The sequence below is a fragment of the Scyliorhinus canicula genome, chromosome 18, assembly GCF_902713615.1.
Source record: "Scyliorhinus canicula chromosome 18, sScyCan1.1, whole genome shotgun sequence".
Classification (NCBI taxonomy): Eukaryota; Metazoa; Chordata; class Chondrichthyes; order Carcharhiniformes; family Scyliorhinidae; genus Scyliorhinus; species Scyliorhinus canicula.
The window spans coordinates 86,367,904-87,521,336 of NC_052163.1; the positions used below are offsets into that span (position 1 = coordinate 86,367,904).

General features: G+C 48.2%; 1 protein-coding gene and 1 long non-coding RNA gene across 39 annotated transcripts; one reads left to right on the forward strand and one right to left on the reverse strand.

Annotated features, from left to right (window-relative positions):
• Positions 1-22,879: 22,879 nt before the first annotated feature.
• On the reverse strand, positions 22,880-584,029 carry LOC119952981 (receptor-type tyrosine-protein phosphatase S-like). 36 transcript variants are annotated; one of them, XM_038776668.1, is made up of 39 exons: positions 583,847-584,029; positions 582,659-582,715; positions 409,349-409,521; positions 357,182-357,327; positions 354,304-354,445; positions 264,779-264,964; positions 263,809-263,817; positions 256,749-256,766; positions 247,088-247,198; positions 240,831-240,842; positions 220,665-220,937; positions 219,299-219,880; positions 213,801-213,934; positions 203,561-203,705; positions 193,950-194,255; positions 190,128-190,321; positions 184,547-184,573; positions 183,851-183,968; positions 165,780-166,367; positions 164,929-165,029; positions 155,292-155,551; positions 154,345-154,435; positions 150,075-150,290; positions 147,237-147,397; positions 143,598-143,609; positions 140,502-140,614; positions 137,210-137,251; positions 126,562-126,659; positions 120,161-120,284; positions 97,466-97,641; positions 93,920-94,039; positions 77,900-78,054; positions 76,179-76,464; positions 67,735-67,913; positions 62,048-62,174; positions 53,390-53,515; positions 36,072-36,226; positions 31,325-31,460; positions 26,458-26,526 (listed from the first exon to the last, which is right to left on the reverse strand). In XM_038776668.1, the coding sequence occupies exons 3-39, from the start codon at positions 409,434-409,436 to the stop codon at positions 26,458-26,460; spliced, it is 5,826 nt and encodes a 1,941-aa protein (XP_038632596.1). In that variant the 5' UTR covers positions 409,437-409,521; positions 582,659-582,715; positions 583,847-584,029. The 36 variants fall into 36 exon arrangements, with proteins under 36 accessions (XP_038632601.1, XP_038632612.1, XP_038632629.1 ...); XM_038776673.1 differs by lacking the exon at positions 582,659-582,715 and having other exon boundaries at positions 22,880-26,526; positions 583,847-584,028; XM_038776674.1 differs by lacking the exon at positions 582,659-582,715 and having other exon boundaries at positions 164,929-165,026.
• Positions 584,030-730,145: 146,116 nt separating this feature from the next.
• Positions 730,146-810,869, forward strand: LOC119952983. 3 transcript variants are annotated; one of them, XR_005457920.1, is made up of 3 exons: positions 730,146-730,659; positions 763,131-763,226; positions 810,768-810,869. It is a non-coding gene; the product is annotated as an uncharacterized LOC119952983 (long non-coding RNA). The 3 variants fall into 3 exon arrangements; XR_005457922.1 differs by lacking the exon at positions 810,768-810,869 and adding an exon at positions 777,469-777,591; XR_005457921.1 differs by lacking the exon at positions 810,768-810,869 and adding an exon at positions 766,106-766,264.
• Positions 810,870-1,153,433: the final 342,564 nt, after the last annotated feature.

The following is a 1,153,433-nucleotide window of genomic DNA, read 5'->3' on the forward strand; positions in this document are numbered from 1 at the left end:
GTGTGAGATCGTAGGATCTGACATAACATCCCTGCTGGGTGCTCAGGCCTGCAAACTCCTGAACCTGGTTCTGCGAGTCCACACCATATCATCCTCACAGGCGACGGCCTCACCTGATGAAAACTTCCAGGCTCAAATTGATGACACCATCACACAGTACCACAGCGTGTTCGACGGAATGGGCACGCTCCCATACCGATACAAAATCCTGCTCAAACTGAACGCCACCCCTATAATTCACGCACCACAGCGGGTGCTGGCACCCCTCAAGGACCGCCTCAAGCAGCAATTACAGGACCTCCAGGACCAGGGCATCATATCAAAGGTCACAGAACCCACAGACTGGGTCAGCTCCATGGTCTGCGTCAAGAAGCCGTCAGGGGAGCTTTGGATCTGCATCGACCTCAAGGAACTAAACCGCAACATCATGCGGGAACATTACCCGATACCAAAACGAGAAGAGTTAACCAGCAAGATGGCTCATGCCAAATTCTTTACGAAGCTGGACACCTCCAAGGGGTTCTGACAAATACAACTGGATGCATCCAGTCGCAAGCTGTGCACATTCAATACACCGTTCGGTCACTACTGCTACAACCGGATGCCTTTTGGCATCTTCTGTGCCTCAGAGGTATTTCACCGCATCATGGAACAGATGATGGAGGGCATCGAGGGGGTGCGAGTGTATGTTGATGATGTCATAATCTGGTCCACAACTCCCCAAGAACACATAGCTCGCCTCAAGCAGGTATTCCACAGAATCCATGAGCACGGTCTCCAGCTCAACAGTTCAGTCAATCAGACATCAAATACCTTGGTGACCACATCTCACAGCGAGGCGTGCGGCCAGGTGCTGACAAGGTTTCGGCGATCAACGCCATGAAGACCCCAGAGGACACGAAGGCGGTCCTCCGCTGTCTAGGGATGGTCAACTTCCTCGGGAAGTTCAATCGCAATATGGTGTCTCACACCACAGCCCTCCGCCATCTCGTCAAAAAGTCGACGGAATTCCAGTGGCTGCCCGCTCATGAAAAAGAATGGCGTGAGCTGAGGGCAAAGCTCACGACAGCTCCGGTTCTGGCCTTCTTCGACCCAACCAAGGAGACCAAGATATCCACTGACGAAGCCAGGACGGCATTGGGGCGGTGCTCCTCCAATGGGATGACTCCTCGTCCTGGGTTCCAGTGGCGTATGCCTCCAGTGTCATGGCGCCCACTGAGTAACGGTACGCTCAGATTGAGAAGGAATGCCTGGGCCTCCTGGCGGGAATCGACAGATTTCACGACTATGTTTATGGCCTCCCAAAATTCACGGTAGAGACGGACCACAGGCCACTAGTCCACATAATTCAGAAGGATTTAAATGACATGACGCCTCGGTTACAGCGAATCCTTCTCAAGCTACGCCGCTATGACTTTGAACTTGTCTACACGCCAGGCAAATAACTCATTGTTGCAGATGCCCTTTCCAGCTGAACATGTATATTAGTTGATACATTCAATAAAATCGTGTTGGATCTTCTCCAGTGTTAGAGGTCTGTCTCTCGCTACACTGCATCAAGTGCAGTCCACGTCGACCCAGCCTGCCCAACACATCAGAACATACCTCTTCATTCACCTGAGGGAGGAGCAGTGCTCCGAAAGCTCGTGTTTGAAACAAACATGTTGGACTTTAACCTGGTGTTGTAAGACTTCTTACTGTGCTCACCCCAGTCCAATGCCGGCATCTCCACATCATGGCTACCATCAACACCGCAAACTGCCGGCTCAAAGTGGAGAGCATCTCCAGGAAGATCACGCATATTGACACGGACATTAAGTTTCGACAAAGATGCAAGAAAGCAGACAAGATCTCGAAAGGGCTACAGATCACAAACCCACTCAAGTTGACCTACAACACAGACTACGCTGAGAGACTCTGCCATCGCATCTCTCTCACACTCCTCAATCACCTTGTGTGCCAGCTCAACAGCAGATGACGCAACCTGAAAACCAAGATAGAGACCATATTCTCAACTTGCGCTCAGGACGCAGCAGACCAGCTGCGGAATACGGCCAAACAGATGAGACAACGATACTATGCCACCTATATGCACATCAAAAACAGGAAGCTTGAGAAACTCGGCATCACCACCAGCAGCATCCAAGCCTCCCCCGGTACCACAGTAGAAAACAATACAGGGAAATCTATTGTAAACCTGTCAGACTACACCCTTCAACCAGGCGAAATTGAAGTCCTCAGCAGAGGGCTCAATTTCTGCACCACCACCAAAATGGACCCCATCAGTCTCGCGGCAGACATGGAGGAATTCATCAGGAGAATGAGGCTCCAGGAATTCTTCTACAGACCCCAAGAGGCCGACAGCGAACCCAAGGAGATGACCAATGAACTGGGACAGCAGACCGAGAGATCTGCGGTGCGACAACCGAAGAGGAAAGAGTCGAATTGGACCCCGCTGGAAGGCCGCTGCCCGAAACTCGACATGTATGCTCAAGCCGTCAGGAGTCGCGTCAATGCCAGATTCATCAGTAACATTCACAAGACAGCCCCGAATGTCACCCAAGCACAATGCAACCGCGCTCTCAAGACCAACCGCAACATCTTCATCAAACCAGAGACAAAGGAGGGGCCACCGTCATCTGAACAGAACCGGCTACTGCAAAGATGTATACTGACAACTCAACAACCAGGAACACTATAGACAGTGACCCGCAGATCCGACCAAGGAACACATCCGCCAACTCAACAGACTGATCAAGACCTTAGATCCAGACCTTCAGAGCACCCTGCATGCTCTCATCCCACGCATTCCCCGCATTGGAGATCTCTACTGCCTCCCGAAAATACTCAAGGCCAACACACCAGGCCGTCCTATCGTTTCAGGCAATGGGACCCTGTGTGAGAGCCTCTCTGGCTACATCGAGGGCATCTTAAAACCCATTGTACAAGGTAAGCCCAGCTTCTGTCGCGACACGACGGACTTCCAACAGAAACTCAGCACCCATGGACCAGTTGAACCAGGAACATTCCTCATCACAATGGACATCTCGGCACTCTACACCAGCATCTCCCATGACGATGGCATTGCTGCAACAGCCTCAGTACTCAACACCGACAACTGCCAATCTCCAGCCGCAATTCTGCAACTCATCCGCTTCATTCTGGATCATAACGTCTTCACCTTCGACAACAGGTTCTTCATCCAGATGCACAGAACAGCCATGGGGACCAAATTCGCACCTCAATACGCCAACATCTTCATGCACAAGTTTGAACAAGACCTCCTCACCGCACAGGACCTTCAACCGACGTTATACACCAGATACATCGATGACATTTTTTTCCTTTGGACCCACGGCGAAGAATCACTGAAACGACGACACAATGACATCAATAAGTTCCACCCCACCATCAGACTCACCATGGACTATTCTCCAAAATCAGTTGCATTCTTGGACACACTCACCTCCATCAAGGACGGTCACCTCAGCACTTTGCTTTACCGCAAGCCCACGGATAAGCTCACGATGCTCCACTTCTCCACCGTCCACCCTAAACACATTAAAGAAGCCATTCCCTATGGAGAAGCCCTCCGTATACACAGGATCTGCTCAGGTGAGGAGGAGCGTAACAGACATCTACAGACGCTGAAAGATGCCCTTGTACGAACAGGATATGGCGCTCGACTCATCGATCGACAGTTCCAACGCGTCACAGCAAAAAACCGCACCGACCTCCTCAGAAGGCAAACACAGGACACAACCGACAGAGTACCCTTCGTCGTCCAGTACTTCCCGGAACGGAGAAACTACGACATCTTCTTCGCAGCCTCCAACACGTCATCGATAAAGATGAACATCTTGCCAAGTCATCCCCATACCCCCACAAATTGCCTTCAAACAACCGCGCAACCTCAAACAAACCAATGTTTGCAGCAAACTACCCAGCCTTCAGAACAGCGACCACGACACCACATATCCCTGCCATGGCAATCTTTGCATGACGTGCCAGATCATCGACATGGGTACCACCATTACACGTGAGAACACCACCCACCAAGGTACGCGGTACATACTCGTGCGACTCGACCAAAGTTGTCTACCTCATACGCTGCAGGAAAGGATGTCCCGAAGCGTGGTACATTGGCGAGATCATGCAGACGCTGCGACAACGAATGAACGGACATCGTGCGACAATCACCAGGCAGGAATGTTCCCTTCCAGTCGGGAAACACTTCAGCAGTCAAGGGCATTCAGCCTCTGATCTCCGGGTAAGCGTTCTCCAAGGCGGCCTTCAGGACGCGCAACAACGCAGAATCGCCGAGCAGAAACTTATAGTCAAGTTCCGCACTCATGAGTACGGCCTCAACCGGGACCTGGGATTCATGTCAGATTCCATTCATCCCCCACCATCTGGCCTGGGCTTGCAAAATCCTACCAACTGTCCTAGCTTGAGACAATTCACACATCTTTACCCTGGGGTTACCCCTATCTCTGGACCTGGAAAGACTTAATTACCTGCTAATGCTCGCATTCAAAGCATTGTCTGGCATCTTTGACTTTATCTATATATATGTTTCTGGAACATACCTCTTCATTCACCTGAGGAATGAGCAGTGCTCCGAAAGCTAGTGTTTGAAACAAACATGTTAGATGTTAACCTGCTGTTGTAAGACTTCTCATCACCTTGTACACGTCTATCAAATCACCTCTCTTCCTTCTTCGCTCCAGTGAGAAAAGGCTAAGCTCCCTCAATCTTTCTTCATAAGACATGCCCTCCATTCCAGGCAGCATCCTGGTAAATCTCCTATGTACCCTCTCCAAAGCATCCACATCCTTCCTATAATGAGGCGACCAGAACTGGACACAATATTCCAAGTGTGGTCTAACTAGGGTTTTATAAAGCTGCAGCAAAACCTCGCGACTCTTAAACTCAATCACCCTGTTAATGAAAGCCAACATACGCCTTCTTAACAACCCTATCAACCTGGGTGGCAACTTTGAGGGCTCTATGTACGTGGACCCCAAGATCCCTATGTTCCTCCACACTTGCAATAATCCTGCCTTTAACCCTGTATTCAGCATTCAAATTCAACCTTCCAAAATGAATCACTTCACATTTATCTATGTTGAACTCCATCTGCCACTTCTCAGCCCAGCTCTGCATCCTGTCAATGTCCTGTTGTAACCTGCAATAGCCCTCAACACTATCTACAGCTCCCCCAACCTTTGTGTCATCGGCAAACTTATTAACCCACCCTTCCACTTCCTCTTCCGAGTCATTTATAAAAACCACAAAGAGCAGAGGTGGCAGAACAGATCCCTGCAGGACACCATTGGTCACCAACCTCCAGACGGAATACTTTCCATTCACTACCACTCATTGTTTTCTTTCGGCCAGCCAATTCTGTATCCAGACAGCCAAATTTCCCTGTATCCCATGCCCCCTAACTTTCTGAATGAGCCTGCCATGGGGAACCTTATCAAATGCCTTACTGAAATCCATATACACCACATCCACTGCCCGGCCTTCATCAATGTGTCTCGTCACATCCTCAAAGAATTCAATGAGGCTTGTGAGGCATGACCTGCCCCTCACAAAGCCATGCTGACTATCTTTAATCAAACTATGTTTTTCTAGATAATCATAAATCCTATCTCTCAGAATCCTTTCCGATATTTTGCTCACCACAGACGTAAGACTGATGGGTCTGTAATTCCCAGGGATTTTCCTATTTCCTTTCTTGAACAGGGGAACAATATTCGCCTCCCTCCAATCATCCACTACCACTCCAGTGGAGAGTGGGGGCACAAAGGTCATCACCAACGGTGCAGCAATCTCCTCCCTCACTTCCTGTAGTAACCTTTGATATATCCCGTCAGGCCCAGGGGACTTATTTATCCTGATGCGTTTCAAAATTTCCAGCACATCCTCATTCTTAATATCAACCTGTTTGAGTCTATTAACCTGGGTTACACTGTTCTCATGAGCAACAAGATCCCTCTCTCTAGTGAATACTGAAGCAAAGTATTCATGTAGGGCCTCCCCCATCTCCTCAGACTCTAGGCACAAGTTCCCTCCACTAGCCCTGATCGGCCTTACTCTCACTCTGATCATCCTCTTATTTCTCACATAAGTGAGAACATTGGGGTTTTCCCTAATCCTTCCCACCAGGGCTTTTTCATGCCCTCTTCTAGCTCTCCTAAGTCCATTTTTGATTTGCTTCCTGGTTAACTTGTAACCCTCTAGAGCCGTGCAAGATCCTTGTGTCCTCAACCTTACGTAAGCTTCCTTCTTCCTCTTGACTAGAAGCTCCACTTCTCTTGTCATCCAAGGCTCCATCACCTTACCATTCTTTCCTCAGTGGGACAAAACTATCCGGCACTCGCAGCCAGTGCTCCTTAAACAATCCCCACATTACTGTTGTGCATTTCCCCAAGAACAATTGTTCCCACTTTATGCTCCTCAGCCGCTGTTTCATAGCAGTATAATTTCCCCTCTCCCAATTAAATACCTTCCCATACTGTTTGTCTGTTTGTTCCTATCCCTCTCCATGACTATGGTCAAGGTCAAGCAGTTGTGGTCACCAAAATGCACTCCCACCGAGACATCTGACACCTGGCCTGGTTCATTGCCGAGCACCAAGTCCAATATGGCCTCCCCCTAGTTGGCCTACCTACATATTGAGTCAGGAAACCTTCCTGTTCACACCTGACAAAATCTGCACCATCCAAACCATTTGCACTAAGGAGGTTCCAGTCAATATTGGGGAGGTTGAAGTCACCCATCACAACAACTCTGTTACTTCTGCTCCTTTCCAAGATCTGCCACCCAATCTGTTCCTCTATCTCTGCTATTGGGGGGTCTATAAAAAACTCCCAATAAAGTGACTGCTCCTTTCTTGTTTCTGACTTCCACCCATACTTACTCAGTAGACAAACCCTCCTCACCTACCTCCTTTTCTGTAGCTGTGATGCACTCCCTAACTAACAGTGCCACTCCCCCTCCTCTTTTACCACCCTCCCTAATTCTTCTGAAAACATCGGAACCTCAGAACATCTAACAACCATTCCTGCCCCTGTGAAATTCATGTCTCTGTAATGGCCACAACATCGTAGCTCCAAGTACTGATCCATGGTCTAAGTTCATCTCCCTTATTCCTGACACTCCTTGCATTGAAACAGACACACTTTAACCCATTCCACTGAGTGCAACTTTGCCCTATCAACTGTCTATCCTTCCTCACAGACTTGCTGCATACTATTTCTGCCTGTGCAACAGCTCCGCTATCCTCTGATCCGTAGCTCAGGTTCCCATCCCCCTGCCTAACTAGTTTAAACCCTCCCGAGGAGCTCTAGCAAACCTCCCACCAGGATATGGTGCCCCTCCAGTTTAGGTGCAATCCGCCCTTCATGAACAAGTTCCACCTTCCCCAGAAGATATCTCAGTGATCCACATATCTGAAGCCTTCCCTCCTGCACCAGCCCTGTAGCCACGTGTTCAGCTGCACTCGCTCTCTGTTCCTTGCCTCACTTGCACGTGGCACCGGTAGCAATCCTGAGATCACTACTCTGCTTGTCCTGCTCCTTAGCTTCCAACCTAACTCCCTGAAATCACTTTTTAGATCCTCATCCCTTTTCTTAGCCATGTCGTTGGTGCCTATGTGCATCATGACGTCTGGTTGCTCCCCCTCCCCCTTAAGAATCCTGTAGACTCGATCCGAGACATCCCTGGCCCTGGTACCCGGGAGGCAGCATACCTTCCTGGAGTCTCGTTCCCGACCACAGAATCTCCTATCTGTTCCCCGAACCATTGAGTCTCCTATCACTATTGCTTTTCTATTCTCCCCCCTTCCCTTCTGAGCCACAGAGCCAGGCTCAGTGCCAGAGACACTGACACTTTATTTATTTATTTTTCCATTCTTAATAAGGGGCAATTTTAGCATGGCCAATTCACCTACCCTGCACATCTTTGGGTTGTGGTGGTTGTCATGATATGCAAACATGCAACCATGCAACACTCAGAATAGGACACAACCAATGGACAGTCAGGATACTCAGAGGTGGCATCACCACAAGGGGGCATGACATAAACACTATAAATGGGATGAGGCACTCACACCCTGCCTCTTTCCACAGACAGACATTGAGAGACAGGGTTGATCAGCAGCATCACACCCCAGCACGTGGCTTAGAGCAAGCTGGTACAGTTAGACTGAGTTACTACATTTAGATTAGCAGAGAGTCGAACTCATTTGAGAACTGTGTTAATAGTTCAATAAACACGTTGAACTTATTTCAGAGTCTGGAGCATCTTTTAGTTAAGACTGCATCAAGTAGCAGCCTGTGTTATCCGAAGCAGCATAACACAACATGATACCAGGAGTGACTGTACAATCTATTTAGTTCAACTCAGCGAGATCTGTGACAACCAGCTACTGAATACAGGCACAATGGACAAGATTCAGGCTCCTCATCAGCTCAGGACCACTGGCAATCTTAGTGCCAACTGGCGATCATTCAAGCAGAAATTTCAACTATACGTGGAAGCGTGCAGGAAAATACCCAGGGGTAAATCCAACTGTGGACCTGACCTGTCTCTGTGCCCACCCCTCCTGGGACTAAAGATTCTGCCCAATGCCTCACCCATAGATTCTCCCTCTCCCGTTCACTCAGCTGCATGCAGACTCACACTGCTGCAGCTCCATGACAGTACTAAAGGAGCCTGTTTGCAAAGTGACTTCAGAGATGATATGCATCTTAAGTGTGCAACACTGAAAGCCATAAAACTGCCTGTTGCGTTATGTCAGTTGGGTCGTCCCATAATAACTAATGGCCTACTACATGAGTGCTGATGCATTGCGCCCGTGATTAAATGTAAAATACGAAATTGCAATAATTATATCAAAACTAGGATCAATGCCAAAATAACCATTCTATTACAAATGTTAGAGGTCAACCCATTACCACAGGCAGAATTATTCCACCATTAATATTTTGCTCTTGGGTTCTATGTTTTTAAAATGCTCATGACATCTGCACTTACTGCACCCTTCTTGAGGGAATGAAATCATAATTATTACCATAATAATTAAATTTGATGCTTTGAATGTTTAGACTTAAAATGCTCTTATAAAACTGCGATTTTTCACTGTCAACTTAATGTTCCCATTCAATGGCATCCTAGTGGGACAGTATTCCCAGCTCACATCCACAAAATGCCTGCGCAAAATCATTTTCAAAGGAAATTATTGGAGAGTCGTGTAGCAATTACAATCATTCTTGCAGTTCAATAGGTAACAGACCACCTATTGTGCTCTTCATATGGATAAAGACATCTAAGTATAATTGCTATTTAGAAAGACACCGATTAATCAAGGACGGTCAGCATGGATTTGCTAAGGGAAGGTCATGTCTGACTTAACTTGATTGAATTTTTTGAGACATTCATGAGGAAGGCCAATGATGTAGCACATTTGATGTGGTCTCTATGTGTTTTAGCAATGTTTCTGATAAGGTTCCATCCAGCAGACGGGCGGCACGGTGGTACAGTAGTTAGCACTGATGCCTCTCGTTCAATTTCAGCCTCGGGTGACTGTCTATGTGGAGATCGCACTTTCTTCCTGTACCTGTGTCGGTTTCCTCCGGCTGCTCCGATTTTCTCCCACAGTCCAAAGATGCTTTGTGCAAATTAGGTGGATTTGCCATGCTAAATTACCCCTTAGTGACCAAAAGGTTGCATGACGTTATGGGGCAGATGAGGGTGTGGGTCTAGGTGGGGTACTATTTTGGAGAGTCAGTGCAGACTTGATGGGCCGAATGCCCTCCTTCTACGCTGTCGGGATTCTATGACTTTATGAGCAGGCGGGTCAGAAAAGTGAAGGCCCCTGGGACCTAAGGGCAAGTGACAAGTTGGATCCAAAATTGGCTCAGTGGCAGGAAGCAAAAGTTGAAGGGTGTTTTTGAGACTGACAGCCTATTTCCAATGGGGTTCTGCAAGGCTTAATTAGCACTGTGTCCCTTACTGCAATGGTTTTGATTTAATGCAGGGGATGGGGGGTGGGCGTGGGGGAAGGATGGTGGGGACATGATTAAACATTTTGCAGAAATTGTGGAAGTAGGCTAAAGAGGAGCATAAACTTCAGCATGGACTGGTTGGGCGGAATGACCTATTTCTGTACCATATATGATTTGTAATCCTATGAAACAGAGGGGCCTTGGAGGGCATATGTCCACAGATCCTTGAAGGTTGCTGGACAGATAAATAAGATGGTTAAGAAGGCAAATATACTTCCCTTTATTAGCAGGGGAACGGAATATACGAGCAAGGAGATTATGCTAGAACTGTATAAAACACCAGTTAAGACAGAGCTAGAGCACTGTGTTCAAACGCAGGAAGGATGTGATCACCCAGAGAGACTTTGGATGAGATTTACAAGGACATTACCAGGAATGGGGACTTTTAACTATGAAGAAGGCTAGGATTTGTTTTCTTTGAATCAAAGGAGCCTAAGAGGAGTTTCAATTTAGGTGTATAAGACCATAAGGTTAGGTGGATTGGCCATGATAAATTGCCCTTAGTGTCCAAAATTGTCCTTAGTGTTGGATGGGGTTACTGGGTTATGGAGATAGGATGGAGGTGTTGACCTTGGGCAGGGTGCTCTTTCCAAGAGCCGGTGCAGACTCGATGGGCCGAATGGCCTCCTTCTGCACTGTAAATTCAATGATATAAGATGTAGAAGCAGAAGTAAGCCATTCGACTCATTGAGTCTGCTCCACCATTCAATAAAATCACGGCTAATCTGATATAATCCTCAACTCTTAATCTCTTAATTCTTAATCCCCTTGTTTCCCTTAATGATTAAAAATCTGTCTATCTCAGCCTTGAACATATTTAACGACCCAGCCTCTACAGCTCTCTGCAGTAATGAATTCCACAGATTCACTACCTTCTGAGAGAAGAAATGACTTCTCATCTCTGACCCCTTACTCTGTGATTATGCCCTCTGGTCCTAGACTCTCCCACTCTCCCACTAGAAGAGACATTCTCTCAGTCTCTACGCTATCAAGCCCCCTGGGAATCCTATATGCCTCAGTAAGGTCACCTCTCATTCTTCTAAACTCTAACGAGTACAGACCCGATCGACGAGTGAACTTTCTCTGGACTGCTTCCAATTCCAGCATATCTTTCTTCAGATAAGGAGACCAAAACTATTCACAGTATTCCAGTTGTGGTCTAACAGTACCTTGTATACTTTTAGCAGAACGTCCCTATTTTTACACTCCATTCCCTTTGAAATAAAGGCTATTGTTCCATTTGCCTTCCCAATAATGCACTGAATTTCCATGCCAGCATTTTGTAACTTATGCACGAGGGCCCCCAAGTCTACCTGAGTTGAAAATCTGCAGTCTTTCTCCATTTAAATAATATTCAGCTCCTTTATTCTTCCTACCAAAGTGCATAACTTCACATTTTCCTACATTATATTCTATCTGCCAAGTTTTGTCCACTCACCTAACCCGTCAATATCCCGCTGTAGACTCTGTGTCATCCTCATCACGTGCTGTCCACCTGTTTATGTGTCATCCACAAACTTGGACATAGTGCATTCACTTCCCTCGTCCAAGTCATTAATATAATGACTTTAGTATAAAACTATGAAGGATCTATTGTATAGGAAGGCCCATTTATCTCAGCAGAAAGATCATAAATTAATTGGCAGAAAGATTAATGGGGAGTTGAGGAGAAACTTCTTTATCCTAGAGGATGGTGAGGGACTGATGGACCTGGAACTCATTGTCTGAAATGGTTGCTTTATTCATATGGTTAGGAAAGCAGTTAAGGTTTGATGTCAAGGTTAACAATCTATTCAAGGCCTTCAGCGTGAACGATTCTGATGCCACCAGAAATGGACCTTGTCATAATATCCACTCATGTATATCATGAGATGCAGACAGGCAGTGATTGACACACAGGATGACCAATGAACACACACGGCACAGAACAACCAATCACCAGACAGGACACCACCACTATAAAGCCCACAGGCATTGAGGCTCTCCCTCTCTCACAGGACACGGCCAGGGAGATAGTCTCAGTGCACAGGCCAGTGAACATCATCACCATGTGATAGAGAGCTAGTCTGGTCAAGCCAGTAGGAGGTTATCCGTTAGGTTAATAGAATGTCAACCCACAGCAGATTATGTATAGCAATCAACAGGTTCAATAAAACAGTGTTGGACCATCTCCTGTGTCGGAAGCCTGTTTCTTGGTTTACTGCATCCAGTTGCAGGTGATGTTAGACCAACACAGATAACACATCAGACATCTCAGGGAGAGACATTTAGTCTCTGGCCAATGGTCTGATCCCAATGGCCACAGTCACAAGTTGAGCTGTTCCCCATGTTTAACTCAATGAGCAAGTAGTCACATCTTCTTATCCTTAAGTGGTTGAAGGTTGTCTAGATTTGCTGCGGGAGTTTTAACTCTGTAACTTCACCACTTGGGTCGGTTATCAGGTTGGGTTTGGTAATGTTTGCAGTCAAACAGGCTGCGTGCCATTAAGAGCGGGGGTATCATCAGCTTAAAGGGTTTGGAGTGTGTTCCAGTCGCGGCTACGGGATTTTAGATGGATTCGTGGAATTTCTTTGGCATCCGGTGTCAATGAGAGAGCTGTGATATCTGTCAGTGGTGGTGTTTTTAAGGAGGATGTGTTTCTTACAGATGTCAGGGGTTCAATGTGGACTAGCACAGGATGCCACTTGGGCTGTGTTGGTCTCAATATCCCAGAGATAATCCTCATGATTTCCCTGATGTGGATATCTACCATGTTTGTGTTGTAATATGCCTTTAAAGGATAGTAGCATGACATCACCAGAAGGGAACTGTGTCATGCAATCCAGTCATTAGTTCCACTTTTGGTTTTGAGCAGAACACACACACGCAGCTCTGCTGCTGGTGTCTTCAAGCTGAATAAGTGAACTCACAATGCGCCTACACGTTCCCTTGTGAGAGATTGATGCCTTATATCATTGTAATGACTTGACAGGAGTGCTCAGCAGTTGTCAAACAGCCTGGCAGCAAGAGTAATTACAGATATGATATGGTGAACAGCCTTAAATTGTGCTATATGGAAAGAGCACACGCTCTATCTTTTGGAAGGGGGTAAAGTATAATTCAAAAGAAAGGTGGATTTTGTAAAATGCCTTTAAAGGATAGCAACATGACACCATGAGAAGGGAAGTGCATCATGCAATCCAATCTTAATTTCACTTTTGCTTCTGAGTGGAGTACACAGCTCTGCTGCTGATGCCTGCAAGCTTTCTACCTGTGTGCAAATGTTCCCGTGTTCCGTCTAAATAAAGGAACCCACTATAAATTTACATAAACCGTTATGAGCGATTGATGTTTATAACAACATAACAGTTCATGTGGCAGCTCCTGAGGCAAGTGAGCAGCTGTGCATGAGTGAAGCAGTGCAAAATGTGTTCACTCTACTGTCCCAACTGGTACACATCCGTTTCCATATGAGATTCACTCCCGTCTTGACCTGGTGTTCTGGAGGGATTGCCACTAGGTCAATATATCGTCAAGAATTATGCCAAGATATTTTAGCCATGGGTGAGTAGTTGGCCATTGGGCAGCATGGTGGCACAGTGCTTAGCCCCATGTTCTCCCCATGTCTGCGTGGGTTTCCTCCGGGTGCTCCTGTTTCCTCCCACAGTCCAAAGATGTGCAGGTTAGATGGAGTTACGGGGTTTTGGGAATAGGGCGGAGGAGCGGGCCTGGGTAGCGTGTTCTTTTGGAGGGTTGGTGCAGACTCAATGGGTCAATTGGCCTCCTTCTCACTTTAGGGATTCTATGGAACATAACATTTTTCCTTTGCCTTAGAGTTGTTCAGATGGAAGGCTAAAATGACATGATTGGCCGTGTTTGAATGAAAGCTTCCAGGTAACATAGATCTTCAGTGAATTTTTTCTCAATATCCTGGAATTGTTTCGCCCAAGACCAAATTTCCAACAAATGCAAAGAGTGGAGACTTTGTGGGAATGAGGCCATCGGTATATACATTGAAAACAGCCCGATTGCTGGGAGCTGACTTGCGGGTGACTGATTTGATCAGCAAACGGATCACGAAACTGTTGGTTGCTGATCATTGAGTAGATTAGTTGAAGGGTTGTAGTTTTATGATTTTGGAGAGTTTCAGCAGCATGCTTGTGAGCCACAACGTGTCATTAGCATGGCATATCTCAGCAAAGGCAGTCCCTGGTTTGAGGTCTTTCTAGAAACCGGCCTCAGTGAGTGAGGTCAATGTCAGGACCTCACTGCTTGAAGCAGTTGCGGCCAATGTGAAAACCTGCCTGTTGGTGTGGAGGTGGTGAGGGAGGTGGGGGTGGGGCGGGGGCATCGCTGCTTCCTCAGTGGGACTCTGGAGTCTTTCCAGGCCCTTCTGCGTCACCGGGCCTACCCCTGCTCCGAACTGGTGTGTTTGTATGCGTGTATCATGTTATTGAGAGTAAGGTGATGGTGGAGTAGCTGCACAAGTCATTGAGAGGTTTTCCTAGCTTGGCAATGGCCTCCGTATTGAATTGGAGTCAGATGTTTGGAATGGTGGCTGTCCTGTGCATGTCGGCAAACAGCTTTGCTGGCCATTTCCTTCCCTGTTATCTGATGTTCTGGAATTTTGGGTAGATCCCATTAACTTCCGCTACTTTGCCTGCCATCAGGGTGCTCGCCTCCTCCTCTCATGTGTCAGATGCTTGAGACTCTCTGCTGTGTGGCAGTCATGAGAAACTTCGTCAGGGCTTTTTTAGTAGTCACAGAGGAGTCCATTAAGGACAGTTAAAACAAATGGTTTATTACCAAATTAAAGTATTTACAAGTCCCAGTCCCAGTCAGGATGACTCTGCAGCTCGGCTCCTCCCTGGGCCGGCTTTTAATGTCCAGAGTTAACTATCCCGCTGATGGGCTTCCACCCCATGAGCGAGGGAGCTTGTACTGCAGAGGTGGGCAAACCCCAGCCATTGGCCTCCCAGTCCAAACACACTGGAAAATGGTCTGAAAGGCTCATGGAGATAGAAACACTCATCACATTAAAAACAATTTAAGGCCCCTTAACTTACAAGGCTACAGCAGTGTCAGGAGCTGAAAAAGGGGATTAGGTCGGAAAGCACTATTTCCACTGACTGAGATAGATTCCAGTCAGTCTCCTCTCTGGAATATCGCATTTTTACACAGGACCTCAATTTAACATCTTAAAGGCAGCATCTCCAACAGTGCGGCACTCCCTCAGTACTGCACCCAGCATCAGCCTAGATATTTGCACGTAAGTCTCTGATGTTGAACACACCACTTGTTGACTCAGAGGTGTGGTAGCAACTGAGCAACAGCTGCCGACTCCAGGAATGCTCTGGGCTCTTCAGGAATTGAAGATTAATCTGTTGCGCAGTAAAAGCAACCCAGGAGATTGGATTGGATTTGTTTTTTTGGATTGGATTGGATTTGTTTATTGCCACGTGTATAGAGGTATAGTGAAAAGTATTTTTCTGCGAGCAGCTCAACAGATCATTAAGTACCTGAAAAGAAAAGGAGAACGATTGTAAGTTAAGTAAAAAGTGGATCTGTTACGGAGAGTTCGCAGAGCGTCGCCTCGCTCCGGCGCCATCTTATTGCAGGTGTACCGAGGTACAGTGAAAAGTATTTTTCTGCGAGCAGCTCAGATCATTTAGTCCATGAAAAGAAAATAAAATAAAAAGAAAATACATAATAGGGCAACACAAGGTACACAATGGAAATGCATAGACAACGGCATTGGGTGAAGCATACAGGAGTGTAGTATCAATCAGAAAACCAATTCAAGAGATTCTTTTCATTTTCTTTCAATTGTTAATTCTAAAACTATTGGAGATGGGGAGGTGGGGTGAGGGGGATGGGGGGGGGGGGGGAGTGTTGGGAAGGTTGTTCAGCTAATAGAATCATCCACACAGATAAAAACAAATTCCTGCAGATGCTGGAATCTGAAACAAAAACAGAACATACTAGACAATCTCAGCAGCTCGGACAACATCTGTGGAGAGAGAGGAGAGCCAGACTTGAAACGTTCACGCCCTGCTCTCTCCACAGATAATGTCAGATCTGCTGAGATTGCCCAATATTTTCTATTTTTGTGTCAAGAATCATCCCGTTGGCTGACAAAGGTTTTATGGCTGTCCAATTGGCAGAGGTTTGACATTTTGTGTACCGATGGAGGTGGGCCATTTGGAGGGATGCGTTTCTGTGAAGAAACCTTCAGGAATACATCCAGCCAGATTTCATCCTGAGCTAATTGCAATCAGACAGTACAGGAACCAGGGTAGGGAGCGCAAACATTGACTACAGTCCCAATGTTTTAATTACAATCTGCTGATCAAAGAACCAAAGTCTGTCCACTATATATATATATATATATATATAGATAGATAGAGTGGACGTTCAGAGACTATTTCCTCGGGTGGATGTAGCTGTTACAAGGGGGCATAACTATAAGGTTCAGGGTGGGAGATATATGAGAGATGTCCGAGGTAGGCTCTTTACTCAGAGAGTGGTTAGGGTGTGGAATGGACTGCCTGCTGTGATAGTGGAGTCGGACACTTTAGGAACTTTCAAGCGGCAGATGGAGCACTCCAGAATGACAGAGACTGGGATAGCTTGATCTTGGTTTCAGTCAATGCTCGGCACAACATCGAGGGCCGAAGGGCCTGTTTTGTTCTGTACTGTTCTATCACAGTAGCATTGTGGATAGCACAATCGCTTCACAGCTCCAGGGTCCCAGGTTCGATTCCGGCTTGGGTCACTGTCTGTGCGGAGTCTGCACATCCTCCCCGTGTGTGCGTGGGTTTCCTCCGGGTGCTCCGGTTTCCTCCCACAGTCCAAAGATGTGCAGGTTAGGTGGATTGGCCATGATAAATTGCCCTCAGTGTCCAAAATTGCACTTAGTGTTGGGTGGGGTTACTGGGTTATGGGGATAGGGTGGAGGTGTTAACCTTGGGTAGGGTGCACTTTCCAGGAGCCGGTGCAGACACGATGGGCCGAATGGCCTCCTTCTGCACTGTAAATTCTATCTATGTAAATATCTTCTATGTTCAAAGAACAAAGAAAAGTACAGCACAGGAACAGGCCCTTCGGCCCTCCAAGCCTGTGCCGACCATGTTGCCCATCTAAACTAAAATCTTCTACACTTCCTGGGTGCTAGAATGTGTGTGCGCACGCATTGGACATGGGAGGAGGAGTGGAGGGGAGGGTCAATTGTGATGCCCTAATGATTGAATAGCCAAAGAATAACTCACCATACAGACTGTCACCGGAAATGTGACCACATGGGTGAGGCACTGGATAAATTATCACCTCGAGGACAGGAGGAGAGATAATTGGACAGGTGGCGATGAGGTGGGAGTAAACAGAAAACCTGTTGAGATTTGGTTATCGATTCTCATAGCTATGAGGAGCAAGGTTCAGCACCATATTATGGGCAAGATGTTGAACTGAGGCTCTGCCTGCCTGATGAGGTGATTGTAGAGGATCCGATATGAGACTATCGAAAGAAAGAATTCTCCCAGTGACTTGGTTGACATTCCCCACCAGCAGGAAACCTTTGTTAACCAATTGGATGACCCTTGACTGTTCATCTCACTTGTTGCTCGTCGGGCCTTTCTGTGTTCGAACTGGCCACGTCACCTGCCTATAATAACAGCCATTACATTTCCCGAAAGAAAATATTGGTTGGTCGTCATGTCTTTGGGGAATTCTGAAGGTGCTACAAGATGAGATATAAATGAAAGTAACCAAACCAACAGGACCATTTGTAAGCAGAGCCTCTTTGTTCCCCAACCTATTTGAATTCCAGTGATCAGAACCAAACATCTACTTAAAAAGGGACTATTTGCAGGGCAATAGGAATAAAGCAGCAAAGTGGGACTAGCTGGATAGTTATTTCAAACATTGGCAATGGTCGATGGTCTGATCATTGGGCTCGTGACATGTAAGCTTCTGTCATTCTTTACCACTACTGGGTAATTTAGATAGCTGTATTTTGGTTGATTACTATAACAATCTGCGTTCTGTGCAATAGGCTGGTATTTTTAGCGGTCTGTGATTGAACCAGAGGCTTCTGTTAGCGATTGGCTGATTTCTCCAATTGGTTATGATCGCATTTTCCACCTTGGGTGTCGTGGTTGTGTCGCAGTAAATGTGCAACATCTCCTGTCTCAATGAGAAGTCCAAACTGGGTCAGTAAGAAGGTGCCATAATTATTCTGTTGCTGTGCAACTATCAGGCAGCTGAACTGTGGTACCTTCGACATAGAGCGAATACGTGCTCAACATGGTGGGAAGCTTGAGAACTGGAACCAATATTGCATTCCATTTGGATTCCTATGTTCCCACTTATTGAATCCGAGTCATTTTGGGTTCTATTGGTTGTAGTTGGTCTAACAATAATGCTCTCCATGTCCTGCATATCTGTTGGGCTAAATCAATTTCTAAGAGTCCAGTTCTGGGCACCTGTTTTGCTGATACCTCTGGGCATGTATGGTAGTCTCTGTTTTTCCGTTGCTTAGCAGGCATCTCAAACTAATTGACATGGTTAAATCTGCTACAGTTTTCAAAATTGGTAAAACAATCTGCATGCAGAAATTATGAGCCTGCATTTACACATCATCGGCTATGTCTCCATTGTGCCGCAGGGTGTTGCATGGCACGTGGTCGCTGCCATTTTATACGCAAAATCAGAAAACCAGTTTACAGCAAGATCTCACAAATAGCATTGAGTTGAGTTATCCTGTCTTGGTGGTGTTCATTCAGGGGAAGAATGCTGTTCCAGTACATTAAAAGAATTTGGGCAGAGATGGGGGGCAGGGGGAGATAAACTATTGGTAATCCTTATACTCAAAAATATGAAAAATAAAGAATAAACACTGAATTGTATGGTGCTTGCCCCAGTTTCAGGAAGTCCCAAAGTGCTTCACGGCAAATTAGGGACTTTTGAAGAGTAACCACTGCTGTTTTTTAAGCCAATTTGGACAATGCATTTCTGTTTGTGGGATTTTGCAATGAATGACTAAATTTTCTATTGTTGTTGGTGGTGTTCTTGAGGGATGAATGTTGGCCAATTTTTTTATTTATCTGTTTACAATGATGCACGTTCACAGACTTAATTTGTGAACACAAAAATGATTTATTAATAAATAAACAGCAGTCTCACGGCGGCACTTAGCTCCCTACATGTCTCCTGCCTAATCGGAGAATCTACCCGCTGTTTCCCAATTGTTCCCAAACCAGGAGACCCTTACTCTGCTGTGTTGCCCTGAAAGGGGCAATCATCACACTGCCCTTATTTGAACAACGCCATTGAAATGTTAGCATCCACCTGAATAAGCAAGCCTGCCTCAGTCTAATGTCTCATCCAAAATGAGACATTCGCCACTGATTCCGAAACATGGATGGGAATGCTGTGAGATAAACCGTGACCCTGACTGGGGTGAGGAGGTCAAGGCAGAAGAAGTCTAAGTTTTCCTCTTGGGCAGCTTCTGTCCCTAGCTCGTGTTCGTGGCCTGATAGAGATGTCACCATTGCTCCTCTGTTCAGACCTTGGATTAAAATTGCATATTTGCATCGAAACCTATTGTAACATGCCTTTAACCAAACTGGTCAAAAATAACCAGTTAATTATCTAATCCCATTTTTCTGTACTTAGCCCTGAGCCTTGGCATCGCAGGTGCACAACTAAATACTTAGTTGTTATGAGGAGCTCTGCCTCCATCACGCTTTCAGCAAGTGAGTTCCAAACTCCACTGTACTCTGGATGCAGGCTCTTTTACTACTGGAGTTGATAGAGGATCAACCACAAGCATGCTGAATGGCAGAACAGGCTTGAAGAGCCAAATGCCGACTCCTGCTCCTGTATTCTATGTTTCTATTTGAAAGCCACAGTTCACCTAAGAGCCAAACTCCCACTGTACTCTGGGTGAAAAGGTTTTTCCTCACATCCCCTCGAAACCTCTTGCTCTTCATCTTAAATAAATACAGTGAATGGTAGAACCCTCAAGAGTATTGACAGTCAGAGAGATCTAGGTGTACAGGTCCACAGGTCACTGAAAGGGGCAACACATGATTGCCTTCATTGGCCGCGCCTTGAGTATAAAAATTGGCAAGTCATATTGCAGCTGTATAGAACCTTAGTTAGGCCACACTTGGAGTATAGTGTTCAGTTCTGGTTGCCACACTACCAGAAGGATTGGAGGCTTTAGAGAGGGTGCAGAAGAGATTTACCAGGATGTTGTCTGGTGTGGAGGGCATTAGCTATGAGGAGAGGTTTAATAAACTCGGTTTGTTCTCACTGGAACGACGGAGGTTGAGGGGCGGCCTGATAGAGACCTACAAAATTATGAGGGGCATAGACAGAGTGGATAGTCAGAGACTTTTTCCCAGGGTAGAGGGGTCAATTACTAGGGTGCATAGGTTTAAGGTGTGAGGGGCAAAGTTCAGAGGAGATGTACGAGGCAAGTTTTTTTTTTTACACATAGTGTAGTGGGTGCCTGGAACTCGCTGCCGGAGGAGGTGGTGGAAGCAGGGACGATAGTGACGTTTAAGGGGCATCTTGACAAATACATGAATAGGGTGGGAATAGAGGGATACGGAACCCGGAAGTGTAGAAGATTTTAGTTTAGACGGGCAGCATGATCGGCGCAGGCTTGGAGGGGTGAAGGGCCTGTTCCTTAGCTGTACTTTCCTTTGTTCTTTAAATCCATGTCCCCTGGCCATTGATCCTTCCACCGAGGGGAAAAGTTTCTTCCTGTCTACTCTATGCCCCTCATAATTTTCTACACCCTAATTATGTCCCTCCTCAGTCTCCTCTGCTCCAAGGAAAACAACCCCAGTCTATCCAATCTCTCTTCATACCTAAAACTCTCCAGCCCAGTTAACATCCTGGTAAATTTCCTCTGCACCCTTTCCACTGCTATCACATCCCACCTATGATGTGGATTCCAGAACTCCACATAATACTCTAGCTGTGGACGAACCAACGTTTTTTACAGTTACAGAATAACCTCCCTGCTCTCAAACTCTGTGCCTCGGCTACTAAAGGCATGGATACCATATGCCTTCTTAACCACTTTATCCTCCTGCTTTACATGCACACCAAGATCCTACTGATCCTAGGTGATTCCCAGGGTATTGCTGTTCATCATGTATTGTCCTGCCCAATTGCATCACCTCACGTTTATCCGGATTGAATTTTATTTACCACCGATTAGCCCACCTATATCTTCCTGTAATCCAAGGCCATCCTCCTCACTATTTAGCAGCCCACCCCAATGTGACAGTAGATATAAAAGCATGTCACATATCGTTGAGTTATTACCAGGCTCAAGCTTTATTTTGTTTGCTCATGTAAATGGATAATATCTGCATGAGCAGATAGATGAAATGGGCTGGAGTGAGGTGTTGTGCAAATCTTCCTACTGGCAGCAGCTAATTCCCCCATTGTGGGAGAATGCAACATAGTTGACGAGGGTCTTGTATCAGACCTCCTGTACTACTAAACTTGTGCCCACCCCAGACGTGTTGTGCAAAGGCTGTGAAAATGGTTTAAAAGTGAATTGGAATGTCAGTAATGCAAGAAAAGGATTTTAAAAAGCGCACGTCACATGTGACTCAACTGGAAATAAGCAAACAGAGGCTTGTTGTAGAACTAGACACAGGAGATTGACATCTCAAAAGTGCCACGGTTTACTGGCATTGGCCAGATGGAACATAGTGACCTTTTCCAGTGCATTATAGTCTTACATTCCTGTCTAATTCCCAAATGGCCATTAAGAGTATTTTATGATTTCATAAAGAAAACTACTAGGTATGGAGCCTCAGTTTCCAAATTTGCACCATGCTCCCTGTGGATAGCCTGTATTATATTTATGTGCCCAACAGTAATAACTCATTATGCTGGAGGCCAGCTTCAGGTTTCAATGTGAACATGATGCGCTCTCCCAATTTTCCTCGATATTGATTGACATGAAAAACAATAAACACAAAACAGAATCTAATGTCACCCAATCACACAGCTGAAAGGGCAGGAGGACTGGTAAATCGGTTTAACATTTCTTTCAAGGATTGCACCACACCGGTCGTTGCTATGAGACAGCACTGAGAAAGTAAATCTTGAGAGGTTTGAGCCAATATTTAATATTGCTCTCCATCAAGAAGAAATATACAAGAAACTGCTTGTAATGTTCTACTCGCGACTCCAACCCTTCACTGCTCTCATTACAACTGAGTAATCGGAATTCTCCAAAGTAAGATCGATCTGACCGTCAGAAAGGCTCCAAGATAAACTGCGCATTGAAATTGTTTTCTTGTGCAATGGTATCACATTAAGTAAAGAGGATCTGGTATACTGCAACAGTGGCAACACTTCAAAAATACTTAATTAACTGTAAAGCACGTTGGGGTATCCGGAGGTCATGAAAGGTGCAATATAAATCCAAGCTCTCTTTTCCTGTGGTAAGGCAAATGAAAATGGAGGTTCCTTTTGAAGTCCTTCTATTTTGCGGTGTTCTCACCTACGTTAAGACCCATTCGAGTACAGGGAGTTAAAATAGTGAATCTTATGAGCTAAGCTCCATTGACTGGAAGCTTACGCAAGAAATGTCCACCATTTTCCGTTAGATTATCGCATGCTCCCTAATGCAGATTAAAATACCGTCTCAATAGATTCAACACGCCACAGGGCTAGGGAAAGAATAGGTGACATGGTGAGGTGTTATAACATATTGGACTATTGATTGATGGCCTTGTACGTATTTACACAAATATTGAGAGGACACCTTGAAGGTGTGACCCACAGCAACTTCTCCAGACAATCTTCCTTTAATACAAAGTCAACATATCTACATACACAGTGGTTTTTTTTATAACCAATTATATTTTCAGTTATAAGTAACAGTTGTTCAAAAGCAATAATCACTTGGCCCTCAAACAAATGACAGTTCCTTTTGTTTTTTTTTCCAACATCCCATTAATTTGGCTGTCATACTGGTTAAGTCTGGCAACTGCCACAAGTTATTGAGTAAATTCATCACAGACGTTGACAAGGAACACGTCGGAATAAACCCGGGGTAGCAATCCGGAGCCCCAGGCTAATTTCTGTTTATCCCAACACATCAGAGTTCCATTTTGGGGCAAAATAAAGAAGGAAAGCAATCCTGATAAATGAAGCACATCCTTAAAATGGTACAAACAAAGCTCTTTTAACATTCAGAATCCAATGATATATAGCCAGTCACAAACATTTCTACAGTGAAAAAATAGACCGTCTTTAAACATAATATGAACAAATAAATGTATTTTAAATGTTTTTTTGTTTCTTTTAATTCGACTGATAATTTTTTTTTGTTAAAAAAGGAACGAATACACAATTAAAAAAAAGATTATGCTTGTCGTATGTTACAAAACACAAAAGATTTTCGAGGAAACCGCTCACAAATTCAACCTTTTCTGCTTTGCCTCGATGTTTTCCTCACCTGATCGAGTCATCAAAGTTTAGTTTTTCTCCCCCCCTATTGTGGATGTTGTTTATGCATTTCTTTGAGGCTGTTCCACTCTATAATTATGGGCTTCCTACTTGTAGCCCCAAGGCCAAGTGGCAGAAGAGACCTTTTGCAATGCAATCCATTTTTAGACATTTTGTATTGAGGCTGGGTGGTGGGGTTGAGGTGCTGCGAAAGGGCCTTTTAGGCTTTTCGGTTAAGGGCCTCGATGTTTTGGTGGCCATTTTGATGGACAGAACAATGGCCAATGACTTTATTGAAACAGCACAGGTGCTCTTCACTACATGATAGATGATAACTTTGTAAAAAAAAATTAAAAGGCTTACCTTATAAAAAAGTAGGAACCATGGTGTGAACTGAAGTACATCCGGGATTTGCACTCAATCCTGACATTTATGCAAAGTGGGATTTAAGAAAATAATGCTCAAAATTAATTATCATACTCCAAAAGATACCCCTAGAATGGCTGTCGATTGTAATGTTCCCTCACACAGATCGAGAGAAATGAGGCAACAATCGCTCACTACCAACTACCATTGATCTTTGCCAATCAAGAAGGTAGGAAGCTAGGATTAAAGATCAAAATGTGGGACTGTTTGGCTAGTCAGTAAACCGCATGTCATAAGACAATATCAAACCCAATGGGAAAATATTTTATAACATTGGAAATTGAAACTGGTATGATGGAGCCTTAAAGAGAGTAAATTCTTGGTGCACTTTGCTCATTGCTCAATGTGTAATTTGTTACAAAACAGTTTGTGAATCACAAATTCCTGCTGCCGGTGATTATATTGCTCCCTGTAAGTGGCCATTTGATACCCCTGTTTTAATTGGGCTCATTTAATTTGGTTGCTTTCAGCGAATTAAAATCTTGCTATTTCAAAAACTTAAAATGTCCCTGCAGGACCTGACACCCAAAATTGCCCTCTTTTTGAAGAGGAGAAATTTCCACTGATGAATAAATGCAACGGCACATTTATAAAAAGATCCTTCTCTGTTTAACGTAATAATCACAGAAACCTGTCCTCTTGTCGGCCTTGATGCCGACATTACGAACCACTGGCAAAGCATCATAAAATATGTCTTGGATCATGGTTTGCAAAACCATGCCCTCAAAACAACACTTTGAAAGAGACCGATGAGGTTGGGGTAACCAAATAATGATTATAATGCCCCAATAACCAATTATAGCAGTTAAGGATGTGGATTGTTGGTAGGGTATAGCAGGGATGTTAATAAATAGGATGGCCTTTTCAAATGTGTCACAAAACAATTATATTTCTTTAATATAGGTATTATTCCGTAATAATAATACAGATCTTCATGCCGTTCCTTCTTCCCCACTTTTTCCAAATTAGTACAATTAACAAATTTATGATTAGACAGCGAGGTGAACAGGCGACACGATTATCTGAGGGGCTTTTGCACTTCACTGGTCTCTGGCGACATCCCAAGGAGAAAGAGACCAAGCCACGGACTCCCAAAACCCGAATCCCCAGCTTGAAGATCTCAATGAGAATAGGTTGGCTGTCCCAAGGGCTTTGTGACATTAAATCTCTTCAGCAGCCCTCAAGACCGGAGAACATAGGAAGGGCATAGTCATGTTTTGTCCGGCCATCACATACATAATTTTTATGTTATCTAAATAGGGTTTCTTCCTTGGCTATAACTCATCCCTCCCCCCTGCCCCTTTCCCTGCCCTCACCGTGTTCATTTAGATGCATGCAAAACTAGGTTTGCATTTAATGATCAAGAGATGATTTGGGCTTTCAGGCTGGAATGTGTAAATGCAGTATTTCCTTCAAATTTATTCTTTTCCTTCCTTGCATAATATTTTCGACTTATCTCCTTAAGTGTCGCCTATGTGCTCGATCCCTTGCTCAAAAGAGAACGCAACAGCCTTTAGACACTTAGGTCAAACAGGAGGAGTTGAGTGGTTGCAATGTTATTGACTTCCTCGTGCTCAGGTCATTGACCCAGCTGCAACTGTCAGCTCAGCATTGAGACGATAAATGTCCTCATGCCTTTTACTACTGCTACTGCCACCGGCTGAGGTGGTGATTTTTTATTCTGGCCTTGGATTTTCAATAGAAAAGGTCAATAATGTACCGACTCCCACCGCTCCCCCCCCCCCACCCCCCCTTAAAATGAGCCCATAGCCATCCAACATTGACAGCTGCAATACCTCAACTATGTGCAGTTCCTTCATGATCGCTGCATTAAAATAATGGTACAAACAGGAAACTATCATGGACAGACTTAAAGTAGGTTCACAATGGGATCTGGTGTAGGGAGAAGGCACAGATGCAGAACATGCATAGATGAAGCATGGCCCAGTGAGGACTGCCAAAGGATAGAAAAATAATCCGTGACCTTTAATGACCACATGGCAGCCAAAACTAGTTGGAAAGGACACCTGCAGTAAATGTGATTTTGTGAGCGATTCCCTTCAATGCTGTTCCATAGCTTTAATTAGTAAAAGGGATTGTAAGCAAGCAGAACTCTAATGGTGTAACCAAAGACAGGATCCCATCTTTTCATGTTTTCCCTTCATCCACTTTCTGATTGACTTTTTGCTCGTCTATCCTTAATATTTCATCAGACAGTCCACACAGGAGGAAATCCAGATCCATTTCACCACAGTTGAACACTTGAGGTAAGTAGGACTTGTCCAATTATTAAAATGATCCCTCCACCCTTCAACAGACCAGTGTCCTTCTTCTCTTCTGGGTTACAACATTGAGTTCCCTTAGGGTCCATCCGAAATATCGTCCCCCTGGCGGTGGTTAGAATTAAAGTACTTTTCAAGCACGCTATATGGCTCAGAAGAGGCTCTGTGTCCATTGTGGCCTGTTAAGAGTTTGGTGATCAATGGCTTTTTACGTTGCATAATGATCAAAACTCCCAAGATACTCCAATGCTGCTTGATAGCAGAACTGATATTCATCCTGAAAACACAGAAACAGGAGCTTCATCAATGAGAAAAATATTTTACACCCATTCTGAAGACCAAAATACTTACCGGGAATGGAGAAACAATTCATAGTCATGTAACATTTTTCATATCCTCAAGATGTCCACAGCCAGTGAATTTTTTTACTGAATGGAAACATAGCGACAAATTTCCATACAGTAAGATCCAACATAACTAATTAAATGAGTGATCAGATAATCTGTTTTGGGGGTAACTATTGACAGAAACCAAGAAATATCCTGCCACAAGGATCTGGCTGAGAGGTCAGACTCACTGAAACAAAATACACACTCCGTGGCTGTCACTTGCTTCCAAAATACTGGAAGCAGCTCAACTCACCAGTGTAGTAGGGACTGAGTGCATTCTTCTGTGTGTGACGCTGAACTAAACTTCTTTTACAAAATGTTTGTTGATTCATAATGTGGACAAGTGCTTGAGCTACTGTCCATACGGAGAAAAATTTTGTCTATGGGCATGAACACGGACATACCCTGCAACAATACCCTCCACAGAAATCCACAGCTCACAGCACATTGCAGCTGATTGCTAACACTGCAAACAAAAGCGCAGAATCGGTCAGAGAGTAAAACGTGTGAGTCAGGAAGAATGCATTTACATTCCAATTTACCACTATACAATTATCACTGTAATATTATCGGGTAAACCTGGAGCCAAGGCCTGTCCTGACTCCAGATTAAGACTGCATTTACACTACATCTAGCTACTGCTGCAATTTAAATACAATCCATTTGCCGATGATACAAAGAATGGTAGGGCAGGTGAAGAGGTTACAAAGGAACGGAATTTTATGGAGTTAGGATGATTCCGGAACAATTAAAAATGGAAGGCAGGAACTGATTCCCAGATTCCTGCCCCAATTTTCATGGGCAGTCAGCCCACACCCTGCGCTCTTGACCTGACCGGCTCCATTGTGGGGGTAGACATCTCCGAGGCCCCTGCAATTTTCATGGAGTTGGGCCAACTTCACCAAGACTCATTGTTTACTGCCACTCAGAGGAGTTGTGAACCATGATCTGGATTTCAGAACCTTTTGAAAGGTAACTTCAAAAGGTCTTAAGCATGCAACTCAACTACTCCCCATATCCCCTCATAACTTCCATGCTACCTCAATGTCATTTGAATTTCCACCTCTCTTCATTATGCATGCTTAGCTAGGAGCCCAGAGCAACAAAAGGACAAGTTGAGAATTGATTCTGATTTGCCAAGTTGTGAATTGTTGACTTTGCTTGATTGACATCTTTAAGTAGTTATAATAAGTTGCTCATTCTCTTTTGTGATCTATTTTGTCAATGGGCGCAATTCAGCTAACTGGGAACAAAGTCCTATAGCGAGCACGTTTAGCGGCATGATTCCCGGGGCTTGCAGCACCGAGAAACACATGGCCACACAACGCGACTTACATTGTAAAAAAGACCTGTGGGAAATGCACGGCCAAGGACCCACGTAGCCCCATTTTGCTCACTGAGGAGTTCCGCTTGCCGAACACCCCAGTGCAGCGCCAGATTGGGATGCCAGTTTTAAATGGTGTACCTATCTCCGAGGCCCCCTGAAGAGACCCCGACCCCCACACAGCCCGAACGCACTATGGGACATCCCCCCCAATACCCTCGCAGCACACCCCTGACCCGATCATGCACACATAAAACGGAGCATTGCGGGTGGGCTGGCTGATGACGTGCCAATGGCATTGAAAAGACACACATCCGGTTTGGAGGTGGTGAAGCATGTCGGATCTGCGTCAAACCAGCTCCAGCCCCCGACCCGATCATGCGCGCAGAAAACGGAGCATTGCGGGTGGGCTGGCCGATGACGTGCCAATGGCATTGAAACGACACGCATCCAGTTTGGAGGGGGCGAAGCATGGCGGACCAGCGTCAAACCAGCTCCGGCCCTGATTCCGGCGTCGGAATCCATTCTCCGCCCGATCGCCGATCACGCTTTTGGCGTCGGGCGATGGAGAATCCAGCCCAGGGTGTTTGGCTGCAGGGGACATGGTTTTAAAAAGGAATTTGTTTTGTGTCTAAGGAACAGCAGGTGAAATTGACCAGAGGAATGTGGATTGACTGGGGAAATCCCTGGGGAGTTAGTGTGCTTTTGTTTTACAGCTTGGGTGGAAGAGGTCATTGCTGGGTGCAGCCCAGGAATTCAGAAAGGCAGTGAGAGAGATAGGAGCTGAATTCTGATCCCTGAGTCAGGAAATTCTGTTCCAGTAGGATAGTTTAAAAGAACGAGTAATAATATTTCAAAAGCAGAGCAGCCTTCTAAGGAAGAGGCTGAAACAATCCAGTTGAAGCAGCTATTTGAAGGCATTCACCCAGAATCTGCACAAGGGCCCAAATCTGCTCTGCAATGCAAGTATTACTCTCTGCCCTCCTGATTTTCAAGCTGGATTGACAGCTGTACGTTCCTTGTCTTGTTTAATTGGAAATTGAGCAGTCGAGTTAAATGGTAATCGTAAGCTATTCTTTTTGAATGTTAAGTTAAAAGTTTAATATTGTATTAAGAATAAAGTTTTGCTTTAGAAATACCAAAGCCCTATCTTTCCATGCAATCCCTCATGGACTGAATCATTCTTTCTGCACAGTATTAAAATACACGAATATATTTGATCCAGTTTCCTAGCCACTGTTGGGGTCTGGTCTGGGATCATAATAGGAGGTGATCTTCTGGAACATAAAAGATTCTGAAGGGGCTTGACTGGATAAATGCTGGAAGAACATTTCCTCTTGTGAGGGAATCTAGAATTTAGGGGCACATTTTAAAATAAGGGGTCTCCCACTTAAGAAGGAGACCAGGAGAAATTTCCTCTCTTTGCAAGTCATCAGTCTTTGGAGTAATCTTTCACAGAGGGCAGTAGAGAATTGGTCATTGATTATATTCATAGCTGAGTTCGACAGATTTTGGATCAACAAGGTACTGAAGTGTTCCGGGGGTGAGGCAGGAAAGTGGAGTTAAGGCCACAATCGGTTCAGGCTATGATCTTATTAAATGGCAGATCAGAGTCGATGGGCCGAATGGGCTACTCCTGCCTCCCCCTTTATTAAAACTGTCTTGTGACCCAAGATAATCAGTCCATAGATGCCAGAGCCTCTTCGTTCTAATCCGATCGAGATAGCCTTGGGGTAAAGGGCAGGCTGTTACTCCTGCATGACATTGGTGTCCATTTTTAAGAGGCTTACTTTACAGACCATCACCTTTATGAAAAATGAAAATTGCTTATTGTCACGAGTAGGCTTCAATGAAGGTACTGTGAAAAGCCCCTAGTCGCCACATTCCGGTGGCTGTCCGGGGAGGCTGGTACGGGAATCGAACCATGCTGCTGGCCTGCTTGGTCTGTTTTAAAAGCCAGCGATTTATCCCAGTGAGCTAAACCAGTCCCTGGCTACTTCATAGCCAGGACGCCCAGCATGACAGGCCCTTCCCTAGTGATCACCATGAGGTAATAAATGGACCACTGGAGACGCATACCAGAAAATCCATAGTGCAGCATCGTTAAAAAGCCCATTCATTATTAAAACACACTATTTGGCAACACTGATTTTTACAATTCCTCGGGTGATTTCTCATGAATAATTTTGTTTACACAAATAAACAGCTCCTCCTGGAAGGCAATGGTGCCCAAGAATCCCACGCTTATTGGGAAAAATGCAGAAGCTTCAACATCTTTACAATTAACTACAGTTTACGCCACTTAATTCAAAGTTACTTAATTCAAGCTATCTGATAATTGATTTTTTAAGCAATTTCCACTTTGCTGTGTTATTTATCTTGCATAATACAAATTATTGGATAATTAATTTTTTATTGCTACCGTTGAATTGTCAGGCATGGATTTATCTAGTTTGCTTAGCCAGCTCATCAGATAGATAAACTGCCAGCCTAAAACCAGAGGCTGATTGTGAGATGTGCATCAGAGTTGGGTATTTAATTTTTCAACAGGCAACTAGACCCTGATTTCCAGGGGAACATAGTATCACAGAATTGTTACAACGCAGGAAGAGGCCATTCGACCCATCATGTCTGCACCCAGAGGACCACAGACTGCAGTCCTCTTTGAGCGCTGACTGGTGGTGATTTAACCTGAGGGTCACCGCACCTCAGGCGAGGGGCAAGGTTGAGAAGGTTGAATAACCTCAGCCGTTACGGGAATTAAACCCGCTGTTGAAATCGCTCCGCATCGCGAACCAGCCACCCAGCCAACTGAGCTAATCATCCCCCTAGTAATCATCTAATGCCTTCTTGAATGCCTCGATTGAACTTGCTTCCTCCGCCATACACAGGCAGTGCATTCCAGACCTGAACCATTCATGGTTTGAAAACATTTCCTGTAACAACGATCAACGCCTAATCAGGCAAAGGGCATTGTCAGTTCACTGTGACCTGTTTAACTCGACTTATAAGATTTATCAGTTGAATTCCCACTTTGATCCAGATTCCCAAATATACTCACTCTGTCTGTGCCTCACTCAGGATGAAGTCTTCCTCAGAGATTGTTATGCACCTGAAAAAGTCCCTTTCTTATATAGAACAGAGAAGAGTCTCTCCCTGGCTTAGCTTCCTGCTACAGTAATCAACACCTATTCAGGAAAAGGGCCTTCAGGTGATTGACAGTTAACTGTCACTCAATCAGTACAACTGAAAAGCAAAGAAGTTAATTCAAACTTGTATAGAACCTTGCTTGGACCATATTTAATTCTGTGCAGAGTTCTGGTCTCCATGTTACACAAAGGATACAGAGGCACTGTCCTTACCTCTGTCTGTACCATGGCTGGCCGTTGTGTCCGGAGCATCTTGACAGTCTGGAAGATGTCCACAACACCTTCATACCTCATTCTTTCCAAGACGATACTGAGTGTAATGAAAACCCCAGTCCTCCCGACTCCAGCACTAAGAAAATAGAGGAGTTCACATTAGACTGTACAAATCGGAGATTACTCCTTTTAAAAAATATATTTTTGTTGAGAAAATTTTCCATTATCATAGTCATAGAATTTACAGTGCAGAAGGAGGCCATTCGGCCCATCGAGTCTGCACCGGCTCTTGGAAAGAGCGCCCTCCCCAAGGTCAACACCTCCACCCTATCCCCATAACCCAGTAACCCCACCCAACACGAAGGGCAATTTTGGACACTAAGGGCAATTTATCATGGCCAATCCACCTAACCTGCACATCTTTGGACTGTGGGAGGAAACCGGAGCACCCGGAGGAAACCCACGCACACACGGGGAGGATGTGCAGACTCCGCACAGACAGTGACCCAAGCCGGAATCGAACCTGGGACCCTGGAGCTGTGAAGCAATTGTGCTCACCACAATGCTACCATGCATTGTGGATAGCCCAATTTAAAAAAGTTAAACCACAACACATAACAAATATAACTCCAAACTTAACCACCCTCCCAACTCCACCTCCCCAAAATGAAAATGAAGCTTAACCCAAACCCCCCCACAAACAACTAACAGTGACCAGCTCCTTGGAATGGGAAATGAATGGCTGCCATCTCGAGTAGAACCCGTCTACCTGTCCCCTCAAGGTATACTTGACCGTCTCCAAGTACAAAAACTGCATTAGGTCACTCAGCCAGGCCGAGATACTGGGTGGAAAAGGAGACCTCCACCCCAAGCAGAATTTGCCTCCAGGCTATAAACGAGGCGAAGGCAAGATCATCGGCCTTCTCCCCAGTCTGCAGCACCAGTGTGTTTGAGAGCCCGAAGGTAGCACCCAGCAGACATGGCTCCAGCTCAGTTCCAAGAACCCCTGATATAGTGCTGAAGGAGGAGATCCAGAAACGAATACGTTTAGGACATAACCAGAACGTGCGCTTTGGTTCACCGGCCCCTCGAGAATTACACATGCAGCTATCCTCCACCCCCGAGCCCAAAGAAGAACCCATTCATTTACACCCTGGTCAAGTGTGCCTTTACACTACCTTATCATTGAATCTCTACAGTGCAGAAGGCGGCCATTTGGCCCATCGAGTCTACACCGACTCTCTGAAAGACTAACGTACCGTGGCCCAAGCCCCACATTATCCCCGTACCTCCACCTAGGCCTAATTTAGCATAGCCAATACACGTAACCTGCACATCTTTTGACTGCGGGAGGAAACCGGAGCACCCTGGGGAAACACATGCAGTCACGGGGAGAATGTGCAAACTCCACACAGTCACCGGAGGTCGGAAACAAACCCTGGTCCCTGGCCCTGTGAGGCAGCAGTGCCACTGTGCCACCATGCCGTCCTTGAACTGAATCAAGCTGAGCCTAGCACATGGGGAGGTGGAGTTGACCCTGTGGAGAGCCTCACACCACACACCCCTGATCAAAGACTGGGCCCAGCCCTCCCTCCTATTTCCTCTTCGCCTCATCCAATGGAGCCTGCTTCATCACCAAGATTAGGCCATAAATGTCTGTATCTTCCCCTTCCCCATTTCAGTCAGCGAAAGTACCCTATCCAAATGAGAGGGCGAGGGAATGGAAGGAATCACTTGGGCAAGAAGTCATGGACCTGTAAATATCTAAATACGTAGGTCTTCGGGAGTCGGAATTTATCCAACAGTTCCTCAAAGCCGGCAAACTTCCCCTCTATAAATATGTCCCCAAACCTCTCCAGCCCCTCCCTCTCCATGGTCCGAATGACAAGTCCAAACCCACCAGCACAAAGAGACGATTCCTGTAGATTGAGACTAACATTGACATGGAGCCCAGCTTAAAAGGTTGCCTGAACTGTCTCCAATTCCTCAAACTCTACCGGACTCAAGTAAATCTTGCAGAGGAAAATTGAAGTGGGGCAGTGGCAACGGCCCTCAAGCTAGTACCCTCTGTCCTTGGCGGCAGTTCAGCAACTTATTAAGCTGGGCTCCATGACGATGTTAGTCTCAATCTACAGGAATCATTTCTTTGTCTCTGTAAGAGCTTGCGTCCAACCACCTCCATATGGAATCAGAATCCTTAAGCCATCCCCATATTTTTTCACTGTTCGCAGCCCAATAATAAAATAACAAATTAGGTAGCACTCGGCCCCCTGACTGCCTCCGCCTCTGTAGAATCCGTGGGTCTTGTCCGCCCAAATAAAGGAAGATATAATTTTATTAACCTTCACAAAGAAAGACTTGGGAAGAAAAATGGGGAGACACTGAAACAAAAATAGAAACCCTGGGAGGATATTCATTTTTACTGACTGAACCCTGCCTGCCAAGGACAGAGGGAAGGTATCCCACTTCAAGTCAGACTTAACCCCATTCATCAGACTAACAAAATTATGGACTGGAAGACACTGAATGGGAGGATGGTAGCCTCACATCCTTTTAAAAGTACCTGGATGACCACTTGGCACATCTTAACATTTGAGGTTATGGGCCAAGTGCTGATCTTTTTTTTAAATGTATTTTATTACAGACATGTATCAAATCAGGTTACAGCAAATAAACACCCCGGGAAACATACTTCCCAACAATCAACAGTACAGTCTGTACAGATTTTTCTCCATTTTCACCCCCCCCCCCCCCCCCACTTGCAATGAACTGCTTTTCAAACTCAGGTCACAAATATCCCCCACCTTTTCTCAAACCCCCTTGCAGGGCCCCTTAACTCATACTTAAACTTTTCTAAGCGCAGGAAGTTGTACAGGTCACCCAACCAAGCTGTTACCCCCGGTGGCGATGCCAGCCGCCACTCCAGTAAAATTCAGCGCTGTGCAATCAGAGAGGCGAAGGCCACGACATCGGCCTTCCTCCTCTCCATGAGCTCCGGCTTCTCTGAAACCCAAATATCGCCACCAAAGGGTCCGGGTCCACTCCCTCCTCCACTATCCTGGCAAAGACCTCGAACACTCCCGCCCAGAATCTCCCCAATTTTTCGCAACCCCAAAACATGTGCGAGTGATTCGCTAGCCCCCGCCCATACCTCTCACACTCATCTGCTACCCCTTGAAAGAACCTACTCATTCTTGCCCGAGTCATATGCACCCCGTGCACCACCTTAAACTGTATCAGGATCATCCTTGCACAAGAGGAGGTCCCGTTTACCTTACGCAGTGACTCGCTCCATACTCCCTAATTGATCACCCCTTCCAATTCCGCTTCCCATTTCTCCTTGATCTTCACCACCCACTCGCCTCCCTGCTCCCCCAGCCACATATCCCCAATTCCTTCCTCCCCTTCCTCTTCTGGCAGCAGCAGTCGCTTCAACAGGGTGTATCCCGACAACCTAGGGAACCCCCTCCAGACCTTTCGTGCAAAGTCCCTAACCAGCAGATACCTGGAGCTGGATTCTCCCACCCCCCGCCGGGTCGGAAAATCGGCGGGGGGGGGGGGGGGGGGGGGGCAACGGGAATCCCGCCCCCGCCGTCTCCCGAAGTCTCCGGCACCAGAGATTCGGTGGGGGCGGGAATCGCGCCGCGCTTGTCAGCGAGCACCGCCCCCGGCGATTCTCCGGCCCGCGATAGGCCGAAGTCCCGCTGCTGTAATGCCGGTCCCGCCGGCGTGAATCAAACACCTCCCTTACCGGCGGGATTGGCGGCGCAGGCGGGGTCCGGGGTCCTGGGGCTATCTGGCCCCAGGAGGTGCCCCCAAGGTGGCCTGGCCCGCGATCGGGGCCCACCTGTGTCGTGGGGGGACTCTTTTCCCGCGTTGGCCATAGCCTTCACGATGGCTGACGCGGAAGTGACCCCCTTCCCTGCGCATGCACGGGGATGACGTCAGCAGCCGCTGACGCTCCGGCGCATGCGTGGACTTCTGCCGGCCGGCGAAGTCCCTTCGGCCCCGGCTGGTGTGGCACCAAAAGCCTTTCCGCCGGCCGGCGGGGCTCCAACCACTCCGGCGCGGGCCTAGTCCCTCAAGGTTAGGGCTTGGCCCCTAAAGGTGTGGAGAAATCCGCACCTTTGGGGCGGCCCGATGCCGGAGTGGTTCACGCCACTCCATCCCGCCGGGACCCCCCGCCCCACCGGGTAGGGGAGAATCCAGCCCCTGAACTCACTACCCCTCGGCAGCTCTACCCTCTCCCTTAGCTACTCCAGAATGGTGAACCCTTCCTCCAAATACAGATCCCTCACCTTGACCAGCCCCACTTCCCTCCATCTCCTGTATACACTATCCATCCTCCCCGGCTCAAACCCATGATTCTAGCACAGCGGCATTAGCATTGATATCCCTTCCACCCTAAAATGCCTCCTCAACTTATTCCATATCTTCATCGTGGATTGCACCACTGGGCTCCCTGAATACCTACTCGGAGCCATTGGCAACGCTGCCGTCACCATAGCCCTCAAACTAGACCACTTACAAGATTTCTCCTCCATCCTAACCCACTCTTCTACCCCTTCTCCTTCCCACCATCGCCCCACCTTGTCTACATTCACCGCCCAATAATAATGAAGCAAGTTCGGCAACACCAACCTCACCTGCTGGTTGACAGTATTCCAGTGACACCTCAAATTTCAAAAGCCTTTATTTAGGCTGTTTGAGGGATACTGCTCCTCCAGGCACAGCATCCAGCACTTACCTGCAATGAACTGAGATGGGTCCATCTTGGCCAAACTGCTCCTTAGTTTTATGCACTTGTCCTATAAAGTCAATGAAACCTTCTCCGGATTTTGGCACTCCTTGCTCTGGCCAGTCTGTAAACTGGAACTGCCGGACAGTCCGTGACTGGCCATCCTGTGGAAGAAGAAGAATAGTTTTAGGCACTGGGTAGTGGGCATAGCATCTCGGTTCATAAACTATCATAACAAAGAAAGCACTGAGCTGAGCAACCTTCCCGACAATGGAACAGTTTATCGGCAGGCCACTTCTTTTGAAACTTTCTGCCAGGCCCCATTTTTAGATTTGAATAAACAAGATTTGCAGGAGACATGACCCTCGGGGGGTGGGATCTTCTGTCCTCCTCACCCTGCAACGTGTTTTGTGGCGGTCTGTTAGTGCCGTCGGCAGGACTCGAAAATCATGCCCTAGCATCCTCTTGACACAACTGAGTTTGGTCTTTATGTGTTGAGAGATGTACAAGGTACAATTTGAGCCTGAATTGTTGTGATGAATGTCTTTTCCATTTGTTAGAATCCTTGAAACGTGGAGTTTTGGCCGGATCCCCATGGAAATGGGGCCTAGAGCAAGATTACCCCCAGTTGAACACGGAATTGGAAGTAATGCGATGTTATTGGGTTAAAAGATCACACAGCAAGCCTCTAGTAGTGCTCTGAGAAGTGTCAGCCTGGATTAGATGCCTCCAGTGAAGTTTAAACCTATGGCCTTTTGACATAGAGGCAGCAATGTTACTGCTGAACCAAGGCTGACACAATCCACTCAAATCCAATCATTCTGATCATTCCCTGTAGCTTTTAACACATTTCTTCAAGTATTATTATTATTGTCACAAGTAGGCTGACATTATGCCAATCTTTCTTAAATATCACGATTGATTCAGCTTCGCCAGCTTCTTGCGACAAAAGTGTTCTGTATCCCAATAGGGCGGTAAGATAGCACAGTGGTTAGCACTGTTGCTTCACCGCCCCAGGGTTCCAGGTTCGATTCCTGGCTTCGGTCACTGTCTGTGCGGAGTCTGCACATTCTCCCGGTGTCTGCGTGGATTTCCTCCGGGGACTCCAGTTTCCTCCCACAAGTCCCAAAAGACGTGCTGTTAGGGGAATTGGACATTCTGAATTCTCCCTCTGTGTTCCCGAACAGGCGCCGGAATGTGGCGACTCGAGGCTTTTCACAGTAACTTCATTGTATTGTTAATGTAAGCCTACTTGTGACAATAAAGATTATAATAAACCCTCATGTGAAAAGTTCCTTCTAACCCTCTGATTGCACTTCCATGAGGAATATAAATTTGGTTTGTCCTTTTTCCCTTCTCACATGCACTGCTTTTAGCACACACGTAATTGAGCGTACCACTAGGCCAATCACAGGTTTCCCATTGTAATAGTTTACATCTTGCATTTCTACCTTTCTAAACAGCCAGCTTTGCTCATGGGGAAGGAGAGAGAATAATTGAATCTGCTTGATAGGAAGTTGCAGCAAAGCTTGTGAAATGTTGTCACCCAATTCAACGAGTACATCACGGAAACTAATCATTCCTGTGACACTTTCCCTTTGACAACTGGGGCGGCCCTTGAGCAGTAAAAAAAAAAAATCATGTGTTCTGGTTCATTGCTTTTTGATGGAGTAAAATCCTCCTGGAAAATTCCAATATCTTGGCAGTAATGCAGCTGGGAATGAACAGGCAGTAGAAATGCAAGGGTCAATAATGAGTGTTCAGAGCAATCCAATAATGTAAAGTCTGACAAGTCCACCTCTGGGAAATCTTCGGCAAACCTATCAAAGACTTGACGAGGATTGAAAACGTTCTTCTCTTCAAAATGGGAAGTTTCCTGATATGCTGAGTGCAGGGCTGAGTATTAATACCTCCTGCATTGCTGCACAAGGAGTTTGCACGTTCTCCCCATGTCTGCGTGGGGTTTCTCCGGGCGCTCCGGTTTCCCTCCACAGTCCAAAGATATGCAGTTTAGGTGGATTGGTCATGATAAATTGGCCCTTAGTACTCAGGGATGAGCAGGTTAGGTTACAGGGATAGAATAGGTTGGGGAGGGGAGTGGACCTGGGTACTGTGCTCTTTTGGAGTTGGTGCAGACTCGATGGGCCGAATGGCTTCATTCTGCACTGTAAGGGTTCTATGATTGCTCCAACTGCAGGAGGGCCAGGTTGTCTGCCGCATGGACTGTTTAGATGCTGGAACCACGTGGATCACATTAAAGTCTGAATCAATTGTGTGATCAGTTTTCAGTATTTATTTTGAATTGCTCAGGCTAACAGGTCTTGGGGTTTTGAGTTAGAATGTATTCACCACGGAGGCAGCAGCAATGAGAACAACACTTTTCAAAGTTCCAAGTTGAACAGGAACAACCAGCTGAAAAGGAAAATCGGCATGAATGGAATCCAGTTGCCTCACAGGATAGTCAAGGCTCTTGGACCACATCTGGGCCACTGAACTCACGTTCAACACCTTGAGTGCTGCAGCTAATTCCAGATCATGAGGCATGCAAAAGTTTGGCCAGCACTCAACATTAAACTGAGAAAAGCCTCAGCAAACATGCATGTGGCTAATTGCACTTCTTGATTAATTGGGATTTTCACCAACAGGGCTATCAATTTAATTATGGTTAGGTCACAATTATTCTAAATGTTGTAAAGGAAGTTATCTGTAAATTTACAGCAATTGAATGGGAGCCAATGCAGTTTAGTTCCACCCTTTTGAAATCTATATAAACTGGAACTGGAAATAATTTGTTTGAATGGAATTCTGGTGACTGGGATGAAATCTTCAGTCCATTGGAATTCTATGAAATAATTGTGACTCGGAAGGGGTTTGATCCATTGGCTATTTATCAGGATTAGGTTGAGATTGCAACGGGCTGAAGCCCTTTGAGCACATATCCATGCTGATGTGTCAGTGCAGCACTGTCCGCAGGGCTACCTTTTGAATAGTCTTGTGGTGCAGTGGGTGGCACCCCTGCCTCCAAGTCAGAAGCTCTGGGTTCGACACCCACTCTGGGAGGTACATTCATAATCTGGCCTGCCCATAAACCGAAGGCAGGTGGTAGGCGCGATAGTTTCCTGGTCAGCCAGAGCCGTGTGGTAGCTGCAGAGCAGCATTCCCCCTCCACCCCGCCGCGTCACACGCACGCTCTTGCCAGGGGCTTTACCCCCAAGGTGAGCATCCTCCTCAGTCTGACAGACTGCTGATGAAGATGATCTTTTGAACAAGACGTTAATCAGAGGCCCTGCCTGCCATCACGGTATTTAAGAGCCTACAGCATAATTTGAAGAAGAGCAGGCACATTCTTCCCAGTATCCTGGCCAATATTTATTCCTCAACCAACATCAGCAGTACACGTTAGCTAGTCATTGTTGTTTATTGGACTTTACTCTGTTTAGACTGTTCACTGTGTTTCCTGCATTTCATCAGTGATTACACTTCAATGGACTCCACTGGTTGTAAAACATTTTGGAATATCCTGAGATCATGGAAAATGTTCAGTAAGTGCAGGTCCTTTCCATTATTCCTCTTTCAAAATTTAGAAAAAAAAACTTACAGGCAGAATTGGTGTACGACGAGTTCATTGTATCAGCCATGTTTTGCAGAATACATTACCATGGCAACATAGCCGTGGAACACAATCTGCCTCTGCCAATCGCATACTGTATTCCACTGCTAGCAAGTGCAGTGCTGTCTCTTTTGATATTGGAAGTGGAATTGTGCAATGGAATTGAATCTGACTTGAAAGGAACAAGATGCAAAGCTCCAGGATTAATAGCGCCAGGGGTAAGTTATAAAATCATTTAAGAACCCATGATTGGACTCACCCAAACTATGTGACACTAGTACTGATCAGACACATTGGACTCGATTTTCATGTCTTTGTGCATTTCGGACCAGAGGCGGAAGTTTGAAATGGCGGTGGGACTCAATTCCATGTATCCCACCCCATTCTTGTTTTGAGAGTTTTTTTTATGGCCAGCTCAGGGTGCGGATAGTGAGCCTGCACTCAGCAGTCCTGCCCTTGCCTACTCCACTATGGAAGTGGGCATTTCAGACTCCCTGCAATTTTCATGGAGTCAGGGCTGTTTTGTTCGAAGCTATGGGTCACGGCTCAGAGGAACCTGTGATTGATTATAAAGCTCAGTCCTTCAAAGGCAAATTGATAAATACATTGATCAGCAATGTGTATATGTTCAGATGCAATGGAGTACTTACCCATTTTGGAAAAGTGCTTGTATACATATTAAACTGATGAAAATATTGCTTGTAATATGGTCTTATTGACAGAAAGAAAACCTTAAACAGCTAGAGCAAAAAGGCCCGGCCTGTTCCTGGACTGCTTTGGTTCACAGGACTTATGTGGTGGAAAATGCGTTCGGCGATTGGTCGGAGAATCCCCGTTTACGCCGGAATCGGGGGCAGTGCGTTTTTGCGATGTTCCGCCCCCTCAAAAACGGTTAAGCACACCGTATGTATGGCCTCAGGACGTCAGCTGAGGCCCTCCCACAATGCTCCATCCCGATAGACCGAGTCCCCGACGGCGTCGCTCGCGTGTGCTCACACCGTTCGGGGACCTCGCATGGTGGCTGCGGACTATGTCCAGCGCCGCCACAGTCGGGGGCAACCGTTCTGTTGGCAGGGGGCCGTCATCACGGGCTGGGGGACTGGTGGGGTGTGGTCCGGGGTTGGTGAGGGGGACAGTTTCTGGCAGGTCCGGTCCGCATGCGTGGCCACGGACCCAGCCATTCTCCGGCCGTATCAGTTTATGCTACGCAGCTGCTAGCCCCCTACCGGACTGAGGATCAGCGCGGGAGCAGCACTGATGATTCTGCAGACATAGCCGCAGGATCGGTGAATCCAGCCCATGATGTACCTTAGGGGGAAAATATCTGTTTTTTTCAGTTTCAATAGACTCAGGGTTGGGTATTACAGCTGAGCTCACTTGGTTGGGTTTTCAAAGCTCCAGCTATACTTATCTCAGTCAGAGGATAAGTAGAAGTTTAATTCCATTTCCTCCTCATTTCAAGTGGTTTTCAGGTTATGCTGGAGTTCACCCCGTCGCAGCCATGCAAATTGTCATTGACTTAGGCGGAACCGGAAGATCCTGACAAAGGCCGATGGTGAGCTGCCTCTGCTTGCGAGGGGGACATGATAAGATCACAGTTCTAGCCTGCCCCTAGTCATCCGCACACCTCTGTTGCCACGTTAGTCCTGTCCCCATTAGTCCAGACTCCTCCTTAATATGAGAACATGACGGCGGGGGCCTTTCCAAAGAAAATGGGATTGACCTTCTCATCTTCTTCACTGAAATTTGGCCCACATTTAATATACAACCATCGCACGATGAAACATGTTGTTGATTTTACAAGTACTCCTTAGCTGTCATAATAGAGATATGTTGTAAAACATTAATGACGTATCTTCAAAAATAATTCACAGGCCAGTTTTCACTATGTCTCTGTCATAGCGACTGTTTTATTTGGTTTCGAAATGACCAAACATGGCCTTTATGACATACATTCTGAAGCCCTACTTGGACTCCTTTTTCCCTTAACTTTGGAGCTTTTCTTTTTTTAATCAAGTGATTGCAGGCAGGCAATGTGTTAGCACATCTCTTTATCGCTGCTTGGGGCAATTTGAAGTATGGATGGCCAATTCTGTTGAGCACAGTATAATGTTTAATGTTCTCAACTGTAGTTAAGTGGCTAGTTAGTGCCTAATTTATATCATAACTCATTTCCCTCTCTCGTTGCTGTGCTCATTCCTACTCCTCTGTTAACAGTGTGGACTTTAGCTGGATTCTGGCATTGTAGGAGGCAGCCCACTGCGAGTGCCGGGAAACATGCGGCGAAACGCGCTCGTTAGGGAACTTTGTTCCCTTTTGGGAAGATCGTGCTCTTAGCCTGTGAGGTCTCTTATTCTTAAAAGCTGTCCCCCCCAGGTGATCGTCTTAGACGCAATTGGAAACACCCTCCCGCTATTTACCCTATCAAGTCCCCTCAGGAACTTAAATATTTCAATAAGAACACCTCTTATTTGTAAACTCCAATGGGTATAGGCCTAACCTGTTCAACCTTTCGTCCTAAGTGTGGTGGCTAGAGGCAACACTGCGGAGTGTAACTTATGTAACCAAAAGGGTTTATTGAGAACAAAGGAAAGGTTAACTATATACAGACACGGAAGTCTGAAACAGATCTTCACTCCATGACTCCCGGGTCCACATTGCCCAGGGCTTGTGCTTTTAACCCACTGGTCGGGGTTTGCATATTCACGCACAACAGGTCCCAAGCTGACCATGCAGACTGCGATGGATCACCCCTTAAAGGGACCACACTACCACATCTCTTTCCCCTTAAGTCCCTGAGGTCATTTACAGTCACTTATGTACAATAAAGATTGAGACATAAAAAGAGGGAGTCCATATGTGCTGTACTGTTCTATGTTCTATAACAGTCCTGCAGAGGGTTAATCTGTCAGGGGACATCTTAGGCCTAGTGGCGGCACAGTGACACAGCGTTTAGCACTGCTGCCTCATAGCTCCAGGGACCCAGGTCCAATTCCGGCTTCGGGTGACTGTGCGGAGTCTGCACATTCTCCCCGTGTCTGCGTGGGATTCCTCCGGGTGCTCCGGTTTCCTCCCACAGTCCAATGATGTGCACGTGAGGTGGATGGGCCATGTTAAATTGCCCCTTAGTGTCCAAAAGGTTAGGTGGGGTTACTGGGTTACGGGGATAGGGTGGAGGCGTGGGCTTAAGTAGGGTGCTCTTTCAGTGGGTCGGTGCAGACTCGATGGGCCAACTGGCCTCCATCTGCACTGTAAATTATATACGATTCTATATGGACTGCCTCAGTCCCCTGACTGGCTCCTTCACCAGTGAGGTAGTATCTTTGTCAACGCAGGAGGTTGCTGCGAGGACCGAACCAGGACTTTGGGGGAAAAATGAAAATGAAATGAAAATCGCTTATTGTCACGAGTAGGCTTCAATGAAGTTATTGTGAAAAGCCCCTAGTCGCCACATTCCAGCGCCTGTTCGGGGACGCTGATAGGGTGAATTGAACCGTGCTGCTGGCCTGCCTGGGTCTGCTTTAAAAGCCAGCGATTTAGCCCAGTGTGCTAAACCAGCTCACCTCTTCAGCTCCATCAGTCATTGGCAGGGCTTCTACAGAACGGCCTGGTTCAGGCTCCGCCCTGGGGGCATTAATGATGCCTGCTGGATCCACCATTGAATTGTTGGGGTTTTAGCCTCTCTGCTCCTTACATGGTCTACCTTGTAATTCCAGCAGGTAGGAGACCGGGCCAGATTTTGCCACAATTTTGCCAAGTAATCATAGTGAGACAGATGCAAAGTTTCTTACAAAGACGAGGTTACCAGTTTTAAATGCCTTGTTTCCTTTCCCCGAATCGTGTTGCTTCTTTTGGGAGGCCTGCTGCACCTCCACCTGCCCCATCAAATTGGAGGAAACAAGGTCTAAGCGAGTATGAAGGTGATGACCCCTTAATGCCTCTGCTGGTGTAACTCCAGTAGTGGTGTGGGGTATAGAATTGTATTGGAGGAGAGGTTACCTAACTTGAGGTGTAAGGGTCCATCAGGCTGTTTCTTCCTTGCGTACTTGAATGTCTGAACCATGCATTCTTCTAATCTGTTCGAGGCCCGGTGGTAAGGGGGTGTTTGAATGTGGTGGATGCGCAATTGCTGAAATTCTTCCCCAGTAAATGCTGTGCCATTATCGGATACTAATACCTCGGGAAGGCCATGGATAGTGAAGATGCGATGCAGAGTGGCAACGGTGGCCACTGAGGTTGCTGTCCCCATTTTCTGCGCATTAAGCTACTTTGGAATGGGTGCCCACAAGTATCGGGAACATTATTCCCAAGAGCCTGCAAAATCATTAAGCAACCTCGTCCGCGGATGACCAGGCCATTCCCATGGGTGCAGGTGGGCGATGGGCGGCAGGGTTTGCTGTGCCTGACAGAAGTCACACTGGCGAACTATCCTTGTCAATGCTGGGCCATCATATGTAGTTCCTGACCCAACATTTTCGTCTTTGTTTGACCAGGTATATAGCACTGTATAACCCCTGCAGCAGTGGCTCTCTTGCTGGGGGTGACACCACCACCTGGGAACCCCAAGCTTCATCCTTTTTCTGATGAGGTAGGGCCTGAGTTGATCTGACTGGTCGTGCTGCCATCCGGTCAGAACCATTTGTTTCACTTTGGAAAGAACTGGATTGCGCTGCGTCCAGTTTTTGATGGGGAGCCGACGTGTCCGGCAGGGTGCCCAGAAATTTCGACCCCAGGACAATCTCTTGTGGTACAGGTGGCGGTTTCAGATTCTGGGGGAACGGGAGCCACTTCAGAGCATCGGCGTTGGAGATCCGAGTCTCCGGCTGATGCTGGAAAAAGTAGTTATAGGGTGCCAACAATAAAGCCCATCGCTGTACCCTGGCAGAAGCAACTGAAGGAATTGGTTTGTCCTCACGGAGGGGCCCCAGCAGTGGGTTGTGATCTGTTATAATGGTGAAATGCTGGCCGTACACATACTGATTTTCAATTTGCGCGTATTTCCGTTCTACGTCAGAGGTAGTTTGGGAGGCGAAGGCGATGGGCATCTCTGAGCTGTCCTCCACCCTATTGGGCAGGACCGCACCTATACCATAAGGCGAAGTGTCGCAGGTCAAGATGATTTGTTTGCTTGGATTGATATAGACCAACAAGCTGGAATCCTTTCAGACCTGTTTATTGTAGTGCAAAGCCTGTTCTTGTGGTTCTTTCCAATGCCAGCGCTGGTGCATCTTTTTTTAAATAATCTTTATTATTGTCGCAAGTTGCTCACATTAACACTGCAATGAAATTGCTGTGAAAGTCCACGAGTCGCCACACTCCGGACTCTGTTCAGGTACACTGGGAGAATTCAGAATTCAAATGACCAATCAGCACGTGTTTCGGCACACGTGGGAGGGAACCGGAGCACCCGGAGGAAACACACGCAGACACGGGGAGAACGTGCAGATTCCGCACAGACAGTGACCCAAAACCTGGGACCCTTATGCTGCGAAGCTTTGAAAGGAGATGTAGTGGCGTCAACGTAGATGCCAAATTGGGGATGAATCGACCATAGTAGTTTTGCTTCCCTAAAAATGATTTTAGTTCTGCGACATTTTTTGGAGCAGGAACTTCTTTTATGGCCTTCATCGAATCCTCAAGAGGGCGCAGGCCTTTTGAGTCCACCTTGAATCCTAAATATGCAACCTCACTGGCTTGGAATGTACACCTCACTCACTTCAATCTGGTGCCTGCCTCTCAGAAAAAGCTCCAAGAAGATTCAAAGCTGGCTGGATGCATGTGTCATTGGATCGTTCATATCCTAAACGTTGGTTTGGTATTACCCCTCTGATAGTGCACTTAACTCAGCAACTAACTAAACTCTTTAATCCTCAACTGGGCCACCAACTCACAATCCACTTAACTCTCCTGGCTACTAACTTGAACCAAACTGACATAATCAAACAGGGATGAGACTACAAACTTAACTCCCCAGATAAAGCTGCCCATATCTTCAAGAATTAAAAACAGCTGAATTAGTGCAATTTTTAAACCAAGGTGTATGCAAATTCCAAAGGAGTGAGGGTTAAAAATATTATTAACACCGAGATTTTCTGATCGCAAATACTTTAGTGGCTTTGGTTTGCAGGCTATCCTGGTGAACATTTTGCACTAGTGACGGCCTACAGGTAATAATGGAACTAAGCCTATGGGTAATAATGGAATTAAGTCTGCAAAGTGGTGCAAATTTCAATGAATTATTAATGAAAGTGTTAATGTTGGGTCCACTGATTTGCATTTGCTACTGTTTTACTTGAGAAGCTCAGTAATGGGAGGTAAAATCTTCATCTTGTCAAATGCTTGGATAATGACTACCTTTTGAAGATCGGCTTTGCCTGGTTTTACTACTTATTCCTGTTTAGTAAGATTTGATTTTGGTTTTGACAGGCATGGTTGAGCTGACAAGTCTACCTGTTGAGGTCTGGGAATCACTGAGAAAATAGACTAGCTGGCATGGGATAATAGTTGTGATATATTGACATTACACACATCCTTTTCTGTAGACTTATACAATTGATGCGAATGTCAACAGTGAAACTATGCCTTTCAGGAGATGTGCTATGATTATTTACTGGAGGGCGTGAGCTTGGGAAGGGAACATCCTAAGAAAAATACATACCTGTAGTACGTTTAAGAGTCGTGTTCCCAGGAGGACGTATATTCCATGTAAAAGGCCTGGTTACTTGCAGTTCTCCCTCATCAGTAGAAAGGAGCAATGGGGTCAAGTCATAAAGTGACTTTGTCACTTGAGATAGGCCAAATTGTCAAAATGGAACAGCATACTGATGCACTATTAATTATGATGAGACAAGAGTACAGAGTAATCGAGGCTTTATTACGCAGAGATGTGGAGCCTCCCGCAGCTGCTGCCGAAATGGCTGCAGCTCGGAGAGCCCACACATTTATACTCCGCCTACTGGGTGGAGTCATCAGGCAGGGATCTACCTCGTATCTGCACATTCACCCCCTGTTAAAAGCGTTCAGCGGGGGTTGCGGGGGGTGGAAACTATTTACATATAGGTTGTTGGAAACTATTTACATACAGGTTGTTAAGAAAATTTTTGAAAGAGTCTACAAATTTAGACGGTCGGGCGCATTGATCCGCCATTGTGAGTGCCGCAGGTGTGGTGTTGATGCCGGCGTTGGTTCAGTCATCGATGACTCCGGGAGCATGTCGACCTCATCTTCATCCACAGGTGGTACCAAGGGGAAGTTGGATCGTCCTGGAGCGGGGGCTGTGGCGGGGTGTGCCGGGGGAAGGGAGGGTGGTGGCGTGGCAGAGGGTGGGGGGGGCTATGCGTTGACCCAGCTGGTGCCAGATCCCGAAGGGAGACTGTGTCTTGGTGGCTGTCGGGGTACGCTACGTAGGCACACTGCGAGTTCGCGTGGAGTAACTGTACCCTCTCAACCAACGGGTCCGCCTTGTGTAGCCGCACGTGCTTATGGAGGAGAACGGGTCCTGGAGCTGCCAGCCATGTTGGGAGCGAAACCCCGGAGGTGAACTTCCAAGGAAAGGCAAAGAGACGTTCATGGGGAGTTTCGTGAGTCACAGTACACAGGAGCCTCCGAATGGAGTGAAGGGCGTCGGGGAGGACCTCTTGCCAGCGGCAGGCTGGGAGATTTCTGGACCACTCCATTCTCCCTCGCCACCTGCACATTTCCCCGAGGGTTGTAACTGGTCGTCCTGCTCGAGGCAATGCCCCTGTTGAGCAGGTACTGGCGCAGCTGATCGCTCATAAATGAGGATCCCCAGTCGCTGTGGACGTAGGCGGGGAAACCGAACAGAGCGAAGATGGTGTTAAGGGCTTTGATGACGGTGGCAGACGTCATGTCGGGGCTTGGGATGGCGAAGGGGAATCTTGAGTACTCGGCGACCACATTGAGGAAGTACGTGTTGCGGTCGGTGGAGGGGAGGGGCCCTTTGAAGTCTACACTAAGGCGTTCCAAGGGGTGGGAGGCCTTCACCAGGCATGCACAGTCTGGTCGGTAGAAGTGCGGTTTACACTTCGCGCTGACCTTGCAGTCTCTGGTGATAGCCCTGACTTCCTCGATGGAGTAGGGCAGTTAGCAGGCCTTTATGAAGTGATAAAAGCGGGTGACCCCTGAATGACAGAGATCGTCGTGCAGGGTGCGGAGTCGGTCCATTTGTGCGCTGGCACATGTGCCTCGAGATAGGGCATCGCGGGGGCTCGTTGAGCTTACCGGGGCGATACAAAACCTCGTAATTGTAGGTGGAGAGCTCGATCCTCCACCTCAAGATTTTATCATTTTTGATCTTGCCCCGCTGTGTGTTGTTGAACATGAAGGCTACCGACTGTTGGTCAGTGAGGAGAGTGAATCTCCTGCTGGCCAGGTAATGCCTCCAATGTCGCACAGCTTCTACGATGACTTGGGCCTCCTTTTCGACAGAGGAGTGCCGAATTTCGGAGGCATGGAGGGTGCGGGAAAAGAATGCCACGGGCCTGCCTGCCTAGTTGACAGTGGCGGCCAAGCGACGTCTGATGCATCGCTCTCGACTTGGAATGGTAACGTCTCGTCGACTGTGTGCATCGCGGCCGTGGCGATGTCGACCTTGATATGGTTGAAGGCCTGGTGAACCTCGGCCGTCAGTGGGAAAGCGGTGGATTGAATGAGTGGGCGGGTCTTCTCCGCATAGTTTGCGACCCACTGGGCGTAGTACGAAAAGAACCCCAGGCATCGTTTGAGGGCCTTGGGGCAGTGTGGAAGGGGGAGTTCCATGAGGGGGCGCATGCAATCGGGGTCGGGCCCCAGAACTCCGTTTTGGATCACATAGCCGAGGATGGCTAACCGTCCGTGCTGAACACTCACTTCTCCTTGTTGTCGCTTAGGTTGAGGAGTGTGGCGGTGTGGAGGAATTTGGAAAGGTTAGCGTCGTGGTCCTTCTGGTCGTGGCCGCAGATGGCGACGTTGTCCAGGTACGGGAAAATGGCCCGCAGTTCGTACCGGTCAACCATTCGGTCCATCTCCCGTTGGAAGACCGAGACCCCATTAGTGATGCCGAAGGGAACCCTAAGAAAATGGTAAAGGCGGCGTTCCGCTTCAAATGCGGTGTACTGACGGTTCGCCTTGCGAATGGGGAATTGGTGGTAGGCAGATTTCTGGTCTACTGTCGAGAAGACCCGGTACTGTGCAATCTGATTGACCATATCAGATATGCGAGGGAGGGGATACGCGTCGAGCTGCGTGTGCCGATTGATGGTTTGACTGTCGTCAACGACCACCCTGTTTTTGTGCCCAGTTTTTACCACTACCACTTGCGCTCTCCAGGGGCTGTTGCTGGCCTCGATAATACCTTCCCGTAGCAGCCGCTGGACCTCAGACCTGATGAAGGTCCTGTCCTGGGCACTGTACCGTCTGCTCCTGGTGGCGACGGGTTTGCAATCCGGGATGAGGTTCGCAAACAGGGAAGGTGGGTCGACCTTAAGGGTCGTGAGGCCGCATACAGTGAGGGGTGGTAGAGGCGTGCCAAATTTCAAGGTTAGGCTCTGGAGGTTGCACTGGAAGTCCAGGCCGAGTAGCAAGGCAGTGCAGAAGTTTGGGAAGACGTAGAACGGAAGTCGCTGAACTCGACGCCCTGGATGGTGAGGGTGGCAGTGCAGTAACTCCGGATCGCCACGGAGTGGGATCCGGAGGTCAGGGAAATTCTCTGGTTGGTCGGGTAGACCGTGAGGGAGCAGCGCCTTACCGTATCGTGGTGGATGAAGCTCTCAGTGCTCCCGGAGTCCGGAAGACAGGAAACCTTGTGCCCGTTGATCTCCACCGTCGTCGATGCGGTCGCGAGGTTGTGCGGTTGTGTCTGGTCGATCGTGACGGAAGCCAGGTGTGGCTGGTCGGCGGCCCGACGAGGTGTCCGACGAGCAGGGATCCTGAGGCGGGGAAGATGGCGGCACCCACGGGCCGCATGTGTCCTGGGGCATGAAGAGATGGCAGCGCCCACGGGCCGCACGTGTGAGGCGAGCAAGATGGTGAGTAAGATGGCGGCGCCCATGGGCCGCATGTGTTTTGAGGGGAGCAAGAAGGTGGCGCCCATGGGCCGCACGTGTGAGGCGAGCAAGATGGTGAGTAAGATGGTGACGCCCATGGGCTGCACGTGTTTTGAGGGGAGCAAGATGGCGGCGCCTGAGCGGGCCTGGCACACAGCAGCAAATGTCCTTTCTTACCGCAGGCCTCGCAGAGCACGCTCCGTGCTGGGCAGCATTGTTGGGGGTGCTTTGACTATCCGCAGAAGGAGCACTTGGGTCCCCCGCGGTTGTGTGGTTGCCGCGCGGCGCAGGCCTGGCGTTGGCTGGGGGCAGTTGCTGACGGGGTGCACGGTAGGGCGTTCGCTGGCGGGGTCCACGATGTCCACAAGGGGTGGGTCGCGTGGTCGGGGGCATACGCTTGAATATTGCAGGAGGTGACCGTGAGTGAGAACGCTAGTTTCTTGGTCGCCGCGAGGTCGAGGGTAGCCCATTCTAAGAGTCGCTGGCGGATGTAGGCTGATTCTATGCCTGTAACGAACGAGTCTCTAAGTAGCAAGCCCGAATGTTCATGGGCGAAACGGCCTGGCAATCGCAGTCTCTCACTAGGAGTTGCAGGGCACGCCAGAAATCCTCCACAGACTCACCAGGGAGTTGATGCCGCGTGCAGAGGAGGTGCCTGGCATAGATCTTGTTGGTCTGCTGCATGTAGTTCTCCTTCAGTAGCGTCATGGCCTCAGCGTATGTCGGCATGTCCCGGATGAGGGGAAAGATGTCCGAGCTCAGGCGCGTGTAGAGGAACTGAAGCTTCTGTGCCTCTGAGGGTGGTTCAGTGGCAGATCCGATGTATGCCTCGAAGCAAGCTAGCCAATGTGCGAAGACTGACTTGGCGTTGTCAGCTTGAGGGTGCAGCTGCAGGCGATCAGGCTTGATGTGGCGATCCATCGTTTTAAAATCTCTGCGTAATAAATTGATGCACTACCAATTACGACGAGACGAGAGTAATCGAGGCTTTATTACGCAGAGATGTGGAGCCTCCCGCAGCTGCTGCCAAAATGGCTGCCGCTCGGAGAGCCCACACATTTATACTCCGCCTACTAGCCAGAGCCAGCAGGCAGGGATCTACTCCCGTACCTGTAGTACAGGGGCCTTACCGTAATACCCTCGTATGCAGTATATAATACAACAGTGGTGACTACCACACATACATTCTGCTACTCTTATCAAGAACTGTACAAATGTGGAACCCGTTCCTTCCCTCAGACTCCCTTTCCTCTTATAACCTGCAGATATTTAAAACGCAAGCTCGGCACCACCTCGTTACCATCTACCTCGTCTGCCCTCCTACTCATCTCAACCTTCTTGGGTCCTGTCCCATTATCTAGGTTTTCTTTCATTGAAATTGAACGGGTGTATTGATGGGGAATGTTTATGCTCTCTTTTAGGTATCTATCCTGTTCTAGCTTAAAACCCATTGCTTCATCATTCCAACTTTACTCAAGTGCATTTCTTACATGTTTTGCCACAAGACAACGCCTCCTATCTGATAAGTGCTTCTTTGCTCTCCTCCAACATGTCTCCACTCTAGTCTTGCTTCTCTTTATTTTACCAACACTAGCCTGTTTCTCTTATATAAAGTCACAATCAAATTACCTGATGATTAAAAATGTTTGCACTAATTTCCCTTTTTGCATATTATACCACAATACTAACAGCAGAGAAACAGCCAAATTCCAGCCCAACAGGTCCGTGCTGTTGTTTTTAATTCTTTAGCGCATCTAACTCTAATCAATGCATCCCTCTATCCCTTTCTCCCTCATGCACCTATCCAGCTTCCCCTTAAATAAATCTCTGCTATTAACCTCAACCACTCCATATGGCGACCAGCTCCACATTCCAACCACTCTCTGAGCTTTACTTACCTTACTCAATTTAAATTATTGGATAATTCACATTTTGTAGCGCACAGCATGGCATCAAGGGTAGCCGGTACTGTTTTCAATGTTCCCATTCTTTCTGCTCTCCTTCGGCCCCCCATCCCTGAAACCTGTGTTGAATTCATAATTGTTGCGTTGCAACTTTAACTCATTCACTTCCAGGGCCTCAGGAACTCCATATTTAATCTACAGACATCTTTCTCCTTCAACCCTCGCTCAGTGTCACTTAACCATGACTTCTCGGCTAACGTTGCCTCGCACCTACCCCAACATTAGTGCTGCACTGCTCCTTGGCACTTGACACTTTCACCTACATAGAGGAGCCGGCCAGCAGAACGTGTTGATCAGTTTTCTCTTAGCTCCAATACCGGAGTTAACAGTGGTGGACTGAGCACTGAATTCAGGTGAGGTGCTGCCCTTTCACCTCCGGGTACAGGGGAGAGTACAGATGTGGTGGGTCAATGCAAGCATCTTGGTAGAGATGGACAGTGCAATGGATCTGGGATTTCAAACCTGGGGTTTGAAACCAGCCTCCATTTTAATGATGAAGGCTATTTTTATCCCAATGACTGCTAAGAGTCCTGAATATGTAAATGAGATACTTAAAGCACAGAACCTGTCATTTGCCAGGTGTGGGTAGACAGATCTCTCCTCCACGGTACAAAGTGAATTGTCCTGTCATCTGAGAAACCTCTCGGATTAGATTAAATTCGAGCACACAGTGGTAAAACACCTGAGGCAAAAAGCTGAATGTAATCACCGTCAGATCTTGCTCCCGATGGTTATCTCTCAATGATTATTTTTTAACGCCGCATATTATCAGTAAATTGGTTACTCTTTAATGCCTGTTATTACCCTCAACAGCTGCTGCTGTAAACAGGCCAAGTGGGCTCACCACAATAACTGCATTTTCCAGTGAATTGGTGAAATTAGTAAGAGCCTGTGTGTGTGTGTGTGTGTTTCAAAGAAAAATGATTAGCTTTTATAGCACCTTTCACCACTTTAGGAGTTCCCAGAGTACTTTGCAACCAAGAATGCAGTCCTGCAGTGTAATATGAGAAATGTGGCAACGGAAACATATAAATGACAATAAATGACCAAATACAGTTTATATGTCAGTTGAGGAATAAACGTCCAATACATGGGAGCACCCACTTGCTCTTTTTTGAATAATGTGGACGGGCAGATGGAGGCTCAGTTTTAACGTTTCATCCGAAAGACAATCTTCCAACAGTGCAGCACTTTCTCAGAACTGCACTAGTGCAAGTACTTGAAAACACAATCTAATAACTGAGAATTCTACCACTGAGCCAAGGCTGACACTTCTAACCCGGGGTGACTCAGCAATTGTTCCACTTCATGTGTGTATGTATGTGTGTGTATCTGCCGGTTAAACCAGGCCTCTCACTCTTTCAAGTTCAGCAACTTTCCTAATGAAGTCTTCAGCATACGTTGCTTAAACGCAAAAGAAATGACAGAAGAAAATTGGTTTTAAAAATTGTGACTCTGACGGCAATAGTCGTGCTACAATCATCAAGGTCTTTGCATAGCATCTGACATGGGAGTGCTTCATCTGACACCAGTCAAAATGGGACACGTCCCATTTCCTCGTGCAGTATGTCACCCCAGTGTAAGAACATCTCAAAGCAAACTTGCTGTAAATCTCCCCCAACCACTCACATATATGGTGACCAATCCATGCCCTCCTTAGGGCCTCAACCTCTCACCCAGCTGTCAAAACATTAGGATGTGGAGACTCACCCTCGCATCTGTGACCTTGAACTCGCGAAGGATATACTGTGGCATGTTGTACTCTGCCATTGGGTCAACAACAAAGTACTGATATCTGGCGGACCGCTCTGCTGGCCAGTACTGGTGACATTTCTCCTGTTGAACAAACAACAGATCTGCGAATCAGTGTGTACAGAAACACATGCTTTCAATTGCTTCTTAACTTTTTACAAAGGCAAATTTATGTAGCAAGACATTAGCTCCTGATGGACAGGAATCTGGCAGCTGGTGGCATTAACTAAATTTTAAAACAAATGAATTCTTAGGATATGGGCATCACTGACAGGGATGTCATTCTTTGTCTGCCCACGGGTGCCCTTTGGAAGATGGTGGTGAGTGGCCATCCTAAACTGTTACAGTCCATATGGTGAATGTCCTCTCCTGCAATGCTGTTGGTTAGGTCGTTGCAACATTTTGGCCCAGAGACAATGAAGGAATGGCGACATATTTCCAATTCAGGAAGGCGGACGACACGAAGGGGAACATGAAAGCGGTGGTGTTCTGATCCACTTGCTGTCCATGCCCTTCTAGGTAGGAATAGGTTTGGAAGCAAATTTGACAAATTCACCGAGTAAACCAGTTTAGGGCACCTTGTATGTCAACCTTGGATAACCTGGCAACATTAGCTTGGTGTTGCTACTAACTGACACTTGGTCCAATGTAAAGAGCTGTGCGACTGAAAATGTGTTGCTCTTGGGGCCACTGTGGCATTAAACAGAAAAGACATCTCGAAACCTCAGACTGTTACAAACCCTTCCTGACCGAAAATCAGCCACAATGTTGCCACTCGGATTGGAGAAGTGTATTGGTGGGCATGTTGAAATTGATCTTTCAAACTTGGATAATCCATATTAGGTTATGGATAAAACCCTGGAGTGAAATACCATTGTGACTGGCATGGTGGCAGAAAGAACTATTTCATATATTAAAATTCGAACGATTACACAGACTCAGTTGCAGTCTATGCCAAGTTAGATGACCTCAGCCAAGGATAGTGCGACAAAGCTCCTCACTGCCCAGTGACTGACAGCAAAAAAAAAAATCAGTCAAGGCTCTCGATCCAGCTACTACTGTTGGAAGCATGTCAACATCATTCAGGAAAGGATCAGGTTTAGCTGTGATTCACCCTGTGGTTAAATGGCCTGCTGTCACTCATGGTCTGGGCTCCTATATAAAGACTAGTCACTTGGATCAGGCGCTGGAGATTTCCGGCACCGTGAACAGCCAACGTCCGAGAGAGGGAAGAAATTGGAGCAATATTTTGAAAGAAATAAGCAATCCAAATTGATTACACTTGCCATCCGAAAACAGCCCAAACACGATCATCGTTGCCATGTAATCACCCCTTTGCCTCCCTGTATCTGATTACCATTCTTTGCACACATTCCTCACAAATGCAGCTCTTATTAAAGTCTTATTATCTCTGTAAGATAGAGTTTCTGGTTCAGGCTCTGTAATCTTTTGATGAAAGATCTAAAGTTGGCTGCCGAGTAGATATGTAGATGGAAAAATAGATACATTTGTGTCTCAATATAGGTGAAGAGGCAGACAGGTAGATTGATATAGTTAGAAATCGACCGAGATATGTAGTTAAGATGTAGCGATAAAGAAGACTGATAGAGATATACGCAGTTAGGTAGGGTTAAAGTAGATCAGTGGTTAGTTAATGGGAAAAGAGAACTAATGTCTAACAATGTGGGGGTACATATTAGGTCAGTAACATAAAAGGAGATTGACAACTCCTGGGAAAAGAATGAAAAGTGAGCACCATGGATGCTAATTATAAAGATCTCCTTGTTGTGACCCAGACATTCTGGGAGAAGCTAATTATTTAAGAGTTTCCTCCAGACACAAATTATGCAAAAATAAACAGGGAGGTCACCTGGTCCCATTTCTCAGTGAAATTTCATGAGGCACTGATATCCTTGAGACTGGAAGATTGTTTTTGGAGATGTACTGAATACGTTGGTTCAGTCAGCAGAACCCAGTCATTCTATTTAAACAAACACACTTTGGATATCTTGTTAATGCCCTTGAAATTTCTGAATAGCTCCCTGTGTAAACAGGTTCAGAATGTGTTGGGATGCCAGATGACGTTTTTCAGTACCTCTCCAAATCACCAACTGGTGATGTTTGGGGAAAACAATGCACTTTTTTCTCTCAGGGTCTAGTACCTAACCCCAAGTGTATGCCCTCCTCCCCCCCCCCTAGTCATAGTTATGTCAAAAGGATTTGCTTCAAAGGAAAGCTATTCTTTCCGTAGTGATTTACTCTGCTGACAAAACCAATCACAAAGACCTGCAGCTTCTGGTGTGTGCAAAAGAGGATTAATTTTGAAAAATATATTTTTACTAAGGTATTTGAACATTTTTATTATAATAATAACAATGACGTAAACATGGTATAAAAACATTACCACCCCCAACCCAATCTTCACACACCCCAACCATTAAGCAACAATCCGGCCCTCTTAACCCCCCCCCCCCCCCCCCACGGAATACTGCTTCTGCTGACATTTTAATTTTCCCCGAGAAAGTCGACGAACGGTTGCCACCTCCGGGTGAACCCGACCATTGACCCTCTTAAGGCGAACTTTATCTTCTCGAGACTCCTTCTGCACTGTATGTTCTATGAGACTGAGAAACCCAGCCATGTGTATGAACCCAGGTCTCTACACTCGGGGGCTTCAATTCCCTCCACATTCGCAAGATCCGTCTCCGGGCTACCGGGGAGGCAAAGGCCAAGACGTCGGCCTCTTTTGCCCCCTGAATTCCCGGCTCTTCAGACACTCCAAAGGTCGCTACCTCCGGACTCGGCACTATCCGTGTTTTCAGTACCGTGGACATTGCCTGAGCAAAACCCTGCCAAAACCCTCCAAGCTTCTGACATGCCCAAAAAATATAGACATGATTTGCTGGGCTTCCCGTGCACCTCGCACAACTATCCTCTACACCGCAAAACTTGCTCATCCTAGCCACTGTCATGTGTGCCCGATGGACTACCTTAAATTGTATCAGGCTAAGCCTGGCACATGATGAGGAGATATTTACCCTGCTTAGGGCATTCACCCATAGACCCGCCTCTATCTCTCCTCCTAGCTCGTCCCCCCACTTTCCCTTAAGCTCCTCCACCGGAGTTTCCTCCGTCTCCGAAAGCTCCTGGTGAACATCTGAAACCTTCCCCTCTCCCACCCAGGTACTGGAGACTACTCTATCTTATATCCCCTGTGGCGGCAGCAGCGGAAAGGCCGGCACCTGTTTTCTCAGGAAGTCTCGCACCTGCAAATACCTAAACCCATTCCCTGCTGGCAATTCAAATTTATCCTCCAAGGCTTTCAAGCTGGGAAAGCTCCCGTCTATAAATAGATTCCCCATCCATCTCATTTCTGCCCTTTGCCATCTCCGGAACCCACCATCCAGCCTACCCAGTACAAACCGATGCTCCCTCCGCTCTCTTCTATCTCCTCCATTGCCCCCAGATTCTCAGAGCTGCCACCACCACCGGACTTGTGGAGTAGCGGGCCGGTGAGAATGGAAGAGATGCCGTTATCAGTGCTCCCAAACTTGTGTCTTTGCATGACACTGCCTCCATCCGCTCCCACTTCCTAATCATGGCTATGTTTGCCGCCCAGTGGTAATTGCAGACGTTCGGCAGCACCAAGCCACCCTCCCCCTGACTGCGTTCCAGCAACACAAAGCCCGAAATAACCTTATTCACCCGCTTGAAGGAGGCCTTAGGGATGAAGATGGGGAGGCACTGAAAGACAAACAGAAATATGGGGAGGACTATCATTTTCACAGTCTGTACCCTCCCTGCCCGTGATAGCAGGAGCATGTCCCATCTCTTAAAATCCCCTTCCATTTGCTCTACCAGCCGGGATAGATTTAACTTGTGCAGTGCCTCCCATTCCCGGGCCACCTGGATTCCCAGATACCAAAAGCTCTTTCCTACCATTCTAAGCGGCAGCTCCCCAGTCTCTTATCCTGTCCTCTTGCCTGGATCACGGACATCTCGCTTTTCCCCATGTTCAACTTATACCCTGAAAAATTTCCAAATTCCCCCAGGATTCACATTACCCCATTACTTCCCCAACCCCTCCAATGGGTCTGAAATATACAAGAGCAGGTAATCTGCTAAAGCGAGATCCAGTGCTCCAACACCCCCCTTCCCCCCGAACCAGCCCTTTCCAGTTCCTAGATTCTCTTAACGGCATAGCCAATGGCTCTATGGCCAGAGCAAACAGTAATGGGGAGAGGGGGCACCCTTGCCTCATCCCTCGGTGTAGTTTAAAATACGCCAACCTCAGCCGGTTCGTACGCCCACTCGCTACTGGTGCCTGATAGAGCATTCGCACCCAGTCAATACAGCCCTCACCAAACCCAAACCTTCCCAGCGCCTCCCACAGGTATTTCCATTCCACCCAATCAAAAGCCTTCTCCGCATCCATCTCGACCACCACCTCCACTCCTCTCCTTCTGAGGGCATCATAATAATATTCAAAAGCCTTCGCACATTGGCCTCGTGTTGCCTGCCCTTTAAAAATCCTGTCTGGTCTTCCCCTAATACCCCCGGGCACTGTCCTCTATCCTTGTGGCCAGTATCTTAGCCAGCAGTTTGGTGTCCACATTCAGTAGAGAAATTGGCCTGTATGACCCGCATGCCTCTGGATCCTTCTCCCGTTTCAGGATCAATGAAATTGAGGCCTGCGACATTATTGGGGGGAGGAATCCCTTCTCTCTAGCTTCATTAAATGCCACCCCCAGCAGTGGGCTCAATATCTCTGAAAACGTCTTATAGAATTCCACTGGATAGCAGTCAAGCTTCGGGGCCTTGCCCGACTGCATGCCCTCCAGCCCCTCGATTATTTCCTCGATCTCAATTGGGGCTCCCTTCCACCAGATCCTCATCTACCCTCGGAAACCTCAACTGATCCAAAAACTGCCTCATCTCCTCCACCCCAGCCGGGGATTCAGACTCATGTAGCTGACTATAAAAGTCCTTAAACACCTCGTTCACCCCCACAGGGTCCAGGATAGTATTCCCGCCTCTACTCTTTACTTAACCTATCTCACTGGCCGCCTCCCTTTTCCTGAGCTGGTGCGCTAAGATTCTGTTTGCCTTTTCCCCGTACTCATAAATCACTCCTCTTGCCTTCCTCAACTGTTCCACCGATTTCTCGGTGGTCAACAGCCCAAACTCCGCCTGTAACCTCCGCCGCTCCTTCAGTACTCTGCATCCGGGGCCTCTGAGTATCTCCTGTCCACCTGGAGTATCTCCTCAACTAACCTATCCCTCTCAGCCCATTCGCCTTTTCTCTGTGGGCCCGTATCGAGATTAATTCCCCTCTGACCACTGCCTTCAGAGCTTCTCAAACCTCACCCGTATCATTTGATTCCAGGTAGTTCTGGATGGACTTGTTAACCCACCCACAAATTGCTTCGTCCTCTAGCAACCCCACATCCAGTCTCCACAGCGGGCGTTGCCACCTCTCCACACTAACTCGTAGATCCACCCAATGTGGGGCATGATTCGACACTACGATTGCAGAATACTTAGTATCCACCACCCCCGGTATTAGCACCCTGCTCAGAACAAAAAAGTCGATGTGAGAGTATACCTTGTGGACATGTGAGAAAAAGGAAAACTCCTTCGCTCTTGGCCATGCAAACCTCCATGGGTCTACTCCCCCCATCTGTTCCATAAACCCCTTCAATTCCTTTGCCACGACCAGCCTCCTCCCTCCCCTGGATTTTGATCAGTCCAATTCTGGATCAATGACTGTGTTAAAATTTCCTCCCATAATCAGGTTTTGTGACTCTAAGTCTGGGATCGTACCTAACACCCACCTCATAAATTCCACGTCGTCCCAATTCGGAGCATGTATGTTCACGAGTACCACTCACCATTATGTACCTACCCCATTTTTCTGACACGATTCTTCCTACCTCGAATGCCACTGGAAACCCAATCCCCCAGTCAAGCTCCAGCTTAACACCTGCTCGCTCCCCCCACTGTGCTTCTGTAAATCAGCTGAGCCATGCTGACTTGATAGCTCCCGCCCCTGGCACCAAGCAGTCTGTCTCCCCATTGTTCTCGCCCATCTCCCCCACTTGAACAAACATATTAAGAACATCACATTCCCCAGTAAACAAACATCAGAAAAAAAGTGAAAAAACAGCCACTTTAGCAAAAGAAAACCCACCTAAAAACAGAACCAGCCCCAAAGACCACCCCCCCTAACCAGCTCCCTGCAAGCCAAAGTTACCTTTAGCCATCCGAACAGCCCCTTATTACACATAACACTACTTATACAGCATAGCACAAGAAATCGTCACCACAGTACTCTCCAAGGCTACAGTGTCTTTTAGTTCGCCTCCAGTCTCTTTTCTTTTCTTTAATAAAAGCCCATACTTCATCTGGTGTTTCGAAGTAGAAGTCCCGTTCCTCATGTGTGACCCACAGACGGGCTGGGTACAACACCCTGAACTTCACCCCCTGCTTTAAGAGGGCCGTTTTTGCCCGATTAAACCCAGCGCGCCTCTTGGCCAAATTCGCGCCCAAGTCCTGATAAATGCGCAGCTCACAATTCTTCCATTTGCTCCTCCGTTCCTTCTTGGCCCACCGCAGAAGGGTTCCTTATCCAGGAATCGGTGAAAGCGTGCCACCATCGCCATCGGCGGCTCGTTCGATCGGGGCTTCTTTGTGAGGGCTCTGTGCACTCTATCCACTTCCAGGGACCGAGGGAACACCTCAGCCCCCATCAACTTCTCCAGCATGTCCGTCACATAATCCCTCGCATCTGATCCCTCACTGCCTTCAGGGAGGCTGACAATTCTAAGATTCTGCCTCCTGGACCTGTTCTCCATGTCCTCCAGCTTCTCCTGCATTCTACTCTGGAGGTCTTTCATCATCTCCACCTTGGTCTCCAGCACGGTTATGTATTCCTCGTGCTTGGACACCATTTTCTCTACCTCCTGGATCGCTCTTCCATGGGTCTCTTGATTCTGCACAACTTGACCAATCGAAGCCTTAATGGGGTCCAGTGTGTCCTTCTTCAGCTTGGTGAAGCAATTTTCGAAAAACTTCACTGGCTGCCCCGTCGACCACTTTGCCGTCTCCCCGCGGCCCTTGCTCTCCGCCATGCTTTCCCGCGTTACCGGCTCTGCTCGCGTCTTTCTTATAGGACTTTGTCTTCTCACACGGCCACTTCTGGTCCAATTCTACATACTCCGGAGGGGGATTTCTCCTTACTGTCTCACTCCTCACCGATTTATCCCATAAAATCCGGGTAAAAACGGGGGGACAAAGGTCCAAAAGTCCGTCACAGACGGGAGCTATCAAATGTGCGACCTTCTCCTCCATGGCCTCCACCACCGGACGTCCCGCAAAAGAGGATTTAAACACAATGCTGAAAGTCTATGTAGTGATATGGGTAGAGCTAGACTCGGAGGACGTGCCTGCTTGTGTAACCTCTTCTCTGATCTGACAAAGCATCGCCGGCAGCAGCTACAAACTATGAGGAAACACTCGCAAGGAAGGTCCAACTATCAAGATGGAAGGAAAATCAACTGTTCAAAACCTCAGTGGATGCTGACGGGAAGTCCCAGCAAGGAGAAAGAAACCCCTGCCTACCACTGGCCAATGTTTGATCGATGAATCTGATCAGGTCCCCATGACCAAATCTTCAGAGGCCCAGGACTGGAGTCAAAGGTTCCAAACGGTGAAAGAATTGGTGCATTCACTGTGGTTATGGCATTGTAACAACTAAATGCTCCATGGTATTCTGTGAAGTGGGCTGGGCAAGGGCACAAACAAGCCCCTTCTGCACCAATTTCCAATTCACAATGACAAGAAGTTAAACTGCTCCTCATTCCTATCCCATGGTTTATCGTGAATTCTCACCCATTCCCAAGTTGGATATATTCTGCGTCAATCTTTCAGTTAATTTTACAACGAAACAAGGTCAAATGGGCTGAAGCTCTGTTTTCAACCAGATTGTGAGTTTGTAAGGAAGAAACATACGGTTTCCTTTTAAAACAAATGATAATATTTTTGAGCTGGGGCTCTTTCTGGTTGATTAAACTACCACTGTGGACGTCTTGACACAAACTGGCATTAAGCAAGTTCAGCACTATTGTCAGAAAGTACTTCTTCATTCAGGGGACATTCCCACGGAACCTGGATAGCGGGATAGGGAAATGATAGATCTTTAAAGGAGTGGTTTTATGCCAACCGAACCTTTGCAATATCTTTTGCCCCTTCACTCTACAGGAGGTTCCTTGTTCCAAACACCATGTCCAGCTGACATGGCACCCAATTCTTCCCAGGCCATTGCCAAAGCTTCTCATGTCAGCTGCAAGGAGGGGAGAAAGGGTGGCCTGAAATCCCTGTGTCCTGCTTTCTACGGGAAAGTACTTTGTGTCTGCTTGGCTAGGTGCCTCTCTATAGTTGGATCGCCAAGATGGAGGACCGAAGGGTTGCAGGATTGGGGCCTGCTACAGTGACACTGAGTTGCAGTTCCAATGTCCTGTCTCTTTAAATAAGTTTAAGTGGTGAACAAATCAATCAATCAGCCACAAACACTGGAAGTACTGTCAAAGTTAGAACCACAGGCTCAGCGATACTTACACGTCCCATTTCTCGCAGTTTAGTGAGCATGACAACAATGGTGGAGTTGTTCTCCCATAACATGCGCCAGAAATCCTCTGTAGTCTCTGCTAAAGGACCTTGTGTGGCTATGTAGGCTTTCTGTTGTCTAGAGTCAAAAACAAACTTTGATTAGTATAAGAATGGATGAGTTATTGGAGGAGCAGAGTCGTATCTGTACAGGTAAGTGAGGGTAAAAGCTAGGTGCATGGTCTGTGGGTGCTAATTAAATATGTGGGGTAAAGAGTGAAATGAGGTTAAATGAGTGGGATGGAATCCTCCACAAGGTAAAATGCACATAGTTTGTGGAAGAAGATTAAATGGGTCAGGCAAAGTCCATGATAGAGTATCTCAATATAGGTAAGTAGACAGACAGGTAGATAGGTACAGTTAGAAATAGACGGAGTTGCGAAGATAAGATAAATAAGACTGACAGATATATGTAGGTAAATAAATGTCACAGCAAGGTCTGTGGTTAGTTAATGGGAAAGGAGAGTTAATGACTAACAATGTAGGGTCATATAATGGGTCTGTAACATAGCAGGATTAACAATTCCAAATAAAAGAATGGGCGGCACGGGTGCACAGTGTTAGCACTGCTGCCCCACAGCACCAGGGTGCAGGTTCAAATCCAGCCTCGGGTGACCGTGTGGAGTTTGCACATTCTCCAAATGTTCAGCGTGGGTTTCCTCCAGGTGCTCCAGTTTCCTCCCACAGTCCAAAGATGAGCATGTTAGGTGGATTGGCAATGCTTAATTGCCCCTTATTGTCCAAAGATGTGCATGTTGGGTGGATTGCCAATGCTTAATTATCGCTTATTGTCCAAAGATGTGCAGGTAGGATGAAGGGGATGGGGCGGGGCAGAGGGTCTGGGTGGAGTGCTCATTTAGAGGGTCGGCGTAGGCTTAATGGGCCGAATTGCCTCCTTCTATACTGTTGGGATTCTATGAAATATCTCCTTGCTGTGACATGCAGAGGTTGGCATGGAGAATCCAACTGGGGTAGGTCTGCTAAGTCGAGGAATTTCTAGTCTGGAGCTACCTGCACGAGGAGTGAAAATCCAGCCCCAACTATCAGGTTGCCCAATGACACCTGTGCAGAGAGAAAGCAAGTAAATGCGCCAGGTGAAATATTTACACAGGGCTGTTTTGCAGTTTCTGCCACTTGTATTCTGCTTTGTCTGCGAGTTAACAGAGATGGCAGGTTTTTATTTTAATTTGCACTCCGGCTATCTGGTGACTAACTGTGAAAAGATTAATCTTTCTGCTCCAGTGAGGAGCCACAAATTGAAATGTGGCAGGATTAAGTCATTTGGCAATACACAGGAAGCTCTGGGGTAGCTGGAGAATGCCCAGGTCATGTGGTCACGCAATAGCACTGTCCCATACACTGTCGGGAGCACCGTGTGAGTGCCCACCGGCTGCCAGCACGGAGAGCAGTTGTATTTGGTATGATGATAATGTTTCTTCCACAGTTGATACTTAAGTTAGGTTCCAATTGAAGGGACAGGTGGCTAATCGCTAAACTGTGGGATAACTGCTAATTGTTTTGACCTGACTATGGCTGCTTGGATAATCATATTGATTTGTTTTGTTCGTTGCTCCCCATTCTACCAGTGGCAGGTAGTGAAGCACTTCTGTTGATGAAAAATTCCTTCTCCTTCACTTAAGAGTTTTTTTTGGGGCGATCTGTCTGTTCTGCTGCCCATTAACTATGTGCTATCTACAGTTAGGGTAGCTAATTCTTCTGGATTGTTCTGAAGTCTTCCAGAGTTGATGAATGTTTTTCGGCAGATTACCCAGGAGGAAGTACTTTGCCTGCTGTTTTCATGCATATGGGCCTCGTAGCTCCATCCCCCTGCCCTGCACTGTCCTGGGCCCCGCGATACAGCTGGAACCTTTCCCAACGCAGTTGTTGCTGCCTCTTATTCACATGACTTAGACATTGGCAGCATGCATGCTCCAGGACTACCTTCATATGTAGTGGCATCTGCAGGCCAGAAGCCCCACACAGCAACTACCCCCACCCTAAATGGAACACAAACCCAGCTTGTCCCCACTCCCAAACAAAATGAAGCTGAGCTGTCCTTCCTGATGGATGGGTATGCGACATCCATCACACACTTTGCTCAGTCTCTTCAGAGGTACAGGTAACGTTCAAGGCAGGTGAACCCCTAGTTTTGCACAGACTTTGAGATCTTGTGCTTGGCTAATGCCTACAGACAGAGATACTCCCACTTTGAAAAGTCAAGAGGAAAACTCTCTTCACAGACCTGATTTTGCCTATGACATGAGTGAAAATGCTTTGCAAACTTCATGGTGGCAGAGTGGTAATGTCATTGGATTAATAACCAGGAGGCCCAGGCTGATGTCTGGGTCGCGGCTTCAAACGCCACCAGTGGAATTTAAATTTAGTGAATGAAATTCTGGATTTGAAAACTAGTGTCAGTAATGGTGACCACAACAACTATCATCAATTGTTGTAAAAAATCCATCTGGTTCACTGATGCCCTTTAGGGAAGGAAATCTGCTATCCTTACCCAGTCTGGCCTACACATGACATCAGACACACGGGTTAACTCACAACTGCCCACTGCAATGACTTAACAAGCCACTTGCTGCAAGAGAATGAGAGATGGGCAACAACCGGTGACTTTGCCAGTGATGATCACATCGCATGAAGGAATATTTTTAAAAATGATAAATTCAGTATTACAGTCCCCCATTAATTTTTCCTCTGCATCTCACCCAACAGATTAAACACCATTCCTCAATGCCAGACCCATTCCCTGAGTAACACACAATCCAATCATCCAACAAACTTCTGATGGGCAACCAATGGCCTGCGTTTGTCAGATGGCAGAGTCTCGCTTTCCACCCGTGTCGGTGGGGATGAGTGCCCCGCATCCATTTCTCAACTCAATATACATTAAATGGAGCAGGCGGGGCTTCTGCTCCTCAATCAGGAGGAAGTCCCGCCTTCGAGAGCTGTCGGCGACTCGGATTGTACAGCAACTTTCCAGTCCCTTCAACGATAACACTTCACTGGACAGAAGAGGAAATGCAGGACGCCTGAGACAAAGTCCGTGTGCTGGAGGTCCAGGTAAGTTCAAGGGGTCTAGGGTGATTGGAGTCTTGGGGAGAGGCTGGGAGGGAGGAAGGTCCAGAGGTCAATGGACCAGAAAGGGGGAGGAACCCAACTTCAGAAGGGAGCTTCTGACGGAAGTGACCCTTTCCCCATCTGAGGTCTAAATCTGTCGATTTTCGACCTTCCCAATGCATTCAGTCCCCCTGCCAGTGACAAATTGAGGCTGGGCGGGATACTTAAGTATCCAATAATTGGCCTCTCAAGAGCCTCAATTAGGGCAATGGTGGGCTTCCTGTCTGAGGTCTTGCATGTCCCAATGATGGGGGAGGGTAAAATTCTGCCGAATGAGTTTTTTGAGTTCCTCAGAATGATGGCAAGAAACTGGATTCTGAAACAACAGGAATAGCCTGGAATATGGTGTATTCAATTATCGATAAATGAGCGGGTCTGCTGATTGACTGATAGAACTGGCAACAGAAAGAATCAGTGCTGTGAGTGGGGTTGGTGCCAGATTCCAGTGATCGATAAGTCCAAAGATGTGCAGGTTGGGTGGATTGGCTATGCTGAATTGCCCATTAATGTCCAACGGTTAGATGGGGTTGCTGGGTTACGGGGATAGGGTGGGGAAGTAGGCTTGGGCGGGGTGCTCTTTCTGGGGGCCGGTGCGGATTCAACGGGGCAAGTGGCCTCCTCCTGCACTGTAAATTCTATGATTCTATAATAACCATTTTGTTGCTTTAACATTCACAGTTGCAAGTCCTTCTGCAGAGACAACTTTGAGTGAAAAGTACAAACCATCTGTGTCAATGTGTCAGCAATTGCGTCCTCTGGAAATTGCATTGTTAAAGACAGAAGAAGATCATTGGCTGAACTTTACATGGACACAGTGTCCCTTTAAAAGGCTGCTTGTTTAATTTGTCGCTTAGTTTGTTTAATTTAGTTTAATGGGCTGATGGTTGTGCTCAATGGAGTTAGAAATGGACACAGCTGGAACAGTTGGGTGTAGGGGAACAAAGGGAGGCTGAAACTCCGTCAAGCTGTTCCGAGAATAAACTTGCTTAAAGTGAAAGGCAAGCTTCAGGTGTGTTCCTTCACCCTACACAATCGTTGGTGATAACATTTCTGGGAAAGATAAACTCGTTTCTGCAGATTAACTGTGATGTGTTTTAAAGGGATTACAATTGCAAATATAAAATCTGAAAATAATATCCACAACTTCTCTGACCTATTTGCACCTTTCGGATTTCTTTAATTTACCATCAGCTTCCTCTAAGAACTTGATTTCACTGACTAGATCTCACTCTCTCTCTCTAACAAGAGGCCGTGGTGATTTGTGGTGGTTGTCCCTTTCAGGGCAATGCAGCAGAGGAGGGTAACCTGTCCTGAGGGACCAACTGGGATCGAGAGTGGGTAATCTCCCCAGGGAGTGGAGTCCTCTCTTGGGCAGAAGACATGCCGGGGCCAAATCAGCTGGTGAGCTGCTCGAGTGCAGCCGACCTCGGTTCAGTTTTTCTCGTTAATAAATACCTTTTGTGGTTCTAATGAAGTCTGTGAGTGTGCATCATTCCAGAAGCCTGGCTGAAAGGGTCAACTGTCCCACCGTGCATTGCAGTGTATTAACAAATGTCATTGTTGGCCGTGCTGTATCATTAAATAATGGTAGGACTGGAAGCACTGGGTTGTATCCTCTCCAAACTCTGTTGACTTCCTCATCACAGGGAGGAGGAAAGTTGGGGATCGAGGCACAACCTGGCCACTTCGGTGCATCCTGATAACGGTCAAAAAAATAAAGCAGCAAAGTGCTTGGGACCAAATGCCAGGTGTCCCCACTTGCCATCACTTGGTACAATGCATGTTAAAATGAACCAAGGGAAGGAAGGATATTCATTTTAAACAGGGATTTATAGTCATCGAAAAATGGGTATGGTGGGCGAGGACTGGGTGGCTCACTGGCGAAGTACATCATGTGGCACGAGGCTTTGCAGACTAGAAAATCCCAGTTTCTAGATGGGATTCTACAGTTGACTTCAGCATTCCTGATTCAAGGTCCTCTCTGCATTTGACCACTGCTTGAATACACCTCGGTGAGCAGAGGACAGCAAGGGATGGTGATGTCCTTCATGCCAAATAGCTGCTTGGAATCACAAGTAAGAAATGAGTACACTTCAAAAAGTGTTGTAAATAACTACCAAGTTATATCACTCTACAAGCCATTGGTGACACGAGTGAGAGAAAGCACAAAGGTTGTTTCAGCATTGGGTGAATTAAAAAAATGGATCTTTGCTCAGCAACAGTTTCAGTTTATAAAATCTCAGAATGACCGCCTAGAGGATCCGCACCTTTAACTAAAAGTTTATTTTGCTAGATGACAGTTTTGCCTGCTATGGAACATGTTGGGTAACATGTCCAACTTATTAATAATTGTGTGAAATCGTTTAGAATTTAAAAACACAATCTCCTGTTGCTACAACTGTGCTTCGAGCTGCACAGCAGATGGTTCCTCGTCTTGCTCTGTGAATGTACAGCGCTAATGTGGAATTGTGGCACGCAGTCAGCAATGGTGGCTTCTCCCGGGCACTTACCTGTAACCATCGATAAAGCTAGCGTTGATGTAATCAGAGCCCTCCACCCCGCGGATTGGCTGTAGACACACTCTCGTTGTCTCATACGGCATAATGTTGACAAGGCGGTTCTTGAACTTATTACATGGAAGATTGGCACTTATGAATCTGGATGTGTGAGCTTTGGAATTGGCCAGGCGCTAAAAAAAGAGTAGAAAGAGAATGAGGGCAATCAGAGGTATTGAATGAAGGCTCATCTGTGTCCATGCCATGTTAAAAGCTACCTTCTCCCCTTCCGTCGTGCCTTGATAGTCAAGCGATCTACTCTCAGTTTTTCTATTGTCAGTCTGGTTAGTTCTCAAACTAGAAGCTGGGACCTTTCTGCTCCTCATCTGAGATCCCTGTTCTGTAGAAGCAGGATTCTTTAAGGAAGCAGATAGAAACCGGATTTGAAAATCTTAGATGGGGGCGGTGTGGTCTTTACACATGTACATACGCTCTTTAAGAAGGTACTCCATTGCAAAGATATTCAGGTGCTCCATTGCGAAGATATTCAAACTTTGCTCTCTACGCTACATATTGTTTACAAGCTACTCCCCAAAGCCTGTCCACCACATACAAGGCACAAATCAGGAGTGTGATGATATACTCACCACTTGCCTGGATGAGTGCAGCTCCAACAACATTCAAGAAACTCGACACTGGCGGCATGGTGGCGCAGTGGTTAGCACTGCTGCCTCACAATGCCGAGGACCCAGGTTCAATCCCGGTCCTGGGTTATTGTCCGTGTGAAGTTTGGATATTCTTCCCATGTCTGCGTGGGTCCCACCCGCACAACCCAAAGGTTGGCCATGCTAAACGGCCCCTTAATTAGAAACATTTTAAGAGACGAAAGGTTGACACCGTACAGGACAACGCAGCAAGTTTGATTGGCACCCATTCCACAAACATTCACTCCCTCCACCACCAACGCAAAGTAGTAGAAGTGTGTACCATCTATAAGATGCACTGCAGGAACTCACCAAGGCTCCTTAGGCAGCATCTTTCAAACCCACAACCACTACCATCTTCAAGGACAATGGCAGCAGATACATGGGAACACCACCACCTGGAAGCTCCCCTCAAAGTTACTCTCAATCGTGACTTGGAAATATTCCGCCGTTCTTTCAGTGTCGCTGGCTCAAAATCCTGGAACTCCCTCCCTAACAGCATTGCGCGTGTCCCTACACCACATGGACTGCAGGAGTTCAAGAAGGCAGTTCACCACTACCTTTGCAATGGCAACTCGGTGTGGCAACAAATGCTGGACCCGCCAGTGAAGCCCACATCCTGCAAAAATGAATTTTTAAAAAGGCGACATGCCATCTACAGACCACATGTGACCCCTGAAACACATCATCCATCAAATTTTAGACACTTCACTCCTATTTTGTGCTTTTTGTTCTTGCTCACGGGTTTGTCCTGCTTGAATTTTGTATAGCTTTGGAAAGGATTGATGGATAAATCCTAAATCCATGCACCAAGATCTGCCCATACATAATTTGTGATAGATGCAGGTTAATGAGAACATTGGATTTAACCATAACATGTGGCCCCTCAGGCACCATGCGATGTACACAAGTGCTTCATGAAAATAACAGGCTTGCACACCTCAGCTCTATTGAAATGAAATGAAATGAAAATCGCTTATTGTCACGAGTAGGCTTCAATGAAGTTACTGTGAAAAGCCCCGAGTCGCCACATTCCGGCGACTGTCCGGGGAGGCTGGTACGGGAATCGAACCGCGCTGCTGGCCTGCTTGGTCTGCTTTAAAAGCCAGCGATTTAGCCCAGTGAGCTAAACCTATTGCCTGTGGGACTGAAATAATTTACATTATACTCGGAGGTGAAAACATAATTTTACTAGTGTAAGATTCATTGAGCTTAGGGTCAATTGCAATCTTTCCTCTGGGAGTAAATCAGGATTTCAGTTGTTAATGGCAAAAAGGTTGACTTGAACCCAATTTCGGAAATCACTTGGCTCACCGTTTGGCCCCAGTATAATAATCTTGCTGCAGTAATCAGCCGCCTGGATCACTGTTGGTGACAAATAGCTGGAGCAATTGGAAATCAATAATATTGGTCTTCTGTTGACTGTTTTGATTCCAGTTGACTAAACTGGTTAAATTGTTATTCCAGCTTGCTCGCGTGGTTTTGTTACTGTAGGTTTTCAGATGGCTCAGTAATCCCCCTAGTAAGCACCTCCATCCCCATATTTTCCTCCCAATGCTTCTGAGGACACTGCTTGCCTAGAAAAAGGAGGGGGGACGGGGGGGGGACGGGGGGGGACGGGGACGACATAAATCAGCCACTCCAAATAGTTATCCAGCTTATGATCAAGGCCTTCTGTGATGAAGGCTTCTAGTGTATTTCTGATCTTCGTCACTCTACCAAGGCCAACCGTACTCCTTTTTAAAATTACTCCTTAACTCTTGCCTCTTTGTCACTGTCCTTATTACCTCCTCATGTGGCTCTGTGTCAAATTTTATTTAAGAATGCTCATGTGATGCACCTTGGTGCATGTTGCTGGTGTTATACAAAAGCTATTCTAGTTATTGGTGTGTCTTGGTGAATTTATCTCTTGCGAGGTGCCAAAAGGCAACTGCCAGGTCGATCAAATTGATACTTGAATACCCAAGCTCTTCTCCCACAAACAGATATCCTTGTGCGAGCCAAACCCAATCTCAGAAAATTCTCCTGAGTGTTAAAGTAAAAGTGATTTTCACCCAGCAGCATAAACATTACTAAACTGATTCTGAGGCCTGTCCTGTGTTTCCCAAAAGGACTCATTATTCTTTGCCAAGGTGGTGTGGGGCTGGTAAAGCCCATGAACCTTCAAGAGATGGAGGTGTGGTGGTAATGTCACTAGACCAGTAATTCAAAGGCACAGGCTAATGCTCTGAGGATATTGATTCAGATCCCATCACGGCATCTGATGTAATTTGAATTCAATTAATAAATCTAGGAATATGAAGTTAGTCTCAGTAGTGGTGGACCATGAAACTATCATCAATTGCTGTAAATATCCACCTGGCTTCCTTACCCAGCCCACTCCAGGCCCACAGTCCTTAGCTGCTCTCTGAAATGTCCTAGCAAGCTACTCAGTTCAAAGGCATTAGGCATGGGCAACAAAAATTGGCCCCACCAGTGACACCCACATCTCTGGAAATAATTTTTTTTTTAAATTCACGTCTGTTAAGGTCTCAAGTAGGCCCTCAGGGAAAAATCACTATGACGGTTTTCCACGCAATGCTGGCTTCAGACCCCCAGTTGAGCCGGTCGGCAGGTTTCAGAAGCCTGCAGGGCTAGTTATCACAGCGCCAGAGACCCGAGTTTGATTTAGATCTTGGGTGACACATTCTCCCCAGTTCCACGTGGATCTCCTCCGGGTGCTCCGGTTTCCTCCCACAGTTCAAAGATGTGCCGGTTAGGTGGATTGGCCATTCTAAATTGCTCCTTAGTGTCCAAAGTTCAGGTGGGGTTGCGGGGATATGGTGGGGTAGTGAACGTAGGTAGAGTGCTCATTCGGAGGATCGGTGCAGACTCCATGGGCCGAATGACCTCCTTCACACTGCAGTGATTCTACGATATACCTGCTGTTTCGAATTGCCTTCTAAAATTGCTAACTTTCACGACCTTCAAAAGCCGTTGATAAAGCTTCCTTAAACCATGTTGCAATAACCCCTTTTCCCTAATTTTTCTTTACTTCCTGCTTTCTATTTATCTGTCACTTTCTCTCCAAACGTGCTGCGGGGCTGGTTACGTGTGGAATACATTAAAATGTGTATCTTCCCATCTCTCTTTGAAAGAATAGCGATCGGGACATTTAAAAAAAATTTTGTTTTATAAATTGTACCCAATTCATTTTTTTACAATTAAGAGGCAATTTAGTGTGGCCAATCCACCTACCTTGCACATCTTTTGGGTTGTGGGGGCGAAACCCACGCAAACATGGGGAGAATGTGCAAACTCCACACGGACAGTGACCCAGAGCTGGGATCGAACCTTGGACCTCGGCGCCGTGAGGCAGCAATGCTAACCACTGCGCCACCGAGCTGCCCTTGCGATATGGACATTTTAGATACTGCACAGGGCTTGGCTGCGACAAGGTGTCCCTATTCGAGTACAGCTCTTATTAAATAAATACTACAAGGCAGCAAATCAATCATACTCTGACCAGACAACTGTGTCTCACATTAACTGCTCCACCACATCACACATATCTTTCTTTTCACTTTGACATCCCACATTCTGCATCTTTAAGAGGAGTGCAGATTACTTATCTTCACAACGCAAGCCCACAATGTGTTTTTTTTAAACCAAAATAAAAATTTAATTTTCAGAGAAGATATTGTTGGGAGGGTGGAGGCGAGGACAGTATCATGGACTGGAAAATTGGCCATTTCTGGGTCATGCCCCAGGCTGGTGAGGTTAAAGCATTTACGGTCTTTAAGGGTCCTATGGGAGTCCAGCTCGAGTTGCCTCGCCTACATTCCAAGTGATTTGAAATCATAGAAATCATAGAGCGCTATTCTCCCAAAAGGGTACAAAGTCACTGAGCGAGCACTTTTAGCGCCGTTTCCCAGCACTGTTGAAACACATGGCTATTCAGCGCAAGTCGCGTTGAATAAGGGGCCTGAACGGGGAACATGCAGCCGAGACCATTTACAATGGCGTGCTCCGCTCGCTGGAACACCCGATTGTAGCGAGAGGTCGGGCTGTCATTTTAAATGGCACCTGATCTCAGGGGCCCCCAAAACAATCCCCGACCGCCACCCCCCCCCCCACCCCCAAGCCCGATGCTCTACGGGAGGATCCCCGTGCCCCCCTGCATCTCCCCAAAACTCACGCCGTACACCCCTGGTCTGATCGCGTGAAAAATACCAGCTTGGCACTTTGGCAATGCCAACTTCACACCCTGGCAGTGCCCTTGCCAGCTCAGTGCCACTTGCGAACCTTGCCTGGCACTGCCAGACTACCCCGGTAGTAACAGAAGTTCCAGGCCACCACCCTGCCCAAAGGGCATGCAGCTGGGGGTCTCCGATCCCTGGGAGACCCCGAGTGCTGTCCAACTGGAGACCACTGCTGAATGGCGCTTGCCCATAGTCTCTGAGGCGAAGGGGTTGAATCCTAAAGTTTCAGGTGTCTCGAGAATCTGCACATTAGAGTGAGACTTACTGCCTTGCATTAATATGCAGATTTGCCAATAAGTTGGCGGGATCCACATTGCAACATCTTGCAAAATCACATTGGTCTTTCGGGTGCAGTGGACCGTTGGATCACGCCCACAGAATCCCTACAGTGCAGAATAGGCCGTTCGGCCCATCACGTCTGCACCGACCCACTGAAAGAACATCCCACTTAAACCCTCACCTCCACTCTATCCCCATAACACCTTAACCCTACCTAACCTTTTGGACACTAAGGGGCAATTTAGCATGGCCAATCCACCTGCACATCTTAAGGAGGAAACCGGAGCACCCAGAGGAAACCCACGCAGATACGGGGAGAAAGTGCAAACTCCACACAGTCACCCTAGACCGGAATTGAACCAGGGACCCTGTGACTGCTGTGAGTCAGCAGTGCTAACTACTGTGCCATTGTGCGGTCCCAAAAACACAAAATTCTCTTGAGCATGACACTAAGCCAAAGTACATTATTGAAGCCGAGCTGGGAGTGCTGTGCTTGGGATCCAACTACATCCTATTTGACTGTGTGCTTGATGTCGAAACCAGGGGCATAAATATTCCATTTCACTTAGAGCTTTCACCTTGCTGAGTGCTAAAATGGGTGACATTTTTAAAAATCCTACAAAATCTCCTTTGAAAAATTCAAGTGACACTATTGTGTACCTGTATGCGACCTATCTGATACTAGCTAACCCATCGGCATTCACTCTTAACCAGTTTGTGGCACACATAGGAGCCAGTTGGTTCATGGGTTCAAATGCCTTTTCAACACCTGAGCCTATCACCTGAGCAGGCATTTCAATGCGGGATTGAGGGAGTGCTGCATTGTTGGAGATGACTTCATTTGGACAAGGCATTAAACCGAGTCTTGGCTAGCCTGTTCAGGTGGATATAGAAGAGCATTTGGCACACACAATGTTTTGGCCAATATTTCTCCCTCACCAACATCTATCAGAAGTAGATTGTCATTTATCGGACATTTGAACACATAATGTAAGCTGAATTTCCAGTGCAGTGCTGATGGAGTTCTTGTCTTTTGGATGGGAGGTTAAATCAAGGCCACGTCTGGCTTCTCAAGTGTAACACGTGAGGTGCCCTGGTGTTCTGGCCAACATTTACCCCTCACTGACGCCTGATGATCAAGTTGCTTTCTGAGGAACCCTGCTGGTCACAAATTAACTGTTGTGTTCCTCATATTACATGAATGCTGCACATGACGAAGCTTGTCATTGCCAATGGAGCATTTGGGGATATTCCAAGACATGGTGTTATATAAATGCAAGTTTCTTTGTTTCTTTCTAATAGCATTGTTAGGATGAGTCAACAAGGACACATGTATATCTGATTTAGTCAAGACTCTCCATTTTAGGAGGGTTGCTACAGGCTGTTAAAAATCTATAACTGCAATCTATATTAAATAAACAGTGTGCTAAGTAGCAACAGCATCGTTGTGCCTTTTGTTTTTGCTGAGCTGTAATCTCACTCCCTAACAGCACTGTGGGTGCATCAACACCACAGGGGCTGCAGCGGTTCAAGAGGACAGCTCACAGCCAACATCTCAAGAGCAATTGGGGATGGGCAATAAATGCTGACCCAGCCAGCAACACCTACATCCTGTGAAAAAATACATTTTGAAAAAGGCTAGGCAATAAGTTTAATTATCAGACAGGAGGTCTAAAGAGTGAGGGCAATAAGATCCTGAATGGCATCGACTGCAGCAATTCACCAAGACTCCTTCAAAAGCACCTTCCAAACCTTAAGGGTTTCTCCGCCCCCCACGGCGGGTGGGAGAATAGCGCGAGGGCCTCCTGACATTTTTCACGCCCTCCCGCTATTCTCCCCCCCCACGCCCGAACCACGCCACGATTCTCCAAGGCTGATGGGCCGAGCGGCCGGGCCTTCACGCCCGTTTCAACACGGCAGCAAACACACCTGCTTGCTGCCATCGTGAAACGGGCGCCAGATGCCCGTTTGGGGCATCTGGAGGCCCATTGGCTCGGCGGTACCACGGCCGTGCCAAGGGGGGGCACAGGCCCACGGTCGGTGTCCACCGATCGCGGGCCGTGCGTCCGTAACGGTCGCACTCTTTTCCCTCCGCCGCCCCGCAAGATCAAGCCGCCACGTCTTGCGGGGCGGCTGAGGGAAAAGACGGCAACTGCGCATGCGCGGCTGACGTCATCGGCCGCGTCAGCCGGGCTGTGACGCATGGGGTCATCCTCCTAGCCCCGCCCGGGGGGGAGAATCGGCCTCGGAAGTGGGCGTGAAGGCTGCCGTGGGTCACGGCCTGTCCCACGGTAGCCTTTACGATTCTCCGCATTTGCGGAGAATCTTGTCCAAGAGCTTTACCGCCTAGAAGGACAAGGGCAGCAGATGCTGGGAACACAACCACCAGCAGGTTCCCCTCCAAGCTGCTCACCATCCTGATTAAGAAATACACTGCCGTCTTCACTGCTGTGGTCAAGACGGTAGCTCACCGCCATATGCTTAAGGGCAATTAGGGATGATCAATAAGTGGCAACATCCCATGAATGAATATCTTTTTAAAAAGGCCAGGCATTAAGTTCAATTGTCAGACTGCTCTGAGTTAGCTGAAATTTGCAATGGTGCCAGTCAGGTCATAATAATTAACCTGGCATTCCCTGTGCCAGGAAGCACAAACCTCATCGAGCATTCTCTTTGCCAAGTGCTGTCCTGTGTCTTCTGGAGAAAGGGTACATATGTGGCTGTCAGATGAAGATTGGATTGGGCCTGGCTGTAAGATCCTCCCAATTAATTTCACTCTCTGGGCTCATAGATGCAGAAGGTGAAGTACTGGGAGGCAACGGACCATCATTATAATCTTAAAAACAGAAGAGTTCAAGAGCAGAATTCAATGTCCACCCCAATGGTAAGTTTTGTGGTGGCACTTAATTGGGCAGGAGGCCTTCCTGCCTCTGACCTGATTAAGTCATGTGGATGGCCTGCTCACCTGCCACCAATTTGAGACCCTTAAAAAGGTGACACTGAATTATTGCTGGCTCCCAAGCCGGCGGACAGGACCACATTGCCTACATTAAGTACGACCCCAATCTTAGGCCGTGGTGGAGGGTGAGACTGGATTGGGTAAGGTTGAAACTACTAGTAAGAACTAGAAACGTTTTCTCCCCGCATTCTCCAGCCTATCTGCTAACCAGACAGTAAATAACTGCATGCCACAGCCTCTAAATCGGTATCAGAATGGTGTGGTTAGTCTTCTTACCTTGAACTCTAGCTCCATTCCTGTGACATGCTCGCCTGTCTCAACCTGTGTGAGTTTCTGAATGTAAGAGAACAAGTTCCTGGCCATCACCTCTGTGGTCCCACAAGCCACTGCTTCCAGCAATGCATCATGGATAAAAATGTACTGATCCTCTGTCTGTACCATATAGTTCCGTTGTGACCTCATCAGTGTCACATGACCATAGATGTCGACCGTCTTCTCATGTTTTATCCTCTCAAGCATGGCATCAATGACGATGAAGCAACCAGTTCGACCAACTCCAGCACTGAAATATTCAAGGAAATGGTTCAGGTGGTGGTGCACAGTCTGTTCTCAACAGGACAGGTTTAAAGGGTTTGGGGGACGTCAGTGACTCTTTAATTGTTTTGCACTATTTATTCTTGAGGTAACTTTGAACCACAATTAGTTCATTGTGCTAGTCTAATAAAACAAAATCATTCAGATTCTTGAATAAGGTCCAACACCTCTGCGAGGAAACAGTCTACCAACTGTCTGGGCTCACACATGATAAATGAGCAAGATACCGGACGATTAATACTGAGGAAATGCCAGGCTTAAGAAGAATGATCTGCGCTTGCAAATATCTTTAAACAAGTGGAGTCATGCTTGTTGTCCAAATGGATATTTAATCTAAAATGAGCATTGCTCCTGATAAATTAAAATTGACAGGCCCGTAACACTGGCTGAATTCTCGTCAAATAACCATTGGGCAACGGGAAATGGGGTGAATCGATATTGTCTTTGAAAAAACTTTTGTTCGGTACTCGAAATAACGCAGCAGGTGCAGGTGGGATTTAGTGATGGGTAGTTAGGGCTGGTTTCTGTGGTGATCCACAAAAGATTAACATTGAAATATCGGGCCAGAGCTGGGATATTTATATTGCCAAGAATGAAAAGCAAATATATACATGTATTTTTTTAAATGTAAAAGACTAAAGATTACCAATCCCAGCCCGAGTGGCAATGACGATGCCGAGAAACTGAAAAGAGTAATGGGTAAAGTAGGACAAGTTGGGAGTTTTATATTCCTCTAACCACTGAGCACCTTATGTTGGTGATGCCCAAGATAAAATGTTAAATTTTCCATCATATCTTTCATCTAAACAAAAGTACAGATGTATCTCAATGCTGAGTGTAGCCAATATTCCCGTACCAGCTGAGGTTATTCTCAACATTGCCCCACGTCGGAGGTGTGGTAATATCAGGTTAAATCACCATCAGTCAGCTCTCCCCCTCAAAGGGGAGAGCAGTTTATGGTCATCTGGGACGAAGGCGACTTTTTCCCCGTCAATATTTAATCTAGGTATGGCTGAGGGTGTTGTCTCTGTCAAACCTCATTGGCCAGGAGCCAGCTATCATTAAGGGACAGCTATGAGGTTGTCTATTTGCTTTCAGCAGCCTATAACCAGGAATAGACAATTCTCACACAACACTCATACTAACACCCTTGATAAGCTGGTACCCATTTAGCGTTGTTCCAGGCCATGTCGAGTTAACCCTTTGGTCAAAGGGACTCCTTGTGCTAAAGGACAGAGAAAGGATTTGATACAAGAATAGCTTTGATTTAAGGCTCCGACTACCAACCATTGAGCCACACTAATGGTATTCAAAACAATGATTTATTCATCATCAGCTCTGATGTGAAATGGCTGGAGGCATGAAGTGAAGAACAGTTTCCAATGTAAGTGAAATGATCCTACCTGCAGTGCACCACCACTGGTCCAGCATCGGGAGGATTGCAGGTCTTCACTCTTCGTAGGAATGCTAGGAAGGGGGTCGGATATTCTGGCACTCCGTGATCAGGCCAGGCTGTGAACTGAAACTGGCGAACCTCCCTCTTCTCACTGGAACCATTCTACACAAAAAAAGAAAGCGGTTTACCTGTAAAGCTGCTTTATGGGGATGTCATACACAGAAGGCACCCATATCCACAGGAATTTTCCAGATTTGGGAGAGTCTGCGTCTTTGTAGGGTCAAGGAGCAAGTAGATGGGTTGTGGAGCAAAAGCACAAGCTACATGAACAGTATTAATCCTCAAGTGTGGGAGGCAGTTAGGGAGTTATGCTTTGACAAAGAGTCATCGGACTCGAAACGTTAGGTCTTTTCTCGCCCTTCAGATGCTGCCAGACTTGCTGAGAATTTCCAGCATTTTCCCTTTTGTTAGGGAGTTATGCTTTTTTGAAACGGCGTCAGAAATTCCACCTTTTCCATCAGTTTTTCTTATTTTTAAATAATGGTAAATAGTCCTCATTATTGTTCATGGTTCATTTGGGATCTGGGGCACAGGTGTATTATCTGGCTGTCTATTCAGAGCCCCTACTTAAGCACATCTTGAAGGAATCCAGCTCAGGGTTGGAGATTAGTAAATTGGTTTAAATGCTCATTTCCATGTTAATCACTGGCTTTCTGTCTTTTTTTTTGTGTAGAGATTATTCTGCATCTGTAATAAGGTAGGGGCAACAAGTGCCCAGTGCTGCTCGCACCACATGAGAAAATAAAACTCAAATAGAGTACCGTATCCGGATATTTCTACACTAGCTGATCAACCAACAACAACTTCAAGGTTTTTAAGATGGTAGTGTTATACCATTTCATGCAGAATGTATTATTCTGTGTATAGTGAGTCTGTGTAAATTTAAGGCCTCAAGTCAAAATCTTTGGCCGAAGTCAAACACCAATGTCCGTTTGGGTGCATGTGTACGGGCTGTAAGGGGGCTGCACGAGGGGGTTGTGCGGGGGCATGAGTGCAAAATGATTTGGATAATGTTAACCACCGGTAGACCTTGAAAGAATGAGGGCATCGAACTATCATATTCGTACACACTGGGAGATTCTCCACAGACTCACACTGAGGCATTCTGTGAATTGCAGGTATAGCTGTTACTCCCCCCAGGAAGAATTTCAGCAAAAGTCCTTGGCCTGTCAGAAAAGCTCAGCCTTCACGGGAAAAACATTAATTACAGTCCTCAAAGGTGACAATTTTGCACGAATTTTAATCATGCTTCTTTGAACTACTTTTTAATGCCTTGATCACACTATGAAATGTCAAATGTGTAGAGTTCCTCGCTGGTTATAATTCTGAATAATACAGATTTTGGAATATGACATCTGAGCCAATCAATTGCAAGAATTTGCATATATACATATGCATGTATGAGATATGAATTGCAACATTGCAGTCTGACACAGCTTCACATGAGATTTGCGTAGTCATATTGTTTATATTACGTTGAGTCACTTTATTTTTACTTTTGACACTAAAATATGCCAGAGCACAAGCTTTTTTCGACAATACTAAAATATATCATACAAGTATGTATCATATGAGAGAGAGCAATTAAACATGTGGCTACAGGGATGGTGCAGGCGGGAGGGATTCAGATTTCTGGATAACTGGGGCTCTTTCTGGGGAAGTGGGACCTCTATAGACAGGATGGTCTACATCTGAACCTGAGGGGCACGAATATCCTGGGGGGGAGATTTGTTAGTGCTCTTTGGGGGGGTTTAAACTAATTCAGCAGGGGCATGGGAACCTGGATTGTAGTTTTGGAGTACGGGAGATTGAGAGTATAGAGGTCAGGAGCACAGATTTGACTTCGCAGGAGGGTGCCAGTGTTCAGGTAGGTGGTTTGAAGTGTGTCTACTTCAATGCCAGGAGTATACGAAATAAGGTAGGGGAACTGGCAGCATGGGTTGGTACCTGGGACTTCGATGTTGTGGCCATTTCAGAGACATGGATAGAGCAGGGACAGGAATGGTTGTTGCAGGTTCTGGGGTTTAGGTGTTTTAGTAAGCTCAGAGAAGGGGGCTAAAGAGGGGGAGGTGTGGCGCTGCTAGTCAAGGACAGTATTATGGTGGCGGAAAGGATGCTAGATGGGGACTCTTCTTCCGAGGTAGTATGGGCTGAGGTTAGAAACAGGAAAGGAGAGGTCACCCTGTTGGGAGTTTTCTATAGGCCACCTAATAGTTCTAGGGATGTAGAGGAAAGGATGGCGAAGATGATTCTGGAAAAGAGCGAAAGTAACAGGGTAGTTGTTATGGGAGACTTTAACTTTCCAAATATTGACTGGAAAAGATATAGTTCGAGTACATTAGATGGGTCGTTCTTTGTACAATGTGTGCAGGAGGGTTTCCTGACACAATATGTTGACAGGCCAACAAGAGGCGAGGCCACATTGGATTTGGTTTTGGGTAATGAACCAGGCCAGGTGTTAGATCTGGAGGTGGGTGAGCACTTTGGAAACAGTGACCACAATTCGGTGACCTTTACGTTAGTGATGGAAAGGGATAAGTATACCCCGCAGGGCAAGAGTTATAGCTGGGGGAAGGGCAATTATGATGCCATTAGACATGACTTAGGATGTGTAGGTTGGAGAAGTAGGCTGCAAGGGTTTTTTTTTTTTTTAAATTTAGATTACCCAATTATTTTTTCCAATTAAGGGGCAATTTAGCGTGGCCAATCCACCTACTCTGCACATTTTTTGGGTTGTGGGGGCGAAACCCACGCAGACACGGGGAGAATGTGCAAACTCCACACAGACAGTGACCCAGAGCCGGGATCGAACCTGGGACCTCAGCGCCGTGAGGCGGTTGTGCTAACCACTTGGCCACCGTGCTGCCCTTGGCTGCAAGGGTTGGGCACACTGGATATGTGGAGCTTGTTCAAGGAACAGCTACTGCATGTTCTTGATAAGTACGTACCAGTCAGGCAGGGAGGAAGGGGTCGAGCGAGGGAACCGTGGTTTACCAAAGAAGTGGAATCTCTTGTTAAGAGGAAGAAGGAGGCCTATGTGAAGATGAGGCGTGAAGTTTCAGTTGGGGCGCTTGATAGTTACAAGGAAGTGAGGAAGGATCTAAAGAGAGGGCTAAGACGAGCAAGGAGGGGACATGAGAAGTCTTTGGCAGGTAGGATCAAGGAAAACCCAAAAGCTTTCTATAGGTATGTCAGGAATAAAAGAATGACTAGGGTAAGAGTAGGGCCAGTCAAGGACAGTGGTGGGAAGTTGTGTGTGGAGGCTGAGGAGATAAGCGAGATACTAAATGAATACTTTTTGTCAGTATTCACTCAGGAAAAAGATAATGTTGTGGAGGAGAATGCTGAGACCCAGGCTATTAGAATAGATGGCATTGAGGTGCGTAGGGGAGAAGTGTTGGCAATTCTGGACAAGGTGAAAATAGATAAGTCCCCGGGGCCTGATGGGATTTATCCTAGGATTCTCTGGGAAGCCAGGGAAGAGATTGCAGAGCCTTTGGCTTTGATTTTTATGTCATCATTGGCTACAGGAATAGTGCCAGAGGACTGGAGGATAGCAAATGTGGTCCCTTCGTTCAAGAAGGGGAGTAGAGATAACCCCGGTAACTATAGGCCGGTGAGCCTCACGTCTGTTGTGGGTAAAGTCTTGGAGAGGATTATAAGAGATACGATTTATATTCATCTAGATAGGAATAATATGATTAGGGATAGTCAGCATGGTTTTGTGAAGGTAGGTCATGCCTCACAAACCTTATCGAGTTCTTTGAGAAGGTGACTGAACAGGTAGACGAGGGTAGAGCAGTTGATGTGGTGTATATGGATTTCAGTAAAGCGTTTGATAAGGCTCCCCACGGTCGTCTATTGCAGAAAATACGGAGGCTGGGGATTGAGGGTGATTTAGAGATGTGGATCAGAAATTGGCTAGTTGAAAGAAGACAGAGGGTGGTGGTTGATGGCAAATGTTCAGAATGGAGTTCAGTTACGAGTGGCGTACCACAAGGATCTGTTCTGGGGCCGTTGCTGTTTGTCATTTTTATAAATGACCTAGAGGAGGGCACAGAAGGTTGGGTGAGTAAATTTGCAGACGACACTAAAGTCGGTGGAGTTGTAGACAGTGTGGAAGGATGTTGCAGGTTACAGAGGGACATAGATAAGCTGCAGAGCTGGGCTGAGAGGTGGCAAATGGAGTTTAATGTAGAGAAGTGTGAGGTGATTCACTTTGGAAAGAATAACAGGAATGCGGAATATTTGGCTAATGGTAAAATTCTTAGCAGTGTGGATGAGCAGAGGGATCTCGGTGTCCATGTACATAGATCCCTGAAAGTTGCCACCCAGGTTGATAGGGTTGTGAAGAAGGCCTATGGTGTGTTGGCCTTTATTGGTAGAGGGATTGAGTTCCGGAGCCATGAGGTCATGTTGCAGCTGTACAAAACTCTGGTACGGCCGCATTTGGAGTATTGCGTACAGTTCTGGTCGCCTCATTATAGGAAGGACGTGGAAGCTTTGGAACGGGTGCAGAGGAGATTTACCAGGATGTTGCCTGGTATGGAGGGAAAATCTTATGAGGAAAGGCTGATGGACTTGAGGTTGTTTTCGTTAGAGAGAAGAAGGTTAAGAGGTGACTTAATAGAGGCATACAAAATGATCAGAGGGTTAGATAGGGTGGACAGTGAGAGCCTTCTCCCGCGGATGGAGGTGGCTAGCACGAGGGGACATAGCCTTAAATTGAGGGGTAATAGATATAGGACAGACGTCAGAGGTAGGTTTTTTACGCAAAGAGTGGTGAGGCCGTGGAATGCCCTACCTGCAACAGTAGTGAATTCGCCAACATTGAGGGCATTTAAAAGTTTATTGGATAAGCATATGGATGATAATGGCATAGTGTAGGTTAGATGGCCTTTAGTTTTTGACTTCCCATGTCCGTGCAACATCGTGGGCCGAAGGGCCTGTACTGCGCTGTATCGTTCTATGTTCTATGTCTGTATATATATTGTAAATCTATTTGCCTCGCCTCCCTATCACTGTAATTTCCTCCAGCCTACAACCCTTCCAGATGTCTGTACTTCTCTAATTGTTGCCTCTTGAACATCCCTGGCTTTAGACCGCTCCAAAATTGGTGGCTACGCCTTCAGGTGCCTGGGTCCTAAGCTCTGGAAATCCCTTCCTTAAACCCCTATGTCTCTTTTTCATCACTTTCTTCCTTTAAGACGCTCCTTAGTACCTAAATCTGTAATCAAGCATCCGGCCATCTGTCCTAATATCTCCTTTATGAATTGGTATAAAATTTTGCTTCTTAACATATCTGTGAAGTTTGGGATGTTTTGTGAAGTTAAAAGTGCAATACAAGTTGCTATTGTAAAACAGTTGTGCTGAGGGCAGGTCAATGATCTTTCAGAGTGCTAAAATTATAGATATAATAATTATAACCTTTTCGAAAAGGCCAGTCAGTTATTGCTATCTTTTTTGACCCGGGCAACCTAGGCTTTTCTCTTGTGCAGGAGGCTGTCAGGTAAAGACAAAATTTGTTTCAGCTGTGATGGTGTTTGAGTTCTGTTAGGCCACCTTACCCACAAAGAAGTGGAAAGATCGCTTCGGCAGAGATGCCAGAAAGGGAAGGCTGTGAAAAATGAAAAAGATACTCTTTTGAGGAACATCAAGTGAAATTCCATTGCTGTAGAGGGAGGAGGCGGGCCTATTTTCTATGCTCCAATTGATACTAATAAAGCAAGCCTCCTCTTCCAAGGAGGATTCAGCTGTGAGGTATTGAGACTCCACTCTAACTGTTGACCTGTTCACAGGGTGGAAGGATGCATTAGCCTCTGACAGACTGCAGCCTCCCAGCTGTGGATTGCTGGAATGGTTGAAGCCCAGCATGGCTCATTAAGACAGGCTGGAGAAAAATTCTCATCTCCAATCTCTGCCTGCATCTGGGAGAACATTCTACTTCATTTGCCTTATGAAGGACAAAGATCTCCTGTCCTCCGTGTAGGACCATCTAATGTTCTTCCTTACTGTTGTGCATTTGGGGGAGCTTTTAATTGCTACGGTAGGAGGCAAGAGATTTATAACCTTAATCATTCTCATCGCAAATATATCAAAATCCAACAGTTACATTAAGTTATAATTAATATGAACCGACTTCTGGTTTGGTTTTGTCCAATTCCATCATTTCAACACCCCCCTCCCCCCCCCCAATAAAACTTGCTTGGCATCTCAAAGTACAAATTGTAAGAGCGACTTAACAGACACGCACTGTTCCAGGACAAATCGTTCTCACTGATATAAATATGCTTCAGTTGATAGTTTAAATATTTTTGTTGAAGTCGGGTGTGCTAGTGATATCACTGGGGATATATCTTGGCAGGGCATTGAAAATTGTGCATCCCGAAGGTTCAGGATTTGAACTTGTCAGTGATTATCAAGCTCCCTCATAATCAGCCTGCGTACTGCCAGTCATCCAGCCCACCCCACCCCCCCCACTCAAGAATGTTCTATTCCAGAGAGTCAGTTGGTGAAGGATAGAACGGGAGCCAACCTTTATATACGCTTCATTTATTTACAGAGTTACATAATAGCATTCACCTCCTAACGCATGGTGGCACAGTGATTAGCATTGCTGCCTCACGCCGCCAGGGACCCGGGTTCAATTCTGGCCTTGGGTGACTGTGTGGAGTTTGCACGTTCCCCACGTGTCTGCGTGTGCTTGTTTCCTCCGGGTGCTACGGTTTCCTCCCACAGTCCTAGGATGTGCAGGTCAGGTGGCTTGGCCATGCTAAATTGCCCCTTCGTGTGCAAAAGTTTAGGTGAGGGTACAAGGGTAGGGCAGAGGGTAGGGTGCTCTTGCAGAAGGTCGGTGCATACTCGATGGGCCGAATGGCCCCCTTCGGCACTGGAGGGATTCTATGATTCTAACCCAACAACCACAGTTTGCAGTGTGTGTGTGTGTATTTATAAGGACACAAGTGATTCCCTTCTGTTCAGGGATATAGTTAAAGCCCACTGCCCTGCCGACAATTAACCACAATATTCGTGAAAAATGAATAAAGAGCAATCACTGTTTGGCAAAAAAAGTGCAAATGTTAACTAAAACGGATAAATGTTCATCTCTTGAACTTAGCCCAAGCTGATACCATGAAAATCTACCTTGTTGGTTGTAAGGATGTTTGGTTTGGCCAGCCTCAATCTAGTTCTTAGCAGGCATAAACTTCCTGCAAAAAAACTGCTTGCACTTCAACATTCATTCGTACTCACTTTGATACTGATACTGGGGTGTCTTAATTGTTCCAGTTCAGAGCACCTAAAGCCCTCAGTTTAACCAGCATAAGAACCGCCAGATCAGACACAAATGAACAGGTGAACATAGGGATTGATACCAGTACAAGTCTGGATGGTGAATATCCTCTGAAATATTAATCACCATCAATGTAAACTTTAGCAGAGGGATATTTAAAACTATTTCATATTTGGGAGGAAACTTTGGGGCAATTCCAAGATTTGGAGTGGGTGGAAGAAGAAAGAGGGGACATGATCCAGTCCCCAAAACTATGGGAGGGGGGGAAAATGAGCTCCTTCAGCCAGTGATTACATTGTCTGTAAGTGCCTGGCAGTAATGAGATAATAAAACGGCATTGCACATTCAGTCATTTCTCTTTGATGATGTAAAGCTAAAAATACAAGTACACATGGCAGCTAAAGAGTCCAAAGATTTGCTTGAAAAATATGAAGGTTCAAATCTCGACGGGGACGACAGAATGAAGATGGCGAGGAGGGATCCTGACTTCAAATTCAGCTTTGTCTTTGTGTTGGAGGTGGAAAGTTAAATAACTAGCCCCCCGGCACATCAGAACATACGGAGAAAAATAGATTCCTGCTTTAAAAATGAGATCTTTAGTGCACAATTTACATTTTAGACACACATGAAAGACTCATGCAAAATAAAAGGTTGCCCAGGGCAAAACAAAAAGATATGTACCGGGATTTTCTGACTCCCGCACGGTGGGTTTACTGGCGGCGGATGTGACTCACCATAAGACTGCCAGCGGGATCTTCCCGTCCCACTGAAGTCAATGGTCATTTGCGTTGCTTGCCACCCGCCAGGGAATCTGCCGCGGGTTGGTCGCCTTTGGCGAGACAGGAAGATCCTGCTGGTGGGAAGGGCTTGAAAAATCTCGCCCATGCTGTATTCAATCCTCCCTACCTAGTTATCTTTGACATCCTTGAAGTGAACCAACCACAATGTGGGGGCAAATGAGCCTGGGATTTTCAAATTCAATGACAAACATGGGGTGATTTCTCTGCCAACAGGCAGGGCGGGTCGTACCGGCGCCGAAGAGTGGATCCTCTGCACCTTCAGGGGCTAGGCCAGTACCAGCTGGGTTGGCGGCATGCCAGCCGGCGCCAAAGGGCAATGGCGCTGCACCAACTAGTGCTGAAGGGCTTCCACCATCCAGCATGAGTTGGCGCATGTGCGGGAGCGCCCGTGTGCGCTGGCGTCATCCCAGCGTATGCGCAGGGGGGTTCTTCTCCGCGCCGGTCGTGGCGGACTGTTAAACCAGCTGGCGCGGAGGGAAAGATTGCCCCCACGGCACAGGTCCGCCTGCGGATCGATGGGCCCCGATCACGGGCCAGGCCACCGTGGAGGCCCCCCTCCCCCGAGGACTCCGCAGGCCGCCCCAGTACCAGGTCCCGCCGGTAAGGACCTGGTCTAATTTATGCCAGCGGGACCAGCCGGCCACTTGGTCCATCGCAGGGTGGAGAATTGCTGGGGGGGGGGGGAACTACCAACGGCCCCTGACTGGCGCGGCGCGATTCCCGGCACCGCTGAAAAACTGGTGCCAGAGAATCCGGCAGCCGGCATCGGGATGAAATTCACGCCGCCCCCCCCTGCGATTCTCCGACCCGGCAGGGGGGTCGGAGAATCCCGCCCATGGTCCTTGTTAACTGCCTTGCACCAGGTCCAATCCTGATGAAAATTTCAGGAGACCTGTCCCTTGCTCGATCCAGGGGTTACTGCTCCATTATCTATCAGTGATGTTCGAGTGCCTTTGCTGCACTCATGAACTTGGCTACAGATCAAGCTAGTCACTTGATAGTTAATACCTATCTAATTGCTAGGTGTCTTATCTCAGCCATGTCTTTATTTTATCAATATTTCTGTTGAAAACGCTGCTCTAAATCATCCTCTTTAATTTCTTCAAATACATCATCCTATTCATTCATCCACATGAATCCATTTGTGCTTTTGTTGAAATCAAGCGTCATCACAGTCACAAACGCAATCTTTCTGACAACCTCAAAAATGTCCAACATCATGCATTGCACAGCCTGATCTTGAGATCTACACAATAAAACTCCACTCTAGGTCACCTAATATTTAGCACTTGATTTGTTCCATCTTCCCTACTTCGAAAATCTACTCTAGGGGTCTTGCCCCTAGATTTCATGACCGAATAAGAACAAGCAGGGCACAAATGCAGCTTACAGGCAACAGGCTTACTGCACTGTGGGGTTTCCTATACAATGCTGCATCAAACACATCTGCCACCCATCCAGCAATAGACTCAAGCGATGCAGCACATAAGCAATCTGGCACAGTCAAACTTGACTTAGCCCAAGTTTACAGGATGAATACCTGCTTCCCCCTTACTGTTGAAATAACCCACAAGAACTGGCTTAGTCTAGAACATAGAACATAGAACAGTACAGCACAGAATAGGCCCTTCGGCCCTCAATGTTGTGCCGAGCCATGATCACCCTACTCAAACCCACGTATCCACCCTATACCCGTAACCCAACAACCCCCCCTTAACCTTACTTTTATTAGGACACTACGGGCAATTTAGCATGGCCAATCCACCTAACCCGCACATCTTTGGACTGTGGGAGGAAACCGGAGCACCCGGAGGAAACCCACGCACACAGGGGGAGGACGTGCAGACTCCACACAGACAGTGACCCAGCCGGGAATCGAACCTGGGACCCTGGAGCTGTGAAGCATTTATGCTAACCACCATGCTACCCTGCTGCCCCCTAGTCTAGTGAATGAAAATCCAGTGGTCAGGGTCATTAGTCAATCTTGAGAGACAAGGACAACTAGTAATATTATGGTAAAGAGTGGTCGAGGGAAGAGTGATCATAAAATGTTAGAGAAAGATGTGGTTGGGTCCAAAACTAGGGTATTAAATTTAGAAGGAAACAAAGCCAATTACTGAGCTCTGAAATGGCAAGTTGGATGATGGCACTTGGAAAATTAGATTAAGTATAGAATGGCCAATAAACAATGGTGAACATTTGAAGGTATTCATTATAATTTTCAATAAATATACATTCTCTTGAAGGATACAAACTCAATTCAAAAAGTGGTCCAATGGTGGCTAACTAAAGAAACACAATAAAAGGATTATTAATTTGGCAAAAAGGGTAAACCTGAGAATTAGGATGGTTTTAAAAATCACCAAAGGAACATGAAAAAATTGATGATGTGGGAAAAATAGAACATAGCACAAACTAGCAAGAAAACTAATAGGACTATGCAATTGAGGGATTTTGGGATTGCACCGGAAGTGGAATCAATTAGATCAGTCACGATCTTCTTGAATAGTGGAGTAAGTTCAAGGCCTGTGAGGCCTATTCCTGCTTTTCTCTCACATTCTCATGTCAGTTAAGGGACTGAAGTGAGTTTGCTCAGTTTGCTCAGAGTGAATTTATCCTGTAGCCAATCTTGATATGGGCAGACAGTGGAAAGACAGCACTAACACCTCGGTGAGCACATAAGCAGAATAAAACCTTGCAAAAAGTGCTGCATTGGTAGGAGATAAAATTACTTAAGCAAAAGCCTATTTGAATGCCCTCCTGTGATTAACTCTTCTTAATACATTATAAATGTGTGCTTGAACAAGATATTTGAAACATTTTTGTCCTTAGCCTCCCAAAGCTTTCCTGAAATGATTCACATTCTCCATCTGCAGGCTGTTATGTGCCAGAATCCCCATGGTTGTAGGTAATTAAGTGGATCTCTGTGGTAACCAAATTGGAGATTAAAGCTGTTTATGAGGTATGATTAAACTCTCAGGAGCTCAGAGTGTGAAGTTTGGTCAGGTGAAAGGACTTCCATGGTGCTCAGTGTTCATCTTATTCTCAAATATCAGCTTCCCCATCAACTATACAGTCTCTCCCACTCAGATACCAGCTCCTCCATCATCCTGCTATCAGATACCAACAATTTATATTTCTATAACACCTTTAAGGTAATTAACTATCCCATGGTGCTTCACAGGAGCATGAGAAAACAGTGGCGATGCTGGGCGGGATTCTCCGTTCTAGAGTCTAAATGCTCCCACCAACGGAGAATCGGGGCTGGTCTCTGCTGGCGTTAGGAGCGTCACCCAGTTGGTATTCCCATTCAAATTTATGCACGGCAGCAAATGCGCCAGTTTCCCTTATCTTCCCGGTCTATGACTGCCATTTTGAATGGGCGCCGCAATCCCAGTGTCTAGCTACCAATCCCCAACAATGCAAATGTTGACCCCCCCCCCCCCCACTGACAAGGATAGAACTCCCAACCCTTCAATCAGGAGGAGCATCCTTCCTCCCCGTCTGCACTACGGGAATAATGGGTCACCTCTGTCAGCCTCCCCTACGACACTGCTGAAGCGAGAAGGTGACCCAATCCCTTCAGCATCCCGCCCCCTCATTCCTGCCCAATTCAGCCAACGCCCCCCCCCCCCCCCCCAATCGGTCCCTGCTCCCTGGCATTGCCAACAGTGCACTGCCCCCAGCACCGTGGCACTGACAACCTGGAAATGACACTCTAATCTGGTGCGATGAACCCCAAGGGGGTCAAGGAGGTGCTCATGTGCCCTTCTGCAGCTACCAGGTTGCAGTGGGTGGGGACGAGGGTCCTGGGACTTGGGTGGGTAAGGGTCCAATGTGTGGACTGCCCTTCAGGCTCTGAGCGATTCAAAGATTATTATTAGCGTGATGATCTCAGGCAGCCCTCTCTTCAAATTCTTCACCCTGGTCAGATGTTTTAAACTCTGAAGTGGCCTCCTCACCCTGAACTACTCTGCCTGACAGCTGATGAGCGGTCCAGTGAATATTTAATGCTGGAAAATGTCCCTTTCCTAACATCTGCGCCCTCAGCTTTTGAAACTACAATGTTTTTGAAGTGTCAGAGCCTTCCTAGAAAGCTCTCCACACTTGGAAGGCTTCAAATCCCCTGAGATCCTGTGAAATGCTAAGCAGCCATTCAATTTCACAGAGAAGTTCCATTGATTGGTAGCTTCATAGTTCAGACACCGCTGTTAGGGGGTCTGTTTATTTATCTTTCACTTCACGCTTGAATGCATCTCAGGTATGCTTCATTCATCCTAACCTAACTGCAATATTTATAAACACTCTTTTATTATGATTGACAGCTCCTGACCACTTCAAAGCAGCTAAGAGGTTTCACTTACTGTTTTGTAACTGCAGAAAGCACTTAGCATTGTTGAAGTGGTGAGGATGTGAAAGGTCAGCCACGAGTGTGTTGGAATAGTTGGGTCTAAAAATAAAAGGCATGAATGAAGGTTTCAGCATTAGATGAGCTGAGGCAGGAGCGATGTTACGGAGGTGGAAATAGGTGGTTTTAGAAATGGAAATCTCAGACTAAAGGGACGATCCTTTAAAACAGAGATGAGGAGGAATTTCTTCAGCCGGAGGGTGCTGAATCTGTGGAACTCTTTGCCACAGAAGGCTGTGGAGACCAAACCATCGAGTGTCGTTCAGACAGAGGTACATAGGTTCTTGATTAATAAGGGGATCAGGGTTAAGAAGAGAAGGCAGGAGAATTCGGCTGAGAAAAATATCAGCCATGATTGAATGGCAGAGCAGACCCGATGGGCCGAGTGGCCTAATTCTGCTCCTATGTCTTTTGGTCTTATGGTTTGAACATGAGGTCAGAAGCTCATCTCAGGGGAAAATGTGTCACCAAGGTTACAACAGAATGGCTTAATCTGAGACTGTTGCCAGGGAGAGGGATGGAGTCGGCAGTTAGGGAACAGAGTTTGGAAGGGGTACTGAAATAATGGCTTTACTGATAATACCAACTCATTCTCAGCAACGCACAGCTGACCATTCTCAACTATACACGCATAAAGCCTCCATATTGCACCACTTAGCAAGATCCTATTTAGCTGAATTTGTTACCATCAGTTCTATGTCTAACATTGTCCGAGCTTGGACTCATTGTCTGTTTCTTTGGCTGGGATTTTCCAGTCTCACGGAAAATCCAGCCTTTGTCTCTGAATTCAAAGGTCATAGGCTGACATGCTGTACTGAGTGAGCATTTTACGATCTTTCAGATGAGATCTTGTCAGCCCCCTCAGGTGAGTGTCAAAGATCCCATGTCACTTACGTCCATTGTGTCGGGTATTCCTGTTGTCTCTATCCATAGCCTCCAAAAAGATGAAACTCCGATAGCATCCTCCATCTTTGCTTCCTTCAACCATATACAGCCTTTTAACACTCAAGTTTGTAAGCGAACCACTGTTTTATTGATCTTTCTCAGCTACTTTTTTCATCCTTGGTGATGTTCCTGTCCTGGTCTGTCATTTTCTCACTAAATAAGAGCTCACTGCTTACCAATGATAAATGCAAAGCATGTGATACTCTCAATTTGAGAACAGTCAGGAATTTCCTGGCTTGCAAACCAGAATTTCCTGTGGACAAGGAATTAGACGGACCAATGATGGGGTGGTGGTGTGGTCACAGAGATGTATTTGTGCCCTAGTATCTTTCCCCAAGTGGAACTTGCAAAGAAATTCCACCTCTGTAAAGAATGTGGTGCTGAAGGATTTAAGAACCAAAAGCAAACGTGACCTTTTCCATTTTAGTTCATTATTCCTCGAGGCACTGATTGCTTATCATGATGTGATGCCACGCCACCTTTGTATCAAGTAAAGAAATACAGCCTCTCTCGCTATCCTAATACAGGGACCAGGGTTCAATTACAGCCTTGGGTGACTGACTGTGTGGAGTTTGCACGTTCTCCCCATGCTGGTGTGGGTTTCCTCCGGATGCTCAGGTTTCCTCCCAGAGATGTGCAGGTTAGGTGGATTGGCCATTCTAAATTGCCCTTAGTGACCAAAGGTTAGGTGGGGTTACGGTGATAGGGCGGGGAGGACGGGGTGGGCTCAGGTAGGGTGCTCTTTCAGAGGGTCGATGGAGAATCGATGGGCCGAATGGCCTCCTTCTGCACTGTGGGAATTCTATGATTCCATCAGAAGAACACAATAAAAACTTACAGGTGGGAAACACCCATTTGCTCATCGCAGATTGTCCCACCAGTATTCCAGTTGCCAGGGAATCCAGACTGAGATCCGTCAGCCCTGGAAAATGAGTCCACAAAGCCAAGTCAAACCAATTTGAGTTTGCATCATATTCCTTATTCGCAATTGCTTCTGTTTCAGATTCCATAGGCGAGGCAGTTTGGGAATGTTTGTTCTTAGTAATGTTTCCCCATTAGTGGACAAATCCTGGGCGGGATTCTCCGAGCCTCCATGCCGAAATCGTCATCGGCGCGGGGGAGGAGAATGGGCGTCAAACCCGAGATCGGGTCGACGCCGCTCCTGTGATTCTCCAGCCCCCGGAGAATTGTCGTGAATCACGTTCACGTGGTCTACGCGACATCGGTCGGGGGCCATTGAAAGAGGCCCCCGCGGCGATTCTCCAACGTCAACTGGCCGAGTTCCCGACGCCGTGGTTCTCTCATGGTCCCACTCGTCGGGAACTCAGTGTGGCGGCTGCGGACTCAGTCCGCGGATGCCTTGATAGGGGGCAGGGGGATTCCTTCACCGGGGGAGCCCCCAAGACAGCCAGGCTATCGATCGGGAGCCACCTATCTGCGGATGCACGTGATCTCGGAGGGGGTCTATGTTTTCGGTGCCGTTATTTGGTGTGGGTCTGTTATGTCGCGCGGGGCGGCCAACACATTCTGCCGCCGTGTGCATGCGCGGACCCCCGACTGGAAGTGCAGGGCCCTGTATCGGCAGCCGGAGCTGCGAGGAGCACTCCGGGGCCTTGTTAGCCCCCTTCCGGTAAGCAAATCTCTCCGGACTTTCTTCAGGAAAGTCCGGAGTGATTCGTCCGCGTTTTCTCACGGGCGTGAGGACATAGCCCCATTATTGGAGAACCCCGCCCCCTAAATCTGAACACCAAGATCTGTTACTTTCAGCAACTTGAGACATTCCAAATTTTGTTTTTCCCAATTGAGGGGCAATTTAACGTGGCCAACCCAGCTATGCCGCACATCTTTTGGATTGTGGGGCTGAGACCCATACAGACACGGGGAGAATGCACAAACTCCACACAGACAGTAACCCGGGGCCGGGATCGGATCTGGGTCCTCAGCAGCAGCGAGGCAGCAGCGCTAACCACTGCGCCATCGTACAACCCTGTGACGTTTCCAAGTTAACTGTGATGTGGATGTGCTACATGTAACCGGCACGTCAGAACGGGCTAAACGCGCTGGGAGTCAAGGATGTTGAACTGAACCTTGTGCGTCGGTGGAATATGTGGATGCCTGGATTTGGTTCCGGTGAGGTTGGGCCGTGTGGGAGGGGCCTGCACAGCTGCAACTCCTGAATGGAGAATGGCACTGATATGTGGAACAAGTCACACACTGGTGGACAGATCATTTCTACGACAAAGTTCTAGACATGATAACACATTCTCAGGCTTACCCTCCATTTCTGTTGAGGAACGTGCAAGGGGTGATGCCATGTTTTTATTTCAACGGAAATGGTCTGATATAGCTTTGTATCGGTACCAATATGGATCGGTGAGGTTTCCTTCTTGTTTAATGGTTAGTGTGATATGTGGAATGTTATGTAGTTTATTTTCAAATCTTTGTTACTGTTAATCATTTAATAAACAAAATATTCTCACTGCTGGTCCGGAATTCGTTAAATGAATTTGAGAAGTTAGTTACCTTGTGAAGACAGAAATTCCGAACGCAGAAGGTGGCCAACTCGATGGTGTCCAGCAGAGTCACCTGTATCATTCCATAGGTCTCTGTTCCTCGGCCGGGCCAGTACTGGTCACACTTCACCTGCACAAAGATACAAGACACCAATAATTGGGGGAGTTGCAGATGGCAGGTATACCTGTACAGAGACACTGGCTGCAGACAGCAAGCTGAGGTACCTGTGTGGAGATACCAGATACCGGCATTAGTTACAGATACCTACACAGAGGGATTCAAGCAGTTTGCAGAATATAAATCCTGATTCGGAGAATGTGAGAACAGACAACAACAACTAGAATGGTGGAATGCCGAATCCGGAGTGCGTAGGGCAGGAGGAGGTTACAGAGATAGTGAGGACGCCAGGCCTTGAAGGCATATTTGAACATGAGAATTTTAAATTTGAAGGGTTGGTGGACCAGGAACATGTCGGTCAGTGAGCACAGATTTACTGTTTCAGTGTGATTTGACGTGAATTAGGTTGCAAGCAGCAGAGTTTTTCAAGATCTGACGTTAGTGGAGAATGAAGGCCTGACAGTGTCCATATGCAGCAAGTCCTGGGCTGATAAGTGGCTAGTTACATTCAATGGCATTACCATGACCAAATCTTCCATTATCAACATCCTGGGGGGGTCACCATTGACCAGAAACTGAACTGGGACTAGCCATATAAATACTGTGGCTATAACAACAGGTCATAGACTGGGACCTCTGACTCCACCATCAGCAAGGCACAAGTCCGGAGTGTGATGGAATACTCCACACTTGCCCAGGTGAGTACAGCTGCAACAACGCTCAAGAAATACAACATCATCCAGGACAAAGCAATCTGCTTGACTGGCACCCCATCCATCACCTTTAACATTTGCTCCCTCACCACCAATGTACAGTGGCACTGATGTGTGCCATCTACAAGATACATTGCAACATCTCACCAAGGCGAACGCTGCCATCTGGGTGGAAGGACAAATGTACAGCAGATACATGGGAACACCACCACCTATAAATTTCCCTCCAAGCCACACACCATCCTGACTTGGAAATATATCAGTCGTTCCTTCACTGTAGCTGGGTCAACATTTTGGAACTGCCTTTCTAACAGCACTGTAGGTGCACCTACACCAAATGGACTGCAGTAGTTCAAGAAGGTGACTCAGTACCACCTTCGCAAGGGCAATTGGGGATGGGCGACAAATACTGGCCAGCCAATGAAGCCCACATGTCTTTAAAGAATAAAAAAGTGAGTTAAGCATGACCTAGGGCTTGATCAGAGAATGGCTGGGGTAAGGGCGGAAACAGGCAATGCTACAGTGGAACCAGTACAGACACAGAGTGGTGTAAATACCAGTACACTGAGCAAGCTGCTGCAATGAGTCCGTAATATTAAATTAAATTAGATAAGGTACTTTAACTTCAGTTCTACCTTGTGCTATAATATGATAATAGAATAAAAATTGGCAGGTTCAAACAGCTGAAAGGCAAACTTAGGCGGGAAGATTTTTTTCACTGTTATATGTAGACCAGGTTGATGCATGTAGTTGAAGAAGCAAAGTCCTGTCCTTATTTGCAGGATAGGGTTCAAGTTCTGTCACTATGGGGGTATGGGGGGGAAAGGGCAGGGGAGTGGCAATGAGCCACGATGTTCGATCGGAAAACTGGCGCAGACACGATGGGCCGAATGGCCTCCCTCCTGTGCAATGCCAACTCTGCATTTCTGAGATCCATTTTAGATGGTGAGCCACCAAGTCCTGGACTAGTCTCTCTCATTTGTATCTAACCAATGATCCAATCAAAAGTATTTTTAAAAAATCTCCCAAGTGTTGAAAACTTGAAATGAAGACAGGACATGCCAGAAACACACAGCAGGTGCATCGATATCTGTGAAGAGAAAAGACAGATTAACCTTTCGAGTGGAGACCCCGGGTCTGACATGAGCTTTTCCTCTTTCAGACAGACAGCTGTGCTGTGTATTTCCAGCATTTTGCTTTTATTTATAATCTGATCTTGTACGGCAGTTTCAGGATGCAGGTAGCCACATCACATGATGGGGTTGCTTCAGGAATAATCTGGGCATTAAGCAGCTCCTATCACTCTTATACTGGACAAGATATCCTCACTGGGGGAAGATGGCTCGAGATAAAAGGATATGCCGGTTGGCTGCATTTTATTCTCAGCTCACGGCTCACAGACCCCGGTAGCAATGTGGTTGTAAATGCAGCCATCAGTGGCAAGAGGGCGCTATTGCTACAGGCAGGGTCGCTTATAGCCATGCTGGAGCTGTTGAAATAATGTACCAGCAGTCAGTCAATTGAAGCCTTATTTATGTCAAGGCCAGATGCTGGAATCCATAGTAATCAAGCCAACATGGACCAGATTAAGTGGTGTGGTTCCATTTACAGAGTATTTCAGAACTTGCATTTCTATTGAACAGAAGCGCATCGCGCTGAAGCATCCCAAAGCACCCCAGGCAGAATGAATTACTTTTGCAGTACACTGGTTGCTGCTACTAGATGATCATTCTGCGTCGCAATCAAAACCGCCGGTCCCTCTGTTTTGACTGCCTTAGGTTGAGGAACAGATGTTGGGCAGAGCACAGAGGTCTTCCCAGCTGGCCAGCTAGTCCAAAGCTCGGTGTCGTATCTCATCTGAAAGTTGTGCCGGAGAAGAGAACATAGAATAGAAACCTTACAGTGCAGAAGGAGGCCCTTTGGCCCATCAAGTCTGCACTGACCCCCTGAAAGAGCACCCTACCTAGACCCACTCCCCCGTCCTATCCCCGTTACCCCACCTAACCCGTATGTCTTTGGACTGTGAGAGGAAACCGGAGCAACCAGAGGAAACCCACACACAGACATGGGGAGAATGTGTCAACTCCCCACAGTCACCCAAGGCTGGAATTGACCCCGGGTCACTGGCGCTGTGAAGCTGCAGTACTCACCACTGTGCCAATGTGCTGCCCTATCTAGGAATCTAGGACACAGGAATACAGTTGTGGGAAAGGGGGTCAGTCATTGGGAGAAAGGAGGATGAAAAATTATTTCGCTCATCACCCAAATGGTTGTGAATCTTTGGAATGCTCCACCACGAAGGGATGTTTCCCAAGGCTGGGAGAGACAGATTTTGATCGTAGAGAATGAATTTGAGGCAAATGATCAGTCACAATGGCACTGAATGGTTCGAGGGACTGAATGGGTCTATCCTACTCCTCTTTCTTAAGCTCCTTTATGTCTTTAGAAAGTCCAGAGACACAACATTCACTAAAGTGGCTTCATCAGCCACCTGTTTCTTCATCGAAGAATCTAATCAGGTTAGTCAGATAGGATTAGACTTTCACCCTGTTTCCGACACTACGATGGTGACAACATTCTCAAAAGTACTTTGTTGGCCTGAAAGCACTTCCTGATGTTCGATGGTCATGGAAGACACTGTAGAAATACAAATCCTTCTTACGTCCCTTATAGAATATTTCAAAACTTAAAATCGTTTGAGGAGAATCAGGAAAATTGATCCTACCCGAGATTTTTCCTCTAATTTTGTCATCATGACGATGGTTGCACTCCTCTGCTCCCAAACCATCCTCCAGAAATCTCCGAAAGTCTCCGGGAGGGGTCCTTGCGTGGCGATATATGCATTTTGCTTTCGGTAGCCATCAATGTAGTTTGCGTTAATGTAGTCACTGCCTGCGATGCCTGTCAGTCAGGAGTAGAGAGAAGGTGTTAAAAGATTAATGCATCACACCATGCTTTTGAAATCAGTATAACATCTAGCTATTCGGCCCAAACCCCTGCTCCATTGGTACCTGGGCTTCCATTTACTTTGCACCATGCAGAGTTTGGGCCAGTCATCCAGAAATTTCTAAAAAGGCACGGTAGCACAATGGTTAATACTGCTGCCTCACAGTGCCAGGTTCGATTCCGATCTTGGGTGGCTGTTTGGAGTTTACACATTCTCCCCATGTCTAAATGGGTTTCCTCCGGGTGCTCTGGTATCCTCCCCCTATCCAAAGATGTGCAGATGGGCCATGATAAATTGCCCGTTGGTGTATGGAGACGCGTAGGTTAGGTGGGTGGCCATAATCAATGGGCGAGGTTGCGGCGACAGGGCGGGGGAGCGGGCCTGTGTGGGGTGCTCTTTCGGTGGGTCAGCGCAGACTCGATGGGCCAAATAGGCCTTCTGTACTGCAGGAATTCTATGATTTGAAATGCGTAACAAATATCTTTCAATGTTTCAGAGGGACAGGTTTAATTGGTGTGAAGCTAACACCAAACTTACTACCACCAGGCAAAGCTAAGGCAGCTACCATAAATACATTTAAAGGGAAACTGGATAGGTACATAAGGGAGAAAGGAATAGAAGGATATGCAGATTAAATGAAGGGAGCGTGGAGTACTCCAGTGGAGCATAAACGGCAGAGTAAACCAGTTGGGCTGAATAGATTGTTCCTATGCTGTACATTACATCTAAAACAACACTTTGACTAAAATGGCAGGGAGAGAAATTTCAAAAGCAGAACTTTGGTGAAGCTCCTAAATTGGTGTGGCTCACCCCAGCAGTGAGCAAGTATCAGATAATTGAAGTTGTAGTGTAATTGCTTTTCCTCCCACACATGCCTGCATCTAGTGAGGCGCAGTGCTGGAACATCGCCCTGCAACAGTATCCCAATCAAACACTCCTACACCTAAATCTCACTGCTCGGTTTCAGGGTCCAAATGTCCAATTGAAAGAGTTCCAATTATCTTCAACATTAGCAAATTAAAGAGTGAAAGAGTTGCCAATGTAACCACAATGGCCACGTATGTGTCACAATCTCCTCGGTAGCCATAGCCAATGGAAAAGAGCCAGTTGGTGGGAGAATTAGCCTGGAAAATTGCCTTGTTAATCCCAGTTCACGTTCTCCTCTCACTCTCTCCTGCATCTCATTGCTATGACTTGGATCTGACCCAATTTGTCACAAGATACAGGTTGCCATCAGCAGCTTCATGCTTGTTTTCAGGTCTGAGGCATAGGTACAGATTATTAACCACAATATTTTGTTATTGAGGGAATTCAGCAGGTGTAAGCAATGAAAACAGCTAAGCTCTGCTATCCAGACTGATGGTGAGCCCTCTCGGTGACTGTTTAAAATGCAGTACCACTAGCAGTCAGAATGTTCCTGGGACAAAGCCTTGCATTGAGACGCTGCCGCACTGCACAACTTCTGTTATCTGTTCCTTCACTCCTACTCTTCATGAATAATGGTACACAACCTGGTACTTATGTTGAATCTGTCTCCTCTCCTGTTCTGGGTGTACCAGATACCTGTGAGACCAAAATCTGAGGACTCGTGACTGCTGATTTCTCCCTCGTGGGGGAATCTAGAAGCTAGGGGGCACAATATTAAAATCAGGGGCCTCCCACTCAGACGAAGAGGAGGAGAAAATTCTTCTCAGAGGGCAGTTTGTGTTTGGAATTCTCAATCCCGCAGAGCAATGGCGGCTGAGTCATTGAATTTTGATCTACAAGGGAGTCAAGGTTTATGTGGTAGGGAGGGAGGGGTGGGGGGAAGAAAGAGTGGGAGAGCTGGCTGGAAAGTTGAATTAAGACCAAAAACAAATCAACCATGATCTTATCAAATGTTCACAATAAGAAGTGTTACAACACCAGGTTAAAGCCCAACAGGTTTATTTGGAATCACTAGCTTTCATCAGGTGAGTGATGGTGGAGCAGGCTTGAGGGGCCAAAGTGTCTACTCCTGCTCCTATTTTGTATGATCTATGTCCAAGGCTGGGGGTGAGGGGTGAGGTGTTTGAGAGGAAAGGTGGATTCTTCATGAATGTTGACAAGAGCTTCCAATACACGTCACATCAAGCTGCAAAGTTTACAAATCGGACGGGATCTGGGGGGAGAGGGAACTACCTCTTCGGCATGGACCCGCGCCCAGAAGTGCAGGGCACTGTATCGGCAGCCGAAGCTGTGCGGACTACTCCAGGGCCCTGCTAGCCCCCTTAAAAATGGAGAATCACTCCGGACTTGCTAGAAAAAAGTCTGGACTGATTCGCGCCCATTTTCTCACGGGCTTGGAGACATAGGCCCATTATTGGAGAATCCCATCCAAGGTAAGGGGGCAGGAGATTTAGAGGGGATTTGAGGAAAAACATGTTTACCCAGAGGTTGGTGTGAATCTGGAACTCACTGCCTGAAAAGGTGGTAGAGATGGGAACCCCCACTACATTTAAGAAACATTTAGATGAGCACTTGAAACACAAAGCATACAAGGTTACAGACCAAGTGCTGGCAAATGGGATTAGAATAGATAGGCGCTCATTGACCGGCACAGACACAATGATACCTACTGCTAAAACAATTTGGTTGACAGTTCAGCGCTGTCCAGAATTGGTGAAAGAGGGACCTTTGACTGAAATAATAGGCGGGATTCTCCTGTGCAGGGACCAAGTCCCCATGCCGGCAGGAAAACCGGCACGAACCACTCCGGCGTCAACAGCCCCCGAAAGTGCGGAATTCTCCGCACTTCCGGGGGCAAGGTGGTTGCTGGAGGGGTTGATGCCACGCCAGCCGGTGCCGAAGGAACTGCGTGAGTTAGCGCATGCGCCGATGGCCCGGCGTGATCTCGCGCATGCGCAGAACTGCCGGCGTGATTCCACGCATGCACAGAACCGCCGGCGTGATTCAACGCATGCGCAGACCGGCGTATTCTGGCCCACATGCAGGGGATTGCCTTCTCCGTGCTGGAGCGGAAAGAAAGAATGCCTCCACGGCACAGGCCCGCCCGCAGATCGGTGGGCCCCGATCGCGGGCCAGGCCACCGTGGGGGGCCCCGATCGCGGGCCAGGCCACCGTGGGGGCCCCCCCACGGGCTCGGCCCCCCCCCCTCCCCGAGGACCGCACCAGCTGACTTACTTACCAGTGCCCGCCATGTGGGACCATGTCTAATCCACGCTGGCAGGACAGGCCAGAAACGGATGGCTGCTCGGCTCATCGGGGCCCGGAGAATTGCCGGGGGAGGGGGGGGGGGGAACGCTGCCAACAGCCCGCGACCGGCGTGGCATGATCGCCGCCCCCGCCCGAAAACCGGCGGCGGGGAATACGTCAGCCGGTATTGGGGTGGGATTCGCACCGCCCCCCCCCCCCCCCGAGGATTCTCTGACTCGGCGGGGGGGGGAGGTGGGGGGGCGGTCGGAGAATCCCGCACAATATGACAATCTTGAAAATAATTGCTAAACCTAAACCTAATCATAGGCTACTCCCATCAGTTGCGTTTTATTCATACACTAGGCCTTGGCGTCAACCTGTTTTCTATCAGCAGTGTGGTGGTGCACTTCCCAGAATCAATAACAAAGTACTGTTTTATTGATCATAATCTTTTAGAAGCGCAGTGGAACAATAAAAAAAAAAATCTACCAAACAAGCTGGTTCCTTCAAGGATTACAGGAAAATCTCATTGTACCCCTGCTGCTCATTCTATTTGCACCCTCTTTATTTTTTAATCTGCAATTCCACTCCGACTAGAGTTGCCAAATCTGGTAGCATTTGGTCCTGGAGGTTTCTTCTTGCCTTCAACACTCAGACCAGTTCCAACATAGGTCACCCAAAATGCTTATCCAGGTCACCCACAATGCTTATCCATCCTTGCGATTAAGTATCTTTATATGGCATGTCATTTGGCAGACAATTGGTTGACTGGCTGATTCTTGAGTATCAAACAAACAGCCTTTTTCCTGCATCCAATATTTTTATAACGAATGAACAAAACTGTTCAAAGAAAATGGAAGACAAAGCAATTTTTTTAATTAAAGGCCTTTTGATATTTTCTTCCGGGTTGCCCAGAACAGGGGCCGGAATTCTCCAGCCATTGGGATTCTTTTTTCCCGCTGGCAGCGCATCCCTGCCCACGGTTTCCCAGCGGTGTGGGGTGGTTCTAATAGGAAATCCCATTGATAAGTGGCGGGAGTAGAGCATCCCATCACCAGCAAATGGTGCACTGTGGAGAAACAAGCAGCTGGGGGACCGGAGAATCCAGCCCAGTCTCCTGGAGATTCATCTTTAATTCCCAGACCACCCAGGGCACTTCAGGAGGATTACCAGCCCTAAATTTTACTTCAAGGCATTAATGGTTAGACTTGCGGGGCTGCGAAATATCCATTCTTCCCTCTGGATTTGATTCCACATTCATCAATAGGTACAGCCATTTACAAAGCACAATCCCAATCCACATTTACTGCATTGTTGAACTGGCTGCCTTTCAAATGCAATGTTAATCAAAGCTGACTTGAGGTGGGCAACAAAGATCTCATGGCACTTTTCAAAGGAAAAGACTTGCCAGTGTCCTGGTTGCCATGATGTGGAGATGCTGGTGTTGGACTGGGGTGAGCACAGTAAGAAGTCTTACAACACCAGGTTAAAGTCCAACATGTTTGTTTCAAACACTAGCTTTCGAAGCACTGCTCCTTCCTCAGGTGAATGAAACATATATATATAGACAAATTGAAAGATGCAAAACAATGCTTAGAATGCGAGCATTTGCAGGTAATTAAGTCGTTCCAGATCCAGAGATAGGGGTAGCCCCAGATTAAAGAGGTGTGAATTGTCTCAAGCCAGGACAGTTGGTAAGATTTCGCAAGCCCAGGCCAGATGGTGGGGGATGAATATAATGCGACATGAATCCCAGGTCCCGGTTCAGGCCACACTCATGTGTGCGGAACTTGGCTATAAGTTTCTGCTCGGCGATTCTGCATTGCCGCGTGTCCTGAAGGCCGCCTTGGAGAACCCTCAGCCGGAGATCAGAGGCTGAATGCCCTTGACTGCGTCTGATGCTGCGACAATGAATGAACGGACATCGCGCGACAATCACCAGGCAGGAATGTTCCCTTCCAGTCGGGGAACACTTCAACAGTCAGGGACCTGGGATTCATGTCGCATTACATTCATCCCCCACCATCTGGCCTGGGCTTGCGAAATCATACCAACTGTCCTGGCTTGAGACAATTCACACCTCTTTAACCTGTGGTTTCCCCCTATCTTTGGATCTGGAAAACTTAATTACCTGCTAATGCTCGCATTCAAAGCATTGTCTTGCATCTTTGACTTTGTCTATATATATGTTTCTGGAACATACCTCTTCATTCACCTGAGGAAGGAGCAGTGCTCTGAAAGCTAGTGTTTGAAACAAACATGTTGGACTTTAACCTGCTGTTGTAAGACTTCTTACTGTGTCCTGGTCATCATCACTCCCGCGGTAAACCCCTCTCAGGAATCCCTCTACCTAGGAATCCCACCTCCTCATTTTTTTTCTCTCTCTCTCTGTGGCAGTCCTTTGTTGTGAGAATGCTCATCATGGAGTAACATCCTGTGGCAAGAACCTTGGAGTCTTTAAATGTGGTGAGGTTGTAGCTCCATCTGCTGATGATGTCACTCAGAATTGGATGAGCTTGTTTTGGGTTTATGGAGGCTCAGCTCCACACAAGGTCTTCCCCTAGAGAAATGCAGGACATGGTTCCCCCATCAACTATCCCTTTCTCTCTCTCTCTCTCGCTCATTCATTCACCAGCTCGCTCAAAATGTAAATTCTGAATAAAAATGCAATTTCAATACTTGTGTGGAAGTAAAAATGTACAATATTATAACACCTTTCGTGACCACTGAGTATCTCAAAGCGGCAGGGTGGCACAGTGGTTAGCATTGCTACCTCACAGTGCTGGGGACCCAGGTTCAATTTTGACCTTGGGTGACTGTGGAGTCTGCACATTCTCCCCATGTCTGCGTGGGTTTCCTCCGGTTTCCGCCAAAGATGTGCAGGTGAGGTGGATTGGCCAGGCTAAATTACCCCTTAGTGTTCAACGTTAGGTGGGGTTAGGGCCGCGGAGTGGGCCTAGATAGAGTGCTCCTTCAGAGCGTTGATGCAGACTCGATGGGCCAAATGGCTTTGTTCTGCACATTAGGGATTCTATGATTTACAGCCAATGAATTGCTTTTGAAGTGCAGTAATATCGGAAACATGTCAACCAATTTGTACACAGCGAACGGCCACAAATAGCAATGATGTAATGACCAGATAATCTGTTTGGTTGTTTCGTATTTTCACACTCAATTATTCCTCTTTCGGGAATAGTGTTGAAAGTATGAGCACCTTCAACATCAACCGGTTTAAACAATGCCATGAACATTCCTTCCTTGATCAGAGGTAGGGCACCACCGACTGAGCCACAAGACTGCCCTTGTTTCTCATGGATGTTGATTGAGGGATAAATGCTGGCCAGGGTATTGGGTATAACTTATCTGCTCTTCGTCAAAATAGTGCAATGGTCTTTTACATCCACCCAGGCAGGCTGACGGGGCCTCGGTTTAATGTCTCATCTGAAAGACAGCGGCCGGGATTCTCTGAGCCCGCGCCCGGTTGGAGAGTCTCCGGTGACATCGAAAATTCCCGCCCCGCCGCTGCAACGTCGGGACGCGATTCTCCGGCGTCAGTCGCACGCTCTCGGTCGAAGCAGCGCCAGTTGGGGGCCGTTGAAAGAGGCCCCTGCGGCGATTCTCCGCAGGCGATCGGCCAAGTTCACGCCGAGTTCTGCCGGCATAGTTCACATATGGTACCACCCAGGGCGATCTCAGACCCGTGGCAACTGTGGCCATCCTGGTTGGGGGGGGGGGGGGGGCAGGGGGATCGGAGTCTGGGGGTCCTCCACGACAGCCAGGCCCATGATCGGGGGCTACCGAACGGCGAGCAGCGCGATCTGAGTGGGCCTACCTTCTTCCATGTCGGGTCGCTGTGTCGCTACGCCATGTTGCGCGACACCGGCATGGAAACGGCCACCACACACACGCCGGCATGGAAACAGCTGCCGCGCGCATACGCATACCCGCGCCAGCAGTACAGGGGCGTATCGGCGGCGGAGCTGCGTGGAGCACTCCGGCGCCATGCTGGGCACCTGTGGGCCACTGAATCGCTGGACTAAGTGGGCGGTTGATGTTGGCATGAAACAGTCCGTTGTTTATGCCGGCATAAACGTTTAGCCGGGATTTTGGAGAATCCCGGCCAGCGACTCCCAACAGTGCAGTGCTCCCTCGGTACTGCACATGGGAGCAGCAGTGTTTATTTTTGTGTTCAACCCCACCAAAATGTGAGGCTTAGATCTGGAACCTTGTGGACTCAGAGACAGAAGTGTGACCAACTGTGCCATAGCTGGTAAGTGCTGAGATGATACTGGGTTACTCTGAAGTGCACAAGGCAATTGTAAAGAGGGAGTGCTCACCTTCAGCTGGCAAACGTAACAAATGTTAGCTTAATGAGACTTATCTGGAGATGCACACCCGAACACCAACAAATGTTAAGGCAGTCATAGTACTTTTGAACACAACAGTGCAGGAAGCCAAATTTTCACATCGGAGCACGAACAGTAACAAAAGTATCAAGGTGATGGAACGCTGTAACAATCGATCAGTTGCTCGTGCGAAAACTGACTGCTGTTTTCTGCGACTGAGCAGCAAGCAATTCATTGGGTGTGAAGACGTCCTGAGGACAGGAATGGCACCATATGAATGCAAGTTCTTCCAGGGAATCTCGCTTTATTTGTAGATCCATGTGACAGGATTAGGTTCAGCTGAGAAGTTGCTCTCAGTTAAATAAACAAACAATGCCAACTTCCTGGGCCCACACATGATCGAATGGCCACTTATTTGAGTGAGGTGCCAGAGGGAGGTTGCTGCCAGTGGGACAGTCCCTCGGGCCCTTTAGGACAGGATCACAGGAAACGTGGGAGAGAAAAATTAGGGAAACCTGAAAAGAAAACAAAGCCCGCCTCTTTGTAACTGGGTTGGTGGGGGAGAAAAGGAAAAAGAGAATATCAATTCCCATTTGGCTGCATATCTTCAGGCCACCCAAGCTGCTCTACACTCTAGATCAGAAAAAGTAGTGTGCTCGAAAGAGAATCAACCATTCTTCACTGAACAAATTTACGCCAAACATGAAGAATGGACAAAACGAATGTCCTCAGGCTCGACAGCTTTCAAGGAGTTAATGGACAGTCATCGAAGGTCATACGAAGCCAATATTCTGACTCGCCGCCATAAACGAAAGCCAATTTTAGTCTATGTCATGGCTGAATTGATTGGGGCCCAGTACATTACTATATTGCCCCATAGCATGTTTTTTCACAGGCTGAGTGTTCCAATTTATCATCGGTATTATGATGCACAGCCTGATCCCTACAAGTTTCCTCTGTCATGGCTAAATAATTTCCAAGCTGGGCCCAGAATGGCCATCGGCGATAATTACTTGGGCCTCCAAGACAATCAATTTCCAGACTGACAAAAGGCCCCTCATTACATTTTGCCAGAAATATACACCATAAATCACAGAAAAATTAGCTGTGCAATAGATCAGTGAAAGTTTAAAAAGACACACTGTGCATTTCTGTGCTGTCAGCTTGCTCCTGGACTCTGTGGTAAACTCGGCACTGATTTGTGTTTCTTTTCTCCATTTAATTTCTTTTTAAAAAAGGTGACCATCATATTTCTGTCATGGCAAATTGGATTAACAGGATACCGTTGCCATTTTGTAGGATACAAAATGGGCATCGAGTTTGACACAATGCTGGAAAACAGTGAAACTTGACACAATTATCTTCACCTTCAACCCAACCCCATCAAAACCTTTGCTCCATGTGGGGGATTGGTGGAGGGAGGTGGAGGTGCACAGAACCCTTTCCGTAGTTCCTCTATGTGAAAGCGCTGGTGTTGCCTACGAGTGGGCAGCAGGGCCTATTATTTTGCTTGCACATGCAAAAGGGGTGTGCTGGAGGGCCGCTGCAGGGGTAGAGGGGCAAGCATGTTTTTACCACAAGCTTATTGGAACTCTCAGTTGCCAGCACTAACGTGGTGGAGGAAGTGCTCCAACCAGCGGACGGAATGATACTGTTCATTGAAACAAGTTCACATTCCTGCTACAGACTGACCTCTCAAAATCCTTCCCTCCTCGCCCCCCCGCCCCGCAAACACACACACCCCATTGCAAACAAATCGATTATTATAACATTACTGGAGCACATACGGTACAATCTGGGGAAATGCTTAGGAAATCAGAAGCACAAAGGGACTTGGGAGTCCTTGTTCACAATTCTCTGAAGGTTAACGTGCAGGTTCAGTCGGCAGTTAGGAAGGCAAATGCAATGTACGCATTCATGTCAAGAGGGCTAGAATACAAGAGCAGGGATGTACATCTGAGGCTGTATAAGGCTCTGGTCAGATTCCATTTGGAGCATTGTGAGCAGTTTTGGGCCTCGTATCGAAGGAAAGATGTGCTGACCTTGGAAAGGTTCCAGAGGAGGTTCACAAGAATGATCCCTGGAATGAAGAGCTTGTCGTATGAGGAACGGTTGAGGACTCTGGTCTGTACTTGTTGGAGTTTTGAAGCATGAGGGGGGATTTCATTGAAACTTACAGGATACTGCGAGGCCTGGATAGTGAACGTGGAGAGGACATTTCCACTTGTAGGAAAAACTAGAACCAGAGGACGCAATCTCAGACTAAAGGGACGATTCAGATTCAAATGTTGTAATCAGATTCAGATGTTGTGTAAGGGTTAGCTGTTAATCAGGACACCAGGGGAATATCCCATTTCTTGGGTTGGTGCCATGGGATCTTTTTTAAAAACTAGAACCAGAGGGCACAATCTCAGACTAAAGGGATGATTCTTTAAAACAGAGATGAGGAGGAATTTCTTAAGCCAGAGGGTGATGAATCTGTGGAACTCTTTGCCGCAGAAGGCTGTGGTGGCCAAATCAGAGTGTCTTTAAGACAGATAGGTTCTTGATTAATAAGGTGGTCCGGGGTTATGGGGAGAAGGCAGGAGAATGGGGATGAGAAAAACATCAGTCATGATTGAATGGCGGAGCAGACTCGATGGGCCGAGTAGCCTAATTCTGCTTCGATGTCTTATGGTCTTATAGTCTGGCATGCACTTTAGAAGGAGCCAGTGCTCGCTCAAACCCAATGAGCAAGTGCTGTTTGTTTCAAGTTATTTTTTTGCCGGATATGAGCATCGCTGATTAAACCAGCATCTGTTGCTCTTCCCTAATTACTATTGAAAAGGTGGCTTTGAACTGCCACCTTGAAGCGCTTGTCCATACCTTGCTGGGAACATAATGAGTGTTGCCAAAGCAAACTGTTACCAATGTGCAAATTGCCAACTCAGCTCAGAGGATTATGAGCTGGCTTTTGAGTTACAAATCTTCGGACCTCAGTGAACAATTCACACCACTCCGCTGATTGTCTCAGACAAATGGCAGTTAGGCATCAACCTCATTAAATTCGAGAACTCGTTGGATTTTCACATTAAAGTTGCCACGGAGTGTTGAGTCCAGTGATTAAGAGCATAAGTCCCTTTTTAACAATGCCGTAATTATTAATGCAATGCCAATCAACCTCTCTCATCCAGATGGGAAGTGTTCAATCACACTCCTGCATGTAATCGACTATTCTGGAAATTTTAAAAGTGTTAAATTTAGAATGTTCATATTCTTTCTTACTTTTCTTTTTTTTTTCCTTTCTCTCTTAATCCAATTTTTCTGTCCCTTTATTTATTTATCCTTCCTATACCTGATTCAACACTAATTTACCCGCCTTCCCAGTCCCCCTCTGTTTCTTTCTCAAACTTTAGATCTCACCGGTTAAGGAGATACGTTGCTGGTCCCATTGTTCACCAGCTCCCAGGTACCTCGCTGCCCTTGCCGTCCAGTTATGGAGCAAAAATGCTTTTGAGTTGAAGGGTGCAGGGTAGAGTCTCACTAACAAGGCTCATCACAGGATGTTTCACTTCAGCAAGATGCAGCCCAATATTCCCATTTCCTCCCAGGTGCCATGTAGCCTACTTCTCAGGTGAATTGCACCTTTTCAGGATACTGGTTGCTCAGGCCCTTCTTATCTGGTCAGCCCTGTATGTTTAAGTATTTTCTTTAGCATTATGCTAAGTTCAGGTGTCTCCAAATTGACTGCCTGGTATTAAACTCATTCCATCACCAGACTTGGAAACTGTGGAACACCTCACATCTCTCAGATTTCCGTTCCTTCTACGAGCCTCTAAAGCTTGGTGCCAGTGAATCGCGCTGAGCTACAAGCTTCTAAAACTTGGTGCCAGTGAATCGCGCTGCTTGTAACATTTTGAGGCTTCTCTCCCTGGATTTAGTACAGTGCAGCGGTGCATTCATTCTATCTTGTTTGCTCTGCAGATTCTTGTTTGACAATGCTTTGGCTTGGCAGATTCCCTCTGGCCCCAAGCACTAGTCTCGTGTCGGAACATTTCAGGAAGTGGAAAATGAGGATAAATCGAGCCTGCACAGCCAGGTAGGTTATGAATGAAATCGTGGGAATAGTAAATCTGGCGAGGCAGAAGCTAAAGGATGAGCTGACCACAAGCTGCCCCTGGGTCCTGTGTCAGCGGTGTAATGATGCATCCGTCAACAGATGAGAATCTAGGGGTATTCCTTCTCAGCGCAAGTAAATGCTGTAATTAAGCAACTAGTTATAGTCACAATGGACAATTTGATCTGTAAAGCAGAACTTGCAATCTAACAGCAAGCCGTGGATGGAAAACTGTTTCCAATTTGTCAATTTAAATTGGATTGTTTGAAAACCCCGACAATTAAACTCTAGATTACACTGGTGCAATTGGTGGGCTATTCCTTGAGATTGGGAATACAGTGGCAGCTGTGCCACGGGTTCATTAGAAGCATTTTAATCCGTTTCTTTAACACTGGTTTCAGTTTTCATTAAAATCATCAGAATATTTCCCTGCCTCCCCCTCTCTCAATCCGTATGCCAACTTGAATTTTCTCAAATGTCAGTGATCATTAAAACAGCCGCCCAAAAAAAGGCGCCTGATAAAATTGAACTCCAGCGGTAATGAGTTGCTTTTACTAATTCCCTGCGTCGTCAAAAACACCTCAGCTGAACACTAAAAAAAGGCTGAGCCTCAGAGAGCATTTGTAAAGACTTGACAGTGAATTAAACTTGCATAAAGAATAAATCTACCCACCTGGCCAACCTGGCAGTGTCTCTCACATTTGAGAGCCAGATAGGTAGAGGGAAATGGAGTTGCCTGCTAATCTGTGAGCTGTGAAGATGCAGTTATCAAGTTGTTTATTGTACCTCTTGTTGTGGTATGGTTTCAGGATATTACATCACCGGGAGGGAAATGATGTCATGTTTCACTTCATTCAGCCATACTCTCAGCCTATGTATGCAGTGAGCAGATGACAGATCAGCCATGTTTCAAAGCTCCGATCTATCTGACCCTTAATAAATGAACCTATGAATAATGTGTTAACCAATCTCTATGCATTGTGGGAGCCTCAATGTTTATATGCATAGAATCCCTACAGTGCAGAAGGAGGCCATTCGGCCCTTTTGAGTCTGCATCGACCCTCCAAAAGAGCACGCTACCTAGGCCCATTTTCCCGTCCTTTCCCCCAAATCCTTTGACCCCCACCTAACCATTGAACACTAAGGGGCAATTTATCATGGCCAATCCACCTATCCTTCATCTTTGGACTGTGGGAGTGTGGTGGTATGACTAGGAGCGCTGCCATTGGTGCAGAGCACCGGTTTCCCATTGGCTCTGGCTGGTCATGTGCCTCTCGGCTGATTGGCTGAGACTAGTCATGTGACTGCTCACCAATTGGTCGAGAGACCCAGAGGTCCCGGCGGTCGGCCTTTCACTGTAGTCGACCACCGGGCTAACATCTAGCTGATTAAAGCCTAAGTTTGGACCTTCATCGTGTCTCGCGTCCAATTGATGGTACATCAGGGAGGAAACCGGAGCACCCGGAGCAAACTCCACACAGATAGTCATCCATGGTTGGAATTGAGGCATATTGCAAATAAGTTTCAGGAGATATTTCCCCTTCCCAACACTCTCAAATCCCTCAAACGCTGTCTGGGCTTCTTCTCCTATTACGCCCAGTGGGTCCCCAACTACGCCCGTCCCCTCATCCAATCCACCTCCTTTCCCCTGTCGATGGAGGTCCGCCAGGCCTTTAGCCGCATCAAAGCGGATATCGCAAAGGCCACGATGCATGCTATCGATGAGTCCCTCCCATTCCAGGTCGAGAGCGACGTGTCTGACGTAGCTCTGGCGGCCACCCTGAACCAAGCAGGCAGACCCGTGGCCTTCTTCTCCCGGACCCTCCACGCTTCCGAACTCCGCCATTCCTCGGTGGAAAAGGAGGCACAGGCCATAGCGGAAGCTGTGCGATACTGGAGACACTATCTGGCCGGCAGGAGGTTCACCCTCCTCACAGACCAACGGTCAGTAGCTTTCATGTTTGACAATGCAAAGAGGGGTAAGATCAAGAACGACAAGATTTTGCAGTGGCGGATTGAGTTGTCCACGTACGACTACGATATCTTGTATCGTCCTGGGAAGCTCAACGAGCCTCCTGATGCCCTGTCCCACGGTACCTGCGCCAGCACACAGGTCGACCGCCTTCGCGCCCTCCACGCGGACCTCTGCCATCCAGGGGTAACGCGTTTCTACCACTTCATCAAGACCCGCAACCTGCCTTACTCCATTGAGGAAGTCAGGGCTGTCACCAGGGACTGCCACATCTGCGCAGAGTGCAAACCGCACTTCTACTGCCCTGACCCAGCGCATTTAATCAAGGTGTCCCGCCACTTCGAACGTCTCAGCATAGACTTCAAGGGTCCCCTCCCCTCCAACAACCGCAACACCTATTTTTTGAGTGTGATTGACGAGTACTTCCACTTCCCTTTCCCCATCCCCTGCCCCGACATGACCACGACAACCGTCATTAAGGCCCTCCTGTCCATTTTCTCCCTGTTTGGTTACCCCGCGTACATCCACAGCGACCGGGTTTCCTCCTTTATGAGTGACAAACTGGGTCAATTCCTGCTCAGCAGGGGCATCGCCTCTAGCAGGACGACCAGTTATAACCCTCGGGGTAACGGGCAGGTCGTGCGGGGGAATGGCACCATCTGGAAGACCATCCTACTGGCCATACGGTCCAGAGATCTCCCGGTTTCCCGATGGCAAGAGGTCATCCCCGACGCCCTCCATTCAATCTGGTCTCTCCTCTGTATCACCACTAACCAAACACCTCATGAACGTCTTCTTGTTTTCCCTAGGAAGTCGTCCTCAGGATCCTCGCTCCCGACCTAGCTGGCCACCCCCGGGCCCATCTTGCTCCGGAAGCATGTGCGGGTGCACAAGTCCGACATGTTGGTTGAACGAGTCCAGTTACTCCACGCCAACCCGCAGTATGCGTACGTGGAGTATCCCGACGGTCAGCAGGATACGGTCTCGCTTCGGGACCTGGCACCCGCCGGCGTGCGGCCTATCACCCCTACATCGCCACCCCCCCTTCCTATCCCAATTCCCCCCAGCGCTCCCTGCGCCCCCACGAACCAGCACACAGGGCCCCCCTTCCCCGATCACAGCGTCACCACCACCGGCCCGGGGTACGGAGACAGGCCTACGACCGACTCTCCCGGAGTCAAGGACGATCACCGTCCTGACGTCACCGGCTTCACTGCGGCGGTCCGTCAGAACACCATGGGCACCCGACAGGCTGATCGAGGCCATCTGATGCCACCATTGGAATTTGTTGGACTCTATTGTACCATTTTATTTGCATTCAACTGTGATTAATTCTGTTCGCATTTGCCACGAGCCAATGGCCAGCCACCGTTTATCTCGATTTTCTCTACTCATACCACCAGTCTTCGGGCCCCCCTCCCCCCTTCTTTTCCCTTACCCCCCTCCGGCTTCTTTCTCCACAAGGGGTGAATGTGGTGGTATGACTAGGTGCGCTGCCATTGGTGCAGAGCACCGGTTTCCCATTGGCTCTGGCTGGTCATGTGCCTCTCGGCTGATTGGCTGAGACTAGTCATGTGACTGCTCACCAATTGGTCGATGGACCCAGAGGTCCCGGCGGTCGGCCTTTCACTGTAGTCGACCACCGGGCTAACATCTAGCTGATTAAAAGCCTAAGTTTGGACCTTCATCGTGTCTCGCGTCCAATTGATGGTACATCAGGGAGGAAACCGGAGCACCCGGAGCAAACTCCACACAGATAGTCATCCATGGTTGGAATTGAGGCATATTGCAAATAAGCTTCAGGAGATATTTTATAAGAAAACAACATGGTGACAGCACTGGATTTTCTTTAAAAGGCCCCATGTGGTTGTGATGTTGAGAATTCTTTTAAGAATGATATGGTAGCGCTGACTTGCATCTCTTCTTTTCAGACGGACTTTTGAAACTGCAACGTCAGAGAGTTCCCAAAACTGAGCATGGTAACTTCAGTGAACAGCTTTGAAAACACAGCATCTTGCCAGTGCTGAGACAAGAAGCTGGTAAGCAGAGAGTATTAAGGTTTGTAGCTGTGCTTCGTCAATGCTTGATGTGTCATCTCTAGCACGGGATTGCAGTGCAGTCTGTCAGTTCCCCAAGTGAGTCAGCATGTCGAGAGGACCAGCACTGGGCCTCGCTCAGTCGAAAAGGCAAGTCGAGGTGTGGGTTGGATTGGCTTTGGGCAAGGGAAGGCCGGGAACTGTTGTAAAAATCAGGCCGAATAAGGTTGTGATAACAGCTGGTTGAATCGGGAGTTGCTGGAAAAAAGGGCAACTACATCATTATGTGCTTTGCTGAGCATTGTTCCCACCACAACTCATTTTCAAGGGTGGAAAAGCAGAAAAGCCCGCGAAAGTGGCACAGCCACCCACGTACTACAGTAGTAGTGGAATGTGCCGTGGTGACGACAAGAAACTGACAGCTAGCAATTTATTTAAAGTATTCACAGTCCTCAGTTGATACAATGGCAACACTTGTTGAACAGTACAGCTGAAGGAAGGTCCATAGAGTATTGAAAAGCTGTCTACACATTCCCAAGCTTAAATTGACCTACTGTCAGATTTCAAAATGCTTAAACAGCACACAGAGCTATGATTCCTTGATTCGGGCAAGTCAGAACCAGACAAGCAAGCCATAAAGATTCATCAAGCAGTTGGAAGTGAAGGCCTACATAGGCTAAACACATCCGGGCTATTGAGAGAATTCATTGTTCTGGAGACTACAGCATAAAGTACTTAGCTGCTTTTGATGTGGTGAGCAGTTGTCAATCATAGCAAGAGTGTTGAGCATAAAAGTAGGGTACTTGAAATACATTCCTGCATGAAGGAAAGATAGATCAACAATCCACCAAGCACCTGTCTCCGGAGTAACAAAACGGTCAATCATTGGCTAATGCAATGTGTTGCTGTGTGAAACTGAATGGAAGATTTGTATTTCAAAGGCTGTCAAGGGATTTGAAGCCCATTGACGGGTACGTAGCTGTTGGGCAGCCTCTGACGCTTGTAACAGCTGCTACTTTAAACACTTTTGTTTGAGGCAGCAGATGTTAGGGAAGGGTTAGTGAAAATGCAGTTATTTTTCACTCTACTGACCGGACTGCTCTTCAGCTTTCAGGCAAGGGCCTCTGACTAGGGGTGGGTGGAGGGGGGGGGGGGTGCATCTCTGATGGATAGGGCATCTCTGATGGATAGGGCATCTCTGATGGGTAGGGCATCTCTGATGGGTAGGGCATCTCTGATGGGTAGGGCATCTCTGATGGGTAGGGCATCTCTGATGGGTAGGGCATCTCTGATGGGTAGGGCATCTCTAATGGGGAGCTTGGGGGGGGGTCATGGGGGAAGTGAAAACCTATCGACTTTGCCTTATCCATTCTGCTCTCTCAGAAACTAGGGAGCAGCTTTTAAAAGAACAGATGCAGTGTTGCCAAGCCTTCAGATGGGAAGACACGTTTGAATGCAAGGTCTCACAGAACGTACATGACAACCAGCCAAAGTGACAAGGATCTGATTGGAACCGAGACCTTATCAAGTCATCACATACTGAGGTACAATAGTGAGTTATAACCGAGGACAAGTCAGAAACATTCAAACTTCTCAACCACTGTGCACCCTACTGCGTGCAGAGCAAGGTCCTAAACACCACCAGAAAAGATCCATGACTGACACTTCCACAGGGCAAGTGTGGGAAGATAAAGACAATGAGCGTGATTCTCCGGTCGCCGAGGTCGAAATCTCGTTCGGGGATTGGCCGGAGAATCCCTGTGCATGACCAACTCTGGGGCGGAGCCACTTTTGCGATGCTTCGCCCTCTCCAAAGTGGCATACTCTGAGAGTATGCCGCGCACCGTACCGACGGCATCAAGATATTGCCTGAGGCCCATCCCCCGAAGCTCCACCCCTGACCGGCCAAGTTCCCGACGGCGTAGGTCACGTGTGGCCTCATTCGTCCAGAACTCGGTGTGGCGGCTGCGGTCTCAATCCAGCATCGCCACAGTCGGAGAAGGGCCGATCGCAGGCAGGGGGAATTTTCCAGGGACTGGGGCACTATTGGGGGGTGGTCCGGGGCACGTGAGCCGGCCAAAAGAGGGCACTATTTTGCAGGCCGAGTCCACGAGCAGCTGGCACCATGTTGCACAGCGCGGCTACTGTAGGCCACTGCCATGTACATGTGCAGCCACGGACCCGGCAATTCTCCGGGCCGTATCGGCAGCTAGAGCCGGGTGCTCTATGCTGCCTTAATGGTAGCCCTCAGCCAAACGGAGGATCGGTGGATGTTTTACCCCATTTTTTATGTCAAAAAATGACATCACCTCACAATCAGAGAATCTGTCCCCATGTTACAATCACTAAATCATTGTCTCTGAGCAGCCCACTGTTACTCTTCAAAGATTTAAAAATACATGAGTTTTTGCAGATCATGGGCGGGATTCTCCGACCCCCTGCCGGGTGGGAGAATCACTAGGGGTCAGCGTGAATCCCGCCCCCGCTGTCCTCCCAATTCTCCCGCCCCCCAAAAACCGGCCCAGCGTGAGTTTCGCCGCCCGCCTCGGAGAATGGCGGGGTCCAGCGCGACTCAATCGGCGCCGGGGCCACCCAAATTCTCCAGCCCACGATGGGCTGAAGTCCCTATAGCCAGTCCTGCCGGCATAAATCAGAGTAGGTCCCTTACCGGCAGGATCCGGTGGCGCGGGCAGGCTCCGGGGTTCCTGGGGGGGTCGTGGGGGGGTTGTTACCCCGGGAGGTGCCCCCACGGTGGCCTGGCCCACGGTCGAGGCCCACCGGGCGGGCTTGTGCCGTGGGGGCACTCTATTCCTTCCGCATCGGCCGTTGTGGTCCTTCGCGAAGCCGATGCGGAAGTGAATCCCTGTGCGCATGCGCGGGGATGACGCCAGCACGCGCTGGCGCTCCCGCGCATGCGCTGACTCGTGCCGGCCAGGCGCCAGGCCCCTATCCCGCCGGGGCGCCAACCACTCCGGAGAGGGCCAAGACCCTGAAGGTGCAGAGGATTCCGCACCTTTGGGGAGGCCCGACGCCAGAGTGGTTCACGCCACTCCGTCCCGCCGGGACCCCCCCACCCCGCCGGGTACAGAAGAATCCCGCCCCATAAATCTGTAATGTGCAAATAGTTAGTTTTCAGAAATGGGAGGGGGGGGGGGGGGGGAAAGAGTACCTTTACAGATGCAAAGGAGGGTGTTTTGGCACGTTTAAAGACATGAATATATATTTGTATACATTACTAGAAAGCAAATAATGCAAGGTTGGCGGCGAGGAGTATAAATTACCATTTATTTCAGCGGAGCTGGAAGATCCCGGCAGCAGCTGATGGTGAGCCGCCCCTGCCACGGGAAAATCTGGCCTCGGTCTCTGTATCCCATGAGTAGACAGAGCTCAGACATGTTGCTAAGCTCCGTAGTACTGTATGACTGCTATCATCTATCTGACCCCTGGTAACATGTAGACTCAAATCCCACCATGGCAGATAGTGAAATTTGAATTCAATTAAAAGTAATCTGAAATTAAATATCTAATGAAGACCATGAAAACATTCTCAATGGTTGAAAAAACGGATAATCTGATCAGTATCATTTTATGGTGACACAGTGGTTAGCATTGCTGCCTCACAGCGGCAGTGACCTGGGACCGGCCTTGGGTGACTCTCATTGTCGAATTTGCATGTTCTCCCTGTGACTGCGTGGGTTTCCTCTGGGTGATCTGGTTTCCTCACACAATCCAACAATGGGCAGTTTGGATGGATTGGCCGTGCTAAATTGCCCCTTCGTGTCCAAAGATGTACATCTTAGGCGGGGTTACGGGGATAGGGCAGGGGAGTTGATCTACATGGGTGCTCTTTCAGATGGTCGGTATAGACTTGATGTGCCTAATGGCTTCCTTCTGCATAAGGATTCTATGATCGTAGGGATTCTATGATCTCACACTAGTGTGGCTTAGAATTTCCACCAATAGCTCAATGGGTAAAGGGTACCTCTCAAAATGGAACTGAGCCACACATACATCAAGGTCCGGGCTGAGTTGCTGATCTAACTCAGGTGGCAATTACAGCACTGCTGTTGGAATTGGTGTCTGAGCAGAAAAAAGATGATCTAGGATTCCTATTCATGCCGGTTATTCAGCGTGTCTTGGTGGACGTAAACATCAGGTGAGCATATTATAGAACTCAACCATTGTTAAAGGACATGCTGACACTATAGGTTCACACTTGACGAATTGCTACTTGGCTAAGTATTCAGCTGTTGCTCACACTCCCATTTTTGAGTCACAGTGTTATGAATTCAAGTCCCACTCCCGAAATCTGTGCACAAAAATCAAGTCTTGCATTCCAATACCAAAGAAGTGCCTAAAGAGGTCCCATCTGCTATCCAAGATGAATGCAAAAGATGCCAAAATTCCAGCCATTGCATTTCTCTCCACTCGCAGCAGGGGAATGGATAGAGAAAATAAACCGATGGCAAATCCCTCAACATAGTAATGAGAATGTAGATTTCAAAGTCATGTGCAACTCTGAGGCTCCATTGCATACACCTATGAGGTCACTGAAGATGCAACGCCATATACTGTTCAACCTTCAGAGGGAGTGTCTGTGTTGTTGAAGGGCCATTCCATGACACACAGGGGGCGGGATTCTCCGCCGGCAGGATTCTCCGTGTTCCCGGCGCCTGGGGGTTTCCCGATGGCGTGGGGCTGCCCCACAATGGGAAATCCCATTGACCATCCGGCGTAATGGAGAATCCCAATCCCGCCGGCGGGTCGAGGCAGAAAAGTGGCGGGGCGGAGAATCCAGCCCAGGGTGCTCTGACTTCGCCCATAGGGTAGCCACCAGAGTACCTCTAGCTCATATGGTGAATGCCGTACCAGTGGCTAAGGGATGAGGCCATTAGTTGACCACTTAAAGGCCTCAATTCACCTCTAGTTGGGAAGGCAGTCCTCAAACTTCCCCACCCCAGTTTCATCGGGGTGGGGTTGGGAAGCGCCATCCAGCTCGTTCCCGGGTCGGAATTAAATTCTGCCCATTAGATGCACTATAAACTGGATTTTCTAGGCAACTCGACGCATGCATTTTCAAAACACCACATATCCCCATTGTTATCCATGGCAACCGATCAAATGTTACAATCTGGTTATCAATTGTTGCCCAACATAGCACAACTTTTACCTCAGAGGATGAAGGCGGCTAGGAAAGAGAAAAATATCACACAGAACAAGCCAATTAGGCAAAGGGAAATTTCAAAGGCAATTGATTACAGGGGCAAGCCTGGGCCTCCAGTCCCAATTGAATTTGCAAAGATCAATATAAATAAATTTATGGTGTAGCTTAAAGCTTGCCCCAATTATTTTAACAGTCCCTTTATTGGGATATGGAACCTAGGACATCAAATAGATTTGCATTTTAGCACCCTATTGGTGGGAGTGAACCATTCAGTCCTTTCCCTAAAATTATGAATTGGAGGAGAAGGATTTGATTTGTGTGTCTTGGGCCATGGCTGAATCTTGCAATCCATACTCAGCTGAACTAGGGCTGGTACTGTTGTGAGTTAGGATTTGGTCTGAATTTCAATGGCAGGCTAGCTCCAAGTCCTGGATCCTGACCCTCAGTCCACCTGTTCAATATAGAACCATACAAATGATACAATTTGGGGGGGGGTCCTTTGTTCTGGTATCTGTGTCGGTGCTTGTACTTCAAAAGGGGCTGGTTACTCTAATCCTATTGCTCTGCCCTTTCGTCTTGCTCTATACAATCACAGTTGTTCCTTATTTATTCAGTAAAACTGAGACCTCATTTTGTGTCATGAATGTTGTGTCTTTTTTATTCGTTCATGGGATGTGAGCATCACTGGTTGGGCCAGCATTTATTGCCCATCCCTAATTGCCTTTGAGGGGGTAGTTAAGAGTCAACCACGGTGTTGTGGATCTGGAGTCACATGTAGGCATGACCAGGTAAGGACGACAGATTTTCTTCCTTCAAGGACATGAGTGAACCAGATGGTTACAACAATCGACAATGGTTTCATGGTCATCATTAGACTTTTAATTCCAGATTTTTATTGAATTCAAATTTCACCATCTGCAGTGGTGGGATTTGAACCTGGATCCCCAGAGCATTATTCTGGGTCTCTAGTTTACTCGTCCAGTGACAATACCACTATGCCACCACCTCCCCCTTGTATTGCACAGTGGTAGTGATCAGAGCGGTGTGGAATCCTCGTTACATTTTGTTTAGTGAATACAGCTTTTACACTGATAAAGGAACATTTTAGTTGTAACTTTACACCAATTAGTATGATTTACAATTCTGAAGGTTTGTTCATGACATGTTACTCATTCACCTGAGGAAGGAGCTGCACTCCGAAAGGTAGCGATTTGAAACAAACTTGTTGGACTTTAACCTGGTATTGTAAGACTTCTTACTGTGCCCACCCCAGTCCAACGCCGGTATCTCCACATCATGTGTACTCATGACAATATAATAGCCACATATACACTCGTGCCACATACAAAGTAAAATTGGTTTGCATCATGAACAATTATTAACAATAATGGAATGTTTTCTTCTACATTTTTGAAGCAATTTTATAAAAATTGGCAACATTATCCAAGATGGCAGACTGAGATATTCGTGCTGGCAAAGAGATATGCTCAGGTTTCCATTTATCGCCTTCCTCGCTCATAGGGAAATACAAAGCTTTAGTTCACCAATTCGCTGCCCCAATGCGCTCAGGGAGACAGATTGAATGTTCCAGGCTGCCACCAACCACTGGGACTTCCCCATTGTGGAGAGTTGAAAATATAACTCAATACACTAAGGACCACTGCAGTGTCGTCTGGGAGACTTACCCTCAATTGGTGCCAATATAACTCTGGAATGGTCATACGCAATCACGTTGGCGTAGCGGTTTTTGGGTTTGTTCACCTCCATGTTTGAGTGCTCCCATGTGAACTGCTGGCCAGGGTCGATTGACTAAAAGGTTGAAGGCAAAGCGAAAGAGAGGGAGAGAAAGACATTATTTGTGATTCTTTTAACCTAAATAAATTTCTGTTCAAATTTCACTTCCTCACATTACTGATTCATACATTCAGTATGATATTCTTCAATGCATCTTTATTGCTTCATGGTCGGTATTTGCTATCTGCCACCCGTTACGTTTCTTCCAATTTCTATCTCCAGGCTGCCGACTCATTTTGCACTATCGCTCCAAGTCAAAGTTTAACCCACGACTTGAGAGTGGAGACAAAGAGCTGCTTTGTGTGAAGCAGTTCTTCCATTTCCATGCAGTGTCACCTGATCTGGATGCCCTGCGACTCAGCTGTAGTGCATCATGAAGAAGCCCTTGAACTGCTTAGGTGAATCAGTCAATGTAACTGCGGGAAATGTCTGTGTTAAACATATACTGATATAAACATAAACAGATTGTATCAGCTGGAGCCCGGTATCATATCACACTAATGTGTAGGAAGTCGCTGGCAAAGGGGAAACCTACCACAAAAATACTCAATGTACTGCTCCCAAACTTTCTCATTAAATTGACCTACAGGCAAATGTTTGGACTTTAATTGGATATTACACTCTTCAAAAGGCAAGTTAAATGATTACAATCTACAGCTAGATGTAGAAGAAGTTACCTAGCTAATGTTAAATGCTTGGCACGGTTAGCCTTTTAAAGTAGATTCATGCAAATGTAGAAGCATAGAATCATACAATCTTACAACACAGAAAGGAACCATACAGCCATTGTCAGCCTTTAACAACTGTCCAATTTATATTTAGGCCCCAGCATTTCCATCTTAAGCCTGAAAATTAGGTATTTCCGAATAAGGGCGAGATAGTGACATAGTGGTAAGGTTGTTGGACTAGTAACCTAGAGACACAGGCTAATGCACTGGGAACATGTGGTGGGATTTTCCTTGCGCCCCCCCCCCCCCCCCCAGCCCCCCTCTACGTGTTTCGTGGAGGTGGCCCGTCATTGGCCAGTAGTGGGATCTTCTGCTCTCGCTGTTATCCATGGAGTTTCCCATTGTATCCACTGTCCCGCCACTGGGAAACCCAGGGTGGGAGCTTGTCGTCAGTGGGACTGGATCCCGCTGGCAGGAATGGCTGGAAAATTCTGGCCATGGTTTCAAATCTCACCATGGCAGCTGGATTCGGTTAATAAATCTGGAATTGAATGACCATGAAACTATTATTGATTGTTATTTTAAAAATGATCTGGTTCATTATGTACCTTTACAGAAGGAAATCTGCTGACTTTACCTGGTCTGGCCTACGTGTGGCTCTAGGCCCTCAGTAATGTGGTTGAGTCTTAACTGCCCTCTGAAATGGCCGAGCCACTCAGTTCAAGGGTGATTAGGGATGGACAACAAATGATGGCCATGCCAACGACACCCAAATCCCATTAAAAAAGTATATGGCAAATTACATTTTGTAAGTTCCTATAAAATCTGATTGTCTATTGTTTCAGGTGGTGCATTCCAGCTCATAGCACTTGTGTGAAGGAATTTTGGCGCTAGTGCTTTTGCTGATTATTTTCTCCCTACTTGCTCATGATCTGTTCTAAAAGGCAGCAAAATGTTAACTGAACAACCACAAGCCCTTTGTTTTGACTTTCTATTTCCTGAATGTTGTATTTATGAAAATGAGGGCTATGAAATGGGAGTGGTTACCAATTTTAAGAGTATGGTTAGGTGAGATTGAAATTGCCCTACTCTGCCCGAATAATGGGTGCGATTCTCCGCTGCCCACGACGGGTCGGAGAATAGCAGGAGGGCGTCCCCAACATTTTTCACGCCCTCCCGCTATTCTCTCACCCCCCCCCCCACACGGCCGCCCCACGACATGAATTTGTGCTCGCCGTTTTTTACGGCGAACAGCGATTCTCCCCAGGCCGTTTACGACCGTTTTTACGGCAGCAAACATACCTGCTTGCTGCCGTCGTAAAAACGGCCGCAACATGCCTGTTCTGGGCATCCAGGGCCCCGATTGGCACGGCAGTACTACGGCCGATCGTGGGCAGTGTGTCCGTAACGGACGCACTCTTTCTCCCTCCGCCGTCCCGCAGGAACAGTCCGCGGGGCGGCCGAGGGAGATGACGGCCCCGCGCATGCGCGGCTGGCGTCATCGTGCGCGTCAGCCGGCGTGACGCTTGGCGCGCGGACTTAGCGACGGTCGCTAAGTCCGCGATGCCGTGCTTCACGGGGCCCCGCTGCTAGCCCCGCCCGGTTGGGAGAATCGGGTCCCGGGAGGGGGCGCGGAGGCTGCCGTGAAACACGGCCAGTTTCACGGCAGCCTTTATGATTCGCCGCATTTGCGAAGAATCACGCCCAATGTATCTCAGTTCGAGCTCTTGGAAGAACGCCCCTTTCCACACTATTATGACATTTGGTCCACTCCCCAAGCCAGCCAGTTTGTGGTATCTTCTCCAAGTAACAGTGACAGATCATTGCCAAGTTAGGCACAGTTTTCTGCTGTTGAATGAACACCACTAAAAACTGACCTGAGATTTTTCTGAAGCACCGCAAGAGACCTCAAGCTTTTAATTAATTGATTAATTCAGCAAAATCAGTGGTTGGATGATGCTGCTGGGCAAAATGTTAGAATGTGAATTTATTTTTCCTTTCATGTACTTTGAAAATGTAATGCTTTGTTGTAACCACAGCTTTACATTGGTCTGATCAGCAGAACTTCATTGCTGTGAACATCCCTGATTTTACCACTGGCAGCCAAGCCTGCTGCTACCTAGACCTGAAGGTCTGGAATTCCCTCCCCAATACTCTCCATCCTTTTTAAGGTCCTCCTCCACACCTCTTTGTTTGACTCAACATATGGCCATTTGCACTAATATTGCCATATGTGTTTTTGTATCTACTTTTGCTTTATCATGCGCCTGTAAAATAACTTGGAAAATTTTATTATGTTACAGGCATTATATAAATGTAAGTTATTACTGTTGTTGAGGTTGCATGGCCTCTTTCCAGAGAGTAGGCCATGCTCTCACAGGAGAGACTAGTCGGCTCTCTGGCCCAAATCCCTGACTACCACCCTTTAGGAAGACACTGCAGCCTCCTCCCCCTTCAGCGCCGATCAAGAGCTCAGAGAAATGCCAAGCAAATTGGTTCGGCCCTCTTGACACAGTGCAGTAGGCTGCTCATGCTGTGTATCACTGTAGTAATTCAGGAGACACTAAGATTAAGGTTAAACCAAATTTATTTCAACTCAAAAGTGTAGTAATCCATGGGAGGCAGGAGTTCCGTCACCACACCAATATTTATTTACAATAACGATATTACAGGATCAGCTACAAACAGTGCTGCTAGCAGTCCAGTCAACTTAAGACTGGCTCACAAAGCCTACACAGGTGCTTATATGGGCCCTCTCAATGAGCTATCATTGAGGGAGCTCATACTCCAATTGGCCAACCAATAAGGCCAATTGGAGTTCATTACAAAAAGTAAAGCTGCACCTGCAGCATACAACATTATTATCCTAGCCAGGGACTAACAGGAACTCCCAGTCCAGGTCTGAGATGGTATTTAAAAGGCTCGATAACTAGTCCCAGCTGGACAGGCCTCCGCCCGTTAGCATGGAAGCTTGTACTCCACGAGTCCTACAGGGACATCAATGAGTGATCTCTCAGGATTCTCGTGTGGGTTATCACAATCACCATGATAGTCCCTCCTCTCTGCTTCTATCTCTGTTGGACAAAAGTGAAAAGAGTCCACAGAAGATATTTTAGCCTAATTTCCTTCTTCTGACGGTCATAGAATTTTAGGAAATAGAAGGAAAATCACATGGTTCACTGTCCCTGTGCCAACTCTCTGAAAGAACTATTTCTTCACTTCTGTTCTCTCTTCTCCCTCATAATCTGTTAGTTAAATAACTACAATCTGCAGCTAGCTGTGGAAGAAATTAATTATCTAATATTAAATGCTTGGCACTATTAGCCTTTTAAAAGTGATTCATACAGACCTAGAAGCAATTTTACAGCACAGAAGGAGCTATGCATCCTGTGGTGCATAGTTATCAAATAGATATTTGTTCACAATTCGCTTTTCATTCTGTTTCCATCAATGTTTGCAGCAAGGCATTCCGCATCCTAAAACTCACACCTGCACCTTTCACCCTGGGCCACAACACAGATATCAGAAGCAGGAACCTCTACCAAATGATTGCCTATTACAACAGGCATGGAAACTGTGCAGTCCTGACTTGTATGGCTCTTCACCACGTCATTGCAAAGCTATCGGGCATTCCCACAGTGAAATCACTCATGGCCAAGTTACATCAAACTCAAGAGGGAAAACTAAATGATGGCACGCGCCCTAATTTTAGCCTGGTGTCTTAATGCTTAAATAGCGTGTAATCTTAGAGGTAAATATAATTGATATAAATAGTAAATGCTAAGTAACTCTTAACAGTGACAACAAATCCACTGGTGCAAAAGCTTGTTTCATGGAATTGTTCAGTTCGGGGGATCAAAATGACAGCTCGCCCAGTTCTGGAAAATCAGGAAGAGCTGCGATAATTAGTTATGGGGATTTAAAGTTTGGAGAGAAAAATCTAGACTTGGACAGCTTCACCGCAGCTCAAATAAATTGGTACAACATCAAGAGACTGACCTGGTGTCTGCAACCCAAAAATAAATTTTAAAGAATGAAAAACACTGCTGCCTGCTTGAAGCTCAGATCAAGGTCATGATCTTTCCATGTACAGAATCACATCCACAAGCATACGCCCCATCTCTAAATGCATGGTCTGGACAACTACACGAGTTGTTCATCTGCCTGAACAAGATTCAACAGCATTTATGTGCAGGAATTCTATATGGTAGGAATGCATAAGGGATTTGGTCCATTGGAATTCTATGCAATAGAGTGAATGGGGAGATGGTTGGTCCATCTTTTGCAGATAAATCTTACAGTCGTTTGGAAGTACAAAACTTGAGTATTGCTGAAAAAAAATGCACATGTTGTCAAAGCCTTTTGAAACCCTTGGCTGGGCAAAAGCCAATCCCTGGTTCATTCCCCAGGGAAATGTCATGACCAACCATAGGGCACGATCTACCGGTCATGGTGCCCCGGAAAAGCAGCTCGCCGTGGCGCAGCATGGCTGGTGAAAGCCGGGAGACCCCGCTCCCAGGATCTACCCGGCTCACAATGCCTCGCGAGATGCAACGCAATCTTGCAAGACTTTGCAAGGGGAATCCCACCCACAATGAGCAGGATCAGTTTTTGGTAAATCTGCATATTAGAGCAAGGCAGTAAGGCTTACTCTAATGTGCAGATTCCCAAGGTACCTGAGGATTTGGGATTCAATCCCTTTGCCTCGGGATCTTGGGTGAATGCCGTTTGGTACTGCTCCCCAGAAATGGGGATCAGCACTTGTAGGGGTTTACAAGGGGATTGGAGGCCCCCAACTGCAAGCCTTTTGGCAAGGATGGTGCACTGGCACAGCTGGTGCCACCTAGGTACCCTGGCAGTGCCAGCCTGGCACCCTGGCAGTGCCAGCCTGGCACCCTGGCAGTGCCAGCCTGGCACCCTGGCAGTGCCATCTGGGTGCCACATCTGGCACTGCCAAGGTGCCCAAGTGCCAAGCTGGCATTTTATGAATGTGCAATTGGGCTGGGGTTGCCTGTTGTGGGGTATGCAGGGAGACTCTCACGTGCTGGGTTCGGGCTGGTGGGCAGTTGGAGCTGTTCTTTGTGGGCCTCGCAAATCGGGATGGCATTTAAAAATGGCATCCCAATCTCACGCGACAAGGGGAAGTTACAGCGAGCGGATCTCCCCATTGTGAAAAAATGGGGCTGTGTGTGGCCTCGGTCGCACATTCCTCGTTTAGTCCCTTTATTGAAAGCGAGTCGCGTTGACTAGCCACGTGATTCTCAGCACTGCGAGTGCCGGGAAACACGTAGCTAAAAGCGCATGCTTGGGAACTTTGTTCCCTTTTGGGAAGATTGCGACCATAGAGTTAACCTGCCTGGCTTAAATTTAAACAAAGCTTGGCAGTTGACCGTCAGTTATCAGTTAACTGGTGCATTCTCAATGGCAACGTCTCTACCAATCAGAGTGCACTTGCCAACCAATTAGCACTCTCTGCTTATGCGGTGTAGATTGTTCTCCCTTTTACATATTGGTATTCCCTGTTGTCCTAATGAGTGCAAGATGAGAAGCTTCAAGAGCATGTGTTTCTGTTTCAGCAACACTCCTGTAAATCTTACCTAATTTTGAAGAAAATCACGCCTTACCTCATACTCCTGTGAAAACTTCAGGTTGTCATTTGCTTTCAGGTGTTCTGTATGTTCGGCCAGCTCTGCAATGGGGATCGGTGGGTGACTCATCATGCCTATGAGAGGACAGAACAGAGTGATATCACTTTTTAAAATAAAAAACAGCAGCAAAACAATCGTCAATTCAATCAGCAGTCCTGCATGGAAAGGCTGAAATGAGAGGAGTAGAGGAGGATCATGTGTGTTTAGAACATTACACCATCAGGGCTTGAAATTTATAACACAATAAAAGGCAGTGAATCCATCTTTCATTAAAAGAAACATGCTGGAATTCACTTAGTACATCTTCCCAGGGAAGTCGTTCATTTCTCACCTATTTCCCTAAAGTTCTGGGACCTGCCTTCAAACATTCTCCTTTCCACATAGGCGGATTGAATCACCCCCTCAACAGTTTCTATAACTATTGCCACACTTTGCCTTTCAGATTCCTCACCCCCCCCCCAACCCACCCACCCTCACACCAAGAAAGGCAAAGGGATCCAACTTTTCTTCTGAGGTGTCGACCTCTATCAAACATACAGGAGTATAACTAACTGGTGTTCTAACCAAAAGGTTTGCAGGTCATTATAATCAGAGTCAATTGTGATTCTAGAAGGTTGGAGCTTTCTAAATTAACCATTTTTGAATAAGGGGAGCCGCTGAGTGGGATTTTCCGGCCCTTTCCGCCAGTGGGATCTTCCCATGCTACCAAAGGGGACCACCCACCCCACCCCACCGCAGGGGCCAGCTATACAAAATGACATAGACCTCGGCGGGACCAGACTGGCAGCCAATGGTGAGCCCCTGCTGCCGCTGGTAAACATGCTGCGGGCGCAGGTGACTTTTCAAATCTCGATCCAAAGGTTTCTTCCTTCGGCAACGCTGTTTGGGTGACTGACTACTCAATGAGCTTGCTTTAGTGTGGGGAGCTCAGGTGCTGATGATCGGTGTTTAAAGATGTTCTTCGTTACCAGGTGAGAGAAGCTAAGTTGGTTGCTGTTCCCCACCCAATGAATTTCCAATTTCAGGGAAGGGGTTTTGAGACGATGGTGAGTGGAAGTTATGCTTTTGCACAGGCAGACAATTGGCTTCTTCGTGTGTTTCTGTCGGTAGATTTTTGAAAAGCAAGAGAGTCAACATAATGGAGACAGGCAGAAGAACAGAGTTGAGGCCACAATCAATTTAGCCATGATCTTATTGAATGGCAAACAGGCTTGGAGTGCCGAATGGCCTACTCCTGCTCCTAATTCTTGTATTTAATTGACCAGGAAGTTAACTTGGTTCCCTCCTCATTCACCAATGTGAGATCAGCAGCAATATCAGAGCAATGAGGCTGCCAACCCAAAGGGGGGAGAAGGGGTGGAGGTGTGGAGTTTTTATAAAAAAGAAGAAATATTTCAATCAAGGGAGAAGGGGGGAGGGGCAGTTGGCTGCTGAATATTGGGGCGTAGTTGTGAATCTCTTAGGTAGCCGAGTTCTCAATGTGCAGCCATGGGTAGTGTTCAAGCTCAGACCAGGCCCACTGGAGGGGAGAAGGAATTTGGGGGGTTGTTACCGGGCTTCCGTCATACTCAGTCAAGAGTTCAACTTAGCATTGGCATTATTGATCACATGATAACAAGTTTGGCCTCAGAAGACTTGCAGAGACGGCAGGAAAGAAAGGAACCAACAACAATTTGAAAGGAAGATACCCTTGAGAACAAAATCATTCGTCTGCACTTAGGACGTAGGTGCTATCTGTCAAATATCTCAGTTTCCAGAGACATTTTCAAGAACATCCATTTACCATCAGCCCAGTACCTGCAGTACTGACACACACCTAATCAGCCTGATAAATGTAGTGCTCCTTGGCGATTAAATGGCTGGGGATGGGGGGGGGGGGGGGATATATATTGTGTGTCTAACATGCTGTTTGAGACGCTGGCGGCCACTGATAATATTTGAGTGAGGTCGGCCCAAACTGAACTCGAGATATTTTAAAGTTGTTCTCTCATTAGGAAATTCTGACTTGCCGGCCACAAATTGGTATCTACAAGTTACGTGAAGTCAGAAACGTCACACCGATTGAGTTCCTGATTACCATTTTAAATTGTGTTGCTACATTTGTCACACATTAATGTTCAATAAGTTGAAATGGATCGTCTGCAGAAAAAGCACAGCCTTATCCTTCCCCCAGGCTTGCTGAACATTTTTTACTTCAATTTTGATGTGTTGGGGTGAGCAAGACATTTCAGTTTGATGTACAACTGGAAATACTGCGTTGTCATTGTTGCCCGACGTTTATGTTGATGCTTGGGCTTCTCTGGATTCCTCCTTTCCCCATCCCCAATCTTATATCTGGCTTTCAGCAGAAGCAAGGATTCTTAATGGAATTACAGGCTCTCTTGTGGGGATAGTGGGTAGAGTTTTCTGGTTGCTATGGAGAATTTCAAGCCCTGTTACAGAATCAGCAGAGTTGGATCATTTGAAGCAGACAATATGGACATTAAAATCGAGGCAACACAGAGATGAGAAGCAAGCATGGAATCATCATCAGTTTTTGTGGTGGGCCGTCATTACAGTTTAATTCACTGCCACGAGAAAAAAGTGGGAGGTGTCACCTGTGCCGTGGAAAACACCCAATACAGACATACTCTCTGGCACCTGTTTTCAGGTCCGCCACCCACTAATTTCCACACACTACCCCAGTTTTTGGTGTACGCAAAGAAACTGCCTTTGTTCTGCTCCTTTTCCCTTCTGGATTCCCTGTTGTCACTAATTACCTTACGGGGAGCAGTGGGAGTGTGACCGGGGGGGGGGGGGGGGGGGGGGGGGGGTGCGTGGTTGTGGTTGTGCTCTTACAAGATAGTTATTTCTTCCCTCAACTCACAGCCGTTTGGATGTTGAACACCCAGTCGACACCCAATGAAAGCTCAATTAACTTTTACTCAGTCTGGCTTGGATGCCAACATACTGTTATCAAAGCCCCTAAAACTAAAACTCTCACTGCTTTAATGATTTCTCTGCTCCATCCTTTTGACCTAATGTCTTCTCCCCATCCATTTCTTGAAGGTGCTGACTTATGCTGGGATATAATTCTAGTGATGACAACTCTCCCAACCCCCCCCCTCCCCCACCAACTCCCTGCTACTCCACTGTGACACTGCTTCCTGTGTGAAATCAGACTGCCAGAGGCAAAAGGCCAATCGACTAGCAAGTCATCAGTGCTCAGCTCCATCCTTTCCTTGCCTAATGGTCAAAGAGCATCTGACAGGATTGAGTTCTCAGATGAAGCTGGTTTCTTTCTTCCCTGGCTCAGGGACCGCACAGGTTTTTTGTAGTACACCAACCAATCAAGGCTCAGGCAAAGGAGGCCTAAAACCTTTAGGAGGTCAACTCCACAATGGACAACATATACCAACAACCCAAAAGCTCCACAATTCATTGCTTCCTGCAACTTATCATGGTACCAAGCATGGTGCCAGACTCCAAGGACACACTCTCCTAGCTCAAAGAGATAGGAGGCCATGATAAAAAAAAATCCATTAGGGTAGGGATTAACAAAGCCATCCTCAGTTTGAGCCTTGTGTTGTAGTGCATGAATTTAAATTTAAACCAATATGCTTACGGCGCATCACAATGATCTGGTACCATGTCCAATATGTTTCAGGTCATTGCAGTGGCATCCCCTGCACATTATTCTGGGTGGTACTGTTATTGGTGCTTGGGCAGGGGGCAGGAAACTATTAAGGCCACATTATATAACCCTACTATACCCTCCATATGGTGATGCATTGGTGCTAATGCCACTGCAATCTCTACCACAGACCCTGGCATGGGATGGCTATGTGTGCTGGCTGATGCTTCAGTTCTCTTGGTTAAAGGGGAGAAAACTGGCCACCATTCCTGCTGGAAGAGAAAGTGATTGTGTGCGTTTTATGTCGAGAGGGAATGAAACTCAGCAGGGATGCTGCTTAGCGGTTAAATACCCTGATCACCCGCTACCTGTCAGACCCTAACATGAATTATGGTTACTGTGGTGAAGCAGAACAATGAGCCGAAGGTTCAACGGGTTCACCAAAAGATAGAGGAAACATACGGTGTGGAGCACATTACCCAGTTGACATTACTGTCAGGATGTGATGTATGCACAGACCGATTGTGGTTCCTCCCCATCCCTGGACTTCCCCTACTGCCCCAGTATATGCTGCTCCTTTCAAAAAGGACGATAAATGCTCGCAAAGAAAAGGCCTCAAATCTCACAGATGAACAAACGTGACAGGCGTGGGAAGATGGGAATGCCAGGCCGGTGCAGTGAGAGGTGCTTGCTTGAGGCTTAGCTGACAACCCACTGTGCACCTACCCTGAGCTACACCTGAACTGGGAGTTCTTGATTGATGCTGACAATAGATCTTTTTTTAAATTGTGGTGACAAAAGAAAAAAAAATTGCTGCCCTGCAGCAGTGGCATCCTTCAGTAGGTGGATGAGCTCCCAAACAATCCACACAATAATGAGTTAATGTATCTGCAATTTACAATCGCTCAGTGGCGCTTAGGTGCACAGCTGAATCCAATGCATCACTGAGGTGAATGGATATCGAAAGGTTGAATCTTGCAGAAGCCAGATTCATTTCCATTTATATTACATTCCTCTTCATCCCACAAATGCTGTTAAAGTCTGCAGTGCTACTTATGCTAATTATACCCAGCTACAGACTAACTTCTCTGTTTATTTGTAATGTGTTGGATTTGTCTCTTGGCACAACTGAAGATCAGGAGCTGATCAATGTTGGGGGATTACTATAATGATACCAAAAGTGCTCCAAAAAACATGTTATCTGTCAAACAGGAGTGTCCGTGTGTCAACATTCAAGCAAATCAAATTCCCTCGCTTCCAAGACCAGGATCTTTCTAAAGGGATGGAAAAGGGGCACAGCTCCAGTGTTATACAGGGGAGATATTAGGAAATTGGTCCAGAAATGGGATTGAAGATGTGGCAGGCAATGTAGAGGTTAAATAGACTGAGGAAAAAAAGATGATAGGATGGAGTCAAAGGGATACGCCCACACCTGGCATAAGTTACATTGTCCCATTCAGACTTAAAGGTGTTACTGGGAATACACAGGGTGCCCCTGTTCAGCAAGGGCGAGTCACTCGAGATCCATTGTCATTTGGGACACTTCTGTCTGACCAGCTATTCACCCATTACAGAGTCGGATGGCTTCTTTACCCGTCAATGGGAGGTTAGTTTCATATCAATAGCATAGCTCATTTCTTTTGTATAAACGGGAGTGGGCAATCAAACAACCAAGATAATGCTGATGGGTTCAAGTCTGAGTATCACAGGAGAGAACCTTTGTTTGAGGGGCTGGGCAGAGCTTAGAAAGAGAGAGAAAGGATCCTGTTTTTGACAGGTACAGAGTGAAGGCTTTGGAAAGCAACCGAGAGATGTTGCCACCGTGGCAGCCTTTGTAAAAGGTTTCTGAAAGAATTTCCCTAACAGAAAAAAAATTACTTTGTAAATGAAAGTATCCCCTTTGCCTGCCTGTGTATGCGGAATGAGAGCTGCATGTTCATTTCAAGTGCTGTTGAATGGAAATTAGTGTGCTAAAGTTAAGAAACTGTATGTAATTTGTTATTGTTAGGGTTGCAGTTTAAAAGTTTAAATGTTGTTTTTATTTTATTTTAATAAAGTTTGTTTTATAAAACAACCAAGCCCGATTTCTTATGTTATCACTCCTGGAATCGATCTTTCTGCACCACCTTAAAAACTTGAAAGTTGCGGCTCTGGTCCAGTATCGTAGCCATTGCCGGGGGCTGACCAGGCATCCATTACACCAGACTCATAGGCAGAATGGATTCAGAAAAGCTAAAGCTGCTTTTTTTTCTTCCCATGTATCCACCTACAGTTCCCAACCCAGTCTGACATTACCATCTACAAAGTCTGAAAATACACCAGAGCTGCACCAATCACCGCTTTATTGCATGTCATTCACTCTCCAACCTTGCCCTTCCCATTATGGCGAAGAACGGTGCACCCAACCGTAATTGTACAATGTCACTTGTGTGGCATCGAGAGATGCGATAAGCTGCTGACAAATGCAAGTTCTGCTTTGAAATATAGAGCAAGAAAGATTAATTCTACCCTCTTTTGGTTAGAGACTAACAGCCTACCTGTCGATAGCAATGTGTAACTTAGCTCTTTCCATGCTTGCATCACCCTGGCTTCCAGCCAAAATCCAACTCTAATACATATAGACCTGTCTAGCTGTACATGAATGCACTGGTGATCTGAATTACATAGAATCTTAAAATCTCATACCACAGGTGGAGGCCATTTGGCCTGTCACACTTGTGCTGGCTCCTTAAAAGTGCAGTCGTGCTTAGTTCCACATCCGTGCCTTTTGTCTGTAAGCCCTTCATGCTCAAGTAACTATTCAACATCCTTTTGAAATTATTTATGGAATCAGCTTCTATCACCTTTTCAGATAGAGTATTTCAGATCCTGGCAACTCTCAATGAAAAAAAATTCTCCTACTAGAATTTTTTCCAATGATTTAGAATTCATGACCTTTAGTTATTGATCCATTCGCCTGAGGGAATCCTCTTTCCCTATATACGCTATATCAAAGCTTTCATTGTCTTGAAAATCTTTATTAGGTCATCTTTTAACATTCTCTGTTCAAAGAAGAACAGTCTAAACTTTTCCAACCTCGCTTCGTAACTAAAGTCCCTCGTCCCTGGTAACCACTTGGTAAACTTCCTCGATACAATTTCTAAGACTTGTGTGTCTTTTTTGAAGAGTGATGCCAAAATTGTCCACAATTTTCATTTATGAAGTTCTAGCATGATCGCTATTCTATTTCTCTATTTATAGACCCATATGACTCATATGCCTATTCAACTTACCCTGCCAACTATAAGAATTTGTGTATTTTCACACTAAGCTGTCTATGATCATCTATATTTTTCAAAATTGTGCTATTTATAGTATATGGGCCGTGATTCTCCACAACCACGATGGGTGGGAGAATAGCGGGAGGTCCGCTCCCGCACCTCCCGCTATTCTCCCACCCCCCCCCAAAATGGCGTGTTCGGTTTTCCGATATGCCGCTCGGAGAAACGCGGCGGCCCGCAATTCTTCGACCCGGATGGGCCGAGCGGCCTGCCGTTCCCGACCTGTTCATGACGGCGGCAACCACACCTGGTCGCTGCCATCGTGAACATGGCGTGCCAGGTAAGTGTGGGGCCTAGGGGGGGTGGATCGGGGATCGAGCACCACGACCGGGCTCGGGAGGGGACTGGCCCGCAATCGGTGCCCACCGATCGTCGGGCCAGCGTCTCAAGGGGACGCACTCTTTCCCCTCCGCCGCCCCGCAAGATCAAGCCGCCACGTCTTGCGGGGCGGCTGAGGGGAAAGACGGCAACCGCGCATGCGTGGGTTTGAGCTGTCCAACCCGCGCATGCGCGGCTGACGTCATTAGGCGACGCGGCGGCGTCATTCTTGGCGCGCCGGGCCTTGAAGCCAGGGACAAGGCCCGGCCGCCGAGTTTCCCGGTACGACCCGCCTATCCCCTGGGTAGGGGAGAATAGGGGGCCAGGAGAGGCTTCCGACGCCGTCGTGAACCTCTCCAGGTTTCACGACGGCGTCGGGCCTTGCGGAGAATTCCGCCCTGAGTCTTTCCATATTAGTTTCCGAAAAGTGCATAGCTTGGCTTGGAACTGAAATTCATCTGCCATTGTTCTGCCCATTTCATATGCCACTCTAAAGCCAACAACTACCCTCATCACTACTTCTACCTTGCCAAAGTTTTGTATCATCCGTAAACTTTATAATACTGTTCCCTACACTTGAAGCTATGGTTGTTTAAAAAGAAAATTGTAGAGTAATGGACCCAATCAGTCCCTTCGTGAACACCTCCAGAAACCACAGTCTAAAAAATATCATTCCATCTTCGCTGCCTGTCACTGTGTTAATTTTGTGCTCATGCGATCCCTTTCCCATTAACTTAATTTTCTTAATAAGCCTCTTGTGTGGAACTTAGTCAAATACCTTCTTAAAGTCCACGTATACAACATCTACTACACCGCCTTGATAAACTTCATTAAACAAATTCCTGTCAAGTTAGTGAGACATGGTTATCTTTAATAAACCCACTCCTTGATTAACCCATACCTTTTCAACACATTGCCCCGGTAATGATTTCCAATAACTTCCCCATACTGGTTTATTCCTTTCATCTTTCTTGAATAGAATTTAATCTTCAATGATTTTTGCACATTTGCCAATTTTTTGTAAAATCATGTTGCAACATTATTAAGCTGTGATATTACTTAGTTCTTAACTATTTTTAAAGAATCTAATGTTGTGGGGTGCAAGCAGGGCAACCTCGTAGAGTTTGAAAATAGGTTTATCACAAACAAAAATAAGTATTTTTAATCAGTGCCTAATCCACCACTGGTGAAGAACATGATTTTAAATGACTTAAAAAAACTGCACAGAGCCAGTTGTTACCTGTCAATAGTAACACCAGTTTCTTAATCAAATTTATAAAATTCAAAAGCTTTTAAAACATACCTATTGTAGTTCTGGCGCCAAATTATTTTTTTAATTTTAAAAGCCTCCTCGAAGGCCAGCAAATGGGTGCAATTAACTGCAATTCTCAATTATGAATTTGATCTAGGGGAGTGGGGAGTGGCTAAGTATGTGGGAAAGGCTTATATCTGATGCAAAGCATTTATTTTAAACAATTGGAATGTTTTGCAAACGAACGCAGAATCTCAAATGGGCAGCGCAGTAGCACAGTGGTTAGCACTGTTGCTTCACAGATCCAGGGTCCCAGGTTCGATTCCCGGCTTGGGTCACTGTCGGTGCGGAGTCTGCACGTTCTCCCTGTGATTATGTGGCTTACCTCTGGGCACTCCGATTTCCTCCCACAAATCCCGAAAGACGTGCTGTTAGGTAATTAGGACATTCTGAATTCTCCCTCCGTGTACCCGAACAGGTGCTGGAATGTGGCGACTAGGGGCTTTTCACTGTAACTTCATTGCAGTGTTAATGTAAGCCTACTTGTGACAATAAAGATTACTTTACTTAACATTTTTGTTGGATGTGATAATAATCCAAAATCCTTTTGTGTTCGTTTGGTTGATTTCAGATGAATTGCGATGAAAATAACAGAGGAACTACAAGCCAGGATTCTGTTGTGAAACAAGATTTTTTATGTCTGGAGCAAAAAGCTTCCTGTTTAACCTAGATTACTGGTGAAATCTGAACTGGAATGACTACATCAGCATGGAATAGGAGATGGAAGTATGGGGGAGTAAAATGTTTTATTCAATAAAAGGAGCGGGTTTAGGATTGACTTAAGCATGCTGAAAAACTGCAGTCATCTTTTTCCAGCATCGGTTCCCCTTCAAAATATTTGAGGAAGCACTTCTGACAGGCTCATTTATGTTTCCTAAAATCATAGAATTCCAACAGTGGAGAAGGAGACCATTCATCCCATCGAGCCTACACTGACCCTCCGAAAGCACCTTCCTAGACCCCCTCACCCACCCTATCCCCATAACCCCACCCAACCTTTAGACACTAAGGGGCAATTTAGCGTGGCCAATCTACCTAACCTGCACATCTTGGACTGCGGAGGAAACCAGAGCACTCGGAGGAAACCCACACAGACATGGGGTGAACATTCACCCTCCACGTGGACAGTGACCCAAGATCAGAATCAAACCCAGGTCCCTGGCGCTGTTAACTTCGAACAAAAAGGCAGATAGAGTCTACTGCAGCATTCCAGCAAGAGGGGTGGGGGTGGGGGAAGGAAAGAGAGAGAGAGACAGACAGACAGACAGAGAGACAGAGAGACAGAGAGAGAGAGAGAGAGAGAGAGAGAGAGAGAGAGAGACAGAGAGAGAGACAGAGACAGAGAGAATGGTGACATCTGGAGAAGAGAAGTGGTGCGGATCAGAGGCGCAATGTGTGGAAATTCTCTGACGGAGGTTACGTGCGTGATTACAATACATCCATCAGATTGTGAGTGAGACACATTCTCAGAGGTCAGGTGTCAACTGTTTTCTGAATCCAAATCAATCGGGGTTGGAGCAACAAAAAAAATGTCGAACATCCCCTCTCCTCCCATAAAGCGAATGCCTATTTTGTGTGGGAGATGCCCTATGCTATGGGCGACAAATCCATTCTCAGATGCTCGAAGGCTGGCACCTGGAACCTTATCCTCAGGATGTGGAAGACCCCTCTCTCTCCCTCCTTTCTGACCACCTCCCGCAACATCCTAAAGGTCAAATGACCACCAGGTGAAACTGATGAAGCCACAAGTCTGCAGACAACCCTGGGCTGGAAAGGGTTAACATTTGAAACAAACAGTTAAAAAGCATGCACAAGTGTGAGGAGCTAAAAGCTTAGCCAATGAGCAGCCAAGGAGCCTTAAGAGAGAAACACAGATTTAAAAATACACAGAGGTGGGTAAGGAACATAGATTATACACATATATGTATATATGTATATATAAATAAAATCCATATATATATATATATATATATATATAAATGTATATATAATAAAAACAAAACATAACAAAATTATAAAAGTCAACAAAACAATAGGCATAAAGTGCAAGTGGGAACTAACTTGCAAATTCGGGTTCACTGAGGGGGCTGCTGACAACAGATTCTGTGAAAAAGAAACATCAGCACGTGAACACACTTAACCCTACAGGTTGGCAGAACGCAACTCAAGGGGGAAAGAGAACAGAAAATAAACGAGGAACTCAAACAAACAAACAAATGCACGAGTAAACAGTCCGACTGCAATCTGGCCCTTTGAAACAACTCAACCATTTGTGAAGGCTTTCTTACCTGTTGCCCTTCTCTCTGGTGGCTCGCTTTGTTTCAGACACAGCCGTTGTCATGGTGCCCGAGAAATGCCGGGAGCCCCGATTACGCGAGGGCAGGTACCCAGAATGACAATGAAAACAGCTGATCCTGGTGGGGTTGGGCTCCGGCAGGATCCCGTGATCGAGAGTGGACAAGTGGCAGGACAGTGTCCACAATCAGACTCTCGATACTTCCTTCACCTAACCTGACCCCCACGCAGGGTTGCCAACTCCGGCCGAACATAATTCTGGAGGTGTCATCACGCACCCACCTCCACTGGCCTAATTAGTTAAGAAGCCTTATTAAAAACCCTTGATCTAATATTTTTACAATGAAAGAAAATGAAAATGCACAATGTTTCCTGGCATCAGTGTCCTGGAGATTAATCTTTAACTCCCCCTGGAGTGGGCCGTATCATCCTGGACAGTTGAGAATCCTTTCCCACACCCCATCCATTTTCTCCCTTCTTTTTCTGAACGCATTGGCTCTGCCTGGGTCAGAATTCCACCAACCCTTCTGAATTAATTGACAAACTTCGAGAAACTCTTCAAACAAGCCAAATCATTGGTAAACTGGATTTCCCAATGTAATGGCAGAGCCTTGTGAAGTCAGCTGTGGACCTCAGCAGTCAATGCATTCTGTGATCCAACTTCTTTGAAATGCGACTATGTCTTAAAATGGCCCTTCATAATAATTTCATAATAGGTAGTAAAACATATTCTTCTTTGTGATGGGACCTTCCAGACCAAATGCATCTGTTTTGAAAAATGAATCTTGTGTTATGCCTCCACCAGACATGCTCATAAGCCATTCCAATCTTCCACTTAGGCTGTTTTCTAGTTGGCTTGTAATGCGTATGCAGGAATCGGTCTCAATGCTTCCTAGTTTTGTCCCTTGCTCCCCGTTCACTTTGCGCCTCGACTGTTGGGATTGGTGCCAAAGCTCTGGGGAGTACTGAGTTCAAACCTTTGTTCCACTATTTCATGATGATGCTTTTGCAGCATCTGTGTGATCTCCCTCACAATGGGACGCAATTAATGACACAGTCGAGGTTGCCAAACATTTCCCAAAAAGTAATCTCGGCTGAACAAACCAGTAATTTCTGGGTGGTTGTTTCATTAATCACTTTGGTGGTAGACGTCCACTGACGATTTAACATTTGGTTGGGAATCATGTTTCTCAGGCATCTGTGGGGACACCCCAGTCACCTCGAAGTGCCACATTAAAAATCCACACATTTCAATATTTGATAGAAGGTAAGATTTAAAAGAGTTCAGTTTTGAAATTACTTCATTCCCTATAGGATACGACAGAGACCAAAAAAACACTCTCCTTTACTCTGATTGAAGTCTTGGTTCCTCATTTTAAATGCTCACATGGCAGTGTTCCACGAGTGAGGGCTTAGGCTCCCGGCCCTTTGCCACTCCAGCTCTTGGGAAATCTACTAGAAGATGGTCAAGGATGGTGCAAGTTGGCTTTCCTCTGTCCCTTAAATGCCTCAGTAGGCTAAAAGCTCCTGCTATATACCACTTGAAATGTCTGGCGTATTGAGCCAATCCTCAAATATCTCCTTCCGTACTGTAAATCACGAACCAGGCTAGAAACACTGGGAGGAAAAAGGAGTACTGTTTGCAGATCTTCACAGGAGCGAAGGGGGAAACACAAGCTTGAGGTAGCCTGGGGGTGAAATCAGCAAAATCCAGGGAACTAGGCATATAATTCATGCTGTCAAGCCCACAGATAGCACAATTTGAGCTCCATGACATTCTACCATCCCGGTACTTTCCAGGAATCAAACAGCTTGACCAGCTCTGAGCAGATTGTTCAAACCATCCACAGTCCAGAAAGTGACAGACAACACGCATAGTCTTGACAGTAGTGGTCAATTTCTGTGAATATCAGATCTATACCAATGCTGCTGGAAAGAAAACGGGGAATCTCCAGTGATCCATGACGATTACAGATGTGATTGTCTTTATGGCACAGTGCCCCGATGTTGTAAGTCTGTGTAGGATCCACTGACCTCCATGGCAACCTTGTCACTAAAATATTCCAGCCTTTGAACGTCAGGAAACGTGCATCTGCTCTGGGCTGATGAGTGCGCCATTGAAAAGACCAAACGCTGATAAACAATTCACCTACAGGATGCTAAGGTAACCTGGACATAGCTGGTGAGTTTCTCCTATAATCACTGTTGAGGTCCATCCCTCATGCACATAGCTTAAAGACCGGGATCCAATATCACTCAGATTTGCTGAGTGTCCCATCCTCATGATCTCATGAGAAACTGGGACTAAAGATTTACCTATCCCATAAGGATTCCCTCTTTTAAAAAAACTGATTTACCACAAATACTGAGTTCTGACCAGGGCCAAATTTAGAAAAAATGAGTATATTCTCATTCTTCACATAAAAAATTTTTGTTCAGACCCAATTTTGCAGAATATGATGGAGGACGTAGAGGCAACATTAGCCCGGATATCAGGCTTGTAAAGTAATATTAATATGGTTTTCTATAGTGGGTAAACTGTTTTGAGGGTAATGCAGGAGAGGTGAGGTGAGGGGTTCAGAAGACCAAAGGCAGTTTTTGCTCTTGAAAAACACCCCAGCATTTTCTTTAAGTTTTTAGGTGATGAAATGTTTTCTGTGCTTATATTGTGCCACTCCAAGTTAACTTTCCCTCCTCGGTCCTTCCCTGAAATTAGGTTCACTGGCTCAAACATACACCAGCATTACCCAACAACTACCTGCCAGTTGTTCAGAGCTGCAAAGCATTGCCCTGCACTACTGGAATGAACACTTTTGCCAAGACAACTCTGTCGCCGACTCCCAGAAGAGGAAAGCTACTGTAGCCTCTGGTTTTCGCGGAGGTCTCCAGTGAACTTCCTTTACTCAGAGGCTCACCAACACTTCTAGGATAGGTGGGAGCCTGAGGAAAAAAAACTAAAACCGTGAACTTGGTGTTCACTAATAAAACGAAAATGCATTTTTGATTATTTCTGTTGCACCAATACACAATGCACCCAGTTAGAAGGCCCCATCTTTACCTGGCGTCTGGAAGTTGATGCGTCTCATTTCTACTGGGTCTGTGGGATGATGGGATGGCACCTCTGCGTTGTTGAGAAGGCACTTAGTTCTCGGATCACTTTCTTTACGTTTTCTATCATTGGAATCAAATATACAGAAGTTAGGTTGCAAGTTTGCCAAGGGCACTGGTTACACATAAATCACTGCAGCCAGTCAGTAAAATTGTGGATTTATTTTGTTTGTGGATCTTCTGCCCCATAACCTGAGTTCTCTAGTTTTGCTCATTCCTTAATCAGGTTGCCTGGGCTTCTGACGGTAAAGTTATGGCACTTACATGCTGTTTTGTAGCTGGATTCAAATTCATTTCACATGGAATCAAAATGGCCATCAGACAAGAGATGAAACCTCCATCCCTCCAAAAAGTGTGTTTAAAGCAGACATTGATAAGATTTCTGATTCATAAAAACGTAAAGGGTTCCAGTAGGGGATAGCGGGTGGCAAAGGCACTGAAGTATCGGATCAGTATTAAATGGAGGATAAGGCTGAATAGCCTACTCCTGTTCCAATGTTCCTGAGCCAGAGGTGGAAAACTTGTATCTAATACACAAACGCCATTCAGCCACCGTCAGGCAGATTGCCTGCAGTGTCTTGTTCCTCACAATTTAGCACACCAGGGTAACTTAGAGCAAATGATAAGATTTTGCAACTCGTTTGTACAAAAATTGATTCTGTCATTAGGTTCTCGAAACAGCCCAGCAGGACGGTGCAGTGATTACCCAGCTTTCTCAGTAACATACAGCGATGAACTTATAAACAGCTTTTTGTCAAAAGAAACCATAACCATTTTGTAACAATTAATACTGAATAAATTAGTTAAAGTTAATTATGACTGATACCATTAATTTTACAGATCGATAGAAAATACAAGAACACAAGAAATACGAGCAGGAGGAGACCACATGACCCTTTGACCTTACTCTGTCATTCAACAGTATCATGGCCGGTCTCGGATTTCAATCCACTCTCCCGCCAGGTTCCAAATGGTCAAAATGATGGGGCATTTGCAACCCTATGAGGTAGAAGATTCCAAATATTCCCGAACTTTTGAGTGAACTAATTTCTCCTCATCTCAGTCTCAAATGATTGGCACTTTATCCCGAGTCTGTGACCCCGTGTTTTAGATTTCTGACCAGTGGAAACAATTGTCTACCCTGTCAGGCCCCTTTAAAATCTTGCAAGGCTTCAATGAGATCGCATCTCATTCTTCAAAATTCCAGAGAAGATAGGCCTGGCTTACTTAGAGCAGTTCATCATAGACAATTCCCTCATCCGAACAGGTACAATTAGTGAACCTTTGCTGTACAGTCTCCAATGCGAGTCTATCCTTTCTTAAATGTGGAGACCAAAACTCCACACAGCATTCCAGATGTGGTCTCACCACAACTCTGTCCAATCGTAGTGAGACTTCTTAATTCCTGCACTCCAATCCCCTTTGCAATAAAGGCTAATGTGCCATTTGCCTCCCTAATTGATTGCTGCACCTGCATGCTAACTTTCTGTTTTCCTTTGTTTCTTTGAATATCAACACTTATAAAGTTTCTGAGGTTTTAAAAAATATTCTGCTTTTCAATACTGACCTCATCACTTTCTGAAATTATACTCAATCTGCCATCTTGTTGTTCACTCACTTAACTTGTCCAGACCTCTTTGCAGCCTTTCTGTGTCCGCCCCACAGTTTACACTTCCACCCAACTTTGTATCATCAGCAAACTTAGATACATTACTCCTGTCTCTTCACTGAAGTCATACATATAGAGCAGGACTTTACAGTCCCGACATCGGCAGGCATTATCACAGGCAGAACGGCAACATTTTAGATTCGTTGGGGCACCCACGTCCGCTATCAGCAAAAATGGTGATGCGAGAATCGGGAAATGGGACCCTCATTTCAGTGCTTTTACACACATTTCAATGCAATTAGCGAGTGCCCCTGCTACATGATCCGACCCTCCGAGCCCGGATGATGGGAGGAGGTGCCCTTTGTGTGTTTTGGGGGTGCTGGGGTGGTTTCTGGCAGATCAGCGCTCCATTTGTAAGGGCACCTGATCTGTGTGGAACCGGCCTTGCCGGCTCTCTCAGGCCCTGCCTCATCACAGTGATGGCGTAAACCACGCCCACTGATTTATTTTCAGAGAGGCTCAAGATCTGGTGCAGATGAGAGCTTTAGGCTGTTTTTTCAGTCAGAACCTGACACTGGAAAAAATATGGGAAAATTCCACTCGTTGACTTTCAACAGCTCTCCTAATTTTTACCATTCCACCTCCGGTGTTGCTTGCCAGTATCGGGCCAAAGAATCTCGCCCATAGATTATAAATAAATGAGACCCCAGCACTAATCGGCATTCCATCATTCACAGCCTGACAACTTGAAAATTCTCTGCTTATGCCCACCGTCTACTCAGGGCTAACCACTGTGCCACCGTGCTGCCGTCTGTTAACAAACCCTCCATCCAGCACGGTAGTATAGTGGTTAGCACTATGGCTTCAAAGCGCCAGGGTCCCAGGTTTGATTCCCGCTTGGGTCACTGGCTGTGCGGAGTCTGCACGTTGTCCCCGTGTCTGCGTGGGTTTCCTCCGGGTGCTCCGGTTTCCTCCCACAGTCCAAAGATGTGCAGGTTATGTGGATTGGCCATGCAAAATTGCCCCCAAGTTAGATGGGGTTGCAGGGTTAGGGTGGAGGGTGGGGTTAAGTGGGGTGCTCTTTCCAATAGCCGGTGCAGACTCGATGTGTCGAATGGCCTCCTTCTGTAGATTCTATTAAACTATCCATGCTAACATATTACACTCAACTCCATGAGCCCGCATCTTGCTGATTAACATTTTGTGTGGCACCTTATTGAAATCCTTTTGGATATCCCGGGATATTACATCTACTGGCTCCCCTTTATCGACTCTACTAGTCACATCCTCAAAAAGCTCTAATAAATTTGTCAAACTGGATTTCCCTTTAGTTAAACCACGTTGACTTGTTCTAATGATACAGTGCTGTTCCAAATGCACTATTCAGACTTCCTCATCTTAATTATCCAGCATTTTAGATTTAAAATGGCTGCTTACCTGTCGGGCTTGCTGTCCATGATGAGTGCAGATGAGGGAAAGATAAGAACCATGTGAGTGCTTCAATATAAACTTGAATAATACACATGCACAAAACAGCAGTCAACCAGCATGCCTTCAATTATTAACCCAATTATCATCCTGCAGGAATGGCATGCTAAGCCTACTTGCTTACATACTGGCAATGGATTCATTGTGAAAACTAATAGTCACTAACAAAAGGTACGTTAGAAGGTGATGGCATAAAATGGGGTCATTTGTCCTGCTAAGGAATAGGACAAGAGAATTAGCTACTGCATGGGGTTTCAATATATATTTTTCTCGTTCTGCCAAGTGAATTCCTATGGACAGCCTCTGGGTCATCCCACCCCAGAAAACCTGACAACATAGAAAAAGAAACTCTGGTCCCTCACAAACACAGTTTATTTGGAACAGTATTGCCAAGTTGCAGTGTGGCTTTAGCTAACCAACCATGACTGATTTAGGGAAGTCAGTTTTGGCCAAGGCCAGAGCCAGGCAGGCAGCCAGGATACAGGGAGGTCACGGAGTAAACACCAGGAAGCAGGAAGGAAGCAGGGCTGAGAACTGTAAGGAGGGACAATGAAGGAAATAAAGTTTCTGGGAGAGTTAGAAGTAGATGGAGAAAGTGATAGGAACAGAAGGAAGCGATAGTATGGCTGGGGTACAGAGGAATATGAGTGGAATTCACCATCCCAGGACGCCTGGATCACATTCCCCGATGGGACGAATAATCGGGCATCGGGCAAAAATGGGATTGACGCCGGACGCCGACCCGAAAGCAATGCTCTGACCCCCTCGCAGGTGGCGGGAATGAGGTCCATGCCGCACGCCAGCGAGAGCATGGGGGAAACTTGTCGGGTCACCCCCGTACCTGGGAGTGGGGGGGATTGGGAGGTCACCCAGGCAATGAAATCCGGGCTTCTGTATGGTTGGGCGGGAGTGGGTTAGGGGCCGATTTGTGGTACGTGCTATGGGGGGGGGGTGGGGCGTGGTTGGCTGCGACACCTTGCTATCGCGGCCCACTAGTGTCCTCACTATGGTGCCCCAATAGCATAAATCTGCATGGCATGGAACACTGAATTACTCACCAGTTTGCGCTCCCAGGGGGAACACACCCACTGGCTGTGATTCAGTTCCGGCGGTTTTTAAACTGTTCTCTAGTTTACATTTTGCATGCTCAAAAAATGGATATTTCAGTCAAAATGAAATGTGTAGCATCCCAAAGCGGAGTCCAGCAAGAGTGTGGACTAATGTAACAGACCAATCCATGACGCAAGGCTATAAAAAGGGACTCGCGTCTGATAAGGTCCCTCAATGGAAATGTGCGGTCAAGGCTGCATATAGCCCCGTTTTGTACACTGAGGAACCTAGCTCGCTGGAAATCCTTGGTGTAGTGAGAGATCGGGAAGATATTTTAAAATGATGTGCCAATTTCCCAAGCCCACAAAACGACCCCCCTAAAGCCCCAATGCACAATGGGATCATCCCCCCCCCCCACCGCACCCCCATCCAACAAAATCTGCGCAGATAGGGGTTGCCCTGAGTCCAGAGGTGGTGATATTTGGAATGTCGGAAGATCTGGGTGTCCAGATGGTGAAGAGAGGTCAATGTCTTGCCCTTTGCCTTCCTGATAGCCTGGAGACGCATTTTGTTATGCTGGCAGGAGGTGTGGGTGAGCGACCTAGCAGAATTCCTGCACTTGAAGGTGGTCAAGTTTGCCTTACGGTGCACAGTGTACCACCCTGTCCATAGGGCATGCCCCTGGGGGCCTCCGTTCCCCTGGGAGACCCCCATGTTTCTGGAGACCAGTACCGAACGGCACTTGCCCGAGGTCTTTGAGGCAAGGGAGATTGATCCCACGCCTTGGGTAACTCAGGAAATTGCATATTAGAGTGAGACTAGGTGTCTCGCTTTAATACTGTATGCAGATTTACTAAAAAATGATTCACATTCCAAAGTCTCAGAAAATCGCATTAAATCTCACAATGTGTTTTGAGCCGGGCAGATCCCGGGAGTGGGTTCCCCTGGTTTTTAGCACCAGGTCATACAGAGCAAAAAGTCACAAGCAGAAATTGGGAGTTTGCAAAAAGGTTTGAGATGATGGGAAAAACAGGTTAGTTTTAACAACCTGACAAAAGTAACTCGAGGCCCTTTTCATATAGAATTTATGGTGCCGAAGGAGGCCATTCGGCCCATCGAATAGAGGCAGAGGGCTCCATTTGTGGAGGTGGAGGGCCCTATTCATGCAGGAATCATGGGTGGTGCAGTGGTTAGCACTGCTGCCTCACAGCATCAGAGACCCGGGTTCAATTCCGGCCTTTGGTGACTGTGTGAATTTTGCACATTCTCCCCTTGTCTGCGTGGGTTTCCTCCGGGTGCTCTGGTTTCCTCTCACAATCCAAAGATGTGCAGGTTAGGTGGATTGATCATGGTAAAAATTCCCCTGTCCAAATTGTCCAAAGGTGAGGTGGGGTTACGGGGATAGGGCAGTGGAGTGAGCCTAGGTACTCTTTCGTACCCTTACTCTTTCGTAGGGTCAGTGCCGACTCGATAGGCCAAATGGCCTCTTTCTGCACTGTCGAGATTTTATGATTCTACGATGAGGGTCCTATTCAAGGAGGATCCTATTCATGGAGGCGGAGGGCCCTGTGCATGGAGGCGGAGGGCCCTGTGCATGAAGGCGGAGGGCCCTGTGCATGGAGGCGGAGGGCCCTGTGCATGGAGGCGGAGGGCCCTGTGCATGGAGGCGGAGGGCCCTGTGCACGGAGGCGGAGGGCCCTGTGCACGGAGGCGGAGGGCCTTGTGCACGGAGGCAGAGGGCCTTGTGCACGGAGGCAGAGGGCCCTGTGCATGGAAATGGGTGGAGAGCAACAGACATTGTGGAGTGCATGCAGACTATGTCGCAACTTGTTTTAACGTACTGCACTGATAAATCCCATTGGCCCTTCAACCATTTGATGAAGGCCTCATACAATTGTAGAGTTCTGCTTTAGTTGTACATATTCCTGCAGCTTCATTAAAAGCTGACTATTCATTTAAAGCAAACAGTGAATGTGAGAGTTAACTATGAAGAGGCCTGTATTAATAATGGCTGTTATACACAGCAGGGGCGGGGGGATGGAGGTGTGGGGGAGAGAACAGACGGAGTTCACTCCCCCATTGATCACTATCCGTTTCAGTGCACATGTGTTTGTGTGCATGTGTGTCTGGATCAGCAGGCTGGACTTTGCTTACACTAAACTGGCTCAATGCGAGCCTAGGCTTTGACTGCCAGGAAACTGTTTGAGTGTTTGATTATCAGGGGCATCACAGTCCGACTTGTTTTCACTCAACGCCTGCAAAACCACACACGCACCCACACACCTTAACTCCTCTTCCCCAGCAGGATCGACATTTAGCAATTATGAACATGAACTACAACTGATTAAGTGGGGTGTTCTGTCAAAGGGCCGGTGCAGACTCGATGAGCCGAATGGCCTCCTTCTGCACTGTAAATTCGATGATTCTAGGATTCTCCCCCCTACCCCAGGTGCCTGTATCATTCGGAATGCAGTTCTCGCTAATCAATGCACCAGCCTACCTAACCCACCCCAATCCCTCACATCGAGATTTGCTCACTTTTTGTACAGCAGGATGGCAATCACAATGCAAATGATGAAGACCACCGCCAGCACTGGGCCCACCACCCAAATCAGGCCTTCCTCTCCATCGATAATGGGCTGCGGATCGGGATCTGCTGAAAGGATGGGGTCAGAGTATGGACTTGCTGCAAACATTTTCTGTAACGACAATTATAAAACATGGCAGTCAGAGAATTCAGCCTCATACTCCCCTCACTGAAGAACACTGCTTCAGAAAACAGTCAACGAGTTTCAAAGCAGTCAAAACAAATCACAGCAGTGAGAAAAAGAATAGCATATCGCAGGAATAATCCCCAAATATTGATAGCTGTTGCAATTTTAAAATATTCAGTCATGGCAACAGAAGAACATAAGTGACATGAGATATTACAGTCAGTGAGTTCTTGTCTGATTGTTTGACATACTCAAAGCAAATTCCTCTGCTCCTGCAGCAGAACTACTGTACTAACACTTTAAAAATATAATGGCAGAGAGGGAGATTTAATGCAGGTGTGTTATGCAATCATACAATAACAGCAACCTTACAGAATCTAATAGGTGGGACAGGTAGGGATAAACCAGTTTGCTTCTCCACAGTGATTGGTACAAAGAACGTATTCTTATAATTCATTATAAGCTTCTCAAAGAGAATTCTAGAAAAGCTAATTCACACATGAGGGTTGAGAGCATGTTACGCATCCTGTTCCAGGAAGGCAAAGATGCAGAATCGCAATGAATATTTAACTGGGAAGCAAGCAAATTAAGGGATATGGGGTTGCAAAGATGAAGAGTTACTTTTTTTTAAAAAAGGCAGTGCGGGCTGGTTTCTATAATAAATAGCAAACTAATTTGTGGTTCGATCGGCACCCAAGGCGCAGGAAGAAACGTAGGATCCAATTAGGCTGAGCTTGGCCAAAACATATGGGGCTGCTCCTTGAATCAGAGCAAAGCTAGAGGCCATAAATATCAGGTAGTTACTAACAAATCCAATGGTGAATTCATCAGAAACTGTGGAGTGTGGAACTCACTGCCACAAGAACTGGGTTGAGACCAAAAGCACTTGAGGGCTAAACGCGTGAGGAACAAGGGAATAGTAGGTAACGCTGATCAGATCAGATCTAGAGGTGGATGGGGATTCATGTGGAGTATAAATGTCACAATGGACCAGTGGGGAGAAGCGTTCCTTTTCTGTGTTGCACGGTCTACGTAATGGGAACCTTCCAGGTTACACCAGAACCTACCATCAAGTGTCATTACTGAGTTATCAGATAGCAGCATGGATTGTATTCTATCTGAAATTGTAGGGCTGGAATCTGTCTCTTCACAATCCGTCAATAAGTCTGCATCATACATTTTTTTAAATACAGGTTTCTCCCACACAGTAATACTTGGCCAATTGAATAAGGACAAGAAGCAGGTCTTTCCTTTGTCATGTGAGAGTACCTTTAAGAAATGGGTGTTTAAGAAATGTACCTTTCAGAAATGAGTGTTTATCAGTGATGTCAAGAGCGTGCGTGGAGCTGGGCTGTCTGTCAGCTTTTTACTATCGTTTTACGCTGTTTGCTGCAGTGTGTGTTTTAGTTTCGTTTTCAGTGTTGGAGCTGAAGCCAGACAAAGCAGGCGTACTGTTGATCTCTCTGCCATCAAAAGACTATCTCTTGATCACTTGGTGAATTTGAAATTATAAATGTTTTCAGTAGTGAATGTAAACCTGATGTGTTTTTGTTCAAAGGTGTTTCTTTTGTCTTCTGGATGTTGTTTGGGAAGTTATTGAGGATTACTTAGTGTTGTAGTCTTTGGGGGCTGTATTTTAATTGATGGTTGCTAAGATGTTCACGTTTTTAAAATATTAACTTGAGTTCATAGAATAAACATTGTTTTGCTTTAACAAATACTTTTCGATTTCTGCTCTACCATACCTGTAGAATGGGCCGTGTGCTCCCCATAACACAATCTATTAAAAGTTGTTGGTCAAGTGAACTCCATGATACACTTTGGGGTTCTCTAAACCCTGGCCCATAACACCTTGGATTAAGTTTTGTTGAATGCTATCCAACTGGAGCAGCTCAACCCCCTGCTAGGATGATGCTGGTTGATACCAGATGGTAAAACAGCATTTTTTATTCACTTTGGGAACTCATTGGGGACAATGACTTCAAGGTCTGATGTTCATGGCTCCATCATTGGTTGCTTCAGATGTCTGGAGTTTGAGCTCTGGAATGATCTTCCTGAATCCCTGTACCTCTCTTCCCTTTAAGATGCTCCTTAAAACCCAGCTCTTTGACCAAACATTTGGTTACCTGTCCTATTATCTCTTTATTCGTTCAGTGTCATGTTCTGAGAGATGCTTTGAGTTGCTTTGCTTTGGTAAAGATTCTTCATAAATGTAAGTTGTTGTTGTACCACACATCCAGCAGCCATGCAAAGTTCCTTCTACTCTTCACCACCACCATACACTACCTTTAACATCAGCAGAGTACCCAATACAGGATCCTGGTATTTCTGTTACTCACACCCAGGGCGAGAATTGGAAAAAACGAAAGGGAGCGGTGGAGGATGTAGAGGGCAAGTTGTGGAGATGGATTGAGGAGGGCTATGGGGATGATGATGGGGTTGTTGGGGATGGTGTGGTAGGGGATATGTGTATGACAATGGGATGGTGGGGAATATGGGGGTGTATGGTGAGGGATATGGGGATAACGATGGTGCTACGGGGATGGTGTGGTGGAGGATGACGATGGGCTGTGGGTATGGGGGGTCACAGCAGATGGGTGACACCACAGAAAGTAGAAGGTGAGATGTTAACTTTACGTTTTATCAAAAGACGTGCACTCACCGCTTCTGGTATGTCCAGGAGACCCAGGATGAAGAATACATATTTGTTACCCTGCTCCAGTGGTCTGTTCTCAAACCCACCATAAAACCGCTGGTCACCCAGAATGAAATCTCGAGGGAGAACATCAAAGCGGGCTGCTATATAGGGCTTGGAGTGGCCTAGTTGCCGGCGGGGTCGGAGGCTTCTGCGTCGGCGCAGGGTCAGATCCTGAAGGAGCTGGAACCAAAAATAAATTATTTCTTTGGAAAAGCAGAAATGGAACTTGTGAATGGCACAGAAACCAAAATAATGTAACAAAGAGTAATAAGAGCCCTGTCTGAAAATAATAAACACAAGCCATATACAGCTCAATGCTAAGCTTGGTTCCCTCCATCTCTTTTCACCAATTACACTCAAATGTGACTATACAAAGATAGCAGTGGACCACAATTTAATAGGACACAGGGAGTTCACACAGGGTAAAATAAACAATGATTATTTACAACACGATATATACACAGGCTGGTAGGTCTTGACCGGGTTCCTGTTCTGCTCGATGCCTTACTGGCCAATCTTTTATACAGAGGTTAATTGAGATTCCCGCAAGGACCATGGGGAAGATAATCATTCCCACCCCGTAGGCTCCTTGCGGGACATTTACACACAGACTGTGAATTTCAGGACAATGAATGGCAAAGCACCAGGCCAGAGTGGACAGGCCAGACAGGACAGTCAGTGATAAAGGGACAGAGCAGACGGGACAGTCAGTGATAAAGGGGCTGAGCAGACGGGACAGTCAGTGATAAAGGGACAGAGCAGACGGGACAGTCAGTGAGAAAAGGGCTGAGCAGACGGGACAGTCAGTGATAAAGGGACAGAGCAGACAGGACAGTCAGTGAGAAAGGGACAGAGCAGACAGGACAGTCAGTGATAAAGGGACAGAGCAGACGGGACAGTCAGTGATCAAGGGGCAGAGCAGACGGGACAGTCAGTGATAAAGGGGCTGAGCAGAAAGGACAGTCAGTGATAAAGGGACAGAGCAGACGGGACAGTCAGTGATAAAGGGGCTGAGCAGACGGGACAGTCAGTGATAAAGGGGCTGAGCAGACAGGACAGTCAGTGAGAAAGGGGCTGAGCAGACAGGACAGTCAGTGATAAAGGGACAGAGCAGACGGGACAGTCAGTGATAAAGGGGCTGAGCAGACAGGACAGTCAGTGATAAAGGGGCTGAGCAGACGGGACAGTCAGTGATAAAGGGACAGAGCAGACGGGACAGTCAGTGATAAAGGGGCTGAGCAGACGGGACAGTCGGTGATAAAGGGACAGAGCAGACGGGACAGTCGGTGATAAAGGTACAGAGCAGATGGGACAGTCAGTGATAAAGGTACAGAGCAGACGGGACAGTCAGTGATAAAGGGGCTGAGCAGACGGGACAGTCAGTGATAAAGGGACAGAGCAGACGGGACAGTCAGTGATAAAGGTACAGAGCAGACGGGACAGTCAGTGATAAAGGGGCTGAGCAGACGGGACAGTCGGTGATAAAGGGGCTGAGCAGACGGGACAGTCAGTGATAAAGGGGCTGAGCAGACGGGACAGTCGGTGATAAAGGGGCTGAGCATAAGAATGAGGAGCAGAAGTAGGCCATCTGGCCCCTTGAGCCTACTCCACCATTCAATGAGATCATGGCTGATCTTTTGTGGACTCAGCTCCACTTTCCGGCCCAAATATCATAACCCTTAATCCTTTTATTCTTCAAAAAACTATCTATCTTTATCTTAAAAACATTTAATCAAGGAGCCTCAACTGCTTCACTGGGCAAGGAATTCCATAGATTCACAACCCTTTGGGTGAAGAGGTTCCTCCTAAGCTCAGTCCTAAATCTACTTCCCCTTATTTTGAGGCTAGTTCTAGTTCTAGTTCTGATTTCACCCGCTAGTGGGAACAACCTGCCCGCATCTATCCTATCTATTCGCTTCATAATTTTATATGTTTCTATAAGATCCCCCCTCATCCTTCTAAATTCCAATGAGTACAGTCCCAGTCTACTCAACCTCTCCTCGGAATCCAACCTCTTCAGTTCTGGGATTAACCTAGTGAATCTCCTCTGCACACCCTCCAGCGCCAGCATGTCCTTTCTCAGGTAAGGAGACCAAAACTGAACACAATACTCCAGGTGTGACCGCACTAATACCTTATACAATTGTAGCAAAACCTCCCTTGTCTTAAACTCCATCCCTCTAGCAATGAAGGACAAAATTACGTTCGCCTTCTTAATCACCTGTAAACCAACTTTTTGCGACTCATGCACTAGCACACCCAGGTCTCTCTGCACAGCAGCATGCTTTAATATTTTATCATTTAAATAATAATCCCTTTTGCACTGAATATCCCATCAGTGATAAAGGGACTAAGCAGACGGAACTGTCAGTGATAAAGAGACAGAGCAGACGGGACAGCCGGTAACAGTGGTTTGAGGCAGAGAGACATGAATAGGTTGAGACGGCAGCTGAAGACTGGATACAGAGATTGAGGAGGGAACCAACGTTTTATCCATAAGAATTTGAATATTTTTCTTTCTCAGTTTTCAAATACATCACCCAGTGTGGTACTAAGTCTAGTACAGCTTTCAGATGGTGCTTTTGAGTAGAAATGTGTTTGGTTTTTTGCCATTCCTGAGATTGTATATTTGTTCTCTCTGAGTGAACTAAGGAACAACACACATTCAAGTCCTGTGATCTTTTGGAATATTTTGATTAAATATTTGAGTCACACAGTAAATGTGGAACACAGGGTTCACGCACGACAATGTCACTGGCTAACCAAAACGGGTCTGTCCCCTCTGCTCCGAAAGGTTGAGATTCCCTGTTGTAGGGTCAGGTTTAGACGAGTAGCTTACATGGGACCAGGTTAGCTCTGGAATAGTAGCATTAAGCAGCAGGATGTACAGAAACACCTTTCAACTGTTATACAGCCTCTCACCCACCTAAATGTAAAGTAAAGTCTCCCTAGTCCCAGATGACCACGGGCTGCTCTCCCCTTTGAGGGGGGGGGGGGAGCTGGCTGGTGGTGATTTAACTTAAGGATCACCCCATCTCAGGAAAGGGGCAAGGTTGAGAATAATAATCTTTATTATTGTCACAAGTAGGCTTACATTAACATTGTGATGAAGTTACTGTGAAAATCAGGGACCCAGAAGGCAGGTCCTCCATGAACAATCTCAGCCAATACAGGAATTGAACCCATGCTGTTGGTCTGGCTGTGCATCACAAACCAGCTGTCCAACCAACTGAGCTAACCCGACACAGACCAAATATAGGCTGGAACAAACTAGTAAACCCATTTGACTGTCTCAGCTAATCATTCTCCCCCACATTAATGGAAACTTAATTTGCTTCTGGCCCTCTTGGGGTAAGTGGATAAATACATCACCCTCTCATGAAACTAAATCGCTCAGGTCAGAAGAGACTTAAGATGGCACTTGAAATGAAATCACTTATTGTCACGAGTAGGCTTCAACGAAGTTACTGTGAAAAGCCCCTAGTCGCCACATTCCGGCGCCTGTCCGGGGAGGCTGGTACGGGAATCATGCTGCTGGCCTGCTTGGTCTGCTTTAAAAGCCAGCGATTTAGCCCAGTGAGCTAAATCACTGTGCTGAGTTCACTAGGGTTGCAGTAAAATGTTACAATTGGCTTTCAAATCGGTTGAGTCTGGGAGGAGTAAATCAGCTGGGTGGTGTGTGCTTGAGTCTGTGCTTTGGGTGAGAGGACCACATTGTGTCAGCTGCTTTGGTCTCCAAGGGTGTTGATCATAGAATTTACAATGCAGAAGGACACCATTCGCCCATCAAGTCTGCACCAATCGTTACAAAGAGCACCCTACTGAAGCCCACATCTCTACCCTATCCCTGTAACCCAGTAACCCCCACTTAACCTTTGGACACTATCGGCAATTTAGCATGGCCAATCCACCTAACCCGCACATCTTTCGACTGTGGCAGGAAACCAGAGCACCCGGAGGAAACCCACACAGTCACGGGGAGAATGTGGAGACTCCGCACAGACAGTGACCCAAGCCAGGAATCGAACCTGGTACCCTGGAGCTGTGAAGCAACTGTGCTGACCACTATGCTACCGTGCTGCCCGCTGATGAACTCGCACACTTGGAATACCCACATTGATAACACCATGTTATCATAGGAACCTTCCGATATTTGGGGAAGACTCAAAACACTTGCTGTCTGGCTAAACACGCGAGGGCCAAGGAAGGAAACGTTTGCTTTGCCTCTACGCACCTCTTCAAGATCCATTTCGTCAGGGCTGTGCCACGTGTTGACAAACTTGCCATGAGATTTTTTCAGTGGAACCACGATGATGTAATAAGCTCTGAAACACAAGGTGAAAACATGCACCTCACAACTCAAACAAAAAAACCAAGATGACACAGGAAGGCAGCTTGCAACCAGATTTATTCTCTTGCGAAAGACATTGAAACGCTACATGATGGATGAATGTGCGTCTGCCTGGAGAATGTGAGAATCTCACCCTTTCCATGCATTATGAATGGCACAGCCCGGGTTGCCATCTGTCTGCACAAACCGACCTGGGGAAAGGGGGGCTTCAGGGTTTCATTGGAATATCACAAATAGATAATGTGGGGAAGACAGGACTGCCCAGCGGCCCAATGATAAACATTAACTATATTTCGTTTCACACATGCTGCTGGACCTGCTGAGTATTTCCAGCATTTTGTTTGTTATACCAAATTTCCAGCATCCACAGTATTCTGCTTTTGTACCAACAATAAAAGCACTGAACTTAAGGCCAGAACATCCAGGTTTGAACCTGAGGTCTGTGTTCAGATATAGAACATAGAACATAAAACGATACAGCGCAGTACAGGTCCTTCGGCCCACGATGTTGCACCGACATGGGAAGTCAAAAACTAAAGGCCATCTAACCTACACTATGCCATTATCATCCATATGCTTATCCAATAAACTTTTAATGATAGTTGATTTTAACTGGGATAATTGCAATTGTACCACTACAATTGACCTCAGTTCCCCTGCAAGGGGGGGGGGGGGGGGGGGGGGGGGGGGGGGTCATGAAGAATACATAAAGGCCATCCACAGATTTAAACTATTTAGTTGAGCTTTGCAAGAGTCCTGCAATCCCATCCCTCTGACAAAACACATGGATGGGACACAATTTGAACATTTCATCTTAGGTGGTTTCTTACATGACTGGGGTCACTGTCTCCACCTCAGGCATCCGGACCATCAGAGTCCCGTCGGGTTCCACCTTCTTGATGAGGTACGGTTTGCTGCCCAGGATGGCAGGGGCTGTGCGGGCCGACACCGTTTGCTGCAGGCCACCCACCGTGTTCCCGCGGTTTGTCAGCACGAAGGAGTATTCCTTGTCCGGTTCCAAGTTGGTGATCAGCTTCTTGGTGGCTCGCCCATCTACCTCGACAACGGACTGACCATTTTTGTACTGGATCTGGACACAGAGTCGAAAACAAGGAACTAATAAAAGGGTTGAGAAGGTAGGGCTTTGAAACCGAAAACATTGAGTAGGGAGTGTGGCATTAAATTGAACACACACCAGGACCTTAGAAAAGGAGTCAAATTGCAAGAAGTAATTAATCAAGAGAAAATGCCCTGTCTTTTCTATTGGAGATCAAGGGGCCCTTTAAAAAGGGATTTTGCAGATTTTTCTTGCACAGTGTACTGGATTATCTGACGAGAAAAGCCTGCGAGCTCCACGCCGGTTTTCTCGCTTCAGCCAGCACTCTGTGTGGAGGACAAAATCTTCTGCCCAATATATCTTTTGCGATGTTGATTGAGGGATAAATATCAGGAGACTTGGGGAAACTCCCTTGCTCTTTTTCTAAATAATGCCATGAGATCTTTTACACCCTCCCTAAACACTGAACTGGAGTGTCTGCTTTGATTTTTTTGTGCTCACGTCCCTGAGTGGACCTTGAACCTTGTGATTCAGAGGTGAGCGTGCTAACAACAGAGCCATCGTCGACACAGCTAACCTGCCAAGTATCTCACCCTTCATGAGAAACCTGTCAAAAACATGCAAATTATCATGAGGATTTACACTGACGGGGCTCTCGGATGAAACGTGAGGCAGACTCCATTTGCCTGTTGCATTGGATATTAATGCAGCGAGTTCCTGTGTTGTCTGGGCCGGTAATTCAGCCTCGGCCGACACCACAAGCACCAGGATACCTGGTTATCCATCTTTCTGCTGTTTGTGGGTTCTAACTGGTGGAGAATGGCTACTGTGGGACAATAGAACTAGGAGGCCATTCAGCCTTTTGAGCCTCTTCAGTCATTCAATTACAGCTGATCTGTACCTCAACTCCATTTACTTGCCACCATCCACTTAGCAAACAAATATCTTATCGCTCTCAGCCATGAAAATTTGAATTGACCCGGCAACCATGGTCATACTGCAAACAGTCGGAACTTCAAAATTCATTGTACGCAAATTGCTTTGGGAAACAAGTCACTACAGACGCAAGTCTCTCTTTTCTAACTTAACTATCAAATTCATGACCACTACAACCCGAGTAGAACAAGGGCAGCAGGTACATGGGAACCGCACCATCTGCAAGTTCCCCTCCAAGTCACACACAATCCTGACTCAAAATACATCGCTGTTCCTTCACTGTTGCTGGGTTAAATTCCTGGAATTCCCTCCCAAACAGCACCTTCGGTGCACCTAGACCACATGGACTGCAGTGGTTCAAGAAGGTAGCTCACCGTCACCTTCTCAAAGACAATTATGGATGGGCAATAAATGCTGGCCTAGTCAGCAGCACTGACAGTCCATAGTTCAATTTATCCTCTGCTGAATCAGATGGTCCCAGCCATAGCGGACATTTGGATGCTACAATCGACTTTGCTGATGATGGAGCATAGACTGATGGGGCGGTAATTGGTTGGATTGAGTTTGTGCACAGGACATTCCTGAGCAAATTTCCAAATTGTCAAGTATGGTTGGGGGAGGGGGTTCCACAGACTTATGGGCAACACAAGTGGATAGCACTGTGGCTTCACAGAGCCAGGGTCCCAGGTTCGATTCCCTGCTGGGGCACTGTCTGTTCGGAGTCTGCACGGTCTCCACGTGTCTGTGTGGGTTTCCTCCGGGTGCTCCGGTTTCCTCCCACAGTCCAAAGACGTGCAGGTTAGGTGGATTGGTCATGGTAAATTGCCCTTAGTGGCCAAAAAGGTTAGGAGGGGTTATTGGGTTACGGGGATAGGGTGGAAGCGAGGGCTTAAGTGGGTGGGTGCAGACTCGATGGGCTGAATGGCCTCCTTATGCACTGTATGTTCTATGTTCTAGTTGCATGTGTTATGACCGTACACATTCGGAGCAGAAGTAGGCCATTCGATGTTTGGAGCTTGCTCTGCTTTGCTACATGGTTATGGCTAATATGATTGTGGCCTCTGATGTGTTGGGTATGTTTGGTCTGTGAGGACTGCGTTTACCAGAGCAGAGCAGCCTCAACACAACTTCCTGGCTTTCTGAAACCCTTGGACTCCCTCATAAGTGAAGAATCCATTTACCCCTCCCTAAAATTATCTAATGACGCTGCTTCTACTGGTCTCTGGGGGAGGGGGTTCCACAGACTTACAACCCCCTGTTGGAAACTAATTCTCCTCATCTCTGCCTTAAATGGGAAACACTTTTTCGTCTGTTGCCGCTGGCAGGATCATTTGGTGGCACTGCCAGGCTGCCCACTTACCACCCAGCTCAAAGGGCATGTAGCTCAGGGCCTCTGATCTCCTGGGAGATTCCCACAGGCGCCGTTCCATTTGGTTCCTGTCTGCAGTGACCAATGCTGAATGGCGCTCTCCAGAGGTCTCTGAGGCAAAGAGAATAAATCCCAAAGCCTCAGGGACCCCGGGAATCTTCACATTAAAGTGAGGCTAGCTGCTTCACTCTAATACAGTATGCAGATTTGCCAAAAAGTGATCCTGCAGCGTCTCACAAGATTGCGTTGGATCTCGCGAGGCGTGGCGAGCCGGATAGAACCCAGGAGCGGGTTCCCCCAGCTTTCATCGGCCATGCTGCGCTGCGGCGAGCTGCTTTTCCTGTGCGGCATGGCCATCGGATCACGCCACTTATGCCCTCTTAACAACTTTCTTTCTGACCTATCTTTGTGCCAGCAGCAAATTTTAGCAATCATACATTTAATCCCTTCAACCAAGTCATTGATATAAACTGTCAATACTTGAGGCCCCAGAGATTCCCTGTGACAGGGATATGCTGAGCAGCTGCACAACACGTGGCTCTCCTCCAAAATACAGTAGAAAAGGCACTTCTGGATGGATTTAGCCCAAAAATTCAGACTTATTCCACCCTTAAACAGAAAAGGAAGAGGAAAAGAGCAATATGCCAGCAAGTGGTAGCTCAAGAGGCTGCAGGGAAGCCAGAAGCGGTGGAAAAGGGGAGGAGCAGGAAGCGAGTGAGTCGGCGGACCCACAAGGCGAGGGGACCCCGGCTGCCCAAGTGAGGGACACCGATGACCCGGACAACGGGCTCCCCCCATTCCCCCCCCCCCCTCCACCTGGAGAGGAATGGAAGACATTCCTAACAATTGACCGCAATGAAGGAGGAAATCAAAGTGGAGATCAAGGTGGTGGAGGCACTGGTAACCATGCAGACAACGCTCGCTGGGATGGGGTAGAATAGTGGGCCTGCCAGAGGGGATCAAGGGCAGAGGCCCGACTGACTACGTGGCTCAGATGCTGGACAACTTGATCGGAAGGGACAGCTTCCCCAAGCCACCGGAGATCGACAGGACCCACAGGTCACTCCGACTGAAACCCAAGGCCAGAGAACAACCAAGGCGGTAATCATCAAACTACACAGGCATCAAGATCGGGAGAGGGTCCTGCGTTGGACTCAGAAGACCATAGCAAGCAGTTGGGAAAGACACAGACTACAGCTGTACCAAGACATTGGGGCAGACCTGGCAAAGCGCAGGGCCGTCTTTAACCAAGCAAAATTGGCCCTGTACAAGAACGGAATAAACTTTGGGATGTTATTCCAGTCAAGCTTTGGGTAACATTCCAGAACAAAGAACATTATTTCACCACCCTAGCAGAGGTGGACAAGTTCATGCCGGTGAATAGCCTAGACAAAAGGCAGACAAAGCAGCGATGAGAAGGCGTAGGGAGAGAAATGAGAAAGAAGTCATAGACATTAACAATTTTTGCACGGTGTACAGGAACCATTCACAAACCGTTAAAACCCCAGAATGTGGAAAACGACTTGGTGCGCAATTTTCCCAAAGGGAGACAAACAGCAGACGCCGGAGTGAAACCCGGAGTGTTTCACTCCGGCGTCGGAAGGCACTCCTCGCCCTCTATTCTCCCCCCCCCCCCCCCCCCCGGGGAAGGGCTAGGAGCGGCGGCTCGTGAATCCCGAGCGCCCGGCCTTGACGCTTGCGTCAAAGCGGCACGCCGGGAATGACGCGGCCGGCGGCGCCGAAGTGATGTCAGCCGCACATGCGCAGGTTGGCCGATGCCAACCCGCGCATGCGCGGTTGCCGTCTTCCCCTCCGCTGCCCCGCAAGACATGGCGGCTTGATCTTGCGGGGCGGCGGAGGGAAAAGAGTGCGTCTTATAGAGACGCCGGTCCGACGATCGGTGAGAACCGATCGCGGGCCAGACATCTCACGAGCATGCCCGTGGTGCTCGATCCTCCCTCTACCCCCCACAGGCCCCACACTTACCGGTCGCGCGCTGTTCACGCCGGCAGCGACCAGGTGTGGTTGGCGCCGGTGTGAACCGGTCGGGTTCGGCAGGCTGCTCGGCCTATCCGGGCCGGAGAATCACTGGTCGCTGTGAGAATCGGCGAGCGGCGATTCTCCGAGCGGCCTGTCTCAAAACGCGACACGCCATTTTGGGGGGGGGTAGGAGAATCGCGGGGGGTGCCAGGGCGGCGTGCCATGATTCACCCGGCCCACCCGCGATTCTCCGCCCCGGCATGGGGTGCGGAGAAACGCGCCCATGATTAGGGAACTGGGAACATTCATGGAGCAGATGAGGGCAGTGAACCCATGGCGGTTTGTGTACCCACGTGAAAAGGAATTCTCGTTCTTCCACCAGTACATAAAGGTGTACACCCACATCGGCTTCTTTGTACTGGGGAAATTGGTGCTTCCAGAAATAGTCAGGGCGGAATACTCGCATTTGTATTCTCCGACCACGCTCCACGTTACATGGATGTGAAGTTGGAGATGGTCCATGCCCAATGCCCCATGTGGAGGTTGAACATGGCCCTGCTGGACGACAAGGTCTTCTGCCAGAAAATATCACAGGCCATAGGCGAGTAAGTTACTAATACCCAGTACAGAGAAAGTCTCACCTTCCATGTTCTGGGAGGCATTGAAGGTGGTGATTTAGGGAGAAATTATCGCCTACAAGGCATGCAGAGACAGGGAAGAAAGGGTGACTAGGCAGGACCTGATCAACTCCATCTGGAGGTTGACAGAACATACTCCAAGTCCCCGACCATAGGGCTACTGGCGGAGAGGCGAAAGCTACAAATGGACTTTAATATGCAGGAAGGCAGTGCGCTAACTCCGCCAGACACGGGGGACTGACCTTTTCTGCACATGGAGAGAAGGCCAGCTGCCTGCTGGCTCACCCAGGGAAAGCCCGACATGGGGACCAGAGGACCCCTCACAATGCTATAAGAGCAAAACAAATGGCAAAACAAACCACCTATGGTGAAGGGGAGAGCCTATGGTAGGACCCGGAGTCAGGAGAAAAGGGGATGGGGAGGGAACAAAGGGGGGTGGTGCTGAAAAGGAACAACATGTAAATTGTAAATAATAAACATTTCATCTGTCTCTGGCTCAGTGTAAAAATGCAAACTGAAATAAAAATATTTATTTAAAAAAACTTGAGGCCCCAGCACTGATCCCTGTGGCACTCAGTGTGGCCAATTTGAAAAAAGACCCATTTATCTCTACTACTCTTTGATTCTGTTAGCTAACCAATCCTCTACCTGTGCTAATGTTTTACCCACCACACCATGAGCTCTTATTTAGTGTAGTAACCTTTAATGAGGCACCCTGTCAAATGCCTTCTAGACTTCAGTGGGCAGAAGCTAGAGAGGAAAAAAAATAATCAGCCATAGTTCCCAACCCAGAGCAGTAATCAGCAATCCCGGATGAAAAGTAGAACATGGTACATGAATGAGGGCAGGTTCAGGCTTGGTGGCAATGCCCCCTCTGGCTGAACAACTTGCTGATCCCCAATTTCAAGTCTCAAGTCTGAAGAATGGGAACGGGATAGATCTTGGAGCATGCAATTGCCCTTGGAGCTAGCCAATGTGAGTCACAGCCTTCAGTGTGCCATAGTCAAATCTTTGAAATATTCTTTTGTGATTTTTTTATGACAGGACTCGTGTTTTCCCCAAGCTTGCAGATGATAATAACTGTTTGGAAACAGGTTGCTCAAGGCGTGGGGAGTAGATCCCCAGGCACAGTACAATTTTCAAACAGGAGATGTTTGTGCTACTGTGACTCAGGACAAAGTAAGTGTTGATTTTACCAGTGTTCGTAAAGCAGACGGCAACTTCACAGGTTTATAATAATTGCAAACTGTGATGTTTCTCATCTGCAGTGTTAATGGAATATTACTTACGTTGCCCTTGATGTTTGACCGAGTCTGCTGATATCCCTCCCACTGTCTCGACAGACGGTCGTCTATCAGGACATCTATTTTCTGACATCCATAGTCACTTTTTCTATTGCTTTCTAGCGGTTATCTTATTTCATGGATAATTACTCAAGCTAATTTGAAGTTATTTTTTCACTGCTCTTTTCTCAAGTCCGATGTGGCCGTCTGGGACATTTCACAGATCCTGACTTTTCTCTCCTCTCCTGAGGGTTCAAACTCCCTGCCGGGATATGGTTCCAAGTGCAGCCATCAGTGAACTACTGGCACCTCATCTGTGTCTCTGTTGCTCATGTATGAGAATTTACAGTGAGTCTGCAGCTATTTAACTGTGCGGCATGACTGACACCAGTCCCGCGTCACCCAGAGGAAGGCTGAGATCAAGACCACAGCAGCTGAAGGAACCATGGATATGATCTTGCTTTCCAGCACTGCAGACATCCCACTTTGCTGCCTGGTTTACACACACATAAAATGTCACCGTTGGTAACCGCATCCCTCAATTAGGGTTGGATTTACATCCATGAGGCGCTTAGTGGGAAATTCCCGCTCGGCTCTCCTGCCTGGGCAGAAAGTGCCAGGAAAGATGAGATTTTCATTCTGGAAAGGGCGGATACAGTCGGGGCCAGCATGCCTGGGAAAATGTTCCTAGGCAGTCACATGGGCTGCAGTGGACTTCGGTGGGCCTCAGTTCTGTGGGACTTTGCGCCCAGTTAAAATGGAAAAAGGCCTTCTAGCCTTCCACCCCTTACACTCTTCACACTCACCAGGCCCCGCCCATGCCTACCCATCCCCTCTGGCACTTCATGCCCCCTCATGTCAAGCTATGTTCATGCCCATTCACCCACTATACATGATATAGAACCAATGAACACTAATAGTGACAATATCATGTGTAACAAAAACATTTTTTGTTCACTTTTAACTTTCCACCTCTTAAAAAACACTTTTACTGCCGAGAAATACAAGTGTGAATCATCCAGACACTTTAATGTATCAATAGCAACAACTGCAAGTAGAAGCCTCTACATCTTGTGTAAATGTACATTGTGCAATTGACAGAAGGGATCAGAGAGCCTTAGCTGTCAATCAAGCAATCTTTTCCCTGGGGCTCAGCTGTTTCAACACTCTGATGAACTTCTGGGCTCCCAGCCATGCCTCATTTTGCATTCTTGGCTGACAGCCTAGAAATCCATTAAAGTAACCCAGGTAATGGTCTGGGAACATGGGTTCAAATCCCAAGGTGGCAGCATCTGGAATTTAACTTTGATTAACTAAATCTGAAGTATAAACTAGTCTCAGTATTGGTCATGAAACTACCAATTGTTGCAAAAGCACATTTGGTTCACTAATCTCCTTGAGGGAAGGAAATCTGCTGTCATTATCTGGTCTGATTTACATGCGACTCCAGACTCTCAGCAATGTGATTGACTCTTAACTACCTTCTGAAATGGCCTAGCAAATCACTCTGCTCAAGAGCAATTAGAGATGCTACAACACACATTGCCAAAGGCACCCACATCCCATCAAAGTATTACAAAAATATTAAGTTGCTTTAAAATCATTACTGAACTGGAAATTTTAATCAGTCCCCTAGATCACTGCAGCATAACTGCTGAAAATATTCACATTAAAATTAAACATATAGTTGAAAGGAGGTTCAATAAAAGTTTTACTAATGAAGCCAGAGACTATGCAACTATTAACCAGCAACAGTGGGAATGAATGGAACTGTATCCATTAAGAATCAAAATCAATGGAACCGTATCCATTAAGAATCAAGATCAAGGAACTGTATTAAGGGTCAGGGTGGGTCTTAAACAACCATACTTGACTGAGATTCTGCTTCTCTATCATCATTTTTAATAGTAAGAAGTCTTACAAAACCAGGTAAAAGTCCAACAGATTTGTTTCAAATCACTAGCTTTCGGAGCACTGCTCCTTCCTCGGGTCGTGAGGTACATCATTCAGTGCAACTCAATCTGAGTGCTATGCCCACACCTCTTTCTAGGAAGCTCTTTAGAACAAAAGAAGACAGCCTCTTTTTTAAAAACTACAGTTAGAAAGAACAGCTGCTCAAAAGAGGCAGTATTTCAGAGTTAATGGACCTCTGTAGAGCCAGATAAACAAACAATGGTAATTCATCCATGGAAACTATCTGGATCTGTCAATCGTGAGGTTTTTAAAAGGCAATGGATCGTGAATGTGAATGTATATAATGCAGATCAAAGCTTTTAGGCTTCTGGGCATGCACACAGGCTTGAAAAAGATAAATGGCAGTGAAATTGACTTACTTCAAAGGTTTTCACCACATTAGAGGGAGGCTTTTACGATTGTCTCACAGATCTTTCATGCTGGCAGATAGTTGAAAGGGTTTAAGGCTATAGATGGGAGGCCTTTCACTTTATTCTCAGAGATTTTTCATCTTGACAAGCTAACAGACAGTTTAAAGGATTTAAAGGCTGCAGATGGGAAGACCAGCCAAATGACTTCCATCCCAGGAAAGACCCCTGACCTGAGCACCTCCAGCCCAGCCCAAGATCCCCCCCCCCCCCCAAACCAGAACCCCACCCTCCCCTTGGTTCCCTGGAAACAAGTGTAAGGAAGGTATTCATCCCTTTGCCTTCCACCTTAAGAGTACAAACTGCCAGCTCTCAGTTTCTCAGAATTTGCACCAATTCACAGCAGCGGGAAACCCGGCTACTTGTGGGGGTGGGTGGTTACGGTGCTGGAGCATCGGGAGGCAGGAGAATTGGGCTACCTGCCTGATAATGATATTTAAACCAGTTCTAATGAGGTATTTTCAATTTCATGCTGGATATTTGGGGGGGGTGGGGAGTGAACCCGTTGGGGCAGCCAGAGACTCACAATGGGTTTGATGCCCAGCATTAAACCGTTTTCTGCCTGACTTCCGATGCGGTTGATTACGCAAATCCTGGTGCCAGCTAGTGGATTCCGAAATCCCCCACCCCCTTGTTAAAATACAGGTGTTGGCGTACCATTCTCTTCCTTCAGGGAACCCACAATTCAGGCACAGGCTCGTCTCCCATCACTCTGAGGAGCAGTGGGCCTGAGGATGATCCTTGAGCAGGATGTTCACCGCTTCTGTGTTGGTGCAGGAAAAGTCAGCGGAATGCAGATCATTTGCCACAAATACAAACTTACCTTATACGGAATTGGAGAGTTGTAATGTTCTGGAATCTCCCAACTAAGCAGCACTGAGGTCTTCATTACAAGCTTTACTCGGAAATTTTTAGGGAAAACTGCTGAAAAAGAAGGCAAATTAACAGAAAAAGGTCCGACGACAATGTGAACAGACACCAGCTTTCTGTAAGGCTGCCGCTAAACACGATGGACTGTGAACATGTCGGTACTGAAATACGGCACTATAAGGATTTTGGCAATCTCTCAGTAAGTTTCTTTTTTAATACATATTCAAATTAATGTTGCATTTGTTTTGTTTTACCTCATATCATGAAGCCTTAACTTGGGGTACAAGTACCACCACATACCCACCAAGAGATTGCAAACTTGTGATCACCAATAATTTGCTGCCCCAACCAACAGTGTACTACTCGTCTGCTGGATCTGCTCAACTGGTCAATGCTTCAACTGGTAAACTGGGCACAGAAGCAACATCAGATGTCCACGTGACCACCAGGCTTCCTCAGCCAGTGGCCTACCCGTCTTCTAGAGTATCTGGGCTAACTGCTTCTTGCTACAAGTCAGAAGTACAGAACAGCAGTCATTCCTACCTGTGTGTTTCTGTTTGTAGCATGGAGCGCAGAGCTCACTGAGGACCACCTCTACTGTGTATGACCTGGTGTCCCCAAACGATGACCTTACCTGCACGAGCAATGAAGCATTTCTGGAGCTACCAACAGCTTGCTCTCAGCAGACCTGACATATTTTACCTTGGGATTTGACGCAGTTGACTGCAAGTAGAAGAGAGAGTGTACCAAGCCCAAAACTGCCCCACCGCCACCTGGGATGACAAGGCAATAGATAACCCCTACCTTGATCCAATGGCATGGTCCGATACTGAACAGCGGGACTGTAAGGACCAGGGCCTTTACTGGTTTGCGCCCTGATTTTAATGTCATATCTGGTGTCCGGTTTAAGGTTGTTCAATATGAGGCTAGTCTGGGAGGATCTGGTGGACACTTCAATGGGGTTGCTCTGAGCACCTGCCTGTGTACAGGACACAGTGTACATGGTGATGTTGCCATTCCTTTCTGCCAAAGCAGGGGGCAGCCAGCCAAACTGAACAGATGAGGTGGTGATATTTGCCAAGTCAAGGATCTGCGGGTAGCCTCTGGGCACATCTTCGGGTAGAGTAAGCTGGGTGGTGTCCTCGTTCCCAAGGCCAGCCCTGTTTCGTGCTGCCAGCCTAAACACGTAGGTGGCACCTTTGTGCATGCTGTGGGCCACATACTGATATTCATGGTCAGAGAACTCCAGTGTTGTCAGGGGCTGGACATCCGTGCGCCCAAAGTGAAGCTGATACCCGAGGAGTTGACCAAAAGTTGCAGAGGGAGGCTGCCATTGTATCACGGCTGTGTTCTCCTGAGTCAGACGGGCCGACAGAGTGGGTCTGTCAGGGACTGAAATATAAAACACATGGAGTATCTATGAGTAGTTTATCCAAAAGCCATTATATTAATAAAGCAGTTAGCATCTGATTTCTATTAATCAAGAATGGAAATTCAACACAAGCATTATATCCTTTTGGAATGCTATTTTATTCGAGTCATAAGAGTCTTACAGCACAGAAAGAGACCCTTCGGCCCTGCGCATCTACGCCGACCATCAAGCACCTATTTATTACAATCCCATTTTCAAGCACTTGGTCCACAGCCTTGTTTGCTACATCATTTCAAATGCTCATTAAATGCTTCTTAAATTTGAGAGAGTGCCCGCCTCTGCAACCCTTTCAGGCAGTAAAGATTCCCGACACCCTCTGGGTGAAGATTGTTCTGGCAAGGGTGTCTCAGTTCCAATTGAGATGGGAGCTATACTGCAACATCTGCAAAGCGATGTGCATTATCAAAACAGTATCAGGGCGACTGAGCACATGAAAGCTCCATGGATTCGAGGCTCATTCCTTCAACAAAAGGTCACTTTTACACCAGTTTACGCTCATGTAAAGTGTAGTATTACTGTCCGCCGACTCACAGGAGTCCCTGGCTTGTGGCAAACCAAAATGGAAGAGGTTTATTCAGGAAGGTATCAAACACTTCACGAAAGGTGAAGTCGAGGCGGCAGAGAGAGTGCACAAACCTCCAAACACCTCAACTGCCTGACCCTTTAAGAGCCGCCAGCTCTCAATGTGGCAGAAACTTTAGATCATACATTGGATCTATCAGCCATCACAGAACACATCGAACTGGATGACAATAAAGTCAACTTCAAGTCCAAGGGACTGTCTCAGAAGAAGATTAGCATAACCCAAGGAGAAAAAAAAGCAACAAAACAAATTGGAACAACATGGGCAAATACCATAGCCACAGAATGTGGGAGAGGGGAGATGCAGCAGGGAGGGAGAGAGAACAAACAGAGAGCCAGGGAAAGCGAGAGACAGCTATGTAAACAGAAAAGGTGGTAAAAGGGAAATTGGGAAGGGAGAGAGACATTCAGATAACAGGACCTGGGGCAGATAAACACACAAAAAGAGGAAAACATGAAAGGTACACAATTGTAAAGGGATGCAATTTTTCCTCTATATTAACAGCACTGCAAATACAAACCATGCTTGCCCACATATAGAATTTACATAGAATTTACAGTGCAGAAGGAGGCCATTCGGCCCATCGAGTCTGCACCGGCTCCTGGAAAGAGCACCCTACCCAAGGTTAACACCTCCACCCTATTCCCATAACCCAGTAACCCCACCCAACACTAAGGGCAATTTTGGACACTAAGGGCAATTTATCATGGCCAATCCACCTAACCTGCACATCTTTGGACTGTGGGAGGAAACCGGAGCACCCGGAGGAAACCCACGCACACACGGGGAGGATGTGCAGACTCCGCACAGACAGTGACCCAAGCCGGAATCGAACCTGGGACCCTGGAGCTGTGAAGCGATTGTGCTATCCACAATGCTACCGTGCTGCCCTAAACATCTGGTGCAGTTGAACTCTATAGATGTAGTTGACTAAAGCCATGCAGTAATAGTCATCAAACTTGCTATTTTAAATTTTAATGATTGAGAGCAGAGGAGATGGACAACTTTACCCCAGAAATTAAAAGCTAAATTTCATGTTTTGGAATGTATGAGCTGAATAGGTTATGGAAGTCGATTTCCTAACTTTCAAAAAGAAATCAGATATACTGCATTCTGAAGAGAAAAGGTTTCCAAGGCTGCAGGAGTGGATAGCTCATTCAAACAGCTGACAGAGGCACATTGGCCTGGATGATATCTTTCTGTGCTGTATGATTCGATCGTGTTCTAAGTGGGGTTTTTTTACACTATTTTTGGGAGTGTAATTAACTCCATTTTTACGGAGGTGCATGATTATCCCTTTCAGCTCGCTTCTCACTGATGTGGGCTCGCAAACTCCAAAGCTCCAAAATTCACATCACTCGCAAAAGGTTTGGAATGGTTTGCAAAGTGAATTCCGTTGTGCCACAGATGGCTCAGTTAGACGGGTTCAGGTGATGTAAGCAGTACTGAATTTCCCTCAAACGTTTGTGAACACACGCTGCTGGAAACTTTGAGGTACAACTGTTACTCTCTGCATTGGCTCAGAAATGAATGTGGATCACAGCCTTCATTATTTAATTGCTAAATCGAAAACTGATGTGAACCAGGTCATATGGACCAGGGGAGGTCCAGGATTAACCTCTGGTTTGTGCTGGGTTAACAGATCCCAATGAGGGCATTGCAAAGAGTCAACTGGCTTTGGTGCCGCAGAAGATGGAGGGCAGACAACAAAATCACTTGGGGTTTCTTCTTTTTCATAATCCAGACCTCTAACTTTTTTTCATGGGATATGGGCATTGCTAGTACTAGTTACCCAACTCTAATTTCCCTTGAATTGAGTAGCCTTTCAGCTATTTCAGAGGATTGTTAAGAGGAAACCATATTGCTGTGGGTCTGGAGTCACATGTAGAAGGTGCCATATCATGGGGCAGATTTCCTCCCCTAAAGGACACTAGTGAACCATATGGGTTTTTAAATGACAATTGATGTAGATTCGTGGCCACCATCAACACTGATGATTAGTTTTCCATTCCATGTTTATGTTTTCAATTTTAAATTCTACCAGCTGCCATGGTAGGATTTGAACCTGTGTCTCCAAAAAATTAACCTGGGCCTCTGGATTACTCGTCCAATGCCATTACCACTACACCACTACTTCCCCTACACTGGGAAGTATGTGTTGAGCTAGGATAGTTTTGAGTTGACGCTGATGGTCATTGCTACCAAAAAAAAACTCCCAACCCTCACCAGCTAGGTTCAGATATGAAGAATAACCACTTAAGTGAAGTTATTAATGGCACCCGTATCAACTCCTTCCCCAGGATATGAGGAAAGTCCATTTTCCTTTAAGGAAAGGTTTGCCTCTTACGAGTGGTGGAGAACAGGTGGTTGTGGATTGGTCGGCCAGTCTACTGCCTGATCGGGTTTCCTATCCAATCTCCAATTGGCAGTCGTTCTGCCACCACCAGCTTTCCACCTCTGCAGAAAGTTAACATCCACTGCAGTGAGTCAGCATCGGGTGGAGGAGGTCTGTCACTTGAGATCTCACAGGTCTTTTTGTAATAGCTTTTTCCAGTTAAGCAAATTGAGTTCTGAGGTAATGACAGTTGCCGGCAGTCTGCTGTCCTGATTAACGATGTAGCTCTGTATGCAAATGAACAGCAAGGGTTTTTCATTCAATTTAATGCAGCACTAGGCACAATTTGCCTGCCATAGTTCTCACAGCTCCCGCCGTATCGCTTCCCTTAATCACAATGGACTGGCCAAACAGAAATTTATCAAAATGGCAAAAGCCAAATTAAGTTGCCAGTGGGTGAGAGTCATTAGACAGAGAGAAGCGAATGGCTTTCTCCAGCTTTGTAATTTAAAATCTTTCTCAATCACTTTAACCCATAGAAGGCAGTGAGACTTAACATAGCTTCAGTCTGCTGCTCAGTTGTCATGGCAACTCAACATGACGGGTAGTTGGGTCAGTGGTACGGGCTGCTGAAAGCTCCACCAGGAACTCTTTCTCAGTGCCAACTTCGTCCTCCCCACCCCACCCCCACCCCCACCATATCTTAGTGAATGGCTGAGGCGATAAATTAACAACACCACCAGAGTTGGAAAGAGCAAGTGTGAAGACAAGATACTGCATGTCATCAGGTGTCTCCAAGATTGGATTTAAAAAGCCTGCGGGTAGAAGAGGAAAGGGGAGACAAAGAAAGGCAAGACATTCCGCAGTTTTCTGGTTCTGAGAAGAACGAATGCCAGTGACTGCAGATCTGCAGTCCGGGAGATCCCTTGGCCTGTATGTTGTATCCAGCACATATTCTGCCTGACTTAGCCCTTCGGGATCTACACTTACGTAATTTAAGTCTTGTTCAGCTGGTGTCTTAAACACAAATACATAAAGTGAAGGAAAAATTCAAAATAAAGCTTCACCTGAAAACTTGGCAAATATTCCTAAATGGGGCTTGCGATGTGTAAGATTTATGGTTGCTACAGGTACGACAAGTATGATTGAGATTTACTACCTTCCAGTATAATGCAACAAGCAACTTGGAAGGTCCAAAATAAATGCCATCCTGTACATCACTCACAGGTTTTAGCCATTATTCTACTTTAAAAACAACTGAACTCCAAAACAAGATTCATGTCTGCATGCAATCCACTCTCATATATTCATTTTTCTACATCTGAAGCATCTGATTCCCTCACTTGGATCCTATCCTCCAGCTGCCTCTGAGACATTCAAAGCATCAGAACCCCTCAGTTAGATTACAGTCTGCCACTCCGCCTCAATATCCATTGTGCCATACACAAATCAGCAAATTCTTCAGAGGAATTACAATTTCTTAATCTGTCCTGGGTTTTCCATTCTTTAAAGAAGCTATTCGAATCCTTTGATTAGATACCAGCTCCTGCATATCCATTCCGCTCTGTAGCCATTCGCTACCATTCAAATTCTAGCCTGCCATGCCTTTCAGTTTGCCATAATTCCAGGTTTATTTAATCCCACATGAAAAATATGTTGAGTAATGTAAAATATTAGGTTCTGTGCAAAACTCAAAGTACTGGCTTTGGGCCATCTTTGCAATGTATCTGTGCTTCAACTTGTCCGCAGCATTCAAAGGATGTTCATCCACGACCAAGTGCTTTGGTAGACACAGGCACCATCCAGAACCAGGCAGAACATGTCTTACTGAAGCAGGATGGCCCTGTGCAAGTTGAATGTTGCCGAGATCAATCAGTCATTAGGACTGACTCCAACAGCATTGCCTTGGCGTAAGCATGATGTCTGTCAGCTTTCTCCCTTTGTCTTTGGACTGTTCAGTGTATCATTTCCACTTCCATCTGAAATCAATTAACTGCACCAAGGAACATGGGTACAGTTGTCATTTTATTTAAACACACGAAAGACCAGCTTAAATCAACATTGATCTCTCCTCCTGAAAGAGTTTGGAGCCTTCTCGGGCTACAAACTCAACATGAGCAAAAGCGAGATCTTCCCAGTACACCAGCAAGGGGGGGGGGGGGGGGGGGGGGGGGGGGGGGGGGGGGGGGGCAGCACTAAAGGGGCTGCCGTTCAAACAAGCCCGACACAAATTCCGCTACCTGGGGATCCAAATAGCCCATGACTGGAAAGGGATCCACAAATGGAACCTCACCAGCCTGACGGAGGAAGTAAAAAAGGACCTGCAAAGATGGAACACACTCCCACCCTCCCTCGCGGGGAGAGTCCAGACGATTAAAATGAACGTACTGCCCAGGTTCCTCTTCCTGTTTAGATCCATTCCGATCTACATCCCCAAGGCCTTTTTCAAAGTGCTGGACAAACTTATCATGGCGTTCGTATGGGGGGGCAAAAATGCTAGGATCCCAAAGAAGGTCCTACAAAAAACAAAATCCAGGGGGGGGGCTAGCCCTCCCGAATCTACAATTCTACCACTGGGCGGCAACAGCCGAGCGAGTAAGGGGATGGATCCAGGAGCCAGAAGCCGAGTGGGTGAGTGTGGAGGAAGCCTCCTGCATGGGGACCTCCCTCCGGGCCCTCGCCACGGCAGCACTCCCATCCCCACCCAAAAAACACTCCAGCAGCCCAGTGGTGACAGCCACCCTCCAATCCTGGAACCAACTGCGGCAGCAATTTGGCCTGACCAAAATGTCGGACAAGGCTCCCATCTGCAACAACCATAGGTTCACACCAGCACTGACTGACGCCACCTTCAAAAGGTGGAGGCAGGACGGGGGGACACTGACAGTCAGGGACCTATACATGGACAATAGGATCGCAACACTGGGCGAACTGACATTTCGGCTAGCTGGGGGGAACGAGCTACCGTACCTGCAGCTCAAAAACTTCCTACGAAAGGAGACAAGGATGTACCCACAACCGCCATGACAGACACTACTGGAAGACCTACCGGACGCAAGTATCCTAGTGAAAGGGAACTGTAGCGACATGTATGACCGACTGGTAGAAAGGGACGACACCGTACTGGACGCAACAAGAATGAAATGGGAGGACGACTTGGGGATTGAGATAGGGTGGGGACTCTGGAGTGAAGCACTGCCTAGGGTCAACTCCACCTCCACATGCGCAAGGCTCAGCCTGAGGCAACTAAAAGTGGTACATAGAGCCCACTTAACAAGAAACCGTATGAGTAGGTTCTTCCCGGAGGTGGAGGACAGATGTGAACGGTGCCAAAGAGGCCCGGCCAACCACGCCCACATGTTCTGGTCTTGCCCCAGACTTGTGGAGTACTGGACAGCCTTCTTCGAGGCTATGTCCAAAGTGGTGGGGGTGAGGGTGGAGCCATGCCCGATAGTGGCGGTCTTCGGGGTTTCAGACCAGCCAGATCTATTCCTGGGGAGGAGGGCGGACGCCCTTGCCTTTGCCTCCCTGATCGCCCGCCGTAGAATCCTGTTTGGCTGACGGTCAGCAGCACCGCCCAGAGCTGCAGACTGGCTGTCCGACCTCTCGGAATCTCTCCAAATGGAGAAAATCAAATTCGCCATCAGAGGGTCAGACGACGGCTTCCACAGAACGTGGGAGCCATTCATGCAAGTGTTCCGGGACCTGTTTGTGGCCAACGAACAAGAGGAAGCATAGTCGGGTGGCCAAGAATCAGGGGAAAATGGACGGGAATTGGGGGAAGGTAGCCGGGGGGGGGGGGGGGGGGGGGGGGGGGGGGTACGGGTTCGTTATGGGGGTTTGATGGCTAGCTAAGGCCCAAAACAAAACTGTAAATAAATGCCTATAAACATGTGCCTCGGCCATATTGGGGAATGTAAAATATGTAAGCCGGCTAAAGGGGGCAGCCACAGCTGTTATTACGAAGATGCTTACCTGGAAATATAAATGTTAATTTTTGCGGTTTTTTTTTCTTTTTTTTTTCTCTCTAACAATTTGTTATTTGTTCAATATAAAATATGAAAACTCAATAAAAAACATTTTTTTTAAAAACATTGATCTCTCAAGGTACTGCTGCAACCATAGCTTCTCCCACATCCCAAATGCTGTAGTATCTACAATACCAGTTCTCCTCTGTGCTCCATCGCTGATGTGCTACCCTTCCCTCTCATAACAATCATGGTCCTGCTCTGGGTTTGTCGCTGATATGAAGGCTCATCCCTTGACTTGCGGTTCCCTGAAGACAGTACCACCTGCTGGCTTTGAGAGTGAAGTCAGACGTTGGTGCTGAATTGACCCTCTTTGTTGGGCTAATTACTGAATTCTGTGGCATGGTTTTACAGCCACACTGCGTCTGAATTGCAGCGCATCGTGGCCGACAGAAGCGAGGAGACCCTGCTCCCGGGATCTACCTGACTCAGAACGCCTCAAAGAAGAAAGAAAAGTTACAGCACAGGAACAGGCCCTTCGGCCCTCCAAGCCTGCGCCAATCCATATCCTCTATCTAAAACTGTCGCCTAATTTCTAAGGATCTGTATCCCTCTGCTCCCTGCCCATTCATGTATCTGTCTAGATACATCTTAAATGATGCTATCGTGCCCGCCTCTACCACCTCCGCTGGCAATGCATTCCAGGCACCCACCACCCTCTGCGTAAAGAACTTTCCAGGCATATCTCCCTTAAACTTTTCCCCTCTTACCTTGAACTCGTGATCCCTAGTAATTGACTGCCCCACTCTGGGAAAAAGCTTCTTGCCATCGACCTTGTCTGTACCTCTTCATGATTTTGTAGACCTCAATACGGTCCCACCTCAACCTCCATCTTTCTAATGAAAATAATCCTAGTCTACTCAACCTCTCTTCATAGCTAGCGCCCTCCATACCAGGCAACATCCTGGTGAACGTCCTCTGCAACTTCTCCAAAGCATCCACATCCTTTTGGTAATGTGGCGACCAGAACTGTACGCAGTATTCCAAATGTGGCCGAAGCAGTCTTATACAACTGTAACATGACCTGCCAACTCTTGTACTCAATACCCCTTCCGATGAAGGAAAGCATGCCCTATGCCTTCTTGACCACTCTATCGACCTGCGCAGCCACCTTCAGGGTACAATGAACCTGAACACCCAGATCTCTCTGTACATCAATTTTCCCCAGGGCTTTTTCATTTACCGTATAGTTCGCTCTTGAATTGGATCTTCCAAAATGCATCACCTTGCATTTGCCCAGATTGAACTCCATCTGCCATTTCTCCGCCCAACTCTCCAATCTATCTATATTCTGCTGTACTCCCTGACAGTCCCCTTCACTATCTGCTACTCCACCAATTTTAGTGTCATCTGCAAACTTGCTAATCAGACCATCTATACCTTTCTCCAGATCATTTATGCATATCACAAACAACAGTGGTCCCAGCACGGATCTCTGTGGAACACCACTGGTCACAGTTCTCCATTTTGAGAAACTCCCTTCCACTACACCCTTCCACTACTCTCTGTCTCCTGTTGCCCAGCCAGTTCTTTATATATCTAGCTAGTACACCCTGGATCCCATGAGACTTCACTTTCTCCATCAGCCTACCATGGGGAACCTTATCAAATGACTTACTGAAGTCCATGTATATGACATCTACAGCCCTTCCCTCAATCAACTTTGTTACTTCCTCAAAGAATTCTATTAAGTTGGTAAGACATGACCTTCCCTGCACAAAACCATGTTGCCTATCACTGATAAGCACATTTTCTTCCAAATGGGAATAGATCCTATCCCTCAGTATCTTCTCCAGCAGCCTCCTTACCACTGTGGATCTAACACAATGTTGTAATGTAAATCCTGCTCATTGTGGGCGGGATCACTTTTTAGCAAATCAGCATATTAGTGTAAATCCTGCTCATTGTGGGCCTGATCACTTTTTAGCAAATCAGCATATTAGTGTAAATCCTGCTCATTGTGGGCAGGATCACTTTTTAGCAAATCAGCATATTAGTGTGTGACAGCCCAATCTCCTTCGCCTCAGAGACCTCGGGCGAGCACCGTTCACTACTGGTCTCCAGAAACGGGGACCAGATGGAAAGGCACTCATGGGGTCTCCCAAGTGGTTAAAGGCCCCCAGGTACATGCCCTTTGGGCAGGGTGACACTTTGGCACTGCTGGTGCCACCCAGGCACCCTGGCACTGTCAGCCTGGCACCTTGGCAGTGCTACATGGGTGCCAGTCTGGCATTGCCAAGGTGCCAAGCTGGCATTTTGTGCGTGGTGGCGATCGGGCCAGAGGTGCGTGGGTGTTGTGGGGGAGAACCTCCCATAGTGCTTTGTGGCTTGGGGATCAGAGGTCATGTCAGGGGCTTTGCAGCTTGGGACGCCATTTTAAAATGGCGTCCCGATCTCTCGCTACACTGAGGAGTTCAGCGAGCGCCCTCAAAAGCACTTTCCCCACTGATATCCCTTACCAAACGCAGGTTGTGTTTTATAGCCTTGTGTTTCTCAACACTGCAAGCATTGGGAAACATGCAGCTAAATGTGCTCGCGATGGGACTTTGTTCCATTCAGTAAAATCGCTTCCCTGGTCTCTCAATTACACTGTTTAGGACTGTCTATCGTGTAATCCAAGTCAAAATGGGTTTAAGTTTCTGACTTTATTTTTTCTTGTTCCTCCCGCTACACACACCTTACTAACTTAGGGGGGCCGAGACCTAATGCGATCTTGCAAACGTAGCCGAGACTAGTTTTTGAATGACTGACATATTTAGCAACTACTCTGCTCTGCATGGCTAGTTTCTGCAGTGAACACTTAATTTGTCAGCAGGGTTTTTTGGTCATTCTTCAACTTGCAAACCGCTGAAGCCCATTTCACTGGGGGACATTTGACTGCGCAGAATGAAGTCAGGCTGTGACATTGAGGGACTGTGCAGTAAACAACCACAAGGGCTGTGTTACATTAAGATTCTGGGTTTAACTGCTGCTCCAATCTGTTCCTGTCAAAACCATTTGTTGGCAAAGCACCAACGAGCCAACTGCCAGCCAGTGCCTGACTGCAGTCATTACCTGAATGTGTTTACCATTTCCCAACCATGATGTGCGAGTCAGCAACAAACTCACCAGAGCACAACCCAAGAGGCACATCTAAATCAACACTTTTCAGATGCGACGTGGATTACATCTCCAGGCAGACAATGTGCTGGAAAGATATCAAGGCTGGCCCATTGAAATCTCGCTACAGTGATCAAATCAATGAGTAGACCAATGACTTGAGTGCGAGGTAGATCGTTTATCCAAATATTTCATTGAGATGGAGGAGAAAGAAAGGGCAATAGGTTAGAAAGCGATAAAGAAAATGGCTATTTCATACGGTTTATTTCCTTCCATTTATTTTTGCCACCTCATGTTCTCTCCATTTCTCTTGAATCTACTGACTAGGGGTGTAGGTGCACCACCGACCCAGGGGCAAAGATGCCCACAGCTCTGTTGCACGAGCCTGGCACCAGGATGTTGAGTGCAATCCTGTCCTTACTGACTGGCCACAGCAAGTGCGAATTAAAAAAAAATTATTTTGAGTATCCAATTCTTTTTTAAAAACCAATTAAGGGGCAATTTAGCTTGGCCAAAAGTTGTACCCTGCACAACTTTTTGGGTTGTGGGGGTGAGACCCATGCAGACACAGGGAGAATGTGCAAATTCCATATGGACAGGGCCGGGCTCGAAACCGGGACCTCAACGCCGTGAGGCAGCAGTGTTACCAGTGCGCCACCTTGTCGCCCTTGCAGCAACTATGATAGATGGCAGGAGGACGAAAATAAAAATCAGCTCCAGTTTCAGCCCCAATCCGTCTGAAGTGACTCTGTCGGAGAGTGTGCTGCGGCAGGTCAATTGTGACTCCTGCCATTGTTCAATGGCCCCACCAGCGCTCACACAAGAAGAAAGAAATCAAGTGGGGTGAGACTCCAAAGGGCACCTCACAATCCTGGTTAACCTACAAGAGGCAGCAGCATCGGGGCAGGACAGGAGTGAAAGGAAAGTGTGGGGTGAATAGGTGGCCTTTGGGCTGCAAGGACATGTTAGCTCACACCAAATTAAATGTGAAAAAGGTAAAGGTGCATAAGATTGCGGTTTCTAAAGGGAAATGTATTCCTTAGTTACAGATTAAGAGTTACAACTAAGTTCAAATGTTTTACTGGAGGACTGAGCAAAGTGACAGCATCTGCTGTGCAAACAAACACTGTGGTCATTGGATCTAAATAATTGTTAGTATCGAGAATTTGTTACAGAATAGCAAATTAGTAGAGATTAATGGGGACCTGGAATTGATTGCTCCTCTCCCAGCGGTTCCCCAGCTGAGCCCCTGTATAATGACAAGGCTTAGTTTGAAACACACTGGTTTGCTAAAAGAAATTTCATGGATTTTTATTAATACTTTGTGTCTGTAAATATACATGTGCCATATATATATGCACACACACAAGTTGACGTCCCACATGCACACACACTCACATAAGTTGACGTCCCACAGAGTCACACACAGTGAGTCGAGACCAAATTATTAATCTTCTGATAAAACCGGGTTGAAGAGTGGGGGTGTAACTGCGTGAGAATTTAATTGGTCCCCAATTTAAAGTCATACCTGCTGTCCTTATTTTTGTCTGTCCATTATAGACTCTTCTCAGTATTAATAATTGAAACTGCCAAAGTAAGCCTGTCATGCTGTAATTACACACTCCTGCCAGTTGTGGCATGCACTATCCCCACGGTGAGTGGGCCGAGGGTATAATTACAGCACCACAGGTTAAACATCGACAGTTTCCATTATACACGGTGCCACTGGAATTTATAATGGAAACTGTTGACAGGAACTGCCCACAGATGTTAGAATATATATTATATTGGAATTAGGTTTTGTATTGAATCAAGCGGCTGAATTCTAACTGCACAGCATTTAACGCCATAAATTGCCTTCCACCATCAGTTTTCACATGCTACTTTATTTTCCTACGCCACACTGCCTGTATCTTTCTCAAATCACAGAACGATTCTTCAGTTACACTGTGGAAGCGTTGGCAGTAGCCAGCGATCAGATTCTGTCTTGGTTTTAACATACGGCAGCTATGGAGACTTGCTGCAACAGAGGAGCTACTGCGAAAGTTGATTTGCATCCCTGTCTGTGACTTTACCAGTGTCCCATTATGTTGTCCCTGGTGTCAGGGCAGGTTCCAGAGGGCTCGTCTCTGTCGATGAAAATTACTGTTGGTAATGAAATTCCTCTCTTTGTCATTTTTATTGTGGTATGGAACGTATTTCAAATAAACAGGTGAACACCTCCATGGAATGAGAGTCAAATATAAATGTTCATGCAATAAAATCACAGCCTAATTTTTACTCATCTCCCTTAACTCTTCCGAGGTCTAGTGGTCAGTTTCTATATGGTGGGATTGTATTACACCCCAGTGTTCCAAACTATCCATTCCATTACATCCAGCCAGCTTCTGCATTTACCTTCATCCTGAACGGTTCGCACAAGTTTTACAGACCAAACAAATCCCATAGAACATTCCACTTGACTTCTGAACAAATAACCTATGTAGTGTCTTATTAATCATATCAAAAATGTTTAATGGCAATCACATTGTTAATAAGGTGATTGGTATCAGACTCTGAAATGACCCTCTTAGGGACTGACCTCATTAACACTACGCCCTGTATGCTTCGTCCGATGCCGGTGCTTATGTAGTTACATTGTATACCTTGAGTTGCCCTATTATGTATTTTCTTTACTTCCCTTTTATTCCCATGTACTTAATGATCGGTTGAGCTGCTTGCAGAAAAATACTTTTCACTGCACCTCAGTACACGTGAAAATAAACAAATCCAATCCAATCCAACTTGTACACTTAAAAACAGGGATGGCTGGGACACTGGTGGGTTGGAGGAATGTTGGCTGTGAACTCAGTCAATAAACTCTCTCCAGCATAGAAAGCTGCTGTGACTTAGTTTTAGCTTCATCAACTAGGGTGAATCCAGTTAACAACCCAGGGTCTGACGGTTTTCATTCTTCTCAGGGCAGCACAGTAGCACAAGCGGTTAGCACTGTGGCATCACAGCGCCAGGGTCCCAGGTTCGATTCCCTGCTGGGTCACTGTCTGTGCAGAGTGTGCTCGTTCTCCCCGTGTTTGCGTGGGTTTCCTCCGTGTGCTCCGGTTGCGTGGGTTTCCTCCCACAATCCAAAGACGTGCAAGTTAGGTGGATTGGCCATGATGAATTGCCCTTTGTGTCCAAAAAAGGTTAGACATAGACATAGACATAGAATTTCAGGAGGCCATTCTGCCCATCGAGTCTGCACCGGCTCCTGGAAAGAGCACCCTACCCAAGGTTAACAACTCCAGCCTATCCCAACAACCCGACCCAACACTAAGGGCAATTTTGGACACTAAGGGCAATTTATCATGGCCAATCCACCTAACCTGCACATATTTGGACTGTGGGAGGAAACCGGAGCACCCGGAGGAAACCCACGCACATGCGGGGAGGATGTGCAGACTCTGCACAGTGACCCAAGCCGGAATTGAACCTGGGACCCTGGAGCTGTGAAGCAATTGTGCTATCCACAATGCTACCGTTGGGTTACAGGGATAGGGTGGAAGTGGGTCAGTGCAGACTCGATGGGCCGAATGGCCTCCTTCTGCATTGTATGTTCTATGACTATAACTCTCACTTTTGTGCAGACCAGCTGAAGTGGCGGTGGGGGGGTTGGTGGGGAGAGGGGGGGGGGAGGGGGGGCGGAGGCTTGTGTGCAGCACCAACACTGGTAGAGAGCAGCTGGGCCGAATGGCCTGCTTGTGCGCTCGCAATTCTATATAATTTTGGATTGGATTTGGCGCTGGGAGCGCTGCAGGAATGGGGAAAAGAAACAATCGCAAGTACGTCACACAATGGCTCCTCAAGTGGTTGTACCACAATACAAATGGAGTCAGAGATAAAAAGGCCCACCTTTAAAACAGGCAAACAGGCTGAAGAATGTAAATAATAACAGGTACCCTGCCAAGATTTGTGGGGAATGTTGCCAAGCTTTGCACTGTGACAGTTTGTCATTGGACTTGCTCAGTCGCACTTGCTGCCTCGTGGTTCCCCGTGAGTATTATTTAGAGTTACTCTCACACGTGTGAAATCCACAAGTTCGTATTTGTCAAATGCGCCTGAAAATGTGTTCTTCATTAAATCAGTCTGCAGTTGTACAGAAATAGTAACAATTTCACACAGCTGATCCACCCCCTACCTGGGATCACATCAGAACGCAGTGTAGACAGCACACACCCGGAGGTGGTGATGGTCAGGGGCGGTGAGGGAGCTGGTGGTTCTGGATGAAAACATCAATAAATCGCGAGGAAAGGTATTTCTGCTACTTCCTGGAAGGATGATGATTGTCTGAGGTGATCCAGTTATTTGGCTTCATGCCAGTTAATAGCCAACGCAGTTCTCACAGCAGGTGAGAAAAGTCCATCAGCAAGAAATTTCTGTTGACAGTGCTGACTAATGACTGCTTAACACATTGGTACAACATTCTCCTGCCTGCTATTTTAATACAGGCATTAATTTGTTTTTCTAACTGGGATAGCACATCCATTAAAATAACTGCTAGGTGAACATCATATGACTGCATCCATCACCTGTTAGCACCAATGCATTCTGGTCGCTGGGAAAAAGGGCTGGTGGTCACTGCGGAATATTCGCAGGCTATGAAACAGAGTCCCTCTTTTATAACTTGATAAAATGAGAGAATTCATTGCTCACTTGTCCCCTGCATATGTGCAACAGCTGCCCAGCTGTCACTCTTGGGGTACTGCTGATTCCACCAGCAGCAAACAAGATGGAAAACAACGTTCCCTCCCTCTAAAACATTTATCCTCACCAATATACACATGCACGCGGTGGGGGAGCATTTAATCGGGTTGGTACCCAGCCACCTTTGCTCTTGCCTCGATTAAGTTTGGGGCAGGAGGGCTTGTGGGCAGCCTTCCAGCCCTTCTGTCAATTGAGGACCTTAAATAGGCAATTAATGTCCACCTACGTGCCTCATCCCACTGCCGCTGGTATTCACCCAGCAGTGCTTGGGTGGGCCTACCATATAGGAAGCCCAAAAATGAAATAAAGGTGTCCCTCGTTTAAAGACACTCGGTGCCTGATTGAGCGAAGGGGGCAGCATTGGGCAGGTTTATTGAGATCCACCAGCCCTGCCCTCGCAAATAATCCCACTCTACTGCAACCCACTTCCAGCTCTGCTTGTGTCAATCGGTGATCCTGGTCCGAAGGTAGGTACAACACTAGCTGCAGCCACCACCTCAGGATCCCTGATCTTGGGGCAAGTCCAGCCACTGTCCAGTTAAGTGCCTGATTGATGCAGCAGCTTTCCCAAAAAGGGTTGATGTGGGGCTGTCGTAGCTCTCCAGCCAAAGGGTGACACTCCCATTCCCTACATTAAATTCCACCCACACAACAAAGTAGCATGGATGCTCACTCATTAACATACGAACACACGTGCGCGCTCCCCATAAAACTAGATGTACATACCCTAACACACGTGTGCGCACACACCCTTACACTCTCTCGTGCGCATCCTGACCCATGTGTGCCCACCCTAACCTTACCACACGCGGGCACCCTAACACTAGTGCGTGCACCTTAACACGCACGCATGCACCTTAATGTGTGTCTCACACCTTAACACCCGTGCGTGCACACGCACATTAACACGTGCATCTGCACACACATCAACACGTGCACGCACACACATTAACACACGCGCATGCACACATAAACATGCACACACACACAATTGAGGATCAGAGCAATAACATCCATCTCCTCACAAAGCAATATACCCCCTCACAAAATATTAATGAGAATATACTCCTGCTTTAAAAACAACATGTCAATGATTCCCCACATAAGAAACAGTAACAAGAAAATAGCCACCTGTCATGAGACTGTAACAGGACTGTGTCGAAACAATCCTTTGAACAAATCCTTTAAACAGGAATAAATTCAACTGTTGCGAAGTTCAGTAATATTTACTCATCTATCTCTTTGATTCAAGAGCTCTGTGCTCACACACTTCCATCCCCTGAAATCAAAGCCTCAGTCATATTTGTCCGTCTTTGAGGTGGCAAGGTGGTGCAGTGGTTAGCACTGCTGCCTCACGGCGCCGAGGACCTGGGTTCAATCCTGGCTACTGGTCACTGTCCATGTGGAGTTTGCAGATTCACCCCGTGCCTGCATGGGTCTCATCCCCACAACCTAAAAATGTGCAGGGTAGGTGGATTGGCCATGCCAAATTGCCTCTGAATTGTAAAAAATTAAAATATATATTTGTACAACTCTCTCTGGAATTAAAGCCTCAATGATATATATCCCCCCACCCCCTGCCCATTCCCTAACTTGAAGCCTCCGTGATATCCACCCATCTTTCTCTTGGACTTAACACCTTGACTTCAATTTGCCTTTTAACAATCCTGCTTGACAACAGCTGGTGAGGCAATTGTAGAAATTTACAATGAGTTAGTGAACATGATACATTCACTAGTTATGGCACTGAATGGTCAAACCAAACCCAGATTCAAATGTAGACAGTGTTGAATTAGCTGCTGTCACAGTCGAAGTTTTACAGCTGAAAGAGTGACCCTTCAGCTAATCATGCCTGCCGGCCATCAAGCACCAATCTATTCTAATTCTATTTTCCAGCATTTGGTCTGTAACCTTGTGTGCTATGGCGTTTCAGGTGCTCATCTAAATGCTTCTTCAATGCAGTGGGGGTTCCCATCTCTACCACCTTTTCAAGCAGTGAGTTCCAGATTGCCACCGCCCTCTGGGTAAAAATGTTTTTCCTCAAATCCCTTCTAATTCTCCTGTTGAAGGTTCCTGCCTCTACCACCCTTTCAGGCAGTACGTTCCCGATTCCTCCCCCCCCCCCCCCCCCCCCCCCCCCCCCCCCCGTCAGATCCCCTTGCAATGCCCTGCCCCTTACCTTAAATCTACTCCCTTGGTTATTGACCCCCTCTACTGGATGAAAAGCTCCTTCCTATCTACATCCTTCACAACTTTGTACACCTCGATCATGTCCCCCTTAGCCTTCTTTGCTCTAAGGAAAACAACCCCAGCCTAGTCAACTGAAATGATGTTCGACACACTGCAAAGGAATTTGATGCTTCAGGGATGGGGAAGGTAAACGAAAGTCACTGCCCTTGAATCCTGTCCAGTGACCCCTCTCAGAAGAGTGAATCTAAAGGCATCTGATGAGGCAAAGTTTTCCTTCGTGGGAGAAAAGAAGAACCTGCCGACAACAAGTGACAGGTATTGTGGGTTGTTCACTTGAGCAAGGTATGCTGAAGGAAGGAAAAGGACTGGAAAAGAAGACAATAAATGAAATAGGAACAAAGCTGCACTGCCCTTCCCTGCTTTAACTGCATTGTATCAAAGAAATAGTAACTCTGGCAGCTGACTGACCTGAACCTTTGGTGACCACGAGCTTTGACTTGCTGCGAACCCCATCACCCTTTGTTGTGTAGGCTGCCACGGTGATGGAATACATTGTTTCTGGCTGCAGTCCAGAGATGATCATCTCCTACCATTGGAAACACATTTTTTAAGAGAAGATCATTAGGAAAATAAATTGGTGAGATTCAAATAATTGAAGCAATTGTGTGCACAACACGAACACTTCCAAACTAAATGCCATAAAACATGCAAAAATAATACTCAGGGCAGGATCCTTCTGCACGGACACTACTCCAGAAATCATGGCAGGATTCATCCTCTTATTGATCCTCAGATTCTGCTGAAATGACTTGATATTTCAGATGGTGGCTTTGACTGGCAGTCAGGGCTCAACTCCTTTCCCCTTCGACTCACCCTGGCAGGTCACTGGCACAGTGCCAGTTGGGGACATGGTGCCAGGCCTGTGTGGTTAGAGGACCCACCTTCACAGCCACAGTGGCGCATGGACTACAGCAGGAGACTGGCGGGCATAAGGGGAGTTTCCAGATGTTGAAAAAACTGCCATCGAACACCGTCAACAAAAAGCCAAATGAAAACCAAACATGCTTTGCAAATGCAGAAAAACAATATTTGTAGCACTTCTGAACACTTGGCAGGAAGGGAAGAACATAAGAGATTACACAGAGAATGAGGCACTTTACTCACATATTCTGCAGTGTCGTCAGTCTCCCACTGAGCAACAGGAGGAAGGCAAGAGAAAGAGAGACAAAATAAACAAAAAGTTTGAAAACGAAGGAAGAGTTTCAAGGTGGCTTTGCTCTGAACAGGGTCAAAGGACTCAAGGCCCCTCAAGATCCACAACAGAGACCATGCCCCATGATGGAGAAGTCAAGTCCCAATGTTTGTGATCTAAATCAGGAGCAGTGGGACAGTGGGAGGAACATTTACTTCTCTGGCCCACATGGAGCAGCTCAATCAGAAAGTTACAGAAAACCTGCAATTTTGGGATTCCCCACACACTATGGGGTTTTAAGATTGGGGAAGGGGAATAGGAAGGGGATGAGGGGCTGCTGATTCACAGGGAAGGGGCAGGTTTGTTTTGGAGTGGGGGGGAGGGGTAGGTGGTGATCGGAGACTGCAGAGGATCTGAGATGGATGGGATGGGGGTGAGGGGGGATGGTATGGAATGCGTTAGGTGGGGGTGGGGCAGAGGGGGAAATCAAATTTCAAAGGACAGGGGACAAGATTGCAGCCTGGTGGGGGAGCACATATTGGGACTAGGAAAATGAGGGATAGATCAGGAGTGGGAAATCAAGTCCCTGGTGATGGTGGGTCTCATGCTGAATAGAGGCCTTGTTGGTAGGATCACAATCTCATTATGATATTTAAAATTCCAATCCACCTCCTTGGGGCAGGTTGGGAAGCCACCCAATTTAAAGCATCAATTAAAGCCAGAAATAGACAACTTGCAGACCGGCTTAGATTATGGATCAAACCTTTAGGTGTTACTTCCTGCCTGACCCAAACCCACCCATTTTCTCAGCCCAGTGTGTTAGAGCAGTGTCGGGTCATACCTTGGGGCTCGAGCTGGAATCCAGATGAGACAGGCAATATCATGGTTTTCCTTCTCCAATTCCTTTGGGGGTGAAATTAGTCCTCAACAACAGCACTAATTGTGCAACAAAATCATTGGCCTGTTTTACTCCCTTCTCAATCATTGGCCTGGTTTCATCCTTGCTCATTCATTGGTTGGTCCCCCCCCCCCCCTCCCCTCAATCATTGGCCTATTTTAATCCCTGCTCAGACATTGGCTGGTTTTACTCCTGCTCAGTCATTGGCTTGTTTTCAACAGATTATCCGGAGTGTAGTAAAATGGGCAGCCAATTTGCGATTGCATATTTTGTGCTATGGCCAAGACTATAATCGCTTATGCAGGGAACTCTGGTGCGGACATTTTATTTTTAAAAACTCTTCTCAGACAAAGCTGCTGAGGCCACACGTGGTACCCTCCTATTACTGTTGTTTCAGCCGAGTCCAGTTAAGTTCCCATGGAATGAAAGCTGGACTTTACTAGCCTGTATATTCCTCAGCTAATGATGTCTACCCAGAGGCATATGCTCAGCAATCAAACTCACAGAATGCATGCAGGACGGCTGACGCGGCTGACGAGGGCTTTCAGGTATACTATTAGTGCAATGAACCTAACCTACACCATTGTCAGGTGAAATGTTCTATGGATTGCTGAAGATCATTGATTTGTCCACCCAGCACGGAGCATTGATTGCCAGGAGCCTTTTGGTAAATTTGGCCAGTGAGGACTGCAGGCCCCACCAACTTCACTAATTCTAATGGCTGGAAAGTCACCAGGAAACTGCACATCTCACTGCCCAAATGAACTGATGTCCTCTCACTCTCCACAAGATCTTGGGCCAAAAATGTGAACTTTTAAAAACGACATACCAGCACTGTAGCAAATTACATTTACGAGGAGGTTATCAACAATTGAGGGGATGTAACTAGTGTGGAAGATTTTAACAGGTTGGGGCTCTCTTCTTCAGGATTGAGAAGATTAAGACAGTTGTCTTTAACACTATGAAGGATTCTGAATGAACACGGCAGCATAAATACACATTAGCCGCTAACAGGTCAAAAAAAGGATTTAAGAGCAATCTCCTTGCACAGAGAGTGATGAGTATGTGGAACCCTCCATGCTGCCTTCAGGGGGTTGTTGAAGCTAATACACTGACACATCTAACGGGGGCTTGAGGTAACCGAGGGATATGCAGGGGGGCAGGATAGGAAGAGGTAATTAACATGGGAGGAGGCTCTTGTGGAATATTGATACTAACGTAGACCAGCCATGCCCAATGAGTTATTTCTGTGACAATAGATCCATATCATTTGTTGTAATTCAATGGGCAGGTTTGAAAGAGGTTGAACGAAAACAAACAATTGTGTCTGATAGCAGGTGCATGTCTAACAAATTCAGATCTAGATACCAAGAGGCCTTATCCCCGACAGTGGGACTTTGAAAAGCCAGAAGACAAATAAGCAATTTGCAAATGCTGCTGTACAGTCCATTTAATCATTCACTTAGTGATTAAATCTAACCGAAACAAGAGAAGACACCACAGACAAACAGCATTACACACAAGCGATTAAATTATGTCTGTAGTTGGAGTTTCAGTCGATTGATTAGAAGTTGGTGCGCTGACCATTCAACAGTGTGCACAGAGTACTAACGTGCTGCCCTCATGTTAGGAATTTCACACAACAGGGTGACTGGAAAGGAGTTAATTTCACTGCAATTCTGTACAATGGAGCAAAAGGGGTTCAGAACATTGAAATTCACATAATGCAAATGACAGGAAACAGGTTTTGTCCACGTGAATGCTACATCATAGGAATGAACGAGAAATTGATTGATTCATTAAAATTAAAAACAATGGAAGTAAACAGGAAGACATTGACCCCCAACCCCTCCCCCCACCCTCAACCTTGCCCTTTCGCAATAACCCTGCAAACATTCTCTCCTGGTGTTTTTCCAATTCCACTTTGAAAGCTGTGAATCTGCTTCTAGCACACTCTCAGGCGGTGGGTCCAGATCCCAACCACTTGCTGCGGAAATATGGTTTTCCTCATGTCAGCGTTGGTTCTTGTGCCAATTACCTTAACTCGGGGAGTGATTGAATAGCCACACTGTGCACGAAAAGCAGTTTGCCACGACGCAGCATGGCCGATAAAAGCTGGGAGAACCCACTCCCAGGATCTACCCGGCTCGCCACGCTTTGCGAGATGTAACACGCTCTGGCAAGACATTGCGATGAAAATCCTGCCCATTCTGGGCGGGATCACTTTTTAGCAAATCTGCATATTAAAGCGAGAAAATAGCCTCACTTTAATGTGCAGGTTCTAAGTTACCCGAGGTGTGGGATCAATTGCCTTTGCTGTGGAGACCTTGGGCAAGTGCCATTCAGTACAGGTCTCCATAAACAGGGACCAGATGGATCAGCACATATGTGGGTCTCCCAGGGGATAAGAGGCACCCAGGTGCATGCCCTTTTGGCAGCGTGGTACCTTGGCACTGGTGGTTCCACCCTGGCACTATCAGTCCAGCACCTGACAACACCACTGGGTGCCAGACAGACACTGCTAAGGTGCCCAGGTGGCATTGCCAGCTGGAAGGGGCAGTGCCACCTGGCAGTGCCAATGTGCCAAGCTGGCTTTTTTTGTTCACTGATGATCAGACTGGGGGTGCCCTGCACGGGTGTTTTGCAGGATGGGGACCCTCCCAAAGTGTGTTGGGGCTGGGGAGAGGTTGGGGGCCTCAGAGATCGGGATGGCATTTAAAAATGGAGTCACAATCTGACTGTACTGAGGGGTTCCGTCGCGCAGAGCACCTCCGTGCACAAAACAGGTACTATGTGTGACCGTGGCTGTGTGATCTCCACTAAGGCCTCTTATCTAACGCAGGTGGTGTTTTATAGCCACGTGTTTCTCAGCGCTGTGAGCACGGGTAAACACGTAGCTAAACACGACTTTGTTCCCTTTTAGTTAAATCGTGCCTACTGTATTCTCTAGTTCCCAACCTTTCTGCCAATGGAGACAGTTTCTCCCCCCCCCCCTCTGGCTTGCATGATTTTGAGCACGTCAAATCTTCTCTCAACCCTCTCTTCTATAAGCTTCACCTATGTATCCACTTTAGGTCCTCTTCCCAGGAACCATGCTTACAGATATTTTCTGCACCCTTCGCATCCCTCCTAAAGTGCGGTGCCCAGAATAGGACACGATGACTGTGATTTTGCAGCTGCTCCAGCGGCAGGCGTATATTCCATAAAGGCCGCTAAATCTCATGAGGCCATAAACAGGATTTGTGCCAGCGAGATTTTGGTTTCCCATCATCCCCTCCGCCCCCTCCGAGGAAGTAATCAGGTTCACACCCAGGAAGGGCGCGAGCCTGATTTGCATACATTGCAATATTAGCGGGCTTGAAGCTGCTACCTCGGCCCTCAGTGCATCTTCCCACTCAGCCGGCGTGATGTTACGCAGGCACGAATCGTTACTGGTTGTCAAGGATGAAAACCAGGCATGATGACCTCGCCGGGGGCGTACAGGTAAGCATTGCCCCAGATGCTGAGGGGCATACCTGGGCAGTGCCCTGACACTGTCCCCTGACACGCTGGCAATGCCAATCTGGAAGTGCCAGAGCCCTGCGAGGAACCCCATGGGAAGGGGGGTGGGGGGAGAGGTGTTCCCCTTATGTGCATGCGGAGGGTACTCCATGTCCATTGGATGGGGGTTCACCTTGTCCATTAGTGGGGGGGGGGGGAGGTGCTCCTCTCTCAGAGACACCTCAAAGCATTTCAAGTACAATCAATTACTTTGTCCTGAAGTGGCTATTGCTTTGTCACGCAACACACCGGCTGTCTTGAACAGAGGATGATCTCTCAAACAGCAATGACATAAATGACCAGTTAATCTAACTTTGCAGTTGCTGGTTGAGGGAAAGTTTGAGCAGGACACCTGGAGAAATGTCTCTTCTTCAAATAATGCCATGGGATCCTTTAGATCCACACAAACAGACAGGCAGGATCTGGGCTGAATGTTTCATCTGAAGGACAGAAGACCTGGATTACGGGCTCAAGTTCTGGAATGGGTCTTAATGGTACAATATTGACATTCAGGCACCACTTGAGGTTACAATCACTGACTTCTATACAAGCACAAGGAAGAAAAGAGGGATGTCCCTTACGACCATAAGGCCAGAATGCATAGGATCATTGGGTCTGGGTTGGGTGGTTGGGGATGGTGGGGCAGGGGAAGTATACACATCCTCCATCAACCAGCTACTAACTGGGATTAACTATTTCCTGCTAACCAATCTGATAACCAACGTGTTACATGACCTCTTCTTGAAGATTGGAATGACCAGCTATTCTGATTGGTGGTGGCTTTTGTGCTGTAGATGGCTCTGGGTTTTGCCTGATCCCACCAGTTACTCGTCTGTGCTACCTCACCTCTAGAAGCATAAAATCCAGGCAATGCATTCTCTATCGTAACAGCTCGCTCAGTAAAGAGATTTCTCCTCCTCTCGCTCTGGATTATTTTGCCATTAGTTTAGGTAGTCTATTAGGCTGTTGCTCATTTCCCCAGTTTTTACTGTATTATGTACATGGTCAATGTTTCCATCACCTGTGATTCTTTTCAGCAATCGACATCATCAACCTATAATTGTTACTGGGATTGCAGCAACAACCACCACCACGTTTTGATTTTGCTTCCTAACCTGTGCATCGGCCAACATGATGTCCTTTATCAGTGGCTGTCCCCTGGCTTCTCCGTCCACCACCTCGACGTAGTGCACCTGATACCCTCGAATCTGGCCGTGTTGTTTGTTCGGGACAGGAGAGCGCCAAATGACCTTCAAAGCAGTGGAGTTTAATGCTTCAACCTCCACTTTACGAGGCGGAGCACTGGGCACTGCAAGAATAATGTGTAGGGCATCAGAAAGCAAAAGTGCTGTCTTTCTTTAGATAAGAACAAAGTAGAGAATTTTAGAGTCAGTTGCCGCCTTATCAAGAGGTCAAAGGGTCTTTCGGACTCCAAAATAAATCAGAAATGATAGGGCGGCTCCTGAGGAAGTTCCTTGCAAATTTATCTCTTGAATGTCTTCCTCTGTCACGCAATAATGCTGTACTCCAGTTCCCAACAGGGGCTGGTTTAGCTTAATTGGCTGGACAACTGGTTTATGATACACGCGTTCAATCCCCATACCGGCTGAGGTTATTCGTGAAGGCTCCGCCTTCTCAACCTTGCTCCTCGCCTGAGGTGTGGTGATCCTCCGGTTAAATCGCCATCAGTCAGCTCTTCCCCTCAACGGAGAAAGCAGCCTGTGGTCATCTGGGACTATGGCGACTATACCTTTACTCCAGTTCCCAGTCAAGTACCAGATTTATTAAGGGAGAAGCAACAAAGTCAGCAGAACTAAACCTGATGATGGAACAGAACCAGGTCTGACTTCTAACATGCTGGAGTATGGAACATGACCAGAATCTAACCTCAACAGGTAGATCTTTACAGCTGATCTGCAAATGGAACCAAATTCAGTCTGCAAGTTAGCTGAATACGGAACAGTATTTGGGGGAGCCTTTTGGAGGCTGACAGCCAGGTTGCAGAAGGGGGCACAGCAGCAAGAAGTGGAAATAATTGGAATAAAGATGCACAACCTTTGAACAAATATTAATCATGTATCATGGCTTTCTATACGGTCTTGGTCCTTACTAAGTAAATAAATATATGGAATTAGGTTGGAGATAGTCAGATTACTTTTTGCAAACAGTTTGAGCAGATCCACAATAGTTGCCAGAGGCTCTTTAGTGACTGGGTATAATTACTTCTCTATTTGCTTTTATTTTTAATCAGGCATTCTTTTCTTCTCCAATGTTCCTGTATTGAAGAAGGCAACTGGAGTTGGGCATCATGGTCATCCACTACTCTATGGTGCTTGGCCCAATTGACTATTTGATGTTAATGAATTGTGAAGTAAAGGCAGGCTAATTGAAAGCTCGAGGGACATCGGAGTCAATCCCAACTCTGGTCACCTGACATTAGGCCAATCAGGATGAAGACCTTGTCTGATCTTTCCCCTTCTCAGCTGAGAACAACTAAATGAGTCCAGGCAGGAATGAAACCCAGGACCCTTCTGGCCTTTTGGACTCCTTCCATCCCGGGATCTCGGTTTCCCTCTGGTACTGAGAACCCATGTGGTCAGCTGAACACCGAGAAGCAATCATGGAGTAGGTACAGCAGCAAGGAGTGGAAATGTGGAAGAAACAAGAATAAAAATGAGCTTAGAATTCTGGGCCTTTGGAGGAGCAATCTATTCATTCCATATATGCTTTACTTTGATCGTCATAAACAGTAGTGAAATGCTGGCAAAATCCATCTTTGTAGCTGCTGTGATTGAACTGTAATGGGATATAACCTTCAGCAAGGCCTGGAAAATTTGTAAATCTCAATAACTGCAGAGTGAGTATTTCAGGTGAACCTCTTCCAAAGCAAAACCTTTTCAGCAATGACTCTTTGGACAAGGCTTATAGGAATGTGACGCCCCACAGATCCCATTAGCAATGCATCACCACATGTAATGGAATCTTTATCAATGCTATTTCTGTGATGAGGCACTGAGTAATTCATTTGATGACCTTAGAATAGCGAGAGACCTTTAATGATACCACTATGAAATGAAAATGTCCCTGTCCTTTGGAGCAGTGTAGCGATTGTCTCCATAAGGGCAACACAGCAGAGTAAGGGTCACCTGGTCTGGGTGACCAATCGGGGCTCAGGGGGAGGAGTTCTCTTAGGTAAGGGGCATTCCAGAACTTGCTGCCCACTCTTGTAAATCCTTTTAAATAAATAATTCATTGCTCCCTAATGAAGTCTCTGAAAGTGCATCAATATAAGCACCCTTTGGGTTTACCAAGCGCAGGCGCCAGAGTGGCATCTTTGAAAGGGAGCCAGTTCCAGAAATATTGAAAAGCTTCTGTGGCTATTACACGACAATGTGAAATTGCCAATTTTCTTTCTCATGTATTTTAAATGGAAATTCCACAGGCAACAATTTAAACTGGTGGACTGGTTTTGTCAGAGGAAGAGGCGAGCTGAGGGTTGTGTTTGTTTAAATGGAATATAATCATTCAGTAACAGTGTTTTAAATGTCAATGAGTCTCTTGCTATTACTCTGGTTTATAATTTCTTCCTCAAGTTTTTATTTCAATCTGTTATCTGATTATTCGCTCCTCGTAATTATATACTGTGATAATTGAGCTGGCATTATCCCAAAATGGCTTTTGTTAAGTTTACTGCTACCTGTTGGGCTAAACCACAGTTTCACTTTTGTCTAGTTAAGCACAGCATTGCAAGTTGCACAGTGCCTCATTTCCAATTTCTTTTGTTGCTGCAAATACATGGTTTGGCAACAGCTAAACTATTTCAATCTACCTTTCTTCACTCCTATTCTTTAAGGTTACAAAGTCCAGATGGAGAGATGGCCATCAAAGCACTCCTTCAGAACTGTAACAATTACCAACAGAAGGTTGCAATTCTGCTGGCCCTGTCTGGACCAACTCTCTGATAGAGCAATCCAAAACTAATTCCAATACCTCACGCTCCCCCGTGGACCTGTATTTTTCTCCAATTCAAATGTTTACCCACTCTTGCACTTAATTACAATGGTTTTTGGCTTGATTTTTTTCTAGCCTCTTTCTTCACTTTAGTGACTCCATATTTGATTATTTTATTGTTGGTCCCATTCCATCCTACTTTATTGAACCCTTACTCCCCAGAAAACATTTCTAAAAAACAGAACCCTTTGTTGGGGGGGGGGGGGGGGGGGGGGGATACCACATGTTTCAAATGTGTGATGCACAAAAATGACATTCTGAAGCATTGTAACATGATTCCTTCAATTACAGCTAGTTGTGTTATCAAGAACTGTTCACATGGTAAAACCTCCCAAGGCATTTCACAAAATTTGACACTTGAGCCTCATAAGGTGATGCAAGGTCAAATGACAAAAACAGTGGTTAAAAAGGTTGTTTTAAAGATTAATCACGCCCCGGAATTTTCCTACACCTCTGGCAGATACCCAAATGCTCAGTCCTATAGGCCATTTTTCTCCTGTTACAGATGATGAGGAATGCATATAACTAAAAAGCCATATCGGGAAAATATGCTTTCTGGGGCCATTTCATTATGAAATTAAGAATATTTCCCGCCAGGAAAACGGAACAGAAATTTTGGAACAGGTCTCTGGACAATCCAGAAGGACTAAGCGAACTGAGAGTCCTCTAATCAGAGAGGTTATTGGGAATCATTCAAACTAATTAGAGGAAAAGATAAATGAGCAACAAGATTGATTTTCTCCAATGTGTAATCTCAGTAGAAATAACTCCTTTGAAAGCCAAGTTCTGCCATTTCTACTGAAACTGCTGGCACCTTGCTGGGTTTGAATAGCAATCCCAAACTATGTACCTCTCAGAGAACTGTGTGACCTCTAGGTCTTAATGTCAAACATTGAAATGGAGACAGAATGTTTGCCCAAACTTACCATCTTCATCTGTGCGAACGAATACGGGTGCGCTCTCCGGGCCTGGTCCAACCATCGTGTGTGCGACTACCGACACCTGGTACTCCGTCCATTTCGCCAAGCTCTCCAGCCGCATCTGTGTGGTTGTTGGTGGAATGTCGTTCACCTCATGGAGCTGCTTGTCCTCTCCCTGCACCGTTTGGTACCTGATACTGTACTTTGCCAGGTCGCCATTTTGACTCTCTGGCGGCGGTGGCCACCAACTTACCAGAATGCTGGTGGAACTGGGGCTGGTGCACTTTACGTTTTGAGGAGGGGATGATGGTTCTATTGCAGGGAGGTGCGGTAGAGGAAGGAGTTAAAAAACAATGGGAGGGAAGAGGGTGAAAAAACAATAAAGCAAAAAGAAAACTGATAAAAACGAAAGGAAATGGTCCCCAAGAAACTGAGACGAAACCAAAAAAAACCAACAGAAGACTCTAAAGTAATAAAAAACCTGGTATGATATTTAAACAAAAGCAATCCTGTCTAAAAGAAGGATTCAGGTTTTTTTTGAATGATCAAAGTAAATGTTAAAATAACTTTATTTGGGTAAGGAATTGAAGTAGGAGTGCTCTTGGATTTATTTCAGATTCTGTTTTTCTCAAATAAAGATTAAGTGTAATTTGAACCCTTCCCCAAACACAGTCACCTCTGCACAACCTCACTGCACCAGGAGAACAGGACTGTCTGGACCTTTGGTCTCTCTGCAGAGTTGCTGCCTCCACTTCATTTTATCGTTGGCCAACAGAAGGCAAGCAAATAACTGAAACCGTTTCATTTCCTTCTCTTCTCCCAGCCACCCAGTGCTCTCATTAAACACTTGAATGCTACACAGTCCTCCCACACGTAATACAGCAGAGAACACCGAGGGTGGTGGAGATTGGCAGACTGCACTGACAGGCAGCTCTGAGGTGGACTGTTGACCTTTCATGTTAGGAAGGAGCTATTTTTACCTTCAGCTCATTGAATTGCTGGACTCATTTACTGATAAAGCAGAAATAGGAATATTCATTGACACCTGGTACTTCATGGCTGATATACAATTTATGTAAAAGATTATGCAAATCCAACAGTGGAGATTTTCCTGGGTCTGCACCCAGGTGCCTTGGGTGCTTTGACCACAGTGAATATTGGAAGACAGAGCAGGCATGCACACACACCTGTTAAGGTATTGGTCTGGTTATCCTCTAACGAAAGTAATTATGGAATAGGACTGAAGTTTGTTTTAAAGTAGGTGCTCCAACCCATCTATGTTCTCTGTGCATCATTCAGGGCATCTGGGTACAGACAAAAAACAGTACCCCCCCTTGTACTCTCCCCTCCACCCCCTGTATATTTGTATGCCTGCTATTCAAACAGAGGCAAATATATCCCTCACTAATATTGTACGTTGCTGTCGCTTGCTAGTTTTTGTCCCAGGGGCCTGTAGAGGGTAGCTACGAGGCAAAGGTTGAGCAATAGAATTTGGTGGGGGGGCGGGAGAAAGAAGAAAGAAGGTTCCAACACCAGTTCTACCAAAAGTGAAGTATTTTCACAGATTCCTTTCATTTGTTTGAAGTGTGCTGGGATAGTCCCCCCATCTGCCAGTTAGATTCCTTTTGAAGTGAGCTAAAGGATCCTAATGCTGCCCATAGCCAGGCAAGTCACGAGCAGAGTCTAGAGATACAAGCTGGTCAAGGCAGACATTGTGAGAGAACCTGGGACACTAATCATTCCTGACCATGTGCTGAGTGCCAATGGTGCAGTACTTTCCGAGTAACCAACACATCGCGATCTGATTCAATAATTTAATTGGTGTCAGTTTTTGAGAGGTGTACACCATGATCGTGGGCCATAGACCAGTGACTTATTGAAAAGTAAGTCACCGGGGGACGGTTTTGATCAGTTGGCTGGACGGCTGGTTCATGATGCAGAGTGCGGCCAACAGAGCGGGTTCAATTCCCGTACCGGCTGAGGTTATTCATGAAGGCCTTGCCTTCTCAACCTTGCCCCTCGCCAGAGGTGCGGTGACCTTTAGGTTAAATCAACATCAGTCAGCCCTCCCCCTCGAAGTGGAAAGCACCGATGGGGGTCATCTGAGACTATGGCAACTTTACTTACTGGAAAATAAATCAGAGTAATACACATGATTGAAATATATACCAATGGTGTTTGCTCAAGCGGTTGAGCAGGTCTGGCAAAAATAATTTAGAATTTTGAGTTTCTATTCACAGAGTTATTTAAGTACATGGCAGTTGTAATAGCAAAGTCCTCAGACACTGTAAGCAAATAAAACAGAACTTTAAAGGGCCGTTTGTCTAAGAATGATTTTCTGTCTTATAGCCCCAAGGGACAACAACACTTCAATCTAGACCAGCATCCACTGTAGTACAATCCACTAGTTTTCGATGAGGTTGATCAGACTAACCGGAAAAAAAACTTTGCACTTTCCTCTTGAGGGAGAAGAACCAATTAACCTCTTGCCTCACTGCAATTTCATTTTTCTATTGTCCAATGACACCACTGCCACCTTTCACAGACGCGGCTGTGGCCCACTCAAGTGTCATAAGCTTGCCAAAACTCCCTGCCTTTCCTCTTATTTACACCTCCTGTCTCAATCTTTTCTCCGATTAGATGTACAGGATTTAACGGCCAAACTATTACTGGTTAATTTATTTTATCCTCATCTCACCTTAAAATGCTTTTTAACCTTGACGGTGCCTGAGCTTAGACCCTTCACTAAGAGAAAAAAAAAATCAAAGTGAGCAGTGATCTTGAGCTCCGTCCCTCGCTGGGAACCCGACCATGTACCCGCGTAGAGAAGCAAATTCCGACAGTCCCTGGTAGGATTTTGAAACACCGTGTTGTTATCTTGCTGACCCCACTGCCAACTCAGGATAACGTGTGGAACCAGCAGAGCGTCAAGAGAGGAGCCTAAGACGGGTGATGATGTAAATGTTTCAATGTGAACATGTTGTTCATTTATACAACACTAATAGGTCCACTGGGTAATTTAATACCACTTGTTCCATAGAAGTTGGAAGCCAGCAGCTAGTATTCAGTTGAGCCATTTTGGTTCAAATACCAACGTAGGTCAACAGGAAAGTTTGCTGGCACACAGAGCAGCCCACAGTCAGACATGCCTTGTCTTATCCTTGAGGTTGTGGAGAGAAGAGACTAAATGCATTGAAATTCAAATTAATTCCAGAACAACCCAACAATAACTCACTATTGGCTTAGTAATCCGAGCATGTTCATTTTCATACATTGAACCCCAGAGCAAAGGTGTCTTGAAATACAATTCTTAGTGGTGAATGTTTGGATTGAGAGTGAGCCTGAGACATTTTGCAAATAGAATATATATATAAAGTGGGCAGAACTGGGTAATGTACTCACTCCCAGGTCAAAAGAAGGAAAAAACAAAACAAAACAAGAAAAATAAACTACACAAAATACTCCAGGACCTCCTGGATTCATGCATAGAAAAGAATAACTTAACACATAGAGAAATTAAAACCCAGTTCAAATTGAAGTATTTTCCATGGTACGTACCTGACATTCCTTCAAGCTCTTATACTAAAGACTTTCTTTGCATGCTCTGATTGCCTTTTTAACCTACCCTTTCTCTCCCAGCATATAATTGGCCAAAGATTAGTAAGCAGACCAAGACTTCTAGACCTCGGGGATTGGCAGCTTCCACAAAGCCCACATGGAATATTCCAGAATTTATTCCTTTTGCAAGGGACAGGCAAAGCGTCTTGGAATGATCAAAATTTAATTGGGTTGGTTGCGAGATTAAAGATTGTCCGAAACTTAAATTTGCTGTATTCAAAGTGATGGATTTCAAAATTTTGCCGAGTGCTGTGGAGGCATTGATAAATGCCCTCTATTTTGGAGGGCATTTGAGAGTCAACCACATTGCTGTCACATGTCGGCCAGACCAGGTAAGGATGGCAGATTTCTTTCCCTAAATGACATTAGAGAATCTGACGGATTTTTACAACAATCAACAATGGTTTCATGGTCATCATTAGACTTTTAATTCTAGATTTCTTTTTTATTGAATTCAAATTTCACCATCTGCTGTGGGGGATTTGAACCAGGGTCCCCAGACCTTGTCCCGGATCTCTGGTTAACTAGTCCAGTGACAATACCACTACGCCACTGCCCCCACATATGCAGTGGAAAGCTAAGAAAAGCACTGACTAACATCTTGGAGCTGCCAATAATGGCCTACCCCTGTAAGTGAATTAAGAAAGGCTTAAGTGAATAATAATTGGAATAAATAATTCCAGATTTTTAGACATGGGTTTGTACAAATTTACAACAATCAACATGGAGAAGGGGCAATTGCAATGAATATAATTTCAATTCATTAAATGACATTGGCTTAGTGCCTCAAGGGAGTTCCAAGTTGGACGTGATCTCCAATCATATCAATGAATATCTCAATTTTTACAATTCAGCCAAAATTTCTAAATAAGGATGCTCATGTTGAAAAATGTATTGCATTCTGATGGTATGACGTTCTTTTAGTTTTTGTGATTGTTGATAAATATTGCGGTCAGAAAGAGGGCAGAGAAAGAGTGCATTTTCACGACTGCAATCTGAGAGTATCAACATATTGGATCTGATGGATGTGTTGTGGCATCACTCGTTAGACAAAGCAAGGAGTACCTGATGGGTTAGAATTCGTCAATATAAGACACTTGACAAGTGCAGCAGTTTAGACAGAATTTTCACTTTGCTGTCTTGGAACAGGCCATGTGGGAGCAGAGTGCCAACCCCTGTGATTTATTCATTCATCCATCAGCGTCAGGAGAAACTCAACAGGGCCTGGTGAAGCTCTTACTGATTTTAACCATCTCTGAATGAGAAAATAACCTGAAAATACAGACTAACCCACAGTAGAGGATGCCTGTTTTTAGTAGTCTTACAATTGTAGTCCAGCTTATTGAGTAAAGTAGCCCATTTGGAGCAACTTTGCTCTATTTTGCAAAGATAAAGCTCTTTCTGCATCATTTACCTACTGGCATGACATTTTGGTAATTGATATCCAATCAGTTAACCTTGTGAAAGAGATCTACAGGTGACAATCAGATTGGAAACATGACCACGTAAACATGTTTCACTTATTTGAAGGGGCCAATAATAGCGATTCGGAAACTTTTATGGCTGGAGGGGAAAGTGTTGGATATCTGGACAACATAAAGCTTGAATTATTTTGAATATACTGCCTACATTCTATGTAGCACGCAACAAAATTAATTTGAGTGGGGAAGGATGAAAAGTAGGAAGCGTGGCTGTGATACTTGACATGGAGTAGTGCACCGCCAGATTTCCCCCTCTTCTTGCTTAAGGAAAACCAGCAGCTAATTTGAAGATATATGTGTAGACCTTTTTGATTTGGGGAAAGCCCTTCTTCATTAAGTGCCTCTAGGTAGCCTTAGATAAAGATGAGTATTTGGTTAGGAACTGGCTCCCGGCAACCTATAATATAGGGTATCACCTGTAAATCTGCTTCAACTAGGATGGCTATCAGGTGCTGATTTTGACAGGCATCCACCACCTTCTGGCTGGTCTGTGTCAGTCTGTACTCACCTGGTACTATTGATTTAACGTGTGAAAGTCCAAAACCTTCCTGTGACCTCTGGTGAAACTAGCTCAACCTCTTCCCAGGTCAAAACGCTAATGCCCTTTCAGTATGCACACTTCCACTTGCTTTTCCGAGGTCAATTTCCAATATCTATACAATTGATCAAGGACAGGGTGGTCTCCTGAATGCATCTTTACATTTCAGTACTGAAAGGGTTACAGTTAGAAATATTATTTTCAGTTTAATGGATTCCTTACACTTGTCCGATGTTTCACGAGGGCACTTGAGTTCATCAGTTCTTATTTCAGATTGTCTAATCTTGTTGCGAGTGTGACCATGTATAAATATATTCTTTACCGGTCAGTACATGCGTGTGTGTACATAGAGTTTTAAATAACCAATCAGTTTGTGTCATATAGCAGGGTGAGGATACACTTTGCCTAATCAGAGTGAGGCAATATTTTGAATGTCTGGAAAAACAAAGTGTCCCCTTAGCTAGAATATAAATTCAAAAAGTCTTAATAATACAAAAAAAGCACAAGTATCCCCTGTGTACCAAACAACTGTTTCGCCATTCATGATAGGACATATGGCAACACAATCAGGTTTATTTTAATTTAAAAATCAGGAATCAAAATATTGGCAATGGTCACTAGGAGTTATTGGACAGAGATGAGGAGCAGGAACGCCAATGAATTTCTCCTCTTTCTGGGCCTAGTTAATTCAAGTGCTCCTATCCCAGTTAACCCAGTGCAAAAACACGCACTCACTAAACCGCAGATTGTCACAATCTGGACAGTTCAGTTCATACCCATGAGTCAATATACATCATATTAGGTTTGCATGAATCTTCTGAGCATGCAAAATACAAAATTTTCTGTATATTACCGTCTAGGAGACAGAAAACATTGGGGCAATGCGCGAATGTTTTGAAGCAATTACATTTCCAAGAAACCTGCATGAAAATATTATCCAACCAACGAAACTGAGGGGCTGGAATATATTTAAAAATGACACAGCTGGGTTTGGCAGTGTTTAGGTTCAACATTAGGTTATGGGGTGACGGAGATAGAGCTGGGTGGACAAGGGAGTGGACATGGGTAGGGTGCTCATTCAAAGGGTCGGTGCTGGCTCGATGGGCCGAATGGCCTCTTTCTGCACTGTAGGGATTCTATGATTCAGCCCTTGTGCCAATGCACCTTTGCTACAATGTGATGCATTTAGTATAAATGGAGAGTGAGCTTGAATGTATGTCGATGCTGTTAAACAACCTGCAGTTTTTTTTGAGAATGTGTTTTTGTTGGATGTTAAATATGAAAAAAAAAAACGACAGAATGTCGGGTGTGTGCTTTTTAAATTTTCCTTAGTTTACTTAAGAGGGGGAGTCGAGAAGAGAAGAGTTGGCTATGCGGTTTTAAACCTGTTTGTAAGAGGAAGCATATTTTCTCGTTCTATGTCTGGGATGCTCTTGGAGTTGTGTGCAATCACATGATACAACAATCTGGATCATTGTTTAATTTAAAAGATCCACAGTTTGAAATTCTGAAGTGGTCCAAACGATTTTTGGTTAGTTGAGGTCACCCCTGATTGCTCCTGTTCCAACGTCCGTTGTTGCACCTACCTGACCTGGCAAAAACTAGCATCGGAACTTCAAGTTAATCTGCACCAGTAGAATTTGGGGAAAAAATTATGGGAAGCTTAAATGTTGAATGCTGACTTTTGTTCTTGTACTCGTCAAGGGTCTGTAATGGGATGAAGTGATTGGGAGGATGTGGTAACAGATGGGCAAAATTATGTGAACTAGAAAATGAAATGTAGAAACAGGGATGTGTTTAGTCGATTTTGTTATCTAATTATAATATAAAATATTGCACATACATTGGAATCCATTAAACTAAAAATGAATATTGGTTAAATCTCAATTAATTGCCTTTTTCTACTTTTGTCTTGTCCAGTGTATTACAAAGCACGTACCGGTGATCCGTCAACTAATAGGTGCCAGCTAATTAGAAACTCTACCAGAAAATAATTAGTGATATAATGTAAGCCACACCATTAATGGAGGTGAATTATTGGTATCTTACATATCACACTCACTGTAACAGAAACCCAAACAGAGCTACCAATTGTTGTTCCCTTGATCGCGACCCTGTCAAAGGTTCTTCACATATCTCACTCACTCCAGTGTAACCTAACCCGACTTAACTGGGGCCACCTGCCAAATGAACCCAAACAGGGAATCTTCCTGCCTCTAACCAGCCTTGTGTTTCTCTTACATCTCCCGATTTCCAGCAAATGGAGGTGCTTGTTTCTTTCCCCTGAATTCTATCGGGAGTTTCAATCACCTCCCTCTCCACCTCAATTAACCTGGGGAAGCTTTGTGTTTCTCTTACATCTTACAGCTTTCATATCTTCCTTTCCTCCTGATCAAGGTATCCCTTCATTTTTCCATAACCCAACTCAGGCACTTCTTATACCATGATCTTCCAACCCCAACTCTGAGCTGCTCCCATACCTTCCTCCCGCAAACTCAGTCTTAAACTGTTTCTGGCTCATTCCTACCCATATCCAAATGAAGGAACACCTCTACACCCCTCCCTAACCCAATGAAAAGCAACCAAAACATCCATTTATACAAAACCTAAACCACACCATTTCTCACAAACTCGCCTACCGATCTCCAACTTCAGGACTGACACTAATGTATTAACCTTCGCCAGTTAGAATCTGATCCAATTCAAATCCCTTCCCGTTGCACTGCCTAAATTCAATGTCTTACGTGATGTGCAGTCAAGTCCCCTAATAAACCAGTAAGAAGGTATGACCCCTAACTGACATTCTCAACAAATCATTTTACTTGACCCAGAACCCAGTATGTGTTGTAAGCTGCTCAGCTACTAACACCAACCAACACATACCAAAAATGGGATTCCATAAACTGACAGAGCAGAGGTTGCTGGGACTGCACACCCTAGAAAAGGAGAACATTCTTTCAGTGGCTGTTTTCAGAAATCAAATTTACTGTTAAAATGTAGTTTGAATTTTCTGCCATGGATGCATGAATGGGTTAAACTGGGATGGAGCTAAGAGAAAGGAATGTGGCACTGCTGACTGCATGAAGTATTAAGGAAGCAACAGTATTTATTTTGGCAGTCACTGGCAGAGCAATCTAAATGCCACACGGTGCATCACAATGAAGGGTGTTCAGGAAAACGCACAGAGTTACGCCAGTATTTTCTGTTTTTATGGCACAGAGTTAGCCTGTGCGAGTCACTGGCCTTAGCCACCTTGTTTACACAGCTACCATGTCTTTGGTGTGTCAACGCTGCTCAGAGATATCCAAGAAAAAGAATTGGAATCTGCATTCATTGCCATAACTGACAATGGAAGATGGAATTCCAGAGGGTGATTCATCTGGGTTCTGCTGGTGAAACAATTCGTAGAAACCACCAGGTTTACCCACCCTGGGTTTCCATTTTGCCTCAATTATATTCAGAAAAAAAAAATGGTTGGGAGAAAATAAAACACAGGGTTGGGGTGGGGATGGGGGTGGTGACAATAGAAATTTTCTACCAATGCGGGTCAGGGATGCCAGCTGGCAACATCCAACTTTGACTGAATTCAATGTGAAGCTTCCGCTGCATCATATTAATAACACAAATCAACAATTCCAAATCCTGCAGGCTACTTGAATGAAGTTATCAGAACAGTGCCATGAATGGACCGTTGCGCTATGTGGACCAGTCCCCGCTGTAAATTGGTTTGAATGCCAAAACCCATTCTGCTAAAGTATTCTCAATTTTAGGCAATCAGAATGGGGAGACATTGAATCTAACCCAGACAGATAGGGCCACTCACATTTCCTCAGTTTGAATAGGGGTGGGCAGATGGTCACTTTAAATTGCCATGTGCATAAGTGCATTTTTCACATGGACGGTTGGCTTGTAGTTTATGTAGAATCCCAACATCCTTTACTCTGATAGTATTTGAAAGGTGAACGTGGAATGAAACCTACTGGCCTGGAGAGTCCGTGCAGAGATCTGGGAGGTGAAGACGCCAAGGCCATGCTCGGAGCGACCGGCCAATCGGAAATAGTACAAAGTGTTCGGACGTAACCCGGTTACACTGTACGACGTGCTAGGCTGAAACGTGATCACTTCCTGTGGAAAAAACATCTATATGCACTTGATGTTATACTGATACCAGTTTATACAACATCTCATATCTAGATAAAGGTGAATATCTTGTGGTATGGTTCGCAGTAGCATTACACAAAGTGGCGCACAAGTGTATTAATGGGCTGCTAAAATGTAGCTGCATACAATTTTAAGATTGGCTTTCCGTAATTCATCTGCATGGTAATGTCTGTATGTGGCAATTAGTGGCAACAGGCATTCTCAGTCTCGCAACAGCAAGATATTCTCTGCTGTATATAAGGTTTTCCATAGTTTCTCTCTCTGCACACTACAAATAAGTGGTTTTCACTCGAATCTCAAATTTTAAAAAAGCTCCTGTAATGGACAAAGTACATGTTGGCGTAACATTATTAGCAGATTTCCTGTGGAAATGCTTATGATATATTATACGTTTTGGAAGGACAAAAATGTTCTACATCAATGGTCTGCTGCTAAAGTGGAACTGAGTTCTTGTGAAACTCTTAACTCTACAGAAGAGATATCAAAAGAGTTTAACTCCGTGAGGGGGGGCTTTGCAGATTTTAAAAAAAAAATTTAGATTACCCAATTATTTTTTCCAATTAAGGGGCAATTTAGCGTGGCCAATCCACCTACTCTGCACATTTTTTGGGTTGTGGGGGCGAAACCCACGCAGACACGGGGAGAATGTGCAAACTCCACATGGACAGTGACCCAGAGCCGGGATTCGAACCTGGGACCTCAGCGCCGTGAGGCAGCTGTGCTAACCACTAGGCCACCGTGCTGCCCTTGGCTTTGCAGATTTGAAAGCAGTTGCAAATTTTAGGTTCCAGCTCAGAACGCAGGATGAAATGCCTGGATTTCTTTCTCCTTTTTTGACCATCACAGTCGGGTGTCAGGACAAGCACAGAACACAGACATTTTGACTCTTGTGTTAATTAGGTGTTGCCTTTTGTTGGGGAGCCTTTCTGCAAATCATTGACAAGATAGAGGTTTTTAAATTACCAAGTGGTTGGGCGGGGGAGTGGGGGTGGGGGCAGGGGGGGGGGTGGGGGGGGGGGGGGGGGGGGGGGGGGAGATAATGTTGAAATGTTTCAACTTGTTACGAAGACCATGAATACAATGATCCAATAAGAACATAAATAATAAAAGCAGGAATAGACCAAAAGGCCCCTTGGGCCTGCACCACCATTTAATAAGATTATTGTTGATGCTTGACCTCCCCAATTCTACTCTCCTGTATGATCCTCATATTCCTTGATTCTCTAATGGTCCACAAATCTAACAACTGCAGTCTTAGAGTACACTCAAATGAATGAGCAGCTCTGAGGTAGGTAATTTCAAAGATTCATAACCCACTGGATGAAGATATTTCTCGTCATTTCAGGCCAAAATGGCTGACGCCTTGTTGCAAGACTGTGACCACTAGTTCTTGACTCTCCAGCTAGGGGAAATATCCTCCCATGTCAAGCACTCTCAGAATCTTATGTTTCAATAAACACCTTGCATTCTACTAAACTCCTAAAAGTATCGGCCCAACCTACTCAACCTCTCCTCATAGGACCACCCGCTTATCCCTGCAATCAATTTAGTAAAGGTCTGTTGCACCCCATTAAAGACAAGTATATCTTTCCATAGTCCTCCCAGTACATCAAACCTCTGGACAATTGCAACAAGACTGCCTTACCCCTGTACTTTAACCTCCTTGCATCAATTCCTAATTACTTATTGCACCTGCGTGTTAATTTCCTGTATTTTGTGGAGGACATCCAAATCCCTTTGAACCTCAACATTTAATAGACTCTCACCATTTAAAAGATATTCTGTTTCCCTATTCTCCCAAGCGAAGTGAACAATCTCATGCTTCCCCACATTACACTCCATCTGCCACCTTCGCACCCAATCACTTAACCAATCTACATCCCTTTGCAGACATGTGGGCTGAATTTTCAATTAGAAAGTTAACGTTTACGGAATAAAAGGGACAGTGGCAATGTGGATACAAAATTGGCTGAATAAGAAGAAGCAGGGTGCGATGCTCCATGGGTATTTTTTGGGTTGGAGGAAGGTTGTTTCTCAGGGGTTGTAATTAGGATCCTTGTTTTTTCTGATATATATTAAATCTTGTTGTCCAGGGACAATTTCAAAGTTTGTAGGTGGTCCAAAACCTAGAAGCATCGCATAATTGTGAGGACAATGCAGAGCTTCAAACGGACATAGACAAGTTGGTGGAGTGGGCAGATAGATGGCGGATGAAGTTCAATGATGAGAAGAGTAAGGTGATGCATTGTGGAAGGAAGAGCATGGAGTGACAATATAAAATAAGGGGTAAAATTCTTAAGGGGTGCAGGAGCAGAGGGACAGGTGGAGAGCAGTAATACAGCATATTGAATTCTGGGCTTTATTAATAAGGGCAAGAAGGTTATGCTGAACTTATCCAAGACACTAGTTAGATCTCAGCTGGAATATTGTGTATAGTTTGGGCCCACACTGTAGAAATGTTGTGACCACATTGGAGAGAGTGCAGAATAGAATGTTTGCACTGAGTGCTGAGCTTGTGGCATTTGAGTGCTACAGTGAGAGTTTGGTGACTGAGGGAGTATAAGGGTTATTTAAAGTCTAGTATTTCTTTTATTTAGTTAATTAACTTAAAAGTTGCTGTTTGGTCTATAAGAAGGTGAATTTTGAATCAGCTTTAAACAAGGTTCTACTTGGACTTACTTGCAGCTGGAGCTTGTTAATTAGTTAATTGCATTAGGCCAGTTTTTAGAAGCTAGAGTCACAGTATAAATAGGGGCTAGATACAGTGCAGACTTTGTTTGCACTGAGTGCTGAGCTTGTGGCATTTGAGTGCTACAGTGAGAGTTTGGTGACTGAGGGAGTGCTGAGCTTGTGGCATTTGAGTGCTACAGTGAGAGTTTGGTGACTGAGGGAGTGCTGAGCTTGTGGCATTTGAGTGCTACAGTGAGAGTTTGGTGACTGAGGGAGTTAGGTGAGGAGGGAGTAAGGTACTCCTTTCATTTAATTTCCTATATTTATCAAAGAGCGTGAAGGGAACCAGGAGTTTAGAGTACAGCTGACTGGGAGCAGAGCCGGAGGGCGGAGGTCCAGTTGGTCCACAGGGCAGCTAATTCTGTAAAGTAAGAGGGGATGGAGGCTAGGGCAGTTGCATGCTCCTCCTGTAGGATGTGGGTGGTGAGGGATACCACTGGTGTCCCCGCTGACTATACCTGCGGGAAGTGCACCCAACTCCAGCTCCTCAGAGACCGTGTTAAGGTACTGGAGCTGGAGCTGGATGAACTTCGGATCATCCGGGAGGCAGAGGGGGTCATAGAGAAGAGTTACAGGGAGGTAGCCACACCAAAGGTACTGGACAAAAGTAGCTGGGTTACAGTCAGGGGAAAGAAAACTAACAGGCAGACAGTGCAGGGATCCCTCGTGGCCATTCCCCTTCAAAACAAGTATACCGTTTTGGATGCTGTTGGGGGGGATGACCTACCGGGGGAAGGCCCCAGCGGCCAGGTCTCTGGCACTGAGTCTGGCTCTGGGGCTCAGAAGGGAAGGGGGGAGCATAGAAAAGCAATAGTAATAGGAGATTCAATGGTTAGGGGAATAGATAGGAGATTCTGTGGTCGCGAGCGAGACTCCCGAAAGGTATGTTGCCTCCCGGGTGCCAGGGCCAGGGATGTCTCTGATCGTGTCTTCAGGATCCTGAAGGGGGAGGGTGAGCAGCCAGAAGTCGTGGTGCACATTGGTACCAACGATGTAGGTAGGAAAAAGGGTGTGGAGGTAATAAACAAGTTTAGGGAGTTAGGCTGGAAGTTAAGGGCCAGGACAGACAGAGTTGTCATCTCTGGTTTGTTGCCGGTGCCACGTGATAGCGAGGCTAGGAATAGGGAGAGAGTGCAGTTGAACACGTGGCTGCAGGAATGGTGTAGGAGGGAGGGCTTCAGGTATTTGGATAATTGGAGCGCATTCTGGGGAAGGTGGGACCTGTACAAGCAGGACGGGTTGCATCTGAACCAGAGGGGCACCAATATCCTGGGGGGGAGGTTTTCTAGTACTCTTCGGGAGGGTTTAAACTAATTTGGCAGGGGAATGGGAACCGGGTCTGTAGTCCAGCAACTAAGGTAGACGATAGTCAGGACGCCAAAGCACGTAGTGATGCAGTGGGGAAGGTAACAATGACAAAGGAGAGTACTTGCAGGCAAGGAGATGGGTTGAAGTGTGTATACTTTAATGCAAGAAGCATCAGGAATAAGGTGGGTGAACTTAAGGCATGGATCGGTACTTGGGACTACGATGTGGTGGCCATCACGGAAACTTGGATAGAAGAGGGCCAGAAATGGTTGTTGGAGGTCCCTGGTTATAGATGTGTCAACAAGATTAGGGAGGGTGGTAAAAGAGGTGGGGGGGTGGCATTGTTAATTAGAGATAGTATAACAGCTGCAGAAAGGCAGTTCGAGGGGGATCTGCCTACTGAGGTAATATGGGTTGAAGTTAGAAATAGGAAAGGAGCAGTCACCTTGTTGGGAGTGTTCTATAGGCCCCCCAATAGCAGCAGAGATGTGGAGGAACAGATTGGGAAACAGATTCTGGAAAGGTGCAGAAGTCACAGGGTAGTAGTCATGGGCGACTTCAACTTCCCAAACATTGAGTGGAAACTCTTTAGATCAAATAGTTTGGATGGGCTAGTGTTTGTGCAGTGTGTCCAGGAAGCTTTTCTAACACAGTATGTAGATTGTCCGACCAGAGGGGAGGCCATATTGGATTTAGTACTTGGTAATGAACCAGGGCAGGTGATAGATTTGTTAGTGGGGGAGCATTTTGGAGGTAGTGACCACAATTCTGTGACTTTCACTTTAGTAATGGAGAGGGATAGGTGCGAGCAACAGGGCAAGGTTTATAATTGGGGGAAGGGTAAATACAATGCTGTCAGACAAGAATTGAAGTGCAGAAGTTGGGAACATAGGCTGTCAGGGAAGGACACAAGTGAAATGTGGAACTTGTTCAAGGATCAGGTACTGCGTGCCTTTGATATGTATGTCCCTGTCAGGCAGGGAAGAGATGGTCGAGTGAGGGAACCATGGTTGACAAGAGAGGTTGAATGTCTTGTTAAGAGGAAGAAGGAGACTTATGTAAGGCTGAAGAAACAAGGTTCAGACAGTGCGCTGGAGGGATACAAGATAGCCAGGAGGGAACTGAAGAAAGGGATTAGGAGAGCTAAGAGAGGGCATGAAAAATCTTTGGCGGGTAGGATCAAGGAAAACCCCAAGGCCTTTTACACATACGTGAGAAATATGAGAATGACTAGAGTGAGAGTAGGTCCGATTAAGGACAGTAGCGGGAGATTGTGTATTGAGTCTGAAGAGATAGGAGAGGTCTTGAACAAGTATTTTTCTTCAGTATTTACAAATGAGAGGGGCCATATTGTTGGAGAGGACAGCGTGAAGCAGACTGATAAGCTTGAGGAGATACTTGTCAGGAAGGAAGATGTGTTGCGCGTTTTGAAAAACTTGAGGATAGACAAGTCCCCCGGGCCTGACGGGATATATCCAAGGATTCTATGGGAAGCAAGAAATGAAATTGCAGAGCCGTTGGCAATGATCTTTTCGTCCTCGCTGTCAACAGGGGTGGTACCAGAGGATTGGAGAGTGGCGAATGTCGTGCCCCTGTTCAAAAAAGGGAATAGGGATAACCCTGGGAATTACAGGCCAGTTAGTCTTACTTCGGTGGTAGGCAAAGTAATGGAAAGGGTACTGAGGGATAGGATTTCTGAGCATCTGGAAAGGCATTGCTTGATTAGGAATAGTCAGCACGGATTTGTGAGGGGTAGGTCTTGCCTTACAAGTCTTATTGAATTCTTTGAGGAGGTGACCAAGCATGTGGATGAAGGTAAAGCAGTGGATGTAGTGTACATGGATTTTAGTAAGGCATTTGATAAGGTTCCCCATGGTAGGCTTATGCAGAAAGTAAGGAGGCATGGGATAGTGGGAAATTTGGCCAGTTGGATAACAAACTGGCTAACCGATAGAAGACAGAGAGTTGTGGTGGATGGCAAATATTCAGCCTGGAGCCCAGTTATCAGTGGCGTACCGCAGGGATCAGTTCTGGGTCCTCTGCTGTTTGTGATTTTCATTAACGACTTGGATGAGGGAGTTGAAGGGTGGGTCAGTAAATTTGCAGATGATACGAAGATTGGTGGAGTTGTGGATAGTGAGGAGGGCTGTTGTCGGCTTCAAAGAGACATAGATAGAATGCAGAGCTGGGCTGAGAAGTGGCAGATGGAGTTTAACCCTGACAAGTGTGAGGTTGTCCATTTTGGAAGGACAAATCTGAATGCGGAATACAGGGTTAATGGTAGGGTTCTTGGCAATGTGGAGGAGCAGAGAGATCTTGGGGTCTATGTTCATTGTTCTTTGAAAGTTGCCACTCAAGTGGATAGAGCTGTGAAGAAGGCCTATGGTGTGCTAGCGTTCATTAGCAGAGGGATTGAATTTAAGAGCCGTGAGGTGATGATGCAGCTGTACAAAACCTTGGTCAGGCCACATTTGGAGTACTGTGTGCAGTTCTGGTCACCTCATTTTAGGAAGGATGTGGAAGCTTTGGAAAAGGTGCAAAGGAGATTTACCAGGATGTTGCCTGGAATGGAGAGTAGGTCATACGAGGAAAGATTGAGGGTGCTAGGCCTTTTCTCATTAGAACGGAGAAGGATGAGGGGCGACTTGATAGAGGTTTATAAGATGATCAGGGGAATAGATAGAGTAGACAGTCAGAGACTTTTTCCCCGGGTGGAACACACCATTACAAGGGGACATAAATTTAAGATAAATGGTGGAAGATATAGAGGGGATGTCAGAGGTAGGTTCTTTACCCAGAGAGTAGTGGGGGCATGGAATGCACTGCCTGTGGTAGTAGTTGAGTCGGAAAATTTATGGACCTTCAAGCGGCTATTGGATAGGTACTTGGATTAGGGTAGAATAAGGGAGTGTAGGTTAACTTCTTAATGGCAGCACGGTAGCATTGTGGATAGCACAATTGCTTCACAGCTCCAGGGTCCCAAGTTCGATTTCGACTTGGGTCACTGTCTGTGTGGAGTCTGCACATCCTCCCCGTGACTGCGTGGGTTTCCTCCGGGTACTCCGGTTTCCTCCCACAGTCCAAAGATGTGCAGGTTGGGTGGATTGGCCATGACAAATTGTCCAAAATTCTATGATTAACCTAGGACAAAGGTTCGGCGCAACATCGTGGGCCGAAGGGCCTGTTCTGTGCTGTATTTCTCTATACTCTAATAGGTTTACAAGAATGGTTCCAGGGATGAGAAACTCCAGGTACGAGGACAGTTTGGAGAGGTTGGGACTATCCTCCTTGGAGAGAAAGAATCTGAGAGGAGATTTGATGGAGGTATTCAAAACCACGAGGGGACTGGTCAGAGTAGATAGGGGTAAACTGCTCCTGCTTCTATAAGGATCAAGAACAAGAGGAAACAGACTTAAAGTGATTTGTTAAATAAGCAAATACGATCTGAGAAAAATTGTTTCACACAGTGTGTGGTTCAGGTCTGGAATACACTGCTGCCTGGAAGTGTGGTAAAGGCAATTCAATTGAGACATTTAAGAGGGCACCAGATGATTATTTGAATGGAAACAATGTTCAGGAGTATGGGGAAAAGGCAGGTGAATGGCACTAAGTCATAATGCTCATTTGGAGAATGGGTGCAGACACAATGGGCCGAATGGAGATTCATGAGAGGAGATTCATTAGGTTAATCCCAGAGCTGAAGGGGTTGGATTACGAGGGGAGGTTGAGTAGACTGAGACTGTACTCATTGGAATTTGGAAGGATGAGGGAGATTCTTATAGAAACATATAAAATTATGAAGGGAATAGATAGGATAGATGCGGGCAGGTTGTTTCCCTGGCAGGTGAAATCAGAACGAGGGGGCATAGCCTCAAAATAAGGGGAAGCAGATTTAGGACTGAACTTAGGAGGAACTTCTTCACCCAAAGCGTATTGAATCTATGGAATTCCTTGCCCAGTGAAGCAGTTGAGGCTCCTTCATTAAATGTTTTTAAGATAAAGATAGATAGTTTTTTGAAGAAGAAAGGGATTAAGGGTGTTTGGGCTGGAAAGTGGACCTGAGTCCATAAAAGATCAGCCATGATCTCATTGAATAGGAGAGCAGGCTCGAGGGGCCAGATGGCCTACTCCTTCTCCTAGTTCTTATGTTATGTTCTTATGTTCTGTGCCGTAACAATACTGTGGTAGAAGCAGAGGTGGGACCGGAGATGGAGGAGCCTGTAATTTCTAACCACCAGCTGGCATGTGGGTGTGTTGCCATGGTCCCGCCTTCAGGCGATTGTTATTGAGGCTGCATCAGGGCGGGCATAAGGGCAGTCGCAAGTACCTGCCCGCCACCAGCAGGTAGCCAATTAGGCAATTAAGTTGCCCATTGTGGACATTTGACACAAGCCGTCTGGAATTTTGCAGATGGACAGGGGGACCCCACTGAGCCTGAAGCCTGGTTGATGAATTGCAGCCACTCCCTGATCAAGCGGCCCAAGGAGGCCACCAATGCCTCATTGAATTTAACCCACTCTGCGACCACCAGAGGGGAACAGCTGCAGTCACAGGCCTTCCTTAACATGGTTTCTCCTCTAGAATGACAGTCTAACAGCTGTGAGCCCTTTTCATTTTCAGTCTTTGACAAATTTCTTCAGAGGACCCCTCTATCTTCATTCTCCTGCATCTGCAGCTGCCAACTCTGATGGTGGCACTGCCTATGGGCGCGATCCAACGGACATGCTGTGCCTGGAAAGCAGCTCACCGTGACACAGTGTGGCTGTTGAAAGCTGGGAGACACTGCTCCCGGAATGCCTCGCGAGATTCAATGGGAGATTTTTGGCAAAAATGCATATTAAAACGTGGCAGTAAGCCTCATTTTACTGTGCAAATTCACGAGGTACCTGAGGCTTTGGGATTCAAACCCCTTCACCTCAGAGACCTTGGGTGAGAGCCAATTAGCATAGATCCCACAAATGGAGACCAGACGGAACTGCACTCATGGGGATCTACAAGGGGATTGGAGGCCCCCAGCTGTATGCTCTTTGCATCTATTCCATGTATGCTCTTTGGGCTGGGTGGTGCCCTGGTACTGCTAGTGCCACCTGGGCACCCTGGCAGTGTCACCTGGGTGCCAGCCTGGCACTGCCAAGGTGATCAGGTGGCACTGCCGGATGGCATGGGCACTACCAGGGGGCCAGGTTGGCAATGCCAAAGTGCCAAGCTGGCATTTTCTGCACATGCACGATCAGGCTGGTGTTGTCTAATGTGGGGTGGGGGCAGGGTGGGCCAGGGACCCTCCTACACAGCATTCGGGTTGGGGGAGGGGGGTGGAGGTCAGGGTTCATTTTGGGGGCCTCGGAGATTAGGATGCCATTTTAAAATTGCGTCCTGATCTCTCGCTACAATGGGGATGCCCCTTATTCAATGCGATTTGCGTTGAATAGCCATGTGTTTCTCGACATGAGAGCGCCAGGAAACACGTGGCTAAATGCGCTCGCAAGGGAAGTTTATTCTTTTTGGGAGAATTGCGCCCTATATTTCAGTTCTGGAGGGTTTTCCATTGGCCTGCTTGGTTAGATGCCTCATTGAAAATTTTCCTCTGGGTCCCGACGCTGACATTTATGGGTTCCTGACTAACACTCCCTTCTCAAAGGTGAGATTGGAACTTGGGAATGGAAATTCAGCCCTTTGTGTCCTCCTCACAGCTTACTTTCTCACCTGGCTTTGTATCATTTAGCAAACTTGGATACATTACCCTCAATACCTTCACCTAAGTCATTGATATTATTTGTACATAGCGGAGATCCACCACCGATACTTACGGCACTCACTACTAACAGCCTACCAACCTGAAAATGACCCATTTATTCCTTCTCAGTTTCTGTCCTTTAACCTATCCTCTAACTACAATAATATTTTAGGCCCGGTCCCATCTTGTGCAATAACTTTTTATGTGACTCCTTATTGTATGCAATCCAGCTACAAATTGGAAAAATAGATGCTTCACCCTGCTGTCGAAGTTTTCCATTTTCTCACCTCCTTTCCCAGTTCCTCATCACGGTAGTACAGCTCATAGCTGATGATTTTCTCCTCTCTGGGTGCACGCCACTGCAACTCAATACTAGTCTCAGATTTAGGGGTGGCTTTGAAGTTAATTGGCTGCCCAGGAACTGAAAGAAGAGACCAAAATACTGGATTCAGCCAAAAAAAGACAGACGCTTCTGGCTTAATGTCAGTTCCAAACAAGAAAAATATGTACTTTTGCGTTTGATCGGTGGCTTTGATTTTTCAAACCACCCAGATCCCAAACTGCAGCAAGTCCACCACTTCACAAACTTCACTTGAAGCTTGAAAGAGAAATGGATACATCTGGACTGTCAGAAGAATGTTAGACAGCAGTACTCAGACACTGTCTCTTGTCTCTTCTCTGATCATTTGTCTACAAACTGCCCAGAAGCAGATATTTTACGTAGAAAATACTCACCATGAATCAGACCTGTGGGTAGAATCGGCATCGACTGCTGCATCCAATTTGTAAAGTGCAAGTTACATAAATTTAGTGTAATCCTATGTGGAATGCACTGATGTTGGGATTTACGAAATGGTTTGTCATTCTTGGCTTCCAGGTCACCCTTTTATTACAGGTATTAAATCATGTGCATCCAAACTAACGAGAAGAAATGTGCAGCAATTCAGTTTGATAATGGATGTTGAGGTGCATGAATATCAAGGCGATTAAATCACTTCTGCGATTAAATCACTTCTTCGCCACCTCATACCAGGCCAACCGCTGATTCAATCCCAGGTTTAAATACACCTTCCTGCCTCCCCCTTAACTTGCTCTCCTGAAGTTAACGAGTCATGGTAGCAGCCCTCACCATGCAAGAGAACCGTTTCACCCAGGGTGACCTGTACTTTACTGTACTTTAAGGGATTGTATTTTGACTGTTTTGTGCCACCTCCCTTAAGGAATACCTTCTTGTCCTGTATTTGCAGGACAACCTGTGGGAGACTGAGCTTGGGAGGGTCGGCTGTTGTGACTTGAGTGGTACTGCAAGTCCGTGAGTTAGCCAGCTGAATGACAATAATGTTATGGCTCACAAGATAAAACAAACAAAACTTGCAATTGAAAGCTACCCAACAGCCCCATCCACCGCCCCCCTAAGCAAGCCCCTGCTCACTCGAAAACTCCCTTCTCACATGATCACCAGAGAGTTGGTCACCCTGATTTTATCATGGATTTTATCCTATCTCACCTGAGGTGGACTTCCAGCAAAGGTCAATTGATAGTAATCAGGAGAGGGAACGACTGCCGATTTCTCTCCTTCCCCAGCCCTGGATTTTTGCGGCAATTCTTGCATGCCCTGTCACCGCTGTCATGCCTCCAATAATCTACCTCTTCCTGGTCTGAAGGTTCATTTTGGGGAGTGCACTTTTTCACAGAGCCACCAACATGGAAGTCCAACCCGGGATACCACCATCCACATCGGCAACAATCGACAAAGCTCACTCGCCACCGAAAGCCTACTTTTGGAAATAATGTAGATGGAATTTTCAACAAGGTTTTTTTTTTATCTCTCTCTCTCTAATACAAGGCACTTCTATTACTCCTGCCATTGCTGCCTTTGTGATGAGACAGTGATTTGTAACAGCAGTTTGTTGCCGTATTGATTTCTTCTCAAGAAATGGCAGCCAGATAACAGGCAGCACCCTAAGCTGACTTTCAGACTTAATGCACCACAGTGCAGGTCAGGTCCAGTTGACATGACACACCAGGCGAAATAGTCCAAATGTTAAATGGTTCAAGGGAAGGTCATTTATCCAGATACCAGTGGGCGGCACAGTGGTGTAGTGGTTAGCACTGCTGCCTCACGGCGCTCGGGACCTGCTTCAATCCTGGCCCCGGATCACTGTCCGTGTGGAGTTTGCACATTCTCCCCGTGTTTGCATGGGTCTCACTCCCACAACCCAAAGATGTGCAGGATAGGTGGATTGGCCATGCTAAATTGCCCCTGAAAAAAAAAATTCCCCAGATACCACCGTGCACACAGGTGTAATAAAGTCAAATTCTATCGTCACCATCCTATAATATGGACGGGATTCCCCCAGCCATATGTTTCTCGGCGGCACACCATTCACTGGCAGTGGGATTCTCTACTCCCCCCGCTTGCCAATGGGATTTCCCATTGAAGACATTCCATGCTGTCGAGAAACCAGAGGGCGGGGGTGCACTGGTGGCGGGGAAAGAGAATTCCATTGGTTGGAAAATTCGGGTCAGTGTCTTTTTTTTAAAAACACTGACCACAATGTCTTACTTATGGTACGATAGGCCAGACAGGGCCATTAAGTCAGTCTCAACGCTGTATCTGATGAAGATAAAGTATCTCTGTAGATACTCTCATGTTCCTCACCATGGAGGCAACAGCATCTTTTCATCCATGGTCTTTCTGGAACTCTCAATCTTTGCTGCGTTTGGTTTATCATGTGGCATCTTTCCCTTTTTTTGTCTGGCTATAACGTTTTTGAAGTAACATGGAGCCAGAAGTCAGCCACCGTAGATGATATCATAAATGTTGCTGACTTGGGAGAAAGAAACTGGTTATACACTGGAACCAGACCGCAGCTCTTCTAATTCATGCTGCAATCGTACAGCCCAAGGAATTTACATTTGAATGTATTTTAATCATTTAACATGTTTATTTCGATTGTTTCCCCCTCCTGTCCAACTGAAGGCATTAAATCTTTCATGTGGTTGCTGACCAATTCTAAACTCCCGAACCCAGTGCTCTTGTACATTCCCAGAAGCACAGACCAAGGATGGAATCTGGAATCTTCTTGATCTATATTGTGCAATTTCTGACGGGATAAACTTAATAAGCCATTGGGTCCGCTCTGTGTAACCTTAGACTAACTTCTGGAGTGACAAGCCTGTTGAAAAATCTCACAAATACGCAAGGAAAATCTGGGCATATCTACCATCCCAGCTCCCTAGTTCCAGTTCGCCAATGGGTGCTCTCCGTGCCTTTCAATTCTGAGTATCGCAGCTACGAACTTGAAAGAATGACCAATGGGTCCTGAACAGCAATCACCTCCAGCACTGAGGCATAATGAGATCATCATTGAAAACAATCAAGTCAAAAGGAGAGACGGTGACTCCGTCTGGCCTGTGTGTGACTCCAGTCCCACACTAATGTGACTGAATCCTGACTGCCCTCTGAGGTAGTCAAGCAAGGCACTTCCTTTTAGAAGCACCACCATCTTCTCAAGGCAGCTAAGGATGGACAAATAATGCTGGTTTAGCCAGCAATACACTATCTCAAGATTGAATTAAAAGAAGTAGGTTTTGTTCTCATTTGACTTGGAGAAGCATGACTGCAGGCTTTGCATAGGCCATCTGAAACATGAGGTCTTCCAAGGATCTGTAGGATCCCCAGTGCAGAAGAAGGTTATTTGGCCCATCGAGTCTGCACCAACCCTTCTGAAAGAGCATCTTACCTAGGCCCACTCCCCCACCCTAACCCGTAACCCCACCTAACCGTTGGACACTAAGGGGCAAGTTAGCATGGCTAATCCACCGAACCTGCACATCATTGGACTGTGGAAGGAAACTGGAGCACCCGGAAGAAACCCACAGACACGGGGAGAAAGTGCAAACTCTGCACAGATGGTCACCCAAGGCCGGAATTGAACCTGGATCACTGGCGTTGTGAGGCAGCAGTGCTAACCACTGTACCACCGTGTAATGGGCAAAATGGTGTTGTTGTTGACATGGAAGCCACCCTACTCCGCAATGGTGTTTCTCATTTTTGGGACAGAGTGGCGAGACAAGGAGGAACAAAAAAAAGATAGCTTTGTCAAACATTTTGGTTAGAAATCAGACAGTGGCATTAGCAACGAATGCAACAACATTAAAAGAAATGTGTTAATATGGGGCAAGGGAGAGAGATTGTTCTTTGACTGAGATTTTCTTCCTTAAAGAATCATCACCGCACAATGCTAATTCCAAGACCGACTCAATCAATTTGCACTCTATGGGCGCGATTTAACGGATAGGTTTCTACGAGCGGGATTTACCGACCAACCACCTGCCCATTTTTCTGCAATGGAGGCAGTTTGTCGGCAGGAGTTACTGACCCCACCACTGTCACTTTTTCAGGTCCTAGGGAGTGTCTCTCCAGGCTAGCCCACACTTACGGCACAATCTACCGGCCGTATTTTTGCCGAAAGATGGGAAGGCACAAATAGGTGATGCTGGAAGATCCCTCTTCCGGGATCTACCTGGCTCTCCACGCCTTGCGAGGTCTCATGTGATCTCGTGAGACATTGCGATCTGAATATCATCCATCGTGGGCGGGAACACTACTTTGCAAATCTGCATATTAGAGTGAGACAGCTAGTCTCTACCTGAGGCATTGGGATCTAATCCCTTCACCTCGGAGACCTTGGGCAAGCGCTGTTCGGTTGCTGGTCTCTACAAACGGGGACCAGACAGAATGGTACTCATGGGTGTCTCTCAGGGAATTGGAGGCCCCCAGGTGCTTGCCTCTGGGCAGGGTGGCACCCTGGCACTGCTGGTGCCAATCGGCTCCTCAGAGATCATGCCCTGATCTCTAAGTGAGCTTGAGCGTCCCCACACACGGACAATGTCACTCCCACACACAACCCCACTAAGTGAGTACACCCCAATATAGGGTCGCGGGGGCTAATTCCTTCAGACCTTCCCATGCTCCCCTAGGGGCCCCCTTTTCAGGACCCCACCCTTCACCTGCCCAATATTCCGGAGGCCCCTTATACCTGCCCTTCATACCTCCCCATACTCCTTTCATAGGCCCCCTCAGGGCCTGACTCTTGGCACTGCCATCCTGGCAGTCAGACATCCTGGCACTGCCACTTTGGCAATGCTCCTGCCAGCCTGGATGTGACCAGCCACTTTGCTGTCAAGGTGCCGGGGAAGAGCCAGAGTGCCAACCTGTCCTGTCCTTGACCACCCAGGGAATTCCAATGGCCTGGGTGACCCCCCAGGTGCAATTCTGCCTGGTCTGTGTTTGTGTGGACCAGTGCTAAATGGCCCCCAGTTGGGGTCTCCTTGCGGAGGCTGATAAATGCCAAGAGCCAGTTAGATCAATGCCGGAGGCTTTGCTGGCATTGGGAATCCCGCAGGAGGCTGCTCCCGGTGTTTACCAGCCGCATCCCACTCCGATTCCGGCAGCATGCAGCTGGAAGGTCACACCTTATAGCTCCGTGTCTGAGTTAACTTCTTCCCAATGTCCTATCTTTGTCACATGAGCCTCAATCTCATTTAAATCTATGATGCTTCCTAGCTCAGTTTATCAGGTGGCAGCGACTGACAACAGGAGTATAAAATATTTGCTTTGAATTTGGTGTTAATGCGGGAATTAGTATAAATTGTGCTGGGGACAACGCACTTTATGAAAGAGATATCTCAGACCTTCAGTTTTTCCTTTCATGAACCGTCTGCCTCAGCGTGAAACAACCTCATGAATATTGTGCAACCAGTCACCAAATACACTCACCTCCCTGCTGGGTTTTGACCTGAATTTCAGATGACAGTGGCCCATCCCCAACAGAGGTGAAAGCCAAAACCTTGACGCTGTAGGTCGTCTGTGGTATCAAGTTGGCGACGGTGGTTAGGAGGCTATCATCTAGGTTATGCTTCTGCCAGTTGCTCACAGGCTGCTGTGGCTCCATTGTGTAGTAGACACGGTAACCACGGATTTGGCCGTTTGGCTCTTCAGGCTCCTCCCATTGAATCAGCATTGTGGTCGCGCTCAACATCCGCGCCTGGACGCTCCTGGGCGAGCTCGAGGGAACTTGCTCACCAGTCCTCGTCTCCACCGTTTCACTGGGCGGACCTTGGCCAATGGAGTTGACCGCAGAAATTCTGAACTCATAATCAGAGTAGGGGCTCAACCCGCCAATGCTGTAACGTAGGGTTTGGATACCATCTATGGTCTGGTAGAGAACGTCTGTGTTTTTGGGCCTGTACTCAATGATGTAGTAGTTGATGTGATCAGGATTGCCGGAATCCCATGTTAAAGTCACACTGGTGGCGGTTGTCTCCACAACTATTGGAGTCCCAGGAGGCTTTGGGAGGGCTGAAAATATCAATAGTTAGACATGGATGGTTAAAACATACCTGAAAAAAGTGTTGCAAACCGACGTGTTCGGACTCTTACCTGCCTGCAACATAAAATTTAGATCATCTGCATGACCTTTGAACCCATGGAATTAATAAAATGTAATTTTTTTGCAAGTTATCTGGATACTGCAACCAGACAGTTATGGTCAGTCGGTAGCACTCCCACTTCTGAGTCAGAGAATGTGGGTTCAAGTCCCCATCCAGAGAGTTAGGCATCTAATTTAAACGGGCACACCGTTGCAATCGTGAGGGACTGCTGGATAGCTGGGGGTGTCGCCTTTCAGGTAAGACAGCAACCCAAGGCCCCATCTGCTCTCTGAGGTGGATGTATCCCACGGTGCTATTTCAAAGAGAAGGGGAGTTATCCATGGTCAATATTAATCCTCCAACCAACATCACTAAAAGAGATTGGCCGGAATTCTCCAGCCATTGGGATTCTCTTTTCCCACTGGCAGCACCCTCCCCGCTCTATGGTTTCCCGGCGACGTGGGGTGGCTTCAATGGGAAATCCCACTGACAAGCGGTGGGAAGAGAGAATCCCGCTGCCAGCAAACGGCATGCCACAGAGAAACATGTGGCTGGGGAATCCCACCAATTATCGCAAACTTGCTGTACACAAATTGACTGCAAAATACTTCCTACATTATAACAATTAACTATACTTCCAAAGTACTGAAATGGTTGTAAAGTGCTTTGGGGTGTCCTGACATTGTGAGAGGTTTTATATTTATTTTGATTACCTTTAACAATAATCTGCGACACTGTCTCGATCACCCCAAGGCTGGACATCGCCACGCATGTGTAATTAGCAGACTCCCGGATGCTGTTAAGCTCCAGAACGTTCCGGCCAACAGGCATGTCATCCTCTGGCGTCAAATCTTCAGTTCCCAGCATCCACTTCACATAGGGCATGGGGGAGCCCACTGCAACGCAGGTAATGTTCACACTCCCGCCGGGCACAATCTCTTGACTGAGCGGAGGGCTGATGGAGAACCTAGGTGGAACACGCCGAACTGAGGGCGGGACACAGAAAGGTAACAACAAGCAAGAAAATAAGAGTTGGCAGCATTTGAAAGATCCAGCACAGTAACAAAATGAGTCCACAGAAAGCACATTCGTAGCACAAGTGTTCAGTGACCAGTCTGAGACCCATCACAGCACATTGAGAGGCACAAAAATTTATTAGTTAGTTTCTCATCTTAAATGTGTGTTGGTGCAGGGGCAAGATTGCGAATTCCAGAAATACAGGCACATGCTGAACTCTCAGTCATGTGACATCACCAGCCATTTTGTTTGTCATTCTGATTTGTGCCCAATGGCAACATTCTACAACAGGAAAGATACAGAAGGAGGAATCTAAAGTAGATTCCTCAACCTTCAAATAGTTTGCTCAGGAAATTCCTCCACAGCAACTAAAGGAAGTGGTCATGCCGATTTCACAATGAGTTTGCGCCTTCATTTTTACAATGCATGTTCTTAAAGGAAGACGTTTGTCTTTATTTTCAAAAAAAAGTTATTTAAATTCTGCTTGCATGTTTCCACTTAAGGGCAATGGGGAAGAGCAGCACAATTCTTTTTTCGTAGCATATCAGTGCTTCTCATTACAACCATCCTTCAAGAGTATGTAGTTTAGCCTGTTAACTCTGCATAAATTTGCTTTAATTTTGATAGCCTTTCGTTCATGCAATAGTCTCACTTCATATCTAAATACAGCTGCCTCCTCCTGTCAGGCAGTTTTGGATGACATCACCCGAGCAGCCAGGTGAACAGGGCTGGAGTATAATACCTTGTCGCAGTCACAGCTGGGCGGAGCAATCCTGCTCTTCAGTCCTCCTCACTGAGAACTAATTAAATGAGGGGGTTTCACACCCAGGGTTAGCGCAGTTGCTCCAATAATCTGCTACTGTGATCTGCTCAGAATTATGTCATCAAAAATGGACTGGTAGGTTGGTATCACCATTGACAACTGAGCAGGTAACTGGAAAACTGAAATTTCTCTGTGGTGGTTCAACTTGCACAAGAAATAAAATATTTTCTTTAGTCTCGGAGGGATGGCCAGTACAGATAGTATCTGTGTTCCAGTTGTTTGCTACATCTCTGCTGAACAGAATTACCCTTAAAGGGTTTTCAAGCAATCTGATAGTAAGTGAGCCCTTGTGAAAATGATTCTTACTCAATATATTTTATTTATTGGTCAAATATCATCTAGTGACAATTAAGATTTTTCTTTAATGTTTGTGCCTGCCAGAGTGAATGGCAGGTTTGTGGAGACAGAAGTCAATGGTTTTGGCTGCCTGATTTCATTTAATCTCAACTCACCAAAAGTTCCAATTTTGTTTTTTTTTTACAAAAAATGCTCTTTGTGAGTCTTGCTAATATTGTGAATAGAACTTTCTCTCCCTCTTCTCCTTGGTGAAAAGCTGATCCATTGCGCAATCAACCTCCCCACCCACAAAAGGTTCAGTTGTCCGTTGGCCGCTTAATTACAACAACAAAGCGACACACAGCCGTGACCAAGACGGCGGCCTTATCCAACCCAGTTCAGCGTAACCGTTGATGGAAAATGAAAATATTGGCCGCCAAAATCCATTGAATAGGTGTAGCTGGCTGGCCAGCCATGGGAAAAGACAGCAGCTGAAAAGCGTCCATTGATTGTCATCTGTGATGTCTTGGAGGTGGCCAGAACAATAAAGATGAGAAACACTAATGAAATTTTTGTGGTGCAGGTATATCAACTGTACGAAGCCTTTTCAAGATATTACAAGGATCCATCAAATAGATGCATCTATCAGTTCACAGACACCATGCAGAAGGTAGAGAGATATATAAATATATATATGCACATAGGAATATATAACTGGAGGATCGCTAGCATGCCCAGACGGATTGGGGAGGGACCCACTTCAATGCTGCGTTACTTCCAGCCGATGTGACAGAATGTGGTGGCTCACATTGTCACATCGCAGCAGTCCTGGCAGAAAAGGAAAAGAAAACAAATAAAAATAATAATAAAATTAAAAGTTAAAAATAGAAAAGAAATGTTGACTACACCAACAGGTAGTGCATCTCCCTTGCTCGGAAGTGGATGCAGCCTCAAGACCTTACACAGTCGAACATGGATGCACATGGGACGAGACAGAGTTGCGGCATGGACACCATATGGGGGAAGGAAGGGTGGGAGGAAAAGGAACACTCAGGATTCGCATGCAGACACAGGCAAGGGAGAGGTACAAAAGGACTTGCCAGTAATGACAGCCAGAGAGAGACAGAAAGAGAGAGAGAAGGGGAAGAGAGGGGCAGGGGCGAACCGTTCAGGCACAGGTACTGCACGTACCAATATTAGGCCTGTGCCACACTCACATCCCCAATCCACAAGTACAGGCCCACTTTAAGAAATGCACAGACTTATAAACCTGGAGAGTTCTCACGCTGTCGCGTAAATTGCTCTCAGGTTTTCTTTTTTGCACACTTAAATCATAATGGCATGCCACTTATCACCAGTTCCTAAATATTCACCCATAGAGTGCCACTAATGTGGCATATTTTTGTTGTCCATGTTCCATCTACAACAGTCTCCAAAGTTCGATCCAATTTTTTCCCCTCAGCTCCCTGTGCTAACTCTAAGCACAATGATTATCTGTGGAATACTAAGAGATTTATAGAAGGGGCCCCTTTCTCAGCCTTCAAATTCAGGACCTTTAAATTATCAGCGATAATTGTCTTCTATATAAAATGGCTGGTCAGATTCTCAGCTGAAACGAACTTGGGGTTATAGAACTGCACTAGGAGCCTGACCTGCCAATATGATATTGTTCTTCTAAAGTTTCATGGCTGTCCCTCAGTGCTTTCAGAGATGAATGACTATTTGACTTTTATGCCCTTTATGTCCTTGTTAATTATGGCCACCAGTCTATGATATTGGTCACATAGCTTGAAAATTATTAACAAATCATCATAATGGGCTAAGCAACACAGAACTGGACTCATGGGGCTGGAATTTGACTGCTCTCCAAAGTCACTGCACTTTAGGAGAAGACATTTACCACCCCTGGTCTGGCTATTATTGTGCACCTTAGTACAGCCGAATGATTAATATCTATGGAGGAGGGAGAAAACCTGTTGGTGCAACAAATATTCTCTTGTCCTCATTTATTGACCAACTTGGTCAAGATCCCACAATCAGTCAGGTTATGTATGGAGCCCAGGATGTCAAACCCCAGAGGTGAAGGGGGAAACAAGTCACAAGTGGCTTTGGGCCTCGTTATAGGAAGCGTTTCTTCAAGGAAAGCCTCTGTGGGTCACTTCCAAATGATTTGCAGGAACAGATATTGGGCCGACACCGCCAGGGTCATGGGAAATGGCCCCACTCTCTCAGCCATGCAATCTACACAGTGCAGGACAGACCAAATGGGAAAATGAAGAAAAGTAACTTGAAATAAAGGAGGAATTCGCATAACAAACAAACAGAAAACAGCGTTCCAGTGATCTAAACTTTGAACACCTTTTGTCTGTATTCCATGATTTGAGAAGTCAAAGCAAAGGAACAATACCAAGACATGAAAAACCTTGGCATCCAGCCAGAGACAAATTTCAGATCTCTGAATCTGTCTTTTGGATTCATGCTCCCTCAATACTCCTGTCACTGGATTATACCGAATATGCAGAGTTGGTGCCCAAATTCTCTATTGATCAAAGATGTCAAATTTAGCTTGCTCCTTTTCCTACCACGGCTCCCTATTTCAAGACCTCATTTCTCTGAGTATGGTTCGTGCAGTGCTCCATGACTAAAATAAAGACCACAGGTTCTTGTGAATCACGATCACCCAGGCTCATTCTTGCTGATGAGTTATAAGGGACCACTGACTAAGACAAGATTTCCCAATCTATCAGGTGGCATGCCCCTCCCCACCCCAACCAGCACCCACCCCCCATCCCCGTCGACCGCCACCCCCCCACAACTTCTGCCCCAATCATCCTCTTGCAGATACAACATGGACGTCAGAAAGCGGTTGGCTTATCAGCAGTGAACAGTGTGGTATGCGGACGGTCCAACAATGAACACGCCATAGCCAAGCCACAGTCATATTGGACTATTACCACCAGCAAGCACCGGATGGGAGAGGCTCCAGGAACTTACACGTACAAGATACAGTTTGCAAAGAGACGCAGAGGTCAAATGTGAGATGCATACATTTAGAGTTACCATGGTGATTGAGGGAGAGAGGGATATTGAACTGGCAGTAACTGAAAGAGAAGCACCATCAATCTGTTTGTGACCGAGACTACAGGGACATGTGGATCAAGGCTTGAGGGAAACAACTAACAAGCCTGAAGATTGAAAATAGCATCAAGAACGGCAGTTGGGGAAGAAAGGCAGATGAAGGATCTGAAAGAGAGGCACTTGCAAAACACAGCAGAAACGCAACTACCTTAAAAAAGGGACACTTCCGTGGAGGACAATAAAGGGGATATGGAAGCCGTATATTTGTGGAACATAAACCAGCCAAACATGAGCAATTTAAAAATAAATTTCGCCAAATGAGTGGTGCATTTTAATGAGGCAATGGCAGTGCCAGAGAATATTTTTAATCAGTTTCCTTTCCCTAGCCTAGTCTAACATGAAATAAAATATCTGGGGCACATTTTGTTGTTTAACTGTTTTAATATTTGTTCAGATTCTTCTGCAGGTATTTCATTTCAGTTAATTTTGTGTCTCTGTGCATTTGTACAGGAGGGTTTACGTTTGTACCCAAATAAATATGTGCATTCATGTCAATGTGTCCATTTGCAAACATACCTAAGCTTATAGGTGTGTGCGTGTGTTTGTAAAGATGTGTGTGTCTATGCTGAGTTGTGTCTGTGTGCAGGAGTCAACCTGTTCAGCTTTCACTACGTGCATGCCAAGGTTGGCATTTGTGCTTGTCGGTATGTCGGTCATATTTGTGTGCAAACCAATGAGCCTACATGTGCCTATTTACATGTGCAAGCACACACATGGGTCCACCCAGGTTCCTGTCTTTGTACCTGTGCAGGTGTGTGCAGAGCAAATCCTGTACTATTCATGTAATTGTTGTAATCTGGGGCTGGGTTTTCCGCATCCCCCCTCTCCCCAGCAATGTGTTTCTCAGCAGCTCACCATTCACGGGATTCGCTACTCCTGCTGCTTGTTAATGGGATTTCCCATTGAAGCCACCCCGCTGCCGGGAATCCCGCGGGCGGGGTGCACTGTCGGCAGGAACAGAAAACTCCAACAGCCAGAGAACTCTGGCCCTCAAGTTGAAGGATTGTTCATGTTAGGGGAGGAGGCAGAGTCAGAGAGAGATTAACTCATGAAGGGAAGTTTATGGTACAAACAAGGGATACATGGATACAAATGCTGACGAATCAGCCCAAGGAATTTGGTCAGATTTGTAACAAATAGTTTTGCTCAATACCTTTAGGTGAATGTGTTAAATTCTTAACCATGATGTGGAGATGCCGGCGTTGGACTGGGGTGAGCACAGTAAGAAGTCTTACAACACCAGGTTAAAGTCCAACAGGTTTGTTTCAAACACGAGCTTTCGGAGCACGGCTCCTTTCACCTGAAGAAGGAGCCGTGCTCCGAAAGCTCGTGTTTGAAACAAACCTGTTGGACTTTAACCTGGTGTTGTAAGACTTCTTACTGTATTAAATTCTTAAGGCAGAGATCCCCTCCTCCAATCAACCTCTAAATTCACAACATATTGTTTGGGCCTGTGGGTAATAGCCTGTCTCGGGTTCTTGAGAAGCAAAATCATTGAGATGCTGCCAATGAACATTATTCAATGGGATTAACTTTTGCCACCCTTGACACACGTGCCACAGATCTTCACATATACCCTTGTGCTCATCATGATGGCAATAGGAGTCCCTCTATCTTTGCTGAACCAGTCATATCCTGAAGACCCAAGGACAAAGTAACAACTGGATATTCCGGCACTGTCCCAAGAGATGCCAATATCAATATTAGCGGGAACTGAGAGTAGAAGTCATGGGGCGCAATCTAACGGCCATGCCGCATCCGAAAAGCAGCTCGCTGCAGAGCAGTGTGGCCAATAAGAGCCAGGAGACCTCGCTCCCAGGATTTACCTGGCTCGCAACACCTCGCGGGATTTAACATGATCTCGCAAGATGTTGCGATGTATGTCGCATCCAACACTTATTAGCACATCTGCATATTAGAGTGAGACAGCTAGCCTCAATTTAATATGCAGTTTTTCGAGGTATATAATAATAATCACTTATTGTCACAAGTAGGCTTCAATTAAGTTACTGTGAAAAACTCCAAGCTGCCATATTCCGGCACCTGTTCCGGGAGGCCGGTACTGGAATTGAACTTGCGCTACCAGTCTTGTTCTGCATTACAAGTCAGCTGTTTAGTCCACTGTGCTAAACCAGCCTCTGGCATTGAGTTCATTGTCTCGGAGACCTCGGGCGAGCGGCGTTCAGTATTGGTCGCCACAAACAGGGATCAGATAGAACGGCACTCATGGGGGTCTCCCAGGGGATCGGTGCCCCCAGGTACATGCCCTTTGGGCAGGGTGATTCCCTTGCATTGTTGGTGTCACCTTGGTACTGCCAGCCTGGCAGTGCTGGCCTGGCAGTGCCATCTGGGTGCCAGCCTGGCACTGCCAAGGTGCCAAGCTGGAATTTTTGTGTGCTGATGATTGGACCAAGGACCCTTCCATTGTGTGTTGGGGATTAGGGAGGGTCAGGGGGTGAGTCGGGGACCTCGGAGATCAGGATGCCATAAAGTTCCAGCAAGCGGAGCTCCTCGGTGTAGACACTATGAGCGGCCTCGGCCGTGCGTTCCCCGCTGAGGCCCATTATTTAACTCGGGTGCGTTTTATAGCCATGTGTTTTTCAGCACTGTGAGCGCCGGGAAACACATGGCTAAACACGCTCTCTCTGGGACTTTTTCCCATTAAGTTGAATCATGCCTATGGTAATCAAGCTGCAATTGGACCCATGATATGGTAGGCTTCAAACACAAAGAAAATAAGCAGAGGATTAGAGTCATAGGTCCTGGGAGCAGCTTCAAAATAAATCAGGCATATCAAAAATAATTTGCTTTTTCCATTTTAGCAAAATTCTCCCCATCATCCCTCTTGGAACTGGCATCATGTCACATGGAGAACGATAAGTAGATGAAGTGAACGTTTTCAATTGTGGACGGCATCATACTAACTTGCCCCTGGCCACAGCCAACATCATGCAAGCGTAATGTCTTGAAGAGCCTCGAACCTTTCTATGCTGAACTTTTCCCTTCTTTAACCTGGGGATTGCCAGGCCAGTTGTCGCTTTCCTACTGCTGGCACACCTTAATCTGCTCTCTCAGCTCAGAATTAGGGCTTTTCTAGTCTGTCTGGATCACTACAAAACTGAGTGATAGTCTGAACCACCAGAATAGCTCCTTCAAAGGCTACCTCGTGTGTCCTTTGACACAGGTTGCCACTGCCAGGTTGGCACTTGGCAGGGGCAGCTCCTCTGAGGAGTTCCAGAGGGGGCGTGTTACGTTTGTTGGGATGGAAGGAGCATCTGATGCTGATGGTGGTGGAACCTTTCCAGACTGTAGGGAATTATGGAAGATGGAGCCATTTCTTTCAAGACTCTCGGATGCAGGACATCAGGTCCAGGGGATTTGTCTGCCTCTAGTCTCTTTGGTTTTCATCGTACTTTGTTTTTGTGATGATGATTTTTAAAAATTCCTCCCTGCCTTTTGACACTGATATTCTACTATTCTTGGGATGCTTTCTGTGCCTTCACCCGTGAAGACAGATATAAAATTCTTGTTCAAAGTCTCTGTCATTTCCTTGTTTCTCATTATTAATTCCCTAGTCTCAGCCTCAAAGGGACCAATACTTACTTCAGCTTTTTATAGATTTCTTTTTAATATACAGGTAGAAGCTTTTACAGTCTGTTTTTAAATATCTCGCTTGCCTTTGTTCATATTCCATTTCCTCCCTCTTTATTCTATTTTTTAAAGTCACCTTTTGCTCTCCTCCTGGCCCACAACCATTGCTGTAAAGGCACTTACCATCTCCTGGATGTCACTTGCACAGGCAGCATTCATTTCTAATCCCTCATTATTCCAAGTAGGTAGTGAAACAACCCTGACCTCACCTACGGGCACAGGATATAGATCATCCTGAGCTGAGCACAGTGACAGATGTTCACGGGTCCCTAATTTAAATCACAATAAGGGGGAGTGAAGAAGAGAGCCGGAGAAAGTAGGCTTTTGTCTTAGCTTTTTAATTCAGGCAGTTTAGGGCTTTTTCCAAGTCAGACATGACAAGTAGTCTTCCACGCATGCCACATGACCTCACTATAGTCCTCTAACTCTTCCAGGGTGCATCCTACATTTCAATCTACAGAATAATGTCAACAGTCTGGATTGTGCTCCACGGAACTCCATGTGCAATCTAGCTCTACGTTAGATACCTCTGAGATAACACAAAATAAATGATTTCTAAAGAGCGAGGGAAAAGGTTTGCTTCTTTTTGCATGACTACAATATTTAATTGCTCAGGGAGCGCAAGGTCAGCACTGAACATCCTGATCAATGAATGTTTGATTATTTATGTGTGCACCTACCCCGATAACCTTCAAATCAAATACTTCTGATCACATTGTTAAAGCCTGCCCACTGTAGTGATACCTCTCCCAACTTTATGGGTTCAAGAAGCCCTTGAGTAAATAATCTAGGCTCACACCGGTGCAGGAGTGAGAGGAGTGTTGCATGTTTGGAGTTTAACACTGAAGGACAGAAACTGAGGCCCCATCTACCTGTCTGCATGTTAAAATATCCCTAATTTGAAGATAGGAGGGAGTTCTCCCCCCCCTACCCGCTTCAATCTTCCTCCTTCGACTCACGCCAGCGAATTTAGAGTCATTGGATTGCTGGTTCTGGGATCTTGCTGTGTAAAATAATGGCTGCCACATTCACCTTTATAACAATCACTTCACATTAATATGACTTGCAATGTGCAAAGTGCTTTGGGTGTTTTTGAGAGACGGGTAAGGTACTCCACGAGTAATTTTTCCTCTACCTTCGATTCTCATTGGGAACAGCATTATGGCGGTAATGTGATCAGTCAGCACTTATTATCGATGTAACATTATGTGTGATGATGCGTTGCTTTCTCTGAGATTGGCTGTTTTGACTTCTGCATTGGGTTCCGCTTAAAACAAAGTCACAGAAACAATTATGACAAGGCTCAAGGGAAGGGTTTCATCATTGGCTCAGTACACACTGAAAGAAAGAAGCTGACTTCCGTTTCGGTTGTGCCTTGCAAGTGCTCATCTTTCAAAAGAAGAAAATGTAATTCATCTTGTTTTAAATTGGGAGGAGAAGGGAGAAGAGGTGTTCTCGACTATTACTTTGAAAGTGTGGCAACGTTGTTTGGCTGATTCCGAGCCCTGATTCACAAAAGAATGTGACAGTGAGTACATTCAGGGAGGGGTGGGTAGTGGCGGAGGAGGGGAGGGGAGAGGGGAGAACTTCATCACCAAATAACCTCCACAAGGCAAGTTACACTGCATCAGTCACCAAAGCACCAATGAGCCAGAAGGCACAGATTATCTGCCATTTTGGCGAGAGCCATATTCCGTGCCAAAATGTTGAAAAGCCACAATAATTTGCATCTTCCAGTTCATTACTACAATTAGATTACACCCACTGAGGGGGCAAGGGAACTCGGTTTTTAAATGTATACATAAAACTTTACTGGCCTTGTTAACGGGTGCTAAGGGGGAGAATGTAAATTAGACGCATGAACCAACATTTCAGGCACTTGGAAAAAAGCTGATTTAAGATGGGATCACCTGCTAATAGAGTAACAATTCAGAGTGGCCTCCAATGCAGAATATGTCATAATCCTGAACCACACACTACAAGGAGACCAGAGCTGCTCGAAATAGAACTGCAGATCTACGCTGAATCAGGACTTAGATTGACCCTCATTGGTCATTCCCAAATGACATTGCGTTATTATAATGAATTGGACAGTCCAAACCCTAAGATGGGAATAGATGTGGCGGATGTTGGGTGAGGTGAGCCCTCTAAGGTTCCTTGGAAATCCTTATTGTTACAGGTTAACAAACACAAAGTTGGTCAGCCACCGTATCCCTTCTATTGTGACAGCTAACTGGTTTGAAATGGACCGTAGATTTTAGAAGGTGTAATCTAATCAATTGGAAGACAGAGAAAAGCAATGCAGGTTCGCAAGAGCAAAGACAGGCAAACATAGGAAGAGTTCAACATACCAGACAGTTCAGTGTTTCCACTACACAGAGTGTGTCCTATTGCATAATGATAACTACCTGATACAGAGTCCTTTGGCATTGATTTTCTGACATTCAGAACTCTTGTTTACTCCAGAGAATGACTTTCAGACACAGTTAACACGTGTTTTGTAAACTGTAACCCCATTTGTACCATGTGCCCAGCACTTAACACCAATTTCAATCATATCTCAGCATCATAAGGTTCGATGATGTCGTAAGTCACGTCACATCAGAAAGAATATTAAATTATTCAAAAATGAGTATGGAGGTACAAGTTTGCCTCTGTATACAGCTATTTATTATTTCAAGACGCACTCCATAACTCACTCCTGAAACTATCACTGCGAGATTGTAGGTTGATCTTTTTGCTCATGGGCCCATGGGCTTTACTGTTCCTTGGCCATGGATCCTCCATGCAAACAAAGTCAATCATCGGGCCAGTCCAGTCAACACAGGTCAAAAGGACAGTGCCATGCAAGCTTGGGCTCGAATTTCACCTTGGGGGAGTTTTGGCATCTAAGCTGGAAAGCAGCAGGGTTGTGCTAAAGCACTGCACCAGGTGCCAGTGAGAGTCCATGTTTGCCAGGTAACAGCTAATGAATTTTCTCTCATTCCTCCTGCCTCCAATTCTGCACAGGCATCTGTGTGGATTCCAGACTCCTTCAACATTTAAGGCAAATCCAAATTGTGATGGATTTCACTGTAAAGATGTAACCAACTGTTGTCCAGGCAACAGGCTTATTGCAGGCCCACTCTTTAAAGCCACAATATGTTGCCTCTAATCAGTCTTCTTCATCCATGACAGACTGCCACCAGTCAATCAAATCAAACAGTTACTGCTATTTTTTAAAACAAATGCAACTAATTAATGCACTAAAGAGCCATCTGTGTATGTTCCTGCCAAGCAAAGAATATGCAGGAAAACTGCAGGATGCAGCCAAGGTCAATTCTCTGGCCTGTCCTCAATTTGGCGAGATCATTAATTCATTTTTGCATATAGCATTTTAATCTTAGAATTTAATTTTGTATTGCTTTATAGTATTTTTAATGATGCAGGCTATTGTCCCTCCTATGAGCCGTGGCTGAATGTAATAAGACACTATTAAATCATCATCGAAACCTGTCCAATCAAGCTGAACTAATCGTAATCAGATGCAAGAAACATCTCTGAGCCCTCAGTGTAGAGGTGGAAGATGGCAATGGAGATGTGTGATTGTGGGAGTGGAGTAAGGTTCAGCTATTTCTGAATCTAACCAGATGGAGGGTGAAACATTATAGTCGGCAACATTGAGCTAAAAACTCATTGCACAGACCCATAACCTTCAAAGGAATTAAATTCTCCCCATCATGGAGTTTGGAGACTTCTTGTCGGCTAGGCACTTCCTCCCAGGGAAAGGAGAACAAATTCAATGGAAAGCCACATGTTGGCACACTTCCAGATGCCTGGGTGAGGTCCTGAAGTCAGGTTGCCCACCCACCAACTCAGTCATGGCTGTGCATAACCTGAGAGGTGAGAGGGAAAGAGGAGAGTGCGCACCCTCCCAGAAGTAAAGGTGGCTTTCTATTTCTCCAAACTAAGCTTGCTATCAGTGCGTTCATTCAGATGATCCTAGACTCCCATTACAAATACGTTTCTATGAAGAAGCAGTTGGATTAAGCACTTGGGGCGAAGGAGATCAAAGGATATGGGGGGGGGGGGGAAAGGTGGGATTAGGTTACTGAGTTGGATGATCAGCCAGGATCATAATGAATGGCGTAACAGACTCGAAGGACTGAATGGCCTCCTCCTTTCTATGATTCTAACTACAATGAGATATTAAATTTTACCTTTGGTCTTCACCCCAGGCTTTCATCACATTCTGCCACACTGGGAGTTTGGCTGACTCAAGGATCATCCTTAGCAGTAATGAGACCAACCGCCTGACTCACAAAATAACACTGATCTGGGAGGTTGACTTTGATGGCGACTTGGGACTAGAGATGAAAACTTGAACTTGAAAACCATTACCAATCCATGTAGTTTCAGCAGTTTGTTGTCAGTATGCCATGTGTCTCATTGAGGCTCTTTTTCCCAAACCAAAGAAGTTAGATTATGTGGATATACTCCAGCTTCATCCATCTCGTACTCAAGATACAATATCAACACAATGGCAACATTGTTCAGATAGTATTGCAGTTAAGCCTCTGCAATCAATATTAGTTCAGTTATTGGCAGCAATAAGCAGAAGCCATAGCTGTAAGTGAATCGTCTTAGATTTCCGGGCCCAACACACAAGACTTTCGCAAGACGTATGCAGCCTGCAGTTAAATGGACACAATGACAGAGTGCGTACCTGTCTGCACAGCTTTCTCATCCACCTGAGACACTGGTCATTTCTGGGACATAGATCTTTGGGTGCCTGCCTCTATCTTTCTCCCTCAATCCCAAGGGTCCATTTTATACATCTGCACCTAACCATGTGACAACAGGCAGCAACGGCTTGCTCCTGCCCTTATCTGACAACGACACACATTCTCCATCCACGATTAACAAGTGGCTGTCATGAGTGAGAATCCATCAATACATTATAATCCGTGTTGAATCTATTCAATTCTGTTGTCTGCTGTGTTTGGGAGTCCAATCAATTACCCACCAGATAAAATGGCATGGTTGATAAACTGGGAGTATTGACAGATTATAGAGGTGTCATACCCTCATACAGACTACAGCAACATGTTCATTCAATATTCAGGAAGGATTTCAGATTATGGAGAGGAAGCTAAAACAATACCAAGAATGTGATGCTTTAGTTATGAAAAACTAGAGAAACAGGGGTTCTATTAATTAGATCAGAGAAGGTTAACGGGAGATTGTGTGTTCCTAGTCAGGAGAGATTTTGAGAAGATAAATAGTGAACATCTATTTCCATTAATTGGGTAGTTAGTAATTAGGGGGAAATGTCACATTACCAAAAGAGTAAGAGGCTATTTCTTTTAAATACAGAAGATTATTAGCTAGTAGAATTTTCTGACAGCAGCGGAATCCATGGGCGCAATTCTCTGGCCCCGTGGCGCTCAAGCGAGAGCACAACACGGCCTGAGAATACCGGGGGAGGCTTGCAGCGAGCCTCCCGACAGGCTCTGTGCCTCGCGAGATTCTCCGAAGTCCCATGAGATGTCGGAGTCGGAACTCCGCCCCACACCGGCGGGACTGAATGATGCTCGTGGAAGTGGGTCGTAAACCTACTTACGACCTACCTGCCCAGAATCCACCAGCCTCCATCAATTCTCCGACCTCCCCAGGTAGTCTGCAGCTGGGCGCCGATCAGTGCTGGTCCACGCAAACATGAACCAGGCGGAATGGCACCCGGGGGCTCTCCTGGACCAGTGGATACCCCTGGGTGGTCAGGGTAAGTGCAGGGTGGCACTCTGGTCCTCCTCCTGGAATGCAGACACCTTGGCAACGCCCAGGTGGCACCATGGCACTGCCACCCTGGTACTGCCAAGGTGCCTGGATGGCACTGCCAAGCCAGCAGGAGCACTGCCTTGATGCCAGGGTGGCAGGCAAGGGTGCCCAAGTGCTAGGGAGACACTGCCAAGGGTCAGGGATAAAGAGGACCATGCTTAAGAAATGAGGGTGGGTGGGGGGGTGTTTGAAGGGTGGGGGCGTGCAGGGCAGGTAGGTAGGGGCCTCCAGGAGGCAAGGTGAATGATGGGTGGCGTCCTAGAAGGGAAGGGGGGTGCTGTAAGGGGGCTTGGAGGAGCCTGAAGAGGGGGGACCCCCAGGGACCCCGTAACAGGGTGTCCTCACTTGGGGGGTATGGGGTAGTATCCATGTATGTGGGAGGTGACCTTGCCCATGGGTGGGGGGGACCCACAAGCTCACTTAGAGATTGGAGCACCCTTTCCAAATGGCGGCCCGATCTTGTAGTTCAGCTCCCCAGTGCTAAACAAAATTCAAAATGTGGGCTAAACCGGTGAGAAACTACCGTGGGCCCAAAAAGGTGACTGAATGTCATTGAATAGCGGTGGGGAACTCGCCGGCAGAGCCGTTGGGAAACTCCCTGAAAAACCCGCCACAAATTAATTTAGACATTTTGCGCTCCATAATAGCTTTTAAAAGGAAAGGAAATAAACTTCTGAAAAATAAAGATTCACAAGGAAGTGAGGAAGGAACAGAGGAAAGTATTACTGTGACTATAAAGGCATTCTTCCAGAGGCTGCCACAGGGATGATAGGTTGAAGTATCCCCTTCTGTATTGCAATACTTTCTGATATTTAACTCGTCGCCCAGGTATGAAACTGGCCTTGTGGATCAGTTACTTTTGGAAGAAACTACTCGATTGCCATTTGCAATGACTTCAATTAAAATTGGGCAGACCCCATAATTGTCAGTTGATCTGCAACGCCAGTCAGATGCTCAAGCATGAAGTTAAACATCTACCCCATGACTCCGTTTTGATTTATTCAAAAACAGCATGCAGGGCACAGTGAACTGCGTGGCAGTCTTAAAAGGCCGTTCTGTCAAAATGCACCAAAAGTTGAAAGCTGCTGATTCAGAAGACTGCTCTGTTCATTCTATACCAGTGTTCTGTCAGGGTGCTTAGTGCACCGTGACTTTCATTAGATTGTGCAAGCTCTGAAGTGGTGTCTGACATACCAATTGGACAGCCTGTCAATATAATAATAAAGGTTGGTGCAGCGTTGTTATACTGTCACTGTATGTCACTTGGACAAGTAGTAAATAAGATTGGATAATCTAGCTTTTTTTCCCCCCTCTCATCTTTTCTTCACTGGGTTCTGCTATGACTCATGCTGAGATAATGGTGCCCCAGGTAGGGAAGGCATCTTGGTAATTTATCTGATTTGGTCTTTCTTTACGCAGGAGCCTCCACAGTGAGTGCCAGTAAGATAACGACAGCATGCACGGTAAAGGCTGATGATCTGGGGATTCACATGTTCGGGGGAAGGTGACCAGGGATAGGAACTTGACAACATCTTCTTCTGCTGTTACCACAGCTTAAATTGAACAGACCAGGGAGCGAGTCTGATCTGAATGCGGCCTTGACAGCCCAGGGGTCACAGGTATCACAGTTAGGACCTGTGTTAATAAACCCCATCAAGTTGCCACGGCTGCAATAGGTTGTTTTTGAACCCAGTAATTCACCACTGGGGAACACTGGATTTGGAATTCCGAAATTATACTCAAATGTCAGGATTGACCAAAGGAATGATGTTAGATACCACATGAAACATTATTGCAACACCACAGGCTCCCGACGTGGGTGGACGGGCCCAGAATTTCACACCACTGGCTGCAAGTGATGAACAGTCACTTTAGCCGATTCAGGCCCCTTTCTCGTGCTGACTGCCATTTTCCAGTGGGCAAGTGGGGCCCGCAAAGTGGGCAAAAATGAGGCAACCTCCTGATGACAGGCCCTGGGTGTGGAGGTAGGCAGGGTGGGGGAGGAGGTGCGGGGTGGGGAGTGCTCCATTTTACTATTTAAACATCATCACCTTCCAGTCCACCTAGTCTCTGGCTTACAAATGGCTGAGGAGGCCTCTGGCCATTACCTGGTCTCTCGAGCAAAAATCAGGGCATGTGGATCGGGCACAAGCAACGCTGGGTCAGGACAGAATTTAACCCTGCCCCAGAAAACAAAATTCAGCCGAAATAGTTGCAGCTACTCTGTCGAACCCTTTAAGTATTTTGTTGGACAGCAAACTACTGAAATATATAATTTGTCAATCATGTGACTTCCTCTTTAAGAGATAGGGGCTGTACTTTATGTAAAAATTATTTTCTTTCATCTCCACTTACTTTGATGTACCTACAGGGTAGGAATATTTTTCATCTTAATGGCTTTCAAATTTAACCGAATAGAGGGTCTGAGATGGGAGGATTGGTGAGCACGAAGAACTGGAGACAGTAAATCCTCACAAAATTAAGGGAAAAATTCAAATGCCCATTTCCAGTTTTAATTACTGCCTAAATGTGGCATGAAGACAGCGGAGCCATGCTTTATTGGGCAAACTGTTGTCAGGAACCATCAGGGACCTCTTTCTTCCTCTATCTTTTCTCCTTCTTCGCGATGAATTATGGGACCAAATAGGGACTGAGCCAAGAGCAGTAATAACAGCGCAGAATATTTCAAATGACTGGCAGATTTATTTTCTTTTTGGTGCTCCTGTTTTATCTCCTTCAGCTTGAAACTATTTAATTCTTTCAATGCATCTCTGCTGAGATTCCAGTCCTGAGTCCTGTTTCCCCTTTAAGTTTGATATTCAATCTAAATGTCGTTATCATAAGCCAGCAACGCGGCACAGTATGTGTCTAATGTCTGTGTGTGTTTATGCTGGGGCGGGAGGTGGGAGAAGATACAGTGAAGTTGATTATGAAACAGATAGTTAATTTTTTTTCCCCATGGAGTCACTTTGCCTCTGGGCAAAAATATAGTGGCAGTGTGCACCGGTGTGCACTGTGGTGCCAATGTGCTGCACCATTGAGTGGAAGAGGAATACTAGAGGGTCAATCACCTCTGTATCCACATTTGTACATCTTCAATGGAGTGTGACCCCAAACAGTGATTGCTTGAACAGGCAGGCAGGTTGTCCTCTTCTCTTCTGGGAATGGGAGACAGGAAATCTATGAAGTGGAACTGAAATTCCAATGACTCAACTGGTAAGCTACAATCGCTATCTGTGTTCATCTACCTCAGTCTGGGCAGCACGGACTAATTGATCTCTGTGCCGTGGGCTAGGGAGATGGGAAAATCAGCACATTCCCTCCTGCTGATTGATATCTAAAGACCTCTTTAGGAAGGCTTGTGGGGGGGCAGCACGGTGGCCTAGTGGTTAGCACAACCGCCTCACGGCGCTGAGGTCCCAGGTTCGATCCCGGCTCTGGGTCACTGTCCGTGTGGAGTTTGCACATTCTCCCCGTGTCTGCGTGGGTTTCGCCCCCACAACCCAAAAATGTGCAAAGTAGGTGGATTGGCCACACTAAATTGCCCCTTAATTAGAAAAAATAATTGGCTAATCTAAATTTATAAAAAAAAAGGAAGGCTTGTGGGCCTTAGCTGAAGACAGAGTTAAGCTTGGCATGTGTTGTCCTCCATTCTTATACAAACTGCTAACATTATCTTGGCTCACACATGATATCACACACTTCAGAATGGTTAGCAGTCTATTTACTGCCCCTGTTATTTTCTGTGTCCTCCAGCTGGGAAGGTGACAAAGGTTTCTCTGTAATCATCATTTTTTGCTGGTGTGACATTTACTCAAAGGCTTCTTTTAAATCCTTCCTATCCTTGGCTTCACTTTTTCTCCCAGACACAGAATACTTCAGTTCCGTTTAGGACATCATCCAATGTCTCAAGCTCAGGATGGTCTGAAAAAGATCAGGCAGACAAGCAGGCACCCTGCTGCTGGACCTCCAGAGGCCCATTCTTTTATTGTTGCAAGGGCTCAAACACTCCTCGTGCTGGGAAATCCTTTAGTGGCATTTTAAAGCTTGACCCACTAAGCTTTTTGAATCGTGAGGTTTTTCTTACTCCCCATTCCTTATTCCCCAGTGGTGATGAGAAGTATTCCTCAGCCCTGCCAATTCAGCTCTTGAGTTGGTTGTTCCCTGACAGGCAACGTTATTGTAGGGGTAACAAACTTTTTACTTTTCATGTTTAGGAATTCATCACAAAAGAAAAGGCAACTTTTGAAACTCAGCTACCATCACTAACATTTACTGAAGCTGTGCTACCATCAACATCTATGGGCGATCCATGGGCTGGGCTAATGTTCAAAATGAGGCACACAAGAAGAGACACTCCACATCAGCTCAATTTGAAGTTTACAAACTTGTCTATGCTGTTCAGTTGTAAAGACGTAAGAAAAACTGAAGCATCAATTTTCTACCCCTGTCTTACAGTTTTCCCCTTTTTGGGACAGTCACTGTCTCTCTCCCTCACACACAGGTACACGTGCACAGACACAACACACGCACACGCACACACAAACATACACATGCCTGTGCAACTAATCTGGATTCCTGGTATTCTCCCAGTGAGTGCTCTAAGGACAAGTATCTGAGAAAATGAGTGGAGGTGGGAGGTGTATAGCGGCTTAATGGATGAGGAATCATCTGCATTTCGAAGAATAAAATAAAAGCCTTCATAATTTGGTTGAACTAGATTTCTGAAGCTACCATCATAATGTATAGCAGCGTATCAGATTTTTAATAAAACTTCTTTCATGGAATGTGGGCATTGCTGGCTAGGTCAGCATTTTTTGCTTGTCCGCAATTGCCCTGGAGAAGGATGTGGTGAGCCAGCTTCTTGAACTGTTGCAGTCCATGCGGTGTAGGTACATACGCCTGCGTAGCAAGAGGAAAAAGCACAAATCTCAGTAGGTAATTCTGAGTTTGGAAGGAGCTCTGGTCCAGGACCCGCCTGGAGCAAATACAGCAAAGAGCAACTAATCTGATGGATGGATTAAGCCATCTGAGATATGAAGAAAATTCTACAAAAGCTGGGAATGTTGACACATGAGAGGTGAATGCTCATAGGTAATCTTACTGAAGTTTTAAAATCCTCAAAGATAGAAACGATAAAGATCAACATGTTTAATACAGACTCTGCTGAAGAACACAGCATCAAACTTTGAAGACAGGATTAAAGATGGCGAGTGTCAACTACTTGACACAGAAAATGGTGAATGAATGAAATGATGGTCTACCAAAGAAGGCAGTGGGATGATTCATTTGCTGATGCAACAGCGATGAATAATTATCTGCAGAAAGGTTTGATGGAGGTGTACAATAGACAATGGGACTCTTCAGATGGATTATAATAGACTTTCCTGGCCCTGCACTTCCCTATGTACCCATCGGTCACATCCTGAAGTCAATATCCTCCGCTGAGCCTCAACGTTGTTCAATTTGCACCCATACCCTCACAATCACCTTTGAAAAATCAGGTAGATTTCTAAAAACGACCTCAAGACGTGTCAGATGCAACATAATCACTTCATTGCCACCATCGCGGGGAAACCTCGGAAGACAGCACAACACCTTTCAAAGGCTGCCATCTTGGCACCTTACCTTCCATCTTACCTTTTAACACCGTACACTTCAAACCCATAATGTACATCACAAAATGTACCCAGAAATTCCTTTGTATTCCAAAATCTGCCTTCTCCTCCCTCCCCCTCCCACTCACACAAAGTTGTCTCATCAGGTAGTTATTATTTAGTGTAATCCAAGTGTAAATATTACAAACAGATGCCTGGAAGGCTCCAAGCCCATCTTCAAACCTTGAAACCTCATTGAAATGCAGCAGGAACACTGTCTTGTCATAGCATGTTTTAGCGTGACATAGCAGCATGCAGCATGTTATTACATTCTCCCGTCATGCACCAGGCAACAGTGTACAAGCGCCAAGGTATCATCACCACAAGGCACAACACATTACCAAAACAAGTGGGGGGAAACTTTTGGGATGCAAAAACGGGGACCCACAGACTAGTGCAAATTATCTGAACTGTGCTGTGGGGGTTTAGTTTTTTTTTAATAAAAAGATTATTCATATGTAATGTGGGTTAAAAAAAGTAAAAAAGAAAAACACACCAACCTTCTCGTAGCTCTGAGGGATGTAGGGGGTTTGATGCGGAACACAATGACATGGGGAGAAGAGAAATAGGGGAAACACAGAGAGAGTAAAAAGGCCTCTTCAAGGCTTTTAGCTGCAACATCTACTCTCACTAACGACCTTTGACCTTTTCGCCTAAATCTTCAAGAATCAATTTTTTTTATGTGTCGCCTCAATAATTAGTCCTTCTGAGGGAATTGATATTTAGTTCAAACAATTCCATTGATAAATCAAATTAAAAAACAAATAAAAACTAACGCAAGGCTGATGTATTATCTTAAAACACATAACTTAAACATTTCCTTTATTCCCTTTCATCTCTTTCACTTCTTTCGGTTGGCTTCAGAATTTTGATGGCAAGCTCCCCAGAAATAAAACTGCCATTTCATCGCTCTTCCTGAAGGTTCCATAATTAGGCCCCATCTATCCCTACCACAGCAACCTTCTGGAGAAGTGAAAGAGATGCAGCTGTTTTGCTCCCATCGCTGGGCAGGAACAACCGACTCAAGCTCTCAGCCTCTGTGCTGAGCGCGCGTCAGCCTGCAGCTCTCTGGACAAGGCCTTGTTCTACAAATTGACTGCGCGCTTGTTGCTCATGAGAGGAGTCCGCTGTTCCCACATTGCGGCCACAAATCCCTTTTAAACACAGTCAAACCTTGTATGTCGCAGGCTAGGCAGCAAAGCTCGGAGAGGGATCAAATATCCATCCCCCTAACGTTTTATAATCAAAATTAAAATTACAGGAAAAAAATCAGTTGCGTTATCTTCAATACATCACCAATGACCTTTCACCTTTCCATCCAATTGGTATTTATATCTTTCCTAATATCATAACTTGTCTAATGGCAGTAGTTCAAAGTAGAAGTTTTCAAATGACATCTTACTTTTCCTTCGTAAACTTCATCCATGACCTTTGAACCCTCAGAGGTCAAATCTTCAGGAGGATGAAGCGACCATCAAGCAACTGTCCCCAATGCAGGGTCAAAATGTTGCCTTGGCAACCGCTTTACCCTTTGAAGAGGGAGCTCAGGGGCATTGATGGTTTACAGGCACCAGGAAAGAACAAAATTTTAACAAAAACAAATTACTTTCTTATTCTGTGAATGGTACTTTATATCGAAGGCATGCAAAGAGGATAATTTTTTTAACAATTTGTATTCTGGTAAATTGACAGTTGGTGGAGTGAATTCATAACTCTCAGCTGGCAATGCTGATCTACTTACAGTGTAGCCATTATGTTAATATACTGCATTAATATTTCCCCTTTGTGTTGTCATTTCATCATTCTCAAATTATTAGTTGTTACAGCATAAGGAGAGGATGGCCTCGAGCAGCTTTGTACTGTTCGAACAAGAGGAATAGAGAATACATTAGAAATGTTTGCCTGTGAAGGGAATAAAGCTCAGAGACCACATAGTCTCTGGCATGCTAGTTAGGAGGCAGGGGTAGAGGGAAAATAATCTCTTTATGGTCAATAGATTTGCTTTCTACTTCTCGGACTCATTGAGGATTGGGGGGGGGGGGGGGGGGGTGCGGGGGGGGGGGGGGGGAGTATTAGTCATAATTTTCCACTCCCATTATGGAGGCGTTCCCTTCTGGGAGCGCAAATCAATAATGAGGGGTGCACATGGCAGAAATGTCTGATCTGTGCATCTGGCCCTGGTCGGTCATGTGCCTCTCGACCGATTGGTTGAGACCAGTCATGTGACGGCTCCCCGATTGGTCGAGAGGCTGAGTTAACCCCGCCTCAGAGCGAGGTATAAATACCCAGAACACCCGGCGGTCGTCCATTTACTGTAGTCGACCGCAGGACTAACGTCTAGCTTATTAAAGCCTAACTTTTGTACAGCAACTCGTCTCGCGTTCGATTGATGGCTCATCACTCCCCAACAGACATTAGTTGACCATCCATCTAAGTGTTCATTTTCCTTGCTTTTTCTCCTGCTAATCTTGACTGTAACCTGCATAATGAGCCTTGGCCTTCACTTCGGTTTCCCCAGTTTAAAAACAAGGAGCGAAAAAAGAACATGGATAAAGGCAGGAGAATGGAACTAAGTGGATACATCTTTAAGAATGAGGCCTGGCACAGGGTTAAAAAGCCTTCACTGTGCTGCCACTGTCAATATCATACATTTTTTTCCCCCTGCCACTGGACATTAAGGCACCAATTTACCGAGTGCTGTTTCATGTCTGTGCATGTGTGCCTGTGCATGTGTATGTCTGCATATGTGCGTGTGTGCATGAGTGGTGTGTGTGTGCGTGTGCGTATGCGTCCTATACAAGATTTCTAAAAATACATAGGTGAATTAGTGCTCCGAAAACCTTGGCTCTGTGGTATTAAATCAGTTTGATAGACTAGTTCCCCTGAAGCAAGATTAAGAGCATTTTTGCTTTCAAAATACTTGCTTCTGTTTTATGGATATGGATCTCTGTCTGTTTCCTGCAACTAAACATTGGCAGAAATGAGCCCCATTGCAGATTTGAAAGGAGTCACGAATGGTAGAGAGCAACCAGACCTCATTTCAGGCAAAGCTGTGCACAGCAATATGGCAATATAGTCTAAACAAATGCCACACCACCTGCTGCCTGCTTTATTGCAAAGAATTTGCAACACCTGAAACACCAAACATCTTGAAGTAGCTTTTCATTTTGCTACCAAGGATTTGGCTCCAGTGAACACTGAGATATTGGAGAATGTCATCTTTTTATAAGAAGGAGAGAAAAAAAAAGAGGGCCGATTGCCATTCTTTCATCCCCCGGGCTGCATCTGGAATTATGCCCAGATGGATGGGATGAAAGTCTTCTTTCTGTCAGCTGTTAAGAAATCCAAAATTTAATGAGAGAATCCTCCTGCTCATGTCTCAACGGAATCGAATTTGCAGCACAGAACTGCTCAGAATTCAGTATCAATTCATTCTGATTGGGCAATTTTATTCAGGGGGGTGACAAAGAATACAAGCTTTAATTGAAATAATTCAGTCCTCCACTCAGAAGCCCCTTCGAATTTGAAGTTGAAGGCAAGGGTTGTTCGCCTCGAGGCACACATAGGATTGCGCATGGAGGGACAGAGTACATGACAGGCAAGAAATGAGCAACATTTCTGGGAGGGGCAGTGACAGAGCTCCTCAGTTGTGCCATGGTGGAGAGGTGCCGAACGGGGACGGGGAATTTCTCCACAAAAGGCAGGCGAGCCTAAAAGAGAGGCACCTTCAATCATTCCTTGAGCGCCTGCAGACTTTTCTGCACGAGCAGAGATACCCTCCTCAATAACGCAATTTTCATCATAGTTGCAACTTTGGTCTTTAGAGCTACGCACCAGTTTTCTTTCCAATCTGAGACTTTGGTCTTGCAGTTTAAGTTATTGACAATCTAGTCCTTCACGATCATTCTCTTGTATTCATTATTCTACAACTGAACCCGTCAAATAATTTCCCACCTGGTCTCTTGTCACCTGTTCCCAGCCTAAGATATTTTTGGATGTCCCGTCTATTTTAGTTATGAGAAAATAAGCCTCCTGAGGCTGCAAAGAAGCCATGGGGATGTATTCATTTTACCTAGATTTGTCTTGTATCAGGGACTGATAAGCCACATGCAGGTTCTTTAAAGAGTTCTCTGCCATGGGTAAGTTCATAGGATACCAACCACAGGAATCGCTAATGGGTCTCAATTCTTTCCTTGTCACCCCTGGAGATGCCTACAGTTTGAATCGCACAGTACAATGCTGCTGTATTGCTGCCGTCTCTGTTAATATGCCGTTCCCCAGCCATCAGAAAACTTTGAATATACACTTGGCATTTAGTTGTGTTTAAAATGACAACGCAAATTAGGCAGAAACACAATTACATGTCCAGGCAGCACACTTCACTTAACAGTCTCTTGAGATAGGTTGGTTATAACATATATCCCAATGACAATGATCAGCAAGGATTCGGAAATGGTTTCAGGAAAAGTTCATTGTTGTAGCGACTTTATAACAGTCTCATTTGGGATCAGCTGAACTGGACCAAGATTTTTTTTAAACCCTAGTGCTATGAGGGGTTCGAGGTCTCTCTGCACTACATGAACATTGTCCAATTTTTAGGAGTCATTTTGCCATCGGCCCTTTCCAGTATCTATTCCTAGGTATTGGCATCATTGGTAGATTCAACAATTCCCAGCTGATAGTTATGTTGTCATGTCTGGATGGAACTAGGTAGACAATTGATAGTTTGAGTTATGACAGAAAGTTTAACCCTGATTTACACAAATTTGTGAAAAGTTATTCAGGGCACAATATTTAATCCTGTTCCATTCCTCTGCAATCAATAATCACTGGATCAAAGTCCAAAGTTACATAAATGTGTTGTAAATTATTTTAAATAGTTGAGGACCAACAATATTTTTAGATGGTTTGGAAAATCCACTGGCCTGATCTTCCATTCCAGCTTTTTGAGGGAAGAGTTGTCAGCCATTTTGTGCTTTTATGCAATGCCCCTTAAATGTTTTTGTGACACATTACTCGAGAATTTTTTGAAATGTAAATTTTCTGGAAAATACAAAAGAACACTAAATAACTAAATAGCTGTTAAATTTGAAGTTACGGCATTCTGAAAATGAATCAATGATTATCTATTAATGGTTTTCAGTGAGAGGAGTTACTATTCCATGGGCTGGGTTTCCAATTGGATGGGACCAGGCTGAGGTAACTACAGACTCAGGTAAAATAAATGGGAATTAGTTATTCCAAACTAATGCACACTTTACAAAATGGAATTCCCTCTTTGGACCAAAGAGTTGGGAATGGACAGAGATCCAGTGAGATCTGGGACCTTTTAATATCTGTTCTTGTACATTAACTCTCATGAATTGAGCTCAAGCAAATTCTGTAATAACAAGTTGCATAAAAAGCTGAATTCCCTCCTTCCCTCACTAGCTGCAGTTTGTAGCCTATATTCAGGTAGAACAGGGGCGCATATCACATGATTTGAAGAGGATTTGAAACGTTTTGGCCCATAGACTGAGTGATCAGCAGTTAATTCAACTAAAATGAATGGTACAATGCTGCAGTCAGATTCGCTGCAACAGTGTACTCCCATGATGCCAGTTGGCCCTTTTGTTAGGTGCATCAAGTGGATCCCAACACGCCTGTCACTAAATTGGGCACTGCTGTGATGAAAGAACACTTTTTAATGTCTCTTCCTGCCTTTATATCTCTCAATCTAGTAGCTACTGGATTCTGGCCAAAATAAATGCTGGCACTTGGGTGTGTTTATTGATGGATATTGAATGTCCATCATCAACAGTGGGTAAAAGGGGAATGTCACATGACCATTTCCTTCCAATATCATGAATAAGCTTAATTTTTTAATCAAACAGAACTAGGATAGTGGCATCACAAGTATGACATCGCCCATAGGTTTGCTGCACAACTTGGGTGACCGAAAATGACCACTAGATTAGCCATTCTGCTGAGTTTAACAAAGAGCTCTTCATTTTTGATTCCCTTTGTTTTAGACCTCCACTATTTTGTTTGAAATTATCTCCTGCTGTTTGGGTTGACGGTGGTGGCACAGTGGTCAGTACTGCTGTCTCACAGGGCCAGGGACCCAGGTTCGATTCCAGCCTTGGATGACTGCCTTGTGTGGAGTTTGCACATTCTCTCCGTGTGTGAGTGGGTTTCCTCCGGGTGCTCCAGTTTCAAATATGTGCAGGCTTAGGTGGATTAGCGATGCTAAAATTGGCCCTGAGTGACCGAAAGGTTAGGTGGAGTTATGGGGATAGGGCGATAAGGCTCTCCTGTTGTGGAGTTCAGCTGAACCCATAGTGTCTTCTGGTGAGCAAGATTGGGGATGGGATGGGGGCCTCTGGAGTTGGCGTCCAACTCACAGAGTGACGCTATTCAGGCGTGTTGACATCCGTGCTTGATTCACCAACCTTACTGAGCACGGTTCTCTGTCAGGAGAGCAACCGTGAAAAAGAAACCGTGGTATATTAAACTGTTTGGTGTTTTTTATTATTGAAGAAGGAAATCAAAAATAGGCAAATTTAACCTGACATCATGGCTGCAAAATTCCTCCCAGGAAATCTGATGAGTTTTCCCAGGAGTTTTAATGTCCGAATCCAACTTAACTGGAATATACGCCCCTGTGCTGAACTGCCTTAATGGAAAACAAACACTCCGGAAATAGAAGGCCACAGAAATCGTGCGAGAGGCCCAGCACCCTTCGAGAGAGGGTGTTGAGTAATCAGCCGCTCCCTACCTCTCACGTAAAGATTAGCAGGAGGAGAATACCGCACTCCGGCGTTGTTCGATGCCACACACTCGTACTTCCCTTGGTCAGTTTCTTCGCTGTTCTCAATCTGCAAGGCACCTGTCAGGAGACAAACGGCAGCGGGGGGAATTAAAATCCCAGGAACTCTCACACACGGCAAGCAGAAATGGCTGCATTTCCCCAGTGACCTTCCCCTCAATCCCCTGTTCGGATTGCCAACCCTGATCTGTCACCAGCCATGAGACCTGTTCACCCAAGTGCAAGGCACCACTCACTGGGTAAACAGCAGGAAAGGTTGGGACAAGATCGATTCCTTAATCAGGGATCTCTTCAAGAGTACCAGGGGACCTCTTTTCAATTGTGGGTTTTCATAGGAGCTTCCTCCTCCCCACCCCAGGACACTCTGAAGACTCTGTCAACTGTCTGAGACAGTGAATGCCAGTCACCACTGCTGCAAAACATAATGGTGCCCACATACAAGTCAAACAGATCTAAAATATGTGCAACCTAGTCAGCTCTGGTGATCCAGTGAAAAGGTCGGAAATGATTCTGCTTGAAATCAATGCACTTTAACCTCACTCCAACTCCCAACGCCATTCCAACAGTTAGCAATTACTGACAGTTTGGAAAAGAAGATTTGGATTTATGTTTCTATCGTGTGAAGTGTGATCACCACTGAACAATCTGCCGTGCCATTCTCAGCAGGACACAGTTACGAATACAGTGTACAGTCAATTTAACATGGACCAGCCAGGATTATAATGCACAGATTGGCTCGGTGCTCCAGAACGGAACAGAAAACACCCTGCGACTGCACTCGCATTAGGAGATGTAAAGTTGAATAAGTAGTGCGGGCATTTTGTAGGGTACCCCACTCATACCTTGGAAGAGCAGGAACCTTAGGCCTCATCTCAAAGCAACTCCAGTTCTGTCAACCCTCACTTCTTCCTCAGTGGCAGAGGACAACCCTCTAAAAAGAGGAGGCATTGTCTACTAACGTGGGCATATTCTCAGTCCCATTTTAACCCAACTGTAATGACTGACTGCAAATTCTGCCAATCACACTGCCACAATCTCTCGACAGTTATTAAATCCTGGGGGAGACAGGGGGTGAAGGGACTAGAATATCAAATGGACATGTCACCAGAAAGAGAAATATGGGCACTGAATGCAGATTAGACTGAAGACTGTTTAGATTTGTACCTCAAACACTCCAATTAAATGGGAAATTTGTTTGGGATCTGCATTTGACATAAAATCGCCCGATGCAGAAGATCAAAATGGGTTATATACACCTACAAAGCTAACCAAATAAAATTTTCTAGTCAGGATGAGGTATTAGATCTCTGCTCCAAGCCCTGTCATTTCTGATTGAAATTTTAGTCCTTCACATGGACACTCCCTTACACAGCCCATTGTAGCCTTGGCAGCAGCAGCTATGAACCCTGGCCCCACACACTCAGAGATATTTCATGTCAAGCTGGTTTATTGCCTTGGGCTACTCTCTTGTGATTTATACAAATGCCACTGTAAAGGGCATCTTACGTCTGAGGTCATCGGATTCATTCCTTAATGAGGGCCTTAACGTTGCTGATTGTCTGGATTCCAACTCTGAAACAGTATCATTTATTATTCAGATTAGGTTCCCAAAATGAAAAATAGTGGACACAGTTTTTTTTTAGAAGCCTCTCAATGAGAAACTCTCCCGATAGTATTCATCTCTTCTCTTCCCAAAGTGACGTTGGTTGACGGATCACCAGTTGTTGGGCCACATCGTTTATCCAAACGGACATCTTTCATGACTGAGGCCTTGTGACTAGAATATTCAATCAAGCCTGGGCTTCACAGTCAAACCCAACCTGTCCTCACTTGGTGCCCATCTCTGCAAAGCTCCCGGTCAGCTTTCTGGAATGGAACTCGAGTTGCCCCTCCCTCCCTATCCCTATCCCTCCCCAGGGACGTCGTGAATAATAGAAAAACTAGGAGCAGGGGTAGGCCATCTGGCCCTTTGAGCCTGCTCCGCCATTCAATGAGATCATGGCTGATCTTTTGAGGACTCAGATCCACTTTCCCGCCCGAACACCATAACCCTGTATTCCTTTAATCTTCAAATTACTATCTATTTTATCTTGAAAACATTCAATGAAGGAGCCTCAACTGCTTCACTGGGCAGGGAATTCCATAGATTCACAACCCTTTGGGTGAAGAAGTTCCTCCTGAGCTCAGTCCTAAATCTACTTCCCTTTATTTTGAGGCTATGCCCCCTAGTTCTGCTTTCACCCGCCAGTGGAAACAACTTCCCGCATCTATCCTATCTATTCCCTTCATAATTTTATATCTTTCTATAAGTTCCCCCCACAGCCTTCTAAATTCCAACTAATACAGTCCTGATCTACTCAACCTCTCCTCATAATCCAACCCCTTCAGCTCTGGGATTAACCTAGTGAATCTCCTCTGCACAGCCTCCAATGCCAGTACATCCTTTCTCAGGTAAAGAGACCAAAACTGAACACAATACTCCAGGTGTGGTCTCACCAACACCTTATACAGTTGCATCATAACCTCCCTAGTCTTAAACTCCATCCCTCTAGCAATGAAGGACAAAAATCCATTTGCCTTCTTAATCACCTGTTGCACCTGTAAACCAACATTTTGTGACTCATGCACTAGGACACCCAGGCCCCTCTGCACAGCAGCATGTTTTAATATTTTATCATTTAGATAACAATCCCTTTGTTGTTATTGCGACCAAAATAGATAACCTCATATTTGTCAACATTGTATTCCATCTGCCAGACCCTAGCCCATTCACTTAAACTATCCAAATCCCTCTGCAGACTTCCAGTATCCTCTGCACTTTGTGCTTTACCACTCATCTTAGTGTTGTCTGCAAACTTAGACATATTGGACTTTCTCCCCAACTCCAAATCATCTACATAAATTGTGAACAATTGTGGGCCCAACACTGATCCCTGAGGGACACCACTAGCTACTGATTGCCACCAGAGAAACACCCATTAATCCCCACGCTTTGCTTTCTATTAATTAACCAATCCTCTATCCATGCTACTACTTTACTCTTAATGCCATGCATCTTTATCTTATGCAGCAACCTCTTGTGTGGCACCTTGTCAAAACCTTTCTGGAAATCCACATATACCACATCCATTGGCTCCCCATTATCTACTGCACTGGTAATGACCTCAGAAAATTCCACTAAATTAGTTAGGCACGGCCTGCCCTTTATGAACCCATGCTGCGTCTGTCCAATGGGACAATTTCCATCCAGATGCCTCACTGTTTCTTGCTTGATGATAGATTCCAGCATCTTCCCTACTACCGAAGTTAAGCTGACTGGTTTATAATTACCCGCTTTCTGCCTACCTCCTTTTTTAAACAGTGGTGTCACGTTTGCTATTTTCCAAACCGCCGGGACCACCCCAGAGTCTAGTGAATTTTGGTAAATTAGCTGTATTCAACACAGCCTGTGAGCTAATTAGAGGCCAGGGCTCAACTCCTGCCTAGATCTTGCCAGGTCACCGTCAACCACAAGCACTTGATTAGGAATTCCAGAATGATCACTTTACTGATGGGCTGGGCACCCAAAATCCTGAATCCCACCATAAGTGTCTAACCTCGGAGATGGTGGCCATTATTGTCCACAGGATATTGGCATATTAGTGGGACTTATTCACACAAAGGCCTGAAAATGTGGGGTTGGTGTCATGACATTGTGAGGCAGCATTACGAAGGCTAGAAGAAACATTGCAAACAATTCCTGCATTTTGGGGATTTTCAATGGCTTGCTCCAAACAAACATACTCCCCATCAGAGCCTATCAGGGGGCAGAACTGGTTCATGATATCACAAGAGCATATGCACAAAATGTCCGCATCCAGTCTGTCTCCAGCTAGTGCACTGGAAGCTTAAAACAATGGATGATCAGATACATGCTTATCTGCACAATCCCTTTAACACACTCTGCCCTCATGAAAAGGCCCTACTTGCAGGATGCAACGACACTGTAACTGCTCTCCAAGAAATTGAGAAGAAACCAACAAAACATCACCTGGAACAAGAGGTGGGATTTTTCAAATGGTGGGGTTTCCCGCAACATCACCTGAAAAGTCAACGGGAAATGCAACCCTGCGAATCACGACAGCCCTGAAACTATTTAACAAATGCTCGAAGGAGTATTAGTTGGCTGAGGACGGGACTGCCTCACTTGGGTGGAACTCTGACTGGCTGCCAGTTCTGTCGTCTCAGCACTAACAGCTTCCTCGAAGTAACAGACATTCATTTGAACAAACAAATTCTCAGCTGAGAATTAGAAGCAAATGAGGGGTTAAACCAGAGATAAGAATTCCCGGAAAAGTAAGACCTCGTTGCTTTCGGACATGTCAAGTTTTCTGGGCATGGAAAAAAATCAAGTTCGCCTTGAGGGGATCTGTACTGGGGTTCGCCCGAAGGTGGCAAACATTCATCGACTTCTTCGTGGGAGAGTGAACGTCAGCGGGGGGGGGGGGGGGGGGGGGGGGGGGGATTAGAGTATAATAGGAGGGATAAATAGGCGGGTAGTGTCGGTGGGTATGTGCATTATGGTCTGGTTGAAATGTTGGTTTTTGGTTTTTTGGTTGATGTTTGCATATTTCTGTAATCTGGTCCCAGCACAGACTCCTGAGGCACACCACCAGTCATCAGTTGCCATCCTGAAAAAGACCCCTTTATCCCCACTCTCTGCCTTCTGCCAGTCAGCCAATCCTCTATCGATGCCTGGATCTTACCCTTAACACAATGGGCTCTGAAGTTATTTAACAATCCCCTATGCGGCACCTTGTCAATGGCCTTATGGAAATCTAAATAAATCACGTTGACTGGTTCTCCTTTGTCTAACTTCGTTGATGGCAAGGTGAAGCACAACATATAATTGTGTCTTCATTTTGACTCAACAACAATGAAGCATTCATTAAAAGGGTTTAAAATCCTCTTAAAATACCTATCAAAGTGATCTAATAACACTCCCAAAGTACAACCATTTGATATTCCATGCTTCACTCTGTCAATGAATAGTCAATAGTGTACTTTTATGAAAATGGCAGAAAACTGTTGGGGACGAGAAAATTACCCAATGTTTTTGTCTGTATGCAAACCATCCCCCTGCCCTTCTCTCCCCAAATATCCCTTCCTCCTCCATTTCCCCAACTTTATTTTCTTTGTTTATTTCCTCCGGTGATTTGGACAAGGCAGGAATCTCTTGAACGAAGGAAGAACTTTAGACGCAAACCATAGACCCAACACGCTGTGGGCTCAGTATTGGAAATGTGTCAATATGATTGCAGCAGCAGCTAAGCCAAAGGCTTATGACCCTCTCCTTTGTGAGTCGCAGGGGCAAGGCAAGGAATGATTTGTTGTTTCTGCACAGCACACAGGCATAAGAAATTTACAACAGCTTAATGATGGAGAAACTTCAGAAATTGGCAGCGAGTGCTTTTCAATCAGCATCTGACGGTGCAGTGAATCAAGAGGTCACAGTCCTAACTACGAGCTGCCTTGTGGTATATACAAGGAAAACCCCAAGGCCTTTTACACATATGTGAGAAATATGAGAATGACTAGAGCGAGGGTAGGTCCGATCAAGGACAGTAGCGGGGGATTGCGTATTGAGTCTGAAGAGATAGGAGAAGTCTTGAACAAGTACTTTTCTTCAGTATTTACAAATGAGAGGGGCCATATTGTTGGAGAGGACAGTGTGAAACAGACTGGTAAGCTCAAAGAGATGCTTGTTGGGAAGGAAGATATTTTGGGCATTTTGAAAAACTTGAGGATAGACAAGTACCCCGGGCCTGACGGGATATATCCAAGGATTCTATGGGAAGCAAGAAATGAAATTGCAGAGCCGTTGGCAATGATCTTTTCGTCCTCACTGTCAACAGGGGTGGTACCAGGGGATTCGAGAGTGGCGAATGTCGTGCCCCTGTTCAAAAAAGGGAATAGGGATAACCCTGGGAATTACAGGCCAGTTAGTCTTACTTCGGTGGTAGGCAAAGTAATGGAAAGGGTACTGAGGGATAGGATTTCTGAGCATCTGGAAAGACACTGCTTCATTAGAGATAGTCAGCACAGATTTGTGAGGGATAGATCTTGCTTCACAAGTCTTATTGAATCCATTGAGGAGGTAACCAAGCACGTGGATGAAGGTAAAGCAGCGGATGTAGTGTACATGGATTTTAGTAAGGTATTTGATAAGGTTCCCCATGGTAGGCTCATGCAGAAAGTAAGGAAGCATGAGATAATGATGAATTTGGCCAATTGGATAACGAACTGGCTAACCGATAGAAGTCAGAGAGTGGTGGTGGATGGCAAACATTCAGCCTAGAGCCTAGTTACCAGTGGTGTACCGCAGGGATCAGTTCTGGGTCCTCTGCTGTTTGTGAATTTCATTCATGACTTGGATGAGGGAATTGAAGGGTGGGTCAGTAAATTTGCAGATGATACGGAGATTGGTGGAGTTGTGGATAGTGAGGATAGTGATGTTGTTGGCTGCAAAGAGACACAGATAGGATGCAGAGCTGGGCTGAGAAGTGGCAGATGGAGTTTAACCCTGAAAATTGTGAGGTTGTCCATTTTGGAAGGAAAATATGAATGCGGAATACAGGGTTAATGGTAGGATTCTTGGCAATGTGGAGGTGCTGAGAGATCTTGGGGTCTATGTTCATAGATCTTTAAAAGTTGCCACTCAAGCGGATAGAGCTGTGCAGAAAACTTATGGTGTGCTAGCGTTCATTAGCAGAGGGATTGAATTTAAGAGCCGTGAGGTGATGATGCAGCTGTACAAAACCTTTGCAAGGCCACATTTGGAGTGCAGTTCTGGTCGCCTCATTTTAGGAAGGATGTGGAAGCTTTGGAAAAGGTGCAAAGGAGATTTACCAGGATGTTGCCTGGAATGGCGAGTAGGTCTTATGAGGAAAGGTTGAGGGTGCTAGGCCTTTTCTCACTAGAACGAAGAAGGACGAGGGGTGACTTGATAGAAGTTTATAAGATGATCAGGGGAATAGATAGTTTAGACAGTCAGAGACTTTTTCCTCGGGTGGAACAAACCATTACAAGGGGACATAAATTTAAGGTGAACGGTTGAGGATATAGGGGAGTGTCAGAGGTAGGTTCTTTACACAGAGAGTAGTGGGGGCATGGAATGCACTGCCTGTGGAAGTAGTTGAGTCGGAAACATTAGGGACCTTCAAGTGGTTATTGGATAGGTACAAAGATTACGGTAGAATGCTTGGGTGTAGATTGATTTGTTCTTAATCAAGGACAAAAGTTCGGCACAACATTGTGGGCCGAAGGGCCTGTTCTGTACTGTATTTTCTATGTTCTGTGTTCTAAAGGTCTCGTGAATGCCATAAGTGCATTGCACCAACTCCAGAATCATGTGGATTTCCGAAAAGCAACATAGAGGATCCTGCTACGGTTGTTCCCCACAGGAGGAAGTTCACACTCTCATCAAATAGTGCTGGTGTATAGTCTTGAATTCTAGCTCTAGATAATTCATTGGGTTGTACATAGAACGTACAGTGCAGAAGGAGGCCATTCGGCCCATCAGGTCTGTACCAACCCAGTGAAGACCTCACTTCCACCCTATCCCTGTAACCCAATAACCCCTCCTAACCTTTTTTGGTCACTAAGGGCAATTTATCATGGCCAATCCACCTAACCTGGACTGTGGAAGGAAACCGGGGCACCCGGAGGAAACCCACACAGACACTGGGAGAACGTGCAGACTCCGCACAGACAGTGACCCAGCAGGGAATCGAACCTGGGACCCTGGCGCTGTGAAGCCACAGTGCTATCCACTTGTGCTACCGTGCTGCCGAATCTACTTGTGCTTCAGTGCTGTAGGTTGATAGGTCTCTGCTATCACTGTGGCAGAGGTCAAGAACGAAGGCTGCAGGAGGCAGCAAGAAATTCTCCGGCTGTTGGGATTCCCTTTTCTCGCTGGCAGTGCACCCCCGCCCAAGGGTTTCCCGGCTGCGTGAGGTGGCTTCAGTGGGAAATCCCACTAACAAGCGGCGAGAAGAGAGGATCCTGCTGCAAACAAACGGTGTGCCGTCGAGAAACACGCGGCTGGGGTACCAGAGAATCCAGCCCAGAATCTCCAGACTAGCCAGATTTCAGTGAATTTCATTAATCTGAGGAAATGCAACAAGTTCAGTCCCACCACGGATGCACCGACTCATTCTTTATCTGCGGCCCCCCTCACCTCCCTAACCAAAAGATGCAGACTTGTACTGGGGAACTGTGCCAGGCATGCCATTTACTCTCCACTTCCTAGACATGTGTGAGCTCTTTGATCATGGGGAAGATTATAGCTGAGCCTGGCCCTTGCCCCACATTTACAAACCAGTTCACCTTCCAGCAGTGTCACTGACTCGGGGAATGAAAGCCAGGCAGAAGTACAGAAGCTAAAAATAGCAGGAAGGATTCTCCGGCTGCTTCCGCCTAGCGACCGGAGAATCCCACCAGAGGTCAATGGAAGTCTCCATTGTCCGTGTCTCGCCCGTGGCAGTCTTGCGGAAGAATCCAATCCCGCATCTCAATTGTCGCGGCCCTGACTGAATTCAGGACAAAATTGGAGCATGGGCTATGCAATTGATGTATGGGGAAGGGAGTGAGGAGGAGCCCCCAAATAGCCATTTATAATGAACACATTTGAAGATTAGGCAGTGATGGCTGGATAGACAGGGGTGATTTTGAATAATGCAACAGTGAAATTAGAGCACAACACTGTATCTGCAGACATTAAAACATATTAACATACATATCTAACATTGAATCAATCGACAGTATATGAGTTATTGACATTATAAATAAAGATAGATTCTGCCACCTTGTTAATGTACATAGCCAAGACCTTCAAATCACTGGATTTAGTAAAAAAAAGTCATTTAAAGAACACGCCAAAAACGTTATTTCCTTTTTTTTTAATCAACAAGGTTGCTGGTTACATAGATTATTTCAGCAACGACACTGTCAAGTGATCATGTTTGAATGCCCTGTCTTGATGCAAAGCCACACAGAGCTCTGAAGCACTTCCCTTGAAGCACGAGTCATCTTGTCTTCCGTGAGGGGCTGTCTACAATTTTAAACATTACAGCCACTGTCAAAAACGTTCGGTGAGCTGGTTCTGCGGAGGCCAAAGCCCCCTGTGTAGAGGGCCCTCAATGTAACTGCAATTACACAGCGAGGTCCTCCAAAATGAATAAATTAATTAAATAAATGACACGGCTTAAAAATTAAAAGGAGCGAGAAGCTTTCTGGGGGGTGGGGGGGGGGGGGGGGGGTGGGGGGAGGGGTGGGCAGACACTGAGAGACAAATATGGAGCTGTGACTGACTTTATGACACACAAAGCTACGATATGCTTTCAGCTAAAGCATATCGAATAGAGAGAAATCAAGCTCAATTTCATATGTTTAAAAAAAACCCACAAAGGACGGACTGCGACAAAATACCAGACATAAATTGAAAATAAGGGTTTTTTTTTGTTTAAACAGAAAATGAAACGGTCAGAAAGAAAATGAAAAGGGAAAGAAACCAAAACGAAAAGAAAATCAAAAGAAAAGGTGAAAGCTCACCGACTTCCATCATTCTTACCTCGTATTGGAGTACCACCTGCGAGGATAATTTGAATGCAAATAAGATTAAAAAGAAGAGCCGTTAGTTGAAGAAGACAGGCCGCGGGCTTTTGCAGCAGAAGCAGATTTTAGAAGATAAGATTTCAGACGTATAAACACTTCACTCTTTTTAAACTGCTGGTGGACCCCCAATTAAAGGAAGACTGCCCTATTTCGGGCAGGTGCCACATTTGAGGGGAACGCAGAGCTTCCCGTTTCCATAGCAACGCGGCCCCCAAAGCTCGGTCCGCAGTCGGATGATTGCCCTCAAGACGTTCATGGTAGCTGTTGCCTGGGTGACCCATTTAAGTGGGCAAGGGGTGTAGGGTGCGACACTGCTGGCTGGTGTGAGACACTCCGTTTGGTTTGTACCAGAGGGAATGCACAACAGTTCAAAGAATTGGGAATCGGATGGGATGCTGAATATCGCCCTTTCAATTTACTTAAGCCGTTTACCCCCATCTTTCCAAAAGGCTCATTCATTCTGGAATTCTGTCTGTGCATCAATTACTGGTGCTTGTCTGAGTGAGCATCGTTACTTGTGGCGAGGTGGGGTTGGGAGTGCAGGAAGGGTCAATGTCGCTGAGCATGTATGGGCCTACCGCGAATGGGACATAATTACCAGGAAGGGGGTGGGGGTTGATTGGTGATCCATGTGCTTCTGGTCCAAGGTTACCACCAATGTAACTCAAAAACTAGGCACCAGAGAGTAGATGGGGGCAATCCAGGGCAAATTCCCAAAGTGGACATGTGAGGGAATCGTGAGGTCTCCATTCCAGGATGGAATTCTACGGCCTATCCCACTGGCGGGTTTTCCTGGATTTTTGAACATCTCGCCACACTTTCAGGCCGCACCACTGCCGTCACAAGTGCCGTGCATTTCCACCCGAGATGTGGAAGAAATAAGGCCAGGCCCTGTGTCTTTCTGACAGTCAGCGAAGATGGTCACACTGAACAACTTGTCATGAGCCTTCACTTCTACAACGGGCAGGATTCTCCAGTCTCATCCATGGGTGGACCCATTGCAAGCAAGAATGGGATATTTGGCGTTCCAGCCAAAACTCCATTCACTGTGAGCGACACTGGAGAATCCCAGCCGCGAATGAGGATGGAAGATTTCGGCCCACAAGTCTGATCTATTTGATTTCTTTTGGTTAAATGTCAGCACATTTCCAACACAAGTAACAGTTTCTTGGCTGTTGATTAACCTAGCGGACCTGAAGTTTCACATTGGCATGGGAAAGTCGAGAGATTGGGCATCGTGAGTGACCAATGACGCTAGTGTGGGAAGGAGGGGTATTTGGCCAGGAAGGTCCATGTGATGAAAGCTCGGGGAACACATCCAGAGTCAGTAAATAAGATCATGCCAAAGCTTTTTAAAACTCGGTTCCCGCTTCCCTTTTCTTGTCAGGCTTCCGATAGCCACACATTTTTACATTTGTGCTGGCAGCCTAGACTTGCTGAACTGTTGCTCAGCAAGACATCGACATTGCAATCCCAATTCACAGAATCCTCAGAATCCCTATAGTGCAGAAGGACGCCATTCGGCCCATCGAGTCTGCACCAGCCCTCTGAAAGAGCACCCTACCCAGGGCCTAGCCCTACCCTTGGCCATTAATCATGGCCAAGGCCTGCATTTCTTTGGACTGTGGGAGGAAATCAGAGAATCCGGAGGAAACCCAGGCAGACATTGGGAGAACATGCAAACTCCACACAGTCATGCAGGGCGGAATGGAACCCAGGTCCCTGGTACAGCGAATCAGCAGTGCTAACCACTGTGCTACCATGTTGCCATTCTGGCATCTGTGATTGACAATGCAATCATAGAATTTACAGTGCAGAAGGAGGCCATTCGGCCCATCAAGTCTGCACCAGCTCTTGGAAAGGGCACCCTACTTAAGCCCAAGCCTCCACCCATTCCTCGTAACCTAGTAACCCCACCTAACCTTTTTTGGACACTAAGGGCAATTTATCATGGCCAGTCCACCTAACCTGCACATCTTTGGACTGTGGGAGGAAACCGGAGCACCCGGAGAAAACCCACACAGACACGGGAAAAATATGCAGACTCCGGACAGACAGCGACCCAAGTCGGGGATTGAACCTGGGACCCTGGAGCTGTGAAGCAACTGTTCTAACCACTGTGCTACCGTGCTGCCCTGAATAGCCATCTCTGCTGTAAATGTCAATGATTAAGATTAGATCAATGTGGGTACTGCACCCACATTAATCCCAGGAGTTCAGGTCCAATGTATCAGTTTGGTGTATATTCAAAAAAAGTGAGCTGGGGATACCACCGGTCTTCCTTATCACCACTCCCATCCCCCAATGTGTCATGATCAGGTACCATGCAAAACAATCCGATTAGGCAACTCCGAAATTGCTCCGGTTGGATATTTAAAACATTTTTCAGGAGTCACAACATTTTATTTGACTCCTCTTTGAGAGTGTGGCACAATCTTCCTTTAAAAGGTGACAGGTCCTCTGGCTACCAGCAAAGTGGCACAATTTCAGGCAACATTTTACCACATTCCTACAATCCAGCACATCCAAATGCTTGGAGTCTTGGATACGCAGTTCCAATGGGTGATGGAATTTGTTTGTTCGGCAGCCATTTTGGAAGGTGGATGGATCTATCTCTGCCTACTAATTGGGGCATGAACCACAGCCCCCCTCCCACCCCGGCCACTGCCCACCAGTTTCTCCTTCCTGGCTGACAGGATCCTGTGTCACTGAAGACCAAGATCACCAGTGATCCGTGGTCATCTGACAGACAATAGTGGGGAAGGGATGGAATGTGTTCACAACAACTTTTGCCAAAAATGAGTACCCTAGATATCCCAAAGTATAGCTTTCCTTCAGTAAATGTATTGGCTTCCTCTGCACCTACCCCAATATATTTCTATCTGAAACAATATGACACGGAAATTCTAATCTGAGTTAAAGGTCATCAAGTGTCTAATTTCCAAACACAACACTTCAGAAGGGCAGCCCCTACCAAATTTCTTGGTTCAAAATGCAGCCAAAAGAAATATTGAGGGTAGTTTTTATTTTAAATTAATTTTTATGCTCATCATGGTGAGAAGGCAACAGCATTGGGATAAAGAATAAGTTCTTCTTTCAAGCACCTCAGTAGCAGCACCAAGTGATCCAGTGCCAGATGCTGCACAGTCAGATGCAGAGTAAAGATCTGTCTCCTCTGTCCCCATTTTGTGTCTCAGCCCCAACATCAGAAACGAATACAACCCCCCCCCCCCCCCCCCACCCCCCTCCGGGCTCTGTTCCTTTCCATCTCCGGGTAATCTTCTCTTTCTTTGGAGGTTGGGGCTGTGGTGATTGCAGTTCCAGTCGTTCACCTCATTGGGGAAGTGAATCGAGATAGTGATGACCTCAAAAGGCATCACCTGCCCCCAACCTTGCCGAACACCCACACGTAACATCCAATTCTAAAACTAGCCATTTTATTACTCCAAGCAAGAATGCCAGCTTACTCCTCAAGCAGTGGCACTTTCGAGGCCTCACCAAGGTATTTGGGTCTATTTTAAAGTTCACAAGAATGTCCAGTCAGCAATGGGCCATGTTACCACCAGTAGATTTAGCCCAAGAAAATACCAGTCAAGTACAGAATGTTATATTCTACACTAACATCACTTCCTGCCAGTTCAAGAAAGGAAACACAACAACACCCAACTTCAACATCAAAACAAAATAAATTCAAATGAAATATATAGATAAAGGGGAGACCATCCCTTTCCAAAAGTGTCGGATTTAAAGTTGCTACCAATTTCAGAATGTGCCAAACTGCAGCCTGAAACTGTGTTGAGCTTCTAAAGGGTGTGGGGGTGTTAATCCGTGAGGGTTATTAGGGAACAGTTACGGTTAATAAAGCAGGTTGTTAGGTATTAGGAGAGCACCTATATATGATGGTGTGGGCACTGGAAACTATGATTAATTAAAAGGGAGGGAGGGGTTGGGGAGGAAAGGGCAGTCAGAATATACTTTTAAGAGTGTTTCCATGGTTTATGATCTAACAGAAGCTTTGCATAACGGAAGGAGTTTCACATCCAATGCAACAAGTAGGGCCTGAATGGAAATAACTGGCTGCCTTGCCTCTGACTCCAGGATCAACCAGTCCTCCGTGTTTCTTTGTGAAAGGGTGTTGAACATTTTCATCCCTCTCAGTTCTGACAATTCTCGCAAAACCCCTCCTGCCATTGTCCCCATTAACTGCCCTGCAAAGCGGGTACAGGGTATTACTACACAGCCAGTGAAAGGAAGGAGATTGAATGGGCGGGTGTAGGTCCAGCGCAGTAGGAGGAGGGACAGTGAGAAAAGGGTGGGCGCTGTGTGATAGGAAGGAGAACTACAGGAGAGCACTGGGCATTCGGAGTGGGACACATGTTAACACCTTGAGCAGCAGGAGCGAGAAGGAAAGAATGATGACGAAGAAGTGAAGAGAGGGACAATTTAAATTTTCCTCCTGGCTGCAGATTTAAGGAATACCGTATTATTTAAACCTTATAGTTCAAGCAGGGGCTTCATCAGTGGGTGGTCCCTCAATGGGAATTTTTCATTTCGTTAGTTGGAGACCTGTGTTAAAAATAACCAGGATCACTGTTGATGAATGCTGCCCTCTCACGCTTCAATCGTCAGTTCCTAGTCTTCACAGTGAACCAGTATTTGATGCAAGAGAGGGTGGGATTCCTTAAAGAGTTTATTTTCCTCGCAATATTGGGAAAGGATTTGTTACTTAAAATTCCAAATATATTAGAGTAAAGCAGAATCACACCCTCTTTCAATGGTGAAGGCCAAAACCAAGTCTTTCAGGTTAGGATCTACTCCTGTCTCCTCAGTGCGTGGGTTCTCAGAACATAGTCCTATGTTTCTGGGCAAACAATGTGCCCAGGAGAATTCCTGGCTCACAAAACCCATCCTCAGATGAATATCTTAATGGTCATGTGGCTTCAAATCAGGTCTCCGAGCTGCCCTGCGGCCGGCCAATAAAGTGGGTGGGATTGTGTTTGCGGGTTCTGATTGGTGGGAAGGATGTCAATCTCCTGGTTTCAACCAGTAGAAGGTATAGACTCTCCAGGACACTTCAATTTCTGCAGAAATCACAGACGATACTCGCAGCATGCAAGCACCCCCTGCTTGTTCCGAGATGGTGAGCAGTTATACTGTGAAATTCCGCAGAGGAGAAAATGGTTGCTGGTGGCCGCTAGGAACTGCACTAATGATCGACCTGGGCCTTGTCTGATGTGCCAGGAATTGGATCATAGCGCGCTTCAGGGCCTCAGATGGTGTGAGTGAATGTTGGGCATTCCCCCAACCTCCCTCCCCCCCCCCCCCCCCCCCCCCCCCCCCCCGCCCGCTCGAGTTCGGTTTAGAAAATTCGGTCAATCCTGGTAGTCTGGGCAGTGAGTGAGGCCACATGGGCAGCAGAGTGGAGCAGATCAAGCAGGAATGGTGCAAGCGCCAAGAATGTTTTGTTTTAGAAAAGAGGATACATACCTAAATTGAATCTAGGAATAGAGTAAATGAAAGATAAAACTTACCTGCTTCAAAGCATAAAATGAAAATGGTGGGTGAGGGTGGTGGCGCTGGGTGACTTGCACAACACTGCCACCAGTGTTAGGAGGGCTGTTACTGCGTGGTGGACAGTCACAAAATATTTCCAGTTATTTTGTCACAGAGCATGTCACAGTGATCAGATTTAATATTGGAAATCAAATTAGTACATCTCCTACTAGCACAAAAGGGAGCATCTCCACTACTGTGGACTTGTGAACACAATAATCCCCTGAGGAGGAATACTGACTTAAAATTTTTCATTGGAACGCATGACCCACGCACTAATTTTAATATATCCTAGTTATTAATAATATTGATGGATAGATTTCACTTAATATAAATGCTTATCCCTCTGGCTGATCAGTGATTAATGAGAACTATAAAGTGCGAAGTTCTTACTGATGAATACCTGGTATAATCTCTTGACTTGCTGTATTACAATATATTATAACAGTCACTACACTTCAAGAGTACTCCATTGTTTGTAAAGTGTATATAAGTAATTCATAGAAATATCATGAAGCAGCTTGCAAGCTTTGGGCAGTGCAGTCTCAAGGAGCACATAAGAATCATTCAGTTAATTTCATGATAGCTGTAGACGAGCTTATAATAAGCAAGGCATGTCTGCCAGTTTGGAGCCTGGCTGCCCATTGTTCCACTTTCCAATGAGAGTCACTGGTTAACCATCAAGATTGGGAGAATGGCTGCTTTTTCCTGTCAAGGTGCTACGGCTAACTAAACTGCCCAACTGTACTACCCCAATTCTAGGACCCCAACTGCACCACTCCATTACTAAGACCTGCAACTGCACTACCCCAATACCATGACCCCCAAATACACCACGCCAATTCTAGGACCTCCAACTGCACCACCCCAACTCAAGCAATAATAACCGGAGTGCTCTAGTGCCAATGGTAGGACCAAAATTAAAGTTATCTCATTTATCAGACTGGATCATACCAGAGTCCATCCTGCTCTGTCTTGGCTCATGTGCATTTATCCGCTGGGCATTGGGGCTGTTCGCTTACTTTAGGAAAACAATTTAATACCCTGCGCCAATGGCAACTTAAATAACCAAAATGCTGCCAAAGCAGGGGCAGCAATCTATCAAAGTCGTTAAGGTTGAGCATGGTTGATCCTAAGCCAAGACATGACCACACCAAGGAGAGGTTCTGTATGGGTTAGATGTGGAACTCCGGAAGACTAGAATGGATGCAGAAAACTGGTATAGTTCAAAAGGGTGGAGCATGAAGAATTCTTAAGGGGTTCTGGGTAAAATCTGCTGCTAGGTTATGGGCAGGATTGTCTGATGGGGTTTAAAGCAACAACAGTCTTGTGTAGGTCAGTTGGGTAGGACCAGCGGGTTTTGTTTTTAAATAGTTAGTAAAATGCAAGCATGCATTTTAAGCTTGTTGTGACATTAGTCTGGAGAGGGTTTTGTGAATTAGGCTTCGAAGCCAAATACTTACCAAAAGATTCTTTAAGATTAAGAAACAGAAAAAAAGAAAACATTATAGAAGACATTATTCAGCTGCATATTCATTGTTACGTAACATTAAAAAGCTTTAGACGTAAATGTTTTACTATTAGGTTCAAACACATTAGAAAAACGAGGTTAATTCAATTCAGTTATCTTATTTAAATGATTGTTAGTAGTTATTTATTAATAAAGAGCAACATACATTCACAAAATAGCAAGGATAGAGTGGTTGCTGAGTCAAATTTCAAAACCATGGCAATTGAGGTCCTTGAACCTTTAGGGGAGGTCAATCATGTGAACGATTACCGGTAAATACAGCTGCAGGATGCGAGGTTTAGATTAACATTTTTACGTTAGTTCCTTTTTAAAAATATGTTTTATTTTAAACTTAGTATACAAGTTAAAGAACTCGACCGGGCAGTTTTTTTTCTGTTGTGTACCATGTTCAGTGAAGTTCTTGATACAACTTGTTCACTTTGCCAATGGTTCCACTGGATTAAAATGGCTGCCGCCTCCTCACCTACACACACCACAACCAGCAAGGGCAGCAAAGAAAAAAGCTTTGTAAGAGTTTCCCAGTCCCAAAGATTATTTTCAATTTGACACATTGGTCACAGAATGGAATCCCAAATGGAAAAAAAATAAGAGAGAGAAAAGTAAAACAAGAAGAAAAATAAATATAAGTAAAATAAACAGAGGTTAGAGTCGGCCCAATGAGGAAGAGCACTTCAAAGGATATAATGAAAGGAATTGGAAATACAGTCACAGCAGAGCAGTGTGAGTCAAAGAAAGCTCTATGCACAGGACAGACAGACAGAATGACAAGCTATGAGGACGTCACAATCATCAACAGCAGTAACAGCTAAACAAAGGTCTTTCGGTTTCACGTATTCCTCTAAAGAAGCAGATTAATCATTTTTTGCATCTTTTGGTAATACTTTGTTCTTTCCAGCCCCTACCTGACCGCAACTGTTTGATGCGTGTGCTGGAGCTGGGGTCGACAGGCAGGAAGTCTTTGAACCAGGTGATCTCGGGATCTGGGTTTCCACTGGCTGCACACAGCATGGTAGCCGTGCGGGTGCGCTCCACCACCTTCAGCTGGGGGCCCATGTCAATGTTGGGAAAGCCGGAAGGCAGCTGGTCCTCTGTGAGCAGAAAGCAGGAGGGCGAAGACGATTAGAAAAAACTCGACATTAGGCCTGAATGGTAAAACTGAAAATCGTCATACATTCTACTTTAATTGCATTGAGACCAGATAGACAGAAAGTATAAATTAATGGAGGCATTGTCACTGGTTAGAACTCAGCGTTTTATCTTCCCACATTAATAGTCCTGACACAGTGGCCTCTCAAGATGGTAGCAGCTGGAGATGAGCGGACTGCAAAATCCAGCAAAATTGGCCAATTTACCACCATGACAGAAAACCATACTTGTGTTATGGGAGCAGTGTTTTCTGAACCCTAAAATGTATCAAGGAGTTCAACCAACCTCTCCCTTTAATGGATTGTTGCTTTTGAAGCACACGGCTTGTTCTCCAGGTGTGGTATTATAATTATGGACACGTGGGTTTTTAAACACAAAACAATGTTTATTCCATGAATTCAACTTAACCTTTTTCAATAAACATTGGATCACTCAACACCCCTTACTTCAAAGATAACCCCGAAAATAATACAACACTAAATAATCCCTCACAATGTTCCTTCAAACCTACAAAAGACTTCACCTTTAACAACAGAAACACATCAGGTTAAAGACATTACTATTATGAGTTTAAATCATCCAAATGATTCAGAGATAGTCTTTCATGGCAGAGATCACAGCAGATCCAGCTCACTGCAAACACAGACACCCCCAAGCTCTTTTTCTTAAAACTTGGCTTTCTCCTTTCAAACAGCTCACAGCAAACCAGCCAGGCACTTTTCAGCTGCTCTCTCTCAAACTGAAACTAAAAGCTGAAGTCAGCTCAGCTCCCCCCACCCTCTGACATCACTTCAATAATATGAGCTGCTTCATTTCTTAAAGGTACATTGCTTAAACCATTTCTTAAAGGTACTCTCACATGACACTTGCATTCACAAAACTAATCTCAAATTTCCACCCGTTCCATATACAATGGGTGCAAAGGGAATTTACAATGATGTTCGGTGGGCAGTTTATACATTTTATGATGGACAAGAGAAGGAGAGAACAGCATAACGGCCACATTTTGTTAGCAATTGGCTCGTTATGCTGTAGAATCCTGTACAGATCCACGACACTTGGCTATAATTGTGCAAAATCCAACAGTAAGCTCAGAGATGGAAAAAAATGGTAGGTGGGATTTTCCAGCCCCACACCTGGGCATGTTTCATGTCAGCGGAGGCGGCCGCCTCTGGCCAGCGACGGGGGTTCATTGTCGACGGGTCCTGAAGTTCCCTCAGGCGGGAACGGCCGGAATATTCCAGCCGGTATTTTTAAGGGAGAGTTTACTTTCATTCCTTCAAGTATTCTCTCTTCCACCGCTTCCCTTCCCTGCCCATCCTTTTCTTTTCTAGTTCCACTGGTGCTGTTTAACCTTTAACCTTTCATACCTTCTCTAAGTTACCATTATTCATGTGAGACCCTAGTAAGGCTGCATCAGGAGGGTATTCAACTGTGCGGCCATTGTTACTGAGCCAGGTTCTGTCCTTGTGTGGCATCCGCACACTCATATTTTCCTGAAGGACATTGCTTGACATCGGTCAGCAACAGGCATTCTTCTTACTCAGGTCAATAATAGTGTTCTTTGAGGGATGGGAAAGACAGCATTTCTTGGGGGAAAAATTAATTTTCACTCATTCATGATATATGGGTACTGCTGGCTAGGCCAGCATTCATTGCCCTTCCCCTATTGCCCTCAAGAAGGTGGTGGTGAGCTGCCTTTAACTGCTGCAGTCCATGTGGTGCAGGTACACCCACAGTGCTGTTAGGGAGGGAGTTCCAGGATTTTGACCCAGCGACAGTGAAGAAACGGCGATATATTTGCCAGCCAGGATGGTGGTGACATAATGCTCCTGCTGCCCTTGTCCTTCTGGGTGGTATCTGCCGAGGGTGTTAGAGATGGCAGTGCTGGATAAATCCCAAAACAGAATCCCAAGTATCAGCAACTTGTGGCATATGCAAATTAATGGAAAGCCGGATTCAACATGTGCAAGTTAAAGTATAGAAACAGCGCATGAGATCAATCGGAAGCAAAAAAGGCAAAATGCTGAGATACTCAGTCTGATTCCAAGAATCTGGCGAAAAGTCAACATTCTGCTGATCAAATCCTGGACCAAATTGGCATCCTTCCCTTCCTTCCTGCCGCAACTTAAAATAGCTACATGTTCTCCTTTCCAGTCACAAAACTGCTCTCCACAATGTGCAAAGCCATGAGCCATCCTGAGGTACAAGACATATGTGATACACGGTTACTTCCGTGCTAGCTCTAATCTTTCACATCCAGCTTGAACCAGAGCAGTGAACAGTTTCTGCTTGGTCACCTCTCTCGATCGGGCAAGCTGGCAAGCAGTGAGTTAACAATTGTACAACTTCTCACTGGGAACTGACTTGTGTTTTGGGTTTGATTAATGTCCATTTAAGGTGGTTTCATTTGCAAAGAAGTTGGTAAATCTTTCAAAGAGCTGCCTGACATGCCATCAATTAGAGCAGATCGTAGCAACGCATATTCCTCTCTGCAGACCATACTTAACTTCATAATCCTCTCCTCTGTCACATCGCAGAAATTAGTGCCTGCATGAGAATATGCAAATACCTGATTTGAAATCATTCATGATAGAGCAAGGACTGATTCACTGAGCTGAATGCCCCCAGAAGCAGTTTCAAACCCACATATTTAATTAATGGCCATGTCCCCGAGTGAAAAAATCTACATGAAAATAAAATTACCATTTTCCTGTTTAATTAGACAAGAAATAAGAAGGCGATAATACTGGAGAGAAAGCTATAGAGGCAGAGAAATAACAAAATAGAGAGAAATAGACAGAGATAAATAAATAGAGAAAGAGAAATAAATATATAGAGAAAAAGAAATGAATAGAAATAAAGAGAGCGAAACAGAAATCGAGAGAAAATTAAATAAATAGAGATAAATAACTAGAGAATGCAAAATAGATAGAGAGTAAAAGTGAAATAAATAGAGAGTAAAATAAATTGAGTGAAAGAGAGAGAAATAGAGAGAAAGAAAGAAATTGAGCAAAATAGAGAGGGAGAAATACAGAAAAGAGAAACATCAATTTAAAAATAAATACATTTAGAGTACCCAATTAGTTTTTCCAATTAAGGGGCAATTTAGCGCAGCCAATCTACCTACCCTGCACATCTTTTGGGTTGTGGTGGTGAAACCCATACAGACACGGGGAGAATGTGCAAACTCCTCACGAATAGTAACCCAGGGCCGGGATTCGAACCCGGGTCCTCAGCGCCGTAGGCAGCAATGCTAACCACTGTGCCAACGTGCTGCCCAAGAGAAACATAAATTGAGAGCGAGATATAAATAGAGAGATAAATAAATAGAGATGGAGAAATTAATAGAGGGAAAAATAAATAGTGAGAGCGAAATAGATTGAGAGAAATAGATAGAAAGAGGGGGAGAAATAAATTGAGTATGGAAGAGATAGAAGAATAGAGAGAAATAAATAAATAGACTGAAATAGAGAGAAATAAATAGAGAAAAATACATTGAGAGTGAATTAGAGAGAGCAAAATAGAGAAATAAATAGAGCTGAAATACTTGGAAAGAGAGACCATAACCAGAAGATATAGGAGCAGAATTGAGTCTGCTCCGCCATTCGATCATGGCTGATATAATTTTCATCACCATTCTCCTGTCTTCTCCCCATAACCCCTGATCGCCTTATTAATCAAGAACCTATCTATCACTGTCTTAAAGACACTCGTGACTTGGCCTCCACAGCCTTCTGCGGCGATAAGTTCATAGAATTTACAATGCAGAAGGAAGCCATTCGGCCCATCGAGTCTGCACTGGCCCTTACAAGAGCACCCGACTGGAGCCCACGTATCTACCCTATCCACGTAACCCAGTAACCCACACTTAACATCTTTTGGACACAAAGGGCAATTTAGCATGGCTAATCCACCTAACCTGCACATCCTTGGACTGTGGGAGGCAACCGGAGCACCTGGAAGAAACCCACGCAGACACGGGGAGAATGTGCAGACTCCGCACAGCCAGAGTTCTTTAAGTTCTCTTAGTTAGAGTTAGAGAAATAAATAGAAAGAAAAATAAATTGAAGGTGAAAGAGATAGGAGAAATAGAGAGAAAGAAAGAAATTGGGCGAAAGAGAAATAGAGCAAAAGAGAGATATAAATAGAGCGGATGTGAGAAAGCGAGAAATAGAGATAAATAAAGAGAGAAAAAATAGAGAGGAATAAATAGAGAGACATAAATAGAGAGAAATAAATAGAGAGAGCAAGATAGATAGAGAGTAATCAATAGAGAAAAATAGAGAGAAATAGAGAGAGATAAATAAGAGAAAATCTGATACAGGAATATAGAGAAAGAATTAGGAAGAACAATAAATAGAAATAAAATGGACAAAGATAGACAAACACTGAAGAAATAGAGAAACAGGCACAGCCACGTGCAGACAGATGGAGAAAAAAAGAGCCACGCAAAGAGAGGAGAGAGAGAGACATGCAGTCAGGCGGCCAGGCAGAGAAAATACAGATGGAGCCAAGCAGAGAGAGCATGTGAGAGACAGAGACACACAGAGATTGCAGAGATTTTGGGAAGATAGATACAGAAAACAGATAAAGAGGAAAAGTAAGTGAGCAGATGAAGGAGAAAGCTTCAAATTGTCTGTTCAGTGATATTCATAGAATCATAGAATCCCTACATTGCAGAAAGAGGCCATTTAGCCCATCGAATCTGCACCAACCTCCGAAAGAGCACCCAACCTAGGCCCACTCTCCCGCCCTATCCACGTAACCCCAGCTGACCTTTTGGACACTATGGGCAATTTTGCATGACCAATCCACCTAACCTGCACATCTTTGGACTGTGGAAGGAAATCGGGGCACCCGGAGGAAACCCATGCAGACACTGGGAGAAAGTGCAAACTCTACAGACAGTCACCCAAGGCTGGAATTGAATGCAGGTCCCTGGCACTGTGAGGCAGCAGTGCTAACCACTGTGCCACCATGCCACCTGGTATTATCTAGTATTTTAGTGAGGGACGAACTGTAGACACATGCATGGTAAATATTAATATGTTGAATGTCAACAATAATTTCTAAGTATCAAAGAAAGCACAGAAAAAACAGAGTGAGAGAATCGTAATACATCCTTTTCCCCGCTCGTCCTTCCAGGTAAAGCTGTTCTTCATCTGAAACCTGAGTTTTGGATTAGCCGCTGGCTTGGGATTTCCTCTGGTGTGACCGTGACAGAGTGACACAGCAAGGCCCTTTCAAATCTCCCCTGTCCTGCCATGGTTCTTGTCATGGTGACCATGAAGGAGACAGGGAGTGGTCAACATTTCTCCCCATGGATTTCCGGTGGTGGCAATGCTGAGCTAAGCAGCACATTCGGCAGCTCCCGCTGAAAACGGACTTTGGGGCTCTTTTCAGGGCCCCCAACGGAACTGTGTCGGCAAATCCCGACGTGGGAAGAAGACAGGAGTCGACCCCTACGGTCCTACGGTTCGGACCAGGAGTGGGGTAAGGAGAAAAACGGAGAAAGCACCCCTGAAAAAGCGGGGGAAGGAAGACAAAATGGCAGCCGGCGGAGGCCTTGAGGAGCTGAGGCAGTGGGCTCAGGAGCAGCAGGCGACTCTGCTGCGCTGCTTCCAGGAGCTGAAGTTGGAGCTGCTGGAGTCGTTGAAGGTAACTGCCAGGGAGCTGATGGAGACCCAGACAGCCCAGGGGGCTGCGATCCGGGAGCTGCAGAAGCAGGCCTCCGAAAGGGAGGATGAGGCCGTGGCCGTGGCGGGAAAGGTGGAGATGCACGAGGCGCTCCATAAAAGATGGCAGGAGCGGTTCGAGGAGCTGGACAACCGGTCGAGGAGGAAGAATTTGCGGATCCTGGGCCTCACGGAGGGGCAGGAGGGGTCGGACCTGGCGGCCTATGTGGCGGTTATGTTAAACTCGCTGATGGGGGCTGGGTCCTTCCAGGGGGCCCCTGGAGTTAGAGGGGTCCCACAGAATTCTGGCTAGAAGGCCAAAGCCGAACGAGCCGCCGCGGGCGGTGTTGGTGCGGTTTCATCGGTTCGTGGATCGTGAGTGTGTGCTCCGGTGGGCCAAGAAGGAGCGGAGCAGCAAGTGGGAGAACACGGAGGTGCGGATCTTCCAGGACTGGAGTGTGGAGGTGGTGAGGCGGAGGGCCGGGTTTAACCGGACGAAGGCGGTGCTCCATAGACGGAGTGTGAAGTTCGGCATGTTGCAGCCGGCGCGTCTGTGGGTCACCTATAAGGATCGGCACCATTATTTTGAGTCCCCGGCGGAGGCGTGGGCCTTTGTGCAGGCCCAGAAATTGGACTCAAACTGAGGGTCTAAGATGGGGGATGCTGTATAATACTGTATTTGTATTTGCTTGGTTTAATGTAAGATGCGGGTTGGCCTTAGGGTGGGTGGGGTGATGTCGATTTGTCTTTTCTATATGGGTTTTTCTGTAGGGGTCTGGTGGGCGGGTTCGGGCAGGGGGGTAAACGGGGAGTTCAGGGAGCTGGTGGGGGGGACTGACAATGGGAATAGCCCTGGAGGAGGCGGGGCCGGGCAGGGCTAAAGCGCGGGCTTTCTGCGGGTTTCCCGCGCTGGGAGATGGTGGGGGCGGGATCGGGGCTGAGAAGCGCGGGTCGTTGCTGGCTGTTTTCTTTTCCCGCACAAGAGCGAGGGGGGGGGAGGACCCCTTGACGGGCACGATGGAGGAGCGGTAGTCCCACGTGGGGATAAGTCGGAGGTAGGGCGGGAGTCGCCGGGGTCAGCAGAAGTTAGCTGGCTCACGGGAGTGCTATGGAGGGATGGGCGCGGCTAGGAGGGGTCCTAGCCTGGGGGGGGGGGTACCAGGTTGCTGCTGAAACGGTCAAGAAGGAGCTGGAGGACGCAGGGGGTGCTGGAGGGGGGGGGGGGGGGGGGGGGGGGGAGTTGCCGCCGTGGGAAACTGGCAGAGTGGGGGACGCTGGCCGGGGGTGGGCAAGGAATGGGGAATGGCTAATCGGCAGGGGAGGGGGGCAGGGAGCCCTCTGATCCGGCTGATAACCTGGAATGTGAGGGGGCTGAATGGGCCGGTCAAACGGGCCCGGGTATTTGCGCACCTGAAGGGGCTGAAGGCGGATGTGGCCATGCTCCAGGAGACACACCTGAGAGTGGTGGACCAGGTTCGGCTGAGGAAGGGATGGGTGGGCCAAGTATTTCACTCAGGGCTGGATGAGAAGAGTAGGGGGGTGGCGATCCTGGTAGGGAAGAAGGTGTCGTTTGAGGCGTTAAATGTGGTGCCTGACAGTGGTGGGAGATACGTGATGGTGAGTGGTAAGCTGCAGGGGGAGCGGGTGGTGTTGATGAATGTTTACGCCCCAAATTGGGACGATGCGGGGTTTATGCGGCGTATGTTGGGCCGCATTCCGGACCTGGAGGTGGGGGGCCTGATCATGGGGGGACTTCAACACGGTACTGGATCCCCCTTTGGATCGATCCAAGTCCCGAACGGGTAGGAGGCCGGCGGCGGCTAAGGTGTTGAGGGGATTTATGGACCAGATTGGGGGGGTGGATCCCTGGAGGTTTGCGAGGCCAAGGGCCAGGGAGTACTCATTTTTCTCCCACGTACATAAGGCCTACTCGAGGATTGATTTTTTTGTCCTGAGCAGGGGGTTGGTTTCGAGGGTGGAGGATGTGGAATACTCCGCCATTGCCATTTCAGATCATGCCCCGCACTGGGTGGACCTAGGGCTGGGGGAAGAGAGGGACCAACGTCTGCTCTGGCACTTGGAGGTGGGGCTGCTGGCGGATGAGGGGGTGGCCGAGAGGGTTCGGGGGTGTATCGAGAGGTACCTTGAGGCCAATGACAACGGGGAGGTCCGAGTGGGGACGGTCTGGGAGGCATTGAAGGCGGTGATGAGGGGGGAATTTATCTCCATCCGAACCCATAGGGAGAGGGGGGAGCAGAGGGAGAGGAAGAGACTGATAGGGGAGATGGTGCAGGTGGATAGGAGATATGCGGAGGCTCCAGAGGAGGGATTGCTGGGGGAGAGGCGTAGCCTTCAGGCCAGATTCGACCTATTGACTACCAGAAAGGCGGAAGCTCAGTGGAGGAAAGCACAGGGGGCGGTGTATGAGTATGGGGAGAAGGCGAGCAGGATGCTGGCACACCAGCTCCGAAAGCGGGACAGGGCCAGGGAAATTGGGGGAGTGACGGATAAGGCTGGGAAGGTGGTGCGGAGGGGAGTAGATGTTAACGGGGTCTTCAGAGACTTCTATGGGGAACTGTACCGGTCGGAACCCCCGGTGGAGGGGGGGTGGAATGGGGCGCTTCTTGGACAAGCTGCGATTCCCGAGGGTGGAGGAGGAGCAGGTGGAGGGACTGGTGGTGCCGGTCGAACTGGAGGAGGTGGTCAAAGGGATAGGGAGCATGCAGTCGGGGAAGGCGTCGGGGCCGGACGGGTTTCCGGCGGAATTTTATAAAAGGTATTTGGACCTGTTGGGCCCCCTGTTGGTCCGGACCTTTAACGAGGCAAGGGGGGGGGGGCAACTATGTCACGGGCGCAGATTTCCTTGATCCTGAAGCGGGACAAGGACCCTCTTTCGCTGCTAAACGCCGACGCTAAGCTGCTGGCAAAGATCCTAGCCACTAGAATAGAGGATTGCGTGCCCGAGGTCATTCATGAGGACCAGACGGGGTTTGTGAAGGGAAGGCAGTTGAATGCGAACGTGCGAAGACTCCTCAATGTCATTATGATGCCGGCCGTGGAAGGGGAGGCGGAGATAGTGGTGGCTTTGGATGCGGAGAAGGCCTTTGATAGGGTTGAGTGGGAGTATCTGTGGGAGGTGTTGGAGAGGTTTAGGTTTGGGGAGGGGTTTATCCGGTGGGTGAGGCTGCTCTACGAGGCCCCGATGGCGAGTGTAGCTACAAATAGGAGGAGGTCGAAGTACTTTCGGCTGTACCGAGGGACGAGACAGGGGTGCCCCCTGTTCCCCTTGCTCTTCGCGTTGGCAATTGAACCCCTGGCCATGGCATTGAGGGAGTCAGGGAACTGGAGGGGCCTGGTGCGGGGTGGGGAGGAGCATCGAGTGTTGCTGTATGCGGACGACCTGTTGCTGTATGTGGCGGAACCGGTGGGGGGGATGCTGGAGGTGATGAGGATTCTTAGTGAATTAGGGGGTTTCTCTGGGTATAAGTTGAAGCTGGGCAAGAGTGAGTTGTTTGTGGTGCATCCGGGGGATCAAGAGGAGGGGATTGGTAGGCTCCCTCTGAAGCAGGCAGGGAAGAGCTTCAGGTACCTAGGGGTCCAGGTGGCTGGGAGTTGGGGGGCCCTGCACAAGCTCAACCTCACAAGGTGGTGGAGCAGATGGAGGAGGAGTTTAAGAGGTGGGATATGTTACCGCTGTCACTGGCAGGGAGGGTGCAGTCCGTTAAGATGACGGTGCTCCCGAGGTTTTTGTTCCTGTTCCAGTGCCTCCCCATCCTTATCCCGAAGGCCTTTTTTAGGAGGGTCAACAGGAGTATTGCGGGATTTGTGTGGGCGCATGGGACTCCGAGGGTGAGAAGGATGTTCCTGGAACGGGGCAGGGATAGGGGGGGCTGGCGTTGCCCAACCTCTGTGGGTACTATTGGGCTGCCAACGCAGCGATGGTGTGTAAGTGGGTAATGGACGGGGCTGGGGCATCATGGAAGAGGATGGAGATGGCATCCTGCGTGGACACGAGCCTGGAGGCGCTGGTAACGGCGCCACTGCCGCTCCCTCCAACGAGTTTTACCACGAGCCCGGTGGTGGCGGCTACCCTCAGAATTTGGGGGCAATGGAGACGACATAGGGAAGAACTGGGGGGCTCGATGGAGGCCCCGATACGGGGGAACCATCGGTTTGTCCCAGGGAGCATTGATGGCGGATCTCTGGGCTGGCAGAGGGCAGGGGTTAGGAGGTTGAGGGACCTGTTTGTGGAGGGGAGGTTCACGAGCTTGGGGAGTTAGAGGGGAAGTTTGGGCTCCCCCCGGGGAACATGTTTCGGTACATGCAGGTGAGGGCGTTTGCCAGGCAGCAGGTGGAGGGGTTCCCCTTGCTGCCCCCACGAGTGGTGCGGGATCGGTTGCTCTCGGGGGTGTGGGTTGGAGGAGGGAGCATTTCGGACATATACCGTGTAATGCAGGAGGTAGATGAGGCCTCACTGGAGGAACTGAAGGGTAAATGGGAAGAGGAGCTGGGTGAGGAGATTGAGGAGGGGGCATGGGTGGATGCCCTGGAGAGAGTGAATTCCTCCTCTTCCTGTGCGAGGCTTAGCCTCATACAGTTCAAGGTGCTGCATAGGGCCCACATGACTGGGACGAGGATGAGTAGGTTTTTCGGGGGCGAGGACAGGTGTGCTTGGTGCTCGGGGAGCCCAGCGAACCATGCCCATATGTTCTGGGCATGCCCAGCGCTGGGGGAGTTTTAGAAGGGGGTGGCGAGGACGGTGTCGAGGGTGGTGGGATCCAGGGTCAAACCAGGCTGGGGACTCGCAATTTTTGGGGTTGTAGTGGAGCCGGGAGTGCAGGAGGCGAAAGAGGCCGGTGTTCTGGCCTTTGGATGGGGGGAGGGAGGGGAGGTTTGGGTCGGTGGGAGGGAGAAGTGTGTACATGGGTTTGTGGGATGTGGCAGGTGTTATCTCTTTCCCTTTTGTTGCTTGGGTGTTCTTTTGTTTTTTGTTTTATTTCTTTTGTTGGTAGTTGCTTTTGAAGTTGGGTGGATATTGTTCTTGGGGTGTTACCGCGGTTGTTCTGTTAATAGAGTTGAGATGTTTATATTTTGTAAAAATTTCAATTAAAATTATTTTTACAAAAAACATTTCTCCCGATGGACTTGGCGGAATATGAATTCTCCAATGAAGTGGGCGGCAGCTCACCCAATAGGAAATGTACAGTGGGAGCTTAAAACCTGCTGCTCCATCCTGGGCCAGTTTCCCGTAGGTCCCCAGTCTTGGACTAGAGTGCTGTTAGCCGTGGCAGTGGCCTTTTTTGTTACATCACTAATAGGGGGCGGAATACATCAATAATAGGGGCAGCTGTTGTCCGAAAGAGTTTGTCTCTCTCTCTCTCCAAGTCGCGTTAGGCGCAGTTGCGGCGAATCGGCTTTTACTTAAGTATCGGGCCCGGCACCTCTCCCGCGATTCTCCAGTCCCCGGAGAATCAATCGCCCACGAATCACGACGCGCGACTGGGGGGCCATTGCCAAAGATTCTCCCTAGCGATACTCCGGTCCCGACCGGCTGAGGGCCCGACGGCGTGGTTCTAACCATGTCTGGCTGGTCGGGACTCACATGCAGCGGCTGCGGATTCAGTCCGTGGCCGCCCTGGTGGGGACCTGGGAGATACAGCACCGGGGGGAGGGGGTGCCTTTTGGGCGGCCGGGGCAGCGATTGGGCGGGTCAGATTAAGCGGCGCGGGACAGATCGGTGGGACCTTGTTTCTTGGTGCTGGCCCACGGTCCGAGTCCGCCATCGCGTTCGGCACTGCCGCTGGAGGCCGGCACTGTGTGCACGCGCGGACTTGGAACCGGAAGAGCGGGGGCCCGTATCTGCAGCCAAAGCTGCTGAAGCTCTCCGGGTCCCTGCCAGCCCCCTGCAGGTAATTGAATTGCTCTTTATTTTATTCAGGAAAATCTGGAGTGAAATGCCAGCATTTTTATGCCGGCGTGGGAACATGGCCCCATTTTTGAAGAATCTCTGTTTGCGAACTTTATTAGTAAGTGGCTTTTGACCTGTAATTGGAGAAAGAGAAGGTATCAGTTAGTTAGTAAAAAGGGTTCCCTTTTATTTTAAGCATTCTTGAACTGTTAATTGAAAAACTATTTTCTGTGATGATAATGTGTTTAATCCAATGAAGTTTATTTTAATATAAAAGATCCCTATTTGTCTATGGAATCACTGTTGGAGTGAAGTATCCATTCCTCACAGTTTGAAACATTAATAAAAGTATTTGGGGTTCTGGTCCGGTATCCTCAAAAATGTTGGGAGTTTGGTCCGTGATCTTAACACTCTATTGAAGTATTGATCTCTTAAGTGCCAACTTAATCAGAACGGACTTGTAGAAGACCGTCAAAATGAGAAGTTGTGTTTTCAGAGGACGCTGCTTCACCACACATCAGCCAGATGAACAGTGTTTGCATCTCTTTTATATCCTCCTGACACCTGATATTCTTCTGACTTACCAACACTCTTCCCATGGAAATCACAGGTGAGGAGATGGAAGGAAAAAGTTAGGGGTGGCGATTTTCAGCCCATGATCACTGTCACAGAGAATGGCAACATAGGCATAAAATCCGGAGAGAAACAGGAAAGGTGGGCTGGATTCTCTGCCGCCGCTCCGAAATTGTGTTCGACGGCAGGGGGGCGGAGAATCCAATTTCACGCCGAAATCGGGCCCGGGACTCGAAAATCGGCATGATCGCGGAGTATGAAATGCGGCTGGGGGCCCATTGACAAAGGCTTGCCAAGCGATCCTCCGCTCCCGACCGGCCAAGTTTCCGACGCCGTGGAACTAACCTGGTATTGCCCGTCAGGATGCTGGTGTGGCGGCTGCGGGGCGGGGGATCAGACACCGGAGGGGCCTTATAGGCTGCCGGAGGTTAGATCCGCATGCCTGCCTCCGTGGTCCGAGTATGCCATGGCGCTCGGCGCGGACGCTGGAAGCCCCCGCCGAGGGGGGAATGCGGCGGATCGTATCCGCAGCTAAAGTTGTGTGAATTACTCCAGGTCCCTGCTAGTCCCCTGCAGGGCATTGAATTAACTGTACTTTTTTGCAAGAATCTCTAGAGTAAAACTCCAGCATTTTTACACTGGCGTGGCAACATAGTCCCATTTTGGGAGAATCCAGCCCAGTGATTCTCTCTGGAGAGATCATGTTGTTTGATTTTCTTTGTCCTCTCACCGGCAACATCACAAGGTTCACAGCCACAATGGGTGGGGACCTCATTTAATTGGGTTTTAATTAATTTTAATATTAGTACCAGCCTTCAATACAACATGATCCCTCCCCTCACTAAATATTCATACCCCGCCAACGTGGAGTCGAAGGGCTCCCACCGAGGTGAGCCCCTGAGGGGAGAGGGTCTTGCCCGAGAAATCCCCTGGTACAGTACTCTGGCAGAGGTTGGCAGAGCCAGGGGCGGGACCTCGTGGGAGCCCCATTGGTGGTGGTGGGGGGGTGGTTTTCATTGCAAGTAACTCAGGCGCTCTGCGTATTGGCCTCAGTCTTCTCCGCAAAATTCATAAGGATTGAGTTTACAAAAGAGGCATGTTTTTTTCTCTTACTGGTGTTTGATATTGAAGGCCGCTCGGAACGTAACTTGTTTACTCCTCGATACCAACCTAATAACTTTACCAAGGTCAATCTTCCAGCAACCAAACCCTGGGAGAAATTCTCCCCTACCCGGCGGGGCGGAGGGTCCCGGCGTAGCGGAGTGGCGCCAAACACTCCGGCGTCGGTCCTCCCCAAAGGTGTGGAATTCTCTGCACCTTTAGGGGCTAGGCCCGCGCCAGAGTGGCTCCCGCTCCGCCGACTGGTGCCAAAACTGGCGCCAACGGCCTTTGGCGCCAAGGCGCCCGGCGTTGGGGCTGGCCAAAAGGCCTTCGCCGGTCGGCGTGAGTCCGCGCATGCGCCGGTGTGTTAGCGGCTGCTGATGTCACCACTGCCGCATGTGCGGTAGGGGGGGTCTCTTCCGCCTCCGCCATGGTGGAGGCCGTGGCGGCGGCGGAAGGAAAAGAGTGCACCCGCAGCACTGGCTCACCCGCGGATAGGTGGGCCCCGATCGTGGGACAGGCCACCGCCGGGGCACACCCCCGGGTCCGATCGCCTCGCGACACCCACCCCCCCCCCCCCCAAGGACCCCGGGGGCCTGCTTGCGCCGCCAATCCCACCGGCACAGAGGTGATATAAACCACGTCGGCAGGAGCGGCCTGACAGCGGTGGGACTTCGGCCCACCGTGGACCGGAGAATCGCCGCGGGGGGGCACGCCGATCGGCGGGGCGCGATTCCAGCTCCCGCCGATTCCCGGGTGGCGGAGAATTCCGGCCACGGTGGGGGCGGGATTTACGCCGGCCCCGGGCCATTCCCTGACCCTGCGGGGGGTCGGAGAAAACAAAAAGCCGATTCGCCGCAACTGGGCCTAACGCGACTTGGAGAGAGAGAGAGAGAGAGACAAACTCTTTCGGACAACAGCTGCAAGTCTTGCTGTCTTTGGCAGACTACTGCTTAACCTTTGGCAAAGGTGCTACTCAGCTTAAAAACCCCTGCAGCCTAAAACCTAAACTGTCCGTTGCAGATCTGACTCCAACCATTAATTACATCATCTCCATCCCACTCAGATCCCCTGGCCAGTTTACCCAAGTCCAAACAAAATGTTATCAAATTATCTACTCTCCAGTGAATCTCCAGCAATCTAGAAACACCACTGAACCTCTCTTTGTAAACACATACATGGTTGAAATGAATGATGATCTGACTTTTATGACATCTTAATTGATCCTTTTGCAGCCAAAGAGTCTCAATACCATAACCTAGATTCTTTAACAATATTACTGCAATATATATATATACCTAAACTCAGGCTTTTAAAAAATATTATTGCAACAGATATAAAACACATTATATATACCAATTTTTTACACTTATCACAACAGGAATGGTGAAACAGGAATAGTGGACTATTAGCTGATTGTGACACGGGGCGAAACAGCTAGGCCCCTTTGCATCTCCCCTGACGAAGATGCTTTTACATTATGGGAGGGACTTTTCCGATCCCCCCATCTCAGAGAAGAGAGAGCCTCAAACTTAGACAAGAAAAGGTGAACATACAGTTTAGATTTGGCTGCTTTACATAGAAGGTGATGTGTGTTTCGAGTGATCTGCCCAGAGAACAAATACAAGACAGATAAAAACAGAGGCTAGAAATGCTCAGCAAGTCAGGAAGCACCTGTGGAGAGAGGCATAGAGTTAATGTTTCAGGCCAATGCCCTTTCATTGGATCTAGGAAAATTTAGCGATGTAATAGGTTTTAAGCAGGTCAAAGGGGAAGAGAGATGACGGGGTTGTGGGTAGGGGGGGTAACAAGAACAAAAACGAAAATCTGCGATAGTGTGAAGGTAGGAGAAATTAAATGACAAAAGAGCTCCTGGTAAAAGGCCAACGGGCTTGGTAATCGGACAAGAAACAAAAGATGTGTCCAGAGGAGGTATAAATGGCAGCAAAAACAAGAGAAAATGAGACGCAATCTGAAATCTGCAAAGGAAAAGGAAATGAAATGGAGGCAGAGGTTACAGCCTGAAATCCCGCCAGTTTGGAAGTAACTACAAGAATAAGACACGGCCTTTCTTGATAAGATAACCATGTAACCAGCAACCAACAGCCAAGGCACCAGTGTATGAAACACTGAGGGCGGAATTCTCCACTCCCGGGTAAAATCGGCCGAGTTTCACGACGGCCTCGGAGGCCGCTCCTCGCACCCTATTCTCCCCTCCCGACGGGGCTAGGAGCAGCGCTCCGTAAATCTCGGCCGTGGGAGCGTCGCGCCGAGAATGACGCGGCCGGCGCCCCTAATGACGTCAGCCGCGCATGCGCAGGTTGGCCGGCTACAACCTTGCGCATGCGCGGCTGACGTCACGACGCTGACAGCTCGAACCTGCGAATGCACGGTGGCCGTCTTTCCCTTCAGCTGCCCCGCAAGACGTGGCGGCTTGATCTTGCGGGTCGGCGGAGGGGAAATAGTGCGTCCGATTGAGATGCCGGCCCGACAATCGGTGGGCACCGATCGCGGGCCTGTCCCCTCCCGAGCACAGTCGTGGTGCTCTTTTCCCTGTACTCCCCCCACAAGCTCCAAATGGGCATATCTCACCCGTTTCACGACGACAGCGACCAGGTGTGGTTGCCGTGTCGTGAAACGGTCGCGAACGGCAGGCCGCTTGGCCCATCCGGGTCGGAGAATCGCCGATCGCCATGAAAAACGGCAAGCGGCAATTCTTCCGAGCGGGGGGTGGGAGAACCACGGGGCGCGCCAGGGGGTCGTGAAATTAGTCGGGGGGCACTCCCGCGATTCTCCCACGCCACGTGGGGAGTGGAGAATTTCTGGCATTTTCTGTTTCTCATTCAGATTTCCAGCATGAGAGTATTTTATTTCTAAATTCAAGAGACAGTAGGACAAATAATAGAAAAATTTCAGATCAGTGTGTGGGGAGTCTGCTGGGATATTGGCCCAGATCTTCCAGCCTCTTGCTCGTGGCAAACCAGACACATGATCCAGGATTTGCGGCAGGACCCCACAGATGTCCCGATGGGCTGACGTCTGTGAGAAATGCCTGGGAAACCTGAACTTCCAATGGGAAATTCCCTGCTCCCCGGGACTATTCATAAACATTTTCAACTCGGAGTTAGAGTCGGAGATTTTGGATAGCTCCCTTGGACTTATCCTTACGTTACTCAGAAAACGTTGGACAGAAAGATCAGAGTCTAACTCCTAAGCAACTGCAGAATTGATAACCCAGAATTCCCTCCTCGGCCTGTGACTAAGTCTGACCCCCCCCCCCCCCCCCCCCCCCCGACACTCCCATGATCCCCCACCCCAACTATACCACCTGAACATGTTATCCCCAGCTACCCGACCAGCCACTGACTCAGCTATTCACCCTGTCCACCTAGCGTCCCACTCAGCTGCCATTCTACCCACCTAACTGGGTAATCCACCTAACCCGCCTGTTACCCAACCCATTTACCTCATCCATCCTGCCCACCTACCTTACTCACCTCCGACCCATCCTTTCACTCATTCCTCCATCCACCCATTCACGAACACTCACACACTGGACATTTACATTTTTCACATGGCAGCTAACACTGCAAAAAGTGAATGTTTCCTTTCTTTTCCCCACACACCACAATCACGCTGTGATGGGGGCTCTTTCACAGACGCTGGACTCCTCGTTCCAGGAGAAACTGGGCTCAGAAAGCCCAAGAGGAAATATGGAGCAGTGTTGGATGGCCAAAATGTTAATTGGAACGGCAATCCGATAATGATCCAGACAATAGACCTAAACAGATGCACCGTAATGGGCTTTCCCGGCCCTTTACACTGCCTGGCTAGAAGCTAGTTGGCAATCTTGATGGATTTCCACCTTTTACAGTGAAGCATCACCACATTCAACCGAACTACCAGCAGACTGGGTCTCTGGTTCCAACCAGCTTTCTCCTGGGGTCGTGGGTCATTCCCCCCCTGAAAGGAACGCTTGACGGTTTAATTTGTTTCTTGACCCAATTCAAACGCAGGGCCTGCTGGTGACAGCAGTGTAGCCACAGAACTGAGCTCACAGCGTACAAAAACACGCTTCATTTATCTCTTTCAGAGAAGGGGAGCAGAGGCTGAAGACATGATGAATGAAAGTTGTGGAGCCTATGAAAACAGTACTGTCAAACAGAACAAATGATCTTTGGCATGGACAGTCTTAAAATAGAAAGACGGAGCCATTAATGTCACAAAAAGCAGGTGAAATTTACACACTTATTCATTCATGGGGTTGTTTTTTAAACATTCAGGTCAGTTTTGTAAGGGCATAATCCTTTGCACCCAGGATGTACAAACTGCAGTCCCTCTCTCTCACAGCGGCACAATGATACCATCTCCTAGGCTGCCGTGTTGTCTACAATAAGTATCCATTTCTATTTCTAGATCCATAGATTCTCAGTCGGTCCAGATTCTCTCATCGCCTATACTAATGCCATCCCTGGTAGTTCAAGACCTGGTGATGGCTGATGCTGCTGTCTGTCCCACCCACGATACAAAGCTCTGGCTTTCATTGGAAAAACACCAGATCCAAGACTTTCGTATGTGCAGGGAACATTGGCCCCTGTCCCCCACGCCTCCTCCACCTCGCCCCCACACCCTACCTCTCAGTCACACATGAGTTATGTTAGAGCACAGACATGGATGGAAATGGAACAGCTCTGCCCCAAATTTCCTGATCACTACCTGGTGAACGGCAAAGTGTGTGTTTGGGTTGTGGGAGGGCGAATACAGGAGTAAGTTCAGGTGACCAAAGAGAAAATGCTGGAAAATCTCAGCAGGTCTGGCAGCATCTGTAGGGAGAGACAAGAGCTAACGTTTCGAGTCCAGATGACCATTTGTCAGAGCTTTGACAAAGCTGCCCGGCGGTGTGGGGTGGCTTCAATGGAAATTCCCATTGACAAGCGACAGGAGCGGAGAATCCTGCCACAGCGAGCAGTGTGCCGCCTCCCTCCGCCAAGAAGCACGCGACTGGGCGGTCGGAGGATCCCTCCTAATATCTGAGCACTAATATGATGAATGGGCAACTCAAACAAAATACTAGAGAATTCTGTGTAAGGACGATATGGATTTGAAACGTTTCTCTCTTCACAGAAGCTGCCAGGCCTGCTGAATTTATCCAGCATTTTCTGTTTATATACTCAAGATTGCCTGGCGTCTGCAGAATGTATCCCCACACTAACAATTTCCTTATTTCTAAATTGTGCCAATTCCTTGTCTTACAGATGTTAAATCATTTTCTTTCTTTTATTTTGCTAGGATCTGCTTTCACTCTCCAGCTCAGTGACAGCCCTCGAGCCCATCAGTGATGGTTCCTCCGATACACTCCATTGAACTCAATCTGCTGTTACATTACTCTTGCAATCGTGTTAAAGAATCCAAGCTCACTCTCAACCTCCCGAACTTTCGGCAGTCGTAACCACTGGTTCCTGGTGATTTGATATTTCAAGTAAACGCACAGCGTTATGTCTGTCTACATACATCTGACCAAATTTCAGAACAAAATTTCATTTTAATTCATTCACAGGCGATGCGTGCTTCTGCATGTTATAGCTTAAAACATATAAAATGAAGTTATTTGCACACCAGAAACGTTACCCTGACTATTCTGGCCCCACACTTCTATAAGAGTTTGACTGATGGATGGTTTGGCGAAACTCATCTGGAGCCTGTGGTGATATGCATCAACACAAGCGGTTAATGTAAATACAACTAAGACTAAGTAAACACTAGAGGGAGCACCAGAGACATCATGACATGCAGACATTCAGCCAGATAATGAACACATAGAATAGGACACGACCAATGGGCAGTCAAGACACCCAGAGGTGACACTACCACAAGGGGGCAACCCATATAAAGGAAAGAGCACACATGCTATTTCTCTTTTCACAGGCGACACTCAGAGAGAAGGACAGGGGCAGATCGGAAGCATCACACCCACTGCATGGCTTAGAGCAGACTGGTTAGTTAGACTGAGTTACTATAGCAAGATTAGCAGGAGAGTCGAACTCAAATAGGAGAATTGTTAACTGTTCAATAAATGTGTTAAACCTATCTCCAAGTCTGAACCTACCTTGTCAGAGCATACATCAAGGAAGCAGCTTATGCTACAGGAAGAAGCATAACCCGAGCTCACTCTAAACCTCCAGAACTTTCAGCAGTAGTAACCATTGATTCCTGTTGATTTAATATTTCAAGTAAACTCACAACTTTATATCTGTCTACACATATCTGACCAAATTTTAGAACTAAATTTAATTTTAATTCACTCACAGGTGATGCGTGCTTCTGCATGTTATAGCTAAAAACATACAAAGTGAAGTTATTCACACAATCAGAAACGTTACCCTGACTATTCTGGCCCCACACTTCTATAAGAGTTTGACTGATGGATGGTTTAGGGAAACTCATGTGGAGCTCAGAACTGTGAGGCAAAAATAAAGAACGGTGACCAAAAGCTTGGCTGATAAGATGGGGTTAGGGGAGGTTTCTAATGGTGGTGAGTGAGGTAGGGGCAGGAAGGGTTCAGGAAGAGAGTTTCAGACAGTAGGGTGGAAGTGTGAGGAGGTCAGAGTTAAAGAACTCTAGGGTTTGTGGGAGGGTCCAAACTGGGGAAGGTTGCAAGTGAAAGTTCATAGGAACCCTGCAGTGCAGAAAGAGACCATTTGGCTCATTGAGTCTACCGCAACCCTCCGAAAGAACACCCTATCCAGGCACACCCATTTGACCTATCCCCATAACCCCACCTTCAGCGCATTGAGTCTGCACCGATGCACTAAAAACACCTGACCTGCCTCATTTGCCTGCACTTGGCCCATAGCCTTGAATGCCAAGTGCTCATCCAGGTACTTTTTAAAGGATGTGAGGCAACCCGCCTCTACAACCCTTCCAGGCAGTGTATTCCAGACCCTCACCACCCTCTGGGTAAAGATGTTTTTCCTCAATGCCCCCGAAACCTCCTGCCCTTTACCTTGAACTTGTGCCCCCTTGTAACTGACCCTTCAACTAAGGGGAACAATTGCTCACTATCCACCCTGTCCATGCCCTTTATAATCTTGTACACCTCAATCAGGTCCCCCCTCAGTCTTCTCTGCTCCAGTGAAAACAACCCAAGTCTATCCAACCTCTATTCATAACTAAAATGTTCCATCCCAGGCAACATCCTGGTGAATCGCCTCTGCAACCCCTCCAGTGCAATGACATCCTTCCTATAATGTGAGACCAGAATTGCACACAGTACTCCAGCTGTGGGCTCAGTTCTAGACAACTCCAACATAACCTCCCTGGTTTTGTAATCTATGCCTCGATTGATAAAGGCAAGTGTCCCATAAGCCTTTTTCCCCACCCTATTAACCTTCCCTTCTGCCTTCAGAGATCTATGGACAAACACTCCAAGATCCCTTTGTTCCTCATAACTTCCCAATGTCAGACCTTTCATATTATACTCCCACGTCAAATTCCAAAGTGTACCACCTCAAAACGTTCATGGTTAAATTCCATCTGCCACTTTTCTGCTCATTTGACCACCCCATCTATATCTTCCTGTAACCCAAGGCACTCAATCTCACTGTTGACCACCTGGCCAACCTTTGTGTCATCGGCAAACTTACTGATCCTACCCCCACATAGTCATCTATACCATTTCTATAAATGACAAACAATAGGGGTCACAACACCAGCATAAAAAGCCTTTTTTAGAAATGGATAGGGATTTTAAATTTCATCTGTTGGAGATTGGGGAGCCATTGTAGGTCAGTACAGAACTGGAAGGTTGCAGGTTCTGCTAAATAACCTCAATTGGCCTCAGTCCCCTGTATCAAGCGGCCACAATATGCTGGCACTATTGGATCAAGTTTTAAGTATAAGGTTCAGCCTCCTGAATACAAAAGCAATGATGTAAGATGGAACTGTATAAAACTCTGGTTAGGTCACAGGTGGAGTTGTGCGAACAGCGTCTGGTCACCACGTTCCGGGAAGGACATAACTGCTCAGGAGAGGGAGCGCAGAGGTGATTTACAAGGATGTTGCCAGGGGTTGAAAATTGCAGCTATGAGGAGAGATTGGAGATAGGCTGGGGTTGTTTTCCTTCGAAAAGAGGAGGCTGAGGGGTGACCTAATTGAGGTGGACAAAATAATGAGGGGGCTGAGGCAAGGTAGACAGGAAAGACTTATTTCACTAGCTGAGGGACCAATCACTAGGGGATACAAATATAAGGTGATTGTCAGAAAGACTAGAGGGGGCATGAGGAAAAGCTTTTTCACCCAGAGGGTGGTGGACGTCTGGGATTCAATACCTAAGTTGGTGGTTGTAGCTGAAATGCTCAACTCATTTAAACGATACCTGGATCTGCATCTGGCCCAGGTGCTGGAAAGTGGGATAAAAACGAGCAGCGAGTTTCATTTTCTCTTTTTTTGGCTGGCGCAGAGGCGATGGACTGAATGGCCTCTTTCTGCACCGTCATTATTCTCTGGGCATGATTTAATGGAAAGGTTTCTAAATGTCATGTGTGTGGGGTTTTGCTGGTAGTTTCCCACCAGCTCTGTCGGTGGCTTCCCCACTGCTATGTAACCACACTTAGTCACTTTTTTGGGCTCTGGGGAGTTTCTCCCCGGGCGAGCCCATACTTAGAATTATTTTCATCACTGGGGAGCCAAACTCACTGGCCACACCCGCTCCTCAGAGATTGGCCGCCATTTTAAAAGGGTGCCCTGATCTCTAAGTGAGCTTGCGGGTCCTCACCCCCTTCCTCCAACCATGGGCAATGTCACCACCCGACACCCCTCCCCCCCACCACGCCCTCCCCCCTCCCCCCAGTGAATACACCCCACTTTGGGGTCACGGAGGGGCCCCCTTCTCAGGTCTTCCCACTCCCCATTTTGGGCTCCCCCCTTTCAGGCCCCCTACCCTTCACCACCCTCCTAATCTTCCAGAGGTCCCTTCATTTCTGCCCTGCACTCCCCCCCCCCCCATCCTCATACACCCCCCCCCCCCCACCCTCCTTTCATGGGCATGCCCCCCTCGGGCTCTGATCCTTGGCAGTGCCACTCTGGTACCTGGCATCCTGGCACTGATATCCTGGCAGTGCTCCTGCCGGCTTTGCAGGGCCACCTGGGCATATTGCCAATGCAAGGGTCAGTGCCAGGGTGCCAGTGCCAAAGTGCCCATGTTCCAGGGGGAGGGCCAGGGGTGATCTTGCACTTTTCCTGACCATCCATGGGCCTCCAATGGCCCAGGACACTCTTGAGTGTTGTTCTGCCCGGTCCACGTTTATGTGGATCAGTACTGAGCAGGGGCCAGCTGGGGACTCCCTGGGGAGGCCATTTGATGCCAGGAGGCTGATGGATCCCAGGTGAGCATGCTTTAGTAGGTTTGAAACCTACATAGGAGACCGTTGCTCAGTCACGCTGATTGTGGGCAGCTTGATTGCACCGCCTCGTGAGGTTCGGGTAGATATCACGAAGCATACTGGCTGCCAGGAGGCCTGTGGGAGGTTTCTCTCGGAATCTATCGGCCATTCAGGCACGACGCGGCCAGTAGATCGCGCCCTCTGTTTCTAACATTACTCACTAGCTCGCCTGGGAAGTGGACAGATGCACATATCAGGCTAGCACAATTGGCTCAATACACTGCCCCCACTTTTACTCATGTCTGGGCTCACAGAGGGAATGATATACCTAAGACTAGTCAGTGTTACTGCTGGACAGTAGCATGGGTCACTGGCAGGGGCCAATGCCTGAACCAGCCTCTGCAAGGATCAAGTTCCCCGCTACCTGACTGTGCATTTGTGCATCGCTGTATTCTCAAATGGATAAATGCACTGGTGGCTGTACCTGAGTTTGTATCAATGCCTGCATCAATCTCCCCTCGCAAGGAAATCCTGGGGGGGGGGGGGGGGGGGGGGGGGGGGGTTTGACAGAAGCAAATTAGGCAGAAACCTTTTATGTTAATATATATTAAACATCTCCAAACGACATCTGACTGCAGCTGCTGACTCGTGCTACAGGCTACAGTGCCGTGGGGTAGCAATGCACAGTGGTACATCAATGATTTATACCCACATTTCGTACACGATCAATTTCTAACAGCCGGGACATAGAATATACAACACAGAAGTGGGTCATTCGGCCCAACTTGTCTATCCCAGCATTTATGCTCCATTTGAGACTCCTGTCTCCTCTCTAATTTTGCAGAAAAGTACTTCTAAAATCAACAAATCACTTTTCAAATACAATGAGGTCCAAAATAACCCCAAAATGAATAAGAAGATAATTTCAATTAGACAAGAAAGAAATTTTGCACAGAAGAGACCCCCCCCCCCCCCCCCCGTTCCTTCTCAAAATAGAAACTAATTTCAATATCCCACCCAACAATGCAGCCTGTACTCAGTCATGTGCTGAAATGCTCACTTAGGTTATGTGATCTATAGAATTCCTACAGTGCAGAAGGAGGCCATTCGGCCTATCGAGTCTGCACCAACCTTCTGAACGAGCACCCTACCTCGGCCCACTACCCGACCCTAACCTGCACAGGGATAACTTAGGATGGCCAATCCACCTGGCCTGCACTTCTTTAGACTGTGGAAGGATACCAGAGCACCCAGAGGAAACTCCCGCAGACATGGGGAGAAGGTACAAACTCTACACAGTCACTCAAGGCCGGATTTGAACTGGGGTCCCTGCCGTTGTGAGACAGCAGTGCTAGCCACCGTGCCACCATGCCTCCCTGTGGGCAGGTCAGACAATCATAGGTGTTCTACAGTCCAAAGATGTGCGGGTTAGGTGGATTGGCCATGCTAAATTGCCCGTAGTGTCCTAATAAAAGTAAGGTTAAGGGGGGGTGGGGTTGTTCGGTTACGGGTATAGGGTGGATTCGTGGGTTTGAGTGGGGTGATCATGGCTCGGCACAACATTGAGGGCCGAAGGGCCTGTTCTGTGCTGTACTGTTCTATGTTCTATGTTCTACTGCAAGTCTTCCAATGAGCCGAAATGAAGAATTTCATGGAGGAAGTGAAGAAGAAAATTAGATCGAACGTCGGTCCCAGTAAAATTTGCACAGTTAAATTGGAAGAGACCCAGGAGTGATTCAACTTGTCAATCCAGCCGAGGCAATACTAGAGCAGAAAGCATTGCAGCCGAGAAAACCAGCAAACACAGTGCTATGTTATATAAATTCTCCACCGTCTGTGTACAATCCATACTCCATCATGATATAAACTTTTATGCTGTATATTACAGAAGTCAGAAAAACAAGCAGCAGGGAGATGGCATTATTAGTTTTTATTTATGCCCATCCTGTTCAAATATTAGGGGCAGGCAGAATATTTGGATGCAATTTCCGATGTACCTTTGCAAACAAATGAGCGAGACGCAGGTTGGCCAATCTATCGCAACCTCTCTCCCCTGTCGCTATGGTTGTCCAAGTGCGATATGTTCATTTGGCTCTCTAATATTTTGCACGGACAGTTCCCCCTTTCTGTTAATCCATCCAATCACTGCACTTATATTGCAAAAATTACATTTCAGTTTGCAGCCAAAAGTTGAGGAATTGCCCTTCTTATTCGATAACTGCCAAGACTGTCAATTTTAAGTTGATGATGATCAGCTAGTTACACTATCCTGGTGCGATAATGAGCAGGTGGACAATGAAGGCCAGTGGCGTGCGGTACCACATGGTAGTGCCACTGTGCTAGTAACCCAGAGGCCGAGACCAATGATCCGGAGGCACAAGTTCAAATCCCAGCAATACAAATTCAACAACAACTTATTCTTAAGTATTTCAACATAGCAAAACATCCAAAAGTGCTTCATAGGGGAATTATCATGAAGGTCCTCACCTTCTCAACCTTGTCCCACACCTGAGGTGTGGTGATCCTCAGGTTAAGTCAGCAGGACCGGAAGATCCCACCTGAGGGAACAGCGGAAAATTCCACCCATTGCCACACACGGATATTAGGTCAGAGGACCAGAAAGCTTAAGTTTCATGGTGCATCTTAAAGTGGTGCGACAGAGAGTTGTAAGCTACGGGTTAGGTTCTGGGTAACTGAAGGCTGGCCAACAATGGTGGAGCAATTAAAAATGGGGATGTTCAAGTGGCCTGATTCAGAGGAGTACAGTTTTCTCGGAGGGTTAGGGGCAGAAGGAGAAAATTACAGGGGTAGGAAGGGGTGATGCTATGGAGGTAATTGAAAACAAGAATAAGAATTCAATTCAATTCATTCAACAAACTTGGAAGAAAACGCTTTGTTTCAGTCATGGTGGCCATGAAGCTACCAGATTGTCATAAAAACTGGGGCTGGTTTAGCACAGGGCTAAATCACTGGCTTTGAAAGCAGACCAAGGCAGGCCAACAGTTCAATTCCCATACCAGCCACCCTGAACAAGTGCGGGAATGTGGTGACTTGAGGCTTTTCACAGTAACTTCATTTGAAGCCTACTTGTGACAATAAGCGATTTTCATTTCATTTTCAGCTTCAAAACTCATCTGGTTCACCAGTACTCATTAGGAAAGAGACTCTGCTGGCCTTACAAGGCCTGGCTCCCAGAGTCATAGGAATGACTCTGAAATGGCCCAGCAAACGTGGTTGACTTTTAAATGCCCTTTGAAATAGCCTAGCCAGCCACTCCATTCAAGGGTAATTAGTGATGGGCAACAAATACTTGCTGGTCAGCGATGTCCACATCCCGTGAGTAAAAAGACATTCATGCATCGAAGAAGGCTGGCTGCTCTTGACCATCTTCCCTCGGGGAAATTAAGGATGGACAGTAAATCTTTGCCCTGATAGCAGCAGCTACATCTTGTGAATGAATTAAAAAGCTGCAGTGCACTTGCTCTGGGACAGAGCTGGAAGTTGCCAGCGTGGCTGAAGAGGAAATGCCAGATCATCCTCTGGTCAACTCCTCTTACCTGTCAGCGCTGTCAACAATGCCAGGGCAAAGAGCTGTGCAACTTCAAAGGGATGAACTGTCTTTTAGGACAGAGCTTTACCCTGAAAAATGACAGGCATCGTTTGTAGTACCCAACCACCCAGCCCCCTCCCCCGCTTTGTGCATCTAAGTAGTGCATCTCTACATACTTTTTTAAAAAACAGTATCTACATACCTCATCAGACACAAATGCTTATTGGCTCAATCCTACCTGACACAAAGATCACAATGTGCACACTCCATTCTGTGCTGCTACTGGGTTTTATTTGGTGTAGTGGGACTAATACAGTGTATTAGTTGTCAAGTCGATACACAATAAAATTACTCTTGTCTGTTGGTAGCACTCATGCTGGAGGCAGAAGACTCTAGCCTCATTCAAGGACCTGAGCATATAATTTAGGATAACAACTCAGATGTCTTTCAGATGAGACAATCGATCCATTGCGCAGTTAGAAATTCCACAGCCCTACCTGCAACACCACCTAATACATGAACACATGAATTAGGAGCCACTCAGCCCCTCAAGCTTGCTCCACCATTCAATAATATCATGGCTGATATGATTGTAACTTCAAACCCACACTTCTGTCTATCCCTGATAACCTTTCAACCCCATGCTAACCAAGCGTCTATCTAGCATTATCTTCCTGGTATTGGGTACTTGCTGTCTGCGACATAGCTGCCCACATAAGCCCACATCTCATAACGAGAGAAGCAGAGGGCGGAATCTTGGCCACTTAAAAAATTAAGATGTCCGGAGCATTTGTGGCACTGGACCCCACTTTGTGTTTGATGTTCACCCTGTGTTGTGATCGTCTTATTGATTTACAGGGTACCTTTGTGTTCACCATCCAATGGGTGGTCACCCAGAAGTGACTGGTTGGCAGCACCACTGGGCGAGGTGGGCGACGCTGAGGCAGATGAGAGATGTGCGAGCTACCTCAGAACAGATGTCGAAAGGCTAAAGATCTAGAGCTGTCATGGCCTTAAGTGGGAAGGAGGAACCTCTCCACAAGAATGCTTCTGGTTGCCGCTCTGCCAGTATCGGCCTTGCAGCTTAGGGCTGCCAACTGTGTTTAAATGCAGTCCTGGATTCATGACTAGGCCCCATGCTCCAACCATCAGCTGGCCAACACATCCATCCTTGTGACACACCTCCTTCCGACTCTATTTCAAAATCAACAAAGACTCATTACCCAATTGGGTGATGCTCAACAGTCAGCCAAACAAACTTTGTTCCAATATTATTATATCTGGTGGAGAAACATTTTTGACGGAAACTTTTTAAAAGCACTATGAGCCAGATCTTCTGGCTGTTCACACCACCGGGTCATTCCGATCCCACTGACGGTACACCCCAGCGGCAGGTTTCCTGGCGTGGGGTGGTTTAATGGGAAATCCCATTGACAATGACGGGACCAGAAGATCCTGCTGTCAGCCAGCGGCAGGAGGCATCTCTCTGGCGGGAGGAACAGGCCGCCGTTGGGAGGCCAGAGAATCTAGCCCTATCTTTTTTCATGCCCTGGTAATTTTTCTCCCGGCTTGCACACAGCAAACTGAATAACTTTGTGTTGGCACCTGAAGTTAAGATCACTTGTGGATGGATATCAGGAACAAAGTGAGATCCCAGCACAGGTACCTCACTCAACATTTCAACCTAGCTCCCATTAAAGTTACCCTCTACATCCTTCCCTCCACTTTATTACTAATCCACACATAGGAGGCCGGTTAGCTCAGTTGGTGGGATGGTTGTTTCGTGATGCGGAGCGACACTAACAGCTTGGGTTCGATTCCTGTACCAGCTGAGGTTGCCTTCTCAATCTTGTCCCTCGCCTTGGGTGTGGTGACCCTCACGTTAAATCACCACCAGTCAGCCTTCCCTCTCAAAGGGGAAAGCAGTTTATGGTCCTCTTGGGCTATGGCAATTTTCATTTCATTTCAATCCTCACTCATTGACTGGGATTTTCTGATCCCGCCATGGTTTGGGGGTGGCGGGCTGGCCAAAAGTCCATTGACTTTCGGCACAACTAGAAGATCCCGGAAGAGCCGCCAAGGCGCAGCCATTGTTTCTGAAATCTTGAAACTACAAACTGTATGAACGAGTGAAAATCTCACACAAGCACCCAGCTTTCCACCTCTCTGAAGTCTCAGTAACAATGTTGTGTATAATTACCTGTTTCATACCTTTCAAGTGTTGAAATTTAAATTATTCTTTTTTAAATTCTGAACGGGAATAGAGTGATGTTAGGAGCACTGGGTCTCTGGCACAAAGTCAAATGTGTTCCAGGGGAATATAATCTTTTTCTGCGTGTCCCCTCTTCATTATATACTGCTGGCATATCATCAGCAAACATAACCTCAAGCTTGGTGCAATGCATCCACGGGGCTGAATTTTCTACGGCCCAACTCACTCAAGGTCAATAAGGAGGGTTTGTTGACTGATTAAACCTGAGTAATGAAGTGCAGCAGTGAATCAGGCATGTAGATGCTTCATTACATTTATAAGGGTCTGTTGACTAGTTTGCGTCATTTGAAAATCTGGCGTTCTTGCTCTCTCTCGTTTCTTCCTCCAATTCAATCTCCTGGGTCCTTCTCTCTCTTTCTTTCTTTCGAGCCCCACATGTCATTAATCTAGGTACGGCCACCATAGCACACCGCAAAGCAGGTTTCATGTCATGTCCTGTGTTAATACTGCTGCATCCCAAAGATAAAGCATCCTGGGGTACACCGACATTAGGAAGTGAGGTGGGGGAAGGATGGGGAATATGGGAACATCGGACTTGGGAGCAGGAGACTATTCAGCCCTTCGAGCCTGCTCCGTCATTCATTGCATTCATAGTGCAATCTCAACTCCACTTTCCCGTCTGTATCCCCGAACGTTTGACTCCCCTTTATCTTAAACATCTGCCTAACTCAGCCTAAAATTAACTTGATGATCCAGCCTCCATGGCGTTCTGTGAAAATGAATTCCCCAGACTAACGTTTCTCCGAGAGAAACAAATGTGATCTCAACTTGTCTTAAAAGGGAGATCAACCTCCCCCCCTCCCCCCCCCCCCCCCCCCCCGCCCCACCACACACAAGAGGATCCTCTCGGTATCCACCCTATCAAATCTCCTCAGGCTATTCCATGCTTCAATAAAATCACCTTGTTTAAAATTCAATGATTATAGGCTTAACCTGTGCAACCTTTCTTCATTAGTGTAACAACCCTCACGAGGCTCACTGGAAAACTGTGATTGATCTGCCCATGGAGTTTGTGGAGTACAAGCTTCCCCGCGAGTGGGCAGAGATCCATCCAGCCGCAGCTCATAAGAATTGAATATGGAGGCCGGCCCGGACAGGGACCAGCATATTAGTTGTCTCAACGCGACTGCGTTGCTTAAATAGTTTGTTGCCGTGGGCAGACTTTCTATTACCTTGATTGAACCCTATGTTCTTTATATCGCTGGCTTCCTGGGTCTCAATAATAAAATAAGCTCTTCATCCCAGGAATGAGTCAAAATAAACTTTTTTCAACTGTTTCCAATGCAGTTATACAGTTTTATAAATAAAGAGACCAAAACTGTACACAGCACCATATTGTGGTCTCACCTGTAGCAAAATTCCCCAAATTTTATGTTATATTTCCCTTGTATATGCAGCATTGTTTCATTTGCTGTATTTGCATACTACCCTTCTGTGATTCATGTACCAGGACATCTAGAGACCGCTGTCCCACCGAGTTCTGCAATCTCTCCGCACTTGAATAGCATACTGCTGTTATATTTCTCCTGCCCAAGTGGGCAAATTCATCAGCCAATTTATTGCCCATTCACTTAAGCCATCTATGACCCCTCGTTAACTCATTTACCCCCCTCGTAACAACTTACTACTTTGCATCTTGGGCAAATTTAGCTACTACAAAATATGAATTTTCAAATATCCTGCAGTAACCCATTAAAAATGGGTACTAGCAATTTTGTTGTGACAGATGTTAGGCTCATTGGCGTATGCATTCCTGCTTTTTGTCTCCCTCCTGTCTTGAATAAGTATTACATTCTGCTTGGACACTTCCAGAACCTAAGGAATTTTGGAAGATTATTGCCAATTATTCCAACCATTGTACTATGCCTGCAACTACTTCTTTTTACTTCTCACCAGTGCCCTCCTGGTAACAGGCTCCAACAAATAGGGTTGGGGCCAGACACTCAAAGGTCGTGCATTGGGAGCTATGAAGCAATTGAGAACTTACCTGTTAACTCAATTGATAATTTGCCCATTCTCACCTCAATCAGTAAGCTACATATGATACAAACACAATTAGTTTCCAGGATGCTGGTATGCCACTGAAGTGCTTCCCATGTTTCTATATAGGAGTAGGAGAATGCCATTCAGCCCCTCTAATTTGTTAAATGAGATGGTAGCTGATCTGCATCTCACCTCCATCCACCTTCCTCTACTCTGTCTCCTTTAATGCCCTTGTCCAGCGAACATTTATTGATCTCAGATCTAAGGTTATTAACTGAGCGAGCAATTAGCATTTGTGACAGAGAGCTCCACACTTCGAACAGTCTTTGTGTGAAGCCGTGCTCCCCCAGTTCTCTCCAGAAAGCCCAGGCTATGATTTTAAGGTTATGACCCCTTGTGCTAGACGAACAAGAGATGTTTCTCTCTGCCGATCTTGTGAATTCTTATCAAAATCGGAAAAACTAACTCAAACCCCCTCTTAATCATCAACATTGTGCCAGCTGTGCCTCAAGCATGGTAGCACTTGCAGCTCGGATTCGGAGAGTTGCATCCATTTTGTAACTGAGGCATTTAATTGGATCATTACCTGAAAAGGAAGAATGCGCAGGGCTCAGGGGGTGTGGGGGAGCAGCACTCGGTAAACTGTTCCTCTGTTGGAGACAGCACAACCACGATGGGCTGAATGGCCTCCAGCTGTGCTGACACCATTCTGTGAGTCTGACTGCGATGTCCCTGTACTACAAGCCGCATGTGATCTCTCCCCTTAATCGAACCCTTGGAGCCCTGGTAATATCATGGATGAACATGCGCTACACTCCTTCAAAGGCCAGTATATATCCTTTCTAATAAATTTGGATGTTCCTGTTCTCTGAAGGTTGAACAAATATTTTGAGTACTTCCTCGAACCTATCCAGAAGTCCTTTCTTTATGCCGAGAACTTTGCGTCAAGAACTGGGGGTCACCAACCCCGAATATGCCTTTGGAGTCTATGGCTCCTTGCCCCACTTGTGTAGTGCAACTTGCATTATCTTTCTGTTCAGTTCACTACCTCATACACTGCTCAGAGGACCCATCATGGCTGTCTCCATTTAATGCCAAAATATCCAAGTTTTCCCAGATTGTTTTCTCCACTGCACGCCCTCCCCTGCTCTCTACATGTACTGAGTACCCCTCAGTTTGAACAACCTAATAATTCAACTTTTATTTTAAGAAGGTACTGAATTCCTAATTTGCTAGCATATTTATATTGCTCGATTTAAAATTTTTAGTCTGAAATATCAGAAGTACGCTCTGTAATGTTGAAACATTCGAGCCGCTTTGCTGATGCCATATTGTGGGCGGATGCGTTAAGTACGCAATGTACTGTCTGCGGGGACAGGGCAGATAACACAGGGATTAAACTGTGTTGAACATTTGTCTGGATGAAGCAGAGTGGACTCGAGATAGTCTGTGGAGGACAGACTGCGATGCAATAGGCAAAGGTTACTGAGGCAATTCAGATCATTCTGATATCGGGCAGGATTTTCCAGTCCTTCCTGGGAAAGGACAGGATCTTCTGGTCCCATCAATGGTAATAGAACATAGAACATACAGAGAACATACAGTGCAGGAGGCCATTCGGCCCATCAAGTCTGCACCGACCTACTTAAGCCCCCACTTCCACCCTATTCCCGTAACCCAATAACCCCTCCTAACCTTTTTTTGGACACTAACGGCAATTTATCATGGCCAATCCACCTAACCTGCACGTCTTTGGACTGTGGGAGGAAACAGGAGCACCCGGAGGAAACCCACGCAGACACTGGGAGAATGTTCAGACTCCGCACAGACAGTGACCCAGCGGGGAATAGAACCTGGGACGCTGGCGCTGTGAAGCCACAGTGCTATCCACTTGTGCTACCGTGCTGCCCTTGGGGGAACGTGCGGAAAATTGGCCGGGCAATGGCAGGCCACCTCAGCCAGCGGCAAAACATGCCTCAGGGTGAGGGGGGGAGGGGGCTTGGGGGGAGAGAATCCCACCATTAATTTTGAAAGTCACTGTATTACATATCCTGCAACTTACAGGCTGTGGGAAGCCTAACTTGGTGTCATGCATCACTGAAGCACTAACCTCTACTCTACGCAACCAGGGTGCCGTGCTCAAAGCGAACCTAGGTTTCTGACTAAAAAATATTACTGCATAACAACATCTGTCTGACAAATTCAAAAGAAATTCTAACAGTTTCACTGATGAGGCAACACATCCTAGGGGGAGATATTTTCCTTTCAACTATGAACAACACATTTTGCCTTTCTCGGCTCAGTTTTAATTTTTCCAATGAAGGGGCAAATTAGCGTGGCCAATCCATCTACCGTGCACATCTTTGGGTTGTGGTGTTGAGACCCAGGCAGACACAGGTAGAATGTGCAAACTCCGCACGGACAGTGACCCGGGGCCGGGATCAAACCCAGGCGCCGTGAGGCAGCAGGGCTAACCATCTCACCACCCTACACTCAAGAGGTTTCACACCATCCAGGACAAAGCAGTCCATTTGACACCATCCAGGACAATGTAGTTTGCTAGATTGCTACCCCTTCCACAAACATTCAATCCCTCCATTGCTGACGCACAGTGGCAGCAGTATGTACCATCTACAAGATGCACTGCAGGAACTCACCAAGGCTCCTTAGGCAGCACCTCCCAAAGCCACTACCATTACCATGCAGCAGGACAGCAGACATGGGAACACCACCACCTGGAGGATCCCCTCCAAGCCACGCGCCATCCTGACTTGGAAATATATCGCCGTTCCTTCAGTGTTGCTGGGCCAAAATCCTGGAACTCCATCTCTAACAGCACAATTGGTGTACCTAACCCTCAGAGGCTAGAGAAGTTCAAGAAAGAAGCTCACCACCACCACCTGGAGGGTAACTAAGGGTGGGCAATAAATGCTGACCAGCCACATCCCATAAATTATTTTTTTAAAACATTGTGAAGCACCTCAGAGAGCTTTTTTCTGAAGCTTCAATAACATAACACTCAGTAACATATCACTCCATTGCTGGGGTGATCTTCTATAAAGGAAATGTGTTTTTGTGAAGTCCTGGAAGGAATGTGAAGGGTGGTGATTTTCATCTTCAACAATCAATGCAAGTAATTTCTGTGAAATATGCCTTCCTGACTTTGAGGGATGGCGGGGACAGTTCAGTAGGGTATAGCGCCCCAATCTATTTAAGGGAGAGATAGCAACGGCAATGATTACATGGAAAAATTCATTAGAAAAGGGAATAGTGCCAGAGAGCCGATAGATAACTAATTTGATCCCTATATGTAAAAAGTGAGATAACACAACTCTTGGGAACTACAGACCAATTAACTTAACGCCAGTGGTCGGAAAGATAATGGAATCCTTTTTGAAAGATGTAAGAAAAATATCTAGAAACTATAAATATAATTAAGAGTAGTCAGTAAGCATTCTGAAAGGGAAGGCCATGCTTGACCAACCTTATTGAATTCTGTGAAGAAGTATCAGAAAGGACAGATAAGGGAAATACATTAAATACTTGAATTTCCAAAAAGCCTTTGATAAAGTACCACCACATCGTAGCTTCGCAGCTAAGCTGAGAACATGTGAGAGTCAAGGGACAAGTAGCAGAATGGAGAGCAAACAGGCTATAAAACAGATATCAGAGAGTGAGGGTTAAAAGTAGTGACTCAGGCTGGCAAATGGTAGGGAGTTAGTATTCCATAAGAATCAATGCTGGGAACATTATTGTTCACCATTTACATTAACAATTTGGATTCGGGGTCAGACACTACTGCCAGGATTTTCTGGTGCCGCCTGTAGTGGAAATCATAAATAAATAACCGTTATTGTCACAAGTAGGTTTACATTAACATTGCAATGAAGTTACTGTGAAAATCCCCCAGTCGCCACATTCCGGCGCCTGTTTGGGTACACAGAGGGAGAATTCAGAATTCTCAGCTGGTACGGGAATTGAACCTGCGCTGCTGACCTTGTTCTGCATCACAAACCAGCTGCCCAGCCCACTGAGCTAAACCAGCCCTGTATCACGAGTGGGACAGAAAATGTGACAGACCAGCCAAAGGTCCGTCGACGGTGGGAGCGAGTTTCCTGAGGCCAGCAAATCCTGGCCTACAATTTCAAAGTTCACAGGTGACACCAAATTGGATGGTGCAGTTAGTAAAGGAGCACTGAGACAAAATACAGGTAAACATGAACGGGATTCTCCAGTTCTCCCAGCCCTGTGTTTTGCTGTGGCATGCCATTCCTTGGCGGCAGGATTCTCTACTCCCACCGCTTGTCTGAGGGATTTTGCATTGGAGCCAGCCCATGGAGCCGCCAGGAAACCCACGGCCGGGGATGGGTTGCTGGCAGGACCTGTGAATCGCAATGGCCTGGGAATTCCGGCCCATTACTACACTTTCATAATTATATGTATATAATTAACAAATTAATTTCAACAGGGATAAGCGCAAGATGGTACAATTTGGCAGGAAGTAAAAGTGTAACATATACTTAAACGTTCGCAGACGGCAAGAATAATCTGGGGGTACAATACACAAATCACCAAAACGGCAACGCCCCGTGTGGAGTTTGCACATCCGTGTTTGCGTGGGTTTCACCCCCACAACCCAAAGATGTGCAGGTTAGGGGGATTGGCCATGCTAAATTGCCCCTTAATTGGAAAAAAAAATGGGTATTCTAAAGTTTAAAAAAACAACAATGCAGGTTAAGAAGGCCATTAAAAATAAGTGAAGCAAAAACTGAGGTTAATTTCGAGAGAGATAGAACTGAATATCAGAGAGGTTATGTTGAAATTGTATAGAATCTTGGTCAGGCCTCACTTGGAGAACTGTTCTGGTCTCCATATTCCAAAACAGATAAAGAGGTACTATGGGATGTGTAAAAAAATATTTGCTGGAACAATACCAGAATTGACAGGTTGTACCTATTGAACTGGCTGGGTCTCTTTTCTCCAGAAAGGAGAGGACTGAGGGGTGACCTTGTACAGGTCTTTAAAATTGCAAACGGATTTCATAAAGTGGACCTTTTTGGGCTGAATGGCCAGTTTCTGTGTTATGAGTACATTGCAACTGTACAGAGCTGCTGTCTCTTCAGCAGAGTGTGCGTGGTTAACTGCAGTGAGACATGCCTTTTTTCTATATATCCTGGGCAGGCTATAGAATTGTTACCAACAACCAATCATTTAAAGCACATTACAAAGAACGTTGAGATCATTGTGAAACTTAATGCAAAGTAATTCGGCTCGAAGTTGCTTTTAAGCATTCCCCCCCTTTTCCTGTCCCCAAGTGCCGCAGCACACTTTATAGATACATCTGGTTAGATTCACACCAAGCACTCTGAAAATGTGCTGGGCGAGGTGTTGCTCAGATCTCACAGCATGTCTCCTAATAAAAAAAAAGCACTGGCTACATGATGGGACAATAAATACTCAGTGCAGGCAATTTTTCCTCTAAATGTCAAGGATGCAGTCCCTGACCCATGAGCCACCCTCTGGTAAGAAAGGCTGCTTCATAAATGGATGTTTCTTCATTTTGTGAGCAGTAACTCTCTCCTATTTAATTAAATGGACAGGCGGACTGGCAGAGCACAGAGGATTGATGTCAGCTAGGGTCCTCCCTCGCAGCCCATGCACTCACTTCAATTATTAAGAAGCTGTCACATCACGCTGTGCTGCCTCTTGCCAGTTAACCATTTCATCCACAGAGATTGCTTCCCGGCTTCAATCAGCTATCATCCAATGACCTGAAAACTGTGCAAAAGTATGCATTCCTCACCTCACTCCTACAAAGTTCATCCACTCCCCTACCAACCAAGAAGCTGACAATTCCTAAGGCTCATGTCTGCAAACACTTCATCCAAGTGCCCAGTGTTTAGGCCTGGGTGTCACATCCGAGCTCGGTTGAGAGCCCCCCTCTTCTCCCTTTGAGTCAGAAGGTTATGGGTTCGAAACCACTGGTGACTTGAAAACAACATCCAGGCTGATTCCTCAGTGGCTTACTGAAAAAGTGCTGCATTGTCCACCATGCCGTTATTTCGTCAGTATACAAAAATTTCGACAATATACAAAATTTCGACAATATACAAAAATCTCATCCACCCTCTTCTGTGAATGTAAATTGTCACATGGTACTTCTTGAAGAACCGTTGTGGAGTTCTCCCAAGCATGTATCTCTCAAAAAACTAAAATGAAACAAGTTTGCCTAGCTATTTGTGGAGCCTCGAAGTACATAAATTAATTGTGTTGCCAATCCTAAAGTGACTATGCTTCAAATGTTTTTCATTGGTTAGAACGCACTTTGAGACATAAAGGGCGCAATTCTCCCATCAGGAGACTAAGTCCCGACGGCGGAGTGAAAACCGGAGTGTTTCACTCAGGCGTCGGAGGCCGCTCCCTGCCCCCATTCTCCCACCCCCGGGGGGCTAGGAGCGCCGCCGCATCATTTACGTGCGCTGGGCCTTGGCGCCGCATAAAAGCGGCGCCGCGTAAATTACGCAGCCGACGCCACGTAAATGACATCACCCGCACATGCGCAGGTCGGCCCGTGCCAACCCGCGCATGTGCGGTTGCCATCCTTCCCCCCCGCCGCCCCGCAAGAACATGTCGGATGGATCTTGTGGGCCGGTGGTGGAAAGGAGGTCCTCCTTCAGAGAGGCTGGCCCGCCAATCAGTGGGCACCGATCGTGGGCCAGACCCCTTTTCAGGCCCCCCCCCGGTGCAGGATCCCCCCTCCCCCCTCACAGGCCGCACTCCCCAGCGTTCCCGCGCTGTTCCCGCCGGCAGCGACCAGGTGTGGACGGCGCCGGCGGAAACCTGTCGTGTTGGGCAGGCTGCTCGGCCCATCCGGGCCGGAGAATCGCCGCTCGCCCGTGACAAACGGCGAGCGGCGATTCTCCCAGCGGCCAGCCGTGAATCTCACCGCGCCGGTTTGGGGGGGTGGGAGAATCGCGTGCGGGTGCTGGGGCGGCATGGCGGGACTCGCTCGGCGCCCCGGCGATTCTCCCACCCGGCATGGGGGGGAAGAATTCCGCCCAGAATCCCTACAGTGCAAAAAAGAGGCCATTTGGACTACGTTATCTGCACCTACCCTCCAAAAGAGTACCCTGCCTGGACCCACTCCCCTGCCCTATCCTCGTAACCCTGCTCATTGGTCATGGCAATCAACCTAGCCTGCACAACTTTGGATGAGGTTTCTGAAAGTTGTTGTGGAATTACACACCTTTCCTGCTCTTAATCAGCATAGCAGACATTGTGGCGAGCTGAATTATATTCCAATTAATTTAGCACATGCCAGGTGTTGAACCGAGAACCTTTCTTGTCCATGAAGACGAGTTCCAGTTTAGGTCCTATCGATTGCCATGTGATTTGTAATTGATAAAAGACCAAGCCCAGTCCTGCAGCATCACTGCGGAAAATTATTATGGTTTCATAATGCCCATGGAAAGGCTGGAAAACCTATTGCGTGCACAATGGGCAAAGTAACTGCTCATTGGGTGCAGAGCCATAGATTCTGGATTCAATTTTAGACAAGGTGGAGTTGGGAATGCTATGATTGGTCTTATTGTCAGGGGTTGATGGTTAACATCAGCCATTTTTGATGGCTATCCAGATATTACTGCAGAGAAATATGAAATGAAAAATGAAAATCGCTTATTGTCACGAGTAGGCTTCAATGAAGTTACTGTGAAGAGCCCCTAGTCGCCACATTCCGGTGCCTGTCCGGCAGATAGAGGCGGATCCATTCTCCCCCGATCCCCCTCCAGCTCTGCACAGTGCATTGAAGAAAACACTGTTAAGAGACTATGCTCCACTGCTGTTATGCCACTTCACACACAACATACTTTTACGGCCACCGATTTTTCAATCTAAATCCATTGCTTTAGGTACACAAATTCTCTAACTCTTCAATTCCAGTTCCCCCCTGTTTTTACATCCACTATCTTACTTCTATGAATGGTTCACAGTGTGATTGGATGAATATGCGTCACTTACTGTTTAAATAATGATTCTGAAAGGATAAATCAGTCACTTGCCAATGGATGATTTAATGGGAACTGCGCCTCAGTGTGTCAGCCGATACGATCAGTGAGTGGGGGAGCGTTATGCGGTCACCTTGATCGAAATGCTTAATGTCCATGTGACGATTCCTGTCCGTCAGCCTACACCACTGGTCATGTGTTTTAACCGATTAACTTATATCTTGAGGGGATAGGACACAGATTTTTAAAAGTGTTGCTTCATGTCCAGGACTTAAGTTTGGAAATGTTGGGCAGCACGGTGGCCTAGTGGTTAGCACAGCTGTCTCACGGCGCTGAGGTCCCAGGTTCGATCCCGTCTCTGGGTCACTGTCCGTGTGGAGTTTGCACATTCTCCCCGTGTCTGCGTGGGTTTCGCCCCACAACCCAAAAATGTGCAGAGTAGGTGGATTGGCCACACTAAATTGCCCCTTCATTGGAAAAAATAATTGGGTAATCTAAATTAAAAAAAAAAAAAGTTTGGAAATGTAACTAGACATTTGTCAGATGCACCTGCAGTGAATGCATTTGTTTAAATTAAGCTCAATTTGTTGACTGCACAATTCTAGACATGGATTCCCTAACTCTAATGGGATTGAATGAGGAACATTGAAATGACATGGACAGCCTTTCATGAATAATTAAAATCACATGTTGGCATTTGTTCAGGTCCAACTCTCAACAAGATGAGCTGGCCTCCATTGACTCAATACTGCTCCTTTCCTTGTGCCAAGATAGGTTTCCAAAAGGCATGGCAGTATCAAGGCCAACTAGTGATTTTCGCAACCGACCCAATCCCCTCATTCACTCAGGTGCCAGCTTTCATAACAATCTCATTGAGCAAGTATCCAAATCCCCACAATGCCACATTGAGTGAGCTCAGCCAAATCCACCAACCAGTGGCGCTCCTTAATTGGCACAGTTGGTTGTAGCTACAATTGTTTCAATTCAGTCAAGAAATAGTACACCTCACCAAGGCCATAAAAAAGGCAAAGTCCCGTTAAATAGTGCAATGTTTCTTGGCACTGCGGCACCAAGAAACACCCCGCTAAATGTGTCCAAAGCAGGACTCTCTTTTTGGCCCGCAATTGCGCCCATTGTCTTTATTTTCAGAAGTTTATAATGGGAAGCTCTACTGATAGTTCAGTCAATAAGTGCATTTTCTAAAGAAATCCGATCAACACAATTCAGGGGAGTCCAAGGCACCATGGCCAGATTTTTCTTTATTAATTGCTCTAATCTGGGTATTGGTCGTATCCCAGCTCCTGTCCCCTGTTGAGTAGTCAGTCAGTCATCACCATTGTGGACTCCTATAAGGTGAAAGGTCACTCAGTTCACCAACAGGAATTTCCAGTTCATTGTACTCATTCTGGTGGTCTGTATGGATGAAGTTCATTAGATGAAATGGAAAATATGAAGGGAAAAAAACAAACTGGATATCATGGGACTTTGTACTAAAGGTCAATGTGTAAAACTACACTTCATCAGTGTTTATAATATCCATCTTTGAATGCCACTTGAGAAATAACAGTGCTTATTTGGAAATGTCCAACAACTGTGATAAACGTGCATTTCCCAGTTCATTACACAGAAATGACAGTTTGTGAGCCAACAGTTCATATCACTACATGTGTAAGCCAGTTCCATCCCTTCTGGTGATAAAAGTCAACTTCCAGCTCATCACTTTCATGTATAATCTTACTGCTGAATATGATGAGCCCTAAAGCACGTGGACTAATTTGTAAGTGCTTTGCAGTTTGGGGCTCAAACTTGATTGGCATCGTTTTACCAAATCTAGGCCTTTGATGCCTTGATGCCATTTGTGTGAGGTACCAAAGAGCTGCAGGCAAGCACATAGCTTTCAGAGTGAAGAAAACCTTGAAGGGTTGAACAAAGAACAAAGAACAAAGAACAAAGAAAAGTACAGCACAGGAACAGGCCCTTCGGCCCTCCAAGCCTGTGCTGACCATGCTGCCCATCTAAACTAAAATTTTCTGCACTTCTGGGGTCCATATTCCTTTATTCCCATCCTATTCATGTATTTATCAAGATGCCCCTTAAACGTCATTATCGTCACTGCTTCCAACACCTCCTCGGGCAGCAAGTTCCAGGCACCCACTACCCTCTGTGTAAAGAAATTGCCTCGCACATCTCCTTTAAACCTTGCCCCTCGCACATTACACCTATGTCCTCGAGTAATTGATCCCTCTACCCTGGAAAAAAGCCTCTGACTATCCACTCTCTCTATGCCCCTCATAATTTTGTAGACCTCTATCAGGTCGCCCCTCAACCTCCGTCATTCCAGCGAGAACAAACTGAGTTTATTCAATCTCTCCTCATAGCTAACACCCTCCACACCAGGCAACATCCTGGTAAATCTCTTCTACACCCTCGCTAAAGCCTCCACATCCTTCTGGTAGTGTGGTGGCCAGAATTGAACACTATACTCCAAGTGTGGCCTATCTAAGGTTCTATACATGATATACCTTCAATTCACCGAGAGGTAGAGAGAGTGAGTGAACATTAGGCTTTATTAGTCATGAACTTGCCTAGCCAGAGTCGGTTGTACAGATGAATGCTGCCCTCAGGCGGCCGGTCTATATATGGCCCAGGTGAGGGCGGAGCCGTACCAGGGTTACAGCACAGTACCTGGAAGCAGCTTGTATCACCACTTCCAGGTCATAGGTCATAAGTTACAGTATCATACATGCATTAGGTGAATACATTCACCACAATACAGCTGCAACATGGCTTGCCAATTTTTATACTCAATGCCCCGGCCAATGAAGGCATGCATGCTGTATGCCTTTGTGACTATCTTCTGCACCTGTGTTGCCCCTTTCAGTGTCCTGTGGATCTGTACACCTAGATTTCTCTGACTGTCAATACTCTTGAGGGTTCTACCATTCACTGTATATTCCCTACCTGCATTAGACCTTCCAAAATGCATTACTTACTTTTGTCCGAATTAAACTCCATCTGCCATCTCTCCGCCCAAGTCTCCAAACGATCTAAATCCTGCCGTATCATCTGACAGTCCTCATCGCTATCCGCAATTCCACCAACCTTTGTGTCGTCTGCAAACTTACTAATCAGACCAGTTAGATTTTCCTCCAAATCATTGATATATACTATGAACAGCAAAGGTCCCAGCACTGATCCCTGTGGAGCACCACTAGTCACAGCCCTCCAATCAGAAAAGCATCCTTCCATTGCTACTCTCTGCCTTCTGTGACCTAGCCAGTTCTATATCCAGCTTGCCAGCTCACTCCTGATCCTGTGTGACTTCACCTTTTGTACCAGTCTGCCATGAGGGATCTTGTCAAAGGCCTTACTGAAGTCCATATAGACAACATCCACTACCCTACCTGCATCAAACATCTTTGTGACCGCCTCGAAAAACTCTTATCAACTTCATGAGACACGACCTCCCCTTCACAAAACCGTGCTGCCTCTCGCTAATACGTTCATTTGCTTCTAAATGGGGGTAGATCCTGCCTCAAAGAATTCTCTCCAGTAATTTCCCTAATACTGACGTAAGACTCACCGGCCTGTAGTCCCCTGGATTATACTTGCTACCCTTCTTAAATAAAGGAACATCACCCGAAGACAGTGAGGATCCAAAGATTTCTGTCAAGGCTTCAGCAATTTCCTCTCTAGCCTCCTTCAGTATTCTGGGGTAGATCCCATTAGGCCCTGGGGACTTATCTACCTTAATATTTTTCAAGATGCCCAACACCTCGTCTTTTTGGATCTCAATGTGACCCAGGCTATCAACACACCCTTCTCCAGATTCAACATCCACCAATTCCTTCTCTTTGGTGAATACTGATGCAAAGTATTCATTTAGTACCTCGCCCATTTCCTCTAACTCCACACATAGATTCCCTTGCCTATCCTTCATTGGACCAACCCTTTCCCTGGCTACCCTCTTCCTTTTTATGTACGTGTAAAAAGCCTTGGGATTTTCCTTAACCCTATTTGCCAATGATGACTCGTGACCCCTTTTAGCCCTCCTGACTCCTTGCTTAAGTTCCTTTCCACTTTGCTTATATTCCACACAGGTTTTGCCTGTTCCCAGCCTTCTAACCCTGACAAATGCCTCCTTTTTCTTTTTGACGAGGCCGACAATATCTCTTGTTATCCAAGGTTCCTGAAATTTGCCATATTTATCCTTCTTCCGCACAGGAACATGTCAGTCCTGAATTCCTTTCAACTGCCATTTAAAAGCCTCCCACATGTCAGATGTTGATTTACCCTCAAACATCCGCCCTCAATCTCGGTTTTTCAGTACCTACCTAATATTGTTATAATTAGCCTTCCCCCAATTTAGCACATTCACCCTAAGACCATTTTTGTCTTTGTCCACCAGCACTTTAAAACTTACTGAATTATGGTCACTGTTCCCGAAATGCTCCCCTACTGAAACTTCTACCACCTTGCCGGGCTCATTCCCCAATACCAGGTCCGGTGTAGCCCTTTCTCTCGTTGGAGTATCTACATATTGTTTTAAGAAGCCCTCCCGGATGCTCCTTACATAGATAGAACAGTACAGCACAGAACAGGCCCTTCGGCCCTCAATGTTGTGCCGAGCCATGATCACCCTACTCAAACCCACGTATCCACCCTATACCCGTAACCCCCCCCCCCCCTTAACCTTACTTTTTATTAGGACACTACGGGCAATTTAGCATGGCCAATCCACCTAACCCGCACATCTTTGGACTGTGGGAGGAAACCGGAGCACCCGGAGGAAACCCACGCACACAGGGGGAGGACGTGCAGACTCCACACAGACAGTGACCCAGCCGGGGATCGAACCTGGGACCCTGGAGCTGTGAAGCATTTATGCTAACCACCATGCTACCCTGCTGCCCCTAAATCCTGGAACGTTTAGCTGCTAATCCTGTCCTTCTCTCAACCAGGTCTCTGTAATGGCAACAAAATCATAGTTCCAAATACTAATACAAGTTCGAAGTTCATCTGCCTTACCTGTTATACTTCTTGCATTAAAACATATGCACTTCAGGCCACCAGTCCCACTGTTTTCAGCAACATCTCCCCTGTCTGCTCTTCCTCAGAGCCATACTGGCCCTATTCCCTAGTTCTCCCTAAATCTTTTCACCTTTTGACCTATTGCTCCGGTACCCACCCCCCTGCCATACTAGTTTAAACCCTCCCGTGTGACACTAGCAAACCTCGCGGCCAGGATATTTATGCCTCTCCAGTTTAGATGCAACCTGTCCTCTTATGCAGGTCACACCTGCCCCGGAAGAGCTCCCAGTGGTCCAAATACGGAAACCCTCCCTCCTACACTAGCTGTTTAGCCATGTGTTCCCTTCCTGCCTATGTTGTTAGTACCAATGTGTACAACGACCTCTGCCTGTTTGCCCTCCACCTTCAGGATGCCTGCTACCCATTCAGAGACATTCTGGACCCTGGCACCAGGGAGGCAACATACCATTCTGAAGTCTCTTTCATGTCCACAGAAGTGCCTATCTGTGCCCCTGACTATAGAGTCCCCTATGACTATTGCTCTTCTGCGCTTTGACCGTCCCTGCTGAACATCAGAGCCAGCCGTGGTGCCACGGCTCTGGTTGCTGCTGTTTTCCCCTGATAAGCTATTCCCCCAAACAGTATCCAAAGTGGTATACCTGTTTGAAAGGGGGACAACCACAGGGGATTCCTGCACTGACTGCCTGCCCCACAGGGTTTTGTTTTGTTGGAACTTATAAAGTATATGGCTTTTTGAAAACTGTTTTCAGTGAGGAGACCATCTTCAGGGTACAGGCCAGGTGGTGAAAAATAATGCAGGCATTTTCCTTCAATTCTTCAATTCAATGCCAAACATTCTTCCTCCAAGAGCTCAGTGTGAATAAGGAATCACTGTTCTCTCAGGGTCTTGGGCATTCCCCGTCATTGGTAATTTCCAAGTATCAGATGCCTTTGTAGCTTCCTCCTCCGTCTTTGATCCAACCATTCAGGCATTTCTTAATGATGCAAGTGACCAGCCTGCTAGAAACACAGCCAAGACCATTGGAATTTCATGGCTACCTGCCCATGGTCAGTTTCCTCAAATTAAAATGCCAAAGCCTGACACACTGCAGGTGGACTGATTTTATTGTGATGCTCATTAATGGCACAGTGTGTTTAAGGTAAACTCTCTGGAGACTTCAAGAGAACAATCAGCCACAGGTAAAAACAAACACCCTCCAGGTGGCACCATCTATCAATAGACCATGGGCGCGATTCTCCGTTCCCCACGCCGGGTGGGAGAATCACGGGAGGGCTGGGCGAATCACGACACGCCGCCCTGGCATCCCCCGCGATTCTCCCAACCCCCCCCCAAAATGGCGTGTCCAGGAATCGCCGTTCGCCGTTTCTCACGGCGACCGGCGATTCTCCGGCCCGGATGGGCCGAGCAGCTGACAAACCTGACCAGTTCACGCCGGCGCCAACCACACCTGGTCGCTGCCGGCGTGAACATTGCGCAACAGGTAAGTGTGGGGCCTGTGGGGGGCGGAGGGAGGATCGAGCACCACGGGCGTGCTCAGGAGGTGACTGGCCCGCGATCGGTTCCCATCGATCGTCGGGCCGGCATCTCTAAGAGACGCACTCTTTCCCCTCCGCCGCCCCGCAAGATCAAGCCGCCATGTCTTGCGGGGCAGCGGAGGGGAAGACGGCAACTGCGCATGCGCGGGTTGGAGCCGGCCAACCTGCGCATACGCGGCTGACATCACTTCGGCGCCACCGTCGCGTCATTCTTGGCGCGCCGCTTTGACGCAAGCATCCAGGCCCGGCGGCCGTGTTTCTCGTAACGCCGCTCCTAGGACCCTGGGGGGGGGGGGGGGGGAGAATAGGGTGCGAGGAGCGGCCTCCGACGCAGTTGTGAAACTCGGCCGAGTTCACGACGGCTTTCCCGATGCCGTGCGGCATCAGAGAATCGCGCCCCATGTCGCACTAACCAAGAGGTCCTAATTCAATTTGTGGTTTGTGCCGAATTAGGTAATATTAGCTGGGCAGCAATTAGCCTTTGGATCTCCAGTTCTTAATAATAATAATCTTTATTATTGTCACAAGTAATCTTACATTGCTTTATGACCAGTGACTCGATGAGGAACATTATGGTGAGAAACCACATAAATGGGATTAGATAACTCGACTTGAAGAACTGCCACTGGCAAAGACACAGCAGACCAAATGACCACTATGGGCGCTGCAATTGTTACATGTTTGGATATTGGACACGTGCACATCGACAGGTCAATTGTTTGGTTGGGCTGGAACAGAACCATGAAAAGCCCCTCCTTTTAGTTTTAAAATCTCAATCTGCTTTTACATGCTGGGCTTCTGCATCTCAGACACGTTTCAGAGAAAGCAGAAGGGAAATGTTCAGAGCTCCCGTGAAGGAGTAGCAACTTCACCAGAGTGGGAAGCATGGGAAGGGACTGATGTAGTTTCGGATTTGTTTTGTGGTTCTAGATTAGAATTAGGATTAGGAAGTATGAGAAGAGGATAAAATTGAGCAACGACCCTTGTATGCTTTGAGAAAAAAGAAGAGGTTCAATTAACACAACAAAGACTAATAGATTCAGCTGCAGTGAGCCTTTATACCCTGAAGCCACTGTGCAATAATGGAGCCCTTCTGAATCATCATTAGTTTAGTCTGCAACTAATCATATTAAAGGAGAAGTCATCCAAACTTACCTTTAATGCTAATTCAATTTGAACAAAGAACACAAAATTGGTTCAGAAAATAAATAGCCACTTAACTAGACTTTAGATGAGATGACTTAATTGGGAGCCTGGATCAATTCAATTCAGCCTATTATATCAATGAGGTCTGAGATTTCAAGGAATTGTTGAATTCATTGGAAAGTTTGGATGCTGTGCTTACATCACAGCACGGCTGCTAGATGCATATCCATCTCCTGTGCAAAGATAACCATTAGAGGCCAAGGCCACAACTTTCCATGATCTATGCTCATCTCCCCATCTTTCTTAACTGTCTTCTGTACTCTCAGCATCCCCCATCACAGCTGAAACTTTTGTTATTCCCCATGACCTTCAGGGGGTAAACGAATTCCAGTGTCATTCAGCTGCAAGCCACTGCCCCACCATTACCACAACCTGCCACCAATACCGCTTCCCCCACAGCCGTACTCCTCCCCATTACCAGCCCCGTGCTTGTGATAATTCTAACGTTATTGGCACTCTTTTGCAAAACATATTCCCAGTTCCTACCTGCAATCTTTAATTTTTCAAACCCCAAAATAAAGGCAAAATACTGCACAAACTGGAAAAATTACTCAGCAGGCCTGGCAGCATCTGTGGAGAGAGAATGGGGTCGCGATTTTACTAAACGGGAACAAAGTCCCATAGCAAACACGCATAGCCATGTGTTTCTATGCAATTTTAAAATGGTGTCCCAGTCTTCGAGGCCCCCGATGTGACCCCTGACCCCCCAAGCCACAATGCACTACAGGGAGGGGGCCCCTCCCACACCTGCACAAGGCACCCCTAGCTTGATTGCCAGTGCACACAAATGCCAGCTTGGCACCTTGGCAGTGCCCATACCAGCTGATAGTTTCACTTGGGTACCTTCACAATGCCAGGTTGGCACCCAGGTGGCACTGGCTGGGTGCCAGGCTGGCAGTGCCAGGGTGCCATCCTGCCCAGAGGGCATGCACCTGGGGTCCTCCAATCCCCTGGGAGACGCCCGTCGGGTCCCTTTTTCTGGAGACAAGTACTGAACGGCACTCGGTGAAGGTCTCCGAGGCGAAGGAGATTAACCCCAAGCCTCAGGTAACACGGGAATCTGCGCATTAAAGTGAGATGAGTGGTCCCGCAGTAATATGCAGACTTGCTGAAAAATGATTCTGCCCACAGTGAGCCTCATTAACATCGCAGCGTCTCACAAGATTGCATTAGATCTCGCGAGCAGGGCCGGCTCAAGGCACCGGCAACTCGGGCAGTCGCCCGGGGCGCCATGTGCTAGGGGGCGCCAGAGACTCGGGTCCCGCGCATGCGCAGTTGGGCAGGTGCCAACCAGCGCATGCGCGGTGGCCACCCTCCCCCAGGGTGGCCATCCTCCCCCAGGGCGGCCCCCCCCCTCGGTCCCCCCCCCCCCCCGCTCGGTCCGCCCGCCCCCCCGGTCCGCCCCCCCCTCGGGTCCGCCCCCCCCCCTCGGGTCACGCCCCCCCCCTCGGGTCCGCCCGCCCCCCCCGGCCCCGCCCCCCCCGGCCCCCCCCCCCCCCCCCCCCCCCCCCGCAAGGGCGCCGAAGTTCAGCTTGCCCGGGGCGCCAGCAACCCTAGGGCTGCTCGCGAGGCTTTGCGTGCTGGTTAGATCCCTGGAGTGCGGTATCCACTTCTATCAGCCACTCTGTGTCACGGAGATGCACCCATGGAGTTGACTTTTCGAGTCCAATGTGACTCTTCATTGGACTTGGAATGTTAACTCTGTTCCTCTCTCTACTGATCCTGTCAACCTGTTGGGTGTTTCCAGATTTTTCTGTTTTTAATTTAAAACTCAAAAAACCCAAGCTTGGTGCCACTGATTAATGACTTCACAATTAATCCCAGTTTGTCTCAGAGGTTTCTCAATCTTACTACTACGGGCCTCACCATTTTACTTTGCCTTCTCAATGTAACAGAGCAGCTCAAACTGCCTGTACAGGTCAGCATTGCAGTGTATTACCTATTCACAATCCTCAGTAATTGGAATAGACATGGGGGGGGGGGGGGGGGGTTGGTGGTAGATTCTGCTTCACCAAAAGTGCTTAATGGGCAGTATCGGACTTGCTGCCTGTTACATGTCGCACATGATATTTAGTTGTACTGGCTTGGATAGAATATCCAATAACTGAATATCCAGGATGGAAATAATGGGACTCGATGGAATATTGCCCAAGACAAAATTCTCCAAGGTACGAAGGTGCAAATTACTACTTTGAAGCCAGGGTTGGTCATTTAGATCGAAATCAATGGAAGAATCCACAGAATCTCTACAGTATAGAAAGGAATTCATTCATTTCATCGAGTCTGCATCGACCCTCTCAAAGAGCACCCTAGCTAGCCCCAACTAACCTTCACATCGTTGAACTGTGGGAGGAAACCAGAGCACCTGGAGGAAACCCACACAGACACGGAGAGAAAGTGCAAACTCCACACAGTCACCCATGGCCAGAATTGAACCAAGGATCCTGGCACTGTGATGCAGCAGTGCTAACCACTGTGCCACCGTGCCGTCCATGACGAGGAATTGCTTCATGCAGAAGATGATAGGGGGCAGCACGGTAGCATGGTGGTTAGCATAAATGCTTCACATGCTTCACAGCTCCAGGGTCCCAGGTTCGATTCCCGGCTGGGTCACTGTCTGTGCGGAGTCTGCACGTCCTCCCCCCGTGTGCGTGGGTTTCCTCCGGGTGCTCCGGTTTCCTCCCACAGTCCAAAGATGTGCGGGTTAGGTGGATTGGCTAAATTGCTAAATTGCCCGTAGTGTCCTAAAAAAAAAAGTAAGGTTAAGGGGGGGGTTGTTAGGTTACGGGTATAGGGTGGAAACGTGGGTTTGAGTAGGGTGATCATTGCCCGGCACAACATCGAGGGCCGAAGGGTCTGTTCTGTGCTGTACTGTTCTATGTTATGTTCTATGGTGGAGATTCAGTTGTCGAGTATGTTCAAGGCTGTGATTGATAGATTTCTACATACTAAAAACATGAAGAGATATGGGGATAGTGCAGGAAAAAGATGTTGGAGGAGATCAGCCATAGAACATAGAACAGTACAGCACAGAACAGGCCCTTCGGCCCTCGATGTTGTGCCGAGCAATGCTCACCCTACTTAACCCACGTAACCCGTATACCCGTAACCCAACAATCCCCCCATTAACCTTACACTACGGGCAATTTAGCATGGCCAATCCACCTAACCCGCACATCTTTGGACTGTGGGAGGAAACCGGAGCACCCGGAGGAAACCCACGCACACACGGGGAGGACGTGCAGACTCCACACAGACAGTGACCCAGCCGGGAATCGAACCTGGGACCCTGGAGCTGTGAAGCATTGATGCTAACCACCATGCTACCGTGAGCCATGATCTCATTGAATGGCCAGGTGTGTTCGAAGGGCTGAAGTGCTTTTTTTTTATTCATTCATGGGATGGGGGCGTAGCTGCCTGGGCCTGCATTTAAGAGTCAACCACATTGCTGTGGATCTGGAGTCACAAGTCACATGATCGATTTCCCTTCCCTAAAGGGCATTAGTGAACCAAATGTTACGACAATCATTTCATGGTCATCTTTAGAATTGTCATCTTTAGTCTTTTAATTCCAGATTCCTTTTATTGAATTCAAATTTCACCATTTGCCATGGTTGGATTCAAACCTGAGCTCCAGGGTCTGACTCTGGGTCTCTGGGTTACTAGTCAAGTAACAATACCACTGCGCCACTGCCTCCCCTGCTCCTCCCCTAAAGGAGGCCAGCACGACACTGGAGCGGTTCAAGCCGCTCCAGCTACCAATCCCGGCGCAAACTGTGCGCCACGTGATCTGAGCATGCGAAGTTGCACCACTGCCAACGTGCGCATGCGCAATGTCCTTCAATGTGCGGGCCCCGATGCAACATGGCGCAGGACTACAGGGGTCGGTGTATAGGAAAGGAGGCCCCCAGCCATAGAGGCCAGCCCGCCAATTGGTGGGCCCCGATCGCGGGCCAGGCCACATCGGAGGCCCCCCGGGGACGGACACCCCCCCCCCCCCCCCCTCCCCCACACATGCCGCTACCCGACCCTTCAATACCGAGCTCCCGTTTGCGGGGATTCTCCGTCCTGGCACCAACTAGAGAAGACCCAGTAGTCCAAAGATGTGCAGGTTAGGTGGATTGGCAATGCTAAATTGCTCCTTAGTATCCAAAAGGTTTTGTGGGATTACTGGGTTATATGGATAGGTAGGGTGCTCTTTCAGAGGGCGAGTGCAGACCCAATGGGCTGAATAGCTTCCTTCTGCAACAGAGTAATTCTTTGATTCTAACTACTGGAGTGTATATATAGTTAAACGTTTGCTCAATAAAATATACTTTGTTCTTGACAACTCAAAAGTGTGGACTCCTTCAGTTGCCCTCACAAAACTGTCCATGGATCTTTCTTAAAATTATACAAAATAGGAATAAGATTAGTTCATTCAGCAGTTGCTTCAAAAGTAGTGATTTTCAATTCTGTACTAAGTAGAAATTTGTCTTGGGCAGTGTTTCATCGAGTCCCATTATGTGATCCACCATTCAATAAGATTGAGGCTAATCAGCCTGTAGATTTAACTCCACTTGCCAATAATAATAATAATAATAATAATAATAATAATAATAATAATCGCTTGTTGTCACAAGTAGGCTTCAATTAAGTTATTGTGAAAAGCCCCTAGTCGCCACATTCCGGCGCCTATTCGGGGAGGCTGGTACAGGAATTGAACTCGTGCTGCTGGCCTTATGCTGCATTACAAGCCAGCTGTAGGGGACATAATAGGTTTGCTTCAGAGATTTCGGGTGTTCTCTGGGTATAAGTTGAATTTGGAGAAAAGTGACTACTTTGTGGTCTTCTCTCCAGGGGTGGGGGTGGGGCGTCTGCCATTTCGTCTGGCAGCGCCTCACTTTAGGAATCTGGGGGTGCAGGTGGTCTGTGATTGGGCAGGTTTCCAGAGGTTTAATTTTATTAGCTTGGTCGGGAAGGTGAAGGCTGATTTGTTGAGGACAAACAATCTTCCTGTGTCGTTGGCAGGCCGGGTAAAGACAGTAAAGATGAATATTTCGCCGCAATTCTTGTTTTTGTTTCAGTGCCTGCTGGTCTTTTTGTCCAAGGTACTTTTTCAGGGGGTGGATAGGCTGATCTCCTTGTTTGCCTGAGCAGGGCATGTGGCCAGGATAAGGAAGATGGTACTGCAGAGGGGACGGGAGGGGTGCTAGGCCTCCCAAATCTGATGTATCAAGTGATTGACAAAGCTAACCGATTCCATAACCAACAGTTCAGATCCAAGCTCTGGAGTCCTGCCACATCCAGCCATGAACATTGGTGGACAATGAAACAACTCACTGGAGGAGGAGGCCCACAAATATCCTCATCCTCAATGATGGGGGAGTCAAGTTCACAAGTGCAAAAGGCTGAAGCATTCGCAAAAAACTTCAGCCAGAAATGCAGAGTAGACAATCCATCTCTGTCTCTTCCAGAGATCCGCATTATCACAGATGCCAGTCTTCAGCCAATTCGATTCACTCCACCTGAAATGGTTGAAGGTACTGGATACAGCAAAGGCTATGGACCCTGACAATATTCCAGCAATAGCACTGAAAACATGTCCCCCAGAACCTTCCACGTCACTAACCAAGCTGTTCCATTACATTTACAACACTGGCATCTACCTGGCACTGTGGAAAATTGCCCAGCTATGTCTTGCACACAAAAAGCAGGACAAATCCAACCTGGCCTTTACATTAGGCATTACAGCCTTGGTTCAAACATGCGCAAAGATGAGCTGAAGGAGTGAGATTTGAGTGACTGTCCTTGACATCAAGGCAGCATTTGACCAAGTATGGCATCAACAAGCCCTTGCAATACTTGAGTTAATAAGAATCAGGGAGAAAAATCTCCGCTGGTTGAAATCATACCTGGCACAAAGGAAGATGAATATGGTTTTTGGTGGTCACTCATCCCAGTTCCAGGACATCACTGCAGGAGTTCCTCATGGCTGTGGTTTGGCCCAACCATTTTCAGTTGCTTCATCAATGACCTTCATTCCATCATAAGGTCTCAAGTAGGGATGTTCGCAGATGACTGCACAATGTTCAGCACCATTCGAGACTCCTTAGTTACTGAAGCAGTCCCTGTCCAAATGCAGCAAACCTGGACAATATCCAGGCTTGGGTTGACAAGTGGCAAGTAACATTCACATCACTGAAGTGTCAGATAATGACATCTCCAACAAGAGAGAATCCAACCATCATCCATTGACATTCAATGGCATTACCTTTGTTGAATCCCCTGCTATCAACACCCTGGGGGTTACCATGCACCAAAAACTGAACTGTGCCAGCCATATAAACACAAGAGCAAGTCAGAGGCCAGAAATCCCACAGTGAGTAACTCACCTACTGACTCCCAAAGCCTACCCACCATCTGCAAGACACAAGTCAGGCATGTGATGGAAAAAGCTCCACTTGCCTGGATGAGTACACCTCCAACAACACTTAAGGAGCTCAACACCATCATCGACAAAGCAGCCAGCTAGATCGGCACCCCTTCTGCAAACATTCACTCCCTCCACCACTGATGCAAAGTGGTGGCAGTGTGGACCATCTACAAGATGCACTGCAGGAACTCATCAAGGTTCCTTTGGCAGCACCTTCCAAACCCTCGACCATTACCATCTAGAAAGGCAAGTTCTCCTCCAAGTCACTCACCATCCTAACTTGGAAATATATCGCCGTTCCTTCACTGGGTCCAAATCCAGGAACTTCCTCCCTAACAGCACTGTAGGCATACCTACACCACATGAACTGCAGCAGTTCAAGAAGGCAGCTCGCCATCACCGACTGAAGGGCAACCGGGGATGAGGAATAAATGCTGGCCTAGCCAGTGATTCCCAAATCCCGTTAATAAAAATAAAGCTTTTCCCTCTCTTTTGCCCTCCTGCTTTTCCAGCATTCTTCGGATGCTTTTTGTGTCTTCTATTGTAAGATAGTGTTCTAACCCCCACGTGAACTACCCGATTGATCTCCTTGTGGGGCTCGTGGAGTATGAGCTCCTCTGCTGAAGGGCGGAGGCCCAACAGGAGCCGGTATCTCAGGATGGTCCTGGCTGGGACTTGGAATGTTGCTTAGCTGCTGTATTTGCTCGCTGTGAGTAAGAAATAAACTACTTTTGACTCACCTTTTCGGGGCTCCTCATTAGCTACAATAGACGAAAAAAATATTGGTTCAAACTCTCCGATTTACTTGTTTCCCATTATTAATTCCCTGGTTTCACTCTCTCAGGGAAAATTACTCCCTCGAGCTACTCTTCTACTTATTATGTACTTGTCGAAGTGTTTACTGCCTGATTTTATTTTTCCTGCTTGCATTCTGTCAATTTCTCCCTTTATTTTTTTTAGTCACCCTTGCTAGTTTCTAAAATGTTCTCAAATATTTGGCTTACCGCTAATCTTTGCAGCATTATACCGATCTTTCAATTTGACACTCATCTTAATTCCTTAGTTAGCCATTGGTGGTACATCCTTCTCGTAGAATCTTTCTTTCTCAATGGAATATATCTTTATTGAGAATTATGAAATTTCTCCTCATATGTCTGTCATTGCTTTCCTACTGTCCTATCTTTTCATCTATTTTCTCATTCCACTTTAGCCGCACCCTTATCCCGACATTACCTTTATTTAAGACACTAGTTTCAGACCCACATTTCTCACCCTTAAATAATTGTGTAATTTTATAATATGATCACTCTTACTTCGAGGCTCCTTTACTACAGCAGCAATGTGAGCAGCCGATTGATATGAAAACGCTACATCTGGTCAGTGCAGGCTGGCAGAATCAGCTGAGAATGACCACTCTTGGGTTCAGAGTCAACAGTTACTATTTCTCTTTGCTACTAACATTGATCTCAATTACACCCATTGGTCGCACCATGGTTGTAGTTTGAAGCTTCCCATGAGCTGTTTTCTCCTGGGCTTTGATAGGTTCACATTGAAAGAAGGAAGATTTGCATTAATATAGTGCCCCATCCGGCCTAACCAAAAACACCTCCCAACTCATTCACAAAGAGTGGTGATTATTGTTATAGAAACAAACATCACCGCCATTGATGCACGGCAAGAGCCAAAAAACAGAAATTAGAAGTTCATCTTTCTTACTGATTGTTGGTTAAGACATGGGTTTTAGTCAGGCCACCATGTGACCACCCTCCTGTATAAACAGTGCATGAGATCTTTCAAGTACACTGGCTATGATGCAGCCCATTGTATTGTATCGGAGTGATAACCTAGAGGATGTCCACAGTCCTCGCGTGGCCTTGAACCTGCTGATCCATTGTTTAGCTAGAGTGAACTTTGATCTGCTTTTGAGAGACTGGAGGCTTGGGGGTTGGGAGGAGGCCTGGGGGATGTGGTGTGAGAGGCGCATGGGTGGCAGGTGGTGGCGCAATACAGCACGAGTAGCTAAAGTACTTGGCTTGGAAGGTTCAACTCCAGCTAAGTGTTTAGTAAAACGATCGCCACTGAAGGAGAAGAGAGGAATGGCAAACAGCCAGAGCTAATGTTAAGCAGTCCCTTAAAAGGATAAGCTCTAATTTCTAAGGATTAAGTTGAGTTTTATTCCAGGTTTGTATGTTTTGTTTTCCTGCCTCTTTCCCCTTACCCCATCGGAAGGCAGTATAATTTATAGGAGTGGGGTTTCAGGTATGGGCATTTTCCTGTACCTCATGTTGCTCAGTGGCCATTCTGTATGTGCCGGCTATTAATTGTTGGGAGGGCAAGGACAAACGGAGACTGGGGTCCTGCCCTCTTCCAACGTCTCTTATTTGGCCCAGTACACACTGAAGGAGAAAGAGATCCCTGGAAAGTAACCAGGAATGCGGGTCACAGCTAATTACCCCCCCCCCCCTCCACCCCCACCCTCAAACAGGCGCTGATGCTGGCTGTATCTTTCCTGTATTACCCTGGCTCAAGTCAGCGAACTCCGCGCGGACTGAGTCCATGTGGCCTAGCATCTAGCGTGGCATCTAGCCTTTGGCGGCACGAAGAGTTAACTGCAGAATGTTCAACCAGTACCAGCTGCAGTCAACCCTCCCCACTGAAGCTTCACTGAAGCGAAGAGTTCTCGGCAAAGCCACACCAAATTAATCTGAATCAAATTCACATTTCCCTGTCATTTGGAGGACGTGCAGTTCAGTCAGAGTTATGTTAAGCTGAGAGCTCATTTAGCAGAGAATTAGCCAGCCTCTAAAACATTATTTCAAATTGTTAATGGGCTAAATGCTTAACTGCAGTTGAGCTGTCATGGAATTTGTCCACCTAGTCCTCTCATCTTCCACTCGGAGCAGTACATATGGAAGGGAAGAAAATAAGTAAATGAAACTTTCTTACTCTTGATGATGATCTAAAGTTCCCTCCAGGTGAGTATGGGCATGATGTAAGGATGGGATTGGGCTTTGTTGTGATGTCCTCAAAGCCAAATACCTGAGTGATGTATGAACAAGTAGTGTGGACCCCAGGAAACCTTAACCTAGCACAGTCAGTGTCCAAGTGCCAGAGTTAAGAGGACAAAGCTCCTTCTGTAGTGTTGCATCAAACACTTCAAGCAGAGTTTGACGGAAGTGAGCAATTTCTACAGTGCTGAATGAAGCTTCCTTACGTCCTGCGATAGAAGCAGCATAATCGTCCCTCTACAGTGCCATTAATAGCCACCTTGTCTACATATTTGTGTGAACCTTGTTGTTGAGTAAATTGAGTAGTTCTGTGATTGCTTTGCTTGCACTTATGGTACAGTAGGAGTTTTGTGTTGTCAGGTTTGAACAGTTTATTGAACTATTGAAAGCTGGACGATAAGTCGGTTAGATTTGATAAATGAGAAGCATCTGCTTTTGTGTTCCGGCTGCAGTGTTGGCAAATCCTGGAAGCCTATCCTTGAGCCAATCAATAGGCCTTGACTGTGACAGGTTTAGTCATTAGGTTTTCCCGCCTCGTTTACACACCAGATGCTGTAAAATTCCAAATCTGGTCAACATTCCAAGAATGTTTAACAGGATTGGGAGGAACAACAGATTTCTCCATTTTAGTGACTAGGTTTACATCAGTCCACATCTTAACACTTGCAGGTTGTTTATTTACAAAAACAGACAGCGACCCAACACAGCGGGAAGAGATTTAACTCCAAAAATGGATGGGTTTGAGTCAAGCGAAAGGTTCAAAACATTGAAAATCTGCATCTCTATTGCCACCTGCCTCTAACCTGTCGTTTGGATGGCTCAGCGACCACTGTCTGCAGTAAATCAGTCGGGTTCCTCAGTGGTGGGGAGTGGGGTGGGGCGGTTGCCAGTCAAAGTGCTGGTCTCGGCTCAGCAGCTTGCTGAGTGAACTATGCCGCGAGTCCCACGTCCCGATGTGCTTTTAAAGTGAGATGAGGTGGCACAGCTGTACCCCCATGTTCCTTTAATCATCTCTCTGTTCTCAGTTTGCACACTTTATATTCCCTCATTATAACCAGAACATCTATCAGCAGCACAGAGCAAGCGGCAAGGCTCCACAGGCTGACCCCAGCCTCGAGGTAGAAGGCTCAGTTGGTTGTAACTGTCCAAATACGACTGTAAAGATTGATATTCACTGATTTTCTATGAAGGTGGAAATACTCCATCGTCAATGGCTAAGTAGTGGTAATATGACTGGACTAGCAAACAAAAGCCAATGCGTGGAGTTCAAATCTCAGCATGGGTGGAATTTAAATTTAATTAATTCATTAATCTGAAATCGGAAGCTAGTCTCAGGAATGGTGACCATGAAACTATCGGAGTGTCATTAAATCCTCCGGTTTACTGATGTCCATCAGGGAAGGAAATCTGCCATCCTCACCTGGTCTGGCCACATGTGACTCCCGAACCACAGCAATTCGGTTGACTCTTAACTGTCCCCTGAAATGGCCGAGCAAGCCATTTGGTTATGTCGAACCAATACAGAAAAATAAACAAGGAATAAAACCAGAAGGCCCACAACATCCGCATGAGCGTCAGACAAATAATGGCACAACATGCCGACTATACCTTAGAAAGTCCCCCTTATTAACATCTTGTACCAGAGTTGGGAGAACCATCCCACAGTCATTGGGCAGCAGCCTCACATACTCACAGAGTTACAGCCAATGTCCCAGACTCTTCAATCACCATCCGTGGCTATGTTCTGTCCCACCGATAGAACATATTCACCAGACGTAGTGGCACAGTGATATGCAATCAGGAAGGAGGCAATTGCCTTGGGAGTCCTCGATGCTGTTGCTAAAATCCGTGAAGTCTGATTGCATCAGGCCAAACATGGGCAAGGTCATCCCCTACAGATTATCACCTACCGCTCCCCCTCAGTTGATGAATCAGCCTTCCTACACATTTAAACATGGAAGAAGCAATGAGGGTTGAAGGGATACACTGGGCAGGGGGGGACTTCACCAACAGTGACTATTAACGAAGCTAACCGAGAACTGATGGAGATATCTGCAAGACTGGGCCTGTGGCAAGTGGTGAGGGAACCAAATGAAGGGGAATATCTACTGGACCTCATCCTCGCCAAGCTACCAGTCGCAAATGCATCGGTCTCTGACGCTATTGTTAGGAGTGACCATCACAGAGCACTGGTGGAAATGGAGTCCCATTTTCATAATGAGGATACCCTCCATTATGTTGTGGGGCACTACCACCATGCTAAACGGTATAGATTGAGAACAGATCTAGCAGCTTAAAACTAGGCTTCCAAGAGGCATTGTGGGTCATCACAACAGGGGCTGGTTTAGCACTGGGCTAAATAGCTGGCTTTTAAAGCAGTCTAAGGCAGGCCAGCAGCACGGTTCAATTCCCGTACCAGCCTCACCGAACAGGGGCCAGAATGTGGCGACTAGGGTTTTTTCACAGTAACTTAATTTGAAGTCTACTTGTGACAACAAGCGATTTTCATTTCATTTTTTTCATTTCATTTCGCCAGCAGCTAAACTTTGCTCAAACACAATCTTGAACCTCATGGCTCGGCATATCCCCCACTCTGCCATTATCATCAAGCCAGGGGATCAACTCTTGTTCAATGATGAGTACAGGAGCAGCATCTGGCATAAATAAAAATGAGGGGCCTACCTAGAGAAGCTACAACAGAGGATTACAAATGTGCCAAACAGTGTACAGAGCAAGTGACAGACAGCTAAGTGATTGTATAACCAATGCATCAGATCAAAGTTCTGCCATCCTGCCACATCCAGCCGTGAATGGTGGGGGACAATTAAACAACTAACCAGAGGGGCAGTCTCCACAATTACCCCATCCTCAATGATGGGGAGGCTCAGCAGATCGGTGCAAGCGATAAAGCCAAAACATTTGTAACAATCTTCAGCCAGAAGTGCTAAGTGGATGATCCCTCTCCTCCCCAAGGCCACAAGTGTCACTCATGCCTTCGGTCAATTTGATTCACTCCATGTGACGACAAGAAATGGCTGAAGGCACTGGATGCGGAAAAGTCTATAGGCCCTGACAATATCTTGGCTACAGATTTAAGACTTGTGTGCCAAAACTTGTTACGCCCCTAACCAAACTGTTCCAGTACAGCCCCAACACCAGTATCTACTCAACAATGTGGAAGATTGCCCAAGTAAGTCCTGTACACAAAAAGAAGGACAAATTGAATATGGCCAATCACTGACTCATTAATTTAATATCGATCATCAGGAAAGTGATGGTAGATCGACAGAACTGTTAAATGGTACTTACATGGCAATAACCTATCCATTGACACTCAGTTTGGGTCAGCTTCTGACCTCGTTACAGCCTTGGGCCAAACAAGGACCAAAGAGCTGAACTCAAAAGGTGATGTCAGGGTGACTGCTCTTGACTTTAAGGCAACATTTGATCGAGAATGGCATCAAGGAGCCCTTGCAAAACGGAGGTCAATGGGAATGAGGGGAAAGGTCTCCACTGGCTGGAGTCATGAAGGAAGTTGGTTGTGGTTGTTGGAGGTCAAACATCTTAGCCCCAGGACATGGCTGCCTGTGTTCAGCAGGTTAGTGTCCTAGGTCCAACCATTGTTAGCTACTTCAATTGCCCTTTCCCTCCAACATAAGGTCAGAAGTAGGATGATCACTGATGATTGCACAATGTTCAGCACCATTCATGACTATTCAGATATTGAAGTAGGCCATGTCAAAATGCAGCTTGTGCTATTCAGTGACAAGTAAACTTTGTGTCAAACAAGTGTCAGGCAATGACCATCTTGAATAAGAGACTCTAATCATCTCTCATTGGCATTCAACAGCGTTACCTTCGCTGCAAAGCCCACCATTAATATATTGGGAGGTTACCATTGACCAGAAATTGAATGGGACCAGCCATATAAATACTGTGGCGACAAGTACTGGTCAGAAACAGGGAATTCTGCAGCAAGTGACTCACTGCCTGACTCCCCTGAGCCTTCCCACCCACCATCGGCAAGGCACAAGTCAGGAATGTGATGGAATACTCTCCATTTTCCTGGAGGAGTGTGGCTCCAAAAGGCTCTCAAGAGGTTTGACACAATCAAGGTAAAGTAACCCCACTTGATCAGTACGCCCATCACCACCTTAAGCATTCACTCCCTCCACCACCGACACACAGTGGTACCAGTGTGTACCATCTACAAGATGCACTGTAACAACTCACCAAGGCTCCTTCAACAGCACCTTCCAAACCTGTGATCTCGGCCACCGAGAGGAACAAAGACAGCAGATACAAGGGAACGCCATTACAGCACAAGTCATCCTGACTTGGAAGTGTATTGCCGTCCCCTCACTGTTAGAGATAGAGATAGAGAAATACAGCACAGAACAGGTCGTTCGGCCAACGATGTTGTGCCGAACTTTTGTCCCAGGTTGATCATAGAATTTGGACACTAAGGGCAATTTATCATGGCCAATCCACCTAACCTGCACATCTTTGGACCGTGGGAGGAAACCGGAGTACCCGGAGGAAACCCACGAACACACGGGGAGGATGTGCAGACTCCACACAGACAGTGACCCAAGCCGAAATCGAACCTGGGACCCTGGAGCTGTGAAGCAATTGTGCTATCCACAATGCTACCGTGCTGCCCTTAAAAAGAAATTAATCTAAACTCCATTATTCTACCCTAATCCATGTACCTATCCAATAGCCGCTTGAAGGTCCCTAATGTTTCCGACTCAACTACTTCCACAGGCAGTGCATTCCATGCCCCCACTACTCTCTGGGTAAAGAACCTACCTGTGACATCCCCCCTATATCTTCCACCATTTACCTTAAATTTATGTCCCCTTGTAGTGGTTTGTTCCACCCGGGGAAAAAGTCTCTGACTGTCTACTCTATCTATTCCCCTGATCGTCTTATAAACCTCTATCAAGTCGCCCCTCATCCTTCGCCTTTCTAATGAGAAAAGGCCTAGCACCCTCAACCTTTCCTCGTAAGACCTACTCTCCATTCCAGGCAACATCCTGGTAAATCTCCTTTGCACCTTTTCCAAAGCTTCCACATCCTTCCTAAAATGAGGTGACCAGAACTGCACACGGTACTCCAAATGTGGTGTGACCAAGGTTTTGTACAGCTGCATCATCACCTCACGACTCTTAAATTCAATCCCTCTGCTACTGAACGCTAGCACACCATAGGCCTTCTTCACAGCTCTATCCACTTGAGTGGCAACTTTCAAAGATCTATGAACATAGACCCCAAGATCTCTCTGCTCCTCTACATTGCCAAGAACCCTACCGTTAACCCTGTATTCCGCATTCATATTTGTCATTCCAAAATGGACAACCTCACACTTGTCAGGGTTAAACTCCATCTGCCATTTCTCAGCCCAGCTCTGCATCCTATCTATGTCTCTTTGAAGCCGGCAACAGCCCTCCTCACTATCCACAACTCCACCAATCTTCGTATCATCTGCAAATTTACTGACCCACCCTTCAACTCCCTCATGCAAGTCGTTAATGAAAATCACAAACAGCAGAGGACCCAGAACTGATCCCTGCGGTACGCCACTGGTAACTGAGCTCCAGGCTGAATATTTGCCATCCACCACCACTCTCTGTCTTCTATCGGTTAGCCAGTTCGTTATCCAACTGGCCAAATTTCCCACTATCCCATGCCTCCTAACTTTCTGCATAAGCCTACCATGGGGAACCTTATCAAATGCCTTACTAAAATCCATGTACACTACATCCACTGCTTTACCTTCATCCACATGCTTGGTCACCTCCTCAAAGAAGTCAATAAGACTTGTAAGGCAAGACCTACCCCTCACAAATCCGTGCTGACTATCCCTAATCAAGCAGTGTCTTTCCAGATGATCAGAAATCCTATCCCTCAGTACCCTTTCCATTACTTTGCCTACCACTGAAGTAAGACTAACTGGCCTGTAATTCCCAGGGTTATCCTTATTCCCTTTTTTGAACAGGGGCACGACATTCGCCACTCTCCAATCCTCTGGTACCACCCCTGTTGACAGCGAGGACGAAAAGATCATTGCCAACGGCTCTGCAATTTAATTTCTTGCTTCCCATAGAATCCTTGGATATATCCCATCAGGCCCGGGGGACTTGTCTATCCTCAAGTTTTTCAAAACGCCCAACACATCTTCCTTCCTGACAAGTATCTCCTCGAGCTTATCAGTCTGTTTCACACTGTCCTCTCCAACAATATGGCCCCTCTCGTTTGTAAATACTGAAGAAAAATACTTGTTCAAGACCTCTCCTATCTCTTCAGACTCAATACACAATCTCCCGCTACTGTCCTTGATCGGACCTACCCTCGCTCTAGTCATTCTCATATTTCTCTCATATGTGTAAAAGGCCTTGGGGTTTTCCTTGATCCTACCTGCCAAAGATTTTTCATGCCCTCTCTTAGCTCTCCTAATCCCTTTCTTCAGTTCCCTCCTGGCTATCTTGTATCCCTCCAGCGCCCTGTCTGAACCTTGTTTCCTCAGCCTTACATTAGTCTCCTTCTTCCTCTTAACAAGACATTCAACCTCTCTTGTCAACCATGGTTCCCTCACGCGACCATCTCGTCCCTGCCTGACAGGGACATACATATCAAAAACACGCAGTACATGTTCCTTGAACAAGTTCCACATTTCACTTGTGCCCTTCCCTGACAGCCTATGTTCCCAACTTCTGCACTTCAATTCTTGTCTGACAGCATTGTATATACCCTTCCCCCAATTGTAAACCTTGCCCTGTTGCACGCACCTATCCCTCTCCATTACTAAAGTGAAAGTCACAGAATTGTGGTTACTACCTCCAAAATGCTCCCCCACTAACAAATCTATCACCTGCCCTGGTTCATTACCAAGTACCTCACGGGGCCTCACGGTAGCATGGTGGTTAGCATCAATGCTTCACAGCTCCAGGGTCCCAGGTTCGATTCCCAGCTGGGTCACTGTCTGTGTGGAGTCTGCACGTCCTCCCCGTGTGTGCGTGGGTTTCCTCCGGGTGCTCCGGTTTCCTCCCACAGTCCAAAGATGTGCGGGTTAGGTGGATTGGCCATGCTAAATTGCCTGTAGTGTAAGGTTAATGGGGGGATTGTTGGGTTATGGGTATACGGGTTACGTGGGTTTAAGTAGGGTGATCATTGTTCGGCACAACATCGAGGGCCGAAGGGCCTGTTCTGTGCTGTACTGTTCTATGTTCTATGTACCAAATCCAATATGGCCTCCCCTCTGGTCGGACAATCTACAATTACTGGGTAAAAATGCTGGATGTCCCTTCTTAACAGCACTGTGGGTGAACTGACACTACATGGGCTGCAGCGATGCAAGAAGGCAGCTCACCACCACCTTCACAAGGGCAACCAGAGACTAACAAAAAATTCTGGCCTAGCCACCGGCACTCCAAGCCTATGTAAAATGAAAAAGTTATCATAAATACACCTTGTTCCTTTATTCCTAATTTGCTCAAGACGTGGGTGAGGTTATATCTGCCTATGTTGCTGTCAAATTAGAAGGAAAGAAAAACTAGAAGACTTTTTGTGATAAATAATATATATATTTTTTTTAAACCTCCAAGTGAACCTACAGATGCTCGGGCAAGGAGAGTCTGAGAGGCACCTTCACGGGAAACAGCAGAGCTTTCACTTCCACATCCAGCAAGTGTCCCCCAGAATTGATGGAACTGTAGACTTGCTCTTGTGCCTACCTCGGCTGACCTTGCTAACAATGGGACTACTCCACGGGATTTTGTGAGGGGAGGGGGGAGGGGGATCACACAACACCAGAACATGGCCCAGCAGTGAGGAGAGCAAGCATTGATGGCAAGGCTGCCATTTATTGCCCATCATTAACTGTCCTGTGAAAGTAGTAGTGGGCCTTCTGTTTGAACAGCTGCAGTCTGTGCTCCCACAGTTCTATGCGCCTGGCTACAAGGTCGCTTCGGATTCAACCGCCATTGTTACTTTTACTGAAGTCCGCTCTTCATTTGCAGATTTTTTAAATGTTCTTTCAGAATGGAGCTCAAATTCTCAAGGTGCAGTGTTGATATTTAAACTTCACCTTACTGGATTACAGGTCCGGGCCTTCGGATTACTAGCCGTGTAACATAACTGCCACAATACCTAGAGATACATTTTTGTTTGCCCGCTTAGGCTGCTGATATTGAAGGAACAAATTTTGTTGTTTAAAAAGAGAATGCCGTTGGCATCATCGATGGAGGCTGTCGGATGGAGTTACTGAATCAGACAGCTGAAAGGAGCCAAATTAACAAGCGTGCTTGAAAAGGCACAGATAACTAAAGCTCACCTAGCTAATGACTATCTCCATGGCTGATAAATCGCACTGTTAACCTGTAGAGACAGATATGTTTGGCAAAGACAATCATGTAATTCTCCCAAACAGCTCCATTGCTAGCCCTCATATTCTGTGTCAACATTCCCAAACGGCACCCTGTCCCTTTAAAAAAAAAAGATATAAATGTGCAGTTTCCATCAGGATGTTTCAGTCACGGCAAAAGAATGATGGATGACTGAGGCATCTAATTAAGACGCGAGTGGTTGTGAGGCTGCCTAGGGACACTGGTGCTAATTCACATCTATCTACAAGCTCCAGAACAAGAGACCCCAGCGAAGCTTAGTAATTCATCCCTCAACCAGAAGAGGTATTTTCATTCCAATTTATCTAGCAGATTTGCTTCTCCAAGTGAGAAATACTGATTGGGATACAAACTGATGGATTTCTTCATCGCATCTATAGATTAGGTAGAAGGGTTTGATGGCCTTCTGTGCTGATAAATGCGGTGCAAAAGGCCTCAGCTGAGCCCTGGAGAAGGTTGGTCATAAATGTACGAGTCTGTGAGAGTCAAAACGTTGTCCATCCACATTGTGCACTTCTTTACAAAAAGGGGAGAGGAGATTTGGAACACACTCTCCCAAAAGGTTGTTGAGGTTGGGAGTCCATTGAGAATTTTTATCAGGCCAGGGTATTATTATAGGAGGCTAGGTGGAGTTAATCAGCAGACACATAATTGAATGGCAGAACAGACTCGAAGGTCTGAATGGCCTACTCCTGTTCCTAAGCTGTTACAATGTTGTGAGGCTTCCCAATGCAAAATCAGCTGAAGGGTAAGAGAACGCGCTGCCTCTCGTACACAATGTAAAAGGAGATTCCTCTACTGTTTAAGAAGTTAAATGGTTGCCATATCAGGATAGGTCATATTCCGCCCAATGTTCATGCAAACTCCCCTGGTCAAGATACGTTTGATCCCAGTGGTAAAGTCAACGTCATGTACTCTGGCTTCCCACCATCGACCGCCTCCGGAAACATAAATGACCTAGGCAATGGAACCCCATCATTGGTTTTTTTCAGCTCCTGTTGAATTCACTGGCTCTGATTCTGGCCCACTAAATGCATGAAGATAGCTTCAGTAAGTCTAGACATTCTGGTGCCAGTGGTGTTTAAGCTGCCAAATGGAAGTTCTGCAACTGAAATGAAATCCCATAATCATCTTATTATGATGCGTTCATGTGCAAATGTATCAACTTTCTGTGATCGCAATCAATATTTTTCAGGCACAGGGAGATGTGTTGGGTGGCATCGAACAAACAAGATAAAAGGGGACAGAATTGTTACAAAAACGTAACGGAAAGATAAAAAAACATCCTCGCAGAGTCCACACTCACCCCATCACCGAATGCCAAAATAGTGGCTCAGAACAATTTCACAAGCCAGTTGTAACCTGAAGTCCGAGTTGGAAGCAGAAAAAAATAAGACTACTCAGCCCATCTGGTTCAGTGCTGCGAATTAGCCATGAGTGTGACACCATTTCAGCCACTCAAAACTAAATTTGTTAGGAAATATCTTACTACAACACACAGGGCGGCGTTTTCCCATTTTGAGACTAAGTGCTGTGGCGGGGTTGGGAACGTGGAGTGTTTCCCGCTGCGAAGGCTGGAAGGAAAACACGCCAAATCTTCTAGCCCCAACCTCATTAATAATGTACCCGGAGGGTTTACACCACATTCAGTAGCGGGGCAGACCCGGATGGCGCATTGGGCAGCATGGTAGCAGAGTGGTTAGCACTATGGCTTCATAGTGCCAGGGTCCCAGGTTCGATTCCTGGCTTGGGTCACTGTCTGTGCAGAGTCTGCACGTTTTCCCTGTGTCTGTGTGGGTTTTCTCCGGGTGCTCTGGTTTCCTCCCACAAGTCCCGAAAGATGTGCTGTTAGGTAATTTGGATATTCTGAATTCTCCCTCTGTGTACCTGAACAGGTGCCGGAATGTGGCAACTCGGGGTTTTTCCACAGTAACTCCATTGCAGTGTTAATGTAAGCCTACTTGTGACAATAAAGATTATTATTATATTATTTCCCACCACCATGTCTGGGCCCACATTGAAAAGGCGGCCAACATCACTGACCTACTATTGAAGAAAGAAGGTGCACCTCTTAAAAATGAAGATGGATCTCCGGGAACACTCGGAGGACAGAAGAGCATCCCTTCCGACCTGTCATCGTGTGGACCGACATCCACCTGAGGATGCTCCCCCCACCCACTGCTGCGGTGTCCCGGTGTCCAGGGTTGCGGGTGGCCTCCATCCTGACCTCCGGAGGCAGCCCCAGGCATCGGTTCGGGGAGTCCGGGCATCTGCAGGCCACATTGTTCCAAACGTGTTTCCCGCTGGCATTGTGGAGAATCTGGCTCAGGGAGTCGGGCCTTCATCCACATCCCATGAATGGGATGCAAATCAGGTTCACACCAGCCTCTGGCAGATTTTCCGACCTGTCATTGTGTGCACCAGCGGAAGATCCCTCTGTAAATTCACCCTGGCATGAAACCGATTTCTGGGCCTCCTGCCATCTTCTCTCTCCCCCTCTTCCTCTCCTCCCCCCACTCCCCCCAAACCCCCTCCATGTCTACCATCGAATACGCCAGTGGGGGCTTGTTAGAATCCTACCCAGAGTTTCAGTAAATGTGCATTACATGTCTATTAACATCCACCATCATTGAATAAACAAGGATGCAAAGCACTTCGAATGATTATGAAGCATTTTCACACCCTGCTACTGACATATTGTTTTACCAACACATACACAAGAGGTTACAATTCACAGACTTGCATCATGCAAAGAGGAGTATTGTGACCACAAACCCAATGACATATAATTACTGCTCAGATATTCAGTTCAATCAAACCTTGAATCACAATCAGTCACGTGGGACTGTTGGCTAATCTACTCGACAACACTAGGCATCAACCTTCCCTCACGGGCAGCACTCTCATTTCTATCAGAGGTTCATGTGTTCTGCAGTCTTGTTTCTATCAGAAGTTGATGATTTCTAAGTCCCACTTGAGAGACCTGAGCATCTAATCTAGGCTGCCACTTCAGTGTAGCTTGGAGGGAGTGTTGCACTGTCTTTGGATGAGATGTTAAACTAAGGCCCCTGCTTCTCTCTCAGATGGACATAAAAGAAGTCAGGTTACCATTCGAATAAGAACAGGGGAGGTTTGCCCGTTATTCTGGCCAATATTAACCCTGCGACCAGAACAGGATTATCTGACTGTTTTATCATCTCTCATTGTGAGATCTTGTTCTGCGCAATTCCCTCCTGTTGTTGCCTACTTTACGACAGCGGCAAAATTAGTTAATTGCCTGTAAAGGGCTTCGAGATGCCCTGAGGTTGTGAAAGGCTCCGCACAAACACAAAGTCTTTCTTTCTTTCATTGCTCTGGTGGCATAACTCTCTCACCCGTCCGCTCCCCCCCCCTCCCCTCTCCAAACTCTCTCATTACAGTAAACAGCTGCATTCCGAACATCCCTCAGATTGACTTCACTGCTTCAGCGAGCAAATTGAATATTTATCTTCCGAGCGATAGCTGCTTTAATGTTTATTTTCTGGCCACAATCTTCAGGCTTAGCTTGAAGTGATATTCCGTGAGTGGCTTCTGGAATCTGAGAAAGTTCTGTATGGGAGGAAACCCTTCTGTCCACTCTGTCTCCACATTCAAGCCGCAGGCTCCAAGATTTCCTGGTTTTTAATATCTTCCCTCTCAAACAGTTAATCTAAATTCCTCTAAAGTCTGCGGTTAAATCGGCTTCAATAGCTGCCTGTGGTCATGTATTCCATATTCCAATAACGCCGTGTGAAAAAACATGTTCTCATCACTTCCACCATTTTTATTACTGATACTCAGTTTATATACCCCGTTTGTTCCCAGTTTATACACCCCGCTTGTTCCCAGTTCACCAATCAGCCGAATAGTCCATTATTTATTTATTTCACCATTTAATATAATTCTGTGAGGTTCTCCTCGTCAGATGAACATTTGAGTCTCCTCCAGTCAGAGCTCACGACCTTCAATTTGTTTGGTTTCATAAACAGTTCAGTTCCAATGCAAAAGGCCGTGAGCCACACGGCCAGGAATGATTTGCCCTTCGCACACTTCCCATCTGATCCAGTCTAACTGCAGAGCCGGGATTGTCAATGCTGGGTTAGGAACCCAACCTCTGGTTCAGTTCAGGGTCCCAACCCACAATTCAGGAATGGTGGACGGGCCTCCGAGTATGGAGGGCCAATGGGAGGCCTTACTAGGCTGTGACATCAGCAGCCCCATTAGTCAACTTGGGACCTGCAGATCCGTCTTGGAGAGAGACACGGAGGGAGAAAGAGAGGGGGAGAGAAGTAGAGAGGTGGGGGGGGGGAAGAGAGAGAGAGACAGAGAAAGTTGGCGAGAGGGGAAGAGAGAACTAGCGGGGGAGAAAATGGGAGACTGAGGCAGAGGTAGAGGGGGAGTAGAAAAAAGGAGGAGAGAGAAACATAAAGGGGAGAGAGGGAGGGGAAAGAGAGGGAGAAAAAAAGGGGGAAAGAGTTGGAGAGAGAGGGACAGAGAAAGAGAGGAGGAGTCAGGCAGGGGACAGAGAGGGAGTAGGGGAGAGAGAGGGGGGAGTGGAGAGAGGGGGAGATCATAGAATAGAATGCAGAGATCATAGAAGCCCTACAGTGCCGAAGGAGGCCATTCAGCACATCGAGTCAGAACCAGCCCTTGGAAAGAGCACCCTACTTAAGCCCACGCCTCCACCCTATCCCCATAACCCTACCTAACCTTTTTTGGATACTAAGGGACAATTTAGCATGGCCAATCCACCTAACCTGCACATCTTTGGACTGTGGGAGGGAACTGGAGCATCCGGAAGAAACCCACAGACATGGGGAGAAAGTGCAAACTCCGCACGGTCACCCGAGGCCGGAATTTATCCTAGACCTCTGGAGCTGTGAGGCAGCAGTGCTAACCACTGTACCATTACTGAGATAGAAAGAGAGAAGAGAAAGAGAGAAGGAAAGGGGAGAGAAAAGGCGAGGTGGGTGGGGTGGGATGGGGAAAGGGGGAAAAGAGAGAGACAGACAGAGGAAGAGAGAGAAAGACGGGGGAGAGAGAAAGATGGGGGAGAGAGAAAGAGGGGGGAAAGATCAAGAGGGGGGAAAGATCAAGAGGGGGGAAGAGCAAGAGGGGGTAGAGAGAAAGACGGGGAGAGAGAAAGAGCAGGAGTGAGAAAAAGGCAGAGAGAGAGAAAAAGACGGAGAGAGAGAAAAAGACGGAGAAGGAGAAAAGGCGGGGAGAGAGAAAAAGACGGAGAGTAAGAAAAAGACGGAGAGTAAGTAAAAGAGGGGGAGAAAGAAAAAGAGAGGGAGAGAAAGAGAGTGGGTGAGAAAGAGAAGGGGTGAGAAGAGAGAGAGAGAGAGAAAGAGACGGGGAGGGAGGTAGAGAGGGGTAGGAGGGGGAGAGAGGTAGGGGGGAGAGAGGTAGAGGGGGAGAGAGGGAGAGGGGTGGAAAGAGGTAGAGGGGTGAGAGAGGTGGGGGAGATTAGAGGGGGAGAGAGGTGGAGGGGGGGAGAGGTGGAGGGGGAGAGAGGTGGAGAAGGAGAGAGAAAGGGCGCGAGAGGGGAGAGAGGTGGGGAGAGCAAGGGAGAGAGCGAGAGGGAGGAAGAGGGGGAGGAAGAGAGGGAGAAGGAGAGGGAGAGGAAGTGAGAGAGTGGGAGAGAAAAGAGAGGGGAACAGAGAGAGGACGAGGTAGATGGTGGGAGAGAAAGGGGAAGAGAGAGAGAGGTGGAAAAGAGAGGGGGGCGAGAGGGGGGGGGCGAGAGACGGGGGCGAGAGACGGGGGGCGAGAGACAGGGGGCGAGAGACGGGGGGCGAGAGGGGGGGTGAGAGGTGGAGCGAGGGGGTGGGGCGAGAGGGGGGGCGTGAAGTGGGGGGTGAGTGGGGGCGAGAAGGGGGGGCTAGAGGAGGGGGGAGAGGAGGGGGCGAGGGAGGGGGGTAAGTGAGGGGGGCGAGAGAGAGGGGGGAGGCGAGAGAGGAGGAGGCGATGAGAGCGGGATGCGAGGGGGGGGCGCGAGAGAGAGGGGGGATGGGCGAGAGGGGTGGGTGAGAGAGCATCTGAACATGAATGCACCCTCTGAAGAGTTCAGTTTCCGTTCAATTTAAAACACCCAAGCCTCCTGGCTGTGATGGTGGAGGGACCATCCCTTCAGGGGGCTGTGACCCCGCTGTTATCAGACTCCTCAACGACCCTCTTATGGAGTGACCTGATTAACACTACACTCCTGTATGCTTCACCCGATGCCGGTGTTACATAGTTACATTGTGTACCTTGTTTTGCCCTATTATGTATTTTCTTTTATTTTATTTTCTTCCCATGTACTTAATGACCTGTTGAGCTGCTCGCAGAAAAATGCTTTTCACTGTACCTCGGTATACGTGACAATAAACAAAAATGCAAATCCAAATCAGGGTTTGGAGGGACCCCTGACATGACCCATTGCGAGCAATCCAAAATCCCTTCCTGTTTTGTGCATATCACATTGTCCTGGATATGGTCCATGTCAACGTCAGCGGCCTATTTTGCCAACTGGAAATCTCAGTCAGAGCATGAAAGTGTCCGATTATCATTAATTTCCCTTAAAGCAATGGTCAGCCGATCGATCCCGAGCTGTCTTCATTGAAAAGCGACTTGGGGTCAGGGTGAAGACAGGGAATCCCGGTGTAGAGGCCAGTGGCTCGAGATTATCCATCCGCCTACCTCTGATCTCGACCCCAAACTCCAGGGATCAGCTCTGGCTTAGTGGGTAGCACTTGGGTGCCCGCACCGTAAAGTTGTGGGATTGAGTCCCACTTCAGGGACTTGAGCAATAAAACAAAATCAAAAATACTGAAGATGCCACAATTGCGAAGCATTCGGTCAGTGACCTTTGTCTCTGTTTTTCTTTCAGCGTGTACTTACCGGCCTGCTCAGTATTTCAGGCATTTTCTATCTTTATTTGTACTTCAAACACAAAATCCAGACTGAGCACCATTGCAGTACTGAGGGACTGCTTCATAGTCTGAGGTGCCACCTAAACTGCCACTCAACTGAAACCCATACATCCTTTCGGGGTGATGTGGGTGTTTGTTGTTCGCAAAATAAGCAAGACGGTTCTCTCTGGTATCCCTGCTAATAGGTAAAGGTATAGTCCCAGGTGACCATCAGCTGCTTTACCCTTTGAGGGGGAGAGCTGACTAGCGGTGATTTAACCTGAGGATCACCTCAGGCAAGGGGCAAGGTTGAAAAGGCTGGGCCTTCATAAATAACGTTAGTCGGTACGGGAACTGAACCCGTGCTGCTGGCCTTGCTCTACAACACGGACCAGCTGTCTAGCCAAGTGAGCTAAACCGGTACCCTGGCTAATATTCATCCTTCAATAAATCTCACTGAAACAAGTTATCTGGTGCTTATCCCTCTGTCTGTGAGATCCTGCTGTGCACTAAAATGGCTGCCAGATTTCACATTTTGCAACACTTCACTGGTTCTAAAGCACATTGGGATGTCGATGAGGTTGTGAAAGTTGCTTAATAAATGCAACGGCGATGCTCATTCCAAGAATCTTCTCCGTTTGGTTTATTATAAACATCTATGCTGTAGGGTAGCAGTGTGAGATGCTGCAGGCATCATTAATCCTCACAGGCTTAGGCGAGCTGTCAGTGGATACCCACTGTGAGAGGCTCCTCAGTTTGTTAGATCATGCATTTAAGAGAAAACAAAAAAAAAAATCACACATGCACAAGAGGTCACATCGAGAAAAAGAAAAGAGCGGGTAAGACACTAGACAGCATCTGGGCAGACGCCATGGATCAGGCTGCTGGGTTACCCTCTCAGTTAGACAATGATACCAGGGATCAGGCTGCTGGATTACCCTCTCAGTTAGAGAATCATACCAGGGATCAGGCTGCTGGGTTACCCTCTCAGTTAGAGAATCATACCATGGATCAGGCTGCTGGGTTACCCTCAGTTAGACAATGATACCAGGGATCAGGCTGCTGGGTTACCCTCTCAGTTAGACAATGGTACCAGGGATCAGGCTGCTGGGTTACCCTCTCAGTTAGAGAATCATACCAGGATCAGGCTGCTGGGTTACCCTCTCAGTTAGAGAATGATACCAGGGATCAGGCTGCTGGGTTACCCTCAGTCAGACAATCATACCAGGGATCAGGCTGCTGGGTTACCCTCTCAGTTAGAGAATCATACCAGGGATCAGGCTGCTGGGTTACCCTCAGTTAGACAATCATACCAGGGATCAGGCTGCTGGGTTACCCTCTCAGTCAGAGAATCATACCAGGGATCAGGCTGCTGGGTTACCCTCTCAGTTAGAGAATCATACCAGGGATCAGGCTGCTGGGTTACCCTCTCAGTTAGAGAATGGTACCAGGGATTAGGCTGCTGGGTTACCCTCTCAGTTAGAGAATGATACCAGGGATCAGGCTGCTGGGTTACCCTCAGTTAGACAATCATACCAGGGATCAGGCTGCTGGGTTACCCTCTCAGTTAGAGAATCATACCAGGGATCAGGCTGCTGGGTTACCCTCTCAGTTAGAGAATCATACCAGGGAGCAGGCTGCTGGGTTACCCTCTCAGTTAGACAATGATACCAGGGATCAGGCTGCTGGGTTACCCTCTCAGTTAGACAATGATACCATGGATCAGGCTGCTGGGTTACCCTCAGTTAGAGAATCATACCAGGGATCAGGCTGCTGGTTTACCCTCTCAGTTAGAGAATCATACCAGGGATCAGGCTGCTGGGTTACCCTCTCAGTTAGACAATGATACCAGGGATCAGGCTGCTGGGTTACCCTCTCAGTTAGAGAATGATACCAGGGATCAGGCTGCTGGGTTACCCTCACTTAGACAATGATACCAGGGATTAGGCTGCTGGGTTACCCTCTCAGTTAGAGAATGATACCAGGGATCAGGCTGCTGGGTTACCCTCAGTTAGACAATCATACCAGGGATTAGACTGCTGGGTTACCCTCTCAGTTAGAGAATCATACCAGGGATCAGGCTGCTGGGTTACCCTCTCAGTCAGAGAATCATGCCAGGGATCAGGCATCTCAGTTACATGGACACATAGAAGATAGGAGCAGGAGGCGGCCTTTGGCCATTCGAGCCTGCTCCGCCATTCATCACTATCATGCCAGATCATCCAACTCAATAGCCTAATCCTGCTTTCTCCCCATAGCCTCTGATCCCATTCTCCCCAAGTGCTATACCTAGACCCTCTTGAATATATTCAAAGTTTTAGCATCAACTACTTCCTGTTGTAATGAATTCCACAGGCTCATCATTTTTTGTGTGAAGAAATGTCTCCTTATCTCTGTCCAAAATGGTTTACCCTGAATCCTCAGACTGTGACCTCTGGTTCTGAACACACCCATCATAGGTAACATCTTCCACGCATCTACCCTGTCTAGTCCCATTAAAATTTTATAAACCTCTATGAGATCCCCCGATTCTTCTGAACTCCAGCGAGAACAATCCCAACTAGTCAATCTCTCCTCATTACTACCGTAGTAATCTCTCCTCACTACTACCGTAGTGCCTCACGGTAGCATGGTGGTTAGCATAAATGCTTCACAGCTCCAGGGTCCCAGGTTCGATTCCCGGCTGGGTCACTGCCTGTGTGGAGTCTGCACGTCCTCCCCGTGTGTGCGTGGGTTTTCTCCGGGTGCTCCGGTTTCCTCCCACAGTCCAAAGATGTGCGGGTTAGGTGGATTGGCCATGCTAAATTGCCCGTAGTGTAAGGTTAATGGGGGGATTGTTGGGTTACGGGTATACGGGTTTCGTGGGTTTAAGTAGGGTGATCATTGCTCGGCACAACATCGAGGGCCGAAGGGCCTGTTCTGTGCTGTACTGTTCTATGTTCTATGTTCTATGACAGTCCCGCCATCCGAGGAATCAGTCTGTAAACATTCGCTGCATTACCTCGAGAGCAAGAACATCCTTCCTCAGAGAAGGAAACCAAAACTGCACACAATCCTCCAGGTGTGGTCTCAGCAAGGCCCTGTACAATTGTAGCAACACATCCCTGCTTCTATACTCGAAACCTCTCGCAATGAAGGCCAACATACCATTAGCCTTTTTTACTGCCTGCTGCATCTGCATGCTTACCTTCAACGAATGGTGCACAAGGACACCCAGGTCATGCTGCACATTCCCCTCTCTCAATTTACAATCATATAAGTTGTTAAGTTAGCGGATGATACCAGGAATCAGGCCTCTCAGTTAGAGAATGATACCATGGATAAGGATTCTCAGTTACAGGATGATACCAGGGATCAGGCCTCTGATTTAGAGGATGATACCAGGAATCAGGCCTCTCAAGAGGATGATACAAGGAATCAGGCCTCTCAGTTAGAGAATGATACCAGGGATCAGGCTTCTCAGTTAGAGAATGATACCAGGAATCAGGCCTCTCAGTTAGAGAATGATACCAGGGGCAGCACGGTAGCATGGTGGTTAGCATAAATGCTTCAGAGCTCCAGGGTCCCAGGTTCGATTCCCGGCTGGGTCACTGTCTGTGCGGAGTCTGCACGTCCTCCCCGTGTGTGCGTGGGTTTCCTCCGGGTTCTCCGGTTTCCTCCCACAGTCCAAAGATGTGCGGGTTTGGTGGATTGGCCATGCTAAATTGTCCGTAGTGTCCTAAAAAGTAAGGTTAAGGGGGGGGGGGGGTTGTTGGGTTACGGGTATAGGGTGGATACGTGGGTTTGAGTAGGGTGATCATTGCTCGGCACAACATCGAGGGCCGAAGGGCCTGTTCTGTGCTGTACTGTTCTATGTTCTATGATACCAGGGATCAGGCCTCTCAGTTTGAGAATGATACCAGGAATCTGGCCTCTCAGTTAAGAGAATGATACCAGGGATCAGGCCTCTCAGTTAGAGAATGATACCAGGGATCAGGCCTCTCAGTTTGAGAATGATACCAGGAATCAGGCCTCTCAGTTAGAGAATGATACCAGGAATCAGGCCTCTCAGTTAGAGAATGATACCAGGGATCATGCCTCTCAGTTAGAGAATGATACCAGGAATCAGGCCTCTCAGTTAGAGAATGATACCAGGGATTAGGCTTCTCAGTTATACAATTATATCATGGATAAGGATTGTCAGTTAGAGAATGATAGACGCATAAATAATTCAAAAAGTCTGAGCTTCAAAATGAGTTTGACCAAATATCAGTGGCCGGCACTAAGGAGGGTGACTCTGTACTGGGGTATCACCACCACTCAACTACTCCACCATTGCTCAAGTATCCAATTAAATGCTGGGAAGCCTGAAGCCAGTGTTTTCAGTCCAGGTTCCAAACACTGTTCCCTTGCGACTGACTCCAGTCCTCTCTCGAGTAACAGTCTGAGATTAATCCAGTCTTTTACAACCTTGGTGTTATAGCTAACCAGAATGAGCTTCTGATCACATAGAATCCTAACAGTGCAGAATGAGGCCATCTCATCCTGTTAATGGTGGAGCTGGAGAAAAGGTGGTAAAATGTGTTCACTTTTCGGACGTATGCCTGAATCCAACTTCGAACGATGATGTGAGAGAGCCTTCCTTCAGAGCTGAAGGTGTTTAGGATGAATTTCCTTGGGCCTAAAGTCCAAATCTGGGGTAAAGAGGATAGGAAATCTGGCAGGTATTTGGCCTAAAGACCAACACGTGTCGGAATTCTCCGGCTACTGGGTTTCTCTTTTACCACCGGCAGCGCACCCCCGCCTGAGGGTTTCTCGGAGGGGTGGGTCGCTTCAATGGGAAATCCTATTGACAAGCAACAGTAAGAGAGAATCCCACCACCAGCAAATGACAGGCCACCGAGGAACACTCTGCTGGAGTACCGGAGAATCCCAACTGCTGGAGGATAGGAGTTCTGGTTGCCTGTACATTGCCTGAAGCAAAGAGGCATTGCTGATAAAGTGACACCACTCATCAGATTATTTGCATCACCTGAGCACCCAGATTAATGGAAAGGCACAGTTGGGGCCCCACAGGAATTTCCAGTCTCGGGTCACGACCTGGAAGACCACAGCTGGAGGTAGGCCCAATGAAACCAGTCCCTCTCCTGGACATGTTGGCGTCTTATCCAACCAGCCAGGCTGGCTAGTCTCCAGGGGACGCGTGACAACAGCGCACTAATTCCTCGCTCCACCTTCCCCACAAGGCAGGAATCCAGGATTTTTACACAGAACTCGTGGATACGGGTTGTAAATATTCAATGACCTGAAAGAGCCCGGCGAGGTTGGAACCGGAAGTCAGCAGTATACTGGGATATCCATCATGCCACACTTCTGGTGACAATGTTGGAATTGTGAACTTTGCCCCTCAGATCTACAAGGCGTTAAACTACTCCACTCACTCGCACTTATAAATATAACTGCATAAAACAAAATTTACTTCCAAAGAACATATTGTGGCATTTCACATGAAAGTTTATTGAGCACCAATGTGTTTGGATGTTCGTCAGTGACTTGTCAAGCTCCTGTCAGCTCCTGAACCTTTCCAGATGGTCTGGGAATGAAAGTCAACTTGCTTCTTGTGCAACAACTGGCTGATCTGGCAGCAGTACTGCGAGGTCAGCCAAGCTCGCTTAATTTTGCTTCTCCCATCTCTGGGAACCATTGAATTTAGCAGTCATGGTTCAGAGGGTAAGCACATTTGGCAAGATAAACCCCGAGCCTTTTGGACCCAGGGAATCCTTGGTGCATTGGCTGGCTGAAGCTGGGGCTTAGCCTGGGATGGGTCACCTTGTCAGAAAGGACATCAGAGTCCGTCAGATTGAGATGTGTTTCCTAAAGCTTTCCAGCCTGAGACTAGCTAATTCAGGAAAGCTTGGGAATTGAAGTTGGGGACAGCCCAAGATAAGGGAAAACACTACTGGGGCAGTTTGTGATGGATTTATATGGAGGGAGCGCCACTTTTGGCAGATATCCTGGACATTGACAGAACTCACAAATAGAAATCTAAGCCCCCTCGGGACAAGCGACACCGAAAATTTACATTACTTTGATGTCCATGTGCTGCTTTTGATTCCTACTTAATCATTTCTATCATGTCCAACTGGGGAAGCCTGTCCATAGAGGTTGGGGGTCTCTGCTTACATGCTGCTCTCCAGACGTGCAAGATATAAGAGTTAATGCCACACGGTGGAGGGCAGCATGGTGGCACAGTGGTTAGCACTTCTGCCTCACAGCGCCAGGGTTGAACCCGGGTTCAATTCCGGCCTTGGGTCAATGTCTGTGTGGAGTTTGTACATTCTTCTCATGTCTGCGTGAGCTTCCTCCTGGTGCTCCAGTTTCCTCCCAGTTCAAAGGTGTGCAGGTTAGGTGGAATGGCCATGCTAAATTACCCCCAAGAGTCTAGGGATGTGCAGGTTAAATTATGGGGTTATGGGGATGTGGGGGGGGGGGGGGGGGGGGGAGGGGGAGCAGGCAAGGGCGCTCATTCGAAGAGCTGGTGCAGACATGATGGGCCGACTGGCCTCCTTCTGCACTGTAGGGATTCTGTGAGATTCTAATGTCATATTCCAAGCAGAGAAATTACACTCAAAAGGAGTCAAGGTCGTGAATATGGTTACAACACTACGGCCCTGATTCCCTGGCCCAGGTTCCTGGGCTCATTGGACACTCACGATCACAAAATTAGTCCTTAAAGCTGTATCAACTGAGAGCTGGGTGTGGGGACACCTCATTGGTGCTCTCGCCTGCTGTTGCTCCACGCAAAGCTAATGATCCCCACTGGAAACTGGGGTCCTGAGGGCATGACTCCTTGCAGGTTTGCTGTTCTTCAAAACAGGATTATTATAACGATTATTTTAATCTGGTTATTCTCCAGAGCAAACCTGGTGTCTGATTGACAGCAAACAGTTCCACCCCAGTCAGGAGAAACAGCTTAAATCTAAATGAGATGAGTGTTTGATCAGAAAGGCACGCTCTTAGTCCCCATAAGGTTTGGCTGTGTAAATACTGCAAGTTTAAAATGAGCTGTAGTGTAAAACGCCAGCAGCTTATTTTCCCCAGGCAGATATTTGAATAGATACTTCTCGGGTACCTGCATGGTATCCCAGAATGCACTAGTTTCATTTGACACTTTCAATTTATTAAGCAACTTTGTTGTTTCGTCTGTCGGGAGCTCAGCTTCTTATCATTTCTTTCCGTGCCTTTTATTTTAATCCCCCCGTTCCATCCTTTGCTCTGGCAAAGTACCCTGGGATCAACTGTAGCAACCCACTTCTCAACAGATTTTTAAAAGAGGATTTATTCCTTTCTCAGAAGTACAAAGCCAATGCGCAGAGTGGATAGGGCAAGCCCTTAATCCGTCTCCTTGCTTGCTCCAACAATACAAATTCAAATTGAATCCTGTTTGTGGGACACACAAGATCCACGCTGACCAAGGGCAGGCATCCCACGCTTGACCCTACCTTTGGCCTTGGCCAAAAATGGCTGACCAGCTACCTCAGCAGACTGGGTTAGTGTGTTTGATTTTGATACTCCCTGCCTCAACCCAAATTCCACCAGCTCCCAGGGCGGGACTTGAAGTCCTGTCGCCAAAACATTCGCCTGGATCTCTGGATTACTGGTTCACTGAAACGACCACTACGCCCCCACCTCCATGCCTAAATCAGTGGAGCACAATTTGCATACTGAAATTACATCTATATCTGTTGAATCAGAAACAGGGCATTGGATAATAGGGCTGAGCAGTACAGCGGACCCAGGTCTCACAACCAAAGTCGAGTTTGTTTATAACTGTTGTCGAACTCAGGGATTGAATTACAGCCTTGAAGTCAGTCCCTGGTAACAATCTTCATTTCGAAAATTCACTGTTTCCGCATCTGTGCTGCTTTCAATTGATTTTTTTTTATAAGGTTCGCAGCCATCAGTGAGCTCCTGAAAATAAGAAGCCAGGGATTGATGTCGACGGCATCAATACTGCAGGCTCTCCATCACTGAACAATTTGTGCTTGAAAACAGGGGTATTTAATGTCTAATAAATAGAATCACTTCACAATATCCTGGACACTGGGGTCAAGATGCCCAGAACAGCAAAATATAATGCCGCAAATTTGCCAGCAGCGGAATAAAAAACATTAAATAAAATGGTACCTGGCACAACTGATTGCAACATATACGATTCTCAGGGGGTTAGACAGGTCAAATGTTGGGCGGATGTTTCCAGTCATGGGAGAGTGGACGACTAGAGGGTATATTCGCTGAATAAGGGGTTGCTCATTTCAGACGGTTTTGCGGAAGAATTTCTTCTCTCAGAAGGTGGTGGATCTTTGGAATTCTTTACCCCAGGAAGCTGTGGAGGCCGAGTCCTTGAACATTTTCTGGGCTGAGATCGACAGCTTTTTAATGAACAGCCTGAATGGCCTATTCCTGGTCCTATTTCTTATGGTCTTATAAGACTGAACAACGGGTAGGGTTGCCAACTCCGGTTAAATGTATTCCTGGAGGTTTCATCACATGACTTGCCCCTACATTCCAGCAATTTGTCGGCCAACACATCCGCCCATGTGACGCATGGCCTTCCTGCACCAGTAGGAAAGCAAAAAGATTATCCAATAGGATGATGCTTGACCATCAGTCAAACAGCATTTTGTCTCCGGTTTTCAACATTCATGTATGTGGTAAAAAGAAAAGCTCAAAGAAAATGACAAAACAAAATGTTTCAATGTCTGCATGAATTTTCTCCAGGGTTGCACACAGCAGTGTCCTGGAGATTGGTCTTCAATTCTTGGAGACTCCATGCCAATCCTGGAGGGTTGGCAACCCTAGCAACAGGGGACATCACAATCAAAGGTCCATTAATTGGTGAACCACAACACTGACACTGTGAAATACAGCTTCCAGGGCCATGCAAAACATGCCATAACAAAAACATGTGTCTGATATAAAGTTAAGAAGGAGTTACTGATGAAGAACAGCAAGTACAACTCTGTATAAGTGCCTTTCTGATCTACCTTGTTCTTTTTCAGTCATAAATCTCGCTACTGACATGTTCTTGAGTTGGACAAGTTTGCGAACCCACCACGGCAACTCACAGGAGTGTAATTAAGACAAAATGACACCAGGTCAACGAAGGATACACAAGGCCAGGTATCCAGGAACCGGCTCCAAGAGGTAGGGGTTTTTTAAAAGGCATTGAAAGAGGAAAGAGAGATAGCAGCTAGAGGTTTAGAGAGGGAGTTCCAGAACTTACACCTCAAGATACCTGAAGGTACGACTACCAATCCTGGAACGAAGGATGTTGGCGGTGCTCAAGATGCCAGAACTGGAGGGGCACAGAGCTCGAGAGCTGTCGGGTTGGAATCGCTGTAGAGGAGTGAGGCCATGGTGGGATTTGAACACGAGGCGGCAGGCATTTCTGTTCCCGCCCACCCCAGGACTGGAAATTCCCACCCGAGGTCACCAGACCTTGTCCTTGTCTGTTGAATTCTCCATCCGGCCCGCGAAGATTCCCGCGGTGGGCAGGACCGGTAGATGTAGGCAAAGGATAGGAATGTTAAAACTTAGGCATTAGTGGGCTGGGAACGAATTTAGGCCAGTGAACACAGAGTGATGGGCCAATGGGACTTGGTGTGAGTAGAGATACAGACAGCAGAATGTTTTGATGATCTCAAGTTCACGGTAGCACAGTGGTTAGCACTGTTGCTTCACAGCACCAGAGCACCAGGGTCCCAGTTTCGATTCCCGGCTTGGGTCACTGTCTGTGTGGAGTCTGCACGTTCTCCCGGTGTCTGCGTGGGTTTCCTCCGGGTGCTCCAGTTTCCTCCCACAAGTCCCCAAAAGACGTGCTGTTTGGTAATTTGGACATTCTGAATTCTCCCTTTGTGTACCTGGAGAGGAGCCGGAATGTGCCAACTAGGGGCTTTTCACAGTAACTTCATTGCAGTGTTAATGTAAGCCTACTTGTGACAATAAAGATTATTATTTATGAAGGATAAGGTGATGCATGGCCAGGACAGCAACGGAATAATTGGTGATAATTAATAATGACAGTATGGAGGAGGGAGCAGATGTGGGTGGGTTCAGATGGGGCAGACATGGATGATGTTATGAGGGATACTAACCATTGTATGATTCGTTATTAACACTGTCTGTGTGGAGTCTGCACTTTCTCCCCGTGTCTGCGTGGGTTTCCTCCCACAATCACAAGAAGTGCAGGTTAGGTGGGTTGGCCATGCTAAATTGCCCCGATGCAACCATCAATTCAGCGAACACGTGTAGTTGGATCTGAACAGAGGCTTTAATACACTTACAACAGAGCCAGCCTATTCGTCGTTGAACTTCAGATGAACTGGCAGGCTGGCTCTAAGGCACTGATCTTTATACATCGGTCCCAGGAGGAGGAGTCCTGGGTGGAGCCAAGGGAGGAGCCCAGTACAAACTCTCGCGTACTCCCAGAGCGACTCCCCCTGGTGGTCGGATAGTGCAACTGCACTTACAATGGTGGATAGTGAACATATATACACGGAGTTATATTGGCAACTATATACAGCATTGATCTTACAACGGGTAGATAACGAACATATATACATGGAGTGATATTGGCAACTATATATAGTGTGAATCACATTCACCACATTCCCCTTAAGTGTCCAAAGGTTAGGTGGGGTTACAGGGATAGTGATGCACTATCAATTGCACGAAAGACTCAGATTGGTACAACTGTGGCTGTATTACAGTCAGATGCGTGGCCTCCTACTGCAGCTGGCAGAATGGCTGATCAGGAGGAGTCATGCCTATTTATACGGCTCCTTGTGGGCGGAGCTAGCCGGCAGGGGCTACCGGTGAACCTGTAGTGTAGGTCCTACTGTACATCCCCTAATACAGGTGCACACAGTTAACACAGTGGATCACCACAGATAGGATGGAGGATTGGGCCTGGGTGGGGTTCACTTTCAGGGGGGGTGGGTTCATACTTGAGGGGCCGAATGGCCACCTTATTTATTCTATGAGAGAAACGGAGTTAACGTTTCGAGTCCACATGACTTTTTCACCCAGAGGGTGGTGGGAATCTGGAACTCAGTGCCTGAAAGGGTGGTAGAGGCAGGAACCCTCATAACACTTAAGAAGCATTTAGATGAGCCACTGAAAACGCTATAGCACACAAGGCTATCGGTCAAGTGCTGTAAAATGGGATTAGAGTAGATAGGTGCTTGATGGCTGGCACAGACATGATGGACCGAAGGACCTCTTTCCATGTTATAAAACCGGATGACTTCTTCAGAGTTTTCTCCACATATGCTGCCAGACCTGCTGTGTATCTCCGGCACCTTCTGTTGTGATTTCAGATTTCCAGCAGCCATCGTACCTTGCTTTCATTTTGGACAGAAAACGAGCTGGTTTAAAGAAGTTTTTCTTTGCTCGTGATTCTGAAACTCATTACTTTCCCCGAAAGTAATATCTGCCAGGAACCTGAGCAACTGGCAGCATTTTAGAACATCATTTAAGAAGAGTACATTATGAACAAATATCCCTTGATATATTTAACAATAATCTGGTGCAGTTTTATTCACACAGCCGAAAATGGCTTCATCACACAAACTGCACTTTGCTAATTAGCGTCGAGTCCACCACCTGTGAGTAATCAGCTTATAAATAACTAAAAATGATTTTTAAAAACTATACAGAACCAGTTGCTAATTATATTGGTGTATAGCAATCACTTTCTTAGCAAATTAAAATGATATATTTAAAAGCTTTTAAAACTTGTTAATTAGTGGTCTTGCAGACATTAAATAGCTTAATTTTAAGAGCCTCCAAAGGCGTGCAAACGGACGCATCAGGTGGAAGTTGCCATGGTGATTAATTCGATCCATGACTAGTTTAGTAGGTGTGGCCAGCTTCTATTGCAATAGTGTGGTAAATGTAAAGTAGTAATTCACACTGTATTTACCAATACCATTGTAAGCGCAGTAGCGTTATCCGACCACTAGGGGGAGTAGCTCTGGGAATGCTCAGGAGTTTGTACAGGGCTCCACCCTTGGCTCCGCCCACGGCTCCTCCCCCTTGACTGCTGTATAAATAACCGTGTCCAGAGCCAGCCTGCAGTTCATCGAGAGTTCAACGGGTAACAGGCTGGCTCTGTAGTAAGTAGATTAAAACCACTGTTCATATCTTAAAGCACGTGTCTCGTGAATTGATGGTTCCATCAAATAGTTTTTTAAATGAGTGCTAAAGATTGCAGAAACCCAATTTGTGCTGGACATAATTTGTCCTGGACTCGCCTTGATCTTTTCGATCGAAGCAGTTGATTCGCTGAAAAAAAAAGCGCAACTCCATCGGTTGTCTTTTGAAGAGGTGTTCATAGGAGGCTGTGCTGACTCAACTGGCGGCTGTAAATAAAATCCCACAGCTCAGTTTCCCAACTCCACCCGGATGTACCCTGAATCATCGAATCCCGAGGAGGCCTATGTAGGAGGCCATTTGCCTCATCGGGTCCGCACCGACCCTCGAAAGAGCACTCCCTCCAAGCCCACTCGCCCGTCCTATCCCAATAACCCCACCCACACAATTTTGGACATTAACAGGCAATTTTAGCATGGCCAATCCACCTAACCTGCATATCTTTAGACTGTGGAAGGAAACCGGAGCACCCGGAGGAAACTCATGCAGACACGGGGAGGAAGGACAATCTCCACACAGACAATCACCCAAAGCCGGAATTGTACCTGGGTTCCTGGCGCTGTGAGGCACCAGTGGTAACCACTGCGCCACTGTGCTGGTGGTTTATTGATTGTGAGATATTTTGGGATGTCCTGAGGATGTGATAAGGTTGCAGATAAGTGTTCTTTCTACTATAGGACCATTAAAATGAGATGGATTGGAATCAGCTCACAGTGCTGATGGAGGTGAACCGGAATATCACTACCTCCTGGTTGCTGACACACCGACCCGTGAACAATGGGCGCGATTCAACCAAAAACCTTTGGGCAAGTTGAGCGGAGGTTTTTCCCGCCGGCTTTTTGCGTGAGATCCAGGCTGGAATTCAGCCACACTTGGTTGTTTTTGGGGGCCTCGGGTAGTTTCTCCCAGCCTAGCCCACGTGGAAATGTTTTCCAAAGCGGGGAGGAGTGCTCGCTGGCCAGACTGGCTCCTCCGAGATCAGGCCGCTGTTTGAAAGGGTGCCCTGATCTCTAAGTGCAATTGAAAGTCCCCACTCATCGGCAATGCCAACCCCCGCAGGCATGGGTAATTTCCCACCCCCCCCAAGTGAGAACATCCTGCTATGGGGTGGCTAAACACCCCCATTTTCAGGCCGCCCCACCTCCCTTTTTGCTCCCATCAACTTTAAGGACATCCACTCCACCCCAGCAACCTTTATGAGGCCCCTTCAAATCCACCTTCATCCTCCACTCTTCCTACCCCCACTCACATACCCTCACCCCCTTTCATGGGCATGGCTTCCCTCAGTCCCTGTTGCTTGGTAGTGCCAGGGTGCCTCCCCGCCCAATGCCCAACCGCCCTGGAGTTTCCAATGGCCTGGGAGACCCTCCAGCCTCCAGATGCTATTACGACTGGTCCACCTTTGTGTGGACCATTACTAAACAGCGCAGATCCGGATCTCGCTCAAAGCCTGATCCCCACACCAAGTCGAACGCGACAAGGTTGCTGAATCACGCCCAACATCCAAACCTTTGCCTGCCACACTCTGAGGGTTCTTGTTCTCCCTCCAAGTCAATAGTAAAATTTTTAGGGGAGTAACACATTTCCATATGACATCCACCCAACAGCTACGCACACTCGCACCCCCAGGATAGTTCCATATTTGAAGCCCATCCTGTGCAGAGTTAGTTGGTGTCAGACTCTAGATTTGAAGGGGAATGATCTGCCAAGAACCTTCTCCTCCTGGAAGTACAGATGTGTAGAAAATCATTGCGATGCTCTCCATGGCAAAATAGCCTGCCAACACTCAACTGCCCAGGCTTGCATAGAAAGAGGAGCCAATTTTTGTGAGGCGCCAGGTGTTGGCCAGAGGCTGTCAGCCTGCATCCCAGCAGCAATCAACATCTTCACAAGAGGAGGAAGGGGTGAGGAAACAGCTTTGCACTTAAGAACACGGGGAGAGAGAGAGAGAGTGAGAGAATGAGAGAGAGAGAGACAGCGTTTAAATGATTAATAGTTGTAATTCCCTGCACACCTGCTCTCAGGGAGGTTGCCTGATCCAGGGGGTGGAGGAACCTTGGGAAAAAGGAAGTGTGAGGCGACAGACTACCTCTCCACATCACTGTGCCCCCTTCACACTGCAAATGTCATGAAAGTGGTTTGTCGGACTATGGGCAAATTGTGACGTGAATAACCTTGGCACGGGCTGCGAGAGACAACCTTGAAAATGCACTTGTGTGAATCACTGGGTGCCGTCATTGACCATACAGGATCACACAGGGTCAAAACACCATCCTCAGACCTGACAAGCCCCAGAATGTAGCTCAAGGTGCCCTTAGAAAACTGCGAGTTCGCACAGAGAAACACATTTTCAATTAATGCTTTGTCTAAAAAGATGTTAAAGCCACTATGTCCTGCCATAAAACACTAAATGTACTTCCAAAAGGAAAGCTAAACTGGATAAATCACAATCTGTACATATCAATTTGTCTGTCATGGGGAGGTGTTCCGGGATGTGGGATTGAGTAGATTGGTCAGGCTGCAATCCAATCCATGGGCACACAGGAGATTTATTAGTCGCTTCAGCTACTTTCACAGGAGTGGATTATGTGCAACTGACTAGCATCAAAAATAGTCGCTGCTGTGCTCAATCATTTAGTCTTCCTTGCCAGCTCTCCTTCTTTGGATTGCAGCAGCCAGGAATCCTTTCTGGCAGATGGTTCCGTGGCACAGCTTTATTCCCCCTCACCTCAATCAGGCCACTTGGTCCACACAGCGATAGTCTGCAGGCTGTTCAGCTGTGGGAGGCATCACTGCCAGAGCCGATCCTGTTCTCAGCTAAGGTCGAAATGCATCAATGTGCTTGTCCGGTAGGAGTTCCAGGAACAGGAACAAGTGAGAGAATCCTGGTTAATATTTTTCTCTCCTTAAATCAGGAGGCTCAAGCCAGTTTCAGTATCGATAAAGGTTTGGAGGGTCGAATGGCTTATTCCTGTGCTGTATTGTTCTTTGTATCAATACCACCAACCCCACTCCTTCCTTTCAGAAATCATATTGGAAGGCTAATGGAGCATGGAAAAAGTTAGTTTTTTTCCCCAAAAGGCACACTTTGGTAATGAGAGAAATTGCTGGTGGGGGGAGGGGAAGAAAAGGGGCTTCAAAATTCATGGAAAGCAGAGGTCATAGAGAATGAGCCTGTCGAATGAGTCTTCATTTTGAAAGAAAAAATGATCATCACATTTGTCTCCCTTTCCCTCTCTTCCGAACCACCCTTCCCATGTTAGCTAGTGTCCTGGCCGTTATCAGCAACATTTGCAGTCTCTGTCCAGGTGGACAGTGGAAGCCAGTTACCTCTGCCTTCTTTCTACCCTATTTAACTGAACCAGGGGTGAATATATTGGACCTTGCCTCAAATACTTCACTCGATGGGCGAGATTTTCCCCACAATCCAGCCGGCACGTGTGTCATAATATACATCTATGTATATAATGGAGTGCAGACATGCAGTGATTGACACACAGGATGACCAGTAAGCACACAGCACAGAGCAGCCAATCACCAGACAGGACACTACCACTATAAAGCCAGAGGGCACTAGGCTCCTGCTCTCTCGGGACCCAGCCACTGAGACAGTCAGAGTCCATGAGCTAGCCAGTGCAAACACCATGCGGTAGCTAGTAAGTCTGGTCAGGCTAGTACATAGGTCTCCAGTCAAGTCAGCATAGTGTCAACCCACAGTTGAACATGTATAATAGTTAAGACATTAAATAAAATCGTGTTGCATTATTAAGTGCTGGAGGTCTGTCTCTCGCTACACTGCATCAAGTGCAGTCCACATTGACCCAGCCTGCCCAACACATCAACTTGTTTTGCCCCACTGGCTAGTGGCGCGATCTTCTGGGCCAGCCCTTGTCGACAGGGTTTTCCGATGAATGCACCCCTCGCTGCCAGGAAACAGGCTATTATAATATAATGTTAGAATGGACTAGGGCAACAGATTTGCTTCCCTTAGGGGCACAACCAGATGGATTTCTAATGACAGTTTCATCGTCACCACATTATGATACAAGATTTTTGTTCCAAAATTATTTAATTAACTGAATGCAAATTCCACAGCTGCCATGGTGGGATTTGAACTCATATCTCAGGACCTGTCCCCTAAATTACTTGTCCACACCTTGCTGCCGTATCCCTGTCGCATTTATGTTTGATAACATAAATCCAAGTCATTCAATATCCATAATGACACAATTTTACATACAAATATATATATGTATATTTAAAAAACCCTCTTTAGCTGCAGGCTGGCAATGTTCAACAGAAACAAAATCCTCCAGGCTGCGTGAGGCCTGCTCAACCAAACAAAGCAGCAGCACATCGATTAAATCAGATGCTCACTGACCCCTATCTACTGGTGTCAGGATACAAGTGCAGATTATTGACGGCTATGAGCTTGCCCACTATTCTCAGCTCACAGGACCAAAGGCCAGTCAGAGAGCAGGGCTGTCAAGCAATCGGGGTGTCTCGGACATTCCAATTGGTATTTGTGTGCACCCTGTGGTATCTCATGGGGTTGGGTGTGGGAGATTATCCCAAAATGCCATGAGGAGGAAAGTACTTTCTGTGCCATAGTAGGTAAAATATTGTGCTTTTAAAGTGAAGCTTATCACATGATATTAAAGATCTGTTTGCTTCTATTCACATCAGCAAAATGTGGACCATCAAATTATACTCTTTTCAAAAAGTGCAGTGCAAATTTGTATAATAAATCTCCTCAACCCCACTCCAAATACATATCAAGTTCCCCCTACTATTTGGCTTTTATAAGGACACAAAAGGTCCACACCGAGTTCATTCTACACAAAAACTTACTTTATTTTATAACTACTATTACGCAGAGCTCCAGTGGCTCCCCATGGAGTCTTCTCTTGTCGGTGCCTTACTGGTTGACTCTATTTATACATAGCCAGACATTGTTGGAGGTCCCCCCGCCACTTTAACCAAGGAGCTCGTATTCTGCAGGGTACATGGGTAGCTCATCATCGCTAACCCATAAGTTATAACAACTGTGCTGTCACAGCGATGTACTACTTGCAAAATCTTTGAGGGATGGGGCGTGGATACATTACCCTAGTCAACTCAAATTTAAAACCAGCTTTGATTTTGAAATGTCTTTGTAGGAGTTTGATGCTACGTAGATACCATCATTAAGGTGAATAGTTCAAACTGTTATTGTAATCAATTGAACTTTGCAAGACTGTGGATCAAAAAGAATTCTGTTAGGTCCAGGTGGGAAGGGGTTCAGAACAAAAAATAGGTAAATGGAGTTGAGATACAGTTCAGTTAGTTGGGAGGCTGAATGGCCTACTTCTGTTCCTGCTGCAACACTTACTGTTGACCAGCTGCTCGCTGCTAACCTGCTCACAAATTGTCAGGCAGCTCTCGCCAACTTTGAGCTGTCTAATAGCTGTGCTCGCCACCCATTACCTACCCCGCCACCAATGCCAAACTGCACCCCCCTCCCCATCATTTGTCACAGTTGCAATGAGGTACTCTAGGACATTGTTAATGACATGCCATCCGCCGACATTCTCATATTCAACTCACTGCTTTGAGTGAAGGGAAGGAGGACCCCGCTGTGGTGTCCAACTGTTTGCCTGACCCCATTTTACATGGCTTTATGTCTCAGCTAATGACTCCTGTCCCTGCTCAATCTGGTGCCGACTTTGATATGTGCCAGGGATGGGAATGGACACGTTAGCACATCAGATCAGGGTCAACAGGACACCTCCAGTCCTTTGAATACGTACAAACAGAGTAATCTGACCTTGAAATGATTGTTTTCCTCCCAAATTTCTGAAATATGACTTTTAATTTGGTGCAATCCATTTATTTATGAATGTTGCAAATGCAATAAAAAAATACAATAAGCACTTATTACAAATAAACAGTGGGTTAACATTCGCAAAAATTCATTGATTAGAGTTTTTTTTTACTCAGATTTAAATTCATGTGTTGGGGTCCAATGATATTTTGTGTTTGCCTCATTCGTCAACAATTTAATATTTTACAGACAGATGATATTTGCTAACTGATGAGAGAAGAAGAAACGAGCTTTACCTCTTAGTACGGTGAGCTTAGCCGTCGCCGTTACATCGTCAAGTGTATTGGTTGCTTGGCACTCATAAATTGCCTCATCTCGAGGTGTCCGTAAGGGCTGTATCCTTAATACTGCTCCAGCGCCATCATCAAACTCAATCACCTAAAAGAGTTAAAGAGGTTCAAAGGAATTACCGAACAGAAAGAGGCCAATAATTTATCACACCCTTTTCACAGACCTACACAAATCCCCTGGGACCTCTCAGTTCTTATCCCTTATTGTAGATTGCCTCTTCCGCCAGGTGTGAATCAAGTGGGGTGGCCTCTATGTTAAGGGCATCACCTCAATGCAGTTTAGTTCCAGACTAAATTTAGTTAACACCTCTGGAAGACAAAGACTATGGTTGCGATCTACCCGAATGGGGCAGAGTCCCGAGCCATGCAAGATCAGCCAGGTGTTTCCAGGCGCTTGGAGCACCAAGAAACACCCTGCTGTCTATCGGTAGATCGGGGGCTTCAGTGGGGAACTCCCTGACAAGGCCGCACATAGCCCTGTTTTCTGCCCTGAGGAACTCCGCTTGCCAGAACTCCTCAGTGAAGCAAGAGATCGGGCCCCCGACGTGGCCCCTGGACCACCCTCCACATCCGAATCAATATAAGGGGATCCCTGGAACCACCCCCCCCCCCTCCCACACAATGCCTCTAGCCTGATCACTGCCACACAGAAAATGCCAGCTTGGCAGTGCCAGCCTAACAACCTGGCAGTGCACCTGCCAGTGTCAGCATCACCTGGGCATTGCCAGGGTGCCCGGGTGACACCAGCAGTACCAGGTTACCACCCTGCCGAGAGGGAATGCAGCTGGTGGCTTTGAATCCCCTGAGAGATTTCACAATCGTAACAGACCATAAACTCGTGCTGGGCCTTTTCAAGGATCAAGCAATTCCCCCATTGCCTGAGTTCGGATCCAATGTTGGACATTGTTTCTTTTTTTTTTATAAATTCAGAGTACCCAATTCATTTTTACCAAAAGAAAAGGGATCGAACCTGGGACCTCGGCGTCGTGAGGCCACTGTGCTAACCCACTACGCCACCGTGCTGCCCCTAATGTTGGACATTGTTAACAGCCTATTAATGCCCTCTCGAATACTGCCCAGGAACACACATTGACAAAGCGGATGCCCTGAGTTGCCTCCCGCTGCCCACAAGCTTGGCCTCTCTGCCGGCATTGGAAGTCATGACCTTGAACTTCCTGGATACCTTTGCCAGTATCCATGAAGCAGATTCAAGCTTCGACCCAGAATGACCCCACACTGGCAAAATTGCACCACATGATCCTCAGTATTGGAATCCGAGGGCACCCCACAGGTGACATGAAGCCCTTCCTCACTAAATGACAGGAGCTGAGTGTAAAAGATGGCAACATCCTGTGGGGAGCCTGAGTAATTGATCCTTGCCCAGGTCGGCACCCAATCCTGGCGGAATTATACAAAGGACACACCGGGGTATCCAAGATAAAATGCTCACAAGGTGGTATGCCTGGTAGCCTGGACTAGATAGAGGCATAAAGAATCTGGTGATGCAGTGTTCTTGTACCAGGAGAACCAGAAGCTCCCACCTTAGGATTCTTTGCACCCATGGGAATGGCCAAGAAGACCATAGGTACGGGTGCATGTTGACCTCGGTCACCCTTTCTTGGGATTGATATTCCTTATTATAATCATGTCTGTTCTCAGCGACCTCTCATGCAACAATAGAAAAGGTCCGGCAAAGTTCCTGTACCCATGGCCTACCAGGGGTCCTTGTATCTGATAATAGTACCCCCTTTACCAATGGAGAATTTCAGAGATTCATGAAGTTGAACGGCATTAAGCACATCCGAACGACGCTGTACCATCCATTGCCTAATTGCCTGGCCAAACGAGCAGCTCAAACATTCAAAACCCGAATGATGAAACATCCTGCTGGTTCCCTGGATATAAAATTGGCCCGGTTCACATCCCCTACTCACTGCCTGTTAATAAGGCCCCTGCGAAGTCAATTGTCAGTCGGGCCCATGACTATTGACAGTTGCCATGACAGCCATCTCAGAATCTCTTGACCAGGGAATGACTCAGTGCTGACTCTCAGTTAGTCCAAAGTTGACTTTCCTTGCAGCTGGAGACACACAATGGGACATCGGTCACTCCCAACTGATGACACCACGGAATGATCTAGCTGCGAGGAGACCTGGCATGGTAGATAGGTGGTGTGAAAAATCAAGACTTTTCAAAGAGACAGTGATTCATGTTTTGGATCTATGTGTTCCAGTTTTGAGAGACAATGGTAGAAAATGTTGAAAAACAAATCTTTATTGTTAAAGCATTACACGTGAATCCATGTCAAAAAGTCTACTGCAGGAGGGACTGAGTTCACTGATAACAATAATCGCATCATCGATGGCCAGGCCTTCAGTTGTTTAGGCCCTAGAGGTTCCTTCTTCCGCCCCTCTATCTCACTTTCCGCCTTTAAGATACTTCTTAAAACCTACCTCTTTGACCAAGATTTTAGTCACCTGGCCTCATATCTCCTTTATTGCCTCGGTGTCATACTTTCTTTGGTAATGCTCCTGAAAAACGCCTTAGGACGTTTCATCACATTAAAAGCATTACATAAATATAAGTTGTTTATTTTTTGCTGAGATTCTACATTGGATATCAAACGTCGATCCCTAGAGCTCAGGCTAGTAATCAGCACCCACATCAATGATAAGGGAAGGCAGTCTGATTGGGCGGTACTGAAACTCCTGTGTTTGAGTTGAAAGAATGTAGTCTTGGCGACCTATTACATTCTGGGATCATTATTAATTGCTTCGTACCTGCACTTGTCAGAAATCATCCACTAATCAGTGCGGATACGTACCTCAAAACGCTGGGAGCTCACTCGCTTTCCTTTCTTGTTCCACGTGACTCGAGGTTTGGGGGATCCTGTCGCCTGACAAACAAACGATGCCACGCCTCCTGAAACGCCAATCTGGTCACTGGGAACTTTCATGAACCTTGGAGGAGCTGAAGGGAAAGAAAAGGAGAGAACATCAGTAACAGGAAGGACCTATTCTTTCATGGAAGGAAAGTCCAAATCATTAGTGAATCAGAATCATAGGATTTTCAGTGCAGAAGGAGTCCACCCGGCCCATCAAGTCTGCGTCGGCCCCTGGAAAGATCACCCCACCCAAGTCAAAGTGATTTTAGACTCATATTTCTCAGTACCTTTCAACCAGGATAGACAACCCAGAAAAACCACACATTTTTGTTGCTACCTCCAGAAGTAAAAGTCCTGCAGAACTATCCTTTCTGATCATTGCTGGCATAGGTGGGGAAAATGATTTGTATTTCTCATATTGACCTTCTCGAGCAAGAGATTTGGGTCACCATTTTCATATCATTGCACATGTGCTGGTACTGAGCAACCTACCCAACAAAATAAATGCAAGAGACTCTGCGTAAAACAGAGACGGGGCCCCCAGAACATGGCCCAGCACACTCCCGGCGCCCAGCCCAGCATGCTCCCGGCGCCCGGCCCCGCACACTCCCGGCCTCGCACACTCCCGGCCTCGCACACTCCCGGCACCCGACCCCGCACACTCCCGGCCTCCGACCCCGCACACTCCCGGCCTCCGACCCCGCACACTCCCGGCCTCGCACACTCCCGGCCTTGCACACTCCCGGCACCCGACCCCGCACACTCCCGGCCTCCGACCCCGCACACTCCCGGCGCGCGGCACTGCACACTCCCGGCGCCCGGCCCAGCACGCTCCCGGCGCCCGGCCCCGCACACTCCCGCCGCCCGACCCCGCACACTCCCGGCGCCCGACCCCGCACACTCCCGCCGCCCGACCCCGCACACTCCCGGCGCCCGACCCCGCACACTCCCGCCGCCCAACCCGCACACTCCCAAGCCCGACCCCGCACACTCCCGGCCTCGCACTCCCCCGGCCTCGAACACTCCCGGCACCCGACCCCGCACACTCCTGGCCTCGCACACTCCCAGCACCCGACCCCGCACACTCCCAGCCCCGCACACTCCCGGCGCCCAGCCCCGCACACTCCCGGCGCGCGGCACCGCACACTCCCGGCGCCCAGCCCCGCACACTCCCGGCGCCCAGCCCCGCACACTCCCGGCGCGCGGCACCGCACACTCCCGGCGCGCGGCACTGCACACTCCCGGTGCCCGGCCCCACACACTCCCGGTGCCCAGCCCCGCACATTCCTGGTGCGCGGCACCGCACACTCCCGGTGCCCGGCCCCACACACTCCCGGTGCCCAGCCCCGCACATTCCTGGTGCGCGGCCCCGCACACTCCCAGCACACGGCTCCGCACACTCCCGACACACAAGAATCCTGCCCAACATTTACACCCCTCCCCCAGTCCATTCCGACACCCATATTGATGTTCGATGGTTAATAAATTTAATTTAATTTAATAATCTTTATTGTCCAAGTAGGCTTATATTAACACTGCAATGAAGTTACTATGAAAAGCCCCCAGTCGCCACACTTCGGCGTCTGTTCGGGTACACGGAGGGAGAATTCAGAATGTCCAAATTACCTAATAGCATATCTTTCGGGATTTGTGGGAGGAAACCGGAGCACTCGGAAGAAAGTCACGCGGACACAGGGAGAACGTGCAGACTCTAAACAGACAGTGACCCAAGTCTGGAATCAAACTTGGGACCCTGGAGCTGTGAAGCAACAGTGCTAACCACTGTGCTATTGTGCAGCCTGGTTTGGTTGCCTTTGCCATGCACCCGTCTGCCAGTTAAGCTGCATTTTTTCCAGCCCAGCAGCTGCATTATGGTGACTTTTACCAGTGGCCCTATAACTCCTCTATGTTAATCCATTATTGCGGCAACCCTGGGGAGTGGTGGCTGCTACCAATAATGTATCTGCCCAACAACCAGGGTGGCTGAGGGAGACAAGCCACAGTTGACTGATGGTGAGATGGGGCTGGCAGTAAGGGCAAGGAAGTGGCTCTCAGTGGGCCCACCTTTCAAATTGTCAGATCCCTTGTTCAAGAGACTGAGCGCCTTTGAATGAAAGAAGTCTGCAAGCAACCTCCGACATAGTTTTTTTGGCTTCCCACATGGCAAGCCCCTGCCTGCCGCTGAGAGAGAGTAACCAGTGGCAGCAGGATGAGGCCTTGAACTGGGCAGTAATTACACATATAAGGGTGTTTAATTGGCAGTGGCACAGGATAACCTTTGTGGCAGAGGTGGGAAGGTGGCAGGGTCACAACCCATTAACCTTCCGCCCGATTAAATGCCCTCCCCACCACCAAACCATGCCTTAGGGGAGAGCATTAAATTCTGCCCATGAAGTAAGACCATTGAGTTAACACAAGACTGCTGTGCACGCATCAATGTAAGGGAGGACAATTATTTGTTGAACCTTAATGTCGGGAGTATCAAACGCTTTCAGGGTATCGTTAACTCTGTTGCCTCATCTACAGATGTTGCCTGACCTGAATATTTCTAGCATTTTCTCTTTTTATTCCCTGTTACGAGCCAGACATCACGCCTCACTGTATCCTTATCCCACCCCATCACCAGTACGGATTACCTAAGCTGTCAGAAAGGCATCTCAGTTATTTATTCTGCTTTCTGGCAGAGTTTGTTGAAGGTTGGCAATTTTAGCAATTTAAACAACAAGTATTCAAGTGAGATCAATGGGACCTGAAGAATTATTGGGTGCCTCAGGCTACCTCTTCTGAAATAAAAGCCAGCAGAGCTGACAAACCTAGCCAGACCATACTCATGAGTTTACCCTCATTTGACTCAACACCAAGGGAATCTCTCAGAACACAAACCATGCTTTAGGTGGGTCAAGGATTACAGCGGAATGTGTGCCTTATTAGGCAGTACCGGCTCCCTCTTTATATTTATGATCATTGCTATCACGTAACCTTGCACTTTTCAAGGGATTTAACTAAGATTTGGAGCCTCCATGAAATCAGGGACAGCTCAGCCAATCCTTAATTTATGAGTGGGAATCCATCCCTCTACTTCATCCAGTCACTTCACCCACCTCATCCCATTTGCAGCTGGGAACCAGCACCCCTGATAGGTACAGGCTACTTTGTCATTCTAGAAGATCCCAAGTTCATGGTCCGTGTTCAGTTATCTGGTTGCCGATGCACTGGTGAGGACCCTGACAGTTGTCCACAGCAGTCGGTGACCCCTGCTAGGAAATGCTCATGCACGTTGTGCTCCGTGATGTAACTGTTGTAATGATGTACACAGAACATATAGCTGATTAACTATAAAGATAATTTATTAATAAACAGGTGGAGGACAGCAATGTGGTGCAGTGGTTAGCATTGCTGCCTCACGGCGCCGAGGTTCCAGGTTCGATTCTGGGTTACTGTCCGTGTGGAGTTTGCACATTCTCCCAGTGTTTGCGTGGGTTTCGCCCCCTCAAACCAAAGATGTGCAGGGTAGGTGGATTGGTCATGCTAAATTGCCCCTTTATTGAAAAAAAATGAATTGGGTACTCTAAATTTACAAAAAAAAATAAAAATAAACACATGGAAAAAATAACTAAGGAACTACTATACAGACGATGGCTACTAAATGAATTCAGTGAATTCTCCTGGAGATACTCTGAGTGCGACTGTCGTCTTGTACGTCTTGCTACCAACGGACAGGTGTCTTGAGTCACGTGATGGATCTCTATCACCCCCAGCTGGTTGGAAGTCGCATTACTAACTATATACAGAACTGTGCACAGACACATCACCACAATGTGGTTGCCAGGTGACGACAGGGCTGGGCACAGGTGGTTGTGATGATGACACTCACTATCTATCTTTTCATAGAAAGAGTTGTCATAAAGAAAGCCTTGCACTTATAGAACGAGTTTCATAACTAAAACTGCCCCAAGACACTTGATGAAAGTCACAGTTTTCATGTAGGATACACAACAGCCAAACTGCACAAATCAGGAATCCACAAATAGCAGGGTGCTATTGCACACCTGGAGCATTGTATCCAGTTTTCTTCTCCTATCTGAGGAAAGACGTTCTTGCTATCGAGGGAGAGCAGCAAAGGTTTACCGGGCTGATTTCTGGGATGTTGGGACTATCTTATGAGAAGAGACGAAGTCGGTTAGGATTATATTCATTGGAGTTTAGAAGAGTGTGAGGGGGGTCTCATTGAAACTTACAAATTCTCACAGGATTAGCCAGGGTAGACTCCCACTGGTGGAGCAGTCCAGAATTAGGGATCATAGTTTGGGAATAAGAGGTTAACCTTTTCGGACTGAGGGTCGGAGAATCATGGGGGGGGGAGGGGGGTCGAGAATCGCGCCACGTCGCTCCAACGCCCGCCCGCCGATCCTCCGGATCTAATTCTCGGGCACCCTCGGGATCGCCGCCGCGCCGGTCGGGGGCCCTTGAAACGCCGAGTGCCCGCTGAGTTTGGCCGAGTCCCGCCGACATAGGTTACGTTTGGTCCTTCCGGGTGGGACTTTGGAGTTCTGGCTGTGGGGGCCATCTTGGTGGGGGGGGGGGGGGGGGTGATGCGACTCCGGGGGGGGGCTTCACGGTGGCCTGGCCCGCGATCGGTGCCTACCGATCGGCAGGTGGGCTATTTCCATGGGGGGGCCTATGTTCCTTTGCACTGCGCCCCTGTAGGGCTCTGCCATATTGCCCGGGGTCTGGCGTGGAGACAGGAACCCAAGCTCATGCGCAGACCCGCTCTAGCCGTGGCGCGCATGCGCGAACGCGCGACGGCCGTGGCACGTCGTCTTTTGAGCGCCGGAGCAGCGGACACCACTCCAGCACCAAACTAGCCCCTTGGAATTTGTGAATACCTGGGCCTGGAGGCCTGTTGACGCCGGAGTGCCTCACACCGTTTTTGACGGCGGCATCAGAACTTGGACGCGGGATCGGAGAATACCGGCCATGTAATTTTTTTGATGTCAATTTAAGAGCGAGAGCAGACAGGACCTTGGTTTAATATCCCTTCTGAGGGATGGCAGCTCTGACAGAGCAGCATTCCCTCAGCATTGCACTGAAGTGTCAGTCAAGATAGCGCGCGCAAGGCTCTGGACTGGGGCCTGAACCAACCATTCTTCTGGCTGGGAAGTGAGGGGGCAACCATAGTGCGACTAAAGCTTAGCTTTCAGGCATGGAAGGGAATTGGGGGGAGGCAGAGCAGAGACATCCCCACTTGCCATTCGATATGAGGCCCTCTTCCTCCAACGGGAAAGTGAGGTGCCGGATTGCTATTTCCAGGAGTAGAGGGAATCTTTTCCCTCCTGTGCAGCCACTTACGATGAGACAAATGACAACTTGTTCTGCAACGCAATCTCTTCCTATTTATAAACAGACAGAAGGCAGCTTCTCAATAGGATTGGATTAACCTTTCATCATCCGCTTCTTCTCGTTTGGGAGACAATGAACAGCCTGTCCCCCAAAGGAGCTTCTTTGCTGATAAGATATTGAACAGCCAATTCTCAGCAAAGCCTTTTAAACTCCCCTTTCCAAGTAGAGCCACCACTCTATTTCCAGAAATAAATAGCAAAGCCTGGGCTGTGAGTAAGAGCTAGCAGATTGCACGCCTCCGTTAAATACTGGTCCAGTCAGCCAGCCAGCCAGCCATATTGGATGGATGGTAGTCCAACAGTTTATTGTATCCACATGCTGCAAACAGGACCTAGTTCCCCAAATGAGCCAGGCAGAATGCTGAATGTGATTGGCTCATCACCTCAGTCAGGTAAAAATAATGAATTGCCACAGTGTGTCAGTCAGGCAGAACGATGTATGTGATTGGTCTCATTGAGTCAATCACTGAGAGCATGTCTGGAGCACCATGGGACACAGCAAAAGTGAGCTGCCCACACTAAAAGTTGCCCCATCAAGCTTCAAACAGGTTAAGCTGTGAGCTTTGGAAACATTGCAGTAACATAGTGTGTCTTGGTGTCAGGATGTATTTTTGAGCTGACTAGCTACTCCAGGCAAAGAGGGGTTCATTCCCTCTAAAATCCTATTGGTTCAGAACCTCTTTGCTACTTTAATTCATGCAGCAAAAAGCAATTAAAATAAATAGGATAACCTTGTGAAAAATGCACACAAATGAAACTTTATGCAAGTATATTGACTACTGTGCTTCAGCAGGAAGTTAAACCCTGTGCTGTAACCCGAACCTCGGTTTAAGAATTTAAGAAATTCCAGTGACGAAAGGCCATTCTGCCACCATCTTATTCTAGCAGGGCAGCCTGTATGATAGCTCTATTGTCTATTTGCATCTCACAGCCCGAGAGAACATCAGTTTCATATCCTGAAAAGGGAAGGGGAGCATCAGGGGAGACATTAAGCAAAGTATCACGTATCACCATCACAGGTAGAAAGATTGTGGGACGTAGTTAGGCATAGGGCCAGGAGCAGGGTCGTTGAAGTTGGTCCAACATCCAAGTGTGTTATGTACTTCATGTGCTGCTTTGGTTCTGTTACCCTTAATCCCTCTCCATTTTTTAGAGATTTTTCATTGCCTCAACAGCTTTTTTGAAGGAAGAGTGTTCCAGATTTCCACTAGCCTTTGAGCAAAGAAATAGTTCTTGACGTAACTCACCTTAACGATCCAGCTCTAATAAGCAGACAGGGACGCTAACCTTGAAATGGAACCTGAGGATTCCAGATTGTCCTAAAGTTTCCCCAAGGTTTGTAATCTGAAATCCTAAACATGCGGCAGGCAGAAACACAAAAGCCGATCAAGTGTTGTTCATAGTTCCTAACCACACTAGAGGTGAAATTATTTTCAGAAGTTCAATCTATCACGGTGGAGAAAACAGTGCAGTGCAGTAACTAGCTGCCACTCGATGTCTTTAACACACTTTGTGGCATCACTCACAAGGTCACCTGAGGATTGTAGCATAGTTGTGATATTTAGTTGCTAAGTTGGCCTGACTCTTTAGTGCCACTGCTCACTCAGTCACTCTGGGGAAAGAGGTCCCCATAAGCAAACCCAGGTCACTTTGTACAAAATCCTGAGATAAATGCCTGACTCCAGATCAGCTGAACACCTAGCAATAATCCTAGCAATGATTGATCTTTTCTATTGCTTAGCAATTGGAACAAATTGTGCAGATATTCACTGGACACGTGCTACATCGATTTATTTCCCTCTGTCATAAGGTAAGGAGTAGAGCTGTTCACTGGTAATATCACAACATTCAGCTGACATAACAGATAACAAAGACAGTGCCAGTTTTCAGCAGGACCATAATACTGCATCACAGTCGTGCCACGTTAAGAAACTGGTTCAAATCCTTGTCTGTTTTGTGTTTCTCTTTTAATCTTGCCCCTGCAACATTACAGATTTTGTTTTAAACCTGCAGACTGTGGTCAAACTGAAAACACCCAATGGTCTAATGTACTGGCCGAAGTCTCCCCTTGATGCTCCGTGATGCCATGTTGATGGACTTGGCCAGCAGCCAATTAGCTCGTTTGAAATTGGGCCTGTGACGGATTCACGATTGGCATTGGTGGAGCCTTGCGGAAGATTCTGGAGCAGAAGAAGCAAGCTCTTTTTTGTCTCAGTTCTGTGAAATCCGAGGAAGCAGAACACAGCCACTCTAGGCTCTCTCCATCAGTTCTCGGCCGGGCGGTCTGAATGCTCCAAGCTAGCCTGCGGAAGCAACTTCTGCCGTAAATGTCTCCAGCCAGGTCGGTCAAAGTGTAAAAACCCTCATTGACTGTGCATTCACCCAAGGTGTCGTAACACGGGTCATGTCCTTCTGAGCAGTCATATCTCCTTGACATTAAACAACATCACCATTGCTGACTTTTTGAAAATTATGGGTATCCCTGATGCCCTTTTATTTATTAACTGAATTTAAATGTCATAACTGAATTTAAATTCCACCAGCTGTCATGGTGGGATTTGAACCCATGTACTCTGGATTACCAGTCCAGTGAAATTACCACAATGCCACTGTCTTCCCCATACTTCGCCACCATTAATGCCTTAGGTACTCTGCAACATCTCTCACAGCCTATCATCTATAATGTTCAAGCGAAGCCCACTTCTCTACACCAGCTTGGATAAACATATCTCCGGCCTTTAAGACTTTCATTCCTGGTTCCATCATTATTACTAATGAGACGTATTTAATTCCAGATTTATTAAATTTACTAAATTCTCCAGAGTATCTGTGGTGAGATTTGAACTCCTGTCTCTGGACTACTCATCTAGTAAGACCACCAATATGCTACTGGTCCCCTGATATCCTGAGTCATTCACTAGGAGTTAAAGGATTTTATAATAATGGGATGTTTATAACAAATGCTTTTAGAGAAGATGTACCAGAAGGAGACAGAGTACAGGAATGAGATAGAGAATCTGGTGAACTGGTGCAATGACAATAATCTCTCCCTCAAAGTCAACAAAATGAAGGAGATGGCCATCGACTTCAGGAAGCGTAGTGGAGAACATGCCCCTGTCTCCATCAATGGGAACGAAGTAGAAAGGGTCGAGAGCTTCACGTTTTTAGATGTACAGATCACCAACAGCCTGTCCTGGTCCCCCATGCTGACACTATAGTTAAGAAAGCCCACCAACGACTCTACTTTTTCAGAAGACTACGGAAATTTGGCATGCCAGCTACGACCCTCACCAACTTCTACAGATGCACCATAGAAAGTATTCTTTCTGGTTGTATCACAGCTTGGTATGGAGCCTGCTCTGCCCAAGACCGCAGGAAACTACAAAAGGTCATGAATGTAGCCCAGTCCATCACGCAAACCAGCCTCCCATCCATTGACTCTATCTATAATACCCGCTGCCTCAGAAAGACAGCCAGCATAATTAAGGACCCCACGCACCCTGGACATACTCTCTTCCACCTTCTTCCATCAGGAAAAAGATACCAAAGTTTGAAGTCACGTACCAACCGACTCAAGAATAGCTTCTTCCCAACTGCAATCAGACTTTTGAATGGACCTACCTCGTATTAAGTTGATCTTTTCTCTACACCTTGCTATAACTGTAACATTATATTCTGCAGTCTCTCCTTCCTTCCCTATGTACGGTATGCATTGTTTGTACAGCATGCAAGAAACAATACTTTTCACTGTATATTAATACATGTGACAATAATAAATTAAATCAAAAACATATTCAGGAAGTGCACAGTATATGCATGAACTTCAATAAATTATAAATAGAAAGAAAATAATGATATATAACACAATATTTACTAAATGACATTTAGAGATAGGTTATCAATACTTAATTGACCTTTATTTTGATGACGTCAACAGACTTTCTATTGATTCCTTTGGTGATCTCAATAAACTGGAGTATGCATTGTCTTCTTCAAACTCAGAGACATGTCCAGATCTAGCACTGGGGGAAACAGAGAAGTGTACTGCCTGAAGCTGGCTAAGCTGCATTCTTTCAAAAGGAGGATTAACTAGGGCTACATTTAGAAATTTATTTACTATTTACAAAGTATAGACTTGTGCTCTTGTGCAATGAAGGAATGCCACACTGTTGGAGATGATGCATTTTGCGAGGACTAACAAGGCAAGGAAATACACAATGAACAGTAGGATGCTAGGAAGTACAAAGGAACATAGGGTGCGTGCCCAAAGATCCCTGAAGGAAGGACAGGTGGATAAGGTGGTTAAAAAGACATACAAGATACTTGCCTTTATTAACTGAGGCATCAAATATAAAAGGCAGGAGAGTATGATGGAGCTGTATAAAACACCCATTAGGTCACAGCCAGAGTACTGTGTGCAGTTCTGGCCACCACACTATAAGAAGGATGTGATTGTACTAGAAAGGGTGCAGAGGAGATGTTGCCTGGGCTCAAGTATTTCAGCTATGCAGAGAGACTGGATAGGTTGGGGTTGCTTTCCTTGGAGCAAAGAAGGCTTGGGGGGGGGGGGGGGGGGGGGGGGGGGGGGGGGATCCAATTGAGGTGTACAAAATTATGAGGGACATAGATAGGGTAGATAAAAATAAATGTTTCCCCTTTGTAAAGGGGTCAATAACCAGGGGGCATAGATTTAAGGTAATGGGCAGGAGATTTAGAGGGAAAGTTTTTTCACCCAGAGGGTGGTGGGAATCTGGAACTCTTTCTGCCTGAAAGGGTGGTGGAGACAGGAAACCTCACAGCATTTAAGAAGCATTTAGATGAGCACTTGAAATGCCATAGCACACAAGGCTACGGAGCCAAGTGCTGGAAAATGGGTTTAGAAATGATGGGTATGTGATGGTTGGCGCAGACACGATCCAGGCCTCTTCCTGTGCTGTAAAATCCGATGTTGGTGGTGCTGTCTTTCAGACAAGATTTAAACCAAGGTCCTGTCTGCCCTTTGAGGTGGGCATAAAAGATCACATTACTGTTTGTGGGGGCTTGCTGTGCCTAAATTGGCCACAGCGTTTCCTCCGGCACAGACGTAATTTAACTTCAGAAGTATTTCCTTGGCTGTAAAGCTTCTTGAGGCATTCCAGAGTCATGAAAGGCTCTTTTATGAACACAAGTACCTCCTCACTTTCTTTTTAATTAAGAAAATGATGTGAAAGGCCGCCAGCAGTGCTTACGGGACCCTACAAAATCCTTTGCTTTCGCCAAAGTGGAGGGAAGCCAACAGAGGCTGAATGGGACACAATAATGCGCAAATGTTGTTAGGATCTGCGTAGTAACTGGAAGAAACTCTTCGACCAAATGGGCGGATTAAGAAGAAATCAATAGGAGATGTGTATGCAAGAATCTAACACAATATCAACCCACCAGCGATCAGTGAAACAACTGCATACAAGCCGGCAAAAGCTAATTTAATTAGGAGTAAATCCTGCTGAGTAAATCTTACTTATGTTTTTATTACTTCCTTCCCATTTACAGCAAAATGATAGGATTGCGGGCGAGTTTAAAACACTTCCCGTGGATGGCGGATTTCCAGCATCCCGTTGCTCCCATGTGGAAACATTGCAGGATTTGTGGGGAACTTGCGCCATGAGCAGGCCAGGCAGGTATTTAGCATTATTAGCAGCCTTCCTCGGGGTTCTGATTGGTTGGAACCGTTCTAGAGCCATTGTGGGTGTGTTTCATGAAGAGGAAATTCAGGTTAACTTTTTGAATGCAGATGCTCTGTCAGATCCTGTTCTTGTGAGGAAAAGATGAAAATGAGGGATCTCTGGTCTAAAGATATGCAGGTTAGGTAGATTGCCCCTCAGTGTCCAAAGGGTAGGTGGGGTTATGGGGATAGGACAGAGGGTGGGCCTAGGTTAGGGTGCTCTTTCAGAGGGTCAGTGCAGAAATGATTAACCCAATGGCCTCCTTTTGCACTGTAGGGATTCTAGGATACTCTGATTCTATGATATATGCCTAACCAGACCTTTTGAAATGCTGCTGGAAGTCACTGCATTGAAATAAAAGGTGTTAAAACAATAACAATCAATGAGGGTGGGAAAATCACTGAATTAATCTGGAATGGAGAGGAATGGAGGTTGACAACAAGGATGGCTTCCACTATTGTTGAAGGAAAGGAGAGCAGAAGCCTTGGGAAATTAGGTTTGATTCTCTAATTTTTCTTCACTTTAGCAACGGGGTTGATTGATTTCTCTGCTTCCATTGCTGATAAAGTTTCGGCACACAATCCTTCACGTGTTTTCACTGCTCAATTGCTGCCAGGCCCAAGCAGCTCGAGAGGGTCAATTCCATTTTTATTTCACATCTGCAGTCCCTCTGCTTTTTTTGGTAAACATTGCTCTCTCTGTGTTCTGTATGACAATTAATGGCAGCAGAAATATGGACTGCATCAGAAAATGATGCAGTGTCTCGACCAACTGAAGGACAGTTTCATACTTCAGGCAACTCTTGCTCGTGTCTTTGCCGATATGGCTGGTGTCAAATATCTCCTGAACTTCCTCTTTTGTTCTGCTGCAGCCACAGTCACTGCACTCTCCTCCTGCCTGACTGCATCCACACTCTCTGTTGAAATCCATAACCCGTGCATCTATCATCTCTAGAGCCAACTAACTCACATTCTTTCCCCGTAATCCCACCTAACCTGCCCAACTTTGGACACTAAGGGGAAATTTAGCACAGCCAATCCACCTAACCTGCACATCTTCCGGAGTATGGGAGGAAACCAGAAGACCCGGATTAAACCCACACAGACACGGGGAGAACGTGCAAACTCCACACAGTCACCCGAGGCCGGAATTGAACCCGGGTCCCTGGCGCTTTGAGGCAGTAGTGCTAATCACTGTGCCACCGTGCTACCAGGGCAGCCTTCTTTGCTCCGCCAATCCCCAACTCTTAAAGCTTCACCTCTTTTGAGTTATCTTTAGACTTTTCTTGGACTCCGTACTGGCCAGGACTAAAAGCCTAACTCGTATGTGCAAAAACAATTTTGCCTGGTCTCCTTTCTACAGCAGAAGGATAAACAAAATGTTCGGGAAGCAGTGCGTTCCAATTTCTGAGGCGCCATTTTCAACTTGAGCAATATGGATGGGGGCAAAGGACTACAGGAATACACAGATAGGGTTACAGGAAAGGGCGGGGTGCAGTAAGGGCAGGCGTGTGTGGAGCACAAACACCAGTTCACCCAAACAGTTGGGCTGTTTGGCCTAGCTCCGTGGTCCTCTGTGGTGATATAACCACTGTAGATATGTGTACTTGCAGTAGGGGGATGTATGGCTGTACCTGTAATACAGGTTCCTTCGGTAAGCCCCTGCCGGCTAGCTCCGCCCACAGGGAGCTTGTGTATAAATATGCGTGTGAGTCACTGAGATCCTATTCTACAGCTGCCGCCGGAGGAATAGCATCACACAGCAATAAAGTCTCGATTGTACATGCCTCGAGTCTTTGTGTGCAATGGTTAGCGCCACAATTTATTGCTGTGTGATTTTCCTTACACCATGGACATCAGGATCAAGCCTGACCATCTGCAGCTGGATCCGCAGTCGCCTCACGCCAGGAAAGGCTTTGTTCACTGGCTTGCAGACTTCGAGGTCTACATCTCTTCAGCGGACCCTCCCCCGACGGAGGCTCAAAAAAGACAACTCCTGTACTCAAGACTTAGCTCCAGTGTCTTTCCACTAATTCAAGATGCGCCTGACTACGCCAGAGCTATGGAACTGCTCAAGGAGAACAATGCACAGTAGACGAACACCCTGTTTGCGAGACATCTACTCTCTACTCACGTCCAGCAGCCGGGTGAGTCGATTGAGGACTTCTGGAGGGCCCTTATACCTCTGGTACGAGACTGCGACTGCCGGGCCCTCACAGCCGCGGAACATTCGGATTTACTCATGCGCGATGCCTTTGTTACAGGCATTGCATCGGACCCCATCCGGCAACGACTGCTGGAAGGGGCCGCCATCGACCTCGCGGCCACAAAGACTCTGGCGCTTTCAATGACGGCCGCCTCCCATAGTGCGCGATCTTACTCCGCTAGCCACTCGGCCCACCCGTCCTACTCCTCGTGGACCCCGCAAACGGCCCCCCAGGCCCACCCGTCCTACCCCTCGTGGACCCCGCAACCGGCTCCCCCAGCAGCCGCCCCGCGCACTACACCTGCGCTGCTCGCCGCACCGTGCTCCCTGGGGGTCCCCGCTGTTACTTCTGCGGTCAGCAGAAGCATCCCCGCCAGCACTGCCCGGCCCGCACCACGACCTGCAAAGCTTGTGGCAAGAAAGGCCACTTTGCAGCGGTGTGTCAGTCCCAGACGGTTGCCGCTATCATGCCCCCGTTCCCCCCCTCCCCTCAGCCGATCGCACAATGGGCCCTGCCGTCCGCTTCCCCGACCCCACGTGCGATCAGTGGGCGCCGCCATCTTTCATCGCCCCGCCACGTGCACTCCATGGGTGTCGCCATCTTCATCCCCCACCGCCATGTGCGTTCCATGGGCGCCGCCATCTTGTCCCGACCCCACAACGTGCGCTCCATGGGCGCCGTCATCTTGTCCGCTGCCATTTTCTCCCACACAGGTACTCCAGACGCCGCCATTTTGTCCTCCCCCCTTGACGGGGCCACGGGACACGAGTCGCTACCGCTACTCGTCGGACTCATCAGACTCGACTGCCGATCGCCCGCTACTCACCTCCGTTACGCTCGACCAGTCGCGTCCTCGCAACCTGGCACCCTCTTCCACAATGGTGCTGGTCAACGGCCACGTGACCTCCTGCCTCATCGACTCCGGGAGCACCGAGAGTTTCGTCCACCCGGACACGGTAAGGCGCTATTCCCTTGCGGTCCATCCCGCCAACCGGCAGATCTCTCTCGCCTCCGGTTCCCACTCTGTCCCGATCCGGGGTTTCTGCCTGGTTAAACTTACTGTACAGGGCATGGAATTCGACCGTTTCCGTCTGTACATTCTCCCCAACCTCTGCGCGTCACTCTTACTAGGCCTGGATTTCCAATGCAATCTCCAGAGCCTCACCCTCAAATTCGGCGGACCCCTACCTCCCCTCACCGTTTGCGGACTCGCGACCCTCAAGGTCGAGCCTCCCTCCCTCTTTGCCAATCTGTCCGCAGATTGCAAGCCCGTCGCCACCAGGAGTAGACGGTACAGCACCCAGGACAAGGCCTTCATCAGGTCCGAAGTCCAGCGGCTGCTTCGGGAGGGTATCATCGAGGCCAGCAACAGTCCTTGGAAAGCCCAGGTGGTAGTGGTTAAGACCGGGGAGAAGCACAGGATGGTCGTGGACTACAGCCAGACCATCAACCGTTACACGCAGCTCGACGCGTACCCTCTCCCCCGCATATCTGATATGGTCCGGGCAGCACGGTGGCCTAGTGGTTAGCACAACCGCCTCACGGCGCTGAGGTCCCAGGTTCGATCCCGGCTCTGGGTCACTGTCCGTGTGGAGTTTGCACATTCTCCCCGTGTATGCGTGGGTTTCGCCCCCACAACCCAAAAATGTGCAGAGTAGGTGGATTGGCCACGCTAAATTGCCCCTTAATTGGAAAAAATAATTGGGTAATCTAAATTTATAAAAAAAAAGAAAAAAAAAAATATCTGATATGGTCAATCAGATTGCACAGTACCGGGTCTTCTCTACTATTGACCTGAAATCCGCCTACCACCAGCTCCCCATCCGTAAATCGGACCGTCCCTATACTGCCTTTGAGGCAGACGGTCGTCTGTACCAATTTCTTAGGGTTCCCTTCGGCGTCACGAATGGAGTCTCGGTATTTAAACGAGAAATGGACCGAATGGTTGACCGGTACAGACTGTAGGCCACCTTCCCGTATCTCAACAATGTCACCATCTGCGGCCATGACCAGTAGGACCATGACGCCAACCTTTCTAAATTCCTCCACACTGCATCTCTCCTTAATCTCACGTATAACAAGGAGAAGTGCGTGTTCCGCACAGACCGCTTAGCCATCCTCGGCTACGTAGTCCAAACCGGACTACTGGGGCCCGACCCCGACTGCATGCGCCCCTTCATGGAGCTTCCATTCCCCCACTGCCCCAAGGCCCTCAAATGCTGCCTAGGTTTCTTTTCTTATTACGCCCAGTGGGTCCCACAATACGTGGACAAGGTCCGCCCCCTTATCCAGTCCACACATTTTCCCCTCACGGCCGAGGCACAACAGGCCTTCGCCTGCATTCGATCTGACATAGCCAAGGCCGGGATGCACGCAGTAGATGAGACACTGCCTTTTCAAGTAGAAAGCGACGCTTCAGATGTCGCCCTTGCCGCCACGCTGAATCAGGCCGGCAGACCCGTGGCATTCTTTTCACGCACCCTCCACGCCTCCAAAATTCGACATTCCTCTGTTGAAAAGGAGGTCCAGGCAATCGTTGAAGTGGTGCGGCACTGGAGGCATTACCTGGCCGACAGGAGATTCACTCTCCTCACTGACTAACGGTCGGTAGCCGCCATGTTCAACTACACGCAACGGGGCAAGATCAAGAATGACAAAATCTTGCGGTGGAGAATCGAGCTCTCCACCTTTAACTACGAGATCTTGTATCGCCCCGGCAAGCTCAACGAGCCCCCAGACGCCCTCTCCCGAGGTACATGTACCAGCGCACATGTGAACCAGCTCCGTGCCTTGCACGAGGGCCTTTGCCATCCGGGGGTCACTTGCTTGTACCATCTAATCAAAGCCTGCAATCTGCCCTACTCCGTCGAGGAAGTACGGATAGTCACCAGAGACTGCCAGGTCTGTGCCGAGTGCAAGCCGCACTTCTACCGGCCAGATCGCGCGCGCCTGGTGAAAGCGTCCCGCCCCTTTGAACGCCTCAGCGTGGATTTCAAAGGCCCCTCCCCTCCACTGACTGCAACACTTACATCCTTAGTGTGGTCGATGAATTTTCTAGGTTCCCCTTCGGCATCCCATGCCCGGATATGACGTCTGCCACCGTCATCAAGGCCCTGGATTCCATCTTCGCTCTGTTCAGTTTCCTCTACTACATCCACAGTGACAGGGGATCCTCGTTCATGAGTGATGAGCTGCGTCAGTTCCTGCTCAGCAGGGGTATTGCCTCCAGCAGGACGATCAGCTACAACCCCCGGGGAAACGGGCAGGTAGAGACGGAGAATGGGACGGTATGGAGGGCCGTCCAGCTGGCCCTACGGTCCAGGAACCTCCCAGCCGCTCGCTGGCAGCAGGTCCTCCCTGATGCGCTCCATTCCATTCGGTCACTACTGTGTACCGCAACTAACAGTACACCCCATGAACGTGCTTTTGCCTTCCCTAGGAAGTTTACATCTGGGGTGTCGCTCCCGACTTGGCTCACGACTCCGGGCCCAGTCCTTCTCCGTAGGCATATCCGGCACCACAAGGCGGAACCCCTGGTGGACAAAGTACGCCTACTCCACGCCAACCCTCAGTATGCCTATGTGGAGTTCCCCGACGGCCGCCAGGACACAGTCTCGCTCCGGGACCTGGCTCCCTCAGGTGCCGATCCCATGCCCATGCCCCTTTTCCCCCCCGCGCCACCCTCCTTTTCCCCGGCGCCCCCGTATTCGTCCCCACCAGGTCCATCCCTTGTCCCCCTGCCCACACTGGAGGACACGGAAGATTTCGGCTCGCTCTCGGAGTCATCCCGCCAGAGCCAGCACCAACACCGCCAGCACCTGCACCATCATTGCCATCACCACCTGTGCCAACGTCGCCACCACAGCTACGCCAATAACAGCAGAACGTTCGACCGCCGATTCGGCTCAACCTGTAAACTGCTAACCAGATGGACTCTTGGTTTTCTTTGTTTGAACCCTTTTGTAAATAGATCATCCTTTGTATTATAGTTACACGACACCCCCGCCGGACTCATTTTTTACAGGGGGTGAATGTAGTGATATAACCACTGTAGATATGTGTACTTGCAGTAGGGGGATGTATGGCTGTACCTGTAATACAGGTTCCTCCGGTAAGCCCCTGCCGGCTAGCTCCGCCCACAGGGAGCTTGTGTATAAATATGCGTGTGAGTCACTGAGATCCTATTCTACAGCTGCCGTTGGAGGAATAGCATCACACAGCAATAAAGCCTCGAGTGTACATGTCTCGAGTCTTTGAGTGCAATTGTTAGTGCCACACCCTCCTTTAGTGTTTGAATTAACTGCTGAATCTGCCTAGGTAACAGCAGTGACCACAATGTAATTTGAATGGCTGTGAAACACTTTGGACTACCCTTTGCCTGTGAAAAGTGTTTGATGGAGGCAATTTCCTTCCTCTGGGCCGCTCTCCTGAGTTTCTCTATTATGAGAGGCTCCTGAAATTTCATTTAATTTCACTGATTCTAAAGGTTATCACATTGCAGAAAGCTTCCCTCGTGGTCTGGCAGATTGAACTGTTCAGTCAGTTGTTGTACACAGGAAAACAAGAGAACTCTGGGTTTGTAGCATCTCTCCACAACATAAACGGCCGACAACCAACAGATCGCTGGGTCATCGCTCTGAAGTGATTTTAGAATCGGTTTCACACCAGTCAGCGAAAGACTGGCTCGAAGTTTCTGTCTTCTTCATATCAGATACATGACTGTATTTGATTTGCTTATTTGGGAAATTTTACAACTTATTCTTGGCTGGGATAACACGTGGATGTTAAACAAAATAGGAAAGTGACTGGAATCTCAGCTGTGTGCAGTAATTCTTCTTCAAAGCCCCATCAATTTTTCAATCATTTTTATCGAATGCCATGTTTGCAGGCCTTTTCTATTTCATCAGTGGAAAATTTCTATTTACTGTTTGATGAACTCCTGAGGAGTGGGCTGTAAGGTTTTACTCATATTTCAAGAGCAGACTATTAGTGTATGACTTGCAATGGCTATTTAGCATCGTCATACCCAGCTCGCTGCCACCAACTCCTCCATCCCCCAACAGACTCTCACTTCTGTATCCGAAGGTTGTAGATTCAAGATTCCCCTCCAAGTAGACAAAGAAAATCTACGCTGACATCCCAGTACAGCACTGAGGGAGGTGCCATCGTATGGATAAGTGGCTGATCCAAAGCCAGGGAAGACGTACCCAATGGGCCCATTATTCGTCCCTCGATCAACAGCAGAAAAATAAATGGCGCGATTTAACGATCTCGTCGGGCCCAACTTGGCATCAGGACAAGGCCGTTAAGCTCAAAATATCGCACGTGATTCAACCGAACCTTGCAAAATATCGCAATCTGGATCGAACCCAATGAGTCATTAGGTCTCCCACCGCCCAGGTCCGAACGCCCTTGCTTGGGCGACCTCGCCAGGGCACCGGTTCACACAAACGTGGACCAAGTGTAACGGCACCTGGGGGTCTCCCAGTCCACTGAAGACCACTGGGTGTCCGGGCATTGGAGAGGGTGGCACCCTGGCACTCTTGCTGACACCTGGGCACGTTGGCATTGCCAGCCTGACATCCCAATTAAACTTGCCCCATTCTTTGTACACACACACACACCAGACAAACACAGAGGGGAGAAGAGGGGTGTAAAATAATAAGTGAAGTAAAAAGAAGACAAGTCTTTGTTCAGATGGTTGTTTCGAGCACACCTTCCGTCAAGGCGTTCAGTTTAAAATTTGTTTCCAATCTGTAATGGTTTTAACTGTGGATTCATTCAGGTCTCTACAGTTTCAGAAATACAGCAGATTTTCTGGAGAAAACATGAGGGAGAGAGATTAGGTCCTTTTCTCCGAGTGTCCAGACCTCTAACTGACTTCCCCAAGCTCTCTGAAAATCATCCCACTCAGGCAGGACCCAGTCACCAACTGTTACCGGCCAAAATACGGCCATTTGGCTAATTCATTAACCATCTGACAACCAACCAAACCCAGTCCCACCAATCTCTTGGGTGCTGAAAATTATGAGGTCTGCTGTCCAAAACCTAGCAGAGTGTTCTCTTTTGTAACTTTTGAATTCCTCTATGTCCCTGCCTGCCTTAAAGATACATGTCCATTAAGCATCCATGGATCAAAATGATTAACAGCAAAAATGAAGAAAGGGGAAATAAGGGAATCAACAGGAAGACCCTTATAGCACTGCCAACCTGGAATTTCCAGGATGCCACTGCCAAGGGTCAGGGCCTGAGGGGGCCATGGCCATGAAAGAGGGGATGAGGGGTGTATGAAAGGAGGGTATGAAGGAGCCTGATAAACTTTGGAGAAGTGAAGGGTGGGGGTCCTGAAAGGGGGAGGTCCAAAAGGGGAGCTGGGGGAGGCCTGAAAGAGGGGGCAGGGCCTCAGCCATCTCATAGTGGTGTGTTCTCACTAGGGAGGGGGAGGTAATGTCCATGTGTGCAGGGGGTGACATTGAAGGTGGTTGGCAGATGTGCGGAACCCTCAAACTCACTTAGAGATCGGGGCACCTTTTCAAAATGGTGGCCCGATCCCTGAGGGGCCAGTCTCACCGAAGAGTTCAGCTCCCCACTGCTGAAAATACGTCCCAAGTGTGGGCTAAACCACAGAGAAACTCCCCAAAGAGGATCCCTGTGTAGATCACACTGAAAAAGCCAGCGGGAAAATCCCCGCCAAACTCACTCACAATGACATTTAGAAATAATTTGATTGAATTCCGCTCGTACTGGCTGTGATTTTACGCCTGCATTCACTACCAACAGAAACGCCAACATGGGCACAAAGTCATCCGAGACTCTGAAAATGCGAATCTTGCCAACATGATCTCGTTCTCCGATTCTGCCCGTTCCTCAGCGTAACGACTGGCGTAACTACATTTCAGCCCAGGAAGGTCAGGAACCTCATTTTAATACACTTCCACAGGGATGGGTGGGGGAGAAAAGGGACGTGCCTAGGCAGTACCATGGCACTGCCCCCTGGCATTCAACCCCCACCCAGCACTGCTCCCTGGCACTGCCCCAGCCCCTAGCACTCCCACTGGGGCAGTGCCAGGGGAAAGTGCTGGCTGAGTGTTCCCTCTGAGGAGCTCTGTTATGAGAGGCTTCCTTTATTGGTTGTGGATCGGTTCTCCTTGTGCTTGTTTGGGGTTGGGGTTTGTTTTGGTGGGGGCGGGGGAGGGTCCCAGTGCTTTAAAAATGGTGCCCCGCTCTCGGGATTCCCAACTGCTGACTTCCACCAGCATCACTCGCCAGCGTGACGGCATGGGCCACACCTTTGGACTTTTGCTGCACAGTGTTGGATTAGCTGGAGAGGAAAGCCAGTTATGCAGATCACAAGCAGCACGTCGGTTTTCTCGCCTCAGCCAGCACTCTGTGCAGTGAATGGTACGTTCTGCACATTATCTGGTCATCAACAGTGCTGTTTGTGGGAACTTGCTGTGGGCAAATCGGCTGCTGTGTTTCCGACATCCCAACAGTGACTACACTATAAAAGCGCTTCACTGGTTGCAGAGTAATTTGAGAACATCCTCTCATCATGCTTTATGAATGACGTACTTGTTCTTTACCCACAGCGACTTCGATTCCCTCTTTGTCTATCCTTCCCTCCACTCTTCGACCTTCCTCTCCTCCACTCTTCGGCCTTCTTCCCCCCCTTCCTCTTCACCATCCACCCATCTGCTCCATCACCATTCCAAATGCTCAGTTGTACAGGACCGCTCATCTTATTTAAGGAAGGGTATAACTGTATTGGAAGCAGTTCAGAGACTGTTTACCAGGAATGTGTGGGTTGTCCTATGAGGAAAGGTTAGACAAATCAGGCCTGTATCTGCTGGAGTTTAGAAGACTAAGAGACGGCTTGATTGAAACATAAAAGACCCTGATGGGGTCTCAACAGGGTGGATATGGTGAGGATGTTTTCTTTTGTGGGAGAATCTAGAATCAGGGGTCACTGTTTCAAAATAACAGGCCGCCCATTCAAAGGGCAACATTTGTTCATTGAGTTGATTGTAAGTCTTTGGAGCCCTCTTTCTAAAAAGGCCGTGGAAGCCAAGCCTTTGAATAGTTTGAAGGCAGAGGTGGATTGGTTACTGGCCAGCAAGGGGGATGATCGGTAACTCAGGGGTGGGTAGGATGTGGATTTGAGGTTACTATTGGATCAGCCAGGATTTTACTAAATGGCAAAGCAGGCTTGAGGGGCTGAATGGCCTACTCTGCTCTTTCTTCATTTGCTCGGATGCTCCCCCTTATTTTAATTCTGGTTCTCTGGGGGTTCACAAACCTGGAGCAAAATTAGGTGAGCAGTTTAAAAGAATTAAATCAAATAGAAAAATTACAGTATTAAACCTAGCACAAACATGAAGAAGGTTAATAAAATCGAAGATCTGAAACGAGTGGCAAATTCTGCCTCCACATGAAAGGAGGGACACAGGGAATTATCTTTAAATCTCACAGTATAAAGTGAGACATAGCTTCGGGGCTGTACATTTTAGTACTTCAGCTCCATTTGGCATCCGTGTACAATACACAATCTAATTTTTCAAAATCTTGTTTGAAATCAAGACCAAACCATTTATGAATGATTTTGCCTTGGGAATTTGCTAAAAGAAAATTAGAATGACCGCTTCTGACGCACAGACTTACACCTGTGTCTTGGGTTGTCCTGAGCTGATGTTGTTGCCACGGCAACAGCTCCGACTGCTCTGCGGGGTTGTCACAATTAGTCTTTTTCTAAATCCTCACTACAGGACACCACGTTGCCTTTTTAATTGAAAGGGCTGCTTGCCTTTCTCAGAGCCTTCCCAAATCCGGTCCTCTCTCCCACAGCCTTGCAAGTTGGTTGTTTCTCCATCAATCCTGGGATGTGAACTGTAAAGGTCAGCTTTGAGAAACCTACAGCTGTTTCAAATCCATTGGGTTTTTTTTTCCTTGACCCAAAATGTCAGCAGAGCTTTGTTTGAAGCAAGTGTGTTCCGTCATGAAGAGTACCGAGGGTAAAGAGCTCTGAAACCCAGTTAAAATTCTGCAGTACTGATGGCAGGACTTCCCTACTTCCAGGTGATACTTCACTGTTCCACCCTTAAGGAGAGCTTGCCAAGAAAGGGTCAAAGCAATTACCCCTCCCATTGGGCCTTTTACCATGTCATCAACTCGATCCACCACTCTCGCCCCCCCCCCCAATTCTCTCCCCTGCTTCACCATGGCAGCACCAGCCAGCTTTCAGCACAATCGTAAGTCACCATTCTTCAACGTCGAGTCCAAGCTGGCCATTTGAACATAGAGGCATCGTAACCAAGCTTGAAGCTGTTCTTACTCTTTTTACATTCTAGTGAGCTGGAGGGGCACGGTTCCGGCTACTGGTCACTGATTTGTGACTCTGGTAAAAAGGTGCAGGCTGAGGACAGGATTGGGGCCAGTCTTCAAGCTCAAACAGCCTGCACACGGTGACTGTCTAGGGAAAGGATTGGAGAGCTTCAGGAGATTATGGAATGTTTGTCAGACACCGTAACCAGCAGGGGTAGCTGGCTAATGGAATTTCTGTTGCCCTCTCCTCTGGCTTTGGAGCAAAGAGGCCAATTATGGGGTCTTGCCAGCGATCAGTATATCAACAGCTCTGGACCTTCTGAGACGCAGTGGTTCAGTGTCACACCGGCCATTCACCCAGGTACCGTAAGCAGGGGTAGCGACTCTACAAGAGGTGGAGGACTACATTCGATGCCAGCACCTGGCCTTGAGGCCTCTATTACCTGATTTTAAGCTGGGTTTAACCCACTGCCAGCACACACTGTCCCCTGGGTATTGCACACCGCCAGGAATCTCAGCGCACATTTGTCAGATTTACTGTAACAGATGGTTGGGCATCCAGCATGTGTGGCACCATGTTGCCACCAGCTAGGTGAAGACAGTGGCACAAGCCTCCTGTGATACAAAGTATCAGCCATAAAGCTGCAGAATGGAAGAGAATTGGGGTCATGCCTGGGGTCAAATGCCCTAATCATTCCCCCTTTCAGATTTGTTCGGGAGACGCTCTAATGCGGCAGAAAATTTACATGATGGCATATTACAGCGTGTGTCGCCCTGCGGAAAGTAACAGACACTTAAATTTGTTTTCCCATTTAATGAACCAGTCAAGAAATAAAATATTCAAATGCGGCAGATCATGAAATCACCAAAAGCATCTTTTTGTAATAGCTCAATAGTCACGGTAATTTTCAGCAAGAACAAACCCAACTATAGTCTCCAGGCAACACGATCGGATAAGAATTTCCATTTTACCCTCAAACATGTTAATTTTCTGCGCAATGTCCCTCATCTCCCCCCTCTACCTCCCCTTCCCCCACCACGCCCGACACTTCAGCCTCCATCAGCCAACCCTGAACAAACTGTCTCTCCCACACTTTCTAAATTTCCCAGCCTCTGAACACGGGCGTGGGAGTCGCAATGTGGATTTGCCATTCATCATGGGAACTTGGCGCTGCCCGCTAATGATTGCAGTGTGGAGCCAGTGCCAACATTGCGGGTGAATGGCTACTTGGTGTAGCTTGGAGCCCCAGATTTGTGAGATGCAAGCTAACCAGTTAGAGCCAGCCTACATGACTAAAAACCCGCCTGTACTTCTTAAAGAGGAGGAGCAACATGGCAGAAGTAGACGTTGGAGCTGATTCTGACCTGGAAACGGCAGAGACAGCAGGCTCCGAGATATTCTGACTCTGCACTGGAAGTCAAGAAGGGTGGCACAGTGGTCAGCACAGGGACCGGGGTTCAATTCCGGCCTTGGTTGACTGTCTAGGTGGAGCTTACACATTCTCCCAATGGCTGCGTGGGTTTTCTCCGGCTGCTTCAGTTTCCTCCTACAGTCAAAGATATTCAGGTTAGGTGGATTAGCCATGCTAAAATTGCCCCTTAGTGTCCAGGGATGTGCAGGTTAGGTGGATTAGCCATGCTAGAATTGCCCCTTAGTGTCCAGGGATGTGCAGGTTAGGTGGATTAGCCATGCTAGAATTGCCCCTTAGTGTCCAGGGATGTGCAGGTTAGGTGGATTAGCCATGCTAGAATTGCCCCTTAGTGTCCAGGGATGTGCAGGTTAGGTGGATTAGCCATGCTAGAATTGCCCCTTAGTGTCCAGGGATGTGTAGGTTAGGTGGATTAGCCATGCTAAAATTGCCCCTTAGTGTCCAGGGATGTGCAGGTTAGGAGGATTAGCCATGCTAAAATTGCCCCTTAGTGTCCAGGGATGTGCAAGTTAGGTGGAGTTACGGGGATTGGTCAGGGGAGTGGGCCTAGGTAGGTTTCTCTTTCAGAGGATCGGTGTAGATTCAATGACCTGAATGGCCTCCTTCTATACTGTAGGGATTCTAAGGTAGTAAGGAGAGGGGTTTTCTCCCCACAGGGGACAGGAGACAAACTCTCCAAAGGCAGTTGATGCAGAGAGCTGTGCAGGTTAAAGGCAGGAGTCAAACCCTAAGGATCTGGATGAAGTATCACAAAAAGTTCAATAGCCTCGCCTAAATTGTCAAGATTGGCGAAGCAAATTCAAATGCCACTTCCAATCCACTGCATCATCTGCCTCAGACATGACTCACTTCGTCACACCTCATCATTCACCGACCAATAATCTATCAACCAGGGCTCATGCCTGACAATCAGAGCTTCACCTCTGCTTCACACTCCGCAAGCCTTACACACACACACTGCCAACAATTCACCCATAATTGCCACAAGAGCCAAACAAATTGCACCACAACCACTGACTCCCCTTTCTCTTGCACAACAGAATGGCACACGCCAGAGGCAGCAGGGGTGAAGGAGGGTGGGGGGGGAGGGGGGGGGGGGTGGCCGGTGGTTGGTGACAGGCACGGCAGCACGTCCTTACCCCCACAGAGGAGACAGTGTGGCGGGGGGAATTGCTGAGGACATGGCCAGCAATGGAGCTGAAACAAAAGATCATCACTGTGAAGCCTAATCCTCTTTTTCATATCCCACTTCCCCCCCCCCCCCCCCCCCCCCCCCCACACCCCCCAATTTCATAATCTCATTGGACTTTCCAGCTGCAGAAGGTGTAAGATCTTACTTTCTACCTTTGCCTCAGCACAAGTTTGCCCTTGTGCCTTTCTGCATTCAGATACTCAAGAACTGCAACCTGCAATGGCAGTGGTGGAAAAGAGAGGGGTGAAAAAAGGTGAACTAATGATCATGAAGAAACATCATCATTTACTCTCTTATCCACAGAATCCCTACAGTGCAGAAAGAGGCCATTCAGTCCATCGAATGGGCACTGACCCTCTGAAAGAGCATTTTACTTCGGCCCTCTCCTCCCCTCCCTATAGCCCCACACAAACCTGTACATCTTTGGCGGGAAACCGGAGCACCTGAAGGAAACCTACGCAGACACGGGGAGAAAGTGCAAACTCCACACAGACAGTCACCCAAGGCAGGAATTGATCCTGGGTCCCTGGCGTAGTGAGGCAGCAGGGCTAACCACTATGGTTGTGGTTTAGTGGTTGCTAGATACTATGGGATGTCCTGGGGATGCAATAAGGTGGCAGGTAAGTGCTCTTTTGAACTATAGGACCATTAAAATGAAGGTTTCATCTCAAGATCATCTGCCTCAAACCTCTCCCCCCATATTGGTCCATCCTCATAAGGGGCAGGAGTGAGAAACAGTAAGAAACATGCTGCCCATATTCGCAACATCCAGCTCAGAAACTGACACTGCGCATAATTTAGAAGCTAGCAGAGAGGCAGAATAGCATTGTTCCTCGTTAAAGTTCACGTAGGAGAATGGCTTCCTGAACACACTGTGTGCATGTGGTCTCTTCTGCCATCCCTTCTCCCCTCCACCCTTTTCTAGCAGCTTCACCTGCTCTACATGCCCCCAGCTTGAACTTCCAGCCATGCTGTATTCCAAGGGGATGCCCATGACTGCACCCATGACTGGGGCAACTGGTTTGTGTGGAAGGCTCCCTTTAGCACCTTGCACACGACTCCCTCAGCAACTATAAAGAATTCTAGGAAGCACTAAATCAAACACTTGGATAATTTTAGCACAAACAGTACAAATTAACAATCTGAGAATAGTTGCTGACATCTTTAAATAGCGGCAGTGGAAGGGCGGGGGGGGGGGGGGGGGGGGGGGGCCTTCATGCTTCTGAATATAAGTCCAGCTTTGTGTGATTAAGAAACAGTATTAACCAGAGAATTGAGCTCCAAATTGGCAAAGCCAGCATCAAATAAGCATTGCAGACTGAATTATGTGCTGATCTGTCTGCTATCCATACAGTCACTGGTTGCCTGCTAGCATTCTCATTAATGCGCTATCCAGGGCAACTTGCACCAGGAGTGTGTACACGAGTTGTGGATGCCACTTTGGACCTCCAAGCCCACACAATACACCCAAGAAAAACAGGCTCTACACAAGAAAAGTTTGCAGACAAATCTCTGGGCATGTGTGTGTGTGTCTCTGTGTCAAAGATGTGCAGGTTCGGTGGGGTTATGATGGAGTGGGCCGAGGTAGGGGGCTCTTTCGGAGGGCTGGTGCAGACTCGATGGACCAAATGGCCTCCTTCTGCACTGTTGGGATTTTATGGGTTCTATAGGTTCTCCGAGTATTAAACCTGTATTCTCTGTTAATGCAGCTCTGTGAGTTTCTCTCTCTCATTTTAGATCCTTTCTTTGTACCCTTGTACCCTTTCTGAATCTCAATCAGTTGCTTGGTTCCTTCTTTTCTACATCTCCATCAGTCTCCAAGTCTCCCCTCCATTTCATCTTCCCTATTTTTGCTGTGAAACTGCGCACGTCTCTTTCGAACAGTATGCGACCGCCTCCAGCTTCTGGATGATTGGGTGACCGCTTTGCAGAACACCTTCGGTCCGTCCGCAATCAGGACCCAAACCTTCCTGTCACTTGCCATTTCAACTCACCATTCTGCTCTCACGTCCACATGCTCGTCTTTGGCCTGCTGCAATGTTCTATTTGAACCCTAGCACAAACTGGAGGAACGGCACCTCATCTTCCGATTAGGCACATTACAGCCTTCCGGACTTAACATTGAGTTCAACAACTTCAGACTGTGAACTCTCTCCTCCACCTTCACCCCATTTTTATTTCTATCAATTTATAATTTCTTCCATCGATCCGTTCCCCCCCCCCAACACCACTCTATGCCACTTGGGCCATCTCTTCCCTGTTCCTAGTTACCACCTCTTTCCACAGATGCTGTCAGACCTGCTGAGCTTGTCCAGCATTTTCTGTTTTTGTTCCAGCTTTTCCACATGTGTTTCACCGCGTCTGCCTGGGCCTCACTCTGTCTCCTCTTCCTTTCGCTGCCTGTCTCCGATTCCCCTGCTGCAGCTAATGATTCTGCTGTTGGGGGTAAGGGAGTTAGCAGTGTGGACACCAAGGACTGGCTCGCAGAAACTGGTCAGGTGGAATACGAGTCAAAACACATTTTTAAAAAAAACAACTTATGGTTGCGGATTTGAGGCTTGGTGTGGTCCCCACCATTTCTGTGGCTTCTCATCTCCTTGTCGCCTTCCATCTCAATTCTTCTCTCCTGCATTTTCTGAGTGCGTGCATCTCAATGCCTTTGAGCCTCCCTTTGCTCGTCTCTATTTTTCCTGTGTGTGAGGGAGGTCCTATGAAACTCTTTCCCATCTCTCTCATTCTAAATCATGGAAAGAATCTTTCAGCCACCCCCCCCCCCCCCACCGGACCTTTAAAAAGGAACCAGTTGTCCCAATTGTTCATTTCTGCTGATTTATATTGTGCAACATCTTAGTTGATGATGAGATCACCGTACGGCTGGCTCGAAGGAGCGAAGGAGCTTAATTAACATGCACAGCTCAGATAACACGATTGCTGAAGCACCCTGGGTTAATGAGTACCTCGACAGATGTTAATTCTGCTCCCTCGCAATGACAAGCCCTTCGAGACAGGCAGTTAGTCTGATGAGGTCATTGCCACTTACTGTTAATCAAAAAATATTTCAAGAAGCAAAAATAAACAGAGAGAATCTTCAAGTCCCTGTCAGCTCTCTGTCACTCCTGCTGTGCAAAGTCAATTAATACCCGGTGGGTGAGAGGAGAAGAGGCAGACGGAGTGGAAATGGGAAGCAAACGCAATGAGGAGCCAGCAACAAGAGCTGACAGCAGCTAAGGGCTGAGAGCAGGGAATTCTGAGAGCAGAGTGCATAAGGCCTGCTAACTTGGACAAATTGAAACCTGACAAGAATGGAGCTGAGAACATTCAAGATGCTCTGTGCACTGCCCAGTTTGATACCAAGTGGGACCCACCAAGAAACGCCCAGTTTCAAGCCCCCACCCTGGGTTGAGTTGATTGGCCATGGGTTAAGGGGCTTCAATCGACTGTGAAGACCCAGTGACAACAAAACCAGACTTCCTGCTCCTGATCCTTTACCGACAGATCGCTGCTACAATGTTCATGCACGTTGATGGGTCTGGTCTTGGGATGTTCACACTGTTGAACCTTTCAATTTCTGATTTCAGGCACTGTCGACAGTTAAAAATCTCACACCACGACAGATGTTATGAACAGAAAAGCAAAGAGCTGGGGTTTTCTCTCCGGGGTCAGGACCAGGTTTCCACCATGTATCACATAGGTGCCTGAGGCCTGACATAATGGGCTCGATTCAACTAAATGGGAACAAAGTCCCAGAGTGAGCGTGTTTAACCGTGTTTTTCCCATCACCCCCAGCCCAGTGAAACACATTGCTATTCAATGCGACTCGTGTTATACAAGGGACCTCAGGGGGAAAGCACAGCCGAGGCCGCACATAGCCCCATTTTGCACACTAGGGAGCTCCCCTCATCGGATCTCCCACGTGTAGCAAGAGATCGGGACGCCATTTAAAAATGGAGCCCGATCTCTGACGCCCCGAAGCAAGCCTCGAACCCCCCCAACCCCCCCCCCCCCCCCCACCCCCCAGCACGAACACACTTTGGAAGGGTCCCAACACCCATGCAGGGCACCCCAGCCAGATTGCGCATACAAAATACCAGCTTGGCATCTTGGCAGTGCCAACCAGGCACCTTGGCAATGCCCATACCAGCTAGCAATGCCACCTGGGCACATTGACAGTGCCAGACTGGCAATGCCAGGATTCTCAGCTGGTATCAACAGTGCCAGGGCACCACCCTGCCCAAAAGGCATGCAGTTGGGGGCCTCTGATCCCCTCGGAGACCCCCACAAGTGTTATTCCGTCTGGCCCAGTTTGTTGGGACCAGTGCTGACCGGCACTCGTCCGAGATCTCCGAGGCGAAGGGGATGAATCCCAAAGCCTCAGGTACCTTGAGAATCTGCACATTAGAGAGAGACTTACTGCCTCGCTCTAATATGCAGATTTGCCAAAATGTGATTTTGTCCACAATGGGCACGATTTACATTGCAATGTATCACAAGATTACACTGGAACTCGTGAGGTGTTGCCAGCCAGATAGATCCTAGGAACGGGGTCTCTCGGCTTTTATTGGCCATGCTAGGTGGTCGAGGGTGGAGGTCTGGAAGGTGTTGTTCAAGGAGCCTTGGTGAGTTGCTGCAGTGGATCTTATGTAATTCTTACAACAGTGACTACAATTGTGAAGTGCTTTGAAATGCTGTAAGGTTGGACATGTTCGGGAACACAGCAACAGGAGTAGGCCATTCAGCCCCTCGAGCCTATTCTGCCATTTAACACAATCATGGCTGATTGGGACACTTCAATGCATTTTTCCCAATTTATCCCCATAACCCTTTACGTTAATGTCAATCAGAAATGTATCTGTCTCTATCTTAAACATAGTGACCGAGCTTCCACAGCCCTCTGGTATACAGAATTCCAAAGATTCACAAGTCTCTTGCCAAAGAAATTTCTCTTCACCTCGGTCCTAAGTGGCATCCCCCTTATTTTGAAATTGCACCCCCTGGTTCTAGACTCCCCAACCAAGGGAAACATATTACTTGTAAGATGTCTATTCCTTAAGTATTTTATAAGTTTCAGTGAGATCACTTCTCATTCTTCGAAATTCTAAAGAATACAGGCCCAGTTTTCCCAACCTCCCTGCATAAAACAGTCCCGTCATCCCCAGAACAAGTCTGGCAGACCTTTGTTGCACTTCCTCTATGGCAATAATTGGATGTTGCCAGATAACATGCAAGCTTCCCTATTTTCCCAACAATCACTCCTCAATTTACAGTGCATTGCGCCTCACGATCAGCAACCTTAATGTAAGTCAGAACATGGGCTGGTATTGGATTCTCCAACTCAGGGACAGGGTTGCTCCTTCCAACTATATCAGCCCCGCATAACAGCTCCCAGATCAAGGAGGGAATTCTGTTAAAAGATTACAAAGCAAAGCAGAATCTTGACAATGAGAATAATGCTGTGCTAATTTTTGAATTGGCATATGGACAGATCAAATATTTTGAGTCTGTGATGGGAAGGTGGGGGATGGTGCTTGTGGTGGTGGACAGGAGGCTGGGCCTTGAACCCAGCAGGCTTTCCTTATCCGATCCTGAAATGTTATCAGGACAGATGGCTCACCCCAGGTTACTGCAGCCCTGGTTCTGCGCTCCACCTCAACACCTCGCTCACACTTTCAGATTGAATTAATTGGAACTCATTTTCAGAGGCTTCCATCTGTGCAGTGAATGCCCTCTGGACAAGAACACATTGGATTGTGGGATGAAGATAAAGAGCAGGGCCTTGCCAACAGTTTCCCATTACCCAGGTAGATTCTCAAAGGCTCGTTCATTTGATGAGGAATTCCTCTGATTTGCAGCTCCCAAACTCTTTCTTGGTCAGAAACTCTCTTGTTTTTCTCCGATATAGCCATTGCTCTCTTCAGCGCTCCTGTCTCATTCCTTCTGAGAGGCAAGTACACAAAGCTAGGGAGCCCTCCGACAACCTCATTGTGCTAGAATCAAGAATTACTGGATCCTGATTTACCTTACTGAGTCTATTAACTGCGATATTCCAAAATGATTTTCCGCAATGTGCATGAAGGAAGATGCCAACTAATTGGACACTTTTCCAGTACCAATTCATATTTTTCTCTCTAATAGGGCATTCACATGTGCACCAGTCAGTAAATCTTGCAGATGACAAATTTTCAAGAAGAGCTGTTTCACTGAGCAAGCACCATCGCAGCATTCGTACTGACCATGTTGGCAGCTTTGATATGTGCACTTTGGGGGACTCGCTTAGTTGTGACGCACACTTCGCAAGTGAGCTTCACATCATGATGCCTGTGGCAGCAGTGAAAAGTCTGCCTCAGAGGATGCCAGGCTCTCCAAACACTGTTCAGCTAAACACAGATTCCGCAACCTGGGGGCCATTAATGGAGAGAATGATCATCGAGGAGCAGCGGCGAATGTGTGATGGACTAACGAGTAACGCCCCCTTTAAAACCTTATTTTGTGTGAGGCCAGTTTTTTCAATGCAATGTGCAATGCAGTGCAGTGCACTGCACACCAGCTTGGCTGGTGCTTACCGAAAAGCACTTTCAGACTTGTCTAGAAATCTGAAGGATATCTTTCAGCAAGCTAAGGGTTCGTTTGATCTACAATTGGTGCTTCTGCCCAATTCAGTGCAGTGCCAAGGCATCGTAGAGGCCTCCAGGAACCCAGGACACACCTGCAGAACTGCCTTTCTGTGGTTGTACACAGACGGCACACTGATGGAATGGAAGCCCTTGTGGTTCTTGTATTCTCCAGCTATCTGTGGGCATACGGATTGAGAGGCATATGCAGTGAATGATATCTTGCACCTGTAGGCTGCCAGCAGGCACAGAAATCCAAGTGTTGGCTCATTCTGACCGGTGTTATGCACATTATTGCTGGCCCTGGAAAATCACCTGCCTGCCTAATGCATTTGTAGATCGCCAATGAGGAGACTTTGAATATATCTCCTCAGAGCCCGGGTAATTTGTGAACACCAGGTCCAGCAGGAAGCAGAACTTCTAGCCCTGAGACACTATTGTTTCGACTTCTTAAATAAACTCAAGCCTTTGCCTTTTTTCAAATTCATTAATGGGATATGGGCTTCACTGATTAGGCCAATATTTATAACCCATGCCTAATTGCCCTTGAGATGGTGGTGATGAGCCTCCTTCTTGAACCGCTGCAGTCTATGTGGTGTAGGTACACCCACAGTGCAGTAAGGGAGGGAGTTCCAGGATTCTGACTCAGCGACAGTGAAGGAACGGTGATATATTTCCAAATTAGGATAGTGAATAGCTTGGAGGGTAACTTTTAGGTGATGGCGTTCCCAAGAGCCTGCCAGATGTTAGTGGTCCTGGGTTTGGAAGGTGCTGTCCAAAGGAGCCTTGGCGAATTCCTGCAGTGCACCTTCTCGTGTACATTGCTGTCACTCCCCTCCAAGTTATTCGCCATCCTGACTTGGAAATATATTGCCGTTCCCTCACTGTCCCTGGGTTAAAATCCTGGAATTCCCTCCCTAACAGTGCAATGAGTGCATCTACACCTCAGGGATTGCAGTGGTTCAAGAAGACATCTCAGCACCTCCTTCTGAAGGGCAACTAATGATGGGCAACAAATGCTGGCAAGTCAACAAGGCCCACAATGAATAAAAATAAAATCTAAAACCAGCAATCAGCACCAGCATGCTTTTTGATCACAGCCAAGCCTAGATCAACCCTCACCAGATAGCTCCTCACACTCACGTAGTCATTTGAGTGTGGGGGAAGGGAGGTCAAAAATAGTGGTTCTGCCCCCACATCTCTACACCCCAAGGACTACTGAATTAAACTGCTGCCACCCCCCCCCCCCCTTTACCATTCTAAGTTTGAACCCCTCACCTTTGACCATATCGTCAAACCATTCCATGGTCTTGCCATCCCTTCCCCAGTTCTTCAAGTTCCTTGAGTCAGGACTGACGCCCCTCACCGACCCTAACACTACCTTACCCTCACCGTGGCCGAGTGTACCCCCCCCCCCCCCACCCCCCTCCCCCAACCCCCACCCCCTGAGCCCCATTCTCTGGATAATTTTTCCTGAAGTAACTGACATTTCTACCTGTTGATCCTCATTTAGAATCTTTCTCAGAGCTCCGATGTCTAACCATGGTTTTCAGTCTCCCTCCCAACATCTCCGTCATGGTATGCTACCCATTCCCTTGTGTCTTTTGTGAAATATAAAACAGCTTTCTAATTTTAAGGATTCTATAAAGATGTGATTTTTAAAAAAATATTGTAACTAACCAGCCCCATGCCTTTGTATTCTCACCCTCCTGTCAATCTCCAGCTCACTGACGGTTTCTCATAAATCCAACACAAAGTTGACAGTTATACTGAGACAATCTATAACACACAGCGAGGGCTGTGAGGAATGATAGATGAGGAATCTTACATTAAATTTATTCCAAAAAGCTTTGCGTCAGTTAAATTTAGTATATTTGTTCATGGCCAGGCATGATTCCCGGGGGTATGAGAAAGCTTTGTCTCAAAGTTTCAGAATAATCTAAATAGCTCAGTCATGAAGTGTTGAGTATCAAAACCCACCCTGTTCCCACAGCCTACAAGCAGCCACATGTGACTTTATGGGCAGAGATATTGGTTTGCACATGTTAACCATTTACTCCCTCTATGAGAGGGTTGAGTATAATGCATTCAGGTTCACTGTGGGACAAAGTTAGTTGAGAAAAAACGCTGTGGAGAGTCAGCAAAGGGATTTGGGCAGGCTGAGCAATAGGGTTGTCAATCCAGCCGGAATGGCAGGAGACGACCTGATTCACCCTCAATCTGGGAAATTGTATACCAATGATTCTGTGATTCCATGTTGGAATTTGATCCTGGCCATAATCCATTCCTGAACACAGTGATGATGGTGTTCGCAGCAGCTGTACAGACCCAGTGCAATGAAATAGGATGTGACAAATGTGGCTGCGCATGCAAACATCATGCTGCCTGTTTTATAACCGCTGCACGGTAGCATTGTGGATAGCACAATTGCTTCACAGCTCCAGGGTCCTAGGTTCGATTCCGGCTTGGGTCACTGTCTGTGCGGAGTCTGCACGTCCTCCCCGTGTGTGCGTAGGTTTCCTCCGGGTGCTCTGCTTTCCTCCCACAGTCCAAAGATGCGCAGGTTAGGTCGATTGGCCATGATAAATTGCCCTGAGTGTCCAAAATTGCCCTTAGTGTTGGGTGGGGTTACTGGGTTATGGGGATAGGGTGGAGGTGTTGACCTTGGGTAGGGTGCTCTTTCCAAGAGCCAGTGCAGACTCGATGGGCCGAATGGCCTCCTTCTGCACTGTAAATTCTATGAAATTAAAACAAAAAAAATGGCACCCAGATCTGACTGCGGGATACGCACAATCAAACCCCACCCTGCCACGGAATGTCCCGCTAAACGCCTGGTTACATGGTGAATGAGGCCGGGTCTGGAAGATATGGCACTGTTTCCCATTGACCTCCATTGAGGGAAACTCTCCCGGTCCCCTCCCGCGGCATGGATTTAGTCCTAGGTGAGAAACTTTTGCCCATTAATTCTAGATAAGCTACAAACTCCATTCAAATCTTCCCTTATATCCAGATATAATTAACTTCCCCAAGGGGGAACAGAAAAGGTGGAGTCAGGTCCAGTCTAACTCACGGACACAAAATTGGCCTTTTCCCTTTCCCAAAATATTCGACATATGAATTGTTAATAGGACATCTTTTTAAAATAGGAGCTGACCATTTTTTTTTTACCACCCCACTGTGCAAATATTGATTTCTTTCTGAATTGCAATCCCATGTTGCTCTAGTTTCTTCTCCAATGGGCTATTATTCATATTCAACCTTCACACAAAGAGGGGGGGGGGGTGCAGAAAAGCTGCAGCTGGCTTTATGGTATTCTCACGCATGGGTCCCACGCTCCTCGCAAAAGGTACCATGCTGCAATCACCCGGGCAGCTAGCTCTCTCTGTGTTTAAGCCTGCCCTGGAATGCTGGCCAGCACTCCCCTTTGGGCTCACCTCCAGGAGGCCACCCACCGACAGGCAGCTGCAAAGACACATCCCCTCCCAATCACCGGGAACCTGGGGACTGAAAGATCCCAGTCGGCCTCTTTTAATTGGCTTTAACAGGTCCTTAATGCGCAGTGCCATTACCTGCCACGGGCTGTGCAGGAATGGCTCTGGGCCGGGATGGAGCTGGGGAATTGGAAAACCAGCTGTCCAGGCAGGTTTTCGCATCTATCCACTCCCAGCGAGAGCTGAAAATCCAGCACGCTATATCTGGAAAGAAATGATGGACAGGCCATTCCTCTTTTCTGGAGATAAAAAAAGTGATCTAATAATAGTATTTGAAATTACGAAGTGTTTTGAAAGGGTAGACTTAGGGAAGATATTGGGCTGGATTCTCCGCCAGCAGGATTCTCTGGTTTGCCGGCAGCCCAGATGGTGTGGGGCTGCCCCAGAATGGGAAACCCCATTGACTGGCCGGCATAATGGAGCATCCCGCCGGCGGGGTAAAACAGAAATGTGGCGCGGCGGGGAGGAGAATCCAGCTATTTCTGGGATATCAAAAACTAGGAGTCGCAAACAGAAGCTACTGCAGCCACCGATAAATCCAACAGGGAATTCAGGAGAAACGTCCTCACCAAGAGAATGTCAGAATGTGGAACTCACAACTGCAGGAAGCAGTTGAGGCAAATAGTAGGGATGCATTTTAGGGGAGGTTAGATAAACAGATGTGGGAGAACGGATTACAAACGTAGGCTGATGAGGTTAGGTGTAGTCAGGTGGGGGGATGCTTGCGTGAACCACAAATGCCAACACAGGTTTGTTAGTTTGATTAAGTGCTGTAAGTTGTTGTTCCTTCATATAATTCTTTTTACTCTGAACTTTACAGAAACATCTCAGTGTGCTGCCTTCAGTGGCTATGCATCTGCAACGTGAAACACGGTGTGTGGCAAGGCAGATCTTCCAATGTGAGCAGCGCGGGACAATGATTTACGATGAGGCTTTTCCAGCTAAGCATGTTCTCTTTATGGTACTACCCCATCCCCAGCCAACCCCCAGCCCCAGTAGTGAGAGAGGAGGGGACCTCGGGGTGTTCTGTGCTCACCCGAGGACCCACAGTTTAACGTCTCATTCGGGAGGCGACACCTTTGAGTGCAGCACACCGTCAGTACCGCATAGGATTGTCTATGGCTGGTCTATGTCTATTGACTGGCAGCATGGCCGGCGAGCAACGCAAATGTGAATTGTGTCATAATATCCACTCATGTATATAATGAGATGTAGACAGGCAGTGATTGACACATAGGATGACCAATGAACACACAACACAGAACAACCAATCACCAGACAAGACACCACCACTATAAAGCTCACAGGGCATCAAGACTCCCGCTCCTTTCGGGACCCAGACACTGAGACAGTCAGAGTGCACAAGCTAGTGAGCACTTTTACCATGCAGTAGCTAGTAGGTCTGGTCGAGCCAGTAAGAGGTCGTCAGTAGGATTAGTAGAGTGTCAACCCACAGCTGAACATGTACAGCAGTTCATAGTTTAAATAAAACCATGTTGGATCATCTCCGATGTTAGACATTTGTATCTAGCTTCCCTGCATCCAGTTGCATTCAACGTCAAACTAACCCACCTAACACATCAAATTGGACATTCTGAATTCTCCCTCCGTGTACTTGAACATACGCCAAAAAGTGGCGACTAGGGGATTTTCACAGTAGCTTCATTGTAGTGTTAATGTAAGCCTACTTGTGACAATAATAAAGATATATATAAATGGCCATTGACTTTGACGGGACTGGAAGATGCCGTCGTCGGCAAATGGCGAGCTGCTTTCGCGGGCAGAAAAACCGCCATGGGGGCAGGGGAGATCCCAGCCTATGTCTTAAATCTCTCAGGTTTGCCTTGAACCCACACCTTCGGACTGAAGAGTGTGTTAGCCTTGAGTTAGTGCTGATTCGATAGATATCGGGCAAAGGAAGTGCAGAGCACGCGGGAGAGGGGGTAGCATCCAGAAATAGGCAGTTCAATACAGACCCTGCTGTGCTGATTTAATCAGTACAGAAGATTAAACATCAATGGAATAAGCCTCCCGAGACTCTCAGCGTGTTTCCACACCACAGACATTTTTAATAAAATTACTTGCCAGGTTAGTGTTATTATCTTTGTACAAGCATCACCTCGTGGGGGATCTTTTCAGTCACGCTGCGAGGATTCCCTGGAGAAGCCACCAACTCAGCCTGGCTGCCATGGTGTGGGAGGACTGTTCTGAGGCATTTTCCTTCACCTGAAGTGAGTGAACTGAGGTCCGATTCGGGCGGCTGGTTTCAAAACAAAAACTGATGGCATGCATGCCACTCAAAGAAAGGAGCAGACAATCTGACCAACACTCTTCACCCCCTCAACCACGTTCTCTCTCTCTTTGTGGGATCTCACTGTACGTGCAACCGCACGTGCCTGAATAAGACTTCAAGCTAATTCAATGGATAAACGGGTTTGCAAATGTTTTGAGATGCAACCGTTTATAGGATACACATCCACAAAACTATTGATCGTAACTCTCCTGGTCAGCATCGGGTGATGAAGGCTCTGAAAGCTAGTGATTCCAAATAAACCTGTTGGACTTCAACCTGGTGTTGTAAGACTTCTTACTGTGCCCACCCCAGTCCAACGCCGGCATCTCCACTCTCCAAGGAGGGAAAGGTCAGTCAGGGTCACTGCTCTTATGGTTACTCAGCTGTTCTGATCTATTGAGGCGGCGATAGGCTTGACTGTGAAGGCTTTTGGCTGATTATCCTATCAGGAGCCACCATCAAAGCCTGCGCGCGCGAATGATCTCCCGGCTGATGCATTGACAACCTTCACCCCCAGACTGCTGCACGTCAGAAAAAAACGTCTTCAGGAATAGAGGTGAAAGAAAATCTGGTGGGGTGGTGGAAGAATTGAACAGCGTGAAGAGTTATCACCTGCACTTGCTACTGATGTTCCCTCAAAAGTTTCCCCCCCTCATTGAAAAACAATTTAAAAGGGTTGAAAAGGAAGTGTGGAATCCCTGGGCTCCCTCCTCAACACAAAAGAAACCCAATATAGCCACAAGGTCACGGAATTCCAGCATGTTCTGACCACCATTGCACTGAACGGGTGGGGTAGACAAGACCGTGTCGGAAACTAGATACTCCATGCCAGTTTCCACATTTATCATTCTTGTTATTTGATCCAAGAGGCCAGTCTATGTTAGTCAGCAAATTCGCAATAGGGTCAATTTTATCAATCTCACCCTCCCACGGGAAGTTTTAAAGAGGTGCACGGGTCAGAGTATCAGCGTTACTGGGTTATAGGCCCAACTCCAACACCTGCTCCTTTTCCTGCCAGGAACCTGTGCATTTTTCCTACAGTCACAGTTCTGCTCATCTTTAACTCTTGTCTGCTCATCCGTCAAGCCGCTTCTCTGCGCCAGCCTTCCTGTCTTTCATTTTATTGTTCTCACCTTCAGATCCTGCTGTTGATGCCAGGCTAGCAGCAAGCTTTAGGCAGCTTTATGTCACGGAATGTCAACTACTCAGAACTGACATAGGACCGTATAAATTAGGAGTAGGCAACTCGGCCCTTCTCTGCCATTCAATGAGATCATGGCTGATCTGATTGTAACCTCAACTCCATATTCCCACCTACCCCGATAAGCATGATAAGGGGGTGAAAGGTTATCAAACATTTATCAACCTCTGCTTTAAAAATTTTCAAAGGCTTTGCCAACACGGCCCTTTGAGGAAGAGAGTTCCAAAGGCACAACTCTAAGAGAACATTGTGTTCCTACTCTCTCTCTTAAATGGACGACACCCTTATTTTTAAATCGTGATCCCCTGTTCTAGATTCTCTCCCACGAGGAAACATCCTCTCCACATCCACCCTGTCAACACCCCTCAGGATCCTATATGTTTCAATCAAGTCGTCTCTTACTCTCTAAAACTGCAGCAGACACAAGCCCAACCTGTCCAGCATTTCCTCATAAGACAACTCGCCCAAATCCAGTTACTGGTCGAATAAACCTTTGTTGAACTACTTTCAACGCAGTACTGTACACAGTACTCCAGAAGTGGTCTCACTTGTGCCCTGTAACTGGGTGGAGTCCGCTCAAAATAAATTTAATTTGGACTTTGTGTGGCGGCTGAGGGAGGAGGCATCCACCCTCAATGGTCAAGGTTGGACTATGGCCCAGTGTTTGGTCAGCATGCTGGTCCATTGTGCCAGTCAAGTCAACAGAAAAAGCCAGTATTGGAGAACAAAGAACATCATAGCAAAGGTGCGGTTAAAATGTCATTTACGAGAATGCTTCCAGGGATGAGAATCTTTAGATGCGCAGATAGATTGGAGAAGTTGGGACTTTTTTTTCTTGGAGAAAAGAAAAGTCGAGAGGAGATTTGATAGAAGTGTTCAAAATCATGAGAGGCTTGTGTGGAGCAAAGAGGCATAAACTGTTCCCACTTGTGAAAGGATCGAGAACATGAGGGCACAGATTTAAACAATTGACAAAAGAAGGAAAAGCGAGAGGGAAAGAAAAGAAATATTTTCACACAGTACGTGGTTGGGGTCTGGAATGCGCTGCCTGAGAGTGTGCCGGAGGTAGGTTCAATCGAGGCATTCAAGAGGGAATTTGCTGATTATGTTAAAAAAAACAAATCTGCAAGGGTAGGGGAAGAATGGCACTGGGTGAAATCTTCATTCAGAGAGCCTGTGTAGACACTGTGGGCTGAATGGTTCCCTGCGCCGTAACAATTGTATGATTCTGTGAAAAGGTTTACGGTCCTCGGGCGGGATTTTCCCTTCTGGGGCGGAAAACGGGCAGGAATCACTTCGGACTTTTACCTCTTCAAGGGGGCTAGCAGGGCCCCGGCATGCGTCCCGCAGCTCCGGCTGCCGGCGGGGCCCTGCTGTCTTCGCACTGGCCCCCGCGCAACATGGCGGAGCCCTATGGGGGCCCGGCGCGGAGGAGCATGCCTGCCGATCGGTAGGCACGGATCGCGGGCCTGGCCACTGTGGACGTCCCCCCCGGAGTCGGATCCTCCTGACCCCCAACAGGACAGCCCCACAGCCAGGACCACATGTGAAGCACACAGGTGGGACTTGGCGGAACCCGGTGGGCATTCAGCCTGTCGAGCGCGGATAATCGCTGCGGGGGCCGCTTTCAATGGCCCCCGCCCGGCGCCGCGTCGATCGCACGCGTGCGACTGCCGGTGATTCTCTGCTCGCCGGAGAATCCTGTGCCGACATGGGAGCCTATTTTGGGTAATTCTCCATCCCTGCGCCGAGTGCGGTTTTGGAGCGGTGGGTCGGAGAATCCCGCCCCTCATCTCAGGACTGTATAACAAATGCAGATGAGGACGAACAGTCCTTCATATACAGACACAGAATCATTAACATTGGGAACATCATTCTCATCCTGAATTGCACACTGGACGTCTGTACAGGCACATCGACCACTTACCCATCCCTGAACTGCACAATGTCCTCCGAAAATCAAAACTAACCCAACACAGAAATAAAATCTGCGACTAATCCAGAATACTGGGAAACGACTCATCAAATACCAATAGCAATCACTAAGAGGGCATGGGATCTTTATTGATTCAATATTTCCAGAACCTTATATGGTGACATGCTTCACTCAGAGACAGAAACTGCTGATCCCATCATAGGTCCTACGACACTAAGGCTAAATCCCACGGATTTCAGGATGCTGGCAATCCACTCGGGTACTTCAGCTCATGAAATCCAACAAAAGATCGCTTACCATGGGACACCTTCAACACCATCTTTACATTTCTCAGTGCACAGCATTAAGAATTAATTGGTGTAGAACTGTGATAATGGAGGGAGCTGGCTGAAGGGCACCTGCCTCACTGGAAACATGCCAATGGGATCTTGTGGAAGTGAAGGGGGTCTCAGCTGTCAGCTGGCGAGCCAGCAAAAACCACACATGGCCTCGTTTCGAGAAGCCAGCAGCATCTGGCTCCGCTCGGGCACTTGACAAGCCAGTGGCAGGCGTTCCCGGGGATGGAATTCCCACCAGTCGGAAACCGCCAGCTAATCAGAGACCAGGAGCTCTATGGAACAGCACAGCCACCAGGTAAGTAGCGGCTGCTTCCGGGATGACACCCACCTCAGGCCTAGAATCGTCGCTGGACTCCAGGTCAGAGGTGATTGATGGAGGGAGGGGGAAAATCGCAGGGTTGGTTTCACAGGGGAAGGAGGGGTGGTGAATGGAGTTCAGCAGCAATGACAGGAGTTTGACTCTCAGTGGGTTCTCCCTTTCCCAATGCCTAGTCTATCGATCAGGTATTGAGTGCCATTGAATGAGGGACTCCTTTCTAGAAACAGAAAGAAACCTTGCATGGGTTTGCTCATGATGCGCCACCTACTGCTGGGTTAATATCAACAGAGGATGAGTCCCTTAAGTTTCCCACTTAAAAGCTTCAATAGGCATGGGCAGCACGTTGGCGCAGTAGTTAGCACTGCTGTCTCACGGCGCCGAGGTCCCAGGTTCGATTCCGGCTCTGGGTCACTGTCCATGTGGAGTGCACATTCTTCCCGTGTTTGCGTGGGTTTCGCCCCCACAACCCAAAAAGATGTGCAGGGTAGGTGGATTGGCCACGCTAAATTGCATCTTAATTGTTAAAAATGAATTGGGTACTCTAAATTTATGAAAGAAAAGCTTCAATAGGTAGCGAGACGAAACGGCCATTCTTGGGTCTTCTCACCACGGAGTGCATCGGGGTGGAGGATCCCACCCACCACTGGGGTGGAGGAGGGAAGTCAGCGAGGTGGGAAGTCAGCGAAGTGGGAAGTCAGCGAAGTGGGAAGTCAGCGAGGTGGGAAGTCAGCGAGGTGGGAAGTCAGCGAGGTGGGAAGTCAGCGAGGTGGGAGGCCAGCGAGATGGGAAGTCAGCGAGGTGGGATGCCAGTGAGGTGGGATGTCAGTGAGGTGGGATGTCAGCGAAGTGGGATGTCAGCGAGGTGGGATGCCAGCGAGGTGGGAAGTCAGCGAGGTGGGAAGTCAGCGAGGTGGGAAGTCAGCGAGGTGGGAAGCCAGCGAGGTGGGAGGCCAGCGAGGTGGGAAGTCAGCGAGGTGGGATGCCAGCGAGGTGGGAGGCCAGCGAGGTGGGAAGTCAGCGAGGTGGGAAGCCAGCGAGGTGGGAAGTCAGCGAGGTGGGATGCCAGCGAGGTGGGAGGCCAGCGAGGTGGGAAGTCAGCGAGGTGGGAAGCCAGCGAGGTGGGAAGTCAGCGAGGTGGGAAGTCAGCGAGGTGGGAAGTCAGCGAGGTGGGAAGTCAGCGAGGTGGGAAGTCAGCGAGGTGGGAAGTCAGCGAGGTGGGAAGTCAGCGAAGTGGGAAGTCAGCGAGGTGGGAAGTCAGCGAGGTGGGAAGTCAGCGAGGTGGGAAGTCAGCGAAGTGGGAAGCCAGCGAGGTGGGAAGTCAGCAAGGTGGGAAGTCAGCGGGGTCCCGACCCACCACCCGCGCCCCTAATTTAATGTCCCCTCTCCCCACCACCAAACCTGCCACAGGTGAAGGATACAAGGTTCCGCCCAGCATTCCCCCCAATTCCCCCCAGCTCGGAAAATCACATGTTCAAAAAACTGGAATATGCCAAGTTGTTCAATCGTCAATCTGATCAGGAGCAGCAGAATGGAGACTACAAGAGACTCAAGGCAGTTCATAAAGATTCCACGGACCTCAAAAATGATGGCCCGGATGTGGAAATGAGCATCCCATTTCCATTTCATGGGGCTGGTTTAGCACAGTGGGCTAAATAGCTGGCATATAAAGCAGACCAAGGCCAGCAGCGTGGGTTCAATTCCTGTACCAGCCTCCCCAAACTGGTGCCGGAATGTGGCAACTAGGGGCTTTTCACAGTAACTTCATTTGAAGCCTACTTTTGACAATAAGCAATTTTCATTTCATTTCATTCATTTTTTCATTTTTCATTTCATTTCATTTGATCAATAGATCCAATTTTTTCTGACAGAGGAAGGGACGAGGAATGGTTCACACAGAAGGGAAACCCAAACTCAGTGCTGACTTTAAATAGACCCGATTTTGATCATTGCTGGGGCCTTACCCACAATCATATATTAACCAAATAGACCGAGAAGCTCCAGAAATGAGGATTCAGTCTGTTTAATGAGATATTTAAATGTCCCATTCTTTAAGCTGTTAGAGTTTTAAAAAATGGCCCTCTGCTAGATTGCTTTGATTGACAGATGGAGGTTAGAAAAAAAAAACAACAGCACCTGATTGTATTTCATTATGAATTATTGGATGAGTTCTGTCATAATATGCACACAAGTATATGATGGCGCACAGACAGACATTGATTGACACACAGAACACAGCAGCCAATCACCAGACAGAACTCGGCCACTATAAAGCCAGAGGGCACTAGTTTTCCCGTTCTCTTGGGATGCAGCCTCTGAGACAGTCAGAGCCCGTGAGCAACAACTAGAACAAACACCATGTGGTAGCAAGATAGTCTGGTCAGGTTAACCTCAGGTCTCCAGTCAACTCAGCATAGTGTCAACCCACAGTTAAAGTATGTTTAATAGTTAAGAGTTCAATAAAATAGAGTTGCATTTCTTCAAGTGTTGGAAGCCTGTCTCTCTCACTGCTATAGTAAACACAGTCTTCGCAGACCCAGCATACCCAACACATCAAGTTCCATTATCTCATCTGGGTTTACAGTTTGATTGATAGCTTAAAGAACCTATTAAAGGATTAGCTGTCTTTGATGTGTGGTCTGAATAGATGTTTGCTCATTTTTATTAGAAATTAATCACTTGAGGAGATTTAAAAGCATTGAATGGGTTTAATGAATGACCAAGGGAATGGGGTGGCTTTGGAGGTAAGGAGTGGTTGAGGGCTAGAGGGCAAACAACTTCGAAAGCAGCCTCGGCATTAGCCTATTCCCATGACCACCTACGATATGGTCCAGCGGGTTGTGCAGTTTTTCACCTCGAGCTACCCGCCTTGCCAGCCAAAAACTGGCCCCTGGTGATGAATCTTTAATCACTGTCGAGTCCAGGACAGTCTGGCAGGGCTAGCAGTCTCACTCTTGGGATAGAGGTGCGAGGAGAAGAGAAGAGATTTTAAAGCCATCAGGCCAGCTTCAAACAGAACATGCATCCAGGTGTGAAGCTCTGAAGCCAAGCAGATAAAGATAAAAGAACAGCAAAACTACGGGTAGGGAAAGTGAGAAATTTAGCTAACTTATCAAGGTAACTTGAACGAAAGTTGAGGAGGGTGGATGGGGGTTGCAGCCAAAGTGAGGAGATGTTTTAACCTGCGGACACGATCCCAATCTGACCAAGCAGGCTATGTCTTCATTTCTTTAATGTAGTGTCTTGTTTTGATGCAATGTTAGGGAATCATCTTTTGCTTTGTGCAATGATTCAAGACAACTTGCCTTGCTCAGCAATCGGTAAACCTGAATAAATGTGGGTGATATGCGAGTAGATGCCCAATGTAGGACAAGGCCACACACATGCACCAGAAGTCAGTGGCTTTGATTCTCAGTTGAACTGTTTGTTGATCTTTTTTTTTATAAATGTATTCTATTCCAAACTTATATAAATGGTCACAAAACATAAAACAATCCAGGGAGCAAACTCCTCAACACACAATTTATACAGTTTGTACAAATTTTTTTCCCTGTTTTCACCACTCCGCCACAATGAACAATTCCTCAAACATGCCCTCGAATACTCGAATACCCCCCACCTTGCCTTGAAGCCCTCCGCTGAACCCCTCAATTCGTATTTGCTCTTTTCTAATGAAGAAAGTCACATAACTCTCCCAGCCCGGCCGCCACCCCCGGCCGCGCTGCCGACCGCCATTCCATTAGAATTCTTTGCTCGGCAATCAGAGAGGCAACAGTCACAACTTCATCGTTCCTCCCCTCCATCAGCTCCAGCTTCTCCGAAATCCCAAATATCACCACAAATGGGCCGGGCCCAACCTCCTCCCCCACTATTCTCGTTAATGCTGTGAACACTCCCACCCAGAAATCACTCCAACGTCTCACAACCCCAGATTATATGCGCATAGTTTGCTGGTGCCCACCCACATTTCTTGCACTCATCTGCAACCCCCTGGAAGAACCCACTCATTCTTGCCCAGGTCATATGTACCTATGTACTACCTTGAACTGTATCACACTCATCTTTACGCATGAGGAAGGCGCATTTACCCTTCATAATGCCTCACTCCATACTCCCCAGTTTATCTCCTCCCCCAGCTCCCACCTCTCCTTAATCTTCACCACCTGCTCACCTCCCTGCTCTCCCAGCCATCCGTATATGTTTCCGATCCTGCCCTCCCTTACTCGCCTGCCATATCTCTTTGCAAACCTTCTGTGCAAAGTCCCTTACCTGCAACTAATTAAACTCACTTCCTCTCAGGCGCTCTTCTCTCTCCATCGATTCCTCTATACTGGCAAACTTTTCTTCCAAGTACAGATCCCTCACCTTAACCAGCCCCATTTCTCTCCACTTCCTATATATACCGCCTGCGCCCTTGCCCCCCCCCCCCCTCCCCCCGCAACCCCAGCTCAAATCCATAGTTTTCGCACAGTGGCATCAACATCGACATCTCCTCTATCCTAAAATACTTCTTCAGCTGATTCCAGACCTTTACTGTGGACTGTACTACTGGGCTCTCCGTGTATTTCCTTGGCGCCAGTAGCAATGTCATGTCACCATTGCCCTCAGGCAGCATCCCCTACAGGATTCTTCCTCCATCCTAACCATTCTGTCCCCTCTCCTTTCCATCACTGCCTCACCTTCTCCACTATCGACGCCCAGTAACAATGCAGCAGGCCAAACCCCCCCCTTCTGCCTCTGTAACAGGGTCCTCTTAACCCATGGCCCCTTCCCTGCCCATACAAAGTCTGAGATAATTGTACGAGCTTCTGGAAAAAGGCCTTCAGTACAAAAATCGGAAGCATCAATATGAACAGGAATCTCGGCAAAACATTCATCTTCACCACTTGGACCCTCCCTGCCAGAGTCAGAAGCAGGGTGTCCCACCTCTTCAGATCCTTCCTAACATCCTCCACCAGCTTTGTTAGATTCCCATTATGCAGCATCGCCACTCTTTTGCTACCGGAATCCCCAGATATTTAAACCTAACTCTAGCCACCTTGAATGGCAGCCCTCCTAGTTTGGCTCACTGACCCAGCTCGTTCACCGGGAACACTTCACTTTTCCCTATGTTTAATTTACATCCAGAGACCAATCACATAAATCATAGAATTTACAGTGCAGAAGGAGGCCAATTGGCCCATCAAGTCTGCACCATCTCTTGGAAAGAGCACCCTACCCAAGGTCCACACCTCCACCCTATCCCCATAACCCAGTAAACCCACCCAACACTAAGGGCAATTTTGGACACTAAGGCCAATTTATCATGGCCAATCCACCTAACCAGCACATCTTTGGACTGTGGGAGGAAACCGGAGCACCCGGAGGAAACCCACGCGCACATGGGGAGAACGTGCAGACTCCGCACAGACAGTGAGCCAAGCCGGGAATCGAACCTGGGACCCTGGAGTTGTGAAGCAATCGTGCTAACCACAATGCTACCGTGCTGCGTCTTACATCACAACACAAGGTCAAAATCCATGTCCTGGGTGTAGATCATTTCTGGATCCTGGAACTGGTCTCCCAGTTTCTTCCACCAGGGCCCCCGGGTAAACTGCAGCATGGTGTTGTGGGACTGCCTGGCTCTGGTTGCGACAGGAACAGACCTGCTGCTAAACATCACCGTATCCTGCTCAGTGGCCCCTTCCAAACTTGGAGCGTTCATCAGCAGCTCAATGTCCCTGTTGGTCTGGGCAAGCAGTGCCTCCTGCTGCTGCTCCGACTTCCCTGCAAGTTTCTTCTCATGAGATACTGGCCCAGCATTTCCTGCACCTGAGGATGTCACTTGTTTGTCCGCTCCTCGGACACTTGAGCAACTGGATGAAGTTTGACATATGCATCTACTTTAGCACGCAGTTCTGGTCTGCGTGTGTCTGTGGGGTCCTTTGGTCCCTGCTAGATGCATGATCTCAAGTTTCGACACTTATTCAGGAACTTCAAGAACAGCTGTCTGGATAATCACTGCTGCCCTGAATTTCTTAAGTGCCTGAACTTCTCCAACAGGCCCATAATCTTCCCCTGCTCTCCAGCGTGTCCGAGATGTACAAAAGCAGGTCGTCCGCGTATAGCGACACCCAATGCTCCCTGCTCCCCCTTGTAATCCCTTGCAACTCTGTCAACCACCTAAGGGCCATTGCCAGAAGATCTATAGCCAGCACAAACAACAGCGGTGACAGCTGTGCAGTTCAAAGTTTTGTGTACCCATAGTGTTGATCTGTACACTTGCCACTGGTGCCACGTATAACAGGCGCACCCATGTCACAAATGTCACCCCAAACACGAACCTTCCTAGGACCTCAAATAGGCACCGCCACTCCACCCAGTCAAATGCCTTCCCCGTATCCATGGACAACACCACCTCCAGTACCTGGTTTCTTGACGGAGCCATGATCACATTTAACAGCCTCCTTATATTACTAGAGAGCTGCCTGTCTGGTCCCCTGCAACCACTCCCGGGACATAATCTTCCATCCTTCCCACCACCAACTTAGGCAGCACTTTCACATCCGTATTTAACAGCAATATGTTGCTGCAATTATACAGGGCCTCGGTGAGGCCACACCTGGAGGATTGTGTGCAGTTTTGGTCTCCTTCTCGGAGGAAGGATGTTCTTGCTCTCGAGGGAGTGTAGCGAAAGTTTACCAGACTGATTCCAGGGATGGCGGGACTGTCATATGAGGAGAGATTGAGAAGGTTGGGATTGTTCTCGCTGGAGTTCAGAAGAATGAGGGGGGGATCTCATAGAGACTTATAAATGTTTAACAGGACTAGCCATGGTAAATGCAGGGTAGATGTTACCAATGATGGGTGTGTCCAGAACCAGGGGTCACAGTTTGAGGATTCAGGGTAAATCATTTCGGGCAGATATAAGGAGACATTTCTTCACGCAAAGAGTGGTGAGCCTGTGGAATTCATTACCACAGGAAGTAGTTGATGCTAAAACATTGAATATATTCAAGAGGCGGCTAGATATAGCACTTGGGGAGAACGGGATCAAAGGCTATGGGGAAAAAGCAGGATTAGGCTATTGAGTTGGATGATCTGCTATGATCGTGATGAATGGCGGAGCAGGCTTGAAGGGCCAAAGGCCTCCTCCTGCTCCTATCTTCTATGTATCTATGTATATGGGTCTATATTACCCAAATACCAATGGGTCCTTCCCATTCTTTAGTATCAATGTGATTGTTGCCTGTGTCATTGTCTCCAGTCGCCCCCCCCCCCCCCCCCCCCCCCCCCGATGCCAGACCCGTTCCAAGCTCCTTATAAAATTCCACTAGGTATCCATCAGGCCTCAAGGCCTTTCCCGACTTCATGCCCCGACTTAATACCCCTTATACTGTCCAATACCTCCTTTAGTGCCTGCCTCTTCTCTTCCTCCAACTAAATCCATCTAAAAAATGCCCCTTGTCCCCCTCCTCGCCCTCCTGTGGCCGCCTGTACAACTACTTATAGTAATCCCTAAATGCCTCATTTTTCTTCCCCAGCTCCAAAACAGCATCTCCTGCCCCATTCCGTATCTTCAATATTTTTCTGGATGCAGCTCTTCTCTGAAGCTGATGTGCTAACTTCCCTTCTCCCCGTATTCGTACTGCGCCCCCCTTGCCCTGCACAGCTGCCCTACCACTCTCCTCATCATCAACCTGTCAAATTGCCCCTGCAACGTTTTCCTCCTCACCAATCCCTCCATGGTGGGCACCAGCGAGTACTCCCTATCTACCTCAACTATCTTGTTCATTAACTGCTCACATTCCTCCCTCCTTTCCCTATCCTCATGTGCCTTGAACAAGATAATCTCCCCTTGGACCACCGCCTTTATGCTTCCCAAAATGTTGCTGCCGCCACCTCCCCGTTTTGGTTCAACTCAACATAGTCTTTAATCACCGACCGCACTTTATCACAAAACCCTCTATCCATCGACAACCTCGAATGGAGCCTCCACCCCAGCCTCTGCTCCCATCCTGATCTAAGCCAAATCTCCAGCCAATGGGATGCATGGTCCAAGATTACTATCCCCCGTACTCTGCCCCTCCACTCCAACCAAAACCTCCCACTCACCACAAAGGTTCTTGAATACATCTATAAACATGTGAGAAAAAGGAGTACTCCCTTCCCCTTGGGTTCTTAAAGAGCCACGGATTCATCATACCCACCTTTCCCATGAATCCCCCAGCTCCTTTGCCATTTGTATCCTACCCATTGACCGAGGACTCTATATATCTACCCTCAGCTCTCGAACACCATTGAAATTTCCTCCCATGATCAACTTGTATGTGGCAAAGTCCGGAATCATTGCCAGCAGCCCCGTCATAAACGTACATCATTCCAATTCAGTGTACATACATACACCAACACCATCGGCGTACCCTCCAATACTCCCCTCACACCAACACATACCTCTCACTCGGATCCCTCACTTCCTTTACACTCACAAACCCTGTTTTCTTGCTCATCAGAATAGTCAACCCCGCAACTTTGAATCAAACCCCGAGTGGAACACCTGACCCACCCATCCCTTTCTCAGCCTAACTTGGGGCTGGATTCTCCATTATTGGGACTATGTCCCCAAGCCAGCGTTAGAACGGTAGAGTTTTACGCCAGAAAAACTTGGATCAAAGGGACACAAATCCCAAGCCCTGCAGGGGGCTAGCAGGGACCCGGAGTAGATCTCGCAGCTTTTGCTGCAGATACAGGCCCCCGTACGTCCGGATCAGAGGCCACGCATGCGCATGGCGGCGGCCTCCAGCGGCCGCGCCGTGCTCCATGGCAGACTCGGACCGCGGAGCTAGACCCAAAAACGAGACCCTCCTGATCGGCCGCATGCCCAATCCTCAACCTCCGCACAAGCATTCCCCAGCCACCTATAAGGCCCTCCCTTCACTCCGATTGGCCCGCACCCGACCAGGGTGGCAAGTCTGCAGCCACCACGCGAGTATCCCGACTGGCTGGAGCACGATAGTTCGACGCAGTCGGGACTGTCACCGGGCAGGGGCGGAGAATTCCGGAGTGGGCCTTTGGCAATGGCCCCAGGGAGCTCGCAGAATCGGTGAACTGGCGCAGGTTCTGATTTCTTGCAGGATTCTTCGCCCCCGCGCCGGCCGCGATTTCGGCCGAGGATGCAGACAATCCAGTCCCTGATCCTTCACGCGGCGGTGCATCTCCTGGAAAAAGGCCACCTATACCTTCAAATTCTTGAGGTGCGCAAAGACCCAAGATCTTGTCACCCGTCCATTGAGCCCTCACACATTCCATGTTACAAGTCTTACCGGAGGCTTGCGCCTCCATTTCCCTCTACCATTCGCCATCTTCCCCTTTTGGCTCTGCCCCAAAGGAGTAGGGTGGGGGGTGGGGAACGTCCTCCATCTGCCAAAAATGTTCAGTTCTCCCCCAGTTTCTGCTCCTTGATAAAGTCATTGGCCACTTCTGGGATCTCAAAATAGTATTACCGGCCATCAAAAGTTACCGATATTTTCGCCGGGTAGAGCACCCCAAACCTGATCTGCCGTCGATACAGCACCGCTCCAGCACTGTTGAACCCCGCACTCTGTTTTGCTAGTGCAGCTCCAATGTCCTGGTATATTTGGACCTTGTTCCCCTCCTATTCACAATTCCACTTCTCTTTGGCCAACTGCAGGATCTTCTCTTTCTCCAAAAACTTGTGGAGTCTCATGATCACCGCCCGCAGCGGCTCCCCAGCTCTTGGCTTCTACCTCAGAGGCCGATGCACTCTGTCCACCTCCAGGTTGTTTTTCAGCACCCCCTCTACCACCAGCATCCTCAAAACTTACTTCGTGGCTCCTTCAAGCAGGCCGACTATTCGCAGATTCTGCCTTCTCGACCTGTTTTCCTGCTCCTCCCCCTTTGCTCTCAGTATCTTGCGCCTCACCTCTGCCTCCAGTGCCACCACTCTACCGCTGTGTTCCGACATCACCCTCTCCATCTCTTGAATATGCGACCCCTGTGCCTCCAGACATTTTTCCACCCTCTCCATCGATCCCTTCAGGGATGCCACAGCCCCTTCGATCTGTCCTCCTGCAGCTCCTTCCTCTGCTGATGGAGCTCTTCCCTGATGAAGGCCATCAACTGTTCCATCTGGGCCTTCCAACTTGCACTGACCCTTCCCCCTCTGACATCTTTCCCATAGCTGCTACGTCACAGGTCTCTTCCAACTCCTTGGCCAGGTCTTTCACCTTCTTCTGCCGGGTTTGGTCACCAGCAGACATGCCACTCATGGGGGGATACCTCTCCTCCGGCCTTCAGCTACACTTCTCTGCATACGACCACTCACACCATGGTCGCCTCCGGAAGTCCAACTGTTTGTTGATCTCACAAGAGTGAGGTACAGGATAGCAGACAGCACCCATGGATCTTTACATCAACTAGAATCAGAACCCTCAAAGGAAAAGAATACGAACACAGGAACAGCAGTGTGCATTGCAGTTTCTTGAGCCTGTTTCACTGTTAAATTAGAATATGAATAATATCGTAAATATAACACAAGTTTATCAATCACTCTTCGAAAAGTCAGGCTGATAAATTACCGCAATGGTGATATTCAATCATTTTTTTTTCTTTCTACATCATCTTGTCGATCGCTTTCAGTAGTATCACCACTAGTTTCACCAAATAGGAAAGGCTTACCTTCAATAGTGGAGTCAGCCAGCACCAAGGACAACAAAGCCATTGCAAAGACAACCGGAGGCATCATCAAGTAACTTGGTAACAGCATCCTTGGTGATGACCTTTAACACTGGCCTGGAAGCCAAGGCCTGGACCAGCGTAACAGCCGTTTTCAGATAGGACTCACTTTAAGTCTGAAAAGAGAGGATAGAGAAACAAAGAATAAGATTTCAATTGTGCACATTTTAAACCAAAGTGGCCAACAAAAGTCTTAGCTTTAACTAATGGGATATTATTTTTCAATTTGAAGTGAGTGGCTCAGTAATCCTGGTGCAGGCTGTTGTGTTATGCTGCTTCGGATAACACAGGCCGATACTTGATGCAGTCTTAACTAAAGGATGCTCCAGACTCTGAAATTAGTTCAACGTGTTTATTGAACTAGTAACACAGTTCCCAAATGTTTTTGACTCTCTGCTAATCTAATTGTAGTAACTCAGTCTAACTGTACCAGCTTGCTCTAAGCCACGTGCTGGGATGTGATGCTGCTGATCAACCCTGTCTAACTCTCTAGATGTCTGTCTGTGGAAAGAGGCAGGGTATGATTGCCTCATCCCTTTTATAGTCTTTATGTCATGCCCCCTTGTGGTGATGCCACCTCTGAGTGTCCTGACTGCCCATTGGTTGTGTCCTATTCTGAGTGTTCATTGGTTGCGTGTTTGCATATCATGACACAGGCCTTTCTGTTCAGGGAACTGGGATTAAATCTCGTACCAGGTAATGATCCCTTACTCTCCGAGCTGTAAGAATCCTAAGTGAAAGGAGTTTTGACAGAGTCCACCCGTTTTCTCGTGGTCAAGGCTCCACAGAACAAAACATCTCAATAATGTGACATTAAAGTGCCATTATTCTTCACAAAAGTCTTGGGTGTAATGTGCATGTGCAACATTGGCACAGTCGGGGCTATTAGACGTTTGGAGAAACGTGGCTGGTGCAGTACTAAGTGAGCACTCCTCCAGAATACAAAAATTTTTATTTTCAATTATTAAGGTTGCTATGACTTGTGCCTGGACAATTAGCAGGGGTTTGGAAACCAACAGAAAACTGACTATTCCTTCCCTCAGAAAAGCCATATTTGAACTTTGAAATAAAACAGTTCAACATTGCAGAAAGATTGAGAGAACTCTTATCATTGACTCAGTCAGCAGGTGGACTAACCATTGGGGCATGAAGCCAAACAACAAAAAAAGGTGCCCAGTTCGAGTCCCCATCTAGTACTTTAGAATAGAGAGAGTACAACAATTGACCAATTAAAGTAAATCAAACAAACTGAGGGACAAATTGAAAGGACAGCTCCTTAAAGGACACTGCCTTAAAGAAAAAAAAACGAATCATAAATGAAAATTAAAGGGCAGCACGGTGGCCTAGTGGTTAGCACAGCTGCCTCACGGCGCTGAGGTCCCAGGTTCGATCCCGGCTCTCGGTCACTGTCCACGTGGAGTTTGCACATTCTCCCCGTGTCTGCGTGGGTTTCGCCCCCACAACCCAAAAAATGTGCAGAGTAGGTGGATTGGCCACGCTAAATTACCCCTTAATTGGAAAAAATAATTGGGTGATCTAAATTTTAAAAAAAAAATGAAAATTAAAGCATCAAATCAAAATGTGACTAAATGGACTGATAATGCACCCTAGTCCCCACAGTGCCCACTGGGTAGGGAAGGCCTTGATGGTGTCAGTGGGCTCCGCGTGTTCCCTTTCCAGGGACACCCCATCGTAAGTGTAGCTGCGGTGGAAGGGAAGACAGTTGGGTTGGATGGCCCCCTCGGTCGACCCCAGCCTGGATCTGTTGATTGAAAGTTTGGTCAGGCCCAGAAGCAGATTCATGAGATGGTCCTTCTCCTTCCCCTCTCCGCACTGCATGCTCATAGATTAAAAGAGTAGAGCTGAAGTGCAAACAAGGCTGTAATGAAAAGCTTCTTAAAAAAACTAAAAAGGGGGTGAAGTCTAAAACAACCTATATAAGCATGAGTCAGCACTTGCTAATGGGTGAGGGAGAAAGAATATGCAAAGTTGTGGCATCCTTATAGTAACATCTAGTAGGCAACTGCCTGAGACAAGATCAATAGATCCTAGCAGAGAAGGAGCCTCTTCCATAAAAACTTTGGATTTTATAAATCCTTTCCTCTAATTCAATTGTGAGATTTAATTTCTAATACTTTTCCATTACAACTTGAAAGAGAGACAGTCTGCTTGTGGGTGGAACACACCAGTCATGTTGAATAAAAGCCAGCAAAGAATGATGACCATTTGAATGATTTGACCAGAAATACATGAATATAAGAAAAAACATAAAACGCAGCTTGCCAGGCTCTCCTTCAACCACCTTTGAGGTCACTCCTGAGGTCAAGGTAAAGAATCGCATCCTTTCAGTGAATGGAGAGATAAACAATCTGGCTGATTCAGCACAGTTTCAGATTCAGGCCCAGAATCTTTCATTGACATCTCTCCTCCCATTGCAATAACGGTTAAGACCTAATAATAACAACCTCTCCAAATACAAGTCTGGACAGGCTCCTGTGGTCACAACGCTTGTTGATATTCAGAGAAACTGCCAAGCCTGGGTAAATGAGGCAATGGTCTCATTTTTCAGGAGCACATTTTGTAGAATATTAAAATGCGTATCCAAATATTAGGCTTGTATATCCTGAGGAGAGAATATCCTTTATCCAACGTGGAACTTTCAGCCCATTTTCTGTTTGATGTAGAAACACAGAAACGTTCAGCCACACTAGCTTTCTTCATTATTCATTTCGGTTATCCCTGAGCTGTACCTCAACTCCATTTACCTGCTTTATCCCTTTTGGGGCACACAATCCCAGATTCCCACAAAACCGCTTCCGGATTCAGCTATTTTAAGATCATATCCCCACAGTCTGGATTGCGCCAAGAATGGAGATAGTTTGGAAGTAATCAATTGTGAAGAGGATTTTACCGAGAATTATACACAATAGACAAGAAAATATCGATAGCATCCCTATAGTACACAAGAGGCCATTTGACCAATCGAGTCTGCACCCATGCTCTGGAAGAGCGCCATACCCAAAACCACGTTTCCCCACCTAACCATTAGACATCAAGCGCAAATTTAGCATGGCCAATCCACCTAACCTGCACATCTTTGGACTGAAAACATTGAAGACAATCATATGGACTCGAAATGCTAGCTCTGTTTCTTTCTCCATCCTTTCAGACCTGCTGCGTTTGTCTAGCATTTTTTGTTTTTATTCGCATAGAAACGCTGTTTGGCCTGACCAGTCCATGCCAGTGCTCATGTTCCAATTGAGTCTCCCCTTATTCTTCCTGCGATCCCTGGGAATAGTGGGATTGTCTATTGAGGAAAATGGGCCTGTATTCTCTAGAGTTGCAAATACTGTGAGTTAATCTCATTGAAACTTACAAAATTATTAACAAGGTGAGACAGGGTAGATGTGAATGGGATGTTTCCCCTGGCTGGTGAGTCCAGAATCAGGGGATACAGCCTCAGAATAAGGGGAAGCCTCTTCAGAATTCTCTGCTTGACACATTGGCAATTCTCTTGTATTGGAGAAGGCGTGCAGTTATCTCAGTTGATTTGGTGGCGAGCGTGTCGTTTGGAATAGGAACAGCGCCGGTTCAATTGCCATTCAGACCTCCCTTCTCACGCTTCGCAAGAGTGAAAAGCATAAGCAAACAACCACTGACAAAATAAACACCAAAAAAAACGGTTCAGGACCACGCATCAGCAGACAATGAGCCAATCACCTGACTCCAGCTGAACAAATGAATGTAATATTGATGCTTTTTAGTTTAGCTCTTCATTGCAAATGGAAATGCTCTCTCCAAGTTTACTCTTATCCTGGTAGGTATAACCTATTCTAGTGTCATGCTTGCTATTTTTATTTGCAATCTTTCCAATGCCTCTATATCTTTTTTTATAATATGGTAGCCACAGCTCTACACATGGTCCAAGTGTGGTCTGATCAAGGTTTGGTACAAGTTGATAGTAACTGCTCAATTTCATCCCCCTAGAAATAATCTCCAAGTGCTCGACTTGTTTGTGTTTCGGACTTATCGAGCAGGGTCACAACTTTAAGAGATTTGCGTATTTGTATTCCCAGATTCCTTTGCTCCTCTACCCATTTAAATGCTCATTTTCCAAGTAACAAGGGATCTCTTTAAAAATGTAGTACCTCAGACTTATCTATATTGACTTTTCTCACCAGTTATATGCCAATTCTAACTTGTTGCCGACCTCCCCAATAACTCCTCCCCACCGAAAAACCAAACCCCCACACCCCCATTTGTTACCATCTGTAAATTTAGAAAAAGTTTTTTGATTCCAAAGTCTGAATCGCTAATATAAATTGTGGATTGTGGTCTGAGCACTGGACCTTGTGGGAACCCATTTCTAAGCCTCAGCCACTCTGAATCCCTTATTCTTTACGTATTGTCCTGAAGCCAGTTAGCTACCTATTCTGAAACTTGTCCCCTGATCCCACATGTTAATCTTATTCATTACTATATATTGTGGAACCTTAACACAGGCCTTTTGGAAATCTAGATATATTACATCTACTACATTACCCTTGTGTGCTCTCTTTTTTTTTCAAAAATTCAATGAGGTTGGTGAAGCATGGCTTTCACCTTTGAAATCCGATCTGACTACTCATTATTACATTTTTGATTTCTAGCTTTTTAAAAAGTTCCTTCAGCAGAGATTCCATTATCTTTCCACCACTGTTAAGCTAAGTGAACTATCTCCCTTGTTAGATACAGGTATAATATCAGCAGTCATCAGGTACTACAACGTTTCCTAGCAAACTATGAAAGGTGTATAACATAGTGCCTCTGTTATCTCTTCCTTAAGTACTTGTAAAAGTTGCAGATGCAATCCATCCAGACCAGGGGATTCATCCCTCTATCAGTTGGACAAATGTATTTAATATCTTTCCTCTCTCCATTTTAAATGTGGTTACATAATTTCTAAATTTAGAGTTCCCAATTATTGTTTTCCAATTAAGGGGTAGCGTGGCCAATCCACCCACCCTGCACATCTTTGGGTTGTGGGGGCAAGACCCACACAAACATGGGGAGAATGTACAAACTCTACATGGACAGTGACCTAGGGCCGGGATCGAACCTGGGTCCTTGGCGCCATGAGGCAGCAGTGCTAACCACTGTGCCACCATGGTGCCCTATCATTTCCAACTTATGATGGACACCGGGGGCGGAATTCTCCGCAAGGCCCAACGCCGTCGTGAAACCTGGAGAGGTTCTCGACGGCATCAGAAGCCTCTCCCGGCCCCCTATTCTCCCCTACCCGGGGGGATAGGCGGGCCGTACCGGGAAACTCAGCGGCCGGGCCTTGTCCCTGGCTTCAAGGCCCGGCACGCTAAGAATGTCGCCGCGGCGGCGCCTAATGACGTCAGCCGCGCATGCGCGGGTTGGACAGCTCAAACCCGTGCATGCGCGGTTGCCGTCTTTCCCCTCAGCTGCCCCGCAAGACGTGGCGGCTTGATCTTGCGGGGCGGTGGAGGGGAAAGAGTGCGTCCCCTTGAGACGCCGGCCCGACGATCGGTGGGCACCAATCGCGGGCCAGTCCCCTCCCGAGCCCGGTTGTGGTGCTCGATCCCCGATCCACCCCCCCTAGGCCCCACACTTACCTGGCACGCCATGTTGAAGCCGGCAGCGACCAGGTGTGGTTGGCGCCGTCGTGAACAGGTCGGGAACGGCAGGCCGCTCGGCCCATCTGGGTTGGAGAATAGCGGGCCGCCGTGAAAAACGGCGGCCCGCGTTTCTCCGAGTGGCGTGTCGGAAAACCGGACACGCCATTTTGGGGGGGTGGGAGAATAGCGGGAGGTGCGGGAGCGGACCTCCCGCTATTCTCCCACCCATCGTGGTTGCGGAGAATCGCGGCCCTGATCTGGCTCCCTGATAAATACTGAAGCAAAACAATTATTTAATGTTTCTGTCATTTCATTATCTCTGCCTAAGATTCTATTCAGGCTGTGCCTTGGCGGCCATATTCAGACAGTGATGACTTTGCAGCATTACTGTCTCAGAACCAGAAGAATGTGGTTTATGCTCCATGGATAAACTACTCTGACATTCCAGTGTAGTACGGAGCGAGTGTGCAGAGGTGCAATGCCTTTGATGTGGTTAAACTGATTGCACCTGTAGCGCAGGTGGATGCTGAAGGGACTGTGTTGCAGCTTACTAAAGAGCAGGAATTTCTCCCAGTGCCCTGGCCAACCCTCCTGCCTCTTTAACCACTCCACTGACACAAGCATCTTGACTTTCATCCCACAGCTGCTTGCTGTGTGAAAAATGACTGCTTTGTTTTACTGTCAGTGCACTTGAAAGTAATTGATTATATATGAGGCACTTTGTCATTTTCTAAGAGATGTGATAAGATGCAATATAAATGCAATCACCCTTTCAATGACATGAGGCTAGCATCCTATCCAGGGGCTTGCTGAGATTCTCCAACAGCTATAAATAAATGTAAAACTTTAATGAAAGGAAATTTCTAAGATGGTGGATTCCAGTACTCTAAAAGTCAAATGTGACGTTTGTCTCTCCTCTACTCTCTCACATATTAGAAACTTCCTGAGTCCCACTTTCTCAAAGCTGATGCCGACTCAAAATTGGAACTAATCTGCATATCAAAACGGGAGTCGACAAGACTCAAACGTGCTTTCTAAGATGTCAATCATGGTTTGGAGCACTCCTACCTCAGAGGCAGAAGATTGTGTTCAACTTGCACTCGAGAGACAAATTCTAGGCTGGCCTTCCAGTGCAATATTGAGGGAGTGCTGCACTGTTGGTGGGGGGGTTTCTGTCATTCTGATGCGGCATTAAAGCATTATTTCCCTATTGAGAGTGTTAATGTTGAAATTGTGCTGCAATTGAGTGCATGCATTACTTTGGTAATGAAGAGCAATTGCCCCCATGCGGGAAAGGATTAAGGAATTATTGCAAGAGTAGAAAAAAAAACAGTTCACACACTGAGTGTTCGGGGGAAAGAGAGGAATCCGTGTGTTTGCTCTGTAGGCCGGAATTTTCCGGCTATTCCTGCTGATGGATCTTCCGGTTCCACCGAAGGTGAACCCCCACCATGGGTTTCCCAGTGATGTACCATCAATTGAACGCGAGACGAGTTGCTGAACAAAAGTATGGCTTTAATCTACTAGATGTTAGCCCTGCGGTCGATTACAGTAGAAGGACGACCACCGGGAGTACTGGGTATTTATACCCCGCCCTGGAGGCGGGGTTAACTCAGCCTCTCGACCAATCGGGGAGCCGTCACATGACTGGTCTCAACCAACCGGTCGAGAGGCACATGACCGACCAGGGCCAATGGTAAGCCGGTGTTCTGCACCAATGGCAGGCAGCTATGCTAATCATACCACCACACCCAGCGAGTTGGGGGGGGGGGGATGAAAATGGGTAACCCTGTTGACAGCAGCGGGACCATAATGACCAATGGCAGGCTTTCTCTGCCACTGTGAATTACGCCACGGTAGAAAATCCCGCCTGTAGTCTTGAAACTAAACCTGGTTTAAGGAAAAAGCAAGTTTCATATTCAGCCTTCCTTCAATATATGATGAGTGGATTTAACAAAGTAGATATAAGACATAGGAGCAGAATTAGGCCACTCAGCCCATTGAGTCTGTTCCACCATTCAATCATGGCTGATATTTTTCTCATCCCCATTCTCCTGCCTTCTCCCCATAATCCTTGATCCCCTTATTAATCAAGAACCGATCTATCTCTGTCTGAAAGACACTCAGTGATTTGACCTCCACAGCCTTCTGCAGCAAAGAGTTCCACAGATTAACCACCCTCTGGCTGAAGAAATTCCTTCTCATCTCTGTTTTAAAGGATCGTCCCTGTGGTCTGAGATTGTGTCCTCTGGTCCTAGTTTTTAAAAAAGATCCCATGGCAATAACCCAAGAAAAGGGATGTTCCCCTGGTGTCCTGATTAACATTTAACCCTTACACAACATCTGAATCAGATCACCTGATTATCACCTTGCTTTTATGAGGGGGTTCGCTCTGCACAAACTGACTGCCGCATTTTCTACATTGCAACGCTGGCTTCAAACATATTCCATTGGCAGTAATCACTTTGGGATGTCTGGAGATAAATACAGGTGATTTATTTTAGACATAGGGCGAAAATGCCTCACAGACTAATAAATCACGCTTCGAGGGCACCCAGAGGAAAAGCTGCCCAAAATCGGAAACCATTCTGGAATGTTAACACTGTGTTCAGCTTGCTGCATTCACTGCATTATGGTGGCATACTGCAAACACTGAAGCACAAATAAACCTGGCTGCAGACCAGGGTTAGAAGAGACTGTTAAATATGCGCTATGGGAAAACATAGTAACTTGCAACTTTCTGGAATGTCTGACTTTAATTTCAAACTGTTGTGCCCTAAAATGAAGGAAAATTAAAGCTGAACGTATTTCACAGGATAATGATTCTGCTTTGCTCTCTGACTCCATCTATCACTGCTCGACCGTCATGCCACCTGTGCCACATTGCCCTCCCTTGAATTTATACATGCCACCTCGCACATAGTGGAGGGATGTCAGTGCTAAGGAACGGAATTGTTCCCAATGCCAAGACACTCCCAGACCAGGTATAGCAGATTCCAAGTAAGTGCGTTTAAGCAATAGCTGCTCGTTGTTGTAGCTGAGCAAAGGTTAATGTGGGACTGGAGAACAGAATCACCCACAGTATGATGTAGAGAATCACATGATCGCATACTGAGGCATTGGCCGGGATTCTGCCTTCCGGGACTAAGTCCCCACGCCGGCGGGAAAACCGGCACCAACGAATCTGGTGTCAACGAGCCCCCAAGGTGAGGAATTCTCACCTGTCTCGGGGGCTAGGTGGGCGCCGGAGGGGTTGGCGCAGCTCCAGACAGCGCTGAAGAGACTGCGCAAGTTCGCGCATGTGCGGAACGGCCATCGTGATCTCGCGCATGCACGAACTGCCAGCGTGATTCCGCGCATGCGCAGACCGGCTGTTGTATTTTGCCGTATGCATGGGGGCGGGGGGGGGGTTCACTGTGCCGGCCATGGCGGAACCTTACAGGGGCCGGCGCAGAAGGAAGAAGTGCCCCCACGAGCAGGCCCGCCCGCAGATCGGTGGGCCCCAATCACGGGCCAGGCTACTGTGGAGGCCCCCCCTGGCCTCGGATCCCCCCCCTTCCGGAGGACCACCTACGTCGACTTACCTGCCAGGTCCAACCATGTGGGACCATACATAACCCACGCCGGCGGGACTGGCTAGAAATGGACGGCCGCTCGGCCCATCGAGGCCCCGAGAATCGCCGAGGGGGCTGCTACCAATGGCCCCCCACCAGCGTGATGGGAACCCGCCCCCGCCCGAAAAACAGCGTCAGAGAATACGGGAGCCGGCGTTGGGGCGGTGAGGCGAGATTCGCGCCGCCCCCCGGGGATTTTCTGAACCGGCGGGAGGGTCGGAGAATCCTGCCTATTGAGTCTGGAAGGAGTCAGCACGGCAGTACCTGGGATACGTACATAGTTATGGCTGAACAATAAAAGGTCTATGTTTAAATATACAATTCTCTGAACCTCTTAATGAGAGACCATACAAACTATCCCATTATAAAACCTTGACGGATACCCAACCTCAGAACTGCACCATTTTATTGGACCAGGGAGCCATTTTTATCCAGTTTCCACCACCATCAGTGCCGCCCCCCCCCCCCCCCCCCCCCCCCCCCCCATCCCACCCCCTGGCTCTAGCTATCTCCGCCTCCACCTTCCCCTTCCAAGCCCAGACCATTTCCACCTACCCTCTCCATCCCCTCTCCCCAAACCAGCTCCACTACCCCCCTCCATTACCCCCCACCCCAAAGTCTGACTGCACCTACTCCTTCCATCTGCCCCCTCCTACCCCCTCACCAACCGGTTCCACCTATGCTTTCCACCAGCACCCTGCCCCCCCCCCCCCCCCCACCACACACATACCTGCTCTCTGGCATGCTGTGCCAGATAAGCAGCTCGCTGCAGTGCAGTGTGGCCAATGAAAGCCGGGAGACCCTGCTCCCAGAATCTACACAGCTCCCCACACCTCATGAGATCCAATGCGATCTCACCAGACGTTGTGATGTAAATCCCCCCCATTGTGGGTGGGATCACTTTTTGGCAAATCTGCATATTCGAGCGAGGCAGCTAACCTCCCTCTAATTTGCAGATTCCTGAGGTGCCTAAGGCTTTGGGATTCATCCCCTTCATTTTGGAGACCTCGGGTGAGCGCCAATCAGCAGTGGTCTCCACAAACAAGATGTGGAGATGCTGGCGTTGGACTGGGGTGAGCACAGTGAGAAGTCTTACAACACCAGGTTAAAGTCCAACTGTTTGTTTCCAACACTTTCTTTCGGAGCACTGCTCCTTCCTCAGGTGAATGAAGAGGTAGGTTCCAGAAACATATGCATAGGCAAAGTCAAAATGCAAGACAATGCTTTGAATGCGAGCATTTGAAGGTAATTAAGTCTTTACAGATGCAGAGAGAGGGGTAATCCCAGGTTAAAAGAGGTGTGAATTGTCTCAAACCAGGACAGTTGGTAGGATTTCGCAAGCCCAGGCCAGATGGTGGGGATGAATGTAATGCAACATGAATCCAAGGTCCCAGTTGAGGCCATAATCATATGTGCGGAACTTGACTATAACTTTCTGCACGGCGATTTTGCGTTGTCGCGCGTCCTGAAGGCCGCCTTGGAGAACGCTTTCCCGGAGATCAGAGGCTGAATGCCCTTGACTGCTGAAGTGTTCCCCGACTGGAAGGGAACATTCCTGCCTGGTGATTGTCTATATATATATATATATATATGTTTCTGGAACATACCTCTTCATTCACCTGAGGAAGGAGCAGTGCTCCGAAAGCTAGTGTTTGAAACAAACCTGTTGGACTTTAACTTGCTGTTGTAAAACTTCTTACTGTCCACAAGCAAGGATCAGACAGAACGACACTCATGGGTCTCTCCCAGGGGATCGGAGGCCCCCAGCTGGATTTGGGCAGGGTGGTGCACCAGCTTGGCACCCTGGCAGTGCCAAGGTGCCCAGGTGGCAGTTATTGTATGTGCGATCAGGTCTGAGCTGCCGGCCGCCCCCCCCTCCCCCACCATCGTGCATTTGGGCTGGGGGGCTGTGGAGGATTGTTCCGGAGCCTTGGAGATCTCTCCCTGCACTGGGGAGTTCCGGCAGGTGGCGTTCCCCACTGCACAAAATGGGGCTATGTGCAGCCATGGCCGGGCGTTCCCCGTTCAGGCCCCTTATGCAACGCGAGTCGCATTGAATAGGCATATGCTTCTCGGCACTCTGAGCTGCAAGAAACACGTTGCTAAACACGCGCTCACTAGCGACTTTGTTCACTTTTGGGAGAATTACCCTCATTGTTTTTGTGATGTTGATATCTGCCTACCAGAAATTGGATCGGAGTGAGTCTGGCCAAATCATGTCACATCGCCAGCAGATACAGACTTCATCAAGCTTGGGCTGGATTTGTCCTCAACTGTGTTTAATTCAGTTCTCTCACAAAGTATCTCCACAGAATAAAACTGGCCTCATGGTCTAAACCTTGTTTTATTCTAGTATCATGGTTGCCTTCAAATTAATTTGTGTCGGAATTTGAAAAAGTACCTGAAGTGGGTATCCTTCTATTGTAGTTGGAGTGATATGCACTCATTGGATGGAATTTAATGCCCTCCTTCACGGTGGGTTAGGCGGTTAAATCATGTGGGGTGGTGGTGGGTGAGGACTCCATCACTTTCCTGCTTCTGCCCTGATTAAAGTCCGGGCAGGAAAACTCCCACCACCAAGGGGCAGCAGGGTAGCATGGTGGTTAGCATAAATGCTTCACAGCTCCAGGGTCCCTGGTTCGATTCCCAGCTGGGTCACTGTCTGTGTGGAGTCTGCACGTCCTCCCCCTGTGTGCGTGGGTTTCCTCCGGGTGCTCCGGTTTCCTCCCACAGTCCAAAGATGTGCGGGTTAGGTGGATTGGCCATGCTAAATTGCCCGTAGTGTCCTAATAAAAGTAAGGTTAAGGGGGGGGGGGGTTGTTGGGTTACGGGTATATGGTGGATACGTGGGTTTGAGTAGGGTGATCATGGCTCGGCACAACATTGAGGGCCGAAGGGCCTGTTCTGTGCTGTACTGTTCTATGTTCTATGTTCTATAATTGAAGCCGTCAAGTGGATAATTAATGCCCAATTAAGGGTATTGGCCAACCGTCACTGGTATTTACCGAGTGACGTGCAAAGAACTTAGCCAGCACGAAGCCCAAAAAGCAACCGGTCACAGACTTCCATGGACAAGGGCGTCACATGTGATGGAGTGGGGGGTGGGGGGAGGGGAGGGGAGGGGGGCAGGTGGACGGGTGGGCCCCAGTTCAAATTGAGGATCTGCCATCAATAAGGAGGAGGGAGGTTCTCTTGCTGTCGATCCTCTGGTGATAAGGAGCAGCGACCTTCAGATTTCCGGCAGGAGCAGTGGCCAGGGGTCTGTCGGGTAGGTAAGTTTACCTCTTTAAAAACTTACCTTGCAGGAGAAGCAGCCTTCAGAGTTTTGGTGGGAGCAGAGGCCAGAGGTCTGGCGGGAAGGTAAGTTTACCTCTTTAAAAACTTACCTTGAAGAGTGACATCACAGCAAAGCAGTGACCTGATTGGCTGGTAAGGAAAGTGCTCCAATTAGCAGTAACTGGGAGAAATTTAACTCTTTGTGCTTTGTGGTAAGTATTGTGATTGGTAAGTAAAATCCTTATTCCTTTCACTTATTCATTATTTGATATTATATTTGTAATCAGTCAAGGTAAAGTGTAAGAATGGCAGGAGATCCCAGACCCGTGTTATGCTCCTCATGCTCAATGTGGGAGTTCAGGGACGCGGCCGATGCCCCCGACTCCTTCATGTGCGGGAAGTGTGTCCAGCTGCAGCTCCTGTTAAACCGCATGATGGTTCTTGAGCTGCGGATGGACTCACTTTGGAGCATCCGTGATGCTGAGGAGGTCGTGGATAGCACATTCAGTGAGTTGGTCACACCGCAGATTAGGGTTGGTGAGGGAGACATGGAATGGGTGACCAAAAGGCAGAGAAAGAGCAGGAAGGCAGTACAGGTGTCCCCTGCGGTCATCTCCCTCCAAAACAGGTATACCGTTTTAGATACTGTTGGGGGGAGATGACTCACCAGGGGAAGGCAGTAGTAGCCAGGCTCATGGCACCATGGTTGGCTCTGCTGCACAGAAGGGCAAGAAAAAGACTGGCAGGGCTATAGTCATAGGGGAGTAGACAGGCGCTTCTGTGGTCAAAAATGAGACTCCCGAATGGTATGTTGTCTCCCGGGTGCACGGGTCAGGGATGTCTCAGATCAGCTGCAGGACATACTGAAGGGGGAGAGTGAACAGCCAGTTGTTGTGGTGCATATAGGCACCAACGATATAGGTAAAAAATGGGATGAGGTCCTACAATCAGAATTTAGGGAGTTAGGAGATAAGTTAAAAAGTAGGACCTCAAAGGTAGTAATCTCAGGATTGCTACCAGTGCCACGAGACAGAGTAGAAATTCAAGAATAGTCAGAATGAATACGTGGCTTGAGAGATGGTGCAAGAGGGAGGTGTTCAGATTTTTGGGACATTGGAACCGGTTCTGGGGCGGTGGGACCATTACAAAGCGGATGGTCTACATCTGGGCAGGACTGGAACCAATGTCCAAGGGGGTGCTTTTGCTAACACTGTTGGGGAGGTTTTAAACTAATGTGGCAGGGGGATGGGAACCAGATTAGGAAATTAGAGGTCAGTAAAGAGGCAACAACTAAAGCCAGTAAAGGTACTAGATAATAAACTCAATGAAAATGAAAATCGCTTATTGTCACGAGTAGGCTTCAATGAAGTTACTGTGAAAAGCCCCTAGTCGCCACATTCCGGCGCCTGTCCGGGGAGGCTGGTACGGGAATCGAACCGTGCTGCTGGCCTGCTTGGTCTGCTTTATAAGCCAGCAATTTAGCCTTGTGAGCTAAACCAATGTGACTAAGGGGAAGGGTTGACAGGGAAGGGATAATGAACGCAAAGGGACAAGTGGTCTGAGGTGCATTTGTTTTAATGCGAGAAGTGTAGCAGGTAAGGCAGGTGAACTTAGGGCTTGGATTAGTACCTGGGAATATGATGTTATTGGTATTACTGAGACTTGGTTGAGGGAAAGGCAAGACTGACAACTGAATATCCCAGGGTATAGATGCTTCAGGAGGGATAGAGAGGGAGGTAAAAGGGGTGGGGGAGTTGCATTACTGGTCAGAGATGATGTCACAGTTGTGATTAAGGAGGGCACGATGCAGGATTCGAGCACTGAGGCAATATGGGTAGAGCTAAGAAATAGGAAGGGTGCAGTAACATTGTTGGGACATTACTACAGACCTCCCAAAAGCGAGCGTGAAGTAGAGGTACAAATATGTAGACAGATTATAGAAAGATGTAGGAGCAATAGGGTGGTTGTGATGGGAGATTTTAACTTCCCCAACATTGAATGGGACTCATGTACTGTTAGAGGCGTAGATGGAGCAGAATTTGTAAGGAGCATCCAGGAGTTTTTTAGAGCAGTATGTAAATAGTCCAACTCGGGAAGGGGCCATACCGGACCTGGTATTGGGAAATGATCCCGGCCAGGTGGTTGAAGTTTCAGTCGATGATTACTTTGGGAATAGCAATCACAATTCCGTAAGTTTTAGAATACGCATGGACAAAGACGAGAGTGGTCCTAAAGGAAGAGTGCTAAATTGGGGAAAGGCCAAGTATAACAAAATTCGGCAGGAGCTAGGGAATGTGGATTGGGAGCAGCTGTTTAAGGGTAAATCCATATTTGAAACGTGGGAGTCTTTTAAAGGAAAGTTTGATTAGAGCGCAGGACAGACATGTCCCTGTGAAAATGAGGGATAGAAATGGTAAGATTAGGGAACCATGGATGACGGGTGGAATTGAGAGACTAGCTAAGATGAAAAAGGAAGAATACATGAGATCGAGGCGACTTAAAACTGATGAAACTTTGGAGGAATATCGGGAAAGTAGGACAAATCTCAAACGTGCAATAAAGAGGGCTAAAAGGGGTCATGAAATATCTTTGGCTAACAGGGTTAAGGAAAATCCCAAAGCCTTTTATTCGTATATAAGGAGCAAGAGGGTAACTAGAGAAAGGATTGGCCCACTCAAAGACAAAAGAGGGAATTTATGCGTGGAGTCAGAGGAAATGGGTGAGATTCTTAATGAGTACTTTGCATCGGTACTCACCAAGAAGAGGGACATGACGGATGTTGAGGCTAGGGATGGATGTTTAAATACTCTAGGTCAAGTCGGCATAAGGAAGGGGGAGGTTTTGGGTATTCTAAAAGGCATTAAGGTGGACAAGTCCCCAGGACCAGGTGGGATCTATCTCAGGTTACCGAGGGAAGCGAGTGGCAAAATAGCTGGGGCCTTAACAGATATCTTTGCAGCAGGCGAGGTCCCGGAGGACTGGAGAATTGTTAATGTTGTCCCTTTGTTTAAGAAGGTTAGCAGGGATAATCCAGGGAATTATAGACCTGTGAGCTTGACATCAGTGGTAGGCAAACTGTTGGAGAAGATACTGAGGGATAGGATCTATTCACATTTGGAAGAAAATAGGCTTATCAGTGATAGGCAGCATGGTTTTGTGCAGGGAAGGTCATGTCTTACAAACCTAATAGAATTCTTTGAGGAAGTGACACAGTTAATTAATGAGGGACGAGCTGTAGATGTCATATACATGGACTTCAGTAAGGCGTTTGATAAAGTTTTCCATGGCAGGTTGATGGAAAAAGTGAAGTCGAATGGGGTTCAGGGTGTACTAGCTAGATGGATAAAGAACTGGCTGGGCAACAGGAGACAGAGAGTAGTGGTGGAAGGGAGTGTCTCAAAATGGAGAAAGGTGACTAGTGGTGTTCCACAAGGATCTGTGCTCGGACCACTGTTGTTTGTGATATACATAAATGATCTGGACAAAGGTATAGGTGGTCTGATTAGCAAGTTTGCAGATGATACTAAGATTGGTGGAGTTGCAGATAGCGAGGAGGACTGTCAGAGAATACACAAAATATAGATAGATTGGAAAGTTGGGTAGAAAAATGGCAGATAGAGTTCAATCCAGGCAAATGCGAGGTGATGCATTTTGGAAGATCTAATTCAAGAGCGGACTATATGGTCAATGGAAGAGTCCTGGGGAAAATTGATGTACAGAGAGATCTGGGAGTTCAGGTCCATTGTACCCTGAAGGTGGCAACGCAGGTCGATAGAGTGGTCAAGAAGGCACACAGCATGCTTGCCTTCATCGGATGGGGTATTGAGTACAAGAGTCGGCAGGTCATGTTACAGTTGTATAGAACTTTGGTTAGGCCACATTTGGAATACTGCGTGGAGTTCTGGTCGCCACATTAACAGAAGGATGTGGATGCTTTAGAGAGGGTGCAGAGGAGGTTCACCAGGATGTTGCCTGGTATGGAGGGTGCTAACTATGAAGAAAGATTGAGTAGATTAGGATTGTTTTCATTGGAAAGACGGAGATTGAGGGGGGACCTGATTGAGGTCTACATAATTATGAGAGGTATGGACAGGGTGGATAGCAACAAGCTTTTTCCAAGAGTGGGGGTGTCAATTACAAGGGGGGTCACGATTTCAAGGAGAGAGGGGGAAAGTTTAAGGGAGATGTACGTGAAAAGTTTTTTACGCAGAGGGTGGTGGGTGCCTGAAACGCTTTGCCAGCAGAGGTGGTAGAGGCGGGCACGATAGCATCATTTAAGATGCATCTGGACAGATATATAAACGGGCGGGGAACAGAGGGAAATAGATCCTTGGAAAATAGGCGACAGGTTTAGATAAAGGGTCTGGATCGGTGCAGGCTAGGAGGGCCGAAGGGCCTGTTCCTGTGCTGTAATTTTCTTTGTTGTTTGTTCTTTGTTCTATCAGTCAGTGCGAGAAAGCCTCGCCTCTCAAGAGTCTTTAGCACACTTCCTCCTCTCTCGGTCACGGGTAGCCTCGAGGATCTCAAACTCCAATGATGGGGTTTTTGCGCAATTTCAATATATTTTCAATTCCAGCAGCATTGCTCCCCCTCTAAACAAATCACTCTCTCAGGATTACACTCTTGAGCCATGCAGCATTGCCTGAGAGGTCAGGCAGGCAACCTTGCTCCTGGGCCTCAGTCAATGTTGACTCAATTAAATTTTTAATAGGAAGCATTATAAAAAGGATATTACTTTCTAATGAGTCTTAGATCCTTGGGCACCAACATCAATAACTTTCACTCAGTCCCCAGGATATGTAACCGTTAAGATTCAGAAACCTGAGGTAGTATGCGCACTCAGCATTTTCCAAGCAAACACAAGTTACCGTAGTGACAGTGATGTCATTACAATGGCCAAACACATTCGGATAAAAGGCCCGACATTTGATTCAAAGTGGAAACTGTGGTCAACAACTTGAAAATCAGCTGGAGGGCTCTTAAAATACCCAGATTGGAAGAGTAATTATAATGGCCCATGTAAGAACGCAAACACGAAACCGTATTAACACCAGCCACCTCAGCCAATCAGGTAATTCCATTTTTAAACACTTTCTCATGTTGACTAGCTGTGCTGCTACTCCGAAGGTTTTCCACAAAGTAGCCAGTGCCTCAATCTTAACTACAGTCAATCACTTTTCCACTGTAACTCAACACATTCAGGTGTTTTTTTTTAAACTGAAAATCTCTGATAGTCTCGTTGGTTAAAAGCACTGAATCCACAGATTGATAGGTCTCAACTTCAATCCCCAACCAGTCTGTGCTCAGTTCCAGCGGTAGTGGGGTTAATCTACAACCGAGTTCCCTGTCTCTCTGTCCCTCTAAGTAAAGACACGGGCGGAAGGAAATGCCAGGGTGGAAGACAGAGACAAACAAAGAAAGAAAAAAACCAAAGAGAAAATGCTGGAAAATCTCAGCAGGTCTGGCAGCATCTGTCGTTTCGAGTCCAGATGACCTTTTGTCAAAGAAAGAAAAAGAAAAACGTTAGTCTGGAATCTAATGACAATCCAGATTTACGTTAATCTGTGATGCCACCAACATCAACCCCCTGTACAGTAGAATTATGGTTGGAAGGCAGCAAGGTGGCACCATGCTGCCTCACAGTGCCAAGGACCAGGATTCGATTTCAGCCTTGGGTGACTGTGTGGAGTTTGCACATTCTCCCCACGCACAGGTGGGTTTCCTCTGGTTTCCTCCCACAGTCCAAAGATGTGCAGGTTAGGTTGATTGGCCATGCTAAATTGCCCATTAGTGTCTAGGGATGTGCAGGTTAGGTGGGATTATGGGGGATAGGGTGGGAAACTGGGCCTGGCTAGAGTTCTTTTTCAGAGGGTCGGTGCTGACTTGATGGGCTGAAAGGCCACCTTCTGCACTATAGGGATTCTTTATCTGTATTGGGATTCTAAGGTGCGGGCATCACATTTATTGCCCATCCCTAACTACCCTTGAGTGGCTTGTTGTGCCATTCAGAGAGCAGTTAAGAGTTCACCACATTGTTGTGGGTCTGGAGTTACATGTAGGCCAGACCAGGTAAGGAAGGCAGATTTCCTTCACTAAAGGATATTCATGAATCAAGTGGATTTGTTTTTTTTACAACATTCAACAATGTGGTCATCATTAGCTTGTAATTCCTGATTTTTCTATTATTGAATTCAAATTTCACCACCTGTGGGATTCGAACCAGCGTCTCCAGAGACTGGGTGTCTGGATTCCTAGTCCAATGACAATACCATTACACCACTGCCTTCCCTTCAGAAGGTGCCCTTTAGAGGGTGGTGATGAACTGCCTTCTTGAACCACTGCATCCCCTGTGGTGTAGGTACACCGATAGTGATGTTAGGAAGGGAGCTCCAGGATTTTGACCTAGCCAACAGTACACCAACTTGATGGTGAATTGGCTCTCTGTGCCCTGATTGGATGTTCTCAGCTGTCAGTCAAAACAACCTTCCTTCCATTTCCAATATTTTTATCACTGGTAAATGAAAGTAGGCAAAGAAAAATAAAAAGTACATTTATTTTAATGTCTCCAATGATTTATAATAATAATATTGCTTATTGTCACAAGTAGGCTTCAATTAAGTTACTGTGACAAGCCCCTAGTTGCCACATTCCGGCGCCTGTTCGGGGAGGCCAGTACAGGAATTGAAATCCCGCTGCTGGCCTTGTTCTGCATTACAAACCAGCTGTTTTTCCCACTGTGCAAAACCAGCCCCACAAGTTGCTCAGGGACGTCTTTAATTCTGGTGACTTCAGGACAGTCACAGAGAATTGGCAATCCTGGATGGAATATTGGTCCATACGTTCAAGGGATACACCCAGGGTGCTGGGCTCTGTGGAAATACACCCTAGCGGAAGCCAGCATCCTTGATAGAGGAGGGGAGGAGGTTAGGGCAACAAAATGACTAATCCTTGAAACTCTGGCACAGAACCTGTGTAAAACTTCACTGAGACACTTGCAACAAATTCCCGAGAACTCTCGGCTCTTACAATTTACCCTCTATTCAACTCCGATATCAGTCTCCACGGTAGCACAGACCAGCTGTGCTGCAAGTTGATCTCTGCCGCTCTGAGTTAACTCTCTGCTGAGCGTCCTTCTCTTCCCAGTCACATTCCCAGGGCAGGATTTTCAGAGAAGGACAGGGTCTCTGACTGACTCATCAGCTTCGGGAACCTGCCCGCCAGCCAAAACTGGACAGTGAACCTGTCTCCATGCCAACTAAAGGGGGTGGCTCCATGGAATTCCCAGGTCAGTGACTGTTCCACCATCTGGGACTGGTTCAGAAAATTCAGCCTCATCTCTTTGTCCCTCACTGACCCCAAGGGGTAAACAAAGAGCCAAGATCTTTCCCTTCCATCCTTCCCCTTCTCCCAAAACACACACAGTTCAATTCTGCACAAAAAATGGAAACCCCACACATTTGATTTTGTTTGAATCTTTCTTTGCAATATTCAACATAAGAAACAGGAACAGGAGTATGCCATTCTGTCCCTCAAAGCTGATCTTCTACCTCAACTCTTCTTTCCCACCTTATCTCGATACCCTTGACTCCTTTGGTGTCTAAAAGGCTATGCATTTCCACCTGGAATGCAGCTAACAACTGAGCAATCAAAAGAGGTAGAGAATTCCAAAGCTCTAGAACCGACGAACTGAAGACATTTCTTCTTATCTCAGTCCGAAGTGGCCAACTCCATACCCTGTCATGTCAGCATAATACAGCTTGGATATTCCCCGAGTGTTCCCTTCACGCCCCTCCTCTCTCCACTCATATGCCCTGACGCTGCTGGAGTGTAACAAGTATCGACTGTAGCTGAACAGGCGACTGTGAGGAGCTAGGCCAGACTCACCCGGGTACAGTCAAGAGAACGCGGCTCCATCTGTAATGTTCTCCACAACTCTGGCACAGCAGGAACTGGCAAAAGATGATGAACAGCGACTTTCTGAAACACCAGCTTCAATCTTCAAAAACATTTCTCATGTGCCGTGTTTGAGATGGAATGTTTCTGGACATATCTTGGCAGGGTTTCAGGCCTCTGACGCTCCCCTCCCCTACAGGAGATGCATCACAGAGCCGAGAAACTAGGAGGAGGCTCCGTGTTTCTTGAAGCATTCTGCCTCCACACACACACCCCCTCCCCCCCCCCCACCCACCAGCTCCCCGCCCCCGGAACCCTTTAAATTCGAAGGGGGGAGGGAAAAATCAGCTGAGCACTTCCTGCCTATCAGCCAGATGGCAGAGCTCTAATGAGCGATGGATCTGATTTCAGTTCCCCATATTCATCAGCCTAATGCTGCTTCCAAACTGGTTGAAAGCATCAACCGCCGCAGCAGTCAGTATTAATTTCCGGGATGATCTGCATTAGAGAGACGATTCTTCATTGCACTAAATTCTCCATTTCCCATAATAAAATTGGGATTACTGGAAGGCGACCGGCACTTATGGGAATTTGCTCACAGCAGGGCTGTTCACCTTATTAAATAATTCATTTCAATCTTGACCAGGGACACTGCAGCCCCTCGCTGCCAGTTACCACAAGGCAGCCCTCTACCCACCCCTGTACCAGAGTCAGTTGGTAGCACTCATTTTTTTGGAACTGGAAGGTCTTGCGTTCGTGTCCCACGACAGATATGTGATTGAGTACTGAGGGAGTGCTGCAATGTCGTGATGTGCTGTTTCTTGGGATTATTTTGAAGTTTGAGCCTTTCATCGCACAGTTCCAGTGGTAGTTAAAAGATCCAAAAGTACCAAATTGAAGCAGAGCCGGAAAATACCCGGCAGCACGGGCTAACTTTCGCCCCCTACCAACATACCAGAAATCAAAATGGGGCCACGCTTACAATCCTGAGTTACACTCCTTTAGTGCCTTTCAGGACCTCAGGATATCCCAACGCACTTTAAATCTAATTACGTTCTTTTGAAATGTAGTCACTGCTATAATGTGGGAAATGTAGCAACCAATCTGTGAACAGCAAGCTCCCGCAGACAGTAATGTGATAAATTACTAGGTGATCTATTTTGGAGATGTTGGGTGAGGCATAAATATTGGCCAGTGTTTCGGCTTCAGACCAATAATAAAAATGACTGTGTTAAGGGATGAACTGACTTTGGCAAAGCAGAGGAACACTTCCTCTCCCAAGGAGTCTCACTGCAGTGTCAGGTGGGATCCTGGTTGGGATTCAAGGTGCTGTGCTGGTGTGAAGTGAAACCCAGATTATGGTCCCAGCCGCAGGCGAGGACGGAAGATTCAGACATAAAGACAGGCTTTGTCTGCCTCATGTGCCACTTGGCCCAGGAAGAGGAATCCATGAGGAAAATCGGAAAGGGCTATCTCACGCAAAGGACAGCAGATGTCTGGAATCCTCATTCCCAAGAGGCGGTGGACGCTGAGGCAATCAGAGGTTTCAAGATGGAGATGGATTTGTTCGGTGAGGGTGTCGAGAGCTATGGAGTTAAGTTGGGTTAATGGATTTGAGCTGCAGCTCATAGAATCATAGACCCCCTACAGTGCAGAAGGGGGCCATTCAGCCCATTGAGTCTGCACCGACCCTCCAAATAAGCACCATACCCAGGCCTCATTCCTGTAGCCCCACCTAGCTTTGGACCCGGGTCCCTGGCACTGTGAGGCAGCAGTGCTAACCGCTGTGCCACCGTACCGCCCAGGATCTAACTGAATGCTAGTGGAGGCGGCTGACTGGCTTTCTCAAATTCTTAATGATGTGATGGCTCTGCACAGATACCTCATTTGCTCAGAGTGAAAATATTACCTCGTGCTGTACTGAAATATGCAACCCAGCTGGTTACGAGGATGGCCACGCAGGTAAGTCAGTTCAATGGCAATTAGGGATGGGCAGCAGAGGCCTTGCCAGTGACGAATAAAGGGAAAAAAAGTGGAAGGAAGAATCTCAGCATGCCTCACAGGTTAGGCCGAGGAAAGAGAAGTGATAGGAAGGGGCTAAGTTCTCCTAGTAGAAGCACATGAAAGTGACTGCATTGCCTCAATCGTAAGTTTGTGGATTCGCCCTGTGCTAAGAATTCCTGCCGCCCTGTCCTGGCGCTGACCTGGCACGTTGGCATCATAAAGGGCCCCTGTGAACACATCAGTCCAGAGATGATGGCTGTAGCTCAGTATTGTTGAGGTACTCTCACATCTGGAACACTGGGAAAATTTGCTGGGTCTGAACAGGCAGAGTGGGGTCTGGGTTTAATGTTGTATCCAATGTGTGAGTCCGACAGTGCAGCTATCCTTCAAAGCCAGTCGAGATTACATGCTGAAGTGTCTGGGGTGCCTGGTCTTACTGAAGTCAGAAGCAGGTGTTACCAAGTGACATCAGAAGCAGGTGCTACTGTTGAAGGTCTTTAGTTCTCACTATGGTGGCATTCCATGGGCAAGAGTAGCACTCAGCCACATCATTAAAGTACCTGAAAATCTTGTTGGAACTGAGGCAGTGAGAGTCAATGGGCTATTTGGCCATGCAGAGCATCACAATCAAATTCTATCATTTGGTCCATGATATCCACACACATGGATGCTCCTCCCACCTTCTTTCTTCCTATGTTCGGTATCCAAGGGAGGGGCCATTGCGAATCGATATACTTGAAGCATCTTGTCAAGAGATTAGCTGAAACACCATCAGCATCAAAGCTGGAATCTTCTGGGATCTGTAAGTGCATTCCTACACATGTACAGCATTTACCCTCTGCGCTGGCAGTACAGCAGGCAGCACTCTGAACAACGCATCCCGAAGAGCGGACAGAGCCAGAGGGAAAACACCCAGATGTACAACCTGCCTACCGCTTTCAAGCGCATTTCTCCCTTTTAGACCTCACTCCTATTGTCTCCATTACACAATATAGGTCAGGGGAGACAAAGCAGAGAAAAAAAAAGCTGCTGACAGGCATATAACAGTCGACTGCACTATTGCTGATTCAGACTTTCAAGACACAAAGGCAGCTCTGCTCACTGCAGTTTTTACACAGTTATCCTCTCTGGTTTTTATAGCAAAGCTTTTTAATCATTTTCGTGCAACCGATGTACAAATGACCGCTCGCTGTGGAAAATGCAGAAGACAGCAATTCCGTTGAATAGGGTGGCAAGAATTCCAGGTCTCAGAAGGCGGGGGGGGGGGGGGGGGGGGGGGGGGGGGGGGCTGACGCGTGAGGGGAACTTCGCGCTCGATAGAGGTCACAGCTCTCTATAAAAGGAGGTGGCCATTTGTACCCAAATTCACCACTTTTGACTGGGCTTTCCTGACAGAGAGGAATAGGGGGAGGAAATACGACTGCTTAGGGAGTCACATCTCAGTGGTCGCTCATCTGCCAGAGGCAACAAATCTTTGTGAATTGTTGATCACTTCAGGATTATTTCTCATACAATACCACTTCAGGATTATTTTCTGATGCTCGACATGATCCACACGGGGAATATAAAACCCTAGTTTTGTCCTTTCAGCCCTCCCAAAAAAAACACACACACACAATTCCACCATGAGTGAAATATATGACTCCAGTGGAACTAAGTGTAGAGAAAGAAAGACTTGCATTTATATATTAAGCAATTTTCATAACCCCAGGACACCCAAAGTGCTTTTAGTCAATTAAGAACATTCAAATTGTAGTCACATTGGTAATGGACAGAATCAGAGCATTGTGATAACACTCGTGAGGCATACGAGGGATGGCTGATTGATCTCCCTATGGGCTTCGTAGAATAACAGCTCCCATGGTGAACGGGGAAAGGTCCGCCCAGTTGGGGCTCGTTAGCGGGACTTTTAAATGTCGCTCCTAGTGCCGGAATGCCTCGTGGTCCCATCTTTTAGACCATGGTGGGCATTGCCTGGGTCTTGGAGAACCGAGTCAAAGGACCTGTGAGGTGAAGGGAGGAGGGGTTGGTCGGAAAAATGAAGCTCAGTTCGTCCCTTATGTCCAACTATTCTGTCTGACAAAAACTAAGTAAACAAAATCAAATTAACAGAGGGATAAATTAAAGGGATAGTTCCTTAAAGGGAAACTGCCTTAAACAAAAAGTGAATCACAAATTAAGCTTAAAACAATAAATCAAAATGTATTTAATGGGGTCAAGTGAGGCACCCGGCCCCTGCGGTGTCCAACAGGCATTAAGGTTTCAAGAATGGACATCGCATGGTCTCTCTCAAAGGACATTCGGCCACGGACATAGCAGAAGAGCGGCAGACAGTTTGGTTACCCAGTAACTGCCCTCCCCACACCACCACCATCCCACCAGCCACACCCCGAGCCAACCCCGCACAAACAGATCCGCCTCAGCTGTTCTCAGTTCAGACTCACTGTCTGAGTAGTCAACATGTGAATGCGGTAACATGGGCGTCAGCTACTGCCCATGAAATGGCAGCAAAGAGTGTCTTCAGGGAATGAGGGCAGCATACTAAAATAACAAATGACAATAATCATCCATGTCACCAACTTCTACATCTCAAATCATTTCAGAACCGCTATGAGATGCATTATTGTTATATATGCAAATGCAGCATCCATTTTGCAATCAGCAAGGCCCCATAATCAGAAACAGGTGGAATAACCAATTGATCCGGACTTGACCAATATTTCATGAGGGAAGAATGCTGGCCAGGACATAAAAAGAACTCCGTTCTTCAGATAGTTCCACAGATTTCTTCCCGTCCCAACTGAAGAAGCAGACGCGCGCTCAGTTCAAATCTCGCCCAAAACCACAGCACCTTACTTGTAACACAAGTGGACAGCAATGTGGCTTCACAGCGCCAGGGTCCCAGGTTCGATTCCCCGTTGGGTCATTGTCTGTGGGAGTCTCCACGGTCTCCCCGTGTGTGCGTGGGTTTCAGTTGGGTACTCCGGTTTCCTCCCACAATCCAAAGACGTGCAGGTTAGGTGGATTGGCCATGGTAAATTGCCCTTAGTGACCAAAAAAGTTCGGAGGGGTTATTGGGTTATGGGGATAGGATGGACATGAGGGCTTAAGTGTGTCGGTGCCGACTCGATGGGCCGAATGGCCTCCTTCTGCACTGCATGTTCTATGTTCTATGTACCTCCAGCAATGCAGCGTTCCTGCAGTCCTCACTGATCTGTAAGTCCAGGTTATCACCAGAGCACAAGATAATTACAGACAATGAAAACATTCAACAAAGTCTCTACAGCTCTCCCCATTGAAGCACTTAATTTTTTTTAATGATTCTATTGCTTTATCTTAAAGTCCACTTCATGAGTTGGCCATCCTTTCTATGAAGAAGTATTTCCTGATATTGGTTCTAAATTTCCTCCTTTGATTTGAACACACGCATCCTTGTGCTACTCTCACAATTTGGAATGCTATCCCGATTTTCCTTGAACGTTCCCTGAACCACTTTACATCCCTCAGTTGGATCACTTTGCAGATACCATGGGCAGGATTCTCCGTTCTCTGACGCCAAAACCGTATTCGGCGATCAGGTGGAGAATGCCCATTTGCGACCGAATCGGGGACGGTGCTGTTTTTCGGATGCCCCGCCTCTCTAAGTTGGCGTCATCGAGGTGCGCACCACCGTCCATGATGCTTTGAGGCCCTTCCTTGATGCTCTGCCCCTAATGGGCTGAGTGCCCGACCGCGCGGGTCACGTGTGGTCTGAGTTTTCATAAACCCGGCGTGGCAGCTGCGGACTGTATCCAGCACCGGCAGTCGGGTGGGAGATGTGCTGCTGACAGGGGGGTCTCCAACGAGGGCTGGGGGGACTGGGAGGGGTGTCCAGGCAGTGTCCGGGGAGGGCACCATTTGGCCGGCCGGGTCCGCACACAGCTGGAGCCATGTTGTACAACGCGACCGCTGCAGGTCATCACCGTGCACATGCATGGCCATGGACCCATCCATTCTCTGGCCGTTTATGCCAGGAATGCGAGGAGTTTTACATGGCGTGGCTGCCAGCTTTATCCAGCTCTTATCTCAGAAGGGAAGGGTGACCACCTCGGGTGTATTTCGTGACACACACCACACGCTCCCCTGCCTCCAATGATCCCTCCCAGTCAAACAGCATTTTCTCCCCATCTCCCATGCTTTAATAACTAAAGTGATCAACAAATGTTGGAAAACTACAGCATTTGTTTAAACACATCCTCCTCCAATTTTTCTCCCAGGTTGCTGGCAGCAGTGCTTGGGAGATGAATCTTTAAATGCGGGGGAACACAGGGTTATCCTGCAGGATTAACAGCTCCAAGTACCAATCGTACAGTGTGTCACCAGCTTTTTTTCTTCCGACTTTGCCTTCCACTTCTCTGCATTAAGTCTAAATCGGGCACTGTTCTCCAAAGTGTTTGCTTAACATCTCCAATAATTTCCGAGCTGCCACTGCTCATTCCACTGTCCTTCCCAATTTTATATTGGCCGATTTGTACTTGATTTCTCAATGGGTGTAAGTATGAGTGGCACGGTGGCACAGTGGTTAGCACTGCTGCCTCAGTGCCAGGGACCCGGGTTCAATTCCGGCCTTGGATGACTGTCTGTGTAGAGTTTGCACATTCTCCCAGTGTCTGCATGGGGTTCGTCCGGGTGCTACTCTTTCCTCCCACAGTTCAAAGATGTGCAGGTTAGGTGGATTGGCCATGCTAACTTGCCTCTTAGTGTGCCTAATTGCCCAAAGGTTAGGTAGGGTTATAGGGATAGAGCGAGCCGAGGTACGGTGCACTTTCAGAGGGTCGGTGCAGACTTGATGGGCCAAATGACCTCGTTCTGCACTGTAGAGATTCTATGAACTCAAAGCGCTAGTGTGGGGGCATAAACTCGCAAAACCAATAAAGGAGATGCTACCAACTAGGACAAGGGCCAGGTCGGAGAATCCCCGGGGGGGGGGTGGTGAATCCTTTTTCGGGGGAAGGCGGAATTCCCGCCACACCAGTCGGGGGCTGTTGACAGCGGCCCCTCCGGCGATTCTCTGGTTCTCCGGCCCCGATGGACTGAGTGGCCATCAAGTTTTGCCCAGTCCCACCGGCATGAATTACACACCTCATACACGGCGGGACCTGGCAGGTAAGTGTGCGGGGGCGCTCCTGGAGGGGACGGGGGTTGCGGGGGGATCCAACCCTTGGGGGGGGGGGGGGGGGGGGGGCACAGTGGCCTGGTCCGCGATCGGGGCCTACCGATCCTGCGGGCGGGCTGGTCCGCGATCGGGGCCTACCGATCCTGCGAGCGGGCTGGTTCCGTGGGGGCCTTCTTTCCTCCGCACCGGCCCCAGTAGGGCTCCGCCGTATTGCCCAGGGGCTGGCGCAGAGAAGGGAACTCCCGCAGATGCGCGGAAATACGCCGGCCGTTCTGCGCATGCGTGGTACGCCAGCCGTTCGGTGCATGCCAGAGATCATGCCGGCCGTTCCACGCATGCACAAACGCGAGCCGGCCCTTCGGCACTGGCTGCAGCTGGGGGAACCACTCCAGCGTCAATCTAGCCCCCGGGAAAGGTGAGAATTCATCATTTTCGGGGGCTGTTGACGCCGGAGTGGTTGGTGCCAGTTTTCCCGCCGGTGTGAGGACATAGCCCCATTATTGCAGAATCCCATCCAAGGTGTCACTCAAATATTGGGGTCAAAATGGGGCTGTGTGGTGCGAAGGGGGGAAGGGAATCCCATCTCTCAGGTCACAATCATGGAGAATCACATAGCACAGAAATGCTCTGACAGACGTTCCATATGGTTTACATCTTAAAAATAAAAGTGACCACAGCCCTGGTGTGCCCCAGCACATAGCTGCCTCAGGCTTTTCTTCATCTGCGATATGGGGCATTAACAATGCCACCACTTATGGAAAACAAAAAATACACAGTGTTAAAGAAAACCCCAGTCAACTTCTTCCTTTTGAGCACATCAACACTATGCAATTTAGCGATTACCAGAAACATGCTGAATGGCTACAGGGCTGATGGTGTGTGGGAGTTTCTGAAGAAAAATAGCAACTAAGCAGGAACATAGCAGGCAATTTAGCACATCACAGATAATGCCGGTTAGTCACTCAGAGTTACGGTGAATCTGACAGAACAATGGGTTGGAATTTACTGCGGATGGAAGACAAGTTTTTTCAGAGACCAGGCTTTCGGGAGGCCAGACAGCTACAGAAGAGCGAATCCCACTGCCTGTCAGGTTATTTTACTCAACTGGCAGTTTATCAACTTGGCAGAGCCTGGTCAGAAGTTCAAGCAACCACCTTCTCTTATTTTTGTTTTAATTCCAAATGCCCTCCGAGCAGAGCAGTTATTTGCCACTGGAATAATCAGACCTTGCTTATACTGAGAGAGATGAGGTGGAGAACTCTGCACCTCTGAGACCTGAGCTTGAACTGGGGCCACGCTGTAAGTGAACCCATCTCATGGGGCGGGGGGGGGGGGGGGGGGGGGGGTGGAGGGTGCACATGCTGGGAGCGAGTGAGGAGAAAGAAGAGAGAAAAGGTTTGAACCCTTCCCATGAGGAACGATCCGCAGGGGGAATGGATTTACAGGACATGTGGTGGGGAGAAACGCTTCAGTCACTTAGAAAACAACTGACTGTGGGTCGGTCTGCTGGGATAGGAGGAGCCAAATGGCCTACCTCATCTGGTCCTCTTCACAGCTGCGGCTGTTAAAGGTTACAGGAACAGCAACATCCTGCATTTGCATAGTGTCTTTAATGTCATATAAACATCCAAAGGGCAGCACGGTGGCTCAGTGGGTTAGCACTGCAGTCTCACGGCGCTGAGGTCCCAGGTTCGATCCCGGCTCTGGGTCACTGTCCGTGTGGAGTTTGCACATTCTCCCCGTGTTTGCGTGGGTTTCACCCCCACAACCCAAAGATGTGCAAGGTAGGTGGATTGAATACGCTAAATTGCCCCTTAATTGGAAAAAATTAATTGGGTACTCTAAAAATTAAAAAAAAAAAATGAAAAAAAAAAAAATAAATAAATAAATATAAACATCCAAAAACGTTTCTCAGATTTTGTCAGACAATAAGGAGACATTAGGACAGGTGACAAAAGTTAGTCAAAGAAGTAGGCTTCAATAGAGAGATGGAGCGCTTAGGGCCTTGGCAGCCATCAGCGATGACCGTCAATGGCGTGCGAACTGAAGAAAATTGGGGAGCTCAGAATTGAAGGCAACTAAATGAGTGCAATCCATGGCGGCACGGCGGCGCCGTGATTAGCACTGCTGCTTCACAGCGTCAAGGACCCGGGTTCGATCCCGGCCCTGGTTCACTGCCCATGTGGAGTTTGCAGATTCTCCCAGTATCTGCATGGGTCTCACCCCCACAACCCAAAGATGTTCAAGGTAGGTGGATTGGCCTCGCTAAATTGGCCCTTAACTGGAAAATAGAATTTTTTAAAAAAAAGAATGAGTGCAATCCTGGTCTATGGGACCCGCAGTAAAAAGAATGAACACATGATCTGTGTAGAAAGCAAGATCAAGAGTCCCCCAGGTGCAGGGTGGTGTGGGGTCAGGGTGGTGAAGTGGACGGTATAATGTGGAGCGATCAGCAGTGGACTGAATCATTAATTGCGTAGAGCAGCACAAGCCTATTCTGTTCCATCACACATCGTCGCCTCTCTTTCAAGACATTGCCCATTTTGGCCTACTTAGCCACGGTCGTGCTACAGAGTACAAATGAGTGACTATTTCAAAGAGACAGGTGAGAAAGACAGAGACGCATAGAGAGGGAAAGAAAAGAGACCGACTTTGTAGTGTACGGAGTCGGTGACATAGTGCTATTGTCGCTGGACTAGTAAACCAGAGGTCCAGAGTAATGTTCTGGAGACCCAGGTTCAAATGCTGCACTCAAATGGTGAAATTTGAGTTCAATAGAAATCTAGAATTAAAAGTCTAATGATGACCATGAAACCATTGTTGATTGTCATTAAAGCCCTAATATCCTTTAGTGATGGAAATCTGCCAGCCTTACCTGGTCTGGCTTGCACGTGACTCCAGACCCAGACCTGCAGTAATGTGGTTGACTCTTAACTGACCCCTCAACGGCAATTAGGGATGGGCAATAAATGCTGGCACAGCCACGTCGCCCACGTTACATGAATTTAAAAAAAGACTCATGCTACAAGGACCCACAAAAGAAATGACATAGAATAGCTGATAATCTGATTTTCGAGGCTGGTTGAAGAATAAACATCGGCTAGGACACCCTTGGACTCGCATGAAACAGTGCCATGGGATCTTTTACACTGACCTGTGAGGGAAGATGCCATAGAACCATTGAATTACTACACTGCAGAAGAAGGATATTCGGCCCATCGAGTCTGCACCAACCCTCTGAAAGAGCACCCTACCTAGGCCCACTCCTCTGTCCAATCCCCGCAACTCGACCGCGCGATTCTCCCAAAAAATTTGTGGCGGGTTTTCCAGGGAGTTTCCCGCCGGCTCTGTTGTCGAGTTCCCCCTCGCTACTCAATGACAAGTCATTTTTTGGGGTCCTGGGACGTTTCTCACCTGTTTAGCCCACTAGAATTTTTTTAGCACTGGGGAGCTGAACTCGGAGATCGGGCTGTCATTTTGAAAGGGTGCCCCAATCTCGAAGTGGGTTTGTGAGTCCTCCTCCAAACGCCCCACCCTTCTACAATGTTGTCCCCCCCCCCCCCCCCCCCACACACACACACACACACATGGACACTACCCCACCTCCCTCCCCAAAGGGAGGACACTCCACTATGGGGTCCCTGCGTAGCCCCCTCTTCAGGCATCCAGCCAAGCCCCCTTACAGTACCCCTTCCTTCCAGGGACCCCACTCGTTAAGCCTTGACCACCCAGAGACCCTTACTTACCTGCCCTGCACATCCCCACCCTTCAAACTGCCTCTCCACCTGACTTTCATTGGCATGGCCCCCCGCAGGCCCTGACCCTTGGCAGTGCCACCTGGCACTTTGGCACCCTTGCACAGCCACCCTGGCACACGGGCAGAACGCCAGCCAGCTTGGCAGTGTCACCCGGGCACCTTGGCAGTGCCAAGGTGCCGGCTGAACAGTGCCAAGGTGCCCATGTTCCGGGGGCCATCCTGCACTAGCCCTGACCACCAGGGGTCTCCAATGGCCTGGGTGATCCCCGGGTACCGTTCCGCTTGGTCTGTGTTCTTGTGGACCAGCACCGATTGGCGCCTGGCTGCAGCCCTTCTGGGGAGGCCAGAGAATCGAAGGAGGCCGGTGTATCCCGGGTGAGTTGGTCTTAAATAGGTTTAAGACCTACTTCCGGGAATGCCGTAGCATGCCCAATCCATCTAACCTACACATTTTGGACTATGGGAGGAAACCGGAGCATCCGGTTGAAACAGGCACTGGGAGAATGTGCAAACTCCGTACAATCACCCAAGATCGGAATCGAACCTGGGTCCCTGCGCTGTGAGGCAGCAGTGCTAACCACTGTGCCACCAATGGTTTAATGCTCATCTGGAAGGCAGCACCTCAGATAGTGATAGCACTCCCTCAGTGTTGGCAATGGAGAATCTGCCTAAATGTTGTGCTCAGGTCTCAGGAGTGGAATTTGAACCCTCAACCTTCTGAATGAGGTTGAAATGTTACTAACCAAGCCTTGATCGAACAAGAGTGGGGGGGAGCAAGGGAGGGGAGGGGGGAAGTGGGGGGCAAGGAGTAGAGGAGCGCAGTTGGAAAGGTAAAGCTGATGTACATTTTAAAAACAATCATGTGGGAAAGAAGCACGAGTACAAAGCATCAGATGCAGTGTTTCAGCGCATAACTCGAAGCCTAACAAATACTCCCTATAACTCAAATTGGAGAAGGCCCATGATCACAAAGATTCACTTGTTTTTCTAATGTTCTGGTCAGTTAGTTTGCCAATTTTGATCCTTTGTGTGTAAGCATTGATAAAAAAAAATTCCTCATGGATTGAATCACGGCATTAGTGACTGCAGAGGCGGAATGTGGTTTTGTGCACCCCTCTGCCTCGTGCTCCGCTTGCTCATCACTCCAAAATAACAAGTCATTAGCTGTTGCCTCAAGCTCCGTCCAACGACTCGAAGACAGCTCATTCTGCAAGCGGCCCCAGGAACTTCACAGCAGACAACAAAGAACGAGCCTCATTACACAAAACTTTCACTGCTGAGGGAGATTGAGACTGAACAAAGTCACTCTCGCCAAATTGCTAAGCCCGGAGTCTCAGAGTCCCGGGAGAGATCATTTTAATGTTCAGAACAAAAAGAAATCAGGCAGTGTGTCACCCAAAGGACTGTAAAGCTGCCAGGGAAACCAACATTGAAATGCGTGGTGTAAATGCATTCTTGAGGGAATTAGGTGCATTTTATAATAATAGTAATCTGTATTATTGTCACAATTAACACCGTAATGAAGTTACTGTGAAAAGCCCCTAGTCACCACAGTCCGGCGCCTGTTCGGGTACACAGAGGGAGTATTCAGAATGTCCAATTCACCCAACAGCATGTCTTTTGGGTTTGTCGGAGGAAACCGGAACGCCCGGAGGAAACCCACGCAGACACGGGGAGAACGTGCAGACTCTGCCCAGAGAGTGAACCAAGCGAGAATCAAACCTTGGACCCTGGCGCTGTGAAGCAACAGTGCCAACCACTGTGCTACCGTGCTGCCCTTAATCATAGAGGATTCAGGGATCTGGTGAGACCACAAGAAATGGTTAAAAGAAGGGAGCCCTACACATGCCTATGTTACGCCCATATTCTGCTATTCCACTGCTGCCTTTGCCAGTCTCCGCCTGTCACAAACTGCAACTCATTCACCTGAAGGATCGACCAAATGACTCTGAAACCACCCCATGGAATTCCATTGGGTGAATGACTAACCTGCCCATCCAAAATTTCCCTCTCCACTTCTTAGCGGAAGCTTTGATTCAATTATTTTCTCTTTTTAAAATATTTTATTCAGGCATTTATTTATATAATCACACAACAAACAAGAACAGAAGGCGAACCCATCGATCGACCCCCTCAAGATGAACTTGATCCTCTCCAGCCTCAGGAATTCCACAAGGTCACTCACCCACACCCCGCTTTCGGCGGCTCTGAGTCCCTCCACCCAAGCAAAATCTGCCTCCAGGCTATCAGGGAGGCAAAGGCCAAAACATCAGCCTCTCTCGCCCCTAGACTCCCGGACCTTCCGACACCCCAAATATCGCTACCTCTGGGCTTGGGGCCACCTTCACCCCCAACACCTCAGACATTACATCTGCAAACCCCTGCCAGAACCCCTTCAGTTTCAGACACGCCCAAAACATGTGCACATGGTTCACAGGCCTCTCCGCGCACCGCCCACACCGATCCTCTACCCTCTCAAAAAACGTACTCATCGGTGCCACCATCATATGCGCCTTGTAGATTACTTTAAACCGGATAAGACTGAGCCTTGCACACGATAAGGACACATTCACCCTCCGCAGAGCTTCCTTCCATGTCCCGACCTCCACTGCTCCCCCCCCCCCAGCTCCTCCGCCTACTTCCGTTTAACATCTCCTATCATGGCTCCCTCCCAGTCCATCAGCTCCTTGTAAACCTCGGACAGCTTCCCTGCCCCTACTCCCTCCCTCGACAGCACCTTATCCTGCAGTCCCAGCCCGTCCGCCCATGGAACAAGTTTCTAACTCTGTCAGAACCCTTCATTGTAGAACCATAAAAAAGTTACAGCACAGAAAGAGACCATTTGACCAATGTTGTTCATGCCAGCTCAAGGGCACCGAGGTGCTCTTTCCTCTAATTTCATAAAGCTGCCCCCCCCCCCCCCCCCCCCCCCGAATCACTCAATCCCTGCCTGGCACCGCCCCAAAACCTTGCAACCATCTTGAATGGCAACGCCCCAACCTCCTCTCCTGTTCTCTGGTCTCAATCGGGAATGCCTCGCTCTTCCCCATGTTCAACGTGTACCTGGAGAACCGATCAAAGTCATCCAAAATCCCCATAATACTGCCAGTGCCCCCCAGTGGATCCGAAAGATATAACAGGACGTCCCGCATACAGCAAAATCCTGTGCTCGACTCCCTCCGCCCCCGGCTGCACAATCCCTTTCCAATCCTGTGACCCTCTGAGCGCCCTGGCCAATGGCTCCAAAGCCAAGGCAAATAACAACAGGGAGTGCGGGCACCCCTGCATTGTCCAACATTGCCACCCAAAATATTCCGAACTCATCTGGTTCATCCTCACACTTCCGACCGGCACCCCATACAGCAACCAGACCCCAGTCCACAAACCGCTGCCCAAACCCAAACTGTCCCAACACCTCCCGGATATTCTCACTCCACCCGGTCGAAAGCCTTCTCCGCATCCATCGCAACTTCCACATCATAATCACGTCAAGCAGCCTCCTCAAATTTGCCAACAACTGCGTCCCCTTCACAAACCCAATTTTGTCCTCACCCCCGGGACACAGTCCTCAATTTGCGAAGCCAACACCTTCGCTAACAACATAGCATCCACATTTAGCAATTATATCAGATGGCAGGATTCACTGTTCCGGATCCTTATCTTTCTTCAGTATCAGGGAGATGGATGCCTGTGATAGCTCCCCCCTCTCCCTAGCCTCATTATAAGCCCTCACCAGCTACGGCTCCAGATCCTCCCGACACTTTTTATGGAACTCCACCAGGAACCCATCCGGGCCCGGGGTCTTCCCTGCCTGTATCACTCCCATACTCTCCATCACCTCCCTCAACCCAATGAGGGCCCCAATCCCTGCACCAACTCCTTGTCCATCCTGAGAAACTCCAACCCATCCAGGAACCGCCATATTCACCCACCCCCCGCTCAGACTCAGACTCATATAACCCCTTATAAAACTCCTTAAACACCCCATTCACCACCACCGGGTCCAGCACCCCGCTTGCCGTCGCATCCTTCACTCTGCCAATATCCCTTGCCGCCTCCTGTTTCCTAAGTTGGTGGGCCAGCATCCTGCTCGCATTCTCCCCGTAGTCATGTATTGCCCCCTTGGATCTCCGCAACTGCCCCACCGCCTTCCCCATGGACACCAATCCAAGCTCCATCTGGAGCTTCTCCCGCAACAACCCTATCTCCGGGGAGTACCTCCTGCCCATCCTCAGACGTTCTGTGACCAGCCTTGCCATCTCTGCCCATTCTGCCTTTTCCCTGTGTGCCCGAATCAAAATAACTCCTTTCGAACCACCATGAGCGCCTCCCAAAGCATGGTGGCCATGACCTCCGCTGTTTCATTCAGCTCCACAAACCCCAAATCATAGAATTTACAATGCAATGGAGGCCATTCGGCCCATCAAGTCTGCACCGGCTCTTGGAAAGAGCACCCACTTAAGCCCATGCCTCAAACCCTATCCCCGTAACCCAGTAACTCCCCCCCACAACCCACCGCCCTCCCACCCCTTCCGATCAAACATATCCGTGTTTAGGCTTGCCTCAGCCCGTGTCACGTGACCTTCCAGGCCCACCCTTAGATGTCCACCGTCATCACTCATTTTCCAACTGCGCCACCATGACCACACCTTTGTCAGTAACTCACCCCCAAACAAACAACCCATCCCCCTCCCCTACACCAACCACATAACCAGTTAACTTGCCCGCCCAGTCAGCATGGCAGTCCCCGCCCAAGGCTTCCAAACCACCTACCACTCCCCCCTCCCCGACTCCTGTCCTCCCCCACCCCACCCCGCCCCGCACTCCCTCAGGAAAGAAAGAAACAGAAAAAGGTGCACTCACTCTTGATGCTCCCCAAGCACCCCGCCACAAGCCCAACAAAACATCTCAACATTGAAAACACTCTCCAACAACAACCAAAAGGAAACACCTCTTCACATTCCCTCCAAGGTTCAATGTCCTCCTTCCCCTGCCAGTCCACAGTCTCTCAAAAATTCTATCGCCTCCTCTGGCGTACCAAAATAGTATTCTCGATTCTGTAAAGACACCCAGAGGCGGGCCCGGTACCAGCACTCCAAACCTCACTCCCTTCTTGAAGAGGGCAGCCTTGACTCGGTTAAACCCAGCCCTTCTCTTCACCAGCTCTGTGCCCTGTTCTTGGTATACCCGCAGCTCGTACCTCTCCTCGGTGCACTTCCTCGTCTGCTTCGCCAACCGAAGAATCTTCTCTTTGTCTAAGAAACGATGCAACCGCACCACCATTGCCCTTGGCGGCCAACCCGCCTATGGCCTCCTCATTAGCGCCCTGTGTGCTCGGTCGACCTCCAGAGGCCAATCAAAGGCCCCCTCCTTCTTCAGCTTTTCCAACACCTTGGCCACATATATGCCAGCCTCCGCTCCATCAATGCCTTCGGGCATCCCTACAATCACAAGTTTTGCTTTCTGGGGCGGTTCTCCAGATCCTCCAACTTCTCCTTCAGCCTCTTTTGGGTCTCCCGCATCACCCCCATCTCGGCTGATCCTCATGCTCCCCCACTGCCTCTTTCACTTTCTGGATTGCCAGGCCCTGGGACTCCAGCCTCTGCTCCACTCAGTCAATCCCTGCTTTGAGCAGCTCTACCGCTTTGGCTGGGTCCTCCAGGGTTTCCCTTCTCTGCTGGCTAAACTTCTCATTTAAGAAGTCCACCAGCTGCTCCGTTGACCACTGGGCGGGCAGTACAGGCCCTTTGCCCTCCGCCATCTTGACCTGCAGTGCACAAAGATTCTCTTGCTCCACCAGCTCCCTTCTTCTCGATGCACTCCTCGTCTGCAGATCCATCCACCAGCCACACCAGAGGAGTCACAGCTTCTTCTGGCACTCCTACACATTTTTCCATCCAAAGTTTCACCTTTCCACGGGGAAAGGAAAGGAAAAAGCCACCTTGGGTGGGAGCTACCAATTCTGCAACCGCTTGCTCAATGGCCACCACCAGAAGTGACTCAGTTATTTTCAAAAGCTTAAAGGCTATGATAGTGGAGAAAGAAATGCCAAGCTCGCAAATTAAACATTAGTCCCACTGGAATTCCACAAGTAGTTTCATTGCTGTGGTGCCTTAACTGTATGATGATTCCTGATCTCAATTGCATCTCAGGGGGAATTCAGACTCCTCGCCCAGATGAAGAATAAGGCTCTCCTGAGAATCGAGTGGCCGCATTTTGATGTTTCACGTCGGAAAATTAAGCAAAGAGTAAAGAATGTAATGGGCAACATTGAAACTGATAACGCGGTCAGTTCTAGGCAATGAGGACTTGAGGAGATGGGAAATATTGCTCCTATCTCCAGGGAGAGAAAGAGAGCAGCTTGGCTGTATAAAGGGAATACCAGTAGCTAGAGGAAGGCAAAGAGGAAGAAGGTTGTTGTGTTCTAAGTTAGGCCACAGATACTGTTCATTATTAATGAAGCTGTGCCAGTTAAATCAGTGCCTGCAATTGAAGATGCTGCCGTCTGCAGCCGTTCCTGGGTCTTCATACACTGTATGTGAGAAGAACAGATCACAAACTCTGCCCACAAGGGAACTCTGTCTCCCGGCTGCACCTGCCACTTGACTAATGGGATTTTGTACTCTGGTGCATATTCGGATTCCTGAAAATGGGCCCAGGCTGATCACCACGGTTACTCGAGTTCACAGGCGAAGTGCTCAGAGTGAACCCTTGGGCATCAGCTAGGTATCAAGAGTCGTTGGAAAGGAAGCAGTTCACACGCAAGGCATGATCTCATGGAAAGGCAGCAGGAACAGAGGCAAACAAATCGCAAGCAAACCTTTACAAGTTTTACATTTTGTTCGGTGTGTTTTGTACGAGGCAAATCTCAAAAGGTCACATTGGCCCAGCAATGGGCAGATCCTGCCATCAGCTTTGAATTTTATTCTAGTCACTAAGAAGAGAGATTCCAACAATGTTTACTGGGAGTGATGGCCGGGGCAGAGGGACGGGGGGGGGGGGGGGGGATTTCAGAGCATCGCTGAATCATCTGTGCGCGATCAAGGGTTGTCAATGGTCCCCTGTCATCCCCCTGGCCTCCGCACGTCCATCCTCTGCAAAAGAGAAGTATCAATGAGCCCGAAAACCCACTAGGTTATCCCACATATGGCGGGAGACGCGTACACAAAATTACAGCAACTTGTCACAGGACTGCTATCTCAGGCATGTTCGCACTGTGCCAAGAAACATCAGCATTGCCTTACATCACTGCACTGCGTGAGAAAGCAAGCAAGCTCATTGCAAGTCGGACTATTCCAGCATTCATAAAGTTTCTGAATAAACCCATAGGGAATTGCCTGCCTGTGTAAAAGTCTTTGGCATTCCTGTACTCTCCACAAACCTGTAAACGGTGGGAGGGGAGGGGGGCTAGACAGGAACGGTCCAATGCCAACAGCTCTGCCAACCTGGACCACACTGCACCACAGCAATGCCCCATTTTGTGAGGGATTAGTTGGATCGTGTGTTGAATAACACGACACATTTCATGGATAAAACAAATCATCAGCAGTCACCTTTGCTCGATATCCTCACCTTTGATCTCCCAAATTTGAAACACTACTGAGTCATTGCAACCTCTGACCTAAACACTGACAACATTGCAACCACACTATTACACCTCGCTCCCCTCAGTCAGCCTCACTCTCTCACACAAACACAAAGATAATGACAAACTTTCCACGACCCAGAGAACATAGCGCACGCTAAGGTTTGTTCGGGGGCTCCGTTTGTAAAGTACTCTTCGTCTGGAGATGCTCGGGCAAGGCGAGTCTCAGATGTAGTTAAAATGGGAATTGAGGGCTTTATTTCATTCCCATCTGGGCTATTGACTCTTCGAAACGTAAGGTGGGATTTTCCCATCACACCTGACCCGAGAACAGAAATTCCCGCCGGAAACCGGAGCACCCGGAGGAAACCCACACACACAGGAAGAATGTGCAAATTCCACACAGATAGTCACCCGAGATTGGAATCGAACTGGAGATGCCAAAAATATGGGAAAGGACCAAGAAAGAAAGAGAAGGCACACCGGAATCTTAATAAGAAAAAATAAAGTTACACCTTGCCCCAAAGTTGGATTATTCCAAAGTTATTCCAGTTGTCATGGGCCCTGATAAGGTATCATTTCCACCACCTTCTTTTTTTTAATAAATTTAGATTACCCAATTATTTTTTCCAATTACGGGGCAATTTAGCGTGGCCAATCCACCTACTCTGCACATTTTTGGGTTGTGGGGGCGAAACCCACGCAGACACAGGGAGAATGTGCAAACTCCACACGGACAGTGACCCAGAGCCGGGATCGAACCTGGGACCTCAGCGCCGTGAGGCGGTTGTGCTAACCACTAGGCCACCGTGCTGCCCTTCCACCACCTTCTTAAGGGCAATCAGGGAGAGACAATAAAAATGCTGGCTAGCCAATGACATTCACATCCCCGGAAAGTATAAAAAATGTGAACTCCAAGCACCTTTTGTGGACTCCACATTTTTGGGTATAATAACAATTTATGCCTCATTCTCACTCTTCTCCTTATGCGATTCAGTTGTTATTAAGGTATGGACAGGAATGGACACCCTACACAAGCAGAAGGTGGGTCTAATTTTTGTCTCACTCATTAGCCCAGGGGTAAGAAGCCCAACATTAATATCCCAATGGCTATTCCAATTGCGATTAGTTGAATTGACACAGACTGGGAATTTTACCGAGATGGTTTTCCTGTCTGTACTATCAATACAACGTTTATCTAAATTAGTCGTGAAGGAAACATTGAAATTATTTTTATTCTTCCCTCTCTAATCCCTCCATATAAAAACCTCTTTGCCTTCGACATCTCACAGCGTACACTATTTGTGCAAGATGTAACAATGCTGCTGTTGGTAAAACTGCAACAAGGCATGCAGATGACATTCTGGGTGATTCTTTTTGATGTCTCGTTCTCTGAGAGGGAGCAGTGTCACATCTCTCATGGGCAACTTCTATTCCTCTCCCTACATCTACCACAATGATTGAATTCACAGACTGGAAATGGGCCCACCCCTGCCATCTCCCACCTAACCCCACTCCCTTGGAGAACTTAAAGTCTTTCGATGAAGTGGAATAGAAGGCCTCTGCATAGGCTTGAAAACTCAAGTAGGCCGGACCAAGCCATGGAGTCATTGGGAAATGAGGACAGCAATTCCAAAATCATGCCGTTAGGACACAGCAAAGGTAAGGATCTCAGAGAGGATGGGCTTCTCTTTGGGTGTAGAATTGGGCGATGTGCGAGTTAAGCTAGCTCTGCGAGATCGTTCGTGACATTGAGTCTTGAGGTGAAAAAATGAGGAGGTAAGAGCTAAACAGCATTTGCAAAAGGTACTTAATATCTTGGCAAGTGGAGCTCAGCTGCAGGTGCAGTCCTACCTGTCACTTTCCAGTATCTCACTCACATGAACAATGTGAACCAATAGACTCTGGAACAAGGTGCTGGGGCCTTGAGCAATAATTCTCCTGACAACACAACTCCACTTGCTTCTCAAACTACAACTGATGTGAAGCCATATCCAAAAATCACATTTCCTGTATAAATTTAATCTGCCCAAGGAATTAAAATCATGAACGTTGGCATCTTCAAAATATTTAAGACAAATTTATATATTTTATCCAAAAATGAGCAGTCAACATCAATTCTCATTGTGATTTACAATGTTCACAATCTAATACTTCTGGAGAAATGCGACTGGGAAAGCTAACAGCTTTCTCAGTCTTATCTTAAAAAAGGGAGGGCACATTGCAAGCGTGACGGTGTGATACTTGAGGCGTGATGATCAGAGACAGGCTACATTTCCACTAACTGAGCTCCCATGGCGTTGTTGAAAGGTGTGATGTTTAGCTGTTTAGGCCTGTACGTTTAAGGCGACACCTTATACGCTCCCTGCGGGAAAGAAGTCTGAATGAGTTCTGTGGTCAGGGTTCGGTTTAATTTGGAGAAGGTGTTTTGCAGGGTTGTTGACATTTTCTGATTCCAGCATATAAAATAAGTGTGGCTTCCTTTTGCATTTAATACTTCTGGTTCTTTGCAATATGACGAAAGTTCTCCAAGAAAAATAGATAGAAAGACAGACATTTAGACAAAAATGACAGACAGACAAAGCTCGACAGATTCTCAACAGACCAGGAACTTGACAGGTATAGATATTGAGACAGGCAGATAAAGTGCTAGACAGGTACATAGATAGACAGATAAATAAATAGATAGTTACAACTAATACATAGAGAAGACTGCTGAATAGACAGATAAATTAGGTAGATATACAAAAACAAAGAGGGAGAGATAGACAGATGGATAGATTAAATAGATATAGATAGACAGAAACGCTGAGGGAGAGATAGACAGGTGGATGGATTAAATAGATACAGATAGACATGTTGAAGGAGAGATAAACAGATGGCTAGATTAAACAGAAAAATAATTAGCTGGCACGGATTGGGTTTGAGCCTAAATCAGGATGTGGTGGAGGCTCTCTCCCAAACCCAACTGCAAGTAACCACATGGCTCCTTTTCTATGCTATAGGAGATACAAAGTGCATTGCTTATCCCATCTTGTTTTCTTTATGTCCCCACTCCCAATCTAAGGCATTGTGGAGAGTTGGTGGAGGAGGGAGAGAGAGAGAGAGAGAGAGAGAGAGAGATCAATAGGGACATTAACATTTAGTTTCAACTGGAGATCTGACATCAGCTCAAGAGGGCCATGGGGTCCCCAGTGAAGTAAGATTTCCAAACATTCTGTGTTGGCCACCTTAAACTGTCTTTGGGTGAGTATTTGTACAGAACAGAGTGGTGGCAGATCACAGCTGAACTTTAGGTAAGAGGAAAATTTTAAGCTGGACTCAGTTGAGACTTTTGTTTTGTTCTAGCAGTTCGCTTTCATTACAACTGTGATGAAACTAATACATCTAATGGCCCCAGAGAGGGGTTGGTGATTCAGCGACAATGTCTAACTCATTCTACCCGTCTCCAAATCCTAAATTCAGGTCAGTATCCTGAAGGCAACACCTTGCTTCCCCTTCTGATGACCTTCTAGAAGCTATTGAGGCAAGATGGTCCCAAAAGTGCAACCAGCCCCTTTCGGCCAATCTATTTAATGCCTTGTGTGATCTCACTCTCTTCACTTTAAGATAATATGTGTTCACTCGCTCACTATTGTCCCCTCCTTTCTGGAGCAGTGGGCCGAGCTGGAAGTAATTAAAACTGGAGCTGTTTTCAAGTACTGAGCTGAACCCTGCTCCAAGTATTTTGTGCCTTAATCTCAATCAGGAAATACCGATGAGAGCTTCCTGTATATCACCTTAAACTCGATCTCTCCCAGCAGCAGCTGGCTTTGCTCATGGCATCAGCATGTGGCTGCTTGGGGGAGGCAGACACAAGGGAATTTCGAAACCTGAATATGTCACTGATCGACAATGGAGGAATCCTAGATTTCTAATTGCGAATATTAAAGAGGTCATTCTGGGCCATTATCTTCTCAAGTGTAAACAAAAGTAGGCAGAGCCTGATGAGGAGGAGAGGTAGAAATTGAGTAATTCTCTGGGCTCATATCCCTTCTCCACTTTCATTATTTTGGTAACAGCTGCTATTCTGATATATTTTAGATTGGGACATGGTTCAACCCCTCTCATCCAAACAATCGCATTCAGTTTCTTTGTGACCATTCAGTATCTGAGCAAAGTGGTTGAATTCAGGAATGAGAATAATAATGATCATCTTGATCATTGTCACAAGTAGACTCACATTTACACTGCAATGATGTTACTGTGAAAACACTGTGAGAATTCAGGGGGTAGAATTTGTTCACGTAGAAACTGCCTCCTCAGGGACAGGTAGTGCCACAGGCCGCTTACCTGGGCATTCTGCAATGAAGTTAATGGAGGTAACTTGCGCATGGCCCAAGGCACTGTCCATCCCCTGGGGAATCAACACAAGTCATATGTTGTGCAGTTTGAAGCAGTACTGTACTAACAAATGACACCTCATAGTGTTAAGAGAAGGATCATTACAACTTGCATTGACATAGCACCTTTCACAACCTGAGGCCATCCCAAAGCACTCACTTCTGAAGTACGGTCCCTATTGTAATATTGGAAATGCAGGAGCCATTTGTGATCAGCAAGCTCCCACAAACAGCAATGAGCTAATCATCAGATAATTGTTTTTTCATACATATTGGCTTGGAACTCCCCTGGCTCTTCCAGAAAGGTCTTGTCAGCTGTTGCATCCATGTGATAGGGCCTTAAGTTTAATGTTACACCCAATAGACGACAGCTAGGCACTGCTCTTGAGCATCCCTGAAGTGCATTTGAACACAAAACCTGCTGAATTCGAGGTGGGACTGCTACCCTCCAGCTACACAGATTGAAAATCAGCAGCCTCTATCCCACAGCGTACAAGAGCCATTGACTCCTGTTCCAGTGTCTTGGTGCACTGTATTCCACCCCATTTCCCCTCTAAGCACATCACTCCGGTGATACAGGAGCGGCGCGAACCACTCCAGCGCCGTGCTGGCCTGTAGGGGCCAGAGTAGTTCTGGCAGTGGCCCGTTCACACCGTCGTAAAACGCGACGGCGTGGACACTCTGCCATGCAATTAGAGAATCCCGCCCAATATGCCTGGGAAAACATGAGGAAAATGTGCCAAACAATAATCAGAGTTCCCTCCTCCTCCATGCACTCCTCACAACTGCCTAGCCTTTTGTGAAATACAGTGATTAACTAGATGGTGCGGCATGGTGACACAGTGGTTAGCACTGTGTCAGGGACCAGAGTTTGATTCCGACCTCGGGTGATTGTACGGAGTTTGCATGTTCTCCACGTGTCTCCATGGGTTTCCAACGGTTGCTCTGATTTCCTCCCACAGTCCAAAATGTGCAGGTTAGATTCATAGAATTTACAGTGCAGAAGGAGGCCATTCAGCCCATCGAGTCTGCACCGACTCTTGGAAAGAGCACCCTACCCAAGGTCAACACCTCCACCCTATCCCCATAACCCAGTAACCCCACCCAACACTAAGGCAATTTTGAACACTAAGGGCAATTTAGCATGGCCAATCCACCTAACCTGCACATCTTTGGACTTTGAGAGGAAACCGGAGCACCCGGAGGAAACCCATGCACACACGGGGAGGATGTGCAGACTCCACACAGACAGTGACCCAAGCCGGAATCGAACCTGGGACCCTGTAGCTGTGAAGCAATTGTGCTATTCACAATGCTACCGTGCTGCCCATGGATTGGCCATGCTAAAATTGCCGCTATGTGTCCAACGGTTACATGGGGTTAAGGGGACAGAGTGAGGGATACACATTTGCTTTGGTCTCAGTACTGCAAAGGAAGCCCAAGTTAATGCCTTTTAGCTGATGCAGAGGGCAGGTTTTCGCAGCACAGTTCATCACTGCTGAAGCCTCGCTTGAAAGTTGAGCTGGCCAATCCCCAGCCAATTGGAACTGCTTTCATTCTGCTACTGCGTTTAGGTTGAATTTTGTTTGAACATAGAATCATATAAATAATACAACACATAGACTGCTGATCAATCCAACAGTGCACGGTGTTGTTTTTCCTTCCCAATCGGCAAATCCATCACCATCTATCTAATCTATTCCTACATATTGGTGCATGGTCTTTGATTCAATCATTCTATGGTGGTGCAATCCGCAGCCTCAGAACCCATTGTGTAAAATATGTCTCCTTCTCTCTGGCCTAAATATTTAACCTTACATTTAATTGTCCACAAAACATCAGTTGATGCTGTGTCAATTGTTAATTCTCAATCTGAAATTGACCAGATTTTTGTTGTTGAAAAGTATTGAGGGATATGGGGTAAAGGTGAATTATGAATCAATCATGATTTGACGGACTGGTAGAATTGGCTCGAGGGGTAAATGGCCTATTACTGTTTCTCTGGTATATCGATGGCACTTCAATTGAGATGGGGTCTTCTGGCACTGTGTCCCTGCCTCTGAGCCAGAAGCTCTGGGTTTGTGACCCACCCCAGGACTTGATAGCCAAGGAAAGTGCTTTCGTGATGCAGTCAAACAGCTTGACTGTCAACCTGTAAATCCTTCTAAACATGCCAATGGGTGGCTGTCAAAGCAGGAGACTCTCCTGGTCAGCCATGCTTAGGACCATAGAATTCCTACAGTACAGGAGGCCATTCAGCCCATCAAGTCTGCACTGACCCTCTGAAGAAACACCCTGCCTAGGCCCACTCCCCTGCCCTATCCCAGTAACCCCATAACCCCTTGATGTGGAGTGATGTCCTTCAGGCTGTATACAAACCTGTGGCAACAGACTAGCAACTTGTTCCAGGAATAACTAGCTGTGGAAACAAGATGAAAGTCTGCCTTAATGCACCACCAGGTGTCGGAAGTGAATTGGAATGGACCTCACCTGAGACCTCAGCACTAGAAATTCCTTTTCTATCTAGCCTGCCCCTTCTATTCATGATTTTTAATTACATTTATCAAACTGGAACAAATCTTACATGACTCTACAATCCTGCTGCTAAACTGGAGGACAGATTGTAGCACAGACCAGGCAATGAACTGCTAGCCTGGATGGTTCAACACCGAACTGGGCCATATCCGCACCAACAATGTCGCTATGGGAGCCCCTAATATCTCCTAGTTTTACAGAGCATGAGAGGGAAAGCCTGTCGACAGACTAGATTGGAGTCAGAGGAACCTTCACAACACTGAAGAGATTGTGCAGTGCCTTCCTTAACCAGCGTCTCTCCTGCACTGATTGAATACCACAGCTCCAGGCCATGGTGATTAATCAGCGCAGAAATCGTTCATTTTCTTGTACATTGGTGACAAATATACATTGCATTGCTTCAGTCTCTTCACACATATCCCACCTTTTGCCTTATAAATTGGATCCCAGGCGACTATTGCTAAATTGAACTTCATGCACCAGCTCCTGAGTTTATATTTTTATCTGGCACCCAGTTGATCGTTTGGCAGCGGGCATGGATAATGAACCCATGCTCAGAATGGTGAGGGTACCTGGGACCATCAACGTAACACAATCACACTGAGCCACTGAATTAATTGAGTGTGTTTATCAGACCAGAAGAGAAAATAGCCAAGCGACAAGGGAACATCAAGACGCCATGAAAATCGCAGCGGTTTGTTCTTCTGAGGTGGGATTGGTAATGTTCGGATAACCATTGATCGGATAGGAACCCTGAATATGTTGGGATGATCTAAGGATGTCAAAAGATGTGATTTAGACGACAGTTCATTGTATCAAAGTAACATCAACTCAGAGCAGCCTCGGCCCAGGTCAGAGAATGGTTCTCATCATTTCATTAATAAACCCGCACAGCTCTCCCCTTGGTGGCGATCTCATTCAGAGGGGTCTTAAGCATATGGATATACCAAGTTGTAGTGACATTGTTGAAGATAGAGGGAATCTTAGCCATGAGAGAATTTGTATGGGAGGATATGCTGATGGGGAGCCGTCTAATTTCCTTAATTCTCCACTCCTCCACCACTGGTTCCCCACTCCTCCCCATCTCCTTCGCCCTCCCCCATCATCCCCTCACCTCATTCCCCTTCCTCCCTGTATACTCCCTCCTCCTTCTCCGTCCCCTACTCCTCCCATCCCCTCCTCCACCTCCACTCATCCTCCCCCACTTATCCCTCTGACCCCCACCACCATTCACCCTTCCCTCCCCATTCATCCCCACCTCCATTCACCACCCCCCCCCCCCCCCACCCCCCCACTCATCCCCCATCCATCCTCCCTCCCCCACTCCTCACTTACACCTCCCGCATCCTTCCTCTGCCCAGGGAGAGCACAGTTTGGAGATTGAGACTGATGCAGTCCGGTATCTATGATTTATAAACCCTGCAGCAAGGGAACCGCCTCGATTCCACATGTTAAATGGAAAGGGGCTCTACTTCCCCACTTATTATCAGCTATGTTACAAGGATACAAGGAACATTTTCAGAACATTTCAAGCACCAGAGGGAAATAGGCAAAACTGCTAGGAAAAAGTCAGTTTGTGATTAATGGGTCGTGTTTAGCTTCCATTCACCAGCCAGGAGGCTCTTGTACCTCCCCCATTCATCAATTCATCATTAACACATCAATAAACTTCAGCACTTTCAGCCAACAAGCCCATTTAAAGAAGAATTGTTGCTAATTTGCCCCTCTTGTCTGAAAGGAGTCAACGTCTTCCTGATTCAGCGGGTACCCTCCACTACCTCACCCGGTTGATCATCGGAGCCTCGATAGAGTCAGTGGACTATTCAACACAGGAGGCATCAAAGCCACGTCCAACCTTGTTCTCACCCAGTGCTCACCCACTGTGCTCAAGACAGATAGAGCAGCGCAGAGAAAGGCTTGAACTAATCCCTCCCCCACCAAACATCTCTGGGTTCACAAAGAGGTCACTTATATTACTTGAAGCACAAGGTAACAATATTTACGGCCCTGTAGGACACAGGCACTTTCATCCCTTACCCCACCATCTCAAAGTCCAGGTCCTGAAATGGGAGATGAACTTTTGTGAATGACCCATCATTTGCACGTCTCACTGGGCCTATTGCAGGCAGGTATCCACCAACGACCTAGAATATAAATCCTTAAAGGGATAGGCCAGGAGGGACAGATTGTTTACCTGCCTCTTGAACAGCTCACATCAGGTTAAGGGCCAAGGCCCGACCACTACAAAACCACTCAAGGTGAAAGGAAAGGTGACAAAATGAGGAAACAGTGGAAATAACGGAGAGCAAGCCCAGGCAACATTGATACAAACAGTTACGTGGTAAGATTTGATACAGAGTGATTGATGTCTGTAATCACATATTAAGACAGTGGAGGCAAAATCTGTGGAATTATGGAATTGACGCTGTGCTGGTATTGGTTTATAAAAGGATGAGCTAGATGGGTTGTCAGCCGAGACTCAGTTGGTTGCAGTCTTGCCTCTGAATCACTATGTTCCATGTTCAAATCCAAATCCAAACCCAACAAACCAAGGCTGACTGGTTTGTAGTACTGTTGTATCCAATGTAGTACTGCGGGAATACCGCACTGTCTGAGGTGCAGTCTTTTGGATGAGACCTTGAATCAAGATCCCGTATCTGCTTGGTGTGTCCAACGAGTCAATGTAATGGGTCTGTGCAGGGGTAAAGAGAGTTAGCGTGCTTCCTGATTTGCTCCCCCCCACCCGCAAGATTGCCCTGGAATCACCAGTAATTGGAGGTCAATCTCCAGGACATTGCTGTGCGTGACCCTGGATAAACTGTCAGGACATTAGAAACGATTGACATTTTGCTATTTGTTTGAGCATTTCTCTTTCCTAGAAATAATAATATTGAAAATGGGAGAACAAGGTGGTTTGGCTGACTGTCGAGCCCCATTCAATTGGGTAATAAGTTAATAAGTCTTTTTGCTTTTCGGTTGGTGTTGGAAGGCAGTGCGTCACAAGGGTGGATGTGTTCACCAACTAATGGCTGGATCATGGGGGCAAGTCAGGTGTTGAAAGCCCCGGGAATATAGTCTAACCACAGTAGGCCATTCTAGTTGCCAGATCACTGCTCTTTTTTGAGACTACACCAGTTGCAGTGCAAAAGGGGGAGTCAAATGTGGAAGTCTCTCCCTGTCAGTACACAGTCTCTCCATGGGCCTCAGGTGTGCCTCCTTGCAGAGACGGGGGAATCTGGGTCCCTTGCAACCACAGGCTAAAGAGCTTCATAGGACCACAAAGACGTTTTGACCCCTGGGCGTGCAATGTGTCAGCCAACCTGCACGCGGGCACACCCTGGTACCTGGTACCAAACTTCCAGCTATGGGTAAAAAAGCTCACCGACTTCGCAGATATATCGAGACATTGATGGCTAAGGGAGTAAATCCTGACAAAACATTGGGAGTCGAGTCCAAAGCATGGCTGATGTCTAAATGTGTCATCTTTCTGACACCTCCTGCTACCAGGCCACTGCCAACAGATGGCACTTGGCATACCTTTGGTCTCAACTGAGGAGGCCGAGAGGGGGGCCCTGATGTTTGGGCATCCCAGGGTCTCTGTATGTTTTTGCCCAGACTTGCACCCTGAAGAGGACATTCCAGTTTCGCTTCAGGGTGGAAGCTCAATGCCGGAGGGAGCAGTTGCAAGCGATGAGCCCAAGAGCGAAATTACTGAAAGAAAAATATTACATTTTCATCTGGCCGAGAAGTGTTTGGAGGGATCGCATGAGCAAGGTGTGGCTCCGCTGGAGGGAACTTGCCACTCTCAATGAGTGGCAAGTTCCCATAATTGGTCCAGAAATATTTCTCTCCATCTGCCTCTCAACTCAAACAGGGCCAGTTAACCTCATGAGTATCCATGTACCAACACAGTGCCCCGGTGTGTACCAGGGGTTAGGATGCAATCCTTGAAGTTTTTTCCTTCAAAGCAGATAATGCTGTCCTGGTATCAATGTCAGCCAGATTTTAAAAAACAAAAGTTCCTTGACTCGACTGAACTATCTGGCATTCCCACACAGAGTGCAGAAGACAAACAGAACATACTTTGAGACACTAGCTACAATACCACACTTTCTATGTATTGTGATGGATGTAGGAATTTCAGTTGTATTGTGTTATAGTCATTTGGTGCAGTAAAGGTTAAAAGCCTGGGTTAGAATGTGTTTGACTGCTGCAGTCAGGTTTTTAAAAACTTGCTTTGAAAGGTTGGGAGCCAGGGGTGCAATTAAACCATCATAGAAAGCTTGGGCTCATGGAATTTCATATTGATTAAGGGGATTCCCTGTGGAGTCAATTATATTTCAGCTTGATGGGATGATGCCACTGCTGGGTGGAGCTAAGGCATCAGGCATTTTGTCGGAAAAGCAAGTCAGTGCAGTTTTGAATGAAGCTGTGACCACAAGTCAAACATTTTTGTTCTCTGAAGTTCAATTAAATAGATTGACAGTCTTTAAAACAGTGCAGACTTGTCTGAGACCAAGGGGGAGCTGAAACATGCTGGGAAATAGCTTTTGGAGACATACAGCCAGGATTTCTGCATGGGTCTGACAGGAGTCAGATCTTGGCTTCAAACCAGTATCAGGAGATCTCCCTTTCACAAAGAGCATCTCTGCAAAGCACTATTCCTGAATGCCATTGGTAGTTACAGTGGATTGGGAGAAGAGAAAGTTTTTTATTCCTTGTTGTTTAAGTGGGAATAAAGATAGCAATTAAGGATATTGTATTCACTGTATTGAGTAGTATTGTTTCAGGGGTAATTGTAATTTATTTTCTCGTGTGATGTTAAAGATTTTAATACTATGTTTATAAGCAATTGGGGGGGGGGGGAAGAGGTTAACAGGGGTAGGCAGGAATGTGGAACTGGAGTTACAATCAGATCAGAAATGATCTTATTGAATGGCGAAGCAGGCTCGAGGGGCCGAGTGGCCTTTTCTCATTCCAATGTTTGCATATTTGCAGGGCTCTTATTCCCTGCAATAGTTGCTACTTCAGGAAAAATCCACTCCTTTCAGTCACCTTTAATTCACTGCAGCCAGATTCACGCTGTGAGAACCAAGTAACAAAAGTGACTTCAAGAGAGGGCAGCACGGTGGCACAGTGGTTAGCATTGCTGCCTACGGGCGCTGAGGACCTGGGTTCGAATCCCAGCCCTGGGTCACTGTCCATGTGGAGTTTGCACATTCTCCCTGTGTCTCCGTGGGTTCCACCCCCACAACCCAAAGATGTGCAGGGTAGGTGGATTGGCCACGCTAAATTGCCCTTTAATTGGAAAAAAAAATAATTGGGTACTCTAAATTTAAAAAAAAATGTGACTTTAAGAGGGTGGCACGGTGGCACAGTGGTTAGCACTGCAGCCTCACAGCACTGAGGTCCCAGGTTCGATCCCGGCTCTGAGCCACTGTCTGTGTGGAGTTTGCACATTCTCCCTGTGTTTGCGTGGGTTTCTCCCACACAACCCAAAGATGTGCAAGGTAGGTGGATTGGCCACGCTAAAATAAGTGGGTAAAAATGAATTGTGTACTCTAAAAAATTTTCTTTTAATTGATTGTGCTTTTTTTTCAAAATGTTGTTTATTGGCTGTAAAATACTTTGGGACATCCTGAGAATGTGAAAGACACATATATAAATGCAAGTGTTTAAATGCACGTTTGGGTCAAAGTGACCTTGAAAACCTGGTTCCAGCACACACTGGAGCTCCATGTCGTTATATTTCAGTCACTAAAGGACAGACTAACAATATCCAACTGAAGCAGAGAACCAGATAGTCCCATTCCCATTGAACATTTACACTGTTTTCATGTGGGTTCCCCCTTTAAAATCGACAGCAAAACATGGAACTCCTCCAGTTGAATTTTTGACTGAATGGTTCCAAGTGCACTCCAATGGAAAATGTACTCTCTGTTATGTATTGCAGTAACTGAATGTATCCTCTGGGTGGCAGATGCTCAGCTTCAGACCGTTTCCAGTTTTCTGATCTGCAGCTCGAGCAGTCATGTTAACCAGGCAGCAGTTGGCATAGTTAAATGGGTTTCCCATTCCCACGTCCTGATTCTGACAAACGCTTCCTCCAAGTTCCATTATGCCAGCCCTGATGATAAACCATGAAATGGAGCACTCCACTTCAAGCCCAGTGCCCAGCTTTTTCCCAAAAGCTTCCTTTTTGAATGCGTTTAAAATAATCTTAAAATCTCTCCTTCAAAAACAACTTTATTCCTGTAACCATTTCTCCTGTCGTACAGTTTTGACCCTCCAGTGAATACCTGAGCTCCTGCCCCGTTTTTAAAATGAATTTGTGGGTGTGGGCTTCTTTGGCTATGCTAGTCCTTATTTCCCATCCCTAATTTAAAAAAAAAAAAATTTAGATTACCCAATTATTTTTTCCAATTAAGGGGCAATTTAGCGTGGCCAATCCACCTACTCTGCACATTTTTGGGTTGTGGGGGCGAAACCCACGCAGACAGGGGGAGAATGTGCAAACTCCACACGGACAGTGACCCAGAGCCGGGATCGAACCTGGGACCTCAGCGCCGTGAGGCGGTTGTGCTAACCACTAGGCCACCGTGTTGCCCTTCCCATCCCTAATTGCCCCTGAGGTGATGGTGAGCTGCCTTCCTGAACCGCTGTAGTTCATATGGTCCAGGTAACACCCACACTGCTGTTATGGAGGGAGTTCCAGGATTTTGACCCAGTGACAGTGGTTAGGATGGTGAGAGCTTCAGAGAGGTACTTCCAGGTGGTGGTGTTTCCATGTATCTGCTGTCCTTGTCCTTCTAGATGGTAGTGGTTGTGGGTTTAGAAGTTGTTGCCTAAAGAGCCTTGGTGAGTTACTGCAGCGCATCTTGTAGATGGTACACACACAGCTGCCACTGTTCGTCGGTGGTGGAGGAAGTGAATTGTAGAGTGCAGAAGGAGGCCATTTGACCCATAGAATCTGCACCAAACGATGGAAAGTGCACCCTACCTCAGCCCATGCTCCCACCCTATCCCCGTAACTCAGAAATCACACCCAACCTTTTGAATACTAAGGGGCAATTTAGCATGGCCAATCCATCTAACCTGCACATCTTTGGACTGTGGGAGGAAACCGGAGCCCTCAGAGGAAACCTGAGCAGACATGGAGAGAAAGTGTAAACTTCACACAGATGGTCATCCAAGACCAGAATTGAACCCTTATCACTTGCGCTATGCCACCCTATTTGTGGATGTGGTGCCAATCAAGTCGGCAGCATTGTCCTGAATGCTGTCAAGCTTCTTGAGTGTTGTTGGGAGCTGCACTCATCCAGGTAAGTGGAGTGTATTCCATCACACTTCGGACTTGTGACTTGTAGGTAGTGGACAAGCTTTGGGGAGTCAGGAGGCGAGTTGCTGGCTGCAAGATTTCTTGCCTCTGACCTGTTCTTGTAGAAAGGGGGTACTTATATGGCTTGTCCAATTTACTTTCTGGTCATTGATAACACCCAGGATGTTGACAGTAATGACGATTGAGCTATGGTAATGCCATTAAATGTCATGGGTGATGGTTAGATTCTCTCTTGTTGAAGATGGTCATTGCCTGGCACTTGTGTGGCATGAATGTAACTTGTCAGCCCAGATCTGGATATTGTCCAGGTATCGCTGCATTTGGATATGGACTGCTTCATTATCTGAGGAGTCGCGAATGGTGCTGAACATTGTATAGGCATCTGTGAACATCCCCATTTCTGACCTTATGATGGAAGGAAGGTAACTGATAAAGCAGCTGAAGATGGTTGAGCCTAGGACACTACCCTGAGGAACTCCTGCAGTCATGTTCTGGAGCTGAGATGATTGATGTCCAACAAGCACAATCATCGTCCTTTGTGCCAGGTATGACTAACCAGCCGAGAGTTTTCCCTGATTCCCAGTAATTCCAGTTTTGCTAGGGTTCCTTGACGGCACAGTGTGGCGGTGATATCAAGAGCAGTCACTCTCGTCTCAGCTCATCTCTGGAATTCAGCTATTTTGTCCATGGTTGGATCAAAGCTTTAGAGAGGTCAGGAGGTGAGTGGTAGAACCCAAATTGAGAGTCAGTGAACAGAGTAATGCTAAGCAGATGCAACTTTTTGCATTGTTTATGACCCCTTCTATCCTTTTACTGATGATTGAGAGTAGACTGATGAAGTGGCAAATGGCTGGGTTGGATTTGTCCTGCTTTTTGTGCACAGGATATACCCAGGCAATAGGTAGATGCCAGTGTTGTAGCTGTACTGGGAACAACTTGGCTGGGGGCCAGCAATTCTTCAATACTATTGCTGGAATATTGTCAGGACCCATAGCCTTTGCAGTATCCAGTGAATCAAATTAATTGAAGACTGGTATCTGTGATGCTGGGGACCTCCAGAGAAGGCTGTGCTGGATCATCTACTTGGCATTTCTGGCTGAAGATTATTGCGAATGCTTCAGCCTGGTCTTTTGCACAGGTGTGCTGGCCTCCCCCATCATTGAGAATGAGGACTTTGTGGAGTCTCCTCCTCCAGCGAGTTTAATTGTCCACAACTGGATGTGGCAGGACTGCAGATATGATCCGATGATTGTAGGATCTCTTCGCTCTATAACTTGCTGCTCATGTTGTTTGGCACACAAGTAATTGTGTGTTGTTGCCTCACCAGGTTAACACCTGATTTTTAGGTATATCTGGTGCTACTCCAGGCATGCTCTCTTGCATTCGTCATTGAACCAGGGTTGATGGCAATGGTAGAAAAGGGGACATGCTGGTTACAGATTGTGGCTAAGTACTACTGATGGCCCACAGTGCCTCATGGATACCCAGTCTTGAGTTGCTAGATCTGCTTGAATGGTGTTTGGGGAGGGGGGGGGGGGGGGGTTATCTGAAGGTGGGACTACCAATACTGTCATGACAGATGCATGTGGTAGATTGGTGAGAATGAGATTGAGTATGTTTTGCCCTTTTGTTGGTTTTCTCACCACCTGCCACAGGCCCAGTCTAGCAGAAGACTTGACCAGACTTGGAGCGCCCCCAGCTACATTTTGTGTCCTTGCCATTGTCCAAGTTCAAAATGGAGGAGTACCGATTCATCAGCCAAAGGCATTACGTGGTAACCAGCAGGCAGTTTTCTTACCCATGTTTGGCTGGATGCCATAAGATTCCATGGGGCCAGAGCAGCACGATGGTACAGTAGTTAGCATTGCTGCCTACGGCGCTGAGGACCCAGGTTCGAATCCCGACCCTGGATAACTGTCCATGTGGAGTTTGCACATTCTCTCAGTGTCTACATGGGTTTCACCCCCACAACCCAAAAGATGAGCAGGTAGGTGGATTGGCCACACTAAATTGCCCCTTAATTGGAAAAAATAATTGGGTAATCTAAATTTGTAGGAAAAAAAAGATTCCATGGGGAATACCGCTTCTGTATACCACTGTACCGTCAGGTTGCTCCTATGGGTGGCTATGGTGCTGTCTGGGACATTCTAACGTCCGATTCCATTCATGTCAGGCTATTGCTTGACTCATCCTTAATTCTGGATGAGCTCGTAAGATGGGTCAAAAGTGTTGAGTTTGCCATTGTCGTTTCAGGTGCCTAGGTTGATGCTAGGTGGGCTGACCAATTTCATTCCTTTGAGACTTTTAAGCGGTTTGGTACAACTGCGTGTCTGGGCCATTTCAGAGGGATGTTAACAATATTGTTGTGGATCTGTGGGTCTGGGGTCACATGTAGGCCAGACCAGCTAAGGACAGCCAGTTTCCTGACGGGTTTTTACAATCGACAATAGTTCCATTTTAATTGCAAATGTGTCTGCCAGGTCCCCATGGTCTCTGGATTACTGGTCCATCGACAATACCACTATGCCACTGCCTCTGCCTCTCACTCCTTCACGAATTACCAGCTCAAACCTTATAATTTTGACAAACTCTTGGATTCCTCCTTCAATTGTTTCTATTGCAAAAAATTGTTTCTTCGTAGCTATTACCTCTCATTCCTGAATCTTCACTTTCCTCTTTTTCTTCCTGTGATAGGATGACCAGATCTGGTGAAAGATTCCTATCTTCACAGTTTAAGTCTTTTAAACTGGGGTGCTTGAGTTTCATGTAAAATGGCATTCCAGTGAATGCTTTCACACCATACATTTCTCTCAATTAATTACTTTGGGGCAGAATCCCTGTTATGTTAAGGGCAGCACGGTAGCGCAAGTGGACAGCACTGTGGCTTCACAGCGCCAGGGTCCCAGGTTCGATTCCCCGCTGCTTCACTGTGCGGAGTCTGCATGTTCTCCCTGTGTCTGCGTGGATTTCCTCTGGGAGCTTCAGTTTCCTCCCACAGTCCAAAGACGTGCAGGTTAGGTGGATTGGCCATGATAAATTGCCCTTAGTGACCAAAAAGGTTAGGAGGGGTTATTGGGTTATGGGGATAGAATCATAGAATTTACAGTGCAGAAGAAAAAAACTCAAAATAATATGAAAATCGCTTATTGTCACAAGTAGGCTTCAAATGAAGTCACTGTGAAAAGCCCCAAGTCGCCACATTCCGCTGCCTGTTCAGGGATGCTGGAACGGGAGGCCATTCGGCCCATCGAGTCTGCACCGGCCGTTACAAAGAGCAACCCACTCAAGCCCATGTATCTACCCTATCCCCGCAACCCCAACTTAACCTTTTTGGACACTAAGGGCAATTCAGCATGGCCAATCCACCTAACCCGCACATCTTTGGACTGTGGGAGGAAACCGGAGCACCCGGAGGAAACCCACGCACACACGGGGAGAACATGCAGACTCTGCACAGACTGTGACCCAGTCGGGAATCGAACCTGGGAGCATGGAGCTGTGAAGCAATTGCGCTAACCACTATGCTACCTTGCTGCTACCGTGGAAGTGAGGGCTTAAGTGGGTCATGAAGACTCGATGGGCCGAATGGCCTCCTTCTGCACTGTATGTTCTATGTTTCCAAATATAAAGTCAAGTCAAGTCGCCATAGTCCCAGATGACCATGGGCTGTTTTCCCCTTCGAGGGGGAGAGCTGATTGGTGGATCCACACCTCAGACAAGCGGCAAGGTAGAGAATAACGTTCAGGAAAACCTCAGCCAGTACAGAAATTGAACTGCCTGCTGTGATAGTGGAGTCGGACACTTTAGGAACTTTCAAGCGGTTATTGGATAGGCACATGGAGCACACTAGAATGACAGGGAGTGGGATAGCTTGATCTTGGTTTCAGACAATGCTCGGCACAACATCGAGGGCCGAAGGGCCTGTTCTGTGCTGTACTGTTCTATGTTCTCTGGACTTGCAGTTCTCCTCCCACTGCATGTCAACATACTCAAGATGCATCAAAATGCATTGAACTACACTGAGTGCACAGGCAGATGCATAACAAGTCGGACAGTGAGCCATGTTGATTCCAACTTGGATGTTGAGGAGGACACAGGCTTTCTATGGGATATTTAGCCACATTTATCTCGCGGAAGATGAGCATTTGTGGCACTGTTGAGCCGGTCTCATTCTATTGGTCGAGACCCATGAGTCAGGATTTTGTGTTGAAGAGTTGGGTTAGGCTGGGAGAGGCCTGGGGGTCAGCAAGTGGATTGGATGCAATAGTCATTGACTTCGCAGCACACCCCCATCCTAATACAGCATTCCCACTGCACTGCTCTGGTCAAGCTAGGCCTTGGGCCTCCAAGTTGGAATCCTTCTGACTTGGAGCTGAATGCATCATTGACAGTCAATTGAATATCAGTTAGACATCATCCAGTGGTGGGAAGTCTGACATTGTTTGGTTGGGGGGGGGGGGGGGGGGGGGGGGCAGGGTGGTGGGAGAAGAGTCGCACATCAGCAAGGGGGGTAAATCAGACATTGGGGTGGGAGAGTCGGGCATTGGTGAGAGGGCGCGGGTTGAGGGTACGCTGCCAGGTCGGGGTTGAGGGGCGTGTCCGGGGGGGGGGGAGGAGTTATCCCACAGAAGGATTACAGAGATAGCAAGTCAATAACAGCAAAGGTGTTTCAGCATTATCCATGGACAGTAAACCAGCATTATCATCACCAGACACAGGACAACAGAGTCCTACTTGGACAAAACTCACCACAAAAGGATCAGTACAGCAACCAGGAGGATCTATTTTTGAAGTGCATCTAATTGTTCTGCCAGCAGATAATTCGCTTAACAAGACACCAGCAAATTAACTGAAAGAAACAATCCTTTATCTCTGACAGAGGGAGCAGAGTTACTTGGAGTGTCACTGCGAGTCAGTGACTATTGATGAGCCCTGGCTGCAAGCAAAGACAGCTTCTACCTGGAAAAGCCTCACAATTTAACATCTACCCCTGTCAGAGCCGGAGAGAGACAGAGGTCAAGATCCAGATCCTACCTCCCAGCACAAATTCCTTTCACTCAAGCATCCAAATATCTTCAGATTCAACAATTCCTCTCAGCTCCCTCATTCCGTCTCCAGCTGGGAGAACGGCTCAGTGCAGCACAGAACTACTCAAAGTACTGCATCCTCTCCTTTCCACGGAAGGCATCCTCACATCAACAAATCTGGACCGTACAGGGCTGTTGCTACTATTTGTGCAGGGGTTGATGGAAGGTGTGTTGTGGGGGTGGGGGAAGAGACTGGGCTGTGCCCCTCCCCTTCTCTCTTTCACTCTTTCAAATGCGAACAGAGGCTGCCCTGGTCACGTGGGCCTGCTCTGATTGACAATGTCGAGTGCAAACAGATGGGGTTTTATACACAGCTGATATTTGATTCTCCAGCGACACTGGGCTCAGTCCCGAGCCAATTCCAACAAGACGAGGCGGGGGGGCTGTCGAAGGGGCACTGTCTTTTTCACTTGGCAGAACATTTAAGAATCATTTTCTTACTGTGATTTTATGATGGAAAGAGAACAATATAAGAATACTTTTATGGGCCCACGATGACCAGATCAGTGAGTATTATTATAGTGAGTGTAACTGGAAGAATTGGGTGTGTGTTTGTGAATTTTGTGTGTGAACTTCGAGTGTGTGTGTGTGCATATGTGTGGTGTGTGCATGTGCTGTGTATGAATGTGTGTGTGCATGTTCATGAGGAGGGGAGGGCTAAGGAGTGAATTCCAGAACTTGGGACCAAAGCAACTGTGGTTAGCACTGCTGCCTCACAGTGCCAGAGATCTGGGTTCAATTCTGGCCTCGGTTGACTGTGTGGAGTACGCATTTTCTCCCATGTCTGCATGGGTTTCCTCTGGGTGCTCCAGTTTCCTCCCACAGTCTAAAGATGTGGAGGTTAGGTGGATTGGCCATGATAAATTGCCCCTTAGTGTCCAACGATTAGATGTGATTACAGGGATGGGGCGGGGGAGTGGGCCTCCATCATGGTGTCCTTTCGGAAGGTCAGTGTAGACCCGATGGCCCGAATGCCCTCTTTCTGCACTGTAGGGATTCTGTGACTGAAGGCATGGCCAGTCCAATGGTGTTGTGATTAAAATTGGGGATGTAAGGAGGCCAGAATTAGCAGACTGCAGATACCTCGGAGGGTTGTGGGCTAGAGATAGGGAGGGAAAAGGACATGGAGGGATTTGAAAACGAGGATGAGAATTCTTTGAAGTAAGATGTTCACCGAGAGTAAATCAGCGAGCTCAGGGGTGATAGGGGATGGAACTTGCTGTGAGTTACGTGGTAGAGGTTTGATTGACCTTATGTTCATGGAGCGTAGAATGGGCGTCCAGGGAAGCTTACGTACAGGACACAGGACAAATTAGAAAGTTACCAGAAGATCCCATAAAAGAGGGGTTGATTGGTCACCCTGACTATTGCTGTTAGGGTCACGAGTGTAGTTTGGGCCACAGGAATAATTGTGGATGTCATTTAAACCTTTTCATTGAGATGAGGCTCCAAAGGCCCCCTGGCTTAACACCCGGAGGGATGCTACGAACTCAGCGCAGGTCCTGTCTGATGGTGAGAAAGTGCCAGTGGCACTGAAAATTACCCCCAAGGGTGGCCCCCGTTTGGCCCCATCAGCTGGCTGACTGAGGAATGGGTTTCCGATTTCTGAGGCGGGCCTGAGAAAATTGCCCAGTGTTGGGGTACCAGAGCGCCAGCCCGACACACAACTCCCTGAATTTCACCAACCCCCACCTCCAAAACTACTTCCGCGGTGCTGGGAAAGATTCTGCCCAGAGTGTGCAGGAGAGTCAGAGACAGAAAAAACAAGAGGCAGAGAGATACAGAGAGTGCACAGGAAAGAGAAACAGGCAGATAAGAGGGGCAGAAGGGAAAAAAAAGAGGCAGAGAGGGAAGGAGAAAGGGGCAGAGAGAGAAAACAAGAGGTGGAGAGAGAGGGAAAGAGAAAGAGGTATTTAGAGAGACAGAGAGATAAAAAGAGGCAGTGAGAGAGAGAAAGAGGCAGATAATAATAATCTTTATTGTCACAAGTAGGCTTGCATTAACACCGTAATTAAGTTACTGGGAAAAGTCCCCAGTCACCACATTCCGGCGCCTGTTCGGGTACACAGAGGGAGAATTCAGAATGTCCAATTCACCCAACAGCACATCTTTCGGGACTTGTGGGAAGAAACCGGAGCACCCGGAGTAAACCCACGCAGACATGGGGAGAACGTGCAGACTCTGCACAGACAGTGACCCAAGCAGGGAATCGAACCTGGGACCCTGGTGCTGTGAAGCAACAGTTCTAACCACTGTGCTACCATGCTGACAGAGAAAGAAAGGCAAGAGAGAGAGAAAATCAAAGACAGAAGGAGGCACTGTAACGGGGGTAGAGCGAGAGAGAGAGAGAGTGAAAATCTCAAAGAGAAAGAGGAGGCTGCACAGTGAGAGGAGGGCGGAGAGAAGAACAGAGAGCGAAAGAGGCAGAGAGGTAAAGAGAAAGGTAAAGAGAGAGAGAGAAAGGCAGAAAGTTGGGGGCAGAGAGGTAAAGAGAGACAGAGCAGGAGAGAGGGCCACAGATGTCTGTTCTCCATTTTAAAATTGACTGCAGAGTTGCTTCTTGTCCAAACCCCAACAAAACAACTTGCAGGGGATTCTGTCTGGAGCCAAGCTCACTCTGCTGGAACTCACTGTGTTTGAACCGGGAAATCAGAGGTCAGGATGTTATGAGCTCAGTGTGAATGCACCAATGTTCACGGAACCTCCCCCATGGCTGAATGGGGGGTGGGGGGGGAAGGTGGCTGGAGGAGGAGGAAGAGATTGGGGGAGGGGAACTTGTCTTCCAAAAGCCAGGCAGCTCTAGCCATTTACACTCCGGCTCAAGATCAAACTGTCTGCTAACAGTCACAATCTCAGCTCGTCGGTGAAGACTAGGCTTTGATTTACCAAATGAAGGGCCAAGTGATCACCCATGCTAAAACTTCAGCAAACGTTACTGACGTCAAAGAAGGGCAGCCTCAGCTTCCCCCCAGCGTTCTGACCAATCCTTAGCCCTGAAACACCACCAATAAAACTGTTTCCCTTCTCATTATCAACTTTGCTTTTTGTGGGAGCATGCCTTGTGCAAAGTGGTTTCTTACACAACAAGAGTAACTACAGTTCAAAAAATGTTTAATTGGCTGTAAAGCACTGTCAGATGTGTTGCGGCTATATTGGATGCTCGAGAAAATACAAATCCTTCTTTCTCTGCGTTGTGCTTTCTTCATTCAAGTTTGCAACCAGTGGGTGCGGCACGGTGGTTAGCACTGCTGCCTCACGGCGTTGAGGACCCAGGTTCGATCCTGGCTCTGGGTCACTGTCCATGTGAAGTTTGTACATTCTCCCCGTGTTTGCATGAATCTCATCCCCACAACCCAAAGATGCGCAGGCTAAGTGGATTGGCCACGCTAAATTGCCACTTAATTGGGAAAAAATAAATTGGATACTCTAAATTTATTTTTAAAAGAGTTTGCAACCAGTGCCATCCTCATCTCAACTACAAACGGAAAATGCTGAAGAGGCGGCACAATGACACAGTGGTTAGCACTGTGGCCACACAGCGCCAGGGTCCCGAGTTCAATTCCAGCCTCAGGTGACTGACTGTGTGGTGTTTGCTCTTTCTTGCCATGTCCGTGTGGGTTTCCTCGGTGTGCTCCAGCTTCCTCCCACATTCCGAAGATGTGCCGGTTAGGTGGATTGGTCATGCTAAATCGCCCATTAGTGTTGAGGAATGTACAGGTTAGGTGGGGTTGGGCAGCATGGTGGCGCAGTGGGTTAGCACTGCTGCCTCATGGCGCTGAGGACCCGGGTCCGATCCCGGCCCTGGGTCACTGTCCATGTGGAGTTTGCACATTCTCCCCGTGTTTGCGTGGGTTTCACAACCACAACCCAAATGTGCAGGGGAGGTAGATTGGCCACATAAATTGCCCCTTAATTGGAAAAAGTTAATTGGGTACTCAAAATTTTTTTTAAAGACTTGCATTTAGGGAAGGCAGTGGCATTATCACTGGACTAGTAATCCAGAGTCCAGCATAATGCTCTCGGGACCCGGGTTTGAATCCTGGCCAGTGGTGAATTTTGAACTCAATAAAAAAATCTGAAAGTCTAACGATGGCCATGAAACTACTGTCAAATGTCTTCCATACCCATCTGGTTCACTAATGTCCCTTTAGGGGAGGAAATCCCCACCCTTATTTGGACTGGCCTACATTTGACTCCAGACCCATAGCAATGTGGTTGACTCTTAAATGCCATCTGAAATGGCCAAGCAAGCCACTCCGTCCAAGGGCAATTGGGGATGAGCAATAAATGATCACCCAGGGAAGGGAGAGCAATTTCTGCTGTGGCTGTGGGGCAGCTGACCATGCATCCACGAGGATGAGCTAACCAATTACTGCAGCAGAGACAGCAGGAAGAAGCCACCCTAGCCGTTACCTCGGGTGCCTGGAACCCGCTGCCAGAGGAGGTGGTGGAAGCAGGTACGATAGTGACATTTAAGGGGTGTCCTGACAAATACATGTATAGGATGGGAATAGAGGGATACTGACCTCGGAGGTGTGGGAGGTTTTAGGTTAGACAAGATGCATAGTCGGGGCAGGCTTGGAGGGCTGAAGGGCCTGTTCCTGTGCTGTACTTTTCTTTGTTCTTTTGTCCTTCTATCTGGGTGCCATATTTAAAGGGCAGTAGGACAGCCTGCACTATCCCTTCCGGCTTTGCCCAGCTACTGCTCCGCCATTCCCCGTGAACCCTTTTTAAAAATAAATTTAAAGTACCCAATTCATTTTTGTTCCAATTAAGGGGCAATTTAGCGTGGATGCACGAGTTTACAGCAGTCACTCAACTTGGACAGACAGCTGAAACGTTCTGGCCTCCAGAAATACTTCTGTGCTATTTGTCAATACTTCTTCGTAAAAGCAGTTTGGATCATTTCAAATCTATCCCCAATGAGCATCCCACCGGCCATAAGTCAACATGCACTATTGAAGCAGCATCTTACCTTTAAGCACAGAAGGCTGAGGGAATGTGAATGCTGCCAGGCTGTAGAGATTAAGATTGCGTCAGACTGTCTACGTGTAGACACATATTAAGTGTCAGCCATACGGATCAGTTGGTAGCACTCTTTCCTCTTAGTTTGAAAAAATTATCTCGACCAGTGTTTTTAAAACTGTTGGTGGCGAAGGTCATGGAGCGATTGTTCACAGCATTCCAGATCGTGAGAGAAGCACCCATTTGCTACGACTGGCGTTTAAATTGAGAATGCCGGCCGCTACCAGCTTTTAAATGGAACGGTGCAGTCTTTCCGCGAGAAGCGGCGGCAGAGAACAGGTCACCCGTCTGGCACTTACCCTGACGTCGCGAGTTCTGTCTGTCTGTGCTTTTGGTGAAAAATCATGGAGGAGAGTTTCTTCCATTTTCTAACTGCGAGCAAGCAAGACAGCAAATGTGGGAAAAACTGAAGATAGATCATTTTGTTAAAAGGAAGAAAGGGCCAGAGACACAAACAGGCCAGGATTTCACAATTGAATCTGCTGGAGAGAGCTGCACAGGACATGGCAGGACAAAGCAGTACTAGTGTTCGCTGAAATTAGGAACAAAGCGGTATAAAAATGATTTATTGAGGTATGGCTTTGTTAGTTGTGCTCATGTAAATCAGGATGCAAAACCCATGTGTGTTATATGTAAGGATGTACTGACAAATGAGAGTTAAAAGCCTCAAAATTTCAAAGGCATTTGAAGACTAAGCATGGCGAGTTAGAGGACAAACCTCTTGATTTTAAATAGACTGGGAAGCCTTATTCAATCACATCTGGCTGTGCTGATCCAGAGTTTCAGATTTTGAGAGAGAAGTGGTGGGTGAGAAATCCTTCTGGATTGGAGACTTCAGAGTCAATTGTTAACTTCCAGCTGACTCCAAATGAAGAGACTGAACTTCTGCGCCACACCTGTGATAGCACATTAAAAACACGCCACAGGTCCATGAGGCTGTTGGCATTCTGGAGTAGCATCTTCGAGGAGTATCTAGTGGTGACTTAAACAAGCATTTTGTTGCTATTGCCCTTCACAATGACTAAAATGTGCTAAGTGGGATTTTCGGTCCTCACAAGGACAGCACAAAGGAACCAGCTGAACTCTGCACCTGATATGCACTTTGCCCTCTCCTCCTTGAACCGGATTGGAATGAAACCATGACGATCAACCAGGCTCACCTGTTGGACTAAAGGTAAGCAAAAATAGAGTGTCGTGAAGGTCAGCTGGCGTGGGCCGCGAAGGTCGGCCGGGGCGTGGGTCACAAATTTCGGCCAGTTGGTAAGAGTGGATTCCAGGAAAAGAATTTGAAAAACTCTGAACGAGACTGATATTCCAGTGCAGCACCGAGGAGCAATAACGAGAGAGGTGCCTCCCTTCAGCTGAGATGTTCAACTGAGGCCCTGTCGGCCTCTCGGTTGGTTCATTGAATGTTTACAGCGCAAGAAAGGGCCAACTTGTTCCTGACACCTTTTAAGTGAGTTGAGAGATTCTGCTTCCACCCTTTCAGATAGCGATTTCAGCAAAGCATTTGACAAGGTCCCACATGGGACACTTATAAAGAAGGCAAATGTACATGGGATACAAGGAAACTTGATAAGGTGGATTCAAATTGGCTTAGTTGTAGGAGACAGAGGCTGATGACAGACGGTTGCTTTAGTGACTGGAAGGCCGTGTCCAGTGGCGTACCACATGATGTGTGCTGGATCCCCTATTGTTCGTCAAAGATATAAACCACTATGTGGAGGGTAGGATCAGCAAGTTTCCAAATGTCACAAAGGTTGGTCAGGTGGTTAACAGTGAGGTTGAGTGTCTTGAGTTACAGGAAGATATAGATGGGATGGTTAAGTGGCAGAGGGAATTTAACCCTGAAAAGTGTGAGGTGATATGCTTTGGAAGGAGTATTTGACAAAGAAATATTCAATGAATGGCCTGACACTGGGACCTTCCAAGAAACAAAAGGACTTTGGTGTGTTTATCCATAGATCTCTGAAGGCAGAAGGTCAGGTTCACAGTGTGGTAAAAAGGCATATGGGATACTTGCCTTTATCAACTGAGGCATAGATCATAAAAGCAGGGGGAAAGGGCAGCACGGTGGCCTAGTGGTTAGCACAACCGCCTCACGGCGCTGGGGTCCCAGGTTCGATCCCGGCTCTGGGTCACTGTCCGTGTGGAGTTTGCACATTCTCCCCGTGTCTGCGTGGGTTTCGCCCCCACAACCCAAAAATGTGCAGTGTAGGTGGATTGGCCACGCTAAATTGCCCCTTAATTGGAAAAAATAATTGGGTAATCTAAATTTATAAAAAAAAAATAAAAGCAGGGGGATCATGTTGGGAGTTGGATAGAACTTTGGCGAGGCCACGGCTGGAGTACTGTGTGCAATTCTGGTCTCACATTATAGGAAGGATCTGATTGCATTGGAGGGTGTGCAGGGGTGATTTACCAGGATGTTGCCTGGGATGGAACATTTAAGTTATGAAGAGATGTTGGTGAGGCTTGGGTTGTTTTTGTTGGAGGAGAGAAGACTGAGGGGCGACCTGATCGAGGTGTGCAAGATTATGAAGGGCATGGACAGGTGGATAGGGAGCAGTTGTTCCCCTCAGTTGAAGGGTCAGTTATGAAGGGGCACAAGTTCAAGGGAAGGGGCAGGAGGTTGAGGGGGGATTCGAGGAAAAACATCTTTACCCAGAGGGTGGTGAGGGTCTTGAATACACTGCCTGGGAGGGTCGTAGAGGTGGGTTGTCTCACATCCTTTAAAAAATACCTGGATGAGCACTTGGTACATCATAACATTCAAGGCCAAGGGCCAAATGCTGGCAAATGGGATTAGGTAGGTCAGGTATTTTTCATGTGCTGGTGCAGACTCGATGGGCCGAGGGGCCTCTTCTGCACTGTATTTTTTCTGTGATTCTGAGTTCCAATCCTATAAAATCTCTGGGTGAAAAATTATTTCTTCATCTCCACCTCTAATCTTACAACCAATCGCTTTAAATCTATGTGGTGTAGTCATTGAGCTCCCTGCCCTTTCCATAAACTCTATTCAGACGCCTCACAACTTTGTACATTTCAACCTCCTCTGTTCCATGGAGAACAACCCAGCCTCTCCAATCTTTCCTCATAGCTGTAATTTTCCAGTCTTGGCAACATGCTCATAAATCTCGGTGTACCCTCTCTCATGCAATACATCCTTTCTGTAATGAGATGACCGGGACTGCTCACAGTACTAAAGTTGTGACTTGATTAGTGTTCATACAGTTCCAGCATAACCTCCCTGTATTCTATGGCTTTGCAAATGAATGAAAGGACTACTTTTCCCTTCTTTAGCCACATTATCCACCTGCCCTGTTACCTACAAAGATCTGTGGACAACCACTCCAAACGTCTCCACTTCCTCTCTCCCTCTTAGCATCCTCCCATTCATTGTGTAATCCTTTGTCTTGTTTGACCTCCCCAAAGCGTCACCTCACACTTCTTAGGGTTAAATTCCATTTGCCACCTTTCTGCTGAATGTGTTTCTCTTCCCACATTGAGTGGTGCACCAAGCAGACTTTCATCTGTTTCCATCGTGTGTTTTACCTGCAAATTGACCGCCTGTGGCTCACAACTTGAGGGGCTCCACTCCACACCAAGTACGACTGACCAGGAGTCCCTCCTAGGCTTACCGCCTGCCATTAGTACTCTGGAAGGATTTTGCAGGTTGATGCGCAACCTGTTTGGTGGCATTATGAATGCACCTTCCTTGGCCGTCAAGTCCTGGGGTGGGACTCAAACCCAGAGCTTCTGGCTCAGAGGCAGACCTTAACAGAATATAGACACTACTTTGAAGAAGTGCAGGGGTATTCTCCTTGGTCTCCTGGTCAATACTTATCCCTCAGACATCATTAAAATAGATAATCTGCACATTCTGGGAGTTACACACACAAATTGGCCATTACATTTTCTGTAGTACAACTATGGTTACACTTCAATAAGGACCTCCTTTGGCTGTAAATGGTTTTGGACATTAGTGCAAATATTTATATATCTACATATCCACACACAGTTAGCATGAGGGGGTTGCCTTTTTTAGTTGTGCACATTAAGGGCAGAATCGTGCTTGGGCCCCTCCCATATCAGTGTGGCAGGCAAGTATTTTGAGTGTCGAATTGGCAAAGCCTTCATGTGGCTTGGTCCAGAACCACTATGGAAGAAGAGGCAAAAATTAATTAAAAGTGCCTGGAGAATCAGGACATCATAGAATCCCCACAGTGCAGAAGCAGGCCATTTGGCCCATCCAGTTTGCACTTGCTCCAACCACCATGCTGCTAAACCATTTATACGAGAATATTCCCAGCTCCAATGACTAAGCTTGTCACCTTGGGCAAAGCGCTCTTGGTTGTCAATCTACTCCTGTTAAAACATACTCATCACTAGACATTCGCTGAAGGCAAGATTGGACTAAGCCCTGATCCACTCCATGCTTATGCAGCCCGTCTCCACTCATGGTGCCGGCTTACAGAATGAAGAATGATGAGATTTCAGAGTGCATCGTAGCATGACTCAACATCGTCATACTTAATCAATGGAGACTAGCTTTGCAGAAGACAGATGGTGATAATGCAGATTTCACATTCGTCATCGACAGATTTGTGGAACTGTTAAAGAGATTCATTGCACTAGGGAAGAAGAGGCAAAACTGAATTAAAAGTGCCTGGAGAAGTGCATGGCCAATCCACCTAACTTGCATATCTTTGGACGGCAGGAAGAAACTGGAGCACCCTGAGGAAATCCATGCAGACATGGGGAGAACATGCAAACTTCACACAATCACCAGGGATCAGAATTGAAACCAGGGGCCCCCGCCGTGTCGCGTCTTTTCGTCCGACGTCACTTCGTCCAACGACACTTCGTCCACGTCTTTTGGTCCAACGTCTTTTTGTCCGCCCGTCTTTTGGTCCAACGTAACTTCGTCCAATTATCCAATTACAAATTAACTCCGTATAAAACCATTTAATTGATAAAATGCAAGTACAATACAGCAAGTGAATTTAATTGCTAAAATGCAAGTAATTGATAAAATGCAAGTAAAATGCAAGTTGAAAAATGCAGTTAAAAAGTTAAAAAATCTAAAAATGCAGTTAAAAAATCTAAAAGTTTACTAATTACTTAAAATTCCCGAAATTACTTAAAATTGATGTAAATTGTAAATTCCCGAAATTCCCTAAAAGTTAGATTTCCAGAACTGTACCCGAGAGAGAATAATAGGGAGAGGACAAGATGATTTGATATTCTACAATTCTGACAGACACAGATATAAGTGGGAGTCTAATTGGATTTAGACAATGAGTGCAGTTCTGGAAGAAGCAGATTTAAACTCGATTTTCGTCGAGTGATTAAAACCTCTGGTTGGCAGTGGGTTCTGACATTACAGGTCTGAAATGATCAAATATTCCATCAGATACAATGGCTCTCATCACGCTGGAACATACATGGGTTAATATCCTGCAGCTTATCTTAATAATGTCTGGAGATCAAGCAGCACAAATGCAGAACTCAACCTCAAGAGGCGAAATAGGTGGAGAGGAACCTTGAGCAGTAACATTGAAAAACTAAATTAAACTATTTGTAATTGGATAATTGGACGAAGTGACGTTGGACCAAAAGACGGGCGGACAAAAAGACGTTGGACCAAAAGACGTGGACGAAGTGTCGTTGGACGAAATGACGTCGGACGAAAAGACATAGCACCCCTGGCGCTGTGAGGCAGCAATGAGGCTGCACCACTGTGTCACTGTGCCACCACTTTGTGGATGATATGGAGCTCTAGCCCAGCACCCTGAGTGAGATTTGGAGGCTCTAAGAATGATTTATTTACTTATTTCCATTCTTCAAGTCAGGAGGTTGTGGATTCAAGCCTCACTCCGAGACTTGAGCACTTTGAGCAGTGCAGTAATGAAGGAGTGCTTCACAGTCAAAGCTGCCATCTTTCTGGAGTAATGCACACCACCAACGCCCTGGCTGCCATTCAGCTGGACACAAATGATTCCATCAAAGAATAAAAGTGCAGGGAATTCTCCCAGGATTCTGCAGATGGAACTGAGACTTAAAGAGCTGGATTCTCCATTATTGGAACCATGGCCCACGCCGGCATCGAAACTGTCGAAACTCTTGAAAATCCTGGAACAAAGGGACACGAATTCCCAACCCTGAAGGGAGCTAGCAAGGACCCGGGGTAGATCTCGCAGCTTTTGCTGCAGATATGGGCCCCTGTACTTTGGGGTCAAAGGCCGCGCAGACGCACGGCGGCGGCCGTGGAGACAGACCCAAAAAGGAGATTTCCCCCGATCGGCCGCTCACCCGACCCTCAAGCCCCACACAATCATTCCCCGGCCGCCTATAAGGCCCCCGCTGGCCTCCGATTGGCCCACTCCCAACCTGGGCGGCCCTGGACTGAGTCCGCAACCGCCACGCGAGTACCCCAACCGGCTGGAGGTTAGTTCCACACGTCGGGACATCAGCCGGTTGGGGGCGGAGGATGTCGGAGCGGGCCTCTGGCAATGGCCCCGGCAGCACGGTGTACTCCATGGTGACTGCGCTTTTCAGGGCCCGCAGAATCGGCGACCCGGCGGCAGTTCCGATTTCTTGCAGGAGAGTCAATTCCCCGCCACTGCACCAGCCGCGATTTCGGCACGAGGGTGTGGAGAATCCAGCCCAATATCTCATATGAAGGACAGTATAAAACAACACAGCACTCCCATTTGTTGCCCCTATTTAACTAGCTCGCCACTGATATCACAGCAAGGTGTTTGAATGTTGTTGCCATCGGCTTTTATCTGCTCTCACACGTCTCTCAGCCAGATGACAAGAAAACAAGATACATGAGGTGGCTCATCACTTGAAACACATTTTCACAGGTCTATGATATTGTTATCATGATTATAAAGCCATAACAGCATGCATTCATAGAGCACTTTTAACATAGTAAAATGTCACAACGCACTTTGCAGGAACACAATAAGACAAAAATTGACATCGACACAAAGAAGATGCCATTGGGACAGGCGAACAAATGCTTGGCCAAAAAGTTAGGCTTTAAAGAGTGTCTTAGAGAATCAAAGAGAGATGGAGAGATTTATGGATGGAGTTCCAGAGCTTCGAGAACAGACAATTGATCACATGGTGATGGTCAAGTGAAGGGAATGAGGAATCAATAAAAGATCAGAGTTAGGGAAATACAGAGATCTTGGAGAGCTGGAGGAGGTAACAGATAAGGACGAGTTGCTTTTAACAATACGAGTTTGGCCCTTCATGAGCTTGGCTCAGTTCGCAGTACTATGACCCTGATTTATAATGATGTAGACATAATTTGAAGTGCTTATGCTTGTAATCTGGGCTGGGACTCGGATGTACTATTGAAGGTGTGCTGCACTGCAGATGTCCAGTCCTTTAGAGCAGGCTGTGATAACCCTCATGTGAACCACAGGAGATCACCAATTGATCTCCCCTTGGGGCTTGCAGAATACGAGTTCCCGTGGTAACGGGTGGTGGCCTGTCCAGCTAAGGCTGGTTAATGAGCCCTTTAAATGCTGCTCCCAGACCTAGACTGGGAATTCTGATAGTCCCGGGCTGGGACGTTAGCGTTTTATGCCGCAGTAGTGGCTTTTTCTTTTCGGTTAAAATAAAGCTGTCTTCTTTTTCGTTTGTCCTGGATGACTACATTAGAGATGAGAATCGAGAACAGGATTTCGGACAGTCTTCCTTGAAACTCCTCTAAGGAAGAAAATGCGAGGATAACCTGGAAATGCCCCTATTCAGAAAACCAGAGCCATATAATGCGGATGTAGAGAACTGGTCCCAGTAAGCTGAAAGAATGCACTAATATTTCATGCTAACAGCATGGAAGCTGACTGCTTGTGGAGCCCTGACGCTCAGCAGCATTATGAGTTTGACGTATCCGGCAGCCCTGGACTCCAAAGCTTGTAACAAACTGGTAGAGTTAGTGCCAAACAGCTTTGACCCAAGACCATCGATAATTTTCCAGCATTACAGATTTAACATGGCTGGAAGGGGAATATTCGGGAAGTTTCTGAGACTTCAGGCAACAGTGACAAGGCTACTGTATCTGTGGCCAAAGGACATGCCCAAAGCAAGGCTGCCAGAATCGACAATATGTGCGCTGCCCAGGCCAGAAGCCCAAACCACATTAGGCTCAGGCCTTAAAAGGCCACAACCCAAACAGGATAAAATGACAGTTTAACTGTATTACTGATCCCAAGGTTTCCCCAAATAAAATCAAAATCCAGGTCAACTGTCACCTCCTTGGGAAAATGAAAGTGGACACAGGGTTTGCCGTCTCCATTATTGAAGAACAGACTTTTAGGCACCTCCAAATGAGCATTGTGCCCTTGGGCCTGCAAGATACTGGGGTCAGGCCATATGTGGGGTGACCGCCATAGATTGTCGGAACCACCCTGACCGCAGCTACCCAGGGCAGCGGATGGCCCGACTCTCTCTGAAAGTCGGATGAGGACCAAGGTCTAGTCTTCTGGGCAGAGACCGATCCCAATGGATCAGTTTGGATTGGCTGCAAATTTTCCAAAATGAGACATGGTGGTCGATTCCAAGGTCATCGGAAAATACTCCGAGGTATTCCAGGAATGCCTCGTCACAATCAAGGGAGCAAGGCAAAATATAACCAGGCCCCAAAAGACCTATATATGTATTTTCAGGGCAGTCCCCTATGCTTGGCTCACCAAGGTGGAGACTGAACTCGAGTGATTGGAGAGTTCTTGGCATCATATGCCCGGTGCAATTTACAGAATGGGGCCAAACCTATAGCTGCATCCTCAAGCCTGACAAGTCAGTCTGCCTTTGCAGGGATTATAAATTAACTGTTAAGAGAACCCCCCCCCCTTCCGGCCCACGCCGTGCAGTGAGGACCTCTATGCAAAACTGACTGGAGCTACATTTTTACCAGATTGATGTGAGCCACAGTTATCGGCAATTAGAGTTCAGGGGCTGGATTCGGAGAATCGCCGGGGGCCGGCGTGAAATCCTGCCCCCGCCGGCCGCCGAATTCTCCGGCACCGGATATTCGGCAGGGGCTGGGAATCACGCCGCGCCGGTCGGCGGCCCCCCTCCCCATCGGCGATTCTCCAGCTCGCGATGGGCTGAAGTCCTGCTGCAGACAACGCCGCTGTGAATCAAACCACCTCCTTACCATCAGGACTGGCGGCGGGGCGGGCTCCGGGGTCCTGGAAGGGGGGTGGCGTGGGGCGATCTGACCTGGGGGGTGCCCCCACGTGGGCCTGGCCCGCGATCGGGGCCCACCGATCCGTGGGGCGCACCTGTGCCGTTGGGGGGCACTCTTACTTTCTTTCAGCGTTGGCCATAGCCTTCGCGATGGGCTGACCGGACAGGACCCCCCTCTCCTGCGCATGCGCGGGATGACATCAGCAGCCGCTGACACTCCGGCGCATGCGCGGGACTTCCGCCGGCCAGCGAAGTCCCTTCCGGTCCCGGCTGGCATGGCGCTAAGGCCTTCCATACCAGCCGGCGGGACGGGAACCACTCCGGCGCGGGCCTAGCCCCTCAAGGTGAGGCTTGGCCCTAAAGGTGCGGTGAAGTTCGTACCATTGGGGCGGCCCGGACGCCAGAGTGGTTCACGGCAACTCCATCCCCGCCAGGACCCCCTGCCCCACCGGGTAGGGAGAATCTATCTAGCCCCAGGACTTTGTCAGGCCATTACACGGGATCGATGTTCTTGATCTTGGTCGACGCCCATTCTGAATGGATGTAATAACCAAGAAGTCCTCCGTGACTTCCAATAATTCCACAGAGAAACTCGGATTTATTTTGTGTTCATGGCACACTGGAGGACTTGTGTCAGACACAGAACATACAGTGCAGAAGGAGGCCATTCGGCCAATTGAGTCTGCCCCCGACCCACTTAAGCTATCACTTCTACCCTATCCCATACCCAATAACCCCCTCCTAACCTTTTTGTCACTACAGGGCAATCATCATGGCCAATCCATCTAACCTGCACGTCGTTTGGACTGTGGGAGAAACCGGAGCACCTAGAGGAAACCCACGCACACACGGGGAGAACGTGCAGACCTTCCGCACAGACAGGGACCCAGTAGGATTGTACTTGGGACCTTGGCGCTGTGAAGCCACAGTGCTATTCACTTGTGCTACCATGCTGCCTACTTCACCAACGGAGAATTTTGGGCATTTGTGAATTCCAACGGGATTAAACATACCGGGCAGCACCATAAGATCAATCCTCCAATGGCCTGGCTGAATGGGGATCCAAACATTTAAAAATGGCATGAAAAAACAGATCGCTGGTTCCTTGGATACCAAATTGGCCCAGTCCCTCTTTGATTACAGAACATGCTGCACACTATAAAGGGTGTCGTGGCGGGGGGAGCTGCTCATGGACTGTTGACTCCGGGCCCAGACCCAGCCTAATTGTTTCCCAATCTAGGGGAAAAGTATAGTCAAGACAAGAAGCCCAGAAAAGGAACATTGATACCCGAAGGTCAGACATTATCTTCAAGACAGGAGACACATATAACTTCGGAGTCGGATCTTCTTGGATCCCAGGGGTCGGGAGTGGAAAAGACAAGCCCCATTTCGTACAAGGTCAGGACAAAAGAGACGACCGTAAGGAAACACGTGGACCATCTTAGGAGCAGAAAAACTGTTCCCCGTTGAAATTACTCCAGTTGGAACAATGTCCTCAACATCCTTTGTGTCCACCTCCGGGCAGTGGATTGAGACAATGGGAAACCTGAGAAATATTCCCCTCGAGGATGAAGAGGCAGGATTAGAAATGGAGACTGAAATGACTAAACCCTCAGCCGGAGGTCAGCATTTTAGAGGGGCACCCATCAGAGGGCGTTCGACGACTCCCTATCCACATCATCATTACCCCCTCCCTCCCACCACTACCGAGCCGGATCCCACTGCCGCTTGACTCAAGGCCATGTGTCAAGACGTGAAGGAGGCCTTATCGTCACGGGAGTTGGGGGGGTGGGGGCGCGGGGAAGGAATGAGATGATCCGGACTTGGGGGGGTGGGCACGAGGAGATGTGATAACTCCTACAAGGACCACAGGACAATCACTAATTGATCTCCCTGTGGGGCTCGTAGAATATGAGTTACAGGCCTCTCAGCTAGGACTTGTTAGCGAGCCCTTTAAATGTTGCTCTCAGCCCCGGACCTGGAATTCCAATAGTGACAGGGTAGGACATTTGTGTTGGACGCCGTTGGCAGCGGCTAGAGTCAAAATAAAGCCCTTTTTTGTGTCTCCTGACTTACTACTAAACTGGGACTCTCCCATTCAGGAGAAGGGAAAATCTAGGACACACAAAGAGCGGGGAGTGCCCCCAGTGCCCTGGCCAATATTACCTATTCAAGAATGTCCACTGATGGGGACTCCTCTTCAATATTACCTGTTCAATCCCATTGCTGCTTGTGGGCATTTATTGTGCGTAGATCAGGGGTTACGTTTAGTGGAGCATTTTCAATTTTACCGAGTGAGGTAAAGAACTATATCAATAAAACCCCAATGTTTTATGGGAAAAAATACTTTGAGGGTTAATATTAATACAGTATCGCATTCTTTCCCTTTGTGGAACACAACAACAGTTTTTCAATAATCTTCTGTGCTGACTGAGTTGATAGGAGAACAATGGCGGCCTGTTGCTAACTGTCATCTTTCAGCTCAAGACCTTGAGAAATATTGTCTCAGACAAAACCATCTTGGCTCAATGTGAATGAAAAAAAAACCCTGCAAAATTTTCTCTGCTTCATCTCAAGAATAAATTTAATTAAGAGAAGGCTACCAGTAGGTGGCACTTCCTGTCACTGGAAGTTGACATGTTGTTGGCACCATGTGTATCCATGTCTTTAGGATAGCACAGCGGTGGCCATGGATGACATTAGGTCCACAGAGTTCGAAAACAGACTACCACTGAAAGTTTTCAGGTTGTGCAATGCACGACTCGTCTTCCGTGGGGTGTTTCTGTTGACCTGAGGGTGATGGATGAAAAAACGGATCCAAGCCCCTAAAGACCAGGTGTAAGCAGGATGGTGTTTAGCTGCAAGGCCTCTCGACAACTGAACACCCTGCTGGCATTCACTACCTGGGGCAACCTGAGATCTATCACTAGATTCGATCCCTACGGTTTGTAAACTGTGATAGGTAGTGCCTGAGAAAAACAGGGAAGTTGGAGGAAAATAAACCTTTATAATCAGTGTTTCAATCATGTTTCCACAGGGGGTTGATAATTACGCCTACAGGTTTGTTTGTGCTTAATGATGATTAACAAGAGCCAATTTTCACCACCTATACCCAACCCAACGCCACTAAAAATTAACCCGTTTATACCTTTGTGCTAGTGAAATCCAGACCTGGTTTATGAGAGAAACCAATTAACCCCAAGGTTGAACAGCACCGAGGCATCACTGGCGTCATGATGAAGTGTAACCTATCATGCAATTAACAGTGCAAAGGTCTCTCATTAAACACGTTACCATGCCATCGTGGAGCCATTAGTCAAAAAGAAGACAGGATTGCAAAAGCAATCTTTCTGTGGAGGCTAAATATGATCGAGCAGCTTAACATGGAAGTGTTTTTTTTTGCTCTCCCCTTCTTTCTCTCTTCCACTTTATTCCATCTCTCCCTCTCTTTCGATTCTACTCCCCCTTCCAGTCTCTCTGTCTCATCCCCCAAAACAGTTGACAGCAGAGACAAATCGGCCGATGGAGGTGCACTGAACAAGGCGCAATCAAACAGCAGTTGAGGATTGCATGGCTTAGAGTGGTACTGTGGCACAGTGGTTAGCACTGCTGCCTATGGCACTGAGGACCTGGGTTCGATCTCCCGGCCCCAGGTCACTGTCTATGTGGAGATTGCGCATTCTCCTCGTGTCTGCGTGGGTCTCACCCCCATACCCAAAACGATGTGCTGGGAAGGTGGATAGGCAATGCTACATTGGCCCTTAATTGGAAAAAAAAATAATTGGGTACTCTTAAATTTCTAAATAAAGTATAAAACTCCATGCAGACCGGGGAAGGTGATGGGACCAGATAGGTTCCCGGCAAACGTCTACAAAGCAATCGTGACAGCATTGACTCGCTGGCAAGGAGCACACGCCACCTATACTAGAACAAGCCTCAATCTCACTAATACCTAAGAAAGACAAAGACCCTACTGAATGCGGTTCATACAGACCCATCTCCTGCTAAACGCAGATGCCAAAATATTGGCCAAGATCCTAGCCAAAAGGCTAGAAGACAGCGTACCAGAGGTGGTCGCAGAGGATGAAACGGGCTTTGTCAAAGGTAGACAGCTAACATCGAACATCAGGCCCCTGCTGAACGTGATCATGACCCCACCCGGGGACAGAGCACACGAGTGGATCATCTCTCTGGACGTAGAAAAGGCCTTCGACAGAGTCGAGTGGAAGTACCTTATAGAGGCGCTGGAGCGGTTCGGGCTCGGAAAAGGATTCACCTCATGGGTGAAGCCCCTGTACAATGTTCCCCATGGCAAGCGTACGGAACAAACAACATCAGCTCCCAGTACTTCCAGCTGCACAGGGACACCAGGCAGGGATGCCCGTTGTCGCCCACTGCTGTTTGCCCTAGCGATTGAACCATTAGCAATCGCTCTCAGAACAGCAAAGAGCTGGAAGGGGGTGCAAAGGGGAGGCAGAGAGCACAGAGTCTCGCTCTACGCAGATGACCTGCTCCTCTACATCTTGGACCCACAAAGCAGCATCGAAGGAATCATCACGCACCTGAAAGAGTTTTGGAGTCTTCTCGAGCTACAAACTCAACAGGAGCAAAAGTGAGATTTTCCTGTAAACCCGCAAGGGGGGAGGGGCAGCACTGGTGGGACAGCATTTAAACAAGCCCAACACAAATTCGCTACCTGGGGATCCAAATTGCTCATGACTGGATGGGGGATCCATAAATGGAACCTGACCAGTCTGACAGAGAAGATCAAAAAGGACCTGCAGAGGTGGAACACACTCCTCTCCATGGCAGGAAAAGTAGCAGACGATCAAAGTGAACGTACTGCCCAGATACCTCTTCGGACTAAGATCCAGCCACGATCAAATCCCCAAGGCCTTTTTCAACTCACTGGACAAATTAATCATGGTGTTTTGTATGGGGAGGAAAGAACGCTGGGATCATAAAGAAAGTCCTACAAATAACAAAATCCAGGGGAGGTCTAGTCCTCCCAAACCTACAAATCTACCACTGGGCAGCGAAGGCGGAAAGAGTGATGGGATGGATAAAGGAGCCAGAGGCCGAGTAGGTGCGCACGGAGGAGGCCTCCTGCAAGGGGATCTCTCTCCGGGCCCTCACCACGCGGCACTCCCATCCCCACCCAAGAAACACTCCAGCAGCCCAGTGGTGATAGCCACCCTCCAGACATGGAACCAACTACGGCAACAATTCGGACTGACCAAAATGTCCGACAAAGCCCCCATCTACAATAACCACTGGTTCACAACAGCACTCACCAACGCCACCTTCAAAAGGTGATGATAGGACGGGGGCCATTGACAGTCAGGGACCTATACGCTGGCGGTAGGGTCACAACACTCGAAGAACTGATACAGAGATTCCAGCTAGCTAAATGCAACAAACTCAGATACCTGCAGCTTAAAAACTTCCTTCGGAAGGAGATAAGGACATACCTGCGACACACCAACGACAGACACTATTAAAAGAGCTACTGGACGCAGACATCCGAGGCAGGGCGAACTATAGTGACATTACGAACGACAGCTCAAGAGGGCCGACACCGAACTGGACACAACAGGGAGAAAATGGGAGGAAGACTTGGGATCAAAATAGTGGTGGGATTCTGGAGCGAAGCACTGCAACGGGCAACTCTACCTCCACATGAGCGAGGCTCAACCTAACGCAGCTAAAAGTGGTACATAGAGCCCACTTAACAACCCGAATGAGCAGGTTCTTCCCAGAAGTGGGGGATAAATTTGAACGGTGCCAATAGGCAGCCTGGAAATGTTCATGCGGTGGACAGAGTCAGGTGCGCGGCTGCATCGGGAAGTTTAATTTTAGGGTCCAGCTCCGCCGCCTGAGTTCGCCATGGAGCACGTTGTGGCCGCTGGAGGCCGCCACCATGCGCATGCGTAGCCTACGACCCGGAAGTGCGGGGGCCTGTATCTGCAGCAAAGCTGCAAGATGTGCACCAGATCCCTGCTGGCCCCCTGCAGGGCTAGGAATATGTGGCCCTTTCGCCATTTATCGCGCATGAAAGTCCACAGTTTTGATGCCGGCGTGGGGGACATAGTCCCAGCAATTGAGAATTTTGGGTTTATTTTAAGGTCTCAATGGAAAGAAGGCACCCCGGCGATGCAGCACCCAAGTATTGGCCTACATTCTGCGCATGAATTTCTGGTGTGGAATTTGAACATAGAACTTCGAAGGTGAAGGTATTAACTGCTGGGCAAGTAGACAGCGGACTTCTGTGCCACCCTCCTTACCAAGCTATGAGCTCCAGAGCATCTATCTGCTCTCGGGCCCTGCTGTTCACCAAGAATAAGTCACCCTCAACAATCGATCCTATTTTTTTGCCTTGCGCTGTTTCAACATCCTCCTGTGTACGGATTCTAAAATCCTCACATTGTCCATTGCCTCAGTCCACAAACATCACTTGCGTTTACATAGCACCTTTAACATGGAACAACATCCCAAAGCACTTGTACAAAGGTAATCGGATGAAGACGGATGCCACACTAAACAATATGAGTAGCAGCCAAAGGTTGGAGCAAAATGATTTTTAAATAGGTCTTGGTGAAGGAGAGAAGGTGGAAAACACAACGGGTGTAATTTTTCTGGGCCCTCCCCGCTGACCGGATCTTCTGGTTCCGCCAATGGCAACCCCACCCCCTAGCAGCGTGTCCCCTTATGGCAGCGGTGCGGGCCATGCAAAGCTCCATAGACATCGCGGGACCAAAAGATCCACAGGCTGCCAACGGCGGTCCACCTCTGCCACTGGAAAGCACACTGGGGGTGTGGGGGATGTTGGGGGGGGGGGGGGGGGGGGGGGTGCAGAGTCCAGCCCAAATCTCAGCTACAAATTCTTTCCTGTTCTAATGAGGTTCACTGCATCTTCTTTTTCTCTTTCCTTTGTGGAATATCTCTCAGCCAGGTCAACTCCACATTCTCAAACACCCCTGCCTTCCAACATCTCTTTCCATCTTGAAAAGCCTCTTATTAGATATTGGTCACCCTCCCCGACTCTTCTTCAGGCCGAGCCATCAAAAAAAACAGCTCTACCTCCATCCACATTGCACTTTTTCACTCCTCTTTCCCCCCCCCCCCCCCCCCCCCCCCCCCCCCCCCCCCCCCCCCCCCCCCCAAATTTTCCACAGTTGCCCCGAGATATGTCATTGTCATGTTGTCAATTAGTGCTGAACTCGGGAAAATTCATGCCCACTATCCAGTCGAACTGGTTTAAAAGTAATCATCTTTTTTTTCTTTCATTGGATGCGGGTGCCATTGACAAAGCCATAATTTGATGCCCATCCTTAATTGCTCTTGACCTGAGTGGTTTGCTAGACCACTCAGAGGGTAGTTAAGAAGTCAACCACATTGCGGTAAAGACCAGACCGGGTAAGGGACGACAGGTTTCTGTTCCTAAGGAAGGAACCAGAGATGAGTTTTTACAAACAATCGATGATATTGTCAGGATCACAATTGCTAAGAGTAACTTTCAATTCCAAATGTATTGACTGAATTCAAATTGCACCACTGGATGCAGTGGGATTTGAAACCATGTCCTAAGGGCATTAGCTGAGGCCTTTGGATTGCTGGGCACCATATCCCTCTAGCACCCCTACAGCCAACAGAGGACGTTATGTCCCTCAGCCGCCCCGCGGACTGATCCAGCGGGGCTGCGGAGGAACAAAGAGTGCGCGGGGTTCGGACCCGCTGCCCGCGATCGATGCCCACCGATCGCGGGCCCATGCCACCCTTGGCACGACCGTGGTGCGGACGTGCCAATCGGTGGCATGGTTCTCCAGAACGGCACTTTGGCGGCCGTTTTCACGAACTGTGAGAGCAGTGTGTTTGGAGTTCGTAAAACGGCCGTAAAGGCCTGGGAAATCGGCCCATCGGCGAGGGGAGAATCGCTGCTTGCCGGAAAAAAACGGCAAGCAGCGATTCGTGTCGTGGGGCGGCCGGGGGGGGGGGAGAATAGCGGGAGGTCGGGCGAAAAATGTCGGGAAGGCCCTCCCCGCTATCTCCCGCCCGTCGTGGGGGGAGGAGAATCGCGCCCACTGTTCTGGCACCATCTGGAGACTGGTGGATCAAGGTCACCTAGCCGATCATCAAGCAGAAATGTCACCTCCACCTTCGAAGTTGGTGTGGAGGGGACAAATAAGGGCTGCATTCTGTAGTCTTACAGGCCACAACAGTTGTTGCTCGAAAGGATTCCCTACGAGCAGTAGGAGGGCGAGGTTCCAGTGGCTGCACTCCTCTCTGTTTATAGTTGCAGATAATATTTTTCATATTTAGAATGCTATTTCCAGCAGTTGTTTAAAGGATTGTGGTGCTATGAACTCAGGTGATACAGGCGAGCTTTCTAAGTAACCTTGCCAGAAAAGGCATGGAGTGGTGCAGTCGATAGAGACAAAGGCAGCATGTAGCACAAGTGGCTAGCACTGTGGCTTCACAGCGCCAGGGTCCCAGGTTCGATTCCCTGCTGGGTCACTGTCTGTGCGGAGTCTGCACGTTCTCTCCATGTCTGCGTAGGTTTCCTCCGGGTGCTCCGGTTTCCTCCCACAGTCCAAAGACGTGCAGGTTAGGTGGATTGGCCATGATAAATTGCCCTTAGTGACCAAAAAGGTTAAGAGGGGTTATTGGGTTACGGGGATAGGATGGAAGTGAGGGCATAAATGGGTCGGTGCAGACTCGATGGGCCGAATGGCCTCCTTCTGCACTGTATATTCTATGTTCTATCAGGAACTCTGGGGGCTTGTGGTTAGAGGCAGCTCATGTTGCTCTCCAATAAAATCAGGAGACATGCACAATATCGTTTATAATCCTTGGAACTTGAAATACCTTTGGAGTGGGTGAACTGGCTGGCACTGTGGGCCAGACACTTGTTCTCCATTTTAACACCATCCCAATTCAGAGAGTAAATGTTGATTGCAAGGGTCGGTGATGAGTTGGGTTTGGACTATGCCCTGCCCAGTTGCTAGTGAGCATGGCGCATAGCATCAAATAATCCTTAATCCAGCATTTAACGGACTATCCCACTCAAAGAGGCCACAGGACTGAGCTGAGCTGGGAAGTGGGGAAAGTATCACAACAATGTAACAATGGACACTCCATTAGGTTAAAGTTGCTTCCATTTCTTGCAGTCCATGAGCTTTTCAAATCTTTGTGTTAAGTTTGCATATGAGCAATGGCCATCTGAACAAAGTGCCCACCTGAAACCACGTTTCATAGATTTCATTAGAATTTACAGTGCAGAAGTAGGCTATTCAGCCCATCGAGTCTGCACCAGCTCTTGGAAAGAGCACCCTACCCAAACCCACACCCCACCCTATCCCCCATAATCCAGTAACCCCACCCAACACTAAGGGCAATTTTTGGACACGAAGGGCAATTTAGCATGGCCAATCCACCTAACCTGCACATGTTTGGACAGTGGGAGGAAACTGGGCACCCGGATGAAACCCACGCGCACACGGGGAGAATGTGCAGACCTCCGCACGGACCGTGACCCAAGCCAGGAATCGAACCTGGACCCTGGAGCTGTGAAGCAATTGTGCTAACCCACTATGCTACCGTGCTGTTAATTATATATAAATTTTTTAACTGTACTCAGGTGGTGGGCATTACCCCAATACGGCCATATGTACTCCAGGCCACCAGACACTGAAACAGCCCAAGCCACTGAGTTGCATTCAAGAGGAGGGCTCACCACCTCCGTCTCAAAGGCAATTAGGTATGGGCAATGAGTGCCGACCTCACCAGCACTGTCCAGATGCCATGAATGAGGAAAGTGATGAAAATATACCTCCGGTCAGGACTTCCATTCCTGGTGACTATCCAATCACCACTTCTAGGTAAATCAGACGGGTGGTCCTTGAGTGTTGCCCAGAATCAGAGTTAACTGTGATGCCAGCTCCAGTTGAATAGTCTATCTGGGTATATATAAGAATGACCACCTGGTAAATCACTGAATAATCAGCTGAGCCTTGTGTAAAAACGGGTCATCAAATCACCATGATGACAGAAATGGAACAAGCTGAGGATTCGTAATAAAAAAGCAGAATGTCTAACTTTGGAATAAGAAGTGATGCCAGGGGCTGTTTAGCTCACAGGGCTAATCGCTGGCTTTGAAAGCAGACCAAGGCAGGCCAGCAGCACGGTTCGATTCCCGTAACAGCCTCCCCGAACAGGCAGCCGGAATGTGGCGACTAGGGCTTTTCACAGTAACTTCATTTGAAGCCTACTCGTGACAATAAGCGATTTTTCATTTTCATTTCATTTCAAGTGATGTGAGAAAGAATGATGCTCAGATGAATGAGATGTACATGACTGAGAGAATTGTTAGTGTAGATTATTTAAGATATCTGGGGTGGTTGGGAATCCAGAGGATAAATGACAATATATTATCATATTGAACCATCCATTTCCATGTATTGCTTTAGAAAGGAAAGGATGCTGTAGTCAACTGCTTCCCACAAGCGAAGCATCCCTTTACAGTGCCAAGAACCTGGTCCTCCGAATCTCGCAGTCACATCCTCTCGCTCTACATCTTCTCCCCGTGTCGGCGTGGGTTTCACCCCTACAAACCCAAAGGATGTGCAGGTTAGTGGATTGGTCATGATAAATTGCCCCTCAGTGTCCAAAATGGGTTAGGTGGGGTTACTGGGTTATGGGGATAGGGTGGAGATGTGGGTTTAGGTTGGATGCTCTTTCCAGGGCCGGTGCAGACTTGATGGGCTGAATGGCGTCCTTCTCCACTGTAGATTATATGATTTTATGATCAGCACTGACCACTGACAAAACTTCTAATAATCTTTATTTTTTAATAAATTTAGAATACCCAATTATTTTTTCTAATTAAAGGGCAATTTGGCGTGGCCAATCCACCTACCCTGCGCACCTTTGGGTTGTAGGGGTGAAACCCACGCAGACACGGGGAGAATGTGCAAACTCCACACATACAGTGACCCGGGTCTTCAGCGCGTAGGCAACAGTGCTACCCCACTGCACCACCGTGCTGCCTCAAACGTCAAATAATGAGGTGAAAGTACAGGTGGGCAAACCAGGTTGCTCCAAACTTCAATCTGTTTGTATGGCATTTTCTATCCCATCGTTGGCTCAGGCCCCCTCCAGGCTCGCAGACATCCACAGTGTCCCTGTGACTGACTCTCTTGTAGCTTCCTCATTGGACACAGCTGCTTCAGCCAACCAACAGCCAGGGCAGTGGCCTCTCCCTCAATTGGTCCCCGAGAGAAGTGGAGCAGCTGAGAGGAAAAGCCAGAGATGACAATTGAGGTATTTTGAATAATAGAAGGAGCTTCACGAAGAGCAGAGAATGACAGTCATTCATAGAATCCAGGAGAAGAGGCTTGGGAAAAAGAATCACTTCGGCTTAGCTGTGGGAATGCTGTCACAAGAAGGATTCAAAGTCCAAAGGATCCATGAAGCATTGGCATTGAATCCAGATCGCGGGAACCCCTCCCTTAATGAACAGAAGATAGAGCCCTTTGAATTAATGTATCAACTTTTCTGGATCTATGTCATTCATTAATTGGAAGTGGACATCACAGGCTGGGCGAGCATTCATTGCCCATCTACAATTGCCCTTGAACTGAGGAGCATTTCAGAGGGCATTTAAGAGGCAACCACATGGTTTGGGGACAGCACGGTAACACAGTGGTTAGCACTGCTGCCTCACAGCGCCAGGGTCCCGGGTTCAATTCCGGGCTTGGGTTACTCTGTGGAGTTTTCACGTCTCCTCGTGTCTGCTGAGTTTCCTCTGGGTGCTCCCGTTTCCTCCCACAGTCCAAAGATGAGCAGAGGGATCTCGGTGTCCGGTACATAGATCCCTGAAAGTTGCCACCCAGGTTGATAGGGTTGTGAAGAAGGCCTATGGTGGTGTTGGCCTTTATTGGTAGAGGGATTGAGTTCCGGAGCCCTGAGGTCATGTTGCAGCTGTACAAAACTCTGGTACGGCCGCATTTGGAGTATTGCGTACAGTTCTGGTCGCCTCATTATAGGAAGGACGTGGAAGCTTTGGAACGGGTGCAGAGGAGATTTACCAGGATGTTGCCTGGTATGGAGGGAAAATCTTATGAGGAAAGGCTGATGGACTTGAGGTTGTTCTCGTTAGAGAGAAGAAGGTTAAGAGGTGACTTAATAGAGGCATACAAAATGATCAGAGGGTTAGATAGGGTGGACAGTGAGAGCCTTCTCCCGCGGATGGAGGTGGCTAGCACGAGGGAACATAGCCTTAAATTGAGGGGTAATAGATATAGGACAGACGTCAGAGGTAGGTTTTTTACACAAAGAGTGGTGAGGCCGTGGAATGCCCTACCTGCAACAGTAGTGACCTCGCCAACATTGAGGGCATTTAAAAGTTTATTGGATAAGCATATGGATGATAATGGCATAGTGTAGGTTAGATGGCCTTTAGTTTTTGACTTCCCATGTCGGTGCAACATCGTGGGCCGAAGGGCCTGTACTGCGCTGTATCGTTCTATGTTCTAGGTTAGGTGGATTGGCCATGCTAATTGCCCCTTACTGTCTAAAGATGTGAAGGTTAGGTAGGGTTATGGCGATAGGATGGGGGAGTGGGCCGAGGTAGGGTGCTCTTTCAGAGGGTTGGTGCAGACTTGATAGGCCGAATGGCTTCCTTCTGCCGTGTAGGGATTCTATGGATTATAGTCTATGGATTCTAAAACATGGCCCTGGAGTCACAGGTAGGCCAGATCAGGTAAGGACGGCAGAATTCCTTCCCTCAAGGACATTAGAGAACCAGACAATGGTTTTACGGTCACCAATCCTGAATTTAAAAAAATTGAATTTAGATTCTACCATCTGCCATGGTAGAATTCAAACACAGCATTACCCTGGGTCTCCCCCATCGCCTTCCGAGCAAATCTTTCTGGAGGACTTCGGCTTATCCAAAAGCCATGCCGGTAAGGAGCCTCCAGAGATGCAGGAGGGCTGGTACTTGCTGACAAGTACTTCATGAAGAACCCCTGGAGATGAAGCCAGCCAGAAAGAAGATCCCTCTTTGTTGGTGACGCTATGTGCAGCCTAGAAACTAAGAGGTCTCCTGTGGCATTCCCCAATGGCAATAAAATGAAGAAGAAAATAAGAGTCAGCAAGACTCAATGATGCCCATCCAACCTCACAGTCAAACTACTTGAGACATTTTTCAAGTCTGTTATATGTGCTTCATGATTTGGAGAGAACAAAATGTGGACGTACCTAATCTTGAAACACCAGCCATTTGTTACAGCAGCAAGATAGACCATCCATCTATTTGGGGGGTTGGGGGAGGGGGATGTTGATGTGGTGGAGGAGTTCCCGACTGACTTATTTTCATGTTGCCTTCTGGGATTGCCACAGGAGGTTTCTTAGTTTCCAGGTGGCAAGCATCTGTCACCTTCTTTCTGGCTGGCTTCCATCTCTCGGGAATCCTTAAGTGCTTGTCAGCACGACAACATCTCCAGAGACTCGAGGTCTGGAAGATTGTTTGGTGAGGAGACTGTCTCCAGAAGGCACAACAAGCCCAGATATTGGAACTCTTACAGAAATTCTACTTGGGACAAAAGAAGCACAGCATAAAATGGCGGCTGCCTCCGCGAAGACATAATGATGTAGGAAACTGGGAACAACTAAACTCACATAGGATTGATTCACATAAATTCTGCCTGAAGAAAATCCAGCATATTGTTTCTGGATTAGGCACACAAACCAATAGCTACCGTTGTGGAATTTACCATCAACAGGGATCACCCGTGGTTTTGTTGAGGGAAACAAATGAAGGTGGATGAAAAATTGTGAGATATTTTATTCTGAAAAACCAGATGAGACAGCCTTTCAAATTACAGACTCTTAAACTTTCCCCTATGGCACAATAGTCAAAACGAACACTGCTCCTCTGGACTTCTTCTCTGGTCTGAGAACTGTAACTTGGACAGAACTGGCAGTGACAGGTTTGTTGAAGCAGTGAATTCATTCTACAGTCCTTGTATGATATCAGTGATCTGCAACACGACGCCACAGGCAGGACACCTCTCAAAACAGCTCCTCCTCTCTCAGCACATCGAGCATTTGTAAAGGTGCTGTCACATTAAATTTCTTCTCCCGCTTCCCTTCCAAAAAGATGATAAATGTCTGCAATGGACTTTTGGGGAGATTAGAGGAGGCGAAGAGGCTGGACTCATTGAAGATGCTGTTCTGTGGAGTTTTGCAAAGGGGCAAAGTAGATGGGTCAAATCAGCTTAGTCAAATTCATCTTCAATGGGGCGGCACGGTTGTGCAGTAGTTAACGCTGCTGCCTACGGTGCTGAGGACCCGGGTTCGATCCCAGCCCCGGGTCACTGTCTGTGTGGAGTTTGCACATTCTCCCCGTGTCTGCATGGGTTTCACCCCCACAATCCAAAGATGTGCAGGTTAGATAGATTGGCCACACTAAATCACCTCTTAATAAAAAAAATTAATCTTCACTTTGTGGGCCCCTCCGTACCTCATTCAGAAGTCTTTATGTGTAAGGCAGGCTAGTGAGTGACAACTATTGAACAGAAGCCCAAGTTCTCTCTCTGCTGCAATATTTCTTGTTCCTCTCTCTCTCTCTGCTAGATGATAAAAAAATTCCATGCCACCATTTTCAAAGAGAAGATTGCTTCCAGTGCCCTGGCCATTATTTATCCTTCAATTGACACAGCTAAAAAAGATGATTGGCCATTATCACATTTCTGTTTAAACAATCATCCTGTCTGCAAACTGATGCTGCTTTTTCCACTTTACAACAGTGTCCGTGCTTCAAAAATTCATTAATTGGCTGTAAAGCACTTGTGAAAGGTGCTATAGAAATGCAAATCGTTTGACTGACTGTTTTCCAGTCATCAAAAATACTTTTCTCGGCCGGGATTCTCTCCTACCCGGTGGGGCAGGGGTCCCGCGTGATGGAGTGGCGTGAACCACTCCGGCGTCGGGCCGCCCGAAAGGTGCTGAATCTCCGCACCTTTAGGGGTCAAGCCCTCACATTGAGGGGCTAGGCCCACGCCAGAGTGATTGGCGCACCGCCGGCCTTTGGCACCACGCCAGCCGGGGCCGAAAGGCCTTTGCCGGCCGGCGTAAGTCTGCGCATGCGCCGGAGCGTCAGCGGCTGCTGACGTCATCCCCGCGCAGGGGAGGGGTCACTTCCGTCTCCGCCATGGTGAAGACCATGGCGGGGGCGGAAGGAAAAGGGTGCCCCCACGGCACAGGCCCGCCCGCCGATCAGTGGGCCCCGATCGCGGGCCAGGACACCGTGGGGGCACCCCCCGGGGCCAGATCGCCCCACGCCCCCCCCCCCCCCCCCACCCCCCCCCCCACCCCCACAGGACCCCGGAGCCTACCAGTCCTGCCGGTCAGGTAGGTGTTTTGATTCCCGCCGGCGGGAGAGGCTTGACAGTGGCGGGACTTCGGCCCATCGCGGGCCAGAGAATCGCCGGGGGGGGGGGGCCCGCCGACCAGCACGGCACGATTCCCGCCCCCGCCGAATCTCTGGTGGCGGAGAATTCTGGACACGGAGGGGGCGGGATTGATGCCGGCCCCCGGCGATTCTCCAACCCGGTGGGGGGTCGGAGAATCCCGCCCCTCATCTCACCTCTAGCCTTTCTACCAAGCATTTTAAATCTACGTCCACGGGTCACTGACCTCTCTGCTCGAGGAAATAGACACTTTCCAACCACTCTATCCACGCTCTTCCCCATCTACAAGATGCACTGCAGGAACTCATCAAGACTCTTTCGGCAGCATCTTCCGAACCCAAGGCCTCTATAATCCAGAAATACAAGGGCAGTAGCTACACCACACCACTTTGAGGTTCCTCTCCAAGTCACTCACCAGCCTGACGTGGCAATATACCACCGTTCCTTTACCATCGCTGGGTCAAAATGCTGGAATTCCCTCCCTAACAGCACTGTGGGTGTCCCTACACCTCAGGAACTTCAGCGGTTCGAGAAGGTAGATCCCCGCCACCTTCTCAAGGGCAACTAGAGATGGCCAATAAATGCTGTCCTAGCCAGAGACGCCCACATCCCATAAATTATTTTAAAAATTCTCTGATCAGGCCCCTCAATTTTGTGCATCTCAATCAATCTCCCCTCAGCCTCTTCTGTTCCAAGGGGAACAGCCCCAGCCTCTCATAGGTGCAAGTTTCCAGTCCTGGCCACATCCTTGTATAAATCTCCTCTGCACCCTCTCTAATGCATCATTTTCTATCTTACTTTGTTGACCTTGGTGGTGTCCTGCACTGTGAGCCGGAGCCCTTAGCCTGGGCATCTCAATTTAAAACAATCACAAAGATCTTAAGTTTGATTATCCAGTAATTACTGAAAGGTACTTATTTTATTACAGAGTAAGTATTACAATCTGCTCAGTGAGACTCTGAAATCCATCAGGGAAAACTCATTGGACACTGAGGTAATGAGTTGGGATTAGAATGGATGATCCTAGCTTTCTGACACAGAGTGAGGGGTAAAGAACTTTGCGTTATCATTAGGAGGGAGAGCATATTAGGTCAGCGTTGAAAAATTGTTTTCTGCTTAAAGGATTTAGGAAAAATAAATCGCAGCGTCAGTTTATCAAATGTAAGCACAAACGACACACATATGTAATCTTAGCGTGTGCGGAAAAATTAAATTAAGGATTTATAATGAAAGAGCCCTCATATTTCCTGGAAAATCAAGTTATGCTCAGAAGAATTTTCAGAGTGGGTGGGGAGATGTGCAGCCCATCTTACTGAGAATCAGGCTAAAGGGAAGGGAACTAGGGGGGCGATGGGGGAGTGGTAAGTATTGGTTGTTTATCCTATTGTTGAGCCACAACCTAATGTGTTTCGAATAGTTGGATCACACAGAAGAGAACGCTAGCACAGTAACAATGGGCCGAATGGCTGGCTTCTGTCCTGTATAATTAGACATCTGGGCAGCACGGTATCAAAGTGGTTAGCATTATTGCTTCACAGCGCCAGGGTCCCAGGTTCGATTCCCGGCTTGGGTCACTGCCTGTGCGGAGTCTGCACGTTCTCCCCGTGTCTGCATAGGTTTCCTCTGGGTGCTCCGGTTTCCTCCCACAGTCTAAAGATGTGCAGGTTAGGTGGATTGACCATGCTAAATTACCCTTAGTGTCCAAAAAGGTTAGGTGGGGTTACTGCGTTACTACGGGGATAGGGTGGAGGTGGAGTGCTCTTTCCAAGGGCCGGTGCAGACTTGATGGGCAGAAAGGCCTCCTTCTGCACTTTAAATTCTATTTGGGAAGAAGTAACTAAGTGATGCCAAACTTGAGTTTTGGTATATGAGCAGCTATTTAATTATTTATTATTTGGCGAGTATAATAACTCAGAGGAAAGCTGCCATAAACAAATATGGATTTATTTACATATTTACAATAGTCTGCGTAATGCAACATCTCAGTCCCAGTGCATCCTAGCTGGGAGGACTTGTTTCACCAGGTCCCAAGCTGGGTCTGATTTTATACCTTGCTCATTATAAGCTCCAGGCAGTTGCCCTCCTCCCCCTACCAGGGGAACTTGTTCTCCATGAATCCCATGGGGAGATCAATGATTGTTTCCCTGTGGTCCTCGTGGGGGTTCCCCTGTGGTCCTCATGGGAGTTATGACAGTGAATATTCATCTCTCAAGGATGGAGGGACAACATTTGTGCAGTGAATAAAGTTTCAAAATGCCTTCCTTGCAAACTACTTCTAGTTTGCAAACCAACAAGCCTTTGGTCATTTGTGTGAATATCTCTTTATGTGATTTGGTGCCAATGTTTGCCTAAGAATGCTCCCGTGAAGCACCTGCAGGCCGTTTGTACTACATCAAAGGCAGCATACAAATGTACACTGTTGTTTTTATTTCATTAAAGCCAATGGTACATGTTTGGGAATCCTTTGGGATGAGTAAATATTTGGTATTGAATAGTGAATGAAAGAAACTTCTGCTTAAAGAACAGAAAGAGGTGCACGTGAATTAAGGATGGGGCCGACATTTCAGGCAAGTCAGCATGGAGTACGCACCTTAATCTTTCAATTTAAAAACAGAGACATGAACAGAGGGGTAGGAAGATCGTTAGTGAGAAATCACTGAACTGATTACTTTAAAAAGTATCTCCATAATGTTGCTTGTTGCACACAAAAAATCATGTTCATTGTTTGTCATCTTTGTCCATTAAGTGGTACTTTTGGGGAGGGAAGGATGTAATGATTAACCCTGTTTTCAGATGTTAATAGAATGGGAATTGGCCAATCATAGAATCCCGACAGTCCATTTTTCTAATTAAGGGGCAATTTAGCGTGGCCAATCCACCTATCTTGCACATCTTTGGGGGTTGCGGGGGTGAGACCCACGCAGACACAGGGAGAATGTGCAAACTCCCGGGGCCAGGATTGAGCCTCTGTCCTTGATGCCATGAGGCAACAGTGCTAACCACTGCACCACTGTCCCGCCCTAGTCCATAAATTCCTGTCAGTGCAGGTGGAGGCCATTTGGCCCCTTGGGTCTGCACTGATCCTACCAAGAGCATCCTATCTAGGTCCACTCTCCCCGCCCTATCTCCATAACCCCACCCAACTTGCACATTTTCAGACACTAAGGGGCAATTTAGCATGGTTAGTCCACCTAACATGCACATCTTTGGACTGTGGGAGGAAACCAGAGCACCCAGAGGAAACTCACGCGGACACGGGGAGAATGTGTAAATGCCAAACAAACAGTCCCCGGACACCAGAAATGAACCCGGATCCCTGGTGGTGCTAACCACTGTGCCACCCTCGAATCATGGTAGGAGTATCAAGCAATACGAAGCAAAGACAGCTAAAAGGAGTGGAGGACACAGGTCACCAATGACCGAATTGCAGTAAAGTCCCTCCATTTGCGATTTTCCTCTTCCACACATACTCTTATCCACAGAAAAGTCTTTGCATACCAGATCTCCCATTGCGGGCCCAAAATGTTCGCTTATCTGCAGTTTAAAAAAAAATAGAACCAACTTCAGAAAATGCCGAAAAGAAAAAAAATGACTAAATTATGTTTAAAAAAGGTGTCCATGAGGAATTTCCTGCGCCCGAGTCCTCTGCCAACAGAGTTCCTTGTTGCTGCCATTTAATGATAATAATAATAACCTTTCATTGTTACAAGTATGAAGTTACTGTGAAAAGCCCCAAGTCATTTAATTCCTGATCTCAGTCCATCTCCTCTCAAGTGCTGCAAATGTGACAAATTTCCATTTTTCTTGTTTTATGAAACAGCTCCTGCAATAAATTTCTTTTTAAATTGATTGAGTGTCGTTTTCATTGCCTTTGATCCTTTATACATTGAAATGTCAGGATGACTGGATTCATATAATCGTCTCCCATTGCAAAATATGTTCTCATTGTAAAGTACGTTCGCCATTTGTGAGGTTTCGCAGGATAAGGGTGGGACTTCACAGTACTGGAGCAAGCATAAAAGGGCTGAATGGTGTACTCCTGTCACTACTGTGCAGATATCTAGATGGTCCTACATGGTGTAGTTGGACACTGGGCAGCCAGGAATATAATCGAAAAATTGTCTCATTTCTCTAGATTGGCTTAAGAAATGCCAGGCAGAAAAATGTCCCGTCAAAATAATCATCCATTGATGGCACTTTCTAACAAGGTAGCACTTTTAACAATTTAATGCCAAGACTTCAAAACCTTTCTCCGAATGGTGGAACAGTGGAATTCTACCCTCCACCCCACCACCTACCCACCCACCCAATGAACAGTGTTGAATGCGACTCTTCAAACCAGGTTCGATTCTCCCGTCCTTCAGACAGCGTGTTGGCACAGTGGTTAGCACTGCTGCCTCAGAGCGCCAGGGACCAGGGTTCAATTATAGAGTTTGAACATTCTCCCGGTGTCTGCGTGGATTTCCTCCGGATGCTTCGGTTTCCTCCCACAGTCCAAAGGTGTTCAGGTTGAGCGGATTGGCCCCTTAGTGTGCAGGTTAGGTTGGGTTATAGGGTTGGGCAAGGGAATGTGCCCAGGTAGGGTGGTCTTTCGGAGGGCTGGTGCTAACTTGATGTGCCAAATGGCCTCCTTCTCCACTGTAGGAATTCTATGGTTTTGTTCTTCTTCTTCTACTATTGAGTGAGTTATCTGGAGCAGGAGTTTGGACTTTACAGTTGGGTAGAGGGTTGGAGGAATCATACACAATGATTCCTGCTGAGTCCATTGAAAGGATGGGGCCATATGTGTCTGAAATAGACTACCTGTCCGGCCTAGCCAGTGTCAAAATCGTCTTCAACAGGGAAGAGGGTGGCGCGAAAGAAAAGGAGAAAGCCTTGCATGAAATATCGCAAATCTGAAAATACCTGAAAAAACTAGGGGTGCAATCTACCAGCCACGCTGCACTCAAAAAGCATCGCACCATGGCTGGTAACTGCTGGGAGACACCGTTCCTGGGATCTATCCGGCTTGCTATGCCTGGTGAGATCTAACGTGATCTCGCGAGACGTCACGATGTGAAGCCCATCCACTGTGGGCACAATCACTTTTTGGCAAATCTGCATATTCGAGGGAGATAACCAAGGCGGTGGATCTATCCCCTTTGCCTTTGGAGTCCTTGGGCGAGCACAATTTAGTACTGTTCACTACAGGGGACCAGATGGACCGGAACTTATGGGGGTATCCCAGGGGATTCTAGGCCCCCAGGGTCATGCCCTCTGGGCAGGGTGGCACCCTGACATTGCAGGTAGGAAAGATAGTTATTGCAGATGCGTCTAGTGAAGACAGGGAGAGGAGCTGGAAATGTTGCCCAAACTGCTTACAAACCCTCAGGGTGGAGATCACACTGGATTCGAGGAAAATCTCACCAGGGAAAAAGGCAACAGTGCAGTCACTAATGTACGAAGACCAGAAGTCGTGCAGGAGTTGGCTCCCATTTGTCCCCACATGGAGCTGAGTCACTAAACCCCAGCTGGGGTTTGTATCAAACCAATGCATTTTAAAATTTCCTCAAGATTTAACAGGGATTCCAACTGACCAGTCCTCTTCACCTCCACAGTTGGGATGGAGAGGCTGTCCAAAAAGTCAGACATGACCGATCCCTCCCCTAGAGGTTCCGATCTATGAAGCTCATGATAGGAAGATTCAAAAACCGCATCAACCTGAGGAGGGGCGGAAACAATGTTACTGCCAAATTGCATAGCTGTGTGGTCTTGCGGGAGGCCACCTGCCATTTAAACTGGTGAGCCAAAGGACGACTGGCCCTCTCCCAGTATTTGTAAAACATACCCCTTGTGCACCACATCTGGCTCTATTTGCCAGCAACTCTGGGATGGGGTCAAGTGAGCACTGGTGGTCCACCTCAAGAATGGAGTCCACTGGCCTCTGTTGCTTCACCCTCGTCGTCCTTATCTCATGGAAGATAATTTTCTCCTCAGGGTCTCCTACAACGTGGAAGATAGTTTAGCACACTGGGCTAAATCGCTGGCTTTTAAAGCAAACCAAGGCAGGCCAGCAGCACGGTTCAATTCCCATACCAGCCTCCCCGAACAGGCGCCGGAATGTGATGACTAGGGGCTTTTCACAGTAACTTCATTGAAGCCTACTCGTGACAATAAGCGATTTGCATTTTTCATTTTCAGATGAGATTGACTTGGTTTTATTAAATTCTATATAATGCTCTATGGCAGCGGACATGCGCTCACAAAATGTTCTACCCATTAACAGTCTAACCTCCATGGCTGATGTTGGGTGGGCCAGACTCCAGACAACAATTGCTGAGTACTCAGCCACCACCACTGAAGGGAGGAGAGACCTATCTACTACAAGGAAATCAATCCGTGAATATACCTGATGAACATATGAAAAAAACAAAAAATCTTTATTGCCTGGGTGCAAGAAGTGGCAAGGATCTACCCTACCCCCCAATTAACTCCATGAAAGGCAACAAAGCCCTGGCACTCCTGATGGAATAAGAGATTTGGGCTTGGAAATATCCAATCTAGGGTCCAAGACACAGTTCAGGTCCCCACACAAAATTAACTGATGCAAGTCTAAATTGGGGAGGGAGGCCTGCAGGGTATTAATAAAATTTGTACCGTCCCAGTTTGAGGCGTAAGTATCAACCGTAATCACTGGGGTGCCCACCAAAGAACTACAAACAATAACGAGTCTGTCGTTAGGGTCAGCCAAAATCTTAGAAGGCAGGGAACTGAACACTTTATTAATTAAAATCACTGCACCGCTGGCCCTACCATCAAAACCTGAACGAAAGACTTGCCTCCTTTTGCAGCCTAGTTTGGTTTCTGACCCGGGATAGCAGTTCAAGCTCTTAGGCTGAGCAAATACCCTCAATCTTTTCACTGGGCCATTCAAACCCATATGTTTCTAGGTGACCAAAGGAATTTGGTGTCAGCCATGTCTGCCAAAAGTGATTACCCAAAAGATAATTAAAAGATCCAGCAAACAGTCCCACCCAAGATGACCACTCAATCAAATCAGAAGACCAAACAAAGAGAAATCCGTAGACACCATCAGCAAACTACTCCCAACCCCACCTCCCCCAATGCCATCGCCATTGAATACAACCACACCCAAATGCAAATACAAATAGAAGCAAGGGAAACACAGAATACTAAAATCTACTGCGAACAAACCTAAACAAAACATGAACTCTAAGCTCACAATTTGAGGAAACTATTGTTATGAGCTGCAGCCAACCCTTCAAAAGCCGTCCCATTAGCTAACTCTCAGGTTAGCAAGGAGGCTCCCGACTGGAGATAAGAAAATTGGTGACAGAAAAAACCCATAAATCTTACACTTCGACAAAGAGCTATACATTATCATAAAAAATAGCGCCCCACATAAAACTAAACCCCACATCTAAACAAAAACTATAAAAATTTGACCCAAACAATTACAAGAAAACACAAGAACATCCATGAAACCCCAACAATGCAACAGTTCAACATGCCTTTCATCAAATCTAAAAAATGTCATTATACGTTGCCCAACTTATGTTTTTTAAACGAAAATGTCCGCTTCTCCTGGCAGGTCAAAGAAAAAGTATTTTCATTTGATAGTTACTCTAGCCCTTGCAGGGTAGACCACCCAAAGTGGACTCCACTTTTGTACAGGGTGGCCTTGGTCTATTAAATGCAGCCAACTCCACACCCACGTCGTGATAGAACCCAATGGCATGGCCTTCCCATTTAAAGTCATGATGCTGCTACGTCCACCTTAGAACTGTCTCTTTTTCCATGAAGCTGTGGAACTTCACTATCACCGCACGCAGTGGATCCTCAGGACGAGGCCTCGGCCAGAGTGTATGGTGGACTCGGTCCAACTTAGGAGGGAATGTGAATTCACCTTCAGCCACCATCTCACTAAACATGTCTGTGTGAAATACTCTTGTGAGCATTGGGCCTCCCATCCCCTCAGGAAGCCCCACAATTCGAATATTTTGCCTACTGGACCAATTCTCCAGATCATTCAACATGGCGTTCAATAACTTGTTCGCTTCGGCCACCAAAGATAGGTCAGATTCCAGTGAGGCAATCCGATTACTGTGGCTCGAAAGGGCCACTTTCGTATCTTTGATCGTGGCTCTATGGGTTTCCATGGCTTCATTTGTTTTCCCCAGAGCTTCTCGAATGGGGCCTCTTCCCATGATTTACAAAGGTCCTCCGTCACAACTCATCGGTGCTTTTCGATGAAAAGGTATTAGAAAGCACCTCGGCCGTCAGTGGAGTGGCCGGAGCACCAGAGACCGACTCCGCCATTTATAATAATAATCTTTATTAGTGTCACAAGTAGGCTTACATTAACACTGCAATGAAGTTACTGTGAAAATCTCCTAGTCGCCACATTCCAGTGCCTGTTCGGGTACACCGAGGGAGAATTCAGAATGTCCAATTCACCGAACAATCATGTCTTTTGGGTCTTGTGGGAGGAAACCGGAGCACCCGGAGGAAACCCATGCAGACACGGAGAGAACATGCAGAGTCTGCACAGACAGTGACCAAAGCCGGGAGTAGCACCCAGGTCCCTGGCTCTGTGAAGCAACAGTGCTAACCACTGTGTTATCGTGCTGCCCATCTATATCCGCAACATCCCTTTCCTTTGTGAATACAGAGATAGAGTAGACAGGAGGAACTTGTTTCCCTCGGCAGTGAGTTCGAAAACCATGGGTCATAGAATCAAGCTAAGTGGCAGAAGGGTTCAAGTGGACATGAGGAAAAATCTTTACATGCAGAGACTTGTGAGTGTCTGGAATTCGCTGCCTGAGTTGGTGGTGGTGGGGGAGGAAACCTGAATCTCTTTTTAAAAGTACCTGGATCTGTACCTCGTGCTGTAAGTTGCAGGGCTATGGGGTCGCGTGTAAGAACTTGGGATTAGAAAGGGCATCTGGGTGTCTATGGGTTGGCATAGGCAATATGGGCCGAATAGCCACCTTGTGTGCTGTATATTTGCTATGGTTCTATCATCATGGAACAATCTCTTCGCTAAACAGGAGTGAGAGAGAGAGAGAGAAAAGCAGGAGAGAAGGAGAGAAAGAAAAGCATTAAAGAGGCAAGAGAGGGCAAAAGAGAGAGGAAGCGGCAGAGAAAAGCAAAAGAGAGGGAGAGAGGAAGAGAGGGAAAGAGAGAAAAGGAGAAAATGGTGAAGAAGTGAGCGAGAGAGAAGAGAGAAGTTAGAGAAAGAAGCCAAGAGTGAGAGAAAGAATAGCATGTCCTCTACCAACAATCATAACATTTACTTCCCACTTTTTAATGCAAAAATGTCTTTTTCAAAATTTAATATTAAATTTTGCATTTCAAAAAGGTCACATTCTGAATGTTAGAAAGCAGAATCCAAACTGGAATTATCGTGGACTACTGATGAGGCCCATAAAAGGCTTCATAATAAATCTTCAGCTGGGATCAGAGATTTTAGACGGTTCAGATTAAAAATAACCAATTTGCAAACCTTTGTGCTGCAACCTATTTAATCATTCATCCAGCAACTCAAACCGAAAGCCGGGCTTCTCCTGGAAGTGATTAGACTTCTAATGTGAGCTGCTGCTCCAGCTGGCACCTGGCAGCTGCCACGAACCACATTTAGTACGCTGTCCATTTACGTTATTCTAAAAAGAAACGGGAAGATGTAATGATTGAGGAAACCTTTTTAAAAAAAATGTCAACTGAAGTGCTTGTCTTCCCTGGAGAGTGCTGCGATCTGAACATACAGAACACACCAAACACGGATTCTGGCTCAAAAACAGATAGTCCTGGACAATCTCAGCAGGTCTGACAGCATCTGTGGGGAGAGAAGGCACAAAGTCATCCAAACTTGAGACGTTAGCTCCCTTCTCTCTCCACGGATGCTGTCAGACCTGCTGAGATTGTCCAGTATTTTCTGTTTTTGTTTCAGATTCCAGCATCCGCAGTAATTTGCTTATTTATTTTTCTGGCTCGGAAATGTTGTCAATGATTAAGGTCACAAAGACTGACGTGTGTGTGGGGATCCGGAGCGAATTGTTGCTGGTGAGCAGATTGACAAAATGTTTTGAAAATACTTTTGCCACGTTAAGATGGTGAGGCCTGACGTATGACAGACACTCAAAGGTCAACAGACCGCAGAATGGGAAGCAACAGCAAAAGGTTGGGTCCATTGAAATTCAAAAGATCAAGGAGTGATTAATCCAAGCAAATTAAAGTATTGGGGCAGCATGGTGGTACAATGGTTGGCACTGCTATCTCACAGCTCCAGGGACACGGATTCAATTCCAGCCTCGGGTGACTGTGCGGAGTTTGCACTTTCTCCCCCTGTCTCAGTGGGTTTCCTCAGAGTGCTCTGGTTTCCTCCCACAGTCCAAAGATGTGCAGGTTAGGTGGACTGGCCATGCTAAATTGTCCTACAGTGTCCATAGGTGGGGTTACGAGGATAGGGTGGGGGAGGGTGCTCTTTCAGAGGGTCGGTGGAAACTCAATGGGCTGAATGGCTTCCTTCTGCACTGGAGGAATTCTATGATTCTATTGGTCCCCATCATTCAATTTTCTTCCTTCCTATCTCTGCAAGATGCTAATCTCCTCAGGCATTTCTTGTGCCTACCTGCAATCAGCTAAACTAAGAGGTTCAAGTTATTTATTTGGTTAAGGAGGGGTTATCACTTAATGTGAATGATAAGTAAAAGAGAACACATTTTGCCCTCTTAACTGTCCCAGACAATTACAGCCTCCTGCCAAGTTCAACACAGATCAAGGAAGAAAACCTCAATACCTGCACTGCAGCACCCATAGAATCCAAAGAATCCCTACAGTGCAGAAGGAGGCCATTCTGCTCATCAAGTCTGCGCCAGCCCCCAAAAAAGAACCCTACCTAGGCCCACTCTCCCCACCCTATACCCTCAAACCCATAACCACACCTAACCTACACATCTTTGGACACCAAGAGGCAATTTAGCATGGCCAATCCACCTAACCTGCACATCTTTGGATAGTGGGAGGAAATCGGAGCACCCGGAGGAAACCCACGCAGACAAGGGGAGAACGAACATCAGACAGTCGCCTGACGCCAGGTCCCTGACGCTGTGAGGCAGCAGTGCTAACCACTGCACCACTGTGCCCCAGGGAGGGCATTTGGTGAAGAACCGAGAGAATAGTCTACTGGGAATCTACATTCGGAGTGAATCTGGAAAAGGTCCACTGAAACCTTTATATCTCACAAATGGAATAGACTTCTACCTTCCTATCTTCATCAAACATGGCCAGAACTGATGATCTGGCCATTTATCATATTGCTGTTAGTGGGAGCTTGTTGCTCCAAAATTGGCTGGCTGATTTTCTACATCACAACAATGGCTACATTTTTGAGCTGTAAATCACCTTCAGCTACCGAGGTCATTAAAGGCTCGGCATAAATGTTTTTTCTCGCAAATGCTCTTTCAATCTTTCTTTTTACTCATTTTGACCAACATGTGTGACTCATCCACTCTCTTTATCCCTCTAAATCTATTTCCACTTCTTCCTTTTCAAACAGAATATTATCAAAATTAGCTCTGCTGTTTCAGAAATCTGAGTTGGTACAGTTCTGGAATAATAATTGAAAATGTCCTTCATGCTTTATTGAAAAGTACTTTGTGTTCTTTCATCAGTTACCATGCCTGGAAAAATAGAAGAAGAAATTTAATGCTGAATTTCCTCTCAAGTGATGGAAGATCTGTGTGGGAGCTGGTCTCCCAGCGGCTGAACTTGGCCTACACTTTGTTCCTTCCTCTCTGATCTCCCCCGCCTACTCGAACCCTCCCTCCCCCCAAACAGAAAACCCCCCTGAGGACTCAGGAGCACACTGGGGGCCGTCTGGGCTGGGATAACGCTCCGTTACCTGATCCAACAAGGCCATTGTCGGGAAGTTATGTGCTAGTCAGCCAGCATGCAATATAAACGTGTCAAATCATGGAATCTTACAGCACAGAATGAGGCTGCACATCCATCGTGCAGTTCTGGTCCTTTGTAGAACTGATCAACTGAACCCCACCCTTAACCTCCACACATTGTAATCCTGGAATAATAAAGAAATAATAGTTGACCAGGGTCAGGATCTAAGGCTAATTTCCTCTCCCCGCCACCGTCCCCAACACCATCATATCAGCAGAGGGAAAGTGTGTTGTTCTTAATGCCACCTAATCTATGAGTAACACAGACCAAGAATTAAAACTGGGCCTTCCATGCACTATTGGGTTTGTGACAACTGGCTAAATTTTGCAGGCCCCTTCTGGTCTTGCCAATGGTGACTCCCCGGGACGGGTAACCCAGTGGTGGAGAGTGCGCGCTACGGAGTAAGTCATTGACAGGAGCAGGAGCAGACGATCTTGCCACCGGCCAATTACTGGCTGCCTCCATTGCTGCTTGGTTTGGGGGGGGGGGGGGGGGGGGGGGGGAAGAGTCCCACCTCTTGAGTCTGATAATAATAAGAATCACTTATTGTCACAAGTAGGCTTCAATGAATTTACTGTGAAAAGCCCCTAGTCACCACATTTCAGCACCTGTTCAGGCAGGCCTGTACGGGAATTGAACCCGCCCTGCTGGCCTTGTTCTGCATTACAAGTCAGCTGTTTAGCCCACTGTGCTATGATTACTATGCACCTTCCACCGTGAGCTGATGAATTAGTACAACTCCATGTTGAAAACCACTTGGAGGAAGCACTGAGGGTGGCAAGGGCACAAACTGTGCCCTGGGGAACTTCAATGTCCATCACCAAGAGTGGCTGGGTAGCACCACGACTGACCGAGCTGGCCAGGTCCTAAAGACATGGCTGCTCAACTCAATCTGTGACAGGTGGTGAGAGAACCAAGAGGGGAAAACAAACTAGATCTCATCCTCACCAACCTGCCTGCCGCAGATGCATCTGTCCATGACAGCATCGGTAGGAGTGACCACCGCGCAGTCCTTGTGGAGGCAAAATCCCATCTTCACATTGATGATACCCTCCATCGTGTTGTGTGACACCACCACTGTGCTAAATGGGATAGACTTCGAACAGATCCAGCAACTCAAGACTGGGCATTCATGAGGCACTGTGAGCCATCAGCAACAAAATTCTACTCAGCCACAATTTGCAAACTCCCCGACCAGCATATTCTCCACTCTACCGTTACCACCAAGCCAGGGTACCAACCCTGGTTCAATGAAGAGTACAAGAGGTTGTGTCAAGGGTAGCACCAGGCATACAGAAAAAATAGGTGTCAACAAGCTACAACACAGGACTACTTGCTTGCCAAACAACACAAGCAGAAAATTATAGAGCTAAGCGATCCCATAACAAATGGATCAGATCCAAACTCTGCCAGTCCTGACACATCCAATTGTGAATGGTGGTGGACAATTAAACTCACTGGAGGCGGAGGCTCCACAAATATCCCCATCCTCAATGATGGAGGAGCCCAGCATAAAAGTGCAAAAGATAAGGCTGAAGCATTCACAATAATTTTCAGAAGTGCTGAGTGGATGATCCCAATCGGTCTCCTGCAGATATCCCCAACATCACAGATGCCAGTCTTCAGCCAATTTGATTCACCCCATATGGTATCAAGATATGGCTGAAGTCATTAGCAAAGGCTATAGGCCCTGACAATATTCCAGCAGTACTGAAGCCTTGTGCTCCAGAACTTGCCCCCAGCCAACTTGTTCCAGTACAGTCACAATGCTGGCATCGATCTGGCAATGTGGAAAATTGCCCAGGTGTGTCTTGTACATAAAAAGCAGGACAAATCCAACCTGGCCAATTACCGCCCTATCAGTCTACTCTCAACTACTAATAAAGTGAAGGAAGGCGTAATTATCAGTGCTATCAAGCAACAATTACTCAGCAATAACCTGCTCACGGATGCTCAGTTTGGATTCCACCATGGTCACTCAGTTGTTGACCACATCACACAGCCTTAGTTCAAACATGGACAAAAAAAGCTGAACTCCAGAGATGAGCTGAGAGTGACTGCACTTGACATCAAGGCAGCATTTGATCGAGTATGGCATCAAGGAGCCCTCGCTAAACTGGAGTCAATGGAAATCAGGGGAAAAAACTCTCCACTGGTCAGTCATATTGAGCACAAAGGAAGATGGTTGTGGTTGTTGGAGATCAGTCATCTTAGTCCTGGGGTATCACTGCAAGAGTTCCTCAGGGTAGTGTCCTCGGCCCAACCACCTTCAGTTGCTTCATCAATGATCTTCCTTCCATTATGAGGTTAGAAGTGGGAATGAATCACAGATGATTGCACAATGTTCAGCACCATTTGCAACTCCTCATACACTGAAGCAGTCCACGTGTAAATGCAGCAAGACCTGAAAAATATCCAGCCTTGGGCTGACAAATGCCAAGTAACATTTGTGGCACACCAGGCAATGCCAATCTCCAACAAGAAAGGATCTAACCATTGTCCCTTGATATTCAATGGCATTGCCATCAGTGAATCCCCCACAATCAACATCTTGAAGGTTGCCATCGATCAGAAACTGGTCACCATATTAATACTGTGGCTACCAAGGCAGGTCAAAGGCTAGGAATCCTACGGCAAGTAACTCATCTCCTAACTCCCCAAAGCCTGCCCACCACCTACAAGGCACAAGTCAGGTGTGTGATGGAATACTCCCCACTTGCATGGATGAGTGAGTTCCAACAATACTCAAGAGCTTGAAACCATCCAGCACAAAGCACCCCTTCCGCAAACATTCATTCCCTCCACCAGCGAAGAACAGTGACAGCTGTGTCTACCACCTATAAGATACACTGCAAGAACACACCAAAGCTTCTCAGGCAGCACCTTCCAAACCCACGACCACTACCATCTAGAAGGACAACGGCAGCAGAATCTGGAAACAGCACCACCTGGAAAATCCCCTCTAAGCCATCCACCATCCTGACTTGGACATATATCGCCGTTCTTTCACTGTCGCTGGGTCAAAATCCTGGAACTCCCTCCCTCACAGCTCTGCGAATGCATCTACACCACATGGACTGCAGCTGTTCAAGAAGGCACTCACCACCACCTTTTCAAGGGTAATTAAGGATGGACAACAGATGCTGGCCTTGCCAGTGAAGCTGATATAAGAATGAATTTAAAAAAGAGAACGATCCCATGGCACTATTTTGAAAAAGAGCAGCGGAGTATCTCTCAACCAATATTACCCAAAACTGATGATCGAGTCACCATCTCTGCGGTTTGTGTAAGTTGACTGCTATGTCTGCAGCGTAACAATGACAATGCTCCAAAAATATTCAGTTGGCTATAATACACTGAAATATCCTCAGGTTGTGGAAGATGCTATCTAAATGTAAGCCTCTCAATTCTGTAATACACAGCAGGCATTGAGGATCTGCAAAGGAAAAGGCTACGGTGTGACCCAGTTCCAGGGGAAGGGACACACAACAAGTCCTCTTTCACATTCTGATGGTATACCCACAAGCATTTTGCACAACTTTAAAAAAAAATCAGGTGGCCGATGTCTGCATCTTGCTCTCCTACGTTGTCCCAGACTCTTGCAAAGTGAAAAGCAGTTACCTCTAGCATCCCATCTCTTGAATATAATAAGGGAAATTAATCAAAAACCTCAGCTGAGGCAGACCAAAACAGCAGACGGCTCCTGACCAGAGTTCAAATTTACCCTGGGAGGGGGCATAATGGAGAATTTCATTCTGTCGGCTGAATCCAGTCTGCAGTACAAACATACTTCATGTTCAAGTTTGGCCTCCCGTTTGGAGAATCTTGTTGAACTCGGGGTTCTCAATTGCAAGCACTGAAATGCAGAAGCTTTGCTTTGAAATCAGATGGTAGGCATATTCCCGGAGCTAGTAGGTCAACTGGTTAAATCAGAGAGTGCAATTGCAGTCGGGGCGAGCGGGCCTGGTAGGTTGAAGAGGCTAACAAGCCGATCCACCACTCGCCTGCCCCTTTATTAGTTTTGACGGAGTTAATATCAATCCTCCTGTGGTCCATGCTGAAAGCTCAAACCCACGTAAGTTCCTTCGTCTTTATCTTAATTGTCAGCTTAGTGAAGCTGGCCACGTCCCTATCCCTTGGCGAGAAGATTGTAGGTTCATGCCCCACTACAGAATCTCAGTGCATAATCTGTTCTGCTATTTCAGTGCCACACTAGGGAAGGGCTGCACTTTTGGAAGAGACATTGAGCGAGGGTCCAAAGCAACTGGTTGGGGTTGGGGTGGGGGGGAGCAATGTGGGTGAAAGGTTCCACGGCACTATTCAAAGGCTCACCAGCCTTGAATCAATACCAGAAGAATGGAATGATCCCATTGTGGGATCTTGCTCTGCACAGGGGCTGCCATATCTACTGAAAGCAACAGTAACTACCCAAGAGTTATTAATTAGAGTCATAGAGGGATACAGCGCAGAAAAGTCTTGTCAGCCCATCGTGTCTGCGCCAGTTAAAAACAATCACCTAACCATTCTAATCCCATTTTCCAGCCCTTGGCCCATAGCCTTGTCTGCCTTGGCATCGCAAGTGTACATCTAAATACTTCTTAAATGCAATGAGAGTCTCTGCCTTCACCACCCTTTCATCCTCTGGGTGATAATGTTTTTCCTCACATCCCCTCTAAATCTCCTGCCCCTTACCTTAAATCTATACCATCTGATTATTGATCCCTCCATCAAGGGGAAATAATTCTTCCTGTCTACTCCATCTATGCCCCTCATAATTTTACACATCTCAATCATGTCCCTCCTCAGTCTCTCTCTGCTCCAAGGAAAAAAACCCCAGGCTATCCAATCTCTCTTCACAACTAAAACTCTCCAGCCCGGGCAACATCCTGGTAAATCTCCTCTGCACCCTTTCTAGAGCAATCACATCCCTCCTATAATGTGGACTACACAGAATACTCTAGCTTTGGCCTAATCAGCGTTTAATACAGTTCCAGCATAACTTCCCTGCTCTTAAACTCTGTGCCTCGGCTATTAAAGACAAGTATACCCTATACCTTCTTCCCGCTGTATCTACCTGTCCTGCTACCTTAAGGGACCAGCAGTGTACATGTACACCACATCCCTCTGATCCTTGGTGCTTCCCAGGGTCCTGCTGTTCATCCTGTACTTCCCTGCCTTGTTTTTCCTGCCCAATTGATTGCGAAGAACGCAAGGCATTGTGAGGGTGTGAAAAGAATTTTTTAAAACCCGGTTTTTCCACCTTCAAGTCTCTCCTTTTTTCTATGATTTCATAGCCTTTCCAAACTCGAGCTCATCATCCTAACACTATTATTCCAGTTACATCACCTTGCCTCATGATTCCTTCAAACTCTGGTGATGCTTCCCACGTCAACCCAAAGGCACAAGTGGCACCAGGCACGTGATAATAATAATAATAACAAATATAGGGCAGCAATCCCACGGCAGAGTTCCACGCTGTTGTAAACGCCATTGCGTTTTACGACGGCGTGAACGGGCACTCCCACATCTAATTCTGGCCCCTACAGGGGGCCAGCACGGTGCTGGAGGGGTTTGCGCTGCTCCAGCTGCAGATCCCCGCATGAACTGTGCGCCATGGGATCCGCGCATGCGCAGTTGCGCCGGCCAATGAGGACATGCTCAGTAGTGCTGGCGCCAACGTGCGCATGCGCAGTGGCCTCCTTCAACATGCCGGCCCCGCCGCAACATGGCACAGGACTACAGGGGCCGGCGTGTAGGTTTGGTGGGCCCTGATCGCCGGCCAGGCCACATTGGAGGCCCCCCCCCCCCCCACAGGCCGCCACCTGACCCTTACATGCCGAGGTCCCGCCGGCCCAGGTACTGCCGGGACTCGGCTCTTTTCTTATGGCCAGTATTCAAGGATCTCTGTTGCCAGGCAGCAGACACAACCCTTGATTATAAAGACTGTGTTTAAGTTATTGGTTGGTTCTTAGAAATACAGTGGAATTACAGGATCACTGAAAAAAAAACAAGCCAGATGCAAATTATTGTCAGTGTTTTGATGAGTTCTTGCTGCATTTCCAGGGGTGGAAATAAAACTGATTCTCAATCATTTCAAAATCGAGTAACAGGTGTGCAATCATGGGATTTTTTACTCATTATATATTTTCAACTCACAATTTTATTTCAATGTTTTGGCACTTGCCAGTGCTGCAAGAACTTGATGTTTTTCCATCACTTTCGATTCCCAGGTGTGGTTTGATAGGGCGGGTTAAGATGCAACTTCAGCAATACTCGCAACCACCGGTCTCACAAGAGCACCCCTTACTGGACTCTGTAATCCACACCCGTGTGGACTAGTCCCATGGGAGTGCAATGGCAGAACGTCCGGAATTATGGGCACTTTTGTACAATTTTGGCAGTCACATCCAGTGTAAAGTTAGCCCAAATTTAAAGACAAAGAGCAGGAATGTGGGGGTGGACGAGGGCATTGGGGTGAAGGAAAAGACTGATAGGGGCAGACTGAGGAGAGAGACCGTGACAAAATAAGAGATGATGGAAACATGAGAGAGAGAAAGAGAGAGACAAACACATACACACAAAAAAGACAGAGGGCGGGATTCTCTCAGCCCGATGCCGGGCAATCCCCGCAACCGGCATGTATCACACTACGCCGCCCCGATGCCGGCACGCGATTCTCCACAGAGCAGAGAATTGGCGCCATGGCACCGGCATGGTTGGCGTGGCACCGGTCAGGGGCCGCTCTACACGGGGGGGGGGGGGGGGGGGGGGGGGGGGGGGGGGGGGGGGGGTCCGGCCCCAGGGGGGTCCTCCAATGCGGCCTAGCCCGCGATCGGGGCCCGCCTATTGGCGGGCCGGCCTCTGGCTGGGGGCCTCCTTTCTTCCGCGCCAGCCCCTGTAGCCCTGCGCCATGTTGCGTCGGGGTCGGCACGTTGAAAGGAGCCACTGCGCATGCGCACGTTGGCGCTGTTGCTACTGCGCATGCGCGGATCCTGCGGCGCCCAGTTCACGGCAGGATTAGCAGCTGGAGCGGCGTGAACCGCTCCAGTGCTGTGCTGGCCCCCTGTCGGGGCTAGACTTGCTGATCCTGAGGCCGTGTTGACGCCATTGAGAAACGCGACGCCATAGCCTCAGCATCACAGAATCCTGCCCAGAGACTGTGCTTATCAATCAAGCTGAATTTATGCCCAGCTCCAAAGGCTGAGGGAAAAGTGATCTAAACGCATCGCATACCATTTCTTTTCAAAATTTAATTATAAGCTTCCCCGTCTGTATAGGTCCTCCCCCAATCCCCTCCCCCACCCGCCTCCCACCCCCAGCAGTGGTATGCCAGCGACCACATGCAGGTACAGATCCCAGGCGCGGAGTAAGCAGTGCCAGAAGGTGCACAAGAGGAGCTGGCTTTAACTTCTAATGCTTTCCCTCCCCTGTAGTGAAGCAGCCAGCTTCTCATCATCATCTGACAGCAGGTGTAAAGCCGTGACCTACAGGTCCACGGTGCAAGGTATCGGAGGGACTCTGCCTGCTGTACTGCTAACTCTCACATGGAGGCTTTAACACCGTGTTGCAGGTGTTATCACTTTCAGAGGAGACCAAAATACTTGAAATGAAATGAAAATCACTTATTGTCACGAGTAGGCTTCAATGAAGTTACTGTGAAAAGCCCCTAGTCGCCACATTCCAGCGCCTGTCCGGGGAGGCTGGTACGGGAACTGGTACTTGGGCCTTACAATAAAAGATAGTCGGCAATAGATCTAACAGGGAATTCAGGAGAAAATGCTTTACCCAGAGAATGTTTGAAAAGTGATTTCCTGGTAGTTGTAAGTCGAGGCGAAGGATGTACTTCAGTGGAAGTTAGTAGAAGCACCGATGCACAATGTCAGCTGTCTGTACCATCTACAGGATACACCGCAGGAACTCACCGATGCTTTTTCGACAGCACCTTCCAAACCCATGGCTGCTGCCATCTAGAATGACAAGGTCAGCAGACACATGGTGACACGACAACCTGCACGTTCCCCCTCCAACCCACAACACCATCAGCCATTCCTTCACTGCCACTGGGTCAAAATCCTGGTATGTCATCCCGAGCAGCACAGTGGCTGTACCTACACTCAGGGATTGCAGCGGCTTAAGATGACAGTTCACCACCACCTTCTGAAGGGCAGAAAGGGATGGGCAATAAATGCTGGTTTAACCAGCGATGCCCATATCCCATAAATAAATTTGTAACAAAGCCCACGAGGGAGAAAGTAATGCAAAGGTATGGTCGATGGGAGTGAGATGAAGTAGAGTGGTAGCAGGATCATGGGGAGCATGATAAGCTGGATCGAATTACCTGTTTCTGCGCAGTGAACCCTCGTTCCTCTACACTCTCAGAGGTTTCTTTCTTCACTTCCCCTTGGTCTTTGATTAGCTCTTTAGTTTGTGGTCCCATGGATTTGAAGATTAATGGAGTCTGGGATAATGAGTATCTGGAGCCTTGATGCTTTTGCAATATAGCTGAGCCAATGCCATTGGGTTGCCTAGTACTGCTGGGCCTGTTTGTGTGGCAGGGTGACAGTGACATGATAACACAGGGGCTGTTCCAAAGGGTATTTGATCCTCATTAAACTGATTAATGAGGTTTATTCTACAAATGTCAGCAGCTGAAATTTTGGAAATAAATGATATTTATCTTAATAAAAGATAAAGCAACAGGAGCTTGTGCACAATACCAAACAGTGTCAGGATCAGTGCTAATGGGGATCTGATGAGGTCTGTTCTTGCAGTCAATGAGGAGGATCAGCAGGATTGGAGTAGCTGCTGTGTACACTCCGGGTTAGGAGGCAGCCCATTAACTATTGAGGCTGAGTTGTGCAGATTTTGATCACGGCAAGGGCCTCGTAAATCGTTAAAAGCGCCATCTTCTCATTTCACACCAGCAAGGAAAAAGAAAGGCATGCATTTATATGTCACGTTACACGAACACCAGACATCTCAGTGCGGTTTACAGCCAATTAAATAAAAACAGGAACAGCCAATGAGGTACTTTTGAAGTGCAGTTGCTGTTGCAATGTTGGGAAACTCAGCAGCCAAGATCTCACTAACCGCAATGTGATAATGACCAGATAACGAGTCTTTGTAGTGGGTTCAATTCCTGTACTGGCATCCCCGAACAGGCGCCGGAAAGTGACGACTAGGGGCTTTCACAGTAACTTCATTGAAGCCTACTTGTGACAATAAGCGATTATTATTATTGATTGAGGGATAAATATTGGCCACGACACAAATATTGGCCACGACACAAATATTGGCCACGACACTGGGGGTTAACACCCCTGCCCTTTCTTAAAATAGTGCCGTGGGATCTTTTACAAACAGCCGAGCAGGCAGTTGGGGGTCTCAGTTTAATGTATCAAAATAATAATAATCGCTTATTGTCACAAGTAGGCTTCAATGAAGTTACTGTGAAAAGCCCCTAGTCACCACATTCTGGCGCCTGTTCGGGAAAGATGGCACGTCCAACAGTGCAGCATTCCCTCCAGGCTGCACTGGAGTGTTAGTCTTGATTCATTCCCTCCACCGCGAATGAACAGTGGCTGCCGTGTGTTCCATCAACAAGATGCACTGCTAGAACTCGCCAAGGTTCCTTAGGTAGCATCTTCCAAACCCACGACTGCTGCTATCTCGAAGAATAAGAGCAGCAGATATCTGGGAACCCCTCCACCTGCAAAGCACAAGTCAGGAGCGCAATGGAATAGTCCCCACTTGCCTGGTTGAGTGCAGCTCCAACAATACTCAAGTGTTAGCCTTGATTGCTGTGCCCAAGCCCTGGAGAGGGCCTTGAACTCAGAACCTTGTGACTCAGAAGTGAGAGTGCTACTAACTGAGCCATCACTGATGCCCATGTGACAGCAGAGGTATATAACACAAAGATGCAACAGGTACACAATGGCACCTCTAATTTGAGAAAAGAACAGGTTGAGTATTTAAGCACATATTGTGAATGAAACCTGAATGGCAGCAGAGCAATTGCAGATTGCTCTAGTTAATGTAACAGGTTTATTTTCTATTCATTCATGTGATTTGGGTGTTGCTGGTTAGGCCAGCATTTATTGCCCATTCCTAGTTACCTTTCAGAAGGTGGTGGTGAGCTGCCTTCTTGAACCACTATTGTCCGTGAGGTGTAGGTACACCCACTGTGCTGGTAAGGAGGTAGTTCCAGGATTTTGCTCCAGTGACAGTGAAGGAATGGCGATATATTTCCAAGTCATGATGGTGAGTGACTTGGAGAGGAACTTCCAGGTGGTGGGGTTCCCAGGTATCTGCTGCTCTTGTCCCTCTAGATGGTAGTGGTTTTGGAAGGTGCTGCCTGAGGAAACTTGGAGAGTTCTTGGAGTGCATCTTGCAGATGGTACACACGGCTGCCAATGTCCATCGGTGGTGGAGGGAATGAATGTTTGTGGAAGGACTGCTAATCAAGCGGGCTGCTTTATGCTGGATGGTTTCAAGCTCTTGAGTATTGTTGGAGCTGCACTCATCCAGGCAAGTGGGGACTATTTCATTGCGCTCCTGACTTGTGCTTTGCAGGTGGAGGGGTTCCCAGATATCTGCTGCCCTTATTCTTCTAGATGGCAGCAGTTGTGGGTTTGGAAGATGCTACCTAAGGAACCGAATGGCCTCCTCCTGCACTGTAAATTCTATGATAGCCCATCCAGGCCCACACACCCACGCTACCCCCTAAACTCCACCTAACCTTTTGGACCCTAAAGGCAATTTAGCATGGGCAATCCACCTAACCTGCACATCTGTGGACTGTGGGAGGAAACCGGAGCACCTGGAGGAAACCCACGTAGACACGGGGAGAACGTGCAGACTCCACACAGCCAGTGACCCAAGCGGGAATCGCACCTGGGACCCTGGCGCTGTGAAGCCACGGGGGGAATGTGCAAACTCCACACAGTAACCCAGGGTCAGGATCCAACCTGGGTCCCTGGCGTTGTGAGGCAGCAATGCTAACAACTGTGCCACCATGCTGCCCATATTGTGTTATTCCAGTAAGAGCCGAGGTTATGTTTCTCATGTCCGGCAGGTAAGGGATGTGATATAACATGCCATGCGATTCTGTGTGTTCGCAGCCTGGACAGTGAATATCTGTGTAGACATGCAGAACCCTCCTTTTTTTTTCCTTTATTCATTCATGGGCGATGCTGGCAAGGCCAGTGTTTGTTTCCCATCCTTAATTGTCCTTGAGCTGAGTTGCTTGCTGGACTATTTTGGGTGGCAGTCAAGAATCAACCACATTCGGGCGGCATGTGGCGCAGTGGTTAGCACTGGGACCATGGCACTGAGGACCCGGTTTCGAATCCTGGCCCTGGGTCACTGTCTGTGTGGTGTTTGCACATTCTCCCCAAGTCTGCGTGGGTTTCACCCCCACAACGCAAAGATGTGCAGGTTAGGTGGATTGGCCATGCTAAATTGCCCTTAATTGGGAAAAAAAATAATTGGGTACTCTAAATTTATTTAACAAAAATAATCAACGACGTTTGTCGTGGGTCAGGAGCCACTTGTAGGCCACAGCAGGTGAGGATGGCAGATTTCCTTCCCTAAAGGACATTGAACCAGTTGTGTTTTTACAACAATGGACAATGGTCATCATGTGATGAATGTAGGAATTCTTTTATATCTATTGAATTATATGTCTGTTGCAGTAATGTTATTAAAATAATTTTGGTTAAGGTGCCCAGATTGTATGTCTGCTAAAGCTGTTATTAAGCGGTTAACAGCCAGGCAGACTGTGATGTCACTCATGGGAGGGGCTTGGTTTTGTTTTAGTTTTGCTTTCAGCCCTGCCCTCTGTCTGTTTTTTGTGTCATTTTTGAAGTCCTGTTCTGGATTCTGAAGAAAGGTGTTTTGTTTCTTAGACTGAAAGCTGCTCTCCCAAGGACTTTGTGAATAAATCTGTAAGCCACTGTGAGTTAACTTTCTTAATCAGTGGCACTTGACCTGTGTGTGTGGATTCTGCTGAATTTAAATTTTAGAAGTAGATGGGATAGTAAGCTCAAAGATCTTCCTTTGTTTTTTTTGTCAGAACTGACTTAATTGAAATGCTGTTTTTTCCATGGATGCTAATGGGGTAAATTCGGTGTTAATAATAAAGTTTCTTTTAATATGAAAGATCCCTGGTTATTGTGGAAGGAGCGTGGTATCCTTTCCTCATGGTTTACAAAGAGAAAGATTGTTAGGGTCTCGTCAGTTTCCGAATATAAATCGGGGTTTGGTCCGGGTACCGTAACAATCATTAGACTTTCAACTACAGGTTTTTATTGAATTCAAATTCCATCATTTGCTGTGGTGGTATTCGAACCCCCGTACCCCGAGCATTACCCTTGGTCTATGTTATTGTGTTATTAATCCTGTCAAGAAGGTCAGTGCCTTGCGCATGGTAGCAGCTGTCACAGAGCTTAAGAAAATACAACATAGGCAACCAGTCGTCATCATTTAAATCCGTGAGCCGGATAGCATTGCGGCAAATCTGCACCATGCATCCCCAGAGGTCAATATATTTTTATTTCGCTTCTGGGGCCAAACTGGACTCACTGCTCCAAATGGTGTCTGACCAAAGCTCCGTAAAACTCAAGGATCACTTCCTCAATTTTGAAATCCCCAACCTTGGGCGGGACTCTCCGAGCCCTGGGCCGGGCCGAAGAATCCCCGCGACCGGGCCACGCCGCCCTGATGCCGACACGCGATTCTGCCGAGAATTGGCGCCATTGGCGCCGGCGGATTTGGCGCGGCGCTGGTCACGGGCCACTCTACGCGGCCGGTCCGCCAATTCTCTACCCGGGATGGGCCAAGCGGCCGCAGTTAAAAGCACTGAGTCCCGCCGGCACCGTCCACACCTGCTCACTGCCGGCGGGAACTCTGCGTGCAAAGGTCAGGTGGCGACCTGGGGGGGGGGGGCTCCAACCCCAGGGGGGGACCTCCGATGTGGCCTGGCCCGCGATCGGGGCCCATCGATCGGCGGGCCGGCCTCTCTGTCCTCCACCCTCTTGTCCAATGCGCGGCCCCTGCACTCCTGCGTCATGTTGCGTCGGGGCCAGCTGGTTGGATGAGGCCACCGCACATGTGCGCGTTGGCACCGGCGCCACTGCGCATGTGCGGATCCAGTGGTGCACAGTTTGCGCCGGGATCAGCACCTGAAGCGGCGCAAACTGGTCCAGCGCCCTGCTGGCCCCCTGTAGGGGCCAGAATATCTCCTGGCAGTGGCACGTTCACGCCATCGTAAAACGCGACGGCGTTTACTATGGCGTGGACACTCTGCCACGGGATGGGAGAATCCCAGCCCCCCCCCATTTGAAGTGGAGACCGAGATCAAGGTCAACATCTGATCTATAGCTTTTCAGTGTGTACACAGTTTGCGGATGGACCAATTGAAGCATTGGTCACAAGAGGTATATAACAAAGGCTCACCACGTGATCACCGTTTCTGCCTTAGCTTTTCGCTGCAATATTCCACAACTAACCAATATATGGGAAGAGCGTTAAATGCACCTTTTTTTTCTACAGTTACTGTCATATTGTGCTCGCCTCTTACACTGACCCTGGTACTGTGCAGTTGGTCTGTCAGTGGCCTTGTGCAGGAACGCCTCAGTCTGAGCACTCTCAAACCAACAGCAACACTTTGGCCAATGCGCGAATGTAGAGCCACAATGTTGCAATAGAATGAAACGAGAGAAAGAGTGAGAACAAGGAAAGAGAGAGAGGAAGATAATTAAAGAGAGGGAGAAAAGGAGAGAGAGAAAAAGAGAAGAAAACAAAATGAAAGAGAGCGAAGGAGAGATAAGAAGGAAAGAGAAATAAAGAGGAGAAAAAAAGGGGAAGACAGAGGGGGATAAAAAAGGAAAGAGAGGGAGACAGAGAGAAAGAGAAGAGAGAGAGAGAAAACTTCAGCATGCATGGTACCACAGTGGAAAGTGCGAGAGGGGGGGGTTTGGTGGTGGCTCTTTTCCGACTCCACAGGGCCCAGAGACAGTGGTGATCACCTAACGTTCTGGGTGAGTCACATCGACCAGCTGTATAAGGAGGTGGGGTTGCTGCGGATCGATGTAACAGCAGTTTAAGATGGTGACCCTGGCCATCCTGGCTATTACCCCCAGAGGAGGCTTGTGACATGGTGAGTGTCCTTGCAGTCCATCCTCAAGGCAGCTCAGATTTATATACACTGCAGATCCACTGGAAACGAGTTCCAACTGCTGCACGGGCTCGAGAGAATTATCTGACTTTGCCAAGAGCTAATTTGAACAAAGGTCCCCATAGTGAGGGACAATTTAATCTAAAATTTATACAAAAAAAAAAACCTTCCAGCTTTTGTCACAATGTTGATTACTGTACAGTGAGACTGCCTTTAAAAAAGAAAGTCAATTTTCTGGCAGGTTCAGTTCTGTAATATACAGGACAACACTGCTCAAGTGAAGGTGGAGATTCAGGGAATCTTTCCCCCTTCCTCTCACTGACACACATTTCTACTGACACCATTGTCTTCAAGGACCTTCCATACAGACTCTTTCTCAGGAACCTCACACAATAAGCACCAACGGTCTATTCAACCTTGAAGACAATCGCGAGACTACACATGCAGGCACTTTGCAGCAACACTTATTGGATAATAATCAGGAGCCCTGGGAGCTTTTCACTTCACAGTACCGAGACCAATTCTAATGAGCCCATTGTGATCACTTATTTAGCACCAAATTAATAAAAACACTTGGCGTGGGATGCTTCTTTTCAAAATAAAAATTCACTTCCATTAGTTATTTGATTTCATTTCCCAAAATGTATTCTTAGGATATACTTGACTGTGATTAAACCCCCATGCTGCACTCACACATGAAGGTGAGCCCGCCTGAGAAGTTACCTCTTTGAATCGTCCCTTTCCTTCTACCCACAATCTACAGGATGTTCGAAGCCTCATCAAAACTTTCGACTGATCTCATCTTCTATCCCTTATCACTGCTTCAGCTCAGTGTTCTAGTTGAAAAGCTTGACCCACCAGCCGCACATTCCTTGGTGAAGACAAGGTTGAGTGTGAAGGAGGAGTAGAAATGGCGGAGGTCCGAATTCAACAAACCTAAGTCCAGAGCACCTATCCAGTCCATTGGGCAGCCTCACGGACTAGGAAGGCGATTTAATACTTAGTCTGGTCTCAATTGATGCGACCATCCAATGACACTCACTGTCACGATTCACACATGAGGAGTTGATTGTTCAAACAAAGAAGACAATGGGCAACGAGTGAGTAAGAAAGAACTCCATTGTCAGAGGGATCCCAAGTTGACCAAGTTAGCTGACCCCAGCCAGGATCAAAGCGGAGCAGCTTCCACTGTCAATCGGTATCGTGTTCCTGGTTATGTTGAAATCATTACAATGACATTGATGGGTGTCAGGTAAGGATCAGCTGTGACACCTCCTCTTGTGCAAGGATGAGCCTGATACAGTTTAAGGTGGTGCACAGGATGCATATGACTCGGGCGAGAATGAGTGTGTTCTTTCAGCGGGTTGCAGACAAGTGTGAGAGGTGTGGGCAGGGGCCAGCGAATCACGCGCATATGTTTTGGGGTTGCGTAAAATTGTGAAGATTCTGGGCGGAAGTGTTAGCCAGGATAGTAGAGGAGGAGGTGGACCCGGACCCTTTGGTGGTGATATTTGGGGTTTCAGAGAAGCTGGAGCTCATGGAGAGGAGGAAGGCTGCTGTCTTGGCCGTCGCCTCTCTGATTGCACGGCGGCGAATTTTGCTGGAGTAGCATTCGGCATCGCTAAAGGGGGTAGCAGCTTGGTTGGGTGACCTGTATGACTTCCTGCGATTAGAGAAGATAAAGTATGAGTTAAGAGGCTCTTCAGGGGGGTTTGAGGAAAGGTGGGGAATGTTTGTGACCGTGTTTGAGGTGCTGAAAGAGCCTGGGGGGGGGGGGGGGGGGGGGGAGGAGGTGAGAAAGGGGAAAATTCTGTACAGACTGTTTAGTTGATTGTTGGGAAGTATGTTTCCCGGGGTGTTTATTCACTGTAACCTGTTTTGATACATGTTTGTAATAAAATACTTTTTTTAAGAGGATCAGCAGTGACATCCCTCAGTGAAAGTAGCTCATCAATGCTCACAATTTAGTTTCAGCCACGCACAAGACGTATCCCTCACGCTGACATGGGCCGGAGCCGGTCCCTCACCACGACGGCAACGCGGGCCGCAGCCGGTCCCTCACCACAACGGCAACGCGGGCCAGAACGCGGGCCGGAGCCAGTCCCTCACCGTGACGGCATCATGGGCCGGAGCAGGTCCTCACCGTGACGGCGACGCGGGCCGGAGCCGGTCCCTCACCGCGACGCGGGGCGGAGCCGGTCCCTAACAGCGACGGCAACGCGGGCCGCAGCCGGTCCCTCACCATGACGGCAACGTGGGCCGCAGCCGGTCCCTCACCACAACGGCGTCGTGGGCCAGAACGCGGGCCGGAGCCGGTCCCTCACCGCGACGGCAACGCGGGCCGCAGCCGGTCCCTCACCACAACGGCGTCGTGGGCCAGAACGCGGGCCGGAGCCAGTCCCTCACCGTGACGGCATCATGGGCCGGAGCAGGTCCCTCACCGCGAAGGCAACACGGGCCGGAGCCGGTCCCTCACCGTGACGGCAACGCGGGGCGGAGCCGGTCCCTCACCATGACGGCGACGCGGGCCGGAGCCGGTCCCTCACCGCGACGGCAACGCAGGCTGCAGCCGGTCCCTCACCATGACGGCAATGCGGGCCGGAGCCAGTCCCTCACCGTGACGGCGTTATGGGCCGGAGCCGGTCCCTCACCGCGATGGCAACACGGGCCAGAGCCGGTTCCTCACCGCGACGGCAACGCGGGGCGGAGCCGGTCCCTCACCGTGACGGCGACGTGGGCCGTAGCCGGTCCCTCACCGCGACGGCAACACGGGCCAGAGCCGGTTCCTCACCGCGGCGGCAACGCGGGGCGGAGCCGGTCCCTCACCGTGACGGCGACATGGGCCAGAGCTGGTCCCTCATCGCGATGGCAATGCAGGCCAGAGCCAGTCCCTCACCGCGACGCGGACCGGAGCCAGTCCCTCACCGTGACGGCGACGTGGGCCAGAGCTGGTCCCTCACCGTGACGGTGATGCGGGCTGGAGCTGGTCCCTCACCATGATGGCGACGTGGGCCAGAGCCGGTCCCTTACCACGATGCGGGCCGGAGCCAGTCCCTCACCGTGACGGTGACGCGGGCCGGAGCCGGTCCCTCACCCTGACACGGGCCAGAGCTGGTCCCTCACCGCGATGCGGGGCAGAGCCAGTCCCTCACTGCAATTCAGGACAGAGCAGGTCCCTCACCGCGACACGGGGCAGAGCAAGTCCCTCACTGCAACGTGGGCCAGAGCAGGTCCCTCACCGCGACGCGGGGCGGAGCCGGTCCCTAACCGCGACGTGGGCCAGAGCCGGTCCCTCACGGGCCAGAGCTCGGAGCTTTGGAATTCCCATCCTAAATCTTCCTGCTTCTTTCTATTCCGTTAAGGTGCTCCTTAAAACCCACCCATTTAACTAAACTCCCTAATACCCTTCATGTGGCTTGGTTTCTAATTCTGTTTTGTGAATGCTCCTGTGAAGCAACTTTGAACAATTTAATGCAATTTTTTTGATCAGTCTGATCCAATGATAGAGGCTGATGCATTTTAAAAAGACTTTTGAATTTGTAGAGACGAACTGGACAGATCGGATGACAAGATTTCAAGTTTTAATGCTTTTACTGCAATAAAAACTAAAGGCAACATTGTCTAAACACTATTCAGTGGATAATTTATACTACAAACTACAAAAACAAAATCCTATTTAACTCTTCACATGTCTGAAAATCCTGTGCTGCCATTGTACTCCTCACATGACCTGTTAATTGGACACTTCAACCCTGAGGAACCGATTCAAAGTGGTTTTCTGCTCCGAAGGTCTTGCTTCCTTTAACCTTTTCTAACCGGGTAACTTTGAAACTCCGAACTTACTTTCATGGTGAGGGTTACCCTGGAGACTCCACCCTCCACCGAAAGAAAAGCCAATTGTCCAGTCTTATTTAAATCCTCGCAAACTCTCTTCAATATATTTGTGAGCTCACACCCACATTCTGAGCTGTGAGCCATTGAGCCTTTATCGCCCTGGTCTCTCTCCCTCTCAGATTCTTGCAGACCAGATTTCAGTGATTACTGAAGAAAACCTACAACCCGATCCTACAATTGCCTCCTGAAGACTTTCCACTCCCCAACGCTGATCTCCATGGCAATGTGAATCATGTGGGTCTTGTATCCAGATAGAAATGCTTTTTAACTGTCTGGATCCTCAACTCCATTCTAACTTAGAATTAAATAGACAGTTTAAAGTAGAACCATATGTAAAATTGAAATTCCTAAAACCTCCATGTGAGACTTGGAGACCAGCTATCTAAATTGAACCACAGAGTCCTTACAGTGCAGAAGGAGACCATTTGGTCCATCGAGTCTGCACCAACCCTCTGAAAGGGCACCCTACCTAGGCCCACTCCAAGGTGATCGCTTTGGAAATTGCACAGAAAACAGCAGTAGACGGCTGATAGATGATCATTTTTAAATTGACAGCTAATAGTTTGCTTCACAGGAGAGAGGAAGAGAGAGAGAGAGGAAGAGGAGAGAGAGAGAAAGAGAGAAAGGGAGAGAGAGGAAAAGAGAGAGAAAAAGGAAGAGGATTACAAAAAAAAACTTGGTCTCACCTTTGACATAATTCTGGGACACATGACAAGATCCTTTTAATAATCATTCACGATCATCGGAACTAAGACTGTGCAGGAACTCAGTCACTAACATTTGGAGCATAATCGGTAACAGCAAAACCCATTACATTGAAAGATGGGTTTTAAAATTCACATTTAAACAGCTGATGAGATGGGACTAGGAGACTGTGTGCTGGTGGTGTTGGGGGAGGGGGGGGGGGAGGGGGGGGGGGGGGTGGAGGAGTGGATAGCAAGGGGGGATGGTGAATTATGCAAACTGCAACTCTGAAAAAGAGGACCAGATCCCACAGCAACAGTAAAAAGCACTCAGACTCTTAATTTAATTTTTATGACAGAAATCACTTCAGCCAATGAAATCCATTTTTAATCTTGTGACTTTAATATTCCTGATGCATTCCCAGTGCTTATAATTTATAGTAATAAACTCAATTTTCATAAAACATTGTATAAATATTTTATCACAATCTGCTGCAGTTATTGTGGCTCTCAGGAATCGAATATTAAACAGATTCGAGCTGACTGTATGAAGCAGATGTCAGGCACGGATGTACCTGAAGCTTCACTGGCAAACGCCCTATAGAGTCAACCTGAAGTTAAGTCTCTTTGTAATAAAGCTTGGAAGCTGGATGATGAGGGATAGCAGCAATGGTGAAATCTGCTCCCCTGCAGTGCCAGGAATTGACAGATAACAGGCAGTGTCATGGCACGCTGAGTCTTATTTTTATACCATACTCACTTCAGGCTGCTTTAGTTGGTTTGGAGAGCAACTGTTCTTCAAATGTGCCTCTAGCGCGAGCAGCCAATTCAACTGTGGGAAGCATCACATTCATTCAAACCCAATCCTTCATCCTCGTGCCAACATCCACTTTTATGGGAACAGCTGTTTTCTGGGGCTTGGGTCCAAATTGATCTGCCTGTTCCTGAGGGTTACAGGGACTGAGTGGGGGGGGGGGGGGGGGGGGGATGCTGATGTGAGCACAGAAGCAGCAACCTTGGTTAAATGTTTCCTCATTTCCTGCCTTGACTACACCAACACATTCCATGAAGAACCCTGGCATCCTTCATATCTACAGGCTCAGTAACGCAAATGAGCAGAGCTAATGATGAAAGATGTTCATGTTTCGATTCTTTTTTTTTAAATGAAGGTGTAATGAAAGCACCTGGAGATCCCTAATGGCAGAAAAACAATTACAGTTGTCTGCAGCGCAGAGCCAGTTATTGATGAGGCCCATTCTGGATTCAAGCTTCCGCTTACTAACCGGCTGAGGTTATTCATGAGGTTATTCTCAACCTTGCCCGGAACTGAGGTGTGTTGACCCTCAGGTCACCGCCGGTCAGCTCTCCCCCTCAAAGGGGAAAACAGCCTCTGGTCATCTAGGACTACAGCGACTTTACTTACTTTTACTAACTAGACAGCCTGCACAGCATGACCAAGAGAAAATGACACTGGATTTGATCTGGTGCAATATATAGTTAAATAGCTCCTTGTCAGTCAATGCCGAAGCAGCTCTTTGAGGGAAGGGCACTCGATGGAGGTGAAAGTGGAATATGTTAAACTGAACCCTAGAAAATGGCAGTGCCCTACGAACCCAAATCCCAGGAATAAGTTATGGCTTTAAGAGGGGTAGGCGAGGGTGAGGAGCAGAAATCAGAGAGTTTCTGATTGCTTGCTGGGACTGATTATAAGCAACCGAAATGGCTGTGTGCTCTGCAAATCATATAAAAATGAAGAGTACACGCCGGCCAAGAGCGAGACCGTTAAATAAATCAGATCACATGTGTAGTGTGTGTCGGACGAGGGCAGACAATCTGCCTGTTAACCACTGGAGTTTTTCATCTCATGAAAACATTGCAATCTGATCCCGGCTGCTGAAACTCCCCACTCGAAAGCCTCTCCGCGTGCCAGCCACTGCAGTTCAATTGTAGCTGTCAGGATGAATAATGTCTGCCTGCCTGCTGCAGAGTGATGTTTTATTAAAGTCATTCGCCGAGCACTGGGCTCGAACCAAGAGATTATTGGGGACTGTGGCGCTGGGGGAAGGAATAAATTAAAAACACCTCCCTTCTCCACCCCCAAACTATCACAAACTGATGAGGAGGAAATGTTACTCAGGTGGTACTGGTGACCACCAGAGCATCCCCCCCCCCCCCCCCCGCCCCTCTTCAAAAACAGAATTTTAAATTAGATTTACAATAGCAACAACGGGACAGGCACGAAAACCGGTGTTTTTAGGGGTCCTGAATAGGCAATGCTGGGATGGTGTTGCACTTTTTGGTTGACATGGCAACTTTGGTACTCTGCGGCTGGAGCAATCCTGTAGGCTACTCCAGCAGCAACTGATACCTCAACAACAAACTGCATTTAACTGGCACCTCTAGTGACTCCCCTCGCCCCAATGTGCTTCAAACACCCAAGGGGCTGGAGAATGGCTCGTGCGGTTTCTTTTTCATCCAGATTCAGATTCTCCTCTCCTGAAAGTGCTGACGTTCATGGGCAAGATACCACAGGCAATGATCTGCACAGCATTTTTCAAGTCGCAGAAACACACAAAGTGTTACGGTGTAGAAGGAGGCCATTCGGCCGATCATGTCCGCACCAGCTGTCCAAATGAGCATTATGATTTAGTGCCATTCTCTTGCCTTTTCCCTGTACACCCTGCAGATTGTTTATATTGAAGTAATCATCCCTCTTGGATGCCTCCATTGAACCTGCCTCCACCACACTTCCAGGCAACGCATTCCAGACCCAAACCGTTCTGTGTGAAAAGGTTTTTACTCATATCACATTTGCTTCTCTTCAAATTACTTCAAATCTGTGCCCTCTCGTCCTTGATCCTTTTACAAGTGGGAAAGTTTCTCCCTGTTTACTATGTCCACCGAGTTTAAGATAAAGTTGCAGAAAAATGTTGATGTTGTGCAGACAGAACATAAACCCTGCACCAAGCCCAGGTGAAGCCAATTAGAGTAGGTGCAAAGCAAGGAGGGGAATGGAGAAAATAGAGAAAACAAAATAGAGAATATGAGAGATAGATAGAAGAGATAGAAAGAACGCTGGGCAAGAGAGAGAGAGAGAGAGAGCACAAGAATGAGAGGGGACAAACCATGGCGAGGAGGAAATTGAGAGCAGCAGGGTGGAGAACTTTCAGTGAAGTGAAAGGGGTGAGGTGAGCATAGGAGGGAGGAAAGAGAGAGATGGAGCAAGGGACGAAAGAGAGGTGGAGCTAGGGCCAGAGGTAAAAGAAAAAGGGAAGAGAAAGGAAAGAGACGGAGAGACAGAGGTCGGGATTCTCCGGCTACATCCACCTGCCGACCGGTGAATCCAGCCCGAGGTCAATGGAGTTCTCCATCGTACGCGGCTCGCCTGTGGCGTTCTTGCAGCGGGCAGGGCGAGAGAATCCAGCCAATAGAGAGAAACAGAGGGAAGGAAAAGAGACATTCTTTAATGAAACCGCTCAACTCAATGAACGTAAATCTCACCACAGCCAAGTGCTGGATTCCGTCATGCCTGAGCTGTGGTTACCTCTCTACATAGAGCATTGCAACACTAAATTATATCCACCATGAGTTCCATGAATAACAGACTAATTATAATGTTATCAATGTATAATTACATAGTTAAATGTTACAGGGATCAGAGAACTGCTGCAAACCACCAGTCAGAAAGACTCATTTTCAACCAAGTTGGCAACTCCTGCCCCAACGTCTTTCTCCCCCATTCATGCTGGCATGACGCATGATGCCCAGCTGGTTCCTCATTTAGTTGACCCCTCATCCTCGGTACCAGCGGACAGACACAGTGAATGGTGGTCGACAACCCCACCTTGGGGGAGCAACATTGTCCGAAATGCTTTAACAGGCCAGGAGAAGGAAAATATTTTTCTCGTTTGGTGGAAGTGGAATGGAGTTTATTTTGAATATCCCCTCTGTCCCTGCCTCTTTTAATTACTTTATATCACCGACCCACTTGATTTAGGAGTATAATTACAGACTGAGAAGACTGTGTTGTCCCAGTGGACCAGTTTGAGAAAGGTTTCTATTGCAGGAGCTGGAGGATTAGAAAGTGCCTCTCTTTTATCAAAGGGCAGTCAATCCTGCACAGCAAACGGGAAATTCTATATCTATGGCCATCTGTATCATTGGAAGCAGACGGGACACTGGCTTCTCTCTTTCCTAATTTAACGACTGGGCTATTAACACTTTTGGAGTTCTTTGTTATACAACTCTGGGCTGTTAATGGCTGATTAATGGGGTACACAATAGCACAAAAGGGTGTGAGGTTACTCAAGGTTACCAGGGGCATGGTGCAGCTGTGCAGTTGTGAGGGCTAAAGGGCAAAAGGGCAGTTTAGAAATGAAGAAGATTTATTACTGGAAAGAGTGCCACCGATTATCACCCTCGCCTTCATTTCACTCCTCCGTCAGCTCAGCTCATTGGAGTGAGGGGGTAGTGACTTGACATGTAGGATTGACAGTCTACCTCAGCACCAAACGCCAAGGGTGGGAGGATTGTCAACTGTGATTAAATATATCCCTGGAGGATTCCAATAGAATCCCTACAGTGCAGAAAGAGGCCATTTGGCCCCTGGTGTATGTACCGAACCTCTGAAAGAGTACTCCACCCAAGCACATTCCCCCGCCCTAACCCAATACTCCCTTAATCTAACTGACACATCTTTTTTAGACACTAAGGGGCAATTAACATGGCCAATCCAACTGCCCTGCACATCTTTGTATGTTGGGAGGAAATCGGAGCACTTGGAGGAAAACCACGCAGATAGGGGAAGAAAGTGCAAACTCCAAACAGACAGTTACCCAAGGCCAGAATTGAACCCGGGGCCCTGGCGTTGTGAGGCAGCAGTGCTAACCACTGTGCCACCCTACATTTTGTCACATGATAGCAGAAAACTCATTACTGATTGGACAATGCTTGACTGCCAGCAAACAGCCTTCCTCATTGCCCCGGTCAATATTTTAATATCTGATAATGACAAAAGATTCATAGAAAATGATCATCTTTAAAAATGGCCCTATAATTTTTCTCCATGGTTGGACACAGTCCTGGAGACTCCAGGCCAATCCTGGAGGATTGGCGATCCTATTGGGTGGGAGAAAAGAAGGGATAATCTCCCCACACCCTCCTCAGCTGGACCCAATGTTTTCTGCTAGGAAGTATATCTGGGGTGGGATTCTCCAATCCCGTGGCAGAGTGTCCACGCTGTCATAAACGCCGTCGCGTTTTACGATGGCGTGAACGGGCCGCACCCATGTCTAATTCTGGCCCCTACAATGGGCCAGCACGGCACTCGAGCGGTTCGCGCTGCTCCAGCTGCAGATCCCGGCGTGAACTGTGCGCTGCGGGATCCGCGCATACACTGTTGCGCCGGCGCCAATGAGGACACGCGCAATGGCGCCGACGCCAACGCATTCTTGCGCAATGGCCTCCTTCAATGCGTCGGCCCCAACGCAACATGGCGCAGGGCTACAGGGGCCGGCGCATAGGAAAGGAGGCCCCAGCCACAGAGGACGGCCCGCCAATCGGTAGGTCCTGAACGTGGGCCAGGTCACATCAGAGGCCACCCCCTTACACGCCGAGGTCCCGCCGGCCCAGAGCAGGTTAGAACGGCGGCACTCGGCTCTTCATCCAGGCCGGAGAATCAGCGGGCCGGCCGCGGAGAGTGGCCTACAACCGGCGCCGCGCCAACCACGCCGACACCAATTCTCCACACTGCGGAGAATCGCGTGCCGGCGTCGGGGCGGCGTGGCCCGTTTGCGGGGCTTCTCTGGCCCAGCGCAAGGCTGGGAGAATCCCGCCCCGATGTCTGCTGCTGGGCTTCTTTCATAAATAAAAACAGAAAGTGCCGGAAAGACTTGGCAAGTCTGTCGACATCTATGGAGAGAGAAATAGAGTCAATCTTCTGAGTCCAACACGACTCTTCATTGGGACACCATTGCCCCATTTCAGTTCTCTAATGGAGGGTACGGAGGTGGATTCTGACACCCCCCCCCCCCCCCTTTGCTGAGGTTAGCCAAGTTGGCCTGGACCTAGGAATCAAGCCTGGTGCCCAGCTGATCTCAACTGTGGTTCTGTTGCACTCTCAACTTGGACTCAGGGGTATACAGGTTAAAGTTCCATTTCTGAGCTCAAACCTCTAGGCTGAGACTCCAGTGCAATACTGAGTGAGTGCTGCACTACCAGAGGTGCTGTGTTTCAGATGAGATGTTACACGGAGGCCCCGGCTGCTCTCTCAGATGGAAGCTGCACAGCACTATTTCGAGAGTCCTCCCGTGTATCCTAGTTAATATTGATCCCTCAAACTGCAGCACTAAGATAAATTATCTGATCATTTATTTCGCTGTTGTTTGCAGGAGCTTGCTTTGTGCAAAATGGCTGCCATGATTCCTACTTTAGCAAGAGTTGCGGAATGTTTTATATTCATGAAAGGAGAGGCCAGGAACATGTCTGCGATTAGACTGCGAGTTTGAAACAATGGAAGTAAAAGGGGTCGTGAAATTAGGTCATCGGACAAGGAGTGGGGTCACGTGGGGCAAGCATGCCACTCAACTTTGAATTTAAATGGATCAACTTTAAAAGGAAGACTAAGGGTGGTATTGTACTGCCCTTCCTGCTGGTGGGAACCTCTGTTCCCGCCAAAGGCGACCAGGCTGACAGGCAACACAAATGGTCGTTGACTTTGAAGTGTGATATTTTATATTTTGTGGGATGCACGAGAAGAACCGATATAAAATAAAAGGTACAATTCTAAAGGTGGTGCAGGAGCAGCAGCTCCTCCAGGTACATGGGGCGCGATTCTCCGAGCCCTGCGCCATTTGTCAATGGGATTTCCCAATTAAGCCTTCCCATGCCACTGGGAGACCACTGGGCGGGGGAGCTGGGGGGGGGGGGGGGGGGGGGGGCTGCGCTGCCAGCGGATAAAAATAATCCCAACTTTGTTGGACCTTTATAAAACACTGGTTCATCTTCAACTGGAATACTGCGTCCAATTCTGAACACCTGCACTTTAAGAAGGATGCGACGGCATCAAAGGCGTTACAGGAACAATGTACCAGAATGGTTCCAGGGATGAGGGAGTTCAGTTATGTGAAGATTGGCCAAGCTGGAATGCTTTCCCTTTGGGAAGAGATGGTAGGGAGAACACTGAGGTGTAAAAACTCAGGGGTCGGGGCAGCGTAGATGGACAGAAACTGTTCCCATTTTAAAAAAATTTAGTACCCAATTCATTTTTTTCCAATTAAGGGGCAATTTAGCGTGGCCAATCCACCTAGCCTGCCCATCTTTGTGTTGTGGGGGCAACACCCACGCAGACATGGGGGGAATGTGCAAACTCCACACGGACAGTAACCCAGAGCCGGGATCGAACCTGGGATCTCGGCGCCGTGAGGCAGCAGGGCTACCAACTGAGTCACCGTGCTGCTCTGAAACTATTCCCATTTTACAATTCAATAAAAGACACCACAGAATGCCATGTATTTCCTCACTGGCTGATCAGAACGGGGGTTGGGGTGGGGGTGGGTGGCTGGCGGAAATTAAATGAAAAATGAAAATGAAAATCGCTTATTGTCACGAGTAGGCTTCAATGAAGTTACTGTGAAAAGCCCCTAGTCGCCACATTCCGGCGCCTGTTCGGGGAGACTTGTACAAGAATCGAACCGTGCTGCTGCCTGCCTTGGTCTGCTTTAAAAGCCAGCGATTTAGCCCAGTGAGCTAAACCAGCTAAACCACTAGTTGAACAGTTTACCTCATAGGAACCTAGAATCCCTAAGTGCTGAAGCAGGCCATTCGGCCCATCAGGTCTGCACCGACTCTGGGCCCTCGGCCCACTCACCTGCCTTGTCCCTATAACCCAACACATTGATTGTGGCCAATCCACAGAACCGACACATCCTTAACTGTGCGAGGACACCGGAGCACCCGCAGGAAACCCACGCAGACACAGGGAGAACGTGCAGACTCCGCACAGACAGTGACCCAATGCCGGAATCGAACCACGTTCCCTGGAACTGTGAGGCAGCAGTGCTAACCACTGTGTTGCCCATAATGTGACCAGCAACACATTGTACAGGATAGGTTCAATTCCGTTTCCTTTCTTTTTAAAGTCAGAATAATTTTCTGTCCGTTAAAGGTCTGAGCTGGTGGAGCCGTTCTTGTCAAGTACTAACTCATTTTGACCCAGGACACAGCTGTCAAGCTAGAACTGTCACTGTGTGAGGGATGCAGTGTGTCTAGGCCCCAGCTGGGAGGCCAAGCCATCCATCAGGAAGCCGGAAACCAGCTGGTACCAGGCTGGTAGACCACAGGAGACTGGACAGATCGGATGGTTCGCTACAATGCCAGGTCTGCAGGGGAGCACAAATGCCGCATCATCTGTGATGCAGTCCCCTAAAACACACGTCAGCATGGAAGACTCGAGCAACACATGCCATCCCTCAACAAATATGCACAAAACCCAAGTCAACACTCATTCATCTCTTGAGCTGCACAAGTGAAAGTTGCAGAACACTCTAGCTTCCATCTGCACAGACACAACAGTTTCTGTGCCAAAATGTACACATATTGGAATAATATGGGAAATAGAAAATCTTAAATTTGCAATTTTCGTACAACCGGTATAACAGAACTGAAAAATGTTGATTAGGTTTCAGTCTGTAACTCACTCACAGGCTTTCGTTATTCTGCCTGTAAATTATCCAAATCCCTTAACTAGAATCCAGACTAGAATTCGCTCCAGGGTATCTGTTATTCCATTTAAAAGCGTTCCCAAATCACAGCCCATTTGATGATAAAAGCTCTGTCCTCCGATCTTATTCCTGCTGCGCAGATTCCATCTCGTTTATATAATGGGGTCGGCTTTGCCGATTGCCAATAATTAACAATGCAGCTCCTCACACATGAGGGGCCGCTACACAGTCACATCCTGATTCTGTGTCAGCCATGGGTCAGTGGGAAGCCATTGGTGTCGGATGACTTGAGCACCGAAACCTCGGCTGACGCTCCAGTGCAGTATCGAGGGAGTGCTGCACTGTCGGAGGCATGGTTTCTTCGATCACAGATTAAGACAAAGCCCCATCTAGCTTCTCGGATGGATGTGAAAGATTCTGCTGCACTACTTTGAAGAAGAGTGTGTGTTTGTGTGTGTGCGTGCGTGCATGCGTATGTGTGTGTGTGTGTGTGTTTTGGGGGTTGGGGGGGGGGGGGGGTTATCCCTGGTGTGTCCAGACCAATTCTTATCCTTCAACCTACACTTAAAATTAGTATTTCATCATTATCATATTGCTATTGTGGGACCTTGCAGTAATTAGTTGCTGTGTTTCCAGCATTACAGCAGTGACAACGCTTCGAAAGTACTTAATTGGCTGTAAAGTGCTTCGGGATGTCTTGAGGTTGTGAAAGGTGGTGCGTAAATACATTTCTTTCGTATTTTTAAAGGTTTTTCATGTGTCGAAATTAAGAGTAATCATTTCTTCTCCTACTCAAAACTGTGGAGCTTATCAACCCACTACAGCCACTTCTGAAACCTGCAGGCTTTTAAAGTCCAAACTTGGCATTGTTGTCTCATGCTGACCCTCGCCCTCTGCCGACCCTACCCTGTTCGACCTTGGTGGTGCCCTGATGGATGAGCCCGAGCTCTGAGCCTGGGCATCTCAATTTAAAACAAGTCACAAAGATCTCAGCTTGATCGTCCAGTAATTGCAGAGAGGTACTTATTTTATTACAGAATAAGCATTACAATCTGCTCAGCGAGCCTCTCAAATCCATCAGGGAAAGCTCATTGGACATTGAGATAATGAGTTGGGATTAGAATGGATGATCCTGGCTTTCAGATACAAGGGTCAGAGTCTAAAGACATTTACATTATCATTAGAAGGGGAGCATATTACATCTCGCTCTCTTTGCCGTTTGGCTATTATGGGATGATTGTAGGAATCTTCCAGATCTGAATGAGCAAGGGTGGGCATGTCACACTTATACTCCCTCCCTGCCCATCTTGGACGATGCTCCACACCCCAACATAAAAGGGAAAGTTCACACACCCAGCCTTATTTCTACAGCGACGTTGCTTTGCAACAGAATAAATGTACAAATGGATGTAAATGTCCGGCTTCGGAGGTCTGAAAGACCCTAGAAGAGAGTGCCGCATGAAACCTGCCTTTCCCTTTTGCTCTGCAGCCGTCCCTTCAAGGCCCAAGGGAGCAGAAAGCAGCTGTTCCTGTCCACTGGAGACAAGTCTAGTCTTGCGTGCCCCTCATTCGTTTCCCTGAGCTGGCTCCCAGTCAGTTAAATCCCAGTTTCACACAACAGCAACAGACATGTACTGAGACACGGATCTAATGGTATAACCATATATAGAGGCCACACAGACTCATGGAATTTAGATTACAAGCGGAATAATGCAAACGGGCAGCTTAAAATCCCTGGAGTAAAGGAGCAAAAGGGGAAAGAGAAAAAAAAATGATGAATATCTGTTTCAGCCTTGGAGAGTAGCAAAGCAGACAGTTTATTGGCTCTGCTCCCTGGATGAGGCCGAAAGGTGGGCCAACGTTTACATTCGGAGTTTCCATTAGTGTTGATGCTCCCAAATAAATGACCTTCAGCCGTAGTTACTCCTGAGGGCGATATTTTATTACTTAGCAGAAAGAAGAGTCACTGCACCACAAGGTTCTTTAGCCAAATAGTGATTGAGTAGCTCGGAAATGGGTCGGTATTTTGCGATTAAACACGTAATTTAGATACCATCTATTCACTGAACGTGAAAATCATGGGCAAAAGCTTTACCTGAAACATAGGAATAAAATGTCACTCTCTTTTGGATATCATGCCTTCTGTCCTCTATTATTTTTTATGAATCTCTAGGCCGAGGCGTGTTTTCCAGTGGCGGAGGTGGCTCTCCAGTGGCACCTGCTGAAGTCTACGGTGTTTTGGCTCGCCTGTCCCACCGCAGGGGAACCAGTTGCGGGGGAACACCTTTGGCAGGATTGGAAGATCCCGCCAGCGGACAGAGCCAGAAAATCCCACCCCTGATGTACAATTTACTTTTAACCAGCATTTCCTTCTTTTCACTGAACTGGTTTGAGTTGTCAGGAGCAGGTAGCTTGGACGAACTTCAGTATCTCTCTCTCTCCCCTCTTCTTCTTAGGCAATCCCTCAGGACCAAGGGTGACTTTCTTCCACTCCCGGACTGTGAGTCCTGAGGTGACTAAAAGGTCCAGTTCTGGACCCGCGGACACTCTTTCAGGTGCGGAGGTAGCGTTTGATGAGGTGGGTGGGTGGGGCGCTTTGATTTTTGGACACGGCTTCCGCTATTTGTGTTTGACTTCCATCTGGGTCTGTCAGAGACGTTCAAATTGGTTGGCACCTTCACCAACTCATTGGAGCAGTCAAAGATCAAAGATCTCGGGAAAATACACGGATTATTAGTTATGTTGGGACACGGGGGTCTGTGGGGCTGGAATTGACCGCGCACTCATCCGGGATGTCGTAACACAGGAATGTGTAAAAAATAAAAGCTAATAAAATTTAAATCTAGGGCAGCACAGTGACACAGTGATTAGCACTGCTGCCTCATGGCTCCAGGGTCCCAGGTTCGATCCCTGGATCACTGTCCATGTGGAGTTTGCACATTCTTCCCTTGTTTGCGTTGGTTTCGCCTCCGCAACCTAAGGATATGCAGGGTAGGTGGATTGGCCACGCTAAATTGCCCCTTAATTGGAAAAAATGAATTGGGTACTCTAAATTTATTTTTTTTAAATTTCAAATCTCTGGAATTAAATAAATCACCCATCAACTGCTGCACTAATAGAAAACACACAAAATGGTTCATTTGACAAATGAGCTCTTGTGCCATGCTCACATTGGAGAATTATTGCAGAGAGAGCATTCCACCTTCAGTGCTGCACCCGACAGAGAGATCAAGTTAATCAGTCGCCTGCAATGTTGCAAATTACCCTGATTGAGAGACCATTTAAATCACTTTTTTAAATGTGGCGGAAGAGGAGCTGTCAAGTGGAGACCGGCCACTCTCATATTTTGAGGAAGGAGCAAGTATCTGAAGCCTTTACCATGGAGGCATTTGAAAATCTGACACGTGGCAAAGTCAGGTGTGATAAAAATTATACAATTCAGTCCGGGCTTCTCCTTGGACAAATGATCAGAGGGATATTCCATCCCGGGGGCTACAACGCATTCCTTCATTCCAACGGTACAGAACATGACAGTACATCTACAAGATGCACTGCAGGAACTTGCCAGGGTTCCTTAGGCAGCATCTTCCAAATCCACGACCACTACCATCTAGAAGGACAAGAGCAACAGATACCTGGGAACCCCACCACCTGGAGATTCCCCTCCAAGTCACTCACCGCCCAATTTGGAAATATCGCCCTTTCTTCACTATCCCTGGATCAAAAACCTGGAACTCCCTCCCTAACATCACTGTGGGTGTGCCTACACCTCAGGAACTGCAGCGGTTCTAGAAGGCAGCTCACCAGCTGCTTCGGAAGGGGAACTAGGAATAGGAAGTAAATGTTGGCCTAACCATGCTGCCCACATCCCATCAATGGATTTAAAAAAAGAATGAAGTTCTAGCCTATCTCCATGGCCTCGGGGATAGTGTGGCCGAAGGAGGTTTTAGGAGACAGAAAGTTCCAGAATGACCCGGATGGCTTATCACAGGTAACGACCCGAAGAGACCAAGCAGCTCACAGTTATTCCTGCTTGTGATGAGTTAACTAATTTTGGATAAGATATAAAGAGAGTTTAAAGGTCTCAGAATCCTTAACTCGGATGAGGTTTGAGGAGGGTGAAAGCGACTATAAAACAGCCAGGTTGCCTGCTCCTGGCTGATGAACATGGTCTATGGACTACATTGCACAGGTCACCCAAACAGGCAGGTGAACGTGTAAAATAGGCAGCGTGCCATCAGTGACCTGCTGGCTGCCCACCTGCATCTATCCTGCCATGATTTTACAAAAGATGGGGAGCATCAGGTTGGCCGCAAACCAGTGTCCCAATTGAGTAATTTAAGTGGGCGATTAATGCCCACATAAGGGTTGCATTTCCACCATCATTCGGATTTAATGGCCAGTGGGTGAGAACAGTTTATAGATCTTTATCTTTTGTCTTACCTTATTCTTTTGTCTACTATGCACATACTGTGTACGTTCCCTTGGCTGCAGAAAAATACTTTTCACTGTATTTCGGTATATGTGACAATAAAAATCAATCAATCAAGTCTAAATTTTTGCAGTCACTCTTAAATCAGAGGGGAGGAGGAGGGGGGAGGAGGAGGAGGGGGAGGAGAAGGAGGAGGGGGAGGGGGGAGAGGAGGAGGAGGGGGAGGAGGAGGAGGGGGGAAAAGAGGAGGAGGAGGGGAGGAGGGGGAGGAGGGGGAGGAGGAGGGGGAGGAGGGGGGGAGGAGGAGGAGGGGGAGGAGGGGGAGGAGGAGGAGGGGGGAGGAGGAGGAGGAGGGGGGGGAGGAGGAGGAGGGGGAGGAGGGGGAGGAGGAGGAGGGGGAGGAGGGGGGAGAGGAGGGGGGAGGAGGGGGAGGAGGGGGGAGAGGGGGAGGAGGGGGGAGGAGGAGGAGGAGGGGGGGTAACGGCGTTGAGAGAGAGGGGGGGGTACCGGCGTTGAGAGAGAGAGGGGGGGTACCGGCGTTGAGAGGAGAGGAGAGGAGAGGAGAAGGGGGGTTGCTACCAGCGTTGAGAGAGAGGGGGGGTATCGGCGTTGAGAGAGCGAGGGGAGGGGTACCGGCGTTGAGAGGAGAGGGGGGGGTACTGGCGTTGAGAGGAGAGGGGGGGTACTGGCGTTGAGAGAGAGGGCGGGGGCGGGTCACGTTGAGCGGGGGTAGGGGTGGTGGGGAGGGGGGTAGGGGTGGTGAGGGGGGTAGGGCGTTGGAGGGGGGTAGGGTGGTGAGCGGGGGTAGGGGCGTTGGAGGGGGGTAGTGGCGTTGGAGGGGGGTAGGGGTGGTGAGGGGGGGTTTGGGGGTAGGGGGCAGCGGCGTGCAGAGGGGGGGGGTGATGGTGCGTTGGCCCCGGGCATCCGTCGCCCCCCCCCCTCTGCACGCCGCTGATCCCTACCCCAACCCCCCCCACCCCTCTCCAACGCCCCACCCCCCTCCAACGCCCCTACCCCCCTCACCACCCCTACCCCCCCTCCAACGCCCCTACCCCCCTCACCACCCATACCCCCCTCACCACCCCTACCCCCCTCCAACACCCCTACCCCCCTCACCACCCCTACCCCCCCCTCCAACGCCCCTACCCACACCTCACCACCCATACCCCCCTCACCACCCCCTACCCCCCCTCCAACAACCCCTACCCCCTCTCACCACCCCTACCCCCCCTCCAACGCCCCCTACCCCCCTCACCACCCCTACCCCCCTCACCACCCCTACCCCCCTCCAACACCCCTACCCCCCTCCCCACCACCCCTACCCCCCTCCCCACCACTCCTACCCCCCTCCAACGCCGCCCCCCCCCTCTCTCTCAACGCCGGTACCCGTCCCCTCTCTCTCAAAGCCGGTACCCCCCCCCTCTCAACGCCGGTACCCCCCCTCTCTCTCAATGCCGGTATCCCCCCCCTCTCTCTCAACGCCGGTACCCCCCCCCCTCTCTCAACGCCGGTACCCCCCCCCCCCTCTCCTCTCCTCTCCTCTCAACACCGGTACCCACCCCCTCTTTCTCAATGCCGGTACCCCCCCTCTCTCTCAACGCCGGTACCCCCCCCTCTCCTCTCCTCTCAAGGCCAGTACCCCCCCCCTCTCTCTCAACGCCGGTACCCCCCGCCTCTCTCAACGCCGGTACCCCCCCCCTCTCTCTCAATGCCGGTACCCCCCCCTCTCTCAAGGCCGGTACCCCCCCTCTCTCTCTCAATGCCGGTACCCCCTCCCCCCCTCTCCTCTCCTCTCAACGCCGGTACCCCCCCCCCTCCTCTCCTCTCCTCTCAACGCCGGTACCCCCCCCTCTCTCTCAACGCCGGTAACCCCCCCCCTCTCCTCTCCTCTCCTCTCAACGCCGGTACCCCCCCCTCTCTCTCAACGCCGGTACCCCCCCCCTCTCTCCTCTCCTCTCTACACCGCAACCCCCCCCCTCAACGCCGCAACCCCCCCCCCAATCCACCCCTCTCCAACGGCGCTACCCCCGCACTCGATGTAGGTTACTGAACGGCGTCAACCATCATCAATGGTTGACGCTGTTATAAACCTACTGTGATTTACGCCGACGTGACCCGTGGCCACGTCGGCGGGACTTCGGCCCATCCGGGCCGGAGATTTGCTGACATTAAAAATTAAATGACATCCCGCCGGCGCCAGCTGTTCTCAGAGGCTGCCGGCAGGATTTGCACAACGCCGGTTTTTGGCCGCTCGGAAAATTCAAAACCCAGCGGGAGCGGGAATAACGCCGCCGCCGGCCGATTCTCCGACCCTGCGTGGGGTCGGAGAATTTCACCCCAGAACAGGGACACCTCCAACAACATCTTTGAAACACTATATTGAGAAGAGGAAAAGAGAATTCTAGAACTCTGATAGGGCTGAGTCCATTAGTGGAGATCAGCCCAGTGTTTATAATGAGGCCACCTGGAAAGACTTTGATTTGATTCACAGAAACATGAGGGAGCATAGAAGATGTGATGGGACATGGGAGGTAGGCAGGGAGCTGAGTAATGAGGACTAGAGGGTCTAATACAAATGGACAAATGTCCCAGTAAACTGACTGAGGTGGGCCTTTTAACTCGCCAGCTTTGCCATCTGCCCATCTCTATTGCTGCCTTGGGCCTGCTTCCAGTCCAGGTTTGCCTACTGAACCAGACCCCAACATTTGTTAGGCTACCGGACCAGGCGCCAACCTTTGTTTGGATACCAAAGCAGGCCCCATCATTTTTTAGTATACTGGACCAGGCCCCAACATTTGCTAGGATACCGAAACAGGCTCCAACATTTGTTACAATACCGGACTAGGCCCCAACATTTGCTAGGATACCGAAGCAGGCCCCAAAATTTGTTAGGATACCAGACGAGGCCCCAACACTTGTTAGGATTCTGGACCGAGCCCCAACATTTGTTCGGTGTGGTGAACGGATTGTACTAACCATTCACCACTGTATTACATTGCATCACGCTGTTGCCCATGTGGGCTCCACCTATGGACCATTGTACTGTACTACACAGAATGTATCATGTTGGTGCCCTTGTGGGTTCCGCCCCTGGCTCCACCCCCTTGAAGGGAGGTATAAAGAGCAGCTGCCCTGCAGGCGGCTCACAGTGCAGAGCAGTCGCAGGTAGGCACAGTTCTAGCTGATTAAAGCCACTGTTCACTTCAACTCTCTGTCTCGCATGAATCGATGGTCGCATCAATTTAATCGACGACAACATCACTATGGAAGCAGCCCTCAAACCTGACCGACTGGAACTCGACCCACGGGCCGCAGAAGCCAAAGAGACTTTTTCACACTGGCTCCGATGTTTCGAGGCCTACCTCGCCGCCTCCTCCTCGCCCACCGTCACCGACGAACAAAAGCCGAGCCTCCTCTCCGCCCGGGTGGGCCATTGAATCCCAGTACATCTCGAGGAAGCCTCCACATACGCAGACGTCCTCGCGATGCTGAAGCACCTAAACAGGAAGCCAGTGAACGAAGTGTACGCGCAGCATCTCCTCACCACTCGCTGCCAGGGCCCCGGGGAATCGCTGGAGGAGTACCTACGCGACTTCAAAGTCCACGCGTGAAGTTGCAATGACCAGGCCATCATGACCTCTCAATATATGGAACTCGCCGTCCCGGATGCCTACGTGGCTGGAGTCAGGTCCAACTACGTCAGACAGCGCCTGCTCGAGAAAGGTGCCCTCGACCCAGAAGAGACAGTAAACCTAGCCACCTCCCGAGAAGTTGCGTTCCAAAGCCTTAACGTGGTCCCGTCTGATCACGTGACTCCCTCATGGACCCCTGGCCTGTGCCGTGCGGCTGCCCGCCCAACCCGGTGGACTACCCTGCTATTTCTGCGGCCGGCACCGGCACCCTAGGCAGCGCTGCCCGGCTCGAAATGTGAACTGCAGCGACTGCGGCAAAAAGGGACACTTCGCCAAAGTTTGCCTTACCAGGTCCAGATCCTCCAAATCGCAGGCCCGACTCTCGGACTCACAGGCCCGCAGACCCCGCAGTGTGGCTGCGTACCTGCCGGCTCTGCCCCCTCCGCACACGCCATCTGCCTCGTGTTGTCCGTGGGGGCAGCCATCTTCAACTCTGCACAACATGTGCAACTCATGGGGGCCGCCATCTTGGACGCCATCTTCCTCGCTGCCCGACACATGCGACCGACGGGGGCCACCATCTTGGCTGCCATCTGCAATGCAGATGGGCAGCCATCTTGGGACACCCCATCACCTCCGACCACGCCGGCTACCCGCAACGTGGCGCGGTCACCCTCGACCAGTCACGGCCAAAACACCTCCGGAACTCCATGATGACCGTCCGGGTCAATGGACACAAAACGTCTTGCCTGTTTGACTCCGTAAGCACGGAGAGCTTCATTCACCCAGACACGGTAAGACGCTGTTCGCTCCAAATCTTCCCCGCACTTCAATCTCCCTCGCTTCCGGATCGCACTCAGTGCAGATACGGGTGTACACTGTCGCGAACCGCGCGATACAGGGTGCCGAGTATGCCAGTTTTAAACTATATGTACTCCCCGATCTCTGCGCTCCTTTCCTGTTGGGACTGGACTTCCAGTGCAGCCTCAGGAGCCTAACCCTGAAGTTTGGCGGGCCCCTACCCCCACTCACCGGATGTAGCCTTGCGACCCTGAAGGTTGACCCTCCCCCGCTCTTAGCAAATCGCACCGCCGGCTGTAAGCCAGTCGCCACCAGAAGCAGGCGGTACAGCATCCAGGACAGAAATTTTATACGGTCCGAGGTCCAGCGACTCTTGTGGGAAGGGATCATCAAGGCCAGCAATAGCCCCTGGAGAGCTCAGGTGGTGGTTGTCAGGACCGGGGTAAAGAACCAGGTGGTTGTAGACTACAGCCAAACCATAAACCAGTACATGCACCTCGATGCGTACCCCCTCCCCGGATAGCGGACATGGTTAACCAGATCGCACACTACCGAATCTTCTCCACAGTGGATCTGACGTCCCATTACCACCAGTTCCTAATCCGCCCGGAGGAGGCAGATGGCGACATCTTCCACTTCCTCCGGGTCCCCTTCGGCGTCACAAACGGGGTTTCGGTCTTCCAAAAAACGATGGACCGAATGGTGGACCAGTACGGGCTGCGGGCTACATTTCCGTACTTGGACAACGTCACCATCTGCGGCCACGACCAGCAGGACCACGACGCCAACCTCCAGAAATTTCTCCAAACCGACCAAGCCCTCAACCTCAATTATAACAAGGAGAAATGCGTTTTCCGCACAGTCAGAGTAGCTATCCTCGGCAACGTCGTGGAAAACAGAGTTCTAGGCTCGACCCCGACCGTATGCGCCCCCTCCTGCAACTCCTTCTTCCCCACTGCCCCAAGGCCCTGAAAAGGTGCCTCGGGTTCTTTTTCTATTACATCCAGTGGGTCCTCAACTATGCAGACAAAGCCCGCCCACTGATCAAAGCTACCAGCTTCCCTCTGGCGGCTGAGGCTCAGCCCGGAGAATTGGCTGCCTGGTGTCGCAGCGGCGTGGCGCAATTCTCGCACCCCCCCCCCCCCGCCGATTCTCCGCCGGCGCGGGATCGGAGAATCCCGGCCATGATGTTTCGCCTCACAAGGGAAATCTAGAACTCGGGTGGGCACAGTCTCCTCGTTAAATGGAAATGAGGATGAATTGTTCCCTCAGAGGGTTCTTAGTGTTGGGAATTCTCTTTCACACAGAGAGCACTGGAACCCAGTCATTGAAGATGAGTTAGGTAGATTTTGTATCGACAAGGGAGTGGAGAGTAATGGAGGGCTGGGGCGCAGGGGAGGAATTGTAGCTAGGAAACCTTTTTTTTGGAAAATATGTTAATTCAATTTTTAACATTTTAAATACACAACACAACAAAACAAAACAACAAAAAACACCAAACACCCCCCATCTCCATTCTCCAACACCCCAGTAACTCAAAACAAATGCCCCCCACCCCCACTAAGCAGCTGGCGATAACCAACTTTTGAAAAGGGTAATATAAACAGGCCCCATCTCCTTTGGAACCCCTCACTCGACCCCCCCTCAAAATGAACTCAACCTTCTCCAAGTACAGAAACTGTGACCAGGAAACTGGAGGGCACGATCAGATCAGCTCTGATTTTATTGAATATCAGAGCTGGCTTGATGGGCTGAATGGCCTACTCCGCCTCCTATTCCTTATCATATTTTGGAGGCGGAGTGGAAAATAAATTTGGAAAAATAACGGCACCACAATATAAATTCTGGTTATGGGAAGCTTACTCAATATTTCATGATGCAGATGGAAGTTCGGCAGTTCAGCTCTGCTGAACTGCATTTGTTATTTTATTCACTAAAGGAGAATAACTCTTCAATAAAACCATTCCTTTTCGAGAGAGCAGAAGAAGCCTTAATTAATCCCCAAAGCTTTAGTAACATATGGATTCTAAATATAACTGGAAATGGAGGCATTTTACAGTCCTAAATGTTCTCTTCTTTGACGAGTTAAGCCCAGTAATTAAGGCTGAACCCAAGCAGCTCTAAACAGCCCATTATCGAGTGAGTGAATCTTGGGCTTTGATTGCTGTCAGCTGGGCCTTGCAAGGTAGGCCCCACAACAATTAGAGAAGTGTGGGCTCAGCAAAATTAGACATATGTAATTACATATTAAAATCTCGCAGGAAGCCGAAAAAACACACATTTGATCATCTGCTGACGGCTCCGTTATGAGTAGGAGGATTCCAAGATCAATGGCTGAGGTTGCTGAGGCAGATTATTAAATCCTGAGGCAGGGTCAAAGACAAAAATCAGTCCGTTCCAAACCAGCAAGCATTGTACGCAGCCAGAGCCGAATGCTGGCGCTCCACGTTACAAGGTTGTGGGCTTATGTTTCATGCCTGAAACCGGAGTACATGATCTAGCCTTGCACTCTACTGGGGGAGTGCTGCAATGTCAAAAGTGCCTCTGTTCCAGTGAGATGTTAAAGTGAGGCCCCAACTCCCCTCTCACGTTGATGTAAAACCCATGTCACTATTTCAAAGAACAGGGTCCACATGTCCCACACAACATTTATCCCTCAGCCAACTTCAGCACAGCACATGATCTGGTCACTTATTTTATTGCTGTTTGTGGGAGCTTGCTGTGTAATTATTGATTTCCACGACAGTGACCACATATCAAAAGTACTTTACTGACTGTAAAGCACTTTGGGAAGTCCTAAGGTTGCTATATCAATGCAAGTATCTCTTTCAGAGTTTGCTGTATTGTCAGCAGGATTCTCCAGAGCGCTGCCAGAAATAAGAACAGTGATAAGCAGTGCCTCAAACTACCCTCAGGCAGCAATGGCACACATCACTTTTTCTCTCATATTTGCATTTTAAAAATATTATAAATTGGGACCATGAAACCGGCTATCAGTCAGCTCAACCTGTTTGTGGTCATTTTCAGTTGCCAGGTGAGATGTTACACTAAGGTGCCCAAGGGCAGCACGGTGGAGCAGTAGTTAGCACTGCGGCCTCCAGACGCCGAAGCCCCAGGTTCAATCCCGTCTCTGGGTCACTGTCCAGTGTGGAGTGTGCACATTCTCCCTGTGTTTGCGAGGGTTTCGCCCCCACAACCCAAAAGGTGTGCAGGGTAGGAGGATTGGGCGAGGTAAATTATCCCTTAATTGGAAAAAAATGAATTGAGTATTCTAAATTTATTTAAATAAATAAAAAACTAAATAACTAAGATGCCCTCAGTCCCTTCTGATGGTTCACTATTCAAACAGCAGAGAGTTCTCCTAATGCCCTGGCCAACATTCCTCCCTCAATCGAAACCATCCCGTACCAGCCTCCCCGGACAGGCGCCGGAATGTGGCGACTAGGGGCTTTTCACAGTATCTTCATTGAAGCCTACTCGTGACAATAAGTCTGAAGGCTGTGTAGAGGCTCAAGACCCATCATCACCATGTGGCTCGGATCCTGTCAGCTAGATGTCCTGAACAGGAAATGGTCTTACTGCCCCCAAAATTAAAGATCAGAACTATGCATCAAGACACGGTTTTTATTCAGATCCCTCCATGGCCTAATTCGTTCGCTTGTCTGTAACCTCCTCCAGCTCTACAATCCTCCATTCCTCCAATTCTGACATTCACCCCGGCTTTCAGTTGCCTGAGCCCAAAACTCTGGTAATAGATTAGACCTCTGGATTTCTTGACCAGTTAAAAAAAACTAAACCACTGTCATCCAGGGCTTTTTGGTACTTATGCATTTATATAGCAACTTTTTTAGAAAATATTTTTATTTGCAAATTTTGCAAATTAAATAACAAATACAATAGTAACATAAATAAAGGCAACAGTACCCATACCCGAAACGCCCCCACAAACCCCCCCTCCCCAACAGCTGACGGTGACTAGCTCTTTAAAGTACAAGATAAGTGGCTGCCATCTTTTATAGAAGCCCTCAATAGCCACCCACAGTGCACTTCAGTTGCTCGAGGTGTAAAAACTCCATGAGATGCCCCAGCCATACTAAGGCACTGGGTGGAGAAGCTGACTTCCACACCAACAGAACCTGCCTGTGAGGAATCAGCGAGGCGAAGGCCAGAGATTGGCCCCAGCCCCAATCTGCAGCTCCGTCAGGTCTGACACCCCAAATATGGCCCCTAAGGGACAGGGTTCCAATTCAACTTGCAGGATCGCTGACGTGGGGCGTGATCATCCGGCAAAGCTGTGCCGGAAAAGCAGCTCGCCGCGGCACAGCATGGCTGGTGAAAACCGGGAGACCCCGCTCCAGCGATCTACCCAGGCGCAACGCCTCGCAAGATTGCGCTGAATCTCACGGGACGTTGCAAAGGACATTGCCCACAATGGGATGGATCACTTTTTTGCAAATCTGCATATTAGAGCGAGGCAGTAAGCCTTACTCTAATGTGCAGATTCCTGAGGTACCTGAGGCTTTGGAATTCAATCCCTTCGCCTTGGGGGCCTTGGGTGAGTGCCGTTTGGTACTGGTCCCCACAAACGGAATTGCAATCGTGGGCGTCTCCAAATGGGCCAGAGACCTCCAGCTGCGTGTCCTTTGGGCATGGTGGTGCACTGGCACTGTTCGTACCACCTGGGTACAGTAGCATTGCTGGCCTGGCACTCTGGCAGTGCCACCTGGATGTCAGCCCTGCACTGCCCAAGTGGCACTGCCAGCTGGTGGGGCATTGCCTGGTGCTTATTTGCTGGTGTTTATTTGAACGCGCCTGATCTGCCTGGGGTTGTCCAGTGTGGATGTTGGGTTGGGGTGTGGTGCGGGATTCTTTTTGGGACTTTGGAGATTGTGTCCCGATCTCTTGTTACAACGGTGAGTTCTGGCGAGTGGAGCTCCCCATTGGAAAAGATTGGCATATGTATGGCCTTAGTCGTGCGTTCCCTGTTCAGGCCCATTAATCAAAGCGAGTCGTGATGAATAGCCAGGTGTTTCTTGGCACTGTGAGTGCTCGGAAACATGTGACTAAACGCGCTCACCCGGGGACTTTGTCCCCTTTTGGGAAGAATGCCCATGGTGCTAAGGAAGGAGACCCAGAATCTCACAAGCTTAGGACATGACCAGAACATGTGCACGTGGTTGGCTGGGCCCCGGCCCCTCCCACAACACTTACAGTTATCTTCCACATATATAGCGCCTTTTAATATAATGAAATGTCTAAGATGCGTCAAAGGAACATTATCAATCAATTGCTGACATTGAATCACATCAGGACATATTGGGTGGAATTTTCCCCCAAAATGATATTGTCATTTCTGGCATGGAAATGGGTGCGAATTGCGCCGGAATAGCTGGCACGATTCCGATCTCAATCTTTCCACATGTAGTCATTTTGTTTCAAGGGGAGCGTGTTTTGCACCAACAGAGGGGTGGGGCCACCCCCCTCCTTGCTGGCCAGATTACGTCTGCTGGGAGAGTCCAGGAACGTCACTCACTGTTTGGCGCAAGTCCCCTCTCAGGGCTCTCCCGCAATTTTCCTGACATAGCCCGATTTGCTCCGGACGCAACCCAGCTGGAAAATCACCCCCATTAGGTTTTAAGGAGCACCTGAAAGTTCGTGAGTGAGAAAGATAGATGTGAGCAGTGTGTGGGCAGTGAATTCCAGAGATCAGGTTTGGGCAGCAGACGGCTCGATTGCCAAAATCCTGATAGAAACAGAGTTGCCAGCAATGGAGAGCACAGAGATCACAAAGGGGGGTGGTGTAAGATGTTAGGAGATTACGATGATAGACATGGCCATGGAGAGTTTGAAAACAAGGACGAGAGTTTTAATGCAACATAAACAGGTAGCTTCACACAGTGTGTCTTGTTATGCTCTAAGTGCGGCATAAGCAGCTTCCTTGTGGTGCACTTGACAAAGGAAGGTTCAGACGTGGAGATAACTTCAAAACGTTTATTAAACTATATACACTTCTATTACTCGGGTTCGACACTACTGTTAATCCTACTATAGCTACTCAGACTGACTAACCAGACTGCTACAATCCACGTGGTGGGAGTGATATCAAATCAACCCTGTCTCTGTACTCACTGACTGTCTCCACTGAAAAGAGGCAGATCATGTGTGTGGTGTTCTTTATATATGGGTTGGTGTAATGCCCTCCTGTGGTCGTGTCACCTCTGTGTGTATCGTGAATGACCATTGGTTGTGTCCTATCTAACTGATCTATTGGTTGAGTGTGTGTGTGTGTGATGTCTCTGGTGCTCCCTCTAGTGTCTAGCTAGTCTACATGTATTTACATTAACCCCTTATGTATTTACAGTGATGCACATCACCACAAGTGCAGAACCAATTCAATTTTGAAGTTATTCTGCAATACAACAGGAAAATGCGCTAAAACATCCTCAGCTGTAATGGAAGCAGTAACTCCCACAATCTCTTGCATCCTGTTATGTGAGAACACAACCTCAGCAGGTTCCAAATGTCCTGTTAAATGGAGGAAGGGTTGATTGATGAGCTAACCTCTGCCCCACCCAAGTGACCCTTCAACAGGACGCATTCACTGATGTCAAGCTTCCAGCTACCTAGCTCCTGTCATAACCCACTGATATAATGAGACTGGACGCCAGACTGCTCCATCCTTTGTTCGGCTGTAATAATTGATCCTTGGAAGATAGCACTTGGCTACTTGGGAAGCTGCCAGAAGCTGAGCCATTCTAGATGCAAACATGCAATTGTATTTTTAACCTCAGTCTCAAGGAGTCTTCAAATCTTTACACAATAGCTTTACCCGCTTCCTGCATCACACAGTTCGAGAACAGATTAATCTCTCTTCATTTCTACTTCGGCAAGATCCAATCTCTTGATTGTTCCATCTAAATCGGTCTGCACAACAGCTCATTACTCAATATCCTGGCCTTGCAGGTATTAAAGTCGTATTCGAGTTTCCATCGCTGTTATTCCTCACAAATTACTCATATCTTCCTGCCTGGCTATTTAATTCAACTCAAGAGTGTGGACAGCAGCCTGCGCTCAGATGACCCAACCTTCAGAGTTGACCCAGGGTCTCCAGGAATCAAAGATTAATTTCCTGGACGGTGCCGTGAGCAATCCAGCGAAATGAAATCTTTGGGGCAAGTGCCATTGGCTGAATGTTCAAGGCACTCCTTCGGTATCGAAGTGAAAGTGGTAATAGATCTCCCAATGGCACACGTGTGAAGCTCTAAGCAGCCTGAGGCCACAGCATTTTCACCTGGTCACATTATTTCTTTGACAAAGAGTCATCCAGACTCAAAATGTTAGCTCCCTTTTCTCTCCACAGATGCTGTCAGACCTTCTGAGATTGTCCGGTATTTTCTGTTTTTGTTTCAGATTCCAGCCTCCGCAGTAATTTGCTTTTATGTTTATGACATTGTTTCTTCACCCATTTTAAACCTCGGCCAAGGCTTGCACTGCAGGCCAGATTTGAAGACTCCTTGGGACTGAGGATAAAAATACAATTGTGTGTTGAAATCTAGAATGGCTCAACTTCTGGCAGCTTCTCAAGTAGCCAGGTGCTTTCTTCCAAGGATCAATTATTACAGCCGAACAAGTTTGAATTCCATGGCCTGATTAGTCGATGGATTTGGGAAGCCTACATGACAGATATTCCTTGACCATCAACCACGGCAAGGGGGTCACAAACTTATCAAGAGATGGTGAGGTAACTAAGAACGCAGGCCATTGGAACATAGTGGTTAGGAACAAAGGTAGGCCATTCAGCCCTTCCAGCCTGCTCCATCATTCAGTAAGATTGTGGCTGTTGTGGTTGCGGTCTCAGTTCCATTTTACAGTCTCCCTTCCATAATCCTCACTTGTCTTATGAAAAACCGGTGTAACTCTGCCTTGAATAAATCCAATGACCCAGCCTGCACTGCTCTCTGGGGAAGCCCATTCCTCATATCAATGATGCTTTCGGAGAAAAAGATTCTCCTCACCTCCATCTTAAAAAGGAGACCTCTTATTCTTAAATTATGTCCCCCTGGTTCTAGTCTCCCCCACAAGGGGAAACATCCTCCCAGCATCTATCCTATCAAGGCCCCTCAGGATCTGATATGTTTCATTAGGATCACCTCTCATTTTTTCACACTCCAACTGGTGTAGGCCCAATATGGTCAATCTTACTTCATGAAGATAAGCCTCGCATCCCAGGAATGAGACAACCTTCTCTGAACGGTTTCTAACGCAATTAAAGATAATAATAATAATCTTTATTGTCACAAGTAGGCTTACATTAACACTGCAACAAGTTACTGTGAAAAGCCCCTAGTTGCCACATTCCGGAGGCTGTTCGGGTACACAGAGGAGGAATTCAGAATGTCCAATTCATCTAAGAGCATGTCTTTCGGGACTTGTGGGAGGAAACCAGAGCACCCGGAGGAAACCCATGCAGACACAGGGAGAACATGCAGACTCTGCACAGACAGTGACCCAAGCCGGGAATCGAACCTGGGACACTGGCGCTGTGAAGCAACAGTGCTACCCACTTTACTACCATGCTGCCCATAATGTGAGGTCAATTTTCAAAAAAATAAGTTGGTTGCAAAATCCTTGCGAGTCAGGAGTAGCAAAAGGACCCCAACATGTCCCAGGCCCACCATGTCTCTCCAGGCCAGGCTTTCCCTCAGCCCTTGCTCAGTGTTAACTTGATACCAAAGACTGTTTCCTTGGGTCCCTGGCAGCCTGACCTTACCAACTCAATTACCTGTTCCGCCCTCAAGTTGCAAGTGCTGGGTTTGAGATGAAAGGAACCACTGTGTATTTAGCAAGTTTATCAGACTCGTACTTGGAATGAGTGGGCTGTCTTATGAGGACAGGCTTGGCAGGCTTGTATCAGCTAGAGTTTCAAAGAGTAAGAAGCAACTTTTTGAAACAAAAAAAAAAGATCCCGAGGGGTCTTGACAGGGTGGATGTGGAGAGGATGGGCGTGAACCAATGGCCAAGCTGTGTCAGAAAAGCAGCTCCAGTGTGGCCAATGTAAGCCCGGACCCCGCTCCCATGACGTACCATGGTTGGAATTACTTTTTGGCAAATGTGCACATTAGTTTGAGGCAGTGAGCCTCACTCTTAATGTACAGATTCCTGAGATACCCGAGGCTTTGGGATTCATCCGCTTCGCCTCAGAGACCTTGGGAGAGTGCCGTTCAGCACTGGTCCCCTCAAACTGGGACCAGATGGAACGGCACTCATGGGGGTCTTCAAGGGGATCTAAGGACCCCACTTGCATGCCGCTTTGGCAGAGCGCTGCCCTGGCACTGTTGGTGCTCCCTGGGTACCCTGGGAGTACCAACCTGGCACCTTTTAAGTACCATCTGGGTGCCAGTTGGCACTGCCATGGTGCCCAGCTGGCACTGCCAGCTGGCATAGGCATTGCCAGGGTTCCAGGTTGGCACTGCAATCGTGCATTCGGGCTAGAGTCATGTTGAAGAGCCATGCGTTTCTCAGTACTACAAGCGCCAAGAAACACATGGCTAAACGTGCTCACTCAGGGACTTTGTTCCTTTTCAGGAGAATCGCGCCAGATGTTTCCTCTTGTGGGAGAATCTAGAGCTCAGGGTCACTGTTTAAAAATGAGGGATCTCCCATTTAAAATGGTGATGAGTTGAAATGCTTTCACTCAGAGGGTGGCAAGTCTTTCATAGAATTTACAGTACAGAAGGAGGCCATTCGGCCCATCGAGTCTGCAGCGGCTCTTGTAAAGAGCACCCCATTTAAACACACTCCTAACCTATCCATGTAACCCACCCTAACCTTTTTTGGACTCTAAGAGCAATTTAGCATGGCCAATCCACCTAACCTGCACATCTTTGGACTGTGGGAGGAAATCAGACCACCCGGAGGAAACCCACGCACACACGGGGACAACATGCAGACTCAGCACAGACAGTGACCCAATCCGGGAATCGAACCTGGGACCCTGGAGCAAAGATAGGGCAGCACGGTGATGCAGTGGTTAGCACTGCTGCAACACGGAGTTGACCCGGGTTTGATCCTGGCCCCGGGTCACTGTCCACGTGGAGTTTGCACATTCTCCCAGTGTCTGCGTGGGTCTCACCCCCACAATCCAAAGATGTTTTATTTTTTTTTAATGTTTTTTAAAAAAAAAGTGCCCAAATCATTTTTCCAATTAAGGGGCAATTTTAGCGTGACCAATCCACCTACCTGCACATCTTTGGGTTGTGGGGGGAAACCCACATGAACATGGGGAGAACATGTGAACTCCACACGGACAGTCAGTGCTAACCACTGTGTCGCTGTGTTGCCACCCCCACAATCCAAAGGTGTGGAGGTTAGGTGAAGTGCCACACTAAATTGCCCCAAAATTGGGGAAAAAAATAATTGGGTACTCTAAATTTTAAAAAAAGGCAGAGATGGATAGATTTTTTTGGTGAGGAATAGGGTGATAGGTTATTGAGGGGTAGACGTGATGCAGATTTGAGGTAACTATCAGATCAGCCTTGCTCTTATCAAATGCCGGAGTAGCGGGCAGCACGGTAGCATGGTGGTTAGCATAAATGCTTCACAGCTCCAGGGTCCCAGGTTCGATTCCCGGCTGGGTCACTGTCTGTGTGGAGTCTGCACGTCCTCCCCGTGTGTGCGTGGGTTTCCTCCGGGTGCTCCGGTTTCCTCCCACAGTCCAAAGATGTGCGGGTTAGGTGGATTGGCCATGCTAAATTGCCCGTAGTGTCCTAAAAAGTAAGGTTTAAGGGGGGGGGGGGTTGTTGGGTTACGGGTATAGGGTGGATACGTGGGTTTGAGTAGGGTGATCATTGCTCGGCACAACATCGAGGGCTGAAGGGCCTGTTCTGTGCTGTACTGTTCTATGTTCAGTCTCGAGGGGCTGAATGGCCTGCCCCCTTGTTTGTGTGTGCGTACGATTCATTTGACGCCTCAGAACAAAGCAAAATTCAAATGACAAATAAAAGCGGCAGAAGCAGGACGCAATCTGTGGTGCGAGAGAGCTGTGCCACGCTGGCTGTACCCGGGGCAGCAGTGATTTTTATTCATTAAGTGTGTTAAGTCGAGGGAGCTAATGAAGACTTAAAAGAGAGCGGCTTCAGTGGTGTAGATTTACTGAGTTGGAGTCAGAAGTCCACCATAGCGGAGAATAGAAAGCAACGGCAGTCCGAGTGTGGGGCGCTGGAGCGTGCAGTCACCAGCTGCCTTGGAGACAGAGTGATTAATTGATTGTTTCTTCTGGCGTCAGGTTAACAGGAACCTGCAGGTGACTTTCTGTCCTTTTCTCCCTCAACTGCTGTGTCGAGTTTCTGCGTTGATCAAGGTGAGGAATGGCAGAGACAACAGGAAAGATGAAAATATATATGCATTGATGAGCCTCAATGAGAAATCTATGATATTAAAACAGCCTGCCATTGGCCTCATTTTACTGGAGACAGAGTGATTAATTGATTGTTTCTTCTGGCGTCATAACCATAACAGGAACCTGCAGGTGACTTTCTGTCCTTCTGTGATTTTTAACATCCAAAAAGCAAAGCCCCGTTTGCAGGCACCCAGAACGACCCCGTTAACAAACCGGACTCCATTTCTTTCTGGCGGGAAAGCCCCGCTTCTCGTCAGTGCAGGAAGGGATCGGCGGGGCGCCATTATTAAATGCCGCCCCAATCTCTCGACACCCCTGGTACTCCCCACCGTTGCCTCCGGAACCACCAACACCCCAACTTACCTCTTCGAGACAAGAGAGACAGGCACACAAACGACAGAGCAAGACATTGAGAAACAGAGCATCGCTGTAGGCAAGAGAAAAACGAGGCACAGTATCAAGAGGAAGAGCGAGCACGCAAACAGGAGCGCATGCATGTGGGGAGCGGCGAAAGAGAGCGGGCACACAAGGGAATGAGACAGGATTAGAGAGATTATTAGACGTGTGCCAACACAGTTTAATTGTTACAATCAAGAGTGAACGTGGCCCGAGCAAGTCTCGGATCAAACATGCTGTATCAACTTTGCACTGAACGAGCTGGGCTAATGCCAATCCATGCCTGCCCCCATCTCCGGTGGTTCCTGTTTATCCTTGCCTCGTACAATGACTGCAGGCAACATTTGCCTCGCTTTGTGTATCGAGAGAGTAAGTGTGGTGCAACCAGGCACTGATCCAGCGCGCCTCATGCAAACGACTTTTCTTGATTTATACACTTTGCCACACGCCCGCGCAATCCGACCTGTGTTGAGGTTTCTCAACTAATGTGAGTGAGCAATGCGACAAGCTGACAAAGTGAAATGGGCCTCCACCACACTCGCTATAGGCGGCAAATAAAAATTACTCAGAGGTACTAATTAAGCTGAAGTAATTTTTTTCGAAGTGTTTTTTTTAAATGTGTTCCCAAGCCTTTCTCCAATTGAATAATAGGGCTGCCCTGCAATGCTGGGTTCGTGGGTGTGGACCCCAGCCCTCCATTTGTAAAAACACTCATAGGAAGGCCCAGGATGTACGCCAAGAGGTCCTACCTGACAATATTATTCCGAACAAAATGTGCACAACTGAATTCTTCTGTTGTTATGAACATAAAATGATAAACTCTGATTAGAGCGCCTTAATTTCTATGTTCTTTTTTATTTATTCATGGGATGTCAGCATCACTGGGTATTTGTTGCCCATCCTTCATTGCCCTCGAGAAGGTGGCAATGTGCTGCCTGCTTGAACCACTTCAGTCTATCTGGAGCAGGTACACCCACAGTGCTGTTAGGGAGGGAGCTCCCAGTGAAAGTGAAGGAGGCGATAAAGTTGCAAGTCAGGGTGGCGTGTGGCTTAGAGGTGGTTGAGCTCCAATGCTTTTGCTTCTCTTGCCCTGTCGAGGTCGTGGTTTGGAAGGTGTTGTTGAAAGAGGCTTGGTGCGCGGGGTTGGGGGGAGAGGGGGGATGTAGATACAATCTTACTGGGTTGGTGGGGAGGGTGAAAGTGGATTTGGCAAGGTGGGATGGTCTCTATCGCTGGCAGGTCGAATTCAGGCAGTTAAAATGAATCTGCTGCCACGTTTTTTGTTTATATTTCAGTGCCTGCCGATCTTTTAGCCAAAGGCATTTTTTAAGGAGGTGGATAAGTTGATCACCTTGTTTATTTTGGCCGGGGCGGGGTGGGGGGTTAAGGTAGCCAGGGTTGGGAAGATACTTCTGCAGAGAAGATGGCAGGCAGGGGGGTTTGGGCCTCCCAAACGTATTGTACTATTACTGGGTGGGGGGGGGGGGGGGGGGGAGGAGGGTCTGTGCAGGTGGGTAGGGGCTGAGGGTGTTGGCAACAGTGCTGCTCCCGATAGCGGCGGGTAAATATTCTGGGAGTCCGGTGGTGGTGGCAACACTAAAGATTTTGAGGTAATTGAGGCAACACATTAAGTTGTGGGTGGGTCACGAGAGACGCCGATTAGGGGGAACCATAGGTTTGAGCCGGGGAATTTGGATGGGGAGGTTTCGGAGGTGGGAGGAGAGGGGAGCATTAAAAGACCTGTTCCTGGGAGGTCATTCTGCAAGGCTTGTGGAGTTGGAGAAACATGGACCGGGGTAGGAGGAAGTATTTAGGTACCTGCAGCGCCGGGACTTTGCCAGGAAGGAGGCTCAGAGCTTCCCGATAGCGCCGGCCTTCGCATTGTTGGAAAAGACATTGACCACAGGGGGTAATGGAGAAAGGGGTGGTGTCAGCGATTTATGGGAGGATTTGGGTGGGGGGGGGGGGAGGACAAGGTGTCCTTGGAGGGGATCAAAGCTAAGCGTGAGGAAGAGTTGGGGGAGGGTATGCAAGACGGTCTGTGGTGTGAGGTGCTCCGGGGGGTAAACACCTCAAGCTCGTGCGCGATGGGGGAAAAGCACGGGGCTGGGCAGCGTGGACCCAAGAGAGGAGTAAAAACCTGTATGATATTTATCTGTGCCTGTATATAGTTAGACTCCATTGTTTCCAATAAACCCCTTCATTATACAAGAAGCCACCTCACTGATACCCTGTGTGATTGCATAAAGTTGGTCCAGCAATGGTGACCATGAAACTATCCCTCTGAAGCGGCCTAGCCACTCAGTTCAAGGGTCATTTGAGATGGGCAACAAATGCCAGCCTCGCCAGCGATGCCCACATCCTATGAAAGAATAAATTTAAGAGAAGGCAATAAGTGACCAGGAGGTGTTGCTGTTCCCGTACACTTGCTGACTTTGTCCTCAGAGGGGATGGCCGTTAAGGAAGCACTATCTGAGAAACCTCACCAAGTTACCCATTTTAGAATGTGTAACAGGTCCCTTTATTCTCTGACAAATTACGGCAACACATTTGATATGTTTATTTTCCGACCACAATGGACATTGAAAGAGAATAAAGGGAAACGGAGATGTCGGGAGCATGGCATGTCCAAGGTCATAGGGTTGCACAGACGTGGGGGAGGGGGGGGGGGGGAATAACTCATTGGCAAACGTGGGAAGTTCTTTTGAGTTCAAACTGCCATCACAGCAAATTAGATGAATCGGGCTGGAATGGCAAGTCCAGGATTTTATCTGATTTATACAGGATGTTGTTACTGGGTGTCAAATGGAAAGATTGTTCCATTTTGCTATATTTTCACCTCCCACCTGCCTGCACAGGCAAAAAAGGGAAATAAAGACAAGGATCAAAGAAACTTTTACAGCGGGCGTGTGGATCTCACACCAGTGATAACAATGGTAGGAAGCATGCCCTGGGTGGTTTGGCCAAAATTAATCGGTTATTCATTTTATTTATTTTTTCCTCTTCCAGGCTTCCCTTTCCCTCCCCAGAGTGTGCTGCATTGTTACTGTAGGAGTGAAGCTTCAGGTTTGAAAGAAGTCACCAGTGATGTGCACTGCATTACCATGCACGGCCTGTAACAGGGGCTGGTTTAGCTCACAAGGCTAAATCGCTGGCTTTTAAAGCAGACCAAGCAGGCCAGCAGCACGGTTCGATTCCCGTACCAGCCTCCCCGGACAGGTGCCGGAATGTGGCGACTAGGGGCTTTTCACAGTAACTTCATTGAAGCCTACTCGTGACAATAAGCGATTTTCATTTTCATTTTCGTAACAGCAGCATGCCAGCTGAACCCAATCCTGCCAGTCTTGGGCTGACCCCCACACATTTCTGACAGGGGGACAGGCAAGTCAACAGAAGTGAACATGATGGCCAATTTCCCTCTCTCAAGCCAAGGGGACCTTGTGATCAATCTTAGGACGTCAACTACTTTCCCATGCATTAACCACATTTAATACGTTTCCTCAAAGTGGTCCGTGAGCTAAGAATGTGTCTGAGTATATGTGGGTCTGTGTGTGTCTATGTCACCCTCTCTTATAATTTCGGAATAGTTCAACTTAAAAATAACCAGCAGTCTAAGCTTTATTCTTCAGCAAGACTACAAGACTTACAAAACTACTGAAGAAAGTTACTCAAGTAAAAGTGATAAATGTATTCACTAAAATACAGATACAGAGATAAAAATGTTGACAAAGAAAAACAAATCAGTGAGGTATAATCGTGGGCGTGTGGCTTGAATTCCATTTTTTTCAAAGCGAAGGGGTCAAAACAGGGAGTTTGGGTTAACTACTGCGATGACTTCTGCAGTCGACTCATCGGCATCTGCCTTTTTTTCAACTGGACTCAGCAGTCAAGCAGGTTTTGGGGACGAGAGAAGCTTTCATGTACCACACTAATTCTGCGGTTATTATGCTTGAGCAGAGTAACAATTGATTACTAGATGACTTCCTTCTTTGACTCCCTGATTGAACCATCAATTCACCAGACACGTGTTTCTGATATGAATCTAGGCTTTAATCGACTTACTTCAGAGCCAGCCTGTTACCTGTCGATGAACTCGTAGTGAACTCAGGCTGACTCTGGACACGGGTATTTATACAGCTGCACTAGGGGTAGGAGTCGTGGGCGGAGCCCAGTACACGTTCCTGAGTGCTCCCAGCGCTACTCCCCCTAGTGGTAGGATGGCGCTACTGTGCTTACAAAGACAGTGTGAATTAACATATATACCTTGCATTCACCCCCTGCAAAAAAAAAATCAAGTCCGGCGGGGGTGGTGGTCTAGTCTATAAAGTCAGTCTGTCCGGCAGTCGAATTGTCCGCTGAGATCTGCGGAGCACCTGGGTTGCAGCCTCTTGCGGTGGCTGGATGGGTGTAGTGTGCTGTGGTACGATGGGGGACTCCAGGGAGGGTTGTATCCGAGCTTCATACTCTCCTGGTTCGACCAGGGACTGGTTGCGCTGGGGGCTGGACGGCGGGGGGGGGGGGGGGGGGGGGGGCGGAACTGGTGGAGTGGGCTCGGGAGCGCAAGGGGGCGGCAGCATGAGGTGTAGGGTGAGGGGTCCTTCTGTGGGGATAGAGGGGGCGCTGGATCCGGCGGGTGCCAGATCCCGGAGGGATACAGTGTCCTGACGGCCGTCAGGGAACCCGACGAATGCGTACTGGGGGTTGGAGTGGAGCAGGCGCACCTTCTCAACAAGGGGGTCGGTTTTGTGCGCCCTGACGTGTTTCCTCAGGAGTACGGGGCCCGGCGTCCTCAGCCATGCCGGAAGTGAGACCTCCGTGGTAGTGCCCCTGGAGAAAATGAAGAGCCTCTCGTGAGGGGTCTGGTTGGTCACCGTACACAAAAGGGACCTAATAGCGTGGAGTGCGTCTGGGAGGACTTCCTGCCACTGGGAGACTTGGAGCTTTCTAGACCGGAGGGTCAGTAGGACGGTCTTCCAGACCGTCGCATTCTCCCTTTCCACCTGCCCGTTCCCCCTGGGGTTGTAGCTGGTAGTCCTGCTCGAGGCAATGCCCTTTTCGAGCAGGTACTGACGCAGCTCGTCGCTCATTAAGGATGAACCCCGGTTGCTGTGTATGTAGCTGGGGAAACCAAACGGGGTGAAGATGCTATGCAGGGCCCTAATGACTGTGTGGGAGGTCATGTCGGGGCACGGGATAGCGAATGGGAAACGGGAGAACTCGTCTACGACATTTAAGAAGTAAACGTTTTTGCTAGTTGAGGGGAGTGGCCCTTTGAAATCAATCGCGAGGCGTTTAAAGGGCCTAGAAGCCTTGACCAGGTGGGCCCTGTCTGGTCTATAGAAGTGCGGTTTGCACTCCGCACAGATCGGGCAGTCCCTGGTGACCGCTTTTACCTCCTCGTTGGAGAAAGGCAGGTTTCGGGCCCTGATGTAGTGGGCGAGCCGGGTGACCCCCGGGTGGCAGAGGTCATTGTGGATGACTTTTAATTGGTCGATCTGCGCGCTGGCGCATGTCCCGCGGGATAGGGCATCCGGAGGCTCGTTGAGCTTCCCGGGTCGATATTTGATATCGTAATTTTTTTTTTTTTTTTAATTTAGATTACCCAATTATTTTTTCCAATTAAGGGGCAATTTAGCGTGGCCAATCCACCTACTCTGCACATTTTGGGTTGTGGGGGCGAAACCCACGCAAACACGGGGAGAATGTGCAAACTCCACACGGACAGTGACCCAGAGCCGGGATCGAACCTGGGACCTCAGCGCCGTGAGGCGGTTATGCTAACCACTTGGCCACCGTGCTGCCCTATTTGATATCGTAATTGTAGGTGGAGAGTTCGATCCTCCACCTCAGAATTTTATCGTTTTTTATTTTGCCCCTTTGCGAGTTGTCGAACATGAAGGCAAACGATCTTTGGTCGGTGATGAGGGTGAACCTCCTACCTGCGAGGTAGTGCCTCCAGTGACGGATAGCCTCCACAATGGCTTGTGCTTCTTTCTCGACTGAAGAGTGTCGGAGTTCTGAAGCGGAGAGGGTACGGGAGAAAAATGCAACTGGTCTCCCTGCCTGATTTAACGTGGCTGCAAGAGCTACCTCTGAGGCGTCGCTCTCTACCTGGAATGGGGTGGATTCATCCACCGCCCGCATGGCCGCTTTGGCGATGTCCTCCTTGATGCCGTCGAAGGCCTGGCGTGCCTCGGCTGACAGGGGAAATCGTGTGGTCCTAAAGAGTGGGCGGACTTTGTCCGCGTATTGAGGGACCCACTGGGTGTAGTAGGAAACAAATCCCAAGCACCGTTTGAGGGCCTTGGGACAATGAGGGGGAGGGAGTTCTACGGTCTGGGTCGGGGCCCAGGACTCTGTTTTCCACGACATAGCCGAGAATGGCTAGTCTGGATCTGCGGAAAACTCATTTCTCCTTGTACGTGAGGTTCAGTTTCTGTGCCGTCTGGAGAAAACGGTGGAGGTTGGCGTCGTGGTCCTGCTGGTCATAGCCGCAGATGGTGACATTCTCCAAGTACGGAAACGTGGCCCGCAGCCCGTACTGGTCCACCATTCGGTCCATTGCTCGTTGGAACACCGAGACTCCATTAGTGACGCCGAAAGGGACCCGGAGGAAATGGAAGAGGCGGCCATCGGCCTCGAATGCCGTGTAGTGGCGGTCCTCCGGGAGGATTGGGAGCTGGTGGTATGCAGACTTCAGATCCACCGTGGAAAAGAGCCGGTACTGGGCGATCTGGTTTACCATGTCTGCAATCCTGGGGAGGGGATATGCGTTGAGGAGCGTAAATCTATTTTATAGTCTGACTGTAGTTGACCACCATACGGAATTTTTCCCCGGTCTTAACGTCTACCACCTGAGCTCTCCAGGGACTATTGCTGGCCTCTATAACCCCCTCACTGAGTAGCCTTCGGACCTCTGCTCTGACAAATACCCTATCCTGCAGGCTATACCGCCTGCTACGAGTGGCTACGGGTTTACAGTCCTTAGTAAGGCTGCAGATCGTGAGTGGGGGCAGGGGCTCTCCGAAGCTGAGGGTGAGGCTCTTGAGGTTGCATTGGAAGTCTAGGCCTAATAAGAGTGGCCGCGCAGTGGTCGGGCAAAACGTAGAGTTTGAATTTCAAGTAACTAGCACCTCGGATTGTGAGTGTCGCGGCGGTGCGCCCCTGGATCAGGACCGAGTGGGAGCCTGAAGCGAGCGTGATAGTTTGCTGCGCGGGGAAAACGGGGAGCGAACAGCGTCTTACCAGGTCTGGATGTCTGAAGCTCTCTGTGCTCCCGGAGTCGAAGAGGCATGGCGTTTTGTACCTGTTGATATGGACCTCTGCCATCGAATTTCGTAGATTCTTTGGTCGTGATTGGTCCAGGGAGACCGCGCTGAGTTGCGGGTAGTCGGCGGCTCGATCAGCTGTGCTGGAGTGGCCCCGTGATGACTGCCCTCTGAGTTCATAGTCTAATTCGAATTCCTCCGCTGAGTTGTCCAAGCGCAGGGATGCCGATCGGGCCCGTGGATCGCACGTGGCGGGCGGCGAGGAAGATGCCGTCCAAGATGGCGGCCTCCATGAGTCGCACGTGGCCGGCCGCGTGGTGGAGGTTTTCCAAGATGGCGGCCCCCATGGATCACACGTGGCTGGAGGGGGTGGAGTCGGGGCATAGGCCGCAGCGTTTCGGGCCCCGCGGGGCTGCGAGTGAGGGGAGCGATTACTGCGAGTCGCTGGGGAGTTGGAAGCTGGGGTCCTTTTTGTGAGGCACACTCTTGCGTAATGCCCTTTTCGCACGCAGCTGCTGCAGGCCGCGTTTCGGACCGGGCAGTGCTGCCGCGGGTGCTGATTCTGGCCGCAGAAATGGCAGGCTGGAGCAGCATAGTGGCTGGCTGGGGCAGCATGGTGGCTGGGCGGCCGCGTAGCACAGGCCTGGGGGAGTCGCTGGTCGGGGGCCCATGATTGGGTCGCGGGGTCCGCTTCCACAGTCGTTTCTAAGTTCTGGACCCACTTTTCCAGCAGTCGTTGGCGCACATAGTTAGACCTGAGGCCCGCTACAAAAACATCGCGTACCGCCAATTCCCTATGTTCAGCCACGGTAACCGCTTGGTAATTACAGTCATTGGATAAATTATTAAGTTCTCTTAGGAATTCACGAGTGATTCCGCAGGCCGCTGACGGCGAGTCGTGAACACATGGCGAGCGTAAACTTAATTAATGGGCCTTACATACATTTTTTCGAGAACTGCTAGCGCCGCAGTATATGAACTGGCCGAGTTTAGTTGCGTCGAGATTTTGTGGCTCACCCTCGTGTGCAGTAGACTTAGCTTCTGATCCTCTGTAGTTTTGGCTGTGCTCGCTTCGGCCAAGTAGGCCTTGAAGCACCGGATCCAGTGGGGGAAGATTTCTTTAGCCTCTGCATCCTGCGGGTTGAGTTCCAGGCTTGAGGGCCGATTCCATAATCGATCTTTACTGTTCTTAAGTCGATGAAATTGATGGAACCATCAATTCACCAGAAACGTGTTTCCGATGTGAATCTAGGCTTTAATCGACTTACTTCAGAGCCAGCCTGTTACCTGTCGATGAACTCGTAGTGAACTCAGGCTGACTCTGGACACGGGTATTTATACAGCTGCACTAGGGGAGGAGTCGTGGGTTGAGCCCAGTACAAGTTCCTGAGTGCTCCCAGCGCTACTCCCCCTAGTGGTAGGATAGCGCTACTGCGCTTACAAAGACTGTGAATTAACATATATACCTCTATATTACATTCACCACACTCCCATTGGCAGACTCCACTGATGATGTATCCCAGAATTCTTCCTGGGGATTATCCATAGATTGCTTTCCCACAACCAAGAACAAAAATGGCTCCTATGTTAGTTTTGATGAAGAACTCTTCCACCTGGTAAAAAAGTTAAATATGTTGAGGCCCTTTGATGTCCTTTCCTAAGGGCGGTACGGTGGAGCAGTGGTTAGGTTAGCACTGCTGCCTCACAGCTCCAGGGACCCGGGTTCAATTCTGGCCTTGGGTGACTGTGACTGCTTGGGTTTCCTTCGGGTGCTCCAGTTTCCTCCCACAATCCAAAGATGTGCAGGTTAAGTGGATTACCCATGATAAATTGCCCCTTCATGTCTAAAGATGCGTTACAGGAATGGGGCCTGGGAGTGGTCCTAGGCAGAGTGCTCATTTGGAGGGTTGGTGCAAACTCGATGGGCCGAATGGCCTTCTTTTGCACTGTCGGGATTATGTGGGATTCCATCTCACTTCTCTCAGAAGACACAAGCTTTTCACACCTTTTTAGATATTACAATGGAGGAGTATTTTGCACTTCAACGACTCTTTAAAGGTTTGAACTAACTCGGAAAGGTACCAGGTTTTCTGTCCCTACTTCCAATTTGAAAAACTGTAAGGATTTGAAGACAGAAATGTGCTTTCAAAACAACTGTCCTCAAAATCTGTAATATTTAAAAAAAATAAATGTAGAGTACCCAATTATTTATTTTTTTCCAATTAAGGGGCAATTTAGTGTGTCCAATCCACCTACCCTGCACATCTTTGGGTTGTGGGGGCGAAACCCACGCAAACACGGGGAGAAGTAATATCATAATTACATTTTCCTGACACCTGATTAAGCTCAGCTAATTCAGAATTAACTGACAATTAAACATCAGAAAATTCACGTCCGGCACCAACTGAGCCAATGATGCCCAAATCTTTGTCTCTGTGGATCACACATTCTGCTCAAATCTATACTGCTACATTAGAGGGCAAAAGTTTGCATTTTGGGTTGGTGTCCCAACATCCGTGTCAAATATGGGTCTTGACCTCTCACTGTGGCGGAAGCAGCAACCAGACATCAATGTTGTCTGAACTGGCTCATTAGTGACCAGAGGGCACGCTCGCCGTCCAGTTAGATCTCACTCAAGACTTGAGCATAAAATCTCAGCCAACAGTGAGGGAGGGCTGCATTAATTTGAGTGGTGGGAGTGCCGGTTTTGAATCGATGTAAACTACTCCGGAGCACTATTTTGAAGAAGAGCAGTTCCCCGTTGTTAATATATGCCTTTTGACCAACATCACAAAGAAACAGACTGGGAGTTATTTGTGTCAGGGGGCGAAAACCTGCCCTAAATGACTTCTGCGTTCATAAGACAATGCCAAATTTAGCATGCAATCTTGGTCTGAATTGCTCATTACAATAATTTGCACATGTCAGGAGATGCTAAACAGACATATGCAGGGTTAGCCCACAAATGTTAATTTGTCTTTTTTTTGGAGCAACAGATATGGGAGCTTCACTCACCAAAAGTATGGAATGCTTTGGCTGGCCTACAGCAGCAGATTGCAGGATGTCCCAGGGATAAAGAGGACAAACATGTTCTTGGATGTGGCACGGTGGCATAGTGGTTAGCACTGCTGTCTCACAGCACCAGGGATCCGGTTTCGATTCCGAACTCGGGTGACTGCGTGAAGTCTCCCCATGTCTGTGGGTTTCCTCCAGGTATTCCCGTTTCCTCCCACAGTCCAAAGATTAGGTGCAGGTTAGGTGGATTAGCTATGCTAAATTGGCCCTAGATGGGGTAACCAGGATAGTGCAGGGTTCTGGCCTAGTTAGGGTGCCCATTCAGAGGGTCAGGGTAGACCACATGATGTGCCGCATAGCCACCTTCTGCACTGCAGGGATTCTATGAATTGAAGTCCAGAGGAAGAGGGACGTCCCTTACTGTGAATGGGTGGGGCTGGGAAAATGTGAGGATACCCCCAGCATCTGGTGCTGCACTACCTGGCCTGAAACACCTGCCATTCCACCTCCAGATCAAGTCCTAGCCAGATGTCATTGACCAAGCACTCCCTTATGACTGGTGACGCCTGCATGGTGTCCAATAAGGTGGAGCAGTGCATTACTCTTTTTTTTGAAGGTGAAGTCCTCAGAGAATTTCCATAATAAGTATTGCTCAAGCCTTGAAATCTTGATGAAGAAATTTTAGCGATGTGCTTTGGAGGGGCCTTCTTTTCCGCTCGAGCACCAATGATTAATGAAGTGGTGAGGATCCCTATAAGCAGCTTTTATGATCTAATTACCTTATTAACAAGCCTCCAGGTGGCTGTTGCTTTCAACTCCTTTACCAAGATGATGGCTTGTGCTAAACACAGGCTAAACCAACATGTCAGCTCAAAACCTCACCCCTGGTCAACTTGGAGGCGTTTTCGGTGCCTAAAATATTCATCGAAACTCGTCCATGTTACCTAGTCATTATTGTAGTTCGGTTTGTGGGACACTGCTGGGGTGCAGACTGGCTGCCATATTCCCATATTACAACTTCAGAAGAGAATGGCATTGGTTATGAAGTCCTTTGGAACAGCCTCAGCTTGTAATAAGCGTGAAAGGAATGCAAATCTTTGGCCAAGCTAATAAGAAATACAAGCACAAACAGGACAGAGTTGCCTGGGCCAGAGGGCCAGATTAGGAGCCAGTTTAGCTCAGTTGGCTGGACAGCTGGTTCATCATGCAGAGTAAGGCCAACAGCGCGGGTTCAATTCCCGTACAGGCTGAGCGTATTCATGAAGGCTGCAACTTCTCAAACTTGCCCATCGTCTGAAGTGTGATCCTCAGGTTAAATCACCACCAGCCAGCTCTCCCACTCAAAGGGGAAAGCAGCCTCTGCTCATCTGGGACTATGACGACTTAAAAGAAAAATAGGGCCAGATTGCCAGTGGCCTTAAAGCCTCAGACTGGACACTCAGTACTCCTCAGACTGGACACTCCGTACTCCTCAGACTGGACACTCGGTACTCCCATCAGGTTGGTTACAGGGCCAAGATCTCTTCACTTAATATTTGATTGGCGCAAGAATATTTAGATTCTGGTGCTTTCAGGACAAAGAAATCCCTGGATTCAACAGATGCGAAAAATTAATAAGGTTGGTCAATGATGGTTAGATCCGTCTGTAGTTTTAGCTCTATCCTTTTCATACCTGCTGCACAGTGCAGTGCTGGGGATGGTCTTGTGTTGCTGTGTGCCTACACTGGGCTGCTGAGAGTTCAGTGGTCACTAATCAACACAGCTTTCCTGACTTTAATTGGTATCTAAGGATTAGAGTGAATGTGGAAAAACAGGCTGTTTCAACAAAGCAATCACGTAAAGTGAAAAACTGTTTTGTGCGTGTGAAAGAGAAAGATAGGCAGGCAGACAGCGGGTAGAGAACAAGAAGGAAAGAGAGTGAGGGAGAATGAAAAATAGGGCAAGAAAGGGAGGGGCAGAGAGTGAGAGACATAGAGGAAGGGAGAGACACATAAAGAGAGGGACACAAAGAAGAGCCACAAAGAGAGAGAAAGATAGACCGTAAAAGAGAAGGTGACACTGAGAGAGATAAACAACACCTGAGATAATGGCACATGCAGAGAGAAATCAAAAAGTCAGATAGAATGACTGATGTCCACATCTACAATGACTGATGTCCACATCTACACACAACAAAGTCACCATCAGCAGCAAAGAGAACCATAAATGTACTCCTGGTGCAGTTTAATGGTGAAGGCCTGCATTGTTGAAATTATTTCTCTGAATAACATTTTTGAAAGGCCTCATCCTGTTTTGTGAGCCTCACAAAACAAAATGACAAAACTAACTGCAGTACTGATAGAAGCCCACAGTGAACTATTGTGCAAGATAATGTTTGCACATATAGATTTATTTCTGTATTGCCAACAAGTGTTTGAAAACCACAGACAATAAAAACCCAGAGGACTGGACAATCGCCCTCAAAATTATTTATCCCAGAATGGTTTGCGACAGTTTGCTGGGGAGAATGCGGGTGAATAGGTATTGGCTGAATTGTTCTTGGCTGACACACAATGGGCTGAATGGCCTCCTTCTCTTTTGTGACCAGCCTATGAGGGGGATGTTTTCCCGGCTTGGAGATCTCACCTTCAGAGACAAGGTCCTGACGAAAAACAAAAAGCCTGACGCAGTAGTTAGCACTATTGCCTACGGCGCTGAGCACCCGGGTTCGATCCCGGCCCTGGGTCACTGTCTGTGTGGAGTTTGCACATTTCCTTGTGTCTGTGTGGGTTTCACCCCCACAACCCAAAGATGTGCATGTTAGGTGGATTGGCCACACTAAATTGCCCCTTAATTGGAGAAAAGAAATGGGGTATTCTAAAATTATTTTTAAAAAGCCATGCCTCACATTTTGTTCCTTTATAGCTACAGGATGCCTTCAGAAATAAACTCGGTGGGATTTGAGACGCCAGTGGTCACATTGAGTTCACTCCTTCCACAGACCAATCCACCAAACCAATTTCTTTGTCAAACAAGCAAGAGCACCATTTTTTTTAAAAGGGGAAATTAGTTCAATTAAAGAATTGAAGTGAAAATTGTTCAGCATTCATTCACCCAAGGCTTGGAATGCAGAACTGTCTGCTGCATCCAGTTCCATGAGATCTTTACAAAGCTAGTTCAAAAATGAGGAATTTTAAACGTAATGGGAAGCAAGCAGGGAAGATCCGCAATGGAGAAAAACAGGAGCAGATTTGGTGGCCAAATGGGCAGATCCCTTGTGTTGGAACAACTGACAATTTTGTAGCTTTGCTTGACACCAAGTCACGCAACATGGTGCCCACTAATGCACACAGGTACCAGCGGAAGCACCGCGACCTGAAGGGCAATCCTCCAAAGAGAAGCAAGGACTTGCATCTTTTTCCTTAGTTTTGTTTCTTTGAGCAAGAACCTCCAGTCGTTTTGGCACTTCTGTTATGCTTTCTTTCCTCTGTGCTGATCCCCAGGCGATCAAGAGGACCCTGGGGTGACTTGAATTGCACGCACGCTAACTTTGGCAATGGAAAGATTCTCCACTCACCAGGGAAATGAAAGCATCGTCGGTGAAGTCATTTTGTGCAAGGAATGACTCACTGCAGTCCATTTAATTTCTGTGAGTGTTAGTGTCTTTTGGCTCGAACGCCTTGTGCCTGTTTATTTAAACCACCTGCGTCATTCTTGCATCTCGTCAACTGCAACCCCCCACCCCAAACATTTTAAATGACATTAAAATATCAACTGCACAATGCAGTATGGTGCAGGACCACCTCATTGGCAGAAAATAACTGACGTTGCATTCAGAGCGGGGAGAAACTGTGTCCTTTAATACATGATTCCTTTCAATGTCATAACAACTGGGGTGGGCTAACCAACTTCAATTGTAGCTTATACATGTGCACATCAGACAGCAAACTTTTCGTTCTGTTGGCAAGGAAAGATATTAAACACCACCTTCATTCTTCCCCGTGCAATGGGAATTCATTTTGATTGGTCACTGGGCCTCTTTGGGAGTGTAAAATGTACCAAGAATGTAGTTTCCTGGGAATCACTACTCCCTGGCATCCCAACAATAGCAGCTCCATGTGAAATAAATTGTGCAGAGTGTAGTGCAGAGAGGCTGAACGCCACTCCCCCATCACCCCCAAATATAACCCCCCCCCCCCCCCCCCCCCCACGTGCATGGAATGAAATGAGACAGCTTGCGTTTATTCCAGATTTCACAACCTGGGATGTTGCAAAGCACATTTAGGCAATTAAGTACTTTTGAAGTGCAGGCACTGTTGTCATATAGGAAACCGAGCAGACGCTTATGCACAGAAAGATATCACAAAATAGCAATTTGACAGAGAATTTAAAATCATGCAGGGTTTCAATAGGGTAAATAGTTAAGAGTAAACAAGGACAGACGAGACATCTTGTGATACTGTGTCTCTGCCTCCAGGCCAGAGGCAATGGGTTCAAGTCCCACTTCAGGACTTGATGGCAATGGTTCATACTGTGACCAAACAAGTTGATGATCCATCTGTAAATCCTCCCTGTACACCAGGCGGTAAGAGGGAGAGAGTTTCCTGGTCAGATTTACTGCAGAAGGCAACGGGCATCAGCTTGGACTAATCCATTGTCACCAACCCCCTCTGAGGGAATGGTACCTGAAGGGAAGGAGGAAATATGGAGAAACCACTCTCCATGGCTGAATTGTCAATACCAGATTTAAAGTGAGTGACAAAAGTACCAGAGGTGCACAAGGAAAATTATTTAGTGGTTAGACTTTGGAATGCACTGCCTGATAGGGTGGTGGTTACCGTTTAAATAGCACTCTCCAAAAATGGAACTGGATTAACACTTGAAGGAGAAAAAATCATGAGGATATAGAAAAAGGGCGGGGGAGGAAGAGTAGGACTAACTGGACTGATCTTTGAAAGAACTCATGGGCCAAAGAGCCTCCTTCTGTGATAACCGAGCTGCAATTATATGTGATAATGATCAGATAATCCGTGATTGGTTAGGAAATGAATATTGGGCAGGCCACCAAAGAGGGATCTCCTCCTACTCAAAATATAGCTGCGAGATCTTTTACATTCTCCGAGGGGGAAGGTGGGACTTGGTTTAACATCTCATTTGAAAGTTGGCACCTCCAACTATGCTAAATTGTTCCTTTGTGTCCAGAAATGTGCAGTTTAGGTGGGGTTAAGGGGATAGGTGGCAGGAGTGGGTCTAGGTACGGTGCTCTTTCAGAGAGTTGATGCAGACTCGATGGGCTGAATGGCCTCCTTCACTGTAGCAATGCTGTGATTCCGGGCAGAGTCAATACGGTTTAGTTAAGGGGAAATCATTGCTGTCAAATGTATTAAGAGACCAAATTTATTAAGCTTCCCTACACAGGTGGATTATAATGGAGAGTGATGTGAAGTTATTCTCTTTGCTTGAAAGAATAGAAAGGCTAATTTTGTTTTATATACGTGAGAAACATGCAAGTATTGATGTGCAAAGAAAATTGGGTGCGCTCGCACAAGGATCTCAAAAAGTTAATATGCAGCGACAGCAAGCAATTAGGAAGGCAAATGGCACTTTGGCTTTTATTGGAAAGGGAATGGAGTACAGGAATAAAGAAGTCTTGCTGAAGTTGTAGAGTTCTGGTGAGAGCACAAATGTGTCTCGACATTTAAAGAAAGGTATTGGGGCGGGACAGCAAAGCTTTCCCAAATTGGTCCCTGGGATGAGGGTTGTTCTATGATGAGAGGCTGAGCAAATTGGGTCTATATTCTCTGAAGTTTGGATGAATGAGAGGTCACCGCATTGAAATATACAAGATTCTGCGGGGTTGTTGGGGGGGGGGGTTGCTTGATAGGGTAGATGGTTTCCACTGGTCGGGGAATCTAAAACATGGGGGCACAATTTCAGGATAAAGGGCCAACCATTTAAGACTCAGGTGAGGAGACATTACTTCACTCAAAGGGTTGAGAATCTTTGGAATCCTCCACCCCAGAGAGTTGTGGATGTTACATCACTGACTACATTTAATCACAAAATTTGTCTGGTACAGATTTCTTTGTCATTCTTCCCATCGAGTCTGCACTGGCTCTCTGAAAGAGCATTCTACCAAATATCATCCCCTGCCTTATCCACGTAACCTTGTGCATTCTTTTGATTCCTATAGCAATCCAAATTCCCTTTTCAATACCTCGATCGAACCTGCCTCCACCACCCTCACAGGAAGTTCCTTGCCGACAACCGCCCTTTGCGTGACACTTTTTCTCACATCACTTTTACTTCTTTTGTTAATTATTTGGGATTTGTTCCCCCTCGTTCTTGATGCTCTCTTGAGTTGGAACAGTTTCTCACTATTTACTCTGGCCATACCCAGTCATAAGACTAATAATAATAATAATCTTTATTAGTGTCACAAGTAGGCTTACATTAACACTGCAATGAAGTTACTGTAAAAATCCCCTAGTTCTCACACTCCAGTGCCTGTTCGGGCACACTGAGGAAGAATTCAGAATGTCCAATTAACCTTACAAGTATGTCTTTCGGGACTTTGTGACTAGGCTAGACCGAGGTCTCTCAGGGAATCAAGGGATATTGGAAATGGACAGGAAAGTGGAGTTGAAGTTTTGGCTTAGCCATGATCGTACTAAATGGTGGAGCAAGCCTGACGAGCCATACCCCTGCTCCTATTTCTTCTGTTCTTTGAGGATGTAAGAAGTAGGATGGCCAAAGGGGAACCAGTAGATGTAGTGTATTTGGACTTCCAAGAGGCTAATAAGATGCCAGATAAAAGGTTACTGCACAAGACAAGAGCTCATGGTGTTGGGATGATATATTAGCATGGGTGATTGGCGAACAAAGAAGAAGCAGAGTCAAGATAAATGGGTCATTTTCAGTTTGGCAAACTGTAACTAGTGGATTGCCTCGGGATCAGTGCTGGGGTCTCAACTATTTGCGATCTATATTAAATTAATTGGATGAAGGGACCAACTGTATTGTCAAATTTGCTGACAATACGAAAATAGGGAGGAAAGTAAGTTGTGAGGAGGATACAATGAGTCTGCAAAGGATAAATGAGTGGTCATCAACATTGGCAAATGGATTATAAGGTAGATGAGGTTGCCCACTTTGACAGGAAGTCTAGAAGAGTAGAATATTATTTAAATGGAGAAACCCTGCTTAATACTGGGGCACAGAGGGACCTGGGTGTCCTCGTACATGACTCACAAAATATTAGCATGCAGATACAGTGAATAATTAGGACAGCAAATGGACAGTTGGCCTTTATTGCAAGAGGGATGGAATATAAAAGTAGGGAAGTCATGTTCCAGTTTACTGGGCATTGTTGAGAATGTACCTGCTCAATCCCGGCTCTGGGTCACTGTCCGTGTGGAGTTTGCACATTCTCCCAGTGTTTGCGTAGGTGTCGCCCCCCACAACCCAAAAGATGTGCAGGGTAGGTGGATTGGCCATGCTAAATTGCCCCTTAATTGGAAAAAATGAATTGGGTACACTAAATTTATATTAAAAAAAAGAGAATGTACCTGCAGCATCATGCTCAGTTTTGATCTCTTTACTTGAGGACGGATACACTTGCATAGGAACTAATTCAGGGAAAGTTCAAAAGGCTGACTCCTGGGATGAAAGACTGGTCTGATGAGGAACATTTGAGCAGGTTGGGCCTGTACTCAGGAATACAAGGTGATCTTAATGAAACATAAGATTCTGAGGTAGTTCGACAGAGTGGACGTTGGAAGGATGTTTCTTCTTGGGGAGGAATCGAGCTCTAGGGCCCCATTTTAAAAATTAGGCATCTCCCATATAAGGCGAGGATGAGGAAGAATTTCATCTCAGAGGGTCGTCAGCTTTTGGAATTCTCTTTCCCTGAGGGCGTAGAGACTGGGTCATTGAATATATTCAAGGCAGAGTTAGACAGATTTTTGATTGACATGAGAGTCAAGGGTTATGGGGGCATAGGCAGGAAAGGTGGCCATAGTCTGATCAGCCATAAACATATCAAACGGTGGAGCAAGCTCGATGGGCCAAATGGTCGACTCCTGCTCCTGTTTCTTATGAAATGATGAAGTTCAGTTATTTGCAGAGACTGGAGAAGCTGGGGTTGTTCTCATTGGCGCAGCGGCAGTTAAGAGGAGATTTGATACAGGTTTTCAAAATAGTGACAAGTTTTGATAGAGTGACTGTTTCAAACAGATAAAGGGTTGGTAACCAGAATACACAGATTGAAAGGTATTTGGCAACAGACCCAGAGGGAACATGAGGAAGCAGTTGAAAGCAGCAAGTAGCTAAGATCTTTCACTGCCAGAATGGATGGTTGGAAGCAGAATCAATCGTAACATTCAAAAGAGAATCTGATGAATATTTGAAGGTGAAACATTTCTGGGCTTGTGCGTCATGTGTGGCAGAATGGGCTCTACCAAGCTGGCACAGGGATGGAAGGCCAATTGGCCGATTTCTGTGCTCAAACTGTCACTGGTGGAGTATGAAGAAAGGTTGGTGAATTGTTGATCAGTGGCGTAGTAGTTAGCGCTGCTGCCTCAGGGCGCCAGAGACCCAGGTTCAATGCCAGCCTTGGGTCACTCTCTGTGTGGACTTTGCACTTTCTCCCCGTGCCTGCGTGGGTTTCCGCCGGGTGCTCCGGTTTCCTCCCACAGTCCAAAGTTGTGCAGGTTAGGTGGATGGTCATGCTAAATTGCTCCTTAGTGTCCAGGGATGTGCAGGTTAGGTTATGCGATTATGAACATAGAACAGTGCAGCACAGAACAGGCCCTTCAGCCCTCGATGTTGTGCCGAGCTTTGTCCGAAACCAAGATCAAGCTATCCCACTCCCTGTCATTCTGGTGTGCTCCATGTGCCTATCCAATAACCGCTTGAAAGTTCCTAAAGTGTCCGACTCCACTATCACAGCAGGCAGTTTATTCCACACCCTAACCACTCTCTGAGTAAAGGACTTACCTCGGATATCCCTCCTGTATCTCCCGCCCTGAACCTTATAGTTATGCCAAATACAGTACATTTTTTGAAACAGAACATGTGAGGTCTCCCAAGGGGATCGGTGGCCCCCAGCTGCATGTCCTGGATATGGAGGGGTGGATGGGAGAGTGGAGAGTGCTCTTTTGAAGTGTTGGTGCAGACACAATGAGCTGAATTACCTTCTTCTGCATTCTATGATTCTAATTAGCCAAAGTAGTTGCAGGGATGCCATGCCCAGCTTCATTTGGGTGAGAAGTGGGGGTGGGCTGGTGTGGAGAAAAGGCAAGAACATGAAACAGACTTTCTACTCTTGATCTTTTGGTAAAGTTGGCCAACATTAAATGTTGAATGGATACAAGGGTTGGGCTCAGCTGCAAAGGACCGCTGCTGTGGAATAGCAGCCGACAAACGCATCAGGGCTAACAGAGGGGCCACTCGGGTGGGATACTAAAGGACAACTGGCACTGTTGAACTGCCAGACAAAAGAAACTAATTTTAATCTGCTGTCTTACTCCACTAGAATCCCATAACAGAGTAGGGTGGGGTGAAAGGCTTTGTGAGTTACCTGAACTCAACAGGCCTTCTTCATCAACCACTTCCACCTTTGAAGGTTAAATTAGAGATGGGAATTGATCACTCTGCTGGAGATCTGGGGAGAGTATGAATGACGGCTCTTTGTTTCAGTGATTATCGTGTGCTGCCTCCCTTACGCTGAACGGATCACCCACTCAGTTAGTAAATATTGCTGCACAGCATTGCGTCCATATCCGTCAGTCAGTTCAATGCACTGTTCAGTCGCCTCAGAGCAGCCAATGGGCCAGACACCCTGCGCTCCCACCACCACGGGCACCACTGTAATGTTAATGAAAGATTCACAATCAGAGACAAAATTAGTTTTTCCACCAACGAAACAAAATGCACACCTTAAAGGTACAGAGCGGAGCCACATTACAATTACTCCAATAAATAGTCAAAGGAAGCTCTGTCTGCAACCCATCGCCACCTGACTAATGCCAAGATACAACTGCATGGGGACTAGCTACTTGCCTTGTATTCACTGACCCAAATGGCCATTTTATCAGTTGTAAGTTTACATACTGAATGCCAAACGTCTGTTCGACTACCCAGAGCATCACACTAATTCTGAACTCTTTTGACAACCATTTCCCCAGCTCAGCTGGAAGGAGTTGATTGTGATCAGGAGTGAGAGAACACTGCCCAATTTCCCCCAAAGGACACTTCTTTTATTTCTTTGTAAAGTCGGCAGTAGGTAATAAGCCGGGTGTAGCAGCCGTAGCATCCTTCACTTTTTCTCAGTGCCCCCAGTCAAGGGGCTAGGGGTTAATGAGCCAGTGTCCTCAGGAGATGGGGAGGAAAAACAGGAATTTCACAATGAAATAATTATCTTTACTAGTATCACAGGTAGGCTTACATTAACACTGCAATAAAGTTGCTGTGAAAATCCCCTAGTCGCCAAATTCTGGCACCTGTTCGGGTGCACTGAAGGAGAATTTAGAATGTCCAATTCACCAAACAAGCACGTCTTTCGGCACTTGTGGGAGGAAACCCACGCAGACACCGGCAAGGGGGGGGGGGGGGGGGGGGGGGGGGGGGGGGGGGGCAGTTACATCAAAAGGTTTCACACTCTACTTCTGCAAGAAGGAATAAACTGAACGAAAGAACGCCTCGATATTCTTGCTATTCCTCAGAAGGATGCCCAACTCATGGATTATTTTTAAAACATACTCACTCACAGATGGTTAAACTCAACAGGCCTTCATCAGCCCTTTCTGCCTTTGACGGGTTAAATCAGTGGCTGTGAATTGAGAAGCAGGTTACCTTGCTGGAGATCTGTATTCAAACGTGCTAGTTAATTTGCACAGAGCCCATGAACAGCAAGTATTGGTTAGTGAATTGCTTTATGATGCTGATGATTGTGAGTGTGTGTGGGGGGATGCTGGCAAAGACCCCAAACGAACTCCCTATTCAAATAATGTCAATGATCAATATAACATCCATCTCAACAAGAGTGCAGTGTTTTGGGTTAATGTATCTTTGACAACACGACATTCCTCAGTACTGCACTGAAAAGTCAGGCTAGATTGTGCTCAAGTCCTGGAGTGGGGCTTGAACCCACAACGTTGTGGCTCAGCAGCAGAAAGTGCTACAGTGGAGCACACGAGCAAAGGCAGAGCGAGTTCCTAACCTCTTTGCCACTAGGTGACACTAAATGCAATTTACCATCTAATACTTCCACAGACTGCTAAAGACACCCGGTGGCAGTCAACGAAACTGCATCCTTTAAAAAATAAAAATACTGCATGTTAAAATTGCCATTTATGATCAGGACGATCCAATATTTCCTCAACAAGTTATTGCTGTAAGGGACATGGAGGCAACCTCCCGCAACAATGTGCCAGCCTGATACTGTCAGTTCTTGTCTCCTGTGTGTAACGTTCCTGGCCCCATGGTCATTGAATCATCACTCGATGGGACTCCTCGATCGAACCTCTTCACTCTCTGGCTTCCAGAGAGCCTCCAACTCTTCGAATACCACCCAGTGTTCGCCTGGCCTCTCTCAAGCAAGGGGGGGGGGGGGGGGTATCAGGTTAAAGGCACTGGGTTGGATACAATTGTTGAAATTCATGTGTATTGAAAGGACAAGACGATATAGGAGCAGTGAAAGGACCACACAGCTCCGGGATCCCGTTCTTCCAAAGGCTGTATTGTGTGTAACAATGGACGTTGGAGCCCTATGCTGAAAATGAGAAGACTTCCCGGTGAGTTTGCCGGTGAGAACACTAGCCGGCGAGTGTGAGTGCATTGAAACAGCATTGGGGTAGTTGTCATTTGTGCTTTAGCTGATTGGTAGCAGCGTGCGATTAAAGAAGCCCAGTGACAGCGTAGTTTATCTGAAAGGCTTAATTTCATTCTCTGGCAGTCAGTTACTATTGCCCGCTGCTGCTCAACTCCACCAGCATGACCAGAATCAAATGAAATCAACGCCAACAGGCTGCTCTGCAGAATGACCAGCGGGTGTCCCGCAGACTGTCTGGACATGAAAGCCGAAAGTCACACTTTGCGGATGGTCCACAAGGCGCTTGTTGCTTGGGAGCCTACAGAGCAAACCCCGTTCTTTGTGATTGCTGGTGAGTCAGTCCCAGTTCTTTGTCTCTTGCCTGTCACAGATGCGGCATGTCTTTCCCCATGAATGATGGGGAACACCGCCTCCACCCCTCCATTGCCTCCTCCAGAGATTTACATATACACCTCAGTATGATTATGTCTAACATCTGCAATAAGTTATTCGCAGAGGGACTGCAGCAGGACATGAACATAACCCTCTCGCTCCCTCACCTCTACCAGACAGCACCCCCCCCCCCCCCCCCCCCCCCCCCCCCCCCACAAAATTTCTCTCTGCCTCTTCTCCAGACATTGATTCATTGCTGGCTTGTGATACCACAAGTTACAGACAGAGGCACCCTCTGGTAACCATGAGCACTGCGGGGATGTGTTTCTACAAACCCAGCGGGCACCACTGGCTCTTGGTGCACACACCCAAACCCAGCCCAAAGCACCCACCCTGATGCCACCCCATCTCACCCACCCATCCAGCACAAATATGCCAGATCCGCAAAACCCAGTTTTTAAAAAATGAGTCTCCTCAGCATCAGGAGGTAGGCTTAATAAATCAGTCAGGTGAGACCCGCAGCCCAGGAGCTAGGAATTATTTTTCCTGAGGTCCAGTTAAGCATTAACAGGGGGCATAAATCAGACCTGGGGTTTCCCAGTAAGCAGCAGCAGAGCGTACGTTAGGTGCACACGGATGCACAGGTATCAATTCATTTGTGGTCGATTTATAAAGCAGAGCTTGGCTTTATAAAGAGGAAAGACTTGCATTTTTATAGCACCTTTCATATCCTCAGGATGCCCCAGAGTGTTTTACAGCCAATGAGATACTTTGTCAACTGCAGTCACTTCTGTGTTGTTGGAAAAGCAGCAGGAAGCAAGTTCCCACAAACAGCAAAGTGACAGCGGCAAGATCATCTGTTTTTGTGATGCTGGATGAGGTATAAATATTGGCCAGAATACTGGGTTGGGCTGCCCTGCTCAACTTCCAATAGTGCAGTGGAATCTGTCATGTTCACCTGAGAAGACGGAGTCTTGCTTTGACATTTCGCTCGAAAGTGAGATTGATAAAACAGGACTGGGCTTCACAGTCGATTGACAATGCTGCTAGACCCATTTCTATGCTATTACCCGCCTTACCGAGCGCTCATTCACAATATGTGCGCTTTCGGTTTCAACTTTGGATGGCCATTCCAATTTTCAGAATGCAGTACGCAGCCCTCGCCTAGCACTGCCATCAGGCGTGGCACCCTGCCGGACAATATGCCTGGTCTGGAACCAAAGAGGGTGCCACGCAACGGCGCAAGAATGGTGGTTCGATTGAAATCTGGAGCAGTCTTTTTAAATTGGGTTTGTGCCATTCCTATCTGAAGTGGGCTCGAGGCCCGACATGGGGCGAGACCTTGCTACCGATGACGAAGGCGGTAAGAGCTGACCTGACGAGCTCTTCTTTACGGAGGAAGAGTCAGCCTTTCCACAATACTCTCAGGGCTCCGTCTAAAATAAAACGTCCACTTGGCCACAGAGGGGCACTACATCTGCCCAACACAAAACACCTGGATAAAGAGCAACTGCCTGCCTGGTGTTGGCTAGGCAGCAGATTTTGCTCTCTAACCCTCGCAGCGCTCTTTGCTCCCACTAGAGTGAACAGCAAAGAGACAGAGAAAAAAAAACAGAACAGTAATGAAAAATCTACTTCACTAACAATCAATTAAAATAATTAGTAACTTCATCCCCTAGGAAAAACACACAGACACACCACCAGATCAATTGCTGTTATCAAAAATTACTGCTTACCAAAGCTAGTGACTGTCACTAATGCAACGGAACATTGTTCATTCCCCACACAGCACAAGTCAATGTTAAATCTCCAGGAATAGCTATTTAAAAAGCTCCATGCACCAAAAGAGTTTTTGCTGGCTAAGCCCATGCAGGAATTATCTTGTGGCCATCTGTGGTGTGGGGAGGGGGGAAGGGGGGAGAAGTATTCCCCCTGAGGTCTCTGGATTTCGCAGACAATACTTGTCTTTCTTCAACACTGTCTCTGAAGGTTAAATCAGAAGTTGTGAGAAAACTGTCCGGACATGAAGGGTTAATCGTTGTCTGTGTAAACGATTAGTCTCACCCAAACGGGGGGGGGGGGGGGGGGGAGAGGGGAGAGGAGAGAGGGAGGAAAAACAATGAGAATATTGAAGTCTCCATAATCACGATTACAATAATGAATGCTAAACCTTAGCTAATTTTCATAGCTCTACTATTTGAGGGAGCGAGAAAATCAATATTAATCAAATTCCTCCAATAATTTGCAGACAGACTTCAACATTAAAACATCATTCAGGGGAAGAGACCTTAATCTTCATTGAAAAGAAAATAATGGAGAGTTGTTATTGATAAACCTTTGTTATGGCATAATAATACTGGCATACCCAATGAAAACAAACATCCATTTATTCTTTTACATATCTTTCCCCAATGAAGGCATCGATCTCCCATATGGAGAGGTCAATGGAGGCGATTTTTCAAGTCTATTTTTGCCCCGACGCTAACTAAATACAACAAAAGAGGGAAAGCTGAGTTGCAACAGAATGGATCCAATAACCATCCCATCTCCTCACGCCAAGATAATTCCCCTCTAGCCAAAAAAGTGAAAAGAAGCGATCGCTTGCAGTGTATATTGAGGCAGCAATCCGTGTGTCTATCTGATCCGTATCTATCCCTTCCTTATATGTGAAGCTTGGCGGAGTTGCAGGCAATCCGGTTAATGCATCAAACTGTCACGTCCAGTACTCAGCAATTCTTACCAACCGATTGTTTCAACAGGAAGGGGTTCACATTATTTCCACGGAGTTAGGCTTGCTCTGTTAACCAACAAAAAAATAAGCCAGTCTCAGACCATTCAAGAGGGAAGAATTGCCACTCTCCATTCACGTGTCTCATTCCCTGCCCTTCCCCATCCCACAATGTCTTTTCCTGCAGAATCCGTCAGTGGGTAATCTGGGGACCGTCAACACAACTTGCAGACTGGAGGCTCCCCTTGTCCATCCCGATGTCTAAAATATTTACGCGCCATTGAGAAAACAATGGGGCATTGCAAAGTAAACGTTAACAAACAGATCGATAGTTTCGAAATATTTAACCAAAAGCAACCCAGCAGAGGAGAGGCAAACATTTTTTATTATTATTGATGTTGGCTCCCTGAAGGATCCGCTGACAGGAGAACGAGCCTCTGTACAAAATAAATTCTTCAGGGGGCGAGATTTGGAAAGGCTGTCCTGCCCACCCATGGCATCTCCCTCCGTGCCTTCAAATAGTATCGTTCTTACCCCACCCACCCCTTTGCACCCACCCCCGTCCATAACCTCCAGGTCCATTTGTGAAGTGCCCTGTCCGAGCCACAGTTCAGAACTCACCTGCCAAACCGAACAACCCAGTTTCCTTCCATCCTTTGCACACTCCTACCCCAGTCAGATGCACTGCGTCCATGCCCATTTAAACCCCTCACTCTCTCTCTCTCTCACACACACACACCCTGCTCGATTGCTGCCCCTGCCTTTCCCCATCCTTACACACACACAATCACACAACACAAGGATTGTTTTTTTTACATCTGCCTAGTAGATCACCTCTGGAGTGCTGTAGGACAAATCTATGCCCACACATCCTATGCACTCTGTGCAAGATTTTTTGTTTCTTCCTTTTTAGAAAGACAAAAGTAAGCCAGCAAAAAAAACAGAAAAAAATAAAAGCTCCTTGGCTTCAGTAGAAATTCAAAGTGGGGGGCATTTTTGTAGGGCAGGGGGCATTGCAGTCTCTCCTCTCCCACTCGCTGCAACACAAAAAACCCTTGCAAGAAATCATGTGCAAATAAAAAAAACCCATCACAGCAGGAATACAAAGGAATTTAAATGCCCTCCCTCACACAACATCCCCCCAACACACACATAATCAAATCATTGAAATGAGAGAGAAAGAGAGAATAAAGCATTTACCTGGTCAAATGTTGCTGCTCTTCCTTTACATTTTCCTGGTGAATAATCCTTTATTTGCAGAGCTGTGTAATCCCAGTGTGATTGTGTGCGTGTATTGCTGCTTGCTTGCTGCTTGCAGACTCTCCCAGCTCTCAGCCTCTCTCTCTCTCTCTCTCCACTCTCAGCTGGAGCAAGTCACCAAGGGGGTGATGTCATTCAGAACTCCGGCGTCCTGACGTCACGCCAGCCGCACGTCCCCTGACGACAGCGCGCCGCGGCGGCGTGAGGCGGGCCGCTCGAGGAGGGGGAGAGGACAGCGGGCCACGTGACAGAGGGTCTTAAAGTGACAGCGTCCCTCTTCTCTCTATTTCTTAAAGGAGCCTTTTTGCAGAGAATTGTTCGCAGCATCTGTGGAGGGAGAAACAGAAAGTTTCGAGTGCAGTATGATTTATCAGATATAAAAATGAGGCAACTTTGCAAACCAGCCTACATCCTAAATGTAACTGTATATAGAGAAACAGGGTTAATGTTTTGAGTCCAATATGACCCTTCTGTTCCATGGAAGGGTCTTACTGGACTCAAAACGTTAATTTTGTTTCTCCACATCTGCACTATTTTGCTTTTAATGGCTTTAATGTTGCCAATTGTGATTAAATGTGTTCCTCAAGTTTCTTCACATGATTTGCCCCTACAGTCCAGCCAACATATCTGTGTATGCTACCTTTCTACGTCATTTGTGAAGCAAAAGCTCTCATTATCCAATTGGATGATGATTGACTGTCAGCCAGACTGCCATTTTTCCCTCATTTTCAATATTTCCGGCTGGTGAACAGAAATGTTCAAAGAAAATGTCCAAAAAAAAACCAATCTTTTGATTTTTCTCCAGGTTGCACACAGCGGTGTCTGGAGACTTCAGGCCAATCCCGGAATGCCTAATTATATAAAAACCCTAATTTGTACAATATATGGCTTTCCACGTATTAAGTATATGAGTATACACAGGACAAAACGGTGGCACTGTGATTAGCACTGCTGCCTCACAGCCCCAGGGACCCGGGTTCAATTCAGACCTCGGGTGACTGTGTGGAGTGTGTATGTTCTCCCTGTGTCTGAGTGGGTTTCCTCCGTGACAGTACAACAATTCAATATCCATGAACTCGCCTGCCAAAGTCGGCTGTACAAAAGAGTGCCATCCACAGGTGGCCGGACTACATATGGCCCCTGTGAGGGCAGAGCCAGAGGCGAAGCCCACCGGGGTTCCAGTACAGTACCTGGAAGTACCATCATTTCCAGGTCATGGGTCACATCATTATACAGACAGTTCATGCATTAAGTGAAATCCATTCACCACACTCCGGGTGCTCTAGTTTCCCACCAAAGTCCAAAGATATGCAGGTTATATTGATTGACCATGCTAAATTGCCCCTTAGTGTCCAAAAGGGTTAGGTATGCTTACAATGTTAGAGTGGGGTGTGGGCCTGGGTGGGGTGGTCCTTCGGAGGGTCGGTGCAGACCCGATGGGCTGAATGGCTTCCTTATGCACTGTAGGAATTCTATGATTCTGTTTCCTGTGTGTGTGAATCTTTATACAAGATTAAATTAGAAAGTTGAATATTGAAGTAAAATTCCTTCTCAATGTGACTTTGTGGGAATTCTCAGAATTCTCCTCAAGTCAGTAACTTTAAATTGGATGGCACCTTTCACACAGCAAAACTTGCCCAGATACTTGGAGTGTGGTGGGACAGCAGGCGGAAAGTAGGGGAGGTGTCAGATAAAATGCTGAAGGCTGAGGTGAAAGATACCTACCAGCTTTGGTTCAGTGGAAGCATCCTCACCTCCAAGTACAATGTTATGGGTTCAAATCACAGTCCAAAGGCAGTTTCTTGAGCACATTGTTTAGGCGGATTCTTCAAAATGCTGACCTCTGAATTGAATATTTTGCACTCCCAGGGAGATTTAAGAAATCCCACAGTGTTATTCCCTCAACTAACAATAGATGATATCGACACAATGGGCCAAATGGCCTTCTTCTCTGCAGTAACTTCTATAATTTCTATGACTAAAAAAAAGATCTGATTACTGTTTCTTGATGTACAAATTGGCTTGTTGTGTTTCTTTGCAATCCAAGATGACGCTGGAACATGGCGACTCGCTGCGAGCTCTCTCCCCGTCCCTTTTCTTTTATCTCCCATCAGCGTTCTGACCTACTAAAACTATTTTCCTCTTCTTATATAATTCTGCACTGTAACCAATCACTGTTTGTCGATGTACCCTTTGTCAAAGTTCTCTGTTGATTATTCTTTTGACTACTATGTATGTACTGTGTACGTTCCCTCGGCTGCAGAAAAATACTTTTCACTGTACTTTGGTACAGTGAATCAAATAAATAAATCAAATCAAATCAAATCTTGCATAATAGTAGTGACTAATACACAACAAAGAAGTACTTAATTAGCTATAAATTGCTTTGTCAGATGCGGTGGGCCTGAGTTGTGCTATGTGACTTCCATAGAATTGTACAGCAAAGAAACTTATTTTTTCGCTTTCTTTGAAAATGGGGTCACCGATGAGGGCACAAGGTTTGGTGGGAAGAGTTGAGACTCCATGGTGGAATAGTAAAGGTCATTACAAAGTTAAATGAAATAAAACTTTCAGGATGAATAGGGAATGGTTTGAAGGATCAGGGTGGAGCAGACAATACGAGGCAAAGAGAACAACTGAGGTGCCAATTACTCAACCACATAACATCTTTGGCAAAATATAGGGCAGCATGGTTGCACAGTGGTTAGCACTGCTGCCTCATGGCGGCGAGGTCCCAGATTCGATCCTGGCTCTTGGCCACTGTCTGTGGAGATTGCGCATTCTCCCCGTGTTTGTGTGGGTTTCACCCCCACAACCCAAAGATGTTCAGGATAGGTGGATTGGCCACGCCAAATTTCCCTTAATTGGTAAAAATGAATTGAGTACTCTAAATTTATATGTAAAAAAAATCTTTGACCATATATTATAGTGGGCATCAAAATAGCAAGTCAAGTTTGATTAGGGTGAATGTGAGATGCTGCACACAAAAAGAACAAAGTTGGTGATGGACATAATGCTGGAGTGATACTGAAAGAGCTAAATATGAACTCAAAGCAGCTTGAGCGGTTTTTATGGGTTCGTCCACCAAATATCTTATCATTGTTGGGTAGCTATTGACAGAGGAAGTAAGATATTGAACCATCTACCAGCAGAGAACACCACGTACAAACTGTACAATATTCCACTCGGGTCATGTGTGCACTGTACAATGCTGAGGAAACCTCATGTTTTGAGTAATGTTCTAGTCACCAGACACAAAGCAAAAATTCAAAGAGAGTGGCGAGAAGCTCCTGGACTGACCTGAGTGTTGGAGAATGGAGGTTTTGTCGAATGACTGGAGAAATGTGTGCTTTTCCAACAGTGAAAGAAACCACTGGGAACTCAATGTGAATTTCTAGTAAGATACTCAAAATGGGAAAGATAAATCTGGAAAATACATCAAACTATTGGGATAGGTCAAGGAGACATGGCTCAAACAGTAAAAGTCAAATTTAGGGCAAAATACTTCTTTATGCAAAGACATAGAGCACATACCCAAATCATAGAACCCCTTCAGCGCAGGAGATAATTCAGCTCATCGAGCCTGCCCCTACCCTCCAAAAGAGAATTCCAACCGGGCCCCATCCTTGCAACCCCACCTAACCTTTGAACATGAAGGGGCAATTTTAGCATAGCCTATCCACCTAACCTGCATATCTTTGGACTGTGGGAGGAAGCCAGAGAGCCTAGAGGAAACCCACACAGAAATGGGGAGAATGTGCAAACTCCACACAGACAGTCACCCAAGGTCAGAATCGGACCTGGGTGCCTAACGCTGTGAGGCGGCAGTGCTAACCACTGTGCCACCATGGAAGTTAAAAGCCTGAAAATCAATTGGATAGCATGATGGTGGTGGGGGGGGGGGGGGGGGGGGGGGGGGATCGGGGAGGGGATCGGGGGGAAGCAATGGCTTTCAGGATGCACCTATTATCTTCCTGGACATTTTACAAGGTAGGTTGTGGGGCTCAGATTTTTGGTTCCAGTTAAAATGTGTGTTATGTGCAGCTGGAAAACCCAGCATGAACTTTGGAGAAATCGAGCCTTAAGATGAAAGAAAAATGAGAAATGACAGTCACAGGGGTCATCAGGATGAATTGGGACAAATGTAGAAAATGTGAAGCTATACAAAAATCAGTTCACAAGATAAAGGTCTCAGATTCAACTGCCACCTAAAGCAGAGCATATTTGTTTTAGTCGGGCTGTTTGTGAACTGCTTTACGACAAGGTCAGGGCCCGTCTTGTAAAGAAGGAAAAATTGAACGTCTCTGATCTCAAAAAGAACATATGTTCAGTCACAAACAATCAGTTGTTGGCAGATTGGAGAATGGGAGATGTTGGGAATTGCTGGCTCTGTGGAGAAAAGTAATGTGAACCAATTAAAGTGACAATATCTTTATTCAAAGGTTCTTGGCAAACACTCAAAATGATGGTGTGGCTTCCATGGAAACTTGTTGTTGCATCACAGAAATGTGTTGAGAGCACATAACATTTAACCCTTGTCTCTTCATGGTAACAAAGACAGTGCCCCTTTAAGGGGTTCAAAAACACGCATGCATACACATCGATATTATAAGCTATAATTGCACCGTGGACCAAAGTTTTATTGGTGGTATGATGGGACAGCAGGCAGCTGTACCAAGTGCCTGAACAGAATTGGACAAACTACCCTCACCACCCATCCCCCCCCCCCCCCCCCCCCCCCCCCCCCCCCCAACCTCCCCCACCACCACACCTCCCCATCCCAATCTAATGGTGATGCATGCCATTTGGGGAGCTGTCACACCACTACGGAACACAATCAGACACCAAGTCCTGGAGTTCCACTACAACGCAAAGCCTCACTGTCATGGCAAAAATGCCTGACGAGTCCAAAAATGGGAATCCCTGCCTCTGGACATGGCACATTCTCTTTCTGCACGGGTGAGACAGGAGTCAGGTGGGGATTAGCACATGCATGGTTTACGGAGGAAGCTGGCACTTTAAATCATCCACTGCCTCCACTGAGGTGGAATTTTGGTCTGGCAGAGTGTGAAGAGTGCAGGTTAGACAAGATAAAGGCTAATCAGAGCTTGGTGGATTTGATGGATGAGACACCTTTGGTGGAGGTCAGGTGCCTTTTGGAGTAGGTCAGGTGCCCTTTGCAATTGGTAAGGTTAGGCATAAATGTGTGTAAAAAGTGCATCAACTCATTACTGTCTAGCTCACTGGAACTATCAACAAACCTGTCAAAATTAACTGTCAAAATTGTCAGAAGCTTCTGTCAAAGGGACTTGTCAAAAAGGTGTCCAAACTGTCTAGATGAGCTGTCAAAATCAACTGTCAAAGGGAGCTGTCAAACAGTCATGACATTTAAAAGATCTGCCCTTTAAATTCTCGTTAAAAATATCAGGAGTGTTTAAAATATTTCTTGCAATGGGTTAAGGGACATAGATTGGCATTGAGGGTGTGGGGTTAATGGAGGATGGGTACAGGGGAACAAGGTCATATGGATTGGCATGGATGGGGCATGGGGAATGTGTGGGAGAGTGAGTAGGAGTGAGGGCTGGAGGTTTGCTTTGTCAATCTTTAACACAGTACTAGAGCACAGAGGCAGGTTTTCCAGCCAGCCCACGTTCACAACTGACATCCTCCACGCCTGTCACCAGGGAGCATCGGGCCTGGTTTCTAATTCAGCACAGCACCTCTCCGCTCCGCCTCGCCCACCCCCCCCCCCCCCCCAACATGTCCAGTCCACATCCTGGAACGAAAAATCCACTCTTTGTGCCTCTTTTTCCTGGGTTACTTTCGGTGTGCCGACATGAAACAGCCAGGCGCACTTTAGGTGGCTCCTTCGCAGTTCCAGGTACTTCAGGCTTTTTAGCCCTCTTTTCAAGGCATTTTCGGGCTCTAACCCAACGGCCTGGCAGATCAAGTGAAGTTTGATTGGGGGATGTTGAGGCCGATGTCGAACAGAGGTGGTGAAGGGAAATCACAAGCATCCAGCCCGACTAAAGATTGAGCAAAGATGGCGTGGGAAGCGGTCATGCCCATCACCCTGGATTTCAAGGCGGGACTGATGTCGAAAGAACTGGAGAAGTTTGGTGGGGAAATGGATGAGAGATGTACGAGGCATAGCCAGGAAATGAGGGTGTCATTTAAAGCTGAGTCTGAGGGGGCGTTGGGGCCCAATTAGAGAGCAGTTTGACAAGACATCTAAGGTGGTAGACGTAATTGAAAGAAGTGGGCGGAGGCCTTGTCTCAGCACGTGGACCAACCCGAGACATTGGGAGCTGAAATGGTGCTTGTTGGTGATAGAAATAAGGGGCCCCAAGGCAAACTAATGACATGGAGAACAGGTCCAGGCACATGAACCTGAGACTGACGGGTTTGCCAAAGGGAGTTGAGAGCTCAAGGCCAACCAAAGTTTTCTCAGCTGATGAGCAGAGATGAGGTGTTTGCTGTGCCAGAGATGGACAGGGTGCATCGGACTTCGAGGCAGAAGCCGAGACCGAATGAGTCACCATGTGTGGTGATCATTTGGTTGCACATTTTCCAAAGGAAGGATTGGGTCCTGGAGTGGGCCAAGAAATGCCGGAACATTGACTGGAATGGTAACATTGTCAGAATTATCCAGGATATCGGCAGTGAGCTGATGGGGCGATGCACAGCCATTAATAAGGTGAAGACGGCCCTATGAAGTCAAGGAGTTTGGTTTAGGGTCATGTACCAAGCAAAGCTCAGAGTCACGTTTGACACAGAACTTTTACTTCCAAACTCAGGAGCAGGCAGAAATCTACATCAGAGATCATGGATTGGGCCTGGTTTGAGGGGTGTGGGAGGTTGGGGTTTCACTGTTCATGTTTCAGAAAACTTACAGTGTAGAAGGAGGCCATTCGGCCCATCAAGTCTGCAACGGCTCTTGGGAAAAAAACCCACCTTAGCCCACACCTCCACCCTATCCCATAATCCAGTAACCCCACCGAACCCAAGGGCAATTTAGCATGGCCAATCCACCTATCGTGCATATGTTTGGACTTGTGGGAGGGAACCAGAGCACCCGGAGGAAACCCACGCAGACATGGGGAGAACGTGCAAACTCCGCACAGACAGTGACCCAAGGCGGGAATCGAACCCAGGTTCCCGGTGCTGTGAAGCAGCAGTGCTAACAACTGTGCTGCCGTGCCGCCCAATTGCTCAGAGTTGGGTTGGGGCAATGGTAGAGATGTTAGATCGGGGTTCTGTTGTGTTTTCATGTTTATTTTCTTTTTCGGGTTCAGTAGTTGTTAGGACGGTGGGGGGTGCAATGGGGATTTTTCTTCAACTGGCATAGGTTTTTGTTCAATATGATTGGGGATGAAGACCATGGCGGTGGGGTGAGCTTGGGACAGGAGCAAGACTTTGGTTAAGGAATAGGTGGGACCTGGCGGGGGGAGGGGTGGTGGACAGTTTGCTTTTTTTCCTGGGTTGGGTTCACAGAGCTAGGGAATGTCCTAGGTCCGCACTTTGGACCCGGGAGCAAAGATCCAGCCCTAAGTATCTCACACCGGTTTCCAAGAGGCAGAAAAGTTGCACTCTTTTTAATACAAATAACTTTTAATGAATGGGCAATGGGATGGAATACAAATCAGCAAACTGCCCCTTTGCCTCCGGGATTAGGATTTGAATTGCATCCAGGCTGATGGATGAGCATCTCCCCTCTGCCAATTATCTGATGTTAAGTGAGTCAGCCATTACCCATGAGTCCACAGCACAAAGCCATCACTAATTTGGCAATCTCACTCAAAGAAACTGTGCAAATGGTTGGCATGTAGTTCAGCTGATGAATCAGTCTTATTCCTTGTTAACATCACTTCAATGTCCTTCACCAAGTGTGGCTTAGTAGCACTAAAGCTGACCAGGCTGCCTGACTCCTGAATGACATATCTGCCAGACTGGTCCTGCAGCAGGTGTGAGAGAACCAACATGAAGAGAAAAAGTGTCTTTGACCTTGTCCTCACTAATCTATTCGTTGCAGATATGCCTTTCCGTTGCAGCCTGGTAAGAGTGTCCACCGCTCACTGCTTGTGGAGACAAATTGAGGGCTCCCAGCTTCATGTTGAGCCACACTGTCAATGTGTTTGATGTGATAGATTCAGAACAGATCTAGAAGATCAAACTGGACATGCATTAGACTCGGTGGGCCATCAGCGGCAGTAGAATTGCATCCAACCACAAGCTGTAACCTCATGTCCCGGAACCCCCCCCCAACTGTCTGCCATTACCGTTAAACCAGGGATCAACCCTAGTTCAGTGAGGAGTGCAAGAGAGCATGTAAGGTGCAGTAGCTGGCGTAACTAAAAATGAAGTGTCAACCTTGTGTTGCTACAACAAAGGACTACGTGCTAAATAGCAGAAGCAGTGTGTGATGGGCAGAAATAAATGATTCTACAAGCAACGGATCAGTTAAAAGCTCAGCAGTCCTGCCACACCCGACGGCATGGTGGCACAGTGGTTAGCACTGCTGCCTCGCAGCGCCAGGGACCCGGGTTCGATTCCAGCCTTGGGTGACTGTCTGTGTGGAGTTTACACGTTCTCGCCGTCTCTGCTTGAGTTTCCGTCGGGTTCTCCGGTTTCCTCCCACAGTGCAAAGATGTGCAGGTTCGGTGGATTGGCCGTGCTAAATTGTCCCTTAGAATCCAAAGGTTATGTGAGGTTTCAGGGATAGAGTGGGGAATTGGGCCTAAGTAGGTGCTCTTTCAGAGGGTCAGTGCAGACTCAATGGGCTGAAGAGCCACCTCCTGCACTGTAGGGACTCTATTTTCTAAGATGGATCATATTTCCATATCCAGCTGTGAATGGTGGTGGACAATTAGAACAGTACAGCACAGAACAGGCCCTTCGGCCCTCGATGTTGTGCCGAGCAATGATCACCCTACTTAAACCCACGTAACCCGTATACCCGTAACCCAACAATCCCCCCATTAACCTTACACTACGGGCAATTTAGCATGGCCAATCCACCTAACCCGCACATCTTTGGACTGTGGGAGGAAACCGGAGCACCCGGAGGAAACCCACGCACACACAGGGAGGACGTGCAGACTCCACACAGACAGTGACCCAGCCGGGAATCGAACCTGGGACCCTGGAGCTGTGAAGCATTGATGCTAACCACCATGCTACCGTGAGGCCCCCAGTGAAACAGCTGACGGGGGAGGAGGCTCCAGAAATATCCACCTCCTATCCCCCGCCTCAATATCAGCAGAGCCCAGCATGTCAGAACAGTGGACAAGGCTGAAGCATTTACAATCACCTTTAACCAGAAGTGGATGATTGATCTTGGCCTTCTCCTGTGATACCCACCATCACAGATGCCAGTCTGCAGTCAATTTAATTTACTCCAAATGGTAAGAGTTGAGCATATTGGATACATTAAATGCCCTGACAAGATCCTGGCTATAGTGGAAAGGGTTGTGCTCCAGAACTAGCTGTTGATGGGCATCAAGGAGCCCCAGCAAAACTGATGCTAATGGAATCAGGGGGAGAACTCTCTCCATGGTTGGAGTCACACCTAGCACAACAGAAGATGATTGTGGTTATTGGAGGCCAATCCTCTCAGCCCTAAAACATCACTATAGGAATTCCTTTGCTTAGACCGTCACATAAATACTTTAGCCTCAAAGGCAGGTAAGAGGCTGGGGATTCTGCAGCAACTAAATCATTTCCTGACTCCCCCAAGGCCTGCTCAGCATCTACAAGGCACAAGTCAGGAGTGTGATGGAATACTCTCCACCTGCCTGGCTGAGTGCAGCTCTACAACACTGGAGAAGCTCGACTCCATGCAGGACAAAACAGTCTGCTTGATCACACTTTCCATCATGCTTAACATTCACTCACTCCACCACCAAAAAACAGTGGCAGCAGTGTGTACTACCTATAGGATATACTGCAGTAAGTCACCAAGGTTCCTTTGACAGCACCTTCCAAAATCATAGCCTCTGCAACCTAGAAGGACAAGGACAGAAAATACATGGGAACACCACCATTTGCAAATCCCCCATCAAGTCATGTATCACATGTGATGTCCATTTGGAAATATATTGCCAATCATTCACTGTAGCTGGGTCAAAATCCTGAAATGCCCTCCCTAAAAGATCTATGGATTTGCCTGTACCACAACTTTGCCTGTAGTTCACAACCACCTTCTCAGAGGCAATTAGAGATGGGCCATCAATGTTGCCTTGTCAGCAACACTCACATCACATAATGGTTAAGAAAATAAAAACAAATAGGTAAATGACACAATGGTGGTGGCTCCCATGTGCTTGGGGCTGAAAGACATTAATGGGACATAATATAGGGACATTTACTCTTCATCTAACTTCTCTGTAACTCATAGAATCATAGAATTTACAGTGCAGAAGGAGGCCATTCGGCCCATCGAATCTGCACCAGCACTTGGAAAGAGCACCCTACTTAAACCCATGCCTCCACCCTATCCCTGTCACCCAGTAACCCCACCTAACCTTTTTGGACACGAATGGGCAATTTAGCATGGCTTATCCACCTCGCCTGCACATCTTTGGACTGTGGGAGGAAACTGGAGTACCCGGAGGAAACCCACGCAGACACAGGACGAAAGTACAAACTCCACACAGACAGTCACCCGAGGCCGGAATTGACCCCGGCACCCTGGAGTTCTGAGGCAGCAGTGCGAACCACTGTGCCACCGTGCCACCCCTGGGAGAATACTCCACGTTGACTCTGAATACCCAAAGTGAAAGTGTCTATTCCTCAACACTAATGTCCCTCACTTCGAGGAGCACAAAAGTCACCATAATTGTACATATATGTAAATATTAACCTAATTCCGAGTTTTCTTCAGAAAATTAAACTGGCTGTCCTGGATAGTGTGACACTGAACTATGTTGACAAATGATTCCAAGTTTGATCTCCAGTTTGTGCTACGTGAGATGAACTAGTAATTGGAAAGTACAATTGGCCAGGGACTTTGACCCAGAAAGGTTGGTGTGTGTGGTGTCTGCCCATCAGCGGAGGAGCTTGTGTTCCATGTGCACCATGGAGAGATCACCCCGTGGGTCTCGTGAAGATTATTACAGAGGCGAAGAATCTGGGTAGGTGCGGCCTACATTTCTCTGGCGGGCCCTGGAGTTGCAATCCGGCCTCTCCTGACTGCACCTTCGGAGTGAGCTGCATGGGCTAGGATGGCATCAGGGTCTTGTTGCTACAATGGACCCTGATTTGGCAGTCATGGCATGGCTTCACGCATTTAGTCCTACCGAAGAGATTGTGCCCCGTATCATGGAGCTAGGTGCAACATATCCTCTCACATCCGGTGTTGCCGTGACTATTCCAAATGATACAATGTTTATGCTCTGCCTTAACTACTTTATCCTGCTATCTGGCATGACTAGCACTTCCCTATGAAGTGAACGCCACAGATGGAGTGATCTTCGAGCTCATACTTTGCCCCCTACCCCCCTCCGTCAGCCCAATTCTTCCCTTCTGATCTTATACTTCCAGATACCCAAGTAGGCTCTTGTGGAACTCCAGTAATCTGTTCTCCAATAGATAATGAGGATTGCTGAGGTGTCAGCCCATGAGAATGACAGGAGCATAAACCTGTTAACCTCTCTCAGTATTTGTGCTCCCATTGCTGCCAACGTGCTGTCGTCAGTGTCCTACTGTGTATGATGGATGAACTGGTAATGTGCTTGCTGTCACCTCTCAGCCAGCCGGCCCAGACTGCTGCCACCATTGCCAAGGTGGCGAAATCTGAGACTGGGCCATCACAAGGCCCAGAGCTACTCAAAGACATTCTGCAGGGCCACCTGCAGTCTCCCCCTGTGAAAGTAGCAATCTTCAGTTAGCTGCTGTAGTTTAGGAGCAGTCCTTCGGCGAATAACCCCAAGGCCGGGTTAATGCTCTGGGAACATGGGTTCAAATCCCACCACAGTAGCTGGTGGAACTCAAATTGAAATGATAAAATCTGGAACTGAAAGCTATTATCATTGATTGTTCTAAAAACCCATGTGGTTCAATAATGTCCTTTAGGAAAGGAAATCTACTATCCTGACCTGGTCTGGCCTATAAGTGGCTCCAATCCCACAACAATGTGGTTGACTCTTAATTGCCCTCTGAAATGATCTGGCAAACCACTTACCTCAAGCACAATCAGGATAGATAGAAAATGCTGGCCTTGCACATCCCATGACAGAATAAAGACGGAAAAAAAATCACCAACATAATGTTGTTGGTCTGGTCGCACAGCATCAACTCTACACTTATAGAATGGAAGCTGCATTTCTTGTAGAGATGGGGTCCTGCAGAACCACATGTGTACCATCAATGGTGCCCTACACCACAAAGAACCATACTATCCTGTCAAGGCCATATGCCCTTTCATTCTGCTTGTTCTTCCAGAGGGAGCTGTACTCTCCCTTTGGGGAATTGATGGTCTCTCTGTCCTGCTGGATGCTACAATGGGCGGTGTACTGGCAAATGTTTGAGATGTCAGTCGCTTCGACCTGGAAAGACCCAGACACATGAATGTTTAATCTTTCTGGCCACGGGCAGGTGAATCCTTATCATATTGTGAGACACCAGTTCAGGTTACAGGAAGTGGCACTCTTCAGTGACCATCTCCTTGTTGAACCTGAGTCACCTCCGGTTTTGTTCCTGGGTCAGGTGGAGGTAGAGGAAGAGCTTCTGAAACACCCTTGGTGCATAGGGCCTTCAATGTAGAGCCCCACTCTTCTAGCCTTGTCACAGACTTTCCCCTCACTTCAGCCTCTGCTCCATGTCATGATCGTGTTATTGTCCAAGAGGAACCACCCTCATACCCCAGTTACCGTAAATCCTGTCTCCTCCCCAATTTCAAACACTAGCTCTCCAAAACATCTCCGAAACTGTAACATCAGTACTGCCACAAACACGCGTCAAAGGCTGTCAAATTGGTGCCTGGCACTTTAAACAGCGCTCTCGGGTATTCTTATGCTGCTTAACATCTGGTCAACTGGTAATGACGAGCACAGGTGTTGTTTGGCCATGTGTAGTTGAGGCTTTTGAGACACACGTACCCACGGGTACCCTTCCCAGCTTGGGATTGCACACAGGCTATGCCAGAAGCAAGGCGGAAGTCTTTTCTTGCCTCAGGGATTCCCTAGCACTGGAAATAGAGATCCATGGAGCCCAAATCTTGCCTCCTAAAATGCCAACAGATCTTGATCAGAAAGAGTATTCACCTGCTCCCATTTATCCCTTCATCGCTTGGTAAGGGAGGTAAAACTTTCTGCCTGATCATTTTACTGTGGCCATGTCTGTCTGTATGTGTGTTTTGTGTCTGTGTAGTTGAGGACAGGATATCCTTTGTCATCAAATTCAGGTTAATGCTTCCTGAAGGAAAACACGCGGGGAGATAAATAAAGCTTCCTAGTCATGCAGTGCCCGTCAATCCTGCCAATGCTGCCAATGCTACCTCCTGGTCCAAAATGGTCTTGAAATGTTGAGAAACAACGGTGTATATTATCTACTTAAGCTCACATTAAAGACACTTCATGCGCAAGGGGGATAGTGGCAGAGTGGCAATATCATTGATCAGCTGATTTAGAGGCTGTGCTCTGGGGACATGGGTTCAAATCCCACCACAGCTGGTGCTGGGATGTAAATCCAGAATATGAAACATGTCTCAGCTTGAGAAACCAGCTCCCTCATAATTTTTCAACCTTTATGTATCTGTTTGCACTCCGATCTCTCTTCCCTTTCATTCCTCATTCCAGGAGGTGACACTGAATACTCGTTCCAGATGATAATATAATAATAATAGTCTTTATTCACAAGTAGGCTTACATTAACACTGCAATAAAGTTACTGTGAAAAGCCCCTCGTCGCCACATTCAGGTACGCAGAGAGAGAATTTAGAATATCCAATTCACCTAATAGCACGTCTTCCGGGACTTATGGGAGGAAACCGGAGCACCCGGAGGAAACCCAAGCAGACATGGGGAGAACATGCAGACTCCGCACAGGCAGTGACCCAAGCCCGGAATCAAACCTGGGACCCTGGAGGATTAACATTTGGGCTTGGGATGAAAAGCGACAGGAAACATTTGTCTCACACAATGGGCAGTGTGCAATCATTCAGGATAAGAGCGTCTCTAACCATCTCCCCTTGACATTCAATGACACTGCCATCGCTGAATCCGAACCGGTCCCTTCCCCCTCCCTCCCATAATCAACATCACAGGGGTTATCTTTAACTATTAACTGACATGACCAGCGATTTAAATACCGTGGCTACAGAAGCAGGCCAGAGGCTGGGAATTCCATGATTCATAACTCACCTCCTCACTTGTCAAACTCTATCCACCATCTACTCGGCACAAGTTAGGAGTGTGATGGAATACTCCTCACTTGCCTAGATATGTGCAGCTCCAACAACACTCAAGAAGTTCAGGTACACAGAGTGAAAATTCTGTGATCCGGGACAAAGCAGCCCATTTGATTCATACCTCTTCCACTACCTTCAATATTCACTCCCTCCACCATTGATGCACAGCAGCAACAGTGTGCCCCATCTACGGGATGCACTGCAGCAACTCACCAAGGCTTCTTCAACAGCATGATCCAAACCCTTGAATTCTACCACCTAGAAGGACAATGACACAAGGTGCAAGAGAACACCACCACCTGCAAGTTCCCCATCAAGTCATACACCACCCTGTCATGGAGGTATGTCACTGTTCCTTCACTGTTACTGGGTCAAACTTCCTTCCAAACAGCTATCTGAGTTTACCTACACCAATGGACTGCAACACTCGCCACCATTTTCCCCAAGAGCAATTAGGGAAGAGAAATAAATGCTGGCCTAGCCAGCGCCGCCCATATCCCATCGATAACAATAATAAAATCTGCTTGTGATTACCCTACACCTTTTTCTGATACATTCTTTATGGCACACATTTTATCTGTTTATCTATCTTTGGATCAATTGTAATTCCTTATACTTTATCTGCAAGTTCCTGAAATTCCTGGTCAGTTCTGTGTTTACTGATCCCAAGCAAAATTCAGCACAAAATCAGTGCAAAAAATCTGACTTCAAGGACACTGTTCTGTAGGTGGGAACATTGGGTGAATGAAGACGGGGTCAACCCTGCCTTTAATGCCTTTGCATTCAAATAGGCTACTTTTATTCCAATGCATAGGCTTTCCATGACCACAATCTAACATATTATTGCTATAAAGTAATGACCCTAATAATACACTCAGTGTTTCGCAGTACAACACACCTGACCTTTGCAGAGCAATAGCTTTAATAATGCAGAGATAACATAGAGGTTAGCACTGTAGCTTCACAGCGCCAGGATCCCAGTTTCGATTCCCGGCTTGTGTCACTGTCAATGCGGAGTCTGCACGTTCTCCCCGTGTCTGCCTGGGTTTCCTCAGGGGGCTCCAGTTTCCTCCTACGAGTCCTGAAAGGTGAATTGGACATTTTGAATTCTCACTCTGTGTACCCAAACAGGCGCCGAAATGTGCCGACTAGGAGATTTTCACAGTAACTTCATTGCAAGGTTAATGTTAGCCTACTTGTGACAATAATAAAGATTATTATTAACTTTCATATTAATGTAAAACAGCATATCCTCCGATGCACCCCAAGAAATGCCAGAAATGATCTGCTAATAATGTCAAATATGAAATTGGCCTCAAAGGATCACAGATCCTTCAAAGTGAAATAGTATATTTTGAAATATACAGTGTAGCTATTATTATAAAAGCGTATTATTGACATACTAGGAGCACTGACAATGGTGATCTACACTGGTACATAATCAAAAGTCACTCATTCAGTATCTGTAACACTCCATGCTGTACCAGATACAATATAATCTCTGAAAATAAGCTTAGATCAAGGCCCACGCAGCATATGGAGTTCTGGAGTGATGAAAATGGCGGCTGGGGCCCAATTCAGGGATTCCTGACCCAATTCCCAAGGTTTCTGATTTTCAGCATCGTTGCGGGTGTGGGTAGGTTTGGGTCATGAGTCTACACCCTGCACTCCTGGCCTGGCCCACTCCCTTGTAGGGAAAGGTATGGCAAGGACATTTTCAAAGAGTCATGGTTCACAGCACTTAAGAGGGATTGTGAACCAAAATCTGCATGAGAGATCCTTTAGAAAGGGCAGCAGGGTAGCATGGTGGTTAGCATAAATGCTTCACAGCTCCAGGGTCCCAGGTTCGATTCCCGGCTGGGTCACTGTCTGTGTGGAGTCTGCACGTCCTCCCCCTGTGTGCGTGGGTTTCCTCCGGGTGCTCCGGTTTCCTCCCACAGTCCAAAGATGTGCGGGTTAGGTGGATTGGCCATGCTAAATTGCCCGTAGTGTCCTAATAAAAGTAAGGTAAGGGGGGGGTTGTTGGGTTACGGGTATAGGGTGGATACGTGGGTTTGAGTAGGGTGATCATGGCTCGGCGCAACATTGAGGGCCGAAGGGCCTGTTCTGTGCTGTACTGTTCTATGTTCTATGTTCTATGTTCTCTTCATGCCCCACAACACCAAGGCATGCCACTTTCTTCAAAGAAAATCAGTAATAGATCGATTTCTGGGTCTCAACCAAGCCTCATTATGTATTCTTGGCTTTTTCAACCTTTTCTCCATCTTAATCGCCACCATCCTTCACCCTGTCAAGAACAAGCTTCCCAGTGGAGTGGACATCATCTACAGGATGGACGGAAAACCTTTCAACCTCAACCGGTTGAAATCCAAGAAGAAAATGACACTGACATTGATTGTGGAACTTCAGTATGTGATTGACATCGTTATCTCCACTCTCTCAGAAGAGAAACTCCAAACCATGCTTGACATCTTCGGAGAAGCATACCGAAGAATCGGTCTCAGCCTCAACCTCAAGAAGACTCAAGTCTTCACCAACCTCAAGGCCCTCGAGAGGCTGGGATGGATTCTCCTCATCAGATGTAAAGACAGGCGTACTAACATCAGTGTCCTTGAATAGGCCGAGAGTACCAGCACAGAGGCCATGACCAGAAACCAACTTCGCTGGGCCCACTATGTGCTTAGGATGTCACAATGATCTACACTTCTTTGCCCAAGGGAGGCTGCTGAACAAGAGGAGGTCAAAAGAAACACTCCAAAGACACTCTAAAGGCTTAGCTCAAGAAATACAACATAGAAGCCAATGCCTGGGAGACTCTTGCGCAGAAGAGACTTACTTGGCGAAACCTCCTGATTGAAGGGATACAATTCTTTGAGGGCACCTTGAGGGCACAGTAAGAGGGGGCCCAGAAAAGGAATCCGAGAAAGGAAAACCAAGGATCAATCCAACCTCCTGGAAGCACCTTCCAAGTTGGCAGTCAAAAATGCGGCTCTAGCATTGGGCTCACCAACCACGCAATGACATACCGAACCCTAAGGTGGATAATCATACTCGTTAGCGAGTGATTGGTGAAGGTTTTTGGCTGAGAGACCAAACTTCCATGATTAGAGTACTGGACAACCTGAGCCCCAGGGACAGCATTGCTTGATTGCTAGCTGTAGCTCTCTGATTGTTTATTTACACAAGATAAAGAAGTTTCAAGTGCTTGCAGTTTCTTCTATTGATGCTTTAAGGGGCTTGGATGATTAGCCTGTAATAAAAAGAGGTATTTTTAAAGAAAGTGGAAAGTTATGAATGAATGTTTTTCAAAAGTAATTTTTTACACAGCCTACTGTCACTATTGGGTAGTGGGGCAATGGGCTTAGATGTGTCATAGCTTGGCATGGGTGGGCATGAGGGGCCTTAGGGGGTGGGTGGGTGGAATGGATAGGTCATAGGAAGTGTATATGGGTTGAGGGAGCGTGATGGGTCAGGGGTAGATGGCCTTACTTTTTTCATTATAACTCGGAAGAAAACCTGCAGCATTGAGGTAGGCCTTTTAAACAGCCTGCCTCGGTACCTGGCAACCCTTGTGGCTGCCTCCAAACTTTTCTCCATGTCAGTTGGCCTGATTGCAGCCTGCATCCATTCCACTGGAGTGAAAGTCCTGTCCTCTCTGAATCTTTCTCCCGTGGTGGGTGGGCCAAGCCGGGGATTTTCCCGACTCATTGTACTCTCCTCAAGGGTGAATATCCAGCCCAGTGGGCTTGAATAATCTCTTGCAATAAGGTAAACCTCTGTAGTTCTAGGGTCAAAATACAAATCCAGATATCAGAAATGTATTTCAAGAAAGGAATGGAGAAAGTCATTCTGGTCTTTCCTGAATGACCTGGTACTGGGAATTTACTAACCTGCCAATCTCCAAACTATCGTCATTGATAGCCACTAACCTCTAATTGAGTACAAGGTGTACCGATTTACATCAAATCAACTTTGCGGCCTTAAAGTGACGGATCTGGTTTAAGACTGAGTCATTTTGGCTCCAGAATGGTATGACGCTTGTTTCATGGTATAATTTGTCCTTATAAAACATTGAATCATCCAATTCACCATAAACAGCACCATGGGAGATCAACTAGTATAAATATAAAAATCTTGTATTGAGCTCATCCATCACATCTCTAAGTGTCACACTAGAAATAATTCCACTTGAAAATATTATGCATGCAAAGTGTCACACTTATCCCAGATTGGCTCAAGTATTGCATCCATAAAACAGCAACAAGTCTTAACTGAGCAATTTTTATAAAGGTTTAAAGAAATAGACTGAAAGACAGGTATTTCCTCCTGGTTTCTTTTTGCTTTCTGAATCTGCTCCATCCCCACCATCTCCCCAACCCCCAAGTGAAAGAATCGAGGATTGACGATCCATTATCACCCTCAAGGCCAACATCCATGAAACCATAATTAGTCTTTCACTGACCTCAGGAAGTGTCTATTTCAAAGCACTGATTACAATTCATTGCTCCACCCCACAAAGCTAGTTAGTAAAGGATGATCATGGAGTCAGTCATTTATTTACTGGGTGAAACATTACAAGTATATACCTCCCAACTCTACCGCATCACAGGCCCAGTGACTGTTTCCTTATACTCCTTTGAAGTACCCATGACTACCACACTTGGGGGGGGAATTTTCTGCCCCATTTTCGGCAGGCAGAAATGGCGGCGGGAACAAATAATCGAGGGGAGTCCCAAAACAGCAATCACATCGGTGGGATTTCCCCACTTAATTTTCAATGCCCCCTACAATTACGTAATGGGGTGCTCACCATGAAAAGACGGGAACTCCATTACTGTGCCTTATTAGATATTTAGGGAACCTCCCACTGTATTGTCCCCCCAAGTAGGGAATTCCCCCGGCCTGAAAATGAGACATCCCTCCCCTGACCCCCCCCCCCCCCCCCCTTAGCTAGGGCCCCCCTAGCTGCGTAATCCCTTCCATCGTACTTCCGTAAGTCAGCCGACTCCTGCTGACCCCGGCTGCTCCCGCCACCCCAATGACCCTCCCCAGTGCAACACAACCACCACTCCCCCCACCTAGTGCCAGTCCCGCCCACTGCTCCTCCAGCGCGGGAAGAAAACCTGCGCTTCCGTCTGAGAGACCCCGCCCCCCCGCCCCGATCCGACACGCGGGAAAAAGAAGGGCGCGTGACCCAGCGGGCCCGCGAACAGCTCCCCAGCCCTCCAAAAGTGAAAAAACAAGAAAGCACCAAAATGAATAAATAAGAGCCCCAAAAATGCGAAAAAGCAAAAAAAAGGCAAAAAGACAATAACAATCACAACCAGAAAAACGAAAGGATACCACGGAGGACAAAGCCTCCGGACTATGTACATCAGTCCCAGGCCCCCCAGTCCTCAGTTCGAGTCCAACTTCTCAGCCTGGACGAAGGCCCAGGCATCCTCCGGGGAATCGAAGTAGAGCTGGCGGTCTTTGTAAGTGACCCAGAGGCGTGCCGGCTATAACAGGCCAAACTTCACCCCCTTCCTGTGAAGCACTGCCTTCGTCCGATTAAAACCAGCCCTTCTCTTTGCCACCTCCACACTCCAGTCCTGATAGATCCTGATCTCTGCATTCTCCCACTTGCTGCTCCTCTCTTTCTTCGCCCATCTCAGCACACACTCACGGTCAATGAAGCGGTGAAAACGGACCAGCACCACCCTGGGCGGCTCATTCGGCTTGGGCTTCCTCATCAGCACTCGATGGGCACCCTCCAGTTCCAAGGGCCCCTGGAATGACCCCACGCCCATGAGCGAGTTCAACATCACAGCCACATAGGCCCCCAAGTCCGAACCTTCCAGCCCCTCCGGGAGGCCCAGGATCCGCAAGTTCTTCCGATGGGAGTGATTCTCCATCTCCTCCAGCCTCGCTTGCCATTTCTTGTGGAGCGCCTCATGCGACTCCAACTTCACTGCCAGGCTTAGGATTTCGTCCTCGGTCTCCGAGGCCTTTTGCCGTAGCTCCCGGATCTCGACACCCTGGGCCGTCTGAGTCGCTGTGAGCTTGTCCAGCGAGGCCTTAAGCGGTTCCAAAAGCTCAGCCTTCAGCTCTCTGAAGCAGCTCCTGCTGCTCCCGCGCCCACAGCTGCCATGCTGCCGGCTCCCCGCCCGCCGCCATCTTGTTTCTCCTGCCCTGCACCTTTCTCTGCTCCAAAGCCGATTTTTTAACCGCTCCACTCATAGTCCAGTCCATCCACCGGCAGAAAAGCGCATTGGATGTGTTCCCACACCGGGAAAAGTCCAACCAGCACCACAACGGGCCCTTAAAAGAGGCCAAGAGACCGAAAATAGCGAGAGCTACAGAACATGCGGCTTAGCTCCGCATCACCGCAACCAGAAGTCCGCCGGCATGTGATAATAATCGCTTATTGTCATAAGTAGGTTTTAATGAAGTTACTGTGAAAAGCCCCTAGTCGCCATATTCCGGCGCCTGTTCGGGGAGGCTGCTGGTCTTGTTCTGCATTAAAAGCCAGCTGTCTTAGCCCACTGTGCTGAACCAGCTTACAAGCATGTGGTGCAGGGACGGGGTTCGGCCGCCCTGTGGGTGGGGGGTTAAGATTACGGGTGTGTGGGACGGGGGTGAGTGCCACGGGCACAGTGCGGCCTACTCATCCTGTGAGGTGGTGCATTTTTTTCCGGCACTACGGGCCGGTCCTGACGGTGTTGTCCATGGAGCTGATCACCTCTGCCACCTGTATGCAGGCACGGCAAATGGCGGCAGCTGGCAGCCACTTTCCCTTCTGGGGTACAGGCCGCCTGCCTCTCCTCCATGGTGTTCAGCAGGGTCTCCAGATTCCTCGTAGGTGAATCTCGGGGCCGTGCATCTTGCTGCCAGCTTGTTGGCTTGGATGGAGTGCTTGGGATGTGAAGTGTGTATATGCGGCTGCAGCTTGTCAGCCTCCTGAGTGCTAATCCCAGACCCGGCGAATCCGGCACCGTTTCCCATTGAAATCGATTGTGTTCCATGTGCCGCTGGTGGTAGCCCCTTAATGGTCAGTGAATTGGTCCAGGTCCGCCACCAGTTTTGCCATCATAGAATAAATCCACAAATCTTGCTCGACGCCAACACTTAGTCTCAGGAACGGAGAATTTTCATTAGCTGCGCAGGAAATTCTGAAATGGAACAAAACTGATCTTGGAATGAAAAAATATTTAACTGTCAATGAGTTTCTGAGAAAACTAATTGCTGTTACATATTAAACTTGAGAAATAAATATTTGCAGGGCCATCAGGTAATAGTAGCGGAGTGGAATTATTTGTTTCATTCATGAGATGTGGCCATCACTGGCAAGACCACCAATTGGCCATGAGGGCAGTTAAGAGTTAACCACTTTGCTGTAGGTCCAGAGCAGGGTAGGGCAAACTTTTCCGTGCAAGGGCCACATTCAGAAATTCACAATTTTAAAGGGCCGCATAGTATATTAAGTAAAATAATTAATATTTAAAATAGCCAAAATAAAAGGTTTTTTAAAAAAAAGCAATTAATTTTTATTAATTAATATTTTAAAGTAGAAACTTTACATGAAACACATTTATTTGAAAAACAAAGTAACTCAGTTTAAAGAAAAAAAACAATTAATTTTTTTAAATTAATATTTTAAAGTAGAAACTTCACATGAAACACATGTTGTGCCGAGCAATGATCACCCTACTCAAGTCAACGTATCCACCCTATACCAGTAACCCAACAGCCCCCCCCATTAATCTTAAAATAAAAAAATAAATAAATAAAAAAAACATTAAAACTTTTTATTTTTATTTTTAAAATTTATTTTTATGACTTGATCTTGGTGGGCCGCATAAAGACCTTTGGCGGCCCGCGGGCCATAGTTTGCCCACCCCTGGTCTAGAGTCACATGTTGGCCAGGCCAGGTAAGGATGGCAGATTTCCTTTCCAAAAGGACATCACAACAATCGGTGGTAGTTGTCAAGGTCACCATTAGTGAGACTAGCTTTACATCTTAGATTTATTGATTGAATTTAAATTCCACCATTGAATCATATAATCATACAGGAGAGAAGAGGCCCTTCGGCCCATGAAGCCTACACCAACAAAAAAAAACTACTGTAATCTACACTAATCTCACTTCCCAGCATTTGGCCTATAGCCTTGAATGCTATGGCATTTCAAGTGCTCATCCAAGTATCTTTTAAAGTTTGTTAGGTTTCCTGTCTCAACTACCCTCCCAGGCAGTGCATTCCAGATTCCCACCACCCTCTGAGTAAAAAGAGTTTCCTCAAATCCCCTCTAAACCTCATATTTTTCACCTGAAAATTAGGGCCCCTTTTTTTGACCCTTCAACTCAGAGGAACAGCTGCTTTATATCTACCCTGTCCACACCCCTCATAATCTTATACACCTCAATCAGGTCCCCTCTCAGCCTTCTCTGCTCCAAAGAAAACAACCCGAGTTTATCTAGCTCTCTTCATGGCTAAAATGCTCCACCTCAGGCAACATCCTGGTGAATCCCCTTTGCGCCCTTTCTAGTGCAATCACATCCTTTCCATAGTGTGATGACCAGAACTGAACACAGTACTCCAGCTGTGGTCTAACCAAAATCATGTACAGCTCTAATATAGCCTCCCTGCTCTTGTATTCTATGCCACAACTTAACTTTCCTATTCAGCAGTCCTGCCACCTTCAGGGATCTGTGGCCATGCAGTCCAAGATCCCTCTGTTCCTTTGAACTTCCCAGTGTCCGGCCATTCATTAAATATTCCCTTGCCGTGTTACTTCTTCCAAAGTGCGTCACTTCACACTTTTCAGGGTTAAATCATCGCTCACCGATCAGGCCATCTGACCAATCTGTCTATATCTTCCAGTAACCTCAGACCTTCTTCTTCACTGTCAACCAGACGGTCAATCTTCGTGTCATCTGCAAACGTACTTATCATCCCTCCCACATTTTCTTCCCTATCGTTTGTATATATCACAAACATTAAGGGACCCAGCACTGATCCCTGTGGTATGCCACTGGACACTGGCCTCCAGCCAGACAAACAGCTTGCTACCACCACCCTCTCTCTCCTGTCATTAATCCATTTTTGGATCCAACTTCCCACTTTCCCTCGGATCCCATGTCCTTTACCTTCTTTATCATTCTCCCACGTGGGACCTTGTCAAAGGTTTTGCCAAAACCAATATAAACTACATCAACTCCACTGCTCTCATCTTCATATCTGGTCACCTCCTCAAAAAATACAATCTAATTTGTCAGCGTCACCTCTCTCTGACAAAGCCATACTGACTATCCATGATCAAACCATGGGCTGGATTCTCCGTTTCAGCGACTGAGTGCCGGCTTGAACGGTGAATTTGCCGGCGTTTTACGACGCCAAAATCAGTGCCGGACCCTCACCGATTCTGGAACTGGTAAGGGCCTAGCAGCGGCACCAGCCAAAAACGCTGGAGAACGGCCAGAACCCTGGCCGTACATGCGCACAGTGAAGACCTGCAACGATCACGCCGTGCAACGATGGCGCCGGCCGTGGGCAGACCTGACCCACCATCCTCAACCCCATAAGCCACCCCCTGGCCGCCCTCTGGTCACCTCCTACCAATCCCCCCAGCCCTCGCGGAAGTCCCCCACTGGCCAGTGGCACCGAACCTTGCCGAGTGTGGTGGCACTGGACACAGTCTGCAGCCGCCACACCAGATGCCCTACTGCTCAGACCACAGGTGTTCCTCGCGATCACAAACTCGGCCCATCGGGACGGAGCACCGCTGGAGGACCTGCCGATGATGCGTCAACAGCGTTGCAATGGTGCGCGGCGCGCGACACAATGATGCCATTTTGGATGGGTTGGAGCATGGCTGACCGGGGTCACACCGGCGCCGGATCCGATTTGGGTGTCAGAGCCCATTCTCCGCCCGATTGCTGAGTACAGTATTGGCGTCGGGCAGCAGAGAATCCAGCCCCTTTTCAAGTGGAGATTGATTCTGTCCTTCAGAATTTCTTCAATAGTTTCCCTACCATCGACGTTCGATTTTGATGTCCTGTTCGCTCCGGTGATGAGCTCTTTGAAGGAGTTAGCACAGGGATGAAGGGCTGAACGATCTCCTTCTTTAGATTCTGAAATACACACTCCTGTGGATCTACAGTCCTTTAACAATGCAGCATTGCGTCTCTTGTTCCTGACGACTTATAGCAGTTGGTGATAATGACAGTCCGTACAGGGCAGCACGGTGGCACAGTGGATTAGCTCTGCTGCCTCACGGGGCCGAGGTCCCAGGTTTGACCCCGGCTCTGGGTCACTGTCCGGGTGGAGTTTGCACATTCTCCCCGTGTTTGTGTGGATTTTGCCCCTGCAACCCAAAGATGTGCAGGCTAGGTGGATTGGCCGTGCTAAGTTGCCCCTTAATTAGAAAAAATGAATTGGGTGCTCTAAATTTATTTTAAAAAAATGACAGTCCATATGGCTGAGGGAGGAATGTTGTCCACAAGCCTGTGAGAATATAGTCCTCTGAGATCTTCAGTGACCACCTATAGCATTAAGAACAGGCACGCAGGTTTAAAATTTCCCCCCTTCCCCCAGTGCCCCCACCCCCCTCCAGCAAATCCAAGCGAAAACCTTCCCACGGATGGCCAGAACATTGAAACCATGTTGTGAGAGAGTGAGATTCTGGTGACAATAACATAACTGGAGGCCTTAAAAAAAAATCCCAGACAGTAAGGTCAAAGGCACCACATCAAAGGGTTTGCAGTAATTGTCACAATTTCACTGCAGTTGATTCCTGCAGTTTTGGCTTGGAAATATGAACCTCTCCGGTTTCTGAGAGCAAACCAGTCTCCACCCCCTTCTGTCATTATCCTTTCAGTACGAGACTATTGATCCTCAAGATTTGGAATGCAACCAGAATATGCTAGCCCACAAATTACTTGATTAAAATAGAACTAAAAATGACAATCATCTGCATGATGAGTTGGGGAGGGGGGGGGAAAGGGGGGGGGGGGAGGGGGAGCTGTGTGGGAATTTGAGAATGGGACTCAGGCATGCCAGAGTTCTGATCCATTTTGTATTGTACAGCACGTTCCAGCAGAAGTGGTTGTCAGTGTCAAAAGTCCTGCCCAGACAGGTGAAGGGATAGATAGTGCACAGAAATAAACAAAGAAAATAGAAGCACGGAGAGGCCATTCAGCCCATTGAGCCTGCTCCACCATTCATTATGATCATGGCTGATCATCAAGTTCAATACCCTGATCCTGCCTTTCCCATACCCCATGATCCCTTTTAGCCCCAAGAGTTATATCTAATTCTTTTTTGAAATTACACAATGTTTTGGCCTCAACTACTTTCTGTGATAGCGAGTTCCACAGATTCACCACTCTCTTGGTGGAGAAATTTCTCCTCATCTCAGTCTTAAAAGGTTTACCCCTGATCCTCAAACTATGACCCCTAGTTCTGGACTCACCCACCATTGGGAACATTCTTTCTGAATCTACCCTGTTTAAACCTGTTAGAATTTTAAAGTTTCTATTAGATCCCCTCTCATTCTTCTAATCTACAATGAATATAATCTTAACCGACTTAGTCTCTCCTCATATGACAGTCCCGCACCACAGAGATCAGCCTGGTAAATCTTTGCTGCACTCCCTCCAGAGCAAGAACATCCTTCCTCAGAGTTGGGGGAGGGCATGGAGGAGGGGTTGTGGTGTGAGGTGCTACGGAGAGAGAATCCGTCAACTTCATGCGTGAGGTAGGGGCTGATACAGTTGAAGGTGGTGTATAGGGCGCACCTCACAAGGACGAGCCGACTTTTTGAGGGGGTGGAGGATGTTTGTGAATCTCAAAGGTGGTGCATGTGAGACTTGAATCAGGTCCCCTAGAAGCCATATTCGGGGTGTCGGATCGGCTGGGTGTGGAAGCGGGTGGGGATACAGATGTCTTAGCCCTCGCCTCGTTGATTGCCCGAAGGCAGATTCTGTTGGGGTGGAGGTCGGTTTCTCTGCCCTGTGCCCCGTCGTGGCAGGGGGACCTGCTGGAGTTCTTCATGCTCGAGAAAGCAATGTTTGAGTTGAGGGGGAGGATGGAAGGATTCTACAAATACAACTCATGGGCCTTTTCATGAATTGGATGATATCGAACATGGGGGGGGGGGGGGGGGGGGTTGAGGGGGGGTTTGGAATGCATAAATTAATGCTGATTCTCTTTCATTGACGTTTTGTATTCAAAATGTTGCGAGCTGCTTGCGGGTGGGTGGGATGAAGGGATTGTTGGCTAGGGGATTGCCATTGTATTTATTGTTACTGTAAATTATTTGTTGGTGTAAATATGATGAAAATGTGAAAAAGGAGAATAAAAATATTTATTAAAAAAAACAAACATCCTTCCTCAGATAAGGACACCAAAACTGTACACAATGCTCCAGATTGGGCCTCACCAATGCTTTATACAATTGCAGTAAAACATCTCTATTCCTACACTCAAATCCTCTTGCTTTGAAGGTCAACATACCATTTGCACTCTTTATTGCCTGCTTATTTTCAGCGACTGATGCATGAGGACACCAAGGTCTCACTGAGTATCCACTTCACTAAATGTACACCCATTCAAATAATAATCTGCCTTCCTATTTTTGCTACCAAAGTGGACAACCTCACATTTATCCACGTTATACTGCATCTGCCATGCATATGCCCATTTACTCAGTCTGTCCAAATCCCGCTGAAGAACCTCTGCATCCTCCTCACAGTTCACACTCCCACCCAACTTTGTATCGTCTGCAAATTTGGAAATACTACGTTTAGTTCGGTCACCCAAGTCATTAATATATAATGTGAATAGTTGGGGTCCTAGTACATATCCCTGCGATACCCCACTGCCCACCAATCAGAAAAAGACCCATTTATCCCAACTTTTTGCTAACCAGATTTCTATTCATCTCATGACACTATCCGTAATAACCATGCATTTCAACTTTACATAGTAATCTGCTACGTGAGACCTTGTCAAAATCTTTCTGAAACTCTAAATAAACCACATCCACCAGTTTTCCCTGGCCAACTCTACTAGTTACATCTTCAAAGAATTCTAGTAGATTTTTCAAGCATGATTTTCCCTTCATAAATCCATGCTGACTCTGTCTGATTATACCACTGCATTCCAAATGCTGTGCTATGAAATCCTTGATATTGGACTCTAGCAACTTCCCTACTACCGACGTTAGGCTCACTGGTCTATAGTTCACTGATTTCTCTCTACCTCCCTTTGTGAATAGTGGACTTATATTAGCTACCTTCCAATCTGTAGGAACCATTCCAGAGTCCAAAGAATTTTAGAAAATGACCACCAATTGATCCACAATTTCTAGGGCCCCTTATTTAAGTACTCTGGGATGAAGATTATCAGGCCCTGGATATTTGTCTGCCTTCAATTCCCATAATTTCCACAAAACCATTTCTTTACTAATACTAAATTCCTTCAGGTCCTCACTAAACTTATGTTTCTCAGAACTTCTGGTACATTATTCATGTATTCCTTTGTGAAGACAGAAGCAAAGTATGAATTTAGTTCCTCAGCCATTTCTTTGTTGATGACAGGGAAATGTCAATTGGCAATGTCAATGGCAATTGGAAATGACAATCTTGTCATTTTCATCAGTTCTGAATCTGGCCTAAACGTACAGATGCAGGAAGTAGTGTGAAGGCCAAAGTCATCGGATCCAGGAGGAAGTTACGATTTAACATAAGGATGAAGTTGGATAATCAGCCCCTTGTGCCTTGTCCACCATTCAGTAAGATCATGGTTGACTTGTAGCCCCATTTATCTGCCTTGGCTCCAGAGAGTACCTCTGAGCGCCCTAGGATTCTGTGCATATCTCTGCAGTTAAGTTCCGCCTTTTGTATTTTCCTTTTGCATAAGAGGGCTTCCACGAGCTGCCGTTGATGCAGATGTTCCTGATGCTGTCACTTGATTGATGCACTGTGTTAAAGCCTTCTTGAATTAAAGTTGGTGCTAAGAATGGCATTGGCGTCTGCTGCCACCCCTGACATTTGCCTCGGGTTCTACGTGTGCCCCAAGCAAAGCTGGGACATTAATCGAGCTCCCTTTTAGAGCACCACCGAGGCAATCTGAGTCTGCACGCCACAGAACCACACTCCACCTTGACTCTTCCAGCATCCTGTGCAGGATGTTCTGGCCCGGTCTGCTTCCGGGAGTCACCCAGCCCCGCTGAAAGTCAACGGCTGGGCTGCCGCATGTTGTGCTGTGACGGGACTAGAAAATCCCGGCCCTTGTGTATTATCCAAACAAATCCTCATGGGAACCATCTATTCCCTTCCTGGGGGGATCGTATTGGTTTGCTGAATTAGAAAGTGAGCATGGCTCTGCTACCTACACATCCTTATCCAAGCCATTCAGAGATGCAAAATACCCTATTTCACTTCATTCCACCTCCTCCTCAGTGACATCCTGCCACAGTCCAGTGTGAGGATATAAAATGGAGTGGTGTTAGAGATTTATGACTGGACATTATCTTTTTGTTTTTATAAATTTAGTGTACCCAATTAATTTTTTTTTCCAATTAAGGAGCAATTTAGTGCGCTCAATCCACCTACCTTGCACATCTTTGGGTTGTGGGGGCGAAACCCACACAAACACGGGGAGAATGTGCAAACTCCACGCAGGCAGTGACCGAGAGCTGGGATCGAACCTGGGACCTTGGCGCCATGAGGCAGCAAAGCTAACCCGCTGCGCCACCATGCTGCCCTTTATCTCAGGGAATATGAGCTCCCCTGATATGGGGCTGGATTATCCAAAAATGCAAAAATGGGGGTATGCAACATGGCGGACTCGCACTGCAGACTCATCAAAAATGTAGGCCGCCCCCACCCCCCCGAGACTGCGCGCACTCGCGAGTCCATGAGGCCCCCCACGGTGATCGATCCCCCAACCACCCGAGGTTCCCAATGGCCAATATGTGGTCAGAACCACGCTGTCGGGAACTCGGCCAGTTTTGCGCGGAGAATCTTGGGGACCGGAGAATCGCTTCAGCGGCACCGGTCTCGAATCCTGGGTAAACTGCCATGCTCCGCCCTGCGCCGAATGCGATTTCAGCGTCGTGGCTCAGAGAATCCAGCCCAAGGGGTCAGGGCAATCGTTAACCTTTTCTGTTGTATAAATAGAGCTGGCCAGTAAGGTACAATCAAGAGAGAAGACCAGTAGCGAACTACCGGGGCTGTATAAATATTAGTCTAAATAAAGTTAAGTTTTGTTTGACTCACAAACCCGTGTTGGACTCTTCATGGCTCTCACAAAATGCTGTTTACCTCCTCAGGCCAGCCGGGGTTTCATATTCAAAGCAGCTTTAAATCTCCATATCAGGCCTTCCTCTACCTGTCATCAGCTTTCCCTGTGATCAGAAACCAAGGAGAATAGGACTTGAATGTAGCAGTGAAAGCTAGTTTGGGTCCCTTGTCATTGTTAAAGTTGTCAGAATTGCTTGGCTTCAAAGTTGCTGTGCCTTGTGGCAGCTCTTTTGCCTTTGAATTAGAAGGTTGTGGTTTCAAGGCCCAGAGACTTTGAGCACAAAATCCAGGCTGACAGTCCAGTGCAGAACTCAGTGAGTGCTGTAGAGGTTCCGTCGTTTGGATGAGCCATTAAATCGAGATTTGCATCTGCCCTCTGAACTGAATGTAAGAGTTTGTGCCACTAGGTGCCAAGGAGCTCTCCTCAATTTCTTGACCAATATTAATCCCTGAATCATCATCATTATCTTACCATTATCACAATGCTGCACATAGAACCTTATTGTGTGCAAATTGGCTGCTACATTTCCTCCACTACAACAGTTGAGATGTACCAACTTGACTACAAAACACATGGGACTTCAGAAATGCAAAACATTTTTCTTTATTTAATTTTTGCAACGCACAATTCTGTTCTGAACTACCACAATGTTCTGAGATTGGGTCCTTCTGTCTTCAACTCTAGTGTCAGAGTTTTCCAGCTCTCTCGCTGTGTTTCTCCTTGACGGGGCCGGCGAGCCATTGAAATCTCAGGAAGTTCCCTCCAGTGTGATGGGCTGGAAAAACTCTGGCCCAGGTGTGGATATTGGCTCTTAGACTGATTGTGGACATACGCTTCCTCCTCGGTCTGATGGGCAGCCGGGTTTTCAGGGTGTGCGGCGGCCCCCTGCACATGAGGTGCCACCTCCATCCTACATCATCGCTGCTGCCACCTTCTGAGGTGTCTGCCCCCCTCGGTGGCCACCAGCAGCGTGATGGCAGCCACTGCGAGATCAACACCACGATCCACTTTGGTATGAGGAAGGAATTGGTGCTGGAGAGAGATGGCCATAAGTTGGGGCTTCCACCCTGGGACCCTCAAAACCCCTAAGCACCCCCACCCTTATATGTTCCGCCTTATTTCAGTGCCATCCAGCGAGTCAGTTGTGCTGACAAATCTTGCTCTGCATACTCACCCCCGGCAACATCAGGAGCCGCTAGCCCCAGACCCTGAACACTGCCAGGAACATTAGCGAGACCGTACTTGGATGTCCTCCTCTGATCCACACACCCACTCTTTGGTTGTGAGAAGATCCTCCATGCTGAAACCCTGCTCTATAATGTTTGATTATTAGCAGCTGCCTTTATGGTGTTGACGCTCCTATAATCCAGACACATTGTTCAGGCATCAAAGTTTTTGATTGAAATGTTAAGCACTAATCATCCTTTGAGACATGGCAGGTGTGCCCTCGAGAAACCACTTGAGGGTTGCGGAGTGCTCTTACACCTAACAAGGCCAATTCCTCATTTGTAATAGCCTTCCGCTGTGAAGCTAGAGGCTGCTCATAGTCAAGGGGAGTTAAAGTGACCTTCGGCATAGAACCAAGAGCAGGGCTCTGTCCGGGAAGTGTTTGGGAGGGCAGACAGGCTGCAGCTGTAGTTGCCCCTGTTATGGGTCTCCACAATGCTTAAAGATGGCTTGAAGGTCTCACAGACGCAAAGCCTCTCACCCCACCGACCTAGGGACGACCCCAGACCTAGACCCTTCAGCCCTCTGACCAAGCCCAACCCCCCTAAGGGGTCCCACAACCCCTCCCCTGAGCACTGGGCCAGGAGCTCTGATGCGCTTGAGCTGCATGCCAGAAAATGGAAAGGGCTATTCACCTCCTCACTTCCCTTCAGCTGCCATTGTGCCAGCTTCACAGTTTTAAAAAGGAGTACTAAACAATGCCCCCTGTGATTTCTTACTAGGGAGTTAGGTTCAGACGTGGGTTCTTTACTCAGAGAGTAGTAAGGGCGTGGAATGCCCTGCCTGTAACAGTAGTGGACTCGCCAACACTAAGGGCATTCAAATGGTCATTGGATAAACATATGGATGATAAGGGAATAGTGGAGTTGGGCTTTAGAGTGGTTTCACCGGTTGGCGCAACATTGAGGGCCGAAGGGCCTGTACTGCGCTGTAATGTTCTATGTTCTAGTTGGTCAATTCTCACTTATGTCATTGAAATGAGTGCAGATGAAGGTTAATGACATGCTCGCCGTTTTTGGGCGAGATCCAGAACATGCCATCAGGAGCGGGCCGGGTAAATTGCAAACTGGTTCGCAACTGGCGTTAATCTCGATTTTGGCCTTTCCTGCTATTTACCCAGTGAGCCCAGATCTGTGCCAGGCGGAACATGGTGGCAAATCGCTTCCAAAAGATAGGGTAGATAAAGGTAAACTGTTTCCACTGGTTGGAGATTCTAGAACCAGGGGCATAGTCTAGAAATTAGTGCCAGACCATTCAGGGGAGATGTTAGGAAGCACTTCTATACACAAAGGGTGGAAGAGGTTTGGAACTCTCTCCCACAAATGGCAATTGATGCCAGATCAGTTATTAATTTGAAATCTGAGATAGACAAAATTTTGTTTAGCAAAGTTTTAAGGGATATGGGTAGGTATACGGAGTTAGGCCACAGATCAGCCATGATCTCATTGAGTTGTGGAGCAGGCTCGAGGGACTGAATGGCCTACTCTTGCTCCTACGTTCCGAGTGCAGTATGTAGGTGTTAGCAGCCCTCAGTTACTTCACTCAAGTGGCTACTCTGTGTGCGCGAACAGACACAGTGAACCAATTGACCATGGAAAGCATCACAGCCATGCATGATCCTGTCCTGTTCCAACACCCATTTGGTTTTCAACAGGCGTCAGTGAATGGTGTTTAGCTGTGGAGAACCCTCACTTCCTGACACTGTTGTGCTGAGCTGATGAACCACTTCTTCAGCAGATATCAGCTTATTCCGCTAAACAAATGAAAGGCAGCAACAGCAACCACGTGGGTAAATGGAGCTGTTAGAAAGTGACAGAGTGATGAAAAAGACATGTTGGCACTTATTGAAGATGGGCAATTTTTGGATATGTGACACCTAACCAACGTAAAATATTGAAAACCTGGAGAAATTGAACATTGCCTTCGGACCTTTAATGTCTACCTGGAGCACTGAAATGGACTGACAGGGCTTTGGTCAAACCTCTTCACCGCAACCCCATTGAAAACATTTCTGCTAAGATCCTCAAACCAGTGTTCCTGATTTACTTGGTTTGACCAGGGTGCAACTTGTAGGGAAACGGGGACATCCATTTTAGTACAATCAAAGGTCAACTCTTCCAACTCTCTTTTACATCCATTGGCCAAAATTACACCTAGATCACTATATGACAAATGACAGTGGTAGCGTGATTCAGTTGGTAACAATTGTGCCTCATAATCAGAAGGCCTTGAGTTCAAGTATTCTCCCAGGCTTTAGGGTAGGCTGACTCTCCAATACAGTAATGAAGGAATGTTGCATTACCAGACGTCTTGTCCTTTAGGGAAGATGCAAAATGGATGTCCTACTGGCTTTGATGAATGTATTTGTGGAAGATTAATATCCAAGCCAACATTTTCCTCCAGCAATACCACTGAACCGTGGGCAGCACGGTAGCATTGTGGATAGCGCAATTGCTTCACAGCTCCAGGGTCCCAGGTTCGATTCCCGGCTTGGCCTTGTGTAGGGTGCTCTTTCCAGGAGCCGGTGCAGACTCGATGGGCCGAATGGCCTCCTTCTGCACTGTAAATTCTATGATCTATGATCTATAAAAGCAGATAAACTGGTCATGTAGCGCAATGCTGTAAAAATGGCTGTTGCTGCAATTGTCTGCGTGACAATAGTCACCTGCACTTTAACATAATTTACTCCTCACATAACATTCTTTGAAATATTTCTAAGAGGTATAACATAAATGCGAATATTTTTTCCTATATTTTTATTAACTGTGTTTGATTCCATTCCACAATTGGTCTCCAGGGCCTCTTCCATTGGCCAGCTCCTCGCCAGGATATGTGTGCAAATTGCCTGGGTCCATTCTCTTTTCATTTTCTCCCTCACTATCTTTGGGAAAACACATCCCATTTCTTCCCTACCCTTCTTCAAGACTGAAAACTCATTGTTTGCAGAACTGGTGGGTGGCTGAAAATACACCTGACAGCCCGTCAAGCAATACCTAGAGAATGTTCTTCTGGAAATAAAGACTTAAATTGATACCACAATCCCAAGAACATTTCAAAACAGTGACAAATAATTTGTCACCGGCTCCATCTTCCACTCTGGGTTGCGATCCGTCTTAAAGCAGCTTTGTTTAAAGGCATGGCATTGATAAAACGGCCAGTGTGCTGATGGACCTGACTCAGGCTTGCTGTCATTGGGGTTGGCAGTGATCACCATTCCTTGCCCCTCTGGATGCCAGTGTGAACCTATTGGTTGTGTGAAACCTAATATCACACCTTGGAGAACTTTTTTTTTCTTTATTCTTTCATGGGACTTGGGTGCCATTGGCAAAGTCAGCATTTGTTGCCCATCCCATATTGCCCTTGAACTCAATGGCTTGCTGGGCCAATTCAGAGGGTGGTTAAGAGTCAACCATATTGTTGTGGGTCTGGGATTGCAAGTAGGCCAGACCGAGTAAGGGTGATAAATTTCCTCTATAAAGAGCATTATTGAAGGGTTTTTACAACAATTGATGATAGTTTCACGGTCACCATCACTGAAATTAGATTTGCAGTCAATCAATTGCAGATTTTAATGAATTGAATTTAAGTTCCACCGGGACTATGCTGCCTCGTTTTCGGGCTCACCTCTTCTCTCAATGTGATCAAGTGGAGCAGAGCAGGGCGACCGAGATTGAAAAAGCAGACAGGAGGGCGAGATAAGGGCTGCAAGGAGGAGGATAAAGCAGGGCCAGAGCCAGATACGTACTGGGAGGGGAGTCACCGTACTAGCAAGGAGGGTCAACACAGGAGGGCAGAAAGAGAGGGGGGCTGTGGAGCACCTCTCAGGGGAGAGGGACCGCCTGGCACAAAGAGGGGATGGGGACGCTGTCATAATATACACACAAGTATATGATGGTGCACAGACAGGCATTGATTGACACAGAGGATGACCAATGAACACACAGAACACAGCAGCCAATCACCAGACAGGACACGACCACTATAAAGCCAGAGGGCACTAGTTTTCCCGCTCTCTGGGGATCCAGCCTCTGAGACAGTCAGAGCCCGTGTGCAACAACTAGAACATACACCATGTGGTAGTAAGATAGTCTGGTCAGGTTAGCTTCAGGTCTCCAGTCAACTCATCATAGTGTATGATAGTTAAGAATTCAATAAAATAGAGTTGCATTTCTTCAAGTGTTGGAAGCCTGTCTCTCTCACTGCTGCAGTAAACGCAGTCCTCGCAGACTCAGCTTACCCAACACATCAGACGCAACAGAAGGGAAGGATGAACATGGGGGGGGGGGGGGGGAGAGAAGAGGGACAGGTGCTGGAAGGGGGGTGATCGCAGAACAAAAAAGAAGCAAAGGGAAGGTTGCGGCAGAGGAACAGAATGGACATAGGCCTCGGCAGTCATGGAGCAGGGCGAGAAACCAAGATGGCCCCGCAAACAGCCACTCAGGAGGGCATCAGGGCAAAGGGAGAGCCTGGAGTGCAGGGGCGCATCCACGTGGTGCACACATAGTTGGTGGCCATGTTGGGTGCCCCCTGGACGAAGGGAAACCCGAGCACTGGAGCTCGACCTCATGGTGAGAGTGGCGACAGCGGCCATTTTGACGGCCCCCTGACAAAGGGGTGCAGGGGCTCATCCGACAGGTAAGTATGGGTGATCCCGCAGGACCAGGGGGTCTGAAAACCCCCACCAGGATTGTTACCTAGAACATAAGGGGACTTAACGGCCCAGTGAAAAGATCCAGAGTCTTTGCCCACTTAAGAAGCTTAAAAGCCAACATAATCTACTTACAAGAGACGCACCTGAGAGAGAAAGACCGACTGCTGGTAAGGAAGTTCTGGGTGGGACAGACGTACCACTCATGTTGATGGGCGAGGGCAAGGGGAGTAGCAATACTAATCAACAAGAGGACGAGGTTTACAGAAACCAAGACAGTTACGGACCCAGGGGGGTGGTACGTCATAGTCAGCGGTGTCCTGGAAGGGCCACCGGTGGTACTGGTAAACGTGTACACTCTCAACTGAGGCGACACGGAATTCATAAAGAAGACCATGGCAGAAATTCCCGACATTGACGCACACCGACTGATTATGGGGGGGTGACTTTAACTGCGTGCAGGACCCACTGACCGACCGATTCAACCCCAGAACAGGGAAAAAGACTAGCATGGCGAGGGAACTAGGGGCTTTTATATAGAAGATGGGGGTGGTGGACCCATGGGGATTCCTGCACCCAGGAAAAAAGTAATTATCAGACTTTTCACAAGTGCACAAGGTGGACACCCGTATCGACTTCTTTGCAGTGAGGAAATCGGTGCTTCCAGGGATCACTGGAGCGGAATACTCCGCGATCGTTATCTCCAACCAAGCTCCACACTGTATGGATGTGAGGTTGGAGACAGAGGTGCCCAGCCCCCCACATGAAGGCTGGACACGGACCTCCTGGCCGACAAGGCCTTCTGCTAAAAACATCGTGGGCCATAGATGACTACGCTAGTAACAACCAAAACAGGAAGGTCTCACCCTCCACGTTTTGGGAGGCACTGAAGGCCATGATTAGAGGAGAGATCATAGCCTACAAGGCTAGCAGAGATAGGGAAGAGAGGGTGACCAGGCAACGACTAGTGGACTCCATTCTGGAAGTTGACAGAAAATACTCCGAGGCCCCGACCGTAGAGCTGCTGGGTGGGAGGAAGAAGCTGCAAATGGACTTTAATCTGCCATCCACCAGGAAAGCAGTGTACCAACTCCGCCAGACATGAGGGACCTTCTACGAACACGGAGACAAGGCTGGCCACCTATTGGCTCACCAGCTGAGAAAGCAGGCAGCCACGAGGGAAATAGCGCAGGTAAAGGATAGAAGAGGCAGCTTGGTAACGGAACCAAAGGAGGTCAATCGGGCATTTGAGACCTTCTACCGGGGACTGAACACCTCCAAGCCCCCTGAAGGGGAGGCGGGGATGAAATAGTTCATTGACAGACTGGAACTCCAGTTATGGGGGAAGACAGAATGGGGGAGCTGGAAACACCAATAGATCTGGGAGAAATCATGGAGAGCATCAATTCCATGCAGGCGAGAAAGGGCCCGAGACCCGATGGATTCCCGGCGGACGTCTACAAAGAATTTGCACCAGTCCTGGTCCCACACCTAAGAGGCATGTTTATGGACTCACTGGCAAGGGGCACCCTGACCCCCACGCTAGCGCAGGCCACAATTTTACTGATATCCAAAAAAGATAGAGACCCGATGGAATGTGGACCATATGGACCCATTTCACTGCTGAATGTGGATGCGTAAATACTCACGAAGGTCCTGGCCAAAAGGCTGGTGTTGCTAAATGTTGCTAAGTGTGCTTTACACTTAATTGCTCTGTTTTATAACCTTTGCTCTAGAGTCGCCAGGTATCTTTATGATACCACCACGAGGTTCAAGTTCAAGTTCTGATCAATAACTCAATACACCAGTTAGTAACGTTCAAATCAAAACACATTTATTATGTACACAGTCAATCGCTACTCATGCATAAAATACTATTCACTAGGCTATTTCTAACACTAACAGGCCAATACTTAGCTTTGGAAAATGGACCCACTAGGTCAGGGGAACAATTGGCCTCTCATTCGATCCTGAGTCTGCAGGCTTCCAGCTGGTATGGACTAAGGGTTAGGAGTGCCTATCACGTAGCGTGCGTTGACTGGACACCTACTTGGTTGGTGCAGCTGCTAGGCAAGTCTCTCTGAGTTGAGAGTCACGGTCAAGAGTTCTTTGAGAGCTGCCAAGAAGAACAAATTGAACTTGGGGACTCTATTTTATAGTCCCCAAGGGCTTTGCGCCCTTTTGGGCGGACCCGTACCTGGTTCCAAGTGATTGGACTGAGTTCTGATTACTTGGATCGATTTCTCCAATACTGGAGTTGTTCCCTGATCGCTGGGCGGTTCTTAAGTGTCCGTTGGCCTTCCTTTGTCTTGGCTCCTGCTGGTGCCGAGGAGTCTGGCTTGGCCTCGATTATCTTAACTGTTTCAATTGTTCCTGGGGATCGCTCATCAATATGTAGATGGCCGTCAGTTTCAATGCTGTCTGGGTTCTGCAAGTTCTAATATACAGGAGATTTTGCACCTGCTTGTTTTTCTGTCCTTGGCTGAATTTCCCAGCATTCTTAGCGAATCTCCATTTTAAAGTCGGGAAGTGGCCAACCCAGGTGGCTACAATGGAGAGCTGCATACCGGAGGGAGTCGCAGAGGACAGTGGTTAGCGCAGTTGCTTCACAGCTCCAGGGTCCCAGGTTCGATTCCCAGCTTGGGTCACTGTCTGTGCGGAGTCTGCACATTCTCCTCGTGTCCACGTTGGTTTCCTCGAGGTGCTCCAGTTTCCTCCCACAGTCCAAAGATGTGCAGGTTAGGTGGATTGACCATGCTAAATTGCCCTTAGTGTTCAAAAAGGTTAGATGGGGTGACTGGGTTACAGGGATAGGGTGGAGGTGTGGGCTTAGGTAGGGTGATCTTTCCATGGGCCAGTGCAGACTCGATGGGCTGAATTGCCTCCTACTACACTGTAAATTCTATGTTTTGTGTTCTGGGACCAAATGGACTATGTCAAGGGTAGGCAGCTCACAGCGAACATTAGGTCACTGCTGAATGTAATAATGACCCCCCCCCCCCCCCCGGGGGAGAGAACACCAGAGTTGATCGTCTACCTAGAGGCAGAAAAGGTCTTTGATAGAGTTGAATGGAAGTACCTCTTCGAGATACTGGAAAGGTTTGGGCTAAGAGTGGGGTTCACCACCTGGGTGACACTCCTGTACAACGCTCCTAAGTCGAGCATCCGAATTAACACCACCAGCTCTGAATACTTCCAGCTACAACTCTTCTTGCGCTAGCGATCGAACCCTTGGGATAGCCTTGCGGGATGTGAAAAGCTGGAAGGGCATCTGGAAAGGAGGCAGAGAGCACAAATTCTCACTCTATGCAGATGGCCTGCCCCTCTATGTGTCGAAGCCACAGGAGGGACTGAAGGCAATACTGCAGATCCTGAAAGCGTTTGGAACCTTTTCAGGCTATAAACCTAACCTGGGCAAAAATGAGGCATTCCCAGTGAACCCAGATGGGGGAGGGGCAGAGCTGGAGAGGCTCTCTTTTAAAACGGCCCAGAACAGATTCCATTACCTGGAGATCCAGATAGCCAGAAACTGGATACAGTTCCACAAGTGGAACCTGACCAGCCTGGTGGAGGAAGTAAAAAAGGACATTAGAAAGGTGGGGCTCACTCCCACTCTCCCTGGCGGGGAGAGTGTAGATGGTCAAGATGAACGTACTGCCGAAGTTCCTCTTCCTGTTTGGATCCATACCGACCTTCATCTCCAAGGCCTTCTTCCAAAATGCAGACAGCCTAGTCATGGCGTTTGTGTGAGTGGGTAAGAATCCAGGAATTCCCAAACCAACATTGCAAAGAAGGAAAATCAAAGGGGGCTTGACTTTACCGAACCTACAGTACTACCACTGGGCAGCAACGGCAGAAAGAGTGAGGGGATGGATACACGAACCCGGCACAGAGTGGGTACAGATGGAGAAGGCCTCCTGTAAATGAACGACCCTCCGGGCCCTGGCTACAGCAGCTATCCTATCCCCTCAACAAGATACACAACAAGCCCAGTGGTGGCGGGTAAGAACATGGGCCCAGCTGAGACTATGCTTCGCGCTAACTAAAATGGCCCCCATCTGCGGCAATCACAGATTGCCCCCAGCCATGCTAGATACCACCATCAAAAGGTGGAGGCGGGACAGGGGCACACCGACGTTTGGGGACTTTTACATAGAGCACAGACTGGCGACACTGGACGAACTGACGAGGAAGTGGAAACTAGCAAAAGAGCAGGAAGTGAGACACCTCCAAACCTCCAAATATAACACTTTCTCTGCAAAGAGACATAGGGTACCCCGGGGCCCCAGAAAACACACTATTAGAGGACCTGATAGTGATATGGGCCAGGGTTTAGAGAACCCAAAGTGTATCATGGAGTTCACTTGACCCACAACTTTTAATAGATTGTGGTATGGGGAGCACACGGCCCACTCTACAGGTGTGGTACAGCAGAAATCGAAAAGTATTTTTTAAAGCAAAACAATATTTATTCTATGAACTCAAGTTAACCCTTTTTAAAACATACAGTGAACATCTTAGCAACCATTAATTCAAATACAACCCCCAAAGAATACAACACTAAGTAACACTTACTTTCCTTTTAACATCCATAAGACTTAATAAAAACTTTTAACAGAAGCACATCAGGTTTAATTCACTGCTGAGAACAGTTATAACTCTGAATTCACCAAATGATCAAGAGATAATCTTTAGATGGCAGAGAGAACAACATTACATATTCTGTGGCTGACTGCTGCTCCAACACTGAAACAAAACCAAAAAAACACAGACACACCCGAGCTTTTCTCAAAATGAAACTAAAAGCTGACAGACAGCCCAGCTCCACCTACACTCTGACATCAATGCAGTAATAAACATCCATTTCTTAAAGGTACACCCACCACAGTTATTCTATAAAAACACCTATTTCGTAAAGGTACTCTCACATGACAATAGGCACAAGCAACAAGGAGCGGGGGCTATGTGGGAAAATATACGGACAGCTACTGGACAGAGCACGAACACCACTGGACGAGACCAGACAGAATTGGGAGGACGAACTGGGGACAGAGATAGGGTGGGGACTCTGGAGTGAAGGACTGAGCAGGGCTAACTCCACCTCCTCCTGCGCAAGTCTCAGTCTATTGCAGCTCAAGGTGGTGCACAGAGCGCACCTGACCCCAAATGAACAGGTTCTTCCCGGAGGTGGAGGATAAATGTGAGTGGTGCCAGAGAGGCCCGGCCAACCACACCCACACGTTCTGGGCTTGTCCCAAAATGGCTGGGATCTGGACAGCCTTCTATGAGCAATGTCCAAGATTGTGGGGTTGAGGGTGATGGGGGAATGGAAGGAAGGTGGAGAAACCACAAAAAATAAGAGAAGAGGGGGTTTACACCCCCCGCCCCCACTGAAAATAAACACAAAGTACAGCTGAGGCTGACGGAGGGGCGGGGTAAGGGGGGGAAGGGACAGGGGGAGCACGAAAGCGAGGGGGCGGGGTGGGGGGGAGGGGAGGACCATAGACAGACCCAGAGGGTGGTGAAATGTACATAGGAACAATTAAAAGAAAGAAGAAATAAACCTTTCTGTACAATAAAGTAAATTAATGCGGGTAAGAAAAATGTGATGTAAACATACAATTGTTGATAAATATGAGAAATGCTAATAAAAAGATTTAAAAAACAATTAAGTTCCACCAGCTGCCATGGTAGAAGGTGGATTTGTGTTGCCAGAGCATTAGCCTGAGCCTCTGGTACAATGAAATTGCTAGTACACCACCATCTCCCACTTCTATACCATTCTATGCAAGTGACTTTGATAAAGAATCCTCTTAAATGCTCACAAAACCCATTTTGGTAATTTCCCTTGACTCCCTCTGGGAGTTCCAAAAGTCCTTCAATATTTCATTCAAGTAATCATTCTTCAAGTGTCAATCTGGATGTTGAATGTCAAAAATCGGTTGTTGATTGAAATAGCTTATTTGAAGTGTTAACACAAGTTGATTGACAGACAGTGGAATAGATAATCCTAATAGATGCTTGCTGAGTTAGTAAGGGAAATATAAAGCAGTACAGTAATGACCCAAACAGGAGGTGAAGTCTGTTAAACTTTTCAATCATGGACGGTACTGAAGCTGATCTTCATTCAATTTCCACACATTCCAAAAAAGGATCACGAGATTACCAAAAACAGGAATGCTACTGTAAGAGGCAGTTTAGAATTGGCCTGGAGTGTCTGGTTCTTTGAATGATCTCTTTCATTGTTGTGTAATGTTTATCAATTCACTTGAGGCCTCCATATCCTTGACTGAAGAATGGGGAGCTGGGCTTAAGAATTTGTTCCTTGCATCTGTCATCACAATATTCCTGAGGATTGTACAGTGTTCAGCAGGATTTGCTACTCTATAGAATCCATTGAATCCCTACAGTGCAGAAGGAAGCCATTCAGCCCATTGAGTCTGCACTGACCCTCTGAAAGAGCTTGCTACCTAGGCCCACTCCTCCACCAGAAATACCCGCAACCGCATCTTACCTGCACATCTTTGGACACTAAGCGGCAATTTTAGCAGGTCAATCCACCTAACCTGCACATCTTTGGACTTGGGAGGAAACCGGAGCACCCGGAGGAAACCCATGCAGACATAGGGAGAAAGTGCAAATTCCACACAGACAGTGGCCCAATGCCGGAATTGAACCCGGGACCCTGGCACTGTGAGGCAACAGTGCTAACCACTGTGCCGCCTACTCAGATAATGAAGCAGTATGTGCTCATATGCAGCAAGAGTTGAATAACATTCAGGCTTGAACTGATAAATGGTAAGTAATATTCGTGCCACACAAGTGCCAGGTAATGACCATCTCCAACAAGAGAGAATCTAACCATCGTCCCTTGACATTCAATGGCATTACCATCACTAAATCCCCCATGATCAACATCCCGGGGGTTCCCATTGACCAGAAATTGAACTAGACAAGCCAGATAAATACTTTGGCTACAAAAGGAGGTCAGAGGTGAGAAAATGGTCTCTGCCCAGATTGACTATCTGGCCCCATCAACACTGTTTCTACTGGAACTTCTTTACCGTCTAAGACTGATTCATCTCTGCTTGCCTATCTCCTGACGTGGAGTCAACTCTGCAGGAAAAGTAAATTGTACTGCATCGGCTTTCAACTTCCGGGAAGAGGTCTCTATTGAACTTAGATTCTGGACTCTGGACTCACATGAAACAATATTCGTTTTTCAATGGTCTTCTCTGTGGTCTACTTTGTGGTCTTTGCCCTGTAAATCTTTATTTTCTCTATCATTCCGAAGGAGCCAAGGTTGTGAATCTATGGAATTCCTTGCCCAGTGAAGCAGTTGAGGATCCTTCATTACATGTTTTTAAGGTAAAGATAGATAGTTTTTTGAAGAATAAAGGGATTAAGGGTTATGGTGTTCAGGCCGGAAAGTGGAGCTGAGTCCACAAAAGATCAGCCATGATCTCATTGAATGGCGGAGCAGGCTCGAGGGGCCAGATGGCCTACTCCTGCTCCTAGTTCTTATGTTCTTATGTTCTTATGTTGCTACCCTTTTCCGTATTTGAGCATGTGCAAATAAACTAACCCTTCAAGTTCATCCTAGCTCAAGTTTATTGTGAAGTTATGAAGAACAAATTGGATCACACCAAAACAGAGAGGTTGGGAAATGATTCTTGCTTAAAAAAAGGGACGAGTGGCGACAGGGGAAATCAAGATTGGTTAAATTAACTCCCCTCCTGCCCATAACAGAAATTGGGAGCTGAAGTCTGAGATACCCCATTTGAATTTTACAAGAGTCCAGGCCGGGAGACCACCCACGTTGGGTATAAAAGGGCCATTTGGAACTCGGTGGCTGAAACAAGTTTTAAAACATAGTAATGTATCTTTCCTAGGCTGCCGGCCCTGGGGTTTCAGGACAAGGTGTTGTTGAAGGATGAAACAGGGGAGGGAAAGTAATCGGATGTCTATAAGGAATTGATGGAGTGGGAGAGATCCCTGGTTTGGGGGGGGGGGGGTATCAAGTGTAAATGGGAGGTGGAGCTGGGAGGGGAGGTGGGGGCAGAGATGTGGGCGGAGGCCTTACGGAGGGTGAATACGTCCTCTTCATGTGCAAGGTTATGCCTCATCCAGTTTAATGTTGTACACAGGGCCCGCATGACGGTGGTGAGGATGAGTAGGTCTTTTGTGAGGGTAGTGGATAGATGTGGGCGGTGTGCAGGGGGGCCACGAATCACATCCACATGTTCTGGCAGGAGTTCTTGGACGTGATGCCTGAGGTGTTGGGTGTGGGGGTGGTCCCGAGTCCGGAGGTGGCGATATTTGGGGAGTCCAGGGGGTTAGAGAGGCTAATGTTTTAGACAGTGAAATTCAAGCGGGCAGCTCATAAATTACTGAATTGCTTGGACAAAACATGTAGAGGGCAGGGTGAGGAGGGAATAATGGCAGATGAAATATTATGTGGACAAATGACAAGTGCTGTTCTTTCAGAGGGAGCGTCTTGAATCGCATGAGTGGTGTTGAAACAATGAATAATCTTTTTCAGACTCAGCATTTTCAGCCAATTCAGAGGAGCAATCTTCAAAATCAAGAGATAGTGGAACAACACAACTAAAACGATTGGATATAAGTCAGAGGAAAGTTTTGATCAAACCGCACCTTGCTCTAGTTAACTTGTGCACAATTCGCAGTGCAGGTCACAGAGACATTTAGGTACTGGAGGCAGGGCAGAGAAGAGACCAATGAACCTGTTTTTGATTGTATTGATTGAGCATGCAAGGATATCAAGGCAAACTCTTAAGGATACAATGTGCTAAAACACGAGGAAAAGGAGATATCCATGCAGTCCGAGATCTTTATTGTTCTACTTTCAAATGGTGCTTAGCATCGGTTTTGGGAGCAGAATGTGGAAGTACATATATTGAAGATGAGAACATTGACCTGAAAGGTTCATGATTCAGAAACTTAAATAGGCAGTCAGCAATCTGTGATTGGTCATGCCTTTTGCTGCCTAACGATTCCTACTTGCACTGCTCCTTGAACTTTCGTTCGTTCATCCTGGCCTGATGAGTTCCTGGGGCCATCATGAGATGTTCTCAGTCAGTAAACTAGAAGGAGCACGAGCAATATGAAATACTTACTCCTCTGATGTCCCCTTCCTCAGCAACTAAAGAAAATTCAGTTACGGGATGAGGGTATCGCTGACTGGGTTGGCATTTATTTCCCATCCCTAATTGCTCTTCAGCTGAGTGGCTTCGGAGTCAACCGCATTGCTGTGGGGTCTGGAATCCCATGTAGGCCAGACCAGGTGAGGATGGCAGATTTCCTTCCTTGAGAGACAGTAGTGAACCAGATGGGCTTTTACAACAACCAACATTAGGGGGTGGATTCTCCGGCCTCCCAACTGCGGGTTTCGCAGCAGTGAGAGGCGGTGCGCTGTTTGCTGACAGCGGGATTCTCTGCTCCTGCTGTCGTGGTCCATGGGAATTCCGCCAGGAAACCCACGGATGGGGTGAGCGAACAGGCGGAGAATTCCGGCTTTGACTTTGAATTCCAGATTTCTAAAAATTTAATTTTTATTGAATACAAATTTCACCAACTGCCGTGCTAGGACTTGAACCCTAGTCGCTTGGTTACGAGCCCAGAGACAATTCTGCTATACCACCATCTTCCCCTTGGCTTAATATCCTTCCTGGATCCCTTCTACCAGCATGGACAAGGCAGGGATGAACTCTGGATGGGCAATTCCAGTTGCCAACCTGTGTCCTAGCAGTTTTGTGGCACAATGCTCTCGTGCTCTAAATTGCCTTCATGCCATCCACTGCATCCGGTACAAAATGAGTATTGATCAAACTTTGTTTACCATTTCTTTCCCATCTCTGCTGCATGCTCTAACTTTTTCCGTGAGATTGCGCAGCCCATGCCTCACAACTAAATGCCCATAACTAAATGGTGGTAGTCAGTAGGTAGGAATCAGGAGCAGGACTCTGGTTAGTTGTCCTCTCTCCCCAGCCTAGACGCATTGAGGTTAATCGCACGATGGTGCCACTCAGGACTATCATTGCACAAGGTGTTCAGACTCTGCGGAGGGTTTGTATTGGCAGTAGTTCAATCTGCACTGTACAGAGCAATACAATTACTTTCCTGGTACATCTTAGAGTGCTGTCATGTATTTTAAATTATTTTATGTACTGTTATCTAAACCAGACAGCGTGAAGCTGAAGATGACATAAATTGATGGCTTTGACAGGCCAAAGAAAACATTTTTGAAAATAAACTGTTTACTGTAAAATAAAGATCCTTTTCTAGATGATAACACATTAAAGCGTAAAACTCATTTTAAATGGTGTGTTGAAATTTAACGTTGCTGGTGATTTACTTTAAGGAGCTTCCTTCTTTTTTCTTAACAAAATGTTCTTTCCCGTTTTCTTCCTTCACTTCTGAAGCTGCCGGCCCAAGTTAGGGCACAATTCCACAGGGACTAGCTCCAAATTTTCACAAAATAATTCCATTCTTCAGGCACAAACTGAGATTGAGTGACTGCAGGTGCAAACTGTTCCTTCATGGAGAGGCTTGTGAGGTAGGCCATGTCCAGCCTCAAATGACATGCGCATAATGGATCTCTGGCAAAGGAGCAAGACTTATTTGGAAGCTTGTTCAACTCTAAGGGTGAATTGAACAGCCCCAGCAGAACATTAACTTCCTGTCCATGGTGCCTATGAGTATGCTTCTCATTAGGAACATTGGGACGCTCGCTACGTCCTTCAGTGTTCAACTTCTCGATTTTTCCATCATTGCCTTCTTGTCATGCTCTCTGCCTTCCTAATATAGCTGTGCTACTTCACCCTCTCTCTTTATTCCTTCTAAATACCATGTAGGATTCTCCTTCTTCTCCCTGGATCCTGTGCGGAGTCTGCATGTTCTCACCGTGTCTGCGTGGGCTTCCTCCGGGCGCTCTAGTTTCCTCCCACAAGTCTCGAAAGACATGCTTTTAGGTGAATTGGACATTTTGAATTCTCCCTCCGTGTACCTGAACAGGCGCTGGACTGTGGCGACTAGGGGATTTTCATTTCAGTGTTAATGTAAGCCTACTTGTGACATTAATAAAGATTATTATCTTGTTGTAATCAAGGTTTGCCACAACGCCTTATAAGTTGAATTCATTCTAGCGTCTCAAACCTGTGGAACCGCTGGCCTTCCTCAGTCTTTCTTCCCCTTTGCAATATTCAGGCTTACAAAGCACAACCTTTGCATCACCAATCACTGCTTTTTGATTCAGTCCATCTTCCCTTCTGTAATTTCTTGCAACCTCGATTATGCCCTGTTCTGTAGGCTCATGTGGGCTGTTCACCAGGAAGCAAGTGTGCCATTAATTTGGGGTGTTTCAGTGATGTGTGCAGATTAACCCATCTCCCTCAGGTCTAGTGCAGTAACACGCTGTTGATGACCTGCAGTTTGAGAGAAAATCATTGCCAAATGGCAGCAGTAATAGGCAGAGATAAAGGATAGCTAAAGGTAATTTTTGCTGTTTTATTTCTGACAGGATTTCTGATGCCTCGGCACTGTCTTTAAGGATTATAATGAGCCCATTTTAATGTTTACATATTGTAATAGCTCATATTATAGACCAGCCTCTTCAAGTGCAGCGTCTTCCCTGTGCTGCTGTGTTGAAGCATACGCTGATAATACACTTTCATATTTTTCACAGGCAGTTTTTTCTTTTTGCTGACATGCTGGTACTCAGGATTTCTTTATGCAGCAGGCTAAATGGCTGATCCCTCGGATCCAATGCATATTATAGAATCATTCAATCCAGAGAAGAGACACAAGGCATGCCAACCCTATGTGCTGGGCATTCTACTCCCCTCACTTCACCCCTCGTCTACTGGTTATCAGCAGTGCCAGAATCTGCAACTCCTTGGCTGAACTTCAGAATGCTGCTTCTCACTTCTTTTTTAGGCCACATTGTCCTCCAACCACCCAGTGTCCATTCTGCTTCTGTTCGGTATCTATGTTAAATGAGCAATATGTAAATGCCAACTATTGTCCGTAGCAACTCTTTCAGTGGGCGCCATAACATTTCAAAGTAACTGGCTGCTAAAATAAACCTAGTGGCATTGCCACCTGATTCAAACATTTGACAATTATGATGGAATGATTTCCCTCAGAACTCAGTTCATAAGTGCCCCTGAGCCATAGAGAGTCAGAATACCTCAACCAGTGGTGGGCAACTTGTGGCCCTGCGGTCTATGAGGCAGTTTGTTGACCGTTACTCACATAGTGTTGCCACATTTGGCATGGGGCGGCACGGCTGCACAGTGGTTAGCACTGCTGCCTCACAGCACCAGGGACCTGGGCTCGATTCTGGCCTCGGGTAACTGTGTTGAGTTGGCACATTCCTCCCCGTGTCTGCGTGGGTTCCCTCTGGGTGTTCCAGTTTCCTCCCACAGCATAAGATGTGCAGGTTAGGTGGATTGACGGGGATCAATGAGCCGGGTTACAGGGATAGGGTGGGGGAGTGGGCCTGGATAGGGTGCTCTTTCGGAGGGTCGGTGCTGACTCGATGGGCCGAATGCCTCCTGCACTGCAGGAATTCTATGGTTTCCATTGATTCCCATCTGCATATACTAAAGTGGTCCCACATAAAGCAAGGGAAAGTGAAGTGAGGTGCCTGTTCATTGTGCACATGACTGACTGTGGGAGCTGTTTGCGCACTCTTCTTTTCAAAGCGTAAATATTTCTTTTGTTTTTAACCATTGGAAGTTGATGAAAGTTCAATTAATATATGAATGATTAAGCATTTTCTATAACTCGTTATGACATTTCAGCATGTATTAAATGTATTCAATCTTATTGATAGGGCCATGATTAGTGAACAAGCCTGGTTTGAATCTTGCGGCCTACTGAGATGAAGTTGCCCATCACTGACCTAAACTCAGAGCAATCCTGAGGTAATTGCATGCAGTCAGGTTGGACAGGAGGGGGAGGGGGACTGGAGGGATGGCAATAAAATCTCCAGGAGCAATGTAACAGAGTTTCAGTCAAAACCTGACTTTGAGACGTAGCTTGAGCACTCCCTCAGGGAAACAGAAAGACTACGAGTGACAAAACGACTGAGCTAGGAGTCTGCTGTAAATGAGACATTGATGGCAAAGGTCTATTTCTTCTGCTGTCGAGCACCCTGTTCGGAGTTCATTGTGACAGCACTAAACACAGCACATCGCCTTGCTCCAAACACATAAGTGAGTTAGCAGCTAGACATCGCACACAAGGGATCCAGGCTATCATCATTCTGTGCTGGACTACAAGAGAAATCGTTGCCTGGGTAGCCTGTTGTGCTACTGATTCCTATGTTGTGCTTGAGGCTGATAGCATACATATTTCATAGAATTTAGAGTGCAGAAGGAGGCCATTCAGCCCATCACGTCTGCACCGGCTCTTGGAAAGAGCACCCTCCCCAAGGTCCACACCTCCACCCTATCCCCATAAGCCAGTAACCCCACCCAACACTGAGGGCAATTTTTGACACTATGGGCAATTTAGCATGGCCAGTCCACCTAACCCACACATCCTTGGACTGTGGGAGGAAACCGGAGCACCCAGAGGAAACCCACGCACACACGGGGAGAATGTGCAGACACCGCACAGACAGTGACCTTGCCGGGAATCAAACCTGGGACCCTGGAGCTGTGAAGCAATTGTGCTATCCACAATGCTACCGTGCTATCTTGATGGGGAAGTTATAGTACATCAGGGAAGAAAGGAATACAGATTATGATGAGGGGGTTGGAAGAAATGGGATGGAAGGAAACTGATGTGGAGACACTAGCACAGATCATTTGGGCCAAATGGTCTGCTCGTTATGCTGCACATTCTGTATAATTCCATGCAATAGGTGTAGGTTTGTAGCCAGATGTGGTAATAACAGCAGGAGTATTACAATTGTTCTCTGTAATCGTGGCTAGGGAGAGGTTAAAAAAACAACAGCGGATCAAATATTAATTCAAAACCTCAGTGCCATATTTGATCCTAAGTTGAGCTTCCAACCACATATTCACACCCTTACGAAGAAAGCCTGTCTCCACCTGCGTAACATCATCTGACTGCCCCTGCCTCAGCTGCCAAAACTTTTATCCATAACTTTGTTACCTCTAGATTTGACTATTCTAATGTTCTCCTGACTGGCCTCCCACATGGTACCCTCAGTCCTCAACTCTACTTACCTGCCCTATCCCCATAACCATTGATTCCCTTACTGAATAAAAATCTGTCCATCCCAGCCTTGAACATGCTTAATTAAAAAAACCATTTTATTAAGGCATTTGTAATTTTTTAACAACAATTTCAAAAGCAAACATAACACAATAAATAACACCACCCATCACACCCAGCCACCATGGCTTACACCCCCAGTTCCCCACTCCCCCTCCTACACTCACTGATCCCGCCTCAACTATCTCCCTCTACTTGAACATGCTTAATGACCCAATATCTGCAGCTCTCCACAGTAAAGAATTCCACAGATTCACTACACTTTGAGAGAAGAAATTCTTCCTCATCTCTGTCTTAAATGGGCAACCGAATACTCTGAGACTATGCCTTCTGGTCCTAGACACTCCTGCAAGAGGAAACATCCTCTCAGCATCAACCCTGTCAAGCCCCCTGAGAAACCAATATGTATCAATAAGGTCACCTCTCATTCTTCTAAATACAAATGAGTACAGGGCCCAACTTATCAACCTTTCCTCATAAGAAAATCCCTCCTGCAATAAGTCCACAGAGGCAGAAGTCCCTTCAACAGAATTCCTTTTATTTACAAAACCAACAGCCTTCAACCAGGTGCATTTAGTTTGCTGTCTACACTGAGAGCACAGAGGATCTGACACTCCCTGTTATATACAGAGAAGAGATTCCCTGATTGGGCCACGAATCAGTGAACTCGCATTTAAATTGGCTAATCTCAAAAGCCTGGTCTAAATCATTGCACCGCCATACCCGGGATCAACCTAGTGAACCTTCTCTGGACTCCCTCCAATTCCAGTATGTCCTCCCTTTGATAAGGGGATCAAAACTGTTCACAGTATTCCAGGTGTGGTATAACCAGTGCCTTGTTTAGTTTTAGCAGGATGTCCCTATATTTATACTCCATTCACTTTGATATCCACTTGGCCGATTCTCATCCTTGTTTTTACATCCTCCCAGGGCCTCACGCCTCATATTTCTAATTTCCTCCAGCCCCACAATTCTCCATGGTAGAGAAAGGACAGGGGAGTGGTAGGAGGTGAGTGTCTCCTTCAGGGGGGTCAGCGTGGAGGCAATGAGCTGAATGGCCTCCTCCTGTGCTGTAGCCATTCTGTGATTCAATGATGTCTGCACTCAACTAATTCTGGCCTCTAGGATTTTCCACAATTTTAAATGCTCCACCATAGGTGGTTGTGCCTTCTGTTGTTACATCCCAAGATCTGGATTTCCCTTCCCAAGCTTCTCTGCTTCTCTACTTGCCTTTACGATAATCCTTAAAGCCCACGTCTTTAACCAAGCTTTTGGCCACTTGTCCTAATATCCCCTTGCGCCGCTTGGTGTCAAACATTGCTTGTGAAGTGTCATGATACATTTCACTGGGGACTTCATGTGGCGGCAATGCGGAGCTAAGCCGCACATTCGGCAGCTCCCGCTGAAAACGGACTTTGGGGCTCTTTTCAGGGCCCCCAACGGAGCTGTGTCGGCAAATCCCGACGTGGGAAGAGGACAGGAGTCGACCCCTACGGTCCTATGGTCCGGACCAGGAGTGGGGTAAGGAGAAAAATGGAGAAAGCACCCCTGAAAAAGCGGGGGAAGGAAGACAAAATGGCGGCCGGCGGAGGTCTTGAGGAGCTGAGGCAGTGGGCTCAGGAGCAGCAGGCGACTCTGCTGCACTGCTTCCAGGAGCTTAAGTTGGAGCTGCTGGAGTCGTTGAAGGTAACCAACAGGGAGCTGATGGAGACCCAGACAGCCCAGGGGGCTGCGATCCGGGAGCTGCAGCAGCAGGCCTCCGAAAGGGAGGATGAGGCCGTGGCCGTCACGGGGAAGGTGGAGCTGCATGAGGCGCTCCATAAAAGATGGCAGGAGCGGTTCGAGGAGCTGGACAACCGGTTGAGGAGGAAGAATTTGCGGATCCTGGTCCTCACGGAGGGCCTGGAGGGGTCGGACCTGGCGGCCTATGTGGCGGTTATGTTAAACTCACTGATGGGAGCTGGGTCCTTCCAGGGGCCCCTGGAGATAGAGGGGCCCCACAGAATTCTGGCTAGGAGGCCCAAGCCGAACGAGCCGCCGCGGGCGGTGTTGGTGCGGTTTCATCGGTTCGTGGATCGTGAGTGTGTGCTCCGGTGTGCCAAGAAGGAGCGGAGCAGCAAGTGGGAGAACACGGAGGTGCGGATCTCCCAGGACTGGAGTGCGGAGGTGGCGAGGCGGAGGGCCGGGTTTAACCGGACGAAGGCGGTGCTCCATAGACGGAGTGTGAAGTTTGGCAAGTTGCAGCCGGCGCGTCTGTGGGCCACCTATAAGGATCGGCACCATTATTTTGAGTCCCCGGAGGAGGCGTGGGCCTTTGTGCAGGCCGAGAAATTGGACTCAAACTGAGGGTCTAAGATGGGGGATGCTGTATAATACTGTATTTGTATTTGCTTGGTTTAATGTAAGATGTGGGTTGGCCTTAGGGTGGGTGGGGTGATGTCGATTTGTCTTTTCTATATGGGTTTTTCTGTAGGGGTCTGGTGGACGGGTTCGGGCAGGGGGGTAAACGGGGAGTTCGGGGAACTGGTGGGGGGGACTGACAATGGGAGTTGCCCTGGAGGAGGCGGGGCCGGGCAGGGCGAAAGCGCGGGCTTTCTGCGGGTTTCCCGGACCCATTGACGGGCACGATGGAGGAGGGGTAGTCCCACGTGGGGAGGAGTAGGAGGTAGGGCGGGAGTCGCCGGGGTCAGCAGAAGTTAGCTGGCTCACAGGAGTGCTATGGAGGCAGAGGTGCGGCTAGGAGGGGTCCTAGCCTGGGGGGGGAGGGGGGGGGGGGTACCGGGTTGCTGCTGAAACGGTCAGGAAGGAGCTGGAGGACGCAGGGGGTGCTGGAGGGGGGGGAATTGCCGCCGTGGGAAACTGGCAGAGCGGGGGACGCTGGCCGGTGGTGGGCAAGGGATGGGGTATGGCTAATCGGCGGGGAGGGGGGCAGGGAGCCCTCTGATCCGGCTGATAACCTGGAATGTGAGGGGGCTGAATGGGCCGGTCAAACGGGCCCGGGTATTTGCGCACCTGAAGGGGCTGAGGCGGATGTGGCCATGCTCCAGGAGACACACCTGAGAGTGGTGGACCAGGTTCAGCTGAGGAAGGGATGGGTGGGCCAAGTATTTCACTTAGGGCTGGATGAGAAGAGTAAGGGGGTGGCGATCCTGGTGGGGAAGAAGGTGTTGTTTGAGGCGTTAAATGTGGTGGCTGACAGTGGCGGGAGATATGTGATGGTGAGTGGTAAGCTGCAGGGGGAGCGGGTGGTGTTGGTGAATGTTTACGCCCCAAATTGGGACAATGCGGGGTTTACGCGGCGTATGTTGGGCCGCATTCCGGACCTGGAGGTGGGGGGCCTGATCATGGGGGGGACTTCAACACGGTACTGGATCCCCCATTGGATCGATCCAAGTCCCGGACGGGTAGGAGGCCGGCGGCGGCTAAGGTGTTGAGGGGATTTATGGACCAGATTTGGGGGGGGGGGGGGGGGGGGGGGGGGGGATCCCTGGAGGTTTGCGAGGCCAAGGGCTAGGGAGTACTTGTTTTTCTCCCACGTACATAAGGCCTACCCGAGGATTGAGTTTTTTGTCCTGAGCAGGGGGTTGGTTTCGAGGGTGAAGGATGTGGAATACTCCGCCATTGCCATTTCAGATCATGCCCCGCACTGGGTGGACCTCGGGCTGGGGGAAGAGAGGGACCAACGTCCGCTCTGGCGCTTGGAGGTGGGGCTGTTGGCAGACGAGGAGGTGGCCGAGAGGGTTTGGGGGTGTATCGAGAGGTACGTTGAGGCCAATGACAACGGGGAGGTCCGAGTGGGGACGGTCTGGGAGGCATTGAAGGCGGTGATGAGGGGGGAATTGATCTCCATCCGAACCCATAGGGAGAGGGGGGAGCAGAGGGAGAGGGAGAGACTGATAGGGGAGATGGTGCGGGTGGATAGGAGATATGCGGAGGCTCCAGAGGAGGGATTGCTGGGGGAGAGGCGTAGCCTTCAGGCCAGATTCGACCTATTGACTACCAGAAAGGCGGAAGCTCAGTGGAGGAAAGCACAGGGGGCGGTGTATGAGTATGGGGAGAAGGCGAGCAGGATGCTGGCACACCAGCTCCGAAAGCGGGACGCGGCCAGGGAGATTGGGGGAGTGACGGATAAGGCTGGGAAGGTGGTGTGGAGGGGATTAGATGTTAATGGGGTCTTCAGAGACTTCTATGGGGAACTGTACCAGTCGAAACCCCCGGTGGAGGGGGGTGGAATGGGGCGCTTCTTGGACAAGCTGCGATTCCCGAGGGTGGAGGAGGAGCAGGTGGAGGGACTGGGGGCGCCGATCGAGCTGGAGGAGGTGTTCAAAGGGATAGGGAGCATGCAGTCGGGGAAGGCGCCGGTGCCGGACAGGTTTCCGGCGGAATGTTATAAAAGGCATTTGGACCTGTTGGGCCCCCTGTTGGTCCGGACCTTTAACGAGGCAAGGGAGGGGGGGGGGGGGGGGGGGGGGGGGGGCTTTGCCCCCAACTATGTCACGGGCGCTGATTTCCTTGATCCTGAAGAGGGACAAGGACCCTCTGCAGTGTGGGTCATATAGGCCGATTTCGCTGCTAAGCGCCGACGCTAAGCTGCTGGCAAAGATCCTGGCCACTAGAATAGAGGATTGCGTGCCTGAAGTCATTCATGAGGACCAGACGGGGTTTGTGAAGGGAAGGCAGTTGAATGCGAACGTGCGAAGGCTCCTCAATGTCATTATGATGCCGGCGATGGAAGGGGAGGCAGGGATAGTGGTGGCATTGGACGCGGAGAAGGCCTTTGATAGGGTTGAGTGGGAGTATTTGCGGGAGGTGTTGGAGAGGTTTGGGTTTGGGGAGGGGTTTATCCGGTGGGTGAGGCTGCTCTACGAGGCCCCGATGGCGAGTGTAGCCACAAATAGGAGGAGGTCGGAGTACTTTCAGCTGTACCGGGGGACGAGACAGGGGTGCCCCCTGTTCCCCTTGCTCTTTGCGTTGGCGATTGAGCCCCTGGCCATGGCATTGAGGGAATCAGGGAACTGGAGGGGCCTGGTGCGGGGTGGGGAGGAGCATCGAGTGTCGCTGTATGCGGACGACCTGTTGCTGTATGTGGCGGACCCGGTGGGGGGGGATGCCGGAGGTGATGAGGATTCTTAGTGAATTCGGGGGTTTCTCTGGGTATAAATTGAACCTGGGCAAGAGTGAGTTGTTTGTGGTGCATCCGGGGGATCAATAGGAGGGGATTGGTGGGCTCCCACTGAAGCAGGCAGGGAAGAGCTTCAGGTAACTAGGGGTCCAGGTGGCTGGGTGTTGGGGGGCCCTGCACAAGCTCAACCTCACAAGGTTGGTGGAGCAGATGGAGGAGGAGTTTAAGAGGTGGGATATGTTACCGCTGTCACTGGCGGGGAGGGTGCAGTCCGTTAAGATGACGGTGCTCCCGAGGTTTTTGTTCCTTTTCCAGTGCCTCCCCATCCTTATCCCGAAGGCCTTTTTTAGGAGGGTCAACAGGAGTATTACGGGATTTGTGTGGGCGCATGGGACTCCGAGGGTGAGAAGGGTGTTCCTGGAATGGGCAGGGATAGGGGGGGGGGGGGGGGGCTGGCGTTGCCCAACCTCTGTGAGTACTATTGGGCTGCCAACGCAGCGATGGTGCGTAAGTGGGTAATGGACGGGGAAGGGGCAGCATGGAAGAGGGTGGAGGTGGCGTCCTGTGTGGGCACGAGCCTGGAGGCGCTGGTAACAGCGCCGTTGCCGCTCCCTCCAACGAGGTATACCACGAGCCCGGTTGTGGCGGCTACCCTCAAAATTTGGGAGCAATGGAGACGACATAGGGGAGAAATGGGGGGCTCGATGGAGGCCCCGATATGGGGGAACCATCGGTTTGTCCCAGGGAGCATTGATGGCGGATTTCTGGGCTGGCACAGGGCAGGGGTTAGGAGGTTGAGGGACCTGTTTGTGGAGGGGAGGTTAGCGAGCTTGGGGGAGTTAGAGGGGAAGTTTGGGCTCCCCCCGGGGAACATGTTTAGGTACATGCAGGTGAGGGCGTTTGCCAGGCAGCAGGTGGAGGGGTTCCCCTTGCTGCCCCCACGAGGGGTGCGGGATCGGTTGCTCTCGGGGGTGTGGGTTGGAGGAGGGAGCATTTTGGACATATACCGTGTAATGCAGGAGGTAGACGAGGCCTCGGTGGAGGAACTGAAGGGTATATGGGAAGAGGAGCTGGGTGAGGAGATTGAGGAGGGGACGTGGGCGGATGCCCTGGAGAGAGTGAATTCCTCCTGTTCCTGTGCGAGGCTTAGCCTCATACAGTTCAAGGTGCTGCAAAGGGCCCACATGACTGGGACGAGGATGAGTAGGTTTTTCGGGGGCGAGGACAGGTGTGCTCGGTGCTCGGGGAGCCCAGCGAACCACGGCCATATGTTTTGGGCGTGCCCAGCGCTGGGGGAGTTTTGGAAGGGGGTAGCAAGGACGGTGTCGAGGGTGGTGGGATCCAGGGTCAAGCCAGGCTGGGGACTCGCAATTTTTGGGGTTGCAGTGGAGCCGGGAGTGCAGGAGGCGAAAGAGGCCGGTGTTCTGGCCTTTGCGTCCCTAGTAGCCCGGCGGAGGATCTTGCTCCAATGGAAGGATGCGAGGCCCCCAAGCGTGGAGGCCTGGATCAATGATATGGCGGGGTTCATTAAATTGGAGAAGGTGAAATTTGCCCTGAGTGGATCAGTACAAGGGTTCTTTAGGCGGTGGCAGCCTTTCCTGGACTTCCTGGCGGAACGGTAGGGAAATAGGCCGGCAGCAGCAGCAACCCGGGGGTGGGGGTGGAGGGAGGGAGGGAGGGAGGGAGTTTGGATCGGTGGGAGGGAGAACTGTGTACATGGGTTTGTGGGATGTGGCGGGTGTTATCTCTTTCCTTTTGTTGTTTGGGTGTTCTTTTGTTTTTTTCTTTTGTTTGTAGTTGCTTTTGAAGTTGGGTGGGTATTGTTCTTGGGGTGTTACCGCGGTTGTTTTGTTAATAGAGTTGAGATGTTTCTATTTTGTAAAAATTTCAATAAAAATTATTTTTTAAAAAAATGATACATTTCACTGTTACAGAGCTGTATAAATACAAGCTACTGTTGTAGTTACTGCTTCAAAAAAACCCTGCCATCTAAAGATCCTGTTGTGCTTTGTGAAGAGATTCATCGCCAATGGTTTATTTACAAACTGTTGAAAAAATATTCCTGACATCTACACCTATCAGGCTCATAAATCTGTTGAAGATCTGCATGAAGACAAGGAAGGTGTGTGTGTATGTGGATAATTCATACACTGCCCTCTCACTCAACACCCATTTTAATCCATGCAGAAAAGCAGAGGGGCCTTCTTTATTTCTCTGTTATGGGGACTGGGCAGTGTGCCACAGCAAGTTAGCACACATTCCTCTTACCTGAGCTGCAATCAGGCGGCAAGGAATGAGGAGTGCGACATAGGGGGCACCACATGGCAGAAAATACTTGGTGGGGGGGGAGGGGAGATTTCTTATCTTTGCCACAAACACAAGTGTAGATGTAGAGAACGCAATATTATATCACAAACATGCCACCCATGTCTCAATCGGTGACAATCACAGCATTAGGGGTGAAGTCCCACTCCAGGGCTTTAGTGCGGCACTGAAGGTGCCATCCTTTGGATGAAATGTTAAACCAAGTCTTACTTCTCAGGTAGGTGTAAATGGTTCCAGAGCACTATCTGAGGAAGAGTTGGGGAGTTCTCCCTGATGGCCCGGACAATATTTATGCCTTGAACAACATCACTAAAGCTGAACATGTTTTTATCAGTTTCCAGGGTGCCACGGTGGTGCAGTGGGTAGCACTACTGCCTCAGGGCACTGAGGACCCGGGTTCGATCCCAGCCCCGGGTCACTGCCGTGTGGAGTTTGCACATTCTCCCTGTGTGTGCGTGGATCTCACTCTACAACCCAGCTAAAGCGGAATCTTGAGATCGACTATTCATCTGCTGAAGTCAGAGCTGATGGAATCACAAATAGCAATGGCCACAAAGTTCCATCATCCACACTTCACAGACAGGTCAAACACTGATTCAGTTTAAAAAAACTTACTTTTGAACTCCATTCTCATTTCTAATCTGTATTAACCTATGTGCATGTGCTTTATCATTTTTGTTTGCATTTAGTAACTAATAAACTCACTTTTACTTTAACTCAAGGAAGACTGGTTCAATTAGCTCCTTTTAAAATAAAATATTGTGTTGGGACAAGGGATCCACGAGCGCAGGGAACCTTTTTGAATTAATCTTGTTGCGACCGACCAAGGGGGCTGAATAAAGAAAGGGAGCCAGTTCATCCCTCCTCACCCGGGGGAACAAATTTGGGGAACTTCGTCTGGGGACTCGTTGTTACAAATGCATAGCTAAAAACAATTGCAACTCCTCCAGCTGAATAAATTAGCCATAGTCCCAGATGACCATAGGCTGCTTTCCTCTTTGAGGGGGAGTGCTGACAGGTGGTCATTTAACCTTAGGACTATCACATCTCAGGTCAGGGCAAGGTTGAGAAGGCGGGGCCTTCACGAATAGCCTACCCTGCTCCAGGAATTGAACCCATGCTGTTGGCCTTGCTCTGCGTAACAAACTAGGGGTAACAAACTGGGGCTGGTTTAGCACAGTGGGCTAAACAGCTGGCTTTTAATGCAAAACAATGCTAGCAGCGCGGGTTCAATTCCCTACCGGCCTCCCCGAACAGGTGCCGGAATGTGGCGACTAGGGGCTTTTCACAGTAACTTCATTGAAGCCTACTTCATGTCAAGAAGTGATTATTATTATTATTAAATTAGCTGTCTAGCCAACTGATCTAAATCTGCCTCCTCCGACACTGTGTAAGAGACCAATCGGCCTTTTGCGGCAGGAAGGCCCTTTTGCAATCTTTTTCTTGGTGAGATTATTTATCCTCTTTCAGGGTGACACACTTTGCGCCATCCCCAATTATTTTCCACTTCACTAATTTGGTTAAGCTGCACATAATTTCTTCTTCGAGCTTCATCTCAAGAGCCATCTCTGATTGTCCACTTTCTTTGCTTCAGCTCTCGTTAAAGAAAATGTCTTTGCGCTGAAGAGTCTTGGCATCCATATTACCGTGGCGATGAGATGGGCAGAGCAAATAATAAATAATAAACAGAACAACATTGCAAAATTAGAAAGATAATGATTTAGAGCTCAAGGGTGAGTGGACACCCAGACTGTAATCATAAAAAAGCATCGCAATATATAGCTCGATGGCATGAACAGGGCAATGTGGATTGCATTGATAGAAACATGTTGGCTCTCAACTAAGGTTCAGCTTTGGTGTAGTCAGAACTTGCATTTATTTATTTTTTTATTCTTTTGCTGGCCAGGATTTATTGCCCGTCCCTAACTACCCTTGAGAAGGTGGTGGGGCGCCATCTTTTTTAACCGTGGCACTCCATGTGGTGTAGGTACACCCCCAGTGCTGTTAGGGAGGGGGTTCCAGGATTTTGACTCAGCGACATTGAAGGAACGGTGAAAATGCTCTAAGTCAGAATGGTGAGTGACTTGGAGAGGAGCTTCCAGTGGTGGTGTTCCCAGGCATCTACTTCCCTTGTCCTTCCAGGTAGTAGCAATCGTGGGTCTGGAAGGTGCTGTCGAAGGAGCCTTGTTGAGTTCTTGAAATGCATCTTGTAGGTGGTGGACAGGCTTTAGGGAGTCATAAAGGGCCTTTCATGTCCTCAGGACCCACTGAAACCTCAGAAGTGAAGTAAATGTTGTTTTGTAGTAAAGGAGGCAGTCAATATATGCACAGCAGAATTTCAGAAAATTCGATAGGTGAAGGGATAACTTGTTTTCCTTTGAGTGTTACTGAAGGAAGAACAATCACAACACTAGGCCAGCTCCATGATTTTCCTTGAATAAACTATCACCAGACAGACAGAGTCTCAATGTAACATTTGATCAGAAAGGCAGCCAAGTTAACATAGCAGCATTTCTTAAGTACTGCAGTGTAGAGTTAATCTAAGCTAAGAGCTCAAGTCCTTGAGTGGGGCTTGATTCAACAATCTGCTGACACAGAAGCGAGGTGGCTACCAACTGGCTTAAGCGATACAGTTGGAGAACAAGTTGAGGTCAGGTCCATCTTTAAAGGAAAGGAGAGAATCCCAGAGTCTCGATGGTTCTCAATCAGGGAATGCTGCGTACGTCAGCGAGGCTGAAGAACAAGGAATACAATAAAATTAGGCAATTGGAATTGGAACAAGTGAATGAAATATGACAACAACAGTGTTGCATTGATCTCCTTTCTTCTATCCTTCTTTCCTGATGGTCCTTGCTTGGGCACAGTTTGCAAATTTGAACTGACCCAATTGGTCATTCTTCACGTGTGGGACTTGATTGTCGGAATGTGGCCCAACTTTGTAGGACTTAAGAGCTGAGTAGGACCCTCCCCTCACCCAGAATCCAGGTAAATCATTATCTGTTGCTACTTTGACTCTGACCTTCTGAGAATTCCTTCCTCACTTTGTGCCACCACTTTGGCAGGGCCCTCACGTTCTTTGCATATAGTCTCTGAAACAACCTCCATAAATGTCTCTACCTCTCTCCACCACCTCAAAATCTGTCTCTTTGCACAAGCTATTGAAGAGCCTGCCTATTTTTTCTCCCTTCCTGGCTTGGCACAATGTTTGTCAGGCAGATTGCGACGTTTCTTCACAGTAAAGGCGACTTATATATTAAAATTGCAGTTGCTGCCCACATGTGCATAGTTTCTAAGGGGTAAACGGATAGGTTTGAAGTGAGGACACATCGCATTTTTCTTTCAGCTTCTCGAAGGGTGAAACTCAATCCCTCTCTCGGGTCACCTAAAATCTGCAGGGTTTTAAGGTCCAATCTCAGTACCACAAAATCATTACCTTTTGATGTTTTTTGTCTTCTCTCCCATCTTTTCAAATTTGGTGGTGTCCCATGCTATGGGTTTGTCTTCTAGTCCATCTCTCAATTTAAAAGAACGTTTAAATTACAGCTTCCAAAGGAGAAGAGAGTGCCGAGGACAACATTTGCATGTTCCTTTTTTTACTGCTCTTATAATGGTTGGAATAGGGGCAGCACGGTGGCACAGTGGTTAGCATTGCTGCCTACGGCGCTGAGGACCTGGGTTCGAATCCCGGCCCTGGGTCACTGTCTGTGAGGAGTTTGCACATTCTCCCCGTGTCTGCGTGGGTTTCACCCCCACAACCCAAAGATGTGCAGGGTAGGTGGATTGGCCACGTTAAATTGCCCCTTAATTGGAAAAAATAATTGGGTACTCTAAATTTATAAAAAAAAGGTGTGTTTGCCGTTCGTAAAAACAGCCGTAAAGGGCTGGGAACTCGGCCCATCTATCAGCTGTGAATCGCTGCCGGCCGTAAAAAAACGGCGGCAGCGATTCGTATCGGGAGTCGGGTGTGGGGGGGGGGGGAGAATAGCGGGAGGGCGTCGGAACAGCGTGACCGTAAAATTTTACGAGTCACGCTATTCTCCGCACCGTCGGGAGTGCGGAGAATCTCGCCCCTTGTTTTAAACTCTCAACCGAGAGGAAACAGATTCTCAGCCTTCATTGCGTTAAACTTTTTAAAGAATTGTATATGTTTCAATAAGATCACCTGTCATTCTTCTAAACTCCAGAGATTGGGCCAATTGTACTCAACCTCTGCAGATTTGTCTGCCCTCTCTGGCCAGGAATTAATCTATTTATGAAGACCCACGAGGCTCTTGTAAGTGAATAAATGCGAGTTTATTGTAGTCGTAGAAAATGGCGACGTACATATAATAAGTCCCCTTCGACAAGAGCACGGTGGCTTGGTGGTTAGCACTGCAGTCTCACGGCGCCGAAGTCCCAGGTTCGACCCGGCGCTGGGTCACTGTCCGTGTAGAGTTTGTACATATTCTCCCCGTGTATGCATGGGTTTCGCTCCCACAATACAAAGATGTGCAGGGTAGATGGATTGAATACACAAAATTGCCTCTTAATTGGAAAAAAATTATTTAAAAAAAAAAAAATTCCCCTTCAGGACTACCAGGATGCCAGTCCCTATCTGGGCTGGCTTTTACATAGTCCAGTAACGAGCTCCAGCTGGATGGGCCTCCACACACTAGCAGGGAAGCTTGGATTCCACAAGTCTCATGGGGAGATCGATTAGAGTATCCCCATGGGCCTCATCAAGGCTATTACACTTTTGAACCTTTGTTGCTATCCTCGGACAAGTATATCCTTCCATACTTAATTCTTAACCTCCTGCTTTCCATAGGCAAAGGGTACTGAGCCCAAATGCAGAGCCTCATTGCTATCCTGACTGAGATTCGTTACCCTCGCTGCTAGTTATTACCCTCCTATTCCTCATGGAGGTGGTTGGTTTCTACTTATATTGAGTGGAGTGATAATGATGACGTAGTAATCCATTCAGAACAACTAGGTTAACGAGCATTTGGCATCAATTTTGCTGTGGACTCCCTTAAGCTACTGAACAACTTCAACTGTCTTTTGCTGATTGGCATATATATGGAATATGAGAGAAATTGAATGATTAATTTTGCTCCCTGGGTATTTGCTTGTACAGAAGTATTTCAGACTTACCAATGTGCTAACGTATTTGACATCTAAATCAATTCTTGGGCCTCCCAATCGCGGATGTCAGTAAACAGCAGATTAGTTGAGTCTACACAAGGGATGAGAGCTGGAAAAGTATGAACAATTTCACCTGACCTTACAACCACATTAGTTTAGTCAGCAGAGAAGAGCTTCCATTGCGGGCGGCTAGCTGTACAAGCGGAGCGTGGAGCAGAAACATCTTCTACCTCACACATGCTGCTTTAACCAGGGTGACATGGTGGCACAGTGGTCAGCACTGCTGCCTCACAGCACCAGGAACCTGGGTTCGATTCCCACTGTGGGTAACTGTGTGGAGTTTACACATTCTCCCTGTGTCTCCGTGGGTTTCCTCCGGGTTTCCTCCCACTGTCCAAAGATGTGCTGGTTAGGTGGATTGGCCATGCTAAATTGCCCCTTAGTGCAGCTTAGGTTACGGGGGTAAGGCGAATGGAGGAGTGGATCTGAGTGGATTACTCTTTTGGAAAGTCAGTGCAGACTTGATGGGTTGAATGGCCTCCTTCTGCACGGTAATGATTCTATGATTAACCTTTGGTAGTGTTAAAGAATGGATGCTCTTATTTATGCACTTATCAGTTATTCCAATGAAGTTCAAAGTCACATGTTGACTTTCAAAATAAATAGGTATGCAGTGATAACATTATTATCCATCATAATGTCAGAAGTGGGGTTACCTGCTGATGATTAATTTGATGATGAAGCATCCCATGCCATTTGCACCAAGACCTGGGCAACATTTGGGCTTGGGCTGATAAATGATAAGCAACATTCGTGTCACACAAGTGCCAAGGAATGACCAACTCCAACAAGAGAGAACTTAACTGTTATATTACCTTTGGTGGTAAAATGTCGCTGTTCTTTGCCTTTCGATCCTGAATGGTCCGTTGAGTTGATGACAAAGAAACCCAATCATTAGAATGAAACAAAACTAATTTATTGGGTAACAATTAATTAAATGAAATTCGCAGACTCTACTGAGCTATAACTAGTAATAAAGTAATATTGGATCTGTCTAGCAGTAATCAATAATCTGGAAGTCACTAATGATATCCTTGTGTTAACTCTCTCTAATTTAAACTACTCCTTGTGTGTTCTCAGTCTCTCTCCTTTGCTAACATTCCCAGCATCCCCTGAGGTCTTATATTTATACTGGGAACTGGTGGTGCCCTCTTTGAATTACACTGCAATGTAATAATTAGCCCTTCACTAACTTGTCTATCTACATATCAATACATCCCCCTTTTTTTAGACATGTCAGGCGGGTTTCTCCCACAATCAGTGGGGCAGTCCGTACCGGTGGCAAAGAGCGGCGTGAACCACTCCGCCGTCGAGCCGCCCGGATGTTGCGGAATCCTCCGCACTTCCGGGGGCTAGGCCGGTGCTGGAGGGGTTTGCGCCGCGCAACCGGCGGCGAAATACCTCCAGCCGGCCGGCACGTGTTGGCGCATATGCAGGACCGCCAGCATGTTCTGGCGCATGCGCAGAACCTCGGGCATGTTTGCTGCGCATGTGCAGGGGGTTTCTTCTCTGCACCGGCCATCGTGGAGCCTCAAAGAGGCCGGCACAGAGGGAAAGAGTGCCCCCATGGCACAGGCCCGCCCGCAGATCGGTGGGCCCCGATCATGGGGCAGGCCACCGTGGGGACCACCCCTGGGCCTAATCCTCCTGCGACACCCTGAGAACCCCGCTAACCGCCCTCCAAGCCAGGTCCCGCCGGTATGGCCAGCGTTGGAGTGGCGGGGCGGGATTCACGCCGCCCCCGGCGATTCTCTGGATAATATTTGTACAATACATGATATGAAGATGACTTTAACATTGAGTGAAAAATCAATAAAGAAAAACGTTCAGCAGGAATGATTTACAAATCGAGTCTGTCAGTTTCCTCCTTTTCCTGGTTGACCTTCTTAAACCATGAAGAGGAGACTCAGTGGTTTTTACTATTATCTGTGAATCTTCCTGAACTTTCAATGTATCGTTGAAAATAATTTCAATAATGTCCCTTTCGCTGTTTGAATGACATAGTAGCATGGTGCTTCTCGTCTAATAACTTTTGCAGGAGCAGACCAACCTCCATCAGGAATTTTGATCCTCACTGTGTCACCTGGAAGCAGTGAGTCCAGTGTATTTGCATGTTGATCATAATACATTCTTTGTTTCTTTTGTTGATGTTTCATCTTTTGTATCACGGATAGATGATCTGGATTGGGTAGTGAAAAGGACAGTAGCATAGTTCTTAATTCCTTGTTTATCAACAATTGCGCTGGTGATAGACCCGTGGAAAGCAGAGTTGCCCTATAGGTAAGCAATACTAGATTCATGTCTGCATGAGAATCCAAAGCTTTGTAAAGAAGTTGTTGATGATATGAACTCCTTTCTCCACTTTACCATTTGATTGAGGGTAGTGCGGACCCGAAGTGATGTGAGCGAAGTTGTATTCTCGAGAGAATTCAGCCCATTCATAAATATCAAAGTATGGTCCATTGTTAGACATGACAGTGGTTGAAATACCATGTCTGGCAAGTTTCCTTTGTCGCTTTAATAACAGACCAGGATGTGAGATCTGGGGCGAAATTCTCTGCGGACCGACGTGACGCCCATTTCTGGCGGGAAAAAGCGGTGCTGATGACTCCGGCGTCAGGACCTTCTTTTAAGCCGGTAATCTCCGTTCCCGAAAGGGCCAGCAGCAGACTGACGCGATACGCGTCAGTTTCACCCGCTGCGGAAGTGGCGAGTCCCGCCGTTTGTGTGGTAGGGAGAGAGAGACCCGGCGTTGCGGGGGGGGAGGAGGAAGAGAGACCCGGCGTTGGGGGGGGCGAGGGGAGGAAGAGAGACCCGGCGTTGGGGGGAGGGGGGGAGGAGGAAGAGAGACCCGGCGTTGGGGGGGGGGGGGGGGGGAGGAAGAGAGACCCAGCGTTGGGGGGGGGGAGGAAGAGAGACCCGGCGTTGGAGGGGGGGGGGAGGAAGTGAGACCCGGCGTTGGGGGGGGGGGGAGGAAGAGAGACCCGGCATTGGGGGGGGGGGGGAGAAGGCGGGGGGGAGGAGGAAGGAAGGGGGGGGAGGAGGAAGGAAGGGGGGAGGTGGAAGGAAGGGGGGGAGGAGGAAGGAAGGGGGGGAGGAGGAAGGAAGGGGGGGGAGGAGGAAGGAAGGGGGGAGGAGGAAGGAAGGGGGGAGGAGGAAGGAAGGGGGGGAGGAGGAAGGAGGGGGGAGGAGGAAGGAGGGGGGAGGAGGAAGGAAGGTGGGAGGAGGGAGGAAGGAAGGGGGGGAGGAGGAAGGAAGGGGGGGAGGAGGAGAGAGGGGGTGTGTGGGTACCGGCCTTCAGACGGAGGGGGGGGTGTGGGTACCGGCCTTCAGAGGGAGGGGGGGGGTGTGGGTACCGGCCTTCAGAGGAGGGGGGGGGTGTGTGTGTACCGGCCTTCAGAGGGAGGGGGGTGTGTGGGTACCGGCCTTCAGAGGGAGGGGGGGGGTGTGTGTACCGGCCTTCAGAGGGAGGGGGGGGGGTGTGTGGGGTACCGGCCTTCAGAGGGAGGGGGGGGGGTGTGTACCGGCCTTCAGAGGGAGGGGGGGTGGTGTGTGGGTACCGGCCTCAGAGGGAGGGGGGGGGTGTGTGTACCGGCCTTCAGAGGGAGGGGGGGGGTGTGGGTACCGGCCTTCAGAGGGAGGGGGGGGGTGGGGTACCGGCCTTCAGAGGGGGGGGGGGGTGTGGGGGTAACCGGCCTTCAGAGGGAGGGGGGGGTGTGTACCGGCCTTCAGAGGGAGGGGGGGGGGGTGTGTGGGTACCGGCCTTCAGAGGGAGGGGGGGGTACCGGCCTTCAGAGGGAGGGGGAGGGGGGTGTGGGTACCGGCGTTGAGAGGAGAGGGGGGGGGGACCCTGCGTTGAGGGGGGGGGACCCGGCGTTGAGAGGGTGGGGGGTTGCGGCGTTGAGGGTGGGGGGTTGTGGCGATGGGGGGGGTTGAGGGGGGGGGTTGCGGCGTTGCGAGGGGGGGGTTGCGGCGTTGAGAGGGTGGTGGGTTGCGGCGTTGAGGGTGGGGAGTTGCGGCGTTGCGAGAGATGGGGGGGCGGCGTTGGAGGGGGGTAGGGGTAGTGGGGAGGGGGGTAGGGGTGGTGAGGGGGTAGGGGCGTTGGAGGGGGTAGGGGTGGTTGGGGGGTAGGGGTGGTGAGGGGGGTAGGGGCGTTGGAGGGAGGTAGGGGTGGTGAGGGGGTGGTCGGGGTAGGGGGCGGCGGCGTGCAGAGGGGGGGCAACGGTGCGTTGGCCCCAGGCATCCGTCGCCCCCCCTCTCTGCACGCCGCTGCCCCCAAATCCCCCCCCCCACCCCTACCCCCTCCAATGCCCCTACCCCCCCCCACCGCCCCTACCCCCCTCCCCACCACCCCTACCCCCGCCACCACCCCTACCCCCCTCCCCCACCACCCCTACCCCCCTCCCCCCCAACCCCCCCCCCCAACACACCCCACCCCCCGCAACCCCCCCCCCCGCAAACCCCCCCCCCCCAACCCCCCCCCCCCCCCCCCCCCACCCCACCCACTCGCCCTCGGACACTGAACGGCGTCAACCAACATCAATGGTTGACGCCGTTTTAAAGCTACTCTGTTTTTCGCCGACGTGACCCGTAGCCACGTCGGCGGGACTTCGGCCCATCCGGGCCGGAGATTTGGTGAAAGAAAAATATAATGAAATCCCGCCGGCGCCAGCTGTTTTCAGAGGCTGCCGGCGGGATTTGCACAACGCCGGTTTTTGGCCGTTCGGAGAATAAAAAACCCGGCGGGAGCGGGATTAACGCCGCTGCCGGCCGATTCTCCGACCCTGCGTGGGGTCGGAGAATTTCGCCCCTGATAACTTGATGGCTACCGGATAATTCGAATAGTAGTCGAGGATTAGCACATAATCACGACCATTGCAGTGAAACAAAGCAATCCCTACTTTCGACCATGGAGATGTTTCCAATGCATGCTGTTGTAGTTTTTCCCTGCATTGTGCAGGTTAAAATTTCTGACATGTTTCGCATCCAAGTATCATATCGGTTGATACCCGGCCAATACACAGCTTGTCTTGCTCTTCGCTTGCATTTTTCAATGCCAAGGTGACCTTCATGTATCTGGTTAAGAATCATGGGGTCGGAGAGACAATGGTATTATTATCCAATCAAGTCGAAGTAACAATCCATCCACGACTGTTAAATCTGCTCGAGTATTCCTGAACTTGGAACAATACTCTTTTGGCCAACCATTGTTGAGATGGCCTACGGCTCTTTGAAACATTGAATCTTTCTTGGTTTCTCCACTGATGAGGCTCAGTTTCACATCTGAAGCAGGCAGAATTTCAGCTCGAAGCTGCACTTGAGCTTCCATATGTTGCATGAATTCATAAGGTTCTTCTTCTGGAGTGATTGAATGTGATAGAGCGACAGATATTATCAAGTCCTTGTCTGGAGTGCAGATGAGGTTTAAGTCGTATCTACGAAGCTTCAAGATCCTCTGTAATCTCGGTGTCATATCATTTAGATCCTTTTGTATGATATGGACAAGTGGTCTGTGGTCAGTTTCAACTGTAAAGGTGGGAAGACCATAAACATAATCAGGAAACTTTAAAACACCTGTCAGTGAACCCAAACATTCCTTCTCAATTTGTGCATTCCATTATTCAGTTGGCGTCATTGCTCTGGAAGCATAGGCAACAGGTAACCATAACAAATTGTCACCTTTCTGTAACAATACTGCTCCTATTTGGCTCTGACTCACATCAGTCGATATCTTTGTCTCTGTCCGGGTCAAAGAACGAAAGAAGAGGTGCAGTCGTCAGTTCAGACTTTAAAACGAGCCATTCCTTTTGATGATTGTCAGTCCAATCAAACACCTTGATGAGATTTCTGAGAACAATAGTTCTGGATGAGAAGTTGGGAATTAATTTTCCTAGAAAATTCACAACACCATAAAATCTTAAAACAGCCTTTTTGTCCTCTGGGACGTTCATTTGTTGTATAGCAGCAATCTTTGTCATTGTCAGGTTGGGGTGGGATTCTCCCCTATCCGGCGGGGCGGGGGGTCCCGGCGGGATGGAGTGGCGTGAACCACTCCGGCGTCGGGCCGCCCCAAAGGTGCGGAATCCTCCGCACCTTTAGGGGCCAAGCCCTCACGCGGCTAGGTCCGCGCCGGAGTGGTTCGCGCCCTGCCGGCCGGCGTGGAAGACCTTTGGCGCCATGTCAGCCGGGGCTGAAGGGACTCTGCCGGCCGGCGGAAGTCCGCGCATGCACGGGAGTGTCAGTGGCTGCTGACGTCAACCCCGCACATGCGCAGGGGGGGGGTCACCTCCGTGTTGGCCATCGCGGAGGCTGACACGGCCGACGCGGAGGGGAAAGAGTGCCCCCACGGCACAGGCCTGCCGGCGGATCGATGGGCCCCGATTGCGGGCCAGGCCACCGTGGGGGCACCCCCCCGGGGCGAGATCGCCCCGCACCCCCCCAGGACCCCGGAGCCCGCACGCGCCGCCTGGTCCCACTGGTAAGGGAGGTGGTTTAATTCACGCCGGCGGGACCGGCATGAAAGCGGCGGGACTTCGGGCCATCGTGGGCCGGAGAATCGCCGGGGGGGGGGCGCCGACTGATGCGGCGCGATTCCCGCCCCCGCCGAATCTCCGGTGCCGGAGAATTTGGCGGTTGGCGGGGGCGGGATTCACGCCCCCCCCCCCCGGCGATTGTCCAACCCGGCGGGGGGTCGGAGAATCCCGCATCTGGTCTCCAGGATTCCCAACATCCCTGAGGTCTGATATTTATACTGAGAGCTGGTGGTGCCCTCTAGTGTTTGAATTACAGAGAGAGGTAATAATTAACCCTTCACTAACTTACCTATCTGCATATCATTACACTCATCCATCTCCCCTTCATATTAAACAGCATGACCATGAATCCCTCACTATCAACATCCTGGGAGTTACCATTGACCAGAAACTGAACTGGACCAGCTGCATAAATAACAAGGCTAGAAGAGCAGGTAGGGAAGAAGGTGCACTGCAGTAACTTACCGAAGTTCCTCAGACAGCACCTTCCAAACTCTACCACCTAGGAGAACAAGCATTGCAAGCAGACACTGAGAACTGCACACCTTCAAGTTCCCATCCAAGTCACTCACCATCCTGACTAGGAAATATATCACTGTTTCTTCACTGTCAGCGGGCCAAAATCCGAGAATTCGCTCCCTCATAGCACTGTGGGGGTACCTACACCACATGAACTACAGTGGTTCTAGAAGGCGGCTCATCACCGCCTTCTCAGGGGCAATTAGGGATGGGCAACAGATGCTGGCCTAGCCAAGCATTGTTGAATTTTGAATTATTGATTCTAACTTCCATTTTTTCACATCTCTCACCCTGGCTTTGTCCGAATAAACAGGCTTCAAGGTAGTCTCTTGTCTAAGTATCTGAAGTTCAGTTTAAACATGAATAGCTTTTCAAATCATCACGTTGGCTGAACTGTCAATCATGTTATTCAGCGGGAGCCAGTCACAGGGATCCAAGACTTTCCTGCGGGGGAGTTATCAGATGTGTCCTTGGAAGAGTTAATCCCTGGGAGGACAGCTGCGAGGACAAAGGAAGCTTGAAGCTAAATGCTTATCAGCTAAAGTCTCCGGCCGTGAAATTAGACAGGGCCTGAAGATGGGAGCAAGGAGTGCAGCACTGGATCACCCCATCCCCATTGCTTTTGATGCAGCAGTCTGCATACAAATTACATGCTGTCTGCTAATTTAAATGGTTGTGGCATGCAGCCAACACGTAAGTATATTGCTTAGTGGCTGTATACCTGAGCAGGGGGCACAAAACCATGAGAGGCCATCACGAGTTAAAACTAGCTCTGCACACATTCAGCTTGCACCTTTCAAAGGGAAGGTTTCATTGTGGCTGGTGTTGGGAGGTGTTCTAAAACTGATTCTACCCTGAGGAAGACAGAAGAAAAGACACAACATGGCACATTGTGGGCTCCAAGGTTTTCTGATGCTGCACTGGAAGCCTTGGGGCTGGAGGTGCACACACAGTTGGCTGTCAACTGTGACACCCTGTCACCCAGATTCATTGCAGCACACGCATTCTTTCAGGACAAGGTGGTCCATTGCAAAGAACAAAGAACAATACAGCACAGGATCGGGCCCTTCGGCCCTCCAAACCTATACCAGTCATGATAACGTCCTTGACCTAAACCCTAATGCCATATCCCTCTATATCCATCCTCTCCAGGTGTTTGTCAAAATGCCTTTTGAATGCTGTTGATGTATGTGCTTCCACGGCAGCATGTTCCAGGCACTCACCACTCTCTGTGTAAGAAACCTGCCTCACACATCTCCTCTAAACTTTGCCCCAGGGACCTTAAACCTATGCCCTCTTGCGACTGACCCATCCACTCTGGGAAAGAGTGCCTGCCCATCCACTCTATCCATGCCCCTCATAATCTTGTAGATCTCTAATAATAATAACCTTTATTGTCACAACTAGGCTTACATTAACACTGCAATGAAGTTACTGTGAAAAGCCCACGCAGACACAGAGAACGTGCAGACTCTGCACAGACAGTGACCCAAGCTGGGAATCGAACCTGGCTATCAGGTCGCCCCTCAACCTCCGTCGTCCTAATGAAAACAGTCCGAGTTTATTCAGCCTCTCCGCATAGTCAACATCCTCCAGACCAGGCAACATCCTGGTAAACCTCCTCTGCACCCTCTCCAAAGCCTCCCATATCCTTCTGGTAGTGTGGCGACCGGAATTGTGCGTAATATTCCAAGTGAGATCTTACCAAAGTTTTATGCAACTGTTGCATGACTTGCCAGTTTTTATACTCGATGCCCCGTCCAATGAAGGCAAGCATTCCATATGCTTTCTTGACTAGCTTGTCCACTTGTGTTGCCACTTTCAAAGATCTGCGGACCTGTACGCCCAGATCTCTCTGACTTTTTATATTCCTAAGAATAGAACATAGAACATATCATCTTATATCTTGCCATTTACGGTATATTTCCCGTCCATGTTAGACCTACCAAAATGCATGACCTCACATTTGTCTGGATTAAACTCCATTTGCCATTTCTCTGCCCAGGTCTCCAATCTATCTATGTCTTGCTGAATCTTCTGACAATCCTCAGCACTATCTGCCACTCCACCAACCTTGGTGTCAACCGCAAACTTACTAATCAGACCAGCAAAATTTTTTCTCCAAATTGTTTATGTATTATACAAACAACAGAGGCCCAAGCACACGGACCACCACTCGTCACAACCTTCCATTCAAAAAAATACACTTCTACTGCTACCCTCTGCCTTCTGTGACCGAGCCAGTTCTGAATCAATCTTACCACCTCACTTCCGATCCCGTGTGATTTCCCCTTTTCTACCAGTCTGCCATGAGGCACCTTGTCAAAGATTTTACTGAAGTCCATGTAAACAACATCCACTGCCCTACCTTCATCAATCATCTTTTTCACTTCCTCAAAAAACTCAATCAAGTTAGTGAGGGAGTAAGCAGTAGAAGCAGCACCCAATCCACATGAAACAGCAAGATGAAAGCCCTCATGCCAATGGAGGATGTGGGTCACCATCACTGAAGGGACCATGACCCAGGCTGTTTGAGGGGGCAGAAATAAAACCTTGTCTGTTCCATTTTCTGGTCCTACCCACTGCACCTCTTGTTTACCCCCCTCCTCTCACTGCAGCTCTGTCCTCTACCCATGAGCTGTCACATGGGAATTGAGTAGTGAGGGAGAGAAGGTGATTATGAAGAAACACTAGCATGGATTTTACACTCATCTGTTGGTGACTTTGAAAGTGGGGGAGGGCTGATGTGTGGAAAGAACTAGTCTTGCTGCTCCCTATCCTCTCAGCCCCGGTCCGCCTGTAATTTTACAGGGGGAGGGGGGGGGGGTGGGGGGTGGGAGAGGACCTATCCTGCGCCACTGGTATTATACTCCCCTGTGGGATGAGGCCCACATCCTGCCGGAAGCCTGACAGCTCTAGTTGCTCAGGCTGAAGCAGGGGAAGTGATCGCACCTCTTTCTCGTTGCACAAGGTCCATCGGAGGTACCTCTCCCCACATGTAATTTTGCCCATTAAACCGTCCTCCCAGGATTCTTGACAGAGGTCTCTCATCCCCATCACTCCCCTGGTTGAAAGATCCCCTCCAACGCACCCCCCCCCCCCCCCCCCCCCCCACCCCGCACTGGTCCCAGACTTAGCTATGCTCCTCGGTTTGGTGGCACTGCCTGTAGTGCCAGAAGTGGTCACTGGTGGGACTGCAGAGCAAATCTCTAAGGCGGGACTTCCTCCCGAGATGGGATGTGGGTGGGGGAGGTGGGAGTGGGGCAGTCTTGCCTGAAAGTATTTAACACTTCTCCCAAGTCTGACATTTTAGCCAGTGGCGGGAGAGTGCATGGACTGCAGCACCTCGTAAACCAAGTCCTCCATTACTCGTTCTCACACTTGCAGTCAGACACTGACACTGTTGGTATACTTCAGAGAATGGATTAAAGGTAGGACCTCAATCTGGTGCATAATAGATCTTCAGGCTTGGCAGGAGACAAGAGAGGCACGGGTACCAGCTCATCAGAGGGCAAGGTCACACATGAGGTCTATAATCCTCACAAAGCTATATGCTCAGTCCACCAGCTTCTCCGTGGCAAGAGAGAGTGAAATTCAGCTCTCGTGTAATCTGGAGTCTCAGCAGTCTGAAAGAGTGGATGACAAACTGGGAGATGTTGCAAATACCATCTGTTCCAACATGGAAGGAACCAGCCACAACAAAAGCTCATAACAATGGTCACCTTCACAGCCACTGGAAATACCAACCTGTACGGAAGCTACAGTTGTGGCTCCAGCAAATGGCAGATTTCAATATTATTTTCCTTTATACTTTCTTGGGATGTGGGTGTTACTGGAAGGGCCAGCAATTGTTGCCCATCCCTACTTGCCCTTGAACTGAGCAGCTTGCTAGGCCATTTCAGAGGTCAGTTAAGAATCAACCATGTTGCTGTGGGTCTGGAGTCACATGTGGGCCCGACCAGGTAAGGATGGCAGATTTCCTTTCCTAAAGAGGGATGGAAAGAGATTTATTCACTGAATTCAAATTCTACCAGCTGCTGCAATGGGATTTGAACACATGCCTCCAGAACATTAGCCTGGGCCTTTGGATTAGCACCACACCACTATCCCTCCCTCATTGAGGCTGTCCTCAGTGAAAGGAAATGTCAGAAACATATGGTTGGGTTTTTGGGCCCCGATGGGGACGAGCATAGATATGGGAATGGAATTAGCTCCTCTGGCTGGCTTGCTTGTTACACGTGTAAGGGTTCTTCCTTTTTATTCCCTTATTCCCCCTTTCTTTTATTTTGCTGTTCCTACGTTTGATCCACAGATGACTAATGGACATGTACCTTTAAGGCAAGCAGCCTGTGTCTTTAATTCGGGCAGAAGAAGTCCAAAGATATGCAAGTTATGTTGATTGGCCATGTTAACTTGCCCATTAGTGTCCAAAAAAGGTTAGGTGGGGTTCCAGCAATAGGGTGGGGGCATGGGACTCGGCAGGGTACTCTTTCCAAGGGACAGTGCAGACTCGATGGACCAAATGGCCTCCTTCTGCACTGAAAAGAGTCTAAGAATCCAGACGTTACAGGAAAGATCACTTTGCTTGACTGTGCTGGTTTAAATAGAAGCTGTTGGCACCAGAGAGAAAGATGAGGTAGGACGTGGCTTGCTTGATTGGCTGGTGGTCAAAAGGCTGTACTTTGCCGGTAACCGGCGGTGATTGGAGCCTCTTCCAATGGCATGTTTTTCAGAGTCACAAGGAGTTTTAGTTTGATACCGGCAGCACAGAAAAAGGTCCTGTTACTCCCCTCTGATTTTTCTCCAGAAAAACTGTGTGGGCTGTATTTCTGAACTGGCAGAGAACTTGGATGAATCTATCTGCAGAGAAGACCAGTACAGGCTGCAAACAGAGACTCTAACCTTAAAACTTGCTGTGGATCAAGGTGTGCTAATAACCATCATCTGAAACAAAGACTTTTTTTCGTTTTACTTATGAATTTTACCCATTTCCACATTTCAGTGTTTGTTTTTCTTGTGTGTGTGTGTTAAGAGAGTGGGGAAGGTTAATGTAGGGTTTAGGAATTAGCTTTTTGTTAACCAGTTGCATTTGCTGCATGTTTCATTATAGTTCTTGTTACAAATAACAGTAATTGCGTCCCTTGGAAGATGAAACTGGTGAGTTAACAGTGAGGAACACAGAAATGGCAGAGTTGCGGAATCAGTTTTCATGGTGGAGGATGCTAGTACCATTCCTATAGGAACGGGCAATTCAGAGGTAATAGAAATATGGAACTTGGAACAATCAGCAGCAATAGGGAAACCGTACTCAACAAACTCTTAGGATTGAGGGCAGACAAGTCCCCAGGGTCTGATGGCGTACATCCTAGGGTGTTAAGGAAGTGGCAGCAGAGATAGTGGATCCATTGGTTATGATATTCCAAAATTCCATGGACACGGGAAAGGTTCCAGTGTATTGGAAAAATGCTAACGTAACGCCCTTATTCAACAAGGGAGGGAGGCAGAATGTGGGAAATTACAGACCAGTTAGTTTAACATCTGTTGTTGGAAAATTGGTAGACTCAATTATCATGGACGTAATATCAGGACATTTGGAAAGCCAAAGGGCTATCCATCAGAGTCAGCATGGTTTTATGAAGGGAAAATCATGTTTGAGTAATTTGCTTGAGTTCTTCAAAGATGTAACAAGCAAAGTGGATAATGGGGATCCTGTAGATGTAGCATATCTGGACTTCCGGAAGGCGTTTGATAAGGTGCCGCACAGAAGATTGATTCACATGGGATTAGGGGTAACTTATTAGCTTGGATAGAAGACTGGCTGATGGACAGGAGACAGAGAGTTGGGATAAATGGGTCTTTTTCTGGATGGCAAGATGTAACTAGTGGGGTGCCACCAGGATCGGTCCTTGGGCCCCAGCTATTTCCAATCTATATTAGCGACTTGGATACAGGAATAGAAGGAGCTATAGCCAAATTTGGAGATGACACAAAAATAAGTGGGACAGTAAGTTGCAATGAGGAAATAAAAACCTTCAAATGGATATAGATAGGTTAAGAGAGTGGGCCAAAATGTGGCAGATGGGGTTTAACGTGGATCAGTGTGAGGACATGCTTTCCGCTAGTGGATCACTGCCTGCGATCGGTGGGCACCTGGTACTGCCGTGCCAATGGGCCGTGGTACTGCCGTGCCAATCAGGGCCCTGGATGCCCAGAACGGGCATGTTGCGGCCGTTTTTACGACAGCAGCAAGCAGGTGTGTTTGCTGCCGTAAAAACGGCTGTAAAGGCCTGGGAACTCGGCCCATCGGCCTGGGGAGAATTGCTGTTCGCCGTAAAAAACGGCGAGCAGCGATTCGTGTCATGAGGCGGCCATGGGGGGAGGGGGGAGAATAGCGGGAGGGCGTGAAAAATGTCGGGGATGCCCTCCCGCTATTCTCTGACCCGTTGTGGGCAGCGGAGAATCGCGCCCTGTGACTTTACACGACCTAGTTTATTACAGTGAAAACATTTGAAACTTTTCATTTCTTTTCCACCCTCCTGGATTTCTTTTTTAATCTGAGGTATACTTTCCGTATTATCTCCCATCAGATCACCTTTACCTTTACCACTTGAGTATTTCTCATATCCCCTGTTTCTATCTCTCACAGGCTGAAACTGATGTCGGAAACCAAGCTTTGATTTCTGAACTAATTCATAATCATCTGCCATTTCTGCTGCTAATCTCACAGTTTTAACCCTCTGCTCTTCTATATGAGTTCTCACTACATCAGGAATTGAATTTTTAAACTCCTCCAAAAGTATAATTTCTCTGAGAACTTCATACATTTGATCTGTTTTCAAAGCCCTTATCCACCTTTCAAAATTACTCTGAGCCTTTCAAACCCCATGTATGTTTGACCAAATTCTTTCCTTAAATTTCTAAACCTTTGGCTGTAGGCTTCAGGCACTAGTTCATATGCAAACCAATGGCAGATGCAGTATAATTTGGATAAGTGTGAGGTTATTCATTTTGGAAGCAAAAACAGGAAGGCAGATTACTACCTGAATGGTTGTAAATTGGGAAAGGGGAGTGTGCAGTAGGACCTGGGTGTCTTGTGCACCATTCGCTGAAGGTAAGCATGCAGGTGCAGCAGGCGGTAAAGAAGGCTAATGGTATGTTGGCCTTCATGGCGAGAGGTTTTGAGTAACAGGGATGTGTTGCTGCAATTGTACAGGACCTTGGTGAGGCCACACTTGGAGTATTGTGTGCAGTTTTGGTCTCCTTCTCTGAGGAAGGATGTTCTTGCTCTCGAGGGAGTGCAGCAAAGGTTTACCAGACTGATTCCAGGGATGGTGGGACTGTCACACGAGGGGAGATTGACTGGGTTAGGATTGGGGTCTGAAATGAAGAGTGAGAAGATTGATCCTCTACAGGAGATTAGTACCCAAGACAAGTCTCTGCATGTGGCCCTTCAGTACTCAACAAGGAAGTGACAATCCCCAGTCTGCATCACGGCCCCTGATCCGCCTCCACCTGCTGTCAACCCGAGGGATTGTGCCAAGTGACAAAAAGAGGCCTCATTGCCACGGGAGTGAGGGGGATAATTCAGACTTGAAGGGGGAGGGATGTGATAAATCTCATGAGGCCCCCAGGGGATTAATCTCCCCATGGACTTTGCAGCGGGACCTTTCAATGCAGCTCCCAGACCCGGACCAGCAATTCCCGGTAGTGCAGGGTTGGGATGTTTGTTTCGTCTGCCACAGTAGCAATTTTATTTTCAGTTTAAGATAAACCAGTTTGGCCTTTAAATCCACACCTTCTGGAATTATTACACTCCCAAAAGTTGAAACACCAGGGGGAATTTTAACCAAATAATTGTGGGTTGTTAAAGTCCTAAAGATCCAATTGCCGACTCATATCCCTTTCAAACTTGTCCACTCCCAGCTTTAACTGAGGCTGGATGGTGCATGGGCAAAAATGTGATCCAAGGAGGCCAGTTATTGGGTCTTTAAATATGATAATGAGAGGCAACTAGCCTCACTGTTATTCAGATTTTCAACTTTAACTGAATGTTGGCTGGGTTTCCCGAGTAGGAAAAACACCGGCAACGTCCAGGGATAGGATTTGCGGCTCCGGGAGATGAGTAATTTTTCATCAATTGCCTGGATCCAACACACCAGCCTACAAGTCAACCCCCACAATTAGATGACACACTGCCTCTGATCTTTCCGAGAAGGCCTCTGATCCCACCTCCCCACTCTGGCCCTAATCCTTAACCCCGTATCCCAACCCATGACCTGACCTCCCAATCAGGCCTCCGATACTCAACACCCCCTCTCTTATTTGGACCACCAATCTGCCCAAGGGCTTCAACCTCTCTGTCACCCTGGGGTTGGCTAGTCCACCTGATCAAACCTCTTCAAAATTTGAAAGACCTCTCGTTAGATCCAATTTTAATGCCTTTCGCACATTGGCATCTGGGAACTCGGTCAATGCCCCTCAGGTGAGAGGACACATTCTGTCGGTTGTTGTAAAAGGACCAGAAGAGATGTCACCAAATAAAATGCCTGACCGGTCTTTGCTTCAGAAAAACAAATTGCAGGATTTTGATTTCCCTGCCTCCGAGCTGTGATTATGCGGGAGCAGTTCTCCCACTCACGATGATTAAACTAACCAGACGGGGGTGTCCCAATAGCAACGGCAGACAGAGGTGTTACCTCACAGCTTCACATTCATTTTCTAATTTTTATAAATAATTAGACGGGAGTTTCATATTTGCATAATTGCCGAAGCTCAGTTTAGTGACTGGTTATTAAAATGAGGCTGTCGGGGATTTTTTTTTCCATACAGCTTTGACAGTGATGTAGGACCTCACTGATTTTCCTGAGTGCTGGGGCAACCAGACAGTCCCTTTGGAGAATTTACCGTGTGGGAGAGAGTTCATCTGTTTCAATTGTCACTGTTTACTCTAAATTAAATTACTAATGAAGAATTTCAGAGCTCTCGGCTTGAAGTGCGAACATATATTATGGCCACGAGGAAAAATCGTTCCAAAACACGTAATTAATAATTATTAATAAATATTACAACACTTAATTAATGGAGAGGTTGTCAGGGCTTTTGAAGAGGATGCTACATGCTTTCAGTTAACAACCCTATCCTCGAATACACCTCAGATATTCTCTCCTTAAATTCATTCTAAGACCAATGGTTCCTGGTTTCTACAGAATGAAGGGATTGTCAGCAATTCCCCTCTCCAACAGAATGATGGCATTAAAAAATGGGAATGTGGTGAGCCGGAGATTAGGTGCAGAGGAGGAAGGGGATGATTAGTAATTTAAGCAAAGGGAGATAGTGAATGAGTAGATAGATAAACAGTAATTATCATATTGCAAAGTGGTTACAGCACAAAAGGCAGCCATTCAGTCCCTCTTGTCTCTCTGCTAGTTCCCCCATTCTTTCCCTGGAATCTAGTACTGGGCGGAATTTCCCAGCCGCAATTCAATTTTCCCGCCGGCAGCACAGCCCCTCCAGCGGGTTTCACGGTGGTGTGGGGTGGTTACAAGGGGAAATCCCGAGACCTCCAATGGCAACATGTAGAAGGAGGTCATAAGTAATGTAGCTCCCGCTAAAGTCCATGGGCTAGATTCTCCGCACCCTCGCGCCGAAATCACGGCCGGCGTGGGGGCGGAGAATCTATGTTTCCTCAAGAAATCGGGATCGCGCCGGTTTACCGATTCTGCGGGCCTCGAAAAGCGGTGTACTTGGGGAGTATGCCCTGGGACCTACCTGGGGCCGTTGCCAGAGACCCACTCAGCTATTCTCCGCCCCGACCTACCGAAGTCCCGACGGCGTGGAATGAACCAGCTCCAGCTGGTCGAGATACCTGCGTGGCGGCTGAGGACTCAGTCCGCGGCCTCCATGGTCGGGGTTGAGCTGATCGGAGGCCAGGAGGGGTCTTATAGGTGGCTGGGGAATGCTCATACGGGGGTTGAGGGTCGGGCGTGCGACCGATAGGGGGGTCTCTTTTCTCGGTCTAGCTCTGCAGTCCGAGACCACCATGGAGCACGGCACGGCTGCTGGAGACCGCCAGCGTGCCATGTACGGCCTCTGACCCAGAAGTGCGGGGGCCCGTATCTACAGCAAAAGCTGCGAGATCTACTCCAGGTCCCAGCTAGCCCCCTGCAGGGCTAAGAATTTGTTGACCTTTGATCCAAGTTTTTCTGGCGTAAAACTCTACTGTTTTGATGCTGGCGTGGGGACATAGTCGCAATAATGGAGATTACAACCCCTTGATTTTTGTTCTTTTAGACCTGGTTCCTGGGGACAATTGGTGGACAGTTTTATCCCATTTGAGAGCCCTTTGTGTGAGGATGTCAAAAGGTGCAAGATAGAATATTGGGAATAAAGGTGTGAGCGGTAGCCCTCCTGAGGAGCCGGGCAAGGTGCGGAGCCCGGTGGGTTCGAAGGTGGCGGAGGCAAGCTTGTCAGGTGGGCCACACCTATTAATGGAGGTAATGGCAGTTGAAATTGAAAGGCAATTCAGCAAGCATTTCAAAAGGCAAGGGAAGGAGATGCTGGAAACCCTCTAAAAGTCAGTGGAGGACACATTGGTCCCAATAAAGGAGGCATTGGGAACGACTTTGGAGACCATGCGGGAGCATGGAGAGATGCTGAAGGAGATGGAAGAGACACTGTCATGACACAGTGACCAGATGGCCTCGCTGGATGCTGATACTGTGGAGAGTGGAGGACAGGAACTAGGGCCTGAGGGTTAAGGTCAAGGTCCTGGAGAATAGGTTGAGGCAGCAGAACCTCAGGATTGTGGGGAGCCTGAGAGGGTGGAGGGTCCGAGGCAAACTGCGTATTTTGTATCGATGTATATGAAGTTGATAGGAGAGGAAGAACAGGGGCCCCCATCGAGTGGTATCAGGACCAACGGGCGAAACCATGGGCGAATGAGCCGCCATGTGTGGTGATAGTATGTTTCCACAGCTATTAGCAAAGGAGAATCGAGAGATTCGGTGGGAAGGCAACAGTATTTGTATATACAGGAGGTCACAGCGGAATTGGCAAGGAGGCGAGCGACCTTTAACAGGGCGAAGTCATAGCTTTTATAAGAGCGCTGTGTATTTTGGTGTGGTGTACTCAACGAGGCTGAGGGGTTACGCACAATACCAAAGACCATGAGAGGGATTCTCTGTCCCGCCGCACCCGTTTTTTGGTGTGGCACTCTCCCACTGGCAGCAGGATCTTCCGTCCCGGCAGCCAGCCTTGTGGGCACCCCCACGCCATCGGGAAATCCGTGGGCGTGAGTGCGCTGCCGGCAAAGCGGAGGATCCCGCTGATGGAGAATCCAGCTACATTTCTCTGAGATAGCGGAGGAGGCAAAGGCTTTTATTAAAGCTGGGGGGAGGGGCTACGGCAGCGGCTGGCTGAACCTAGATGGCGTGAGCAGTAGGGAGATGAGGATGGAGGAGAGAGGTGTTGGTTTGAGAGGAAGTTGCTGGGGGATTTTGGGGATGGGGGGCGGGATGGAGCGCTGACGGTGACTGGGGGGTTGTTCTTTGTCCCATCTGGTGGGTGTTGCTGGCTGCCATCTTGGGTGAGCTCTGATTTCAGGAGTGCGGGAGATGGAGGTGATAATCTCTCGCAGTGGAAATGGCTGACATGAGGAGGAGGGGAGTGCGAGATTCCCCGAATTTGATTCGATTGGTTACATGGAATGTGCGGGAATTTGGGGGGCCCAGTGAAGCATATGAGAGTTTTCTCCCATTTGATGAGTTTGAGGATTGATGTGGAGCAGGAGACCCACTTGCGAGTGATGGACCAGATTAGGCTCCATAAGGGTTGGGTGAGTCAGGTTTTCCACTCGGGCTTTGACAGCTGGGCCTGGAAGGTGCTGATACTAATTAATAAAAAATTTCAGTTTCAGATGGGGAAGGTGGCGGTGGACCAGAGTGGTAGGTATGTCATAGTTAGGGGGACATTGGAAGGTAAATCGGTGGTTTTAGCGAGCGTGTACACTCTAAACTGGGACGATGTGCATTCATGAAGACGGTGTTGGCTGCCACACTGGACATGGACACACAATAGTTGATTTTGGGGGGAGATTTGAATTGTGTACTGAACCTTAAGTTGAATTGGTCTCAGGCAAAGTAGTTGGCCCTTTTGGGGGTCGCAAAGATACTGCCGGCATTTATGAAGGAGGTGGGTCGAGCAGATCCAAAGTAGTTTTTGGACCCGAGGACAGGGAATTCTCCTTTTTCTCTCTGGTGCAGAACGTGTACTCACATATCGACCTTTTCGTGGAAGGTCTCTGCTGCCAGGGGTGAGGAATGCGGAATATTCCACAATATTTATTTTGGATCATGCTCTGCACCAGGTGGATGTGGTTTTGGAAATAGGGCTGGTTCAGTGGCTGGAATGAAGTTTGGATGTGTGGTTGATGACGAATTTGGGATTTTGTGTGAAGATAGAACATAGAACATAGAATAGTACAGCACAGAACAGGCTCTTCGGCCCTCGATGTTGTGCCGAGCCATGATCACCCTACTCAAACCCACGTATCCGGCTAGGTGATTGATGAGTATGTGTTGTTTAATAAAAATGGGGAGGTGTCGTCCTCAGTACAGTGGGAGGCCCTGAAGGTGGCGGTGAGAGGGGAGATAATCTCGTGTAAGGCGCAGGTGGATAGGGAGGCAAGGGAGGAGCGCCAAGGGTTGGCGGATGAGATCTTGGAGGTAGATGGAAGGTACTCGAGTGATCCCACTCCAGAGCGCCTGGCTAGTAGGAAGAAGCTGCAGATGCAGTTTGACCTAATATCTACTGATTATGCACTACGACAGTTGAGGCACTCAATGGGGGTAATGTACGAATATGGGGAGTAGGCCAGTCATCTATTGGCCAGCCGTGTGACGTGGAAGGCAGCCTCCTTAGACATTGTTCAGATTCGAGATTCGGGTGGTGAACTACTGTCTGCGCCAGATAAAGTTAATGAGGCGTTTGAGGCGTTTCTTTAAGAATCTCTACAGGTCGGAGCGGTCTGGGGAGGAGTCGGATATGGGGAAGTTCCTGGTGGGGTTGGAGTTTTCTAAAGTAGAGGAGGAGGATAGGGGAGGGTTGGAGGAGCCATTGGGGACCGAGGAGGTCTGGACAATTATTGGGCAAATGCAGACTGTTAAGGTGCCAGGGCCAGATGGGTTCCCGGTGGAATTTATAAAACGGTTAGGTGGATTGGCCATGCTAAATTGCCCGTAGTGTAAGGTTAATGGGGGGATTGTTGGGATACGGGTTACGTGGGTTTAAGTAGGGTGATCATTGCTCGGCACAACATCGAGGGCTGAAGGGCCTGTTCTGTGCTGTACTGTTCTATGTTCTATGTGTGCTGATCAACTGTGCCATTATTGGTGGATATGTTTAAGGATTCGGTAGCGTGGTATCATTGTGGTATTATCCCCGATGGAAGGGAGGGAGCAGAAGGTTATTGTAGCGCTGGATACCGAGGAGGCTAGAATGGAAATATTTGTTTGCGGTGTTGGAACGGTTTGGGATAGGGCCTAAATTTGCATTGTGGGTTTGGTTGTTATATATGGCACCTAATGCTAGTGTACAAATAATGTGAGATTGGGATACTTTCAGCTGCACAGGGGAACAAAGCAGGTGTGCCCAAGTTCCCCCTTCTTGTTTGCATTGGCAATAGAGCCTTTGGCTATTTCCCTGAGGGTCTCGGATAGGTGGAGAGGGATAATGGGGGTGGAACACAGAGTGTCCTTGTATGTGACGTTCCGATCCCCGATATCATGGCACTGCTGAAGCATTTTGGGGCATGTTCAGTGCACAAATTGAGTTGGGAGGAAAGTGATTTTTTTTCCGCTCCCTCCGCTGGGGAGGGGAGTTAATTTGGCAACCCCCCACAAACATCAGCCCCCTCCACCATCGGCGCACAGTGACTGCCGTGTGTGTGCCATCTTCAAGATGCACTGCAGGAACTCACCAAGCTTCCTTCAACAGCACTTTTCACACCCACAACCGCTGCCAGCTAGGAAAACATGGGCGGCAGCTGCATGGGATACTGCCGCCTGGAGGTTCCCCTTCAATCCACTCACCATCCTGACTTGCAAATATATCGGCCGTTCTTTCACTGCCACTGAGTTCAAAATCCTGGAACTTTCTCCCTAACTGCGCAGTGGGTGTATCTACCCCACAGGGACTGCAGCAGTTCAAGAAGGCAGCTCACCACTACCTTCTCATGGACAGATAGAGATGGGCAACAAATGCTGGACACACATCAGCAGTGCACATATCCCGTAAATGAATTTTAAAAAACCTCGCTCAACTTTTTATCTTCAGCCTAATTCTCATTTGTATTCGCAGAATCATATCTGCCTTGTGCCTCCTTTTCCTGCTTTACCTTTCTCTCCACCCTATTCAGCATCCAGGGAGCTCTGGTGATATCTGTCCTACATTTCCTTTGGTGGAAATGTGCTTCAGCTATACCTCAACCATTTTCTTTGAAGGCAGCCCATTGTTTCATTACAGTTTTGCCTGCCAAGCTTTCATTCCATTTTTCCCGAGACACGTCTCTTCTCATCCCATTGGAATTGGTGCTCCTTCAATTAAGCATTTGCACCCTTACTGGTTGTCCCTTTTCAATAAATAACAAAACCTTATATTATGATTTAGAAAATATTTTGTTGAAACATTTATAATTTTAACATTTTCACATTTAAAACAACAGAGATCCAACACACACAAAAACCTCATAATAACAGACCCAACTCGCCCCAGCCCTAAACCCTAACTATCCATACATTAGATTCCCTGCCCTTATTCATCACTTCGACACCTCACCTCCTCCCCCTTCCCATTGCGTGCCCCCCCCCCCCCCCCCCCCCCCCCCCGACCCAAATCCCCACTTTGGAAGATCCAAGTCCCTCCAGCCCAGCAAATTCTGTCTCCGGTCCACCAGGGAGGCAAAGGCCAAAAGAATAATAATAATAATAATCACTTATTGTCATAAGTAGGCTTCAATGAAGTTACTGTGAAAACCCCCCAGTCGCCACATTCCGGCGCCTGTTCGGGGAGGCTGGTATGGGAATTGAACCCGCGCTACTGGCCTTGTTCTGCATTACAAGCCAACTGTTTAGCCCACTGTGCTAAACAAGCCCATGGTTTAGCCTCTCTCCCCCCTGGGCTCCCAGATCTTCCAATACTCCAAGTATTGCCATCTCTGGACTCGGAGTCACCCTCCCTTCCAAGACTCTCACATGACATCTGAGAATCCCTGCCAAAATCCCCTCAGCCTCGGACAGGCCCAAAACATATGGACATGGTTCGCGGGACTTCCCCCACACCGCCCACACCTGTCCTCCACCTCCTCAAAATACCTACTCATCCGGGCCACAGTGAGCCCCGTGGACAACCTTGAACTGGATCAGGCTAAGCCTGGCACGTGATGAGGATGCATTGACTCTCCTCCGGGCCTTCTCCCATAACTCGACTTCCCGCTCTCCTGCCAGCTCTTCCTCCCACTTCCTCTCCACCTCCCCAATTGGGATCGCATCCCACTCCATCAGTTCCTTATATATTTCTGAGACCCTCCCCTCCCCAACCCCTGTTTAGACATCACATTATCCTGTAGTCCCCTTAGTGGGAGGCAAGGGAAGCTCGGAACCTGCCTCCGGACAAAATCCTGTACTTGCAGGTACCGGAACCCGTTCCCACCCAGCAACTCAAACTCCTACTCTAGCTCTTCCAGGCTCGGGAAACTCTTCTCAATGTAGAAATTCCCAAATATCGCATTCCCTGCCCGCTGCCATCTTCTGAAGCCCTCGTCCAGCCCCCCGGAATGAACCGGTGATTGTCACAGATCGGTGACCACACCGACGCCCCCTCCAGTCTCATGTGCTGCCTCCACTGCCCCCACACTCTCAGGGCTGCTACTACCACTGGGCTTGTGGAATACCGAGCTGGCGAAAACGGCAGAGATGCCGCAAACAAAGCCCTCAGACTCGTGCCCTTGCAAGATGCCGCCTCCACTTGCTCCCACATCGGCCTCTCTCCACTACCCATTTCCTAACCATTGATATATTAGCTGCCCAGTAGTAATTAATAAAGTTCGGAAGGGCCAAGCCCCCCTCCCTGCGCCGCCGCTCAAGAAGGAACTTCTTCACCCTTGGGACTTTCCCGGCCCATATAAAACCCGAGATCGCCGCATTCATCTTCCTAAAAAATGCCTTGGGGATGAAGATTGGAAGACACTGAAACACGAACAGCAATCTCGGGGGGACTGTCATTTTCACAGACTGTATCTTCCCCACCAATGAGAGTGGGAGCACATCCCACCTACGGAAGTCCCCTTTCATTTCCTCAATCAACCTGCCCAAATTTAGTTTATGAAGCTGACCCCAGTACCTTGCCACTTGAATTCCCAGGTACCTAAAGCTCCCTCCCAACACTTTGAACGGCTTCTCCCTCAGTCTCCTCTCCTGCCCCTTTGCCTGCATCGCAAAGACCTCACTCTTGCCCATATTCAGTTTGTAACCTGAGAACCAACCAAATTCCTCCAGTATCCCCATAATTCCTGCAATTCCCCCAATGGGTCAGTTATATAAAGGGACAAATCATCTGCATAGAGCGAGACCCAATGTTCCACCTCCCTCTCACTATCCCCCGCCAAATGTTCGATGCTCTCAGCGCCATTGCCAAAGGCTCTATGGCCAGGGCAAACAGTAGTGGGGAGAGTGGACATCCTTGTCTAGTCCCTCGATACAGACTAAAATACTCTGATCGAACCCAGTTTGTCCTTACATTCGCCACCGGTGCCTGATATAGCAACCGGACCCAATCCACAAATCCCTGCCCAAACCAAAACCTTCCCAGAACATCCCACAAATACTTCCACTCCATCCGATCAAAGGCCTTTTCTGCATCCATGGCCACCATCACCTCGACCTCGCGCCCCTCCGTAGGCATCATTATTATATTTAGGAGCCGCCTAATGTTGGACGTCAAGGTCTGTACCTCAGCAAATCCCATCTGGTCCTCTCCTATTACCCCCTCTGTACAAGTGGCCATGAACTTTGCCAGCAATTTTGCATCCACATTTAACAAGGACATTGGCCTCTACGAACCACATCTCTCCGGATCCTTATCCCACTTCAAAACAAGGGAAATCGATGCCTGCGATAAAGTTGGGGGGAGCACTCCCACCTCCTTTGACACAATAAAAGCCTTTACCAGGAGCGGCCACAACAGCTCGGAAAACTTTTTATAGAACTCAACCGGGTATCTGCCTGGCCCCGGGGCTTTACCCAATTGCATCGCCCCCAACCCGTCTATAACCTCCCCAAGACTAATTGGGGTTCCCAAATCCTCCACCAATTTCTCATCTATCGTCGGAAACTCCAGCGCCCCCAGAAATAGTTTCATACCCTCCTCCCCGGCTGGGGGTTCCGATTTATACAATCTACTATAAAGCTCCCGAAACACATCATTCACCCCCGCCGGATCCAGAATCTCCTTCCCCCCGTATCCCTCACTTTCCTAATCTCTCTCGCTGCCTCCTGTTTCCTCAGCTGGTGCGCCAGCATCCTGCTGGCTTTTCCCCCATATTCATACACCGGCCCCTTCACCCTCCTCAGCTGTCCCTCCGCCTTACTCCGCCCAAATTCCAGTTGCAGTCTCTGACGCTCCTTCAAAAGCCCGTCATCCGGAGACTTTGCGTATCTCCTGCCCACCTATAAAATTTTGCCTACCAGTCTGTCCAACTCCGCCCGCTCAGCCTCCTCCTTATGGGCCCAAATTGAGATGAATTCCCCCCTAATAACCGCCTTCAGTGCCTCCTAAACCACCCCGGCCGAAACCTCACCCGTGTCATTGATCTATCCCGAATGGCCTCCCTCACCCACTCACACATCTTCTCCTCCGCCAACAGCCCCACATCCAACCTCCACTGCGGGCGCTGGGCCTTTCCTTTGTGAACTTGCAAGTCCACCCAGTGTGGGGCGTGGTCTGACATCACTATTGCTGAATATGAAATGAAATGAATGAAAATCGCTTATTGTCACGAGTAGGCTTCAAATGAAGTTACTGTGAAAAGCCCCTAGTCGCCACATTCCGGCGCCTGTTCGGGGAGGCTGTTACGGGAATCGAACCGTGCTGCTGGCTTGCCTTGGTCTGCTTTCAAAGCCAGCGATTAGCCCTGTGAGCTAAACAGAGCTGAATATTCAGCATCTACTCTCAGCCAGCAGCGTTTTGTCCATCACAATGAAGTCTATCCGGGAATACACCTTATGCACATGTGAGTAGAATGAAACATCCTTACTCTTCGGCCTCCAAAATCTCCACGGACCAAACCCCCCCATGCGTTCCATAAACCCCCAAAGTTCCTTTGCCATAGCTGATACCTTCCCAGACCTAGAACTCGATGGTCCGGCCTTGGACCCAGGACCTTATTGAAATCTCCCCCCATAAGCAGTCGATGTGAATCTAGGTCTGGGATCTTCCCCAGTACCCATTTAACAAACTTAACGTCATCCCAGTTCGGGGCATATATATTTACCAATATCACAGCCATCCCCTCCAACTTCCCACTAACCATAACATATCTACCCCCTGGCTCTGCTTCTATATTTCCCACTTCGAATGCCACCTGATTATTAACTACGATTTACACACCCCTCGTTTTAAAGTCTAATCCGGAATGGAACACCTGTCCAACCCACCCCTTCCTTAACCTAATCTGGTCCCCCACCTTCAGATGTGTCTCCTGCAACATGGCCATGTCTGCCTTCAGTTGCCTTAAGTGTGCGAACACACGGGCACTTTTGACTGGCCCATTCAGTCCTCTAACGTTCCACATGACCAGCCAGGTCGGCAAGCACCCCGCCCCCCCTCCCTGTCGATCAACCTTTTTAAAAAATAAATTTAGAGAGCCCAATTCATTTTTTTTGTCCAATTAAGAGGCAGTTTAGTGTGGCCAATCCACCTACCCTGCACATCTTTGGATTGTGGGGGTGAAACACATGCAAACACGGTAAGAACGTGCAAACTTCACACGGACAGTGACCCAGAGCCCTGATCGAACCTGGGACCTTGGCATGTGAGGCAGCTGTGCTAAGCATGTCGCCATCGTGCTCCCTGCCGATCAAACATAACCTCTCCTAGGCTAGTCTGCGACCCATGCCGTGCACCTCCACTGGCCTGCCCTTGGGCAACTACCGTTATCAACCCTCCTCCTCCACTTTGAAAGTCCCCTCCCCGTCAGCAGTCTAACCCCCCCCCCCCCCGACCCCCCCCCCACTCCCACATCGATCTTCAGCTCACCCCCCCACTTTGCTTCTGTGAACTAACCTGGCCAGCTAGCCTGGCAGCCCCCGCTCATGGCACATAGCATCCTACCCTCCACTGATGCTCCTCCTCCTGCTCTTAGTGCAAACAATCGAAACAAAGGCAAGAAGTAAAAACAAACAAACAATCCCTCCCAAGTTCTGCACATAGAGACCCACCCCTCATCCCTTAACAAAGCACTGTAAACCGACCTAACCTCGACCAGAACCGAAAAGCTGAAAAAACGAAAAAAAGTCAAACAATAGAAGGGAACACGGTAGCATGGTGGTTAGCAAATGCTTCACAGCTCCAGGGTCCCAGGTTCGATTCCCGGCTGGGTCACTGCCTGTGTGGAGTCTGCACGTCCTCCCCGTGTATGCGTGGGTTTCCTCCGGGTGCTCCGGTTTCCTCCCACAGTCCAAAGATGTGCGGTTTAGGTGGATTGGCCATGCTAAATTGCCCGTAGTGTCCTAATAGTAAGGTTAAGGGGGGGAGTTGTTGGGTTACGGGTATAGGGTGGATACGTGGGTTTGAGTAGGGTGATCATTGCTCGGCACAACATCGAGGGCTGAAGGGCCTGTTCTGTGCTGTACTGTTCTATGTTCTATGTAATGTGAATCCAAAGTTTTTCACAACATAGTTCAGTTCTCCTCAATCAAAGTTCAAGGTCCTCCTTCCCTTGCCAGTCCATTCTCCCTCATAAAGTCCGCTGCCTCCTCCGCCGAGCCAAAGTACAACTCCCGGCCTCCATAGGTCACCCATAGGCGGGCCGGTTACAGTAGTCCGAACTTTACGCCCTTCTTGTACAGGGCCGACTGGACCTTATTAAAGCTCGCCCGCCTCTTCGCGAACTCTGCTCCCGGGTCTTGGTACACCCGGATCTCGACATCTTCCCAAGTGCATCTGTCTGCCCGGCCCACCTCATGATGCATTCCTTATCCAGGAACCGATGCAATGGTTCCACCATTGCCCTCGGCGGCTCACCCCCCTGGGGTTTGCGCATCAATGCCCTGTGGGTCCCGATCCATCTCCAATGGCCGGCCAAATGCACCTTCCCCAAGCAGCTTCTCCAACATCTTCCCAACATAATCACCCACAGGCAGCACGGTGGCGCAGTGGTAGCACTGCAGCCTCAGGGCGCCGAGGTCCCAGGTTGGATCCCGGCTCTGGGTCACTGTCCGTGTGGAATTTGCACATTCTCCCCCTGTTTGCGTGGGTTTCGCCCCCACACTCCAAAGATGTGCAGGATAGGTGGATTGAACATGCTAAAATTGCCCCTTATTTGGAAAAAATGAATTGGGTACTCCAAATTTATTTAAAAAAAACATAAGCACACACATCCGATCCTTCGATTCCCTCCGGCAGACCCACGATCCGGATGCTCTGCCTCCGAGAACAGTTCTCCAGGTCCTCCACTTTCTCCAGCAGACTTTTCTGCTGGTCACCCAGCATCCCAATCTCTGCTGCCATCAAGGACTGTTCTTCATGCTCCCCCGCCTGCTCCTCCAACTTCTGGATTACCTGTCCCTTGGCCTCCAGTCTCGTCACCACGCGGTCAAACATCATCTTCATCGAGTCCACCGCCTGGGCCAGGTCCTCCGCACTTTCCTTCCGCTGTTGGGTGAACTTCTCACTTAAGAAGCTCACCAACTGTTCCATCGACCACTGAGCCAGCAGGGCCAGACCCTGCCCGTCCCCCATCTCCACGTATGTTGTCCGCTCCTCACTCGCCACCGCCACCTGGTTCGTTCTTTTCCGAGTACTTCTGGACCGCAGCTCCATAAACTAAGAGTCACTCTCTTCAGCTCTCACTTCTGCACATTTTACCTACAAAATTCCTGCGAAAACCGGCGTAAAGGCCTCCGAAAGACCACCATGAGCGGGAGCTGCCAAATATGCCACCACTCACTCCATGGCAGCCACCGGAAGTCTTTTTAAAAAATTTAGAGTACCCAATTATTTTTTTCCAATTAAGGGGCAATTTAGTATGGCCAATCCACCTAACCTGCACATCCTTGGGTTGTAGGAGTGAAACCCATGCAGACATGGGGAGAATGTACAAACTCCACACGAACAGTGAGCCAGGACCGGGATTTGAACACAGTCCTCAGCGCCGGGTCCCAGTGCTAACCACTGCGCTGCAGTGCTCTCTCGCTACTGGAGGTCCAACCTTGAATTATGATTACTGTTCCCTAAATGTTCCCTGATGGATATTTGATCCATTTGACCTGCCTCAATCCCAAAAATAAGACCCAGCAATGCCTCCTTCTTCATTGGGCCAGAAACACACTGATCAAGAAAATTCTCCTGAACACGCTTCAGAAACTCTTCCCCATCTCTGTCCTTTACAGCTTTACTATCCCAGGAATATGTTCAAATAATTAACATCTCCCATTATCACTTTATATTTTTTGCACCTCTGTAATTCATTTGTAACTTTGCTTCTCTATGTCATTCACACTGATTGATCACCTATAGAATACTCTGTGTGATGGGATATTCCTGTGGCCAGGATTTCACTGAACGTCTTTTAGCTGGGCCCCTGCATACCCTGCGGCGGGTCCTAGAATCCCTACAGTGCAGAAGAGGGCCATTTGGCTCATTGCATCTGCACCGGCCCTCTGAGAAAGCACCCCACCCAGGCCCACGTCCTGTAGTCCCATGACCCCACCTAATCTTTAGACACTTCGGGGTAATTTAGCATGTCCAATCCACCTGTGGGTGGAAGCCAGAGACCCTGGAGGAAACCCATGCAGACACGGGCAGAACGTGCAAATTCCACACAGAAGTCACCGAAAGGCCAAATCGAACCCTGATCCCTGGCGCTGTGAGACAGCAGTGCTAACCACTGTGCCACTCTGTGTCCTGACATGATGGGGCGGCTAATGCCAGCCTGTCACGTAATAGCACCTCAAACATTTCTGGGCTGGATTCTGCAGACCCTTAGCCGCTTGTTTCTCGGAGGCGCACCGCTGGCTGCGGTGGATTCTCTACTCCCACCGCTTATCAATGGGATCCGCATTCAGGCCACCTCACGCTGCAGGCAAACCCACAGGCGAGGTTGGGCTGCCGGCTGGAAAAGAGAATCCAAATGGCTGGATAATTTCAGCCCTTATCCAGCATGTCTGTAACATCCCCTCTACCTGGCACTCTAATATTCTCCTGAATGAATACTGCCACACCCCACTTTCTTCCCTTCCATATCTTTCTGAACATCTAGTATGCAGCAAGATTTAGTGGCCTGTCCTGCTTTTTTTGAACCAGGTCTTCATAACCACTGTGGCATCAATCTCCCAGGTGGCTGCAACTTACCCACCTTATCTCCCGCGCTGTGTGTTCTTACATATGTGTACTGCAAATTTGATATAGTCCTTATAACCTCCTACCCTGACCTCACCTGAGACCTTACTATTTCTTATTCAAGTACTATCTGTCTCTCCCAATGGTTTGAGAACTATGTTTCTCCTCTCTTCTGCTACACTTTGATGCCTATCCTGCTCCAAGTTAATTTGAACTCTCTAGCACCAGCAAACTGTCCCAGGATGACATGGGACCCAGTTCAGTTGAGGCACACCACTGCTAGCCTGTACTCATCCCTCCACCTCCAAAACAGATCCTAATCTTCCATGAATCAAAGACACTCCATCCTGCACCATCTCTCCAGCCACACATCCATCTTCTCCATCCTTCTATTTCTACACTTGCCATCAGGTGGGACTGGGAGTAATCCAGAGATGATTACTTTTGAGGTCCTGCATGCTACTTTGTATTCTTGCTCCTTAAAATATACCTTCAGAGGGCAGCACGGTGGCGCAGTGGTTAACACTGCAGCCTCACGGCGCCGAGGTCCCAGGTTCGATCCCGGCTCTGGGTCACTGCCCGTGCACATTCTCCCCGTGTTTGCGTGGGTTTTGCCCACAACCCAAAAGATGTGCACGGTAGGTGGATTAGCCACACTAAATTGCCCCTTAATTGGAAAAAATGAATTGAGTACTCTAAATTTATTGAAAAAAACAATTAAAACAAATACACCTTCAGGGTTTTATCTCTCTCCTGCCTGTATTACTGCTGCAAATATGGACCATGACTGTTCGCTGTTCACCCTCCCTGCTCAGAACAGCCTGGAGTCACTCAGTGGCATTCGTAACACTGGGATCACAGAGACAACAACGCATGTGGCGATAGACAAATATTGCTGTTCCTCTAACTTGGGTGGCAAGGTAGCACAGTGATTAGCACTATTGCTTCACAGAGCCAGGGACCTGGGTTCGATTCCCGGCTTGGGTCACTGTCTGTGCGGAGTCTGCATGTTCTCCCCGGGTCTGTGTGGGTTTCCTCCGGGTGCTCCGGTTTCCTCCCACAAGTCCCGAAAAGACTTGCTTGCTTATTTTAAAATTCTCTATCACTATGGACATGGCTCTGGCTTCACTCCCTTAAAGAGCCATCACTATAAATAGGATATGCACTGCCTAGAAAACTGCTGCTCAACTTTCTAAACTTGAGAAAGTTGATAAACTTCTAGACTTGGAGCTTGAGAGCCTTCAGCTTATCCATAGAATCGCTACAGTGCAGAAGGAGGCCGTTCAGCCCATTGAGCCTGTACCGACCCTCCGAAAGATTACCCTACCTAGGCCCACTTCCCCACCCTATCCCCGTAACCCACATAACCTGAACATCTTTGGACATTGGGAAGAAACCAGAGCACATGGAGGAAACCCACACAGGCACAGGGAGAATGTGCAGACTCTACATAGACAGTCACCCAAGACCACAGAGCTAAGCACTGTGCCACCATGTCCCCCTTTATGGCACTTCTGGTATATATGGTTGTCTAGGACATAAGAATTGCCCTGGGTTCCCACATGGAGCAGGATGTTCATTCCACAGGAATGATGAGCCCTGCTACATCTCTATTTCTTAGAGTAAGTAAACTTTAACAAAAATAAACTGAATACCTATTGAAGAATAATGCAACAAAAAAAAAATCACCAGCTACTCACCAATCAGGACTTTCTTTTGCCCTGACTTCATTTTTAGTTAATTAGCCTTAATCCCAAGCTCCCTTTGCTGGCGGAAGAGAAAATGCTGGAAAATCTCTCTGCTAGGCTCCTCTGCCCCCAAACTCCTTCAGATCTCTGCTCCATCGCTCCAGAATCTTTGATCTTGTTCGTGAAAGACATAAAAAAGTTATTTTGCTGTTAAATCACCTAATTGACGCACCATCAGAACTCAACCTACAAACTCGCTGTGACATCGACGTTGACATTATTCCATCAGAATTCTGAGAATCCTCTGGTGTTTTAATTAGATAGCTCCTCCCTCTGACTGGGGATTCTCCTGTACTGCCATTCCCTTTTTAAATTAACTGCGCTCCTCCCTCGGTGCTACATAATTAGATTAGATCTAAGAGGATAAAATTAAAATTCACTAAGTTGAGGATGCCAATATTAAAGAGATCTGAATTGCATTAAATAAAAATCTGGTACATATAAATAATAAATAGGAGTAAGGGGTAAGGGGATACCAAACTAAAACATATTTAATATAGAAAAGGCGTATATTTATATATAACCATATGTGAAATATTATTTATAATATATATTAGATAAATTATATGTATTTATAATATATGTATGATCAGTGTTGCAGCAGTAATGATCAGTAATCGGTAATATGTATAATCACAATCAGTAAGGATAAACAACACCACCTCCTCCCCGACAGTCCTCAATACTGGGGTCCCGCAAGGCTGCGTACTTAACCCCCTACTATACTCCTTATAAACACAAGATTATGTGGCAAAATGTGGCTCCAACATGATCTAAAAGTTTGCTGATGACACGACTGTAGTGGGTCGGCTCTCAAACAACAATGAATCAGAGTACAGGAGGGAGATAGAGAACCTAATGGCGTGGTGTAATGACAACAATCTCTCCCTCAATGTCAGCAAAACTAAGGAGCGGGCCATTGACTTCAGGAAGCAAAGTATCATACACACCCCTGTCTGCATCAATGGTTCTGAGATGGAGATGATTGACAGCTTCAAATTCCTAGGTGTGCACATCACCAACAATCTGTCCTGGTTCACCCACGTCAACACTACGCCCAAGAAAGCACAACAGCGCCTATACTTCCTCAGAAAACTAAGGAAATTCGGCATGCCCACATTGATTCTTGCTGATTTTTACAGATGCACCATAGAAAACATCCTATCTGGCTGCATCACAGCCTGGTATGGCAACTGCTCGGCCCAAGACCATAAGAAACTACAGAGAGTCATGAATGTACCCCAGTCCATCACACAAAACACCTCCCATCCATTGCCTCTATCTACACCTCCCGCTGCTGTGGGAAAGTGGGCAGCATTATCAAAGATCCCTCCTACCTGGGTTATTCCCTCTTTGAACCTCTTCTATTGGGCAGGAGATACACAAACCTGAGAACACGGACTAACAGATTCAAAAACCATACCAATACCAGACTCCTGAATGACTCTCTTATGGACTGAACCTATCTCTCCATGCAGCTTCTCTACTGAGTAACACTACACTCTGTATGCTTCACCCGATGTTTATGTATTTACTTTGTGTATTTATCGTATGTCCTATGTCTTTCATGTATGGAACGATCTGTCTGGACTGTACGGAGAACAATACTTTTCACTGTACCTCGGTACATGTGACAATAAATCCAAATCCAAATATATGTATGAAACGTTTGTAGACTTTTAAGTAAACTTATAGGACAGCTGACATCCATTGCTTACAATTCCAGTGCCATACATGCACTCCAGGATGTTTCATTGGTGCAGAGTAAGCTCATACGCAGGAGGTGCCTCCCGTTGCTCAAACACCAGCTCAGGGTTTAGTTTCAGTGTATCTGGGTGATTTTCAATTTCCTGCAGTGCAGGTTCCAGGATGTGGTCATCCCTGACACTACAAAGCCATCAGGAAGAGAGTAATTTGGTGGTCATTTGAGGGTACAGGAAGGCAGGCATTGCCGGAATCCTCCGGGTATATGGGAAATAGTCACAGCCCCATCACTTCAGGAAATCTTCAGGATCCATCTTTAGGTTACATGCATTTTGTAGTTTTCATTATCGGGACTACAATCTCAGCAGCTCATGTCCGGGTTAGCGAGTGCCACCCATTTAAATCTTGGCGGAATACTGATGTTGGTCTGTGATGATGACACAACTCAAGCAGATGGAGAAGCTATGTCCAGAACTACTATGAGTGTTGCCAGCGGCCAAGGCTATCGACCTGCAGTGCTGGCGCCATCCATCTCTCAGGAAATGCTGGAGACATTTCTTGAGTGTGTTGGATGATTGTTATTGAAGGCTGGTGGATCTCCTGTGATGGTTCGGTTAGTGAATGCCCAGTCACTCTGAACATTCCCCATTGAGTAGGTCACAGTTTTATATCTGGTCCCTTACCGATTTGTTTCTAATTTATTTTTGGAATATGGGTGCGACGGTAGGACCAACGTTTATTGCCCACTTTATAGCTACCTTCTGATGATCCCTTTTGAGGTATAAAGTCTGGGCATTTCCCCATGAAGCCATTCCCTTGAATAAAGGACAGGTGCAGGGAGGAAAACAACCCTTGAAGGGGCAGCACACGCTGACCTTCTTGTCAAAAAACAGGTTTCCGCGGCTGGACAAACAACAATGACAGCTCCAATTTAGAAAAAAGACACGCTCTCTTCCTGAGCTAACACCGTGTGAGTGAACCATGTGCCAGAGCTGCTCCAATATTGTCTGCGCAGGTCATGCCAGGTCATTAAGCATTGTCCTCATGCCGTGATCTATCATGCCTTGCAATGGTGAAAGCAGCAGTCAGCGATGGACAGGTCCTTACGGATTAATTAAAAACATGAGAAGAGTCTTCTCCCACAGCCAGAATTCCCTTGCGCGAAAACCATATAAAGAAACAGATGCTTCTATTGCTATTTTATCCCCTTGCGTCTTGAAGACACTGATTCAATCTGGCGTTTGGTTTCATGGAAGTCGTTAGCCCTCCAGCTGGCCTTGCATGTGTGTGAGGTACAGGGTGTGTCAAATATCATTTGATTATGGAGGGCAACACAACTAAGTCCATTCCTTTCCTTACCTGTGAGGATTATTTTCTTGGGTCGATTCTTCCAGCAGAATGAGTTTATGGTTTTACAACGATTCCCAGACAGTATCAGTTTTATGGGGCTATATTGGATTTTTCTAAGCTGTTGGGCAGCTTATACTGGCTTACTCGAGTTCACATGTTCGCAATCTGCTGCAGCTTGTGTGTTGCATATAGCAGGCTGTACCGTCACATCCTTTGTCAGCATCCAGCTTATAATATAGCCTCATCTGCAAGAGCTGCACCCTGTTAATGTGCCACTATCATCACCTACTTAGCCATTATCAGGGGTTGGTTTAGCTCACTGGGCTAAATCGCTGCCTTTTAAAGCAGACCAAGCAGCACGGTTCGATTCCCGTACCAGCCTCCCCAGACAGGTGGCGGAATGTGGCGACTAGGGGCTTTTCACAGTAACTTAATTGAAGCCTACTCGTGACAATAAGCGATTTTCATTTACTTTCATTCACCGCTGTTTCCATTCCTTTTCTCTTTTGGTCCACAACATCTTTGATCTTTGTCCCCTTCCTCTATCCAACCCCACTGTTCCACGCACTCGCACCCAGCACCACCACTCCCCCCACCCCACAACAGTCCCAACCCATTTCCAGATATTCCCAGCTTCGACAAAGAGGCATCCAGGCTCAAAATGTTAGCTCTGTTCTCCCTCCACAGATGCTGTCAAAGTGTTGCGGTTGTCCATCATTCTCTGTTTTTGTTTCTTCTTCAGCTATGTTAGGCCCTCAGGAGTTGGTTGGTTGCTCCTTCTCCATTCCCTCCTCGTTAGACACAATTTAGGTTTAGAAATAACCCGGAGGCTAAAGGCATTCACCATTTTTGATGTGGCAATTGGACAGCGACTTCTGTCAGCTGCACACCAGGCATCGCGGAAATTGGGGTGTCGCTGCCTGAGATGACCAGATCCCCCAAAAGCTGTGTGATGATGACATCTCACTGCGATATTGAATCACGTGAAGTTACTGCAACTTACTTCGTAGATACAGGCTCAACTCCCTGGCAAATGTTAGGCCTTGTCCATATTATGGCAAGTGTCCTTTTAATCAGCACGATAAGCCTTAATTACTGCTAAACAGGCTGGGGCACTGGAAATTAAATTTTACAATTATAGACTTTCATCACTTCCGATTTTAGTTGCTGTTCGATATTTTAAAAGGTAGGAAAATTAAATAAGATGCAAATTTTGACTTTTTATCTCTCTTGATACTCCTCCATATTTGACTTTCAATACCCGATTGGCCAAAAGTGAGGCCTCCTGGTTCAGACTTTGTGCTGTTCATTACTGTGTCCTCAGTCTGTTTGGTTCAGGAGACCAGAGGTGGGGGAGTGGTGGTGCTGGGTGCTCTGAGTGCGTGCTCTGTTCACACAGGTCTGTGCCCTGTTCACACAGATGGGGCGGGATTCTATGCACAAGCCGCCATGTGTTTTGCAGCGGCATTACCATTGGCCGGTGGCAGGATCTTCTGATCCCATCACTGTCAATGGGATTTCCTGCTGAATTCACCCATCACCGTTGGGAAAACCGCGGCGGGGAAAGATCCCACTGGCGCCAACGAACGAAACGTTCCAACCATGGTTTGTGGAGGACGCAGTGCTTTCCGGATGGGAGGCTGACAGGAATTTCCAATGAAAAAGTCCGTGAAGAAAGTCTCTCAAGGAAGAGACCTGAGATGAATAGCCGATGCCATTTGTTTGCTGTTGACCACAAAACCCAGCCCTTCGGTAATGTTTTATCTGCTGTCTTTTAAGTGCTTTTGGATGTGGGTGATTCATCTGGAAGGAAATAAAACATAGGATTACGGAGCAAATGACATTCAATTGTGTGCGCCATTTGCAGAGATTGATACGTATACAGGCGCATTAAATGACTTAACACTATTCAGCAAGATTATTCATGACCAGACAATGATTTATTGACAATGCAGTGGATAAGAAAAAATGAAGAATATACATGTGCTGTTCCACAATCCAACATGAACTACTTCATTCCAGAATTCTTATCCATTTTTAAAATTGTTTTTATTCTCCATTTTCATATTTTCCTTCAAAATTTACACCCCACCAACAGACAGTAAACGGTAACAAATACAAAATCAATCCCCTTAACAATAACGACGATCCCATCCTCCCACACCACAAACAACGGCCCACCTGTTAATAAATGCATCCAATAAAACAGACCCTCCCACGGTGGAAACAAAAGACAAAGGAGAAAAAGAAAAAGGAGTCCGGGACCCCCGCCCAAGGTCACCATTAACCTAGAGAGTCCCCCACCCCCCCCACCATCAATGCCACCCAACCTCTAAAAGAGTACCATACATGATACCCAAGAGTTGTAAACACCCCCCCTCTCCAACTCCTCCCCTCCACTTGTAAAACTCCTCCCCGCAACCTCGGTTCCTTCCCCCCAACTTTCTACGCCGGCTAGACCCCTCGGACCCTGTTTTGCCAGGCTCCGATGGCCGCAGCCCCTCCCCACACCTCACTCCTGTTTACTGGCCGGCTTAAACCAGCCAGCGTGGAGGCCCAGGTCCCTTTCCCCCTTGCCCGGCCCTCGGAAAGCCCAGAAATCCCCTTTTAGCAAACAAACCCTGCATATCCACCTACACTCCAAAGAGCCCTCATTTCGAGTGAAAGTCCCATCACTTCCCTTGTCGAAATATCTACAACCTTGGCTCCTTTAGCCCATACACCTGCACACAGTGAAACAAAAAAGAAGAAAATCCAGTCGTGAGGTTACATCGGCACATGGCCATTTCTCAATTTCTCAGTTCTACCACAGTCCCTCTGCCTTCGCAAACTCCTCCGCTGCTTCCGCCGTTCCAAAATGAAAGTCCTTGAGCTTGTAAGTCACCCTCAGCTTCGCTGGATATACAATGCCGCACTGCACCTTGCTAATGTACAGTGCCCTCTTCACCCGGTTGAAGGCTGCCCGCCTCCTCGCCAGCTCCACCGTAAAGTCCTGGTATACACGTATACCATCCCAGCCCACTGCACCACCCGCTTCTGCTTGGCCCAGCACAGGACCTTCTCCTTCACACTGTACCTACAGAAGCACAGAGTCACTACCCTTGGCGGCTCACTCGCTTTTGGTACAGGCCTCCATGACCGATGAGCCCAATCCTGTTCATATCGGGAGGGATCCTCCCCCTCCCCCAATAGTTTCACCAGCATCGCAGCAAAATACTCAGTCGGCCTCAGTCCTTCAACTCCTTCGGGCAGCCCCACAATCCTCAGATTCTGTCGCCTGGATCTGTTTTCCAGATCTTCCATTTTGTCTCGCAGATCCTTGTTAATCTCCATCACCTTCCACATCTCCTTCCCCATCGAAGTAAGTTGATCACCGTGCTGCAATAATGTCTCCTCCACTTCCTTCAGCACCTTCCCTTGCTCCTACACCCCCGCCACTGCGCTCGCCACCGCCGTCCTCATCGGAGAAATCGCCTCCTCCACCAGCACACTCAAAACCTCCCTCACCTCCTTCCTCATTGCCTCCATGTGTTTTGTAAACTGCCTTTCGAATTTCGCAGCCATCACCTTAGTCATTTCTTCAGCCGTAAGCAATGCGGCCTCCCCTGGTGCTCCAGCTTCCATTTTCCTTGGTGACCCCGCGGTGACCTTTCCACTCCCCGACGGACCTTCAGCTTTTTTTTTACGGCTGTTTTTTTGCTCACCCTCGACATTTTCCTTTACTGTGCTTTCACTGTGCCTCCTCTGTGCCTTCTCCCTGCTTTTGCCGCCTCCGTGGGCCCTGGGACCGGCTTAAAGCCCCGAAAATGCCGTCCCCGAATGGGAGTCCACCATTGTGCGGCTGCCTCTCGCCCACCGTCACCGGAAGTCCCCTTATCCATTTTTAATGCAATTTTTTATAATGCATATTTATACCACTAATTTAGTTACCAGCGTGACAGAATTGACCTTATGTGTAATCCTTCCCCACCACCATCACTTCCTGAAGGCTCTTCCTTTGCTGCAGTGCTGAGGAAGTGCCAGAACTGGGTGGCAGAGATGTGAGGGAAGCCTGTAATGGTGGTGATGGGGTGGCTGGGCACGGTTGTGGAAGCTGGAAGTCGGGATGGGAGGAAGGTCCTTGTGGGTTCTTTCCTGCGATAGAGCAGCTTCCCTCGGGGAGCTGGAAGCTCTTGCTTCCCTTTCACTGCCAAGTTTTGCAGAACGGCGTTCAAAAGGTATCTTGACAAACACGTGGAGAGGATGGTTATAGAAGGATATGGCACAAAGAAGTGCTGAGGGTTTTGACAAAGGTTGGTATCATGACCGGTACAGGCTTGTAGGGCCAAAGGGCCTGTTCCTGTGCTGTATTGTTCTTTGTTAACCTGGGAACCCTGTGCAGGATAACTGAATTTCTACTCACATTAATACGCATCTGCCCTTCACACATTAAAATGGTGGTGGGAACGTGTGACCATAAGAGACCATTATACGTAGCAGCAGAAATAGGCCATTCAACCCATCGAGTGTGCTCCACCATTCAATTAGATCATTGCTGATCTCATATGATAATCGTAAACTCCACATTCTTGCCTTGCTCCCTGGTGTGACAATAATCTCTCCCTTAATGTCAACAAAACAGAGGAGATTGTCATCGACTTCAGGAAGCATAGAGGAGAACATGCCCCTATCTACATCAATGGGAACGAAGCAGAAAGGGTCGAGAGCTTCATGTTTTTAGGTGTCCAGATTCCCAACAACCTGTCCTGGTCCCCCTATGCTGACACTATAGTTAAGAAAACCCACCAACGACTCTACTTTCTCAGAAGACTAAGGAAATTTGCCATGTCAGCTGTGACTCTCACCAACCTTTACAGATGCACCATAGAAAGCATTCTTTCTGGTTGTATCACAGCTTGATATAGATCCTGCTCTGCCCAAGACCGCAGGGAACCACAGAAGGTCATGAATATAGCCCAGTCCATCACGCAAACCAGCCTCCCATCCATTGACGCAGTCTATAATTCCCGCTGCCTCGGAAAGGGAACCAGCATAATTCAGGACCCCATGCACCCTGGACATACTCTCTTCTACCTTCTCCCGTCAGGAAAACGACACAGACGTTTGAAGTCATGTACTAACCGACTCAAGACCAGCTTCTTCCCTGCTGCCATCAGATTTTGAATGGGCCTACCTCGTATTGAGTTGATCTTTTCTCTACATCCTAGTTATGACTGTGACATTATATTCTGCAGTCTCTCCTTCCTTCTCTATGTCCGGTATGCATTGTCTGTATAGCATGCAAGAAACAACACTTTTCACTGTATACTAATACATGTGACAATAATAAATCAAATCAAAATTGTTCCCATAACCCTTGATGGAATCTATCTATCTCAACCTCGAACATACTTAACCACCCAGCATCTACAGCCCTCTGTGGTAAAGAATTCCAGATTCACTACCCTCTGAGAGAAGAATTCCTCTTCATCTCTGTCTTAAATTGGCGACCCCTTACTCTGAGATTATACCCTCTGGTCCTAGACTCTCCCACAAGGGGAAACAGCCTTTCAGCATCTACCCTATCAAGCCCCCTGAGAATCCTCCATGTGTGAGGCGGTTGGGGTTGAATTGTACCCTTTTTAAAACTGTACCTCGACCTTCAGGAACCTATCATGGTGAGAGATAATACCAAGGCCACACATGTAGTGGGTTAATGTCGAGGCCATATATGCAGCTCTGTCTCTTCATACCACGATGCATTTCAGATTTAAAAATATGGGATTTGATTGAATTTTGTTTTTGGATGGATTGATCAATCATGTCCTTCTTGATTGAATAAAAGGAACTAATTTAAAAAAAATAAGATGATGGGGTAGATGCTATGAATTCCATTAATTTATTCCCCTGGGGCCCAATGATATGTGCCTGAATTCCTTATATTTGTTCATGGCTCTGTGTCAGAGCATGTATTTGTATAATTTATACTAATATTCTTTCTAGAATGGAAGGAAACTTGAGTGTGAGTGTTTATCATTGTTTCTTACAACTCAGAAGGAGACCATTTAGCCATTTGGGTCTGTGCTGGCATCTACCCCCACCACCACCCCCAACTCTGAAGGAAGTCCCACCTCAGAGAGCTGATGATCAAACTGATGAGCCAGCCCTCTAGAGCACTTGAAGCGGCAAAAGGTGCAGTGGACAGGAGAGGGCCGACAACTAGTCCTCACAATCAAAGTCCCAGAAGTCTAGGACCAGGTACATTTTGGGGGTCTCCGGGAGGGGTGGGGAGGTGAGGACCAGGGGTTGGGCAGAATGGGTTGTGGAGTTGGTGGAGAGATCAGGAGGGGAGGGAGATTCTGCAGGGACCAGTCCTTTGCAGGTGGGAGGGGGAGGATGGTGGGGGAGGGGGGGGGGGGGTTAGCCCGGTGGAGGCAACCACCAAAACCACCCACCTTGAAACTTGAACAGGGTCACTTTTCGGGCTTTCCCACTGTCCTGAACCCCTTCTGCCAGCCTGAAAATTGAGGTATGGCAGGAAACAGCCCATACGTGGTCAATAATTGGCCACTTAAGAGCCTCAATTGGGACAAGACCCGACAGGTAATGCAAAACACAAGGGGGGGGGGGGAGGAGGAGTGTGGGGGGGGGGGGGGGGGGGGAGGAGTGGGGGTGGTGGGGGTGAAAATTGGGGTGAGGGTGGTGTAGGGGCTGTGTGGCGGGGGGGGGGGGGGGTTAGTGAGGTTAGTATTAGGTAGGGGGGGCTGAAACACATGTCACGGGAAGCCACAACTCAGCAGAGTCTCACTTCCTTGCCCGTGCCTCTACTCCACCCCGGCAACCTTCCTTCCCTCCGGGCCTCCAACCATGCCCAGAGCCCTCTGCTCTGCCATGGTTAGGGGCCACAGGTCTGGTGGTCCCCCTCTAGTCTTCTCCCGACGGTTGTAGGCGGCCTTCTCTTGTGGGGGGTGGGGGTGTGAACAGAAAGCTACAGTGTTAAACAGTCCAACGCATGCAGTCCAAGGGGCGGGTAGTTGGTGGCCAGGGCACCCGGCTATGGCGGCCAATATTGGTGCTGACATGTGAGGCAGGGTGTGGGTTCGCCTGCCCTCCAGGTGGGGGAGGGGCGGTAGTAGGATTATTGGTGTGTGGGACAGGGGTGGTGCCAGGAGCACAGTGTTGCCTACTCACCCTGAGGAGGTTGTGCAGATTTTTCCGGCACTGTTGGCCGGACCGGATGGCGTTGCTGGTGGCGCTGACTGCCTCTGCCATCTGGCCCCAGGCACGGTGAATGCCGGCGATTGGCAGCCTCCTTCCCGGCTGGGGTTCAAGGCCATATGCCTGTCCTCCACATTGTCCAGGGGGATCTCCAACTCGGCATCCATGAAGTGTGGTGCTGTGCATCTTGCTGCCCCCTTGTTGTCTGGGATGGTGTGTATGGGGAGTGAAGTGTATATATGCGCCTGCAGCTTGTCAGCATCCTGAGTGTCAATAGTGAAACTGACAAATCCCCCACCATTTCTCATCTCAACATGGCACCAGCGTTAGCTCCTTAGCAGTAGCTGAATAAGTCCAGGTGCGGTGTAGTTTGCTGTCGTGGAACTCCACGAATCCTGTACCGGGGTCAACACTTAGTCTCAGAAACAAAGAATCCATCCCCTGTATGTGAATATATGTTACTTTTAGCATAAAAGTGTGACTTGATGTGACACACTGCGAGCCAGACTGATAATCTGAAATTAGAATTTAAATATAAATGGCAGAATTGAAAGAGATGAATTGAAATAGCAAGAGGTCAGCCATACTGGTGTATTCTTGTGTTGATTTGTGGCGATTGACCCTTTCGGGGCAACGCAGCAGAGTAAGGGTCACTTGCGTTGGAGGACCAATTGTGACTCAGAGTGGGTAATCACCCGAGGGGGTTGAGTTCTCTCTCAGGCAGGAGTCACGTAGGGGATTCGGTACAGCTACACGGGCTGCTGCACTGCTGTGCAGATTTTCTTATTAATAAATGCCTTTTGTGTTTCCAATAAAGTCTGTGAAAGTGCATTGTTACAATTATGTTAAGACTATCAGAGATAGAAATTGAGAATGAAATTTGGGAAGATGTATATTGTTGAGAACATGATAATTGCTGGAGGTTTGCATTTTCTAGAAATAGATTGGGACAGGGAACACCAAGTGAGAAAGGGGGACTTCATTGTCTTACGTGATGGGCTAAATGATCTTGTTGAAGGTAGGTGAAGTCCTACCTCGGGAACCAAAAGATGGAGCTGGCCAGCTTCAGTAGGCAGGTGGGACACTGGGCAACAGTGCTGAGGATGGCTAATTAGAACGTTGCTGCTGGGGCCACCGTGCATGAGCTGGCTGCTAGTCAGCCTCAACAGCGCCACTGGCTAGTGGTGGCCATTGCTGAGGCAGCAGCTCCAGGGACAGCGTGCATCAATCAATGGTGGGGTGTGCTCAAAGATAGCTGAGTTAGATTGGGGGTGCCTCGGATTCTTGGAATGCTGCTGCATAGATCACCCCCACCCCCACCCCTGCCACCTCACAACCCCCCACTCCATCATACTGGGGGGCTCCCCAGAGTTAAGGGATATGGGGAAAGGCAGGAAAGAAGAGTTAAGGCCTCAATCAGGCCAGCCACGGTCCTATCGAAAGGCGGGGCAGGTTTGATGGGCTGAATGCTCGCTTCCTGCCCGTATTGTTTACGATCTACTGTTCTCTCAAGGCCCACACTTATCGATCTTAACTTTTTCTGCAAATGTTAAATTCAATCTTGTGACAATTGTTTCCTCTCAGGAGTGCATTAGCTGAGGGAGTATACTTGGAATAAAAATACAAATTGTGTGGGTGAAGCTGCTTTAAAGCAGTCACTGCTAAACTCCTCTCCTAATAACTGGAAGGCAAACATTTGATGTTATTCAATCCCAGCAATTGTATTATCCAACCACAAGACCAAAACTGCCATATTAAGACAATAGTTTGAACATCATCCCTCAGAAGATGGACTGCAGGAAATAATGATCATTATGAACACAGAGAATAATGATTTAGAACCAGAATATATCTGAGATATTTTGCAGTGTCTTCTCTGGTCACTGCTACGGTAAATAACAGAATCATTAAAAAATATTTAACTGGAGGCTAAAAGATGGTTTTGAGCAGGAGACAGAGGAATAGTAGAGAGGGAGCAAAAGAGATATGAGTAGTGGAGAAGGAGCAGGAGAGAGAGAGAGAGAGCTGAAGAGAGAGAGCAGGAGAGAGGGAGCAGCAGAGAGGGAACAAGAGAGAGCGAGAGAGCAGTGAGAGTAAGCAGGAGGGAGATCAGGACAGAGGGCATAAGAGAAAGGAAACAGGAGAGAGCAAGCAGGAGAGAGGGAGAGAGGGAGCAGGGGTGCTTGAGCAGGTGGGAGGGGGTAGGAGAGGGAGAAAAGAAGAGGAGCAGCAGAGAGGAAGCAGGAGGGACAGAGCAGAAGAAAGGGCAGAGTAGAGAGAGGAACAATGGAGGAGGATGAGAGGAGTGGGGAGCAGGAGAGGAAAGGAGAAGATCTCAAAGGAGACACTACCTGGGCAACAGACCAAACAGCAGATTGGAAGAGCAATGCTTCTGGAGGATCAGACAGGTGCTGGACAACGGCAGCCTCCTGGAAGGGGAACCTGCTGGACTTGGTGTCCACTCATTACCAGTAGCTGTGAAAGTGAACACCCTTTTGATTTTTGCTCTCATATCCTCTGCTGGAGACACCTCCCGAATCTTCCAGCCAGCTATAATGTGGCTGCACAACTTTCAGCAGCTTGACATTGAAATTAAGGTGAGAAAGGACTATGAGCTAAATTCTCTGTTTGGTCTCCCGTCAGAGCTGAATTGCACTTGATTTCTGTTCCCGCTGGGAGTGCAAATGAGGAAGCGATTCCCAATCCTTAAACATGCTAATTCATGCATGGCATGGATTGTGAGGGAGGCCTTAGAGAATCCCGCTATTGAGCCGCTATTTTGAAAGGGCAGCCCAGAAGTGAGGACCCACGGCTGCCTCCTCCCCACTCTCATTGTTTATAAACATCAAGCTTTGACTGACAGCTCCTGGACCACTGCAAAAGGAGTGAAGTGCTGTCAATCTCCAGCTGACCATGTAAAATCACTAAAGTGTGGTGGTTGGAAAGCACTTAATTAATAATAACAATCTTTATTGTCACAAGTACACTTAAATTAACACTGCAATGGAGTTACTATGAAAAGTCCCTAGTCGCCACATTGCGACGCCTATACAGGTACAGGGAGGGAGAATTCAGAATGCCCAAATTACCTAACAGCACGTCTTTCAGGACTTGTGGGAGGAAACCGGAGCACCTGGAGGAAGCCCACGCAGACACAAAGAGAACGTGTAAACTCTGCACGGGCAGTGGCCCAAGCTGGGAATCAAACCTGGGACACTGGGACTGTGAAGCAACAGCGCTAACCACTGTGCTACCATGCCACCCTCTGTTTCTGTTTGAAGTGGTCCAGGAGCTGTCAATCAAAGCTTGATGTTTATAGGCATTGCGGTTAGAGCACTTGAAAGTTAATCAACTGTGAAGGGAGATGAATGGAGATATCCTGTCAGCTGCGTGTGTGTGGAAGCTGCCAATCACAGCCGAGTAAAATCAATATCAGAGAGAAATGAATGAAAGGCTTGCAGCTCAAAGATCTGAAGGGGGTTTAAACCCAGATGACAGGTTTTCTGTTTCCAGATATTGGCAGGTGGTGCTTCCTGTGTGTGACAATATGTAAAATGTCCAGAATAAAAAGATGTGGTGATGCCGGCATTGGACTGGGGTGAGCACAGTAAGAAGTCTTACCTGGTGTTGTAAGACTTCTTACAGAATAAAAAAGGTTAATGTCATATCATAATTAACCACGAGATGGAGCTAGTTGCAGAACTATATAAAGCACTGACTCACAGGCTTCTGGGAGAAGGCTTAAGAAGGCTGACGAGGACCTGCTGGCTGAGAGCAGGTTAGAATGCCGCCGGCGGGAGTATAAAGCTCAGTTCTAGATACAGTGTACAGACGAGTGTTCGCAGAGTGTAAATTACTAGATTATTGTTTACTATAGGAGTAAGTGGTCGAGCTTCAATAAGCAGTGTAAATAAAAGTTAGCTTCATGTCGTCTTTCTGAACATTAGAACATCCGTCCGGATAACAGAATCACAAAGAGCACCACACTGTGTCCAAGATAGCAGGTGCTGCCCAGGTGAGTGTTAAAGTGGTGCTTTTTTTTCACTGCCTCTGCCTGGGCTGCTCTCCAACTTCCAGATACAGGACGGGATTCTCTCAGCCCGGGGCCAGGCCAGAGATTAGCCGTGACCGGCTCCACGCGCCCCTCCCCCCCCCCCCCCCCCCCCCCGTCGATTCTAGGCCTGGGATGGGCCGAGCGGCCGTAGGAAAAAACCCAAGTCCCGCCGGCGGCATTCTAACCTGCTCTCAGCCGGCAGGACCTCGGCGTGGAAGGGTCCGGGGGCGGCATTTGGGGGAGGAGGAGGGTCCGACCCCGGGAGGGGGGGGGGGGGGGCCCTCCGTTGTGGCCTGGCCCGCGATTGGGGTCCACCGATTGGTGGGCCGGCCTCTTGTGCTGGGGCCTCCTTTCTTCCGCGCCAGCCCCTGTAGTCCTACGCCATGTTTGTCCGGGCCTGCGTGGAGAAGGCAACCACTGCGCATGCGCGGACCCGGCGGCACTCAGTTGACGCCGGGATCAGCAGCTGGAGCGACGAGGGTCACTCCTGTGCCGTGCTGGCTCCCTGTAAGGGCCAGAATTGCTGATCCTGGGGCCATGTTGACGCCGTTGGGAAACGCGATGGCGTTTCCGACGGCATCAACACTTAGCCTCAGGATCACTTCTCTGGGCTTCCTGACAGGGGTTTAATTTCAGAGGCTTCTTGACAAGGATCTCACTTGAGGGCATTCCTAACAGCAGTCTCTTTTCTTGAGGATCTGTGTGTTAAGGGAGTGGTGGTGTCTCCTTATTTAGGGGGTCTCTGTGGGGGGAGGGGTCTCTTTGTTTGCGGTTTTGTGTTCGGGCTCTCCTTATTTAGGGGTCTCTGAGGGGGCGTCTCTTTATCTAGGGGTTGCCTCTAGGGGGTCTCTTTATTTAGGAGGTCTCTGTGGGAGGGTCTGTTTATTTTGAGGGTCTCTGGGGGTTCCTTATTAAGGGGTCTCTGGTGGGGGGTTGCTGGGGGTGGTCTGGTGGGTTTGGGCAGGCCTTGCCTTGTGGAGGGGAGAGGGTGACCCTCGGATGGACTTTGGGGGAAACTCCCTTAAAGTGTTACCCCACCGCGAGGTCCACCACACCAGCACCAGTAATGATTGTCGCCCATGTGAATCCCAGCCCAGAGGATCTGCGAATCACACGGGCCAGGAGAATATTGTGCCCGGCCCACTAAGCGGATGCAAATGGGATCATGAAGGCCCATTTACCTCCTCCGCGAACCTCAATTACGATGTCCGGCGCCGCTCCCGTTTTGTTCACACCCGCTGGGAACTCCGCTACCGGTGGCGCAAGGCGGAGAATTTCACTCTAAATTTCCTGAACTCTCAATTGCTGATGGCTCTTTGGCAAAAATAATAATAGTCTTTAGTAGTGTCACAAGTAGGCTTACATTCACACTGCAATGAAGTTACTGTGAAAAGCCCCTGGTCGCCACATTCCGGTGCCTCTTCGGGTACACAGGGGGAGAATTCAGAATGTCTAAATGACCAAATGGCCTTTTGGGACTTGTGGAAGGAAACGGGAGCACCCGGAGGAAACCCACGCAGACACGGGGAGAATGTGCAGACTCCGCACAGACAGTGACCAAGCAAAGAATTGAACCCAGGTCCCTGGCGCTGTGAAGCAACAGTGCTAACCACTATGCTACCGTGCCACCCAAATTCTGTCGGGCACCAGTCAGTAAATTGCTTACTTCTCCTTCTCTTTTCCAGCCCTGGATCCACATGTTGCCAGGTGAACCGGCTGGCGAAGCAATGACAGCTTTCTACTGCAATCCCGGGGTTAAGAATACACTCAAATCCAGGTGGCATCTGGTGATCAGGTTTGCAGCAAGGCCTTGCTTTCCTTCAGCATCGAGGATTCACAAGTCGCAGACGAAACAATCGGATCCATTTGCAACAGGAATTCAGCCACAAGAAAAGGTTTAGCTCGGTGTGTGACTGTTCCCGATGAGCTGATCTGATGGTTAGCACAGTTGCTTCACAGCTCCAGGGTTCCAGGTTCGAATCCTGGCTGTCTGTGTGGAGTCTGCACGTTCTCGTGGATTTCCTCCGGGTGCTCCGGTTTCCTCCCACAGTCCAAAGGTGTGCGGGTTAGGTGGATTGGCCATGCTAAATTGCCCTTAGTGTCCAAAAAGTTTAAGTGGGGGTTACTGGGTTATGGGGATAGGGTAGAGATGTGGGCTTGAGTAGGGTGCTCTTTGTAAGGGCCGGTGCAGACACGATGGGCCGAATGGCCTCCTTCTGCACTGTAAATTCTATGATCTACGAAGAGGACAAGGAAGAAAAGGAAGAGGAGGAAGAAGAGGAGAAAGAAGAGGAGGAAGAGGAGGAGGAAGAGGAGGAGGAAGAGGAGGAGGGAGGAGGATGCGGAGGAGGAAGAAGAGGAGGAAGGAGAGGAGGAAGAGGAGGAGAAAGAAGAGGAGGAAGAAGAAGAGGAGAAAGAGAGGAGGAAGAAGAGGAGTGGAAAGAAGAGGAGGAAGAAGAAGAGGAGAAAGAAGAGGAGGAATAAGAAGAGGAGAAAGAAGAGGAAGAAGAAGAGGAAGGAGAGGAAGAGGAAGAGGAAGAGGGGGAGGAAGAGGAGGAGGAAGGAGGAGGAAGAAGAGGAGGAATAAGTGGAGGTGGATGAGGAAGAAGAGAAGGAGGAGGAGGAAGAGGGGGAATAGAAGAAGGAGAAGGAAGAATAGGAGAAAGAAGAGGAGAAGTAAAAGCAGGAGAGGAAGAAGAGGAGGAAAAGAAGGATGATGAAGGAAGGAATAGGAGAAGAGAAGGAGGAAAAGGAGGAGGAAGAGAAGGAGAAACACCAAGAGGAAGATGAGATGGAGGAGGGGGAAAATGAGGTGGAGAAAGAGGAAGTAGAAGAGGAGGAAGCAGAGGAGGAGGAAGAAGATGTAATAACCTGCACGGAGCACACGGGGCTTGATTTTTTAGCCGTGTGGCTCGAGCAGTATGCGCTCCCCAGCTAACTACAGGGCTGTTACCATGTGTATATAAGGTCAGCCAGTTAGGAAACGACCCACTGAGACAGAGGACCCGGTAACATCTGACCGGGCTCCTTTGTACATAATACGTTTTATAAATAAACATCTTTGGAATGTTACTCATCTGATTCCTTTTCGACTATTAAAAAGGTGAGGTGGAGGATGGAGAGGGAAAAGCGGAGGAAGATGAGGAAGAGAAGGAGGGAGAGGAAGAGGAGGAGGATGAGGAGGAAGAGAAAGAGGAGGAAGAGGGGTTGAAGAGGACGAAGTGGAGGAGGCAGAGGAAGAGGAGGTGGAGGAAGAGGAAGTGGAAGAAGATGACAATGTGCAGGAAGTGGAGGCAGAGGAAGAGGAGGAAGAGGGGTTGAAGAGGACGAAGTGGAGGAGGCAGAGGAAGAGGAGACAGAGGAAGAGGAGGATGAGGAAGAGGGAGAAGATGAGAAGGAAGAGGGTGAGCATGCTGACTCCTGACTCAGGGTGGGGGCAGTGGGTGAAAGGTGGCCCCCTTTTATGCCATTACCCCTCTCACAGATTAGCTGCCAGTCTGCTGGGCAACGGTTTGGTGCAAAGCACTGGGTCACGGTAAAGGTACCAATCGTTCTGTTTCAGGCACCAGATATGTTGAGACCCACAATCTGAATAACCATGCTTAAGGTCTGCAATGACTTGCATGATTGCGCTGATTGATGTTCCACAGAGTTGTTCGCCCTAAGCATTGAATAAGACATCCTCACACTGCTCGGTAATATCAACCCAGTTAAGCTTGAGCTGGATTCCTCCAGTCTCCCTCTGTCAATGCGTAGACAGTGTGTGGAAAGCCTGCCAAGACATCACACAGTCTCTGCTGTTCTTCAGTGAATTTCCTTCTCATCATCGGCCCCTGGGGCACAGCATCTGTGTCTGGCTGAGCAAAACTTGGAGAGGCCTGTGCCCTCCAACGCAAACATTCCACTGATGTCCCTGCCACCATCGGCAGGTCTTGTTCGCTTGCGAAGTGTGAGTCAGCAGGTGAAAACCCAACTATGTGACTAACTGAATCCACGGAAGTGTGAGCATCTGAGCTGATGAATGACATGGAGGAGTCCAATGACGGTGATGGCTCGGGAGGGGTCATTGCCAGTGAGGATCCTGGACTCCTGCTGCATGTGTGAAAGCATTGGCAAAGGGGGAAAAAAAATAAGATATGCACTGATAAGGTAAGTATGTTGCAACTAATCTTTATTAAGGCAATCATATTTCAGTCCCTCTTGAAATCAAGTCAACAAGATTGAGTATTGTGCCACATGTAGATTGATGACATTTAATTCTGTCGTCAGGCAGCTGGAAGCTCTCAATCTCTTCTTTGCATGGGGGACATGATGTAGAGGTGCTGGCTTTGGACTGGGGTGACACAGTAAGAAGTCTTTCAACACCAGGTTAAAGTCCAACAGGTTTGTTTCAAATCACTAGCTTTTGGAGCACTGCTCCTTCCTCAGGTGAATGAAGAGGTATGTTCCAGAAACATATATATATAGACAAAGTCAAAGATGCAAGACCATGCTTTGAATGCAAGCATTTGCAGGTAATTAAGTCTTTACAGATCTCTGCAAGACGTGCCAGATCGTCGCCATGGGTACCACCATTACACGGGAGAATGCCACCTACTGGGTACACGGTACATACTCGTGCGACTCGGCCAACATTGTCTACCTCATACGCTGCAGGAAAGGATATCCCGAAGTTTGGTACATCGGCGAGACCATGTAGACGCTGCGACAATGGATGAACGAAAATCGCGCGACAATCGCCAGGCAGAAATGTTCCCTTCTAGTCGGGGAACACTTCAGCAGTCAAGGGCATTCAGCGTCTTATCTCCGGGTAAGCATTCTCCAAGGCAGCCCTCAGGACGCGCGACAACACAAAATCACCGAGCAGAAACTTATAGCCAAGTTCCACACACATGAGTATGGCCTCAACTGGGACCTTGGATTCATGTTGCATTACATTCATCCCCACCATCTGGCCTGGGCTTGCGAAATCCTACCAACTGTCCTGGCTTGAGACAATTCACACCTCTTTATCCCGTCCTCAGTCTGGCCTACCTGTGATTCCATCCTTACTCAGTCTGACCTACCTGTGATTCCATCCTTACTCAGTCTGACCTACCTGTGACTCCACCTATACTCAGTCTGACCTACCTGTGACTCCATCCTTACTCAGTCTGGCCTACCTGTGACTCCACCCTTACTCAGTCTGGCCTACCTGTGACTCCATCCTTACTCAGTCTGGCCTACCTGTGACTCCATCCTTACTCAGTCTGGCCTACCTGTGACTCCACCCTTACTCAGTCTGGCCTACCCGTGACTCCATCCTTACTCAGTCTGACCTACCTGTGACTCCATCCTTACTCAGTCTGGCCTACCTGTGATTCCATCCTTACTCAGTCTGGCCTACCCGTGACTCCATCCTTACTCAGTCTGACCTACCTGTGACTCCATCCTTACTCAGTCTGGCCTACCTGTGATTCCATCCTTACTCAGTCTGGCCTACCTGTGACTCCATCCTTACTCAGTCTGGCCTACCTGTGATTCCATCCTTACTCAGTCTGGCCTACCTGTGACTAAATCCTTACTCAGTCTGACCTACCTGTGACTCCATCCTTACTCAGTCTGGCCTACCTGTGACTCCATCCTTACTCAGTCTGGCCTACCTGTGACTCCACCCTTACTCAGTCTGGCCTACCTGTGACTCCATCCTTACTCAGTCTGGCCTACCTGTGACTCCACCCTTACTCAGTCTGACCTACCCGTGACTCCATCCTTACTCAGTCTGACCTACCCGTGACTCCATCCTTACTCAGTCTGACCTACCTGTGACTCCATCCTTACTCAGTCTGGCCTACCCGTGACTCCATCCTTACTCAGTCTGGCCTACCTGTGACTCCATCCTTACTCAGTCTGGCCTACCTGTGACTCCATCCTTACTCAGTCTGGCCTACCTGTGACTCCATCCTTACTCAGTCTGACCTACCTGTGACTCCATCCTTACTCAGTCTGGCCTACCTGTGACTCCATCCTTACTCAGTCTGGCCTACCTGTTACTCCATCCTTACTCAGTCTGGCCTACCTGTGACTCCATCCTTACTCAGTCTGGCCTACCTGTGACTCCATCCTTACTCAGTCTGACCTACCTGTGACTCCAGCCTTACTCAGTCTGACCTACCTGTGATTCCACCCTTACTCAGTCTGGCCTACCTGTGACTCCACCCTTACTCAGTCTGACCTACCTGTGACTCCATCCTTACTCAGTCTGACCTACCTGTGATTCCACCCTTACTCAGTCTGGCCTTCCTGTGACTCCACCCTTACTCAGTCTGACCTACCTGTGATTCCATCCTTACTCAGTCTGGCCTACCTGTGACTCCATCCTTACTCAGTCTGACCTACCTGTGATTCCATCCTTACTCAGTCTGGCCTACCTGTGACTCCACCCTTACTCAGTCTGGCCTACCTGTGATTCCATCCTTACTCAGTCTGGCCTACCTGTGACTCCACCCTTACTCAGTCTGACCTACCTGTGACTCCATCCTTACTCAGTCTGGCCTACCTGTGACTCCATCCTTACTCAGTCTGGCCTACCTGTGATTCCATCCTTACTCAGTCTGACCTACCTGTGACTCCATCCTTACTCAGTCTGACCTACCTGTGATTCCACCCTTACTCAGTCTGGCCTACCTGTGATTCCACCCTTACTCAGTCTGGCCTACCTGTGATTCCATCCTTACTCAGTCTGGCCTACCTGTGATTCCATCCTTACTCAGCCTGACCTACCTGTGATTCCATCCTTACTCAGTCTGGCCTACCTGTGACTCCATCCTTACTCAGTCTGACCTACCTGTGACTCCATCCTTACTCAGTCTGACCTACCTGTGACTCCATCCTTACTCAGTCTGACCTACCTGTGATTCCATCCTTACTCAGTCTGACCTACCTGTGACTCCATCCTTACTCAGTCTGGCCTACCCGTGACTCCATCCTTACTCAGTCTGACCTACCTGTGATTCCACCCTTACTCAGTCTGACCTACCCGTGACTCCACCCTTACTCAGTCTGACCTACCCGTGACTCCATCCTTACTCAGTCTGGCCTACCTGTGATTCCACCCTTACTCAGTCTGGCCTACCTGTGACTCCATCCTTACTCAGTCTGGCCTACCTGTGATTCCATCCTTACTCAGTCTGACCTACCTGTGACTCCATCCTTACTCAGTCTGACCTACCCGTGACTCCATCCTTACTCAGTCTGACCTACCTGTGACTCCATCCTTACTCAGTCTGGCCTACCTGTGATTCCATCCTTACTCAGTCTGGCCTACCTGTGACTCCATCCTTACTCAGTCTAGACGACCTGTGACTCCACCCTTACTCAGTCTGACCTACCTGTGTCTCCAGCCTTACTCAGTATGACCTACCCGTGACTCCATCCTTACTCAGTCTGACCTACCTGTGACTCCAGCCTTACTCAGTCTGGCTGGCCTACCCGTGACTCCACCCTTACTCAGTCTGGCCTACCTGTGACTCCATCCTTACTCAGTCTGGTCTACCTGTGACTCCATCCTTACTCAGTCTGGCCTACCTGTGACTCCATCCTTACTCAGTCTGGCCTACCCGTGACTCCACCCTTACTCAGTCTGGCCTACCTGTGACTCCATCCTTACTCAGTCTGGCCTACCTGTGACTCCATCCTTACTCAGTCTGGCCTACCTGTGACTCCATCCTTACTCAGTCTGGCCTACCTGTGATTCCATCCTTACTCAGTCTGGCCTACCTGTGACTCCATCCTTACTCAGTCTGACCTACCTGTGACTCCATCCTTACTCAGTCTGGCCTACCTGTGACTCCATCCTTACTCAGTCTGGCCTACCTGTGACTCCTCCCTTACTCAGTCTGGCCTACCTGTGACTCCATCCTTACTCAGTCTGGCCTACCTGTGACTCCATCCTTACTCAGTCTGGCCTACCTGTGACTCCACTCGTACTCAGTCTGGCCTACCTGTGACTCCATCCTTACTCAGTCTGACCTACCTGTGACTCCACCCTTACTCAGTCTGGTCTACCCGTGATTCCACCCTTACTCAGTCTGACCTACCCGTGACTCCACCCTTACTCAGTCTGGCCTACCTGTGATTCCATCCTTACTCAGTCTGGCCTACCTGTGACTCCAGCCTTACTCAGTCTGGCCTACCTGTGACTCCATCCTTACTCAGTCTGGTCTACCCATGACTCCATCCTTACTCAGTCTGGCCTACCTGTGACTCCACCCTTACTCAGTCTGACCTACCTGTGACTCCATCCTTACTCAGTCTGGCCTACCTGTGACTCCATCCTTACTCAGTCTGGCCTACCCGTGACTCCACCCTTACTCAGTCTGGCCTACCTGTGACTCCATCCTTACTCAGTCTGGCCTACCTGTGACTCCATCCTTACTCAGTCTGGCCTACCTGTGACTCCATCCTTACTCAGTCTGACCTACCTGTGACTCCATCCTTACTCAGTCTGGCCTACCTGTGACTCCATCCTTACTCAGTCTGGCCTACCTGTGACTCCATCCTTACTCAGTCTGACCTACCTGTGACTCCATCCTTACTCAGTCTGACCTACCTGTGACTCCATCCTTACTCAGTCTGACCTACCTGTGACTCCACCCTTACTCAGTCTGACCTACCTGTGACTCCATCCTTACTCAGTCTGGCCTACCTGTGATTCCATCCTTACTCAGTCTGGCCTACCTGTGACTCCATCCTTACTCAGTCTGGCCTACCTGTGAATCCATCCTTACTCAGTCTGGCCTACCTGTGACTCCATCCTTACTCAGTCTGGCCTACCTGTGACTCCATCCTTACTCAGTCTGGCCTACCTGTGACTCCATCCTTACTCAGTCTGGCCTACCTGTGATTCCATCCTTACTCAGTCTGGCCTACCTGTGACTAAATCCTTACTCAGTCTGGCCTACCTGTGACTCCACCCTTACTCAGTCTGACCTACCTGTGACTCCATCCTTACTCAGTCTGGCCTACCTGTGATTCCACCCTTACTCAGTCTGGCCTACCTGTGATTCCATCCTTACTCAGTCTGACCTACCCGTGACTCCATCCTTACTCAGTCTGGCCTACCTGTGACTCCACCCTTACTCAGTCTGGCCTACCTGTGATTCCATCCTTACTCAGTCTGACCTACCTGTGACTCCATCCTTACTCAGTCTGACCTACCTGTGACTCCATTCTTACTCAGTCTGGCCTACCTGTGACTCCATCCTTACTCAGTCTGGCCTACCTGTGACTCCAGCCTTACTCAGTCTGGCCTACCCGTGACTCCATCCTTACTCAGTCTGGCCTACCTGTGACTCCATCCTTACTCAGTCTGGCCGACCTGTGACTCCATCCTTACTCAGTCTGGCCTACCTGTGACTCCACCCTTACTCAGTCTGGCCTACCTGTGATTCCATCCTTACCCAGTCTGGCCTACCTGTGATTCCACCCTTACTCAGTCTGGCCTACCTGTGACTCCATCCTTACTCAGTCTGACCTACCTGTGACTCCATCCTTACTCAGTCTGGCCTACCTGTGACTCCACCCTTACTCAGTCTGACCTACCTGTGACTCCATCCTTACTCAGTCTGGCCTACCTGTGATTCCACCCTTACTCAGTCTGGCCTACCTGTGATTCCATCCTTACTCAGTCTGACCTACCTGTGATTCCATCCTTACTCAGTCTGACCTACCTGTGACTCCATCCTTACTCAGTCTGGCCTACCTGTGACTCCATCCTTACTCAGTCTGACCTACCTGTGATTCCACCCTTACTCAGTCTGGCCTACCTGTGACTCCATCCTTACTCAGTCTGACCTACCTGTGACTCCACCCTTACTCAGTCTGGCCTACCTGTGATTCCATCCTTACTCAGTCTGGCCTACCTGTGACTCCATCCTTACTCAGTCTGGCCTACCTGTGACTCCATCCTTACTCAGTCTGGCCTACCTGTGACTCCATCCTTACTCAGTCTGGCCTACCTGTGACTAAATCCTTACTCAGTCTGGCCTACCTGTGACTCCATCCTTACTCAGTCTGGCCGACCTGTGACTCCACCCTTACTCAGTCTGGCCTACCTGTGATTCCATCCTTACTCAGTCTGGCCTACCTGTGACTCCATCCTTACTCAGTCTGGCCTACCTGTGTCTCCATCCTTACTCAGTCTGGCCTACCTGTGTCTCCATCCTTACTCAGTCTGGCCTACCTGTGTCTCCATCCTTACTCAGTCTGACCTACCTGTGACTCCATCCTTACTCAGTCTGGCCTACCTGTGACTCTAGACCCACAACAATGTTGACTCTTAACTGCCCTTTGAAATATAGAACATAGAACATACAGTGCAGAAGTAGGCCATTTGGCCTATTGAGTCTGCACCGACCCACTTAAGCCCTCACTTCCACCCTATCCCTCTAACCCAATAACCCCTCCTAACCCTTTTGGACCCTAAAGGCAATTTTAGCATGGCCAATCCACCTATCCTGCACATCTTTGGGCTGTGGGAGGAAACCGGAGCACCCGGAGGAAACCCACGCAGACATGGGGAGAACATAAAGACTCCACACAGACAGTGACCCAGCAGGGAATCGAACATGGGACCCTGGTGCTGTGAGCCACAATGCTAACCACTATGCTATCATGCTGCCCAATGGCCTGGCAAACCATGTCGTTCAGGCGCACTCAGGGATGGACAATACATGTTGACCTTATGACGCCCAGTTCCCATGAAAGGCTAAAGAATACAAAATCTCCAATTGTCAGTGATGCCAAAACCCAACTGATCTGCAGCACCTCCTCCTCTGGATTTGTCAGTTGTCAGGACCGGGTCATCTCCACTCCTCTCCCCTATGTCTGTATTTTATTCTCCTGCAATAGGGAAAAGATTCCAATAACATCTAATGAATAGAGTGCAGTTGGTGTGGGAGAAGTATGTCGGATGAGGGAGCATGGGAGCTAGTGATGCGAGGAAGTGCACGAACGTGAAGGAGAGGTGCACTAATGTAAGTGGGTATGTGAAATGGTGTGATGGTATAGGCTGGATAAGGCAGAGTGGGAGTCTGGGGTGACATGAACAGGATGTAGGTGAATATGCAACTGTAGTCCGCTTTTCTGAATGCTCCTGGGTTGAATTCAGGAACATGGCACAATGGTCCTGGCCTCCTGGCCACCCCGAGCCACTCCCTTTTAAAAATAAAATATTTTTATTTTGGCATTTATATAAACATAAATACATAAACAAGAGCAAGATCGTCATTAATAACGAGCTAATCAACACCCAAACGCCCTGTCCCTCCCCTCTTCCTGTCCGGCCTTCCCCATTTTAACCCCTTTATTCCCACGCTGCTGACACCTCAATCCTCCTTGAAGAAGTTGATGAATGGCTTCCATCTCCGGGAAAACCCATTAACCGACCCTCTCCAGCCGAACTTGAGTTTTTCCAAACTCAGGAACTTCGCCAGGTCCGCCAGGAAATCCCATTGAAAAGCAGTGGGAGTAGAGAATCCAAGCGAAAGGCGTGACTAAACTCTCTATTCTCGCTAGCAGCGGAGGAAATCCAAACGGAAAACCCGGCCAATTTCTTAGATACTATCATTGCTGGGTATGTTCTGTTCTACCAGCAGGACTAACTCCGCAGAGGTGGCAGCACGGTGGTGTGCAGTCAGGAGGGTGTTGCCCTCGGGGTCCTCAACATTGACACCATATCCCACGAAGCGTCATATCAGTGGATCAAACATCGGCAAGGAAACTTTCTGCTGATTACAACCTACTGCCTCCCCTTAGCTGATGAATCAGTATTCTCTATGTTGAAGACCACTTGGAGGAAGCTCTGAAGGTGGCAAGGGAACAGGCACATTCTAGGTGGGGGACTTCAATATCCAGTACCACGAAAGGCTTATTAACATCACTACTGACCGAAGGACATGCCTGCGAGAATGGGTCTGTGGCAGGTCGTGAGGAAACCAATGAGAGAGAAAAACCTACTTGACCTTGTCCTCACCAATCTACCTATCGCAGATGCATTAGTCAGTGACAGCATTGGTAGGAGGAACAACCACGTAGTCCTTGTGGAGATGAAGTCCCACCTTCACATCGAGGATACCCTCCATCACCTTATGTGGTACTAGCACTGGCCAAATGCGGTAGATTTCAGATCCAGCAGCTCAAAGCTTGGCATCCATGAGGTGCTGTAGCCATCAAGATATTGCCATTCCATCATTGTCGGTGGGTCAAAATCCTGGGACTCCTTCCCACACAATATTGTAGGTGTACCACACAACATGAACTGCAGCTGTTCAAGAAGGCAGCTCACCAGCGCACTCTCAAGGGCAATTAGAGATGGAAAATAAATATCGTCCCAGCCAGGGAAGCCCACATTCCATGGCTGAATGAAAAAAACATATATGGGGGTGAGGTGAATGTGGGAAGAGTGGGAAGGCCATTGAGGTCCCTACATTTGTTCTCTTGACCACAGGAAAACAAAGAATAATGTAATTCCTTACTTTTTTCTGGTTTCTTCCAGCCCTGGATCCACTTGTTGCCAAGCTGGTCGAACAGGGAAGACATGACAGCTTAGCTCTGCAAGCCTGGGGTTGGATTTTCCATCGGGCTCGAACATCATCACTGGAGCCTGATCTCCATATTTACACAAGGGCCCCACTGCCTTCAGCAAATAAAAACCACATCCCGTGGGAAAGTAGCGAGATTGGATGGAGTAAACGGGCTGTTTCAAAATCAGTCCTTTGGTTTAAATTTGGCAAATGGCCCTTCCCCAACACACCATCCCCCACCTTGATGAGACAAAAATTCACAATGATTAAAGAAATACATACATTGGAGCAAGATTCACCCTTGTCACGAGTTAGAGATCTTGGAAAAGGGGTGAGAGGAATGGTGCAAGGCAACTGAATCAAGACAGAGAAAACAATTGTGTCAACATGTCTGAAATATCGGGCTCGATTCAACCAAAAGTTGTCTCAGTGCCATTTTGGGGGATGTCGCCGGCTTTATGGGCGAGATCCATACCGCTACTCAAACACACTGAGGGCATGATTGTACTGCCATGCTGCGCTCAAAAGGCAGCTCGTGTGGCAGATAGAAGCTGGGAGACACAGCTCCTGGGATCTACAAGACTCACAACGCCTCGCGGAATCGAACACAATCTCATGAGATGTTGCGATGTAAATCCCGCCGATCCCCAGCTAGTTTCACATAAATGTGCAGATTTACGAGGCGCTGGATCTACCTACTTCACCCCGGAGACCTGGGGGAGGCGGTGGGGGGGGGGGGGGGGGGGGGGGTGCGTGTTTAGTACTGATCTCTACAAACGGGGACCAGATGGAACAACACTCGTGGGGGCCTCCCAGGCTCCCAGGGGATCAGAGGCCTTCAGGTGCATGCCCTTTGGCCATGGTGGTATCCTGGCACTGCTGGTGCAACCCAAGCACCCTGAAACTGCCATCCTGGCACCCTGGCAGTGCCACCTGGGTGCTAATAATTCGTATATAGCTTCTGAGATCTTAGACCCTTGAGTGATTCAATGATTTCTAAGTAAAAAATGAAAAAACTTTATTTACAACAAGAGAAGAGATAAACATGTAATGGTGATAATAGAACAAGGGTCTGCCAATCTAATTATTCCCCTTTCACCATCCCACCCTCGGCCACAAGTCAGACACACAGTGGGGAATGGAAGAATAAAAATAATGGGGATTAAAATGGGAAAGAGAGGTCAGTATCATCGCTGTTGATGTTGTAGTCTCTGTAGTCAGCTATCTTCTCAGGAAGCAAAGTGCTGAAACCCATCAGTTGGATCGGACCTGCTGGTTTATGCCTTCAGTTAGAACCCGCAGTCTGTAGAATCTCTTCCTGAGAGTCCCTTTCAATTGATTGACTTCCACAAGATCGGTTCTCAGTCTCACTGAGATAAAATTAGAATTCTCTGCCTGAGAATTTAAAAGAGGGGTTTCCATCCACACCATCGCTTGGCCGGTGTCCTGCTCTTTCTGTAGGTCAGAACTAACTGTCCTGAAGAGAGAGAAAAAAAATGATCTTTTCTTCAAGCTCTCTAGTGATCTCAGGATAGATATTTGGGCAGCATGGTAGCACAGTTGCTTCACAGCTCTATGGCCCCAGGTTCAATTCCTGGCTTGGGTCACTAACCGTGCGGAGTCTGCACTTTCTCCCCGTGTCTGTGTGGGTTTCCTCCGGTTTCCTCCCAGAGTCCAAAGATGTGCAGGTTAGGTGGATTGGCTATGCTAAATTGACCTTAGTGTACCAAAAAGGTTAAGTGGGGTTACTGGGTTACAGGGGTAGGGTGGTGGTGTGGGCTTAAGTCAGGTGCTCTTTCTGAGGGCTGGTGCAGATTCGATGGGCTGAATGGCCTCCTTCTGCACTGTAAATTCTATGATATCAGATTCCGCTTTCCTCAGCCTTTCAAACAGAGGTTAAGCTTTCGTAGGCGACCCACAGAAAGAGAGAAACTGCTTGCAATCTTTTAGTCAGAGCTGTTTTACTCACAGCTGGTGGTGAGTTTTAATTGCCAACCTCAGCTGAAAGAGTCCAAACCTGCCCCCCCCCCCCCCCCCACCCCCACCCCCCACCCCACACCCCACTCTTCTGAGTCAAAACCGAACTGATTTCAAAATGGAGTCCGTTTTCTTCTTTCAGAATCTACTGGAGCTCTCTATCAATCAAAATTGAAAGCCACACAAGTCCTGGGATTCCAAAAGAGTTGATTGGCTGCCAGCCAAGTCCATTAAAATGTGACATTGCTGGGCCATGCCAAATAGCACACTGTAACGAGGGAGTCCTTGGACCAGTCCAAATAGCACATTAGCCTGGATTAGTTCAGTTTAAAAGCACAGTCTGCAGAATTGTCTGCAGCCAGTGGAACAGACTATGAAGGGGATTACACAAGAAAGTAAGATTTAAATGGGGAAAGCAAGGTTTAAACATGAGGACCCTTACAGGAGAATAGAGAGATGTAATAGAATGAGAGATATCCTGCAGTGAGCACTGGGTTGAAAGTCTCAGGGTTGCCTGATCGTGGACATCGAAATGTTACTGGGTCAAACTCAGGCCAGCTGGAAAATATCAGCTTCAGGGGGCTCAACGAGACAAGGTTAATAGGGCCAATTATTTTGATTTCACAATGAAAGGAAAATGCGCTGGAATTTTATGCCAACCTCCCACTTGAGAGTGGGCTGGTAGGTTGGTGTCAGGAGAGCATACAATCAAGCAGGATGGTGGGAATTATACCAGTGGTGGTGTAGATATCTGGCAGCCCATCTGACCTTAGACTAATTGAAGACGTTAAGTGGCCAATTAATGGCCGCTTAATGGCCTCTGCCCTTTGCTGCTGATATTTTATCATTGTAGGGGTGCCCAGGCCATGTGGTTGCAGTGCCAGGTATCTTGGCAGCCTAGCTGAGGGCATGGCGGGATTTTCTTTCTGTTCGGGCATCCTGTGCCCAATTGAGTTTGCCCCCAGTGGAAAGTGCTGCCCCAGCTGCTCCCAATCGTTTCACGCCCCACCCCGCACCACCCTTCCCTGGGGCCAGACTGGCCCTGGGGGAGGCTGCCCCATGTACCTTTGCCATCCGTGCTCTGTTTCTACTCCTCGTTGGGGACTGACTGCAGTCCCAGGAGTGGCCAGCGGTCCTGGTGGCGCTGCTGGCACTGGAGAGCTGTCGGTCTTCTGATCGACCAGCAGCTCTTGGAGGCGCCACATCCTCCCATGTGAGGGGAAGCAGCCATGAGCTTCAACAGTTAACTTCCTGACAACTGTAAAATCTGGTGGCGGCGGAGGTGGACCTGGCACTAACTTTTCAGCAGGTGGGTGGGCCCATCGCCTCTGGGAAAAATTCAGCCAGAGAGTTAACTAATCATGATTTTGGGACGTGTAGTTAGAATGCTACGATATAAACTAATACATCAAAGTAATAAATCTGTTCGCAAAAGGTATTTACTTTGTATAACAGAGAGAGCTGTGTTATTTTACTGTGCTAAATACCAGCCTCTGCTGTTTGGACAGAGTTATGAAGCTAGGCCATAGGAACGGTAACACCCGGGTTTGGATTTAGGACCAGCAATTCATTATGCTCCACCCGCCCCCCCCCCCCCAGCCCCCGCCTCCTCCAACTGCCATAAGGAAATTCGTTAAAATCAAAACATGACAGTATAAATAAATCAGGAATAAAAAGTTAGAATCCCGACTAATATCAATAATGTTGAACGTCAAATTGCAGGATTGTCATTAAAAACCCACGTGGTTCACTCATATCCGTGAGGGAATAAAATCTGCCATCCTTATCCTGGTCTGGCCTACATGTGACTCCTGACCCATACAATGTGGTTGACTCTTATCTGCCTCAGAAATGGCCTAGCAAGCCACTCAGTTTTATTTGTGAAGGTGGCTTACCACCACCTTGTTTTTTTTTATTATTTTATTTTTTGTGGAAAGTGGAAGTTGCTGATCAGGCCAGCATTTATATCCCACTCCTACTTGTCCTTGCAGTTGTGTGGCTTGCCAGGCCTTTTCAGAGGGCAGACTAGAATTTTAAAATCAAGGCAGTGACTGACTAGGAACCAATGTAGCTCAGCAAGCACTGAGGTGACAAGCGAACGGGACTTAGTGAGAGTTGGGACACAGAATTTACATACACATGGACATGAGAACATATGAAATAGGAGCAGAAGCAGGCCATTCGGTCCCTCGAGACTCCTCCGCAACTTTGTTGGCAGAATATAGATAATGGGAGGCCAACCAGGAATGCTTCGGAAAAATCAATTCTAGAAGTAGCAAATGCATGGGCAAGGGTTTCAGTCATTGGGCTGAAGTTGGGCAATTACACAGAGCTGGGAATACTTGGAATTATTGATAACTCTGGCATGTGGTCGCCAGCTCTTTTCGGGGTCAAATATAAGCAAGGTGAAGAATAGAGTGGCTCAGCCTCAGAATGTTGTTAGGGTGAGGATGGGGTTGGTGGGCAGAGAATGGAGTTTAGGTGACAATGGCTTTGATACTTCTGACATTCAGTTTCAGGAAACCTCTCCTCATTGGGTACTAGATGTCAAATAGCGTGACAATTTAGAGACGGTGGCTAGGACTTTGGACAGGACTGGAAATTTCCGCCGAAAGTCAATGGACGTTTTGTTGGGTTACCAGATTTTCCATCCCACTCACGATCAGTGAAATGGGAAAATCCCAGCCATTGGAAGGAACGCCATTGTATCCCTGTAAATACTGAAACCTTTTAACATTTTAAATAACTCGATCTGATCGCACCACTGCTTACATATGTTTATTTCACATGAACAATTTGGTCCATTTTGGACCAAAAGATTATAGATCTTTATAGATGTACTTTCTAGATGGTGTGAAGCTAAATTCAGTGGATGTCCAAACATGAGAGTTCAGGTGAAAAGATCATAGAATTCCCACAGTGCAGAAGGAGGCCATTCGGCCCATCAAGTCTGAAATGATCCTTTGAATGAGCACCCTACCTAGGCCCACTCCCCTGCCCTACCCTTGTAACCCCACCTAACCTGCACATCCTTGGACACTAAGGCATAATTTAGAATGGCCAATCCACCTAACCTGCACATCCTTGGACACTAAGGGATAATTTAGAATGGCCAATCCACCTAACCTGCACATCTTTGGACTGTGGGAGGAAACCGGAGTGTCCAGTGGAAATCCGCAAAGACACGGAGAGAAAATGCAAACTCACAGACAGTCACCCAAGGCCAGAATTGAGTCCAGGTTCCTGGCACTGTGAGGTAGCAGTGCTAACCACTGTGCCACCATGCCATGAACAAGTGCAGAAAGTAATCAAGAAGGCTAACGGTGTTGCTCGATGTGCTTTCTCTTTAATTTCTCTGTTTTAATAACCTTTGCTCTAGAGTCGCCAGGTATCTTTCTGATACCACCACGAGGTTCAAAGCCAAGTGCTGATCAATAACTCAATACACCAGTTAGTAAGTTTCAAATCAAAACACATTTATTATACACACAGTCAATCTCTACTCATGCACAAATTTTACTTACTAAACTATCACTGTTACTAAAGGCCTATACTTAGCTTTCGAATGGCCCACCAGGTCAGAGGAACAATGGCCTTTGTCCGGTTCTGATTCTGTTGGCTTCAAACTGGTACGGAATAGTAGCTATGAGCGTCTATCTCGTAGCGTGCGTTGTCTTGAGACTTACTTGGTTGATGCAGCTGCTAGGCAGGTCTCTCCTCGCTGAGAGTCACGGTCAAAAGTTCTTTGAGAGCTGCCAAGAGAGCGAACTGAACTTGGGGACTCTACTTTATAGTCCCCAGGGGTTTTGCGCCCTTGTGGGCGGACCCCAGACCTGGTCCCAATTAATTGGACCATGTCCCAATCATTTTTATCGATTTCCCCAATACTGGAGCTGTTCCTTGATCGTTGGGCACTATGTGTCTGTTGGCCTGCCTTTGTCCTAGCTCCCACTGGCGCCGGTGAGTCTGTCTTGGTCCCGATTGATTCAATGTTTCTAATTGTTCCTGGGGATTGCTCATTAGTATGGAGATGGCTATTGGTTTTGGTTCTGTCTGGGTTCTGCAAATCTTAATACACAAGAAACCTTGCACCTGCTTGTTTTTCCTGTGGCTGGCCAATTTTCCCTGTATTCTTTGCAGGCATCCATTTTGGAATTGGGACGTGGCCACCCCAGGTGGCTACAATGGTATGCCAGCCTTAATATCTAGAGTACTACAGTATAAGGACGTAGAAGTTATGCTGCAGTTTTGCAAAATCTTGGTTAGACACCACTTGGAGAACTGAGAGCAGACCTGGGCACCACACCTTAGGAAGGATATACTGGCCTTGGAGAGTGTGCAACCTAGGTTTACAAAAATGACACCTGGACTTCAGCGGTTAAGTCATGAGGACAGATTATAGAATTTCTATGATTTAGAGGGTTAAGGGGTGATCTGATTGATATTAACATCAAGATATTAACAGGAAAAGTTCTCCAAAAATGGGGCTTGTCCCCACGCCAGCGTCAAAACGCTGGCGTTTCACTCTGGACTTTCCTTGAATACGGGGCCCCGCACTTCTGGTCGGGAGTCTGCAGCCGCCACCCGAGGTTCCCGACGGCCGATACGTGGTAGAACCATGCCATCGGGAACTCGACCAGTTGCGTGCGGGGAATCGCGGGGGGGGGGGGGGGGGGGGGGACCTCTGTCAATGGACCCTGAGCCGCACTGCGTAGATCGCGCATGTGCGATCCCGGGGACCAGAGAATCACTTCAGCGGCGCCGGGCACGATTTCCGTGCGAATGCCCATTCTCCACCCCCGCGCCGAACGCAATTTTGGCGCGTAGGCTCGGAGAATCCAGCCCAGGGTAGATAAAAGATAAACTGTTTCCACTGGTTCTAGATTCTAGAGCTAGTCTAAAAATTAGTGCCAGACCATTCAGGAGAGATGTTAGGAAGCATTTCTACACTCAAAGGGTGGTAGAGGTTTGGAACTTTGTCTCACAAATGGCAATTGATGCTGGATAAGTTGTTAATTTGATATCTGAGGTAGATACATTTTTGTTAAGCAAAGGTATTAAGGGATATGGGCCAAAGGCTGGTAAAGGGAGTTAAGCCACAGATCAACCATGATCTCATTGAATGGCAGAACAGGCTTGAAGGGCTGAATGGCCTATTCCTGTTCCTATGTTCTTTGAAGTAGCAGTTAGGAATGTTTTATTATGCTCTCTTGAAGCAGCATAAGCTGCTTCCTTGATGTGCACTCTGACAAAGGTAGGTTCAGACTTGGAGATAGCTTTAACCCATTTATTAAACTGTTAATGATTCTCCTACTTGGGTTGGTCAATGGTGACATTGTCATTCCCTTGTGAACGCCGTCGGTGTCCCTGTGCTTACGGAACCAAGAAGTGGTCAAATCACTTTGTTGGCTTAGGTGGACTCTTTCTTTCTTTCGATGCTTGTGGTGGTAATTCTTGATGGCCTCTGTCCTGAAAGCTGGGTTGTCTGTTGGTAGTGCAGCAAATGTGAATTGGTAAAATGCATCGTCCCGCCATGGTATGTCACTGTACTGAGCTAAACAGTAACAGTGTCCCTCATTTGCAGAGTTGTACCATGTTCTACCAGTCGTAGTTCCAGTGACGTTGTTTTTGTCGTGCTTGTTGTCGACATTGTTGCCTTTGGTACGCTTCTGGATGTTGTCTTTGATGTTGTTGTTGTGTTTGCTGTGCTCAAGGACCACAATCTGTGGATAATATGAGTCCTTCACACAGTTACTCGTGTCAGCGTGCTTTGTGGCATCTGATGTTTCCTTGAGCGTGCCGTCACTGAGTTTGTGGCGCTCCCCGTCTGGAGTCATGTCCGGCTTACTTGAATCAGCTTTGGCTTGTGGTTGCTCCCTATCTGGAGTCTGGTCTGTTTCACCTGAGTCAGTTTTGGCTTGTTGATGCTCCCCGTCTGGAGTCTGGTCTGTTTCACCTGAGTCAGTTTTCGCTTTCTGTGTCGAGGCTGGGACCCTTCGTGGCGCGTGGACCACACTCTGTGTGGCAGCAGGTCGCTCTCTGTGGGCTTGTATCGCTCTTTGTCTCTTGGCGTCAGGCCGCGGCATAATCCTGCCCTCACGAGTCGGGATGTCATATATGCTGGGCTGAGCATTCCCCAATCTGAAGAACTCATCGTCAGGGTCTTCAATGTACAACACTTCTAGTTGCGGTTTGGATTTGGTACTGGGATCGTCACCTCCCAAGATGAAATCATCGTCTGAGTCGTTGCCTTCTAGGACCATATCATCATGTTTTGTGTCGGAGCTGGCATTGGGCTCGCGATGTCCAAAGAAGAATTCGTGGTCTGAGTCATAGTCTTCAAGGACTGCATCATCTGTTTGGGCGGTGCTATCTGCTTGTTGCAGGGTTCTGCGGAGGTTACTTTCAGCTACTGGTCGAATTGCAGGCATTGTGCTGTTGTTCCAGGTGAAAGAATCTGGTTTGGAGGTTTTTTTTTTGTGTTTTGGGACATTTCCCCTTTAAGCGGGCGTGGTCCGGGGCCTCTGATGTCACAAAGCATGTGACATAGGTCGTAAGAAGCGATTGCGCATGCGCAGATCGGTGTTCCTATACTTGGGGCCTCTTTCGCAATTGCGCGTTGCCGTTCTGTGCGCTCTTCGCGCAACTGCGCATGTGCAGCTCCTTTTTCAAGATGGCCGCAAATCAAAACTGCCATTTTCTGCTGCAAGCCTACCTCGTGGTGAGTTTTGGCACCCCTTTTACCGTTTGTTCTTGTATGTTACTCGCAGAATTCTTGGAATTTGTCCAGGACTGCCTGGAAGTCGCTCTTGTTTTGCCCCTTTGAATATTTGAAGGTCTGGAGGATTTCAGCTGCTCTTGGACCCGCGATGGTAAGTAGAAGCTTTATATTCTCTCCATCCGCCACGCCATCTAGGTTGGACACTACCAGGTAGATCTCAAATCTCTGCCTGAATGCACGCCAGTTTTCACTGAGGTTGCCTTGGTACCTGAGCTGCCGTGGAACCGGAATCCCGAACATCATCTTGCCTGGCTGCTGTTGCTTGTAGTCACTGTCTGCTGAGTTGTAACTATATGGATTTAAACAGTTCACTCCTTGGTACCATGTTTTGTTATGCTCTTGTTGTAGCACAAGCTGCTTCCTTGATATGCACTCTGACAAAGGAAGGTTCGACTTGGAGATAGCTTTACACATTTATTAAACTGTTAACGATTCTCCTACTTGGATTGGACTCTCCTGTTAATCCTGCTATAGCTACTCAGACTATCTAATCAATCTGCTACAATCCACGTGGTGGGTGTAATGTGTTCCAAATCAACCCTGTGCACTCACTGAGAGTCTCCATTGGAAAGAGGAAGATCATGTGTGCTGTGTCCTTTTATATGGGTTGGTGTAATGCCCCCCTGCAGTAGTGTCACCTCTGTGTGTGTTGTGAATGGCCATTGGTCGTGTCCTATCTCACTGGCCTATTGGTTGAATGCCTGTGTGTCATGTCTCTGGTACTCTCTCTAGTGTCTAGTTAGTCTACGTGTGTTTACATTAACCCCTTGTGTATTTACCGTGATGGATATCACCACAAGGAACTCAACACAAATACATTAAAGGCTGCATAATAACTGCAGAGTAACGAAGTTAGAGGACAGAATCAATGACGATCCACTTCCAGAGAAGTGTTCATGCTATGAGATTGAGCAAATGAGGGGGAACTGATTGATGGGGAGGCAGTGGCCTAATGGCATTGTCAATGGACTAGTGAACCAGAGGCCTGGAATAATGCTCTGGGGACCTAGGTTCAAATCCTGCCACTGCAGATGGTGAAATTTGAATTCAATAAAAATCTGGAATGAATAGTCTAATGATGACCATGAAACCATTTTTGATTGTCGTAAAAAAAAAACCCATCTGTTTCACTAATGTCCTTTAGGGAAAGAAATCTGCCGTCCTGACCTGGTCCAGCAATGCAAATTTTCATGGCTTGGTGATATGGGGCACGATTCTATGGAAAGATTTAAAAGTGTTGTCGCAAGTGGGAGCTTCCCAGCACTCGGCCCAACAAGACCGGCAATGCTATTCAACGTTAATTAATTTAACGTTAAAGAAGCTCCATGGGCTTCTCGCCACAAATGAAGACTCACCAGCTGATTCGCCAGTACAGTGCTTGCCAGCCCCCTGCCAACAAGGTCGAGCAGCACTTAAGCAGCACTTGCTGAGCCAACCCCAGACAGCTCACAACAATAGTACCCAGGAGGCTGACCCCAGGTTTCGGGATGCAGATCCGCAGAGGCTCCTAGACGCAGTGGAGGCCAGGGGGGATGTCCTATTTCCCTGAGGGTCCTGGCGGGTCAGCCATAGAGCAGCCAGTGCTGCCTGTGACTAGGTGTCGGCGACTGTAGCGCGGTGAGTGTGACCAGGAGGACTGCTCTCCAGTGCCGGAAAAAGGTCAATGACCTACACCAGGCAGCATGAGTGAGCAGACACCAACTCCCCCTCCACCCCCCCACAAGACCTGCCCGTCCCCACGCGAGCGTCCCCCCCCAACTTTCCATGCAACCTTCATGCCTCCATTCACCTTCCCCCCCCCCCCCCGCCTTCAAATCTCCTAACCCTTCATTCACACCCCACCCACCACTGTGAACCACACGTATAAATAGTGATGCCCTTTCTGCGTCTCCTCAGAAAAAGCTCTCCCACAATCGCCGGGAGAGTGCCCGGGCTAGCAGTGGTGTGCCAGACATAAGAATCCACACCACCTTCGAGGAGAGTGCCCTGGAGGTGACTGGGGTGGCCGAGGACAGAGCGGTCACCAACGCGAAGGCTGGCGGATACCGCAGAGGTGAGGAACCACCGGGCCGCAGCCGAAGGACCTGCCAACAATGAGGTCTTATTGCCTTACCAACTGACCCATCCCTCCCACTGACCACATGTCAATTCTCCTGCAGCACCTCCAGAGAGTACCGGCCATCCTGGGTGGCCCCTCTACAGCTTCCCAGGGGACCACCTCGGAGGAGAACTCGGAGAACGCCACGATTCAGGCATTACAGCTGTCATCCCCACCCTCCACCAGCACAGATACACACACCTCGGTGGGAAATGTTAGTGGTCAGGCTTCTGGGGCACAATCTGGTGAGCACCATGCTACTGCTGATGCACATCAGGTGGAGGCAGGAACCTCCAGGCAAGACAGCAGTCAGACGTGCCGTCTGTGTTTGCCCCCTGATTGCCCCATCCAGGGCCCCTCACACTCCCATGGTGGCCCACCCCTGTGGAGTGTCCCCCACACCCAGCCGACGGTCCCCCACATGCTGCCGAGCACTGGGGTGGCAAGCCCAACACCCCCGGGCTCTTTGCCTGTGAGCAAAGATGCTACAAAGGAGCTACTAACCTCCTCTGCTCCCCACAGAAGCCCATCCACCAGGTTCACGATTTTCAAAAGGAGTACTAACTTGGGGCAGCACGGTGGTGCAGTGGTTAGCACTGCTGTCTCACGGCACCGAGATCCCAGGTTTGATCCCAGCTCTGGGTCACTGCCATGTGGAGTTTGCACATTCTCCCTGTGTTTGCGTGGGTTTCGCCCCCACAACCCAAAGAAATGCAGGCTAGGTAGATTGGCCACGCTAAATTGCCCCTTAATTGGAAAAAATTAATTGGGTACTCTACATTTATTTTTTAAAAAGGAGTACTAATCTGTGCCAGCGTGACCCCTTGCTGGGGAGGCTGCTAAATGACGGGAGGCCGTTGGATAAGGAGTGGCTCTCATTAACTGTATGGTTAATTAATTAAATGGTGATAATTGGTTTCTCGCCACGCTATGGCGAGATCCCAATTTCGTCTACCGCAACGGGCCGGTTGCATCGCAAACTGTTTGGCGCCTGGCGCGGTTCTCGTTTTCAGCCTCTCCCACTATTCACTGCCCTCATTTCATTTGAGCGAGAGCGCAACGAGGATGGAGAATCGCTCCCATAATGTATTCTAACAGCAGTTATTTAATATGGCTGCACAATGCGCCATGTAAATAACTGCATTCGTGGCAAATAGCCATGGCCATGGATCGAGAGTCTGCTGCTGCTCCTGGAAGGGAGTTGATGTGAAAAGAGCACAGTTTTACACCCAGAGTAATGAGAGATTAGGATTTGGCACCTTGGTGCTCTAATGGGAGGGAATGGGCAACCAATCAAACTGACACGTTCACACGCAGCAAACCACGAAGTTGGAAGCACTTAAAATCCTTCACTTTTAATTTAAAGTTCAAGATGGCAATATAATTGTGTGACTGTATTAAGACAGATGCTAAAGATAGACTTCTAAAAAAAAAACTTTTTCTACGTTTTACAAATGTGGAATTTTTTATCCTCGTAAAGAAATTTGACATTTCACAGACATAAAATTAACTTTTCAGGGCCAGTAATTATGAATTTAATCTGGCAGGTTAAAAGCCCTGTTACATCTCATTCAGCTGTGTGGAACGCTATCCAGCGCCTTCTTACAGTCTGAATAACAATGAAGTTTGGAGTTTCCTGTCTATTCATAGGACTGGATTTTAGAGGGGGGCATGCACCCCTCCCCCCCACCGACCCCCCACCCCCGGCCACTCTCCAGCTGCAAGAAAAGTTGGTTCCACACCAAACTTTTTAAAAAAGCTTCCCTGTAGCAATAACACACCTACACAAGCTGAGGGGTGGACATTCGCCTCTTGGTCGGAGGAAGACCTTCCCCCAAGAGCTGCTGGCTCAGCGGATTGGCTGGCAGCTCGGGTAGTCCCAGTAGCGCCAGGACTCAGTAGTGGGCACACTCTGACTGCAAGCAGGCCTACGTGGATCAAGGAAGGATATCCATCCCAGGTAAGTCCTGGGCTTCTAGGGAGCAAAGGAATTGGGCACCTTCGGATAGGGTGAGAGGTCGGGGAAGGGAAGTGTATTTTAGAGGCTATTAGGTAAGCAATGGTAGTTTTAAGGAATGTATATCTGCTGGTAAACATTAGAAATAAGGGGGGCGATTCTCCGCACTCACGACGGTGCGGAGAATAGCGGGGGTCGTAAATTTTTACGGCCATGCTAGTCTGACGCCCTCCCGCTATTCCCCCCCCACGCCCGCCTCCCGACACGAATCGCTGCCCACCGTTTTTTTACGGCGAGCAGCGATTCTCAGCTGGTCGATGGGCCGAAGTCCAAGCCCTTTACGACCGTTTTTAGGAACGTCAAACACACCTGGTCTGACCGTTCGTAAAAACGGCCGTAAAGTTCGGATCTTGGGAACCATGGCACCGATTGGCACGGCAGTACCACGGCCGTGCCAAGGGTGCCATGGGCCCGCGATCGGTGGGCACCGATCACGGGCAGCGGGTACTTACCCCGCGCACTCTTTGTCCTTCCGCCGCCCCGCTGTATCCTTTCGCGGGGCGGCTGAGGGGCATCCCGGCCCGCGCATGCGCGGGTTTCGCGCAAATGCGCGATGACGTCATCCGCGCATGCGCGGGTTGGAGTCTTCCAATACGTACATGCGCGGCTGACGTCATGTGATGCGTCAGCCATCGCAAACTCTGGCAAGCGGGCTTAACGAAATTCGTTAAGCCCGCGATGCCGGAGTTCACGGCCGCGGCATGCTAGCCCCAACCGGGGACCAGAATCGGTTCCCGGTCGGGGGGGGGTCAGAGGCTGGCGTCAAACCCGCCCGTTTTTGACGCCAGCCTCACGATTTCTCCCGGTTTGGGAGAATCTCGCCCAACGTATAGTTATATGCAGGTTGAATTTAATGTTTCTGTGTCTCGGAGGCTAAAGTCTATAGTTAGATTAATGTTGGACAAAGGTGTTTGTATGTGTCAGGGTTGGTCAAGTTCCAACTGCGCTTAGAGTGGATTACGGCATGAAGAAGAAATAGTGGTAGCAGTTGTTGCTTAGCAACTGGAAGCCTTTTAAGGGTGGAAAAGCTTTTAAGTTTTAGTTTTCGCAGGATTGATTGCAGTTGGAGACAGGATTTCGGGGAGTAAACTTCTTTCAACTTTGCCAGGAGAAAGACTGGACAGGATGGGAGCCGCAAAACAGCAGTTTCCTAAAGTCCAAGTTACTGTCAAGATAATCAGGGTATTGGGACAGAAGGAATGTTCAAGCCAACTGCATTTAAGAGATTAGAAACCAACCTATTGTTCAAAATAATCAAGGAAGAGTAAGCAAAGGATTTAGAATTAAAGAGGCAGTTACAGTAACCAGATTAAAAGTGGGAAAGCAGACTTCAGAGGTATATCAAAATGTTAATGCCATATTTACTAGAGTCTGGGAATTGAAATCGAAATCGGGAACCGCAATCGGGCGGAGAATAGCTTCCGACGCCAAAATCGAGGTAGATGCCGGTTGGACGCCAAATCGGGATTATCCGGCCCCCCAAAAACGGCGTAAGCATGGCCTGAATGTACAGTAGGCATATCGTTAGCAGGCCTGATGCCCGATTCTCCGGGGCCTCCATGGTTCTGCGCCTCAGATGGGCTGATTTCCTGACGGCGTGTTTCTAATGTGGTTTTAAAACTGTGAAACTGGCGTCCTGGCTGCTGAGCGAGAGAGAGGAAGTAGAAAGTGGCGTGGGGTGGCAGCCGGCTGCCGGCTCGGACACTGGCCGTGCTGGCTGCGGAGGGAGGGGGGTCCTGCCGGGGCCAGGGGAGGAAGGGGGGGGGAACAGGCCGAGCAGCCGGGGTGCCCCCCACAGGACAGGGGCAGTGCCACCGGCCGCCATTACGGCGGCCATCTCGTTGACCACCCACCCCTTGGGTCCACGCAGTGAAAACGGCCGTATGGATGGGCATTCCCACCCCACCCCCAGCCAACCCTTCCAACTGCAGCCATCCACCGGGGGACCCCCAGGGCCACACCGACGGCAGCCCCCAGTGAGGACAGTGCCAGCCAATGGTGCCCCTTGCAGCAGGAAAAGACGCCAGGCCGGGGGCACCGACGGGGCTGGGGTGCGTGATTGGTTGGAGGGACATGCATGGGTGGGGCCTGCGGTGCCAAACGGGGTCCATCGTGAAGCCCATGACACCTGCTCGGGCATGGTGAGGGGAGGCAGGTCTGGTGATCCCTCTCCGATCTTCTCCCGCTCCCGGTGGTTGTGAGCGGCCTTCTGCTGGGCGGGGGAGCGGGGCGGGCAAACACAAACAACAACACTGTTAGAGAGTCCGGCATGCAGCCCAGGGGTTGGGTAGATGATGGCATCAGTAGCCAGAGCAACCAGCCATGGCGGCTGGCATGGGTGCAGGCATATGGGGTAGGGTAGGTGTTCGGGCATCCACGGGTCGGGGGTGGTTCTGGGTTATATGTGTGTGGGGTTGTTGGTGCCATGGGCACAGCGCTGCCTACTCACCCTAGCCACCCTGAGGAGGTAATGCAGCTTCTTCCTGTACAGGATGCCAGTCCGGACGACTTCGCCAACGGTGCTGACCATGTCTGCCACCTGCGCCCAGGCACGGTGAACGGTGGCGCCTGATGACCTTCCTCCTGAGTTGGAGTACAGGATCATTTGCCTTCCTCCACTCATCCTGGAAGGTTTCCAGCTCAGCGTTCTGGAAGCGTGGCACTGCTCTCCTTCCAGCCATCTTGCTGGCTGGGACGGTGTGTGTGAGGGGATGAATCGCTTAGGTGCGGCTTCAGCGTATGAGCCTAACGTGCGGCAATCAAGGACCCGGCGAATCTGGCGCTATTTCGCTTCAAAACAGTTGCATTTTACGTGACGACAGTGCTAGCCCCTTTAGAGTGGCTAAATCGTTGTACCTGTTGCGCCATTTTTGCCGTACTAAAAATCCACAGTCTCAAAAACAGAGAATCCAGCCCAAGGTCTAAAATTAGGAAATCAAATCGCAAACAGAAAGCATTATTGTGAGAAGATTTTAAAGCGTAGGTTTGGGAGTGATGATCATCTGGGGTGACTTTGAAGATAAATCCACAGATACTGACTTGGGTTCACAGTGGAGTAAGTGTATTTAACCACAGCCAACATGTGTGTTTAAAGGGATGTTGATTAATAGGACCATTGTAACTTACGATATGCCTTGTAAACCACTTTAATCTTAAAATCTGTGTGTAATTGTTAAGCTAAGGGGAGAGTAAAGGAGCGGTGTTTCATAAACCAATTTTTTCATGTTTAATAAATGTTTATTACTTGCTGTTAAAAGTAATTAGCGATGCTGTGACTCTGTTCCTCCACATTTTATAAAAACAAAATATAAATTACATCAATTGAGCCAGGGTTCCATTCCAGGATCTTCCCAACCAGTTAAAACACCAACTGGGAACATAACAACAAAAATTATAATCTTTGTTAGTGCCACAATTAGGCTTACATTAACATTACAATGAAGTTACTGAGAAAATCCCCGAGTCGCTGCACTCTGGCGCCCGCTCGGGTACACTGAGGGAGAATTTAGAATGTCCAATTCACCTAACAAGCATGTCTTTTGGGACTTGTGGGAGGAAACCAGAGCGCCCATAAAAACCCATGCAGACACGGGGAGAATGTGCAGACTCTGCACAGACAATGACCCAAGCCGGGAATGGAACCCGGGTCCCTGGCACTTTGAAGCAACTGTGCTAACCATTGTGCTGCCGTGGGATCTGGAGGGAAGGTACAAGGCAGGAGGATAATGACTTGGGGAAGTAGGGAGGATTGTGGGTGGGGGAGGTGCCCCTGATGCACATAGGACACCCCTGGAATCATGTGCCCACCCCTTCCTTCCCACCGTTTCGACAAAGTTGTTTGGAAAATAGGCTTGCCGCTCTCCCCTGCCTGACATTGCCCACCATATTATGGTAGTGGAGGCAAGTTGGGGGCTTTATGTTGGTGGGGTGGTCCAGTTGGCACCTTATCCACCACTCCCACCTCCCACATTATGGGGTGTTAGTCAGGGGTGGGCTAGCTATGCCTTGCATGTCCTCACCCCCCCCCTACCGTATACGTACCTGTCGGTGGGCTTCAGTGCATGAGTAAGCAGACTTGTGGCAACAATTACATCTGATGGAGGAGTGTAGGATCATTGAGCACAACCTCTGGATTTTCACGTTATTCTGAGCATGTCTGGACTCCTGACATTGTTGTCAGATTCAGCAGTGTAATAACAGCGAACGCCATCGGTACCACACCCCAAAACCTGAAACAATATTTATGAAGCACATTGGGTTACCTTGGGGACTTTAGTTACGTAGATGCCTGTCCTTTCCTCGATCAATTCCATAACATTTGGTAACATTGAACATTTTGTTGGCACCTATCCATTTCTCTAGTTTTGACAGCAATAATACTTTTACCAATAATTTATCCATGGAAAGTTACTGTTGAAAGAATAATAATTTGTAGCAGCTGCACAGTTCAGTTGCCATAAGCTACCAGGAGTAACCACTCTCCCCCCCCCCCCCCCCCCTCCCCACATACTTCCAGATTATTGTCTGATGCCCACACACCTGCTAACCTCCCAAACTTCTACCTAAGTCAGAGGGTTATCATTAGATGATTTGAGGGTTACCATTGACCAGAAACTGAACTGGACTAGCCAAATAAATATTGTGGCTGTAAGAGCAGGTCAGAGGCTAGGAATCCTGTGGTGAGTAACTCACAACCTGATTCCCCCAAAGCCTGTCCACCATTTACAAGGCACAAGTCAGGAGTGTGATGGAATATTCTCCACTAGCCTGGATAAGTGCAGCTGCAACAACACTCAACAAGTTTGACACCATTCAGGACAGAGCAACCCGTTTGATTGCTACCCCTTCAACAAACATTCAATCCCTCCACCACCAACGAACATTGGCAGCCGTGTGTACCATCTACAAGATGCACTGCAGGAACTCACCAAGGCTCCTTCGGCAGAACCTTCCAAAGCCACGACCATTACCATCTAGAAAGACAAGAGCAGTACATACCTGGGAACACCATCACCTGGAGGTTCCCCTCCAAGCCACTCACCATTCTTGGAAATATATCGCCGTTCCTTCACTGCCGCTGGTCATAATCCTGGAACCCTCCCTTCCCCAACAGAACTGTGGGTGCACAGGGACTACAGCAATTCAAGAACACAGCTCACCACCACCTTCTCAAGGGCAACTAGGATTGGGCAATAAATGATGGGCTAAGTAGCGACGCCCACTTCCCATAAATTAATAATTTAAAAATCTGTGCCCTTGACCGATACATGCTATTTTTTCCCTCTTTAGTGCGATCATCCCAAAAGGTGATGCCTCTGATGGATGTTGGGCACCCAAGATGTGATTTTGGTTTTCAACCATCAGGTGCTGATAGGTTTTAAACTTACAAATGCATCGACCTATTCGGAAACATGGAGGAAATTAATTCCCTGTCGATGAGTCACTGGGGTGGGGGAAGAGGAATGATTGGGTAGCTTTAACCCCCAAGATGAGGGGTGTGCTTTTGTGTGGGTGTGCATTTTTATAAATTTCTTACATGTGGCGAGAGGGATACACCCAGTTTGCAAAGAGATATTTATAGGTTAAGTAAATGGGCAAAAAGTTGGCAAATGGAGTATAATGTGGGAAAATGTGAAGTTGTTCATTTTGGAAAGGAGAAAAGAACAGAGTGTTATTTAAATGGAGAAAAACTGTGAAAAGCTGCAACACAGCGGCAGCAAAAAGGCTTTTGGAGTGTTGGCCCTTATTTCAGGGGCTTGGAGTAAAAGAGTTGGGAAGTCTTGCTGCAACTGTACAAGATACTATTGAGACCACATCTGGAGAACTGTGAGCAGTTTTGGTCCCCATATTTAAGGAAAGATAGTGTTTCATTGGAGGCGGTTCAGAGCAGGTTCACTCGGATGTTCCTCGGTATGGAGGGGTTGTCTTATGAGCAAAGGTTAAACAGTTTGGGACTCTACTCATTGGAATTTTGAAGAATGAAAGGTGATGTAATTGAAACATGGATTCTTAAGGGGGTTTGACAGGGTAAATGCTGTTTCCCCTCATGGGAGAGTCTAGCACCTGAGGACATAGTCTCAGAATAAAGGGGTGCCAATTTAAGACTGAGATGAGGAGGAATTTCTTCTCTCAGAGGGTTGTGAGTCTTTGGAACTCCTTGTCACAGAGAGCTGTGGGGGCAGAGTCCTTGTGCATATTTAAGATTGAGATAGAGAGACTCTTGATCAGCGAGGGAATCAAGGGTTATAGGGAAAGGGCAGGAAAGTGGATGTGAGGAATGTCAGATCAGCCATGATTCTATCGAATGGTGGAGCAGGCTTGAAGGCCCACGCTGTCTCTTCCTGTTCCTATTTCTTATGGTCTTAACCTACCGCAAACTTCCATTTTTAATAGAGGTCAGGTGAGGGGGAAGGGAAACCAATCCTCTGTCAGGAGGCAGGTCTGCAACAGCTCAAATCAGCATGGTTACATTTTAACAAGATTTTAATTTTAACCAATGTAGGCCTTGGGACAACCCATAATGTAAAAGGAGGCAAAAAGCGCTGGATCCGTGAAATGCATCACTGCTTGTGGGCCAGGAGAAGCAGAAATGTCCCCTCCAGGATAACCTGCTTCCAATTCCACAATTGTTGACTACACCCAACCACCATCTCACCCTACGCCGACTACCACCTCCGCCATTCTAATCACCATATGACCATTCCTGACTAAGTTCCACAATCTGCACAATCCCTCCCCTACATCATGATAGTCCTACTATCCTTCCTGCCAGCCTACATGCTCTCTGCTTGGATATATCTTTGTGCAGTAGGTTTTCCCATTCAACAGAGGGCTAGCCTCTCGATTGGTCTGTTAATCATTATGTCAAACAACCTGTCAATCAACCTGTCATCACCTGTTAATCAGCCAATCAATCAATTTGTCAATCATTATGTAAAACAACTTGTCAATTAATCAGACAACGAGCCTGTTAATTAGCCTGTCGATCGGCCTGTCAATAATTATGTCAAGCAACCTGTCAATCAACCTATCAATCAGCTGGTCAATCAACCAGTCAATCATTATGTCAAGCAACTTGTCAATCAAATTATCAATTTACTTGCCAATCTTGTCAGGCTGCCATCAGCATGAAAATCAGGCTGCCAATCAATCAGCCTGTCAGCAGCATGTCAATCAGACTGGTTGTCAGGTGGGAACACTGCAAATAATGTTCAAAGTTGTCCTGCAGTTAAAAGCTGCAGATGCCCAGGAAACCCATATGTTTCTGGGTGTTCTATTCATGTGCCCGGGTATCTTTCGGCAGGAAGTTGGATAGTTCTATCAATATCGGGGCCTAGGTTTCCACTAATTTACATGCTGTGTCTCAGCTAGTTTGTTACAATCTGAAGAAAAAGTCATTTTTGATAAAAATTGCTTCCCTCTTCCCTTTTATTTATTCTTCTGGATGAAGAATGGAGACAGTTCCGTTGTTCACATGTGTGAAGAACATCACAAAGAATTATTTTTCAACAGGAAATCTGTACTGCGCCGCCATTCTGCCTGAGGTCATCCAACCCTGGACAACTGAGGGTCTGTATAGGACTTCTACCGTCTCCAAGGTTCAGTCCAGTGAGGTTGCACCAATTGAACCATTGTGGGAGAGTCAAAAGGCACATCTTCAGCTTAGAGTTGACAATCCTTAGGATACGACAAAATCTGCAGAAGGTCTAGGAACTGTTGGAACAAGAAGAACTTCAGGTTTTTAAAACTTAAAACGATTGAAACTAAAATCCTGGTAAGAATTCCTGCCAGCTTTTTATGTCCCTAACAAATGGTGTAACAAAGGGGCCGTCACCTAACTGGCATCCCATCTGAAACACCAAGGCTGGCATGCTCAGAGAGTCTCCTAATTGGTACATGATCTTAGCATGTGTTTGCGAGCTCTCTGGCAGCAGTTGCTAGGACCTCGGGAGGTAACAGAGATTACTTCAGGCTGTGTTCCTGAACAGCTCTGGAGGCTGGTCTTGCCCTCTAAACAAAAGGCTTGTCAGCTGTCGGGGTGAGGGTGAGAGTTCACCAGGCCTCGGTTATCCATCTGTGCATTTACTAATCTGCTTCAGAAGCTGATGAGTGAATTGATTTGTTCCATCAAGATAAGTCAGTTTCCAAAGTGTTTGATACCAATACTTTGCATTCTCAGGCTTTCAGGGAGCAACTGACAAAGCAATCATTATTTATTCTCTTGTTTATTGCAGTTTATTTTCTCCACCTCTTCAGGTTTCCCTATGCCCGGCATCTCTCGTCCATCGGCCAGAGGTAGGTCAACTGTCCACTCTCAGGCCTCTGCGCATCCTTCAGTTGCGACATGGAATGTGAGTGAAATGTCACATGACATCCCTTTCATGATAGGTGACTGACATCCCTCTGACAGGAAAGCTGAAATAACAACTTCTGTGTGAGCGGAAGGTGGGAATAAACAATAACTGGATCTCCTGGCACACTATTTCAATGGGGCAGATTTTAATTCAGGCAGGGGACAGGGCAAAGGTGAAGGTCCCACGATGGCGCCAGTGTGAGACCCAGGTCGTTTTAACTTTCAGGCCTCATGCGGATGCGAGAACACTGACTTCCTAGAAAATGAGAAGGAGGTTGGTGGGCAGGAGGAGAATTTTGACCAGAGGCAGGCCGATAGAATTGGAGGCAATGGGCACTGGGAATAAAGTAAGTGTTCCAAGGTGGGAAATGGACTCAGGGCAATCGTAATTGTGACAGGCATTGCTCAAGGTATCTCTATCAACATCTGAGATTTACCAACGATAAGAAAGTGATACAGATCAGCCAGATAAATATTGTTGCTGTAAGAGCAGGCCAGAGGCTGAGAATGATGCAGTGAGAAACTCACTTCCTGATTTCCCAAAGGCTGTCCACCACCTACAAGGCTCGAGTCAGGAGAGTGATGGAATACTCTCCATTTGCCTGGCTAAGTGCAGCTCCAACAGTACTCAAGAAGCTTGTCACCATCCAAGACAAATCAGTCTGTTTGTTTGGCACCACATCCACGACATTAAACATTTACTCCCTCCACCATCGGTGCACAGTGGCAGCAGTGTATGCCATCTGCAAGACACAATACAGCTACTCACCAAGGCTTCTCCGGCAGCACCTTCCAAACATGGGCCATCTGCCGTCTTGAAGAACAAGGGCAGCAGATATATGGGAGCACCACCACTTGCAAGTACCTCTCCAAGTTACTCACCAACCTGACCTGGAAATATATTGCCGTTCCTTCACTGTCATTGGGTCAAATTCCTGGAAATCTCTCCGTGATGGTACTGTGCGTGTACCTGCACCACAAGCACTGCAGTGGCTCAAGAAGCTGGATTAACACCACCTTCTCAAGGGCATTTAGGGTTGGGCAAGAAGTGCTGGCCTAAGCAACAGCCCGCATTCATAAAATAATTTAAAAATGTGGTACCCAAAGGAGCAGTCCTGCCTCTTTCATCGAATCATAGAGTGATACAACACAGAAGGAGGCCATTTGGTCCATTGAGTCTGTGCTCACTATTTCAGGAGCAATTCTGTTAGTTCCTCTCCTCTGCTGGACCGCCTGCTGTAATCTTTTTCTCCTTCAAATATTTATGTAATTCTCGCTGAAAGACTGTGATTGAATCTGTCTTTGAGAGCATATCAGCCAATGAATCTTCCTCTGGTTCTACTGTTAATCTCCCAAAAGCCCCTGGGGCTGAATTCTCTGGTTTCCCCAGCCACATGTTCTTGGTGGTGTGCTGTTCGCTGGAGGTGGGATTCCATCTTCCCGCCGCTTGTCAATAGGATTTCCCAGCACTTCCCAGATTCAGGCACTTTTTAAAAGAGTTCAGGGTCTCTGCCTCCACCACCAACTCGGGCAGCGAATTCCAAACTCCCAGTACCCTCGGCGTAAAAACATTGAGCTGGATTCTCCCAAAGATCAGCGAATTCAATGCCCTGCAGAGGGCTAGCAGGAACCCCGAGTATTACACGCAACTTTAGCTGTGGATACGGGCCCCCGCACATCCGGTTTTGAGTCTGCGCAAGCTCACGGCTGCAGTCTCCAGCGGCCGCGCTGAGTGCCATGGCGGACTCGGACTGAGGCAGACTGAAAAATTAGACCATCCCGATCGGCCGTGCGCCCGAGGATCTGACCGCATGGATCTAAACACCGGCCGCCTATATGGCTGCCCTCCCACCACCGTATCCGATCCCCCCGCTCCCCACCAGGGCAGCCGTGGACTGAGTCCGCAGTCGCCACTCCAGCATCCCGACCAGCAATACGAGGTTAGTTCCATGCCGTCGGGAACTCGGCCGGTCGGGAGCAGAGGATTACTGGGCCTCCTCTGCCAATACTCCACGATCACGCCGATTCTCGGGTCCCGGAGAATCGCCCGATTTCGGCGTGAAATTGGATTCTCCACCCCCGCGCGGAACGTAATTTTGGCGCGGGGCTGCGGAGAATCCAGCTCAAGAAGTTGGTGGGAATGTACGGACAATCTCGACCTTGGGTATTACCCACTGGAACAGTTGAGAGTGGGGGTGGTGGAGGGGGGGAGGTGGCAGTCAATCAACCTCTCAGGCACATAGGACAAAAATATTTAGTACTTACAGTTGCTTTCTTGCCTGCCTTTAGGAAAGTGTCCGCCATACTTTGCTGCGAGTTGACTTTTTACCCTCTGTGGAGTTTATGTTACCTCAGCCAAGATCTATATTGATAAGCAACACTAGCAGTTTGATGGTCACAGGCCTGTGTCTTTACAGGAAAGACGCACTGCTCACGGGAGGCTTTACTGACATAGTGTATAACAGGCAGAGCACCAGCTTCCTCGCCACTGTCAAAATGGGGGTGCCTCAAGAGGTTCAAAGTGCATCTATTGGTGGCAGACACCAGTAGACCTCTGGAAGAAATCACCCCTCCAATTGGACTTGTGTTCAGGCTTTGCCAGCAGCTTTCAAGGTCATTCCCACAACACTATTGCCCTTGGATCCTCCTTGAGACATTTGCGGGATCTCCCGGTTTGCACTACACAAAAGACAGGTGGCTGACGGGTTGCTTGCCGGAGCTGCCAGTTATGCCAACTTCACCTGTGGTGAGGCCTATCGGAATGAGGGGGCACTTTCAGATCCCCCAGGAATATTTGTCCATGCCAAGCCTCACTCCATTTATGGGCAACAGGGTACCAACATTAAGAAGATCTTTCTGCAGATGTGTGTAAGATTATCATGGGTTGAATTGCTGATAAATTATGATAGAATGCATACAGTGCAGAAGGAGGCCATTCGGCCCATCGTGTCTGAACCGACTCTCCAAAAATGCACCCTATTTTGGCCCACCCCCCTCACTCTATGCCAGTAACCCCATCTAACCTTTGGACACTAAGGGGCAATTTACTATTGCCAATCCATCTAATTTGCACAATGCAGCATGGCCAATCCACCTAACATGTGCAGCTTTCGATTGTGGGAGGAAACCAGAGCATCCGGAGGAAACCCACGCAGACACAGGGAGAACGTGCAAACTCCACACAGACAGTCACCCAAGGCCGGAATCGAACCCGGGTCTTTGGTGCTGTGAGGAAGCAGTGCTAACCACTGTGTTACTGTGCCACCCATTTTTATATTCATTGACTGGTTGATTTATTTGTGGCTTTACTAATCGTCATTTGAGTAAATTTTGAAGATGCAGCTAAGCAAAATAACTTTAGAAATCATGTAATATCAATCATTTTGAAGTATAAAGCACATCACTGGAGAAGGGATTATTTAAAACGTAGTGGCAAACTCCATTTATGGGCACTTTTTTAAGGAAGTGTTTCTAATTAATGACCTATTCAAATCAGCAATGGCCAATTGTTTGCAACCCATGTACTAAACTTTATCTACCAATTGTTTAGGGGGAGGCAATGGAGTAGTGGTATTGTCACTTGACCAGTAATCCAGAGACCCAGGATCATGCTTTGGGGACATGGGTTCAAAGTCTGCCATGGCAGATGGTGAAATTTGAATTCAATAAAAGAATCTGGAATGAAAAATCTAATGATTACCATGAACTATTGTTGACTGGTGTTAAAAACCCTTTAGAAAAGGAAATGGCCTTTAAGAAAGGAAATCTGTCATCCTTATCTGGTCTGGCCCACATGTGACTCCAGACCCACAGCAATGTGGTTGGCTCTTAAGTGTCCTCAAGGATGCTGATCCAGCCAGTGACGCCCACATCCCATGAACAAATAAAAATAAACTGCCAGCATGTATGCTCGTGGGGTGAGAACAAGCCACAAAGAGGCCAGAGAAAAAACAAGACACCTCTACAAGTTGTGTGACAAGAAAAAAGGGAAGTGGGAAATGTGAACATGCAGAAGCTGTAATATATGTTGGGCTGGATTCTCCGTTATTGGGACTATATCACCACGCCGGCTTCAAAACCGTGGAGTTTTACTTCTGATCCTGGAATAAAGGGACACGAATCCCCAGCCTTGCAGGGGGCTAGCAGGGATCCGGAGTAAATCTCGCAGCTTTTGCTGCAGATATGGGCCCCTGCACTTCCGGGTCAGAGGCCGCGCATGCGCACGGCGGCGGCCTCCAGCGGCCATGCTGTGCTCCATGGCAGACTCAGACCGCGGAGCCAGACCCAAGAAGGAGACCCCCAGATCCAGCCCCTCATGTTTCTCAGAACTATGCAGAGATTATATTAGTTTCTGTGTCTAGCAGATGCTGTAAAATGTCTACTCCATGCTTCATGGTTCAGCTCTGGCTTTCAACTCCTTCTGCAGCTTATAAACAAATTTATTACCGAGACTGCACCCAGGCCTAATCAATCGGGCACCGTGAGCACCAATTGTAAACAAACTCAAATGATCAAACACAAAACAGGAGACCCTGTGTGGAAAGAAATGTTTGGGTCGATTACATCTTATGGCCAAGGAAATGGTGTATAAAGGAGCAAGGATTTTAATGAATACAACAGGGTTAGAAGACTGCGGAAAGAGCCCCTGAGCTGAAGTAATGGAACCTAAAATGTTGGCTGGAACCTAAAGTTGCCTTGCTTATAACTCAACAAGATAAAGATGGCAGAGAAGATGGGAAAGAGAGAACAACGCATACTATACTATCCAGTGACTGAACAGGTAATGTATGTTATCTTTGGAACCGTAAATTACTGCCTAAACACTGTAATGTATTGATCTGTGCTGTGTGAGAGGAAAAGAGATTTACTGCAATCAGCTGATGTCAGGTTCGAATCACTTGCAATTTTAACAGCGTGCAAGATTCCTGACGATCGACCATAATGCTTTTGTGCTGTGGCAGCTGGGCATTCCTAGTGTCTGCACGTCTGGAAGCAGAGTTCATGAATGACTGCTTGGAAATAAGGGATACCCATTTATAGTGTGGCTGATGCCATTTCTCAGAAACCTGACCAATAACACCTAAAAGCGGAACAAACGATATCAGATGCATTATTGAACTAATCATTGGCATGAAGATACCGCTTCCGCTGTTTGGACTGACCTGCTGGTGTCCTTCAGTATGGAGCAGCCAGAATGTCCAGAATGTTTGTGCTTAACATTTTGTAGCAGTGAGGGTTAGAATCAAAGCATAGTACAGTACAGATGAGGCCCTTTGGCCCATCACGCATGCACCGACAATCTGTAGGAGGACATCATTCATTGCCCAGAACCTCTTTGGAGTATTCTAAAGGGGAAGAGAGAGAAGATGAAATGGAGGAAAACAATAAGTCAAACTCACCATTAGCAACACATTGCTACCAGGGACGCCCAGGTTCATTTTGGTTCCTCCACTGGACCTCTCTCACAGAGCAGTACAACATTTTCCAATGGCACCAATACAAACCTTTCCTGCAATTAATCAACCAGCTCTTTCACATCCCCTCCATTGATATCCATCAATTCAGTTCTTCCCACTCACCATGACACAACTCCACTTGACAGCCAGCAACCAAGAATGGGCAAAACAGATGATGCAAAAGGACAATATTTATGTGCTTCAAATAAAGAACTGAAACATAGAAACATAATGTTGCCTGAGACATCCGATTGCATTTCCTTGTGCAAATGTAAATCATTAATCTTCATTTTAATATCACAACTTCTGTGGCTGGAGCACTTTGCTCTGCCTGTTGAGATGCTCATAATTGATGTTCTCCAGGTTTTGGGATCCATGAGGGGCCGCCCAGAATTTACCTACCCGCGCCTATTCAGGGGCAGAGTGGCCTAGCGGGCTATGAGGCAACATGTTGGCTGGCTGGAAGGGAGCAATGGGTGAGAAGTGGAAAATGCTTCAAGTGGAGTCCGCATGACTATCTCCTGTTTCGTTATCTCCCCTGAATAGGTATTCTTCCCTGAGAGAACTGTGTTGGAGTAGAATGTTCTGTGGACTGGTGGGGCACTGCATAGCCAGGATTCGGCAGTTATCCTACATAAAGTGGCATCCACAGCCTGAAAGCGCTCGCTTGGCCTGCGTGGCCTCATGTGGCACGGTGGCACTGTGAACACATGAGTACTGGCAGAGTAAGAAGGATGAAATTATCATTGTTTCACTCACTGTTCAAATCAAATCAATCTGATGCTTTATGATATTTGAGTGGCTGATATTTAATGGTGCCACAAGGTAGTTTGGTGGACACGTTAATAATAATAATCATTATTGTTTTATCTTAATAATCATAACATTCTTTATGATTGTCACAAGTAGGCTTACATTAACACTGCAATGAAGTTACTGTGAAAATCCCCCCCCGTCGCCACACTTCGGATACACCGAAGGAGAATTCAGAATGTCCAATTCACCTAACAAGCACGTCTTTCGGGACTTTGTGTGAGGAAACCGGAGCACCCGGGGGAAACCCACACAGACACAAGGAGAACGTGCAGACTCCGTACAGACAGTGACCCAAGCCGGACTCAGTCCAGCGCTGCCACAGTTGGGGGAGGGCCGATGCGTGGGCAGGGGAGGACATTATTTGGGGCTGGGGGAACTGTGGAGGGTGGTCTGGGGCGCGCGAGCCGGCCACTATTTCGCGGGTTGTGTCCGCGAGCCGCCTCCGCCATGTAGCACGGTGTGGCCACTGCAGGCCGCTGCCTGCTCATGCGTGGCCACGGACCCGGCAATTCTCCGGGGCATATCGGCAGTTAGAGCCGGGTGTTCTACGCTGTCGTACTGCTAGCCCCAGCGAAATGGCGAATCGGTGGCCGTTTTGCCCATTTCTTCACGCGTAGAACGCCACCGCTCCCACGCTGGTGTGGGAACATAGCCCCTGAATCGGAGAATCCAAACCTGCACATGGTCGAGGACCACCTATTGTTTTCTGCCTTTTCCTGCGATCTCTTCTTTTGCAATAAAGAAAAGAACAGAACCATGAGTGTATCATGCATTCAGCTAATGGACCAAGCACACTTGACATGGGTAAATATTACGGAGTAGTACACAGCAGAATAAGGATGACAGTTGAGTGGGAGTGCTGGATGGAGAGGTGGGGATGAGAGGAAGTGCAGAGAAAGAAAAGGAGAGCTGGACGTGTAAGGTAAGGAGTGATGTGATGGAGTAGGTTTGACAAGGTAGAGTGAGTGGGTGGAAAGATGCACACAACGGGATATTGGCGAAGATGGTAACTTAGTGGCAAAGTCATTGGGCTCATAATCCAGAGGGCCCAAACTAATGCACTGGGGATATGGATTAAAATCCTACCTGGATCAATAAATCTTGAAGTGAAAGCTAGTCTTAGCAATGATGACTGTAAAACCATTGCCGATTATTGAAAAAAAAGTCTTGTTCGAAACATTTTTGGAAAATAAATTTAGAGTATCCAAAACATTGTTTCCAATTAAGGGGCAATTTAGTGTGGCCAATCCACCTACCCTGCACATCTTTGGGTTGTGGGGGTGAGATCCACTCAGACATGGGAGAATGTACAAACTCCACACAGACAGTGATCCAGGACTGGGATCGAACGCGGGTTTTCAGCACCGTGAGGCAGCAGTACTAACCACTGCGCCATTGTGTTGCCCCTAAATTTAAAAAAAGTATCGCATGATCGTCCTTCTCCCATCAGTGGTGGGCGGGCTTCCTGCTGTTTAATGCCGCAAACCTCATTGGAATGCATTTGCGTCTCATTATCATGCCCATATGCCGGAGGTGAGTGCTGCACTTGTGGAGTGACTCCCCATCCACAGGGGGCAGAGGGGGTACTCGGATTTGACTTGGGGAAAAGCCGGATTGAAATGGGAGCACTGGTCTAAGACCCCCAGCGTACCGGGGTAATACTGGCTGGAGACCGGAGGAGTAAATTCCAGGTTAGGTGGAGGTTGATTTAGGGGATACCTGAGGATTGATACGAACGAGACTAGGGGCCCTTCAGGGGAGACTTGAAGGTTGGCTCGAGGGAGACCGGGTGCTTCACTTCAGGGTACCGGGGGTTTACCGCAGGGTACTGGTGGTTGACTCAGGGGAGACCAGAGGAGTGACTCCTGAGTCCAAGGGGTTAACTCGGGGAGTCTGGGGGGGGGGGGGGGGGGGGGGGGGGTTGACTGTGAAATGCGCCCTCCTGGAGCATACCTTCTGCTGCTGGGTCAGTGATTTCTTAGAAAGTTCTCACAAAGGGAAGGGAGGTGGGTGGGTGGGGAGTCATCACGGAATGATGGTTCACTTAAATCTTTGGGGAGGGGGTGCTTCTGGAGGCGCGATGTTGACAAGGGCAAAGCTAATGGAAATACATGTCAGTTATCAGTACCCATTTGACATTTCTGGAGTTAACTAGTCACGCAATTATTCCCACTCAAGCACCACTTATGCGTGTGAGTGCCACTTATTGCTGCTCACCATTTAACCCTGGGTGCACTGAATTCTAAAATCGCTGACTGCCACAGTGTCCATGTACCATTGGCTGACTGGACAAGCAACTAAATTCTCTTAAGAGTTGGCAATGGCATACTGCCCAAGGAGAGAAATTCTAATCTTTGGCTATGTACTGAGGTGCCTGTTGACATGTGCCCCCCATAGACCAGTTTGAGTGCAAGGCTTTGGAGTGAAGCTTGGGACAATCCCTACGTCGGAGATGAGAGCTCAGGATACAGCAGACTGGCCAAAGCTGTGGCCACTTAGTCACGTGGTGTGGCGTCTGTCCAAAGCAGAATGCGAAGTAGCGACTGGTCAACAATGTGGTGGCCAGAACATGGGTCATTGGGCTTTGGGAGTAGCTTCAGATGATGAATGGACAAAAAGCTATCTTTAGGAGATGGTGGCATACCATCCAGTCTCCCTCTTTGATATTGCAGTGATGAGAACGTCAGGAACATGGAGCCAGGTGATCTCGCTGACATCTGTTTGTTCAAAGGCAGGAAAGAAGAAGACGGCAATGGAGATGCCCGGCTCACCAAAGGCAGTATGTTATTCTCTAAGTCTGAATAAAGATTGTAGACTTAGTTAACACAAATACTTTATTCAATGGGTTTGTTCTGTTTCCAGAGCTTAACTAGATATAATACAGTCAAGAGGTAAGACCAGTGAAGCTAAGGTAAACTGCCTATGCTGAGCTGTCTCTGTCTGCTGCTGCTCACTAGCCCTGTGCTTCTAAAAGAGGCAGATCCTCCCTTGGGCTGGACCCTTTATACCCGTCTCTGATGCTGCCCTCTAGTGATGCTGTGGCTGTTACATCTGTCTGTAGTCCCTGGTGTATGAGCAGATGTACAGATCACTACATCCCCCCCCCTTTTATTTGAGTTATTTTTATTAGAGTGGCCTCAAGAAAACTGTACATAACAAGTGGTGAGAATACACAAATCTGCACACTGTGAAAATGATAAAAGTAATACAGAAACAATTAACTGAGTTGTGAGTCCATCGTGAGAAATGTCCATATTCTTCTTGTGCGCGTGTTGAAGTGTCGTTACAGATCTAGCGGTCGGGTGCCTTACGGCTTCTGCTGGAGCGTCTTAATGGTGGTAGTACGGATGATGGTTTGATGTCATCAAGAGTACTGTCTGGCGTTGTGTGGCGAGGAACGTCCTGTGGACAAATGGACTCCGTCAAGTCCAGTGTGGGAAATACTGGCGTTGTAGGTCGAATCTCTAATAGATCCCGGCGGTTACGGCAAAAAAGTACTCCCGCAGACAATTTGACAATGTAGGACCGCGTTGCTTCCTGCCTGATCACCGTAGCTGACTCAGACCATCCGCCTTCTGGGTCCCTGATTCTGATGGTGTCACCTATTGTCAGTGGCTTGAGTGGGATCGCATGTTGATCGTAGTATAGTTTTTGTTTGGAGCCTAGTGACCGCATGTCATCGAGAACCGGTGCGTTGCCGGGATCTCGGAATTGCTTTGCCAGTAGGGTTGTCCGGATGTCTCTGCCGAAGAGCATTTGCGCTGGCGACAGTTCTGATCTCAATGGGGTTGCTTGGTATGATAACAGAGCTAGATTGATGTCGGAACGTGACTCGGCTGCTTTGCTGATGAGTCGTTTAATGATGTGGACACCTTTTTCCCCTGTTCCATTTGATTGCGGGTAGCGATTCTGTGTCGCTCCGTTGTCTGATCTCGACTTTTTCCTGTTTGTGTTATTGAATCTGTATGTTATCGTTCGTGAAAGCTGTTTTGCTTGTTTGTTCTGGAGCAGATGTGAATTCGTGAGATTCTTTATCATGTCATGGCATGTTTGTAGTCTTGTCATTGTTTCGCAGTGTGCTGTGGCATTGTCCTTCACGTACAGAGTACCATATTGTACAGGTCGTTATTTCATTGTTGTTGTTTCTGTTGTTTCTGTCTTTGTTGTTTTCGTTGTCATTCTTGTCGTTGTTTTTGTCGTTTCTGTCTTGGTTGTTTTCATTGGCGTTCTTGTTGTTGTCCTTCTTGCTCTTTTGTCGTGCTTGCTGATTCTGTTTTTGTTGTTTCGCTTTTTTTCTTGTTCTTTTTCTTGTCATGCTTGTTGTTTCTGGGATGCTATGCTTCTTGTTGCATTTGTCGTTCTTGTTGAGCTGCATGTGTTTTTGTTGTTGCTGTTGTTCTTGTTTCTGCTGTGCTTCTTGCAGTTTTTGTTGCTCTTGTTGCGCTCAATGAGTATGCCATGTGGATTATTTGAGTCATTGTCACAGTTATTGGTGTCAGTGTCCTTTGTGGTATCTGCTACATTGAGCTTGTCTTCTTGAGAATCGTGAGAATGATCTGATGTTGCATTGATGTTGGTGACATCAGTCATTTGTGGTGGATTCGATTCCTCTTCTTTGCTTACTTGGTGCTCCTCTTCCAGAGTCATTTCTGGTTCACTTGAATCATCATTGACTTATAGCGGCTCCTCTTTTGAAGTCATTTCAGGTTCATTTGAATCATCTGTGATCTCTCTGTGCTCCTTTTCTGGAGTCAAAATCTTCACAATTTCATTTTGTTGTGGGTCGTGGTGCTCCTTTTCTGGAGTCAAAATCTTCAATATTTCTATTGATGTGGTTTCTCTGGACTCTTGGTGCTCCTCTTCTGGAGTCAAAATCTTCAGGATTTTTATTGATGTGGTCTCTCTGGACTCTTGGTGCTCCTCTTCTGGAGTTAAAATCTTCAAGATTTCAATTGACATGGTCTCTCTGGACTCATGGGTGGCCGTCCTCTGATTATTGAGTGCTTCTGTGCAGACAAGCTGAGATCTGTCAGTCTCGCTGTGATCCTGCACATCCTGTATGGGAATTGTGATTTCTTCGTGACTGGTCTCACATACAGCGGGTAGATATTCAGTGTCTTCTTCTTGTGGCTCAAATAAGCTTGATAGATCTCATGGTCTTGTACATGCATGGCGTTCGCTATGGAGGATTTGCTTGGTTCTATTTTTGAGTCTGTGACCGAGCTGTCTGTGGATGCTTGCATCACTCTCTTTGTGGAGGCTTGTGTCACTCTTTTTGAGGAGTCCTTCATCACTCTCTCTGTGGAGTCCTTCATCGCTCTCTCTGTGGAGTCTGTCATCGCTCTCTTTGTGGAGCTGTGCAGTGTTCTCACCGTAGAGTCGATCTGTGGTCGCTCAACGGAGTCGTTCTGTGCTCTGTGTGGTGTCGTCTTTGTCTTGGGTATTGCTGTCATCCCATGTATCGACGATCTGCCATGGCACCAATGGTATTGGATTCATCTCCCATGAGAAGAGCCGTATTCAGTTTTCAACCATGTTGCTGATTCTGTGATCAGGATCTCTGAGTAATTCAGCCATGTCTGAGTAGTATTGTGTGTATTGTTCGATAGACAAATCATCGCTTTTTGTTTTGGAGTTGTGATCGTTCTCTTCATGTTCAATGAACAAATCATCTTCTTGTGTGGAGGCCGGGACCCTTTGTGGTGCATGGACCACTCTCTGTTTCTTGGCGTCAGGTCGCAGCATAATCCTGCACTCACAAGTCGGGATGTCATATATGCTGGGCTGAAGATTCCCCAATCCAAAGAACTCATCATCGGGGTCTTCATGGTACAACACCTCTAGTTGCGGTTCGGATTTGGTACTGGGGTAGCCATCTCCCAAGATGAAATCTTCGTCTGAGTTGTAGTCTGTAAGGACCATATCATCTTCTAGGGCGGTACTATCTGCTTGTTCCAGGGTGTTGTGAAAGTTATTTTCAACTGCTGGTGTAAGTTTGGTCATTGTTCTGTCTTTTGATGCAAGAAAATTGGGCTTTGCAGCTTTAAATTTCTTTTCCTTCATTTTCATGCATTTCCCTTTTAAGTGGGCATGTTCCTGGTCTTCTGAAGTCATGACGCTTGTGACGTCATGCATAGGACTCGAATGCCCAAGCGCACTCCGCATTTCCTGTACCATGCGCTCTTTTCGCAACTGTGCACGTGCGGCTCCTTTCTCAAGATGGCTGCTGTTGGGAACCTCCGTCTTCCTCTGATTCAACCCTGTCTCTGCCTTGTGGTGAGTGTTTGCACCATTTTTACCGATTTTGTTTCCTAAATGATGATTCTGTGTTTGTAGAGACTCAAAGTATTGATTTTGTTTTTGTTCATAAGCAAGGCATTTTTGTATAGCGATTTCTAGAGTTAGATACTTATTTTGTGAAAGTTCTTCCCTCCAATTTTTTTCAGCTAGTCCAGAAATTAATTGCTGTATTATCACAGTGTCTCTGAAATCAGCATAATCACAGCCTTGTGGAATTAGCTTGCGATTTGTAATAAAATCAGAGATGGGCCTTCCGTTTCTCTGACAAGAGTTAAATCTTTCCAGCATCTCACCAGACTGACTGTTACAGCGTTCATCAAATTTTTTGAGTATAATTTCTACTTTGGTGTTGTCCTCACCTTCTAAGTAATTAAAGCAATTATAGATTTCTCAAGCTTCATGCCCTCCTGTTGAGAGTAATAGGGCTATTTCTGTTGCGTCAGAGGCAGTGCTTAAATCATTAGCTGTAATAAATATTTGGAACGGCTGTTCAAACATTTTCCAGTTATAACTTAAATTACCGGCTGTTCCCAGCTGCCATGGAGTTCCAAGAAGTTCCATCGAATCAGTTAGTCGTCGAGGATCCATTTGCTGTGAAGTCTTCCACAATCGAATATCTGGTTTAAGTTTTTCTTCTCCTGCTGATATCTAGCTTGCTTTCTGAAATCACTTCTGGTACCATACGTTATTCTCTAAGTCTGAATAAAGATTGTAGACTTCCAGTTAACACAAGTACTTTATTCAGAGGGTTTGTTCTGTTTCCAGAACTGAACTAGATACAATACAGTTAAGAGGTATGACCAGTTAAGCTAAGGTAAACTGCCTATGCTGAGCTGCCTCTGTCTGCTGCTGCTCACTAGCCTTGTACTTCTGACAGAGGCGTATCCTCCCTTGGGCTGGACCCTTTATACTCGTCTCTGATGCTGCCCTCTAGTGATGCTGTGGCTGTTACATCTGTCTGTAGTCCTGGTGTATGTGCAGATGTATGTACAGGTGTACAGATCACTATAGGCAGGAGCAGAAGCCTGTGGAGGAAAGGGTGACAAGGCTTACTCCAAACACAGAATGAACCAGAGAGAGCCGATGCTTGGAGATGCCTCATTAGACTCAGTATCTGCAGGCGTGGTCTGACGTACCTGTGGATGTTCGAGAACCAGTGTTGCCAAAGATTCTGCACACTCAGAGAGCTGGTTGGTCACATCTTCCACCTTCTGCAGGATGTCGCGCCACAGGAGGGCATCCACTGCCAGTGTCACTGAAAGTTACTGTGATGGTGAATTTCTACATTCGGAGTTTGCATTTGGAACTCCAGCAACTGAGGCATAACTGAGTCCAGAGTCTCGTTAATTGACTGGCGCTCAGCAGATTCCTGGCCTGCAGCAGTCCTCCGAGTACTGGGACATTGGGACGTCCCTACCTCCACCTGCTGTGGATCTGAAAGTGTGATGCGCTCACCCAATTGTGACCCCTGAGACTGCTCCAATACTAAGTTCCACCAAGGTGTGTGTGTGTCTGCGCTGGAGGAGAGGGTGGGCTGAGTGCTCTGGCGGTTCTTATATTTCAGCGTGCATGAGCCCTTCCTCTGTGCTGGTGTCAGGTCTGGAGTCGAGGACCTGGCTGGTGGACTTCCTGGGCTGCTTCCCAGATTTGCCTGTGAAAGGAAGGAGAGGTCATTGGTGCAAGGCATGGGCCTGAGAAACAGGAGACATGACTCACAGCACCGATGTCTGATTTAAAAAAAAACATTGTTCATGGGATGTGGGCGTCACTGGCTGGGCCAACATTTATTGCTCATCCCTGAGGGCATTTAAGAGTCAACCACATTGATGTGGATCTGGAATCACATGTCGGCCAGACCAGGTAAGGATGGCAGATTTCCTTTCCTAAATGACATTAGTGATCCAGATGAGTTTTTATGATGATTGACAATGGTTCCATGGTCATCATTAGACTTTTAGAGACAGATTTTAAAAATTGCACCATCTGCCGTGGTGGGATTTGAACCTGAGTCACGAGGCCCTGGCTCTCTGGGTTACACCACTGCCTCCCCATGATTGATGATGCTGTGCTGGATCCTCGCTTGGTTTATCACTGCTGACCTCACCATCAGCACAGGAGCGGTCAATGTCCTTCCCGGCCAGCTGGCTGACTCTGTCCATGAAGTCCATAGGTCCCTTCAGCTTTGACAGCTCTGACGGGCAGCACGGTAGCACAGTGGTTAGCACAGTTTGATTCTCGGCTCGGGTCACTCTCTGTGCGGAGTCTGCATGTTCTCCCTGTGTCTGCGTGGGTTTCCTCCGGGTGCTCCGGTTTCCTCCCACAATCCAAAGATGTGCAGGTTAGGTGGATTGGCCATGATAAATTGCCCTTAGTGTCCAAAAAGGTGGGGTGGGGTTACTGGGTCGCTGGGTTACGGGGATAGGAAGGATGTGTGGGTTGGGTAGGGTGCTCTTTCCGAGGGCCAGTGCAAACTCGATGGGCCAAATGGCCTCCTTCTGCACTGAAACTTCTATGATTCTATATCTCTGCCCATCTGGGATCTCTCCCTCTTGTGATCCAGCTTCTTCTGCATGAAAACTGATGGAGAGAGTGTTAGCAGGACCCTGCCTGGGCAGATGATAGGGATGCCTGGCTTGGCATTTGAGGATGGTGAGTGAGAGGTGATGAGGACACGGCCCACAGGGGAGATGAAGATGTGTGTGGGAGAGCAGGTGGTAGCGTCCCTTGAGCTGGCAATGAGTGAATTCCCCTGTGGTTGTGTAATGGGAGTGTGAACTGAGAGTGATAAGAAGTGACTTACCCTGACAGAAGGGAGGAGACTATTCATCCTCTTGTGGAACTGGGTGGCTGTCCTCTTCTGCAGGCATTGGCACTCATAGCCACTGCCACAGCCTCCCCTGCTGGGTTGGTGACATGGTTGGCTGGCAGAAGTCATCACGTTGGGCCTCTGCTGCATCCCCGCGTCTCTCCCGGGTGGTGTCGGAAAACTTGGGGGCTGATTCCTTGGCAGCCAACACTTCCTGGCATCCTGCCAAGTGTGGCTGCTGTGTGCTTGGGCAGTCTTTAGATGTGGCACCCGGATGATTGCACCGCTGAGATGATGGTGGGGCAGGCGAATCAGAGGCCGCCCCGCTAGTGATACGCGCGGAACCTGTGCACGAAAATTGTTCTCACTAAGTGCTGCACAATAGGCCATGAAAAGCCGTCCGTCGGCCCAACATCAACCTTTGTCGACATTGGAGGAAATCCCACCCTCTATTTCTGTCGCAGTCTTTCCAAGTAATCCTAATCTTATGAAAAAGAGATTGCAAACTTGCCGTTGAAGCTTCCTGATGATCCTATAATGCATTCTCAGTATCAACAACCAACTGTCAATTTGGGAAGACCATGAACAAAGTTTTTACAGACTTTCCTTTTTATACTCTCTGAGGTAGTTTGGCGGGAAGTAACTGGCTCTGACATTCAGAGCTCTCTACCGCTGTCAACTTTGTTGATCATTTAATTAATTGTAAATTTTAAGACCAAGAGAAATGTTTTCATACGGCATCTGTTAGTCCACTGAACTGACCTCATAAAAATGTTGCTCCAGGCATCATTTTCTATCAGCTTGATTTAAAAATCTTTTAACTGGCTTTTAGTTTTTGACCCGTGACTAATTTGTTGTCTTCTGCTGTTTTACTGCCCATTTAAGTGACCCATTTCACACACTGTAAAGTCTGCCCTGTAGCCGTTCATTCCGTACTTTGACCTATTTTACTGATGGTTGAACTGATTGAAGCTGACTGATAAACAGTTGTGATAAACATAATAACACATATTTTCACACAGCTCTTAGCAGTCAGGAAGACATTGAGAGCTTCTTGATATCACAAGCGGAAGGCCGCTGATATCACGGTGGAAGACACCAGTGGGATTGTGGTAAATGTAATATAGATGTATATATGTTAATTCACACTGTCTTTGTAAGCGCAGTAGCGCTATCCTACCACTAGAGGGAGTAGCGTTGGGAGCACTCAGGAACTTGTACTGGGCTCCACCCTTGGCTCCACCCATGACTCCTCCCCCTAGTGCAGCTGTATAAATAACCGTGTCCAGAGTCAGCCTAAGTTCACTACTAGTTCATCGACAGGTAACAGGCTGGCTCTGAAGTAAGTCGATTAAAGCCTAGATTCACATCGGAAACACGTGTCTGGTGAATTGATGGTTCCATCAATTTAATCGACTTCAGAACAGTAAAGATCGATTATGGAATCGGCCCTCAAGCCTGGACGCCTGGAACTCAACCCGCAGGATGCAGAGGCGAAAGAAATCTTCTCCCACTGGATCCGGTGCTTCAAGGCCTACCTGGCCGAAGCGAGCACAGCCGAAACTACAGAGGATCAGAAGCTAAGTCTACTGCACGTGAGGGTGAGCCACAGAATCTCGACGCAACTAAACTCGGCCAGTTCATATACTGCGGCGCTAGCAGTTCTCGAAAAAATGTATGTAAGGCCCATTAATGAAGTTTACGCTCGCCATGTGTTCACGACTCGTCGTCAGCGGCCTACGGAATCACTCGCCGAATTCCTAAGAGAACTTAATAATTTGTCCAATGACTGTAATTACCAAACGGTTACTGTGGCTGAACACAGGGAATTGGCGGTCCGCGATGTTTTGTAGTGGGCCTCAGGTCTAACTATGTGCGCCAACGGCTGCTGGAAAACAGGACTTAGAAACAACTGTGGAAGCTGCTACCACGATGGAGGTCTCCTTCCGCAGCCTTAACTCGTTCCCCGCGGACCCCGCGACCCAATCATGGGCCCCCGACCAGCGACTCCCCAGGCCTGTGCTACGCGGCCGCCCAGCCACCATGCTGCCCCAGCCAACCACTATGCTGCTCCAGCCAGCCACTATGCTGCTCCAGCCTGCCATTTCTGCGGCCAGAATCAGCACCCGCGGCAGCACTGCCCGGCCCGCAACGCGACCTGCAGCAGCTGTGGGCGAAAAGGGCACTACGCAAGAGTGTGCCTCGCAAAAAGGACCCCAGCTTCCAACTCCCCAGAGACTTGCGTAATCGCTCCCCTCACTCGCAGCATCGCGGGGCCCGAAACGCTGCGGCCTATGTCCCGACTCCGCCCCCTCCAGCCACGTGCGACTCATGGGGGCCGCCATCTTGGATGCCATTTTCCTTGACGCCCACCACGTGCGGCTCATGGGGGCCGCCATCTTGGACGCTATCTTACACGCCGCCCGCCACGTGCGATCCACGGGCCCGATCGGTATCTCCGCGCTCGGACAACTCAGCGGAGGAATTCGAATTAGACAATGAACTCAGAGGGCAGTCATCATGGGGCCACTCCAGCACAGCTGATCGAGCCGCCGACTCCCCGCAACACAGCGCGGTCACCCTGGACCAATCACGACCAAAGTACCTACGAAACTCGATGGCAGAGGTCCAAATCAGCGGGTACAAAACGCCATGCCTCTTCGACTCCGAAGGCATGGAGAGCTTCATACATCCAGACCTGGTAAGAAGCTGTTCGCTCCCCGTTTTCCCCGCGCAGCAAACTATCGCGCTCGCTTCAGGCTCCCACTCGGTCCAGATCCAGTGGTGCACCGCCGCGACACTCACAATCCGAGACGCTAGTTACTCGAAATTCAAACTCTACGTTTTGCCCGAACTCTGCGCGCCACTCTTATTAGGCCTAGACTTCCAATGCAACCTCAAGAGCCTCACCCTCAGCTTCAGAGGGCCCCTGCCCCCACTCACGATCTGCAGCCTCGCTTCGCTGCGAATTCCCCCCCCCCTCCTCTCTTTGCCAATCTCACTAAGGACTGTAAACCCGTATGGTGGTCGACTACAGTCACACTATAAATAGATTTACGCTCCTCGACGCGTATCCCCTCCCCAGGATTGCAGACATGGTAAACCAGATCGCCCAGTACCGGCTCTTTTCCACGGTGGATCTGAAGTCTGCATACCACCAGCTCCCAATCTACCTGGAGGACCGCCACTACACGGCATTCAATGGCCGCCTCTTCCATTTCCTCCGTGTCCCTTTCGGCGTCACTAATGGGGTCTCGGTGTTCCAACGAGCAATGGACCGAATGGTGGGCCCGTACGGGCTGCGGGCCACGTTTCCGTACTTGGATAATGTCACCATCTGCGGCTATGACCAGCAGGACCACAACGCCAACCTCCACCATTTTCTCCAGACGGCACAGAAACTGAACCTCACGTACAACAAGGAGAAATGCGTTTTCTGCACATCCAGACTAGCCATCCTCGGCTATGTCATGGAAAACGGAGTCCTGGGCTCCGACCCGGACCGTATGCGCCCCCTCTTAGAACTCCCTCCCCCTCATTGTCCCAAGGCCCTCAAACGGTGCTTGGGATTTTTTTCCTACTACGCCCAGTGGGTCCCTCAATATGCGGACAAAGCCCGCCCAGTCTTTAGGACCACACGATTTCCCCTGTCAGCCGAGGCACGCCAGGCCTTCGATGGCATCAAGGAGGACATCGCCAAAGCGGCCAGCGCGCAGATCGACCGATTAAAAGTCATCCACAATGACCTCTGCCACCCGTGGGTCACCCGGATCGCCCACTACATCAGGGCCCGAAACGTGCCTTTCTCCAACGAGGAGGTAAAAGCGGTCACCAGGGACTGCCCGATCTGTGTGGAGTGCAAACCGCACTTCTATAGACCAGACAGGGCCCACCTGATCAAGGCTTCTAGGCCCTTTGAACGCATCGCGATTGATTTCAAAGGGCCATTCCCCTCAACTAACAAGAACGTTTACTTCTTAAACGCCGTAGACGAGTTCTCCCGTTTCCCATTCGCTATCCCGTGCCCCTACATGACCTCCCACACAGTCATTAGGGCCCTGCATAGCATCTTCACCCTGTTTGGTTTCCCCAGCTACATACACAGCGACTGGGGTTCGTCCTTCATGAGCGACGAGCTGCGTCAGTACCTGCTCGAAAAGGGCATTGCCTCGAGCAGGACTACCAGCTATAACCCCAGGGGGAACGGGCAGGTGGAAAGGGAGAATGTGACGGTCTAGAAGACTGTCCTACTGACCCTCTGGTCTAGAAAGCTCCAAGCCTCCCAGTGGCAGGAAGTCCTCCCAGACGCGCTCCACGCTATTAGGTCCCTTTTGTGTACGGCGACCAACCAGACCCCTCACGAGAGGCTCTTCATTTTTTCCAGGGGCACTACCACGGGGATCTCATTTCTGGCATGGCTGAGGACGCCGGGCCCTGTACTCCTGAGGAAACACGTCAGGGCACACAAAACCAACCCCCTTGTCGAGAAGGTGCGCCTGCTCCACTCCAACCCCCAGTACATATTCGTCGAGTTCCCTGACGGCCGTCAGGACACTGTATCCCTCCGGGATCTGGCACCCGCCGGATCCAGTGCCCCCTCTACCCCTACAGCTGCCCCGGGTGCTCCCGAGCCCACGAGCTCGCTCCACCAGTTCCGCACCCCCGCGCCGGCCAGCCCCCAGCGCCCCCAGTCTCCGGTCAAACCAGGAGAGTATGAAGCTCGGATACAACCCTCCCTGGAGTCCCCCATCGTACCCCAGCACACTACACCCATCCAAACATCGCAAGAGGCTGCAACCCCGGTGCTCCGCAGATCTCAGCGGACAATTCGACCGCCGGACAGACTGACTTTATAGACTAGACCACCACCCCTGCCGGACTTGATTTTTTTGCAGGGGGTGAATGTGGTGAATGTAATATAGATGTATATATGTTAATTCACGCTGTCTTTGTAAGCGCTGTAGCGCTATCCTACCACTCGGGGGAGTAGCGCTGGGAGCACTCAGGAACTTGTACTGGGCTCCATCCTTGGCTCCGCCCACAACTCCTCCCCCTAGTGCAGCTGTATAAATACCCGTGTCCAGAGTCAGCCTGAGTTCACTACGAGTTCATCGACAGGTAACAGGCTGGCTCTGAAGTAAGTCGATTAAAGCCTAGATTTGCATCGGAAACACGTGTCTGGTGAATTGATGGTTCCATCAGGGATGCCAGAGCTCCAGGAGAACCAGGGGACAGAGGTGAGTGCAGTGACCATCACTAAGGAGAAGGTTCTGGGAAATTGAAAGGTCTGAAGGTGGATAAACCACCTGGACCGGATGGACTACACCCCAGGGTTCTAAAAGAGATAGCTGAGGAGATTGTGGAGGCATGGGTGATGATTTTTCAGGAATCACTGGAGGCAGGAAGGGTCCCAGAGGACTGGAAAATGGCTAATGTAACACCACTGTTGAAGAAGAGAGGGAGGCAGAAGATGGGAAATTATATGCCGGTTAGCCTGATTTCGGTCATTGGCTAGATCTTTGAGTCCATTATTTAAGATGAGATCACGGAGTACTGGGAAGTACATCATAAAATAGGACTGAGTCAGATTGGCTTTGTCAAGGGGAGGTCATGTCTGAGAAATCTGTTAGAGCTCTTTGAGGACGTAACAAGGGAGCTAGACAAAGGAGAACCAGTGGACGTGATTTATTTAGACTTCCAGAAGGCCTTTGACAAGGTGCAGCAGGAGACTGTGAAATAAATTAAGAGCCCATGCTGTTCAGGGTAAGATCCTGGCATGGATAGAGGATTGACTGACTGGCAGAAGGCAGAGAGTGGGGATAAAGGGGTATTTTTCAGGATGGCAGCCGGTGACTTGTGGTGTGCCTCAGGGGTTGGTGCTGGGACCACAACTTTTCACAATATACATTAATGATCTGGAGGAAGGAACTGAAGGCACGGTTGCTAAGTTTGCAAATGATACAAAGATCTGTCGAGGGGCAGGTAGTATTGAGGAAGCAGGCGGGCTGCAGAAGGATTTGGACAGGCTAGGAGAGTGGGCAAAGAAGTGGCAGATGGAATACAATGTGGAAAAGTGTGAGGTTATACACTTTGGAAGGGGAAATGGAGGCATAGACTATTTTCTAAATGGGAAGATGCTTAGGAAATCAGAAGCACAAAGGAACTTGGGAGTTCTTTTTTCATGATTCTGTTAAGGTTCAGTCAGCAGTTAGGAAGGCAAATGCAATGTTAGCATTCATGTCGAGAGGGCGAGAATACAAGAGCAGGGATGCACTTCTGAGGCTACATAAGGCTCTGGTCAGACCCCATTTGGAGTATTGTGAGCAGTTTTGGGCCCCATATCTAAGGAAGGATGTGCTGGCCTTGGAAATGGTCCAGAGGAGGTTCACAAGAATGATCCCTGGAATGAAGAGCTTGTCGCATGAGGAACGGTTGAGGACTCTGGGTCTGTACTCGTTGGCGTTCAGAAGGATGAGGGGGGATCTCATTGAAACTTACAGGATACTGCGAGGCCTGGCTAGAGTGGACGTGGAGAGAATGTTTCCACTTGTAGGAAAAACTAGAAGCAGAGGACACAATCTCAGACTAAAGGGATGATCCTTTAAAACAGAGATGAGGAGGAATTTCTTCATCCAGAGCGTGGTGAATCTGTGGAACTCTGCCTCAGAAAGCTGTGGAGGTCAATTCACTGAGTGTCTTTAAGACAGAGATAGGTAGGTTCTTGATTAATAAGGGGATCAGGGGTAACGGCAAGAAGGCAGGAGAATGGGGATGAGAAAATATCAGCCATGATTGAATGGCGGAGCAGACTCGATGGGCCAAGTGGCCTAATTCTACTCCTATGTCCTATGGTCTTATCATCATGGACTAAACATGCTGGAAGTCATGGATATTCAACTGCACCTTGAGCACCAGTGGAATATGTGGATGCCATGAATTGGTTCCAGTGAGATTGTGCCATATGGGAGTGCTTACACAGCTGCAGCTCCTGGATGGAGAATGGCATTGATACGTGGAAAGATAATTTCTACGACAAAGTTCTGGACAAGATAACACTTTGTATTGGTGCCAGTATGGAGCGGTGATGTTGCCTTGTTGTTTGATGGTTATGTGATATGTGGAATGTCACGTGGTTGATTTTCAAATCTTTGTTTCTGTTGACTCAAACAACATATTCTCATCTCTCAAGTGCCTTCTCGAAGGCACAGGTGGCATGTCTCAGAGGCTGATTAGTGTCCAGCAAACTTTGATGCCTGAACAGGATGTCTGTACTCCAGGAGTGTCAGCGCCATAGAGGCAGCTGCCGACATTCAAACAATAAAGAGCTGGGTTTCACCAAGAGGATCTTTTTGCGGCCAAAGGGTAAGTGTGTGGATGAGTGGAGGGCAGCAGAGCACAACCTCCTGAATGTTCCCGGCAGATATCTGCTGTCTAGGGGCTCCTGATGTCGCGGGTGGTGGGGGGAGGTAAGTGTGCAGAAAAGGGTGGCACAGTGGTTAGCTCTGCTGTCTCATAGCACCGGGGACCCGGGTTCAATTCCTCAGGTGACTGTTGTCCCTGAGTGTCCAAAGGTTAGGTGGGGTTACGGGGTAATGAGGGCAGGACGGACCATTGGTTGAGTGCTCTTTTAGAGGGTCGGTGCAGATTTGATGGGCAGAATGGCCTCTTTCTGCAGTGTAGGAATTCTATGATTCTACTCGAAGGTTTGCCAGCACAACTGACTGACTGGATGGCACTCTGAGAGCCAGTGGGACAATCTTGTGGGAGGCCTGGGGGATCTGTGGACCCCGGGATCAAAGCCCTAACTGATTGTCCCTTCTCCCCTCTCTAATTCCTTCCAAATAAAAAAGGTTTGCTAGTTTAGATCCAGAAGAGGCTGCCCTCACTGTACTTGTGGCAGCTGACATGGGAAGATGCTGAAGAAGGCAACAATGTCAACTCAGGCGGGAGGTGGGACTACATGTGCAGGGGCCTCCAGCACACTCTGAAGACCCGGCCACCACCCATCAGGCTGAGGGGCCAGCCGTGGTGGTGGGGGGGGGGGCAGCGTTGGACCAAGGTGTCCATGTGTCGTTGATCCTTCTGTGAGCTGACGGATAGCATGTGCTGCAGGAGACTCTGTCTCAACAGAGAGACAACAACCTCGCAAACATGCCACCCTGGAGGAGGAGGAGGACACCTACTCCCGGTGGCCCTAAATGTCACTGCAGCCCAAAACATCTACGCCATTGGGTCATTCCAGGGTTCAAGCGGATACCTGCGTGGCATATCGCAACATCAGCCCAAAGGTGCATCCGGTATGGAGCGGATGCTCTGTCTGCCCGGGCATTAGACTATATCACCTTTGACCTGGACCAGGTCCACCACGGTACCCGGGCTGCAGGATTATCCACTATCGCCAGGATGCCCCAGGTTCAGGGGGCGACCAATGGCACACATATCACCCTGTAAGCACCGGGACATCAGGGAGTGCCCTATATTAACAGGAAGTTCTTCCACTCCCTGAAGGTTCAGATGGTTTGTGACCAGCCCCTTAGAGTCATGCTGGTGTGTGCCCGCTAGCCTGGGAGTATGCAGGACAGGTACATCTCGGAGTACTCGGAGATTCCCGGTGTCCTTGAGGACTAACCTGGGATGACGAGGTGGTTAGTGGGGGGCACTGGATACCCACTGAGATCATGGCTGATGGCGCCATTGCAGAGGCCTGAGATCGAGCCGGAGATCTGATACAATGAGGCCCATGCTGTCACTCATGTTGTCATTGAGCGATGCATTGAGTTGTTGAAAATGCTGTTCCAATGCCTGGACCCCTCAGGTGGTGCCCTGCAGTAAACCCCACAGACATCTCCCGCTTTGTGGTGGTCTGCTGTGCCCTTCACAGTCTGGCACAGCAGCGGGGTGACTTGCTGGAGGATGAGGAAGAGTAGGAGGAGGTGGAGGAACATGTGGCCTTGTCTGAGGAGAAGGCGGACCATCAGGAGCTGGAGGACAAACTCGAGGAGGAGTGGGAGGATGGAGGACAGGCTGCGGCGAGGTTCCGACATGCCGAGAGGACCAACAAGGTCCTCATCATCTCCACATTCTCCTCGGACGAGCCTGTGTCCGTTAGCTCAACAACCCTATTCCCCTCCATCTCTCACCCACCCCATATTCATCCACATTTCCCCCACCCCTTTATCCTAGCCCGCTCTCATCACACCACCCCTGACCACACCACCATCCTGTTCCTCCCTCCAAGGGTATATGTAACATCATTCCAGGGTGATGGGCCTGTGTTGGCAGCCCTCCTCAATCTCACGGCTGTGGCTTATCATCTGCATCAGCATTCCGGATGGCTCCAGCCTCATCAGATGGTGATCTTGCAAGACTTGGACATGAGGTCAGTGAAAGGGAATGGTTAATTTTGGGTAATAATGGTTAATCAACAACTCACTCGAGACAGATAATCTCGGTGAAGGGGCAATTGATCCTTACCTCTGTGGCGCAGGCCAATCTTGCTGATAGTCACTGCTCTCTCCTTGGGCAACTCTGTGATCTCCAGGCCCGTTATTCATAGGAGTGAGGATGCGGATCCCTGGGTCACCTCCCCCAGTCTTGCCGCTTTCCCTCTTATTTTGGGCTCTCTTCTCCTGCGGGGACAAAGAGAGGGCATTGTAAGCTGCATGCTTGATGGTTCAGGGAGGTCTATAGCAGGTGGACTGTGTGAACACCGCACCTAGACATGAAGGGCTTAGGCTGGTGGATGCCAGGGGGATCTGAGAAACAAGCCAGAAGTTCGGATGTGGGGAGGATGTGAAGTGTCAGCCAGTGGATTGGGGGGCATGAGGGATGGGGAGAGGGTTTGGGAATTTGAGGGATGGCAGGAGAGAGGTGGTAACTTATTCTTGCAGCTTGTTGGAGGCAACTTTTTTCCTTCCGACATTGGAAGGCGATCCTCCTTGTCATGCTCCCCATACTCACTGTAGCCGCTACTGCCTCCCAGGCAGCACTGCCGATCCTGCTGCTGGTTTTCCAACCGCCTCGGGGGAACAGGCAGCTGGATTCTCCGCAGCCCCACGGCGAAACCCTGTTTGGAGCGGGGGCACAGAATCCATTTTCGCGCCAAAATCGTGCCTGGTGCCAGTCCGACGATTCTCGGGGACTGGAGAATTGGCGATTTCGCAAATTACTCCGCGACTGAGGGGCCATTGCCAGAGGCCCATGCAGCGATCCTCCACTCCCAGCATGCCGAGTTCCCGACGCTGTGGTTCTAACCACCTATTGCCAGCCGATAACTCGCGTGGCGGCTTCGGACCCGGCCCACCGCTGCCCTGGTGGGGCGCGGGGGGATCGGGCACCGGGGGTGCGGGTGCCTTATTGGCGCTAGAGGCTGCCACTGTGCGCTTGCGCGGACTCAAAACCGGAAGTGCTGGGGCCTGTATCCGCAGCTGAAGCTGCATGTATTACTCTGGGACCCTGCCAGCCCCCTGAAGGTGAATGAATTGGTTTTTTGTTTTGGAAATTCCGGAGTTCAATGCCAGCGTTTTTACTCCGGTGTGGGAACATAGCCCCATTTTGGGAGAATCCAGCCCAGGGTTCCCCGCCTCTGGCCCACTGTGTTGAGAAGTCTGGTCAGGTCGGCATCGCCAAAGCGAGGAGCAGGTCTGTGCACTGCCATCCTTGTGTGTTGACTGGGAGTGAGTGCTGAGGGAGCGTTTCAAAGCAGCTCCCCTTGTTAATGGTGATGTGGAGATGCCGGCGTTGGACTGGGGTGAGCACAGTAAGAGGTCTTACAACACCAGGTTAAAGTCCAACAGGTTTGTTTCAAACACGAGCTTTCGGAGCACTGCTCCTTCCTCAGGTGAATGGAGAGGTATGTTCCAGAAACATTTATATAGACAAAGTCAGAGATGCCAGACAATGCTTGGAATGCGAGCATTTGCGTGTAATCAAATCTTTACAGATCCAGAGATAGGGGGTAATCCCAGGTTAAAGAGGTGTGAATTGTCTCAAGCCAGGACAGTTGGTAGGATTTTGCAGGTCCAGGCCAGATGGTGGGGGGTGGATGTAATGCGACATGAATCCAAGATCCCGGTTGAGGCCGCACTCATGCGTGCGGAACTTAGCGATAAGTTTTTGCTCACCAATTCTGCGTTGTCGCGTGTCCTGAAGGCCGCCTTGGAGAACGCTTACCCGGAGATCAAAGGCTGAATGTTAATGGTGAGCAGCTGTGGTTAAAGTCAGGCGAATCAGATGGCGAGGGAGCAGGAATGACGAGATTCATGGAGGGCGGGGGGGGGGGGGTGGGGGGGGGGGGGGTGGGGGGGGGGGTGGAGGGGGGGGGTGGAGGGGGCGCTCACTCATTTTTGGCACTAAGTGCTATTGAATACAGGCTGCAATTTCACCAACGCGGCCACTGACAAACACCCTGCCAAACGCACCCAAAAGTGGACTTGAACTTTTTCCCCTGAATCGTGCCCCCTATCGTAGTGTCCCCATGGTCAACATACAATACAAACCATCCACAAAAACCTTCTCATCAACATCTTCATCTAACAATGCATCCAGTTATACAAACATTAATGAATTATTCACACTTGTGAATTCCTTTAGTACCTGCCCTGCAGGTACCTTTACCTGTCCTGCTGCTCCTATACTGTGTGTAACCCCAATGGTTGCACAGTGACTGGTGGAAGGCTGCAGTGCCACACAACAGACGAGTGAGCAAAGCGCTGTCTCATGGAATAAAAGGGACAGTAGCAACATGGATACAAAATTGGTTGAATGACAGGAAATGGAGAGTAGTGTTTAATTTTTTTTCAGACTGAAAGATAGTTTGCAGTGGAGTTACGGTGTTAGGACTTATGATCGTCCTGATATATACGAATGAACTAGATCTCTGTGTATAGGACATAGAACATAGAACATAGAACAGTACAGCACAGAACAGGCCCTTCGGCCCTCGATGTTGTGCCGAGCCATGATCACCCTACTCAAACCCACGTATCCACCCTATACCCGTAACCCAACAACCCCCCCCCCCCTTAACCTTACTTTTTAGGACACTACGGGCAATTTAGCATGGCCAATCCACCTAACCCGCACATCTTTGGACTGTGGGAGGAAACCGGAGCACCCGGAGGAAACCCACGCACACACGGGGAGGACATGCAGACTCCGCACAGACAGTGACCTAAGCCGGGAATCGAACCTGGGACCCTGGAGCTGTGAAGCATTTATGCTAACCACCATGCTACCGTGCTGCCCAACATAATTTCAAAATTTGCAGATGGAATGGAGAGGGGGGGGGGGGGGGGAGTTCTCTGGTCCCAGCCACCTGTTTCTTGGTGACATGCCGTTCACTGGAAGTGGGATTCTCTTGTGCCTCCGCTGTATATGGAAATTTTGAAATGAAGCCACCCCATATCGCTGGAAAACCCACGGGAGGTAGTGCACTGCCGGTGGGACGAGCGAATCCCGCCGCCATTGAATGGCCGGAGAATTCTGGCCATGGTGTTAATAACTGTGAGGAAGATAGTGTGGAACATCAAAAGGACGTAGTCAGGTTTGGGGAATGGGCACACAAGTGAAATTCAATGATAAAAAGTCTGAAGTGATTCATTTTGGTGGGAAGTTCACAGGGAAAAAATCTAAAGTAAAGGGTACGGTTCTAAAGGGGATGCAGGCGCAGAGTGATCTGGATGTACATGTGCTTAAGTGATTGAAGGAGACAGGCAGGTTGGGAGTGAGATTAATAAAGCATACAGTAACCTGTGATGCACTATCTATTATGACGGGACGAAAGTAGAATGTAATCGAGGCTTTATTACACAGAGATGTGTGGCCTCCTGCAGCAGCTGACGAAATGGCTGCTGTATGGGGGGCACACATATTTATACTCCGCCTACTGGGGGACACAGCAGGCAGGGATCTACCCCCTTACCAGTAATACAGGGGCCTTACCATAAAACCTATATATATATACAGTATATACATCAGTGGTGACTACCACATTCACCCCCTGTTAAAAATGAGTCCAGCAGGGGCGGTGGAGAACTATATGCAGACAAGTTGTGTTTAAAATAACAGGGAATATTACACATTTAGGGGGTCCGCTGCCTTGATCTGCTGTCGAGAGTGCTGCAGTGCTGGTGGCGACTCCGGCGTCGGCTTGGTCTTCGGTGACTCCGGGAGCATGTTGAAATCCTCTTCATTCTCGGGTGTGAGCAAGAGGAGGACGGATTGTCCTGGAGCGGGGGCTGCAGTGGGGTGCACGGGGGGAAGAGACGGTGGCGCCAGGGCGGGGGGGGGGGGGGGTGTGTGTGTGGAACCAGCTGGTGCCAGGTTCCTGAGGAAGACTGTCTTGGCGGCCGTTGGGGTATGCTACATAAGCATACTGCGGGTTGGCGTGGAGTAGCTGTACCCTCTCAACCAACGGGTCCACCTGTGGAGTTGCACGTGTCTACGGAGGAGAACGGGTCCTGGATCAGCAGCCACGTTGGGAGTGAAATCCCGGAAGTGGACCTTCCTGGGGAAGGCAAAGAGACGTTCATGGGGGGGGTTCGTTAGTCGCGGTGCACAGGAGCGACCGAATGGAGTGGAGTGCGTCGGGGAGGACCGCCTGCCAGCGGGAGGCTGGGAGATTTCTGGACCATAGGGCCAGCTGGATGGCCCTCCAGACCGTCCCATTCTCCTGCTCCACCTGCCCGTTTCCCCTGGGGTTGTAGCTGGTCATCCTGCTCGAATCAATGCCCCTGTTGAGCAGGAACTGGCGCAGCTCATCGCTCATGAATGAGGATCCCTGGTCGCTGTGTTCATAGGCGGGGAAACCGAACAGATCGAAGATGGTGTTGAGGGCTTTGATGATGGTGGCAGACGTCATGGGACGGCAAAGGGAAAGCGGGAATATTCATCGACCACACTGAGGAAATACGTGTTTCGGTCGGTGGAGGGGAGGGGCCCTTTGAAGTCCACGCTGAGGCGTTCAAAGGGGCGGGAGGCCTTCACCAGGCGTGCACAATCTGGCCGGTAGAAGTGCGGTTTACACTCCGCGCAGACCCGGCAGTCTCTGGTGATCGCCCTGACTTCCTCGATGGAGTAGGGCAGGTTGCGGGCCTTGATGAAGTGGTAAAAACGGGTGACCCCTGGGTGATAGAGATTGTTGTGCAGGGTCCGGAGTCAGTCCACTTGTGCGCTGGCACATGTACCTCGGGATAGGGTATTGGGGGGCTCGTTGAGCTTACCAGGGTGATACAAAATCTCATAGTTGTAGGTGGAGAACTCGCTCCTCCACCTCAAGATTTTATCGTTTTTGATCTTGCCCCGCTGCGTACTATTAAACATGAAGGCAACCGACCGTTGGTCAGTGAGGAGAGTGAACCTGCTGCCGGCCAGGTAATGCCTCCAATGCCGCACAGCTTCAACGATGGCTTGAGCCTCTTTTTCGATGGAAGAGTGCCGAATTTCGGAGGCATGGAGGCTGCGGTAAAAGAATGCCATGGGCCTGCCTGCCTGGTTGAGGGTGGCGGCCAGAGCAACGTCTGATGCATCGCTCTCGACCTGGAAGGGTAGCGTTTCATCGACCGCGTGCATCGCGGCCTTGGCGATATTGGCCTTGATACAGTAGCAGGCTGGTGAGCCTCGGCCGTCAAGGGAAAAACGGTGGATTGAATGAGTGGGCGGGCTTTGTCCGCATAGTTTAGGACACATTGGGTGTAATAAGAAAAGAACCCCAGGCATTGTTTGAGGGCCTTGGGGCAGTGGGGTAGGGGGAGTTCCATGAGGGGGTGCATGCGATCGGGGTCGGGCCCCAGATCTCCGTTCTGGACCACATAGCCGAGGATGGCTAATCGGTTTGTGGTGAACACGCACATCTTCTTGTTATACGTGAGGTTGAGGAGAGTGGTGCTGTGGAGCAATTTGGAAAGGTTGGCGTCATGGTCATGCTGATTGTGGCCGCAGATGGTGAAATTGTCCAGGTACGGGAAAGTGGCCCGCAGTCCGTACCGGTCAACCATTCGGTCCATCTCCCGTTGGAAGACCGAGACCCCGTTGGTGACGCTGAAGGGAACCCTAAGAAAGTGGTAAAGGCGGCCGTCTGCTTTGAACGCCGTGTATGGGCGGTCCGCCTTATGGATGGGGAGCTCGTGGTAGGCAGATTTCAGGTCCACTGTCGAGAAGACCTGGTACTGTGGAATCTGATTGACCATATCAGATATGCGTGGGAGGGGGTACGCGTCAAGCTGCGTGTACCGATTGATTGTCTGACTGTAGTCAACGACCATCCTGTTTTTCTCCCTGGTTTTCACCACTACCACTTGGGCTCTCCAGGGGCTGTTGCTGGCCTCGATGATACCTTCACGAAGCAGCCGCTGGACTTCAGACTTGATGAAGGTCCTGTTCTGGGAGCTGTACCGTCTGCTCCTGGTGGCGACGGGTTTGCAATCCGGGGTTAGGTTTGCAAAAAGGGAAGGTGGGTCAACCTTAAGGGTCGCGAGGCCGCAAACAGTAAGGGGTGGTAGGGGCCCACCAAATTTCAGGGTTCAGCTTTGGAGGTTGCACTGGAGGTCCAGGCTGAGTAGCACGGCAGCGCAGTGGTTGGAGAGGACGTAGAGGCGGAAGCCACTGAACTCCACGCCCTGGACGGTAAGGGTGGCGATGCAGTACCCCCGGATTTCCACGGAGTGAGATCCGGAGGCCAGGGAGATTCTCTGGTTAGCGGGGTGTACCGCGAGGGAGCAGCGCCTTACTGTATTGGGGTGAATGAAGCTCTCAGTCCTCCTGGAGTCCAGCAGGCATGAGATCTCGTGCCCATCGACCTTCACCTTTGTTGAAGTGGTCATGCGGTTGTGTGGTCGAGACAGGTGAATCGTGACCGAGGTGAGACGCGGCTGGTCATCAGCGGTTGAAGGCGATGAGCGGCCTGATGAGGTGCCTGGTGGGCAGGGGTCCTGAGGCGGGTAAGATGGGGGGTGCCGGGACAATAGTGGCGATTGAGCAGGCTTGGCACACTGCAGCGAAATGTCCCTTCTTGCCACAGGCCTTGCAGAGGGCTCTCCGCACCGGGCAGCGCTGTCGGGGGTGTTGGGTCCCCCAGGGTTGGTTGGCTGCCACGCGGCGCAGGCATGGGGTTGGCTGGGGACTGTCACTGATGGGGTCCATGATGGGGTGGCCGTCGGTGGGGTCCACGATGCACAGGGGAGGTGGGCCGCAAGGTCGGGGTAATAGGCCTGAACGTTGCGTGAGGCGACCGTAAGCGAGAGCGCTAGTTTTTTGGTCGCCGCGAGGTCAAGAGTGGACCCTTCTAAGAGGCGCTGGCGAATGTCGTCAGACCCTATGCCCGTCACGAATGCGTCTCTCATCAGCAGGTTCGAGTGTTCAGTGGCCGAAATGGCCTGGCAGTCACAGTCTCTCACTGGGGCGAGCAGGGCACGGCAGAAATCTTCCAGACTCACCGGGAAGTTGGCGCCACGTGGAGAGGAGATGCCTGGCGTAGTCAGTCCGCTGAGCGTAATTTTCCTTCAGTAGCGCCATGGCCTTTTAGTAGGTCTGCGCATCCTGGACGAGGGGAAAAACATTGGGGCTCAGCCGCGTGTACAGAATCTGGAGCTTCTGTGCTTCCGGGATTGCGTCTGGCGCAGACCCGATGTACGCTTCAAAACAGGCTAGCCAATGTTCAAAGTCCTTTTTGGCGTTGTCTGCTCAAGGATACAGCTGGAGGCGATACGGCTTGATGCAGAGGTCCATCGCTGAAAATCTTCTGTGTAATAAATTGATGCACTATCAATTACGATGGGACGAGAGTAGAATGTAATCGGGGCTTTATTACACAGAGATGTATGGCCTCCTCCAGCAGCTGACGAAATGGCTGCTGTACGGTGAGCATACATATTTATACACCGCCTACTGGGCGGAGCCAGCAGGCAGGGATCTACCCCCGTACCTGTAGTACAGGGGCCTTACCATAAAACACATATATATATACAGTATATACATCAGTGGTGACTACCACAACCTGAACTTCATTCATAGGAGCAGAGTACAAGACCAAGGGGATTCTGTTAAACCTGAATAAAATACTTACTCAGCATTAACTGGAGTATTAGAACCACAGAATCAGAGAATTTCTACAGTGTAGAGGGAGGCCATGTGGCCCATTGAGACAGCACCAACTCTCTGAAAGAGCACCCTATCTGGGCCCACTCCCCCACCCAATCCCATCCCCTAACTCCATCTGATCTGCACAATCCTGGATACCAAAGGGCAATTTAACAAGGCCAATCTATCTAACTGCACATCTTTGGACTGTGGGAGGAAACCCGAGCACCCGGAGGAAACCCACGCAGATTCGGTGGACAACATGCAAACGCCACACAGACGGTCACCCAAGGGTGGAATTGAATCTGAGTCCCTGGTGCTGTGAGGCAGCAGTGCTAATCACTATGCCACCCTGCTACTTTATTCGTTCAGAAGGGTGTGAGGGCATTAGAGAGAGTGCAGAACAGATTCCCGAGAATGGTTCCAGGAATGGGGAACTTCATTTATGTAAATAGATTGGAGAAGTTGGGGCCGTTTTTCTTGGAGAAGAGAAAGGTGGGAGGAGATTTGGTAGAGGCATTGAAAATCACAGGGGGTCTGGGCAGAATAGATAGGGAAGAATTATTCTCATTGATCGAAAGATCGAGAACAAGAGGAAGCAGATTTAAGATAGTTGGGAAATGAAGCAACGAGCCAGGAGGAGAAACCTTATTACGCAGTGAGCAGTTAGGATCCAGAATGCTCTGCCTGAGAGTGTGGTGAATGCAGATCAAGAGTGAATTGGGTTATTATTTGAAATGGGACAATGTGCAGGGTTAAGTGGAGAAGGCACCTGCCGCGGGATGAACTGCTTATTGAGAGAGCTGGCAGTAGACTTGATGGGCTGAACGGCCACGATCCGAATGGCCTCAATTCTGTGATTCTGTGAACAAGTGAGAGTGACAACACTTCAAAATTAATTCCTCGGTTATGAAGCATGTTGGGACACGTCCTGAGGATGCGAAAGGTATGATATAAATATAAATGCTTGCCTCTTGTTGCTAATACTCATAGCGCCATCCCAACAGCAGAGTCTTTGATTGATTTACAAAGTACAATGCTCTTGTCCTTATATAGCAGAGCATCTAACTTACCTGGAGGAGCCATATATTAGTGTTTTGAAACTTCAATAACACCTCTTCCTTTCAATCAATTTTGGATTATGAAGAATCCTAACAAAGAACATGATTTATCGAGAAGGATTGTAGACCCAGATCTAACCGATGTGCATTGCATGACGGAAAAGAAAACATGGGATATTACATTCATACATTATCAATGTATGGTGCTTTATAAACGGTGGAATATTGTATCCATGCATCAATCTAATGTGGAATATATGAAGTTGTGATCATCCTACCTGTGCTTTGTATGAAACAGGGTTCAGTATGGATTTACGAGAAGGTGAAATGGCTTCTCTCCAACACCATGGTGAATGACTACTTCAAGTAATGAAAGTTCAAATGGGAGTTTTATCTCAATGTAGAGCTCTGAGCCATCAGGGCAACGTGAGTGGAATTCTCAATTAGAAGTGCTTGAGCAGTGAGGTGTGAAAGGTGTCCTCAGGTATCAGTGCACTGACCTTGGCTCAGGAGAGAGAGTGTGAGAATGGTGCAAATAAGGAAAAAGACAAAGGAAGTACATTACAGCAACGTAACCACGAACATTTGAGGAAAAATGGAAGTAATAAGTTTAAAACACCCCCTTTAAAGATATTCCCCAGAGATGTAATATAATTTTTTTTTTCCTTCTTAATATTTTCTTCCTTCTTCCCAAAGTGTTGCATTCTTGCTGTGGATCACTCGATGATCTTCACTCTTTGTTACCTCTCCGTTATTTATCGATGATCCTCGACTGTGAGTGTCCATAAATCAAATCAGCAAAAAAGACAGGCATAAAAAATCTTGAAGTTAGTGTGTATTTAATTTTTTCAAAATAGGATCTAATTATGGAATCCTAGATATGATCAGGCAGAATGAGGCCATTTGGCCCATCCTGTCCATGCCTGCATTTGGAACTCGAATCACATTTCCATAGCCTTTCTCTGGAACTTTTGATGTTCTTTCTTTCAAAATACCTAATCAATTCCATCTAAAAAAAATTCTGACTCATAAACCAGTCCTGGTAAAGTTCAAATAACTCTGTTTGAAAATGCTGCTTCTAATTTACCCTCTTCATTCTTCTAGTGATAATTCCAAATTGAGAAGAATTTTAAAAAAATGAAGAGCAGATGTTTAATGAATAGTTCTCACAGGATGCCCTTGGCTGCAGATATTAGTGTCGTGGGTGGCCTGCTTAGGCCCTACATAGGCTCGTCTATCCTTTTCCCAAAATGAACAAGAGGACTCCCATAGGGAATACCTTGGTGCTATTGTTATGAAGTGGTTCGGAGTGAATAAACAATTTACCAAAGTGGCAATGTAAGTGGCAACAGAAAAAAAGATATCGCTGGACAAATAGCGAGAAAATATCTTCCAAATGTTCCTAACGATGTGGGGCTCATTGAAACCACACCTGTAAAGGACATGATCGCAGGAGGCCGGAACTTTATTTTAAAGGTTTGGAGACATGACTCAGTGCTATACTCATGTGAAATCACAGGGCATTGTCAAGTTATCCTGGCTTTAAAAGGAATTGGCAGAGCCGTTTGGCACCTTTCAAATCTAGCATTGCAAAATTACACATGACGCGAAGTTAACATATCCAGTGTCTGGATATCTGAATGGATTTTGACTCGGATTTACCCACTGCAGAATGTAAGCTCTGCTTCGACTGAGTTCTTAAATTATGTTTCCATTGAGCACCTTAGGTAGGATATATCTTTAAAAGGGACAGCGCTGACCAATTACATTGATCTGATTACTCAATACAGACCTTCAGGAAATTGGGGATTTCCGCCTGGAGTGTCTCTTCAGAAAATCCATTCTATTCAGTCTCTGCGGAATGTGGTTATAATCATAATAGTGTAAAATGTTTATAACAGCTAGAGATAGACATGTGCGATTCTCCGCGACCACGATGGGTGGGAGAATAGCGGGCCGCGCCCTTGTTTCCCGCCACGCCGGTCCGACGTGCCCCCGCTATTCTCCCCACCGGCCAAATGTCCGTGGTCGGCATACTCGCGGAAATCCACGGAGAGTCGCCCGACGGAGGCAGAATGGCGACTCTCCAGCACCCCCACTATTCTCCAGCCCGGATGGGCCGAGCAGCCTGCCGTTCCCAACCTGTTCACGTCGGCGGCAACCACACCTGGTCGCTGCCATCGTGAACATGGCGTGCCAGGTAAGTGTGGGGCCTGTGGGGCGGCGGATCGGGGATCGAGCACCACGACTGTGCTCGGGAGGGGACTGGCCCGCGATCTGTGCCCACCGATTATCGGGCCGGCGTTTCTAAGAGACGCACTCTTTCCCCTCCGCCACCCCGCAAGATCAAGCCGCCACGTCTTGCGGGGCGGCTGCGGGGAAAGACGGCAACCGCGCATGCGCGGGTGTGAGCTGCCCAACCCGATAGGGGGCGAGGAGCGGCCTCCGAGGCCGTCGTGAAACTCGGCTGAGTTCACGACGGTTTTGGCGATTTTTTTCTGGCTGCGGAGAATTCCGCAGTGGAGATCTTGGGCAAGATTCTCGGAGCTTCCGCGCCATAATCACGTTCGATGCGGGGCCGGAGAAAGGGCATTCGCGCAGGGATTGTGGATGGCACCGCTGAAGCGATTCTCTGGGCCCCGGAGAATCGCTGCAAATCGGGCGCGTACGGGCTACGCGATGCGGGTAGGGGGCCATTGACAGATGGCGTGGTTCTAATCTGGTGGGGGGCGGGGGCAACCTTTAGCGGGGGTGGGGGGGGGGGGTGCTCACAGACAGCCAGGCAAATGATCAGGCAGCACCGATCTGCGGCGCGAGCGATCTCGAGGAGACGTACTTCGTTCGCCATGGCCCGCGGGGTGAGTCTGTCATGTTGCACAGAGCAGCTGCTGCCAAGTGCATGTCCGGACTGCTGATCACAAGTGCAGGGTCCCGTACCCGCAGCCAGAGCTGCGAAGAGCACTCCGGGGCCCTGCTAGTCCTCTGCAAGCGGTGGGGGGGGGGGGGGGGGGGGCGCGCGGGAGGGGGGGGGGGGAAATCACTCTGGACTTCCTTCAGGCAAGTCCAAAGTGAAACACCAGCATGGGGACATAGCCCCATATTTGGAGATTCCAGCCCCTTGTGGTGCAGTGGGTAGTATCCCTGTCTCTGGGCCAAAAGCTCCAGGTTCAAGACCCACTCCAGATGACTGAGGAAGATATGCTTATAACATGGCCAAATAGGTCGATTAGCAGCCTGTAAATTTTCCCAAAAATGGCAGATGGTAAGAGCAGGAGATTGTTTTGGTCAGCTATACAGCAGAAGGCAATGGCAAACTACTGCAGTACTTTGCCAATCATAATAGTGGACCAATCCAATGGAACATGGTCATTGACACATGCTTTATGTATGGCATCTGGAGGAGGAGGAGTGATGGCACCAGTGGAAAGTATCACAAATCCATATGCTTAGATATATCACACAGGGACACCTCTGAACATATCGGTGTGTATCTTGACTTTGTGCGAGAGAGTAAAACAGGTGATAGTAAATCAGCGGCCTAGACTTCAATGGGAATAAAAATCGGGGCAGAGATAAAATAGCTTTTGATTCAATGTCATTCATTTACATAATTGCACAAAGCCTCCATCGACCCTACTGTCTTTTTTAATAAGTCCGGAGATTGAGATATTATGAGGGGTAGCTAGATCACCTCTGGGGCCATCTCTTATTACTAATTCTTTTCTGTTTATCCCAGAATCGACAGGATTGAGTATGCCATTGCTGAGGGTACTGAAACAGTGGAATCAAGCCAGGAAAACAACACGCACAGGCAGGCACCAAGAGAACTGATGTGAGTTTGTTTTCCTCAGGTAAACTGACAACCTAATGACAAAGGATTAGGTTCACAGTGAGCAAGTCTACATTTATTGGTTTCAATGTGGGTTTTGAAGTGAATTTATGTTCATTAATATTTCTCTAGGATTCAATTTTTTCTGCCTTTTTGTGAGCCTGGGTTTGGTTGTACTGAATCATTTAATGGTGTGCACTTTTTCTTTATTCCTTCATGGGGTGTACATAGAACATAGAACATTACAGCGCAGTACGGGCCCTTCGGCCCTCGATGTTGCGCCGACCCGTGAAACCATCTGAAGCCTATCTGACCTACACTATTCCATTTTCATCCATATGTCTATCCAGTGACCACTTAAATGCCCTTAAACTTGGCGAGTCTACTACTGTTGCAGGCAGGGCGATCCACACCCCTACTACTCTCTGAGTAAAGAACCTGCCTCTGACATCTGTCCTATATCTACCACCCCTCAATTTAAAGCTATGTCCCCTCGTGTTGGTCATCACCATCCGAGGAAAAAGACTCTCACTGTCCACCCTATCTAACCCTCTGACTATCTTATGTGTCTCTATTAAGTCACCTCTCAGCCTTCTCCTCTCTAACGAAAACAACCTCAAGTCCCTGAGCCTTTCCTCGTAAGACCTTCCCTCCATACCAGGCAACATCCTAGTAAATCTCCTCTGAACCCTTTCCAAAGCTTCCACATCCTTCCTATAATGTGGTGACCAGAACTGCACGCAGTACTCCAGGTGCAGCCGCACCAGAGTTTTGTACAGCTGCAGCATGACCTCGTGGCTCCAAAACTCAATCCCCCTACTGATAAAGGCTAGCACACCATATGCCTTCTTAACAGCCCTATTAACCTGGGTGGCAACTTTCAGGGATTTATGTACCTGGATGCCGAGATCTCGCTGTTCATCTACACTACCAAGAATCTTGCCATTAGCCCAGTACTGTGCATTCCTGTTACTCCTTCCAAAGTGAACCACCTCACACCTTTCTGCATTAAACTCCATCTGCCACCTCTCAGCCCAGCTCTGCAGCTTATCTATGTCCCTCTGTAACCTATAACATCCTTCAGCACTATCCACAACTCCACCGACCTTCGTGTCATCTGCAAATTTACTAACCCATCCTTCTACACCCTCTTCCAGGTCATTTATAAAAATGACAAACAGCAGTGGCCCCAAAACAGATCCTTGCGTTACACCACTAGTAACTGAACTCCAGGATGAACATTTGCCATCAACCACCACCCTCTGTCTTCTTTCAGCTAGCCAATTACTGATCCAAACCGCTAAATTACCTTCAATCCCATACTTCCTTATTTTCTGCAATAGCCTGCCGTGGGGAACCTTATCAAACGCCTTACTGAAATCCATATACACCACATCAACCGCTTTACCCTCATCCACCTGTTTGGTCACCTTCTCAAAAAACTCAATAAGGTTTGTGAGGCATGACCTACCCTTCACAAAACCATGTTGAGTATCGCTAATCAACTTGTTCTTTTCAAGATGATTATAAACCCTATCTCTTATAACCTTTTCCAACATTTTACCCACAACCGAAGTAAGGCTCACAGGTCTATAATTACCAGGGTTGTCTCTACTTCCCCTCTTGAACAAGGGGACAACATTTGCTACCCTCCAAGCAAGGTACTGCCAAGCATTTGTTGCCTATCCCTAATTACACTTGAGAAGGTGGGGCTGATCTGTCTCATGGAACGACTGTAGTCCTTGCGGAGGTACACCAGCGATGCTGTTTGGTTGACCCAGCGATGATGAGGGAATGACAATATATTTTCAAATGCACACAAATTGTTACAATTCTGTTTGTGGCAGTTAATGTTTAAGGAAGCTCCCTGAACACCCGACAATTAACTGATGGAGCTGCACCACAAGATTTCACATTTTTAAATCAAAGCAAACTTTATTACATGTGTAAAAAGTCGAAACAAAGCAAGTGCTACTAACTTGATGCCATGGTTTAAAAAAAGAATGGCATAAACTCAGTTTTACTTATTATTTCCCACTGGGAGTTCCATTATCTTACTAAATCTTGAAGGTTTATTCACTTTTCCTGCAATGAAAATGAATGAAATGAAATGAAAATCGCTTATTGTCACGCGTAGGCTTCAATGAAGTTACTGTGAAAAGCCCCTAGTCGCCACATTCCGGCGCCTGTTCGGGGAGGCTGTTGCGGGAATCGAATCGTGCTGCTGGCCTGCCTTGGTCTGCTTTCAAAGCCAGCAAATTAGCCCAGTGTGCTAAACAGCCCCATCAACCCAAAGGCATGCCACAGCCCTCCAGAATTTAATTTAATTATCCTTAGTATTGCAGCTATTTCTCAACTTGCAAATTACATGGCAATCTTTCATTGGCCTTGGCTAAGCGGTCCTCCAATTTTCTGTAAGGACCTGCCACGATACCATGGGCAAGTGTGTGGCCATTCACCATCCTGACTTGGAAATATATCGCCATTTCTTCATCGTCAGTGGGTCAAAATCCTCTAAATGCCTCCCTAACAGCACTGTGATTGGAACTTAGACTGGACTTTAAATTTGCTGGAAGTGAAGAAGTATGTAAGCTGCAGTCATCTCAACAAGCGTGCAGTCAAGTAATTGGTTTCGACCAGAACAATGGCACTATCCTCCACAATCCCATGTGAAGTGGCGAACAATCCAGGTAGACAATGAGGAAAAATTAGATCCCAGATCACTGTTGCCTCACTTCCCCAATCTCAATTACTCTCCTCCTACCACTGCTGGGACCATTCCTTCACCGTAAACTACATACAAACATGATCAGCAGAGCAGAGGAATTGGCTGTGCTCCCATTGCAGATCCTTTTCATCACCATTACTCTCTGTGACTGCAGGTATGGGAGGCAGAAGAAGATCCGGGGACAGAAAATAATGAAACAGAGCCTCGCCTAGAGTCAGGTGGATGTACCTTTAAGTGATGGGTGGTTATCGAATAGCTACAATGATGTCAGTGTGTGGATGGAGCTGGGCTGTCTTTCTGTCTTTTACCTTTGTTTTGAGCTGTAAAGCTGCTTTGTGACTCTGTTTTTGGTTTTGTTTTCAGAGTTGGAGAGCTGTATTCAAAGCAAGCAGATGTGCAATGATCTCTCTCTCTACCAGCTAAAGAATGTCTCCAGCTCACTTGATGATTTCAAAGTCATACTGTTTCAGTAGAGAATTTAAACCTGCTGTCTTTGTTAACAAAGGGTTTAACTTATGGATGTTGCTGGAAAGACATTAAGAGTTATCTATAGAGTATTGTATCTGTGGGGTTACGTGTGTTGGTAGTTGATAAGATGTTTACTGTGTGTTTATAAAATGTTAACTGGGTTCATAGAATAAACATTGTTTTGTTTTAAAAGTACTTAAGGTCTCTGTTGCATAACACGTGGAGAATGGACCCTTGTGCTCCCCATAACCAAAATCTGTTAAAAGTCGTGGGTCAGGTGAACTCCAGGATATACTTTGGAGTTTTCTAAACCCTGGCCCATAACACTAGCCAGCCATAGCTCAGTTGTTAGTATGCATGCCTCTGTGTGATGAGGTTGCAGGTTCAAATCCTATACTTGGCTCTGGGCAGCAAGGTTAAGGCTGATACTCCAGTGAAGTACTGAGGAAATGCTGCACTGTCAGAGATGCTGTCTCCTGGATAAAATGTTAAAACAGAGGCCCTGTCTGCCTCTCAGGTGAACATAGAAGATCCGATCTGCTACTTTGAAGAGCAAAGTATTATCCGCCATGCCCTGACCAATATCTATCTTTCAATCAACATGAAGAAACAGATGATCTATTCATGATCACATTGTTGATTTTGATTGCTTGCCGAGCATAGATTGGTTGTTGCATTTCTTACTTTACAACATGGTTCCAGTGACAGGCCTTATCTTCCATCTCTGTGCTGCCTCATCATACCGCCCATGAAAACACCACAAAACCTTTTCTGTCCAATGCCTGAAAAATTCAGTGGGCAACAAAATATGGTGGACTAGTAGCTGTTTAATAAGCTGAACAGTTTGTTACTTGGTCATTTCAAAATGGCGGGCTTCCAATTTCAACGCTTGCACATCTCCCATAATAAAAGGACTGGGCATGGCGACGTCACATTGCCCACTGGTTATCTTCGGGGAAAGGTGGTGCCTGCCTGCTTGGTCTGTGGCTGTCAAATCCAGCCCCGTGCGACATTTTAACCACTCACTGAGTTAGAAAAGACCCCCTGAGTTGTCTATTGGATTTAGGATTAAGAATAAAGAACAAAGCAAAGTACAGCATAGGAACAGGCCCTTCGGCCCTCCAAGCCTGTGCCGACCATGCTGCCCGTCTAAACTAAAATCTTCTACACTTCCTGGGTCCGTATCCTTCTATTCCCATCCTATTCATGTATTTGTCAAGATGCCCCTTAAATGTCACTATCATCCCTGCTTCCACCACCTCCTCTGGCAGCGAGACTTCCAAAATGCATTACCCTCTGTGTAAAAAACTTGCCTCACACATCGCCTCTAAACCTTGCCCCTCGCACCTTAAACCTATGCATCCTAGTAATTGACCCCTCTACCCTGGGAAAAAGCCTCTGACTATCCACTCTGTCTATGCCCCTCATAATTTTGTAGACCTCTATCAGGTCGCCCCTCAACCTCCGTTGTTCCAGTGAGAACAAACTGAGTTTATTCAACCGCTCCTCATAGCTAATGCCCTCCATACCAGGCAACATCCTGGTAAATCTCTTCTGCACCCTCTCTAAAGCCTCCACATCCTTTTGGTAGTGTGGCGACCAGAGTTGAACACTATACTCCAAGTGTGACCTAACTAAGGTTCTATACAGCTGCAACATGACTTGCCAATTCTTATATTCAGTGCCCTGGCCAATGAAGGCAAGCATGCCGTATGCCTTCTTGACTACCTTCTCCACCTGTGTTGCACCTTTCAGTGACCTGTGACCTGTACACCTAAATCTCTCTGACTTTCAATAATCTTGAGGGTTCTACCATTCACTGTATATTCCCTACCTGCATTTGATCTTCCAAAATGCATTACCTCACATTTGTCCGGATTAACTCTCTCATATTTGCGATCGTAATTTTAGATGACGCATGAAGCGGAAACACCTTCTAGATATTTATTCCATCAAACGTTTTCACAATCTTAAAGATCTCAATCAGGTGAGCCCTCAGCATTTTTCTGAACCCATTCAACAATCCAACTCCCGATGATTTTTTTCATCTTTCATAATGTCTTTTTCGGCAAAGTATAATCTAACCAAGAGCATCCAAGTGTTGGGAAACAATCTTGGCAGTGGCAGTTAGTTTTGGGTCACGTCCAAGGCACACACTGCAACAGAAAGGAAAGCAATTTGTTTAACATGCAATGTGGCGCAAGCTCGTACTCTCCGCCACCTCTCTCAGGCCTGTCTCGTCAGGTCCCATTTTGGTAAATGTTTACACATGGCAACCAGCTCAAGTAAACATTTTCATTTTGCGCACAGTGTATCACATGCTACTTTGTTGCCGAGCCTGCTTCATTACAAACGAGCGTCTGTACATACCCTCAGGTCTGAAGCTGCACCTCAACATTACCTAGAGCAGAGACAGGGTAAACACTGTGCTTGGGGCAAAGAAGTAGGTGGAAACGGTGAGAGCCCAGATACAGAGTGAGAAAGTGGGAAAGGATTCAATAATGTGCTTTAAAATTGCCTCAAAGGGTGAACAGGCAACAGAGGGAGGATAACCTCTCTGCCCTGCAGCCAGATAATTGGGTAATGCCCAATTACCCTACCATAGCAGACATCGATATGCCAGGCACTTTCATTAACTGAAACTATGGGGGAAAATACTCTCCTTTCACCTTTAGAATTGCCTCCACAGGCGCTACTGAACATAACATTAGCTGCATGAACCATAACAAAATCCACAGCTCTTTAAAGGACTGTGCAGTCCCTAATACTGCACTCTGCAAAAATATTGTGATCAGTGCATGAATATTTATGTTTTATGTTTCCTGTCTCCCCCAAAGAATGACATTTCATACGAAAGTGAGGCGCTCTTCTTGGCAGCCAATGTTCTGGAGCGTGGGTCTTGCTGAAAACCAAAGGTTTGACTGCCAGGAACTGGCTGCTGGCTGCAAGGGAGGCCCACGTTCTAATGATTCATCGGTATGGCGGGCTGAATCAAGTCACAAAAGAAAAACAAAAGCGCTTTACAACATCACCAAGCTCGTAAAGCCAGAGCTAAACAGCAAAGTCAGGAGAGCAGCCAAATCAGGTTGGCCCAGGAGCAAGAAAGCAGCAAGGCAAGAGGCTGGGGAGGAACAATGGTGAAAACAGGCAGCTTGAACATAGAGAAATACAGCACAGAACAGGCCCTTCAGCCCATAATGTTGTACCGAACTTTTGTCCTAGAAAGTAAATCAGCAAAGAGGTTCGAGTGCAATGTTTGATAAAGGGGCGAATGGACAAACTTTGATGTGATGGTGGGAAATAGGTGGTGCAGAAAAGCTCACGTTGCTCTTGAATGTCTCACTCAGACTCATTTGTTCCATCGGCACTATATCCATTACCTCACGAGAACAAGTGGCAGGGGAGGCCTGACCTGCGACTTGTAATTCATCAGGAAGATTCTTTTAGCTGCTTTAGGGCCGGTCAGGAGTACCTGAGATTTATTTTCAGGGGCTGTCAAACAGCTCAGATCTCCGTCTGTTACTGTCGGGCACCATTCGAACATAAGTACCTCTGTAAAAAAGAGAAACCTAATATCAAAGAGAATTTATCATCTGACAGTCTCAAACAAAAAGTCCCCATAGGCTCCTCACATCTCTTTCCATTAGGGTGTAAGTACCTAAAACTTAACATTTATGTGGTGTCGTAACAGATATGTCCCAAAGCAGTTAACTGCAGTGAATTACTTGGAGGTGCGTTGGGCGTGGAGACCAAACACAGCAATCATTTGTCAAATGATAAGAGCAAGGGTTAGCAAGTGGGAGGGTGAGATTTCATTGGTGGAGTTGAGCAGGCCATGTTTGAATAGGGGATAGGGAGGGGCAGGCTACTTCCTAAAGATTGCCCTTGGAGTTCACATAATCTTGTGTGATGCGGTGTGCTCTTTCGCCCGGTTAAGTTATTGAGGTGGAACCCAAGATAAAATAGATTGTACACATGGAAGCAACAAAGTTTGATGGAGCAAATGCATCAACGGCAACTGACATTCAGACACTACCTTTTAAGATTGAAAATACCCCAAGGAGCATCACAAGTGGGGTGGGGAGGAAAGAAAAAAATAAAGATAAAATAGTGATTCATGACAAGGAGAAAGCATAGGGCACGATTCTCTGGCCTCATTGCATTCTCGCTCGAGAAAAATGAAGCCGGTAAGGCTGAAAACGAGACCTGCGCCAGGCGCCAAACAGTGTGCACTACAACCACCCCAGTCCCCGAGGCAAAATCAAGATCTCGCCGTAGCGTGATGAGAAACCAATTATCACCACTTAAGCCCTATTTCCATACAATTAACAGGATTGACTCCATTATCCAACAGCCTCCCATGATTCAGCAGCCTCCCCAGAAAGTGGTCATGCTGGTGCCAATTAGTATTCCTTTTGAAAAACATGAGCCTGGCGGAAGGGCTTCTGTGGGGAGCCGAGGAGGTGAGTAGCCATCTTTGCTCACAGGCAAAGAGCCTGGGGGTGCTGGGCTTTCCACCCCAGAGCTCTCCGGGGGGGTAGCGGGGGGACGGACCCTCGACTGGAGGGTGGTGGGTATCCCCTTGATGTATGTACACTGCGAGTGAACACTGTGAGGCAACACCACACACACAGTCCACGGCCGGAGGGTGGGTGAGTGCTACGGGGAAGGGGAGATAACTGGAGAGATGGGCAAAGGGTTCAGAGGTTGGGTCGCATTGCGGAAGAAAGTGACAACAATCCGCAGAGAGCTGAGTGCCAGTGCTCCTTAATCTATGCTATAGCCTGGTCCCTGCCTATCTGGTAAGTGCTCGCTCACATTCATCACCTGCAAGTGCCTAGTGGGAGGGGAGGATGCCTGGAGAGATGGGCCAAAGGTTTGGCGGTTGGCCTGCATTGCGGAAGAAAGTGACAGATGCGTCATACTGTTTGTGGTCAAGGGTGTTTATTGTGTTTTGCAATTTCCCACTCTCCCAATGGTGCCAACCCTCCCCCACCACCCCTCACCCCATACCTACCCCCTCACCCTCCCCCGGTTCCCTCAGTGATCTTTGATGTGCTTTGCCTTCCTAGCTCTAACGCTATGTCTAGGTGCTTCCCCAGGATGCACATCAGAGGTGGAGGCAGCCAGCTGTTTACCTCGTCCCGTGGCTTTCGATGCCCGTGGCGGGTGTCTTCTGGGCTCTGAGGCCAGAGGGGCCTGCCAAACCTGTTGGCGGCCCTGCCCCGTGGACTGACTGTGCGCCACAGCCTCATCAGAGTAATGGAACTCGGAGGGGCTGGTGGCCATGGTTGCCATACCATGGGATGGGTCTGGGTTAGCACTCACCACCCCCTCCTGGTCGGTGCCCATAGGCCCCTGAGGTTCACTTTGGGAAAGAGGGGCAGCCGGTTCAAGCCCTGGCAGATCCTGCATCATCTGGCTCTGCCCGCCCTGACGGCTCCCTGACACCTGCACCATCGAGTTGACGCCTTCGGCGATGCTCCTCAGTGACTGTGCCATGCTCTGCAGTGCATTGGCAATGCCCACCTGCTACTGGGACAGGTCTGCAGCGCCTCGGACATTCCCATCTGAGAGCGGGACAGGTCCCACAGCACCTCATCAAGGTCAGCCTAGTACTGGGTAACATCCCCCAGCCAGTTGGACATTTTGCTGAGGCCCTCAGCCATGGCCATCACCGACTGCGCAATGCCTTGGATATCTTCACTAATGGTGCCGACGTCATGCACTAGGCTCTCCACTGCAGTTGCCACCTTAGTGTTGGCCTCGGTTCTACTCATTGTCGGCGGCATCTCCTGCACTGTAGCCTCTGAGACTCCTCGGCTATGGATTTGCTGGAGTGACGCTGATGCGTCTCCCTCTGAATGATCTTACCGCACTCTAACGTCTCCATTACCTCTGGGATGACCTCTTCCATAGGCTCAGCATCACGCTGTGACCCACCTGGATCCTGGGATCCAGCAGACCTCCGACTGCTGTCTCACCTGGGGGGGTTCCTGCCTCCACCTGTTGTGCTTCAGCAGTGTCATAATATCCACTCATGTATATAATGAGATGCAGACAGGCAGTGATTGACACATAGGATGACCAGTAAGCATACAACACAGTACAGCCAATCACCAGACAGGACACTACCATTATAAAGCCAGAGGGCACTAGGTTTCCCGTTCTCTCGGGACCCAGCTACTGAGACAGTCAGAGTCCACAAGCTAGCAAGTGCAAACACCATGCGGTAGCTAGTAAGTCTGGTCAGGCTACTACAAGGTCACCAGTCAGATCAGTATAGTGTTGACCCAAAGCTAAATATTTATAGCAGTTCTATAGTTGAATAAAACAGTGTTGGATCTTCTCCAGTGTTAGACGTCTGTTTCTAACTTCCCTGCATCGAGTGCAGTCCACATTGAACCAACCTTCCTAACACATCAAGCAGCTGTGTGGTGCTCACCAGACTGTGCCCCAGAAACCTGACCACTAACATTTCCCACCGAGGTGTGTGTCTCTGCGCTGGTGGAGGGTGGCGATGCCAGCTGTGATGTCTTGATCGTGTCTTCCTCAGAGCTCTCCTCTGAGGTGGTCTCTTGGGAGGCTGGCAGGGGGCCACCCAGGATGGCCGGTGCCGTTGGCTGGAGGACCTGCAGAAAAATGGACATATGGTCAGTTGGAGGGAAGGGTCAGTCTGTAAGGCAATAACAATTCACATTTGCTAGGTGTTCCGAGTGGAGCCCGGTGGTTCCTCACTTCTGCAGCGTCCGCCAACCTCTGCATGGGTGACCGCCCTGTCCTCGGCCACACCAGTCACCTCCAGGGCCCAATCCTCAAAGGACATGAGAATTCTTATGTCCGGCACCCTACCGCCAGTCTGGGCCCTCTCCTGGCAATTGTGGGAGAGCTTTTCCTGAGGAGACACAGAGACGGCATCGTTAGCCACATGCGTGGGAGGAAGGTATAAAGGAAGGTTGGGGGGTTGAGGGTCCCATGGTGAGTGGGGGGGGGTATCATGTCTGCTTGCATGGGGGGAAAGGCCTGGAGGGGGGGAGGGTGAGCGCTGCTGTCTACTCACTCATGCTGCACAGTGTAGGTCGCTAACCATTTTTTAGCACTGGAGGTCAGTCCTCCTGCTCACACTGCTAGTGCTAGAACTTACAGCCGCTGCCATCTCATCCCAGGCAGCACTGGCTGCTCTGTGGCTGACTCTCCTGAACCCTTGGCGAACAGGACATCCCTCCTGGCCTCCAGTGTGTCTAGGAGCTGCCCCAGGTCTGCGTTACCAAATCTTGGGGCTGGTCTTCTTGGTGCCATTACAGTGAGCTGGTTGGGATTTGCTGAGCAAGTGCAGCTTAAGTGCTGCACGACCTTGTTAGTGGGGGGCTGGCGAGCGCAGTGCCGATGAATCAGCTGGAGCGCCTTCCTTTGCTGCGAGAAGCCCGTGAGGCCGTGTTAAATGGACCAATTAATTTTGAATAGCATTGCTGGCCTCTCTGGGCCGAGTGCCGGGAAACGTGCGGCAGTTCCCACTCGCTACCACACCATGAAATCTTTCTGGAGAACACGCGCATAGTAAGCAGAAATTGAACTGGAACAGCCATAGAAACACTAGGGTCACAAGAGCGAGCCAGAAGCTCGGAATGCTATGGAGAATAACTCACCTCCTGACTGTCCATAATCTACAAGGCACAAGTCAAGGGTATGATGGAATAGTCCCCACTTGCAGGGGATGAGTGCAGCTCCAGCAATAGTCAAGAAACTTCAAACCATCCAGGACAACCAACCATGGGGACTTGTCGGAGGAAATTGGAGCAGCCGGAGAAAACCCACGCAGACACGGGGAGAACTTGCAACCTCCACACAGCCAGTGACCCAAGGCTGGAATCGAACCTGTGTTCCTGACGCTGTGAGGTTGCAGTGCTAAGCACATGCCAGCCTCGATTTGGTGCTAAAGGACCTAGACTGGGAATTGAATCCTCAACCTTTTAATTTCAAAGTAAGAGTCTACAAATTGAGCCACAGCTGTGAGTGGGGGACATGAGGCTGGATATTCTGATGGGGTGAGGCCATCAAAAGATTTCAAGGTGAGGATTTTAAATTCAACACTTTTGGGCTGAGGTGGTCAACGTGTCGAGTTTATGAACAAGTGGGACTTATATATGCAGCTAGGTTTGCACAAGTTAACAGTGTGGGACGCTTGGAGAAAGAACAAAAATTCTAACATTACAAAGTCAAGGATTCATTATAATGCTGGAGGATAATTGGAGAAGATTTTTCAGTCAATGCGGCGAATCGAGTTTCCAGTGTTAACAGTTCCGTGCCTGACCTGCGGTCACAACTAGAGGGTCTCTTTGGCAGCAGTGGAGGTGCACAAGTTAACGGTTGTATGATGGAGATAAACAGTTGGATGAGGCCGGACCACAAACAGGAAAGAGGAGCAGAGGAGCTCAGCATTTAGTCAGCCAGCGGCTACTTTCTCCAGCAAGAGTGCTGTTGCTAATAAATCCTCCTGTGTACAGTTAAGGCCCAATCAATCCGTGTTCTGAATCTGTCAAAAACAAAACGCAGCCGCCAAATAACCTCCTTGATATTGTGTATTTATATTTCCCAAACAGAGCTGAATTGGCAAAACAAATGTCGGAATTATGTTCCGGAAAACACCAGGTTTGATTCCTGGTCTGTACTGAGTTAGCAGCTGGTACAATTACTCCTGGAGTAGGGAAAGGAAAGGCCAGCCAATATTTCGCATTGATTCACGTGAAAAATATGTGGCTATTAGGTGAGGTAAACATCAGCTTACTATGCTCCAATATTCACTGGACGGAAAGTAAAAGCTTCATTCTTTCATAGCAACTTTCATATAATTCCAAAGCACAGATGTTTCAAATGTTGTCGCTGTTGTATTGTGAGGTAGAGCAGCTAATTTACATTCGGCAAGGCCACACAAGTTGCGAAACAATAAGATAGTCTGAAAGAGAAACACAAAACAGTGAAAACATTAAGCAGGGTCAAACAGCAACTGTGGAATGAAATAGAGAGGTTTCCGACAGCAGGTGCTGATAATTATTCTGCAGTCGCCATTGACAACTCCTCCAGACCCGTCTATTATTTCTTTACCTGCCCTGATGTTTGATACCATCACCTGGAACAGTGATTGCTGGCCTGCTGAGGTGGGGCCACCTCATACATCACTCCTCGGTCATGTTTAGGGAAGACAACTTCTTTTGCAACACCGCGCGTTACAAGGCCTCTTTCAGTCTTGCCTTCTTTGCCATCTTCTTCAACCCTCCATCGGTCTGTTGTTCAGCCCATGTTTGCTACTATTCCCTCAGGGTAGCAGCCTCAATGACAATGCCAGCAACATTCCTATCTTTTGCAGTGTTCCTGCAGTCACTGAAGTGACAGAGCACAGCCTGAGTCAAACATCACTCTGTCAGCCGTGAGAAACTTCCAAATTCAGTCAAAGTAACTGAAGATGCCTGAAGTCAAAAACATCTATCCACTGATTTAACGGGGATCCTTTTAAATGTTGCTGTGTCCATTCCCTACAGTAACGTAGTGACTATACTTCAAAATTGTTTGATTAACTATTCAGAATTTTGGGATGCCTTCTGGTCATGGTTCCATTCTTTCCTAAGTGTTCAAGTTTTTGTTGAGGAAGGAAAGCTGATTGAATCAATCACTCCAAGACACCAATTTCCCAAAAGGGCTCTATTGCAAGCATCAGATAACATTTAAGCATTCATTTGAATGAGGCAGCCCGGAAGGCCGACTGAATGCATCGACCAACTCGGCATCAGCTGTGTTTAACTGAGTTATAGGCTGATGAACCATCAATCGAACGCGAGACGAGTTGCTGTACAAAAGTTAGGCTTTAATCAGCTAGAAGTTAGCCCTGCGGTCGACTACGGTAAATGGACGACCGCCGGGCGTTCTGGCTATTTATACCTCAATCTGGAGGCGTGGTTAACTCAGCCTCTCGACCAATCGGAGAGCCGTCACATGACTGGTCTCAACCAATCGGTCGAGAGGCACATGACCGACCAGGGCCAATGGTAAGCCGGTGTTCTGCACCAATGGCAGACAGCTATGCAAATAATACCACCACATTGGCGGTGGGCATTCCACGGGGGGATTTACATATTGTTGTTGTCGTTGATTCTCCTCCCACACCCTGTGGTGCACAGGGCAAGCTATCATCTGATGCCATAGTGTGGTTATTCCTGGAGCAGGTTGCTAGTCTGTCGCCAGAGGACTTCCAGCTTGAGGGGCGCCACTCCCCATCAACCACGGCTGACCAGAAGATAAAAGCAAATTACAGAGGAGGCAGCATGGTGGCACAGTGGTTACCACTGTTGCTTCATTGCTCCACGGTCTCAGGTTTGATTCCTGGCTTGGGTCACTGTCTGTGCGGCGTCTGCACGTTCTCCCCGTGTCTGCGTGGGTTTCCTCCGGGTGCTCCGGTTTCCTCCCACAAGTCCAAAGATTTCTCCTTAGTGTCCAAAAGAAAGGTTAGGTGCAGTTACAGGGTTATGGGGATAGGGTGGAGTGTGGGCTTAAGCAGGGTCGATGGGCCGAATGGCCTCCTTCTGCACTGTAAATTTTATGATTCAAAAACCAGAAAATATGACAATCTCAGCAGGTCTGACAGCATCTGTGGAGAGAGACGGGAGAGAATCACAGAATTTACAGTGCAGAAGGAGGCCATTCGGCCCATAGATTCTGCACCGGCCCTTGGAAAGAGCACCCTACCTAATCCCGCACCTCCACCCTATCCCCACACTTCCACCCTGTCCCCGTAACCCCACCTTACCTTTTTTGGACACAAAGGGCAATTTATCATGGCCAATCCACCTACCCCTGCACATCTTTGGACTGTGCAAGGAAACCGGAGCACCCGGAGGAAACCCACGCAGACACGGGGAGAACGTGCAGACTCCGCACAGACAGTGACCCAAGCTGGGAATCGAACCTGGGACCCTGTCGCTGTGAAGCCATTGTACTAACCACTATGCTGACTCGGAGCTAACCTTTCAAGTCTCAGACTCACTTCTCTCTCCACAGATTCTGTCAGACCTGCTGAGATTGCCCAGTGTTTTCTGTGTTTGTTACCGCCAACCATTGATGTGTTGGAAGGATTTTGCACGTTATGGCCGCACCTTCGAACCCGGAGCTTCTGAATCAGAGGTAGGGATGCTACCCACTGCACCACAAGAGCCCTGGATTTGCATGTGGAATGCTGATTTAGCTTCCGAAAAGTGAGTGAAATGCAATAAAGGCTTTAACGCGACATTGCAGTGTGCTAACCCTGTGGCCAGTGCGAACCAGTTACATTTATTAAGCCACTTGAGCGATGTAATTGTAACGTGTTTGAATGCAGATAATTGACAAGATATCTGCGGCAGGTGTTCGGCTGTGACAATTGTGGTTTTAACAAGTGCTGATAAAATATGGCAGCAAGAAATGGCCGCTTGCAGATCTCGCTCACATAAATCTATAATTGTCTGTCTCCTCAGATGGAATCAGCAAACAATTTATGATTCTGTTCATCCCAGTAAAGAAACTCAGGGTCAGCCATTATTTTTTTCCGGACTGTCAGTCAGTTTGGAAATCTGCATGCTTTTAGAAGTGCTAAGTGTTTGCCGATGTGCATCTTGATATATCCTTTAAACGGCGCCGGTTCCGAGATTTGATTTGAAAACTGCAGTCAGCCACTAAGCTTTGCTTAACCAGATATTGTACGATGGAGACGCAGTGAGGACATATCAAAGCAAAGCAAATGCGGGGCCACTTTAAATTCCTTTTTAAAAACTTTATTGTCTGGGTGGCAGTTCTGAATAGATCAGTAAGAGTGTTTTTACAATTGTCCACATTTTCATCTCATCAGTCAGTGCTCTGCAGCAACAGTTCAAGTCCATAATGAGGGTTGTGCAAAGGGCAGAAACTGTTGCCTGGTCCAAGGAAATTCTTATCCATAGAAACCCTGCAGGACAAAAGGAGGCTATTCCACCCATCGAGTCTTCACTGACCCAACCTTGGCCCACTCCCCCCCCCCCCCCCCATCCCCGAAAACCCCCACCCCGCATTGATCATGGCCAAACCACCGATCCTACATATCTTTGGACTGGGGAGGAAAACAGAGCACCCGGACGAAACTCACGCAGACACGGAGAGAAAGTGCAAACTCCACAGTCACCCAAGGCCAGAATTGAACCGGGGTTTCTGGTGTTGCGAGGCAGCAGTACTGATCACTGTGCCACTGTGCCGGCAGGTCTGGATAGCATCTGTGGAGAGAGAAGAGAGCAAATGTTTCAAATCTGGATGACTCTGTCAAAGTGGCTACCACTCAAATGTTTTCACTGTTTAAAATAAAAATAATTTACGGGATATGGGAGTCTCTGGCTACGCCAGCATTTATTACACCCTTCAACCGAATGGCTCGCTCGGCCAGTCCAGAGTCAATCACATTGCTGTGGGTCTGGCGGCACATGTAGGCCAGACCAGGTAACGGCGGCAGATTTCCTTCCCTAAAGGACATTAGTGAATCAGGTGAGTTTTTTGAGACAATTGACAATGGTTTTATGGTTATGATTAGGCTCTTAATTCTGGGTGTTTATTTTTATTGGGTTTTTAAATTCCATCGTCTACCATGGCAGGATTTGAACCAAACATGGGTGCCGAGCAGAGGTTTCACTATCCATGGACGATTTATTGTTGTACATTTTGGATCCAGTGGGCAGCATTGAAAGGATCATGGAGAGCCAGTGGGAATTTGGGCGGTTTTCCAGGTTCAAACTGAACATGGGAAAGAGCGAGCTGTTTCCGATTAATGCCAGAGGGCAAGAGAGGAGGTTATACGAGTTGCCGTTCAGGGCGGTGAAGTGAGTTTTCAGTATCTAGGAATCCAGGTGGCATGGAGCTGGGCGCAACTACACAAATTGAACTTGGCACGACTGGAGGAGGGAATGAAGGTGGATTTCAAGAGATGGGATATATTGCCGCTGTCACTGGTTGGGTGCGTACAGATCTTGAAAATGACGATGCTCGTGTTCCATAACCTACCTATCTTTGTTCCAAAGTCCTTTTTCAGGAGGGTGCTGTGATGATATGCATAAAGCAGTTATGTACATAATGGAGGCCATAAAGAAAGATGTGCCATTGTAGTGGTCCAGCAGCCACGAACAAGATTGGCAGGCACTGCAGGTTTCTCTTACCACTGCGTCAGTTCTCATGTTTTTTGACCTAGCAAAGAATACAAAAATCTCAACCGATGCATCACATAATGGTTTGGGGACGGTCCTAGTCCAGCAGGGTCTGGAAGAAGACTGGCTGCCAGAGGCGTATGCATCCAGGGCGATGTCTAACACTGAGCGAAGATACGCACAAATCGATAAAGAATGCCTCGGGCTCATTAATGGGCTACCAAAGTTCCATGATTACGTCTAGGGGCTTCCAACCTTCATTGTAGAGATTGACCACAGACCGCTGGTCGCCATCATCAAAATGAATCTTGGCAAAATGTTGGCGCAAATCCAAAGAATGATTCTGAAGTTGCAGCGATACGACTTTGAATTGATGTATGCGCCATGTAAGCACCTTATTGTGGCTGATTGACCAGAGGAACCACGCCAGCTGCATTGAGGAACTACACCAGCTGGCTGAGGATGTACAGGTCCACGTAAACATAATGACAGAGTCTCTGCCAGTCGCTGACAACAAGTCAAAAACAATTAAAGAGGAAACTGCCCAGGATACTATCCTGTAGAAAGTGAGAAAGTATATCCAGGAAGGGTGGCCCACATGATCCTGATCAAGAATTAAGTAATGTTAACTGATTTCTGTTGCCGAATCAGCAAATTGTGATTCCACAGGCACTATGGTCAATGATCCTCATAAAGTTGCATGAAGTGCACTTGGGGATGGAAAAGTGCAAGTGGAGAGCCAGGGAGGCAATTGACCTGGCATTAATCGTGCCATTGAGTTAATGGTGAAGAATTGTGAAACATGCCAAAGATTTCAGCGCAGGCAGACCAAGGAACCCATGCAGATGAGTGACGCAGTCACAATTCCCAGGCAGAAGGTTGGCATGGATCTTTTCCATTTAAATGGAAAGGAGTACCTTCTGGTCATAGGCCAATTCTCTAACTACCCGGAGATAGCGCAGTTGCCGAATTTGATGGCAAGCTGTGTTATTAAGAAGGTCAAACAAATTTTTGTGCGACACGGCATTCCGAATATCGTCATGAGCGATAATGGTCCATGTTTTGACTGCTATGACTGGGCAGAATTTGTCGGCACTTTGACTTTCAATGTGTCACTTCCAGTTTGCAATACCCTCAGTCGAATGGCAAGGCCAAAAAGGGAGTGCATATCGTCAAGCAGCTCCTAAAGAAAGCACGGGACAGTCGCGATGATACCTATCATGCACTCCTCAGCTATTATTATTGGGAGGCGTACATTGCAATGGTGAGGAAATGGGCGGTGGATGAGGGATTGGTGTGTGGGCGGTGGAGGCAGGACGATTAGGGGACCAGTTTGAGGGCACTGTTGTTGGTGCCTCTTCCGTTCTCGCCAGTCAGATACTCTATGAACCCAGTGGTGGTTTTGGCATTATAGGTGTGGAGCCAGTGTGGGCAGAATTTCAGGTTGGAGGGGATATCATTGTGGGCACTGATATGTGACAACTATAAGTTTGTGCCGGTGAGGTTGGATACGAGGTTCCAGGGGTGGCGGTGACACATGGGGATTGAATATTTAGGGACTTGTTCACAGGAGGCAAGTATGCAGGTCTGGAGGAGTTGGAGAAAACCTATGAGTCACCCAGAGGGAATGGTTTAGGTACCTACAGGTGAGAGATTTCGTAAGGAGAGAGATGCCATCCTTCCCAGGGCTGCCACCTCTGGTGTTGCAGGACAAGTTGTTGTCGGAGGATGATATAGAGGAGGGGAGAGTGTTGGATATCTACAGGGACTGATGGAGAGGGAGGGTGCCCCGGTGGAGGAAGTTAAGTGCAAATGAGAGGAGGAGTTGGGTGGGAGCTGAGGGCTGGGTTGTGGAAAGAGGCCGTGCGGAGGGTTAAATCATCCTCGTCGTCTGCGAGGTTAAGCCTCATCCAGTTTAAGGTGGTGCATAGGACCCACATGACGGTTGAGAGGATAAGCTTGATGTTTGCAGGGGTAGGGGATAGATGTGGGAGGTGTGAGGGATTCTGGCAGGGGTTCTCAGATGTTGTGACTGAGATTTTGAGTGTGTCCGGAGGTGGCGACATTAAGTGTGCAGGAAAATCCGCAGTCCAGATGGGGAGAGAGGCCGATGTTCTGGCCTTTGCTTCCCTGGAGCCCAGCTGGATTTTGTTGTATTGGAGGGACTTGGAGCCGCCAAAGGCAGGGTTATGCGTGAGTGACCTGGCAGAAGGTGAAGTTCGCTTTGCGGGGTCAGAGGAGGGGTTCACCCGGAGGTGGAAACCATTCATTGATTTCGTGAAGATGGATTGAGGAGGTCAGCATGGAGGAAGGATTGAGGGATGGAGGAGGGATAGGGATAAGGGGATAACATTTAGAAGGCAGGGTGTGGTGGGGTGTTGGTATTGGGAAAGGTTGGGGATTTGTGGTTTCTGTCAATGTTGATGTTTTGGTCTTCTGATATTTTCATGTATATATGGAAAAAGCCTTGAATAAAAATATTTTAAAATGAAAAAACATTGATATACTAAATTAAGTCTTAGAAACGTAACTTGAAAATAAATATTTTACCTATGCTCATCATATCTCTCTTCCTCCTTCTTCCCTGACCTAATTTTACCAATTTCACTTTAAATTTGTGTCCAGTGATGCATGGGTTGGATGAAGGGCATGACCAGATTTCCATAGCTTGATTGTTTTCCTGGAACTGCGCACTAGCCTGACACCAGAGGCTAGGTACCACTCCACATCAAGTATGTGGCTGACCAGGAGACTCTCCCACTCTTACTCCCTGCCAAGTAGTTATATTCACTGTAGTTATACAACAGGCTGGTTTAGCTGCATTGGTTACATAGAACATAGAACATACAGTGCTGGACAGCTGGTTCGTGATTCAGAGCAAGACCAACAGCGCGGGTTCAATCCCCGTATTGGCTAATACTATTCATGGCCTTCTCAACCTTGCCCCTCGCCTGAGGTGTGGTGACCCTCAGGTTAAATGCCTCAGGTGCGGCAAAGCCAGCTCCACAGAGATTGGAGTGCCTGACCTGTGTTAAAACAATACATCCCCCACCCTAACAAATCACACCCTCCCCACACAAGCATTGGGGAAACCCACCCCTCTCAAGCACCAAGGCAACCCCCCCCCCCCCCCCCCAACCACCTTCCCACAAGCACAGGGCAAAACCCCACCCACAAGCACTGGGGTAACCTTTCCCCCTAGATTAATGACAACCCCCCCCACAAGTGGAACTCCCCAGAGGGCTCACCAACTGCTGCAGCAGTGCCAGGGCGCAGGAGGGCAATGCAAGGCACTTCCTGGATATGTCACTCTCCCCCGAGGGCTATGCATACCTTTACTCCCTGAGTGGGTCCCCCTCGACTGCTTCACGTTTTTAAATACCTCGTCACGAAGGCAAAATTCTTTACCTGGGTGAAGCAATGGCAGGGAAACCCTTTAGAATCCTAGAATATCTACAGTACAGAAGAGGCCATTCGGCCCATCGTGTCTGCACCATTCCACTCCACCCCTGTACCAGTAACCCCGTAATCTAACCTGCACAATAAGGGGAAATTTAGCATGGCCAATACACCTAATTTGCACATCTTTGGACTGTGGGAGGAAACTGGAGCGCCCAGAGGAAACCCCGCAGACTGAGCTCCACATAGATAGTCACCTTCAGTTGGAATTGAACCGGGTTCTTGGCGCTGTGATCAGCAGTGCTAACCACTGCACCACCGTGCCGCCTGTTTAAGCATGCGTAAATATATTTAAATGAGGTTCCCGTGGCAGGAACCTTTTAATGTCACCGACGAGGGGCAGGGAACATCAGAGAACGAGATCTTCTCGCTGAGATTCTTGTTCCCATGTCTTGTGAGATTTCCCACGAATGTCACCATTTTCCCCCACAGTGAACACCGGCAGAGAATCTTCCCCAAGGTTGCTTTGTCCACAAGTTCAACAAGGGCATCAGGGCTTTGAAACTCCTCCATTCAACGCTTAACATTTGAATGTTTAACATGATTGTATGCAATTCCTTTGGGGGTGTTCAGACATACAGGTTCACAACATGGCCAAACAGAAGGCAAGGACCTGACCACGAGCACATTAAACATTCTTCGCATTGCCCTATTCCAAGGCCTAAGAATTATGATGAAGAGCTGATTTGCGCCCCTTTACCTTGATTGAATACGAGCAGATCTATCATGCTGCCGACAGTAAGTTGAAGGCTGTTCCCTAATGGTGGGCTGTATTGCACCAGGCTGTACTGATTGCATCATTCCACACTTAAGCCGGAGCTGGGATGAATGGGTCTAATACTTCTAGACTGTTAATAATTACTTTAAATTGAGGTAATTTGATTGAGGGAGGTTCGCAGGTCAGCATGTGCTTTTAAATTTCTGTTGGAGTTCAGAGAATTCAGCATGAAACAACTGCACATTGCTCTTTATTAAAATAAAGACATGTTGCAGCCTGTTGACATCCAAAATATAACATAATGTACGCAAGGTTCAAGTTACGCAGAAGCTGTTGTACATACACTTGATGGTCTTTAGAAGGATGAGAGGGGATCTTATTGAAACTTACAGAATACTATGAGGCTTAGATAGACTGGACATAGAGAGGATGTTTCCACTCGTCGGAGAAATTGGAACCAGAGGGCACAGTCTCAAACTGAAATTGTGAGGTACGTTCCTTTAAAACAAAGATGAGAAGGAATTTCTTCAGCCAGAGGGTGGTGAATCTGTGGAACGCTGCCCCAGAAGGCTGTGGAGGCCAAGTCACTGAATGTATTTAAGACAGAGATAGATAGGTTCTTGATTAATAAGGGGATCAGGAGTTATGGGGAGAAGGCAGGAGAATGGGGACAAGGAACATATCAGCCATGATCGAATGGAGGAGCAGACGCAATGGGCCAAATGGCCTAATTCTGCTCCTGTACCTTATGGTCTTCTGGTCCATACATCCATCGATTTTTGTTTTCAATCATTATTTACAGTTAACATTCTTTCAACAGAATTGAGCGGGATTGGAGTAGATGTAAAATAAGTTTAGATGTTCAATTCTTGTATGCTGTGCACCCATTCCTTTATCGGGTCTTCAATTAAGGGGAGCTGAGTGAAATCCCAATTATTTCGGGCTTCGGCAGTAGCCACAATGTTTACTGCTGAACTTGGATAAGCACAAAGTTTGCCAATAAATATTATGCTTGGATTAGTATTTCTATGGATTGCAGATGGATGTGGCTGGTTGGCCCATCTTGTCGTGCAGCCTATTTTAGTGATCGATTCAGCAATTCAGCCTCACTCAAAGAAAAACAAGAGAATACTGAATGGGAACACATTTCAAACGAAAAATAATCAAATCTGCTGCTGTCTGCAACTCAAATTTGGCTGCAGATTTGAGGGTATTGAGCAAGCAGATTCATTGAGCAATTGGAGTGGATAATTCGGAAATTCTTTGCTTTTAGGTTTGGACCAAAAATACCTCACAATTCTGTACATTCCTGTGAATGGGAAGTGACCCTGTGAAATGTTGCACAATGGGAAGAGAATACAAACAGAGTTTAATTAGCTATCAAAGGAGGGGATTGATGCTCCAGGATTCTGGTCAGTGGGACAGGATGCAAAAAGGGTTGGGCCTGTTAAATTCCAAACAAAGGGAATGAATGGGAGTGATTAGTTCGCTTAGCTCTCTCCATCACCGCAGTGAATGGGAAGGGATAAGGCTTATTCATCGAATCATAGAATCTACAGTACAGAAGGAGGCCATTTGGCCCATCGAGTCTGCACTGGCCCTTGGAAAGAGCACACCACTTAAGCCCACACTTCCAACTATCCCTGTAACCCCACCTAACCTTTTTTGTTGGACACTAAGGGCAATTTATCATGGCCAATCCACCTAACCTGCACATCTTTGGACTGAGGGAGGAAACCGGAGCACCCGGAGGAAACCCCCGCGGACACGGGGAGAACGTGCAGACTCCACATAGACAGTGACCCAAGCCGGGAATCAAACCTGGGACCCTGGAGCTGTGAAGCAACTGTGCTAATCACTGTGCTACCGTGCTGCCCATTGTGCTACCATGCTGCTACCTAACAGGTAAAAGTGAGCCCCTCGCAGAGCACAATTGACCATTACTGCACCTGTATGCAAGCATTATGGAATCTCGGGCGCAATTCTCCGCTCCCACAACGGGTGGGAGAATCGCGGGAGGGCCGCTCTGGTACCCCCCGCGATTCTCCCACACCCCCCCCAAAATGGCGTGTCGCGTTTTGCAACACGCCGCTTGGAGAATCGTGGGCCGCCATTTTTCACGGCGAACCGCGATTCTCCGACCCGGATGGGCCGAGCGGCCTGCGGTTCCCGACCGGTTCACGCAGGCGGCAACCACACCTGGTCGCTGCCGGCGTGAACATGGCGCCAGAAGCTGGTTTGTGGCTTTTGGGGGGCGGAGAGGGGAGTGAGCACCATGACTGTGCTCGGGAGGGGACTGGCCCGCGATCGGTGCCCACCGATCGTCGGGCCGGCGTCTCAAAGGGACGCACTCTTTCCCCTGCGCCACCCCGCAAGATCAAGCCGCCACATCTTGCGGGGCAGCGGAGGGGAAGACGGCAACCGCGCATGCGCGGCTGACGTCATTAGGCGCGCCGGCCGCGTCATTCTTGGCGCGCCGGGCCTTGACGCCAGCAACAAGGCCCCTCAGCCGAGATTTACGGCACGGCCCTCCTAGCCCCCTGGAGGGGGGGGAGAATAGGGGGTCAGGAGCGGCCTCCGACGCCATCGTGAACCTCTCTGGGTTTCACAACGTCATCGGGCCTTGCGGAGAATTCCGCCCCTCTTTTCCAGCAATGATTGCATTGCATCATGTCTGGAGGACACACGCTTTGTACATAAATCCCAACAAAATAATAATTGGCAGGGAGAGAAAAGCGCAACAAAATTATTATTTTCCACTGTGTGGTTGCAAGAACACAGTGGGGTTTCTCTCAGCCCGGGGCCGGGTCGGAGAATTGCCGCGACCAGCGCGAATCACGCCACGCTGCCCCGAACGCTGAGACGCGATTCTTAACAGAGCGGAGAATTGGCACCATTGGCGCCGGCAGTGGACCATTCTATGCGCCCCCCCCCCCCCCCCCCCCCCCCTCGCCGATTCTCGGCCTGGGATGGGCCGAGCGGCCGTAACAAAACACCCGAGTCACGCCAGCAGCGTTCACCTGTGGTTTTACCCGACGGGATCTTGGCATGGAAGGGTCCGGGAGCGGCCTGTGGTGGGGGGGGGGGTAGGGTGGGCTCCACCCCAGGGGAGGCCTCCGCTGTGGCCTGGCCCGCGATCGGAGCCCACCGGGGTCAGCGTGGAAAAGGGAGCCACTGCGAATGCGCGCATTTGCGCTGGTCCCATTGCACATGCGTGCGTTGCCACCGGTGCCACTGCACATCCACGGACCCCGCGCGCCGGGATCAGGAGCTGGAGTGGCGAGGGTCGCTCCAGTGTGTGCTGGCCCCCTGTAGGGGCCAGAATTGCTAATCCTGAGGCCATGTTGATGCCGTTGAGAAACGCGACGGCGTTTACGACGGCATCAACACTTAGCCTCAGGATCAGAGAATCCCGCCCAGGATTCCTGATAATGTAATTGCAACTCAACAGCAGTAACATGGCAGGAGGTCACGCCAAACCAAAGTGGAATAACAAATTATGTTTGGAAATGCGGTTAGCATAAAATAAATCAGCCTTGGTCATTGGGACTGGTACAGTGTAAATATAAGGGACATGGCGGGCTGGATCAGATACATATCTCTGATTGTTGATGGGAAATGTGCTCTGCGTTGTGCGGTTTTAACTGTTATCACTAGCAATACATTGTCATCTCACATGATTGGAGACTGCTATCGGTTTTGGTCAGGTATATAATCTGTACTGCATTTCACAAGTGAAACTTCATCTGGAACACTCTGCTGGCTGAAATAAATGGAAACTTTATGGGCAAGTTATTTTTCTTACAAATGATGTTCCTCTGGAGTTTGGGACTCACTAGAAGCCTGTGTGTAACAACAAAAAACTGTCCACTTTCTTGCTCTGCTTTCATGTGTTCCCCAGGTTAGAAAAAGAACTTGTTAGGTGCTGGACAAAACTCTGCTGTCCCCAAGAGTGTAACTTGGCCCCAATCTTATCAAAGCAACCCTTTCTGGATTAGTGTTCACACCAATTGTGTATGTTACTCCAACCTTGACATTGAAGTATGAGCAGGAATATGAGGAGTATAAATATACAAAAGAGTTTATTAAACATCAGAGCAGGTTAACTCTTCAGTTTGTAAAGAGCTACCTGACCCTAGCTCTCGTAGCAGTAGGATTTAATCTCATGAAGGAAAAAATGAGCCCGAATTCTCATACACCATTGGTTGCTGTGCAATATCTTTTGATATAAATTTTACATATTAATTTAAATGAACACAGAATTGGAGATGTCCCCATTATTCTGGATAGTGGTTGTACTGTCAGTGTTCACTGGCATTTTCCCCGGCGTGAATGCGTTTGTCTTTGTGTTAGATTTTACAGGCAGCACGGTGGCACAGTGGTTAGCATTGTTGCCTGCGGCATTGAGGACCCGGGTTCGTATTCCGGCCCTGGGTCACTATCCATGTGGAGTTTGCACATTCTCCCGTGTTTGCGTGGGTTTCGCCCCCACAACCCAAAAGGTGTGCAGGATAGGTGGATTGGCCACCCTAAATTGCCTCTTAATTGGAAAAAATAATTGGGTAGTCTAAATTTATAAAAAAAAAGAAAAGAAAAAAAAAAGTGAGATTTTACCCAGTTTTGTGACATGACAGGCTTTATGTTGCTTCTAGAATGGCATCCAGCGAACATGCGCGCACTTAAAGTGGGTGAGCAGGGTGCATACAAAAGTAGGCTGATCATGAATCTAGAACGCCATGTTGATTTGATGCCAGCACTGCCTTTATGAAACATAGTGCTTCAAGTAACACCCTCTTTGAACCTCATGCAGCCAAACAACGTGTTCAGCAGCAGGAAGGAACCCTCCCATCAAAAGGGAACATCTTTTTAAAACATTTGTTCATGGGATGTGGGCATCGCAAGCTGGGCCAGCATTTATTGCCCATCCCTAATTGCCCTTGAACTCAGTGGCATGGGAGGGCCATTTCAGAGGGCATTTAAGAGTCAACCACGTTGCTGTGAATTGGGAGTCACACCTAGGCCAGACCAGGAGTGGGATTCTCCCATTCGGCGGCAGTGTCCACGCCGTCGGAAACGACATCCCGTTTCACGACGGCGTGAACGGGCTGCTGGGAGTACCAATTTTGGCCCCTACAAGGGGCCAGCATGGTGCTGGTTCACACCGCTCCAGCCTCCCATTCCAGCGCAAACTGAGCGCCGTGGGATCCGCGCATGTCCTGACCTCAAGGATTCTGCACAAAACATTTGCTTCCAAACCTGGGCCCTGGAGCTTGGCAAAGATGTGACCCCGAGTTGGTGGAAGAGAGATGAGGTGAAGGAGGGAGAGCAAGAGTCTCAGCTGGAGGCCGTATTCACCCAAATGGTACAAGCAGCAATCCTCCCAACTGAACCTCATTGATGAACCGTCAGCTGAACGTCTGCTTTACTCAGGTGGGAAGTCTGTTATTTGTTGCGGAGACAACCTCAGCCTCAGAGCAAGGCGAGGATGGCCTTGCTAATGGCTGTCAATGGAGGTCATGGGCGGGATATTCTCAGCCTGGGGCCAGGCCAGAGAATCCCAGTGACCGGCACGAATCGCGCCATGCAGCCTTGACGCCGGCAAGCGATTCTCCGCAGAACGAAGAATCGGCGGCATTGGCAGAGGCGTGGTTGGCGCGGCGCCGGTTGCGGGCCGCTCTATGCGGCTGGCCCGCCGAATCTCAGGCCGCGACGGGCCGTCGTGGAAACGCCGAATCCCGGCGGCGCCGTCCACACCTGCTCTCAGCCGGCGGGAACTCAGCGTTGAAGGGTCAGGTGGCGGCCTGTGGGGGGGGAGGGGGGACCCGACCCCGGGGGGGCCTCCGATGTGGCCTGGCCCGCGATTGGGGCCCACCGATCGGCCGGCCGGCCTCTCTGTCTCCTGGCCTCCTTTCTTCCGTGCCGGTGTCTGTACTCCTGCGCCATGTTGGGTCGGGGCCGGCGCGGACAAGGGTGACACCGCGCATGTGCGGAAGTCATGCCGGGAGGACTGCACATGCGCGGGTGCACGCCGGACCCACTGTGCATGCGCGCATACCCCGGCGTCCATTTCCCAGCGTGAACCGCTCCAACGCCCTGCTGGCCCCCTGTAGGGGCCAGAGTTGCTGATCCTGGGGCCGTGTTGACGCCGTCGAGAAATGCGAAGCGTTCCCGACGGTGTCAACACTTAGCCTCAGGATCAGAGAATTCCGCCCCATGTTCTATCACCCTAAGTCCCCTGGGGGTGGCAACTCAGCATTCTGCTGGACGACATATTGCTGGTTTGTGGAGATTTGCAGGACGCCCCTCTGCAGCAATGACAGCAGTAGTCTGAACCTCCTTTGCTGCAAGGTGACCTTGCATGACTTCAGTCTGACCTTCCATTGCAGCACCCGGAGGTCGGATAGCTTCTGATCGTGCTGCAATGGAAGAGCACACATTGGTCATCAGGTACTGTATCATGGCTGGGTCTGTCATTGACCTCATGGACCTGGCTATCCCTTCCAGGCTGGAGAGAAATTGTTCCAAGCTCATTGGCAAGGCCCTGTGCCAAGTTGGTGCCTGATACATTTGTGTTTCTGGACAGTGGACCAATAACCCAACCATTTCTGAGTGTGTACTTCTCTTGTCTTCTTCCGGAGGCCATCTCATCAAACTGCTTCACAGCAGAACTGCTATTCAGCCCTGCCCTCTAGTAAGCAGTCATCTACATTGGCCAAATCCTCTGCCCTCTCTGCCATTCCCGGATTCGCATCACATGCAGGTCTCACCTGGCATGGCAGCACAGTGGTTAGCACTGTTGCTTCACAGCGCCAGGGTTCCAGGTTCAATTCCCGGCTTGGGTCACTGTCTGTGTGGAGTTTGCATATTCTCCCCGTGTCTGCGTGGCTTTCCTCCGGGTGCTCCGGTTTCCTCCCATAAATCCCGAAAAATGTGCTGTTCGGAATTAGGACATTCTGAATTCTCACTCAATGTAACTGAACAGGCACCAGAATGTGACAACTAGGGGATTTTCACAGTAACTTTGTTGCAGTGTTAATGTAAGCCTACTTGTGACAATAAAGATTATTATTATTATTGTAGAATGTCAGGGTCTGAGCTGGTGGCTATGGGTGTGAGATCGAGTGTTTCTTTTTCATTGGTGTGTGGACAAGTAGCTATGCATGTTCCCAGCCAGTTGGCTGCTGTTGTTTCTGGTTGTGCCTCTTTGTCCCATTAGAGAAAGTTACGTGCCTCAGTGGGCCTGATCTTGTGGAGGCAATGGGGGTGGTGGTTAATGGCCGGACAGCCACTTTTCGGGCCACCTCTTTTTGGGGAAGGTATCTTTTGCCACTGAGGCACATGACAAGCCAGTGATGAGCCTTAGCCTGGGATCAAGGACTCCATGGGACCTCCGTCCTTCCGAGAACTGCTGGGGTTGGATGGTGGTCGCCACCTGGCGAGATCCTTGTGTGCTGCTGGTAACAACCAGTGGCGGTGGGATGAGACCCTAAGTCGGGCATTGATTGCCCACTTAAGGGCCTTGATTGGTGCCATGGTGGAAAGGCCGCCCACTTGACTTCCTGTCCCAGAGTTAATCTGGGTGGAGGAGACAAGGTGGCAGGTTCACCACACCCTCCTGCCTGATAAAATGCTCCGTCACCAGAAGGCACACGATTCCACTCAATATAGGGAGCGCAGTGTGTTACACATAACTGGTTGTCATGGTTGAAGAGCTGGCAAAATACCTTTTTGCCTCATAATTCTGTGTTCCTCTTGCTGACATCTTCTTCTGCTCTGTAAATTCTATGATTCTGAAACCAGTTTGAGCACCTGCTCCAGCCAGAATGCGCTGTCCCTTTAAGAGGTGCTGGCAGGATTTAAGTACTTCAGCTTAGTTTTAACTTAGTGAAATGTTTGTGCGCTGTCTGCTTCAGAAGTAACAGGTATGGCTAAATTGCACAGTACAACCACCTGATTTTGAGCCCTGCCTAATATTATGCCCAGAGGCGGACTTACACTTTTGGGGGTCCCACGCTCCCCCTCTTTGTGGGGGCCCCACGTCATCATGCCCTGTCCCTAGGTGATGTAGCAGCCTGCCCCAATGATGTGAGCCTCACCTCCAATGTCATTGCCCACAATGATGCCAAAACCCACCCCGAATTATGTCAATGCCCTCCTGACCCCACCCACCCTCAGCTCACGCCATGCAAGGCACAGAAACCCCAAGTCTCGCCCTCACTGCCAAGCCTTGTTGTTGCCCAGCCCTCTTACTCTCAGCCTTACTGCCTGGCTGGCCTCTGGTGCTGGTCAAGCCGCCCCGCTCCCGCTGATCACTGCTCCCCGATTCCCTGAGGCACGACACCGGCGCTTGCCTAGTCTTTGCACCTTCTGACTGCCGCTCTGCTCACCTCTCGCTTGAGTGGCCGGGCCTTGACCCTCGACCGTCGACAACCACGTGTGCTCCTGGTTGACTGCCTGGCTGCTACTTTAATCTGGTCTTGTTGTATGTCCGCCCACTCTCCTTAGCCCTAGCCTGGAGGTCAAGCGTCGCCTCGCTACTCCCTTCGATGGCCATTGACCAGCTTCTCCTCCTCGCCTCATTGAAACGATTTGCAGCAGAGGCAGATTTAACTTTTGGAGGCACACACAGCCATCTCTCAGTATGGCTTCCCTATTGGACAGGGCCCCATGCTGCAACGCTGTGTGTTTTATTGTCAGTCCGCCTCCGATTAGACCTTATATGTTCCTGCCCCAGTGGACGTGTACACATATATAGGTGGTGAAATATAAAGAGGGCTTTGCATTATTGGAGATTCTATCTTTCTAATGGATTGATCAATGAAGGCTCTTTCTGCTTTTTCAGTTTCTAGTTCAGATCAATAAGCAACATTTGAAGATGAGTGTTATCCTGGTGTTCCTACACATTGCATTTATATAGCATCTTTAACATCTCAAAAACCTTCCGAGGGCACTTCACAGGAAGCAAGATGTGACTCGGAGCCAGGAGATTAACCCAAGTGACCAACAGCTTGGTCAGAGAGGTAAGTTTTAAGGAACTTCTTAAAGAAGGAAAGACCGAGAGGTTCAATGATAGAATTCTAGAGCTTATAAGGTTCAGAGAGCTGAATGGTGGGATAGAGGAAATTGGGGAAGCCCAAAATACCATTTCAGGAGTGCGGATATATCTCTGAGAATTTATTGGATGAGAAAGGTTGTGGAGAGGAGGGGAGGGACAAAACCGTGGATGGTTGAGAATTTTAAAACTGATGCTTTGTTGAACCAGAAGCTGGTCTAAACAAGCACAGGGCAGGAGGGTTAACAGGACAAAATTAGGGGACAAATAGCAGAGCTTTGGATGGGCTGAAGCTTATGGACGGTGGAAGATAGCCAACGTTCTTCCCTCAACACGAGCATGACCAAGAGAACAGATGAACTGTTTCTCCATCTCACTGTCACTTGCATGGTGTAAAGTGGCTGCCATACTTGTCTAACTTTCTGTGCCTCAAAGAAATTCACTTAACTGAAGTGAAATGCTTTGCACTGTTGTTAAGAGGCGACAAGGTGCCATGTGTGGTAGTATGACTAGGGGTATTACGGTACCTTGGAAGTGAGCTGCTATTGGTGCAGAGGACTCGCTGCCCATTGGCCCGGGTAAGTCATGTGCCTCTCAGCCGATTGGCTGAGATGTAGGTAGCTCCGCCTACAAGGCGGGATATAAGAACCCGTGCTTCCCGGCAGTCGGTCATTCTTCTATACGTTTGCTGCCGGGCACACATCTTGTGCATTAAAGCCTATCGTTTGGATCTCATCTTCGTCTTGTGTCCAATTGATGGTGCATCACCATGTAAATACACATATCTTTTTCTGACCTACTCCACAAAGATCTGTCTCTTGGGTAAGGAACTGGGGGCATCTGTTGCTGTCACGGGAAGAGAGGAGGGAATAAAAGGTGATAATTGAATTTTTAAAAAGTTAAGTGGATTAAAAGGAAACTGAGGCTACGGTAGCAGGTCGACTACCTGTTACTCACCTCCCGAATTTCCGAGGAGAATTGGGTGGCAACGTTCAATTTGATAGAGAGTGGGATTTTCCGTCCCACACCCCCCTGCCCCCCACCCCCGCGTGACGTGCTTCGAGGAAGCGGAGGTGGGCCTGTCATTGGCTGCAGCGAGACGGGAGGTCAACGGGTTTTCCCGTTGTTCCCACCCTCCGGGGTAATCCGTAGCATGGGGCGGGGAGAGGGAGGTTTGCCGTCGGCAGAAGTGGATTATCCCATCTGTGGGAATGGCCAGAAAATTTCAGACCTCCCGGTCAGTGGAGAATGTTAAAATCAAGCCGCGAAGCAACAAAAAGGTAATATTTGAGAGCTAATCAAGGCCTGGTGGCTTGGATTGTCTCTGATTGCTCTTGTTTTTATCGGTGAGGCAGCTGTTGCCATGACCTTGACAGCAGCGAGAGTTTTCATTGGATGCTCTGGGTCGCCACGCTCACGAAGGGAGAGTTATCTGTGAGAGTTTAAAGCTTCAACATGTCCCAGTAGGATCAGTCAAGGAACAAAAATAGTTACATGATAATCATTTCTGCTGAGTGTTATCTCCTTCCCACAAGAGTGCAGCCTATGGTATAGTTTTATCAGACTTGCCAAGGTTAGTCCCTTGGGAATATTGAGGTTTCCTGAGAAACACAGGAGCAGAGGCAAATCCATTGAAGTGAATAAAACTGGGGTCGAGGGCAGTGGGGGGTGGGGTGGGGCCGGAGGAGGTGATTGTGCAGGGTTATTTAAACACAGTGAGATGGACTCACAGCCACAAAACAATGGCACCCACTGGAAATGAGTTTGATGCGTCAAGCCAATATCACAGGGATAGCGATTTATATAAACATACGTGGATAATAGATTTAGACACGTATAATGCAGCTGGGAGTCAGTACGGAACGAAGAATTTTACAAGCACTGAGATGCAGTGTAAAAAGCGCTGACATGGCGATGGCACAGCCATGGAAAGGCACGACATGGGATATACTTGAGTGCAGCGCAATGGCTTTCCCTTTGCGGGGACGTGCCACAGCGTTACAGTGTGAATTTCTGCTGCAGACACAAATTTGTTCTCCTGACCCTTTACCAGAGTCAGTGCTGATGAGCCCAGAATTGACAGTCAACATTTGTTAATAAGATCAGCGCTTGCACTAAAGGATGCTGGGCCGGGGGTGGGAGGGAGGAGGGGAGCTGCAGGAGTGAAGCTTAGTTCTTTTGATTTAATTTGTACCATGAAAAGGAATTGGGAATAAATTATATCCTTTTCCCTTTCATGTCCGCTAATGTGGGCCAATTACAGGTCACCTGGTGGTTGAGCAAGGAAGTGACCACTCAGTGTGATACTGAGCCGTACACACCAGGAAACCTCCGGCTCCAGTCCAGGAGCTGATTTTGTTGATCACAGTCAGTACAACTCTTTAGTGGCAATTGGCCTCAGCACCACTTGGCTTAGGGGTTGGGGAGAGGAAAATTAATAGGATTTATACCCAATGATCCTCATTGCAAAGTGTATATTGCTCAGGACAGGGTTACACTCAGCTTTGATGCTGCCCAGATGTGAATAGTAGGCCACTATTCACTGTCCATTCTGGCACATAAAGGATGGTCCCACAGGTCCTGCAGTCAGCTGGAGTTTGGGCCCATCGGTCCCGCACAGAGATGGAGTCTGGGCCCACAGGTCCCGCAGTCTGCTGCAGTTTGGCCCACAGATCCTCTTTGTGTGAAGGTTTGTGTCCCCAGGTATGGGCTACCTTCCAATATCAGGTGTTGTTCCAGCGGGCAGATCAGGAACCAGGAAGCTGGCAGCGGAGTGAGACAGAACAACTGTGAACATGAGTGCAGTACAGAGTGAGTGCTGCACTGTCAGAAGGGCTGTCCTTCAAACATGATATGAATCATGGCCCTATCTGCCCTTAAAAGGGATGGTGTAACTTTTTAAAAATTTGATCATGGGATGTGGGTGTCATTGAAAAGGCCACCATTTGATGCCCATCCCTAAATGCCCTTTGTGGTGATATGATTTGCATAGCTGTCTGCCATTTGTGCAGAACACCGGCTTACCATCGGCCCTGGTCGGTCATGTGCCTCCCGACCGATTGGTTGAGACCAGTCATGTGACTGCTCTCTGATTGGTCGAGAGGCTGAGTTAACCACGCCTCCTTACCGAAGTATAAATAGTCGTAGCGCCCGGCGGTCGTCCATTTTATTGTAGACAACCGCAGGGCTAAGTTCTAGCTTATTAAAGCCTAACTTTTGTATAGCAACTCGTCTCTCGTGCAATTGATGGCTCATCAATTTAATAAGCTAGATTTTTGAAGATGGAGTTCCGGATCAAGCCCGAATGCCTCCGCATCAGCCCGCAAACTCCGAACTCTACAGAACTTTTTCAACATTGGCTGGCATGTCTCGAAGGATACCTGGGGTCTGCAACCAGCCCCCCCAGCATGGCACAGAAGCTGCACATCCTCCACTCCAGCGTGGGTATCGACGCCTACGCGTTAATCAAGGAGGAGAAAGATTACGATGCCGCCATACTAAAGCTGAATGGACAATTCCTTAAACCAGTCAACAGGGTATTCGCCCGACATCTGCTGGCCACCAGACAACAGCTCCCCGGTGAGTCATTAGACCAATTTTACCAGGCCCTCGCCATCCTGGGGAGGAATTGCTCCTGCCTCGCAGTTTCAGCTATGGAGCACATGGAACTGCTGATCAGAGATGTTTACGTGGTTGGGATGCAGTCCCCCGCTATCCGCCAGCGGATGCTGGAGAAAGACGACCTTAGCTTAACTGAGGCACGGACTCTCTCCACCTCCCTGGAGGTCGCCGATCAAAACGCCCGCGCCTATGTCCCCAGCCGTGCGGCACCATCCTGGGCCTCCTGGCCCATGCTGGCCCCTCCTGGACGCCGCGCAACACTCTCCCCCCCACCCCCGGGCCCCTGCGCCCGGCCTGCACGCCTCTCTCTCCCCTCCGGGCCCTCCCGGTCCCCTCCTAGACGCCGCGCAACTCTCTCCCCCCCCGCCCCCGGGCCCCCGCGCCTGGCCTGCGCGCCTCTCTCTCTCCTCCGGGGCCACTCCAGCGCACCGCGCTACTCTCAGCTCGCCGCCCCCGGGCCCCCGCGCCTGGCCTGCGCGCCTCTCTGCCCCCGCTCCCAGCCGCTCCAATCGGCCCGCCGGCACCGCTAACCCCACCCCCAGCAACCACGAGGGCCCCACAGGCGCCGCCATCTTGGGGCGCCGACTCCACGTGCGGGTCCTGGGCGCTACCATCTTGGGATCCCGACTCCACGTGCGGATCCTGGGCACCACCTTCCGGGACTGGCACGCAAGGTTCTTCCAGCATCTACTCGGACGACGACGACGAATACGGATTTTCTCCATGGCTCGCGGCCATTCAGCTCGACCAGTCACGTCCACGCACGCTCGCCAAAACGACGACGCTCATCTACCTCAACGGCCACGAGACGGGCTGCCTGCTGGACTCCGGGAGCACGGAAAGCTTCGTTCACCCTGCCACGGTAAGACGCTGCGCGCTCCCTGTCCATCCTGTAAAACACAAAATCGGGTTAGCCTCAGGTTCGAACTCCGTCCACATCACCGGCTGCTGCATCGCGGACCTCACGGTCCAAAGGAAGGTTTTTAAAAATTATAAACTCCTTGTCCTCCCTGACCTTTGTGCACCGGCACTCCAAGGACTGGACTTCCAGTGCAAACTGCAGAGCTTGACCTTCCAATTCGGCGGCCCTATACCCCCCCTCACTGTCTGCAGCTTCGCGTCCCTCAAAGTGGACCCCCCCCCTCCTTGTTTGCTAATCTCACCCCCGATTGCAAACCTGTTGTGACACGGAGCAGACGGTACAGCGCCCAGGACCGGTCCTTCATCAGGTCCGCGGTCCATAGGTTGCTGAAGGAAGGGGTCATCGAGGCCAGCAACAGTCCCTGGCGAGCCCAAGTGCTGGTGGTCCGGACTGGGGAGAAAAACCGGATGGTCATCGACTATAGCCAGACCATCAACCGGTTTACGCAACTGGACGCGTATCCTCTCCCCCGTATTTCCGCCATGGTAAACGATATCGCGAAATACAAGGTCTTCTCCACTGTGGACCTTAAGTCCGCTTACCACCAGCTTCCCCTCCGTGCGCGTGACCGCAAATACACCGCGTTTGAGGCAGATGGGCGCCTCTACCACTTCCTTAGGGTTCCATTTGGTGTCACAAATGGGGTCTCGGTCTTCCAACGGGAGATGGACATAATGGTCGACAAGTACGGATTACGGGCTACCTTCCCGTATCTTGATGGTGTTACCATCTGCGGCCACGATCAGCAGGACCATGACGCCAACCACCAGAGATTCCTCCAAACCACAAAACTCCTTAACCTCACATACAATAAGGATAAGTGCGTGTTTAGCACCGACCGTCTAGCCATCCTCGGCTACGTAGTGCATAAAGGAGTGATAGGCCCCGACCCCGAACGCATGCGCCCCCTGATGGAACTCCCTCTCCCCAATACCCTCAAATCCCTCAAACGCTGCCTGGGTTTCTTCGCGTACTGCGCCCAATGGGTTCCCAATTCCGCTGACAAGGCCCCTCATTCAAACCACGACCTTCCCGCCGTCGACAGAGGCCTGCCTATCTCTATTTCCCGATGGCAAGAGGTTATCCCCGATGCCCTACATTCTATCTGCGCACTCCTCTGTACCGCAACAAATCAGACACCTCATGAACGTCTTCTTGTTTTCCCCAGGAAGTCGTCCTCCGGATCCCCTCTCCCGACGTGGCTGGTCACCCCCGGACCCATCTTGCTCTGGAAGCATGTGCGGGTGCACAAGTCCGACCCGTTGGTGGAACAAGTCCAGCTACTCCACGCTAACCCGCAGTACGCGTATGTGGAGTACCCCGACGGTCGGCAGGACACGGTCTCCCTCCGGGACCTGGCACCCGCCAGCGTACGGCCTTCCCCCCCTTCACCACAGACCCCCCCCCCTGTTTTTTTCCCCCCAGCGCCCCACTCAGTTCACCCCTTCCCCATCCATGGCGTCTCCACAGCCAGCTCGGGTGACGGAGACTATTTAAGGACCATCGCTCCCGGACTCCAGGACATCAGCGGAACCACCACCATCGGCTGAACCGACGTCACCTACTCCACTGCGGCGGTCTGCCAGAACGTCACGGGCCACGAAAAGACTGATCAAATCGATTTAAATTGCAACAGCTCCATGGACTTTGTTGGGACTTTGTGTAATATTGCTTATTGTCTGGGCCAGTGGGAAGCCCCAAATTTAATAAAAGAAAGGAGAGAAAATTTTTGTCCTCCCAGCTGCTACTCATATCACCAGTTCTCTCTCCCCCCCTCCCCGGCTCTCGTTGATAGCCCCCCCCCCCCCCCCCGGCTTCTTTCTCCGCAAGGGGTGAATGTGGTGATATGATTTGCATAGCTGTCTGCCATTGGTGCAGAACACCGGCTTACCATTGGCCCTGGTCGGTCATGTGCCTCCCGACCGATTGGTTGAGACCAGTCATGTGACTGCTCTCCGATTGGTCGAGAGGCTGAGTTAACCACGCCTCCTTACCGAAGTATAAATAGTCGAAGCGCCCGGTGATCGTCCATTTTATTGTAGACAACCGCAGTGCTAAGTTCTAGCTTATTAAAGCCTAACTTTTGTATAGCAACTCGTCTCTCATGCAATTGATGGCTCATCACCCTTGAGCTGAGTTGCTTGTTAAGCCTTTTCAGAATCAGCCCCACAGCTGTGGAACTGGAATCACTTGGAGGCCAGACCAGACCAGGTAAGCAATGGCAGATTTCCTTCTCTGTTGGGGCATTAGCGAACCAGATGATGTTTTACAAAAATCGGTGAAGGTTGTCATTACTAAGACTGACAGAATTAGTTAGCTGAATTTGAATTCTACCAGCTGCCATGGTGGGATTTGAACCCATGACCCCAGAGCATTAGCCTAGTCCTCAAGATTACTAGTCTTATGATATTACTACTAGGCCTCTGCGATAAATTTTAAAATAATAATAATCTTTATTAGTGTCACAACCGTACATTAACACTGCAATTAAATTACTGTGAAAATCCCCTAGTCGCCAGAGTCCGGTGCCTGTTCGGGTACACAGAGGGAGAATTCAGAATGTCCAATTCACCTAACAAGCACGTCTTTCGGGACTCGTGGGAGGAAACCGGAGCACCCGGAGGAAACCCATGCAGACAGGGAAGAACATGCTAACTCTGCACACCCAGTGACCCAAGCCAGGAATCGAACCCGGGTCTCTGGTGCTGCGAAGCAGCAGTGCTAACCACTGTGGCACTGTGCCGCCCCTATGTAACCCTCATACGATTCTCTGGGAATCACTTATCATCTCCCCATGGGGCTTGTCTAGTATGAGTTCCCATGGTAACAGACCAGCTGGGATTCATTATCAAGCCCTTGAAATGCCATCCCAGACAGGGACCAGGAGTACTGTTACCCCCTGACTGGGACACGTCATCATGCGGATGATGATACTGAAACTAACCTGAGATTATCACAGATACCGGACAATCACATGTCTGTTTCCTTGCAGTAGTAAGCTGCCCTGATCATATCAGGATTCAACTATGTAACTTTTTTTCAGATCCCTCGTGATGATAGCTACTTCTATTTTTTATATTGTCTGCCATTATGAAGCCAAGATGCACAGAAGCTGTTATGAAGTACAAAGAGACCATGGCCACTGTTGTTATGCCAAAGTAATCCTCGGAAAGCATGACCTAAATGCCAGTAGTCACTCACTTTAATGTTCCACCACTGCCAGCAACATCTTGCTCAACGAGCTCTCTTAATAATAATCCAACAGGCTTCCCCAGTGAATGAGTGGCTCAGTGGTTAGCACTGCTGCCTTAGAATGCCAGGGGACTGGATTCAATTCCAGCATTGGGTGACTGTATGGAGTTTGCACTTTCTCTCCATGTCTGCGTGGATTTCCTCCGGGTGCTTTGGTTTCCTCTCTCAGTCCCAAGATGTGCAGGTTAGGTGAATTGCCCATGTTAAATTGCCCCTTGGTGTTCAAAGATGTGCAGGTCATGAGGGGTTATGGGGATGGGTAGGGGCTGAGGTAGGCTGCTCTTTCAGAGGGTAGATGCAGATTCGTTGGGCCGAATTGCCTCCTTCTGCACAGTATGGATTCTATGGGTCTTGCGTTAGTGCAGATCCCTCAAGGCAGGTACAAAATGGAGCCCACAGGAGAAGCAGCAGAAATGATGATGGCCAACAGCTTAATTAAATAAAGGCCTGGACTCTCCGTAGGCATGATGCTCCATTTTGCCGGCAGCCCGGGGATTGCCCGACGGCGTGGGGCTGCCCCACAATGGGAAACCCCGTTGACCATCCGGCGAAACGGAGCATCCCGCCGGCGTGCTGAAACAGAAATGAGGCACGCGAGGTGGAGAATCCAGCCCAGGGTTACCAGGGTGGCCCTGACTCTTAATGCATTTTCTTGCCTTCTCTTATTGAGTAGCAAGGGAGATAGAAGGGTTGGAACCAAATCCCTGATGAGATGTAAACAGGGAACATATAGAGCTGGCAGTCGGCCACAACTGGCAGGGAAAGTTGGCCTCAAACAGTCCACAGCTCACATTATGACCAGTACTGAGCAGGGGAGAGAGATAACCTCACAGGTGAGCACATTTTAGCTCAGCCATACCCATGTTAGATCGTAGTATGAGCTCAAGCTCAGAGCAACGATGTGATTGTTCCCCAGCTGGTGCAGTTTGTTTCCCTGGTGACCTGTGGTTTATTTGGACATTTTTATTTTTTCTTGCACTGATGGGACAACTATGACATCTGCAAAATATAAACCCATTTTTATTTGGACCTGGCTGGTACATTGCAATTAAATGGATAGCATTTGACATCTAAATTTATGATTACACTTAACTGGTGGGAATGATCAGCAGCCTTAGTGTCACTAGTTGGACATTTTTCATAAAAGAGTGCACATTTATAAAGGCTCGTTCCAGTAAATGTACATCTTGCGCTGCAATTTTCTCAGCTGTAATTAAAATAGAATCTGTACTTTTTTGTCAAAGCTGTACACATAATTACTACCAGTCGCCAGTGCTGTTTCTATGGCAACTGCCAATTATCACAGTATTAGTGGGAAGTGTATTTTCCAGTACGTACCTATAAAAAGTTTCCCTGTGAATGAACTGAGAGGCTTCGATGATACTGTTTGCCTATAATATACTTTTGAAAAGAAAACAAAACAAATGTTTCCCGTGGTGTAATGTTTGGTGGGTTATTTTCTCCACCTGTGGGCGGTGAGGGGTTAGTGCAGTGATTGGAGGCTGCATCGGGAGGGGGAGTAGGACCCCCTTCATACACTAATCGAACTGTGGTATCCTAAAGCGATAGAGTCATCACGGAATACATAAGGTGTAGCTGCAGAGCAAAATGCAACTACTACAGGTGTACGGCTACATCATGACCATCAAAGTCAGCCCGACCAGTCGCAATGCAAGCACCAATGCCATTTACATCACCCTTGGCAGCACAATCTCCTCTGAGAGGCAAAGAACACAGAGGGCAACCACCCATAGCCAATACAGGAACAGCTTTAAGCAATATCTTCCTCTCTCTAACAAGCAAGTCCCAGATTGGGATATCCTATTAATGAGCTTTATCCCGGCGAACTACCAGCTGACCTTTAATAAACGGAGATGTCCTCTTCACAATTGTGCTTGGGGCAATGGCAGGGTCTGGCTTTCTCAGATTATTATGAGGCCTCATTTTGAACCCGTTTTCATCAAGTGACTCAAAGAGATTCCTTTGTGTAAGAAAAAACCTCCTGAGTAATATGAAGATCTCCTTGGCTGCCCAACAGGCTATTAGGTGACACTTTGGGACCTTTGGTCTGAAGCGCAAATTACAGATAATAATAATATTAATGGGTGCCAGTAGGGATACTTCAGTTCCCACATCCAGACAGGGCTTAATGAGGAAGACATCTCCGAGCTGATGATTCTTCCAAGCTCTTCTTAAAGTTTGGGAGGCAAATTCAGCCTGTGTGCTTGGGGGAACTGTTTAAAGTGTACAGGTTGCAGAGCAAAGGCACACATCAAAAGCACACATGATGCTGGTGTAAAAACAATGTCGGATCACATGATGGAGGAGTAAGAGAGCTCTTGAGGAGAGCAGAGTTCTTCATTGCGTGGAGGTAAATGTATAAACAATTGCTATAAATAAATAGTTCTGGTTAAAAAAGACCACAGACTTAAGCAGAATACTTTTTGCCCAAACCCTGTCTAAACTCCTCCCATACAACAAAACCTGTGTGAAGTAAAGAAATAATCTGCATGTACATAGCATCTTCCATGACCTCAAAGAACGCAAGACATTGTACAGCCCAATTTTTGAGTGTTATCGCAGTTCCAACACCATAGCCAATTTGCTCTCAGCAAAGTCCCGCAAGCAGCAATGAGGTAAAAACAAGATCATCTCCTTTAGCTACTGGTTTAGGGACTGGTTTAGCTCAAAAGGCTAAATCGCTGGCTTTTAAAGCAGACCAAGCAGGCCAGCAGCACGGTTCGATTCCCGTACCAGCCTCCCCGGACAGGCGCCGGAATGTGGCGACTAGGGGCTTTTCACAGTAACTTCATTGAAGCCTACTCGTGACAATAAGCGATTTTTTTTTTTACTGGCTGAGGGATGAATTTTAATCAGACCGCCAGGAGAATCCCTGTCCCCTGTTTAAATAGTGTAATGGGAATATTTTACATGCACTAGAGAGGGCAATCTAGGCCTTGTTTTAACTATTCATCTGCAAGATGGGTCGTTGTGGCACATTTGAAGGTGATCGTGTTAAGATTTTGGAGTCCCAGTACAAGGATTTCACTGAGGGACAGCTGGTGTGAGTGGGTGCGCTAATCCATCTGAACAAGTCAGTGTCCATTCTGGTTGAGTGAGGGAGGTGTTTGCTGCTGTAGATAACTGAGAGCTTTGGGCGTAGAAATTACAGTTTGGTATCTGCAACCTATCTCAGAACATCTGCTTCCTCTGAGAAAGTTCCTGACTACAGGTCCAGCTTCTCTGGAGCTCGTTGCTAGGTGTTGTCACTGATATTCTTTGCCTCTTTTGCTTTCACTGCGTCACTGATAAAGTCAAGAGGATTGTTTCCTGTTGCTAATCAAGATTCATTTGTTCAATTTTAGCTCCTACCCTTCCCAGCGATGTTATCTCCCCCATGTCAGTGAAGATATGATTACCTTTCTCCGGAGCTCGCAGCGTTAACCCATTGTTTCCCAGCTGCTGATGCTGCTTGTCGATACTGCTACCACATCTGCTGTCATGTAATATCACATTTGTCCATTGTGCGTCATCCTCACTGTGGTGAATGTAACTCCGTAATTCACACTATTGTATATACATGAGACCATGCATTGATAAGCGCAGTTGCGGTGCCCGACCACTAGGGGGAGTAGCGCTGGGAATGCTTAGGAGTTTGTACAGGGCTCCACCCTTGGCTCCGCCCACAACTCCTCCCCCTGGACTGCTGTATAAATATCAATGCTCAGAACCAGACGTTCAGTTCATCGAGAGTTCAACGTGGAACAGGCTGGCTCCGTTGTAAGTAGATTAAAACCACTGTTCATATCTTAAAGCACGTGTCTAATGAATTGATGGTTCCATCAATTTAATCTACTTAAGAAACAGTCAGGATCAATCATGGAATCAGCCCTCAAGCCTGAGCGACTGGAACTCGACCCGCAGGATGCAGAGGCAAAATAAATTTTTTCTCATTGGCTGTGGTGTTTTAAAGCATACCTGGCGGAAGCAAGCACAGCCGAAACAACAGAGGAGCAGAAACTGAGCCTACTGCATGCGAGGGTGGGCCACAGAATCTCTACTCAACTAAACTGCGCCAGTTCGTACACTGAAGCCCTAGCGCTACTCGGCAAAATGTATGTAAGGCCTGTAAATTAGGTCTACGCGTGACACGTGTTTACTACTCGCCGCCAGCGGCCTACGGAATCGCTCGCAGAATTCCTGAGAGAGCTTAAAACTTTATCTAGTGACTGTAATTACCAGGCGGTTACCACAGCAGAACATAGAGAACTTGCTGTACGCGATGCCTTTGTTGCGGGCCTTAGGTCAAATTACGTGCGCCAGCGACTGCTGGAAAAGGGGGCCCTAAATCTTGAAGTGACTGTTGAACCTGCTACCACTATGGAGGTCTCCTTCCGCAGCCTCACCTCATTCCCCGCGGACCCCGCGACCCCGTCATGGGCCCCCGACCAGCAACTCACCCTGGCCTGCGCCACGCGGCCGCCCAGCCACAATGCTGCCCCAGCCTGCCACTTTTGCGGCCAGGATCTGCACTCACGGCAGCACTGCCCGGCCCGCAACGCGACCTGCAGCAGCTGCGGGCGAAAAGGACACTATGCCAGAGTGTGTCTGGCGAAGAAAGCCCCAGCCTCTAACCCTCCCACGGCTCAAAGCACTCATTACCTGAATTCACAGACCCGCAGGCCCCGAAATGCTGCAGCCTGTATGCCGACTCTGCCCCCACTCGACATGTGCAACTCATGGGGGCGGCCATCTTGGCAATCCTCCTCCATGCGGCTGGCCATGTGCGACTCATGGGGGCTGCCATCTTGGGATCCATCCCTTTCAAACTCTGAAACTAACCTCGATGACTACGAACTCAGAGGGCAGTCATCACGGGGCCACTCCAGCACAGCTGATCGAGCCGCCGCCGACCCGCAACTCAGCGCACTCACTCTGGACCAATCGCGCCCGAAGCATCTGCGAAACTCGATGGTGACGGTCCAAATTAACGGGTACAGCACGCGTGCCTTTTCGACTCCGGGAGCACAGAGCTTCATACACCCAGATCTGGTAAGACGCTGTTCGCTCCCCATTTTCCCCGTGCGGTAAACTATCTCCCTCGCTTCGGGCTCCCACTCTGTCCAGATCCAAGGGCGCAACGCCACGACGCTCACAATCCAAGGTGCTAGCTATGCCAAATTCCAGCTCTACGCCCTGCCCGAACTCTGCGCCCCACTCTTATTAGGGCTTGATTTCCAGTGTAATCTCAAGAGACTCACCCTCAGTTTCGGCGGACCCCTACCCCCACTCACTATCTGCAGCCTAGCCACGTTGCGAATCTCCCCCCCTCCTCTCTTTGCCAAACTCACCTCGGACTGTAAACCCGTAGCCACTCGCAGCAGGCGGTACAGCCTGCAGGATAGGGTGTTCATCCGATCGGAGGTCCGAAGGCTTCTCAGTGAGGGGATCATAGAGGCCAGCAACAGCCCCTGGAGAGCTCAGGGGAAAGTGGTCGTCAAGACCGGGGAAAAATTCCGTATGGATGTCAACTATAGTCAGACCATAAATAGATTGACGCTCCTTGACGCGTATCCCCTCCCCAGGATTGCAGACATGGTAAACCAGATCGCCCAGTACCGGCTCTTTTCCACGGTGGATCTGAAGTCTGCATACCACCAGCTCCCAATCCGCCCGGAGGACCGCCACTGCACGGCATTCGAGGCCGATGGCTGCCTCTTCCATTTCCTCCGGGTCCCCTTCGGCGTCACTAACGGGGTTTCAGTGTTCCAACGAGCAATGGACCGAATGGTGGACCAGTACGGGCTGCGGGCCACGTTTCCATACTTGGACGATGTCACCATCTGCGGCTATGACCAGCAGGACCACGACGCCAGCCTCTACCGTTTTCCCCAGACGGCTCAGAAATTAAACCTCACTTATAACAAGGAGAAGTGCGTTTTCCGCACAACCAGACTAGCCATCCTCGGCTATGTTGTGGAAAACGGAGTCCTGGGCTCAGACCCGGACCGTATCCCCCTCCCTCATTGACCCAAGGCCCTCAAACGGTGCTTGGGTTTCTTTTCCTACTACACCCAGTGGGTCCCTCAATATGTGGACAAAGCCCGCCCACTCTTTAAGGCCACACTATTTACCCTGTCAGCTGAGGCACGCCAGGCCTTCAACTGCATCAAGGAGGACATCGCCAAGGCGGCCATGCGGGCGGTGGATAAATCCACTCCATTTCAGGTTGAGAGCGACACCTCAGAGGTAGCTCTAGCAGCCACCTTAAATCAGGCAGGAAGGCCAGTTGCATTTTTCTCCCGTACCCTCTCCACTTCGGAACTCCGACACTCGGCAGTCGAAAAAGAAGCACAAGTCATTGTGGAGGCTATTCGTCACTGGAGGCACTACCTCGCAGGTAGGAGGTTCACCCTCATCACCGACCAACAATCGGTTGCCTTTGTGTTTGACAATTCGCAAAGGGGCAAAATTAAAAACGATAAAATCCTGCGGTGGAGGATCGAACTCTCCACCTATAGCTACGATATTAAGTATCGACCGGGGAAGCTCAACAAGCCCCTAGATGCCCTATCCCGCGGGACATGCGCCAGCGCACAGATCGACCGCCTGAAAGTCATCCACAATGACCCCTGCCACCCGGGGGTCACCTGGCTCGCCCACTACATCAAAGCCCGAAATCTGCCTTTCTCCACTGAGGAGGTAAAAGCTGTCACCAGAGACTACCCGATCTGTGCGGAGTGCAAACCGCACTTCTATAGACCAGAAAGGGCCCACCTGGTCAAGGCTTCTAGGCCCTTTGAATGCCTCGCGATCGATTCCAAAGGGCCACTCCCCTCCACTAACAGGAATGTTTACTTCTTAAACGTCATAGATGAGTTCTCTCGCTTCCCATTTGCTATCCCGTGCCCCAATATGATCTCCCACACAGTCATTAGGGCCCTGCATAGTACCTTCACCCTGTTTGGTTTCCCCAGCTACGTGCACAGCGACCGGGGTTCGTCCTTCATGAGCGACGAGCTGCGTCAGTACCTGCTCGACAAGGGCATCGCCTCGAGCAGGACTACCAGCTACAAAGGGCCTCACGGTAGCATGGTGGTTAGCATCAATGCTTCACAGCTCCAGGGTCCCAGGTTCGATTCTCGGCTGGGTCACTGTCTGTGTGGAGTCTGCACGTCCTCCCCGTGTGTGCGTGGGTTTCCTCCGGGTGCTCCGGTTTCCTCCCACAGTCCAAAGATGTGCGGGTCAGGTGGATTGGCCATGCTAAATTGCCCGTAGTGTAAGGTTAATGGGGGATTGTTGGGTTATGGGTATACGGGTTACGTGGGTTTAAGTAGGGTGATCATTGTTCGGCACAACATCGAGGGCCGAAGGGCCTGTTCTGTGCTGTACTGTTCTATGTTCTATGTTTAACCCCAGGGGGAACGGGCAGGTGGAGAGGGAGAATGCGACGGTCTAGAAGACCGTCCTACTGACCCTCTGGTCCAGGAATCTCCAAGTTTCCCTTTGGCAGGAAATCCTCCTAGACGCGCTCCACGCTATCAGGTCCCTCTTATGCACAGCGACCAATCAGACCCCTCACGAGCGGCTCTTTAGTTTTTCCAGGGGCACTACCACGGGGGTCTCACTTCCGGCATGGCTAAAGACACCGGGCCCTGTACTCCTCAGGAAGCACGTCAGGGCGCACAAAACCGACCCCTTTGTAGAGAACGTGCGCCTGCTTCACTCCAACCCCTAGTACGCCTTCGTCGAGTTCCCTGACGGCCATCAGGACACCGTATCCCTCCGGGACCTTGCACCCGCCGGATCCAGCATCCCCTCTATCACTACAGATGCCCCCCTCACCCTACACCCCACCCAGCCGCCCCCTCGGGCTCCCGAGCCCACTAGCTCGCTGCATTGGTACCGCGCAACCCAGCCGCCCCCTCGCGCTCCCGAGCCCACTAGCTCGCTCCACCTGTTCCGCGCGCCTGCACTGGCTAACCCCCAGCACCCCCAGTCGAACCAGACGGGTATGGAGCTCGGTCGAGATCTTCTCTGGAGTCCGCCATCGTACCCCAACCCACAACACCCGTCCAGCCACCGCAAGAGGCTGCAACCCCGGTGCTCCGCAGATCGCAATGGACAGTTCAACCACCGGACAGACTCAATTTATGAACCACCACCCCCGCCGGACTTGATTTTTTTTGTAGGGGGTGAATGTGGTGATTGTAACTCCGCAATTCACACTGTATTGTATATACATGAGACCATGCATTGATAAGCGCAGTTGCGTTGCCCGACCACTAGGGGGGGGTAGCGCTGGGAATGCTTAGGAGTTTGCACAGGGCTCCACCCTTGGCTCCGCCCACGGCTCATCCCCCGGACTGCTGTGTAAATACCAATGCTCAGAGCCAGTCGTTCAGTTCATCGAGAGTTCAACGTGGAACAGGCTGGCTCCGTTGTAAGTAGATTAAAACCACTGTTCATATCTTAAAGCACGTGTCCAATGAATTGATGGTTCCATCACTCACACATCCTCCGCAACGTGTCAGTAACCACTCTGTGACGGCCATCGTCGACTACACCTAGGTCGTCCCCTCTTTCTGCTTCCACTCTACTTTGTTCTCCTGTCGAGATCTCTGTAGCTTTTCAGCTTTGCTCAAATGGCTGAAATACTGATATCTTCCTTTCTGGATGTCACTTTTTTTTAAGAGTTCTTTTTGGTCTTGCTCTTACAAGCACCTCTTTATTAGTCTTATGGTCTGTACATTTCTCAGTCTTTCAGGGTAATTACAAAATACAAGCACATATACACACTCCCCTTGTTTCATTGAATGTTAAGGTTTAATTTGATTTTGAGTATATCACTTAGAGATTTCCCTTTAACAATCAGTAACTGTTTCGACACCCTGGGCCAGTTCGCAGTCAATTCCAGCCCCACAAGATCCAGAGTCGCAATACAGGTGAAATTAGATTTTATTTAAAATACCTGAGGTTGTTGGCTGAGCCCAATAAACTATTGTCACCGGATTTGTCTATTTTAAAACAAAAGTAACTTTTTATTATTTACAGTATTATAATTAAGCAGACATAAAATGTAACTGGCTATCTACTGCCCATTTCCCAACCCCCATCCTAACCAGCCCTACTCTTTACACACACACACAGATAAACAACACAGAGGGGAAATGGTGATGGAAAGGGAAATAAAAAATTAATAAAAATAAAAGGGTAAGGATCTTTGATGTACTAGGATGACTTCCAGTCCATGTCTTTCTGAAGTTTAGGCTTTTGTTTTAGGACTTGTTCCTTCTAGGCTTCAGATGGTTTTCTGTGGTAAGGTTGTCCACCTTCTCTGCCGACCTAGCATCATTTCAGTGTCGCAGCAAAGGATCTGCCAGGCACTCACTGCTATTTGAATAATAAAGCGGTTCTTTCACTTCAGCAAGCAGGAGGGAGAGAGAGTGAACGTTCCTTTTACTTCCGAGGTCTAAACATTTCTGCCAAGTTCTCTCAGAAAGCATCACACAGGAACCAATCACTGACCATTGTCAGTTAGAACACTGCCAATGGTCAACCCACTGGTTGCCAGTTAACCAACAGATCTGACTCTCTCCAAAGCTGGTTCCTAAAATCCACCCAGTGCCGTAGAGTCTGGCTTCTCCTCTCCCAAACACACAGCCTGGAACACAGTGTTCTGGCAAGCAGGCTGACCCAACTTTGCGTCTTCCGCTTAAAGGTACATCTCCATTAATGGTCCAAGGACAAAAACAATAAAGTGAAAGAAATTGGAAGAAAGAAAATAAACAGGAAGGACTCTTACAGTAATACACCTCTTTGCTAATGGGTTGGTTGGTAGCATGTTGCTGCAGCACGACATTGAAGATTGAGTTCTGAGAGTAGAGGCTGAACTACCTGTAACTAAAACATTGCAGGTGTCATAACCCCCAGGAGACCCACGGGGATTACCCGATTAATCTCCCCGGGAACCTCGTGGAGGACGAGCTTCCCTGCTGAGGGGGATAGTTAACTCTGGACTTTGAAAGCTGGCCCAGGTAAGAGCCGAGTTGCAGCGTGCCCTGATTGTGACTGTGACTGTTACATGTAAATACCTTACTTTTGGTAATAAACCATTTATTTGACTCTCCTTTCCAGACTCCTCTGTGACGAATATGTTGGCGATGAGGATAAAGCGGAACTCCAGCCAGCACAGGGAACCATTTGGAGCACAGTCACCTCTCTTCACGAAGGAATAAGGTTTGCACCAGTTTGAAAAAGCTGCTCTTTCGCAGACTCGATGCATTCGATGCGGATGTAGAGAACTCGACTTGGTACGCGGAGCATATGCGCTATTTTTTTTTAGGGCAAATACAATCATTGGGGATGATCACCAGATGGTAATTCTTCTAACTGCCTGTTGGGCCCCTACTTTTTCAGGATCCTAAAGAGTTTGACGGACCCCATGGTCACAGACTCCCCCTGGACCCTTCAACGCTGAGGTCCCGCCGGCTCAGAGGATGTTAGAACGGCACCGGCGGGATTCGGCTTTTTGTTGACGGCCGCTCAGCCCATCCGGGCCAGAGAATCAGCGCGCCAGCCAGTGCCGGCCCAGGCCGGAGAGTCGGCGTATACCTCTCACTCAAAATTGCTCTTTAAACAATAGGTTCAGCAATGTGTATCAGTGATGTGGAGATGCCAGTGTTGGACTGGGATGGGCACAATAAGACGTCTTACAGCACCAGGTTAAAGTCCAACAGGTTTGTTTGGCAGACATTCGAAGAGCTAGTGGCGCTTGTGTCAAATCATTATCACCTGGGCGTAATCGCACTCCGCTGAGGCCAATGTCCTTGAAGCAAATGCGATCTGCCTCTCCCTTCTGTCAGCTGTGCAGTGGGACAATGCAGCTCAGATTCTGTAAAGCGAGGCATCGCGTGTCATCCAAAAAAGACTTGGAGGGGTCGTAATGTGTCAATGATCCGGACGACATTAGCTGCTGCTTCACCCTGGCAACTGCTTCCTCTTGAGATGCTCACCACGCCCATTCTTGGTGCTTCCTCAGCAATGCGTGCAGTTGGGGGGGGGGGGGGGGGGGGGGGTGGGAGATGGTATCCAGAACAGGAATTAATTTCCTGTAATAGTTTAGGAGACATGAGAATGACCATAAACTGTCGCTTTTTCCAGAGTGGGGGCTTGCCTAATCACCCGCAGCTTCTCCTCCACCCAGGTGTAGTCCATTCCGATCCACACGATACCCCAAGTATGAAACTTCCTTGGCGTAAAAAACACACTTTCCTCTCTTCAGGCAGACTCCCATCTCGGAAAACTGGGGGAAGGACTTCCTCCAGATTGCTCAGGTGCTGCCTTTCCGTGGCTCCGGTGACCAGGACGCTGTCCAAGTAGACCGCCACACTCGGTAGTCCTTTCAGGATGTTCTCCATAATGCACTAAAAATTGATGAAGTCGGTGACAGTCCAAGCGGCTGTCCTGTATATTTGTAGAGTCCCCTGTGGGTATTAATAGTTATGTAACACCTGGAATCGGCATCCAGCTCCAACTGGAGATAGGCGTGGCTCATGTCAAGCATTGAAAAGGAATAACCCCCCCCCCCCCGCTAACTTTGTGTATAGGTCTTCTATCCGTGGCATTGTGTAACTGTCCAGACTGGAGGCCTTGTTGATGGTTAACTTACAATCACCGCAGGGCAGCACAGTGGCGCAGTGGTTAGCACTGCTGCTTCATGGCGCCGAGGTCCCAGGTTCAATCCTGGCTCTGGGTCACTGTCCGTGTGGAGTTTGCACATTCTCCCCAAAAGATGTGCAGGCGAGGTGGATTGGCCACGCTAAATTGCCCCTTAATTGGAAAAAATTAATTGGGCACTCTAAATTTATTTGAAAAAACTTACAATCACCGTGCAGGCGTACGGTTTTGTCAGGTTTTAGTACCGAGGTTACCGGCACTGTCCAATCAGCAAACCATACTGGTCAGATGATCCCAAGGCATTCCAGTCAGCTGAGTTCATCCACAGCCAGCAGTACATAGGGGACTGGGCGGGCCCAGAAGTACTTAGGCTGGGCCTCAGGGTCCACATATATATTGTGCACAGCTCCCTTAATTTTGCCCAGGCCTTCCTGGAAGACTTCAGTCTACTTTCCCAAAATTTCGTAAAGTCCTCTGGAGCCCAGCCGGAAGATTTGTTGCCAGTCTAATCGGCTTTGTTGCAGCCAATCCCGGCCCAACGGATTCGGTCTGGGAACCTTCACTATTATCAATGGCAGCTTAATGGGCTGCTGCTTGTATGTTACCGGGGGCATATGGCTAGGGACTCCCCCCTATAGGTTGCTAGCCTTGCCTCGGTGTCCTGCAAACTCAACTGTTGAACTCCAGTTCTGATTCTCATATTCGCGGTGAAGAAATTTCATCAGTATGTGTATGGGCGCCGATTCATCATTGTGACACACCACAAGCCATCGCTTGGACTTTTTAAAGTGGACAAGGTGATCCCGCCAATATCGTCCGACCAGATTCAGCGATGGGCCCTGGTGCTAGCAGCGTATGAGTACACCAGACACACAAATTGCAAACGCGGACGCATTGAGAGGGCTCCACTGCCGGCATGCCATCCCGTCTGCACCGAGAGTTACCAAAGTCTTTTTGACACTTAACTTTGCACACCTTGCTGGTCACAGGCACCCAGATATTCAACTGGATGTAAAAAGACTCCGAATTAGCGAAAATAAGCTGCATCGCGTTGCACGGGGGCCAACAAGGGAAGCTGTCTGAAGAAGGCCTTTGAAGCCAAAATGCAGGAGTTTGGAGTGGAAGACAGCATCTTTCTGTGGGGGCTCATGCCTTTGGTCCCACGCTAGGGCAGAGACACCATCCTTCAAGATCTGCACAACGGATACCCTCTGGTTTTGAAAATGAAGGTGCTAGCCCGCAGCTATATGTGGTGACCAGGCCTGGATGACATAATCGAACAGCTGGCTCAACAATACACCGCATGCCAGGAGCAGCAGAAGCTCCCACCAGCCGCTCCATGGCATACATGGGAATGGCCAGACTGGCCTTGGATGCGCCCACATGCCGATTTCGCCGGGCTTTTCCAAGGGCCAATGTTTCTACTCATGTTTGAGTCCCATTCCAAGTGGCTGGACATCCACCAGATGCCATCCACCACATTTAAGGTTACGGCTGAGAAGCTACGGCTCTCCTTTAGCACCCATGGCATGATGGAGGTGCAGGTCATGGACAATGGAAGCCCTTCACCATCAAAGAATTTGAGTGGTTTATGAAGACAGACAGTGTGTGGCACATCCACACAGCCACCTATCACCCTTCCTCGAACGGGTTGGCCGAGTGAGCGGTGCAGACTTTCAAGAGAGGAATGAAGGAACAGGCCACGGAGTCCATGGAGTCGGTAGACTCCGACTTGGAAATGGAGACCCAAACTTCCTACAGTGACCTGGCCAATCGTGGTATCCCGCCCCCCACCCAGACGATCATCGAGGAAAGGACATCACCTGACACCTCATACGATCACCCCCACCCAACCACACAACCACTGGAAGTGCAGCCACAGACGAAGGGGAGCAGGCGTCCTCCTGCTCTACCTTCGTCGGAGGGTCTTACGGACTTCGGGGACGGGACTGGAGATGTTATAACACCCACAAGACCCATTTGGACGACCCAATAAATCTCCTCATGAGCCTCATGGAGTGCAGGCCCATCAGCTGGATAGATAATTTGGAACCTTAAAAACTGGCCCAGGTAGGAGCTGGGCTGCAGATTAGTCCCGACTAGGACTAGGACTGTTCCTTGTAAATGAAATGAATGAAATGAAAATTGCTTATAGTCACAAGTAGGCGTCAAATGAAGTTACTGTGAAAAGCCCTTGGTCGCCACATTCCGGCGCCTGTTCAGGGAGGCTGGTACAGGAATTGAACCTGCGCTGCTGGCCTGCCTTGGTCTGCTTTAAAAGCCAACTATTTAGCTCAACCAGCAAATACTTTACTTTTGGTAATAAACAATTTGTTTGACTCTTCCTTTCCTGACTTCTCCGTGACTACTAAAGCAGATGCGAGGTTGAGCACTGTAGCACTGCTTATGGTGGCGCTATGGAGGTCCTGAGGCCAAAACAATGGCGCTGACCAAACTTCTGATCACTACCACGCAGCCCGTGCAGAGTCCTGTGCCGAGAAGATCTCCAGCATGGATGCACCGTGCATGTGACAGAAGGGTCAGGGTTGATGTTATCATTGTGAAACAGCCTTTCAGGCTGATTTGACATCGATCAAACGTGTTCAAACGAAGCTTATGCTGACCACTCCCAGCTCAACTTCTGTGCACCAGGATCTTTCCAGGCGGTTTTTCCAATATCTCCCGGTACACCTCCCATCGGATCATCCAGGAGGCCAGGTGGGCCTTCTATTCCAGAAGACAGGATTACATTGTCTTTTCCTTCAGCAGGAACAGACAGGATGTAAGGGCATGTGGTTTCACCAGGGGAATGGAATTCCTGCTGCTACTTGTCATAACCAGCATGGGACTTATGAGGTGGCAACAATTAGAATCCCCATTAACCTCGCCGAATACAAGCTCCCCCATGAAGGGGGTGGGACTCTCAACCATGTGTAATTATCTCTGGTATAGAATCGGCCGGTTTTGGTTCCGACGTGAGGCGACCCATCTGGGAACTTCTGTGTTGTGTGAATAGTAGTTTATCCAGCTACATGGTGTGGATTCCTTTGTGGTCTACCAAAGTGCTACCACCCATCAATGTGCAGTTAATGTGGAACCAGACCAGCGCCATCACGTGAATGCCCGCTATCCCGGCAGCAGCCGCCATTGATTTTGTTCTGTGCAGTCAGCCATACCCAGAATCTTAGGGCCTCAACAGAGAACCAAAGGGTGGCTGCCGGAGACAAAGGCCACCCCATAGATATGTGGTTGGTGACCACCATCCCTACCCCACCCTCCGTCCACCACTCAACCACATGAGGACAGGAGACTTATAATGCAAGTCACAGAGTCGCACACAACATTGTCAAGCCGAATACTGTATTAGTCTGCTCATGCGATGGCTCCACTGTCTTGACTGCTTAAGGGGGGAGCCTGCAGTATACGCCACATCGGGTCTCTGAGGTTGGTGATGGTCTGCTGCGACCTGCATAACATTGCCAGCAGTCACAACAACAATAGCAATCTGGAGATCATGTCAGGAAGGCACCTGACCCCTGTGCTCTGTCCGGCCTGTCAGAGAGCACAACTATCAGAGCCAGTAAAACTACATCCCTTCATAACCATTGATCCACATTTCCCCACCATCACATCCAACCAGCCACCCCATCATAGCATCCTCCTGGTCACCGTTTAACAATAACAACCACCAGAAAAATCCTTCTCAATAACATCTATCTCCATCAGCGCATCCAGACATACAATGAAATGAACGATCCACATTTTGACTCCCCTTAGAAGCCATCTTGCGGTGACCTTGCCAGGCCTGGTGCTCCTCACAGTGTAACTTCAGCGCCCACAGCGTGGCTGGTGGAGGCTCACAGTGCGAAACTGTCGATGCCCTGACAGGGCAGCTTTGAGCAGCTGTGGGTCTTGAGAACTGGTTTGGTGACAGCACCATCTCATCATGGGTGGCAACAGTCTGGGCTGGCCGCCTGACATGCAACAGCAATGGAACTATTGGAGTGACAGGGGTGGTGGCAGGTCAAATGTCATCCTGAGAGAAGGCTGCAGGCCTGTGCTTCATGGAGCAACTTCCACTCCCGTGCAGCAGCAACTCACAAATCCGAGTTATCTGCTGGGAGGGGCAGATCGTTGGACAGCCGCAAGAGGCTGCATGCCCCGTTGGGCACTGGGATCTACACCTGTAAGTTTTAAAGTTCTGGAGGACAAAGATAAGAGTGGTCCTCGGGTGAATGTGCTAAATTGGGGGAAGGCTAATTATAACAATATCAGGCGGGAACTGAAGAACATAGATTGTGGGCGGACGTTTGAGGGTAAATCAACATCTGACATGTGGGAGACTTTCAAATGTCAGTTGAAAGGAATTCAGCACCGGCATGTTCCTGTGCAGAAGAAGGATAAACATGGTGAATTTTGCGATCCTTGGATAACGAGGGATATTGTAGGCCTTGTCAAAAATAAAAAGGAGGCATTTGTCAGCGCTAGAAGGCTGGGAACAGACGAAGCCTGTGTGGAATATAAGGAAAGTAGGAAGGAACTTAACCAAAGAGTCAGGAGGGCTAAAAGGGTTCAGAAAAAGTCATTGGCAAATAGGGTTGTGATGATCGGTATTTACCTTTAATACCTTGCCCCTTTAAGAGGCTTGGAACCCTGGGGGACTCCGCCTCTGGCTACGCCCCCGGAAAGAGTATTTAAGATGAGACTCCATTTTGCGAGCACACTTCTCTTGGATGCTGAAAATGAAAATGAAATGAAAATCGCTTATTGTCACGAGTAGGCTTCAATGAAGTTACTGTGAAAAGCCCCTAGTCGCCACATTCCGGCGCCTGTCCGGGGAGGCTGGTACGGGAATCGAACCGTGCTGCTGGCCTGCTTGGTCTGCTTTAAAAGCCAGCGATTTAGCCAAGTGAGCTAAACCAGCCCCTGTTGCCCTGTTCTCTGTTTATTAAAGCCTTTGATTACTGACCTCGCTTTCGCGTCGTAATTGAGAGTGCCTCAATTTAATAAACAGAACACATCAAGATGGACAGCGATCTGAAACCAGAGAAACTCAACCTGGACGGCAGGTCGCCGGAAGCCTCGGAAATGTTGAAACATTGGCTCCGGTGCTTCGAGGACTATCTGGACTCCTCACCGTCTGACTTCGTCAGCGCTTACGACATGGCCGGGTGAGCCACCGACTCTCCGCCATGATCGAAACCACTACGACCTATGAGGCGGCGATCGAAATATTGAAGAAACGTTTCATAAAATCTACTAACGAGGTACACGCCAGACATTTGCTCTCAACCTGCAGCCAGCGTTCCGGGGAAACACTGGACGAGTTCGTGGAAAGACTTACCGCGCTCGCGAGGAACTGCGACCACAAAGCAGTGACGGCTGAAGAATGCAGGAACTTACATATCCGCGACGCCCTTGTGTCTGGCATCAGGTCATCGTACATCCGGCAGCGGCTCCTAGAAGACGGGGCGAAGGATCTCCAAGGCACGGTAACGCTCGCCTCTTCTCTCGAAACGGCCCACCGCAACCACCGTACGTACTCCGCGGACCTTACGAACCCCTCTCGATCCCCTCCAGACTCGGCCACGCTACAGGCCTGTGCCACGCGACGATCCACTCACTCCGGGGTCTCCCCATGCTATTTCTGTGGGCAAGGCCAGAACCCACGCCAGCATTGTCCGGCCCGATCCGCGATCTGCAACGACTGCGGGAAGAAAGGGCACTTCGCGAAAGTCTGCCTGGCTGGGCCAAAAGGCCACAAACGAAACCCTCATCAGGCCCAGAAATCAAACTCCCGGCCTCACAGACCCCGCAACGCGGCCGCGCTGCGGCCGGACACGCCCACTTCTGACGCGTCATCGACCTCGTGCGAGTCATGGGAGCGGCCATCTCGGCGGCGGCCATCTTCGAAACCCGACACGTGCGACTGGCGGCGGCCATCTTGTGACTCCGGGCGGCCATTTTGTGAGTTCGACTCTGACGGCCCGCATCTAGGAGCGATCACACTTGATCAATCACGGCCGAAACACCTGCGAAACTCGATGATGCGGGTGCGAATCAACGGTCACGACACTCCCTGCCTATTCGACTCCGGGAGCACGGAGAGCTTTATCCACCCAGACACGGTAAGGCGCTGCTCCCTGCGCACCCATCCCGCCTCCCAAACTATCGCCCTCGCCTCAGGGTCCCATTTGGTTCAAATCACGGGGTATTGTGTCGCGGACCTCGCAATTCAAGGCGCGAAATACTCCCGTTTTAAACTTTACATCTTTCCTCAACTCTGCGCCCCCCTGCTGCTCGGCCTCGACTTTCAGTGCAGCCACCAGAGCCTGACACTGCAGTTCGGCGGACCCCTGCCCCCACTCACGGTATGCAGCCTGGCGACACTCAAAGTTGCGCCACCCCGTCTCTTCGCGAACCTCACTCCCGACTATAAGCCCATCGCCACCAAGAGTCGCCGGTACAGTACCCAAGGCTTGACTTTTATCAAGTCAGAGGTTCAGCGGCTACTAAAAGAGGGGGTCATATAGACCAACAACAGCCCTTGGAGGGCCCAAATATTGGTAGTCCGCTCCGGGGAAAAGCAATGCATGGTAGTGGATTATAGCCAGACAATAAACCGCTTCACACAACTCGATGCTTACCCACTTCCCCGCATAGCTGAAATGGTGACTCAAATCGCCCAGTATCGGGTATTCTCCACGGTTGACCTCATATCGGCCTACCGTCAACTCCCTATTCGCTCAGAGGACCGCCCCTACACGGCTTTTGAAGCAGCCGGTCGGCTGTTTCACTTCCTCAGGGTGCCCTTTGGTGTTACAAACGGAGTCTCCGTTTTCCAGAGGGCGATAGATCAAATGGTGGACCAGTACGGCTTACGGGCTACCTTCCCGTACTTGGACAACGTCACCATCTGCGGCCATGACCAGCAGGACCACGACGCAAACCTGAGGAAGTTCCTCCAGACTGCCCGGGCCCTCAACCTCACGTACAACAAAGAGAAATGCGTGTTCCACACAACCCGGCTCGCCATCCTCGGCTATGTCGTGTAGAACGGGGTCCTAGACCCGGACCCCGACCGCATGCATCCCCTTAAGGAACTCCCCCTCCCCCGTAGCCTCAAGGCACTCAAACGGTGCTTGGGGCTTTTCTCCTATTACGCCCAGTGAGTCCCCAGATATGCAGACAAAGCCCGGCCACTCATTAAGACCACGGTTTTTCCCCTGACGGATGAGGCCCAGTCGGCTTTCAACCGTATCAAGGCCGGCATCATCAAGGCCGCCATGCACGCGGTGGACGAAGCCATTCCCTTCCAAATAGAAAGCGATGCATCAGACGTCGCCCTGGCTGCTACCCTCAACCAAGCGGGCAGACCGGCCGCGTTCTTCTCCCGAACCCCAACGCCTCGGAAATTCGGCACTCTGCAGTCGAGAAGGAGGCACAAGCCATAGTGGAGGCCGTGCGACACTGGAGGCACTACCTAGCCGGTAGGAGGTTCACCCTCATCACCGACCAACGGTCGGTCGCCTTTATGTTCGATAACGCACAACGGGGCAAAATAAAGAACGACAAGATTCTGAGGTGGAGAATAGAGGTCTCCACCTACACGTACGATATTAAATATCGCCTGGGGAAGCTCAACGAGTCCCCAGATGCCCTGTCTCGCGGCACGTGTGCCAATGTGCAATTGGACCGCCTGAGAGCCATCCACGATGACCTCTGCCACCCGGGGGTCACCCGGCTTGCCCACTGCATCAAGTCCCGCAACCTGCCCTACTCCACAGGAGAGGTCAAGGCCATGACCAAGGCATGCCAGATCTGTGCGGAATGCAAACCGCAGTTCTATCGACCAGACAAGGCCTGCCTGATAAAGGCCTCTGGGCCCTTTGAGCGACTAAGCGTGGACTTCAAAGGGCCTCTCCCGTCCAACAAGCGCAACATCTATTTCCTCACCGTGATCGACGAATTCTCCCACTTCCCTTTTGCTGTCCCCTGCCCCGATACTACCTCGGCCTCTGTGATCAAGGCACTGCGCAGCATCTTCGCTCTGTTTGGTTTCCCCGCTTATATTTACAGCGACCGGGGTAAATCGTTCATGAGTGATGAGCTGCGTCGATACCTGCTCAGCAAGGGCATTGCCTCGAGCAGAACGACGAGCTATAACCCGCGGGGAAACGGGCAAGTGGAAAGGGAGAACGCGACAGTTTGGAAGGCTGTCCTCCTAGCCCTATGGTCAAGGAGTCTCCCTATCGCCCGCTGGCAGGAGGTCCTACCCGATGCCCTGCACTCCATTAGGTCGCTCCTCTGTACAGCCACGAACGAGACCCCTCATAATCGTTTGTTTATCTTCCCCAGGAAGTCCACCTCTGGGGTCTCGCTTCCACCCTGGCTGACGACTCCGGGTCCAGTCCTACTCCGGAGGCATGTGAGGAGCCATAAAACGGATTCCATAGTCGAGAGGGTCCACCTGCTGCACGCAAATCCTTGTTATGCCTACGTCGAGCACCCCGACGGCAGGCAGGATACTGTATCCCTGCGAGACCTGGCACCCGCTGGCTCTCCCACCGACTCCACCGACCCCACCGACCCTCCCACCGACCCCGACTTTTTCCCCACCGAACCCCCCCCTTGTACCGACGCTCCCGGCCCCGCACCGACTGCCGACTTTGACAGCACCCCCCCCCATAGCGCCCCCTGCCCCCCAGCCGGCACGGGCACCGACCACCCTAATCACTCCTGATAACCCCCCTCTCCAAGGCGGGCAAAGACTCAGTCAACCGTGCTCCCGGATAGACCACCATCGGAACCGACCGCATCCACGGCGCCACCACCGGAGCAGCGAAAGTCAGCACGGACTATCAGACCACCACAAAGGCTGAACTTATAATTTAAAACACTTCGCCCCCGACGGACTATGTGTTCGTTTTTAAACAGGGGGTGAATGTGATGATCGGTATTTACCTTTAATACCTTGCCCCTTTAAGAGGCTTGGAACCCTGGGGGACTCCGCCTCTGGCTACGCCCCCGGAAACAGTATTTAAGATGAGACTCCATTTTGCGAGCACACTTCTCTTGGATGCTGCCCTGTTCTCTGTTTATTAAAGCCTTTGATTACTGACCTCGCTTTTGCGTCGTAATTGAGAGTGCCTCAAGGGTTAAGGAAAATCCCAAGGCTTTTTACACGTTCATAAAAAGTAAGAGGGTAGCCAGGGAAAGGGTTGGCCCACTGAAGGACAGGGGAGGGAATCTATGTGTGGAGCCAGAGGAAATGGGTGAGGTACAAAATGAATACTTTGCATCAGTATTCACCAAAGAGAAGGAATTGGTGGACGTTGAGTCTGGCGAAGGGTGTGTAGATAGCCTGGGTCACATTGAGATCCAAAAAGACGAGGTGTTGGGCGTCTTGAAAAATATTAAGGTGGATAAGTCCCCACAGCCTGATAGGATCAACCCCAGAATACTGAAGGAGGCAAGAGAGGAAATTGCTGAGGCCTTGACAGAAATCTTTGGATCATGTCCCAGAGGACTGGAGAATAACCAATGTTGTTCCTTTGTTTAAGAAGGGTAGCACGGGTAATCCAGGGAACTATAGACCGGTGAGCCTTAAGTCAGTGGTAGAGAAATTACTGGAGAGAATTCTTCGAGACAGGATCTACTCCCATTTGGAATCAAGGGGTCGTATTTGCGAGAGGCAGCACGGTTTTGTGAAGGGGAGGCCGTGCCTCACTAACGTGATAGAGTTTTTCGAGGAGGTCACAAAGGTGATTAATGCAGGTAGGGCAGTGGATGTTGTCTATATGGATTTCAGTAAGGCCTTTGACAAGGTCCCTCATGACAGACTGGTACAAAAGATGAAGTCACACGATATAAGAGGTGAGCTGGCAAAATATTTACAGAACTGGCTAGGTCACAGAAGGCAGCATTGGAAGGATGCTTTTCTGATTGGAAGGCTGTGACTAGTGGTGTTCCGCAGGAATCAGTGCTGGAACCTTTGCTGTTCGTAGTATATATAAATGATTTGGAGGAAAATGTAATTTGTCTGATTAGTAAGTTTGCGGACATCACAAATGTTGGTGGAATTGCAGATAGCGATAAGGACTGTCAGAGGATACGGCAGGATTTAGATCGTTTGAAGACTTGGGCGGCGAGATGGCAGATGGTGTTTAATTCGGACAAATGTTTCTCATGCATGTTGGAAGGCCTAATACAAGTAGGGAATATACAGTGAATGGTTGAACCTGCAAGAGTATTGACAGTCAGAGAGATCTTGGTGTACAGGTCCACAGGTCACTGAAAGGGGCAACACAGGTGGAGATGGTAGTCAAGAAGGCATACGGCATGCTTGCCTTCATTGGCCGGGGCATTGAGTATAAAAATTGGCAAGTCATGTTGCAGCTGTATAGAACCTTAGTTAGGCCACACTTGGAGTATAGTGTTCAATTCTGGTTGCCACACTACCAGAAGGATGTGGAGGCTTTAGAGAGGGTTCTGAAGAGATTTACCAGGATGTTGCCTGGTATGCAGGGCATTAGCTATGAGGAGAGGTTGAATAAACTTGGTTTGATCTCACTGGAACGAAGAATGTTGAGGGGCGACCTGATAGAGGTCTACAAAATTATGAGGGGCATAGACAGAGTGGATAGTCAGAGACTTATCCCAGGGAAGAGGGGTCAGTTACTAGGGGGCATAGGTTTAAGGTGCGAGGGGCAAGGTTTAGAGGAGATGTGCGAGGCAAGTTTTTTACACAGAGGGTAGTGGGTGCCTGGAACTCACTGCCGGAGGAGATGATGGAAGCAGGGACGATAGTGACATTTAAGGGGCATCTTGACAAATACATAAATAGGATGGGAATAGAGGGATACAGACCCGTGAAGAGTAGAAAATTTAATTTAGAGGTGCAGCATGGTCGGCGCAGGCTTGGAGGTCCGAAGAGCCTGTTCTTGTGCTGTACTTTTCTTTGTACTTTGTTCTTTTGTAATGGCAGCAGTCTGAGTCTGCATGGCAACAAGCACAGTGCTGTGCTGCAGTACATAGAATCCCTCCAGTGCAGAAGGAGGCCATTCGTCCCATCAAGTCTGCACCAACCTTCCAAAAGAACACCCTTACCTCGGCCCGCTCCACTGCCTATTCCTGAATTGCTACATAAGCTTTGGACACTAAGGGGCAATTTAGCATGGCCAATCCATCTAACCTGCACACCTTTGGGCTGTGGGAGGAAACCGGAGCACCCGGAATAAACGCACGCAGATATGAGGAGAACGTGCAGACTCCACACAGAAAGTCACCCAAGACGGGAATTGAACCCAGGTCCCCGGTGCTGTGAGGCAGCAGTGCTAAACATCATATTGCCGTGCTGCCCAAGAAGATGAGACCCCACCCGTTGGTGGCGTCTGATAATAATGTCATTGAGTTGGCCACCACACCAACGTGGAAAAGATGGGCTCCGAGCTCTGTGCAAAGGCTGTTTCACCCCTCAACCTTCCGGAGGCCCCTTCATACCCACCCTTCATCCCCTCACCCGTCATACCAACACCCGCCCCCCCCCCCCCCCCCGCCCCCGGCATCCTTCCTTTCATGGCATGGCTACCCCCAGGCCTCTGGTCTTTGGCAGTGCCACCTGGCACCTGGGCACCATGGTATTGCCACCCTGACAGTACCACATGGGCACCATGGTACTGCCACCCTGACAGTACCACATGGGCACCACGGTACTGCCACCCTGACAGTACCACATGGGCACCATGGCAGTGTTGGGCTGGCAGTGCCAAGGTGCCAGACTTAGTGCCAAGCTGCCCAGGTGCCAGATGGAGAGCCAAGGTGCCACCCTGCCTTTTCGATGACCACCTGGGGGTCTGCAATGCCAGGTGCAGTGACACCTAGTCAACCTTTGTGTGGACCAGTACTAATCGAGGCCCACGTGACTTCTCACTGGGGTGCTGGTTATATCATGGGAGGCCATTAGATCGGGCTTCCATCTCACTAATACGATGGAGATTGACCTTAATTAGCCTCGATTAGCTTCGCACCACATCTAGGCGGCATCTGGATCCCGCTACTGGGAGCGGACCAGTTAGCTCGCAAACTGCTTGACACCCGGCATGATTTCTGATTTGGACCTCTCCCACGATCAAACGGCCTGCACGGATCCTTGCCGGGTGCAATGCGGCTGTTAAATCGCACCCCTTATCTATGTCCTTCATAGTTTTATACACTTCGATCGGATCCCCATCGGCCTCCTCTGCTCCAAGGAGAACAACCCCACCTACCGAGCTTCTCTTCTTAGTCGAAACGCCCCAGCCCAGGCAGCATCCTGGTGAATCTCCTCTGCACCCTCTCCAGTGCAATCACATCCTCCCTACAGTCTGGCGACCAGAATGGCACACAGTACTCCAGCTGTGGCCTAACAAATCTGAAGAATACGTGCAATGAAAGAACTTTAATTTAAATATCATTTGTACACTAACTATTCATGGACTTCCTGAAGCATTATTTCAGGGTTGAGCTGCTGGTTTTGCTTATCTCCAGTTTCCAGGCACATTTCCTATTTGCCCTGTGCTATTTGTTGTGGTACTGCCTTTTCCACACCCCCATCTTCAGGCTGCAACAGTTTTGCATTGAAGAATGGCAAGTGCGTTGGAGGAATGCAAGAATGGCCTTGCTCCCCTGAAAGTGCCTGTACCAACTTGTACTTAATTCCGGATAGTTTGTTGCAGTTGTTCCAGAAGTGATACAGAAGGTTGTGAAAGAATCCCATACGGAGATACTGTAACTTAATCTCAGGCCCACCTCCATCTGGGGAGCCACACTGTCTACAGTTCTAAACAAAACTTGGATTTATGTTGTTCCTCACTCAACCTCAAGATGTCCGAAAGGGTTTGAAGTGTAGTCATTGTTGGAATGTAGAAAACATGGTACAGGATGCTCCCACAAACAAAAACAAGATATGAGAACTAATCATCAAGGAGGTTATAGCTGGTCATTCAAAGAAGCTCAAGGGGCTAGATTCTCTGTCACCTTCAACCGGTAGCGGGGTTCCCAAAGTGGCAGAGAATCGGTGTCTGGGGTAATAGCGGGAGTGGCGCCCCCATGATTCTCTGGCCCTCCACTGGCAGCAGCATCGAGGTTCATGCCCTAGTGGGAGGATGCAAATGGGGCTCAATGACCTAGTTGCATCCAATTAACGGGCTGGACACCATATTCTCCGGGACCACGTGATTTGCTGCTGCTCTGGACCAGGAATCCTTTGGGCGGGATTTAATACTGGGATTTCCCAGCATGGTCCTGATTTGGTGGACCTTGCAATGGACTAAGGGAGTTGCCCCCAAAGTCCATTCAAAGGACACCCTCCCCCCGCACAATGCCAGACATTCCCACCCCACCCCTACCACGCCCCCCTCACATGGTCCACCTTGAGACCCCCATTCCAAACACCTCCCTTCATGCTTGACTGATTTTGAAGTGCTCAGCTGGAAATTGACAGCACTTAATTTTCTTTGAAGTGGTTGATGTTTGTATGTGTGGAAGCTGTTAATCATAGCCCACTAAGGGAAATGAATGAATGGGTTGCAGCTCATGGATCTGATGGTTTTAAACACAGGTCACGGCTTTCACTTTCCAGGAATTGATATGTGGTACATCCTCTGACAGAGCCAGCAGGTGTATGCCAGGTGAGTGTTACAATGTTTTTTTTAATCACTACCTTTGTCTGGACTACCCTCTAGCTTCCAGAGAGGGGATTCTTTTCTGAGGGGCTTCCTGACAGGGATCTCCATCCTGGGAGATCTGTGGGGGCTCCCCTATTTAGGATGTCCCTGGGGGGGGGTCTCCCAATTTTGGGGGTCTCTGTGGGGTGTACATATTTAGGAGGTCTTGGGAGGGTCCCCCTAGATAGGGATTTCTGGGAGTCACCCTCGTACTTGGGGGAAGGGGTGACCTAAATAACCTGGGGATGGAGGGGTAATTTGCGATGTGGGGGGGGGGGGGGGGGGGGGGGGGGGGGAGTGGTGTGGTTAGCTGCGGGACTTTGCTATCGGGCTGCCTGCTCAAAATAGCAGCACAGTAGCAAGATTTCCTCGAAATCTTTGCCATGCATTAGTTTGCATGGCGAAGGATAGTGATTGCTTCCTCATCTGTGCTCCCAGTGGGAGCAATTCACCTCTGGTGGGAGAGTCAGCCAAACGAAGAATCCCAATAGGTTGAGATGGTGGGAAAAATCTGGGGATGGAGCATACTGTGGTACAATGTTCACTTCTGCAGGAAGAATAAAAAAACAGAGTACAACTTTCTAACAAAAAACCGATGAAGGGCCAATTTAAAGTGGGCAATCCACTTACCCTGCACATCTTTGGGCTGTGGGGGTGAGACTCACACAGACACGGGAGAATGTGCAAACTCCTCCCGGACAGTGACCCGGGCCGAGATCGAGCTTGGGTTTTCGGCACTGTGAGGTAGCAGTGCGAACCACTGCGCCAATGTGTCGCCTGCAAAGTATTACTTAAACGGAGAACGACTGCTGAACGAGGTGCAGAGGGATCTAGGTATTCTAATGTGTGAGTCACGGAATGATGGTATGCAGGTAGATCAAGTAATTAAGAAGATTAATGGAATACTATTCTTCTGTGAGGGCCACGAAGAATCCAGCACGTGTTGTAGAGTAAAAGAAAAATAACTTTATTTACAATGAATTATATATATATACAGCAGCAGTACTTCACCACTACTTCACTCCTCTAACTGGTACAACACTGGCCAGCTCTATTTATGCAGGTGAAACTGCAAATGATTTCCCCGCTCCTCTCATCGGGGGAGCTCACACTCACTAAGGAGTTTGAAGTGGGTTTACTGCCATTTACAGTATTTTGACGGAGGGAGGAGAGAAGGGGGTGAGCTGGAGCGGATTTGGTGCTGGAACCGGCAGACCGGGGTCGAATTCAGGCCAAGGATGGATGGACATCTCACTCCTCCAGGTCAGGTTCGCAGTTTCTGGCTGTTCAAGAGGAGTAAGTTCAAGCGGCTGAACTGGAATACCTGGTGGCTGAGAGGCACACAGTGTGGTGCACATGCAGCTCGTGGTGAGGAGTAATAGTGAGCTGCTGCTGCTCCTGGGAGACGTTGCTATCCCTTGGGGGCAGGGGAGGAGGGGCGTGGGGAGGGGGGGGAGGGTAGTGCTGCCGAATGTCCTGACCCAACTCCTGCTGGAGAGAACAATAGCCAAGCGTGCAGGGGAGCGGGTGGGGAGCTCCAGGGTTTGGCCCCTTGGACTGTTGACATGGGATTTCGGGATTCTGACACTCTTTACTGACTCTTTTTTGGAGAGAATATCTGGGGTACTCGCCGGACATTGCCATATCTTCAAGTGGCCACTTTCTGGAGGATCACCAGATGTACATCAGGAGTGGAGGCGGCGTGCTGTGATTCTTGCCCTGTGACCTGGGTCTCTTTGGCGGGCTTTGGGGCCTGAATGGGCCCGGCTGCTGCTCAGGTGTCCCAGGTGGCATGGTGCTGCCCCGTTCTGCCCGCACCATTTGATGCACCAGGAACAGGAGGGGTGGAGTTGGAGGCGCTGCAGTGTCCCGGAACTTCCCCTGAGGGAGTCACCGGCACAATCACCTCCTCCTACCTCGGGGTACCCAGTGGCCCCCAGGCTACTCTATGGGACAGGGGTTCAAGTGGAGCTTACCCCTGATGCTCCCCCACCACCTGGCGCTGCCAGGCCTGGAGTCTCGCTGCCGTCTTGATCAGGGTCTGCATACTCATGGCCATGGAGCACAGGGAGTGGACCACCTCCACCTGGGACTGTGCAACATCACGCTGTGACTGTGCAATCACCTTCTGGGTCTGTGTCACATCAGCCAGTGACTGCGCCATCTCCCTCTGGGACTGGGCCTCCTCCCTCTGCGTCTGTGCCATGCCGGACAGTGCCTGGGCAATGCTGCCGATTCTCTCAGCCATGGCATGCCGTGACTGGGCCACGCTCAGGAGGGCTGCTGCAATTCCCAGGTAGCTCTGGCACGTGGGTGCCTGTGTGACGGCAACCCTGTCCTGGGCCTCGGTGAGTGCCTGCACAAATTGCCCCAGAACTTGGACATGCTGATCCATGGCCAAAATTGTCGCTCCCATGGCCTCCACCATGGACGCCACCCATGTGGTGTTGGCCTGGGTGGCACACATGGCCGGCACTACCACCAGCTCCTACACACAATTAAACTCCTCCACCTGTGCCTGCAAATGCTGGATGCTCGACGACAGCCCCTCATGTATTCCCAGGCTTTGTGACTGCAATGGAACTGTCATTCCAGAAGTCCGAAACTTGTCAACTAGTCCCTGGGTTGGCCCACCCTGCGACCATCCACCCCCTCGGGAGTTCTTACCTGTACCTGATGTACCGGATTATTTGTGTGGTGAGCGCCAGATAGTGTCCCAGGTGCCTCTTCCCTAAAGGGCCCAACTGAGAAGGGTGTCTCTCAAATGGTGGAGGGTGTTGGAGATAGCTGTGATGTGAAATCTATGTTACCATCGGACTTGAGCTCCAGGGTTTCCTGGGTCTTAGGTTGATAGCTCCCCTCTGTGTTGCTATCATCCTCGTCACTACTCAGCACTTGGGGCTCTTGCTCTGGCTGTGGCTGGGGCAGTGAGCACCAGAAGGGCCCGCCCCATCACCCGCACACAAAAGACAGGACGCAAGATTAGACTGCGGGCCGGGGCATGAATGGGGGATGTGCAGGTGGTGGTGAGGGGGTGGTGTGGGAGTGAGGGTGATGTGAGGGTGGTGTGAGGGTGAGGGTGGTGTGGGGGTGAGGGTGGTGTGGGGTTTGGTGTCAGAAGGGGTGGTGACACACATGTCACAGGGAACCGGAACTCAGCGGGGTCTCACTTCCTTGCCCGAGCCCGATCTCTACCCCAGCGACTTCCCTTTCCTTGGGCCCACCGACCATGTCCAGGGCCCACTGCTCTGCCGCTGTCTTCTCCACTCCTGGCGGTTATGGGCGGCCTTCTCTTGGAGTGGGGGGAGGGACAGAAAAAACAAGCTATTGGACTGTCCACGCATGCAGCCCAAGGGGTGGGGGTAGTTTGTGGCTTCAGTGGGGCTAGGGTACCAGATGGTGTTGCTCGTGGTGCTCACTGGCTCTGCCATCTATGCCCAAGTACGGTGAATGGCGGCGGCTGGCAGCCTCCTTCCCATGCCGTAGTACAGGGTGGCCCACCTCTCCTCCACGGCATCCAGCAACGTCTCAACTTGCCATCCCTGAATCTCGGGACTGCTCTCCTTGCTGCCATCTTGTTGGCTGGGATGGTGTGTGTGGGGAGTGAAGTTGTATCTGCTGCTGCAGCTTGTCAGCCTCCTGAATTTCAATCGCAAAAAAGTGAGAGGACATGTGTGGTGGTATGATTAGCATAGCTGCCTGCCATTGGTGCAGAACACCGGCTTACCATTGGCCTGGTCGGTCATGTACCTCTCGACCGATTGGTTGAGACCAGTCATGTGACGGCTCCCCGATTGGTTGAGAGGCTGAGTTAACCCCGCCTCCAGGGCGGGGTATAAATACCCAGTACTCCCGGCGGTCGTCCATTTACTGTAATCGACCGCAGGGCTAACACCTTGCTGATTAAAGCCATACTTTTGTATAGCAACTCGTCTCGCGTTCAATTGATGGTACATCAATGTAATCAGCTAGAATTTTGAAGATGGAGCTCCGGATCAAGCCCGAATGCCTCCGCATCAGCCCGCAAACTCAGAACGCATCGGAAATCTTCAAACATTGGCTGGCGTGTTTCGATGGCTACCTGGCGTCCGCAAGCAGCTCCCCCACCATGGCACAGAAGCTTCATATTCTCCATTCCAGCGTGGGCATGGCGGCCTACGCGATGATAGGGGAAGAAAAAGATTACGACGCGGCCATGGATAAGCTGAATGGACAGTTTCTTAAGCCGGTAAACAGAGTGTTCACCCGACATCTGCTGGCTACCAGACAACAGCTCCCCGGTGAGTCCTTAGACGATTTTTACCAGGCCCTCGCTGTCCTGGGGAGGAATTGCTCCTGCCTCCAAGTTTCAGCCACTGAGCACATGGAACTTTTGATTAGAGATGCTTATGTGGCTGGGATGCAGTCTGCCGCTATCCGCCAGCGGATGCTGGAAAAGGACGACCTCAGCCTAACTGAGGCACGGACTCTCTCCACCTCCCTGGAGGTCGCCGACTTAAACGCCCGCGCCTATGTCCCCAGCCGCGCTGCAGTGCCCTGGGCCTCCTGGCACGCTCCCCCACCGCCATCCGCCGCTCCCGACACCCCACAGGCCTGCGCCGCAGGACGCCCCGACAAGTCAATGGGGCCCTGCTGCTATTTCTGTGGGTTCGCCAAACACCCTCGCCCGTGCTGCCCGGCCCGCTCCGCCCTCTGTAAGAGCTGCGGGAAGAAGGGCCATTTTTCGTCGGTCTGCCAGGCCAAATCGGTCGCTGCTGTGCCGTGCAGCGACCGGGGATCCCCCCCTCCGGGCCTTTCGGGGGCCTTCCAGTGCAACGCGGCAATCTCTCCCCCCCGCCCCCCTGTGCCCGGCCTGCGCGCCTCCCTGCCCCCGCTCTCAGCCGCTCCGATCGGCCCGCCAGCACCGCTACCCCCGCCCCCAGCAACCACGAGGGTCCCGTGGGCGCCGCCATCTTGGGCCCCGGACGCCACGTACGGGTCCTGGATGCTGCCATCTTGGGGCACCGACTCCACGTGCGGGTCCTGGGCGCCGCCATCTTGGGGCCCCGACTCCACATGCGGATCCTGGGCACCGCCATCCTGGACTGGCACACAAGGTCCTGCCAGCACCTACTCGGCCGACGACGATGGATCTTCTCCACGGCTCGCGGCCATCCAGTTCGACCAGTCACGACTACGCACACTCGCCAAAACAACGACGCTGATCCACCTCAACGGCCACGAGACGGGCTGCTTGCTGGACTCCGGGAGCACGGAAAACTTCGTACACTCTGACACGGTAAGACGCTGCGCGCTCCCTGTCCATCCTGTAAAACACAAAATCGGGTTAGCCTCAGGTTCGCACTCCGTCCGCATCACCGGGTGCTGCATCGCGGACCTCACGGTCCAAGGGAAGGTTTTTAAAAATTATAAACTACTTGTCCTCCCTGACCTTTGCGCAACGGCACTCCAAGGACTGGACTTCCAATGCAACCTGCAGAGCTTGACCTTCCAATTCGGCGACCCTATACCCCCCCTCACTGTCTGCAGCCTCGCGTCCCTCAAAGTGGACCCCCCCTCCTTGTTTGTTAATCTCACCCCCGATTGCAAACCCGCCGCGACCCGGAGCAGACGGTACAGCACCCAGGACCGGTCCTTCATCAGGTCCGAGGTCCAGAGGCTGCTGACGGAAGGGGTCATCGAGGCCAGCAACAGTCCCTGGCGAGCCCAAGTGCTGGTGGTCCGGACTGGGGAGAAAAACCGGATGGTCATCGACTACAGTCAGGCCATCAACCGGTTTACGCAACTGCACGCGTATCCTCTCGCCCGTATTTCTGCCATGGTAAACGAGATTGCGAAATACAAATTCTTCTCCACTGTGGACCTCAAGTCCGCCTATCACCAGCTCCCCATCCGCGCGAGTGACCGCAAGTACACCGCGTTCGAGGTTGATGGGTGCCTCTACCACTTCCTCAGGGTTCTATTCGGGGTCACAAATGGGGTCTCGGTCTTCCAACGGGAGATGGACCGAATGGTCGACAAGTACGGATTACGGGCTACCTTCCCGTATCTCAATAATGTCACCATCTGCGGCCACAACCAGCAGGACCATGACACCAACCTCCGAAAATTTCTCCAAACTGCAAAACTCCTTAACCTCACTTACAATAAGGATAAGTGCGTGTTTAGCACCAACCGTCTAGCCATCCTCGGCTACGTAGTGCGTAACGGAGTGATAGGCCCCGACCCCGAACGCATGCGCCCCCTGATGGAACTCCCTCTCCCCAATACCCTCAAACGCTGCCTGGGTTTCTTCGCTTACTACGCCCAATGGGTTCCCAATTACGCCGACAAGGCCCGTCCCCTCATTCAGTCCACGACCTTCCCGCCGTCGTCAGAGGCCTGCCAGGCCTTTAGCCACATCAAAGCAGACATCGCAAAGGCTACGATGCGCACCATCGACGGGTCCCTCCCCTTCCAGGTCGAGAGCGATGTATCAGAAGTAGCTCTGGCGGCCACCCTGAACAAAGCGGGCAGACCCGTGGCCTTTTTCTCCAGAACCCTCCAGGCTTCCGAACTCTGCCACTCCTCAATGGAAAAGGAAGCCCAGGCCATAGTCGAAGCTGTGCGACATTGGAGGCACTATTTGGCCGGCAGGAAGTTTACCCTCCTCACAGACCAATGGTCAGTGGCCTTCATGTTCGATAATGCACAGAGGGGCAAGATTAAGAACGATAAGATCTTGTGGTGGCGGATCGAGTTGTCCACGTACAACTATGAGATCTTGTATCATCCTGGGAAGCTCAAAGAGCCTCCTGCTACTCTGTCCCGTGGTACCTGCGCCAGCGCGCAGATAGACCGCCTCCGCTCCCTCCACGCGGACCTCTGCCATCCAGGGGTGACCCGTTTCTACTATTTCATAAAGGCCCGCAACCTGCCCTTCTCCATCGAAGAAGTCAGGACAGTAACCCGTGACTGCCACATCTGCGCAGAGTGCAAACCGCACTTTAACCGCCCCCAGCGCGCACATCTGATCAAAGCATCCCGCCCCTTCGAATGTCTCAGCATTGACTTCAAGGGGCCCCTTCCCCCTAGCAACAGCAACATTTACTTCCTGATGGTAACCGATGAATACTCCCGCTTCCCCTTCACCATTCCCTGCCCCGACATGACCACATCGACCGTCATTAAGGCCCTCCTCTCCATCTTCTCCCTGTTCGGCTACCCCGCGTATATACACAGCGATCAGGGGTCCTCATTTACGAGCGACGAGCTGCATCAATTCCTGCTCAGCAGGGGCATTGCCTCTAGCAGGACGACCAGCTATAACCCTCGGGGTAACGGACAGGTCGAGCGGGGGAATGGTACCATCTGGAAGACCATACTACTGGCCCTCCGGTCCAGAGATCTCCCTATTTCCCGATGGCAAGAGGTTATCCCCGATGCCCTACATTCTATCCGCTCACTCCTCTGTACCACAACAAATCAGACACCTCATGAATGTCTTCTTGTTTTCCCCAGGAAGTCGTCCTCCGGATCCCGTCTCCCGACGTGGCTGGTCACCCCCAGACACATCTTGCTCCGGAAGCATGTGCGGGTGCACAAGTCCGACCCGTTGGTGGAACAAGTCCAGTTACTCCACGCTAACCCGCAGTATGCGTACGTGGAGTACCCCGACGGTCGGCAGGACACGGTCTCCCTCCGGGACCTGGCACCCGCCGGCGTGCGGCCCTCCCCCCCCTTCACCACCGACCCCCCCCTGTTCTTTTTCCCCCAGCGCCCCACCCAGGCCACCCCTCCCCCATCCATGGCGTCCTACCACCAGCCCGGGTTACGGAGACAGTTCATTCAAGGAACATCGCTCCCGGACTCCAGGACATCAGTGGAACCACCACCATCGGCTGAACCAGTGTCACCAACTCCACTGCGGCGGTCTGCCAGGACGTCACGGGCAACGAAAAGGCTGATCGTGTCCATTTAACTTTCAACACCACCATGGACCTTGTATGGACAGTATGTACGGTTGTTAAATGTCTGGGCCAGTGGGAAGCCAAGGATACATTTTTTTTCCTTCTCTCACTACTACTCATACCACCAGTTCTCCCCCCCCCCCAGCTCTCGTTGACACCCCCCCCCCCCGACTTCTTTCTCCGCAAGGGGTGAATGTGGTGGTATGATTAGCATAGCTGCCTGCCATTGGTGCAGAACACCGGATTAACATTGGCCCTGCTCGGTCATGTGCCTCTCGACCGATTGGTTGAGACCAGTCATGTGACGGCTCCCCGATTGGTCGAGAGGCTGAGTTAACCCCGCCTCCAGGGCGGGGTATAAATACCCAGTACTCCCGGCGGTCGTCCATTTACTGTAATCGACCGCAGGGCTAACATCTAGCTGATTAAAGCCATACTTTTGTACAGCAACTCGTCTCGCGTTCAATTGATGGTACATCAACATGCGTTGCACGGCGTCAGGACTCGGCCCATTGGGGGCGGAGCATCGGGGGAGGGTCTTAGGTGACGTCCTGAGGACGTCCTGACAGCATGTGCGTTTTTGAGGGGGGGGAGCATCAGAAAAACGGCACCGCCCCAGATTCCGGTGTAAAAATTGATTCTCCGGCCGATCGCCGAACGCGATTTCGGCGTCGGCGATCGGAGAATCCTGCCCCAGGTCTCAGGAACAGAGAATTCCGGCATATCTTTTGCAGGGGTACAATCTATCCTGGGTAACGATATAGTTGGATCGCAGGCGGGAGTGCAGCCTACTCTGGTGGAAAAGCCAGTGGAAAGTCAAACACTGAGGTGTTGTAAGAAGCATATCGTGAGTTGTTTCCCGATTGTGTGGTGACAAGACCTCAATGCCACAGGTTGAGACAGGAGGAAGAGAACTCAAGGTGTGCCGACAGAGAGGCTGAGGTTCAGTTGTCAGAAACCATGCTCGATTGGATGGTTGATAAAGAACAAGAGCAGGTGATGGATGAAGTGGTTATCTTTAGTTAAGGAATGTTGGTCGAATTGCAGCAGAAAGATTCGGAGATGAATTTGTACCAGAAAGCATTTACGGAAATAGATCTGAATGTCTACCAGAATATTATTACATTATAAATAATGTATTAATGAGAAAATGGAGACCTTTACATATTCAGGCAGATGGGATATGGGCAGAAGTTCATCAAGTGGTATGACCAGTGGGGTACAGAAAGGAAGTTTTGTGGATACAAAGAACAAACAAAGAAAATTACAGCACAGGAACAGGCCCTTCGGCCCTCCCAGCCTGCGCCGATCCAGATCCTTTATCTAAACCTGTTGCCTATTTTCCAAGGATCTACTCTCTGTTCCCCGCCCGTTCATATATCTGTCCAGATGCATCTTAAATGATGCTATCGTGCCCGCCTCTACCACCTCCGCTGGCAAAGGGTTCCAGGCACCCACCATCCTCTGCGTAAAAAACTTTCCACGCACATCTCCCTTAAACTTTCCCCCTCTCACCTTGAAATCGTGACCCCTTGTAATTGACACCCCCACTCTTGGAAAAAGCTTGTTGCTATCCACCCTGTCCATACCTCTCATAATTTTGTAAACTTCAATCAGGTCCCCCCTCAACCTCCGTCTTTCCAACGAAAACAATCCTAATCTACTCAACCTTTCTTCATAGCTAGCACCCTCCATACCAGGCAACATCCTGGATAACCTCCTCTGCACCCTCTCTAAAGCATTCACATCCTTCTGGTAATGTGGCGACCAGAACTGCACGCAATATTCCATATGTGGCCTAACCAAAGTCCTATACAACTGTAACATGACCTGCCGACTCTTGTACTCAATACCCCGTCCGATAAAGGCAAGCATGCTGTATGCTTTCTTGACCACTCTATCGACCTGCGTTGCCACCTTCAGGGTACAATGGACCTGAACTCCCAGATCTCTCTGTACATCAATTTTCCCCAGGACTCTTCCATTGACCATATAGTCTGCTCTTGAGTTAGATCTTCCAAAATGCATCACCTCGCATTTGCCTGGATTGAATTCCATCTGCCATTTCTCTGCCCAATTCTCCAATCTATCTATATTTTGCTGTATTCTCTGACAGTCCTCCTCGTTATCTGCAACTCCATCAATCTTAGTATCATCTGCAAACTTGCTCATCAGACCACTTATACCTTCGTCCAGATCATTTATGTATATCACAAACAACAGTGGTCCGAGCACGGATCCCTGTGGAACACCACTAGTCACCTTTCTCCATTTTGAGACACTCCCTTCCACCACTACTCTCTGTCTCCTGTTGCCCGGCCAGGGCTAGTACACCCTGAACCCCATACGACTTCACTTTTTCCATCAACCTGCCATGGGAAACATTATTAAACGCCTTACTAAAGTCCATGTATATGACATCTACAGCCCTTCCCTCATCAATTAACTTTGTCACTTCCTCAAAGAATTCTATTAGGTTTGTAAGACATGACCTTCCCTGCAGAAAACCATGCTGCCTATCCCTGATAAGTCTATTTTCTTCCAGATGTGAATAGATCCTATCCCTCAGTATCTTCTCCAACAGTTTGCCTACCACTGACGTCAAGCTCACAGGTCTATAATTCCCTGGATTATCCCTGCAATCCTTCTTAAACAAAGGGACAACATTAGCAATTCTCCAGTCCTCACCCATGCTCAAGGATTCTGCAAAGATATCTGTTAAAGCCCCAGCTATTTCATCCCTCGCTTCCCTCAGTAACCTGGGATAGGTCCCATCCGGTCCTGGGGACTTGTCCACCTTAATGCCTTTTAGAATACCCAAAACCTCCCCCTTCCTTATGCCGACATGACCTAGAGTATTTAAACATCCATCCCTAGCCTCAACCTCTGTCATGTCCCTCTCGTTGGTGAATACCGATGCAAAGTACTCATTAAGAATCTCACTCATTTCCTCTGACTCCACGCATGAATTCCCTCTTTTGTCTTTGAGTGAGCCAATCCTTTCTCTAGTTACCCTCTTCCTCCTTACATACGAATAAAAGGCTTTGGGATTTTCCTTAACCCTGTTAGCCAAAGATATTTCATGACCCCTTTTAGCCCTCTTTATTGCGCGTTTGAGATTTGTCCTACTTTCCCGATATTCCTCCAAAGCTTCATCAGTTTTGAGTCACCTCGATCTTATATATGCTTCCTTTTGCATTTTAGCTAGTCTCACAATTCCACCCGTCATCCATGGTTCCCTAATCTTGCCATTTCGATCTCTCATTTTCACAGGGACATGTCTGTCCTGCACTCTAATCAACCTTTCCTTAAAAGACTCCCACATTTCAAATGTGGATTTACCCTTAAACAGCTGCTCCCAATCCACATTCCCAAGCTCCTGCCGAATTTTGTTATAGTTGGCCTTTCCCCAATTTAGCACTCTTCCTTTAGGACCACACTCGTCTTTGTCCATGAGTATTCAAATACTTACGGAATTGTGATCGCTATTCCCAAAGTAATCACCGACTGAAGCTTCAACCACCTGGCCGGGATCATTCCCCAATACTAGGTCCAGTTTGGCTCCTTCCCGAGTTGGACTATTTACATACTGCTCTAAAAAACTCTCCTGGATGCTCCTTACAAATTCTGCTCCATCTACGCCTCTAACACTACATGAGTCCCATTCAATGTTGGGGAAGTTAAAATCTCCCATTAAAACCACCCTATTGCTCCTACATTGTTCTATAATCTGTCTACATATTTGTACCTCTACTTCATGCTCGCTTTTGGGAGGCCTATAGTAAAGTCCCAACAATGTTACTGCACCCTTCCTATTTCTTAGCTCTATCCATATTGCCTCAGTGCTCGAATCCTCCATCGTGCTCTCCTTAATCACAGCTGTGATATAATCTCTGACCAGTAATGCAACTCCTCCACCCCTTGGATACCACATGAAGTTCCAGTAGGGGGTCATTTAGTAAGGAAAACTCCAGCAAAAATGCACAAACATTTTTATTGGCTTGGACTGCATAAGGATACAATTGTATTTTGCCATGCATGTCACACATGTCAGATAATTGAGAAACCTCAAGCGGTAGTCAAACCAGCACCATTAATACTCATTCCAGCATTTGACGAACCTTTTACTAGGGTCCTAATTGATTTTGTGGGACCTCTGCCTGAAACAAAAAATGGGAATCTGTATCTGTTCACCATAATGGATATGTCCATTATCTTTCCGGAGGCTATTCCTCTTAGCTTTAATGTTTTTTAATAGGTTGCAGAGGAGTTAACCAGATTTTTGACCATATATGGACTACCAAAAGAAATTCAATCGGATCAGGAATCAAATTTTATTTCAAAGTTCTTCAAGGAAGTTATTGATAGTTTAGGAATGAAGCGATTTAAATCCACTGCATATCATCCAGAATCGCAGAGTGCATTAGAAAGATTGCACCAAACTTTAAGTCCAAAGGGCCTATGGTCAGGACTATCTCAAGGATTAGGTTAAAGGAATTCCATTTGTCCTACTTACAATGAGGGATGCACCTAATGAAGCAACTAAATTCAGATCATTCAAATAGATTTTTTGTCAAGACGTAAGAGGACCACTTAAATTGATCAAAGAGGGATTGGTGAGTCACCATTCAGAGAATACATTGTTAGACTATGTGTCAAACTTTAAGGTGAGATTAACTACTAGTGCTGATGAGTTGGTGAGAAGGTGAGATCAACTGGTGCTGATGAGTTGGCGAGAAAGTATTTGAAATTGTCACAACATGTGATAAAAAAAAGGCAGATAAGAAATCAAAAATTTGTAGTTTTGTTAGTGGGGAGAAAGTATTAGTGGTAGGTGAATTACTAAAAGCAAGATTTACTGGCCCTTATCAAATCAAAAAGACTGTGCAAGGTGAATTATTTGATAAGAATGCCAGACAGGAGGAAAAGTCACACTGTGTCATGTTAATATGCTCAAAAGTGATTTTAATAGAGAAGAAAAGAAGAAAGAGGTATTCGTCATTGCACCTCAGGGATAAGAAATAAATACAGATTATTCTGAATTTGACATTCCTCAAATTAGATTGGACAATAGGAAGTGATAAGAAATTGGGACAAATTACCGAATTATCTTCCGGAGGAAAATCAAAGTGATCTACAAGAGTTATGACAGTCACATTGAGCTGATGTGGGAAATACAAAAGTAATGATACATGATGTAGATGTAGGAAATATTACTCCAATCAAACAACATCCATACAGGCTCAAACCACCAAAATTAATACAGGTACAAAAGGAGATTGAAAGCATGCTTCAGAATGATATCAAAAAAAGTGATTGGAGCTCATCTATTGTGATGACACCAAAACCAGATGGAACACAATGATTGCATGGGGACAGAAAATTCAATGTATTACGAAGTTAGATTCGAATCGTATTCCTTGTTTGGGAGATTGTGTTGAAATGATGGGACAAGCAAATTTTATTACCAAACTTCACTTCCTTGAAGGATCCTGGCAAGTACCTTTATCAGACAAAGCAAAGAAAGTTTTGGCTTTTGTAATGCCAAAAGGTCTGTATCAGTTTAAAGTTATGCCGTTTGGAATGAAGAATGCCCCAGCAACATTCCAAAGATTAACCAACAAGGTCGTTTCTGGACTAATTACGTAGTATACACTGACTATTTGGTGTTCAGTCAAACATGGAAAGAGCATTTCGAACATTTGAAGGAATTGTTTGATCGACTACAGGAGTCTGCCTTGGTGATAAAATTGACTGAAATTTGCAAAAACTCAAGTCACATTCTTAGGCCGTACAATTGGTGACTTGTCGGAATGTGAAAATGAAAGCTGTTGGGGAGTTTCCAATACCATCAACGAGGAGCGAGGTTCTGAGACTTCTTGACATGAGTGGTTTCTGCCAGAAACTCATGCCAAATTTTAGCAGTGTGGTTGCTCCCTTTCAAGGGAATTTCAATAGACGTCAGAATGTCAGGAGGCATTTGAAAATCTGAAAACTGCTTTAACCATCGCACCAGTGTTGTCGACACTCAATAATGCCAAACAATTTAAGGTGGCAATTGATGCATGTGAGGTGGGTATTGGTGCTGTACCGTTGCAGAATGATGACAAAAGAATAGAATGGCCTGTTGGTTATTTTTGTCAGAAACAAAATATTCATCAAAAGAAGTATTCGACGATCGAGGAGGAGACGTTGAGTTTAGCATTGGCAATACAACATTTTGATATTTATGTTGCTAACAGTTCATCGGAGACAATTGTATATACAGACCATAATCCAGTAACGTTTTTGGAAAAGCTTAAGGATCAAAATACAAGACCACCTAGATGGAGTTTATTGCTACAATCAATTAACTTAAAATTTATATATGCATTACACATGCAGCAGGAAGAGAAAATGGGGTTTTATCACAACTTTGAAAAGTGAGAAGATTGGAATGTTCAGAGGTAGAAAAGGTAGACTGAGGTGGTCTCTACTCGTGTTTAAATTTGCACGCATCAATGTAATATGATGAATATCTTATAGTGTATTATTTGTGTTTGTTAATGAGAAATGTTTAGAGTTAAAAGGCTTTGGAAAATGAAGTATCTTTTTATATTGCTTGTTATCTTTCTTTAAGGGGGGCAAGTGTGATGAATGTGGCAATGTTAGTTATATATATGTATTTGATGCAGTTAGGGTTAAAAGGCCAGGTTAGTTGTATATGACTGCTGCAGTAGTGTGTTTAAAAATCCTGGTTTGCATGCCAGCTGGGCATTTTGGGTGCCAGAGATGCAATTAAAGCATTGTAAAAGCGTGGGTCAATGGACTTTTGTTTGGATGAAGAGGGTGGGAGGAGCCAAGGGTTGATGCAGTTCAGTGTTAAGGGTCAGAGAGTTAGTTGTGTGACTGAAAAGCAAGCTGAAACAACCTGAGAAGCAGCTTCTGAAGATATACAGCCAGAGTTTCGGCATAATAATAATAATAATCTTCAATGTCACTTACATTAACACTGCAATGAAGTTACTGTGAAAATCCCCTGGTCGCCACAGCCCCAGCACCTGTTTGGGTACTCAGAGAGAATTCAGAATGTCCAATTTACCTAACAGCACGTCTTTCAGGACTTCAGTTGTTGACACAATGCATAGAATAGAGTTTGCTACTGCTTATGATTCTGTTGCTACATCTCGTTGTTGAAAACCGCTTATCCATAGAATCCCTACAATGCAAAAGCAGACCATTCAGCCCACCAGGTCTGCACCGACCCTCTGAAGGAGCATCCTGCCTAGGCCCTCTCTCCCACCCTATTCCCACAACCCCACCTAGACATTATGGGGAAATTCAGCGTGGCCCATCTTCCTAACCCATACATCTTTGGAATTTTGGAGGAAACTCGAGCACCCGGAAGAAACCCACACAGACATGTGGACAATGTACAAGCTCCACAGAGACAGTCACCGAAGGCCGGGACCCTGGTGCTGTGAGGCAACAGTGCTAACCACTGTGCCAACATGGTGCCACCCTCCCCACCTTATTATTCTGAAAGGATCAGGTCTCTTTCTTTAAAGGAGTCAATCAATCTCTCTCAAAGTCGAATATCCAGATATCTCTATACAGCAAGTATTCCTGAGTGCTAACTGTATTAAAACGTGGATTCAGACCTGAGATGGTTTTGTTGTTTGAATGGAAATAAAGATAGCAGTTGAGTGTTATTATCATAGAATTTACAGTGCAGAAGGAGGCCATTCGGCCCATCGTGTCTGCACCGGCTCTTGGAAAGAGCACCCTACCAAAGCCCACACCTCCACCCTATCCCCATAACCCAGTAACCCTGCCCAACACTAAGGGCAATTTTGGACACTCAAGGCAATTTAGCATGGCCAATCCACCTAATCTGCACATCTTTGGACTGTGGAAGGAAACCGAAGCACCCGGAGGAAACCCACGTACACACGGGGAGAACGTGCAGACTCCGCATAGTTAGTGACCCAAGCCGGGAATCGAACCTGGGACCCTGGAGCTGTAAACAATTGTGCTAACCACTATGCTACCGTGCTGCCCAATATGTCACTATTGATGAGCTTTGTTTAAGGGGTAATTGTAAGCTATTTTCTTGTGTGATGTTAAAGATATTTTAATACCTTCTTTGTAATAAGTTAATGTACCATAACCCTATTTTGTGCCAAATCACTCCTGGAGCGAGGTATCCTTTCCTCACAGTCTTACAAAATTAAAGTAAAATGTTGGGGATTCTGTCCAATATCCTAGCCACGGTTGAGGTCTGCTCCAGAATCGTAAGAGCAGGGGAAACTCCCTCGCTCTTCAAAATAGTATCATGGCATCTTTTATGTTCACTTGAGAGGGCAGGTGATGCCTCAATTTAATGTCGCCATGTAATCATAATAATAATCTTTATTGTCGCAAGTAGGATTACACTGCAATGAAGTTACTGTGAAAAGCTCCTAGTCGCCCCATTCCGGCTCCTGTTCGGGTACACAGAGGGAGAGTTCAGAATGCCCAAATTACCTAACAGCACGTCTTTCGGGACTTGTGGGAGGAAACCGGAGCACCTGGAAGAAACCCATGCAGACACGGGGAGAACGTGCAGACTCCGCACAGACAGTCAGAATCATAATTAAGGACAAGGTTACTGGGGTTATAGATAATGAGAATGTTCATTTAGAATGCACACTATTGGAATTACATGACATTGTGCTTGCATCCCGGATGAGATCCCAACTATTTGTAATTTGTAAAACTGTGAAGAAATGTTACTGCCCCACAGGCAGTTAAAATTTTTTTATGTTAAACACAGAATTAACCACATTATCAACAAATATATAGCTTTATAGTTAACAGTCACAACAGTTCTTAAGCAAAAGAGAAAACCAACTTACTTCTTACACCAGCAACCATATTCCAATTAAACCAATATATTTCAAATACCACTTGTAAATAAAGTTAACAGTCAGGTTTCTACTTGCTTTTCTCTGTGCAGAATCTTCGAGGAGGGTACCTTTCAGGACCAAACTTAAATACCTTGGTTCAGATGAGAGTTCTGGGATCAACTGCCTTTTCAGGCATACCTGACTCCTCCCATTAACTACATCATCTGTGCTCAAAGCACAAGGCATTCTTTTGTATCTTCTTACAAGATGTCCCTTGACTTGTTCAGCCAGGAACAAACACAACACCCCTCATAAATTATTTAAACCCCAGGGATCCTTCAAATGTAAACAATATTCCATATGTGTGTTGTTTGTATGTGTGCTATCCAGATTGCAGAATATGTGTGTGCGTGTGCATGCATGTGGGTATCTGTGAGTGTGTGTATTTGTGTGTCTATATGTCTGTGTGTGTATATGTACATGTGTCAAAGTGTGTGTTGTGTCTGTGTGTGCGTGACTGTATGTGTGTGTATGCACGTGCATGTGTGTATGTGTTTGTGCATATGTGATGTCTGTCGGCACGTGTTTGTGCTGCATATGTGTGTAATTGGACGATACATGTGTGTGCGCATGTGTATGTGTATGTGCGCATATGTGTGTGATGGTGTGCATATGCAAAAGTGTGTGTGTAAGTGTGCGCATGTGTGTATCTGTGTGTGTCCGCGCATGTATGTGTGCGCATGTGTGTATTCGCATGTGCATGTTTCTGTGCAAATGTGTGTGTGCATGGGTATGTGTGTTTGATGGTGTGTATGTGCGTTGTGTGCGTGCATGAGTGTGTGGTGTGTATATATATGTGTGTATATATGTGTGTGTTTGTATGTGTGTGCATGCTTGTGAGTGTATATGTGTGTCTGTAGAAAGCTGTGTGTGCATGAATATGTGTATATGTATCTGTGTGTTGTGTGTATGTTATGTGTATGTACATGTGTGTATACATGTGTATATGCTGTGTGTGCGCGCCTATGTAAATGCATGTGTGTTTGTTGTGTGTACATGCGTATGTGTATATGCATGCGCATGTGTGTGTATATATGTGTTGTATGTATGTGTGCTGTGTGCATGCATATGTATGTGTATTGTGTGTACATATGTGTGTGTTGTGTGTGTGCATGTGTCTATGTGTACGTTGTGTGTTAATATGTGTGCTTGTGTATGTGTGTTGTGTGCATATGTGTGTGTTGTATGAGCATATATGAATGTATATGTCTTGTGTATGCATGCTTTGTGTGCATATGTATACATGTATGCGTTGTGTGTGCACGTGTGTATGTGTGTGTGTATATGCATATGTATGTGCACATGTGTGTATATGTTGTGTTATATGTGTGTATACATGCGCATGTGTGTTGCTAGTGTGCGTGCATGTGTGTCGACCCAAGTTCTTCACACTACTGGTATTACTACACTTTCTGATAGAACTTATTATTGATCTAAAAAGAAATTTCCCCATTCCAGCTGTGCTGTAACCAATTACATCCGTGCTGAAACTGAGAAATGGCTGAATGATTTTCTGCTCCCTTCCGCGATACTGTACATCACTCTGTCCAACGTCGTCCCACCTCCCCACCCATCACCACCCTGCAAACTCCATCCCAACTGAGATCCAGCATTATAATTAATTTATCTATTAGGTTAAATAAAAGGTGGCCTTCAGGAGAACTTTGTTTTGTGATTAAGCTAATATCAGTCACTATCTTTCTTTATGGGTTCACAAGCAAAACATTTTCCTTAATATTTGAGGTTTATTCCCAAACTGACTTACACTGATAAAGTTCTCAGCTTTTATGTTTAATAATTCTTTTAATACAGCTGGAATTAGAGTGACAAGGAAATTGGACAGTGTCCTTCTGATCTACAGTAGACTTTGCACTGCAGGTCTGTCAGACAGCGATAAGTGACTGCTGAATATTTAGAAGTTGCCTGAAGAGAAAAAAGGGATGCAGGGAACTGATTGAAGAAACACAACCCCACTCTAACTCTCACATGCTGGGAATTTAACTCCCTGTAGACCGGGAGTTTAGTTATGGCCTGTCCACGCCTTGACACTTTGGGAGTTTAACTCTTGAAGCACAGAAGCCTGACATTATCTTACAGGATAGCAATCTAAAATGGTGAACCAGTTATCTGAAATTCCTCTCTGCTATTTTATTGGCACTGTTCCGAGCAGGTGAGAAGAGGTGAACTGCCTCCCCTCTTATTCAACCTCTTTGGTTGGTCACAACAAAGGTTGAAGTTTACTTTTTCATGAGGAAATGCCTTTTACAAATAGGGATGTATTCTGCTATTGAAGCTGTGAGCAATAAGGAATCAACCAAACCAGATTTTCTGGAGACAAAAAAAAAAGCAAATATATTAATTTCTTCATAGTGCCAGGGTCCCAGGTTCGATTCTCAGCTTGGGTCACTGTCTGTGCAGAGTCTGCACGTTCTCCCCTGGGTGCCTGCATGGGTTTCCTTCGGGTGCTCCAGTTTCTTCCCACAAGTCCCGAAAGACTTGCTGTTCGTTAATTTGAACATTCTGAATTCTCCCTCCGTCTGCCCGAACAGGGGCCGGACTGGGGCAACGAGGGGATTTTCACAGTAACATCATTGCAGCATTTTAAGTAAGCTTACTTGTGACAATAAAGATGAATATTATTATTATTAAAACTTATACCGGAGAAAAATAATAAAATCGCAACATCAAACAGACACACTCATACATACACACTTAAAAACGTACATCACCCACACACATATGCATACACACACAGCATACATACATAAACTTCTCCATTCCCACGTGACCTTCATGTATCTTCTGGTAAAGTTCTTCCTGCATTATTTTGGGTATGATTATTCTGGATCTGGCGAGCAGTGCACTATCTTCTCCTGAGATGACAGATCTTCACTGTCGCTGGATCATAATTCTGGAACTCCCTCCCTAACAGCACTGTGTGTGTATCTCCACGACATGGACAGCAGGGGTTCAACAAGGGGGCCCACCACCAGCTTCTCAGGGTCATTTATTGATGGGCAGTAAATGCTGGCCGAGCCAGCGATACCCATCTCCCATGAAAGAATTTTAGAAAATGACCAATCAACAAAGCCAATAGAATATTTAACTATATAGCTTCAGTAATGGAATCTGTCAGAAGTAATCATGAATAAAAGGTGCAAGGTTCTGGTCAGATTAGACTTTAGAATCCTGCCTAATTCCTGTTGATAAGAAACAAGTACAAGAAGCAGAGCAGGGATGAGATACAAGAACAAAAAAAAAGGTCTGAGGCCATTCGACCCATCATGGCTGCTGCACATTCTCTGCAAGAGTAAATCAGCAAGTCCCAGGCCTTTTCCTGTATCCCTGCACTTTTCTCTTTAGTTGCTTTAGTTCTCAATTCCCCTTTGGATTTTCCCCCAACACACTCTCAGGAAGTACATTCTAGATCTTAACCAATTAATTACTACTTAAAAAAATTATTCTCTTGTATAGCAATAAAACAGTTGTGAATCATCAGAATGTCTTCTGCTGCCTATTTTGGAAAATGGACATTCACCTGCTGTTGACCAGGCCAGGTAAGGATGGCAGATTTCCTTCCCGAAAGGACATTAGCGAATCAGATAGGTTTGTACAACAGCTAATGACAGTTTCATGCTCACTATTACTGAAACTAGTTTTTAATCCTGGATTGTCTTTAATTGAACTTAAATCCCAACAGATACTGAATTTGAGATTTGAACCTATCCCCCCCTCAGGGATTAGCTTGGACCTCTGGATCACTCGTCCAGTGACATCACTTTAGTAAGGACACGAGTAAAACAAAGTTTTATTTACACAAACAATGTGGACACTATCTGGTAGATCCCTACTGGGTTTCTATCCCAGTCTGTGCCTTATTGGCACCCTTTTATACATTGGTTAATGAGATACCTCTCCCCTAGTGGGAGTACCCGTACTCCACAAGGAGCATGGGGAAGAGAAGCATTCTGATCCAATGTGGGACATTATAATTACCACTATGATACTGTTTATTCCCCACCCCCCCAAACACACACACACGCACACACACAACTGTGGGATCTTGGCCCCCAAGATGTAATGGTAGGGACAACACTTCCTGCCTGCCACCACCATGAGAATCGGTGAGCCCGGTACATTGACCGTTCATCCATTTGAGCAAGATTGGTAAGATCGCATTGTGTGAAAATGGCCACCATATTTGCCTTCATACAAAATAGTTGGCATTTATTCTAATGCCTTGGCTATCCTGAAGGTTTTTACTGTGAATGGAATTAGTTTTGAGGTCCAGTATTGCTGCTGAATGCAAGCAAACGTAACAGTGAATTTGTGCAAAGCAATATTCTACAGCAAGCAACAAGCAGAATAATGGATGGGGTTTTTGGAGCATTTGTTTGAAGGACGAGTGTCAGCCATGATGTTGAGTGATCCTTGCTGCTGGTTAAAGAAAATGCCACATCAGATTCTCTGTCCATCTGATCGGACAAACATCTAATCCCAAAGGGGGAAATTTTCGGTAGTGCTTTCTGGTGTGAACAAGCCTGTGAAGTGACCAAGATAGGGGCCAGGATTCCTGTTTCTGAAGTGTTGATGCCAATGCAGGATTCATGGACTTTCACAACAGCAAAACTGGCAACGAACCTGGATCAATTCAGCGACTGTGGAGGGACTAGCACCAGCGCCACGTGGAACACAATCGATTCCAATGAAAAATGGTGCAGGATTTGCCGGGACCCTGATTGACACCCGGGAGGCTGCAAAGCTGCAGCCGCATATACACATTATGCTCCCCTTTTACACTCATCCCAGCCAACAAGATGGCACTGGTTGTGCTAGAGTGCGCCCATACAGCTGATGGGTCGGCTGGGGCCAGAGGGCACCTAGGGGGGTGCTCTGGGGGATATCTATCCGTCCTATGGCCCTTGGTTCACAGTGGGCTGTTAGTTGTGTGAGCAGCTGCATGATTGCCTTACCAGGCGCGGCAATGGTGTTCCGTGTCCGTCCACCTCGACACCACAGCCCACCTCCTGGCCACCCTCGAGACCTTCCCCGGCCCTGACAGCGGGACAACTGTCAGCCAACTATGGCGATGTTGGACTTCCAGCTGCGGCTATGCGGAGCTAGGCCGCACGTTTGGCAGCTCCCGCCAGGAACGGACTTTTGGGCTCTTTTAAGGGCCCCCATTGGTACTTGCTCGATGGTTCCCGACATGGGAAGGTGTCTGCAGCGGATCCCCAGTGGTCTATGGTCTTGACCAGGAGCGGGGCCAGCAGAATAGCGGTGGCAGCGCCTAAGAAAAAGCGGGGAAGAGAATCAAGATGGCGGCCGGCGGAGGCCTCGAGGAATGGAGACAGTGGGCGCAGGTGCAGCAGGAGACTCTCCAGCGATGTTTTCAGGAGCTCAAAGTGGAGCTGCTAGACTCGCTGAAGGCGAATACGGACAAGCTGCTGGCGACGCAGACAGCCCAGAGGGTGGAGATCCGGGAGCTCCGACAACTAGCCTCTGAAAGAGAGGATGAGGCCGCGGCCCTCGCGGTAAAGGTGGAGATGCACGAGGCGCTCCACAAGAAGTGGCAGGAGCGGTTCGAGGAGATGGCAAACTTTGCGGATCCTGGGCCTCACGGAGGGGCTGGAAGGGTCAGACCTGGGGGCCTCTGTGGTCATTTTGTTGAACTTGCTGATGGGAGCTGGGTCCTTCCAGGGGCCTCTGGAGCTAGAGGGGGCCCACAGAATACTGGCCAGAAGGCCCAAACCGAATGAGCCGCCACGGGCGGTGCTGGTGCGGTTCCACCAGTTCGTTGACCGAGAGTGCGTGCTTAGGTGGGCCAAGAAGGAGCGGAGCAGCAAGTGGGAGAACACGGTAGTGCGGATCTACCAGGACTGGAGTGCGGAGGTGGCCAAGCGAAGGGCCGGGTACAACCGGACGAAGGCGGTGCTCCACAGAAAGAGTGTGAAGTTTGGCATGTTACAGCCGGCACGTCTGTGGGTCACCTACAAGGACCGGCACTTTTATTTTGAGTCCCCGGAGGAGGCGTGGACCTTTGTGCGGGCCGAGAAGCTGGACTCTGACTGAGGGTCAGGGGTTTGTAAATAACTGTGTTAACTTTTGGTGGGAAGGGTCTCTGTTTTATGCTGTTTCATGCTGTTTTAAGCTGGTTGTGTGTTGTTTTTAGGATGGGTGGGGTGCTATCTTTTTGTTGCGGGGGCGGGGTCGGGCAGAGGGGAAGCGCGGGCTTTTCTTCTGTTTCCCGCGCTTAGGGTGGATGGGGGCGGGGTTGGAGCTGAGAAGCGCGGGCTTTTATCCCGCGCAAGAGCGGGAGGGGGGAGGAGGAGGGTCTGCTGATGGGTCTGGGGGAGGAGGAGTAGCCCCATGTTGGGAGGGGTCGGAGGTGTGGCGGGAGCTGCCAGGGGTCAGCAGAAGTTAGCTGGCTCACGGGAGTGCTACGGAGGGGCTGGGAGGGGTCCTAGCCCTGGGGGGTGGGGGGGGGGGGGGGAGGGGGGGGGGGCTACCGGGTTGCTGCGTGAATGGCCAGGAAGGAGCTGGAGTCTGCAGGGGGGGGGCCGGGGTGGGGGTTTGCTGTCGTGGGGAACGGGCCGAGCGAGGGGCGCTGGCCTGGGAAGGGCAGGGGATGGGTTATGGCTAGTCGGCAGGGGAGGGGGGCAGGGAGCCCTCTTATCCGGCTGATAACTTGGAATGTGAGGGGGCTGAATGGGCCGGTCAAACGGGCCCGGGTGTTTACGCACCTGAAGGGGCTGAAGGCGGATGTGGCTCTGCTCCAGGAGACGCACCTGAATGTGGCGGACCAGGTTAGGCTGAGGAAGGGCTGGGTAGGCCAGGTGTTTCATTCGGGGCTGGATGCAAAACATCAGGGGGTGGCAATTCTAGTGGGGACAAGGGTGTCGTTTGAGGCGTCAAAGGAGGTGGCTGACAGTGGAGGGAGGTATGTGATGGTGAGCTGCAAGTTGCAAGGGGAGCAGGTGGTGCTGGTGAATGTCTGTGCCCCAAATTGGGATGATGCGGGTTTTATGCGGCGTATGCTGGGCCGCATTCCGGATCTAGAGACGGGGGGCCTGATACTGGGGGAGGGACTTTAACACATTGCTGGATCCCCCATTGGATCGATCCATGTCCAGGACGGGCAGGAGGCCCACGGCGGCTAAGGTGTTGAGGGGGGTTCATGGACCAGATGGGAGGGGTGGATCCGTGGAAGTTCGCGAGGCCGAGGGCCAGGGAGTATTCATTTATTTCCCACGTGCATAAAGCCTATTCCCGGATCGATTTTTTTGTCTTGAGCAGGGCGCTGATTTCGAGAGTGGAGAATACCGAGTATTCGGACATAGTTATTTTGGACCATGACCCGCACTGGGTAGACCTTGAGCTGGGGGAGGAGAGGGACCATCCCCCGCTCTGGCGCCTGGAGGTGGGGCTGCTGGCGGATGAGAAGGTGGGCAGGCGGGTTCGGGGGTGTATCAAGAGGTGTTTAGAGGCCAATAATAATGGGGAGGTCTGGGTGGGGACGGTTAGGGAAGCATTGAAGGCGATGGTTAGAGGGGAGTTGATTTCCATCCGAACCCATAGAGAGAGGGGAGAGCAAAGAGAGAGGGAGAGGTTGGTGGGGCACATTCAGTAAACACCATTTGCCGGTTTGCCTGACCCAGTATTCTCCAGGGCCTCTGCGATGCTCCACCTCCAGTGGGCTGAGTCCCCAATAGCACAGTTCACTTGTGCTTTTATAAATCGTGAAGCAGGCGCCTTGGCTGCTGAGGGAGAGAGAGGGAGTACAGAGAATGTCCAACATCGCCATAGCTTTTTTTAAAAAATAATTTTTATTAAGATTTTCAAAAACATATCAAAAACATAAAATAACAGCAAGAAAACCATAGTAACAACAACAAAAAGAAAAAAACACAATCACCCCCAAAACCAACCCCCCCCCCTCCAAGTAACTACAAAAAGAAGAAATAGACAAGCATCCGGCATATTCAATAAACACATATACCCATTTCTCCCTTCCCCCGCAACAACCCCCCCCCCCCCCTCCTCTCCCTCCCCCCCCCCCCCCCCCCCCCCCCCCCGCCCAGGTTGCTGCTGCTGTTTCCCGGCCCATTTTCCTACCATTCTGCCAGGAAGTCAAGGAAAGGCTGCCACCGCCTAAAGAACCCCTGTACTGAACCCCTCAGGGCAAATTTCACCTTCTCCAATTTAATGAACCCCGCCATATCATTGATCCAGGCCTCCACGCTTGGGGGCCTCGCATCCTTCCATTGAAGCAAAATCCTCCGCCGGGCTACTAGGGACGCAAAAGCCAGAACCCCGGCGTCTTTCGCCTCCTGCACTCCCGGCTCCACTGCAACCCCAAAAATTGCGAGTCCCCAGCCTGGCTTGACCCTGGATCCTACCACCCTCGACACCGTCCTTGCTACCCCCTTCCAAAACTCCCCCAGTGCTGGGCACGCCCAAAACATATGGACTTCGGCCCATTGCGGGCCGGAGAATCGCCAGGGGGGGCCTGCCGACCGGCATGGGGGGCCCGTGACCGGCGGGTTGCGATTCCCGCCCCCGCTGATTCCCGGGTGGTGGAGAATTCCGGCCACGGCGGGGGCGGGATTTATGAAGGCCCCGGGCGATTCCCCAACCCTGCAGGGGGGGTCGGAGAATTCCGCCCGAGATGAGCAGACATTTCTTCACTCAGAGAGTGGTGAATCTGTGGCATTTGCTACCACAGAAGGTAACATTGTGTAATTTCAAGAAGGAATTAGATATAGCATTTGGGGCTAAAGGGATCAAGGGATATAGGATAAGGCGGGATCAAGGTATTGAACTTGCTGATCAGTCATGATCATAATGGATGGCAGAGCAGGCTTAAGGGCTAAAAGGCTTCCTCCTGCTTCTATTTTCTGTATTTCCACTACACTTTTAGCCCAGTGCAGGGTTTTACACTGTGGTGAATGTAATATAGATGTATATATGTTAATTCACACTGTCTTTGTAAGCACAGTAGCGCTATCCTACCACTAGGGGGAGTAGCGCTGGGAGCACTCAGGGACTTGTACTGGGCTCCACCCTTGGCTCCGCCCATGACTCCTCCCCCTAGTGCAGCTGTATAAATACCCATGTCCAGAGTCAGCCTGCGTTCACTACGAGTTCATCAACAGGTAACAGGCTGGCTCTGAAGTAAGTTGATTAAAGCCTAGATTCACATCGGAAACACGTGTCTGGTGAATGGATGGTTCCATCAATTTAATCGACTTCAGAACAGTAAAGATCGATTATGGAATCGGCCCTCAAGCCTGGACGCCTGGAACTCAACCCGCAGGATGCAGAGGCTAAAGAAATCTTTTCCCACTGGATCCGGTGCTTCAAGGCCTACCTGGCCGAAGTGAGCACAGCCAAAACTACAGAGGATCAGAAGCTAAGTCTACTGCACGCGAGGGTGAGCCACATAATCTCTACGCAACTAAACTCGGCCAGTTCATATACTGCGGCGCTAGCAGTTCTCAAAAAAATTTATGTAAGGCCCATTAATGAAGTTTACGCTCGCCATGTGTTCACGACTCGCCGTCAGCGGCCTACGGAATCACTCGCCGAATTCCTAAGAGAACTTAATAATTTGTCCAATGACTGTAATTACCAAGTGGTTACCGCAGCTGAACACAGGGAATTGGCGGTACGCAATGTTTTTGTAGCGGGCCTCAGGTCTAACAATGTGCGCCAACGACTGCTGGAAAAGGGGGCCCAGGTCTTAGAAATGACTGTGGAAGCTGCAAACACGATGGAGGTCTCCTTCCGCAGCCTTAACTCGTTCCCCGCGGACCCCGCGACCCAATCATGGGCCCCCGACCAGCGACTCCCCCAGGCCTGTGCTACGTGACCGCCCAGCCACCATGCTGCCCCAGCCAGCCACTATGCTGCCCCAGACAGCCACTATGCTGCTCCAGCCTGTCATTTCTGCGGCCAGAATCAGCACCTGCGGCTGCACTGCCCGGCCCGCAACGCGACCTGCAGCAGCTGCGTGCGAAAAGGGTATTACGCAAGAGTGTGCCTCGCAAAATGGGCCCCAGCTTCCAACTCCCCAGTGACTCGCAGTAATCGCTCCCCTCACTCGCTGCCCCGCGGGGCCCGAAACGCTGCGGCCTATGCCCCGACTCCGCCCCCTCCAGCCACGTGCGAACCATGGGGGCCGCCATCTTGGAAAACCTCCACCACGCGGCCGGCCACGTGCGACTCATGGGGGCCGCCATCTTGGACGCCATCTTCCTCGCCGCTCGCCATGTGCGACTCATGGGGGCCGCCATCTTGGACGCCATCTTCCTCGCCGCCTGCCACGTGCGATCAATGGGCCTGATCGGCATCTCCGCGCTCGGACAACTCAGCGGAGGAATTCGAATTAGACTATGAGCTCAGAGGGCAGTCATCACGGGGCCACTCCAGCACAGCTGATTGAGCCGCCGACTACCCGCAACTCAGCGCGGTCACCCTGGACCAATCACGACCAAAGAATCTACGAAACTCAATGGCAGAGGTCCATATCAACGGGTACAAAACGCCATGCCTCTTCGACTCTGGGAGCACAGAGAGCTTCATACACCCAGACCTGGTAAGACGCTGTTCGCTCCCCGTTTTCCCCGCACAGCAAACTATCTCGCTCGCTTCAGGCTCCCACTCGGTCCAAATCCAGGGGCACATACCGCGACACTCACAATCCGAGGCGCTAGTTACTCGAAATTCAAACTCTACGTTTTGCCCGAACTCTGCGAGCCACTCTTATTAGGCCTAGACTTCCAATGTAACCTCAAGAGCCTCCCCCTCAGCTTCGGAGGGCCCCTGCCCCCACTCACGATCTGCAGCCTCGCTTCGCTGCGAATTCCCCCCCCCCTCCTCTCTTTGCCAATCTCACTAAGGACTGTAAACCTGTAGCCACTCGTAGCAGGCGGTATAGCCTGCAGGATAGGGTTTTTGTCAGAGCAGAGGTCCGAAGGCTACTCAGTGAGGGGGTTATAGAGGCCAGCAATAGTCCCTGGAGAGCTCAGGTGGTGGTCGTTAAGACCGGGGAAAAATTCCGTATGGTGGTTGACGACAGTCAGACTATATAAATAGATTTACGCTCCTCGACGCGTATCCCCTCCCCAGGATTGCAGACATGTTAAACCAGATCGCCCAGTACCGGCTCTTTTCCACGGTGGATCTGAAGTCTGCATACCACCAGCTCCCAATCCGCCCGGAGGACCGCCACTACACGGCATTCGAGGCCATTTCCTCCGGGTCCCTTTCGGCGTCACTAATGGGGTCTCGGTGTTCCAACGAGCAATGGACCGAATGGTGGACCAGTACGGGCTGCGGACCACGTTTCCGTACTTGGACAATGTCACCATCTGCGGCAATGACCAGCAGGACCACAACGCCAACCTCCACCGTTTTCTCCAGACGGCACAGAAACTGAACCTCACGTACAAGGAGAAATGCGTTTTCCGCACATCCAGACTAGCCATCCTCGGCTATGTAGAGGAAAACGGAGTCCTGGGCCCCAACCCGGAACGTACTCTTAGAACTCCCTCCCCCTCATTGTCCCAAGGCCATCAAACGGTGCTTGGGATTGTTTTCCTACTACGCCCAGTGGGTCCCTCAATATGCGGACAAAGCCCACCCACCCTTTTGGGACCACACGATTTCCCCTGTCAGCCGAGGCACGCCAGGCCTTCGACGGCATCAAGGAGGTCATTGCCAAAGCGGCCATGCGGGCGGTGGATGAATCCACCCCATTCCAGGTAGAGAGTGACGCCTCAGAGGTAGCTCTTGCAGCCACGTTAAATCAGGCAGGGAGACCAGTTGCATTTTCTCCCGTACCCTCTCCGCTTCAGAACTCCGACACTCTTCAGTCGAGAAAGAAGCACAAGCCATTGTGGAGGCTGTCCGTCACTGGAGGCACTACCTCGCAGGTAGGAGGTTCACCCTCATCATCGACCAAAGATCGGTTGCCTTCATGTTCGACAACTCGCAAAGGGGCAAAATAAAAAACGATAAAACTCTGAGGTGGAGGATCGAACTCTCCATCTACAATTATATCAAATATCGACCCGGGAAGCTCAACGAGCCTCCGGATGCCCTATCCCGCGGGACATGCGCCAGCGCGCAGATCGACCAATTAAAAGTCATCCACAATGACCTCTGACACCCGGGGGTCACCCGGCTCACCCAATACATTAGGGCCTGAAACCTGCCTTTCTCCAACGAGGAGGTAAAAGTGGTCACCAGGGACTGCCCAATCTGTGCAGAGTGCAAACCGCACTTCTATAGACCAGACAGGGCCCACCTGGTCAAGGCTTCTAGGCCCTTTGAACGCCTCGCGATTGATTTCAAAGGGCCACTCCCCTCAACTAACAAGAACGTTTACTTCTTAAACGTCGTACACGAGTTCTCCCATTTTCCATTCGCTATCCCGTGCCCCGACATGACCTCCCACACAGTCATTAGGGCCCTGCATAGCATCTTCACCCTGTTTGGTTTCCCCAGCTACATACACAGCGACCGGGGTTCGTCCTTCATGAGCGACGAGCTGCGTCAGTACCTGCTCGACAAGGGCATCGCCTCGAGCAGGACTACCAGCTACAACCCCAGGGAACGGGCAGGTGGAAAGGGAGAACGCGACGGTCTGGGAGACCGTCCTCCTGACCCTCCGGTCTAGAAGGCTCCAAGTCTCCCAGTAGCAGGAAGTCCTCCCAGACGCACTCCACGCTATTAGGTCCCTTTTGTGTACGGCGACCAACCAGACCCCTGACGAGAGTCTCTTTATTTTTTCCAGGGGCACTACCACGGGGGTCTCACTTCCAGCATGGCTGAGGACGCCGGGCCCCGTACTCCTGAGGAAACACGTCAGGGCGCACAAAACCGACCCCCTTGTTGAGAAGGTGCGCCTGCTCCACTCCAACCCCCAGTACGCATTCGTCGAGTTCCCTGACGGCCGTCAGGACACTGTATCCCTCCGGGATCTAGCACCCGCTGGATCCAGCGCCCCCTCTACCCCCACAGAAGGATCTCTCACCCTACACCCCATGCTGCCATCCCCTTGCGCTCCCCAGCCCATGAGCTCGCTCCACCAGTTCCGCGCCCCCGCGCCGGCCAGCCCCCAGCGCCCCCAGTCCCCGGTCGAACCAGGAGAGTATGAAGCTCGGATACAACCCTCCCTGGAGTCCCCTATCGTACCCCAGCAAACTACACCCATCCAGCCACCGCAAGAGGCTGCAACCCCGGTGCTCCGCAGATCTCAGCGGACAATTCGTCCGCCGGACAGACTGACTTGAGTTTTTTGAAGGGGTGAATGCAATATAGATGTATATATGTTAATTCACACTGTCTTTGTAAGCGCAGTAGCGCTATCCTACCACTAGGGGGAGTAGTGCTGTGAGCACTCAGGGTCTTGTACTGGGCTCCACCCTTGGCTCCGCCCACGACTACTCCCCCTAGTGCAGCTGTATAAATACCCATGTCCAGAGTCAGCCTGAGTTCACTACGAGTTCATCGACAGGTAACAGGCTGGCTCTGAAGTAAGTCGATTAAAGCCTAGATTCACATCGGAAACACGTGTCTGGTGAATTGATGGTTCCATCATACACCAACCCTATTACAATTTATTTTTCTTGACAGCTGCATAAACTGTTTATAATTACTTAACTCTCAATTCCGAGAATTTATTAAAATTACATCAAATGCTCCATTTAACTCTGAAGTTTGCTGTCCCATTTTAAATCTAGTTACTGCAATTGTCTCTTTAACTCAGAACACATTGTTCACTCTTCTTTGAATTTTTCTGAACAATACCTTTTGACTCTGTTCTCTTAAATGCAGTTGGTTTAAGAGATTATTTCTACCCTAATTCTCTGGTTTCTCTGGTTATTTGGATTGCAAGTTGTTCCTAAGGAGGCTTTGATGTTTGCAAATCCCTTGCCATGTCCAGCTTTTCCTGGCAGAGTTGAGAGCGGTTCACTCCCCAATGTTCGACATCCACCTTTGCCTTCCAGATAAAAATAAGAACAATGGAAAGTCCTTCCCTCTGGAAAGTGACCTCCTGTTGCTAAGCAATGACTTACTTCTATTTACTCTTCACGCTGTAACCGTCTCTCAGCACAATAGAATCATATTTGGAACACATAGGAAAACAATCTTGTTCAGCATGAATCTAATGATAGGTTTTAGCCTTCTCAGCACAGAAACATCAAATTAAACCAAATTCAAACTGTACCTATTTTCTAATGTTACCAATACAAATATAAATCCCTTAAAACTGTATTTGTTTTCCTAAGACCTCCTCCTTTGAAATAAATCTTTATAATCATGAAGATTTCTTTACACTAATTTCTTACCATCCACTTTATACAGACTTAACATGATAAATACCTAACCACATAACTTATTACATCACACAGCTACCGTTTTCTTAGTTCGCAATTACATATCTCATGCTACATAATTACAATGATTTAACCCAAACAAAAGCAATAACTTCAACAGCATCATCAGAATCTATACATAATAACATATCATAACTTAAGTCTTATGTTTCCTTTTCTTCTGGTTTCCAGCTTCAACTTAGAAAATAATGTTTTATTTATGTCTACTGTGCAATTGTCTTTTTCTTCACTTGTAGGCATAATTCCATTCTCAAGCCTACTTTCTAAATTTACATGGTAAATTTGAATTTTGATTTAACACAAACTGTTGTGTTTGTGCGCTAACACCTCTTTTCGTCTCTTGTCAAAATTTCTTTTAGCTGTTTTGAGTGTTAAAATGCTTTGTACGTTCACTAAATATCTTACACTAAATAACAAGTAACCTTGTTGTTTCTCGCAGTCCCATTTCAAATGAGTTCTTTTCAATTCTGCTTGAGCCACGCCCCCCACTTCCTCACTCTGAAGTTTCATAGTTTTTTCAAATTCTTCAACTTTTTTGTACAGGTTCTGCACTATCTCAGTCCAGTTTTCTACAGAATTGATATGGTCTTTGGCAAACTGCTCACTTACCTTCTTCCAATAGCCATATCCTGTGTAGTATCTTCCACAAGCATTTTTTAATCAGTGTCTCTGGAAATTGACTCAGCGCTTCTGGTTGACAATTCACAATTTTCAATTTTGCCGGTACTACAGATGTTTTCTTAATGTCCATTATTGACCTTGATACATTACCTGGATCAGTACATTGTTCAACTCAACCACTGCTCAACAATGTATTTTTAGTCACAGGCACAACTTTTGAATTGCGACACTCAATCCCATCCATCTTTTTTTGCTTTGACGTTCAAATGTCTCATTGTTCTTCTCACAAAGAAGTTCTAACAGTTTGTTAGTTTTTTTTTTAAATTCTGCATTCAACCAATGATTCTGATTTATCAGAACCATCGTTTCTTGTTCAAGGCAGTTTCCACGATACTTCATAAATATCACTGATGCTTGACGTTCACAAAGTTTTAGCTGTAGATCAACCGTTGCTTTTTCAAGTTTATCTCTTAGACAGTTCAAATCCTCAGGCAAATGGTCGACTTTCCCCAAATGATTCTCAACTGTTCTGATCAGTTCTCTTTTTTCATTCAGAAACTCCTCTTTCATCGGTGAAAGTTGATTTTCTGTGTTAATTAGGTTTTCCTTCAATTGTTTGTTGTCTGTAATAAATGTCTAATTTTTCTCCACAGCAGTTTTCAAACGTTTGATTGACTGCAGTACAGTTGACATTGAATTACTGTCTCCACAAGCCAAATCATTACCTAGGAAGAAATCTATTTCTCCAACAATGAATTTAGGAATAATTCCCACTGTAATAATTCCATTCACAAAATTACTTCTAAATTTAACTTTACTGAAATAAACAGTCAGACCTTCCATTAATACCTCTTACTAATACTTTTTCTACCATAAAACTTCCTGGAATACAAATTGTATCATCAACTACCATCAATTATTGATCTGCTTCTATATCTCTTAAAATGTTAATTTGTTGACTTATTTTGTTTGTCAAATTGGAAAACCTCTCCCTTTGAAACAAAATATCCAGAACCTCCAATATCTTGAATGCCTTCACCAGTATAAAGAACAAAGAACAATACAGCGCAGGAACAACTCTTCGGCCCTCCAAGCCTGCGCCGACCATGGGAGAGGGTTCAAAAGTTCTGGCTAAAACTAAAACAGTCTGCACTGACTGAGTCCATATCCTTCCATTCCCACCCTATTCATATATTTTTCTCGATGTCCCTTAAGTGCCACTATTGTACCTGCTCCCACCACCTCCCCAGGCAGCACGTTCCATATATTTACCACCCTCTGTGTAAAGGAACTTGCTTCGCACATCTGTTCTGCACTTTAAACCTATGTCCCTTACTACTTGACTCTCCTACCCTAGGAAAGAGCATCTGACTACCCACTCTGTCCATGTCACTCATAATATTGTCACTCAGGTCGTCTCTCAGCCTCCGTCATTCCAGTGAGAACAGACCACGTTTATCTAATCTCTCCTCATAGCTAATGCCCTCATATCAGGCAACATCCTAGTAAACCACTTCTGTACCGTCTCCAAGCATTCTGGTGGTGTGGCGACCAGAATTGTACTCAATATTCCAAATGATGCTGAACTAAGGTCCTGTACAGCTGCAACATGACTTGCCAATTTTTATATTCAATGCCCCGACCAGTGAAGGACAGCATGCCGTACGCAAATAGTTCTCTGAACTATCTTGAGATCTACCCCCTTTTGCATTGTTTCTGAAAGAGCACCTTTCACCTGCACCTCTGCAACAGTTTTAACAGCCATTTCTTTTTCAGATGCTTCTTTTCTTACTGCTCCATATAGTTTTCCATTTAATTTCCAACAGTCTGCCCTAATGTGTCCCACTTTGTTACAATGGAAACACTTAGGCCTCCAGATGTGCCTTTATTTTGATCTGAGTGAGATTTCCTGACCAGTTCCAACTGTTCCATCTCTTGCTTGACTATTTGTTTTCTATTCTCCTTCCCATCTTCTATCCTTCTCATGCTTAAAATGATGATGGTAAAAAGGTTTCTTCTATGGACCAGTTCGTAATCACCAGCCAACTCTGCTACCTGTCTAGTAGTTTTAACTTTTTGTTCCTCAACGTGAGTCCTAATAGCCAAAGGAAGTAAATCTTTAAAATTCTTCTCAAATAATCACTTCTCTAAGGGCTTCATATGTCCTCTCTATCTTTAACACCCATAAGCATCCAATGGTCAAAATTATTTTGCTTTCCTCTCTTAAATTCAATTGGCATCGCCCCGGCTGTACTTGCATTACAGAATTTCTGCCTGTGTGCCTCAGGAACCAAGTCATATGCATGAAGGATAGTTTTCTTTACCACATCATGATCTACAGATACCTCTTCCAGCCAGACGGAGCAGCACTAGTTGCCACAGGAGAGTGGGACAGTTGCAGAATGTGGCAGGCTCATTTCCTACTGTTGGTGTGGGACATCTCTCCTCCACCTCTGGACATCCTGGACCAGGATCTCCAGCGCCATAACTTTTGCGCCCTCTCCTTTGGTGTCAGAGCAATCCTGCATCATGCCCCTGTGAGCGGAACTGAATGCCAGGAGCTCACATATCCTGCTCCTTGAATCAGGCCTTGAGTTCTAAACCTGTCGGTGGCTGGTTTGTACCTTCAGGCAAGTTCAAAGTATGGTAATCGGCAGCTAGCACTAAAATTATGTGCTAAATCTAAGGAGATTGCCTTATTTTTCCTGCACCAACTTTGTGTCTGGTTTTCCACTCTTTGGTCAGAATAATCCCCTCAGAACCTCTGATATTGCAGCTTGCTTCCAAAATGACAGCTCATTTTCCGCAGTGGAGTTCAAATGCACAATTTCTTGATTTGTAGGCAAGAATTAATTGCATGGGACACACTTTGAGATGCTCCACAGAGGGGATAAAATGATGAAGTATTTCTTGCACTTCGCTCAGCCCCAGACCAAATACCTTTGGGGAGGAGTTAAAGTTCCTCCACATTGAATACTGTGTGCCCTGGGCATGTTCGAAAGTTTGAAGAGTTTTGATACAGTAAAAAGGGAGAAACTGTTTCCATTGGCAGGAAGAGTGTTGGTAACGGAAGGGCACAGATTTAAAATCACTGCAAAAGCAATGAGGTGGGGGCCGTGTGAAGTCTGATGTGGGGGAGGGGACGAGCTGTTGGGAGCAGATTTCATTCACGCAGCAAGTTGTTATGCACCGTCTGATTCAATGAGGGAATTAACAATATGCTCGGAGAGCCAAAAACTTTCAGGGCTACGGGGAACGTGGAACTAATTGGACAGATGTTTCAACATGCCCCCTATGCTGTATGATTCGATGATCTCAGTGGCATGCCCCTACATGTATAATGTGAACTGGGTGAGTGGTCTGCTTGCTGTAGGGGAAGGGTTGAATTTGAGAGCAGCAAAAACTGCATTGTTAAGAAGAACTCGATTCATTTACTAATGTTCCTGGTGATTTTTTGTAAACAATGCAGAACCATAGAATCCTACAGTGCAGAACAAGGCTATTCGGCCCATCGTGTATGTACCGACCCTCTGAAAGAGCACCATGCCTAGGCCCACTCCCCTGCCCTATCCCCGTAATCCCACCTAACCTGCACTTCTTTAGACACTAAGGGGCAATTTAGCGTGGCCAATCCACATATCCTGTGGCAGGAAACTGGAGCAGCCGGAGGAAACCTACGTCGACACGGTGATAACTCCACACAGTCACCCAAGACTGGAATTGAACGCGGGACCCTGGCACTGTGAGGCAGCAGTGCTAACCACTGTGCCACCCAGAGGTATTTGTGTATTGAGTTCTGTGTGGCAAAAACCTCCCGTATTTGCTTGCAATGTGCATAAGAATACAAAACCACTAGCGGATTTTAGACACTTGCAAACCATTATTTCTTATGAGAAAAGAATACATAGAAGTAATGACAAATTGGCACAGCAAGTGGCTGAGACTATGCCTGGCAATCTCGAACACACGGCAGGCTTATACCAGGAGCATTGTGTCTCATCACCCCTCCTTCAGCATGAATAGGTTGAGGTGATTCTCTGTGATGAGCTAAGTCCGACATGCTACTCCTTCTGTACTCTTCAAATACTGGCAGGTTACTGTGGTAACGCTATGCTTAATATTTCAATCATGACCCTTCGTGGGCCGAAGGGCCTGTACTGCGCTGTATCGTTCTATGTTCTATGTTCTATGTTCACTCTGTTTTACTAAAAGATGGTCTGTGAGAAACTATCCACTTCCTCTTGCTCACCAGTGAAAGGGCAAAGGCAAAGCCCATTAGCGGATGCTGGCTTTATGGGCCAAGATCCCAATAATATTTTAGAAGCTGAAACCTTAAGCCTTAAAAAGATTGCTTTAATCTTAAAATGAGGGTAAACAAATAACGTAAATAGTCAGTATTTAGCACTGCTCTGTGTAAACTTCCAAGCGGAAAGAAATGGATTAATGTATGTCAAGAAAAACAGCCACTAAGGTGATTTGATGGAGCAGCTCGCAGTTGTGTGGGTCAAAACACCACACAACAGCCAACTTTAATCCAGCCCACCTGCCACTTCCCTCAAAAGACCATGTCATAGAGCCACAGAGTTTTCCAGCTCAAAAAGAGGTCCTTCAGGCGCCAACCATCCAGTTCAGCCAGCTGAACTCAAATCACTGAACTCAAAGCTGAACTCAAATCACACCCCGTAACTGCCCACATATTGGCTTTACATCAGGGGATGTAAACATGCCAGAAACATGCAGGAGGTTTATTTCACTTGAATGATGTGAATCAATTATACAATTTAAGAGTCAATGCCATTTCCAAGAATATGGCACCTCTGAACACAAATCATTTAAATTGGCCCTCGTTGAATTCCAGATGGTACCTTGAATACCAAGTCCTTTAAACGGAAACTTAATCACTGATTTTTTTATCCCATCTTTAAAGTTGCAAAGCCGATGTGGCAGAGTTGACAGGGCAAGCCCTTAATCCAGCGCATCCAAAAAACAATTCAAATTCAAATTGAATCCAATTCGTGAGCAGAATTTACCGACTGTTCACGCCGGTGGAATATTCCGTGAGTCCCACCCACGGTGCACCCCTGCCTCGGGTTTCCCAGTGTCGAGGGGTGCATTCAACTGGAAATCCCATTGACAATGGAGGGACCAGAATATCTTACTGGCGGGCCGCCCTCGCTGCCGAAAGACATGTGGTGGATTGCACAGGAAGTTGCGCCCATGGTCTCCACAAGAGAGAAATACAAGGTCCAAGTTGACAAGAAAAGATCTATGGTATCCAATTATTAATTGTTTCCATACTTTGCTTTGCCAACTGAGTTGCTGAAGAAAGTTTGTGACACTCGCATTGGACATCTTTTTCTTTTTGACTCGTGCCTCTTCGCTTCATGATGGCTGGCAATGAGCTTGTAGGATTTAACAAATTCTAGATATAAGGGGCCGGGTCGGAGAGTTGGCGTCGGACGGCGTGAATCCCGCCCTGCCGCTCCGACGCCGGCTGCCGAATTCTCTGGCTGCTGTTTTTTGGCGGGGGCGGAGATTGCGGCCCGCCGGTCGGGGGCCGTTGGCGATTCTCTGGTCCCTGATGGGCCGAGCGGCCACCTGTTTTCGGCCAGTCCCACCGCCTTGAATTACACAAGGTCTGTACCGGCGGGACCTGGCTCTGAGGGCAACTTGCGGAGTCCTCGGGGGGGATTCGAACCCGGGGGGGGGGGGGGGGGGGCACGGTGGCCTGGTCCGCGATCGGGGCCCACCAATCTGCGGACAGGCCTGTGCCGTAGGGGCACTCTTTCCCTCCGCGCCAGCCTGTTTAAAGCTCCGCCATGGCCTGCGCGGAGAAGAAACTCCCTGCGCATGTGTAGCAATCATGTCAGCGGTTCTGGGAACACGCTGATGCGCCTGCGCATGCGCCAACTCACGCTAGCCTGCGGAGGGCCTTCTGCGCCCGTTGGCACGGTGCCAATCACTCCAGCGCCGACCTAGCCCCCGAAGGTGCGGAGGATTCTGAACCTTCCGGGCAGCAGGGCGCCGGAGTGGTTCAAGCCACTCTTTGGCGCCAGTCCGGCTCCCCCGCCAGATATTGGAGAATCCTGCCGAAGGGGTTGGATTCTCCGCACCCCGACGCTGAAATCACATTCAGCGACAGGGCGGAGAATCCGATTTGACGCATAGAATCGGAACCGGCACCGGTTTCGCATTTCTCCGGTCCCCGAAATTGGTGTACTTGTAGAGTATGCCACATATCCACCCTGAGGCCCACCCCGTGATGCTCTGTCCCTGACCGGCCAAATTCCTGACAGCGTGGTTCTAACATGGTCCCATAATCCATGATCCTCATGTAGCGGCTGCGGACTCAGTCCGGGGCCGCCACAGTTGGGGGAGGGCCCATCGGCGGGCAAGGGGGGCTTCATTTGGGACTGGAGGCAATGTGTGCGGGCGGTCCGGGGCGTGCGAGCGGCCGATGCGGGGCACTATTTGCCGGTCCAGGTCCACGGGCTGAGTCCGCCATGGAGCACGGCGTGGCCGCTGGAGGCCGCCGCTGTGCACGTGACCCAGATGTGCGGGGTCCGGATCAACAGATAGAGCTGCGTGCTCTATGACTGTTGCTGCTAGCTCCCAGCAAAACGGGGAATCTGTGGCCTTTTGACGCCAGTTTTCCTGGCATAAAAGACCACAGTTTTCCCAACGGCGTGGGGACATAGTCCCAAAAACGGAGAATCCAGCCAAAGATAGTTACCATTACATCAAGTATTCTGCAGAAACTTTCTTTATCCAAAGAATGGTCAGAAAAGAAAGTTTCCTATCATACAGAGTCATGGTGATGTGTAACGTGGATGCATTAAAGAGGAAGCTGGAAGTACATGAGGAAAACAGGAATAGAAGGATATGATTCCTGGTCTGCAGGAACCACAAGCTTATGCGCAGCTTCCTCTCTTGATCGATTGAACCCAAGTTGATGGCAATTAAATGGCTTGTTTCAGTTTTTAAACTTTTTGTTAATATTTTACTTATGAGAAGGCATCATTCAATAAACAACTCTTTTTGAAAAAACTTTTAAAATGTCGCCGCAATATGTGTCTTTGCCTTATTTTTCATTATTTTCAGTAACAACATTGTGCTCTTAAGGTTTTGACTAAATTTTAATCCTCTTGTTCTTAAGATTGCCAGGTGAGGTGATGGTGTAGTGTTATTCTTACTGGACGACTAGCCCAGTGTAACGCCGTGGGGACCTTGAGTTCCAGTTTTAGAGCTCTTGTTTACTTTCTGGTAAATGCATTTTATTCACAAATTCTGTAAAAGTTCATTTCAAATTGGACATGACAGGAAGTGTAATCATATTCTAGTTTTCTCCATAGAGCAGGTTGCACTCTGAGATGCCTCAAAACAATTCCCTGGCTGATCTCGCTGGCGGGACCTTCCAGTCCCGCTGACGATGAACTCCCGCCACGGGTTTCCCATCGGCAGAGAGTGCACAGATTGGGAAACCTTCTTGACAGGGACCAATGGTAGGCCGCCTCCGCTGCCATGAAACATAGCTGTGGAGATACACAGAAAATCTCCCCCCTGTCATATTTACCATATACAATCATTGTCAGGCCTATAGCCCAAAGGGCTCTGCACAGTTACCAGCCCCTCGGTTCACCATAGCAGAAAGACTTTAGAGGGTGACATTTCCCCATTGTGCCTCTGCGGCACAAACTTTTAAAACGTTATTTTCCTCACTGAAGCAGCAATTTAGTGCGGCCAATCCACTTACCCTGCACATCTTTGGGTTACGGGGGTGAGACCCTCGCAGACACGGGGAGAATGTGCAAACTCCACATGGACAGTGACCGGGGGCTGGGATCGAACCTGGGCCCTCAGCGGCGTGAAGCAGCAGTGCTAACCACAGCCAAAGGCTGCTTCAAGCTTTAGTGCGTCCCTCAGCATATATTCCAGGACCTTGAAATATGCCGGTTTGCAACTCTGTCATGGGCAACTCTGCACTGGAAGACCAGCAAGTTGCGGGCAGACCAAAGAGCATCTTTCGCCATGTTGATGATCCTCCAGCAGCAGTTGATATTTGTCTCACTGTGTGTCCTTGTGAACAGCAGTTTAAGAACTCCTGTTTGCCTCGGGAGATGAAATAAGTGGGCGAGAGTCTGTGAAAGGACAGCATGAAAGGTTCGTATTCATGTTCCAAGTCATCATGTCTCAGAAATATGTCAACGAGTTTCGCAACAAATGAGTTCCTCAGAAGTGCCATGGCTATTATGATGGAAGAAAATGCAGCGACTATTATCCACACGATCAGGTTTCGCGCAGAGCAGGAAATTGGCAATGAATAACCAGTCAATCTGTCTTTGGTGGTGTTAGATGAAGGAGGAATATTTGCTGGACATCAGGAAAACTCACCTCTGCACTTTTTCCAAAAGCCACAGCACTGCAACAGGAAGAGATAAATTGTGTTAGGTTTTGGAAGGGGCTGGTTTGGTGTTTTTCTACATCCTTGTGCTTTCTCATTTTTCTTAAGAGAGAGAATGAGGCAGATAAATAGTGAGAAAAAAGACTGCATAGCCGATAAGGTAGAAAGGCTGGTCAGAAATAAAGCTCTTTTCTGATGAAAGCAGACTTCTGTCAAGTGTGATTTACATGAACATTGTAAGCCTTGATTTTCATTCTAATCAGAAAAGAAAAGAATTACAGTCGAGCTTAGTAAAGACGCAAATCTAATTGATGGCTTTCTCTGAGTGTCACACCGGGCAAGCAAAGACAGAAAATGAGCCAGAAATTTGAACGTTATTATGGGTAATAAAAATTTCCTGAAAAATTAGCGATTGGAGTGGTGCTTTTATCCTCCTCTTCCTCACACCCACCTCTCCACCAATGTGGAGATGGCAAATTAAAAAGTGACCATGGTGAGACCAGGTTGTAATGACTGGATTATTGCAGATTATCTCTCGCAGAGATAATGGGCAAATTTTTATGCTCTCCTCCATGGAGAATTTGGTGGGGAGGATGCATTAAATCAGGTGGGAGTTTTACGGGTGGAGGGCCCCCACCTTCTCACCGCTGCCTTGAAAAATCCATGGCAGGAGGTCCCGTCAACGGCCTTCCCATCCAGCCACAAATTGAGGGCTGCAAGTGGATAATTAATCCCCTCGTAAATGCCTCATCCTGCTGCCACTGGTGCTTACTTCCCCTTGTTTAAATGCACTGAGTGCCTAATAATCTGGCATCAGTGACAGGAGGAGGGATCGCTGAGAGTCATCCTCCTGCTCTTGCGACCGACACCCCTCTCCCTCCACCCCCCACATCACTCAGCTGTGCTTGGGGAAGTCGGCAATTTGCAGCCTTGGACGGGTGCAGTACAGAAATCGGCCCCTGGTGGCACTGCCGAGCAACCTAAATTGGTCTGATGGGCCGGCTGCTCCCAGTGAATGGGAATTCTCACCCCTGAGGCCTTGATCCTGGGGAAGACCTACATTTCCCAGTTAATTGCCTGATTGGCAGTTAATGCAACAGGCCTTCCTGAAAAGAGGCAACAAACGGCTCTGCATCTGGTGGGCGAGACCCCCATCAACTTCATTAAATATGGCCCAATGGGTGGTTGTCCATTCTGAGGCCCTTCATCACTGACACACTTATTGATGTGGGAACTGTTGACGCGTGATGGGGAAAGAGTGGGTGCATCAACATGGAGTCTTCTGAAGAGGAGGTAAGATTTTAAAAATATTTTAAGTGGCCACAACTGCTTTGCCATGATTGCGGAGTAGCACACCCTCCTTGGGGCAGACAGTGGCTACAGCTGTGATCTGGCGGCCATGGCAGCTACTGGTAAGGGGTGGGTCCTCCATGGGATTAATCACAGTCCCTTTCTTACTATTAGGCCACCTTGATGCACTAGCTGTGTGGCACAATGTGTAAAGCTTGCCTGCCAAGTGGAAATCTCAGTCAGTGCATGAAAGGGGCCTATCCGATTGCCCTCAATTAACCACGCACGACTTGTACATGGGTAGCCAATCAGACTTCAACCCGGCTTCACCAAAAATGGCTCCGAGTCAGGATCATGGCGTTGCACGTCATATAGCCAGCTGCGTGAGACTGCGAGCCCGGTCACCTACCATCGCGTTACCGTAGCCGGGTGAAGGCCTGCCACAAGAGTGCCGATCTTCTGGCCTTGTGCAGATGGTCTCCCAACCAGACCATGGGCAGGATTTCCCAGGGAACTTCTGAACCGCACAACTAGGCCCAAATTGAGGGTCGGACGTCCACACACTATGTGGGAAAACAGACATGCATTGTGATTTTTTTCCCCCGCTAGGGCAGCCAATTCATGGGCAGACATTGGGTTTGCCATTCATTTAAGCACAATGAGTGTGATCCTGAAGTTGGAAGGTCAGTCAGAGCCTTCCAGCTTGGAAGCAGCAGCAGGATCAAATGGAAGGTAAATGAGGGAGAGGGTGCTTCAAATGGCCCTCTCTTCAACTTGTTTTTAAGGTTTAAAGCCACCATTTGAAGGCCACCGATGAAAGGGTACGAGGGTGGGTGAGGACCCACTCTCTGTAGTTTCTGATGCTCTCAGGCAGGCAGGATGAGCCTCTAAGCTTGTTTGAAAAAATGAAATGAAAATCACTTATTGTCACGAGTAGGCTTCAATGAAGTTACTGTGAAAAGCCCCTAGTCGCCACATTCCGCCGCCTGTCCGGGGAGGCTGGAACGGGTATTGAACCGTGCTGCTGGCCTGCTTGGTCTGCTTTAAAAGCCAGCGATTTAGCCGAGTGAGCTAAACCAGCCCCATCCAGTTTGATGCTGGAGTTCTGGGATGGCATTCTCCCCTACCCGGCGTGACGGAGGGTCCCGGAGTAGGGGAGTGGCGCCAACCACTCAGAGGTTGCGCCTCCCCAAAGGTGGGGAATTCTCCCCACCTTTGGGGGCCAGCCCCGCGCCGGAGCGGTTAGCACCAGAAGACTGGCGCAAAAAATCGCCGCAACCGGCAGCGGGGCTGGCCGAAAGGCTTTCGCCGGTCGGCGAATGCGCCGGCAGTGACATCAGCGGCATGCGTGATGTGGGGTTCTCTTCCGCTTCCGCCATGGCGGAGGCCGTGGCGGTCGCGGAAGAAAATAGTGCAGCCATGGCACTGGCCCGGAGTCTGAGCGGGGGGCCCCGATCGCGGGCCAGGCCACCGTGGGGGCACCCCCCGGGGTTCGATCGCCCCCCCCGCCCCCCCAGGACCCCGGGGGCCTGCTCGCGCCACTGAGCCCGCCGTTCCAGAGGTGGTTTAAACCTCGGCGGCGGGAGAGGCCTCCCAGCGGCGGGACTTCGGCCCATCCGGGCCGGAGAATCACCGCAGGGGCCTCTCCGATCGGAGTGGCGCGATTCCGCCGCCGCCACTTCCCGGGTGGCGGAGAATCTCTGCCACGGCGGGGGCGGGATTTTAGGCGCCCCCAGGCGATTCTCCGACCCTGCTGGGGGTCGGAGAATTTCGCCCTTGGTCTGCCACAGGGAAGCTGGAGTTCTGGTATACCACAGGGAGGCATGGGGCAAAACACCAGTTGGCCTCTAGTTTTCAGGCCATAATAGGCCTTTAGTAGGCCACCTGCTGCGGGCAGGCATGTCAACCCCAACCTACCTCTGTCAAAATGGCCCAGAATTGGGAAGGGGTGGGACACAGGCTGTCCACATTTTCTCACCCATATCGTCTTATGTGGAAAACCGATCCAAGTTATTCTTGTTGAAGTTCAAACTCGAGTTTCTGATATATCCCCGTGCTTGGCGAGACTCCAGTCTTGAAGCTAGAGTCTTTGAGATGGGATAATTCACCCTGAGTGCTCCATTACACCAAAGGTACAGCACAGAAACAGACCATTTGGCCCAGCTGCTCTCTGTTAGATTTTCTGCTCCATATGCAACTTCAAATGACCCCTATTCACCTAACCCTATCAGTATGTTCTCCTGTTATTTTCTCTCTCATGTACTTGCCCAGCTTTTCCTGAAATGCATACACGTTTCCATTTGGAATTTCCATATTCATTTCTACTTTCTGGGAAAATATTTCCCGAAATTCTTTCTTTTGGAAGAGTTACTCCCCGGCTTTAATTCCTGCCAGGTGTTCACGTGTACAGGGACCTGAGGCAGCCAGGAGACTGCTCAGCTTTTCACAGTGAGAGGCCTGGAAAATTTAGTTTCCCTGTCAGTCATCTGCCTGAAAGTGGCAGGATGTGCCATCTGGGTGGAATGCAGGACCAGGATTTTGTGTAGGAAGTGGGAAAGGCTGATCAAGTTTTTTATTCCCCGGGGCCCACTTTTTCCAACCTTCACAACCCAAGCTGGCCAACCTTTGCAACACATGTCACGTTCACTTACCTTTAATGTGAAAGGGGAGCCTGCTTGGTCCTCACACTCTCACTCCAAACAGGTTCACAGGAGGAGAGGCCAATGTGCATATCAAGTGCAGATTCCAGCCAGTTCCTTTGTGCCTTCTTCATCTTTGTGAGAACGGAAAATCCAACCTTGCACATATACGTTTGGTGGCCTGGGATAGACTGCAAAATCGAGAAGATGGCCCAGCCTTGCAGCCCTCGTCAGGAGAACCAGAAGGCCCCACCTGCCGCTCCGATGCAACCTTGGAAGTGGCCTGGAAAACTGAGGTCCCGCGGCCACATATGCTTCGCCGGCTCATTCCAGCGGAAGATGTTCCTCGTCATGGTGGATGTCCACTTGAAGTGGCTCGAAGTCCATAAGGTGCAGACCATAACCACAAAGGTGACCATGGCATCCCCAAAATGTTGGTGTCCGATAACGGTGTGGGCTTCACCAGTCGTTCGTGGCCTCGAACGACATCCAACACATGTGGTCTGTCCGGTATCGCCTGACCTCAAACGACTTGGCGGAATGGGCAGTCCAGACCTTCAAGCTGGCCATGAGGAAGTTGACCACTGGATCCTGGGAAACACGCCTTTTTTCAGTTACCAGACGACCTTCATGCCACCACGTGAGTGGCACCGGCGGATTTGCTGATTGGACATCAGCTGAGGACACACCTCAGCCTTGTCATCCCAGACCATCAGTGCACGGATCCGCCCTCAACAGGATTGCTCAGAGATGGATGCTGGTCGATGCACGCAGATGGCCAACCTCAAGCCAGGGGGCACCGTCTACGTTCGGATTTCGACGCTGGTGCAATGTGGATCCTCGGCATGGTGCTCAGGTGGTCTGATCTCTGATTTGGTACGGGTACAGGGACATGAAGCCAGCCGTCATTTGGATCACATCTGGTGCTGCACACACAAACCTCCAGAGCAGGATCAGGACACACCGTTCGTGAATGCCTGCAGTCTCTGTCGCTGCCTAGATCACCAACGAGAGAGCCCAGATTGCCGCTCCGATTGCCATCACCTCTGCCCATTGAGGTCTCGGAGGCTGAGATGCCGGACATCTCATTGGAGAACTCAGACACCGACTCTGACAAGGGCATTGACCCAACCAACATAGTTGTACAGTCGCTGCCAGCGCCAGCGCACTTACCAGCCACACCTCTCCCGCCTCAGCATTCTTCATGCAAACCGTTGTCATCAATGAGATACATACCTCCCAGCCCTGCCGCATCGGGACTGGACCATCACCCACTCCCCAAGCAGACAAGAGGGCCTCTGCCTCAACCAAGGGACATGGATAGGTATTACGACCACCTTGGGGGGCATGGACTATGCTCAATCAGATTCCCTGCATTTACCTCAGAGCCTAAACCCCCCCCCGGTAATTGGGAGCGGGGTTTCCCCTAACATGGGGGGAACCTCTCAGTATAAAAACCCTGACCTGAGTGCAGGTCGAGGAGAGTGGCCCTTCAGGTAGACGAGTGTTTGCTCAGTAATTTTATATAAGTAAATGAACCTTTAGTTCATTTCAATCCTATCGTATGTTCCTGTGTCTCTCTGTTGGTTTCTACAGAAAAAGCTTAAAGGAATAGACAGGGTAGATGTCAGTAAGATGATTCCTTTGGTTGGGGAGTCTAGAACCAGTTGGCACAATTTCAAAAGAAGGGGATAACACTTGGGACAGAAATTAGGAGAAATTTCTTTGAACAGAGGGTTGTGAGTCTTTGGAATTTTCTACCCCAGAGGGCTGTGGAAGCTTAGTCATTGAGTGTAAGGTAGAGGTTGATATATTTCTGATTACCAATAACATAAAGGGTTCTGGGAATAGAGGGTGTAAAAGGCATGAAGTGTCATGATTCCTATGATTGTAACAAATGGCGTAGCAAGCGTGAAGGCCTGAATGGCCTACTCCTGTTCCTCTGTATCTCAACAAGTAGCCATTATTTATCTGTGAGACAGAGTCGACAAGAATACTGCTTTGGACAGTATCAAAACCAAGCCCAAATCGCCCCTCATCTGATTATAAAATCCATATATTTTCCAACAGGGCACAGCTAAATTAAAGGGTAGAATTTGATGACTTCCCTAGTGGCATGTTTGGTGTTGGAGGGGCCATTTAGTCAGGTGGGAGGGTGGCAAGGTGTGGAACCTGCCCCCTTTCTGTTTTCACCTTGATTAAATCCGTTTTTGCCTGTCAACTTGAAAATTCCCCATTCATCCCCGCTGTCTGTTCCGGCACATTAATCAATCCTCCATCCATGCCAATATATTTCCCCTCCCCCAACTCCACAAACCCTTATCTTGTACATCAACCTTGTTGTGGCGCCTCATTGAGTGCATTTTGGAAATCCAAAGACCCTACATCTATTGGCTCCCCTTTACCTACCAGAATAGTTACAGCCTCAGAAAACTCGAATAAAATGCGCCAAACACGATTTCCCTTTCGCAAAGCCTATCTGATGTTTCTATGATTTCCTAGTGCATTGTTAAAACTTCCTGAATAATAGAATGCAGCATTTTCTTGATCAGATTAACTGGCCTGTAGTTTCCAGTTTTCTCTCTCCTTTCTTTTTGAACAGTGAGTTACACTTACTGATTTCCCATCTGCTGGAACAGTTCTCGAATCTGGGGAATTTTGGAAAATCATCAACGACCTCAGAAGGCACTTATTTTAGAACCTCAGGATGTGGGCATCAGGTCGTGGATATTTGTTGACTTTCAGTGAGATTCTCTAATATTTTTTTCTTTGTTGGTGAAAGAGGTGTTTAGAATGAAACACTTTTCCACATCTGGCGCCCGATGGCTTGTAACATCCCACTAGTGGCAGAAAGCCGCTGAAAATAGAAGTTTTTATTCCCTACTTACCTCCGCGGAAAAATCCTGATGGAACTCCCGATCGGAGCAGCAGCCTCGGGCCTTTGGCGGGACAGCCTCTGAAGGCCCCAGCGTGGCGCAGGAGGAGTGCTGCCCCGTCGCCTTATGACGGGGCCAGATTGAGGGAATGCTCTCAAAGAGCAGTTTTAAAGCGAAGACACTGACAGCCGAGGGATTCCGTTATTATTAAGGTATGATGAAGCTTTCTTTATCATTTTTATTTTGCTATTTCTTTTAAACAGTTAATGCGATTGTTACTGGTTTATTTAAAGTGTTATTTTTTTTGCGATTTAAAATGATTATTATTCAATATTTATAAGTGGACAGAGGTTTTGTTATTTTACACTACAGCCTGGCCACAGCGTATTAGATTAGAGGAGAATAGAATGGTTACAGTACAGATGGAGGCCATTCAACCCTTTTTTGTCCATTCTGGCTTTCTGCAAGAACAACACGGCTAGTTCCACCCCCCCACCCCTTGCTCCAGTTGTTTTGCCTTGACTCAAACTCGCAAGAGAATCCTTAACCACACCAAGGCGACCATCCATTCTCACCTCGTGGTTTTTCTAAGAGTTATTGCCAATTATCCCAAGGTCCCTCACGCAAAGTGAACCTGCATCATATTGAAAAGAGAATGCAGTTTTACCCTTTGTACCCGCAAAGCAATGAGTTGTGGAACGAAAATGTAATTCTTTCACTGTTACAGTGAACTCACAGAATTGGGATTGGCTCAGTGAACTTGAGCAGGCAAACTGTGCCTAGAATTCCTCCCAGCCCAATATAAATCCATTTTAAAAGATGTTCATTATCTTCTACATTGCATTTGTTGGTTGACTAGGTTCATTTCCTTCATCTTCTCTCTCAATCAATGCATCTTTCTAAAGTCCCAAGGTGAACAATGGTTATTTGAACTGTTCAACTGAGTTTCATTAACACCTTGGAGAGGTTATTCTGCGTTACCAAGGGAGCCTTGATCTCATTACTTTAATAAAGCAGCAAATTGAAGCCATAGCTAATTTCAATTCCAACTCTCAGACAAAGGCTAGGCAAGCTGGTTCTCAGTCACTGAAGAATATTCCCCGAAAAGAAGCTCTTTAGCTCTAAATAGATGCCATAAAGTGGGCTGTTACCTTTCTGCCACTTATCCCCTCCCATGTATTTTGGAATCTGCAGCAAAAATGAACAGCTTCATTTCTCTGCCCCAGTAACTGAAGTTTGTACTGTCCACAAAATAATATTTTGGAGTCAGACCTCGGAACAGGAATAGTCCATTCAGCTCCCGTAATGTTACCTGTTTGATCATCAATTAGCTTGTGATCATCAGTAGCTGGATTTGAACCCTATTCTCGAGTTGGAGCCAACCCTTTATTAGGACCAATGTGATAACCCTCACGAGGACCATGAGAAATCACTCATAGATCTCCCCGTGGGGCTCGTTGAGTATGGGTGCCCATGGTAACGAGATGAGGCCTGTCCAGCTGGGACTTGTTATCAAGCCTTTTAAGTACCGTAGCAGACCCAGACAGGGAATTCCTGTCAGGCCCAGGCTGGGACATTAGTATTGTATGTGGCAGGTGTGGCTTTACTTTTGAGTTAAAATAAACTTGGTTTAACCTTTATCTTCGTGTCTCCAGGATTACTACAACCAATGAGCAAAGGAGTTGATTTCTTGTCATACGTGAAGCTAACTTTAAAATTATATTCCAAAGCGAAATACTGCAGATGCTGGAATCCTGGAATGAGAACAGAAAATACTGGAAATGTTCAGCACATCAGACAGTGTCTGTGGAGAGAGAAACAGAGTTAGCGGGTGAAGATGTGGTTAGGTAGATTAGCCATGCTAAAACTGCCCTTACTGTCCAAAGAAAAAAAGGTTAGGTGGGGTTACAAGGTGGAGGTGTGGGCTTAAGTAGTAGGGTGCTTTTTCCAAGGCCAGTGCAGACTCGATGGGCCAAATGGTCTCCTTCTGCTCTGTAAATTCTAAGATTGTATAATTCTGTGAATTTTCAGAGAAAAATGTCATGGGCCAGGGTTTAGAAAACACCAAATTATATTTTGGAGTTCACCTGACCGACAACTGTTTATTGATTTTTGTTACGATAACCACAAGCGCCTGCCTTTCAGATGTTATTCAACAGACTTCTTAGGTGCTAGTAATCAAAAAACAAGTTTCATTCTTAGAATTTAGTTAACATCTGTATAAACACACTCAGTAAGAATTATTATCACTACAAACATAAAGCCCCACACAGCTACACTAATAAATGTATAACCCTTAATGAATTCCCCCTTTAACTGTTCCAATTCAATAACAAGATACCATAAACCAAAAAACCCTTTTTACCAAAACAGCAGTTGAGTATAATCATTGGGTTTCTTTCTTGGAATAACTCTTTAAAATTGAAAACTGAGAGACAGGCCAAAATACTTCACTGTCTGAGTCTACAACAGCCAAATGTGAAAACAAAAGTAAAAACTCACAGAGCCACAAACCAGCTAGAAAACTCAAAGCGAAAGTAAAAACACACAGCCCAGCTCCGCCCACACAATGACATCACTGAAGCCACCTGATAAGACAAAAACATTTCTTAAAGTGACACTCCCATGCCAAAAGTTTTGTCGTTGTCAGCAAGAAAATCGATGTGATTCCTGGCGACCCCGGTAGCGTAATTGTCAGGCACTTTTGAATTTATTTCCCCCCCACCAAGTGAAAAACCTCGCACTCGAGACTCAAAGCATCAGATTTGGCCGCTTTGGTGACATCTGAGCACTTGAATGAATGGGGTGCTGCATTTAAATGGCTCCATAGCACTTGATCAGCTTCAAGCCAGGAGGATGGCAGCTACAAAACCAGCTGCTAGATTTATGAGGGGACCCCCAGACACTTGCTGGATACCGTGGAGGGTAGGCGGGCCACAATTTATCCTCAGGTTGGCAGGAGGCCCTCCAGCAAGGTCACAAATCTTGCCTGGGAGACAGTACCAGCAGCCTGACCAAGTGGATAGGTGAACAATGTAGGAAGAAGATGAATAACCTATTATGATTATCAAGGGTAAGTTCTCTTGACACTCCAACCTCCCTGAATGTCACCGGGAGCCCACAAGCCACCACATTGCAGGTTCCCAGCACCAGACCTCCCAGCATCATCCTCAAACCACCCCCTAGCACTCCTCATCAGAACCCTTCCCTGCTTTGGTGCAGTGCCTGCACATTTCAGCTGACATCGACCTCTGACTTCGAGGCGTCCAGCTCACATTATCACCTTTTGTAGGAGAAGATAGCCCACAACTACAGAGTGAGAGAGAGAAAATACAGGCGGTGGGATGCCTGAACTGAGGATCCTGACTCCATTCGAGGAGAGGGCCATTGAGCTCGTAGAGGAGGAGCAGGAGCTGGCCTGCGCTGAGAGCAAAGAGAGGAGCCACTGCATCTTCATCCTAGATGATCAGTCTCAAGTTCTTTGTTGTCCAAACCCCTGACCAGGTCATGTATTAAATCATGTCCTTTGTCTTGCAGGAACATCAACCAAAAGTCCTCAGCTCTCACCCAACAGCCACTCTCCCCCCCCTCAATAACTGTGTTGAAGTCCCCTCCCATGACCAACCTGTGCAAGTCCAGGTCCGGTATCTTCCCCAGCATCCTCGTTATAAACTCCACATCATCCCAATTTGGCGCATACACATTTACTAATACCACCTGCACCCCCTCCAGTTTCCCACTGACCATAATGTACCGACCTCCCACATCCGAAACTATTCTACCCGTCTCAAACATCACCCGCTTATTGATCAGGATCGCGACCCCTCTAGTCTTTGAATCCAGGCCCAAGTGAAAGACCTGACTGACCCAGCCTTTCCTTAATCTAATCTGGTCAGTTACGCTAAGGTGCGTCTCCTGCAACATTACAATGCACACCTTCAGTCCCCTAAGATGCGCAAACACACGTGCCCTCTTGACCGGCCCATTTAACCCTCAAACATTCCAGGTGATCAACCTAGTTGGGGGGCTCAATGCCCCCCCTTCACCGATCAGCCATCCCCTTTTTTGGGCCCGCCTCCAGCCCATGCTCTGCGCCTTCACCGACCTGCCCCCGGGCAGCCTCCGCCCCCAACCTCCTCTCTGTCCCTTGGCCCAAGTCCCTCCCTCATCAGCGGAACATTTTCCCCCCCTCCACCCCCTAGTAACAACACTCTGTAATCCAACCCCTTTGATAAACCGAGCATACGCACACCCCCCACTGCGCTTCCGTGAGCTAGCCCGCCTAGATAGCTTGGTGGCCCCCATTCCTGGTGCCGGATAGTCTCCCATCTATTGTTCCCTCCCCACGCTCCCACCCCACTCATACAAACATACTCTAACATCAAACAATCCCCACACAATTGCCCGACAGAAAAAAACAAAATCTAAACAAGCACAACTCCATCCCCCAGCAGTGCAAATGAAAACCTTAACTCACTCAGCTCTGCCAAAACAATAAAAAGGCATTACAAACAGCTTCCACAAAACAAAAAACGAGAAACTTTTTTTAAAGAGCAGAGAAACAAAAAGAAAAAAAAACATGAACGCTGCAGCCAAGTTCAAAAGTTCTCAGTGCATCACCAGTCCTTTCCTTTTCACAAAGTCCAGCACATCCTCAGGCGACTCGAAATAAAAGTGCTGCTCCTCGTACATGACCCAGATACGGGCCGGGTATAACAGTCCGACCATCACCTTTTCTTAAAAAGGATCGGCCTAATCTGGTTGAAGCCTGCTCTTCTCCTAGCCACCTCCACACTCGGGGCTTGGTAGACCCGCAGGATACTATTGTCCCACTTACAGCTCCGTGTCTGCTTGGCCCACTGTAGAATGTGCTCCTTATCCAAGTACCTGTGGAATCTCCCCACCATTGCCCTCGAGGGTTCTCCCGTTCGCGGCTTCCTCGCGAGTGCTCTGTGAGCCCTGTCCACCTCCAAAGGTTGGGAGAATGCCCCAACCCCCAGCAGCTTCTCAAACATGTCCGCGATGTGTGCCCCAGCGTCTGCTTTTTCGGACCCCTCCGGGAGCCCAACGATTCTCAAGTTCTGCCGGCGGGACCTATTCTCTAGGTCCTCCACCTTCTCCAGGAGCTTCTTCTGCTGGTCCCTCAGCATCCCCACCTCCAACTCCACCACAGTTTGATGTTCCTCCTGCTCAGCCAGTGCCTTCTGGATCGCCCGATATTGTGTGTTCAATCTAAGCTCCAGCCGCTCAATCGACTCTTTTATCGGGTCCAAGCAGTCCCGTTTCTGCTCAGCAAAGCCGTCCTGAATAACTTGCATCAGCTGCTCCGTTGACCGCTGGGTCGACAAGCCAGAGGTCCGGTCCTCCGCCATGCTATCTCCTGCTGCAGCTTCAGCCCAAGCCTTCTCTGACTTTCTGTTTCTGCCTTTACGAGCACTTCTAGTCCTTCTCTCCATGCACCGATGTGGGAATTCAGTACACAATTGCCTCTGTCTTCAGTTTTACAGTTCAAGTCCGGTAGAAATTCAGGGGAAAAGGTCCAAAAGTCCGACCCGAGCGGGAGCCACCAAATGTGCGACTTACTCGTTCATAGCCGCCACCGGACGTCGAAGGTGACAACACTTAACTGGGAATCTCAGTCAGGACCGGCCTGTACTAAGACTTCACACGTTAAAGGGGAGGCAAATCAAAGCTGGCTGGCAGAGACTGACTGACCCTCGAGTGAGCTGAGAGATCACACAGAGGGGAGTGGGCTTGGTGTTTCAGGCAACCACTTCCCAAACCCATCACCGTATCAGCATTTCTAAGTCAATCCCTGGGGTTAGATGGAGAGTTTTGATAATATGATAGACATTGATATGCAGGAGGACGCCACTTGTCTCACAGTGCCTGCGGTGGAACCCAGGAGACAGTGGGCCAAATAGAGAGGGGGGGGGGGTGCGGGGAATACGGTGGCCTAGTACTAATGTCACTGGGTTTGTAATCCAGATGCTCTTCAGTTTGTGGAACTTAAGCCCAAATAATAAAGCTGGAATATAAAACTGGTCTCAAGGGTGATCATGACAACTAACATTAGCTGTTGTAAAAACCCATCTGGTTCACTGAACATAGGAACAGGAGTAGACCATTCAGCCCCTCAAGCCTGTCCTGCCATTCAATAAAATCGTGGCTGATCTGCGGCCTAACTCCATATACCTGCCTTTGGCTCATAATTCTTAATACCTTTGCTTATCAAAAATCTATCTCTCTGAGATTTAAAATTAACAACTGTTCTAGCTTCAAACTGCTGTTTGTGGGAGAGAGTTCCAAACCTAGGCTTGTAATGCAGAACAAGGCCAGCAGCACAGGTTCAATTCCCGTACCGGCCTCCCCGAACAGGCGACGGAATGTGGCGACTAGGGGCTTTTCACAGTAACTTCATTGAAGCCTACTCGTGACAATAAGCGATTATTATAATGCCACCCTTTGAGTGAAGAAGTGCTTCCTGACGTCTCTCGTGAATAGTCAGGCCCTAATTTCTGGACTATGCCCCCTAGTTTTATAATCTACAACCAGTGGAAATAGTGTATGTACCCTGTCCTTTCCTGTTAATATCTTGAAGACTTCAATAAGGAAATCTGTCATCCTTATCTGCTCTGGCCTACATGTGACTCCGGCCACAGCAATGTGTTTAACTCTTAACTGCCCTTTGAAATGGCCTAGCAAGCCACTCAGTTCAAGGGCAATTAGGGATGGGCAGCAAAAGCCGGCCTTGCCAACAATACCCACACCAGAATAAAGAAATAAAAATTAGAATTCAGCAGGTGGATTCTCTTCTAATACATTCCCAAAATATATTTCAAATACTTATCCCATTCTGCTTTAAATGCTGTTCTAGCCTTTGTCTCAACAACAGTGTGTGTTGAAGCAGCTCTCAGCTAATTTCCTTGGTTTGTCCAGTGAGAATCCTTGGCCTCGGTTGTCTTGTTGCTAACATGCCACTTTTTTCACTATTTATCTCAACTCGAGTTCTCAAGTCTCACCCATGGAGAAGAAACATCCTTTCTACTTCCACCTTGTCAAGTCCCCTCAGGATCTTATATGCTTCAATTATTTTACTCCTCCTTCAACATTGTTTTCGTTCAAACTTTTAATGGCGGCCCTTCCCTTAGCAGTGCTCCCATATTACAGCGGATGTTGCAAACACTGCAAGGAAATGCTGAAAGCTCAGCTTGGGATCAAATAGGAGATTGAATTTGGGAACAATCTGCGGATAGAATCAGTTGCAATAGTGCAAAGATTGTGGCGGGGCATGGCTTCAGTGTTCTTGATGCTTACTTGGAGGAGACTGAGGCTCATCCAAGACTGCATGTCAGACGAGTAGTCTGAAACAAAGCCACAGAGGTTTCATGAGAGGAGGTGGAAAGGTAGAAATGAGTGAGGTCAGCATTCAAGTTGAAGGTGGCCCCATGTCTGGTGATTGCCTCACCAAAGGGTAGGAAGTGGTACACAAGGAAGACGAGATTTGATGTCAAGGATAGAAACTTCAAGGTTTCAGAGATAATGAGTGAGGAGTTGGTAGGGAAAGTATTGTTGGAAATACCCTGGCTTCAATCAGGTAGGCAAGAATGTAACCCAGTGTGGGCAGTGGAAAGGTGACATTGGAGGACGATAGTGAGTTAGACAATGTCAAGGCTGTAGAGAGATCAAAGAGGACAAAAATGGTCTGTATCCACCTCAGAGAATGTTTTTGTATTGCTCAGGGAAGATTTGCTTCTTCACTCGGGACAGACATCTGATTGAAATGTGGAGTTGCAAGAAAGATGGGCATGGATATGAGAGGTGACAACATGTTCAACCACTTGAGAAGAAAGGATGATTAGAGATGGGATGAGTTCAACTCCCTCGGGGGCCACAGATTATGTTCCACCTGCTCCCTGTAATTACCTCTGAGTATGAACTCCCCAGTAAAAAAGGGCAGGGTTTCCCCTTAACAAAGGGGAACTTCACTGTATAAAAACCCCAATCGGGGTGCAGGTAGAGGAGGATGACCCTTTGGGGGGAACAGTTGTTAGCTGTGTTAATTGTGTGGACTTAAATAAACCTGAGTTAATTTTATCCTACCATGGGCTCCTGCGTCTCTTTCTTTGGATTCTAAAGGATGATAGTTTTCAAAATCAGAGTAATCCCAACTGTACTATGAGGAGCAGGGAGGATGGTGGGGAGTGCATGATGCCGGCAATTCCGTACAGGAGGGGCACAGTACCTGTGGAGAAGGAGTCATTTACGATGTCAGCTAACATAGGGATCACGAAGGGTGATTGATGATCCACAGGAAATGGGAATGATATCAATGGAATAGAAGATAGGTCTCATCGACAAGGCCAGTTTGGGAGGGGCGGGGGGAATGGGAAGAGATAGATAGAAACTTGAGAAAGACATGCAGTCAGGGCTAGGATATGGTGAAGCTGTAGCATGAAGTCGCTTGAATGGAAATTGCTTATCTGGTGACCCTATTGATACGACCATCAATTCACTCAAAGACGCGAGTAGAAGCAAACCGAGGTTTTAATCAGCTTAGAACAGAGCCTGCCTGCGACTAGTACAATACTGTGGACCGCCTACAGGTCAACTGCTCTTTATACTTCCTTTCAAGGGGAGGAGCCATGGGCGGAGCCCGTACATGCCCCAACATATCCCCCTGTGGGTGAAGCCACACAATGGCCCATAGGTGGAGCCCACAAGGTCAACAACATAACATAGCTGTAACACAATGGCAGAACATGATACTAATACACTGGTGAATTACTAGTACTATACATTCACCACACTTATGTAGGGAAAATAGAGCATAATTGAAGGTCAATTCAACTGCTCCAGAACCTCTCTGAAAATAGGACCAGAAATGGCAAAGAGGGGGAAATGTGATGGAGTTCTTAAGAATGGTGAATGGACAGATCAGTTATACTAAATGAATTTAGATAGTGTTTGTAATGGACTGGGCGACACGGTAGCACAGTGGTTAGCACTGTTTCTTCACAGCTCCATGGTCCCATGTTCGATTCCCGGCTTAGGTCACTGTTTGTGCGGAGTCTGCACATTCTCCCCATGTCTGCGAGGGATCCCTTGGGTGTTCCGGTTTCCTCCCACTGTCCAAAGATGTGCAGGTGGATTGGCCATGCTAAAATGCCCTTAGCGTCCAAAAGGTTTAGGTGTGGTTACTGGGTTACGGGGGAAGGGTGAAGGTGTGGGTTTATGTGGGGTGGTCTTTCCAAGGGCTGGTGCAGACTCGATGTGCCGAATGGCCACCTTCTGCACTGTAGGGATTTTATGATTCTATGACTGACAAGAGTGTGTGAGTGATAACTGAGACTACTGTATTATGAAATCGTTAGATACGCAGTTGATAAAAATTGCAGCAAGTGTACAGAAAATGGACTATACACTGTTTTAAAAAATTCATTCATGGGATCTGGACATCGCTGGCTGGGCCAGCATTTATCACCTATCCCTAATTGCCCTGATTGGCTTGCTAGGTCATTTCAGAGGGCATTTAAGAGTCAGCCACATTGCTGTGGGTCTGAAGCCACATATAGACCAGACCAGGTAAGGACGGCAGATTTCCTTCCCCAAAGAACATTAGTGTTTTTACGACAATCGACAAAAGTTTCATGGTCACCATTAGACTTTTTAAAATTCCGGATTTTTATTGAATGCAAATTTCAGCACATGTCGTGGCAGGGTTCAAAGCTGGATCCCCAGATCATTAACCTGGGTCTCTGGATTACTAGTCCAGTGACAAGACCATTACGCCATTGCCTCCCTAGATATTAAAATTTGGTGTAGGCCTGATGAACTGGAATTGTCTTCGTTGTCTGGCACATTCCTATATTCTTCCAAAAAGATCACAGTTCAATCATTTAGTTTCAGGCTAGGTTATATTTACTTTACTCAACTTGAAACATTTTGACATATAAATTATTCCTTAAAACACGCTCTTCTGTCATTGCATTGAGCACTGGAGTGCATTTGCTGGATTACACTTTAATAGATGATGTTGCGGTGTTAGAATTGAGAATGGTTCTTGTTGCGCCTCACAAGAGCTGACCTTCCCCGCCCCCCCCCCCCACTTCCTCAAGTGATGGTATGAATCCTGAATATGACTCTTGCAGATGTGTTTGAGGTTGAGGAGGCAATGATGCATGATTCAATTTTATTATAAATATTTGACTAACCCCATCAGCTGCCACGCGTTCCACAATTTTTCATCACCCGTATGTACGTTGGGGATTTAAAAATATTTTCCATCAGGTGTCACTCCTTAAAAAAAGATATTAAAGCTTTTTGTTTCTCAACAGAGGTCAGTTTGCTCACCACCTAAGCTCCTTTGCTTTGGAACTGAGTTTCTGCCAAGTCACACAAATGGCATCCAGGCATGAAGATACGAGCTCGCTTGGAGTAAATACATAAACCACATAGCAATAAGCTTTTCCTCCCTTGTAAAAATATGAATATCTTTAAATAATGTGAGACAGAATATGTTTTTTATTGACCAGAGAAGGCTTCCTGCATTCCTGTCCAGAAGTACTGTTGAAGTATTCTTGTGTTCTTACCTCCCTCTAGCTATTGTTTAATTAGTGGTTTTGGTAAATTGCAGAGCTGTACAGATCAAGCAATCTCAAGTCTTTGGCAGGGATTCTCCGTTGCGAGTCTGCCCCACTACCACTGCTAGCGAGGCCGGGGAATTTGTCACGCTGTTCGCTGGCAGTGGGATCTCTACTCACGCCGCTTGTCAATGGGATTTCCCATTGAAACCACCCCATGCCATCAGGAAACCCACGGGCGGGAGTGCACTGCTGGTGGGACCAGAGAATCCCACCGCCAGCGAATGGACGGAGAATCCCGCCTTTTGCTGAGTTAGCTGACCCTCGATGTGGATGACAGTAAGTGTTCTACAATTTACCTCAGTGGCTCTGTGGGGTTGGGGAGAAAAATGCCAGCAAGGGCCCATATCCTTAAATGATATCTGACAATCTCTACCTGAAGTGGTTGGATGAGAATAGAATTGAGGGCAATAGAACTGCTCCCTCGTAATCATACAGCTTGCTGACAATCAGGGTGAAAGCTGGCAGTTGAGAACTGGTTACTGCCAGTGGAGAGCACTTGATGCTCATAGAAGAGCTTCTTGTAAACCCATTCAGAAAGAGGGGAATTGGCAGAGAAAATACAATGAAAATGGCAATTATAAGTCTCTAAACTAAGAAACAAAGCTTCTCTAATGTTCATTCAGTTTATTTAATATATATTCAATGGAGATTTTCATTAGGCATTGATTTGTCTAATTTTGCTTCGAAAGCGGAGTTCAGAAGCCCAAAATACACACATTCAAATTCAGGCATTCAAATGAAAAGGATGAAAATTGCAAGCTTATGGACACAGAAGCAGGAAGCCGCGATCAACAGACTGTAATATGCTTTTAAGGCATATCAGCATGACATCAATAGCAGGGAAATTTGTCATGTGATCCAGTCTTAGTTTCACTTTTGCTTTGAGCAGAGCAGGCACACACAGCTCTGATGTCTTCAAGATTTACACCTATGTATAACTGCCCTCGTATGCATAGTCTTAATAAAGAAGCCCATAACATGTTTACCCAATATCTTATAAGTGATTGGTTCCTTGTGTCTTGTACAGTAAATAAGCCCAAGGTATTATATCTTTATTAGATTTTGTTTATTGTCACATGTACTGAGGTACAGTGAAAAATGTTTTCTGGAAGCATCTCAACAGATCATTAAGTACATGAAAAGAAACAAAAATTTAAAAAAATACATAATAGGGCGACACACGGTACACAATGTAACTACATAACACCGGCATTGGGTGAAGCACACAGGGGGGTAGTGCTAATCAGGTCAGTCCATAAGAGGGTCAATTAGGAGTCTGGTAACAGCGGCAAAGAAGCTGTTTTTGAGTCTGTTCGTGCGTGTTCTCATGCTTTTGTATCTCCTGCCCGATGGAAGAAGTTGGAAGAATGAGTAAGCCAGGTGGGAGGGGTCTTTGATTATGCTGCCCGCTTTCCCCAGGCAGCAGAAGGTGTAGATGGAGTCAATGGGTGGGAAGCAGGTTTGTGTGATGGACTGGGCTGTGTTCACGACTCTCTGAAATTTCTTGCGGTCTTGGGCTGAGCAGTTGCCAACCAGGCTGTGATGCAGCCGGATTGGATGCTTTCTATGGTGCGTCTGTAAAGGTTGTCAGTAAGTGTTCTACAATTTACCGCAGTGTCTCCGTGGGGTTGGGGAGAAGAATGCCAGCGAGGGCCCAAATGATATCTGACAATCTCTGCCCGAAGTGGATATAATAACACAACACAGCCTACTTGCCCTCTGCTCAATCTCGGGGATGCAGCTTTAAAGGTTGGGTTCAGGTTTTAAAAGAAAACGCTTCTGACATTTTGCTTCTTCACTGAGCACCAATTTTGTGAAACCTTCCAGGGTTCAGCCAGCTAATACTTGATCCACAGCTAGGCTTAGCGTGTTGGTCAGCAGGAGGTTAGCACAGAACGGACACTGGAGGTGGGTGTTTTCAGCCAGGCGAAAATGAGCAATGGGACCTGAATTCTTCAAGAGTGCATGGAAAAGCATTGAAGGTTGAAGTAAAATTAACCACGGTCAGGGATCATTTTTTTCTTATATTTACAAGACATGGTTTGAATGGTGTCAGCTTTGGAATATGGAGAAAATATACTTGATTGGCCTGGAGCTTCCTTTGGGTACAGTTAGAGGCAATTCGCTGCTCCTTTTATCCAACAGGAAATTGGAGCAACAGCAGCAGCTTGGTAAGTGGCACTCTGCTAGATTGCGAGCTTGAGGTAGCTCTTAGGCCTCAAGGTTCTGATTAAGTGATCTGATGTACTTGTGTTAAAACGTATTGAAGATCTTTAAAAAAAAACAGAAATCACATCAACAGTGATCCTATCCAATGGCAGAGCAAACTCAAGTGACCAAATATTCTGCTCCTGTTTCCTGTGATTTTTAAATTTTGTTTTCTTTATATTTCCATGGGATGTGGCATTGCGGACAAGGCCAGTATTTGTTGCCCCTCCCTAATTGCCCTTGAACTGAGTGGCTTGCCAGGCCATTTCAGAGGACAGCTGAGAGTCAACCACATTTCTGTGGGTCTGTATTCATGTGTAGGCCAGAGCAGGTAAGGACAGCAGATTTCCTTCCCTAAAGAACATTAATGAACCAGATGGGTTTTTACGACAATCGACAATGGGTTTCATGATCCTCATTAGACTTTTAATTATAGTTGTTTATTGAATACAAATTCCACCATGTGTCCTGGTGGGATTCGAACTGTGGTGCCGAGAGTATTCCCCGGTCTATGGATTACTAGTCCTTACGAAGATTTTGTTGTGCAGTGGGTGTCATCCCTGCCTCTGAGCCAGGAGCTCCGGGTTTGAGTCCCACCCCAGGACTTGATGGCCAAGGAAGGTGCATTCATAACGCGGTTGATCAGGTTGAGTATCAACCTGCAAGCCCTTCCAAACAAGCCAACGGCTGGCGGAAAGGGTGGGTGAGACTCCTGGTCAGCCACACTTGATGTAGAGTGACATCCCTCAAGCTATAAGACCTCGGTGACACACTAGAAAACTGCTCCAGGAAGTTTTAGCTATGGAAATAGATGAAAGTGTGCCTCAGTGCATGAGTAGGTGGGGGGAAGACAATTGGAATGGATCTCCAAAACTCCACTTTCCTGCCTGCCCACCAAAACCCTTGATCAAAAATCTTTGTTTGAATACACTTAATGGCAAAACTTCTGTGGGAGAGAACTTCAAAGGCTAATTGCCCTTTGAGAGAAGAAATCCCTCCTCATCTCTGTCTTGAATGGGAGACTCCTTACTTTGAAACTGTACCCTCGAGCTCTAGATTCCCCCCACAAGAAGGAACCTCCTCTCAGCATCTACCCTGTCAAGCCCCCTCAGAATCTTATATGTTTCAGTAAGATCATCCCTCATCCTTCTAAACTCCAATGAGCATTGGCCCAACCTGCTCAACCATTCTGCATAAGGCAACCCCTTAATTTCAGGAATCAACCATGTAAACTTTCTCTGCACTGCCTCCAATGCAAGCACATCACTTCATAAATAAGGACTCCAAAGCTTTATGAAGTACTCCAGGAGCAATCTCTGCAATGCCCTGTATTGTTGCAGCAAGTTTCCTCCACCTTTCCCCCTTGGAAAAAAAAGGCGAACATTCCATTTGTTTTCCGAATTACCTTTGCACCGACATGCTAATTTTTGTTTTACACCCTGGTCCCTTTGTACTCCAGGATCGGCAGTCTTTCTCCATTTCAATAATTGTCTGCTTTTCTATTCTTCCCACCAAAGTGAGATCTGTTTGTTCATTTGCTTGTTGTTTAATGGGAAACAGAGTGGTGGTGTTTAAGGTGTAAATTGTAAGCTGTTATTTTCGGGTGTGAAGTTAACAAAGGTTAATATTGCAGTGATAATAAAGTTTTGTTTTAAAAATAAGCAAGCCCTATTTTTTCATGCAATCACGGAGTGAATCATTCTTTCTGAACAGTATTTCAAATAAACTAAAATATTGGGGTTTCAGTCCAGTGTCCAGAGCTAAGGGCATCAAAAGCATTGGCCAGGCTTACTGACCTGGGCAATCACAGAGGAACATGTCACAGGCACAGGGGGACATAACAAAGGCAATGAGGGACATGTCTCAGTCACAGGAGGATGTGTCCCAGTCTCAGTGCTCCATGGTTGGGGGCATTGACACCCTGATTCAGATGAAGGCACGCCTCCAGAGCTCTGGTGGAGTCTTCAGAGCTCACTCAGGCCTCACCTCCGTCTCATGCAGTACCCCCGGGCCCATCGAGCACAGCAAGGGAGGACGGAGTGATGGGCCCTTGCCTCCCACACTTGAGGTGCTGGAACAACTCAGCACTTCCAAATCCGCCCCATCTGACTCTGGCACACCAGATGGACAGCAGGCCAAACAGGGTGTCACTCGTCACCTGTGACACCCGAAAGTTGACCGGACACATCCAGGTCCAGGCCCTCCAGAGGAAGGCCACAAAAGGATCTCAGGTAAGAGGGTGCGAAATGCAGCAGGTTGCCTTCATGCCTGATGTGCGCATGAGTGGCACCCAGAAGGAACAGTAGGCCACGTAAAATTAGTAAGTTAGGCACCACTTAAGTCGACATGGGTGCAGCACATAGGTGGTAGTTAGGAGTCAGGATACAGCAATGTGTATCGTCACCAGTAAACACTTTTTCAAAAACATTCCAACTTTACTTAGAATCATAGAATCCCTACAGTGCAGAAGAAGGCCATTCAACCCAGTGAGTTTGCACTGACCCGTTGAAAGAGCACTCCACCTAGGCCCACTCCCTGCCCTATCCCGTAACCCTGGAGCCCCATCTAACATTTAGACACTAAGGAACAATTTATCATGGCCAATCCACCGAACCTGCACATCTTTGGACAGTGGAAGGAAACCGGAGCATCCAGAGGAAACCCACGCACACACGGGAGAATGCACAAACTCTACAGAGTCATCCAGATTTGTAATCGAACCCAGTCCCTGGCGCTGTGAGGCAGCAGTGCTCACAACTGTGGCACTGTGTCGCCTTGCCTCAATCTTCTGTCTGAAGTGTGTTAGGGATGGTCTGGAGCTGGATGTAGAGGGTGTGCTGGGTGGGGGTTGTTGGATGGTCGGGGGCGGGAGGGGATTGCGGGGTGTGTTGGACAATGGCACAGGGCAGGACCACCAGGACACTTGAACATCCCACCTGGGGTCACCCTCCGAGAGAGGTGGCAGGGAACAGGACCAGAAGTATGAAGCCGCCTTTATGGCACCTTACTAAGTGAGTAACTCGTCACCGTTCACCATCTCCATAACCTCCCCCCACCCCTCCGAAGGATATATGGGCCTGTGAGATGGAATGGCCAGCACACATGCAGAGAACATCCGGGTGGAGAGTGGAATGTGATCTTAAATGCAGGAATCAGATTTTGTCAAACGGTGACAGGGCTCATCTTACAGCGAGTCGTCATTATCCTCCATCACAAAACCCACCCCCTTCTGAAGGTGGAAAAATTCCAAATCAATCGTTTGATAGTAATTCTGATAATCTTGCACACAGTGCTCCGATGAGAGGTAACAAGACATCTCCTGTCTGCTACACAAATGCACACACAGCTAACATCGTATTCCTGTGGTTATTATGACTGAAAAAGCAGGGGATGTGCTTCTATTCCAAATTGGAAAAAGAATATTGTGGTACAGGTGTATGCGCATTGCCTTCACACTTTTGTACTCCGTTCTTCCTTAATCACAAAAGAAAACTGGGAATGTTGTAAAACTGAAGGAAAAACAGTCGGAAGAGTGAAGTGTGGGTTCACACTTTGAGAGACAACCTTTATTCAAACTGAGAATTCCACTGGAAATATTAGTCTGTATTCTTTTTACGATGTAGACTGTCTTGCTGCGCATTTTCAGCATTGTCCATATTCCATTTCAATCACTGCAGTGACTCCCTCGACATTAAAATATGGATGGCATTGTACTTACGATGATTGAATGAATGGAGGATGAAATTGGCCTGGGAGGGTGGTGATAGCGGTGATGGCCGGGTAGCACAAAATGGCCGATCGCAAATCAGCAGTCTGTGTAACAGCCAAATAGTGTACATTTTTAGTTCAGTTCACAGAAAAGCAGATCTAATGGGGTGAAAAACAGGATGTTGATTCATTATCGTCTTTTCACCCACACTGTCCATACTTTCCGAAGCACATTGTGGCATATCCACCATGGACTCCATTTCCACAGTATTTAAATGACCAACAATTCTCCAAACATTTTTACAAGAAGCTTTCGACAGTAATCTTTGTTTGGCCTTTCAATTGACAAAAACGAGGAACCCAGCAAAAACTGAACTCACCAACAAATATGTAAATATAAAAAGAAACGCCAATGCTTCAAATCACTTCAAAGCGCTCAGTGGTTGAAAAAAAATTACACTATCAAACTGTTTGATCGTATTGATTGCTCTCAGAAGCCAACACTACACTTGCTGTTATAGAATGGTTGTATATTGAAATGAAATGAATTGAAAATTGTTTATTGTCACAAGTAGGCTTGAAATGAAGTTGTGAAAAGCCCCTAGTTGCCACAATCTGGCGCCTGTTCAGGGAAGCTGGTACAGGAATTGAACCGTGCTGCTGGCCTGCCTTGGTCTGCTTTCAAAGTCAGCGATTTAGCCCTGTGCTAAACAGCCCCTGGAATGTGCTACACAGAATGTCTAATCCTGGTGCCATTTAATGGAAGTGGCTGTTCGAGGGAGTCGATGGCAGTCCATTAATTAGCACACAGGCCAGATCTGTAATGATTTGATTACCCACAAATGCTCGCATTCCAAGCATTGTCTGGCATTTCTGACTTTGTCTATATAAATGTTTCTGGAACATACCTCTCCATTCACCTGAGGAAGGAGCAGTGCTCCGAAAGCTCGTGTTTGAAACAAACTTGTTGGACTTTAACCTGGTGTTGTAAGACTTCTTACTGTGCACTTCCAACTAGGCACAGAGAAACTCGCACAGCCTAACGGGTAAAATGGACAAGCCAAGACTCAGACAGGCTCAGAGCCTGAAATGCATATTTGTCAGCAAGAAGTTCAGATGGTATCGAAACTCCGTCCAATTAGCATTTTAATGGGGCCAATTAGCATTTGATGGCCCATCTTCACCAAAACAAAGGACTGGCACTCAAGCAACACGGTACGGTCACAGATATTTTGGCGCCACTCCCTGCTCAAGGGAAACGCAAACAACGGGGTCAATGACCGCTTGGGACACGCCCAGCCATCCAGATCCCTGCCCACCTATTGGCTAAGGAATCGAACGGAGTGATCAGGGATCATCCAATTAGTAAGGCCTAAATCAAAGCACTGCCCGAATGAACCCCCCCCCCCCCCCCTCCCCCCAGTATAAGAAGAAGAGTTTGTCATATGTTCGCTCTCTCTTGGTCTTGGTACCCCGGTCACGGCCATCGCCAAGTGCAGCTGTTGCTCGTTGTGTTCTCTCTTTAATTGGCTCTGTTTATGGCGGTTAATATGGTCACCTTCCTTAATTCTAATTACGTTTGCTCAAGAGTCGCCAGATATCCTTTTGATACCGCCACAAAGTTCAAAACCGAATACTGATCAAAGACTCGATACACCAGTTAGTAAGTTTGAAATCAATGCTCATTTATTTACACACACAGTCAAATATACTCATGCACAAAACTCTACTAACTAAACTATCACTACTACTAAAGCCTATACTTAGCTTCGAGCGCCCACTCAGTCAGAGGAACAATGGCCGTTGTCCGGTTCTGAGGTTGCTGGGGTTGAGCTGGTACGGAATAGTAGCTAGGGGCGTCTGTCTCGTAGCGTGCGTTGACTTTGGACTTACTTGTTCTGGTGCAGCTGCTAGGCAGATCTCTCCTCACTGAGAACCAAGGCCAAGAGAGCAATTCTCTCTTGGGGGCGTCTTCTTATACCCAAAGGGGGCTTCGCACATTTTTGGGCGGGCCTTGAACTTGGCCCCAATTAATTGGACCGCATCTTGATCATTCCTATCGATTTTCTCCAACAAAGGGGTGGGTGCCCTGATTGATGGGCGTGTCCTAGGTGGCCGTTGGCCTGCTTTGTTCTAGTCTCCTCTGGCGCCGGGGTGTCTGCCTTAGTATCGTCTACCTAAATGTTACTCTTTAGTCCCCGGAGATGGCTCATTAGTATGGTAATGGCTTTGCAGTATCGGTCTTGTCTGGGAACTACGACTTCAATCAACAGACAAACCTTGCACCTGCTTGCTTTCTCAGTATTGTCCATTTTCCCTGCATTCTTTGCAAAGTGTCCATTTTGTAATCGGGACGTGGCCATCCCAGATGGCTACACATCAACACAAGAAGCAAGTCCAAGTTCAACGCTCCAGACGAATTAGCCTAGATGAGCAGCAGTTACTCCTTTGAACCCAATAGATTCAGAAGCGAACAGCGGCCACTGTTTTCTGACCTAAGCCGGGTGCCCGAAGTTAAGTATAGGTTGTCTTAGTCGATAGGTGTAGTTAACTAATAGTGTTTATGTTGCATGACTAATTGTATGTAAATAAAGTACCCTTGACCTTGAACTAACTAACTGGTGTTTGGCTCTTTGATCGATAGCCGGTTGAAACTTGTGGTGGGCAGCACGGTAGCATTGTGGTTAGCACAATTGCTTCACAGCTCCAGGGTCCCAGGTTTGATTCCGGCTTGGGTCACTGTCTGTGCGGAGTCTGCACATCCTCCCCGTGTGTGCGTGGGTTTCCTCCGGGTGATCCGGTTTCCTCCCACAGTCCAAAGATGTGCAGGTTAGGTGGATTGGCCATGATAAATTGCCCTTAGTGTCCAAAATTGCCCTTAGTGTTGGATGGGGTTACTGGATTATGGGGATAGGGTGGAGGGGTTGACCTTGGGTAGGGTGCTCTTTCCAAGAGCCGGTGCAGACTCGATGGGCCAAATGGCCTCCTTCTGCGCTGTAAATTCTATGATAATCTATTTGAAACCTGGCGACTCTAAGCATTTGGACATAGATAACATAGAAAGAAGGGCAAACTCACTGGGCAAACTTTGTCGCTCTGGAATAGAGCCACAGAAAAGACAAAGTAAAAGAAAGCACAACACCATCCCATCGAGTTTGCACCAACCCTCCAAACCAGAGCCCACTCCCCCATCCTATCCCCGTAACCCCAGATATTGATCATGGCCAATCCACCCAAACTGCACATCCCTAGACACTAAAGGGTAATTTAGCATGGTTAATCCACCTAATCTGCACATCTTTGGCCTGTGGGAGGCACCTGTGATAGATCAGAGAAAAGTTGATTTTGAGGGACTGAGAATAGAACTTGGGAAACGAAACAGGCAATTGGCAAACAATGATGTGTAAAAACGATGGAGAAGGTCTGAAATGTTGTTCAACAGTGTGCAAGAGAAACATATTATCCAAAATGAAAGTACAAGCTGAATACAAGTGGAACTCCATGGATAAGTAACGGAACAATCGAGGGGTTAAGATTGAGGCCTGCATTAAGCGCACGGGCAGCAGAGGACAACATGATAAGTGATAATACAAAGGGATTAGGGGAAACAAAGGGATTAGTGCACCAAGATGAGCACATTAACAATTTAAAAAAGTGATATGTTGAATAAATTAAACCAAGTCAGAAGACGATAAAGCCCCTGATCTGGATGAATTGCATCCAGTTTTTCTTTTAACTTTGGGAAGAGATGGTACATACTGAATATTTTTTTAGAGAATGGTGTAGTGCCAGAAGACTGGTGGATAGCTAAAATCTTCCTATATTTAAGAAGGGGGACAGAACATGTCCAGGGAATTATAGACCACTCAGCTTAACTTTGGCGGGAGGAAAAATAAAGGAATCCTTCTTAAAGGGGAGAACAGAAAGACATTTAGAAATGAGGAATATAATAAATGAACAGCTACCATGGGTTTCTAAAGGGAAAAATCTAACTTCATTAACTTTATTGTATTTTTGAAGTAATAACAGAGGGAGTAGATAATGCTAATGTGGTTGAGGTATTTAATCTGGATTTTCAAAACACCTTTGATATGCTTCCCCACAATAAACCAATGAAAGATCAGAAAATGAGTCAGGGGACAAGGAGTGGATTGGATTGCCAGCTGGCTTTAAGAAAGAAAGCAGAGAATGGGAGCAAAGTGCCGTTCCACAGAGTGGCAGATGGTGGGAAGTGTTAATCAACAGGGATTAGTTCTGGGGCCATATATTGTTGTTCCCAGTTTACATTCAAATCCAAAACACAATTTCTAAATTTGTGGATGACACAAAGTTGGGTGCTGTTGGGGCTAGTTAATACCGAGGAAGACTACACAAATTATAGGATTCATCAATAACCTTGCAGAATGAAGGGTCAATTGAGCAATAAAGTTCAACACAGTTAAATATGTGGCTGTACATTTTGGTAGGATGAATAGGAAGGTCACTTATTACTTGGAAGGTGAAAGTCAAGGTGGGGTAAAGACACAAAAGGATCTAAAAGTACAAATACACAAATCTCTACGAGTTGTACCACAGGTTAGTAGGGGCACTGCAAAAAACACAAGAACCAAGCTTTATTCCTAGATGGGTAGAATTGAGAAATAATGGGCGGGATTCTGTCAGCCCGGGGCCGGGCCGGAGAATCCTTGCGACCGGGCCACACCGCCCCGACGGCAGCACGCGATTCTCCGGAGAGCGGAGTTTGGCGTGGCGCCGGCCGCGGGCCGCTCTACGCGGCCGGCCCGCCAATTAAGGCCCAGGATGGGCCGAGCAGCCATAGTGAAAACACTGAGTCCCGCCGGCGCCGTCCACGCCTACTCGCAGCCGGCGGGAACTCTGTGTGGAACCGTCGGTTGGCGCCCTGTGGGGGCGAGGGGTCTCCAACCCCGGTGGGGGGCCTTCGATGCGGCCTGGCCCGCAATCGGGGCCCAACGATTGGCGGGCCGGCCTCTCTGTCTCCCGGCCTCTTTGCTTCCGCGTCGGCCCCTGTACTCCTGCACCATGTTGTGTTGGGAAAAGCGCGTTGAAGGAGGCCACAGCGCATGCGCGTGCTGGCGCCACTGCGCATGCGCGGATCCTGCGGCGCCCAGTACACGCCGGGATCGGCAGCTGGAGCGGCGTGAACTACTCTAGCTCCATGCTGGCCCCCTGTAGGGGCCAGAATTACTCCTGGCTGCAGCCTGTTCACGCCGTCGTAAAATGCGACGGCGTTTACGACGGCGTGGACAGTCTGCTGCGGGATGGGAGAATCCCGCCCAATAATAATCTTGATTAGTGTCAAAAGCGGGCTTACATTAACACTGCAATGAAACTACTGTGAAACACTCTAGCTCCTGTTCGGGTACACTGAGGGAGAAATTAGGATGTCTAATTCACCTAACAAGCACATCTTTCAGAACTTATGGGAGGAAACAGGAGCACCCGGCGGAAATCCACCCAGACACGGGGAGAATGTCCGTGTGGTAGGCTATATTAGGGGTATCGCGGTACCTAGGTGGCATGTACCTTATACTGTAGTATGAGTGGTAGAACCTGCCTGCTGGTTCCGCCCAGCAGGCGGAGCATAAGAGTCTGTGTTTCACCCACAGCAGTCATTCTGTACCGGAGCTACTGGGATAACTACTTGTTCATTAAAGCCTTCAATTGGACTACAATCTCGCTTCAGTAGTGATTGATCGTGCATCACTCCACACAGACAGTGACCCAAGCTGGGAGTCAAACCTGGGACCCTGGCGCTGTGAAACAACAGTGCTAAACACTGTGCTACAAAGAGGTATGTTCTGGTAAACTGGTATCAAACATTGGTTTGCCCACGCATAAGCCAGGGGTCGACAGCCCCGCCACCGTGTGCCTCACTCCGGCAGAAGTGGCGGACCATTGAAATTGATGGTTACTTTGGCAGCACCGTAATATTCCCCGGGTGGGAGTGGCCCTTAAGTCTTGGCTTTAGAGTAGGGGGAATGCAACGAAGGTTTGCCAGACTAATTCCAGGGATGGTGAGATTGTCCCATGAGGAAAGATTGATGGACCTGCATTCTCTAATATTTTCACGGATTCGACAGGGTAGTTGCAGGAAAGATGTTTCTTCCGGTTGGGTGATGGGGGTGGGGGAGGGGGTACGTTCTAAAGCCAGGAGACACAGTCACAAAATAAGAGGTAGGACTGGGATGAGGAGAAACGAGTTCACTCAGAGGGCGGTAAATCTTTGGAGTTCTCCAACCCAGAGGGTTCTGGAAGCTCAGTCATTGGCTGGGATTTTCCAGCCCTGCCAGCGCTGGGCATTGGGATGGGAATAGGCCTCTCTCCAAATTTTCCCATCGCACCTGGTAAAGTGGGAAATTGAGGACATTCAAAGCAGAGACCAATGGATTCCTATAAGGGTGACATTAAGGGATACGGAGAAGGTTAAATTCAGTTGATTAAAATGATCTGGAATTGAATGCTACTATCAGTAATTGTCACCATAAAAAACATAATCAATTGTTTTAAAAACTCATCTTGTTCACTAATGTCTTTTAGGAAAGGAAATCTGCCATCCTTACTCTGGTCTGGCCTACGTGTGACTCTACATCCACAGCAATGTGGATGACTCTTGACTGCTCTCAAGGGCAATTGGGATGGTAAACAAATGCTGGCCCTGCCAGTGGTGCTCACATCCGGCAAAATTATTAAAATAAAAACTGCTCCGGATATTTAATTAGGCTTTTTGCCCCTTCCAGGAGATCACATAGCTTTATAATCTTTATTATTGTCACAAGTAGGCTTACATTAACACTGCAGTGAATTTACAGTGAAATTTCAGGAACGGGGGGGATGTATATATTGTGGGCCACATTTCCTTGCAGTTATGCCAGACAGGGACCCATGGGTATTTACATGTGTTTGCTATTGTTTCTCCATTCGAGTGCACACATTTCCAACAGGAGTCATTAGACATCAAATAGATGTGCGGTGCTGTTTGATTTGTTTTCCTCTCCTAACCCAGGCAGACAGAAACCAAATATAGCACATTAACTACTGAGCTGTTTGTTATGAAAGAGTTAATGCTCCCCAGTGCTTAAGCTAGAATTGGAATTTTAATTGTTTCACAGACCACTCTTATTGCCTGCAGATATATATAAGGGGGATACAGGTGGCACTGTGGTGGTGAATGAGAAGTGATTATAGAACGCAATAAAATTGGAGCCGAAGAAGTCAAGATGTGCTCTCCACTTTTTATTGCAGAGATACCATCGGAGCTTAACACTGCCGAGCTAACCCAGACATAAAAGACTATCAAAGTGGGAACGTTTGTGTGTGTGGTTCAGTATCATGTCAGGTGCTGTTTTCATCTAATAAATCATCAAGCAAGATATTAGTTCTTGCATTGTATGTGTTTGACTGTTTAGTAGGGTAGTGAATTGCTAGCCAGCTGTTCCTTGTAAAAAAGCTGTCTCATAATAAACACAAATATTTGGTATATTAACGGATTTCCTGTGATGTTACACACTGTGAACAACACAACATGGGGCGGAATTCTCCCCCCCCACCCCTCACGCCGGGTGGGAGAATCGCCGAGGCACCGAGCGAGTCCCACCACGCCGCCCCGGCACCCGCACGCAATTCTCCCACCTCCCCCCAAACCGGCGCGGCGAGATTCACGGCTGGCCGCTGGGAGAATCGCCGCTCGCTGTTTGTAATGGGCGAGCAGCGATTCTCCGGCCTGGATGGGCCGAACGGCCTGCCCAACATGACAGGTTCCCGCCGGCGCCGTCCACACCTGGTCGCTGCCGGCGGGAACAGCGCGGGAACACTGGGGGGGGGGGGGGGGGGCTGTTGGGGTGGGGGGGGGAAGGGGAGATCCTGCACTGGGGGGGGCTCAAAAACGGTCTGGCCCGCGATCAGTGCCCACCGATCGGCGGGCCGGCCTCTCTGAAGGAGGACCTCCTTTCCTCCGCCGCCCCGCAAGATCCATCCGACATTACTTGCAGGGCGGCCACGGGGAGGATGGCAACCGCGCATGAGTGGGTTGGCGCCGGCAAACCTGCGCATGCGCGGGTGACGTAATTGATGTGGTGCCGGCCACGTAATTTACGTGGCGCTGCTCTTAAGCAGCGCCAAGGTCCTGTGCGCATAAATGACGTGGCGCCGCTCCTAGCCCCCCGGGGGTGGGAGAATAGGGGGCAGGGAGCGGCCTCCGACGCCGGAGTGAAACACTCTGGTTTTCACTCCAGCATCGGGACTTAGAGAATTGCGCCCGTGGTCTCTCCCATGCCTATCGTTGTTTAACTCTGCTGCCTATGTCCTAATTTTCATCAAGTCCCATTCACCCCTCTCTCCTGTCCTTGCTGATTTACACTGGCTACTAGTTATTAACATTGTCTCGATTTAAAATTTTTCTCCCCTCCTTTTCAAATCACTCCACGGTCTCACCCCTCCCCATCTCTATTATCTCTCCGGCACCTTGAACCACCTGGATCCCTGAAACTCTCCAATTCAGGCCTTTTGCTCATTCCCGATTTTAATCACTCTACCATTGTCGGCAAGCCTTCAGCTGCTGAGGCCCAAAGTCTGAAATACTCGCCCTAAATCTCCATTTTTCTACTTCTATTTACTGCTTTTGGGTGTTTATTAAAGTCTAACATTTTAATCAAAAGTTTGTCCATCAGGCCTGACATTTGTGTACTTGGTTTGGTGTTAAAAGTCTTGCTTGAAATGGTCCTGTGAAGCAGCTTGGAATATTTCAGTGTGCTAAAGTTGCTTTCTGAATATAAATTGCTGATGTTAATTCCTCTTTTTCTGCTCCTGCCTTGCTGTTTATCTTTGGCTCCTCTCTTTCCGACATTTCTTTTGCATTCTCCCTTCATCTGCTTCTTAGATGACATTGCTCAGTTGCCTGAATCAGCAGGTTATACAGTTCCAAGTCACACTCCAGAAGCTTGGGCACAAAATTGAGGCTGTTGCTTCAGTGCAATAGTGAGGGCATGCTGCACTTTTTGGAGGTGCTGGCAGGAATTCTTCAGCTGTTGGGAATCTCTGCTCCTGACGGCAGCACACCCCCGCCCATGGGTTTCCCTGTGGCGTGGGGTGGCTTCAGTGAGAAATGCCATTGACAAGCAGAGAATCCCGCCGCCGGTGAAAGGCACGTAGCTGAAAAACGCATAGTTGGGGGAACCGAAGAATTCAGCCACCTGGCTTTTTAATGACCCTCTGACAGCAGGTGGTGATGTTGAGGGAGAGCACTGAGCAGGGTCAGCTCCTATGCAACCCTCCCTGCAGGGAGTAATGTCTTTGACGAGCTGAGAACCAGGTGAGGTGAAATGATGTGAGGAGAGAGGTAGCCAGAACAAAGTCTAGATTTGTGAGTGGCAGTGTGGTAGGAGCCTGAAGCCACTAGAGAGCGGCAATGAAACCAGGAAGGAAGTTGAAATCCTAGTTACTCTAACTAGCAGCACCCCTGAATCTGAGAAGCCTCATGAACGAGAGAGTGAGAGGACAGGTGCAGCCAGGCAGAATAAATCTGGTGAATGCCCGTGTTGAAGAATTGAGGCCTTCAATAGGACAGAGATCTGGAGCACAGACAGTGAATATTCTCTATAAATAGTTTGTTTCTTGGAGTTAAGCTTTCCTTTGAGGGCTGATGCCACCTTGATGCCAATGGAATAAACACACCTTGTTTTATAAACTTTATGTAGTTCATGTGCTTAAATTGCAACTTATAAGATGTTAAAGTGCCATGGCCCTATGTCAAGGAAAAGTAGGGGAGCTTTTCTGTCCAATTTTTACCCCTCATCTAATATTGCTGTGCTTAAATTAGCTGATGTGTTTCCCACACTTCAAAGTATAGTTGGTTCTGCAAACCATCAGTGATCATTGGTCGAAGGGCATTGGAAGCATTTTCTGTTGTCTGGGCATCCTGCACTTGGGAGCCCAACAAGCAAAATAAACAGAAATACAGTAACGAGGCAGGAAATTCCCACTCTACCTCATGGTATGGTATTTTTTTGGCCCTAAGCCTTCTGCTTATGCAGGCCACGACCCACCTCCAAAGAAATCCCCATTACCCTTGATGCAGCATTGTAGCAGCATCGACCCAGCCCCACCTCCGCCCCCACCTCCAGCCACTCACACCCAGCACCCCCACCCCAGACTCATCCGCTCAGACCCAGCCCCTCCAGCTCCAGCCCCCACTCGAACTCCAGCCCCCCAGCTCCAACTGTACCCCAGATCTAACTCCACCCTAGATTCAGCTATGCCCCAGATCCAGCCCCTAAGATCCAGCACTCCCCAGATCCAACCCCCCCCCCCCCCCCCCAGTTCCAGCCAATCACACAACATCCCCAGATCCAGCCACTCAGACCCAGATTGTGCTCCCCTGCCTCCAGAATGCTCAGCTTCTGGACACCAGGATCAGACAAGCAGTGCCTGTGGAAGAGAACATTTGAAACTGTTTGATCTTCACACTGAAACACAGTTAAATCATTCATCTAATCAATTTAAACCAAAAACAATAATACTTTACAATGAAATAGTTGGGGAACTATCTGTCAAATTGTTTTTGCAAATCAAGCTGAGTGAAATTAATTTGAGGGAATCCAACAATTAGGGAATCCTGAGGTTAACTAAAGGTTGTTTTTCCACATGGTTCAAACTTGACTCAGTTGGGACGATTTTATCCTCTGTGTCGGAAAGTTGTGAGTACGAGTCCCATTGTAGAGCTGAACGAAGACTTTAGTGCAGTTCTGAGAGAATGCCGCATTACTGACAGCACAGCCTTTTGTGTGTAATGCTCAGCTCAGATAGATGCCAAAAAGATCTCGGCCTCGATCTAGGGAAATTGCACCCAAGGTACAATCGAAATTTGTGGGTGTGACGAATGTGAGAAATTTTCACATTTTAAAGTTTGTATTGAGTATTTTCGCTGTGATTGCAAGGAGAGAGAATCATTGATTTTTGCAGGGGCAGTGTAACCTTTTGTAACAAGATGCAAGAATGTGTTGTGCTTTTGGATTTCAGGTGCCATAGTTAATGTGAGGGGCCAAGTTTGTCAGTTGCTTCTGGAACACCAAGCTGGACAGACAGGGATCAGTTTGCTCTTAATGGACTCTCTTTCTAAATGGCTTTGTACCTTTCAGTTCATGATTAATGAATGGGATCTGTTTGGCCAGTGATGATGGCTTTTATGGTTAACCCATGACTACCCTTCCTTGATGGAATGATAGATATGATGCAACTGTGCCCCCTTCATTATTGCCTTCACTCTCCAAGGCTGAATTCTGATTTTATACTCTGTGAATGTTGGGACTTTCATGTGAAGCTATTGAGTTCTGTCTATTCCTTTTAACAGCACTGAATGAAATGATTGGCTTTCAGTTGCTGCCTGGGAACAGGGTCTCTCTCCTTTGTAACTGATTTGGACCTTGCCCACGGTCGTGGAACTCACAAGTGACTGAGATTCCCAAGAAGGGGCCCCATAGCCCACCTTAGCGGTTTGCCCACACTGCTTCATACCCTTCTCAGACAGGACCAATCTTAGTTCATTTTCTGCACAGCGCCATTGTTCTGGAACCTCAAGATAGTGGTGCTACGCCTGTACTTCCCTCTCTATTATCTGATTATCCTGGAGCCTTACATTGTGCAGGTAGAACTATCACCCTGTTATTCTCCAGCCTCCACCACTTAATACTGGATCCCATCGTCAAGGTGGTAGACATTCCGATCCTCTCCCCTGAACCCACCATCTGCAAAATACCAAAGCCGCATGCAGGCTACTGTCCACCCCAGCTGGAGACTGTGTGCACAGTAACATACAAGAGGTGAACTTCCACCAACCCCTCCCCCCACCCCACGCCCCGCCCCGCCGCCCCAGCCTCCTGTGAGAGCTTCAAATATCTCTGCATTATTGTCTTCACTATCTACAGCAGGGGTGGGCAAACTTTTCCGTGCAAGGGCCACATTAAGAAATTCACAATTCACAAAGGGCCGCATAGTATATTAAGTAAAATAATTACTTCACCCGGTTATGATTCTGGGCGCCTCATATAGAACATAGAACAGTACAGCACAGAACAGGCCCTTCGGCCCTCGATGTTGTGCCGAGCAATGATCACCCTACTCAAGTCAACGTATCCACCCTATACCAGTAAGTAACCCAACAGCCCCCCCCCCCATTAACCTTAAAAAAAAAAATTAAAAAAAAAAAAAAAAATTAAAAAAAAATTTTTTTTTTTTAATGACTTGGTGGGCCGCAGAAATACCTTTGGCGGGCCGCATGCGGCCCGCGGGCCGTAGTTTGCCCACCCCTGATCTACAGGCTGCAGATGCGCCCAGTGACCATCACCATTCTTTGTGCAGTCCAGGATAGAGCCTGTCAAGCTGAGGGTCATTGACTATAAGACAGTCCTGCACATCCGGTTTTTTTTCCTGTGGATTACTGAGTCCTTGCTCCTCCTTGTAGCTGGGTATACCATGCTTCCAATGATTGTTGCTGTTGCATATCCACTGCACTCCTTTCTTTAACTTCAGACTGAGGTGCACATGATCCCTGGACTGCCCATCATCCATTTTGCAGGAGCAATGTCTGCATTCCGTGACTCCTGTCTGCCAGCTCCTGAACTAAAACGGGAGGCTTGACATAGTTCCTGTTTCTGAAGAAGACAAAGGACAACAGTGACCATTCCAAACCACACCATCCCCAGCCTCCTAGTGCTGGTATGAGCCGTAATGTGCCTCACTAATAACAATCCCCCCCCCCAAAAAAAAACATTCTGGTGTCTGCGTGCATCTCCTTCTATTAAACAATTTGTATCCCTTTGACCACTTTGGTGATCAGTGTATCACGCAGCCTTGTCGGGGTCCAGCTCCCACCTTTCAGTCTTCCCACTGCCTTCCATTGTTCAGCATCCTCCTCCACCTCCCTGCCCCCTTGATCCCCCCCCCCCCTCCCCTGACCCTTGCACAGCCCTCCTTCTCCATTTCCCCCCTTGTGCTCATCAGCCCCAGCCTCACCTCGCACCCCATCCCAGGTCAAACTTCGGTCGGTCAAAGTGGAAGGTGCATAAGTCCTGCAGCACAGTGCTGTCCATAAAGAGAAGTTCAGCAGAAACCGATCTGCCGAGGCAGAGTGACGTTCAGCGTCAGTATGGCTATGCATGCTGGACTCACCGCCTAGTCCTCAGCGAATTGTGGTTCGCCTCGTGCACGCCACTCTTTTTCAAATAGGTTTTAGGCGGACACAATTTCCCGCTGTTGTGACGCAAATTTGGAAGACCTGAAGAGATTCTGGCGAGCAGCTATTTTTATGAGCATTCGTGATACGCAAATAATGTTCACGCCACCAGGAAGTGGGGAAGCCCGCCATTGGGAGAATTGCAATGGGTTTTTATGCAGGCAGGTTTCCAAATTTATGGGGCGCGATTCTCCGCAAATGCGGAGAGTCGTAAAGGCTGCCGGAAACTGGCCGTGTTTCATGGCAGCCTCCGCGCCCCCTCCCGGGACCCGATTCTCCCCCCGGGCGAGGCTAGCAGCGCGGCCCCGTGAGGCACGGCATCATGGGCTTAGCGACCATCGCTAAACCCGCGCGCCAAGCATCACAGCGGCTGATGCACACGATGACGTTAGCCGCGCATGCGCGGGTTGGACGGCTCCAACCCGCACATGCGCGGATGACATCATCACTCATATGCGTCAAACCCGCGCATGCGCGGGCCGTCATGCCCCTCAGCCGCCCAGCGGACTGATCCTGCGGGGCGGCGGAGGAACAAAGAGTGCGCGGGTATCGGACCTGCTGCCCGCGATCGGTGCCCACCGATTGCAGGCCCATGCCACCCTTGGCACGGTCGTGATGCGGCCGTGCCAATCGGTGCCATGGTTGTCCGGGACGGCACTTTGCGGCCGTTTTCACGAACGGTGAGAGCAGGTGTGTTTGCGTTCGTGAAAATGGCCGTAAAGGCCTGGGAACTCGGCCCATCAGCCTGGGGAGAATCGCTGTTCGCTGAAAAAAACGGCGAGCAGCGATTCGTGTCGTGGGGCGGCCGTGGGGGGGGGGGGAGAGGTCGGGAAAAATGTCGGGAAGGCCCTCCCGCTATTCTCCGACCCGTCGTGGGCAGCGGAGAATCGCGCCCATGGCTCCCCCTAGATTCTCCACTTCTACCCAACACCAAACCAGCTGCAGGCAATGTTTTAATCCCCCTGAAGAGATGCAGCCAACCAACCCTTTCTCAGTTCCGTACCACTCTCAGAAATATTTCGACCTGTGCAACCACCACTTGGGACAGGTGTCTTCTTTACTTGCAGGTGCGGGATTTTGTACGTAGACAGTCCTTTCCACGCCTTCCACCAAGGGGGATCCAGGACAGGGTAGTTTCCAGGGGGGAGGTAGGAGAGGGGAGAGAGGAGGTAGGAGAGAGTTGTCAGTACCTACAACTCATTCACTCTTATTACTTGTATGTCGGAGAATTTACCTCGTTTTATCTAGAGACTTGATGATTCACTTCCTTTTTTCCCCAACAGCTGAAGGAAAGGATTTTGGAGGGAGGTTTTGTATATGGCAGGATTAATCGACTCTGGGTTTGGACCCTGCTCTGCTCTGTTCTTTTTAGTTATTGAAGATGAATAGTACGACGGCAGGCTTCAGTGGTTTGGCTTGGTTCCTGCAAACAAAGCGCAGCCTGTACATCCTGATCGAACTTGCTTCTAACTCTTGGCAGGTGCTCCTTGGACTGGTCATAGACATTGTATACTTTGCTTACTGAATCATTTTCTTTAACAAAACAAAATAGCATGACCAAAATACAGTGAAAAGTGCCGGGTCATTGGTTGGACTTTGGCAACATCAACAGATGCTAATTCATAATCCTGGATTCCCACACAAGGATCCACGATATCCAAATAATTATCTTCCAAACAGCACTGTGGGTGTACCGACACCACTTGGACTTCGGTGCCACCACCTTTTCTTTTTTTTTAACAGACAATTTTATTGAGGTATTTTTGGCATTGTATTTTTTAAAAAATAATTTTTATTGAAAAATGTTGTATTTATATAACAACAACGAACCGCAATAAGATACCAACAATAACAATAATGATAACAGTCCTAAACATTCGCCCATCCTCAATGAACAACAAAACATTTTAACAACAACTTAAATTAACACAATATTAACACAATATTAACACAATATTAAGTTAAATAACCATAGAAAAAATAGAAACAATAGAAACTGGTTCTCCCCCACATCTAGCACACTTGTCCTCCAACCCAAAGAATTTGCTCATCAGGGCCACCGTCATGTGGGCCCGGTGAACCACCTTGAACTGAATCAGGCCGAGCCTGGCACATGTTGCGGTTGCATTTACCCTCCTCAGGGCGTCTGCCCATGCACCTCCCTCCACCTTCCCACCAAGCTCCTCCTCCCACTTGAGTTTCAGTTCCTAAGTCCCTGTGTCCTCCGTTCCCATAAGCTCCTTATAAATATCCAAGACTCTCCCCTCTCCTACCTCCCCCCTGGAAACTACCCTGTCCTGGATCCCCCTTGGTGGAAGGCGTGGAAAGGACTGTCTACGTACAAAATCCCGCACCTGCAAGTACAGAAAGTCATTCCCCTTCGCCAGCTCGAACTTCTCCTCCAGCGCCATCATGTTCGCGAAGCTCCCTTCCAGGAACAAGTCGCCCATCCTTCCCACTCCCACCCTCTGCCACGTTCGAAACCCGCCATCCATCTTCCCCGGGACAAATCGGTGGTTGTCACATATTGGGGACCAGACCGACGCTCCCACTTCCCCCGCATGCTTCCTCCATTGGCCCCAAATCCACAAAGCTGCCACACTACAGGGCTGGTGGAGTACCTGGCTGGCGGGAGCGGCTGGGGAGCCGTGACCAGGCCTGCCAAGCTGGTGCCCCTGCACGAAGCAGCCTCCACCCGCTCCCAAACCGACCCCGTACCCTCCATCCATTTCCTTATCATGGCTATGTTAGCCGCCCAGTAGTAGTTGCTGAGGTTCGGCAACGCCAGCCCCCCCTCGCTACGGTTCCGTTTCAGCATCCCCCTCTTTACCCGCGGGGACTTCCCCGCCCAAACAAACAGGAATTTCGGGAGGATCGTTATCTTCACCGTCTGTACTCTCCCCGCTAGTGACAGCGGGAGCGCATCCCACCTCCGAAACTCGCTCCTCATTTGCTCCACCAGTCTACACAAGTTCAACTTATGCATCTTACCCCAGTCACACGCCACTTGTATCCCTAGATACCTAAAACTTTCCCCAACCAGCCTAAATGGTATCTCCCTCAGCCTATTCTCCTGACCCCTCGCCTGCACCACAAACATCTCGCTTTTTGCCATGTTCAACTTGTAGCCCGAAAACCGGCCAAATTCCCCTCGGATTTCCATAATCCCATCCATCCCATCCATCCCTGCCGCTGGATCTGACACATGCAAAAGCAGGTCGTCCGCGTAGAGCGAGACCTTGTGTTCTATCCCCCACCGACCATTCCCTTCCATCCCCTTGCCGCTCTCAGAGCAATTGCCAGCGGTTCTATGGCCAACGCAAACAGCAGTGGAGAGAGGGGGCATCCCTGTCTTGTCCCGCGGTGTAGTCTAAAATACTCAGATGTCGTCCTGTTCGTCCTTACACTAGCCTCGGGGCCTGATATAGCAGTTTAACCCAGTCCACAAAGCCCTCTCCAAACCCAAACTGTCCCAACACCTCCCATAAATAGCCCCACTCCACCCAGTCAAAAGCCTTTTCGGCATCCATTGCCACCACTACCTCCACCTCTCTGCCCTCCGGGGGCATCATAATCACATTGAGTAGCCTTCTTAGATTGGCTACCAGCTGCCTGCCCTTAACAAACCCCGTTTGGTCCTCCACAATCACGTCTGATACGCAGTCTTCGATTCTGGACGCCAGGATCTTGGCCAGCAGTTTAGCGTCCACATTAATCAGGGAGATTGGCCTATAGGACCCACAAACTTCCGGATCCTTATCCCGTTGTAATATCAGCGAGATGGTGGCTTGTGACATCGTCAGGGGTAGCACCCCATTGTCCCTCGCCTTGTTAAACACCCTAACAAGCACCGGCCCCAGTTTCCCCGCAAACTTTTTGTAGAACTCCACTGAATACGTGTCCGGCCCCGGGGCTTTACCCGACTGCATGGCCTTGAGGCCCCCCATTACTTCTTCAGCTCTAATCAGGGCCCCCAGCCCCTCTACCACCCCCCTGCCCACCTTTGGGAAGGTCAACCCATCTAAGAAGCGCCTCATCCCCTCCGGCCCCGTGGGGGGTTCCGAGGTATGCAGCTTACTGTAAAAGTCCCTGAATACCCTGTTCAATCCTGCCGGGTCTCCCACCCGGTTCCCTGCCCCGTCCACTACCGTCCCTATGTCCCTGGCTGCCTCCCTCTTCCTAAGTTGCTGCGCAAGCATTCTGCTGGCTTTCTCCCCATACTCATACACCGCGCCCCTGGCCTTTCTGAGTTGCTCTACGGCCTTCCCAGTGGATAGCGCTCCCAGCTCCGCCTGCAGCCTCCGTCGTTCCCTAAGTAGCTCTGCCCTCGGGGAGTCTGCATATTCCCTGTCTGTCCGTGTCATCTCCTGCACCAGTCTGTCCATCTCTGCCCTAACCGTTCTGTCTCTATGGGCTCGGATTGAGATCAGTTCCCCCCTCACCACCGCCTTCAGTGCCACCCAGAGCACCGCTGCTGAGACTTTCCCTGTATCGTTGACCTGCAGGTAGTCTTCCCTCATCAGCAGATCATCTTCCCCCCTCATCTCCCCAGCAACAACCCCTTGTAACCTAACCCCTGCCATACACTGACTGTATACACCCCCCCCCCCCCCACCTCGCTCCTGTTGACTAGCTCAAGGTCGCTGCAGTCCCGGGCAGTGACCGCGGGTCCCCCCCCCGGTGCGCCTCACGCGCCCTGCGTGGCCCACGGACCTCTCTGCCCCCACCGCCCACCGCCACGAGTGATCACCAGGCGCCTCCATTTTGGGCCCCCGACTCCAACTGCGACCCCCGGGTGCCGCCATTTTGTTCACCCCCCCACCACGTTGGATCAGTCATGGCCCCGCACGCTGTCCACCGCGACCATGAAGATCAGCCAGGTCGCTGTGGTAGTATGAGTAGGGGTATTACAGTACCTCAGAAGTGAGCTGCTATTGGTGCAGAGGACTCGCTGCCCATTGGCCCAGGTAAGTCATGTGCCTCTCAGCCGATTGGCTGAGGTAGGTAGCTCCGCCTACAAGGCGGGATATAAGAACCCGTGTATCCGGCAGTCGGCCATTCTTCTGTACGTCTGCTGCCGAGCACACACCATGTGCATTAAAGCCTTTTGTTTGGATCACATCTTCGTCTCGTGTCCAATTGATGGTGCATCAATTTAATACACAAGTTTTAAAAGATGGAGCTTCGTATCAAGCCGGAGTGTTTTCGACTCAGCCCGCACGCAGCAAATGCAACAGCTGCATTTAAACACTGGCTGGCGTGTTTCAACAGTAATTTGAGCACAGCTGAAAGCCGCCCGATGAGGGAACAAAAACCACATATCCTCCACTCGTGCGTGGGCACCGCCGGGTACACGCTAATGGGAGACACAAAAGATTATGACGCAGCTATGGACTTGCTGTAAGGACATTTCATCCGGCCGGTGAACCAGGTCTACGCACGGCACTTGCTGACCACGAGACAGCAATTCCCCGGTGAGTCTTTAGACGAATTCTACCAGACCCTCCTTGTTCTGGGGAGAAACTGCGCCTGCCCACAAGCTTCTGCGGCCGAACACACCGAACTTTTAATTAGAGACGTTTTCGTGGCGGGTATTCAATTTTCCCAGATCCGCCAGAGACTCTTGGAGAAAGAACCTTTAAGCCTGGCTGAGGCACGGGCCCTCGCCTCCTCTCTCGATATCGCTAACCGCAACGCCCGCGCGTACGCTCCCGACCGCGCGGCGGCCCGCTGGGCAGCATGGAACGCGACCCCCCTCACCTCCGCAGACTCTGACTCCCCCTCAGGCCTGCACCGCAGGGTGCCCCGAAACACCCAAGGGGCCCCGCTGCTACTTTTGCGGCCAGGCCAAGCACCCCCACCAGCGCTGCCCGGCCCGCACCGCAACCTGTAAAGGCTGCGGAAAAAAGGGCCGTAATGCTGCCGTTTGCCAGTCCAAGGCGGTCGCTGCAGTCCCGGACAGTGACCGCGGGTCCCCCCCGGCCGCTCCTCACGCGCCCTGCGTGGCCCACGGACCTCTCTGCCCCCACCCCTCACTGCCACGAGTGATCACCGGGCGCCGCCATTTTGGGCCCCCGATGCCACGTGCGATCCGCGGGCGCCGCCATTTTGGGCCCCCGACTCCACGTGCGACCCCCCGGGTGCCGCCATTTTGTTCACCCCCCCCCCCCCCACCATGTGCGGTCGACGGGCGCCGCCATCTTGGTTCGGCGCCGAGGACCCCACAAGTGACCACTCGCTGCCGGATGATGACTCGGAGTTCCTGCCACGACTCGCCTCAGTAACGTTGGATCAGTCACGGCCCCGCACGCTGTCCACCGCGACCACGAAGATCTTCCTCAACGGTCACGAGACGAGCTGCCTGTTGGATTCCAGGAGCACGGAAAGTTTTGTCCACCCCGCCCGGTAAGACGTTGCGCACTTCCCGTTTATCCGGTAAAACAAAGAATCGCTCTGGCCTCCGGTTCGCACTCGGTCCAGATCACGGGGTGCTGCATAGCGGACCTCATGGTCCAGGGGAGGGAGTTTAAAAACTATAAGCTGTTCGTCCTTCCCCACCCCTGCGCGGCAGCACTCCTGGGGTTAGATTTCCAGTGTAACCTCCAGAGCTTAACATTCAAATTCGGCGGCCCAATGCCCCCCCTTACTGTCTGCAGCCTCGCATCCCTCAAGGTCGATGCCCCATCCTTGTTTGCAGACCTCACCCCGGATTGCAAACCCGTCGCCACCAAGAGCAGACGGTACAGTGCCCAGGACCGGATCTTCATCAGGTCCGAAGTCCAAAGGCTTCTTAAGGAAGGGGTCATCGAGGCCGGCAACAGCCCCTGGTGAGCACAAGTGCTGGTGGTTAAGACCGGGGAGAAAAATTGGATGGTCATAGACTACAGTCAGACCATCAACAGGTTTATGCAGCTGGACGCATATCCTCTCCCACGTATCTCCGACCTGGTCAACAGAATCGCGCAGTACAAGGTTTTTTCCACGGTGGACCTTAAGTCCGCCTACCACCAGCTCCCCATCTGCACGAGTGACCGAAAGTACACTGCGTTCGAAGCGGATGGGCGACTCTACCACTTTTTCAGGGTTCCTTTCGGTATCACGAATGGGGTCTCGGTCTTCCAAAGGGAGATGGACCGAATGGTCGACAAACACGGTTTACGGGCAACCTTCCCGTATCTCGACAATGTCACCATCTGCGGCCATGACCAGCAGGACCACAACGCCAACCTCCACAAATTCCTCCGAACCGCAAAACTCCTGAACCTGACCTACAACAAGGACAAATGCGTGTTTAGCACCGACCGTCTTGTCATCCTCGGCTACGTAGTGCGTAACGGAGGCCCCGACCACGAGCGCATGTGCCCCCTGATGGAGCTCCCCCTCCCCCACTCCCTCAAAGCCCTCAAGCGTTGTTTGGGCTTCTTTTCATATTACGCCCAGTGGGTCCCCAATTACGTCGACAAAGTCCGTCCCCTCATCCAGTCCACCACATTCCCCCTGTCGATGGAGGCCCGCCTGGCCTTTAGCCGCATCAAAGCGACGCATCTGATGTTGCTCTGATGGCCACCCTCAACCAAGCGGGCAGACCCATGGCCTTCTTCTCTCGTACCCTCCACGCTTCCGAAATCCGCCATTCCTCGGTCGAGAAGGAAGCACAGGCCATAGTTGAAGCTGTACGACATTGGAGGCATTTTCTGGCCGGCAGGAGGTTTACCCTCCTCACAGTCCAACGGTCAGTAGCTTTCATGTTTGATAATGCACAGAGGGGCAAGATAAAGAACGATAAAATCTTGCGGTGGAGGATTGAGTTGTCCACGTACAACTATGACATCTTGTATCATCCTGGGAAGCTAAACGAGTCTCCCGATGCCCTGTCCCGTGGCACCTGTGCCAACGTGCAAGTGAACCGCCTCCGAACCCTCCACGTGGACCTCTGCCACCCGGGGGTCACCCGCTTTCTCCATTTCGTAAAGACCCGCAACCTGCCCTACTCCATCGAGGAGGTCAGGACAGTGACCAGGGACTGCCACATCTGCGCGGAGTGCAAGCCGCACGTCTACCGCCCTGAACGAGCGCACCTGATAAAGGCTTCCCGCCTCTTTGAATGTCTCAGCATGGACTTCAAATGTCCCCTCCCCTCCAACAACCGCAACACATACTTCCTCAACGTGATTGATGAGTCCTCCCGTTTCCCCTTCGCCATCCCCTGCCCTGACATGACCACGACCACCATTATCAAAGCCCTGCATACCATCTTCTCCCTGTTCAGTTACCGCGCATACATTCATAGCGATCGGGGGTCCTCATTAATGAGCGACGAGCTGCGTCAATTGCTGCTCAGCAGGGGCATCGCCTCCAGCAGGACGACCAGTTATAACCCCTGAGATAACAGGCAGGTCGAGAGGGAGAACGGTACGGTCTGGAAGACCTCCTGCTGGCCCTACGGTCCAGAAATCTCCCAGTCTCCCATTGGCAAGAGATCCTCCCAGACGCCCTCCACTCAATCGGTCACTTCTCTGTACCGCCACTAACCAAACGCCTCACGAACGTCTTCTTGTTTTTCCCAGGACGTCTTCCTCAGGGACCCCGCTCCCGACCTGGCTGGCTACCCCTGGGCCCATTCCAGCTACTCCACGCGAACCCACAATACGCGTATGTGGAGTATCCTGACGGCCAACAGGACACGGTCTTCCTCCGGGACCTGGTACCCGCCGGATCTCGGCCACACTCTCCACCACCAGCCACCCCCCCCCCCCTCCCCGACACCCACTGCCCCAGCAACGACGCACCCACAGCTCAGTGGACAGGGACCCCCTCCCCCGGCCTGGCCCCCGCTAGCCGGGACCAGGGGTACGGACACAGAAACAAGATCATTGCTCCCGGAGTCACGGACAACCACCGCTCCGACGTCACCGGCACCACTACGCAGGTCAAGCAGGACATCGAGGGCGCCCACTCGACTGATTGAATCGATGTGACCTACGGGTGGACTTCTGCCTGCGGATGGACTCTTGTTCTTTACCTATTCATCCCCCCCCCCCCCCCCCAATTATGCACACTGTACATAGTTGTTGTTCTTTTCTCCTCTTGCACATTAGTTACGGGTCAGTGGGCAGCCATCGATGCAACGGTATGGTCTAAACATCTCTAGTCATACTACCAGTCTCACGTACTCATGTACACCCCCCCTCATGCCCGCGACCCCCCCCCCCCCCCCCCAGCTTCCTTTTCAACAAGGGGTGAATGTGGTAGTATGACTAGGGGTATTACGGTACCTCAGAAATGCGCTGCTATTGGTTCAGAGGACTCGCTGCCCATTGGCCCCGATAAGTCATGTGCCTTTCAGCCAATTGGCTGAGAGGTAGGTAGCTCCGCCTACAAGGCGGGATATAAGAATCCGTGTTCCCCGGCAGTCGGCCATTCTTCTGTACGTCTGCTGCCGGGCACACATCTTGTGCATTAAAGCCTTTTGTTTGGATCACATCTTCGTCTCCTGTCCAATTGATGGTGCATCAGTGGCTCTCAACTCCGGTGCCACCATGACTCCCACCTATTGTCACTCTGCTCCCCTCCCCCCGCCCATCAACACCAGCTCCCCAGTACAGCCCTGTTAGAGCAATCGCTCTGGGACCGAGACAGAGGGAAAACAAACAAAGAACAAAGCTCGCCCCCACCATAGTGCAATTCAAACTGTGTAATGAGGTGGGTGCTACCACCCACTCCCCTTCCCAACATTCCCAGAAAAAAAGGCAAAAAAAAACCCGAACAGCCCCCCAGCACCCAACAACTTAAACTTTAACTGTAACTTTGGCTTTAACTTTAAAACTTTCAAACAGGCAAATACAAATACAAGAACACCCCCAATTTTAAGTAAAAGAGCATGCCGAACGACACCGCTGACACGAAGGGCAATCTGCGAACAAATGCAAACATCTCTTAATACAGTCTAACATGAGTCCATGGGTCCTCAGTTCAGCACCAGTCCATACCCCTTAGTGAAGTCCATCGCTTCCTCCGGGTCGTCAAAATAATGTTGCTGTTCCCGGTATGTGACCCAAAGCTGCGCTGGGAAAAGTTGCCCGAATTTGACCTTTTTAAACAGGATCTCTTTAATTTGTCTGTAGGTTGCCCTCCTTCTGGCCACCTCCTGGCTCAGATCCTGGTAGATGCGCAGGACACCGTTGTTCCACGAGCAGCTCTTCGTACTCTTGGCCCGCTGTAGAACCCGCTCTTTGTCCACGAACCTGTGGAACCTGACCACCATTGCCCAGACCCCCCCCCCCCCCCCCCCCCCTCGTGGCTGCCTTGCCTGCACTCTGTGTGCCCCACCAGCTTCTGCAGCATGTCTGCCACATACGCCGTGGCATCCACTCCCTCGGCCCCCTCTGGGAGCCCAATGATTCTCAGATTCGGCCGGCGAGACTTGTTTTCCAGGTCCTCCAGCTTGTCCATCAGCCTTGATTCCTGCTCCTTCAACTTACTAATTTCCACGTTTGGAAATCCGCCTGCTCTTCCACTGTCTTCTCAGTGCCTGGACCTTCTTATCCTGAGCATCCAGCCTCTGGTCAAGTTGCTCCACCACTTTCTGGAGCGGTTCCAAATTATCCCGCTTCAGTGCTGCGAAGCTCTCTTTCATGACCTGCAGCATGTTGTCCAGTGCTTTCTGGACCGTCCTTTCCGTTCATCGGCCATCTTTCCTCCCACTTGAGCTTCCACACCACCTTTGTTCAGCCCCTTCTTTGCCTGTTTTCTCTTCCTTCTGCTCCTTAAGTCCATACAACTCTGTATGGATTCAGATCTAGAGTGCTATTGCTTTTCACTCCAGCGCTCAAAAGTTCAAAAAAGTCAGGGAAAAAGGTCTTAAAGTCTGACCGGAGCGAGAGCCACCAAACGCACGACTTACTCCCTCATAGCCGCCACCGGAAGTGCCACCACCTTTTCGACGGCAGTTAGGGATGGGCAATAAATGCCGGTTTAGCCAGCGAAGCCCACATCCTGTGAAAAGAAAAGGTACATAAATCTCCGGGGTGGGAGCATGTGGTGGCGATCGGGCCGGAAAATAGGGCGAGTTGTTCAAAAACCCATTGATTTCGGTGGGACTGGAAATTCCTGTCAGAATGGGGTTGGGGAAAATTCCACCCGAGGTCTTTCCTGTAAACTTCCTGATCTGGCTTTCTCCTTAAGTTATAGCAACAGTGGATTTAATTTTCTGAATCCTTTTGGCCAACTGAAAATATTGGAAAATGTTTTGAATGGATGATCTTGGAGAACTCAGTGCTTCCTGATGTACTCAGCCAATGTTGAGACACCAGGCAAGATATGCAGGTTCGGTGGGGTTACGGGGCTAGAGCGGGGCTTAGGTATTAATTAGTTGCTATTGGTTCAGCAGGACTGATTCCCAGGTCATTGGAAGCATTACATCCCTTTGTGCAGATGGTACCATGGAATCTTTAATATCAACCTCAGAACATCAGGACAGAGAGATAGAATTAGACCATTTAGCCCCCCCCCCCCCCCCCCCCCCCCCCCAGCCTGTACACCATTCAATAAAATCATGGTTATTCTGCAATCAAACTCCAAACATCCACCTTTGCGCCATGTCTCTTTGGTTAACAAAAATCTATCAACTCCAAACTTTAAAAGTAGCGATTGACTCAGCATTAACAGCCATTAGTGGAAGAGAGTTCTGGAATTCACCCAATGCATGTGAGGCATTGCCTAACTTCACTCCTGGGAGATCTGACTCGACATTTTTGACTGCGCCCATTTCTCCTAGATTCACCAACCATAGGAAATAATTTTTTCCTATTTACCCGATCAATTCTCCTTAACATTTTGCAAAACTGTGATCTAATCACCCCCTAAGTTCCCTAAATTCTAGCAAATGCAACCTTAGTTTGTGCAATCTTGCTTCTTAATTTAATCCTTGGAGTCCATGTATCATTCAGTTAAATCTATGCTGCAGTCCCTCCCTCCAAGGTCAATGTGTCCTTCCTGATCTATGGTGCCAGAATTGAAGGTGGTACTCCAGCAATGGGTCTAACTTTATGTAGCTGTGGCATAATTTCTACCCCCTTCTACGCCCTACTCAAACCACACAAATGGTTACAGACAAAAGAAAGAATCTCCGATAAAGTAGCATTTCCGTGCTGAAGCATTAACCTAGAATACAGCTCATGTTCTGGACACATGCTTGAGGCAAAGTGGTTAGCACTCCTGCCTAACAGCGGCAGGGGCCCGGATTCGGTTCCTGCCTTGGGTGGCTGTCTGTGTGGAGTTTACACGTCTTCCCCTTGTCTGTGTGGGTTTCCTCCGGGTGCTCCGATTTCCTCCCAGAGTCCAAAGTTGTGCAGGTTAGGTGGAGTTGCCAGACTATATTGCCCTTGGTGTCCAGGGATGTGCAGGTTATGTGGGGTTACGGGGTTACGGAGATAGGGCGGGGAGTAGGCCTCGGTGGGGTTCTCTTTCAGAGGGTCAGTGCTAACTCAATGGGCCGTGTGGCTCCCTTCTGCACTGTAGGGGATTTTATGGATTCTGACTCAGAGACAAGAGTGCTCCCATCTAAGGTGAGCTGATGCTGTGGGTTCAATTTTAACCCTGACCAAAAATTCAGCGTGGCAGTTAAAAAAAAGTGCATTCACATGCCACATTTGAGGCCTGGTCAATTTTTTATATCCTGGGTCTCATTTACATGCTGTTGATCAGCTACCTGGCCGCAACAGTAATGCCTTACCAAGTATTTTACCTCAAGACAAAGTGAGCTGTCTATGTTAAAATCCCTCCATAGGGACATGTGTTCTCCAATTCCCTGAACTCTTCATTTCCTGACTCTTTTGCATCACAGTTCCAACCACTCAAGAATTGATAAGCATAAGCATGAAATTCTCTCCTGAAAATGTTCCACCTCTCCAATTTCTTTTTCCTTCTTTAAAGCTTTCCAGAAGATCTCTTTGTCCAAGCCTTTGGCCACTCCTTGTGGTCCCTCCTTAGGTTCAGCATCTGTCTCTCCTCACAACACCATGAAGTACTTTGGGATGTTTCTGCACCTTAAAGGCAAACTAAAGCAAAGCTGTTGTTATATTAAGTGACTTCTGCTTGCTTTGCAATCAGCATATATTTGTATAGGAACGGGTGCCTTTGAACTGACATTTTCCAGCCAGACAACAATGAGTACAGCCTGGGGAAAATAGCAAGTCTCCAGATTTGAAGTGGCTCATCTCACGGATGAAAATTAAAAATGTAGATTTATTTGTGGCTCAGTATTCTACGAGATATCCTATCGGTCACACCTGCTTTAGCAATGAAGGAGATGAGAAAGGTTTCATTTGGGCGGGGGGGGGGGGGGGGGGGGGAAGATAAATAGATGAAATGTCCCTCAAACAGAATTATACACACATGACCACTTTAGTCTAGAAGTGAAACATAAATGGCCCTGAACTCACCACGACAATTTTTATGCTGTTAACTACATTCATTTCACAAGTCACAGTGACACTGAATGTGTTGAAACGCTGTCTCCATGTTTTCTATGCAGAACATACAGTGGCTGCACGCATTTACACAGGAGATGTGCATTGCTTGTAGAGACCCTGATACTTCATTCCACTTGCTCGACTGTTGGGGTGTCAGGTAAATCATTCCTAAGTTTTCCCCATCACCGGCACAGCTTGTTCTGCTCCTCAATATCAGCTCATCTTGCTGTGTTGAGGCAACAACTTAAACCAGTTCACAGCACACATTGCAGGAGTCACCACACTGCCAGGAGCAAGCAAACTGTCGGCTTTCACGAGCCGTCCGCTGCACTTACCCAAGAATGATGAGATAGCCACAAAGCGAATACACCAAAGGACCTTGCAACAGAAGTAGTCAGCACTCACGAATCGAATGTAGCCCACTGTCAACACACGTGCAGCCAAGTGCCTGTTTGGTTATATTTCAATGTCTTTTGTTTGCAATGGCCTCCAGCTTCTCTCAGCATTTCCACAAAGACCATTTCAGAACTGCAATCTGCCTTCATTGTAATGACAAATGGAGCCATTCAATGCTGTGCCTGTACCCAAGAGAAGGGAACCAGTCGAGCTTGCTGGATTTTACACAACATGAAGCAGGAACCATTTTACAGGCGTATTGCCTTTGCCAGCTAAACCTGGAGGTGTTTATTATTCTGAGTCGACAGCCAAAGGGCCCAATTTTCATCCGCGAGTGTCACCCAATTATTCGACCATGGGAACCCTTGCACCAGAGCTGACCCTGTCATCATGTAATATCCTCATACATTCTGACCTACATTGGCCAAGCAATGCCAAACATTTAAAATTGTCATCCTTTCTTTGAAATATCTTCGTGGCCTCAACCCTCTCTATTACTGTAACTTCCTTTATCTGCACAGCTCTCCAAGATTCTGTTCTGACCCCTCCTCACCTCTTTCACTCCAACATTGGCAGCGTGCCTTCAGTCGCCTGGAGTTCTCCTTCTGAACCTCGCCTCTTCTTTTTTTATGACACTCATTCAAACCTACCTCTGTAATCAAGTTTGTGGTCACCCGACCTAAAATCTCCTTCTTCGGCTTGGTGTCAATGTCCTTTCCAATAATGGTCCTGTGAAGGACTTTGCAACATTTACGTGAAAGGTCCTGTACAGATGCCAGTTGTAATTATTGTATAACTTCCACACACCCAAACACAGTTTTCAACAGGGATCACTGCATTGTGAATGTGAATGGAAACCCCACCCTTGTTTTCTCCCCTCGTATTCAGCAACACTGAGGCCAAGCGTATAGTTATAAAATCTTCAGGAGTCTGGAGAAGGCGATATAAACAAAGGTTTATTTGCAAAGCAAAAGGAAAGGCTGCAATACGGCATGCAGCACATCGGCCCAGTTGGGACGACCCATCATGCCAGTTCCAATTTGAACCGGCTTTTAAGCATTAGTTTCACAAACCCCAGCTGCTAGGCTTCTGCCCCCCAGCAGAGGAGCTCGTATTCCACAAGCCCCATGGGGAAATCAATTGGGTTATCCCCGTAGGTCTACTGAGGATAATTACAAATTGTGCTCTGTGTTGTCTATGCATTCAACCGCAAGCATCCCACTGCTGCACCATGTCATGCATGTCATAATGGTGTAAAGGCACCAATCGCTCATAAGGGATTGTACAATCACATTGTGGGTTCATTGATTAATTCTCGGAATGTGTGAACAGATATGTGTGGACAGAAAGCTTGAGGACATCAGAGCTGTGCACCTGTGTTCTGCTCCAGGACAAAGTGAAACTGAGGCTGGATCACATGACACATTTCCCTTAATAGTGATGGAATGCTGCTAGCCCTTAATGGCATATAACAACACTTTGTATAGCTGACGCACATCATCTAGCTCAACATGGACATGAAATTGAATCTGGGATCATGCATGTCAGTGAATTTAACCATGGAGCCACCAGGGGGACCTAAGGTTGACTTTCTCTGTCAGTTGCTGCCAATATTGATCCTAATTTGGACTGCTTTGGATGCAGCTTCCTCTTTATATTCTCCTAGTGCTCCTTCTGGTATTAGAAAGAAAGAATTCTCACATATGTTATCACCTCAGGACATTCCAAATCACTTCACAATAGCAAAATTACATTTGGAGTGCAGCTACTTCCATCATATAGACAAACGTGGCAACCAACTGTTGTGTTATTGCAATGATATAAACACACCAATCACTCATAAAGGGTGGGTCAAACACATTGTGGTTCATTTATTTTGACTATGCACATGAGAACATTTGTACATTGCAAGTGTTACAATCCTTGGTGAGACCACAAATTGTGGTAAGATCCATGACGGACCAATGACATTTTGTTTAACATAGACAAAGTTTGAGAATCACAACACATATTAAGTGAAGAAAGCCACAATATTTGGAACAATCAAAAACTTTGCTATACAAGATCAAAAAGATAAAGAAATTTACAATACTTATACTTATCCTGAATGTTCGAATATAAGGTGAAGTACATGTGAATTAAAAAACGTTCAAACACACCACATTACACAATAAATGACAGACGCAACTAAAATAGATTCCATGGATTTCTCATTTACCTGTGAGTCAACCTTACTGAAACTTCGTCTCTCTCATGAGGGGGTTAAATTAACATTTCAAAGATCTCATCTTGGAACTCGGAACTCTTTCCAAAGGTCGCTTCAACAATGGTCAACCTTTCAGGGTTTCAATCTCGTCTTCCGATATTTAATTCCCCTGGATTCCTGAGTACACTTCATCACTAGATAACAAGCATAGTTTCAGCTCTTCAGCCCTGTCAACCAGATTACCACTGCTCCAAAGGGATATATCACCCCAACAGCCCATAGAACAGAATTAATAACCTTCGGGTGCCTTCTTGGATCTTCACGGCTTTTCTCACACCCACTTCACTGAAAGGCTGCTCCTCACTGTCCTTTCTCTAATGTGGAGCCTGTTAATCTGCTCCTTTCTTTTTTCTTAACTTAACCTGTATCTGTTATTGTCGCTGGTTTTTATTCCTCATCTGGGACACTTGCTCACTGACAGAGGAAAAACTGACTGCCTCGGACCTGTTGTTCACTGACCCTTGAATTGATTTGGTGACCCATCGAAACACTCTCAAGAATATTCTGCTCTTGTAACTAGGCAGTAATAAATGCAGAAAGCATGGGAATATCCTGTACCTTTAAATATTTCAATCTCCAACTTACCCCACGGAGACACAGCAAAAATGTAGTTCATAACAAAAGCTTGAAGACATCAGCAGCAGAGCTGTGTGTGCTCGGCCCAAAAGTAAAAGTGAAACTAAAACTGGATCATATGATGGACTTCCCTTCTAGTAATGCCATGCTGTTATCCCTTAAAGGTATATTCCAATACCAACTCATACATAGCAAGATCCCATAAGCAGATAGTTGACCTCTGTTTACTTGTGTGAGGAAAGCAAGGACTCTTTGTTCTTTGAAAAATAAAAAGAGGGATTTTACGTGAGAATGTCCTTTTTGGAGAAGAATAGTGGTTGGCGGTCCCTCTACTTTATCTAGTACCCTACTTAAAGAACAATTATTCCTGGAGCTTCCATTGCCAAGAGAGAGTCTGACAGTGACCAGCCATAAAGCCCTTCAGTGGATCTGACACTGCAACAACACAATGTAGCTTGGCATTTAATGAGATGAAAAAGCTCTGAAGATCAGAGAGTTGCAGCTTTGTAGGTTTTTAGGCCAAGCCCTACACAACTGAGTAGTAGTCTATATGGAGGGAATGAACCAAGACCATCTCCATCCATTTCCTTACTTTGAGATCATGACCACCCTGGACTGACTGTACCTTTCTCAAGCTCAGTGGCAACTGAGGGGGAAATAGGCAGTAGGACCCAGGCCCCCCATCCTTGTCAGCAATTGCATGTAACAAGTGAGCAGGCATCATTATCCTTTGCCACACCCTCCCACATCAGAAAATCCAGCCCTCAATGTAAACCTGAAATAAGAGAGATGGTCTTGATTTAAACTCGTCCAAAAGATGTCAAATGACAATGCAGAATTTCTGTCAATAATACATTGCTTTTTTACGTTTTCTACTGACCTTCCAACAAAATATAGTGGATGATCAAGATCACTGAGATTTTTTGCAAAAATGTTAAATCATCTACTGGTCAATGGGTCTGGACCAGAACCCCAGTTTTGGTTAAGATCGTTTTGGTTAAGATCCCGGACTGAACCCAACTGTTTGCACTTGGTAAAACTGAGTAAATGTTACTGCATCACAGGAATGATAACACTGACCAGTCAACAGCTTTTATCTTAAAATAACCTTCAATGACTTCCGGTGGCTGTGATGAAGTAGGAAGCCACACATTTGGGAGCTCCCATTTTAAACGGAATTTTCGGCTCTTTGTAGAGCCCAAAACGGAAATTTTTCGACGTCTCCCGGTGGGGGAAGGTGAGCTGAACGACTTTCCCCGCAGTCCATGACTCGAACTCGGAGTGGCAAGGGGGAAAAAGCAGCAGCAGCTCCCCAGAAAAAACGGGGGAAGGGATCCAAGATGGCCACCGGCAGAACTCCAGAGGAGTGGAAACAGTGGGCCCAGGAGCAACTAGCTGCTCTCCTGCGCTGCTTCACAGACTTCAAGGCTGAGGTACTGAGCTCTCTGCAGGAAACAAACAGAAGGCTGTCGGAGATTCAGACCACCCAGGGTGCTGCCATCAAGGAGTTGCAGACGCAGGCCACTGAACGAGAGGAGGAGGCCGTGGTCCTCGTAAGGTGGAGGGGCACGAGGCACTCCACAAGAAGTGGCAGGAACGCTTCGAGGAGCTTGATCACCGCATGAGACGGAAAAACCTGCGGATCTTGGGCCTTGCGGAGGGGCTGTAGGGGTCGGACCTGACAACCTATGTGGCTATAATGCTGAACTCACTAGTGGGGGCCGGGTCTTTCCATCTGCCTTTGGAGCTGGAGGGAGCACACAGAGTACTGGCTAGGAGGCCTAAGGACAATGAACCCCCGCGTGCGGTGCTGGGAGGTTCCACCGGTTCAGTGATCGGGAGTCTGTGCTGCGCTGGGCCAAGAAGGTGAAGAGCAGCAAGTGGGAGAATGGGGTAGTACGGATCTACCAGGATTGGAGTGCAGAGGTGGCTAAGCGGCGGTCTGGATTTAATCGGACTAAGGAGGTGCTTTACAGGCAAAAGATAAAGTTCGGAATGTTGCAGCCCACGCGCCTGTGGGTAACTTATTCGGACCGGCATTATTATTTCGATTCCCCGGAGGAGGCGTGGGCCTTCGTGCGGACGGAGAAACTGGACTTGAACTAGGGGTTTGGGGTTGCGGGGTCGGTTGTAATATCTTAGCGCTGGATTCTGCTGTTGCTATGTTCCTTTTTTTTTATACTTTTGCAATTTTGATATGGTTATTTATGGGGGTGTTGTTCTGCTATGTTTTTTCTGCTATGGGGCATTGGTTGAGTTGTGTATCTTGCGGGGAGGGTCGGGGGGGGTTTCTTGTATTCTATGTCGGGTTGGGGGTATGGAGTGGGGCTGTTATTTGGGAGCTGCGTCAGAAGGGTGTGGTGGGGCAGTGCAAAAGCGCGGGCTTTCCTCTGGTTTCCCGCGCTGCGGGGCTGGGGGGCGGAGACGGTGACGGCGGAGGCAGGGCCTTAACTCGTTCTTCCCCGCGCTGGAGCGGTGCCTGGAGGAGGGATAGATTGGGGGATGATCCCACTTTGGGAGGGGTCGGGTTATTGGCGGGAGTTTCCGGGGTCAGCTGTAGTTAACTGACCCACGGAAGTACAATGGAGGACGGTTCGCGGCTGGGGGGTTCCTAGCCTGGGGGGGAAGGGAGTCGACGGGCTATGGCTAGTCAACGGGGGAGGGGGGCGGGATGCCCTCTGATCCAGTTGGTCACCTGGAATGCGAGAGGGTTGAATGGGCCGGTGAAGCGGTCGAGGGTACTGGCTCACCTGAAGGGGCTAAAGGCAGATGTGGCAATGCTTCAGGAGACCCACCTGAAGGTGGCGGACCAGGTCCGCCTGAGGAAGGGATGGGTGGGGCAGGTTTTCCACTCTGGGTTGGATGTGAAGAACCGGGGAGTGGCGATTCTGGTGGGGAAAAATGTGTTGTTTGAGGCATCGGAGGTGGTGGCGGATAAGGGGGGTAGGTATGCTATGGTTAGGGGCAGGCTACAAGGAGAGAAGGTGGTACTGGCTTGTGTGTATGCCCCAAATTGGGACGATGCGGGCTTTATGAGGCGTATGTTGGGACGGGTCCCGGATCTGGAGGCGGGAGGTCTGATCATGGGGGGGGGGGACTTTAATATGGTGTTGGATCCTTCACTGGATCGGTCCAGCTCTAGGACGAGTAGGAGGCCGGCGGCGGCCAAGGTACTGAGAGGGTTTATGGATCAGTGGGTGGGGTGGATCCATGGAGGTTTGTGAGGCCGAGGGCACGCGAGTACTCTTTCTTCTCCCACGTACATAGGGTCTACTCTCGGATAGATTTCTTCGTGGTGAGTAGGGGACTGATTCCGAGAGTGGAGGAGGCCGAGTATTCGGCAATTGCAATCTCCGACCACGCTCCGCATTGGATAGAGTTGGAGATGGGGGAGGTGCGGGACCAACGTCCGTTGTGGCGGTTGGATGTGGGGTTGTTGGCGGAGGAGGAGGTGTGTAGGAGGGTCCGGGCAAGTATTGAGGGATACCTCGAGGTGAATGATACGGGGGAGGTTCAGGTGGGGATGGTCTGGGAAGCCCTGAAGGCAGTGATTCGTGGGGAGCTGATATCCATCCGGGAACACAGGGAGAGGAGCGAGAGGAGTGAGAGGGATAGACTGGTGGGAAAGATGCTGGAGGTAGACAGGAGGTACGCAGAGGCACCAGAGGAGGGACTGTTGGTGGAAAGGCGCAGCCTGCAGGCTAAATTTGATTTGCTGACCACTAGAAAGGCGGAGGCACAGTGGAGGAAGGCACAAGGGGCAGTGTACGAACATGGTGAAAAGGCGAGTAGGATGCTGGCTCATCAGCTCCGCAAGCGGGATGCAGCTAAGGAAATTGCTGGAGTGAGAGACAAGAGTGGGAATGTGGTGTGGAAGGGGATAGAGGTGAATGAGGTCTTCAAGGACTTTTACGGGGAACTGTACCGGTCAGAACCAACGGGGGAGAGGAGGGGAATGGAGAGGTTCCTTGACAGGCTTTCTTTCCCGAAGGTGCAGGAGGAGAAGGTGGAGGGGTTGGGTGCGCCGATTGAGCTAGAGGAGCTAGTTAAGGGGATCGAGCAGATGCAGTCAGGGAAGGCACCGGGGCCGGATGGGTTCCCAGTGGAATTTTATAAAAAGTTTGTGGACCTAGTGGGCCCCTTGCTGGTGCGGACACTCAATGAAGCGTGGGAGGGGGGGACTTTGCCCCCGACGATGTCGCGGGCGCTGATCTCGTTAATTTTAAAGGGGGATAAGGACCCCCAGCAGTGTGGTTCATACAGGCCCATATCTACCCTCAACGTGGATGCTAAGGTCCTGGCAAAAATCCTGGCCACCAGGATAGAGGACTGTGTGCCAGGGGTTGTGCACGAGGACCAGACAGGTTTCGTGAAGGGAAGGCAGCTGAACACGAATGTGCGGAGATTGTTGAATGTCATCATGATGCCGGCGATTGAGGGGGAGGCAGAGATAGTGGTGGCGCTGGATGCGGAGAAGGCCTTCGTTAGAGTGGAGTGAGGGTACCTATGGGAGGTGTTGGGGAGGTTTGGATTTGGTGAAGGGTTTATTAGATGGGTAAGGCTGCTATATGAGGCCCCAATGGCGTGCGTGGCCACGAATAGGAGGAGGTCGGTGTACTTCCGGCTTTACCGAGGGACCAGACAGGGTTGCCCCCTGTCCCCCTTGTTGTTTGCACTGGCAATCGAGCCGCTGGCGATGGCGTTGAGGGATTCAGAGAGGTGGAGAGGCTTGGTGCGAGGTGGAGAGGAACATAGGGTGTCGTTGTATGCCGATGACCTGTTACTGTACGTGGCGGACCCGGTGGGAGGGATGCCGGGAGTGATGGAGTTGCTAGCTGAGTTTGGGACCTTTTCAGGTTATAAATTAAATTTAGGCAAGAGCGAGGTGTTTGTGGTGCACCCTGGAGACCAGGAGGAAGGAATTGGTAGGCTCCTGCTTAGGCGGGCAGGGGAGAGCTTTAGGTACCTGGGGGTGCAGGTGGCCAGGGACTGGGGGACTCTTCACAAGCATAACTTCACCAGACTTGTAGATCAGATGGAGGAGGAGTTCAAGAGGTGGGACATGCTGCCATTATTGTTGGCGGGGAGGGTACAGTCCATCAAAATGACGGTGCTTCCGAGGTTCTTGTTCCTCTTTCAGTGCCTGCCCATCTTTATCCCCAGGGCCTTCTTTAGGAGGGTGACTACCAGTATTTTGAGCTTTGTGTGGGCACATGGGACTCCGAGAGTGAAGAGGGTGTTCCTGGAGCGAGGGAGGGATAGAGGCGGGCTGGCGCTGCCCAACTTTCTGGGGTACTATTGGGCAGCCAATGTGTCAATGGTGCGTAAATGGGTGATGGAGGGGGGAGGGGTGGCGTGGAAAAGAATGGAGATGGTGTCATGTAGAGGTACGAGCCTGGGTGCCATGGTAACGGCACCGTTGCCGCTCTCCCCTAAGAGGTTTACCACGAGCCCGGTGGTGGTGGCGACCCTAAGAATCTGGGGACAGTGGAGACGGCATCGGGGGGAAACAGGGGGCTCGATGGAGGCTCCACTGGGTGGCAACCATCGGTTCATCCTGGGGAACAAGGATGGGGGATTTAGGGGGTGGCAAAGGGCGGGCATCAGCAAATTGAGGGACCTGTTTATTGGCGGGAGGTTTGCGGGCCTGGGGGAACTGGAAGATAAATTTGGCCTTCCCCAAGGGAACATGTTCAGATACTTGCAGGTAAAGGCGTTTGCTAGGCGACAGGTAGAGGGATTCCCTCTGCTGCCATCGCGGGGGACGATGGACAGAGTGCTTTCGGGGATGTGGGTCGGAGAGGGGAAGGTGTCTGACATCTATAAGGTAATGCAGGAGGTGGAGGAGTCGTCAGTGGAGGAGCTGAAGGCTAAATGGAAGGAGGAACTTGGGGAGCAGATAGAGGACGGGACTTGGGCGGATGCCTTGGAGAGAGTCAACTCTTCCTCCTCATGTGCGAGGCTTAGTCTCATCCAATTGAAGGTGCTGCACCGGGCCCACATGTCCGGGACTAGGATGAGTAGGTTCTTTGGGGGTGAGGACAGGTGCACCAGATGTTCGGGGAGTCCAGCGAACCACGCCCATATGTTCTGGGCATGCCCAGCACTGGAAGAATTCTGGAAGGGGGTGGCGGGGACAGTGTCGAGGGTGGTTGGATCCAGGGTCAAACCAGGGTGGGGACTCGCGATTTTTGGAGTTGCGGTAGAGCCGGGAGTGCAGGAGGTGAAAGAGGCCGGTGTCCTGGCCTTTGCGTCCCTAGTAGCCCGACGAAGGATTCTGCTACAGTGGAAGGATGCAAGGCCCCCAAGTGTGGAGACCTGGATCAGTGACATGCGGGATTTATAAAATTGGAAAGGGTCAAATTATCCCTGAGACGATCAATACAAGGGTTCTATAAACGATGGCAGCCTTTTCTGGACTTCCTGGCTCAAAGATAGGTAACTTGGTCAATAGCAGCAGCAACCCGGGGGGGGGGGGGGGGGGGTGTTCCTTATTGTAGTGTCTGTTCTGTAACTTTATATTGTGTTAATTTGCGTTGTTGTTAAAATGCTGTGTTGTTCATGGAGGTGGGGCGAATGTTTATGATTGTTAATATTATTGTTATTTTTGGTATTTTACTATGGTGCGTTATTGTTGTATAAATTCAAAATTTTTCAATAAAAATTATTTCAAAAAAAAAATAACCTTCAATTGGAACTCCTGAAATCTGCTTCTACATCCCTTGCTTATCTTTGTATAGAGTCATTTGGGAGAAAACCCTTTTTAGAACATGGCTGAAAACGTTCTGCTCAGCTTAGTGTCCTGGAAGCAACTGTCTTTTTCAGACACACCTTGCCCTTCTATTAGCTACATCAATTGCACACAAAGCACATAGCATTCTTTTGTCTCTTGCTATAAGATGTGCTTTGACTTGTTTAGCCTGACTCAAACTATTACACTACATTAGCTAGCTCCTTCCCCTGCAAAATCACCGATTAGCTCACTTTTAATCACAGTTCTTGCCGACATACTAGCTGTATATATTCTAAGCTAGTTTTTTAATAACATTACTGTAAAAACCCTAAAATATAGAATTTGACAATGTCTCACATTCAACACAAGTGCTCCATGACCTTTGTACCCTGCTCTCATATCCAGCCTAGGTTTGTGGCATGGATCCAATGGAATCAGTCTGCCATGTAGGACCTCACTAAAATCCAAATAGACCATATCAATTACACTACCCTCATCAATACTCCTTGTTACTTCCTCACAAAATTCAGTCAAACTAGTCAGAAACGACCTCCCCTTAATAAAGCCATGTTTTCTAAGTGATGATTTATCCTGTCCCTGAGAACTGATCCCAATAATTTGCCAACCACTGATTGGCTGGTAATTCTGTCTATTCCTCATTCCCTTTGAAAGCAAAGCTACAACGCTAGCAGACCTCCAATTCTTCAGCACCTCACCGGCATCCAGTCAGAATTGGAAAATTATGCTCAGTCCCTCTGCAACTTCCTCCCTAGTTTCTTTAAGAGCCTGGGGTACATTTCTCTTGAGTCTTGTGATTTATTAACTTTCAAGGATGCCAATCCCCTTAATACTTCTTCCCTCCCTATGTATATTACATCCAATACTTAATCTTCCTCTTTAACAATAATGTCTGCATTATCCCCACACTTCTGTGAAGACAGAAAGTATTCATTAAAAACCATAGCCACATAGAGGGGAGAGGAAAACCGATATCCAGGTAGCGGTCAGGGTGACAGTCACAAAGGCTCTGGCGACCATGCAGGAGGGGGTGAACATTAGCAGTGAAAAATTAAAGGGCTGTTGTTGAAAATTTCACACTGTTTTATGATGATGTTTTTAGATATTACAATTCTGGCATATTTAAAAGTACAGACAGTCAATATTGTAAAATATTAATGCACACTCCTGTTATATGGTAACGTATTGAACATCCGTAGGTTTTGGTGCCTTGATTGGTGTTCCTCATCATCAATCTTTCCTTTCAGACTCCCCTACGTCGCGACCAACCTTGATATTTCCTTTTTCAGGGCGACGATCTGATCGCTCTGATCTCTTGAGGCCTTCTCAAGCTTCTTTATGGTGTTCCCGTGGGCCTTCAATCGTCTCTCTACCTTGTCCAGGGCCTCCTGCATGATCGCCAGAGCTTCCGTGACCACCACCCTGGCCCCTGTCTGGATATCGTTTTTTGTCTCCTCCCTATGTTCTCTTAGTTCCCTTGAGAGAAACATCCTCCAGCCTCCCTCTGATGAGGCGGGAGCGGGACTGTCCTTCACGCTCTGGCAAGATCCGAGTTTCATCGCCTCGTGCATCTGCCGGCTCAGCCAATTGCTTTTCCTGGCTTTTTCCACTTCTTGTTTCTATCCGGCCTCTGGAGTGGTTGTTATTCGGCCTCGCCTTTCGCGTTGATGCTGGTTGAGGTACGTGGATTGTTTTCTCCTGTATTAGCAGGCAATTTTGAGTGAAAGAGGGGGGCGCGATTCTCCACCCCCCACGACGGGTCGGAGAATAGCGGAAGGGGCTTCCCGACATTTTTCCCGACCTCCCGCTATTCTCCCCCCCTCCACGCCCGCCCCCCGACACGAATCGCTGCTCGCTGTTTTTTACAGCGAGCAGCTATTCTCCCCTAGCCGATGGGTCGATTTCCCAGGCCTTTACGGACGTTTTCACGAACGGCAACACACCTGCTCTCACCGTTCGTGAAAACGGCCGCAAAGTGCCGTTCTGGGTAACCATGGCACCGATTGGCACGGCTGCACCACGGCTGTGCCAAGGGTGCCATGGGCCCGCGATTGGTGCCCACCGATCGCGGCAGCGGGTCCTAACCCCGCGCACTCTTTGTTCCTCCGCCGCCCCGCTGGATCAGTCCGCGGGGCGGCTGAGGGGCATACCGGCCCGCGCATGCGCGGGTTTCACGCATATGCGTGATGACGTCATCCGTGCATGTGCGGGTTGGAGCCGTCCAATCCGCGCATGCGCGGCTGACGTCATCGTGCGTGTCAGCCGCCGTTAACTTTGGCGCGCGGCCTTAGCGAACTTCGCTAAGGCTGCGATGCCGAGGTTCACGGGGCCCCACTGCTAGCCCCGACCGGGGAGCAGAATCGGGTCCGGGAGGGGGCGCGGAGGCTGCCGGGAAACACGGCCGGTTTCACAGCAGCCTTCACGACTCTCCGCATTTGCGGAGAATCGCGCCCATTTCTGGGTTCGTAAGAAGTGAGCCACCTGATGTGCAACTATTCTGCACATTCCCGTCACCGGAAGTCGATACACTCCGATTTTACGTTAAAGTGTTGAATGCACGCTTCTGTTGAAATTTATTGTGGTAGATTATGCTGAGCAAGGATTCTCATGAGGAAGAGCTGTCGGCATATCTGGGTATTTACTTACAAACAAGTTTATTTACAGTATTTACGGTACGTACACAGTGGGCTACAGGGAAGGTACATCTCCCCTCAGGGCTACCTGTCTGCTGCGCAGGGTATCTAGCATATCACTGCCTGTTGTCAGTGCTCATCATTGTGCGCCTCAGAGATTTGTATATCTATTCCGTTAACCGTTTATACCACAGCCATGAGCAGAACGTCTGTTGTTTTCTGGTGTGAATTCCCGTTTGGTAAGACTATACCATGACAGGAAAAATCCGTCACGTTTAGCCATCTCTCAAGTTGCAGTATACGAGAGCGAGGAGCACCTGACATTCGATAACCCGATTGAATAGGTCTATTGGAAGACGAAGACACAAGTGCCAGTAGTCTGTTCTGCCTATGCAAACTGGAAAAAAAGTCTTTAGTGGTTGATAAATCGCACACCCCTGCAGTTTTCAGAAGTGGGTCTTGAACTGGTTCACCCATGTTTACCACATGACACCGTTTTGGAGTTACAGTACTAAAAACAGCATCCTCGAGGCTTGTTAAACAAGCGAAGGCCATTTAAGATCCCTGCTGGTGCTCATTAAAGAAGACTGCACAACATTTTGGTGGCTAGCCCTTCAACTGACGCCTTTGCTAACAGCAACCAGCTGTTTGGCCTTCGCTATGGATTTCAAGTTGTCCTTAAAGGGATACTCACCACTCAAACGAACCTCACAATTTCACAGTCATTGGTGCTGGAACTGTGGAGAGATTCTCAGAACCACAACAGGAGACTTTCTGGACCACTGCAGTATCCATAAGACTGGCGACTACCAAATAGGTCAATGAATAAAGGCTTTATTAAGGTACATAGCTATTTATAGAGAGTGAGGGAAATGCTACTGTACCCCATGATTTCAGACACCAAACTTAAAGGAAAACCCGTGCTCAACCCCCAGGATTCGTGCACCCCGACCCGATTGGTCTTATGGGTCATGGGATGCTCCGATAACTTGCCCCCTAAAGGGGCATGCTACCACAGACACCACATCAAGGGGGCGATTCGCTAATATTGGGCCCAAGAGTCCGTGCCGTCGTGAACGGCGTCGCATTTCACGACGGCGCGAACCGGGTCAGGTTACGTACGATTCTGGCCCCCACAGGGGGCCAGCACGGCACTGGAGCGGTTCACGCCGCTCCAGCCTCCTTTTGCGTCACCATATGGGCGCCGCACCAACCCGCGCAAGCGCAGTTGGGCCAGCTCCATCCTGCGCGTACGCAAGGGACTTCTTTAGCAGCTGGCCCCAACTCAAGATGGAGTCGGTGTTCAGGGGCCAGACGTGCCAGAAAGTAGTGCCCGGGGCGGGGGGGGGGGGGGGGGGGGGGGGAAGAGGCTGGCCTCCCCATCGGTGGGCCCCGATCGCGGGCCAGACCCCATCGGAGGCCCCCCCCCCACGCCTGGTGAAGGAGCCCCCCTTCCCCCCCCACGGCCGACCCCCGACCGTTCCCGCAGAGTTCCTGTCGACAGCGACCAGGGGTGAACGGTGCCGGCGGGACTCTGTCGTATCGGCGCGGCACGTGGCCCACCCGCGCTGGAGAATCGGCGGCCCCGCCGATTCCAGCGGCCCGCGGCCAGCACTGCTCCGAACGCGTCGGCGTGAATGGCGCCGATTCTTCACACCTCGGAGAATCACGTGCCGGCATTGGCGTGTCGTGACGCGGTTGCGGCGATTCTCCGGCCCGGCACGAGGCCCAAGTCTTCACTAACACTTGAGCAACACATATTCTGGACTTTCTCAGATACAAGAAATATCGAGCGATGCTACCTTATTAGATACCTTATAAAATCATAGAATTTACAATGCAGAGGGAAGCCATTTGGCCCATCGAGTCAGCACCGGCCCTTGGAAAGAGCACCCTATCTAAGCCCACACCTCCACCCTATCACAGTAACCCCACCGAACCTTTTTTTGGACACGAAGGGCAATTTATCATGGCCAATCCACCTAACCTGCACATCTTTGGACTGTGGGAGGAAACCGGAGAAACCCGGAGGAAACCCACGCAGACATGGGGAGAAAGTGCAAACTACTCACCGACAGTGACCCAAGCCGGGAATCAAACCTGGGATCCTGGAGCTGTGAAGCAACTGTGCTAACCACTGTGCTACTGTGCCTCACCATAGCTATTCTGCCACGCGTCCCTCCTTGGTCTGCCCGAGAAATGGCAGAGGGACAGTGTAGCACAGGGGCTAGCACATCGTCAGGGACCCGGGTTCATTTCCGACCTTGGGTGACTGTCTGTGTAGTTTTCACGTTCTCCCAGTGTCTGCATGGGTTTCCTCCCGGTGCTCCGGTTTCCTCCCACAGTTCAAAGGTGCAGGGTTTATGTGGATTGGCCATGCTAAATTGACCCTTGAGGTGTGCAAGTTAGGTGGGGTTAGAGAGATAGGATGGGGGAGATGGCCAAGGAAGAGTGTTCTTTCAGAGGGTCGGTGCAGACTTGATGGGCCAAATGATATCTCTCTGCACTATAGAGATTCTGTTCGTTCCTGTCAGGGCAATCTTAAAATGTCCTAATCCTCGAAAGGGTAATTTGACAAACGATAGACAGAAATGTCTAAGCAGCTTTTGGAAATTGAAGCTACATTGAGAAGTTGCGGCATTAATCGGGCCCGAGACGTCCTTCTCTCCGCCAGGATTCCGTTGACCATTCCGTCCTTGTTTACAGTGGAAACTCTGACTTTTGTCACCAGCTGCAGCCCCCCCCCCCCCCCCCCCCACGAGGTGTGATTCTGATCGTCGACCGCAGAACTTTTTTTTTAACCCCACGGCCGAGGTCAGCCACCTCAGCACAGACCCTCTTTTGAGCTTCGTGGCACAATATTGCGCAGAGCAGGTTGCGTCTCCAGCTGAGCCACCGGGGTAGTGTTCCCATGGGTTCTCTTACACCAGCAACAGACTGTGATATCTTCCCAGGAATTGTCCATTGTTTATCCTGTATGTAATGACACTATTTCAAAGAAATGCTTCCTGTCAGACATGCCTGAGGAGTTATATTACAGAGTGGTAATCCACTCTGTCTTATGTCCTTTCTGATTTGGGCCTTTGCACTATCCAACTTGTCAGCAGTATCATTTGCAATCAAGAGCAAATGCACCTTGCTGACTCAACCACCGTCGCTCTATTTAACCTCACTTGAGGTCCTGTGCTGTTGGGTGAGCTATGGTATCAATTAGAGTAAATCATAGCACGGAAATCTCTCCTTTGGTGCAGTAATTATTGGTTGCGTTCTTTCAACGCATGGCTTGAACATTCAGCCGGAAGTTTGAATCATGCCTTGAAAGCTGAAACCCCTCACAAAATTCTGCCTGTTTGCTTTTCCCTCTCGTGTCAATTCACCTGACTGGCAGGATAAGTGAGCCCCCGAGGTGCTGAGGACTGAGTACAAATGTGATCTATGCTTCCTGAAGAATAAGTCGGCAAAGTTTTTCTTTAACCCCCTGAGGTTGGTTGCACGATAAGCAAAACCCAATCCTCCTTCGAGTTTAATTGATGCTTGCTGCGGGATGGGGATGGATAAGAGCTGGAGTCTTGCCAAGCTCTGTTGGATTTGCTTCTGCAAGACCACCCATCTTTGAGGTATTATCTGACTTCAAGGCTGGGTTCCGATGTAACAACAACCCCAAAACCTTGCATTTCTGTGACGATCCACGAAAAGCGTTTTAAAAGGTGCGAAAGAATGCTGATCAAAAGGAGAGGTCATGACAGTTGACCTAAAGCTTGGTCAAAGACATGGGTTGGAAAGATGGCCTTAAATGAAGGAGAGGGAGGCAGAGAGATGGAGAGTTCAGGGGTGCGAAGAATGCCGGTGTTAGGGTGAAGAGGGCGCACCAGATGCTCCGATCAGCTGTATTGGAGAGTTTGAGGAGGGGGAGGGTGTAGGCCGAGGGAATATCGAGATAGCAAAGGATAAGAATGGGAATTCAAAATTGGAAGTATTGCGTGACCAGCGGCCATTTTGTACAGGGACAGCAAGGTGGTGGGCAGGGTCAACTGTGCCTCAGTTGGTGGCACACATGTCTCTGAAACGCAAAAGTTCAAGTCTCACTCCAGTTTATGAGTACAAAAAATAAAATTAAGGCTGACTCCTCAGTGAAGTACTGACAGAGCACTGCACTGTTGGAGGTGCCATTTTCTGGATGAGACATTTATCTGAGATCCAATCTCCAAGTCGGGCAGCTGCAAAAGATCCCACAGTGCTGTTTTGAAGAAGCGCAGGGGAGTTATCACCGGTGTCCTGGCCTATATCTATCTGTCAATCAGCATCACAAATCACAGATTTTCTTGTCATTACGGTAGTACATTGCTTTCTACTGAAGGAAGCAACAATGTTGGGAGAATATGGTTGTTAGTCAGTGACACCGGCAAAACCAAAGCAGTAGAAGCAAGTAAGGTTGGGATAATGTAGTTTATGGAGGGTCAGATAAAAGAGATGGGACGGTGAGTTGTGAAGTGCTGTCATTACCAGAATTGCCAATTCCCCATTGGCAATAGTCTTGAACTGTGTGTGCAGCTGCCGCCATGATCAGCGGGGGTTAAAGTGACCTTCACCATATTACCACGGGTGGGAAACTGTCATGAGGTGGACAGCGGAACAGACATGCAGCACCTGGACATGCCCCCATACCCCCCCGCCAAGCAGGGATGACACCCCCCCACCGATAGCGGCCCGCCCCTCGACTGAGCTTCTCTCCCCGGGGGCTTCTCCAAACCTGCTGACCATCTCAACTGACTGGCCGATTTCCAAGATTGCTTCTCACCTCCTTGAATCCCCACAGCAGCTTCGCATTTTTAAAAAGGTGTACTAAATGGCACCAGGGTGACTGCTCGCTAGCGAGGCAGTTAGATCACTGGCGGCCATTCGATAGGGCATGCTTCCCGTTAATGGGATGAAGATAGGACTTAATTGGTGATTATTGGTTTCTCGCCACACTGCAACGGGATCCTGATCTCACCATCGGGTGTAGGCTGATTAGATCGAAAACCAATCAACACCCGGTGATGTTCCCGAGTTCGACCTCACCCGCATTCTAACCGGCCCACTCATTTTCGAGTCCGGCGTGATGAGGTTAGTAGATCGCGCCCAATGGGGCCCGGGTAGGCACAGGAGGCCGCACAACATGATTCTCTGATCAGATTCATCGACTGGCGGTGGGGAAAACTGTTCAGGTGCACGGACACTGCAGCAGACCTTCACCCCGGCGACCGCCCTTTCCTCCAGACCACGGAACACGTCCAGGGCCCTCTGCCCTACCAGGGTGAGGGGCTGCAGGTCCGGCGGTTCCCCCTCCAGTCTTCTCCCACTCCTGGTGGTTATGGGTGGACTTTTCCTGGGGGGAGGGAGGAAACAGAAAATGACCGTGTTAGACAGTCCGACTGACGCATGCAGCCCAGGGGGTGGGTAGCTGGTGGCCTCAGTGACCAGGGCACCCGGCCATGTCGGCCGGTATGGGTGACAATATGTGGTGCAGGGTGGGGGGGTCGGCCGCCTTCCGGGTGGGGGTGGGTAGGGCTATGGGTGTGTGGGACATGCTAGGGGCACAGTTGCCTATTCACTCTGGCCGCCCTGAGGAGATTGTGCAGTTTTTCACTGCACTGCTGGCCATCCAGATGGTGTTGCTGGTGACGCTGACCATCTCTGCCACCTGCGCCCAGGCACGGTGAAGGGCAGCAGCTGGCAACCTCCTTCCCGGGCAGGTGTACACGGTGGTCCACCTCTCCTCTCCCGCGTCCAGTGGGGCCTCCAACTCGGTGGCCATGAAATAGGGTGCTGTTCTCCTTGTTGGCTGAGATGGTGTGTGTGGGGAGTGAAGTGTATATATGCAACTTGTCAGGCTCCTGGGTGCCAATCGTGAATCCGGCGAATCCTGCACCGTTTCTCATTGGAATCGATTGTGTTACACGTGGTGCCGGTGCTAGCCCCTCAACAGTGGCTGAATTGGTCCAGGTGTGGCGCCAGATTTGCTGTCATGGAAGTCCACGAATTCTGCGCCGGCATCAGCATTTAGTCTCAGGAACGGAGAATCCCGCCCATGAGCTTGAAAGTAATTTCTAGTTCCTCCAAATGTTTAACCTTTTATCCAACGCTATTCGTTGGATCCACAGATTTTCCACAAACCGTTTGACCAGATTTGGGAAGTTAGGCCCTTCCTTTTCTTTTAATAAATTTAGAATACCCAATTCATTTTTTTTCCAATTAAGGGGCAATTTTAGCATGGCCAATCCACCAACCATGCACGTCTTTTTGGGGTTGTGGGGGCGAAACCCATGCAAACACAGGGAGAATGTGCAAACTCCACACGGACAGTGACCCAGAGCCGGGATCGAACCTGGGACGCCGGCGCCGTGAGGCCGCAGGGCTAACCCACTGTGCCACCGTGCTGCCCTGGGCCTTTCCTTTTTAAAAAGAAACTCTGTCTCCACCCCATTCTCCAGTTCAGGAATTCAAGCCTTGTAACGATAGTCCTGGAAGTGGCTCTAAAACACTAAATAAAGAGGAAAAACTCACTCACTCAGCAAACAGCCTCAAGGATTCAGAAGAGGATGAAAAGCAAAACCAAAACTGGCTCCTTGGATTCATTATCCCAAGATGCTTGTTTACACATGGCATCTGCCAGTTTATTTTACACTGATGTCTATGCTCCATAATGGCAATAATTTGGTTAATTGTGTGCTGTCAGAACTGCCTAAGGCATTGTATAGAAGATGATAATGTATTTTGTCTTATATCTTTATGATCGTGCATATAGATTATTCAACTTGTCAGCATTATAATGTGAAACAGAGAACAACATCTGTCTCAAGCACTAGAATGGATCTTTAGTTTTGGACGAGGAATTATCATGGGTGCTCAACAGTTTACTGTTTAGTGCAAACAACCAGATTTCTTTCATCCAACCCACTTGAGATATGGATGTATGTTCACCGTGACAAAGTTAGCAAGAACTTTCCCCTGAGCTGCACTCGACTACCAAAGATTAGATTGATGCTTTTGCTGAGCGTGTCAAATTCCTGATACAATAAAATATTTTGTGCATGTTTGGAATTTTTGAACGTGCAACATAGCACTCCAGCTTTCCAACTTTCCCCCTGTGCTAACCACATGGTCCAATTAGTCATGTAAATAGCAAGCATGGAAGAGGTTGGATGAGAAAATCATTTTCTAGACACCAGTCACAGCGAGCAGGTACTGCACTTCAGGATGTGAAAATTTAACTCCGTAAATTCAGATCACAGATATGACACATGTGCATGAAAGCAATCAGTTCCTACTGTCATGATATGCAGACATGCAGATAATGATATACAGACGGGCACAGACAGGCAGCTAATGGACACAGAGAACAGGACATGAGCAGGCAAGACACTCAGGGGTATTATCTCACTATAAAAGGCACAAGGTACTCACACTCTGCCTCTTTCCACTGATGAACACCTACAGAGTGAGTCAGGATGTATGTACAGTATCACACCTCCAGCACGTGGCTAAGAGCTAGTCTGGGTCAATCAGACAGAGTAACCAAACTTAGGTTAACAGAGAGTCGAACTCATAGAGAACTGTGCTACTGGTTCAATAAATCAGATTGAACTAACTTCAAGGTCTGGAGTATCTTTTGGTTAAAGCTGCATCCAGTTGCAGCCGGTGTTATCCCAGAGTACATAACACATCACCTATCATAAATTCCGACGATAGTTAAAGGCCTGGCTCTAGACCTGGGTCTGGTCAAGTTCGAGATGCTTGGAGGAGCCTGGGGTTCTATTTATCAACAAATAAAAGGCAGGTCACTGAGACGGACAAAAATCCAAACATACCTTTCAGTTTACCAGTGATCAATGCTGCAGCCGATCAATTATTAAAAAGAGAAAAAAAAAAATCAGTATTTCTTGTAAAACAACCTCTTGTACAAAGTCCAAAATGGATGCCAACTTTACTGCACACTGCTACCATAGCAATAAACAAATGGCAGAAATCACATTTTCCATTGTAATGGAAAATCAGAAGCGTTGTAATTGGTTACAGAAGCTTTCTGTTACGGAAATATTTGTAGTCTTCTGTATGTTAACAGCAAGCTTTTATTAACTACAGATATAGTAAGGGTGCCATAGTCCCAGATTACCATGGGTTGCTTTCCCCTGTGAGGGGGGCGAGCTGACTGTTTGTGACTTAACCTGAGGATCACCACACCTCAAGCGAGTGCCAAGGTTGAGAAGCCATGATGTGGAGATGCCGGCGTTGGACTGGGGTGAGCACAGTAAGAAGTCTTACAACACCAGGTTAAAGTCCAACAGGTTTGTTTCAAACACGAGCTTTCGGAGCACGGCTCCTTCTTCAGGTTATTCATGGAACAGGAATTGAACACCCGCTGTTGGCCTTGCTGTGCATCAGAAGCCAGCTGTTCAGCCAACTGAGCTAAACTTGTGCCCTGATGCCTCCAGCTTCTGCTCCACTCTCTCCAGGGAAGCCCGAATCGGCTTTTGCCACCTTGGACAAATCCACTGAAGCCGCCTTCCTTTGCTGCTTGAAGCTGGCCACCAGGAAATCCACCAACTGCTCCTTCGACCATTGTGCGGGCAACAATGTCACTGGTTCCTCCACCATTTTTTCACCTGCTGCGACACGCAGGTTCTCCTGGCACGGATGATGCCCCTTTATTCATCACACTCCTCGTTTGGTAAAACTTCGACATTACCCACCTGTCAACTATATATACAAATTGTGATATGCTTTGGGCCGCTCAGCGTCATGAGAATACCTTCATCTTTGATATTCCCACTTTTTCCACCTGCCAAAGCCTCGCAAAATGGGCACAAAGGGCCAAAAAATCCAACCTCAAGCAGCACCTGCTATGCGACCACTCACTCCATGGCTACCACTCGTCATCTGTCTTCTTATACCAGTGGCCCAACAGGCCCATTGACAGCGGCAGGTCCGGAAGATCTCACCACCATAATGGATGGCTGCCTCCGTTACTGCTAAATTCAATATGGGGGAGGGGGTGTTTCCGCCCACCATGTGGGTAGTACTATACTTAGTCCCACATTAACCTTCTATAGACCCTTATACCACATGAGGGACTTAGACTCACACATGTATTTGTTGTAATGAGTGTCCTCTGCACCTTTTCATTTCATCTCTCTTTGGGCATGGTCTGACCCTCTTTCAGTATCAAACTCAAAAGGATTGCCGGGCAGTGTGAATAAAACAAAAGCAGTTTATTGGTGTAGTCTTTTCTGATTCAGTATTGGAGGACATATACTTAAAGAGCATAAGAAATAAAGAGTAGGCCTTACTGCCCCTAGGGCTCCACCATTCAATGAGACAGTGGCTCATCTTCACCCTCACCCTCTGCCACACACTTAATTGCCCAAAATTCTAAGTCTCGGTCTTGAATATACTCATCATCTGAACAGCCACGCCCTCTGGGATAGAGAATTCCAACCATCTGAGTGGAGAAATGATCCAGGGTTTAAGTCCAACTCCAGGGCTTCAGCGCACAAATCAAGACTGATACTCTAATGCAGTACTGAGAGAATGTTGCACCCACAGAGGTGCTGTAGTTCAGACAAGGTGTTAAACTGAAGCTCCCTTGGCCTCCTCAGCAGATGTGACACTACTTTGAAGAAGAGCAGGGGCGTTATCTCCTGTTTTCTGACCAACATTTATCCCTCAATTTACATCACAAAAAATAAATGATTGGAATCACTATTACGTTGCTGTTTGTGGGATCTCACTGTGTGCAAATTAGCTGCCGCCTTTTCTGCATTCCAAGAGTTACAACACTTCAAAAAGGACTTCACTGGCTGTAGCTTCATTGACTTTGAGACATCTGGTGGTCATGAAAAGTGACAGATAAATCCAAGTCTATCTTTCTTTATTTTATACACCTTAATTTGATCACCCCTTACTCTCCTGTACTCCAGGGAAATCGGGTCTGTGCAATCCATCCTTCTCATCAAACCCTCCAATTTGTGGTGTAGTTGTAGGGGATGGATTATCCTGCTAGTTGTTAGTACTGTCTACTTGACTTTCACCATGAATAGAGACAGAGTGCTTTGGGCCACGTTCGCAAAGTCATCATATCAGGAACAAAAATTATGCAAACAATTGTTGCTTGCAAGATGCACTGCGGTAACACGCCAAGGTTCTTTAGGCAACTCCTTCCAAACCCCCAACGCTACCATCTAGAAGGACAAGAGCAGCAGATATCTGGGAACCCCACCACTTGGAGGTTCCCCACCAAGTCACTCACCACCTGACTTGGAAATATATCGCCTTCCTTTCACTGGTCACCGGGGCAACATCCTAGAACCCCCTTCCTAACAGCACAGTGGGTGTATCTACACCTCAAGGACTGCAGCGGTACAAGAAGGCAACCCACTACCACCTTCTGAAGGGCAATTAGGGATGGGTAATAAATGCTGGCCCAACCAGCATTATCTCGTAAAATCATTTGAGAAAAAGTAGGCTCTGGCCAATGAAATATAAGTGAACAAGGGAAGACTCGACACGTCAGTAAGGGTACGGCTGGGTAGCTGTCTATTGCTTTAATTCCCCCTTTCCTGAAGGCAGTTCTTGCCCAGCCGGGCATTCTTCAATAGTCAAACTACAAGGATCACAGTGGTGGGTTACTTAACAATGAGGAGAGTATGACTGCTGAGTTATATCTTTTCCTCACTACCGATCCACAAGAAGGACATATTCCAGAAGAGGTCACTGAATATAAATCAGTAATGGGACCCTGTGGCTGATTTCCCCATCCTCAGTTCCAGCGTGAGAAGCTAATGGTACCACCCTGAGCTTGGAACAACGTACAGCGCAGACCATAGACAGAACTCAGGATCTTCATTTCCTATAAAGGCTCAGTACCAACAACAATAACGTGCGTTTAAGTTGCCTTTGATGCAATAATACATCCCAAGTGGCTTCCCAGAACTGCTCCCAAACAATATTTGAAACCAGGCCACAGAAAGGAACAGTAACACGAGTGGTCAAAAATGGAGATTTTAAAAAGCGTCTCAAAGGAGGACAGAATGCGAGAGAGGTGTTGGGTATCTGGGGGAAATCCACAGCTCAGAGCCCAGACAGCTAAAAGCATAGCTACCAATGGTGGAGCGATTAAAATAGAGGATGTGCAACAGGCTAGAACCGAAGGCGAACAGCAATACCTAAGGGAATAGATATCTCGCTGTAAAACTCAATGCAGGGTTTGTGTTTGCTTGGGTTGAGTTGGGCTGTGTTAGGTACAGTGTCAAACTGATCCTAAAACACAGCTGCCCCTTTAAACTGAGTGCAAAACCCAGCTGGCTCAGTCCATGTTACTGTTCCGTAGTCATCCCAGACAGAGAATTGTTCAGCAGAATGACCTCGGCATGAAAGTGACAATACAATTCAAGCTCGAAATGGAATGAGAAAAGTGGAATTGCCTTTGCTGTCCTTGTTTAATTTAGACAATTGTAGACTGTCCTCAAACTAGACTTCATGTCCGTGGGTTTAATTTTACCCTGGGTATCACTAAACATGCTGGCACAGCAGAAACAATGTCCTGTTGCAGACAAAAATATTATTGATACACTCACTATAAAATTTTTGACTTGATCAGCTTTGCTTTGTATCATTAAACAGAATGATACAGCACAGAAAAAGGCCATTTGGCTCATCGCTCCTGTGTTTGAATGTGTTACCCCAATGAATCCCACTCTGCACATTTTCCACTTTGGATATTTATCAAATTTGTTTTGCAAATGGAACCTGCTCCCATTATGATTTGTAGAATGAACACTTGGTGGCTGAGCGGCCCAAAGCATATCACAATTTGTATATATATTCACCTTGTGCTTATTGTGTTTATTTTTCTCTGTTGACATTTTGTCAGCTTTCAGCAAATGCTTTGCCTGAAGCCGACTCTTTTCTCTGCCTTGCTCTATCTCTCTGTGGCAGAACCCGTTTTTTTTTCTCTGCATATTCTAATTCTCTTTTCACTGCTGGATTTTGAGCATTATCTTCCTATTCCTCAGTCTCTTCCTTTCAACACTTCAAAGACGAATCTCAAACAGGTCAAACTAACATGATTGGATGAGGGCTGCGTGTACAACCCACCAGAGAACAAACTATTCTTTGCATTAATTTTTGTCACAGGAGGACCACTGCTTTAGTCATGGGCATCGTTTCCTCATCTACCCAGACACTGAGGGCGAAATTCTCCGCCCCCCACGACGGGTGGGAGAATAGCGGGAGGGTCTTCCCGACATTTTTGCCGCCCTCCCGCTATTCTCCCCCCCCCCCCCCCCGCCGAAGTCCCGACCCGAATCGCTGCCGCCGTTTTTTTACGGCCGGCAGCGATTCTCAGCTGTTAGATGGGCCGAAGTCCCAGCCCTTTACGCCGTTTTTACGAACGGCAAACACACCTGGTCTTGCCGTTCGTAAAAACGCGTGACTAACTCGCTATTAATAACCATGGCACCGATTGGCACGGCCGTACCACGGCCGTGCCAAGGGTGCCATGGGCCCGCGATCGGTGGGCACCGATCGCGGGCAGCGGGCCCGATGCCCGCGCACTACTTGTTCTTCCGCCACCCCGCAGTATCCATTCGCGGGGCGGCTGAGGGGCAACCCGGCCCGCGCATGCGCGGGTTTCGCGCAAAAACGCGATGACGTCACCCGCGCATGCGCGGGTTGGAGTCTCCCAAACTGCGCATGCGCGGCTGACGTCATATGACGCGTCAGCCGCCGCTAACTCCGGCAAGCGGGCTTAACGATTTTCGTTAAGCCCGTCTTGCCGGAGCCTACGGCGTCAGGCTGCTAGCACCGACCGGGGACCAGAATCGGTTCCCGGTCGGGAAGGGGCGCGCTGCCGTAAAACCCGCCCGGGTTTTACGCCAGCTTTACGATTTCTCCCGTTTTGGGAGAATCGCGCCCTGAGACTCTCCTCGCATTTAAAGAACTAGGTGAACATTGAATCGACAGTGTTAATACCCACAGGGCTAGAAACTAAACACGCTTTTTAGGCACAGGCATTATGATTCATGACCCGTCTGTGCCCATGTAGCTGGAAACACACAATACAATTTTGCCATTTGAAAATCACCTAAATACAAATATACAAATTAGGAAAGGGTTAATGATCCTGCACACTCAAGGTTGAATTGAGGTTTTAATTGTTTAATGGGTTGCACCTATTGTTCAATATTCTGCCCCAATATATAAAAGGGATACAGGTGGCACTGTTTTGGTGTGCAGAAATGGTTACCAAACACAATAAACCTGGAGTCGAAGAAATTACGACTTGCTTCCTAGCTCTTGTTGTAGAGTTACCATTGGAGCTTAACAGAGTAGGCCATTCAGTCCCTTGGGCCTGTTTGCCATTCAATAGAGTCATGGCAGATCTGATTGAGGCTTCAACTCCACATTCTGCCTACCCCTGATAACCTTTGACTCCTTTGTTAGTCAAGAATCTATATACCTCTGCCTTCAATATATTAATGTATCCTGCCTCCACTGTACTCGAGGGAAAAGAGTTCCAAAGAGCCACAACACTCAGAGTATATAGAAAAGGGCTCTATTTTGAAGAAGAGTGGGGAAGTTATCACGGGTAGCTTGGCTAGTGTTTGGCCCAAACCAACATCACCAAAACAGATTATTTGGCCATTATCGCAGTGTTGTTTGTGGAACTTTCTGCATGCAAATTGGCTACTGCATTTCCTACCTTATAACAGTGTCTACTTTCTATTTCATTAACTCTCTAGCTCCACCCACAGGCAATTTAGCACTGTGAACAAGTCACCACATTAACATAATCAAAAACAGAGCAATCAAACCATTGACCACTACATATTTCCTCCCTTTTAGTGAAATACATTTTTTTTAATGAAATCATCCTAAACAACAAACATATCTAGCCATTTCTTAGAATTCAACTTACCTGTTTTCGACAAGTACAGAAATAACCTTTGCGATACAAGGAGTAATTAAATCTACAAATTTGATGTTGCAATTCTGTGTGATCAGCTTTATGAAGCAGATGATCAACATCACTCAGAGGAAAAGGAAATGTAACATTCTCATCACTGTCCTCAAAATATCCTGGTCTGCTCAATGTTGAGCATCTCATGTTTCATGTGGTGTTGTCATCCAACAAATTATCATTGGTACTGAGCAACCACTTGATCTGCGTTGGACTTGATACAGATGTTGCAAGTTTGTAGGGGGTGATTTTCCAATATTGGGCCCAAGAGTTTGTGCTGTCATGAACGCCATCGCGTGTCACGAGGGCGTGAACCGGGCCCAGTTACATGGGGGCCAGCACGGCGCTGGAGCAGTTCTCTCCGTTCCAGCCTCCTTACGCGGCACCAAATGGGTGCCACGCCAACCCATACATGCGCAGTTAGGCTGCGCCAACCTGCGCATGCGCAGGGGACTTCTTTTGCGCGCCGGCCCCGATCAACATGGGGTCGGTATTCAGGGGCTGGCCGCGCCAGGAAGTAGGCTCGGTGGGGGGGGGGGGGGGGGGAGAGGCCGGCCCACCGATTGGTGGGCCCTGATCGCGGACCAGACCCCATCGAAGCCCCCCCCCCGGTGAAGTAGCCCCCCTCCCGCCCCCCACAGGCCGCCCCCGGACCGCTCCCGCAGAGTTCCCGCCGGCAGTGACCAGGAGTGAATGGCGCCAGTGGGACTCTGTCGCATTGGAGCGGCCGCTCGGCCCATCCAGGCTGGAGAATCAGCGGCCTCACCGATTCCAGTGGCCCGCAGCCGGTGCCTCTACAAACGCACTGGTGCAAATGGCACCGATTCTCCGCACCTCGGAGAATCACGCGCTGGTGTCGGGGCATCGTGGCATGGTTGTGGCGATTCTCCAGCCTGGCTCAAGTCTCGGAGAATCGCCCCCGTAGTGCCTCAAAGAAATTATTACACATGTGTTTGTTGTTTCGGGAGATTTCATTGAAAGTAAAGTATTTAATTACAAGGGGGAAGAAGGAAGATGTAGTGTTCAATGGTTTGATTGTTCTGTGTTTGACTATGTTAGTATGATAACTGATCGATGTTCACAGAGCTAGATTGGTTAAGCCTATGGGTGGAGTTAGAGAGCAAATAAAATAGAGAAATAAACACTATTAGAATGTCGGAAATGCCAATTTTTGTGCAGAAAGCTGCACAAATGATACTTTGATAAAGGCCAGATAATCTGTTTTTGGGATGTTTGTTGAGGGATAAATGCTATTCAGGCTACCCGGGATAATCTTCCTATTCTCTTTGAAACCGTGCCCTTTTATATATGCCTGAGGGGGCAGATAGTGCCTCGAGTTGACTTTTCACACAAAAGATAGCATCTCTGATAGCATAGAGCTCTATTGATATGTTAGCATGTATTTTTGTCCTCAACTCCTGGTGTATGATTTGAACCCATAGCCTTATGATTCAGAGTCAAGAGAGCTACTAAGTGAGCCAAAAAAGCTGAAGAAACTACAAGAAACCCATTTGGTTCACTAATGTCATTCAGGGAAGGAAATCTGCTGCCTTACCTGGTCTGGCCTACATGTGACTCCAAGCCTATGGCCTAATTGATTTTGAACGGAGTAGTTGCTCGGCCATTTCAGAGGAGCACTTAAGAGCAGCACATAGGCATTCTTGGAGAACGGTGGCTGTTGAGGACAACATCTGTGGAATGTCAGGGTTATGAGGCCTAGTCTCAGTGGAAGTGAGGGTGAGATAGAGGCAGAGACGTCAAAGTTGCAAAGATGGAGGAAGAGAGCCTCAAACATTGGGCGGGATTCTCTGGTCCCCCAGGCGCATGTTCCCTGGCCGTGCGCCATTCACTGGTTGACAAAGGGATTTACCCATCAAAACTATCCCATGCCACAGGGAAATCCGTGGGCGGGAAAGTGCTGCCAGAGGGAAAAGTGAATTGCAGCGGCCAGAGAATTCCGACATTATCTTTCATTCCTGGTGTACGTGATGTTCTTGATTCTTGCTATCCCATTAAGAATTTCAAACCATAAAGTTCAACTGTCATCTAAAGGTCAAACAGGAAAACAGTTTGGCCGTACCAAATGGATATGGGGAATAGTCCCTGGACTCAGAGATATTGACCCAAGGAGCATGAGAAATATGTCTTTGGATCTCAACTAAGTAAGCTGATTGAAGAAGCCTTGCCAAAGCTCCAATTTCAGGCTGGTCTTTTGAGGGTGTCTCTGGGCACCACTGTCCAATTTCTACTCCAGCAGCGACTACCCTCATTCACTACCCCGACCACACCTTTGAAAGCCCAATAGATTTCAACAGCATGCATTTAATTGTTCCCTTGGCCATATTCTGAATTATTTTTATAATTACCGATATCTAGTTAATCAGCCTGCATGTATTCCCAACATGAGGATGTGAGTGCCAAAGGCTAAAGTGCAGAGAGGTGTTTACACAGAAGAGCATTTTTAAATAGGAGATGTGGAAATACGAGTCTATCCGTGATTAAATAGGCAAGACTTTTTTTCTGCAGGTTTACCGGCCTCCTGCTCACTTCCTGAGAGAACAATGAACAAATGAAGTTCGGAGGCAAATGTTTCACTTCCTGTTAGTTTCTCCCAGTAACACTGGCATCCCGACAATAAGGATGTCCGATGATCACAAAAGTGCCCAAACACAGCCATGGGATATCCTGGTGAATTCAATTCAATTTTACCATCTATATGGAAATTTGCTGTGCATACATTGCCCATTCATTGAAAATATATATAAGTGAATAATAATGATTCACAAGGGTGGCGGGGTCAGACCCACACAGACACGAGGAGAATGTGCAACATCACACGGACAGTTACCCGGGGATGGGATTGAACCCGGGTCCTTGGCACCGTGAGGGAGTAGTGCTAACCACTGTGCTGCCCTAGCTTTGAAATTTTTTAATTGACCCTCAGCCTCAAAAGGGGGTCCTTAAGGGGGAGGGGGAGCAGCCCCAAGTCGTAGTCCACATTGGCACTAACGACATAGGTAGGAAAGGGGACAAGGATGTCAGGCAGGCCTTTAGGGAACTAGGATGGAAGCTCAGAGCGAGAACAAACAGAGTTGTTATCTCTGGGTTGTTGCCCGTGCCACGTGATAGTGAGACAAGGAATAGGGAGAGAGAGCAATTAAACACGTGGCTACAGGGATGGTGCAGGCAGGAGGGATTCAGATTTCTGGATAACTGCGGCTCTTTCTGGGGAAGGTGGGACCTCTATAGACAGGATGGTCTACATCTGAACCTAAGGGGCACCAATATCCTGGGGGGGAGATTTGTTAGTACTCTTTGGGGGGGTTTAAACTAATTCAGCAGGGGCATGGGAACCTGGATTGTAGTTTTGGGGTGCGAGAGATTGAGAGTAGAGAGGTCAGGAGCACAGATTTGACTTCGCAGGAGGGTGCCAGTGTTCAGGTCAGTGGTTTGAAGTGTGTCTATTTCAATGCCAGGAGTATACGAAATAAGGTAGGGGAATTGGCAGCATGGGTTGGTACCTGGGACTTCGATGTTGTGGCCATTTCAGAGACATGGATAGAGCAGGGACAGGAATGGTTGTTGCAGGTTCCGGGGTTTAGGTGTTTTAGTAAAGTCAGAGAAGGGGGCAAAAGAGGGGGAGGTGTGGCGCTGCTAGTCAAGGACAGTATTACGGTGGCAGAAAGGATGCAAGATGGGGACTCTTCTTCCGAGGTAGTATGGGCTGAGGTTAGAAACAGGAAAGGAGAGGTCACCCTGCTGGGAGTTTTCTATAGGCCACCTAATAGTTCTAGAGATGTAGAGGAAAGGATGGCGAAGATGATTCTGGAAAAGAGCGAAAGTAACAGGGTAGTTGTTATGGGAGACTTTAACTTTCCTAATATTGACTGGAAAAGATATAGTTCGAGTACATTGGATGGGTCGTTCTTTGTACAATGTGTGCAGGAGGGTTTTCTGACACAATATGTTGACAGGCCAACAAGAGGTGAGGCCACTTTGGATTTGGTTTTGGGTAATGAACCAGGCCAGGTGTTAGATCTGGAGGTAGGTGAACACTTTGGAGACAGTGACCACAATTCGGTGACCTTTACATTAGTGATGGAAAGGGATAAGTATACCCCGCAGGGCAAGAGTTATACCTGGGGGAAGGGCAATTATGATGCCATTAGACATGAATTAGGATGTGTAGGTTGGAGAAGTAGGCTGCAAGGGTTGGGCACACTGGATATGTGGAGCTTGTTCAAGGAACAGCTATTGCGTGTTCTTGATCAGTACGTACCAGTCAGACAGGGAGGAAAGGGTAGAGCGAGGGAACCATGGTTTACCAAAGAAGTGGAATCTCTTGTTAAGAGGAAAAGGGAGGCCTATGTGAAGATGAGGCGTGAAGTTTCAGTTGGGGCGCTTAATAGTTACAGGGAAGCGAGGAAGGATCTAAAGAGAGAGCTAAGACGAGCAAGGAGGGGACACGAGAAGTCTTTGGCAGGTAGGATCAAGGAAAACCCAAAAGCTTTTTATAGGTATGTCAGGAATAAAAGAATGACTAGGGTAAGAGTAGGGCCAGTCAAGGACAGTGGTGGGAAGTTGTGTGTGGAGGCTGAGGAGATAAGCGAGATACTAAATGAATACTTTTCGTCAGTATTCACTCAGGAAAAAGATAATATTGTGGAGGAGAATGCTGAGACCCAGGCTATTAGAATAGATGGCATTGAGGTGCGTAGGGAAGAAGTGTTGGCAATTCTGGACAAGGTGAAAATAGATAAGTCCCCGGGGCCTGATGGGATTTATCCTAGGATTCTCTGGGAAGCCAGGGAAGAGATTGCTGAGCCTTTGGCTTTGATTTTTAGGTCATCATTGGCTACAGGAATAGTGCCAGAGGACTGGAGGATAGCAAATGTGGTCCCTTTGTTCAAGAAGGGGAGTAGAGATAACCCCGGTAACTATAGGCCGGTGAGCCTAACGTCTGTGGTGGGTAAAGTCTTGGAGAGGATTATAAAAGATACGATTTATAATCATCTAGATAGGAATAATATGATTAGGGATAGTCAGCATGGTTTTGTGAAGGGTACGTCATGCCTCACAAACCTTATCGAGTTCTTTGAGAAGGTGACTGAACAGGTGGACGAGGGTAAAGCAGTTGATGTGGTGTATATGGATTTCAGTAAAGCGTTTGATAAGGTTCCCCACGGTCGGCTATTGCAGAAAATACGGAGGCTGGGGATTGAGGGTGATTTAGAGATGTGGATCAGAAATTGGCTAGTTGAAAGAAGACAGAGAGTGGTGGTTGATGGGAAATGTTCAGAATGGAGTTCAGTTACGAGTGGCGTACCACAAGGATCTGTTCTGGGGCCGTTGCTGTTTGTCATTTTTATAAATGACCTAGAGGAGGGCGCAGAAGGATGGGTAAGTAAATTTGCAGACGACACTAAAGTCGGTGGAGTTGTAGACAGTGCGGAAGGATGTTGCAGGTTACAGAGGGACATAGATAAGCTGCAAAGCTGGGCTGAGAGGTGGCAAATGGAGTTTAATGTGGAGAAGTGTGAGGTGATTCACTTTGGAAAGAATAACAGGAATGCGGAATATTTGGCTAATGGTAAAATTCTTGGTAGTGTGGATGAGCAGAGGGATCTCGGTGTCCATGTACATAGATCCCTGAAAGTTGCCACCCAGGTTGATAGGGTTGTGAAGAAGGCCTATGGTGTCATGGCCTTTATTGGTAGAGGGATTGAGTTCCGGAGCCATGAGGTCATGTTGCAGTTGTACAAAACTCTAGTACGGCCGCATTTGGAGTATTGCGTACAGTTCTGGTCGCCTCATTATAGGAAGGACGTGGATGCTTTGGAACGGGTACAGAGGAGATTTACCAGGATGTTGCCTGGTATGGAGGGAAAATCTTATGAGGAAAGGCTGATGGACTTGAGGTTGTTTTCGTTAGAGAGAAGAAGGTTAAGAGGTGACCTAATAGAGGCATACAAAATGATCAGAGGGTTAGATAGGGTGGACAGCGAGAGCCTTCTCCCGCGGATGGAGATGGCTAGCACGAGGGGACATAGCCTTAAACTGAGGGGTAATAGATATAGGACAGAGGTCAGAGGTGGGTTTTTTTACGCAAAGAGTGGTGAGGCCGTGGAATGCCCTACCTGCAACAGTAGTGAACTCGCCAACATTGAGGGCATTTAAAAGTTTATTGGATAAGCATATGGATGATAAGGGCATAGTGTAGGTTAGATGGCCTTTCGTTTTTTTTCCATGTCGGTGCAACATTGAGGGCCGAAGGGCCTGTACTGCGCTGTATCGTTCTATGTTCTAAAAGCATTTGGCAGCAGAATTCAGGATTCCCATCACCATTTGTGAAGAAGGGATTCCTGACCTCACCTCTGAATGGCTTTGCTCTAATATGTTATTGCCCTTTGTTCTGGATACTCCTACCAGAGGAAAGATTCTCTCCATCCATTCTTTGTGTTGAACTAAAATTATCATAATTAAGGAAGCCCTTTTATAAATTTTAGGATTGCTTATCCCTCCTTTCTGTCTTTTCCTCCAATAATGTTGGCATTTAGTCGTTAGGTTGTACAGAATTTGAGAATCCCAGATTTTATGGCATGGAAGGAGGCCATTTGGCCTCACATTCCTGCACTTGTTCTCCAGGTGAACAATGAACCCAATGGCATTCCCTCACCTTCGTCCTGTAAGCCTGCACATTTTTCCTTTTCAGATAACAATCTAATTCCTTTTTGAATGCTTCAATTGAATCTTCTTAACAGTCCCAGGCAGTGCCTCCAAACCCTCACCACCTGCTGCGTGGAAAAGATTCTCTCAATCTGCTCTGTTCTGACCCCACATTATTTTGAACTCCTCCATCAAATCTCATCCCCATCTTCGTTTCTCTAATGAAAACAGCCCAGCTTCTCCCATCTATAAAACCATAAGACATAGGAGCAGAATTAGGCCACTCGGCCCATCGAGTCTGCTCCGCCATTCAATCATGGCTGATATTTTTCTCATCCCCAATCTCCTGCCTTCTCCCCATAACCCCTGATCCCCTTATTAATCAAGAACCTATCTATCTCTGTCTTAAAGACACTCAGTGACTTAGCCTCCACAACCTTTTTTTCTTACTATTGGAAATATCATCTCCACCTCCACTCTATCCAGACCTCGTAGTATCCTGTAAGTTTCAATAAGATCCCCCTTTATCCTTCTAAATTCCAATGAGTACAAACCAAGTGTCCTCAACCGCTCTATCGTCACAAATGATGTTCATAATCCCTGGAATCATCCTCGTGAATCTTTTCTGCACCCTCCTAAAGTGCGGCATGCAGAACTGGACGCAATGTTCCAGCTGAGGCCAAATAGGTGATTTGTAAAAATTCAATATAACCTCCTTGCTCTTACACTCAATTATATAATTAATAAAATCCAAGATACTGTATACTTTATTGATCAATCTGTCAACCTGTCCTGTCACCTCCAAGGATTTATGCCCAAATATACCCAGGTCTCTCTGTTCATGCATCCTTTTGGATTAGTATCCTTTATATCGTCTTTCTAACAAAAATGAATCACTTCACATTCCTCTGCACTGTACTTCATCTTTTACCTGTCTGTCCATTTGACCAAATTATCTCTATCCTTTTATAGTTCTACACTATCGTTCCCACAGTTCACAATGCTCCTACATTTTGCAATATCCACAAACATTGAAATTGTGCCCTCTACACCAAGACCTAGATCATTGATATAGATCAGGAAAAGCAATGATCCCAACATTGACCCCGGGGAAACTCCATTACAGACCTCCCCCCAGCATGAAACACATCGATTAACCACTGGTCTCTGTTTCCTGTAACTCAACCAATTCTGTATCCATGTTACCACTGTTGCTCGTTATGCTTTCCTTAATTTGCTCTGTTTTAATTACCTTTGCTCAAGAGTCGCCAGGTATCTTTTCGATACCACCACAAGGTTCAAAACCGAATACTGATCAATGACTCGATACACCAGTTAGTAAGTTTGAAATCAATACACATTTATTTATACACACAGTCAATTATTACTCATGCACAAACTCTACTCACTAAACTACAACTACTACTAAAAGCCAATACTTAGCTTCGGGCGGCCACTCAGTCAGAGGAACAATGGCAGTTGTCCGGTTCTAATACTGCTGGCTTCGAACTGGTATAGAATAGTAGCTAGGAGCGCCTATCCCGTAGCGTGCATTGACTTTAGACTTACTTGGCTGGTGCTTGGCGTGCCTCTCGTCGCTGAGAGCCAAAGGCCAAGGTGAAGGTGAAGAAGAAGAGGAAGAGAGTGCTCTGACCTTGGGGATTCTTCTTTATACCCCGAAGGGTTTCACACCCTTCTGGACGGTTCTTGAACTTGGTCCCAATTAATTGGACCATGTCCCAATCATTTGTATTGATTCTCTCCAATAAAGGGGTCATTTCTCGATCGCTGGGTGGGCCCTAGGTAACCGTTGGCCTGCCTTTGTTTTAGTCTCCACTGGCGCCGGGAAGTCTGCCCTGGTACCGATTGCTTAAATGTTTCTCTCTTGTCCCCGGAGATAGCTCATTACTATGCTAATGGCTTGTAGTATCAGTTCTGTCTGGGAGCTGCAAGTTCCAATCCACAGGCAAACCTTGCACCTGCTTGTTTTCCTAGCGCTGTCCAATTTTCCCTGTACTCTTTGCAAATGTCCATTTTGGAATCGGGACGTGGCCACCCCAGGTGGCTACACTTCCTTCTTGTGATCCTCAACGCGAAGCGTGAAGGATCACATTACTGCATTGTCTTTGTTCTCTGACCAACACACACAAATCAAAAACGAATGCACTTCAATCCATGTCAAGGGGTTTGGGGGTTTGGTGAAAACCGAAGATAGGGGATCTAATTCTGTATACCGGGGTGCGAGAGCGGTAGGCTCTCCTTCTCCATTTCCTCATTCTAATGGTCTGCACGACACTGCAAAGTATCGCTAGTGCTAAAAGTGCTTCTACGACATATGAGAGTGAATACCAAGTGATAAACTTATCACACCAGGTTGGGGTACTGTTGACTGTTACTGGGCTCTGAGTACTGTGGGGGAGTGAATCATTGATGGCCTGTGGGGTGGGGGTGAGGGGGTTAGCGTCCGTGCGCAACCGAAGGGATCCTGCTAGTGTCCATATAACAAAGATGGAGGTCATCTTCATCTTTCCTTCTCTTCTCTTCTTCTCTTCTTATCTTCTTTGAGCTTCTGGAATCCTGTGAACACAAGCATAATATCTGTCATTATCTTGCTTAAGATATTGTGTGTTTATCTGTCTGTCCTTTGTTGCCAATTGCCCTTTATAATTGGTCACCATCTGTGACTCCTTCATTTAAAAAAAAAACGAATTTCTGGACAAGACATTCTGGAAAAATACTGAAACAGTGCGAGCCATCTCGCAGCCTGTGCAATTTACCATTTCAATGTTTGAGGATGTAAATAGCATGAGGAAAGCAACCGAAGGGTCGCCGTGAAACAAACCAAAAATTTTACAACAAAGAGGGCCAAACTGAGGTGTGTATGGGCCGCGACGGGTAAGAAGTGGATGGAATCCCCGGGTAGGACGGTATGTGCTCTACCTGAGCTTAGCAGACCAGAGGGGGATCCTCAGGCAGGGCGGGGACCAGTGCCGTTTCTCCACTGCCTGAGTAACCGGCAAGAACGGGCACGAATGTAGTCGTCGTGGTGGGTTGCGGTAATGCCTCTTCTCTCAAATCACAAGAACAGTTATGAACCGGTGTCTGGGCAAGTTCTCAGCGGTTTCTGCGGACAAACTAGGCGGTTGTCCGTGGTCAAACTTGTTCCATTAACTGCCAGGGGGTGTTAAAGGAGTGGTGGCGTGTGGCTGTGAAAAATCTATCAATGCTAAACATTGAACATTTAACAAAACATACAAACAAACACGCAACAAAGATGGTGCAGGTTCCGTTAGAAAGGACACCTTATCTCTCTATCAGTTCCTTTTTAACCATCATGTGGACACCTCAGTTCTCAGTAGTGAACAGAGTCGCAAAGGGATTCGTTTGGTGGGAGTCAGACTCAATGTCATCATCTTCTCCCGGCTGCCATACTCTTAACTGTAGTAACTTTGCCAAAGCTGCGTAATGCGACTTGGGGTCCATCTCATCATTCCGGAGGAGCCTGAACAAATTGTCTCGGTGCCAGATTCGTGTGTCTAGATTGGAGCTATTGGGGTTTAATCCGTAATCGTCGGGCGGTGGGTCTGGGTCAGGGGCTTTGATGTATGTGATTTCAAAGGGATCACTTGAATTGTACTCGGAATCGCTGAGATTCCATTTCTGCAATTTGCTTCCGGCACTTTGCGTGGTCTACGGAGCTCTGACTTTGTTCCGTTGTGGAAGTATGGAGTGCTCGTACAGCTGCTTCTAAATCATTGCACTGTTTCTGCAATGTCTCTACCTGCTGTTCGGTTTCCTGTCTTACCAAGACCGCACGTTGTGTGTCCTGGTAGGCCTTATCATACTGCGTCTGGAAGCTGCTAAAGTGAGCCAGACAAGACTGGTGCGCCCTCTTGGCATCATCCACCTCTCTGTCCTTTGCTGCTAACTTCCTTCTTAACTCTTTATTCTCCTTCTCAATCTCGCTCACGTCTACCTCTCTCTCTCCTCTATCTCTCTCCTCTATCTCTCTATGGAGCGTCCGAACAACCTCCTCTGTGCCTCGCAATTGTGCCAGACAGGACACAATTGCCATCGGCTTGCGAGCTTTTCCCAAGCTCTTCTTGTTGATCTCTGTCAGGTTCTCCCACCAAGTATGTCCTATACTCCCGGGACCTGTTTCCTCATTCGCGCAAAATTCGCTCCAAAGGGGCCATCCTTTCCCTTTGAGATACATCCTAATTTCATCTTCCCAAACGGGACACTGTCCTACTCTACTGATCGCTGCGACCCCGAATTCCTGGGGGTTCATAAGGCGTTCCATTGCCATCTTTCCTATCTCTGGGTTCTGTACTGAATTTGGAACAGGGGGTGATGTAAACACAGGTACGGCTTACGCTAATTTCCGGCCTACAAAGCTCCCGACAGTTTTACGCAACAAAATCTCTCAGGTTTACTTATATCCCTCTTAGTACGCATGGATTAACACACTTCCGAATTCTGGAGACTTGATCAGTACTGCTTAAACTCTTGTGGTTTTTCTGTTTCCAATTGGATCTCTAATTCAAATTTTTGGTTCCCTCGGCGTGGGGGGGGGGGGGGGGGGGGGGACTGCTAAGTCGAGTCCGATCAGATGTCGCCAGTAAATGTTGCTCGTATGCTTTTCTTAATTTTCTCTGTTTTAATTACCTTTGCTCAAGAGTCGCCAGGTATCCTTTCGATACCGCTACAAGGTTCAAAACCGAATACTGATCAATGACTCGATACACCAGTTAGTAAGTTTGAAATCAATACACATTTATTTACACACACAGTCAATTATTACTCATGCACAAACTCTACTCACTGAACTACAACTACTACTAAAAGCCTATACTTAGCTTCGGGCGCCCACTCAGTCAGAGGAACAATGGCCGTTGTCTGGTTCTGATACTGCTGGCTTTGAATTGGTATAGAATAGTAGCTAGGAGCGCCTATCTTGTAGCGGGCGTTGACCTTAGACTTACTTGGCTGGTGCTTGGCGGGCCTCTCGTCGCTGAGAGCCAAAGGCCAAGGTGAAGGTGAAGAAGAAGAGGAAGAGAGCGCTCTAACCTTGGGGACTCTTCTTTATACCCCAAAGGGTTTTGTGCCCTTCTGGATTCCTGAACTTGGTCCCAATTAATTGGACCATGTCCCAATCATTTGTATTGATTCTCTCCAATAAAGGGGTCGTTCCTCGATCGCTGGGCGGGCCCTAGGTAACCGTTGGCCTGCCTTCGTTTTAGTCTTCACTGGCGCCGGGGAGTCTGCCCTGGTACCGATTGCTTAAATGTTTCTCTTTTGTCCCCGGAGATAGCTCATTACTATGCTAATGGCTTGTAGTATCAGTTCTGTCTGGGAGCTGCAAGTTCCAATCCACAGGCAAACCTTGCACCTGCTTGTTTTCCTAGCGCTGTCCAATTTTCCCTGTACTCTTTGCAAATGTCCATTTTGGAATCGGGACATGGCCACCCCAGGTGGCTACACCACTGTCTGTTGTATGAACAATATATGCTGGCTTTCCTTAATTAACCCCCATTTGTCCACGTAGCTATTAATTTTGTCCGAAATTATTCTTTCTAGAATTTGTTCTGAGACCAAAGTTAAACTAACTTGAGCAACCAGGTTGCTGGGCGCTTTTTACACCCTTTTTTGAAGAAAGATGTAACATTTGCAATTCTCCAGTCCTGTGGAACCACTTCTACGTCCAAGGGTGATTGAAAAATTATGACCAGTATCTCTACTTTTCCACTCTCAGTGCCCTGAGTATTCTTGGATGTACCTCATCCGGTCTTGCTGCTTTACCACTTTAGATGCAGATAACCTTTCTAATAACTCCTGCTTTTCAATTTTAAATCCATATAGTGTCTGAATTACCTAATTTCCTACCATGCCCTGAGTAGCATCTTCTTCCTCTGTAAAGGCAGCTGAAAAGTATTTATTGAATACCCTAGCTATGCTTTCCGCCTCCATTTCTAATTCCTCAATTTGGTTCCTAATTGACCCTCCTCCTCCTTTCACCACTATTTTGCTATTTATATGCCTGCAGAAAACATTGGGATTCCCTTTTTAGGTTGGCTGCCAGTCTCTTTTCATACACTCTCTTTGCTTCTCTTATTTGCTTTTCACCTCGTTGGCTTGTAAAACAGAACAAGGCCAGCAGCGCGGGTTCAATTCCCGTACCAGCTTCCCCAAACAGGCGCCGGAATGTGGCAACTAGGGGCTTTTTACAGTAACTTCATTTGAAGCCTACTTGTGGCAAAAAGCGATTTTCATTCATTTCACCTCCCCTCTGGACCATCTATATTCAGCTTGGTTTTCAATTACATTTTCTCCCTGACAACTGTCAGAAGCACACTTTTCCTTCTTTTTCAAATTTCTATCTCCAAAGGCTGTAGCAATATAAGCCTTTTCAAGTCCACCAATATAGCAGGCTGGCCTCCTGGAAACGAGACTTCAAGCAACTAACTTTGTGGTCTGCAGAAAGTCCATCTCTTCGAGCAAATCCTGAAATTGCCTTTGACTGCTGAATTCACCTGAGTTACACTTCTGGAGTGAAGCCACCTTCTTCATCCTGCCTGCAGTGCATGTTTTGCAGGACAGGAGAATCACGTGAATTATGAACTGTTCCTTTTGTTTATAACTTGCAAAAGTACACTATTCTCTTCAACTATTCTGTGTGCTTGTGTAAGTAGATGCCACAGAACGAGATTTCAGGGTAACTGTTTAGATATGCAATCATCTTTCTTTATTTAAACTTATGAGACGCTTGCTGTTGATTATTCAAATGGTCCACACACTTAGAGGTTAAAACAAACACACACGCCTCTCAGAAATTCACTGATTACAGACAGCAGGGAAAGGGGACAAGGATTTCAGCAGCTCCATCGCACTCTGTCGTAACACCACGAGGCAGAGAATGTGCATATGATGTGTCCCAGCTGTCCTGGCCTGTTAGCTAACCATGATCACAAATGTTCTTTTAGCTCTAAAGCTACTTTACTATTCATCAAATACTAAAACACTAATATCGGTGTTTCCATTAGATTGTGCTGGTTTCTTTCAGCGCAGTTTACTCAAAATCGGCCAGAGCAGTGGAAAAAATCATGAAGTTTTAATGATGTGATAACTAGATTCTGCAATCCTTTGCGTGATTTTGAACGGAATTGTGCGAGAAGCTGGCCCCACCCTCAAAACTGACCACACCCAAAATCGAATTAATCACCATGGTGAGTTTCCACTAATTATGCTTTTTGTTGGCCTTTTGAGGGGGGTGTAATTATTTTTTCTTTATTCTTTCATGGGATGTGGGCTTCAGTATCAGGGCCAGCATTTGTTGCTCATCCCTACTTGCCCTTGAACAGAGTGGCTTGCCAGGGCCAATTCAGGACACAGTTAAGAGACATTGACTGGAATTCTCTGGCCCTTCATGCTGGTGTGATCATCTGGTCCCGCCAACAATGTACCCCCGCTGCAGGGTTCCTGGCAACGAGGGGTGCATTCAACTGGAAACTCCATTGACAACGGCGTGACTGGAAGATCTCACCGCCGGCCAACAGCTTGTCGCCTCCGCCGTGGCAAAACATGTGGTAGGTTGCATGGAACATCCTGCCCGTTGTCAATATCTGGAGTCACATGTAGACCAGGCCGGGTAAGGATGGCAGATTTACTTTCCTGGAGGTACATTACTCAACCAGATTTGCTTTTATGGCAATCAATGAGAGTTTCATGGTCACTGAGAACAATTATTAATGGAATTCAAATCCCATCAGTGAGATTTGAACCCAGAGGTCTGGCCCTCTGGATTATTCGTACAGTGACATTACCACTCTGCCACCATCTCTCTCTATATTTATTTAGGCCATGGAGCACAGAGCAAAATCTCAAATTGTGCCTGCTGGCAGGCCTTTTAATGATTGAACACGATTGGTAAAGGTCTAGGAACAGGTAGCAGATATGAGCCAACAAGATGTAAATAAAGAAATACCATCTCTCATTTGGAGTCGATGGTACACTACTTGAAACATTGTCCTTTCATCAGCTGGAGATATGAAAGTGACAGTAAAATAGACACTGGGTGGGATTCTCCGGCCTCCCAGCCGAGTGTTTCTCGGCAGCGGGAGGCTGCACGCTGGTGGCGGGATTCTCCGCTCCCGCCGCTGTCAATGGGAATTCCCATTGAAGCCACCCCACACCGTCCGGAAACCCCTGGGCAGGGGTTGTGCTGCTGGCGGGAGCAGAGAATCCCGCCGCCAGCGAATGGCTGGAGAATTCCAGTCAAGATTCCGCCTTAGGATTTGGGTTTTCCAGGCTGATTGTATAAACCACCCTTCCACTGGCTTTAAGCATCCTATGTGAAGCGTAGCTTGAGGCAGGTTTGACCCAGATCTTAATGGAAATGGGCCCTCTGCAACAAGCTGCGCTAATTTGGCACTAAAGTAGCGATCTCACATGGACAGCTCCTATGATGCAGGAAACAGCAATGTGGACCTGTTGGAGCAAAGGGTGTCTGACTGGTAGAACTGAGAACGTTTCATTCTCACACTAAACATCTGAACTGAGAAGGTGATCCACTCCCCAGTAAGAACATTCATTCAGCCCAATGAGCACAGAATTCCCGATATTCCTTGCGCAATATTAGCCTATAATATTAATCATAGCTTTGTGGGACAATACTTTATAATAATCTCAATTAGTGTCACAAGTAGGCTTACATTAATACTGCACTGAAGTTGCTGTGAAAAGCCCCTAGTTGCCACATTCCGGCACTTGTTCGGGTACACTGAGGGAGAATTCAGGGACTGGGATTCTGTGATCCTGAGGCCAAGTGTTGACACCGTCGTAAACGGCGGCGCGTTTCTCGACGGCGTCAACATGCCCTCAGGAGCAGAAATTCTGACCCCTACGTGGGGCCAGGATGGCACTGGAGCGACCCATGCCACCACAGCTGCCGATCCCCATGTCAGATGGGCGTCACAGGGTCCGCGCATGTGCAGTGGGACCGGCATGATTGCCGCGCATGCGCGGTGGCTCCCTTCTCTGCGCTGGCCCGACGCAACATGGGGTAGGGCTACAGCGTCTGGTGCGGAACAAAAGAGGTCCCCAGCCCAAGAGGCCGGCTTGTCGATCAGTAGGCCCCGATCGCGTGCCAGGCCACAGCGGAGGACCCCCCGGGGTCGAACCCCCTCCCCCGCACCAGGTCGCCCCCGGATGCATCCACGACGAGGTCCTGCCGACTAAGAGCAGGTGTGAACGGCGCCGGCGGGACTCGGCTTTTTTGGCGTGGCCGCTCGGCCCATCCCGGGCCGTGAATCACCGGGGGTTCCCCGTAGAGAGCCCCCGATTGGCGCCGTGCCGACCACATTGCCGTCAATAGCGCCGATTCTCCGCTCTCCGGAGAATCGGCGAACCGGCGTCGGAGCGGCGTGGTGCGATTCGCGCTGGTCTCAGTGATTCTCCGGCCTGGCCCCGGGGTGAGAGAATCCCGGCCAAGATGTTCAATTCACCTAACAAGCGCGTCTTTCTGAATTTGTCGGAGGAAACCGGAGCACCCGGAAGAAACCCACGCAGACACAGGGAGCACGTGCAGACTCTCACAGACAGTGACCCAAGCCAGGAAACAAACCCGGGTCCCTGGCGCTGTGAAGCAACAGTGCTAATCACTGTGCTACCATGCTGCCCATTTGCCATCTCGTGGTCCCTTTAATTTGAAAATTGCATCGCAAATAGCATCACAAAAGTATCAAACACAAAGAATTCAGCATGTGTTCGAGCATACATTATTGTGCTAAGTTGGCTGCTCCAATTTACTTAAACCTAATATATAATAAACTTCCCTGTTCCTTAAAGATGAAGCTGTGTTCAAGATTCCTTGTCCCTTTGAGGCCACAATGTTTAACTGCTGTAAATCAATTAGAGTTTAAGGGCTGCTTTGTGAAGTAGATTGCAGATTGAGATTTGCTTGTAAATTTCTGGTTCTGGGTCAGTCACAAACAGCGTAGAAAAACTGGCTTTCTTTCTATTTTCTCCTTCACCTTTCACGCTTTGAGGAGTGATGCCTGAACTGTGACAAATGCTCTTGAGAGTTTTATGCAGCTGAATGTCGATGTATAATCAGAAGCAACAATACTGGGGGGCAGGAATGCAGCCTCAGGTTACTGCTCTCTTCCACTGCAGCAATGTCAGGGAATGCACCTTGCTTCCAACTCGATTAACACTGGCCGAATGGGCTCCTCGGCTATGTGATATAACCGATGCTTGGCCAGACACTGGACCCAGCTGCGCCATGTTCCCTCATTGCACAGAATGTAATGCACTACCTTTAAAGTGAATCCAAACAGCTCTCATGACCAGGGCTCTTTTGAGCTGACTGCGAAAATTAATTTTCGACGAATGGTTTTGAGTTTCTTTGAAAATTGGTTTATTTTCCTACAGACACGAAACCTGGGTCTGGTGGGAGGTGGTGAGGAGGAGGGGTGAGTACTTCTACAGCTACCCGATAATATAATCACTGTGCGCTCTGCACATTTTAACTGTTTGCTAGCTGTTTTGCAACACATTAGTGCAAATATCTCGCATTCAGCAGGGGATACGAACATTCAAGCCCACAAAATAGAAGCAGAAGGAGGCCATTCAGCCCCTCGAGACTGCTCCGCCATTCAATAAGATCATGACTGATCTGCTTGTGTTGAGCCCTACATTCCCCTCTGCCCCCGATAACCTTTGATCCCCTTGCCGACCAAGAATTTACCCACCTCTGCCTTAAAAGTATTCAGTGACCCCGCTTCCACTGCCTTCTGAGGCGAAGAGTTTCAAAGTCACACAACCCTCTGAGAAAATAATTCTTCTCATCTCTGTCCTATAAAGATGACCCTTAATGTTAAAACAATGCCCTCCAGTTCTCAACTCAACCCACAAGAGGAATCACCCATTCACCATTCATGGGCGCGGCAAGGCTGGCAAGCGGGGCATCGGACACCTGGGTGGATTGAGTTCAGTCGGTTATTCTGCATTAGGGTTGCCAACTGTGATTAAATGTATTCCTGCAGCTTTCATCACTTGACAGGTTGTGCGCCGCCCCTTGTACCAGTACTAGTGGAAGCCTGACTGTCTGCCGCCTGTGGGTGACCGGGGTCCCAGTGGTACCCACTATGTTCAATGGATCCGGGGTTTACGCCGCCAGCCTGGCCTTGGTATCAAATGGACCCAAGGGCTGGATGCCCGTCCAAAGCTGACACAAGGTTTGTTGACCAATGATGGAGACAGCAGCCTCCGTGTCGATCTCCATTACCAGGGGGTGCCCGTAAACTTGAAGTTTAATCCGAATCTGTGCCACTTTGGGGGCTGTGATGCAATTCAGCTGCATCAGGTCATCCTCCTCAGGCTGGGCCATGGGCAAGGACCTGGGTCGGGGCAACCTTGTCATCTGCCCAGGGCAGCGAGTTGTTTGTTGATTCCGGTGGCCTTGGTTGCCAGGAGTTCCATGATCGCAAATATGGCAATGCCGCTGACCTCTGGGGAGGTGTCCCGCTGGTCTCTAGTGGCCCTTGACCATTAAGCCCAGAAGAGACGTTGTGTACTTGGTTACGGCTTTGATGGCAAGTGGTTCATGTGAGAACTGTCTTGAGAGGCCAGTGCACTCCTGTATAGGGGTCATCCAACGCTATAAATGCTGTAGTCACTGGAACCCTGGAGTTCCTGAACCCCCTTCTCAGCATTCTCATGTCACAGGGCTATCTTGATGGCTCTTTTCAGTTCTAATGTTGGTTCTGCCAACAACATCCTCTGAGTTGCCACAGTGTTGATCCTGAACCCCGAATGGTTCCTTAACATCTCTTAGTGGGTTGGAGCCAACTCATAATGTTCTGCCAGCCTTCAAAGGTGTGTCTGAAAGCCTGTCACTGACTCCCCTGAAGTCCGCACACCAGATACCGTTGCATTATCACTGATGGTTTTGGGTTGTAATGATTTGCCACAAACTCCAGTAGTTCACAAAAGGATTTCAAGTCTGGTGCTGCTGAGTAAGTGAGGCCTTTGATTATGCTGCAGGTTGGAGCCCCACAAGCAGTCAGGAGGATTACCTTCCATGGGTGCTCTCCAATGAGGCCATTCGCCTTGAGGAAACATCGCATTTGTTCAGCATTTTGGGCCTGTGCAGTAACATTCCGATGCAGTTGGGAATTGACACCAGATAGAATTGCTTGATTTTTTTAATTCCTGTTTCTGCCCTCAGTTGAGGTGGGATGACAGGGATAGGGTGGGGGAGTAGGCCTGGATGGGGTGCTCTTACAAAGGGTCAGTACAGACTCAATGGGCCGAATAGCTTCCTTCTGCACTGTAGGCTTTCTATGATTCCATAATTCTATATCCAGAATCGCACGTGTTGTTTTTACCTCGTCATCAGCAAGAAGACATAGAAGGTCTGAGAAGGTAAGCAAAGGGGAGTTTATTTAAGTCAAAGAAATGGCCACGATGGCAGTGTACAACACAACAGGTCCCAGTCGGGACCACCAGAATGCCGGCTCCTGGCCAGGCTGATTTTTACATAGAATGGTAACAAGCCCCATCTGGGCAGGCCTCCATCCAGTAGTGGGGAAGCTCGTATTCCACGGGTCCCACAGGGAGATTGATTGGGGACTTGTGAGGGTTATTATACTAGCCATCACTAGTGGCTAGGTAACCCTGCTGGCTCCTGATCCCACTTTGCAAAAAAATGCCCAGAGGTAGGATGGAACTGGGAAATTGGAATGGCGGCCAGTGGGGCTAATTTTAGGCCCGGTCTGTCTCTGATCCCAATCTCGGCGGGGACATTAAATCTAGCCCCAAATTTCAGACAAACAATCTGACAGCACAAAGGCAGTCGAAGGCTCAAGAGGGAGTGGCGAGTTAGAGCTGACCCGTCTACTTTTAATGATACAGACTGGGTTCCTAGCTGTGATTAAATATATTCTTGGAGGTTTCATCACATGACTTGACCCATGCTCCAGCCATTATTTGGCCAAAATATCCATCCTATTGACGGGCTCTCTTCTTATGCCAATTGGAAAGCAACCTGGGATGAATGTAGGGATCGTTATATGTTATATTTTATATTCTGCTAACATGATGTTATTAAAAACACTGGTCTAAAATACATACATGCAGTATGTCTACTAAAGTTGTAATTAAGATGTTGTAAATGTGAGGTCACCACTGCTTCTAACCATTTAATTGGCTACAGATTAAGAGCTAATGGGATATTGTTATGGTCGCTGGACTGTGTAGATCATTTATGAGGAATTTATTTAGTCCCATCTAAGCAGGTCATGGAACTTGGTTGGATGCAGATGATGTAATTAATGGGAGGAGCCAGGTCTGTCTGTAGTTTTGCAGTCTGTTATAGGATTTTAAGTTGAACAGCAGTTAGGTTCAGCAGATGTGTGTTGGATCTGCCCTTGAAACGAACTCTCCCCAAAAATCACTGCACTTAAGAAAGTAAGCTGTTTTGTTAATTTTTTTAGAAGAGGCATTTGAACTGTATTGGTTGCTTAATTGGAGTTAGTAGCAGGTGTCAGTAGAAAGTTAAAGTTTTTTCCTTTTATTTAAGAACTGTTTAACTGATGGTTGTAAAGCTACTTCTCAGATGCTAATGTGGTGAATTCTGTGTTTAATTTAAAGTTAGTTTTAACATAAAGGTTACCTGTTAGCCAGTGTCATCACTTCTGGGGTGAAGTATCCTTTTTCACAATTTTCCAAATTGAAAAATTGATTAGGGTTCTCGTCTGTTATTCGAAGAAATGTTTGAGGTCTGGGCCGGTATCCTAAGAGACCCAATTGGATAATGCCTGCTGTTAGCCAATTGGGCTGTTTTTCCCTTTAATAATAATATAGCAATCGCTTATTGTCACAAATAGGCTTCAATGAAGTTACTGCGAAAAGCCCCCAGTCGCCACATTCTGGTGCCTGTTCGGGGAGGCAGGTATGGGAATTGAGCCCGTGCTGCTGGCATTGTTCTGCCTTACAAACCAGCTGTTTAGCCCACTGTTCTAAACCAGCCCCATATTTCAATCTGGTCGGAAAAAAATGTCCAAAGGAAATACAAACAGAAATCATTTTTTCAACGTCCCCCTGAGTTTTTCTTCAGGGCTTCACACAACAGTGTCTTAGAGATTGATCGTCATTCCTGGAGATTCTTGGCCAATCCTTGAGGCTTGGCAACTCTCGATATTGTTGCCAAGGGGATATAAGCAGACCCGGGAGATGAGGAGGCTAAGAGCGAATCCTTGGGAGTCTCCAGAGGTGCTATTGTGGGAAGAGAAGAGAAGTCATTGCCAGAGATGGAGTGACAACAGCTGGGGTTCATCAAACTGAGCATAAAATGCGTCCTGAGCATGGACCGGCATGTTGGTTTGTTGCCTCAATGGGGACTGTGATTGCAGACAGTTACTGCATGGGCAGATTATTGCTAAAAGTAAAATAAATCTTTTCATTACAACCCTGGTGACTAAAGTTGAAAACAAAGAAATTGCCTTTAAGGTGAGACTGGCAGAGCTGGGGGAGAGCACTAACATGATTCCACCCCCCCCCCCCCCCCCCCCCCCCCCCCGGCTGTTTACTTTATTTCAATGAGCATTGCAGCAGGAGTTGGCCTAATCCCACCTTTAACATTACCAGCTGATTAACTCGGCCTGAAGTCTCCATCAGCTGTTCTTGCTGTTAACATCGACAGGAGGCAAGTAGAAAATCCGAGCTGCTTCAATCACCTGATGTGAGGAGAATCAGGTCAAACTCTGCTCCAATGTCTTGATTCTATTTCTGCCTCCGCCCTTATGTTGCAAACTGAAATGTTGATTTGATAGAACCATAAAAAAATTTGGCTTTCAAACAGCCATTAATTAGTGCACAAGATAGCCAAGATAACTGGTACGCCCTTGTTATTGAAACCAATGGCGATGTCAAACAGATGATAAATAGGTTAGATAGGTGAGGATGGTGTAAGCAGTGGGGACGGTAGTTGCTTTCGGACAAAAGGAGCTTGCCATTACTCTTGCCCTCTGGAACGATTCTGGAAAAGTGAGTAAGCTTTCGATTCCATGTGAAAAGAGGCAGCCGTAGCTTAATACTTAGAGGGGAAAATTCAAGCCACTGATTTAGCTTCAAACCAAATGCAACATGAGTCATGAGCTGCATGGTTGAGAAGTGAAAATTCTACAGTGATACATAAGGAAGATAAAAGAGACCTGCATTTTTATAGCGCCTTTCACGACTTCAAGCCTTTCAATATGCTACACGGTCTATGAAGTATATTTTTGTCGTCATTATTGTAATATAGGGCGGCAGCCAATTTCCGCTAAGCAAGGTCCAATGAACAGCAAAGTGTCAATACCAAATCTGCTTTGCTGATGTTGGTTAAGGGATAAATATTAACCAGGAAACCATTGAGATGTAGCATATTTTGTCTATATAGCAGTGTGGAGATTCCCCATTCCTTTTTGCAATAGAACCATGGAATCTTTTACATCCACCTGAAGGGTCAGATGTGTGGTGACATGCCTGTGAACAGTATTACATGCATTCAGCAGTGCAACCTCCAACCAGCAGGTGGCTATCACCAGAAGGTTGTAAGGCGTACTTCAGGACAGCCGCACATAAGGATAGTTCCAGGAGAGTCTAATGCAACTCTATGCTAACTTGGTCTGCATAGCAATTCTGATTGTTGCATTTAGGGGCTGTTTAGCACACTGGGCTAAATCGCTAGCTTTGAAAGCAGACAAAGGTAGGCCAGCAGTACGGTTCGAATCCCGTAACAGCCTCCCCGAACAGGCGCCGGAATGTGGTGACTACGGGCTTTTCACAGTAACTTCATTGAAGCCTACTCGTGACAATAAGCGATTTTCATTTTCATTTTTCATTTCAAATGTGTGCATCAAAAAAACATTCCAGTTAAATCACCAGCAGCTCTGTAAATTCATTGCAGAAACAAGGGACGTGATTCTGTGATTCGCGGGCCAGGCCACATCGGACTCCCCCTCCCATCCCTTCCCCCCAAGGGCCGCCACCCGATCCTTCCACGCCGAATTCTGCCGGCTGAGAGCAGGTGTGGACGACGCCGACGGGACTTGGCGTTTTTACGACGGCCATCCCGGGCCGAGAATCAGAGGCCGGCCGCATAGAGTGACCCCTGACCGGCACCGCAGCAACCACGCTGGCACCAATGGCGCTGATTCTCTCATGCCGGTGTAGGGAGCGGCGTGGCGCGATTCGTGTCAGTCGTGGGGATTCTCGCCCAAGATCACAGAACACAACAAAATGGACCCTCAGTTTAAAGTTGCATCCAAGAATGACACTTCCAACAGTCTCAGTGCTGTACTGGAATGTCAACCTAGACGTTGTGCTCAAGCCTCTGGAATGCGACTTGAAGCCACAATCTATCAGGGTATGAAAGGATTTGTAGTAGAGTTGGTGGAGTCCACAATCTAGAACAAAGTGGTGAATCGCTTGGAGAAATTTGAGCTGTTTAGAGAGAGTCAGCAAGGACTTAATTACAAAAGGAAGATCAGGGCAGAATTCGCAGATTTCGCTGGCGGCTGGATTCTCGAGTTCCGCTGGCAGGGCACTGCCGCCTACGATTTTCCCAGTGGCAGGGGCTGGTTTCAGTGGGAAATCCCATTTGCAAGCAGCGGGAGTAGAGAATCCGTCCGCCACGAACCCGCGCCAAATTCCCTGTCCTCTCTGGCAGTGGTAGCGGGCAGACTCGCATCGGAGAATCCGGGTCCATGTTGAACGAGCCTAGGGTGGAATTCTCCGTCCAGCAACACCGGAATTGTGAAATGGGAATCGTGCCTGAGCCAAAACTTGAGGCTGGTGCCAGGCACCCAATGGAATGCTATGGGCGCGATTCTCCGCTGCCCACGACGGGTCGGAGAATAGCGGGAGGGCCTTCCCGACATTTTTCCTGCCCTCCCACTATTCTCCCCCCCCCCCCCCCCCCCACGGCCGCCCCACGACACGAATCGCTGCTCACCGTTTTTTACGGCGAGCAGCGATTCTCCCCTGGCCGATGGGCCGAGTTCCCAGGCCTTTACGGCTGTTTTCACGAACGCAATCACACCTGCTCTCACCGTTCGTGAAAACGGCCGCAAAGTGCCGTCCCGGACAACCATGGCACCGATTGGCACGGCCGCACCACGGCCGTAAAAAACGGGGCGGCTGAGGGTCATGACGGCCCGCGCATGCGCGGGTTTGACGCATCTGCGTGATGATGTCATCCGCGCATGCGCGAATGACATCATCGTGCGCGTCAGCCGCCGTGACGCTTGGCGCGCGGACTTAGCGACGGTCGCTAAGCCCGCGATGCCGTGCTTCACGGGGCCGTGCTGCTAGCCCCGCCCGGGGGGGAGAATCGGGTCCAGGGAGGGGGCGCGGAGGCTGCCGTGAAACACGGCCAGTTTCACAGCAGCCTTTACGACTCGCCGCATTTGCGGAGAATCGCGCCCTATGTTCCGATACCTCGAGAGCAGCATGAATGCATTCTACGGCACACAACATATTGTAAATTGTACAGTAAATGCTGTTGACATATCAGTAACATGCCCGCCCTGGTATTCTCCAGGCCTCCCACGATGCTCCGCATCCACCAAGAGGAATTACCGATGGCAAGTTTCACTTGTGGCATTTAAAATCTGGAACCAAGAGCCATGGCTGCTGAGGGAGAGAGAGAGGAGGTAGGACATTGGATTGGATTGGATTTGTTTATTGTCACGTGTACCGAGGTACAGTGAAAAGTATTTTTCTGCAAGCAGCTCAACAGATCATTAAGTACATGGGAAGAAAAGGGAATAAAAGAAAATACATAAAAGGGCAACACAAGATATACAATGAAACTACATAAGCACCAGCATCGGATGAAGCATACAGGGTGTAGTGTTAATGAGGTCAGTCCACAAGAGAGTCATTTAGGAGTCTGGTAACAGCGGGGAAGAAACTGTTTTTGAGACTGTGCGTGTTCTCAGACTTCTGGGCCGGGATTCTCCCCTACCCGGCGGGGGGGGGGGGTCCCGGCTGAGCGGAGTGGCACCAACCACTCCGCACCTTTGGGGGCTAGGCCCGTGCCGGAGTGGTTGGCGCCACACTGACTGGCGGCAAAACCGTCGCCAACGGCCGTTGACGCGCGCCAGGGTGGCCGAAAGGCCTTCGCCGGTTCGCGCATGCGCCGGTGCGTCAGCTACCGCTGACGTCACCACCGGCGCATGCGCGGTAGGGGGGGTTCTCTTTCGCCTCCACCATGGTTGAGGCCGTGGCGGTGGCGGAAGAAAAAGAGTGCCCCCACGGCACTGGCCCACCCGCCGATCGGCGGGCCCCGATCGCGGGCCTGGCCACCGTGGGGGCACCCTCGGGGTCCGATCGCCCCGCGCAGCCCCCAGGACCCCTGCGGGGGTCGGAGAATTTCGCCCCTGTATCTTCTGCCCGATGGAAGAAGTTGTGAGAGTGAGTAAGCCGGGTGGGAGGAGTCTTTGATTATGCTGCCCACTTTCCCCAGGGAGCGGGAGGTGTAAATGGATGGGAGGCAGGTTTGTGTGATGGACTGGGCTGTGCTCATGACTCTCTGAAGTTTCTTGCGGTTCTGGGCCGAGTAGTTACCATACCAGGCTGTGATGCAGCCAGATAGGATGCTTTCTATGGTGCATCTGTAAAAGTTGGTAATGGTTAATGTGGACATGCCAAATCTCCTGAGTTTCCAGAGGAAGCATAGGTGCTGTTGTGCTTTCTTGTTGGTAGCGTTGACATGGGTGGACCAGCACCAATTTTTGGAGATGTGCACCCCAAGGAATTTGAAACTGCTAACCAACTCCACCTCGGCCCTGTTGATTCAGACAGGCATATTGTACAGTACTTTGCTTCCTGAAGTCAATGACCAGCTCTTTAGTTTTGCTGGCATTGAGGGAGAGATTGTTGTCGCTGCACCATTCCACTAGGTTCTCTATCTCCCACCTGTATTCTGACTCATCGTTATTCAAGATCAGGCCCACTATGGTCGTATCGTCAGCAAGCTTGTAGATGGAGTTAGAACCAAATTTTGCCACGCAGTTGTGTGTGCACAGACAGTAGAGTAGGGGGCTAAGCACGCAGCCTTGCAGGGCCCCGGTATTGAGGACTATTGTGGAGGAGGTGTTGTTGTTCATTCTTGGCTGGGATTATGGTATGGAAGGTGGAGCTGTAGTCAATAAATAGGAGTCTTATGTAGGAGTCCTTGTTGTTCGAGATGCTATAGGGATGATTGTAGTGCCAGGGAAATGGCGTCTGCTGTGAATCGGTTGCGACGGTATGTGAATTGCAGTGGATCAAGGTGTTCTGGGAGTATGGAGGTGATGCGCTTCATGATCAACCTCTCGAAGCACTTCATTACGACTGAAGTCAGGGCCACCGGACAGTAGTCATTGAGGCACGTTGCCTAGTTCTTCTTTGGCACTGGTATAATGGGTCTCTGCGGCATGACCATGGGCTTCCAGTCCTGCCACTGGCAGGGCTGGCTGGCCGGGAGGGAGGGGGGCATCCGCCAGGGCTGGGGGGGGGGGGGCAGTAGTGGGGATGACCAGGGATGTCCATTGGTTGGGGTCTCCCCCGACTTGCCAGATAGAGTCCCCCTGGACATCCACTCGCCACCCCTGGACCAACCCCCACCAGTCCCCTCAACCCTTGCCGAAGCCCCTCTGGCCAGCAGCATGGCTCCAGCCTGACTGTGGTGGTGCTGGCACAGTCATAGCCGCCACGCCCTGACCGCTGAGACCACACGTGCCCCGCGCAGTCTGGAACTCGTGTTATGGGCCAGGATTTAGAGAACCCCAAAGTGTATCATGGAGTTCACCTGACCCACAACTTTTAATAGATTTTGGTATGGGGAGCACAAGGCCCACTCTACAGGTGTGGTACAGCTGAAATTGAAAAGTTTTTGTTAAAGCAAAACAATGTTTATTCTATGAACTCAGGTTAACCTTTTTAAAACATACAGTGAACATCTTAGCAACCATTAATTCAAATAAAACCCCCAAAGACTACAATACGAAGTAAACCTTTAAGCTTTCCTTTTTAACATCCATACGACTTAAAAACAAAACCTTTATCAGAAGCACATCAGGTTAAAGTCACTGCTGAAAACATTTATAATTCTGAATTCACCAAATGATCAAGAGATAGTCTTTTGATGGCAGAGAGAACAGCTGTACACCTGCTTGGTCTGGCTCCAGCTCCAACACTGAAAATGAAACTAAAACACACCCTGCAGCCTGCTCAAAAACAAAAGTAAAAAGCTGACAGACAGCCCAGCTCCACCCACTCTCTGACATCACTGCAGTAGTGAACACCCATTTTTTAATGGTACTCTCACTACAGATATTTATATACACACCCATTTATAAACACCCATTTCTTAAAGGTAATCTCACATGACATTCGGTCCAACGAGGGCGGAACATCGGGGGAGGGCCTTCAGGTAACGTCCTGAGGCCGTCCCAACAGCGTGCGGCATATTCCTTGATGATACCATTTTGGAGGGGGCGGAGCCTCCAAAGACAGGCATTGCCTCCGATTCGGGCATAAAAAGTGATTCTCCGCCCAATCGCCGATTACAAAATTAGCGTCGGTAAGCGGAGAATCCCGACCTAAGTGTTGACGCCGAAGCAGAATTCGTGGACTTTCATGACAGAACAATCGATGCCAAACTCGGATCAATTCAGCATCTGTGGAGGGGCTAGCACCGGCGCCACATGGAACACAATCGATTCCAATGGAAATCAGTGCAGGATTCGCTGGGCCCATGATTGACACTCAGGAGGCTGACAAACTGCAGACCCATATACACACTTCACAACCCACACACACCCAGTCAACAAGATGGCACTGGTTGTGCTTAGTGTGACCAGACAGCTGATGGATTGGCTGGTGCCAGAGGGCACCTAGGGAGGTGCCTTGAAGCAACACCTATGCGACCCGTGGCCCTTAGTTCACAGTGGGCTGTTAGCGGCATGTGCAGCTGTGTGGCTGTCATGCTGGCTGTGGCAATGGCGTTCCATGCCTGTCCACCCCAACCTCTCAGCCCACGTCCTAGCCACCCTCCTGCCACTCCCCCTGACCCTGGCAGAAGCCTCCCGGCCAGCGGCCCAACTGGTAGCAAACAATGGTAATGTTGGACACTTTCCATATCCGCTCTCTGGGATCTCGGCCCAGTGACGGCAGAGCATCGTGGAGACCCTGGAGAATACCGGGTCGGGCCCGCTAATGATATTCAAACGGTGTTTACTGTGCGTGCATTCCAGATCCCATTGACGCTGCTGTCAAGGTGATGGTGAATTGCGATTTGACGTCAAATCGGCACAATTTTAGTATCGGAATCTATTTAACGCTCAATCGCATTTCGTGATTTCAGCGTCAGCCAACGGTGAATCCCGATCTTAGTCTCTCAAAATGAGAATCATGGCCCTAATTTTCATGGAGGTTCCTGTAATGGAAGGGAACAGAAGCATAATTGTACTATTACAGGACAAATAATTCCAGACAATTGGACTGATGTCCAGAGAGCTGAGTTCGAATCACACGTTATTGGGGGAATTAAAATTTGCTTCATGAGTATATCTAGAATAAAGTACTGGTGTCAGTGATGATGGATTCTTCTGTCGTTGCGACCGGTGAGCTTTCAGCAAAGAGACCAATTGCTCAATACCTAGGTTGATGTTGTCTCAATTGTGTTATATAAACCAAATCTGCAATGATGATCACAAAATTACTGGATTGTTGTAAAAACCCAGCTGGCTCACTAATGTCCTTCATGGGGACGTAATCTGCCATGATTGACTTTTAACTGCCTCTGAAATGACATAGCAAGCCACTCAGTTGTATCAAAGCACAACAGAAAAATCAAACGAGTATAAAATTGGTGAGCCACCGGCATTTACCAAGGCGCTTGAGGCAACAACACCACGTCGTGCTCAGTCAAGCCTTCATGGTAGGCCTCACCAACACCTGGAGGCTTGGGCCAAAATTGGACCCTTGGATGGGCTGTCCCAAAGATTAGCTCAGCCATAGACTGACAGTTATACCTACCAAATCATAACTTACAACCAATGACATAGACTCCTCTGACACCCTCCATCACCCTCCCTGGGTATGTTCTGCATAGTGCTTGTGGAGACATACAAACGTATGGATTAGGAATAGGAGTAGGCCATTCGACCCATTGAGCCTGCTCCACCATTCAATAAGATCATGGTCGATCTCACCCTGGCCTCAACTCCACATTCCACCTACCCCCGATTACCTTTAATTCTCTTCTTAGTCAAGAACCTATCTATTCCTGACTTAAAAATATTCAATGGCCCTGTCTCCACCTTCTGGTGAAGAGAGCTCCAAAGTCTCATGTACCTCTGAGAGAAAAGATTTCTCCTCATCTCTTAGGTCCCTTGGTCGGGATTTTTTTTTAAAAAGTTTGACGGGATGTGGGCGTTGCTGGTTAGGCCAGCATTTATTGCCCATCCCTACTTTCCCTTCAGAAGGTTACGGTGAGTTGCCTTCTTGAACAGCTGCAACCTTGAGATGTAGGTACACCCTCTGTGCTGTTAGGGAGGGAGTTCCAGGATGTTGCCCTAGCAACAGTGAAAGAACGGCGATATATTTCCCAGTCAGTGGGAAATGTCCAGGTGGTGGGGTTCCAGGGTATCTGCTGCTCTTGTCCTTCTAGACCAGGGGTGGGCAAACTACGGCCCGCGGGCCGCATGCGGCCCGCCAAAGGTATTTCTGCGGCCCACCAAGTCATTAAAAAAAAAAAAAAAAAAAAATTTTTTTTTAAAAAAATTTTTTTTTTTTTTTTTTAATTTTTTAAAAAAAAGTTAATGGGTGGGGGGGCTGTTGGGTTACTTACTGGTATAGGGTGGATACGTTGACTTGAGTAGGGTGATCATTGCTTGGCACAACGTCGAGGGCCGAAGGGCCTGTTCTGTGCTGTACTGTTCTATGTTCTATATGAGGCGCCCAGAATCATAACCGGGTGACGTAATTATTTTACTTAATATACTATGCGGCCCTTTGTGAATTGTGAATTTCTGAATGCGGCCCTTGCACGGAAAAGTTTGCCTACCCCTGTTCTAGACAGTAGTGGTCGTAGGTTTGGAAGGTGCTGTCTAAGGAACCTCGGTGAGTTACGGCAGTGCATCTTGTAGATGGTACATATAGCTGCCGCTGTTCGTTGGCGGTGGAGGTTTGAATGTTTGTGGAAGGGGGAGCAATCAACCGGGCTGTTTTGTCTTGGATGGTGTCGTGCTTCTTGAGTGTTGTTGGAGTTGCACTCATCCAGGCAAGTGGAGAGTATTCCATTACGCTCCTGACTTGTGCTTTGTACATTGTGGGCAGGCTTTGTGGGGGGGGGGGGGGGGGGGGGGGGTCAGGTGAGATATTCGCCATAGGATTATTAGCCTTTGACCTGCCCTGGTAGCCACAGTATTAATGTGGCTAGTCCAGTTCAATTTCTGATCAAAGGTAATCCCCAGGATGTTGATTGTGGGAGATGACATGCCATTGAATGTCAAGGGGCGGTGGTTAGATCCTCTCTTTTTTTGTAATAAATTTAGAGAACCCAATTATTTTTTCCCAATTAAGGGGCAATTTAGCATGGCCAATCCATCTCACCTACATATCTTTTGGGTTGTGGGGGTGAAACCCACGCAGATATGGGGAGAATTTGCAAACTCCACACGGATAGTGACCCAGAGCCGGGATTCGAACCTGGGTCCTCAGCACCATAGTCCTAGTGCTAATGGTTAGATCCTCTCTTGTAGGAGATGGTCATTGCCCGGCACTTGTGTGGGGCGAGTGTAACTTGCCACTTGTAAGCCCAAGCCTGGATATTGTACAGATCTTTCTGCATTTGGGCACGGACTGCTTCATTATCTGCAAAGTCGTGAATGGTGCTGAACATTATGCAGTCATCTGCAAACATACCCACTTCTGACCTTATTTTGGAAGGGAGGTCATTGATGATGCAGTTGAAGATGGTTGGGCCTAGGACACTATCCTGAGGAACACCATCCATTCATGCCGGCGGGATTCTCCTGTCCCGCTGCAGTGAATGGGAAATGTAGCTGAGCACCAACTTCTCTGTCCGTGCTCACATTGGTAGTGGGATGGACCTGTAACGGAGATTCCCGGCATCCACCCTGTCATGTCCCCTTGGGACGTATGTTTCAATAAGATCGCTTCTCATTCTTCTAAACTCCAGGAGATACAGGCCCAACCTGTCCATATTTCCTCATAAGATAACCCCCCCCCGCCCCCACACACTCCATCCCAGAAATCAGCCACATGAACCTTTTCTGAGCTGATTCTTATGTATTGTTACATCACCCTGGACCAATGCACATTCTGTCCCAGCCTGGAGTCGCAGCACGGTTGAAATTAGCTTTCATTTTAAAATGCCTGAGGTCTCTGGCTACCCAATAACTACAGTCACCAGGTTTGTATTTTTTTTTATTATTGACAGTTCCTATAATTAAATAGGCAACAAATACAACTGGTTAAATACTGTCTAATCTCTATCCCATCCCCCCTTTTAACTCATCCCACCCTCTGCGCACACATGCAGACAAACAAACACAGAGGGGGAAAAGTGGTGCAAAATAATGATGAAAGTAAAAGAATAACTTTGGGCGCGATTCAGCAGATATTAAAGTCCGCTGAATGGTTCTTGTGTTTCTCAGTGGCCCCAGCGCTGAGAAACATCCTGCAGTCCAACGGCACTTTGTCGTTTTTTTATTTGGCCTCGGGAGTTCCTCCCCACCGAGACCCCACTTGGAGGGATTTCATAAGACCATAAGACAAATGAGAAGAATTATGCCATTTGGTCCATCAAGTCTGCTCCGCCCTTCATTCATGGCTGATATTTTTCTCATCCCCATTCTCCTGCCTTCTCACCATAACCCCTGATCCCCTTATTAATCAAGAACCTATCTGTCTCTGTCTGAAACATACTCAGCGATTTGGCCCCACAGCCTTCTGTGGCAAAGAGTTCCACAGATTCACCGCCCTCCGGCTGAAGAAATCCCTCCTCAACTCAGACCTTTACACAGTCAGCAGAATAAATTAGGGCAGCTAGTATTGTGAAAAAGGGGTAAGGCTTCTGTGCAGTCCCTGTTTGCCGTTCTCAGCATACATTCCTGCACTGTGGGAGTTCTGCAGGATCCTCCATCAGATGTTGGGACCTTTTTAACTTCTACAGCTAGCTTGGTCGTTTCCTGCCTGGTCAGAATCAGACACGGGGACTAGATTCTCCGTCGGTGGGATGCTCTGTTCTGCTAGCAGCCCCGGGTTTTCCCGATGGCGTGGGGCTGCCCCACAATGGGAAACCCCATTGACCGGCCGGCGTAACGGAGCATCCGGCCGGCGGGGTCAAATAGAAATGTGGCGCGGCGGGAAGGAGAAACCAGCCCAGGAAGACCGACTCTGAACGGGAGCATTGGGCTGTTGGCCTCGGCAGGAGTTCAGCACAGATTCAGCAGAATGTTAATAATACTTATAGGGTTGGGTTATGAGGAGAGATTAGATAAACGAGGCTTGTATTCCTTGCAATATACAAGGTTGTCATGACACCCTGGTCTAGCGCGCGGTCAATTCCAGCTCCCTTGACCTGGAGTTGCAACACAAGTGAAATTAGATGTTATTTTGAAATACCCAAGGTCCTTGGCTAAGCCCAGTAAACTATAGTCACCAGGTTTGTAACTTTAACATAAGTAACCTTTTATTATGTATATTATTATAATTAAACTGACAAAATGTCACTGTCTAATACCCTGTTCCCAACCCTCCCCCCTCCTGACGACACCCACTCTCTACACACACACACACAGACAAACAACACAGAGGGAAAAGTTTATTAAGAGGTGAAGAAAATATGAATAAAATAAAACGATATCGGATCTCTGATCCCCTGGGATGACTTCTCGTTACTATCTTTCTGAAGTTCAAGCTTTCGCTGCAGTACTTCTTCCTTCTAGGCTTGAGATGGTTTTCTCTGGCAACGTTGTCTACCTTCTCTGCAAACTCAGGATCATTTCAAGTTTACAGCCATGGATATGCCAGGCATTCACTGATTTTAGGGCAATAAAGCAGCTCTGTCACTTCAGCAAGCAAGTGAGAAAGAGAGAGAGCTCCTTCTCCATCCAAGGTCTAAACACTTCTGCCCAGCTCTCGGAAAGCGCCACGCGCGAACCAATCACTGACTGATTCGAGTACAGGAGCAGAGCTGTCTTGCTACAATTATACAGGGCCTTGGTGAAGCCACACCTGGAATATTGTGTGCAGTTTTGGTCTCCTAATCGGAGGAAGAATGTTCTTGCTCTAGAGGGAGTGTCGCGAAGATTGACCAGACTGATTCCTGCGATGGCGGGGCTGATATATGAGATGAATCGATTAGGATTGTATTCGCCGGAGTTCAGAAAAATGAGGGAGGATTTCATAGAAACCTATAAAATTCTAACAGAACTAGACAGATATAGGAAGGTTGTTCCCGATGGTGGTGTGTGCAGAACCAAGGGTTACAGTCTGAGGATACGAAGTAGACCATTGAGGATAGCGATGAGGAGAAATTTCTTCACCCAGGGAGTGGTTGGCCTGTGGAAGTCATTACCACAGTAAGTAGTTGAGGCCAAAACATTGCATGTTTTCAAGACGCAGTTAGCTATTGCCCTTAAGGTGAAGAGATCAAAGAATATGTGGGATAAGGCTATTGAGTTAGATGATCAGCCATGATCATAAAGAATGGGTGCAGGTTTGAAGGGCTGAATGGCCTCCTCCAGCTCGTTTTCGATGTTTCTATGTTGTCAGTCTAATACATTGGGAACAGAGTTCCATAGCTGCATGTTTAGCTGCATGTTTCCCTGTGCCTGCTGCCTCATTTACTCTGCTCGCCGTTCTCGTGCTCCTCATGCAACCACTGACCCCCCTCCCCCAAGCTCAAACTCACTTTAAAGTGGCCCCCAGTCCCCAGTGACACCCCCCCCCCCCCCATCCATGCACTGCATTCCCCTGACCCGCTCACTGCTGCATGAAAAATGCCAACTTGACACCTTGGCAGTGCCCCTGCCAGCTGGCCATGCTAGGCTGGCACTGCCAGGGTGCCTAAATGGCACCAGCAGTGCCAGGGTGCACCCTGCACTTGGTGGCCTCCAATCCCCTCGGACACCTCCATGAGTGCTATTCCATCGGGTCACTATTGTGGAGACCAGCACTAAACGGCGCTCACCCGAGACCTCCGAGGCAAAGGGAATACCTCGGTTATCTCAGGGAACTGCATATTAGAGTGAGACTAGGGGCGCGATTCTCCGCCCCCCACGCCGGGTGGGAGAATAGTGGGAGGGCCTCCCGACATTTCTCACACCCTCCCGCTATTCTCCCCCCCCAACACCCGACCCACGTCACGAATCGCCTCTCACCGTTTTTTACGGTGAGCAGCAATTCTCCGAGGCCGATGGGCCAAGCGGCCAGGCCTTCACGCCCGTTTCAACATGGCAGCAAACACACCTGCTCACTGTCATTGTGAAACGGGTGGCAGATGCCCGTTTGGGGCATCTGGGGGCCCGATTGGCATGGCAGTACCACAGCCATGCCAAGGGGGGCATAGGCCTGTGATCGGTGCCCACCGATCGCGGGCCGTCCGTCCGTAACGGACGCACTCTTTTCCCTCCACCGCCCCGCAAGATCAAGCCGCCACGTCTTGCGGGGCGGCTGAGGGAAAAGACGCCAACTGCGCATGCGCGGGTTGGCGTTGTCCAACCTGCGCATGTGCGGCTGACGTCATCGGCCGTGTCAGCTGGCATGACGCTTGACGTGCAGGCTTGACGACCGTCGTCAAGGCTGCGCCGCCGTGACGCACGGGGCTGCACTCCTAGCCCCGCCCGGGGGGGAGAATCGGCCCCGGAAGTGGGCGTGAAGGCTGCCGTGGTCACAGCCTGTCCCACGGCAGCCTTTACGATTCTCCGCATTTGCGGAGAATCTCGCCCTAGGTGTCTCGGTCTAATATGCAGATTATCCAGGTCAATGGGCGGGCTTTACATCACAATGTCTCATGAGATTGTGTTAGATCTCGCAAGGCATAATGAGCCTGGCAGATCCCGGGGTTGGGGGGGGGGGGTCATCTATCAATTATCATCCACTTTGCACCATGCCGCACAGCTTTTCGGGCGCAGCAGAGCTGGTAGATCGCACCCACTGTCCCTGGCCAACCCACCGGTTGCCAGCTAATCAATCAAACCAACTTTTTCCAAAGCTGGTTCCTGAGATCCACTCGGTACTGAAGAGATTGGCTTCTCCTTTCCAAAAACAAGACCCAGGAATACACGGTCCTGGCAAGAACTCGTCTCCTTAAAGGGACATTCCAATTACGAGTCCACGAACCAAAAATAACAAAATAAACAACATGGGATCAAAAGAAACATGACAGACTGCTACAAGGTTAGGCGGTGTTGTGATTGAGGCTTTTAGGATGTTGAAAACAAATGGTGGGGTAGATAGGGAGAAACATTCTCCACTGGTGATAGAGCCTAACGCAAGGTGATATAACCTGAAATAAACTGGACCACTCAGGGGAATAATTAGGAAAGACCTTTTCATCAAAGCATGAACCCGGTCCCATAAAAATAGTAGATGCTCTCTCAATTAATACTTTTAAATATGAGACTGATAGATCTGTGCTAGCCAAATTTATACTCCTTTGGGATCAAGGCATATGGTTGGTGTTTGGATACAAATAGCAATGATGTAATTGAAAGGCAAACAGGCGAGACGGACCCAATGGCCTACTCCTGTGTTCCTCTGATGTGAGATAATAGTTCTGACACGCTCATAGGAATGAGGAGAGGGAGCTGAACTCAGTGGGCAATTGTGCGATTGGCGACCACGGAGTGCTCAGTACTGACACGAGATCATAAACATGGATATATGTTTTCCTCTCCTCGGTGCTGTCATCCATCTCCTCGACAAACACAGAAATTGTCTGGAAAGAAACAAAAATCCACAGTGACGATTTAAAATCAATTCAACCTCTCAGACATCCTGTGCCTGGTTATTTCCCTTTGTGTGTGGATAGTGTGTCATGATATTGTGGTCGGCAGCCCACTGTGTCCAGCTGTAGTGCGGTGATGGAATGGAATGGTCCATTCCATGGTCCAGTTTATTTTTAGGGGCAGCAGGGTAACATGGTGGTTAGCATAAATGCTTCACAGCTCCAGGGTCCCAGGTTCGATTCCCGGCTGGGTCACTGTCTGTGTGGAGTCTGCACGTCCTCCCACTGTGTGCGTGGGTTTCCTCCGGGTGCTCCGGTTTCCTCCCACAGTCCAAAGATGTGCGGGTTAGGTGGATTGGCCATGCTAAATTGCCCGTAGTGTCCTAATAAAAGTAAGGTTAAGGGGGGGGGGGTTGTTGGGTTACGGGTATACGGTGGATACGTGGGTTTGAGTAGGGTGATCATGGCTCGGCACAACATTGAGGGCCGAAGGGCCTGTTCTGTGCTGTACTGTTCTATGTTCTATGTTCTAACTGTGCTGATTCTGAGTTCATCAGGGCTGCTGTCATTGGGAAACGGAAGAGGGAAGAGGGCAGGTGACAATAAACAGGCAAATTAAATACATTTTGGGGGTCCTGTGCTGCGGTAAACATCAGGAGGAGGCTTTAACCATTGGAAAATATGAAAGACTTCTGCTCTACTTGAGTCAAAATGTCATAAAAGGCGGGAAATGAACGTGACCTGATTTTTGGGTATGGGGGCCGAGGCGGGTTGGTCGGGGTGGTTATGATGTGTGTCTTACCCCCTGGGCAGTTCTGTTGGAAGTGGATAGCGTGTAGCTTTGTTCCTCTTGGATGAAATCCCTAGTCTTGGTTCATGGCTCGAACACCATTCTCGCTCACAACGGGTCCCCCCCAGCCATGGATGTGACCGGAGAATCCCGCCCGTTATCTCTGGTTGTAAGGGTGGGATTTTCCAGCCCCTCCACAGCATGTTTTTCGGCGGCGGAGGCGGCTCATCATTGGTCGTCGGCGGGATCTTCTGGTCCTGCTGAGGGCCATGCCGTTTTGCCTGACCAGGGAACGCATCGCAGGAGGTTGCCTTTGGCGGGTCCACCAGACTGCACGGCTGGAGAATCCCACCTTCGGACTGTAGTGTTGGGTCAAACAGATTTTTGTGCTGCTGGCTATCTCCATGCTCAGCAGGTGGCGGGGTGGGGGTGGGGGTGGGGGGAGAACAGCGTTGTGCTGAGAACTTGCACAGCATTCCCTCCTAAAGGGGACATGTACTGTAATTTAAAACATGGCAAAAGGGACACCAGGGCAGAGAGAGGGTTACAAAGTGACGAATGTGGCACTGTAGGCATCAGTGATGAAAATGTATGGGCGGAAAGATTCAGTGGTAAAATATTCTGTAGCCCTGCGGAGTGCATGGTGCAGACAGGATGGGAGCAGGAGGTCCTCCAGCACCACCCTCAGAAAGGAGTGGAAGCATGGGGGCCAGCGAGGTAAACTCCCTGAGTTCAGTGCCAGAAGAAGTGTATTGCGCTTAAGTCAGTGATCAAGGCCAGTGAATGCACAATATCCCTGACTTACCACAACACTATTACCCACCCAGCAGCACTCCTGAGCACCCAGGACTTCATCTTTAATCACACTCACACACCTACCAATGCTTCCAGCCCGATACACAACTCTTGCTGCCTCCAATAGCTCTCACTATGCAGCAATGGTAAGCACATCACCCAAACATGCATCAACACCATAGGTTCACTAAAACTCTGCTCTCTTGCTCGCAGGACAAGGTTGCACAGAATAAAAAGAGCAGAAACGGTAGAGGATGGAGATACCTGCATCTCTCGAGCCTTAAGGAGATGACTGCCCCCAACAATATGAGAGCGGCTACCTGAAACCCATGGCATTTGACATCGCTGAAACATTGAGAATGTTGCTTCCTTCCTTTTATTCTTTCTCAACCATCAGCTTCCCTTTATTCCGTTATGATGAGCAAGCAGTTGATGGTGTGATCATGGATCTCTCGCTTCCCTCCCTGGACCCTTCTCTTATCCCAGCTTTCAGGCAGTCGAGAGCTGTTTTCTCCCAGCCATAGGAGCACCCGAAGGAGGGGAGAGAATAACGGCCAGCATTGATAGGGAGGTTCATTTGATCCAACACTTACAGCCAGCAGCTCAGATACTGGCACTGATTGTTTTATTCACCTACTCAGCGAGGGTGAGGTCACAGGTTGTGCTGCAGAGAATACAGATGAGGACCTTGATGGGCTGGCATACAGGAGTAGGTTAGAGGGCATGCGCACCATGACGTCAAGGAGTATGGAAGAATCCAGCTCCAACCTAGTAGAGAGCATTATGAGGAGCAAGCTCTCTCTGCAACCTTTCCTTGTTATGTTGCAGGGCCTGAAGCACTGGAGCTGTACCCCCATATATGTTGTAGCCTTTGTGCGGACAAGTCAGCGAATCCTCTGCCATCTCTTTGAGAATGCGGAAGACTCTGTCAAGTTCAATAATTTACCACAACATCTCCAAGAGCAGCCTGCAGTACTTCCAGACATTATGCAATGGCAGACATTCTCCAAAAGCCATTAACTGGCAAGTTGGGTGCGTAACGGGTTTGAATAACAGGTTCATCTTGCAACTCAATGCTTCTTCTGCAAGTGACCTGCAAGTTCATTGGCTGGAGTTGTGTGCTTCAAATTACTAAGTCACACCCCCCCTCCCCGTCCCCCACCAAACCCCCCTACCTGTCACATAACCCTGTGTGACATTAGGGCAGTGCCCCATCACTTGCTTCAGATAGCTGCAGGAGATGTCCATTCGGGCGCCCTTTGGTGCACTGTGTAGGATGAGCCAGCAACAGCTGGTGGCACATGTCCAGGAAGTTGCAAGGCTCGCTATGGAAGTAGCGTTGAGGAGATGACAGTTATGGCCAAAGATCTTTATCAATTTCTCATGGCTATGGAAAGAATCAAAAAAACAAAGACAAAACAGTTGTGCTTCAAATGACATGCAAGATGCTCTCGTTAACTGTTTCCACATCAACTACGACCCTCAGGGGTTTGAGTGGGGGGGGGGGGGCGGGGGTGCGGGAGGGCAGACCGGGTGCAACATCCGAGGATGTAGCAGGAAATACCCCTCCCCCAAAATTTTTCAAGGGAAAAAAGTTGGTTGTACGAGAACAGAAATATTCCAGCCTCCAATTCCTTCCAGAGGAAGTGACGACATAGAGGACACATTTGAGGAAGATGTAAGGATCTACAGCTGGAATCCACCAGTCATTGGGATTACTTTTCCTGCCACAGCATACCCCCGCCTGTGGGTTTTCCGGTGCCGTGGGCTGGAATATAGAATCCCGCCACTAGCAAACAGCACGCTGTGGAGAAACACACGGCTGGAGGACTGGAGAATCCAGCCCTACATGTCCAGTCCCATTATTGTGTGACGCAGAAAGCCTCACACAACACTTTATTTTTTATGGAGCGGGTCACTGTGGGACTGAGTGGTCAGCAGCACAAAAAGGTTGTCCTTGTATTGACCTCCGATACCCAGTCCAGCCAAAAGTCCATTGACTTTCAATGGAACATGACAATCCCTGCAGTGGGTGGGATTTCACCCTATGTCCCACCTGATGTTCGGCCTAACAGCCTCGGACATACCCATACCTACCATCACAACCTCCAAAGTCAGATCGGCCTTCTTGAAAGTCAGCCCTCCGAAAGCAACGGGTTCTGATGGTCGTGCACTCAAATTCTGTGCGGACCAACTGGCGGGTGTGTTTGCACATGTCTTTAACCTCTCCCTACTCTGTTCCGAGGTTCCCACCTGCTTCAAGAAGACTACCATCAAAGAAGAACCAAACAATGTGCCTCCAGAACTACTGCCTGAGTGGCCTTAACATCTATCATTACAAAGTGCTTCGAGAGGTTGGCCATGAGGCACGTCAACTCCATACTCCCAGAATGCCTTGATTGCCTGCAATTCACCACAACCTGTCTACAGCAGATGCTCGCTCCCTGGCCCTACACTAATCCCTGGAGCATCTTGACAACAAGGACTCCTATTCATTGACTGCAGCTCCGCCTTCAACACCATAATCCCAGTCAAGCTCATATCAAAGTTCCAAAACCTAGGACTTGGTTCTTCCCTCTGCAACTGAATCCTTGACTTCCTGAACCACAGACTATACTCAGTAAGGCTAAACAACAACACCTCCATGATAGTCTTCAATACCGGGCCCCCGAAAGGCTGCGTACTTAGTCCCCTACTATACCTCCTATACATACACAATGGTGTGGCAAAATATGGCTCCAACTCCATCTACAAGTTTGCTTATGACACGACTGTAGTGGGTCGGATCTGAAACAATAGACAGAATACAGGAGGGAGATAGAGAACCTAGTGGGGTGGTGTAACGCCAATTAACTCTTCCTCAATGTCAGCAAAGCTAAGGAGCTGGTCATTGATTTCAGGAAGTGAAGTGTCGTACACACCCCTGTCAGCATCAATGGTGCCGAGGTGGAGATGGTTGACAGCTTCAAGTTCCTAGGTGTGCACATCAACAACAATCTGTCCTGGTCCACCCACGTCGACGCTACAAGCTAGAAAGCACAACAGTGCCTGTACTTCCTCAGGAAACTAAGGAAATTTGGTATGTCCACATTGACTCTTAGTAATTTTTACCAATGCACCACAGAAGGCATATTATCTGACTGCATCACAGCTTGGTATGGCAACTGGTCAGCCCAAGATCGTAAGAAACTACAAAGGGTTGGGAATGCAGCCCAACCCATCATGCAAACCCGTCTCCCATCCACTGACTCTGTCTACACCTCCCGCTGCCTTGGGAAAGTGGACAGCATAATCAAAGACCCCTCCCACCCGGGTTATTCTCTCTTCCAACCTCTTCCATCGAGCACAAGATACAAAAGTCTGAAAACACGCACATGGTCAACAGATTCAAAAACAGCTTCTTCCTCACTGTTACCAGACTCCTGAATGACCCTCTTATGGACAGAATTGGTCTCTCCACACATCTTCTCTACTGAGCACTACACTCTGTATGCTTCACCTGATGTCCATGTTCATGTATTTACATTGTGTATTTATCATATGTCCTGAGCGGGATTCTCCAATCGCTGACGCCGAAACCACATTCGGCGATTGGCCGAAGAATCCCTGTTCATGACCAAATCCAGAACGGTGCCACTTTCACTATGCTCTGCCCCCTCCAAAGTGGCGTACCTGGAGTGTCTGTCGCGTGCCCTACCGACTGCCTCAGGACATTGCCTGAGGCCTGCCCACCCCCGATTGGCCAAGTTCCCGATGCATGTGGTTTCATCCGTTGGGAACCCGGCATGGCGGCTGTGGACTCAGTCAGGGGAGGGCCGATCCCCGGGCTGGGGGAACTTTGGCAGGGGCCGGGGGCACTATGGGGGGGGGGGGTGGTCTGGGGCATGCGAGCCAGCCAAAGGGGGGGGGGGGGCACTCTTTCGCAGGCTGGGTCCGCGAGCGGCTGGCTCGTTGTCATGTCATGAACACAAGTTCACTGGGACTGAATATCATGTTAGAATTGAAGTGACTGATCGAAGATGAATTTCTACCTTCATGGCTCTTGATAAAAAAAGTTAGTGAAAAATACAATCCGCACATATCTGGTTAGGGATTGTTTTTGAGGGTATAGGAAAAGGATAGACTGAGACAATACAATAATCCATGGACACAATGATCACTCTGATCTCTTAACAGTAGAGAGCAAAATGCTTAAAATGAATGTTGGACAAGTGAGGATGGATGGATGCTAATCCAGGGTTTTTGCTTGATTATGTTTAGGGTTCCAGAATATCCATGTAAACTTTCCTTCTGGATGGAATATCCATGTAAACTTTCCATCTGATTGAATGGGTGGGGTGTAGTTCATGATGAGGAAGATTGAGCACAGCCTGTGGAAGGAGATTAAATGGATGGGTTGAATCCATGAGCACTTGGATGATGGAAGGGGACTAAATGGATGGTTCGATTACACACATTGAAAATGGGCCGCCCACCTGACCATGACGGGTTTACCTAGTTTACTAGTTTACTAGTTTACCTGTCACCATTTGAAAAGTAAGGAGACAGGAACAGGAAGGTGAATTCGGAAAGGCTACTTTGCACGGACAAGGGAAAACAAGGGAGGGGAGTACAATAATAATAATCTTTATTGTCACAAGTAGCTTTACAATCACACTGCAATGAAGTTACTGTGAAAAGCTCCCGTCGCCACATCCTGGCACCTTTTCGGGTACACAGAGGGAGAATTCAGAATGTCTAAATTACCTAATAGCACGTCTTTCAGGAGTTGTGGGAGGAAACCGGAGCACCCGGAGGAAACCCACGCAGACACGGGGAGAATGTGCAGACGCCGCACAGACAGTGACCCAAGCTGGGAATCGAACCTGGGACCCTGGCACTGTGAAGCAACAGTACCAACCATGCTACCATGCCGTCCAATGTGCTAATTAGAATAAAAACAGTTTAATTACCTGGGGAAATCATTTAAATTTGCGAAGAGGTGAGCAACTGATGAGTGCTGGGATCATTATAGTTGAATAGTACCAATATATTTAAATTATAAGGGTGTGTGTGTTGGGGGGGGGGGGGGGGGGGGGGGCAGCGGTTCAAACAGCCACAAAATGGAAACAAATAATGTGGTGGATGCTGAAAGAGAGAAACAGATTGGAAAATAAGGGGTTGGTGTCCATCCTGATCAGTGGAAGAGGCCAGTCCTCTCATGTTGGAAGTAAGCTAGTTAACATAGAGGCAAGGGAAAACAAAATCCTGCAAATCCTATTCATTGTTCCTGACTGACACGTTCTACGTTTCTTTCAAGGATGATACATACATACATAAAATAGCTATCTATAGATATTTTAAAAATGTCATATTTCTAAACATACTATGAGAGTTGCAGGTTCAAACAAGAGGCTGCCTCCCTTTACAAATCCATATAAGTGCTTCCTGGCTTTCTTTCAGAGAACGGACATGCTCAAATTTAAGTTATGCTGTGTTAATTTGTACTGAGGTCTACCTGCTGTGAAACTGTGCTGTACAAGGAACCAACCAGCGAAGGATGGATGAAGGGAAGTATGATCCAGGGAGAAAGCATCGGGCCCACGGTTGTCATGGTAACAGGGCACCAGCAACTGTGCGAAGACAAGTTTCATTTACCAGCACATATTATAATGTTCTGTGCTGCTTTTAGTTCACAGTGCTGATTGTATATTTATGGTTTCCTAAGGGCGGAGGGCGGGGGGTGGGGGGGGGTGCTTGGAAGAAAAGCAAGATTGTGAACATTTCATCACAGCTGAAAAGTATTTGAAACTTAATCTCTGGAGAAAAGGGGACCCCGAGGTCCTGACACATGAGAAAGCTGCAGAGGAGAAGCTGATGAACAAGGCAGACTGAAGAAGCTGAAGCCAGGGTAAGGTTTGCAATGGAATGAACAAGGCAGAGAGCGAGTCAGCTTGGCTCAGCTGATAGGGTCATAGAATTTACAGTGCAGAAGGGGGCCATTTGGCCCAACGCGTCTGCACCGGCTCTTGGAAAGAGCATCCCACTTAAGCCGACACCTCCACCCTATCCCCGTAAACCAGTAACCCCACCTAACCTAAGGGCAATTTTACCATGGCCAATCCACCTAACCTGCACATCTTTGGACTGTGGGAGGAAACCCACGCAGACACGGGGAGAACATGCAGACACAAATGTGAGGTAATACATTTTGGAAGGTCTAATGCAAGTAGGGAATATACAGTGAATGGTAGAACACTCAAGAGTATTGACAGTCAAGAGATCTTGGTGTACAGATCCACAGGTCACTGAAAGGGGCAACACAGGTGGAAAAGGTAGTCAAGAAGGCATATGGCATGCTTGCCTTCATTGGCCGGGGCATTGAGTATAAAAATTGGCAAGTCATGTTGCAGCTGTACAGAACCTTAGTTAGGCCACACTTGGAGTATAGTGTTCAATTCTGGTCGCCACACTACCAGAAGGATGTGGAGGCTTTAGAGAGGGTGCAGAAGAGATTTCCCAGGATGTTGCCTGGTATGGAGGGCATTAGCTATGAGGAGAGGTTGAATAAACTCGGTTTGTTCTCACTGGAACAACGGAGGTTGAGGGGCGACCTGATAGAGGTCTACAAAATTATGAGGGGCATAGATAGAGTAGATAGTCAGTGGCTTTTTCCCATGGTAGAGGGGTCAATTACTAGGTGGCATAGGTTTAAGATGCGAGGGGCAAGGCTGAGAGGAGATGTACGAGGCAAGTATTTTTACACAGAGGGTAGTGGGTGTCTGGAACTCGCTGCCAGAGGAGGTGATGGAAGCAGATATGATAGTGACGTTTAAGGGGCATCTTGACAAATACATGAATAGGACGGGAATAGAGGGATACGGACCCCGGAAGTGCAGAAGCTTTTAGTTTGGATGGGCAGCATGGTCGGCACAGGCTTGGAGGGCCGAAGGGCCTGTTCCTGTGTTGTACTTTTCTTTGTTCTTCTTTGTTCTTTGTTCCACACAGACAGTGAGCCAGCCGGGAATCGAACCTGGGACCCTGGAGCTGTGGAGCAACTGTGCTAACCACTGTGCTATTGTGCTGTCCCCAAAGGCTTAGATTTCGGTACAAAACCTAGTTTGACAGTATATGGTGCAATACTGGTCCCTCATCGATTCGGTAAAGTACATTAAGTGATCATTCATTGAATTGCCCTGTGGGACCTTGCTCTATGAAAACCGATTGCTGCATTAGCCTACGTAACAACAAGATTGCACTTCAATATAACTCATTCTAATTACAGCACTTTGAGACGTTACTGATAAGTTCCATTGAGTCGTCCATGATGCATGACAATTGTTCTCTGAAACAATAGAATCGTGTGCTGAACAGATTCACTGGAATAGAGTTGCAATTCAGATCAGCTATGACCCAAACGAATGATGGAATAGGCTTGAAGGGCTGATTTTTGTTTTGGATTATGGGCATCACTGGCAAGTTAAACATTTATTATCCTGCCCTAATTGCTGTTGAGAAGGCGACAGTGAGTACCCATCTTTCTCAATGCAACTGAACGGTTTGTTGGGCCATTTCCGAGGACGGTTAAGGGCCAACCACATTGCTATGGGTCTGGTGTCACAAATAGGTCAGACCAAATAAGACGGCAGATTTCCTTCCAGATTTCCTTCCTTGAAGGACATGAGCGAATCAGATGGTATTTCAAGACAATCTGACCATTTCATGGTATTTCGTTGATTGAACTTAGATTGGTGGGTTAGACATGGTGGGCTTTGAACTCAATGTTAGCCAAGGCTCCTGAGTTCCCAGGACAGTAACATAGCTACTATACCTCTGTGGCACCATCTGACTGGCATATTCTGATCCAATGTCCCCCATGGATGAGGATACTCGGCCATGAAGGGAGTTGATAAATGGATAAAGCTTACCTCTGAACCGGAGAGAAAAACTGAAAATAATGAAAACTTTATGATAATTAATTGGTAATAAATAGTTTCCATTGGTTACGAACACTATAGTAAGATAATCACAAAATTAAAGGAAGAAAAAAATCTTTATGTGGATATCACAATTCCGGGCCAGACCCTAACAGTGGCTACGATACTGGAGAGAAAACCCAATTTCTATTTTAATTTTGTAAGAGTGTGAAGAAAGGCTACTTCGCTCCAGGAGTGGTTGCATGAAAAAATAGAGATTTGGTAGATTAAAACATATTTTATTACGAACACAGTATTAAAATCCTTAACATCACACAAGAAAATAAATTACAATTACCTTTTAAACAATACGGCTCAATACAGTGAATACAATACCCTTAATTGCTATCTTTATTCAACATATAAACAACAAGGAATAAAAAACCATCTCAGCTTTCAATCAACATTCAATACAGGTAGCATTCAGGAATAGTGCTTTACAGAGAGGCAAAATTGAGTATCCTGCCGGTGGAGAATCCAGCCCTCTGTCTATATGTCTTCACAAACTGTTTCTCGGCTTGTTTCAGCTCCCCCTTGTTCTCAGACAAGTCTGCACCACGTTAAAGACTGTCAATCTATTTTAACTGAACTGTAGAGAGCAGAAATGTTTGACTTGTGGTCACAGCTTCATCTAGAACTGCACTGAAATGCTTTTCCTATAAATTGCATGATGCGTTAGCTCCATCAGCAACAACATCACTGTACCAAGCTGAAATATAATTAACTCTACAGGGAATCCCCTTAATCAAACCAAAATTCCAATTGCACAAGCTTTTTATGATGGTTTAATTGCACCCCTGGCTCCCAACCTTTCAAACCAAAATTCTTTTAAAACATGACTGCAGCAACCAAACACACTCTAACCACAGGCTTTTAACCCTTACTGTACCAAATGCCAATAATACAATGTATCTTAAACTCCTACATTAATCACTTGGAGGTTGGTTGGAATGTGGAATTTGTCAACAGGAATGAGCATTGAAGCAGGATCCATGGGCAGATGTTCCTCGCACCAGCATGTTTTGCAGCGGGGGAAGCAGTCTATTATTGTCTGGTGGTGGGACCTTTCAGTCCCGCCGCTGTCAACAGGCTTTGCTCCCCCCGCTGCCGGTGAACCCGCGGCGAGAGTTCACTGTCGACAGGACTGGACAATTTCGGCAGCAGGAACAGCCGGAATATCCCGCCCCATGGATGGAATTACATGGCCCCTCCCACCAGTGGGATCTTCCAGTCCCGCTAGAGTCAGTGGCATTTGAACTGCTCGCCACATTTTCTGGCCCTGCCCCACTGCAACAAGCCCCTAACATCCTGACGAATAAATGCCATTAAAATGGAATTACATAGATCCTTGAAAAGGAAGAATGCTCAAGGAAATGATGAGTGAGATTTAACGATTTTTTTCTGCTAACTACTGGCTCTGGCAAGAAAACAGGCGTGCAGCTCCCCGGTTGCAGGGGTCTCTGACAACATCAGGGTGGGACATGAGAGGTCCGACAACACTGGCACCACAGAGATGGGGACCACCCCTCCCTTTCTTGCCCCCCCCATGGGTAAGGGAAACCCACATGCACTAAGACACCCCCCATCACAGATATGAGTAACCTCCCCCCCCACCCACGCAAGCATTGGGCAACCCCACTCCCCCGACATAAGGGAAACCCCCCAATATTGGAGCTCTCCAGAGGTGCCCCCTTGACAATGCCCCCTGGCATTTCCCCCTAGCAGGGCACAGTCTCCCTCCAGGGGCTATACTTATCTTTGCGATCCTGGTGGGTTCTCCTTAGCTGATTCACCTTTTTCGGTGGAACATATGTGGTAGCCCTTTAATTATATTGTAATTTATCAAAGTGTATTGAAATGCTCTTCCCACCCTCCCTGGGTGGAAATCTAGCGACGTCATTGGCGAGGGAAGGGTAACATCAAAAAACGAGATCTTGATAGGGAGGATCTCGCTTTCAGATTCTAGCGAGATTTAGTGCCAAGGGCGCACTTTGTGTCATGGCTAACGCCAGCACAAAATCACCCCTGATGTGCCAACAGGAGAGTGGGGCTGACATGAGGTGGTTCATGTAGAGATAAACAGAGGTACTGGCTTGATGAGCGGATGGTCCCATTTCCATGCTGATTCTATGAATCCTTTTACTCCCAAACCCTCCCCTGGTCACTATAAAGTTGCTGAACCACTCTAAATCATTTAATGGGTGGGTTTATTAAAATATAGAAATATTTTAGCCAGTGATTCGTTTCAACTCAATCAAGTTCGGGCAAGTCAAATTTTCTATGCAACGAGTGGCAATGACCTGGAACTCGCTGCCCATGAGGAAGGTGCAAGTGGAAAGAGTGAATGATTTCAAAAGGAAATTGGACAGATGTCAGAAGGAAAGAAACTTGCCGGGCTACTGGGATCAAACATGGGGAGTGGGACTGACCGGATTGCTCCGCAGCTGGTCAGCATGGGCTGTATTTCCCCGCTCTGTGCCATTGATGATGCTTTGGAATTTCCCAGCCTCACCATGCCCCCACATCCTTCCTCGCCCCCACGGTGAGACTGGCAAACCATTGAAATCTTTGCTCACATCAGCGGAACCAGAAGATTATCTGGCGTGAAGGGAAAAATCTAGCCTATGACTCGACCAGGTAGGACTCTCTGAAGATAAATTAAGACAGACAGAAATGAGACAGATATGCAACAGGCACATTGTTAATCATTAAGGGAATAAACGGTTATGGGGATAGATGCGGGAAAGAGGAATTAAGGATTAGCATGCCGGGCGGAATTTTCTCCAAAGGTGGCAAAAGTGTCAGGTTCAGTCAGAAAACCGGAATGTTTCTTCCCAAACAAATAGGCAGGTTTCCCCAAGTATTCCGACAAATCTTAGCACACTTTGCCATTTTGTTTGAAGGGGCCGTGTTTTGCCAGGTGTGGGGCCCAAACATGCCGGCAAGCCCGGTTTCACAGAGAGTGGGGTGCTGTTTTAAAAGGGTGCCTCAAACTCAAAGTGAAATGAAAGACCCCACCCCACCCCCCCATCGATAGTATGTGCCCCCGAACATGGATCGTCAGCATGAACACCCCCCTCCCCCCACACACACACAGACCGCTGGCATCAGGGCGTCGGGGCCCTGCCAATGGGTTACCCTATATCTGCTGCTCCTTCAGGCCCTGCCCCCTTCAATCCCCATCCCTTTCGGCCCCACTAACCCGGTGGTTGGGAACGTAGCACATTCCTACAAGATTCGGCCGTGAGCCCATTTTGAATATTAAAATATATTTAGATGAATGGTAATCAGGTTCATGCCCTCGCTGGGTGTGAATCTGATTACGTCTGCAGGGAGGGCCCGGCAACATCCCAAGCAGTATTGTGTGCAGCGCAAATCCATTTTCTGGTTTCTTCTGTATTTCCCGACACGGTTGGATTGACGCCGTACAGAACGTGGCCGAAGAATCACTCCATCAGATCAGACATGATCTCATTGACTCGATGGGCCGAATGGCCTTCTTCTGCTTCTCTGTCTCATGGACTTAAAATAAATGTATATAAGAGAAGAATACGTACTGATACAAATTCAAAATATAGAAATACTTATGTCCCAGTGTGTGGAGTTGGGGGCGATGAGTGGTGGGTGCAATCATACGTCCAAGCCTTCTTAATCAAATATGCAGAATGGGCAGGCAGAATGCCCACTGGCAGGATCTTCCCGTCCCGCAGAAGTTAATGGACCTTTGAAAGGTTTGTTCCATTTTCTGACTGCAACAGGGCCATACAATTCCGCCCCATATCTAATATTGCAATCCATTTACTACCTACTTTCTGAACAATCAAAATTCTATTTGCAAATAACTCAATCAATACAGTCGGAAAAAGGTGTGCTTATTAATACAATACAGACTTTCATGGCTTCCATCACATGAATCTTGCCCTGGGGACTTCCAGTGCACAGCTAAGAAAGGCCCTCTTTGGGCCTCGAGCTTTTAACCCCTCAATGGCCATCACCTCGGCACCAAAGAATTATAACTTGATGATAGGTCAGTTTTATTATGGAACTGGTTTGATTGGTTTCAAGCTGTTGTGCAAATTTTCTCTCATTGGAATAAAATAGAACTGTTTATTTTACCTGTCTATCCCAGTTCTGTACAAGCCTTCGGTTCATTGTGCATGTCTAAATGAGGTTTGACCAAGGCCATGGTGACCTCACTGCTCACCACTTTATCTTGATCATACATTCTTTCTCGCAGAAACTCCATACTTTCTTAGCAAAACTGTGGGACGGAATTTTGAAACAACTTACAAAATGTTAAGTTTAACACAGTCTTTTAAACATTGATTATTTTTACATCATTAATTGCAATTCAATTGAGGCTCACTATGTTGTATCTCTAGACTAACAGTACAAAATAAATAGATTGCCGAAGTAGGTTTGATGCAAGATCAACAGAGGTTTACTGAATAGGTCTTCACTGTACAAGGTTTGGCACTAGCCTCCCCTAACAGCCCGCAAACAAGTCGATGACATCACACAAGTCACATGACTCGATTCTTAAAGAGACATTGCACACAACTACAATAACACCCGCACATAACACACAACTTATTTGATCATCTGTTTCTGACAGGAGTCTAAACACAAAATCCATTTGGCAGTTCAATAATATTAATAATAATAATCGCTTATTGTCACAAGAAGGCTTCAATGAAGTTACTGTGAAAAGCCCCTAGAAAAACAACACAAAATGTGAAATGGCTGTAGGAAATCGCATGCTAGAGTTAAAATGGCTTCCTTGACCTTGTTAGCTTACTTCAGGCAATATAAAATTACATTAGTCTAAAAATGGTCACGCTTCCCTAAAATTTACGATCCAAACCCACTTACATAGAAAGGTACAGGAGAGGGAACATTTCTATTGGGGCTATCTTAACAATGCTTAATTGGCTGTGAGTAATACTTTCCAGTTCTGGAATTGACCCCCTTGGCTTCCTTCTTTCTTTCTCCCCTACTTTCAAGCAGGAGTAACAAAGTTTTGTCTGCATGGGTTTCCTCCGGGTGTTCTGGTTTCCTCCCACAGTCCAAGGATGTACGGGATAGGTGGATTGGCCATGATATAATTTCCCCTTATTGTCCAAGGATGTGAAGGTTAGATTATGGGATTGCAGGGATAGGATGGGACATGGGTGGAATGCTTATTTGGAGGGTCAGTGCAAACTTGATGGGCCAAATGGCCTCCATCTGCACTGTAGGGATTCTACGATTCTATGATATACTGAGGTGCGAGATGTTACAAGTTGAAGTTGAGGAAATGGGGGCTAAAGCTCGTCTCAAAGCCACCAGTGGCTGGTGGGTCGATGAATTTAGCAGCACCTATTGTCCAAAAAAATAGGAGCAGTGGTTATGAGATGAAGTTGTTGAACACAGATGCATTCCCCTTAACTTGGCACGGCGGCACAGTGGTTAGCACTGCTGCCTCACTGTTATGGGAGCGGCGTTTTCAGAGCCCCAAAATGTATCATGGAGTTCAACCAACCCCCACTTTAATGTATTGTTGCTTTTGAAGCACACGGCTTGTTCTCCAGGTGTGGTACTAGAATTATGGACACATGGGTTTCTAAACACAAAACAATGTTTATTCCATAAATTCAACTTAACCTTCTTAAATAAACATTGGATCCCTTAACACCCCTTACTTAAAATAATACAACACTAAATAATTCCTCAAAATGTTCCTTCAAACCTCCAAAAGACTTAACACCTTTAAGCAGAAACACATCAGGTTAAAGACATTACTATTATGAGTTTAAATCACCCAAGTGATTCAGAGATATTCTTTCCTGGCAAAGATCACAGCAGATCCAGCTTACTGCAAACACAGACACACCCAAGCTCTTTTTTCAAAACTGGCTTTCTCCTTTCAAAACAGCTCACAGCAAACCAGCCAGGCACTTTTCAGCTGCTTTCTCAAACTGGCTTTCTCCTTTCAAAACAGCTCACATCAAGCCAGCCAGGCACTTTTCAGCTGCTTTCGCAAACTGGCTTTTCCTTTCAAACAGCTCACAGCAAACCAGCCAGGCACTTTTCAGCTGCTCTCTCTCAAAACTGAAACTAAACACTGCAAAATGGCTGAGCTAAAAAACCCAGCTCCACCCACACTATGACATCACTTCAGTAATATGAGCTGCTCCATTTCTTTAAGGTACATTGCTGAAACATCCATTTCTTAAAGGTACATTGCTGAAACATCCATTTCTTAAAGGTACATTGTTGAAACATCCATTTCTTAAAGGTACATTGCTGAAACATCCATTTCTTAAAGGCACATTGCTGAAACATCCATTTCTTAAAGGTACTCTCACATGACACTCACAGTGCCAGGGATCTGGGTTCATTTTCAGCCTCGGGCGACTGTGTGGAGTTTGCACATTGTCTTCATGTCTGCGTAGGTTTCCTCAAGTGCTCCCGTTCCATCCAACAGTCCAAAGATGTGCAGGTTAGGTGGATCGGCGATGCTAAATTTCCCCTTAGTGTCCAAGAATGTGCAGGTTAGGTCGGGTTACTGCGGTAGGGCGAGGGGAGGTGGGCCTAGGTAGGATGCTCTTTCAGAGGGTCGGTGGGACTTGATGGGCCGAATGGTTCCCTCCCGCACTGTAGGAATTCAACGATTCTAACTCAATGTTGAGGCCAGAAGTAAATTGATTTTGAGGTATTGGTAATGGTTTTGCTATTGGCATTTTAAAATCCACACGATGCATCTTTTTCTTCCTTAATTTGTTCCATTTTCATTCAGTTTGGTCTTGACCCATCGTATCTTTTTCGCCATTTAATCATGCCGACCCTCTATCTTCATGAATCTTTCCTCCCCCGATGCTCTTCTACACCTCCCTTTTCCAGCGCTTGCTACTGTACTGTTAAACTTTGTACTTCAAATCGTCTTGATGAAAGTTCATCAAGCTGAAATATTAAGGCTGTTTCTCTCTCTTGCCTGACCTCAGCCAAAACTCCGTTCACTGCAGCGGGAATGGAGAATCACCAGATTTACTATCTGCTTGTAATTTAAAAAACACTGGGCGGGATTCTCCGTCAGCCTACGGCGTAATCTGGAAAGGCGATTGGGCGGAGAATTGGTTCCGACACCAAAATCGCGGCAGACGCCAATTTGACACCAAATCACAAAGCTCCATCACCTCAACAGCAGCGTTAATGCGTTCCGGAACGCACATACAGTAAACACTGTTTGCAAATGATTAGAGGGCCCGACCCGGCCTTCTTCGGGGCCTCTGCAAATCTCCTCCTCCGATGGGTCGAGTTCCCATCATGAAACCGGCGTGGCAGCTGCTCAGGGAGAGAGAGGGGGTACAGAAAGTGTCCAACATTGCTATAGTTTGCTGACAATTGTGCCACTGGCCGGACGGCTTCTGCCAGGGCCGCAGGGAGTAGTGGGGTGGTCAGGGAGGTGGGCTGTGGAGTCGGGGTGGACAGGCACAGAACACCATTGCTGTAGCCGGCAAGGCAGTCATGCTCACACCGCTAACAGCCCACTGTGAACTTAGTGCCACAGGTCGTATAGGTGTCCCCCATGGGTGCCCTCTGGTCCCAGCTGACCCATCAACTATATGGGCCCGCTCCAGCACAACCACTACCATTTTGTTGGCTGGGAAAAGTGTGTGTGAGGAGTGTAATGTGTATATGCGGCTGCAGCTTGCCAACCTCCCGAGTGTCAACATGGATCCGGTGAATCCCGCACTGTTTTTCATTAGAATCAATTGTGTTGCATGCGGCTTCGGTGCTAGCCCCTCACTCATAGCGAAATCGGTCCAGGTTTAGCGCCAGTTTTCCTGTCATGAAAGTTCACAAATACTGCGATGACGGCAACACTTAGGGCTGGATTCTCTGACTGTGAACGGCCGGAGAAGCAGTTTTTACGCCGAAAGCAGGGTCAGCGCTGTTTTTCGGATGCTCTGCCCCCTCAAAATTGGCGTTTTGGCTGAGTATGCCGAACGCCATTGGGATGGTCTCAGGACGTTATCTGAGGCCCTCCCGCAATGCTCCGCCCACGATGGGCCAACTTCCTGATGGCATCGGTCACGTGTGCTCACAGTTTTCGGGGACCTCGCGTGCGGACTGTGTCCAGCGCTGCCACAGTCGGGGGACGAGTCGTTCCGCTGGCCGAGGGGGGCTTCGGCGGGGGCTGGGGGGAATGGTGAGGGGTGGTCTGTGGGTGGTGAGGGATGTTACAGGGGAGCACTATCTGCCAGGCCGGGTCTGCACATGGCCAGCACCATATTGTATGGCGCAGCCGCCGTAGGTCGCCGCCGTGCGCATGCGCGCCCATGGTCCCGGCAATTCTCCATCCGTATCTGCAGGTGAAGCCAAGGGCTTTACGTGGCGTGGTTTCTAGCCCTCCACCATTGGAGCATCGATGCGGGGGCACCGCCGACTTTTTGGTCGTAAGACTAGACACATGCTCTGGACATAGCCTCAAAATCGGAGAATTCAGACCCTTAGTCAGAGAAACGAAGAATCTCGTCCAGTGTATTTCATTTTGAAAACTAAAGATAGGTCACAAAATCTTCCAACTTCAAATATTGCATCTAGATATCTCTGTACCTGGAGCAATGCTGCCATTAACTCATGCCTTCTTCCACCACTTTTAAGTACTTTTGTGTTCCCCCTGTCATTACATTGGAAGTCCGATTCATCACATTGTGATGTGAAGCAGCTTAGTTGTGACTGGGAAAGTGTTTTTAGCTCGCTGGTGGGTACTGTGATTTTGAGAGTAGGAGTAATTAGCCGGGTAATTCCCCAGCTTCGGGAGTTCCATGGTCAGGGTTTTAACTTCACACTGCAGCATCATAAAGCTGCTGTGTCTCAAAGCCTGAGAGATATTCTCTGACCTGAGAGGCCTCAGAGAATGGCCAAAGCCCATTGTCTGCTCTAACACTGAAGTCGGAAAGTGTGGAGATGGCACAGGATAGACCCAACAAGGGAAAGATTTTCCCCCACAACTGCTCGGTAGGTACAGCACGAGGTCAGGAAGTAATTGCCTTTGTTTTCTCACTTCCTGAGACATGGAAATGGAATGGGGGCGCTTCGAGTGCTGTGACTTGGCAGGGCAAGTTGTTCAAAAGTACTGGATCAAACGTGAGCACAGCTGTAGATGTGAGAGGCCGATGTGAGAGGCCGTGCACACATGCACACATACACATGCACACATATGTGCACATACACACACCCCCATACTCATGCACATGTGTGCACACACCCCCTTTTGCTTCCTGTTGGAAATGGGATCCAGAAGGCCTCAGATGCCACCCATGGTCATCGGAGGAGAGGGGTGCTAAATATAACTGAACATGCCTTGTATTGTCTCAAGCTAGCCTCAAATTGGGCAGCACGGTGGCACAGTGGTTAGCATTGCTGCCTACGGCGCTGAGGACCCGGGTTCGAATCCCGGCTCTGGGTCACTGTCTGTGAGGAGTTTGCACATTCTCCCCGTGTCTGCGTGGGTTTCACCCCCACAACCCAAAAGATGTGCAGGATAGGTGGATTGCCCCTTAATTGGAAAAAATAATTTGGTACTCTAAATTTAAAAAAAAGGAAAAAAAAAGCTAGCCTCAAATTTCCTCTTTGAGAGGAGTTTGGGAGCAGGCACTCATGCCAGCTTTCAATAGATGCACCTCTGATAAGTGGCCCAGCAAACAGATTTTTAAAAAAAGGATTGAGTCCCAGGACATCCTCTCCCAATTCTTTTTAATGTCCCTGATGGACCAAGACCTACTACAGGTGTAGGCCCAGGTGCCTGTGGGGCAGGAAAACGTGGAGCAGCACACACTGAGGTCAGACACCTGGGGCAGGATTCTCCGGTCTCCGACATCGGAATCGCGATTGGCCGGAGATTCCACGTTGGCGCAGGAGTTCCTCTGAGTAGTGTCCTAGGCCTAACCATCTTCAGCTGCTTCATCAATATCCATCGTCTGCAGGGATTGAAAGGCCGACATGTTAGCATGGTGTGTGTTCCCATGCCCAACCAGGTCCAACGGGCTACATGGTGCCCTCGGTTGGCACTGAGGACTTTGTCCCCGCATGCACTGTGGGCCGCAAGGTAGCACAGTGGTTAGCACAGTTGCTTCACAGCCCCAGGATCCCAGGTTTGATTCCTGGCTTGGGTCACTGTATGGAGTCTGCACATCCTCTCCGTGTCTGTGTGGGTTTCCTCCGGGTGCTCCGGTTTCCTCCCACAGTCCAAAAGAAGTGCAGGTTAGGTGGATCGGTTATGCTAAATTGCCCTTAGTGTCCAAAAAGTTTGGGTGGGGTTACTGGGTTATGGGGATAGAGTGATAGTGTGAGCTTGGGCAGGGTGCTCTTTCAAGGGCCGTGCAGACTCGCTGGGCTGAATGGCCTCCTTCTGCACAGTAAATTCTATGATTCTATGATGCCCCCTATACTCCCATCCCCGTACCCATGGCACAATCGGTGCTCGGAACCACGGAGACTCTGGCCCTGGCTCCCATCCCTGCTGCCAGGTGTACCTTCAGCTGGCGCTGCCCTTGCCAGTGATATTCTCGTGGCCGGCGCTTGGTGCCCCCACAGGGGCTCCAGTGGGCATTGCCCTAGCTGGGCTGCCGGATTGTAGTTTTAGGGTACGGGAGATTGAGAGTATAGAGGTCAGGAGCACAGATTTGACTTCGCAGGAGGGTGCCAGTGTTCAGGTAGGTGGTTTGAAGTGTGTCTACTTCAATGCCAGGAGTATACGAAATAAGGTAGGGGAACTGGCAGCATGGGTTGGTACCTGGGACTTCGATGTTGTGGCCATTTCAGAGACATGGATAGAGCAGGGACAGGAATGGTTGTTGCAGGTTCCGGGGTTTAGGTGTTTTAGTAAGTTCAGAGAAGGGGGCAAAAGAGGGGGAGGTGTGGCGCTGCTAGTCAAGGACAGTATTACGGTGGCGGAAAGGATGCTAGATGGGGACTCTTCTTCTGAGGTAGTATGGGCTGAGGTTAGAAACAGGAAAGGAGAGGTCACCCTGTTGGGAGTTTTCTATAGGCCACCTAATAGTTCTAGGGATGTAGAGGAAAGGATGGCGAAGATGATTCTGGAAAAGAGCGAAAGTAACAGGGTAGTTGTTATGGGAGACTTTAACTTTCCAAATATTGACTGGAAAAGATATAGTTCGAGTACATTAGATGGGTCATTCTTTGTACAATGTGTGCAGGAGGGTTTCCTGACACAATATGTTGACAGGCCAACAAGAGGCGAGGCCACATTGGATTTGGTTTTGGGTAATGAACCAGGCCAGGTGTTAGATCTGGAGGTAGGTGAGCACTTTGGAAACAGTGACCACAATTCGGTGACCTTTACGTTAGTGATGGAAAGGGATAAGTATACCCCGCAGGGCAAGAGTTATAGCTGGGGGAAGGGAAATTATGATGCCATTAGACATGACTTAGGATGTGTTGGTTGGAGAAGTAGGCTGCAAGGGTTGGGCACACTGGATATGTGGAGCTTGTTCAAGGAACAGCTATTGCATGTTCTTGATAAGTACGTACCAGTCAGGCAGGGAGGAAGGGGTCGAGCGAGGGAACCGTGGTTTACCAAAGAAGTGGAATCTCTTGTTAAGAGGAAGAAGGAGGCCTATGTGAAGATGAGGCGTGAAGTTTCAGTTGGGGCGCTTGATATTTACAAGGAAGCGAGGAAGGATCTAAAGAGAGAGCTGAGACGAGCAAGGAGGGGACATGAGAAGTCTTTGGCAGGTAGGATCAAGGAAAACCCAAAAGCTTTCTATAGGTATGTCAGGAATAAAAGAATGACTAGGGTAAGAGTAGGGCCAGTCAAGGACAGTGGTGGGAAGTTGTGTGTGGAGGCTGAGGAGATAAGCGAGATACTAAATGAATACTTTTCGTCAGTATTCACTCAAGAAAAAGATAATATTGTGGAGGAGAATGCTGAGACCCAGGCTATTAGAATAGATGGCATTGAGGTGCGTAGGGAAGAAGTGTTGGCAATTCTGGACAAGGTGAAAATAGATAAGTCCCCGGGGCCGGATGGGATTTATCCTAGGATTCTCTGGGAAGCCAGGGAAGAGATTGCTGAGCCTTTGGCTTTGATTTTTAGGTCATCATTGGCTACAGGAATAGTGCCAGAGGACTGGAGGATAGCAAATGTGGTCCCTTTGTTCAAGAAGGGGAGTAGAGATAACCCCGGTAACTATAGGCCGGTGAGCCTAACGTCTGTGGTGGGTAAAGTCTTGGAGAGGATTATAAAAGATACGATTTATAATCATCTAGATAGGAATAATATGATTAGGGACAGTCAGCATGGTTTTGTGAAGGGTAGGTCATGCCTCACAAACCTTATCGAGTTCTTTGAGAAGGTGACTGAACAGGTAGACGAGGGTAGAGCAGTTGATGTGGTGTATATGGATTTCAGTAAAGCGTTTGATAAGGTTCCCCACGGTCGTCTATTGCAGAAAATACGGAGGCTGGGGATTGAGGGTGATTTAGAGATGTGGATCAGAAATTGGCTAGTTGAAAGAAGACAGAGAGTGGTAGTTGATGGGAAATGTTCAGAATGGAGTTCAGTTACGAGTGGCGTACCACAAGGATCTGTTCTGGGGCCGTTGCTGTTTGTCATTTTTATAAATGACCTAGAGGAGGGCGCAGAAGGATGGGTGAGTAAATTTGCAGACGACACTAAAGTCGGTGGAGTTGTAGACAGTGCGGAAGGATGTTGCAGATTACAGAGGGACATAGATAAGCTGCAGAGCTGGGCTGAGAGGTGGCAAATGGAGTTTAATGTGGAGAAGTGTGAGGTGATTCACTTTGGAAAGAATAACAGAAATGCGGAATATTTGGCTAATGGTAAAATTCTTGGTAGTGTGGATGAGCAGAGGGATCTCGGTGTCCATGTACATAGATCCCTGAAAGTTGCCACCCAGGTTGATAGGGTTGTGAAGAAGGCCTATGGTGTGTTGGCCTTTATTGGTAGAGGGATTGAGTTCCGGAGCCATGAGGTCATGTTGCAGTTGTACAAAACTCTAGTACGGCCGCATTTGGAGTATTGCGTACAGTTCTGGTCGCCTCATTATAGGAAGGACGTGGAAGCTTTGGAACGGGTGCAGAGGAGATTTACCAGGATGTTGCCTGGTATGGAGGGAAAATCTTATGAGGAAAGGCTGATGGACTTGAGGTTGTTTTCGTTAGAGAGAAGAAGATTAAGAGGTGACTTAATAGAGGCATACAAAATGATCAGAGGGTTAGATAGGGTGGACAGCGAGAGCCTTCTCCCGCGGATGGAGGTGGCTAGCACGAGGGGACATAGCCTTAAATTGAGGGGTAATAGATATAGGACAGAGGTCAGAGGTGGGTTTTTTACGCAAAGAGTGGTGAGGCCGTGGAATGCCCTACCTGCAACAGTAGTGAACATGCCAACATTGAGGGCATTTAAAAATTTATTGGATAAGCATATGGATGATAAGGGCATAGTGTAGGTTAGATGGCCTTTAGATTTTTTCCATGTCGGTGCAACATCGAGGGCCGAAGGGCCTGTACTGCGCTGTATCGTTCTATGCCCCCTCAGCGGGTGGTGGAGGGTTGCGTGGGGGATGTTATGGTGGAGGGTGGGAGCTGGGGTGCGGGGGTGGGGTGGTGAGGGCACCCATATGGCCGGTGTCACTCTGCAGAGCCAAGGCCAAGGTGGGTGGTCAGTTGGGTGCACAGCAAGATGGCTGCATTGTCGACTGCGGCAATGACGGTCCATGCCTGGACACCATGGCCCCAGTCCTGTGGGTGATAGCCCCGGCCACATGGCCATTCTCCTGTCACCCTCATCTCCCCCCCCCCCCCCGCCCCCCCTTCCCTCGGTCCTGGCAAGGCTTCCCCACGCCTGCCAGCCCAGCCAGTGCCCGGCCCGGAAGACCACAGTCGGCCTCTCCGTGTCGTACCTCCTCTCTCTCTCTCATCGACCATGATGTCGGTTTCACGATTTTTAAAAGCACAAGTGAAACTCACTGTCGGATTTGGCCCATCAGAGGCGGAGAATTGTGGAGGCCCCGGAGAATTCTGGGTCGGGCCCGTTAATAATATGCAAATAGTGTTTACGTGCGTTCTGAAACACATTGACAGTGCTGCCGAGGCAACGGAGAATTGCGATTTGGCGTGAAATCGATGCCAGCCGCGATTTGGACATCGGAACCAATTCTCCGCCCAATCGCTTTTGCCAATTATAACGTTGGCCGACGGAGAATCCCGCTCCTTATGCTTTGGACAGAACTGAGCACCAAATTTTACCGAATTTGGGTAATGGGTTTGCAAGGAGTGGGGACATGTTCAAAACACAGAGGGGAACTGACTGTGTTTAGATTGTGTGGGATGGAGGAAATATTCCCATTGATGGAAGATTTTTGCATCACTGTGACATGAAATCGGTGACCTTACTCAATGGCACCACAGCCCATTTCTATTAACTGTTCTAATGGAAAAATTCAGTCGTGAATGCTTAGCAGCCTTCAAAGCTAAGCAAAGGCAGTGAGTAACAACAGTAAATCAGCTGTGAATCATTGCTCTCCATCTTTTCGATGAAGCTGTAATTTAGAAATGGTCCTGAATGTCACACACACGGAAAGACTGTCACAGTGAACTTGTTGGGGGGGGGGGGGGGGGGGGGGGAGTGTGTCACAGCGAGAGGCAGGCAAAATGAGACTCGCTGTTTTGTGTTGCTCCTGATAGGAGAGGAGCCATTAACAGTGCAGAGTGCACCAGAATGCATTAAGGTAAGAGTGTGGCTATCTGGCCTTAGGAGAATGAAGTCAGATTGATCTTAAACAGGAGCAGATTATCAGGCCTTTTATTCAGGGCTGAAACCAGAATTCCACAAAAAAACAATTCAAACGATCCCACCACTAAATGTTACGATTAATTCACAGCTGATGCTAACAGCCTGAGTATCAACTGGTGTTTTAAATGCAAATTCATATTGGACACAGGAGATGAACCTGTTTTTTGTCATTATTTCTTGCCAATTTGTTGCTGGTAATCTGGGTGAATTTAGTGCTGGAGGAACAAGCTCTTCTTTAGTCTCTAGTTTTCTCTGCTTACTGGCTCCAGCCAGGCTTTTAAAGTTCCCTGGTTGCCCTCTTTCCTACTTCTCGCTTGACCTCTTCTTCACCTTTATTCTCTACAACCTTGAATCTATATACCTTGAATCTCACATTCATTATGTGGAGATGCCGGCGTTGGACTGGGGTGAGCACAGTAAGAAGTCTTACAACACCAGGTTAAAGTCCAACAGGTTTGTTTCAAACACGAGCTTTCGGAGCACGGCTCCTTCTTCAGGTGAATGGAAAGGCTTGTTCCAGAAATGTTTACATAGACACAGTCAGAGATGCCCCGGAATGCGAGCACCTGCAGGCAATCAAATCATCAAAGATGCAGAGAGAGAGGTAACTCCAGGTTAAAGAGGTGTGAATTGTCCCAAGCCAGTTCAGTCGGTAGGCCTCTGCAAGTCCAGGCTTGTTGGTGGGGGCCGAATGTAATGCGACATGAATCCCAGATCCCGGTTGAGTCCGCATTCATGCGTGCGGAACTTAGCTATAAGTTTTTGCTCAGCAATTTTGCGTTGTCGCGTCTCCTGAAGGCCTCCTTGTAGAATGCTGACCCGGAGATCAGAGGCTGAATGTCCTTGACTGCTGAAGTGTTCCCCAACTGGAAGGGAACAGTCCTGCCTGTTGATAGTCGCACGATGCCCGTTTATTCGTTGTCGCAGTGTCTGCATGGTCTCGCCAATGTACCACGCTTCGGGACATCCTTTCCTGCAGCGTATGAGGTAGACTACATTGGTCGAGTCGCACGAGTATGCGCCGCGTACCTGGTGGGTGGTGTTTCCACGTGTAATGGTGGTGTCCATGTCGATGATCTGGCATGTCTTGCAGAGATTACCCTGGCAGGGTTTTGTGGTGTTGTGGTTGCTGTTCTGAAGGCTGGGTAATTTGCTGCAAACAATGGTTTGTTTGAGGTTGCGCGGTTGTTTGATGATCAAACAACCGCGCAACCTCAAACAAACCATTGTTTGCAGCAAATTACCCAGCCTTCAGAACAGCAACCACAACACCACAAAACCCTGCCAGGGTAATCTCTGCAAGACATGCCAGATCATCGACATGGACACCACCATTACACGTGGAAACACCACCCACCAGGTACGCGGCGCATACTCATGCGACTCGACCAATGTAGTCTACCTCATACGCTGCAGGAAAGGATGTCCCGAAGCGTGGTACATTGGCGAGACCATGCAGACACTGCGACAACGAATAAACGGGCATCGTGCGACTATCAACAGGCAGGACTGTTCCCTTCCAGTTGGGGAACACTTCAGCAGTCAAGGACATTCAGCCTCTGATCTCCGGGTCAGCATTCTACAAGGAGGCCTTCAGGAGACGCGACAACGCAAAATTGCTGAGCAAAAACTTATAGCTAAGTTCCGCACGCATGAATGCGGACTCAACCGGGATCTGGGATTCATGTCGCATTACATTCGGCCCCCACCAACAAGCCTGGACTTGCAGAGGCCTACCGACTGAACTGGCTTGGGACAATTCACACCTCTTTAACCTGGAGTTACCTCTCTCTCTGCATCTTTGATGATTTGATTGCCTGCAGGTGCTCGCATTCCGGGGCATCTCTGACTGTGTCTATATAAACATTTCTGGAACAAGCCTTTCCATTCACCTAAAGAAGGAGCCGTGCTCCGAAAGCTCGTGTTTGAAACAAACCTGTTGGACTTTAACCTGGTGTTGTAAGACTTCTTACTGTGCTCACATTCATTGTTCAACACATGCGTCTCCTGACAGGTGTGGGTAGCAGGGCTCTGATACGTTGGTCACATTGCTGTTCTTAATGTGTCAGTTCAGATAGTCACTTCCAACTCCTGTTTCATCAGAGGGCTTGGGGAGGAGGGGGTTGGCCGTCGCATTGGAGTGGGTAGCATCTTGTGCAAGTACAGGAGAAACGGTTTAACCTGATCGGCAATCTTTCGCGATCATACGGCCACCAGCCTCCCTCTCTGCTGCGCCAGCGCAAAGTGATCGGAATTATCATGGAATGCCCCAGTGAATAAACAGACTCCACTGTTTGCGCTGATGTTTTTCTCCATGTGAACCATTCAATTTAATTAGTTTTCTGCTTGCTAAGTTAGCTCAGTATAGAGAAAGTATCAAATAATGGCTTTATTAATGCATCAGGGAGCATATTATTCACCAAGGACAAACAGAGAATTTCAAAGTATATTATTTTGAGACTATCTGAAAAAGTATTTATAATGAAAACCGAGTTATACTTGCCAGACTCTGTCCAGTATTACGATAAGACGTAGGAGCAGAAGTAGGCCGTTCAGCCCATCGAGTCTGCTCCGACACTCAAAGGTATCATAACTGATCTGATGACCCTCAACTCCACTTTCCCGCCTTATCGCCATAACCCTTGATTCTCTGACTGATTAAAAATCTGTCTGGCTCAAACGTGACCATATTTAACCTCTGCAACTCTCTGCGGTAAAGAATTCCACAGATTCACTACCCTCTGAGAGAAGACTCCTCCTCTCTGTCTTAAATGGGCGACCCCTTACTCTGAGATTACACCCTCCGGCCCACAGGGGAAAACAACCTCTCAGAATCTACCCTATCAACCCCCTTGAGAATCCTATGGGCAGGATTCTCCGACCCCCCGCAGGGTCTGAGAATCGTCAGGGGGCGGCGTGAATCCCGCCGGTGGGCGGGGCCAGGGATCACGCCGCGCCGGTCAGGGGCCATTGGCAGTGCCCCCCCCCGGAATTCACCGGGCCCAGATGGGCCGAGCGGCCGCCTGTTTTTGGCCAGTCCCTCCAGCGTGGATCAGACAAGGTCCGTACCGGCGGGACCTGGCTTGGAGAGCGGAATGTGGAGTCCTTGGGGGGGTGCGTGGGGGAATCTGGCCACGGGGCGGGGGGGGAGGGGGGGGCGCCACGGTGGTCTGTCCCACAATCCGGGCCCACCGACCTGCGAGCCCAGTATGTCTCAATAAGGTCGCTTCCAATTCTTCGAAACCACAATGAGGACAGGTCCAACCTACTCAACCGCCATCATAAAAAATACCTCCATATGCATGATTAAGTTGGTGAACAGTGCCGGCACGGTGGCACAGTGGTTCGTATTGCTGGTTCACAGCGTCAGGGACCCGGGTTGCATTCCAGCCTTGGATGAATGGGTGGAGTTTGCACACTCACCCCGTGTCTGCGTGGGTTTCCTCTGGGTGCTCTGGTTCCTTCCCACAGTCCAAAGAGGCACAGATGAGGTGGATTGGCCTTTTAAAATTGCCCCTCAGTGTTCAAAGGTTAGGTGTGGTTACGGGGGTAGAGTGGGGTGTGGGCTTTGATAGAGTGCACTTTTGGAGGATTGGTGCAGACTCAATTGGACGAATGGACTCCTTCTGCACTGTAGGGATTCTGTGGATTCTGTGGAACCGTTTCTAGACTGCCTCCAATGCCTGTATATCATTCCTGAACAGGAACAATCCTGGTCACCACCTCACACTTTCTTGCCTGTGTTAAAGAATAGTCACAAAATAATTCAGGACAGGAATGAGATTGAGCATTTGTGCAGAAATTCTAAAAAATTCGCAAATTCTTTCAGAAGCAGCACAAGCATCGCCTCTGATGGGCAGCACGGGAGCATAGTGGTTAGCACAATTGTTTCACAGCTCCAGGGTCCCAGGATCGATTCCTGGCTTGGCCCACTGTCTGTGCGGAGTCTGCACGTTCTCCCCGTGTGTGCATGGGTTTCCTCCGGGTGCTCCGGATTCCTCCCACAGCCCAAAGACGTGCAGGTTAGTTGGATTGGCCATGTTAAATTGCCCTTAATGTCCAAAATTTCCCTTCGTGTTGGGTGGGGTTACTGGGTTATGGGGATAGGGTGGAGGTGTGGGCTTGGGTAGGGTGCTCTTTCCAAGTGCCTGTGCAGACTCGATGGGCCGAATGACCTCCTTCTGCACTGTAAATTCTATGATTCTATGTCAATTAACATGAATGTCAGTGATTGCACACTGGGCTTTTCCCATGGGGCATTTGTGTTTGAACAATGAAGTACTTGTCAAAAAGCATAATGCCTCTGACAGGCCCATATGTGAACATTGATACATTTTGTTTATTTTAGATCCATACAGGATACTGACTGCAGAAGGAGTACTCATATGAAGAAAGTGAACCACAGCAGAAAGCTAAATGCTCTTAATGTACATGCACTCTGAGTTGAAATCTCAGTATGCCCTTAGCTATAATCCACATTTTCCTGTGCACTGCACAGCTTGCATTTTTCCTATTTATATTCACAGGCCAATGCGGGAACAATGGCATTGCTGATAGTTCAGTAACCAGTGCCAAATCTTTTATTTGTGTCCCACTCGCTTCATTGACCGATGATGGCACCTTAAGGCACCTTAAGGGATCAGATTGAGTTGAGCAATGATTTCCCCAAAGCCCCAATGATTTAGCTGGTTTTACAAACAGTAATTAAAGTTTACTTCAAGATAGTGAGGAGGAGTGGCGGGAACAGGTGGGGATGCAGTGTGGGTTAGAAGTTTTATAAAAGCCACCGTCATTCCCTAGGTGACAATTCATTTAGCTTGGTGTCCGTGTGTGAAGCAGTGAATGTATAAAGGGCTCTAAGTGAATGCGGGAATCAGAGAAGGATGGGAATTGAAACTTGGTAGGAATGTGTGTGGTGAGGAGGATGGTTAGAGGCTTCAAGTGATTTCGACAAGTTGAGTGAGTGGGCAAATATGTGGCAGATGCAGTATAATATGGATAAATATGAAGTTATCCACTTCAGACAGAGAAACAGAATGGCAGAGTATGATTGAAGTGATGCCAGATTGGGAAATGCTTTTGTACAAAGAGACCTGGGTGTCCTAGCACACCAGTCACTGAAAGCAAGCATGGAGGTACAGTAATCATTTAGGAAGACAAATGGTATGTTGGCCTTCACTGCAAGAAGACTTGCGTACAGGAGCAAAGTATTTATGAATAAGAAAAACTATTCAGCAGTGCAGCATCCACCCGACAACACCTAGTTCCCTATATGTCTCCCGCCTAAGAGAGGGCTCCACCCCCTCTGGTGATTAACCACTCTCAAACCTAATTGGTCTCCTAGCCAGGTGACCGATACTGTGCTGTGTTGCCCTTAAGTGGACAATCACCACAAATCACCATAGCTGGACAGACTGGTCCCAGGAATGGTGTTTCATCAGCAGGGGTATGTGTGTGTGTGTTGGGGGGAAGGGAGCCGGGGCGGGGTGGTGGGGGGGGGGGGGGGGGGGGGGGGAGGTCTAGAAGAAATGATGACAGTTTCAGGATATGGGATAAGCCATTTATGCCTGAGATGATGAGGAATCATGGAATCCCTACAGTGCAGAAGGAAGCAATTCGGCCCATCGAATCTGCATTGACCCTCGGAAAGAGCACCTACCTAGACCCCCCCACACCGCCCTAACCCCACAACCCACCTGACCGTTGGACTCTCAGGGGTAATTTAGCATGGCCAATCCACCTAAACTGCACATCTTTGGATGGCAAGGCCAGCAGCATGGGTTTAATTCCGTACCAGCTGAGGTTATTCATGAAGGCTCCGTCTTCTCAACCTTTCCCCTTACCTGAGATGTGGTGATCCTCGGGTCAAATCACCACCAGTCAGTTCTCCCCCCTCAAAGTGTAAAGCAGCCTATAGTCATCTGAGATAATGGTGACTTTACCTTCCCATTACATCTTTGGACTGTGGGAGGGAACTGGAGCACCTGGAGGAAACTCAGCCATTTCCTCACTCAGAGGGCGGTGAACCTGTGAAATTGTCTCCCACAGAAGGTCGTGGAGGCCAGGGTCACTGAATAAATTTAAGAAGGAAATAGATAGATTTCTAGGCTGCAGGAGTGCCAACGGGAAAGGGGAGAGAGTAGGTATATGGGGCGCGATTCTCCAAAATGGAGACAGAGTTTTTGCGCCGTCGTGAACACCGTCGTGTTTCATGACGGCGCAAAATGGGCATGGGCACTACTGATTGTGGCCCCCACAAGGGGCCAGCACGGGGCTGGGGGCCAGCACGGGGCTGGAGCGGTCACGCCGGTCACCCCGCTCCAGCCTCCCTTCCTGGCACCAACTGGGCGCCGCGCCAAACCACGCATGCGCAGTGGCGCTGTGCCGACCCGCGCATGTGCAGTTGGGCCGCGCCAACCCGCGAAGGCGCAGGGGACTTCCTCAACGTGCCGGCCCCGACGCAACATGGCGTGAGAGTCCAGGGGCGGGCCGCATAATAAAATAGAGCCGGGGCTGGAGAGGCCGGCCCGCGATCGGTGGGCCCCATCGTGGGCTAGACCCCCTTACCTCCCCCACCATGGAACTCGCCCCCGCCACTCTCCCCACCAGAGCACTGTCCCCTGGCACTTCCCGAGCACTAACCCCTGGCACTTCCGGGCCTACAAGCAAGTTTCCTCATTAATCTTTCAAGTAGGAGGTTAGGTACTTCGGTTGTGTATTGCATTTGGAGTAAGTTGCAATTGGGGCATGAGCCAGGGCATGACTTGCTCTCCCCGAGAAATGCATCTGAACTCCTCTGGTGGGTTCGGCTCGCCAGCTGCCCAACTGTGGGAGAACTTTAATAGATCACATGCTGACTTGAATGGATTATGTAATGGGGGGGGGGGGGGGGAGGGGGATATCAGGCGTAGAGGCCTGACCAATCACATGTAAATTTATATTAATGTGCCCCTCCTGACATTGAATATCGGGACTCTCATTACGTCATTGGTGGGGGTTGGTGACAATTGTAATGGGAAATCTATCACCGTAAATTGCGTCTTAGACGTCTCATGGGATTTTACGCTCCCCCTGCCAATCCTGTATTCCAAAAACGGGAGCAGAAAATCCACCCCCCCTCCGCAAAGTCTTCATTTCACGACTCTACAGTTTTCTTATATGAAATGAAATGAAAATACATATAATCTGTTATAGTCTCATTTGTCCTGTCTTTAATGATCCCACATTCCCTGCTGCCATTCTCTATCTCTTTACTTACAACTCTCAACATGGCTGGTCCTTGGTATGAGCTACAGGTCCACAAACCAGATTGGCCGTTCCTGATCCTCTTTGATGACTGCAGTCCAAAGTCTTCAGGCCTATATCATCACAAAAGGGTGGAGAACATATCTAGGAGGTATAGAAAGTAGGCTTGAGTCAAGATGACTGGCCCTGACACCTCCTACCAACACCAGACCCTGTGCTCTTGACCTTTTTATTACAAATATTATTGAAAATATAAAAACACATTTCCTGGACACATTCTGTTGGAAGGTCAGTTCTTAACAGCCTTCCAACTTTGTCTGATTCCTGACTTAGTCCATTCAAACCCAATCATCACTGACGTTCCTGTGACTGAAACAATGGACCCCATTCATTTGAGATATCTCGGTAGAATCCCTACAGTGTAGAAGGAGGCAATTCGGTATCAAGTCTGCATCGACCTTCCGAAACAGCACCCCAAATAGGCCCTGCCCTATCCCCGTAACTGTACCTAACCTGCCCATCTTTGGACACTAAGGGGCAATTTAGCATGGTCAATCCACCTAACCTGCAGATCTTTCGATTGTGGGAGGGAGCTGGTGGACCCGGAGGAAACCCACGCATACATGGGGAGAACGAGCAAACTCCACACAGACCGTCACCCAAGGCTGAAAATGAACCCGGGTCCGTGGCGCTGTGATGCAGCATTACGAACCACTGTGCCACCATGCCACCCATTTTTGGCTCCCAGACTGATCTGTATGCAAGTCCATTTCCCCCTTTAGCTGTTTGTCGATGTTTGTATGATGATTGTTGGCTGGTGCCATCTGCTGTGATAGCCTCCCCAGCTTTTTTAGCTGAGTTGTTTGATGGCGTTAGATGTGATGATAATACATTATCCTTACGTAGTATTGTGATGAACAGGTGTTTTTGTTTTTAAGTTGCTCATCAATTCAGTGAGCCTTCTGACAAACATGTGACAAGAAGTAAGGTCACTATAATGCTACCGAGAGAGCAGGCGGAAAATAAATAGGCGAAGAATTGCAGAGAGAAGAGCAGAGGTGCTGCTTGGAGCTTTTTACACTGGCTACCATTAGGGTGTTTCTCTTTTCGCCCTGTGTGTTGCATTCACTCATTTATTTACTTATCTATTGTTGATAACCACATTGTTTTTGAGGCAGAGGTGCAAATGTTTTCAAGTTTCTGATTTTGTTGCTGATCTGTCCCGTGTATTTGAATTCCAAGGCCTCATAGAGTTTGGTTCGATGTACTTGAGGGTTTCCATTCGTTGTTTTACACCCAGTCTCTGTTTTATTTGTTTAGTCCCCACCATATCACTCTAGATGGGGGCTGGTTTTGCTCAGTTGGCTGGCCAGCTGGTGCGTGATGCAGAGCAAAGGCCAACAGGGCTGGTTCAATTCCTGTTACTCATGAAGATTCTGCCTTCTCAGCCTTGCCATCCCCTGAGGTGTGCTGACCCTCAGGTTAAATTACCACCAGTCAGCTCTTGCCCCCCACCCTTCAAAGAGGAATGCAGCCCATGGTCATCTGGAGTTATCATAGAATTTACAGTGCAGAAGGAGGCCATTTAGCCCATCGAGTCTGCACCGGCCCTTGTAAAGAGCATCCACTTAAGCTCACACCTCCACCCTATCCCCGTAACCCAGCGACCCCACCTAATCTTTTTGGACATTGAGGGCAATTTAGCATGGCCAATCCACCTAACCTGAACATCTTTGGACTGTGGGAGGAAACCCACGCGGACACGGGGAGAAACTGCAAACTCCATACAGACAGTGACCCAAGCAAGGAATCAAACCTGGGACCCCTGGAGCTGTGAAGCAACTGTGCTACCACTGTGCTACCGTGCCTCCCATCTCTCTGGGCTCCTGCCGTACCTCTTTCTTCTGTCAACTTTCTTGATGGGAAAAACGTTTGTGAACTGACTGACTTTCAGCAAAGATTCTCTTTTGTCGTGGCCACAGGGGTTAATAACTTCAGAATTGACTGTGTCTGCCTGTCGACAGCTTTCAGAAAATTTGGGGTCATAACAGAATCAATTTAATTACTGACACGCTGGGAAGATTAACCCCTGGCAGCGCAGCCTGCCACTATCTGTTGAGGTTTGGCCTGTTCATTTGCTGCGTTTATATCCATAGATTTTATGGTTTTTATATTTAGTAAGAGTCCAGTTGGAGGGGATTCTACACGTGGATCCTACACGTAGGTGAGTTGCTGACTCAGAGAGCCGGTGCCAGCACACTGGGCCAAAGGGCCTCCTTCTGCACCGTAAGAATTCAGTATTTTAGTGATTCTGTGAACATCTTTGCAAAAACCTGCACAGTTCGCTTTGACGCCCTTTCCAATTTACTTTGTTCATATTCCCTTTTTGAACCTCCTTCTTTGCATTGTTTTGTTTCTTTGTGTCTTCTTGTGCTTTGGCAATGGAAAAAGGGTACCCGCAACGGAAATAGGAAGATTGGGTCACTTCACCCTGGAACCAGGGAATGGCATTGCATCTGAAAGAGGAAAATCTTAAACTAGGGGAAAGAAAGGGCAGCACGGTGGCCTAGTGGTTAGCACAACCGCCTCACGGCGCTGAGGTCCCAGGTTCGATCCCGGCTCTGGGTCACTGTCCGTGTGGAGTTTGCACATTCTCCCCGTGTCTGCGTGGGTTTTGCCCCCACAACCCAAAAATGTGCAGAGTAGGTGGATTGGCCACGCTAAATTGCCCCTTAATTTGAAAAAATAATTGGGTAATCTAAATTTATAAAAAAAAAACTAGGGGAAAGAATGGTATTTGTGGAAAACTGACTTTAAAGGACTCAAATGAGCAGAAAATTGTCGTTCTATGTAAAAAATCTGTAAAAAGACATTTCTTTTTTAAAAATAAATTTAGTGTACCCAATTATTTTTTTTCCAATTAAGGGGCAACTTAGTGCGGCCAATCCACCTAACCTGCGCATCTTTGGGTTGTGGGGGCGAAACCCACGCAGACACGGGGAGAATGTGCAAACTCCACACGGACAGTGACCCAGAGCCGGGATTTGAACCCGGGTCCTCAGTGCTGTAGTCCCAGTGCTAACCACTGCGCCACGTGCCACCTAAAAATGCATTTCTGATGGTCATCTTTTGAGGTGTTTTGTTTACAGGAATTCAGTGGATTTTGACATTGCAACATCAAAATGGATTGATTTGACCCATTCTCACGCCTGCAAAAACCATCACCAAGGGAGAGGAAGGAATGAAATAAATGTACCCTTCTCCTGGCTGAAAGTTGAAGTCATGAAGTTTTAAAAAATATTGCCCATGCCATCTCCCAGCACTGTTGCCTTTTCCAGCTGTTTAATGATAGGGGGCTTCAAGAATGTTTCAGAAACATTGATCCATGCATCCAATTCCCTTCCTGTACCTAGTGGTGCACTAAAGGCAGACTTCCGTCTGTTTCCACACTAGTAATTCCTGGAACACGTCGCTTGTCTGTCGCTGGAGGCTAATAGCTTGAGGGGTGCTACTCGACATCAAACGTGACCGACCAGGAGTCTCTCCCGTACCTACTGGAAGGTTTTGCAGGTTGACACACTCGAACTGAGAAGCATTGATCGAACTGTAAAATTGCTCACCTCTTGCATCCTTGCATTTCTGCTGATTTGTTTTGTAAGCTTTCTAAGCTTCAGCACCTTGCAAGCTCTTTTAGTTTGGGGATTGTGGTAACTTGACACCACAATGAAGGTAGTTGGATGTGTTGTTTAAAAGAAAGAACTTCTTGATATAAATAAATAACAAAGTTTAACCATAACAGTAACTCAGCAGAACAGTAGTAATGACTATGAAAACAGGAGCTCCAGCACAACTGGTCTTGCTTGCAGGTCACCTCTTGCAGACTGAAAAAGCTTGCCAAATGCTCACACATGCTCGGAATCCTCAATAGATGCCATGGGAAGGCAGTGGCACAGTGGTATTGTAACTGGACTCGTAATCCAGAGATCCGTTGTAAACACTGGGGACCATGGTTTGAATCCCATCACGGCAGATAGTGGTATTTGAATTCAATAAATTCTGGAATCAAAAGTCCAGTGATGGCCATGAAACCATTGTCGATTGTTGTAAAGACCCATCTGATTCATTAATTCCTTCAGAGTAGGAAATCTGCCATCCTTATCTGGTCTGGCCTACATGTGGCTCCAGACCCACAGCAATGTAATTGACTCTTAAATGCCCTCAAGGATGGGCAACAAATGCTGGCCAGTGATGCCAATGAATAAAGGAAACAGAAAAGTCAAACAAAGGCTTGTAAGAACACGTGCTACTCAAAATGACACTGTGACAGGGAAGTATGTTAATCAGCTGCAGATCATGAACTGTCCAATTGACATTTTCTTTTCCTCCCTGAGACACAGGTGGATCAGAGAACCATAGAATCCCCACAGTGCTGAAGGAGGCCATTCAGCCCTCTGCACCGACCCTCTGAAAGAGCATCCTACCGTGGCCTATCCCTGCAACCCCACAGCCCTACCTAACCTGCACATCTTTGGACATTAAGGGGTAATTTAGCGTGATCAATCCACTTAACCTACACATCTTTGGACTGTGGAAGGAAATTGGAGCACCCGGAGGAAACCCACACAGACACGGTTAAAAAGTGAAAACTTCATACGGTAACCTGAGGCCGGAATTGAACCTGGTCCCTGGTGCTGTGAGGCAGTAGTGTTAGCCACTGTGCCACCATGCCGCCCTTATCATCCGTGTGATAATTTATCCTGAAGTTCACCTGGAAATGCCAAAAGTCTTTAATGCACCAAAGATGTGCAGGACACAGTCAGGAAGGCCTGGATCTAGATTCGTGAACAGCAACGCACATTTGCTACTAAAGGTGAACAAACAAGCTTGGATTCTGAAGAGATCGAAAAACCAATTATGTCCGCCACAGTCTTTACCGCAGAGGGTGGATCATTAAGTATGTTCAAGGCCGAGATAGTCAGCTTTTTAATCAGTAAGGGAATCGACAGTTATGGGGATAAGGCGAGAAAGTGGATTTGAGGATTATACCAGGTCAGTCTTGATCTCATTGAATGGTGAAGTAGATCCGATGGGCCGAGTGGCCTCCTTCTGTCCCTGCACCCCGTGGTCTGGGTGTGCTGATGTGGGTGCCAAATGCTATCTGATTTGTCAATTGGCTGGCAGCAGCTTCTTGCCCATTCCTCCAGGTCAGAGGTTGGTTGGGACATGTTACAAAGGGCTGGTGTTTAAAATCAGTGTGGCCTTATTCTCCCGTGTGCGGATCAAACTGAAACCAGCTGGTAAGTGTGGATTTAATGGTTGAACAGCCAAACATTCGGCGAACTGTCAGAGGTGTGATGATATCAGAGAGCAGCATGAAGAATGAGTTTGGATATCAGCTTGTCCAAATTTAGGTTACTAAAGCTTGTGCACTGAAGAGTAAATACAAAGGAATTTGTTTCTAATACAGATTTTGTACAGTCGGCCATGAGCTGAAACACGGAATAATCTTATTATGTTTCAGATCTTTGAAGCTAGCAATACCTCCAGTTGATCTGCTAAGTTGAACACAGTGGCTTGATGCATTCAATTATCAGAAGGACCGACTTTCATGTGAGATTTTGAAGACTCAGTCCACCTGTAAATGTGCGCCCAGAGAGACACTCAGCAGTTTTCGGTTTGAACTTGAGACACTGCCAGATTTTGGGAAAATTCCATCCATTGCTTCTGAATTATTTTCTGCTGTCCAAAGGATGTGCTAGAACCCAATATAAATAGGATTGCCACAGTGCACAAGCAGGCCATCAAAAATAAATTAGAGGATCCAATTCAGGGTGCCCAATCCACCGACTCTGCACATCTTTTGGGTTGTGGGGGCGAAACCCACGCAAACACGGGGAGAATGTGCAAACGCCACACGGTCAGTGACCCAGAGCCGGGATCGAACCTGGGACCTCAGCGCCGTGAGGCAACAATGCTAACCACTGCGCCACCATGCTGCCCTAAGAAGCAGGCCATTTGACCCATCAAATCTGCACCTACCCTCTGAAACGGCATCTTATCTAGGCCTATCCATATAACCCCACCTAAACTGCACGGGCGCGATTCTCCGACCCCCACGCTGGGTGGGAGAATTGCGGAAGTGCCGGGCGAATCACACCACTCCGCCCTGGCACCCGCACGCGATTCTCCCACACCCCCAAAACGGCGTGTCGCGTTTTGCGACAGGCCGCTCGGAGAATCGCCGCTCCGGTTGAGCGGCGATTCTCCGGCCCGGATGGGCTGAGCGGCCTGCCGAATCTGACCAGTTCACGCTGACGGCAACCACACCTGGTTGCTGCCGGCGTGAACAGCTTCCGACCACTGCGTGTGGGGCCTGTGAGAGGCGGAGGGAGAATCGAGCACCAGGGGGGTGCTCAGGAGGGGTCTGGCCCGCGATCGGTGCCCACCGATCGTTGGGCCGGCGTCTCTGAAAAACGCACTCTTTTCCCTCCGCCGCCCTGCAAGATCAATCCTCCATGTCTTGCGGGGCAGCGGAGGGGAAGACGGCAACCGCGCATGCGCGGGTTAGCGCCGGCCAACCTGCGCATGCGCGGGTGACGTTATCTAGGCGCCTCCGGCTGCGTCATTCAGGTGGCGCCACTTTGACGCAAGCGTCAAGGCCTGCCGCCCGAGATTGACGCGCCGCCGCTCCTAGCCCCCTGGGGGTGGGAGAATACGGGGCGAGGAGCGGCCTCCGACGCCGGAGTGAAACACTCCGGTTTTCACTCCGGCGTCGGCACTTTGTCTGCCTTTGTGAGAATCGCGCCCCACATCTTTGAACACTAAGGGGCATAACATGACCAATCCACCTAATCTTTTTTTTTAATTTTTATAAATTTGGAGTACCCAATTTTTTTTTCCAATTAAGGGGCAATTTAGTGGCCAATCCACCTACCCTGCACATCTTTGGGTTGAGGGGGTGAAGCCAGCGCAGACATAGGGAGAATGTGCATACTCCACATGGACAGTGACCCAGGGCCGGTATTCGAACCCGGGTCCTCAGCGCCGCAGTCCCAGTGCTAACCACTGCGCCACATGCCGCCTCCAATCCACTTAACCTGCACATCTTTGGATGGTAGTAGGAGACCGGAGAACCCAGAAGAAACCAACACAGACACAGGGAGAATGTACAAACTCCACACAGAGTCACCCAGGGCCAGAATTGAACCTGGGTGCCTGGAGGCTTGATGTGGCAGTGCTAACCACTGCACCACTGTGTACGCTGATCCTTTGTTGTAATACAGGGTAGAAAGCTTTGTAGTATTCAGTGAGCTGTCAGTACTTGTGCAAGACAGAGGGTTAAATATATAATAACCTTGGCCATCTGACGCACAGGCATGAGTTTGATAGCTTGTGGAACAATGAGTCCATCTTTTACACTAAGAAAACCAAGGCCCTGTAATTAACTGGGAGCAGCCTCGATTGACATAGCTGCTTTGGTAGCATCCCCCATTTCCTTTGTGGACTTGCAGAATATTCAGTCCTATTTTAAGGTCATAAATAAATCAATACCCAAACCATTTAGCACAACAATAGTAAATCACAAATCAAAATAGGTGACTATATTCTGTGACAGAACAGATGGAATTGAAGCAGCGTTGAATTCTGGTCTGTAGATGCCACTAGCATATGAAGTAAATACTACATTGCAGCTCATTTACACGGCTTTCAATGTCAGAAAATCCACATTCCTTCCCTCAGATTGCGTCTCCTGATAATTAGGCATGAGGACATAAAGCAAAGCCCAGATCTGTGTGGCTATGTATGGCACAGATATGCCATATCTGTATGACAATAAATAGTGGCATAGCCAGCGACGCCCACATGAATGTATTTTTAAAAATTGGAGCAGTCCTCCGTGTTTAATTGATATGAACCAATTAGATACAGTTGCAGCCAATTTCTAACATGCACCGTAGCTTCTCAGTACAATATACCTGGCAGCAAAATAGAAATGCTTTGTGTGTGCATGCATGCTGTTGGAAAAGGTGTGGGGGGAAAGAAGAATGAGAGATAGAAAGCAGGATGGGTAAGAATGTTGCTCTAAAACCTTTGCCTTTCAGGGGATTAACCTCATTCACGTTTCTGAGTCGATCCGCTCGGGTTTCAGTGCTGGGGGCAGATGTGCTCAGAATGGAAAATTCAAGTGAAGTACGAGATGCCATCTGATAGGGAATCCCTCTCAGCTCTATCTTTATTCCAATCTTCACGGCCCATTTAGTTGCCCCAATTTGTCATGTTTTGTCAACCTTCCATGAAGTCTGTAAACTGAGTGGTCACATGATAACATGATGGTGCAGCCACTAAAGAATCCCGTCATGAGAGCATGGGGGTTCTCCCCGGAGCGCGGGTACAAGGATGAAGTATCTGCTCATTTAGTCGATAAAGTATCGTTTGTTGAAAGTTCTTGATCACCAGTCTTCGGGAACCGATCAACATGCACAAAGTCCAGCTCATCGAAACAGTGTAGCCCATGGCCTCACACATTCAAACACTCCCACCATCATCTCCAAACTTCACTTGTTACATTCCGATGTAAAAGCCTCGGTTTTATTTTCAAACCTTTTCCATTCTACTCTGGCGACGCCTACCTACATGTCTTCACATTGTCTGCATGGCTCGTCTCCACATTATTTACTCCATCCACTCCACCTCAGTTATGGCTGCACTATTTGCGATTCCTTTCCCACTTTCATCCACTTTGCCAATTCCATGCATTCTTTCAAAGGTCTTTGTGTTTAACCACACCCTTGGTTCTATTTCGCAGATTTGCCATTGCAAATATTTGAAGTTGGCAGACAGGAAAAAAAAAATTGCTGGTTCATCAAGCCCCATCGTCAACAAAGGGCAGCACAGTAGCACACGTGTATAGCACTATGGCTTCACAGCGCCAGGGTCCCAGGTTCGATTCCCCGCTGGGTCACTGTCTGCACGTTCTCCCTGTATCTGCATGGTTTTCCATTGGGTGCTCTGGTTTCCTCCCACAGTCCAAAGACGTGCAGGTTAGGTGGATTGGCCATGATACATTGCCCTTAGTGACCAAAAAGGTTAAGAGGAGTTATTGGGTTACGGGGATAGGGTGGAAGTGAGAGCTTAAGAGGGTTGGTGCAGACTCGCTGGGCCGAATGGCCTCCTTCTGCACTGTATGTTCTATGTAATCTATGTAAAAATTCTATGTTCTATGTAATCACGACTAGACACTTACTGCCTCTCTCCACAGCTCCTGCGAGGCTGTGTAATCCCTTGGCCGTGGCAAAAAACACAGGTTAAAAAACCCATGGCAAATAAGGGAAAAGGATTGCTTTGGAATATTCCTCTCCAAATCCCTTAGATAATGGAAACCAGTCATGGAGATTGTGTGGACCAAATATTACCAATAAATTCCCCACCTTTCCAAGGAGGCACTCAACCGATGTCCCATCTCCTCTTTCACGTCGCTTTCAAAGGATCTCATGGCATTATTTTGGTGAAGAGCAGTCAAATTATGCCTGGTGTTCTGGTCAATATTTTAGAATCTTACAGTCACCGAGGTCTACTGCACATAAAAGGCCCATCAGCCCATCGCATCAGCACCAGTCAAAAGACAACCACCTAAATATTTTAATCACATTTTCCAGACTTGGCCCATAGCCTTGGCATCACAAGTGCACATCTAAATGCTTCTTCAATGTTTTGAGGGTTTCTGCCTCCACCACCCTTTCAGGCAGTGAGTTCCAGATACCCACCATCCTCTGGGGGGGGGGGGGGGGGGGTGGTATGAAGATGATGCTGGAAAGTCGGGTTCTGGGAACCTGCAAGGTTGCAAAATGTGGGTTCAAGGTGACATTCCTGTGGGTTGTTGGAAGGGTGGAGTGCCAAGGGGAGACAGGGGACACTTACCCTTGCAGATCGTGGTCGGTCATTCATTTTTCCGACATTGAACTCCGGCATTCCGGCCTCCTCGGAAAGGTGGGGAATTTATTGGTAATATTTGGTCCACACAATCTCCATGACTGGTTTCCATTATCTAAGGGATTTGGAGAGGAATATTCCAAAGCAATCCTTTTCCCTTATTTGCCATGGGTTTTTTAACCTGTGTTTTTTGCCACGGCCAAGGGATTACACAGCCTCGCAGGAGCTGTGGAGAGAGGCAGTAAGTGTCTAGTCGTGATTACATAGAACATAGAATTTTTACATAGATTTTCCGACATTGACACTGACCAGTGCTGCCACTGTCTCCCAGGCGGGATTGCGAAATTGAGGGTCTTCTGCAGGTCTGAGAGTAGATAGTTACCCTTTTCCCCTCCACCCCATCCAGTGCCACTTGGCTGAATTGCTCAGATGACCCTCGGGTGGGTGTATCGTTTTGTACACGGGGGAACATTTTTTTTTCAGCGTGCCTAAAGATTGCGATTCGGGTCACGTCGTTAGAGGCCGATTGGAATCGCATCAATTTTCTCACTGAAAATGACTCTTTGCCGTTATTTGGGAAAATTCCACCCATTGCTGCTTATAGTAAATAAAACCCAATAAATTATAGAAACTGTGCTTTGACATGTGCTGGAGTTTTTTTGTGCATCAGGCACGCAGTACTCGGCAGGCCGGAGAGCCACTTCCAACTGCGATTGTCCCCGGAATGTGATTTCATGCTGGCTGGCCAATTAATAGGCAACCAGTGTGGAATTGTCACTGAAAAGCTTAGTGCTGCCTTGGAGGGCGGGGAGACTGAATGAGTGTCAGCCCGATTTAAACAGACCATAGCAGCCATTCTAGTGGCCTTGCTGTTGAAAGAGCCACATTGATGGAATCATCATGAGGCCCTTGAGCTCTCCACTGCCCTCCCCCTCCCCTCCTCATGCAGCTCGGACATCTCTGTGCTCCTCCTCTTCTCCAGATGAGCTGTCCTGGGGCTTCACCATCTTGAAGATCCACACTTCGCTGGAGGGCCATGTTATGAAGAGCTCAGCCACAATGCCAGAGACTTTTGTCGCTATGTAGTGCAGGGCACCACCCGACCAGTCCCGGCAATGGAACTGCGTCCTCAGCAGTCCATATATATTCTCAATGGTTGTCCAAGTGAGCAGATGGCTGCAGTTGTCTTACCTCCCTGCCTCCTGTGTCAAGCTCTGGTAAAGAGTGCGTAACCATCTCTTTAAGGGGATAACTGTTATCCGTTAGAATCAATCTACATAGAAGATCGGCAGCACCTTGGAATTCTGGAGGATGAAGGAGTTATTGCAGTCACCAGGATGAGAACACACACACACATACACAAGCCTCTTATTAAGGATCAGTTGAGAGAGAGGGAACCTTTCTTGTTGATGAACATCAACTGTTAATCAGTCGGTGCCTTGATGGTGTAAGAGTCCTTCCTTGCTATTTCCTTTGTTCCCATTTATTTTCTTTAATTTTATTATTTTTGGTCAGTGGACCCATAATGGGATGTGCCTTTAAACAGAAGACTCAGTTGAAACAGCCTGCTTGTCAGGACACTGTGTTCCCAGGTTTCGTTTTCGGAAAGGAGAAGTCAGATTCCTCGGAATCGAGTGGATCTTATGAACCAGGTTTGAGATGGGTCGGATCAATTGCAGGCAACCGATGGGTTGGCCAAGGACAGTGTTCTGCCTGACAACAGTTAGAGACTGGTTCCTGTGTGATGCTTTCTAAGAGAACTGGGCAGAAGTGCTTAGACCTTGAAAGTAAAAGGAATGCTCTCTCTCTCTCTATCTTGCTCACTGAAGCAAAATAACTGCTCCATTGTTCTGAGAGCAGTGAGTGCCTGGCTCACCCTTTGCTGTGAACCTGAAATGATGCTGAGATTGCAGAGAAGATAGACCTCACCAGAGAAAACCATCTCATGCCTAGAAGGAAGAAGTATCAAACCAAAAGCTGAACGTTTGTGTACGTGTGTAGAGAATGGGGTAGTTAGGAAAGGGGGGTTGGAAAAGGATATTAGATAGTTAATTATAAAACTGTACAGAATAAAAGGTTACTTGTGTGAAAGTTACAAACCTGGTGACTGTAGTTTAGTGGGTTCAACCAAGGACCTTGGGTATTTTAAATATAATCGAATTTCACCTGTGTTGTGACTCTGGGTTAAGTGGGGCTGGAATTGACCGCGTGCTAGCCCAGGGTATCATGATTACGGTCATGTGGGTCAAAGTGGTGACATTGTGCACTTGAGGGAATCCACCAATGGAAGTGAAACCCACTGCAAGGCACCACCTGGCAGGCATTGCATGCACTTCCCAGCTTTTGCAAAGAGGGCATCAGTAACCTGCGAGATGCAGTATCTCACCGACACCTGCAAGACGCCTCAAAGATACGCAGCTGGCCTGAGCCAGGGGTGAAGGTGTTTAAGGTATTGAACGGTGACTTTGGCAGTTACTGGAAGGACTTGGTGAACAGTGCTGTAAGGTGTGAGCATTTTTGGGATGAAACTCTGTCAGCATTTGCCTGGATAGGTGCGGCCTCCTTGAACTCCGGTTCTCTGTCATCTCAAGGTAACTTTGCAATCAGCATTAGATCCTATGCTGAGAGTATGGCCTTCCTGTCTCCTGTATCTTGCTCTGCCCTCCTAAAGACCAGCCCTCTGCCTTTCTCATGCAGGATAATTCCTCTCACTACTGGATCTGGAACTTGATACTGGTACCCACATTTCCTGTTATTATCTTTATTTCAATCAGGTAGAATCACAATTTGTCTTCACAGTCCTGCCCCATCCTTCTCTGCCCTCTATAGCCAGGTGGTGGATGACCCTCTGCACACCGCAGGCAGCTTAGCGACCACTCTCCCCATAACCTTCGCTCATGGATGGCACCTGTGTGCCAATGCCTGAGCCATCCTCTGCAGCATTCCCTGTTTCATGGGGCCCGCCATAGGTGGCAGCTATGGTGGGCTCTCTGCTTTGCTGCCAGCTCTGCATACCTGGCATGGTGTACAGCCCACACACCCCCATCAAGCTCAGAACCTAGCCCTCAATGAGCTCCCAAAGACTTCCTTAACTCCATTAATTACTGCTATTATCAGATGGGGTGGGTGTTTGGGGATGCTGTCACCCCACCCTGGTGAAAGTGCCGGCATTGGGATAGGCAATCAGAAACAAGTGCACAGCGCTAATATTTTCATTACCTGTCTTCCCGCCTTAAGGTTCAGCCATCTTTGGTCCCATAATGACTTACACCTTGTAAATATTGGCAGGCTTTGGGGGGGGGGGGGGGGGGGGGGGGGGGGGAGGGTCAGGAGGTGAGTTACGCGTTGTAGGATTTCTAGCTTTTGACCTGCCCTGGAAGCCACAGTAATAATGTGGCTCGTCCAGTTCAGTTTCTGATCAATGATGACCCCCAGGACGTTGATTGTAGGAGATTCAGAGATGGTAATGCCGTTGAATGTCAAGGGGCAATGGTTAGATCTTATCTTGTAGACGATGGTCATTGCCTGACACTTGTGTGGCGCGAATGTAACTTGCCACTTGTCAGCCCAAGCCTGGATATTGTCCAGATCTTGCTGCATTTTGACATGGACTTTTTCATTATCTAAGAAGTCACAAATTATGCTGAATACTGTGCAGTCATCCACAATCAATGGAGCTGCAACAGTGACAGCACCTTATGCCAAGATAAATGATAAGGGCTGAGGACTAATTTTCATCATTCTTGAGCCTCTCGGTTTGGGTGAGTGCTTGTCACACATCATCAAGGCTGACCCCAGACTAATTTATGGGCCATTTTTCTCAACATTTTCTCCTTCCTTGTGGGCTTGCATTGTCTAATTTAGTTGTGAGAACATTTTCCAGCACAGTGGACTATCACTGCTCAATGAACCAGTGAAAAGGACAGTTTGACAGCATATTACAAACCCCAAATTGTTACCTAATCAGAGAGAGACAGCATGGATTTGGACAGGAAAGGCAATGTCTGAGGGTCGAATATTTTGAACAGGTAACTGAAATAGTGGATAGGGGAATGTTGACAGATATCATTTATATTGACTTCCACAAATGATTCAATACAGTCCCTCATTACTGTCCTCAGTCCATCATTTAACTGTTAGCCAAAGTTAAAGTCCATTGATTGAAAGCAAATTATTGACCTGGTTAAGAAATTGGCTGAACTGAAGGAGACAGGGAGTGAGGATAGTGAGCAAGTATTCTATTGTGCCAAAGGTGGGCAATTGGGGCTAGCTTAGTGGTAAAAACTGGGCAGCATGGACAATTTGGGCCGAAGGGCCTGTTTTCATGCTGTAAACCTCTATGACTATGACTCTAAAAACTCCTCTCACTTCCTACTCTTCAATGTGTTCCTATTAAAAATGATCAGTGTATTTTAGATTATTTCTTAGCTTTGCCTTGAAGCCTGGGAACGCCATATTGCCCTCACTCTTCAATCCCTTCTACTGTGAGTATCTTAAATCTAACACTGGGCAGCTCCAAAGGGGTGGCACGGTGGCACAGTGGTTAGCACTGCTGCCTCACAGTGCTAGGGATGCGTGTTCAACTCCAACCTTAGGTGACTGTCTGTGTGGAGTTTGCACCTTCTCCCCATGCCTGGGAGGTTTTCTCCCACAGTCCAACGATATGCAGGTGAGGTGGATTGGCTCTGTTAATATGCCCCTTAATGCCCAAAAGATGTATAAGTGAGGCAGATTGTCCATGCTAAATTGCACCTTAGTTTCCAAAAGATGTGCAGAATAGGTGGGCACAGTAAGAAGTCTTACAACACCAGGTTAAAGTCCAACATGTTTGTTTCAAACACTAGCTTTCGGAGCACTGCTCCTTCCTCAGGTGAAGGAGCAGTGCTCCGAAAGCTAGTGTTTGAAACAAACGTGTTGGACTTTAACCTGGTGTTGTAAGACTTCTTACTGTGCTCACCCCAGTCCAACGCCGGCATCTCCACATCAAGAATAGGTGGGTTATGGGGTTACGGGTATAGGGCGGGGAGGAGTGGGCCGAGGTCTTTCGGAGTGTCGGTGCTGACACGATGGTCCGAATAGCATCCTTCTGTACTGTCAGAATTCTATTGGGGCTGGTTTAGCACAGGGCTAAATCGCTGGCTTTGAAAGCAGACCAAGGCAGGCCAGCAGCACGGTTCAATTCCCGTACCAGCCTCCCCGAACAGGCGCCGGAATGTTGCGACTAGGGGCTTTTCACAGTAACTTCATTTGAAGCCTACTTGTGACAATAAGCGATTTTCATTTCATTTCACCACAGCTTCCTGGATTTACCCTACCTTCTGCTGACTGTTTTCAGCCTCTAGTTGCATTGTACTAAGGGACATGACTTGTGCCCACGTATTCCCACTCGTTAATATTCATTATGAATGAGGGAAGGGGGAACCACCATAAAACCTGCCACTGAAAAGCCTGCATTCGAACCCACTGACAGAACTGGTGAACAGGCAGCTCCAGAGATATTAGCAAACCACACCAGAAATAATCAAGATTCTTGATCTCGGTACCTTTTTCAAGCAAGACCTTGTTCTTTGGATACTCTAATATTCTAATTGTTGTCATGCCTTTGATTTGCACTTCCACTAATGTTTCATTTTATCCTGAACTTTTTCACTGTTTTCAGTAACTCACTGTTGATTTTAATCGAACAAGGTCACCATGTAATTGTCAGCTCTTGCTTACTGTCACACTTTTATACATGCATTTTCATGCCCAAAGAAACATCATTATCATTTGCTTTTCACACAAGTTAGAGGCAAGTGCATGCAGCTCTCTCTAAACAGACAATGTAATCAATATCTAAAACCTGGACTGGTTGTCAACTGAACTTCATGCAAAATAGTTTGTTTTGAATACTTCTTTCAGGAGGGCCATTTTATATCGGAATTACATAGGAACAGGGGTAGGCCATTCAGCCCCTTGAACCTGCCCTGCCATTCAATGAGATCATGGTGATCTGCGGCCTAACTCTATAACCCTGCCTTTGGCCCATATCCTTTAATACTTTTGCTGAACAAAAATCTATCTCAGATTCAAAATTAACAACTGTTCTAGCTTCATCTGCTGTTTGTGGGAGAGAGTTCCAAACCTCTACCAGCCTTTGAGTGAAGAAATACTTCCTGACATTCTCCTGAACGGTCTAGCCTAATTTATAGACTGTAACATAGAACAGTGCAGCACAGAACAGGCCCTTCGGCCCTCGATGTTGTGCCGAGCTTTGTCCAAAACCAAGATCAAGCTATCCCACTCCCTGTCATACTGGTGTGCTCCATGTGCCTATCCAATAACCGCTTGAAAGTTCCTAAAGTGTCCGACTCCACTACCACAGCAGGCAGTTTATTCCACACCCTAACCACTCTCTGAGTAAAGGACTTACCTCGGACATCCCTCCTGTATCCCCCACCCTGAACCTTATAGTTATGCCAAATAAAGTACATTTTTTGAAACAGAACATGTGAGGTCTCCAAGGGGATCGGTGGCCCCCAGCTGCATGTCCTGGATATAGTTTATCTTTAGCTACCATGTCTTTTCCTGTTAATATCTTGAAGATTTCGATCAGATCACCCCTTAACCTTCTAAATTCTAGCTAAAACAAGCCTAATTTGTGTATCTCTCCTCGTAATCAACCCCTGTAATCCAGGTATCATTTCTGTAAACCTAAATTGCACTCCCTCCAAGGACAAAATATCGTTCCTCAGGTGCGGTGCCCAGAACTGTTGACAGTACTCTAAGTGGGGTCTAACCAAGGGTTGTGTATAGCTGCAGCATAACCTCTCTGCCTCCAGCCCTCTAGATATAAATGCTAACATTCCATTACCCATTTTGACTATTTTCTGCACTTGTTCATTTCCCCAACTTTCTCCTCGTCGTTTTGGCTGTGGTTCACTTTTAGTAATTCACCAGAACTCTGATGGTCAAATCTTGGTTCAACGCTTAACTTTTGTTCACCTATCACCCTTGTCCTGCCTAATCCATATGGTTCCTTGCCCAACAGCATGATTTTAACAAAGTGCTCGTGTTTATCAAGGATCTGAGCTGTCAGATGACAGTAATCCTTTCCCTGTAACCCTTTCACCTTGCACCCTTCACTTTGCTTTCTTGTACATCTCATCCTTTCTCCAATATTACCATCAAAGCCACATGTAGGAGGTGACGGTGGGATAATGGTGATGTGACTGGACCAGTAATCCCAAGGCTGGCGCTAACTCTCTGCAGGACATGGGTCCAATCGGCTCATTGAGACTTGCTCCACCATTCCAAATGATCATGGCTGATCAGACACTTTGATGCCTTTTACACACACTATCCCCATTTAGATTTAATGAATAAATCTGGAATTGAAAGCTAGCCTGAGTAAAGGTGACCATGGGCGGGATTTTCCGGCACCGTGATCCATCTAATTCACGAATTTCTTTCAGGGAAGGAAATCTGCTGCCCTTACCAGGTCTGGCCTACATATAACTTCAGACCCACAGCCATGTGGTTGATTCTTACCTGCCGTCTGAAATGGTTGAGTAAGCCATACAGTTCAGGGGCAGTTAGGGACGGACAATGAATGCTGGTTTTGCCAGAGGCGCCCACATCCTATGAAAGAATGAAGAAGAAAAAACACCCTGCCCCCGGCACTCTTGAACTCCCTTCTGAAATCCACTGGCCCAGCTCTCTCCCCATCTGCAGCAGTTTTCTTGCAGTGTCCTTCTTCAAACATCCCGACAGGCACACCACAACACAAACTTTTTTCTTCAATCACTGCTTGAAGTGCCTTTGGAATGTTTTGCTAGATTAAGAGCCCTTTACAACTGCAAGCTATTGTTGTACAATAATTGAGGACATTGACTCATGAAGTGCACGCGGTGCATAGCAATGAGACACCAGCTGCTTTGACAGACTCTGATGAAATGGCCAGGCTGAAAAATTAACCAGAAAATTATTTCTTAGGAAACAATAATGCTTAACAACCCATTGAATACAATAGAAATATGAATATTTCACAGCCCTTTCAGACTGTAAACAGGGTTGATGAACGTGCTATTGTAAGTGGCTGTGATTATACACAATACGCATTGTTGATTTCAACCTTGCCCCCCTGAGTTGCACTGGCAGAGTCAAAGGGAATGAAATTCAACTTCAACAGGAGTATAAAATGAGTATGTGGCAGCAATTGATCGCCCTTTGTGCATTTTCCTTCTCATTAATATCAATGCTCAACCAGCAGAGCAATGGGAAGTCACGGTAGGTGATTGAAAATGTGGTCTGAGGAAGTGATCAAGCTAAGACCTGGAGTGACAAAGGTTCCGTGGAGTGAGATACATGCAGTCCTCCAAAACTGCTTTGATTGATTGTAATGGCGCACTTTCACAGACTTAATTCAAAACACTAGAGGTATTTATTAATAATTAAAATTATTCAGCAGTATAGCTGCCACTTGGCTGCCTTTAATCCTTTCATGTCTTCTGCCGAAGAGAGGACTCCACCCACTGGGGTGATTTCCTACCCTGAGTCCCAATTGGTCCCTCAAGACAGGTGACCCTTACGCTGCTGTGTTGCCTTCAAAGGGACAATCTCCACAAATCACTACACTGATCTCAGTATGATTGAGAAGGTCCTGGCCTGCCTGTCTCAACCAGTAACTCCGCCACTGGTGGAAGAGGTAGATCTTGGTTGTAATGGACTCATTGTTTGCCAAGCATATCCAAGTTGAAAGTGATTTAAAGCAGTCATTTCCAAACTCAGGATTGTGACCCATGGGTGGGTCAAGGGCAGGATGGCAGCTCCTTTTAAAAAATTGATGGTGTCTTCTCTCCAAAAACTCCGGCAGAGAGCAGGTCGCACGCCCAGTACACTGACATCACATGCTCTGGGCATGAGAGAGATTCCTCCATTTTGTAGCTTTCAGCAGTGCTGGTGTGAGCTCCAGGGCCTCTGGTGAAAAACCCATTAAGAAGTAGCTGAAATCAGGAACAAAGCAGTTTAAAGAGGAAGTATGGGCTTATTAACTGTGGCAATGCAAATCAGGATGCAAATCCCATGGGCGTGATTCTCTGCTCCGATGGCAGAGTGTCGGGGCCGGCGTCAAAACGGAAGTGTTTCACTCCACGGTTGGCGCCCGTTCTGGGACCCCATTCTGCGCCGTATAAGGGGGCTATCAGGGGCGCGGCGGGAGGCGCGGGGGCGCAGCCTCAGAGCAGCATCAGCGACGCAGCACCACGCAATCGATGTGGCGCCACGTCGCATGTAAGGCGACTTGAGCGAACAGGCTGCCGATGGAGCAACATGACGCCACGCCGAGCAGCGCCCCGGTTCACCAACCTGAGCTGGCGACACTCCTGGAGGCCCTCGAGGAGAGGAGGTGGCGCATGTAGCCTGGACCCGGCCAGAAGGCCCCACGCAACATGGCCCGGTGGCTGTGGAGGGAGGTGGGCGTGGCCGTCAGTGCCATCGCGTTGACACCCAGGACTGGCGAGCAGTGTCGCAAAAAGCTCAATGACCTACTGAGGGCAGCCAGGGTGAGTGCCCATGGCACCAACCCACCCTACCCCCCACATGTGTGACACCCACCCCTCCCCAGGGGGACGGTACAACCACAGCCGTGACGCGCATGGCTGCAGCCACCCATGCAAGCCGCCCTGTGCACCCATGCCAACATAGATCTGACCGCATGCACAGACCTTCTAACAATGCTGTAATCCCCCCCCCCCCCCCCACCCCAGTAGAAGAATGGCCATAACCAATGACAGGGTGCCCGAACCGGGGGGTGGGGGGGGAGGGTGAACCTGACTTTTGGCCCCTCACCGTGCACGAGCAGAGGGCACTGGACATAGCTGGTGCACCCGAGAGACCGTGAGATTGCCCATCCCTAGAACGGGGGCACGCCACCAAGTGAGATCCCCCCCCCTCCTGGCCCCTTTCCCCTCAGCCCTTTCCCCGCAGCCCTCAGCCCTTTCCCCTCAGCCCTCCCCCTCAGCCCTTTCCCCTCAGCCCTTTCCCCTCAGCACTCTCCTCTCCCCCTTTACCGCAACCCGCACCCCCCTCCACTTGCCTAACCATGATGGTGTATTGTGTGTCACGTGGCCATGCGGTGACCGACCCGGAGCACCTGGCAGACACCGCCCGCATCCAGCGCCTGGACGGCCAGCCGAAGCAGATCAACCGGGCAGACCTGGCAGACATCGCCCGCATCCAGCGCCTGGACGGCCAGCTGACGCAGATTAACCGAGTGCATCAGGCTTACACCGCCCCCAACCAGCACCTGTGCGGCCAGCCCACAGGCACTCTGGCAGCGATGGGGAGGGCAGCTCCAACAACAGCCCTCTGGCCCAGTCCAGTGACCACACAACGACCCAGGACACCAGCACACAGGGGACAGACAGACACGACACGACGACACAGGACACCAGCACACAGGGGACAGACAGACACGACACGACGACACAGGACACTAGCACACAGCGGATTCACCTGAAGAAGGAGCCGTGCTCCGAAAGCTCGTGTTTGAAACAAACCTGTTGGACTTTAACCTGGTGTTGTAAGACTTCTTACTGTGCTCACCCCAGTCCAACGCCGGCATCTCCACATCATGGACACAGCGGATAGACAGACATGACATGATGACCCAGGACACAAGCACACAGGGGACAGACAATGAAAGAACACACCATGACACCACCAAGGAGAGGACGGACATACAGGACATGGCACCCCAGGGGACCCCCGACCCCAGGTCCGATGAAGACACTGAGGTTGCGTCACAGCTGTCCCCTGCACCCTCCGCCACCACAGATACTCTCACCTCAGTTGGCCATTGTAGTTGTGAGGCTTCTGGTACACGAACTGGTGAGCACCACACAGCCGTTCCGGTACAGCAGGTGGAGGTAGGAGCAGCCGAGGGACCGGACGGTGGGAGGGCAGCCAAGCCCCGGCAAACACCTGCTGCCCGGACGGGCCCCGGGTTCCTGGAGTACCCCGGCCCACCCATAGACCCGAGGCAGTCGGGGACACAGGTGCGTGAGAATCTGACGGCCAGTTTCCAGCACCTGCAGATGCAAGTGCAGGAGTGCATCCGCGTCCAGGAGCAGGAAATGGTGCCGGTCATGAGTGCCACACAGGCCAACATCGCACTAGTGGCGTCCGCGGTGGAAACAATGGTGGCGATGGTGTCGGGCATGGGATTGAGTTTGCAAGGCCTGGGGCTATCTGTGCATGCGGCCTCCGCGGCCCAGGACAGGGCTGCCATCTGACAGGCAGCCATGAGCCACGGCCAGTTGAACATCACAGAGGCGCTCAACAACCTGGCACGGTCTCAGCAGGCCATCGGTGAGAGCATCAGCGCCATTGCTCGGGTGATGGACGGCCTTATACAGAGCCAGACAGGGATGCCGAACTCCCTGAGCTCCATGGCTGTGAACGTCCAGGCCCTCTTCGATACCTGCGCGGGCCTACAGGACTGGCAGCGCCAGGTGATGCTGGATCCGCTCACACCCCCATCCCATGGAGAGCCCCAGGGGCCACCGGTCACCCTGAGGGAGAAGGAGGTGCTGGGGCCCATTCCGGCTCCCCCTGCAGAGGGGGTGCTGTAACCCTGCGCCACTTCGGACTCCCCCCCCCCCCACCCCCCCCCCCCCCCCCCCCCCCACCATCCCTGGTGCATCTGGTGGGCAGAGGGCAGAACAGGCTGGTGCCAAATCCCGGAGGGAGACTGTATCTTGTCGACCGTCGTGGTGCGCCACGTAGGCATACTGAGGGTTGGCGTGTAGGAGCTGGACCCTCTCAACCAGGGGGTCGGACTTATGGCTCCTCGCGTGCTTCTGGAGGAGGATAGGCCCCGGTGTTGTCAGCCAGGATGGAAGCGAGACCCTAGAGGTGGATTTCCTGGGTAAGACAAATAGGCGGCCATGAGGGGTCTTGTCCGTGGCCAGAGGAGTGACCTAATGGAGTGGAGCGCGTCGGGGAGGACCTCCTGCCAGCGGGAAACCGGGAGACTTCTAGACCGTAGGGCCAGAAGGATGCCTTCCATAACGTTGCGTTCTCCCTCTCCACCTGTCCGGTTCCCCGGGGGTTGTAGCTGGCAGTCCTGCTCGTTGCAATGCCCTTAACGAGCAGGTACTGACGCAGCTCAGCGCTCATAAACGAGGAGCCCCGATCACTCTGGACGTAAGTGGGGAAACTGAACAGGGTGAAGATGCTATGCAGGGCCTTAATGACAGTGGCCGCGGTCATGTCGGGGCATGGTATGGCAAAGGGGAAACGGGAGTACTCGTCAACAACGTTAAGAAAATACACGTTGCGGTCAGTGGAGGGGACGGGCCCTTTGAAATAAATGCTGAGGTGCTCAAAGGGGTGGGATACCTTCACCAGGTGGCACTTGTCTGGCCGATAGAAGTGCGGCTTGCACTCCGCGCAGACTTGGCAGTCCCTGGTAATGGTCCTGGCCTCCTCGGTGGAGTAGGGCAGGTTGCGGGCCTTGATGAAGTGGAGAAGCCGCGTGACCCCCGGGTGACAGAGGTCATTGTGGATGGCCCAAAGTCGGTCATCATGCGTGCTGGCGCATGTGCCGTGGAACAGGGCATCTGGGGGCTCATTGAGCTTCCCCAAACGATACACAATATCGTAATTATAGGTGGAGAGTTCGATTCTCCACCTCAAGATTTTATCATTCTTGATCATGCCCTGCTGTGTATTGTTGAACATAAAAGCTACCAACCGTTGGTTGGTGACGAGGGTGAACCCCCTACCAGCCAGGTAGTGCCTCCAATGACGCACAGCTTCCACAATAGCTTGAGCTTCCTTTTCGACAGAGGAGTGTTGAATTTTGGAGGCATTGAGGGTACAGGAAAAAAAAGGCCACGGGCCTGCCTGCCTGGTTAAGGGTAGCAGCCAGGGCGACATCTGACACGTCGCTCTCCACCTGGAAGGGGATGGACTCATCCACCGCATGCATCATGGCCTTTGTAATGTCTGCCTTGATGCGGCTGAAGGCCTGGTGGGCCTCAGTCGTCGGGGAGGATGGTGGCTTTGATAAGTGGGCGGGCTTTGTCCGCATAGTTGGGGACCCACTGGGCACAATATGAAAAGAACCCGAGGCATCTTTTCAGGGCCTTGGGGCAGTGGGGAAGGGGAAATTGCAGGAGAGGGTGCATGCGGTCGGGGTTGGGCCCTAGGACTCCGTTTTCCACAACATAGCCGAGGATGGCTCGTCGGATTGTGCAGAAAACGCATTTCTCAATGTTGTAGGTGAGATTGAGGGCTTGGGCGGTTTGGAGGAATTTCTGAAAGTTAGCGTTGTGATCCTGCTGAGTGTGGCCGCAGATGGTGACGTTATCCAAGTACGGGAATGTGGCCCGCAGCCCTTACTGGACCACCATTCGGTCCATCGTTCTTTGGAAGACCGAGACCCCGTTGGTGATGCCGAAAGGGACCCTGAGGATGTGGAAGAGGCGGCCGTCTGCCTCAAAGGCTGTGTAGTGGCGGTCTTCTGGGCGGATTGTAAGCTGGTGGTATGCGGACTTCAGATCTACCGTGGAGAAAACCCGGTAGTGTGCAATCTGATTCACCATGTCCGCTATCCGGGGGAGGGGTTACGCATCGAGGTGCATGTACCGATTTATGGTCTGGCTGTAGTCTACAACCATCCGGTTCTTTTCCCGGTCCTGACAACCACCACTTGGGCTCTCCAGGGGCTATTATTGGCCTCGATGACCCCCTCCTTCAAGAGCCGCTGGACCTCTGACTTGATAAAATTCCTGTCCTGGGCACTGTACCACCTGCTCCTGATGGCAATGGGTTTACAGTCAGCGGTGAGGTTCACGAAGAGCAATGGAGGGGCAACTTTAAGGGTCGTGAGGCTACATACAGTGAGAGGGGGTAGGGGCCCACCGAACTTCAGGGTCAGGCTCCTGAGGTTGCACTGGAAGTCCAGTCCTAACAGGAGAGGAGCGCAGAGGTGGGGTAGGACATAGAGTTCAAAATTGGCGTACTCGGCGCCTTGTATCGTGAGGTTCGCGACACAGTACACCCGGATCTGCACTGAGTGCGATCCGGAAGCAAGGGAGATTGATGAGACCATCAATTCACAAGACACGTGATTGGAAGTGAACAGTGGTTTTAATAGTCTTACAACTGAGCCTGCCTGCGACGAGATGAACTGGCAGCAGGCTCACGACTGCAGAGCTTTATGCTTCCGGTTAGTGGGAGGAGCCATGGGCGGAGCCAAGGGTGGAGCCCAGTACAAACTCCTCATCTCCCCCTATGGGCAGAGCTGCGCAACGGCTCGTATACAGAGCCCACAAGGACACAATACATATGATACAACACAGTGTGAATTACTAGGTTTATAATTCACCACAGAGATTGTTTGGGACGCGGGGGAATTCTGGAAAGAACAGCACCTTACCCTGTCTGGATGTATGAAGCTCTCCGTGCTCCCAGAGTCAAACAGACAGGGTGTTTCGTGTCCATTGACCCGGATGGTCATCATTGAGGTCTTGAGGTGCTTGGACCGTGACTGGTCGAGAGTGACAGCGCCGAGCTGTGGGTGGCGGGCGTGGTCGGTGGTAGCGGGTTGGTCCCAAGATATCGGCCCTCGTTGGTCGCACGTGTCGGGCGGTGTTGAAGATGGCGGCCAAGATGGTGGCCCCCATGAGTCGCACATGTCGGGTAGGCCCCACACTGCGGGGTCTGCGGGCCTGTGGGTCGGGCCTGCAATTTAGGAGCTTTGGGTCGGGCCAAGCAGAGTTTTGCAAAATGTCCTTTCTTGCCGCAGTCTCTGCAGGTTGCGTTCCGAGCCGCGCAACGCTGCCTGATGTGCTGGTTCTGACGGCAGAAATCACAGGGCGGCCCCCCCAGGGTGGGCGGGCAGCCGTGCGGCACAGGCCTGGGACACCCTCGGACCAGGTGATGGTTGCGCCTCCGGCGCCCACGAGGGAAGCTCGTGGTCGGAGGGGAAAGCATTTAGGCTCCGGAAGGCTACCTTCAATGAGGTGGATAGTTTTACCGTCTCTTCTGGGTCGAGGACGCCCTTTTCGAGCAGGCGCTGTCTGGCACAGTTAGACCGGACTCCAGCCACATAGGTGTCCTGAATGCTGAGTTCCATGTTCTGCGAGGCCGTGACATCCTTGTAATTGCAGTTTTGAGCGAGTACCCTCAGGTCGCGTAGATATTCCTCCAGCGATTCCCCGGAGCGTTGACAAGTGGTAAGGAGATGCCGCGCGAACACTTTGTTTACCGGCCTCATGTAATATCTCTTCAGGATCGCAACCGCGTCTGCGTAGGTGGTCACCACAATGACAAAGCAAGTTAGATCGTGAGGACCAAGCTGGCTCAACTGTCACATTAAAGGTAGGTGAAAATTAAGTTTGGGTGACGTGTGTTACGAGGTTCGGCCGGCCTTGGTTACAAAGATCGGCCGGCGTCTGTAACGAAGATGGGCCGGCGTGTGTCTCGAAAGATATCTGGTTGGCAAAAAAGTTTGAAAAACACTGATTTAAAGGTCATACGTTTTACAGCTAAACCCACACTAAGGAATTTTATAATCATGGGGGAAGAATGTAAGCTGTTGTCAACACGCTTTTGGCTGCTTTCACATGATCCTAGAGGTGAGGAGGATCCAAGATGTCTGGGTAGCTTGGCAGCTGCAATGGATGATGGGTACAGGATGTTACTTTGCTTTTCTTCAGTCCACTGAGGGTTGTTAATCCTGTCCACTGCCAATGATACACAATTGGACAAGGCAGGGAGGTAAGCCTCAATAATGACATTGACCAGCACAGAGATTAAACACATGCTGTTGGTGTTATGCTGCAACACTCTTAGCCAACTGAGTAGATCTTGAGAGAAGAGATGTATCAAAGTAAAGAGAATTTAAAGAGAAGTTTAACAAGTTTAACATGCTAAGCAGGCAGCACGGTAGTGCAGTGGTTAGCACTGTTTCTTCACTGCTCCAGGGTCCCAGCTGCGAATCCCTGCTTGGGTTACTGCCTGTGCGGACTCTGCACATTTGCGTGGGTTTCCTCTGGATGCTCCGGTTTCCTCCCACAGTCCAAAGATGTGCAGGTTAGGTGGATTGGCCATGATAAATTGCCCTCAGTGTCCAAATAGGTTAGGTGGAATTACTGGGTTATGGGGATAGGGTGGAGGTGTGGACTTAAGTAGGGTGCTCTTTCCAAGGGCCGGTGCAGACCCGATGGGCTGAATGGCCTCCTTCTGCACTGTAATTCTATGATTTGGGTCAAGATGGCAGAAGGACCTGCCTAGTTTAATAATAACAGACCAGCAGTGGCAGTTGTCTGTCAATCAATTGCAAGCAGTTGCCTAAATAGGCGTTAATCAGTTGAAACTTGGGTGTGAGTCACCAGCGCCCTGTAAAAGCAGACAGGATTTGTGGCTGCACAAATCAAGAGCTCAGAGTGGAGATGAGTGCGATGAATAAAGTGTGACAAATTTGGGTAAGTTTTTTCGAAGGTGATAATTCAGACTAACAGCCAGATTCTGACTTTTAACTTTAAAACTGCAAGCTCGTTAAAAAGCCAAGTCTAACGGAAACTGGCAGTGTTAGCTATCTGTCAATCAACTCCAAGTGCCTGCCTGAATAGGTGTTAACTGCTGTGGCACGAAGCTGGTTTCGCAGTTGCAACTTGGATGCAATTTGGAGCCCTTTATAAAAGCGGTAGGGTTTGCTTCTGCAACAGAGTGGGAGAACAGACTGTGACAGATAATGAATGCTACCTTTGGAATTTTTGCAGAGGAGGAAGTAGCAGTCGCTTTTTATCCCTTATATGAGCCTCCAGTAGCTGGTGACTGCAACTTTTTTCAAGTTGTGCTATGAATTTTATTAGGATATAAAATAAACACAGTGAGTTTACCCGGCTTTGTATCTATCTGTTTTCTTCACCATATGGGCTCCAATTCGCCAACAATTAGTTAATGTTTCCCCACAAAAAAAATTTAAGTCAGAGTTTTCTTTCTGTGACAGAGTGTCTCCCGAGTTTGAGTTTCATTGCCGGGGGGCATAATGGCTTTAATATACAGTATATTCAGCATTCAATCTTTCTTTTGGAAGAAAATAGACACGCTGTGTAGACTGGATGCTGACTGAACAGTGGCTTTGTAAGGCATCAGCCTTTCAAGGCCTTTTACTGAATATCAGGCATTTATTCTCTCCCTCAGCTTGGAGATCTATTGTCCTACAGGCTGGTGTTTCATTGGTGAGTAAGCCATCTTAGTCACGCGGGAGGCCATTTTGTGCTATTCATAACTGTAATATTGTTGAGCTAGGCCAGATTAAGTATTTCTTCTTCCTTGATCTCACCGCCAAGCATGTTTGAAAACAATAAAGCACATTTCAGGCATATGGTTCTTACGTGCAATTGATTTTGTCCATTTCTAAACATCCCACTGCACAAAGGCATAAGGGCTTCTATTATCAACCACATGAGAAGTTAAAAAGGGAAATGAATGGAACATGACATCAACCCACCATGTACCAGCCGAATGCCAGTGGATATCATTGTCCTGCCACAGAGTAGTAGGTCGCTGAATAACCATAATTAAATTGAGCTCCCGTTGAGAAAGGTGGCAGTGTAAGGGGATGGGACCAAAGTAAGTGTTGCAGTATGAGAATTGCTGGCATCGTAGGAGTTAATGTGGGACTGGGAAACAGTACCATCCACAGTGTGGTACAAAAGGATACATGGTCTGAGACTAGAGTCAGTTGTGGACTGAACAGAGACCTGCGTAGAGGCAAGCATGGAGTTAGCTCATAGATTGGGTTATACCCTGGATATTCAACCATTCAAGATTCAGAACCTCCTTTTGAGCCCAACTAATAGTTACTCCAAAATAATTAGAAGAATAGCTCAGGTTATTCTCTCTTCTCATTTCTTCCATTAGGCAGGAGATACAAAAGCCTGAGAACACACAGGTTCAAAAACAGCTTCTTCTCTGCTGTTACCAAACTCCTGAGTGACCCTCTTATGGACTGAACTGATCTCATCACACATCTTCTCTACTGTGTAGTACTGCACTCCATATTCTCACTCGATGCCTGCATATGTATTTACATTGTGTATTTATGCATGCCCTATGTTTTTTTTCATGAATGGAACTGTACACAGAACAATAATTTTCACTGTACCTCAGTACACGTGACAATAAATCAAATTCAAATTAAATTCAGATTCAACAATTAGAATCTCTTCTAATTTCTGGGTAACTATTGTAAACACCCAGATTGATTCTCCCAACGAACAACCCCACACTTCCGAACTTCCTGGGTATTCCACCCAAATTCCTCTTCTACCTCCCCCCCCCCCCCCCCCCCCCCACCCCGACCATTTCCCCCAACACCCTGAACAAGGATTTTCACCCAACCCCCGGTGGTCAATGCCATCCACCTCGACCCAATCCAACTCCTCAACATGCAGACCAGACACAACCTCCCGGACCAAGGACCTGAACTGATCCGACCACCCCACAACACGCGGGACCGGATTCCCCCCAAATTCAGACTTCTACTGACCTCCAACCCCCCCACCCTGACCTCTAACCTTCACCTCTGACACACTAATGTGCCCCAAGCAGATCCCGATAACATGCATCTGCACTCTGACCCCCTCACCTCCTTCCACTAACCCCTCAACCCTGCCCCTGACCTCCAAAGCCCTCCACCTAATCCCTGACCTTCCCCACCCTCACTGACCTATGACCCCCCCCCCCCCCCCCCGCTGTCCTGACTCATAACACGCAATTTCCCCCTTCTATATTTTTTTCATTTTTGTGGAAGAAAATAAAACAGTCACAGAAAGGGGCAGCACGGTGGCACAGTGGTTAGCATTGCTGCCTACGGCGCTGAAGACCCAGGTTCGAATCCCGGCCCTGGGTCACTGTCCGTGTCGAGTTTGCACATTCTCCCCGTGTCTGCGTGGGTTTTACCCCCACAACCCAAAGATGTGCAGGATAGGTAGATTGGCCACACTAAATTGCCCCTTAATTGGAAAAATAATTGGGTACTCTAAATTTATTTTAAAAAACAGTCACAGAAACAGACGCTCTTCATTAACAATATCCAAAAGTTTCTGTGAACTAGCCCCTCTTTTTGTAAAACAGTCTGACGAGTGAGAGCTACTGTCGACCCATTTAATTTTTGCTATTTCCCCTCTGTCCAACATCTGCTTCAAACTTGCGATGTCTATCCTTAACCTTTTTTCATTGACACTTTTTGGAGAGTGCACATTTTCACACAGGGATTTCTTGTCAATGTGACATTCAATAGGTATATTACCCAAATCCCCTCATCCCAAAATTTCTGTCAATATCTGAGATATATAAAAGGTCATAGCCACCGCCTCTACAAGGCTTAACGTCTCAGCAGCCAAAGTGCTTTTGACCACTCTCCCTATTTTCTTTGTTTACCACACAAGAGGGCAACATTTACCATTGTTCCCCAAAAGGAAAATTATAAACCCTCCTGCACTTGAAACCCCATCACATAAATTTGAATAGGACGCATCACGATACGCTATGAGTTTCAAGTGCTTCAGGTCACCTAAAATCAGGAACCTCAAAACACACTCCTGCATTTTTAGCTTGACCAGTGCTTTATTTGCTCTTTTTATGTCTTCCACTTTGGGATCATTCATTTTTGTACTCAACTCTAACACATCAAAACTCACGTCCGGTCTAGTCTGTCTACCTAACCAATTCAGTTGCCCAATTAAACTTCACAGTTGCTCTTTTTCCATCTTTGGAACCATTGCGTCTTTTTGTGAAACCCGGCCACGACTAATTGCTTTCCAAATAAGATTGCTGATGTAAAGTTACCCCAAACTTAGTCTGTCTGATTTCCAGTCCAATATATTTAAATGCACCGGAAGCCTGACTTCCAACCCTGCATTCTTTCCTCAAACCAGAGATTACGATAGCTTCGAAATCACTAGTCCCACCCCACAAAAAATCATCGAAATGCATCATAAAGATGGCAGAAAGATTTCCTTTATAGTGCCAATACAACATTGCCGGATCTGCTTTCAACTGGCAACAGCCTACCTTTAACAAAACTGACCTTATCGTAAAATACCAGACTCCAGACGCATCATTTAATCCATATACATATTTGTTCAACTTCCAGAGTACCCCTTCTGTGTTAGCTGCATCTTTAGGATGACAGAGAAAAATGTCTCTCTGGAGCTAATGCCCCTGCAAAAAGGCAGCTTTTATATCTATAGATTTGCATGCCCATGCCTTTGTGGTTAACAGAGCCAAGAAGATCTTTAAAATAACATTTCCTGCCATAGGTGAATCTACCCTTAAATCCTGATCTTCTAAGTTTTCTTCAAATCCTCTTGCCACAAGCCTGGCCTTTGCCTTATTGTTTCATCCGGAAGAATCCGAAAGTGGCCTTCCCTGCTCTACTAATAACACTTGCATCCTTCCATTGACTAGATCATTCAGATAAGTATGTCACATTTGTACCAACTTTTGGCAGTTGTCCTTTCGGAAAATGGCCTGTTCTAATTCATCAGACGTGTTGCGTTCCTCTACAGAAACCCCGTCTATATCAGTTAACTGGTCCTCATAGGTCTGCAACACATGCATACCGGATGACTCTGGTTCCTCGTCATGTCTGTCTGCTCTGTCATAATTTGGAAATTTGTAATCTGCACCCATTATCCTTGATGAATGTACCCAACAGTTTGATTTCCATGTTGCAAAATAATTGTTTTGCCATCTATGTCTATGATCTTCCCTGGGCCTTTCCATTCATCAAAATTGTCTCTCTTATAGTATACTATGTCTCCTTTCTGACGGTATCTGATGGCCGTACATTATGTCTTAAAGCTCTGTGAATTCTTTCAGAGACTTCTGCTTCCGAAAAAGCTTTTCTACTGCTATGTAACGCGTTTAAATGTTCAGCAAAACCTGAGCTAATTGTAGTTCCTTCCCAAGCTGGAGGCTGGTCATCTAAAATGGACGGAATTTTAGGATTTCTACCAAACACTAATTGATAGGGACTATAGCCCCCAACCATCTGCAATGAAGTTTTTGCATGTACCGCCCATGCTAAAGCTAAATTTAGCTCGCAGTTTGATATATCTGCCAAACCTTTCCGGAGCATGTCATCTATTACCGCATGGTTTCTTTCACACCCACCATTACTAAATGGGCTTTCTGCAGCCGTATTCATAACTGTGATCTGTTTTCACACATATCATCATTAGCAAATTCTCCCCCATTGTCCATAAGGAATTTTGCCGGAGGGCCCATTCCTGTCCCTATCCATTTTTCCACGATTTGACCAGAATTACTCTCTCTTCTTCACTTCATACAATCGTTGATTAACTAAATCTGGTTGCTAAATCTACAAAATGCAAAATAAATATATTATTGGCTTTATCCCAGATTTTAAGGTCCATGGCCACAATCCCTGGCCAAAGGTAGGGTTACTATTGGTCGTGTTGGTGTCCTTCTGTACTTTCTACAAACTTCACAGCGATTACTAACCTGTTCTATCAGTTTAGTATAGTCTTCATCCCTTACCCCTGCATCCTTTAATACCTTTTTCAGCCTCCGAGGAGACAGATGCACAAATTGCCTATGCAGTTTTAATACAAATGTTTTATCAGCTAAAGTTCAATTTTCAACTGCCATTAACACATCCTTAATAACTGTACTTGAAATATTATTTGTCACACACACTAGCTTTCGGAGCACTGCTCCTTCCTCAGGTGAATGAAGAGGTATGTTCCAGAAACATATACATAGACAAATTCAAAGATGCCAGACAATGCCCGTAACAGCCTCCCCGAATAGGCGCCGGAATGTGGCGACTAGGGGCTTTTCACAGTAACTTCATTTGAAGCCTACTCGTGACAATAAGCGATTTTGTTGCTCGTTTTACTGGAGTGTATTAACACGCCTCCGTTTAAAGGCCGTGTGCTTAACACTACTATGGCTCTGTGTATGTAATTATGCTCAGGAGTCGCCAGGTGCCGTATTTAGACACCTCACAAGTATATCAAGGTCAGGTTCAAAGTAATAAATCTGTACACTGATTAGTAAGTCCAAACGATTGATATTTATTATGACAAATATAATAAATACACATGCATACGCTAAAGACACTAACTTACTTCTAATACTAAACAACTAAAATGCTTATCTAGACAGGAACAGGCAAGGTTAGGGAGCAAGGCCTTCGTCCCGTTCTTGGTCTGCAACTCTCAGGTACTTAAAGTTGTCAAGATCTAGCAAGGTCTGGATACGTAGCGATCGTTGAATTGGCACTTACAGTTCGATGGCTGATGCTCAACGGCCGGTGCTGAAACTGGAGTCAGGATGCGATGTAACAAGTCTGGGCCGGAGTCTGGAAGCAACAGACCGAACCATGTGCGGGGTCTATTCTTATAGTCCCTAGAAGTCCGTGCCCCTTCGGGGCGGGTCTTTTACATGCCATGTATCGATTGGGCCTTTCCCAATCGACATCTTCCAAACCCCCCAATCTGAGGGTCATTTCTCGATGGGTGGGCTGTCCCTATGGTTCTTTGTGTTGGATACAGTGGTGCCGTTCTGTCTGGGCGTCTACTCAAAAGTATCCGTTCATACTTAAATGTTTCTATTGTGTGGGGTCTGGATCTGGATCACCTCATTATTATGTAGATCTTGTTGCCATTTACACCTTTGGCTGGGACTCTGCACCTGGCCACAAACTGGTTTCTGTACGTGCAGAATGCGCTAATTAGTCTTCTGCAAACTGCTTGTCCTTGCTAAGACTGGTTTTTCCCTGCAGCCTTAGCAGTTCTCCATTTTGTAGCCCAGTGTCCATCTTAGGTGGCTACATTCCCTCCTTGTGATCCTCACAAGAAATTGTGAAGGATCACCTATGCACGTTTATTCGAGTGCCTTTGGGTGCCCTCTTTGTGTTCCCTGACCTTAGCAAGTTCCTGGGCGTCTACTCTGTCTTTATCTATGGCAAAAAAAATTTTTTATCTGACATTTCCACTTGGCGCTATGTCAAAGGGGACATGCATTACCAAAAACCGGGAACCTCTACCTATTACAAGTACTATCCTTATCTTACTTTAAACATTTTATTACAGTCTAAAAACCTTATCCATTCACACCACATTACATATCACTTTCTGACTCGGCAGTCGAGTTCAGAACAATATAATACATTGGTATCCTTTATTAACATAGTGCTTTATTCATTTCCTAGGCATCAAGGGGTTGGGGGGATTGGTGAAAACTGAAAATACAGGATTGGACTCCGTAGATGGTTGAGGGGCAGGAACGGGAGGCTCTCCTTTTCCATTTCCTCAACCTGAGGGCCTGTACAATTACGCAGAGGATTGCAATCACCAACAATGATTCAATCACGTACGACATTGAATACCATGTCATAAATTTTGTGCACCAGTTCTGAACTTCGCTGATCAGAGCTGAGCACGGGGAAGTTGGTGTGAGGGAAACATTGACGGCGGGGGTTGTGGGGGAAACGTGACTTGCTTCCACATATACAAATACAACATTTAACAGTAATAGGTAGGCTTCCATCATGGTCTTCTCTTCATTCTCTTTGTCCTCTGTATGGCCGATCCCTGCCGTGAACCCTCTTTCGACTCTTCGAAAGCTATGGGATCAAGCACAGTATCTGTCAATACACAGTTTAATATCCGTACTTGCTAGTGTATCTGTCCTCTCATTCCAATTGACCCATTAAATGACTGGCCAAGTCACACCCTGTGAATCCCCTCATTTTTTTTTCAAAAGCGAATTTTAGGAACAGAATACACCTAACAACTTTCCTCCTGCGAGCCGTCTCGCAGGTCTTGCAAATTTACCATCCGAATGTTCCTGGATGTAAATAGCATGTGGGATGGCGGCCTAAGGGCTGCCTAACGAAAAATGAAAACAAATTTTGAAACAAAGATAGAATGGGTTGCGTATGGGCCGCTACGGGTACGATTTGAATGGAATCCCCGGGTAAGGCGTGCTGTGCTGTACCCGAGCTTGGCTGACCAAAGTGTGTTCTCAGACAGGGCGGGTCCTCAGTGCCGTTTCTCCACTGCCTGAGTAACCTGGAATGAACGGGCAAGAATGTGTTTACCGTGGGTTTGCAGCCTCTATTCACCGAATAGAGGGGCACCTAAAAAACAAGGGAGGAGCCAAGATGCTCCAACATCTAAAAACAGGGAACAAGTCGTGAACCGTGTCGGTTCACCAGAGGATACAACTGTGAGGTGGTCACAATCAAACCATTGGATTGGGAACTGAAGTTCTCAAAGGTTTCAGCGGAGAAACTTAAGTGCATGCGAGGTGGTCACAATCTTTTCAGCTGAAAAGAAGGTGTCCAACCTCCAACTGAACCATTAACATTAAAGACAAACAAACATAAACTAACAAACAAAACATACGTGCAGGTTCCATCAGAAAGGATATCGCTTCCCTCAAGCGGTTCCTATTTTTCATCATCTGGACACCTCACTTTTTCTCTGCCTCTGTGAACAAGGTCACAAAGGGGTTGCCGTATCGGGAGTCAGACACCGTGTCGTCCTGCTCTCCCGGATCCCACACCCTTGTGTGGATCAGGCATGCAATTTTGGAGTTATGTGACCGGGGGTCACTTTCATCGTTGCGGACAAGTCTGTATGAATTGTCCCTGTGCCAAAGTGTTGGGTCTAAACTTGAATGGGCATTGTCGGGGTAGTCGGGGTCGGGTGGTGGGTCTGGATATTTGATATAGGTGACTTCCATGGGGTCACTGGAGTCGGGGTCATAGTCGCTACAGTGTGGGCTGTAGGGTTGTGTGCTGTGGCTGTCCTCAAAGTCAGTGTCAGTATCGCTGTCTCTGCTGTGGCAGCTTGTGGGCGTTTCGGGGCATGGTCTGTTGTCAGTGGGCGGAGTCGTGGGCGAGTCCGAAGATGAACTGGTCTGTGAGGGGGATGGTGGAAACGTGTCTCTAGTGGGCGGGGCGAGGTGTTCTGCTGCGTCTAGCAGGACATGGTGTGCATGGTTAGACTGTGTTCCATATGCCTTCAGTTGGTTAATATGGAACCACGCAGTCTTTCCATTGGGGTATTTTATCCTGTACACTGAGGGGCTAATTTTGTCCGAAATTGAATACGGGCCTGAAAATTTTGGTGCCAAAAAACTGCTGGGGTTATACACAGATAGCATTACCTGTTGCCCAACCTGGAATTCTGTGGGGTGTACGTTCTTATTAAAGCAGGCTGTGCTTTGTCTGCGTCGTTTTCCTAGTTGAACTGCGGCTGCGATCTGTGCAGACCTCACAGTCTCAACTAGGTCTTTAACAGCTTTCTCATGGGTGAGGGCCGTCACTTCGGGGCTAGTTATGTCCAGTCCTAAAAGGAATTCTGTACCTTTCATAGGGCGTCCGGTCATGAGTGTGTGTGGGGTGAATCCTGTTGATGTGGAAACCGTATTTCAGATAAACATTAGTGCAAATGGGAGTACTGAATCCCATGTAGAATTGTTCTCTTGAACCATTTTCCTAAGGGTAGATTTTAGGGTCCGATTCATGCGCTCTACAATCCCGCTGGACTGTGGGTGATACGCAATGTGAAAATTTTGTTTGATGCCGAATATGGTCAGGACGTTCTTCATGACACATCCTGTGAAGTGAGACCCCTGGTCCGAATCTATACTTCTAGGTAAACCCCATCTCGTGAAGATGTGGTGGGTCAGGATCTTTGCAGCTGTCTTAGCTGTATTTGTTCGTGAGGGGAATGCCTCTACCCATTTGGTAAAGGTATCAATTACCACCAGCACGTATTTATAGCCATTCCTACAAGGGGGCAATGGTCCTATAAAGTCGATCTGGAGGTTTGTCCAGGGGCCATTAACTGGTCGAGTATGCCGAAGCTGTGCCTTCTTGGAATACCTCTCCGGGTTATTCTGGGCGCAAATAAGGCAATTCTCAATGTAATGGGTTACATCGGTCCTTAGGTTAGGCCACCAACAGAGTTGCCTGAGGTGCCTCGTGGTCGTGTCGATCCCTTGATGTCCGTGTCCGTCATGGAACAAGGCAATCATTTGGTTTCTGTCCTGCTGTGGGACCACATAAAGCTGGTCCTTGATGATCACACCCTCATGTGTGGTCAGAGGGTGTCGGAACTTATCATACTGGGGCACAAAATTCCCTTTAAAAATCTCCCTGAGATCCTCATCCTGCTTCTGTGCCTCTGCTAAATCCTTAATGTCTGTCTGTGAGACTTGAACTGCACTCACAGGGGCGCTAGCTGGTGCGCTAGCTGGGGGTGTCCAAAAGTGTCCTCGCCTGGAACCTGCTTTAGCCAGTGCGTCGGCTTTTACATTCCCAGGGGGGGATGACCTATGGTGGCTTCTAACTTTTATAATGCCAAAGGTCCTATCCTTCGCTTTGTCTAGAATGTGGCGGAGTAAAGGGGCTGATGGAAGGGGTTTCCCGTCTGCGGAGACAAAACCTCGTGTCCTCCACAGGGGTAGAAAATCCGTCAAACTGTTGCAGACATATAGACTGTCCGAATATATGTCCGCCGGGCTGGGGAAAGAATCGGGGTGGTCCACTATGTACGCTATGGCCGCGAGCTCTGCTGCCTGCGCGTCTAAGTGACCTGGCAATTTTAAAGCTATTTCTTCGAGTGCGCGACCCTGCGCGTCCTCGACATAGATGCCGCATCCAGTGATACGCTCACCATCTAAAACCGTGGATGAACCGTCCACGTATATCTTCAGTGGGCCACACGTGTCTGTGTGTTGGGGGCTTTGTCTTGGGTTCCCTATCTTCCTGGGGGGTGTCTTCGCTATAAAGGGTCCTGTGTTGTGTAGGGGTGCTACAATTTCACATTCATGGGGCTGTCCTGGATATTGGAGGTTGTCGGCTAAAAATGTGTGTGTCCGGGTCCGTTTAACCGTAATGTCCCGTCCTTGTAAAAGTAGTGTCCACCTAGCTGCCCTAATCTGGCTAACTGAACCGTCCTTCAGTCGACCGTCTAGGAGTAACTGTGTGGGGGTGTGCTCGGTCAAAATGGTGATGGGGTTGAGTCCGGTAATGTAGGAGAAGTATTGAACTGCCCAGATAACACGGCCGAGAGGGTCAGATCTGTGCTCGCTACCTCTATTGCATAGGGGGAGAGTTGGTCTGGGACTTGTAGCGCGGGTGCTGCGCTAAGGGCTCTCTTTAACTCTTCCACAGCCTCTGTATGCTGCGGAAGCCATTCTCAAGGGGCTCCTTTCTTAAGGAGGTCTGAGAGTGGGGCTGCCTTTGTCGCGAATCCATCGATATGGTTCCGACAATAACCAACCAGTCCTAAGAACGACCGGAGGGCTGAAACATTCTGGGGAAGGGGCAATTTGACAATCGAATCAATTCGTTTGAATTCGATCTCGCGTTTGCCGTGCGTGATGACTGTACCCAAATACATCATTTTATTTTCCAATATCTGGGCCTTTCTGGGGTTAACTTTACATCCAATCGAGGTTAAAAGTTCCAGGAGCTCGGCCAGAAGCGTTATGTGCTCTGCCTTTGTGTCTGTCTGCAGTAATAGGTCGTCCACATGCTGTACCAGACATTCGGGGCGGGAAAATTTTTCTAAACCATTCGCCAGCTGTCGGTGGAAAATGGAGGGGGAATTGTGGAATCCTTGTGGAAGGCATGTCCACGTAACTGCTGTGTTTTGAACGTGAAGGCAAATTTGTACTGGCACGCCTTTGCCAATGGCATTGACCAGAAGCCATTGCTAATGTCCAATACCGTGAAGAATTTGGAGTTGAGTCCCTGTTTGAGCATGGTCTCGGGACTTGTTGCTACCGTGGGGGCTACTGCTGGGGTTACTTTGTTGAGCTCCCGATAATCGATGGTCAGACGCCATGATCCGTCGGGCTTTCTCACTGGCCAAATAGGAGCATTATTGGTCGAGGCTACTGTCCTAAGTACCCCTTGCTCCAATAAGCTACCTATTACTTTCTCTATTTCCCCCTCTGCTTCTAGGGGAAATCTGTATTGTTTCTGTGGTCGGGGGTCAGGTCCGGTAACGTGAACTTGTCCAGTCATTCTGCCGCAGTCGTGCCGGTGACTGGCAAATGCTGTCCTGTGTTTGTTTAAAACTGCTCTCACTTGTCTGTCCGTGTTTAGTGTAGTCAGGTCAAATGAATAGTCGCCTACTGCGCTAATCCGATTAGCGTACTCTCCTACTGTGAGAGTAGCGGGTGCTCTGTCTGATCTTGCCATTCGCCAGACACACTGGTTAACTGGGTCGAACGACAGGCTATGGGCATTCATAAAATCTATTCCCAGTATGTGTTCTGCTGAACGGGGAAGATTTACTAAAACAACTGGGTGTCTGGTGGAAATGTTCCCTAGCTGGATTGCTACGGGGGCTGTAATGTGTCCCTGCTGTGAGTGACCTATGAAACCGCTAAATGTGATGGTGGAGGTGGTCGGCCACGTGTCTGCCTGTGCCGTGGTGGTGGAATTAATTGTGGTGCGGGACCCTCCTGTGTCCCAAAGTAACTCTATGGGCTTCCCTCTAACCTTAGCTGTGACTACCGGTCTTCCGGATTGATCCCAAAGAGTGTCACAGACCCAAGTGGGGGAGCCCGAACACCGTCAGTCCGTCCCGTCCACATTGGTCTGTCCTGACTGTATCCCTATACTATGGATCGGCTTTGCTTTGTTTCTATTCAGAGTGCCTGTCTGCTGGCCTCTCTGCGATCTTTGGGGTGCATTGCATTCCTTAGCCCAATGTCCTAACTGGCCACAGTTGTAGCATTCAAGCGACTTCTGTGGAGGGCTGTTCTTTCCTTCATTTACCCATGCGGGGCTTTGGTGTGCTCTCACTGCCTGAATGTCCGCTGCAGCCTGAGCTTCCTCTGGGGACTTTACTTTGCCTTTGCCCTGAACTGATTGCTCCCAAGCGCGGGACAATCTTTTCAGGACCCATTTCTCGTTGTGGGCCTCTTCTGAGGGGTTATAACTGTTGCAAGCACTCTGTCCTGCATCTGTGGCATGGGAAATTATGGTGCGCGTCCATTAAACCATTGAACATGTTTTCACGGTTCAAATGTGCTCTATTTAAATCGCCGAAAACTGCGTTAAAATGGATCCACAGCCTTCCTGCAAATGCTGTGGGGTGCTCTGTTTTCTTTTGTCGGCACTTGTTAAGTCCTTCAACTGGGTCACCTCGGTTATACCCTATGGCATCTAAAATGGAGGTGTGCATTTCCTCTAGGGTGCCTCCGCTAACGTTCTGTGGGTCGGGGAGGGCTGTACAACAGATTGGTCTAAGCTCAGAACCGTGAGCTTAACCTGCTCTCTCTCGTCCAGGCCGTACATGGTTGCCTGTTGTTTCACTTTCGCAAAAAATTGGTGGGGGTCTGCGGTGGGGAGAAACGGAGTGATTTTCTCACACGCGTCCCTGAGTTGGGTTACAGTTAAGGGGGTGGTGTAAGTGATATCGGGTGCGCCTTCTGTGGTTGCTTTCCTTTGGGTGGTGACTGGATTCATGGGTGCGGTAGCGATTTGATCTGTGGGGTGCTTGGGTGCTTGTCTTTTCTGCTGCGCTGCTGGCGCACATGTTCATTGAACATAGCGCTGCGCTGTCTCACTTAATTCCTGCCAGTCTGGGGCATTCTCCTCATCTAGCTGTGTTCCAAAAGTACTTTGGAACCCATTCTGCACTGAAAGCAGAGATTGCAGCTCCGCAATCTGCTTCCTACACTTGGCATGATCCACTGTACTTTGTCTTTGTTCTGTGGTGGCAGCATGGAGTGCTCTTAAAGCTGCCTTAAGGTCAGAGCATTGCCTCTGCAGTGCCTCTACCTGCTTTTCTGATTCTTCTCTTATCAGGACGGCACGTTGCACGTCCTGATAGGCCTTTTCATACTGGGTCTGGGAACTGCTCAGATGGGCTAGACATGGCTGATGTGCCCTCTTGGCATCATCTACCTCGCTACCCTTCTCTGCCAGCTTCCCTCTAAGTTCCATATTCTCTTTCTCGATGTCCCTGACATTCACTTTGCTCATCCTATTGCGTTCTTCTAATTCTGCCCGGAGCGTCTGAACGACCTCCTCTGTGCCTCGCAACTGTGCCAAACAGGACACGATTGCCATCGGCTTGCGTGATTTACTAAGGTTTTTCTTATGAATTTGAGAGAGGTTCTCCCACCAAGTATGTCCTATACTTCCGGGACCTGTCTCCTCATTCATACAGAACTCTTTCCAAAGGGGCCATCCCTTTCCTTGCAGATACTTGCGGAGTTCCAGCTCCCACACGGGACACTGACCTACTCGGCTACTGCTGGTCGCTGCGACCACAAACCGTTCTGGGTTCATGAGGCGTTCCATTGCCTGCATGGCCATTTTATCTTTCTTTCTTAAATTTGGAACAGGGGGTGTTGAGGTTATGTTTTACGAGACGGGTAAGGCTTACGCTATGTTCCGTTCACAAAACTCCCGAAAGTTTGTCGCAACAAAAGCTCTCAGGTTTTCCTTACAACCCTGTTAGTACGCATGCACAAAACACACTTCCGAATTACGTTTATTCGTTTGAACACCTTGATTACTTGTGATTTTTCCTTTTTCTTTACTCAGATTTCTAATTCAAATTTCTGGGTCCTCGACGGAGTGGGGGTGCCACTTGTAACCGCGTCCCGTCAGGATGTCGCCACTAAATGTTGCTCGTTTTACTGGAGTGTATTAACACGCCTCCATTTAAAGGCCGTGTGCTTAACACTACTATGGCTCTGTGTATGTAATTATGCTCAGGAGTCGCCAGGTGCCATATTTAGATACCTCACAAGTATATCAAGGTCAGGTTCAAAGTAATAAATCTGTACACCGATTAGTAAGTCCAAACGATTGATATTTATTATGACAAATATAATAAATACACATGCATATGCTAAAGAGACTAACTTACTTCTAATACTAAACAACTAAAATACTTATCTAGACAGGAACAGGCAAGGTCAGGGAGCAAGGCCTTCGTCCCGTTCTTGGTCTGCAACTCTCAGGTACTTAAAGTTGTCAGGGTCTAGCAAAGTCTGGATCACGTAGCGATCGTTGAATTGGCACTTACAGTTCGATGGCTGATGCTCAACGGCCGGTGCTGAAACTGGAGTCAGGATGCGATGTAACAAGTCTGGGCCGGAGTCTGGAAGCAACAGACCGAACCATGTGCGGGGTCTATTCTTATAGTCCCTAGAAGTCCGTGCCCCTTTGGGGCGGGTCTTGTACCTGCCATGTATCGATTGGGCCTTTCCCAATCGATATCTTCCAAACCCCCCAATCTGAGGGTCGTTTCTCGATGGGTGGGCTGTCCCTATGGTTCTTTGTGTTGGATACAGTGGTGCCGTTCTGTCTGGGCGTCTACTCAAAAGTATCCGTTCATACTTAAATGTTTCTATTGTGTGGGGTCTGAATCTGGATCACCTCATTACTATGTAGATCTTGTTGCCATTTACACCTTTGGCTGGGACTCTGCACCTGGCCACAAACTGGTTTCTGTACATGCAGAATGCTAATTAGTCTTCTGCAAACTGCTTGTCCTTGCTAAGACTGGTTTTTCCCTGCAGCCTTAGCAGTTCTCCATTTTGTAGCCCAGTGTCCATCTTAGGTGGCTACAATTTTCATTTCATTTCATTTCAGAATCGAGCATTTGCAGGTAATCAAGTCTTTACAGATCCAGAGATAGAGGTAACCCCAGGTTAAAGAGGTGTGAATTGTCTCAAGCCAGGACAGTTGGTAGGATTTTGCAAGCCCAGGCCAGATGGTGGGGGGTGAATGTAATGCGACATGAATCCCAGGTCCCGGTTGAGGCCGTACTCATGTGTGCGGAACTTGGCTATAAGTTTCTGCTCAGCAATTCTGCGTTGCCGCGTGTCCTGAAGGCTGCCTTGGAGAACGCTTTCCCGGAGATCAGAAGCTGAATGCCCTTGACTGCTGAAGTGTTCACCGACTGGAAGGGAACATTCCTGCCTGGCGATTGTCTATATATGTTTCTGGAACATACCTCTTCATTCACCTGAGGATGGAGCACTGCTCCGAAAGCTAGTGATTTGAGACAAACCTGTTGGCTTTAACCTGGTGTTGTAAGGCTTCTTACTGTACTCACCCCAGTCCACCGCCGGCATCTCCATGTCATATTATTTGTCAGTAATGGAATACAATAGTGTCCCGACTGTGTAAATTGTAAGTCCACCGTCTTTCCAAAAACGGTTGCCTTATCCTGTTCCATATCCAGTTTCATGAGTGCTTTCTTCATCGATGGTCTGCTCAGACGCAAAGGTATCTCACTTGATACAACATCCGTGCTAATGAAATGATTCACTCCGGCAATATTGCAAGGGATCATCACTCTTTTCAGCGACTTCAGAGTATTATCATCTCCAAACCTGAAACTTGTGGAACTTTCAAATTCCTTAACATTGTTACGATTTTCAACATTCAAGGAGTCCAGCTAACATTTTAACTAGTCAATCCCACACACAGTAGATGTGCAGCCACTGTCCAATACAGCACAGTTGAAGGATTTTGCAACCAACATCCTCATTGCCAGTGTAAAACTGCTTGTTGATAGGGCAATGCCTTCTTTCTGGTCACTATCTTTTTTCCTCTTCTGACTCTTCCGTGTCATGTGTCACTTCAAACACTCTATTAGAATGTGTTGGGACAGTTGAAAGCATAATAGTATTGAGAGTCACATCGAAAGGATCGATTTATCATGCCCCGTGCATTTCTGGGGTTCATCTTCCCATTGTAGGTTCTAACTGGGCTTCTGTCTTCAGAATTTCTTCGATCTCCGATCTCCTTTTATAGTCTTGTAACCTGTTTGTAGTCGTACAAATTTGCCATCTGTACATGACTTATAAATAAATCCCTTTTTGTTCCACTAATGTAGTCTCCAAAAATGCATCATTACAGTATGGTAGTAACATCTGAACAGGACACACAGGGCAGGATTGTCCTGCCCCACCTACCGCAAGAACACGGGCAAGACGCCACCAATGGAAAAATCCATTGACCTTGGGCGGGCATGTCCGGTCGCCAGGTGAATGTGGCTGGAGAATCCCGCTCATGGAATCTACAAAGGGATTAGATAAATGTGAGTGGGCAAACACCTGACAAATGGACTATAACGTGGGAACGTGTGAAATTGTCCATTTTGGAAAGCTGAATTGCACTAGAGTTGCGCTTCTGCTGGGAGTATCCCGCAATTCAATATCCCTCGCCATGCAAATTTATGCATGATGAGGAATGTGAGGAATTCTCCAGGAAAGCCTGATATCTGGCCGCCATTTTGAGCGGGCGGCCCAATAGTGAAGTCCCGTGGCCAGCCACAACACCCTGCACTGCAAATCAGCCTTCCACATCGCAAAGTAGCCCACCCCCCCCCAGATTTTCTGACTTCTCTCCCTTCACACAAGTAAGGGGGTGAACCAACCACCCCCCGGGATCCCATAAATATGGAGACCCCAAGACAGGGACTCCCTAACTAGGGAGACTGTTCCAAGACCTCCGAACTAGGGAAATCCCTCATAGGAACCCCCTTAATAGAGACCCTCCCAGAGGGACCTCCTAACTAAAGGAACCCCCAACAAGGACCCCCTAGATAGAGGGACACCCCAATCGAGACCCCCCCTAACTAAAGGAACTCCCCCACAGGGGCAACCTAAATAGAGGTACCCCACTCCCCCCAGAAAAAGACCCCTGTCTAGAAGCTAGAGTGTAGTCCGGACAGGGGCAGTGAAAACATTGTGGTTGTGACACTTATCTGGAAGCACCATGTTTCCATTGGGCGGCACAGCAACACAGTGGTTAGCACTGTTGCTTCACAGCGCCAGGGACCCGGATTCGATTTAAGGCTTGCATCACTGTCTGCGAGGAGTCTGCACACTCTCCCCGTGTCTGCATGGATTTCCTCCGGGTCCTCCAGTTTCCTCCCACAAGTCCCGAAAGACGTGGCTGTTAGGTGAATTGGACTTTCTGAATTCTTTCTCTGTGTACACCAGCAGGTGCCGGAGTATGGTGACTAGGTGATTTTCACAGTAACTTCATTGCAGTGTTAATGTAAGCCTACTTGTGACAGTAATAAAGATTATTATTATTCCTGGAAAGAGAACAGCTGTGATCTGTGTTTAAACCCCTCAGATCCACTAGCTGCAAGACATTCATTCATTTCTGATCGTGGGCTATGATTGACAGCTTCCACAAAACAGCTGTTACCCTTGCTTCAATCATCTTCTTCACTCTAAACCACAATGTTTACAAACACCAATCACGTCAAAGAAAATGAAGTGCTGTCAATTTCCAGCACAGCAGTTCAAATTCACACAAAAGTGATGGGGCGTGATTGGAATGCTCTATAGTTTTCACACAGGGGTCTCTTTTTTGGGGGGGCAGGGAAATCTGATGAGGCATCTCTCTAGTTAGGGCGGTCCCCCTGTACATGGGTCCCTGGGGGCTTCCCTATTTAGGGGTCATGAGGGGTCTCCCTATTTAAGGGGTTCCTAGGGGAGTCTCCCTATTTAGGGGATCCCTGGGTGGGGTCCTATCATTTGGGGGTCCCTGTGGGGCTCACTCTAGTTAGAGGGTTGTTTTGGGTATCTAACTGTGGGGGATGTCTCTAGTTAAGGTGTCCCTGGGGAGGGGTGTCTCCTGTTTTAGTGGTTTGATGGGGTGGGGCGGTCTGGGTCTGGTAGTGGAGGTGTGGGCAGGGCACGCAGTGTGGGGGAGAGGGTGGGCAACCTCCTTAGGGAGTTACCCCTTGCACCACCATGTGTTCCACCATGCCAGGTCCAAGTTGGTGATACCTGTTGTAATCCGCGCCCACGTGATTCCCGGTCTGGAGGACCAGAGAATTGCGAGGGCCCGGAAAATCTGATGCTGGATCTTCTAAGTGGATTATTACCAGTTATTCGGACCTATTTGTATCTATTACCACCTACTCGTTGGCACACGAGCAAGAAACCTGATCCTGCCATCAGGGAGGGGCTTGAGCATCGTGATCGGTGCTGAATCCATTTTCCCCCCGACACCCGATTCTTCACCACACTGGGGACCCCGCTGTAGGTGGTGGGTGGTGGAGAATTCAGCCCATTGTCTAAATGCTGAGATTTCAGAGTTCTGAGATGCAAAGGGATCTTGGTGTTCTAGTGCATGAATTGCAAGAGGCTATTATTAAGGTACAGTAAGTAATTAGGAAAGCTAATAGAGTGTTATCATTTATTGAAATGGGAATTTGATGTAAAAGTAGGGATTATATGCTTTGGTTATCCATGACATTTTGAAACCACATCGAGAGTATTGTGTACAGTTTTGATCTCCTTATTTAAGGACGGATGCAACTACATTGGAAGAATTCAGAGCAGGTTTACTGGATTAATACCAAGAATGGGGGTTGCCTGATGACAAAAGGTGGACATGATAGGCTTGTATCCACTGGAGTAGACTAAGAGGCAACTTGATTGAAACATAGAAGATGCTGAGGGAATTTGACAGTATCAATGTGGGGAGGATGTTTCCTCTTGTGGGAGAACCTCGTACTAGGAGCTACTATTTAAAAATCAGGGGATCAGCATTTATGACAGAGAGGAGGAGAATTTTTATGACAGAGAGGAGGAGCATCTTCCTCAAAAGGCAGTGGAGGCAGAGTATTTGAATATTTTTAAGGCAGACGTAGATAGATTCTGGATGAGCAAGAGGACACAAGGTTATCGGGGGTAAGCTGGAATGTGGAGTTGAGATTGCGATCAGATAAACTATGATATTATTGAATAGCGGCAGAACAGACCCGAACTGCCGAGTGGCCTATTCCTGCTCCTAATTCGTATGTTTGTATTCTTACAATCCATGAGATTGAGGTACCACAGCGGGAAGAGTCTTCTTGGGTGGGGTCAAGGATTTTGGATTCTCTTTCTGAAATGTGTACATCTCCGTAAACAATCATCTTGCTAACTTCAAACTGGACATGAGAGCCACTGTTATGGTCTGCTGGGCTAAGTAACTGTTGCTGGGAGACCTCTGGCTATTAATGACAGACACACCAATCTCTGGGTCTGGAGGAATCTGGGGCCGGATTCTCAGAACCCCCGACGGGTTGGAGAATCGCCGGGGGCGGGGGGGGGGGGGGGGGGGGGGGGGGGGGGCGTGAATCCCGCCCCGCCGCTCTGATGACGGCTGTCGAATTCTCTGCAGCTGGTTTTTATGCGGAGGCGGGGATCGCGCTATGCCAGTCGGGGGTCATTGGCAGTGACCCCCCCCGCCGATTCTTCGGTCCCCGAGGGGCCGAGCGGCCACCCGTTTACGGCCAGTCCCGCCAGCGTGGTTTAGACCAGGTCCGTACCAGCAAGACCTGGCTCTGAGGGCAGCCTGCGGAGTCCTTGGCGGGGGGCGCGGGGGGATCCGGCCCCCCGCCAAGGGCTCCTGTGCATGTGCCAACTCACACCGGCCGGCGGAGGCCCTTCAGTGCCGGTTGGCGCGGCGCCAACCTTGCCAGCGCTGGCCTAGCCCCTTCTGGTTGGCCCGCACTGGAGTCATTCACGCTACTGCTCAGCGGCGGGACTACCCGCCCCGCCGGGTAGGGGAGAATCCTGCCCCTTATATCCAGTTAGTGGTAAGGGATGGGATTCTCCAATAATGGGGCTATTTGCCCAGTCCCACCGACGTGAAAACTGGCATCAACCACTCCACTGTCAACGGCCCTCGAAAGTGAGGAATTCTCCACTTTCTAGGGTGTTAGGTTGGCGCCGGAGTGGTTCCCGCAGCTCCATCCAGCGCCGAAAGGTCGGCGCGGGTTCACACATGCGCGGAACGGGCGGCGTATTTCCGCACATGTGCTGAACGGGTGGGGGTTCCCTTCTCCGCGCCGGCCCGGGCAGTGAATATGGCGGAGCCCAACAGGTGCCTGGCACGGAGGAAAGAAGGCCCCCCACGGAACCAGCCCACCCGCTGATCAATAGGCCCCGATTGCGGGCCAGGCCACCGTGGGGGCCTCCCATGGGGTCGGATCCCCCCACCAATCCCCCCACCCACCCGTTCTGAAAAAAGGCACCGGAGAACAGGGAAGCCGGCGTCGGGGCCGGGGGGGGGGGGGGGGGGCGAGATTTACCCGCCGCCGGGTCGGAGAATCCGGGCCAAGATCCTAGAACCACTAAGGCATGGCGGCAAGCAGATATTCAAAGTCATGTACGTCATGCAAAATCAATCTTTTCTGTCTTGAGCAGAGATTCCTCTGTTAACCTTAACCTTCTTAAAATGGCAGAGGGCGTCAGCACAATCTCTGCTGTTAACTACATGCAACTGCAAGTTCCCAAGTGACCCGCCAGTCAAGAGATTCTCAACTGGGACCTCAGTTCTAAATTGTCTTCATTCTTCACAGCGCCACTTTGTCCAATTTCTTTGTAAGTGGCAGAAGGTCCGATCAGCCAGACCTTCAGATAATTACCACTGTACCTCGAGTGGAAGACACACTGAAAAGTGGCCAGCAACAAAAGAATGAACCCAAACTGCAGTCTCCATCGGTTGCTGCCGGGCTGTCTGTCAAGTTACAGATGCTGCAACCTCCAGCCACAGGGAAAGCTACAAGATGATGCTGGAGCATGGAACGAGCAACCATCAACTCACCAGAGCACACTTCAGACAGGTACAGAGACAAACGGAAAAACACAGTATCGTAATAATACCCAAATTGTAAGGTGAGCCCACTGACGAGGAACATTCAAACAACAGGGTGAGACACCTTCAACTCCCACAATGATCACGGTACACCACACAGAAAATGAAAAATCACGTTCGTACCAGGAATGAATGGGAACAAGGGAAAGCTGGTGATCCCCGATCAGAGCAGATGGGTATTTGACAAAGAGAAGTACAATTCGAAGGAGCAGAAAAAGTGAATCAGAAGAAAACAACCAAGTGCCGAAAACAGAGATGATAGCTCAAGCTCTGAATTAACAAAGGTTGCCCAACAGACCTTACTGCTCCTCCAAATATGACCAGAACATGACCTGACAGAATTGTCAAGCCGACTGAATTGATAAAGTCAGAGAGTTCAGACTTGTGGTGGGGATTAGGCGATGGTGGTGTTGGTGGCTGGTAAAGCAGAAGTAGCATGTTTGTAATGTAAATACATTGGGTTAAGTCTTCAGCGGAGGTAATCATACACAATCATAGAATCCCTACTGTACAGAAAGAGGCCATTCAGCCCATCGAGTCCGCACTGATTTGGAAACAGCACCCTACGTAGGCCCACGCCCCCACCCTACCCAGTAATCTCACATAATCCTTTGGGTTCTAAGGGGCAATTTAGTATGGCCAATCCACCTAACCTGCGCATCTTTTGACTATTGGAGGAAACCGGAGCACCCAAAGGAAACTCACGCACCCATGGGAGAATGTGCAGACTCCACACAGTCACCCGAGGACGGAATTGAACCTGGGTCCCTGGTGCTGTGAGGCAGTGGTGTTAACCACTGTGCCACCATGCCGCCCATATGATATAAGGGTATCTGACATTGCGAGGGTTAATGTGGTACTGGGATCAGTACCGCCCACAATGTTGTGTAAAGAAACACAGATCCTGAGGTTAAACTCAGTTGTGGACTGGTTAGAGACCTATATAGAAGCCAGTATGGAGTTAATCACAGCTTGGGCAATACTCTTTATATATGTCATAGCTGTGTGATATCACGGGGCCTCACGGTAGCATGGTGGTTAGCATCAATGCTTCACAGCTCCAGGGTCCCAGGTTCGATTCCCGGCTGGGTCACTGTCTGTGTGGAGTCTGCACGTCCTCCCCGTGTGTGCGTGGGTTTCCTCCGGGTGCTCCGGTTTCCTCCCACAGTCCAAAGATGTGCAGGTTAGGTGGATTGGCCATGCTAAATTGCCCGTAGTGTAAGGTTAATGGGGGGATTGTTGGGATACGGGTTACGTGGGTTTAAGTAGGGTGATCATTGCTCGGCACAACATCAAGGGCTGAAGGGCCTGTTCTGTGCTGTACTGTTCTACGTTCTATGTTCTAAACATTGAATGTTTAAACTCACAAGACTTACTGAAGACCTACTGAACGTACAACAGAAAACAAATGTCTCCTTTAGCTGTTCTTGTGGATCAGGCGGAGTTGGAGTCCAAAATCTCCCGGGCATCACAAGGAATCCTTTGGCATTTCCCAGCCTGATCACACGTCTCACTCCTGCACCCTGATTGCTGATCACTCCCAGCTCCTGAATGATGGCGTCTGGACTCACTGGACTCTGACTGCCACCTTTGCTGCTAATGTTCCTTCATACCAGCCAGTCAGCCAGCCGATCCACTTGACCTGGTGCCAGGTTTTGCTACGCAGATGGCTCTCCATAAATATTGAGGTCATGGTGTCAATTACTGAGCTATAGTTCCTCTGTGCTGAGAGTTATAATGCATGTCAATGAATGAAAGCCCCATTGTACTGGGAGTTTTCGCGTCATTCAATAAATGACAAACTTTGTATTGGGAGGTGTAATTTTGATGGGTAAAAGTCCTATTATAGTGGGATATATACTGTTAATCAATGATTTACAGTTACACTATATGGGGGGCTATATTGGCACTCAACGGGTGGCCATGCTGTAAAAGATGGTGCAAAGTTAGTAATTGTATGATAATCAGGTCAAACATTTTAATCCAAAATTAGGGGCCAGATCTTTGTGTCCTCCTGGAATCAGGAATGGGGTCAGAAACCACCAAAACTTTGTTTTATTAAACAGAATATTTAAATTTCCCTCTATATAAAAGGTCCATAGATGGGAAGTCTAAGGGACGGATCATGATCTCGCATATATGTTATCTGCCATCAGGATCGTAATTGATAACCCAAGGGAAAATTTGTACTTCATGTTCTCCAATATTTCTATTGAGTCATGAGGGATTTGGAAAGTCTAAAAGGAAACTGCCTTGTTTGAGAGCTTGGGAACCTTGGGGGAAACCTACTGAGGTGCCAGGAACATTCTGACATGGATGTATTAGTTGTTTTGACAACTTCAAATGTCATTATTAGATGCTGTTTCTAAGTTAGAGATATGATTTACTGCAGTGAGTAATCATAGGACTTTGGCTGCAAAGGTATGTTACATTGATCTGCATTAAGAAAGTGTTATTATGCATTCAAAACTGAAGAAAATAATACTTTGGTGATCTAGTGTTGAACAGAAGTCAGTTAAATATCCACAAAGCTTTAAATTAAAAAAATATAATGGTTTGTCGATTTTTCTGAGGGAAAGAGAAACATCTGTCCCTGGACTGCTTTGATTGACAGACCATCTGGTGTAGCTTCGAAAAAACTAGATGTTTTTCTACTTTCCAAAGGCTCAATTGTTTGTAGCAAGACAATCCAGGAGACCCGAGAAAAAAGGTTCACTTAAGTTTATTATAAACCTAAAGGTTTAGGCTGCTGCTGTGGCATGCAACAGTAGAGTCCCAGCTGGGGACAAACGACAGGGCCTGTCCCAGTTCAGGCTGGTATTTAAAGGGCTAAGTAATGAACCCCAGCTGGGCGGATCTTTGCTCATTAGCAGGGAAGGTTGTATTCTGAGATTCATGCGAGATCTATCAATCAATCAATCTATCAATGTATCCCCTTGGGCCTTGTGAGGGTTATCACGTCCCTTCCCCCCCCGCCTAGTCAAAATGTCCACCTCAATGCCCTGCTTATGGGGCCTTCTTCGCCTGGCCACATGGTTGCCAGCGGTAGAGCCAGGTCAGGGGGCATATAGCGAGTCGGGGATCATCTCTTCTGCGCATAGAGTCGAAGGGCAATTGCTGGGGGCTCCTCTTTGACCGGGACATCCCTTGGGAGGTCTATCACCTCTGTGTCCATATCGGAGGCCGGGTCTTCATTATCCTGTTAACTTGAATGTTGGTCCCTGACAAGCTCTGCCTCTGGGCCATTGGATTGCACAAAGGATGCTGAGCATACCAATTTGCCTGGCATGATTTCCTTTAAGGTGGCCTCCCTGTGCCTGAGATGGTCCACGTGTTTTTGTACGCCTTTTTTTCCTAGTCTTGACCTTGTACAAGACTGGCCCCATTTTCTTCAACATGATTTTAACGGCTCCACTGCATAAGTTGCCAATCTGGCCCCAGTACTGCTTAAGTCAAGGGGAACGATGCCCATTCAGAGTTGACAAAATGTCTTGCTGTCCAATGATGGAGACGTCGGCTCCTATGTCAGTATCCATTCTAGGGGTGACCATTAACATGGAGCTTAATCCGGATCAGAGCCACTTTGGGGGCGATGATGCAGTTCAGTTGTACCAGCTCCTCCTCCTCCATCTGGTCAATGTGTGAGACCCTGGCCTGAGGTGGCTTCATCCTCTGGCCAGCGCGGTATGTATTCTGCTGATCCTGGCGGCCTTGGCTTTGGTGTGTGCTTTGATTGCATGTGCAGCAATGAGTGCGCCCTGTAATCCTCCGGTGAGGCATCCCTCTGTCTGTGGTGTTTCATGGTCATCGAGCCTTGTCTTGGTACTTTATACCTGATTGTTGACTTAGAGGAGGATGGGTCACATGAGGGAATGCAGTTTTTTTGGATGGGTGTTGTCCGATGCTGTGAATGTTGTAATCGTTGGAATTCTGGAATTCCTGGGTCCTTTTTTCGAAATTTTCCCGAGGTGAAGCCTGTTCCGAGGCTCTTTGTTCAGCCCAGGGAGGCTCTTCCAATAGTTTCCTCTGGATTGCTTTGTTATTTATTCTGCATACTAATCGGTATCCGAGCATCTCTGGGAGGGACGGTCCATACTCACAGTGTTCCACTAGTTTCTGGAGTCGTGTTTGGAATTCTGTTACCTATTCTCCAGGGATTCCTGGGCGGCACGGCGGCACAGTGGTTAGCACTTCTGTCTCACAGTGTCAGCGGCTCGGGTTCAATTCCGATCTTGGGTGACTGTGCGGAGTCCACACGTTCTCCTCATGTGTGTGCTTCGGTTTCCTCCCACAGTCACAAGGATGTGCAAGTTAGGTGGCTAACTTAGTCATGCTAAATTGCCCCTTATCATCCAAAGAATTGCAGGTTAAGTGGGGTTATGAGGATGGGGGTGGGGAAGTGGACCTGGGGTGCTCTTTCAGACTCGATGGGCCAAATGATCTCCTTCCGCACTGCAGGAATTCCGTGTTAATTCTACGATTCTTCTGGCTGTATTGATACTACATCTTTATAACATTACAAATGGTTTCGAGTCATAGTTGTTCACCACTAGTTTGATGAGTTAGTTGAAAGACTAGGGTTGCTGAGTAGGTGAGGCTTCTGATGATACCGAACGTTGGGGCTCCGCAAGTGGACAGGAGAATCTGTCGGTCTTCTGCATCTATGCCGATTTCCTGAAAGTAATGTCGCATTCTTTCAGCATATTTGCCCCATTCCTCTATGCCTTCATCGTATGGCTTGAACTACCTGAACAGCGGCATCTTTGAATTTCCTTCTGTTTTGTTTTATTATTCTGTTCCGGCAAAGCTGTCCAGAATCACTTTTTTCCCCTTTTTCCTCATCATCAGCATAATCATCCAGGTGACCCAAGAAAGAAGGTTCACTTAAGTTTATTATAAATTTAAAGATTAAGGCGACTCCCGCGGCATACAACAATTGGGTCCCAGTCAGGGCCTAGTGAGAGGACTGGTCCCGGTTCGGCCAGGTACTTAAAGGGCTAAGTAATAAGCCCCAGCTGGGTGGACCTCCGCCCATTAGAGGAGAAGCTGGTATTCTATGAATCCCACAGGGAGATCTATCAGTGTATCTCCTTGGGCCTCATGAGGGTTATCACAGTAGCCCCAATGGTTCATTGAGAGCTGAACCCATTGCAAATTTATTTTAATCATTCAAGGGATTTGGGTGCTCTGGTTGAGCCAGCATTTATTGCCCATCACTAATTTCCCTTGAAGAGGTGGTGGAGAGTTGCCTCCTTGAACCACCGCAGTCCATATGATGTATATGCACCCGCAGTTCTGACCGGGAGTGAGTCCCAGCGACAGTGAAAGAATGGCAATATAGTTCTCGGTCAGGATGGTGTGTGGTATGGAGGGAAACCTCTAATTATTGGTGTTCCCATGCATAGAACATAGAACATAGAACGATACAGCGCAGTACAGGCCCTTCGGCCCTCGATGTTGCACCGACATGGAAAAAAACTAAAGGCCATCTAACCTACACTATGCCCTTATCATCCATATGCTTATCCAATAAACTTTTAAATGCCCTCAATGTTGGCGAGTTCACTACTGTTGCAGGTAGGGCATTCCACGGCCTCACCACTCTTTGCGTCTGCATCCCTTGTCCTTAAACTCAATGGTCGTGGTCTTCGGTTGGAAGATGCTGTCTCAGGAGGCTTGTTAGGTTCCTGCAGCACATCTTGTAGATTGCACACACTGCTATCACTATGCATTGGTGGTGGGTGAAGTGAACGGGGTACCAATGAAGCGGGCTGTTTTGCCCGATATGGTGCCAAACTTCTTGAGTGTTGTTGGAACTGCACTCATCCAGGCAAGTTGAGAGTATTCCAACAAACTCCTGATTTGCACCTTGTAGATGGTGGGCAGGCTTTGGGGAATCAGGTGGTAAGTGACTTGTCGCAGGGCACATAGCCTCAGACCTGCTCGTGTACCCACAGTATTTACATGGATATCCTGGTTCAGATTCTGAGCAATGGTAATGATAACCTCCAGGATTGTGATTGTGGGGGACTGAATAATGATAATGCCATTGAATGCCAACGGGCTATGGTTAAATTCTCTCTTGTTGGAGTTGGTCATTGCCTGGCACTTGTGTGACATGAGTGTTACTGGCCACTTGTCAACCCAAGCTTGGATATTGCCCAGGCCTCACTGCATTTGGACATGCACGGCTTCAATGCTTGGCTTAGTTTCAAAATCAGTTCTATCACTTATCTCAGCAGGGGCCTGTGCACACAGTTTGATCATTTTAAGAGGTTATTAAAGGATTATGTATTTTTGATTATGTATTTTTGTTATGGGGTGTGAGTCAGTGACCCCGTTGTGCCCAACTCAGAGCCGGGCGCAATGAGTGAATCATGCGCGAGCCCAAATCGGGCTCCGCGCCGGGCCAATCCCGAATCAGCACCACCCAACGCATTCTGGATCTCGCCCTTGCTGGATGAGATCCAGATCTCAATATTTAAATGAGCCTAAGTCTAATTTAAGTGCCTGGATGCTGGATTCGCCTGGCACCTGGTACTCAACGGCTGTACCTGGGGAGACCTCGCTGTTTAGTACTGATCCCGTAATGGCACCTAGGGGGGTGGAGGGACTCTCAGGCCATTGGAGACCTCTGGTTTGTCAGGGACAGGACAGGGTGGTAACCTAACACTCCCCCTGGCACCTGGGCACTTTGTCACTAAGTTTTTTCATTGGGTCTGGATTTTTACTTATTTTTCATATCCATTTCAAAGATTTCCTACTGTTGCTGAGGACTGTACACAGTGGATACTGGGTGAGTAGCTGTGCAATGGCATACGGAGTACAAGGAGGGTGGCAGGGAGATTATGAAAAGGCATAGTGGGGGCATGTCGTGAGGGGAGTAGGGAGTGGTGGCTAGAGGGCATAGAAAATGGGGCAGCAGGGTAGCATGGTGGTTAGCATAAATGCTTCACAGCTCCAGGGTCCCAGGTTCGATTCCCGGCTGGGTCACTGTCTGTGTGGAGTCTGCACGTCCTCCCCCTGTGTGCGTGGGTTTCCTCCGGGTGCTCCGGTTTCCTCCCACAGTCCAAAGATGTGCGGGTTAGGTGGATTGGCCATGCTAAATTGCCCGTAGTGTCCTAATAAAAGTAAGGTTAAGGGGGGGTTGTTGGGTTACGGATATAGGGTGGATACGTGGGTTTGAGTAGGGTGATCATGGCTCGGCACAACATTGAGGGCCGAAGGGCCTGTTCTGTGCTGTACTGTTCTATGTTCTATGTAAAATGTGGACCGCTGGGCCAATATCCCAAGTGAACTGAGGCAAGCCTTCGAACCAGGCCGCCTTGACACCTCAATTTTCGGATGCTGCCTCAGGAGTTGGGAAACCTGAAGCCTGCCTGTCCACATCTCCAAAATCTGTGATTTTGGACAAAAGTGACAGGCTTGGGTTTCTGAAGTCGGGAAATGGCCCAAATTGCGATCCTAAGGTCAACAAGAAAATCTAAGAATGAACAAAATGAATTCATAGTGTAATGAGGGGCACAGGGTGAGCTCCATAAATTTCCACCCAATAGTAATGGGTTGGATTTGCAATGCAAACATCATTCTGTCATAGGAAATCCATGAATCCTTTCCAAAAAGCAAACATGTTGCTGGCATTCCAACAAATTTTCTAGTCAAGAAGAGGGTGAAAGTAGTACTGAAGACTTGTGCTCCAGGACTTTCCTCCCCCTGAGCCAAGCTGTTCCAGTACAGCTACAACACTGGCATCTACCAGGCAATGTGAAAAATTGCCCAGGTGTGTCCTGTACACAAGAAACAGGACAAATCCAACCCAGCCAATTACCACCCTATCAGTCTACTCTCCAGCATTAGAAAAAGGATGGAAGGAGTCATCAACAGTGTGATCAAGTGGCATTTACTCAGCAATTACCTGCTCAAGGACGCTCAGTTTGGGTGTAGCCAGGGTCATTCAGTTCCTGACCTCATTACAGCCTTGATTCAAACATGGACAAAAGAGCTGAATGCCAGAGGTGAGGTGAGAGTGACTGCTCTTGACATTTGATCGAGTATGGCATGAAGGAGCCCTAGCTAATCTGGAGTAAATGTGAATTAGGTGGAAATCTCTCCGCTGGTTGGAGTCATACCTGCCACATAGGAAGATGGTTTTGGTGGTTGGAGGTCAATCATCTCAGCTCCAGGTCATCACTGCAGGTGTTCCTCAGAATAGCATGCTAGGCCCAACCATCTTCAGCTGCTTCATCAATGACCTTCTTCCATCATATGGTCAGAAGTGGGGATGTTTGTGGATGACTGCACAATGTTCAGCACCTTTTGTGACTCCTCAAATATTGAAGCAGCCCAAGTCCAAATACAGCAAGCCGTGGACAATATCCAGGCTTGGGCTGACAGGTGGCAAGGTACATTTGTGCCACTCAAGTGCCAGGCAATGACTATCTTCTACAGGAGAGGATCTAACCATTGCTCCTTGACATTAAATGGCATTGCCGTAGCTGAATCCCCCACAATCAACATTCTGGGGGGTTACCATTGATCAGAACCTGAACTGGACGAGCCGCATTAATACTTTGGCTATCAGGGCAGGTCAAAGGTTAGAATTTGTACAGTGAGCAACTCACTTCCTGTTCCCCCAAAGTCTGTCCACCATCTACAAGGTACAGGTCAGGAATGCAATGGAATACTCTTCACTTGCCTGGATGAATGCACCTCCAACAACACTCAAGAAGCTCAACACCATCCAGGACCAAGCAGCCAGCTTGATAGCTCCCCCTTCCACAAACATTCAAACCCTCCACCACCGACGAACAGTGGCTGCCATGTGTACCATCTACAAGATGCACTGCAGTAACTCACCAAGTTTTCTTAGCGAACACCTTCCAAACCCACTTGAAGGACAAGAGCAGCAGCCACCTGTGAACCCCACCACCTGGAGGATCCCCTCCAAGTAACTCACCAACCTGACTTGGAAATACCTCACAGCTCCTTCACCGGAACTCCATCCCTAACAGCAGTGGGTGTACCTACACCTCAAGGACTGAAGCAATTCAAGAAGGCAACTCACCACCACCTTCTGAAGGGCAATTAGGGATGGGCAATAAATGCTGGTTGCCCACACCCCGTAAATGATTTTTTAAAAATCCGCAATTTGTAACTACCAGGGAGACCTAGTAAAAATGTAGCTTTCTCTCACTAATGGATTGCCTGTCTCAGTGTATTAATGCAAAATTACTTCACTTCCCAGTCTTGTGCTTTTCTTATCATTACCTCAGGACAGGAGCTACATATAAATTAGCCACTTGTCCCTCACACAATGTAAGCTCACGTCAGATGTGAAATACTTACAGGAGAAAAATAACTTGTCAAGCTCAGAATACTGTCACTCAAAAGTGGTGTGGTGGACTACGGCGGTCTTGTTTGCATTTTCCTAATCTAATGCAGAACCTTGACTTGCTGAGTCAGTCGGGAAGTGTTTCTAAGAACATTTTTCTATGTCTGACGGTGCGCAGTGTAGTAATTGGTCTGACCCACATACCTTCACTTACATACAAGGTTTCTGTAGCATTCCTCCTGGCTTCCTCGAACGATACGCAAACATTACACAGAAGCATTGTGATGTGTCTGAAAACTGAAAGGAGAGATCTTCATTTTGACGTTTAATTTAAATGTTAGGAAAAATCTTTTCAGCAAGTTAGCTGACTCCGCAAGAAGCCGTGTGCAGTATCCAGCTATTTTAGGACAAATTCAAGAGTCCATGTTGCTGAATCGGTAGCATATAAGTCATGATTAAATGACTCTGTTGAGATTGCACCCTGAGTACTGTGTCCAGTTCTAGCCTCGAAGACATGAAAGACACATTCGAACCCTGGAGGCAAAGAAAGACTGAATCATAAGGAAACACCTGGGTAAAGTTGCGTTGTTCATTACTGACAGTAGTTGACTGAGAAAGAATCCCAGAGATAGAAAATGGTATGAAAAATAAACTGAGAACACACCTTCAATTCAAATAAGGATCATGGACTAGACAATTGATTCTGAGACTGGGAACCATACTCTTCTTTTTGTTGAATGAAGATGCACCGGACTCAAATTGAAATTATTTGGGAAGCTTTTCATGGAAGAATGCCTTGTTCAGGATGTTGTCTCACTATGCTGCTCACTTCCGTTTGTATTTAATCTGCAATTCGAAATATGTGGAGAATCTAAAGAGGCCCAGTTGGTTTATGTGAGGCCCGAGAGATTATGGGGAGACTTAGTCAAACTATTCAAATTCCTGATAGGTTTTGATCGTGGAAATAAGGAGAAACTGTTTCCACTGAAAGAAGGTGGTTACCTGAGGATGTACATTTAAGGTAAATGGAAAGAGAGACAAGCAGGTGAGGAGATTTTTTTTAACCATTGAGTTTTTATGAGCTGAAATGGTTATGTTCAGAAAGGAATTGAATAAATATTTGAAGGGGAGAAATTGCATCGGAACATAGGAACAGAGGACTTAAGAGCAGGAATTACTCTGGTGGATGGATAGAGTGGGGGAAGTAGCCGAGGTAGGGTGCTCTTTCAGAGGGTCAGTGCTGACTTTGAGGGCTGAATGGCTTCCTTCTGCACTGTAGAGATTCTATGGAAGAGGAGGCCATTTAGCCCTTCCATCCTGCACCGCCATTCAATAGGATCATGGCTAATCTGGTTGTATTCCCAACTCCATGTTCATGCCTGCCTTCAGTAACCCTTGACTCCCTTGTCTTTCAAAAATCCATTTACCTCAGCCTTGAATAAACCTAATGAACCAGTCTCCAGTGCTCTCTGGAGTAGAGAACTCCACAGAGTAATGACCCCCGACAGAGAAAAGTTCTCCTCATCTCAGTCTTAAAAGGGTGATCTCTTATTCTTAAATTGTGTCTCCCAGCTCTCGACCCCTTGATGAGTGGAAACATCTTCCTGGTATTTACCCTCAATTACCTCTCATTCTTTTAACCTCCAATGGGTAAAGGCCTAATTATCCCAACATTCTGCTTCCTGTTCGCTAACTAATTTTTTCTCCATGCTAATGTTTTCCCTTCTACACCATATGCTCTCATCATTTGAAGGTGCAGGGGACTTGTACAAACTGAATTCCTTTTTCAAAGGGCCAGCACGGACAGAATGACAAAATTATCTCCTTTTGTGCTATAAGACTCTATGGGCAGAATGTTACTGGCCCCCAGGAGCTGAAATGGAGGAGGGGGGGAGCGATAAAATAGAGACGGAGGAACTGTGCCGGATTGACACCCAAACCAGGTTCCCCCACTGAGGAGTTTTACCGATGGCACAACCAGGATCTGGTTATAAGGAGGCGGCAGCCAATTTTAATTTGTAAAGGGCATATTGATGGCTAGTTTGCCAGATCACTGACTTTTTTCTGACAGCGGGTAAACCCCATGCTGAGTAGGCGGGGAGGGGACTGGTAGTGGGGTTGAAAACAGAAAGGGGACTGCAGGCCAGGAGAGACAGTTTTCAAGGCCGCACTCATTTTCCTGGAGTGACTTTTGCTCCCATACTTAGCCTCTCAGTGTTTCAAAAACATTAAAAAAAAATCTTACATACTGAAGGCTATAGGGCCTCTCGCTGCCTCATGGCGGTCAGCTCCCGCTGGGCTGCTGGCTTTCTGATTGTGCTGGCAGCTCTTGGCCATCCTGAATACCATGGCTGCCCCATTGTCAGCCATTTAATTAGCTTCCGCCCCTAAAACTCAGAGGGAAGGCCCGCCGATACCCATGTGTTGGGGTCACACATTTGCACCTGGCATTGGACATTCTGCCCAAAAGGTAAGAGACAGCCCTGTCACCCCATAAAACCAATGGAAACATTATTCATAACAGCAAAATGCTGCAGATGTTGGAAATCCGAAATAAAAATAATAAATTCGGGAAATGCTCAGCAAGTCAGGCAGCATCTACGGAGACAGGAACAGAGTTATCCTGTTGAGTCGATGAAATGAAGAAATGAAATGAAAATCGCTTGTCCCAAGTAGGCTTCAATGAAGTTACTGTGAAAAGCCCCTAGTCGCCACATTCCGGCGCCTGTTCGGGGAGGCTGGTACGGGAATTGAACCGTGCTGCTGGCCTGCCTTGGTCTGCTTTAAAAGCCAGCGATTTAGCCCTGTGTGCTAAACCAGCCCCTGACTGATAATCAGTAGACAAAACGTTTCTTCAATTATTTATCTTATACTTGACTTCATTTCCATGCTGACTGTCCATTACATGTCAGACTATGGGCGCGATTTAACAGGAAAGTATTAAGTGCCAGTCCAGATGCGATTGTCTTGTGTTCCCCGATGGCCGTGCTGGTGAGATCGCCGCTCGCATTACTAATAATAATAATCTATATTGTCACAAGTAGGCTTACACTAACACTGCAATAACGTTACTGTGAAAATCCTCTAGTCACAACACTATGACACCTGTTTGGGTACACAGGGGGAGAATTCAGAAAGTCCAATTCACCTAATAAGCATGTCTTTTGGGAATTGTGGGAGGAAACCGGAGCACCAGAGTAAACCCACGCAGACACGGGGAGAACATGCAGACTCCGCACAGACAGTGACCCAAGCTGGGAATCGAACCCTGTCCCTGGCGCTGTGAAGCAACAGTGCTCACCACTGTGCTACAATGCCGCCAACAACACTTAGTGCTGGAACTGAGCTCACATGAGCTTCTCACTATTACTGGCTGCTTTTAAATGCTCCCTCACCACTCATGCCCAGTCAGCGCACAAGCATGGCAGCGGGTAGACCTGTTCCTCACTTTGGGCATGCGCCCTGGCCAAGCTTCTGGACACAGTGGATGTGAGATGGGACATCCTGTTCCCCCGAGGGGGATCAGAAGGCCAGCAGCAGGGTCACTAATACTGCCTGGGAGGCAGTGACAGCGGTTGTTAGTGTGGGCAGCATGACGAGGAAGACAGCCGTCCAATGTCAGAGGAAGACCCAGATCTCCACTGAGCTGCCAGGATAAGTTACCACCTTGCTCCTGGCATCGGTACTGCTTGCCACCTCTCAAATTTCCAAACCCCTCCCCCAAAAATTACTGCTGTCACCTCGCACCTCCCCACATCCCATCTTCATGTTTGCTCCTCGCACCCCTTGGCATCCACCAGGACAGCCCCTTCATGTCAAGTTGCGGTGCCCAAACATGCCACCTGTCATAGACCTGACACAGTAGCACAGCGGTTAGCACAGTAGTTTCACAGCTTCAGGGTCTCAGGTTCGATCCCTGGTTTCAGTCACTGTCTAGCGTTCATTAGCAGAGGTATTGAATTTAAGAGCCGTGAGGTGATGATGCAGCTGTACAAAACCTTGGTCAGGCCACATTTGGAGTACTGTGTGCAGTTCTGGTCACTTCATTTTGGGAAGGATGTGGAAGCTTTGGAAAAGGTGCAAAGGAGATTTACCAGGATGTTGCCTCGAATGGAGAATAGGTCTTACAAGGAAAGGTTGAGGGTGCTAGGCCTTTTCTCATTAGAACGGCGAAGGATGAGGGGTAACTTGATAGAGGTTTATAAGATGATCAGGGGAATAGATAGAGTAGACAGTCAGAGACTTTTTCCTCGGTGGAACAAACCATTACAAGGGGACATAAATTTAAGGTAAATGGTGGAAGATATAGGGGGGATGTCAGAGGTAGGTTCTTTACCCAAAGAGTAGTGGGGCCATGGAATCCACTGCCTGTGGAAGTAGTTGAGTCGGAAACGTTAGGGACCTTCAAGCGGCTATTGGATAGGTACATGGATTAGGGTAGAATAATGGAGTATAGATTAATTTCTTCTTAAGGGCACCGCGGTAGCATTGTGGATAGCACAATTGCTTCACAGCTCCAGGGTCCCAAGCTCGATTTCGACTTGGGTCACTGTCTGTGTGGAGTCTGCACATCCTCCCCGTGTGCGCGTGGGTTTCCTCCGGGTGCTCTGGTTTCCTCCCACAGTCCAAAGATGTGCAGGTTGGGTGGATTGGTCATGAAAAATTGCCCTTAGTGTCCAAAATTCTATGATTAACCCAAGACAAAAGTTTGGCACAACATCGTGGGCCGAAGGGCCTGTTCTGTGATGTATTTTTCTATCTATCTATCTATGTGGAGTTTGCACTTCTCCCCGTGTCTGCGTGGGTTTCCTCCGGGTGCTCTGGCTTCCTCCTACAGTTCAAAGATGTGCAGGTTAGGTGGATAGGCTATGCTAAATTGCCTTTAGTCTGCAAAAAGGTTAGGTGGTGTTGCTGGGTTACGGCGATAGGGTGGAGGTGTGGAGCTTGAGTTGGGTGCTCTTCCCAAAGGTCAGTGCAGACTCAATGGGCGGAATGGCCTCCTTCTGTACTGTAAATTCATTGACGCCCCGATCACAGTCACTGTTCCATATTGGTATCAATACAAAACTATATCAGCTTAGCTTCACACAAAATACCCAAATACACGGTATCAGCCCTTGCAGGTTATTCAACAGAAATGGAGGGTAAGCCTGAGAATGTGTTATCATGTCCAGAACTTTGTCGTAGAAATGATCTGTTCAGCAATGCATTACTTGTCGGTTGTTCCACGTATCAGTGCCATTCTCCGCCCATGAGCCACAGCTGTGCAGGTCCTGCCACACAGTCTAATCCCATCTGAACCAAATCCTGGCAGCCACATATTCCTCTGGTGCTCCAGATGAAGTTGAACATGCTTAACTTGCAGCGTGCATGACCCATGGTAATGTGCTACTTACATGCAGCACTCACCACTCCAGCCACAAAAGTATCAGCAATCTGTAAAAGCATTCCTTCAACATCTTCATCAGGTGGCCCACTTGGATCAGTGTCACGCACCAGGTCCCGCGGCATTTTCTTGCTTCAAGCCGGATTGCCTTCTGGACTCATACGTCCCCCTGAGCCCGGTGTTCCGGGATCCAAGTAGAAAAAATTGTACTTCTTTCAGGTTATAGAAAAAGAAGGAAATAGCAACAGCAGCCACCAGGCATTTTCAGCTACAAGCAGTACCAATCAGCAAACACAATCTACAGAAACACTTGAGAATATTTTGTGTATTAAACGATCAACAGTACCCACTGAAAACCAACTACATAACAGTTCATATATCATACTAACTATTAATCAACAAGGAAATGGCACGGTGACAGATGCACACAAGTACCCTTTCATGACAGAATATCAGTACAAACCTAAAGCTACAGCAGTCTATACAAAGAAAACCAAGTACACATTGAATATTAAACACTCAACAGTACAATAATGTCACCAGTAATCTTCAAAAGCATTTCTTCAACACCTTCATTAAGTTGCTCAGCAAAGTGGCCCACCACCCCTTCCCCTGCTGCAGCATTGGCAGTAGGTCATCTTACTTCCTCTCTTTCCTTGTTCCAGGCCACAGAAGCAAAAGAGATGACAGCAAACAAACATATGGCTTCCAGACATTAAACAGGCAAAGTACAATAAAGTCACCAGCAATCTGCAAAAGCATTTCTTCAATACCTTCATCAAGTTGCTCAGTCTAATCAATCCGTCACCCCTTCCTCTTGTCCAACATTGGCAGTCGGTCATCTTCTTGCTCCTGGCCACAGAAACAAAAGAGGCAGCAGTAAACAGGCACACAGCTTGCAGGAAGCTGCAGCAGCATTCAGATCAATCCCCTTCTCTCACCCTCTCTTGAAGCTCCCAGCAGTAGACTATCAACAGTGTAAAATCACACCGGAAAGTCACACTGATGCAGAGCACAGAAGAAGAGTGAAAGAGAACCCTTTACCCTTCTCCAGCTCTAGCAGTAGACCATCTTAGGTCCTCCCCTTCCTTACTCCAGACCATGGCAGCAAAAGAGGTGACAGCAAACAAACACACAGCCTTCAGGCATTTGCAGCTACCAGCAGAGCACTCAGCAAACACAACCTGTGGCATCACTTGAGAGCTGTGAAGTGCACACTTAAATAAGAAGGCCAATTCCTTCTTAGCACAAAACCCCCAATTGTGAAGCTAGAGATAGAGACTGCACACAGTCAAAGGGAGTCAACGTGACCATCAGCAAATAACGAAGAACAGGGCTCTGCCCTGGAGGTTTTTGGTATGATAGATAGGCAGCAGCTGCAGTTGCCACTATTATGGCTATTCACAATATTTAAAGATAGCTTGAAGGCCTCATGGATGATAAGCCCCCCCCCCCCCCCCCCCCTCCCCACCCCACCCATGGCCAAGGGGCGACCGCAGACCTGGAAAGCTTCAGTCCTCCGACCAAGTACAAAACCCCTGAGGGTCTCCCTGCCGAGCACTTAAGCAACAGCTCCAGTGCCCTTGAACTGCATGGCGGAGAAATGGAAATGGCAACTCACCTCCTCAGATCCCCTCAGCAGCCATTGCGCCAGCTTCACGTTTTTAAAAAGGAGTACGATTAAAAGGGAGCTGATTAATTCCGGGAGGCCATTACATTTGACTTCAATCTCGTGAATGAAGTTCTAATGCTAATTGTAGTTAATGATATGCTCACCATATTTGGCCGTGATCCAGAACTCGCCATTGGGAGCAGGCCAGTTAGATGGCAAACTGATTCGCACCTACCGCGTACCTTGATTTTGGCCTTTCCTGCTATTTAATTGGTGTACCCAAATCTATGCAGCGCACAACGTGGGTTTGTTAAAATGCGGCCTACATTTTGAGGATTATTGATTAATTGATGCTTTGATTGTCTTTTGCGGATGGAGGATGGGGAGGTGGTACCATCCAGATAATGGAAGTACCACTATGTTGGTATTAATACTAGGGAGCCATTTATGAACAGGTACAGCTCAACTCATTTGACTCCCTCAATTTGCATCTGGGTTCTGGGTGAATGAATGCTCCAACGGATGCATCAAGGTTCTTACGGAGCAGTCCAGAAACAGTCCAGCAGCAGGAAAGTTAACACGACTAAGACTTTGGAATAGTGTCCAAGAACTCCTCTCAGCTCCTGGTCCCTCCAAGCCGTGCAGACCAGGGGCAGGAATCTCCCAAAATTGGACTATGTCCCAACACCGGCGTAAAAGTGCTCGAGTTTTACTCCAGACATTCCTGTCAAAATGTGGTGCTAATTCAATGCCCTGCAAGGGGCCAGCAGGGACCCGGAGTAAATCTTGCAGCTTTAGCTGCGGATACCGGCCCCCGCACTACCGGTTTGGAGTCCACGCATGCGCAAGGCGGCGGCTTTCAGAGGCCGCTCTGAGCTCCACGGCGGACTCGCATCGGAGCCAGACTCAAAAATCACATCGACCACGCGCCCCATAATCTAACCGCACGGATCTAACCCCCGGCCGCCCATAAGGCCCCCCCCCCCCCGGTGTCTGATCTCCACGCCCCCCACTAGGGCGGCCACGGACTGAGTCTGCAGCCACCATGCCAGCGTCCCGACCAGTAATAGGTGGTTAGTTCCACATCGTCGGGAACTCGGCCAGTCAGGAGCAGAGGATCGCTGGGCGGGCCTTTGTCAATGGGCCCCCAGCCGCGCGGCGTACTCTGCGATCATGCCGATTTTTGGGCACGGAAAATCACCGGACTGTGCCAGGCCCGATTTCGGCGTAAAAGTGGATTCTCTGCTCCCGCGCTGAACGTGATTTTTGGCGTAGGGCTGCGGAAAATCCAGCCCCAGAACTATGTTAAAAACCATTTTTTAAAAATAATGAGGTTTGAACAAAATCCATCACAAGAATTGAGAATGCTATTTGCTGCTCAAATGGTTACATGGTGGAAATTATTCTTTAAGTCTTTATCGCTCAAGGTTCATGCTGCCAGCCTTGCTGGCAAGTCTTTTCAAAGTTTGTGTATAGTGTGCATTTCAGTTGAAGGCCGGGCCATTTGAAGTTCCTTGTAATCAGACGTTTTCTTGTGCAGGAGCGCTTGACATAACAAACTTGATTTTGTATTCACGACAAAAGAAGTCTGTGATATCTGATCAACAAAATGGAAACTTCGAATGTCAAGGTGTGCATTTTTAACATTTCGCTGTCTAAACTCTTCAGCTCCTCTCAGCCATAACAGGGTCACTATCTGCAGCTTCTCTTTACTGTCCAGTGAGGGGAAGCTGCTACTCTTTATTCAGCCAACAGCTCCCACCGCCCCCCCCCCCCCCCCCCATCCCTGTGACCCCCCCCGCCTTGGTCGACTGCAACAAAGGTTTTTTTCATTAATTTCTTTTCTCAATAAATGCCTTTTTCCAGTTCAGATGCGCTTACGTTTTAAGTAAGAGCGGGCCAATCAAATTTTCTTGAGTCATTGAAAGAGTTATGAGTTACTAAACCCGAGATAAAAATAAAAAAAGATGCGACAAAGCACACACGGTTCTCAGAAGTAAGAAAGGTTAGGGTCCAAATAAAAATTAAAATAATATTGTTTTGTTATTTATTCATGGGATGTTGCCATCGCTGCCAAAGTGGATGCTATTTGCTGCTCAAATGGTTACATGGTGGAAATTATTCTTTAATTCTTTATCGCTCAAGGTTCATGCTGCCAGCCTTGCTGGCAAGTCTTTTCAAAGTTTGTGTATTGTGTGCATTTCAGTTGAAGGCCGGGCCATTTGAAGTTCCTTGTAATCAGACGTTTTCTTGTGCAGGAGCGCTTGACATATTTGTTGCCCTTGAGAAGGCGTTGATGAGCTGCCCAAATATACAATCAAGTCCTTTGCTTGTCCTTGAGGTGTAGATTGCTGACCGTTCTGGCCCATTTGACGTTATCTGGTGTCCTTTAAAATCCTGGAGATTAATTGAATTTCCAGTACTTGCACTTTGCTGCAGACCATTTTGACTTTCGAGAGAGAGAACTCCCTTCAGCAGTTTTTCAGGAGACTTTGATGACTTACTCTTGTTTCCGCAAGTCTCAGGACATTTGGACATACATCATAGGGTACTGCTCTAGTCTTGAGACTTGTTCTCCTTTCATGGACCCCAGTGGGTCTTCAGAAACTGCTGTATTTTTTCTATGATGGTCTGTACATCTGACATTGAATCAACTAAGTTGGCTGCAGCGCTTCGGTTCAGTCTAATCCTTTCCAGCCAAGAACAGTTGGAAAACTTCCTTGGACCAGGTGGGGCATAGATTTAACGCAAGGGGAAGGCTGTTTAAAGGAGATGTGAGGTAAACCTTTATACCCAGAGGGTGGTGGGAGTCTGGAACTTGCTGCCTGGAAGGGTGGTGAAGGCAGAGACCTTCATAACATTTAAGAAGTATTTAGATGTGCACATGTGATCCCAAGGCATACAAGGTTATTGGTCAAGTGCTGGGAATTGGGATTAGAATAGTTAGGTGGTTGTTTTTGACTGGCGCAGACTCGATGGGCTGAAGGGCATTTTCTGTGCCACATGACTATGACATAGATTCATAGAACAGTACAGCACAGAACAGGCCCTTCGGCCCTCGATGTTGTGCCGAGCCATGACCACCCTACTCAAACCCACGTATCCACCCGTAACCCAACAACCCCCCCACCAACCTTACTTTTTAGGACACTACGGGCAATTTAGCATGGCCAATCCACCTAACCCGCACACCTTTGGACTGCGGGAGGAAACCGGAGCACCCGGAGGAAACCCACGCACACACGGGGAGGACGTGCAGACTCCACACAGTGACCCAGCCGGGAATCGAACCTGGGACCCTGGAGCTGTGAAGCATTTATGCTAACCACCATGCTACCGTGCTGCCCCTAACATGGAGTGGTAGCTCTGCAGTTTGCCCACTTGGCTCAAGATTTGACAGATGTAACCTCTCAGGGGGACTATTTCCTCAGTGTAGGCCCTCAAGATTACATCTACTGGCTTCAAAGGCAGGTGATTTAGTTTCCATTCGTAGATGGTTTCAGAAATTAGAGAGATGGCAGCCCCCATATCGATTCCTTTGAATGAGTTGCGTATCTTCCCTTCAGCGTTCTTCTCTGGAGAAGTTATGTTACTCCAGCAAGCTCTTGCTGTGTGGCCAGTTCTGCCAGATTTTTTAACCTGCTGTCCTTGCTCCAGCAATAAGCCTGTGAATGGCCCATTTTTGCACAGCCATCACCTCTCTGTTGCTGGGCACACCTCTTCTGGTTGGCAGCCAGTTTATGGATCCTCGTGCTTGCTCATAGTTTAGAAGCCTCCTTACCTATGAGCTCCATTGAAACAGCAATATCTAATGCAGTGTTCATGCTTCGATTTCGTTCCATTAATAATCTTCTCTAAATGGCCTAATTTTTCAAAACAAATTATCTCGAATTGTGTTCTCCAGCAATCGCCAAATTCACAAATCTACAAGTCGCTTGAAGGTTACGATGAACGCTACAATATATTCCCCTTCTAACTGATTCTTTGATTAAATCGCAACATCTCCGCAATAATCAATAGTTTTGGTGCGTAATGGTCTTCCAATATCTTAACCAATTATTGATACATCTTTGTTTAAAAAACTTTAGAGTACTCAATTCATTTTTTCCAATTAAGGGGCAATTTAGTGTCGTCAATCGACCTAGCCTGAACATCTTTGGGTTGAGGGGGGCGAAACCCACGCAGACACGGGGAGAATGTGCAAACTCCACACGGACAGTGACCCAGAGCCGGGATCGAACCTGGGACCTCGGCGCCATGAGGCAGCAGGGCTAACCCATTGCGCCACTGGGCTGCCCCTTTCTTGATACATCTTAACCCCAAGTTTCTCAGGCTGAATCAAGCTTCTTAACAAATTGGAAGTTTTGCTTCTAATTACACGTAGGCATAACCTTAATATCTTCTTAAATCTTATTGGCTGGAATATAATGATGGAATCTTTCTGAGTAAGGCTTTCAGTTCTCTGAGACTTCATCAAATGAGCCCATTACTCCAAAATTTCCCACCCCTTTTAATGGTATCGAAATGTGCTCCCAACTTCCCTTAAATTAATGGTCTAGTTAAATGTTAAATTACCAATTGTAACAGCTTTAACTCACATCACAAGCTGTGGGAATCTTTTGTTCGTTGCACTGCTCTACCTCTCGCACAAGGCAAGCTCTGCAACCTGGATGCAGTTACATTGGAGGCAATTAATAGGATGTTCACTATATTTACTCCAAAGATCAGGGTCTTATAAAGAGAGATTGAGCAGTTTAGGCCTATGCTCTAGAGATTAGAAGAATGCGCGGGGATATAATTGGGGCATATGAGATGATAAAAGATATTGACAAAGTAGAGCGGATGCTTCCTTTTGTGGGGCAATCTAGAACGAGAGGTCATAGTTTGAGGATAAGGGGTAGCAGATTTAAAACAGAGATAAGGAGAAAATACTTCTCTCAATGGGTCCTGAATCTGTGGAATTCACTACCCCAGCGTGCGGTGGATGTCATGGCATTTAGTCACTTCAAGGAGACAGACAGATTCTTAATTACAAATGGCTTGAAGGGTTATGGAGAATGGGCAGGAAGGGTGGCACGGTGGCACAGCAGTTAGCACTGCTTCCTCACAGCTCCAGGGATCCATGTTCAATTCCGGCCTCGGATGACTCTGTGGAGTTTGCACTTTCTCCCCGTGTCTGCATGGGTTTCTTCCAGGTGCTCCGGTTTCCTCCTATGGTCCAAAGATGTGCAAGTTAGGTGGACTGGCCAGGCTAAATTGCCCCTCAGTGTCCAAAACGCTAAGCGGGTTTACTGGGTTAGGGGGATGGGGTGGAGCCACGGCTTAAGTAGGGTGTTCTTTCCAAGGGCCGGTACAGATTCGATGGGCCAAATGGCCTCCTTCTGCACTGTAAGTTCTCTGATTCTGTGAAAGTGGAGGTGAGGCCAAGAGGAGATCAGCCATGATGGTATTGAATTGCGGAGCATGCTCGATTGGCTAAAATGACTACCCTTGCTCCTCGTTCTTATGTTCTAATGTTCTCCTTTTTAAATAAATTTAGAGTACCAAAATAATTTTTTCAATTTAGCGTGGCCAGTTCTCCTACACTGCAGATCTTTTTGGGTTGTGAGGGTGAGACCCACACAGACACGGGGAGAATGTTCTAATGTTCTTATGAACTCCTTGGACTGCCGGGTTAAAATTGGTATGTGCCCTTCCTTTGAATTTCTCCCCCAAAAACTTCAAGTTCTCATCGTCGAAGTTCGGCCTTTCTCTTCCTTCTGAAGATAATTTTTTTTCTTCTGTTCCGTTCCTTGTCGCCAGCTTCATTTTTCAAACAGCTGTATCTTTAGACTAACCGTACAAAAGAAGTAGTTTGCAGATGAAATAAAATGAAATGAATATCGCTTATTGTCACAAGTAGGCTTCAAGTTAAGTTCCTGTGAAAAGCCCCTCGTCACCACATTCCGGCGCCTGTTCGGGGAGGCTGATACGGGAATTGAACCGTGCTGCTGGCCTGCCCTCAAAGCCAGCGATTTAGCCCTGTGCTAAATCAGATGCACATGGGTTGAAAGCAGCATGAACAAAGGTTTATTAAATAGGTCTTCACTATCATAGGGAGATACTAGACTAAGAGCAAAAGCCGGCAAAGTAGCTGATGATGCCACGCCAGCCACATGACTTGGTTCATAAAGAGGCATTGCACGCAACTACAATAACCCACACATATTACAGTATTCCATCACACTGCTCATTTATGCCTTGCAGATTGTGATCAGGGTTTGGGGAGTCAGAGGGTGAGTTACTTGCTGCAGGATTCTTAGCTTCTGATCTGCTCTTACAGCCATGGTATTTAAGTGGCTGGTTCAGTCGTGTTTCTGGTCAATGAAAGCCCCCAGTGTGTTGATAGTGGGGGATTCAGCGATGGTAATGCCATTGAATGGTGTGCCTTGCAGCTTGTTGAACAAGAAATCACATTTTTCATCTTTCATCTCAGAAGCTTTTGACACATTTCAAGGTAGCAGAAACCAAAAGGAGATGGGGTTATTTCATCCTCCACAAGGTTTTTTAATGTCAGTTGTGTATCTGGCTGGTTAGTGGTTCCCATTATCTTGACAGAATTACAGTTGACTAAAGTCAACTCCTTGCATTTTTAAAGCTGCGGTGTTTGTCCCATTTATGGGGCGATTTGCCGGGAGGGTCATGTGACCCAGGTAGCCAATGAGGGACCAGGGTGGGGGGGGGGGGGGGGGGGGGGGGGGGATCACTCGAGCAAGCACGGGTTTCTGAATCAATTTGATTCTGGAAGCTGATTCGCAGCCATTAGGCTGCAAGCCTGTGTTGGGCGTGACTCAATTTGAGTTCCGCTGAACGGTGGGTGAAGTGTTTCTTTGTGCCTGCAGCACCGAGAAAGACCCTGCCATTCAGCGACACTTTGCCTTTTTTTTGGCCTCGGCAAGGAACTCCCTGTTGAGGCTACTCTTTAAGTCATTTCCTGCGAGCTCAGCTCATGGGACACATGAAGTCACAGTGTTGGATAATGGAACAGCATTCACAAGTGCTGAATTGCAAAATTTCACCTCTTTCAATGGTAATAAGCACGCCAGGACTGCACCTTACCACCCAGCATCCAATGGATTGGCTGAACAAACAGTCCAAACCTTCAAACCGGAGCTAAAGAAGCAGTCAGGGAGACCTTGGAAACCAGAATCTCATGATTTCTTCTGGGCTATAGAACCACTCTACAATGGGAGTGCCAGCAGCCGATGTATTGATGGGACGATGTCTTAGGACCTGACTAAGCCGCTGTTTCCGAATTTGCCAGGGAGGGTAGAGGCCAGTCAGTGTAGTTGGAAGAAAAATCATAATTCAGTCAAATCAATAAGATCACTTTCAGTGGAGGAAGCCATGTATGTCAGAAATTTTGGAAGTGGTTTGGTTGAGTCCCAGGAATTGTATCAAAAGCAGGATCTTTGTCTTATGAAGTGCATGTACAAGGAAAAATCATCCAGAAGCATGTGGACCATTTATGATGAAGAGGGTTGTCCGAGCAGCCAGTACTATCACCTAAAATCATGTTGCCAGCAGGAAACAGTGCCGTCTAACCAAGCAGTAAAGTACCAAGCCAGCCTGTGAGAGACAGGCCAGTCTATCGATCCCTTAGAAACAGATGTACCTGAGCAGATGCTGGGTAGAACCATAGAATTCCTGCAGTGCAGAAGGAGATCTTTTGGCCCATCAACACTGCCCAACCCTCTGAAAGAACACCCTACCCAGGCCCACCCTCACCCTGTTCTCGTAACCATAACCCCACCTAACCTACACATTTTTGGACTGTAGGAGGAAATCAGAGCACCCGGAGGAAACCCACGCAGACACAGGAGAAAGTGCAAACTCCTCACAGAGAGTCACCAGATGCTAGAATTGAGCCCGTGTCCCTGGTGCTCTGAAGCAACAGTGCTAGCCATTGTGCTGCCCTGCAGATAGCACCCCAGAGGAGTTACATCGCTCCACTGGAAATTGGAAATCAACTGAAAGGCTCAACTTATGATGGACTGATTGCATGTGTTTAATGTTCTAATAATTGGGAACTATGGGCGAAATTCTCCGACCCCCACGACGGGTCGGAGAATAGCGGGAGGGCCTTCCCGACATTTTTCCCGCCCTCCCGCTATTCTCCCCCACCCCCCGCCCAACTCCCGACACGAATCGCTGCCGCCGTTTTTTTACGGCCGGCAGCGATTCACAGCTGTTCGATGGGCCGAAGTCCCAGCCCTTTACGCCATTTTTACGAACGGCAAACACACCGGGCGCGATTCTCCCAAAACGGGAGAAATCGTAAAGCTGGCGTCAAACCCGGGTGGGTTTGACGCCACCGCGCCCCTTCCCGACCGGGAACCGATTCTGGTCCCCGGTCGGGGCTAGCAGCCCGACGCCGTAGGCTCCGGCATGACGGGTTTAACGAATATCGTTAAGCCCGCTTGCCGGAGTTAGCGCCGGCTGACGTGTCATATGACGTCAGCCGCGCATGCGCGGATTGGAAGACTCCAACCCGCGCATGCGCGGATGACGTCATCGCGTATTTGCGCGAAACCCGCGCATGCGCGGGCCGGGTTGCCCCTCAGCCGCCCCGCGAATGGATACTGCGGGGTGGCGGAAGGAGAAAGAGTGCGCGGGCATCGGGCCCGCTGCCCGCGATCGGTGCCCACCGATCGCGGGCCCATGGCACCCTTGGCACGGCCGTGGTACTGCCGTGCCAATCGGTGCCATGGTTATGAAAAGCTAGTTTGTGACACCGTTTTTACGAACGGCCAGACCAGGTGTGTTTGCCGTTCGTAAAAACGGCGTAAAGGGCTGGGACTTCGGCCCATCGAACAGCTATGAATCGCTGCCGGCCGTAAAAAAACGGCGGCAGCGATTCGGGTCGGGAGTTGGGCGGGGGGTGGGGGAGAATAGCGGGAGGGCGGGAAAAATGTCGGGAAGGCTCTCCCGCTATTCTCCGACCCGTCGTGGGGGTCGGAGAATTTCGCCCATCTGGTCTGACCGTTCGTAAAAACGGCGTCACAAACTCGCTTTTCATAACCATGGCACCGATTGGCACGGCAGTACCACGGCCCCACCGATCGCGGGCAGCGGGCCCGATGCCCGCGCACTCTTTCTCCTTCCGCCGCCCCGCAGTATCCATTCGTGGGGCGGCTGAGGGGCAACCCGGCCCGCGCATGCGCGGGTTTCGCGCAAATACGCGATGATGTCATCCGCGCATGCGCGGGTTGGAGTCTTCCAATCCGCGCATGCGCGGCTGACGTCATATGACTCGTCAGCCGGCGCTAACTCCGGCAAGCGGGCTTAACGATATTCGTTAAGCCCGTCATGCCGGAGCCTACGGCGTCGGGCTGCTAGCCCCGACCGGGGACCAGAATCGGTTCCCGGTCGGGAATGGGCGCGCTGGCGTCAAACCCGCCCGGGTTTGACGCCAGCTTTACGATTTCTCCCGTTTTGGGAGAATCGCGCCCTATGTAACTATATTTTTTGGTTCGCTGATGAAGTTATATGTCGATCTCACTCAGTCACAGTTTCCCGTCATCATGATATTAGAGTAAGCGCGATCAGCACTTGTGTGAATTAAAACCATCTCTTCTAGCTTTATATTGGTCTATGATGAAGCTTTTTCATGGAGCTAGCTATATATAATAAAATGGAATTGTATTAATGCATGTGAATCATGTCTTTAGACTCCAATTATTCACTCTGGCTTTGCTTTTCATTCTTCTTGGAGTGAAAAATGCTATTTTTGTATTTTTTCCTATTCACTTTTTTCTCTGTGTTCTTTTCCTCTCATTCTACCCTACTCCCTTTTCTCTCATTCTGACCTCCTTCTTTCTGCTCTGCATGTTCTTCTCGTTCTCGAGTTCCTACCGCGCTTAATTCCTGAGTCAGTCTTTCTCCATCATCCTGCTCTGTTTCTACAGTCTCTTGGATTCACCTTCCATGTTGTTTTAGCTCCTTATGCTCCTTTGTTTGCCTTGCCTTAACCCTGCTACCCCTTGTGTTTCTCTTCACCAATTTTTCCTGAGTATTTTGCTGTTCTTCTTCATCTCTTGGATTTCAGTATCTCCTTTTATCTGTAGCTTCTGGTCCACCCTTGGGAATTTAGGAACAGGAGTAGCCAGTTAGCCCCTCAATGGGAATTGGTGGCGTAGTGGTATTGTCGCTCGACTAGAAATCCAGAGGCCCACGGTAATGCTCTGGGGAGCCGGGTTCGAATCCCACCATGGTAGATGGTGGAGTTTCAGTTCCAAAAATACAAAAATCTGGAATTAAAAGTCTAACAATGACCATGAAACCACTGTCGATTGTGGTAAAAACCCATCTGGTTCACAAATGTCCTTCCAGGAAGCAAAAGTGCCGTCCATAGCTGGCTGGCCTACATGAGGCTCCAGACCCGCAGCAATGTGGGTGACTCTTAAATGGCCACTGAAATGGCTCAGCGAGCCACTCAGGTGTACCAAACCACCACCACCTTCTGAAGGGTGATTAGGGGTGTAAATCCTGGACAGAATGGATTTTTAAAAAAAGAACTGGTTCTGCCATTGAGTGAGGTCTTGTGATCTAACTCCACAAACCCAAATCTATCCTCGTTCGTCTTTGATGACAGTCATTCAGAGGTTTCCACTGCTACTCTTACAAGGGCATCAATGTTAAACTAATTGGGAAAAGGCGACTGTAACTGTGTCAACAAAACAAAAGAAAAATAGCGATCGATATTCAAACCAAAGGAAAATTACAAGGGAAAACCTCAAGGAAAATTACATTGCCAATTATTTTCTAAATATGCAAGTTACTTGAAAGTATTTCAAAAATAGTGGTGTACGAACAGCGAGATGGATCGGAGAGCTTATTATTAGCTCCCTTCAGGCCTCATTAAAAATATATATGTTCTGACAATAAAGCTAATATCATATTCTGCCTTTTCCCCGTGAATGCAACATTTCTCAGAAAATTAGGGGAATTTGTGACGGTATGGTAACATCCATCTGGCAAACAGGCGCTAAGCAACCTCTTTCATTTCACATCCAGCCCTAAAAGTATTGGGCCTCACTGGTAGCTGGAAGGGACAGCAGGAGACAATCATGAAGGTTGCATGGTTTCCCAGGAATAGTGTGTGCTCAGCTATCTTTGCAAATGAATCGTCAGAATGTACGGCAACCACAGGAGCAATTGAGCGACTAGGAAGATATGTTGCCTCACTGTGCATGCAAACAGCACAGAGGTTGGGCGGTGTTGGGTCGGGTTCCCAGCAAGGAACGGAATGGTGAGTTTACACAGGGTTTTCCTCCTCCAGGATAACGGAGGCTAGTGTGTAAAATAGGGATCGTTGCAGTGTGGCAGGCTGCAGGGTGTTCCCAGAAATCTAGTGTAGCCACCTGGGTTGGCCACTTTCCGATTCCAAAATGGATGCCTGCTAAGAATGCAGGGAAATTCAGCCAGGCACAGAGAAACAAGCAGGTGCAAGGTTTCCTATGTATTAAGACTTGCAAAAACCCAGACAGTACCGAAACCAGCAACCATCTGCATATTAATGAGCGATCCCCAGGAACAATTGGATACATTAAAGTAATCAAGACCAAACCAGACTCCTTGGCGCCAGCAGGAGCCAAGACAAAGGAAAGTCAACGGACACATAGGAACTGTCCAGCGATCAGGGAACAGCTCCAGTATTGAAGAAATCGATAGAAGCGATTGGAACTTAGTCCAATCAATTGGGACCATGTCCGGGGTCCGCCCAAAAGGGCGCGAAACCCCTGGGGACTATAAAATAGCGTCCCCAAGTTCAGTTCGATCTTCTTGGCAGGGTTTCTTGGCAGCTCTCAAAGAACTCTTGAACGTGACTCTCAACAAGGAGAGACCTGCCTAGCAGCTGCACCAACCAAGTAAGTCTCCAGTCAACGTACGCTACGAGATAGGCGCTCCTAGCTACTAGTCCATACCAGCTTTGAAGCTTGCAGACTCAGAATCGAACGAAAGGCCATTGTTCCCCTGGCCTGGTGGGCCATTTCCAAAGCTAAGTTCAGGCCTTTTAGTGTTATAGATAGTCTAGTAAGTAGAGTTTTATGCATGAGTAGTAATTGACTGTGTATAATAAATGTGTTTTGATTTGAAACTTACTAACTGGTGTATTGAGTTATTGATCAGCACTTGGCTTTGAACCTCGTGGTGGCATCAGAAAGATACCTGGCGACTCTAGAGCAAAGGTTATAAAACTGAGCAAATTAAGTAAAAACACAATTAGCAACACCTGACCAGCAATCAGATCTGGGAATATTACAGCCAAGTGGACTATGGTTCTTGTAGCACCCGAGTCTCACCTTTTTATCCAAAACTGTGACAGGTTGGGAACGGGATTGATGCATCATGTAATTATTTGAAATAATAATGAAAATTAAATTGATTTTGTGCTCATTAAGGTGAGGAGTATTAATACTGAGCAGGAAATTTTAGATGGCCAGTGTTTGCATCAAACACCACCATGGGCAGAATTTTTAAGATGGCAGGGTTTCCCTTCTTGCTATCCGAGGAGTTGGGAGCAAACACATTCCCATCGATGCTGCCTGCCCAGCAGCCATTTAATGCTCCAATGAATATTCATTGGCTGGAGGCAAGACTGCCGCCCCTGACTTGAGAGCCTCTGAGAGTTGTCAAGCAATCTGGTTCATAGAATCATTGAATCACGACAGTGCAGAAGAAGGTAATTCAGCCATCGAGTCTGCACCGACCCTCTGAAAGAGCACCCTACCTAGGTCTACGCCCCCACCCTATCCCTGTAAACCAGTAACCTTTTTGGACATTAAGGGGCAATTTAGCATGGCCAATCTATCTAAACGTCACATCTTTGAAAATCTGGTGGGAAGGCCATTTGAAAGGCTTCACGGCCTACAAAGCAGTCTACTTGTGGTTATTTTAAAAGCCGCATATGGCATATGGTATAACACAACACTGTGGCTGCTAATCGGGATTGTCTTGGCATCACCAGGATTTTTGGATTAACCTCCACAGAACATTGCTGCAAGTAAACTAGGAGAATGAAAATAGAGGCATTAAAGATATGTTTTTTTAATGGTTTGACTGATTTTGTTTACTAGCTGCAAAAATAGTGTAGCTGGGGAAATATGATAGCCATCCAAAGCCAGAATTGAACCCAGGTCCCTGGTGCTGTGATGCAGCAGCGCTGTCTAATATCCACTGTCTGATATCATCCAATTGAGGAACTGATTGTCTTCCTCCTTTCCAGTTTGTTTGGGAACCGGGTACACCGCAAAGACAGGTGTGTTGGACAACCAATTACACGGTTGAAGATGGGAAGTCTTGTAATGAAAGCTCCTGGTGTAACTCCAGCCAGAGTAAGCAAAGCCAGCGGTCGATCACTGTGCACTGTAACACAATGCAGTCCGATGTCAAGCAAGCTCTTAACTACTCCGCAATGTTGGTTCGAAAACTCAGCCATGCTGTGCGGCAGGCAGATGAGTTATTCCCCCACAGAGACGGGGTGAGTTGTGGCCGGGGGGGGGGGGGGGGGGGGGGGGGGGGAAGAGAGAGAGAGAGAGAGAGAGAGAGAGAGAGAGAATGGATATCGGACAGAAGTGTCCTCCTGCCTGGATTGCTTTGTGCACTATCTGGTGGACATAGCAGAGCCATGCAGCTGTAAGCTTCAGGACAGGGCAGAAGTAGTTGGAGCCTGATGGGAGGAGGAGTTTGCCTTCAAGTTAAAAGAAATTATGAATTCTGTTTTCCGGTTCTGTTGGTTGTGCTACAAGCGTCCTCTGTCTCAGGCAGCGGAGATAAACGTGTTTTGTAATATAGAAAAGATAAATAGTCTCCATTGACTGAATGACCTAAAAGGGACCAATGAGCTATCTCAGCACTTCAACAACCAACAACGTGATTCAGAGTTAATATTATTTTAGCAGTGGTTAGCACTGCTGCCTGACGGCGCCGAGGATCCGGTTTCTATCCCAGCCCCAGGTCACTGTCCGGGAGGAGTTTGCACATTCTCCCCGTGTCTGCATGGATCTCACCCCCATAGTCCAAATATGTGCAGGTTAGGTGGATTGGCCACCCTAAATTGCCCCTTAATTGGAAAAAAGAATTGGGTACTCTAAATCTAAAAAAAAAATTATTTTAATTTGAGTTACTTCCAAGTTGTTATGAGCCTTCACGAATGGCTCATTTGTTGGACTGAACTTCATTCATTTCCCTCATTCCAGCTGAAAAAAGATTACCTTACATAGGTCATTTGGAATCACCTCAAAGAGATTGCATAATGAATTGAATTGACCAAAAACATGGCAAGCATTTTGTGCCAACAGCATCTCCATAAGGAGCAATGAGCGACAAATCAGTTCATTGTTTTGAAGCAGAATTGGTTAACTAATGGATATTATTTTGGACAACATCCAGCCCTTCTTTAATTACTGTTATGTGATCTTTAATACACATTTGGATAAGCAGAGTAGACCTTCATTTAACATTTCATTCAAAAGATGGTACCTCCAGCAGTGAACCACTTCTTCGGTGAGGTATTAATTGAATTTGTTGCCCTCAGGTTTTGACGTGGGCCTTGGAATTAGAGCCTTCTCATTGAGAGACACAAACCTCCCAACTGATCGCAGCTTGCATCAAGCAGGGAATATGTTAATGTAAAGCACAAAATACAAATTAAATGTGAAAATTTAAACACAGTTTTGGCACAAAGAGGGATTTCCATTTGCTCAGGGAACCAAAGTTAAATCGGGTTCTCATGCCAAAGAAAAATGATATTATTTCGATGGAACAAGAATTGGTACTCAAACCACAACAGCATGCATTTATATAGAACCATTAAGGGAGTGAAATGTCCGACCTGCTTCACAGGAACAATATCAACAACATTTGAAACTAAGGCACATCTGGGTGATATTAGAACCTTGGCCGAAGAGGTATGTTTTTAGGAGCATTTCAAAGGAGGACAGATAGGTAGAGAGACGCAAAGGTTTAAGAAGAAAATTCAAGAGCTGAGAGCCCATGAAGCTGAAGACATGGGCACCAGTGATCGAAAGAGGAAAAAGCGCAGGGTCTGGGAGCAGGGGCCCGGGCAGTGTGTGGACCTCGGGGTCATAGAGTGAAGTCCTGTTTCAGAAACCTCTGTGCCTATATATAATCCTTTTCTTTGTTCTCAATAAACACTTTTTGGTTACACAAAAAACCTCCGCAGTATTGCTTCGAGCCACCACAGTGGGGGGAGGTGGTGTAAAATTGCAAGGACGGGTTCCCTCTGGAATATTACCTGGGCACGATTTTATGCCAGGGCGGGTAGGACCTCGGTGGGGAAACCTGCTTGTCCCTCAAGTGCATCTTGTAGATGGTGCACACGATTGCTACTGTGAGTCGGTGGTGGAGAGAGTGAATGTTGTGGAAGGGTAACCAATCAAGCAGACTGCTTTGTTTTGGATGGTGTTGAACTGCCCTCATCCAGACAAGCGTGGATTATTGAATCATGCTCCTGACTTCAGGCGGTGTTGGTAGACTTTGGGGGAGTCAGAAGGTGAATTACTCGCTGCAGGATTCCTAGCCTCTGACCTGCTTTTGTAGCCACAGTATTTATGGCTGGTCCAGTTCAGTTTCTGGTCAATGATAACCCCAGATGTTGATAGTGGGAGATTCAGTGATGGTAATGCCATTAAATGTCATGGGACGACCGTTTGATTCTCTCTTAATAGAGATGGTCATTGCCTTGCACTTGTGTAGAGCGAATGTTGCTTGCCATTTGTCAGCCCAAGCCTGGATATTATGAAGGTCTTGTTTCATTTACACATGGACTGCTTCAGTGTCTAAGGAATCACGAATGGTGTTAAACATTGCGCAATTATCAGCGAACATCCCCAGGTCCTGGCCTTATGCTGGAAGGAAGGTCACTGATGAAGCAGCTCAAGATGGTTGGGCTAGCACATTACCCTGAGAAACTCCTGCAGTGATGTCTCGTGATGATTGACCTCCAACCATTTTCCTTTGTGCTAGATATGACTCCAAACAGTGGAGTGTTTTCCCCCTGATTCTCATTGACTCCAGTTTTTTGGACTTTGGACTGTGGGAGGAAACTGGAGCTCCCTGATTAAACCTACGCAGACACGGGGCGAATGTACAAACTCTACACAGTCACCTGGGATCGGAATCGAACCTGGGTCTCTGGCGCTGTGAGGTAGCAGAGCTAACTACTGTGCAGGCCAATAGGCTTGATGCCATTATCGGTTAAAGGTTGCCTGATGCCAAGGGCAGTAACTCTCTCCTCACATCTCGAGTTCAGCTCTTTAGTCCATTTTTGAACCAAGGCGGTAATGAGGTCAGGAGCTGAGTGACCCTGGTGGAACCCAAACTGAATGTCAATGACCAGGCAGCTGCCAAGTAAGTGCTGCTTGATAGTACTGCTGATGACCCCTTCCATCACTTTACTCGTAATTGAGAGTAGACTGATAGGACGGGAATTGGTCGGATTTGATTAGCCCTGTTTCTTGTGTACAGGACACATCTGGGCAACTTTCCACATTGCTGGGTAGATACCAGCGTTGTAGCAGAACTGGGAACAATTTGGCTAGGGGTGAAGCAAATTCTGGAGCACAGGTCTTCAGTACTATTGCCAGAATACTGTCAGGGCCCATAGTCTTTGCAGTATCCAGAGTCTTCAGCTGTTTCTTGATATCATGTGGGATGAATCAAATTGGATGAAAATCTGTGATGCTGGGAACATCTGGTGGATCATCCGCTCAGCGCTTAGAAGGAGGCCATTCAGCCCATCGAGTCTGCACCCACCCTCTGAAAGAGCATCCTATCTAGGCACACACCCTCACCCTATCCTTGTAACCCAGTAACCCCACCTAACCTTTTGAACACTAAGGGGCAATTGATCATGGCCAATCCACCTAACCTGTACATCTTTTGACTGTGGGAGGAAATTGGAGCACCCAGAGGAAACCCACGCAGACGCGGGGAGAATGTACAAATTCCACACAGTCACCCAAGGCTGGAATTGAACCGGGGTCCTTGGCACTGTGAGGCAGCAGTGTTAACCACTATGCCACAGCAACACCTTCTGCTTCAGCCTTGTCTTTCGCACAGATGTGCTGGGCTCCTCCATCATTGAGGATGAGGATATTTGTGGCGCCTCCTCCTCCAGTCAGTTGTTTAATTGTCCACCACCATTCCCAACTAGATGTGGCAGGACTGCAGGCGTCAGACCTCCTCATGTTCAGGCTGAGGTAGAAAATCCCATGGTCCAATTTGCAGAAGAGCAAGGGACTCGTCCAATGTTCTGGACGACATTGGTTCTCAGGGAACCTCATCAAAAATAATAAGCTACCTGACCATTCATTCATTTGCTGTTCGTGGAATCTTGCGAACAAAAATTTGACTGTTGTGCTTGCTCACCCAACAGCAGGCTGGTTTAGCTCAGTGGGCTAGACAGCTGGTTTGTGACGCAGAACAAGGCCAGCAGCATGGCTTCAATTCCCGTACAAGCTGAGAATTCGGAATTCTTCCTCTGTACCCGAACAGGTGCCGGAATGTGGCGACTAGGTGCTTTACACAGTAATTTAATTGCAGTCTTAATGTAAGCTTACTTGTGACAATAAAGATGATTTATTTTAATTTTATTTAGCACCAAGGCTTATTTGGATGCAGAAGGTTCTGGGATCTCCTGAGGACAAGGCTGTTATCCAACTGTAAGCTCTTTCTTTTCTCTAGCCACTTAAAGCAGTTCTACAAATCAATGCCAATTTCCTTGTCTGATGCTCCTTGTGTGTCTCATTCCCACACGATAGTCTGACTTTGACAGTAATCTCCAGTTATTAGAATCATTACAGTGCAAAGGGAGGCCATTTGGCCCATTTAATCTGCACCAATCCTCCAAAAGAGCACTGTACATAGGCCCATGCCCCCACCCTATCCCTGTAACCCAGTAACCCCATCTAACCTTTTGGACACTAAGGGGCAATTTAGCATTGCCAATCCACCTAACATGCACATCTTTGGACTGTGGGAGGAAACTGGAGCACCCTGGAGGAAACCCACGCAGTCATGGGGAGAACGTGCAGACTTTGCACAGACATTCACCCAAGGATGGAATTGAGCCTAGCTCCCTAGCAGTGCTAACCACTCTGCCACCGTGTAGCCTCTGAGGATTGAGTTTAGTTCCGCTGTCATGGACCTTTATGCTTTAACTCCATGTCCAATACCATTGCACAAATGTATGTGGCAGGTAGCTGTTCATGAATGTTCTCAATAATCAGGTGATGGTTGTAATGGGTTGGAGAGAGGATGAGCTATGTTGATAGAAGCTGTCTCTTCTCATTGCTTCAAGCAGTTCCCACTTCCCAACCTCTTCTGTAATGTTGCATTACGCATTGGAGCTCTTAGCTCAGGGATTTCCTGTTCAGTAAAGGAGCATTCATTAATTCAACAAGGTCGTCGCTTGTAAGGTCCTCCATTTTGTTGCTTTTACGAATTACTAAATAAATAAGGGGATGTTCGAGAAACACGATACAAAAAAGGACTTGAATAATTAGAATGACGTGAAAAAATATGAAAATGGATGATGCTGTTTCTGTATCCTTTTTGTTTTGAATGAGCTCATTCTGACCTTTACTGGTCCGCTCGCAGCAAAGCATGGTGCCATCAAATGTTACAAATTCAACTGGGCTCCTCGTGTGTTAATCAAGATAAATCAGACGATGCTTTATTTTGTAAATCATGTAATGCATGTCAAATTATTCTGCCACGAAGAGGGAATTATGTATCGCCAGGCCCGTCCCTTAATGCCTTGATTTTGCAATGAGAAAATATACCTCTCATAGTGTCACAAGCTCATGGTGTCAGACAAGTTAGTCTCCCATAATCTTACACGTGGTAACTTAGAGAATGTGACTACTCTTTTACATGTCTCTCATGTCTTCATGCACAATTTTACCCTCTCTCGGTGGGAAATCGATGGAAATTGCCTCTTTTCATTCCACCCAATTTTGCTTCCCAATGAAGCCAGTGTAAAATGTCTGAGCTGATCCCATTTCTTTCCCCCTGGAGAGATCAGGATAAAATCACCGCCAGGTTCTTGTCAATGTTTCTTTCTGTCATATAAGGGTCTTTTACCCCTTACTTCTACAATTTATATCTCTCCCTGTCTTCATCTGCCTCTCTCAAATTACCGTTTCCTTTTGCTAGCAATGGTGGATGATCTGGTGCAGTATATTGGGTAAGGGCGTTGCCAATGGCTGCAGGTTGCACATAAGATGAGGATGGGAAATTTTGCTCCTCAGGAATTACCTACCCATTGTCCCATTACGGATGGCACAGTGGTTAGCATTGCTGCCTCACAGCACCAGAGACGCGGGCTCAATTCCAGTCTTGGGTGATTGCCTGTGTGGAATTTGTACGTTCTCCCTGTGTCTGCGTGGGTTTCCTCCGGGTGCTCCGGTTTCCTCCCACAGAAAATAGATGATGTTGTTTCTGTGTCCTTTTCATTTTGAATGAGCTCAGCCTGACCTTTATGGGTCCCCCAGCAGCAAAGCATAGTGCCATCAAATGTTATATATTCAGTGGGACTCCTAGTGTGTTAATCAAGATAAATTAGATGATGCCTTATTTTGTAAATAATGTGATGCAGTCCAAAGATGTGCAGTTAGGTGGAGTGGCCGTGCTAAAATTGCCCCTTAGTCTCTAGGGATATGCAGGTTTGGTCAAATTACAGTAGAGCAAGGAAGATATGTTGCAGGGATTGATTACGTAATTCAAAGGAAAAGGAGAAATTGAAGTAGTTATCAGAATGAGGGTGTGATATAAAGGGTGAAGAACGTCAGCTAGGTGAAAGGGGAAGCATGAGTAATTGGAAGATGTAGAATCCCTAGAGTGCAGACGGAGGCCATTCAACCCTTCGGGTCTGCACCAACCCTCTGAAAGAGCACCCTACCAAGGCCCACTTCCCCGCCCTGTCCCGATAACCCCACCTAACCTGCACATCTTTGGATGCTCAGGAACAATTCAGCATGGCCAATCCACCTAACATGTGTATATTTAGACTGTGGGAGGAAACCGGAGCACCCGGAGGAAACCCATGCAGACACGGGGAGAAAGTGCAAACTCCACATAGGCAGTCACCCAAGGCCGCAATCGAACCCGGGTCCCTGGCGCTGCGAGTCAGGAGTGCTAACCACTGTGTCACCGTAAAGTAACATTAAGCGAAGAAAACCAATGTTTATTCCTCTCCTCCTTCTGTCTCCCTCTCCCTTATCCAAGTCTCTCTCTCTCTTACATTCTAATTCCAGCCTCCCTCCTTCAGCTTAATGCATTTCTTGAGTGTACAAGAAGGCAAAACAAAACACAACTACTGCATGACCATTTTACTTTTTATATTTTCCTCATTCACTATAAGCTGGACCACAATAAAGCATGTGAAATTTCTCTCCTTCGTGTCTAATCTTCATTGAAGGAAAACTCACGAGCAGTAAAGACTTAGAAGTAAATGGAAATGGTTCCGTCAATACTGAATGGTGTAATTCCTGGGAAATTAGGTTCACTACACATGCTGTTACATTTGCTCACATCATTACGACTCTAGCAAACAATATTGGGGTCGAAATCCACCATGGGCGGTGATGCAAAACAGACAGGATGAGACTGACCATTCATTAAATACAGCGGCTGTATTTCAGTCCATTGATTGGTATAGACCTCACCATCAGGTGCTGTGTATAATGAGCAGCTTATCTGATATCAGCTATTTCCTGTGGCTGTGAGTAGGCAGAAGCAGTGGATCGCCATTATGGTTAATATAAGCAACACGCTGAGACAATGGGCTGCTGCCAGGGCAAGGGATAAAGGTAGAGCAGGTGCCATCTCACCAGGTGGCAAGGTCGCAAACAGTTGTGCAGTAGAGGATGTGGGTGATGTCTTTGATGGAGTGGCGCAGGGAAAAAGGCTGATGGGAATCCACCCTGGAATGTTTGGTGCACTAGTAGGCCTGTCAGAAAGTCTCGGTCATGAGAGCATAAAGCTGATCCAGCAACAACTTGGAAAATAAAGGCTTTCTGCAGAGCATGGAGTCTGTCCTTTGCCGTGTTGGCAAACACCATGATTTGATGCCCGAGGTTGGAGGCTGAAGGGGAGTTGAGGAGAAGCTTTTCCAATCAGGGCTGGTGGGAGTCTGGAACTCGCTACCTAAAATGCTGGTTAAGTCAGAGGCTCTAGTAACATTTAAGAAATATTTAGATATTCACCTATGCTGCCACAACCTCCAGGGCAATGGGCCAAGTGCTGGAAAATGGGATTAGTGTTGTCAGAACTTTGTTATCGGCATGGACATGAAGGGCCGAATGGCCCCCTTCTGCACACCTGATGGCTGGTGCTTCAACTTTCATTGCTTCACATAACATCTGGCTGGAGCTGTGGAAGCTCAGATTTCCATCCTGCAAATTCTGTTGTCTAACAAACGTGACTTGCTGCCATCATTGCTGCAGTGACCAACAGGGCTTGCAGGGTCTAATAACAGTCCAGCAATCTGCCCTCCAACACATTACTGGGATTGACGAGGCACTCTCCCGGGGAGGTGACTGTGGCTGCACAGAGCACGAACCATCTTCCCTCTGTCAGGCCGAACGCATTCATCCTCCTACCACTTGCCGATGCCCTTGCAGTTTCTTTGTCAATCAGCTAACCCAGACTAGAGTTGCGGCCATGGCAAAGATAGCATCGTCTGAAATGGGGCCTTCCAGAGCCAGATCTATATAAAGTCGCCTTGTAAGACCATCCACAGTCTTCCTCTGAAAGTCAGCAGCATTATTCCATCAGCCATGCCCCAACTAGAAAAATTCTGCTCTTCTTCAGCGTTTAGAAAAGTTCGTAAGCATTCAATGCTGATCTGACTTCAAATGGTGCAATTTGGAAAGACTATTCATTCACGCAAGAAAAGGTTCTTTCATACACTTGAAAACAAATTCCCTTCACTGAGTATCATTGAAAGTCCTCAAAAATACTCGAAAACCACTGCCGCTCATCAAGGTTGTGAAAACATCTTCTTTGTTTGAATACGATCATTAGTGATCGGAAGCACTTCGGAATTCAGGGAAATAATGGCCGGAATTCCCCGGTTGTTGCGATTCACTTTTTCCGTCAGCACCACGCCCCCGCCAGCGTGTTTCCCAGCAGCATGGGGTGGTTTCAATGTGAAACCCCATTGACAAGAGGCAAAAAGATAGAATCCCGCCACCAGTAAATGGCGCGCGGCCAGAGAACACATGGCTGGGGGACAGGAAAATGCCACCCAATGTCTTCACCAACTTTGGGGAAAATGACACTGTGGCAAGGGTAGTGCAGGTGGCACAGGAAATAAATAGTCAATGGGCGGCATGGTGACACAGTAGTTAGCACTCACCGCTCCAAGGACCCGGGTTCGATTCCAACCTTGGGTGGCTGTGTGGACTTTGTACGTTCTCCCAATGTTGGCGTGGGTTCCCTCAAGGTGCTCCGGTTTCCTCCCACAGTCCAAAGATATGCTTGTTTGGTGAATTGGCCATGCTAAATTGTCCCTTAGTGTCAAAAGATTAGGTGGGGTTATGGGGATAGGGTGGGAGAGTAGGCCTGGGTAGAATGGTCTTTTGGAGAGTTGGTGCGGACCTGATGGGTTGAATGGCCTCCTCCTGCACTGTAGGGATTCTATGATTCGATGTAACAAAGTAAATGTGGCACTGCTTAGATGTAACAGTTAGTTGGAATTAATTTTAAAAGAATATAAGGAACTACGAATGCAAGCAACTCACCAAGGCTCTGTAATATTTGCAACAGCACTGCATCGGAACATGGCGTCAGACAGAAGCACATGTAAGACAGGCACTGCAAAGATGCACATGGACGATTAGTTGTCCTTTGCATGGAATATATTGATGATGTGCTTTTGTAAGTTGATTTGTGCTGACTTCCATTTCAGCATTGTAACTAAAGGGATTCTCCAAGAGAGAAGGTGAGGTGTGGGACTGTCGGAGAATGGTGAATTGGGGTTGTGTTCACTTGCATAGCCGTTGGGTGAGTCAATCTTGTATAGCTCAGCCTGGAAGAGGATGTAAATATAAAGGAAAATATAACCCTGTATAACACAATAACCATTCATTTGCAGTTTCCACAATTATAAAGCAGGGTTATGAAATCCAACTCCAAAAGGACCATGAAAAATCTAAGAATGCATCAGAGAAATAGAATTTACCATATTCAGCACTGTAAATCTGTTGCCCAGACATTACCCCCTACGTCGGATTAATACCCATTTTGTTCAAAATTAGAAAATTCTCTAATAGACTTTGAGCTACACCACAGGAAATGGATTTAGTGATTCCATAATTTACCCATTTATGATCCTGTGTCACATCAAATGTGACCATGTGCTAACGTTTATGAATAGGGTATTTAAGTGATGTGGTATCAGATTGTAGCTGGAGAATCAAAGAAAAATATTTGCATAATATCACCTTATCACCTCACCCAGAAGCAACTCAAAACGCTTCACATAAATGAATAACTTTGAAGTGCTGCACCTGCTGCTCTAGGCAAACATCACAGTCATTTTCCTCAGGCGAGAATCGACAAACTGCAAAGAAATGCTGTGCATAATTTGCTCTGTTTTGCCCCCACAGTCAGCCCCCTCCATCATGGCATCCCATTTCAAAAGTCCCCATCGGCGTTTCTTTTGAAGAATTAGAGAGCCGTGCAGACCGGGAACTGGCTGCATTGATATTAGGTATAAGCCTCCAATTAACTGAAAGGGAGACTCATCTCAATCTAACTAGCTTGAAAATAATTTTCCAATCTGAAAGAAAGGTACCTGTAGACCGCGTGCTCACGGGATGGTGCGATGACGTGACTACTAAAAAGGTCACCTGACGGGAGCGCGGGAGTTCTTCCCAGGAACGCAGGCAGAGCATTTCCATGTGGCATCACAAGTTTGTAGCATGTCACGAGGACTTCGCCGTATCGACCCGCTCGTGTTTGATGAAAACATTGCCGACAGTTGGGAAAAGCTTGAAAAGGAGTGGTGTATTTAATGGGGTGCTGCATTATCTGACAAATACAAAAAGGTACAAGCTGTCACACATTACTAAACTAAACGGGCCCCGAGGTCGTCGAGAAATTCTAGTCGTTTATTTTCCAAATGGAGGAGGAGAGATAGAAATCCAAAACAATTCCAAAAAAGTTTGGGAACATTTGCCTTTGAGTGAAGAATGTGGGGCGAAATTCTCTGACCCCCAGCAGGGTCGGAGAATCGCCTGGGGCCGCCGAAAATCCCGCCCCCGCCGTGGCAGAGATTCTTCGCCACCCGGGAAGTGGCGGTGGCGGGAATCTCGCCACTCCGATCGGCGAGGCCCCTGCGGTGATTCTCCGGCCCGGATGGGCCGAAGTCCCGCCGCTGGGAGGCCTCTCCCGCCGCCGAGGTTTGAACCACCTCTGTAACGGCGGGATCAGCGGCGCGAGCGGGCCCCGGGGGGCGGGGGGGTGATCGAACCCCGGGGGACACCTCAACCGTGGCCAGGCCCGCGATCGGGGCCCCCCGCCATGGCGGAAGCGGAAGAGAAACCCACATCGCGCATGCGCCGGTGGTGACGTCAGCGGCAGCATGCGCCGCGCCGACCGGCGAAAGCCTTTCGGCCAGCCCCGCTGCCGGATGGTGCCGGTTTTTTGCGCCAGTCTTCTGGTGCCAACCGCTCCGGCGCGGGGCTGGCCCCCAAAGGTGGTGAGAATTCCCCACCTTTGGGGAGGCCCGACCCCTGAGTGGTTGGCGCCACTCCCCTACGCCGGGACCCTCCGTCACGCCGGGTAGGGGAGAATCCAGCCCATAATACTCGACAGACATGCGGTTAATTTAACAAACCAGAGAGAAAATGAATAAATACAATCCTATTCGGCAACCTTGAAAGTCTAAGCGAAGAAATGCGCATTTGGCACCCTTACTGATGAGTTATTCAGGGATTGAACAGTGGACGGGGTTCACACCAATCTTGGCCGTACGCAGCTGTCATGAGAGAAAGATTTAAAACTACTGACAGCCATTAGAATCTGCATGTTTAACTAACAATCAGAAAATAGCAGCAAGGAGTTTAAATGGGACAGAGGTTTTCACGGTCTGCCGTGCCCCAACTTCAGTGACCAGCACCCTCAGCGCAGAGCAGCATGTTTGCGGTATGGTAAACGCTACATTAAATGCGGCAAAACAGAATCATCTTGCAAAATACTGAGGATCGAAACCGCAGCAGCTTCCCTCCGCGACCAGCCACATTGCAGCCCGTCAGTCCTCCAAGGTTAGGAGCATCGGCAAAGTGAACGAACTGGAGCTCAGCCAGAGCAACCAAACCACTGAGCCTCCATCAACAACACTTTACTGTAAGAGTGTCAACATCCTCAAAGAAAAGGGTAAGATCTTCATCATCCAGAACATGATTTGCAACAACACCAAACGGAACGATAAAATTGTCACTGGACTGAAGTGCAATGTATTGTCCAGTCAAATGCTATGGGAACTAGATGGGCCTCATGACTCATGGCAGCCAAACAATCTGAAGGTGTGGCCACTGTCCATTGTGCACAAGGCAATTTTGAATTTCAAATAGTTGACCAGAATGTAAGGCAACTACTCGATGATTCATTACTATGAAGTGTACCAATAGCCATGAAGCAGAAAGCAGTCGCTGAGTTGCATTGGATGGCAACACTGGGTGTCATAGACGAGGCCGCTGAATGGGTTTCAGCAATGGTTGCAACGGTAAAGAAAGACAGTACAGTCAGGATATGCACTGACCTAAACTGGGTGCCCGAAGTTAAGTACAGGTTGTCTTAGTCATAGGTGTAGTTAACTCATAGTGTTTATGTTGCATGACTGATTGTATGTAAATAAAGTACCCTTGACCTTGAACTAACTAACTGGTGTTTGGCTCTTTGATCGATAGCCGGTTGAAACTTGTGGTGGTATGATTCGATACCTGGTGACTCTAAGCATTAGGACATAGACAATATAAAAAGAAGGCAAATTCACTGATTGCCCTAATTGGAACAGAGCCAGAGTAAAGAGCATAGTAAAGAGAAACAGGCAACAGCACTAACTACAAACAATGTATAATCCTGATTTCATACATAAAATGTAGCAGTTTGTGAGGCATCATGCAGTTTTTAGTCAACTGCCTTGGCCACCTTTGTGAATCCTTAGTTCCCATTGACATACATAGAAATGGCTTATTCTGCAAGACATTCCTTATCGTTACCTCTGAGCTGCTGCCTTTAAGGAATACTGCCTGTAGTGCCAGTCTGTAATGAGGGTGAGATAAGAAAGTCTCAGTTTGCGAGGTAGCAAGAAGACCCAAGGACAATTGATAAGGGGCCTCTATCCGTTGTGTACTGACCACTAAGTCTAATGTTGCCTTGTAACCAGTATTTATTATGCTTAGATTGTATCCAGCTGAGGTGGGCTGTGTAACGGTTCGAATTGTATAAAAAGTGGACGCTTTCCTACGAGGTATCCAGCGACTTACTCCTCGCTAGCGTAATAAACTGTTTGACGTTTGGGGCAGACCCGAGTGTTGAGTGATTCTGTTGAAGTCATTCCCACTGACACTTACAGCTGATGATGTAAAGCCAGATCTAGACAAGACAATAGCTATAACGACAGATGTCCTTTCCTGTGGACAAGCATGCTTTACAGCACTTCCTTGGCATGTCAAATTATCTTTCTAGGTTAATTCTGTGCAATAGTGAGATCACTGGGCATCGTTTTCAACGTCTTCACCAGGATATAGAATGGTGCTGGCAGGAGCACCACGCAACTGTCTTCAACAAACTCAAACAGGCGCACGCAGCCCCACCACTGCGACAATACTTTGATGTTCGAGAACCCAGACCATAATGGACCTAGCACCACCTGCACACAGAATGAAAGGGCCCTCAATGACACTGAGACTCATTATGCTCAGATCAAAAAGAAACTCCTCGCTCTAGTCTTCGCCTGTCAGAAATGTTATTACTTCAGAAATGGTCAAATGTTGAAGCAGATTCTCAGCTACTCAGAACTTACCTTAAAAAAGCCTCACCACACTGCATCTGCACGACTGCAATGCATGGCACTAAAGCTGCAGCACTATAACCTCAGCATTATCTACAAACATGGTGAGGAGCTGTACTTGGCTGATGTCCTCTCCAGAACCTTCCAACCCACTATAGACCACGCAGATCATGAGGAAGACATAGACATCATGAGAATAGAGGTTCTGTCCTCTTGTAGAATCCAGGAACCCCACGATGCCTTACAGGCGGATATCACATGCAGATAACTGCACAATATCACCATGAGAGGCTGGCCTGAGTCCCCAAGGGAGCTTCTCCATATTATTCGCCATCAGAGATTAACTGATCGTACAGGATGGGCTGTTATTGCGTGGACAGCGATTTGTTATCCTACTTCCTTTCAGAGATACAAAGTGGCGATGACTAGTGGGAAACCAGAGGATTGGGAAGCCTTTAAAAGTGAGCAGAGGACAACTAAAAAAACAATAAGGGGGGAGAAGATGATGTATGAGTGCAAACTAGCTAGTAATATAAAGGAAGATAGGAAGAGACCCACAGACCACAATCAGTAAAGATAGGCAACAACACCTCCTCAACGATCATTCTCAACACCGGTGCCCCACAAGGCTGTGTCCTCAGCCACGTACTATACTCCTTATGCACCTATGACTGCGTGGCCAAATTCCCCTCCAACTCGATTTTCAAATTTGTTGATGACACCACCGTAGTGGGTCGGATTTCAAACAATAACGAGACAGAGTATAGGAATGAGGTAGAGAATCTGGTGGACTGGTGCGATGACAATAATGTCTCCCTCAATGTTAACAAAATGAAGCAGATTATCATCGACTTCAGGAAGCGTAGTGGAGAACATGCCCCTGTCTACATCAATGGGAACGAAGTAGAAAGGGTCGAGAGCTTCAGGTTTTTAGGTGTACAGATCACCAACAGTCTGTCTTGGTCCCCTCATGCCAATACTATAGTTAAGTAAACCCACCAACGACTCTACTTTCTCAGAAGACTGAGGAAATTTGGCATCTCAGCTACGACCCTCACCAACTTCTCCAGATGCACCACAGAAAGCATTCTTATGGTTGTATCACAGCTTGGTATGGAGCCTGCTCTGCCCAAGACCGCAGGAAACTACAAAAGGTCATGAATGTAGCCCAGTCCATCACGCAAACCAGCCTCCCATCCATTGACTCTATCTATAATTCCCGCTGCCTCAGAAAGGCAGCCAGCATAATTAAGGACCCCACACACCCCATGCATACTCTCTTCCACCTTCTTCCGTCAGGAAAAAGATACCAAATTTTGAGGTCACGTACCAACCGACTTAAGAACAGCTTCTTCCCTACTGCCATCAGACTTTTGAATGCGCCTACCTCGTATGAAGTTGATCTTTCCTCTATACCTTGCTATAACTGTAACATTATATTCTGCAGTCTCTCCTTCCTTCCTTATGTACGGTATGCATTGTTTGTACAGCATGCAAGAAAAAATACTTTACACTGCATACTAATACATATGACAATCATAAATCAAATCAAATCAAATCAAAAGAGATTTTTTTCAATATATAAAAGGTAAGAGAGAGGCAAAAATAGACATTGGACCACTAGAAAATGTGGCTGGAGAAGAAATAATAGGAAACAAAGAAATGGCAGACGAACTGAGTAGTTACTTTGTATCAGTCTTCACGGTGGAAGACAACAGTTGGATGCCAGAGCTCCAGGAGAACCAGGGGGCAGAGGTGAGTGCAGTGATCATTACTAAGGAGAAGGTTCTGGGGAAACTGAAAGATCTGACCAGATGGACTATACTCCACCTAGACCAGATGGACTATACTCCACCTAGACCAGATGGACTATACCCCAGGGTCCTAAAAGAGATAGCTGATGAAATTGTGGAGGCATTAGTGATGATCTTTCAGGAATCACTGGAGGCAGGAAGGGTCCCAGAGGTGACTAATGTAACACCACTGTTTAAGAAGGGAGGGAGGCAGAAGACGGGAAATTATAGGCCGGTTCGCCTGACTTGGTAAGATTTTAGAGTCTGTTATTAAAGATGAGATCACCAAGCATTTCGAACTGCATGGTAAAATAGGACTGAGTCAGCACGGCTTTATCAAAGGGAGGTCGTGTCTGATAAATCTGTTAGAGTTCTTTGAGGTGATAACAAGGAAGTTAGACAAAGAAGAACCAGTGGACGTGATTTATTAGATTTCCAGAAGTCCTTTGACAAGGTGCCGCACAGAAGACTGTTAAATAAGTTCAGATCTGGAAGAAGGTACTGAAGGCACTGTACCTAAGTTGGCAGATGATACAAAGATCTGTAGAGGGACAGGTAGTATTGAGGTAGCAAAGGGGCTGCAGAAGGACATGGACAAGCTAGGAGAGTGGGCAATGAAGGGGCAAATGAAATACAATGTGGAAAATTATGAGGTTATGCACTTTGGAAGGAGGAATTTAGGCATAGACTATTTTCTAAACTGGGAAATGCTTCGGAAAGCAGAAGCACAAATGGACTTGGGAGTCCTTGTTCACGATTCGTTTCAGGTTAATGTGCAAGTTCAGTCGGCAGTTAAAAAGGCAAATGCAATGTTAGCATTCATGTCAAGTGGGCTGGAATACAAGACAAGGGATGTACTTCGGGGGCTGTATAAGGCTCTGGTCAGACCCCATTTGGAGTATTGTGAGCAGTTTTGAGCCCTGAATCTAAGGAAGGATGTGTTGCCCTTGGAAAGGGTCCATGGTGATTCACAAGAATGATCCCTGGAATGAAGAACTTGTCATATGAGGAACGTTTGATAAATCTGGGTCTGTTTTCGTTGGAGTTTAGATGGATGAGAGGGGATCTTATTGAAACTTATAAGATACTGCGAGGCCTGGATAGAGTGGACATGGAGAGGATGTTTCCATTTGTCGGAAAAGCTACAACCAGAGGATACCATCTCAGACTAAAGGGACGATCCTTTAAACAGAGATGAGGAGGAATTTCTTCAGCCAGAGGGTGGTGAATCTGTGGAACTCTTTTCCGCAGAAGGCTGTGGAGGCCAATTCACTGAGTGTCTTTAAGACAGAGGTAGATATGTTCTTGATTAATAAGGGGATCAGGGATTATGGGGAGAAGGCAGGAGAATGGGGATGAGAAAATATCAGCCATGATTGAATGGCAGAGCAGACTCGATGGGCCAAGTGGCCTAATTCTGCTCCTGTGTCTTATGGTCTTGTATTACACCCATCAACTTCACCAGGAGCACCCAGGGTTTGGAGAAAAAAGATACAGGGCCATGGAATCACTATACTGGCCCACGTGTACACCAAAATGGAGAGGGAAGTCTCCAGATGTGTACCATGTGATGTGCTCAGGGTGCATTTCACAAACGAACTGTCGCAACGACATGAGGTCCTGAATCTCCCATGGTCATTCACAGCAGCTGAAATCTTTGAAAGGATCGATAACCAAAATTTGGTCTGAGTCAGCTCATATCCCAGATGGTTTGAAGTTGAATACCTTCCAAACATGGCGTGTAACACAGTCATCATTAAGCTCAAGAGACAATTCACCACACACAGCAAACTCCTGACAGACAATGCTCGTCTATTTATCTTGACTGAACTTCGAAACTTTGCACGCACATGTGCATATCAAAAGCAGCCCCTAGTACTACAGTCCAATGGTCTGGTGGAACCGGCGGTATGCTTAGCTAAACATCTTCTGGAGAAATGTGCAAGAGATCACACAGATTACTATGCTACACTTCTCAGTTTGCGAAACATACCATGGCAGGGCTGGCTCTTGGTCAGCACAGCGACTATTCTCCAGGTGCACCAAGACCCAAACCTGTAAGCAATATGAATAACACCTTCATGAAATGCCGATTTGAGAAACAAAACACATGATCGAATTGTCCACAGACTCGGCCCTCTTAATACCATGGTCAAACTGACAAGATGCAGGCCGTATGTGACCATGACAAGTTGGCATTGATGCATGGTCATGCCCCACAACCAAACGGTTACATGGTAGCCTGAGATGACGCCCACTATCTATGCAAATGCTGGCACCTCCTACAGATATCAACAACAACAGATGACACAGCATTTCAGCAATTCGGTCTATAATATGGATATGGAGACTCCCCCAGAGACCTATGCAGTGAGATCTGCACCCACTGAGTACACTGACAGAACACCCCAGTTCGTTCACACTGATACACCAGTCTGAGAAAATCTACAGCGCAGCGAACTGGCATAACCACATGCTCAGGGCGTATGATCAAATCTAACATAAGGTCCCAGGGCTATGTTACCAGCTAGTCATAGATCATAGAATCATAGAATTTACAGTGTAGAAGAAGGCCATTCGGCCCATCGAGTCTACACCGACCTTTGGAAAGAGCACCCTACCTAAGCCCACACCTCCACCCAATCCCCCATAGCCCAGTAACCCCACCTAACCTTTTTGGACACTAAGGGCAATTTATCATGGCCAATCCACCAAACCTGCACATCTTAGGACTGTGGGAGGAAACCGCAGCACCCGGAGGAAACCCATGAAGACACAGGGAGAACGTGCAGACGCCGCACAGACAGTGACCCAAGTCGGGAATCAAACCCAGGTTCCTGGCGCTGTGAAGCAACAGTGCTAACCAGTGTACTACCGTGCCACCCCAGTCTACAATTGACCTTCATATCTCATCTCTACACAAAATTAGATGGGGGGGGGGGAGGAGCAATGGGCTTTGACTGCATCAGCTTAATCTGAGTCTCACCATATGTAAATAGTTGTGTCTTGTTAGCCTGTTCAATCTGTATGTTATGAAAAGGTACACACATAGTTACTGTTCATACACACTGTTGCATCTCAGTACCACAGCTTTCCCCAACTTAAATGGGGAAGATGTAGACCGAATGGTCATGAGATGATGTCGTTATTGTGGTGAATGTAACTTAGTAATTCACACTGTATTTACCAATACCATTGTCAGCGCAGTAGCGTTATCCGACCACTAGGGGGAGTAGCTCTGGGAATGCTCAGTAGTTTGTACAGGGCTCCACCCTTGGCTCCGCTCACGACTCCTCCCCCTGGACTGCTGTATAAATACCCTTGTCCAGAGCCAGCCTGCCAGTTCATCGAGAGTTCAACGGGTAACAGGCTGGCTCTGTAGTACATAGAACATAGAACAGTACAGCACAGAACAGGCCCTTCGGCCCTCGATGTTGTGCCGAGCAATGATCACCCTACTCAAGTCAACATATCCACCCTATACCAGTAACCCAACAACCCATTAACCTTATTTTTTAGGACACTAAGGGCAATTTAGCTTGGCCAATCCACCTAACCCGCACATCTTTGGACTGTGGGAGGAAACCTTAGCAGCCGGAGGAAACCCACGCACACACGGGGAGGACGTGCAGACTCCGCACAGACAGTGACCCAGCCGGGAATCAAACCTGGGACCCTGGAGCTGTGAAGCATTTATGCTAACCACCATGCTACCGTGCTGCCCAAAGTAAGTAGATTAAAACCACTGTTCATATCTTAAAGTACGTGTCTAGTGAATTGATGGTTCCATCAGTTATTAAAAGCCAGGATACGTGTCGGGAGCACGGTAATTCTCCCCGGGAGTGTTGGCAGAGCACAAACATGGAGTATCATAGAATCATAGAATACAATGCAGAAGGAGGGCATTCAGTCCATTGAGTTTGCATTGGTTCTTAGAAAGAGCACCCTACTTAAGCCCACGCCTTCTCAACGGTCAAGTATTCCAACAGGTCCCCTCGCCACGCCAGGGCACAGGGTGGAGAGGCCGCTCTCCATCCCAGCAGGATCCGCCTTTGGGCGATCAATGAGGCGAAGGCTATGATGTCTGCCTCCGCACCCGTTTCCAACCCTGGCTGATCCGACACCCCGAATATGGCCTCACGGGGACCCGGGTCCAGCTTCACACGCACCACCTTGGAAATGACCCTAAACACCTCGTTCCAGTACTCCCCAAGCTTTGGACAGGACCAAAACATATGAACATGATTAGCGCCCCCCCCCCCCCCGCAATGTTCACACACATCTTCTACCCCTTCAAAGAATCGGCTAATCCTTGCCCTCGTGAGGTGTGCCCTGTAAACCACCTTAAATTCGGGAGAAAAATTGTGAAAAAGGAGAATAAAAATATTTTTTTTAAAAGCCCACGCCTCCACCCTATCCCCGTAATCCAGTAACCCCACCTATCCTTTTGGACACCAAAGGGCAATTTACCATGACCGATCCATTTAACCTGCACATTTTTGGTCTGTGGGAAGAAATCAGAGCACCCGGAGGAAACCCACGCAGACATGGGGAGAAAGTGCAAACTCCACACAGTCACCCGAGGCAGGAATTGAACCGGGGTCCCTGGAGCAGCTGTTCATGAATAAAGTATTGTTTTCTACAAGTCCTTGTTGTCAGTGTTTGGAAATTGTTAAACCCCTGCATGGGACTCATGCAGCTGGATGATTGTTCCCGACTGCTGATTGGGTTGTGAGTTAATCAGCACGAGGTCAGCTGAAGAAAGGAGTGAGAGCCCTGAGATGTGTAACTGGGTCCAGTGTAAATATTGCTGTTGTGCTGAATTAATGTCTTTCTGATGAATTCTTTAGACTGCTGTTTACTTCATTGGTGACCAGGGTGAATTGGAGCTATTGGCTGCCTACTCACCCAATTGTTTTTAAGAGTGTGGACTGGGGTGCGGACTTTTGTTGCTGTGAGGCCTTTTTTTTTGGAACCTGTGTTGAAATGGCAGGTGAGCACTGGGCTGAGGATTGATGTTGCCTTGTGTTCCGTGGTCTGCTATATCTGGCAGTACTGGAGGAAACATCATCAGGGTGAAAAAGAGTCATCGGACTCGAAATGTTTGCTCTTTTCTCTCCCTACAGATGCTGCCAGCCATTGCTGAGATTTTCCAGCATTTTCTCTTTCATCATCAGGGTGACTTCTGGTGATGGTTGTGCAATGTTTTGTCCATCTTCCATTTGTGGCCTTTTTGTGATGCTGACTTGCTGTGCCAGAATTTTTTTACTGGGGAGTCCTTATTGGAGATGGCCACCACCATTTTGGACTGCCATTAGGGTTTTATGAGTGTGGTGTGGATTTTAAAAGACTTCCATGATGGTTGGGACAATGACCATTATTTTACATGGCTATTGATGTTGCTGCATGCCTGCATGTTTTTTGCCTATGGATTCTGTTGGGGTGTGTAGACCCTGGGCAGGATTCTCCCATTCAGCGGCAGGGTGTCCTTGCCGTCGGAAATGCCATCGCGTTTCACGACAGCGTGAACGGACCGCTGGGAGTACCGATTCTGGCCCCTACAGGGGGCCAGCACGGCGCTGGAGTGGTTCACGCTGCTGCAGCCTCCCATCCGGCGCGAACTGTGCGCTGCACCAACCCGTGCATGCGCAGTGGTGCCGGTGTCAATGAAGACATGCACAGTGGCACCAGTGCCAACCCACGCATGCGCGGTGGCCTCCCTCAACGTGCCGGCCCCAACACAACATCGCACGGGAGTTCAGGGGCCGCGCGTACCAAAATAGGCCCGGGGAGCGAGAGGACGGCCCGCTGAATGGTGGGCCCCGATCACGGGCCAAGCCCCATTGGAGGCCGCCCCCCCACCACAGGCTGCCCCCCAACGTGCAGCCTGTGGTGCACTCTGCGTGCAGAGTTCCTGTTGGCTGCAACCAGGTGTTGACGGCGCTGGCGGGACTCTGCCTTTTCAGAGCGGCTGCTAGGCCCATCTGGGCCAGAGAATCGATGGCCCGGCTGCCTAGAGTGGCCAGCAACTGGCGACATGCCAAATGTGCCAATGCCAAAGGCGCCGATTCTCCGCTCCATGGAGAATCGCGTACTGGCGTCAGGGTGGTGTGGAGTGGCAGCGGGGATCCTCCGGTCTGGCGCGGGGCTGGGAGACTCCTGCCCACTGTATATTTTGTGTGTGATGTGCCTGATTGAATTGATACTGCATAAATTCAGGGGTGATGGCTCCCTAGGTGTTCAGTGGGTGCAGTTAATTCCCCTTTTATATACTGAGGTGAGCATTTTTGGGGTATATGGGGTGGAGTTTTAGGTGTTGTTTGATGGTTTGCCCCCCACTTTAATGCAGAAAGTCAAAGATAAATGGACTGTGCCATTAATAATAAATAACACAATTATGACATTCAAACTCGACACCACTGCGAGAGCCAACCTCATCAATTTGTCCAATGTCAAAAAGCTGAGGATTAAACTGCAAGTTAAAAACCAAAACAGTATTGTTTTTTTTTTCTTTTGTTGTTCATTTAGACTACCCAATTATTTTTCCCTATTAGGGGGCAATTTAGTGTGGCCAATGGGCCTACCCTGCACATCTTTTGGGTTGTGGGGGTGAAACCCATGCAGATACTGGGAGAATGTGCAAACTCCACATGGACAGTGACCCAGGGCTGGGATTTGAACACAGGTCCTCAGTGTCATAGGCAGAAGTGCTAACCATTGTGCCACCATGCTGCCCCAAAGCAGTATTGTTAAGAGATTACAATGGAAATGAAATCATGATGTTAGGAGCATTCAAACTCCATGTCAATGTAAAAAAACCCCAGAATTTACACATTGAAATTTTAGAACATAGAACACTACATAGAACACTACAGCGCAGTACGGGTCCTTCGGCCCTAGATGTTGCGCCGACCTGTGAAACCAGCTGGTGGCGGAACCTGAATCTGATAGAAGTAGAAGCGTGTGAGGAACTGCAGCTAGTTGTGCAGGTTTACAGTGCAGACAGCTCTGCAATAAGCCCACATGCCTCAGGAAATTCCATACTAAATGATTTTCCAAGACTTTGGCACTTTGCCTTATGCATACAAAATCCATTTGGAGGAGAACGCGAGGCAAGTGATTCACGCACCGAGACGTGGACCAGCTCCATTAAAAGACAAATTGAAAGCTGAGGTAGAAGAGGTAGACATGGAAGGTCATTGGACATTAATCACGTGGCATCGAATCTGTGCAGAAGAAAGATGATTGTGAAAGCTCTAAGATGGAGTGTGTAGTGGCTGAAAGTGAGATTGCAACAAAAGACTAGATTACATAGACATAGAACATACAGTGCAGAAGGAGGGCATTCGGCCCATCGAGTCTGCACTGACCCACTCAAGCCCTCAGTTCCACCCTATCCCCATAAACCAATAACCCCTCCTAAATGTTTTGGATCCTAAGGGCAATTTAGCATGGTCAATCCGCCTAACCTGCATGTCTTTGGACTGTGGGAGGAAACAGGACCACCCGGAGGAAAACCACACAGACACGGGAAGAACGTGCAGACTCCACACAGACAGCATGGTGGTTAGCTTAAATGCTTCACAGCTCCAGGGTCCCAGGTTCGATTCCCCGCTGGGTCACTGTCTGTGCGGAGTCTGCACGTCCTCCCCGTGTGTGCGTGGGTTTCCTCCGGGTGCTCCGGTTTCCTCCCACAGTCCAAAGATGTGCGGGTTAGGTGGATTGGCCATGATAAATTGCCCGTAGTGTCCTAAAACGTAAGGTTAAGGAGGGGTGTTCTTGGGTTACGGGTATAGGGTGGATATGTGGGTTTGAGTAGGGTGATCATTGCTCGGCACAACATCGAGAGCCGAAGGGCCTGTTCTGTGCTGTACTGTTCTATGTTCTATGTTCTATGTTCTACAGCGACCCAGCGGGGAATGGAACCTGGGACCCTGGCGCTGTGAAGCCATAATGTTATCCACTGTGCTACCATGCTGCCCAAAAAACAAATTAAGTGAGAACAAATCAGCTGAGAACAACCAGCTGGAAATTGAAGAAATAATCCCCATTTTGGAGGACATTGACCTGTCCAAGATGCACTAGGGTTTGCAGATCATTCCTGAAGTCACAAACTTGCCTTCAACATCAAAGGTGTCCAAGCATCCGTTGACATTAGATGTCTCACCAGTTCATGGGCAACGTATAGCTCTCGAACACGAGCACCATGGATCAACCAAACCTCTTCAATCCAGTGAAGTTCCAGAACTAGCTAATTCCTTGGCCGAGACCAGCAGTAAGGATGATGCCAAAGGTTCTCAGGCAGATGTGAGCGTGGACCTTATCAAGTGCAAGGATGCTAGCACTAAAGGTAGGAAAAAGAGAGATCTGGGCCGGGATTCTCCGCGCCCGTGCCTGGTCGAAGAATCGACAGTGACGCAGGAAAGTCCCCTCGCCGCTCCGCCAGGACGCGATTCTCTGGTGACCAGAGAATCGGCACCAGTCGCGCCCGCGCGGTCCATGCGGCATTGGTTGGGGGCCATTGCAAGAGGCCCCCATGGCAATTCTCCGTGGCCGACCGGCCGAGTTCCGCCGAGTCCTGTTCGGGCGGGGGGATTGGACTCCTGTGGGGGGACCTCCACGATGTCCAGGCCCGCGATTGGGGGCAACCGATCGGCAGGTGCCGGTGATCTGGAGAGGGCCTGCCTCCTTCTGCGTCGGCATGCTGTAGGGCTCCGCCATGTTCCGCGGCTGGCACGGAAATGGCCACCATGCGCATGCGCCGGTGCGGAAACGGCTGCTGCGCGCATACGCGGACCCGCACCGTCAGTGCAAGGCCCCCTGCGGGCCGCTGAATCACTGGGCCAAGAGGCCCGTTGATGCCGGCGTGGCACACTCTGGTGTTTACGCCGGCGTTAATACTTAGCCGGGATTTCAGAGAATCTCGGCCCTGATCGTTCAAAAGAAAGGGAAGTGCAAGGGAAGAGCCGAGGACACAGTCCATTGGCCGGGCATCAGTCATGACATTGAGGCAATAGTAAAAGCCTGCACATGGTGTAAAAGAGTCAGTTACTCAAAGACCAGAAAGGAAACTTATCTTTCATACAATATTAAACACAGCCACAAATTCAGCCACTGCTCAGAATATCAACAAGACTATGACATAAACCTGAGATACTGAATTTGTGATGAACTGTATATAGATAAATGTTTTAAACTTATTATGCATATCGTATTGATTGGTAAAAACAAAGTCATGAATGTAGATAATTACATTTCCAAAGGAAAGGGGATGTGATGACATGCATAAAGCAATTCTGCATATAATATTGTACACAACCTCCGACCAGCAGGTGGCAGTGTAAGTCTACCATGGAGCTCTGTGCCTTGAGGCAGTGGGGATTAAGTCGTATTGGTGGATAAATCTATTTTGCAGTAGCGCTGTAATAGTTAGTGTTTGTAGTTTGTTATTTATTTATTCCAGGTATCTTTACCACGCAGTTGTTTCATGATAAATTATTTAAACTAGATGTTCTGTAGTGCATCATTCACACTGGCCAGTCTACTGAACATGACACATGTGGCTGCTGTACAATTCTCATCAATAAACACTTTCTGTGCTCATTAATGAAGTCTGTGAAAGTACCTTTTCTGATCAGATTGTTAACAATAGTTCTTGATTACCTATAATTTGGGATTGAAAGGCACTTATTGCACTTGCCTTTATTTCAGAACCTTTGGATGGAGAAACATACCAAGGCACGGTAGCACAGCGGTTAGCACTGTTGATTCACAGCGCCAGGGACATGGGTTCGATTTCTGGCTTAAGTCACTAACTGTGCAGAGTCTGCATGTTCTCCGTGTCTGCGTGGGTTTCCTCCTGGTGCTGCGGTTTCCTCCCACAAGTCCCGAAAGACGTGCTGTTAGGTGAATTGGACATTGTGAATTCTCCTCGGTGTACCAGAATGTGGCGACTAGGGGATTTTCACAGTAACTTCATTGCAGTGTTTATGTAAGCCAACTTGTGACACAAAGGATTTTTATTAGGTGTTTCACATTGCCGTTACCTATAAAGGTGAGCCCCTTGTAGGTTCATTTTATCGTCATTTTCCCTGCTGGTTTTACTTAACAAGGGTATCAATGATCTATCGCCAGGGGCAGAATTTTCCGTCCCGGAGTCTAAGGGCGAAATTTGCTGGCCTCTATAGATTCACAATGCTTGAGGCGGCTCGCAAGATTCAACCGAACCTTGCGAGATGTCACGATTTGGATGTTACCCAGTGTGGGCAAGATCCAGATGTACACATTTAAATGAGCCATTACGCTGATTTAAATATGTCTGCACTGGATTTTCCTGGCGCCTGGTAACTAACAGCCTCCCCAGCGACCGGGCACTGGGTAGTTACTGCCGAGGTTGGATGTTTGAGCACCAAGACAATAATGTGTCTGAGAGGGGCAGAGCTTCTTCACCTTGAGGTGGAAAGGTACCCCCACATATTGGTGAGCTAAGCAGATGTACACTCCGAAAGTCAAAAACACGATTGGCTGACAACAGCTCAAATGAGCTCTTGAGTGTGGACTCGTAGCATGAAAACCTCGCCAATAGTCCGAGAGTGCGTGGAGTTGCACAATATATGACCCTTGTCCATGTGTAAACACATCTTCTCTGGTACACTACACTTTCACCTTTCAAGAATGCAGATGGGATCGGAGAACACCTCTCTCTCAACCTTACAAAGCCAATAATAAACATGACAGGACCCTGCAAAGCCTGTGAACAACGTTCCTTCCACAAGCACACTAAGGTCGAGGTATCACTGATGTTGAGAATGATTTGGATAAAGGCCAGGCACTAATTGACAGCAACAAAGCTCATTACAAAAAGGAGCATGTACAAGAGGCACTGTGAATGGGTGTGATGTGCATGTTGTGAACACTCATGCCGCCATTGTGCTCCTATATTCTTCTAACTTTGCTAACCCTATCGCTAAGTCTAGGCGCATCCCTGACATTCACAGTGAAGGAAGACATGATCTGCTGACTGCTATGCACTGTTGTCTGTGAGTGAGGGATCCTCCTGGAGGCCCGGGATTTGGAGGGACCCGGCTTACTTTGGTTTTCCTCCTGTGAGGTAGATGGATCCTCCTCAGTCTGTGAAGATGGAGGTGATGGAGTCACAGGAAGAGGGAATTGGGATGACTGGACAGTATTGGAGTAACCTAGGTGGATGGTTCTGGGCTGTGCATTGCTGGTCTTCGTCTATTTGGGTGCCCATGAATGACTCCTTGAGGAGAAAGGACAGCTGAAGTGGAATTGAGCCCCCCCCCATCCCCCATCCCCCCCCACATTCCCCCCCCATCCCCCCCAACATTCCCCCCCCATCCCCCCCAACATTCCCCCCCCATCCCCCCCATATCCCCCCCACCCCCCCCCCAATCCCTCCCCCCAATCCCTCCCCCCATCCCCCCCATCCCCCCAATCCCCCCCCCATCCCCCCAATCCCCCCCCCCCCAATCCCCCCCCCATCCCATCCTATGGCCATTGATGGATGCCTATAGTAGGTGACCAATGTCTGCTGGGGTGAGCTGCTGCAGGATGCTCACGTGGGATTTTCCACCTTCTTCATTGATGCTACAGGGATGGTTGATGTTCTTTTTTCTTTTAAATTTAGAGTACCAAATTCATTTTTTCCAATTAAGGGGCAATTTAGCGTGGCCAATCCACCTAGCCTGCACATCTTTGGGTTGTGGGGCCGCAACCCACACAAACACGGGGAGAATGAGCAAACTCCACATGGACAGTGACCCAGAGCCGGGATCGAACCTGGGACCTCGGCGCCATGAAGCAGCAGGGCTAACCCACTGCCCCACGTTGCTGCCCTATGGTTGATGTCGCTCAATGGTTTGGTTTTCAAGCTGAAAGAAGACTTGAATGTCTGACATTTCACCCCTGATTTGGGATGTCTCTCTGCAATTATGCTTGAGCTTGGCCTGCAAAGAGTTAGATGGAGAGTGTGTGAGTATGACACATGCCAGGGCAGATGACAAGGTTGCCGAGCATGTGTGGGTAGTTTGAGTGGAGTCATGGATGGGGTAAGGATACAAACGCCAGAGGAAATAACGCCAGATTGAGATGCGAGAGAGTGAGTGGTGATTTGTTCCTTGAGTTGGCAGCATGTGAGATGCCAGTGATTGCGTGAATTGAGAGTGATGGTTGACTTACCCCTGCGGAACATATGAGAACATTCATCCTCTTCCCACAATGGGTGCCTGACCTCCTCTGTACTGTGTTGGCACATACCATCGCTGCCACCATCTCCAAAGCCAGGTTGGCCACCTTGCTGGAGTTCCGACGTGGGGGAGGAAAACATTGCTCAGGGCCTCTACTGCTTCGAACAAGCATGCCAGTGGGGCTAAATTTGCAGGTTGCCGTCTTTTTGGGCGGGATTCTCCGACCACCTGCCTTCTGCCGAATTCACCGGCACCGGAGATTCAGCGGGGACTGGAATTGCGCCGTGCCGGTCGGCCCCCCCCCCCCCCCCCCCCCCCCCCCCCCCGGCGATTCTCCGGCCCACATTGGGCCGAAGTCCCACTGGTTCTATGCAGGTCCCACCAGCGTAAATTGGACTAGGTCCCTTACCGGCGACATCAACCATAGGGCACCATGAGTCAACAGATATTTCAATGGTTCGTCAAATATTCCTTCCCACTCGCGGCATTCCCGCAGTGGGCAGGACCGGAAATATTATCCCGATGGGTTTTTTTCAACAAACCACCGAGACGATAGTCACATTGTGAACCAATCTCACTGAAACTCTTGTCTTACTCATAAGTGTTTCCAACCTCCATGTTTGAAACTCATCACGTAATTCTCTCCCACACATCGCTTTCGCTCAAATGGCTTCAGACAGGTTTCACGCCCAGGATTGCAACTAAATTGTATTAAATGGTGGCTTGTTTCCCAACTTCTCCGATTTTTTTGTGTGATCCAATTTCAAACTCAAAAATACGTACCTAAATTGGATGTTTTGGAGTTGAGGAAATACAGTTCCGAGCAGTCCTCGGGCTTCCTGCACCAGGCCAGGTCGGAGAAAGGACGCATATGTTCAGTTTGTTGAATTCACCGTCCTCGGGACAGAAACCAGTACTGACTTCTCTATTTAGTTGACAAATATCTTCCTCCAACAATTTTTTTCCTGCCTCAATCCTCATTGCCAGTTTACTCTCCTGTCGTATTTCTTTGTTGCCGCAAAGAGAAAAGTAAGAAATGAAAAATGAAAATCGCTTATTGTCACGAGTAGGCTTCAATGAAGTTACTGTGAAAAGCCCCTAGTCGCCACATTCCGGCACCTGTCCGGGGAGGCTGGTACGGGAATCGAACCGTGCTGCTGGCCTGCTTGGTCTGCTTTAAAAGTCAGCGATTTAGCCCAGTGAGCTAAACCAGCCCCTCTGTTGTAAGAAGTCTTACAACACCAGGTTAAAGTCCAACAGGTTTTTTTTGAATCACTAGGTTTCGGAGAACAGCTCCTTCCTCAGGTGAGTGTGAAGAGGTGGGTTCCAGAAACATATATATAGACAAAGTCAAATATGTAAGATGATACTTTGAATGCGAGTCTTTGCAGGTAATTAAGTCTTTACATTGCCAGGCAGGATTGTTCCCTTCCAGTCGGGAACACTTCAGCAGTCAAAGTATTATCATAGAATTTACAGTGCAGAAGGAGGCCATTCGGCCCATCGAGTCTGCACTGGCTCTTGGAAAGAGCACCCTACCCAAGGTCAACACCTCCACCCTATCCCCATAACCCAGTAACCCCACTCAACACTAAGGGCAATTTTGGACACTAAGGGCAATTTATCATGGCCAATCCACCTAACCTGCACATCTTTGGACTGTGGGAGGAAACCGGAGCACCCGGAGGAAACCCACGCACACACGGGGAGGATGTGCAGACTCCGCACAGACAGTGACCCAAGCCGGAATCGAACCTGAGACCCTGGAGCTGTGAAGCCATTGTGCTGTCCACAATGCTACCGTGCTGCCCCACTATTATCTTGCATCTTAGTCTTTGTCCATTCAGCCTCTGATCTCCGGGTAAGCGTTCTCCAAGGCGGCCTCCAGGATGCGCAACAACGCAGAATCGCCGAGCAGAAACGTATAGCCAAGTTCCGCACACATGATTACGGCCCCAATTGGGACCTTGGATTCATGCCGCATTACATTCACCCCCCTCCCCCCCACCATGTGACCTGGGCTTGAGAAATCCTACCAACTGTCCTGGCTTGAGACAATTCACACCTCTTTAACCTGTCATTATCCCTCTCTCCAGTTTTTCCATCTGGACCTGTAAAGACTTAATTATCTGGAAAGACCTGCATTCAAAGTATCATCTTGCATCTTTGACTTTGTCCATATATATGTTTTTGGAACCCACCTCTTCCTTCACCTGATGAAGGAGCAGTGCTCCGAAAGCTAGTGATTTGAAACAAAGCTGTTGCACTTCAACCTGGTGTTGTAAGACTTCTTACTGTGCTCACCCCAGTCTAATGCCGGCATCTCCATATCATGGCAAAGAGAAAAGGTATGGAGATGCCCACACTCTGAATTCGTTTGAAACACAATGAGAGGGAAGAGGTGTTGCTCTTACAATCTAAGGTGGAGAACTGCAAAGCCCGCGCAAATCCTCTGCTGAAGTCACTACACATGCTTTACTAGCAGCTATGTATTCTCGGATACAAACAGGTGCCTGAAAATACTATACAGCTCTATAGGTTCATGACGCAGATGTCTATTTTCAAGGCTGACAGCTCTAAATTGCTGAAGTTATTTCTTACAACTCCAACTCCTGATGCCTTGTGGCTCTTCTCTTCCCCTCCTCCACCTCTTCAATATATCCCTGTGCCCACAAATCATTCTTCTTTTGCAAAAATATACATTATTCAAAAAAATAGCTGAAAGGGCGTTACAAAGCACTTCAAAATATCATTCCAGAAAGTGCAATAATATTCAAGTTTTCGACATAGAACACGTTGCACTCTGAGGTGCTTCATCACAATCAAAGGAATATTATGGATGATATTATGTCAAGCCATACAAAGGCTGTGGGCAGACAACAGTTAGAGAATAAAAACGGAAAATACTACCAGTACCTATGGACAGAGCAGAGTTAATGGGTCTCAGGTCATAAATGGTTTTGATAGGTTGACGGGGTAAACAATATTGCTTATGATGGGGAATCAGCATGGAGAGGCCATTAATTAAAAATCGCCATTAAACTGCGAGGAAATAGGTTAGGAGACATATGCGTATGCAGAGCATGGTTGGAGTATGAAATGCTTTTTTAAAGGGAGAATTAGTTAAATATTTGAAGCAGATGGGAAGAGAGCACGTCAGAGCCATTCGTTTTAGATTCTGGATAATTGGATAATAGGCTGAATGGACGCCAGGTCTTATGCCAACTCTTTACAATTGCGGGCCAATACTAATCCCACTAGATGAAGTAATTATAGAATTGATGATTCTATAACGTGATCTGTCCAGAAAACTATGCAGACTGATTATGACTTGCATGCTGCTGCACTGGTGAACTATAGGGCCACTCCCATTCGCGCCACTCAAACAGATCTGCGAGATAGCTGGGGCCATTGGATTCTCCACTGGCGACCATGGTGTAGCTTTTCTTCTGAAGTTTGAACTTTATTCTTGGGCTGTTGTTCATCTGTTGTTTTTGCAAACTTGCTCGCGCAAATCGACTGGCACAGTTGGGATGTCCTGACCATGCAATCAAGTGCGAGGTGTGGTGTTGTTTGTGTTGCTTATTTCAGGATGGTTGGCATAGTGTTCACAAAGACCACAGAATAGTTTGAACTTAAACAAAGCTATTAATTTATTAACACTACTAACTTGGATACGGCACGTACTCCTAAAGAATGCACAGTTGATTAATAACATCTAAACTACACTCATCTGCAGCTAATCTCACTATTGGTTTAAACTATGATTTGTACTCACACTATCTGTACTTCTGACTCTCACTACCTAGCTCCTGCACATACTCTGCCACAAGGCTTAGCATCACTGCCTTTTATAGTTGTAACTGTAGCTCCCTCTAGTGGCTACTCTCGACACTTCATTAACCCTTGCAGTACTGACAGTCATGATAATACCACACGAGGTAAGTACAAGTTTTCTCTTTACTTCTCAGGTTTTTTATTGAGGTTCAATTAATTGTTGGGGAACAGGAATAAATTTCTCAGTCCTTTGTGCCAGAAATGGCTCCTGAGCCAATTGTGATGATTTAGATATGGTGGCATCACTATAGAATGAGCGCAATACACATGAAATAAGGTGCATTATATTGGACAATTGGCAATGCAGTTTCCACTGTCGGTAACATTTCAAATTTAGGCCTGACTTTATCACGTTACATATTTCTGCTCAGTAAAATATTCTCAATGTTGTTCTTTACTTACTCTTTTTATTTTGCTCTATCTGCTTTTTCTTTACTCTGTGGGTGGGTTCTACCAGCCCCCCATCCCCCCACTCACGCCACGACATGTTTGCCGATGGTGGAAGAGGCTCGCCATTGGCTGGCGTTGGGATCTTCCGGTCCCGCTGGCGTCCACGGAGATGGAACACTAAATCAGCATTAATACTATGGGCGCGATTCTCCGCTGCCCATGACGGGTTGTAGAATAGCGGGAGGGCCTTCCTGACAATTTTCCAGCCCTCCCGCTATTCTCCCCCCCCCCCCCCCTCCACGCTGCCCCACGACACGAATCGCTGCTCGCTGTTTTTTTACGGCGAACAGCGATTCTCCCCAGGCCGATGGGCCAAGTTCCCAGGCCTTTACGCCCGTCTTCACGAACGCAAACACACCTGCTCTCACCGTTCGTGAAAACGGCCGCAAAGTGCCGTCCCGGACAACCATGGCACCGATTGGCACGGCCGCACCACGGCCGTGCCAAGGGTGGCATGGGCCTGCGATCGGTGGGCACCGATCGCGGGCAGCGGGTCCGATACCCGCGCACTATTTGTTCCTCCGCCGCCCCGCAGGATCAGGGGCATGACGGCCCGCGCATGCGCGGGTTTGACGCATATGCGTGATGACGTCATCCGCGCATGCGCGGGTTGGAGCTGTCCAACCGCGCATGCGCAGCTGACGTCATCGTGCGCGTCAGCCGCCGTGACACTTGGCGTGCGGGCTTAGCAACCGTCGCTAAGCCCGCGATGCCGTGCTTCACGGGGCCGCGCTGCTAGCCCCACCCGGGGGGAGAATCTCCCGGGAGGGGGCGCGGAGGCTGCCGTGAAACACGGCCAGTTTCACGGCAGCCTTTCACGGCTGCATTTGCGGAGAATCGCGCCCTATGTCTTTGATATAACAAAACATCCCAGTTTGCTTCACTAGAGCATTATCAGACAAAATGTTGACACCAAACTTCACAAATAAATAATAGGACAACTGACCCAAAGCCTTGCCAAAGTATTAGGATTTAGAGAGCGTCTTAAAGGAGCATGGAAAGGTAGAAGAGGTAGGGAGGCAGATTGGTTTCGGAAGCGGATTCAGGAGCATAGAGCCCAGGCAGCTGGAGGCAGTGGAACGATGGAAATCGGGAATGTGCCAGATGCCAGAACTGCAGGAGCGGTGAAATCTCAGAAAGCTGTGGGCCCACAGAAGGTCACACAGATTGGGAGCATAACCTCAGCCCTGTGTCATTTTGCCCGCCGCACATGCATGGGGCCAGTTTACACTCCAAATTGAAGCCGATTCCTTAACTGATTTTGAAAGGGAGTTGGGTAGGTATCTGAACCTGAGGAATTTACAGGATTACAAGCAAAAAAAAAATGACCGCGTGCGACTAAACATGATCACTCTTTGGAAGAGCCAGCACTGTCAGGGTGGGAGTGGTCTCCTTCAGTCTATGATTCTATGCAAGGTGGAACAATAAGTTGTTTTTTTTCTCCTGAGGCACAATACTGCAGTATAAAACCAAACTGAAAGTAGCAGAGAGGAATTGGACATGGTGACATCAGACAATGAACAATAACGTCGTCAACAGTAATTTTGACCGTTATAAGTGTTATACCCTGCAGGTGTCTTGTCAAGCAGGATCCATCGCACATTAATTTCTGAAAGGAAACTCCACATTTGGACTGCTTGATAAGATCGGTGCTGGAAACCAGAAATTAATCTGCTTTTCACTGTAACATCAACAGATATCTGACAGCAATGGTCGTTGAACTACACGACATTATCATTTCATCCTGCCTTCGCCTTATCATGGCAATGTTATCCATCTCTCAAAAGAGAAGACGCCGATATTCCATTTCTTACTACCTCTAGGCTGTCTCATCTGAGGCTTTTCAATCTTCCCAGTCAATCTACCAATTACTTTTCATCTGAAACACTTTCCAGATGAGTCTTGCGTTTATTACCACAATAGATCTCTGCTGGGATAATACTGAGGGCTGCAGAGATTTTTAACAACAGGCGAGTTACAATGTACAATGCATTAATTTCTGGCAAGTATAAAGGAACAAACCTTGAGGAAAGGTACTGCTAATCTGGATTTGTGTACTATGTACTATGCCTTTAAGGTCACAAAGCCTAATTGCTTTTTCTGGAGGCAGTTTGGGGCTAATTGTTGCCATGGAGAGAAAATTGTGCCAATATCAGCAGCTGCCTGTAAATGCTTGGATCCCCAACTCTCCTTGTGGAGAAACTAAGTCATCGAGGGGAGAAAAAAACAGCAGGATAGGTCGGAGGTTTGATCTGTACATTGTTAAATGCTCAATCTGTTCAACTCTCGGGCTGTTCCATGCGTACCAAACCCGAATTGATCAGGTAACCCAAACTACAATTGTGTGAAGCTTACAAGCATGATTGGATATACAACAGGCAAGACAGAAGATGGCATAAATCTCCCAGCAGCAGGAATTAAGACAGTGACTGACCACAGGATGATGTAGACAGATAAATAAGTAATTTGGTCCAAGTTCGGTTATCTATCTGATTAAAACTTTCTGATCCTTTGCACCGTTTTAGAATCCTGAGGTGTTTCCATCCACTATCCCAATGTAGAAGAGGATTTCCTCATACAATACAGGAAGAAAACCTTTTTTGCCTCAAGTTCTGAATTGGAGTCCTTGAAAACTATATTGCCCTATAAAATCTACATCTAAAAATTAATATAAGAATGCTGATATTGGTGACTATCTTGTATCACCGTTCCTTCACTGTCACTGGGTCAAAGTCCTGGAACTCCCTCCCTGCCTTGGCGGCATGGTGGCACGGTAGTTGGCACTTCTGCCTCATAACGCCAGGGACCTGGGTTCGATTCCGACCTTGGGTGACTGTCTCAGTGGAGTTTGCAGGTTCTCCACATGTCTGCGTGGGTTTCCTCCGGATGCTCCGGTTTCCTCCCACAGTCCAAAGGTGAGCAGGTTAGGTGGATTGGCCATGCTAAATTGCCCCTTAGTGTGCAAAGGTTAGTTGGGGGTCACGGGGATGGAGCGGGGGAGTGAGCCTAGGTGGGGTGCACTTTCGGAGGGTCGGTTCAGACTCATGGGCCGAATGGCTTCCTGCTGCACTCTGAGGATTCTGTGACTCGATGAAATCCAACCAGGAATCCAAATAAAAACCTCTTTATTCGAATGGCTAGAATGTGGAACTTGTTAGCAGCAGGAATAGTTGAGAAAACCAGCTAGCATTTGTTGATCAAAATCAAGAGGGATAAAAGAATAGATGGATATTCTAATGAGGTGATAATGATGAGAGCTGGAAGAATGCTCATGTGCAACATAAATACACTCGTATGTATAAATGGAATGAATTTAGAACCATGTTGAATCTATTATTAGATGTTGAATCTATTGGATACATGTAGAGATGTTCTGCAAAGTAAACACCTATCATTTTGCCAGTGCATATTATGCGCTAAATTGCCTGTACAGTTAACTGGTCTGCCACTGAAATCAATTATACTGCTTCTTGTGGAGATGTTTACAAGACAATCAATGGAAGACCATTTCTTTCAGAACATAAACAAACCAAGCAACATCACAAATAATTTTCACATTAAGAAGTTTGTCTTTATTTCTTAAAAAAAAAGAACCTTAGAAGCAATACTTTTTGTAAGCGAGATAGGACCAGGCAGCAGTAAGAGAGGGGAGGGGGGGGGGGGGGGGGGGGGGGGGGAACTAGGGCTGGAAACAATTGTAGATGCCTCTAAATTGATTGGGAGACAAGGAGACTGGGGTGACTCGAGACACCCACTGGAGGCTTCCAAAAGGAAAAGACTGGTAAGTCACAGGCCCAGAACACTACACAACAGGTCTGAACTCTTTGGCTCCTTATAATAATAATAATAATAATAATAATAACTTATTGTCACAAGTAGGCTTCAATGAACTTACTGTGAAAAGCACCGAGTCGCCACATTCCGGCACCTGTTCGGGGAGGCCGGTACGGGAATTGAACCCCGCTGCTGCCTTGTTCTGCATTACAAGCCAGCGATTTAGCCCAGTGTGCTAAACCAGCCCCTTGATCCTAATTATGTGGGTCTTGCTCTCAGGCCCTGCGCAAACTCCCCATTGGCTGTGGTTTGCATGCTCATGCAAAATTAGCTCCAAACAGGTCACATGGTCTGTGGAGCCCACTCACTTAAAGGGGGCTGCACACCACATCCTTGCCCCCGCCACCCCCCCCCCCCCTTAAGTCCCAAAACTATATTAAGTCCCAATTACGCCAAAACTAGACACAGAAGTTACAAATTATTAACCGAGACAACAGGGGAAAAAGAATTCATCAAAAAGTCAATCATTCCAGCGACCTCCGTGTCCTGTCACAGGCTTGAAATCTTTTGGGTGATCGAGTTGTCAACAGTCGGTGCCATTTCAGGAGGCACCATTTCAACGACAGGCGAATTGGCCTCACCGTCCTCGACAGGCGAAGTTGATTGAACACAAACGGGAATCCCTTGCTCCCCTTGGCTGGACAGAGTTACAGGAGTGTTCACGATGCAAGTTGTATTTGTCAACTCGAAGTTGGGGTTCGCCACCCCTCATCTCCACAAGTGGTCACCGTGGTTTCTGATGGTCTTCCCATTTACCTTGCACATATAAGACACAGGCCCTGACCGGGCCACAACCTGTCCTTCTAACCAAGGTGAACCTGAGGCGAAATGATGGACCAAAACTGAGTCTCCCATCTGGAATGACCTGTTGCCCCTCTGCTCTTACCACTGAGTATTCCAGGCAATGTTGTGTGCCTCCACCCTCCTCGCCAAATTTGGAAGCACAAGATCCGCTTGCTTTCTCAACTGATGGACCAGGAGCAGCTCAGCTGGTGTTAAGCTCTCTTTTTCAATTTTGGTGCAGTTTAATTTTGCTTAAGATAGCATCGTGCGCTGGAAGATAGCACAGGCTGAAGCAATGCTGACCGGCAGTCTGATATACTGGAAGAGGCCCTTGTCGGTATTAATTGTAGCAAAACTCGGACTCCTCATCCAACTCGAGTTGCAGTTAGGTATGACTGAGGTCCAATTTTGAATAGGTGATGTCCTCAATTCGGGGAATCGGACACTGATTGTGATAGCATGGCCCCTTTAAGGGGGTGAGCTACACAGACCATGTGATCAGTTCGGGGCCAATTGCATGAGGGCCTATCGCATGGGAGCCCGCAGACTCTGGGCAAGGGGGTGTTTGCGTAGGACCTGGGAGCAGGACCCTGGGAAGTGTGGACCAGGGAGCTGGGAAGTAAAGATCTGGGGCAGGATTCTCCATCACCCAATGCTGAAATCGTAATCGGCGATCAATTTGAGAATGGATTTTCATTCCAAAATCGGGGCCGGCGATGGTTCAATGCGGTCCGCCATGCTCCGCCCCCTCCAAACTGCCATCATTGTGACACGCACTGCGCACTGTTTCAACAGCGTTGGCGCGTCATCGACCGGCCCACCCGTGATGCTACGCCCTTGATGGCCCGAGTTCCCGACAGCACGTGTAGCCCCAACCATGCCAGAACCCAATGTGCCGGCTGCGGACTATGCCCAGCGGCGCCATACTCGGCAAGGATCCGTGCCGCTTGCTGGCGGTGGGGGGGGGGGGGCTTCTGCTCGGGGTGGGGGGATGGCCAGGGGGTGGGCTGTGGGGTCGCAGATGGCAGGTTGGGTTCACGTACAGTCAACGCCATGTTGTACAGTGCGACCAGTGCAGATCGTCAGCCGTGCGCATGCGCAGCCCGGGACATGGCCATTCTCCGGCCGTTTCTGGCGTGGGTAATGGTCGTTTCAGTCGGTGTCGGTGCTAACCCCTCAATGGTACTGGAATCAGTGAGGGTTTCACGACGATTCTCGGTTGTGAAAGACCACACATGCTCTGCTGGCGTCAGCACTTAGTCTCCCAAATGGAGAATCCAGATCCTGTTGTATGGTGTTCTGTGTCTGTAATCTAACTGTCTTTTTCTTTCATCCTTTAACCCCTTTGTTTATTACTGGAAGCCTCCAGTGCATGTCTCGAGCCACCATATTGGCGATTAGGTAAAACATTTTGATCGCAGCCGATGGGAATCGAGGGGGGAGGGAAGGATCGATTGAGAAAACAGAGAAGCTCCAGTAACAGTTGGAATAATTTAAAAAAAAATTTATAGTACCCAATTTATTTTTTCCAATTAAGGGGCAATTTAGTGTTGCCAAGCAACCTGCACATCCTTGGGATGTGGGGGCGAAACCCACACATACACGGGGTAAATGTGCAAACTCCACACGGACAGTGACCCAGAACCGGGATCGAACCTGGGACCATGCCGCCGTGAGGCAGCAGAGTTGGAATAATTTAAACCTTGAGTGGAAATGCCTATCATTGGGAAAATTGGCCCATTTAACCAAGGGGTTGAGCGACGGAGTCAGTACATCAAACAACTCCGTTTCTTCTTGACTGTGAATGAAATAATTCAGTGCCAACTAAAAACCAGGAAATGTGTCTCAATGGCTACCATCCGGTGTCCCTGACATCAGTCATAATGAAGTGCTTCAAGAGGTTGGTCATGAAGCGCATCACCTCCATACTCCCAGAACACCTTGATCCACTGCAATTCGCATACCGTCGCAACCGATCTACAGCAGACGGCATCTCCCTGGCCCTCAACTCATCCCTACAGCATCTCGACAACAAGGACTCCTACATCAGGCTCCTGTTCATTGACTACAGCTCCGCCTTCAACACCATAATCACAGCCAAGGTCATATCAAAGCTCCAAAATTTAGGACTTGGCTCCTCACTCTGCAACTGGCTCCTCGACTTTCTAATCCACAGACTACAATCAGTAAGAATAAACAACAATACCTCCTCCACAATAGTACTCAATACCGGGCCCGCAAGGCTGTGTACTTAGCCCCCTACTATACTCCCTGTACACACGTGACTGCGTGGCAAAATTTGGTTCCAACTCCATCTACAAGTTTGCTGATGATACAACCATAGTGAGCCGGATCTCAAATAACGACGAGTCAGAATACAGGAGGGAGATTGAGAACCTAATGGAATGGTGCAGCGACAACAATCTCTCCCTCAATGCCAGCAAAATGAAAGAGCTGGTCATTGACTTCAGAAAACAAAGTACTGTACACACCCCTGCCTGCATCAATGGGGCCGAGGTGGAGATGGTTAGCAGTTTCAAATTCCTCTGGGTACACATCTCCAAAAATCTGTCCTGGTCACCCACCAAGAAAGCACAACAGCGCCTATACTTCCTCAGGAAACTAAGGAAATTCAGCATGTCCACATTAACTCTTATCAGCTTTTACAGGTGCACCATAGAAAGCATCCCATCTGACTGCATCACAGCCTGATATGGCAACTGCTCGGCCCAAGTCCGCAAAAAACTTCAGAGAGTCGTGAACACAGGCCAGTCCATCACACAAACCTGACTCCCATCCATTGACTCCATCTACACCTCCCGCTGCCAGGAAAAAGCGGACAGTGGCATTAAAGACCCCTCCCACCCGGCTTACTCACTCTTCCAACTTCTTCAATCAGGCAGGAGACACAAAAGTCTGGGAACACGCAAAAACAGCTTCTTCCCCACAGTTACCAGACTCCTAAACGACCCTCTTATGGACCTACCTCATTAACACTACACCCCTGTATGCTTCACCCAATGTTTTATGTAGTTACATTGTGTACCTGTGTTGCCCTATTATGTATTTAATTTTATTTCCTTATCTTTTCATGTACTTAATGATCCGTTGAGCTGCTCACTGAAAAATACTTTTCACTGTACCTTGGCAATAAACAAACAAATCCAAAGATAGCTAGCGAGGTCAAGCAGATGGTGACACTTCTGACAGTTTGTGGGCCCCCGTCTATAATGTGATTAGGAACCTCACATTCCTGGAGACACCTAACTCAAACCTTTGACTACATAGTGAAATCTAAGAACATTTCAACCCAAGGCCCTGGATTCCCTTTCATTCTTTGACCAATTTCACTATCTGGTCAAAAGTTTTCAAGTCGGGTGCCTCGAGGGACGTGAGGTTCCAAATCAAATTAAATGTTTGGGGTCCGCAAACTGTGAGAAGTATCACCTTCTGCTTGTCCTTGCCTGTGATCTTGTTCATGGATCTGTTCAATGTATTGACTCTAATCTTCAATCCCTTGGTCAAATTGGTCTAGTTTCCCATTGATAGGCATTTCCTCTCATGGGGCTGGATTCTCTGATTTTGAGGCTATGTCCCCACGCCGGCGTGGGAATGGCGGCGTTTTACAACAGAAAAAAATGACGTAAAACAGCCACCGATCCTCCGTTTGGCTGGGGGCTAACATCAAGGCAATGTAGAATACTCGGCTCTAGCTGCCAATACGGCCTGGAGAATTGCCGGGTCCATGGCTGCGCATGCACACGGTGTCGGCCTGCAGTGGCCGCTCCGCACAACATAGCGCCGGCCGCTCGCAGATCCGGTCTGCAAAATAGTGCCCCCCCTGTGGCCAGCCTGCGCGCCCTAGACCACCCCCCAACAGTGCCCCCAGCCCCTGGAAAAGTCCCCCCTGCCCGCGAATCGGCCCTCCCCCGACTGCGGCGATGCTGGACTGAGTCCACAGCCGCCATTCCGAGTTCCCGATGGATGAAACTACACACGACCAACGCCGTCGAGAATTCGGCTGGTCGGAAGTGGAGCATCGGGGGTTGGGCCTCAGGCAATGTCCTGAGGCTCTCTATACGGTGCACGGTTTACTCTCCGAGTATGCCACTTTGGACGGGACGGAGCATTGTGAAAGCGGGACCGCCCCCGATTCGGCCATGAAAGAGGATTCTCCGGTCAATCGGCGAATGCGATTTCGCCGTCAGTGACCGGAGAATCCCCCCCATGGTTTAAATTATTGAGACTTTTGCTTGAGTTTTTCTACTTTCCCAACTGTCTCGTCCTTCCATCCCCCTCCCACTCAATTCAAAATGACTGTCGGTTGCAATCGAATGTTTTACTCATCACCACTAATGTGGTGGCTCGAGACATACAATGGAATCTTCCAGAAGTTAACAAAGGGGTTTATTGAAGAAAAGCGAAGGCTGTTAAGTAACTAGCGCAGAACACTATGCAACAAGTCTGAACACTTTGGCTCCTTGGTCCACACTGCCCGGGGATCCTTCTTCTGGGGCCCTGTATAAACTTCCCATTGGCCGGTGTTCCCTCGCTCCAGCGCGATTGAGCCCAAGCTGGCCATATGGTCTGTGGAGCCTATCCCCTTAAAGGGCCTGTGCTACCTCAGAGAGAGGGTGTGATTCCCCAGGAGAGCAATGATAGAGTTGCATGAGAGGGTGAAGTTATGCGGTGAGAGGGACACAACAGGAAAGGAACGGGAATGGGTGTTGGTAGTGACAGTCCTCTTAGTGACAGACCGTTCTGTCACTGGAAACAGTTTCTCCTTATTTACTCTTCTTAAATGAGGAGAGGTGGTAGAGTGTGTGTAAGTTCATCAGGTGAAGAAGAGGGCAAAAGTGATCTGACAGAAGTTCCAAGATCGGGAGTTGAATATGGGTGTCCTGGCCACCGCTCTCATTATTTTCTTCAAAAAAGGGCCTGGCTAAATATGGTGGAGTTGGCCTATTGACGAATCTCCAAGATAAAGTGTGTCAGTTATCAACTTTGTTAAGAAAGCGACCTCAGTTCACTAATGAGAAGGCACTTACCTCAAACTAGCAGTGAATTGAAACAGTGTGATCTGTGATAGCAGATAAAGCTGTTAAATCAGCTGGAACAGCTCACCTGTCTCAAACACTGCAACATTAAGAAAAAGGCAACAGGAAAACACACATGAAAGTGTATCTCAAAGATAAAATTAATACAGCGTGAAGGATAAGTTGAGCAATTCGCGTTTTAAACAGACATAACATTTTGCTGATCTTTATACGCTTGAATTTGACATGATCCACATTAAATCTGTCTTTGAGTCAGAAGGTGATCTTTCCTCTTTCACTGTGTCATTCTGTAGAGTTTGTGTGCATGTGTGTGTGTAAATGAGTGAGGTAACATTTAAACTTTCGTTTTGAACATGTGAATAAATAACCCTCTATGTTTAAACAAACAAAATGTTGCTGCTGTTATGTTAATTGATATATTGATCTCACATGCTCCATATACCTTCCCTTTCACAAAACACACTGAATACGGACAGTCACAGAGGAGGAATTGTGGTTTCAACTTCTTTTCTATCCCTGTCCAGAACGTGGGAAAAACATTCTCTCAAATCCTACACGATCAAACTGCTTAAGAATTTTACAAGTTTCAATTAGATTACTTCGCATCCTACTAATTTCCAGAGGACGTAGACCCACTGTACTCAATCTATCATCATAGATCAATCCTCTCGGGACGGCATGTGGTTCAGTGGTTAGCACTGGGACTGCGGCGCTGAGGACCCGGGTTCGAATCCCGGCCCTGGGTCACTGTATGTGTGGAGTTTGCACATTCTCCCCGTGTCTGCGTGGGTTTCACCCCCACAACCTGTTGCCGATTTTGAGGAATGGAATACTATCCCACTAGCGTCACTAATAAATTGCCAATTCTGCACCGGAGACGCCAATAATGTTGCCCTTAATATCGAGTAATATTGCTTTTCAGAGTCGCCAGGTGTCAGATGATACCACCACAAGGTTCAACCGGATATTGATCAAAGACCCAATAACAAGTCAGTTAGTTCAAGTTCAATAATGGCTTATTTACACACAAGATTAACTCACACATGCAACATAAAAACACTACAAGCTAAACTACACCCAACACTACAACAACCTGTACTTAACTTTCAGGTACCCTGGAGTGGCTGGGTCGGCAGAAGTAACTTTGGTTCTGCTGGGCTCATTCGGCTGGTAGCGATCATTGATCTTGAACTTGCTTCTGGTCGTGGTGCTGCAGTTGGCTCCAGGTATAGGCCGGGCCGAAGAGTGCCGGTGTGCCAGGGCCAAAAGAGATCGAACACATGGCAGTATCCCTCTTATTCCTTTGGGGTTTTGCGCTCTTTTGGGCGGTCATTCGCTTTGGACCCGCTAATTCGGCAGGCTTCGATCACTGCCTTCGATTTGAGCCAATAAAGGGGCGGGTGCCTTGATGGCTGTGCGTGTCCTGAGCGGTCATTGACCTTGGCTGTTTGGGCTTCCTGGGTGAAGGGAGTGGCGCCAATGTGTCTGGAATTGTATCTGATACCTGAGTACTAGTCCTTTGTCCTCGGGAAATGGGTCATTAGAATACAAATTGGCTAGGGGTTTAAATACTGTCCGGTTCTCTGTCAGCAAATATACATTTAGGCTCTGGGTTTTCCTGAATCCTGTATTGGCCATATTTCCCTTGAGTCTTTGCAAGTATCCACGTTTCCTTTGTAAGTGGCCATCCCAGATGGCTGTAAACCCAAAGATGTGCAGGTTAGATGTATTGGCCACACTAAATTGCCCCTTAATTGGAAAAAAAATAATTGGGCACTCTAAATTTATTTTTAAAATATAGATCAATCCTCTCACTCCATGAATCAGTTGTTGTTGTACTCCCTACCTTCTTTGAGTATGGAGATCAAAATAGTACACGGTACTCAGGTGTGGTCTCATCAAGGCCCAATACAATTAGAGTCAGACTTCCTCACTCTTATACGTCAGTCTCATTGCAATAAAGGCAAACATACCATTTGCTTTCTTAGTCTCTTGCTGTACCTGCAGATTGAAATTCTGTGATTAGTATATAAGGACACCTTTAAGTATTAACAATTTATGATGTTACACGCATAATATGATGCCATGTCATGTGTGCTGTGCCTGAAGGCAGATTCTTGGCTTATTGTCTGCTGATGCTTCATCCTGAGCTGTGCTCTTTGCAGTTTTTGTCAATGGAGCTTTGCCAATGCCTTGCACTCTCACGGGCAGGGTGATCAGCTAGGCTTCAAAACTTCCTCAGCTGGAACAGGAACTGAATATGTGCTGTTGGCATTATTCTGAATCACACACTAGTCATCTAACCAACTAAGTTAGTACTAGACCCCCATAATACAATAAATAATAACCAATACATGAAGGAGAACAGAATATTATGATAGGGTTTGATAAAATATGGGTTTGTGCAGATTATAAACATCAGCACCACAACAAAAACAGCCTGCACCTATACATCACCTTTAATATAGCAAAACAGGAGCATTACAAAATAAAATATGATATCAAGCCACAGAAGGAGCTTTTAAGTTAGATGACAAGAGCTGGCCAAAGAGGAATGCCTGAAAGAATGAGCGAAAAGTAGTGACAAAGAGAATGAGGGAGGGATTTCCAGAGCATCTAGACAGCTGAAAGTGTAGCCGCCCAATGGTGAAGTAATCAAGATCGGAGATGCTTTGGGTGGGAGGATAAAGAGAAAGGGCAGGGTGAGGCCATAGAGGAATTTGACAGCAAAAAGTAAATTCATGGTGTTGTTAAACGCCAATGCAGAATAGCAAGGGATCACGGGTGAATGGCGCTTGGTGGTGACTGAGGATTTGGGCGACAGAGTTTGGGATGAATTTTAGTTTATGTGCAGCAGAAGATGGTAGGCTGGCCAGCACAGCTGTGGAAGGAGGGAAAACATGGATGAGGGTTTCAGCAGCAGACTGGCTGAGGCGGGCCAAATTGGCCAGTGTTACCGAAAGGTCACCGAGGGGTCAACCATGTCACCAAGGCTGTGAATCATCTGGTTCAGCCTCCGAGAGTTGCCAGGGGGAGAGGGAAGGAGTTAATGGATTGGGAGCAGAGAGTTTTATGTTCCGTTACCAGCTCCGTAGAGACTTTTCAAAAGAGATGAATGACTGATGGAATGACCGGACAAGATTTCACTTTTTTAAGGCTTTTACTGTAAGATGCAAACTAAAATCTAAACAGATCAAATATTACTGAACTTGCAGCTAATACACCAAACTAAAGAAAAGGTACTTTCACATGAACAAGTTAATGCAATTTAAGTTATGTCTGTCCAAAGGTGTACAGGTTAGGTGGATTGACCATGCTAATTTGCCCCTTAGTACCCAAAGATGGGCTGGTTAGGTGGGGTTACAGGAATAGGGCAGGGGAGGGGGTCTAGGTAGGATGCTCTTGGTAGGGTCGGTGCAGACTCGATGGGCTGAATGGCCTCCTTCTGCACTGCAAGGATTCTATGGTTTCTGAGCTGTCCATCACATTTCTAGCAGAGATGTAGCATTACAAGAACAATTCCAAAGACACTCTGGGTCTCCGGCAGGTTCATTTAAATATTGGCCATGCCTCCAAAGACAACTTCCGACATGGTGCCTCGGGATCTTTTACATGTACCAGAGAATGCAAAGGAAATCTTAGCTTAATGTGCATCCAAAGGACAAAACCTCTGAGATTCCTGCAAGCTTCCACTTTACTGTCTGCCTCAACTCCATTTTCTTATCTTCCCTGCATAGCCCTTGAGTCTCTCGCCTATCGATAATCTGACTAACTCTGCCTTGAATAAATTCAATTGTCTAGCCTCCACTGCTCTCTGGAGATGATAATTCCACAGCCTAACGACCCTCTGAGAGGAAAAAAAAATCTCCTCACCTCAGCCTTAAAAGAGGTGAATGTAGGATTTTTTTATGTACATTGCATTATGGGTCAGTTGCAGGAATATTCTTAAAAGAACTTAGGTTAAAGTATCCTGATTAGATGTCTGCTAAAGCTGTGATCAAGGGGTTAACAACTAGGCAGGATGTGATGTCACTCATGGGAGCGGCTTGGCCTGTTTTAGTTTTGTTTTCAGCCCTGCCCTGTGTCTGTTGTTTTTAGTTAAAAAAATTTTCAAGTTCTACTCTGGGTTCTGAGGAAAGAGTTGTGTTTCTCAGACTGACTTCTGAAAGCTTCCTTCCCAAGAGCTTGGTGAATAAATCTGTAAGCCTCTGAGTGTTAACTATATTAAAAAGTGGCTTTTGACCTGTGTGTGTGCATTTTGCCGAATTGAAATTTTAGAAGTAGGTGGGGAAGTCAGCTCAAAGACCTTTATTTATATTTTTAGAACCAGTAATTCTCCAACCCTTTTCTCTCCTTCTGGTCTCCCCCATGAGTGGAAACGTCTTCCTGGTATCTACCCTGTCAAGTCTCCTCAGGATCTTATATCTTTCAATGAGATCACCTCTCATTCTTCTAAATTCCATTGAGTATAGGCTGTTCTAATCTTTCTTCATAGGACAACCCAGGAATGAGCCGAGTGAACATTTGGCAAGCGATAGATTTCAAGAAGGCATAGACAATGGAATGAACAAGTGCAGAAAATAATTTTTAAAAAGGCTAATGAATGCTGGCCTTTATATCTTGAGGATTGGCCATGCTAAATTGTCCAAAAGGTTAAGTGGGGTTACTGACTTATGGGGATAGGATGGAGGCATGGACTTAAGTAGGGTGCTCTTTCCAAAGGCTGGTGCAGACTCGATGGGCCGGATGGCCTCCTTCTGTGCTGAAAGTTCTATGATTGGAATAAAGACGCAGGGGTTATGCTGCAGCTATACAAAACTCTGCTTAGACCGCACTTGGAGTACCGAGAGCAGTTCTGGGCACCACATCTTAGGAAAGATATTTTGGCCTAGGAGTGAGTGCAACGTACGTTTACTAAAATGATGCCTGGACTACAGGGGTTAGGATTCGAGGAGTGATTACACAAATTAGACCTGCTATTGCTAGAATTTAGAAGGCTAAGGGTGATTAGATTGAAGACTTTAGGAATTTTCAAGCGGTTATTGGATAGGCACATGGAGAACACCAAAATGACAGGGAGTGGGATAGCTTAATCTTGGTTTCGGACAAAGCTCGGCACAACATCGAGGGCCGAAGAGCCTGTTCTGTGCTGCACTGTTCTATGTTCTATGTATTTAAGATATTAACAGAGAAGATAAAGATGAACTATTTCCACTGGTTGGAAATTCTAAAACTATGCGGCATAGTCTAACAATTAGGGCTAGGCTGTTCAAGAGAGATTTTAAAAAGAATTTCTACACTCAGAGGGTCGTAGATGTTTGGAGTTCTCTCCTACAAACAGCAGTTGAAGCAAGATCAGGTGTTAATTTTATATCTGAGATGAATAGGTTTTGTTAAGTAAAGACATTAAGGCAGTCGTTTTCAAACCCAGGGTCGCGACCCACCGGGTGTCTGAAGGATCACAGACCATGTGTTGCAGTGCTCCTGATCATAGGTCCATGTGCCGCAGCGTTCCCGATTGCGCAAAGTAGTGCCCAATGCATGACCGGCATGCGCGACTGGCTTTCAGAATGCTGGCCATTCCGCACATGCATGCTGCCTCAGCAGTGCACAAGCCCAGAGCCCAGCGAGGAAGAATGTCTCCTCCTGAGGTCAGCGCACTGACCCAGGATCAGATGAATTTTTAAAAATCGCTGGAGTCTTCCTGCCTGGAGCGGTGGAAGTGAGCAGGTCATGTAAGCTGACGTCATGTGTTCTGGGCACGAGAGAGATTCCTCCATTTTGCAGCTACCAGCAGTTCTGGTGTGAACTCCAGGGCCTGTGGTGAACAACACATGAAGAAGAAGCTGAAAGCAGGAACAAAGCAGCATAAATATGATTATTTGAGGTGTGGATTTATTATTGGGCCATTGCAAGTCAGGATACAAAGTTCATTTGTGTTATGTGCAGGGAAGCACTGGCAAATGAAAGTTTAAAAATTTCAAAGACATTTGGAGATAAACATGGCGAGTTCCAGGACAAAGCGCTTGATTTTTTTCAATGGATGCAGTGAGATCTTAACTCACAGCTGAGGTCATTGTCAGAACTGTAATAGTGAATAACAAAATGGAGTTTGCACATTTTTCCTGTGTGTGTGGGTTTCCTCTGGGTGCTCCGGTTTCCTCCTACAGTCCAAAGATGTGCAGGTTAGATGGATTGGCCACGCTAAATTGCCCCGAGGTGGGATTATAGGGATAGGGTGGGGATTGGGCCTAGGTAGAGTGCTCTTCAGAAGGAGTTGCAGACTCGATGGGACAAAAGGCCTCCTTGTGCACTGGAGAGATTCTATGAAATGAGATCCTGATGAACGAGCAGGCTCACCTGTCACATTAAAGGTAAATGAAACTGGTGGGTCACGATGGCCGGCCAGCGCGCGTCTTGAAGCTTTCCCAGTGTGGGTCCTGAAGTATATCCAGTTGTTAAAAATGGGTCCTGGGCCAAAGACAGGTATCTGGAGTTAGGACACAGATCAGCGTGGTGGGACAGGCTAGAGGGGCTGAAAGGCCTACTCCTGTTCCTATGACAAACTGGTGGAATGGGCAGACACGTGGCAGGTGAAATTTGTTGCAGGGAAGTGGTACCACATTAGAAGGAAGAACAAGGAGAAGGAATATAAAATAACGAGTACAATTCTAACAGGGATGCAAAGAAGAGCAATCGGGGGTATATGAGCACAAATTATTGAAGGTGAATGAATTAAAAGTCTAATAATGATCATGAAACCATTGTCGTTTGCCGAAAAAGCCCAGCTGATTCATTAATGTCCTTTCGGGAAGGAAATCTGCCGTCCTTACCTGGTCTGGCTTCAGACACACAGCAATGTGGTTGATTCTTATATAGCCCTCTAGCAAGCCACTCAGTTGTACTCAAATCACTAGAAAAGGAAACATAAGGTATGAAACCAGATGAATCAACCTTGGCAACGGGAATGACAATTGCAAACCCAGCCCTGCCGACTCTGCAATGTTCTCTTAACTAACATCTGGAGGCTTGTGCCAAAATTATCTCGAGCAACATACTGACATAGTCACACTCACGGAATCATACCTTATAATGATAATGTCCCAGACACTGCCAGGACACATCCAGCAGAGGTGGTGGCACAGTGGTATGCAATTGTGGGAGTTGTCCTGGGACTTCTGGACATTGGCTCTCGACCCCATGAAGTAAAAGACAAGGCTGAAGCATTCGCAACAATCCTCAGCCAGAAGTGCCAAGTGGATGATTCATCGCGGTCTCCTTCAGAGATCCCCAGCATCACAGGTGTCAGCCTTCAGCCAATTTTATTCAAGAAACAGCTGAAAGCACTGTAGATTGCAGAGGCTATGGGCTCTGACAATATTCGAGCAATAGTACCGAAGGCCTGTGCTCCAGAACTTGGGGCGCCCCCTAGCCAAGGTGTTCCAGTACAGCTAAAACACTTGCATCTACCCGGCATTGTGGAAAATTGCCCAGGTATGTCATGTACTCAATATACATGACAAATTGAACCCGATCAATTATCATCCCTTCAGTTGACTTTTGATCATCAGTAAAGTGATGAAAGTGGTCACCAGTAGCGCTCACCAGTAGCGCTATCAAGAAGCACTTACTCCCAATAACCTGCTCATGGACACTCAGTTTGGGTTCCGTCAGTGTCACACAACTCCTGACCTCATTACATCCTTTGTTCAAACATAACCAATGTCTGGGGCCTCACGGTAGCATGGTGGTTAGCATCAATGCTTCACAGCTCCAGGGTCCCAGGTTCGATTCCCGGCTGGGTCACTGTCTGTGTGGAGTCTGCACGTCCTCCCCGTGTGTGCGTGGGTTTCCTCCGGGTGCTCCGGTTTCCTCCCACAGTCCAAAGATGTGCGGGTTAGGTGGATTGGCCATGCTAAATTGCCCGTAGTGTAAGGTTAATGGGGGGGATTGTTGGGTTACGGGTATACGGGTTACGTGGGTTTAAGTAGGGTGATCATTGCTCGGCACAACATCGAGGGCCGAAGGGCCTGTTCTGTGCTGTACTATTCTATGTTCTATAACCAAAAGAGTTGAACACCAGAGGTGACGTGAGAGCGACTGCTCTTGACATCAAGGCAGAATTTAACTGAATATGCCATCTAGGAGCCTTAGCAAAATTTGAGTCAATTGAAACCAGAGGGAAAACTCTCCTTTGGTTGGAGTCATACCTGGCACAAAGGATGATGGTTGTCGTTGTTGGAGGTCAATCATCTCAGCTCCAGGACAATACTGCAGGAATTCCTCAGGAAAGTGTCCAAGCCCAACCATCTTCAGCTACTTCATTAATGACCTCCCTTCCATCATAAGGTCAGAAGTGTGAATATTCGCTGGATACTGCACAATGTTCAGCACCATTCGTGATTCCTCAGATACTGAAGTAGTCCATGTCCAAATGCAACAAAACCTGGACAATATCCAGGCTTGGGCTGACAAGTAGCAAGTAACATTCATGACACATAAGTGCCATTCAATGACCATTTCCAACAAGAGAGGATCCAACCATCTTTCCTTGGCATTACCATTGCTGAATCCTCTGTTATCCACATCTTGGTTGTTGCCATGGACTAGAGAATGAACTGAATTAGCCATATAAATACTATGGCTGCAAGAGCAGGCCAAAGGCTTGGAATCCTGCAGTGAGTAACTCACCTGACTCCCCAAAGCCTGTCCACCATCTACAAGGCACAAATTGGAAGTGCAATGTTATCCTCTCCACTTGCCAGCATGACTGCAGCTCCAACAACACTTAAAAAGCTCAACACCATCCATGACAAAGCAGCCCGTTTGATTGGCACCCCATCCAGGAACATTCAATCCCTCCACCACTGACTCACAGTGGCAGCCGTGTGTACTATCTACAAAATGTATTGCAGAAACTCACCAAGGTTCCTTAGACAGCACCTTCCAACCCCATGATCACTAGGACAAAGGCAGCAGAAACCTGGGAACACCACCAAGTCAATCACCATCCTAACTTGGAAATATATGACCAATAATTTACTATCACTGGTTCAAAATCCTAGAACTCCCTTCCTAACAGCACTATGAATGTACCTACACCACATGGACTGCAGCCGTTCAAGGAGGTGGCTCAACACCACCTTCTCAAGGGCAAGTCAAGATGGGCAATAAATGCTGGCCTATCTGGCGATTTCCACATTCCGTAAATGAATAAAATCAAGGAAATAAATGGAAGGGATTGGCAAAAAACCCCCAGAAAGACAGCGTAGTAGGAAAAACAGGCGATCAGGAGAAAGGCAAAGTGGGGAGGGAGAAAGGTAGATAAAACAAGAATGAAATGGAGGAGGGAAGTAAAAGATCAGGAGAGGAGAGTGAGAAATCACAGAAATACAAACTGAGAAATTGAGACAATGGTTAGAAAAGTGAGAGACAGAAAAAAAGAGATTGAAGAAACGAGGGTGAAAGAAGTAAAAAGGTTAAGAACAAAGAACAGGAAGCAATGGAACAGGCCCTTCGGCCTTCCAAGTCTGCGCCAACCATGATGCCTATCTAAACTAAAACCTTCTGCATTTCTGGCGTCTGTATCCCTCTACTCCCATCCCATTCATACATTTTTCAAGATGCCTCTTAAATGTCACTATTGTAACTGCTTTCACCACCTCCCCTGGCAACGAGTTCCAGGCACTTGCCACTCTCTGTGTAAAAAAAAAAACTTGTCTCGCACATCTCCTCGAAACTTTGCCCCTCACACCTAAACCTATGTCCCTTAGTAATTGACTTTTCCACCCGGGGAAAAAGCTTCTCGCTATCCATCAGGTCGCCCTCAACCTCTGTTGTTCCAGTGAAAACAATCGGAGTTTATCCAACCTCTCCTCTTAGCTAATACTCTCCAGACCGGGCAACATCCTGGTAAAACTCTTCTCTATCCACTCCAAAGCATCCACATCCTTCTGATAGTATGACGACCAGAATCAGACCCAATATTCCAAATGTGGCCTAACTAAGGTTCTGTACAGCTGCAGTATGACTTGCCAATTTTTATACTCAATGCCTCGACCGATGAACAGTAAGAAGTCTTACAACACCAGGTTAAAGTCCAACAGGTTTGTTTCAAACACGAGCTTTCGGAGCACGGCTCCTTCTTCAGGTGAAGAAGGAGCCGTGCTCCGAAAGCTCGTGTTTGAAACAAACCTGTTGGACTTTAACCTGGTGTTGTAAGACTTCTTACTGTGCTCACCCCAGTCCAACGCCGGCATCTCCACATCATGTCGACCGATGAAGGCAAACATGCCGTATGCCTCCTTGACTTCCTCATCCACCTGCGTTGCCACTTCAGTGATTAGGAGACTGACAAGAGAGAAAAAGAAATAGGGAGAGGAACAGAGCGAGCTAAAGTCTTGGTTGGGGCCAGTTCAGGGGCTGGCCTGTTTATTTCTTTCCTCAGTAAGCTTGGAGTAATCAGTTCTTAAGTTAAAGGACAGTCGTGTGAATTGACTCCATTTTACCTTGTGTACACAGTGGATATTAATGCACATGAGCGACCAATATATACTGGGTTAAATTGTGCAGAAATAGCTGACAGAAGCTATCTGAAATACTCCGATTTGTGTCACAATAATCTTTCCGAGCTCTCGTGGTGATGGTAAAGTAATTGATGGATGCATACAAAACACAATAGGAACGAGAATGCTTTGTGATGAACAGAGATTATACATTTAACGTATTGTTCTGTAAGATCGTGCTATTATTGTCAGGCCATCATAGAGCACAATAATATCTGGGCTTCAATATACGTCAAAGATCATCAGCTGAAAAGCTGTCACTTGTCTGAACTCATTTCCTGTGCTTTCAATCAGTACACTCAGTGGACCTATAGCTGAATTGGTCTCCAATGACACGAGCAATTCCTTTCAAATTAACACCTTGAAAGCGGAACCTTTTCTCAATAAGTGAACAAAACGTGAACAAAAAATGAATTCCAATGCAACCTGATTTCTACTTGTTCCATTTTTAGCTGCATGCCTTTGTTGAGTCAAAATGTTTATTCCACTCACACTTTTCATTGTCCACTGCCCAAATGATGTTCTGTTATTGCCATGGACTGTGTCCGACATGGAATAGGAAACCTTTCTCTGTTCGTCATGGGCCAGATACCTCCAGTTAAATGTGAGATTGTGCTCTGCATTTTGATCACAGCTCAGGATCTTTCAAAAATCTAATATGTCAAGCACACAGCTTGGAGGCCAGTTCTTAAACGTCCCGCGTGCCAGGTTTTATTTAAAGGGACCTGCGTGTACAGTGATTGATTTCCCCATACTTCGGTACTGCTTTCTGTCTCATTCTGAACGTATTTTTTTTCTATTCGTCCATGGGATGTGGCCTTCCCTGGCTGGGACAGCATTTATTGCCCAGCTGTCCCTAATTGCCCTTGGGAAGGTGGTGGTGAGTTTCTTTCTTGAACCCCTGCAGTCCATGTGGTGTAGGTACACCCACAGTGCTGATAGAATCCATAGAATCCCTACAGTGCAGAAGAAGTCTATTCAGCCCATCGGATTTGCACCACTCTTCCGAAAGAGCACCCCACTGAGGCCCACTCCCCTGCCCTATCCCCATGACCCCATAAACCCACCTAACCTATGGAAACTAAGGGGCAAGTTTAACATGGCCAACGAACCTAACCTGCACATCTTTGGACTGTGGAAGGAAATTGGAGCACCCGGAGGAAACCCACACAGACACGGGGAGAATTTGCAAACTCTACACAGACAATCACCCAAGGTCAAAATTGAACCCGGATCCCTGGCGCTGTAAGGCAAAAGTGCTAACCATTGTGCCATTGTGCCGCTAAAGGAGGGAGGTAGTTTCAGGATTTTGACATAGTGACAGTGAAGGAATGGCGATATATTTCCAAGTTAGGATGGCGAGTGGCTTGGAGGGTAACTTGCAGATGGTGGGGTTCCCATGCATCTACTCCCTTGTCCTTCTAGATGGTAATGGTCATGGATTTGGAAGGTGCTATCTAAGGAGTCTTGGCGAGTTCCTGCAGTGCATCTTACAGATAATCCACACTCTGCTGCTGTGCGGCGATGGTGGGTGTGTGAATGTTTGTTGGTGGGGTGCCAATCATGCGGACTGCTTTGTCAAATGCCATTACTGGCAAAGCATGAAAAACTGATTTTTCTTATGGCTTGTGGAGGGCCCACCTTCAGTGTGATAAAGAGCTTGACTGACCTGGACACCCCAGATTACCGGTTGTTCGCCACCCTGGTGACCCTGGTGGGGGAGAACTTCGGCACCGCTCATCAAGTTCCGGTTCCACACGACTACTCAGGCCCAAGCTGAGTCAACGAGTGGCCACCTCCGGAAACTGGCTGAGACTTGCGAATTCGGAGTGACCCTGAATGAGACACTCAGGACCGTTTGGTGTGTGGACTCAGCGATGCGGCCACGCTACAGAAATTACTAGCTGAGGCCCACCTGGATCTGCAACACCCGATGGCGATAGCTATCTACAGAGAAAGTGCCGAACAAGGTGCCCAGGAACTTCAGGGACTGACGATGCTCAGTCTTGGACACAATTACAAGCACCTATCACACTCGACTAGACCTCAGGAGGCTGGCCCCGACAATGGGACACCTACCAGAGGAACACGGACCGCCGTAATAGAGGCCGGAGACGCCGGGCGCGATTCTCCGACCCCCACACCGGGTGGAAGAATCGCGGGAGGGCCGGGCGAATCACGGCATGCCGCCCTGGCACCCCCCGCGATTCTCCCACCCCCCCTAAAATGGCGAGTCGCGTTTTGCGACAGGCCGCTCGGAGAATCGCCGCTCGCCGTTTCTAACGGCGACAGGCGATTCTCCGGCCCGGATGGGTCGGGCGGCCTGCTGAACCCGACCGGTTCACGCTGGCGCCAACCACACCTGATCTCTGCCGGCGTGAACAACGCGCGACCGCTGTGTGTGGGGCCTGTGGGGGGTGGATCGTCGGGCCGGCGTCTCTAAAAGCCGCACTCTTTTCCCTCCGCCGCCCCGCAAGATCAAACCGCCATGTCTTGCGGGACAGCGGAGGGGAAGACGGCAACCGCGCATGCGCGGCTGACGTCACTTAGGCGCCGCAGGCCGCGTCATTCCCAGCGCGCCGCGCCTTGACGCTTGCGGCGCAAAATTCACGCGCCGCCGCTCCTAGCCCCCTGGGGGGGGGGGGTAGAATAGGGGGCGAGGAGCGGCCTCCGACGCCGGAGTGAAACACTCTGGCTTTCACTCCGGCGTCAGCTGTTTGTCTCCCTTTGGGAGAATTGCGCCCGCCGTCGGATGTTCTCACCCGAGAAACAAGAATGTGGCCACCAGCCAGTGTCGGCGGCTACAGGCCGCAGAAACCAGTGAGACAGGAGGCCCCGTGAGTATCTACCTGCCCAACAACTCACTAGGCACGACCATCCCCTACGTGACAGGGCTTACTCTGTAGAAAATGCAGACAAAACCTACCAGCAGTTACACAGGGTGGCTGAGCCAAGAGTAGTGCCCATCTGGATCTCCCTGACTATTAATGGGCACCCAATCTTCATGGAACTCTACACTGGGGCAGCAGTGTCTGTAGTCAGTTGTCACGTTCAGTCTGGCCTTCAAACGCTGATCCTGTCGGACGCCAATGTGAGGCTGGCCACTTATATGAGGGAGCTGGCAACAGCGGGCACTTGAACGGTTCCAGTCGAGTATGGTCAACAGTCTGCCAAACCTTCCTCTCGTGGTTGTCCATGGGAGCGATCTGAGATTGTTGTGGCGTGACTGGCTACGTCACTCAGATTTGCAAGAGGGTGTGTCGCATGCACCCAAATGGCCCTGAGGAAGTTCTGTCGAGGTTTCTATCGGTATTCCAGCATGGCTTCACCATAAAAGGAGCTGTGGCCCGAGTGTGACTCCCATGGCTCGACTGCACTACTTCCACGCCCGACCTGTCCCGTACGTCTTACCACCCAAGGTGGATGCTGATTTGGATTGAATGGAAAAATTGGACATCATCCGCCCAGTACAGTTCTCCGATTGGATGGCGCCAGTCATCCCTGACATGAAACCGGATGGAGCAGTATGCTTGTGGGGCGACTATAAAATAACAGTCAACCATGTGACTTGACTGGATGCTTTGTAACTGCGAACATGTACAGGGGGCTATATGAATACACCCACCGGCCCTTTGGGATTTCCCCATGTGTACAATATTCCAGTGAGTAATGGAGAACATCCTGCAAGGCCTACCACGCATGGCGGTCTACCTTGACGACATTCTGATCACGGTTTGTCTGACCAGGAGCACCTACAAAACCTGACCGAAGTGCTGGAGCATTTTGAGGATGCTGGCATCTCCCTCCGTGTGCTACACTGGGAGTGAGGCCGGGAGCAGCAGGCGGCTTTCATCGAGGTGAAAAAACAACTCTCCTCGTCAAGACTGCTAACCCACTTCGACCCATCCTGGCCAATCCTATTGACCTGCGACGCTTCTCCATATGGCATCGGGCCTATGCTTGCCTTAAAATGGACGACAGATCTGAACGTCCCATGACCTTCACCTCAAGAACGTTGGCCAATGCAGAGAAGAGGTATGCCCAGATCGAGAAGGAGAGTTTGGCTGTCGTATTCAGGGTCACAAAATTCCATCACTCTGTCCACGGGCATCCCTTGACTGTTCTCACAGACCAAAAGCCCTTCCTAGGGCTCTTCAAGGAGGAGGTGCCGATTTCCCCCCCCCACCCCCATTGCTTCCATCCGCATCCAGCGATAGGCATTGCTGCTCGCAGCGTATGTGTTGGAGCTCTGCTCCGGACCAAGATTCTCCACACTGACGCGTTCAGTCATCTGTCCCTGCTGACCGGGCCACCTACACCGGTGGTGGCCGGCAATGCCATTGCCGTTCTGCATTTTATGGACTCGCTACCGGTCACGGCATCCCGCATCCGTAGGTGAACTCAGATGACCCTTAGCTATTCCTCGTCCATCACATGGTGCAGTATGGGGCTCAGCACAGGGCTGTACCGCAGGATCTAAAGGCCACAAAGATGCAGGAGCTTAGCAAAGAGGACAGCATGCTCCTTTGGTGACCCATGTGGTGGCCCCCAAGCCTGGATGCAGCCCACTCCTGATGGACCTTCACAATGGTCACACAGGTGTGACCAAACTGAAAATGTTAGCTCAAAGCTGCGTTTGATGGCCCAGCATCAATGCGGACATCGAGCGGGTGTCCCAGTGTTGCGTCCAGTGTCAGGCACACAAGATGTTGCCTCCTACAGTCCCACTCCACCAGTGGGAATGGCCAGGTCGGCCGTGGTCACGCCTCCATATTGACTTTGTGACCCCTTTCAAGGGGCAGTGTTCCTCGTCGATGTCCACTCAGTGGATGGAGGTCCTCAAGGTACAGGCGACAATGGCCGGGACCGCCATAGAGAAACTCACATACGGCATGCCTGAGGTGCTCATATCAGACAATGGTACAACATTTACAAGTGCAGAATTTGTGGCATATATGTCTGCCAATGGGATCTGTAACGTGAGAACAGCCCCATACCACCCAGCTTCGAATGGGTTGGTTGAGCAGGCAGCGTAAACCTTTAAGCTTGGCATGAAAAAACAAACATCCGCCGCATTCAGAACCAAACCGAGGCAGACACAGGTTGCCACAGGCCACTGCGAACGTTCGCACCAGGAGACGCAGTACATTTCCTGAACTTCGGTGGAGTGCCCTACTTGGATTCCGGGTGTCGTGTTGGCGAAAACAGGTTTCTTACAAAATAGGGGCACTGGGCTGTGAGTCTAAAGCCACGTGCACCATCTTTGAGGCCTCGTGCCAGATACTCCCACCCTACCAGCCATTGATTCTGACTTGTCTCATCTTCACTGCTGCCCTGGCCACCCCTGTTGGCACCAACACCCCTGGCTCCGCCAGTTGCCAAGGATTCAGCGATGATTTTTGAGGAGGACATCAAGATGCTGGACGAAGAATCACTTAGCTCCGACTCAGAAACCGAGATGGGCATTCTGCCCCCTGCCTCCAGGTCCGGGATGCGGCCCAACAATCGCCTCATGAAGCCAGCATCATCCCAATATCCCAATTCGGGGCATATACGTTCACCAGCGCCACCTTCTCTCCCTGCAGCCTACCCCTCACCATGATATATCTGCCCTCCTTGTCCGACACCACCACCTCAGCTGCCTCAAATGCCACCCTCTTCCCCACTAGAATCGCCACCCCCCGGTTCTTCGCGTCCAATCCTGAATGATAAAACTGCCCCACCCACCCCTTCCTCAGACGGACCTGGTCCGCCACCTTCAGGTGGGTCTCCTGGAGCATAGCCACGTCCGCCTTCAACCCCCTTAGATGGGAGAACACCCTGGTTCTCTTAACCGGCCCGTTCAGCCACCTCACGTTCCAGGTAATCAGCCGGATCAGAGGGCAACCCGCCCCCCTCCCCCGCTGACTAGCCATAGCTTAGCAGATGTTCGCCCCAGGCCAGCACACCCCACTCGACCCGTTCTCCATGGCGATAGCGCCTCTCCTCTTCCCCCCCCCCCCCCCCCCCCCCGGCTCCCATCGGCTCCTTCCTAGTCGTTCCAGCAGCAACCCGGTATCCCCCCCCCCCCCCAGGCTAGGACCCCTCCTAGCCGCGACGCACCCTCCATGGTACTTCTGTGAGTCAGCTGAGTTCTGCTGACCCCGGCAGCTCCCGCCAAAACCTATCCCCTCCCGGCATGGGGGTCATCCCCCTCTTGCCACACCTCCTTGGCATTGCTGCAGCGCGTGAAAGAAGACCCGTAGAGGCCCCGCCCCCGCTGCAAGCTTCACCCCCCCTGCCCCGCAGCGCGGGAAACCAGAGGAAAGCCCGCGCTTTCACACTGTCACACCCCACCCTTCTGACGCAGTTCCCCAAAATCCAGTTTCCCCTCAATCCCCAGCCCCGTACAGAAGAGAACATATAGAACACAAACCCCAACACTCCCCACCTAACCCACAACCATGCCCAACAAACAAACCCACCCGTAAACAGAGCAAACAGAAAACCAGCGTACGTAACACACATGTCGAAGTTAAAAAAGTTGAAACAGTTGGAACAAAACAGCCACAGCAGAAACAACGCCGGCCAAAGTATGTCCCCAGGCCCTAGCTCGAGTCCAGCTTCTCCGCCTGTACAAAGGCCCACGCCTCCTCCGGTGACTCGAAGTAATGGTGCCGGTCCTTGTATGTCACCCACAGGCGCGCAGGCTGCAGCATTCCAAACCTGACCTGCTTAGCAGGAAGCACCGCCTTCATCCGCCGCTTAGCCACCTCCGCAATCCAGTCCTGGTAGATCCTCACTACCGAATTCTCCCATTTACTACTCTCTTTCTTGGCCCAGCGCAGCACACACTCCCGGTCACTGAATCGGTGGAACCGCACCAGCACCGCCCGCGGGGGCTCACCTGCCTTGGGCCTCCTGGCCATCACTCTGTGCGCTCCCTCGAGCTCCAGGGGCAAATGGAAGGACCCCGCTCCCATCAACAAGCTCAACATCGTGGTCACATACGCCGGGAGATCCCACCCCTCCAGCTCCTCCGCCAGGCCCAGGATCCTCAGATTCTTTCGCCTCGTGCGAACATCCAGCTCCTCCAAGCGGTCCTGCCACTTTTTATGAAGTGCATCGTGCAACTCCACTTTCCCCACGAGGACCACGGCCTCCTCCTCTCTTTCAACGGCCTGCCGCTGCAACTCCCGAATAGACTCCTCCTGGGCCGCCTGGGTCTCAAGTAGCTTGGTCGTAGTTGCATTCATGGAGTCCAGCAGCTCAGCCTTGAGCTCAGCAAAACAACGTAGGAGCGAGGCCTGTTGCTCCTGCGCCCACATCCGCCAGTCCTCGGGTGTTGCGCCGGCCGCCATTTTGTTTTTCTTCCCCCTTTTTTTGGGGGAGTTACTGCAGCCTTTTTCACCATATAGTGTGGGGCAAATTCTTCCAGGCACCTTCCCCCACCGGGATGCGTAGAAACAGCGCCGTTTCGGGCCCTCGAAACGGCCCAAAAGTCCCTAAATAACGGGAGCTGCCGAACGTGCGGCTTAGCTCCGCATAGCCGCAACCAGAAGTCCCCACTTCAAAAGTACTTAATTGACGGTAAAGTGCTTTGGGACGTTATGCGGTCCTGAAAGACGCTATATAAATGCAACTGAAGGATGACATCTCTGACAATGCAGCACTCCTTCATTGCTGTTATAAGCCCAGGAGTAAGGGTTGAATCCTCATTGCCAAGAGTGACACCAATGGAGGCAAGATGATGTAATATTCTGGGGCATTTATGTATGAAAAGGAGATTCACTCTCTGAAAGAGTGATGAAGTTACCTGTGGATGAATGTCAGACTGACCAGGGGGTTAAATTTAACTGTAACTGACATTAGAGGACCAACGGACCATTTTTCAAAAAATGCTCTCTGAAGACTTTTGCATGAGGATTGTGCGCAGAACATGATCAATAACTGAAGGCAACAGTGGCGACATTACAGGTGGAAGTGTTGGCTGTGGTTCTGTGGGCAATGAACCAACTCACTTCTTTTGTGAACAAACATAACAAAACTATTAAGGAGGCTTGTGCAGACAGACAAAGCCTAATCAAAATCATTATTGCTGGGAACGAAGTAGATATGATGGATGTCAAAACTAGATTTTTAAAGCTGAGTGGAAAGTAATTAATTTCATTCTTTAGGACAGGCTCTTATATCAGATACAGCAGGAGAGGGAGGTGCAAGAAAATTGAGGATTGATAAGAATTATTACATGTCTGAGGACATCCTTCAAATTTCGGCAAATTCCATTTGGCAGAGCCGTGATATAAATGTTTTAGCAGTTCAAATTGTCTTCTTGTAAATAGAAATTTGTGCAAGGGAATTAAAGAGGGCATTCACATTCTATAATGATGCAGGAAACATACAGATAAAAGATACGCTTACAATTTGTTACATGTCGAAATTGGAAAAATTGCCTCCCATTCCCCTCCCCCATTCCTAGCAGCAGAGGCAAATGAGCTGAACATTTTCACGTTCTGATCCTAATCAATGCTGAAGTATTCCTCGGCTAACATTTCTATCCCAGATGAATTCTATCTGACCTTGGATTACTACTTGCTGGCATTCAATCCAAAAAGTGGAAAATTACTCCATTTTAGAGCAATGATGTTTTCTCTCTGCTGACCACAAATTAAGTAGTTAACAACAACATAGAAATAGCTCACAAACAGTAGAAACCACATTCCATCGTGTCTGTTTCTCTATGACATTCTTGACTCAAATGTTTAACCAACAGTTTAATCAACTGTCAGTCATGCTTCAGTGGATGTACTCCTGCCACAGGCATAGGTTGTGGTTCATAACCCTACTCCAGAGATGTCATTGAATCATAGAATCCCTATAATGCAGAAGGCTATTCGGCCTATCGAATCTGTCCTGACCCTCCAAAGGAGCAGCCCACCGAATCCTCATAACCCTCTAACCTGCATATCTTTGGACTGTGGGAGGAAACAGGAGACCCCGGCGGAAACACACGCCGACATGGGGAGAGGACGTGCAAACTCCACAGAGACAGTAATCCAAGGTCGGAATGGAATCCGGGTTCCTGGCTTTGTGAGGCAGCAGTACTAACCACTGTGCTGTACCAGTGGTGCTCAAGCCCAACTTGAGCACAAAACCAAAGCTGATGCTCCAGTGCAGTACTCCAGAAGTGCAACTCTGTCAGAGGTGTTGGGCAGAATCTTTTCGAGACAACAGGCATCTTGGCTGAGACCCATGCATCACCCCTTTTTGGAAAGCAATGGGACAGGACTAATCAAGAACCTCACGGTAAAGGAGCCTGCAGTTGACAGCAACCACAACCTGATAGAAATTCCCATTTAGTTTGAAGGGGAACGGTGTGGGTCTGAGATTAGTGTTCCAAACCTGAATAAAGGCAATCATAAGGGTGTGAAGGTGGAATTGACAAGAGGAAACTGGGAAACTAGGTTAAAAGATAGGACTGTAGAGATGGCAGTGGCAGACTTTTAAGGAGATACTTAATAACTCTCAGCAAAGATGTATCCCAGTGGGAAAAGAAGATTCTGTGAGCAGGACGCAGCACCTGTGGTTAAATAAAGAAATGAATGGTAATATTAAATGGAAAGAAACAAATATGAAAAGATTAAGTGATAGGCCAGAAGACCGGTCCAATTTTAAGAATCAGCAAAGAATGATAAAAATAATAAAGAGGGAGAAAGCAGAGTATAAGAATGAAATGAAAGTCATCATTGTACCAGAGGACCACAGGCTGCTCTTCCTTTTTGAGAGAGAGCTGACTGGTGGTGATTTAACCGGAGGGTCATCACCCTTCAGGTGAGGGACAAGGTTGAAAAGGCAGGGCCTTCACAAGAGTCATCTGGCTAGTAATACAAAAAAAAACACAGGGCAAGTGTTTCTGCGGGTGTTTAAATAGAAGAAACTAACATTGGTCCTCTAGAAGGTGAGTCTGGGGAATTAATAATGGGGAAGAAGGAAATGGCAGGGAAGTTGAACGGGTATTTTGTGTTTATTTTCACTGTGGAAGACTTAGAAAGGTACTTGAAAATCTTGAGGTGAAAGGGAGGGAGGAACTTAAAACAATCATCATCACCATGGAAAGCATGCTGGGAAAACTATTAGACCTGAAGGCAGGCAAGTTCCCAGGAGGAGTGATGTACCATCAATTGAACGCGAGACGAGTTGTTGAACAGAAGTATGGCTTTAATATACTAGATGTTAAGCCCTGCGGTTGATTACAATAGAAGGATGACCGCCGGGAGTACTGGGTATTTATACCCCACCCTGGAGGCGGGGTTAACTCAGCCTCTCGACCAATCGGGGAGCCGTCACATGACTGGTCTCAACCAACCGGTCGAGAGGCACATGACCGACCAGGGCCAATGGTAAGCCGGTGTTCTGCACCAATGGCAGGCAGCTATGCTAATCATACCACCACAAGGAGATAGCCTGCAACCTAGGCCATCTGCTCCTTAAAAGAAGTGGCTGCAGAGATAGGAGACACATTAGCTATCTTCAGAATTCCTAAGATTCTGATAGGGTCCCCGGGAATTGGAAAATAACTAATATAACACCTTTGTTCAAGAAAGGAGGGAGACAGAAAGTAGGAAATTACAGAACACCAAAAATAGGAACTGGAATAGACCACATCCTGCTTCATTCTGTACGATCATGGCTGATCTGGAGCTTTATCTCCATTTTCCTGCCTGCTTCCAATATCCTTTAATTCCCTAGAGGTGAAAAATCTGCCTATCCCAGCCTTAAATGTATTTAAATGTATTCAATTATTTGTTTTTTTAGCAAACAGATTGGAATGCCGGGATAAATGGGTTGGCAAGTTGTAACTAGTGGAGTGCCACAGGGATCATTGCTCGTTCCTCAACTGTTTATAATTTATATCAATGACTTTGATGCAGGGACCAGAATGTATGGCAAGTAAATTAGCCAACATCACCAGGAAAGGTGGAAGAGCAAATTGTCAAGAAGCGATAAAGTGTTCACAAAGGGATGAGTGGGCAAATAAAATGGCAGACAGGCACCCCTCTAGTTATAAGCCCCTGGTGACAGACTACTGATCTATGCCGGGAATTACTAGCGATGGATGAAAGTCTGCCTCAGTGCACCAATAGGTGTGAGAAGAGAATTGGACGGGAAGAGAAAGAGGAGGGCCGATTAGCGATAAAATTGAGACTTGCACTTAGAGGCAGGAAAAATAGAGGAGGTATTAAATAAGCACTTTGCACCTGTCTTTATAAAGGAGGAGGATGCTACCCAGGCCAATGTAAGAGGGGAGGTAGCAGGTACACTTGAGGAATATACAATTGAAAAGGAGGAGGTGTCAGAAAGACTACTCTTATTTAAAATTGATTGGATACCAGGACTGGGTGAGGTACGTACAAGGATACGGAGGGAGGTGAGAGTGGAAATTGGAGATACATGGATGATATAGGGCTGGTATAGGACAGTGGGCTAAACAGCTGGCTTGTAATGCAGAACAAGGCCAGCAACGCGGGTTCAATTCCTGCACCGGCCTCCCCGAACAGGTGCCGGAATGTGGCGACTAGGGACTTTTCACAGTAACTTCATTGAAGTCGACTTGTGACAATAAGCGATTATTATTATTATTATAATCCTCCCGCCTTCCTTAAACACAGAGGTGGTGCCAGAGGACTGGAGTAATTGCGAATGTTACACCCTTGTTCAAAAAGGGGTGCACAGCTGACAACTCCACACCAGACAGCTTGGCTGCAGTGGCAAGGAAAATTCTGGAAACTATAGTTTGGGACAAATTACCACTTATAGAGGCGCAAGATAATTAAGGAAAGCCAGCATTGATTCATTAAGGGAGAATCGTATTTGACTACCTTTTTTTTAACATAGATAGAATTTACAGTGCAGAAGGAGGCCATTCGGCCCATCGAGTCTGCACCGGCTCCTGGAAAGAGCACCCTACTCAAGGTTAACACCTCCACCCTATCCCCATAACCCAGTAACCCCACCCAACACTAAGGGCAACACTAAGGGCAATCTTGGACACTAAGGGGAATTTATCATGGCCAATCCACCTAACCTGCACATCTTTGGACTGTGGGAGGAAACCGGAGCACCCGGAGGAAACCCATGCACACACGGGGAGGATGTGCAGACTCCGCACAGACAGTGACCCAAGCCGGAATCGAACCTGGGATCCTGGAGCTGTGAAGCGATTGTGCTATCCACAATGCTACCGTGCTGCCCCTTGCCGGAGATTTTTAAGGAGGTAACAGAGAAGATTAATAAGGGCAATTCTGCTGATGTGGTGCATATGGATTTTCAAAAGGCATTTGATACAGTGCCACACAGCAGGATTGTGTGCAAAATTCTAGCTCATGGAATAAAAGGGAAAGTAGACACCTGATTAGAAATTGGCTGAGTGACAGAAAACAAAGAGTAGTGATAAATAGTTGTTTTTCGGATTGGAGGAAGGTTTGTAGTGGAGGTAACCAGGGGTCAATGTTGGATTGGAGTGCTTAATCATACTGATATATATTCATGACCTAGGCTGTGGTGTGAAGGGCATGGTTTCAAATTTGCAGATGATATAAAGGTTGGAAGCATTGTCAACTATAATGAGAATAGTCTTTAAATTACATATACACATTGGTGGATCGTGCAGACAAGTGGCTGTTTAATGCAGTGTGAGGTGATTCATTTTAACAAGAAGAATGTGGACAGTTCAAATAAATGGAGAAACATTTATGGAAGTGAAGGAACAAAGGGACCTCAGCGATTATGTACGTAAGTCATTGAAGATGGCAGGGCATGTTGAGAGCAGTTAATAAAGCATATGGTATCCTAGGTTTTATTAATAGATGCACTAGCTGGGATTCTCAGTTCTAGAGACGAAGGGCGCGATTCTCCCGAGTTACGAAAAATCGGGAAGCTGGCGTCAAAAACGGGCGGGTTTGACGCCAGCCTCCGCCCCCCGACCGGGAACCGATTCATTTCCCCGGTCGGGGCTAGCATCGCGCGGCCGTGAACTCCGGCATCGCAGGCTTAACGAATTTCGTTAAGCCCGCTAGCCAAAGTTAGCGACGGCTGACGCGTCAGATGACGTCAGCCGCACATGCGCGGATTGGACGACTCCAACCCGCGTATGCGCGGATGACGTCATCACGCATATGCGTGAAACCCGCTCATGCGCGGGCCGGTATGCCCCTCAGCCGCCCCGTGAATGGATCCAGCGGGGCGTCGGAGGGAGAAAGAGTACACGGGGTAAGTACACGCTGCCCGCGATCGGTGGGCACCGATCGCGGGCCACGGCCGTGCCAATCGGTGCCATGGTTCCCAAGAACGGGACTTTACGGGCGTGGCGGGGGGAGAATAGCGGGAGGGTGTCGGACCAGCGTGTCCGTAAAAATTTACTCCGCCCGCTATTCTCCGAATTTTCGTGAGAGCGGAGAATTGCGCCCGAAGTGCTTCGCCAGCAGAGAATCGGGACTGAGTCCTGCCAGTGCTAGGAACGTCACAAGGCTGGGATTCTCATGGCTTGGCTCTGCAAAAACATACATAG

What these genes read in the sequence shown, in the direction of transcription:
- LOC119952981 (XM_038776673.1), bottom strand. Translation starts at nt 409,436, where the DNA reads ATGCTGTTACCAAGTTACTTGATGATGCCTCCGGTTGTCTTTGCAATG. An exon ending in ACGAAATGGATCTTGAAGAG is followed by an intron (nt 150,291 to 154,344) that starts GTGCGTAGAGGC and finishes TTTTGGTTCCAG; the next exon opens with CTCCTTCAGGATCTGACCCT. An exon ending in CATCAACTTCCAGACGCCAG is followed by an intron (nt 137,252 to 140,501) that starts GTAAAGATGGGG and finishes TCTTTTTCACAG; the next exon opens with AATCTGTTGTCAGCAGCCCC.